Source organism: Emydura macquarii, unplaced genomic scaffold (genome assembly GCF_026122565.2).
Source record: "Emydura macquarii macquarii isolate MOO-44397 ecotype Brisbane River unplaced genomic scaffold, CSIRO-AGI_Emac_v2 contig_1043, whole genome shotgun sequence".
Lineage (NCBI taxonomy): Eukaryota > Metazoa > Chordata > Testudines > Chelidae > Emydura > Emydura macquarii.
In genome coordinates this window covers 28,922-1,182,354 of record NW_027131180.1, presented here as the reverse complement: position 1 = coordinate 1,182,354, position 1,153,433 = coordinate 28,922, and the positions used below count along the sequence as shown (strand labels likewise).

Sequence of the window (1,153,433 nt, the reverse complement as noted above, 5' to 3'; positions counted from 1 at the left end):
TTAATCATTTTCTTTGTTGGAATTTTCATATATACACTGGCAATAAAGCAACCAAAACTGCTAGACTATTGTTGAGTTTAAAAAACAAAACAAAACCCAAATTTACATATAGCCAAAATGATTGGGGAAGAATGTCATACATAAAATTGAAAAACATTCTGGCATCAGGTTGGGAATTTCTTTGCTAAATTTCAGCCAAATGCAGGGTATGGGCAGTTTCTCATCTCAGTGGGATTCATAAATAATGTAATTATTGTTTAATGTGATAACCCTAAAGTGACACCTGCAGCATTCCCAGATAACTATAAATTTTGGCCCTTGTACCTCTTTACCCTCCAGCTAATTTTGCACATCTTGAACTCTTGAGTTACTACATTTTTACTTATTTTAATGGGTCTGGAGAACTGTGCAATTTACAATCTCTGTGGTGTGCAAAAACACAATTTTATTTTTTAATGCAGTCACATAAAGTACTCTCAAAAGGATAAAGTCCATAATATGCATCAAGCCAGTCAATCAATACATGGCAGAGAGTTCGCATAATTACAGCCCCCCCTTCCTCAAAAAAGTAATTGAGCCACATTGCACTTTATGGACATCATTAATTATTAAGATAGTTTCCTGCACTAGCATGCATCTATACATAGCTCCTGCTGTCAATCTTCTTTTCAGGTCAATGTCTTTTCAATTGACACTTTTTTTCTGTCTAGTTGCTATCTGTCTGGGCCCTCTTGCATTCTCTTGGGATTGCAGTTAAATTCTACGCACTGTTTTTCTGGCTAAGTGTTCATTCTGCCTCTACAATCTTTCAGTCTTCCACAACAGAACATGACCTGTCCTCATTTTATTGTCATAGGAATAACGGAGTTTTATTCATATGTAAGGACTTCTGAGATTAATAGAGATTTGCTTCCTCTAGTCGTAAAAGATTGGCTATTGACAAAGAAGTTCCTTTGATACAATGAAATTATAGAAAACAGTGAATTTACAAACTGTTTTGAGTGGGGTCCCATTTCTAATGTAGTACCAATTGTTTTACATACCTGTAAATGTCTTAACTAGTAATTGTGTAATCCTGTGCAACTTTCTATGGCCGGTGATACAGCAGGTCAGATTAGATGATCTAATGGTCACTTCTAGCCTTAAACTCTCTGAAACCATGAAACCTAATATAGACAATTGTCACAGAATGTTGGTCACTTCTCTTTCAATTCTTATAAAATGACATCTCACAAACCATAATAAAAGTATTTAGATGACAGACTTTATTTTTTTTAAATGTAATATACCGCCTTTTTGGTTCTCTTTCCCCCCTTCTTCACGTGAATTTCCTGTAATTGTTTATCTAAATTATTTATCTTAAACCATTCAAGTCCCTCCTTCCAGATGCAACTAAACCCCCTCCCTCAGCAGTCTCCAGGGAGGGGAACAACTGCCATTTGTAACTTACTCTTTTTAACCTTTCTTTGCTGGCTCCTGCTCATCATGGTTGGTTCCTTGCCTCCTTAATCCTGGTTGCTCACGAGCACCAGGTGCAAGAGGCTACAGAAAGGGATATAAGAGAGCCTCTAGCTTTTTTGGTAAAGTTAATAGCAGCTACAACAATCGGATTACTGATTTGTGGATGCAGTCTGGTAGCTAGACATTGAAATGCTGCATTTGCACCTGTAATTTTACATTCCAAATATTTTTAAAGTTTATTCCCCACCCACCTGCTATCTAACTCACAAACAGCTGGGAAAGATGTTCTTCAAATGTTATAAAAAAATTCACCTTTCAGCTGAAGCCAACCAAGAATCTATTTTTGCAGGGAAGTTCTTTTTATTTTTGGTATATTGTTTGTGGTATCTGTATCCTTCAGACCCTGACCTTTCTGTACCCTAGCTGTGTGTCTCCCTCTAGCTTTGTGAGATTACAGGCAGTCTGTCCCGGGAAGGCATGCGCTAGGCAGAGACTCTCCTTCTCTGTAAGTGATTTATCTCAAATATGTTCCTGTTGTTATCTAAACCTGGGTCTGTTATATACATCCTTTTCTGGCACAACGGTTTTTATCCCAAAAGAAGAATTTCTGAGAAAGTAATAAGCAAGAGAAAACAGCTTTATTTCAGAGTAACAGCCTTATTAGTTATTGGAAAAGCTATTTCACAGTTATCACTTCTGTCACCACCTCCAGGGTGAAACAAAACAACTGCTTTACAGTACCTAGCAACACTAACCAACAGGTTAGGACAAGAAGTGAAGAGGAGGGATTACAGTAAGCAATATATAATTACCTCATTGGAGTTTGGCCAGCACACTGAGGTTCTCTCACTCCCACTCTTATACAAAGTCCCTAGAAATCTTTAAACACCACAATAGGCCAGTACCTCAAATTTACAGCCTACCCAAACCCTGCTATTATTATGCTCAGAGGAAACAGTGCCACCTACTGAGTCACCAGCACCACTTCCTGCAGCACCTGGCATTTCCTATGAGGTTTCCTATCAAGTACTGATTAGGTCTGATTCTGCTGAGCTTGGGAAAGCCAACTGCCTCAATTACTGTCCAAAGTCTATTTCAAAGGTCCACTAATAAAACTTTACAAAAAAGTGTATGAAACCTCAGTTTAGTTCATGTTCTAAATAATTTCTGGCCTCTATGAGCCGACTATAAGTGATAGGTCCAGCCTAAAAATTCAGGTCCAGATCTGAACTTCACCAGAGCTCAAGAGTGTTCATGTTTCAAAAACTCTACGGGCTCAGAGAAGCCATAAACTATGAAAGGGAAGTCTGTAATGGAAAAGTTGTCAACCCAAATCATATGATACTGTAACCAAAACCACACACAGGCCCAAATTTCTAAAAGGCCTTAAAACAACTTTCAAATTAGCATCTATAAGTTGCATGCACAACCCGTCCCACCCAATCAAATCAATTTTGACATGCAAAAACAACTGCTTGTTCACACCATTATTTTATTTTAAGAGGATACAAGTTTAGAGGTTGCTTTGGATAACGTCCCTGGTTACTCGTATGGTGAGCATATGCAGTTTTGTTTTATACAGTGGTTGCATTTTAAAAGTTTTTTTCCATTTTGACAGATTTTACCAGTTTGAGAAGTATTCCCTATCCTTAGAATGGGGACTTCTACTAGAACAGGGAACATCTTTCATGGGGGGGAAAAATCTTTTAAAGCGTGACCATTTATATATGTAGAAGGCATATCGTGACACTAACTTCTGTTACCAACCAGAAGCTGCTAATATGTCAGCATGCAAAAGGATGAGAAAATGCTTGTTTTCTTCATCACTAAATTTGCCAGCAACATTATCACAGAGCAATGCAGCTGTTTCCTCAGGCCTCAGATTTTGGTTCCTTGCTGGGTGCCACATGCCCTCAATGCATAACAATACAGTACAGCATGTGAAACCAAAGCATACCACAGCTGAATTATTCAGCTTGAAATATTGGCTTCAGTTCAGCAAGGAAATGAGATTCCAGAGAATGTTCCTATTTGTGCTCTGTCATTATAGGGTGGGTGGAGTAGTGATGGCAAGAAGTTAGAGCTTTTGACTGCTCTCCCTGCATAAACTCTGCAATATTGTAGGCACCCAGGGGTACTCTATATACAGTCTGTGTAATTTCATGCATACTGTGCACAATTAGGGAAAGCACACTGTACTGCAAAAACTAATTTCTTCCTGTGCAAGGGGAAAGGCGTATAGTTTTTTACTAGAACAGCAAACTTCTACCAATCATTATCAGAGATGATTAAATAAAGGCCTCATTTTAAAATGTAATTATGACCCTGTTACAATTTTTTCCAGAGTTTTAAGGACCTTACAAAATCTGAAATACTATTTTCAAAACACAGTTGTTCTGGCTTTCTGAGGTACTTTTATAGTACTCCTCTCCAGAGTGTCAACACTCATTTGTAACCCCCAGGTTAGGAATTGTTAAACCCTGGGTCCCAACCTGGGGCTCCTGCATCTACACTGCATTATACAGGCCCAAGTCCAACCACCCATACCCCAGACTTCCTCACACTTTCCCAAAAACGTGGCCACTGTAGCCCTTCGTCCATGGTGAAGTGTGGGAAAACTTGACTATCCAGAGGACAAAGAAAATTGGCTCATGGGATTGTGGGATACTTTTGGCAGATTCCCAGAGCAAGCATACACTGAGGCTGAGTCTATACTGCAAAGCAATGAGACTTGAATCCTGGGTCCCAGATTGACTCAGGCTCAGAGTCTCCAACCCTGCGGACTCCAAGGAACGCTGGGTTAGCACAATGTGTGTGTAGATAGGAGGGGTGGTTAGACTTGAGCCTGAGTTGGAACCTTGGGTTTACATTGCAGTAAGACATATCCAGAGAGACTAAGGGTGAGATTTTTTTTTTTTTGGGGGGGGGGGGGGGAAGGGAGGGGTGACTTGTTTTGACTATTTTTATCATCTCCCTTATTGACTGCTCAACTTGTGACAACTTAAAGGGGCTTCATTTTGAGAGGATGGGTACTCAGCATTTTCTGAAAATCAGGCTCCTTTAAGATCTCTCTGACATTGGACAGCCAACAACTGAGGCAACCAAAATCACTGGTTACTTGGGGTATAAGTGACTTGCTAACAGTGACACAAGAAATCCATCTAGAGCAAGGAATTGAACTTAGGTCTTCTACTGCTCAGTCAAGCATTCTATCTTTCCTCTTCTTGTTACTACCATGATTTTCTTGGAAAAAACTAAACCAACTGAAACTACTATAGACCTCTGCTCCTCTCTATAGAAATTCTATAGCACAGATTCTGAAGATGCTATCAGTTTGCATGTGGAAGATGTGAATGTAAACTGTGAATAGCTGTAATCACCTTTGGAAATGGTTTCAAATAAAGTGATGAGGCCTAGTTTATTCAGGGCCTGTTCTTTTCTCTCTCTCTTTTTATAATTTGCTTGTATTTCAGTATACCCTCATATGTCAAGATAAGGTTACATTGAAGTTACTGCTGAGTAGCTAGCCTTGTGTTCCTCAGATATTCCGAAGAAGCAACCCTTGCTAGTATGACAGGATAAATAAATGAAATTAGTCAGAGAAAGGGCATCAACTGTTTCTTAATTAAAAAATTATGTCAGCAATATGTGATAAGTCCCTTGTGCAAGAAGAATTCCTTCACAGAGTCATAATGTTAACCATTTAAAGGCAATGCATTAGTTAATTCACACAGCCCTTAAACTTTCTTGTCCTGCTTTCTTTTGCACTGCTCAGTAACAGGTTAGAGAAAAGGAACATTCCCTGCCTCAATCAACATTATTTTCCTGTTTAAAATGTTCAAAATCTAAAGTTAATGGTGTCCCTTGTTCTCCTATCGGACCAAAAACTGCAAGCTATACATGAGGGGACAAGTGCCATGTGACCCTGTTGCACCAAAGGCCTGCGGGGAAGTAAATTCTTAGCCTACATTTGGTCTCAAGAAACTCAGATCTTCTAGGAGAGTATGTCTAAAGGAGGCTTGATGCTCCCTCTTCATCACAGAAAGCAGTTTTTCCAGAGAAGTCTCTTGTTGACCTGAACCTCTAATGCAAAGAGCAGGATATTCAACAAGCTCTCCAACTCAATGTGATGTTTCTAGAGTGTCAGTTTGTGGAAGTCAGAACTTCACAGGAATAAACAAACAATGCTGGGTTGTGGTTTCAGTTACAGTGAAAAGAAAATAAATTAGTGGGGAAATGTATGACTCAGGTAACTTCTGCTTTCACTTACAAATGTTGATCTTTTGGATTAAGTCAATCATTTCTCTTCCCATTTTTAAGGAATTGCTTTTGGGTGCAAGAATTCAAATATGGTTCTTTGCAGAATCCTAATGTTCACCAGTTAAACCCTGTTTAAACAGAGTTGAGGCTGAAGGTGTGTTTCATTGGAGGCCAGCTAACACTCCTCAAAACTACATTTTTTTTTTTTGGTAAAGAAAAAGTTCAAACCTCCCTCCACCCAGACTATGAAAGTGTCTATAAACAAACAGCTATGGGATGCAGCTAGCACCCCACTGTTGGGTAATACCCCACCACCTTCCTAACTCACTACCACCACTTCCAACTTACATCAGCCAATCAGCACTTTGCCCCCTTGTTTTGTTCTGTGTTGAGAATAGGCAGTCCACTATACTTTATGATGGTATGTACTGTTTATTACATGAGCAGTCAAGATTTAGAAAGCAATGTACATTAGCCAATGTCAGAGTTCTAGACATTTTTCCATAGTGTGATATGGTGATAAATAGAAAAGTATTTTTTATGAATAGAAATAGAAAGCCAAAATTTCTTTCCTTGGCTTCCCCCCCCCAGTGTTTGTATTACATGGTTCCTCTTCTACTGTCAGTCAAGAAGCAACTCAATAATTAGGAGCCTGAGATTTTGCACCAAGGCTCCCCCACCTCCTTTAAGTACTATTTAAAATGTATTACTAAAGGTAATAGTCTACCAACGTGAAATTCCCATCCCATCCCAGCACCCTTCCACTTTGGTTCCCTTCAACATGCTTTACTGGAAAGCAGCCTTCTTAGTAGCAGTCACCTTCACAATGGCTGGAGCCTGTGACACTAGCTTGCTATTCCTACCCTACTTCATTTTCACAAGGAAAAAGAATTGCTTCACCCTTGTACCAGCATTGTTACCCAAGCAGTCTCTTGCCAAAGCCGCAGGGATATAGCTGAGTCATCTTTATCAGTGACACTCTGAATAAAGCTCAGGATGTCTGGGAGAGGAGCTCTCTTAACTGAAGTCTAATAAGACCTACGCAAGCTGAGAACCCAGGTTCTGTAGTGAGCTATGGTCATCCTGTTTTTCTGAGAGCATAGCAGTGAGGAAGACTATCAGAAATACCTACTTTTTTTTTTTTTTTTAAATGAAGATCCACTCATGAGCCACTCCTAAGCTTGAACATAGCACAGGCCCTTGAAAGAAGACTGATCTATCAGGGAGCAGCCCTTCAAAAGCTAGGGAAGGTTGGCAAACCAGGCTGTTCTGGGGGAATTAGGATCATCTGGCACCTGGGCCTCTGTTCTTCTTTAGAACCTTCCAGATCAGGGGAGGCAGGCAATCACTCTTCTCTGAGTACTGAGAAGTCATCCTAAGCCCAGCGTTTTGGGTTGGGACACCTGCTGCAATATCTGGACAGTAGTTAGTTGGACCAGAAACAAACAGGTCCAGAGAGGAGTATCTGGTCTGGGAGACAATGATTAAGAGTCTCTTCTTTTCCTATAAGGTTAATAAAGGAGTGATTGGAAGCAGAGGGAATCCTCTACCTCCTCTCTGCTGCCCTGAGCATCCTGTTCAGATCTAAATGTAGCAGGAGAGCTTCAAAGCACAGTGATTTCACCTAGATCAGTTCTGCTCTCACTAGCAGGCATTCGGACAGGGAAACCACTGAACAGCTGCCTTGGCGGTATTTCAGGAACACCAGCCCTGTGGTGGTGGACTTGAGGGAGACAACACCTTTTCCTTCTATAGCATACACACAGAGACACGCTATGGCTACATCTGCCCTTGGAGGTAGGGGGTGAGTCCCAGCTTACATAGCGATACTCTTGCTAGCTCTCATTGCGCTAGAATGCTAAAAATAGTAGGGTAGCCATGGTAGCACAGGCAGTGGCAAGTGCAACACAGCCAAGTTGTGTCATGTGCAAACCCACAGGGAGCCCATGGGCACATACTCAATAGGGCTAGCTCATGCTGCCGCTCACCGCTACTAGAGGCTGCACTAGTATTTTTTACATGCTCTAGCTCAGCAAGAGCTACCACGCGTATGTCTGCCTGAGCTAGGAATCACAACCCTAGCTCCAAGTGTAGACGTAGCCTTACGTAACCAACATAATTGCAAGCATATAGTTCAGCTCAGTTGAATGCCTTCATAGGGAGCCCACATCTGTGTCAAAGAAAAGAAATCTGGGCAGCTTTAAAAGTCTACTGCACAGGCCACATTTGATATAACATGGAGGGCGAAGTGCCGTGACGAGACAGGATTATGACTCGGAGACAATCATTAGTGGGAACAAAAACTCTTAGGGCTGCAGGCTGCCATAAAGTTATGTGTGCAGCTCACAGACATCACTGGCACTTCTGCCTGTGGTCCACTGGTAGTAGACAGCCATTAGAAACAAAGTTCCTTTGTGCATGTAAATGTCCTTACCACACAGAAGTTGAGAATCAGAAATAGAAATTATAAGGCACATTGTTTTCAAACAATTGTCCATGACACCACCAGTGACTAACTTGTTTAAAAGTGCAAGCTTCTCTATTTTCTCTGTTCTTTTAATGTCAGTGTAGTGATCTGGTCAAGTAACAGACATATGAAAGAAAGTCTTCATATTTGTATAAAATTCTGTTTCAGTCATTTCCCTTTCCGAGCTTATTGGAGAAAAATGGGCACGTGACTGAATCACCTAAGATGTCATAAAAAGGTGAAACTGACCAACAGTGTGCTTTTACAAAAGTCATAACATTTTTTATTTAAAACAGCATCCATTGCATCAAAGGGTAATACTGTGCTACTGCAAATCATGACAACTATGAAAATTGCTTTCAGCAGAGATGTTTGAAAGGTGAAAGGGGTTCTTTCAAGTGCACTGAATGTACGGAACACAAGAATGGACAAAAATGGTGAAATTGATTTACCACAGACTGTCATTTACAAATTTCAAAAGACATAGAAAAGTCCATTCAAGTATCATTTGTTAAGTATCCATCTTCTAATACTGAACCACACTGGACTTTATAGAAAAAGAATTATGTACTTAAAAAAAAAAATCAAACTAACATAACAATCATAGCTTCAGTATATTATAATAATGAGGAAACAGCTGCTCTGATACTAGTCAATATAGAAAGTTAATAGAATTATAGTATCATTTTACACTAAGATCTGGGCTTGTATTTGGACTCATCTGTACCTATTAGATGCTGGCAGATGGAGAGCTGCCATGTCCCAACTGGAGTTTCAGAAGCATTGTGGGACCTCCTGGAGGTCTCAGAATATACCAGGACATGGCCGCAGCTATAAACCTTTAAACGGCATAGGAAGCATTCCCCTCTACTGCTGTCCAACGCCGATGCCTGCTGCAGAAGGATAGCACTGAAATATATGCCAAGAGGAAGCCATCAGTGCCTACAAGCAGGAGCCACCAGACTAGTTCTGTGACTGGAGGAGTCAGGCTCAGAAGCAGATTGCCCCCCTAAATGAATGGATATGATGGTTGTACCTTTTCACAGAACTGTATGTGGTGGAAAATGAGCAGACATTATCCCTCACACCTTGTTAATGTATAGGTAAATGATGAGAGACTGAAAATGGAAACAAATATCAAATCAGCAATGGCAATGATTTCTGAAGGGGCATACAAAAAACATTTCCTAGGTTTAGGTTAAGATAAACTAATGTGCTTTTGTAGCATTACAATCATGGGCAGGCGGGAGCATGAGGCAGTATCCCTGTCACTGTCACCTATATCTGTTCCCTAATAGCCTTAATTGTAACCAAAGAAAATATCCACCCACTGCCAGGGCACAATTGGCTATACAAACTTAAATTGGATTGGAGGGTAATACACCACATGTCAGACTGAGTAGGGGAAGTAAAAGAAAAACACAACACGGCATTTAGTACAGATATAGGTTTGATAAAAGTTATAACAGTGAGGCTGGTTGCACCTGAAAAGGCCAGTCCTGAAAGTTAGACCTGTGCCATAGGCTCTGCGAGAGCCTGTGAAAAAACAACTAGATGAATTACAAAAGGAGAGTGTGGTGTTGTTTACAGACCCGACATAAAGGCTAAAGAAGTGATGGGGCAGTTCTGGGCCAAGAAAGCCCTGCCCCTCAGCAGCTGGATCTGCCTAAAAGGAGACTCTCACGGTAAGGTGTTGGAAGAGTACAGAAGAAGTTGTCTATGAGAAGGAAGCTAATTTGTGGCTCCTGAGACAGATGAATCCACAGGGGAAGGGTTGGGACTGTGGGTAAGACCCAACTGGGAGGCCAGGGGCCTGACCCCCTCTCCTCTTCTCCCTGCTAAGGGGAAACAACTGGACACTGAAAAGTGAGCTGGGAAGCCCCATCTGGCAATCTGAGTTGTTGAGACAGCTTAAGGAACCCTTGGTTGGGAAGAAAGCAGAGTGCTATGAGTGTGCCCCAAGCTGGAGAGAGAGAGGGAGAGAGAGAACACAGGGAAGGTAGGAAGTTGCCCAGACCAGCCTCCCTGGGCCATCAGCAAAAGGAGGCTAAGACCATCCTCACCCCCTTCCCTCTTAGACCCTGTGCCAGTACCTGCAGGAGAAGAAGAGCTTGGGTCCCTGCAACAGCATGGCACCCACCTCTCATGAGTGCCTCTTCTGGTCAGGTGTTTCTGCAGTCTTTAATCCATCCAGGCCCTGGTATTGGGCCTTACTCCTGGGAGACAATGGTTTGGCCTCTTGGCCTGTTCTGACCCCAGCTCTCCAGCCAGGCCTTTTAATAGTGCAGATATCCTCCAGGGGGTTTATCACTGGCAAGTTGTAGGCCACTTCCCTAGGCCTGCCCACTACTCTGGGTCCCAGCCCAGGGACCCTAAAATTAGCCACATGCCACCATTTCCCTTTAACAAAACAGTTTTCAGTTCCCTGGGCCACTTGCCCACAGACCCAGCCTTCATTAATGGTTCACTTTTAGCTCAGGGCTCTTCTGTGTTCAGCACCAGCCAGGAGCTCTTTCTTGCTCCCCTAGTCCCTGCCAGCACTGAGTTGTCCCTCATGCTGACATTCCCTTTGACCAGCCAGGAGCAGCATCTGCACTCCTTTGGCTCCAGCAAGGAACTACCTGTTTCTGCCTCTGCAGCGCCTTTTATATGGCCCTCCTGGGCTCTGATTTGCTACTCCCTGCAGCCTTTCCCTGATTGGCTGCTTCCTGTGCAGTCTTTCTAGGCTATTTGGAAGACTTAACTCCACTGCTCCTTTCCTGGGATGGGTGTGCAGGACTCTGAGGCCTCCAGCAGGGTCTCCCTACCTTTCCCTCCTCCTTTGCCTGACTGGGTGAACCTGGTGAGCACAGGAGGATGATTGCCTGGAAAGACCACCCTAGTACTTTGGGAACTGTGGAGCCATGGATGCCCACTAGGCATGCTGGCCCTCAAGTGAAGCCTACTACACAGAGTATAATCACAGCTTTGAAGTTCAGGAAATGAGCTCCAACAATTGTATGTATCCCAAAGAGGAATGGCAGCCTAAGACTTTGTGAGGACCATAAAGTTACCACAAACCCTGGCCTGGAAGTGGATCAATATCTAATTCCTAAACTGCAAGATTGATTTCCAAAACTGTCAGGGGAGGGAAGGTCACCAAACTAGATGTGTCCCAGGAGAGGGTGTTGGAACCAGATAAAAAGAAAATTCTGACAGTGAATACATGTAAGGGGCTAGTTAGGTATGAAAGATTATCCTACGGGATAGCCAATGCACCTGCTCCATTTCAAAGAATAATGGATCAGGTAGTGCAGGGGTACATGATGTTGTCTGGTATTCGGATGATATATGAATGACTGGAAGGAATTCAGAGGAATATTTAAAAACCTAGAGGATGTTCTAAAATGATTACAAAACTATAGTTTTAAAGCTAACAGCAATAAGTGTGATTTCCCCTCACCCACAAAATCAGATTACTTACTTGGGGCATTCTATGAAGGGATATATCTGTTTTTTTAAAAAAAAGACAAAAGCCACTGAGAATGCAGCAATACCACAGATGGTCTCAGAGCTTAGATCATTTCTGGCCAAGTTAAATTTATGGAAGATTAATTCCAAATTTATTATCATTTATCAGTCCAATGTCTGCCCTTTCATGGAAAAACACTGAGTGGGTTTGGATGGCAAAGGAAAATAAGGCTTTTGAGGAAGCAAAGAAAGAAACTGAGTAGTTCCAGGCTATTGGGACATTTTAATCCAGAGGTTCCCATAACAACTACCCATGACAGCATTCCTCTAGGAGTTGGGGCAGTCATTTCACACATTTGTAAAGATGGAGGGGAAAAAACTCAGAGCATTTCTTCCAGCGCATTATCAAAGGATGAGGGAAATTACTTACCAATGGAAAAAAAGACTTTGGGCATCATTCTTTGGGAAAAGAAATACCCCCCATCACTGATCATAAACCACTGGTAAAAATACTGGGTCCAAAGGTAGGCATTTAACCACTAGCAGCAACTAGGTTGCAGGGACGGTCTATTATCTTAGCTGACTCCCAACAGACTATCAGAAAAACATGCTAATGCAGATGCAGTGTACCATTTGTCCTCTTACGCAGGGAAACATATACAGGAAAATTCTGTTTATAAAGTCTATTTCCTTGATGGATTCCCTCTTACAGCTAAAAAAATTGCTCTGGAAACAAGAGACGACTCCATTTTGCTTAAGGTGATATTCTATACTCTTCCGGGGTGGCCAAGTCACATGCCCAAAGAGTAACTTAGCCTCTGATATTTCAAGTTATCCATGGACAATAGTTGTTAGCTATAAGGGCTATGAAGTATAATACCAAAAGGTTTACAGGAAAGGAGGCTAGTGGAACTATATGAGCAGAACTAGGGTGTAGTAAAACTGAAAGGGTGGCCAGAAGTTATTATGGGTGGCCAGCTTTAGATCAAGCAATGGAAATGGAAAGTAGCCAGTGTGATTCCTGTAATAGCCATGGAAACCAAGCCAGGAAAGATACTATCCCACCCATGGAAGCGGGTTACAAACCCTGGCAAAAGCTGCATGTTGACTTTGTATAACAAAAATTAACAAATGTACTTAGTAGCGGTTGATGCTTATTTTCAATGGCCAGAGGTGGTGCACATGGCAACAACCTCTTTTGTACAAACAATTTAAGTGCTTCACAATACATTTGCCACTTATGGGTTATCCGAGGAGCTCATTTCAGATAAGAGTTCACATTTTGTTTCTGAGAATTTTAAGACTTTTCTATGGCAAAACCATGTGAAACATCCTAAGTAAGCTACCTATAGTCCAGCATCAAATGGATTGGCAGTGTCTTGTGCAGACACTGAAAAGAGCATGAGACAAAAGTGATATGAGACCCTCTCCCACGTTGCATTGTATTTTCCACGTATTAGTCTACCCCCCAGTCTACCACTCAGAAAACTCTAGAGTATTTTTAAGATGTCAGTTACAGACTAGATTTTACTTACTTAGACCAGGCTTACCAAGAGCACTTGAGGTAAAACAGCAAACAGTGAAAAACCTATAATGAACCTCCCAGGTTTTTCAGTGTTGATACAAAATTACAGGGAAGGGAAGAAGTGAGGGGAAAATGTGAGATAAAACAGATGTTGAGATCAGTGATGTATTTGGCAGTGGTAAAAGAGAAGGTAATGAAGAGGCACATTGAACAACTGTTGCCAGCTAAAACATCAGTACACTTACAGGATGTGGCTCCCTAAGTCAATAAAATGGGTGCAGGTTTTCTTGGCTGGAGGAAAAGGTGTAGTCAGAAAATGGTGGCTAAGAGAACAAGAGTGCTCCTGCTAGGGGAGATCCAAATAGTATCAATAAGGAACAGGACATAGATCAGATGTAACCTTCTCTCTCTGTAGGCACCACTGACAGCAGTGAAATCACAGACCTCCCAGAAGGTTAAACGTGTGGGTTTTGTATTTTATGATTGTGTTTATTGTTTAAGGAAATTGCAGGGAAGAACTGTGGTGTAGTGACGACTGTTAGTTTTGAAAGCTATCACTTTACGGGCAAGAGTGTTTTCCTGATCCTCCTTGCAGGGCAGGGGACTCTATGGCAAAATATTTGATCAGAGTTATTTTGGAAAGAGACATCTTAAAGGAAGATGGAGATGAGCTATACCTTTCTGCTTTAGGGAGCAGCCTGGTTTTTTTTCCTTTCTTTTGGGTTCTTGTGGGTGTTATAGTTTTAAATTTTTAGAACTAAAGTAGTGTTATTGCAACCTTCCAATGAGATTATTTGTTATCTACCTTCTTTACGTGTCTGCAGCAAAGGAGGTTTAGGTTATATAGAAGGAAAAACTTTCTAACTACAGGAATAGTTAAGCTCTGGAATAGGTTTCCAAGGGAGATTGTGGAATTCTCATCATTGGAGGTTGTTTTAGAACAAGATACACAATCACCTGTCAGGGATGGTCTAGGTTTACTTGATCCTGCTTCCTTGCAGGAGGTAGAGTAGATGACCTTTTGAGGTCCCATCGAGCCCTATGTTTCTATGCTATGAACATGACGTGTCTGGAATACACAAAGTATATGCTATCTGTAGGGGTGTGAAGACAGTTTAGTCCCCATACTCATTCAGTCCTTGACTTTTGTTCTGTGACATTAAAATAATATGCAATTTGTCATGTAGTTATCCAGAATGGACTGAAACCATAAAATATTTTCAGATAAGCCCCTAAACGTCATAAGGTGATACTTGTATCTGGGATTTTCTAAGACATTTAAGAGAGGGACATTTGAGGGCCTAACTCCCATTAAATTTCAATGGATTTGGGTCTCTAACTCATGTAGGTACTTCTGACAATCCCAGCCTGTAGTAACTGCCTATTTAACACAGACACAAAACCCCACACATTTCTGGGCCAGATTCTGATGTTGTCTACTCCACAGTAAATCAGGACTAAGTCTACCAAGTATGATAGAGTTATATCAGTGTGTATAGTCAGTATACCTAGTGTGAGAGTCTGAGAGCAGAATCCAGCTTTCTGAGGCTTGATTAGGTTACTACCTGTTCATTGTGTGAATATTCTGTTATCTTGATATCACTATGGTGCATATATGATGATGACTACTTCCCTCTACTATCTGCCAGGGCTAGATTTGAACTGATGAAGTAGAAATAAGAGGCCTATCCCCAGAGGCATCTCACATGTTTACCAAAGTTTATGCTGCAAATATATCATCCACATGACACAAATAACCCTATAAATAACTTATAATTACATTGGTGCTGAACTTCAGCCTTCTAATTGTCCACACTGCCAATTCCTGGCTAAAGATGAGGCAAATGGCCAGTAAGGAGATTCAGACACCTCTGAGCATGGACCAGGAATAACTATGGGATAATGCACTATAAAACAAAGTAATGAACATGTCAAATCAAGTCCGCCCACCCTCCCCCACAACCCACACACACTCACCATCTAATAGTTTTATCAATACCACATGAAACATTGTTTCTAATTGGGACTTCAGCACTCCAGATCCCAACAGTAAATTATCTTTAATTATACTGGATTCTGGCACTAAACCTTTTTTCTTTTCACGAACCATAAAGTACAGCACTAAATAAATAAAATGAATGCACTTTCATCAGCTGTCTTAAAGAGCTGTTGATTTATTGCAATAAAATAATAGTTTATTCATCCTTAAGATGCAACTTGTAATATATATGGACACATTTTTATTCTGTGTAACTAATTTATACAGTCAGTGTGAAAACAATGACCTGTTCTGATTTAAGGGAGAATATTGAATGTTTCCTTATTGCTGTGGAGGGGATTTGATCAGGCTCATAAATATAAACCAATCTGTAACAAAGTTCAGTGAGAAATGAACAGAAGAAAGTGGATCCTGGAGAAATATGCAGATGAGACTGGTAACTTGCACTAATCTGGAGTATTGTAATTTATTAGTATGGCTTTTTTTTAATCAATTTCCTATCAGGTGTGAACTCCATTTTCGAAATCCTTTTATAAACTGCATGGAAAATACATGCCTGACTAGTCTTATTTTATTCTTACCAAGGAGAAAAACTCCAGAAGAGAATACCTAGAAAATCCTGAGTATGAGAAACAGTTTTTGAAAACCTACAATAGAATAGAATTGATTGTATTTTCACATTATCTGCAGAACCTTATATTCTTATGAACAAGGCCAGACGAATGGGCATGATTTGAATTACATGTCAAGTGTGTATTATTAAGGATTAACTGCAACAACTGTAAAATGATGAGTGGCACAAGTCAGCTCCAGCACACACTTTCACATTCACAAACATATAAAAGATATAACCTGCCTATGGCTTCTTTTTTATTTTATTTTATCCTAGTTGCATGAGAATGTAATTGACTTTGCCCCAGCTATGGCTTTGCCTGAACACAGGTCACCTTTTTTTTAAAAAAAACTAATCTAAATTGAAGGTATTTTGGCCTCCAATTGAGCTTTATTAATAATGGAATATGTAAAAGTTAAAAGCAGCCTATGTGTGAAGTATTAATGACAGTGCTTAATATGTAGTGAAAGAGGTGCCAGGGCACAAGCAGTTAGGTGCTAGGGTTCAAGCAATTTATTTTACATGCATAACTGATGCAGCAAGCCTAGAGGTGCTGGGGCTCAGCCCTGGTGAGCCCTGACACAAATTAAGCACTGATTATTGACAACCACTACCAGCCAGTCGTTACTATTTTTAAATTGGCTAGTGCGATTTTTCTTATAATCATGCCAGGCTTTAAAAAGCTTTCCCCAGTCAAGTTCTGATTTTTAAATGTCACAGTTTATCAAAGGTCAGAGGGTGCCTAGTCTTTATGCAGGTGCTCAGGAAAGATGTAAAGTGCCTTATCCTCTCACCTTACATTGCCAGCATTAAAGGCTGGTAGAATTGCAAGCCTTGTATTCTTTAACCCCCTTTGGGGCAGAGAAGATGTAAGAGAGATAGGGTTGAAACAGGGCCATGGCTCTGCTCCCCTACACACCACTCAGTAGAGCTGGCTGGCCATACAGCGGTAGTAAACTGCACCCTGCTAAAGGGTGTAGCAGCAGGCATGTAGAGACTAGTCACCTCAGAGCCCAAGACTCCTGGAGACAGTGCACTGTCTGGTGTTCCCTTCAGGACAGCTCTGTCCCACTTACTGTACGTCGTGCCTAAATGGCATAATCTAGTTTCTGATATCTAAGAAATTACCTCTAGGGCTTCCGGCTTTCAGATAATCTGCCATAGATGGTCACTCCATCTTTAAAGTGCCCTGACTCCTGACTCCAATTTTTGGAAACTGGGCTCTTGATGCTGACATTAAGGGAGCTTGACTAAGAAATGCCCAGTGTGGAGGGTGAGTTCTTAACAAGAAGGGATGTTCATTCCTTTTAGAGGTGGACCCTCAGGATCCTCGTCAGAATTTGATGTAGGTGGCTCAGCCTCTCTGCCTCCTTACATCAGCAAGGAAAGTTTCTTTTGTTGCTCACTTTGTTTTTTGTTACTTGTTTTTAAAAACTGGTTGGGTTTCATTACAACATAAAGGTTAATGGAATTTTTTGCAATACATTGTTCTGTTCAATAAGAATTCAGCACAGCAGTTATTAAGCAGGCATACTGTAATAAAATGATATCAGTTGCTTTTATTACATCTTATTGTCTGGTAGGAATCTTTATAGGCATGTTTTATAGTCTATATACAGTATTAATATAGCACAAAATAAGTGTAGCAAGGTGAACAAGGTGAACAAGTATACAAAATTTCATTTTCTACAATGTTATCTAGGTTGCCCAGGTATCTCCTTGGCTGTGGTTAACCCCTTGTCCTGCCCCTGTAAATGGTTAGTTGCCAGAAATACACAATAATACTGAGAGCTATTTGGATGCGAACCATTACTCAGATGATCAGTCTGTACCTGGGGGTCTCCAGGTAGAACCATAAATATCAGCCCTTTGTCCTTATTTCTGTATAACATCAACAGAAGTAGAGGGAAAATAGCTGATATGTTCAGCTCTTCCTGTAGCAGCTCAAAAATCTCAACCAGCCAGGGAAGAATAATAGAGGGATCACAGCCTGAAAATTTTTGTCAACAAAATAAGTGTTGGCCCTCATGAGCATTAATCCTCCAATAAATCCTCTACCCCCCATTCACACACACTCCAAGTTATGGTTATTTTTTCCTCTGGATGACATTTTAGGGATGGACCGACAAACCCATCTGTCTGCTCATTCATAGTAACTCTTGTTTGCAAGAACTCTCCACATGCCGTGCAGTTTTCTGGTGCAGAACAGTTAGTTTTTACTTGATGTTTCATTTCAAAGGAATATGTTGGCCTCCCACCAGACCACAATCTGTGACTTTCTGGACAATTCTATGGTCTTGCTTAGCCCGAAGGCTGCTAAGTCTTTATGTTTGAAGAATTTTAAATTGAAGGTATGACTTATATCCAATTTTACATTTTAATTAAAAATTAAAGCCAAGAGCAAATTTGACAAACCAGTTCTGTCCACATAGAAAGTCAGCACATTATACCAAGTCTCTATGTTAGTCCCTGAAATAAGGAAAGGCCAACACAACCTTTACTATGCTGAAGCACACATGATGCTACAGGTACCTATTACATGCCATGAGTAATTCTGAAGTAACAAATGCTACAACCCTAATACAAAGGGATCAAGGCAAATATTCTTAGCAGTGGTCTCTGGTTTTGAGTACCTCTGTTTAAGTGCCTGACTTGAAGCACATTTGGTTTTATTTTCAGAAGTGCTAGATACCCACAACTCCAACTTTCTGTGGATGCTCAGTACCTCTGAGAAATTGTCAGTTTTCTATTGGTATTATCCAAGAAAGAAAAAAATAAAAGGCTTTTACCATGTGAAGAGTCTCTATATCAAGTTCTAATTTGGAAGGAATTTTTATGGCCAAGTCACTATGGGGTTTTTAAGTGTTATGTATGGTGATACTACAAAGAAACCTCTTCTATATGAATACTAGATAAGGGAACAAACTTATTCAGAGACTTTAAGGACAGAAAGAACTATTAGATCAGTGGTTTGCAAACTTTTTAGGCTGCATACCCCTTTCCAAATAATGTAGTCTACTGTATACCCCCATCTGAAATAAGCAGAGAAGATGCATGGGGGAGCATGCAGCATCACGTGCTCCCCCTCACCCTCAGATTTCTGCCCTCCATTTAGCAATAGCTTCTAGAGATTTTCAAACTGTGAGGCACGCCCCTCAAGGGGGGGTAGAGAAACATTCAAAGGGAGCAAACGATGATGCCAGACAGCTCGGGCCAGCCCACAGCGTGGAACTTGGGGAGGGACCACCACTTCCACCCTCCTGCCTCACCCCAGCAGGGTCACCCAGCCAGTCTGGGTTGGGGAGGCACAACCTAAAATAAAAAATGATCCAACCCTCTTCTTCCCCCCACTTAAATTACAAGTTTTTGAATTTTAGAAATTACCTTTCTAGAGTTTATGTCAAGATACAACATCTACCTTCTCTAAAAAACAATTGTTTTTCTTTCATTGTATTCAAAACAAGGAAACTTCAGTCTCTATGAAGTACTGGAGATGTATTTATTTAAGTTTTCTTAAAATAAATCTGACAGATGGCAACTCAAGTAAGATGATTCCCAGGAGCCAGGATGAAGCTAAGGTCTTCTCTGAATTATTGTTTTGTAGATAGCAAGAATAGCCACCCTTGTTAATGAAATTAATATTGACTTTGTTGGGTTTCAGTGCCAAATACTCACAATACAAATTTTGGACAATTTTATAATTAAAATAATAATTATAATTATAATAAATATTTATAATTAATAGGGATTTTTCCTAAAAGATTTTAAGTATCTTCTTGGAGTGTGGGCATGCTCAGAGTTATGTAACAGAAAAAAGTATTATTCCATAGAGCAGTCCAGCAACACATAGGAGCAATGCACTGCAAAGCAGTGCTGTAAGAGTATGATACAGTTGGTCTGTTATTCTATGTCAAGATTTGGCCATGGAATTAAACAGTCATTAACTACAATACTCTCACCGTTTTTCCATGTGCTGTAGGAAGATACTATTTTGTACATCACGAGGTTCAGGACCAGACCATCCACTGGAGGGCCATGTGTGGAGAGGGTCTTCTACACACAGATCTTCTTTGCTCAACACATAAGGAGGTCAGCATCTTCCTCCATGGCATTGTTGGCATCTCATGGAGACCGAGCAGACTACGAATTTACAGCACTGGCATCTCACATACACCCATCAGGTATATCACATTCTCTTCACTTCACAGACAGGTATGCTATATATCACAGCCTGCAGAACCTACTGTCTTCTTTGGAAACTAACCTCTGTGGCCATGTCTCCACTAGGAAAAAAGATTATTTCTTATGATGTGTTCCATTAAGATATTACCAGATATCAGCAGAGCCAAGGCAACTGAAATTTTAACACATTAGCAGGATGAGGCAGGCCTTAGGTTGCCCCGCATGTGAAATATACAAACTGCCTTGTCTCCGATACAATGTTACCATGTGTTAGTATATACATGGACAAGAAAACACCTTCCCTTTCTCCCCCTTCCCCCCCATCCCTGGGGCGCGCGTAGTGTGGCCAAATGATTGATGATGGATAAGTAAGACTTGACTAAGAATCCTGCAGATGAGTTATACTATCTTTTTTATCTATCTTTCTAATCTTTGGCAACATTTATTTTTCAGTATAATCAGGGCCTTAAAAGTCTAAGTGACCCTATTGTGGGTACCGTCAATTGGATATGCAACTCTTGTCTGTGTTCAAGATCTGGGATATCGCAGTAATGAAGTTCTGTCCTGATTAAGGGCACTACATAAGTCTCTAAGATAGAGTTGCCATATCAACCTTAACTATAGCCTCACTACTGCAATGTTACTTGTTTATTTGTAATGAAAGGGAGAAAAGAGAATAGCTAACCAGGCAGCAGGGATCTTCTGTTGACTCACCTTGTTAGCAGGTGTTTGAATCCTAAAGAGAAATGCTAACTAATTCTTGCTGACTCATTGTACCAGAAGCTAATCATTAACTGCACCCTGGATATAAGGGAGGTGAGTATGGCTCCATGGGCAGAAGGAGCTAGGTTAGAGAGCTCTCTCACCAGGGCAACCCTAAAAACAGAGAACTTTAGGAAGAAAGCTTGAGCTGATATTTATTGTTATTTGACCTAACAATAAAGCCATTCCCTAGAAAGGAATTCCATTTGAACTACAAACAGCATGGGAACTCCACCAATCTACATATTGTAACATCTTTGGGTTACAATTGCAGAAGCCGTATGACTAGCAACAACTTAATTGCTGTCTTCCACATCTATGTAGGTTAAGCATTAGCTACATTTTAGCTGAAATTAGCAGTGTGCAATGAATGCTCACTTGCTGCTGCATCTGCATCCTCACCTCCCTTCTATTTCTCTTCCCTTGCCAGCACAAGAGACAGAATTAAAATATACTGTAAACAATAGGCACTTAGAAGATCCTGAGACTTTCCATTCTCCTGCAATTTGTGTAGTCACTTTCATTAGTGCAAAGTGAGTGCTTGTTGGGAGTAAATGCCACCAAATCATTTTACACCTATATTGCACTTATTTCCTAGTGAAATAAACTACTACATAAGGTGCAGGGTAATGAAGAATCAGCTACCCAGGCTAGAAGGCTCAGAACTTGACCCATATATTTTTCTTCCATTTTCAATGGTCATGTAACTATTAGTTATCATACTTTTCAAAACAAATGCTTTAGTTGTTATTATTTATCTGTCAAGAGCCCAGAACTCATGAGCCACAAATACTAAGCCAACCACCAAATGAAGTGTCCTACAGTATGGAAAGTGTTCATGAAAAGGACAGAGATCACGTTTTAAGGTTCTGCAGTTGTATTAGAAATACCATTTTAAAAATATCATGCTAATAGCCTTTTAAATGTAGATTGCTGATGAACAGACATATTACTCATTAATCATGCACTAGTATTGGGATAGACTAAATGATCTACCATGTCTTTGTCCTCTCAAATTTCTGTATTTGCATTAAATTGTATTTTTACTTATCATCTGTTTATATATATAAAGATTTTGCATGGATTGCCTGCATGCACAATTCATTATTGTAGCATTTTTTCAACATGCAGCTGAAGTAACTGTTTTACAGTACTTTGCTGTTGAATTGAAGAACATACTTATATACCATTCAGATGTCTGTTACTTCAGGGCAATTAGGATTAATGATAGGTATCAACTTAAAAAATAATAATAAAAAGAAGTCTTTAAAGTGAGGACTTCTATAATTAATGAACACTGAATTTTTTTATTTATATGGTATTTCCATCTTATGAATGTAGTTATATGTTTTGTTTCATTGTGTTTATATTTTACATAAAAACAATAAAAATAAAGTGAGGACTTTCTGCACTTTTTTTCTTCTGCCACATCAGGAGGCTGTTATATTAAATGATGTATTTCAATAAGTTCCTCTTATGCACCTCAAAGTTACATACGACATTCTGAAACAAGCAGTGCTAGAGAGACACCCATGTTCTGAGAGGCCCAAAGTTTATGCATCAGATTGTTCTGTCTCAAAACACACACCTTTCATTTTCTTAAGACTGAGTTGTTTAATATGTAATGGAGGGAATTATGGAAAGGAAACATTTAGGTGGAATGTCAGAGGAAAATCTCAATAGTGAGGTCTATTGGACTGCAGAACACCAAGGGGAGTGGTGGAAACCCCATCATTTGAACCATTATAGCTGGGCATGACAGGGGAGAATATATTGTAGGCAATAATCCTACACTAGCTGGGGAGATAGGTTAGTTATGTATTTTTATTGGTTCTATTAATTTTTGGTCCTATTAAAATGTATTTATTGGTCCTATTATTTCTATACACAGTAAAACATAGAAGCTATGTCAGGTGAGTTATTCTGTGAAATATGTAAGAAAAATTTGTTTTAGTGCTTGTGACATACTAAAACAGTGGAGCTGGCCAGTCCAAATTTATTATCATTTGTTATTCAGTCCCTGGGCCTACTTAGTGAATATACTGCATTCTACCATATATTTTTTATTACTAATCTGACAACTAATGTATCTTAACCCAGTGATCTACCTATACATATTACAAATTATTAGTTGTCAATTAGACATACTGGTAATACACATAATTATATGTTCCCAAGTAACAGACCTGTACATTGACATGCATTCACAAGCTAATTAGCACTTCTGGCAAATTCCTAGAAATAGAGCATTCAAAGTAGCTGTAACATCAGGCTTTGACGCAGAAGTTTCTCACTCCCCCAACTTTAATGACTGTTCCCCTTCTGCACACATGTATGCTTCTCCTGAAAGGGAGAGTATTTAGAATTCTAGAGAAATACCAGTATTTTATCTATTGGTCTTTATGGAGGTGTCTCCTAACAGTTTTCTGTTGCTTGGTATCAGTTTAATTAACACACACACACACACACACACACACACACACAGTCTCTCTAATTTCAATGGACCATATTTTCATCCTAGAAATTCACCTCCCATGCTAAAGACCCTAATTTGAGGGCTTGGGTCTTGCACGATAGAGATAGTTAGAACCATTTAGTCAAAGCCAAAATGTTGTGCAGAGTTGTATTCATTTCTATGACATTTTCATATGGAAGTTTTTGGGGATCCAGGACTATAGGGAGAAAGCATGCATTCTAGACACACAAAGCCTTCCCAAATCAGAAGGCTTAGGTTTTGATCTGAAAATGGAGGCTTCTACCCCCTTCCTTTTTCACAAAAACGTTTGGAAGATTTTGTTGTCATCCCAATGTGGAATGAAAACAAATTTTGAAACCTTGAATGTTGCCACAAAACAAAATGGCATCCTCTTGTGCGCAGGCTTTGGTGTTGGGTTTCTGCATGGGATTATTGACACATGGTGATCACTTTCCTTATGATCCTGAGTGCACAATAATGGGGAAGGAGGTGTCAGCTTCACAACCCTAGGCTAGACTCCCTGAAAAGATGGGAATGGGTCCAGGGACTGCATGTGAAAATCAGGTGGAGGATGGGACACATAAATAAGCCTCATAGGAAATCTGCTTTCATGTTGTGAAATCCTAGTTTGGGGATTTTTCTCATGACAACTACTGTGCAGAAAGCCCTGAAAACTACTACTGAGATCCATTCTGATTGAGAGGACACAAGAAATGGGGTGGAGACATAGGGTCTCCATGTAGAAAACCATGAGATCTATTTGTTTAGGGATATTTAGTGTCTAGAGACAAAGCCCCCCCTTTGTTCTATAATATGCAGAAATCTCCTTCAATTGAAAAAAAAATAGGGAAAATTCCACAAAGAACTCTTCCTCCCCTACCACTCCTAAGGATGACAATCTTGCCCAGTGCCTTCTGTGATAACTGTTATATACTTTTTTTAATTAAGTATTGATACTATAAATACATATACTTGTGTGGCAGGATATATCTATGTAATGTGATACCTATATTGTAATGGCAAATCACCAGTGCAATTAACATGCAGCTTTGGAAAGTTGTATTAATCTACAGAAAGTATTTCTGGTTATTCCAATTTGCTTTAACAGTGAAAGGGATCAATGCATCCATGTTTATAAATGAGGGCATGTGTGAGTAACATGTATGGGTCATTTTACACCCTTGTGTAAACAAAGTCTATTTTAGAATGATTGTTTAACATTTATTATGGGGTATATTAGGACCACTGTTCATGATATTGAGCCAAATCCTGTAGAACAGATGATTTTTCTCTGAGTATCTTTGATAACTGGAAGTCAAAAGTCAAAAGGGAGTGATTTAGGCTTGAGGAAACTAATTAGAAGGAAGTTCACCTGTGAGGGAACAGGCAGGGCTTCTATAAAGCCAGGAGGCTGGAACTAGTATAGAAAGACAGGAGGGAAAAAGCCTGCAGTCCCTTTCCCTGTGGTAATAGCAAAGATACATAATAGGAAGGAGTCAAGGACTGAGAGCAGAAATGGATGTGGATGCAAACCTTAACTGTTCACTACAAGACCCTGGACTGGAGTCTAGAGTAGAAGAGGGGTGTGCCAGGAGGAAACACTGTCCAGCACTGAGAGAGCAGCCCCATTACAAATCACGATGACTCTCTAGCCTGGCAAAGAGACCCTTACAACACAATAGACTTTCCAGTGCCCTCCAGAACTCCACACAGGTGCAAGAGTCCAAGTGAGCAATACAATAAGTACCCCTTGCCCATAATTCCCCTTAACAAGAGAGCTGTGTGTACCTTGGGAAAGGAAAATTACATCTGTTTGAGTTGAGGGGTTTCCTGGCTCCAAGAAAGAGTGAGTAGCGTGACCTTGTCTATGATAAGAGCCCTGTTGATATCTTTTGGTATTATGTGAGGCTCCCTCATCTGATATTAAATGGGGAATTTTGTGATCTATCTAATATAATGAAACCTCCATTTAAGACCATCCCAATACAAGCTACAACTCACTAATAAGTTCCATCTCCCTTCCCACACACCTCAGTCCCAATTACTGTTCTTTAAAAACATTATGCCTCCTAATTAGAGAGCTCATAAGGGAAATATGCACTAGATAAAATAAATAAATAAATGATTTACCATTTTACGTGCTCCAATTAACAAACTTGTTAGTCAGCAAATACTTGGTCACTTCTTAGTAGGATGGAAGTGTGTTCATCATTAAACAAAACCAGCAAAATCCAGCTTTGCAGATTTATCACTTCCTGCTGCTTTTTGGGTATATCATGCTCTTTAGTTTCCCTAGTTAAGTCTTTTAGTCCATGATTAATTACCACAATTATCAATCTCTTATTATTTAATTATCAAGCACAGAAGGTAGATGTGCTCAAAAAGATTGGAGTTTAAGTCAGATAAATGTTACATAGCATATGTTTTTCAGTGCAAGATAATATAGGATATCATCTGTGTGATTCATAGATTTCTGAAAGCATGTAGCACTTCCTAGTAACACTGCTTAAAGGTTGCCCAACATTTCTTATTGTAAAACTTTGTGTTCGGTTGCTTATAAATTTGCCAAACTTTAATCCTTTGGGCTGAAATTTTCCATACCAGGTGTCTGCCTCAGGCTCAATATATATATATATATATATTTTGAAAGTTTCAGCCAAAACAGTTTAGGCTTCTCAAAGAACAAGATTAGGAAAAATATATGGTTTTGCCATTTTAAAAATGTTCTGGTGATCTTTTCTTTGAGACTATCTGCTCCAAAGCATGAAGGCAGCAGGGACTTGAAGTTTGTCATTGGGGAAAATTTTGTGTCCATGATGGGTCTATGGCTGCTTCTGTGAAAGTCCACCCAAATATGGCCAATTTATAAACCTTTGAAAAAATTCAGCTCACAAAGGCTTAGTAGAGACTTCTTTGAATTTAGCTGCTAAAATCTCTGAAGATTCCATCGTGACTGAGCGTGCTCCCTCCATCACAGCTTCTACATGTGACCAGACAGTGTATACCCATCTCCACAGAGTGACTGAGAATGTTCTGATCCAGGGCTAGTGAGGCAAATCCAGATTTTCCCTGAAACCTATAGTGCCCAGCCCACCCTGTGCAAGAACAGCACTGAGACCTGGAATCCAGTTTCTCCTCTGGTCTCAGTGACTCCTCTGCAGGCATCCAGCCCTGTGACTTCTACCCCATGTTATTCGTCTATGTGGGCGCTAATGATACTGCATGACCCTGAGCAGGACACCCTTGGGAGTAATGGTGAAGGAGTTGGGGGTGCAGGTGGTGTTCTCTTCGATCCTTCCGGTCAAGGGTAGGGGCCCACTTGAGAGAGATGCATCCTGGAGGTGAATGTCTGGCTGCAAGGAGGGCTTCAGCTTCCTTGACCATGGGATGCTGTTCCAGGAAAAAAGACTGCTAAGCAGAGATGTGGTCCACTTATCAAGGAAGGGGAAGAGCATATTTGGATACAGACTGGCTAACCTAGTGAGGAGGGCTTTAAACTAGGTGCAGTGGGGGCAGGTGACAAAAGATCACAGGTAAGTCAAAAGCATGGAGACTTGGAAAAAGGTCAGAATCTGGGGGAAGCATGGGCTGTTATAGCAGGGATGAGAGAGAGAGACAAGAGAGAACATACAGGGGAAATCAAATCAGTATCTTAGTGTCTGTGAACTAATGTGAGAAGTATGGGGAATAAGCAGAAAGAACTTGAAATGTTAGTTAATAAATACAACTATGACATAGCTGGCATTACAGAGACTTAGTGGGACAATACGCATGACTGGAATATTCATATAGAAGGAAGAACAGGAAGAACAGGCAGGGGGAAAAAGGGACGAGGTGTTGCCTTATATATTAAAAATGTACACACTTGGACTGAGGTTGATATGGAAATAGGAGACAGACTTGTTGAAAGTCTCTGGGTAAGAGGTTAAAAAAACAAGGGTGATGTCATGTTAGGGGCTACTACAGATTACCTAACCAGGAAGAGGCAGATGAGGCTTTTTTTTTAAAACAACTAACAAAATCATCCAAAACACAAGACTTGGTGGTGATGGGAGAGTTCAGCTATCCAGACATCTGTTGGAAAAATAACATGGTGAAGCACCGATTATCCAACAAGTTTTTAGAATATTGGAGACAACTTTTGATTTCAGAAAGTGGAGAAAGCGAGTAGGAGAAAAGCTATTCTAGATTTGATTTTGACAAATAGGGAGGAACTGGTTGAGAATTTGAAAGTGGAAGGCAGCTTGGGTAAAAGTGATCATGAAATGGTAGAGTTCATGATTCTAAGGAATGGTAGAAGGGAAAACAGCACAATAAAGATAATGGCTTTCAAGAAGGCACACTTCAGCAGACTTAGGAAGTTCGTAGGTAAGATCACATAGGAAGCAAGTCTAAGGGGAAAAACAGTTCAAGAGAGTTGACAGTTTTTCTAAGAGATATTATTAAGGGCAAAAGAGCAAACTGTCCCACTGCGTAGGAAAGAGAGGAAGTATGGCAACAGACTGCCCTGGCTTAACCAGGAGATCTTCAGTTATCTGAAACTCAAATGAGAATCCCACAAAAAGTGGAAACTAGGTCAAATTACAAAGGCTAAATATAAACAAATAACACAAGTATGTAGGGACAAAATTAGAAAGGCCAAGGCACAAAACAAGATTAAACTAGCTAGAGACATAAAGGGTAACAAGAAAATATTCTACAAATACATTAGAAACAAGAGAAAGACCAAAGACAAGGTAGGCCCATTACTCAATAATGGGGGGGGGGGGTTAGGGAAAGAACAATAACAGAGAATGTGGAAATGGCAAAAGTGCTAAATGACTTCTTTGTTTGTTTTCACCAAAAAGGTTTGTAGCAACTGGATATCTAACATAGTGAATACCAGTGAAAATGAGGTAGGATATGAGGCTAAAATAGGGAAAGAACAAGTTAAAAATTACTTAGACAAATTAGATGTCTTCAAGTCACCCAAGGCCTTATGAAATACATCCTAGAATACTCAAGAAGCTGACTCAGGGGATATCTGAGCCATTAGTGATTATCTTCAAAAAGTCATGGAAAACAGGAGAGATTGACTAATGCTATTGGTTGTTTTGCACTGATCAATATAATCAACAGAGGATAACAATATAACCTAGGATATATTTCCATTAAAGGTGAAAGGCCCAAATCCTTCTGCTTTCCCCACAAAAAATGTATTTCTTTTATTAATTTTTCGCTGTGCTGACTCTCCACCCTGACTGATTTTGCTCAGCTGACTGCATCAGTAGAGGACTAGACCAAGCCACTATTGTAATTATTGAACCTACAAATTTACCCTGAACGTGAGCTTAACTGTGAAAAGTGAGTAAAGATTCATAAAATGTCACAATAACCTATGTTATGGGAATGTTGATGGGAAAAAGGGAAAAAGGGAAACAAAGACTAGGTTCATTGAAACAAAAAGGCCTACTGATTTAACTGAAGGACTGGTAAACAAGAAGTGTGGGGCTGAAAATCAATAAACCAAAATAGGTGTCAGAAATTAGGCCTCGTTGATGGGGGAAAAAATGAGATGGGCTATTCCACCCACCACTCCCTTTTGGGGTCTTTAAAAGAAAAAAAAAGAGATAGAGACTTTGAGAGGAAAAATATCTTCGAAAAATCATGTAAGACAGGCGAGATTCAAGAGGACTGGAAAAGGGCAAATATAATGCCCATCTATAAAAAAGGAAATAAGGACAACCTGGAGAATTACAGACCAGTCAGTTTAACTTCAGTACCTGGAAAGATAATAGAGCAAATAATTAAGCAATCAATTTGCAAACTCCTAGAAGATAATAAGGTGATAAGTAACAGTCAGCATGGATTTGTCAAGAACAAATTGTGTCACACCAACCTGATCGCTTTCTTTGACAGGGTAACAAGCCTTGTGGGTGGGGGGAAGCGTTAGATGTGATAATCTTGACTTTCGTAAGGCTTTTGATACTCATAAACAAACTGGGAAAATACAACCTAGATGGAACTACTATAAGGTGGGTGCATAACTGATTGGAAAACTATTCCCAGAGAGTAATTATCAATAGTTCACAGTCAATTTGGAAGGGCATATCAAGTGGAGTCCTGTTCTGTTCTGTTCTGGATCAGGTCTGGATCCAGTTCTGTTCAATATCTTCATCAGTGATTTAGATAATGGCATAGAGAGTATACTTATAAAGTTTTCAGGTGATACCAAGCTGGGAATGGTTGTAAGTGCTTTGGAGGATAAGATTAAAATTCAAAATGACCTGGACAAACTGGAGAAATTGTCTGAAGTAAATAGGATGAAATTCAATGAGGACAAATGCAAAGTACTCCACTTAGGAAGGAACAATCAGTTGCAGAGATACAAAATGGGAAATGACTCTCTAAGAAAGAGTCCTGCAGAAAGGGATCTGGGAGTCATAACTGATCACAAGCTAAATATGAGTCAACAGTGTAACACTTGCAAAATAAGCAAACCTCATTCTGCAATGCATTAGCGGGAGTGATGTAAGCAGCAAGATACAAGAAGTAATTATTCCACTCTACTCTATGCTGATAAGGCCTTAGCTGGAGTATTGTCTCCAGTTCTGGGCACCACATTTCAGGAAAGATATGGACAAATTGAAGAAAGTCCAAAGAAGAACACCAAAAATTATTAAAAATTTAGAACACATGACCTATGAGGAAAGGTTGAAAAAATTGGGTTTATTTAGTCTGGAGAAGAGAAGACTGAGGGCGGACATACATTTTCAAGTACACAAAAGGTTGTTACAAGGAGGAAGAAATTTGTTCTCCTTAACCTCTGAGGATACAACAAGAAGCAATGGGATTAAATTGCAGCAAGGGCGGTTTAGGTTGGACTTCAGGAACAACTTCCTGTCAGAGAAGTTAAGCACTGGAATAAATTACCTGGGGAGATTGTGGAATGTCCCTCATTGGAGATTTTTAAGAATAGTTTAGACTAACACCTGTCAAGAATGGTCAAGATAAGGCTTGATCCTGCCATAAGTAAAAGAGACTGGACTAGATGACCTTGCAAGGTCCTTTCCAGTGCTATGATTCTATGATTCAGGCAGCATGGAGGAGGAGGCCATCTGACCCAAAAACAGTGTGGACAAGAGCTGGACTGGGGGAGGGAAAGCAATAGATTGGAACAAGGAGCCAGAGATGGAGAAGAGACAGGACTGGACAGTTTAAGGGCATAAATGGAAAAAAGATGCCATTCTTGGGGAAAACTAGCACAGATCATCTGCCATTTCCCCCCACTACAGCCGTGTTTCTCAATGACTGGTCCGTGGACCAGCACCGGTCCCTGAGATTACGCTCACCCTGTTTAGGAAGACAGCAAGGCAGTCCCTAGTATCAAAAAGGTTGAGAAACATTGCAGAACGCTCCCCTCCAGACCTTGGAATGGAACCCAAGATTCCCGAGTTTCACCATTCCTCTACTGTCAGGATATTTCTGTGAAACCCACTGCCAAAGTGTGGCTCATCCCCCTGTAGAGCTGGTCCACATAGAGGATGACTACCTTCTACTGTTGTCAGTCACTGTTGGCTCAAGTGGTCGAAGTCTGTATGGTAGTCTAAAGGTTCCAACCTTGCTGATGACCCATGTGGATGTCAATATGATGTAATTTAGTATCATGATGTCATCAGTCTTCACGGCTGAAGATATGAGGAAGATTCCCAAACATGAGCCATTCTTTTTAGGTGACAAATCTGAGGAACTGTCCTAGATTGAGGTGTCATTAGAGGAGGTTTTGTAACAAATTGATAAATTAAACAGTATCAAGACACCAGGACCAGATGGTATCCACCGAAGATTTCTGAAGGAACTCAAATGTGAAATTGCAGAACTACTAACTGTGGTATGTAACCTATTATTTAAACCAGCTTCTATACCAAATAACTGGAGGATAGCTAATGTGAGGAGCCAATTTTAAAAAAAGGCTCCAGAGGCAATCCCAGCAATTACAGGCCAGTAAGCCTAACTTCAGTATCAGGCAAATTGGTTGAAATTATAGTAAAGAACAGAATTATCAGACACATAGATGAACACGATTTGTTGGGGAAAAGTAAACATGGTTTTTGTAAAGGGAAATCATGCCTCACCAATCTATTAGAATTCTTTGAGGGGGTCAACAAAGTAGGTAGACAAGGATGATCCAGTGGAAATAGTGGACTTAGATTTTCAGAAAGCCTTTGACAAAGTCCCTCACAAAAGGCTCTTAAGCAAAGTAAGCGGTCATGGATTAAGAGGGAAGATTATACAAAACCCAATCCAGATATTATAACTCAGTTATAGGTTAAGGGTCTATTACAGGAGTGGGTGGGTGAGGGTGAGGTTCTGTGGCCTGTGTTCTGCAGGAGGTCAGACTAGATGATCATAATGGTCCCTTCTGGCCTTAAAGTCTGAGTCTAGTTAAGTCCAGAGGAGACTGTGAAGAGTTAGAAAAAGGGATCTCACAAAACTAAGTGACTGGGCAACAAAATGACAGATGAAATTCAATTTTGATTAATGCAAAGTAATGCACATTGGAAAATATAATCTCAACTATACATATAAAATGATGGGGTCTAAATTAGCAGTTACCTTGGAGTCATTGTGGATAGTTCTCTGAAAACATCCACTCAGTGTGCGGCGACAGTCAAAAAAGACAGAATATTGGGAATCATTAGGAAAGGGATAGATAAGAAGACAGAGTAAGTATCATAATACCACTATATAAATCCATGATACGCCCACATCTTGAATACTGTGTGTAGATCTGGTCACCCCATTTCAAAAAAGATGTATTGGAATTGGAAAGGTACAGAAAAGGGCAACTAAAATGATTAGGGTGTGGAACAGCTTCCGTATGAGAAAAGATTAATAAGACTGGGACTTTTGATCTTGGAAAAGAGATGACTTTTGGTTATGAAAGAGGTCTATAAAACCATGAGTCGTGTGGAGAAAGCAAATAAGGAAGTGTTATTTATTCCTTCTCATAACACACAAACTAGGGGTCACCAAATGAAATGAATGGGCGGCAGATTTAAAATGAACAAAAGGAAGTATTTCTTCACACAATGCATCATCAATCTGTGGAACAACTTACCAGAGGATGGCGAAGGCCAAGACTATAATGGGGTTCAAAAAAGAACTAGATAAGTTCATGGAGGATAGGTCCATTAATGGCTATTAGCCAGGATAGGCAGGGATTGCTGTTTGCCAGAGGCTGGGAATGGCCAAAAGGATGGATTATTTGAAGATTACCTGTTCTATTAATTCTCTCTGAAGCACCTGGCATTGGCTACTGTTGGAAGACAGGATACTATGCTAGGTGGGCCATTGATCTGACTCAGTATGGCCGTTCTTATGTTCTTAAAATTTCAGGGGGGGTATGTATTTTTTAAATAGGAAATTTTATGCAACAAACCCCCACTATGTTTAAAAAATATTAAGGTTGTAAAGTCAAGTACTCAAAATTAGGAAATGCCAGAATTAAAGTTGCCTGTGCAACCTTAATTTAGCTCCCTCATAATTATAGATTCTATTGGAATGCACAAGGGGGCAAATTAAGATTGCACAGGCAACTTTAATAAACCTTAAGTGTTTTCAGAATACTTTTAAAACATAGTATATTTATTTAAAAGTGATCTGAAAGATTATTTCGGTTTTTGTTTTTTCTCTTGTCTTGGTTATTGGTTTGTTTTTTACTTGTGAAGACTTGAGATGGCAAGGCTCTGGGTTTCTTAGGCAAAATTTTTTCATACAGCTAACAATCAGTGTTATGTTGGGAGCTGCGTTACTTGTAGTGCTTTAGGGTGTATTGATCAGTTGTACAAGAGAAATCAACTCCAAGGGGAACCCATTTTCAGCTATTTCATTATTTATTTGTATTGCTGTAGTATGCACATACCAGGTAATGCCAAATTATACATCACAAAATCCATGCCACAGCCTTGCTGCTTGCACCCCATACAGGATAGGACAGGCAGTGTTGCTGTTGCCACCTTCCCTCTGGGCTTTCTATTGGGTCAGCTTTAAGTTTTAGAAATATTAAGAAAAACATGTGTAATGGAATGTTCTCTGGATGGTGATAAGAGGTGTTGGTAAAAAAAAAAAATTTCACTGTGAAATAAGAAATCCCAGAAGTAGGAATCCCAGTGATACAAGAACCTTAATCCCCTGAACAACCAGGATACAGCAATGCCACCATATTCATTTATGGGGAGGACAGGCATGAGGATACAGGGAAGGGGGAACTCAAGGGGATAATACCAATGTCAAAGAGCATCTCCGCTTTAACTTTATCTTACTATTTCTATTCATTGATTTAGATTTATGTGGCATCTGTCCCAGGGTCTAAACACCTCACATCATTAAACACCCATTTCAAATCTTCAGTAATTGAGTTAACCAGTCATTCAGTGATTGATCTGCCCCGCAAGGAAAATAATTCTTTTAACAGAATAAATGGCTTTACATTTACAAACAGAAGAACTGGATGCTGATGATCTCAGCCTCGCTTTTTGTCTCTGTCCCCAATACAACTTTCCAGGCCATTATGAGCCAAGTCTTTTCCCTTTGCAGTTTCTAAAACAGGACACTCGCTCTCCTCGCAAATAACAAACCTCCTAAAATACCACAAGCAATATTACAGATAATGTTTATCCTGCTCCTTTATTTTTTGCTCACAGATGATCCGGAGTGGTGGAGGAAAAGGGAGAGAAAGAAAAGGCTGCTTGGCCTTGGAACTGTTGTTTATTCACAACTGTAATGGAATAAAAAATATTGCATAATCACCAAACATGTTGTTTTGCCTTTTACTTTTCCTGATCTATGCATATTTTCCCCAGGAACTTTCCAAATGTTTTATAACTTTTCTCAGCTCCCCGTTCCAGGCTTACCTCTTTTCCTATGTATCTCCTAACAACAAACGTCTTCAAAATTCCTCTTACTCCTCTCTCTACCCTCCTTGATGACCTAAGGCTGAAATTTTCTGTTACTCTTCCAATCAGTCTCCTTCTAGGGGCCTGATCCTGAGAGATGCTAATCTCCCCCACAACATGAGTGACTTCTGTGAGGGTTGTAGACGCTCAAGATCAGACTGCAAGATGCCACCGAAGGATGGACTCTGCACAATCCAGGCTCAGGACAGGAGCCTTCTCTACCAATCAAGCTCAGATTGAGATACAGGGCTTTCTTCCACAGATGCCCCTACTTCTGCAGTGTTGTTTAAAAGTGTGATCACCAGCTTCTTATACTGCTGCCAATCTAGAATGAAGAGGCAGCAGCCAGTGATTAACACCCAGGTTGGCATTACATATTTAGATTAAAATCAAACTAATTTCTTTCTGCCCTGAGCTCTCATTTTTCCTGTTTCACTGGAGGGTAACAGAATAAAACCAGGGTGGGGAATGTTTTACATGATTTCTAGACAAACTGATTCTCAGACAGCATGACTGCTCTGGGGCTAGATTGCAATATCAGAAGTAACTCATCTAATCACCATGCAATTGATATCAGTTCATTTAATCGTGCAACTGATTAAAGATTCTGCAAACTTTTTCTGTTTGTGGACCACCACTATAGGGTCAGGTTGTGCATGGTCCCTGGGCAGGAGGTGGGTCTTTCACATGCCTGTTACTGCTTTGTGCACTTGTGCTAGGACTGGGCACAACATCTGTGCTTACTTGAAGGAGGCACAAAGACTCTGTAGGGCTACTAGCACCTATTGAAAGGGTGCAAAGAGGTATGGGTAGGAGACTGATCCCACAGATGGCCACTCAGGGACAGAAGCACGTACATCATTCAAAGTGGAACAGCAGCTGCACTCCTCCAGATGCTACAGTGGAGTAATGTGGTTCTGTACCACACTCAACACAGGGCTGTGCCTTAATGACAGAGTTTACTTCATAATGTTACATCTGCTAGTTATAACCCTCAGGATTGCTATTTGTCAGAGTGGAGAGTGGGTTGGGGGGGGGGTTGCTTGGTTTTGGGGGAGGATTTTTTTGTTCTGTTATATACTGTATGTGTTGGCTTAGCCTCATTATAACCTTCTTTGCTAACTAAGAATATAGAAAGCACAATAGACAATGGATATTGTAACTGAAGTTAGATGCCAATCCACCAGAAATACAAGAGCGATATACATTTATTGCATCTTGCAAATGAGTGCAAGTACCATGTTCTATCACTTTCGATCAATAACTTGTGGCTTGCGACCTTATTAAATTGCAGCCATGCTTTGTCTAATCACAGGAATTCAACTCATATCACTTTATAAAAACAGAGAACAGTTTTTCTAATTTTGCTTTTAATAAATACCAGCAGAATTTTATTCAAGGTTGTGAAACTAAAGGGAGTACTCCTATTCAAGTATGAAATGAGAAACTGCAAATCAAAACTAAACATAAAAGATGGATTTATTCCACTAAGGTATTTAGAACACTTTTTTTGTTTTGGCAGAGAATATTTTTCTAAGAATAAAAGTCAGTTGCTTTACACTAGTGTCTATAGAACTCCAATCACAAAGCTGTCAAAGATAGCTTATTCGTTACTTTAAATAGACACTTGATGAATTGAAAACACCCTGAGGAATAATTACAGGCTATATTAAGACGACAGGAGTTTAAATTGGTGAAGCTAAGAGTACACACTATTAAGTGCCAGAAGCCACATCAAATGAGTCGTTATTTCCTTTGCATCTGTCCCTGCCCTCACCCCTTTCCTCCCTATTTTCAATAGAAAAAGAGCAATCAAATACTTTCAGTCTAAATGTCTTTTATTCTAAACTATGGAAAAAGCAATAGAACAGGAAAGAGAAAAGTAGTCTGAACTGAACTGAATGCAGAATGGCAGCTTTCTCTGGTGGACTGAAGACTCCTTGAAATACCCAAACGCAGCACACAGAAAGCAAAATAATATACATACACCCCTCTCCTGCCTTCAATAAATTATCCCATGTTTATGTTGCTGAGGCTGAGATTTTCAATGCTAATATGTCTTCCATCAAGATGAATCAGGATCAAAATCTCTGGCAGAAATGGTCTGAACTCCTGCCTCAGAAGCAGCCAGATGTTTTTCCACCTGCTTGGGGGTCTTCCCATTGCTTTTAATGAAATTAGGATCAGGTCCTCAGGCCATGTAAATACAAAATTCCTCATTTGGTTAAATGAAAAGCAAAAGAGGAGAGCAGCACCAAGCAGTTAGACCTCAGTTTGGAGGCCTTTGCTCTCACACTGGGAAAGGAAGAACCACATTTGTATCTCCATTTTTCACAAGACTGGGAGGTCACAAACCCATCCAGCTCCACATCCCCAAAACATCTCTCACTGTAAAGGGACCATTATTTGGAAACTCCAAAGAATCATCCTTGCAGAGCTTGCCAGCTCCTCTGCCACCTTCCACAGAAAGGGATGCACCAGTGCTTTTTATTTGGAAATCAGCAAACTGATTTACTCTCCTGGAGGAAATGTTTCGGACAGAGACGTGCAAATCACATGCAGAAGAAGAAAATTGAACTAAGCAATCCTGCCATTGGTGGCAACACTGTAACTCAATGGTTTATTATATTTATTGTGGTAGTGCTTGGGGACCTCAGTCACTAGACACCATCCACATATGATGAAATTATGGCTCCTGCCTGAAGGAGGTTACAGTCTGAGGGGACAGCGGCTGAGAAGTATAATTCCCCAATCAGGTAGATGTACACATGCTAGCTCTTCTCACACTAGTGCCTCAAAACAGCAGTGTAGGTGGGGTGGCATGGGTTAGCCAACCAACTATATTCCCACTCAACCCACTGGCTACATACTTGGCAGCTAACCCAAGCTGCTGCTGGTGCTGCTGCAGCTGCAGTGCTATTTTCAGGCACTAGCTCGAGCTAGTGCGTGTTCATCTCCACCCCCAGTGGCTGTGTCGATGGGAGACGGTATACGATGAGAAAGAGAGACCGACAACAGGTGAATACAACAGACAGGCAGGAAGGGAACACAAGGCACCACTGAGATTATTCTGATTAGAATAATAAGTAGCCTTCAGTTAAACAGGCTAAACATTTGAGCCAACATTTACAAAACTCGTGTGCCTAAATTTACACACATTAAAACCTATATATAGGCACGTGAACAAGTGGTTTGAAATTCAGAAATGTTGAGCATCTGCAACTCCAGTTGACGTCAATGGTAGTTTTGGATGCTTCTAAAAATTAGACCATTTCTATTTAGGTCACTATATATATGTTAATCATAGAATCATAGAATATTAGAGTTGGAAGGGACTTTTTCCTAATGTCCAACCTAGACCTCCCCAACTGCAACTTGAGACCGTTGCTCCTTGTTCTGTCATCTGCCACCACTGAGAACGGCCTAGCCCCATCCTCCCTGGAACCCGCTTTCAGGTAGTTAAAGGCCGCTATCAAATCCCCCCTAATTCTTCTCTTTTGCAGACTAAACAAGCCCAGTTCCCTCAGCCTCTCCTCATAAGTCTTGTGCTCCAGCCCCCTAATCATTTTTGTTGCCCTCCGCTGGACTCTCTCCAACTTCTCCACATCCTTTTTGTAGTGGGGGGCCCAAAACTGGACACAATATTCTAAATGTGGCCTCACCAATGCCAAATAGAGGGGAATAATCACTTCCCATGACCTGCTGGCAATGCCCCTCCTAATGCAGCCCAATATGCTATTAGCCTTCTTGACAACCAGGGCACACTGCTGACTCATATCCAGCTTTTTATCCACTGTTACCCCCAGGTCCTTTTCTTCAGAGCTGCTGCCCAGCTCGTCAGTCCCCAGTCTATAGCTGTGCATGGGATTCTTCCTTCCTAAGTGGAGGACTCTGCACTTTTCTTTTTTGAACCTCATTAGATTTCTTTTGGCCCAATCCTCCAGTTTGTTTAGGTCACTCTGTATCCTATCCCTACCTTGCAGGGTATCTACCACTCCCCCCAGCTTAGTGTCGTCCGCAAACTTGCTGAGGGTGCAATCTACCCCATCCTCCAGATCATCAATAAAGATGTTGAACAAAACTGGCCCCAGGACCGACCCTGGGCAGAATGTTTGGTAACCCAGTCAGAAAAGTTTGATCTATCGATAAACATTCAAACATACCACACTCCTAGCAATAGAATTCTTACATTTATAATAAATAAGCAGCATATGGCAAGGAAATAATTTACTAGACCAATGTGATCGCTGTTGTGTCAATAGTTTGGATTCAAAAGGGGACAAGGCGTCTTTCTGTATCTCTCTCTCTCTCCCTCATTCTTTGGCCTTCTTTATTTTATTCTCCCCAGGGACTTATGTTCCAGATTGATGATTAGCATGATTCTTATAGTATTTTGTTAAACATTTCCGAGAGCTCTTTTCTTTAGTCAGACTAATAATTATTTCTCACTGCAATGTCACTTCTTGTTTACTTGCTGGTTTCTCTTTGAGATGCAAAAGGAAGTATGAATACAACACTATTTAAGTAATTAAGCGAAAAGTATGTTTACCTGACCTGTATATTCTTGTTTTCTTAACACCTTCTTCCTTTCCATTCCAACAAATGACAAGGTTTGCATTTATAACAAAAACAGAACCAAATGCAAATGTCAACCGTTCTAAAACTAGCAGTGTGCATTAGATTTCTTAGTTGTTAATTGAAATTCTAGAGGTTTTCTTTCTCTTCCATCTGATTTCCAGGAGAGACTGATGCATGGCTTTATTTTGTCTTATATTTTAGTAACTGGTTTTGTTTTTTCAAAATATTGGTGTACTAATAAAAATGTGACTTTTAAAAAAAAACCTATACAAAAGTTCAGCATAGCTTAACTATATTGTGAATAAATATAACACTGTTAGTAATCATGTTTTCACCTGCTCCTATGGGCATGTAAAGTTCACTTCTGGCTTGTGAGCAATGCATTTAGTTGAAGGGAAGGAAATATTCAGATTCAAAGCTAGCTTTGTGTTGTTTTTTCCTCCACTGACTTTTCTCCTTTAACCTTTGCACGACAATTTGGTCTGGTCTTATAATCACATAGGAATACTGCTTGCATAGTTACATATGAAGAGTATGAAGTTACAGGATTCTATACAAAAGGTTATTTGTATATTTTGATATCACCATTAAATAGTTTGGTCCCTGTGGCACATTAGTGATATACATGGAGCAAACAGGAAGTGACGTTCATGAGGCAGGAGAGGGGTCAGAGTCAGAAAAGTCAGCCTAAGCCATCCCAGGTTCAAAAAGGTTTAAGATGGGCAAATTGTTTCCTCAAGCCTCCTCTAGTTAACCAGGCAACAGAAAGAGCTTTCCCTCTATGGAAATTGTTACTAAACCCAGGGTTATGAGTAAATGTGTAACTACTGAATTTCAAAGAGATTTTTGCATATTAACTTTGAAGTGTAACCCAGGGCCCAGCGGGCAAAAACATAATCAAGTTTTCTAAAATTAAGCAGTTGGAGTCTATGGCTGTACCTACATTACGTTCTTCCCCCCTTAAAAAAAAATAAAAAATTCAAACATATGTACCACCAAACTACTAACAGTAGAAATACATTAATAGAGATGCTTATATCTCATATATATATGAATATATATAAATATATATCATATAAATATGATAAATATATATCATATATTTAAATATATATCATACATGTGTAAATGTATATGCAGACTACAGGAAACATATGTATGCCCTGAAGACATCAGGGTTGTTTTCTTTGGACAGAAGCTTGCACAGACTACTTCCTCAATAAGTCTAACCACTTCCTCACAGACTCAGTTTGTGTGTGTGTGTGTGTATTTATCTATATCTATATGTCTATAGATATATATTCCTTCCCCTGGCACAATCTGAGTCCTGTTGAAAGTGTCTGGCAGGTATTCTTTTGCAGTCCAGGTGTTTGCTCAAGCCATGATGCTGTGATGCTTTTTCTATCATTGGGTGAAATTTACAGGCACACTATCAACACAATTGCAGGCAGTCTTCCTGCTTGACAGGAATAGCAATGAATTAAGATTTCCAGAAGAGTATCTTGTAGTGTTTGAGGTTTCTCATTTTCCTTTTGGCAAAAATGTTATGTCACATCTCTGCTAATTGCTTCCTGGAGACAAATTTCTAAATGATAAATTTCAGGAAAAATATTTGTAACCTGCCTATCATTTTAAATAATCCCAGGAGAAATAACTGGGACAGTGTATATCAACAGAGTCTTCATGTTATTTCCTACTGTTGTAAGTAAGATTTAACAGATCCTTAAATAATCTAAATTTGCCCGGCATAACTGAAGTTCCCAAAATAATTCCTGCTTCATCTACTTTGGAAACACCACCTAAATTGTCTTTTCAGATAAGGCATTTTGGGTGGGGTTTTTTTGCCCTTTACAAATGAGTGGGGTTTTTCACTATCTAAGACATGAGTCACAAGCAATCAAACATAAACGAAACTACTGTGAGAGAGAATTTTTTCGTGTACAGACACCTGTAAGTATTAGAGCTGGCCTAATGCAACAACATTCAAATCCAGGATAAATCTGAGAGGGTACTTAAATGGGAGGCCTCTGAGGAACACCAGAGGGCTGTAGGAAGAGGTTGGCAATTCAGAAGGCAACATACTTCATTGTGTCAGTGCTAAATAAATACCTCAAGTCAAGGTCCTGACTACCTACTATCATTAAGGCTATCATTGTTTTATAAGAGAAGGGGAGAAGGGATGTCAAGTCAAATTATAACTCAACTATCTACATTCTATTGAATACAAAGGGAAAGCAAGGACATATCTACATAGTGCATTGTTCTACAGAGATTCTGAGCTGCGACACAGCCCATAGACAGTCCTCAGAAGACTACCATAATTCAAGCAGCCCCTGGCACTACTTTAACGTACACTGGCCTCCAGCTAGCCCAGAATCTGGATGGTGCAACGGTAGTATACAGCCACCTTTCCTCCCTCCCACAGGTGCAGCACAGAATCAGCGCCAACATTCAATCCAGCCTCTACTGGGTTTTTTTATTTGGGGGGGGGGGTGTTGTATCTGATCTGGATACTGAACATCAAGGTTTGTTCAATTACTGGGCTTGGTAAATTGAGCATCTACCAATGAGTACTTCTGACTACTAGGTATTTTGACACTAGTTTAGTACTAAATTATGATTATGTTGGTTGGAAAAAGAGGAGCAGATGGCACTTTGATTCATAATGAAGCTTATTTTTTAAGTGGACTTTTCAAGGGAATGAGAGAGGGAAAGAGAGCAGCAGTGAAGAAATGCCATGCATTAAAAAAAAACACAAAACCATGAGATCATAAAAACAGAGGCGTGAAGGGAAAAAATGACCAGGTATAAAAAGAGATTGTATTCCTGAAAGATACTCAAGCTGTAGTGTTGGCTGCATACAAATGGCCTTTGGTAGGTTAAATCCTTTATTTCAATCCTGCTTTAAGATGATGAGCCTCAGATGAATGCAGTATGCTAGCTATGCTTACTGCATAGCAAATTACACCTCATTTTCTGAGCATCATTCAATTACTTTTTTTTTTTTAATTCCTTAGTTTGCATCATCCGTGGTGATGCAGCTGTTTAGTCTTTCTAAACTCATTCATACTTGTTCCCACCCCCACAGTGTACATGTCCCAGTCCCTTCAATGGAGAAGACCATGAAGACTTAAGCTTTCACTTTTGACAGGTTCCTTTTTGCAGTTCTTAAAAATAATATAAAAGTTCTAGCTAGTTTGATTACCCCATTTTTTCTTTCTTATATAAACAGATTAATTATGTTTATAAGAATAAAGGAAATAAGCTGTTATAGCCTAGTCCTGTAATCCCTTACAAGGAATGGGTCCCTAATGGGACTTCAAGAATTTCTCACATAAGAGCTGTAGGGACTTTTATTGGATGTCCACACAAAAAAAAAATGTTGTATCAGTGACTGAGTCAAATATTGTTAAATTCTTCACCAGCCTGAATGGTGTGATGGTCTGGGTTTGATTTAAACAAACAAAGGAAAAATAGATTATTATTTTTTAAAGGACAAAACTACCATTAGCCCTTTTTGAGACGGAAGGAGTGTAAGACAAGTATACAATAAAATGTGTAAAACATAATATAGTATTATCAACACATTTTACAAAAATGTTTAATAAATGCTTCATGTTATGCAATATGCTGAATATAATTTACAATTTTTAAAAGGCTGCAGTCTCATAACTAAAATATTTAGTGTTTATATATTTTGCATATAAAGTATTATCTGAGATATTCAAAAATTCATGTTTGTCTTATAGTGGAAAGTGGGGTATCTTTGGTAGTCCTGGACCATAGGTGATTGGCCTCTCTGTGGTTCCTTTGTGTGGTGATTTGGACTGCTTCTTCCTCTTTCTTCCCTAGTTCCTCAGGTTTTGCCTGCCTACTTGTGATACGTTCTAGATCAATGAGCAGCTTTCTTATTTGCTTCTGTAGAATGAGTCCCCAGTCTGACAATTACAGTGTTCCTGCCTGCATGCCTGGCCACTGTTCCTGGGATGTACACCTCACATGTTATGCACAGAAAAAAGAAAAGTCACAATGTGAGTTTATATTTGTGCACATATCCCATGTGGGTGTTTGGACTTACTTTTCCCTGAATAACTTGGCCCACTGCCTCTTGGTGACTGTAGGAAGGCACTGTGGCCTCCCCTGGAGTCTGGACCTGAGGGAGGGCCCCAGCAGCCTGGCTGAACTTAATCAGGCCCAGCAGACGCAGTGGAGATGGGTGGGCCTGCGTCCCCCTCCACGCTTCCCTAGCCACCCCGGGAGAACCTCCTCCCGACCGCTCCTGAGAGCGGACCCACTGCTTGCTCGCCCTGCCTAAGGGTTAGAGCAACTGACTGCTTGCTTGCCCGCCCTGCCCGAGGGCCGGGGTGATAGACTGTTTGCTTGCCCGCCCTGCCTGAGGGCTGGGCTAAGCCCCACAAGAGAGCTAACAGTTCCCCCTTTAGGAAGGCGCTGTGGCCTCCCATGGAGTCTGGACCCGAGGGAGAGCCCCAGAGACCGTGACGGAGAGGACGGCCTTGTAACAGTGACATATCACATGACCACATATACCACAGTGATATAACAACACATATCAAGAATTGAAGACACGCACTACAAATAATATTCCTAATCTCTCACCAAAGTTGAAAACCATATAGGCTAAAAATCTTTGTTGCTAATTAATGCCTTTCTATATAAGTTGGAGGTGTGAGACAGGAAACTGAAGGCCAGATCTTACTCCCATTAGAAACAATGGGAGTCTTGACATTGGATTCAGTGGAATCAGGAGCAGGCCCATAATCACTTTTACATTTAGACTTTTAGGCTGCAAGTTGGTGGATATAATGAAATGCCATGTACAGTCTCTTCGGCTCCAGTTGATGGCCATAAACATGAAAGCACCTGTATTTTTTCCTTTATAGCCTCTTTTAAATGCAGCAATAGCTAAGAATCTAGGGGGGAAACCAAACTGTACATCAATCAAGCTGCTGTTAATAGAAGCATCAGCAGTAACTAACACCTAAGGCACTCTAGTGTTCAACCTTTATGAATCCACTTAACTTGAACTTCATTCTAATAAACTGAACAGACTGGTTTTGAAACATTGTTACCACATGGAATTCATGCACTTTGTTCTTACATATGGGGAGTCACCAAATGTAACTCATGTAATATTAATTAATGGGTACATTTTATCCATAAATCTAATTCTGGCACACCAGAATTCTGAATTCTATCGAACTATGCAACTGATTTTCTGATCTGAGAAGTGGCAAACAGCAAAGGCAGGAATTCAAAAGCTGATTAAGGAAGGGGTTACCTGGTATGATAAATGCACTTTGTTCTGCATCTATTCTTATGTTCCCCATTTCCATGGTATCTTAGTCTGATAGTCTACACTATTATGGCCACCACTTTTACAAAATTATGATAAATCTCATGCAAAGTGTGCCTGGGGAGGTATCACTAGAAAAGTCATAATTTGTTGACCATTACTGTTCTATTGAAATGTGTGTATCAGCATTGTACATGAAGTTATGAGATTTTGCTATATGTTTCTTACTGAAGCATTCTGTGAGTCTGTATAATGGCCACAGACTTCAGTGACAACATACGGGTGACCAATACCCGGCTAGGGGCTAAGAGACCATTGTCTGCTTACCTGGCCATTCACCAGCAGGGAAAGCTCTAATCAAGAAATTTACAATTCACCTGAAGGATAATCAGCAGTTCATATGTATTATGGGGGCTGCCTAATCCCATGACACAGCACAGATTTTCCAGGACCTGGAGAAGAGTATAAATGAGAGGCAGTAACATCATCATCTCATCTGTCTGTCCCACCTCATCTGTACACAAGGAAACAAGATTGCCAGGAAGACAAAGTAAAACTCCATTGAGACTTTGGGTCCTCACCAGAAGGCATCCTAGTTATCATGAATTGCTGTGAAGATTAGGGTATGAGAGATCCTTTTACTTTTAGAATTATTATCTTGGTAAAGTTTAGGATTTAGCTTGCGGTTTTGCCATTTTATTTCCTTTTGTAGCCAACTCTGATCTTCTATGCCAATACCACTTGATCTCTTAAAAACTATTTTTCTGTAGTTAATAAATCTGTTTTCAACTTAATCTAAACCAGTGTGGTTTTGGCTGATATGTTTGAGGAATCTACTCAGTTTACAAAGGCTAGTGCATGTCCATTTCCTTTTAATGGAATGGCAAACTAACTAATGAGCTTGCATTGTTCAGTGAGTATCTGAACAGTACAAGCTGGTACATTTTGGGGATGCAAGACTGGGACTACGAATATGTGGGTGTCACTCTATATGTAATTCAAGAGTGGCTAGGCATAGCACTCTGGTATATGGCTGGGGGTGACTTCTATGTGGATGGCAGAGTTTCAGCTCACACAGCAAAGCAGGGCATGGTGCACACACCAGACTGGAGACTTAAGCGAGCACAGCTGTCCTACTGTCTGGGCTGCACTCTGCGGGATGTCACACTCAGCATCTACTCACACCAACAAATTTAGCCTCCAAACATTCTTATTTTATTCCCATTTTACACATGGGGAACTGACACACACACACTTTGTAACAAATTTTACAGTTGGGGAAATAAAGCACAGAGATTTGAGCCCCAAAATCAGCAAGGCATTTAAGCACATGCTTAAGTGGTTTCCTGAATCCAATAAGTCAGTTAGGTCGTGTACAGGACAAAAACAGAAGTATATGATAAATATGTCTGTTCTATATTTGGAAAGAGGCAGAATGATTTATTCATATCTTACAGTGAGAAAAAACTCATTCTAATCCATAAAAAACTAAGAAGGATGTTAAACAGCAAATATTAAAGTTAAACATTTTAAAATCAGCACCAGATAACTTGTACCCAAGTGTATTATAAGAATGGCCAAGGAGTGCTCTGAAATATTAGTGTTGATTTTTAACAAGTCTTGGAACAAAAAAAAATCATGGAATTAACATGACATTTGCTACCATCATGATTCACTCTGTTTGTGTATTCTATCCTTTTCCATCCTGTGTCTATCCAGACTATTTAGATTGCTAACTCTCTGGTGCAGCATCCATATGCTACTCTCTGTACAGTGCTTAGCACAATGGAGCCCCATTCTTGGTTTGTCCTTAGGCCCGGCTGAAATAAACATGATTAACAACAAGAAGAACAGGGAAAGTTTCAGAGACCTGCAAAAAAGCTAATGTTGTGCCACTGTTTAAAAAAGGTAAATGACTTGAGCCAGGTAACTGCAGGCCAGTTAATCCAACATTGGTCCCAGGGAAAAACATGGTAAGGATAATACGGAACTCAATCAGGAAAGAATTAAGGAATGGTAGCAGAATGAATGTCAATTAACACAGTTTAATGGAAAATAGGCCTTGTAAAACAAACTTGATATTTTTTATGAGATTACAAATTTGGTTGATAAAGTTGACATAATACAGTTAAAGGCATTATGGCATGGCATCCAACTTTGTTCCCACAGGACATTCTGACCAAAAAAACCTAACGCTATACAAAAATCACTGTATTCCATATTCAATAGATTAAAAACTGGTTAACTGATAGAATTATATTTTGAGATCTAAGTGGGGAATCATCTTCCTCTGGAGCTCCTACAGGGCTTCATTCTTGGACCAATATGATTTAATATTTATTAACAATGATCTGGAAGAAAAATATAAAATTATTCCTGGTAAAATTTGAAAGGCAGCACAAAAGTTGGTGAAGTGGGAAAAATGATGGTAACTGATCTGGATCACTTGGTAAAGTGAGCTTATTTTAATAACATGCATTTTAATACAGTCAAATGCAAGCTCAGGACCAAAGAACATAGGTCACCCTTATTGCAGGATACTTATTGTATTGTGAAAAAGACTTTGGGGTAATGATAGATAACCAAGTGAACATGAGCTCCAAGTGCAATGCTGTAGCAAGGCATAATCAGGGGGAAATGAAGTAAGAGTCTGGAGCTGGTATTAAGTCAGTATATGACATTAGTGAGACTATTACTAGAATACTGTGTCTAATCCTGGTGGCCGCACTGTGAAAAAGAATGTTGAAAAATTGGAACAGGTTCAGAAGACAACTACAAGAATGATTTAAAGTCTGGAAAATATACTTTACAGTGAGAGACTTAAGAAGTTCAATTTGTTTAGTTTATCCAAAAGAAGGTTAAGAAGAAACTTGATCAGAATTGACAAGTACCTATGTGGGGTACAGATTTCTGCTGTCAACGACTGTTTACTTTAGCTGAAGAAAACACAATGAGATAAAATGTTTGGAACTGTACAGACAAATTCAGACTAGAAGTAAGGTGCACATTTTTAACAGCAAGGGAAACAGCGATTAACTTCTGGAATAATTTACCTACAAATGTGGCAGCTTCTCCCTCACTTTCAGTGTTTAAATCAAAACTGGATATCCTCCTATAAAATATTCTGTGGCTCAGAGAGAAGTTACGGGCCTGATGTAGGAATTACTGAGTGAGGTTCTATGCCACATAGTGTACAGGAGGTCAGAACAGATGCTCACAATGGTGCCTTCTGTCTTGGAATCTGTTAATCTAAAATCACACATGAAGCCTGTGGCAGAGCCAAGGACTGAACTCAGTTCTCGACTCCAATGACATATCCCAAGTCAAGCCTTCTCCTGACTCTGAGTACCATACACTTTCCTCTGTCTGCAAGTGGAACTCCTATGGACAGAAATCATGCTTTCAAGTTTATGTTCCACTATTTGATAGTTAGTAAGCACTCAAATCAGATTTGTGAGAGCAGGCACAGCACTTTCATTAACTTCATAAGCACTCTGACACTGCCTACCTTCTGTAAAACAGTTCATATGGGGCACGCTCAGAGAAGTAACACAGGCATCGGTATAATCAGTGTTATACTAATAACTTGAAATTGTACCTATTTTTCTATTTCTCCTCCACACTCTCCTTGCCTACTTTAGTGTCTTCTAAAGGCTCCATTTAACTTCGAAACAACATAAATAACCCACAGATTTTTAAATAGTCAATTATACTTTTCCAGTCCAGTATATCTCTGGCTGTATTATTCAGGACACAACCATTAACATGACTCATTCCAGTCTGGTTATGTTGTAGCTTCAGCCAGGGTACTATTTGGAGCTGGCAACCTAAGCAACACTGGTGCCTATAATGATTCTGCTGGTCCTGATACATAGTGTCTTATCATCTTATCTATCCCTGGAGTAATCAAGTTTATGCTATTTTCCTGCTGCCTCAACTGGTATTTTGGCTATCTCAGGTATCTCCAACTTCCCATTTCCCCAATAAGCAATCATGATTCTTGCTGTTGGACTAACAACTCTTTCTGGCTTCCCGTTTTTATTATCTGTACTCAGGTGGACGGGTTGCTCAGCAGTCAATCTGACCATGATTGATGCAATAAAATGTGTTTCTTCTTGATGTACTGGCAAGTGTGGTACTTACTCAGGTTTGAATAACTGAGGTCAAAGGAGAAGTAAAGTTCTTGTTCACCTGTGAAATTAGTGCCTACCAAATAACACAACTTGAGGAAGACAGGCCAGTGGCTGGTATATTTCTAAGTTCCCACAAGGCTAGAAAAGGAACCTTATTGTCACCGTTAGCTTAGTGAGTTTTTCCATTTCCTAAACTGCTCTTTCTTCCACCCCTCTGGAAGTTCTTAGCAACTTCCTGGCATTCTGCACTGAAAATTGTGATCTGTAATCAGTAAGTGAAACTACTCAGATATGTGTTTTTCCTCCATCCTGGTGCACTGTCTCTCTTCGGCTTCATCTGCACTAGCCTAACTACTGTGTTGAAAGAGGGTGGTTATAACACTGATAGTCCCAGCAACATGGCATGGTATTATTTGGTCTGTCTGTGTTCTGCCCTGCAAAGATCAGAACCGTAACACATTCTGGAAGCATGGTTATAATAACACCTTTTGGTCCCACCTATTCAGGCAAGCCAAAGTCATTTTATAACATGGTCAGGAGATGGTCATGTTATAGCACTTTTTTCCTGGAAAGTGGATTGCTGGTATAGCTGGGCTCCTTTGTTACTCATCCCTGCTATTTCCAACTGATGATTCTCTTATTGTTTCTTATCCTTTACTTCTCTCACTTCTTCAGAGGGGAAAGACAAGCTTGCAGCTAATGCATTCACTTGGGACACAGGATATATGGGTTCAGTTCGGAGCTCTGGTATCAACTTCCTCTGAGAACTTGAACAAGTCATTTAATCTCTCGGTACCTTACTTCCCCATCTGTAAATTGGGGATAATAATACTGCCTTTCTCCCATCTCTTTGTAAGAGATTATAAACTCTTTGGGGCAGGCTCTTTGTCTTACTAATTAATGTGTAGTGCCTAATACAATAGAGCCCAATCTCCATTGAAGCCTCAAAGTGGTACCAAAATATATGACAGTTCCTTCTTATCACATTGACTGCATTTCAGTAGCTCATTGGAAGGGTGAGTGAGCTGCCAATCAAAATCCCTTCCCAATAAGCCTATCTTAAATGGACAAGCAGTAAGTGAACTTTGAACCTCAAGGTTTGCTTCCTTAGGGAAATGTTGTATGCACAGCATAAGTGGGTGCAAATCCCCACCAAAATGTATCCCCTTCATCCATAATTATGTTCTTGAGTCAACAGTGGACTACAACTGCAGAACCTTCTGCTGTATCCATGCTGTTGATTCTCCCACCAGAAAAGTTTTCAGGAGCATCAAGCTGTTGGTATGACTCATAGTAAACACCAACGCAAAGGGGGGAGAGTAGCCCAGTGTTCTTCTGCCCTCATTTCACTCACACACAATTTCAAAATAGGAAGAAAGAGAGCAAGAGAGAGAAATAACAAAAGAATCAGTTCTCATAAGTCAATGGTGAGAAAAGAGAAGGCTGGGGAACACTACAAGAGAAGAACAAAAATACCATAGCAATTTAACACATGTTGAGTAGGTGGAGTGGGATAACATTACAGAAATGAATGCTTATGACTCTAGCATCATCACCCCCAAAATAATCAGCAAAGATAGATAAAGTTTTCTCCTGAGTATGTGTATGTGTATGTGCATATGTACAAAGGGACAGAATGAGATAGGCTCACGGATTTTTTTTTCAATTACAGACAGCGACTCGATCCATGACACCATGTCCAAATGCCAGATCAAAATTTTAACATTATGGGCCCAGTTCTCCTTTCACTTGCAGGGGTGTAGCTCTGGTGACATCAGTGGAGCTAATTATCCATAATATAAGTAAAAAGAGAATCAAACCCCATATCTCTACAATAGGTTGTGCATAATTCCCAGATCCCAAACTCTTCAACTTCAAGATTTCAATCTGGATCCAAATATCCTGAGTTTGGGGATATTAAGAATTTATGTTTTGATTCAGCCCACTGAAAAGATGAGGTAGAGCTGTGAACCTGGTCCAGGATTGTGGCTAAATTGCTTGTAATAGAATAAAGATTTTACATCTCATAGTGATTTTCATTCTAAAGGATGTCCTCCAATTGACTCCAGTGAGAGATGTGTGCACAGATGTGAAGAATGAATTTGACTCTTGGCTAAAAATCACTTCCCCTGTACCCACCACGAGTAACCTGGCTGGGTGCTAGTGTTTCCTGCAGAGGCAAAATCCTCACAACCTGCTCAATTTATGAAACAGTAGCAGAGCCATTCCACATTTACTACTCTAGCCTCCACCTTTGTTTTCCCTATCCTGGGGTCATGTGCCTTTGAAAGTGATCACTGTTATTTAGACTGCTGAATCCACATTTAGGAACCTAATGCTCCTGACTTTAGTCTAGACTCTAGGGCTTTAACCCAGGTTTTAAAATGATGGCCTCTACCTTTTATTCTTTGGTACAGCCAGGAAACAAGTGAAAATAAAAAATGGGTAATGAGTTAAACACTGAGCCCACCCCTAACATTCAGCCCCCTCCCCCCCCCCCCACACACACACTCCATTTCTCTTTTGATTCAGTAGACTGAATATTCTTCAAGCAACCAGAGCTGGAGGCATAGGAAGGGGTGATAGTGATTTTCATTTATGAAGACTGCAAGAAGATACATTTCCAAAAAGAGTAAACAAGCCAGTGTCAAATTAAGGATCTTGATGGTTATTTTGAAATACAATGACAAGAGGACAAGGCTAACAGAAGTTTGGTGTTTTTAGGTTTGTCTTTAAAATATGATCTTTTCTATTGTTCAGTGATGTAAAACTGCCTGAAAAATCATCATCATCATATTTGTCCTCAAGGAAATGAAACATCAAGTTTGCTTTTAGAAGGAAAGCCCCTTATGAAATGTGGAAGGAAATGTGGCTCATTTTTATTTTTTAAATTAAACTCAACACATAGTATTTATTTCATAGAGAAGCCCACATCAAGGCCTATTTTTTTAATAAGGGTGTTCACATGGGATTTTATTTAAATTCTTACTCAGATTAAAGCTGGCTCTTGTAGAGTTTCTTCTTAAATCTTAGTGCTGACATGGTGACTCAGTTGTGTGTGGGCTACTACTGTGCACAAAGCCTGCAGCATTACCCACCGTACATCACTTCCAGGGGATGTTTTTCAGACAGGTCACCCGCCCCTTCTTCAAAAGGAATAGAAAAATCAGAAAGGATTTCATGTGTGCAGCAGAAAACTGCTGAGGTGATAAATAAAGAATTCATTTGCAAGAACATTCAGGCACTTTCTTATTGGTGGCACATTTTCATTCCACTTGGTTTCCCTATCACTCAAAGCCAACATCCCACTACACACATTCCACAACAGAAATTATAATTTGGGAAAATTCTGTAACAGCATCTGGCAATGCAAATTATTAGTCCAAAGAGCAAAATATAGTGTAGAATTCACATTCCCAACCAGGCATACTTAAGTACTGTGCTCAGAATATCAAGATTAAAAAAATGCAATTACCCTTGAAATATTTAATTATAAATACCATTAAAACCTGTGACACTTTCTTTGAAGACAGTTTTACTGCCACCTTTTCCCCTCCTATAAAGTGCTTATTTTGTTTTTAAATCATTTATTCAACTTCACATGCTTTCAATGGTGACTGCACACTCTCAGTTTTGTTCTACTATAGCTACAACCATTGACTTGTACCATGGTTAATTTTGTTTAAATCAATCATCTTCCTAGCCTGTGTTAAGGATCTGGCACATGGCCATACTGCAGATGCATCAGCAGTAGCACACATCCAGTTGTGCATACCTAGCACATAGGCATTTGATTTTTTTTGTTCTTTGGTTCTTACCCTGGAGCCAGATTTTTAACAGTGGGTGAAATCTCTCTCTCTCTCTTCCCCCTCCCCTCCATATACAATTACAAGTGAAGAATGGGTTCACTTTGTATTTATGTGACTCAGACACAGCAAGCCTTAGAGGGCTCTGGGGATCATGTCTCCTGAAAATGCTAAATTATTAACCTAGGATCAAATTCCACCTTCACTTAACACCCCTCCAACCTCATTGAAGTTGGTAGCATTGCATGGGTGCAGAAGATGAGTAATGGCCCTTAATATGCAATTTTCTCTGTGCAACCCACAAAGCATATATTTAAAATTAAAAATCAAACAATAACTCCAAGGAATCCAGAATATTTACCGAAGTACCCAGTACCAAATTGAAAGTTAGGTACTGAGCCTATAAAATAGGTATAGGTTGAGGAAATAGGTGTACAGTGAGAGAAAGAATAGTTCATTAGCTCTAGTTTCCCTTAGCAGGCTCAGAGCTTGAGACAGAACCATTACATTATCTTCTGACCTTCCTGCCATGAATGTCTGCTACCTTCTCCTACCCTTGTCCATAACAGGAGAACTTGTTTTGTCCAGAACTAAAATGGCATATGGTGCAGCATAACTCTTAGTTCCTCAATACAGTGTACCATATCTTCTGCAGGTTCCTCCATTATTGTTTCAACAACAATGCATCTACACAAAAAGATGCTCTACACATCTTTTTAGCTGTTGAGTTAAAGGAGAAAAGGCTTCAAGGAATCCTGGTGGTTGACTAAGGAGCTAGTCAATAACAAGCTGTGCCAGGCACAATCCCCCCCGCCTCTATTCAACTTTACAGTGTCTGCAGGGCAAGTTTGCACCAGCTTGTCTACTGAAGAATCAGGATGGCAGTGTCAGCCAGAGCCTGCAGGATGAGTTGCATTGATGGAAAGATTATTTCAAAACACTACTCGATTGCCCCTTGCCTGCAACCTCTCTCGCATCTGAAGAGGGGCAAGAAGTTCTGGTGGAGACACCCTCTTTCAACCAAGAAGAGATCCTGGTTGCAGTCCATAAACTGAAGTCTGGGAAGGCACCAGGTGTTTGTAATATCACCCCTAGGTTACTAAAGATAGATGTTAGCATTGTTGTACCATGGCTGCTTAGGCTCTTCAAGACCATCTGGCTCAACAGTATTATCCCGAACAACTGGAAGAAGGGAATTGTTCTGCCGCTGTTCAAAAAGGCTGATAACGCTGAATGTAGCAACTACAGAACTGTTGTCAGTCCGAGGGACAGTCTCCACTTCCATGTTAATGTTTCAAATCAATGATGAATTTCATGGCAAAGGACAGGATTCTCAGTGGGGCTTTAGACCTAATAGTTCCACACTGAATCAGATCTTTACCTTGAGACAGCTTTTTAAGAAAATGGCAGAACTTAATAAGCTGTGCACAGCACTCTTTATAGACTTCCATCAGGCCTTTGATTCACTGCATCAAGCAAATTTGTAGGATCTGATGAGGTGACATGGCACCCCTGGGAAGACAGAGTTGTTCTATCAGTGACGCTATAATGGAATGTAAAGTTGTGTGTGAGTCAATGGCATATACACAGAATGGTTTCCTATTTCCATGGGAGTTCGGCAAAGTCACCTTTGTCACCATTGTTGTTCAATATTAGTTTGATCGGTTGATGGATAATCTTGAGGAGGCAGCTGTTGGTGGTGTTTGAGATCTCAGATACACTGATGGCATTGTCTTGTTTGCTCATTCAGGTGAACGGCTGCAGCTGGTGGCCACTATGGTTGGACACAAAACAGCAGCCATTGATGTGGCTATTATTTTGGATAAAAGTAAGTCCCTGGGCATCAAGCAACCTCCAGCTCCAGATTACAACCAGCTTAACATTAACTTGTCCGGATGGGACATCATACGTGTGGTAACTGTCAAATATTTGATATACACAGTGCTGGAGAATGCTCAAAAGATGCGGACACTAGTATAGCAGCAACTGTTGCCATGTTATGGACCTTCAGAAGCCTCAGTGGTGGTGCTGTGATATCAAACTTTCTATGAAGCAGCAGATTTATAGAACCACAGTTATACCAACTCTATTGTATGGAAGTGAAATGTGGGGCACTAAGGATAGCTGAAGAATACTGGACTGACCTTTTTGATTCCCATCATCTTTCCACAGCTGCTCCACATCAGGTGAGAGGAAAAGATCAGAAATGAGGATGTTGTAAACCAAACCCAGCAATCACCTCTATCAGCACTTATTTGGTTTTAACAGCTTTCTTGGTATAGACATATTAGAATGGAAAACCAATGCATTTCACAGCATATGTACCAAGGAAGGCAGCTCGTGATCATGTGGGAGTCAAAAGCTTAAGTGGTACAATATGATTGCCAGCGACAGACATAAAATAAATATACAAACAGACCACCTTAAGATCAATCAGAAATCAATCACCAGAAATCAATCTAAGTGGTTTGCAAGAAGGCTATATTCCTTTGGGATTTTCCATGATGATGATGATGACGATGATGATGATTGAAGATGAAGGAGGTGGAGAAGGATCAGGAGGATTTTGATGTGCATTGTTCTGTAATCACTGACTTTCTTAGATGACTTGTGTCTTTTGTTTTTTACACAACAAACAGCAATAAGAGAACCCACAAGGACTCAGTAGGATCCCAAATAACCATGTTTACTAAGTATATACAAAAATGCCAGGTGTAGTTCATACATACCGCTGCTCCATCTGGTTTCCACCAGCTTGTACACCATAGTCCACCACTAGAGGATCACAAGCTACTTTAAGGGATTCTACCCTATTCCTATACGCTACAATGGCCAAGCAGAATGCAGTGAAGGCACAGCTCATATGCAAGCACTGTTATATCGAAACTAATTCTAGCTAGCTCCATCTGGCTTACTCTGCATTACCTTTCAACTAATGTTGTGTATCATGGTGACAGATTCCATGCACCATATTATCTGCTGATGATACTTTTGCACTTTGGCTACTCAATGTAAAGTGTCTTTCTATGAACCATGACATTCTCTACTCATCTTTTTCTATCTCATGAAGTTACTTTTCAAGTTACCTCTCTGATATCATATTCACTATCAGTCACAGAGACCGTTAAATGGAATGGGAATGCAACAGGAGGTTTAAAGAAGCCTCCAGGCTGAGATTTGGACTCCCAATGACCATGAAATGTAAGAAATTTTCCTTAGTCATCTTTGAAAATCTCAGCCTTGGTTGGGATCTATTTCACTTCTTATACAGCTAATACTAGGTGCATCTCAACACAGTTTATGAAACTGCACCTCCAGCTCAGCACCCATTAACAGTACAATATAACCACATCTAATGAGTAAGTTATTCCCCACTCCTGCCTCCCCACTCCCACCCAGCAATGTTTGCAGAGGCCCATTCTCAAGGCAGGATCTCCCTGAGCACTGCTTTGCAGAGTGGAATTAGAGGCAGGGTTAATGGATTTGCCATTACACAATTCCACTGGCCAGTCCCCCTGAGAAGGGCACAGAGGCTATTCCACTGAGTCCGTAGACTGAAGTAGCAATCTCAAAGTGGCTTTTATTGCCACTCAGCAAACAGAAGGATGGTTCTTCACCCCCTCCCCACACCCTTCCTCTTAAACCAGCTATTCAAGTTGGTTGCTACTAGCAACCGCAGGGCATCAGGATCATTTCTTTTTCTGGGTCATGTCTTTTTCTGCCATTGGTTTGCTATTGCTACTCAGAGACACTTCTGATTCTGCTTTGTTTTGTTTTTTCACCCTCCTTTGAAAGGTCTTTTTCAGCTTCTCCTCCAAATCTTTAGTCCCAGATTTGAATTGTTTAGATTCAGGACTTGGGCTACTTCGGTCTCTGTGATGGCTGCTACTAGGGACAGCGATATACCCAGATCACCACCTTCATAAGAACTCGTGTAGCTTTTCCACTTTGGACACTCCAGTTTCTCAGAAATCATCTTCTATTTGGAACCAGTGTGCCTCTCTTTTTTCATGACAACTAATGCACCATTCTGTGCTATACTAGCAGAGGCATCTACTTACTCTGCCAGGACATTTAGACACATAATTTTTCCATTCACAAAGAGAAACTATGTACTTCCACTCAATTATTTTTACTTTAAATTAAGGAAAATAAACAAGAAGAAAGAACAAAAGTTATGTCTCCATGAGAAAACAGTGCACACGACTTCACTGTAACAGGCTGCAGATATTCTGAGAATAAAACGGCTTCTGCCACACATGAAGAGTTCTTAACTTTAAGGTACAGCACACTAAAGGCATCACAATATCATAGTTCTATACTCACACCATAGGAAGAAAATTTATTGAGCTAATAACTAATTATATTAGTTCTTTTCAAAAAATTCAAAAGAATTACTGCTTGTGCACAAAATATTCTCTTCTCTAAATATGTTTCAAATGTTATTTTAAAAAAATAATCAGTAAAATATACGCAATGTGATTTGTTTCATTTTTGTGCTATACTGAAGACTGGTCAATAATAATTCTTTATGTTTAAAACTCAGATTGCATATCATTTTAAGTGTTTTTTTATGCTGCACTCCATCATCCTCTCCTTCACTCTTTCTTCCATCTCAATCTGTTGATGGCACTCATGTCCTTATCTTTTGATTCTCGATCCATACACCTTCCTTTTCTTTTTACTTCTCTCACCCAGCTGATTTTTGGCTCCCAACCACACACACCATCATGTTCAGAACAAAATTGTGATGAAGTTGTTTCATTCTCAAAAGTTACTGAAGCTGCAACAACTTCTTTTGCTCCTGCTCTTATATATAGATATATATATATAAAGTTAATACAGTTCTGAAAAACACCAGATTGATTTTTTCAGAGCTATCAAGTCTTTCCATTTTGTCTTCAACAGTAGCACAAACCCTAGGCTCTCCATACCTCAGAAAAAGAGCTTATATAAAGAGAAAATTATGAGAGATTTAGGTATATTGAATTTCTGCTGTGATCTGTGAGCAGATAAATGTAGCCCATCACAAAGAAATGTTTCAACAATAAACTTATTCAGATTCCAAAATAATTTGAGCAGGATGGTGAGGTGGCTGTTGATTTCTGACGGCGCTAGTTTTCTTCAGGTTCATGACTATTTGCCCACAGGTACTCATTCGATAACTGTTTGCAAACAAGAGGATGTCAGTCACTAATCCATCCCACAATACTCCATGTTCTTTCATGTCCTGATTATGAAAGATTTTCAAGCAGAATTTGCTTTGGTAAGGCTTAATGTGGGTACCATGGCTCCGGGAGGTGGTGGAGACCAATGCATGAGTGATTATGTAATGTTTACGGATAGTAATTAGAGAGCCACCTGTCATTTATGCAGAGAAAATCCTCTTTACCATTTGTTCAGCTCCTCCCAATACTATTTGGCACTATGGTCATTTCTGGGCTAATGCACTACAGGACAATATGGTACATGTGCAGTGGTTGGTGGATATGATTCTAGCATTTTCCCCAGTAGAAAAGAATGAGTGCAGAAAAGTAGCAGGGCAGGCTTTAAAATAAAAACAGCAAGTTAAAAATATTTGCTCAAAGCTGAAATTGTCTCAGATCTTTTTGCGGTTTAGAACAGAGGGTGTTTGGATTTTGATTTGCAAGACAAGAAAATAATCTGAGAGCTGTACTATTTTCTGTTTAAGAGTGCCCTCTCGTGGAAGAGACAAAGAAGAAGAACAAAAGCCAACCAGAGAGAAGAAAAGTATCAAAATCGAATTATCAGAAAAGTTAACAACGAGGAGAAGAATGTATTGACAAGGATTTTTCAGGGCAGCTAGATTTTGCAATTCTCTCATTACTGTCAAGTTACTTTGAACAAGATTGTGCCCATGACGTGTGGGTGGGTAAGATGAAGTTGCATACTTGGGAGCTGCTTCTGGAGTCATTGTGCTGGTAAAGTGCATGCAGGTCTGAGTGATCTATTTGATACCCTTCTACAGGATTAAGTATGTGCTCCTCCTTCCTCTGACCCAGCTCTGCTGACTGGCATGGAGGTGGGCTGAGACAAGCATTTCCTAGCAGTCACCGCATGCTGTTTGTGAAGTCTAAGGCCACCAATCCAAGACTTACACCGTTAATGCAGTGCTTGTGATGGGCTCCCAGGGAAGCTAAGGACTGAGATTGTGCCTGGATCCAATGCAGAAGAATGTTCCTTGCACTTTCCCTTCTGCCCCACCCCCATCCCTGCCCCCACAAGGAGCTAGGCAACACCTACCCTTTATGATCAATATGACACATACAGCAAACAATACTGGTTCATAAATCTAAAAGGATTTGGTGATGTTAGTATTTAAATAGCTTTGTTAATGATTTTATGCTATTTTTACAATAAACTTCAACATAAAATAATTGAAAAATTTCCATGAGAGATTTGAGAGAGAAGCTAATAAGAGGGAATCAAGAAATAAATGCAAAGTGCTCATGATTTGGGGTTTTATTTAATTGACCACTTCTGGGATTATGTTTAATTTATTTTGCTTTGCTGAAGCAGATGATAAAGAGTTATACAGCTGCAAAACCCTGAAGCTGTTTGTCCTTCTGCTTCAAATTATGGGGTCTCTTTTGCATTTATAATTTAAGTACTTAGAACAGTACATACAACAAAAACACTGGGCCCACTTAAAACTTTTTAGCTGTTCTACTTCCTGTAGAGAATAAAGAAACAATAGAAACTAATAAATATATATAAGTGCCTACTATACTTTGACTAAAAGAAAGACTTTTCTCTATCATTTTTTTCACTGTCATTCCACTTTTTTGCATTATTATGTGCACAGGTAGCTATTCAAAACAATTTCAATATTTTTAAAGGGAAGCGGAAATTTTCTATTATTATTATTATAATTATTATTTGTTATTATTAAGCTGGTAAAAGTTTTCTAATTTTTTTAAAATGTAAACATTTCCAAAATAAATAAATAAATCATTGAAAATAATTTCTTTTCCCCTCTTTTCAACCAACCTGATCTCAGCCTGCTTTTCAAGTGTCATTGTTACAGCCTTTAGAAATGCATCCAAGCCAAATTTGTCCACAGGGTTCCTCATTCCTAGACAGAAGGATTGTATACAGTAAAATTTGCCTACTGCAAGCCTAAAGGCTAGCAACACCATTGCAAACTCCTTTCAGCTCATCAGGGCTCCTGCAAGATTTCAAGGATCAATAGCAGGTGTGGAATTCTGGATCCAGTAAAGTCAATGGCAAAACTCAGTCTTCGATGAGGCCAGAATTTCATCCAAAGTTTCTGAATAGATGACAATACAAAATACATAATTAATTCTATATAGTGATGCACCAAGCACAGGGTAGAAGAATAATGTACAGCACTACAAAGGATGTTGCAGTAAACTATATTCACAAACTATAAAAATCTGTGGCTGATAGTCTTGGGGCAGCAGCTGGCAAAACTGAGGGCCACTCCAGAGTCTCACCACAGTATCAGGTCCTTGTAATGTAACTCAGATCATATACACACACAATTTAATTATATATATTTTTTAAAGCCATATTACTATAAGCCTCTTCAAACTGGTATAACTGCATCCATACTACATGGAGTTGCATCAATTTAATGATATTGATTTCTCAACAGAAGTAGTTAAATGATCATGCAGACAAAAAAATGCAAAAATGTGTGTGCAGACCAGCTCAAAGGAACAACTAGTTTCAATTCCCCTGGCCTCAACAATACACTGCTGAGAATCAAAACAGTATTGGACTAATTAAAGAAAGAGCTGATAGGAAATTAGTAGAGAGTTTGTTTAAAAACAAAATTTCAGAAATGCTGAAATAATTTTTATTTCACAAGGAATCATTTTTTAATTTAGTCAAAATTTTTCTCCAAAAATAAATAAATGAGTTTTCCCTCCTTTCTCTCCCTTTTCCCCTGTCGTGAAATGAAAAAGGAATGACAAGGAAGAAAAGAAGAAAGTGGTTTTAAAATAACCATGCCATTAAAAAAAATTCAAAAGTATTGACCATCTCTAAAAATAGGAAATATCCTCTCACATGAGAATGCCATGATAGGTCAGACACTGCTGGGTTTCTTGCTTCAAAGTGGGAAAAGGGGTTGTTTATTTCCTCCTCCCCAAATAAACAGGCTTTTGTGGATAAAAATATAATTTTAGACAAGTCTGCCAGCAGCCTGAGTATGAAAAGATGGACAATGATAGCTGTTCCCTGACATATACAACTGGTTCCCTTAGCAACTAAGGCATAGATGAGCTGATGTGCACATGAGTGAAACAGCTAAACATCTTTCAGGGGATAGCGTGGAGAGGAAGCATGGTCACCACTACTGTTCACAAAATAAATAGCAGAATAATTGGTTGAACTGATTAGATCAGGAGGGCGAAGAAAGAACAATGTCTAATTCATTGGAGGACACGTGTAAATTAATGAATGTAATGACAGTCAGTGCATCCCATGCTGTGCTCTGAAATTATTCAGAAAGATTAAACAGCAAACAAAAATTCAAATGTAATACTCACTGAATCTGCATTCAAATAAAAAATAAATAGTAATGTAGAATATAGTTGTCATAACCTGTCCAAGTCTCCCTCTCTGGTCAGACACCCCTCTGCTGTGAGTGTTCCCAACATATTGGAACCAGCATGCTCTTCTGCCAGCCAAGTCTGGGAAGAGCTGGACCAACATTCCTAGATCTGGATCTAGAAGGCACACTCTTCAAGTGCAGATCTGTCTATTTGTCTTTGGGGGTAGGGAGCGCCACAGCCAAACCACCCTAGACCCTGGAACCAGTACCTTTGCCCTCCCAAGTTCCCAGTTGCTTATACACAGTGCCTCAGCGTTCCACTTCTCTATGGGCATACTGAACTTCTCATTTATTCTCTTCAGGGAAAACATGGCAAGCAAACAAGAGATATAGATTTAGCAAAGATATATCTTAACCACTGTCACTTTTAAGAAAGCACTAGAAAGTTACAGATCTTTGCAGTAGTCCTGAGATACACTCTCCCCTAGACTGATCTCACCTTTCCTGTGAGTCTGAGGTCTGGTCAGCATTTCAGGCTAGACAGATCCTCTCCCTCTCATGCCCAGTTTTCTCACATGTGGTGGTGGACAACCTCCTCTCTCCCTCCTTCTCAAACCAATCCCCTCTTTAAATACAGCACCTGATCCCCTTTTGCCATGTGACCAGATTGGGAATGTCCAACCTCCAGCCACGCAAGTCCCACATGAAGAAAGCCATTGTCCCCTGAGGTGGGCCAATCATTGAGAGTCATGCAGTTGATGGCTCTCCTATTGATAGTCTTCTCAAAGGTGTCCCACACCTTTCCCTGGCAGGGCAATGTCTCTGACTGGCTTTGTCATGGTCAGGCTGGCTTTCAAACACTAAAAACAAAATGGCAGTTAGCACACAAAATGGAAGAAAGGGTACAAAAAGGGAAATCACAAACCAAAATGGAGCTCATAATTTGATACAGACATATGCTACTCAGTCACATTAGGTGTCTATTGATTTCCTAAGTTACTGAATAGCTAACGTGTACATTTATCCCACATTCTCTCCACTAGGCAAACCTAAGATAATGTCAGTGCAGGCTGAATTTTTCATGTAACTTAGTTTCTGCTGTGTATTGAAGAATCACAAAGCACTCATTTGAATTTCATTAATAATGTTTAACTTATATTAAAATAAAGAAAGAGTCACAAGAGCTAAGAACGGTAACATAGAAGTTCCACTCCAGTTCAGCACAGAACTCCACTGACTGACTACGTGTATGCAGTGTTGTTGTAGCTGTGTTGGTTCCAGGACATCAGAGAGACTAAGTGGGTGAGGTAATATCTTTTATTAGACCAACTTCTGTTGATGAAAGAGACAAACTCTGTGTAAGCTCAAAGTTGATCTACAAAAGATATTACCTCACCCACCTTGTCTCTCTAATGTGCAGTGTATGGCTTTCAGCAGGTTCATGCATCCTTCAGCCAGTCACACAAGAATTCAACAGCAAACAGATTGTACCAGGACACATGCCTTCCTTCCACCTCTTGGGCAATCCTAGACCCAATCTGCAACTGCATATGTATGACCCCTTTGGCTGTACCTTTTAAGCTCTACCCTATGAAATGCTTTTACTGGGACCAGTTCTCCAGTACTTTGTGCCTTTTGTACTCCTTTACACCTGCTTAATGTGGGTGTAAAATGCTTCAAAAAACCCAAAGCACTGCCATTTTACGCCCACTTCACACTAGTGTAATTGGCTACATAAGTGCACAGCTGTGAAGATTCAGAACCTTAGATTCTAGGATCTGCTGTTATTTACATTTGAAATTCAGTTATGTAGCAAAGGGTTTGGAGGGTTGACACGCAAGAGATGTTAAGTGACAACAAGCTGGGAACAATGATTTCAAAGTGGCAGTTCAATTACACAGCATGAAGAAAAATAAACAAACCAAGACTGAAATTGAATCTGAAGCATTTATAATTCATCATATTTTTAACAGAGACTTAGATATCAAGGTTTTTTGTTTTGTTTTGGGGTTTTTGTTTGTTTGGTTTTTTTTTTTTTTTTTGAACTGGCAGACCCTGCACCATACTGTACCATTTAAATTGCAATCTGAAACCAGTGATATATGTACATACTAAATGCATTTTGGAGGCTGCATAAGAACAGCATAAGAAAGGAACACTCTTTAAGAATCGCTTCACACAGCTCTGGACAAGTGGATCTATGATAGCAGCCACAGCAAACCCCCAGGAATCAAGTGGTTAAATATGACTTCCCTTTTATTCTCCTTCCTTAGGTGTTCAGAGGAGAGTCTATCTAATAGCTTGTAGGTAGTTGGAAAAATGTCTGTGGGAAGAGAGAGCTTCTCACACAGACTGAGAGGACTGAATTGAACCTAGTCTAAAAAGTAGTTTTATAATTTGTCTCTCAAGCACATAGTGACTTGTTTTGGTGTATAGCTTTAACTTTAAGTTCCTGATAAAAGAATTTGCAAGCCATTCAAGGATTTCAAAGTTCCTTACAAACCTGAGTTAAGCAAATTGCTAACCTTGACCATTAAAATATCATGCTTGGCTAAAAACTGAGATTTTAAAAGAAAATATATTTGGAGTGTGATGCTGTCTGGATTAGAGGTGACCATTTATAATATTATTTAATAACAATATGACAAAATTGCAATGATTCTTACAAGATATGCCATGTCAGATACCATTGGAAAGGTTATAATTTGCTAAGTATGATAATCTTGTTTATGTGTATGTATCATCTTTGTACATAAATTATGGATATGTGGCATATATCTGTATCTAAAAACTTGTGCTGTGCTACTTGGTTACACCCCCCAGGCAGATTAGTGACAATACTGATGACTCATCAAGGGCCATCACCTATACACTGAGTCCATGGAGAGAAGACAGGACTATGACTGTGAGTCACCAGCACATATACAGACATGCCTGAGGTCAAGGGGACCACAAGTGCTTTTCCCTGCCCATATGTTGTGAGCTTGTGTTTGAAACAAGCCACATGACAGACCAGAGACTATAAAATGCAACTGCACCATATTTGTCTTCATGACTGTTTCGAACATCTGGATCAACTACTCTACACCTGAAGCTGTGAAACAAAGGACTGAGACCTATTCAGGTACTGGATGTACTCCAGAGGAACTGTACAAGCCTGTAAATGCCACAGCTCTGCTGAGAATTGGATATACATGGACTTTGAAGTCATTTGTATGTATCTGATTGCTTTGACCATTTAACATCGCTTTTCTTGTTTGTTTCTTTCCTTTTACAATAAACCTTTAGTTTTAGATACTAAAGGTTTGGCTGGCAGTGTGGTATTTTGGGTAAGATCCTAACTAATATTGATCTGGTACTGTGGCTGACACTTTGGAGATCAGGAGAATTTTTTGTTAAGGGAATAGAGTTTTTAAATAACTTATCTTTTTACTGGACCTAGTTGCTGATTGGGAGCCAGAGACTGAAATCCAATAAAGGGGACTGTGCAACTTCTTGTTTTAGCTTCTTGATAACCAGTGTGGGGAACCAGAAGCATTGTTTGTGACTGGTTGGTGAATCTAACTGCAGTGTTAGCCACCAGTTTGGGAGAATCTGCTCTCCTTTTTTCTTTACAGACTGCCCTAACCTTGGCGTTTTCAGGTGGTCTACCCTAGGCACAGACAGGTCACATGGGGTTCTGCTTATTTTCCTTCTGGTTTTTGAGCTCTTAGGGGGCTTAATTTTCAGGGTTTCTCCCCAACCAGGAAGACTAAAAACTTCTTTTTTTTAAATTAAAGTTGAGTTTCTCACATAACATACCTGCATAAGCTAGTATTCCAAATATCACAAGACTTGCAGTAAAGTTTTGAGAGTTGACAATACCAGTTAAGCCTCAGCTCCTCTGTTTGGTGTAACGGCCTGAAGGCTTCCCCTCCAGATACTCAGCAGTACTTTGAAACAATCAGGGACGTGAAGTGACTGCCAACAGAGAATCCATCTCATGTGTTACATGGAGTCCAGAGCATTCCAGGACAGGACTTCAAGCCAGTGTTATAATGCCGTGCTGGTGTGATCTGTAAAGTTTGTATTCATCTCACCATTGTCTCAGAGTCTGTTTTTCCATTGCTCAACTGTGACATACTGCACCCTTATGTGCACCCTTATGATGTGATTGTGTATCATCCATGTTCACCCTTATAGTGTAATTGTGTACTGTTTAATGCAAAGTATATCATGTAAGATGTTTTTGGAATGCTCATGACACACTTAACATTATTGTTATAGTAGTATGTTTGTTGCAATGTCATGTGTATGGTTAGAAGGCTTTGCTATGTAATCTTCCCAAATATGTGTCTCATGGCTTGAGGCAGATCTAGGCAAAACTCTGGAGAGCTGAGAAGCCATTCACACCTCATTAAGACTTGTATAGAACAACCCAGCTCAGCATTCCAAGAACAAAGAACCAGGCCAGGCGTCAACAAGAGAATCCACAAAGAACCACAGTGTCTCAGGACATGGAGAAAACCATGTACAAATACTGTTGGTCACCTGACTCTAGAGAGAGAGGTGAAGGAACATGTTAAAAAGGAAAGATATTTTGCAATCTCTCTCTCTTCCATCCCATCTACAAATAACATCAAACAACAGAAGCATTGATCACGGGGGGAGGGCCTGGTTGGAGGCAACCCAGCCAGCCTGTGGTGAGAAAATCATCTAAAATTGTAAGGTTGCTGAAAGTGTTAAACTTAGTTTAGAATGTGATTTGCCTTTGATTTACTTTTGGTCAAATCTGACCTGCTTTCCTCTGACTTATAATCACTTAAAATCTTTCTACACTTAATACATTTGTTTGTTTGTTTTATCTAAAACAGTGTATGTTGTTTCGTTAACATTTTGACTTGGTAGCATTTTACATCCACTTTGCACTAATATAAAATAGTGTGCAAGTCTTGATATGGCTTGAAATCTATGTAGCTAACACAACTGCATTTGGTCTACACTTAAATATGCTACCAACTGTCCTGTTTTTTAACTCTCAATCTCTACTGTTCTCAGCTATCTTGGTATAAATTAGCACTCCACCGAAGTCCATTAAGTTTTCTATTTACACTAGTGTAATTACCATCAGATTTAAAGATGCAGTAACATAGATACATGACCTGATTATCCACTTCTTACACCTCATGGTAGTTTGTACTTGTGCAAAACAAGTACAAGCTGTGTGTAAAACACTACCAAGTCAGAATTCTCCATTCACTTGCACAGTTAGAAGTGTTTTGCACTCTCTTTGCACAAGTTGAAATGACAGTTCTAGGTGCAAGGCATGCCAAATCAGAGCACAGAAGTCAGTAGAATTACCACAACTGTATACACAAGAGGCATTATGTAGCAACAGGGGGAATGATAGAGAGGAATCAAAGATGGTGCATTTGCAAGTGTGGGAGATAGGATAATAGAGTCCTTATAACACCAGCAGTATTGCCAACCCCAAATGTTAAAAAATCATGAGTCAGGCTCATCAAAAATCATGCGATTGGCTTTAAAATCATGAGATTATGTAAAATAATAGATTTGGTGTTCTTTTTATTTGCCTTCTGCTTTTTCAGCTTTGGGGTGCACTGAGGTCACATTTTGAAGCTTTCTCCACAGCCAGGGGGGCTAGAAACATTCTTTTTCTTTAAGAATGAAGACTGAAATCATTACATATCCATTTGACTCCAGGAGCTGGGGCTTTAAGGAAACAGTAATTATCGTAAGACTCAGGACAAAATCATGAGTTGGCAAATCTACACTGGGCAGAAATGATTTTCCGATCCCATGCAAATTTTCAAGATTTTGAAAAAATGTCCTGTCCCAAATCTTGACAAAAAGTTGAAATCTAGAAAATGTTTGTGACCTGAATATCCAAAAAATAATTAGGTTTTAATCAATCAAAACATTTTTTTTTAATCATTTCAAAACATTTCATTTCCATTTTGTACATTTTGTAAAACAAAATTACTATAGTTGCTTAAATTTCAAAACACATTTACAACCAGAAAACCAGAATTTTTCAACAATGTCAAAACAAAACATTTTGACAATATCAAAACTTAAAATTCTTTTTTCAAGCCACCACATTCATTTAAGCTGACCCTTTCCCACAGAAGATTTTGGTTTCCAATGAAAAAATGTTTTGTCAAAAATTTTCCAACCAGCTCTAGTAATCCAGCAGCTCTCATTCCCCACGTTCCACTTCAAAAGGGCCATTACCAAACTTAAAGGCAATCTGTCTGTATACACCTTCACTCTGTTCCCTTTTCACCTGGCATAATCATCACCTATGTAGGCAGATGGAGAAGTTGATATAAAATAAGCATGCAAACAAAGGAAAGAGAGAGACAAGAGGAGGTTAAATTCCCCTTTTTTCCCTTCCAAAGATGATATAGATGGAAGGATCTACAATAAAGGGAGTTGTAATTGTGATGACATTAAAAACTACTGCCACTCAGATTGCTGTAGGCTAGATATGACAAACATAAGAAAAGTTGTAACCAGAGTGGAAAAGATCAACTGGCCCTGTTTAGTGCTTGAGAAACAAAGATCCTTTAACTACCAATTGTAATGTTTTGCATCCTTGCTGTTATCATGTGAACCATGAATCTATAGTACTACGCTACAGCTAAAGGGCATTCCATGCATGAATGAGAGTTTTGAAAACAAGTTCTATAAACATCTTTCTCCTTTTATTCCATTGAATCCAGAAAAAAATATTTAGAAGAAAAAATTGTACTGCTTATTATCCATCACTCAATCCACCCTGAAGTACAATAATATGATTCCTGTAATGGGAAATGCTTATTTATCTTCATCTGAAAATGTGGGAGGGGAGGGAAAATGAGAAATCATTAAATGCAGTTTATAAACATAAATTCAAGGGAATACTGCTATTTAATTATGAAAATGTCAGCCTATCTGTGAAATTAATAAAAAGAGAATATGGCATTTATTATATTGTGTGACATCAGTATGTCAATAATAATAATAATAATTCATGTAAGATATGCCATGTCAGGTACTGTTAGAAAGACTATAATATGCTAAGTAAGATGATAATACTTATGTTCATGTGTTATATGTGTACTGGAGGTTATGGATATATTTGATATATCTGTATTTCAAATTGTGCTGTCTGAGACACACCCTAGACAGGGTAGCGGCAGAACAATAACCTGCTTAATGGCCCATTGAGACACTCACAGATGCCCGGAGGAAGGGGCCCGGAGGAAAAGTCAGAGGTATACCTGATGAGTCACCAGAACTTGCTCATGTTACTCTGAACTCCATTTTGGTCCCTGTAAAATTCCACAAGCAGCATGGCAGAGGCCAGAGGATATATAAGGCGAAAGCCTTGGAAGCCATTTTGCCTTCAATCCTGTTCAGTTTCCAGTCACCTATCTACCTCTGGACCAAGTCATCTGCAACTAAAGCTGTAAAACAAAGGACTGAGGCCCATCCAGGTACTGGATGTATACCAGAGGGACTATACAAGCCTGCAAACTCCACAATTCTTCTAAAAACCTGATGTATATGGACTTTCAAATCATTTGTATGTATCTGATTACTTTAATCCTTTAACATTTCTCTTATTGTTTGTTCCTTTCTTTTTATAATAAACCTTTAGTTTTAGTTACTAAAGGACTGGCTGGCAGCGTGATATTTTGGGTAAGATCCAAACTTATATTGAACTGGTACTGTGGCTGATCCTTTGGGGTCAGAGGGAACATTTTTAGTAAAGAGCATAGAGTTTAAATAACTGGTCTCTTTACTGGACCTAGTGGCTGATTGGGAGCGGAGACTGGAATGCAGTAAAGCGGGCTGTGTGTATTTGTATACTGGCTTCTTGATAACCAGTGCAGGGAATCAAAAGCAGTTTGTGGCTGGTTGGAAAGTCTGGTTTCAGTGCCACCTACCAGTGCTGGGAGAATCTGCTCTACTTTTACAGCCTGCCCTGACCTTGGCATTCTCAGGTGGCTGTCCTAGGCACGGAAGGGTCACGTGTATTTTAACAACAGGGATGAAAGTAGACATAAGTATGTAGGAACAAGATGTCAGTCCAAAGTCAATAGAAGAGGGGACAGGATGGCTCAGAGGGATGGAAATGGAATAAAACCTTTCACTCTAGGCTACCAGTTTAAATCTGGAAATAAATTGACACAGCACTGAATTCATTTAGTTCCTAACAATCAAGATTTTCAACCCAGACATTCAGAATAATGCCACTGGCAACCACGTGCGGTAGCCAGACAGAAACCAAAGATTTTGGTGATGTGGAATGTGAAAAAGGAGTAAAACAGAATCTAACCCAGCTGCAGTAACATAACTACTAGCATGTGCAATTATGGAAGTGGTCAGAGCTTTTCTTTAGGATAACTGATTTCACCTTTCCCAACTACATTCACTCAGGTTGAAGTGGCTGTAAAATTCAGCAACATACTAGAGAGTTAATGTCAGACAATGTGTAGTGTTTTACCTGTGTTCCTTTTACAGCCTGACATATTGCCATCTAGCGACTGCTTGTATTTACTGTACTGAATAAGTGTTTGTTTTGTTTTGAACCAGAGCCATTCAAGAGAAGTGCAAGACTCATATAGGAAGGGTGTTATTTTCTTGATCTCTCCCCACACCCTTGCTCTGAAATAGCACTATTTCAATCAATCCATCTTTTTCTCCACATACGCAAATTGGTTTACCTTAACCCTAACTTGTATGTTGATTAACAAAAAAAAATTATTTTTTCTCTAGAATTTGTTCCTCATTTTCTTTCACTTTTAGTTTCATTTCATTATGTTTCTCTGATCATCTGACGTGCACCATAGAAAAGCATAAAATACATTTCTCCCACCTCTAACTTACCATCACCTCTCCTGTCCTTTCCATCCCACTTCTATAACCAATTTCTCACACATCGTTAAATTAGTTCCCCCACACAGTACCCCTCTGTAGGTTCCTTTTCACAAACATGCAACAACCGCCTCCCTGCTGCTCAGCTCACTTTTTCCTAGCAAGCCTGTCCAGTCTCCTTTCACAGCTGCTCCTGGCTACTCCACAAATTGTGAAGAAGCTGCTCCTGCCTTCTGCCCCCCAACTCCACATTCAGACACAAAGTAAACAGAGGTGAGGGAGGAACTGGGAGACAGAAAAAATAGGGGTTTTTAACAGTCTGCTAGAAAAGCTGGAGAAGGATGGAGCAGACTAGGGGAGAGGGAAGCCAAAGACAGGGTGGATCTGGCTGCATGATGTGCCCCCTGTAGGTTGAGCTGCTTCACTCTTCTGGATCTTTAGAGGGCAATCCTCCTAGGTGTGAGGGGACGATTAGCCCCTTACTGAAATTTGGTGGGTCGTTTTGGTTGACATCTCTCAGCACCAAAGGACAGGGGAAGGATCGATGAGAAATCAGGACCCTAAGATGAACAGACCCCAGGGCCAGTGGGGAGAGGCCAATGCTCCAGGCCAGCTTGATTGACAGGGTGGACAGGCCAATAAGGGAGCCAATGGGTGGGGTGTCCCATCCTCCATGTGAGCCAGAGCTGCCTGGGCCAGAGCCGGGCCAAGTTAAGGACAAAGCAGCACCCTGAGCCAGGCGGGCCCGAGGAGCAGCCCAAGGAGCCAAGCTCAAAGCAGCACCAAGAGACACAGCCAGCCAGCATCAGAGAAGCTGCCCAGGGAGCAGAGCTGTGCTGGTAGCAGAGAGCAGCAGCCACACTGAAGCAAAGCGGAGCTGGAGCTGGGGCTGGAGCCATCTGGAGCTGAGTGTGGTGAGCGGCAGGGAGAGCGAGGGGGACCCTGGGCAGGGCCCTGAACAGGGAGGCCATCAGCCAAGAGGCATCGCAAGCCAGACCTGGAGGGGGATCATGACCCTGACGGGGGGCTGACGCTGGGGAGAAGGGCTCTGCCCCCTAGAGCCTGGGGGTGTGTGGCCACTGCTAGAGGAAGTGTCCGACCCACGGCAGCCTTGCAGCGCAGCCAGGGCCTGGGCAGGAGGCCTGTGACATGTGAGAAACAGACTGTGAATGTCCCTTACATCCCAGAGACACCGTGTGCGGTGGCTCTGTGCCCAGGGGCGGCGTTAGGTGTTTTCCTTTAACCTTTCTCATTTTTTCCTTATTTTTTTATTTATTGCTGTATAATAAATTGTATTGTTTTGAACTATATGCAATGATCAGTGGGTCAGAGAAGCATCCAGTGCAGAAAGAGTAGCCCGGAGTGGGGACACCCTAGCCCCTTCCCTAAGTGACCACAACAAGATTGGGGGTCAACATCCGGAGCCCAGCCTTGTCAGGGTTACAAGGACTCTGCCATACAGAGAATGGGAGGGGAGTCCTGGAGGTCGGGCAGGCCTCTGGTAAAGGAAGTGGAAGCAAAGACTCAGATCCTTTTGCTAACCAATTCTATCAGTGCAGTATAGGAGCCAGGAAAGTTCCCCACAGTAGTGGGACCATTTCCCTGCTTACATAGGTATAAATACCACACTCAGTATTGTAAGCCCCAGTCATTCAAAAATCACAAGGCTGGCTTCTAAAAAATCATGAGATTTTAAAAAATAGTATTTGGGGTGGAGATATTTTAGCCATTAGGGGTCATGTTTTAAAGTTTTTCTCTGCAACTCTGGGAGCTAGAAACTTCTCTTTTTTAAAAAATGAAAGCTGAGTGCCTCATGGACTTGGCAATGTTACATATTTAGATCTAGTCTATAGCCTGGCTTGTATTTCTGATGCATTTAAAGGTTGGAGGTGCATATTTTGGTGTGCCACTCAAGTTCAGACTTGCTTAAAGAGGTGACTATGAATATGCATTATGTACAAATATCTTTCTTTTATTGGTGGTTTCATTTATTAGTCTTTTGTTGTGTTAAATCCTTGGAAATTACTTGTATTCAGAGAGAAATCAGCATGGAACACAGAGAGATACAAACCCATGAAAAGTCTTTATTGAACTACACTAAAATCAACCAGGACTGGCTGAGCTATCCCCTAATAGTCTAACTCTATTGCTATGGCAACAAGCTAAGCTCTGTTGCTACGGCAACTTAGGCAATAAGGCAGGACACAAAATACACAACATATTCCTCTCCCCTTAATGAAAATGCCCATATAACAGTACAGTCACATAACTAGGAAATGAGGGTAGACTGCCTCAGTTCCCAGCTAAACCCCAGGGATTATTCTGCCCCGTAACATGGGTTTGCCCTAGCTAACGATCCAGTCATTGAGGAGGCCTTCTCTCTCTAGGTGGATTACGGTGGACTGCTGGTGTTCTTCCACTGGAAGATGTTATTGGTGCAGGTCTAACAATGGGCTCAAGATTCATAGATCCAACAGGTGAGGATGCTGTATCTGCTCACACAGGGGAGGGAGCTGTATCTGCTGCAGAGGTGGATGGAGAAGGGGGGTCAGGAATGAGTGACTCTTGACTCGATGATATCTCACCTGTAATGGTGAGGTCAGGCAGTTCAACTGGAGATGTGTCCTTGGGACATGTATGACCTGGCAACAACTGATCTACATGCTGCCAACAGATGAGATCATCTGCAGTCTGGACAGTGTGGGAAACAGGTCTTGTTTGGGCAATGGCTATAGCAGGGACCCATTTAGCTCCAGAAGACTAGTTCCGAGCTAGGACAGGCTGTCCAGAATTAAAGGTTCGGTCTTTTGCTGTGTGTGCATGTCTGATTACTTGGTTTTGCTGATGACGTTGCACAACTTGTCGTGCTTTCATGGATTTCAGCAGATCAAAGCAAGTGCACAACTGTCGTCCCATCATGAGAAAGGCCGGGGATGTTTTGGTCATAACATGTGGTGTGTTTCTGTAGGATAGTAAGAAGGTGTCCAGATGCTTTGAATGGATGAATGTCCCCTTGCAGATCTTAAAACTTGTTTCATGGTCTGCACAAACCTTTCAGATAATCCATTGGTGGATGGCTGATATGGTGCTGAAGTGATGTGATTTATGCCATTTGCTTTCATAAAATTTTCAAACTCCTGAGACACGAACTGCTGTCCGTTGTCGCTCACAAGTTGTTCTGGCAGACCGAAACGACAAAAGATTTCACTCAGTTTCTGGATAATACTTTCAGCAGTAATGGATGGCATTACAGAGACTTCTGGCCATTTAGAGTGGGCATCTACAACAACCAGGAGCATACTTCCTTCAAATGGGCCAGCAAAATCCATGTAAATACGCTGCCATGGATTTTCAGGCCAGTCCCATGGGTGTAGGGGCACCAACTGAGGCACGTTCCTCACACTCTGACATGAAGTACAAGCTCTTGCCTTCTCTTCAATGGCACTGTTCAAGCCAGGCCACCAAAAGTAACTTTGTGCAATTTCTTTCATGCACACTATTCCACACTGACCTGAATGTAGCTGTTCTAACATCTGTGATCTCACTAGTGGTGAAATAATGACGCACATCCCCCACAAGCAACCAAAATGGATTGATAACTCCATGCTCCTGGACATGTAGGGAAGAAGGTCGGGTGAGACCTGAGAGTCCCGTAGAGATTTTCCATGTATCACTAGGTCCATAGCTTGGGACAGTACTAAGTCAACGCGAGTTGCCTTCTTTATTTGAATAGCAGTGATGGGTGTGTTCTCTACCTGTTCAAAGTAGAAGTTTTTCTTTCTGGCCAGTATCTTGATGTTTAACTGGTAACGGCATTCTTGAGAGACTATCAGCGGTGCAGTGCAGAGTGGATTTCTGATATTGATTCTGACCATCCATTCTGATATGCCCATCGTTGTACACGACTAGCAGCCAATGGTGGAATGCCTGTGCGTGGTCCAAAAATTGATGTTAGAGATTGATGGTCTGTGAGAAGTGTGAACTTCCATCAGAACAGGTACTGGTGAAATTTCCAAATTCCAAAAATGATTTCCAGTGCTTCACATTCAATTTGGGCATAGTTAGTTTCTGCTTTGCTTAAGATGCATGAGGCAAAAGAAATGGGTCTTTCCTCTCCCAAAGGTATAATGTGTGACATGACCACTCCCACTCCATAGGGAGGGGCATCTCAGGCCAACTGTACAGGTAAGGACGGATCAAAATGCATCAGAACCTCTGAATTTAGCACTGCACGTTTAGCCTTGTTAAATGCAACATCACAGGCTTCAGTCCACTTCCAGACTTTGTTCTGGCCAAGGAGTTCATGTAGTGGTTTTAGTAGTGTTGCTAACTATGGAATAAACTTTCCATAATAGTTCAATAGCCCTAAAAAGGAGTGAAGTTGGCTTACGTTTTGAGGAGGTGAAGCTTTCACAATACCCTTGACTTTTGCAGGAGCCTTATGAAGGCCAGTAGCATCTATGATATATCCCAAATATTCAACAGAGGGCTGGAATAATTCAAATTTGTCTTTGCAGACTCGTGGGCCATACTCCTCCAGTCTTTGTAGGGCAGCCTCCAAGTTCTTAAGGTGATCTTCCTCATTCTTGCCAGTGACCAGGATGTTGTCAAGATAGCATTTGACTCCTGGCAAGCCAGTCAAGATCTGGTCCATGGTCCTCTGGAACAAAGCTGGAGCAGATGTTATTCCGAAAGGCAAGCAACAGTATCTGTACAGCCCTTTGCGTGTCATGATAGTCAACAGTTCTTAGGACTTCTCATGAACGTGCATCTGTAAATACGTCTGACTCAGATCAATCTTGCTGAACTTTTGTCCACCAGCCAAGCCAGCGAAGAGGTCATCGATGTGGAGAAGAGGGTATTACTCTGCACACAACACGGGGTTAACAGTGACCTTAAAATCCCCACAAATCTGAATGGAGCCACCTTTCTTCAATACTGGAACAATTGGGGTTGCCCATTGGTAACTGGTACTAGGACTCCATTTTTGACCAGGCGCTCCAGGTCCACTTCAACTTTTGGCCTGATGGCATATGGCAAAATGGCTTTCAGACATTTTGGTTGGCTGTCAGGCTTAATGTTCAATTTTACAGTGATTCCCTTCATACTTCCCAGGTCTTCTCCAAAAACAGCTGCATGTTTCTTTAATACAGCTGTCAGACCGGTTTCTTCTTTAGCCATCCTGTGCACTTCCGCCCAGTTCAGCTGGATCTTCCTAAGCCATGACCTTCCCATTAATGCTGGGTAATTGCCTTCCACCACAAACAGTGGCAATTTAGCACTTTGTCCATTGAGCTCCACTTTAAAATCAGTAGTGCCCAACATGGGTACAGCTTCTCCAGTGTACAGCTTCAGAACAATTTTTGTCCGCTTAAGGGGGAGATGCTTTAGCTTCTCCTTATACACAGTGTCTAAGATAAGCAAAACTGCTGTGCCGATGTCCAGTTCCATGTGTACAGGTTTACCTTCCAACAGCAGGGTTGCCCAGTATTCATGTGGGTCAACTGCCATGGACAAGACATGGAGTGACACTTGTTCTTCTGACTGGGTGTCACGTTGATCATCCTGAGCTTGCTATACCGCATGCAGATTTTCATTTTTGGTCTGCCAGACAGCAGGCTTCTTTTTCTCTGGTTTGCCTGTTCCATTTGACTCTTCTTTCTTTTGTTTGCAGGCATGCTCAATATGTCCCTTTTTCCCACATTGTCAACAAACTAGGTCTTTACACCAGCATTCTGATGCATGTTGACCCGGTTTTCCACAGCAGTAACTTTCCCAGCTCCCCACTGTCTTGGGGGTATGTTCCTGTGACACCTTATGCACGCTGGTCAATGCACTGAGCTGTTGGGCTTCCTTTGCAGCCAGCTCCATAGAGACTGCAATTTCAATGGCCTTCTGCCAAGTGAGCTGGACCTCTGTCAATAGGCGCTTCTGTATTGCTTTATTGTGCAGATCACACACTAACCTATCACGTAGGGTGTCATTTAACACATCATTACATTCACAGTGCTTAACAAGCTTCTTCAGAGCTGCTACAAATTGCACAATTGTTTCATCTTCTTCTCTGCAATTACCAGCAGTTTTGGAGAAAAATGTGCCCCCAGGATTTTCACAATGTTACAATAAGATTTTGTCTCTGACTTATCAGGATGCACTAAGCTGTGCAATATAGGTTTTAGCTCCTACAACACTTAAGAAAATGGGCTCCTTCTTTGCATCTATATTTTCATTTGTAATAACAAAAAGCTGAAAGCACTCAGTATATGAGTTCCAGTTCTCTAGAGTCTCATCAAAAGGTCCCAGGGGCCCCAAAATGTAGCCATTGCTGCCCCTCATTTTTTTTCTCTCTCTCGTCTTTTAGTGTCTTTTATTCATGTGCGTTGGGGTTGTTCACACACAATTGCTGGTGATTTCCATTCACTAGCACTGTTTCCAGTCTGTCTGTTCACTTGGGTTAGAACAAAGCAGACCCCTGTTTTAGTTTCAGTTTGAATCGTCAGTGTAAACAGCCCAGCCCCCAAAACAGCAAAAAGTTTTTTTTTTCTGTCATTGACTTTTATTTCTTTGCTGGTGCAGCACAGGTCAATCCCATGATACACATCATTAACATAACTATTGCTACAAACATACTGCAAGGTTGTTTTAATTAATTTATATATTGTATGTTGTTAGTACTAAGTTCACATTCCCTGGCTTTGACTCAGAAAATTTGAATGTCTTCAGAACTTTATTCATATCATCTATAGAATTCTCCCACAGACATTCACACAGTATGATGCTCTATAATATGGTAAATATTATTTGCAGCAGGTGAGCTTTCTGAACCTGATAGCTATGTTGTACAACTATAGCTCAGAACTGAGAATACTGTCTGTGGATTGAGAGTTTTAAAAAAATTAAACATGGCGCACAAACAAACAAAAAAGAAATTGCAGGCCAAAATTTTCCAAACTTGGATGCCTAAATTGAAGCTCCTAAATCTGTATTAAAAAGTATTGAAGTGCCTAAATACAAATGCAGGGTTTTACTTTAGATATCGAAGTTTGAAGGTTGGGGCCTGCAACTTTTTATTTGTTTGACCTTGCTTTTTGTACCACACCGCAAACATACATGTGTGTGTAAAGAATACTAGAACTGTCTGTGGTAGAATAATAAAGTCAGATTTAGGATTAGATTTGGATATTAATATTGCTAAAAAATTTGGATTTAATCCATTTCAGTTCTTTACAATGGTTAATAAGAATTACTAAGAGATAACAGGCCAGAAAAAGCATTACTAAGTGAAAGAAGTGAATGGTAAATATTCCACTTTGGGTAATAAGGGCAAAAAAATATATATCCACATCCAGTGACATTTCATGAAATTGTTTTTAGTCTGGAGCGTATGAACTGCCCCACATGTACACCTATCTGTTCAGTTTGTTTTCCTTGTCTGAAAATATATGTATTTTATCTAGATAGTGCAAAACAAAAATGTTAGATGGTATTCCAAAAAGCAATCTGTACTTTTAATTAAGCACACAGAAATAAGGTGTAAAGGAATGTGTAAGGTGTAAACTGAAATGGGATGTATCCCTTACAAAGACTAGGGGCCTTCTTCTGCATTCTTTACTGAGGCAAAACTCCCACTGTAGACAACAGGAGATTTGCCTCAGTAAGGAATGCAGGATCAGGCCCCAAATTTGTGTCCAGGCCTCATGCCAGTTCCTGGAATGTAGGCCCCTGAGTGGCTGGGCTGCCTGCTGGAGATCTCTGTAAGGGCCTGTAGAGAGGAGACATGGCCTCCCTCAGCGATTGATGGGGAGGGACTACAACCTGCCATTCCTGGGCAGAACCAGGAGGTTCACACCCGCCCACTTCTGGGCTCACGAACAGCAGAAGCTGAAGGGCGGGACTGGAACAGGAAGTATAAAAGGCATATAGGTATAAAAGGAGACAGATACCTCCTGTCTGAGGGCTGGCCAGAGCTGCTGGGGCTGTTGCCTGAGGATTCACCAGAGCTGCTAGCTGACTGAGAGCCTAAAGAGCTGCTGGGACTGCAGCTCATAGTGTATCCCAGGGAGATGGGTGATGACCTTGAGCTCCAGGAACACTACAGAGGGTGTTTAGGAAGAAGCCCAGGAGTAACCAACTACAGTCTGGCTGTGCTCCTGCTTGAACACAGATTGATGTGTTTCAGCTGGAGCCCTGCTGACTCAGTGGCAGGGTGTTCTGTCACTGTTTGGGCCCTGGGCTGGCATGTGGTGGTGTTGGGTAGGCCTGCGTCCCCCCCTTGCAGCCCCAGGGGCAGCATGGCAGCCTCCCCACCTTAGGCCAAGAGGCCTGTGTTGGTCTGCTGCCTGCCTGAGCCCCTACACTGTGCTCCCTGACTATTTTCTGCCCTGCCCTGCTTGAGGGCCTGGGCTCTGAACTATTTGCTTTTCTGCTCTGCCTGAGGGCCAGAACCTTAGACTGGGTGATGCTTCACCCTGTCTGAAGGCCTAAGCTCCTAGACTTTCTATTGCTGTGCCCTGCCTAGAGGACCAAAGCTTTGGAAACTGCTAATTCCCCCTTTTCTTGTTTGAACCTGCCTATTGAGACCACCCTTACAGCTGTGTGACAGTGAGGAAGTATGGCCTCCCTCCTAGATTGACAGGGATATATGGCCACGCTCCTCTACAGGGCCAAAGGGAAAAATCCTTTCCTTCACTCCAGGGAATGAAGGTATTGTTAGAGCTGACCCTTGCCACATCAAGGGTTCAGTGGCCCCATAGGTGCTAGCTGGCTTGAAGTGGTTTCCATCCTACACAGGGCTTAGTTTGGTTCAATGGCTCTCGGCACCCCCACTACAAAAATTGTTCCAGCACCTCTGGATGGCCCCACAGCTGGAGGCCCCCCGCACTGTGTGCTAGGGTGTGGGAGCCCCTGTGGCATTCAACAGTGCAGTATTTAGGGTCCCCAAATCCTGCTGCCCTTTCTACAATGGAAAAATTCCAGTTCTGCTGGATCAAAGTCCTTTTTGGCTGTGGTGAAGAGAACAGGAGTTAGACCTTAAACTGCCAGATGCCAGAAGGTGATTTTTAAACTACTGAATATCCAGATTAATAGAAATCTTTTTATTAATCCATGTTTTAGATCATTTTAACAAAATTTTCAAATATTGAACACAGATTATCCTTTTTGTATAAGTAAACGGCAGCAGAACTATATTTAGCATGTCCTGACTGAGGGTGTCACCCTAAACTGAACCTTACTTGATAAGCACTGCAAAATCCCAATGAAGATGATAAGGGGATAGATGTTTCTACCTGATGAAGCAGAATCCACACCAAGAGTCCTTGACACCATTGAATCTTCCCCCTCCCCAGTGTTTAAAGACAGAGGTGATTGGATTCCACTAAGTTGTTTCTGCTCAGTAGTTACTAGAGCTGAAATCACTGACAAGCAGGTTTAGGACTAAGCCTCAGGTATGGCACAGAGACAATTTTTCAGTGAAATGAAGAGGCAGGAGCTGAGAGATTTCTCACTACCTAGTGAAATCACTAAGAGCTGAAGTCACTGAGACTCATAGATTTCAAGGTCAGAATGGACCATTATGATTATCTAGTCTGACCTCCTGCACAACACAGGCCACAGAACCTCATCCACCCACTCCTGTAATAGACCCCTAACCTATGACTGAGTCACTGAAGTCCTCAGATAAAGACTTCAAGGTACAGAGAATCCACCAGCAAGTGATCCATCCCCCATAGTGCAGAGGAAGGTGAAAAAAAACCCAGGGCCTCTACTAATCTGCCCTGGGGGAAAATGCCTTCCTGACCCCAAATATGGTGATCAACTAAACACTGTGCATGTGGGCAAGATTTACCAGCCAAACACCTGGAAAGAATTCTCTGTAGTAACTCAGAACCCACCCCATCTAATGTCTCATCACAGGCCACTGGGTATATTTACCACTGGTTGTCAAAGATCAGTCAATTGCCAAACTAGGCTGTCCCATCATACCATCCCCTCCATAAACTTATCAAGCTCAGTCTTGAAGCCAGCTGGGCTAAGTGGTGGACCCTGAAAATGTGGCATCACAGAAGTTGCAGTGAGCTGCAAGCAGCAGCAATGATGACCGCAGCAGAAGTGGCTGCAAGTGGCTGGCAGTGGCAGTGGCAGTGGCAGTGGCAAGCAGCAGCAGAGATAGCAGCAGCAGTAGTGAGTCAATTGCTGAGGCAGTGGCAACAGCAGAGACATTGTTCCACATGGCCCTCCCCCTTTCACAGATGAACACACCTGTCAGCTCTGGTCCTTGCTAACCAAAGACAACCAATTGTGAGTGGGGTGCAGCAGAAGGAAAGGGGAATGGCATGTTAAGGGATATTCATTCACTGGTCTTTCACACTGCAAGGTGGGAAACTGAGGCAAAGGACACTGACAAGTGTATTGTGGGATTGTTATTTGCTTATGGTTACATGCTTTCAAGCCAGGGTTGTGGTATAGTCCCAAATTCCCTTTTATTAAAAATTTTCTTCTGTTATACAAAGATGCAGAGCTTGTGAGAGGGGAAGTATTGCCTCTAAAAGGCACCCATTGGTGATGTTTAGTTTTACCACATTACCTGGTAGGGGATCAAGCTAGTTCAGTTTTGCATCATTAAGAAGAAGCCCTAGATATTGAACCTGGCCCTTGTTGTGACACCACATGGCAGAAGGGTTACACTAGTATAGTGTTATCTAAACAGGACTAAGTCTACTATACATAGCCCTGATTCAGGAAAGCATTGAACATATGTTTTCCTGAACAGGGATAGCCTTAAGAAAGCACTTAAGTTGCTTCCTGGATTAGTGCCTTTAACGGGAACTGCCTCAATAATAATATATTTTTACTATGTTAACATCAGGAAGAATAAATCACAAAGTGACTTTTGGTGATTTCATCATTTGCTAAGTACGCTAAAGGCCTGATTTTCTTCTCCCTCATACTGGTGTAAATTGGGAATAACTAAATCAGGAGTAACTCAGTTGAAATAAACAAAGTTAAATTGGTGGGAAATAAACGTATGTGAGAAGAATCAGACCCTAAATATCAGATAATCTCCCTAGGGAAACATTTTGCTTTGAAAGCCTTTCTTTCTCCATTTTATAATACCTGATTTTCTTATATGGACCAACCACTAGAGGGGGATATGTTAAACACAATGGACATGGAAGTTTCATTTTCAATGTGTTTTTATCTAAAATTTTGGGAGAGGGAGAACTAGTTGAGCCTTTTTCTTTCCAAGTGAAATAGTCATTTGGATTCAGTAATTTCTCTGGTACTCCAGAATTACATTGTGACCTCTGGTGTCAAGAAATCTGATGCACTGGAATATTGGAATTGCAATTCTAATTTTCATTTTTAGAACCGACCGAGCCTTGATCTATGTGAAAAAAATAGCATTACACAATGTCAAAACTGAGGAACTCAGCTTCTCTTCAGATTTTCTGCAATTCAGCTGTCATATTAACTAATATTAAAACTGAATCAGACACTGAAACTGAACTGAGAAACTGAATCATTGACTGCAGTTTTATATCCAGCTCAACCAAGTAGTGTTAGAAAGCATTAAATACTTGGCTTTCCACAACAATATTGTAGCATTTCCATTCTTGGCATTTCCTGGAAATTAATACAGTAATAGCAAAAGAACTGGACTAGGACAAAATAATAGTTTGGATGCTGATGGACTTTAACATGAGTGGATTGTATGGACTGAAGTATAGTTCTGCATTCATATTTTGCTCTTCTTCTGTCATTCTCGTGTTCCAGATATGGAATGCTACAGAGTTTGCTTCAGAGTGAGATGCACACCAAAAGAGTTTAGTATACAATCCTTTAATGCTTTGCCTGTATGGCTGAGGTTACGTGGTGGAGAACCAGTAGGCACTATTAGTGTTGATATGTAGCTCAGAAGAGCCAGGAAAGGATCTTCCTGCTATAGGATTTTCTTTACTGTCTGTCTAGCTCTCTCAGCTCCTCCATTCAATTGTGGGTTATGTGGGCTGCTAGTAATATGATCAAAATCATAATTCATTTAAAATGACTTAAATTCTGCTGCAGTGAATTGTGGTCTGTTGTCCATCACTAGTTGTTCTGGAATACCTAAGTGAGCAAAAGTGTGCTTCAGTTTCTCGATGACACTGAGACATGTTTTGTCTTTCAGGTACATTATTTCTACATACCTGAAAACATGCTCTTTCACAAACCTACTTCTCTGAGGTATAAAGTATGCATCAAAAATAGCCAGAACTCTTTTAGTCATCTTTGTGGTCGTCTTCAGTAAAGTCAAAGGATTTAAAGATATGATCTGCCTGCTTTCCTGTACCTTAAATTAAAGAAGATACCTGAATATCTCCAGTTTCTTGAGAATTGTAGCAATTCAAAATCATGCAAAATACTGCTTCCAATCTGTCCATTGTGAATATCTGTCTGTCAAAGCTGAAGTTCTCTGGCTCACTGAAGAGTGGCATGTTGATGAGATCCGACAACTTTTGTCTCAGTTCCTTATGTTTGCAACCTTTGTTACTGTTTTCCTTCTGTTTCTGTTCTCCTCTGGTGCTAGTTTACTTCTGACACCATGTCATGCTCCTATACCAGATATGGATGGGCTACACCTGGTCAGTATAAGATCTTTTAATGCTCTGCTTGTGACTCAGATTAGTTTAAAGTGTGATACACACGCACCACCTAGTGGCTGAAAAGTATAATACAGTTTAGCATTCCATTACATCATCTTTACTTATAGTGCAAACATTCCTCCCTGACTAGCTGCAGGTGTGGGGAGACTTACATATACCTCACCCTGGAGCTGCATGATGCCCAAAAGCTGTGTGACAGTGTGATTAAAAATGTAGACATAAATCATTAAAACACTTTTTAATGGACAGTTATGGAATGAGTAGCCAATGTGAGACAGTTGTGTCCATTGGCCAAGAGAGAGTAGTTATAAATGAGACAGAAAAGGAAGGCATGATGAAACAGGTAAAATCAATTAAAGTAACCATCAGTGAAATAAGGCAGGTGGAAATGCCAAGTTTAGGTGCTGGGATGCCTCATGATGACAATCTTCTAAAACTTATTTGGTGTTTGTTCAACAGTCGGGGACAGATCCTCAGGTGATGTATGTCAGTGTTGCTGCAGGCAGGGATTTCAATAGAGCGACACTGATTTACATCAGCTGAGGATCTGATCCTGTCTGTTCTGAGAAGTCAATGATTCACTAGTAACTGCTTGGTATACTCTGATTTTTTTTGCAGGCAAAGTGGCCTTGAAGAAAGATCACAGAGCTGTATGCCAGGAGCTCTTCAGACTCAGTGTAAGGCCTTGGGCAACTTTTAAGTTCTCTGTGCTTCAGTTTCTCTAACTGTAAAATTAGGTTAATACCTTCCCACCTCCCTAATGAGTTATGAGGATTAGTCAGTATTTGTACAACACTTTACATCTTCCAAGCACTACGTATTTTTTATTCTCTTACATTAAAAGAAATCCGATTTCCTTTAGCTGTTGTTTCACTGAAGACCAAAAGTGATAGCTTATAAAGAGGAGGGCTGATATTTGTAGTTATTTTTGTACTGATGTAAGAGGATAGCAGGAATCTTTTATAGACAGCCCCTGTTAGCAAGTGTCGGAACTCTACAGAAAAGAGCTGACCAGTTCCTACTGGCTCATTGTGGCAGAACTGACCCATTAACTCCACCCTGCATATACAGATTCCCCCACTTCCCAAGTGAGTTTCCTAACCCCTGGATGGGTCATTCTCACCCTCCCTCAATGATTATTCAAGTATTTTGCATAAAGTGGAACAGTTTCAAAAGGAGATATTGAGAGAGACCTGTCACAGTTCAAGGCAACTGCATATGTATTCTCCCTCTATGGTCCACCAAGGGCACCCACTTTTAGACTCCTAGCCATCACCTCTCTTGGGAGGAGACATGTATCTCTCTCCTCCTGACTTGTGAAATTTTATGGCTGCACAGTTTCCTTCCCCAGCAACACAGACTGCCTCAGCAGGTCTGCTTTATCTTTTCTTCCACAGAGGCTGTAAACAGCATGATTGCATACAGCTAAGTTACCACACTGATCTTTCTAAGCAAGCACATTTATTCTTAAGGTAAAGCATTACAGAGAAAACATATTAAAAAGAATATGAGAACCTATACACAAGCTAACATGCATGATTTTCCATAAATCATTCCAACTCCAACAAGGTCTCTGGCAGGCGAACAGTCCTTCAAACCACACCACAAGGTTTTTCTGTGATCAAGTTCATGATAGTTGTTAACTCAAAACAAGCACACCCAAGAATCCATGAGTTCCTGCCTTATTCAGTCTGGGTCTCTGGGATCAAGTAATCTGCAGACAATGGGTTTTTTCCTGACGACAAAGCTTCAGAAGGCTGAGTCCAGAGGTAAGAAGTTGCCTTCTGCTATTCCTGAGTATTTTCCATGCATCCCACTTAACTTTGTTTATCTATCACATTGTTTCAAAGAATCCTTTGAAGCTCATAACCCTTCCCAAGATTTACATTAGTTATGCCTCCCAGAGGATATATACACAATCCCACAACACATACACATTTGACAGCCTAGGTCTACCAAAACACAGCATGTTACAACCAAGCCCCATCCTGCTCCTAAGCCAAGGTCATCCTTGAAGATTCCTAAGGCAAAGGCATCTTTGACAGAATCAGTTTACCTCATCCCAGTACCCAGACCTGCTAAGCCAATAAGAGACATTCTCTATGAGGGTAAATAAAGTCCAAACAGAAACCAAACAAAGCAGTGGTTCTGCCCTCCCAACATTAAGCAATTCCTTCCCATATGATCACAGGGGCTTTCACTACTACCTCTCAGTGGCATCTGAGAAGAGCCCAGGTCCTCCTCCTATTCCAGGCTGCAGCCCAAGGACAACAACCATGCAGTAGCCAGCCACTACCCTCAATTCACTGCCACACTTCTCCCTGGGACAATTCCTACTCAGTCTTCTGCCTGGTTTTCTCAGGCTTGTTTCAGAAATTCCATTCTAAGTGCCTTCTCCAGATTTCTCCAGGACACTCCATCATCCTTATCCCATCCCCTTTCAAGACTTCTTGCCCTGAACACCATAAATGTATTCCCTAAATGTCCCACTGTACTGTGCAATAGGCAGCTCTTTCATAGTCTGTTCCCTTTCTCCTGCAGGCCTTGTTGAAGGTTGCAGTTACATGATCCTTCTGATGAATTAAAGGTCCCAGAATGGCATTCTTTAAAGGGTCAGAATTTGGAGCAGGGACAGGCTGGACCCAGGTCTCTTCTTAAAGGCACACTCCACTGCTGTCCATCTTCAGCTGTTCATACAGAGAATCTTTAAAGTGCCTTTGTGCTTCCAGAGTAGTGCAATGGGGCAAGAATAGGGTGGGAATTCCTGTTTATAAATGGTAGACATTTTATATATCCATTCACTGCTTCCTACATTATTCCAGCTACAGAATACACTGCTGCCATCACCATCACAAAAATTTGCCAGGAGTCATGTCCTTCTGAGAGATTTCCCTGCTCTCTAAATTATATTCCCATTTTTCTTGCATCATTTTGTATAACTATAAGTGTGTCTTTCTCATAAAGAACAAGCCTACTCTGGATACCTCAGCTTCCCTTTCCTCTTTCATTCCCCACCCTCTCCATCCCATTCCCCTAATTGCTTTACACAGTAATCAATACTCAGGCCTGGCAGGGATTCACTCAGAGCTGTCAGACTTATCTCTTCCTGAGTTAATGATAAAAGCTCCATTTCAGAAAACACAATGTTCTTACAACAGGCCATCAAGGTAGCTAATATAATCTTGAGACACTTGGAAGTAAGTTACTATCTGTTTTACACCCAATAATACAAGGGGAAATCACTGTACTCAAGAAATTCAGAGGTCTTCCAAAATCTAATTCATTATCCTTATACAACAGTTACAAGGGAGCAAATATCTGGGGCACAACGTGCTCTACAAATCTTACTGCAGAATTAATGTGCTCCAGTTAGTAACCTCAAAATTTTTTTTTTATTGCTTTCCTTTGTTTTCAGAATAGCATCCTGCCTCTACCTTATGTCAAAATGAAACATTTCATGGATAAGATCAGCTTTTTCACGTGTTTAGTTCTGTTTCTTTACCATTTCTAGTTGTGGGACTACTTAGCAGTCACTGGTTTAGAGATTCTGGACCAATCCTATTGGTTTCCCTCTATAGGTGAGGAGGGTCTTGGGGAGGCAAAAGGAGCTTGTTTACGCACCTCTCTAATATTCATTACAACATTTAGATTTACAATAACATCCATTTCTTCCTCCTTGGCACATATTTTTAAAATCTGTCTCATTACATTTTAGCTTTTCTCATTATTTTAGCTGCAGTTCTTTTTCAGTCCTGGGGGTGGTGTTACATACAAGTTATTGGTTTAGGGTTGTACGCCACATAGTAAATCCTATTGGCTTTCTTCCCTAAAGCTAGTAGGGTATTGGTCAGGCCCTCCTGCAATGAAAACACATTGGGTTGTGTGACAATGCCCCTCTCTCATCATGTCAGGGCTCAGTACATCTCCCTCTGGCGTTGAGAGGGCTGGGGTAAATCAGTCCCACTCTGGAAGTTTAATACTTCACATTGGTTTCTTTACAAGGTAGGCATTAGAGATGGCCCGAGGGCTTCTTTAAACAAAAACAAAAAAAATCCATTTCATAACTCCTATTGGAATAATGTCTCTTCTTACGCTGCCCACCAATCGCTGGCTACCGTCTCTAATCCACTCTGGTCCCAATTATGCTGGGAACCCAGGCCCCCTCTCCAAACAGAAATAAACACAAGATTTTCCCTTTTAGGGGAAAAACAGCTCTTTACCTAAGGGAAGCCTTTTCTCGTCACTGCACACAACCCTTCTATAGCTTGCATCTCATCCCTCCTGCTTTTTCTCCCTCCCTTTAAAGATCACAGGTTGCCCTTAATTAGACTCAGGTGTCCATAATTAACTTGAGGTAACCTCCTTCAGTTCATAGGAAAAAGGGCTTTAACCATTCTGACTGATATACCTGCCTTCATCCATCCTACCAAAGCTGTCAGATCTGACTTTATCACAGATGCTTTAGACAACATTTAAATTTACAGACGTGTTTTTCCTTTATGGATCTCTTTACACATGTTTTTAAAATCTCTCTTCTCTTAGGGTGTTTTCATGTTTTTAGCTGTACAATATTTCTTTACCATTTCTAGAGTGGCCCTATCAGTCACTGTTTTAGAGGTTCCGGGTCAGACATCAAATCCTATTGACTTTCCTCTGTAGGTAAGGTGGGCCTTCCAGTTGGGGGCCACAAGCAGATGAGTTTAGGCCTATTCCTTAATGGGCAAGTATTTAGGTCATGAGCTTATGAGTCACATCAGGTACATCATCATTTCCTGGGATGTTAGTGCTGGTGATGTCATCATCCTTATCTTATCTTTCCATCAATCTCCTATCTTGTCTATCAATTGCTTTTTATCATGATACTGCTCTGAATTACTCTTCAGTTCAGTCAGTTGAAACAAACTGGTGCTGAACAGGGCTATATATCTGAAGCTTTCTCCATGATCAAACTTGGTTTGTTTTTGCATGTGCTATGAGCTTTCTTTAGTGAAGACAAGGTCAAAGAAGTGTGCTCTTCACTTACAATAGAAAGCAATGAGGTTTGAAGTAGTTCTTAATGTGTAAAAGAGTTTGTTCCAGAATCTTAGATCTGGCCTTACGATGCTCTGCTCCATGCACAATCAAGCTTCCCCCTTGCAGGGAATCATTTAATTGTCCCACAGATATGGAGTTGATGACTACAATCTTCATCCAAGTGTGTGAGGGTTTTTTTGAGATCCTGGGTTCAAATCAAATCATTAAGGACTTTGAAGATAAGGACTGAAACTTTTGGACTTTATGCAATATTCTATGGGGAGTCAATAGAGTGATGAAAGGATGGGTTTATTGTAACCTGTGTTGCTGAGTGACTTGTCCAAGGGTACCAAGGAACTCAGTGGCAGACAAGACTAAAACTCAGGTCTCATGACTTATACTTTGGTGCCCAGTTCAACATGCAGTCTCCTTGATTTATAAAAATGGCATACTTTCCAGGCATACTTGACATACATTTAAAATGAAATCTAATTAGAACTGAGCAAATAACTGATTATTTGGTTTGGTGGACAAACCAAAAACTCCAGAAAAATATTTGATTTGTTTAGTACTTAAACTGATTATTTTTTATTTTTCATATCAAAATGAAAAGCTTTACAAAATCTTTCAGGTCCAACAATAAATGTTAAATCAACTGGTTTTTTTAAAATATCATTTTGAATTGACATTCTGTTTGGAACATGTGGATTTGAAACAAAATATCCAACTGAATTGTTTTGACGTTTTCAAAAAAAAAAAAATCAGGATTTTTTTGTTTTTTGTTTTGGCTAAAATTATCCATCAGATTATCTGCCGAATTCACTAATAGTTTAGGTGCCCCGAAAAATGCATTTTTTCAGTGAATTTCCTAGTCACCAGCATAACTTCATCCAGCTTTATCAATAATGCCCTAAGTAAAACAGTACAATTTAATATAACCCACTATCTCCAGTAATCCAGACAATTTAAAAAACTCAAATCTCCCCTTCCAATAATTCCCCCCTTCTTACAGGTCTCACCTTTTATGTTCCTCCCCATTTTCAAATGCCTGGGGGGAAAGATTAACTTTGCAACTTTCTCCTTTTTTTGCTTCATGGATTTAACTGAAATCTCAATGAAAATAAAGAGAAGTAAAACAACTTTTACAAAACATCTTTTTGAGATTTTTTGTTTTTCAATGTTACCACAATAAATAATAATTTCTTAGCCCTTATATACTGCTCTTTGTCCATGGATCACAACGTGCTTTACAAAGGTGGGTACATATTGTAATCTCATTGTACAGATGAGTAAATTAAGGCTGCTAAATTTTTGGTGCCTCGATTTTTCAGTGCTAAGCTTTAGACACATATGGTAAAATCCTGGCCCCATTGAAGTCTATGGCAAAACTCCATTGACTTCACTGGAGCCAGTATTTCACCCCTTGAGCCTGATTTTTCAGAGGTGCTGAGTCTTGCATCTTCAAATGAAATCAGTAGAAGCCTAGGTGCTCAGCACCTCTGAAAATCAGGATCCATCTGTAGGTGTCCCAAGTTGGGCACCCAAAATTGGGCACACAAATTTAGTCTGTTTTGGAAAATTTCCCCAAAGTTATGCAGCAAGTTATAGAACTCACATGCAATAGTCTGGTGTCCCACCTACTGGACCACATTGCCTCTCTAATACACATCACACATTTTTATCATGTTTAGAGGCAGCCTAGGGTAAAATAAACCCCGGAAGTTTCAGTCCCATCACTTTAACACAACTGCATTGCTGGATGCAGCTTTATCCTCCGCAGGCCACTGGAGGGAGAGAAAGGAATCTGACCGGGATCAATAAAGTTGTTTGGACAAGACATTTCAAGGGAATGGGGGAATCTGTCTGCTCTGCTAGCTCGCTTTTGTTCACCACTAAATATAATGAGCTTTAACATTTTGCCAACTTTGCCATCCCAGAGAATGCATTCCCTCACTAATCCACTGTTATAATAGAAGGTCTTAGGCAAAGGGTGAGCAGAGTCTGTTTTTATTTTTTATATATATCAGCTTTGCAGTGGATATGACAGTAAAGATGTTTAGTAGTACATGTTAGATTTAAGCAACCACCAAAAGAGTCTGTTTATCTTCATGGAATTTATTATTCACTCAGAAAACAGTGATTGGTTTTCTTTACAGTGCATAGGATGCACAGGTAGGGATAATTTGTGTTTGAAAACGTATTCACTTGAAGGACCAAGAAGATCAAAAGGTAAGATTACAAACTCAGAAAAAAAATTGCATGAGTGGAAGCAGTGCAGCACAATAATGGATTTGCATATTAGAGCTAGATAATTAACTTGAAATTTGAAAAGCCACTAAAATTAAGGTTTTCTTATCAATAAATATCAAAGGAATTGATATTTATTGTTAACGTGATATGGCTTCTGTTTGTTTTTCTTACTTCTGAATAATAAATGTCTTTATTTTTATGCCTCTGGACTATTTCCTAAGTGAGTAGGATATTTCCCAGCAAACAGAATTTGGAATGAATTAAATAAATATTAGACAAAACAATACAACATAGTTTTCCATATTGTCTCATGAAAAATGTATCTCTGGATGCTTTAGAATTGGAAATATAATTACAGAGCTAAATTACAAATAACAGAGGGATGAAGAAATTAAGTGTCACAGGGGAGAGAGAAAGAAGTATGTTTTCAGATGAGATTTGGAGACAAAGAAGTACCCAGGCAGAGAGGGATTTGGAAGATTCTGGTTGGCAGGATAGACAGAGGAGAAGGTTTTTGCACCAAAACTGGAAAGATGGTAGGCAGGATGAGAAGGGAGATGGATACATGATGAGTTGAGGAAATTAGAAAAAGTAGACCTATTATAAAGTCTGCTTGCACTTAGTATATCCAACAAAGAGCTGTTGATTGTCCTCTGAAAGTCTTTTCACCGCATTCTTTTTCACTGTTGAACATACTCTCCAGAACATTCTCACACATAATGTCTTCTGGTACTCAGGTCTGTAAACTGGAGTAATCTTCAACTCCTCTTGTCCCACATACCCATCCTGTCTCCAAATCTTGCTGCTTCTTGCGCCACCAGATTTCTAATATCTGACCTTGTCCATCTGTCCAACTAGCTAAAACTCCTTTCCCAGACCCTCATCATCATCCATCGTGATTATGGTAACCTCTCTAACTTTCCTGATTCCCACATCACCCTTCTCAAATCCATACAGAATGCAACTGCTGAGATCACCTTCTTTACCTAGTCAATCTGACCATGTCACAGCCCTCTTTGAATCCCTCCACTGAATCCCCCTTTTCCTTGGTATCAGATTCAAATTTCTTGTCCTTTCCATAACTCTGTCCCTCCCTACTTATTCAGTTTTGCTTCTTATGGCATTGCTCCCTGGTTCCTCTGCTACACAAGTGATGCCAGTCCCAGTTTGTTGTTTCTTTGCATATTCCACAACTCACTCTGCACTTTTTTCCACCATACCCCATGCATAGAATATTCTTCTCGAAATGGTCTATCACTCTCTCCTCATTCAAACCTTTCCTCAAGACCTCTCTTTCATTTCCTCTAAAGTCAAGCCTATAAGAAACTAACCAATTAAACAATATACTTAACCTTCTGTTCTTTTTTAAAAAAACTAGCATCATCCTGTTGCCGGTCTTTGCTGAGTAAGCATGCTATCTTATCAAGGTTGCCCCATGCTTCCTTTCCAGACCTCATTCCCCTATCCTGTTCCACTATTTATCCTCTCATCATTGCCTCATGACTGAAATTAGACTCTGAGCTTTCTGTCAGTTTAGCTAGAAACTGTTGGGCATTGTAAACAAAATTAAAGTAATAAACTTTGGGGACCTCTGATTATAGGCTAGTGTTGGGAGAGTCCAGAGAGACTGAATATTTTGACTACTCTATAACCTGCCTCTGAACACTAGCATTTAAGGAAGTACTACCTCAAAAGAAAGATTACATGGAGGGAATGCCACAAGAATCATTCAATGCCTTTTGGGTCTAGAATTAGATTCAAGTTTGAATTGATTATGATTTCAGTTATGCAAGCTACAAATTATGGGCCAGTTCCCCATCCCAGCCTAAGGATGGTGCAAAGAGGATTTAAAGCTGTTCTAAAGGGGCAGATGCCATTTTGCTGTCATAGAGGAATCACCCAGTGGCATAAACCTGCCATAGCCATTTCTATGCCACTTACTTCCCCTGCCTTACATGTAGGTGAACAGTCAAAGACAGGATGGGTGGAGCACATCTCACTGTGACATAATTCCAGGTCTGTTCCAGTCAGTATAAATTAGAGTAGCTCTGTGAATGTTCTCATTTGTACTGGAAGTTGAACCGGCTTCTAGTGGTCCCCAGAACAAGGAAAAATGGTGCAATGCCACCTCTGCCCCATCTTTTCCAGGTTTGCTCAGTGTCCAGCCTAGATATTTAAGCAAATAAATATAAACGGCCAAACCCTGAGTAGCGGTGAGCATTTATAACTCTTGGACACTGAAGCCAGATCAATTCAGACTAGAAATAAAGTGCAAAGTTCTAACCGTGAGGGTAATAACCCACTGGAACAACTTAGCTAGGGACATGGTGGATTTTCCATCACTTGAATTCTTTAAATCAAGACTGGATATCTTTGTAAAACTGGATAACTTCTGAAACAAAAGTTAAAGGCTTGATGCACAGATTACTGGCTGAGGTTCTATGGCCCATACCATGTAGGAGGTCAGGATAGATAATCATAATGGTCTTTTGGCCTTAAAAATCTATTAATCACATGGACAATCTTGATCACTACAGTACTCTGTTTGCTCACAGATGTGGCACATTATGGGCAGCACAAGCACAATATTCCTTGTACTGCACCATTAATGTTACTTAACCCTAAACTGAAGAGACCCCTTTTAGGAGTCAGATTGCATTTCAGCCACTCCACCATTTAATTCCTTGTTTCTCAGAGATACCAACTAGCACTAATGGGTGTAAAAATGTTTGTCAACAAGAAACTGAACCAATACTACCAAATTCATTTCACGCATGCTGCTTCACAGCCTTTAGATTCTATGAACGTCATTCATTACTGATACAGGCCAGATTTGAACTTGAGGGGAAAGGCTTTGTCTACTAGAACAGCTCTGTGGCATCTGCTTAACTTAGATGTGTACTTTCATAGGGGTTATTTTACCCCTTACTTTTGGTAATGCAATTCCCCATATTCACTTCCATTTCCACCTCAGAGCTTATTCTAAGGCTGTGCAACCTGTGCAGTTGCATATTGTGTCCCTTTTTGATAAGTCATGAGTTTCACTTAATGTAACACCTGGCTGTGGACCAGACACTAGGGCAGATGAAAATTTCCATGCTTCTTCTTTCACTTGACATCAGCAGAAACAAGCAAGAAGCAACTCAGGTTTCAAGTGGAGACCGCAGGCAATGGTCACTCTTTATACCTCATCTTTTATCTGATTTCCTGATTCCCCACCAGCAACATAACTGATTAAACATTATTGTGCTTGCTATTGAAGGCAGAGACTCTGGGAGTGAAGTGAAGAAGGAAGATGACCCAGGGATGTCTTCTCAGGCCATGAAGCTTTTAGGGTAAAGTTTCAACTGTCTAGTAGCACTGCATGCTTCATACGTTGCATAGTGAATAGGAATCAAGAAGCCACCATTTTTGGATGGATTTCATTTCTTCCATTAAAGAAGGGGGAAGAGACAAAAGTGCTAGTACTGTATCAAGAATGCCCTCTCTTCCTTACACTGAATAAACTTCATAGCCTGCCTTCTACAGGAAATGAGGTGGTGGTTGGTATAGCCAGAAGGATGAGCCTGGATGAGATGGGGGTAAGAGACATGGCGGATGTGCTTGAGATAGAAAAGGAAGAGAGTTTTGCATTGTGCCAGGTTAGCATGACAACCAGAGGGATATACAAGAGTGAAAATGAAAAGTAGGAAGGAATGAACAGGACAGTATTCAGTAAGAAACCAAAAAGGAAGGAAAAGGGTAGATAAGGAGACAGGTTTAATTGAAAAGGTAAACATGAGAGATTAGGAAGAAGCCTGGCTATTGGGAAGAGGTAGAGCATAGCAATGAGATTCAGTGTCTTTTCACAGAAGGGAAGAGAGAACTTCCCTAAATGGTAAGAAATTCAAGTGTGTTTGTAGCTTCCTGGTTTTGATAGATCTGGGCCTTGTTTTCCTGTAATCTGCCCCTGCCAGCTGCAGACCCTAACCTAGGAGTGAGAGTTGGGGATGGCATGGGAGTCTCAACAAAGAGAGGCAGGTATTGGACTGGCATTCCCTCTCCTCTCTGGGTCCCAAGTGATCCTTGCGTTTCCTCTGAAAATGTGGGAAGTCTGACTTTGTGTCTTCTACTGTGTTATACAAGTCACCCATCTGGAAAAAATCCTATCATCCTGACAAAGAATCAATACTAGTTTCTGGTTTGCAATTTAAATACATTTGGGGGGAAAAAGCAACTCAGATACTTTGGCTGGGAAATATTGGCTGGTTTGATATGTTTTACATATGCTTCCACCTCCATTTCTTGGAAGAGAGCTATTGAATATTTATACTCTCATCTATTCTTACACCTTTACAATTATTTAAAAAGAATCCTTTTTACCTCTGCTTTTCATTGAGTTTTCTTTTTGGTGCAAAAACAATCACTCTTCTGCATTCATGATTTTTTTCCCCCAATGTCTCCTTTTTTAATAGCTAGGTCCTGTTAGCAGCACATATAAATAGATATTTCCTATATTGATATGCACAACTAGGTTGAAATAGTGCAATGTACGTGGAGAGCACTTGGAAGTTATGGCTGCAGACGCCTGCCCATTAGATGGCATTAGCAGCAGGAAACATTCTATGCTAGCTCTCTAGGAATTTAACTGGTTTCTTTTGGCTTTGGGGTTCATTTCAACGAGTTACTGATCTACGGAGACCTCACTGAAGGCCTGGCTGCTTAGGACACCACTTCTATATTTACTGTCACAGCATATTAGGCCTAGTGAGGCACTCCAGCTAACAGAATTTATTTTGTGTTGACAGCTGATGTCAAAGCACACTCAGTCAAAGCCCCCAACTCTGGAATTCAATTCCCTGCTTGGTACAACAAAGCATTGTACAAAGTTTGATGACCTTTCAGCCAATGTGCATGGTCCATGTCTTTTTTCAAGACTTTTTTTGGAAGTATGTTTAGGTGGGGTGAATCATTGTTTGTTTGTCAGGCAATATCCTTTTTTTTTTTTTTTTTTCTTCCTCTTTGTAATAGCAGCAAAAATATACAATATTGTATTTTTATTTCTGAGAGGGAGTATTTAAAGTATAATACATTTAGTCAGACACTTTGATCAAGGACCTTTTTTCCAGGGAACATAAAAAAAATTCATGTAATACAACACCTTATTTCCCTGTATATTTAGCAAGACTCCTGTAATTTGTGAGTCAGAGCTAAATTTGTCCCTGATGTAGCTCTGTGAACTTCAATGATGCATGCCAAAGGTGAATATGTTTAAGTAAGTAAATTGAGACTAGGCCCTCACAAAAAAACACATTCACCACAGGTGAGATTCTTTTCTATTTTTGACAGGCATCTTTAGCCTAACTAACCAGTCTTCTACCATTACAGTGCTTCTCTTCTATTGCCAATACAGGTGTTTGAGGTAGGCATACATTTCTGCCCGTATAAACTCAATCCAGTTTGTTTATTTGAGCATGTTGGCTTGCATCTACCTTCCCTATTGATGACTGCCCACTTAACATTTTTCTTTTGCTCTAAGTATATAATCTTACAGAGACAGCTTATCTGTTCTGACAGCCAGCATTTGCTGGGAAACGTTGTATTACTGCTAAATTCTTCTATATGTGTCCTGACTCATTTATTATTTTGCTGTCAGCAGCGGCCAGGTGAGCACCTGATCTATGGTTTTGCATACTGGCTGACAGCTGCTTTCAGAGAAGCAAAACAGCCTAGAATTGAGAGGAAACAGTGCTCTTATCAATGCAGGAACAGTAACTTTGATTTGTTTCCCACTGAAAAGTGGGCTTTGATAAAATTATGCTGTTTTCACGCTATGATGATCTAAAACAACCTGTCTACTTTCTGTTGAACTGTGGCTTGCGTTTCAACCAAGCACAGACATAACACAATGGCACAGTTATTCATAGCATCGTGAGATAAGAAAACACATAAATAGTCAAAAAGTATGTGTAGCATTCATATAGGGTGTTCAGTTTGTTGATTTTTTTTTTAACAGAAGCTGGACCTGTTTCTCAGTAATACTAACTTCCCTTTTAAGACACTTTGGCAGTGTAAAGGGTAATTAAAATGTATTATTATGTACAGGGCCGGCCTGAGCCATTCTTGCCCCCCGGGCAGACATTATAATTGCATCAGGTTCAGGACGTGACTCCGCTGCTGCTGCGCGTCCCTGATAAGCCAGCATAGGTATGCGCAGCACATTTTATTAGGGTGTGCACATGTCCTACCCGCCACCGTAAAAAGAACCAGCATCCTGATGATCTGTGGAAACTCGCATCTTAGCCAGGTCCTTCCCCGTCACCAGAAAAACTGATGGCATCCTTATTTTTGGCAGCAGCTCGCATCACGTCATTCCCCGCCGCTGGAAAAACTTCCACCGGTATCTCTAGCCCTACGCCTATGTAAGCTGGCCAGTCATTTTGGCACCCCATACAATCAGGCACCCCGGGCTGTTGCCCGGTCAGACCGTAGCTTGAGCCGGCACTGATTATGTATTTGTAATACTGCAACACCTAGGAGCCATGTAATGTAATTACATTGAATTGCACAACAAGACAAAATTTCCAAACTTTCCACTATGCTATCTACCATTATGTTTTAAAAGCAACTGATGTAAGGTTGATTAGAAGTCTTAATATCATTTCACTGTTTCAGCAGTAGCCATTTTCAAGGAAAGACAGCAGATCCCAAATTCAAAATGTGAAAGCAAACCTCCTGGAACTGAAATTCTGCTGGTGAAGATACAGTGTAATAAAGAAACCATGATATTAATTTTATATATGATTTGATGAGTGATTTTTTTATGGGGCAGGATCTAAAAGGTTCTTAAGAAATATACTTGGAATGCACACACTTCATTGAAGTGAGTGTATGAGCAATACACAATAAGGGCTAAATTTTCCAAAGGGCTTCCAAAATGGGTGCCTGAAAAATTTACATGCATACCCTTTTCAATGCATAAAACCTACATGTGTTCTTGCAAATCAGGCAACTGAAATTATAATTATATATACCCGCGGTCTATCTAAATGAGAATTATGCATACATCCATTTGAGCATTATAGAAGTGCTAACTATTGACAATTGATTTTTTTTATTTAAAGTAATCATTTTATAATAGCATTTTACATGCAGTAGTAATTGAACCAACACAGCTACCCATTGCATTTATTTTGCACAATAGAGAATCTACAGGACAGTGGAGGATAACAGTGTAAATATAAAATAAATGATCAAATACTATACATATATTTAGCACTTATTATTCATAGAATCATAGAGTTGGAAGGGACCTCAGGAGGTCATCTAGTCCAACCCCCTGCTCAAAGCAGGACTAACCTCAGCTAAATAATCCCAGCCAGGGCTTTGTCAAACCACAGCTTAAAAACTTCTAAAGATGGAGATTCCACCACCTCCCTAGGTAACCCATTCCAGCGCTTCACCACCCTCCTAGTGAAAAACCTTTTCCTAATGTTCAACCTAGACCTTCCCCACTGCAACTTGAGACCATTGCTCCTAGTCCTGTCATCTACTACCACTGAAAACAGCCTAGTTCCGTCCTCCCTGGAACCCCCTTTCAGGTAGTTAAAGGCTGCTATCAAATCCCCCCTCACTCTTCTCTTTTGCAGATTAACAAAGTCACAGTCACAAAGTGTCTGACAATGGTGTGATATAGCAAGGCCTGTGTTGGAATTGCAAGCTATAGGAAGGAAGCATTTCCTGATCTTACTTGGAGGCTAGCAGCATTGTAGCAAAGCATGTGAAGACAGTCATGCAGATTAAGGCAGGGTGAATTGTTTCTCACTGTTTTAGGGAGCAGCTTGTTTTTTCTGTGTCTGTTTTTGGGTTTTTTTGTGAATTATCATTCTGAATGCCAAGAAATAAAATAGCATTACATTGCAGCCTTCCAGCAAGAGTATTTGTTTTTATCTAACTTCTCTGTGTGTATCCTGAGAACGTAACAAATGAGGGGCCAGATATTATCCTTATTTTACAGAGGAGAAACTGAGATAGAAACTATGTCTACACTATAAGCTAGAAAAGCAATTCTCCTGTTTGTGTACATATACTTGTGCTAGCTCTCATCACACTAGCAGGAATATAAATAGGAGCACAGCCACAGTAGCACTGGCAGCAGCAGCAGAGGCACAGCTGAACCATGCAGAGTACAAATCCGCCTGAAACCAGTAGGTACGTACCGATGAGAGCTAGTGCACGTATGTGTACGCAAACAGGGGACTGACATACCTAGCTCATAGTGTAGACATAGCCTGAGTATAACTGATTTAACCAAGGTCACAGAGAGATGAATCAGAATTAGGCCTAAAATGGAGGTCTGAATCCCATTCTGGATGTTCTCATCACGTTACTACATTGGTCCTTTACCTGTGAAAGATCTGGATCAAAATTACTATACCTTCATTGTATATGTTCCCTTTTTGTAAAATAGAGTGGTGAAATGTTCTCAGTTTTAAGCTGAAAAAAATCTAATTTATGACTTAATTACGGTTGTGTAGATTGAGACTATAGCATGTATTGCTGCTGACCCAGAGAGATCCCCATCTTCAGTTATCTGACTCTTTATTTATTTTATTAATTTTGGCAATTCTGCAATGCTAAGCAATTTTCAGACCTTAAGCAAACATGAAATTTTGGAATGCTGAACTCTCCCCTGATTTAATTAGTTGCTGTTTGGAGATGGTTAACAGTACTACCAAAACACTAAATAAATAAAATGGTAGTGAGAAACTAGTTATTATCTCCTTGAGCTAGCTACTTGGAACACTGAATGAGTGCTCCTAGTCAACCAGATGAATGCAGCCACTTCCTCTGCTGCAGTTGGAGAGGTCTGGGGAATAGGATCATCTGAAAGCACCTTTCTGCTCCTGTTGCTTGGTGTGCTGAACTGCACTGTGGCCTAGGATTGCTGTGACACACCTGCAAGACTGTGCATTTCAGCAGGAATATTGTGGTCACCCACCTGCAATTTTGACACTAACTGGGTAAGGGGAGGCTTACCTGCATGCCCTGGCAAGCTATGGGAGGAAGAGGGCTCATGTGCTGCAGCTGCCCGTGTAAGATGATTACATTTTCAGCCAGAATGTCAGTCTCATTGTTCTGGTCAGAGCATCTGCACGTTTACAGAGCTACGTTGATCTCATCCACAAGACAGTCAAAAAAACCTTTCAGTTTTGATTGGAAGCAGCATGATCCAGTGGATAAGGTACTTGAATGGGAGCCAGAGGAATGCAGTTCCATCCAAGGCTCTGTCACCGACCTACTGTTTGAGTTTATACACGTCACGTCCCCTCTTCAGGCCTCAGTGTCTTCATCTATAAAATAGGGATAATGGTACTTACTTCCCTTTATAAAGTGCTTTGAAATCTGTGGCTTAAAAGTGTACAGAGAAGCATTATCAAGTGTTAGCAGTTTTTTAAATAAAAGAAGAGATGGTTAAAGCTGATCCCTTCCTTCCAAAGACAGTCTGAATACTGGGGATGAATTAAATTAATGGACTTCCTCAAAATGGCACAAACTCACCTTCTAATTAAGAATATCATCATGAGGAGGAGCATTTGAATTTTAGTGGCATTGTGACATCCCAATTTACATTTATTGAATCCATAATCTTACAACATGGCCTGTTAACTGAGCATCAATGCAAAAAGAATATGTGAATGCATTTTAGGTAGCGTATTTGAATCATGTGACTGGAACCCAAAAAAAAAACTATACTGCTTGAATATATATGTTTTCTGTTGGAAAAAAACACAAAATGTAGTCTGTTTATGGTACCAAAGAGAATCATTGCAGAGCTTCAAATGAGATAGCCCTAATTTAAAAAAAAAAAGTATTAATCTTCCACCTTTCAGCAAATAAATCCCAAAGACCTACTTTTCTTAACCCTTTATGTTAAACATCAGAGACAAAGAAATGGAAAATGAGTTTGGCTGTATTTGTTTTGGTTTAATGGTGGATGGTACTTAGCAGTAATGTACCATTTAACTCTACCCACATCTGTTTTTCAATTATAAAACTATATTGCTATAAAACAAATATACACAGCAATTTAGTATTAAACAAAGTATATTGCCATGGAAACATTTCCCTGCCTCAAGATGCAATTGCTACAAGGGTCAGCTTTTGTAAATCATTATATGTTGATGTGGATTTAACTGAAAAGAAAACACCGATTATTTTCTGTGCAGTGAACCACTGACTGGTATAATTTCTTGTGTTCCATTTTTAAAAAAACGATACTTCCTATTGATGTAATAATGTAACTCCTTGTTTATATCAGCTATTGAAAATGGGTCTATTAAATATTGGAAGACTGTTCACAGTGTTACCCCTACCCTCTGAAACAGTATCAGGACATGGGCTAATGTAACAGGAGTGTGGGGCTTACACTTCAGACCTCTGCAGCCACTCAAACTCTGGCATTGCTCTTGAGCAAAAAACGTTAATTAGGTCTCTGTAGGAATAGCTCCCAAACTGTTGTGCACTGAAGGATCTCAAGGCCCAGCTGCAGTACCTACAAACACATGACTTAACTTCTATTAAACATTAAAACAAAAATTCAAAAAGCAGGAGATAAATTGTCCAACCAATATTAGAAGTCAGCTCCCTTCTTACCAAGAGCTCTGCAATTGCTTGTCTGGCTCCAGACATTTATTTAAAATGAAGGTGCAGGGCAGAACATTAGTTGCAGTGCTAAATGTATCTTTCTATTCCCAGAAACCCCAAAATACACACGTGGGGAGCAGTCCTCCATTGCCCTGTACTTGGTGTAGTCATTTATACCAGTGCAGAGTGAGCACAAAAATGGATGTAGAAAGCTATCAAATCAGAATGTGAACTAGGTCCTATGACTCCAGCTTAGCCTATGAGCATATACCAGCACGATACATTTACCATGTAACCATGGTACAAAAAGCATATCTAAATAACTATATATAGTATACTTCTGTTTATCCAAAATCCTATTATCCAAACTTCTGCATTATCAAAGGACATGTATCTCATGCTGGGGGCCACGGAAGAGATTCGGATAACATGGAGGTTCAGATAACAAAACAGAAACCTCAAGCCAGGACTGCGAGGAAGAGGAGAACAACGAGTCCTTGGCCAGAGAGGAGGCCACCCCCATGCTGAATGGCTCTTGCCTTCTTGATTATCTGAATTCCCAATTATCCAAATAAAATCTGTGTCCCCCATGCTATTCAGGTAATTGGGAGTATACTGTATAAGTGAGAATCTGTTATAGTCGAGCCCTGTTTTTTCCCAAGATACTTTAAAAGTTAGGACACTGAAATTTCAGGGTGAGAATTGTAAGAAATCTGACACACAGCAAAGGCAAGTATTTAAGTACAATTCAATTGCCCAAGAGATCTGGAACCTCTATTCTCTTCACTAAGAGAGGCTAAAGGGAACATAGTGAATATAAGTTGAATGACTCACAAGAAAATTGGAGTATTTTCAATTGTAATCATATAAGCATCTCATACTTCAGCCGTCTCTCTCACAAAGTGTAAACATCCAACCTACAGAAAATGGCATGTTTTAAACTTTGATCTCTAGACTCTTCAGCTAATCTAAAAATTACTGAGAACTGTGGTAGTCATCAGAGCATCCATTATATTAATACACTAATCAATGTGTGTGTCTGTCCAGTGCTTCTCACTTCCTAAAACATTTTTCTGAAAGAGCAAGCTGCTAGCAGCCATTACAAAATGCATATCTCAGAGCAACTGTCCTAAAAAGAAAAACAGATACACTCATTCTCTCTGCACTATTCACAAATAGTTTGGATTACCCCAAAACTGCATTTTTTGGCAAATTTTGTGCAGCTCTAGTGATGAAGCAAAAGAAAATTTGCTCATATTCTAGAAAGAAATATTTAATCTTTCATGCCAATATTAGGTTTTTTTGAAGACAAAATACCATATAATGTTAAATGGCAAATATTAGTAAAACCTATAACTGTGGTGTTAAATCTCCAGAAAACAGAGTGCCACTTTGCATTGAAAAGAGTGGGTAAAAAACACCACAATATACTAATATTAATGTTTGTAGTGTGATGTAGTGTTACAAGTCAGGGGCATCCTTTCCAAGTGACAGGCCTACACCTGCTCTTCTTTCAGAGTGGAATCCTACAATTCATCCCACTTTAGAGTGGATCATTTACAGTATCCCATGCTTACCTGTGTTAGCACCAGCAGATCCAAGAGGGTTTGACCCTTCTCTCCAGGAGCTTGTGATCAGTATGAAATTGCAGTCCTCAGGTCACAGGCTGTCTCTTACCCATGTCAAAGAGTTTGTTCAAGAGTTCCTGCTTGAAGCTCTCCTGAGGTTGCAAGCAGGGCTCCTGAACTTAGTCAAACTAGTCTATGTGTTTTTCCAGCAGGGGTCAAAGATAGTCTCTGAACTGAGCACCAGGCCATGGAATTAGAGTCATTGCTGGACTCCTGGAGAGCTCTCCAGCTAGAATTAACCCTTGGGTTCCATACAGCCAGCCACACCATAATACCCAGCACATCCACATAAATAGATATTTTCTTCTTCTTCTTTCATTTCCTATATGACACTTTTCCTGGTGAGGGTCGTGACAGCAGCATGGAGAGGAGGGAGGGTCAGATTTTCCTTTCTTCCACAACAGGTTCCAGCTCCTTCTGGGGGATTCCCAGGCATTCCCAGGCCAGCAGGGAGATATAATCCTTCTAGCATGTCCTGGGTCAGCCTCGGGGCCTCCGTGCGTGGTATAGTTCCAAAGGAAGTCTATCAGGGGGCATCCTTATCAGGTGCTCAAACCACCTCAGTTGACTCATCTTGATCCGGAGTAATAGCGGCTCTACTCCGAGGCTCTCCTGAATAATCGAGCCCCTCATCCTATTTTGGAGAGTCAACCCAGCCACCCTGCAGAGAAACCTCATTTCCACCGCTTGTAACCGCGATCTCGTCCTTCCAGTCATTACCCAAAGTTCATGACTATAGGTGAGGATGGGGCCATAGATTGACCTGTAAACCAAGAGCTTTGACCAAAAAATTAGTTCCCGCTTCACCACCACAGATTGGTACGGCACCCGCATCACTGCCACCGCTGCACTAATCCACCAGTCAGTCTCACGCTCACGCTTACCATCTCTTGTGAACAGGACTCCTAGCTACTTAAATTTTTCCACTAAGGACAGCTGCTCCCTCTTCACCTGGAGAGAACACTCTACTATCTTCCAAGAAAGAACCATGACCTCTGATTTGGAGGTGTGAGTCTCATCCGAGTCGCTTCACACTTGACAGCGAAGCGTTCAAGTGAACATCGGAGATCACAGTCTGAAGAAGCAAGGACAACATCATCTGCAAACAGAGGCCACCTCTGAGTCCCCATCCTGGATACACTCCCCAAGACAGCTGCGCCTTGACATCCTGTCCATAAATATCATGAACAGGAGTGAGGACAGGACGAACCCTTTGTGGAATCCAATGCCCACCTTGAATGAACTCGAATTAATGCCAGAAATACAGAAACAACTCTCACTCTGGGAATTGAGAGACCAGATAGCATGCAGCAGCAGCAGCAGCACCTCAACCTCCCACAACACTTCCCACAGGGCATCTCAGGGAATGCGGTCATAAGCCTTCTCCAGGTCTTCAAAACAATGGTAGGCTGGGTTAGCAAATTCCCACAACCCCTTGAGTAGCTGTGAGAGAGCAAAAAGCTGGTCCATTGTTCCACGTCTGGGACAGAAACTGCATTGTTCCTCCTGAATCCGAGGTTCAACTACTGGGCACAGCCTCCTTTCCAATATGCTGACATAGACTTTGCTGGGGAGGCTGAGACGTGATCCCCCTGTAGTTGGGACACACCCTCTGGTCTCCTTTCTTAAAGATCAGGAGCACCACCCTGGTTTGCCAATCCCAAGGTACTGCACCAACCTTCCATGCAACATTGAAGAAGGGCATTAACCATGACACCCCAACTCTGGCCAGTGATTTCAACATCTTCAGGCAAATCTCATCCACCCCTGCTGCCTTACTGCTGTGAAGGCACTTTACTGCAGCAGCAACCTCATCAACAGAAATAGATCTGAATCCACTGGGGGTTTCCGGCACTGCCTGCCGAAAAGAGGGGATGTCCACCGGGTTGAGGAGCTTCTCAAAGTGTCTTCTCCATCGCAGTCAGCCTTTCACCATTCTTGCTGATAACAGCCTGCGCAACACTCTGCCATCCCCTCCTAAGGTGATGAATGGTTTGCCAGAATACCTTTGAGGCTATCCGGTAGTCATTCTCCATGGCCTTTCCAAACTCCTCTTAGGCCCAGGCTTTCGTTTCAATAACTGCCGCAGCCACATCCCTGCTAACCCCCGGTACCTCTCAGTCATATCAGAAATCCAATTCATGAGCATTTCTCGGAAAGCCTTCTTATTTGCCTTGACAGCTTCCCTCACCACTGGTGTTCATCAACGGGTCCTAGAGTTGCCACCATGACAGACCCCAACTGCCTTCAGGACACAGCTTTTCATGGCTGCCTCAATGATTGAGGCCTTGAACATGGTCCACTCAGACTAAATTTCCACAACCTCACCCAGAATGTAGGAGAAGTTCTTCCAGAAGTGGGAATTGAAGTCTTTCTTCACAGGGTCCTCCACCAGACATTCCCAAGCAACCCGCACTGATCATTTGGGCCTCCCTTGTCTATTCAGCAGGCATCCCGTGCATCAGATCCAACTCACCACCAACTAGTAATCTAGTGAACTAGTGAACAGCTCTGTTCTTCTTTTCACTTGGGTGTCCAGAACATACAATCTTAGGTCCAATGAAATGACTATAAAGTCAATCATCGATCTTCAGCCTAAGGTGCTCTGATACCAGGTAAATTAATTTGTTCGAACATGGTGTTCATTATGGACAATCCATGACTAGCACAGAAGTATCACAACAGCTCACCTTTCAGGTCCAGATCAGGGAGGTCGTTCCTCCCAATCACTCCCCTCCAGGTATCTCCATCTTTCCCCACATGGGCGTTGGTAGGTGGCACTCTATCGAGTACCAATCCCACTGTCTCCAAAAAAGCTGAATACTCTGAACTTCCGTTAGGCGCGTAAACAGACACAGCGGTCAGGGTTTTCCTCTCTTGAGACGCAAAGTCTCATCAAGGCGACCCTCTCATCTACCAGGACAAACTCCAACTATGGGGACTTGTGAGTATCCCCACTTGTGAGTATTTTGGGGCCTCTCATGCAGATCCAGAGTAGGAAAGAGACCACCCTCGGTCGAGAAGATTGTCCCCAGAGCCCCTGCTATGTGTGGAGATGAGGTCAACTATATCTAGCTGGTATCTTTCCACCTTTTGCACCAGCTCTGGCTCTTTCCCACCAATGAAGTGATATTCAACATCCCTAGGGCCAGTTTCCATTGTGGAAGGCCAGTCAGTCATGGTCCATCTCTCCTGCTGCCATTCTGGCATCACACCTAGACCTCACTCTTCACCACACGGATGGTGAGCCCATGAAGCAGGTCCATGTCACCTTTTTGGGCTGATCCTGGCCAGGTTACATGGATGGCCTGGCCAGCAGACACTCACCTAACACTGCCCCCAGGTCTGACTCCAGGAGTGGGTCCCAATATCTCTAATCCAGGCGAGGTTTGCGTGGTCATAAATATATATAACATTCATAAAATGAATACAGATGTCTCCCATGTTCTTAATAGTATTCATTATGTACTGATAATCTTGCAGAAAAGCTATTTTAAAATTTCAGTGCATAAGGTCATTTGAGGAGTAATATAATGAGCCACAAAATAATCATTGGCAAGATCCTTTCTCTGCCTCCTTGCTCCTGGGAGAGAAAAGTGCTTCCCTCTCTTACCCTCTCCCCAAACCTTTATGGCTCCTTGGAGGGATGTGGAGGTATTTGGTAACTTCAGACTATTTGCTTTAGCATTCCCCTCGCAGCTTTACACCATGCAGGCCAGGAAGAGCAAGGAGGACTCCTACCAGACCCAGTAGACTCCACAGGAGCTGCATGCAGGACAAAAATGGTTCCTGTGACTCAGAGAGGCAGATTGAGTATTACTGGTCTGTATTCTACAGTAGAACCATGTACAGTAACTGCTAAAAGTATGTGTGTGCTCTGTGACATACAGTACTAGATGCAGCTACAGCCTAAGCAAACTCATTAGTTATGGCAGCACTCTGCTGTGATGCTCTTCACACACAACTTATGGAAAAGATTGCTAAGTAAGTAGGAAAAGTCAGATAGTTCATTTCTAGTTTCTAAATTATGCACTGTTTCTTGAGAATCTTGATAAAATTTTGCTCACTAAGAATTTGAGGGCTCTGAATCTGTCAGTCAGGGACAGATTATAGGGAAAGGAAGACTGAAAATGTTTTCAACAGAGTGAATGGCGATTTAGCTACTCAGTTCATTGTAGCATTTAGTTGTGCACCAGAATGACCAATCCATTTTCTAGTCCCTCCTAGCTAACTTTATAAGATCTTGGCTAAAAAGGCTGGTTTCTTATGCTATTTTTTCAGTTCTGATGTCAGTGTGAGGGAGAAATTATTCCTATGATTGTGGAAGGAAGCTCCTAATGACCCAAGTGCCTAAATAAAAGAAAGGAGTCACGAAGTAAAGATGCTAACAAAACAAATGAAAGTACTAAAGTATAAGTGGGCATTACTCATGGAGGTCTGAATAACACATTTTGATGTCTGTCTCATTTTGCATTAGCCCAAGACATTGCACATATACACTCATGATTTTGGAGATAGAAAGAGTGAGTCAGGGAAAAGCTTGAGTCAAAGCAAATGTGAACAAAGTAGATAGAAATTATTTCAGTCATGAATTCAGTCCGTGAAAGGTGGTAAGACAGGGCAGGACGAGCAACAGAAGAACACGAGGTACCTAAGGGGCAACTGGGTAAAATTGTGAAGACCTGCTGACAAACAAAATGAGGGTTATTTGTATTATCTTTAGCAACTGCATCTGGACTTCACATGAGGGTTTATTTAAATCTGTTGAGCATTCTGTTGATATTATTCTGTAACAACCTGCTTGCATTATGTGTGTGAGATCTGCATCTTGACTAAGCAAGGCACTGTCTATACCGCTATTTTTAAAGCGCCCCTCAGTCTGTTGACCTGGGCTGAGAGGCTCGCTGCTGCGGGCTGTGTAGACATAATCATAGAGGGTACTTGGTCTCTAAAAAGAGCCAGAGAGGAACAGCAAATGTTTCCCCATGACCATATATGAAATGGGTAGTTCTAGTCTTACAGATTTTATAAATGGAAGTCAAGGATAAAAAAGAAAGTTTGAAATAACTAAAACAAAGAAGTCCTAATACTAGTAGGCAAACGTTCAAGAAGTTCAGAGAAGCATCCAGAAATTGGAACCTGCATGCTAGAAATCTGGGCTGGAAAAAAAACCTCAGAAGTTCAGGCTTTCTTGAAAACTTTTCAGGTTCTTGTGGTTTTGGCTGAACCATAAATACCATGAGAATAGACTTTCATGCAGTATTTTAGTGTTTACATTTCTGATCCTGACCCACAACAAGGTAGTGCAGAGGCATAAAAAAATGCTAAAAAGAGGTGAACTTTTTCATCTCTCATTTCAGTTCATGGTTTGAAGAAAAGTTTGCATCAGTACTTGTTTTATCTAGTTTGTCTCTCAATCTTAGCCCAAGATACTTGTGCATAAATCTAATACAGAAGAAAATCTAGGATCCTTAAAATAAAAGAAGAGCTAGATATGTGCTGAAGAAAATTTACCACCTATATGTGTCTGAGCACTGTTAGTGTTACATGATGAAAAAATCACCCTACAATTTGTCCAAGTAGCATAAGATCTTCTCGCACTAAAGTGGTGTTTTTTGTTAATTTGCTTTTAGAAAAGAAATGTTATGAGCCAGCATTTGTCATGATGTGTCAGTAAATTTGGAATACTGTAAAGTTCAGAGCAGTTTGAGTCAGAAATTTTGGTTCAGGCCCATCTCTAGCGAGAAAGGCAGTGTTTTTCTGGCACTTTCACTGTTACCAAAAGAAGTAAGTACTAGCAATCTGGAGCCAAGAACTTGTCATCATGAAATTCAGCCCAGTTTTACTCACTCAAAAATGTTCATGATCTGAAGTTTTGGTTGCTTTTTTGAACTGACCCGCTACCCTTTTAAGGTTCACCAATCATTACATAAAACTTTTAAACCAGAGAAAGCCACTCAAGGCCAACCCTAGACCAAATGGCGCCCCAGACAAGAAGCATCTTTGATGCCCTACACCCCCTCTCCCTATTTGTTAAACTTTTGAATACCTCCTTTTTTATATTGTTGCATAGATAGGGGTTTGATAGATATCTATGGCGTCTCATTAAATATGTCCTTTATTAGTCACTACTTACACTCTTCAAGTCTTAAAACAAAGTACACTTTCACCATTACACAATAAAACAAGGTTCACAATATCACAGCTGGGCTTTCACTTCACTTCAGTTTGTCCTTATATCTCACTGACTGACGGGCAATGTCCCGCCCCTTATATACCTGCAAGAGCATGGCTAGCAACATTCTCGAAGGTTTGAGGAAAACAGAGTTCTCAGAAAGTCTGGAAGGTTCCACAAGATTCTATAAAGGCCCAGAACATTCTAGGAGGTTAGTGAAAAATTAATCCACATACGGAATACCTGAAATATTTAACTTCAAACATTCTATTTTCTCTTTTGTTACTAACAACATGAACAGAGCCCCAGATCCAGCGCTCCTAAGCCCAGCACCCCAGTTGGTCGCTTGCCCCTTAATCCAGTCCTGCAGCTACTTTCCACACATAGTCTCATGGCTGTGGTGATCTGCAGCATCTTACCTCAGTTTCCCTCTTCAGGACTCCTTAAAGAAACCCCACCAATCCAGAGGACTTGACATATTTCCTTTCTGGGCCTTCATTTATTTATATAGAATTCAAAACAAACTCAGTTCTGAGGCTTCTGCCCTTTTCCCCAGGAGAAGACCCAAGTCTTCCAGCTTCACTCTCTGGCTGGAGTCTTGTAGTCCCTGAAGCCTCAAATTCATCTACAGCCTTCTGCACTCTTTAGCTTCACTCTGCCACAGTTTTCTCTTCCTATAACCCAGGGGTTCCCAACCTTTTGGCTTAAGGGCAACAGATATAATTTTTACTACCCTGAAGGGCCACCAGTCTCTGCCAGCAGTCCCCCCTCCCCCCGACAGCCGGATGGAAGGAGTTCAGCAAGGAGGCTCTCCCATCCGCCTGGCTGTAGCAGGGAAACAGTATGCGTCCTGTAGCCCCATGTGCACTACCTGGTTCCTAGGCAGTGGCTCCCTTCTGCAGCCAGGGAGATGGGAGATCAGTGTTCCCCTCCCTCTGGCTCCAGCAGGGACCCCAGTACATAGGGGCCCAGGCGGAGTGCTTTGCTGTGCTCCCTGCTACAGCCGGAGGGAGGGAAATGCTGATCTCCCGTCCCCTTGGCTGCAGCAAGGAGCCTGCACCCATCTTTTAGCCCCATGGCAATGCACCCTACCTGGGTCCTTTTGCAGCCAGCGGGAGGGGAGCGGCAGGTCACTTTGAAAGCCCCTGCAGGCCACTTTTGGCCCCTGGGCCACAGATTGGGAACCACTGCTATAACCTGTTCCTTTCTGGCTCTTTTTAGAGACCAAGTACCCTCTATGATTATGTCTACACAGCCCTCAGCAGCGAGCCTTTCAGCCCAGGTCAACAGACTGAGGAGCGCTCTAAAAGTAGCGATATAGGCAGTCCTTTGAAGTTGTAGCTCAGGCCTGAAGTCCACCCCTCTGCCTAGGCTTCAGAGCCCGAGCTACAGCCCACAACTTCTACACAGCTATTTTTAGCACAGTAGCATAAGCCTCACTAGCCTGTCACACTCGACCCAGGCTAGGAGGCTCACTCCCCTAGGCTGCGTAGACATACGCTATCAGGCCGCATCAAGAGGCTGTTAATGAGACACAGGTGGACTGGACCAATACCTCTTAAAGGGCCAAATCCACCAAGTGACACAGAGCACTTTTACATGCAAAGAAGTCTGAGTCACTTTTAACCTAATTGGTCAAGTCAGTCCCACAATCCATCAATGAGCTGTTCCACAGCTAGGCTATGATATGAAATAAGGTCCCAAAGATAAGCATGTAAACGTTTGCAGGACTGGGGTCTTTGTACAAATCGAGATTGTTTCTCTTGCAATAACAAATTTCTAAAAAACTTGAGTTAATTTTGTTTTAAATGTATGTTGGCGGCTAAAAAGGATATTATGTATGAATATAATGAAAAATATCTTTCCACATCACTGAATTTGCTTCTAAAACTGACTCTAATTGGAACATTTGATGACAATCTCAGCAGAGGCAACATGGATTGCATGAGCATGAACCTGTTTCCCCTTTTTAAAATGGATCCCTGTATGATAAGGTTCAGGCTCATTGGCTAGGAAGTGTGAGGAATGTGTCCTGCTGCTGCCTATGCTTGTGTGAGGTTTCTATTCCCCTGTGAATGCAGAAAAAAATCACTTTTCAGCGCTGACCTTCTGGAAACTTTTTACAAGTACAAGTTTCACTTTAAAGAACATTTGCTAGTGTTAGTCTAGCTAAAGGGAGAAGAAATCAAACACTCACAAATCAGGAATTAGCAGTTTAAGTCCGTGTGGCCCCATCCCTTGTTTGCCGCACACCATTCAAACCCTGCTCTGAGTATGGAACTATCCATTTCCTCATGGGCTTTTCTATGTCAGTCTTCATTATCGTATCTGAATGCTTATTAATGAATTTATCTTCCCAACACCCCAATGAGATATGGAGGTTTTTCATATTCCAAATTGGCTTGGAAAAAAAGGATAAATATTAAACATGCAATAATGTTTTCTTTACCAAACTCTGCATTGATTTGCTTTGAGATCCATGAAAAATCTAAACAGCTTTTGGGCATTACACACAATTATCAAAGTCCGAATGCAAAATCTAGAACAAAAATAAAAGGTTATTTAGCTTCAGGATGTTTCTTTGTCCTCACTGTCCCTGGAAACGCTATGAAACTATCAGCTAAATGCTGCATGTGGTATGCTGTAAATAAAGCATGATGACAGTTCTTTTTTCCAGTAGTAGGACCAGTGACTAATACAGCTCTGCCGTACTCTGTTGCCCTTTGCTTTAATGAGTCACAAGGACTTGGTAATGGTGAACTCAGATTCTTTTCAATCAGAGGATTATTTGAGTACATGTTCATTTTTAAGGGCTATATCCACTATAATCAGGATATTACATATTAAAGGAGGCGTACAAAATTACTGCTTTTGACAAATAAATTTAGTGATTATAAGATGAAATCATCGTTTTTCTGAAAAAGAAGAGCTTAAATACGTGTGTATATATATATATAACTGTCCTCAATGACTTCAATAGGAATGTGGGGACTCAGTAATAGGCCAAAAGGATTTATCATACCGAGGAAACTCTGCTCAGTACCAAGTATCTGGGATGATCTCTGTGGAGACAGAAGCAAAAAAAGGTCATGCACTGGCAGCAGATCTGATCCTCAGCTGCAACTGTCTTCAAAGCTAAAGTAGCCTCCATGGTCTTTGTACCCCAACTCTTGACAGTGGATCTGTATAGCAGCAAACCCACCAAAGTAACCATGATCCCTACCCAGCTAGACCACCTGACTCATGCAATTGCATTGACATCCTCCTTGGAACTAAGCTTATCTACCCCCCAACCCCATGCCCTCAGTTAACATAACATCTCAGAGCCTCACAAGCTTTACTGTATTTATCTGTGCAACACATAAGTGAGGAGGGAAGTGCAATTATCTCCATTTTTCAGAAAGGGAATTGAGGCACAGAAAGACTAAATGCCTTGTCCAGGGTCACACAGATCTGTGGCAGAACAGGGAATTGAATCTAGGTCCCCAGCTAGCATCCTAGTCCTGAATCATCCTTCCTCTCTGCTCCCCTTCTGAAATCCAGCTCTATTGAGCATTGTATCATGATTTTATATTCTCTGGAGTAATCTGAGTTCATAAACCAATGAATGAGTTACACCCATCCATACAGGTAGTTTCTCATCTATGCAGATATACTATACCTTGCCCTAAATAAGTAATCCAAGTTTATTTCAATACAAGTTACTCATAGAAATTTGAATATTCTTCATTCTACATAGCTGTTTCAGAAGATCACATGGGACAAACCCTACTTGAATGTTAATTGTTTATATAAAATGGGAGAAGGTATGGAAGCATTTTATTACATATGGTATTCCTCTCTGTTAAGAGAAAGGCATGTCTGGTTTTTCTAATGAGTCAAATCATCACAGTCCTTGGCTGCCCTTGCTGAGTCCTTTTGAAGTCCTCCAAGTGTACTGCTTTCAGATGGCATACCTGTGCCTCCACGTTTTTGTGTGGGACAACACAGTCCAATCACTCTCCATGGGAATCTTTGGGTTTCAATCCCCTGGTTGTCAACCAGGTTACTTAGCAAGCCCAAAGGACTTGGTACCTTCCAGAGATTTTTTTTTGGAAGCCTGTGGACCGTAACAGCATGCAGTGACACAAAAACAGCTTCTTTAAGCAAAGCATGATTTATTATCCAAAATTTACATGGCACTTAAGAGAAGTGAATTTAAAATAATAATGATCTACATGTATGTTGTCTCACCGGGAGCCGGATTAAGGTTATGAGGGGCCTTAGGCTAATGGGAGGGAAGGGCCTAAGTATGAATTACATATTGCAAAAAATATTCTGAAGTCATCTAACATTTATTTACATACATATTTACATATTATTTATTGATGTAAAATTAACAAGTTTATTCTACTCTCACTACACTCAATTCTTCAAACAAACAATTTTTTCCCTAGCTTTAGCTGTGGCAAAGTAATGAATGATGTCATCATAATACAAAGACCTGACGATTTTATGCTCATTGCTCAAGAGGGACAAAGCACGGAGATGCTTTTGAGTCTTGGAGGACATTTTTTATCCTTGTTAGAAGAGAGAAGGAACATTCTCCGCTACAGTTAGCGATCATTAGTGACAAATAGTCATAATGCAGTTTCAACATTTGGGAAACATTCTGTCACATTGGAATCAGTGATAATTCAGTACATCCCAATAGATTTCCTTTTGTCATCTTTTCTCTCTATAACTGAGAGTGATGTGGAAATAGATCTTTTCTGATACGGTAAGACTGGAGGAGATAAAGAAATTCAGAACTCTGTTTTCTCTCTTATATATATTAAAAGGAAGAAGATAAAAGCTTTGTCCGTTAAAAGCTTCTACATAAGTTACAATAATATATTAATTATATATTTATATATATTATAATATATTACATACAGCGATAACTACTTGCAAGAGTCAATTTGTTATTTTTTAAACAATTTTTTAAAATTGTTAATTTTTCCACTTTGTGCTGACACTGATACTAGCACAGTAAGTGTAGGGAGTAATTTTAAATTAATTGAAATATACTATGGCTTCAATAGGTCTATTAAAGGATACTTTGTTTTCCAGTTTCAGCTTCATGAACTAACTCACACCAGACTCTGATATGAAAATGCAACATTTATAAACAGAGAGATGTGAGATAAGCCTTTTGCATCTAAGCAGCTATTTAGCAGTGGTAGCAGTTGTAGAATTATAGCATAGTCAGGCTTATAGAGGCCATAGTCAAGGTTGGGGCCTTAGCATGCCAGGTGATAGGAGGCAGGCATGGGCAATCTACTAGTGTCATAATGAGTTCTGGCAAGGCTGATGAGAGAAAAGGAAAGGAAAAACAATTGTACCTGGGTCCTAAGCCCCAGAGCCCTCAAAAATTCTGTGTAAATAAAATGAAATGGGAAGGGATGTACCCCAGCAAACAGGACATACCAGGGCCTCAAATATCTCTTGATGGGCCTGATTTCTGATATTCACATCCAAACCAATAGTTTCTCCAAGTCTCTTTTGTGAATATGATATTATCATTGTCTGAAATTTAAACTGATTTTGTGATCTGGCTAGGGAAAAGTTAGATAATTAGGTGGTGGATATCTAGATAACTAAATATGTTGGAAGGATCATATGGATATAAAGATCATGCTAAATGATCTACAATGGTACCAAAATTTGAAAAAGGCCTACCAATTTATTTTTTAACCTTAAATTTTTGTTGTTGGCAAATTTGGTGCTTGTTGAGATTTTGGTGCTCAGCATTGCTCGATGTGACTCATCCTCTTTTCTATGTGGCTTACCATAATAAAGGGTGGTTGTGAATGTGTGTGGCTGTAAATAAGTGAATTGACTGCATTGAGACTTAGGACCATATTCAAAATTAAGCATATGCTGAAGTGCCTTCTGAATCAGGGCTCAAGACTACTTTTAAACTCTACCTTTGGTTGCTGAAATGGAGTCAAAGGCAACATTTGCAAGAGGTAGTGGTGTAAGGGTTTTGGTTTTGTGGAACATTGGTCCACCTTCTAAGGGGAGAGGGGACTGTATAGTTTGGATGACTTCCACCTCAGTAGGAGGGAGATCAATCTCCTTGGGGACAGGCTGACTAGAATTGTCAGGAGGGGGTAAAACTAATAACAAAAGGGAAGGGTAAAAACAGGGAAGATATAAGCACTCAGCAGAAAATTGAGATGTTGAGAACAAAATTAATCAAGGAAACAAAGGACATGAAGAGAAGCAATCCCTAAGTTGCCTGTACACCTGTGGTAGGAGCCTGGGTAACAATCAAGAGGAATTGGAATTGCTCATTTATGAGTAGGGATCCTAGAAATCTGTTTCCTGTGGAAAAATGCAGAATTTGTGTTTTTACGGAGAATGTTTAGTTTTTACATTTTGTGAAAAAATGAAAACATATATTAAGTATTAACTAAATATTACTGAAACTACCAGTGTCACTTATTCAACCTCCCCGCTTGTGGTTAATTTTGTAATGTGCTTTAAATTGACAGAGCTAGACATACTCCAATAAACTGCTTCCAGAGTATAGAGGCTACTCAACAGCGTACAGGGGTTCATGTGTTAATGTATCTCAAATTTCACTTTAGCCTCCAGATATGAGTATTGAAAATTATGAAAAAATGCCAAAAACTTTAACAATCACCCCTAAAGATCATGTCACTGGGTTTGGCCAAGACACATTTCATGTTGATGGTAGTGTGCTGTTCTATACTGTATGCAGCAAGGCTGTAGATTATGTTCAAAGACAGACAATTGTAGAACACATGGAAAGTACTAAACATAAACTGAATGAAAAGAAATGAAAAAAAGAGGCTGAAACAGTACAGCCATTGACACCAGGAAATAAAAAATGCACTGTGACTGGATCATTCTATTAATTATATTTTATTTTAATGATTGATGGCACTGGTAGGCTTTGCACTTGCTTAAAAATTGAAAATATATCAATAAAACATTGTGTTCAACTGATACCTATATATATTGTGACTAGGGAAACTAAAGTTCAGCATTACATTTTAATCACAAAAAACCGCAGATTATTATTATTTTTAATTGGAGAATTTTGGGTTTTTTTATCACAGAAAACTAGGATCCTTGTTTATGAGCATAAATTCTATTTAGATGGTATTACTGAAACCTTATAAGATGATTCACCCAAATGGAATGTTAACATCAATGGTTAGAACCTATTTAGAATGGATAGAACAGGCAACAAGGAGGAGGAGTAGCATTGTATGTCAAAAATGGCATTGCCTATTTTCAAGTCACTGATTGCACAAAAGAAAATTATCTTAAATGCTTATGGATCAATGTCCTAATAAATAAAGCACAAAAGGGGGTACTGATTGGTGTCTACTACAGACCACCAAATCACACTAGGGAACAGGATGACCCCCTCCTTATGCATTTATTTATAATGTGTAAGAAAAACACCTGTGTAATCATGGGGGACTTCAATTTAACCCCTTTGCCTATTCCTCCTAAAAACCAAACAAAAATAAAAAACAAAACACCCCACTGCACATGTTTCTTCCACTGGGGAAGGGGTGAGAGAGTAAACACTTAACAGATGTTAGTCATGTTGTTTAATGCACTACTGTAGATATTTATAGCCTGTAATCAAGTCATCACTTAACCTTCTCTTTCTTAAAATAAATAGATTAAGCTCCTGAATTTATCACTGTAAGGCATATTTTCTAATATTTTAATCATTCTCATTGCTCTTCTCTGAACCCTTTCCAATTCATCAATATCCTTCTGGAGTTGTGAGCACCGGAACTGGACACCGTATTCCAGCAATGGTCACACCAGTGCCTAATACAGAAATAAAATAACCTCTCTACTCCTACTTGAGATTCCCGTTTATGCATGCCAGGATTGCATTAGCTCTTTTGGCCACAGCGTCACCGTGGGAGCTCATGTTCAGCTGCTTATCCACCACAACCCCCAAATCTTTTTTCAGTGTCAGCATATTTATCAATGAGCTGGAAGAAAACATAAAATTATCACTGATAAAGTTTGCAGATGATATAAAAATTGGGGGAGTGGTAAATAATGAAGATGGCAGGTCATTGATTCAGAGTGATCTGTATTGCTTGGTAAACTGGGTGCAAGCAAAGAATATGCACTTTAATATGGCTAAATGTAAAGGTATACATCTATGAAAACACGACATTGGCCATACTTATGGAACGAGGGACTCTATCTTGGGAGGCACTGACACTGAAAAAAGATTTGGGGGTTTTGTTTATTCTCTCATCCCTTCCCCAGTGGAAGAAGCATGTGCAGTGGGGTGTTTGTTTTTGATTTTGGTTTGGTTTTTAGGAGGAAAAGGCAAAGGGGTTAAATAAATAAATATACATGTTGCTATGTATTTATGTTAGAGAAAGTAAGGTCAAAGAAATGCTCCATGCACTTGAAAGTGGTAAGGTTTTACCACCTTGCAATTTACAACGTGGCAAAACGTTAATAGTGGAGTGCCACACTGAGAAGCGTTGTTTAATATATAATGATGTGATAAAAGATGTGAACAATGAAATGGCTAAATTTGACGAAGTTATTTGTGTTAGTCTAGACTAGAAAAGAGTGAGGGATCCAGTAAGACCTAACAAAGCTAGTTAAATGGCAGATGCAATTCAGTATTGATGGATGCAAAGAAAAATAAATTGGAAGGAATAATTTGAGTCACTCAGCCATCTTACTGAATTCTAAATTAATTGTAATCACTCAGAAAAAAAAATCTGCATATGAATGTCGACAGCTCAATGAAACTTCTGTTAACTCTATAGCACTGGTCAATACAGCAAATTAAATATATGGATGTATAAGAAATGGAACATAAATATGTATAATGGCATTATAATACTTTCACTTCAATGGCAGACCCTCACCTCTTATTCTGTGTTTAGATTTGCTCATCTTAACTCAGAACTATAGTAGAGAGAGGAAGAACCCAGAGATCACAAAGATGATTAGAGGCAAGGAAAAAGTTCTACATTAGGGGTTATTGAAAAGAATGGGACTACTTACTTTGGAGAAGAGATAAAGACAAAAAAAATATAGCTTTTAGCCAATCTATCCCTGACCCTTTTACAAAATTCTTTCCACAGCCCCTCCCAAGCTCTTCCACCAGCTCCTTCTCAGTTGGAAGCACCAAGTCCTTGATCACTATACTACTGAATAAAGGAAGTTTACTTGTATTCCTACCTCTTTCCCAGCATGCCTCACTGTCAGACCTATTGTTCCTCTCATCCCAGAGAACTAAAAGTTGCAGAATGCCTTTGTTCTGGGGTGGACCAGTAACAGGGCCAAGCTAAGCCAATAGCCTGCCTTGAACAGCCTGATGACAAAGACATCACAAGCATTGCATTCTCCTGATCTGGGCACCACCTCATGCAGCTGAAGATCCCAGCTTTGCTTCTCTCCCACCTAATGAAGCAACCAAGCTGCTTTGCCCAGAAGATTTTGTAATCCTTTATGTTTTCAGCTCACTCAAGGAGAGCAAGCACTACCCAGCTGCAGAGCCTAGATGTCAATGAGTTGTAAAACAGCATTGTGAACAATGGTGCACGGACACTGGTGAAAGTCAGTATCTGTGACCACCTCACCACAATGAGGAGGCAAGTGATGTAGGTGCTCCAACTATTAGAGTCCTTTATGCGTCTAACACCTGGTGGGGTTACCACAAAGGACACACATACACACAGGTCACAAAATAAACAAAAAGTTTTATTCCCCATTTAGGTGAGATAATATAGAGGAATTTAATAAAGTAATAATAAACAACCAAAGAGACCCGTAAGAGAGACTCTTATATATTGGTAAAAATCCCAATGGGCCCCTGTGCACTTCTATAGAATACACAGTCCAGGACAAAGTCTTTCATGGCTCTATAAGGATGGCCTCCCCCCCTAGTCCAGTGAAAGCCAACACCTCTCCAACTACTGCTCAGCTTCCAGCCTTCCATTCCCAGGCAAAATCAAGGAGCAAATAAAGACAACCAAGTCCCAGGAATGTATATAATCTGCTAACATCCTATTCCAAATTATTTGAAAGACCGAGAAAACATTGTAGCAATATTATTTTATTCCTGTGATTATACTTACACACATAGCACTTAATGCATTGGATCTGACCAACATGCATCGTATCCAATAAATCTTTATGTTTCAAGGTATATTTCCCTACACAATTTCCTAGCCTATGTATAAATAGTGCTCACTCATATTCCCAGTTTCCTCCTCTTCCCCCTTCTCACCTCCAGTCTTTCCTCTTCAGTAACAGGTCAAATTCTTAGCAACTTACCGAGAGAAAGACAAAAATGTGTCTATATTTTTAAAAATGGGCTGATGAACCACATTAATATGAATATTAGTAGCAGCAGCAGTAACAGAAAGATGTGCTTGTCATGCTCTTAGAAGAATAATCAAACACAGTGAAGGGCTCCGATGAGCTGTAGAGAATGTCCTAACTATACAGTTACCAGCTGAGGACCTGTCACATTATAGGATGTAACCAATACATCATATGCCAGTTGTGGTTATCCTGCATGTCAAGTCACATTTCCCTTTCCAGTGGTCAGGCTGTTACAAAGTGCTTGTATGTTTTTTGGTTGTACCTTTCAATCTCCACAGATGGGATTTCAGAGGAGCTATTTCCCATAACAACTGCAAATTACAAATTATCACTTTTTCCACCAAAAGAAGGGAATAGCGTGAGGAAATCTCTCTGTTGTGACTTAGGCTACATTTACACTGGCGGCGGCAAAATAGTTTGTTTGTTTGTTTTAGATCTGATAAGAAATATTGCAGGCACAGTTTTAACAGGACCTAGTACCTCTGTATCTCTGATGTAAAATAATTCCAATCCCACAAGAAAGTGTGTTCTCTCTTTCCACCCCCATCTTTCATTTAATGGCTTCCCAAGATAAATTATTCGTGTATCTCAGAAGAGTGTTTCAGATGGCCTTTCAGTTTATTCTAGAGCTTTGTGCATCACAGTTATTACTCAACCAATTCTTTGTTAATGCTGAAGTATAGCCAATGCTATAAAAGTAAACGTGCTTTGGAAATTGTATTTGATTATTGTTTTTGTATGTGAAACTGCTTGGATTGTGGGAACATTGACGGGCTGTAAAAGGGTAATTTAATTTTTGTAAACTCAGCTGAAACGGCTGCTGTTTTTAGGCAATTTCCAACTTCATTTTCCTGTGGCACACAGAAAACAAATTCTGTTCTCAATAATGAGCCAATTCCAATTAGGGTAATTACCATGGGATAATTGTAGAATATCTATAGTTAATTAGGACTCCATTGTTTGTTTATAACATAACAGGAGTGTAAATATTTTATGATAAGATAATGCATAATCTGCAGTTACCACTTCATTTAATATTGTTATATCATTGTGTACCTTTGCTGCTCTGAGTGTAGTTAAGATAAAATTATTAAAAATTATCTCTGGTGCCACATTGGACTCTTTTCCCTGACAGTAAACCCAGGTAAACAGATTCTTCCCATGTTATCATTTTCTTGGCAGACTCCCCTTTCAAGGCAAATTTAAGTGCATTCATCAGGAAAAATGAACCTAAAGAATACATCAGAATTTGAGCCTCTGAGCTTGATGATGAATCTAAATGCAAGGGTGAATGCAGGAGAGATACGAAAAATAGGCCTTTGGACCAAGTTCTGCCTTTGCTGTGCAACTGCATTAGGGTCGCACAGATGTAACAGACACAAAGTATTTTGGCCATTCATGTTCATCATGAGATCGCTTTTGGTGCTTTTCTCCAGATCGTGATGTTTGTCTCTGATGTTGATGAGATATGAGCTGAACTTTGAATGACCTGTCCTGTATTTTCTAGAATGTCCCTCATTTGGAGTCTAATACCCTATGATAAAGAATTGCTAAGAAGCAATTGATCAAACAGGGTGTGGTCAAGCAACAATTTATAAATAGTCATGCAAGCCTATGATTTGTACTAGAAATAAAGTGTCGTGGCATTGTGTCCTTGGAAATAAGTTTGGTTCTGTATTTTGCATACAGTTGTCCTTTATTTTTTAGCAGAACCGGAAGCTGATTTAGTGACATCATGGAGACACAGAGAGAGGGCTGTTGGAGGGAGTGCCCAGAGATGGGTAAGAACTGTAAGGAGCAGTTTAGAAGATAATGCAGGTCAGGAAGTCCCCTCATATTAACATTAGAGACAATTAACACGAATAGATAACCCAATATGCAAGAAAAAAGTGATACCTAGTTAATAAGGCCCAAACTGGCATTTTAAGGGTACAAAATGGGTCAATATGTCCTAAAGCATATTCAAATGTGGGATTTGCACAAGCAATTTAATTAGGCACTTCTGAAATTTAGCTCTTATGGTCTCACTATACCAGACCAAAAAAGGACATCCTTTTAGGCTTCTCTTCAGTCAGAAAAGCCAAAACCTCTTCCTCTTCCCTCTATCTTTCTACTGTGGTTTCTTTCACTGAAGCCTCTTTCTTTTCAGTATACAAAGAGAAAAACCACAAAATCCCCAATATCTAGTTTTATGCCAACATTCACCATGTTTTATCAACATTTGTAGGTAAAATGATCCTGTCCCTTAACTGAGAAGGGAAAGAATATTTAGTCAAACTTCAAAATAATATTCTTATTTCTTATGACCTATTTAATGCAAACCCATGCCGAAGCAGTTGAGATAATAAAGCTGGGAGGCATTGCCAATACCAAGGAGGTCAGAATATCATACAGGAATAACTGGATGACTTTGAGGACTGCAGTTACATAAATGGGCTGAAATTCAATAGTACGAAGTGCAAGATCATGCACTTATGGTCTAATTCTTCTATAAATTGGAGGCTCATCAGTTGGAAGTGCCACAGGAAGAGGGAGACCAGGATGTTTTGGTTAATCAAGGGATAACTATGAGCCATCAATGTGACATGGCAGATTGAAAAGGGCAAATTTGATTTTAGGATGCATCAGGAGAGGCATTTCCAGCAGAGACAGAGAATTATTAATGCCACTTTAAAAGGCACTGTTAAGACCTCGTTTGGAACACTGTGTACAGTTCCGGTCACCATATTCAAGAAAGACGAATTCAAACTGGAACAGGTGCAGCAATGAGCTACTAGGATGATCAGAGAAATGGAGAGCTTATCTTATGAAAGGAGACTGGAAGAGCTTGGCTTGCTTAGTTTAGCCAAACGAAGGTGGAAGGTGATATGATTGCTCTCTATAAATATATTAGAAGGGTAAATACCAGGGATGGTGAAGAGCTATTTAAGCCCAAGGACAATGTTGGCACAAGATCAAATAGATATAAACTTGCCATGAATAAGTGGAGTGAGGCTCTGGAAAAGCCTCGCAACAGGAGTTATAGGGGCAAACAACTTAATTAGTTTTAAGAAAGATCTGGATAAATATATGAGAGGGATTGCATGATGTCGATGTGCTGGCAGTGGGCAGGGCTCAGCACTGTGGGGGTCTCTTCCAGTTCATGTCTTATGTTACTAAAATTTCATGCTTCGGGTCTTCAGCTGGTCACCTGCAGGCACCAGGAAAGGATTTTTCCCCCAGTGTATTTTGGGGACAGGGGTTTCTCCATCTTCTGAAGCACCAAAGGGTGGGATATAGTGGGCTGGTATTCTGAGGTGATACGAACATTCTCTCTCTCAGGTGACTGGGTGTCTGGTTCTTGCTCACATGTTTTACTGATTGCCATCCCTGGGGGGGGGGCAGGAAAGAATTTTCCAACAGGTCAGATTGTCAGTGACATTGGGTGGGGGTTCACCTTCCTCTGCAGAATTGGACTGCGGTTCACTTGCCGGGATCAGCTAAGTATATCTCAACCTAATTCTCTGCCATTCCAGGGGCCTTGGGCATTGGTGTGCATTGGTTCTTCCTGTCGTCTGCCTGAAGCACACAATAGTCTGATCTTCTGAGGGTTGTAATACTTTGGTCTAATTTTGGTTGTTGGGTTAGGTGTGCACATGGCTGAGTGGTGGTCCTTCTGGCTTTAAACTCTATGACTTTCATTGTGAATTATCTATATACACTCCCGTTCAAGAAAAAGTCAAAGCTTCACTTGAAGTTTCAACCTATTGGTGCTCTCCATCTAAGTTCTCCAATACTATAGCAATTCCAGGAATGTCAAGACTTTATATTCCTGATATTTGTAAGAGGGGTGGGAGCAGCTGTGGGTGGAGAAACCCATGTTTGGAAAATAAACTTTGAAGCCATCTTTATGCGTCATACCAGATCAATAAAAGGCACAAGTAAAGAAAATATTTCTGTAGCTGATCTTCCTTCATTTTCTTTTAGTCAGAGCAATACATAAGACATACTATACTAAACTATTAGTTAAATCCATAAGACATAAGTCAGCACTTAAATGCAATGATGGACTTTATATACAAAAGAAAACCCCTAAGAATTACATGGCCTTATTTTCAGATGTTTAGCAAGTCTGCAATTTGCATTGATTTCAATAGGTTACTCAGTGCCTCTTGAAATAATGCCACACTCAAAGCATATCCTACACCGTAATTTATTGTCATTCTTAGCACTGGCTGCATTTATGCCAAGGGTTTGCTTGTTCCCTTCCTCCCTCAGTCCTTTCCACTTTGAGATCAACACAAGTATAAGGAATTGTTCTCTGTTGGCAGTATGTAAGCAGGGCCACATCTATTCCATGATTCTGGGTCCATGGAATTTGTCCCTTGTCACAGAGTTTTTTTAAGACAATTTTTCTAGACTCTTTGGTTGTGAAGAAATCTTCAGAAATGTGAAATCTGTGTAAATGATGCAATACTATCTACCTGAGTCTACAGACAGCCTGGAACAATAGCTCAGAACTGCCCCATTCATCTCAGTGGGTTGAGAATTATGAAACCTAAAGATGACAGTTTAAATGCCGACATTGTTAAATATTTCATAACTGTTCATTTTAGCAGAAACTTCCAGCAAGTGTGTTTATTGTACAATCCCAAACTGCCTCCTATATCTCCCCTGGTGCCAAAAATCTCAAATGACTCATAACCAGCTGCCAAAACCTACAGCTTCTCCCTGACAACTTAAATGATTCAGTTAGGCACCGTCAATGCAAACATCTAAGGCTTATAGAAAAATGAAAATTTAGGGACAGCATAAAATAAATTGAATCAAGATTTTTTTTAAATTATTTAATACTAATATAAGAAATGCTGAGTTCACTGTACAGATTGTGCATATTGTTTCATATTTAATTTAATAAAAGATTCCATTTTTTAAATATATCTGAAGCTGTTGTCAAATTTCCAGAATTTCCATTGTAGTGCTGCAGAATCGGGGATCTTGCACAGAATTTAACTCCAGCTTGCTTCCAGGCCTTGTGCATTAGACAGTTGAGAAGCTGGCATTTACCTATTGATATATTTTTGAGGTTCTGTGATGTGGTATACAGAACCTTTCCAAAGGCTGACGGAACAAGGGTTAACCAGAGTTGAATGATTGTCCTGTGTAAGACAGATCACAATTAGCTAGCCTAGCACAGGGATTTGTAGGGAGTAAAACTGGGTCAGCTGTAGGGAATTAAATCCTGCCCAGCACATTGTAAGAGAGATGTGCTATAGGGAGATGGGGACTGAGTCTGGCAATATGGGTCAAGAAGGAAGCATATCTAGGAACAGGGCTGGAGCTGAGAACAGAACACAGAGAATGCGTGCCTCTTCCTCTCCAAAACTTAACTGAGGCCAACCACACTAGGACATATGAGCATAGGCAGCTCAATAGGCACAAATGCAGTCTCTATTTGTTTTCTCATTGATTCCCACATATTGAGGGAAACGTGGATAATCTTGGACATCTAAAGCTGTTTTCTGAATCAGCATTTCTTGTCTGTAAACTGTAGCAAGTAATTTAGCTGAATTGTGTTTTATTTTCAATGACAAGACAACTGAACAGAGGCATTAAATGCTTACAGCCTCATTATGGAGAGTAAGATTAACCAGAGTTACCTGACAGCCAGTCTGTTCTTCATTTCCACTCCTCATTAAAATTTCAGCATTAGTTCACTTCCAAAAGTAAAGTCCTATTTAAATATGCAAGAGATAAAACTAATCATCCTTAAAAGAAAATTTTAAAAATGCTACCTGGAAGCCTATTCAGTAAAGATATATCCATCCAATCTAATCACATTTCACTTTCTTGAACTTTTCCTAATCTTTAATTGCCTAAATCAGCTTAGAAGGAGAAAACCAGATCAATCCATGCAGTTTCAGAGCAAAGCAGAGTTATTTTTAGTTTGCACTTTGTGGCTGGAAGTCTAAAACCCCGGTTCTACTCCAAGAAAGTACTCTATAAATATAGCATTATGGAATCTCATCTCAGTTGGGTTGTAACTTTAATCTGTTAATAATTCATATTTGATCAAGAGTAGGAATAATAACAATAAAATTAAACTGCTGACAAATACAAATCATACCTCTTTAAAAAAATTAATATTAAAGTAACTCCTTAAATTCTTACACTGAACATGAAAAGGTGTTTAATAGTAACCTGAAAAGGTATCTTCAACACACAGGTAATCACCTTGCAGGTGGGGTAATTGGAAAGAAGGGGATAAAGGAATAACATTATGTGGCTACACTTTCCAAAGAACTTTCAGAAATAAATTGCACAAGGAATATGGGGAAAAGAGGAACCCAAATATTTATTCAAAGCCATGAAATCCTGAATTGATTTAGGAAACAGACTATAATCATTACTTAAGCGACAGGCTGTTATAGCCCCTCAGAGTTCATACCTTTGTAAATACCTTTGTGGAAGAGGATTATAGGTGAGCAAATCAAAATAACCTGAGATGTATAACATAGCAGTTGAGACATTGATACCAAAGGGAATTAGATTTACCTGGAGACTGCAGTCTGTGGGCCTGATGGTTTCTTATTCCATCTCTGCACTCAGAGAAAGACTAGAGTAGGGATAGAGGGAGCAAAGATGGTGTTTAGGTGGCTTTTCTTTAGTTTTAAAAGATGACTTTAAAAATAATTTTTTTAAAAAGGACAAAAATAACAAAAACAGAGCACACAAAAAACCCACAACAAAAGCAAATACCAAACCCTACCTTCTGATTTACTTTAGATTTTATACCTTTCCAGTCCATGGAAAGGTAAACAATCTGTTACAACCATCCATTCCTATGTGTTCCTGCAGTCACTCGTGTCACTCAAAGCAAACCTTGAGCTTAAGAATGCCACAATCATGATGCAGCCTCAGTATGTGCCAACAAGCGTCTAAGTCTCCAAACTAAGTTCGTTTTTGCATCAAGTCCTCTTTAGAGTGACTTTAGGTCTTGTTTTAGAGTCCAACAATAGCCATTCTTTATTATATAAGTCTTAAACTTCATCCAGTTTCTTTCCTTTGGAGAAGCCAGATCCATCGATTTAATTGTCACAGCAGACAGTTGAAAAAGAATTGAATGAATGAGATATTGAGGTTGGCATCTTTGGCAGAGCGATGCATTAACAGAGGTGGACTTTATACAAAATGTGGTGAGAAATCCACTTCTCCTATACACAATCTCTCTCTGTCTCTTTCTGTCTCTCTCTCTCACTCACACACACACACAATTTCTGTATATATAGGTATAGCAGATACGTGAAGAATGGTATATTTTCTACACTTTCAATCATTTGCACTGCTCCATTTGATTTAAACAGTAGTATCTATTGTTTCCCAGAGGATTCTGCCTCAAGTTCATGGCTGGGTTTGCCCAAACTGAAAGTTAACTTCCCGTAGCTGTCCACCCCTATAGTTTAATGCTATTCATTCCTGACCAGCTTATCAGTTTAAGTGAAAGAGTTTTAGCCCTTTCAAACTACATCCTTTTGGCACCTGCCTATTTACATGTCCTTCTAGACTTTCCAAATTATTTAAAGCAATTCTGATGTTTAAATAGATTCCTAAAAGCATCACTTAATTATTTCACAATTGCACAAAAGAAGTTTCTGAAATTGTTTGGGTAATTATTATAAGCATAGTTTTTAAAATGGATGCATTTGTCGAATTATATCCTGCTCTGTCATAGGCAACAGCACAATAAAGTCTTCTGCCTCCTATTAAGGTATTTATTAATAAAGTTAATTTCACATGAAGTTACATATCTCTTTTGCTATCTAGAGAAAAACATCACACCCTGCAGTAACTCCGTCCTTCCATTTGTTTTTAGCTCCAAGAGTCCTTTCAGATTTGGTCAAGCTCTGTTCAGGGAGTCCAGGATTTTGCTGCATCCCCTCTCCTACTTCCTTCTATGATGCAGTATAAAAAGAAAGGTGACCATTTGTATGCCTGTTTTGCCACTGTTACAGACTTGCAATAAATCTTGCACAAAGTATGTCATGTAAAGGTATCAATGGAAAAGTTATAGACTGCTGAGTATGATAATCCTGTTTATATGCTTCTATCATCTTTGTATCTGAAGTTATGAATATTGCTAAGCATTTGTATCTCAAACGTGGTTTGTGATACTGACTGACACCCTCCAGATAGATTTACATCAGGATTAGCCATCTATGTGTTGATGGCACGTTAAGGACACTCCATTTTCACAATGGCCATTGGAGAAACTCATCCTACCCAGTAAGCTTTTCCTGTGGATGCCTCAGACGGCATGGAGACAGTGTCCACCCTTGTGAGTCAGCAAAGCATGTAAGGACATGTAGTAAGGACATGTGATCCAAGACTTCATCTGGAGTCAGCAACTTTCCATACAGCTGGGCGAAAGCTATATAAGTGGAAGCTATGACATCACTGATTGGTCTTCATTTCCTGCTTCACATCTCGGAACTGGATTTCTAACATGGAAACTTTGAACAAAGGAACTGAATGGACCCCCAACCAGTTTTGGGCAATCCAGAGAGACTTTTTACAAGCTAGCTGACTTACCACTACTGCTATGATCCTGACTTGCAAACTCTGAAATTCAATTATAATGTATATGATCTTTTAACCAGTCAATAACTCTCTTCTTTTCTTTTTATATTATTAAACCTTTACTTTGTAGTTACTAAAGGACTGCCAGTTTAGGCAATCCCAAGCATGATTTTTGGGTAAGATCTGAATTATACATTGACCTGATTAAGTGGCTGATCCTTTGGGATTGGAAGAACTTTCTGTGTGATGAACCTGGTTTTCAGCAACCTCTCGTCATAAAGTCCAGTTGCCTGGGTGGTGAGCCAGGGGCTGGAATGCCTGAGGTAACTGCATTTATGACTTCTTGTTAACTAGTGTGGTAATACAGAAGTTCACTTTTGTTACTGCCTTGGTGAAGTCTGAGACGTGTCTGCCCTGTTTCTGAGCAGTCTGAATTTGGTATTCTCAGCTGTGACCCCACGGTGACACCTTCCTCGTTCTCATTCTTGACTGGTTGGTGAGAAAGCTACTCCAAGAAAACCTTGTCCTCTTATAACGTTCCCTCCTCGCTGTCAGGTGACCTCCCTGACCATCCTCAAGCCCCTATCAGGTGATCAGAGTTCCAATCAGGTGATTTGTTCCTTCTTTACCAGCCTAGTTGAGAGATGGGTTTCCCCAGGCAGTAGCCAGTTCTTTATCCCAGGGTGCTTCCACTTGAATGGAAAGTCATCAAAGTTTAATGACCCTTCATTATTGTGTCTTAACTTGGTGCAAGAATTTTTCCTGACACATCATGAGCTCAATATGGAGGCTACAGAGCCAAGTTGGAGGCACAGGACCATTTTACTATTAAAATGGCCTTCACAAAACAATATGGTGTTTGCAGATTGATATAGATGTATCTACTAATCTGTCATACCACTGAAGTCAATGAAAAGACTCACGTTGATTTAAAATGGGGCTTGGATCAAGCCCTTCATGAGTAGGGTGGAAAAGGATAGTAATATTTGTAATATTTTACACTTCTATAGTAGTTTGCATCAGAGGATCTCAAGGTGATTTACAAACATTTGCCCTTGCAATGCCCCTGTGAAGTAGGCAATTACCCTATTTTTACAGATGAAGAAACTGAGATACAATAACTCTGAAGACAAAATTTTCAAATGTAAGTGCCTAAAATTAGGTATCCAAATATAACTGTCCTGATTTTTCAGTGGCATTGAGTGAGCATGCACAGCTTCCATTGACGATAATCAGCATTTCTAAGAATTAGGTTACTTACTATTTAGGTTCCTTAATACAGAATAACTTAATAAAGAGCCTAACTTTAGGAACTCAAGCCAAAATTTTCCAACACAAGTGACATGCCAAGGTTACACAAACTCTGTGGCAAAGCCAGGAGTGCTCTGTCCTGTGTTGTAACTACTGGACAATCATGCCCCTAGACTAGATTTCTGCAACTGTGGATTGAAAAGGATAAGCAGGAAGGAGAATGGGGGCAAAATAAATGAGGGCCTGAAGGAAAAAAATAGAATATGGAAAGTTCTCTTTGGAAAAGGGCAGCAGCAGCAATATTTCTGAGGTTCATTATGCAAAAACTATTGGGGCAATAATCTCCTATTGATATCATGATTGCTTCTAGCTATTGCCATGAAATTGTCACATTTTCAGTACTTTTCATTGCTGAGTCTAGAGTACCTTTGTTGTTTCTGGCTGCTGTGAGCCCCTATCTTTGCATTTTTGAACACGTCACAATGATCATTTTGATGAAGCCATCAATTTGAGAAGCAGTACCTGTAATGAAGGTAAATTGGTGATATAAAACATCCATCTGGTCTTTAAAATCCTCCACCTGCCAGGTTTTTAAATATCAGTTGTTGCAATTAAATACAAAATAGTAATCAGCTATTATAAAGGCCAGGTCAGGGTGTGCCACCTGTTTAAATGGCATTGATAGATAATACTGACTAACTGACAGCACAGGGGAGGGAAGAAGGAGACGGACATTGCTGTGTTTTTTAATTTTTCTTTTTACATTAATTTAAGACCCTCCAAATTCATTTTGTACTCACTTCAGCTGTTCTTCATAATTCCCTATATATGATTAGAGCAACCAAAGCCTGACTGAAAAAAAGTGATAATATTCACAGACAAAGACATTAATGTTTGAATTGGGAAACCTGACAGATTAAGTAAAAGCCGTACAATTAAATGTTAAGGCTAACGCTCAGTTCTTAACTCATAAAAGCAAGAAAGAAGCCATAGAATTCTACAGTTACCAGGATCTAGTGTCTTAGTACATCATGCAAATGGTGCAGAGGTACTGGAAATAAATCATTTTTATCCATAGATCTCAAATCATTGATCACTTTTTGCGTCTACTATGTACGCTGTCTGTTCGATATTAGCATGAATACCGAAAAGCTTAGATGGCAATTACTGACAGATGAAAACCATGTAGCCCAGATGGCAGGGAGCATTTCTTTTTCAATGGCAGAGTGCACACATAAATTTCTGCAAAATGTAGTTTGTCACTTTTATGGCTTTCATATGAGTGTAAAAGGCCAGACCAAAAAGGCATGCAGACAATATTGGACTGTGCACCAACCAATCAACTAACTAGTCTAGTCATTTGTCTTTGAAATATTATTTGTCACTTGATGTCAGTCTCTGACAAAATGTAAAGACTATAATATACCTTAGTGTGCTATAAAAGGTACAGTACTCCAGAGACTTTTAATAGAACCTGAGAAGTTAGCAGTGAGTGAAACCTATTAGCTCATCCTGTTCACCTCCCTATCAATGAAGGATTGCTCCATACATTATTTATTTTAGGTTACTGTCCACTATAGTTCAATATATCTTAAATGACAGGCTTTTATCACTCCTTTTGGAAAGTGATTGCCTAGAGTAATAGATCTTTGTTAGAAAATTTTCACTGATATTCAGTCTAAATTTTCCTTTTCTTAACATAATACTGTGACTCCTAGCTATATCTCTTTGTACTACCCAAAATAGTTACTTTCCCTCCTTGGTTTTATACCGTCAGGTATTTGTACACCCTTATCGTGCTTCCATTCCACTATGCACCACCGCCACTACCCAGCAAATACACACCTTACTTTTCTTTGAGTTAGTATATATTTAACCCTTTAATCTCTTCATAATTAAATCTCTCCAGCTCCCTGGTCATTTTAGTTGCTCCTCCCTGGAATCCCTCTAATTATATCTTTCTGGCAATGAAGTGCCCAGAATAGAATACAGTACTCCCGATGCAGTTTCCCCCGAGCTGTATAGACAGTGAATTCCACCCTGGTCCTGGATGCATCATCATATGCAGCACAAAATTGATTGCCCTGCTGTCTCACTGCTGTCTCACATTTCAAACTCATGTCTATTATGCTTATGTACACCTTTCATTCTCAGTGCTTTCTAGGACCAAGATTTTAAAAAATAGCCTAAAGTTAGGCTCTTAAGTCCATATTTAGATTCTTGCATAAATGATCTAATTTTCCAAAGCTTTGAGCTCCTGTTAAAGTCAGAGTTCACCCAATTAAGTCAATCATGTTCCTCTCATCCCTAATATTTAAAGTATATTTAAAAAGAAGAAAACACCACTATTGTCCATGTTTCTTTTGCCATCTAGGAGCCTGATTCTCCACTGCCTTGCACTGTGTAGCAATTTACCACTATGCAAAATGAATGAAAAAGGCTACCATTTGTGTCAGAGCAGGCTGCTCTAGGCACCATCACTGTAGCTTATCTTTGACTCTCATGTGAGGTACACAGGCAGGGCATTTGAGCTTGGCTACAAAAAACTCACAGCTGGATCAGGAACAACGTACCTCTTTGCCTCATGCCAAACCAAAACATTAATGGAAACCTTTGTCTTTTACTTTATCTCATGGAACATAACAAGGCTGTTCACCTTTGCCATTACTTTTTATATTGGCCCTGGCAACGGAGCTACTCTAAGCAAAATTGAGGTAAAATTATAAAAATGGTCAAATAGCACATGCTTGCAAGTGACACCATATCATATTGCTTATATATATACACATACACATATATATATATATATATAAGTTTTCCAATCTATTATTTAGTCAACAGAGTATCTCAGTTTCAAAAGTATAATTGTCACACTGTCTGGAGTAGCTCACAACAGTGAGTACATATCTCAGGGCACACTGTCAAAAGTGGTGGTGTGTTCTATAATTAGATTTCACCAAGCCAGCAACAAATGTGAGCTCCTGGATCACTATAACAGTCTTAACCATGGAATCACAGACAGTCCCCTTAGACTCTCCAGTCTATCTTGCCATCCAGACAAACTGGAATGAGTGATAAATGGTCACTTACACCAAAAAATGACACAACATGCAAGTTGCTTCTAGTCCAAAGAGACCAGTCACTTACCCCAGATCAACTGGTAACCTAGATCTTACACCAAAGACAACACCTGTAGCCAATCTTGTAATAAACTATCTAAAGGTTTATTAACTAGGAAAAAGAAATAAGAGTTATTTATGGGTTAAAGCAAGCAAGCCTATACACATAAATGAGTTACCATCTAAATCCTAAAGAGTGTCAGAGTGGTGGTGATCTGTCATTTTAAAGTGTCTTTCAGGGCAGATCTAGGAGGCAGCCCCTGAGGATCTCTGGCTTCAGTTTAGAGTCTCTGGCCCTTCAGAGTTCAAACAGCCAAAAAGATAGAAAATTTTCTTGTGGCTTTGTTTTATTTCCTTCATTCAGCTTCCAAGTCCACAGGATGAGCTTCCTTGCATGTAGCATTTCCAGGTATGATAAGGCCATTAACCAATTGCTTGATGGCCCATATGATTTTGATAGTCCTTCTGGATGGGTGGGGGGATTATTCCCAGGCTTGAGTTCACAAGTTCAGAGCAAACATTTTCAAAGTTATAAAGCAAAACTTACATATTTTCTTATATCATGGAATACAGACATTACAAGTAAGACTACTGCATGCATACTTCATGCAGCAATTTACAAGCATTTCATAGACTCTAAACACTAAATACATTCTTATAAGACTAACATACAGGTGAACTGGTCTGGTCTCCAGTTATAAGTTTGTCAGTGCTTACCTAATACCTGAAGCCTGGGCAAGAGCTGACATCTGGCCTGCTAGCATCACAATAACCTCTTCGGCCACTACTACTCAGGCAGTGCACTTCACTTCTTATGCGGCTCAGGCTTCCAAGAGCAATGATTGTGTTATCACATCACGTAGTTTTATCACATCATGCAGTAACAGATGTCTGCCTTATTGTAGTGGAGGAGCCTATAAAACAATGACTGAAATCTGAAATAACTGTCTCAAAGGCATCCTGCTTTGAAACATGAAACATCCACCTGACAATAATCCAGGAGAGGTGTTAGAATAAGAAACCGTCAGTTAAATAAATCCAATCCATTACTTGCTCATCGTTCCGTCTTTTGGAACAGTCCATGTTTGTGAACTGTTCAGATTGTTAAACTGGGCAAGCTGGCAATCAAAAGCTTTAATACAGATAGTATTTATAACAAACTGGTTAGTTTGGGAAGCTTTTCAGAGTAAGTATGTGATATAGACAAAACCTTCAGGATTATCAGAGAGGAAGTACAATAAAATGAGGTCATCTTTGCCTAACACACCTTTGCTGGTTTCCTCAGTGACCTCACTACTTCTAAAATCACCATTGCCTCATATGAGACACCTAAAACTTGTAGTATAGTATTTTTCCAAAATCTAGCTTAAACAATTTAAAAAGTAAATGGGAAGAGGTCAATATTTTCTGTTAAACTATGGAAAAGGCTATTGATATTACCTTGTGAATCCTTCAGGTAATCAAAACTCAGATTAGTAGTTTTCAATACTATGGGTGAAATCCTGGATATGTTGAAGGCAATGGCAAAGGTCCTATTGACATCAATAGAGCCAGAATTTCACCCAATATTTTTTTATTGTTTATAGCCAAGTTATTAAAAAGAGCATGGACTGAAGTACTCAGATACTTCTAACATGGGGGCCATAAAAGATCCTACATAAGTAGGAAAATAGGTGTAGTAATCAATTGTAACAGTGAAAATATGTTAGTCATGTCTGATGAGTCAGTCTTTGTAGAGGCTGGTGATATGATAAATGCTTTGGGGTTTATAGTACCTCCTTCTCCAAGATGTGTTGTTTTTCATTTTTACACATATTTTGGGAAAAAATTCTCAAAGGAGTGGATTATTGGAGTGGATAAGGCTCAAAAGGAGTAGACTGCTGTTACAGTAGCATGTTCAATGAGCGCATTCTGGTTTGAAAATGGCAGAATCCTTTACCACCCACTCTCCAGAACTTATTTTCAAGCATGAACAAATGAAATTTTTTCACTGAAAAAGTTACTCATCTAAATCTACAGAGGTATATAACTGAACAATAACTGCATGCCTTAGTCACTAAAACCCTGATCCAGTAAAGCGCCTCAGCCCATGTGGAACTTAAATCATTTTAGTAGTCCCTTTGGCTATATCCAATCTATCAGGAAAAGCATGGGAGGTAGGTAGCCAGTTTAAGTCCTATAAAAAAATGTTATTGCTTATCTGAAACTGGTGTGCTCTTATTTGTCTCTGTTTAAATTCCAACTGTCTCCAATGAAAAATACCCCCGATCTAACAGAGCACTTAAGCGTGTGTGTAATGTTGAGCATGAGTAATCCCATTGACTGCTATGCAAAATTGTTCAAAATACTGGTAGATAAATTCCTTTTGGAAGGAGAAATGTTAACATTAACATGATTATTAGCTAGAAAAATAGCATAAAAATACCCTGAACTTTGGCATAGATTGACAATTACTCGGTCTCAAGACATGGCCATTACCAGTCATAACTACTGCATAAATTCAGTTGATTAGGCAATCTTCTGACTCTCATTGAATGAGATCTGGGTTGTGGTGTAATAGAAAGTACATGATGACCTCAGTGTTTCTCAACCTGGGGGTTTAGAGGGGTCGCAAGTGCAGAGCTGGTATTGGGGGTGGCAAGAAAGGCAATTGCCTGGAGCCACAGGGGCGCCATGAAACTAAGTTACATGCCTCAGCCCCATGGGGGTGGGACTCAGGCTTCAGGGGTACAGTAGTTTGGAAAGGTTAAGAACCACTAGAGAATGTGAAATAAACTTCAGTACAGAATCACTTAATGGGAAAAGAAGCTCCACATGATTATTTACTGACATGAATAGCAGGTGACTCCATAGTGGAAAAGGTGCTTCATTAATCATGTTCCAGAACTGAGACTCATGAACATCCAGCTGATTGCTCTAAAGAAGATGCTGTGACTCTGGCTAAAAGCTGAACACTATGTTTCTGCTCTCTGAATCCACTGTGTACACTACTCATCTTGGAACAGAGTAAGTCCAAAAAACTTGCACAATCTCTGTATATGTTTTGTCCTTGGCTGCATCATACGCGTTAGGGGGAAAACTTATTTCACCACCTCCCATTATCTTCCAACACAGTATTTGCAGCTGACAACATTCAGTATCAGAGCTCAGCTGCTCCACATTCTGATCAAAGTGATTCAAAACTCTGGTTATAACAGATTTTTTTTTATAATCTGTAACTTCAACAATGCTGTAGTCGCACTTGCACAGTGCCAACAATCCTCTGATCTTTCTGCGGTACTCAGATACAGTTTTCTTGCACCCTGTTACTGACAACTTTCCCTCTTATTATAGTGTGCAGTTTTGTTTTGGGTTTTTAAACTCCTGTCATACTTTCCTGACACTTTGTGGCCCCCACACCCACTCTTACTTTTTGTGGATACATTTCACTCCAGAGAGCCTCTCTCTCTTATTCCAGGGTCGGGGAGGCTTTGGAAATACACAGACTCCACCAAAATAGATTGGTTTCACTTACCAGTTCCTCCTGCAACTAGACTATTGGATCATTACACTGCAGTTTATTATCTCTCTCTTTCTAAGCTGCACAATCATTCTTTGGTTCTTTTCTCTCTTGTGGCAGTGTCACAGTGGAGTGGTTGCCCCATTACCACTGTATAAAGGTTTAACCTTAACTCTTGAAAAATACATGAGCTTGAAGCCAACAACTCTTCTTTATTATGTTACACTATAGAGAAAACAGACCTGAAATGGCTACTGTCATCCTATAACTTTTAAGATACACTACTTATTCCCACACAAACTAGCAATATATAATAGAAGTGGCATTGCATTTTTCTTGTTTTCCCCTTTTCCATAATGTCTATGTCTAAAAGTGGCTCTAATACAACTTCTTAACTTGATCATATTTCACAGGAAATCGAGTGACACCTTCTTAGATCTTTCTTTTAGAAAAAGCTTACATTTCTAGTAGTTTTTTTTATTAAAACAGATTTATTGTATGAGCAAAACATTAAATCAATGCTGACAATCTCATCTAACTTTGCTATGGGTAGAACACCACGCACCAGAATATCGAAGAACCATAATTGTTCAGGGTCCAACTGATCCCCAGATATGCAGTGAAGAAGGAAGTTTCCTCCAGCTCAGATTGACAGGGACCTTGGGAGTTTTTCATCTCTGCAGTGTTGCTGTGGCTTGGCATATCTGGGCATCTTTCACCAAATCAATTTCCTGTCATTGCATTGGTGGTCATTAGTGGCAGCTTGGTCTTTCCCATTCTCTTCCTCTAGTACACAATCTCATCTCCTGAAGACTGAAATGCTTTAGTTCAACTAAAATATTTGGGCTTCATATGAGGGTATCTGGGTGAAAAGTAATGTCCAGTGTTATACAGAAGGTCAGATTCAGTGATCTAGTGGTCAGACTAAACTCTATGAAACTAAAAAAAAGAAAATCTAGTTTAAATTGAATCTAACTTTAAAATAAAGACCCATTGCAACATTTTTCTCAGTTTTGCTGTAGGCAGTGCTATACTTGCAGCTTTCAACACTGACATGCAATTATATATCAAGGCCATATTACCTTCTTCTTAGTCTATTGAAAAATACAGAACACTGCTGCTTTCCTTCCTCCCACTGTGAAAAGTCTGTTGGGAGGCATGAGTTTAAAGGAAGCTGCCTGGAATGGACAATCATAAGGTGCTTTTGGTAATTAAGCAGGATTAGAAAGTTTTTCATATTTTGGGAGACTGCAGTTGGCTTTATACTAGAAGGTAATGCAAGTACCACATATGTACCAAGGCAGCAGAGATTTTCTGGCATTTGCAAGTATATCTTTGGCAGCTGTTATACACTCACAGTCCAACACCCTACCTATGTGTGTTAATTAAATATGTCCTGGTATCCTTGGTGACTGAGTCAACAAACTATTGTTCTGTAAGTTTTACAATAGCATCCATGCATGAAGAATACACAGCTAAATTAAGGCATCATGAACCATGGGTCTCAAACCTGAGGCTACAGAGTCTATAGAAGCATCCATACTCCATTCCTCCATTTGGTAGCCTGTTGATGCTTGCTTACCTGGGACCCACAAAGCCCAGCCCCAGTTTGAGGCTCTGCCCCTGAAGTTCTATTGGCATAGTGCTGGAGCAGCTGATTGGCCCACTGCCCTACTTAAGCCAGCAGCAGGAACAGGAAGCTGTCTGAACAACTGTGCTCCACCCTGTTTTGGATTGTGTGCTTTATGCTCCTGCTCCCCAGGCTTGATTTTCTGGTATCCTGACCTGGCGTGATCCTGGCATCTGACTTGTGGTTCTGATCTCCAGTTTGTCTCCTGCTTCTGACCTCCCAGAAGTCTGACCCAGCTGACTCCTGTCTTGCGGCCGTGGACTCTGGCTCTGACTACTAGGTGTCTGTCCATCCATGACCCAGCCATGACAACTTGTTCAGGCCACAGTTATCCTGAGGGGCTGAGCCTGGTGCAAGAAGGATGGACCCAGATGCACCATGGCAGCCATTAGAAGTATTGGACTCACCCAAAGGAGCCCTCCACCTCCAAGCGGATAATCAAGCACTGCAGGACCACACTGATCTTGGACAACCAGCAACTGCAGGAGCCAGTGAGGCAGCGCAGCACTGAGAATACTACACTGGGGGAAAGTGAATACAGTGTGCAGTGCCTTGCCTTGAACAGGTGCCTGCAGTACCCTGGCCCCAACCATTTGATGGGAACTGCCGGAGGTTCTGAGGGTTCATGAACTAATGCCACCTTCTGTTTCTGATGCATCCCCAAATCTATGCCTCTGACCAGGCCAAGGTGGCCTTGGTATTCAGCCTGCTGACAGCAGATACATTTACACTGAGCCTCTTCCTTGCTGAAAGTCCAGAGACTGGGATACATTTTTCTGATCGCTGTCAACCATCTTCGATGACCTGCGCTGAACATGAACGGTTGAGGCACCCTGAGGGGACTCTGGCAGGGGCAAGGTACAGTGGCCTCCTATGCAGGGCACTTCCACCACCTCACAGCAGATACAGAGTGGAACGAAGCGGTGCAGCCATACCAGTTCCGATGGGAAGAAATCTAAGACAGACTGGCCCACGTAGAGACACCAATGGGCCTAGATGACTTTGTGGACTCACCATCTGCATAGATAATCAGCTCCAAGAACAAAGGGAGGAGAACGGAGGTTGCCAGCAATCTCCCTTACCACGAACCATGATCCCACCTTCTGTATTACATGCTGAACCCATGCAAGTCCATCTGGCTCATCAGTGACTCACACCTGAAGAAAAGGAACAGCACCATTAGTGCCACCTATGCTTATACTGTGCTGAATCTGGCCATGCCATCTCAACCTGCCCAGTACAAATGCCAAAGAGCTCAGGGAAGCAAGTTGACTGAGGCCTGGTGGGGGGAACCAGCTTAGACCTTGAAAGAAGAGAACTTCCCCATACTGTACTCCTCCTTGAGATTCACTCTGAGCCCCATCCTCACTGAGACAAACCTTGAGGTGCATCATTGTAGGTGTCTATCCACCTCCACATCCCGAGGGACCCCTGATAGATTTCCCACCAATGAGCCAAATTTAATTGATGCAGCTACAGTTCGAGCCTGATAAATTACCCTGCTACACAAGACCATACATGACATGATAAATTCTATTGACAGCTTCCCACTGTCTTCAGGTCCAGTTGTGGAGGACACTGACCCCCTGCAGGCCCTTATTCAGGGACACAGAGAAATAATACAATTCAGCGTGATCCATTCTCTGCATTCTCCCCTGATTCTTGACATCTCCTGATTGACTCTTCTTGATTCCCCCATTCAATGGCAAGAACAGAAAGTCACATTCCTGTCAGAATTTTCTGCTGACAGCATGGTCAGGGACCAGTGAACATTGCACCCAGAGACCCAAGAAGGCTCAAGTAGGTGTAGTTGCCCACACTGAAACACCCACTGGGGTAACTATAGAACTTTCCCCCAAGTACTGCGATTGCACTGACCTCTTTGAGAAGAAGAATGCAGAAAACATCCCCCTACATCAGGACTATGACTGCCTCTTAGAACTTCATTTGAATGGAAGTACACAGTGTCAGAGCCTGAATTGGTGGCATTGCGAGAATATCTCCAAGAGATTCTCGTGCAGGGGTTCATCCACAAATCTGATTCACAAGCTGGGGCCTGGGTCCTTTTCATAAAAAAGAAGGATGACAACATCTGCCTCTGTGTCAATTATCGAATGCTAAATCTGAAACTATTAACACTACCCCGAGTTGTTGAACCTCAAAGGGGCTGCCTGCAAACTAACGAAACTGAATATCAGGGGAACTTACACTCTCATCTATCAGAAAGGGGGATGAATGGAAGACCACCTTTCAAACCTGTTATGGCCACTTTGAATATTTAGTTATGTCATTTGGACTCACGAAAGCTCCAGTATTGTTCTGGCACTTCATTAACCTACTGGACCAGATTGTGGTAGCGTCCTTAGATGTTATATTGATCTTCTCAGACAATCTGGACCAACACACCGCTCACTGGAGAGACTACAAGAACACAGTCTCTGTACTGAACTAGAGAAGTGCGCATTTGATCAGGCCTCAGCTGAGTTTCTGGGTTTCATACTGTCCCCAGAAAGGATCAAGATGGATCGACACAATGGCCATGTTGTCCACAACAGGGCAGCCCACCACAATGTATGTAATGTACAAATTTTTTAGGCTTTGCAAAATTCAACTGGAAGTTCATTTTGAATTTTTTGAAACAAGTCAAGCCCCTCACTGCCCTGTTCTGGAAAAACACCAAGTTCCGTTGATTGCCTGAGACCCAGCATGCATTTGAGCAATTGAAGCATGCCTTCACCGCTGCTTCAGTATTAGCCCACCCCGACATGATGCAAGCTTTCATTGTGGAAGCCGATGTCTCTAGCACGGTGATCAGGGCTGTCCTCTCCCAAAGACATGGACCAGTGCAAATACTGCATCCCATCACCTACTACTCAAGGAATCTTTCACCTGATGAACAAAACTATGAGATCTGGCAAATAAGACTGACTCTGAAGCGTGGTGACTACTTGGAGGCTCATCATCCACTCCAATTGTTTACAGACCACAAGAACCTGGAGTGCTTGCGCAGGACCAAGGCCCTGAACCAACAACAGCTCCAATGGGCCCTATTCTTCTCCCTTGATCTGCCACTCTGGAACTGTTCAACTTTACCTTGACCTACCACTCTGGAATCAGGAACAGCAAGGCCGCTGGCTTCTCCCAAAGGTATGGCTCTGACCCACGAGGCCCCAGTCTGAAACCAGCCCACATTCTAAAGTCCCATAATTTTCTTAATCCCACTTGCACCAGAACCTGCTCACGCTCATTTGCCTCTGTCCAGAATTCCACCCTACAGTTGACAATGGCCAACTCAAGAACCGCACAACACCCGGGAAGGGATCACATTTGTGAGGGACTGCATCTACATTCTCACAGGACCTGCAAGAGGGGCAGTGCTTCAGCTGTGCTATGACTCCACCTTGGCAGGACACTTAAGGCAAAACAAAACCCAATGATCCATATCCTGTTTCCTCTGTGAGCCCCAAATGCACCCCAAGATAAAGACCTTTGTGGCTTCCTGCCAGTTTGTGCTCACACCAAATCTATCACCAGAAACCCTGTGCTCTCCTCCAACCTCTGAACACACCATCTTAGCCCTGGGAAGCCAGTTCCTTGAACTTTGTGGTCGGACTAACCAGAATCTACTGGTTTCACAACCATCCTAACAGTAGTAAATTACTTTTCTAAGATGGCTCATTTTATTCCCTGAACAAGTTTATCCTCTGTGGAGGAAACTGACCAGATCTAGATAAGCAAATAGTCTGTCTTCATGACCTCCTGGATGATATCACCTCTGACTGATGACCACAGTTTACTGCCTACTTGTGGCACAAGGCCCTACATTTATTAGCAGTCCACGGGGACCTGTTCTCTGCCTAGCATCCTATGTCAAACAGTCAAATGAAAAGAATCAACCAGATCCTTGAATAATACTTACAATGCTACATTGTAAGTACATGTACATGGTGGACCACCACCAGGATGACTGGAATATACTGTTACCATATGCATAGTTCTCGTATAATAATGCAGACTATGCATCCACAGACCACCGTTCTTTATCAACTATGGGTACCACTCCTGATTTCACCTATAACTACTCACATCCTCCACTAATCCCTCTGCCTTGGACACATCCATCACATCCAAGAGGCGGTGAAGGGACACCTTGAAAAGACAAAGGAGGACTACAAAAGGCATGCGGACAAACCTAGACAACAGGGCCCTAGGACAAAAGGTATAGCTTTCAACAGAACACCTCTGTGCAGACAGACCCTCCCAGAATCTAGACTATCAGTTCCTGGGCCCATACTGCATTTGGCGACAAATCACCTTCAAGCTCCAGCTCCCCCAATCCTTTGGAGTCCACACTGTGTTCCGCGTTTCACTTCTAAAACCATACACATTTCCCTATAAAGCCCAATCACCACCCCCTGCCAATATAAGTTTAGGAGGAACACATTGTTCATGAAGTCCTTGGTTCTAAGAGCAAGCCAGGCAAATTACAGTACCTGATCAATTGGGAAGGATATGGCCCAGAGGAACGAACTTGGGAGCCAGCAGAAAATGTTCATGCTTCTGCCCTGGTTTGTGCCTTCCATAGTAGTCACCCTGAGAAACCTGGACCTACATTACCCAAAGGGCATCCCTAGGGGAGGGCGTGGGGGAATGACATCATGAACCACATGTCTCAAATGTGGGGCTGCAGGGTTTATAGGAGCAACTATGCTCCAGTCCTCTCTCTGGCAGCCTGCTCATTCTTGCTTCCCTGGGACCCACAAAGCCCAGCCCCCATTCAAGGCTCCGCCCCTGCCATCCTATTGGAATCCAGGAACAAGTGATTAGACCGCTGGCCCTACGTAAGCCAGCAGGAACAGGCAAATGTCCTAACAACTGGACTCCACTCTCTTCTGGATAGTTTGCCTTGTGCTTCCTGCTCCTTCAGCTTGATTTCCTGGCATACTGATCCAGTGCAACTTCTGACATCTAACTTGTGGCTCCTGACCTCCAGTTTCTCTCATGCTTCTAACCTTCTGGTATCCTGACGCAGCTGTCTCCTGTTTTGACTCCTGCAGACTCTGGCTCTAACTACTAGATGTGGCCACCCACAACCCAGCCATGACAAAAGGATTGTTTTAAAATGGCCAAATTCATCCATGTTGTAACTTCACTGACATCAGAAGGGATACAGCAGACATGACTTTGGCCCATTAAGCTCAAGTGTTTTCCATTATGGGAATACAGTGGAGAGAAAAGTTATTTAAGTAAGAACAACAAAAGGTCATGTTTAAAAATTAATATACCACATAATATGCTAAGACAAATGCACAGGAAGAGGAAGGAGAGAGAGCTGGAATCATAAAATAGTGTCTTTGACCACATTTCTGACAGGTTTGCTGGAAACCAAATTTATCTAAAGAAGTCAGCAGCAGCAAAGAGCATCTTCCAGTGAATATGAGTTTAACACAGCCTCTAAGAGCTTAGCCAGGACTAACTTGTCTATTGGCTCTTCTTATAGAGCACCTAGCTATGGACCTAAAGCTTTCCATTTTGAGTCTCAGGTCACATCTAAAGGCAAATCCTACCCCCATCTCCATAGGCACTGTGGGTCCTGGAGGTAATGGGATGAGTACAGATCCATTGGTTATGTGAGGTGATAGAATACAGGACCCAATGTGTACAAATTGCCTATGCCAAAGGATTCTAACAACCTCCTTATGTAGTACTACTATACCTAGAGTGAATCATCTGCAGTTTTGTGCATGAGAGCTATAATCCAACAAGGGGAGTTTGCAAAAGGTATTCTGGCAAAAAGCAAGAACATTTTTCAAGATAGGAATGTGATGCCAAAATCTACATGCATACACACATACCCCTTTGCAAATGCTGCACACCAAGAAGTGCTTTAATCTCTGGGAACAAAAAAGAGTCACATTCATCAATGCGCTAATAATAAAGGGCTTTGCTGTCACAGGGAAGCTAAAGCACATTGCCTTAGAGATTAAATTGTTTGTCTGAAAATCATTTAATAAATTATGTATGCAAAATCATTTGTTACCAAGGTGCCATAGCCAGTTCAGACATTTGTTTATATAGTGACATGAGGGACAATGATTTAGTATTGCAAACTGCCCTATGCCTCCCATCAGCTCTTATCATTTGAAAAACAGCATGGTTTCAAGGATAAGGAATGCATTTCACACTGCATTAAGGTTCTTCACACTAAGCTGCTGTAAAGTTTCATCAGGTTTCCTTCAGCACTGAATGGAATCAATTGCTGCCAATAGAAGCAAATGTAAAATATTTTCCTGTATATCCCCCCCCCCCCCCTTGAGTTTCAAATCATTTGGATTTTAAAAAATATATCTAAAAACAAGGTGAAAGATGAAAATGAGGAGGGAAAAATCACTTTCAAGGTACCTCAAAGAAAATGTTTTACCACCACTTAACACTGTTTGAGGCAATATAATTTTAATGCTGAACACAGTGCAATGGTACCTCTTAGTCACATTTTGTGATTTTTAGATTGCAGAGTCAGAAATCTGTTTTGTTTTAGAAAACAGTGATTTGTGGGAATCAATCAGCATATCATGGGGACCACTGCTGAAGTATTTGCCTTATAGTTCAAGACTATACAGAAAAGGATTCCTTGGAAAAACACAATATTTCAGCCTCTGCTCCCATTACAGTATTAACTAATGTAAGCAGAAACCTGATAAGCAATTCTTTAATGCTATTGTCACTCCAGCCAATATTCCAGCTTTAGCCAAACCAAGGAAATAGATACAGTTGGCTTAATTTACACCTGTAGGTACGCTATGCATCTTCTTGCTCCCACAGAAGCAGCCATGGCAGTGGATAAGACAGCTTACATTGTCACCTACCACACCCCCCCACACACACACACAATTTTCAAAGTGGTAGATGGGTTGAGTTCAATTTGTAACTTGTGCAGCTGTCCTCAGTCATCAGTTGTTTTTTTAGAAATACATGTCATGGAGGGTACATAACCATTTACTTATTTTTCTCCCTGCCTGCATATCTCTTGCCCTAAGAATGACACCCCAAAATGCTCAAAATGGCTCTCACAAGGTACAGCCTCAGTGTCCCCTCACCTTATGCAAGCAGGTTCAAATAATGAAATCTTGCTGTCGTGCAAAATTCAAAAGTTCACTGAAATAGTTGTTACAAAAACAAAGGCCTGGCTACTTTTTGCACTTTACATGAGGTATATGTAGAAATAGGCACTGAATACCCATATGGATAAGGCTAACACACCTGGCTCTTGAATATATAAACCCGTATTAGCATTGCATACATTACTCATAAGATTGGACCTCAGTGAGAAAAATATCCCAGTGGTTACAGCTCCCTGCTGTGTCCTGCATAATATCTGTGACGCAAAGAGGGGAAGTTTCCACTGGGGTGGAGGGCAGAGGTGAAGTGGTTGTCTGCTGAATTTGAATAGCCAGATACAAGGGCTATTAGAAAAGCTCAACATGGAGCTATATGGCTCAGGGAGGCTTTAAAGACCATTTTAACAGTGAGCCAGAGCAGTGTGTGGAGTTGTAGTGTGTTCTACTTGGCCCTACTCTTTGTTGGCCTGGTAGGAATATGTGGTGGTTGCTGTATATGTAGGACTATAACCTTGTCAATGCACCTATTAATTTGTTTGTGAATGATCCTATGAGTTGTGTGAAACTGTTTAGTAACAGGTAATTGGTTGCTTTCAGAACTGCTGAGCACTCAGCAGCATACGTTGTGAACTAATAAAGATGACTTATGTTCCAAATAATATAATTTTATTCTGCAAAAGAAAGTGCAATTTTAAAAATCATAAACTTAATAGATCGAGAACAGAATTTTGAAGGGGAAAGAACATTCCTGTCCACTTCAGCTACACATACACCAACTGTGGCTTTCACAGGTCAGTGTATGTGAAGCTGTGATTGTCTTTAATGTGACCTGGGGTGGAGTGGTAGTATAGCAACCCTTGATGCCACATGGAATACTGAGAGGGGTATCGGGAGGTCCTGATGTTGAGTTCTCTATGGACCGCTGAGGGAGGGAAGCCTGGGATAGCTGAACCTGAAGGTCCACCAGAGTCAGCAGGAGCTGTGTTTGCTTACTGAGAAGCCCCATTATGTCCTGGTGCATTTCCCTTTCCTTTTCCTTCTGGGACTCCTGGGCCTTCCTGCTCTCTACTCTTTCCTTCTCCAGGCTGCCCGTAATATTCATCCCTCCAGGCCATAGGCTCATGGTCCAATGCAGCAGTGGCTTGCAGGATCTCACTGAATGTCATCCGAAATCCTCCTCTTCTTCCTCTTTATCTGGCTCAGTCATTCAGTGGGTGTGGAGGGGGGATCCTGAGTGGCAGTGGCAGCAGCTGAAGATAACACATACAGAGGTACCATTGTCAGCATATTCACTACAGAATGAGAAACTTCAGATGCTGAACTCACTCCCCTTGGTCCCCTGAAGTTTTAAGCACTACCTTCTCTTGTGCTTGCGATTGCTTGTGCACTGTGCCAGTACACAGCACCAGCCATGGTGAGTATGGCCCGCCAGGGACTAGGGAAATGAGGAGGGAATTGCTTGGATGTATGATTCTAGTAGTCTAGGGCAATGGCACTGAATGCTGGCACTGTTTTCCATAGGCGGTGGTGATTTTAGCTGATGTCTCACTCCTGTGGGTCACAAAGGCAGAGAGAGCACAGCTGCTGCTGTCATCCTGTAGCCACCCAGGCCCAGATGCTGCTAGCCTGTGTACCGCAGTGGTGCCTGCTGAAGTTATCACTGAGTGGCATGGGAAGCTGTCTGATTGTGGAGATGAAATAAGGCAGCCCTCCCTAGAAACCTTCAGCTGAGGATTGTAGAGTACCTCCATGAAAGTTTCTTCAAGATCTCTCAGGAGAATTCAAGGGACAATCCTGTGTACATACACAAACAGCTCCACATAGGCCCCCTTCCTAACTCTAGAGGGGAAAGTAGAAAGTAATTCTACCTCTCTTAGTTGTACCACCCCTTCTTCTAGCACAAGCAAATTAATAAAAAGTCAAAAGATGTGTCCTCCCTGTAATTGAAAGATTTGTCTAAACGCTTACCTGAGGCTCGCCTGTGCTTGACTGGTGGGACTGCCTGTCAAAAACAGGTCCTGGCTCACTGTGCACCTGGATCCCCTGGTCACCTGTCCTCCATACTCCTCCTCTTCATCCACCATCTCCTTCTCCTCGCTGTTCACGGCAGGGGGCCTGTGACTCAAGCTCCTCAGAAGTATCCACGGTGCTCTGGGGTCATGTGGTGGGGTCTTCGCTGAGTATGTCATGCAGCTCTTTGTAAAAGTGGCAGGTTTGCAGCTCGGCACTAGATTGATTGTTGGCCTCCCTGGCCTTCTGATATGCCTGCCACAGCTCCCTGACTTTCACTTGGTGCTGCTACTGGTCTACGCATATGCCTTCTCCTGTATCCTGCAAGCAATCTGCTTGTAGATTTTGACATTTCTACTGTTGGTTTGGAGTTGTGCCTGCACAGCCTCTTCTTCTCACAGGCCTAGGAGATCTAATCTCTCTTGTCTACTCCAGGCAGAAACACATCTGGAGCACGTCACTGGCATGGTCAGCTGGGCAGCTGCACTTAACAACAGAGAACTGCTAGGTGTACTTACCAAGCTGGACAATCAGGAAAAGGAATTTCAAAAATTCACAGGGTTTTAAAGAGGACAGGGGGCTTCCGGGCTCTGTAATCTCTTGACTATGGAGTTGACAACAGTGACCACAGTGGTTAGTGTGTGGCATCGTGGGACAGCTTCTGGAGGACAGTTAGGGTCGACATAAGTAACGCAATGTCTACACACTCACTGTGTCCACTAAGCACGTTGACTCTGACTCTACACCACTTGGGAAGGTGGTATATCAGCATAGCAGAGCACTTACAGCAGTAGGACACCAGTTTAAGTGTAGATACATGCACAACTGTGTCGACATAATCTGTGTCAACCTAACTTTGTAATGGAGGCCAGGCCTTTCGGAGCTGTTCCTGCCACAGTCAGCAGAATTTAAGCAGCTTTATGTGAGGATTTAACACCTGCAAAGGGGTGGTGTTGGGTGAGAGAGGAAGAGAAACTATCAACACAAGGGCCACACCATCCTTTTACACCAACTGTGCCTGAAAATGTGCTCCAGCTTCATAACCAGAGTACAAATTTGGGGCAAAATCTCAGATGAACAGACTAGCAGGCTCCAGCTGGACTCCATGTAGAATCTAGTTGTGCTATTGTCTGGGTCACCCAGCCTAAAAGACAACTTCTAATGAGGACAGTGATCTGTCAAGTTCAAGAGTGACCATGGAGCCAGGCTACTCTCTCTTCCACTTTATTTTGACTACAGAGTATCTATCCTACCTGCGCATTCTTCTTTAGCATGGTGATCGACCTTTCTATTTTGCATATGTAGCTTTGTCTGAATATTACACATTAGCGGTTCCATTTAGATTGTTGGTTAACAAGAATTGAGATATCTATGTTTAACAAACTGAGCTGAGTTAAGTCAGCAGAGAGAGGTTCATATTTTACCAACTCTAGAAAACAGTCTCACAGCAGTTTCAATCTGTTCTAAAGTATGAACCCGATTTAGCTTTATACTCTACTTGTTTGTCTCAGATAGAAAATGAACACACCTTCTTCCCATTTCTTATCTAATTTCATACCTATTTTTCAGATTACAAAGACACCTGTACAAGCCATACACAGTAACATTGCAGATGTTAGTAGACTATAGAGTACAAGTAGCCATTAAGCCATAGGGACATGAACATTTTGCACTAAAGGTACCTAACAATTCATATCATATTCCTTAACAGAACATGCAACTTATTTCTGATATAGGGCACATAGAAAGAACAGAGGTTGATAGTTGTAACTATTAATAGTTTCCATAATAAGTCTTAGCATGACTACAAAGCACTCTAGGAATGCAATTCATAGTTATGCTACTTAGCCTAAAGCCTAAATACAAAAGCCTTCTAGAAATATGTAACCTTAGCTAACATACCTGATCTATTCCTGACTGACTTTTCTGTAATGCTTAATATCTAACTGCATTCTTGATTCTCTCTGGCATCATTTTTACTGCATAAAGAAAGGAAATTAGCATAAGGTCATCCCTCTAGGGAATCACTAGCTGTTAGAGAGCTTTGTTGATGTATCCTTTAGGACTCATAACAATGAATTTATCTGGTACCTGTATAACAGGCAGGGAAAAAAGTCTAATTCCTGAAGAGTGTAATGGGAGAAAGGTCAGACTATTGCCAGACTCCAACAGAAAGGTATTGCTGGAAGAATTCTCCCTGCCCCTACACACACACACCATTGGAGGAACCACCTGATAAACAAGGAGGTCTGGGTTCTTGCATGATAAAGAAATTGTTCTCCAGAATTGCAATATTGTAGACCAAATAGTAGCTGGTAACTTTTAGATAGTTTCATACTGCAAAGAACCTCCCAGATGTGTAGAGGGGGTAAATATAATTTACTTATTAACCTATAATTAAGTTGTAGCCAATCTCCAGTTTTCAATAGCTAAACATTGTGTACAGTGAGACAAGGTGGCTAATCAAGGTGGTTTTCAGAATAAGAGGTCTGTGTAAGCTTCAAAGCATGTCTTTCTCACCAACAGAAGTTGGCCAAATAAAGATATTACCTCACCCACCCTGTCTCTCTGATACCCTGGGACCAACACAACTATAACACTGCACATACACAAGGGTACTCACCTGGTCTCATCCTCTGCAAAAAAAATCAAAACCAAGATTTTAGAACAAATAATATTAAAAAATCTGTAGATTTTTGAGATTTCATAGAGATTATACACTTGGCTTCGAAGTATGTGCCTTTCCCATTTTGATCTCTTGACAGAAACTGGTTGAGTCACTGATGTAGCAATCTGAAGTAAAACTAAACCCTCTCGGTCATTGGGTCTGACATGTTTATGTGACTGTCATGTATGAGCTTCGAGGGCTCTCAGAAGGGAAGAGTGCTAGGCTAGTGCACCAGCAAAATAGATAACCTGCAGTCTGTCCTACTGCTTGTAGTACATGTGGAGAACTTTTAAAGACTTTACAAGCTGTGATCAAGAAAAATCTTGAGTAAGAGACAGATAAAAATCTAGAATTTATAATAGGAAAGATATGAAGACAGTTAATACCCTCTGTTAGATTAATAACTGTGGCACTGACAGCAATGCTCTGACAATATACACAAATTCTGTGATTAAGGCACCAATTTTTGGGCTTAATGCCTGCTGTCATCAGCCCCCATTCTGAGTCATCTGTTGGAAAACTCCTGAAAATATTTTAAAATGGTGCCAAAAGTCTAAGCTGCAAGCCCATTTCCATTTTCCTCCTAAGGATATATTTTATTTCTAACAATTGTATTGTAAGAGATAAGACTGAGACCTCTCAGATAATGATTGCACTAAATATATGTTATTTACTATACTAACTAACTCATAAAATCAAGAAGACAGTACACAATTTATAACATGAAGTCAGTCATTCTTGAAATTGCACAAAAGTCAGTCATTTATCTGGATTCTTTGAGTCTTTACTAGTGAAAATGGGGGAAAAAACAGAGATTCTTGCAGAACAGTTGTTAATTACTGCACCAAGTATCTGGTAAGATGAGTATTGTCAATTTGAAAGAAAATCCCTGTTCCTGAGAAGTTTTATTATATATTGAATACGGAATACAAAACAATGTAACAAACTTTATTTGGAGACTATTTTGCAATAAAATATAAAGAAATTGCTTTATAGTATAACTTGTAGAGACACTACACTGAGTCACATCCTGATTCTCTCCATGTTGTAGCTTCTCAAGTCCATCTGCTATCTCATGGATTTGCTGCTTATACGACTCTGTTCTCCTGGTTTTGGTTACCCCAAGACTGTTTTAGGTTCACCAAGAGTCTGATATTCATTCTTTATCACACATGCAAACAAGAAGAGAAAGTTGTGAATCAGCGAGTAGAGAGAAGAACAGGACAACGTGGATGTGAAAACACACATTAAAATGCCACTCTCCAAGGGTGTTCATTTGAATTTTCTTCAAATAACTTTTTCTACAATTCCTTGGAATGGGAGGATGGGAAAGCAAAACTAAATGCTCCTTTCAGTTTCCTTATCAGTCCGACTTTGTTTCTCTCTCTGTCTACTATCCATTAATCAAGAGGGATGAATGGTGGGGGTACATAGACAGGGGGGTTTAAACAGGATGAGACTTCATGGAAAAAGGTATCTGTAACAAAGGCTTTTTTTATACTTCATACCAGCTTGGCTTAATAGAGACATCTTTGGTGATCTTAAACACAAAAAGGAAGCTTACAAGAAGTGGAAAGTTGGACAGATGACGAGGGAGGAGTATAAAAATATTCTTAAGCACACGGGTGAAATCAGGAAGGTTAAAGCACAATTGGAGATGCTGCTAACAAGGGACGTGAAGGGTAGCAAAAAGGGTTTTTACAGGTATGTTAGCAACAAGAAGAAGGTCAGGGAAAGTGTGGGCTTCTTACTGAATGGGGGAGACAACCTAGTGATAGACAATGTGGAAAAAGCTGAAATACTCCATGCTTTTTTTGCCTCTGTCTTCACAGATAAAGTCAGCTCCCAGCAGCACAGAATGGGAAAGAGGTGAGCAGCTCTCAGTGGTGAAAGAATAGGTTCATGACTATTTTAAAAAGCTGGACATGCACAAGTCCATGGAGCCGGATGCAATGCATCCAAGGGTGCTGAGGGAGTTGGCAGCCGGTATCAAGCGGAGTGCCCCAGAGGTTGGTCATTGGGCCGGTTTTGTGCAACGTCTTCATTAATGATCTGGAGGATGGGGTAGATTGCACCTTCACCAAGTTTGCAGATGACACTAAGCTGCGGGGAGTGGTAGACACACTGAAGGGTAGGGATAGGATACAGAGTGACTTAGACAAATTGGAGGATTGTGCCAAAAGAAATCTGATACAGATCAACAAGGACAAGTGCAGAGTCCTGCACTTAGGATGGAAGAATCCCATGCACTGCTACAGAGTGGGGACCGACAAGCTAGGCAGCAGTTCTGCAGAAAAAGGACCTGGGGGTTACAGTGGATAAGAAGCTGCATAGGAGTCAACTGTGTGCCCTTGTTACCAAGAAGGCTAACGGCATATTGGGCTGCATTAGTAGGAGCATTGCCAGCAGATCACGGGAAGTGATCATTCCCCTCTACTCGGCATTGGTGAGGCCACATTTGGAGTATTGTGTCCAGTTTTGGGCCCCCCACTACAAAAAGGATGTGGAGAAGTTGGAAAGAGTCCAGCGGAGGGAAACAAAAATGATTAGGGGGCTGGAGTACGTGACTAATGAGGAGAGGCTGAGGGAACTGGGCTTATTAGTCTGCAGAAGAGAAGAGTGAAGGAGGATTTGATAGCAGCCTTTAACTACCTGAAAGGCGGTTCCCAGGAGGATGGAGCTAGGCTGTTCTCAGTGGTGGCAGAAGACAGAACAAGGAGGAATGGTTTCAAGTGAGGGATGTCTAGTTGGACATTAGGAAAAACTTTTTCCCTAGGAGGGTGGTGAAGCACTGGAATGGGTTAAGTGGGTTGGTGGTGGAATCTCATCCTTAGAGGTTTTTAAGGCCTGACTTGACAAAGCCCTGGCTGTGATCATTTAGTGGGGTTGGTCCTTCTTTAAGCAGGGGGTTGGACTAGATGACCCCCTGAGGTCCCTTTCAAACCTAATCTTCTATGACACAAATATAAGCAGCATTCTATCTCACTCCCCAGCCCAATTTGGACATTGGCTGTGAGTTGTTACAAAGGCAAAAAAAAGTCCTTGAACAACTGCCACGTAGTGTTACATGGAGGTGCTTGCTATGGCAAGCCAACTTCTCTGGCAACGCCTTCCTACAGCAAGTCATGGCATGCCAGGTACACTTGTCTCTTTTTCCGCTAGGTTCAGCCACAAAAGGAGCACAGTCTCTCCACTGTCCAGTTCAAAGTCCCACCTCTGGACATAATTAAATCTTGTACAGTTTCACACAAAATCCTTGTAATAAAGCAATTCTCAGCAAACCCACTGCAAATATATAGCAACACAACAGTTTCTCTAAGCTCTTCACCCATAAGTGCACCAACACTTAGTTCCCAGTTCCTTCCTGCCCTTGCTTCAGGAACCACCATTCTCCAGACCAACACTTTAGAGCAACTAGTCTCATGGCTCGTCTTCCCAAACACACACCGTCCAACAACTCAGCCCTCTTCAGCCTCCCAGCACTGGATCTCCAGCTCAGGAAGGTCAGCATGCTAGCCTATCTACCAGCCTCCTAGCCCTCTTCAGCCTCCCAGCACTGTCTCTCTGCCTCAGGAAGGTCAGCAGTCTCGCCTCCCACCGATCTCTTCATTTAGTTCTTTTCAGCCCCTCAACACTGGCTCTCTAGCCCAGGAAGGTCAGCAAACTAGCCTCTCTAGCAGCCTTCTAACCAATTCCTTCCTCTTCCTGGACAGGGTCTACAGAGCCTTCCACTCTGCAGACTCTATCATTTTCAAGCAACTTACCTACCCATTTTCATGTTCCTCCACTTTGCACTGTCAAGCAACTCTGTCTCCCTTCAGGTCTAGTTGTCCTCTCTTAAACCTAATTGGGAGCTAGCTGATGAGTGAGAGTGCACTGGACCCTGCTTCTTCCTTAAAGGGCCGGTGCCATCCTGAAACTACTTTATGGGGTGTGATGAGTTTACAATAATTGGTGTGTGAAAAGCACTCAGATAGAAGATACTTCATAAGTGCAAAGTATGTAGAATTGCTTTCTCCTAGCTATTATACTTCCCCTGGAGTGTTAACATTCTTCTGTTCTCTGGCTTTTCAAGGTGCACAATTCTTTCTTTCCTTTCAAACATAAAACTGTAAGTGCCAAACTCTCTTACAGTATGTATGTGTGTGTGTGTATGTTATATATATTTAACATTACATACTATCAATAAAACAATAACATTCATTTTAAATTTGAACCAGACATGTCTTTGGTTTTGCAAGACTTTTTCAGTAAGGCTTTTGTTTTGTGAAAAAACTAAACTAAGCCTACAAATCCCGACCCCAACATGTGCATAAGCAGGTCCACTTTTGACCTATCCTTAATTTTGTAAAATCTTGCTTCCAGAACAAACAAAGCACCAAAACAATAGCGTTACAGATTTGGTATCCAGTTTATCAGAATCCACAATACTTGAAAGGTTCAGACTATCATTTCCAGGTTTGTCCCATCTCTACTTTAAAATTCTCACTTTTCAGTTAAATGCAGCTGAAACCAAAGAAACCTCTAGGCTTCAAAATGATGAAAGAGACTAAATTCTCAGGAATAAGAATTTGGGATTTATTAAATGATACCACTTCCCCTTCGTATTCATGTTTTCAACACTGTCATATTTACCGTCTGTTTGGCTGTAATATTATTAGAAACACCAGCTAAGTGTTATGTACCAAAGAGAAACAAAATAACACAGCAAATTGTAAGCCAGAAATTTCTAACGTCTGCTGAATTATAATTGTCAAATAAAAAGATAATTTTAAAATTAAAAAAAAAAAGATAATTGTCAAATAAAAAAAGGCTAATGTAGCTGACCATATACCATGCCAATCCCCAGTTACAAGGAATTAAAATGTGAAATCAGTACCATGGTCAATGGCACATACTTACAACGAGCATTAAAGATATGCATGTTAGAGAGACTGGAATACTTTATCCTAAGGATTTGAAGAGGAAAATTAAAAATTAGCCTTCCATCATTTTTGTGAATCTAGATTTCTCCCTACCCCATGCAGCTGATTTGTAAATTCCATATTTGAGTAGAGAAATACACTATACATTTTTCAAGAAAGAGCTTTATTCCCTTATATTATTGAAAAGATGTAGATAACTGTGACAGGTTGTACAAATTCTCCTGGGCTCCAAAAGGGAACCTCACTAGACATGGCTTTTTCTGTGTTAGTTTCACTGGGAAGAGGAAGTGTCGCCAAATCTGACTATTGTGGTAAAGGCCTTCAGGGAACTGAGATGACCACTTCTTGTAAAGGAAGTTTAAACCCAATGTATAAATCTCTCCTTAGTCCAGGAAAGCTGAAAGAGAACAGTTATATCCTACTGAGGCCTGAGTCACTTAATACTTAACAATTTCTCAAAATGGGGGGTGGGTTTCAGAACAGAGACATGCTTACATCCTCACCAGGAATATGGTGTGTACCAAATTAGGCAGCTAAGAAGTTAAGCCTCAGATGTGTTTGTTCTGTTTAAGTTTGATTAATTGGTTAGCTAATGCACAGCCTCAGGGTAAGGGTTCAGGATTCTGACCTGTCTTTTTAAATGGTTAAAAGTTAAACAATAAAATGTGACAGCCATTCAAAAAAAGTGGGTTTCTGCCTCCTCCTTTAGATAAGAGTCTGGCGTAATGTGTGGGAAATTGGAACTAGGGCCAAGCCATAATTACATTTTAATGCTACCAATCAGCATCTCCAAGTTTAAAATTTCATAGCCATTTTGGGCTCATTCTGTATCTATGCTTCACAGATAGCAGACTGTGACGTGCAGAACAAAGATAAATATGGGCAACAGGAGAACTAGGATACATTGAAAGAAAAGATGTGTTGTTTTATTTTTAAGTTCCAAGTAATGCCTTAAATAAAGGTGAAATTCTGCAATGGGTGGAGAGAGGATGCAACAGAGATGAAACGAGGTAGGCCTATTGGGTGGGAAATGTTTGTAAAGAAATCACAGAAGAACTCAGCACATACAGCCTAAATAGAGAGCAACGATATTATTCCTCTCTCATATTCTCCTTTCAAAATATTGATTGTAGTTGTAAAGCTGATGTTTGTAAAACAAGTTAGAAAACAAAGTTCCATCAGTTCTGTTTCAGACCTGGGCCTTTAGGCTAAGTCTACAATGCACCTGGGAGCAAGCCTCCCAGGTGGGGTAGACAGACTTGCACTGGTGTGCTAAAAATAACTATGTCAACATTGCAGCACCAGCAGAGACTCAGGCCACCCGATCCCCTCAGGCCAAGCTTGAGTGGCTAGCCTGATCCTCTGCCAGTACCATGATGCCCACACAGCTATTTTTAGCATGCTAGTATTGCCCCCACTTACACAAGTCTGTCTGCCCAGGCCGGGAGGCTCACTCCCAGCTGCAGAGTAGACATACTCTTAGTGTCTGCATAGTTAAAACTGTGTCTGCACTTTCATTATAAATGCTATTCTATCTCTACAAAGTTATAATGCAGTCCTTGGGGCTGGAAGTTGGCCTCCGTGTTCTCAGCCCAAAGAAAACTTCTCAACCTTGTTTTTTTTTTAAAGATAAAGGCAATTTGACTAATGTTTGAGTTACAGAGGAAAAATATACAAACAGTATTTCAAATGCTCTTCAATTCATAATTTAACTAAAATCCAGCAGATTAGTGCCGAATGTATAATTTGGAGAAAATCAGGTCTGAATTTAGTCCTCTCAGTAATTCTTATTAGAAAATACACATGCGTTATTCCAACCAAAGTACTGAGTTTTTTAGTCCATAAGCTTAAGTTCATAAGACATTACCCTTCAATGATGAATCAAATGTCAAGTCACGGTACTGCACCAGTACAAAATATGGAATCATAAATTGAAGATGCAGTTTTAGCATCTGTGGAATGCTATGGTATATGCTTGCTAAATATCCTCTGGGGTGTGAATATGGATAAGAATAGATTCAAGTTACGTTTTATATGTAAGAAAAGTCCCTTATATATTAACAGGTTAAAAAAAACTAGGTATGTTTAGTCTTGAGAAAAGAAGACTGAAGAGAGACCTGATGACAGTCTTCAAACATGTGAAGGCTGTTACAAGGAGGACGGTGCTCAATTGTTCTCCATGTCCACTGAAGGTAGCACAAGAAGTAACTGGCTTAATCTGCATCAAGGAAGATTTAGGTTAGGTATTAAGAAAAAAACATGCTTACTATAAGAATAAGTACTGGAATAAGGTAATAAAGGGAGGTTGAAGAATCTCCAGATGGGAGGTTTTTAAGAACAGGTTGGCCAAACACCAGTCAAGGGTGGTCTAGGTTTACTTAGTCCTGCCTCAGTACTGCGGGGTGGACTAGATGATTTCTCAAGACCCCTCCCAGCCCTACATTTTGATTCTACATCTTCCATTTTCCTATGACTGTGGCCTATTGAATTTAAACATAGTAATTGTGTAGTATTTACTGTGCCTCAAGGGGTGTAGACATGGAACAGAAATTATTATTTCAAGGAGCATTAACTTCTGCTCTAATACCTGCCTGGATATTCTCTAGCTCCCCAGGGAAGTATGCTTCAGAGATCAACTACTCCCCAAATTTTCCCCAAGGACCTGAAAGGAGCCCCACACCTCACAGTGGATGTATAGGGCCTTCCACAGGCTCCTGGGGGGAGCAGCATACCTCAGAAGTGCTGCCACCCGTCTGCAATTCTTGCACCATTGCTCTTTGCTTTTGCGCCCCTCTGCCTGAATAAGAGGTGTGAATCATTGCATCCGTGGGCTTCAGTTCAGAAAATCACTTGAGACTAGATTTGTCCTGTAGAGGTCAGTGGGACTTACACATATATTTAAAGTTAAACACTTGTTTAAATGCTTTCCTGAATCAAGCCTTTAATTATTAGAAAATACCTTGCTAGAATGAAATCTGTAAATACTGAAAACACTTCAGTTTAGTGATTTGGAAACCGTGTTTGCCTAACTAACATAAAACCATTGCTCATGCTGTACTGACTTTTTAAGGAAGTATTTTGAAAGTTTGCTAATACTGAAAAAGTGATCATGCTTGAAACAATGTTATCATTTTTCCTCTGCTTTGAAAGAAAAATTGGGAGAGTAAATCTACAATACTAACCTAATTTTACTGTAGGCACTTATAAGGTACAACCAATAAACCAGATGAAAGTGAATTGGTAGCAATATATAGGCAATCTTCTGTATATCCATTAAAAAACACTGTTTAGAGAACATTTAGCCTGCATGGCTAAGCACTTCAAGTAAGAAAATGTCACTATTAAAGCTGCAGATACAGTCTGAATTTTGCTCCTTGCATTACAGTACAGTCTGAATTACATGATCACATATTATATCTCAGTTTCTTACTCCTTCCAAGGTACCAAAAACCCATCTTATTCCCTACTAAGTCTTCACAGTTTTCTTACCACCAGTTTTCTCCTGAACTATTTCTTCAATACAGTTATTGGTGCTTTGTGCAAAAATCTGCAGAATATTCAAAATTTGAGAGCAGAATAAAAGATGGAATTTAATGCCAAATAAGTGGCCCAATAAACACTGTAACTGACTATATTAATCACTGTCATGTGTAACTCCGCTTCTTAATGTAGCTGAAGCTACATTCAGTTTGTCACAGGAACCAGGGAGGTCTTTTACACAGTTTAGGTCCAACTTGCCACAGGCCTTGCCTAGGCCTCTTCATATCTCACTCTCCCTACCAGTTGAATTATAATCACATTTTATTCTTCAAGGTGTTTAAAGCAGTTTGTATGAAAGATATTTTGTAGAACAAGGGTCTTATTCTGCTCCCACTGAAATCAAGAACAGAATTTTCACTGAGTTCAATGGGCACAAGAATAGAACCTAAAGTTGTCTCTCTCTAATCCATCCCCCTTTTTATTCTCTCTCTCTGATTCTCTATATTTTTAACTGACTGAACCATAAATGCTCTCTAACTAACTATTTTCAGAAAGAGCAAGATTCAGGATCCTTACACTGGGCCAAATCCTAAAAGGGCAAATTCCATTGACTTAAAATAGGAGTCTTCCCAGAGTTCAAAATGAGGAAAGACTTCAGGATTCAGCCCACTGGTGGTAAGAGCTCATTTCCTGACAGTGTTTCCTCCACAGATGTCAAGGGTGTTTCACCAGACTGCCAGTTTATCTATGTCAAGACAGCTGTAAAAGTCAGCTTCAGTCCACCTGCCAAAAAGCAGCATTTCACCCATTATTGTAGCTGCCTTTTCCTTTACTATTAGACCTCCAATCTTGCCAGAATTTTTCACAGTCCAGTTTCAGATATGCAGTACTCATATACCACTTCTTACAGATCAAATCTGCTGTCTGTAAGAAAAGATGAACTTTTTAAAATAATCAAATTACATGGTAGGAAATATGAAAATCTTACCCTAGCTAGCTGGGAACACTTCAGTCCAGTATAAAATAGAATTTAATCTATGTAGCAGATTATAAATAAAGCTTTTCAAATGAAAATTATGTTTTGCCACTGCAGTTTTGTGTGTTTTGAAGTGCTTTTTCCCATACCAAAGTGTCTTATAGACTTTAATAAAAATGATGCCCTTTCTAGAGACTTTTTAAACCATTATGAAGAATTCCTGTTGTAGAATTTTATAGGATAGTTCAAAAAATCCTACAGAAAGGGCAGAATTCTCTGTTTAATTCTATGGGTTTTTAGAGTAACTTCTACAGAACTCTTATTGGCTTTGACTTTGGCTTTCAGAACTGCCATGCGTCTGCAGCTCCTATTAAGTTCAAGTTGGATTGTGGGTGTTTGGCACTGCTGAAATTGGACCTTTTATCTCTATTATACTATATAGGACTGTTGCCTAATGGTTTTGCCATTGAGGAAGCTCATTACTATCTTCTTTTTCAGATCTGATCCTGAGAAATGAGTGTCTTTCTATCAGTTTAAATGGACTGTGAATCAGACCCTTAACACTATCAGAAATTATATTGAAAAATCCTTTTCTTAAAATTATTACTGAAAATAACAGCAAAATTTCAACACAAAACTACCAGTGTTCAACTGCTGATGAAATTAGGTAACATTTTACATAACATAAAACTTTCCAATTTTGCTGAAAACTTTCTTGGCCTGGCACCCACACATTTTACCCAAATCTACCTGTAACTTTAACTTTGGTACAATATTTGGATACTGAGAAGAAATGTTTGCATTCAAAGTAAAAATTAAAGTTATTTTTACAGTCAAATTTAAAAGAAATCAGACAACAAAGACTCTATCTGCACACTGGCATTTCTATTAATCTAAACTATATGTTGTACAGTGTGTGACTGTAAAAACTATGTTTATTGCAAGCTAAGATTGATTTAATCATACTGTGGGCAGAGTGAAGAGCTTACAGCATGCCTATAAGAGAGCTTTATGCCCTCAACTGTATTACAATGCCTGAGAACTCACTCATGTATAAAAATAGTATAATTATGAAAAAACAAATATATTGGCTTGGCATTTGCAACAGTTCATCATGCTGGGTGGCTAAAGTAGTGCCATTTTCCATCACTGAGACATAGCTATGCTCTCACTATAATTTTTACAGCATCTGGAATCTGTTGTACAGAAGTCTGGATCAGAATCAATAGCACAGAACCAAGAAAGTTCTCTTCACTTTAAAGCCACTTTTCCTTAGAGAGTTTTAGGGATGCTGAGTCACTGTCCACGAGACCCAGCATGATAGTATCCTGTGGCCCTCTGATTGGCCAAGTGCCCCTACTTACCCCAGAGCTTGCTCCAGGAAGTTATCTGGGTTATCAGACAACTTAGCCTGTTACTATGCCAGACCTTGCCTTGTCTCCTGATCTCTGGTCTCTGACTTCATCCTGACTTTGACCCTGACTCCTACCTCATGATCTTAACCTGGTACTGCCTCTGATCTCTGGTCTCCAACCCTGGCCTCACTTTGACCTTGACTCCTGTTTATGGAACCTGGCCTAGCAACTTCCGTTCCTGGTGGGCACACCTCATTCCACTAGAGCTTTGACTGCTAGGCAAGACTGTCTATGCCCCAGTCCCTATTACTAAGCTATTAAATACAGGCTTTGATATATGACATATGTTCCAATTTATTGTATGGGGAAAACAGGTTTACCATTGAGGATGAGGGAAAGGTATTTTAGTGCTGCCATCTTATTCCTCCCTCCCTTCCTACATCATTCTTCTTGTTCCTTGCTGGTCAATAGTCCAAACCTTGCAAAACTTCACTATTAGGACTATCAGATGATCTCTAATCTCCTAGTTGAGTCATTCAGGAAATTATCATGGCAGAATCACGTAGTGAGGGTCACAAATATTTCTGAGATAAGCATGCTATAGAATTGTCAAAAGATAATCAGAGACACAATGGCCATGGAAACATAGGAATTATCATACTGGATCAGACTGAGGGTCCATCTAGTCCAGTATCCTGTCTCTGACAGTGGCCAGCACCAGATGCTTTAGAGGGAAGTGTAGGCAGATGTAAAATAATCTGTCCCCCATAAAGGTCTCATCCTGATCTCTAATAGTAAGAGATTGATTTAACCTCTGACACATGATTCTTAATATCCTTCCAAAATGTTATCATTAATTATAATTTTGGATTTTTTATATATTATATATATTGTTTTCCAAAAAATAAGGTGTGAACAAAAAAAGACAAAAAGAACAAAAAAGTAAAGAGATGGGAAGGGAAGGGAAGGGAAGGAAAGGGGACAGAGAGAGGAAAGAAGAGCGATGTTTTTGGTTTCTATTCACTAAGAATTAATCAAAGATTTCTAAAAATTGGACCAGATCTTTCTTTTCAAATTAACCATAGTTAAGGTTGCATTCTAGTGTTCTGTTTTAACTGGAGCTTTATTTTGTAAAAATCTCCTTGAAACGGCAAAAGTTAAAATATAATTGTTAAGTATTATTTGAATTTTTTGTGGTCACCCATCTTGTGCTATAATACAAACCCCTTAACAGTGAACTCAGCAAATTAAGTCAAAATAACATCCCAAATGCAGAAATGTGTGACATCAGATGTGCTGATATGTTGATATAAAAGCACCTGAGGTTACTGTTAAGGTTTTGTGTTAGAGTTTAAGTTTGATGAAGTTGGGATCTGTAAAGCTTTTGAGTATCTGTTAGAGATGGAAGTGAAAGCCTTATGGTGTTCTGGAGAATGCTATCAAGAGTGCTATAGGTAATATGAAGGTGGAGAGAAATGCACCAGTCCCCTTCATTTCTTATTTTCCCTCTTTTAAGATTTGGGGTGAATGGGATCTATCCTGACACAACTTTTATACTTATTAAACATAATTTTTTTTGCTAATAAATGTTAGGTACTACTTAGCATTGTTACCTTTTAAGAACTAGCCAGGTTTTATATCAAAACCCCTGTCTTGTCTCCAAGCACAGCCAGAAGGAACGTGGTTCTGGTATCTACTGTGGCATATTATCTTCTAAATAGATTGACCCACACACCCCAGACCCAGCCTATAAAATTTTAAAGCTGCACTTTCACCAGTCAATGAGGCTCTAAATATCCTTGCCCAGCTGCAAAGGTGCAGGACTAACTGAGCAATCTGAGTCAAGAACAGTGGAAATGACAGAGGAGCCAAGTTCTTTAAAGAACTTCATTTGTTTCCACTTCCTACCAGCATCATCTCAGTCTTATCTAATGAAGTCAATGAGTTGCAAATGCTCAGCATTTGTCCACATTTGTCGCTAAGTGAATGAGATAATATATTATAATAATGAAATTATTGTGTGTACAATGATGAAGAAAAATTACAAGATGCTGTGCATGTATCTGAAATTGAAGAAAAATTATATTTGAAAGCTGGTATGTGATCACAGAGGAAGGCTGGTTTTGTGATTAAAACCCTGGATTAGCACCAATTAGCATTCAATTCCCATCTGCCACAGATTTCCTATGTGACAAAATCACTTGATCTCCATGTGCTTCCATTTCCTCTCTGTAAAATGGAGACAATAATCCATCCTTTCTCTAATCATTTTCATCCATCTTGTAACCTCCTCATGGTAGGCATTATCTCTTACTATGTATTACTACAGCACCTAGCTCTTTGGGCCCCCATCTCAGCTGGGGATTTTGGTGCCAAGGTAATACAAATAAAAATACTAATATTTAGGCAGTACTCTAAGTCATACCCTCAAGGGCAAGCAAGATTGCATGGGCAACTTAACTATTTCCTGATTTAAGTGCTTAACTATGCAGTTGCAGTGTTCTAGTAGTCTAGGTTTATTTCCATAATTGGAAATAGTAAGTTCTACAATTTGGACTGTTTGCTTAGTTGCCTCCAAACACTGCCATCCTTGACCAAGTTTTCTCAGCTAACTCTGCAGATCCTTCTCCTCCTCCCTCAAGTTTTCCTAAATCTCTGTAACTCACCCTGCCCCAGTGTATCTCTACTGGAGCTTCTAAGAATAATGCAAAGGCATTTCCTTCAAGTTATATTAGAGGTCAGACAGAGTCGGGCTAGGATTGGCAGGTCTGGCAGGTGTGCTATGCATATTTTGCTCTTGCAAAGCTGCTCCTCTCCTGTAAAATTCCCCAGTAGTGGAACTCTAAAGGAGCTCTGCTCAAGCACAGTTTAGGGAGTTCACAGGAGATTACCTCAATGCATGGGGGGGGTCTTATTTTCCTTGAAATCTTGGCTTCACAAGGCTAGTTTGCAGCTATTCTATGAAATTCACTCTACCGCTAAATTATTTTGGTACACAAGTGCAGTGTATTACTGTTTAGGTGAACATCTAGAGTAAGAATTTACATAATATATGCTGCACAGGCTTAGCAAATGATTTTCAAACATTCATAACTTGACCAAATCCACCGCGTTCCTTTGGAAGGCTTTTCATTGCTTCTTAGTGAAGGCTATTTCTAAACCAAATGCCAATTTTTAAACCTTAACTGTTTCAGCAGAAAACCTGTTTTTAAAAAAGTCATAGGAGAAACTGGAGTGGCAAAATTCCTTGATTTCAAATACTGAACAACTTTTGCTCAAACTGTATATATATATATTCACCTTCAGGCAGAGACTCAACACATGCATCCTATACTAGCTATTCTTGTCTGCATATTTTAGGGACTGTAAAAACTATGCTAAGAATCTCACAATGGTAGCTTGGCCAATGATGATGATTGCTACATTTTTGTAACTTTACAGTTTGATGGTAATGTTTAGCTACTGCTGGAAATGCAATAAAGACTTGCTTTCTTTCTTTCAATCTTGATTAAACCATGACTTTCCATTTTAAGTAAAAAGTCTCTTTAAATATTATGTTGTCTCACTCCTTTTGAGAAGAGGATATTAGATATCATTTTACAAACAGCATCAGCTCATAAAATCAAAACAGCTCTGTAATTTTTATTCTATCATGTCCCATATATCCATCTGGAGCAACTACATTTTGCCTGCTGTAATGGGGATTATGATACTTGCATCATATTTAATTTTGGAGAGGCTTTGATTATGCCATTTGGCATGAATGAAGTCTTTGCTGAGAACTAGGGCTATGCATTGTGAAAGACATTAAAATTAACTGATTCTGAGTTAGGAACAATGACCGTAATGCAGTCTCACATTTTTAGAAGAATGCAATTTGCATCAGTATTGATACACTGTCTTGAGGAGGAAGTTGAGTCCAGCTCTCTTTTGCTGTACTTCCCAGATCTCTCATTTCTTCTGTACTGCCAACAGGTAGAAAGCACCATGATCTACAACTTGCCAACAAAATTTCCAAACGGATGGCCTCACCAACAGTCAGACTCAGAAATGTGGAGCAGAGGAACTCTTTTCACAGTCATTGTGCACTTTGGGAGCCCAGCATCTCTGGACAAATCACATCACTCATTTAACGGCCTAATGTGAGGTACCCAGGTGTGAAAACTTTGCCTAATGTTTTTTATTGCAGATACTATTCTGCTGAGCAATGCAGGCACTCTGTCTCCTCTGGATACTTCTCACTTAATCATACATACTTGGAGGAAAATTATAATTATACTATAAAGTAGTTTGATGCTATGCATGCTTATCCAGTACATAGTATTAAAAGTGGACATTATTATTTAACTATTTCAGGGGTGTCAAACATCCGGCCAGTGGGCTGGATACGGCCCACCAACCTTTTTGGTCTGGCCCCTGGAGGCAGCGCGCACTGCTGCAACATCTCACGGTCTTGTACTCTCTGGCAGCGTCGCACGCTGCCACCAGGGAGTACAACGCCACGAGATCTCGTGGCAGCGCGCGCTGCTGCCAGGGAGTACAACGCCGCGAGATGTCGCTGCGTCGCACACTGCCGCCAGAGTACGATGCCGCAAGATGTCAGGCATCACATGCTGCCTCCAGAGAGTACGACGCCATGCGATCTCGCGGCATCGTGCGCTGCCACGAGATCTGTGTACTCTGGCGGCAGCACGTGGAGCACTGTGTGCACGAGACACAGCGCTCCAAAAGTGCCTAGTATTTCGATTTATGGTATGTATGGCCCACTTGAAGTACATTTCATTCAAATCTGGCCCGCCACAGCAAATGAGTTTGACACCCCTGAACTATTCCATCTGCTCCTCAAACCTTTATATACAGAGCATCCATGAGTTTGACTAATATACCTTTATAAAGATATGGGATGCTTACTCCAGTTGACAATCTAATTGCCTGAACATTGCTAAATACAGTATTTTATAGTATAATTGTAGACAATTTATTAAACCAAAGTCTGGTTTTGATGTATCTATTTGTACAGTTGGCTTAAAAGATATTTCTGGCATGTTTAGTTACTTTTTCTGTGTCATTCTGGTTTCTTTTGGATACTGTCTCTTTAAGTGAAATCTTTAGTTTGCTTACTAACTTTGGTATCTGCCAGCAGATGGAGCGAAGAGTGGTTTATTTATTCATTTTTATTTTTTTCTTTGGGCCAAATCGTGAAGTTATTAGTTAGTATTTATTCAGTTCTTACTCAGGCAAAACTCCCATTGGCTTCAACTGGAATTTTGCCTAAGTAAAGCCCTCAGACTGGGCACTTTGTTGGCATGCAGAACAAAATTATTGTCTATGAAAGTTACACCAAAGAGCCACATAAAGCAACAAGCAAACTTCATAGCGATTCATTTAAATTCCTTTATAAGATAGAAGATGAGCTCTCTTTTAGCTTTATTCATCAGACTTGGCCTTTCAGCCTTTGGACTGTGGATGTTATGCTAGTCTTTTCTATCCATCAAATTTAGCAGGCTCTAAAGTAAAGTTCGTATTAGTCCGAACACAAAAGCAAGTATTTAATTCCTAATATTTATAACCTGAAAAAGAGTTGTTGTACCAATGCTGGTTCCATGATATGACACACAAGGTAGCTGAGGTAATACCTTTTATTAAACCAACTTCTGTTGGTGAAAGAGGCAAGCTTTTGAGATACACAGAGCCCTTCTTCAGCTCTGAGCCTGTGTAGAAGAGCCTGTGTAGCTCAAAAGCTTGTCTCTTTCATTAACAGAAGTTGGTCCAATAAAAGATATTATCTCACCCTCTTTGTCAACCTGGAAAAGAAACATTTAAATTCCATACATTATCTTTTTCCTTTCATTAGGCTTGATCTGTCCTCAATTACTGGAAATACAAATAAACCGTAAATCTATTCCAAACACTGTTATGTCTGCAAAATAGTGTATTTCTTGAAAAAAGATTGCATAACTATTATACAGAGCATTATACAGACAGGATTCCTGTGGAGAACATGGAAAATTTCTGTATTTTTATGAAAATTGTGTGAGTCAGTTTACCCACTAACTCTTGTATTGCTATCTACTTTCCAGAGTCATTTGCTGGGCGTGGGGGAGTAAGTGTTGAATGGACTGGCTGTGGGTCATGTAGACATGTCTGGGCTAGTATGAACAAACAACAAGAATCATGAACATGTGGCTACAGCTATCTTGGAGATACAATGGAGATTAATGACCAGGGGGCATTTTAGATGGGCAATTGACTGTCTGACCCCAAACTCCCACCCTCATCTGAACCAAAGGAGACTTGGGGACAGTACATGTGAAAACAGTATGAGTGGGACTTGAAACAAAGTAGACAGGTGTTAAGGGGCTTGTGCACGAAACTTGCTCTCCCCATGGAAGAGGGAATTCTAATCTGGGGCTGTTGGACAGGGCCAGGGAGGCTGACTATGGGTGTACAGTCTATCTGCCAGGCCATTTGAAAGAGGGACCCTCCTAACCACTCAGGGGGAAGCTGACAGGTTAGATGAGAGTTGTGTTTAGTTTTTTCTTTATCATTTTAACCCACTGTCCTTGAATACTGTATTCCTGCTGACTTATAAATAATGTCTTGTTCTGAAAAGGCTGCCCCGTGTCACTGCAAACAGATGTTGGTTTCATAGCAACCAAGAGATGAGGCCTCCAACAGAGATCCAAGGAGGGAGTGGCAGAGGCTTGCTGTGAAGTGGGGGACAGAGGGGAAGCTACTGTGACTTAGCCAAGGTGCGGGAGGAGCAGGCTTCAAGCTAGGAAAGGGCATCCAACAGTTCGTACTGCTATACCTATATCAGCTTAGCAGCTCCTCAGTGGCTGGTGCCCCATGCTCCCCTTCTGCTGAGCCGCCTGTGCCCTGTGTACTGAAGCTTCCTGCCCCGTCTCTCCCGCCACCCCAGTAGCTGGTGCACATGCTCCTGCCCCTGTCTCCACTCACAGTGGACTCACAGTGGCTGGAAGACAGAACCGGGCCAGGCTGCAGAGTCACACAAGTGACTACCTCTCCTGGCCAGGTGGGAGCATACACTGTATCACTCCCACACAATCCCTGCACACCAGCCCCAGCTGGCACAGTTGCTATGACCCGCCGAGTGAAATAAGATGGGGGGAGGAAAGTGTTTCTTTCTGCTTCCCAGGGACCACCAGCCTGATCCTGTGCACCACAGCAGCTGCCCCAGCCTGACTCTGGATCCATTCCTCCATGTGCACGCTGGGGCATAAACATAGCTGGATCCTGCTCTTACCTCCACAAGATATTGATGGGGCAGAAAACACTGGAAGGGTGGAAACATACATCAGTCCTGATAACCTTCCCTCCCCCCCAGTTCCATTGGGTCCAGCTCATTTGAACCTGCTTAAGGAGCTGTGTTGAGAAACAGAGATGCTGAAGTCAGAGACTCAGTTTCAGAATACCAGCATCACGGGCAGTGGGGTAGTGGTAAAAAAGGAAGTGAGTAAACTAACCTAACTAAATTCCACGTTCCCCAAATGAGAAGTGGGTAAACTCTGTTTACCCCAACTATGCTACTGGTCATCATGAGGATCCTCCCTGAGCAAAGTGGAAATCCAAGACCTATCCCTAAGAAGGGTATGCTCCCAGAAAGCCTGCAAAAGAGTCACAGGCACAGGATGCTCACATAAGTGAACTTCAAGTGCAGGGTGGTCGAGAAGGTTACAGGTTATGTGGGTAAATTTTACAAGTCCCATGCCTGCTATTCCATCTGATGAGCTAAAGTAATGGCTGTAAGCCCTTTGTGCTATTTGTGGAAGTGTTAGGCCATTGGATCAGCATAATCATAAATCAAGCAGCCTCCACCCTACCCCAACTCTGCCCTCTAAGCCAGCCTTTGCTGAAATAACACACAGACTTTATCTTAGGCATACAACTGGTATGGAGCCCCACTACATGGCTATTCTGAAAGCAGCTTGTTCTGTGCAGCCATGGATCTTAAGAATTGCAGGGGAATGTGTACTGATCCTCCGCATTTGAATGAAAATCACCCTATGTGAACAGGAAATTAAAACTTTGGATCCAGTATTGCTCCCGTTAATATTTACTGGCATTTTGCCAGGGACTTCAATGGAAATAGTATTGGGTCCATTGTTTAAAATAATTCATGCAGAATATTTCCATATACCCTTTTTTAAAATGAAATGTTTCCATTAATATTAGTAGTTTGTTTATAGTAAGTTGTAAACTACAATCAAAACTGATCTCACAGGGAGGAAGGGGCAATAAAATAGCTTGTTAATATTGCTATTACAGCTATTACCAGAATTTCATGTTGTTTATTCCTACATATATACATAATCCTATAATTAGAATGAGTGCCAAAGTCTGTCTAGAAAGGTCGAGAAACAAAACAGTAATTCATTGAGGCCAATGAGAAGGTAGAAACATGCCAATAAGGATTTTTTCTGCATTGTCCTGCATTCAAACAAAAAAGGTGAAAAAACAGCAAGGGATGGCTCCCAATATAAATGCTTGTGGGGGGCTTGTATTTAAAAAAACAACAAACAAGTTAAAAGCAGAAAATAAGATTAGATCTGATATTTTAAAACTTCTAAGGAATGTGGAAAAATAAACGAAAACTAAAGCATTTGCTGATACTTAAACATCCTCAGGAAGACAACACAGCTGAAACAATTTGTACCGTCTTTTATTTAATTCATTTATTTATTGTGTGTATTTTTTCTTAGCTATAAATATTTAGAATTATTCACCTTCTTCGTATTTTCATCACCTTTATGTTTGGACCTTACGTGCAAAGCCACTTTGCTCGTGAGAACTGGTAGCAAATATACAGTTATAAGAACAGTCATACTGGGTAGCCCATCTAGCCCAGTATCCTGTCTTCTGACAGTGGCCAATGCCTGGTGCTTCAGAGGGAATGAATAGAACAGGTAATCATCAAGTGATCCATCCTGTCGGCCATTCCCAGCCTCTGGCAAACAGCAATCCCTGCCTATCCTGGCTAATACCCATTGATTGACCTATCCTCCATGAACTTATCGAGTTCTTTTTTGAACCCTGTTATAGTCTTGGCCCTCCTCTAGCAAGGCGTTTCACAGGTTGACTGCATTGTGTGAAGAACTATTTCCTTTTCTTCATTTTAAACCTGCTGCCTATTAATTTCATTTGGTGATCCCTAGTTTTTGTGTTAGAGAAGGAGTAATTAACACTTCCTTATTTACTTTTTCCATACCAGTCATGATTTTATAGACCTCTATCATATCCCCTCCTTAGTCATCTCTTTTCCAAGCTGAAGTCAGATCTTTACTGGATGTATATTGGCATAAAGCAGTGGAGTCACACTGATTTACCACCAGCTGAGGATCTGGCCCCAACTATTTAAATAAGGAATGATAGTGAAAAAGTTTAGGCTTAACAAGGCATATTTAAGAACTGACATTTACTAATTTACTAATCCAGTGTAAACTAGGATCTTTTATTTTTCAGAATAGTATAAAATCTGTAATGTAAATACCAAAAAAAAGTTATGTATCCGGGGGAATCCTGCCCCACCTTCATGGGCATACAGCAACCAAAGGTAATAAAACCAGTGTAGTTCTATGGCATAGGAAAGGGCAGGATGAAAAGAGTCTACATAACTAGGAGGTCAGTACTCCTTCACCAGTACAGCTGTTCTCTGCAAAGCTCCATCCATTGCAGCATGAAGGGGCGTAAGTGGGCAGGCCAGGGAAAAGGAGGGGTGGAACCAGGACTTGGACAGTGGGTCCACAGTAATATGATCTACCGGCCACCCCTGCACAGGTGCTTGTGGTCTAGTGTGGGAAGTGAAAATTCCGTTATCACAGAGCAATCCTACAAGAAGCACATGTATTCTGTCTTTGAGACATATCCTCTCCCTTATACAGAGTATAGAGTTAATTCAAAGATCACTTACTTGTTTTTTCTATAATGATTATTGGCACCAATTAACAGCATGGATGAGTTAGATATTTAAAACAACACAAATATCCTGGTTAAATATATGAAATAAACATATTACTTTATTTCAAATCTAACAAGTAAGTCTGCAGTCAAATTCTGTTTCCTCTGAAGAAGAAAGAAAACAAATTAAGCTGACAGTACCCCTCTTATGTTGTTGATATCACTGAAAATGGAATTATTTTCAATCTCCACCATGGTGAGATCCTGTTAGTATACCACCTGCATAAGAGAGAGAAGGAGAAACTCAGCTGTTTCTGATCTTTATCAGCTGATGCATTTGCTATGTCATACTACTGTATTAGATCTTTATAATTCATTGTAATATTATGCATAAATGTAACTTTAAAAGCTGGCTAGCTGGAGAAAGCATCTTCTGATTTTAAAAAGCAACAAAACATTGAAATGTAAAAATTGGACCAATTTCTGCTTTGGCATAAATGGGTGCAAATTTGCTCGATCAATGGAGTTGTACCTGCTTGCAACAGGGAAGAATATAACTTGCTGGCCAAAATTTTCAAAAGTAGCCTCTGATTTGGGGTCTGTCAATGTTTGAGTTCCCAGTTTTATATACCCAAAGTACATAGAGAATTTGGTTCCATGTCTTTTTCTGTCTGTAAAAAACCTCCCATGCTCTTGGGTGTGGAGGGGAAAATGGAACTTTACAAAACACATAACACAAAAATCCATGTCTTAAAGAGTTTACTGTCTAACTCAGGAAAAATACAATTCCTAGACAACAGTTACTATGCAGAGACATTCTTAACGCCAATACAAGAAGAGTGCATGAAATCCCTAAAGGGATTTGAAGGAGGAGCGTGTGTGCTTGCTAAATGAAAAGCTATGTCAAGCATTGCTATGAAAGAAGACATGAAACTGGGAGAGGTAGAAGGAGACCAAGGGAATATTTCATGAATAAGATGCGCAAAGATATGGAGAACAAGAAAAGGTGAAGGATGAAATAGGAACTATGGCATCTGCTGAACTGTGAAGATGAGCTTGAATAAAAAGCAGAAAGGAATGAAGGAGACAAAGTCAGCAGAGAAAGAGAGAAAGGGAAGAGTTTAACAGTTTCGTGTTGGAAATGCTAGAGATGCGATGATAGAAAATATATTGCTGTAGTCACAGCAAAGAATGAGTTCAGCATGGACCATAGCTTTAGAACAGGTAATGAACAGGAATTGCTGGAATTTTAGAGATGAAACCTTGGAAGTTATATGACTTAAGAAACTAAGGTGGTTTCTTCAGCAGGAATAGAGAATGAGGAAAAAGAGAGTTAATGTAGAAGGAGAAAGAGCTGAGATTTGGACATGTGTTTGAAATGTGAGACAAACATGAGGTGATAATGGAAGACAGGTGGAAATAAAGGAGATGTGGACACTATCACAATTCAGGGCAACTGCACTTGTATTCCCCCTCTGTGGTCCAGCAAGGTTACCCACTGTGGGCTTCAAGCTCCCCAGTCATCACCTGTCTTGGGAGGAAACATGTCTCTCTCTCTCCTGACCAGGGTATTTCCAGGCTCCACAGTTTCCTGCCTACACTGTGAATTCCTCAGCAAAGTAAGACTGCTGAAAGAAGCATACTTTACTTTTCTTCTCAGATATGGCAAACAGTGTAATTGCCTCAGTTAAATTACCACACACAGCACTTTCTACACTTTCTACACATTTATTCCTAAGGTGAAAGCATTACAGAGAAAAATTTTAAAGAAATAGAAGAACCTATACATGATACAAGAGATTTTTCAGCTGCTCCATTCTGTCTGAGGAATACAGCACTAAGCGCACTAATAAAATTAAAGTGGTGACAGTGAATCATAATGTTAGGGTACATATAAATGTGTAATTATTTATAATAAAAAGGGTTTAATAATAAATCAAATAAGTTTTAAGTGGTTACGACTAGAGATCACAAAACAGTGATCTCAAGGAAACACACAAGAAAACCAAAATGGTGGCTTCAAAATGATACGACTAATAACAAACAAGCAGGCTAAGGTGAAATAAAGATCACTCCTAAACCTGAAAGGAGGGGTTAGTTAGGCACAAGCGCAGTTTCTCAAACAGGTCCGGCTTAATTGATAGATGAATTTAGCAGCTGTGATTGGTCCATAAGAATGAACCAATCAGGAAAATCTTAAAACCATCGGATTGAAAAATCAACCAATCAGAAAAGGTCAAAATCTCTATGTAAGGCAGAGCGCTGACAGGATTCAGTAAGTGCATGTATGTGTATAGTCAGAGAGTGCAGGGAAGTCAGAAGCAGACAGAGACACAAAAGATGCAAAGCATCGTGAAGAAGAACAAGAATTGGGATGAAAAGAGCTGATATCACTAAAATAGCAATAGCAGGACCAAAGATGAAACTGGGAATAAAGACTAAAGAGAAGTAAGCATAACAACTTCAGTATAAGGCATGAATGGGTATTCCTGAGATAATAAAGCTGAATGGTTGGGTATACATGTCTATTGTTGTAGATATGATTTTAGAGCTTGAATAAAAGAAACTACAGTGATTGATCACCACATATAGAATGTAACCACTTAAAAGTTGTTATTCATATTGTATGGTATTACACTATTGGTTACTTTAATAAGTGTATTTGTGCTGAGGGAACTGGTGTCTTGTACTGTGTTGCCTTAATATGTGATTTTGGAATCGATTGTATTAAAGATTGGTATGTTTAAATAAAGAATATTTTGTCTTCAAAGATTACTGCCTGAATGACAATCCTTTGAAGAAAAGGATGTAGTTATGTCCTCTCAAAAGTTAACAGGATTAGTCTGTTCTGGGGGAGTCTCCCAAAGGTTAATGGGAAACCACTGTTAACCTTGGCAATTCCTTTAGGACAAGCCATCTGCTGTTACCTACTTGAAAATGGATAAAGTAACAATCAGGATGTTGATACAAATAAGTCATTGTGGGGTTCATGTGCCCAGAATTTGGGGGAACAGACATGCTAATAAGCTTACCTGAGATCACCCCAGCTCCAACAAGGGCTCTGGCCAGTAAGCAGTCCCTCAAATCCTACCAAGGGGTCTTTCAGCACTTACCAATTCGTAATAGCTGTAAACTCAGAACAAGCATGTAAACTAAACCAAGTCCTTCCAAACCTTCCCAGGAAGAATGGGAGCCCCTCTTGGACAGAAGGTCCTGTCCCTATGTTGGATCAGAAAGAAGGTGCTGAGTCAGTTTTAACTCAGGCTATTTAACCAAAAGTCTTTTTTTTTTAATCCATTGAGTCCTGGAGAATCCAATTTGAACCAATATACGTGTCTCTCTCTCCAGGTGGTGGTACCTCCCTGGAGGTGTTACAACCAGAGTGAATTTGCCTAATCACCCCCACTGTTCTTAGTTCCTGGAGGGCTGAGGTCCCCCTGCCCAAGGGACTTAGATACAATTGCTGGCCCATAATGATACATACTTAATTCAATAAGGTTTGTCTAGGATATTGCAGGAAATTTCCCTATCTGACATGGGCATCATCTGCAAAGATGTGGTAGGTGAACCCCTGGGATCAAGTGAGATCATGTAGGGATAGCATATAGAGGGAGAACATAGAAGAGAAGAGTGCTAAGGAGAGAACCCTGGAAGACTCTAACAAAGGACGGAGAAACCTTGAAAGAAATGTTGGAGTGGATCAATAAAAGGAAAACTAGGTACAAAGCCATCAAAATGCCCAGAGAGGAGCAAATGTGGAAAAAGGAATGATCATCTGTGTCAAAGACAGCAAATACATCACAGTTAATGATGACTATGACAAGGATGCTAGCCTTGACTGGAAAGAGATCATTAATGATTGGGTTCTCTCCCACTCATCTCCAATGAGGAATTAGCCCATTGCAGAAGTCAACTCTTTATTTAAACACCTGGAAACGCAAGACACCCTCTTGGTCTGTGGCATATTTTTAAAATGGGGAGAAGTATCCTAAATTGACCAACCTTTACAATATGTTCATAAATCAGTGTTAAGAGAGGGCACCTCTTGGTCCTGAGAAGCTATTAAAAATTGGACTGTAATAATTGAAGAAGCATTGCAAAAAACCTATTCAACTCCTCCAGTGGACAGCCATACTATTGCAATGTCTACTCTCATTCACCTGAGAGATGATAGATCCCTGTCTAAATCCCTTCTCTTCATTTGGCTACTGGAAGACTTGAACTACAATCTCCCACCTCTTTAGGGAGTAAGCAAACCACTGGACTAAAGGATGCACTATGGAGGGTTGTGGAAATCCTTCCCCAAAGGCAGGAGTTTGAGCCCAGGGTTAGGACAGACAGGCAAGCTGGAAAGAGGTTGTCCTTAGAAAGGACCAGGGGCTGTTGGAAGAGTGGTAGAGCTTATCTGCTTGGAGGGAGCTGAGCAAACTGAAGCCTACAGTGAGGAAAGATGGATCTGAGCCTGGAAGGTGGGAAAATCTGTTGAATTTGTGAAGACTTAATAAATGAAACTAAGGGGTTAGGGCAAGAATGTTTAAAACACCTGTGTGTATGTGAATGGACTGGAGAACCAAGAGGAGGAATTCAGGGGGAATGATTTAGTGCCATGGCATGGGGGGCATACTCTGGGATTGCATCTTGCAACAGTAACTAATAAAACTGACCAATTTATTACCATACTAATTTGCTTGTATATTATATACTCAACCTGTTGTCTGTCTTTTATACCATAAGCTGTCTAGTGCAAAGAATGTTTGTACAGTACCTAACATGATGGGGTCCCAATTCTGGAAAGGGTCCCAGTTCTGAATGGGACCTTTGAGTTCTACTATAATTATTTTTAATAACAGAAAAAGAAACAATAGAATATTACAATACTGTGGCTCAGAATGTTAGTACACTTCTCAATGTTTCTTCTTTCACCAAGTTTGTGTAATAACTTGTGCTCAAGGTCTTTTTGCAGGCTTCCCCATAACAAAATTACGAAAAAGCTTCTTAAACTCTTTACTGAGAAGACAGAATATAATCAAGCTTTATCACGAGGAAGCAAATTTCAACTATTCACATGTACAAAAAGAATAAAATGGGGGTATATGTCGGAGACAGGTGTGCTCTAATCGTCCTACATTTTATTGAACTCCGTTTTTCCATTCAGGGTAAAGAAAGCACAGGCAAGATGTTTCTTAAGAGCATAACAACAGCTATACTGGGTCTGACCAATGGTCCATCTAGCCCAGTATCCTGTCTTCCAACAATGGCCAATACCAGGTGCTTCAGAGGGAAGGAACAGAACAGGTGATCCATCCCCTGACGCCCATTCCCAGCTTCTGGCAAATAGAGGCTAGGAACAGAGCATGGTTTTGCATTCCTGCTCATCCTAGCCAATACCCATTGATGTACCTATCCTCCATGAATGTATCTAGTTCTTTTGTTAACCCTGTTATACTCTTGGCCTTCACAACATCCTCTGGCAAAGAGTTCCACAGGTTGACTGTGCATTGTGTGAAAAAATACTTCCTTTTGTTTTAAATCTGCTGCCTATTAATTTCATTTGGTGACCTCTAGTTCTTGTGTTATGAGAAGGAGTAAATAATACTTCCTTATTTACTTTCTCCACACCAGTCATGATTTTATAGACCTCTATCATATCCCCTTTTAGTTGTCTCTTTTCCAAGCTCAAAAGTCCCAAACTTATTATTATTATTAATCTCTCCTCATATGGAAGCTGTTCCATACCCCTAAATATTTTTGTTGCCTTTTTCTGTACCTTTTCCAATTCCAATATATCTTTTTTGAGATGGGGTGACCAGATCTGCAAGCAGTATTCAAGATGTGGGTGTACCATGGATTTATAAAGAGGCAATATGATATTTTCTATCTTATTATCTATCCCTTTCCTAGTGATTCCCAACATTCTGTTAACTTTTTGGAATGATGCTGCACATTGAGTGGATGTTTCCAGAGAACTATCTACAATGATTCCAAGATCTCTTTCTTGAGTGGTAACAGCTAATTTAGACCCCATCATTTTATACCTATAGTTGGGATTATGTTTTCCCACGTGCATTACTTTGCACTGATCAACATTGAATTTCATCTGCCCTTTTTGTTGCCCAGTCATTCTGCTTTGTGAGATCCCTTTGTAACTCTTGGCAGTTGGCTGAGACTTAACTATCTTGAGTAGTTTTTATCATCTACAAATTTTGCCACCTCACTGTTTACCCCTTTTTCTAGATCATTTATGAATATGTTGAACAGTACTGGTCCCGGTACAGACCCCTAGAGGACACTACTATTTACCTCTCTCCATTCTGAAAATGGACCATTTATTCCTACTCTTGGTTTCCTATATTTTAACCAGTTACTGATCCAGGAGAGGACCGTCCCTCTTAACTCATGACCGCTTATTTTACTTAAGAGCATTTAGTGAGGAACCTTATCAAAGGCTTTCTGAAAATCTAACTACACTATATCCACTGAATCACCCTTGTCCACATGCTTGTTGACCTCCTCAAAGAATTCTAGTGAATTGGCGAGGCACGATTTCCCTTTACAAAAAACTATGTTGACTCTTCCCCAACAAATCATGTTCTTCTATATGTCTGATAATTCTGTTCTTTACTATAGTTTCAACCAATTTGCCTGGTAGTGAAGTTAGACTTACTGGCCTGTAATTGCTAGGATCACCTCTGGAGCCTTTTTTTAAAAAAATTGGCTCCTCACATTAGCTATCCTCCAGTCATCTGGTACAGAAGCTGATTTAAATGATAGGTTACATCCACAGTTAGTAGTTCTGCAATTTCACATTTGAATTCCTTCAGAATGCTTGGGTGAATACCATCTAGTCCTGGTGACTTATTACTGTTTAAGTCTTGCTAATAGTTTAAAAGCAGATGAAATTTCAAATCAATAAATACCATAGGTCTTGATCATTGCACTATTCAAATTCTATGCTGGTGTAATTCTATTTAAATGAATGGATTTACACTAATATAAAACATAGTATTTCTTTGGTGAATCTGGCACCATATATTTTTTTATTATGGAATGATGCTTTAGGAGTATTCTTATGGATATTATTGCATTCTTCAGACATTAATAGGGTCAGAACTGCAAAAAAAAGCCTACCATAAGAAATTATAGTGAGAGAAATCTTTGTGCAGCCTATTCTAGCTAGTTCTGTCCATATATCAGTACAATTCTGTCATCCAAGTATTCATAACTGTAGACAAACTCTTCAGCAGATGTCTGAAGAGTTTAATCTTATTTTGTAAATTACAGTTGTTTCACTTTTAGTGTAGTTATATAAATCAGAATCCTACTTTTCAAAGCTAATACAAAACTTCGAGGAGCAGATCATCAGCAGGTATAAACTGTCTTCACTCTATTGATTTCAGTGGAACTCTGATTATTTACACCAGCTGAAGATCTGCCCCTCAGCTTCCAGTTTCTATTATGTCCTTCATCTCATTAGTAAAAAGGTATGGTTTGGATGAATGGACTATAAGATGGATAAAAAGCTGGCTAGATCATTGGGCTCAACGGGTAGTGATCAATGGCTTGATGTCTAGTTGGCAGCCAGTAACAGGTGGAGTGCCCCAACGGTCGATCCTGGGACTAGTTTTGTTCAACATCTTCATTAACGATCTGGAGGTTAGAATGGATTGCACCCTCAGCAAGTTTGTGGATGATACAAAAATAGGGGGAGTGGTAGATACGCTGGAGGGCAGGGATAGAATACAGAGTAACCTAGACAAATTGGATGATTGGGCCAAAGAAATCTGATGAGGTTCAACAAGGACAAGTGCAGAGTCTTGCATTTAGGATGGAAGTATTCCATGCATTGCTACAGATTGGGGACTGACTGGCTAGGCAGTAGTTCTGCAGAAAAAGGACCTGGGGGTTACAGGGAACAAGAAGATGGATATGAGTCAATGGTGTGCCCTTATTGCCGAGAAGGCTAACAGCATGTTGGGTTGCATTAGTAGGAGTATTGCCAGCAAATTGAGGGAAGTGATTATTCTCCTCTATTCAGCATTGGTGAGGCCACATTTGGAGTACTGTGTCCAGTTTTGGGCCCCCCACTACAAAAAGGATATGGACAAATTAGAGAGAGTCCAGCGGAGGGCAATGAAAATGATTAGGGGGCTAGAACATATGACTTATGAGGAATGGCTGAGGGAATAGGGCTTGTTTAATCTGAAGAAGAGAAGAGCAAGGGGGTATTTGATAGCAGCCCTCAACTATCTGAAGAAGGGTTATCAGGGAAGATGGAGCTAGGCTGTTCTCAGTGGTAGCAGATGACAGAACAAGGAGCAATGGTCTCAAGTTGCAGTGGAGGAGGTCTAGGTTGGATATTGGGAAAATCTTTTTCACTAGGAGGATGGTGAAGCACTGAAATGGGTTACCTAGGGAGGTGATGGAATCTCCATCTTTAGAGGTTTTTAAAGTGCGGCTTGACAAAGCCCTAGTTGGGATGTGTAGCCACTGTGGCCTCCCACGGAGCCAGAGCCTGGGGAAGGACCCAAGAGCTCTGATTGGCCCAACTCACACCCGGCCCCAGAGTCTGCCCGGCAACAGGAGACCCGGGCCGTGATAGGGCCACCCGGCCAGGCCAATTGGCAGCCGCGGGGCGGAGCCCCAACAGGAAGGGGAAGGATAAAAGCCTGGCCCCTGAGCTCAGTAGGGCCCAGAGTGCTGCCAGAGGCAGACGTGCTGCCCCACCAGCAGAGGCCTAGGCCAGAGCCTAACCACCGCCGACAAACCCCGGCCCCACCTGGGCCCGGGGATTGGATAGGGCCCTCAAGGAGCTGGACTAGGCAACCCGGCCAGGACGACTGGGCCGAGTTACCCCGACCTCGAGCCCGGGGCTGTGCTCGGGAATTGCCAGACTGGGCCGAGACCCCAGAGCCGCCCGAGTGGCCGGCACCCCCGGAGGCGGGACCGGATTTGGAGGAACTGCCGGCCACCGAGCCCCTCCCCACAGCGGGGCAGGACTTGGAGGAGCTGCCCGAGGCCGAGCCGCTTGCTCCAACCTACAACGACCTGGAGGAGCTGCCCCCTGAAGAGGAGTTCCCTGCCCTACCCCCGGTCGACGAGGAAGGACTAGCAGCGCTAACAAAGGTGGACTATCCTTGGGACACGGAGGCAACAGGTACTAGGGTCAGTGGGGAGGAAGTAGCCCAGGGACAGCCACGACCTGTGGCTGAAGCCGCCGTATTGCCGGTGTGTTGCGGCGGGAGCCCCGCTGGCACAGTGGCAGCCGCTTCTGCCACTGCTAGGGCCCTGGGCTGGGACGCAGTGGAGACGGGTGGGCCTGCGTCCCCCTCCCCTTCCCCCGTTCCCTAGCCACCCCAGGAGAATTGCTCTCCTGACCCCGCCTGAAGCTGTTATCTGCCTCTGCTCACCCTGCCTAGGGGTTGGAGCAATAGACTCCTGGTTCGCTCGCCTTGCCTGAGGCCTGAGCGATCTGCCTCTGCTCACCCTGCTAGGGGTTAGAGCAATAGACTCCTGCTCGCTCGCCCTGCCTGAGGGCCTGAGCGATCCGCCTGCTCACCCTGCCTAGGGGTTGGAGCAATAGACTCCTGGTTCGCTCGCCCTGCCTGAGGGCCTGAGCGATCCGCCTGCTCACCCTGCCTAGGGGTTGGAGCAATAGACTCCTGGTTCGCTCGCCTTGCCTGAGGCCTGAGCGATCTGCCTCTGCTCACCCTGCTAGGGGTTAGAGCAATAGACTCCTGCTCGCTCGCCCTGCCTGAGGGCCTGAGCGATCCGCCTGCTCACCCTGCCTAGGGGTTGGAGCAATAGACTCCTGGTTCGCTCGCCCTGCCTGAGGGCCTGAGCGATCCGCCTGCTCACCCTGCCTAGGGGTTGGAGCAATAGACTCCTGGTTCGCTCGCCCGGCCTGAGGGCCTGAGCGATCTGCCTCTGCTCACCCTGCTAGGGGTTGGAGCAATAGACTCTTGCTCACTCGCCCGGCCTGAGGGCGAATTACCAAGACTGATCTCTTGCCAAGAGCGAGCTATTCCCCATGTAGGAAGCCACCGTGGCCTCCCACGGAACCCAAATCGCTTACAGGATGATTTAGTGGGGTTGGTTTTGCTTTGAGCAGGGGATTGGACTGGATGACCTCCTGAGGTCCCTTCCAACCCTAATCGTCTATGATTCTATGAGTATATGACCACTGTCCAGCCATTAATTGATTTATCCTTGCAACATCCCAGTGAGGTAGGGAACTATTATTCCTATTTCGTACATGCAAAACTGAGGCACAGACAGCCTGATTCTCATTTACACAAAGGTCCCTTTTCTCACTCTAGTGGCATAAATTTACATGCATTCTAAGGCCCCTCTAATTTACTCTCACTTTAAGGCCTCTGTACACTGTTAGAGCAGTGTAAAGGGGCATTCGTGTAAATAAAAATTGGTCCAAAAGAGAATAAGTCACTTGTCCAAGATCAGAGAAAAATTATGTAGAATCAGGAATTGAACCCAGGTGTCCTTATTTCCACAGAGGGGTACAGTCTCTGTCCTCAAAAAATAAATCTAACAGATTCTATTGTCAGTTTTCACTTCAGTTTTCCTGGCATTTTCTCACAGAAGCGACTTTATGTCTGGCTTTTATCCATGCATTGTTGAATAATACTTTCTGTACACTTAAATTCTATCAAGAGTTTCTTGATGTGATAATGAAAATCATCAAGAGGTATCTAATTTGAATTCACCACAGAGCATTGTGGTTGCAATGTTTGAGTAATTGAAAAATCCATTTAGCATTGTTATCATTTATTTACCTTCACATTTTACACTTATTAAGCAATAAGACTTAATGGAGTGCGAATTATGATGCAATAATTCACACTGAGTACAGTAGTGTATGTTTTCTATGCAACTAGTGTGAATATCCATTTTCTTTATGTGTATTTAAACATTTAATATTTTTAATACCATTCCAATAACCCAAAAATGTACCTGTTGGACTAACTTTCACAGAGAAGTCAGCAGGCATTTTACAAATGCAGTAGTATGATCAGCACAGCCAGGATTTCACCCTAGGTGAAGTCAACAGGAGTTTTGCCATTGACTTTAATGGGACTAGGATTTCACACCAGTCTCTGCACCTCCAAAGAAGTGAAGATGTTGGAACAACTCTAGCTATGTCTCAATCTTGCAGACATTCTTTTAATGCCTATAGGTATGGCTTTAAATGTTAATCTGTGTTATCTATGACTGATTTTCTAGCATTGGACACCATTGAAGAGTCAATGATGACTTAGATTGATCTTCAATATTTGATACCACTGACCTCAAGATGATTTTTTTTTTACTCATCTGCAGGATTTTGTGGGAAAAGACAGGTGAGCCCTCTAGTAGGTTAATATCTTCCCGTTCAGAATTCCTGTCTATTTTGATAGGATGGTACTGTACAGACAAGGTGGTAAATCAGCTACATTATGGCTATGTTATAGAATGGGCAACCTGCATAGTACTGCAGTTAATGTCTCTCTTGCATGTAGTTCAGCCTTCCAGAGTATTGCCACTTCAGTGCCATATACTATTTTTTGCAGAACACTTGTGAATGCTTCTGTATCAAAATAAAGTGTATGGGAGAGGAAGACACAAGGTTGATAAGCATTTCAACCTAATTGATTGATACTGATTTTTATTATTTCTGGTAACTTAGAAATCTTTTACCATTGTAAGGCATAGGTGGGGAGAGATGTCTGCAGATGAAACATACAATACCATTGTGGATTATGGAACCAGTTCAACCACATGATGTAAGGTGACAGAGTCTAACGTACAAGTACTGCACTTATTCTGAGAGAAGACAATCAAGTGATGGTGTGTACTTTTTAAGTGGTTTATTGCTATTGTACATGTTTGTATATGAAATTCTTATTCTTGCCTTTTCTCTCTGGATTCACAGGTAATAGACAGAGGTGAACAAGGTGATCATCTACTTTTCCAGGATACAACTAGCTGGAAATGGTCATTATGGGCTAAGTCCAGGTTAGGCGCCTATGGAAGGGTGGGAATACCCAGAGATGTAGGGAAGGGAGAAGAGAGCACAGTTCCTATGTAGCAGGATAAGGTATCTGCTCATCTGATCAGCCAGAAAGAGGGATAATATGTGGTTCCATCGAATATGAGTTAAGTTTTTGCCAAGTTGAAAGGTGGCAACCCTATTTCACCCTCACCCAATGGGAATTCTCAGCAGTGTGTTTCTGACTTAGCTGTCATTTACACCAGAATAAATAAAGTAGTTCACATAAAGAAAAATGAATTAGCCTGGGGTAAGTGAGAATAGAATCTAACCCTTACAGGTATATTTGAAGGGACTGGGGGAGGGAGTATTATTTCCTTTATGATCTATCTGTGTTATGTGCCTTGGAGATGGGAAGGGGTTCTGCCGTGTTTCAGACATTTACAGTCTGCATGTATGTGAACTCTCTACTTATTCACAGCATCCCAGCAGCCAGCCTGCAAAAGTCTGAGACTGTAAAGTGATCTGGCTCTGGTCAGTTTACTAGGAAACATTCCTGATTACAAACCTAAGTTTAATGGCTGTCGAGAGCTACTGAATTATTTTTTTTTATCCATTACCTTATCCTGAATTTAACAGCACTAACTGTCCAGAGTAAATCTCTTCTTAATGTAAATCTAGGGCTCCATCCCACTTCTGGTAGCACTGTGGAGGTTTGTCAAATTCTGATTCATTAACCAAAAAATAATCCGACTCTCCATTGCCTTGCACCTTGTGTAGTCATTTGTATTTGTGCAAAATGTAATACAACATGGGTGGAAAATGCTATCAAATATGAATGAAAGCATTTTACAACTCACTTTCTCCAGGAGTAAATGGCCCCATACTCCGTTTAAAAAAACAAAGATTACTGATAGCATCCAAAGGGGGCTGGTGGTGGTACTGGTAGGGATTGAGGCAGCTTGTGACATCCCGTCTCTTCTTCCTACAAAAAGCTGGGAACACTTTCAGGTAACTTTTAGTTGCTGGAAATAGTTGAGCCACTAGTTAAATTATAATATACATGCAAAAGGTTGTTTAAAACAAACTTTTTTAAAAAAATAAAACTTACTGCATCTAATTTCTTTGCCTACTCTCCAGTTTTCCTTGGAAAATCGATATTTCTTTTCTTCATTGTCCTTACTTTCCTCTGACTTATTTTTCTCTACATTTGTCCCCCATTTGCTTGTGTTACTTTATATTGTCTGAACTGCCTAGCTGTCTAAGGAGAGTTTAGAGAGACAAGATGGGTGAGGTAATATCTTTTATTGGATCAGCTTCTGTTAGTGAAAGAGACAAGCTTTCGAAACACACATAGCTCTTCTTCATGAGAATTTGACTGAATAGATTTTCTATACTAGGACTTCTTGCACTATTTGTATAGCAAATAGTAGTATTTTAGTGTATAGCAAATAGTAGTACAGTGAAAGTAGAAGTGTAGAGCAAATTTAGCTGTGTTTACCACAAGGACATGTAACCTACCAGTGCTACACCATCATAGGTGTTTTTGCCACTGCCATCCAATTTAGGGTTAGTAAAAATGGTGGGACAGCTGTCTGCTAGCACTTTCATTTTGCTAGCACCAGTACAGCTCCGTCAGTGCTGGAGAAATTGTGCAAAGAATCCTAGTGTACACAAGGGGCACTGCAGATGACAATGGATTTAACTTTGTTGTGAGAACCTTAATTCGACTTGTTGATCTAAAGACCAGACATCCAGGACTAATATTGACAGAAAAGCCTCAGTGCAGCTAGTAAGTTGGTCAAAAGCCTAACAAAAGCTTATAATGCAGTGGTTAGAGTATACAGATGCTTGCAGGTAGTCTTGTTTCGAAGTTTTTTCCACTACACGTCTGCTGATGGATATACTCTTACTGTTAGATAAAATATTTATAATATTAAGATAAACAAGAAGGAAACCAGGAAATGAAAATACTTGTTTATGCCTGATCTAATTGAGTTGCTGTGACAGCCTTAACTTTGGCATGTCCTCACTTTGGGTATTTTAATTTTGTACATTTATACTACATTCACACTGCTCTCTGTATTTCCCTTCCTAGGGTAAAACGATAGCACTAATAAAGACCCTTTGCCTAACCACCTTACATCTGAGTCCCTGCGAGGCAGGTTGTCTAGCCACCAGGACTCTGGACTGTGACCCAGGAGACTACGGTTCTAATCCTGGCTCTGCGCCACCACTTCGCAGCGTGACCGTGGTCAAATCATTTCACGGCTCCGTGCCTCAGTTTCCCCATCAATCTGAATTCCCCAGCTGCTTTGTTCTCAAGGGTGCGAATGTTCTCGGGACCTCCCAGGCCCACGGTGCTGCCCGGGCCCTCACGTGGGAGCCCACGGCTGTCGGGGGATTGTGTAGCCGTGTCCCAGCTCGCGGGGGAGGGGAGCTGTGGCCCGCGTGACCCTGCCTCTCATGGGTGAGGGGAGTGAGCACTGCAGAGGCAGCGGCCTCGCGCTGGCGCCCAGGAATGGAATCTGGGCACAGCCTGGGCTCCCCTGCACCGGGCGGGCGGGCGCGCGCGCGCTCGCTGACCCCCCGCCCGTCCAGCTCCCCCCCCGCCCGTGCCCGTCCAGCTCCCCCCTCCCACAGCTACCTGCGGGGATTGGCTGCGCCGGCCCCGCCTCCACTTGCTGACGTGCGCAGCCTCGGTTTGACGGGCAGGTATGGCCCGGGCGCCATGTTGCGAGCGGAAGCAGGGAGCGAGCGGGGCCGCCGGGGCTGAGGCAGACGCAGACGCAGACTGGGCAGGGCAGCTCCGCTCCGCCGGGCGGGAGGAGGCTGGGAGAGGGAGGCGGCGGCGGTGGTGGTGGTAGCGGCGGCCAGAGCCGGGTAGGGCCCTCCGCCTGCCGGGGCGCCGAACCGCAGCCGGGATCCTCGCCCTGCCGGGGCGCTTGAAAGCGGAGCGCAAAGGCGGCGGCGGCGGCGGAGCCGAGCGGGGACGATGCCGCTGGCGCAGCTGGCGGACCCTTGGCAGAAGATGGCTGTGGAGAGCGCGGCCGAGAGCAGCAGCACGGAGGTACGGGGCCGCGCCGGGGGGGCAGCGTGGGGAGGAGGCCCCAACTCCGAGGCCCGCTCCCTGCGAGCCCACTGCCCGTCCGGCGGCGCCCTGCCCTTGGGAAGGGCATAAGGGAGGGTCAAGGCAGACAGCGGGCGCCCGGCTCCCCAGGCGAGGTGTGTGTGTGTGTGGGGGGGATTCGCGAGGCCCCCGGCCCCGTGGGGAAGGGGCTGTGACTAGCCCCCAGCCCCGACCCTAGCAGCGCTGTCCCGTGCGCCCCGCGTGGCTGTGCGGTGATGGGGAGCGCGCTGCTCCCGGAGCCGGGCAGAGCGAGGTGACGCGCAACCCCCAAGTCTAGGGGAAACTTTCCCCCTGGCCGTGGGCGCGGCACGCTGCGAGCTGGCCGGTGACAGTCGCTCAGGCGGAGACCGGAGGGCGAGGAAGCCGCACGGGACTTTCCCCTCTCGTAGCATTTGCTGCTGCTGCTGCTGCTCAGGGCTCTGCCTGCCCTGGTGTCTCGCTCCTTCCCTTCCTCCCTGTCCCGAGTGAGCCCCGGCTGCTGCTGCTGCTGCCGCTTCCTTGTCTGGAATGACCGGTCTACACACATGAGGGGGGGATTGGCCGGGACCCCACCACATCCGGGTGTGTGTGTGTGTGTGTGTGTGAGAGTGAGTGAGTGAGCCGGCACCCTCCCTCCGTCCTGAGCGGAGAATAACCTGCTTCTGCGCCGCTGAAGGACTCGGTTGATTTTGTTCCGTTCCGGTATCTGGTTACTGTCACCGCCACCGCCAGTTCCCTCTTCCCGGACTGGCCCAGCCTCCTCCACACGCACTTCCCATCCGGCGGACACGGGGCTGAGGGGAACTACTAGTTCCTAATAGGGTAACTCTGCATAGCCTGACTCTGGCAGGCCGGACAGGCATATAAGCAGCCTGGCTTCACCCTGCTTAATGTCCTTCTCTCCTTTTCACCTCTCTGCCGTTGGAAAAGGACCCCCATCCATCCTATCCCATCATGTTCATATCTAAGCAGAGTTGGGTTATCCCTGCAGGTCTGGTTGTTTTTGCGAGTAATCAGGATACCTCCTCATGTTGGTAACACTTGCTGTTTGACCATTTTGGGGGAACATCCATGTGATGCTGTGCAGTGAGGCGACAACAGGATGGTGGTGTGAGGTTTATGTATGACATCAGTGTCACAGTTACTTATGAATCTTTAGTTACTAGACTCAGTTGTTCCAGGTGTTGCTGAGGAGATTCAGATTCTTCCCAAGAGGGGGATTGATTGATTGATTGGAGCTGCAGTAACTTTCACTTTTCATTAAATAAAGAATCATGTACTAATGTGGTTTAGACACCAGATAATAAAGGCTCAGAAAGTTGTAATAATGTTGAGATATTTGTCCAATTGCTTTCTGACTGCCCATCGCTTAAAAGGAGCCTGCAGATCAATTTGACCTCCAGTGAACCAGTTCTGATATCACAGTCATTTAAAAATACATGTCATTCTTACAGTCGTTTTCTCACTAACCTTCAAAGTGGTAGTTCCAGATGTAATAATTTTGGAAAGGAGAATAATTACTAAGAAGAACAATTTAAAACTTGTTCTAGGAGGACAAATATTTTTCTTTCCGAATACTTATCCAGCACGACTGAATTTTAACAATATGTGAACGGTGTTACTTTAATTTCCTCTTTATGCTTTGTATAATAAGGAAACATAGTAGCTAAATACTATGAATATAAGGAAACCACAATACTAAATCTAAAAGGATGTGTGTTACTAAATGTTAAGTTTCCATTATTTACTTGGTATTAAATTCTTCAAAATTCTGTGTTTGAAGACTTCAGATTCAATTATTTATTAACACTTTTTAAAAAATAAACATTTCAAAATGTATTCAGTCACTTCTTAAAGAAAAGTTATGTATGTAAACAAGTCCGTTCTGTTCATGCATTATCATATGGCACTTAAAAGTTACCTAGAAATGCTACAAAAATATAGAACAGCTCCCCATCTCAAGGGTTTACAATGTAAGGCCCAATCCTAACCAATACTTATAACCATGCTGTGCCTCACATATAGGTATAATTCCAAATTATTTCAATTTTACTACTTAGATAGAACACCGATAACCATTGGTGCTTTTTTAGGGAAAGTTCATACCTCTGAACATAGATCTGTTTTTTTGGTTTATTTTAGTAAACATTTGATATGGAACACACTTAGTATTCTATGTTACTATGAAGAGAAATTATGAATATTTGATTAGACTATTAAATTGATACATGGAATTTTAAAAAGAACCTAAAGTGATATAGGTGCCTAAAACCTGTCAAAATTCACTGGAAGTTGGGTGTCCAACTTCTGTAAACTGTTTTGGCTGGATCTCAAAAGAAGAACATTGTTTGCCTGAAAGCTGTCTCTTTAAAAATAGTCAGTTTTTAGATCAAGCACCTAAACAAATGGCTTAAATACTTAACTGTATATTTAATTCACATGAGTTAGCCTTATTAGTAGTACTGCAATCTCTTGATTACAGTCAGATCCCTGTGGGGATCCCTGTTTGTCCTTATGGAGTCCTGTTATGACTTAACTTCCATAGCAATACATTACCTGTCATCCACAGCTTTTGAAAATCATGTACATTTACTATGTTTGCCATAGATATGCACTAAGGGCTTGTCCACATTGTGATGCTGCTGTGCAGACCATGAGGGTATGAACTGCAGAGCACACCAAAGTGTTGCCATCTAACTGCCCCATGTGGACACAACTGGTGCAAACTAAAAGGTACCTACTTTGCATTAACGGAGTTCTCTTTCAAACAGTTAGATCACAACACTTTGTGCTCCACAGTTCACGTACCAATAGTCCACACTGTGATGCAGTATAAATGTAGCCTTAATATAAACATGCACTGATACACGTCCCAGTCATGCACATTGATTCATGCAGATAGACTTTTTAAACCCATGTGCAGCCCTAAGGAAAACGTAAGCTGTTATAGCAAAATTTGGTGTTACCTCAAGTTATACCAACGTTGGGTTTGATAAGTATTTTTTTTCTTTGAGGGAAATCAAATTCCATGCAAACTGGTAAAAGGCTTTGGGGGTTGAAAATATATCCATACAGTTATTAAAGGTGAACGAGACAGCATTTGACTCGTATGTTTCTACAGCACTCAACAAAATAGAGCAGCAATCTTGAATGGGATCTCTGGGCAAAATTGTAATGTAAAGCGTTTTGGGGTATATTTTGTGTTTGTACATAAAAGATTGTAAATAAAAGAAAGCTATATTGTGTATAAAAATTGAGGGACTATCCATAGTGTAAATCAAGCTCTGTTAAAACCAGTGGAACTATATTGATTTACATCAGCTTAGGTTCTTGCCACACATCCTTAATTGGCATCTGTGTCTCATGCTGAGTATATATTTTATATAACCATGCACAAGACATGTTGGCCAAGAATTTCAAATATTGGGGTCTTAATGTTAGTCTCCTAAATTCATATTTAAGTATCTGAACAAGCCACCTGGGAGTTGCACTCCCAGCAGCACCCATTAACATCAGTCAATGGGCAGTGTGTAAATATGGGTTTGGGAGCCTAACTTTCAGCACTTAGTTTTGAAAGTCTTGGCCATCGCAAATAATGATAGTTTAAAAGCAAGATATTTTATATTCATTCTTTCACTTGTCCGCTGAATCCAGGATTATCTGGTCTTGCAGCAGTCAGTGGAATATTACTAATATTTAAATGAGTGGGGTGAGTAAGAATGTCAATTAGTGATGTTGATGCTTAATATCTGGTATGGTGTGGCATTGATGCTAATGATCCCATTCTTGCTAATAGTTACACACATGCGTAACTTTTAAATACATGAGTTAAATCCAAAATTGAAGTTAAGAGAATGCATAAGTGTTGGCAAGATTGCATCTGTTCTTTGCCACCGGCACTTTTAATGTTCCAGTTGTGATTACTTCTGTGCTTAGTTTGTATATCTGAGCCTGTGAAATATTACATACTTCTGGGAAATAAGCCACAAGAACAAAGATCACATTTGCAACAATCCTTTGCATAATGAAAACAGAGAGAGAAATACTGAAAACATATGCAGGATTGTCTAAATAGAATGTATCAATGGATTTTGAAAGCTACTCAACTCTTTACCATCATTCCATTGTACTGAAGAATTTCATCACAAAACATCCTCTAAATAGTTTTCTCTTTTTCGAAAGTGCTTATCTATTCCAATGCAATATTTCTTGGAGTTTGCGTAAGTTTATGACAAATGAAACTTTTTTAGTATAGTTTTATTATAATAAAAAATAAAGCATTCTTATCTGATGCTTATCCATAATATGTAATATACCTTGTATTTCAAAGACCAATGTACAGGAGAGGCTCATGGATTTTCTTGATTCCATCAGTAAAATGGATATCATAACTAAGCACATGATTTAATCACAGGTTCCGGGACCTGTGGGACTTCTAGGGTAGGGCTGGAGCAGGTGTGAAACCACTGCCCTGGAGCTGTGGCCGAACAGCTGGTTGGGCGGGCCACCACCGAACAGCTGGAGCGGCTGGGCTGGAGCAGCTGCCCTGGAGCAGCTGCAAGCCCAGACAGCTCTGTTTTCCCCCTCTCTCCAGGGTATTTTTAGTAACAGGCAGGGACAGGTCATGGCTTCTGTGAATTTTTGTTTATTGCCTGCGACCTGTCCCTGACTTACTAAAAATACCCATGACAATCTTAATCTTAGACATTAGCATGTGAATATGATACTTATGAAACCTACCATCCTTTTAGTACTTACTGCCAGTGATTTCATGTTGGCAGTTCTAAGCTTGTGAATGTTTTGCTGCCCTAGGACCCCAGTAAAATTTCTCATCACAACTACATATCTAGGAAAACAGAACTGGGAGTCCATATGGGGAAGGCAGATTGGATGGGGAATTGAGACTGGCTGGACAAGGAGACTGGGATTTACTAGATGAGGAGAAAGGGAATGGAATGAGGAGCCTGAGATGGTGAAGAGACAAGGGGGGACAAACTGGTTGGAGGGGGCATGGTAGTAGGAGTCATGGTTGGGGGGGGAAACAGGCAGAAGAATGTCTACCCACTGTAGAACACGTCTCTCCAGAGCCTGGAAGATTCTCCAGAATCTCACTATTCCTTCTACTGTCAGCAATTATGTGTGAAGCCTACTGGCTTCCCTGCCTTCCCGATCCTCACTTCTGGCTTCCCTGCCTTTCCCCCTCTCCCCACTTGGATTGAATTTCTTAGTTCTTGTTTCAGTGTCCTTTTCAGAGATTAAAAATTATTGTCCTGAGATTTGCTGTATCCCTGGGCTAGTGACAAAATAACCTTAAACTGAGGAGTTAATGCCATACTTGCATACCATATAAAGCTACAAACAATATACCACTGAAGTCTGAGAATCTATGCTTTCTAGTAGTGTGCAGCATTATTTTTTGTTCTTAAAGGACTATAAAACTAGGTTATTCTGATTATAATCTCCCATGGATTAGAATGAATATATAGCTTTCCTAACAGTAGTTCTAGCAACAGCATACAATTACTGATATAATAAAAAGGGTTAGTGTGGGAGAAGAGGCGTTATCACATTTTAACTCCAGTACCTGCTTTTGCTTTGGGTGTTCTCTTGCAGCATTAAAATAACTTACTTTTTGATGGTTTTGCAGCTGGCCTCAGAATTCTGAACAACATTAAACTAACCAGAATCATTTTGCTGCTTCAGAAGTAGCAAAGACACTGTCTGTCTGTCAGCAGGAGAACTGATAATAGTGAATCAACCCCTTACCTTCTAACTATGCCCAGTGACTAAGATTAGCAGCAGTATAATGAGAACTGTGTTGCACTTAATGTAACAGGGTATAAATTGGCTGCATATGCTCTTGAAAACGTTGGGTGGTGATAAGCAGGGCCAGGACTTTCAACCTTGAACATCATTGTCCCATAAAAGACCCATGAATGTATCCACTCCTGCCTGAGGGTTTTTTTTTTTTTTGTTTTGTTTTGTTTTTTTTTTCTTACTACAGTCTAAACTGTGCTAATAACTGTTATTTTATGGCATCTTTGACAGTGATGAGAATGGCTTGATACATGTGGTTGGTCTCAGGAAAAGGAGTTTATTTGTGCTGAATAACTTCCATTGTGGGGCTCATTTGGACTAGTGTGGTACTGTATGGCAGGGATGGCCAAACTGGCTTGTGAGCCACATGTGGCTCTTTTACAGTTAAAGTGCGGCTCACAGACTGTTGTGGGGAGCTCGGAGCTTCTGCCCTATGGCAGTGTAGTGGAGCTAGAGGATTCTGCCCAGCGGGGAGGTGAGTCTCAGGGTGATCAGTAAGTTTGGCCACCTCTGATGTATGGGGTTTGAAGTTTGTGTGTTGCTCTGTGCTATCCACAACATGCTTTACTTTTGAAAGGGGATCATCTTGTATCACCCAGTTGAACTTTTCTCGCTTTTAGAGACTAAAATGCTCATAATACTACAGCGATGGGGGCCATGTAAGCAGCACCTAAATAAATGTTTTTCTGCTTTTAACTGAATTCAACAGTTTTAGTAACTTGCTGTCTATTTGCTATGTTTGTTGTAGAATGGGCAACAAATTATGGATGAACCTATGGGAGAAGAAGAGATCAATCCACAAACTGTAAGTAAAAGATTACAAATATAAGCATGGATAGCTTTGTTTTGTGGCACATTGTTATTGATCACTCAAAGATTAAGGGCTGGCTATATCTTGTAATGTAAGCCCTGTATTCATTAGACCTAAATTGTGTGTCATGGACCTATATTTTTGAAGAAAAGCTTTCTTCGTCACTGGTCCAGTACAGTATCCCTTCTGTTTATTTCAATATTAAATTCAGCTTGTATAGTGCTCCCAATATTTTAAGTGCGGTGCAGGTTTTTCTGTGGAAGGCACAAAGCTGTGTCTTGTAGGAGTCAGAGGAAAACCATTGGCTTTGACTGGTGGGAAAGGCACATATGTGGTATTTGATATTACGTGGCTTTTGCTAATAGGGAGGGGATGCATCTCTTTCCCCCCCTTTTTGGACAGAGGCAAAGGTGACTTTGACTTTAGGAAGGAAGGTAGGTTGAATTCCTGGATTCTAGAAATTCTTAAAACTAGCTATCTTACAGCACCCATTATAGCCAACATCAATGAATAAAACACAGCAGCTGTTTTCTGCTAAAATGATTCAGTGCAGTAGTTAAGAATGTTGATGATGTCCGTAAAATAGATTTACATTTAGAGCTAGTAGGCTTTCTGCAGATTATAGCAGATGTTACATTAGCTAATATCCAGAATATGAACAGAGAGTTCAAGTGATGGTCTACACAGATTCCACTGTTGATATATATGTGTGTGTGTGTGTGTGTGTGTGTGTGTGTGTGTGTGTGTGTGTGTGTGTGTGTGTGTGAGTGTGTGTGTGTGTGTGTGTGTGTGTGTGTGTGTGTGTGAGAGAGAGATCAGATTATTTTTGGCTAGAATTGACCATCAGGGTCTTGCCTGCATCCTAAGTGCCCTTACAGCCCCACTTGAGGGCATAAAGGATAGAGGTGGCCTAGCCAGCCCTCAGTTCCTTCCTACTGCTTTGGCTTTGAGATCAAATCATTGGCAGTGTTCCCTTATCTTGTGCACTGTGCTATTAGATTATCTTGTTTATTAGAGTTATACTAATTGTATTCGTTAAAGTAATTAAGTTTCCTTTTGCCGATAGGCCTATAAAACTTTTTAAATTTATTATTTATTTACCAAATTTAGAAAATAAGTTTCTGTTAGCCTAGCTACCCCCTCCCTCCTTCACACAGGGGTACTGGAATCATGGCAGAAGCCGAGTGACCAGGATTTAAGACATGTCTCTCCATATGACACTTCCATACCCATCAAAAATGGTCACTCTTAGTGTCTGATACGTCTTGGGGAAAGGCACATTCTTGGATGTTCTGTGTGGTGATCTTTCTCCAAACCCACCTAGAGAACAAAGGAGAAGAGGCTGAAACTTTTCCTGCTGGAGAAGTCAATGCAAGCTGCAAAGTAATGGAGATCATTGGAGAGCCTCAACATGCAAATTAGTTGATCTGTCTTTAACCTGTTGAGCTGTGACCCCATTCTGAGCTTCTGGACTGCTTCCTTTCAGAGGCCTCATTCATCTACCACTATGTCAGTGTTAATGTTTATCAGAGGCAGAAAGGAGTGCTGCTGTAAAGGCATGCCTAGTCTTAGGTTGCCTTCTATCGTACCTACCAAGAGGTAGAAGATTCATACAAACTCAGTGAAAGGGCATAAGATTGAGATACATACAGATATACTCAGTGACATTTAAAGTAGATCACTCAGTACTCTCCATCTAAGGACAGTGCTGCCCATGGTACTGACACTAGCACCAACCACCTTGGTACCTGGTGCCTTTGCACCAACTGCATCTTCAGTAGTAACTGTTCCCATACCTTGGTACTAACTAGCTCTACAGTACCTGATGCATTGATATTGATCTCCTTGGCACCAAAACAGTATGCAGCATTGGTGACCTCTCAGTAGGCCTGGGCTTGACATCCCCTCTGCTGAAGAGACTTAAATAGGTCATTACTAAGCCTCCTGTTGTAGAGCTTGGCTGGAGAAGTGTCCCCATAGCAATATCCCCTGCACACAGACAGGGTCCAACTGATAGCACTGCCCTGCCCTTAGAGGAAGTATACTACTTCTTCAGCTGAGCACAGCAGCCCCTGCTTGCCTTCTCTCTCTCCCCTGGATAGCTCAGTGGGAGTTAGGGAAAGATTCCAGGTAAGAATCTATGATGATAACTAGGAAGAAGTTAGGAACTCATAGGGATCATCCCACTTAGTATCCTCTGCACTATTCCTAACCATATCAGTCCTGGCTACACTGGATCCGTTGGCATTTAACTCCACTCCAGGAAGCCGGCCTTGTCCACTGCATACAAGTTTATGACTCCTTTCATGTAAGAGACAGATTCAGCCTCTTCAGGCAACTCAGCTGCTCCATTCACCACTACTGGAGAGAGAGGAAGAGAGTGGAAAGGAAATCCAGAGGATGAGCATCAAGTTATGGCTACAATATCCTCATTTTATCCAGATGAGGCATTAAACCCACCTACTATGGCTTTTGTAGATGCTTTCAAGTTTTTCCAAATAAGATGCTTGGTGGAAATCTTAGCTATTCCTCTTGTGATCATGTAAGAGAAACAACACAAGCTCTTGGACATTTTACATTCTGCAACACGAGGGATTTAGTCATGCCAATAAAAGATGGCCTGCTGACACCTACAAAGTCCATCTGGCATACACCAAAAAGTTCGTTCAGGGAGCAGGCAAGTTGCTTTCTTTAACTCTACTGAAAGAAAGTTAGTTTCTGAGTATATCACCCAGCATTCAGACTCATATATTGTGAGAGATTCTCCACAGGTACGGTTTGTAAGGTCCTGGTTCTTAGGACACGCAGAAACAAGAGACAGGTTATTCCACTTTGTCCTCTAACACCAGATAGAGAAATCCAACCAAGCACAAGTATTGTAAAAATAACAAGTAAAAGATCTAGAAAGGACTCTTCCAATTCTTACTCCTGGGGGAGTTGCAGGTTTCTGAGCCCCAAAGGCAAGAACTCAGAACAGGCTTTTTGAATGAGTATTTTGTATTCATCCTTAAGAATAGTGTCAGGCTTTAGACTTGCCCATAGGTGAAACCCTAAAGAAGATATCAGAGGAACCAGATGGACAAGGAAACTAAACCACTAACGATTGATTTTCATTTGGTTCAGAGTCAGAACCCTGTTACCCTTTTGCATGCTGCACTAGAGGATGTGATTACGGATGAATGGGAAACTAACAAAAAGCAGTTGAAGAAATTGGCCAGGAGGCATTATAGCATCTATAGGTCCAAATCAGAGCCAGTTACCTTGCCAAATGTTAATGCAGCCTTGTCATCCTTGGTAAAGAACATAGTGATTCCAATGGGCAGTGATTTTTCTTCTGAACGTCAGCCTGATAGGACTATCTAATCTGTTTTAAAGAGGGGCTTCCAAAGACCTCAGCAGCTCTTCAGGCATCCACTGCCTCTTCTTTGCTAGAGCCATTCTAGCATGGACTGAGTTCCTAAAATACGCTTTTCCTTTCAAGATCAGCAAACCCTTTGGTTTAGGGGCCATTTGGAGAGAAACTGCATTAGTAGTGGTCTCTGTAGCAGACACCTGTCTGGACAGCCTCAGACTTAGTGGAATACAATTCTGACCTGGTTGGGGGTGGGAGGTATAGCCCTCACCTGGATCCAGTGATGGTTTCTGATCCACTGGAAAGACACTTAATTATTGGGACACTTAAGAACTGTTGGATGCTGGAGGTTCCACTGCCATCTGTATACTGGTGGCACCCAGCTTTACATCTTGTTCTTCACATTTTATACCTACACTATCTGATAGATGACACAGTGCCTGCAAGAGATAAATATGAGGATGGAAAAACAGCTTCTGAAGTTCAAACCCAGAAAAGACATAAGAGATGTTGTTAAGAGTAAGGGAAACCAGTCACTAAGCATTTTTATACTGCTAACCTCATTGTACTCTTGGAAAACCATGTAGCAGCAGTGACTAGAAATGCCTTTCTCACTTCTGTGAATGCCCAATAGGAAGGGATGGAAATCTAGAACCATGATACATGTTTGTCGCTGCAAGCCTGTACTGACTGTACTGCTGAAACTTGCTCTGTTTTAGTAATAGTCAAGGCCAACTGGAAATTTACAGCTAGTCCACCGTGCAGCCTCCAGTTTTAGCAGGCCAATGTGAAGAGCTCATATTTGTGCTCTGCTTCCTCCTCCTCCTGCTGTTACCAAATTCAAAGTAATGTCCTTGTTGTTGTGTTTAAAACACTTAATGGAATAGGCTACCTCATACACTGTCTCACCATCCTGCTGTCCCATGGTAACTGTACTCATTAGGGGTGCACCAAGAGGAGATTATAAGGAGTTTGTGAAAAGCCATTCCCCGGGATGGTTCCTGAACTACTAGTGGAGATTAGAATGTGTTTCCATCTGAAGACCATCAAGGCCTGAGGCAAAAGTCTCCTTTTTTTCAAAAGTTTACCCACAAGAATAGAAGCTTATTTATTTATTTCCAGGGTGGGAGGGGAAAAAAATTCTGCTAAATGTAATTGAACTGTAGCAAGGCAAAAACACAGCCTTTGTTCACTTGGAATATTATGCCACTATACTGTAATTCTGAGCCTGGTTTCGGTGATAAAATCATAAACAAAATGCTCCTTTTGACTAGATGAAAATTGTTATGAATGTTACAGGCAGACGTGACAATGTATTTCAGCAGTGGAGACTTCTGATTTTAAACTTTGTGACTGTCAAGAACTAGTAAGAGAACATCCAGTGAAATTATTCAAACACCTAACAGGGAAGACTGACTAAATTATTCCAAAGATACCAGACAAAAGTGCTTGCAGGGAATGAATGTATAATTAAAGACAACCTACTTTTTTATTTCCAATTTTAATTTTGTCTTCAGGAGAATTGTAACTGAGGTGAAATAATTGTGCAAAAACTTGTAAAAGTGAAAAGTAAAAGTGTAAACTTGAAATATGTTTGAGAGAAGCTTTCATATGTTTAATTTTTCCTTGATCTTAATTATAATATTGTAAAAAAATAAGCACTACTTTCTTTGTATGCTTTTATAGTAGGCTGGACCTAAATTCTGCAGTATTGTCCCCAGGTTTCTATACCATTGTATTATGGTATGGACCAAAATTAAGCTGCAGTTTCAGGTAAACAAAAAAGTTGTGGGTTTTGGGAACTTGAAAACTGAATAATACAATAGAACAGTATTCTTTGTGTTTATTCGATGTTAAATTTACTCTGTCACTAAATCTTTAATTTTTAGTTTGCTACATTATTTTGTACTGATAATTTGTAACTATGTATTAGAAGTTGCAAGACAGAAGTTGGAATTTCTGGCACCTGGTAAAGGGAGAGTTCTGTCTGCAGGTACTTGTAGGCCATCGTAACTGCAGTATGTAGGGTTGGTTTCATCTGAGAAATGGGGCATTTCACACCTGTTACTATTTCAGGGTATCTGCAAACTCCAAGATATCACTACACCTGTTTACATTCTGATCCTATTTAGATTTTTTTTCCCCATTATCATAGATAATGTAGCCAACCCAAACTCATGACACTAAAACCTTTATGCCATACCACACACCTATAATATCTACTTACATTTTTTTACATATGCCAGCAGAGAATTTGGTTATTTAATTGAAACATGGCCTAATATAAAACAAATAGGTTGAAGTGAAAATTGAGGTATAAATATCAAACTAAGATCTTAGGTTTGCCCTAAAGTAGTACGTTTATAGTATGTTTATTCCTTAACAAAATGTTAGAAAAATTCAAGTCTATTCAGTGAATATAATCGTTCATACATATTAAGAACCCAGTACTATTTTGATGGCAAATTTTTTACCATTTAAATTTAGCAAAAATCAAGAATCCTTTTTTCCCCCCAAGGGTTGTGTTTTAAGAGGTAGTAGTCCTCTATAAGTGGTAAATTTTAATAATCCAATTTTAATAATCCAAGGCAATACAATTTTACTATAAACAAGATGAATTATGTTAATTTTTTTACACTGAGATGTATTTATATTGTTCTTACAAAACCACAGTTGATGGTACCCCATGACTTTGATCTAATTTCCTACTCATTAGGAAGAATATGAAAAGTTAGTTCTTCAAGATCTTGTTCATATAGGTGCTCCATTATAGGATGTGTACACACTCCTGATTGGAGATTTTAGTTAGCAGTGTCTGCAGGTCCGTGCCTGCTTCCTACCCAAACCTCGTGCTCTGCCGCCACTCCAGTTCCTTCTCAACTGCCCTCTGCTCAAGATGGAGCATTGCGATGTCCACTGTTAGCTTCTCAGCTACTACTTTTTTCTTAGTATTTTGTTTATTTTGTTCTTTATTGTTTTAGTTTCAAATCTTGCCGGGCCTGCCACACTTATTTCTCCCTCATTGGATTCGTACACTTGTGTCCAAAACTCTACCTTCTTTTGGTTTCTCTTGAGGTATTTCCCAGGGAGGAAATCCTGAAATCCAGTAGATGTTCATGTCATCCTGGTAGAAGGATCCAAGGGTGTTTCTATCTTTCCTTACGCACCACCACCGTGGGCATTCTGGAACCCATGGGCTCTGAAAGGTGACCGATATTATAGGGTACCTTCCTATAAGAAGCATCATTCAGATGAGCAGCCTCCAGTACTGAAACAGTCATTGGTATCTCAGAAACCTCCTCCCCAGGAAGAAATCCCTGATGAGCAGAAGCTAGTGGTGGAGGAGGAGATATCACCATTTAACAAGTCCTCCTTTCCTCCACAGACAAGGCAGTTTTACCGCCACCACCACCACCACCATTGTCACATGTAGATGATTTCAGGGATTTTTAAGACCTAATGAAAAGGGTAGCAGAATCACTCCAGTTCCCTTCAGAGGAAATCCAGGAAATTGAATATCCCCTGGTGGACATTCTGCACTCTGCCCCCAGGTCAAGGTTGCTTTTCCCATTAGTGAGGCTTTACTGTCATCAGTCCATACCACTTGTAAGGAGGTAGACAAAAAATATTATATGCTGGCCAGGACCTGGAATTTTTTTCCCCCTACCTCATCCCCAAGTCCTTAGAAGTGGTTGTGGTCAGTGAGAGGAGTCAACAAGTCTACTCCAAATCAGCTTCCTCAGACAAAGAGCTCAGGTGACTGAGTCTCCTGGGATGAAAGCTGTTCATGGGCTGCTCTCCAGTTTAGGGTCATGAACTATCAGGCTTTGATGGCAAAATATGACTTCACAAACTGCAAAATTTTCATATTTTATTAACATTTACCCCAAGACTAAAGTGAGCGGTTGCAAGCCCTCATTTAAGAAGGCCAGATTATGTGGGCTTCTCTTTAAGCTTCCCTCAGCAGAACTGACACAGCCTCACATTCGTCATGTGGCGAGCCTCCTGGCTACAAACTTATGGTCTCTCCAGGAAGGTTTAGAACACGGTGGAGAGCCTTCCTTTTGAAGGGCCTACACTCTTCACACGGATAGCTTACTCCACTCCCTTAAAGATTTTAGGGTAGCTCTGCAATCCCTCAGGATCTATACACCTGCATCAGAGATGATTCAGCAAATTGTAGATTGCTTAATGTTCCCAGCCAATACAATGCCAGTCGTGCACGAGTCTGCAGAGTTCCCCAGAGAATGGACCTGCCTCAGTGGTGACATCCCAGTCTGCAAATTCCTCCAAATATACATTTTGACAGATTGGTCAAGGATCATAAACCACCCCATTCTGAATCTCATGCTGCACGCAACCCCTCTCCACCCACCATTTGAGAACCATCTCTTCCATCTTCTGCCTGACTGGGAGTTTATCACATCAGCCAGATGAATCCTACAGGTGGTTTCAGTGGGATATTTTACCCAATTCTGTTCCATCCCCCCTCTGCATCCCTCTTCAGGGATGCTTCTCATGAAGGTCTCTTAAGATGGTCCTGCTTCTGGGAGCAATCAAGCCAGTTCCACCCAAATTCACAGGAAGAGGCTTCTATTCCATGTAGCCTTTGGTTCCCAAAGGGAAAAGAGGATGGAGACTGATCCTGGACCTCAGGATTCTGAATACTTTTATCCTTTCACAGAATTTCAGAGTAGTAACTTTGGCTACAGTAATTTGATCCTTGGGATTTGTCAAACTCAACCTTCCAGAATGCGTACTTTCATATAACTATACACCCATCTTATAGACACGTCCTATGGTTTGTTGTTGGCACAGAGCATCACCAGTACTGTGTCCTTCCCTCTGGCTTTTCAACTGCCCTGAAAGCTTTTACAAAGGTCCTCTGTCATCACAACTCACTTGCATCAGCGGGGACCAGATTACCCTATCTAGACGATTGGCTCTTTAAGGGTTGCTCTTTCCTTGAGGTCCAGTCAGCAGTCAACAAATCCCTAGTTCTCTCTCATTCCTGGCTCTTTTGTCTATATTGTGAAAACTCTGCCATAACACCAGTACATCGTATAGTTTATCAGAACCACAATGGATTCCTCAATCACCAGAGCCTACCTTCCAGCAGTAGGTTCACCACAATGGCCAATCTCCTCTCCACTCCAGAGCTCACAATCCACAGCAAGGACTTGCCTTCCACTGTTACGACACATCTCAGCCTGCACATTCCTGACTCCTCCTGAAAGACTACAACTTCACTGCCTTCAGGTCTGGCTCAGGACTCTTTACTTGCCCTATAAACAGCTCCTCCCTCGATGTGGACAGAACACACACTAGCCCTTGTGACCTGAGCTGAGATTTCCCAAGCACTTCAACCAAAAACACTGTTTTAGGTAAAATATAAAAGATAGATTTTAATTGATTATAAGTAGCTGGCATAAATATCAGAGTTGGTTACTTAAGAAACAAAAATAAATCTGCAGTCTAAGTTCTATGTACTAAACGGGATTTGAGTCAAGCAGTGTCTCACCTTGACAGATGGGACAACAGCTTTCTGTTCATCAGTATGCAGGTTGGAACTGCTCTCCAGCCCTGGACCACCCGTCCACAGTTCAGTGTCTTTGTCCTCCAGACATTTTTCCAGGTATTGAGTTGTGGGGGAGAGAGGCCAAGTGATGTCACTTGCCCTCTTTTATAGTTTCTTCCCACTTATTGAAAAGATCTTTTGCTATGATGTGGGTGCCCACCCCCGTTGAACAAGTCCCCATTGAGAAGTCTCTATGGTATACAGTTCCTGGGGTAGTGGATTCTCTTTAATGGGCCATCAGCATGTCTGGCTACTCCATTGTTGTACCTGAAAGGCTGGTTGTGGGTGTTCCCAACCTTACAACCTGTTTCAGTAACATATGCACAGCAAAACTTCATAACTTTTAATACGATAGCACATACAATCCAATAGGATATTAATGTTCAACAGATCAAGGCTTTCAAAATGATACTTCCCAAGGCATATTTTGTACAACACATATAATTCTATGACAATGATCAATATAGGGGGTTCAGGGTGTTGCTTTGAGGTAGTGTCATTCTGTGGTTCTTTGAGATGTAGTCAGTGTGGATACCAAGACCCACATTTGATCCCTGCTTTTCAGGGTTCTAGTAACCACAGGCTTTGAATTGCAAGAGAGGGCTGCAGCTGCTCCACCCTTCATGCTCTTACACGGAGCATATGTGTGGGCCGCCGGCGCGCCCCCCTCCCCCCCTCCCTCCCCCCCCCCCCCGACAGATGGTGGTATTACAAAAAATCCAATCTTCTGCTCATGAGCTGAATATGCAGCTACAGTGATCTCCATACTGACTGCAACAGCTCATAGAATCACTGTTGTTTTAGGGTAAGTAACCATTCTTTTTAACAGATGCAGATGAGAAAAGGAGAGATACCATAACTGTCATCCCAAACCCAAGAAATAGCTAGGAGAAATATTTCTATTGTAGTAAATTTATTGTCCTTTCCTTTAGTATGTACGTGTGGCTTAGTCCTGAATGGAACGAGGATTCAAATGCTGCTCTTTGTGCTGCTTCACATTTAGCTAACTCTCTGGTTATATTGGTCTATCATAACACCTTTTATTCATGGATCTCAAAGCACAGTTACAGAAGTGGATGTGTTATTGTATAGCTGTGGAAACTAAGGCACAAGCAGAAGATGTGTGTGAGAGATGGAAACAAAAAGGCAGTAGACATTTATTTTTTAGATTTCAAGGGATAAGAATGAAAATAGATTTAATTAATTTTACATATACACTGAGGAAAACTTCAACAAGGTGATAAAAAGTTAGGGGATGAGGCATCTCCCCAAACTAGTTGTGCCTATAGGCTAGTGAGGCTCATCTCTCTGACAAAGGATTTTGGTATGTGAGGGCAAAACGTGGTTAAGAAAAAGATTTGCGATATAGGTGATGATGCGATTGTGCAGGGCTTAGAAGGCAAGGAAAAGACACTGAACGTTGATACAGAAGGCACAAGGGATTCGGTGGAGGGATCTGAAGATGAACATGACATGGTCTGAGTGAATTTGATAGAATTTTAGCAACTGTGCCTTGCATAAGAGCAAATGACCGAGGATTTGAAGACTAAGGATGATGTTGCAGTAATCCAAGATGAAAGATGACCAATGCCTGGATGAATGTTTTAGAATTATGGGCAAAAGAGGAAGGACAGGAATTTCTGTAAACTGCAGAGGAAGAAGTACAGAGACTTGATATTTGCTGGGGTACAATTCTCCAAAACTAATCATCTTTGAGCTTTTCGTAGGTAAACATTTGCAAGTATCTTGAGGTAAATGGTTTCAGCTGAAGTTTTGGTTTCTTCTTTCCCTTTGAGGAAGCTGCAGCTGAAACACAGCACCATAGTAGTTAGCCCCATTAGCATATTAGAATACGTGCTATTTCTTTCACTGCTTTTATTAGAAAGTACTAGGAGGGTATTTATGATTGAATGTGGTACTGAAATATTTTGATAGACATAATTGCATTTGTACTCCAACATCAGATCAATAATACTTTATAAGTACTGAACACATTAAAATGGAGTTTAAAGCTCTTGTATTTTGTCATTTAGCTATTGTGTAAAAGTAGATTGAAATCTTTCTTTCACAGAAAGGTTTGAAGTTTTAAAAGTACTTTAAGCAGGTTACAGAGGTAAAAACTGCATGATACTCTCTTTGACGGATATTATAATGTTTGTGGATAAGCCAGTCAATTGCACTGGCTCGTTGGATCCAAATGAAGGAGTACATGCAGCCCTACCCCTGGCATGACCTTGGTGTTGTCTTCCACATTGTTGGTACACAGACCTTTTCTGCAACATGTAGGGAGTGGTCAGGGTCCAATGCATGTCTATGCAGCCCCTATGCAGCACTTACATGGTGCAGAAGGCCTTGCACATGGCCCTCCTAAATTTCCTTTTCCAACCCTCCACATGCATAATTTAATAAATATACATAAACTGTATAAGCACACTGCATTCCCTTGGAAAGGAAGCTAAACGATATTGATTTACTATACCTTTAACATATTTCTTAGTTTATCTGTTCAGAATGAAAATCATCATATAAAATACAAATATCATACGATAAACTTAAATTAGTATTCCTCTTTTCCTTAACAGTTAGTATGTTGTTTAGTAACTTTATTTTTTGAGATAGATGCTAAGCTTCCTTTGCTGATCTCCTATACTGTTTGCTACATGCGTACTACTGCCTTCCAGTTTTTTCTTTCTTTACCACGAAAAAAAAATCAGGCCTCCTTTTTCTAACAGTGTCTGACTCGCCTGACAGGAAATTTTCTAATTGCCGGAACAGCTGGTAGCAGCACGAATGTTAGGGTTTGGTCTTCCCTATTAAACTTACGGTTGCTCAGTCAAAATCATGGTTTCTTAGCCATGTTTAAGTTTCTGGCTATACGTATTCGCTCTATTCGGGTAAGTTTGGTTTCTTATTTAAAAGAATTTAAACAAAAGTTTTGCGTGGTACTGTGGTTAAACTGACAATTTTTTAAGGTGGATTGTGGTATTTACTGCTCTAAACTGCATCTATGTATGAACTAACTTGTAAACTTCTGATGTTCTAACTAAATTCATTATTTATCTATTCAGTTCATATATTTTTTAAAATATAGATATGTCAATTGCCAATATTCAGACAGCTCCATTTTTAGTGGAAACCTTCACCTTCTGTTAAACTTAGGTTTGCATTTCTTCAGGAATATTTTTGACTGTTAACTACATATTTTATTATTTTTCTGGGTCAAATTCCAGGATTTTTTAAAACAATACTTAGTAGTTAGCATTTTATATTTGCAGAGTACTACACAAATGCAATTTAACATATTTTGAAATATAACTGAAAAGAATTTGTTTATAAATGGCATTAAATATTTATCTTTTAAATATTACGAAGCTAGTAGCTGACTGCTTATTAGGAAAAGTGACACTTTTGCTTGTTATAGCTAAGATTTTAATAGGTTATATGCCTAGCTCAATTTAAATGGTATCAATGACAGCAATTTTTAACTTTAGCAAATTGTACAATCTTGATCGTCCTCTTTTTACATAGTTTAAAGGAAACTTCTAGGCACACAGTTGTTCTCTCCTACACACAATTTTCTAGTCATAAAGATGTATGCAATATTCATATTAAATACATACAATAAGAAAGGTGTTTATAATTTTATTATCTCTGAAGTGCAAAAATGAATTTTCATATTGCCTAACTGGGTGGATTATACTATTTGCAAGTCCCTGAGTGACCCTTTTTTTAAGATTGACTTGCTACTTTTTTTTAGCAGCCTTGCTATATATTTAAGGTTCTGACCGTTTTAAAATGTTCCATAGAGGAAATTATAATATGACTAATCTTACCAAACTACTGTATATATACTGTTGCTCAGGCAGAGTGAATTTTAGAATATCTCTAAAATAGTTTTTTGTCAAATCAATAAAAATAGAAATTGTTTGTGTGATGTCAGCAGCAGTAGACTATAAATAGAATAGTGCTGTTCTGTCATTGGGTTGGTAGTCCTCCCTTTTTCTCTAACTAAATTGGTAGTTTCTATAGGTGGAAAAGTTGGGTACTGCACATATTCAAGAACTTTTTTCTAACCTCACTGACAGCTGAATTTTTTTTTAATAGATAAATAGTTTAACTGCTTTCACTGAAAGTGCTTACAAAGAATGGGATCAAAACTTGTGAATCACTAGGAAATGCAGGTTACACCCTGAATAATTTTTTCCTATGCTGATATTCACAGTCTAGTTCATGAGATAATTTTGTATTGTTTGGTCAAAAGAAAAATACATAGTTTTAAAATGTAATGCTGAATTTTGTAATTAATTATACCTAGGTTAACTAGATGATCACAGGAATTACACAGCTTTACAACTGCCCCTGCAATTCTACTTCACCTTCAGCAGTGGGATTTCATCCTGCTGCTGTATCTGGGGAATTTAGTTTTTCCCTCATTCCCTTCTCCCAATCACTGCCTCTGCGCTTTAGTCAGAAAGTCTGGAGGCCAAGAGAACTTTTGAGGGAAGAAGCATCTTTAGAGTTCATCTCTCCCAGATGTCCTTATCTATAGCCTCACTACTCAGCTGACATAGGTCTGGAGGAACTCTTCAGACTCTGTCACCTTATCTGGCCTACAACAATGTGAAAGGAGTGGATGGAGCTCAGCCTAATGAGAAGGGTCCTCAACTTCCACCCTGCTGAGGCCTGTGAATCAGTAGCTAGGACATGGGGCAAAGCATCATGCTAGCTGGCACAATATAAACACATAGCAGCTTGAAAGCCCATCTTCACTGATCTCAAATCAAAGCCAGTATAATGATTGTGTGAGGCTGGGAGGGGAAAGGAAACAGGAAACACACAGAGAGAACTAGAATATAAATAGTGTTGGTTTCTTAGACTACCAACAAACACTGGTAGGTAAAAGAATTTTTTTAAACCCTCCATTTGAAAGTGTGTGGGGGAACCTGTCTTCTCTCAGGCAAAAATATAAAGCCTTACCTGTGGTAACACACAGGTTATCCTGGTGTCATTTTGCATTGACTGTACCTAATATTTTAAAAGCTTTACCTCCCTTTCTTTCCATATTTTTAAAGGGGAACAAACTTAAATAATACATCGTGAACAAATATCTTCACTTATAATTGATTATTAAAGTTTAAGTAAATCTACACTTCTTTTTTTGCTTCTCTCAGATGTAAGGGTTAAGGGGGGCTATATAGTACTTTTGACTGACTGATAGTCTGTCTGGTTTACTTCTGTTTATGGTAAATTTCACTTGCAGCTTTTAAGTACTACAGTGTTTGCATTTCAAACATTGCAGTGGACTGTTTATATCAGAAGCAGCTGTTTTCAGTGAATTTATAGAAAAAAATTGTATGAACTGTTTTTAGTAATCAATTTTATAAACTTTTTTGTACAGAATTCAAATTTTCAGCCAGAATTCAGTTGACAATATCATTTTTAACTAGACAGACACTTTACTGTACCTCACTAACATATTTCTAAAGCCTCAAGAAGCTGTGAAATGTTCTTATTTCTTATTAAAATATTTTGAAAGGTAATATTTTTATTTAATGAGGTTTAGAGGGTTATATGGAATGTGATTGCTATTTTAAAAACACATGCAACAGTGTTACCACACTATACATGCTTTAATTTTGTTTTTAATATAATAAACATTTCTTAAAGCCTGGCATAGCAGATAAAAGATGACTGGTTTGCATTTTGTACAGCTTTTTTGTACAGCTTGTTTGCTTTTACAAGGCTCTGTTTATGGGGTATCTTAGTTTTCAGAATAGCACTGGAGTGATTTGTCCTGACATTCATAACAAGTTACAGAAAGTAAATGCATCTAGGAGACTTCCTGACTTAAGGGAGGGGAGGAAAAGGAAATTATGTATGAGTCAGGGAGCTGTGCCAACATTGAGTCATCCTTTTAAAATCACTTGCTGTCATCCTGTAGGATTACTGTCCTTAACAATGGGGTACCGGAACATGATTGTTATTATTATGTAACTTCATTAACAAGCACTTTAAATGTACTAAACAATGTTGAAATTGTTCCTTATATGTTACTTTTCTACTAACGAAAGAAATTTCATATACTATATTTTCAGTATAAGTCTCAGAGATATAACTTTGCCAGATGTAGTAATATCCAACTATCCTGTAATTAGTAAATACATTGTGGGGTTAACATAAAGAGACAGAGGAAATTTCCGGCAGTGCTTGCAACAGCCCTAATAACTTCCCATGGAAGCCATCCTTCTCTTTTCATTCATATATTTTCTGTTGATGAATACTCAGAAGACTTGAAAAAATCTCATTTGTCCAGAGTAAGTAAAACTTTTCTGAATAAATGCCATTACCTTTCACAGAATCTAAGTTTCCTTCACAAAAACAGTTTCTGCTTTTTATGGCTGCACAGATAACACTTCCAAACACAGACTAACTCTTCGTGCTTGGCTAACCGTAGTAATGTTACTTTTATTAAAACAGAACATTGACTGATAGTGTACATTACAATCACAAATTGCTTTCTGTGGCAGGACCTATTATCAAATGCTGTGTGGAAAAAGGTAAATTTTCAACATTGGGGAAATATTTAACTTGTGTCTCATCATGAAATAAATAGATTTTTGTTTTAGAGTTAGTCTTTTTTATCTTTTGTTTTGATAAAAGTTGATAGTTTTTAATCATATAATTTAACATGGTAACCTTATGTTTGGAGAGCTGACATCCTTTTTTGTTTTTGTTGGAAACCAGACCAGAAGAGAAGCTGTTTCAATTTCTGGTTTCTGGTTCCTGTTTACATAGAAATGGATGTTGGATCTTCAAAAATAAGGTAAGGGTTCCCTATTTGTGATCTGACATTTTAATTTAAAAGCTATCACTCTTCAAAATTAACATAGCCTGTATCAACTGGATTTTAAAAACTGTCCTAACTGACAGATTACAGAATATCATTTTAAATGGGGAATCATCCAATGGAAGAGTTTCTAGTCAGCATTTAAAGTCAGAAGAGACGAACAGATCATCTCTGACTTTCTGTATATCACAGGTCACCAGCATCACCCAGCACCTATACAGTAAACCCACAGGGATCTGTACTTGTGTTATTAATATTCAATATATTTATCAATGATCTGGAAGAAAGCAATATCATTGCTGGTAAAGTTTGCAGAAGACACAAATTAGTAAAGTGGTAACTTGTCTGCCCAGTTCTACAGAGCCATCTGGTTCTCACTGTAATTTTAATACAGTTAAATGCAAGGTAGAAACAAAGAGTGTAGGTCACACTGACAAGATGGAGGACTGTGTTTTGGAAAGCAATGACTGAAAAAAGGACTCTTAGGTCATGGTGGATAAACCATCTAAACATGAGCTCATAGTGCAGTGCAGTGGTTGAGAGATTCTGTGATTCTTGTATGTATAAACAGGAAAATATTGATCAGAAGTAGGTTGGTGGTATTACCACTGTATACGGAGTTAGACCATTACTGGAATACTGTCTAGTTCTACTGTCAACACTCAAAAAAGGATGTTGAAAATTGGAAAGGGTTCAGAAAAGAGAGAGAAGAAGAATTAAAGGTCTGGAAAATCTGCCTTACAATGAGAGACTAGTCAGCACAATGTATTTAGCTTATCAAAGAAACGATTAAGAGCTGACTTGATCAAAGCCTATATGTACCTGCTTAAATAAAACAATTCAGGTAATAGATGGCACTTTAATGTAGCAGAAAAGGGCATAACAAGATCAGTGAAGAAAAGCTGAAGCTGGACAAATTCAGACTAGAATTAAAGTTTTAAAGTGAGGATAATTAACATCTGGAGAAACTTACCAAGGGGCATGTTGGATTTGCCATCACTTGAAATATTTATATCAAGATTGGATGTCTTTCTAAAGACATATGTATATGTTTTAACATATGACATAAAGTGTCTGTTTTAACTCTCACAAAAGTAATGGGCTTAATTCAGGTATCACTTAGTGAAAATCTGTGGTCTGTAGCAAAAGATCAGACTAAATGATCATAATGGCCATCTCTAACATTATAATAGTAATCTAATACATTAAAAAAGTTATGTTACCAACACCAACTCATATCTCCAGCTTGGTCTTTCAGCTTGTCCTTTGTGTTTGCCTACTGCATCTGATAGCTACACAACTCACTGGGATTGGCCACTTCTGTCTATGCACCTTGACCAAAGTGGATTGAGGGGAGAATAGATTCCAAACCTCTTTACCATTCAGCACCTTCCTTTAGTGGCTACAGGATTCTCTCTTCTCCAGAGAGTTTGTGTGAAATTATAATAGTAATCTCAACAAAAACACAGAGAAAGCAAAATTAAAACCAAACATAGTTTAACAATTGATTTACATTTCTCTTAAGCAAAATTAGATAAAGGAATTTCCTCTGAGTTGCAGAGAAAAAAGAATGGTGAATAACATATCATGAAAACAGTTCCCTCCTCTGACCATTCTTTCTTTGGTCAGCTGTCAACAGTGCTTGCTGTTCATATACAAACTCTTGGTTGTAATCCTGTGTCCAGAACTGTCAGCATGCATGTTCAGACATTCCTATCCTGGCCATCCATGTCTCATTTCTCTCACCATTAAGCATAAATTATTGATCGACCCTAAATCTTTTGTCATGGTTCCCTATGTTGTTTTTAAGGAAATGGGCTTAGCAAGTATTCTGAGAGCGAAAATTCTCAGATCACTTTCAGTCTGCCCATTGAGACTCAACAGATTTTTCAGGGATGTTCTACAATGTCTAAAGAATGCCCAGCTGTTGACACAGCACATATGCAACCTTGCTTTGCAGTTGCTCCATTGTGGCCCCAGTACCTTTTTCATGAGCACACAATGCTTGTTCTGAAGTGTCTGAACTGTTCCCTTCCAAAGACAAGGATTGGTATTGGTCTTCATCTTCAAATTCCAGAAAGTTTTGGAAGTCAAACATGAGTGGGATGACATGCTACATCTAAAAATAATTACTTCTGTTATTTAATCATGGAGGTAGCCAGTTCTTCACCTAATCTACGGACTCTTCCGTGAAGCTTGAAGAGAGATCCCACACTGCAAAGAGAGAGGAAACCAAAGAAATCCACTGAACTCCATTAGGACTGCCCTTTCCTGGAATTCTTGGGTTCTTCACCTCCATATCTGTGCAGATGAGAGACCCTAGGGTTTCTGCTCTGGATTTGAGGATTCTTTGTAAGCTTTTTTTTTTTTTTAAATGGTAATTCCTTTTATTAGAAACAAAATGTTAAAATGTATTCCTGGGTTGCTCCTGCTCAGGTAGTTTGTCAACTCTACTAGGATCCCCTCTCCTCAGTGGTGGGAAAACCTCTCTTCACACTCCAGCTGGGTCCTTATGGTGTAGAGTACCTCATGTGCAGGTTCTTCTCAAACACAGTGGAAGATATCCCTAAAAAGGGCTAGGTCCATCCCTCATCTCTGAGGAGGATGGCAGCATTCCTAGATGCTGTGAGGGAAAAAGTTCCCACTGAGCCACTGGGTAGGGCCCAAGTTACTTTTCACACCGGAGGCGGCGGCAGCATCAGTGATGTTTGTCTGCAAAGATAGTGTTGGAACCACCAGGAGCAGTAGCAATGGCCAGATCTACAAGAGCAGCAGTAGTTGCAGTGGTCAAACTACTAGGAGCTATGGTAACTCTGATTAGAGCTCATAACCAGCACCTACCTCAGAACTCAGGCCAGCAGTCTCAGACCAGCTGAATCTAGGTTTGGGGAGAGTGACCAGCCAGTCCCCTGACATTGCCAGTAACTGGGTACCATCTCTTTCTCTGTCCTCTGGAGTGTATCCCCAGAGGTCCCCAGATAGCTGTACTTCAGCCTGGCCAATCAAACTACTTATGTGCCCATGGAAGCTCCCATTTCTCCCTAGCTGTCAGGAATCAGACACCTGGGAATGGGTAGCAATAGGCTCCAGAGGTCCCTGTCTCTGGAAGGTTATCTAAGAACATCATCTCCTGTTTGAGAGTTCTAATCATGATTCTTCTCGTCTTTCCACCAAAGCCAAGAAAAAAATCTGATTCTAAGGCAATAAGTTCAACTAAGAAGGCTCAGAGGGAAGATGTAAAGTGTCTGAACATAAACCAACCCCAAGGTGCTTCTCAGTTTAGGTTATAATCTGATGGAACTGCTGCTGAGTGAGAAGGAGAATTCATCATCAAGAAAAAAATCTCAGGAAGAAAGAGAAAAGCAGAGCAAATCTCTTGACTTCCTCCTCTCTCCTCAACTGACTTCTTTCATGTAAATAGTTCAGAGGTGCAAATAGGAGCCTAAATATAATAATGAAAAAGACATCCTTCTCTGGAGAAGGAACTAAATGAAGGGGAAAGAGAAATATCAGGCTTGCATCATGCACACTTAGAAGAAGAAACTCTCGCTGCCCTCCCGTACCCCCCCCCCCACTTTTTTAAACACGTCAGAGAAAGTTTTGTCTGCTATCGGATAGTTCAGCAAGCTCAGAAATCAGTAGATCCAGGAAAAGTCTTAAAAAAGCCTCTTGGATGTATTTCCCAGCTCAACATCAAATTCTGTTCTCTTACTATCTTAAAGATGTGATTAGGTCTGCATGAGGGTTTCCAAGTAAACTCAAATTTCTCAGCATACAGATCCAGAGGTTCTATTCCATTCCTGAAACCAAAAGAATCGTATCAGCCTACCAAAGATGACCATGCTTCTGCGTCAAAGATGCACTGATTCCTTCTGATAAAATTTTTACCAAAAGAACAGACATTTGAATCATCTTTAGAAAGGATTTTTGAGGCCTGTAGCTCAGGCTTAAAGATCCTCTGATGTGCTCTCCTTCTTGGACAACAGTTCTGTCATGGGCAGATTAACTGAGGTAGTCTGAAATCTACTATGAACAAGATTTCTCAGGCAGTCTCTTTTTCATAGCAGATATTTCTCTGGATACTCTCATTTATGCAGCACAATCTATTGCCCCTAGTGTGGCTACAAATATACATTTTTGGCTTGCTCTATGGAAGGGGGACTTGGAGCCAAAACATCTTATGGTCTCCAAGATACTAAGGAGATAAAGGCCTCGGACATGAACATAGAAGTAGCACAGTCTGGAGAGAAGGGAAAGAAATTTCTTCCTTTAGATCAGTTCAACAGAAATTAAACACTCCTTTCAGAGACATGAACTACACAGGGTATGTCCACACTACAGTGTAAACCCAAGATTAGTGGGACTTGTGGCAACTGAGCACAGGTTAGAGAACCCAGGGCTTGAGTGTCCACACTGATTGCTAACCCTCTGTTAAGAATTTTCTAGCCCAGGCTCGAACCTGGTTCTCGGGGGTCCACACAGCGGCATGCAGACCTGAGTCAAACCAACCATATCCCACATTCCTTAGCACCCTCCCAAAATGTGGTGCTTCAGTCAAAGGGTTAAAGTGGCCTCAAAAAAAAAAAAAAAGTCCAAAAGAAACAAAAAACATATCTTAAGCAAAGTTTTGACCCTGACAAGGGAGGAGTACCAAAGTCTGTAGATTTTATTGTGGAAGACATTTACACTCTGGGATGGGCAGCAGTATAAAACTGTAAAATGAGGGTAATTAGGAAACACCCCAGTAATTCTTCTTGCCCCTTGCTAGCCTCACAGGCCATGATTCACAGGTTTGATTCTCACCTCGATTGTTTTTGGCAGGTAGTGGTCACACTGCAGATAGAAATCCTCAGGCAGCAAGACTGGAAAGAGATTTTTGAGCTAGGGCCTGATCCTTTACCTGAATCTAGAACTATTAAAATCAAAATAGCATGGAGGAGAGAAATGAGATCCCTGGGTTCCTCTGAGAGGGTGTTAGGAACCTTGGTAGCATAATGGAAACTCTCCACATACATGGAGTAACTTTGACAAAATTTTGGTTTTGGTCTTGGGAGAGATGATTGATGAAAGAAGCCAAAATGAAAGAAGCAGTGGAGTTACTGCAGAATTGTCTGCCAATGGGCCTCAAGCTTAGCTCAGTGAAGAGACAGGTGTGAGCCAGCACAAACATCATGACCTGTAAGAACCTTCTGCAAATCTCTACCCATTATTGCATCACTTGATTCCTTATGACTCTGCATCAGTAGTTCACATTTTCCCAATACTGAGTTTAGTCAGTAAGCATTGTCAATGGACCTACATCTGTGGCTGTCATAAAAATAAAGTGACTCTGAACAGATCAGACTTTCATCCCAAAGTTAACACAATCTTCCAGAGATTACAAGTAGTACAGTAAAACCTGCCAAGAGCGACCACTCATGGGAGTTAGCAAAAGTAGTTACTTGTAAGAGGTAGTCTCTCTTCAAAGTTATCCTATGATATTGCTATCCTTACTTCTGCACGGCTGCTGGCAGTGATGCTATCTTCAGAGCTGGGTGCCCGGCCAGTATCTGCCGCTCTCTGGTCACCTCACTCTGAAGGCAGAGCAGAAAACAGCAGCTGCTCATCGGGCACCCAACTCAAGAGAGTAAGAAAATGTGGTCACTGGTTGCAGATGATAGGTGGTTGCTCTTCACAGTTAAATTATGGGGGGGGGGGAGTTCCATGGCCTCTGCAATAGTCACTTGTGACAGGTGGTCACTAAGGCAGGTTTTACTATAGTTCTAATCTTCTGTCCTAATCCAAATACCCAAAGGAGAGGGAATGCCACAGCCTGGCTGTTAGGAAAGCAATTAAGATCTCCCTTCAACAGACAGAATATTCTAAGAAATCCACTTTTTTTTGTTTTAGATCAGCCATCAGTGAAAACAGAAAGCATTGGTCTTCTGTAGTAAGGTAGATAAAAGCATGCATCATGGACACCTATAAACATCAGATGGAGATCCACCAAGTATTGTTACAGCCTACTCTGAGAGGATCAGCAGCCTGTTGGGTGGAGAAGTCTTGAGCATCCTATGAAAAGATGCCTAAGGCATTTATGTGAGCCTTAGTCTACCCTTTCACAAAGCACAGAGGAGTAATATAATTATTATTTTGTTCTCACACATGGCTTTAGGTCACTAGACCCCATCCCTACCCCAGGGCAAATGTAGGCTTGTTCTAACAGAAAGTTTTCAGATTAAGAGGAAAAGGCAGGAAAAATATTGTTCCTAGAGGGGTTAAGGGAGAAATGAACTTCTCCACAAATTTTTCTGTATTTTTTTGGAAGATTAATTTCAGTATCACAAATGTGCTCATTACAACTGAATCTGATTGCTTTCTATTGTGTTTGGGTACGAAGGAGAGATATGGAGGACAGACTTACCTGAGCAGAGCAAAGGAGGGAACAAAAAAGGTGTCTGGCCCATGATGTGCGCTGAAGGAATGGGTGGGTATTTATATCCTGTGCATACTGGAAGGATCTTTCAATCACCAATCAGCAGTGCCCACCCATGGGATCAGAGGAGGAATGGGTTTTATGATCTTCTGTGTGCTTGTGCTGTTTGCCTTTTTTATTAAGGGAAGGGAAGGAATTTTTCCCTCGCTGCCAGATTGGCCGAGGCAGGGTGGGTTTTTTTGCTTTCCTCAGTAGGTCAGGGACATTATAAGGAGGTTAGGTCAAGATGCTGCACCTTGGTAGGTAGCAGGTGTGGCAGGTGTCAAGTACAGATACTTATTACAGGGGAGATAAGGTTCCCTAATAAACAGGAGTTGGAAATGAATTTAAGGAGAGGCATCCCCTTTTAAAAAAAAAAAAAAAAAGACTGGATGGGGGGAAGGAGGTTTAGGGCTCCTAATTTCTGATGATGTGAGGAGGCAACTCCCCCTGCCATTTCCAATCCCCCTTAACCATCATACATGGATTAGCTGGGACCAGGTTGAGAAGGGTGATGGCTGACAGGTGGAAACAGTTAAAGAAAAGAGTGATGACCTGCACTGTACAGTTTATTGCCAGGTTTCACCAGATACATTAAGTGAATAAAGTTGTGGTCTTATTGTCTTCCTGTGTGGCCAGGACAAAGAAGTAAATAACTTTTTTAGAAAACACTTTCCATCTAGGAAAACCTACTATAATGTATAAATCTCTGAATAGTCTTCAAGAAATTGTTTGTTTTCTAAACTCATTAGGAATTAGAATAAACTTTAATTGAGAATTTGTCCAAGTTCTTCCTTGAGTAAATGCATGTGTGCATTCCACTCTTGGTGTGCATGCGCCCTGCACACAGTCACCGGAAACTTTTCTTTTGATTGTATGTATCTGTCAGGATGGTCCATGCGCCCTCTGCTGCTGCATGCCACTTTTGTTGGTATAAAGAACCCGGCCAAACCCAAGCCCCCCTTAATTCCTTCTTAACACCTATGACAGTCTTTGCTTTTGCAAGTATTTGTAGTGCAGCATTCTCTTGTATTTTATTGTAAATAGTTGAGTGTTTATAAAGGTATTAGTTTTGCATTAGGTTTTACCCTGTTTGATGGTTTCATTCAATTCCAGTTCCAAGGGCTGTGTCAATCTCCTGGCTTCAAGCCCTGTTTCCTACAATAAGGTTATGCCTGTGAGCAACTCCCACTCAAGTTGCTTAAAGTGCCTTCGGGAAGCTCATATCAGAGCATTGCCAAATTTACAGGGACTTTAAGCCTTGCACAAGGAAAGATTGTGAAGTCAGGCTAAAGTTTCTACTTATGGAGGTGGCCTCGAGACCTCCATTTGAGCTAGGGTGGTCAAACTCAGCACCAGGTGCCTCGGTGTCAGTAAGGAGTGCGCTTCCTACCATTCCTGAGTTCCAGCACCATTCACCATTCCCTGTGCCTAAAAAAAGGCATAAGAGGCAGACTGCCGAAAGGGCGAGATCCCTGGCACTGAAGTCTGCTAGGCATGGGGTTAAAAGTAGAGTGTGGGCTAAGTCTAAGCACTCCTCTGCTTTGGTACTGCAGAAGACTGCATCGTTGATTCTATGCCTAGGCAGGTTTTGCTGAGTCTGGAGCCAGAAGGCACTCCTCCCATGGCACTGCACTATACCAATATTGTTTTGGTACTGACCATACTGAAAGTGTTTGCGGCTGCCAGGGACCGCCTGACCCTGTTGATGCTGGTATCACCAGCAGTACAAGAGTTGCTATCAGTGCCGGCAGGCACAGGACAACCAACAAAATTGCTATAGTGCTCGGTACTGTGCCAGCCTCATGTACACCTGAGGGCTGGTCTTTCAATACTGTCAAAGGAAAACCCGTGGTGCTCACTTTTCTGTTGGCCTCTCCAGCTTGGTACTGATCACTAGTGCTATCTGGAACTGTGACTCCCTGGTCAGTGGAAGGAGAGTCATCCTCTTCCTAATTGTAGGTTGGATCCAATGTTTCCCATCCTTGGAGCTGTGCTCGCTATCTATCCTCCCACTGTTTCCACCCTTCCACGTATCCTGTCACAGTAGTACCATCAAGTGGTTGGCAAGCAGATTATTGGGGGCCTATGCTTGTCAGTTGGTGTTTTTGGAATCTGTGCGATTTTCCCTCCATTTCAACATCATATTCCAGGCACTCCTGTTCCGTGGCCTCGGAAAGGCATGCAGTAAATATCCACTAGGCAGCACCCATTCTTGACTTCAGTACTGAGCCCAGTACCAGACATCAAGAGCTGGCTCAGCACGCCCTGACGCGTCAAGAAATGGTGGAAGAGCATCCACATCCCTGATGAGGCAGTATCAGGAGGAGGCATGTCCAAGGTGCACCAAGAACTGTTAAAGAGGGTGACCTTAAGTCTGGGCATACAGGTGGAGGAAAAAGAATTTTCTCACTATCTAGTTGATATTTTAGCCACTGCAGGTCCTTTCAGAATGGTCCTGCCTCTTAATGGGGCCATTATGGACCCAGTTAAGAGGCTGTGGCAGACCTCTACGACCCTTCCCCCCACTTCAAAAAGGGCTGAATGCAAGTATTGTGTACCCACCCAAGGTTAGGTGTTCCTGTACTCCCTGGTAGTTTCAGCTGCCAAGAAGAGGGAAAGATAGGCACAGCAGGGTACACCTCCAAAATCAAAACACTCAAAGTTGGACATATTTGGTAGGAAAGTTTATTCTAATGGGGGGTTGCAACTCAGGATTACAAACCAGCATGCATTTTTGGGCAGGAATTTCTTTAAGGTTTGGGACTCAATGCTAAAGGTTAAAGAAATGCTGCCAGAAGGTGCTAGACGGGAGTTCTGATCATTAGTGGATGAGGGAAAATCAGTGGCGAGGGCCTCACTGCAACCTGCCTATATGCAGCTGACTCATCTGCCAGGTCCATGGCTTGGCAGTGGCCATGCATAGGAGCTCATGGTTGCATTCCTCTGGACTCCCGCAGAAGGTCCAACAGTTGGTACAGGACCTGCCTTTTAAGGGATCCTCACTTTTTTCAGAGCAGACTGATGCTAAGCTCCATGGGTTAAAGGGTCTCCAGGGTTGTTTACTCCAGCCCCTTCCAGGAAGCATTTCATGTCTCAGTAGCCCATCCAGTATTCTGTTCCAGCTACCTGACAGGACCTGCAGAGGAAAAAAAGTAGAGGTTGTAGGTACAGGCCTCATCCTCCTACCTCTGCATCAATACCTGCCCCACTTAGAATAAAGTGGGTTCTAAGCAGGCATTTTGATGGGATGCTTGAGGATTCTGTACCAGTTCCCAGAAAGCCAGACCCCATTTTTCCTGTGTTTGCAAACAGCTTTTTCCTTTTCCTCATGGCTTGGTCCCATATTATCATGGACCCTTGGATGTTGAGCACTGTAGAAGTGAGATACGTTCTCCTTTTCAGGGGTCCATCTCATGAAAACCTTCTGGTCCAGGAGGTTCAGTCTCTCCTTCAGGTGGGCACCAAAGAGAAGGTTTCATAGAATTTAACAAAGAAGAGTTTTTCTATTCATGTTATTTCCTAATCCCAAAAGCAAGGGAAGTCTCGGGCCTGTCCTAGACCTGCATCAGCTCAACTATCTCAAAAAGATAGTTCTGCATGGTCAACCTGACCTCTATCATTCCTTCTCTGCACACTGGAGATGGGTACACCACCCTTGATTTAAGAGACTCCCACTTTCATGTGTCAATATACCGAGGGCACAGAAAGTTCCTCGGGTTCATAGCAAAGCACTCAAGTTACCAGTTCCTGGTGCTTTCATTTGGCCTCCTTGCAGCTCCTCAAGTGTTCATAAAATGTATAGCTGTGGTAGCAGCATTCCTGAGGAGACCAGGAGTGCAGGTCTACATTTACCTGGATGACTGGCTAATCAGGGGTCAGTCCAAAGGCCAAGTTATATCCAGCATTCAACTCAGTCAACGTTCAAGATCCTAGGCCTACAGATCAATGGAGACAAGTCTACCCTTTGGCCAATACCGAGGATAGAGTTTATAGGGAGGGTGTTGGACTCTACCCAGGACAGAATGTCCTTCCCAGAGTCAAGATTCCAATCTATCCACTCTCTAGTGACAAACCTCAAGCATCATCCAGTCCCAACACCCCAAAACTTTGAGGCTCCTTGGGCCCATGGGTTCATGCACATATGTAGTACAACATGAGACTGCACCTCAGACCCCTCCAGACATAGCTGGCCTCAGGGTACTTGCCACGCCCTCTTCAGCTGGACTCTGTGCTCATAGTTTCTGCATGAGGTCTAATTTCCGTGAATTGGTGGTTGGACCCTCAATGTTTGTGTAGTGTCCCTTTCTTCTGCCCTCAACCATCAGTGACTCTTGGCTCTCAGGTGGGGAGCTCATCCCTCTGAACTCAGGGTCTTTGGTTCTTTGAGGAAGCTTTCTCTTCATATCAATGTCAGAGAACTCAGAGTGATTCATCTTGCTTGTCAGGCTTTCTTTCGTCAAATCAGAGGGAGAAACATGTTTTTTTTTTTCTTACAGACAATACTGCATCTATGTTTTACCTTAGTAGACAGGGAGGAACTCATTCATCCCTCCTTTGTTAGGAAGCAGTTCACCTGTGGGAATTTTGCATAGCCCATTCAATCAATCTTGAGGCCTCTCACCTTCCTATGGGCGCAGAACAAGCTAGCAGACTGCCTGAGTCATTTTTGAGTCATCACGAGTAGTCTCTTAGCCCGGAGGTAGCCAGATGCATTTTCCAGTGGTGGGGGGCTCCCAAATAGACCTATTTTTAAATAGATCAAATAGAAAATGTCACCAGTTCTGCTCCTTTCAATGCCACGGTCTGGGCTCCTCACAGGTGCCTTCCTGCTATCCTAGGCAGAAAAGCTTTGCTACTTTTTGCCCCCAATCCCACTCCTATGCAGAGTGCTGCTAAAAATCAAATGCCAACCATGCCTGGGCTATATTAATAGCCCCAACATGGCCCCACCAACACTAATTCTCCTCTGTACTGAACTTCTCAGTGACATCTCTAATTTCATTCCTGTAGTACCTGGATTTAATCTTCCAAAACCACAGTCAGCTGCTCCTCACGAACCTGCAATCCCTTCATCTAATGGCCTGGAAACTCCATGGCTAAATCCCAGAAAACAGGTTTACTCAGAGGAAGTTTGCCAGGTTTTACGAAGTAGTAAAAGCTCTCCACCAGCGCCACCTACCTGTCAAAATGGAAGCTGTTTTCTGTCTGGCCTTGTCAAGTTGGAGTCTGACTGATGCATTCGTCCATATTCAACACATACTCGACTATCTGCTGCACCTGAAACAACAGAATTTAGATATTTCCTCTATCAAGGTTCACTAGGCAGTAATATCAGCTTTCCACCCTCACGTGGATAACTGTTTGGTTTTTTTGTTTGGTTTTTTTTTCAGTGACATGAAAATCGGATTCCTTAAAGGTCTGTGTGATAAAGTCAGGCCGGACTGCTACAAAAGGGTACTTGAGGGCAGTTATGTCAGCCCTAGAATGCTAAAGGCCCTTTTCCCTGCAGACAGGAGGGAGGTTACTGCAGAGCAATTAGGGGCACCTGAGCCTAATCAAAGGCTACTCCAGGCCTATTAAAACCTCTCCTAGAGACTGGGGGGAGAGAGAGACAAAGCTGCCAGAAGGCTTGTAGCAGCAGCAGCAGGAGGAGGAGGAGAGACTTCCCCAAGAGAGGAGATAGCAATTCTCCCCAGAAGGGGAGCAGCAAAAGAAAAAGCCCAGGCACCAGCTTGGGGGGAGGGCAGATATGGCTCTGACTCCCCCAGGGCAACACCACCACATCTACAGCCCCACCGAAGGAGCCTGAGAAAAAGTACTTCCGCAGGCTTCTGGGAGTTATAGACTGTCCAGCACACCTCTCCCCAGGGGGCCTAAACCAAGGCCCACCCCAAACACTTTAGGACAGAGATGCTAAGGGGAGAGGCAAAAGACTCATTCAGCATGGGGCAGATTTACCCCAGACCTGTCCTGGCAGGGGAGACCATCCTAGCCCAGCAAGACTGCGGGGGTGCTTTGCCATACCTGGAAAGGTTGTACGCTTAAGTAAGGGAGCCCATTCGCCCTGGGGACCTGAACTTGGTCTTGTCCAAGCTTTTATGAGACCATCATTTGAGTCTTTAACAATGTGCTCCTTACTATGTATTTCCTGGAAGGTGGTTTTCCTAATTGCTATCACTTCTGCCAGAAGGAGCTCTGAATTGCATGCCTTCACATCCGAACCACTGTATACAGTCTTTTTTAAAGATAAGGTTTACTTACACCCTCATCTAGATTGTCTCTCTAAAGTAGTTTCAAATTTTCATAACAATCAGTCAATTTACTTAGCTGTTTTCAACCCAAAACCACATGTAATTAGGGATGAGCAACGGCTACACGCACTGGAAGTTTGACAAGCTCCCATATTCTACTTAGAACCGAACCCAACCCAACCCAACCATTTTGGTGGTTCATCAGAGTGTTCATGGCTATAGCGGAGAGAAAGAAAGGTCTTCCAATCCCCTCACAAAGAATTTCGTTTTGGATCATTTCCTGTATCTGCTCTTGTTATGATCTGGCAGGCATTCACTACAAGTCAAACTGACTGCTGACTCCACAAGGTCTCAAGCATCCTCAACGGTATTATTAACTCAGATCCCTACCCAGGACATTTGTAGAGCAGCAACCTGGTCATCGGTGCACACTTTCTCCTCCCATTACATCATCACCCAGTATTCTAGAATTGATGCCAAATTTGGTCAAGCTGTTCTACAGTCCATATGGTCATGATCTCTGATCCCTCCCCTGTTTTACTGCTTGGGAGTCACCAAGAGTGGAATACATGTGTGCAATCACTCGAAGAAAAAACGGTTACTAACCTTTCATAATTGTTCTTCAAGATGTGTTGCACATGACCTGCTCTCCTACCCTTCTACATCAGAGCTTCTGGAAAGAAGAAACTGAGGGGGCTTGGAATAAGATGGGCCCTTTATACTGATGCCAGTGGCGCACAGCAATAGAGAGTGCTCAAGCCACCTTGACAGGTATCACTGAGGGAAACATTTCCTGCAACTGTGCACGGAGTGTGCACACACCAAGAGTGGAAGGGACATGTGCAACACATCTCAAAGAAAAACAGTTGCAAAAGTTGAGTAATCACTTTTACACTAAATTAATTACAAGCTTGTTGATAGTTTTGACATCTTGCTTCTTAGAAAAAGTAACTTGCTTAATTATTGTGAATTGATCCTGAATAATTGGAAAAACATCTTTTTTTCATAAAGGTACATTTCCTGTGTTTTGACTTGCCAGATATGTGGTTGTTAAATTACATATTTTTAACAAATTGACTGATGTTTCTATGTAATATTTTCTTGCACCATCATTATTCTAATTGGATATGGAATATTTAAAAAAAAAAATCAGTGTACTTTTTTTTTTCTTTTGTCCTACTAAGAATCTGTGTCACCAAGTCAAGCAAGTTACTTTAACCAAGAGAGATGCTAATACTTACAAGACAGTTATATAAATATAAATAGATAGATATAAATATATATATAATATATCTCTTAGAAATGCAATCAGCAGTTAATGTAGAAACTTAAAGCTTTACAGAACTCTTGTAAAGCAGCTTAGGATAAAATGGCAAGCTTTTACATAGGACATGTAGGATGGAAGAGGGCCAAAAAGCCCATCTAAGTCTATTTTCAGTTCACCCTTTTGCAAAGCTGTAATAAAACATGCAGTACAGTAAAAGTAATGTCAGCCTCTGATTAATGATGCCTACACCCCACTATGATGTTATTAAACTTCTTGTGTTATGAATATACATTGTTCATCCTGATTTATTCATTGTGTCAGTTCAAAACAGTAGCGCAAAATGTCAGCAGAAGGGCTGTTGAAAGACTCATCAGAAAATCTTCAGAAGCCTTTTTTTTTTTTTTGCCAATGAGCAGTTGACTAGAGTTTGTTAGATTAATCTGTAGAGAATGAAGAAAATCGGTTATTTTAGCAGTTTTTAAACTTTAATAAAATATTTTACACATAGTCTAATATTAATACGAAATTATATCGGTTTTCTCATCAACATACAAAATTATAATTTTATTGATTGGTAAACTTATTCTGTGTTCTGCAAACTCTAATGCTTTGCCTAACCAAGAAGAGAAACTCTGAGTAACATTTCTTATTCTGTTGTAGTACTTATTGCTACAGTAGTTCACAGTTCAGGGGGAAAGTATATAAGCAAGCATCAAACAGTAATTAAGGTTAAGCCACCAGCTACTTTCTATATTCATTTAAGATATTAAAGGAACAGAACTTGTAAATTCATTGTCATTCTAGTCCCAAACCAAGAATTAAAAGTAAGTAAACAAAACAAAATATAAAAGAATATTCCTTTAAAATCCAAAAATTAAGCTGGAGGCAGGACTGGGGTGTGGTTAATGGTTATTCTTGCTAATGTGAAATGTTGAATGTCGTCATGCTTATGACCTCTTTTTTTCCTTCCTTTCCTCCCTCACCAGAATTTATGTAAAATTTTCATGATTAGGTTTTTATAAATTTGTCAAGATATCTTTTTAAAAAATGCTTATTTTGGTAGAGCCTGTGGAATACTGTTACCACTTGTTTGTGTGCACAAGTGATTGTCAAAATAACAGTCAGATGGAATGTCTAACACTGTATGAAGAGGAAGGATTATATTAAAATTGTTGCCTCTCAAGGGCTGTATCTTGCTTACTGGGGTGATATTTTGAATGTTATAATAAAGCAGGATGGACTCTAGTGCATTTCCTATAGTTTTATTTGTTCTCTCCAAGAAAACTAATATATGAAATAGAATGCATGTACTGAATAAGTTTCTGTCCTATGACAAAATGATTACTGTCTAAATTATTAAAGAATTCTGATGGAATGTGTGTCTGAGTTCCTCTAGGAAGACTATGAATTCAGGCATATTAAAACATTTTCAGTAGCAAAAATGCTTGTAAAACCAAATTATTTTTAAACAAAACTAACTGCTTCCTTATTAGTCTGTTACATTAAGAACCAGTGATTATCTCAGAAAAATTGTATTTCATCGATCCTGTTTATAAGGAATCCATAGAGATGTTTTGTGAATCTACATCTTCGTCGTAAAGATCCCTTAAAATCTCAGCTTGGCAAAATAAGTTTTGTACGCCACACTTGACTTCATTGTTCCAAAGCAAACTCGTCCTGATTTGAATTGGTGGCTTTAATTTGATTTGTTAGATAATAAAGATTCCCTGCTTGTTGATCTTAGAATCTAGTTGGATCTACTCTTCTGATGATGGAAAATTAGTTAAAATTGATTAGAAAATTAATTTCTCACATTTATCTGTGCAAGTTAATCATATAGCTACAGAAATATTGTATATTAACTGTAAGGAAGTCATTAATACATTGATATCAAGCTTGTAAATTCTTACTAAGTTCTTTACTGTAAACTACATCAGGTGGCATGACTGATAATTTTGTAGTAGGAGTTCATATGTTATGGTTTGTAAATTCAGAATGTTCAAATGATACAACTGCATAACTACTATAGTTACAGCTCGTTGGAGAGTATTATAATGGATTTATTGAAATAATGTATAAAACGTTCTAGTGAACAAGATTTTTGTAAATGATTTGAAATATTGTAGTCTAATTATGGATGACTATGAAAAAGTACATGAAAACTGTTATTGTGAAGAAAGCTGAGAATTTAAAAATGAGAATTAGGAAGAACCTGTGAGTCTGCACAAGCTGCTCAAAACAAATACTTTCTTTATTGACCTTTTATTGTAAATGCAGATACCCAATGAATAATGTATATGTAATACCAAACCTTGCTGCTGTTGCTTCTCTGGGATTTTTTTTTCAGCAATATGAGAAGTGCTTAGACAGTTTCTCTCCTGTTTCCATCTCCTAAAGGTCTCAAGTCAGTTCCCCCCTTATTGGGTTACCCAACAGGTGTCCCCAAAATAACAGTATACACATGTAAATCCAACTATCTTAAATTAAAGCAGCGTTTATTTGGTCTAGAATGTAAAATAATAACAAAATATATGTAAGACTGCATATAGTCTAATTCTAGAATAGAAGCACAACTAGCTGCACACAAAATTTGGAATATTTTCAGCAGTACAGCTTAATAAGGTATTTCTCTTACAGCCTAAAAGCTGTAGCTAGTATTTCCCTACCTTCTTCCGGTGTGTTTTTGCCCAGTTTGTGACCAGTTCCTCAAAAGAAAAATTAGTTACTTTTCTATTGGTGAATTTAGCATAGTTAATCATATTTTTTAAAAAACATTTCCCCGGTCAATTAATTCACCCTTGTGAATCAATAAGCAGGAAAATAAAAATGTTCATTCTCTTGAACAAATGAGCGTCCAGTATACCAGGTATTTCAATCTTTGTTAGCTTTTTGTTCCTATGTCACTGTTCTTGTTTAACCATCAGTAGCGTTTTGATACTGTGCAAAATATAACCAGATATATAGTTGCTGCAATCTTACAATCTTAAGTTCTAGAAGAAGAGTAAGCTAAATTGCAAAAAAAAACATTCTTATTCCAGAATAAGAATGTTCCATAAAAGCTTTAGTGCTTTAAATTCACACTCTACCTTATTCTGGAATAATTTCGCAATGTAGATAAGTCCTAACCATCACACTATAATACTGTTAAAGAAATCAATATTAATTGTGTCACAATACATTTTGTTTCCTTGTAAACTTTATTTAGTAACTCTGAATCTCACTCTATGGGGAGCTGGTACCAATGCTGTATTTTAGTTGCCTAACACCATTACCAAAAAAAATATATTACCTTGTTTATGAAAGCTTGAACACATCCATTGTTTGCAGGAGGTCTTTGAGTTCAAAAGCGAGAAAAGCGCTAGGGCTGTGCCTATTCTTTGTCTTCTGACATTACATTAAGGCTTTGCTGAAATATAAACTGTTGAAATCTCCTTTTCCTTCTCATTTGCAAGACTCAAGGAAAATTGTGTAAAAAATGACTGATTGGAATAGTCTAAGCCTAAGCCTATACCACTATTTCTGCAGAAGACATGATGCTAAAAACACTGGGAGCAGCCAGAGCAGCTGTAATGGGAGTGGTGGAAGTTGGGGGAGAGTTACATGCTAGACCTAGAACCCTGTCCTGGGGCGGGGGTTCTCAAACCGGGGGTTGTGACCCTTCAGGGGGTCGCAAGGTGTCAGCAACCGCCCATTCTGGTAAGGGTGTCATGGCCTGGGTGGGATCATCAATCTTTGGGGAGGAGTTGTCACAGCCTCTGGAGGCCCCCAGAGGAGCCCTGCTGAAGAGCTGATGGGTGGGTTCCGATGTGGGCCTCCAATCAGCTGTTCTGAGGGGTTCCCCTGCAGGTGGTCAATCAGCTGTGGGGCAGCTGCCTGTAGAGGTTGACCCTGAACAGCTGATCGGAGGCGGAGGCTGCAGTGGGGCTGGCCTACAACCAGCTGATTGGGTGCCCCAAAGCTGCGTGTGCAGATGAACTTGACTGCAGATGGCAGTCGGAAGTAAGTAGATTGGGGTGGGTGTGAATCGGATGCAGATCCACATTTGTTTATCCACACAGGGCTCTAACCATGGGTATGGAAAACTAGTTACATCATGGTTACCGAATGTAGAAAATTCTAAGATAAAGTTTCTTTTTTGATAGTAATATTCCTTTGTTTCTTGTTTATCTTATTCCTTACTTGTGTTTTCTAGCGTGGTACTGGCCAGTCCCTTGAGCTGAGCAGATAATGTAGTTTGTGGAGGTCCAGGTCACCATGGAGCTTATTGGCAAAAGAGTTGAGCAGGAGCAGAATAAAATGTTTATAGTCACTATATACTTAGCCAGTTCTTCTGTGATGTGGTATTCCCTCACCTGGGATTCTGGAAAACTACAGTGGAAAGATTAAAAAGTACATAATCCCCCTGATCACACACTTAATTTAAAGGGGTAAAATATGTAGGTTCGCCTGTGAATAACTGTTGCAACAAATGCAAGATATCAGAATGTTTCCGTCATGCTCTCAACAACAGACAGAGTGGATGGTGACAGCATTAAAACAAATATTTCTCCCTCCAAAAACACCTGCCTATGGATAGATTCTGATGAAAGGGGAATGCCCAATATGCATTCTTAGCCATTTTGCAACAGAAATCGACTTCCACTCTTATTTCTCTTTTCCTATTTCCAAAATTAAAAAAAAAAGCTTGTATTGTACATTAAGGCAGGTACTTTATGCGATAATCAATACTATATGTAAATTTGAAAAAAATCCATGGACACAGTGTATGCTAATCCACATGCTCATACATGACTAGAAGTAGTAAATTATAAATAGTCAGGATTAATTTTACTCACTAATGACTCTGAATCTTTTCAATGAGGAGAGTTTTTTCAAAGAAGAAAGGGTGTCTGAACACACAGGTGGGAATGGGAGTTTCAGTGCATTTCTAAATCTGTTGTGCTCGAATGATCACATGTAACAGGTACATTTTCAGCCATAGTTCATGCACTTAAATGTACAGAACTCTGTCAGAAGTAGTGATGGAGGAAGGGGTGGACAGGATCCCCTTCTGGGAACTGTACTTATCCACCGGAGAGGCTGGAACAGAGTCTGGCAGCCAGCCAACCCTATATCTGGACTTTTTAGTGTCCGGTCAGCAGTTCTGACCAGACATTGCCAGGTTCCCTTTTCAACCGAACTTTCCGGTTGAAAACCAGACACCTGTCAACCCTGCTTTGTTCTGCCAGACAGGAATGAAGACTTTTTTTTTAAAAAAAAAAAGTTTTAACATGGTTCCAGCAAAATTACTTGTGTTAAAAAGGCCATTGTCAGTGTGGTGTTAAGTTAAAGCCATCTCAAGTATCTTAGCATGAAAATAAGCAGCGACTTCTGAGCAACAAGAAGATGGGGATTATCTTTAAATCTTTATGTTCCTGAACAGAGCATCCTTGGTGGGCCTGAGGGTGAATTTTTGGGCTAGTCACACCAGGGGGAGGGACATTTGGAGCAGAAGAGGCAGCACTGGGAGTTGTAAAAGAATGAGATGCAAACGATAAAATGAGAAATAAAAATGGGAGAGAATGTAAAAGCACAAAAAAAAATCCAAAAGGAGTAGGCCAGAATATATAGCCAGGAAAGGAACAAAAAGTATGGTAACATTTGGAGGGGTAAGGATAAAAAGTAGCAAAGCCCTCTAGGAGGTGACTTAAAACCTTAAGTGTAAGTACCTTGAGAGGAGGACTCTTTTCTCCTCTCTAGTCTCTCTAATTTCAAACCCATGCCCGTTTTTAATCATGTAGGACCCAGTGCTGCAGTGTCAGCCATTTTGACTGCAAACGGCTCACAGGGTTGGGCCCCATTGAAAAGCTTGGATTAGGGGAAAGTGGTGACACACAGTGCTTAAATCCCCAACACATTTGTGTAAGAGGAGGAAATATGGGCATCCTATGTGAGGGATATAATGTTATATCAACATTGTGGTGATGTGCCAGCAGGCAGCAACCAAAGCTGTATATTTTGAGGAAAAAATGCATTTATAAAGTATCTATTTGTGCACTGAAAAGTGATCTCCAGTAATGACCTAAATTTGTATTCATGCAATAATTCCTCAGTGTACCATACTGCAATTCAAAACTAGATGGCTATTTACTTTTCATAAGTCTCTTAACTTCGTGAAAAATTTTGCACATCTTTTGCTTTTACAGATGACACATTCTGTTCATTGTCCTGATTTCTATTATTTCTGCACTCTTCATACATAAACTTAGAATTGCCTATAGAATTATATAACATCACAGTTTCTTCCCAAATTCACCACAATTGGATTTAATTCTAGACTATTAATTGTCTTACCTAGCTAGTTTCACTATCTCTGATATTTGTGAATAGATTTGTGATGTTTACAAAACATTTCAGGAGGTATGACATTAAACTACCTTATTTCTTATGTTTTCCTTGCTAGGAAGAAGACAATATCAAAGAGATTGCAATAACACATCATGTAAAGGAAGGACATGAGAAAGCAGACCCATCACAGTTTGAACTTCTTAAAGTCCTAGGACAGGGTTCTTTTGGAAAGGTATGTTAGTTGCACAGATTTTGCAGAAAGGTAATCAAAAGGGCAGACAGAAGCCCTAGGATTGGACAGTAATATGGGTGAAATATTTTGAGCAGTCACATTTTTACATTCAAGCAGTAGTCCAGGTCAAGATTGTTTTTTTAAATTGGGCTTTACTAACAAAGCAGTCAGGCTTTGGTAGACTCTTTTGAAATGAGTAAATCTGTTCCAAATTTAGCTATTCTGTAAACCTCAAAAAGATTCCTGAATTCTCTCCTTGTGCAAGTCTAGTATAAAAGTTTTCTATAGTAAGATATTCAGTATTAATATTGAATGAGTATATTCATTCTGAATAGATCCATTCCACATATCTTTAACACTGTCATATCTGCAAGAAAGAATGGATGGTAGTCAGAATGGCCATCAGTATGGGGAAAGTATTTCACAGTGTAGAATGGCTCTAGTTTTGCTCATGGGTTGCAGAAAATGGGGCTTGGTTCTATAGTCATTGAATTAATAACAACTGTATTCAGTAACCCCACAGGGTTGTTTGTATCAAACAACCTCCAATTTGGACAAGACAGAGCTGTTTCTTTTCAATCTGCTTTGAAATTTTGATAGAATCACTTGCAGTCTTATTCAATAATAATCTTAATATTTTAGGCATTAAAACAGGTACCATCACAAACAAGATCTGTATGCAGATAACTTTTTCATTTACTTATTCACTTCCCCAATCAAATATTTTAAACCTTAACTGCATTTGGGAGATATGCAAGGCTCACGGTCAATTGAGGAAGACTGAAATATATCATATGAGCCAATGGTACTTTCCAGTTCTTCCTTATTATTAGAATGCTGATTAGGTACTGAGCATAAACATAAATCAAGATTTATTAACACTCTTGTACACTTCAACTCTATACCAGTCCCAGATAAAATTCCTAACTCATTGGAGAGAGATGAGGACATCCTATCTATGCCTAAGTGGGCAATACCTGTTCTTTCTAAGTATTTCTTGTCATCTGTCCTTTGATTAAGTAAGAAATAGCATAGAAAAAAATTTGTTTATTTGGGTAAATAGAAATGCTTTTGGCAACAGCATGGCTGCTCATCTGAATACATAATTTCTTGGTTTAACAAGGTACAAACCCCAGAGGTACTTTCTGCCTGCAGCCTGTTCCTTTATCAAGGAATCCTACCCAAGTCATTATATAAAAATCTCTAAATTGGAGTGGAGATGAGAAATCCGGGATAAAGAAAGCAATCTCGGAACCATTAGCAGTTATCTTTGAGAACTCATGGAGGACATGGTTATGATATTTATCATTTCTAAAAGGCCTTGATGCCTGGGCAATTCTTAAATAGTAGTAAGTCATAATTTTGGGACATTAATAATTACAAGGACCTGATTCTCATAAACACTAAGGCCTGTTTGCATTTCTCTGGCATCCACTGGTGTCAAAAGACTGTTTTAGTGTAAATGAGAGCTGGGCCCAAAATTACTATATATATTTAACTATACCAAACAAGAAAACCTGATTCACATAACAGTTGTGCCTAGTGTGATACCTCTGTCAGGTCACTAGCACAAGCACATGAAAGCGTCCACTCTTGTCAGATTTACACTGACTGTTAAATCGCAAATACTAAATTATCACTCGGAAAATCCTTTTTAGTCCCATGACCTATCTGCTACGTCTTTTCATAAGTGAACCAAAACACAAATGTAAAATGGCTTGTGTTTTTCGCTTTACTTGTTACTAAACATAGCATTTGTCTGCAGTGGATATCAGTACATCCCCTTCCATATCTGACTGGATTAAGCATATTAAAAACATAATCCTTCTCGAGAAATCTTATTACACTGCAAAAGGAAATGAAACACACTTTACTTGGGTCTGGTAGTACTTTATTAATACGTGTGACATTCAGTCACAGTATACTATAACAAGGTAGACCGACACAATTGGCTTCTCACAATTTTCTGGTATATTTTTAAAAGCCTTTTACTCTGATATATATTTATTGCCTTTAATTACTTACGAACAGTTGTTTGACTTGCAATCATTCTATATTTTTTCTCTCTGAATTAACTCTTTCACTCATCCCAACTATATGTAATGTCATATAACCATTTTCATTATGTCACCTTCCTGTCAATTCCTGTAAAATGTGAAACTGCTTGAAGAGAAATACTTAACTTTTTTTTTTACTGAAGAGAATAGTCAGAATGTTTAATTTGCTGTTTCATTTCATTGTTTTTTAAATGCTTATTAGCTCAACTTTTCAGACACAACTAAATTCATCTCTAGAGTAACTGCTGAAATTAATTAAGATAAACCAGGATAAATGTGGCCCTATATATATATATATTTTAAAATACAAGTAATGTGAGGGAGAAGGGGAGAATGGTAGGTAAACTGGGAAATTTGTATTTAGGTACATAAGTTGTATAAACATGGACAAGCAAAGATAAATGAAAATGGTTAGTATTAGATTTGGGGGAGCTATTTGTTACAATTTTTTCATAGTTCAAAATTCTAACTGAGTCCCTATTAATATAATTAGAAACCAAAGTTTATTGATGTGATTTGTATTTATTTCCTTTAAGAACTTTTTTAACATATTGTATACAGGTATTTCTTGTCAAAAAAATCTCAGGATCAGATGCTAGACAGCTTTATGCAATGAAGGTATTAAAAAAAGCTACACTGAAAGGTAAGTGATAATTAAAGTAGCCATTTACTGAAAGTGATGTACATATGTGTTATATATGTGTACCAAACCTTAATCTTTTGCAAACAAAAATATAAGTATAGATACTGTTAAAGTATTTAATTTAACAAAGACCTTTTAAGTACATGCTTAAAGTAAATTGTAAATCATCAAATAGCACTAAAAGTACTTTCTTTGTATTGTAAACACAAAAGGTTTAATGAATAAAAGCATCACGTTTGTAGAATTTTGTAGAAAGTCTCAGTTTTTAGTGAGATTTAGTGAGATTTTTCAGGAAACTATGTATTGTGAAGTAGGTTTTCCACAGTCTCACAAATTTGTCTCTTTATGGATTTTATTGAATGACAGAGTTGTAATAATCAAACAAAAATATAAATTATAAAGATGTAAATTAGGGAACTGTAAGCGGAATAGTTTGTTCTCAATATGAATTCTAGTTTGTGTTCATGTTATATTGTAGTTCGAGATCGGGTTCGGACAAAAATGGAACGTGACATCTTAGTGGAAGTTAATCATCCCTTTATTGTCAAGTTACATTATGGTGAGTTATAAAAGATACAATATTAAAATACAGACAACTTGTATTAAATTTTGGCTGTCACTGTCATTGTGGTAACAACAATTCAAATAACTGTGCAAAGAATCATAGGAATTAGAGTTGGTCATCTAAGCTCTGATCCTGCAAAGATTTATTGCACATACATAGCTTTAGACACTTCAAATAGTCACCCTAAAATCAGTTTTACAACTGTCAGTGCATAAAATTAATAACATGGGTAAGTCTTTGCAGAAACTGGGGCTTTAGTCCATCCCTTTATAAAAGGAACATAGATCAATTTAAATTTAGCTAGTATTTTAAAAAAAGATTTCAGTTTCTACACCTGCCTATCACACTTTTCTGGTTTTTAAGTATTTTCCATCACTGGTTGGTCTATAAAAACCCATGAGTAAAAGTGTTTAGTCCCATTCCCATCAAAGTCAGAAGAAAGACTCCCGTTGATTTCAATGGCAATTCAGTTATTTAGAGGAAAGAGTGAAAATGACTGTATTCAACATTCTGTTAACTGCACAAAGTAAACTAACTGCAAAAATAGAGAAAATATATTTTCTAATCTTTCAGTTATAGCAACTTAAGGTTTTATTTACAACAATAACTACAAAATGTTCAGACAGAAGTGATTTTTTTTTGTTCTAGTTGTTAGTGCCCCTTTAATATCATATTGTTCCCTGCAATGTGTATTCTTCAGTGTTTTGTCCAGTCCTGTTTCCATGTGAATACTGGACAGCGTAATAATCTCCTTGTTAGGCTGACTATCTCATGATACTAAAATATATTATGTACATTAAATGTATTAGCACGCTCACTTAAATCTAACTGTTTTATTATCAAGATTTGGAAAAGGAATGCTGACTAGCCAAAGTACATTTTTAGTTGCATAAAATGTATTGGTGATCTGCCTTCATTTTTTAATTCTGACATGACACTGATTTGTTTAAAGGTAGAATAACTGTCATTTAATTCTTTTAAGTGACTATGTTCTAATCTAGGAAAGAGAAAATCATTGTTTTGGTAGTGGGAACAATGGAAAATTCCAGTAAATTTATTCTTCTGGTCATAGGTTAAAGTATGAATTAGACAGCTGCTTACTGATATTATTTTTAATGGGTCTTTTCAGCTTTTCAAACAGAAGGGAAGCTATACCTTATTTTGGATTTTCTCAGGGGAGGAGATTTGTTTACACGCTTATCCAAAGAGGTAAACAATTTTTTTTTACATTAACTATATTGTTAAATGTGGTCTTTCACTGATCTGTGTTGTGGAGTTATATCAATTGTTTACCTTCATTTTCTTAATGATTAAATATGTGATTTTCATTAAACAGATCTTGGAAATAAAAGTATATTTCTATCCATGCTCTTTGGGATTTGCTTGTTTTTTGTTTTGTTGTTGTTTAGCTTTGAAAGAGTGCTGTCATCAGAAGGTTGTTAATTTGTTACTCCTGAGATACACTCAGGTAGTTAGTTTTCCCATATTGCTCTTATGCTTTTGCACATACCCCCACCAACCTATTTAAATAATTTGCCTCAAAAAATATATGGAGCTACAGAAATATACTTATACAGAGAGAATATTTGTTAGCTGGAGATGCAGTAGTTTGTGTGTATATATATTGACATATATATTTAATGCTAAATGGATCTGTGTTATTAATATAGTCCCTCTCCCCTCCCAGAAAGTGCTGTGCATTTTATAAATTTAAGGGGAGCAAGATTTGTGCTCAGTATTCTAAGCTTTAATTTTTTTTTAAAGTCACACATTTTTAGTCCTTATAACATAAGCCAAATGTAACTGATGCAGTGGTGTCTGTCTACACTGCAATCAAGAGGTGTGATTGCAGCTTGTATAGGTATATTCCATCTAGCTTTGATATAGCTAGATCAAGCTGCACTCTATAAACAGCCATGCCAGGATCCTGGATACCTATTCAGGAAGCTAGCCCTTGCTGCTGCCCATGCTGCCATAGCTACACCGCTATTGCCCATCGTGTGTGCAGAAACATTAATATATTTATCCCACAATCCCTAATCACGTTTCATGTCTTTCTGGTGGCCAAAGTCCCAGTTGTACCTGCCAGCTACCAAACACTTCATCTTCTACAAAAGAGCTTACCAGCTGTGTTGTCAGTACAAAAATATACAGCAAACTGAAAAAGGAACATTTTAGGAGCAGAGGAAAATACATTGAACTTAATATGAAAATAAATGAATTCTGTGCTGACTGTACACATTAGTTTAATTGATTAGTAAACCAGTCGACTTTTTAATTTACCACAAGCTACTCTAGGTTTAGTTTGCTCCAGTTACATTGCCCTTGGTTATATCTGGAAACTAAGAGCCTCTCTTTATCCTCAATTTACATGCTCCTTGCTTGCATCTCAGTATATCGCCTTTCTGTCAGTAGCTTTTCCATCTTGAGCCACTCCACAAATACAGAAATTCTAAAGGTTTTGGTGGGTGTTTCAACCAGTATGGGAGCCCCTATTTGGGATTTAAATCTGTTTCTCACAAATGTGTTGTATTTCAAATGGATCAAATTCATTGAGATGCCTCAGAGAGGCTTATGACTCATTCCAGTAAGTCATTGGTGTATCTGCCTAACCTAATTTGTAGTACTGCTGTGTGACATTTTACTCATGCTTTCATACAACACTGTTCTTTTGATTTGCCATCTACTCCTCATACCTTTTACTGGTGAGTAGTTCTGCAATTATGTTTTATTATATTCAGCCTGCCTCTTGGGGATTATATATTAGCACTAATGGAAGTTTATCTCAAAAGTCGCTTACTAGTAACTGTTACTTGAGTGTACAGCCTCTTCATATACACACTTCTTGCTCACCATCCCTCTTGTTTAGAATGTCTCTCTCTTATTGTCTCGTGTTTAGTGAATTTGTGCCCAAAAAACTCTCTTATAGTCTTGGGCCCAAATGTTCAGATTCACAAGGGGATACGCATAGTGCTTCACTTTCATTTACATGGTTCCCAAATCTCTATGATGCCAGTTTAATATATGTTCTTCTTTGAATGGTCCATATTGCATTCCACTGAGGGTTATATGCATGTGTCATGTGTCCGGACCCAGAGAATCTTGAAAGGAGTAGTGTCCACGCATGTGCCCTTGCTCTGCTTCATAGTTTCATCCAAGGCAATAAAGGGCAGGGTGGACCCGACCGCACCTTCAGTTCCTTTTCACCAGCACATAGTCTGAGTCAGAGCTGCTCGTGTCCTCTCATCTTTCTCTGATGCACTTTTTTTAAAAAATCCTGTTTTTAGAATTGTACATAGTTGTTTTTCAGTATTTTTAGTCTTAGTGTTAGTTTTTAGGAATTAAGAGACTTTAGTGACTCTGTTTCTCTGGTTCCCTCACCCCCACACCAGCACTCATGCCTTGGAACCGGATTATGCCGAAGACACGGGGGGGATCAAGACAAGCACCAACGCTGCCTGTACTGCTTGGGAGAAGCCCACATTTTATCCAGGTGCAGTATCTGCCTCTCCTTTACAAGCCGTACTCAGGAAGGCTGGTCTCTCTGCCTCAAGAAGCACCTCATGGAGGTTGCCATGAGGCCACAGTTTGATCCAGGCTTGGTAACCTCCCATTTTACACCAGCCTGAGAAGTCCAGGTGTGCGCTTCCAATCGTAGAGAGAGTCTGGTTCCGCTGGTACCTGTACTATGGAACCCATGCTGGGGGCTTAGTCATGAAGCAAGGAAGCATATGCATAAGTATGGCAAAGTCTTCCTCCAGGCCCAAGAATGATGATGCACCTCCCATGAGTTCCAGCTATGGAGAAGCAGCACGTTCCAAGGCTCACAAGCGCAACAAGAAGTCTCACAAACTGTCGGATCCACCGGTTCTGTCCACTGAGCCATGCGTGCCTTCCAAATCAGCACCTCCTAAGTCAAGGGAGCCATCAGTCCCAAAGCAGTCATCCACTCCGTTTCTGACTGCAGAGCACGTGCCACTGACATCAGGGGAGATTGGAGTTGGGGCCTGGACCCTATGAACTTTTTGCTTTGGGTGAAGTAAGGTCTCCATGCCTTCCTCTATAATCGGCACCTAGAGAGGTAAACTCTCTTACTCTGAACTTAACCTCACTCAAGTCATGCTTCTACCCACTCTCCACAGTTCCACCAGTTGCAATGATGCTGCCTTTGGAACCAGGCTCCAACTTCTCATCATCTGAGGACACTGATTTGGCGCAGAGACCACCCCTCCCCTACCGGAGATATGAGCTCCCTAAAGCTCTGCCAACTCAGTAGCAGTACCCTCCGTTTTCCCAACAAAGGGGCCACTGGTACCCGGCTCCATAAGGCCCTCCGATCCATCCTGTTGGCCATACTGGGGATCCTGGCCGCAGTATCCACCTTCGGAGCCTTCAGCAAAAGAGGATTTGACCCTCTCCCCATTTCAACTCGGAACTGGTCTTGGAGGAGGAACTGCTCAGACTGGCTCTGGCAGTAGCACCAGAACAAGAATGGTTTCTGTCATCATCTCCTGATGCCCCTGTGTCCTCGGCTCCCCCTTTGCCTTCGGATGACTTTTGTCAGTTCTAGGACCTTCTGCGCAAGGTGAATGAGGACCTTCATATTCCACTGGTGCGGGTTACAGAACAAACAACATGAGCTTCTTGATCCTGCATTCATTGGTACTGACCAGGGTTGCTCTGCCAATCAATGATGCCATTCTTCAACATGCTCAAACTGTCTAACATGCCCTGACCACTTGCACACCCACTTCTAAGGGGTCAGATGAGATATTATGTGCCAGCCAAGGAGTTTAAGTTTATTCTCTCAGCCCCCACCCAATTCTCTAGTGATACAAGTGGCAACAGTGTGAGCCAAGTAGCAACACCCACACTCCACCCAGGTGAACAAGGAGGGCAAACAACTGGACCTTCTGGAGTGCAAGGTCTTCTTGTCTGCTAGCCTTCAATTTCAAATTTCTAATAACCAGGTGCTTTTAGCGAAATATGACTCGCAGTTATGGCAAGTTGATGGACTTTGCAGACAAGCTCCCCAGCAGGACCATGCCCGCTTTCAGGCTATCTTGGACGAGGAGCAGCGGGTCCCAAGGATGGCGCTCCAGTCCATGGTGGATGCAGCATACACCACTTCACGCACAATGGTGACAGGGATCATCAGGAGGAGGGAATCATGGCTGCATTTGTCTGGTTTTGTTGAATCTCACCACTTCAGCCAGAAGACCGACAATTCCCTGCACTACCTCAAGGAGTCGAGAGCCACTGTACAATCCCTAGGCATCTACATGCCAGCATCCAAGTGCAAGTTCTTCCGTCCACTACCTGCACAGTGGATCAGAGCTTCTCAGTTCTTCCATCAATGGCCCTATGAACCGCCTGACAAGTCGCAGAAGACTCAAAGTTCCTGTCCTTCAGGTCCATTGTCACAGTCTTCAACATCACATGCTCAGCCTTCACAGAAGCAATATTTCTGAATGCACATAGTGCACATTTGCCTCCCACCATATACACCTGATCCACCCCCTTTGGGGGGCATCTAGCACTTTTTTTTTTTTAACCAGCATGGAGTGTAATAACAGACAAGTGGGTCCTGGATATCATTGAACATGGCTATCCAATAGAGTTCACAATGCTACCTTATCCTCATCCCCTTCCCCAATCCTGCTTCATGGACCACTCTCACGACAGTATTCTTGCCTTAGAGGTGGACTCCCTACCGCAAAGAGGAGCAATAGAACCCATTCCTTCGACCTATCAGGACTCAGGATTTTACTCCACTTATTTCCTGGTACCCAAGAAGAAGGGCGCGTGGAGATCAATATTAGACTTCTGTTGTCTCAATCAGTTCATAAGCAAACTGAAGTTTTGTGTGGTCACTTAACAGCCATCATCCCTTCACTAGAAAAAGACATGGTTTACAGCTCTCTATATGCAGGACTCCTATTTTCACTTACACATCCATCCATGCCACAGAAGGTTCTTAAGGTTCCCAGTCAGCCTTCGGCACTTCCAATATAGGGTCCTACCCTTCGGACTCACCCCTGCTCCACACGTCTTATCCAAGGTTTTCTCTGTAGTAGTGACCCACCTCTAGCATCAGCTATCCTTATATTCCCATATCTTCATGACTGGCTCTTAGCAGCACAATCCAGGAGGGAGGCTCAAGCCTTGACCTCCATGTTGCTCATACTCCTCTCCTCCCTGGGGATGAACGTAAATGTCAAAAAATTGACTTTAGACCTTACACAGTCCATAGAATTCATTGGGGCCTCCATCGATGTGGTTTCAGCATGAGCCTACCTACCAAGGGACAGATTTCAGATTCTGCAAGAAGTGATTGACGAAGTGGTCACCAGTCTTTCTTTCCTGGTCAGAACTTGCCTTTCCCTCATTGGCTTCATGGCGGCCTGCACGTACATCACCACCTTCACTGCCTTCAGCTGTAGCTCCAGAAGGTCTGTTCTCCTATGCGACATATAGATCTTCTGCTGACCATTTCTTCCAGATATACTCTACTCCCTCTGACGATGGACAGACCCGGGTTAGGTCTGCACTGGGATGCCCTTCCTATTGTCCTCCCCGAACATGATCATCATCATGGATGCATCACTTGCCAGATGGGGCACTCACATGGGCAAGCACGTGCAACAGGGATTCGGACCACCCAAGAATCCAGAATGCACATCAACATTCTGGAGCTTTGAACAGCATGGAGCATGTGTCGTGTATTTCTCCCATCTAATCACTCCCATTACATTCTCATTATGTTGGACAACACCATGACAATTCATTATATCAATAAGCAGTCGCTGGTGCTTTGTGCAGAAGCAATCCTGTTGGTGTGGGATTGGTGCGTTGCCCACGTGATCCTATTGTTAACAGCCTGCCTTCCAGGGACTCAAAATGTGATTGCAAACTGTCTCAGAAGGAAATTTGTGACCAACCACAAATGGGAATTCCATGATACAGTAGTCAATGACTTTTCAACCAATAGGAGATTCCAACCAGGGATCTCTTTGCCTCCCATACCAACAGCAAATGCATCACGTACTGCTCCAGCAGGAGTCTTGGCCTCATCATCCGCTGGTCAGACCAGAGGAGGTCTCGGCCTTGTCATCCGCTGGTCAGACCAGATCAATTATGCCTTTTTCCCCACTACTGCTGCTACTGCGTGTCCTGCACAAGATCAGGCGGGAAAGAGCCACAGTTACCCTGTTCTGGCCTCACCCATTCTGGTTTCCCCACTTTCTCTGCATGCAACACTCGTGCAACACAGCAGCAGGATCAGGCATCCTGATCCACATACACTTCACCTCAGAGCTTGGTTTTTAATGGGCATCTGCCCTAGAGTGGGATTGTTCGTCAGCAATACAAGACGTCCACAAGGTGTTCCTATCAGGCCAAGTGGAAGCATTTCATCTCTTGGGCCAGGCAGAGGGGTCTTGCCCCTGAGTACGTGGACATTCCCCTTATGTTAGACTACCTTCTGTCCCTGAAAACATCAGGACTTGCATTCAATTCCATCAAGGTGCACATGGCAGCTATTAGTTCTTTCCATTCTCTCCTCACCCACACCCCCTTCTGGTGGAAGGATGCTCAGTGTTTACTTACCCATTGATTATCAGGTTTTGGAAAGACCTCCTTAAAACTTATCCAGCCATTCAATCTATTGCTTCCCAATGGGACCTCAACCTCATCCTCTTGACATTAATGAAATTGCCCTTCAAACCTCTGGCTTCATGCTCCTTGTCTCTCCTTTCCATGAAGATCGTCTTTCTGGTAGCTATTACTTCTGTGAGAAGAGTAAGAGAACTGGGGGCCATGATGGCTGACACACACCCGTTTACCACATTCCATAAGAACAAAGTTTCCACCAAAGGTGGTATCCCGTTTTCATCTCAACCAACCTATACACTTACCTGCTTTCTTTCCAAAGTCTCTCACCTTGATAGAAGAGTGGTACCTTCTCTCCCTTGACGTCCTCAGGGCCTTGGCCTTCCATCTACAGAGGACAAGACCATTTGGGAAGTCCCCTAAACTGAATCTTTATAGAGGAAAGATTAAAGGGCAGGCGATCACCACACAGAGGATCTCTTAGTGGGTTTCAGGTTGCATTAAGCTCTGCTATCGGTATTGAGACTGTTCCCACCCCTTGAAGTGATGGCCCTTTCTGCGAGAGTGCACATTCAACTACAACCGCCCTGTGTGATGTACTACTTTCAGACATATGTCTGAAACGGATCTGTTTGATTTGGGGTGGAGAAGGAACTGAGGGTGCAGTTGGCCCACCCTGCCCTTTATAGCCTCGAACAAAACCAGAAGGTGGAGGAAGAGTGCATGTATGGACCAATGGATCACTACTACTTTCAAATTCTCTGGCTCTGGACACATGGTGCATGCAGATAGCCCTAAGTGGAATATAGATAGGGACCACACATTTCGAAGAACCTCCAGTTACAGGCAAGTAACCTCCTTCTCCATAAGTGTAAATATGCAGACACAATACCCTAAACAGTTAACAGGTATGTAACCTTTCTTTGTTTAGCAAAAAGGTTAATGAGATGGCCCAGGCATCAGTTTCAGAAATTGTCATTTATATAGCGATAGTAATGCACAACGTAAAGCAAAAGAAAATCAAACTGATTTGCTTAATAAAGCACTTTTTAATTCAATATTTTATCAAAATAGCTTTCATCTGATTAAGAAGGAGAATGCTTTGCTAGACTAAATACAAATGAGGAGGCAACGTGGGTGAGGTAAACCTTTTATTTGATCAACTTGTGTTGGTGGGAGAGACACACAGAGGTCTTCTTCAGGTCGCAGAGCTGTGTGTAAGCTCAAAAGATTTCCTTTTACCAACAGAAGCTTGTTCAATGAAAGATATTATCTCATCCAGCTTGTTTCTCTAATATCCTGGGACCAACATGGCTACAACAACAGTGCATACATATGAATGGCTCATTCAGTTGATGCTTCTTGTGATTTTCACATTAACATGGAGGACTTCTAAAAAATTGTTTTGCTTTTTCAGGTGATGTTCACAGAAGAAGATGTCAAGTTCTACTTGGCTGAATTGGCACTTGCTTTAGACCACCTACATAGTCTTGGAATAATATACAGGGACCTAAAACCAGAGAAGTAAGAATCTATTGTAGTAAATGCAGTGTACGAATTAGTTAATATTTTATACAGCAGTTCAAAAATATAAAGTATTACATAAATGCTAAGTATTATCTTTATATCTATTAGCCATTTAAAATTAGTGTCTCTCTAAGCTTACCAGTGAAAGTTGCTTTTAAAAAAAAGTGTGAATAGTGTTTCCAGTAGAAAAAGAGCAACTGCCACAAGGTTGGTATGCCAGGTATTGGATGTATGTTGCCCTGTTCGGCACTCTCTGACAGCTTCACTTCTGTGAGAAAAAAAATATTGAAATATACATAGCCCACACTTTTCAGATGCTTTAAAGAACAGAATGGAGCATAACATACTCTTCATCACACAATTAGTCAATATATAGAGGAACAATATATAGTGGCCTTGATTTGTTGTATTGTGTCCATCAGGTGTTTGTTTGATCAATATTGTAGCCCTTATTGTAGGAAACAGATTTTTTAAGAGACTGGCTGAAGTTTTTAAAAAATGCATAATACAAGATTTAAGGCAACATTTAAACCTATATACCTTTACAAAACCCATTTGAAAACTTACTGTGGAAAAAATTGTCCATGTCTAGTTTTCAAAGTAAATTGCAGTATGGTGGAAAATGAAGTTCAAGGTTTAAAGCAATATTGTCAAGTACAGTAATTTAAAAGAGAAATTTTGGCCTATCTTAAACTGATTGAAATGACTCAGTCCACAACTTAATGGGTTTCTGTTTGTTATGCTGAACCAGTATGAGTTACCACTGAAATTGTAGGTGTTTGGGATACCAATCCTGGTGTCTAGGTCCATCTCAATAACCCAGTCATCCTTGCCTCACTCAGAGATGAACACAAGTGACTGAATTCTCTTGTTTCCATATCCTTCCTTATTTCAATTTTCCCTGTTATTTAGGTCTTCAGGGGGATTAATACTAAAATGGAAGAGGCAAAGAGGAAAACAGTTGTTCCCCTGGGGCACTGCAGTTTGGATTCTTTGAGTCTTTCTGCTGTCAGTGCTAGATTTTTGAGCTATCATCTGGAGAGGTGTCTAAATGGGAATAAAACTCAGCAGTGCTTCATCTGACAGAAAGTTTATTCTGCCTTAAGGGCCTTAGGCAAGGTAAAATGCAGTTATGCTAAAAGTCTTATTACCTTGGGTGATCTTACTCTTATTCCTTGAGCTTTCTGTCTTATTTGCAAGTTATTCTGTAGCACCAGATACCACAAAAATGTGCCTGCCCATGTTTATGTAAAGTGCAAGAAGCCAGTTGCAGGTAAAAGAGAGGGGGAAGTGGAAGGCCATGGTTAAGATTCCTTCTCTTCAATCAAGCTAAAGCCTAAACCTACAGTTCCCACCTATAAGATGACTCCAGTTGTTATAAGCCATATCGTTGAGGTTCAAATCCAGAAATACAGTGATGCAGTAGGTACCCAGCTCCCTGTGCTCCAAATCTTATCTCTCTAATTCCAGAGGGTTTTGATACAAATGACCCAGACGTCTCATGATGTGATGTGATTGCTTTATGAAGCTGTCCCAAATCAGACCCACTAATTTGCTTTAGAGAATTAATAAGTTCTCTGTAAGAATAATACAGAATTACTACATCATCATCTCCTGCCAAAGCTATGTGTCCTGCATATTAACTTTGAGGAAAGTGAGCTTGATAACATTATCCCACTTCATCCAATGGTGCAAACACTGATTTATACCTGTCCTGTCCCAATATCCGCTTTACCTTGCTAATACTTGCCAGCAGTATAAGCTTTCAAATCTTGTATTCTAGTTGTTGCCAAAGTTGATCTACCATTTGCTTATTATTCTAGAAATAATTCTTTTCTATCCTGAAAGATTCCGTGCAAAACTAAATAGATGTATTTTTTATTTTTCCCATTGTCACCTGACTCTATCTAGTTATTTCTTCTACTTAATTAGAGTCCTGTTTGTATCTGTTACTGAACTTAATACTCTTCCAGAGAACCCTCCCTTCAGAGTTCTTAGAATCATGTCCTGCAAGTCTTGATACCTTCTAAGTTACTGTATGATACCTAAGAGGATTCCATTCATTTTCTCACTATAGCTATTGGTATCCTTATACTGGCTTCCTGAGCTTCTAGCTAAAGTCCTAGAGAACAAGGGGACAGCTCTACTAAATATATTTGTATGGCTCTTTCTTACTCCAGAGACAAACTTTCTGGGGAGCTTTTGATCGGGTTCTTAAGGACTAAACAAGAATGAGAACTCTGCTTTCTTCTTCATAAAATCCTAAAGTTTCCACCTCTGACGTAACTTCAGATTGTGCTCTGTTTTCTATAACCTAATCAGAAGATAAAATTATTAATCCTATAGAAGATGAGGTCTGACAGCAAGAGGTAGGGCACAGGAAGCCCAATTCCCATTTCTCCAAGACCTGTGACTGTATGGAGAACCTGAAAAATCTACAGATTAGGAGTCACCCTTTTCATTTAAAGCATAGATGGACAAGTGTCACAAGTGGGTAAAATAGCCATCATCCTTGTGGATTACATGGCTATCCCTTCTCAGTTTCTGTTACTTTTGGTTATACTTTTTCACTAGTGCTGGCAAGAAAGAGAGTTCTAAAGACTGTTCAGCACTTTCTGGCAATAGGTGCCACGACTCATGCACTCACATAAGCAATGCTGGGTTACTTACTCAATTTATTTCATTGTGAACATTGGTTCCAGGAACCACTGGTTTATTGTGAACCTCATATATCGTTCAAGATGGAATCCCACCCAGACACTAATCCTAACCATAGCCCTGAAAAACACTCTGGCTTTTACTGACATGCAGAATGTCTACCAGCATATCCCCATTACTTCTAGGAACTAACGGTATCTGCATTTTTACTTCAGAAGAGTAAATTGCCAACATTTTGATCTCCACGTCAGTCTTTCCTTTGCATCCTAAGTCTTTGACAAGCCACTGGTGATAATGAAAGCATACTTGTGGAAGCATAGACTTGTAGTTCATATAGACATAGATTTTGTCTAGACCAGGACATTTCAGTAAAGAATAAATATTTTCCTGCTTTTGTTGAAAGATTAGCTTGCCTCCAGGTCTGATATCTGGACATGTCTTGACAGAACCATCCTTTTTAGAGGAAGAATAACCAAAGTCAAGCAAATCATCTGGATTCAAATCTGCAATACTGTCTGTTTACCCTGGGAATAGATCCAACTAATTGTACCTGTCTTGAAGAGGTACTTTAGCCTCACTAATGCTACTGGACTCTGCAGCTGTTCATGATTTAGTCTTGAGCCAATCGCACATGGACCCAAACTAATTAATAAGTATTTTTCTCATGGTTAGAGTTTCACTCTCCATAGTTTCAGCCTCCCAAAAGAGAATGTGCCTAGGCAAGTTCTGGTGAATGGTGTTGACCAGAGATGTGAATCTCTCCAGTTAGGAACGTGGGGGGGCAAGGGCAGGATAAAGGATAAAGTCTTGTCCGGGCCTCTAGATAATAGTAAAAAAATTTAAAAAAATATAAAGTTGGTCTAATGGAAGTGGTCTCACTTAGAGTCCAGCTCCATAAAAAGTTTAAAATATAAGAGCTCATCAAAGCCTTTGTTTTCTCTCTGGGGAATTCTGTCAGGAAAGATCTCCTAGTCTGGACAGACAACTCCATTATTTTAGCTTATTTGAATCAGCAAACCAAGTGTTCCTGGAATCCCTCCTGCTGTTTCACTGAACAGAAGGAAATCTGGTAGCACTCCAAACCCATTGCCTTGTAGAAAATGTAAATCAGTTTGCAAGAGGCCTAAGTCAGGTATAATGTCATTTTGAAGAGTGTGGAATCTCTTCCTTTATATGTTCCAGGACATAGAGGCTACATGGTGACTCCCATCCTTGTTCACATTCTTCAGGTTGGTTTCAACTTTCAGGTTGGCCTTTCCATACATTTCATGAGACAGCAAATCTTGGCCCTCACAGAATACCCATTATTATGGGTTTGCAGCTCCTTACAAAAAACTTCTTTCAGGTACACCTATGGATTAAACTTCCCATTAGAACCTTTATTTGTACCTGTCAATTGAATCAGGTCTGGCAAACTCTCTGTAGTGGACCACTCCAGCATATCAAATTCTATATACTATGTTTTCTAAAGACAAGGTGGTTCTTCACTCTCTGCCCTTTTTTGTTTATAGGTGTCCTACCACTTTTCATCAAAATCAAGTGGTTCCCCCCCTTTTTCTGCCATTGTTATGGAGAATTGCCTTCATTCCCTGGATGTCAGGAGGGCCTTGAATTTCCATATCAGTAGGACCCAGGATTTGAGGGTCAGTGAATGCTTTTGTTTTTTGTGTAGGTTCTAAGAAGGGTCACAATGCTCATAAAAATGATTAGTCTAGATCAGTGGCTCTCAACCTTTCCAGACTACTGTACCCACTTTCAGGAGTCTGATTTGTCTTGTGTACCCCCAAGTTTCACCTCACTTAAAAACTACTTGTGTACAAAATCAGATATGAAAATACAAAATGTGACAGCACACTATTACTGAAAAATTGCTTACTTTCTCATTTTTACCATATAATTATAAAATAAATCACTTGAAATATAAATATTGAACTTACATTTCAGTGTATAGAATATAGAGCAGAGTCATTGTCTGTATGAATTTTAGTTTGTACTGATATCGCTAGTGCTTTTTATGTAGTCGTTTGTAAAACTAGGCCAATATCTAGATGAGTTGATGTACTCCTGGAAGACCTCTGCCTACCCCCAGGGGTACGTGTACCCCTGGTTGAGAACCACTGGTTTAGACGGATCAGAATGTGTTTCTGATGCATATATTTTACAAGAGCCCACCGGAGGACACATTCGTCTAGAGTGAATTCTTTATGGGATTCATTCTCTTAGAGACCCTCAGGCAATGAGGGAGCAAAATTTGCATATGATGCATAATTATTTAGGTTAGACAAATCCAGAGACAACTGTGCAGAACTTCAGATGGACCTAGCCAAGCTATGTGAATGGTCAACATGGTGGCAAATTTAATTCAGTGTCCATAAATGCAGAGTAATGACATAGCATGGAAAGCTTAACACTACTTGTATATCTTACAGGGTTCTAAATTAACAGTATAAATTGAAGAAAAAGGATCTGGTCATCTTTGTGGACAGCTCAGTAAAAACCGCTGCTCAATGAGCAACTGCAGTTAAAAAAGCAAATCACATTAGAATGCATAAGGAACAGGATGAAGAGTAATACAGAAAATATTATAATGCTGATAAATAAATCAGTGGTTATCCTCATCTGGATTACTGTGTTTAATATTGGTCACCCAAAAAGATTATTACAGAATTAAGGGGGTCAGAGAAAGGCAACAAGAACGAGTTAGGGAAATGGGAAAAACTCTCATGAAGAGAAATTTAAAAGATTGGGATTATTTACCTAAGAAAAGAGACAAATAATAGGGGACAGGATAAAAGTATACAAAATATTGAAGTGAAGGTACATGGGGAGTATCTGTTCTGCTTTATCACATAACACAAGATAAATAAATAGAAGGATAACAAAACTGATACTTTTTCCACACACATAATTAGACTGTGGAACTTGTTGCCTCAATATGTTGCTGATGCTAAATTCAGTGGGTTTGGATATTTATATGGATAACAAGAATATCCAGAGTTAGTTAATGAAAAGAAATGGAAGTAATATAAAATGTCATACTTCCTAGCATAAGCCAATCTCTAACTATTAGGGTTAAAATGAGACTTTCATAAGCACCACTTTATCTCATATGTGTCTGCTGCACCTTCATATGAGGCATCTGGTGCTGGCTGCTGTTGGAGACCAAATACTGGCCTAGATGGACCACAGGTCTGATCCAGTAATTCCTATGTTCCTATGCCTCCTAATGAAGAGCACAGATGTTGCTTTGGAAGAGGACTACAAACTGGCAGTTTGGTTTCCCATGCATGCCTTTACTATGCATTATAGAATTAGATACTTATCTACTCCTAGTGCTCCTTTTTGGCCTTTTTTTTTTTTTTTGTTCTTAAAAAGTAATTCCTCTGTGTTGTGGAGATGGGATTGCAATAGGCTAAGCTGGTTTACTCAAAGAATAGATACTTTTTCTTACCTAGAAATGGTTGTATTCTTATAAACCAGCTCAGTCCACAATGACCAATCTTTCAGTGGAACTGTTTGTATTCGTTCTGTAACTAGTACCTGTCCCTTTTCTGAAAGGTATTGTACTTAGGACAGTGTTATTTGCAGAATGCCTCATTTTGGCTTTATTTGGTTTTACATAAATGTTCTCTATTGATTCTAATGAAGCTCTTCTTTACCTGATAACTTATGCTTTCACCAAGGTACATGTCTTCTGTCCTATTTGTAACTTTTCTAGTTAGTCCTGTGGCAATGACTAGTAGCGTGCTTTGGAAGAACTTGAGGGTACACGAATTATGTCCTAAATTCCTGCACTTTCCATTGGTTGCTTATGCCCATACAAGCATGATGTGAGTGAAAACTCATTTAAATTGTAAACTGAGCTGGTTTCATCAAATAAATACCATTTACTGGTAGGAACGTTTTTCTAAGCTCACGAGGAATGTCTTCCAGATCCTTAAAAAATACCACACCCAGTTTGAGAAATAAATCACTTTTCAAAACCACCTTTTCTATAGGATCCATGATGGTTTCCTACTTAGTTGGAGCATAGCAAGGTATTCCACCGCCAGAAGCAGCACACGTTAAAAAATAATCACTGTTTTCAAAGCTTTGCTGGCCTCATCAATACTACTGTGCAAATAAGGAAGTGAATGAATTTTAAACGTAGTTAGTTTATGATCCTTTCAAAATACCGAAGTGGGGAAAACCTGTTTGCCAAGAGTAAAAGGATAAAAGTATCAAGGAAGGCAAACTTTAGAGTGTTTAGGATAATAAAACTATTTTTAGAAATTACTCAGTTCAATCTTGTTACCGTTTACTTTTTAATAAATACGTTTTAATAATTATACCTAAAATAGAAAAATGTAATCAAACACACCATACTTTCAAGAAATTGTACATTGACTAAATGATATATCTTGGGTTTAAGGCTTGGGCTAGTCCAATGCAGAGCTGACTAGCAAAGGTCAAAATTATTTAGAAGTTTTGGTTGAAGTCCTCCTTCCAGCTAGATGAGTTATTCTTTTAAATGTAACACTGACTCTTAATTTTCATAGCAAGCCTGATCCTATAGCATGCTGAGTACCATGAATTCCTATTCTTTCAGTGGGATTTGGGGATGCTGAGCATCTCAAGGGAGGCACTAAATAACTTATAAGATCAAGTCCAAAGAAAGCATAAAAGTAAATGGCAACACAAGCACCGCTTTAAGTATAGGATTTAAAGGAACTTGACAGCATCCATTTAAAGTTTTTAACATTTCCACTGAAACACCAAAGATAGATAATACACATGAAAAGCACTATATAAGAGCTGTTCATTGTTGCTGTACAAAAAATGCTTCAAAGGAACAGTGTTGGTCCTTTGAATATTCTATGCTATGTATAAGTTTCCCTGCTCAGTTTGAGTATTGTGGATAAAGCATACTGCAAGTGGACAGAAGGTAAAATATTCAAGATTAAAGAGCTATTGCTGCCATGTGGATTACTAGCAAATAGATTCCTTTCAATTATATGAAATTCTTAAGAGATACTGATTGTGTTTATTTACATTCTTTACTAAGAGTCGGAGACAAGAAAAAAGTCGTGCAAAGACATCTTTAGCTTTATAATATTGTGACTGTCTTTACAAATTTTTTTTATGTTAAAGTATATGACTAGGATCGAGATGAAACTTCTGAATTTCTTGGCTTTTGTTAGGTTCTGATTCTGCAAGCTGCCCAGCACAGAACCAGAAGTCTGAGAAGAGCAGCCTATAGGATTGGGGCCTTAGAAAACAACACACTGAAATGTGTGTTTTTGTAACTTTATTAAAATAGATCCCTTTTTTATAACTGTAAAATTCAAAAATTCTTCTTCTAACCTATAGCTTTCTTAGATTGTTACACTGTTACATGTCTCTTCATATGTTGATGTTACTATTTGAAGTGCTGTTCTTATTTAAAGTTCTTTTGATTGTCAGTACACTTTCTAAAAACAAGGTGAAAAGATATTTTAAACAGGTTTTTTTTTTTTAGCATACTTCTTGATGAAGAAGGACATATCAAATTGACAGGTAAGTAAAAAATAAATTCCAGTTTATGAAAAGTTTATAATTCATAAATTGTCTGAATTGTTTTTTTTAAAGGAATATAATAAAATCTGAATTTTTTTCTTTTTCATTGCAAGTAGTTTTACAGGAGAACAGATGGTATTATTTAACATGGATTAAATGAAATGGTATTATTTAAATAAGATATCGGGTTTAAAAAATAAAAGTAATGGTATGACCACTATTGTGAATTTTGTTCATAGTTTTATAGCTTTTATGTTAGTTATATTTGTTTGCGTGAAATTCTTAGCCAATAGGAAAATTGCATTTCATATTGTATTTTTTCCAGATTTTGGCTTAAGCAAAGAGTCCATTGACCATGAAAAGAAAGCTTATTCCTTCTGTGGGACAGTCGAATATATGGCACCAGAAGTAGTGAATCGAAGAGGCCATACACAGAGTGCAGACTGGTGGTCTTTTGGTGTTTTAATGGTAGGTTTCTGGTATATGGAAGTTATAGCAAAAGGCGGGTTATGATTGGCTAACCCAGTCACATAAAGTTATTGGTAATTAACACTATTGTTCAATTTGGATCAACAGCAGGGAGCAAATCTCATCATATCACTGATATTGTTCCACCTTTTTTTCTTTTGCTTGAATGGAATACTGTGCACTTATCACTGTTCTTAACTGAGACTGATAAAAAATGAGTGTTCAGAAAAGCTTGCTTTTCAAAAGTAAAAAATATTTTCCACATGGATTCCTATTTTGAAACCTTAACATTGAATTCATTCACAGAAAAAGTAGTTTTTAGAAGTAGAATTTTCTGATCACCTTTGCCACTTCCATTTCAAACTAACAGAGAATAATGACAGCTGCTTTATTTGCACATAGAGATAGAATTTACAGTTGCACTGAGCTGATTATAGACTTTCAGCTGTTGCTCAGAAGGGCCATGCATAAGATATTTCTTAAAAAAGATAAGTTCTGTTAAATTGGCAAAATTTTACCAGAATGGGTTATTTTTAGTATTTATAATAAATATAAGTGGTTTGAAAAGGAAAAAAGGATTATGTTTGAAATTTTAGGAATGCTAAATACAATTTTATGCTTCAAAAATCACTATATGATTTTTTTAACATTAAGATCAAATGATGATATTTTTTTTTAATGAAAGATTTATTTTATCTTTTAATGCTTCTACAGTACCTATATAATTATTACAACAGTGTCTGTGTGAGCTTTATGATCTGATAAGGAGATTCTTTATTATTAGATCTGAAAACACATCCTATCACCTTTGGATTGTGTAAAATTGTGTAAAAAAGGCACCTGATCACTGAACAGATCTCACATTTGTGTTTTATCAGAGTCATATCTGCATACGTGATTAACAAGAACAAATTTTCACTACTATTTTCAGCACTGCGTAGCCTATACTCAGTGAGGGAGATCTGTATTCTTTTCTGGCTTGGGCATCATCAGAAAAATCAGATTGTAATTTAGTATTGATGATAGAGAATGCACTAGAAAGAACATAACTTGGATTTTAGATCCCAGACTGAGTTTGCAAAACTGGTAAATAAAGAAAAAAAAAGCGTCATGTTTGAACTGAATATGTTAAAATTGGAAATGATTAAGAAACAATAAACATGACTGACTGTCATTTTCAGAGTGTAAATGCACTTGTCTTAAAAATGCTTTGGCTGTTGATCTGCAGCAAGATTCATTTGGAAATCTAACACTTAAAAATTGACAAACTTCCATAGTTTTTGTAATTCAGTGTATCTTTCCATAAAATACTTGTTTTTGTAGCCTTTATCTTGAGTTCGTTAGGCTAATTTATGTCAGAACATGAGATATCCAAATAGATACCTTACTTGGCTTCCGAATGCTAGCTCTTTGAAGAACCCAGTGCAAGAAGGCTTCTTTGTTACTTCAGCCTTTACCCAATATATCTAAAACCTCTTCGTTCAGTGCCTTCTTTTGGTAAAACAGTTCTTCCTAACCTATTTATAAAACAAATTGCTCCTTAGTTCCTGCTGTCCCTTATGTAGATGGTAAGAGAGGCATGCAATGCTTGGAATTCTACTCAAAACTGTAGAGGAGACAGATGATCTCACCATAACTGTAATTTTTCCACATCGTATCATTTCCTTCACCAGTGTATACTTGCCCACCCTCATATCATTTTTATTTTCATTTTGCATCAGTTATAAGAGCCTATCACATGGAGGAAAAGTGTATGTGCATGTGCACTTGTGTACACATACCTACCAAAGATAGTGGGTGTGTATGGGAGCTAGACATGTAATTTTCAGAATTTAACATTTTAGGGTGGGATTTTCAAAAGTACTCAGCACTGGCTGAAGTCTGCTCCCGTTGAAGTCAAGGTAATTAGAACTGACTTCAGTGGGAGCTAAATAAGGCCAATCCTGAACATTTTTGAAAATCCTATGCTTAAAGTATTCAGGGTCTTATGTAGTGTTTTGGGGAGGAGGACAGAGAAATCGTAGATGAGGATCTGTGGAAATGACATATGAACTCCAATTACTCTTTTAGTTTTGTTTAGTTTTTGGTGGTGGGTATTTATACATTTTATGAAATATCTCATAAATAGAATCTCATTAATTCATATGAAACGTAAGACTTGTGTATTTGCAAACTTTGAAGATTAGAAGTAAGTAAACCAATATCAGAAAAGAAAGATACTGCATAATACAAGTATAGGTAGTTTAATTTTAATTACTGTGTACTTTATAGTACACAATTGAATGTACAGAGTAATTAAAAAAAATAGTCTTGATAAGATTACATCTTTTTCCAGCACACCTTACCAAGAAGTGTGGTAAGATTATCAGATTTATAGTTCAGCAAAGTCAGAAGTAGTGAAATTCCACTACATTAGCAATATATTAAATAGAAAAAAATTGTTAGTTGAACAATTAGTTTCCAAAGTCAGGAAATGCAAAATTCAAGGCTTCAGTTGCTGTGTTATGTTGGCAGCATCTCAAACCCCTGTATATTTTATGGAATATTTTTTATAAAAAGCTAGTCATTTAGGTGTGGGTTTTAAGACCTGCATGAGTGCAATTGTACTTACATATTTTGTATCTGAGCTTACTGCAATTGCATATGCAGTCAGGATTATCGTTCACTCAGAATTACTGATTACAATTTCACTTTTGGATCACAATGAAAAATCAGGAATAAAAGATACTATGTGTGCAGTATGACTGCATTAACACAGGTGTTTAAACCTGAACTTTATCATTTCATGACTTTTGGTGACTTTAAATGACCAACCATAAAACTTCATTAACATATTTGTAAATTAAATTCTCTAGGTTTTATGAAGCCAAAAATCTTGAAGGCATAAGCATTTAAACTGCCTTACAATTACGTAAGCAGCTAATACCACCTCACAACATCTGAAAGATTTAACCTTTTAAACTATCTTGAATATATAGGATGACTTTAACTGCCATATGATGGAATAAATGCTAAAACTGATAATTGCATAGTTTGACAAGGGTGCAGTTAGGAAAGTACTTAAGCTACTTCAACTTTTTAAAGTGTACTTTTCCTCTTAAAGGTGACAGTAAAATGGCATTATGTGATACTATATTGTGTTGCAGATCAGATTTGTTCAGATGACAAATAAAAAAGATATTTTTAACTGTTAATATCACAAGCTTATATTCTTTTTATCTTATGAATCATCCACAGTAATAAAAAGTCTGCCCTCAGTTACACTTTTGCAAGTTGATTGCATCCAATGAGGCTGCATAGGCTGAAATTGGCCTGGCAATTGGAGATTAATAAACAATTATTTAAATAATGTATTGACCTGCATAGCAGAACATAGTTGGTTTTATAGTGTTTGCAGGAGTAAAAGGTAGTTAACTTTTTTTTTCCAAAGCAGGTATGACTCTGAATACACAAGAGACTAGATCTGTAGACTAAGAATGTGCCTCATTTATACAGACAAGGTGGGTGAGGTAATATCTGTTGTTGGATCAACTTCTGAGGTTGAAAGAGACAAACTACACAGAGTTCTTCAATTCAGTGTTTGAGCCTTGAAAAGCTTGTCTCTTTCACTAACAGAAAGTGGTGCCATAAAAGACATTATCTCACCCACCTTGTCTCTCCAATATCCTGTGACCAACACGACTACAACTGCAAACCTCTTTTATACAGTCATCTTCAGAGTACAGCAGTATTTTAAAAGTGGCAGTTGTCCATTAAAAGACATTGTAAAATATGCATGCATGTATAATGCGGTCTTCTAAGTGTGAGCCCTCAGACATTCCCCCATACATAAGCAGTAACCATTTTTTAATTGTGCATAACTTTATTATCCAACCAATTTTTTTTCTAGTAAAGACTATTTATATGCCAGATTTCAGTGTTTCACCATTATTTAGTAATCTCTGGCAATATCTTTTTATCTGCGAAAACTATATATATTTTTTGTCTCCTTGGAAAAACTCCGATAACTAAAGTTATTTTGCTCAAGCTTTCAAAGAAAATTTCATTAAGGGAAAAGCCAAGCATAGAAAATTACAACTAAAAAGGTGAATTTTTCAGAAAGTTCAGAAGTTTGTGAACACAGGGTAATAATGGAAACTGTTTTGCAACCTTAAATTTTGTAACTGCTTCTAAGTGTTCGCAATAATCAAAACTTGTACCACAAGCAGTTGCTTTGCAAAGTCTTAATTGTTTATATGCATGACTTTTAAAAGACTATTCAAAAATAGTTGTAAAAATTAGGTTTTGTCCAAGTCTTTTAATGTAATTGATGCAAGTTTTACTCTATACAGTTTGAAATGCTCACGGGTACTCTACCTTTCCAAGGGAAAGACAGAAAAGAAACCATGACTATGATTCTCAAGTGAGTACACTCTTCCTTATATATCTCTACAGGGATGCAATATCTAATTTCTTCTCCTTCCTCATTTTCCAAGGTACTAATAAATCCTCACTCCCTATTACACTTAATACCCTTTTCCACCCACCTAATTTGCCTGTTCTTCCAATCTTTTCCCTTATCAGGTACAAATAATTTCATATCATCCTTTTAATCTTATATTTCCCTAATTTATAGCAATATCTTCTGCAACCCCATCATCTCCCCCATTTTGTCCCATGACACTTTCATTATCCTCTTCTGCCTCCCTCTTTATTGCACCATACATATTTCTGACATAATCCAGTCTTTTAAGAAAAGTCTCCCTCATCTTTTCTTGTTCATTCCCTTCTCCTCCCACTGCTCTTTACATGACTGTCATTGCCAACTATGCTCTCCCTGATATCTTCCCCCAGCATTCTAAAATCTGCATCTACCTTTGACCCTCATGAACTTGTGCTATCTCTAACCTTCTGAGTCACCTTGCTGACAGTATCCTTGACTCTTTTCAATATGGGTTTGGGTTTTGCTTTAGCTATAGTATATAACACGTATAGTATTGTTTACCTTTGTATAGTTAATGATCTTATTTCTGCTGATGAAGGCTTGTTGTCTCTCCTCATTCTCCTTGACCTGACCTCAGTACAATCTTTGACTTTGTGGAACACTCCTCCTTCTGGGATTTTGTCTTTACTTAGGAAGATATCTCTGGTTTCTTCATATCAGGGTTGCATTCCTACCTATCAAGCCACTATTTCTGTTTCTCTTTAACTGTTCTGTGCTAATACCCTTCCTCTGTGGAGTCTCACAAGCCTCAGCTCTTGATCCCTCACTCTGTTTTTTCTCCTTTGTCATTTTATCTATGACTTCAGTCTTAGCTACCACTTATATATTGATACCAAATTGTATCTGTAGACAACTTTAATGACTTCTCCCTGTCCAATGACAGCCTGTTTTGAAAAATTAAATATATGGTTTCCTCTCAAATGCCTTCAACTAAATATCTCGAACAAAAAGGAGCGTTAGTAAACATAAATCCATCTTTTCGTGCATGACTTGGCGCTCCAATTTTTCCTGCTTTTCTGCATGCCATCCGTGGCCTTGAAGTTTCCTTTTCCTTTTGCATCTCTTACATCTGTAAATCTGTTTATCAATTCCAGTTTATGCCACATTGGCTGAAATCCTCATTAATGTCATCATTTTCTGTTAATCTTAATTATTGCTAAATCCTAACTCTCCAAACTCAAGCAGTTTTCTGCTTTGTTGCTGCTGCTGCCCACCTTATGTGTACAAGAAGCACAAACCATACATCATGGCCAGCCTAAAACAGCTGCTTCCCCCATTCATTTCAGGAGCCTGGTCAAATTTTCCTCCTCATTTTAAAATCTGTAGCTTTGTTTCTGCTTACCTCTCATAGACAACATCTTTACATATCTTATTCTGCTTATCCACATAGGACTTCTCTCTGTTCTTCAGTGCAAGAGCTTTCTCAGTGCTTCTGCCATGTGAAACAGCCTGCCTATGTCTTTCTGGCTAATGACTCCCCAACTGTTTTCATATCTCATCTGAGCACACGTCTCTTCTCCCTTGCTGATACTCTTATTTTTCTCATCTTCTAGATTTTAATTTCAATTTTGTAACTATATTGTTTAATTGGGATAATTGTACAAAAATGTGATACAAAATAAAGAATTTAATTATACAAGTAGTTCTACAAGTAATTGTAAATGTTCTGTAACTGCTATTTATTAATGAATTAATACATTATATTTTGAATAATGTGCAGAAGTGAAAAACTGCAAAAAATATTATTAAAAATATTTCCTGCTAAAATAATTTCCTTTTTTTGTTAAGCAGTATAAGAGCTATTGAAAACAGTACCTGTCTTTTCTTTGTAGTACTAAATTGTCTCATGTCTCTCCTTACAAAATAACCTTAAAACCATTTACAGTTGTAGAAATGGTATACTAAACACACATTTGCCACTGTGCACAGTTGAGATATATTACTTCACCACTACTCTTCCTCTGCTTTAATCCACATAAAATGCACTCTTCCTACAGTGTACTTACATTTTCTTGGGTTCTTTGTTTTCAAGACAGGACCAAGAAAGTTTGTTTGTTTAAAATTGAGAAGTTTTGTCATTTGAAGGAAACATAGTTTGCAGCAATGAGATTAACTTTTTATGCATCTGTTTCCTAGCCAATACTTTTTAACAGGATTTGTCTCCACCCATTAGCAACCGGAGACAAGATTGCTCTCACTCATACATCTGTATAACCTAGAAACGCTCCATTGACAGTAGACATTTTTGCTTTCTGCTATGTGCAGTGGCCAGTTGAAGATTTTCAGAAGGGTCCTCTGCCATAACAGAAAACAAGCAATGTCAGTCCTAGTCACTTCAGTTTAAGGAAAAGAAGTTGTCCTGTGACTTCAGGGTGCTTAATATAGTTGGAGCCACTACTGCCTGTGGTAGATGCAAATATGTGGGAGTCTCCACTAGATTTTCTTTTTGTCCATTGATGCTTTTCCAGAGGGTCAGTGACACTTCTACTTTTAGGCCTAGATTTGGTTCTCTCAAAGCAGTAAACCTTCTATCCTGACTTGCCATAGTTAAGGCTTGTCTAGTCTACAAAATTAGGTCAACTTAATTGACCTACAACCATCACAGTAATTCAATCAACTGTTGGTGTCCACTCTACTCTCCTTCTGCTGATGGTGTGCGTCCTCAGCAGGGGCTCTTGCACCGACTGAAATGGGACACTGACAGCTGAGTGTAGGGCACTGACAGCCATGAAGGACTCACAGCTGGAGCACCCCCCACCTGGCCTGGTGTGACAATCCGAACTGTGAGCCCAGCATGGGCTCAGGAAGCCTTCCAGCAGTGAAATTGACTTTGTCGACCTAAGCCGCCTTATATCGACCTAACTCTGTAATGTGGACTGAGTCCCATATCCTAGTTTGAGGAGCTGTCTTGGATGATTATCTATTTAAGAAGGGATTTTTAGTCTTTCAGTATAATCACAGCATATCTGATCTCCTGGTCTGTTGCCTGCAATAACTCTTGTGCTACAGGTTCACACAGTTGTGCTTCTGCAGCCACCAGGCAGCAACACCCCACTCATTACTGTCTACCTCTCAACTGCTCTTCATCTAGGAGGGGAAATAATATGCAGTGGAATTAGTGCAATGAAAGAATTGCATAGAAAATGTACATGTGAGGATGTGATGGCAAGAGGTTCATGATCACCAGAGGAGTAGCTAATGGCCAGACACCATCACCACCATTCAACTGATCATTTTGATATATGTGTACTACAATACTGAAGAGTCAGTAGAGGGGATGGGAAATTTGGTAACTTACTAAGGCACTGATTAATGATGTGTGATAAGGTAGTGGGGAGGTGGCCCTCTCCTACAAGTAGCTCGGCTGATGGCACCTCTTGCTCAGAATAGAGGGAAGTTGGATACCCGCTTGCACTCCGTATTGTGGATCCTTGTAGAAGAGCAGAGGAATGGAAGAAACTTTGGGATGCAATGGGAAGACAGGTAAAGGGTGGGGCACGAGAGGGAAAAGGAAGCCCCCACCCCCTGCTGGCAGTCTTGTCAATTTCACAGTCCTGCTGTGACATTCACAAGGCAGACAATGTAATGGACATAGTATCTTCAGAGATACTGCGTCACCCTAACTACACCAACATAAGCCTTATGCCTCTCGTGGAGGTGGCGTAATTATATCTGTGTAGTAGGGCACTTTCATCGGCGGGAGGAGGGCTATAGTGTAGGCACTGACATAATTAGATAGATATAAGCTGCCTTATGTCAACCTAACTGTGTAGTGTAGACCTGCCCTTAGAATAAAAGTTATAGACTATAGTATAGTGGTAGTGCTCCCTGGTGATGCCCTTACTGGAGTTCAAGCATTGCCCTTCATGTGAAGTGGTGATTCCCAACAGTGACCCCCACAGTAGATGCTTGCTCTGGGTTGGCGAAGCCCCCCTTAAAGAGTGCCGTTCGATCTGTAGATCATTTAAAAAGAGATGGTGGTGCGGGACCTTTCCCTCAAGTAGCACCTGCATGAATAGGTCCTAAGCCCTGACCCAGTATCAAGCCTTTGTCAGGCCTCACCTCTCCCTCCGGCTCCGAAAGTACTACTGCCCCCCTGTTACAGGGCAGGGCCTCTCCAGGAGGGCACAGGAGTTGTTCTCTGTCATTGGCGCCAAAGAAGAGGTCTCATAAGACCTATCATGAGTGCTCCAGGTCCTGGAACAACACTTTTGCCTCCCCTAAGAAGAGTGCAGACTGGCACGGAGCTGGCTCTGGTGCATGGAATGGTGCAGGTGCCTCTGACCCTCCCTCGGTATAGGATAGGGAGTGCAGACATCCCATACTGTCAACTCCAATTCTGGCCTCCGGGCATCTATTGAGTCCAGTACTGACAGGACCAATGCCAGTACCGATAGTGTCTGTGATGTCAGCGGACTTACTCTGCCTTTCAGGCCTATCTTTTGCTGCTGGTCCATGACTTCACAAGGCTGGCACACACGATGGCCCCCCAGTTGGAGAGTGCTGCTGAACTCTCAGGTCACTGCACCAAGAAGCACCCCTCCTGGGGGTTGGGATGGACACAGTATTGGAGCCAGTACAAGCTTTTTCAGTACTAGGCCCTTCCTCGGCACCAACACAATCAATGCCACAGGGTTCTGAGGACATTGTCACTGCCCCTGGTGTTGAGGCACTCGGGTGCTGTGGTACCAGTGTTTGCACCGGGACCAACCTTGCCTATGCACTGACGTTTTCAGCACTGGTGGTGCCAGTTACGTTGGGAGAGCCAATTCCAACCTCTTTCTGGACCACAGATGAGTTGGGTAGCCTATTGGCTCCCACTGGAGTCGCTTCACCCATGTCTTTGAGCAGGTTATCTCGTTGCTAAAATCGGGAGTGCTGGAGGAGGTTCAGCAAGAACACCAGGTCAGATGTTCTACTCTCAGTATTTCCTGGTACTGAAATCCAAGGGTGAGATGAAGCCCATCCGTGACCTCTGCAGGCTTAACAAATACATATGGTTCCACATGTTTACTCTATCAGCTATCCTCCCTGATTTGTCTCAGAAAAACTGATTTGCTGCTCTGGACCTTCAAGATGCTTACATCTATGTGGCCATTCTACTGAGTCACAGGAAGTTTAATCATAGACTCATAGAAGATTAGGATTGGAAGGGATCTCAGGAGGTCATCTTGTCTAATCCCCTGCTCAGTGCAGGACCAACCCCAACTAAATCATCCCAGCCAGGACTTTGTCATACCGGGCCTTAAAAACCTCTTAAGGATGAAGATTCCACCACTTTCCTAGGTAACCCATTCCAGTGCTTTACCACTCTCCTAGTGAAAAAGGTTTCCTAATATCCAACCTAGACCTCCCCTACTGCAACTTGAGACAGTTGCTCCTTGTTCTGTCATCTACCACCACTGAGAACAGCCTAGCTCTATCCTCTTTGGATGTTGAAGGTAGTTGAAGGCTGCTATCAAATCCACCCTCACTCTTCTCTTCTGCAGACTAAATAAGCTCAGTTCCCTCAGCCTCTCCTCGTAAATCATGTGCCCCAGCTCCCTAATCATTTTCATTGCCCTCCACTGGACACTCTCCAATTTGTCAACCTCCTTTCTGAAGGGGGCCCAAAACTGGACACAAAACTCCAGATGTGGCCTCATCAATGCTGAATAAAGAGGAATAATCACTTCCCTCGATCTGCAGCCCAATATGCCATTAGCCTTCTTGGCAACAAAGGACACACTGATGTCTCTTATCCAGCTTCTTGTCCACTGTAACCACCCAGGTCCTTTTCTGCAGAACTGCTGCCTAGCCAGTCGGTTCCCAGTCTGTAGCAGTGCATGGGATTCTTCTGTCCTAAGTGCAGGACTCTGCACTTGTTCTTGTTGAACCTCATCAGATTTCTTTTAGCCCAATCCTCCAATTTGTGTAGGTCACTCTATATCCAATCCCTACCCTCCAGCATATCTACCACTTTCCCCAGTTTAGTGTCATCTGCAGACTTGCTGAGGGTGAATCCACCCCATCATCCAGATAATTAATGAAGATGTTGAACAAAACTGGCCCCAGGACCAAACACTAGGGTACTCTGCTTGATACCAGCTGCCAACTAGACATTGAGCCGTTGAGCCCAATGATCTAGCCAACTTTCTGTCCATCTTCTAGTCTATACATCCAACCCATATTTATTTAAGTTGTTGGCAAGAATACTGTGGGAGACTATATCAAAAGCTTCTTCGCTTCATGGTCGGAGACAACTACTTTCACTACACAATTCTCCCATTTGGCCTCTCTTCTGTTCCTTGAATCTTCACCAAATGCATGGCAGTAGTCATGGCATACCTTAGAAAGATGAGAAACTATATCTTCCCCTACTTCGATGACTTTGCTGAAGATTGGCTCCAGAGGGGGGGTTTTCACCCACATCAACACTGTGCTATGTTTGCTTGACCATTTGGGACTCATTCTAAACACAGTGAAGTCGACTTTGTCTCTCTGTCAGCAAATAGAGTTAATTGGGTGTTAGATTCTACAAATTTGAGGGCATTCCTGCTGACCAGGTGATTTGAGCCCTGTGCCTGAGTTTGCAATCACAACTGTCTGCAACAGTCACATTTGTCTGAGCCTGTGGGGCCACATATCCGCTTGCACCCAGATGGTCCAATTCGCCAGGTTGCGTTTTTGCCCTTTTCAGATGTGGCTCAAGGTGGATTACTGCCTGGCCCTGCTTTCTCTAGATGGGTTGTTTTGCCTTCTTCCATCAGTTCTGGAGTCCTTGCGCTGGTGGGACTCCCCATGCAATGTGTGCCAAGAGATCCCCTTCTCTTGGCCCTCTCCGACCAAGTCAGTAGTTACCAACGCGTCCCATCGGGGTTGGGGAGCACATCTGGAATTTTGAGGGTGCAGGGCCTGCAGTCAGATCAGGAAGCATTGCTTCACACCACTGTGCTAGAGCTTCGGGCCATCCACAATGTGTGCCATGCCTTCCAGGAACGCAGCAGGCATTCAGTGGTTCACATACTCACTGACAGTATCACCACAGTGTACTATGTGAACAGACAAGGGAGAGCCTACTCCAGATTGCTCTGCCTGGAAGTGATCAACCTGTGGCAGTTCTGCATCAAAGAGGATATCACTCTGATAGCGATCCACTTAGCAAGAGTCTGGAACTGCCTCGCAGATCACATCAGCAGGTTTTTCTCCCCACTCCATAAATGGTCTCTGAAGGCAAAGGTCCTTCAAATGGTTTTCGCAGTGTAGGGCATCCCTACAATCAACCTCTTTGCTACGAGGGAAAACAGGAAGTGTCATCTCATCTGATCTTGGGAGGGGCTCAGCCCAGGCTTCCTCGCTGATACTTTCCACTGCAGCTGGGAGTCGACTCTGCTATATGCATTTCCTCCTATTCCAATTATTCCTCAAGTCATCGCCAGGCTCAAGGCAGATCGAACCAGGCTCATTCCAGTTGCCCTGGTGCTGATTCTCAGACTTCCTCGCTCTGTCAGTTTGGTCTCCCATGCTGCTGTTTGTCCTTCCTGACTTCCTCACACAGGACTGCGGCTGCATCCAGCGATCAGCTCCCTGCACCTTACGGCATGTCTGCTGCATGACTGAATGTGGAGGAAGAGCATTGCTCAGAGGCTGTCCAACAGCTTACTTGGCAAAGTGGAAGAGATTTTCTGTGTGGTCCTTGGCCCATGGGACCATCTGGTGAAGACTTCTATCCAGGACACCTTGGAGTACCTGCTACACCTTCAGGAATCAGACTTAGCACTCAGTTAGTTCTCTGAGAGTACACTTGGCTGCAATATTGGCATTTCCTCCACCTATCCAAGGAAAATCGTTTTCTCTAACACAATAGTGATGAGATTTCTGAAAAGGACTTCTCTCCCTGCATCATCCAGTCCAAAAGCTTGTCCCCTTGTGGGACCTGAACATGGTTCCTTCTAATGGGGCCTCTATTCAAGCCCCTGGCTTCCTGACCACTGCCCATCCTGTCTCAGAAAACTGCATTCTTAATAGCCATTACCTCTGCCAGGAGGGGGTGTGAGTTGCAGTGCCTGATGGCTGGGCCTCCTTACAGCTCTCCAGGAACACGGTTATGCTCCAGCCACACCCAAAGGCAGTCTCTGTTTCATTTGAAGCAGGCTGTGTACTTGCCTATATTTTTCCCTAAACCTCATTCCTCCCAGGGGAAACACCTCCATACGTTAGACAATAGACACTGTCTAGCCTTTTATCTTAATAGGACTGAACAGTTTTGTGCTTTGCTCGCCTGTTTGTATCATATGCGAACCACATGAAAGGTCAAGAAGTCTTTGCGCAGATGATCGCTAGATGGATAGCATCTTGTATCAAGATCGCGTATGAGATAGCGTTGGCTACCTCTTCTCAGCAGATATGGGCTCATTCAATGAGAGTGCAGGGCAACATCGATGGTGTTCCTCAATGACATTTCTTTATTGGACGTTCGTATGTCACCACATGGTCATCCATCCATCCATTTACGGACCATTACATGATCACTGCTTCTTCCAGAGCGGACACTAATGTTGGGAGAGCGGTCCTATGATCCTTACTCAGGTAGTTTAAGAACCCTGCCTCCAGATGGAGGTGCTGCTCACTAGTCATCTACTTGGAATACATATCTGCATCCACTCGTTGAAAAAGAAATGGTTCCTTTTGTCACTGTGGTTCTTCCAGTTGTGATGAGGACATATATTCTATGGCCTGTCCTCTGTCCTTTCTGCATCAGAGTCTTCCCTGGACATTTGGTGCAAAGGAACTGAAGGGGAAGGGGCTCAAGGGAAGGGCCTGAAGGCCAGGGGAGGAGGGGCTAAAGGCAGGCACGAGCGTTGCCCCTCTATAGGTACTGCTGGGCAAAAGTTTCTGGCCCTGGAGCATGGGGCATGTGCCTACCTGCTTAGAATACATGTCTGCATCACATCTCAAAGAACCACTGTTACAGTAAGTAACTGTTTCATCCCAGTCTCTTATACCATTCTCATCACTACAGTATCTGATGAAAAAGTGGGGGAGAGATTGAGATGTGATAGTGTGAGAACAAGCATGTGTGCACACCATTTGATGGGGAGAAAAAAAGGTAGGGTGAGGAATTCAGGACAAAGTGAGAATATAAAAGTACTGAAAAGTCAAAACCAAAAACCCGGAAGGAGGACAAGAAGAGATGAAAGAAATAAGTTAAGACTTAAAATGGGGTATAAAACTCACCCAAAAATTCCCAGGTCTATGTTGTGTCAGAAGAATTACCATAAGAGGTCATGGGGCTGGAGGGATGGCACTAAAATAGAGGACTAAATACTATTTATCTTCACATCTTTCCCTTTACTGTCATATTATTCCAGTTTTCCATTTTGAAAAAAGGCAGGTCTTGACAAACTGGTGAAATGAGGGGAAAAGAATTAGACGTGTATATGACAAGTGGTTTATTTACCAAACTGTGATCATTGTGGGTATTGGGACATACACTCTTACACCTGATGTTGCTTTTTCTTTTCACCTGCTTTGTCTGCTGCTATCATTGTCATGGGGGGAGCATTCAATATTTTTTTGATGGTCTCAGGATATATCTCCCACTTGTCTTCTAACTCAGCAATTCCTGTCTGCAGAATTATGTGGGTATTTAAATTGCATCCCAAATTTTGTCCATTTTCTTATTTGAGACTTCCTCCCAAGACTTCTTTTCTCTTGTCAAGGAGACTGCTTACTTGTCATAGACTGGTAAAAAGTAGACTAAAAAATGTTGACTACAAAAAACTACTAATTGTAAGCCTTTTCATCAGCCCCTAATTTCCTTCCTACCACCTCGGTCTCTTATGTTCCTTGCCCAGTACTTGAAATATTTCACTGCAGGAATAGAGAAGTTTAAGGTTATATGTCTACATGATTAATTTAATCTGTTTCTGATGTCTGAAGCCAAATTCTCAATGGTGTTAACTTGCCTGAGGTGATTGGGGTGAATGACTAGAAAAAAGTAAGTAGTTGATTCTTACCTAAAAATGTTTGAATGCTATTAATGTGTTTTTGTTGTATAGAGCCAAACTTGGAATGCCCCAGTTTTTAAGTCCTGAAGCTCAGAGTCTTCTCCGAATGCTCTTCAAACGAAACCCTGCAAACAGATTAGGTAAAGTATTCATATAATGGAAGTTTTAAATAAGTTTATATTTAAGACCACAAAGACAACTAAATACATCTTCAGTTTCTTTTGTAACATTAACGTGGGTTTGGGCACTTGGTAATATTTTGGCAGCCTGTTATTTTTCTAGTTAGCAACAAAATACATTATTATATCATTTAATTTTACTGTTAATACTTATAAAATTAATGCAGCAAAAGTAAGAAATAATTATTTCAGCCAATCACTCTTCAAAGTAAACAAACAACTATTCACAGCCTTTTTTCATAATAGGGGCAGGTCCAGATGGAGTTGAAGAAATTAAGAGGCATTTATTTTTCTCCACAATAGACTGGAATGTGAGTACTTGAGTAAAACAGCTTCGTTATAAGGAAAAGTTTGTTGACAATTGTTATAATTACTTTTAATTCACTTTCACTACTGTCTTCTCTCTAGAAATTGTACAGAAGAGAAATTCATCCGCCTTTTAAACCTGCAACTGGCAGGCCTGAGGATACATTTTATTTTGATCCTGAATTTACAGCAAAAACACCAAAAGGTAAGAGAATAATTAACTGTAATTTAAGTATTCAAAAGTAGAAGAAACTTTCAGTCATTTTAATTTTCATAAATTGTCTTATCCTATCTGGTTAGATTTGGCTGACTACATGTACAAAACCTAAAACTTTATTACATGAAAGATTTTATATAGTGTTTCACCCAACTGTATTGTGGGAGAGGGGGGGATTGTCTAGTCACTAAAGCACTGGAATGTAGACCCTAGTCCTGCAGGAGCAAAGACATATGCATGTTCTCAACATTACTCATGAGTAGTCTAATTGAACTCAGTGGGACTATTTGTATCAATAAAGTCTAGCACAACTTTGCAGGATATAGGCTTAGTCAGGAGATCAGAGTTCTAGTATTACACCGCCCATCATGACATATATGTGCAAATGTCCCTTTGTGTGTCATGCAGAATATTATAGCTTAGGTAATGGAAACTACAATTGTGACTTCGGAATACAGAAAACAAAGAATCAATATTTTCAGCTCAGACTTTGTTTTTCAGTTTTATGTCTACAAAATTAAAGCCCATAGTGAATACATGAGTTTAGTAATGAGAGCCTTAGAAATTATTACAGAAATTTGTGTACATCTGACCTGTGAATGACATAAATATCCCATAACACACATTATGTTTTGCAAATATTATTCCTGAGGGAATTGTGCGCCAAAAGTTAAATTCTGCACACAATATTTTAAAGTGCTGCAAAATTCTGCATATTTTATTTGTCAAAATAACAATATAGTCACGCCATTTTCAATTATTTCGGTAATTGATTTCAAAATATCTGTCAACAAGTACATCTGTAACAATACAGACAACAAAAAAGATTCAGGAAATGATTTTTGATAAATAGGTTCCTTGCTAGGCATATTAGCACATCTGTATGGCTCCACAGAGCAGATGGCAATATTAATATTTATGTTAAGCACAGAAGACTTTAAGGATATGTCTACACAGCAAAGAAAAACCTGCAGCTGGCCCATGCCAGCTGACTTGGGCTTGCATGGCTCAGATTGCGGGGCTGTTTCATTGCTATGCAAACTTCTGGGCTCAGACTAGAGCCAGAGCTCTGGGACCCTCCCACCCTGTGGGGTCCTACAGCCCGAGACTCCAGCAATGAAACAGAAGGACCCTTAGGCCCTGCCCCTCTGCACCAGGGACACCATGATAGCAAGTGAGAGGGATAGAGTCTTGTACGCCTGCCCAGCCTTTGCCCCCTGATCTAGGTGTGGGGCAAGCAGGCTCAGTCCAGCAGGATCCAAGTACAGGCAGCTCGGTGGGAGGTCTGGGTGAGGGAGGAACGGGACACTGCTGAGGGTCCAGGTGAAGGCGATTGGGGCTCAGGATGGGGGTTTGGGTGTTGGGGGAGCATGGGGCTCATCAGGGGGTCTAGGTGCAGGGGCATCAGTGGGGGGTCCGGATGCTGAAAGAGTGGGGCTTGCTGGGGTGGGAGGTCTGGGTGCAGATGGTTGGAGCTCGGTGGGGTGGGGGATATGGGTGTGGGTGGAGGGGGCTCGGCAGGGTGGTCCCGGTGCATGGAGGGTGTGGCTCACTGGGGTGGAGGTTCTAGTGTGGGGGGAACCTGTGGGGGCTGGTCTGGGTAGCGGGAGGTCTAAATGCATGGGGTTGGGGTTCATCGGGGGAATCCAGAAACGACAGGGTGAGACTTGGCAGGGGAGGTCTGGGTGTATGTGTGGGTCGGGGTCCAAATGCATGGGGGTTGGGCGGATGGGGGGCAGCTCCCCATACAGTGACACACACACTCCTACAGTGACTTATGTCTCCACCGGCTGAATAAAGTTCTTTTCTAAGATTAGGAATTAACCTTGTTTTAGTGACAGATGATTGCTTCCGCCTAAATTAATTTTGCTTTAGTGATAGATGGTTGATTTGAACTGTAGTTCATTCGTTCTAAATTTGTATATTGAGGATGCCAAAATATTTTCTGTAAATATCAATCTCCAAACTGGTTTATGGTGCAAAATCCTTTTTTCAGTATTACAAATTAACATAAAATCATCGTTTTATTCAGTGCATTTTAGGAATACTAATTACTTACTGTTTTGGGATGTTTTGAATAAATTGGAAAGGGGACTTTCTGAAGATATTTGTTCTGTTTTTCAGATTCACCTGGTATTCCACCTAGTGCTAATGCGCATCAGCTTTTTCGGGGATTCAGTTTTGTAGCTATTGCATCAGATGATGAAAGCCAGGCAATGCAGACAGTTGGGGTTCATTCAATTGTTCAGGTGAGTGCAATTGCGGAAGATTAAATATAATGAATGAAAACAAATTATTTAAAAATGAGTTGTCTTTTGCATAAAATACGATTTGACTTTGTTATGCCTTTCATAAACAAGATATCTGAAAACACTTTACAATAATTAGATTAATATATATAGTACTGTAATTTTAGACAAACATGATAGGAATTAATTTTCAAGAAATAGCTCACACACCAAGTCTTGTCCTTGCCAGTAGAATCTAGATCTAGACGCTAGAGAGCAGGCCATGACACTGGGAGTTATCCTCTATTCTTTTTCATGAAGTGTCATGAAAACTTTAACATCAACCAAAGACAAGAAGAATATACCTCAGATTATTTTATCCGAAGAACAGCATCTCTGACAATGCAACACCTACTGCTTCTGTACATAGGGTTAAGCATGGGTTTTGACCCTTCTTAAAAGCACGCATTTTACCATCTGAGCCATAGAGGCTATTTAAACATCTGAATAATCCAGCCATTTTGAAAATGTTTTACATTTTCTTTATAAAGTTAATCTTAAAAAAAAAAAAATGCACTTGGATCATTTTCCCTGTGTTACAGGATAAATGTTGGGTTCATATTATGGAGCAAAACCCATCTGAAATATGACTTAAAACTAGAATATAAAGATGGTTTGGATTGCCATGTAGTTTAGATCCTGTAGATTATGAATATAGAGATGATCCCCACCATTCCCTCCCCCGCGCACACAAACACAAACTTTTTTTTTTAAACCTCATTCAAGAAGTTTTTTAGACTGGCATAACTCTTTAACACTTCACGTGTTGTCTGACAACCAATTCGGTGTGTCAGGGTGCACAAAAACTTTTAGTTTCCTAGTAGAATTTGGAGAACTGCTTAAACACAGACTCTCTCACATTAATCTTTATGATGTTATTACTTCTGAAAGTAGTTCAGTTAGCCTGTTAGATAAAAATGCTTGCTGGGTCTATATTCTCTGTTGTTCCTGTGGCATATTTTTGGATAATGAAACTCTGGTTAGAGACATCATTCCATAATCTGGAGAAGGATGACATCAAGCTGGAGTTGGGGAAGAAGTATGCATCATGCTCCTTTTTTAAGTTTAGATTTTATGAGCGTGGCATGGGAATGTATTTATTTCTTGGAGAGTGTGTGGAAAAAGGAGGGATATGAAGCAGTATGAGGGTCTGTGACCAAAAGACATGGGGCCAATAGAATGGGAGAAATAGCAGATGTGTTTGTAGGAAAAGAAAACTAAGTGGGTATAAAAGAAAATGAGGTGCCCAAGTAAGGATTTTTAAGTAAAAAAAAATTTTTCTATCACCAACTTCTGTTAACTTTTTCTTCATATACCTTAAGAAAATATATTTAATTGCTGAAAACTTTTCCCCTGTTGGTAAAGAAAATTAACAAATACTTCTGATACAAAATTATACCCTGTATACTGGTTTAATGTATATTCTGGCTTAGTTCTTTAAAGTGATTGATCAAAATGTGAACACTTCTTGTGTTCTCTGTCTAACTAAATCCTTTTTACTACATCTAGAATGCTCATAATAAATTTATTTGTGCACACTATCTACTTCAGTTGTTTAATGGTGAGGATTTGTGGATATTCATGTACTCATTGATTCATATTCATAGATGGCAAGACCAGAAAAGACCATTGTGATGATCTAGTCTGACCTGTGTAACAGATTATAGAATTTCTACAAAATAATTCCTAGAGCATACTTTTTTTTAAAAATCCAGTCTTGATTTAAAAGTTGACCATGATGGAGAACCTACCCCAGATCCTTGGTAAATTGTTCCAACTTAGACAATGGTTTGTTTATAACATGAATTTTAAACTGACAATGTCCCTTTATTTCTCTGTCTCAAGCAATTTGGATACAAAGATGATAATCACCACATAAAATATAGCTACATTTGATATCTCTCGTTGGTTCATATGTGGACAGAGATACAATTTTCATAAACCTTCATCATTTTCTCAGTTGGCTTCAGAAAAACTTGTGGAATTTGCCCCCATAAAGCATGTACAGTATCCAGAAACTTAAACTGAAGAGAGTAGTATATGGTTTGGAAGAAATAGTCTTCAAAGGGAAACTGAAGAGGGTTGGGGGAGGAAAGAGAAATAAACACTTTTCAGTAGCTGTAAATGACATTTGAAAAGTTTAAAATCACTTTTAATTGGGATAAATTTACAGTGGGCTAAGCATCCTCAGCTCTCACAGGGCCACTATTCAACCCATAAATAGGAGCAGGCCCTATGCAAATTGGCATTGGTGAGCTCCTGTGTATCCTCAGCTGCTATTGACTTTAGATGTGTTGAAACCACTTGCCAAATCCATTGGCTTTCAGAAAATTCTGCCCATCTATGTTTTCTGGCAAAGCCAGCTTCACAGAAACTGCGTTTTTAAGTCCCTCTTAAAACCAATTTCCTAACTTGATGGGGCAGGGAATGTAGTACAGTTGGGGTCATGTATTCTGTTCAATATCTTCATCAGTGATTTAGATAATGACAGGAGAGAATACACTTACAAAGATTGTGGATGATACCAAGCTCGGAGGGGTTGCAAGTGCTTGGGAGATGTGATTAAAATTCAAAATGATCTGGACAAACTAGAGAAACAGTCTGAAGTAAATCGGATGAGATCCAATAAGGACAACTCCACTTAGGAAGGAACACATACAAAATGGGAAAAGACTGCCTAAGAAGGTATACTGTGGAAAGGGATCTGGGAGTCATCGTGGATCACAAGCTAAATATGAGTCAAAAGTGTCACACTATTCCACAAAAAGCAAACATCTTTCTGAGATGTATTAACAGGAGTGTTGTAAGCAAGACACGAGAAGCAATTCTTCCACTCTACTCCACTCTGATAAGGCCTCAACTGGAGTTTAGTGTCCAGTTCTGGGAGCCACATTTCAGGAAAGATGTGAACAAATTGGAGAAAGTTCAGAGAAGAGCAACAAAAATGAGTATAGATCTAGAAAACATGACCTGTGAGGGAAAATTGAAAAAAAATAGGATGTGTTTAGTTTGGAGAAGAGAAAACTAAAGGGGGACATAACAGATTTCAAGTATATAACAAGTTGTTACAAAGAGGAGAGAGAAAAATTGTTTTTGTTAACCTCTGAGGATAGGACAAGAAGAAATGGGCTTAAATTGCAGCAAGGGCGGTTTAGGTTGGAAATTAGGAAAAACTTCCCAATTGTCAGGATAGGTAAGCACTGGAATAAATTGCCTAGGGAAATGGTGGAATCTCTGTCACTGGAAATATTTAAGAGCAGGATGTACAGACACCTGTCAGGGATGGTCTAGATAATGTTTGGTCCTGCCTTGAGTGTAGGGGACTGGACTAGAAGACACCTCAAGGTCCCTTCCAGTCTTATGATTCTGTTCTCTTGGAGTTTACGCTGCTTATTGCCCTTCAGTTCTGAATTTCTGCCAAAAGTTACTGCAACTTCTGCTATGCTCTCTCTTCTTTGCACAGACTTGCAGATGGAGTTCTCAGTACTGCTTCCTCTTCAGGACTTCTCTGCTCTCTTTCCCCTTCAACCACTTCCTCATTCTTATTTCTTCATTTCATGTCTGCAGGATACCCAGATGGCTTCCTGCCAAAGTTATGCATTCTTTGTACAAACTCCCCTACTACTTCCCTATACTAAAATACCATTTCCTTCCCATGCGAAACAGGCTGACAGACAGCCACTCCTTCTGCCTTTTATCCCCATTTTCAGATGGCACTTCTACTTCCATTCCTACTGATGCCTGCAATTCCCAGTGAATTTAATTGCATCCAGTGTCTACATTTCTTACACGAGCACTCCACTTGCAAAAAGTTTACATTCTATTACCATCCATATTTTGCCACATGAGACTAGCAAAAAATGGTATTTATTAAGATTAAGGAGAAGCCTTCTGATCTTTTTGTTCTCGTTCACATTGATTAAATAGAGTCATAACCCTAAATGGAGACTTGTCATACAATTTCTATGATATGCTATGAATATATGGGCTCTATATGATTTGTGATATATCTTATCTACATCATACTAATTTCAAACAGAATTTATTAGGATTTTGAAAAGATTTTGACCTAACAAGACTATCAATTTTAAAAAGTAATATGGAACAAATGTTTCTAGTTCCAGTAGATCTGTAATGTAGATTATGTATATTTTTAAAGTATTCATCAATTGATAATATTATTTTGGTAGCAGTTGCACAGGAACAGCATTCAGTTTACTGATGGATATGAAGTAAAAGAAGACATTGGGGTTGGTTCTTATTCTATCTGCAAGAGATGTATACATAAAGCTACGAACATGGAATATGCAGTTAAGGTAATCTCTTTTTTAGAAAACCCTTAATTGCTAACAAAATTATATTTTCAGAATTTACAGTCATATAGCTCAATATTAGCTTAAATGTATCTACCATAAAACAATAGTAAATAATTTCATTTCTTCTTAAATGAATAGAAAAAATTGTGAATACAAATGTCACATATTCATTAAATGTTGCTTTTTTTTTTTTTTTTTGCTTTTTTTTTTAAATGGGGCGCAGCAGTATTCTCTCCGTGAAGCACCTGGCTAATACTATTAACAGTAAATGAGAGTTACATGCATGCTTCTGGGAGAGAATATACACCAAAGAGATTGCATTATTAAGCATTATATACAAAAATTACCATCATTAGATTAATTTAAGTATAAGTGTTTATTTTAGTTCCAAAGTAGATATATAGATTTTTACATAAATCCCTGTTCCAAGCTGTGCTCTTTGTGAAGTTTAGTACCATTAGTATTTTTTCAGGGGGAACCTCAACTCTGCATTTCCTTGCTTTTTGTTGGTTTAAATCCTTAATGTTTTAACAAAGTTTTTAATATATGTTAAAAAGTACTAAGGAATGCTAAGTGAATCAGCTCTAGGTTTTCTAAAGTGCTATAATAATGATAATGAATAAAAGGCAATAAAACTTGTCTGTACCAACGGGGAAAATTGTGTAACTGGCAAAGCAGGAACAGAGTTTGGCAGACTTTAAAATCTTTTTTTAAGTTTATATTTTGAAGTAGTTTATCTTTTAGAATTATAGAACCATTCAGACATTAAGATAGAACTGTTCAGTTTGGTTTCACACACTCCTGCAGTCTGATATACAGGCTACTCACAAGGAACCTTTGAATTCCAACAGAGGTATTTGTATACATGCCAGCAGTCTGGTTTTGGTCATAAACTGAGAATATTCTCTGTAAAATAAGATGTAAGATGCATTTTCAGGGGAAAGTAGGTAAACAAATTATCTTTCATAATTTAAAGGTACTGAACCTGAAATAAATGTTTACCAAGCTGAATTTTAAATATTTTATCTTCTAAATTGTAGTTAAAAATGTAAGTAAAATTTGAAAATTGTAATTTTCTAAGGTTTTTATTCCAGTAAAAACAGTTACTATATATGCTGCACATTGGTTAAACAGGCATAATTTAATAGTTCCTATGTGTGCCAACACACCCCTTGCATTTACAGGCCGCAGTGCGTGCTAGTGTGGCATTTCTGCAGCTACAGCCTTAGTGTCATGAGCCTTTCCTGAACAAAGGTATTCAGTTGCTCTTGGCCAAATGTTTCTTCATTCAGCAGAGCTTTTTGAATTGCTTCTGTAGCCAAATCCTTTATTCCAATGTTTTGTAGTCTGTTGAAGGCTGGCTCACTAGTGAATAATTTGAGTCTTTGAAGTGTCAACGCTTTATTTTCATTATCATGATCATGCTGACTTGTGCTGGTATGGATTCATTGCAAGTCATTTGATTATCAAGTCCAAGACTGAACAGTTTTCTGGTTTGGGCTGCAATATGGGCATGTAGATTATAGAGAGAGCCCATCTGCTAGGGCTGAGGCCATTCCTGTGATACCTATAATTCCTCCTTCTCTCTTACCAGTGGCATTGAGCCGCGCTTGGGAGTGGTCTGGATCTACCTGATTTGAATCTGTGGTTGGATCCTTTCACAAACTAGTTGCCTCTATGGAACTCTTCAAGTACTTCCAGAGGGGGCTTGTGTGTTTCTGTTTAGTACACAGATCCCAATCAAGTATAATTTGTGTGGTAATACTGGTGAAAGAACAGAAGCATTCTTTTGAAGGCATACAGATGAAGCTCCCAAATTTCATCATGTTGAGCTCTGGGGAAGAGTAGGAGGGATACACATGTACTAACAAAGGTACTGCAAATTGGGATGATTGTTCGTGTTGCTGAGCACAAATGATGCCATCTGATCACAGAAACGTGCAAATGACAAAATAGACAGTAGATTGTTTTAATCTTCCTCAGCCTCAGATTTTGCAACATCCAGAAGTTTATCTTTCAGGTTTTTTTTATATTGCTATAGATAGCTCATAAATTGTGATAATAACAGTTGCCATGCTGCCTGTAGAGTTATCTTGTGAGCACATGTGGCTTTTGTATAATTTTTACCAAAAATCACATGCTCTTATCATTTGTCTACCTGAAATTTCACTTTCAGTCCACATATTCAACAGTCCAGAATCCTATGTATGTTGCCCCAACATTTTTAGGAAGTTCATTGATATATGTAGACCTTCTAAATGTGGAATCGGGATATCTTTATATTCTGGTATAGTCCATCAGAAAAGGAAAGAGTGCTTGATCAATAGTCAAGCCTACATGTTTCTTTTGAAGATATATGACTTGTGCCAATCTTTTTGCCACAATATTCAGAGTATTAACTTCATTAGATGGGGACCAAGTGATAGGCTTGTAACTGTATTTAGTTAATGGAGAGTTATTTTTACTGTGCTCTTCATTAAAATTTGGCCGGCCAGATATTGCATTTTCAAATTAATGTTTGAGGAAAAGTGCTTGTGTTTTAATCCCATGCTTGTGTTTTAAAAGCTGACTGACAGTCATTTGTGTCCATTAAACCATTTTGCCAGGACATCCTCATTGAATTTTGGTTCTACTGTACCTTCTGTGATATTAGCAGGAAAGATATTGAATACCTCTCCTGTACTTTATTTTTTTAAGTTACAAATGGTAGCCATTTCGTTTTTACTTACCTTAAAGTACAAAATTCAGCTTGGTAAACATCATTTTCAGATTCAGCACATTCAAATTATGAAAGAAAACATTTACCAACTTTTCCCCAGAAATGCTTTCTGTTTCTTTAATATCAACTTATCTGGGAATTTGGCCTACTCTATCAGGAGTAGATCTGATTTTTGTGCTTGGGTTACAGGTAGCTTTCTCTGTCCTGAATAGCTGGGATAGAGCGGTGTTCTCACTACTGGTCCTTCTCCAAGCTCTCACGGACTGTTGTTCACTGCCTCACTTTCTTCTATGTTGCTGTTACTATCTGCTACCTCTGCTGGAGCTCCTCTTCTCCAAGAAGCAGAAATAAAGCATGAGGAAGGAAGGCAGTGGAGTGGGCAGGGGGAAAGAAGGATGCAGCTAGAAACAATGGCTTCAGGAACTCATGGAGGAAAGGGATAAGAGATCAAAAGAGGGAGGAGACATCGGGGAAAACCCCACAACCCAGGTGGAAGAGAGGAAAGGAAGCAGTGCATCATGAGGAGGCACGGGCTTGTCCTCTTCAGTGGCAGATGGCAAAAGTGAGCCCACCAGACATTTTCAATTATACCACATGTGAGTAGCAAACCATTAGACTTCACTCCAAGAAGACAGTAGGTAGGAGAAAATAGTACTTGTTAAAGCAGAGATGGTTGTGTAGGGCAACGTCATAGTCTGGTTGGGGGCTTCCATAGATTCTAATAAGCATCTGAATTCAGGATGTTTAACTGAACCCACTCAAAATCGCAGGGGTTTTCCCTTTTCTGATTTCACATGTCACTTATATCACCTTGCTGCTGCTCCAAGGGCTAGATCCACAAAAGGATTTAGGTGCCTGAAGTGGCAGTTAAGCTCTTAAGTCCAACATATAGGCATCACTGAGCTCCTCAAAACTCTCACTCAGCTACTACCTAACTCTCTGTAGGCGCTTGAAGTCTGTAGGTGCCTAAATTTCCACTATTAAAGTTTCCTAGGTGCTTAAAGATATGTCTACACTTTTGTTGATATATAGAGTACATACGTTGCACACACCCCTGACATGGATATAAATAGCAGTGTAGATGGTGAGGCGCTGCTTAGATTTGTCAAGTACAGACACACCAAAATACTAGGATATATACCCTACGCACGTCTCTGCATGTCCCTCCTATGCTATTTTTAACAGTATAGTGTCCCACTGCCTTCCCTTTGGCAGAGCCTTTCCCTGTCACAGCAAAAGGCTCTGGTAGTGGGGAGGCAGCAGGGAAAGGATCCATCAACTCCTCTCTGCTGGAGCCTTTCCCTGCTGCAGCAAAAGGCCCTGGCAGCAGGAAACTGCCAGAGTTTTCTCTGCTGCCTCCCCACTGCCAGAGTCTGTCTTTGCTGCTGTGAAAGGTTCCACAGTGGGAAGCTGCCAAAACCTTTCCTTGCTGCAGCAAAATGCCCCAGCAGCAGGGAGCCTGCTGCTTCCCCCTGTCAGAGCCTCCCCCGTCAGACCCTTTCACGGTTGCATGTAGCTACACAATGCAAGCTGGACACAGCTTGCTTTTCACTGTCACATGTAGCTACACATAGCTACATGCTGCCGCCGCTGCAGACGAGGCCTATGTTTCTGCCAGGGTGCATGAACCTAAGCCCTAGTGGGATTCTCAAACTAGGTGTTGCCCCTCTTTCTTGCCAGTGGGGTTTAATCTAGTAGGCATACTCAGATCATGTCTAAACCCACACAAAATAGGAGGTGGTGGTTGTGGTGGTTGCCTGCCTTATAACTTATAGCTCAGTGGTTAGGATACTCATCTAGAATGTGGGAAACATAGACACAAATCCTGCTTCTGCCTGAGGTGGAACAGGTATGTGAACATGGGTCTCCCCTTCTATGAGAATGTTCTAACCACTGAGCTATAGAACAACCCCTCTTTCTCTGGCCCAGTGCATATTCAGTTATTTTATATACAGTGGAACACTTCAACAGAGAGTCTGAGACACCCCCACCCCCAAATACCCTACAGCCCAGTGGATGGGTTTCCCTCCTCTTGGGAGAATGCCTTAAGTTCAGATCCCTTCTCCACATCAGGTAGAGAAATTTAACCTGGTTCTCCCACATCCCAGGTGAATGCTCTAACCATAGGTCTAAAAATTATCAGAGGGTGGGTGGGGCAGTACTACTACTTCCTCTGGTGTTGTTGCAAGTAACAACTTGGACATCTAACTGTAGGAGAAGAAGGTTCATAGCTGAGAATCCCAAGCAGAGATAGTCGTCCCTTACAGCCTGGAGTTAGATACCTAACTCACTTTGAGGGGCAGGTTTAGGACCCACCCTTCTCTGCATTTCCTATTGACTAGCTTAGGTGGCTCCCCTCTCAGCATGCTGGCTTATGTGGATCTCATTCTTAAGTGCCATTCTCTCCTCATGCATTGTATAGCGAGCCTAGGTACCTAACTTGGAGTTGTGAATCCCACTGGGTGGCAGGGTGCCTATAAGTTAAGTCCCTTTGTGGATCTAGCTCCAGGTGCCTAGCTGGAGACAACCATACTAAAATCAGTCCAGCAATGTCATCCATTCAGGATTCAATAGCACAAGCAAAGTCAGGGGCTTTATGCTTTATTAAATGAATGGTTGAAGTATTATTTACTGCAACATCCCATTTATCATTGTGACCTGAACAACAGTATTGTTATCCACCAACATCCTATCCACCTGAAGAACTTTACATATTCTTCCAAAAGATTTTTTCCTGCCCCACTACCCAGGACTCAAGGAACCAAGTATTGATTGTAGCCAGCATCCCTGGAAACATTGGTGGAGAATGTTGTGCATTTGTACAAATGAAAACATTTATCTGTTGCATTCTTCAGTGTTTAGAAAATATTTATTCTCACAAATTTACGTTGTATTCTAGATTATTGACAAAAGCAAAAGAGATCCAACAGAGGAAATTGAAATCCTATTGCGCTATGGACAGCATCCAAATATTATTACTCTTAAAGATGTAAGTAGACCCCAAAAGATGCATTCTTTGATAGGGTATTGTAAAAGTGTTTTCACTCTTTGTTTTGTATCTCTGTCAAAGAACAACATGCATGTTTTAGATGTATCTAAAAATGTTCTTGTGTCTAATATGAAGAGTAAAATGGTGCAGTTTCAAATGTCTTAATATACTTTTGCCAATATTCAATTTTAAACTAAAATATGTAATTACATTTAAAATAGTCATTTTTGTTTGAGGCACTCAACATAGTAGGCAGTTTATTAATATACAATATAATATTAATAATCTCAATCTGAAATTACTAATTAAAAGAAGAGAGTCATTGATGTAAAAGAGACAAGATGAAGGGAAGGGGTAGGAGGGAAAGTTAATAAATAAAGGTACAGCCATGGTCATTCAAAAACACTTCAGGCATGTGGAAGGGATTAGGTGCTCTTCGAAGTAGAAAGAGATGGACTAATACAGATTTCAGGAGGAGTACATTCTAATATATCTAGGTTAGCAGGCAATAAACAAAAATTAATGAAAGCAGCAACTTGCTCCCTGACTTTCACTAAAAATACCCTGGGGGAGAGTGGAAAACAGAGCTGCTGAGGCTTGCAGCTGCTTCAACCCACTGCTCCAGTGGGCTGGTCTCCCATCAGCTGTTGAGTGCCTAGGGATGGCCCCCATGGCTGGCCAGCCGCTCCAGCCATGCCCCAGAAGTCACGGAGATCCAGAAAGTCGCAGAATCCATGATCTCCATGACCAAATTGTATCCTTACCCATGATGTGCCATGGTTTCTCCTTTGACCAACCCGTTTAGTGCATCATGGGAGTAACATGACTGCAGCGCCTGATCCAGAGGGAAAAACGAGCGTAATGCACCCAAACTACAATTATTCTTCTTAGAGTAGTTTTGGTGTGGGTGCTCCACATCAGGTGTGTGTGCATGCATGCCTTTGCACCTTTGAAAGGAGATTTTTGGTAGCAGTGACTGTTCAGCCTCCACATGTGCCCTTCACATCCTTGTACCCTGTTTTGAGAACACACAGGGCTGTGTGGGAAAACAGCCCTCGGTTCTTTCCCAACCACCTTTCGCCTCAGATGGAGTGTAGACCATGTCTGTTTTCAATTTAGTCTATTTAGGATAGTTAATGTACATAGTTTAGCTTGTTAGTAGATGTTGGGACTGTTGTCCCGTCTTTTTTCGTTTTTGTTTTTTTTACCATTAAGAGGGTTATTCTGGACTTTTGTTCTGGGGTATGTTGGGATCCCTGGTGTCTTCCCAGTCAGTGATCTATCCCGGTCAGTGATGGGCATTCTCCGTGCCCACATGATTTGGGAGACACTCGGGTCCCCAGTAAATACAAAATCTGCACCTCCTCATAGCAGATCTTGGAGGGAGATCAAGTTTAAATTACTGATGATAGAGCAAGTTCTAACACTGACTACTGACCCGTGGTCTGAGAATCCATCCGTATCCAATCCTTCGAAAATAGTTAGTGCCCTGTCTACGTCAGGATACTGCTTACTGACAATCTCAATGGATGCAAGCCCTGCTGCACCATGCACCTCTGGGTCTCGGTCCCCAAAAGCCTCAGGCAAGGCAGTATCTGTATCTGTGTCAACGGTGCAGAGAGCTTTATGTTCTGTGTCTTCGGGTACCAGTAAGAAATGTAGGAGTACTTGATCTCCTGAGAAATCTTGGTCACCGACTAACAAAAAGGCTCTGAAAACCTCAGGTTCCAAGGGGATTTCCATAAAGGCTCCAAGAGGCTCTAGTACCAAGAGGGTGTCTAAAGTGTCCTCTAAAAACCATACTACAAAACAGGACTCTGTACCGAGGACGTCTTCAACTTCAGGCAGCTGTACCCAGACTGATAGAGGTTCTTCCTCAAAGAGATGTATGCCACTGGATCCTGCTGTACCCCTGGTATCTCTATCATTGTTGTGTACCTCTGCATTGGTATCAACAGAGTCTGACCTTGAACATTCTTACACCAAGCTTTTGGTGTCCATTTCATCGGAGCCAAAACTGACCTCCACAGGATCTCATCAGCCTCCTGCTTATGTATTACCAGTACCTTAAGGAGTTCGGATTCTGGAAGGACTTCCTTGTCTCCAGTGATCTGGAATTCCCATTACTTACCAGTGGTGGCCAACTGTCTGTACTAAGATTCTCTGGGTCACTGACTCCGCATCCTTTATTTAGACCACTTTGCTCACCGACTTCCTATAATCCAAAGTGAGCAGTTGTCATTCCCTTCCCCGGATTATTCTCAAGGGAGGACTCTTCCAACTCATCGATTTCTGTAGAGGGTTCTCCTCTTTATTCTATGAGACATCATTCTCTGACCCACAACACAAGAGAGGACAGAAGACCTCAAACCACACCCACCTTGTATGATCACCAGTGAATGCTTCCTCCTATGCCCTATGGGCCCCTCCAGTGGCCTTATTGGGACCCCAGGGCCCTTTATCATCAACAATTCATGAGAGCTTCTAGTCACTTCCATAGGGGACTTTTTCCTAAGCCTACGCTCTCTCCATCTGCACTAGAAGAGGAGAACTTTGAGGAGCAGAAAACAAGGGGTGATGAGGTGACACCTCTTACATATACATCATCATCATTGACTGAGGAGGCTGTAATGCCTCCACCACCCTCCGTGGCAGATGGCTTCAGACAGTTCCAGGAGCTGATGAAGCATGTTGATGTGCTCTAAGTAACTTTAGGAGAGCTCCACAATTTCCATTGTAAACTCTTGGACCTATTACATACTTCAGCTTCCACATGTGTAGCCCTCGCAATCAATGAAGCTTTACTGGACCCTGCTAAGACCATCTGGCACAGTCCAGTGACAGCACCACCCACTTGTAAGCATTCTGATTAAAAAATACTATGTCCCAGCCAGAGATTTGGAATTTATATGTTCTCATCCTTCCCCAAACTTTGGTAGTGGAAGCAGTTAATGAGCACAATAGACAAAATAATGCTAAATCTATCTCTTACAACAAGGACCAGAAAAGGCTCAATCTCTTTGATCATAAGAGTTATTCCTTGGCTACATTGCAGTTTTGAATAGTGAACTATCCTTCAGGTGCTTATGTCAAAATATGACTATTTGAACTACAATAAATTTAACATCTTTATTGAATATCTACCACAGGAGTATCATGAGCAATTCAAGTCCAACATACAGGAAGCTCAGCTTTTAACATGGACTTTGTTACAGGCCTCCTAGATGCAGCCAATACCACAGCCCAGTCCATTTCCATTGTGATGCGACAAGCATCTTGGCTCCAGTTGTCAGGCTTCACTAGGGAGGCAAAGAGCACTGTTGAAGATCTCCCTTTTGAAAGTGACAAAGTGTTTTCAGAGTTTGCCAATGATTCCCTTCACACTTTGAAGGGCTCAATGGCCACATTTTGATCCCTCAGGACTTGTATGCCAGGAAATAAAAGGAAGTTTAACAGGTCTCAGAGGATGTAGAGATCTTGCCCAGCCCATTATTCTACCTTCCATAGGCCACATGTGCCACCAGCCAACAGGCCTAGATATGCCCCCTCACTCCCCTCCACCCCCCCAAAAAAAAAAAGCCAGCTACTGCCACAGCTTCTTCATCCCAACCATCCACGTTGTCCAAGCTCTAGTTCTGTTGGTTTGGTCGAGAGCCTGAACCACCCACTCGTTCAACAGGGATTTACCGCTGCCAGCTGCCTTTTACCCATTTGGATACCACCTGTCTCAATTTTGACCAGAATGGAGAGCATAATGTCCAACAAATGGGTTTTGGAGGTTGTAACATCTGGTTATCCCATCCATTTCACCTCCATCCCTTCCTCCCCACCCCGTTCGCTATCCCTTTTCAGGGACCCTTCTCACAGTCAGTTGCTGAGACATGAGGTTGATTCTCTTCTACGCTGAACTGGAACAGGACTTACAGAACCTGTTCAGCAGAGAGGAATCGGGCTTTATTCTAAGTACTTTCTGTATCCAGAAATGAACAGGAGATGGAGACACATATTAGATCTCAGATGTCTGAACAGCTGTGTGAAACAGCAGAAATTCAGGATGGTGACCCTCGCAGCTATAATTCCCTCCCTCATTTCTGTGGATTGTTTTGTGACTATCAACTGTCAAGATGCCAGTTGTCATGTTGTAGTTCACCCCTCTCACAAGAGGTCACATTTTGTAGTTAGCCACGACCACTACTGATAGCACATTCTCCTTTTGGGCTTCTCCTCTGCCCTAAGGGTATTCTCAGAGATCATGGTGGTCAAAGCTGCCCACCTTCATCATTTAGAGATAATTGTCTTCTCTTACCTCAACTTTTGGTTGCTTGGGGATCAGGAGCTGTGGTTAGCAATACAAACAATAATTTTCTTATTCCACAGACTAGGCCTCCAACTAAATCTTGAGAAATCTGGTTTGACACCAGTGCTGTGGATAGATTTCATAGCAGCTTCTCTGGATGTGGTGACAGGCAGTGCTTACCTATCTACCAACAGATTTCTCACCCTAAAGAATCTCATCTCAAGGCTTCTGCTCAGCCCTGAAACCTCAGTAAGGAATTGTCTTCAACTGTTAGGGCACATGTCAAAGTGTTTTGTTGTAATCCAAAATGCCAGGGATGACTCAGGGGAGTCTAGATATCAAACAAGCGTCTATCCAGGTGGGTTATGCAGTCATTCAGCTTGTGAAAGTACCCTTCCAAGAACTCCACAGGAGTACAGTTTACTCAAGATTCCCTTACCATCATGATAATATCAGATGATTCCCCCATAGGCGGACACATCTCAAAGAATTCCAGTTACTGCACAAAGTGAGTACCTCTTCTTCCCATGAGGCATCATGGAACATGCAATTTAATATTGACTTGACTCAATGAAATGTTTCAATGTACTACAACAAAACATTTCAGTGTGGGAATGCTGAAACAAAATGTTTCAACATTTTTTAATCAAAAATTTTTCACATTTCTACTTTTCATTCTGATTGAGGATGAAAACAAATGTAGAAATATCAGAATTTCCCACACAACAGAAATTTCAGTTTTCACTCAGCCCTAGTTATAATGTTTCACTTTAGAGGTGGCTGCATTGGAATGATAGATATTTAAGATACTGTTTATTTGCAGTGCAGCATCCTCAGATTTTTTTCTTGGGGCTTCTTCGGTTTACATCACAATATATGCCCAACTGTTTAAAAAAAGTAAAAATAAAAAACCACTACAGCATTTTTCAGTACAAACTACTTCCTGGGAATGGACACAAAGACCCTTGTGAAATTCATTTTCACTGATGTCAGGAGAAGCAGAACTGTGAATCATGCACAGCCAAATATGGAAGGTCAATATCCAAGCTAACATTTGAAACACTGGTTACTTTTAACTGATTACTGGTTCTCTGCTACTGTTCACCTAGCAAGAGGCTTTCAGATCTTGAAGGCCACTGTCAATGTAGCTGAAGGAGGACATCCAAGCTAAGACTAGAAATACTGGTTATGCTTACTATTTCAGATCTTTAATAGCACTATCATAAAAATTTCCCATTTCCATTTTACTTGAACTATTGCAAGCCTGCCCTGGAAGAAATCAGCATCAGTTTTAGATCTGTAAAATTTTACCATTTCAGTGTCCAGAATTATTTAATTCCTGTATTTTACATTTTGTATAACATTAAATGTCTTAACCCAAAGAAGTTATGATTACTGTTTTTAGTTATTTGAATTAATTAATTCAGGATTGAAGAAATGGCTATTAAATAATTCTTGCTCTCTGCAAAGAACTTGATTTCTATCATTTGTGTTTTCAAAAAACCATGCGCTTGTGAAAACGAGGGAGTTAATGGCTAAGTTTACCCTTATAGCTTTTTCTTCTGTATTTGGAAGCAGTCTTATTGAAAAGCATGCTTTCTACAATATCAGTTTTGTTTTCTCATCTCGATTATTATCGATAAAGCACATCAATAAAAAAGTACAAAATCCCTTTCCAAACTGATTTTAACTACATTCTAGTGTGTTTAAAGACATAGAAATCTGTCACTTTTAAACACTTGAATATCTAAAATCTTCCTTCATTTTGAAAACTAAAATTTGCTGAGTTTAATAGCCTATAATATAAAATATAATTACTTTAGATATTTTGAGGGGAGAAAAATAGAAACGACAGGAATTTCCTCTTGATTCATTCATTAGTTAATGCACAATATTATTTTATTAGAATGGATACCTTTATTTAAATTTAAAAGCGAAACAAAAGTCTTTTCACCATTTTTGGCAGGTACTGTAGGAGCGGATAATTCTAACATCTTGGAAATTGTATATTGAAATCATGAGGGAATGATTTCTCTAAAAGTACATTTCTGCATAATAAGAGGATCACTTAATGAAGATTTCTTTAAAACAGAAGCCAAATTTTGAATGAGATTGAAGGTAAAAGTCCAAGGAAGCACAATAAATATTAAGTGTTGTGGTATTCAGATATTAATGCTTTCAAAGTGCTTCTATGCAGTTTATAAGCTGCAGTGCCCCCTGATGGTAAGATGGATAGCTGGTCAACTGTTTCACCAGAGCAGAGCGCAGTTGTAGCTATGTCAGTCCCAGGATATCTGAGAGACAATGTAGGTGAGATATTATCTTTTATTGGACCAACTTCTGTTGGTGAAGGAAACAAGCTTTCAAGCCACACATTGCTCCAGAGCTTGTCGTCTCTCACCAACAGAAGTTGGTCCAGTAAAAGATATTACCTTACCCACCTTGTCTTCCCAGAATAGAAGCAGACTAAATGGACATAAGCGGAAAGCACTTAAACAATTTTTCATAATTATAAATACAGGATGAAGTCTTAATAGATTTCTATAAGCTTTTTAGAATAGACCATGTGTGCACAGTAACAGATTTTCCAAGAAATGGGATAGCAATTTATAAATGGACTTTGATTTTCAAGTATTAGAATGCTGATTGTGTCAATAAATTCTAACAGATTTTTTCATGCGCTAACTGCAGTCTCCCCAATTTATTATATAATATTAATTTTGAATGGTTCTTTTTATAGTGCCCTAAAATTTATGTTGAAATAGCTAATTTCTCGCAATTGCTGAACTTCTTTGTGGAATAGTTACTTCATTATGAAATTAGCTCTAATTCAACCTGAACAATAGCAGTCACAGCTTATTACCTCCACTTGACTGCATCCAGATTTGATATTCATTTAGATATCAAAGAAGCAATCTGAGCATTCCTAAATTTTACTCACCTGTTCTTTGTCTTTAAACTTTAGCCTAACAATTTTTACATATTATTCAGTTATTGTCCTCATTGTTCAGTGGATAAAGTTTTGTGCTCATTTTGAAATTTAAAATATTGTTCAAATAGATTGGTTTGGGAGTGGCAGTAATTCTACAGGTTTTCTAATGAAAAGAATTCTTTTGGGTTAGCTGCATTATCTTGACACCCTTTTAAAGAAGGGTAATAGAGAAGAAACCTTTTTAAAAGTTTACATGCTAATTTATTTAATTTTTTAGGTGTATGATGATGGAAAGTACGTATATGTGGTAACAGAACTTATGAAAGGAGGAGAACTGCTGGACAAAATTCTTAGGCAGAAATTTTTCTCAGAACGAGAAGCTAGTGCTGTCCTGCTCACAATAACAAGAACTGTTGAATACCTGCATGCACAAGGGGTAAGTCTTGAGGAAAGATTCTTGAGGAAAAGATTTAGAAATGCATTATCTAATATATACTGAAACATTTCTCCCTATCTGAGTTTGCAAATCTGAGTGGGACAAATCCACATCTGGGATGGATTCTTCCATTGTGCAAAAATTAAACAAATATTTCCTAGCAGATAACTATTCTGCATCAAACCTTTTCTCCAAAGCTGTAAAACTCCCCATATTTTCTGTAGTGGAAAGCTCCTTCTTTGAGTGCTTGCTTACGTCGATTCCAAGTAGGTGAGTGTGCGCACACAACGTGCACAGTCGTCGGCAAGTTTTTCCCCTACCAGTATCTGTCGGGTCGACCCAGGCACCCCCTGGAGCTGCACCAGGAGCATTGTATATAGGGCCCTGTTGACCCACTGCACCTTCAGTTTCTTTTTACCACCCGTGACGGTCGTTGGAGCTTCTTTCTCTTGCTGCGGCAAGCAATCCCTTAGTAATCTTCCTTTCATGGTTATCTGTAAATGGTTGAAATAGTAGTTAGTAAGACTTAATAGTTAAGCTATTTTGGGGGTCCCCCCCCTTCTTTTCTTTACTCTGATTCCAGGGATTTAAGCCATGTGGGTCTTGCCAAAAGTCTATGCCTAAAGATGACCCACATGACACCTGCTTAAAATCCCTTGGAGAATCCCACCAGATGGACAGGTGCAAAATCTGCAGGGACTTTAGACCCAGGACTAAAAAGGAGAGGAGGGTCAGGCTAAAGCCCCTCATTGTGGAGGTAGCTCTAAGGCCCCAGCCAGTGGGCCAGCAGGACCCCAGCTCCTTGGTGCAGAGCATTCCACCCTCCATGAGGGAGATGGCAGCACCGAGGAAATCGTCAGCACCAAGAGAATCAAGGCACCGCTCCCCTCTGGTACCGGAGTTGTTCTGGCACCACTCCCATTCACCGTGCCTCGCAAGAGGCACAAGAAAACTGAAAACTGATCGAGGGTGCTCTCCCATAGTGAGGTCAGTGTAAAGGACATCAGTGCAGTGCATGCTGGAGAGGGACACAAGGCACTATTCCATCGGTGGCAGCACCAGTGACTTCAGGTCCGCAGAAGGGCACATCGAGTCCGGTGTTCATGGACTCCCCAGCAAGGGAGAGCTTAGGGGAGAATTTGGATCTCCCGTCCACTCCGGACACCTTTGAAGCGTTTAGAGACGTGATAGCCATGATAGCAGTCTCCTGCCAGATTGGAGAGAGCCGTAGTTGTAAGACCTCCGGCACCTCAGAAGAGCGCAGTGCCATCTAGAGGCAAACCATCCATGATGCGGCACAGATCCCCATCACCAAGGAGCAGTTCTCTGGCACCACCATCCAGGTCAGCACAACTGTGGTTTCTGCGCTCGGACGTGAGGTCTTCTTACTCGGAAGCCAAGTCATATACCTTCTATTATAGCAGGCACTGCTTGAGGAAAAGCCGACGTGGTCAGGACTCTGGACAAGTTTCCTTTATGGGACCCTGACAGGCTCAATGGCAGCTGCCAGCACAGTGGCTCTCCTGGACACCTTGGGCTTATCAACAGGCCCAAGGGTCCTTTGCCAGTGAACTTGAGCCCCTCTCCTTGGAGAGATGCTACCCCCTCATCTTCAGGGAAGCCGTTGGTTGCCATGTGGCACCGAGGCCGGCACTAAGAGGGAGGGGTAGGTCACCACTGTGTTGGATGCAGGTGCTGTTTGCACCCATTCAGGGTGAGCCCCGCAAACCTGACGGGCAGAAAGATCATGCTCAGGGCATACTTGTCCAAGTCACTGGATGAAGCAGTGATGGAAACATGAGCAGGACCACCCTTCATGGACAACAGGGCGCATCAAGAGTTGCTGCAAAGGGTGACACAGAACATGTGGCTCCAGGCAGAGGAAGTGATGGAGTCAATGGACTCCCATGATGGATGTTCTGTTGCCTGAAGGTCCCTTAAGGGTGGCACTACCTTTCAACAAGACTATTCAATCCACCAAAAAAACTCTGGCAGACATCCGCCTGTATGCCCCCAACAGCAAAGGAGATAGAGAGGAAACATTTTACTCCATCTTGGGGCCACGAGTATTTGTTTACTCATCCGCAGTCAGGGTCATTAGTAGTGTTGGCTGCGAATGAGAAGGAGAGGCAGGGACAGCAAGGTTCCTCTCCAAAATCTAAGGACTCAAAGAAGCTGGACCTCTTCGGTAGGAAGGTCTCTACTGGGGGCTCCAGCTTCAAATTGCTAACCAGCAATTCTGAATTGCTACAATTTCAATTCATGGGACACCATGTTGAAGTTCAAGGTGCTGATCCCAGCCGATTCCAGGTCAGAATTTGCGCCCGTTGTCCAGGAAGGCAAGAAAGTGGCAAGGACCACATTACAAGCCGCATTAGATGCAGCAGATTCGGATACAAGGACTATGTCCTAAGCTCATGAGGAGAAGCTCATGGCTACAGGTGTCGGATCTCCTCCCAGAGATCCAACAGACTATTCAGGACTTGCCCTTTGAAGACTCTGGACCATTTTTGGAGCAAATGGACTCCAAGCTCCACAGCCTCAAAGAATTCAGGGTGACACTAAAGTCACTGGGCCTACATACTTCTGCTCCGCAGAGGAAGCACTTTAAGGCCCAATCGCCCCCATAGTTCTAACCCTCACAGTCCAGATAGAACTATTCTAGGAAGAGGGGCAGGAACTATAGAAAACCTCACACCCCCCCCTCCAACCAAGACCAGAGTTCAACGAGTCAGCCCTCTGGGCCTAAGCAATCGTTTTGAGGGTGCACCCAAGGGCGACTTACCAGACAAGTTTGCATACCCTCACCCCTGTTTATTGAATCGTCTGTCTCTGTTCTGTCAGGCGTGGACCTGGATAACCTCAGAATGATGGGTGCTGTGCATAGTAGAACTGGGATAGTCTCTCCAATTCTGTTCTTCTCCCCCACCCCCGTCCCTCTTCAGGGATCCTTTTCACGAGAAAATTCTTACATAGGAGGTGCAAGTGCTCCTGCGCGCAGGAGCAGTGAAGAAGGTTCCTTAGGAGCTAAGGGGAAAGGGATTCTACTCCCGTTATTTTCTAATCCCAAAGGCCAAAAGGGGTCTCAGACCCATCCTTGACCTAAGAAACCTCAACAGATATATGAAGAAGTTGAAATTTCACATGGTTTCCTTGGCCATCATCATGCCCTCTCTGGATCCGGGTACGCCACCTTCCACTTGAAGGAAGTGTAGTTTCACATATCAATAATCCCTCATCACAGAAGTTTCCGCAGATTCATAGTGAACCACACTTGTTACCAGTTCATAGTTCTTGCCTTTGGATTGTCAGCAGCTCCCAGGGTCTTCACCAAGCGCATGGCAGTAGTCGCCACATTTCTCAGATGACACTGGGTTCAGGTGTTTCCATACCCGGATGACTGGTTGATCAAAGACCACTCCAAGGCCCAGGTATCTCTGGTTCGAGCAATGTTCAGCGAGCTGGGGCTGAAGCTGAATATCCCCAAGTCAACCCTATCTCCCACTCAGAGGATAGAATTTATAGAGCCACACTGGACTCTGTTCAGGCCAGGGCACTCCTACCAGAGTTTCCTTTTCACAATATGAGCTCCATCATAAAGGACCTCAGATGCTTCCCTACCACGATGGCGCAAAATTTCCTAACTTTGCTCTGCCACGTGGCCTCCTCTATGTGGTTCAACATGCCAGGCTTCAACTCAGACCTCTCCAAGCTTGGTTGGCGTCAGCGTATCACCCAAACATGGACAGTCTGGACAAGGTAGTCTCACTCCCGCCTGGGATTATTGAGTCCCTCCACTGGTGGCTCAAGCCAAGTGCAGTCTGTGCAGGAGTACCCTTCTACAGGACACTGGTCACGGATGCTTCAGAGCTGGGATGCGGAGCCCATATAGGGACTTTCAGGACTCAAGGGCTATGGTCTCAATCAGAGCTCTCCCTCCCCATCAATGTCAGGGAGCTCAGGGCACTCCAATTGGCCTGCCGTACATTCCACCTCCAACTAAAGGGCAAATGTATATCGGTGATGACGGACAATACCTTGGCAGTGTTTTACATAAACCGACAGGGGGAGCACACTCCTCTCCCTTGTGCTGCAAAGCCCTCAAGTTGTGGGAAATCTGCATAGCCCACTCAGTCCACTTACCTATTGGGCGACCGGCTCAGCAGATCCTTCTGCATTCACGAGTAGTCCTTCCGACCAGATGTCGTGAGCAGCGTTTTCCAATTTGGGGAGTTCCCCAAATAGATTTGTTCACAACAAGGCTCAACAGGAAGTGTCAGCAGTTTTGCTTGTTCTTGAACCACAGTCCAGGCTCAATCACAGATGCATTCCTCGTGACTTGGGAGGGATGCCTCCTCTATGAATTCCCACTCTTTCCGCTCATCCACAGGGTCCTGCTCAAGTTCAAGAGGGAGGAAACATCCATTACCCTCATAGCTCGAGTCTGGCCTCAACAACACTGGTACTCAGTGCTGCTGGAACTCTACCATTGATGCTGGACCTGATTACTCAAGACCAACGCCGCCTATAGCATCCCAGCTTAGAGTCTCCCCACCTCACAGTGTGGAAGCTTCATGGCTAAACACCATAGAATCAACATGCTCAGAGCCCATCAGAGAGGTCCTCCTTGGTAGCAAGAAGCCATTCACCAGGGTTGGATACTTGGCCAAGTGGAAGAGATTTTCAGTCTGGTCATTGTAGAAATGTACCCTCCGGACACAGGCATCAGTACCCTCCATCTTGGACTATCTGCTGCATCTGAAGTAGCTAGGCCTGGCAATCTCATCACTAAAAGTACACCTAGCAGCAATCTCTGCATTCCACCCAGGGACTCATGGCTGCTCATTCCTTGACTTTAGCAAAGCTTTTGATACGGTCTCTCACAGTATTCTTATCAGCAAGTTAAGGAAGTATGGGTTGGATGAATGGACTATAAAATGGATAGAGGGCTGGCTAGATCATCGGGCTCAACGAGTAGTGATCAATGGCTCCATGTCTAGCTGGCAGCTGGTCACGAGGCGGAGTGCCCCAGGGGTCAGTCCTGGGGCCGGTTTTGTTCAACATCTTCATCAATGATCTGGAGGATGGGGTAGATTGCACCCTCAGCACGTTTGCAGATGACACTAAACTGGGGGGAGTGGTAGATACCCTGGAAGGTAAGGATAGGATACAGAAGGACCTAAACAAACTGGAGGATTGGGCCAAAAGAAATCTGATGAGGTTCAACAAGGACAAGTGCAGAGTCCTGCACTTAGGACGGAAGAATCCCATGCACAGCTACAGACTGGAGACCGACTGGCTAAGCAGCAGTTCTGCAGAAAAGGACCTGGGGGTAACAATGGATAAGAAGCTGGATATGAGTCAGCAGTGTGCCCTGGTTGCCAAGAAGGCTAATAGCATATTGGGCTGCATTAGTAGGAGCATTGCCAACAGATCACGGGAAGTGATCATTCCCCTCTATTCGGCATTGGTGAGGCCGCATTTGGAGTATTGTGTCCAGTTTTGAGCCCCCCACTACAACAAGGATGTGGAGAAGTTGGAGAGAGTCCAACGGAGGACAACAAAAATGATTAGGGGACTGGAGCACAAGACTTATGAGGAGAGGCTGAAGGAACTAGGCTTGTTCAGTCTACAGAAGAGAAAAATGAGGGGGGATTTGATAGCAGCCTTTAACTGCCTGAAAGGGGGTTCCAGGGAGGATGGAGCTAGGCTGTTCTCAGTGGTGGCAGATGACAGAACAAGGAGCAACGGTCTCAAGTTGCGGAGGGGGGGGGTTCTCCTTAAACCACATGCCAATAACAGGGAACAAAACCTCCATTCCCTAGACATTAGGAGGGCACTGGCGTTCTATGTTGAAAGGACGAAGCCATTTTGCAGATCAGAACAACTCTTCATCGCGGCAGCAGACAGAATGAGAGGCCTCCCAGTATCCTCGCAAAGGATTTCATCGTGGATCACATTCTGCATTAGGACCTGTTATGATCTGGCAAAAAGACCTGCCCCTGCACTCACAGCTCATTCTACAAAGGCGCAGGCCTCCTCGGCAGTCTTCCTGACTCATGTCCCTTATTCAGAAAATCTGCAGGGCAGGAACATGGTCATCAGTCCACATGTTCACCTCACACTATGCCATCACACAACAGGTCAGGGATGATGTGGCATTCAGCTGAGCAGTGCTCCAATCAATGATTCGGTAAGCTCTGATCCCACCTCTGGGAGCTAGCTTGTGAGTCACCTATTTGGAATAGACATGAGCAAGCACTCGAAGAAAAAAAAAATGGTTACCTAACTTTCGTAGCTGTTGTTCTTCGAGATGTGCTGCTTATGTCCGTTCCAAAATCCACCCGCCTAGCCTTCTGTTGGAGCCAGCCGGCAAGAAGGAACTGAAGAGGTGGTGGGTTGGCAGGGCCCTGTATATGGCGCCATAGCAGTGCGACTCTAGGGGGTGCCTGAGTCGACCCGACAGGTGCTGCTAGGAAAAAAGCTTTCCGACTACTGTGCATGTGGCACGTACACACACCTACTTGAAATGGACATGAACAACACATCTTGAAGAACAACAGTTATGAAAGGTGGTTACTGGGGTTTTTGAAAGATGAAGTAGGTTAGAGGTGGGGGAAGGTTGATGTGGTGATAGTTGGAGTCAAGAGTGAAGAATCTTTGTATTGTAAAAGAAGGGAGTTTGGTGGATAAGGACAAAGATAGAGTAACGTTGGGAGCCATGGAGACCATAAGGTGGGAAATAGTGATGTCACCGAGACAAATGGAGGGGTTAGATGAGGAAAACAGATGAGATGCATCTGTATCTGTGATAGGAAGAGGAGGAAGATTTATAATTTAAAAACTCATCAATGTTCGTTTGTCTGTCTGCCATGGCATCCCATTATGTATGGTAACAGTCTTTGTGACAAATGTTAGTTATATTCTTGAACTCATATTTCAAAAAACAGTTGTCAGTAATTTAGCCTGTGTGATCTTTGTTTCTCCAAACTCTATAGCTTTAGGAACTTTGAAGATGAAATTACTTGGTGTTCATCATCATCAACTCATGTGTCAAACATTACTTTTATGCTCAAAGTGCTCAAATTTGAAAACTGGAAACATTATTGTTCTCAAAATGAACTCGTGTATTCCACAGTTCTGACATTCTGGGTAGCCAAAAACGATGTATTGTAATGTACTGGAGTTGATATTAAAAACATCACCTTCTTTAAAGTCCATTGCTAACTGCAACTTAAAAATAAATTATTAAGCAGTGGAATAGGTATTTATAATAGAGACACTACTATGCTATATTTTATTTTTTGTTTTTGTGTTTTTATTAGGTTGTTCATAGAGACCTGAAACCTAGCAACATTCTTTATGTTGATGAATCTGGTAACCCAGAATCAATTCGAATTTGTGATTTTGGCTTCGCAAAACAGCTAAGAGCAGAAAACGGTCTTCTGATGACTCCATGTTACACAGCAAATTTTGTTGCTCCAGAGGTAAATAACAAGTTGTGGTTTACATGCCTTCATTTTAACATTATTTATTTAAATATTGTTTCTCCATTATTGCATAATTGTAAAATTTTCAATGAATTAAGCTTTTGAAACAATAAACAGTTGAGGTCTTTGAGGTAATATGATAATAATGTTGATACCAAAATTATAATAAACTGTGCTGTTTTCTGTAGAAATTAATATATTTGCATTTCACAGGTTTTAAAAAGGCAAGGCTATGATGCTGCTTGTGATATATGGAGTCTTGGTGTCCTGCTTTATACTATGCTTACTGGGTGAGTTTGCAGAGATGAAGTGGTTTTTTTGTCTGAGAATAGTAAATCTATATAAGCAAACAAAATATTGACTCTGGGTTCAATCCTGCAAGATTCTAATATTCCTAGGAGGTGCTGAGTACTCTCAACTCCCACTGGTTTCAGTGGGAATTGAGGGTGCTTTGTACTTAGTAGGATCAAGCTCTTACAGTCTGATATATAAAATAAATTTCCCTGTAAGTTTGCTTAACTCTTGTTAAATTCAGTCAAAGATTATATCAAATGTACATTTTGTAGCCTTGTGATGATTTAAGAGTAAGAATAGACTCTCATACACTGTTAATCTACATGAAGTAGAAATTTCTTCCCACCAAAAATTCTAAGTGCTATACATATTGAAGGGAGTATATATATAGTTAAAATGTTACAGTGATGCTTTGAAGTTTGATTACTCACAAGAATGAATCAGATCACTTCACACAATGCAGTCACAATGATATATACAGTACAAATGATTTGCATAAAAGAATACATTAAGTAAAAGTTTATCAAGCAATCATTCCAAAACCTAGCTTTGAAAAATATATCTTTCTTCTTCAAGTGCTTGCTCATGTCCATTCCATGTCAAGTATGTATGCGCCACATGCACCAGTGCCAGAGATTGTTTCCCTTCATGTTATCCGTAGGGTTGGCTTTAGTGCTGTCTGCAGTGGTGTGCGTATGCACCGGTATAAGGGGCGCCGTCAGCCCCTCACCCCCCCCCCAGTTCCTTCTTACTGTCCATGATAGTGATGGAACGTCCTTGCCTTTGCAAGCATACTACCAGTAGTTTCCTCTGTAACTTTAGTGTATATAGCTCTAGTTGATAAGTTAATTAATTAGAATTAGTAGTTTAGAGATGGTTGTAGTTTAGTCCCACGGGGGACATAGTCCCAGGGAAAGGGCATAACCCAATCCTCAGGCTTCAAACCAAGTGCTTCATGTGAGAAGCCCATGCCCATAAACAATCCTCACCAGAGCTGCTTAAAGTGCCTGGATGAGACCCATGCCCGGAATAAGTGTAGGATCTGTAGAAACTTCAGACTATGCACTAAGAAGGACCAGGACATTGGATTAAGAGCACTCCTGATGGAGTCTGCTCTTAGACTGGACTCCGAGCCAGGTTGCTTGGACTCCACACCCAGCATATTGGCGTCAACTCAAAGCACCCTGCCAGCACTGAGTTCATCCCAGCACCAGTCACCATCCCCAGTGCCAAAGAAACAACATAATAAGTTACACACCGAAAGAGGGCATTCCCTGGCCTCTAAGAAGGAAAAAAAAAAGGGATGGGGGAAGGTGAACCGAATCTTGCGCTGGGCCACTTGTCTTCCCCGGAACTCGGGTCAGCTATGACCTCACTCATGAGAGCTCCCAGTCCGACCCGGGACCCACCTCCAACTCCTGGGAGCAGTAGGGGTACCTGGCACCTCAGCCGTCCACACCCAAGGTTTTTCAAGAGGTCAAGGAGTTATTCTCTTTCCCTGTGCCACCCGCTCTTCTGGAGGAGAGACCTCCGCTGGGACAGCCGGCTAAGAGTCTGCCGAAGGGCAAGCCCATGATGGGGCTCCTGCAGAGGTCCCCAATACCACGATGCACTCTGTGGCTCCTCGTCAATCACCGACACCCCGACAGTGGTTGCTAAGACCCCATTACCGGTCCCCAGAGAACTGCCACTGACGGCCAGATGCCTGATACCAATTACTAGTCCCCAGAGTCTCGATGCCAGTCACCAGAGTCTCTGCATCGATCCCCAGGGCCACATCATTGGTCTTCAGAGCACCGCTACTGGTCGTTGAATTACCATCGCCAATGCCCAGATACTTGGCACCAATCAGCAGAGTCCCAGTATCACTCCTCAGAACCGAGACACCATACCTCCCACGACAACAGAGAGGTGAAGACAAGGTCGGCACCACCGTGGTCACTGGGAGAGGATCCCTTGGACTTAGAGGGAGGAGATTACCTTACCCAGGAGTCAAGTGAACCCAGACATGGGATTCCCTCCTGCCCCAGGGTCGCAGGTGCAACAATCACTCTCTGGAGCATCTGAGAGACATTCGGCAACAGTATCACACCTGCCCTCCAGCTTGGACGAGAAGCCGGACCAAGCCACAGAGGCAACAGTGGTAGTCCTGGAAGTGGCAATTACAGCTGCAGAAAAACAGTCACCCACTCCACCTTTACCTGCCTCATCATCATCATCAACTATGAGGCAGTAGCGGGACCATCTTCCGCGGTCCCACAAGATGATTTCAAAGCGCACCAGGAACTACTCAAGAAGGTAGCTGCAAATTTGGGCTTAGAGACAGAGGAACTGAAGGAGCCTGATGATGCACTCTTTGATGTCTTGGCGGCGGCAGCCCCTTCTAGAGTGGCCCTTCCCATCCATGAGGGGGTCATTAAACTTGTCACGACCTGGCTAACCTCCTCTGCTCCCTACTTGCAGGCAGGCCATGAAAAAATAGTATGTACCTGCCAAGGGGTTTGAATATCTGTATTCTCACTCATCCCCAGGGTGGTGGTATCAGTTGCCAACGAAAGAGACAGGCAGGGACAGTCAAGCTCATCCCCAAAAATAAAGAAGCAAAGAAGCTTGACCTTTTTGGAAGAAAGATTTATTTGACTGCTAGCCTCCAACTTCACATATTGAACAAGTAAGCCTTGCTGGGGAGATATGACTATAATATATGGTATTCCATGGCCAAATTCACTGACTCACTGAGTCCAGGCAGGAGTTTGTTGTTATATTGGAGGAGGTTGAAACAGTTGCCTGAGCCTCTCTCCAGGAAGCCTACTCTGTGGCCAGAACAACGGTGTCATCTGTCTCAATGAAAAGGGCCTCATGGCTGCAATCGTCTGGCCTGTCTGCGGGGGTCCAACAATCCATCCAGAATTTCCCCTTCGACGGTGCAGCATTGTTTTCCAGCCAGGCTGCATGGGTTGAAAGATTCCAGGGCCGCACTCTGTTGCTTAGGTCTGTACGCTCCATCTGCTTCCAGGAAGCACTTCAGGCCACAGCAACCTCAGCGATTCACAGGCCAGGCTAGGAATGAGCCCTACAAGAAAAAGAACAGAGGCTGTAAGCACCATCGAGGTCAACCCCCTGCCAGCACTTCCCAGTTGGGCTGAAGCCACTACCCACTTGGGGACAGCAAGCCTTTTGAGGGTATGCCCAGGGACAGCCTAACAGACAACACAGGATCCAAACATCCCCTTCTTTTCAAACCACCTTTTACCCTACCTCCCTGCTTGGGCGTCTATAACGTTAGACCAATGAGTGCTAAGCACCATTGCAGTGGGGTACTCCCTGCAGTTCATTTCAGTCCCTCCTTCCCACCCCCAATCCCTGTTCCTCTTCAAGGACTCTTCTCATGAGTAACTTCTCATCCAGGCGGTACAAACTCACCTACATGTGGGGGACCGTAGAGGAAGTTCCCCTACAACTGAGAGAGAACTCCTGTTACTTTCTAATCCTAAAGACCAAACAAGGCCTACATAATGGATCTATGTCACCTCAACAAATATCTGAAGAAGCTGAGGTTCTGTAGGTCTTCTTGGCTCCCATCATCTCCTCCCTGGAGACTAAAGGACACATATTTCCATATTTCTATTTTCCATGTCCATAGATGGTTTTTACAGTTCATGGTGGAAGATAACCACTACCAATTCATGGCCTTTCCATTTGGCCTATCAGCAGCACCAAGAGTATTTACAAAATGTATGGCGGTAGTCACAGCCTACCTCAGACATCTGGGACATCAAGGGTCACTCGAGAGTTCAGGTCCAATGCAGTATTGCAGTATTACGGCCACCTGTCAAGTGGTAGGCCTGCTGATAAATGAACAGAAATCAACATTAGTACCGGTGCAAAGGGTAGAGTTCATTGGGTCTGTTCTCAACTCTATCCGTACCAGAGTATTTCTACCGCAAGCCAGACTTCAAACCATGTCAGAGCTGATCACCCAAGTTACAGCTGACCCACTCACCACAGCAAGTGTTTGCCTCAGACTGCTAGGTCACATGGTAGCATGTACTTACATGGTGCAATACGCAAAAGTCCGCCTCAGACCCCTCCACATGTGACTAACATCTGTTTATTCCCCGGCAAGGCACAACCTGGACGAGATCCTTAGGATTCCACCTCGAGTACTTACCTTATTGGCATGGTGAATGATTCTTGCCCACATAGCAAGAGGGGTTTTCCTTTTGTGGTCCCCCGTCTGATGCTCTCCTTGGTGTTGGATGCCTTGGACTTAGGATAGGGAGCTCATCTCAGCTCTCTCAGGACCTAAGGCCTCTTGTCCTCAGAGGAGCTAGTATTACACATAAATGTCATAGAGCTCAGGGCAATTCGACTAGCCTGAGAAGTGTTCCTTCCCCAAATGTTGGGAAAGGTAGTACAGGTGTTGACAGACAATAGCATCAATATATTATGTCAACAAGCATAATTGAGATCCTCTGCCAAAAGGCCCTCCATCTGTGGGACTTCTGTGTGGAGCATATGATCCACATAGAAGCCTCACATCTGTGAGAAGCACATTGGCAGATCACCTCAGCAGGTCCTTCTTTTCTTGCCAGGTGTACCTATTTGCGACCAAAAAGAACAGGAAATGTGACCATTTCTGTTTCCTGCAAGGCCTCAACAACAGCTTGTTTTCTGACACATTTCTCCTGCTGTGGAGTCCTGGTGTGTGCCTTTCCACCGATCCCTCTCATCCACTAAGTCCTCATAAAGATCAAGAGGGACAAAGTGCAGGTCATACAGATCGCTCTGGCATGGCCCTGTCAACACTGGTGTGGCATGTTGCTGGACCTAGTGGTGACAGCCCCTTGGACGCTCCTGGACCATCTGGACCTCATTTCGCAGGACCACAGTCAACTGCTGCATCCGAACTTCGTCTCCTTACATTTGACAGCGTGGACGTTGCATGGCTAAGCTTCGAGGAGCAGGCTGGCTCCACTCAGGTTCAGAAAGTCCTGCTAGAAAGCAGAAAACCCTCCACTAGAACTACTTACCTGGCGAAGTGGAAACACTTTTGCTGGACTGCTGACCAGAATCTCTCCCCGACCCAGATGCTATCACACTCCATTCTGAAGTATTTACTCCACTTAAAATATCAAGGCCTGGCATTACTGTCAATCAGAGGCCATCTCTGCTTCTTCACCCGCATATCCAGAGCAGATCAGTCTTCTCCCATGAGATGCTGGCCATACTCCTTAAAGACTTGGAGAGGCTCTTTCCACAGGTCGGGGACCTAGTTCCCCCATGGGACCTCAACCTAGTTTTGTCCAGAATCACTGGGCCTCCCTTTGAGCCCATGGTGTCCTGCTCTCTTCTTCACTTTGTTGTGGGAAGTTATTTTTCTTGTGACAATCACTTCAGCGAGATGAGTTTCCAAAATCCAAGTTCTAACATAGGAGCCTCCGTATACTGTGTTTTACCAGGATAAAGTTCAGCTGCGCCATGCCAAAGGTGGTATTGCAGTTTCATGTCAACCAGGACATCTTCCTGCCAGTGTTCTTTCCAAAGCCTCACAGCTCTAGCAAAGAGAGACGCCTGCACACTTTGGACATCAGGCAAGCACTGGCCTTCTACACTGAAAGGACTAAGCCCTTCTGAAAATCCACACCACTTTTCATCATGGTCACCAAGCGAATGAAAGGTTTGCCAGTTTCATCCCAGAGGATTTCCTCCTGGATCACTGCCTGCATCCAAACCTGTTACGAGCAAGCAAAGGTCGCACCTCCTGCCACTCTGACAGCCCATTCAACAAGAGCCCAGGCTTCGTCAGCTGCTTTCTTAGCTCAAGTTCCAAAACAGGACATTTGCAGGGCCACAACGTGGTCTTCTATTCATACCTTCATGTCCCACTATGCCATCGTCCAACAGGCCTGGGACGAATGAAGCTTGCATTGGCTGAGCATATTACAATCAGCATGTCTGTGAATTCTTGGCCCACCTCCAGAGGCACTGCTTGTGAGCCACCTGACATGGAATGGACATGAGCAAAGCACTTGAAGAAGAAAAAAACGGTTACTAACCTTCCATAACTGTTGGGCAACACATCTCGAAGAACATGTCCAATCCATGACCCACCCTCCTTCCCCTCTGTCGGAGTTCTGGCAAGAAGGACCTGAGAGGGAGGGGAGGCTGGTGGCGCCCCTTATACCGGTACATACATGGGCCACTGCAGAGGGTGAAAGGGCTGACCCTACAGATACTATTGAGGGGAAAAAATCTCCGGCACCAGTGCATGTGGCGCACATGCGTTGCATGGAATGGACATGAGCAGCACATGTCGAAGAACAGCATTTTACTGGTAAGTAACCCTGTTTTACAGAAGATTAGTGACCGTTTTTTATACCACAAGTTAACCTGTTACACCTTGCATACAAGTTAGCCTTAAGATGCTTGTAAAACTATATATCTGGTTATTATTTATTTACTGTCACAATTTTACAGTATGCCTGGTCATCTTAACTTCTTAATTAAGTCAAAGAAACACCCACCCATATATTAAAATAAATTCTTCTTCTCATTCTCAGTGAGAGAATGCTTAGTGTACTTTATTTGTTCAACAGCAAGAATGTGAATTGTTGAACAGGTAAATCCTTTAAGGTTTGGTGGTTTCTTTCTTTCTTCTTTCTCAACTAGCGTCAGGCTGGTATCTGTTCTTTCCAGGTCAGAGTCATCAGGTCCTCCATTTTCAGAGTTCTTATACACAGATAGTCATTTCATTTCACCAGGATGTAGGGGCATATGTACTGACTTTTGGTCATAAGAGGGACTGTCTCAGGAGCTGTGATTCAGCGTTAATCTACCTTTTGATATTCTTATTATATTCCTTCTGTACCAGAGATTAACAGTTTCTTAATCCTATTCTACCATGCTTTTTACCTATTTATTATTTTGGGTGCTTTTGCAGTCAGTTTGGCTATAATTTGTGATATTGGTGGGAGTGTTTATGATGATTATTTTGAAACCACTGGCAATTGTCGTCTGACTTGAAATAAGGATTGGACCCCAGCATGGAAAAGCTATTAATACTCTGAACTTGTTTGATTAATTAGCTACACTCCTTTTGCAAATGGTCCCGATGATACCCCAGAAGAGATATTGGCACGAATAGGTAGTGGAAAGTTCTCTCTCAGTGGTGGTTACTGGAATTCAGTTTCAATTACAGCTAAGGCAAGTATATTTAATATTTTGTCCTTTTGTGCATGAGATGGATTTTAACAGATTTTTTAAAGAATTTTTTATCACAATAAAAATTGCATATAGTATTAGAGGATGTGGATTTTAATGAAAGTTGCAGATCTTTAAAATTTTACTGAGCCAATCCTTTGTATGAGTAGATATTAATTTGATAATTATGAACCCTTCATGTTTAAACAGTCAGTCATATGTAGGAAGAAAAACAACCATGTTTTACACCACCCATTGTCATTTCATGTTTTTCTCTCTCAATGTTTGAAGGGGGGACTGCTTGAGGGAGGAGTTTGCATGGGGAAGAGGGGGATCTGCAAACACTTTTTCTATTCTGGAGTGCTGTAATAAAACTAATATACAAGCGTTTGAAAGCCTCTAAAGCATCTGTGGCATCTGAAATTACACAGATTATCTAAATCTGCATGATGATGTTACACTAAAACCCAGATGCCCCAATTCTTGGGTTTAAAAATTAAATAATAAATTAAGATTTTGTATTTTTCTTGATTTTTTGGGGGTGATATTTTCAAAAGTACCTAAGGAAATTAGGCACCCAGGACCCATTGATTTCCACTGGGAGTTAGGCAGGATACTCACTTAAGTACTTTTAAAACTACCACTCTTTTTGTATGTAGTAATTAAGAAAAAAATGAAGTGATCATAGTATCTTGTCTTACAGAGCACAGAAAAAAAGTGGTGGCAGATATTAAGTTAATGGTTACTATTCTAAAAGATATGTAAAATGTTATGTACAGTTAAAAGATTATAAATTTACACTTGTATTTGTGCATATTAATTTATTTAGATTGGATAATGAACAGTTAGTGTATTGACTATTTGTAGCTATTTTCTCAGGTTGTTGTTTTCATGTCTTTTTAAACACCGCAATCTATGCCTGTAACTCCATCCCTGACTTGGGAAAACAGAAATAGCCTTAATGTAGGAGGAGACATAGTCAAAGGATGGAATCCTTGCTCAAATCAGGACTAAACCTCATTGAACAATTGTCTTCTACAGCTGGATACATGGGGGGGCTTACAAAGTGTTAATTCTGTGAAGCTTTGGAAAACCAAATCAGGATGCAGTATTTATGGCCACACATGCCTTTGGGTTACCTCTTTTATGGGTCCATAAAAGTATCTGTGACGGGAAGCCATAATATGGCACTATATATATAATGTGCAAAAGCATTTGATAATATTCTTCATCCCCTTCTGTCTAGTTAGAATAAAGCCCTAATCGTAGAAGCATAGAAGATTAGGGAAAGAAGGGACCTCAGGAGGTCATCTAGTCCAATTCCCTGCTCAAACCAGGACCACCCCAACTAAACCATCCCAGCCAGGACTTTGTCAAGCCGGGCCTCAAAAAACTCTAAGGATGGAGATTCCACCACCTCGCTAGGTAACACATTCCATCCTCCTAGTGAAAAAGATTTTCCTAATATCCAACCTAGACCTCCCCCACTGCAACTTGAGACCATTGCTTCTTGTTCTGTCATCTGCCACCACTGAGAACAACCTAGCTCAGTGGTCCCCAACCCGTGGCCCATGGGGGCTTTCAAAATGGCCCGTGCTCCCCTCCCATTGGCTGCAGAAGGGAGCTGCTGCTGCCTGAGGACCCAGGTGGAGCGCATTGCCATGGGGCTGAAAGACAGTGCAGGCTCCTTGCTGCAGCCAAGGGAAGGGGAGATCAGCACTCCCCTCCCTTTGGCTGTAGCAGGAGCACGGCAAAGCACTCCACCTGGGTCCGTAGGTGCTGGGTCCCTGCTGAAGTCAGAGAGAGGGACCACTGATCCTCCATCCCCTTGGCTGCAGAAGGGAGCTGCTGCCTAGGGACCCAGGTAAGCATGCTGGACCGGAGCAGGCTCCTTGCTGCAGCCAAATCCCCTCCCCTTGGTTGTAGCAGGGAGCATGGCAAAGCTCTCCACCTGGGACCTTAGATGCACAGTCCCTGCAGGAGCCAGAGAGGGCGGGGAGATCAGTGCTCCCCTCCCCCGGCTCCAGCAGAAAGCAAAGCACTCTGCCTGGGTCCCTAAGTGCTGGGTCCCTGCTGGAGCCAGAGGGAGGAGAGCACTGATCTCCCATCCCCCTGGCTGCAGAAGGGAGACACTTCCTAGGGACCCAAATGGAGCACTGGGTTCCCTGCTGCAGCTAGTGGGACGGGAGATCCTCCTCGCTGAATTTCTTCCTGCTGGCTGCAATGTGGGGGAGAGGGGCTGCTGGCAGAGACTGGTGGCCCTTCAGGGTTATAAAAATCATATTGTGGCCCTTGAACCAAAAAGATTGGGAACCACTGGCCTAGCTCCATCCTCCCTGAAACCCCCCTTTAGGTAGTTGAAGGCCACTATCAAATCCCCCCTCACTCGTCTCTTCTGCAGACTAAACAAGCCCAGTTCCCTCAGCCTCTGCTCATAAGTCATCTGTACCACCCCTCTAATAATTTTGTTGCCCCTCCACTGGACCCTCTCCAATTTGTCCACATCCTTTCTGAAGGGGGCCCAAAACTGGACACAGTATTCCAGATGTGGCCTCACCAGTGCCGAATAGAGGGGAATAATCACTTCCCTCGATCTGCTGGCAATGCTCCTACTAATGCAGCCCAATATGCCATTAGTGGTCTTGGCAATAAGGACACACTGTTGACTCATATCCAGCTCTTGTTCACTGTAACCACCAGGTCTTTTTCTGCAGAACTGCTGCCTAGCCAGTCGATCCCCAGTCTGTAGCAGTGCATCAGATTCTTCTGCCCTAAGTGCAGAACTCTGCACTTGTCCTTGTTGAACCTCATCAGATTTCTTTTGGCCCAATTCTCCAATTTGTCTAGCTCATTCTATATCCCTATCCCTACCCTCCAGCATATCTACCACTGAGTTACGAACAACCTCCGTTCCCGAGGTGTCATAACGTTGAGGTTCTACTGTACTCACAATCATTTTCCCCACAATTTATGTTAAACAGCCTGATTGCCAAGTCTACTCAATCTGGACAAGATATAGAATAACTTATCTCTTTCTTCAGTGCTATCCCAAACACTTGTACTGGGAATCCTGAATGTATCTAAAACCATTCAGCTTTTAAGAAGTCTTTTTATTAGGGTCTTTATTCCAAACTCCACAACAGAGAGTTTGTTTAATAAGAAAATGTTTATATGTTGTTGTTAAGTGCTTTAGAATGTTTTTAGGTCGTTTAAGATGCATTTCTCCATAAGCAGTTGTTGCAGAATTAGAAGTTTTGTACTTTCCTTACCCTTTATATTAGAGTAAGATACCCCAGAATTGAGCTATATAATTTCATTTGCATGCTGCTTTTCACTTGACCAGTTACTTTGTAAACTCTCCAATAGATCTTGGCATTTATGGACACAATACTGGAGTAACACATCAACCACTTCCACACGATGGCCTGGAGATTTGTTTAATCTGCTGATCACAACAAAATATTTCTTGAAATCTTGAATTTTAATCATGTTCAACATTGTTAATGCTCTAAAATTAATCTGTACTGCTTTAAATTTTACTGTACATCTGAATTAACTGTTTCTTTTTTGTTGACAGGATCTGGTTTCAAAGATGCTTCATGTCGACCCGCATCAAAGATTAACTGCTGCCCAGGTTCTTAGACACCCTTGGATAGTTGACTGTGACCAGTTGCCTCAGTACCAGCTAAACCGACAGGATGCCCCACATTTAGTGAAGGTAAAGAAATGTGTCTGTTCAGCTAGATGGTTAATTAGGATAAATTGTAAACAAAAACAATTACCATGCATTTGCGCTAAGACCTAATCACAAACTTTTATGATTGAGAGTTCAGTAAACACAGTGCATTAAGCTCGTGCTTTACCTAATGTATAAGACTTCAAGTGATTCCATCTGTGGAGAGTAAATTTGCTCTGTTTGTAAAAGGCAGTACACTGCAATCTCCATGCTATTTTACTTTTTGTGTTGAAACATTACAAGCAAGATAAATGAGTTTATAAATAGTGTTTCCCCTGGTGATTTAGACTGCTGTCTCCTAGATTTTGTACTCTGATTCTAAAAAATAATTAATTGGGGACTATAATTATAATTAATTAATTATTATAATTAATAATTAATCTTAGACATTAATAGTGGAGGAACTGTAGTTATGACTGCTAGTGTGATTTTAATGGAGGGATTATACATGTAAAAATTAATATTTTGGGGTGAAATGGAATCTTTTGTTCAATGTTTTAGTTAAAAATAAGAAAGGAAATAGAAACTTTATAGTAAAGGTTATTTAATGGTGTATTATAATGTAACAATCAACACTTGGTAGTCTGAAACACAAACCATTTTTGATACCAAATGATTTTTTTTAACTTGAGTGGGAGTAATTGAAGATCCCCACACTCATTTCCCTCGAGGCCTTACGTCATGATGAATCTCCTGATTGCAGAAAAGGATTTTATGTTTTAGGGGTTAATCAAATGACCCTAAGTCAACTGTAAGACACAGAGCTTCCAGCACCTAATGGCTTAGGAACAAGGGACCAAGTTCAGATCGTAACCATAGATTAGAATTTTCTAACAATCTGTAAACTTAATTTAGATGTGTATACTTCATATTTATATAGACTAGTAATAAAATATTTTGAAAGCAATTTTGAGTGAAAACAAATGGTTAGACAGACCGTAAACAAGGACAATCTGCTAGTGGGATTTTACTCTCTGTGCACTTTTGGGATCTAGTTAAAGCAAACTTAATTTTGCAATATAAATGGCACCTGGTGTTTTTTAAAAGTCATGGCAGTTGCCTTAAAACACTTAACACAGTTGAGTTCTTCCTACACTGCAAATAAATAAAAAACATGCAGTCATGCTTTAAGTAACTAGAATAAAACACTGGTAAATCAAGCCCGAATGTTTTTAACCTACAGAAAACAGTTTGGCTGTTAAAGATCTCTAAATCATGTAATAGTGTTACGATCTCTAAAATGTAGTAAAGTCACAATGTAGGGTTTGCTTTTGTTTTACCTCTGTCCTCTAACCTTTAGGGTGCCATGGCAGCCACATACTCTGCTTTGAATCGCAATCAATCACCAGTTTTGGAGCCAGTAGGCCGTTCTACTCTTGCTCAGCGGAGAGGTATAAAAAAGATTACCTCAACAGCCCTGTGAAGTGACCTCAACCAGATACTTGGTACCATAGTGTAAGATGATAGCACAAATCATGGCAGCAAGTAGCACATACCTGACAGATACCTGCCAAGCACACACTGTCCCAGCTGGTACCCATAATGCTGCTGCTCCTGTTGTTGCTACTGCTTTCATCTATTCTCCCTTTAAACTATTGATGAGAAATTACTGAACTTTCTAGAGCTTTGGATGGAGTGAAAAGTGGAAACAATGAAAATGAATTTGTTCACTGATTGAATAAACTAGAAGAATTATGAATGCCAACTCTATCATAAAAATACACTGAATAAAGCACTCTGCACCATATAGCATTATTTTTATAAGAAATATTTTTTGTCCCCTAAAATATTCTTTATTACACGTTGGGATGGACAGTTTATGTTAAGCACTTAGCTTAAACAATCTGTTTATATTAGCACTGTATACTTTGTGCCATCCAACATTTTGTATGTTTTTGTAAACAATTCATAAGCAGTACTTTTCTGTGCTGTTTTCTTTAATGTATACATGCCTTGGTTTATTTAGAGTTTATTAATCATTTTGACAATTAACTCTGGTTAAACAGTTCACCTGGATTAATCAGTATTGTTGGACAGCTCTAAAACAGCCTGACTGTTAAACAGCTATTGAATGTAATACTATGAATGTGTATTTCTCCTTGTCTGTCTTTTCTACATTCCCATGTTTTGAAGTTGCATGTCTGTTATGAAAACCAGAGAAATGTTATAGTATTAAAAATTTAAACAGTGGGTTTCTCACCATCACACACACATAATAGTTAACGCATCCATAAGAAAAAGTAACTTGTTCCACATTGCCCATCTCTTTTTTCCCCACCAATTACAGGACTCAGGAATCATTGTTACTTTTCCCCCTTCAAGACAATTATTTCTTGCTTTTTGTTATAATTCATTTAATATTTTTACTTTTATTTTATGACTTTAGTTAAGAGCTGACACATTTTGTTCAGCAGGTGCTGGCATTAGAGAGTTAGAGAAGAAATGTAATGCTGAAGCTAAAGCAAAAGATAGTGTCCATTGATAAACAGCAGCTTACAAAAAAATGGATTTAAACTTTGTCTCTTGTGGTTAGAATATACTGGACTGGCGAATATCATTTTTTTCATTCTTGTGATGCTCTCAGTTTACAATCCAAAGCAGAGTCAGAGGAGAACCATCCAATACTTTCAATTGACTTCTGTGGGTCTAGCATCATAATTGGTCTCCTTGACATTTCATTGCCAGTCCAGGCATCCTTAAAGTTGTACTGTCCAAGTCAAGTAAAACAAAACCACCTTCTTCATGTACCTTGATGCCAGTGTTCTTCCCACTTTTCCTTTTAATATGTGTGTAAAAGGCTCTTAGTTTAAGTTCTGGCGACACAAATTATAAAATGTGCTTGCCTTTGTGATTCAGTGCAAACAGCTGATCTTGAAGCAGCAGTTGCCCAAATAGAGAGTGCACTGGAGCATGTTAAAGTTTGGTTGATATCCTGTTCTGCCAAAGAAAATGGTACATCAGGTGACTGACTGTATCAAATACCCTTTACAGAAATATCCAAAGCTGCTAAATATGGAACGTAGTGCACATTTTCTGTGAACATTACTGTTTAAAAATCAAGAGATTGGCACAAATGCAATGTGATTCTTGTTTAATTAGTCTTCAGTTATTTTTCCAATAACTAATTTGCTAGTTTTTCTAATTTGAGAAGTTTTCAAAGAAGTTTGTGGAAAGAGAGAATGAAGTCCTCCATTAATGTGACACCACAGATTTCCTCCCTCTGATTCTTTGATCCATATGAACATGGTATAAAGACTCTGCCAGAAGCTTTTTAGGTATTCCTTGGTAAACAGGAAAGCTTAGGTTTTTGCAAGCTGCCTAGAACTTTACAGTTAAGTAACTAGCCAGTGTGGTAAGTGAGAGGTAGGGATAAAAATCATACCTTGTCTGTTTAATGCTGTAAATTGAAGGAGGGAAGACATTCTTGTCTCTGTATAATCATGTGAGGATCTCTGAAAGGGGAGCAGAAATAGAAAATTGGAAAAGGGAAGGGATTTTAATTGAAGAAGATACTGTTTAGCTTCCAGAGTCAACTTGATCACTGGTGTTAAAATGCCAAACAGAAAATGATGTTGTCAGATAGTCTTAATCCAAAATCAGAAGTGTGGGGGAATTATGTTGACTCCATGCTCCAGCTATTAGAAAGAGCTGAAAAGCTAGAGGCTTTGTAGTTAGTTTGGTGCTATCTATGCTGAGGTCCCTCAAAGGCTCTAGATAACAAGAAAGGCCCTATACAAATAAATAGTAATAATAAGGGTTCCTCTCTTAAACCTGTCTGTGAAACCTGATGTGTCTTATTTCTTAATACCTTGCCATGGTGCTGATCTAAATTTGGCAAGGATGATGAAGAGTTGGGGTCTTTCCAAGGCAAAATCCAGAACTTTAGCAGGGCTCTCAAGAAGTACCCTGGTCCTCAGTGGGGCATGGTAATCCAAAGGAAATAGAGGATTTTTAATGTTGCTTTGTGTTATTAAAAAATAACCTTTTAACTGGAGGGTTCTTACCTTATAAATCTCAAAAAGTCAAACAGGTTTCTTGAACATACTTGTTTCACTATTATCTTCAGAGGAATTAGCCATTTCTTCCTTAACCAGTGTTCTACAATTGAGTGGTGACTCATTCTGTTGAGGATTCACCCCATTATGCAAGAAAAAAATCTTTTATGTTGAGGTGGGAAAAAGCCATTTGCAGGATAGTCTTTCCTTTGAGATTGGCTGCAGCACCAATGGTGTTAACCTAAAAACCGTTTGGTAATCTCCTCATCTTTCAGCATGTCTGTTCAGGTCCTTCAGCAGCTATAAATCAGTCTGGACAAAAATTAAGAAACCATGTCTCCTGGAATCTTTTTAATTTCTTCTTTTGAAGATTAAGGTTAAATATTAAGTCAAATCTAGCCAATAGATACAATTTTAGAACAGTACTGCTGGAATAATTATATAGGCTTTCGGTTATTTTGCTTCAAATCATAAGATGATCAGCAACTGAATTCAGGAAGGAATACCCCATATATACTTAATAAATGGGAGCGCTATGGGGTTTTATGCCTTCCTCTGAAACATTTGGTGTTATAGTCAATATAAAAGACCAGAAGGACAATAGCTACTAATATATGATAATTTCTGTATTCCTGAAATCTTTTAATGTTAGGGTTGCTGCATTAATTCTGCCTCTCTGTTCCTTTCCAAACTCAACCTATAGATCAGAAACCTTATACCCAGCATGCATCATACACATTTCCATAATGGGCTGCAAGTACTACTTCCATCATCGCCCCAAACAGTGTCAGAAACTAACAAATCCATCAGTTTCATTGTACCCTCTTTGCCTTGCAAGACTATGTATCTCTGTCTTTTGAGAATGTGTGTACCTAATCCACAAAAGTTATGGCAATATCAAGATAAATGACTGTGGCAGAAATCTGTTAGAAAATATACATTTTAACAGTTGTCTAATTTCAGAGGCTTGATTTTGTATGGTAGTCTCTGTTTAAGATAGAAATACTCCTCTGCCTGGTTCTGTCTGAAAGAGGGAAGCACAAATAGGGTTGCTTTCAGGTAACATATGCTTAAATATTTTAAACTCTGCAAAGTCACCTTTGTTTCCCCCATGCCTACTGCTCTTTGTAGTCACTATATCCAAGCAGAGGCTATTAAGAAGTGTGAATGTGATCAGTATGTTTCCTTTACACAGATGCTGTTCCACATCTTAATGTGTATATGAACAAGCAAGCAAACGATACTGGTTTTAGTTTCTTAAATGGCCCATACCTCAGGCTTGATAGAGTAGTTTTTTGAAGGTGTATTGTTAGATCGAGTTGTATAAAATGACCTAAACACCATAAAGACTAGTCAAGACAAAGTTATTGTATTTTAATGCATCCTAAAATGGTCAAGTTTAAGTCTAGATTAATATATCTTTAAATCTTAGTTTAGACAAATTGGAGTATTTCCTTGAAGGAAATAAGTTTTACAGGCAAATTAACCTAGTTTTATATGTGTCTCTTTCAGGGATCCACACTCATCATTTTTCTTCCCATTTATCTTTGGCATGTTTTTGTAACTGCAATTACTTAGAAACTAAGGATGGGAAATTAACATGCTGCTGCTTAGATGCAGCCTTAGCTCTTACCACACACACTTGAAAGGTGTATGACCCACTGTGTAAATTTTCACTACTGCTCCTTGTTCTGCAAAGCCTAGCAAGTGACTTTAGCTTCATGGAAGAGGAAAAATGGAGAAGTGCAGCTACAGGTGAATAGCCTATTTTTGAAGCAAAATTGCCAGTTGTGTGTCAGAGTACGTGAGAGCAGAGGGAGAGAGTAGTACCCTACTCATTAAATTAGATCTATATCTAGCAAGGGTGAAGATCTTTATACATAATCACTATTAGTGCTGAACAAAATGTATACTGAATTTTTCAAATGAAGTATTTAAAATGATTTTTTAAGAAAAAAAGGCATAAGGAAATAGAATTATTTTGTTTGTTTTTTGTTTGCTTTGTTTTTGTAAATGTAGTATACCAACTAAAACTCAGCTTTTCTATTATTGGAAAGAGGCTTCTAGGTATATCATTCCTTGGTAAGCATCAATGGTTAATGGATGAGTTTTCACTCACGAAAATAATGTAAATGATTAGCTTTATCTTGATACTCGACCTAATCAAAGGGAAGGAGTACTCATAAGGGATGTAATTATTTTACAATCTAGTGGGGGTGGAGGGAATCTACTTAAAACAATTTTTAAAAATAATGAAATCACAGATAAAATATTTTTCTACAATTCTATACAATCATGCTTTATACTAGTTTCCTCCGCATGGCATATAAGTGAGTCTAAGGTACTGTAGCAGGAATTCAACTGTATTGTACCCTTTGGTAGACAAAATAGCATCTTTTAGATGCTTGGCACTGCTGTCATAGAATTAAAATGCTAGTAAAAAGGTTAAATAGTACTGAATACTTTAAATGATTGTTTTATTCAGAGTATGATCTAGGAAATTTTCTAATCATACTATTAATGTGTAATCTAAACTGTTCCAGATGTAACCAGGAACAGTCCTGAAAAGATATCATTGCTTGCATCCCTGTCAAGTGGCAGGTTTTGTAATCTTCAAAGGAAATTGAAATTTATACAATGAATAAACTTTCAAACATAAAAACAAATGTCTGTTTTGTTGGGTTTGATTTTTCTAATATTCACATTTTTTAAAAAGACTAGTGTGGTTCTGAACTCAAATTTAATTAACTTTGCTCCATATAAAATATGCATTCACAGCCAGAAATGACTTATTTAATTTCTAAAATAATAAGCAGTTTGTTTTTTCTGAGCTTAATATGCAGCTGTTGTTTTGTCAGGTAAGACATTAAAGCTTTATGCCACTATTTTGTTGCATATTTAATCATCTTGACCTTTATTATCATGGTCAACAAAGAACTGATGAAAAAAATTGGACCTAACAACCTTTAAACTATTTAACTATTAAAACCTCACCATCTTTTGGTCTGGAGACTTCATAAATATGTAAAGAACATTAACAACTGGTATCACTTAGTCTCCAATCCTGCAACTTCTTACATGTGGAAAGACTGCTCCACATGTATAGTGCTCCATTGAAATCATTGGGGCTCTGTGCAGATTAAGCAATCCATCTGTACACAAGAAGCTGAAGGATTGGAATAATAAAATTGTAGACTCCAAAGGGCAGGGACTTTGTCTTTTCATCTGCTTTAAAGTGCCATACGCATGTGTGGTGCTAAATAAATTATTAGCATTGCTGCATAAGTAAAAAGTATATTTTTGCTCCAGACATTGAAACTAGATACACCTTTGACACATAAATAGCTAGTCTTATTAATTTGCAATGAGCCTCTTGAAATTTGGAAAGTGAGATAGTAGGTTTGAAAATTAAAATATACAAATTAATTAAAAATGTAATAGGAAATTGTGACACTGTGTACCTCAGTGTAGCACCCTGGAACCTCCATATTCACTGGGTTATGATTATGATACCTTTTGTACAATACCTGCTTTGTGAGGTATCATTTGAAAAGTCTTGATCTGCTGAACATTTCCTGTTGGATTGTGTGTACTATTGTATGTGAAGTTACAAAGTTTTGCTATGTGCGTTACTGAAATACGTTGTGAGGTTGGGAATACCCACAACCAGTCTTTCAGTTACAACAAAACAATAGCATCACCACCCAGACAGTGCTGATGGCCCACTAAAGGGAATCCACTCTCCCAGTGACCACCCCCAAGACTTTTCACAGGGAGCATGTAGGCAAAGGAGACTGCCTGTTCAATGGGGCTGCCTGACCACCACTTCACAGCAAAGTCTTTCCAACAAGCTGGAAGAAAGTATAGAAGATGGAAAATGAGATCATCACTTGGCCTCTCTATCTTGGTCCCCCACTCAACACCTGGAGGAACATCTGTGGGACAAAGACTTTGAACTAGGCAAAAGTGGTCCAAGGCTGGAAAATACTCCCATCCTGTGTATTGAGGATCCGCAATCTGTTTGTACCATCTCTCAGGTTGACTCTGCTTGATTCAAATCCTGTTTAGTCTGTAGAATTTAGACTGCAAATTTATTTTTATTTCTTAAGTAACCAACTTTGATCTCTTTGCTTGCTACTTATAATCACTTAAAATCTATCTGTAGTTAATAAATTTGTCTTATATTTTACCTAAAACATTGTGCTTTGGTTGAAGTGCTTGAGAAATCTCAGCTAGGTTCTGGGATGCAAGGCAACGAGACTGGGGAGATGTGGCTGGAGCCTCCCTATTGATAGTTCATGAGTGGTTGGGAGATCATTCATGTAACACAGTTGAGTGTGTCCCTGCCTGTAGATGTCTGTGTAAGTGCAGTGCCTATTAGAGGTTTGTAGCTTGACATCAGCATCATAGTGTGAGAGGCAACCCAGGTTGTTGGGTTTGCGGACTCAGCAGTCCCACAGCCCAGGTTGGACTCTGTCACAGAAATATTCCCCTGAACCAAATTCACTCTTTACAAGTCTAAAGGCACTGTGAACTCAAGTTGTGATTGTGAAATTACTGTATAGTAATTCTTTCCAGGCTTGCAACACAGAAAAACAAGAATTGTTAGTCAACACAAAAGATATGAAATGTTTGTGTATCATTTTATGTAAAATCGCAGGAATGGCAGTTATGATGGGGAATACATCTCAGTTCAAAAGTGTTATTTCTGAATGGTCTTGTTAAATTCACCAGGAAAAGAAGCTGAATTAGGGTATGAAGGTATTGCACCAAGCTACCAGAATCAACAGGAAGACAGTTTACCTTTGCAACAGCCAGGAAAAATATTGATTTGGGAGGGTGGGGGAATATTGTATATAAAATTTAAGTGGCAATTTTTGAAGTTATGTTGTGTGCATACGAACCCAATCTGCACCTAACCAACATGAAAAATTGAAACCGAATTTTAATTCTCTTTAGTTTTCTCCCATTTTTACAAAATTTCTGTAAAATAACATAAAGGCTTAACATTCCTGACCAAAAAAAAAAAATTCTGTCACAACTTTAACTATGGCATTGTTACCATTCTACCCAAATACAGCTTGTAATTTTCTAAAATTTGAGACAGATCCTGTATAAATCAAAACATGACATGTATTATTGAAAACATTCAGGGGAAGATTGAGACTTTCCTTAGCATGAGAGAGGAGTGGTATGTGGTTTCACTGTTCCAGTAGTAGCCCAGGGAAGGATTTGTAATTTTGAAAGGTTTCAATGTAAACTGCTTTAGCTTTTAATAACTTTCTCTGTGTATGCCTTTTAAAATATTCTATGCCAGTGTTCTCCTGCAGCCTCTTGTGACCCTGAGATGGGGCCCTTTCTTCCCAAGGGCGAGGACCACCTATGTATGAATCACTTGACTTGCTTAAATTCCCAAGAAATGGAAGGGAAGAAAGATTGTAGGACAAATACAGTAGAAATTATAAAAGGAAATGAAAATACCTGGATCCCTGTGCTAAAGCTGGTCACGGATATTAAAGAATGGGCTGGTATAATACAAGCTATTTAATATGTGCATTATGTAATCGTACTTTACAATTGAATTGTAAACAAATTTTAAACAATCTTAGATTCCCATGTGTAGCAGCTTTTAATTTATTTGTATCATTCTTGTACATTCACTTATCACTCAGCTCCATTACAATATTAAATTACTTTGAGACATAGGAAGTGATTGCATAATTACATATTGTAATGTAATAGCAACACACATGCAAAAAGGGCAGAGTCAAGGGTAATCATTCAACCTGATCTTCCACATTTCCTCGTTCTTGAATGTAACCATGCAGCTTTAATATTCTTAATGTAATTCTTTAGATGGTTAGATTCTTTAGATTTGAATGATAGTTTTTGCCAACAACGAAGAAAGACAGAGAAGATAATCCTAGAAGCAGTTTGTCGGAGATGATAAATCACATTCCCAGGACCGCTAATAAATATCAAGAAATAGAGGAAGCAGAACAGGAAGGACAGGAGGAGAATGCAGGTGAAATTCCAGTTAGATTTCACTGAGAGAGTGTTCTCGTGTTTAATATAGACTCCAAGCACCAAAGCTGTGTCAAAGAAAAAGTAAAAGCAAGAAAAACCAAAACAATTCTTAAAGGTTCTTCATTGGACAGAAAGGATTTGATCTTGGTAATTGATTAGATATTTTATCTTCTGGACATTTATCACAATGATTTGTATTCGAAAGAAACAAATAAGGTCTTGGTATCTCCCACATGCCATAAATGTTTCTTTCACCAAATACTTTTAAACCACTATCCAAGAAAATAAAATGACCCATTTATTAGATTTAATGACTTGAATTCTCACTTACATTAAGATCTCTTTATACTACTCTGGCAGTGTGAAGGGGCCTTTGCATCACAGTTTATCCATTCTATCAATCATTATGTATCAATCTACTAGCTAATGGAATGTAATAAATTAGGCCCCAATCCTTCAGAGATTTAAACTGGTATGTAACTTTATTCATGGAAATCAAGGGGATTATGCATTTGAAAAAAGTTACCTGTACATAATTCTTTGTAGGATTAGGGATTTATATTTTAAGCAGAAGTTCTGGTGACCTTAGTCTGAGACATGAAAGAAGTTTTGATAGTATGACTTCTAATATCTAATTTTATAGTCTCATTCCCTATAGAAATACCATCCCTGCTTTCCCTCCCAGAGCCCTTCCTTCTACTCCATAAAGAGATCCCAATTATACAAGACAGTATGGGGCCCTTCCTCTTAGGTTCAATGCCATATTGTAAGCATTACATGGGAAGGGGAAGGCCAGGGTCTAAGAGGCAAGTGCTAGGAGGTAGAAGATCTCAAATCTATTCAGGACTCAGCTAATGACTCCCTGTGTCAATTTCGAACTCTGGGTCTTAGTGATTGTCCCTGGCCCCGTGTGTGGGATGTGCAAAATAGGGAAACTTCTTTAACTCCACACATGCACACAAGAGACAGTAATCAATCTGGGCTTCAGAGGACGATATAGTTGTGCAGGGCTGGATTTAAGCAATCTGGAGCCCTAAAAACACCACGACAAAAGTGACTCCTATCGGCCCGTTCCCACATTGTTTTCTCATCCCCATGCATCAGGAGAGCCTTGCTCCCTATCTCACACAGACAGAGGTATAATCTTATTTGGGTTCCGGTGCCTGCCCATTGCTAAAGGCCCCTCCCCCATCCTAAGGGGAGGAGTCACTGGTCCCAGGACTCAACTGATTATGGGGAACAATGAATGAAAAACCAGGAACAGGGGTAGGGGTTGTTAGGACACCCCCCTAGTCCTTTCAGTTCTTAGTTCGCTGACAGAACAGAAGTCCAGAGTCCAGCATCAGGCAATACGACAGGTTTATTGGGATCTTTTCAAGCAAGCATCCATTAGGACCCGCCCAGTCCTTTACACACATAAATCTTCCCTTCTACTTCCTGTTTTACCTCAGTTTTTATAATGTATCTTAACCAATCATTTCTTTAACAATATTACAAGATGATTTTTTTAACAAATCCTAACATACCGTAACATAATTCTTTAACCAATCATATCCCACCACCTTAACTGATCAAACTTAGTTATGCAACAGACAGAAACAATCAAAGAACCAGCCAGAAATCATTCAAATAGAGAATTGGATACCATAAAGACAAAACAATAAGGAGTGTAGATTTTATAATCACAACTGTTGATAAATAATTCTTTTGCCAGACAGAATGCTATCAAACTTAAACATTCTAGGATCTTTTCTTTGTCTGGAGGTGTTAGACTGGATCATCATCTTAACAGCCTGTTATTAGATGTTATGTTGGAATGTGTGTATGTGACTGCACGCTTCCCAGCTCATGGCCGCCATTCCTGCATCTGAGCCAAACTACAAGGCCTCAGACTGTCACAGTGAGAGAAGGCCTGTGGTTTTGATTCTTTGTTTTATACCCCTATAACCAGCTAAGTGATAAGGATATACTTACAAAACATGGGCCTTTGCAGGCAGGCCTGAATATCTATATTCTATATATTAACAGGGGTGAAAGAATCAAATGGAGGGTACCAGAAGGGGACACTGAGCAGAGAACCCCGGACAGTGCCCACTGTTCCCTGAAGGTGTCTATGGAGCCAGCAGACGCTGCCCAGAGGAACTCTGCCCCGATGCGTGACTGGATAGAGGAACGGAAACAGCCGCAGGGCACCCCTCAGCCAATCTCCTCTCCCTGTTCTTGTAGATGGCTGCTTTGGCCAACACTACAAGGAAGTTAATGAGGAGATCCCATGACTTTGTGGGGCCACGGATGGGGGTCAAGAGTGTGTAGTGGCAGGGAGGCACGTTATTCACAAGAAGCTGGACCATCTGTTCTATTGGGTGGATTGGCTGGGGCTGTTGCCCCTTTTTCCATTTGCCACCCAAGGTCCTCTCCATTTTAGCATTGGATACTGCACCTCACAGAATTTTACTTGAAATATGAATTTTAGTTGGTTGGCACAAGGCACAGTCATGATTACTGATCACTGTTAACCCTAGGCATATAAAAAGTGTCAGGCTAGGGTTACCATATGTCTGGGTCTTCCTAGACATGACCTCATTTTTGGTCCACTAATCTCCATCCAGGTAGATTTTTAAAATATTAGCAACTGTGTGGAATTTTTCCCCTTTCATGGGGGGCTAACTGGAGCTGCAGCCTCTTCCATAGGTGCTGGAAGTGGGGGTGCTGCCACTCCACTGACTTGAAGTGGTTTCCATCACATACAGCGTTTACAGTTTGGGTCAATGGCTTTCAGCACCTCCACTATACAAATTATTCCTGCACTCCTGGCCACTGGATGCTAGGGGCTGACAGCTAGAGCCACAGCCTCCCTGCCAAATACACCCCCCCCCCCCCACTCTCCTCCTGTCCTCCTCCCCCCAGTTCCTCCTTCCTCTGCTCCCCATAGCTCCTGCCCTTCCCCGGCAGCGTTCTTTTTTGGGGAACCTGCAATATGATAACCCTAGGTCTGGCCCCTCTCAAAAATAAGATTGGCTGAGAAATCATGAGCTGGTAACAAAACAAAACAATCCATGGGAGCTTGCTTGTATTTGCCTTCTGGTGTTTGAGCCGGCCAGGGACGCAGGCCTCATTATCCAGTCCCCCCCCCCGGAGAGCTAGATTTTTTTTTTTTCTGACGCCAGAGCAGGTCCCACATGACAACGGGCCATTAGCTGAACCAGCAATTATGGAGACTGGCACCGTAAACTCTTCAGAGCGGGTGACACCGCGTCCCGGCTCCAGAGGCCAGTGAGCAGAGGGGGACGGGCTGGGAAGGAACAGGTGCGAGCAAGCCAGCGCCGTGCTGCAGCGCAGCGCACCCCCTCCGCCCGCTCGCGCTCCGTTCTGCCGCCCGCACAGACGCTCCACCCCAAGCTTCCCCATTCCCAGCACGTCACCCACCCGGCGCCTGCGCACGTGGAGCCGCGGCGGGGCTTTCACCCGGGCGAGGAATGAGCCGTGAAAGCCGCCGGCCGCCAGGGGGCGCTGGAGCGCGAGCCGGGACGCTACACGCACGCCGCGGACAAAGCCGCCGCCGCCGCCTGATTGCCTGTTGCGGTCGCTGTCGCGCAAGGAGCTGCCTGCCTGGTCGCGCGACTCTCTCCGATCCCTTCCCAACGGCCGCCACGAGACTCGCTGCCCGCCCGCGCGCCACACGCAGGCACCTTTCGCCCGACCGGGGAGCCGCGCGCAGACACCCCCGCCCCCCCCCGCCGCCCGCACTGAGGAGCAGCCGGCGCCATGCCCAAGAATAAAGGTGAGGCCTCGCCGCCCGCGCCGCCGCCGCCGCGTCTCTTCCCTCAGCTCGGCCCGGCCTGGTCCCTGCTGTCCCGGTGGCGCCAGCCAGGCCTGGAGCGGCGCGGCCTGTGCTCGGGGGTCTCCCTTCGCAGCGGCGGGGCCTGAGGTTGCTCGGGGCCGAGCCGAGGCCTGGCCGGGCCCGCGTGGTTGCCGCGCCGTCTCTGAGAGAGGGGCCGAGGGGAGCGAGGCCGGCGCTCACCTCACCTCACCCCACCCCCGGCTCACGGGAGGGCTCCGGCCCGGACGGTCATAGCTGCCGCAGCCTGGCCTGGCCTGGGGCGGGCTTCTGCGTAGCCCCGTGTCCGAGAGCCCTGCCCGGAGCTGCCGGACACCAGCCCCGGCGCTTTCCCCGCCCCCGGGCGCGAGGGAGCCTGGCCAGGGCCCAGGTTCCCGGCTCCGCGCAGCCAGAGCCCCCCAGCGACCTCCCTGTCTGACCCGGGGTCCTGATTCCTCCCTCACCCCCCGGCGGAGGCTCCTCTCAGCCTCGCGTGGCCCAGCTGTGCGGGGACTTCTCAGCAAGTGACTGGACGGGGGCCGGGGGCTAAACACGAGCGGGGCGGCAGGAAGTGTAGGGAGGGGAGGAAACAGCTTGAGTACTGAAGAGAAAAGGCTCCTGTACGGTTGAGCAATCTTTGACTCCAGGGGTCAGTTTGGCCCCCTCCCTCCCCACATGGCAAAACTCAGCCCACATTTAATTGTCAGCTGTTGCTGTGGTCCAGTGTCTACGAGGGAACAATTTGTATAGGGGGGGTGTGGAGAGCCATTGAGCCAAACTGTAAACCCTGTATGTAATGGAAACCACTTCAAGCCGGGGGTGTGGCAGCACCAGTGGGTCCCTAACAGCCCTGTTTGTTCTTATTCTGTATTCGTACATACAGATCTTTACAGGGGCACTGACAGGTGTTCCCATATGTCAGGAACCTTAACAGGTGTCATTAACGTGAGACCCCTTCCTTTTTTTCCTGTGCTGATGTGAAAGAGAAAAGGAGAGAAAGAAAGCAGCTACTTTTTGGGGAGCAGGATTTACAAAAACTGAGCTGTTCTTGCTGATTTTTCAACCAAAAAACTAATCCTATTGCCAGAAGCTGGCTGAAATGCTGTTATTTAAAAGGAAAGCATCAATTTGATAATCACAGTTCCAGCTGGATATTTGCACCTACTGTTGTGCTACAAGAAATCCCTAACATTAGCTTTCTTTAGTTTTTTAGTTCAGTCTATTTACTGAACTGTATCTTGTATATAATCACTTTCATGTTTTTGTTGATAGTAGGTTACACTTCTTATCTTGTGTATTTGCATAATGATATCACTCACTGATTTGGGGTAGGAGCTAGGGAGCTTGCATGGACACTTCTCCTGTAGCAACAGCAGCACAACTGAAATTGAAGATTCATTGCAGAGCTCCTTTGCAGTCTCTTTCTTGAAGAGCCAAAGAAGGTTGATTAACTATGGTCCACCAGCACACAATCAGTTGCAGGTTCAGAGGTGAAGGTGGTAAATACTCTTTTGAAGGCTGCTGTTATCTAAATTTCAAAGTGAGTTTAAATAGTTGATAGTTACCACTATGTAATCTTTTAATTGGACCCTTGTTCAATGGTAAAATAGGCCGAAAGATGGGGTAATTTGATCATAAATATTGCTGAAATTGATCCAAAGAAACCCAAAACACCTCCAAACCTTAAAAAAGTTGGATTTAGCATACTATTACTGAAGTGAGTTTATGGGGGTGGTACTCGAGAGACATGATTCAGTTTCTCTACTTGTTCTGAGGTGTGTGACTGAGGAATTTATTTGCACATTAATTTCTTCTGTTTCTGTCCCATGTGGGATTTTTTTTCTTGTATCCTACCCTGCCACTTCAACTCAGACTTAGGAAGGGGTAGTAAAGAGAAGAGATGAACAAACTGCTGCTTAAATCTTTCTTGCAGCTTATGCTGGCCTTCTAAGAGTTCAAAGGAATACCACCTTTTCTCATCACTTTTGTTAGGAACATGAAAATTATAATTTGTTTTGACTTTAGGCAGTCTCTTCATTTTTGAAAGAAACTTTAAATCATCATGGTGTTGCTCTAAAAAGCAGGATCACTTTTAGCACAGGTCTGGATATAGTCCTTTAAAGCTGCAGTAGTGAAAAGTTTAACAAATTATTGCTATTTCATCTCTCCAGTACGTTTTTTATAGGTTTCTAAACTGCATGTAGTGATTTATTTTATTTTCAACTTAGGTAAGGGGGGTAAAAACAGACGACGAGGTAAGAATGAGAATGAATCGGAGAAGAGAGAATTGGTGTTCAAGGAGGATGGACAAGGTGAGATTATAATTATCACCACACATTTTCAGTCAAATATTGTAGCTAGCACACTTTGCAAGTTTCTACACAAGAGATGAATTGGACTGTGTATGGATTTCATTTGGATGTTTAGAAAATATAAAATTACTTGATGTGATGGAATGGAGCATCTTCATTTTGGGAATGTATTTACTGAAAGGTAAATTGAATGGACGTGGAGATATTAATAAGGGGAAAGTGAAGTGGATATATCAGGAATATGTTCAGTTCTTTGCTCCTCAATCAGTTTGTGCCACTGTGTGCCTTTTAAAAAAGGTTACTTTAGCCCCCTATGTGTAAACTGTTCCTAGTTTCTTTCTAGAGATCACCTCTTGCTCACTCAGTGACATCATTGTGCTATGGGGAGCCAATTCAAGCATCCTCAGCCAGAGTGTTCACCTAGCAGTCAAATAGCTAGTTGGCTCGGTAATCAAAAGAAATGCTGAAATTTCTTTGCTTAAAATTTCCCCTCATGGCTAAAACACATACAAATTGATCTAGACACTTCCAGCTCTTCTGATGTGCTTCCTTCTTGACTTGCAACACTCATGTGCTTCTCAATTGCATCACACTGTAATAGTCTATTAAGAAAATTGAGCTGATTTATTTTCTGCACCTATTAATCTATCAACCTCATATAAAAAAGGAAACTAAGTCTCCCTAGGAAAATCTCCCCAGTCCAGAAGAAACTCCATCCATCCCGTTGAACACAGGTCTCCAGTGGTGATATTCCAATGTGTTAATCGTCTGTACTCCATCTAGCCCATATTAAGGAATATTGTAATGTACTAAAGTGTGACTTGAAATATGGCTTTTGGGAATGGATTTTCCCTGGTTAGTGTGGGTGTTTAGGTCATCAATTTTTGTAAGTTTTATGCTATTTTTAACACAATAGTATCCATCAAAGATAATCTCCTACATGTGAAACAATAGTTTGTTTTCTTGAGCCTGTGATCAGCTCCATTATCCCTGCTATTCTTCAGAGTGTTAAGAAGCAATGGAATAAAACTAACAAGACTAGTTTGTTTACTGGTGGTGGGGAAACTTGAAGAAAAACGCTAGTGGACCACTGTGAATCATGTAATTTTCATGCAGTTGCTTATGTAAACAGTGAGCAACAGCGGATGTAGGCAATGAAGCTACACACAAGAGAAGAGGACCCAACTCAACTGCAGGCTAAGGGAAGGACTGAAGTAGTAGCAACCAGCTTTTAGCATTGTCCAAGAGACTGGGGGTGTTGTCAGGTGCAAAGGATCTTCCTGCCCCCATCTTCCCATGGGGAAAGGAGATAGCATAAGATCCTTCTCTCTTCCAGGAAACAGAGGTGCTGAGGGCTTTGTATTCCTCAATTGAAGCCTGATAATATATGAAAGAAGAGAGTTTTTCAGTGTCCTCTATGGACAGCATCCTTGTAAATAAAGCAGGACTGCTGAAGATGGGATTCTGAGTACACCAAAAGAGGGGAGAAAATAATGCTGTGCTGTCCCATCCCCAGATTATCTGCTTTGTTTTTTTGTCATCTGTCTGTAGAGGTGAAGGGGGATGATGATGGATCCACCAACTTTTATCGAGTGTGCTCAGTTTACTCATAACCTGAAAGTCTGAGATAATAAATATAGGCCCTTATTTTTTTCCAGAATATTTTTAAATAATATATAAAGCATACATAAATGAAAGAGATGTGCAGTATAGAAAACATTATGTAGTTGCTTTAAATACCAATAGTAACAGAGAGACTTTTAACAGCCTAGATTATGGCTAATGTAGGTTCATCTCAATTCAAATTTGCATTTTTCCCAACAATAATAGTATAACTGCACATTTATAATATTCATAAAATTGCAGTGATGGAAAACAAAAAAATCTTTAACTTATAGTAATTTTTGAAGTATATCCACACTCTTAAAAATTTGATTTGCTAAGAAATGGAAGTGAAAACAACCTGGACACTATCTTCTACTGAGACCTCTCTCTAGGTCCTCACATCCATGTTACATCTAAAACTTGCTGATTTATTTCTGAATAACACCTCTAAGAAATAGCCTTTTTATCCATCTACATATCTAAAGCTCTTGTCCCAAGTTCTCATCATCTTGATTACTGCAATATATTTCTCTGATCTTGACAAATACAGTCTGCTGCAAAGATAATTTTCCTTGCCTGTCAATTTAACCATGTCAGCCATGTCTTTGAATCCTTCCCCTGGCTCCCTTTTCGTTATCACAACAAACAAGAGCAGCTTGTATTCACTTTCAAGGCTCCTTATGGTTAGTCATCATGCTACCTAACATCTCTGATTTATTATCAAGCTGTTGATGTTCACTTCCGATTGGTCCATGATGTTAGCCTTCATTGCTCATTTGTTCAACTTTCAAACAAGCACCTTCAGCTTTATCCTGTGCAGCCACATGTGCTTGGGAGGTGCGCCATATAAACATCCACAAAGCTGCCTCCTTTTCCACTTTCAGATCCATTCTCAAAACTCCTTTGTTGCCACGTCAGATTTTTTTGTAGGCAACAATTCGCTTGCTAATATGCAGAGACCACTGCCTGTCAAGCTGACTATTGTTGTCTTATAGTTCTTTGAGTAGATACAGCAATGTATTCCATTTAGATGTGTGTGTGACCCGCACACCAGAGCTGGTGAATTTTGCCTAGCAGTACCCAGAGAGGGTGGTGCTCATGCCTCATGGCCATAGTCCCTCCCTTGGACATAAGAGGTGGTGTCACCCCTATCCCTCTCAGTTCCTTCTTACTGACCGTGACTGGAGACAGAGCTCTGTGTGGTTCCTAATCTCACAACATCTCTATTAGTGACTTTTTTTTAGTTGTATATAATTAATTAGTACCCTTAGTATAAGGTTAGATTTATTGTTTGTTAGGTTTAATTTTAACTATTTCCCTGGTGTTCCTTCACCAGGGTTTAAACACTGTTTGTCATGTGGAGGGAGTGCTCCCCAACAACAATCACCACACACAGTGCTTGCTGTGCTTAGGCAAAGCCCATGTCAAGGCGCAATGTTGGATTTGCAGATCGTTCATAAAACAGACACAAGTGGTGAGGGATCTTAGTCTAAAGCATCACTTGCTGTAACAGTTTGGCACTGAGGCCTACGCTGGAGGAGAGTTTACCCTTGAGTTCTGAGAGTGCCGCTGTTTGGTGCTCTGGAGCCAGCGTCTCTCTGAAGAGATGGAGGAGTCTCTCCCTATCAAGTGCACTGAGGGAAAAAGTCACATGTGACCAGTTGAGGTCACTCCAGGCTTCATGGGGACTCCTTCGCCATCTCCAGAAGAAGCATGGTCTAGCACAGCATGAATGCTGGTGTGTGGGATGGAGCAGATCCCATCAAACCACCCAAGGAAGTCAAAGACCCTGTACTGTTGACTCTGGTTCTGTCCCCAGGGTGTCCTTTGAGTCCAGGATCAACTAGAGCAATGCAGGCACCGGCTGCTGCCGCACCAGTGGCATATCGGGTAGCAACAGACCTTCTATGCCTTTCTTCCCTGACCTCTCTCTCGGTCCAGGACTTCAGTGGGACTGCACTGTTCATAGCACTGTTGGCTGGGTTGGCTACTGAACCTGTGGGTCTGTCAGCACTGTACTCCAGTGTTTCCCTTCCATAATTAGTGGAAATGGGGCTGGGCTTGGCGCAAGGGTCCTCCTTAATAACAGGAACTTCTTCAGCACCCCTGCTGTCGGTGCCACCTGTGTTAGCAAGGTGACACTCACTGCCCTCCACTTCGGCACCATCAGTCACCTTAGTACTGCTGCCAACTTTGGGGTCAGACTTTGGTACCATCAGTCACCTTGATACTGCTAGTGACTTTGGTACTGCTGCCAGCTTTGGGGACAGAGGCATGTTCATTGCTGTTGATACAGTTTACTCTGTTGGCACCAGTTCCATCTTCATTCTGGGCTATGAATGAGTCAGATCAGTTGCTCCCACCCTCAGGGCTGTCTCCACTTTTTTCCCCTGAAGCCCTCCTCCCGCTCTCTGTCACCTGACCCGCATTGAGGAGCCATTCATGGAGCATTATGGGTACCTGGATTGACACTTATCTCACAGTTGGGATAAGAGCCCATGGCTGGCATCTACAGTGGCCTCCGTAGAATCCCTGGGATGATCCTTGGTCATGGAGGTCCCGCTCCTTATCTTACTGAAAGGCAAGATTGTAGGCCCAAGCACCGTTGAATCTTCCCTTCACAGAACCTCCAGAGTACATTCCTGGTGTCAGGGACTGTCTTTTTGTTCTGTTTGTACAGTGCCTAGCACAGTGGGGTCCTGGCCCATGACTATGGCTCCTTGGTGCAACAGTAAAACAAATAATTTTTTTCTTGTAAAAATTCCTATTAGCTGTTCAAAATGTTGCTGAATTACATATTGATAATTTTAGATTCTCTCTTCCAGAGTATGCTCAGGTGATCAAGATGTTGGGCAATGGAAGATTGGAGGCACTGTGTTTTGATGGTGTGAAGAGGTTATGTCATATCAGAGGGAAGCTAAGAAAAAAGGTAACTTAATAAATAACTTAAATAACTTAAATGGAAAATAAATGAATGCCTGTTATGCTTGGTGTGTAATCTTCATATGGCTACACATACACTCTAAAATAAAGGGATGCTTGAAAAATATTTCCTTAATTATGGTACTAGCAACTTTAGATTATTAAATTGAAAGAATTTTAGAACTCATATTTAGTTTTGTTTAGATTGTTTGCTACTTGCACTTCTACCAGTGAAGGAAGTTTAAATCTTGCCCATAGTCGCTCTAACTTTCAGGTGCTTGGAGATACAGATGTTTAGGGGAGATTTTTGCTTGTTTAAAAACAGTCATTTTTTTATTTTATATAAACATTTCCATTGGACTTGGGTTTTATAAAACCCTATACAAAATTTAAATTTTTAGCTTCAGTTTAAGGTTACGCAGTCATAGTAACCTTGTGGGTAGCACAGGATTGGTCTACAATGCCAAAGATATTCGGTGGCAGTTGACGGGAGCTATGCAAGCTACGTAGAGTAACTTGCATATCTCCCATCGACTTCCTAACTTCTGCTTACCGCAGCATTGCCGATGGGGAAATGCCCTCTTGTTGACGCAGTGTTAATCTTTTTGCAGGGGTGGATTAATGCTGTTGACTTCTGGGTCGATTGAGCAGGTCTCCACTGCCGCTCAATCGATCCCGCAGAATCAATCTGGTGGCGCCAACAGTGCCATCATCAAGATAGACCTACCCATAGTGGGTGGGTAGCATGCCAATAGCTAAAATTAAGACTAGCTAACTGTTTAACAGCTATAAAATGTACATGCTTACCTGGATAGTCTTGCAGATTGCTGTACCTCAAGGGGATTGGTTTAGTGTAAGGTAATTTAAACAAGGGTTCACAAGATACAGTCCCCCAAAAATCATGTGCAACAGGACAGGGGCTCTGTTGCATACCAGATTGTTTTTCAGATAGCCTGGCATCAGAAGAACTGGGTTGGCTCAAGCTGACATGCTGTGGGAAACCCATGTACTGCAAGTTTGAGTACTACCATTGAGAGCTTTCTGACAGTGTATGTTGTCCTTTGCTTACATTCTGCAGGTGCTCCATCTGGAAGGTTTGCCCTGAGAGCAAAATTTCTGCTTTAAATAGATGGTATTTCCAAATACTCTAAAATCACATGCATTCTTAGATTTTACTTTAGAAATATTGTCAAGGAAAATAGCTTTAATTAAAAAGAGGGAAGATGATAGACTCTAGTAAGCAGAAGCAGTAAAGTGATAAAATCATGCTCCTCACTCCTTTCCTGAGCAATGGAACTGAGTGTGATCAAAGAATAACAAGTAGCTACCTCTCTCATCAATGTCAGCATGATAAAAGGAGTTGCTGAATTTCAGGAAATGCACCCATAATAGACAGACCCTATTTTAAGGACTGGCATATGGTCCACATTGGCTAATGGGGAGCTACAATATTGTCATCAGTCAAAACGCTATTTTAGGTTTATCATGAAAAATAAAGGCAGAAAACCTCTCCATTTTTTTGCTGTAATTCCTCCAATCTACACCAATCAAAGGTTCTCACACATCATTTTCACCCCCCTCAAAGTGCTGCTGTTTCTGTGAAAAAGTGGTCCAAAGGAAATATCAGATGGTAGAGGGAAAATTAGTCACATGGCACTTTTTAAAGAATCATAGCAAACATCAAATGATGTTTTTCCCCCATAAACTCCTATAGAAAAGTTAAGCAGTGCACAAACTAAAACAAACATTTTAAAATGATAAACTGCCTTTTCAGGTTAGAGTTTCTTGACTTTTTCCCACTTGTGTTAAAATGGAAATGACCTCTAATCTTTACTGGTGGTACCACCCCTCCATAATAATGCTGTGCCACATTAGGGCTAGTGGTAGTTAATAGTGGAAGTATGGGATTAGTTGGTCAAGAAGTTCCTCAGACGCCATCCCCAATAAGGAGTTGGTTTTAATTATTAGGGTGCTCTAAAATTCATATGCCAAAACAGGGGCTGGGACAGACTTTGTGGGTGAGTTATTTCACACTTCTGCAATCCTCTTATGTTGCCGAAGGTTGAGCAGAACCTCTTCCTTTTACAGAAGTCCCTGAAGCGAAGTGTGGAGTCTAGAGTTCCCTTCCATCTCTCTTGCTGCATACATCTCATAGATATGCTCCTTCTAATCCATCAGATACCATCCTTCCTCCCTCCATCTTTGGCACCTGTGAGAGGGGCCAAGAGGAGGGCACAGCTAGTATCTGAGTGGAAGTGATATTTTCCCAGGAAGCCTTGTTCCCTTCCATCGGCGTTCCTGATCATGCCCTCCTCACTACCACCACTTCCTAAAACCAGGAAGTTCATGGACTGCAGAGTCTCGTACCCTTCCACAATGTCACATGCACCTGTGCTTAAACCTCTGATAACTAGGAAGTAGAGAATATGGGTATTGTATTAATAGATGGAATAAATGAGTCAAAGGCATTAACATAACCCAGTCATTGTCTAACATTAAAGTTTCAAGGCTTGGTGTACAGAAACCTTAGCCTACTTAGCACTATGGCAAACGCTATTACAAATCTTTTTAATCTTTTATTAAAAATACAGAAAAGAAGGAAAAACAGTTTTAAAGCATTTGAAATGTAAAGTATTAAATAAGGCTTTCATTTTAACATCATCCCGTGCTCCCTTTCTCTTTAGCTGTAGACAGTCTTTAGAAGAAAACCCCCATTTGACAGTCTCTTAGATGATCTCAAACATGATGATAAATGTCATCCCAGGTAGTGGTTGGGATTCAGCTTGAGCTGGTAGGAATGGCAATGGATCCCCCTCTGTCTGGCCTTTTCTTGTTAAGACACCTTTCATGTTCAAGATGACGAAGGCCTTGAGTCCCATGAAAAGGTGGGATTGGCATTCAAGATGGTGACGCTTGCTCCATTTGCCTTTGTCTGTTCTTTCTGTTGGTTCTTGTTTTTGTTCTTTCATACTTTTCTCACAAAAGTTTTCTTTTAAGAACCCAAGAAGGGAGTGATGGGTGGAATAGCCTATCCTGTCAATGTTTTCTCCACCAACTAGGCCTAATGTTTGGTATACCAATTTAGGACCATTAACCTCTGGCTTCTCCTGTTGTTAACCACCATAATTTTAACACAGTCCTTGAATCATATCAATTTGGCCTTTTTGTTTAGTCTAATTCAGTTATTCTTATACCTTATATACCTTCTTATTCTTATTCTTATATACCTTTTCCCATTGTTGTTATAGGTTACAACCTTTTACATACTTCTTACAGTTGAGCTTACAATTCAAGTAAATTTGTAGGCATATCAGTACACACCTGCCTTGCAATCTAAACTCTGAGTGATGCCCCAGTTTGCCCCCAATCGACATTGTGATACTCTGTGCTTCCAGATGATATGGAGCAGTGTGGGTGTCCCAGTTTTGGGATTAACTTACACCACTGCCTCTTCTGTGGTCTGCTTAAGGGATGTCCTTTTAGGACTCTCAGCTCTATCACCTCTCTATGGGCAGGGACCAGGCTGGAATTAATCCTTCACTTTACTGTGCATATCCCGGCAGATCTGAACTTAGATCAGCACCTGCAGTTTCTCTATCTCTTTATGTCAAGTGCTACGATAGTGAATACCAGTGACTAGTCAGCCTTTATAAAGTAAAATATACTTATTTTTAAGACAAAAGCATGACAGAGAAAATATATCATAAAACATCTACACACGTGCTAGATTTACTGGAAGTCACCCATCTTCCACATGCTGAACCTGATAGGTTTCAAAATCCTTCAGACCCTTTCAGTAGGGTTTGACTTCTTGGGTACAATCTGATGTTAGTTGTCAGATCAAAAATGAGGACTCCTCAGCCAGTTGAGACTGGCCTTCTATACTGAAGTCTCATTCTTTGTTTCCTGGACTTCTTGAACCAGTTCTGAACCAGTATATGCAGTTCACCCAAGGGGCAGTACTTCTCTGAAGTTTACCTATCCCAGGTCTGCAATAATTACCCCCCACTGATTTTAGTTCTTAGAGGGAGCTAGATAACCTGCCAGTGTACAATCTCTGGCTCACAAAGATATATAACATTTATAACATTGAAACAATAGTCTCAAAGATATTTTATATATCAGTAAATATACCCCTGTTTTATATATCAATAAATATCCCCTGTTACAGGGGGATACAGCACATGGTACACTAGGATGAACTGTCAGACCATGTCCTCACTAAGGCCAAAGTTGTGTTCAGTGTGGACTTAGTGAACAGAAGCAGACTATGCCTGGCTTATACTTGACCAGTTCACCTTCTTTTCACAAATCACCAGATGCACCTTTTCTTGTATCAATTTGATGTGTGCCAGCCTGCTGTAACTAATCCCTGAACCAGTCAATGCAGCTCTCTCTAACATGGTGAAGAGTAATTGGAGTTCATGAAGGTAGATGAGAATACAAGTCATAAAATGGCACACTCACGGAGTCATCTTGTCTCTTTATTATTGGATTGCGCTGGCTGTGAAACAAAGTTATGGTATATCCACAGTGGCCCTAGTCATCTCTGGGTTAGACAGAATTAAGGTTATGGGGTGTGGCTGGTGTGTACCTTAACTCCATATTTCCTGGTTTTTGAGGTTAAAGTTTGGAGGCATGAAATATTTTGGAGGGGTCTAAGACACTACTGGTCAACCCTATCTCTGCATTAACAAAGGTTTTGGACAGTGAATACAACAAAGTTTTAGAACTGATTGATCAAACTGAGAATGTTGCTTTGTATTCTGAAAGTTGGAGGACAGTTTAATAAAATGGTGACTGCCAAGCAAGATGTTTATAAATAAAAGGCTTAAATCTCAGTTCAGCTTCGTTTACATGCACTTTAAGGCCCCTTTACACTGTCAAAGTGGTGTACAGTCTCCATGTCATAACTGAGACCCAAGCCCAAAATCTCTGAATTTTTTCTTCAAATATATTGTAACAATGGTAAGAAGAAAGTAGCGCCACTTTTTTCAGGCTGCTGATTTAAAGAAAACTTGTGTGGATTTTTTAACAATCGGTGAATTAAGTAAAAACCCATACTGCATTTTAAATCGAGATCTTTAGGATGTTCAGATTATGTTCTCAATCCAGTTGGGGGCGGTCTGGGAGTTATGGTAACTCTCCAGTTGTGGGAAAAGGTCCCCCTACCCTCCCACCCCCAGCACAATCCCCTAAATTCACTGACACATTTTGGACAAGTGGCTGTGTTGTGACTTCATTCTGTTCTCCCCAACTAATGCTAATTTACGGTTCCCCGGGTTGCAGAGGCAAGTTAAGTATAGTAAAAACATTGCAAATTCTTTTTTTTGTTTGTTTGTTTAACAGGCAGAACATGTGATCAGTTGACCAAATTGGGTCTTTCATTTCATTAACACACATCTAGATAAAGACACACAAAATCCAATTCCCTGAGTTCTTTTTTTTAATGATGAATTCTCTGTTTGGGAAAAATCCATTTAAGCAAGGAGACTAACGAATCCTACCACACACTCAAGTCTTTGTCTAATGCCTCTGCAGTAGATCACCCTTATCAAGCTGTGCGACTGATCTCTTCATAATCTGAATTCCTGCCTTTATAAGTGATAGGAGATACACCCAGAATTCTCTCCCTGTTATGGTACAAAAAAGCCTCTCATCCGCATCATGCATTACAGGATGTCAGTAAGTATTTAGGATTCCAATAAGCTTAATTCCTAAACATTTATTTAATGCAATATCATATTTATACCAGTTACTGCATTATTTATTTGAATTGGGTAGTGCCTAGGAACTTCAGTCTGCTATGCATTGTTCAAACTCTTAATGAATGGTCTCTGCCTCGTAGAGTTTAAAATCTAAGTATAAGGAGAGACTCTATTTTTCCTTATTGCTGACCTCCAAAACAACACAAACTACTGGAATAATGCACAGTGAATAGTAACATTTTTAAACTTCATTTTCTTTAATGTGAATTCATGTCATCTTTGAAAAATGATCAGTTTGTAGTATCTCTTTAATGAATAAAATAATCCAACTTTTAAATCTCACTCTTTAAAATACCCTATCTTAATCATATTCCTACAAATTCAGTACTGGGAATTACAAAATAAAAGAAAACTAAGCAGCATGCAAAATACTTTTGCTTATGTTTGATCAAGTTTATTGCACTAATTAATAATCACTCAACAGAAGCAGTCCAGTTTAGATTTCTTGGGTTTTATCTCCTGCTTGGGTTCTTCCTCTCACCCACTTTACTGTGAAGTTTTACTTTTCTGTACACAGAAACTCTGTGGAACTCAGAAAATAAAATGGTTACAGACTTCTCTTGGCCTACCCACATTTAATGGCTTAGTGGCCTTCCAAAGGGCTGGAGCTCTTTAAATCACTTGATTTACTCTGGTAATGTAGTTCTTTCACATGCTTGGTCAATTATTACTCCACCAGCAGTTAGGTATGGTGTTACATAATATTGTAGCCAAGTTTTTGTTTTTTGGTTTAGAAAAAATGGTGTCTGCAATTTAAGATTTAATAGTTTAGTAGATCTGCAAATATAGTGTTTGAACTTGCTGCTGATGGACAAATGTGGATTTGTAGAGGATTTTTTTATAAATGTTCCTTGTTTTTGTCTTTCAGGTTTGGATAAATACATCTGATATTATATTGGTTGGCTTAAGAGACTACCAGGTAAATATTCTACTTTTGATTTGGTATTTTGCTTTTATGTGTTGTAGTGCATAGCAATAGTTAATGGCTTAATGGTAATAAAATTCTGCTAAAGAACATTGAGCAAATAATTTCTATTTAATTGGCACTTACAATGTGTTTAACTGTGTCACATTAAATATGTTTCGTATTTGATTATTTTTATATTTGTAATACAAGGCAAATTCTGTCATGGGTAAATGGACCACATTTTGTCCAAATTGCATTGTCTCTTTAGACCATGTGTGTGGGGAAAATGCCCCATGGCATCAGAATGCCTCTGACTTTTTCAGAAATGGCTGCTTGGTGAATAGCTCCTGTGCCTTTCACTGGCAAATGGAGCAAAGTGTTCCAGTAGTTGGTAGGGTCCAGCTGTCACAATTCAGGATAACTGCACCTGTATTTCCCCTCTGTGGTCCAGCAAGGGCTTCCACTCTGAGGCTTCTGGCCCTCACTCTCTTGGGTGGAGACCTGTCTGTCTCCCCCTCTTGACTGGGGTTTTCCCAGGTTGCATAGTGCCCTGATTACATTGTGATGTTTCCAGCAAGCCAGATTGCTTAAACAGACCAGAGTTTTTTGTTTAAAGTTCATAATACCTTTAGCTCAAAACAAGTGCACATATGCATAGAGTAGTCTTTCCTTTACTCTTCAGATTCTGGGAACAAGAGCTCAGTAGACAATGGTCCTGTCAGCAAGTAGCTTCAAAAGGCTGGGTTTTTTCATAACCACAGATGAGAATTTGCTTTCACTGCCCCTTGGAGATTTCCCAGACAAACCACTTTATATTGTTTGGCCAAAAGTCCATTCTTCTCTGGTCCATTTTTTCAATAGTTCTTTGAAGTTCATAACACTTCCAGCACTCACGATAATACATGACCTTTGCATTTAATATAATGGACTTCAAAGATACTTAAATTTAATTCAGTAGGGTTTGTTAGGGACATTTTAGGAAATTGCCATGCTTGTCATCCCAGCCATTTCACTCAGATAATTGTGTACTTTGAGCCCTTTGCCAGTCGAAGAATCCTGCCTTATTCTGTCACTGAATCCAGAGACTAAATTACTTTTTTCTTTGAAATGTGTCTCTTTCTAATAGTTTCTTATAATAATTATATGTTGAATCCAGTAATTGGCAGTTGTATCAGATTTTTAATAGGCATAGCTTTCATAACAAATACATGTTCAGAGAGTGCAATGTGATGCCTTCAGTTATTGGAATGTAAATTTTGTTGCTAATGGAATTATGAAGATAACTATATTACTTCAAAATAGACTTTCAACAAATTAACAACCCATTAAGAAATATTTTATTACACAGCTGCATAAATAAAATCTAGACTGCGAATGCTAGCTAAAGCTTTGGCTTTGTGATATATGATAAAGATAGTAGATGTACCTTGAAAAAGAACAGTTTAGAATGCTTAACAAAAATTGAACTTCATGGAGGAAAGACATAATATTCTGTATAGTAGGAAGATACTTAGATCTCTCCCAACTATGATTTAGAGAACAGTAAGGTTTACTTCTTTCTCTAATGGTAAATTGAAGAATAATTGAGAACTAAGGATTTTGGGGGGCGAATTCAGGTCATAAGTATTGAAAAAAGAGATTCAGCTGTCCAACTATCAAATACCTTGCTAGCCTGTCATTTTAGGAAACAGAAACCTTTCTACAATGCCGACTAATGCCAGTCAAATATTTTCTTATTTAGGATAACAAAGCTGATGTCATTCTAAAATACAATGCAGATGAAGCCAGAAGTCTGAAGGCATATGGGGAACTTCCAGAACATGGTAAAAATCTTTCTAGATCTGATTGGAAGTCAGTAGACATGAATGTGATCAGCAGCCCACAGTGAATTGTCAGTTTTTAATGTATGCATTAACTTTTTTTAAACTCTCTATTTAGCTAAAATCAATGAAACCGACACATTTGGTCCTGGTGATGATGATGAAATCCAGTTTGATGATATTGGAGATGATGATGAAGACATTGATGATGTAAGTAATAAGAGTGCTACATTTCATTTCATATTTTTTAAGCACCTTGTCTTGATAGTACCACTTTGTTCATTACTAAATTGAGGTAATGCAATGTATTAAAGCTTTGAAGTTTTTAACTGGCTAGATGTTATTTCTCAAAGGCTGTTCAGTGACTAGGTGATTGAAATTGGCCAAAAATCCTGTCCGCTGGAGTCATTGTGGCCCTTCTTGCAGACCTCTGCATAGTCCTAGATCAAAGATTTGGAGGATGTCATACAGTGAATCGTGCTTCAGATTTTCAAAAACAATTTCATACCTGTCAAAGTTAGATGCCTAACACCGTTTATAGGAGCTAGAAATAAATTATTATTGCATTGTGGTTGCAGGAAAGTAGCCGATCTCAGCAGTCACTATAGATAATCAGGTTAATGTGACAAAATCAGAGCTTTCGGGCAGTGGTTCTCAACCTCCTTTCTTTTGTGGACGGACCCCTAAAAAATTTCAAGTAGAGGTGGGGACCCCGTTGGAAATTGTAGACTTAATCTGCAGACCCCAACTTGAAAACAACTGTTCTCTGATAATGACAGTCTTTTGTAGGCACTTTAGATATAGTTTGTGGATCATCCCCACCCCCGGGTCAGTGGACTACAGGTTGAAAATCACTGTTCTAGTGGACAAGTCACCCTCAGAATAAACAAAGAATCAAAATCCCATCCTCTTGACTCCTTAGGCAAATGCTGAAAACAATGTGCCATGTCTTATAAACATGGAATTTTAAGTGGGGGAAAAATGTATTCTAAAGTGCAGCTGAGACTGTTTTATTAATCATTTATATAGTGCCATAAGATGAGCACAATACTGTAAATAAGATGTAGCAGGCAGAGAATAGGATTTCTGCCCAAAGGATAGGAGGCCAGAATAAAACTGTATAAAGAAGCATTGTAAAGTGTTAGTTTGTTTGCAGTTTCTTTTAAGTTCAGCTATAGACTTGAGTAAAATAAGCTCAAATCCACAGTTAGTGTGAGAAAGTTACATGATTTGTATGCTGGAGCATCTTTATAGTAAGAACATTTAACTAGAAACCAGTTTTGCCAGTAACTTCTTAAACTATATTTGTGTACTGATTTGGAACTTTGTCTCACACCTTAGATTATTTTTCTTTTTGCTTCTTCAGGAAATTCATAACCTTGCTTGTTTGCATTTTACTGCTTACTCATTGAAATGATTTGACATTCATCAATAACTTCCCTGCAGAAGGGAAGGGACAAATGATTACATAATCATTTTTTAAAAAAGGCAAAGGAAGTGGGAGGGGAGGGAAAAAACTTCCGTTGTGAATCTTCCCTTCTGTAAACTAAGAAGTTATTCAAATATACCTTACAGGTAGAATTGCTTGATTGCTTACATGGTCAAAAATAATCTCTCTCAATGTGCTGTCTTTTTTTTCCCACTTACAGATCTAAATTGAGCTAAGAGGTTTACATTCCAACTTTTTTTCTCCAAGGATTATTCTACATTGATATTTTGATTTTTGGGTAAAATCCCTTTCTTATAAGAAGACTGAAACGTCTCAGTAATAAGTGTAGCTTATTCCATCAAATGAGAATTTATTTTCAGTGTTTGTTTTAAAGTATTTATATTTCTTTAGAAACAGATAATGCTGGATTATTTTAAAGGATAAATGCCACAACTATTTTGTCTTTTCACAAATTAGAGCTCTTACATCTGGGTGGAAGTGAGACAGAGTAATATCTGCTGTAAAAGTCTGCATTCTTGCCTCTTGTGCTTTCATCACTACATTTCCAGTTAAATCTGTATTTTGAAATAAAATTGTTTACCCTGTAATTATGGATTTTGATTAAATACCCAATTCAGATTAGTGTCCAGTCATACTATGCAGTGTCTTTCTGTATACCCCTTGCCTTGAAATTAACTTGAAAAGATTTTGATAATATAAAAGGAAGGCAGAAATCTGCATTCAAATTCATAATGCATGGCTCTGCTTTTCATGTTTTAGTAGAATGCTGCTATTTTTATAATAGTTTTGATAATTAAGCACTCATTCTTTCAAAGATGTAAAGTTGCCACAATGGGGGGAAGGGAGTAAGCAGCATCTCAAATTTGCAGTTGTTTAAAACTGTTACATATGTTTGAATAGCTATTCTGTATTTGTAAATGCAGTATTATACTGTAGTTGCGGAAATTAAACACTGGGTGGCACCTAATTTAATGGACACATTGATACTAAACATTACAGCTTTTTGTACTGAAACATGCATAAAATAGTTTTCCCTCGACAAAATAAATGCCTAACATTCTCGATGTGTTAAACATACATAGAATATTTTTACATTATAGAAAAGGTTATGTTAAAAGTAGAGTTTTATTTTAATCTTAAGTTCCATACATTGTAAGGTACAACTTTGAAAAGGTTATGTAAACTTTGAATAACAGAATATAAATGAAAAATTAAATTAATGTCAAATTCTGCAAAATAATTTTTATCCAAAATTAACCAGTGAGACAAACTAATGGAAAGATTCTCTCCAGCTTCTGAATGGAAGAGTCATAGCTAAAAAGTTGAATAAAGACTAACATATTCGTGAAAATATTTTCATGTGCTAGTCTTAGTTTGTGTGTCTTTTTAATTATGTATTTTGAGTTTAACACTTGAAAGCAGAATAGTACTCTGAAGAATTTAATTTTCATTCTGTGCTATGTAAAATTTATTTTTGACATTTGTTTTCATTATATGGTCTGGTAGCTTTAAAAATGCAGATTGGTCTCATTGCTTTAAACAGACTGTTTTGGACACTGTTGAATAGTCAAACAAGAACTCCCTTAGAGTGTTTAGCAGAAATGTAACTTTCTGCCTTTTCTCCCCAGTGTGCTGTGTACTGTAGGTTTCCATTTCCCCAGTGTGGAGTTGGAAATCACTACAGGGATATAGAAAAATTTTCTTCAATATTCAATATATTTGCAAAACTTATTTAATCTATTTAAATGATTTATAAAGAATTTTACAATCCAGCTGACTTTGGGAAAAAGAAAATATATTTGCATTACCCACATAGTCTTCCTGCTCCATTGGTTCATATCGGGTGTATTGACTTTTGTCGTCCTTGTGTACCTGAATTTCCAGCAATTCAGCATCTGATTTTTAATTAACAGTTTCAAAGAGCCAGTAGTGAGCAGGAATAAATAAGTTCATAAGCGCTTACCCTTTATCTTTCCCCCGAGTGCCCAAACAGGATCTTGAATACCTCCTAACATGGTTGAGCTCTTAAAATTTAGGTAAAGGCATGGCACAGAAGGCTTTTCCTACAGGTCCTGTCTTTGCCTGTGCTGGGTTTTTTTTGTCCTAATACCAGCTACCTGTAAATTGACTGGGTCACACAACTGATAAAATGTTGGCATTAATTTTAGAATGCTAGAACTATCCATTAAAGAAGATTCAGTGATAATGACTAAATCATTATGCGTGTCCACTTACTGAAGAGACAACTGGTAGGGAACCTGTACATTTTGCTCAGATGTGAATATATTGTCACTGGAGGGACAAGAGCCAAATTTTAAAATTTAAAGTGATTTTCTTCATTAGAATCATAGAAGATTAGAGTTGGGAAGGACCTCAGGAGATCATCTAGTCCAACCCCCTGCTCAAAGCAGGACTAACCTCAGCTACATCATCCCAACCAGGGCTTTGTCAAGCCGCAGCTTAAAAACTTCTAAAGCTGAAGATTCTACCACTTCCCTAGCTAACCCATTCCAGTGCTTCACCACCCTCCTAGTAAAAAACCTTTTCCTAATATCCAACCTAGACCTCCACCACTGCAACTTGAGACCGTTGCTCCTTGTTCTGTCATCTACTACCACTGAGAACAGCCTAGCTCCGTCCTCCCTGGAACCCCCTTTCAAGTAGTTAAAGGCTGCTATCAAATCCCCCCCCTCATTCTTCTCTTCTGCAGACTAAACAAGCCTAGTTCCCTCAGCCTCTCCTCATAAGTCTTGTGCTCCAGCCCCCTAATCATTTTTGTTGCCCTCCGCTGGGCTCTCTCCAACTTGTCCACATCCTTTTTGTAGTGAGGGCCCAAAACTGGACACAATACTCCAAATGCGGCCTCACCAATGCCGAATAGAGGGGAATAATCACTTCCCGCGATCTGCTGGCAGTGCTCCTAATGCAGCCCAATGCGCTGTTAGTCTTCTTGGCAATAAGAGCACACTGCTGACTCATATCCAGCTTCTTGTCCACTGTGACCCCCAGGTCCTTTTCTACCAAACAGCTGCCTAGCCAGTCGGTCCCCAGTCTGTAGCTGTTCATGGGATTCTTCTGTCCTAAGTGCAGGACTGTGCACTTGTCCTTGTTGAACCTTATCAGATTTCTTTTGGCCCAATCCTCCAATTTGTCTAGGTCACTCTGTATCCTATCCCTACCTTCCAGGGTATCTACCACTCCCCCTAGCTTAGTGTCATCTGCAAACTTGCTGAGAGTGCAATCTACCCCATCCTCTAGATCATTAATGAAGATGTCGAACAAAACCAGTCCCAGGGCACTCCACTTGTGACCAGCTGCCAGCTAGACATGGAGCCATTGATCACTACCCGTTGAGCCCGATGATCTAGCCAGCTCTCTATCCATTTTATAGTCCATTCATCCAACCCATACTTTAACTTGCTGATAAGAATACTGTGGGAGACTGTATCAGAAGCTTTGCTGAAGTCCGTATATATCATGTCCACCACTTTCCCCACATCCACAGAGCCAGTCACCTCATTGTTGCAGGGATCTTTATTCATTGTGTAGAAGTCTACCAATCCTAACATTACCATATGTATTTCAGTTTGGGGGCAGAACTGCACCTGTCAGTCACTGGTAGCTGGTGAATGCCCTGCCCCCTGAAGTTATGCCCATTCTTACATGTGCACACAATGGCAGGTGGCACAGCCAGACCTCCCCACTGCAGAGCTTTTCTGAGGAAAAATTCCCAACTTTCATTTCAAATTTCTGGCTAATATTTTGGCTCAGCAAATTGGCTGTCTGATTCCTGTCTCTGTTCTAGAGCTTCATCTGCATTTTAGGGAGATTGTCCCCCTCAGCTTTGCTTCTCCATTTCAACCATTTGCAGTGTTTGGTGCAGTTTCAAAGTCTGAGAAAAGCCAGAGGCAAATGGAAGGGTCTCTTTCTTGCTTCACCCCCTTATCATGGAGCTTGACTGGCTTTATGGGCAGGGTGCAGTTTCTCTCAGCCCAGTCCAAGCAGGGTTGCTTTAGCCGCCTTCTCCCCCCCCATCTCCTGGGGAGGATTTGATAAACTGAGTCCGGGGCAAGCAGCTCCAACTCCCATCTTGATGCCAGAAAGACAGCATGCTCGATGGAAGATTGCTGTTGAGTTTGTGGAGCTCACATCACCAGCCCTGCTTTTAACTGTTGAGCTTAGTCACTTCCTCTCACTCCCTTCAGTGCAGATGGTAGAGGATAGTCGACTCAGCACAGATACTGCCAATGGCAGTGTGTCCAATAAGGAGTCGTTGGGCCTAGCTAGCTCCCATTGCTGCCATTTCTATAACAAGCCTTCTAGAGGATCTTTATTGATATTACAGGCTGGAGTCTTCAGGGGAATTGCAGGCCCATCTGGATCCCATGCAGTAGAGGGGGTAGAGCTGAGCTGTCCATCCTTGAACCCCAGCCAGCACCTGCCTTGAAAGTCCAAGAACTTAGAAAGGGCTCATGGGGGGGAAAAGAAGGGACAATAAGCCCCAACCATTTTGAGGAGAGTGAGATGGTTAACAACTTGAAATACTATTGGAGCAATACTATTGCTCCCTTTAAATAAAATCAGCAACTGGTTTCCCTGCTCACCTTCAGAGTACAATACTGCAGATCAATGCAGAAGAGACTAAGCCATAGCCATGTGATAATTCCTGTTCTGTGTAGATCCATTGGGTGTAGAGAACCTCAATCATTTGTGCTTTAATGATTTAGAAGTCATGAGACCTGTCCGATAATTCAGGTTATCCCTTCCACATCTTTTATCACATCCATTGACAGAAATCAGGGTCCCATTATATATCCACTACTCTATCAACTGAATGCAAAAGCAGGAGTTGGGGTTTTTTTTTTTTTTTGAGGTGTGTGTGTGTGTTTTTTTTTTTTTTTTTTTTTTTTTTTTTTTAAAAAGAGCTCCACCTGTTACTGAATTAGTCAGAGTGAGCCTAGCTCTGATGCCAGCTGGGGTTAATGGAGAATCATTCACCACCTAATTTAATCCAGGGAATAGATACCAGATACAGAGCACAGCACCTACCACCTGGAACCAATGAATCAGTGAAGTCTTTGGAGCACCTTTCTTTCTCTGGATACTAAACTTGTTTTGGTTCTAGCAGTCAGTATGTTTGACATCTGTTTTCCTAAAATAAGAACAACATGATCAGCCTTAGTCAAGAATAAAAATCACCTTTTCTAGTCCTGGGCAGAGCAGAGTTTCCCTCTGTATGTGTACTGCCCATCAAACAGGACATTGATGCCAAGGCTTACATGTCAGAAGTTTCCTTGCTCATCTTAGAGTAGAATGTGCACCCAGAAATATTTTCATTCATTGTAAGTCAATTTGATGGGCTGATGATGGGCCATTTTTGCATCTAGAGAGCAGCAGTCACCTGCTTTGTGGCCTCTCCACATGTTGGACGCAGAATGTGAGGTGGTGAACAACCTCTTTCAAAGCTTGGCAATGTCTCTGCTATATTTTCTCCTATCTTTTCCATTTCCCGAGGATCATACAAAAGATAGGAAGGAGAGGCAGCAGTGATACTATTTATGCCTTTCTAGCTAAAGAAGCTGTGACTTTCAGGCCTGATTAACCTCACATTGAACCATCTTGATTGCATCTGTCTCACAGTGGAGGTCTGCTGCTGCAAAAACCTAATCCTCCATCTGGAATCACAGGTTCAGCATGGATACTGGGAGAAAGTTCATGGACCCCAAAAAGTCAACAAATAGAACTTAATCTACTATGTGGGGACAAAGTCCATGGTTTAACCAAGTGAAACATAGCCCTGAATTCCTGCAAGAGGGTTTTAAGCTGGTGTTTAAGAATGAGGAAAAGGTCTGTGCTTTGTAATATAATATTTACATGAGGGTCAAGAAAATTTTTTTTGCACAAATCCCAGCATTAAATGTTTTCTTTGATAACACCCTTTTTCCCAGTCTCACAAGGTCATACAGCACAACTTTGGACCTCATTCTGCTCCTTACAGCACTACCTGGCCTGAACTCCTGTTATATTTCCTGTCCATTGAAGGGCCTCCTGCTATAATCTCAAATCATGTGACTTTTGAAGTTACGAGCCTTCTCACGTCAGAATCAATATTGTGCTCTTAACTCATGTAGCCTTCACAAGTGTCATTGCCCTCTTTCCAAAAATAAAGAAATATTCTTTCTTCTATTAAGCATGAAAATCCAGTCCTGAGGAGCAGTGACAGTCTCAGGACTGAAAAGTCATGACTTCTGTTTTGAGGTCTGTTAAACCAAGTTACAATAGTCTTGTCTCATTAGAAGATCATAAGAGGGTAGTCAGGCACAAAGAAGCAATTACAGAGTTTTTGTATCTACATCAGGCAGTAAAATATCTTCCTCTCACCAGGTGTGAGGCATGTCCCTGCTATGGCTTTTAGGCACTCTTAAAAGAAGAAAATGCTCTTACCTATACCGACATCTTTCATTACAGGCCCCTTCTATTAAAGAAATTAGCATTTATGCATGGTTGCTAGAACCCCCTGTGGTTGTAACAGATTTTTAATACACATGCACTGGCCAGCTGAGCCAGGATGACCCTATTAGTCATGGTTTCTGGTGCTTTTACCTAGGATAGTGAGTTTATTTGTTAGCCGCATCTGCACCAACCAGCCAACTTGCATTAAAACTTTGTTGTGCCTCAACAGAACTTCAGACTGCAGTGAAGACAGAGTTGGGCAATCACAAGTTAGTCATCTCACTTTTATCTAACTCCATGTGAGACCATGCTACAGAACAGCAGTTGAGTTCTTCACACCTATTGTCCTGTCACATATATCCAGTCATGAGAGACTTAGACATTTCTGGGTGCACATTCCATAGATCATAGTGTTGCAACCCTGTGCTGAGGGACAGTTTGTTCCTTCTGGGGATTATGGGCAGAAATTATCTAGGCCTGAGAAATTAATGTTGTGGCAGAACCCAAGATAGTGTATTGTAAAGTATGGATCTTGCTTTCCCTAGGAATGGGGCCAACAGCTGATAGTTTTTGTGGAAGCAAACTTACTTTTGGTATGCTTCAGTGGAAGCTGCCACCAAGAGATGGTGGCAGGTGTTTCAGAGGTGGTTTTTTACCCAGAGAACACAGTTGTGGGTTGCTGTTAGAAGCAAGAGAAAAGGTCAGGGCCATGAAGTCATGGACCCAGCTGATGCTGTCTTTCGTAGCAGACTCTCCCCTATTCAGACTGCCACTTCTGGACCAGGATCACAAGCGTAGAGGGGTGAGACTATATCATAATGGAAATGTGGGGTGACCAGCTATTGGCCCAGAACTTTTGAATGAGGAAAGTAGTGTTCCTGGAAGAGTGTGAAATGGTCATGCTTTGATAAGCACGTGCATGAAAGAGGCAGTAACTGTCCCAAAACATGTTGCTGCTATCACCTTGTGGAAGCTGGCAACCTCATTGTTACAGATCTATGGTAATTTGTTCAGGGTTTGCAAATCCACAGTTATCACAATAGTCATAAAGATTTGCAAGACTGTTCTTGCTTTACTGCAACCCAGTGTGGTTGAATTAGGAAATATCTCCAAAATAATTGTGGAGTTTAATGGAAGTAAGTACATTAACCGGAAAGGATATTGCTATGCCGTTATGCAGCCCTTCTGGCTCACCATAGTAGTTTTGTGGATGCCTACATAAGGTGAGTGCATGATGCCCGGGTATTTCAGCGGTATGGGCTATTTCAGCAGGCAAGTTTTATTCCATCCTCATGACGGGCATCAAAGGGTTGCCCATGCCAACTGATGGCTTGGATGATGAAGACCTGATTTCCACCAACCTGCCAGAAGAACATATAACTACAGACTGAGCCAGCGCAGGATGGTGATGAAATGTATTTTCAGCCACTGAAGGCAAGATGGTGCTGCTAACAGACTTGTTTAGACTGTAGCATGTATAATACTATGTGATTAGGACATATGCGTTTTACCAAAGCTGTTTGGTAAAGGGGGAATATCTTCGGACAGAATGTTTGTGATGCTTACCGACATCCACCTGGTGCTGATGGAGGCTCCTTTACAGTAAAGGTCATAAGGGGTGTCTTGTGTGTCCACTCCACACTGGGAGTAATGCTATAGCTTGGCCCAGAGGATGAAATGAAATGTAGTCTTGTATGAAATAAATATCGTGAACTTGTCATTTTCTTTGTGTCCTCTTAGCCATTGTAATTCCAGGCCTCAGTATGTGACCAAATAAAGCTTTATAAAAGGTAAACATGGTTAGCTAAACTACCATTACAACATTGAAAAGATGTGCAAAACAAAATCAGACAAATCCAAACCAGCAACAGGTACCTGCAAAGATATCAGTACAAAACACTCTAAACATCTAAGAGCAAAATAAACTGACAATATTGATGTGCCGTGTAATATGTAATGGAACTGAATTCATTAGGTTATATATTTCTTTTCCCCATATTGTAATAGGGGTGCAGTGCTGATGGAGCATGCTTCCATCCATAGCTCGTTGACTGATTTCCCTCTCCCACAACTAGAGTTGTCCATAGGTTGGATGACAGGGTGCCATGGAGATGAAGTGACAGGACTGGGCAAGGGTGATCTGGGGGTTTAAGCAGGAGAACTTTGAGTCAATTGGCTCATGATCCCTGAACATCTGTGAGAGATGTCCCTCTGAAATGTTATGTCTCACTTCCTCATCTCCCAGTCATAACAGAGAGATTCTCCCAGCATATCACTTTCATTTCTAGTTTGCATCTCATAGATTCTAAGGTCAGAGGGACCAATGTGATCATCTGGTCTGACCTGCACAATGCAGGCCACGGAACCTCACCCATCCACTGCTGTAATAGACTCCTGACCTATGACTGAATTGTTAAAGTCCTCAAATCATGGTTTAAAGACTTTAAGGTACAGCGAATCCACCAGGAAGTGAGCCATGCCACAGAGGAAGGCGAAAAATCACCAGAGCCTTTGTCAATCTGCCCTGGGGGAAAATTCCTTCCCGACCCTAAATATGGCAATTAGTTAAACCCTGAGCACGTGGGCAGGACTCACCATCCAGACACCCAAGAAAGAATTCTCTCTAATAACTCAGAACCCACCCCATCGAACATCCCTTCACAAGCCATTGGTACCACCAGTAGTCAAAGACCAGTCAATTGCCAAACTAGGCTGTCCCATCATACCATCCCTTCCATAAATTCATGAAGCTCAGTTTTGAAGCCAGCTAAGTTTACCGCCCCACTTCTCCCCTTGGAAGGCTACTCCAGAACTTCACTCCTCTGATGGTTAGAAACCTGTGTCTAATTTCAAGTCTCAATTACTCTCCCTCCCTGGTATTTATCCCTCTGATGTATTTACAGAGAGCAATCCATATCTCCCCTCAACCTTCTTTTGGTTAGGCTAAACAAGCCAAGCTCTTTGAGACTACTTTCATAAGGCAGGTTTTCCATTCCGCAGATCATCCTAGTAGCTCTTCTCTGTACCTGTTCCAGTTTGAATTCATCTTTCTTAAACATGGGGGACCAGAACTGCACACAGTATTCCAGATGAGGTCTCATCAGCGTCTTGTATAACGGTACTAACACCTCCCTATTTCTACTAAAAATACCTCATCTGATGCATCCAAGGACCGCATAGCTTTTTTCACGGCCACATCACATTGGCAGCTCATAGTCATCCTGTGATCAACCAACACACCCAGGTCCTGCTCCTCTGTCACTTCTAATTGATGTGTCCCCAGCTTATAGCAGAAATTCTTGTTATTAGTCCCTAAATGCATGACCTTGCACTTTCCACTATTAAATTTCATCCTATTTCTATTACTTCAGTTTACAGGGTCATCCAGATCTTCCTGTATGATATCTCAATCCTCTGTATTGGCAATACCTCCCAACTTTGTGTCATCCGCAAACTTTATTAGCACATTCCCACTTTTTGTGTCAAGCTCAGTAATAAAAAAGTTAAATAAGATAGGTCCCAAGACCGATCCCTGAGGAACTCCACTAGTAACCGCCCTCAAGCCTGACAGCTCACCTTTCAGTATGACCTATTGTAGTCTCCTCTTTAACCAGTTCCTTATCCACCTTTCGATTTTCATATTAAACCCCATCTTTTCCAATTTAACTAATATTTCCCCATCTGGAACCGTATTAAATGCCTTACTGAAATCTAGGTAAATTAGATCCACTGTATTCCTTTTGTCTAAAAAAATCTGTTATCTTTTCAAAAAAGGAGATCAGGTTGGTCTGGCACAATCTACCTTTTCTAAAGCCATGTTGTATTTTATCCCAATTACTGTTAACCTCCATGACCTTAACTACTTCCTTTTTCAAAAAGTTTTCCAAGACCTTGCATACTATTGAGGTCAACTAACAGGCCTGTAGTTGCTCAGATCACTTTTTATTTTTCCCTTTCTTAAAAATAGGAACTATGTTAGCAATTCTCCAGTCATACGGTACAGCCCCTGAGTTTACAAATTTATTAAAAATACTTGCTAATGGGCTTGCAATTTCATGTGCTGGTTCCTTTATTATTCTTGGATGGAGATTATTTCCTCTCCCCTGCAGTTTAGTTCCATTAAGATATTCGAATTTGGTTTCTACCTTGGATAGGGTAATTTCTACCTCCATATCTTCATTCCCATTAGCCACTTACCACTATCCCCAAGGTCATCATTAGCCTCATTAAAAAAGGAGACAAAGTATTTGTTTAGATATTTGGCCATGCCTAGATTATCCTCAACCTCCACCCCGTCCTCAGTGCTTAGCGGTCCCACTTCTTTCTTTATTGTCTTCCTATTTGTATGGCTATGGAGCCTTTTACTATTGGTTTTAATTCCCTTTGCAAAGTCCAACTCTACTTGGCTTTTGGCCTTTCTCACTTTATCTCTACATATTCTGACCTCCAAGAGGTAGCTTGCTTTGCTGATCCCTCCCTTTTTCCACTCCTTGTAGGCTTTCTGCTTTCTCTTAATCACCTCTGAGATGCTAACTCACCCAGCTTGGTCTGCAACTCTTGCCTATGAATTGTTCCCCTTCCTTGGGTGCAGGCTTCAGATAGATCCTGCAACTTTGACCTGAAGTAATTCCAAGCCTCCTCCACCTTTAGAACCATGAACTCTTCAGTCCACTTCCCCAACTAATTCCCTTAATTTTTTAAAGTTAGCCCTTTTGAAGTCAAAGACCCTAGTCACAGATCTATTCTTGTTTATCCTTCCATTTAGTTTGAACTGAATTAGCTCATGGTCACTCAAACCAAGGTTGTCCCCTACAACCAGTTCTTCTGTGAGGTCCTCACTACTCACCAATACCAAATCTAAAATGGCATCCCCTCTTCTTGGTTCAGTAACTGTTCGGTGAAGAACTCTGTCAGCTATTACATCCAGGAAAATCTGGGCCCTATTATTATTACTAGCACTTGTCCTCTAGTCTATATCTGAGAAATTAAAATCTCCCTTAAACACAGTTTTTTACTTCATTCAAGTTCCTTACCTGATTTGGCACAGTCATTCTACTGCCAATATTGCCTATTAGACTGTGCCAAATCAGGGAAGGAATGTGAGCAAAGCCAAATAGCAAAAATTAAGATGTTTGTATACTTCATTCGTGTATTTACTTCATTCTGCTTCCCACTGCTGTGTCCTTTCTCACTTCATTTTCCTCCCTCTCAGTGCTAAAATCAGTTATGCGGATTAGCTGGGCATCTTCCAACCATGTCCCCCAACTCTCTAGTTTAAAGCTCTCTTAATCAGTGTGCCAGCCTCCATCCTAGAAGTGCATTTCCCTCCCTACTCAGGTGAAGTCCATCCCAAGAGAACAGTCCTCTGTCCATGAATGCCTCCCAGTGACCATACATCCCAAAGCTCTCTCTATAGCCCCACTGCCTGAGTCATCTGTTGATCATCATAATCTTATCACGCCTTTGTTGTCCTTCTTTAGGGACAGGTGAATCCTACTGAAGATCACCTGAGCCTCGATTTCCTTAAGAGTCTTCCCCAGCCTGGCATGGTCTCCTTTGATATGTTCCAGTGAGAATCTAGCTATGTCATTTGTACCCACATGAAAGACAATCAGTGGATTCTTTCCCGCTCCCATTAGCATCCTTTTCAGTCTCAGGTCCACATCCCGTATCTTAGCACCCGGCAGATAACACATCCTTCTGTTCTCTGGATCAGCTCTGGTTACAGGCCTGTCTGTTCTTCTCAGCAGGGAGTGCCCAATCACATAGAGCTGCCTTACCTTGGTAATGGTGCAATTATCTGGCCTATCCCCTTGTTCTTTCTGACTGCATCTACTATTCTCTTTTGCAATCATCAGCAATCGTTCCTGTATCCTTCTGTGGCTCTTATTTGGTGGTATCTCCATTGGCTCATGCACTCTTTGTATAGGACTAGCTGCTCTTCTATTCTTCCTTTCCCTCCGACCTTCAGTAACCACCTGCTGTGTCCCCTCTTCATTTTCCAACTCCGCAAACCTGTTTCTGAGCTCTATTTCTCCACTGCCTGTCTTTTCCGCTGATGGGTTCTTGCAGTCAAAGGCTTTCACTGGCCACTTTCCTCTCCCAGCATTCTCCCCTCAGTTTGTTGGTCCTGCTTCCATCTGCAGGTCTGTGTTTTTCCCTTCAGCCTCTTCATTCCTTTGCTCCATCATCTGCTCGAGCCCCCTTCTAAACTCACCCAGAGTTTCTACCTGCATCTCCAACCGTAGAATTGTCTCTTCCATCAGTTCTATGAGGCGGCACTTCATACAAACTAAGCTCTTTTGAGGTACCCCCTCCAGGATCATGTACATACTGCAGCTTCCACATCCAGTCATCTTCATTGTCTCTTCCACTGCTTGGGTCACTACCACTGCTGCCTCTGTATCTGTCATAGCCTTTCCTTTTACGTCCTGTCAGTGAGAGACACAAAATCAAAAAAACCCCACCGAAACAACCCCCAACGAGCACTCGAACAATACCAAAACACCACATACTCCCACTCTAACTCACCTGTTTTCAGCTCTGTTTGCCACTGCATTCTCTAATGCGAGGTCTGCCTGGTGCTTTGCAGCTTACCTTAGGTCCACCAGCCAGTTCCTGAGCTCCATTTCTTAGTGCTGGTCTGACCGAGCACTCATTCTGCATCTCCAGCAACAGGTTATCCCTGTTCCTCTGTCACTTGGCCCTCAGATTCTGAAGACAGGTTTACAGAGAGCTGTTGGCATCATCCCCTCCCTCCTACATTTGAGACTGACTCAGAGGTTCCTGACAAAGGAAAAAAGTCTGTGACTATCCTTGAGTTCCACTATGATTTTTATATCCTTTCTATGTAGCTGGAAATAATTTTTTTTAAATCAAAACTTTGTATCTCAAATGCCATTCTTTTGTTGCTCCGTGTGCTTGGTTAAAAGCATGTTCTCAGAAAAAGAATAGCAAGTTAATGGAACCATGTTGCTTCCAAAAATTTCCACTTTAAGAGGAAGATGTTTTTTAAGAGTGGGGGCAGCTAATCTTGGTGAAACAACAAGATTGGTGATTATTTCAAACTTACTGCAGGCTGATGTGCCCTTAGGTAATGTGGTCATGCTGGAGCTTCTAGATCGGAGGAGAGAGCAGTTATTTCATGCCTCAGGGCAGAGACCTGGTTATTCAAGGGAAATCTTTCTGCACTTTATACTAGATGAACTGAAAAATAATGATTTGAGGGGTTTGTGAGTTACAGCAAAGGTAGAGGGAAGCTTACCTTGCACAGCAATCTGGTAGACCACTTGGAATTTCTATTGTGTGAAAAATTCTTCTTTACTCTTTCTTATATAAAATAAGAACTACAATTAACTGGCTGCTACACCAGTGAAAAGGACGATACCACATAGTGCCTTAATGTCCTGTCCAGCCCTTGGATGTGTCTGGTAGTGCCTTTAAGGATTGTGCTCAAGCAAGCCATATTTCGTCAAGGCTATGGCTGCGATGCTTTTAGCCTTTTGCACACTTGCAAAGCATTGCTATTAATAAATTGGTAATGTTATCAGACATTGTAAGCTGCTCCTTTACATTTTTTTTCTTTCTGGCTTCTTGAATAATGTGGTCTGTTAAAAGGAAAGATGAGAAGGAGATGAAGAGATGCATGTAATGACACTGTATCCATCTGCAATTGATGCAAGATTGGGATTAAAGGCTAAAACCCACTCACATATTTCATAATATCCTTTATAATAACAGAAATTCTGTGTTTCTCTTACCCAGCTGAAATGCTGTGTTCTCCTGTAGGTCTTTAGCTAATTTAATTGACATGATAGCAAAAATGCTCAAAGTCACCGCAACTTTGTCTATACTAGGTTCTCCCACTGCTGTTAACAGTGGATGAGCTGCTTTGATGGAAGCATGGGGAGATTATTATTAATGCAGTTTTTCTTAGAGTGGTTGCACATGTGTATTCCATTCAGTTGTGCCTGTACTGGAGCCGGAGGGTCTTCTACAGAAGTGCAGCTTCTCCTGTGGCACCCCCTCTGGAGGCTATAAAAGGTCAGGGCAACCCCAACCACCTCTTTTGCTTCTTACTGCCCATGGCCAGTCAGTGTTCCCCATGTGGTTTTTCCTTGCAGTCTTTTCTGCATAGTTAGCTCTCTATCTTCTTTGTAAATAGTTAGCTGTTATTTAGTACTCAATAGATGGTGTGGGGGGTTTCTTTTGTTTCAAATTTTAGTCAGTTCAGTGCTAGGCACAAGTGACATGCAGCGCTTGCCAGACTTTAAGCACTGCCTATTGCATGGGGTATCTATCCCAAAATAGTGACCCCCACATGCCCTGCATTTTGTTCCTCAGTGAGGAATGCACATCAAGGAGAAATGCAGCATCTACCATTCTGTCAAGAAAAGGGTACAGATTACCAGAGACCTTTGTCGGAAAATAGCACCTCATGGAGCAGGCAGTGAGGCCTGCCTCAGACCCAGGGCCTTCTGGCAAGTGCCCTTCCTCCTGCGTTCAGTCCATTGTAGTGGCTCCTGTTGTCTCTAACAGACCCCCAGATTCAGACTCTTCTCCACAGAGAAAAAGGGGTTGATCTTCCTCACGAGGTCCTCCCAGAAAAAGGACTCATAAAACAGACACAGCCATTCAAAGTCAAGGAAGGGCTCTTTCTCTTCCTCAAGAAAGGATGTGGAACATTATCAGGACTCTTCAGGTACGCACAGTAGAGCTAGGCCATCAATCTATATCACCCCTGTACTGCAACAGAAAAATGCCAATACTGCATTGTCAACTCCAGTACTGTCTACAGGACAGCCATTGAGTCTGGTACCAATGGACACTATCTCAGCACCAGCTTTATCAGTACTGACAATCCTACAAGTTTTTGACGGCGCAAAGGATTTGCTGTACTTTTTTGTCCTGAGCTCTCCTGTGGTACAGGAATCCATTGTGCTGATGGTGCCTTTTACTAGTTCAGGCCTGTTACAGCCCTCAACTTCTGCTCAGGGACTGTTAGTGGAATAATGTCCATACCGACTAAGAAATCTGGTTGGGACTTAGCTCTTGTACCACCCTCAGCACCGGTGCTCACCGTGCCTACTTCAACTCAGTCTTCAGCCTTGGTACCAGTTGTGTTACCTCTCTTGGTCCCTGCAGCCTTTGTACTATAACATTCATCAGACAGCGTCCCATCTATGGGCTGTTCTTCAGTACCGACTGAGGATTTTCCCAGTGTCTGAGGACAAACAACCAATGTCTTGGGATACATCTGCAGTACCGACAACTTTGCCTGCCTCAGTAATGACCTCAGTGTCTGTTTAATGGGCTATGGATAAATTTGGTCACCCCATGGCCCCATCAGTGTTGGCATCTCCAATGCCCACTGACAATTTGGATAATTCCTTGCAATCTAGTTCAGAGTCATCCAGTACTTCACTGTCCCCTCCTAATCACAGACTATCTAGCAAATCCTCTAGGCCACCTCCAGAGGAAGAGCATTGGTACGAGACGGGAGCCGACCATATGGTAGAGGCAGTCATTGTGTCCTGGTACTTACTGGCTGTCCATGCCTTATGCTGTTCTCCAGTGGCCTTTTTGATATCCCTGGACTGTTTCTCCAGTTTCCAATTTCCCCAGGTACCACTCATGGGCCCAGTTGAAGGGAAGGTCACCAGACTGTCTAGCAAAACAGCCTTTGTGGCTTCTTACATTGGAAGCACATGGAGATATTGTTCCTCTTGAGCAACCAGTGCTTCAAGAGGGTCCATTGTGGGAGGAGCCAGTTCCCCATCAGGAGGATCCTGTGGCTTCTTGTAGCAATGGGGAGTGGCCTCCCTCCAAGACAGTCAGGGAGGGACGTCCCCTCAGCCTGGGGAGGGTGGAGCCAGCGAAGCCACTTCTGCCCTGCCAGAAGCAGAGGGGCGGGGCTCAGACAGGAACAGGAAGTATAAAGGGCGGGACTCCCAGCCCAGTTGGGGGAGGGCAGCAGAAGGAGAAGGACGTCTCTTCCCTGGTGCTGGGATCCAAACCTGACCGCTGCCCTGAAGAGAAGCTGCCTACCGACAGGGGCTCCAAGGACCTGCCAGAGCTACCTGGGCCCTGAGAGTTATCGGCGCTATCGGGCCCCTTACCCTGCAGAGGAGCTGCTGGAGTTGCCTGAGCCCTGTGAGCCTGAGGAACTACCTGGGCCCTGCGACCTAGAACAGCTGCCATACACTGGTGACCCCAAGGAGCTGCTGGACCTGTTGCCAGTTGACGATGTTGAGGGGCTGTGGAGCCTACCCCTAGCCAAGTACCCTGAAGAGACAAGGAGTGACTCCAAGAGCCAGGTACTCCAAGGAAAGTGGGGAAGGAAGGTGCCCAGGGAAGACAGATGACAGTCCAGCTGTGTTGTGACCTATAGCTGAGCCAGTGCATTTCGGCTGGAGCCCCACTGACCCAATGGCAGGACACTCCTCCACTGCTAGGGCCCTGGGCTGGGATGCAGTGGAGTCGTGTGGGTCTGCGTCCCCCTTTCCACCCCAACCCTGGGGTGATCTCCCCTCGGCCAGTGCGGCCACCTGGGCCTTAGGCTGGTTGCTTGCCCTGCCTAGGTCTATAGACTATTCACCATGTCTGCCCCGCTTTGCCTGTGGGCCTGAGCCTCAGACTGTTTGCTTGCCCTACCTAGGGCTATAGACTATTTACTTGGCCTGCTCACCCTGCCTGAGGGCTTGGCTTTAGACTGGGTGCTTGCCCTACCTAGGGCTAGAGACTGCTTTGCCTGTCCCGCCCTGCCGGAGGACCGAGTCCTATAGACTGCTCGCTTGGCCCACCCTGCTTGATGACTGGGGCTGCAGACCATGAAGAGCTAATCCCCTGTATTAAAGTTTATCTACACAGGTGTGACCACAAGGGGGCGTGGCCTCCCTCTGAAACAGACAGGGAGGGACAGGCCACATCCTCTGCACTCCTGTTCACCTGTCCTCCTCCTCCTCGTCTGACAACTCCCTGATACCAGTATCGTCTTCTCCAGTCCTAGAGAACTTTAAGTCTTAACAAGACCTGCTGAGGAGCACAGTGGTGGCTTTAGGCATGCAAGTTGAGTTTGCTCAAGAGAATGCTCGCAAGCTTTTGGACATTCTCCAGGCAGCTGCGCCTGGGAGGGTGGCCCTCCCAATTAATTATGCTCTTCTAGAGCCAGCACTGGCACTCTTTAAGTACCAGGCTTTAAGGCGTAGACCAGCCTCCTTAGCTTATCCAGCTAAATTCACAAACAAGCATTATCATGTCCCAAAGCAGAGATTTGAATACTTTTATTCCCATCCTTCCCCTAACTCCCTAGTGGTTACAGCTGCTAAGGAAAGGTCACATCCAGGGAGATTTAAATCAGCCCCCAAAGAAAAAGAGCCCAAGAGATTTAATCTGTTTGGGAGAAAGATTTATTCCACCTCCTCTTTCCAGATACATATAGCTAATCAGCAGGTCCTGTTAGCCAAATATGATTTTGTAAACTGGAATGCAATGTCCAAATTTACTGATAAACTTCCAGAAAATGCAGGGGATGAGTTCAAGGCTTTCCTGGTGGTAGGTCGTATTGTAGCCTAGATATCCTTCCAGTCGTCACTTGATGTGGCGGACACTTCTTCTAGGGTGATGGCCTCTGCAGGAACAATGAGGAGAGCCTCCTGGTTACAGAACTTCAATATAACCTCTGACATCCAGCAAACCATAGAGGACTGCTCCTTTGACGGTCTGGTTTTTTTCCAGCAAAACTGATGAGACTTTATATTCATTTAAAGAATCCCATGGTATGCTTAATTCATTAGTGATCCCTCACCTCAAAAAGTATCAATATAAAGCCCCACAGCAACAGTACTCTCAGTAGTATTACAGGCAGCCAGGCTATCCATCTAAGCAGCATGACTATTCCAGGAGGAAGCATAACCAACATAGAAACAAGTCCTCCAGTTCCAACTCAGATCAACCACCTTTTCCCCAGTCAGCTGGGGGGAAGCTGAATATTTGACTTCTTCCTTGAGGGCAGTAATATAGTCATCAGATTATCTTGCCCCCCACACGCACACCTATCCCACATTTGGGGACAGATTGTCCCTCTTTCTCAATGGTTGGGAAGCCGTAACCACAGACAAGTGAGTCCTAAGCACTGTGAGACTGGGATAGTCTATCCAATTCTCTCCATCCACTTCACCCACCCACTTACTCCCAGCCTTTTAAGAGACACAATCTTACATGTCTCCTTCAAGAAGTTCAGACTCTGCTCTCACTAGGATCCATAGAACAAGCTCCCCTTCAACATCAGGGAAAGGGGTTTTTACTCATGATACTCTTCTGATTACCAAGTCCAAAGGGGGTCTAAGATCTGTACTCAGCCTTTGAAATTTCAGTAAGTTCATCAAGTATATAAGATTCTGCATGGTTTCCCTAGTTTCAGTCCTCCTTCTCTGGATTGTGATGACTGGTTTGCTGCCCTCGATCTTCAGGACACCTACTTCCATGTGGCAGTGCTGCCAAGTTACAGGAAGTTTTTGAGATTCCTGGTTGCAGGTCAACATTATCAGTACACATCCTCAAGCCTTTCAGTTCCCTGAGAATCCACTGGGCTCTGATCTTATCTATCCATTCTTCCTCCCATTCAAGGAAGATCGTTTTTTCTACCCTTATGATTGCCAGGTTTTAAAAGTTATTGTCTGGCTTTCTCCTTCTGTAATGGACACAGGTCCACGGCAGCCTTGATGGGTCCTCCATTTAAGCCTTTAGCAACTTGTCCTTTGCCTCACCTGTTACAAAAGACGGCATTTCTTATTACCATTATGTCAGCCAAACAAGTATGTGTCCTTCAGGCTCTAATGGCAGCACCTCCATTTTTCAAAGATAAAGTGGCCTTTAACAAAATTGGTTTCAGTGGTTTTTTTTTAATCAGACAATATACTTGTCTGTCTTTTTCCTAAAGACTCCTCAAGCACAGATGAAAACTGCATACTTTGGAAGTAAGCACTAGCCTTCTATCTGGACAGGACCAAGACTTTTAGGTTATCTCCATGGCTTTTTGTGTCGTAAGCTGACAAAATGGAAGGTCAGGGAGTTTCAGCATAGACTATGTCCAGATGGAATATTTCCTGCATCATGTCACAGTATCCTGTGGCAAACATACTTCCAGCACAGAGGTAACTGGCCCATTCAACAAGACGCAAGCTACCTCAGTAACATTTTTAAGGGATATCCCCCTATTGGACATTTGTAGGGCTGCTACTTGGTTTTCATTGAATATCTTTATTCATCGTTACACCATCACAGCTGCTTCAAGATATGATGCAAAGTTTGAGAATATGCTTTTACGGTTATTGTTTAAGTAGACTCCAAACCTATCTCCTAACGGTGCTGCTTGTAAGTCACCTGAGTGGAATACGTGTGCGCAACCATTCGAAGAAGAAAAAACGGTTACTTACCTGTATTGTAACTGGTGTTCTTCAAGATGTGGTCCATCCATATATTTCATGAGCCACCCTTATTCCCCTCTGCATCAGAGTCCTCAGCCACTTTCCGGTGTAAATGAACTGAAGTGGGTTGAGGCGGTGATGCCTTTATTTAGTCTCAGAAGGGACAATGAAGAGATGCAGGGCATATGCAGCACTCCATTGGGCACTGTTCTAGAAAACGCCAGCTCTGATGTGCTTGGCATGCTCATACCTTAGTGGAATAGATTTCCAAACCACATCTTGCAGATCAACAGTTACAATTCAGGGTAAGTAAACATTTTTTCTTTAGAGTAGATGTGGCTTCACTGCTTAAATGATCCCCAAAAGGGAGTGAAGTTTACACCTCCTTTTTAGTTGAATGGAGTGGGAGCATGGCCAATTAATACTGCTGTTATTGATGTTAGAGACTTTTTTTTTTTTTTGCAAGCGAGTGTTAACAGGGTAACATTACATTGAGTTAGTCTGATAAGGCTTTATCGTCATAATAAAGGAGTAGAAACTTATTTGTTTACTGAAAGCTTAGAATTTATTAAACAGATTGGAGAGCTTCTAACATCATATTTTCCTCTTATAGCTAGTCTCTGCCTCAGCTCAGCAATATCTACTGCAGCATGATGCATGTAACTGGCACTTAATTAAAAAAAAATTCTATTTGTAATTGTTCCTCTTGAAATTGCTTCTGTTCTCCATTGTACGGAGATTGTGTGGCTTTCTTTTCCTAGTCTTCCCTCACAAGGCCCAAAACGTTTTTAAAAGGGAAGTGTTAGAGGGACTGTGCACATCAACCCAGATTCAGGCATCCTAAATCCTGGTTATAAGTGGTCATACAAACACCTTCAGCTTCTCCTTCCTGCAGACACAGCATCCATGCGACCATTTTTTCCACTGTTTGATTGTTTGTTTGTTTCCTCTAACAATGCTTAAGGTAATTTGAGACAGTTAATTTAGCTCTGTGAAGTTAGTTTTAGAGCTTGTCATTAAAGTGACTGTGACTTTTAGATGTAGTAAGGGCAGGACAGCAACCATCATTTATGTTTTAAGAAGTGAATATTTTGCAGTTGCCATCTGTAGTGGGTCAGCATGTAAGGCACATTCTCCTCTGGATTGCTCAGAATATGAGCCTTTTAGATCCTGGGCTCAGGCCATACGTGTATTCTGTTGAAAGTCTTCTGCATTTGATAACCATAACTCCAGTTCTGAATCACCTGAGACCAAAGTTTAAGTCCACAGATCTGAAAACCCTATATTTACCTTCCCATAAGATAAAGCAATTGAATCACTTCCTAAGGCTGGATCCAATCAACAGCAGTTCTTTATGCCCTTGGTTTTTTGTGATTTAAAATAAAAAGCATAATAAGCAGTTGAGTAAACGTAAGGTAAAGAAGCACTGCCTGAGTGCAAGATACCTAGAACTTGTCTCCTTTTTACGTAAGGGTATATCCAAGTCTTTGGTCTTGATGAGTATAGAAGCAAGCACGTTCTTCCATAATCCTAATACTAATAACGCTCTTGCAAGAACTTCATTTTTTCCTGTTGCTGATTCATGTTCTCAGATCTAGATGTTCTTCAGCTGCCAAATTGGCTTCTAAGATTTTAGCAGGGGAACCTATGGAATATTCAGAGGATGTAGGTCTAGTCTTCTTGGAATTTCAAAACTACCTGTTCCTATGCTTTCAGGTAGAAGTGTTTTATGAAGTGAACAAATATTCATACCAGGAGAGGGGAATTACCATACAAATGTACAGGTTTCCCTTTAGATATGACTATTAAAAATGGACTATGGACAGTTTATGACTTTAGCAAAGCTTTTGATATGGTCTCCCACAGTCTTCTTATCAGCAAGTTAACGAAGTATGGGTTGGATGCATGGATTATAAGATGGGTAGAAAGCTGGCTAGATCATCAGGCTCAACGGGTAGTGATCAATGGCTCAATGTCTAGGTGGTAGCCAGTAACAAGAGGAGTGCCTCAGGGGTCGGTGCTGGAGCCAGTTTTGTTCAATATCTTCATTAATGATCTGGAGGATTGGATGGATTGCACCCTCAGCAAGTTTGCAGATGACACTAATCTGGGGAGAGTGGGAGATACACTGGAGGGCAAGGATAGGATACAGAGTGATCTAGACAAATTGGAGGATTGGGCCAAAAGAAATCTGATGAGGTTCAACAAGGTCAAGTGCAGAGTCCTGCACTTAGGACGGAAGAATCCCATGCACAGCTACAGATTGGAGACCGACTGGCTAGGCAGCTGTTTGGTAGAAAAGGACCTGGGGGTCACAGTGGACAAGAAGCTGGATATGAGTCAGCAGTGTGCTCTTATTGCCAAGAAGGCTAATGGTGTATTAGGCTGCATTAGTAGGAGCATTGCCAGCAGATCAAGGAAAGTGATTATTCCCCTCTATTCGGCACTGTTGAGGCCACATTTGGAGTAGTGTGTCCAGTTTTGAGTCCCCCCCACTACAGAAAGGATGTGGACAAATTGGAAAGAATTCAGCGGAGGGCAACAAAAACGATTAGGGGGCTGGAGCACATGGTTTATGAGGAGAGGCTGAAGGAACTAGGTTTATTTAGTCTGCAGAAGAGAAGAATGAGGGGGGATTTGATAGCAGCCTTCAACTACCTGAAAGGGGGTTCCAGGGAGGGTGGAACTAAGCTTTTCTCAGTGGTAGTAGATGACAGAACTAGAAGCAATGGTCTCAAGTTGCAGTGGGGGAAGTCTAGGTTGGATATTAGGAAAACTTTTTCACTACGAGGGTTAACCCACTGGGATGGGTTAACTAGGGAGGTGGTGGAATCTCCATCCTTAGAGGTCTTTAAGGTGCGGCTTGACGATGTCCTGGCTGCGATGATTTAGTTGGGTTAGTCCTGCTTTGAGCAGGGGGTTGGAATAGATGACCTCCTGAGGTCCTTTCCAACCCTAATCTATGAGTCTATGATTCTCTGTAATTAAATCAGATATCTGCAGTGAAAGTGCATGTGGCAGCAATTGCCCTTTATTCTTGTATAAGGGACTACAGTGTCACGACCAGGATGCGAGCGATCTGAGCTAGTGATCAAAGCAGGAGTTGAGAGTCAGACTGGGTCAGAATCCGAGACAGGCCAGAGTACAAATGAATCGAGCATCAGAAGGCAGGCAGGGTCAGCTTACCAGGAGATCAGAAATAGGAGACAAGTTTGAGAGGAGAACTATGGATTGATAACCAGAATCAAGCCAGGGGAACGAGAGCAAGGAGCACAAGGCACACAGTTCAGAGCAAGGTGGATCCCAGTTGCATGGATGATTTCCTGTTCCTGTCCTGGGTTTAAATAGGGGCTGTGGACCAACCTGCTCAATGTGCAGCAGCAATCAAAAAAGCTAACAGAATTTTAGAAACCATTAGGAAAGGGATAAATAACAAGACAGAAAATATCATAATGCCACTATATAAATCCATGGTACACCTACATCTTGAATACTGTGTGCAGAACTGATCGCCCCATTTCAAAAAAGATATATTGGAATTGGAAAAAGGACAGAGAAGGGCAACAAAAATTATTGGGTGTATGGAACAGTGCGTTGTGTAAAGAAGTACTTCCTTTTGTTTGGTTTAAATCTGCTGCCTATTAATTTCATTGGGTGATGCCTAGTTCTTGTTTTATGCGACGGATTAAATAACACTTCCTTATTCACTTTCTCCATACCATTCTGAGGCGCCTAAGTGCCATGTTTTGATAAGGTTACCAGGGATAAACAGCCCCCCCAGATTACGGGAGCGGTTTGAAGGGTGCCTTAAGGCACTAAGGCGGTTCGCGTATATTCCCTTTTAAGACAGAGTGTGAGGCTTGGAAAACGCTAACTTAGAAAAAGTTGGCAAACTTCCTAGAAAAATTTGGCAAACTACTCAAATTCTTAACCACTTAATAGTTTTTATTTAACAACTTACTAATACAACTACTTGGATCAAACTTTTCTCTTACTGATTTACTTTATATATCACTACAAACAACAAAAATTGATTACAATGATTAAATGTTAGATACAAACTTTCTAATACAACAACTAAAAACTTAAGCAATTTGTTTTACCACAAATCTTGTTCCCTTATTCTGTTACAAAGTCTTAAAACACAAACAAAGCTAAGAAAACAAAAAAGGCTTGTACATACAACACTAACAACAGTTACTATTACTGTAATGCTTGCAATAGTTCCTGGAACACAATTAGAATTGGTATACCTAAACAAACATTGACATTGAGTACTCACCACATGTAGAGATGAACTCAGCAGCAGCAAAGTTAACAGATGTTTCATGACCTGGTCTTTCTATTTACAGCTCTATTTTTTCATCCAGGTGAGACCTCTATCGTATCCGCACCTTGGGTATTTTCCTCCCGACGGAACCTCTATCGTATTCACGCCCAGGGTATTTTCCTCCAGGTGGAACCTCTATCGTATTCACACCTAGGGTATTTTCATCCGCAGGACAAGTCCCAACGGGTTATCAGCTCAGTACCTAACTATTCTAAGGTAATGTAGGCGACGAGAGCTGGAGAGAGGCCAGAGAGCTGATCAGACCCTCTTGCAGGCACGATTCAGGTGTGCTCCTTGGAGAGGCTCAGTGGTCCTTACGATAAGGCTCTCCAATTTTTGCTTTGTCTGACAACCCATTTTATCTCCACTCCAGCCTACACGTCCACCAGACCAGTTATGGGCATTTCTACGTCACTTTGTCGGTCCCTCCTTGGGAAGTCCCAAGGCCAGAAGTTTATCCTTGACCAGGTGTAACTTTCAAATAAAAATTGCAGCAACTGCAAACTTCCAAATTTGGGCCTAGGAACTGCTGTGCTTGCAAGTTACCCCTATTTCAAGTTCAACTGGTTACTTTTGGTCAGGGTTTTTGCTGCCTCTGAACTCCTCTCCCATGGCTTACAACTTGTACCTCTTTGTCCATTCTCAAGGCCAACAACTTCTCCTTATCTTCTACAAAAAAACCTAGGAACAATTATAAGAACAGATGGTTACAAAATCTTGAAATATAATGAACAATCTTCAATGAACTTTTCCATTCATCACATATAAATCAATTACTTGTTCCTTTCTCAACATGGACTCGGGGCACACACACAATGCGGTGATTTTAACCCGTTACGACACATTCATGATTTTATATACTTCTATCATAACCCTCCTTAGTAGTCTCTTTTCTAACCTGAACAGACCCAGTCTTTTTAATCTCTCCGCATGTTCCATAACCCTAATAATTTTTGTTGCCATTCTCTGTACCTTTTCCAATTCTAACTTTTTTTTTTTTTTTTTTTGGATGGTGCAACCAGGATTCATGCAGTATTCAAGGTGAGAGGATACCATGGATTTATATAGTGGCATTATGATATTTTCTGTTGTTAGAAATAATCAAACAGGTTGTCCCAGCGGTGGATTGGGGGAGAGGGAACCCTTTATTGCCTGCACGTTCCATCTCGATGCCGTGAGTGAGCAATGAGGGGGTTACTTTACAATTCTTTTATCCATAACAGTATGTAAATATATACGTTTTCAGCAACTCCCCATAGACCCTTATTTGGTTCAATTGACACCTATAAAATGAATATTAACAGCTACATAATGAATATAATTATACCCACCCCTGTTTGTTTACAGGATTACCATACAGAGGTCAGGCACATCACTTGAAAAACCTATAAATTTTACACTAACGTTCTTTGAAGTAAAGGCATGCCAGGGAGAGAAGGAAGATAATGCTTTCTTTCCACCAAGGACTTGCACAGACTCATTCTCTGCGCAGATGGCCAGGAAGGCAGGAGAAGAAGAGAGATAACACACTTTAATTAAAATTCACACCAATTAACAGAAACAAGGTTTGCCCTTGCCTTGACCCCGTTCCCTGTAATTTAGGCCTGACTACTTGTCCAGCTTTTAACTCTTTACTCTCTTACACTCCCCCACTCTCTTTCAAAGGTCCAGGCACCCATCCTTCCTGCACACTGGTCGGTGGGACACTGGTCCAGGAGGCCCCGGCTCCAGATGACCCAATGCCTTGATCCATTGGTCATGCTACGGGAAGACGAGGGAGGTGGGTTACTGATTAGACAATATGCCTAAAATTACAAGTATGGCTTTCGGGGAGAGGCTAGGATGGTGCAAAATTTTAAACATTCCATAAACATAATTAAAAAAACAACTAATATGATTAATATTCCTACAAATGAGTAATACGACTCAGGAGCAAATGAGAGTCTGTTAAGCCTGTTCAAAGGTCACAGGCTACATCAGTCCAAGCACAGTCAGCAGGCAATTTAGCGGCTAGTTGGAACGCATTGGTTCCTTGGAGGTCCTGGGCTTTTAAAACCTGCATTTTGCGTTGCTCAGCCTGGAGCTGTTTTAACAGCAGTGTTAGGCGATCCCATTTGATCCAGGATAGTTCTGGTACAACCTTAGTTCAATTCATTGGACTTGTTGGGTGTCCTGTTATATTAAGCTGTTTTATGACTGGTATGCGGATGTGATAGGTGGAGTTTTCTAGTTGCAGGGAAAAGGTTTCTGGTCCAAACCCCACCTGTTTTACACACCTTCCATCCTTTAGCCCCTGACCACAGTTGATCCCTCCCAGCAGATTTTATTTTCCTGTTCCACCCAGTGGTGAGGGGATACCGGTTCTATACATTGTAATGGTGGTGGTTCTTGTGACCATCCCTCCCAAGCGTTACCTTGTCCTGCCCGAATTAGTCCCATCTGTGGCTAGTATACCTTTGGCCCAACCAGAAGTTGTGTGTTATTTGCTCCAACCTGCACCTACCGCACCGGCTTGTGGGACCATTCCCATTTGCACCCACCCCTGAAATTTGCTTGCAGAGTCCAAACTTGACAGAGGTCCAATTCCATCTAGCTACTCCTTTTCCCAGAGGGTCATTCGCCAGGTGGCTCTGAAAGGCCAATAGCTTTTTAGCTGCTTTGCCACATTGGTACCCTTTAGTCCAGAAGGCCATTCCTCAAGATGGGCATTCTGTAGGAGGTTTACAAAATGATTTGTTAAAGTTTGCTGAACCTGGTCATAAGCCTCTTTTCATAAAATAGTTTTGATACTTTCCACCAAATTTGTTATAAGGCTTTTGGTGAGATTTCCAAGGGTTAAAATAACAGTTCCTAGCAGGTGGTTAGTGGAGCTTAGTGCAGATCTCTGCAATATCCCCCCTCTGTCCAGCAGCCCCAGGATATGTTTCAGGCATTGGACTTGAGATGCTGAGTTAGATTCCCGTGAAGAGTTCCACCCTTTCCACAAATAGTTAACAACATTCCGATGTTCTTGGAGATTAACCCCTGCTGAGTTTGTAATTGCCCACAGCAGCAATTTTTCCTACTCTGGTAAATAGGGAACAATTTGCAAAGGTATTACCTAGAAACCAATCAGTGGGGAACAAGGTGATAGATATCTGCAGTCCCTTAGTCCCTGGATCCAGGATTTAACATGTGTCACTTTCCACTTCTGGTTTTCTCTTTTTCCCTTTAACAATAGTTATGTTGCACCCTCCCCTTACACACCATACCCTTCCCTCCTGCAGCCACATGCCCTTTGAGGCTGTATACTCTATTTCCAGGGAGTTGGAGAGTAGCATTTGGGTAACCTCTCCCCTTAACTACCACTCTGCCCACCTCCCCCATTTTTGTGGAATTGTGATTCCCAATACCAAGCAAAACCAAGTGTATTATTACCCTAAATTACTACCCGCACCCTGCCTGATGATTTCCATTGTTTTTACTAGTCCTTTGCTTTCACTGCAATAACTGGGCAAATAGATACCTTAGCTCCCCCAACAACTTGTGAGAATTTCCATTTATAAACAGACATATTACATCCCTCTCCCAACATGGTCCATTTTGTTTTGTGTGAGTCTGTGATAGTTAGTCCATGGGAAGCTGAGTTCATACGTATGAGAAAAGAGTTCACTGTGGCCTGCACCACGTGACAGTGGGCCACTGTTTGTGCCTTTACAGCGAGCTGTCCCACTTCGATGACTCCTCTGTGAGTTTTCACGGTGAGATTGAAGATTCCTTGATGAAGTTGATTGGCAATGCTGGTAGTATACTGAACAGCTTTACCTTGGAGATATAGTGATGAGTCTAATGCTTGCAGCAGAATTGGGGGTAGAAACTCTGGATGTATGGACACTGCACGCTTGGTCTGGAATGGGGTGTTTACAATAAACGTCTAAAGGCCTTTGGAGTATTGGGGTTCCCAGGGTGCACAGAGCGACACGGTACGACCCACGGTCCAGTCCTGGAGGTCTGAGCAGTTACTTGCTCCCTCCCCACACCTTCCCAGGTTCACATTGTGAGCAGTCAATTACCCAGAGACCGTTCCCGTGCTATGTAACCACAGCCAACCATTAGCCATATTAATTGTACAGCCCCAGAGGATCATAGAATCATAGAATATTAGAGTTGGATGGGACCTCAGGAGGTCATTTAGTTTAACTCCCTGCTTAAAGCAGGACTAGCCTCAGCTAAATCATCCCAGCCAGGGCTTTGTCAAGCTGCAGCTTAAAAACCTGTAAAGATGGAGATTCCACCACCTCCCTAGGTAACCCATTCCAGTACTTCACCACCCTCCTAGTGAAAACCTTTTTTCTTAATATTCAATCTAGACCTCCCCCACTTCAACTTGAGACCATTGCTCCTTATTCTGTTATTTACTACCACTGAGAACAGCCTAGCTCCATCCTCCCTGGAACCCTCTTTTAGGTAGTTAAAGGCTGCTATTTTTCTTTCTTTTTTTTTTTTTTTTTTTTTTTTTTTTTTTGCACACGAAACAAACCTAGTTTTCTCAGCCTCCTCATAAGTTTTATGTTCTAGCCCCCCAATAATATTTGTTGCCCTTCACTGGACCCTCCCTAACCTGTTAACATCCTTTTTATAGTGGGGGGGCCCAAAACTGGACACAATACTTCAAATGCAGCCTCACCAATGCCGAATAGAAGGGAATAATTACTTCCCTCGATCTGCTGGCAATGCTCCGCACAATGTTAATAGTTAAATGAAGACCCACTGCCCAGGTACCGTGGACACGGTGGCTCGAGGAAGCCTCCTTGAACCATGCCAGTATTAGCATAGCACTTTGAGAAGCCCCAGCCAAAATTATGGGTTTTTTTGTTATTGAGGTATTTAAAAAAAATTAAATACTTAATAACAAAGCTAAGCAACACTAGCTGTTTGTGTTTGCTTAATATTTGTATACTATAATTTTTACACACTTATACTTAAATTTGTATTTTGTACATTTAGAAACAGTCAAATTTTAATGGAAACCCCTTATTTCCTTTTGTAAATTTGACCAATTGTTTAGTAATGAAATGATTTAAATCAGATTGTTCCTTTGCCTGCTGCCCACAGAGGTTATTTACAATTAATTGTTTACAGACAATTCCTTCAGGAAGAGGGCCCATTTTCCTTTAGAATAGCTGTAAAGGCTCCTGGGAATAAAAACATGGTAGTAGGCACTACCTGACCCCTTTGTGTAATTTGTTTAACTGTTAGATTTCCACACAATGTGACTGTAGCAAATTATACATATATTTACTTCATAGAACATTATTAAACCAAAACATTCTTACAACACTATTACCCTTATACCATTTCCACAACTATTTATTTTTAACGATTTTACAACTTTCAACTGTTTAATTGTTTTTTAACTTTTGTAGTATTAACTTTTACAAAAAGTTCTCTCCATTCTTTTACTGTATTTATCAGCCACTGTTTTTAATGAGCTGCATTCTTAAGGTGGCGTATTGTGATTGTAAAACCTGAGCCACCAAGTACAATCCTTGCAACACAGCTACTTTAGTTTGTGCTTTATTAAAAACTTTTTACTTCCAAAATGTATTTAAAATTCCCTCCATTAAAATTTCAGGAAAACAAAAGTGCAAGGGGGGCGGAGTGAAAAGCAACCATTTAGTTCTGTGAAATCATTTTAAAGCACAGGCTAACCGCACCAATGTTCCTTAACATTATAACTGCGGCTTTAACCCTTAGCTCTCAAACAAGAAGAAAAAGTGACAGGAAGGGGAGGGAGGAGAAGAAGCAGGGAAAAAGGGGGGCGGGGGGGGAGAAAAAAAAACTAAGCCAAAAAAGATACAAAAAGCAACAGAAATCAGTGGGGCCCCTTAGAAGTGGGGCTCCTTGGAAACTCGCACCCCTAAGCCTTTATCCTGGCTCTGAGAGACGAGTGGGAGTTGCTGTCACAGCCACCGGAGTGAAACTGGGGGTGTTAGCAATCCTTTCCAGCCATTCCAAGGCTCTGCTCCAGGATTTTTCTGCTAACATTTTTTGCTGATTTACTAGCTCCTTCAGATGAGACTGGCTGTCCCTGTTTTGCCGGACGGTGGGGCCCTCTTCTCTGTCCAATTGGGGACCAGCAGGAATTTGGATACCAGACCAGCAGAAAAGATCCTCTGGCCAGTCATGACGTCTCCCGGGAGGCACCCCATCCGGCCCCCCAAACTTCCCTACCAACTTAATATATTCCCTAACCATGGTTACTATAAAGGGCCCATCCAACATACCCATATCCATGGTGAGGAGTGTTGATCAGCCACTTCTCTACCCTGGGATCCTGTTCATGATGCCAGATGTTAGAAATAATCAAACAGGTTGTCTCAGGGGTGGACTGGGGAGAGGGAACCCTTTATTGCCTGCTCATTCCACCTCGACACCGTGAGTGAGCAATGAGGGGGTTACTTTACAATTCTATTATCCATAACAGTATGTAAATGTATACGTTTTCAGCAACTCCCCATAGACCCTTATTTGGTTATATTGACACCTATAAAATGAATATTAACAACTACTGTGGTAAAGTCAGGCCAGATGGCCACAAAAGGCTATATCAGGGCTGGTATGTGAGCCCATGAATGCCAAAGGCTCTTTTTCCTGCAGGCAGAGGAGAGATTACTGCAGGGCAATTAGAGACACCTGGACCCAATGAAGGGCTACTCCAGGTGTACTTAAACCCTGCCTTCCTTAAAGGGAGGAGGAGGAGGAAACTCCCAGAAGGTTGGTGGCAGCTGGAGGAGAAGAACACCCCCCGCCTAGGAGATGGTGCTTTTCTACAGCCAGAGGAACTGAGAAGGAGAAACCCTTGGCCCCAGCTGGCAGGAGGGAGCCACAGCAAGGTATCTCCCTGTGGTATGGGGCATGCTGAGGGGAAGGGCCAAAAGATTTGTTCAATCTAGGGGTGGAGTTACTGCAGGCCCCACTGAGAGAGGAGACTGTTGCCAATAGGTGAGAACAAGGGGGGGTTGCCATACCACACTATGTAATGAATATAATTATACCTGCCCCTGTTTGTTGTTTACAGGATTACCATACAGAGAGGCAGGCACATCACCTTAAAACCTATAAAGTTTACACTAATATTCTTTGAAGTAAAGACATGCCAGGGGGAGAAGGAAGATAATGCTTTCTTGCCACCAAGGCCTTGCACAGAAATGGTGATAGACTCATTCTCTGTGCAGATGGCCAGGAAGGGAGGAGAAGAGAGATAACAGACTTTAATTAAAATTCACACCAATTAACAGAAACCAGCTTTGACCTTGCCTTGACCCTGTCCCCTGTAATTTAGGCCTGACTACTTGTCCATCTTTTAACTCTTTACTCCCCTACATCTGTCCTATCTATTTCTTTCCTAATGATTTCCAACATTGTTAGATTTTTGACTGCTGCTGCACATTGAGCAGATGTTTTCAGAGAGCTCCCTGAAAACCTGCCTGTGCCTAGGGTAGCCCAACTGAAAATGCCAAGGTCAGGGCAGGCTGCAAAAGGAGAGCAGATTCTCCTATCACTGGTGGGTAACACTAAAGTTAGACTCCCCAACCATCCACCAACAATGTTCCTGATCCCCCACACTGGTTATCAAAAAGCTAAAAACAAGAAGCTACACAGCCCCCTTATTGCATTTCAGTCTAAAGCTCCCAATCAGCAAATAGGTCCAGTAAAAGGTAGTTATTTAAAAACTCTATTCCCTTTATGAAAAGTTCTCCTGATCCCCAAAGGGTCAGCCTGTGATGAAGTGGAGATATTCTTGGGGTTGTCTCTAAGTGCTGTGGTGTGCCTCCGTTTCCCCCATGTTACTCATGTATTTCAGTGGTGAGACCTGGGTGTGTGATCATTGCAGAGGCCACTAGAAAGCAGATAGACCTTCCCTAGCCACATGTACGCAGACCTGGCCAGGACCTCCGCCCTTCCTCAATCACCTGCAACAGGTTGTGGGGGGGGGGTGTGGAGACCAGGAGGAGTGGCCATCTTGCCCAGGAAGGAGACAAAGAACTGGATGGGTCTGGGGGGTAGCTGGCTGGAACAACAGTCCAGTCCCTCTGGGGGGCTGGGGATGTAGGGCCCAAGAATATGGGCTCTCCAGTTGGTCACTGCTGTAATTTCTAATTAAGCTGCTAACAAAGTCTTTCTATGCTGTGATCCTGAGCACTAATAAACCCTTCTGACTTCCATGCTGGCTGTGAATTGCTTTTGACTGTACAGTGGGGTGCGGGGCCCCCGTAGGGGCATGGAAGAGCTCCCCAGGTCCCATCCAAGGAGACTCACAGGGAGCTGGTGGAAGAGAGATGTTGAATGCTCCAAGGCCAGATTCTGGAGGCGACTGCCCTGGGGTGGGGAGCCCCGAGGGGGCAGATTCCAAAGCATTAGAGTCCTGACTGGCTATGTCCCAAATGGTTCCAGAGCACTGTTCCTGGGGAACTCTGTCACACAGCCACAGTACCAGATCAATATAAGTTTGGATCTTACCCAGAATACCATGCTGCCAGCCAATCCTTTATTAACTAAAACTAAAGGTTTATTATAAAAGGAAAGAAACAAACTATAAGAGAAATGTTAAATGGTCAAAGTAATCAGATACATGCAAATGACTGTAAAGTCCACATATATCAGAGTCTCAGTAGAATTGTGGAGTTTGCAGGCTTGTACCATCTCTCTGGTGTACATCTCGTTCCTGGATGGGTCTCAGTTCTTTGTTTCATAGCTTCAGTTGCAAATGAGTTGATCCAGAGGTAAGAAGCAGGAATGAAGATGAAGACAATATGGATGTGATGCAGCTTCCTTTTATGTCCCTTTGCTTATGGAATTTACAGAAACATGAGGAAGTCCAGGATCACCTGGATAAGTCCTGCTGACTCATAAATGTGTAGCCGTGGCTTCTCTCCCTGTGCTCATTGTACCTGTGAGTTCCCTTAATGGGCCATAAAGCAGGCGTAGTTCTGCTACCATCCTGTCTGGGGTGTCACCCAGACACCAGCACAAATTGAAATACAGCTATATCAGACATACCCATAACTTGTAATACAAATGTGACACATACATACAAACAATATCATACTTAGCAAATTATAACCTTTCTAATAGTGCTTGACATGGCCTATCCTGTATGAATTATTATAATTTTGCAGTATTGATATTGTCATATTCTAAAATGGGTGGGGAACGTCCGGCCCGCGTATAAGGCCCGCAAAATCATTTGGTCTGGCCCTGGCAAGGCAACCGCAGGGGGGAATTCGGCGGCGGCGCGGTTCCGTGGGGGGGCAGTGCCCGCCACCGAAACCCTGCTGCCGTTTGCCCCTTTTCGGCAGCGGGGGGGAATTCGGCGGCGGCGCGGTTTCGTGGCGGCAGGGGGGAATTCGGCAGCAGACACTCAGGATGGCCCTTGGCAGAAAAAAAGTTCCCCACCCCTGTTCTAAAAGGTCACCCTCATCCAGCCAGCGTCACACTCTCCATGATGACTTAAGATCTCTTTCTTCAGTGGTAACAACTAATTTAGAACCCATTATTTTGTATTTATAGTTGGGATTATGTTTTCCAATGTGCATTACTTTGAATTTATTAACATTAAATTTAATCTGCCCATTTGTTGTCCTGTCACCCAGTTTAGTGAGATCGTTTTGTATCTCTTCACAGTCAGCTTTGGATTTAACTAACTTGAGTAATTTTGTATTGTCTGTGAACTTTGCCATCTCACTGTTTACCCCCATTTCTAGATCATTTATGAATATGTTGAACAGCACAGATCTTTGAGAACCCAACTATTTAAATCTTTCCGTTGTGAAAACTGACCATTCATTGCTACTCTTTCTTTCCTATCTTTTAACCAGTTACTGATCCATAAATGGACCTTCCTTCTTCTCCATGACTGCTTAAATCCCTACAGATGCAGAAATCCCATAAATATTTCATAATCAAAAAGGCTCTTCTGTGAATTTCTGATGTGGATAAATACATACATTTCTGATTTGGCCAACAAGGTTAAAGACCATAAGAATGGGTGTTTAAAAACATACAAGAGGAGAAAACTAGGTCAGCTGTAGGTCCATTGCTCGATGCAGATGATAGAATTATAAATAGTGATGTAGAAATGGCAGACATGTTCTAAAAGAGATTTCTGTTCTGTATTTGAAATGACGCAGGAGGATGTATCCATCCTATAGGATGTTGTGGATGGAGCAGAAAGATTAATATCTGTAACAAAGGAGAATGTGAGCCAGCATCTGTTAAAATTAAATATTTTTTAATAAACAGGCCTGGGTAATTTATACCCAGGAGTGTACAGCTGAAGAGTCTCTGAACCACTAATGTTAATTTTTAACAAAACTTAGAAAACTGGAAATTCCAAAAGATTGAAGGTCTGCTAATGAAGTTTCCATATTTAAAAATGGCAAAGGAGACGGCCCAGGGAACTAGAGACCAGTTAGACTGCAGTCAGTCCTGGGTAAAATAATGGAATGGTTAATTCAGGACTCTATCAACAAAGAACTACAGGCTAAAAATATAATTAATGCCGGTCAGCATGGTTTCAAATAAACATAGGTAGGTCTTGTCAAATAAAAGTGGTATTTTTTTTTACAAGATTACAGATCCAGTTGATTATATCAACACAATTGCTTTTGTGTACTTAGATTTCTACAAGGCATTCAATTTAGCACCACACAACATTTTAATTAAAAAACTTGCATTTTATCAAATTAACAGGGCACTCGTTTATATGGATTAAAAACTGGCTCAATGACAGATCTCAAAATGTAGTTCTTAACAGGGACATCAGTGAGTGAGGGAGCATTTGTAGTGAGGTTCCCCAGGGATTGATTTTTAGTCCAACAGTCTTCAATATTTTTGTCAGTGATCCAGATAATTATATCAAATATTTGCTTGTAATGTTTGCAGATGGCACTAAGATTGGTGGGTTAGTAAATAATGAGGACAGGTAACTGTTACAGAATGATCCGAATAACTTGATTAAAATGGATTTTGTGGGATTGTGACCATTTAATACGGGCAAATGCAAAGTAATATATCTGGGAACAAAGAATGCAGGCTATACCTACAGACTGGGAGATTATCTTGAAAAATCAGTGACTCAGAAAAGGACTTAAGGGCTGTTGTAGATAATCACCTCAACACGACCTCTCAGTACAATGAAACAGCAGCAAAAAGGACTAATGCAGTCCTTGGATGTATAAAAAGATGAGTATGAAGTAGAGTAGGAAAGCGATCTGGTCCCCGTGCACAGCATTGGTAAGATCGCTACTAAAATATAGTGTCTAGTTCTAGTGTCCACACTTCAAGAGGGATGTGGAAATACTGGAGAGGGTTCATATGAGGGCCACCAAAATGATCCAGGACTGGAAAATAAGACTTATGATGTGAGATTTACAGAGCTCAGTTTAGTCAGCTTATCAAAGAGAAGGTTGAAAGGTGACTTGATCACTATGAATAAGTACTTACTATCCGATATCTTTTCCATGTGTAAGGGTAAGGGGCTTTTCAAATCTTGCTGACAAAGGCATAACAAAATTGAATGGCTGGAATTTGAAGTCAGATAAATTCAAGCTTGAAATAGTATGCTATTTCCTAGCAGTGAGTGATTAAACATTCAGACAGTTTACCAGGGGAGGTGATGGACTCATCGCTAGAGCCTTTAAAACAAGATTAGATATCTTTCTAAAAGATACGTTTTAATCCATCTTCTGGGAGAAATTCTACCTGTGTGTGAGTGAGGGGGAGAGAGAGAGATTGGGTTGGATGGTCATGGTAGTGCCTTCTGGGTTATCTCCTTCCTTCCTTCATACATTGCCATTAAGACATTTGCTGTCTTTAAATATTATACTTCAGCGCTGCAGCCTGAAGGGGTCAAGAAGGAATTTTTTCCCCTCATGCACAACTCGCCAAATGTATTCTAGGGCTTTGTTTGTTTGCCTTCATCTGAACTATCAGAGATTGGTCACAGCTGGAAATAGGACACTGGAAGAGGTGGACCAGTGTTCTGAGAATCCTTTCTAGGAAGACTGGCTGGTGCCTCTTGCTCAAATGCTCAGGGTCATATTGACCCCCAAATTTGGGGTCAGGAAGGAATTTCCTCTCGATTAGATTTGGCTGGAACCTTGGGGCAGGGTGTAGGGGGGAGGGAGGGTCTGCTTTCCTCTGCAGGATGAAGTGTGGATTGCTTGATAGGATCATCTGGGCATAACTCATCTCATCATCCCCACCCTTGCATCTTGGTCTGTCCTGTTCTCTGCTTGTGGCACATAACAATTTAGTCTTCTGAGGACTAATTCTTTAATTGGCTAAAGTCCTTGAGCTCAATGTAGGGATATCTGGATGAAATGTAATAGCCTGTGTTACACAGAAGGTCAGTTTAGATGATCTAATGGTCCCTTTCAGTCTTGGACTGTATGAAATCTATGAAATATACTGTTTGGTGAAAAGGTGCTCTTTTGTCTCAATGGCATTGCCAATGCACTACTGCAGTTACACAGAAACACTACCAACAACTCTATTTCCTTCAGGCAAGTATCAATGATTTTAGAAGTTGATGATGAGAAACCTACAAAATCTTTCTGTGACTTGAGGGCAAACATTCCATGCTTCCTATGGAAGGTTTTTCTTTTTTACCTCTCACAGAAAATGCTGAGGCTGTGTCACATCCTCTTAAAGCATAAAAAACAAGGAGCACTTTTGCCTTTTGATGTTTTTGCCGAACGTTGTAACAAAATCTTTGGTTTAATAATCCCAGAATCAAAAGTAATCCAAAACTCCTTAAAATCCAACTCATGCACAACAATCACTGAAACAAGGCCTTGATCCTACGACATGATCCATAAATGTGTATCCTGTTGTGCCTAAGATTGTTTATAATATTGGGGTCATTTAATAGGAGGGTTGGGGAGGGGAGTATATTAGTGAAAAATAAGGAGGGGGAACAGGAGTTGGCAGACAGAGAAAGGTGATGGGTGTGGGGGAATTAGATAAATACATTAAAAACTATTCACTACTCATTAAATATTAGTATGAGATAATGTAAGTAAAGACTGTGTCATAAGGCATTCAAACAATTAGGCAAATTAAGATTGAATAAGCAAAGTAAATTCTGGTATTTCCTTACTTTTGAGTGCTTTTCTTTGCAGCCTTACCATTCTTTTAATTTAGGGAGTTTTGCTTGTTTGTTTTGTTTTTTTGTTTGTTTGTTTTTTTGGTTTTTTTTTAAATGTAGGAAGTTACATTAAAAACAAACATCGGAGAAACAAACATTTCATCCTGGAGAACCATATTGTTGCCCAACTTGGTAATCACCAGGGTTGAGTTCTTTAAATCCACAGCACAGTTATCTAAGCCAGTGTTTCTCAACCTTTTTGATACTAGGGACCAGCTTCCTATACTGTCAGGGAGATCTTGTGAACTGGTGCTGGTCCATGGACTGGCTGTTCAGAAACACTGCTCTAAGCCTTGAGCTAACAGAGTAACTGGCTGCATTAGAGATCTGTTATCTTCTATTGACCTGGCACTAGAGGGGGAATGACACACACATTTTGCCAGTGGGTTTTACAGATAGATTCAGAAAAAGGTATAACAAGACACAGGGATGATAAGATCAATTCCAGGTTCTGTAGGAGAGCATTTTCTAGTGCAGTGGTTCTCAACCAGGGGTACATGTACCCCTGGGGGTACATCAAATCATCTAGATACAATAGTTGCCTAATCTTACAACAGGTTATATAGGAATAGACTCAATTTGAATAAAAACTTAATTGTTGCTGTCACTTCACTGCCTCCCAGAATGACAAGGCTCACAAGTGAAAAACAGGTTCAAGTATTATACCCAAATGCAAGTATAATATTTATATTCCTTTTGATTTATTTTATAATATGGTAAAAAGGTGAAAGTAAGTAATTTCAGGAACAGTGTGCTATGAATTTTTGTATTTTTATGTCTGATTTTTGTAAGCAAGTAGTCATTTTTACGTGAGGTCAAATTTAGGGTACGCAAGACAAATCAGACTCCTGAAAGGGGTATAGTAATCTGGAAAGGTTAAGAACCACTGCTCTAGTGGTTGCAGACCTTTCTGCTCCGGAACCCACAGCATCCCCCTCTTCTCAGCTCCTTTCCCTGTGCGCTGCTGCTATTCCTCCTCAATTCCTGCCCATTCCCTCTCTCAACTCTTATCCTGTCCCCTACTCCATCTTCTCTCTGGCTCCTGCCATATACTGTCCCCCCACTCCTTCTGCTCCTATCCTTCCCCCCCTCTCTCCTATCCTCCCCATTCTCTGGCTCCTGCCTCTCCCTCTGTTCTTGTCACTATTCCCCACTTCTCAGCTCCTGCTCCTAACTCCCTACACCACCAGGCTTCTACCCCCCCCCCTCCCCTTCTCCCTTCCCCTGAGCTCCTAGCCCTGTTCCTTTTGCACTGTATCGCCTCCCCTTCCCTTCCTCACATTCCTTACACCTCAGCATTTGAGTCAGCTGTTTCTTCCTTCTGCACATTCCCTGGGCATCAGCAAGGGGAGCACTGAAAGCATATGACAGTCTTCTTAGTCTCCATTCCAGCAGCACAGTGGCCCCTGGCAACAGCCAGGAGAGCATTTCAGGGGAAGTCCTGCTGGGCCTCTGCAGCCCTGTTCTAGGGCATGTTCAGTTGGTCTGCAGCTCATCCAGTGGGCAGGAAGGAGCCATGTGAGAGAATGAAGGTATGCCCAGTACAGATAGACTCTTTGGTGTATTTAACGGCTGACCTCTAACAAATCTCTGTGTGTGTGTGAACTGTGACTTCAGAAAGTTATAGCTTGACCAGATTTGGGTGAATTTTTTTTGTGGGAGGTGATAGAACTTCTCAGTGAAATGATTGTAAAAAAAATGTTAACATGGGCAAAAATGTATTTTCCCCTAAACTCATTCTTAGAACAGGATGCAGCATTTTAGATTAAACATTCCAGAATAATTCAGCCTGAGGGAGATGCCCAGTGTGGAAATTTTCAGCCCAAATGGTTTAACTTTGGCAAAGTTATAAGCAACTGAAAACCAGGTCCTCGTAAGGGAAAGTGTTGGGCAACCTTAACTTATAGGTATTACTACATGCACCATTTATAATTACTTGATAGGAAATCACAGTTCTGTCTAGTCAAACTGTTTTAATGGTACACACAAATCAAAACCAAGATCACCTTTTGAATGTACTAATTTGAAAGAAAAATCGTTCACAAGCAAGTTCCAACCAAACAATTCACATGTAGCAAAAAATTGTAATGTATTTTAAGTAGCATTAATACTAAAACCAAATGCTGACAATTATGTTGCATATTGCCTTGTGTGTTCATGTGGACAACAATATAGTGGGAGTATAATTGTCAGGCACAAGTATAGCATAGGGCCGAGCAGCTGCATGATTAAATTCTGTCAAAAGTTGATTGCTTCTGTTCAGAGAAGGATTTGCTTGATCCAGCTGAGGACTACATGCCTTCCCATCACAGAAATGGAGATCCCTTGCTGCATTAGTACTAAAGATCATCAGAGCTTTTCACAGGAATTAGCTGAAACAAAGAAAGATCAAAAGCAAAACAGATGTACCAGCTGACCTGTATAGCTTTCAGACTTGCTCCTTGATCACAAACATACAGATACCAACGAGAAAGTGAAGAAATTTCAGTAGAAAGCAATTTCCATAATTCTTTTTGAAACCTGTCAAGAGAAAAGAAAACAATCGTATTGTCACAGCAAACGTATTTGAGTAACCTTCCTCTCAACCCAAAAAATGGAAAGAACCAGGTATTTAGAAATATATATGAATATTGAGGGGAAGAAAACTATTGGAGGATATATTGTATCTTTTCCAACCTGTATTCCACACAGAAAAGCAGGCAATATGTCTAGTGATTTAGGGCTGGTCTACACTACAGAGTTTTGTCGACAAAAGTCAGCTTTTGTTGATAAAGCAGTGAAGGTCCACACACTGAAATGCTCCTCCCACCGATGTAACTCCCCTGCCATGCTGACATCATAAAGCACCTCAACCAGAGGTCTGGGGCTTGTGTTGGCGTAATTAGGGCGATGCAATGTCAGTGTGGACACTGCATTTCTTACATGGGCTGTTGGCTGTCTTCTTGTCAATTTATGGAGCCATGAAATTTACAAGCTGGGCAGCTAGAGCCCAGCTGCCCCCTCTTCACTGGAGAGCAGAGCAGCTGGACCCCGCTCTCTGCTGAGAACAGGTAAGGGAAAAGCCCAAGGTGGCTTTCCCTGGCTCTTGGCAGAGAATGGGGGAGGGCAGCCCCTCTTAAGTTGGTGGATGTGCTCCTGGTGCACCACCTACCCAAGGAAGGTAGTGTGGACATCAGCCACCACAGTAATTTAATGTCTTTGTAATATAGATAAGGTCTTAGTATGGAGCTAATAATGAGAATTTGCCAGCAGTTTATCCAAGGCACTGTGTGACCTTCAACAAGTCACTTAACCTTCTTTTGTTTCAGTCTGCTCAGCTGGAAAAATTATTTAAATCAGGACCTCCCTGAAAGCCAGATGCTACAACTCCTTTAGCTTCCCTGGATAAACTAATTACAAGAGCCTAATTATCAATGTAACTAAGAAGTCATGTTGCTCCACAAAATTGCATGCAAAGCTAGGACACAATGCCTTTCTTTATATCAACAACAAAAGACAGGTATAAAGCTTAACATCTCACATGTAGCGTTGTCTTTCCTTTTTAAATGGCAATGAGATTTTTTTTTTCCATCCTGGGTGTTTAAAAGCCCACTGCCTGGTTTTAGAATTCCTTTAGTGTGGAATAAGGGTGGTGAAGCACTGGAATGGGTTACCTAGGGAGGTGGTGGAATCTCCATCCTTAGAGGTTTTTAAGCTCAGGCTTGACAAAGCCCTGGCTGGGATGATATAGCTGAGGTTAGTCCTGCTTTGAGCAGGGGGTTGGACTAGATGACCTCCTGAGGTCCCTTCCAACTCTAATATTCTATGAATTGCAATGGATCTACATTTTGAAACACAAATTATATACAGACAGTAAAAGAATCAGGGAGAAAAATATAAAAGTTTTAAAGCTATTTTTAGTATTCACTTGTTTTCTGGTCCTTTAAAACATGCTTTGAGCCAACATTAGTTTTATAGATTGGTTTCGTATCTAATTAGGGAGCAAATATGCACATTATCAGATCCCCACCCATACAAGAAAATGCTTGAATCTAAAGGCCGCCTCCTTTTCTAAAGATGGTGGGCAAAGCAGTCAGAATGCAATTGAAACTTAAAGCTACATCTTCACTGAGAGCGGCAAATTTGCCGCCCTCAGATCAATTTCTCTGGATCCACTGAGAAGTCAGTGAAGATCCCCCTCAGTTGATCCAGAAATCGACCTAGTAAGACCACCTTCTGAAGTGGCGTAGTGCTGCATTGAGCAGAAGGTGGTTCCCATCGGCACAGTGCAGTGAAGATGGCGCACAGAAGAGAAGCTGAGAAGTCGAGGGGAGTTATGCAAGTTTTTTGTGTAGCTTGCGTAACTCTGGTCGACTGCCGCCAAATCTTGGAGGTAAGTGTAGACAAGCCCTTGACCATCATGATCTACCTCTCACTGATAAGCCACTATGCTAATGAGTTCTTAAATAATTGCAAACCTGGATCCAGGTGTTTTCTCTGTACCTAGCTCTAAGTGTAGCACGATCCAGCTGTTTTGTTGGGAGGGAGGATGTCTCGTCCCCGCCCCCATCCCCATCATGCCTGGATGTGTCCTGGTGAAGAAAGTTTTCCTGCTGATGATTAAAGAGGCTGCACGGCGAAGTTAGACTTTGTACTAGGATCTAGCCAGCCAGCGCAAGATCCGTTGAAAACAATTTGTCCCCACACTGGCAATCCGAACAAAACATTTGAGAGAAGAATGGAGAGGCCAAGAAGTGCGTCAAGGCGGAGGTGACGGGGGGCGGTAACCAAAGAGACTCGACTGCAGGAGCCCCTCTCTTGGCTACCCCCTTTCGGCGGCCCGCCTGTCTGTCTGTCTGTCGAGCATTATTCTCCCGCACCCTGAAGCCATCGGAGCTTTTAGGCCCGAGAAACACGACCCCCGCTTGGGGATCGCGCCTCAACCTGGCCCGCCAGCCCCACTGAGTTGGGAACTCGGCTGCCTGCTGAGCGTCCCCCACCCGCCAGCAGGACGAGCTAAGCGGCAGGGCCAAGGGCCGCTCCCCGGCGCTGGTGCCCGGAGCAGGGCGCGGGACGGGACGGGCTGCCACACGCCGGCAACCTGCAGCGAGCGCTGGGAAGGAGGGAAACACCTGGAGGCGCCGGAGCCGCCGCCCCACCCGCTCTGCGCGCAGCTGGCACCGGGCGGAGGAGCCGCCCCCGCCGCCGCCTCCTCCAGCCCCGCTGGCAGCCCGGCCCGCGCTCCCGCCTCCCCGCAGCCCGGCGTCAGGTGCCGCGGAGCGGCCAGCGCGCCTGTGCGACGGCCAGCGGAGCCCGGGCAGCGCGGCGGGGCCATAGCTGGAGCCGGAGCCGGAGCCGCGCTCGCCGCTAGCAAAGCAGCAGCGGCAGCAGGAAGATGGCGGAGCCGGGCGCTGCGCGCACCTCCCCCCTGCAGGCGCCAGGTGAGGGACCGGCCGGGGCGGGCCCGCCAGGTGCAGGGCCCGGGGGCTCCGCGCGCGCCGCCATCGCTCCGGGACTGGGGGCTGGGGCGGGGCGGGACCCCCCTTCCCGCGTGGGAGAGGGACCCGCTGTGAATCCCCGCGGGGGCGGCTCCGGCTGCTCAGGAGCGGCCCCCTGCAGCGCTGCCCAGAGCCCCATGGCGGGGGGGGGGGGCCCAGCGGAGTCTCCTTCACTAGCGTTAAAATATCAGACAAAGGGGCAGGTGCACAATAACTCGGGGCGGGCGGGCGGCTGGGGAGGCGCGAGGCCGTAGCAAAGGACTCCTGCTCCGCGGCGTTACAGGGGAGCTTGCCCCCCGCCCCCCGTGTCTGGGAGAGGCGCCTGCCGCTGTTTGCTGGAGGAGGAGCAGGGCCCGTAGCGCTCAGCTTGGGGGGGCTCGGCTTCCAGGCAGCAGTGGGAGAATTCGCGGAGTTCCTCTCTCCGAGGAGCGCGAGGCGGGCTATGGCGATGGCCGAGAAGGACTGGAAGGACATGTGAATCCCTGCATGTGTGGGAGTCGGAGGGAGTATCAGTGAGGCCGACAGAGGAAAGCTGTTAATGCTTAATGGGTTGCTGTTCCCCGGGGATGTCAAACATGATTCCGTTCAACCACAGGAGAAAGGGAGTGTGTGAGAGCCAGCAAATCTGCATAGAGCTCTGCCACAAATTAGCCTTCCCCTTCACATCCGCTTACATGCTTATTTTCATTTTAAAACTATGTTTTCTTTGTGGTATAGTAAATATTTGCCATGAGGCAGTTGTTAGGTGTCTTTAAACCTGTTGGGTTGGTCTTGCATGACAGATGTATGTTAATTTCCCAACCACTGAAATGTATTGCCAGTGATGGAATGAGCTTTATTTTTGCCTAAAGTAAGGATAGAGGAGAGAACGTTTTCTAAACACAATTTCCAGCGGTGTCTGGGCCTGTCTATACTGGTAGGCCAAATCATGGAATAAATTGGTTAAGCTGGTATCAAGCTTGAACACTCAGTTTAATTCTGAGTCCTATATGAGAACAGCTTCTAAAGAGCCCTCCTTTATTGCTACCTTCTCAATAACTATTTTTAAGCTTCTTGGGGCAAGGATTTTCTTTTGCTCTGTGTTTGTATAGCACCCAATACAATAGAACCCTGAATTCTAATTGGGATCTCTGGGTGCTACCAAAATATAAATAATAATTACATTAAAATGTATTAAAATGAAGTTAGTTTGTAAAGTCAAGCATTCAAACATCCGGAAACACTAGACTGAAGATTGCCTGTGAAACCTTATTCTTCCCCCTTGCATGTATTATGAGACACCTTAATGACCTGATTGCATATTATTTTTTTCCACATGACCTCTGTCATGTCATGTCACTTATTGCACAGGAGGGACAGTGCTCAGTGAATGAAGGAGCTATTCAATATATATTTATCCCTATCATCCAACGTGGTTACTGACTTAACACCATATAAAACCGTGCACTGAATACAGAATTATTAATTTACTCATGGTTTTATGGTTTTTATCACTGTAATGCTGAGTGTCTCACAAACAATAAGTTTATCTTCACAACTTCTTGAGGAGATAAGAGTATTGTTATACCTGTTTTACAGATGGGGAAATTGAGACAAAGACAGTGACTGGCTTGAGGCCACACAGTAGCAGAGGCAGGATTAGAACCTGGAACATCAATTCCTGACTACTCCAGACCACACTGCCTCACTGTACTGAGCGGCCATGGACTTCAGTTGCGGTTCAGAGTGTTTAGCTTTGCTGATCATCTGGCCCTTGGTGTCTTAAGTTGGAAAATGCTAGAAAATGAAAGAAAAAAATAGTGGTCATGTTCCAAAATTCCTTGCTCAGCATCACCTGTGGTAGAGGGAGAGAACGGAGTGAATTCTGTGTAACAGTCACCATCTTAACCCCAAGGCCATCTCTTATCTATTTGTATTCCCTACTTTATTCTCTATAAACCCTCCAACTGCTAGAAAAATGAGGCCGGAGTCCTACAGATGACTATACTGACTATACAACTTCTCAACACCATCCATTCTCTGCCCTGTTCAGTGGAAAAGATAGTATGTTATTGTGTGATCAAAGAATGTGTCACAATGAGTCTGCATAAGGGGGCAGAATGAATGTTGCATGGTCAATTGTAATAACTGCTGATCGTGCATCATCATCAGGGTTTGAATCCTGAATTTTAAGCACTGCAGTACTCCTTCAACTATAGGACTAAATATATTAGTTGGTAGCAGAAGACTGTTATCTTATTTGAACCTTGCACTAAAAGAGGTTGCATGATACAGTGAAAAATAGTGAGTTACATATGCATGCGTAGCCCTATTCTACAGACAGAATGGAAAATAAATATATGCAGTGTGGCTGAGTGGGTGAGATTTGCGTCTGCTGTAGTGGAGAGCTGGGATTTATTGCTAGCCACAGCTTAATAATTGTGAAGGGTACACAATTATTAATGCACTCCGCAGCAGTGTGTTTAGAGCTCATTCTTCTTCTGGTACACATTATTATTTGAATTTATCTTCTGGGGTTCTCATCCCACTCTGGGAGGTGTGTGTGTGGGGTGGGGGTGGGGGGGGGAATATCCGCCCTATGTGGTACTCCTAGAGGTGAGCAATAGGCCATTGGGACCATGTGTTGGGCCCATCCCTTCCTCTGATACTATAGCTGCTCTGGCAGCAACTGGGCAGAGTTTCTGTTCTCAGGAGTTTCCAGTGCAGTGTATGTTGCTGTGGTAGTTGCTGTGGGGTCCCAGCCTTAGAATGCTCATGATGTTTTGGCATGCTGCCAAAATCACCCAGTAATACCACGAGCCATGGTAGGGAAATAGCTATTTAATAGTTTATATTCAGCCAAACCTGAGCAGATTTTCATGGTAATAGTAAACTATGCTTTTCCCCTGCCAAAACCCTGCTACAAATAATAGAGGTGGTAAAGCTAAAGAGAGATGACAAAAATCTCTTATAATGCAAAGTATTTGGCAAACTAAATATTGGAGTCACTGCCAGTTCTCTGTATAACAATAATCATAGAACCCTAGGACTGGAAGGGACCTCATCGGGTCCTCTAGTCCAGTTCCCTGCGTTTGACAGGTGAGGGATTAATAATATTTAATAGAGGAATTTGTGGGACATATGTCAAGGTTTTGAGTTCCAGATTGCTCATCTTCCCTTCACTGATCTGTGAAGTGTACTTAGATCTGTCCTGGAAACCTAAGAAGAGCTCAGTATTTCTGATTATTTTTCAAGGAAATATTTCTTCTTTCCTTGCAGAAAAGTTTGGTCAAAACTAAGAGGATTTAAGAAAAAGATACAGATGGCGCCTAGTTAGGTGGAAAAAATGAGTGAAAATATAAGGAACGAATTCTTACATATTCCTTCAGAGAGAGAGAACTTTTTTTTGCTGCTGGGATGACAGCCTGCACTCAGCTGACTTCTAAAAAATGTTTGTGTATAGCAAAGTATAGTCATGCTGTTTTATAATTTTTCTTATGTGAGAAATTAATATTGTTATCCCAGGGTGTTAATTTGTGTGCTTACTTTTATACGATGTAACTATTTCATAAGCATCAATCAGAATATTGTAATTCATTCTGTAGTTACGTAAGTAATGGCTCAGAGGCATTACCAGTTAAAATTTTGTACTTTTGATTAAAACATAGTGAAAAGCAGTATATTGCCCCTTTAAATTGTAAGAAAGGAGGAATTGTTGCTTGAAAGTCATAAGCTGTAAAAATGCAGCAACTAAAAATCTGAACTTTAGGGTATTAGAAAGCAATGTTGATACCATATATGATAAATCTATTTCAGTCTAAATTATTGGTCTCATATATATGGAAAAAATACATGAGGGTTAACTTAGATATTTGATATTCTTTTTTATGCTGACTGAACTGATAAACATGTATGTCATGTAAATAAAACTATACATCCTGCATGTTGAAATCTTAAGATTTTTATAGTAAACTTTTTCATTATGTATTAAAACAATTATAATTGTCTTAGCAATTTTTTAAACTTTAGGTTTATTTATAGCTTAAACCTAGTAAAAGAGAAGTTTTGAATATTCTTTTCATACTTTTCAGTCAGGTACTAACACCTCATATCAAATGCCTGAAAAGTATGAATTTGTGAAATTGTTGTTAGTGTTAATGTAATAAGGTATGTCTCTTTTCTTTTCTTTTTTTTCTTGATTTCTGCCTATGAATTCCTCCACTGTCAATATGTTCCATGATTGGCAGTACTAGTTGTTTCTTTTGCTTTCCTCCATTATGGTTATATTGGCACGTTCAGCAGCCATTAGCCAGTATTTTAAAAGATTATCCATCTTTAAATTAGCTCCTTTAAATTTTGATGAATATATTAGTATTGTAACTAAGCCTAGCTCCCCTCAAATCATTGGATCTCCTCATGTACATGCTGGCTTCCATTAACTTCGTTGCAGCACTGTCTGTGGAATGAAATCACAATCTCCTTCTGCTAGGACTAAGTGCACAAGCTGTTACTAAACTTTCTGGCTCAAGTTGCTCTAAATTTAAGGGCATTCTCTGTAAGATTCTCAATAGCAGTTAGTCTCAATTTGAATCTCCATGTCCAATTTCCATGCTTAAATAAAATAAAAAATTGTCATGTATAAAAGTTGTAACTAAATGCATCAATTCTGGCACTATGGAAAAAAAATGACTAGGCAGACAAAAACAGTGTTATGAAGTGTGAAAATATTACCTCCATCCTGATACCACCATTTCTTTCTCCCCTCTGCTTTTTCCACCTTCCATCTCTAACTGGCTGTCACAATTTTTTCCAGCTTATCAAATTAGAAATTTCAGCATATCTTTTAAAGTCCCTATGTGCTCCAGGTTCTCCTTGATAAAATTACCTTTCACTTGTGTGCACAAAAGTTTTTACCTAGATCGGTACACTATGTTATAGTGATGTGAGTAGTACATGTTAATACAGTGTGTTCCTTTTATTATACACGCAAGCTTAACTTTCAAACAGTACGTTTCTCTCATACTGGCCCAGGCAAACTTCTAGTTTATTTTCTTGTTTAATTGTTTAAAGGAATGCTAGTGTACATAAACAAAATTTTCATTATTAAAACACCAATGTTCTTCTAGTACTACTGTGAACTTGATATAGTTATAAGTTAACCCCTCTTATTTATTACCACTTACTTTTTTTTGTATGCATTTGCCATAACTGACCTGCATTTGAATCACAGATGACTTGATACTTCTCACTTGTTATAACTCTTATAATTGTGTAAGTGAGGATTTTACTATTTTATGTACATGTGTATATATATGCATATACATATATATTGCCTACAATCGGTTCCTCTGTTTTCTCTCTGCTCTAACTTCATAAAACTACATGACTGTTAATTTTGAGCTGTTGCAGTATACAGTAGAACCTCAGAGTTATGAACACCAGAGTTACAAACTGACTGGTCAACCACACACCCCATTTGGAACCAGAAGTACACAGTCAGGCAGCAGAGACCAAAAGAAAAGCAAACACTGTTCAGTACAGTACTGTGTTAAATGTAAACTACTAACACAATTAAGGGAAAGTTCAAAAAAAAATTTGACAAGGTAAAGAAACTGTTTCTGTGCTAGTTTAATTTAAATTAAGATGGTTAAAAGCAGCATTTTTCTTCTGCATAATAAAGTTTCAAAGTTGTATTAAATCAATGTTCAGTTGTAAACATTTGAAAGAACATAATGTTGTGTTCAGAGTTACGAACAACTTCCATTCCCAAGTTGTTTGTAACTCTGAGGTTCTGCTGTACTAGATGGTCTGCCACATTGCTTGTGTCCATGACCTTCTTTTAGGTCATTTAATGGTCTACTCACCAGTGTAGTGATATGTAATCTTAGCTAGACAAACACAGCTGAATAATATACAGTACTGAGTTTTAAATAAATTACAAGGACAGGTATCTCTAAATATTGTATCTCCCTAACTGTGACTGCTGCTTGTGTGTGTGTATGCCTGCATACCTGCCTCAGTGGGAGCTGATGTCAGTTTGGTCTTCCTGCTGGGAAGTGGCTTAAGACAGGGGAAATGCATTTCACTGTTAGAATGAAATAGAGTGGCAGAGACTTTCAAGATTCTTATTGTTCTGTTACTAAAAATCTTATGTCTGACCATCACTGCCTCTCTCATTGAAATAATGAATTTCATTTTCTTTGTCTTGACTTCTGCCATGGGCTGTCAAGATAGCAGTGTTCCCTGTTTGACAGTCTTTTCAAATGAATATTGTAGAGCTCAGTGATGTATTTTGTGTGTAAGTAGATAGTGATTAAAATCTTTCATATTAAATTGCAGTTTTGCTTTAACTTTGTTTTCTGTATATGGTGTTCATATAGCATTTTTTTGTTAATAAAATGTTCAGATATTGGTTTGTTCTATCTTAGGTTTTTTTCTCTTCATCCCCTTCCGTTAGTCATTATTTAAGTTATTATATAAATACGTTAATTACTTTAATTCAATTCTTTTAACATTTTTCTCTTGGCTGGTCTGAATTCTTATCAAATATGAGAGCAAATAGACCACACCAAACTTTTATACCTCAACTCTTGCCTGTTGTGTGTCTAATTTAGTGTGTGCCTGTGTTTCTGTGAATCCTAGTGCCACAATTCTCTTTACCCAATTCAACATCTAAAAGGTATACGTTATCATATATTTCTGCCTGTTGTTCTTTGTTCAACCTGCTATTGACCATGCTTGTGATATTAGTCACTTCAGAATAGTAACAATCAAACCTCTGCTTTCTCTAAACCAGCGGTGTGCAAAGTGAGGCACACAGACCCCTGGATGGAGGTGTGTGGGGGGGGGGGGAGGCCCACAAGAGGTTCTTTGGTGGGGTGCGAAGAAACTTTTGCCATTCACCCTTCTAAAAACAAACATACAAATTCAGTGTTCCCACCCTTATTTCTGCGCTGCTGCTAGCGGCAACACTGCCTTCAGAACTGGGTGGCCGAAAGCGGTGGTTGCTGGCCAGGGAGTTCATGTTACTTGCAGTGTGAGAGGACTATTTTTTTAATCACGTTCCTGTCCCGACCTGCAATTCTCACTCCTACCCGCTCCCACATTTTGTCCAATTTTTATCCCACTGCCACTATTATGGTGGCAGGTCTTCTGGGACCCACAGAATCTCAGTCCCGGTGCAGAAGTGGAGTCTTGCATGATCCCCAGCCATAATAGCAGGAGTGGGATAAAAATAAAGTGGGTATTGTAGGACAAAAATAGAGTGGGTAGTGTGGGGTGGGATGGGAATAGGATTTTAAAAATTGCCTTCCCGCACTGCAAGCAATATGAACACCCTGGCCAGCAGTCGCTGCTCTCCAGCTGCCCAAATCTACAGGCAGCACCACTGCCAGCAACAGCGCAGAAGTAAGTGTGGCGATCCGGGGCGAGGGAGGGAGGCACATGACACATTCTGTGCATGGTAAGGGAGATGAGACAGGAGAAGTTTGCGCTCTACTGCTCTAGACTGTTAATATATTTTAGTTCATCATTAGGATAACTTTAGTTAATAAATTGTTTCTATCTTGCTTCATAACTTTAGTTTCTGACAAGGGATCCCAAGTTGGTAGTGGCTGGAAAGGATGTTCATCTTTAAAGGCTTTCATTTTCCAATCAGCAGTGTTTGTCTTGGGGGGAAGTGAGTAACGTTTTAGGTAGCCTCTCTGCATGTGAAGATAAATGAACCTTTAAATATTTGAAGTTGCTCCAGGGCTTCTCAGTATGCAAAGTTCTTTCTTTCATTTTGGTTGCAAGTTTTCCTTGGTCTGTCTTTCTCTCTGGTGGTTGTTTCTTTTGATTGGTTTAGTAATACTCTGAGCCTTTCTGTTGTGTTATCAATCTAAACAAAGGGAAAACCCCAGTTAAAAACTTAATACTTAAAGCAACATCAAGAAATTAAGTTTTTTCCTCACTCTTTGGATGTCAACTTTATTGCCTTTCATTGTCAGAATTTAAGCAGTCCAGCCTTTTTTGTAGGATTTAATTTCCCTGAAGATTTCTTTATCCCATAATGAGTTTGTGATGTTGGCCTCTAGTGAAACATACTAAAATAGCTTAAACAAGGCAAAACTGCAGAGAATGGGGCAGGCAGACCCCTCCCACCCCCTTACCCTAGTGCTGGGGGTTTTTCTTCCATAAATATACCAAGCCAGCAACAAACAGCTTCTGATCTCCTCACTGGTTGTTCAGAAGATAAAAATATAGTTCCCTTAAAGTCATCCTGCCCTTTGGCCTCCACCCAGACAGCCAAATCAAATATGATGGGTGGGGTTTACTGAAAATCTTTATCCAGCCTATGAAAAAAATAGTTCTACTGATCCCAAATGACTGGACACACATTACCAAACAGGTCAATTAATATTTCAAATCTTACCCAGATACATACTTAAAGCAAATGCTTATTAACTAAATTAATGTTTATTTAAAAAAAGAAAGAAAGGAGTATTGATTAAAAAGATCATATACCTACTGAGAAGAATAAAAGTTCATAAATCAGTTGCAAAGTTCTTAATTTGCAAAGTCTCTGGAAATTACCCAAACAGCTCATCAGTCCTTGTTTAGAGCTTCTTTCTTAGAAATCCAGTCCAGAGAAAAGAAGCAGGAAATGAAGACCTAATAGTCCATGTACAGAATCTGTATAATTTCTTCTATAAGAAATAGCAGGGTGAGCCAGTCTCAGACTGGGACCTTAGACTGGCAACTTGAACTTCCCCTAATGAAATCCAAGCAGTCCTAAAATAAAAAGGATTGGGTCCGAGACTTCTTTTATAGTCTTTTAGCAGGCTGACAACCACTGGGCTGCAGACATCACAGCAGGTGATCTTTGGGCATAATAGGTAATTATTTGAGGCTTTGAAGTAACATCTCCTATTTTCTATGCACACCAGTAACTAGCTACATTAGCACAGTTAATAGATAGTTTACTTAAAATCTCAAAGAGAAATACAGACAAATGATATTACACCCAAGGTTCATCTAAATGTTAATATTCTATTTTGATCTTTTGTATCAATAGAACAATAGTAGTAGACAGGAAAGCAGTTTATCTACATTATTAATTTCTAACAAGATATAGGTAACCAGCATCAAGTAACTACCAATAATACATTTGCATTCATGGCTGTTTGCTAATTACAAGGAATGGCTATAATTACCATTTCAATACTTTTAAATGTGTTCTCAAAGGTTGCTAGGCTTAACCCTTTCTGGTCTAGGGTCACAGAGCTGAAATAGATTTTGAATGAGGCTTGTCCTGTATTCAGTTCCTGGATTTTCTGTTATGACAAAAATCTGAAAATGATTTTCTCTCCCTGTTCCAGAAACATTCTCATTCTTCCATTCATTGGCTCTCTCTGTTTAAACATTCACACCCAAACCCATTGGTGATTAAGTTTTATAGTTTATATCTAATGTCAAATCACTCCTGTGATGGACCAATATCCTTCTAATTTCATTGCACATGTATCATTTTGGTGTTGTAAAATTGGCTTGTCCACCTGAATTGTCTTTCTGATTGGGTTCTTCACTTCAGTGATGTCTGTCTTTATATTCTCTTTAGTGCTTCTGCTGCATTTCTCATGTCCGGTAACAGAACGGTGTTGTGTCATATAGAACATTCTTTAATCTTGCAGAGCTGTTGGTTTAAGCAACCATCTGAGAATTGCGATACTACTTGTTCCCCCTTTTTGCTGTTTTAATAAATTTCCCGTTTTAATTATTTTGATTTTCTGCACTGTTCACATTAACACCCTCTGTTAGAGAAATAGGCTATGTTTAAAAGCTGAACAGTTGTAGACATTTGGATATATGACAGGAAAGGGCAGCAAAGGTAATGTCAGCTCCTGGATGCCATTCTAAAGGCTCCTTAGAAATATGTAAGAAGAGAACAATGGAATGATGTATACCTGATTGTTGTTTTTCTGTTCCTGTCAGATGCTGGAGGGCATATTGATCCCAGTAATTTAATTCAATTAGGTAATGTCTAGCAGCATGTCCTGCTTGGTTCAGTGTGTGTGAGTGGCCAATTACCTGTCACATGTTGAACAGAAACCAGAACGGCTGGCTTTTATTTTAATAAAATACTCTTTCTAATATCTGTGGTTTGTAATTAATTGGTTTTATCTGTGTCATAGAATGCTGGCATTTTAAATAGGTCTTTGAGCCACAAAGAAAAATACAGACTTATCATAAGGTTAAGACAGCATTCTCCAGGGTGTTGACTACAGAAAGAACTTTTGAAGTGGTCTTTCCTTTGTCAGCGAATGTGCTGCTTTTGAAGAAAGTTATAATCTAAGTAAACAGTCTTTGATTATCTAACTAGAATTAAATGTTTCAAATGTATGTTTATTATATTGCAAGAAAAATAAGCCCTTAATTTGGAAAACCTTAATTTCTGAAACAAAGATGCGTTCTTTATGTAGTTATGCGGGCCATATGGCACATTGCAAAATGAATCTTGCTCTTTGTCCCTGGAAGAAGTAAATATAATCTTCCATTAAATATCTTACTGGGGCATGAATAAAGACTGCATTAAAAGCATTTTTAATACTTGATTTAATGGTGCCTTTATTTTTGCAATGCTTTCTGCATGGTACCATGACTGGATTTTAATAACAATAGTAATGCTTTCCATGTGTATGTTTCTTTCGATGAAAGGTTCTCAAAGCACTTCACAAACAAACAAAATTAAGCCTCTGTGCGGGAGGCAGGTATTACCATTTCACTGATGGAAGAAGTGGAACACTGCAATTGAGACTTAGGAAATCTGAGGCAGAGCCTAAACTTTATTCTCAGTCTCCTGACTCCCAGTCTTGTGTTTCAGCCACAGCACATCCTTCCCTGTATTCTAAACACTTTATCTCCTGCTAGTATGTGTGAGCATTTATGTTGTTCAAACTTGTTTTAGTAAGAAACACAGCTAAGTGCTGTGGCTATGGTTAGGAATAGCTGTTATGGGACTGTTTAAGGGCCTGGTCCAGAGCCCACTGAAATCAATGGGTGCCTTTCCATTGACATCAATGGATTTTTGATCAGGCCCTGAATGAAGACTAAGGGCTTCCAATGTGATGTTCCAGGATGTGGTTCTGTAATTTTTTTGAAGCTAGGTTTTAGAGCAAAGACTGAGGCAATGGGAGATGGGACAGAGGTAGTGGATGATATATAGGTTATTTAGGGAGAGTATTTCATGGAGAGAGTGAAACTTGAGAAATCACTGAATCCTACAGAGTCAGTGATGTGACTGTTCACAAGCTGAAGACCTAAAAGAAAGATCTGAGAGAGAGAACCACACGGAGGCTCAAATTAACTGAGATGCACTCATTTTATAGGTTAATGGGAGGAGAGCGTATTATGTGTAGTTATTTTGACAGTATGAGGGAAACTTTGTATTTTGGTGTATCTATTTGTTTTTCCAGTATATTGTTCCTGATCTGTTTTAGCTACTGTTTCTGAGTTTTAGATAACATTCCTTATTTGGATACCACTGGCACTAAATGTACCTTGATTTTTGTAAGTTACATATTGATAAAGGATGTATAGAAGAAAATAAGTTGCATGTCTCTGAATCATAGTATATTTTAAGCAGGCATAAGAAGGACCAGGGAGCAAGTGAAAAGTTGACTCACTTAAAATTATAAAAACCCTTTGAAGAATGTCTTTTTGTTAACATATTCAGCACTTTTGGAACAAGTCCATGATAGGTAAATATTTTTCTTAGACAGGAAGCTGGTGTTTCCTTTTCTATGCAGAGACTTAATTACATAAAATTATGGATCATTTTCCTTGTTTGGAGCTTATGGACAAAGTCGTTTCATTCTGACTTGAAATTTTTCTTTCCTCAGAGACCACATTTGCCATTCATGCTCTGATCAGGTGTTCAGGACTTGAAACCTTTTTACCTGACATGTATTTGCCAGGATACTAATCCGACTGGCTTAAGTTTTAAAAAAAAAAAAACAACAACAACAAAAACAAAACAAAACACCTGTGCTGCCATGACCCCACCGCTATGTATATGCAACTTACTTTGATTTACAAGGGGAGGGGGAAAACATGCCAATTATATAACCAACCTAAGCCGATCCGTTCTAGGTCTGTCTGCTGCTGATCCTGTTGCTGTCTTGAGCTTGCAGGAGGCTCTAGCTCAGGGGTTCTCACAACCAATTTTTTGATGGCCTCAGATCGCGGACACCAACTCCTTGCTGGTGGCAGCTCGGACGGATTTTCCTAAAATACTTCCCCAGTGTCCCATCCATCCCCCCAGCCTCCACTGGCTCTCCCAACCTTCTCCTTCTCCCCCCCCCCCCCCTCCAGCGCCTACTGCCTCCCCTGGCCCCCCATCACCTCCTTCAGCTTCCCACCCACTCCACCCTCATCGCCCCCGGGTCCTGCTGCTTCCCCTCCCCATTGACCTGAGCTCCCTTCTGCTGCCTCACCCTGGGCCCACCCAGTTTTTGTCAGTCCTGCCGATGCCCCACTGCCCCTGGCTGAAGCCCAGAGCTTGCTGCCAGCTCCCTATGGCTGAATCTGGTGGGGGGGATTAAGCCCAGAGCTCACCCCTGGAGCCCCGTGGCGACTCCCACAAAGCCTCTCTGCCCCCGGGAAGGTGGATCAGGAACTCACCAGCCGCCTGCAGAGTCGAAGGTTTCTCCCCAGCCAAGCGCACACACCAGCTCTACGAACCTGCAGAGGCACTGCCCAGAGCCCCCAGGAGGCTGCGTGCTGCATGGCGCCAATCTCCTGCTGGCAGCGCCAGCAAACACCAAGGCATCGCATCCAGGAACAACAGTTGAGCACTGCAGGATGGGGCCGCTGCTTTCGTTCCCCCACACCCCATCTCCAGCCAGGAGACTCGTGTGGTCGCAGAAAAATCTTAGTGACCGCATTTGAGAAACACTGCTCTAGCTTCTTTAATCCTTTAACATTTCTCTTATAGTTTGTGTCTTTCTTTTTATAATAAACCTTTAGTTTTAGTTACTAAAGGATTGGCTGGCAGTGTGGTATTTTGGGTAAGATCCAAACTCATATTGATCTCGTACTGTGGCTGACCCTTTGAGGTCAGGAGGAATCTTTTTGGTAAAGAGCATAGAGTTTTAAATAACTGGTCTCTTTACTGGACCTAGTGGCTGATTGGGAGCCAGAGACTGAAATGCAGTAAAGGGGGCTGTGTATGTTTTTGTTTTGGCTTCTTGATAACCAGTGTGGGGAATCGGAAGCACTGTTTGTGGCTGGTTGGGAAGTCTGATTTCAGTGTCCCCCACCTGTGTTGGAAGAATCTGCTCTCCTTTTACAGCTTGCCCTGACCTTGGCATTTTCAGGTGGCTACTCTAGGCACGGATGGGTCACAACTCGTTGCTACCTTCCCTCTGAAAAGAGTAGCTGCTGAGGGGTCACTTTGCTCCTTGGCTGCTCCTTCCTTCTGAGAAATGGATTGGTTTCAGTTACTCAGGCCAACTCAGCCCACTCACCCCAACTACATACCTTCTTGCCTTGGTTTGCGTAAAGACCTGTCTCACTTTGAGTCCAAGCACGAAACAAGATTATGGAAAAGCAGGGGAGTCTAGGGCATTTGCTGTCTTTTCTCTCTGTTGCCTCAGAATAGAGGGGTATTTGAATGTATGTTCAGAAACTTTTTTTTATCTCTTGCCATTCCCAAAGAGAGCTGTTATTGAAAAGGTGTGTCTTGTATTTTGATCAGAACATAGTCCGTCTTGGAATCAATCTAATCTTATTGCAAGGAGTTCTGTAGCCTGCTTCCTGCTTCTGGGAATGCTCTGTTCCCTGCATTTGATCATCTAAATGTGGTTCTTATTAGCTGCATCATCATTCATGAAGTTGTCTTAGTGTTGGGGGTTTGGAGGGTGAAGAGGTCTTGAAGGTAGCCCATTATCAGTCTTTTTAAAATGCTTTGGAAATCAGGAATTGCATTTCCTTGTTTTGAAATGAATGGGAAACCAGTGAAGATTGAAAAGCATTTGCATTGCCATATATTGTTTTTGAGAGGTGCTGCTGCAATGTCCGTTGCCTTCAACTCCGTAAGAGTGTCTGTCTAGAAAAGACAAATCCAAAAAGGAGAAGGGACTCAGGCTTCCTGTTTCCTTCCAGATGTCCAAATCAGTCCACAAAGTAGTATGAGTTCTAGATTGCTCGGAGAATGTTGTCATTGAATATCCAGAATTAATTACCACAGTTTAAAAAATAAAAGCTGTTGGCTGACAGAATAAGGTATGAAGACAGCAGCTGCTGCTGCTGCTATTATTTTTTGTATTATGTAATTACTAAAGATGCTGGAGTTAAAAAAGTTCAGCCTCACAGAAACAAACTTAACAGGCCTGATTCTCTGTTTGGTTAACCAGTTTTAGTAACTAGTGTTATTCCAAATCGGTGGAGTTGTACTAGAGTAAAATTGGTGTAACAGTAAAAAATTAGAACGATCTTTTTTTAAACATCTACTCCTCATCTTCCTTTGTTATGCCTCACAATATATTATTTTGTGATATAGCTGCCAGGAAAAAAAAAGAAAGCTGAAGCATGGCACCGTTGCTTGAGCATCTAATTTCAGGGTAAAAGTGGTACAGCTTTTTTAGCCATTTTAAAAATCTATTCTTAAGTAACTGTCCTATTTTAATACTTTTCAGATCTGCAGAAAATACATGTATTTTGCATATTCCAGTGAATTATTTTTTCCTCCATGACTGTTAGTGTGGGGGAAGGCTCTTTTATTATGGTTATTTATTATTTATTATTATCCTGGGATTTAAAGAGCTTAGTCTTGCCTCCCCCTCTCCATGGGTACAAATGCTACTAAACCATTGCAGTTCCACTGCAAGGGAGAGCAGGATGCTTGGTCCTGGGATTCTAGTCATGGGAAGTTTATGGTAGTGCAGGAAGTATATCTGACTCCACTATCTCCTTCCACTTTCCCAGGGGAGGAGGATCTTAGTTGCTTAGCTACTGTGGTATTGAAGCTGCAGTGGCTTTTTTTGTTCGAGGAGGGATGAAGGAATGAATTCTTTCCTACCCCAACTACATCTGCGCAGATATGCCCAGCATGCATGCATATGCACCTGCAGTACCTCAGGCTGTTTACTGAGAGGCCAGGATTTCTATTTACAAGAATATTAGGACAGTGATGAAGGTTAATCTAAAAACCATGTTTTCCATTGCTTAGTTGTTTGGGGTTCTTTTCACAATTGTGAAAAAGACGCTAAAGCTAGAAATATATTCAAAGCTTAGATTCTGGAGCACATTCCTCAGCAAACTTGGAGGGCAGTGAATATTATTGGGCTGCTACCTATAGTCCTATAGAATTACTAATTTATTTTAAAGCTCTTAAATTCTGAAACTCTTATAGTGGTGGTTTTGAATTTTTTTTTTGGTAAATTGCTTGGTTAATTTTCTTTTATTTACACCCTTGCACTTGTGTTTTGACTATCCTCTTTCTGCAAGACAGGTGTAATCTGTGAAACCTGTTCTTAAAGGTTATCTTTAAAACAGTATACAATATATAAAAATATTTCCTACAAAGATTGTCTTTTAAAAGTAGTAAACTAACGTAGGATAACAGTGTTGTTGTATTTAGGGTGGGTATTTGGGATAGCAACCCAGAAGCCATAAGCAGTAAAGCTATGTAAAATTTTTGTGTTTTAGGTAGTTGTAGTAGAAGATAAGTTGTATTGATTTTTAATGGACATCGTAAGTTAGTGAGCAGTCAGAGGAAACTGGAAGTTTCCCCTAGTGCTGTCAAATAAGCCAGGTTTGTTATCTTCAGAAATCTCCTAGAAGGAATTAAGTTATAGTTTTGTTAGTGAACAGTAATAGAAGAAAACTTGTCTAAAAATATATTTAAACCACTTGCTCCCCTTGTTGGAGGCAAGAGGGGTTTGAGGGAGGCACGTATTAGTGGATGTTTGCAGATGCAGTGACTATCGCTCGAAGGTAGCAGGCGGTGGATGGTAAGATGTGTGTTTTTGGTTGGCAAGAGTTATTACTAGTTTGAGAATTTCACTGACAAGCTCTGAAAAGACATTCTAGCTGGAGGAGAGTTGTGTTGCCGCAAGGCCTGTCAGCACTGAGGGATGATTATAAAAGAAGAAATCAGGCCTTTAATAAAAGCACAACTTGGGCTTGATGAGATGCGGGGAGGAGACGAGTGCCTGCAGCCAAGAGCCTAGATGGTGAGTTCCTGAGTGAATTGCTCAAATGGAAGAACCTTGCTTTTGGGGATGAGGAAAGAGGGAATGTAGGTGAAAGGATGGCACTTATGTGGCGTTGCAAGGCAATGGGGTGTTCTCCCCAAACCTTTAAAATTGTGAGAACAGAGCCTTTTCAAAAGCTTAAATATATTTAAAGTAATTATTTCAAAACGTTAGGTAACTGTTGTCCTTATGATCACCATATACTAGTCCTCAGGGAAACTTAAATCATGACTGACGCAAACCATGAATCAAATAAACCAGAGAATGTAGGGAACTTTGATTTTTTTTTTTTTTTTTTTTATTAAATAACAACTGGACCCTTCTTTCTTCTGACTTAGGAATTTTTATATTATTCTGTAAGAATCTGCTTCAGGTATATACAGACAAGAAGTTGCAATTTTCTCCAAGTAATTATCCCTGAAACTGCCCATTCTCTATAAATCCTCTTTGTGAGGAACTGCAGAGAGAATCGTGAGAATTCTCTGTTGGGGTTTTGGGGACTATAAAAGTTGAAACGTTCATCTGTATGTGATGTTTCTGCATCTGTTTCTGATGCGCCACTCTGAAATGACACACTGCTATTCAGATGCTGATTTTGTTGTCTAGAGATAGTCACCAGTATCTAGGATATTCATATTTCCTCCTTGAACCTCAGAGGATATGTTTGTTTTTAATTTTTGTTTTTTTGTCTGAGTAGAAGCTGTTTGTCATTTACATATATTATGCTTCTCCTGACTAACTTTCAGCTTGAGTACAGTCAGAACTTAAGGGAAAGCAGGCAAGGTGAGATGTGACTTAAACTCCTTGGTCTCAAAATCTCTAATCTCCGTTTGAATGTTTTATTTTTTGGTTAGACTCATGATATGAGTCAGTCAAGAGTAACAGATTGGAGAATCGAAGATGCAGTTATTCTCACAGATAAATGTACAGGTAAAAATGTGTCCTGTGTCCTGCACTGAAAAAGTACAACTCATCATGGTGCAACAGCAATGTGTCATCAGGGTGTGGGAAGGAACTGGCTGAGCTGCATTACCCAGTGGGCGAAGAAGAACTCTTTCTTCTTGGTCTCACAAACATCCAAGTACCAGTCATTTGTTGGTTGCCCTGTGGAGTCAGTAACTTCGGCACCCTATGAAAAATCTCGGAACAAACAAGCACTCGGTTCCTATAGAGTTTTGAACTCCTCCTCAATCATATTATCTCTGGCAGCTGAAGTTGGAGCTGAACTTTAAGTTCTCAGAGAATTGTAGATGTGAGAGAGGCTGTGCAGCTATCTTCATGCCACAGGCTTATTGCTGCTCTGAGTGGCGCAGAGAGACAAGACATGTAAACTATGTCAAGTGCAAGTTTTAGAATATGAATTTCACCTCTAACAATGGCTTATTATTTTCAGTACTTGCATTTCCAGTATCATACTGGAACAAATGACACACTCTTTAGCACAAAACTATAAAAACCAAAATGTCCTTGTTTGCTTTGAATATTTATTTGAAAATGTCAAACCCCATTGTTTCCCAGGTAGCAGTGGTGCTCTGTAGTGCTGTTTCCAACCTCTGGTTGATCAAGAGACTTTAATTGTTCCTCTTTAATGCTCACCTTGTCATGGTTATCCTTGCTTTAGTTATCTGAAAGCTAACAGTGGGGATGCTTCAGCTGTGTATCAGGCGAGAACTGTGTAGTAAATGGCCTTGTGAGTAGAAGTCACCAGCTTATGGAACTTGTTTCCAATTAGGTGGCTTTCAGAGAAGGATGTGGTTATTTGGGCTAAGGAGGCATACATATGAGATTTGGGTTTCAGAAGGAAGGTATGTCTGCCATTCAGTAACAATGGGCAGTAATAGCAATGATGATTTGACCATCCTGTGTGAATTTGTAGAGCTTTTCAAATAACTTAAAACTATACTAATGGACACTTTTTTGGAGGAGGGAGATGGGAAGTTGGGCGTGTTTGTTTTTACAAGTATCTGTCTGAATAAATTAAAGGGACACTAGTCAGGTCAAATTTGACCCAAAATGTAGATTTTGTAAATATGCATTTTTTACCCAACAAAAATGTTTTCATTAAATTAAAAAAAAATCTTCTTATGGAAAGAAATCTGAAAGTGATAGGGACTAGAAAGCCACTGTGAAAACGTTTAGGCTGCTTTCATTGTCAAAGTCCAGTAGAGTATGAACAAGTAAACAAACCATGTAAATACTAAAAATAGTGTAAAATTGTTTTTGTGACTTTTGCAGTATTAATTTAGAGTGCTTCTCGTAATAGGGTTAAGGATTGCTTACTTAATGTTTTTTGTTAAAATAAACCAGCACGGTGTAGTGGACTGAGCATAATCCTAGAACTTTTTTGGGTTTTAGTCCCAACTCTGCTGTGGACTCACTGTATATTCCTGAGTACTTTCCTGTTCTCACCCACACTGCTGTCCCCCGTAGGGATAATATCTGACAAGGGTGTTTTGAAAAGTAATATTTGTACAGTGTTTTGACAAATTCAAGTATAAAGTATTAACTAAATCAGACTTTTAAATATAGCTCATTAGGTGACATTAACACACAACTTGCCCACCTGAAAAATTACCTTCCTGTGTCCGGGAGGAATGTGGGTGTCTGAATGGTGCTGGTGGAATGAAAAGGAGTGGAGTGGGGAAAAATCATGAGGAAACAGTTTAATCCAATACATCTTTTGTTACTGTTCTTTACAGATGCAGGAGGGAGGACTAATAGAGGTCTGTGACAAATTGGCAAAGAAGAAAACAAGGTTAGCCTAACATTGAATTTGTCAGTGACAAATGATCTAGGGTAAAATTGTGGCCCAACTTGATGACCAAACTTTCACTGACTTCAGTGGGGACAGGATCTCACCCCTAGTGTTTAGTTTATACCAATATGGAGCAGACTTCTGAGATGTAAGAATTTCTTTAACGTGTCTAGTTGTCATGTTTACGGTAAAATTGAGAATATCGTGCTGGAAGCATCCATGAATAGCCAATCTAAATTGTGCGGGATTAATGATTCAGGATGTAGGAAAACAGTGTTTTGGATGAAACTGGTGTAGTGTGAATGTGGCACAAACAGCTGTGATAGGCTTGTCATTAGAATTCATCAACTGCAGAGTTGGTATTCATACCCCTAAATCTTCCGTTGCACAAAATGGGGATCCACGTGCTGGGAACAAAAATAAAATTAAGTACATCCTTTCAACAAAACTTAGTCTTGGTTGTACATAATAGTTTAAATTGAAAAAGAGATCAGAATTGTTCACTTCTATCATTCTGTGAAGGAGAATATTACTGGATTAGAGAGTGATAGACAAATAGATGGTGGATCAATTACAGATTTTTGTAAATATGGAACCAGAAATCCATGTGGTTGTTCGTTTTTTCTTTAATCACCTGGATGAATATTCTAGTGAATGGGTTTTGTTTTTTAAAGGGGTGGTTTGTTATTAGTTAATGATCTTGGAAATAAATAGTTTCTCTCTATTTAGTAATATAGTGCGTGGGGATGCATGCCTGAACTTCTACTATGGGTGTTGGTTAGAAATGATTTCATCCTGCATGTAAATGGGGGGAGGAGAGGGAGGAATGCAGTTCAGTAAGATGATTTTTGTAAGTCTCTGATCATTGTATATCCTTTGTTATATGAGGTCTCCACTTGCAATCTTTGTGTAACAGGGTGCTTGGAGGGCCAGACGGCCATTGGTGTGCCTGACTTCAAGGCCCCTTATTTCCCTGGTCAAAGTGCCTCATTCTTTCAGGTCGGAGGACCCAGGCCCTTCCACTCCATCAGGTCCCAGATTCCCTTCAGTTTGGGCCGTGGCCCCGATAGTCCAATTTGCTGGGGTGGTTTGCCTCTCATGGCGCTCTCTTGTGGATCTTGACAGCATTTTGCTGCAGTCTCAGGCTCCTTCGGGCGGGGCAGCTGTCAGTTTGGTGAAGCCAAACCCCACAATGTCTCTGGGCTGCAGTCACCTCGTTTTCTTAACTGCTGGAGGCTCTGAGGTCATCTCCACAGTCTCCCTCAGCTAGGAGACAGAACATGCTTCCTGGTGGCTTCCCTGCCTGGCAGGGTAGTGATCCCATGAGGCAGGGCAGTAGCTAGCTCCTGCTCTTCATCAGTCAGCCCTGAACTGGGCCTGGCTCTCTCCTTTTTTCCCCCCTCCAGGCCTGGCATTGGCTGCAGGCATAACAGGGTGGGGCTAGCTGGGCCCAGTGGCTCTCCTTAACCCCTACCCTGCTGCTGGGCAGTTTCCCCGCTTCATCACAATCAGATAAATATTTGTAAAGGTAGAATAGATAACAAAAGGCCAGTAGGCATTGGTACATAGTGCATTTGTTGTTATAAGAGGTGCTATGTATTTACTTACTCTAAAATGATTCTAAGGAAAGTGTAAGTAACAAGAGAAGGTGATTGGAGCAAAAAGCATAATGAGCGTGAGGCATCTGAATTTTATTGGAAGAGATGGTAGGTATAGTGAAAAATCAGGAAAATGGGATTAAGATTAAACAAAGGTCAAGTATGTTGTACTAGCTGTATTTCACTTGTTCTGTTTTCTTAACCATATTCATTCTTCTCTTCTTTCATTAAACTATGAACATTTTGAGGCCTCCTTAGGTTTACTGATTAACTTTTAAGGCTAACATAATACATTGGTATCTATTCAGCACTGCTTTGAACATTCAGCATTAGCTTGAAAGTATGACACTTGGAAAACAAAGTTGGCATGGTCTCTCTAGTGCAACATTATTCGGGTCAGTTGGACAGTTAAATGCTTTAATTAGAATGTCTCATCGACTGATAAATGGTCCTTTTTAAAAATCAGCCTTTACGTAATTTTATTTCCTGAGAATGTCATTACATGTGGATCTTGACTCTATTGTAGCAGAAATCAAACACTGATTAGGTGTATATTTTCAGCCGTTCTATTTTTTTTTAAAAGCTCCCTTTTTGGTGAAATGTCTATCATAGCTTCATTTCTTCCCATTCCTTCCCCCCTACTCTGGAACTGATTTATTATGGAATAATCATTCAATTTGTTAGTCCTCCAGTCCCTCCCACCCAATAGAATTCTGTGTGTGTGATTATTATTAAAGCATTACTTTTAGCATGAAACAGTGACAGGATCTTGCATAAAACCACATTTTGCTGCTGTGGTTGTGTGTGGATTGTAGTTAGTGAACCTCCTAAGGTGTAGAGTTTAGGTAAACTCTCTCTAATGTTTGGTTTATTTGAACTCTTTTGGAAGCCTCTGGTCCCTCCCTTTGTACATCACCTCCCCCAAAACTTATTTATTGCCCTCTTGAGATGGGTGTATGAGATTTAGGCCTTGTCTATACTACAGAGTTTTGGTAATGAAAGTCCAGCTTTCATTGACAAGGCAATGAAAGTGTACACACCACAATGCTCCTTCCACCGACAAAATTCTCTTGCTTTGCTGACAAAATAAAACCATGTCAACGAGAGGTGTAGAGCTTTTTGCAGCAAAACTATATCAACAAAGTATCAGTGTAGACACTGCGCTTGGTTATATCACCGTAAATGGCCTCCAGGAGGCGTCCTACAATGCTCATCCTGACTGCTCTGGTCAGCAGATCAAATTTCACTGCCCTGCACCCAGGTACACACCCATCTGCCTCTCCCCCTTTAAAGGCCTCCACGCAGCAAACATTCTCCTGCTTTTGGAGCACACCGGAACTGTTGGATCTGCTGAGTCTATGAGGCTGTGCAATTGCAGCTCTGCTCCAGCCGTAGGAACTTCGATACCTACAATCTAATTTCTCGTGGCATGTTGGAGAAGGGCTATGAATGGGACATGCATCAGTGCTTTGCAAAGATAAAATAGCTGAGGCAGGCGTACCAGAAAGCAAGGGAGTCAAACTCTTGTTCTGGTGCTGCACCGAAGACCTCCCGCTTCTGTAAGGAGCTGAATGCCTTCTTTGGCAGTGACCCCACCTCCACCGCCAAGAGACCAGCAGATGCTTCAGGGGAGCTGAAGTCTGTGAACTCAATCCCGAGGATGAAGTTGTGGACGTGGAAGTCGAATTGGAGGACGAGATGGGAGAACAGAGGGGTCATCTGGTACCATGGCAAGCCAAGACCTCTTCCTGACCCAGGTGAATTCGAGCCAGTCCCAACACTCTGTCTGTGGCACATATGATGCAGGAGAGTGGAGCTCTGGCAAGTGATCTCTTTGAGTTGATGCTGCTCAGTTATGAGGTAGAGCTGTTCTTTGCTTTGTTACATTCTAGAAATGGGTGAAGGGATAGAAATGTGCAAGACTAGCTGTGTTTGCATGTGCTTCGCATTCCCCTGTGCAGCTAAGCAGTGTGGCAGAAGAGTGTGTTGATGCACACCAAGATTTCATGGGAATCCTCCAGAGATATCGCTAGGAAACTTTTGTGGAGGTACTCGCCAATCCTCTGCCAAAGGTTCCTTGCAGAGCTGCTTTGTTCCTTCCCCCGTTGTAGGAAATTTTCCCGCATCAATTGGCAATTACTTGTGCAGGAACCAAAACGGCACAAAGGCGAGCAGAATAGGGACCTGGTCCAAAGCCACACTTTACAGGAGATGCACCCTGGCATCCTTCCTTGTCCTCAGGAATGAACTATCTAAATCAATGACTCCTGCCTGTGGAAATGGGTGACAGAATTTACAATTTTGTCCCTAGTCACTTGCAGTGGTCTCCTTAAAAAACTACCAAGACCCTTAGCACCATCTTGAGCACCCCACCCACACACCTCCACGCTGAACTCACGGTCCAGCACGTGCAGCTGCTTCATGAATGCCAAAAGTAATCTGGTGTTGTGTGCCATGGAAAGAAACAGCAGGTCATATACCTGTGATTCCTGTTCAGATTGGGAGTTCATAATATACTGCATGACCATCCATGGTGTATTCATAACGGTGACCACAACAGTAGAAAGCAGTGCAGGATCCATCCTTTCTGACAGAAATGGCCAGCCATTGAAAAATGCAGCAAAACATTCAGAAACACACAGAGTGATGGGATAAAAAAACTGCATCCTGGGACATTGAGTCTGCACCCATGATGCACCGTGATCCACACCACCTTCCTGCAACTCCTAGCTGCAGAAGGTGGCGAGTTTTACAGTGGGATAGCTACCCACAGTGCACTGTTCTCATTGCCGATGCTAGAGCACCAGCTGTGGACACACTCCACCGACAAAAAGAGCATTGTGTGAACATGCACAGGTGATGCAATTATAGCACATAACTTGCGTTGACAAAACTCTGTATAGTGTAGATAAGGCCTTAGGGCAGAAGCTTTCTGCAGTCCCCTTTCAGACAGCCTGACGAGGTATCTTGAGTAGGGGTTCTCTAAGTTTTTAGTAGTATGGTCTGTCTTGTGAACCACCATCCTCCCATTCATGAGAACTTTGGCAGCTACACCTAAAACAAGAAGAGGCAGCCTCATGTGAACTGCCAGTCTGTGGACCACCAGTTCTAGGAACCTCCGTATGGTGTAAAAAATTATATAGATTCCCGAAAAGCCTGTTTTTGAGGAAGGCAGAATCAGGCCTTAACTTGGAATATTTTATTTCATACTGCAGTCTTAAGGTTGACTCCTCAGATAATGTTAGTTTCCATAGTTCTGACCTCGCTGTACCTATACATACTTAGATAACTGAGGAATTAGACTTTAACGTTCCTAAAGCCTGCGTGAGTAGGTAGCTGTTTTCATAATATGGAACATCTGCTGACTTTCAGTGTGAGTTCTGCATGTGGAACTACAGCTTTCAGCCTTGAGTTTTGTTTTGGTTGTGCTAATTTTTGATCCATGTAGGGGACCGTTTGTTGCTTAAACTGCAGCTGGTTGTGAAAATCTAGTGAAAATAAGAAGGAAGAAAACCTTTGCTGGATTAGTAGATAATATGGTTACTAGAATATTTGACTTTGGGAAAGCCTAGCCTTTTACATGATTTCCATTCATCTGAACTGGATACTAGGCCTATCAAATTCTTCTCCAAAACAAGCAAACAAAAATTTAACTCTGTTTTTATCTATATAAATGGACAGAATGGGGAAGGCAAGAGGAACCTGCCTGAGGATTAAACTGATGAGAGTAGGGACGATGATGGTCTAAGCTGGAGGAACTGAGCAGAGTGGGTGGACAATGGGCTTCCAGCAGCCTGATTCCACTAAAATCTGGTCCACAGAATATCTTTTTGATGCTGTTGGCAGAGGAAGCCCTCCGGTACCTTAAACCCTAACCTTGAGGTCACTGCCTCATGCCTCTATTTCTGCTGTCCTCTGACAGGCATCTGTAATGTCGCTGCCTGACAGCTATATCTTGGGCCAGTGTCATTGTAACAATTAGATGCGGAAATCAGCAGGCTTTTCTGATCTCCACCAGAATCAGTAGAGTTCTGCCCATTGGTACCGAGGATATTCTCTGAAATTTTGGACTTGATCAGATACAATTTCAAAAGTTACTACTGCATTACAGCCGAAAAGAGAGGTGCCATCTAGATGAATGTGGAGCTGGAATGGAAATGGAAATTGTCCCAAGAAAAATTTTGCTTTTTTGAAATTGGGATTTTTTTTTTTGTTCTGGAAAGGGCACTAACCATAAAAAATGTGAAATTTCACTGCTGAAACTGATGAGAGCCTTCCAGACATAGAGACCCCAGTGCTCAACCTCTCCCCAGTTCCTGTGGTTGAGATGGGGAGGCAAGCATCCAACTCGCAGAGTCAGGGGGGAGTGAGTATCTCAGCTCTCAGCCTCTCTGTCCCTAGAGCTAGGAAGAAGGCTGAGAGGAAAAGAGTCAGGGTGTTCAGCCTGGGTAGCCCTCTGGGAAAGCTTTTGTCAGTTTAACTTTCTGTGAGTGACATTGACGTGCCTTTCAAAAGGGAGCTGTGATTTTTGATTTTTCTAGCAAAATTGCAATTTATTTTATTTTATTTTATTTATTTATTTATTTATTTATTTTTTGCAAAATCAAAATAATTTCAATGAAAAATTTTGACCACCTCTAGTTTAGGTGCAAGGCCTGGCTTTGCTTGGCCAGTTATCTTCTCCTCTCTTATGTTCCATATCCCTATTTGTCTTGTCACTATTAAGATTGTAGGTTCATTGGGACAGGGTCTGTCTTTTATTTTGTTGTGCATCGCTTGGAATAATGTAGCACTAAGTCTGTTATGACTCTGTAGGTGTTTCTGCAATAAAAATAATAATGCACATTACACATTCCATGTGTCCTTTGAGAAAAATCTAAATGTCAAAAATAACATTTTCATCCTCCATAAGATTCCTATAAAACATGAATTAAAATTCCTAGCATCCATTCAGAGAATCACTGTTCGAACATTTAGTTATTCTCTGCAATGTGCACATGAGAAGAACTTTTCACTTAACACTTTAAAGTTTTAAAAATGAAGTTTAGTCTCTCTTTTAAAAAAAACAAAAACAAATTCCTCTATCTCAGTAAAACACAGTGTTATTTTTATGTGATATGAGTCTGATCAAATATTAGCAAAATTTTGTGTTTTGTGTTGTTAGCAACATTTATGTGTTGACCATAAATGGTCTTAAATTTGGGGGGGAAATCCATATATGGAGGGCAAACTATTTTAAAAAGTATTTTCTCAAAGTAGATTTGCACTGAGTATAGACTTCTATAAATATAGGGCTGGAAGGGACCTCAAGAAGTCAAGTCCAGTCTTCTGCACTGAGTCTGAACCAAGTATACCCAGACCATCCCCAATAGGTAGTTGTCCAACCTGTTCATAAAAACCTCTAATGATGAAGATTCCACAATCTCCCTTGAATGCCTATTCCAGTGCTTAATGAGCCTTATATAGTTAGAAAGTTTTTCCCTAATATCTAACCTAAATCTCCTTTGCTGCAGACTAAGCCCATTACTACTTGTCCTACCTTTAGTGGACATGGAGAACAATTGATCACAGTCCTCTTTATAACAACCCTTCACATATCTGAAGACTGTTATCAGGTCCCGTCCCCCCCACTCAGCTTTTCTCAAGACTATACATGCCCAGTTTTTTATCCTTTCCTCATAGGTCAGGTTTTCTAAATCATTTATATTTTATTGATTTCTTCTCGAACTCTCCAATTTGTCCACATCTTCCTTAAAGTGTGGCACCCAAAAACAGACACAGTACTCCAGCTGAGGCCTCACTGGTGCTAAGTAGAAGTGGGACAATTACCTCCTGAGTCTAACGTACAACACTCCTGTTAATACACCCCAGAATGTTAGCCCTTTTTGCAACAGCATCCCATTGTTGCTCATATTCAATTTTGTGATCCACTATAACCCCCAGATCCTTTGCTGCAATGCTACTGCCTAGCAAGTTATTCCCCATCTTGTATTTGTGCATTAGATTTTTAACTTCTGAAGTGCTGTACTTTACACTTATCTTTATTGAATTTCATCTTGTTGAATCATGAGTTTAGACCAGTTCTCCAATTTGTCAAGGTCATTTTGAATTCTAATTGTGTCATCCAAGGTGTTAACAGCACCTCCCAGCATGGTGTCATCTGCAGATTTTATAAGCATACACTCCACTCCATTATTCAGGTCATTAATGAAAATAATGCCAGACCCACGGCAGATCCTTGTGGGGAACCAGTTAGATATGTCCTCCCAGTTTGACAGTGACCCATTTATAACCACTCTTTGAGTACCCTCCTTCAATCAGCAATGCACCCACCTTCTAGTAATTTAAACTAGACCACATATCCCTAGTTTGCTTATGAGAATGTCACATGGGACTGTGTCAAGAGCTGTACTGAAATCAAGATATATCCTGTCTCTCTCCTCCCTCTTCTACTCCCCATTCATTAGGCCAGTGGCCTATGAAAGAAGGAAATTAGGTTGGTTTGGCATGATTTATTCTTGACCAATCCATGCTGGCTATTCATTATGACCCTATTATCCTGTAGGTGCTTACAAACTGATTGATTGTTAAATAATTTGGTCCAGTATCTTTCCAGATATTGAGATTAAGCAGACAGATCTATAAATCCCCAGTTCCTCTTTCTTTCCCTTTTTAAAGATAGGTATTTTATTTGCTCTTCTACAATCCTCTAGGATCTCACCAATTCCCCATGAGTTGTCAGAGATAGTTGCTAAGCATTGAGATGTCTTCAGCTCCTTCCTTAAGTACCCTAGGATCATTTTTCTCCCCCGGTGCCATTTCCTTTATTACATGATTAAATCCAAATAAAAATAAGAACCAAAAGAGGGAGGAGAGAGTCTGATCGGGGAAGGCAGACCCCCACGGCAGGCGCCCTGCAGGGTTCCCCTGCATGGCAGGAGCGGGGCCATCCCGCTTTCTGACAGGCGCTGCCACAGCAGTTTGTTCAGTGATCCATGTCTTCTGGGCTCTTCTGCTAGCGAATTCACCTGGTCTGCCTCAGGCAGCTCTGTGCAGCACGGCTTGGGGACCTCGAGGGCTGGTGGGGTCGCGTCCGGGGTCTTCACAGCCTGTGGTTTTGTCAGGCTGCTGTAGATGCCCAGGTCCTGGGGACAGGGGAACAGTCATCAAGAAGGGAAAAAGACCCAGCGGGTGCTACTAACACAGCAGGGCTCAGCACTGCAAGACGGAGGCGGGGCCAGGAGAAACCGGCAGCCAGGTTCCTTGCTCCGAGGCCTGCGTGACCATACTGGTGATGTCCCCGGCGTTGGAGGGCAGCAGGACGGTGTTTGAGTCCTTGGCCAGCTGGAGAAGGCGCTCACGTATTGCTCTGCCTTGGCCAGGGAGGCGGCTGCGTTCCCGTTCTGTTGCCTTAAAGCATCAGCCAGGAGCCGAATCACTTCTGCTTTGGCTCTGGCCTTGGCCAGCATGGCATTGGCTTCCTCTGCAGCTTTGTTGATCTGTTCAGCCTTCTCGGCCTTGGAGGCCAGGATCTGGGCCTGATTCCGCCCTTCTGCCTCGTTGATGTCAGATTCCCTGGTCCCCTCCGACTCCAGCACCGTCGCCCGTTTCCGTCTCTCTGCCTCCATCTGCATCTGCTGGACTCTTCACCTGGGGAGGCACGTGGATGTCCTTGATCTCGTAGTGCAGCACCAGATCCCCCCATAGTCCGAGGCCTGGTTGATGGCGTCCATGATACTGGTGTTGAGGGACTCCCGCTCCCGGAAGACTTTGTCCAGGGAGAGTTTGGTCAGCTCGGATCTCATGGTGGTCTGGGCCAGCTGAGTGACCGCATACTCGGGGTCCTCCACCTCATAGCGGCAGGTATAATAAGCTGGGAAAGGCTAAGCCTTCCCAAGCAAAAGCTCCCTCTCTGCCCCCAGTCCTGCCCATGCTCCACCCCCTGCTGCCCCAGGCTCCGTCTGGTCCCCCAGACAGCCACAGTACCGATCCTCCCAGCAGCAGCCAGGGGCTTGCCTGGGCTTAGTCCCCAGGCAGTGGGGGCGGGGGGGGGGTGCTCCCAGGAAACCCCCCCTCTCACCTGGAAGGAAAGTTGAGGCAGGGGCAGCTCCGGTGTGCGGGGCGGGGACAGAGCTGTGGGGCAAGGAGGGGCTCTCCATGTGGGCAGTGCAGCCCACCAATCCGGGGGGAGAGGGAAGAGCCACCCCCCCTCTCACTCTCTGTGCTCCCGGGCCCCTGCCAGGTGGTGAGTCATGGACAGATCAGGGCTGTGTGGGGCAGGGGAGCTGAGACCAGTAGCTGAGTTACTGCTGGGGGCAGGGGCCACTGGAGTGGGAGAAGCGCCAAGGAAAGCGCTCAGCGCCAGCTGGTACCTCTGCTGCCTGCCTTCAAGTGACTTAGGGGAGCAGGGCTGTGGCCATCCCCCCCTCACCCCAGCAGCGCCATTGCCCCCTCCACCTAAGCTCCCTTGGCCCATGCTTCTTCATGGGGGGACCTCACGGGAGGGAGCGAAACCAGCATTAGGAGGCAATGCCGCTTCCGGGGGGGACTGGCGGCTGCAGTCCTGCTGCTCCCAAGTCACCTGGAGGCAGAGGTGCCTGCCAGCGCTGAGCGCTTCCCTCGGTGCCTCTCCTGCTCCTGGAGCCGCTGCTCTCAGCAGTAACTTAGCAGGTGGCCTGGGCTCTCCCTGCCCCATGTGGTCCTGACCTGCCCGTGACTCTCGGCCTTGCGGGGGCCCAGGAGCACAGCGAGCGGTGCGGGCGGCTCTTCCTCTTCTCCCCAATGGGGTGGGCTGTGCTGTCCACGTGAAGAGCCCCTCCTTGCACACAGGGGCCACCTCTGCCCCAACTTTCCTTCCAGGTGAGAGGGGGAAGTTTCCTGGGACCCCCCTCAACCACCTGGGGACTAAGCCCAGGCGAGCCCCAGGCTGCTGCGAGGAAGGGATCTGAACTGCAGCTGCGGGATGGGCCGAAGCACCAGGCGATTGCTCAGGCCAGTGGAAAATACGTTCCCGGGGCTGGGCTGCTCCGTGGAGCCAGGCCGGGACAAGCCTGGTTCGGCTGGGACAACGGAAGGCATTGGCATTTGGCTCAGACCGCAGACAAGGGGGCAGCTGGGCAGAAGCATGAGTGGGGGCAGGGCATGGGTGGGACTTGGGGGAAGGGTGGACCGCCAGCCCTTCCCAGCTTAGCCTGGCCTCTCCTCCCCAAAGGCAGGAGTCAGGAGCTGCCCATGCCTAGGATGAATTTAATCAGGCCCTGCTGACTTGAAATCATCTAATGACTCTAAATATTTTTAACCTGTTCTTTCCCAATTTTGGCTTGCATTCCTTCCTTAATATTGATTGTGTTAAATCTGGTCACAATCAACCTTTTTACTGAAGACTGAAGCAAAATAGGCATTAAACACTCAGCTTTCTTGATGATGTTCATTATTAGCTCTCCTTCATCACTGAGTACAGGACCTGCACTTTTCTTTACCTTTCTCTTATTCCTAATATATTTGTGGAACTTCTTATTGCCTTTTGTGTCCCTTGGGAGGTGCAACTCATTTTGTGCGTTAACTGTTTTGATTTTCTCCCTACATGCTTGTGCTGTTCTTTTGTACTCCTACTTAACTGTTTGTCCATGTATCCACTTTTTACAGGATTTCTTTTTGATTTTCAGGTTATTAAAGAGCTCCTTATGGAGCTGTATTGATCTTTGCCTATCTTTCCTTTACATCGGGATAGTTTGCTGTTGCGTATTGAATGTTGTCTCTTTGAGAAAACTGCCAACTCTCCTAAAATCTTTTTTTCCCTTAGATTTTCTTCCCATGGGACCTTAACTATCAGTTATCTGAGTTTGTTAAAGTTTGCTTTTTTGAAGTCTTTCATCCTTATTCTACTGCTCTCACTCGTTCCTTTCTTAGAATCATAAAATCTGTGATTACATGATCACTTTTCACACAATTTCACCCAGTCTTCTGGTTTGCAACCAATTCCTTCCTATTAGTCAGAATCAAGTTTAAAATGGCTGTCCCCTGACCACTTCCTCCACCTTCTGAAACAAAAAATTGCCCCCACTACATTTCAAAAACTTACTGGGCATAGTGGTTTGCTGTATTACTATTTCATGACAAACACAAAATATCCAATATATATTCAGTTATGGATATGGATATTCAGTGTATATTCAGTTAAGTATCAAAACTAGACATGATTCTGAGAATGAAGATGTTTGATTGTACTTGATCTACAAACATAATTGCTTTTCTTCTGTATTCAGTAATTTCATTTTAATTTTCAGATGTAAATACAGTCTTGTATAGTAACATAATTGCAGTGTTATGTGCATGTGTTTAAAAATATAAAACCAGCTCTTTGAACATAACTTGCTTTTTAAAATCCCAAATGACTTAACCTTAATAAATCTCTGAGCACATAAACTTTCCTTCTTAGCAGAAGCTAAAGGTCCATTTTTTGCACTTGGATGGTTTTGTTCTAATTAATAAGTTAACTCGAAATAGTTACTTTTTTCCTATTTTTAAAATGTTTTTGTGGACTAGCGGAAAAGCTTACCGTTTGTCCTCTAGCCTGTGAGCTTGTTACATTGTGTGAGGTTTATATAACGATGCCAAGCACACAACAAAAAGTCTGCTCCAAAGAGAAATACATAAAACTCTGAATATCTATTGTTAATTTAGAAAACTACTTGTTTGATTTACTAGGCCTCCATACTGAGAATAAGGCAAACACTGATTGAAGTGAGTTTAGTATCTCACAGTATTTATGTGGAATTGCAAACCAGCCACTTTTGAGACAGTTACAATTCAACTACATGGTCTTCACTAAAGTATGAAATCTTTAATAATAAATAAATAAAAATTCAACCTGATAGCTCCTTTTTCCAGCTCAGACTTTCCTATATGCATCCACTCTTGTCATCCTTGAACCGCAGTATTCTCTCTATCTGTCTGCAAATCTGTAGGTTACCACTGTGCAGTGTTGCCTATATCTGAACATCGATGCCTTTATTTCCTCTCACATTAACTTGCAGTACCCCTCGTGACAGTCTCACTGTGTCCCAGCTCTCTGGACCTGGACATAGACGTACACAAAACACAAGGAAATGCAACCAGATCATTCCCATCGTCAATTCCAGTGGTTCCCTATTCACTTTAAGAATCTGTAGACGTTTTCAGGCCTTCATCAACTCTGTGATAAGTCTGACCTCAGTTTTGGCACAAGGCCCCTGCTACGCTGAAGCAGTTTGTTCACAAAGTCTCATGCTTGTGCATCTGCTAGGTGGACTTATTGGCTTACTTGCTTCAGATTTCTCTGTGACATTCAGATTAAGCTATCTTTAATTTTGGGGGGGGAGTCAGTTGGATGGGAGCACGTGATTCTAGTCCAGTGTCAACTCTGAATGTTTATTTCTTACTTTGTGGGCAGTTACCAAGAACAATATAAGAAAAGGGGGCCCCTCTCCTGCTTTGCTGCATGTTAAGAAGCAGCCCTCTGTCCCCACAGTAGAGAGGTACATTTTTTACCTACTCTCCTAATGCACCCCTCCATCCATTATGGACTACACAGTGTTCTGTGTCATCACTGGGTGGTGAGAACTCCTCCTCCCAGCCCCACTTTTGTAGGCCTTGTCTCTACAGGGAGAATGCATCATATTAGAAAACGCTAACACTGTGTTAAACAATTTTGCTCAAGTGTGGATAAGGTCATTAGTACTTAAAAACACATCAGCTTGTCGTGGCTGGCCTTAGTCCAGAGGTATGTCCTTTAGAAGTCGGGCTTAATTTGTTCAAGAGGTGTAGTCGACTATTCTGAAAGCCTGAGCATTCCCCTTTTTTAGGGCTTTCAAATGATTTCTACTAACCACAGAAGAAAAATGTGATCGCATCAAAGAGGTTGAATTTTCACCCTTAAGTGGTAGCAGAGTGCTCCCAATCCTTCTGTAGGGGTTTCAGATGTACCTCTTGAGGGATTTCATGCTTCCTATGGCATTACTAAAAATGATTGGTTTACTTTGTAAAAATGTGCCAAAGTAGGGCTTGAGAGGATGTGGTGAATAAAATTTAAGAGCTTTTAAAAGCACACAGTTAAATATTTCTAATGAGCTACTTAATTTTTTTTTTACTTGTTTCTATCTTTCTTTTGAAAGCTTATTTTGCCTCTGAAGACTGTCAGATGGTGCTTTATTTTCCAGGTTCCACATGCCAGAAGCATGTGGTGCAGTCTCCTTTTGTGTGGGTGTGTGACAGGGAAGATTACTACACACTCTAGCATGCTCACCGTTCACTAAACTTCACTAATATAAGCTTTACAATACGTGAGCAAGATAAATATATAAAACAGAATGCACCTCAGGTGCCCCAATTGATCATATATGCTCCTAATGTTTATAGATCCTCTGTCTTTTGTTCTCTATTTACTTAGAAATACTCATCTAAACAAATTTATATTTAGATTGCAGAAGCTGTACACCCCACCAGATTTAAACGCTTTAAGGTACGTCAATTTTCACACTTAAAAAAGTTGGCATTCTCTCCTACCTTTTGTTCTAAAAAATACAGTACTCAGAATAGTGGGCAAAATGACAAACTACATTTGAGAGCCTACATCCATTTGTGTGGCAAAGGATTTGAAAATGTCTGCTCCTTGTAAGTGCATGCTGGTGTGTATGGGGAGCCCAGTGTTTCAGGAGTACAAAAACAGAATATAAAGTGTTTACTCCATTTTATTAATTCTTTTACTGCAGCCAAATATATATATTTCATGCTATTTTGCTGCAGTGTGGGGGATGAAAATCTTCTGGATGTAGTTTTCTTTGTTTTAAAGAGTTGTATTTTAAAGTACACCTATGACAGAGTGAATAACCTGTTGAGTGAGTATCTAATCTGAAGAAGGGGTGTGTGTATATATAGAGTCCTGTTTAATCTGGCACCTAAGCATCAAATTCAGTCACTTAGATTCACATACTTTGTCTAGAGAGTACACTGTGGTAGATCCTGCTTGTCACCTCTCCCATGGTTCTGGGAAAGGGACATGTGGGTGGGTGATGTCAGTCATATAAAACAGATGGGTTTTCGCAGTGTTAACACAACCTTCATTATAAGTGGGCACTGTACTGGTGAATTGCAGTGTTACTTGGTGCCTAACCTGTCTAGTTTGCATCCTGACCCTGCAAAGAGGTTCTGCATGGATGCACCTCTGCGTCTGTGCAGAGCATCATTGACTACAATGTATATAAATATGGTCCACCTGTATAGATCCATTTTCTGGATTAGGGCATATGATTGTACAATGCCTACCATAAAGAATAACCAATCCTGAGTGAGGCCTCTGTATGCTCCTGTGATATTAATAAAAGCCTCTTTTGCTACAACACTCTGGTATTTTGAATCCCAACTACGTTTAAAGGCTGTTTTTCTTATATTAATGTCTTTCATAATTTTTAAATAAGTTTGACTCCCCAGAGGATGCTGTTATATTGAAAATGGTCTGTATTTGTCATTGTTTTCTTTCCATAACAGCTTGGAGAACATCAAATAACACTGCATTCACTTCTTGTCTGTATCTAATGGAATAATTGGACAAGACTCCACGATATAATTGTTCCTTTTTTTGTTCTTGTGTACTTCAAGCAGCATTGCAGTAGTTAATAGAGTTAACGATTAAACCACCTTCATTAGGCTTAGGAGTTAACACCTTATTAAATGGATAGGTGCAGTTCACACCCTCTCAAAACTATAGTTTTGGGCTGTGAGCAGACTCAAAATCTGAAGGCTTTCATCAGGCATAAGGGTTAAAGATTTAAAAACTGAGTTTAGGTAGTGTGACGCAAGAGGGCAGTCATCAAAAGAAGCAACAGCTTGCTGAGTTGCAGTGATCTGACCCAGCTCGACCCCTACTTGGATCCCCATGAAGTGACAGCAGTACAATTACCTGCCCCACTGTGAAACGAATTGGATCTTTAGCTCTATTGATTACTTGAATTTCAGTTGCCTTAGGCATGGATTTTTCCTGTTACTATAATAAGGAGCCCTAAATACTTGTTGTTAGGCAACAATGGAATCACTGACTTCATAAGTTGCTTTCATGCAGAAGCACATGCAATCAAATATGATTTTACTACTGTAATTATTTGATGGATAAGACCATAATATTACTTGCAACAAAACTTACACAGGGCAAAAATTGGCACTATCGGTATTAGTGGTGAATACCTGTTTTAAAAAAAAAAAAAAAAAAAAAGGGCTCCAGGAGCAATCCTGGCAATGAAGTCAGAGGCTTAGGGACACCCAGAGCATGAACATTGGGCAGATGTTTTCAGAGAACTATTCATAGTGATTCCAAGATCTCTTTCGTAAGTGGTAACAGCTAATTCAGTCACGATAATTTTATATATATAGTTGGGCTTATATTTTCCAATATGCATTATTTTGCATTTATCAACACCAAATTTCATCTACCATTTTGTTTCCCAGTAATCCAGTTTTGTGAGTTTTTGAGGGGTTTTTTGCAATCAGTTTTGGACTTAACCATCTTCTTATTTGTAATTGTTGCCACCTCACCTCTTTTTCCAGAACACTTATGAATGTGTTGAACAGCACCGGTCCCAGTACAGATCCCTGGGGGACACCACTATTTACTTCTCCAAACTGACCAAACTACTCTTTGTTTCCTATACTGTAACCAGTTATCTATTCATGAGAGGACCTTCCCTCTTATCCCATGACAGCTTACTTTGCTTAAGAGCCTTTGCTGAGGGACCTGTTCAAAGGCTTTCTGAAAGTCCAAGTACACAGTATCTACTGGATCACTTTTGTCCACATGTTTGTTGACTTCCTCAAAGAATTCTAACAGATTGGTGAGGCGTGATTTCCTATTATAAAAGCGGTGTTCACTCTTCCCCCCCAAAATTGTGTTCATTTATGTGTCGGATAATTCTGTTCTATACTATAGTTTCAACCAATTTGCCTGGTACTGAAATTAGGTTTCCTAACCTGCAATTGCCAGAATTGCCTGTGGTGTCATATTAGCTATCCTCCAGTGATCTGGTACAGGAGCTGATTTAAGTGATAATTTACGTACCACTGTTAGCAGTTCTGCAATTTCATATTCCAGTTCCTTAAGAACTCTTGGGTGAATACCATCTGGTTCTGGTGACTTATTACTGTTTAATTTTTCAATTTGTTTCAAAACCATCTCTACTGACACCTCAATCTGGGACAGCTCCTCAGATTTGTCACCCAAAAAGTATGGCTTAACTATAAGAATCTCCTTCACATCCTCTGCAGTGAAGGATGATGCAAAGAATTCATTGACCTTCTCCTCACTGGTCTTGTTTTCCTTGCGTGTTTCTTTAGCACCTTGAGTATAGCTACTCAAAGGGATGCACTTTTACTTGCATTGGAATATCGCAGAAAGGTGGGAACAGTAGTGAATGCATGTAATCTTATCCCTGAGCTGGACCCTGTTGTGGGATTTTTTTGATTTGGGTCTTGACTTTGTTGTGAAGAGGCATCAAATGTACAGAGATGAATATGCTCCTTCCCATCACTTTCAGAGCTGTAGTCTGATAATGTAAGGCTTTTTACTTGGAGCAACAGTGGCTATAGACTCAGGTCTCTGTACTACTGATGTAATCTCCTTTCAGCCATTGAACCAGTAATAATACTTGTTCTGCTCACTGAATTCTCATTACTGACTGGGTAGGTTATCGTGCCTCAGGTCTGGCTGTTGGGACTCTAGCTGCTTTGGCCCCTTCCCATTTCAGTGAAACGTTTTCTGAATTTATATTGTACTTTCTTTCTTAAACAAACCCACTATCCCCAGAGCGGTTTTGAGGAGGATGTAGGACACAACGTTTATAATTTTTAAAAGTGAGGTACTGAAAAAATTATGTACTTATGTTTGGTTTGTCTAGGTTGGCAGGGTGGCTACTTAAGACGTGGCAAACAGATCTTTAAATTTTCCAAAATTGGGAGGGAGTCAGGAACAACAGTTCTGGGAGAGTAAAAATAAATTTGTATGACCGCTTAGGGGAAATGAGCTGTGTTTGAATCATGTATATGTTTTGATGCTTCTAGGCTTTCCCAAAACCGCTTTAACCCAGAATGAAAAAGTTCATATTAATCTCCTTCAGTTCTGTACATCTCACATTGGCAATAACTAGGCATTTATTCATTATATGTTTTCTCAGTTTAATTAAATGGTTTGAGATTCTTTGCTCCAGGTTTTGTGAGTCTAGCTATAAAAGACACCTTTTCTTTTATAGGTTACAGTAGTGACTGATGTTCAAGGTATCCATGGTGTTTGTACATTTTTGTTAAGAGAAACATGCTTAATTCCAACATTAGGGTAAATACCTGCTATTAATATTGGATTGTATAAGTACAGACAATTCGAGAGTTTCTCTTCAGTGGACCTCTCTGGCAAAGCTTGGAAGGGCTGCCGTCAGTTCAGTTAGTTTAGTTGAAAAACAGGCTCTAGTTCACATAGCTTAAAAATGTCACTATGGCAAATAAATAGCAATCAGTTTTTATCTTTCTGGTCGTTACCACAAGGTTTGAATAGCCTTAGTCATAACAAAAACAGCACACAGGGTACATCTATGTATATAAACATTCTGGAACTGTGCAGAATGACTAGATAATCACATACTTCAATTCAGTACAGATAAAAATTTACACATTAGTATAACTAGGGCCATGCCAACTTTCAAGGTCTCTTCTGTATAGGACAAAGATTTCTTCACAGAAATCTCTTCCATTGGTATTAGCTATGTCTATGTTAAGTTTAAGGACCATCCAAAGCATTTCTGACTACTTTTGGAATGTGCAATGTTTAAGCTTGCATAAATAAGGTTTTCATCGACTGGCGTTGCTTTTTGAGTATCCTGAGTAAGCAGACTTTTTTGTTTAACTTTCACTTTGTTTTGGTGTGTCTCTTAAACTTTAACTTACATTACACCAATATTGACATAACTTTGAAAAGTAATCATTTAATCAGCATTTTCTTACTAAAAATCTTTCAGGTATCTCCCTCTGCATATCATACTTCAGACAATATTTTTTTTGTTTTTAAATGTTAGTAGAATTTAAAAAACAAACAGATGTTGGTTTTCAGCAGTGTAATATCCAGATGCCATTGTATGTTCTTAGGTGCAGGAAACTGTCCTGAAATTTTCATCAATCTTGCATGAAAACATAAAAGTTCAACAAATACTTTCTTAGAACTTTGGTATGCTAAAATCCCTCATAACTGAATTATTTTAAGTTCCATAGAACTTAGGAACAGTCCGTGTCTGTAACTGAATAATAAACAAATTTTGAAACAATCAGTGTTGGAGGGAGGAAGGGTGGAGTGGAGCAAATAGAGAATGATACCATGCCTCTCTTCTTCCCTGCTACTGTTTTGTGGATTTTGTTGTTTTTTAAAGAAAAATTGGGAGAGAAAAGAGGAGAGAAGTTGAGGAGAAAGTTAGGTCATTTTGTCTATTTTTTTTCTTAACTGGCAATGGTGGGAGAAAACAGATATGCCATAATGGCCTATATCCCACCCCCAATTTAAACACTGAATTTTGCATCAGGCTTTTCATTTTGAATATGGAAAATATTATCGCAATCCATGTATTTACCTTCTTGATACTGATTTAAAAAGTCAAAATTGTCCTTGTGTCTTTCAAATGGTTCAAATAATTATTTTGTGTTACACTGTCTAACTTTGGGGCAAGAGATAAGAGGCATGTTTTCTGCAGTGAAAGGAACTAAAAATGTATTTCAGAATATAGTCTTAGTAGGCTTAAATGGAGATTTAGAAAATAAATTGTATTTAAAAACATGGCAAAGTTGACTTACACCACAATATACAATTTCATTTATTTGCACTGACTTTTCTGTTCCTGCAATGAAAACTGCTTTTGGAGTAACAGTTAAAGACTGAGATCTTCTTATCCATATAGTCATCATAGATGTGCTTGTTCTGAGTTCAAACCAAAGAAATAATTTGATAACCTTTCTGATAACAATCTCCAATTAACCAAAATGACTGATGAAAGTTCTGGGTAACGTGTCAGAAGATGCTGTCTTAAAGAGTAAGAAGTAATACTTTAATGAAAGAAATACTGTCCTCTACTGTGGGGATTAAAATTTACCCTATCCTATTGATAAAAATAATTGGCAATGTATTTCAAGAGTGTTTCTTGTAGTTTCCACACTGTGGTAGGTGCAGTACAAACACAACAGAAGGCAGAGACTTTGCCCCAAAGAGCTTACTTTAAAAATTGGGATCACTAAAACCATTAGGACCCAGGAAGAGTGTTCTCCATATGGATAGTACACACATTATAGCTGAAAAGATTGTGATTTATTTTTAATGAAGATGTTAATTACATCTTTTTAAAATAATGTCTCTGTTTATACTGTGTGATGTCCATGACAGTTAAAATGCTATGGGTTTTTATTTTATAAACCACTTTACCTCTCACTACTAGATTAGCTTCGGGAGGCCCGGTCTACCCTATGGGTTTCTTTGAGCACAGCTTTGTCAGTTAGGGGTGGGAAGGAGGTGTGATCCCCAGCAGAAATAGTGGTGGGGGCAAAAGTGGTTTGGGCACCCAGAGGAGACAGTGGAGATGTAAATCACTGCGGGGGGGGGAAGGGTGCGGTGTGTGGAGGGGCTGGTGTGTGTGAGCGAATGACACTGTCCCTCTCGCTCACTATCGCAGTGTGCTTGGAGCCAAGGAGGGTCAGCACTGGGACCCCCCGGCTGCTCTAGATGCTAGTCCCAGCTGGGCTGTCAGGGAGATGGGACTTCCCCTGCATGGGCTGCTCCCAGAGCCAGGTCAGACCCACCCAAGGAACCTTTCCTGGCTGCAGGAAGCGCCGCACGAGCTCCTGCTTCCTGCCCCTCTATTGCTCCCCTAGCTGTGCTGGGGGGGAGGTCCCTGCACAGGGAGCTTCCCCCCCATCCACCACATGCATCCAGATGCCTCTGCTGAGCCCCACCCTCCCACATCCAGACTCCCTTGACGAGCCCCACCACCCTGCATCCAGTCCCCCCAGACCACTCCCTGCTGAGCCCCCACACTCAAACCCCACCCCAACGAGCCCCATCCCTCTGACACCCAGACCCCCGTGCTGAGCCCCAGCCACCTTCACCTGGAGCATCCAGCAGAGTCCCATTCCCCCCACACCCAGACCCCCACCGAGCGGCCTGGACCTGGATTCCCCTACACTAAGCCCCTCCACAGTTGGATGCTGCTGGGCTGAACCTGCTTGCCCCACACCTGGATTGGGGGCAAGGGCTGGGCGTGTGTTTGAGACTGACCCTTTCACTCACTATCACAGTGCCCAGTGTGGAGGGACAGGGCCCAGGGGCCTTCCTGTTTCACTGCTGGACCCTCGGGCTGTAGGACCCTGCAGGGTGGGAGGGTCCCAGAGCTCCGACTCTAGTCTGAGCCCAGAAGTTTGCATAGCAGTGAAATAGCCCCGCAGCCTGAGCCATGCAAGCCCACATCGGCTGGCATGGGCTACCTGAAGGTTTTTCTTTGCTGTGTAGACATGCCCTTAAAGTCTTCTGTGCTTGATATACATGTAAATATTAGTATTGCCATCTGCTCTGTGGAGTCATATAGATGTGCTAACATGCCTAGTAAGCAATTTATTTGTTAAAAAACATTTCCTGACTCTTTTTTGTTGTTGTCTGTATTGTTACAGATGTACTTGCTGACAGATATTTTGAAATCAATTACAAAATTATTGAAAATGGTGTGATTATATTGTTATTTTGACAAATTAAATATGCAGAATTTTGAAATATTGTGTGCAGATTTTTAATTTTTTGGTGGACAATTCCCTCAGGAGTATACATGAGCTAAATTGGACTATCTTTCTTGCCACTTATTGTCTTGGCTGGAACTCTGCATAATTTTGTATATATCACACTCCTCAGGATTTATGTTGGCTTTGACAAAGATTGCTTTTGGCAGCTAACTGGATGTGAAACTGCTGTTGAAACAGAAAAACTGAAATCTGTTAAATGTCCCTGTGCTATCTTAGTAACTGACATATTGATTGCTAGCAGTATAAATGCTCTCCTTTGCAATACATTGGCTCATTTCCAAAGCGAAGTTGGATATGTGCTTTTTCTTTGAGCCAGGTGGGTTCATGACACTTTGTAGGCAAGACTCACTGCTCTTGTCAGTGATCCATCATTAAGTCCTAACTTTAAGTATCTGGAGAGGTGTGCGCCCATGTGTGTATGCTGAAACACGCTCTAAAACAAGTCATTCGACACTGAAAGGTCTGAAATGGTATAACCTTGTCTTACACTAGCATTCTAAAAAGGAAAAGAAGGTAGAATATATAAGAACACAATGGTACAATATCAGTTGTACTAACTAATACTGCTGTTTAAATTTTAAAGTTCAATCTTCACATTTTTACTACCTGTCTTTCTCTTAGGTTTATGTACTGTAAACATTTTTTTCAGTCTTAATACACTTTTATATACAAATCAATAAATTAGACACTGCTCGTTTACAATAAGATTTATCATGTCTCGTGGTGCATCTGAGGCGTTAATGGACTACTAAAACACAAACTTTCATGTCTTAATGTTACATTGATCTACAAAATTAAAATGAAGATAGCTGAGACAATCAATAAAACGTAATGTCTAATCAAAGCTCTTACATTTGCTGTTCTGATGGTAGGTAGCATCTTAATTGAATTCTCATTCAGTAAGAAAAATAGCCTTGAAATAGTGACAGCTTAACTTTCAATGGCTAATATCTTTCCCTAAAAAACTTATTTAGAGAAGACTGCTTAGTGTCCATTTTTGTGTGTTGTTTTAGTATAACTCACAGTAGTAATAGATCTATAAATTGCTTTGAGACCTCTGCTCTTTCTTCCTTAGGCTTCTGAGTTTCAAAGTTAATGGGAAAATGGATCTTTTATCAGTCAGTGAAAATTGGATGGCTTGTCAGGAGGATGAAGTGGCAAGTTGTAGAACAGTAGTGTTAACAATAACAACAAAAGTATGGTCCAACTTTTCCAGTGAAAAACAAAGGTTATAATCCACTAGAATGCTGCTAAGGAAAGTCCTGTTTGTGTATGTCTACACTTTGAGCTGGAAATATGATTTCCAGCTCAAGGAGACATACCTGCATTAGCTCTGATTGAGCTGGTGTGCTAAATATAGAGTAGCTACTGCCGTGCAAGTGTCCGGATGGACTAGAGGCCCCCCCCCGAGTATGTGTCTGTCCATGACAATAGGCACATACTCGAGGCAACTAGCCTGTCCCACGGCTCGCATCGTGGCAGCTATATTCTATTTTTAGCGCACTAGCACAGTCAGAAGTAGCATGAGTTTGTCTACTCGACCTGGAAATCACACCCCCAGCTTGATGTGTAGACATGCTCAAACGGGACTTAACAGTGTTTTAATGGATTTTGGTTTTTTGCTGGAAAAGTTAGAATATTTTTTGTAGTGAACACTGCTGCTCTGCAGCTTGCCACCTCACTCTCTTGACAAGCCTTCTAACTTTCAGTGATAGGTAAATCAGGGGACTCACACCCCAGCTCAAAATATGGACAATACCCTTTGTGGGATAAGTTAATGTCTCCTCTCCTGGTTGTCTAGCACAGTTCTGGAAGGAACATACTTTTAAAATGTTTATTTCACTTATACTATGTTTTCCGTGTTCATTGTGAACAAGGTTTCCTAGGGTACAGCACAGCTGCCTAATCATCTTCTGCACCCAGAAAGTCTGTGGCAGAGTTCTTGGAAGTGATTGTTTAGATGTGGTTGCAACAATGGTTACAAAAGTGGTTTTTTTAGTTAAACCGTTTCAAATGCTTTTACAAGCCCTGTTGAGGGCGGTAATTCTGTTCACCAGCTATCACAATAAGATTTCAGCTATACTACAGGTTTTGTGTGGAAGCTTTGTTATTACCTCAACTGCACTATAGCATGATTTTTGTCTTCTGTTTTAAATAGGTTCGAATAGTATTGTAACTAGAGCTGGTTGAAAAACAGAAATGAGTTTTTTCATTTTAAAAAAATAGCCCATTTTCAGCTAAGCATTTTGAAATCTGAACTTTCCAGTCAGTTGTAGTTACAACCATGTTTCAGAACTCTGCTACAGCTGTGGTTTTTTAAACTGATTCCATCACTGATCTTGCCACAATGCTAGAGTTGTGCTCATTCGTTTTTGACTAAACTTTTGTAGGGAAGGTTTCCCAGGTCGTCTACAGTGGAATTTTTGGTCTTGGCGGGTGGGATGCTCCCAGAATAGCCAACAGCCCAGTGGTTAGGGGCATATACTGGAGGGGTGAGAGGCTCAGGTTAAAGTCTCTGGTGTGAATGAAGCAGAGCACTGGTACTCCTTGGTCCTTTCTATTCCCTGCCTGTGGCACACAATAGTGTAGTCTTCTGTGGGCTATAATACTTTGGTATCATTTTGGTTGTTGGGTTTAGTATGTGGGTGTGGTGGCCTGTGAAATATAGACAGTCAAACTAGATGATCTTGGTCTCTTCTGACCTTAAATTCAGTGACCAGGTTATTGGCTATTCTGGGAAGTGCACGTGCACTTTTGAAACTTTTCACAAAAAAGCTTAGAAATATATTGCTTTTGTTCCACATCTGAATGAAAACAAATGTCAAAACCTCCACAAATGGTTGTGAATGCAATTTATGTTTTTCAGCCAGTCTTGGTCCATAGATCTGCCTAGTGCGAAATTGTCCCTTTCACTTGTTAATATGAAAATCAAACTTCATGAGATGTTTCAACTGCGTTTTTTAAACTTTTTCATCAAAGTAGCTGCCATTTGATTAAATCGCAATCAGTATGGATAAGATTTTGTCATGGTAAAATTAGATAAAATTAATGGAACAGTCATGATAGAAATGAACAAAATCATGGTATGGTCACAGCAATAAAAAAATGTGTAATTTAACAATAAAGAATTACAGTGTAACATTTACATGAAACAAACAACTAATGTAATAGTTTTCACTTCCTTGACAAAATAAGCTATTTTGAAATTACATATGCATATTGTTTAATCATTTTTCAAACAACAATAATGAAAAGAAATATAGAACAAAAATAACTTTTTAGTAAAGTCCCTTTTGCAAACTCTTGCAATTTTGGTATAACTAGTTATACATAGACAGATTGTTATTTTTTATGTGGCGTCCGTTCTCCCCAAGCATATTTTTATAAAATGAGATGGGGCATTGAGCATCCACACTGTTGACTGCTAAGCATTGCAGGACGACTACTGACAGAGCTGGGAATCTGGCCATCAGGCTTCTCCAGAAGTGGAAAATGTCCTCATTCCTCTATTCTTGAACTGCTCCACAGTAAGCCTGAGATTCTCTCTGTGCTGGAATGTTGTCTTCAAACAATGGTATATTTTAAAATACTGTGATCTCACCAACATCAAGGTGTTTTGCTTGATTTGGATCTTCAGCATGCACTGAAAAAAGCAACAGCAGGTTGGTGAAAGCAGGAGGTTGAATCAGTGACCATGTATGATTTCTTTTGTAAAGCTTTTTAAAAAAAAAAAAAAAAAAAAGAGAGAGTGCAGGTTTTGCTGTTGGGTATTGGCACGTTTCAGAGCAGCTCTCTGCCCACAATGCAAGATCATGTATGTAATTTGTGACTTGATGATCACGACCCAGGTGCTCCTCTTAAGCTGTAAGCATATTCACGATTTGGGATGCAAACTTTTAGAGCAAGTGGGCTGCGGGGTCCCCATGGCAGCTGGGAGCTGCAGGGCCTCCGGGCCTCTACAGCCCCTGGCAACTGACCGCTTTGGTCCCATCACCCCAGGGCGTGGGGCTGAGGCTGAAGAGGATAATTTCAGACGTCTCTGCAAATCACGGAATCCGTGACTTCTATGACCTCCGGACAAAATCTTATCCTTAACAGCTACTGAACAGATTAATAGGATAATGCTCTGCACTGCTCAGTTCCTTTTTAATTTTTTCCTATTATGTTCATTTTTTTTCTTTGTTATTTCCCACTAAGGAATAAAGATTTGGTTTTGCTGTTGATTGATATCAATGACCTATTAATGATTTCTAAAACCATAAGTATAAGTGAGGATGTAGATTGGGATTTTTACTTTTACTTTTACTGTAATTAAACAGAGTTCACTAGAAGGGCTTTCTTACTGATCCTCCTCTGCCAGAATGCCATATTTAGTACTTAATTATAAGGCAGATTCTAAGCCATGTACAACTATGCTAGTCCATAGTTTATAAGGTGAAAGCAACTTAATCAGTGAAGAACTATTCATTTCTTCATGTAAAATTTTGAATTTATCTTCAGCAGTTTGCTGCTGGGCAATATGTCTACAGAAATGCCAAAATGTTGCACATTGGGTACAACTGAAGAATTTACCAATATTGAGAAATATAACAGAGCTGCTGTTATGATAAGCAATAATTTTTTGAAGAAGTTATTTGCAACGCACTTTTTATACAAAAGGATAATTGTGTGGCAAGAGGTTAATCACTTTGTCCAATATATCTTTTGCAGGAGAATGAGGTATAATACCTATTTTAGTAAATTAATACCCTTGTAAAATATAAAGAGCAGGCATATGGAAATTCTCTACCCTACAATACACTGAGGTGTTTGGATAGAACATAGTACAGTGCGTCTCTTACAATATGTGTATTTGTAATACTGAAAATAATTAGTTTTATTACTTGAGTGCCCTCCAAATATCCTTGTTAAAACAATTGCTTATAGTTTCATAACTGGGTTTATATCACACCATTCATGTGAGTGTTATAAAGTAGTTTATAGGTTATCTATGCCTGAGTCATTTTACCCACCTTTGGATCCCTGGTCACCTCTGGATGGAATATGGCTACTGTTTAATAAGGCACAGCATCAGAACATGAGTTTTTAGGGCACTGGTTTTCAATTTGTGGTCGGCAGACCCTTGGGATCTGCAGACTGTCTCTAAGGGGTCAGCAAAAGACAACTATGAAAATAAAGTTCCATATCCCAGAAAAGGCATTCCGTTTTTCTGATCAATCAAAAGTAGGTGAATAACCCCCTCCCCCCCACAGGTCAAAACCTGGAAGTGTTGTCATTAACATAGAAGCTCACAGTTTAGTGCCCTTTCTCACACTTCATCAAATGCCATGCCAACCACATCCAACATTTATAGTTGAATTCTGTTCAGTCAGTTTTCAGTCTTCTGAAAGATTTCAATGGTGGGGGTTTGCAGACTACAGGTTGTATTTCCAAAGGGGTCTGTACCGCCAATCAAAATTTTTTAGGGGTCCGCAAATGCAAAAAGGTTGAAAACCAGTGGTTTAGGGAATACTGTAATCAGTTGAAACTTCAGTGAGTGTGATCTAGGTAGGCAAAATATAACTACCCAAACTGGAATTTGTCCAGGACACCGAGTCTAACCTCACCCCTTATGCAAAATATGCCATGGAATCTTTAATAACTAAAAGTAGTCAGGACCTGTATTTTATATCCTGTTCCACAGACACCACCTCCGGTAGAACAGTGAGTCTTAGCACCATGCTTAGGGAGTTACCTTGATTAAATGGAGTGAATAATCTTACATGGTGCCAAGATAGTGTGAGTGGGCATGACACAAGACCCTTTCACAGATATTATCAATACCTTAAATGCTATTGCAAACCTATGGGGGTAAAAATACTATCTGATTCTAACCTTTTTCATTTAATAAGACTTTACCATACTACTGCAAAAGTAATGAAGAGTCTTGAGGGGACATTGATGTTCCCCCACTGGGTACAGAGCAATTTCTAGAGTTGTGCTGATCAGGCTAGTGATTTGAGCTCAGGCCTGAAAGATTAGGTACTCTTGAGCAGAGTTGGTGGGATTTAAATTTTTTTTTTTACTAAATGTCTTTCCTTGGAAAATGCCAATTCATCGAAAGCAGCCTCTTTGTAGGGAAAGGATCAGTTTTAATTCATTTCTAATTTCAAAAACATTTTGGAAAAAAACTCGCAAAATTGTCAATTTTTTAAACTCATATTTTTAAATGAAGGTGGAAATCATAATGTTTCAATTGATCTGAACTGAATTTTTTGACGATCACTCACAAAAATTTTTGAGATTCCATCTTTTTTGCGATTTGGGACAGCTGTAATTCAAGCTCTGACCAACTCCCTCTTCAGACATGGGTAAACACACACAATCTCTGGCTTAACTTCTGTCTGAAAAATGGGAGATATCTACCTCGGTGGGGTGTTGCAGATGAGCACATAAAAAAGATGAGTCCGAAGTGTGCATTAATACTGTGGTCCAAAAACATTTTTTAGCATGAATATCATGACCATCTGAAGTATGTGATATAACTGTGTTATCTCAGCCTCCTTTTGAACACAGGTTTGGGAAGAGAAATAATTGCCAAGTGGAAATGGACACTATTTCGAAATAAAGGATTTGTCCTTTAAGAGGATATTACAATTGAAAAAAGAAGGCAAAATTATTTGAGTATTACAAAGTCTGATTTTTGCAAATTGGTTTTTAAAGTACAATTACCCAACAAGCCTTTGACATCCAAAAACCACATTGTGTACATCTGGAAGCCAAATAAAGCTATTTTTATTTATTTCCAGGATTGGGAGGGTTAACATTCCTACATAGAAATAGCTGTGGTAAAAATAGTTATGACAAACCAGAAGGGAAAGAGGAAATGAAGAATGTGGGAGAAATTATTTTTTAGTTTTCATTTTAATAAGAAAAAAATACAATTAAAAATGAATGTCTGTCTTAAAACACCAAATCCTTTAGAGGCATATTATAGACACACAAATTGAACTCCAACACACATTAAAAGAAATTAAACTGATTATAAATCTTGTTCAGTCATAAGCTTCCAAATATTATTGTGTAGTACGCAGTGTAGTTGTAGCCATGTCAGTCCCAGGATATCAGAGAGAGAAGGTGGGTGAAGTAATATCAAAGCAATCACTCTATATCTGACCTATCAGTCCTCATCCTCAAAGGAAACATGCACAAAGCTTTCAAAAGATGAGCCTTGGAATTTAAATTCCTTACTCAGCTATACACTAAGGCTATGTCTACAGTAGCACTTTTGTTAGTAAAACTTTTGTCAATCACGGGTGTGGAGAAAAACACACTCCTGACAGAAGTTTCACTGACAGACATGCCAGTGTGGACAGTGCTATGTTGGCGGGAGATGCTTTGCTGTCAACATAGCTACCGCTGCTCATTGGGGGTGGTTTAATTATGCTGACGGGCATAGAGCAGCTACACGGGACACCTTACAGCGGCGGAGCTGCAGTTGTACAGCTGTGCTGGTGTAAGGTCTCTAGTGTAGACATAGTCTAAAAATCATGGACTGACCAGAGACTGGATTTATGGTTTATTACAACAATCTGTAAACCACTAATCCCCTCTTTTTGTCCTTTGGCTGTGGAGCTGTTAATGGGCTACTCTACCTTGAATGCTCCCTTACAATATGTGCTAACTACTTATGCTAAACTGTCTGTTCCATCTTGCATTTTGCTGGGATGCAGGAAGTACCTTCCCCAGATCTGAAGAAGAGCTCTGTGTAGCTCAAAAGCTTGTCTCTCTCGGCAACAGAAGTTGGTCCAATAAAAGAGATTACCTCCCTCATCTTGTCTCTCTAATATTATTGTGTATGTTAGTTACTTGAAAAATGACTATTTTTAGATTTGTTAACTCAGTTAAACCAAAGTATCACTTTGCTAAACAAAGATAAATATAATAGACTACTGAGTTAATTCCTTGGCATTCATTTGGTTGCCTTTTGCAGAGTTATTTTATGGGCTTCATATATAACTGGTGTTGCATACATGCCCTAGTCCTGTAAAACTGGAATACAGAGGAAGGTTTGTGTGCATGATTAAATTGACTTCCCACAGGGAAAGAGTAAGGGACGTGTGTGTGTGTGTGTGTGTGTGTGTGTGTGTGTGTGTGTGTGTGTGTGTGTGTGTGTGTGTAAAATTCACCAATCTCCATTAACACAATTCTGGTACTGGTCATGTGCAAATATTGTCTGTGCCTCCTGTCAAAGGTATAGTATGTTCTATGCAATTAATTTTTATTGTTGACTAACCTGCCATCTTCAGTTTCTATTGACCAAGTAATATTTTGATAGACTGTAGCCCACCATTCATTTCTCATCCTACGTTTCACAAATAATGAAAAAATATTTTACTGATGACATCTATCATTTCCAACACTATGATTCAGTTTTACATTGGCAGTTTAGCCCTAATGTCATGGTACCAGGTGACAAAGGTCTTGTCTACACTAGAGTTTTGTAGATGCAAATTATGCTGATGATCAAAAAGCGCTATAATTTGCATCGCTTGTGCATGTTCACATAATGCGCTCTGCCAACAGCAGGAGCATCCACAGTTGTTGCTCTACCATCAACATTGAGAGCAGTGCACTGTGGGTAGCTATCCCACTGTGCAACTCGCCACTTTCTGCAGCTAGGAGTTGTGGGAAGGCAGAGTGGATCGCAGTGCTTTATGGGTGCTGTCTCAACGTCCCATGATGCAGTTTCTTCCATCTCATCATTCCATGGGTTTCCGAATGTTTTGCTGCATTTTTCAATGGCCCCTGTTTACTGTGCGCCTGCCATTTCTGTTGGAAAGGATGGATCCTGCACTGGTTTCCCTTGTGGTCACAGTCATGAACACATCACAGATGGTCATGCAGTATATTCGGAGCTCCCATTCTGAACAGGAATCACAGGTGCATGACCTGTTGTGTGCCATAGAAAGAAACAACACCAGATTACTTTTGACATTAATGGAGCAGCTGCGCATGGTGGACCATTGCTTTTGGGCTCAGGAAACAAGTGGTGGAAGTGCATCATTATGCAGGTTTGGGATGAGGAGCAGTGGCTGCAGAATTTTCAGATGTGGAAAGCCATCTTCCTGGTACTTTGTGTAGAGCTCATCCCAGCACTGCAGCGCAAGGACACCAAAATGAGAGCTGCCCTTTCGGTGGAGAAGCATGTGGCAATTGCTGTGTGGAAACTGACAACTCCAGACTGCTGCTGCTCCTTTGTGAATCAGTTTGGAGTCAGGAAGTCCACCTTTGGGGCTGCGTTAATGCAAGTATGCAGAACCATTAATTGCGTTCTGTTACGAAGGACTGTGACTCTTAGATGTGTGTGAAATAGTGGATGGCATTACGGCAATGGGATTCCCCATCTATTGCGAGGCAATAGATGGCATGCATATCCCAGTTTTGGCCATGGATCATCTTGCAATGAAGTATATCAATAGGGGTACTTTCCTATGGTATTGCAGGCACTTCTGGATCACCAGGGGCATTTCACTGACATCAACGTCGTGGTCTGGAAGGTGCATGACACACACATCTTCAGGAACACCGGCTGGTAGAGAAAGCTGCAAGATTTCAGACCAGAAGATTCTAACGGGGAATATTGAAATGCCCATAGTGATCCTGGGAGACCCAGCTTACCACTTACTTCTATGGCTCATAAAGCCTTATACGGCCAACCTAGACAGCAGCAAGGAGTGCTTGAACCATGGCCGAGCAGGTGCAGAATGACCGTAGAATGTGCGTTTAGCCGATTTAAAAGCATGTTGGCACTGCCTTTCTGGCAGGTTAGACTCAAATGAGGAAAATATTTCCATGGTCATAGCCTGCTATGCACTCCATAATATTTGTGAGGCTAAGGGCGAAAAGCTTCCCCTGGGGTGGAGCATGGAGGCGGATCGCTTGGTGGCTAATTTTGAGCAGCCAGATACCAGGGCTATTAGAGGAGCACAATGCGGGTCTATTTCAATCAGGGAGGCCTTAGGCACGTTTTTGACAATGAGCACCAGTAGTGTGTCTTTCTATACAGCACTCTGCCATGCTTTGTTAACTTGCCACCTTGCATGAAAATCTGAATGATTCCTGACCGTGATTTGTAGTCTGCAAATGATCCACTTGCTGCTCTGTATTAATTGCAGCAGCAACCTCCGTGTGTAGGGGACAAATAGATTGGTTATCTTTCAGAGTGTGTTTTTATTAAACACCAATTAACACACACAGTGCTTGAGTGGGAGGGAGATAACAGTGAAATCACAGCTGTGTGTAAGTCCAGCTCTCATTTTGGAAGCTATCCAAAGGGGTGAAGTGAACGGGGTACCAAGATAGGCCGGGAGGTTGCAAGGAATGTGTGGGAGGAGTTTGGGGAGGGCATGGCATGGCAAGCAGTTATCTGTCAGCTGCGGGGGGAGCGAGCATGCATGTATTCTGTCTGTAGCATGATTAGGGACTTCAACATCTCTATTTGGTCATCCATCACTTTTATTATTCACTCCTGGCCCATGAAAGTTCTCTCTTGGCTCGCCTTTCTGTCTCTTTCATAATTTTCATTTAGTCTCTCTCAACACACTGCATTCTCGTTATTTGGCCTCTGAGGATTGGAGCACATGTCCTCCTTGCTCGCTCTTGGTCGCTTTATCTGGCGGAGTGCCTCCCCCGATGTGTAGAGAGTTCCCCTGAAGGCTATATTTGCAGAAGCACAAGAAACAATGAACACACACATGATTGTTAGTACACCCACAGCATCAATCTTTGTAGTAAAATACACCTCTTTTTAAATACAAGTCAGTTTTTCATTGTCCCATGGCAAGCACACAGCTCGGCGAACGCCCTAAACTGGGTGAGTTTGGCCATGGGAGAGGGGGGTAGGGAGTTCTTATGATGGGGCCTTGGGTATAGATGTTTTGGGGTTTTGTTTCTGGGTTTTTTGTTTGTTTGTTTTGGTTTTTTTTTTTTTCTTCAAGGAGATCTCTGCAGGCAAGTAGGGACAAAATTATAAATTTTGTCACCCTTTTCCACAGGCAGGGGTCTTTGAATCCGATATCGCTCTTCTGAGGGTAAGCAAGAATGCAAGGCTGCCTCTCCTGCATGTGTGTGGCCTCTGTCTGGGTCCTTATGCTGCTCACCTGTGTGCCGCTTTGATTGCTGTTTGGTGCAGGAAAGTTTCCTACAATGGGAAAGGAACAAAGCAGCTCTGCCACAGAGCCTTCAGCAGAGGATTGGCAAGCATCTCCAGGAAAGTTTTTCTTAAAGGTATCTCTGGAGGATTCCCGTGAAATCTCTGTGTGCATTAACATAATATTCTACCGCGCTGCTTAGCTGCACAGGGGAATGTGAAGCACATGCAAACACAGCTAATCTTCCACATTTCCCTCTCTTCACCCACTTCTAGAATATAACCAAGCATAGGACAGGTTTACCTCATATAATTGAGCAGCATCAATTCGAAAGGACTACTTACCAGAGCTCCTCTCTCCTGCATCATAAGAGCCACAGTCTTATCTTCCAACACAACCTTCTCATCCACGACTTTGTTCTCGGGGTTGAGTCCACTGTCCGCTGTTTCTAGCCTCCCCAAAATATCCATGGGGCTCTTAGCGATTGACGTGAGGTTGATGCTGAGGATGGCATCCAGCTCCTTTATAGAAGTGACAGGTCTTCGGTGCAGCACCATAGCGACATTTTGACTCTCTTGCCTTCTGATGCGCCTGCATCAGCTCCTTTATCTTTGCATGGTGCTGATGCATGTCCCATTCATAGCCCTTATTCAACATGCCACAAGAAATCGCCTGTAGATATTGAAGTTCCTACAGCTGGAGCAGAGCTGCGATTGCACAGCCTCCTCTCCTCATAGATTCAGCAGATTGAACAGCTGTGGTGTGCTCCAAGCAGGAGAACATCTGCTGCGTAGAGCCACTATGGTCAGCTGGGAAGATGCGATGTGAGCTCTTCACATCGAGCAAACAGGAAGTGGAATTTCAAAATTTCCCAGGCCTTTAAAGGGGATGGGGTGGATGCCTGTGTACCTGGGTGCAGGGCAACGGAGTTCAAACTGCTGACCAGAGCGGTCAGGATGGGTATTGTGGGACACCTGGAGGTCATTTACAATAATATAACCAAGTGCATTGTCAGTCAACACTGATGCTTTGTTGCTATAACGTTTGCTGCAAAAGTCTACACCTCTCATTGAGGTGGTTTTATTTTTTCGGCAGCAGGAGCATTGCAGTGTGTACACCTCCACTTCTTTAGCTATGAAAGCTGATTTTTGTTGACATAATTTTGTAGTGTAGACAAGGCCTAAATTACTTTAGAAACTGTGGTTTGCACATAGTCACTGCCTCTCTCTAAGCCTGACAAGGCGGGTGAGGTAAAATCAGAAGTTGATCCAATAATATATATTACCTCACCTTTGTCTCTCTGATATCCTGGGACTGACATGGCTACAACCTCTAACCCTACCAGTTCTAATGTTAGCTGTTTTACATTACATGCTGTGAAAATAGACACCAGTGTTATGTAGTGGTTATTCTTTAACATGTGTAATCAGTAAGTTTTCATATAAGAATATAACTTGAACTGCCTTTTTTGTCTAATCTGTATATCACTTCATTCAATTAGTTTACCTTTGTCTTTTGTCTTTGTCCTTTGTCAAATTGCTCGGAAGTTAATATGTAAAAGAGTGGTTCCACTCTGTAAAGTGACATTAAAAATGCCATCAGGGAGTTCTGCAACTTTTGTGTCTACTGACTTCTAGAACAAACATTCTCAACTGATCTGCAATGGATGTTTGGGTTTTTTTCTAAGTGCCAGCCATGCTGTGACGGGGTAGGTAGAGCAAACACTCACTGGAGTAGTATCCAAACACAGAATTTATTGCTCAGGACCAGGGGTGCTTTAACAGATTGTGTAGTGGGGGTGCTGAGAGGGCATTGAACCAAACTGTAAAGCCCGCATAGGATGAAAACCACTTCAAACCAGGGCCTGTGGCAGCACCCCTAGTTCCAGCACCTATGCTTAGGGCATGTAGGTGAATGAGACAGTAGAATGGATTTTAAGCAACAAGCTGTGACTTCATTAACTTAGCATTTGGTCTCTTTCTTGACACAGAAGAGTCTACCTTTCCACTCACTCATCAAATGGACTTAATTGAGGCCACTCTGGACTCTTCCGCTGCCAGTCTATACTTGCACAAGGACTGATTTGCACCAGTGTCCAGCATCATTTCAACAATACAGCAGAGCTTTAAAGCCACAACAAGGGCCCGCTGACAGCTGCTGGCCATATGGGAGCCTGTACATTTGTGACACCCTTAGTAAGACACAGTCTTGGTGTCTTCAAGCTGGGCTGAGAACTGCCTACACTCCCAACAAGCGTAGTCTGTCCAAGTGAGTGTCCATACTTTGGAGGGTCCTTGATTCTCTAAATCAATAGAAAGATCACAAAAAGGTCTATCTTTGGCTCCAGAAGGTGTGCATGGGAGTTATGTTCTTGCAGCCTCTTCTCACTAGGATCATCACTACAGATGTCTCCCTGATGGTCTGAGGCATCCATTTCCAGAACTTCACAGCTCCAGGCAAATGGATCTCTTGAGAGGCAATCCTCCACATCAACATATTAGCTCAAAGTGCTTTATTATACTTGCCAGCACTTCTTACCCCAAACTGGGACCACCCAACCAGAATGATGCTGGACATCAGAGCAGCAGTATATGATAGCAATCAACAAGGAGGAGCCAAATCCCAGTCCTTAAGTGCCAAATCCGTAAAACTATGGAACTGGTGCAAATCATATTAAACTGCTTAGATCTGTCTGTATCTACCAGGACTGCAGAACACAGAGGTGGACTGCCTTAGCAGGCATTGACCACAAATGGCAGCTGAACGAGGTATTCTGAGAGAGATGTCTTACCTGGGGTCACCCAGAGGTAGATCGCTTTGTGATACCATCCAATGTGAAGTGTAGACAGTTCTGCTCAGTGGGGGGAGGGACACACTCACAACTCGAGGGGAGATGCCCTAGTCATTCCTTGGCCTAGCGTATTGCCATGTGTTTATCCCCCTAGCACCTCTAGTGCTTGAGGTCCTAAACAAGTTGGAACAGGAGAAATAGGTATCCATCCTTATAGCGCCATCATTGCCGAGACAGGTGTAGTTTCCAAAGCTGGTTCGCATGTCTCTGCAACCTTCCTCTGACAGCGAAATTTCCTGACTCATTTGGGATCCATCACTCACCCCAACCTCTTGGCACTTCACCTCAAGCCATGGTTGACTACTCCATGGCTTTCTGGTATAGATAAAAAATACTTCCCAGAGATACAAACACTACTGCTAACTCACGACGAGGAAACCTTGCCCACAGAAGTGGAAACACTTGAAAGCTTGGTGCAAGCACAGAGAGAATGCTTAGTGCTGCCTATGAGCCCTGGCCCACCCTGCCCACTATCCCATCTTCAGCCATGGCCTTCCCTGGTATAACTTGTTTTAAAAAAATTGGGAGAGTGTTTGTGTGTTAATGTGGGTTAATGTCTGTGGGCCTTGCAGTATAAAATAACCTAAAGTTATTAGTCAAAATGAAATGTTGTGTTTAATTATGAGACAAATTAGGTCAGGACATTGGTTTACAAGTCTTCTCTTAGCTCTGTAAGTGCATCTGCATTGTCCCTCCTTCTAGTTCTGGACTTTTCTTGAATAAAGTCTGTTAGTAGGGCTAAATATTTTTAGTCTCTTTGTGATATAGACAAATGCTAAATGGTGATTGGGGTTAGACTGCCAACCTCAAGTTCATGTCTGACCTAAGCACGATGTTTATAATACTACAGTACTTGGCTATTTTCATGTGGTGATATGGCTGCGTTGTATAACAATTAAAAAGAGAGCAGTCTTGAGCAGGGCTAGTGCTTTAAAGCATGGTGGTGTTCAGCTGATGAAAAGAAGAGAGAGAGAAGTCTTACAGGTGTGTTCAAGGGCTACACATTTCATAAAATATCCTAAGATATGCATTGTAACTAAAACTCTATATTCCTTCTCAAGCAGTCTTGTTAGACCTCATTGCACTTTTTATTGACCTTGAGGTTTTGATGTATTTTGACAGAATACTTACAACAATGCCTTAACTTTGTCGTAAACATAACTTAAACTGAAATCTTAGTGACCTGTTACGTTATAACTGGTTCTTTGTTTTTTTTCCCCCGTGGATGAGTGTGGAACATACAAGCAAAACTCGGAAAATGGTGTGCATGCGCATATATGTACATACAGTTTAATCTGGGTCCCCTCCCAGTGCCTTCACATTTGCTTTATCTTATAGCTTAGAGAAACTTCTGTAAATGCTTCAAAATCTTGTCTGCAGGTAGAGTTTTCTCTTTTTGAGACATGAAAATAAGTGCTGGAGATAATTCTTCTCATATGCTATCTGTTGGGCTAAGCAAACTTCACTTTGTTAATACTTCTCAGTTGGCCTACAGGTAAGGTGCTCGATATTAGATTGTCACCCTGTATCTGCTAATATTTTTAATTTCTGTAAATAACCTTGAAGGCATGCAACAGAAACTCCATGAAGAAGCCTTGAATAAGTTAGAAGTTAAACAAAGATCTATTTATTTTTTAATAGGCATAAAAATAGACTTTTTTGTAAAAGCATTTTATGATTACATTTTTTTTAAATACAGAAGAGCCAGGGAAATACACTGGGACACATCCACTTAAGTCAAGTTATTTATTAAGGACTCTGATCCATACTCTTCCAAAGTGTATCCAAATAATCAACCTGAGTGTTTTAATGTAACAACTCATCTGGATGTTACCAGTTTTACTTAAAAGTAGTCTCTTCCAGGAATCACACTGGACTCCCAGGAAGATGGAATCACTTCAGTGTATCCTCTCACCTTGATTACAAACATTCTCTTTTGATTGTGAAGTAACAGGATTTAAACATTATGGTGAGATTCTGTGATGCAGCTCTAAGAAGTGCAGCACAGAATACACAGCCACTGGCCAGGCTAGGCCTGTTTATGGTAGCTTTAAGCCACTTTTGACTCCTCCAATCTTGAGCTGCTTTGGGGACTGAAGTGGATTCCAGCCTAACGTAGACAGCTATCTAAATCATGGCAACCTCCCAGTGATGCTCCATGGGCAACAAAGGACCCCTTTATGCCTTTCTGGGCCAGTAACCCTGCAGAAAGGACAGAAAGCAGGTGTGAGGATCTTGTCCCAGGAAGTCGGTCTCTTACTGTACATGCAGAGATGCTGTAGGAAGCCACTGTGGCCTCCCACGGAGCCAGAGCCTGGGGAAGGGCCCGAGAGCTCTGATTGGCCCAACTCACACCCTGCCCCAGAGTCTGCCCGGCAACAGGGGACCCGGGCCGTGATAGGGCCACCCGGCCAGGCCAATTGGTAGCCCCAGGGCGGAGCCCCAACAGGAAGGGGAAATACAAAAGCCTGGCCCCTGAGCTCAGTAGGGCCTAGACTGCCGGCAGAGGCAGACGTGCTGCCCCTCCAGCAGGGGCCTAGGCCGGAGCCTAGCTGCCGCCGCCGAACCCCGGCCCCACCTGGGCCCGGGGATTGGATAGGGCCCTCGAGGAGCTGGACCAGGCAACCCGGCCAGGACGACTGGGCCGAGTTACCCTGACCCCGACCCTGAGCCCGGGGCTGTGCTCTGGGACCACCAGACTGGGCCGAGACCCCAGAGCAGCCCGAGTGGCGGACACCCCCGGAGGCCGGGCCAGATTTGGAGGAACTGCCGGCCGCCGAGCCCCTCCCTGCAGCGGGGCAGGACTTGGAGGAGCTGCCCGAGGCCGACCCGCTCCCCTCCTACGACGACCTGGAGGAGCTGCCCCCTGAAGAGGAGTTTCCTGCCTTACCCCCGGTCGACGAGGAAGGACTAACAACGCTACCCCAGGTGGACTATCCTTGGGACATGGAGGCAACAGGTACTAGGGTCAGTTTGGAGGAAGTAGCCCAGGGACAGCCACGGCCTGTGGCTGAGTCCGCTGTATTGCCGGTGTGTTGTGGCGGGAGCCCCGCCGGCACAGTGGCAGCCGCTTCTGCCACTGCTAGGGCCCTGGGCTGGGACGCAGTGGAGACGGGTGGACCTGCGTCCCTCTCCCCTTCCCCTTTGCCCTAGCCACCCCAGGAGAATTGCTCTCCTGACCCTGCCGGAAGCTGTTGCCTCCTCTGCTCACCCTGCCTAGGGGTTGGAGCAATAGACTCCGGGCTCGCTCGCCCTGCCTGAGGGCCTGAGCGATCTGCCTGCTCACCCTGCCTAGGGGTTGGAGCAATAGACTCCTTGTTCGCTTGCCCGACCTGAGGGCGAATTGCATAGACTGATCTCTCGCCAAGCGTGAGCTATTCCCCTGTAGGAAGCCACTGTGGCCTCCCACGGAACCCGAAACGCTTACAGATGCATACATCCTCTAGATGACTGATTACAGCCACTGTGTAATTCACATTAAAATGTTGAACCAGAGAATAGTTTGACTATTAAAAGGAACCAATATGAAGATGGCATAAAATGAAAACAGAATATTATACATCTTACATCTAGATTAGCCTTTGAGCTACCAACAGGGTATAAAACATAGTTATAGACACAATTTGAATCTTATGTCCTCACCTGTCAGTAGCTTGGTTCCCAGCACTTGCTGGAATCTCAGCAAGTCCTGGGATTGCAGCCAGTTACACTCTTTTCACTCAATGTTCCCTCAGAGTTAAGAGATGGAATTCTCTCTTGCTCTCCCAACAAGGCTGTAAAACACTCTTTACTTTGTTCCAGGCGAGATGGGTTGGATCACATTGTATGTTTCAAAATACCTCTTTTTGGCTAGCTTAACATGCCAGTACCAATTGTATTGTCTTTGAGATCTGTTCCAGGAGAGCCTACCAGAAATACCTTACCAAAGAGCCCCTTTTACAATACTAAAATTCAGTAGTTTGCTGGTGTTCCAAAACCCTCTACTTCCATCAGTTTAATGCAGTATATGACTAATGAGCTCGTGGGGGAAAAAAATGAAGCAGAACATATAAAAATTAACTTCTTGCTTCACAACCCTTAGGGTAACAATTTTTATTTGTGGAATGTGGTTTTGGTGCCTGTTATAACTGTGGAGTGCAAGGCAGGAATGCATTCGCTCTTTTCTTACCTCTTCTCCTTTCACTCTATTTCTGTAGTATGTCACCTTGGAAAAGGATAAAATGGTCTCAGGTTTGACAGGATGTTGTCATCTTTCCAAATGCAGAACACAACATCAAAGGGTAAAGACACAAGATGACTTAGTCAGTGTATCTTTAATTTCATGTCTGAAATATATTGATTCCAGTTTAATTCAGACTGGCTCTCTTTTACGCTCGCTCGCTCGCTCGCTCGCTCGCTCGCTTGCTCGCGTTCTCAGAGTATACAACCTAGGACATTCAGCACTAAAAGCACAATCCTTCACCAGCTGAGCTGAAGGATGAGTACTGCAGTTATGGGAAAGGAGCAGGCCGAATAGTCTTTGGCCCACCTCTTAGAGAGGGAGAAACACATTATCACATGTGGTGGGCCAATGTAATTATTTTTCATTTTATTGACGTTCTCTCTAGACATGCAAGAAAGGAGGTCCCTGCTCTGTTTATGGATATAGGAAAGTAGACGGAGGTTAGGGGAAGGAGAGTGACAAATAGGGACACTAATACTAGTCAACTAAAGTTATTGTAGATATCACAGCAGAAGTGGGTCCCTAAAGGAGAAGCTTAAACATAGAAAGGGTGTGATTTTTCAATGTGCTCAGGGAGGCCCTACCTTACATAGGGGGCACATGGAAGAGCAATGAGGCAGTTACTGATGTGGAATTAAAGGTCAAGCATTGCGAAATGGCCTCTAATTGTGGGCAGCTAAAATTGTATTTCCAGAATTGGAGGCTGGGGTTGAGTTCATCTTGAATTGGCCAAAAAGATACTTAAGGAAGTACAGTTGTCTGTACTGGTGCTATTGTTGCTCTATTTATATGTGTAGTAGTGTAGCTTTCAATAAGAATGGGAGAAACACCCCACCAATGAAAGGGGCTGATAGGCACGTGCCTAGAAAAATTTGCATCCTCTTTTCCACTGGTCTACAAACATCTCTTGCTTTCCCTTAAGTAAGCCAGTGGGAAATGTTGTTCATTAAAATAAGGTACAGTTAAAAAAGGCAAGTTAACCTTGTCTCCTAGTCACAGTTGGATCCACAGCTGATAATTTTTGCTTTTTGTAGATCTGTCAGGTTTGGTTTTACCCTGCAGTCATTGCTTATTGGGAAGGAGGAGTGGGGGGTAGATGATGTGAAAAGACCTTCCACATCTGGCAATCAGATGTTGGTCTGAAGCTGTGAGTCATTCCACTGATGAGAGCTGAGTAAACTAACTCGTGCCAGCTTGCCAGGGACAGGAGCATGCCATGCCAGTTAAGGTCAGTGTCTAACTCCTTATTTGTAAAGCCTTAAGTTACATCAAAGGAAGCTTGCAGTGGGGACTAGTCTGTATTATTATGACTTATATTAAACAATCCACATGTACCCGGGTGGGCATAAAGACTAGAAAATAAAACCCCTGACATCCTCCTTCCCCAAAAAGTTATATATCCATCACCACTGACATAAGTCTATTTATAATTATGCTTGGCAGAATTTTTTTTTCTGTCACAATTAGAAAACAAAAGTTTTATTAATTTTTTAAAATTTTTATTTTAAATTTTTACAGTTGTGTAACATTATGGGGGGCACACAATTATTTAATGACCTAGACATTATGATTCAAAAAATTAAAGCTCTATAAAACACAAACTACCAATATCACATGTCAAAATATACAAAGTCAGTATCCTTAAATCAACTAATTATCTGTTTGTAATATTCATTCACTGGTTCATTTGTAACAAGCCTATTCAAAATGCTAAATCACTGGATTTTGACTGTAAGTTCTCAAACATTTTCCTTTCTTTGCCTTTCTGTATATTTTGGTTATTATCAATGGAAATATATTTTTGTCGGTTTGGTGCGGATCAATGTTTACAGACATTTGCTGATAAAAAAAATCTAATCCTCTTTCCAAGCCAATTTATAATGATGGAGGAGAGTGACTGTTGGAGAGTGAAGAGGCCATTGAAAAACAAGTTACATTAATTGTCATCTGTTACCTAGGAACTACTACAACAGGATAGGAGTATCCTGCACTAGGATCTGTAGATCCATTGGAAGGAGTGGGAATTTTTGGAGGAGTTGTTGGAGCCCAAACCCATTATCCTGGTTCTCCCAAGCTCAGTCTTCAGCCCCATTTTTCATAATCCAAAGGAAGTCCCTCTTTTGGCTCCAGAGCACAAGTAAAGCCATTTTTAAAATTATAATGGTATTAAACTGAGCACAAAATAAAAATGTGTACAAGAGGGTTTTATAGCAACATCCTTGCATGTATGTGCAGAGATTTGTTAAAAGTGAGTGTTGCATTTTGCGAAATGCCACCTGTGATGTGCTCATTCATCATGTTAAAAGGTTTCCCAGAAGGAGTCATTTTGGTATAGACATAAACTTTATTTTAAAATTTCTTGGGGTTTTAGAGTTAAAAAACTGGACTTTCATGGTTAAAAAATGTAATGTTTAATGACTGAGAAACTATATAGACAAAGCTGGAGTGGCATTTTTACTAAGGCTCGAGAGTGTAGCGTTCTGCGGAAGTTGGTTTCCCCTGTCACCCATTCCTAGCTTCTGGCAAATGGAGGCAAGGGACACTTCAGAGTATGGTTTTGCATCCCTACCATCCTGGCTTATAACCATTGATGGACTTATCCTCCATGAACCTATCTAGTTCTATTTTGAACCCTATTATAGTCTTGGCCTTCACAACATCCTCTGGCAAAGAGTTCCACAGGTTGACTGTGCATTTTGTGAAGACATACTTCCTTTTGTTTGTCTTAAACCTGCTGTCTATTGATTTCATTTGGTGACCCCTGGTTCTTGTGTTATGAGGACGAGTAAATAATACTTCCTTATTTACTTTCTCCATGATTTTATAGACCTCTATCATATCCCCCCTTAGTCATCTTTTTTCCAAGCTCAAAAGTCCCAGTCTTATTAATGTCTCCTTATGGAAGCTGTTCCATATCCCTCATCATTTTAGTTGCCCTTTTCTGTACCATTTACAATTCCACTATATCTTTATTGAGATGGGGTGACCATCTGCACACAGTATTCAAAATGTGGGCGTACCATGGATTTATAAAGAGGTAATATTATATTTTCTGTCTTATATTTTCTGTCCTAATGATTCCCTAATTCTGTTAGCTTTTTTGACTGCTGCTGCAAATTGAGTGGATGTTTTAGAGAACTATCCACAGTGACTCCAAGATCTTTCTTAAGTGGTAACAACTAATTTAGACCCCATCATTTTATATGTATAGTTGGGATTGTTTTCCAATGTATATTATTTTGCACTGATCAATGTTGAATATCATCTGCCATTTTGTTGCCTAGTCACCCAGTTTTGTGAGATCTCTTTGTAACTCTTTGCAGTCTGCTTTGGACCTAGCTATCTAGAGTAGTTTTGTATTATTTGCAAATCTTACTGTTTACTCCTTTTTCCAGATCATTTATGAATATGTTGAACAATTCTGAAAACTGACCATTTATTCCTACCCTTTGTTTCCTATCTTTTAATCAGTTACTGATCCTTCCCTCTTATCCCATAACAGCTTACTTTGCTTAAGAGCCATTGGTGAGGGACCTTGTCAAAGGTTTTCTGAACATTTAAGTACTCTATATCTTCTGGATCACCTTTGTCCACATGCTTGCTTATTCCTCTCAAAGAATTCTAGTGGATTGGTGAGGAGTGATTTCCCTTTACAAAAACTGTTTACTCTTTCCCAACAAATCACATTCACCTATGTATCTGATGATTCTGTTTTTTACTATAGTTTCAACCATTTGCCTGGTCCTGAAATTAGGCTTGCCAGCCTGTAATTGCCAGGATCGCCTCTGGAGCCTTTTTAAAAAATTGGCATCATATTAGCTATCCTCCAGTCATCTGGTACAGAAGCTGATTTAAATTCTAGATTACATATCGCAGTTGTTAGTTCTGCAATTTCACATTTGAGTTACTGCAGAACTGTTGGGTGGACACCATCTGGTCCTGGTGTTTAATTTAATTGTTTAATTTATCAATTTGTTCCAAAACCACCTCTAATGACACCTGAGTCTGGGACAGTTCCTCAGATTTGTCACCTAAAAAGAATGGCTAAGATTTAGTAATCTCCTTCATATCCTCACCTATGAAGACCAATGCAAAGAATTCATTTAGTTCCTACACAATAGCCTTATCTTCCTTGAGTGCTCCTTTAGCATCTCGATCATCCAGTGTCCCCACTGGTTGTTTAGCAGGCTTCTTGCTTCTGATGTACTTAAAAAAGTCACTTACGAGCAACTTTCACTTAAGAGACATTTACAGAGGATGCTGGAGCAAGTAGCCTATCTATTTTAGGTTATAGTGAGGCACACAATTAAATGTTACTAAAATCTAAATATAGGATATTTGTGCTGTTAAAATCCTTTTCTCTCTCATTCTGTGTTTAAACTATTGAATAACGATACTTTAAGAGGTTGTTGGTCACTATCTATTTAAGCCTCGGACTGCCAGATGCTAGGACTGGACAACAGGCTCGATCACTTGATAATTGCCCTGTTCTGTTAATTCTCTCTGAATCATCTGGCATTGGACATTGTTGGAAGAGAGCATACCGGGCTAGATGAACCATTGTTCTGACCCAGTATGGCTATTCTTACGTTTCTGTCACTGGTCACAGGTTTCCAGAGGGAGGAAATATGTGCCCGTAATCCTGTTAGATCTGCAGGGTGATAAGTGGTTGGTATACATGGGGAATTCCACCCCAAGAGGCCTATCACTTGAGAGGTGTTCTCAGAGAGACCAAAAAGGGGGAGCAGAGGTGCAGCTAGCTCCATAACTGACAAGTATCTTGCTGACTTTGGCCTAAAGTAGGGGGCAAGAACGGGACCCTGAGTGCTTTACTTGAAAGGTTGATCCTGTCCAATAAGAAAATTCATTCAGCTGGGCAAAAGGTCACTAACCAACAGTTAGTGTTGGTAATGTTTTTAAAGGGGTGCTGCATAACTAGGTTTCTTTTGTCTGAAATAAACTCGCCATAATAGAATGCATGTGCCACCACGTGAGTTTGCAGAAAAGAGGACCAAGGACTGGAAAAGCTGTGGTTTTTTTCCATTATATAAAAATTCTCTCTCATAACTATAATGAAAGGAGGAGGCAATGTTATTTGACAGGTCATATTAAACTGCATGTTTCTGTAAATATTTACTTTGCTCTTGAAAAATGTCCTCCATGAACCAGTTCAATTTATGTAATTTGAAGTAAGATGGAAATTGAGGGTTTGTCTACCCTGGGAAAATGAGTAATGGTGTGTTTCACCATGACCAGCTAACATATTTTTAAACTAGGTGTCTGATTTTGCCTACACAGGGTAGTAAGTGGTGTTTAATGCACTTCTCTCCATCATGTTAATGCATTTTAAAAATACCACTCATGGTTCCAGTTTAGATATCCTCAGGGCTTGTCTATACATTAATTGGAAGAGAATGAACTAAACTGGATTTAATTCACACCTTTAGTTATTGCCAGGTAAATCTGTGTGTGGACACTCTGGTTTCAGATTCTCTCTCTTAATCTGAAGTCACTGAAATTAAGTAACTCAGAAGTAACAAAAGCTGTGAATTAAAATTGATTTAGTTCATTCTGTTCCAGTTTGTGTGTAATACACACCCTTAGAGTTTAAGAAATCTGGGTATATTTTCCCCAGGATTTTTTGTCTCTGTACAGAAATTACCTCAGTGGTGTCTCCAGATAATGAAGAATTAAATGATTTTTATAAGCATTTCCTGTAAGGGGTGGTTCAGTAATATCTAGAGCGAGCATAAACTGCTTTTCCCAGCAGCAGGAAATCATTCTACCTTTTTCTTTACTGTGATGACAACATTTTAAAAAGGGTTCCAGTGTACTGAAATCTTAGAATTTTCCTGCCACCACTAGATTGACAAGCTTTCCTATGTTCTATGTGGAGGAGAAATATTCCGGTTAAGAGGCTGCCAGTAATTAAGAGTCATCATGCGAAGTACAATGAAACCTGGTTCTCCAGCCAAAAAAAATGCATAGAGAACATTTGATTTTATCAGTCGCCCTCTGAACAAGTATAGGCTATTGGTCAGTTTAATTACACTATCAGAAGCAGTTATGAAAGGGAGATACATAAGTGTGTTTTGTTGTTTGTACAGAACTATAAATACAATGTAAAAGTATTCTGCACGTCCAATTGTAGATCATTCCTACGTCCACATGAGGGCTGCGCAAAACTACAGAATGCACTGGTTTTAGAGATTCCAGTAAGGCTGTTAGGTTCTTGGACCAGAAGAACAGCAGCATGATTTCCTTGCCCTTCCCTGCCTCCCACATATTGTAGCTATATCCTGAAAGTCTGCTGCAGTGAAGAAAATGGTAGAACAAGCGAAGAGAATTGTTCTTCCCCTTCTCCTCCTTCCTCAAAATGTGGATGCAGGGGGTTACATGATGTCCAGTACTATATGCTGGCAGAACCAATTAACCCTGATAACAAGCAGTTTTTAACAGATAGATGTGGAGTTACAGTTTCCATCGTAATGCTCAAAACACTGGAGTCAAAGTAATGGGGCATCGATTTTGGTTGAGACCCCTACATGTTACGTACTAATAAGCAACAATAAAAATGTAATAAATTGTTTGATTTTTGTGAAACCTGACTGCTTAAGTCAAAATATGTTTAGAGTATGTTTAACATGAAGAAATGAACTCTTAAGTTGCATAGTAAAACTGTTGCTGTTGTTTTTAAATAATATTTCCAGATTTAAAAATTAATTTATCTGCACTGCAGATAACACATTTCTGCTATACTCAAGTGCATGTTCTAAAAGGGCTTTTATTGAGGCTCAGACTTAAGTCGAGATAGAAAGCAAGTTGGTGTGATTCTAGGTACTCCACTAGGTTTCTTGGACAAAGTAACTATATTTACAAACTTTTTTTCTTTTTTTTTTTTTTTTTTAAAGTTGACCTTCTTTGAGGCTTTTTCTTCAAAGGCCATGTTGGCACAAGGCAAACCAGAGCAGCCACATTAAGAAGGTTTGCTGGATACCTTCCTTTGCATCCTTCACATATATTATTCTGTTTATACTGTGGTAGAGACCAAAGGCTTTGTTCGGGGTTGGGTTCACTTTGTGCTAAGTTCCGCTTGGACATGTAAAAGAGCTTCCAATCAAAGGCCCCAGTTCTGCAAAGACTTACATACTTGATTAATTTATGCGCTATGAATAGTCCAGTTGAAGTTACTGGAATTACATACAGGCCATAAAATTAAGAAGATGCATAAATCTTCGCAGGATTGGTGTCTGATTCAAGACAAGTGCAATGAGTGAGTAACAGAAAAATAAGAGGGCGTTTTGAAGTGCAGGAGGGACAAGGATAACAATAACATCTGGTTCCATAGGCTGTGTGCACAACTTGATGGTTCTGAGTGATTTTTAAAGGTTTTTTTATTTAAAATATATAAAAATAAGCAGTCCTCTATCCTGCTGGTCCCTAGCTAAATTGTGCTATTTTTTTTAGAAAAGCAAATCATCACTTAGAAGCAGTAATTATTCTAGTCCTCTGAAGCAATTGATTTTTTTTCCCCTTCCTGAAAGATGTTGACTTGGGCTGACCTCCATTCGTATTGTTCTAAAAGATGGATGTGCCTTAAGAGACTATATGAGCAAGTAGCAATCATGCACTTAATTTTTTGATAGTTCATTTGCTTAGGGCAGAATATGAAGATGCAACTTTCCTGAGGTGCAGGGATTAAATGTGCAATACATCTATTCTCAAAATACTGTCATTAGTGAACAACTTTCTTTTGGAAATAAATTCCTTTTTTCATTCAGTGAGAAATGGAGATGTACACAGTTCAATACCTGAACATAGTGAATACTACAGTGTGATAAATTTTGGTTAATATTGTGGGGGCAATTTTTAAAATTTCTGTTAGAGAAGGCAGTAGCCTCATCACAGTTAGAATTGCAACTAGATGCTATTATAAAGCCCTGATTTCCACCACTCCTTAGAACAGCTGGATCAGAAAACTTGTTTGTTTGAAAACTGCTAGATTTACTGTGAAGGTAAAGGAGAGTTTCTGCAAATTTTACAGAAAATCTTTAAAACCGTTTATTTAATTACAGGTAATTAAAATTGGAAATTTGCAATTTTGACTTCTGTCTAATATTCTTGTCTCCCTCTAACTCAAAAATGACTTGTTAATAACTCTGGAAATTTTCCATGTAGTTAAATCTTCCTAAATACATGTATTTGAAAAAAATTGTAATTAAGAAAATTCATAGTAGTGATTCCTGTTGAAAATGAGAACATTCTCTCCCCTCCCCCCCCCCCTCCCCCCGGACTTCAGTGAGAATGGGATTGGAGTCTCTGGTCAGGTTATCAAATGGAGTAAAATAGCAATCCGACTGACAGGCAAATGTCGATAAACCAAAACAGTGATGATAAATAAAAGAAATTGCTGCACTGTAGGTTAATCCATTTTTCCCCTCTCAGCTTTGTCTATGGTGGTTCTTAAACTGGCTGAGGTTTCCTCCCTAACTGGCTACTCTGACAGGTTGAGTAGAATGAGGGAAAGAGTGCATTGGCCTATTCAACACTGGTGCGATTAGCTCACTAGGCCAGTTGGATGACAACACAATCTCAACATGGTTGGGTGTGTGGGGGGAAACATTGTGTTGAATAGGGTTATGGACAAGCAAGTGCCCTTTGTGCTAATTTGAGTGATATTAATTGCAACTAAAGCCAGGGCAAAAGTGCAAAGGCAGGAAAGAATTTATTGGGCGGCTGAGAGGTTTGCCTGCCCTGTTTGGTGCATTTTCTTGAAATTTGCAGATTCTACTTGTTGTAAGCCAGGATATTTTCTTCCTACTGCGGAGATTGACATTGTCACAGTTCAGGGCAACTGCACCTGTTTCCCCTGCTCGGTGAACCAGCCAGGGCACCTGCTCTTCGGATTCTGGCTTTCCAGCCATCCCCCCTGTCTCGTCTGACTCCAATATTTTCCGGCTGCACAGCCTACACTGTGAATTCACCCAACAAATTCAGACTGCCCCTGCTTTTCTCCTCAGAGATGGTACACAGTGTAATTGCCACAGCTTTGTTACCACACAGTTGTGTCTAAGCAGACATGTTTATTATTAAGGTAGAAGTATTAAAAAGAACCTATTTAAAAATAAGAGAACCTACAGTTATACTAAACCAACGGAAGTCCTGTAGCACTTTAAAGACAAATTTAATTTCTGCAGGCATAAGCTTTTGTGGGCTGCAACCCACTTCGTCAGATGCAAGAAATAGAAATCAGATAGGGAGGTATATATATACTTCCAAGGGTAAGGAACAACAATGCGGAGGGTAGGTGTTAGCAAAGTCCATTCAGTTAGAGTAGATGAGGCCTATTCACAACCATTGATTAGAAGGTGAGAATGTGTGAACAGTGACAATTACTTCTTGTAATGAGAGAACCATTCCAAGTCCCTATTCAGACCCAGTTTGATTGTGTCAAGTTTGCATACGAGTTCCAGCTCTGCAGTTTCTCGCTGAAGTCTGTTTTTGAAGTTTTTTTGTAGAAATATGGCACCTTTCAAGTCAGCTACAGAGTGTCCTGGGAGATTGAAGTGCTCTCCAACTGGTTTATGGATGTTACCATTTTTTTATATCTGATTTGTATCCATTTATTCTTTTGAGTAGTGACAGTCCATTTTGGCCAACGTACATGGCAGAGGGGCATTGCCGGCACATGATGGCGTATATTACATTAGTAGATGTGCAGGTGAATGAGCTCCTTATGGTGTGGCTGATGTGGTTAGGACCTGTGATAGTGTCACTAGAGTCGATGTGCGGGCAGAGCTGGCAATGGGGTTTGTTGCAGGAATAGGTTCCTGGGTTATTGTTCTTGTTGTATGGTGTACAATTGCTGGTGAGTATTTGCTTCAGGTTGGGGGGCTGTCTGTAAGCAAGGATAGGTCTGACTCCCACGGCTTGAGCGAGTGAGGGATCATCTGCTAGGATAGGTTGTAGATTTTTAATGATGTGTTGGAGAGATTTTAGATGGGGGCTGTAGGTGATGGCCAGTGGGGTTCTGGTGTTTTCTTTGTTGGTAGGTGACTTCTGGGTACCCCTCTGGCTTTGTCAATTTGTTTCTTTCCCTCCCCAGGTGGGTATTGTAGTTTTAAGAATGTTTTATGGAGATCCTGTAGGTGTTCATCTTTGTCTGAGGGATCGGAGCAAATCCGGTTGTATCTTAGGGCTTGGCTGTAGACAATGGATCGTGTAATGTGTCCAGGGTGGAAGCTGGAGACATGAAGATATGTATTGCGGTCAGTTGGTTTTCGGTATAGGGTGGTATTAATGTGACTATCCTTTATTTGTATTGTAGTGTACAGGAAGTGGATTTCTTGTGTGGACTGGTCCAGGCTCAGGTTGATGGTGGGGTGGAAATTATTGAAATCACGGTGGAATTCTTCAAGGGACTCTTTCCCATGGGTCCAAATGATGAAAATGTCGTCACTGTAGCATAGGTAAAGGAGAGGTGCTTGGGGATGAGTTTTGAGGGAGCCGTGTTCTAGGTCAGCCATAAAACTGTTGGCATACTGTGGGGCCATGCGAGTGCCCATAGCTGTGCCACTGACTTGAAGGTATAAATTGCCTCCAAATCTGAAGTAGTCGTGGGTCAGGACAAAGTTCAGCTACCAGGTGTTCCATATTATCATCAGGGAAAATGTTCCTGATGGCTTGTAGTCCATCATTGTGTGGAATGTTGGTGTAGAGAGCTTCTACATCTATAATGACTAGGATGGTGTTTTTCTGGGAGATCACTGATGGACTGTAGTTTTCTCAGGAAGTCAGTGGTATCACGAAGATAGCTAGGAGTGCTGGTGGCATAGGGCCTGAGGAGAGAGTCCACATAATCTGACAGTCCTGCTGTGAGAGTGCCAATGCCTGAGATGATGGGGCATCCAGGATTCCCAGGTTTGTGGATTTTGGGTAGCAGATAGAATAACCCTGATCAGGGCTCAGAGGGTGTGTCTGTGTAGATTTGTTTGTGTTTCTTTAGGGAGTTTCTTAAGTAGATAGTGGCTTTTAGAATGTGGTGTTGGAGAGTTGTCTGGCAGCCTCCTGTTCGTAATTGGACCTATTCATGATGACTACAGCACCTCCTTTGTCTGCCTCTTTGATTATAATGTCAGAGTTGTTATTGAGGCTGTGGATGGCGTTGCGTTCTGCATGGCTGAGGTTAAGGGGCAAGCGATGTTGCTTGTCTACAATCTTAGCTTGTGCACGTCGGCAGAAACACTATGTAAAAGTCTAGTCTGTTGTTTCGACCGTCAGGAGGAGTCCATGCAGAATTCTTCTTCTTGTAACATTGGTAGGAAGGTATCTGTGGGTTAGTGTCTTGTTCAGTGGTGTGATGGAAATATTCCTTGAGTCGGAAACGGCGAAAGTAGGATTCCATGTCACCGCAGAATTGTATCGTGTGTGATTGAATAGGGACTTGGAATGGTTCTCTCATTACAAGTAGTAATTGTCACAGTTCACACATTCTCACCTTCTAATCAGTGGTTGTGAATAGGCCTCATCTACTCTAACTGAATGGACTTTGCTAACACCTACCCTCCGCATTGTTGTTCCTTACCCTTGGATGTATGTATATACCCCCTATCTGATTTCTATTTCTTGCATCTGACGAAGTGGGTTGCAGCCCATGAAAGCTTATGCCTACAGAAATTAAATCTGTCAATCTTTAAAGTGCTACAGGACTCTCGTTGTTCTTGCTGTATACAGACTAACACAGCTACTCCTCTGGAACTTTACAGTTGTTCTAGTTCTTACCAGAGATCCCCCCCCGACTCCAGCAAGGGCTCTAACTGTACAGTCTTCTAAACCCCACCCAGAAGTTTTCCCGTGGTCCCCGTTCAACACTCCTTTTGCTCAGAAGAAGCACACAATCTTTTGGGGCCTCAGTGGGCCAAAGTCCTTCCAAGCCTTCCCTGCGGATTGCTCTCCCCTTTGATCAGCATCACTATCCATTTACTGGGTCAGAAAGAAGAGTGAGTCAGTTTAAACTCTGGCTATTTATCCAAAAATTGTTTCTTCAACTGTTAGTCTCTGGAGACCAGGTTGAACCAGTATCTGAGAGCCTCTCTTCAGGTGGTGGTAGTTCTCAGGAGGTGTTACAAGCTTAGTGAATTTGCCTAATCACCCAGCACAGCACTGTTCTTCTTTCCTCGAGGAATGTGGATTCCTTTCCCCCATGGAATTACATACAGTCCTTGGCCCACAATGATGCATAAATATAATTCAATAGGGTTTGACTTAATTCAGTAAGATTTGTCCAGGATATTGCAAGACTCTGTCATACTCACCAGCAGGTAATTTTTACTCGCACATGCAATAACCACTCAGCTGGAGGAGGGATATAAGATACAGGACCAGGCAGAGCAGAACAGTGATTTAACAAATTTGCTGGTTCTCAGCAGTACTTAAGGATTACATTTAGCAGTAAAATAGAACAAAAGTCAAACAATGAATTCTCACTAAAATCTAATCAAATACAGATTTTAGGAAGTATACAGCAAGACAGTTATCAGTTCAAGGTTAGTTCTTTAAGCAACAACAAAATAGCTTTGATAAGCTGGTGCTTGTTAAATCAGCCTTAACATTCAAAATGCAGCTGCTATTTCCCCACAATTAGTGTTCTCTTGGTGAAAAACAAGCAATTGAATTGGGCACCAAGCAACTTAGTTATAAGGCGTTGTGTTTAAATCCTGTAGATCAGTACAATTATTATTCTTCGGGGAGAAATTTAAATCTCAAGGCTACTTTAAGACTCTTTCCTACTTGTTGTGTAATCTACACCTTGATATTTATTTGGAATCAGGATCTCTTAATAGTGTCTATGGAAGTCAAGGTTACTAATTTGATATCCAGTCATGAATCCTACAGTGCAAGGATCTGAATTTATGGAACAAGAATAGGAACTACTGTGATGTTTCCTTCCCCCCTCCCCGGCCATGCAATCTGGACTGGTGTGTAGCTGTGTCACCCTGATCCCTCACTCCTGGGCCCTGACTTACTCTGCTTTGCTGTGCAGCCCACCCACTTCTGGATCGGCCCACACCCAGCCTCCTGCTGGTCCTTGACCTAGTGAAGGAGTGCTTTTGGCCAGCCATTCCTGGGATTTACCCCCAGAAAACACCCCCAGTACCAGATGCAACCCTGGGAAATGCTGTCCTACAGGGTTCAGTGCTGTATACTGTACCCTGCAAGCTCCTTTACATTTGGCCATCAATTTATCAAAGAAATTGATATGCACCAGCTCTGTCACTCCAAGTGAAGTCTTTATACACACACACACACACAGAGCTTTAGATAAAACAAACAAAGTTTGACTACAGCAAGACTTTGTCAGATTATATGAATCAAGGATTGGATCACAAATAACTAAAAGGTCATTCACATCCTAAACTAAACTTAATATTTCAGTAGCTTTTCAGTCTGTAATGTTAGCTTACCCACAGGCTGGCTGGGCAGTCAGTCAGTGTCGATGTTGTGTTGCAGATTGATTCCAAGGGAGAGCTCTTGAGAGAAAGACGCCTCTGCCTTTTACATGTTTCCTCGTTATCCCCGGGCTCAGCTGATTGGCTGTGTCTGGCACTGGGCATGATTTCTTCCACTTGAGCCAACTGAGCATTGCCTTATCAGGTGCTCAGGCCAGTCCGTTGTTCCCGTATGCATGCCTCTGCAAGGCGTGAACCTTCACTGTGCTTGGTGTTTGCCTAGATCTATTCAAGCCATGTGAGATACACATTTGGGAATATTGTATAGCAGTGTTTCATATCTGCACATATGTATGACATTGCAGGAAACATACTACCATAACAATGTTCAGTATGTCATGAGCATTCCAAAAACACCGTCTATGACACACGTTGCATCAAACAATACACAGTTACACTATAAGGGTGAACATGAATGATACACAAATCACACCATAAGAGTGCACATGGGCTACAGCCTGTCACAACTACAAATGAGTTCAGTAGTCTAGAAAGGCAATATTTTCATTTTTCATGGCTAAATTCTCACTTTTTCTTTCAAAGCACTGAAATTCCCTACAGAATTTTTAGCAATAAATATTGTGTTTCAAATGTTCCTATGCTTTAGAGCCAAGTGGATTATAGATCCATAGATTTTAAGGCCAGAAGAGACCGTCATGATCATCTACTGTGACCTTCTGCACGTCACAGCACACAGAACCTCACCCGCCCACTTCTGTAGTGTAAGGGCCATAACCTCTGGCTGAGTTACTGAAGTCCTCCAAAGACTTCAAGATACAGAGAATCCACCATTTAATCTAAAGCAAACGAGCAAATGACATGGGCCCCACACTGCAGAGGAAACCAAAAAGCTCCCAAGGTCTCTGCCACTCTGACCTGGGGGAAAATTCCTTCCTGACCCCAAATATTGCAATCAGTTAGACCCTGAGCATGTGTGCAAAACTTTGATGGGAAAGAATTCTTTGTGGTAACTCCGAGCCATCCCCCTCTAGTGTCCTATCACTGGCAGTTGGAGATATTTCTAATAGCAATCATGGATTGGCCATATGCCATTGTAGGCAACCTTATCATACCCTTCATAAACTTATCAAGCTCAGTATTGAAACACATTAGATCAGTGGTTCTTAACCTTTCCAAACTACTGTACCCCTGAAGCCTGAATCCCACCCCCACGGGGCTGAGGCATGTAACTTGGTTTCATGGCGCCCCTGTGGCTCCAGGCAATTGCCTTTCTTGCCACCCCCAATACCAGCTCTGCACTTGCGACCCCTCTAAACCCCCAGGTTAAGAAACACTGCATTAGATGTTTTGTCCTCACTATTCCCCTTGGGAGGCTGTTCCAGTACTTCACTCCTCTGATGGTTAGAAAGCTTCATCTAATTTCAAACCTAAACTTGCTGATGGCCAGTTTATATCCATTTTTTTCTTGTGCCAACATTGATCCTTAACTTAAATAACCCCTCTCTCTTCCTGGTGCTTATCCCTCTGATGAATTTACCAAGAACAATCATATCTCCCTCAGCCTTTGTTTTGTTTGGCTAAACAAGCCAAACTCTTTAAGTCTCCTCTTGTAACTTGCCTCTCCTCTGATCATTCTTGTAGCCTTTCTCTGCACTTGTTCCAGTTTGAATTAATCTTCCTTAAACAGAGACCAGAATTGCAAACAGAATTCCAAATGAGGTCTCACAAGTGGCTTGTATAATGGTAATAACACTTCTCTCCCTCTACTGGAAATACCTTGCTTGATGCATCCTGGGATTGCATTAGTCTTTTTCCTGGCGCATCACATTGGTGACTCAGTCATCCTGTAAAAAGACATACACATAGGTCTTTCTTCTCCTCTGTCTTTTCCACCTGATAAGTCCCCAGCTTATAGCAAACATTCTTGTTGCTAGTACCTGTTGATACTGGACACTTAGTGATGTGTGAATACCAGTGAGACATGGTGTGCCCGATTTGCAGATCCATAAGGTTTAATGTGCAAAGTTTTCTATAGATATACTAATTGAATACAAAGCCTAAAATAAACTACAATATATCATACTCACTGAGCCTGGAGAGCTAAGCAGTCACTTAGAAGGCTATAGACAGGAACGGCTTTCTTCAGGGGCCCCCCGCAGGGAGTCAATGGCCTCTAGTCCAACCAGCAGCATCTCCTGTGGAGTCAGGTGTTGATGGAGCGTGCCCCTTTGTCTAAATAATGATTTCTTATACCCTTCCATAAACAACTTTCACCTAATGACCTCTCTACTCATTATCATATATACTAATTACCTACATTGGGTTTTCACTCTTCACTACATTCCAATCTCATCATAATAATTGGGGTTGTCAAAACAACATCTGGTGATAGGAGGGGTGGTGTAAAAATATGCCCATTGGCAGTGAAAAAGTGTACCCCCAGACGTTCAAGGATAACTTGTTCCCATCACCGTTCTCTATGTGCAGCTGCAAGCATACATGTTGTGTATTTTGTCTTATGTGTCATGGTATGCAGAAACTGAGATCTGCAAGGTTACTCAGTATTCCTATTCATCTCTGCCAACTGGAAGATGTCATGCTACAGGGGTCAGAATAGCTAAGCAAGCAACTGAAGCTATGCTAGGCCTGTAGCACAGTGGTCAAACAACTCAAATTGTACTGGGCCTCCAAGAGTACCTAAATGCATGACCTTGCACTTTGCACTATTAAATTTCATCCATTTCTATTAGTCCAGTTTTCAAGGTCATCTAGATCTTCTTGTATGATATTCTGGTCCTCTGTATTGGCAATACCGCCCAATTTTGTAACATCTGCAGTTTTATTAGCGCACACCTGCTCTTTGTGCCAAGATTATTAATGAAAATGTTAAATAAGATTGGTCCCAAGACCGATCCTTGAGGAACTCCACTAGTAACCTCCATCCAGCCTGACAGTTCACCTTTCAGTATGACCTGTTGTGGTCTCCCCTTTCCTTCTGTTGACTTGGGAGTTCTTGGTATCTTTTTCTTCAGAAAAGCTCTTTCTTTTCTAAGGCAGCATGTCATAGCATCCTGAGAAAAAAGGAACTATTGAGCCCAAAGAAATGTATGGTCTTTTCTGTTAATTTTTAAGGTGATAATTTTGAATTCCTTTCTTGTAAGAGAACCTAATATTTGTCGTCTTATATAGCTAAATTTGTTATCTTTTATTTTTGTAAGTAAATATTTTTACCAGTCTATGAATAGTACTGAAGTATTAGTATAACAGTTAATGGTGACAATGTATGTTCACATACTACTGATTGTGGGAATGCTGTATAAAATTGCTACTTTACATTGTGAATTTGATATTAGATCACAAAAGTTTTTTGAATTTTTGCTTATTCTGTTAATATTTTGAAGTTATTTAGAACAAGGTTAAAATAACCAGAATATTTTAATTATTGGGCATTAGGATTATGATTTTATGATGAACCTGGAAATTGCTTAAAAGTATAATCAAATTGGGGAAAACTTCCTACTCTTATGAAAAAGATGAGATAAACTCTTCTCAAATTAAAGTTAAGCAGAAGGAAGAAGAAGAAAGCTTTAACTTCAAAATTAAGAAGAATTCCAGAAGATTATCACCAAGTTACAGCATAGTGTTGTTAAATGGTTCAAGAAGTAGTAGCAACAGAAAATTGAGTCAATAGCCTTTTCAGACAATTCTGTTAGAATATATTTTAACTAATGCTGAAGAAGAAATTGAAGAACCCCAAAAGCAAAGGCTTGAAAACTGTTGAAAAGGTGAACTTTTCTAAAGCATGGTTGCCATCTACTGGATGAATAGAAAACATGAGATGACACTCAGCTTTGTCCAGTTGATGCATTTATTACCTGCAATCAAATTTGAGTATATCCCAAAATTTCAGACTGCTCAATGGGAAGATACTAGAATCAGAGACTAATCCCTTTTCATAATTGGGCCAATCCTTCAGGACAACTGAATGGAAAGATACTGCATAAAAAGTTTTGCAAAATCCAAGTTCATTGTTCTCTCCACCTAAGAGAATCTCACTGATTCTCTTCACTGGAGAGATCTAGTCTTCACCCAAAGGTCATGAATGCAGAAGCATTCTGATCTCAACTCAAATGAGCCTGTCCTGTTTACGTAAGAGTTCAGTGATTCTGCTCTCCCAAGAGGAACTTCTTTTAACTTAAAGTCCATTATGGACAAGAACCTGAATTTTGGAACTAGAAAATCCAAAATCATAAATGTAATCAGGACATAGAAATCTTTACCAATATTCCCAGATTTTGAGATTAAAATTCTAAATTAATTTACTTCCTTGCATATAACTAAGATGTGTTTAATTAATAACTAAATTCTGGTTTAATTTAGAGATAAGGGCTCTTCCCAAAATACATTTGGGAGGATTGTTTACCTTGAAATGCTCCTAATATTTAGGACCTCATCTCTTCTGGGTAAGCATCCCTTTTATGACCTATTCATAATAGGGCTGTGTTTAACACAATACAAGAGCCTTGTTTTGTGAATTTCCATGCAGTTTGTTAGGAGATGGATTAACATTTTTTCTAGGTTCCACAGGGGTAGCCATGTTAGTCTGTATACAGCAAAAACAACGAGAGTCCTGTAGCATCTTAAAGACTAACAAATTTCTGCAGGCATAAGCTTTCGTGGACTGCAACCCGCTTCGTCAGATGCAGCTGATGAAGTGAGTTGCAACCCACGAAAGCTTATGCCCGCAGAAATTTGTTAGTCTTTAAGGTGCTACAGGACTTCTGTTGATTTTTTTTTTTTTTTTTTTTTTTTTTTAAAAAGGTTTAAACATAATTGGAGACCTTTGGGGGGTTGCATTTTATTTCCAATTAAATTCATGTATTCGCTAAATATCACAGATTCAGTGTAGAAATTAAGCAAAGAGAGGAGGGAAGTAGTGGATTACCTTCTTATATACTGGAATGTGGTAAGGAATCAAAAGGGGACCATTTAGAATCTGTTCTCACAACTGTATCTCTCTTTGAACATGACTGAGAATGATCCTGGTTACAGAGCCAGTTGTAACTAAGCAAAGAAGGAAAAAAGAATAAACAGTGTTTGTAACAGTCGAGGTTCATTGAAAAGTGATTCTACTTTAATTTGGCCAGTGCATGGTTCCCAACTAATCTCTTTATATCTTTAATTTATATCTTCTAAGTAAAAAAAAAAAAAATAAAATAAAATAAAAATTGCATATTATGGGTCAAATTTAACCCATTAGGCTCTCCATACTATACAAAACAAAGTAGGTCTGGCTCTCTTTTTAAACTTTTGCCCAGAAAACAACAAACCTATTTTATACTTACAAAGTTTGCTGATCATTAAACTCCCAGTGCATTGCAAATGCCCTGTAAATCTTTTTGATAAAGGACATTTGGCCAACCTTTCAGGATGTCTCACATGTAAAGCTTAAGTAAATATAATTTGAATTAAAAAAAAAAATCACTACCATAACCTTATGTAAACATAGTGTGCAATCAGAATTTTTGGATTCAAATGAATGCTGAAATATTGATATTCGCAACTACTCTATTATCCACATTAGCAACATCCCCTTCATTACAAATAACATACTGTGATTTTTATATGTTTGGAACAAGACCTGGCTGAAACTTAATTAATAATTTTTTTTACTGAAAAACATTTTTGGTTTTTCTGTCAAAATAGTAATTTCTATGGAAAATATTGTTTGTTGATGAAATTATTGGGTTATTTATATTGAAAAACAAAAAACCCCAAAATTCCTGCCATTCATACAAAGACTGGATTGGACAAGTTTTTTCATTGGTTGAAAGCCAAAAACATTTCTGATCTTGAGTTTTCAGTTTGATGAAAAACCCTGAAAAAAAAAGAGAAGTACAGAAAAAAATTTGACTAACAATTATTTTGTCAATACTTCTCATGGAAAATTTAGGGGGGAAAAAAAACCCATGACCATCTCTACTTAGCACATTGTTTGTTTCTTGATGCTAAATGGAAGATTTTCGACAACATACCAGCATTTGAAAAATTTTAATTTCTTTTAGCTGAACTGGGGGTATCGTCAGCGTTGTACCAAAATAACGTGAACAAAACTCAGATACTTTCTGTGTGACTATCTCTAGTATGTCTTGTATTCCTTCCAGGTCCGTTTCAGAAGTGTTAAATCTTGTGAATAGAAATGCGTATGTCATGGTTTCTTGGCAGATCTTGTAAATTGCTGTGTATTGTTATGGCGGGAGTCATCACATGGCCAAGTGATGCATAATCTTACAAGTTCTTTTCCTTATATTGCAATAAAGTTTTTAGCCTTTGAAGAAATGCTGTATTATCTTGTTATGCAGTAGTACTTGGACAGAAGCTGCAGCAGAGAGCAGAGAGTTTGCTGTCTGCTTAATTCTGGGGACAGAGTAGCTTCTTGGAACTGGACTTTGATGTGTGGGCTCAGATTTCTGAAAGAGTGGATTGCTATGGACATACCGTATATGACTTGTGTATGTGAGTTTAAGTAAAGCAATTTACACTGAGGATATACCCGGAGTCCACATCCCTGATTTTCGCTTCCATTGGGAAGCCAGTCTACAAGGGCTTAGACAGCTACTGTCTCTTGGCAGAGTGCAGTATTTGTGTCAGAAACAGAACACTGGTGTCAGGAAAAGTGGCAACAGTACATTAAGTTTAGAAACTTGCGCTATGTTTCAGTTGATGTGCTTTAATTTCTACCTCTTGAGCAGCATTGCCCAAAACTACAAAATGTAAGCAGAGAATGTGTTCCGACATTGTTTTAATCGCAAAATACTTTATGTTGAAAGGACCTCCACTGTCATCTAGTCCATCAAAATGAACTGGGGCAGTGATTAAGACAAGTGTACGTGTGCTCCTGTGAATATTTATTTCAAGTGAATGTTAAAGTATTGAAAAAAAGTCTTCAATATTTGTTGATGTATTACCGCTGCAAGAGCACTGACATTTTTAAATGATTTCTAAAACCTTGAAGGTCTCTCACACAAATCGCCTATGCCAGGTGGGGAAAGACAACTTGTTGTCTTATTGCTATACTGAAACACCCCAACCCTCACCAAGGATTTGTGAGCAGGCCTGTTAATGGTATTGAATATATAGCAATAAAGATTTTAGGTGTTTTTAAACTAAAAGTATGTACACAAGAGGACCGGTGTTTATAAATTTGGTTACCCTTCCTAGTGTACTCAGCGGAGGAGAGATTCCCAGCCAGCAGGTCAGAATTTCTAACGAGGTTCTTTGAATATTAACCTTACGCTGAACAAGTAATGTACAGTGTAGGCTTCATTATTTACAGTGAGTAACTTTACTTTGAATTCCACAGGACATAGCAAGGAGTTATTTTCTTTAAAAAAAGTAAATCCTTGATACCATACAATAACCCATGAGTGTATGGTGTAATTTTTTTTAAAAATGCACTAATTTTTTGGTTCTTTTGGACTCTTCTTGAGTTTTATTGTTAAAATTCATTTTTTCCCTCTTTTTAGCTGTGGATGGATTTCTAAAAACTGATGAAAGACAAAGATTAGCAAAGGAAAGAAGAGAAGAAAGAGAAAAATACCTAGGTAAGTTTTTGAATGCTATATGAGTTTTAGTGGAGTTTCAATTATTAAAAGTAAAATAATCACATTTTTCCTCTTTTGAATTTTAAATGTTATATTTCAGTCTACCTTTGTTTTTTTTTTCTCCTCATCTAGAAATGGTTTAAATTGCTGAATCTAATTCATTTTCAAATAGATAATGAATGTAATTTTCTAGGACTCTTTCAATTGATTTCAGTGTACAGTACTTCACATTCTGCATTAACAATCAGTAATCTTCAGTAAATATGCTATTGAATATTTTGACATGAGTGTGTGTGTGAGAGATACTGACTTTTTGGAAGCTGATATATACAAGTCTATCAAAGTCAAGCCTTGAATATTTAAAATGGAAGCTTGATTGGCTGCAGCATTGTGATTTTAGCCTGAGTGTTTAACACTCTTTTAAAATTAAAGTGGTGTTCGTGAGAGTGGCATAAACTAGATATTTTCTTTGCCTTTGTCAAATGAATGAAAAATTTACAAATTCATTTTTCAGTCATGGGAGGCAAAAATTATTTTCAGACTCATTGGTGTAGTTTCTAATGCTCTAAAGAACCATTTACACCTCATGGGAAGTGGAGAGAGAGAGAGAGAATTCTGAATAATTCTCTCTCCCTTATTATTATAGGCAGGGCAAGTAGCACTGTCTGTTAATAAGGTTGCCCAACACATCCTCTTAAAACAACCTGCTTTCAGTTGCTTATAACTTTGCTAAACTTTAAACATTTGGGCAGAAATTTTCCATGCCAGGTTGTAATGGGGTTCCTCTCACCACTTTGCACCTTCTCCTGGTTAGTCCAGGGAATCAGATCTGCAGGTCCCAGCGCCCCCACGCTGTTGTGTCTCACCCGCTGTTATGTCGCCACTTTAGAACTATGTCTCTCCGAAGCCCGCAGCATCCGTTTCATGATACATCCCTCCAGCCATGCCACAATCTGGGCTCTCCCTCCTTCCAGGGGATTCTGCAGTCCCAGTCTAGCCACTTCTTTAGTGGCAGCTGCAGTCCACTGTCTGGCCCTTACCTCAAGGCTCTCAGCTGCTTTTTCTCTGGAGCTAACCACTGCTCCGTCCCACATGCTGACCTTTCTTAGTCTGCAGGGCTGCCAGCTTTCCCTTCCTGAGCTCCTGGGAGTGACTGCCCTTTCTCCTCTCTGCTGGCTGCCTATATAGGGCCTCCTAGGCCCTGATTGGCTGCTCCTAGTGCAGTCTCCCTAGGGCTTTATTAACCCTTTCCAGGCTAGTGTGGGGCAGCCGCCCCACCATACAGGTATTTTTGGAAGATTTCACCAAAATGATTCAGGTGTTTCCAAGAATGAGACTACGGAAAAATGTTGTTTTGTTAATGTCAGAAATTTTTGGTGACCTTCCCTTTGAAAAGCTGCAGTGCCCCCATTCTTTGGAGTAGGGACTTGAAATTTGGCAGGGGTGTGGTCTTTGTGAGTATGTTTACGCTGCAGTTAGATACCCGCAGCTGGCTTGTCCCAAGCTCTAGGACCTTCCCACCTTGCGGGTTCCTACAACCCTTGCTCCAGCCTGAGCCCAGATGTCTACGCCACAATAAACAGCCTCTTAGCCAGAGCCCCTAAGCCCAAGTAAGCTGGCACGGGCCAGCCATGGGTGTCTAATTGCAGTGTAGATATACCCATTGTCAGGGATGTGCCCTTTCCTGTCCTTGTGAAAATGTGCCAGAATCTGGCCAGGTTATAAGCCTTTGAAGAATCACATGTTGCATGTGCTCAGTAGAGACTTTTAGTTGATAAATTCCCCAAAGATTCTGTATGCACTGAGCAGGCTGGAACTTGGTCTCAACAGGGCTTTCTTTGCAATTGTAGCTCTGGGCTGCTGCAGGCCAGGCAGGCCAGATATGGGCACCTGAAATAACAGGAGAGAGACTCTCTCTAATGTGCTCTTGATACCTGCGATTGGTGTGGGGGACAAAGGTGTCTGATTAATGCAGAGAGAATGAGAACCAGGGTTCTGGGACTTCTGGGGGAGTAGATGGGGACAAGGCGCCTGTGAGGGGAGGGGAGGGGAGACTATGAATACAAGCTGTGACAGAGATGGGAGAGGAAAACTAAGGCTGGGAGCAAGTGCTAGATGAGACCGGGACTAAGATCTGGGGTAGGAAATGGCGAAGCGGTGGGCAGACTGAGGTTGGATGAGGAGACAAGTGTGGAGACTGGGACTAGTGGACAGGGAGATTTGGAGTGAGAACCAGTGGGGCAGGGACAGGAGGGGAGATACACAAGATAAGAAGCCAGGGTTCGGTGGGGAGGGGGCGCTAGAACTACCTGGGCAAAGAGACTGGAAAAGGAGTTGGTGTAGGGGGGAGTTATTCAGATACTAGAATTGAATCAGGAACCTGAGGAGGGGGATTGGGACTGAGAGCCAATGGGGATGGAAGTATGGCATGTAGGCCGGAGGGGGGCTGGGGGCGAGAGATTGATCAGATGAGGAGTGGGGAGGGGGAGCTGGTCCTGCGACTGGCTGGGCAATGAGACTTGGAACAAGGAGATGGGGGATGGAACCAGAAATGGTTGGACAGGGAGCCTGGGACTGGAACAGCCTGAGGTGTGGAGATGGGGACCAACTGGGTGAGGAGTATGGGACTGGATGCATGATTTTTCAACCTTAATAATGTTCTGTTAATGTAGCTTTTAGTGTGTGTATAATATATGTTAAAGTTTGTGTGGTACCTGTATGTGCGCACTCTCATACATTCAGATCGATTCTGAATTATTTTTGTTGTCTTTTACCTAAAAGCTTGCATGAGAACTATAGCTTTCTTAATAATTTATTGTCTTCCCTCCTGCTATTTGTTCCTCTATACATTTGAAGTAACAATCCCGTCTATCATGTTGCAGTCATCATTTCCATAGCAATAAATTAGTATCTCAAAGGGGATTATGACTTTCATGTAGAACAAGCCACTGAGACAAACTCAACAACAAAAATAAACGTTCTTCATACAGATGGCCAGAGGGGACAAACAAGGTAACTGAAATATAAAAAACTATTACTAGAATAGCCCACTGCTCAAATCTTTCCATGAAGCTTTGACAGCTATTTAAATTCTTTCTTTAAAGAAGATACTGCAAAATAAGGAAAAAGTGGAACTACTAACCTTTGGAGTTCTAAAAATCAAATTCTGCTCTCTTCATATACATGACTCCCTTTAAAAGCCACAGGAGGCATGTATATGCAGGAAAGAATTTAGCCATAAAGCTATGAAGGAACTCCTAACGTATACAAATGCAGATCACTTGTTAGTCTGATTATAATGTTTATGGAAGAAATGGAATACCTGCCAGTTTGCAAACATAGGATGTACGTGTTATTTATTAAACTAATTAGATTATTGCTAATTTTCTTGTTTACGTGCATAGGGTATTTTTATACATTGTGCTTTGATTTTGTTGTACCAGTGTGTCCTGCATATTGGCCTTTGGTATACTTTTGCTCCCTATTTTCTCATACTGATAAATAACTTTATAGTAGAAAAAAAATCCAATCAAGTTAAATTTAATCTTTTTATTTATCTAAGCTGCCAGGGAGCAGCAAATCTTGGAGAAGGAAAGAAGAGCAAAACTTCAGTATGAAAAGCAAATTGAAGAACGATGGAAAAAATTGGAGGAACAGAGACAGAGAGAGGAGCAGAAGAGAGCAGCTGTTGAAGAGAAGAGGAAACAGAAGCTCAGAGAAGAGGAGGTGAGAGACACTGGTATGGCATAAAGTTAAGGATAAGATTTTTGTCTCAGAGGTCACGGATTCCGTGATTTTCCGAGATATCTGTGACATTTTCCGCTTCAGCCTTGTGCCCTGGGGTGGTGGGCCAGAGCTGTCGGCTGCCAAAGGCTGCAGAAGGCAATGCAACTCTGAGCCACCGGGAGCGGGGGAGGACCCTGGAGCTATCAGTCTCCCCTCCTGTTATTTTTAGTAAAAGTCACAGGCGGGTCATGGGTTTCTGTGAATTGTTGTTTATTGCCCAGGACCCGTCTGTGACTTTTACTAAAAATAACCGTGACAAACTCTTAACCTTGCATGTAGTGCAGCCATCATAGGTAGCATGGCTGTAGGGTAGGGATGGCTATGCTTTGACATTAGCTATCCGGTTGTTATGGCATTGAGGTTCAGCCTTTGCTGCAGTAAGGACCACACTGGCTACAGGCTGGTAGCCAACAGCTGTGCCTAATACTTGCATAGGATTTCAGAGAATTGCATGAAGTTTGTTTTTATATGTATCTCTGTGTGTTGTGTTTGTTTTATTGAGCACTGTGGATGGTATACAGTACTTTGCAAACTGCACAGAGACAAAATGCTCTGGGGACTGCAGTGGAAGGAGTATTTATGGGAAAACTAGAATTGCATCTCTGAAAGTTGATCATTTTTGTCACCATTAATATCTCCTAATGAGTAAACCCTTCCTTGCCTGCAAATTGTGCATATATCCAGTCTACATAACCATGCCTCTCTGTCACTGTCACCTTCTTTCTCCTTCAGTTTTTGTTTCACCACTTGTTGCATCTTGTCTTAAACTAGATTGTGACATCTTTGAGGCAGAGACTGTGGTGTTTTGTGTGCTTTATAAGGCACCCAGCACAGTGGGTTTAAGATGATATTGCAATACAAATATTAAATGTGGATATTCTGCTGTATCTGTGAAGTGGCCAGATTATGCAGTGGAAACTGAAGTCTGTTTGGCCACTGCCAGAAAAAGGATAGTAGACAAGATGGACCTTGGGTCTGATCCAGTATCACAGTTCCTATGTTTGGTCACTGCAGTGTTTTGATGTATTCAATTTCATAGTAGAAATTCTGTTAAGAAATATAAGTACTTCCAAAGAATATAGCTCAAATAGAAGCTTTCTTACATAACTCTGGATATATGTCACTTGTTCTGAGACATTTATAGAACTTCAAGTGGTTTTCTTTGTGGGTGTTCAACCAGAGAATTGTAAATCAACAAATTCTAGCTGAACTTTATCCATGGTCTCTTTGTGTTCAGGTAAATGTAGCTCTGCAAACAATTGGAACACTTCTTTTCCTAAGGCTCTGTGCCACTGATTTTATTTAATCTTAAACTTGCTTGATCCATTTGCCCTTTAGGATAATTGTCATACATATTTTTGAGCATTTCTTGGAAATCTGGAAAGCAATGGAATGACCTGCCCCGAAGCTTTCTGTGAAAAGCTTTGAGGCAAACAAATACCTCCTTTCCTCCCTGCTCCCCTGCCACCTGCAAGAAAAGTCACCTGTTGTTCCATTCTTCTGGCAGCTGCAGACAAACCCCTTTGCTTCCCACTGAAATGTAATATTTTTAAGCACTTCAAAAATATTTTTTCAGCTGTTCAGTGAAGAAGTGGCTTCTAACCAGCAGAGAGGACAGGCAAAGATTTTCAAAGCTTGTATGCTGGATTTTAGATACACAACTTGCAATAAAATTAACCACTGTTGTATGTCTAAATCACCTAGTTGACCTTGAAAATCTGAACCACAGTCTTTACTGATCCCTGCAACACAGTCTCAGCCATGCAATGTTTAGCTGCAGAATGCGCTTTCCACAAGCTGCCTTGCAGTTTACTGCTATCCACATAAGTTCTCTACTGCCCTTCCATCCCAAAAACTTCTTGTTCCTCCAGAGAGACGCTCTAGCTGGGGAAGAGTGCGTTTCTCTATCGTGAAATTTGAGTAAAAACCCCATGTTAGCTGGATGTTTCTGCTAAAATAGCTAGGGCTTTCAGTGTGAACTAATAAAGCACCAGTTAATGTAACATTACAAGAGTCAGTTTTTAAAAATAGCCAGGATGAGGAGGAAGAGTCAGAAAATGGCATGTTTCTTTTTTCATGTCTTCTTTACACTGTCCATTGAAAGTTGAAGCATTTTTGTAAATCCAAATTAATATTTCCTTTTCCTACCATATCACAAAACAAAAACAGGAAATCTCAGTGGAACATATGTAAATAATATAGGCAAACTGAAAATACCAATGTTTAGAATAAAAGAGATAAAGTATCCTAAAAAGCTTGTGTGTACACTTTCACACGCACTCTCTGACAGGGTCAGTTAGTACTCAATTTGTTCTTTTGTTCTGATGGGCAGTGGCCTAATTTCTAATGTAGCTCTCTAAACGCAGTGTGCGCATGTGTGTGTCTGCACCCTTATGGACTGGTGAGCGACATAGGAGGCAAGCATGAAATGAGACTGCTTTAAAACTCTTAACTTGTTTTCTGGTTTTTTCATTGTTAAAGCAGCAACTGATTTCTGATAAATAATGCAGGTAAAACAATGCAGGTAAAAACTATACAATATTTTATGCAGTTTCAAAGCACTGAAGTATCTGAAAGAAAAACATAGAAATGAATAAAAACAAACAGAAAAACAAGAGTTCCTCAAAATAGGAAATTGCAACAATCTAAAAATGTTTCAAAGTTAGCACTCCAAGATATAATGAGGCGTGTTCACATCTTGGAGTAACCTGTGCAGTGGACCACTGCAGTTCTGTCCCATGAAGAAGGCTTTAGTAACCCATAAAGGGTTACAGACTTTTAAAATACAGTGTGAAAGTTCCAAGTATTCTGAAAACAAAAAGCCACAAGCTTGGCATGCAGCTCCAGGATTTCACGTTAACACTTAAGTTCACCACTATTATCCTGCTGCTGTTAATCATAATAAGGTTCCTATTACTATTATCTGTTCACACGTGGGCAGGGGTTGAAGATGGCTTGGGTCATAGTAGATACCAGCACTGCCGCTGCAGCTGATTAAGAATTAAATGTTTTTTAAAACGGGGGAAGGGAGGTTAAAAAAAGATGTCATGGGAAGATGCTGATGTTGCTAGAATAGTTGAATCTCAACTCTTGTAAAGACAGACATTCTAGAGCGTCTTGATAACCTCTCCCTTCCCTGTGGCTAAAACACCTTTGCAAAAGAGAGAAAACATTTCCATGCCAAATCAAAATAACTTATGTCCAGTTCTCTTCTTTCAGTCTATGCACATTTTGTCCTGACTTTAACTTTAAAAGAGAAAACAAAATCTGGCCTGTCCTACTTTACCTGTGATATCCTGATTCTAGGATCTGGTTCTCTGTGGCGCTACTGTCTGTGGAAATGATTTGTTTCATTTTTTAAAAAAAATTATTGCATCATACCAGGAGCAGCCATATTTGTTTTGCCAGCCAGGGCAAAAAATGTTTTTGACTCACCCCTGCTCTGCCAGAGCAGCAGAGCAAAAAATACAGAATGGTTGGCCGGTCAATTGGTGGAGCAAAAAGTAAACAAAGCCAAGTGGCACAGCAGCTTGGCACCCCTGGAAGCTGGAATCCAGGGCGACCGCCCTGCTTGCCCACCCCTATGTCATATGAATCATCTTAAGCATTGCTCCTGTTTTCTCTCCAGACCTCTCCTTCTGAACTTACTTCATTGCTCTGACGATACGATCAACAAAAATGTTTCAAACTAATTGGATGCAGCTGGAAGTACATATCGGTGATCCATCTGAAAAAAAAATGGGCAAGGATAAGAACGTAAGACTGGCCATACTGGATCAGGTCAATGGTCCCTCTAACCCAGTATCCTGTCTTCCCACAGTGGCCGATGCCAGATAATTCAGCGGGAATTAACAGAACAGGGCATTTAGCAGTGATGCATCCTCTGTCTAGATCCCAGTACCTGGCAGTCAGAGACTTAGGGACACCCAGAGCAAGGGGTTTACATCCCTGACCATCTTGGCTAGTAACCAGAGATGGATCTATCCTCCATTAACTTGCTTAATTCTTTTCTGAACACAATTATACTTTAGGCCAGGGGTGGCCAACCAGTCAGAGATGAAGAGCCAAAAAAAACTATAGATATCGCAAAGAGCCACATTTACCTTACCCTCTGCCGAAAATTCGCGCTGATTTGTCAATTTAGGCAGCAGCTTGTCAATTTCACTTTTCCATTCTCTCTTACCCTCCTGGAAAACTCCTGCTGATCTGTCAATTTCAGTGGCAGCTTGTCAATTTCACTTTGGCACCCCATACAATGCACAGAGCAAAGAGCCACCCCTGATTTAGGCCTTCACAACATCTCCTGGCAATGAGTTCCACAGGTTGACTGTGCAGTGTGTGAAGTATTTCCTTTTGTTTGTTTTAAACCTGCTGTCTATTAATTTCTTTGAGTGACCCCTAGTTCTTGTGTTATGTGAGTTCTTGCATTAGGTTAAGTACATACACCCTCACAAACCTTTCTGTAACCATCCTCTCATGATGTTCAAGGAGAGAAGTGCATTCACTTGCATGCCACTTGTAAACGTGCATATAATATTTTCAGAAAATGTACCAGGAAGATCTCAATGCATGTCTGTGGTGGAATAAGCCATGAGAATCTGGGTAGAAAATATTTGTTGTTGTTGAGTCTGTAGAACTTTTTTTTCCTTTAAAAAAGAGGAGTGGCTCTCAACAATCTCTATTAGGCTTATTCCTTTCGTAGGGCTGAGAATCCTTTGCTCAGCTCTTTTGTATTTAAAAGAACTTTTGAAGATGAGTAGGTGGTGAAAGTCCCAGCTGTTCTGACTTTTCTTATTCCTTGTTCCCTTCGCAATGGTAGGTAGAATGGTTTGTGTATTTTTAAGGCAGAGGTCCCCAAACTGGGGGGGTGTCCCCATAGGAGGGGCATGGATGAACCTTCAGGGGGACATGGCGAGGCCTGGGCCAGTCCTCACCGAGGCCAAGAGGAAGCGCCACCCAGCCCTGCTTTTCCCCCATCTCTGCTCCAGCCCTGGCTGCAGCCTCACGCCCGAGCCCCGCTCCTGGCCACGTCCCAGGTCTAGGCCCTGTTCCTGACCACATCCTGGGCCCCAGACCCCACTCTTGGCTGACCCTGGCTCCTGGATGCGGCCCAGGACCCGGCCCTGTTCCTGGACCTGCATCCCAGCTCCGTTCGCGGCCCCATTCCTGGCCCTGGCTCCTGCCCCCATTCGCTGCCCCAGCCTCAGGCCCTGCGGCTGCAGCTCCATCCCCCACTCCAGTCCAACCCGCAATTGGGCCCAGGCTCGCAGCCCCCAACCACAGCTTTGGCCCCGGCTCCTGATTGCAGCTCCTAGGGGGGCACAGACCAGGTAAGGGGGGGGACGTTTGGGGACCACTAATAAGGGCTGTGATAGTAAGTGGAGCAGCTCCAGCAAGGCCCTCCCTGAGGTACTGATTACCTAAGCCCAGTTGCAGAATGGTGTGAAAGTGGGTTTGTCTGGTTTTTTTATTATTATTTAGAAGCATTTCCTCAGATAGGAACTGTGTGAATGTGACAAGTAGAAACTGAATTTTGACTTTAACTTAACCCTCTGTTTATTAGCTACTCCTTTTTTCCTAGGGGTCCCAGATGGCACCATTTTTATCTCCATATTTATTTTAAAAATGTCAAATTCCACTGGATTATAAACCTGAGACATTTGGAGGAAGAAAGCACTCTCTTGTCCCGAAAAGTTTCAAGTGTGGTTTTTACTAGTGTATAGCCAGTGGTTTTGGGAAGTTTGCTCCTCATATTTTTGTAAAGTTCAGGTCTGTCCTCACTCCTACCCCAAAGCACCTCTCAGACTGCGGCGCTTTAGAAAGTCTTTCAACATATTCTAAATGTCTCTCTTTTTTAGATATAATGTCCTCCGCTCCTCTCACGTTTTTTGTTCATAAAGCAACGTGAACACATCAAAATGTACAATATTGGATTGCCACTCTAACTTGTACTAGTTGTGTCAAGCGTATTGGGTGCTCTTGCTCATTTTTCTACATTGCCCATTCATAAATTATTTTTGAGTAAAAATGTTAGATAATTTTTAAAAAGGACAAGGTTGACATTGAATCTACCACTGTATTGAGGTTTAAACAAACAAGCACTGCAGAATAGGTAGGTAGAAACATACACAACCCCAGCACTCAGCCTCAAGGCATCTTAGTAATAGCTGTTATAAAAATATTCTGCAGCATTGGAAGGATTTCTCTCAGTTAAATATTCATTATGGAGTACATTTCATATTTTTGAAACCTACATTTGGGAAGGATAGGTGTTTCAAAACCCAATAGATTGGAAATGTTTGGGAACTCCAGTTAATTTCTTTTTGAACTGAAATATGTGAACCATTTTTTCATAACAAATGTTGTAATTCATTTGTGTGTAATTTAATCCAATATATAAAAATACACAAAAAACTTCACTCTAAAGCCGTTAAGGTGTAACACACACAACATACCTGCCACAAACTCACAAGACTAAAGAAATAAAGTGAAGCAACCTCGCCAATACATACCTTCTCCACTTGCAAACATGAACATTGTCATTGCTACAACTATCGTACATCACAGACCATGCACTGCAACCTTAACTCTGCCCTCCCTGTGCCCTTCCGCACACTTCTTCACCAGATATTTTTTCCCTGTCAATACTAGTAGTTGGGAATGTCTGGAGTAGAAATAGGTTGCATTAAAAGAGGGTAGTTTGGTAAAGGCTGTGTGAAGAAGGACAGTTAAAAGGGGTCATAAAGGCGGGCATCACAATTTGTGATTGTTACAATGCATATTATTCCCTCTTAACACACACAATTCTCTCCCTCGTTCCTGTACAAAAGATCCACAAAAATAAAAGTTGAAAGTGGTGATATTTAGAAACAGTGCAACAGACCACATACACAGTTTTGATTTTTTTTAAATCATTTTTGTTTTGTTTACTTTGTATAAACAAAATTAATTTTTTCCTCTAATCTTACAGATAGCTAGTTTAGATGTTTGTAACAGTAGGTACAAAAAATTCAGGCAGGAGCATGACATTTTTAAGCTGTCCTTAACAAATTCCTTTTTGTTTATACCCATGGTGATATTTGTAAAATAGTCTTGAAATTAAATAAGAAAAGAAATGGGACTTTTTTTTTTTTGTTGGTGTATTATATTTTGTATAGATGAAAGGGAAGTTCTCTGATCAGTTTACTTGCATGCTCTGTGCTGTTTTCTTTGTGTTTTTAAAGCTTATTTTGGGTGATCTAAATTATTCTGTTCTTTGGATTGAGGAAACTTGGGTGGATGGCTATAAAGGTTTTTGAAATGCAGAAATAAAATGTATATTTTCTGTATGAAAAGTAGATGGCTCTTTTCAGGTTTTCATAGTTGCTTATTCTTGATTTAACCTTCATGCAAAGCCCATGGAATACTATAGGATTGTTTTTGATGGCTCAGCATATCCATAGTGCAGCAGTTACCTTCACTACGCTATTACAGATTCAATTGGGAAGTGGACATCGTGTTTGAAATGTCTTTCCAGCAGGTAGGGCCTATGTAACAAAGGCAGCAAATTTTGTGCGTTGCTCATGGAGAAATGCATTTGTGTCCTACTGTTTTGCTATTCCTGGGCAAATAATTTGGTTGTAGCAGTACTAAATCCAAACGTTGTTTTTCTAACCCTGCATTTTACAGGCTACCAAGCTATTTTCTTGGTTTTTGCTTTAAGTATATGATATTTTGCTGGTTTAAAATGTATATGTTTGTTAATGTTGTGAGGCTTTAATATTAAAGTCTTCTGTGATTCTCTGATGAAAGGCACTACATAAATGAAAGTATATATTTTCAAATAAAATACACAGAAACTCCTTTTCTCTCTGTTTCATACTGTGCAATTTAAGATACCAACTTTGGAATGTGGGGAACATGAGTTTTAAAATACATATAAAAATCCAGTATTTCCTTTAGACTATTTCATTTTGTGTTTTATTTTGTTCAGATAACAGTGGTGTTAGTTATTTTAAATGCTATCAGTTTGTTATATGACCTATAAAACAGAGGATGAGACAGTCTTTGCCCCATGGGGTATTAAAATATAAACAAACAGACAAACTCATATCCAGGAGTAGGAAGTGGCCTCCTGATGAAATCAGTGGATAAATCATGGAGGAGGATGGGGTGGGAGGCATTTATACTCAGTCAGGCATAGGACATATTCTTTACTTTCATACACAGCACTGAGATGGTTTATAGTAAAACTAGGATATGTTTATTGATAAAGAATGTAGATTTAAGTGATAGTAAGCAAGAGTAACAGAGACAAATGTTTACAAATAAAACAGAAACATGCTTCCTAGTAATTCAAACTTAATTTTAACAAGTTATAATCTTTGCCTATGCTTTCTTACTTACATCAGGTTACCAGCATATCCAACTAGGAGTCCATCCCAATATTCCTCAGCTGGCCTTTCTCTTCCTGTAGCCCTTCCTGGTCTCAGGCTCTTCATTAGTCCAGCACTCTTTAAATGGTCTTGGCCCTGGTATCAAGCCATATCCCAAGCTCCCTCCTGGAGCTTTGCCCTCTCTGGGCCTTTCTGGCACCAGCTCTCCAGCTGGGCCACTAAACAGTTCAGATCCCCTTCAGGGGTGCATCAAGGTACAGGCCACTTCCCCAGTGGCTAAGGGAGGACTCGGGCCTGCCCACTGCTCTGGGACCCAGCCCAGGGTCCCTATAGATAGCAGCTGTCCACCGCATCCCTTTATGTAAGCTGCATCACTGCCATGATTCCCTGGGCCACTTCACCGTGAACCCAACACATTCTTCACCCTTACCTCAGGGCCTTGTCCTGGTTGAGTCCCAGTAGCCAACCAGGAGTGACTCCAGTTCCTGCCAGCAACTGCTCTGAGGTCCTTCAGCCAGCCAGGAGTACCATTTTCACTCCTCTGGCTCCAGACAGCAACTGTGCTCAACTCTGGCCCTGTGGCTCTTTTTATACTAGCCTGCGGGACCCCTGCACTACTCCACTAGCTATGCTTTCCCAGTTTGAAAGCAAACAATTGATACTCAATTTGAGTACCGTCTTTCAATTAGTTGTGAACCCACATTATAGTAAATTAATCTAGATCACATTTCCTTAATTTGTTTAGGAGAATGTCATGTGGGACTGTGTTAAAAAGCCTTATGTAAAGTCAAGATATATTATGTCTATTGCTTCCGCCAGCCCCCCACCCCCTCCCCCAATCCAGTAGCCTTGTCGAAGGAAATTAGGTTGGTTTGGCATGACTTGTTTATTTTTTTCTTCCTTATAATACAATTATCATCTAAGTGCTCACAAATTGATTGCCTAACAATTTGTTCCAATATCTTTGCAGATATTGAAATTAGGCTGACTGGTCTGTAATTCCTGGTGTCCTCTTTGTTACCCATTTAAAAGATAGGTACTATAATGTACGTCTGTATAAAAAGCTATGTAGGGCAGTAACTGGAGGAAGGTGGGATCCAGGGTTGTTATACTTGAGAGACTATTATACTTGCAACATTGATGGAAAGGAAGAGAGAGCAGCATGGACACATGAGTGAAGATTGGGGAGGAGGGAACACAGGAGAGTTAAGAGACCAGTGTCCTCTGTCAAAGTGAGGGAGGGTGATGGTAAATGGATGGTGGTTAATGTCAGTGGGAAGTTGGTGATTTAATAGATTGGCGGTAACACAAGGATTTTGAGATTGGGAAAGGGATTAACAGTGATGAATAAGAGAGATAATGTGGTAATCTGGAGAGAAAATTTAGAGTGTAAGAATCCAGCGTTGGGTGAAAAATAGGTTGAAGTGACCAAGGCAGGGAGTAGGGGAACTGATCCATAGCTGGAGGTAAAAAAAAACAAAAACAAAAAAAGAACCCAAATGTTGAGGTAAGAAAGTGAGAGGCATCAGAATTGGACCAGTCTTCAGCATGAAGCGGCCAAGGATGAAGGTGGATAATGAGAGGAAGAAGGACCAGGATCATGGGGGGGGGACAATAGATAAATGGAATGAGGGTAGGGCAAAGAACCAGATAATGCCCATTTTGAAGGAAGAAAAAAAGTAAGAAAGTAAAAAGCTAATGCCACCGTGTTGACCAATAAAGCAGAGAGAGAGAGAGAGCGAGCACTGTACAGGGAAGGTGGCAACAGACACAGGAGGAGGAGTTGTCAGGTTTCAGTGAGGGCGGGGAGGTGGAGGCAGTAGGAAATGAAGATCATGCATAAACAGTTGAAAGATTTAAGGTGGGGCAAGATTTTCAGAGGAACAAAAAATACACAAGGCAGAGGGAAGGGGAGAGGGAAGTGAGGAGAGGCAAGTTGTTCAGAGCATGAAGTTGTAGGTATGTTTAAAAATGTGTGTCTAAATTAAATGGTCTGTGCAACTCAGATTAGGATAAAGACACTCAAACATCTAATCTGTAGAGAGTGTTATAGGGGAAGCAGGGATTTAAAAAAAAAAATCAGTCATCCTGCAGATGCAACCTACTTTAGGTTTGAAGTGATCATTTATCTGTGCAGCTAGGAGGAGCCACTGGCATTGCAGCAGTCTGGATTAACAGTGAAGGAGAAAAACCTGAGGCCTGCTTAGACAAGAAGGAGTTAATGCTTGTCAAGCATTATTCTTATACAAATTAAGTCCAGAGCACAGCGGCAGTCACCAGCCTGAGCAGATGCTAGGCAGTGATGCAACCTGTGGTATTTACTTAGGCCTCTGTAGTGACCTCTGTGGATTGCAGACAAAGGATACTCTTATCTGGAGGTAGATAGACATACTGGTACCTTCTGTATTCAGTTCTTTTTCTTTTATTGATAGCAGGTTCCTGTAATAATACTATATGGGGTGACAAACAACATTTAGTTTTTTAGTATTGATCAGAAAGCACAGGTGAACTGAATTAGATTTTATTTCTCTGTCTCTTAATTTTTTGCAACAACTTCACCAGGAACGTTTAGAAGCCATGATGCGGCGTTCACTAGAACGTAGTCAGCAGCTGGAACAGAAACAGAAGCGATGGTCATGGGGAGGAGCACTGGCTGCAGGCTCAGGAGGGAGAGATGGTGAGTGAAACAGGCTGCCTGCATTGCAGATCCTGAAGTGCAAAATGCATGAGATTAAAGATAGATAAAAGGTACTTTTTTTATAATAACTGTGATCCTGTTTTTCTGACATGTAGCATGAATAAATGCTTTGTAATCACTTATCGGGTTTCCTGTCCATGGTATCTTCTGGAAAGAAAGGTCATTCCTAACTTTGTGAACGCAGATCATTTGAATAGAGTAATCAGAAACTGTTTTGGAGATCACAGAAAATGGTAAAATGAAAATTAAAAAAACCCCAACACGTTCAGCTTGCTTACATATTCATGAAGGGACTGAGTGCTGGCCCAAGCCTTTGCAGAACACAATCTGTTTTTGTCACTGGCACTTCTAAAAGCTCACAGGGATTTATAGATGATTATGCAGCATTCATAGTTTTAAATGGATTTGTCCACTTACTTTTTGTTGTTGTTGCTCTTTTTGATTTGGTTTCATAATTATTTCATAATCAACCATGTACTGCTTTTATGTTTAAAAAAGGTATGCATATTTCTTCTGTTTAAATCATTTAAATTGATTTAAATTCACAGGGTTTCCAAATGGACTGTTTTATTTTCAAACAAACAAACAAAAAAAACCTCTCTATGCTCAAATGATGAAATATGACTGCTGCTCTCTTCTAAACAAAGTGCAAATGTATTTTAACTGTCCATGTTAAAGCAAAAACATTTAGCTTTATTTCACAATACAATTTTCAGGGTGTCATTTAAGAAAAATTGGAAGAGAAATATACTTGCAACATAATAAAAGCATCTCTTATGCTTCTAGAAAGCAGCCTTTTTATTTTTCTAGTATAGCTTATACGTGATTTTTTTAACCTATTCGATAATTTCTTTCGCCTCTCTTTGCTCTGATTTTTCTGCTGTATAGGTGAATCAGAAAATACCCCACCCCCTCTCCTAGGTTTAGCTGCCAACACCCTTCCTCCAGACCCTGTGACCTCTACTGCTGCTGATGATTCCTACAATGGTATTTCAGAGAATCACAGTACCATAGTGTCTCGTTTATAACTGTTCTAATCACTTTAATCCATCCACTGATCTTGTCCTTCCTAACCACTGTTTTTCTTATGATTTCAGTCTGATACTCTACAGTATTACCATTAAAGATGTGGAACAAATGTCTTTTTTTCTTTTAATTTTGTCATAGTGAAGCAATGCATGCCTTGCATTCCTGCACAATGGAGACATTTCATAATTTTTCACTAACTTTGGACTTGAATAACTCAATAAAGTCACATCTTTGTCAAATTTGTGGGCATGGATGTATGTTTTTTGTAGTTTTTTGTGTATGTATCATTTGAGCAGCTTGTGCAAGAGAGACCTGATAGGGGCAGAGGTTCTATTTTAAAAACATTTCAATTATACAATAAGAATAAATGTTATGGAGACAGCATGTCACCATCATGTACCTTCCAGCCCCACCCTCCACATCCACAATATTTTAAACATAACTAAGCATTGTTGTTTTAGAATGCTGAAGTGTTTTGGACATTGTAATGATGATTACAAATTCTGATTGTGCGTTTGTCCTTTTGACAACTTTATTGCATTTTATTTTATACATTAGATTAGAATTTTAGTTTCGAAGGACTGTGAAATAGATCTTGTATGTCTAGCCCAGGGATGAAGCTGCATAGTGGTTTTTTGTTTGTTGTTTTTTTCCTTCAGCTGCAAATTTACTTGACCTATTTTGGAAATTTAGCACAGCCAGTCTACTTGAGCTATTTTTTTCAAAGATGGGCACACTGCCTGCAATATGCATGAGTAACTGTTGTACTGCAAAAACATGCATATGAACCCCCAAAGCTATTACTTCTGAGCAGGGATGCATGAACAAAGCAGTATTTATGTACAAATCACTATTTGCAGGTGTGCACGCATTTTCTGGAAGCAATCATTGCACCTATCTTTTAAAAATGCAAACATAAGGAATTGCTTACTGTAGCAGACAGGGCCAAATCTTGCAGGTGTCCCTTAGACAACACTTCCGCTGACTGTAAGTAGGAGTCATAGTTGAGCAAGGACTACAGAATTTGGAACATGAATGTGAATTACTAGTTGAGATTTCTTTGTTGTCAGAAGAAACAAAATGTAAAAAAATAAACAACCCCCTGCAAACCATCCAATATGCTTGTGCCTTCTTACCATTATTAGCAAACATGTTGTAGTTCACTGCTGCAATAACCTGGCATAAGAGATTCCATCATTATATTTAATTTATGAATATATAGGACTAGTTATCAAGCCAAAATGTACTTTATCAAACAATATTGTAACAGAAATAAAAACAAATGTAAACAGTTGGGCCAAAACCAAGTTACTGTTTTGAAAGTTCTTCTGCACAAAATAGTAAAGAGGTGCTAGTCATACGCTCTAATAATTACAAGAATGATCTCTAATGACATAGATACATAAATTAGTGTTGAGTATCCTTTGTTTTGTATTAGAATATACTTGTGAGTTGCATCTCCTCCATATTAAATCTGAGAGATCAGGGAAGAGTTCAGATTTGTCATGTTTAAGGATACGATTTGGTCATGGAGGTCACAGATTCTGTGGCTTTCTGGGACCACCATGACATCTGGGGCAGAGCTGGAGCAGCTGTCACCCCTGGGGCCGCTGCCACCGAACAGCTGATCGGTTGGCCAGCCCTGGGCCACGCAACAGCTGATCCAGCAGCAAGCCTGCTGGAGTAACAGGCTGGAGCAGCTGCAAGCGCCAGCAGCTCTGTTTTCCTCTCTCCCCCAGGGTATTTTTAGTAAAAGTAAGGAACAGGTTGCGGCTTCCGTGAAATTTTGTTTACTGCCTGCGACCTGTCCCTGACTTTTACTAATAATACCCATGACAGAATCTTCCCCTTAGTCATGCTCATGTTGCCTCTGTAACTTTCTTCTTGTACAAGAATTGCATTTCTTTCCTTGATACAATTTCATTCATTTGGACTTAATATGAAGTCACTTGCTCCTGGCATTTTGGAATACAGAGTATTGTAAAATTGAAATGTTAAAATCACAAGTAGGAAAATTGTATCTCAAACTGCATTGTATAAAATGCAGGTGTCAACAGAATTGGAATAGGATTATCTGTTCTACGTTATTCATTGCCCCATATGAGTGACAGGGTCCATGAGTACAAAATGAAAGGTTAATTATGGGAGCATTCAACACTGTAGTATGAATATAAATATCTTTAATGCGTTTCTCTGCAGCATGTGACAAACTTTCAGCTTCTACAATGAATCTGCCAAAGCAAATGGAGTCACCAATCAGTAAGCGTCTCTCCTCCTCCACAGCGGCAATAACATATTCCCCTGACAGAGGCAAGTGAATACGCTGCTCATTGTCTCTTATCAACATAAACTCTTCTATGTTTAAAACAAAACTTGTCCATAGGTCGTCTTGTAACTTTTGAGTTCTTCACAATAACCAGTTCAGTCTTATTGGGGTGGTGAGTTAATATATGTTAATAAAAGATATAATGATCTTAAACACATGAAATAGCTTTATAGCCAGCCCAGGATAATGCTACCATGTTGGGGATCCCAGGCTTCATGGAATTAAATGTTGCTCAGCAGATATAAGTCTGTGCCATAGAGGATGAAGTGCACCTTCGTGTAACCATTTTGGGTGGCCAGTTACCTGTATTACTGTGGCTCAATATTAGTGAGGAAGGGCAGGGCAATGAAAACATTGGATGAATTAAAGAAAGGGTGCGGATTAGTTTTTTGAGATGCGATATCTCACACTCTGCTGTATTATGCTTCTGCACCTTAAATAAATACGAGGTTTATTTAAACAGTAAAACACAGCATGCATTTCATTTCTTACTGGTTATATTTAATCTCTTGATGCACTAAGAAACAGGGCTGAGCACATAATGTTAATTGCAGTAATCCCCCAGAAATGCATTGCTTGTGATGATTTAGCCATATTAAGAAACTATATTAAAAATGGGTGCAGGTGTGTAGTTATATAGTGTTATTGACAAAAGTTTGTCATCGTTGTGAGCCAGTTGGAAGTCTTCATTTGTGTCAAGCATTCTAGAGCCTTTTAATTCAAGTTAAAGGCCTGATCATGAGAAGCTCTGCAGATGATGAGTATTCTGCAAGGTTAGACCCTTTAGAGGGTGGTAACTGTACAGTACATACTGAAGATTTGTCCCTCTGTGAATTGTTTCTTTTAGAACAAATGAGAGAAATATTTTGACAAAAATAAGAAGCAACAGTAAACATGCTTCAGTTTGAAATTAATTTTTACAGTTGCTTAAGAAATATAAATGTAGAATGTGGAGGTTATGGAGATGGGTGGCTTTATAAATGCAGGTAATAAGAATATGTTTATAAACATGTATAGTCATACCTCATGTTTATGAGGAGGAAAGGCATAAGGATGTACTGTATAAATAAGGTTTATACAACAATGAGACTCTGCATTTTAAATGACTCCTGGTATACTTACCACACAAATGAGGAACTGCTTTGTCACTGGGGAAAAAGACAAATCCTTTTCATGCTGAGTCATGAAAGCAACCATTTTGCAGAACTGAAAATTTTTATATAAAAAAACAAGTGTAATCTACTGTATTTATTATACAGGTTGGAAGATAATTTGGGAGGTTTAAAATGATGAAGAGACCAGAAACCTCCTTCAGAGGAGAATTAACTTCTTTAACAGAAATTTTAATTCACAAACATAATAGGTTTTTTCTTGTTCATTTCATTTGATCATTTCACTGGTTTTATTTGTTATTTTTAAAAATTTTTGTTTAGTTTTTACTTTTAAAATTTATTTGTTTTATTTGCTTCCATCCTTCAGCTCACCGCATGCACCTTAGTCCAATGGAAAACTTTATTGTTTCTCGACTGTTGACTCCCACACAGTCTTCTTTAGCCAGAAGCAGAAGTACATTAATGCTTTCTGAGCAATACAATGATTCAGGTAAAAATGAAAATTGTGCACTTTGAAATTGTTAAGGTATGTGTTTAGCTGCACTTTAAAAATTGCATAAAGAGATGCTGTCTGTTATTTTCTAATATAATTTTACTCTCCATTTTGGGTAGTAATGTCTCAAAAGCATGGAAATTTTCATCTTCTACCATTTTGTCTTTTGTGGTTCTTACCTTTATTTATAAGAAAATCTGGTGACAGGATCTTGGATTAAATAAATAAAATCAACAGGAAATTCCAAACCAGGATAGAATAATTATGAGGTAGCTCAACTTTTGGACCTACTCTACACGGTGTCCCATTTATCAGAGCAAAAGATAGCACATCTATATAGTGCCCTTTATTCTCAACACTCAAATAATATCCAAAATACAAATTAGCATTTTAGACATGTCACTTCACCCATAATTGTTTTATTGGGGCTCAATTATTTACTATGGAATCGCTTTTGTCTTTTTTAAACGAACAGATCATAAGAGTTAAGTTCTTGGGTATACTTACAAAATAAACTAGAAGCACATAGTGGAGGATATTAGTTCTAATGATTTGTGTGTGTGTGTGTGTGTGTGTGTGTGTGTGTGTAATTTTATAGGAATTAAGAGAGTGGTGGTAGTTAGTGCTTCTTTTCTGTATATTATAATCTACAGCCCTGCCAACACAAAACTAAACTTGGCACCAGTCTTACCAACTTTCTGAATCTGAGTAATCCCATTGACTTCAGTGGGGCTACTCACATGAGTACGTATTTGCAGAATCGGGACCAGAAGTAGGAAAAGTTTTGTGCACCTTTTTTTTTTTAAACGGACCTTCTGCAAAGGAAATTGCTTACTTTTCAGGGCAAAAACGTGATAAGGTACAGGATCTATGTCATCTGTTGTCCCTATATTATGTGACTTAAATGTACTCATGTTCTGTACATTAGCTCTGAATAAAAAAATGTTCAGCAGTACGTTACAAAGCAAAGAAATCTTCTCTTTTTCTCCTCCATTTTTGTTTATGATATAAAAAGGAAGACTCATTAAAAGATCCTCAGTTTTTTGTTTCTACGTGAAAAATATTGTACGTTGGTAGTTATGATATACAATACTTCAGGCAGGAGAGAATTCCTGATTTGCTGTTCACAAAGGAACTGCTTTTAAATAAGTCTCAGAATGTCAATGTACTCTGCTCTAAATTAAAGGAGAGCTGCTAAGACAGAGTAAAAGTATGTTGCTTTTACTGCATAGAATCATGGAAATGTAGGACTGGAAGGGACCTAAGTAGGTCATCTAGTCCAGTCCCTGCACGGAGGCATATCTTTTATGGGTTTGTCATTATTTATATAGAAGACGTCAAACACGGAAAAAAAATTTTAAATTTTTTCTTACATTTTTCCAGTTAATGTTGTTTTTTCACATGTGTAAAAGCTGCCCAACATATAGCCAAAGCAATATTAGCAAAACGTAGAATATCCTCTTTTCACAAACCTTGGTTCAAATTGCATGTTTAAAAAAAAAAACAGAAGGAAGAAAAAGCCCTGTGATTGTGGTGTCATGATGCACACAACCAGTGAGCTTTCAAATTCAAGGTTATGTGTAAGAACAGTAGCTGTGCACTTAGTATTAATAACTGTGCACTTAATATGTCTGACCATGCTTTTTTTAGGACTCATGGGCACAATTTTTAAAAGCGCCTATTTGATCTAGGTGACTGAGGTCTTCTCTACTCTTGAAACACTACAGCTGCACAGCTGTAGTGCTTCAGTGTGTGTAGACACTCACTACTGTGATGGGAGGAGTTCTCCCATTGGCGTAGTGAATTCACCTCCCTGAGAGACAGGAACTAGGTTGACAGAAAAATTCTTCCATCGACCTAGCACTATCTAGGGGTTGGACCAGGGGTTAGATTAGTTAACTGTGTCATTTGGGTGTATGGATTTTTCACATCCCTGAGCGATGTAGGCTGGGTCAACTTAACTTCTGAGTGCAGACCTGACCTAAGTTTCTTTTTCAGAAGTGACTGAGGCATTTAGGAGCCTGTGTTGCTTTTGGAAATTTTACCCTTTTCTTTAAATACTTATTCAAATGTGACCCAGCTATAGTTATCCTATTATTCTTTTTTTATGAGCGTTTAATAAAGGAGATCAGCATTCTTCAGAAGAGGGGAAAAATCACAAAATCTTAATTTACAAAGTTATTCAGAATGTATATGGGTAAAAGAGAGATATTTTAGTGCTCAGGTATTTTATGGGCTTTTTAAAAATGCATTTAGTCTTATGTTAATGATTTTAGTGAAAGCATTTTTGATAAATGAGACCATTCTGCACATATGCAAAAGGCATGGTATCTTAATGTGATTTAAATATCCATTTAAACAAAACTTTTAAAATGTCATTTGCTATGTCTAATGTTATAACAAAGTTGTGCTGTTTTCTCCTCTCCTCTGCTTCCTCTGTCTGTTCCCTTTTACTCTTGCTATTGTACTATAACTCTTTAGTATTCCATATCTGTCCTCGTGTAGCACCAGCTAGTCCTCTTAAATCTCCCTACAAGCCATCCCCCACCCGAAGTGCAGAAAGGAAGAAGGCAGCATCAGCTTCCACTTCTGATGCTATGAAAGGGGCAACTGCAGCGGAAGTCACACAGGTGGGTTTGGAACATGTTGTGATTATGTTCTTGGACAAAGTTATGTTGCTTTTAGTTGCTATGTTTCATTATTGTACAATTTTTTAAAAAACAGAAAGCAGAAAAATATTCATGTCAATTTGTTGGTTCTATTCACCTGTCAGTCAGCAAGCAGGTTTTTAATATCTTCCCGGAAAGCAACTTAGCCTCTATTAACCAGCATTACTAGAATGACACTTCTGTATTCAGGGAATCTGCATTTCTGGCAGTGAAACATATTTTCTGGTTGTGCTATGTCTTGTGAAATCAGGGTTTTGGGAATGGGTTCTCAGCAGCATGACAAATGAGATCTCGCCACCGTTGAGAGTGTTTGACTATGAATAAAACCATCCTGCTGGTGAATTGGCAAATTTTCCTCACACTCTGGTAGCTTACCTAATATATTGGCAACATCTCTAATTTATACCTGTCAAGTTTCACTTCTTTTTGTAGATATCATTTTAAGTGAAATTTATTCAACATTTTCACTATTGACAACAGTACACCTTCTATAGAGGCATGGAAACTTAACTTAGCCTGAATGTGCCTAGTCACTGCATAACAGCTGAGAAAAAAAGCTCAACTCTTCTACAAAATCCTCTGACAATGCCATACCTCTTGTATTAATTGATAAAGACAGTGTGTCTAGTATTTGTTTAGAGTGTGAAAGGTTTTTTTGCGACAGTACCTACTATGTGTGCAAGACATAAAAATGTATATATAGTATTTTAAAAGATCTTGCACTTCAGTTGTATACTGGGATAAAGAAAACTTCCATTTTATGCATATGTTATGCAAATCTGTTTATATGTCCTTGTGTTATTAACTATCTGTATCGTTGAAGTATTGCTTTTCATTACAAAAGCTAAACAAAAATACCTGAATTTCTTTTTCTAGACTGAAAAAATAAAAAGAGAGAAGCGATCCCCAACACCTGTTTCTTCATCTGGCATGGTATCCCCTCTGAGAAGATCTGATTCTCCTGCAAGCATGTCTAAAAGATCTGCATCACCTGCAACACCGAAGTATGAATGTTTTCTCATTGGTCTAATACATTTTGAGAATGTCCTATTGTCCATAGGAAAATCATTAACTGCTTAGTGGCTTCCTTAGAAATTTTTATTAGAAACCAGATTAATTTGAATTGTCATTTTTTCTATATTCTTGTGTGATTGTCTCTGACAACATTTCTTTTTCTCTTTCTCAGTCCCACTCATGAACTGATTGCTGTTAGCCTTTCACGTGGTAGCTCCCCTGCTCCCAGCCTCAGCCCCCAATCATGCCACACTCCCACCTGCAGCCGGGGAGGGAGGGGGGGGTGCGTGCAGACAAGGGTAGGGGGAGTGCAATTTGGGGACTACTGAGCTAAACAAATTTATCCTTAATGTCCTTACAGCTTCATCCTTTTGTTTGTTCGTTCGTTCAGTGTACTATTGTGTTTGAGCTGATGACTGCCTATAACGGTTTTGTGTTACCTGTCTTCTCTGTGCCCCTTGGAACAATCTTATCCATCTACGATATGATCTCCTTTTGCTAATTAGTACAAAGGAATTGTTTTTAACCTTGCCACATGCTGATGCACTTCCCACTGAGTTTCATTTGACACAGACCAATCTTCCTTAAAAACAACACAAAAACTCAACTCTCCATCTGTTTCAAACTGTTTCTCTGTGGCCTCTTAACAGAAGAGAGTTTTGTGCATGTTAGTCAGACAAAAGAGTGTAGGGATTTCAAGGAAAAATTTCCAAAAATAACCTTGCCTTTTCCACTATGGCTGTGGGTTAGTCAACACTAGAAGTGTTACATCAGAGCAGCTGCACCGATGCAGCTGTGTCGCTGTAGCGTGGCTGATGAAGATGCTCTATGCCAATGGGAGAGCTCTCTCCCATTGGCATAAATACTCCACCTCTGCGAGAGGTGGAAGCATAGCACCAATGTGGACAGCACTTAGGTTGCTGTAACTTGCATCGCTCAGGGGGTTGGCTTTTTTACACTGCTGAGTGACGCGAGTTATATTGACTTAAGCGGTAGGGTAGACCTGCCCTATCTCTCTCCTACGAGCTAGGAGTGTGATTGCACTTGCTCTTGTACACATATTCACACTAGCTCTCATGGAGCTAGCCTCAATATAAATAGCAGTGTAATTAGGGGAGCACCGGTAGTGGGAATGGAAGCACAGTTGATCTATGCTGAGTACACTGTCCTGACATTGGCTCAGCCCTGCCTATATTGCCGTAGCTACACTGATGTTTCTATGCATACTAGCTCCATGAGAGCTAGTGCGAGTGTGTATTCATAAGCAGAGGAATCATCCCTGTCTTGTAGCGTAGACATAGCCTTTATTGACTCACATCTTCCAGAAGACCCCTTACATCAGCCACAAAACATTCTTCACCCATGTTTCCCTCATGGTTCACAACCAACTGTCATATATTAAATATATGGTAAAGTCTTGTGTTTCCCAAATATTGGTGCTACATGAATTTAGACTGAGACAAATGCATATAACATTAAAGAATGAAATGGCAACTCTGCAGAGGACCCAGTTTTTAAAGCACCATTTTGGACAGCCCAATGAAAAATTCTGCTCAGTGTGTGATGGCTGTCAAAAATGTAAACCAAAAATTAGTTGACAGAATGGATATAAAATAATTCCAAAAATATTATAAAAATGATGCTGTTCCATAAGTGACAGTATTCCTTAACAATTCAATCATTCTCTCTCAAAGATATATGAGAAATAGATATGGTTCAGGAATTGGGAGAGTAGTGACATAGAAACACTTTTGGATGAGTAGACAATGAAAATGTTTAGTTTAGAGAGACAATAAATAAGAAGGGACATGATAGAGACATGCAAACTAATGAATGGTACAGAGCAGGAGAATAGAAGCACCTGATTTACCTTTTCTCATATCATGGAACAAGGGGACATCCAAAGAAACTGAAAGACAACGAACTTATAACTGATGAAGGAAATACTTTATTTTTCAATGCCTTTAATCTATGAAACTAATTAACTTAAAAAATTGAGGCCAAGAACTTAATTTTTTTTTAAATAGACACTTATATGAATAATGAGAACACCCACAATTACATTTTGACCAAGACCTAGTGAAATGATTAAAAGAAAGGCGCTTATACCACTAAAAGGGTCAAGAAGAAAGAGTGATAATATGATGAGGCAAAATGGAGAATAAAGAGATTCCAAAAGAACACTAATTAGAAGACAAGAGGAAGTATACAAAATTCTCTAAAATTACAGATGAGTCAGGAAATAGCATGAAGCACAGAAATGTTTAGAAAGATAATCTTAAACTTAATATGGAAGTCTGTTAGTGGGCAGGGAAATTGGCAGAGGCAACATGGCAAAAACAAGGAATTTTTTTTAATTTCTCAATCGCCAGTGGATATTGATTACTTTAAGTGTTTATCGCCTTCAGATACTTCCCCTGATCAATAATACTTAGCACCTTTTATAGCTCTCTTCATCTTCAAAGATCTTTGAAAACATCAGCGAATTTTCATAACATTCTTGTGAGCTTGGGTAGATAAGTATTATCATCCTATTTGATGGTTAGACAGTGATTAAGGGCTGCAATGGGCTTGCCTTTACTCAAGTGAGAAGTCCCATTGTACTAAATGAGACTACTTGCCTGAGTAAAGCAAGCAGGATTTAGCCCTAACTGACTTGCCATAAGCTATAAACCATAGAGGGACTCAGTACTAGGGCCAGGTATAGAAAGCAGAAGTTTTGGTCTTCAGTCCTCTCTTCAGGCCACTAGATTCTCTCTCAGATCAGTGTCTTGAAGCATGTGTCCATTTTAAATTATTGTTCCCTTGCCAGTTTTTCTCTTTACATTTGATCTGCCTGTCTGCACAAGTCTCAATTCTTCGAGTGCTTGTTCATGTTGATTCCAATTAGGTGTGTGCACACCACATGCACAGTCATTAGAAGGATTTTTCCTTAGTAGCATCCATGTGGTCAGTGCAGGTGCCCACTGGAGTAGCATCTCCATGGTGCTATATATAGGGCCCTACTGACCCACCACCTCCTCAGTTCCTTCTTACCGCCTGTGATAGTCATTGGAGCCCCTTGCCTCTTCTACTGGCAAGCTTTTCTCTAGCATAATAGCTCTTCCAAAAAAAAAAAAAAGCTGTAAATACTTTTTAAAGTTAGTTGGTTAGTAGTAGTTAAGTTTATTTTCTCGCCCTCCTCCCCCGTTCTTCTCCCCAGGACCGGGCATGCCTCTGTTCCAAGGATTCAAACCATGCCAGACCTGCCACAAGCCTATGCCAAAGGGAGACCCCCACATATCCTGTCTCAAGTGTCTAGGGGAAACCCACCAACCTGACTGGTGTAGCTCTGCAGGGGTTTCCGGACGAGAACTAAAGAGGACAGGAACGTCAGACTCAAGCACCTCCTTATGGAGGCAGTTCTCCAGCCTCAACCACGCCATTTGGAGCTGGCACCCAACACATTGGTGTGGAGCGTGCCGGCCTCTCTAAGGGAGGTTACGGTGCTGAACAGAGACCTGGCATTGAAGGACTCCCATCACTGGCATTCTCTGGCACCAGAGACCTGGCATCGGTCCCATTCCCTAGTGCTGTAAAAGGCAGAAAAATACAGACGGGACGGTCACATACAGTGAAGGCAACAGGGAAAGGGGATATCCTAGTGCATCCTGTGTCGGGACACTTGGCACTCTCTCTCCACCCAGGCCAGCAGCATAGACTGCTCCAGCAAGGGGAGCCATTGAGTCTGGTGCTGTTGGACTCACCCGGCAGGGAGAGCCATGTGGGGGAGCTACACTTTCCTTCAACCCCGGACACCTTTGAGGCAGCGAGGGACCTAATAGCCGTGACGGCTCAGCAGTCCCCCGCCTAAAGAGAGGAGCAAGAGATAAGACCTCTAGCACTACAGAGCATTGCAGTGCCATCTAGACGCAAGCCTGCTATGGCGTGGCACCGTTTGCCCTCGCCTCGGCACCATTCCCCAGCTCCACCCCGTTTGGAACCGCCATGGTCCCTGCGCTCTGAGGCCCAGTCATGAGGCTCAGAGGTGGAATCCTATGCGTCTAGGCACAGCCAGCATCGGGGCATGGCCATAGACAAGAACAGGGGCAAAACCCCTTTATGGGACCATGGCAAGCGCAGTGGCAGATGCAGGCAAAATGGCCCTTTTGGACCCCAGGGGCTTTCTATCAGGCCCAGGGGTCCTCATCCAGAAAGTCCTATTCAGTTGCCTTCCAAGCAAGGGGCTCAAGACCATCGGTGACCCAACTATCTCTCTGTGGCACTGAGAGGGACAATGACCTAAGGGAAAATAGACCATGGTGCAGAATCCCGGTACCTCGAGGGATGTCCCTGGGGAATCATGGGACACAGTAGGACAGGAAGTCCCAGTCTTACCCAGGGCATCGTCATCATTGTCCCCAGATGAGGCAATAGCAGGGACCTCAGCTGCTCCACCTCGATGGATAATAGAGCCCACCAGCAGCTGCTTAGGAGGGTGGCAAAAAACCTGAGTCTCCAAGCAGAAGAGATGGGAGAGTCGGAAGATCCTATGATGGACATCTTAATACCTGAGGGCCCCTCTCGGGCAGCCCTTTTCTTATTAAGACGATTCAAGCCGCCACTAAGGCGTTGTGGCAAACGTCTGCTTCTATTCCCCAGATGGCTAAGGGGAGAGTACAGAAGTACTTTGCCCCATCCACTGGACATGAGTATCTCTTTATACACCCACAGCCGGGATTGTTGGTGGTGCCAGCAGCAAATGATGAAGAGAGACTGGGTCAACAGGCACCAACCCCTAAGTCCAAAGATGCTAAGAAACTGGATCTCTTCAGGGGAAAGGTATGCTCTGCCAGAGGGCCCCAGCTTCACATAGCCAACTAGAAGGCCATCTTGAGCCGCTACAATTTTAATGTCTGGAGTCTATAAAAAATTCAAGGAATTGCTCCCAGCCGACTCCAAACAAGAGTTTGACACATTTGTTGAGGAAGGTAAGGCTATGGTGAGAACGTCACTGCAGGCGTTCTTGGATGCAGTTAACTCTGTCACACGCACAATGTCCTTGGCAATTATGATGAGAAGATGCTCATGGCTGCAGGTGTTGGGCCTTCCCCCCAGAGGATCAGCAGACAGTACAAGGCCATTCGAAGGCTCGGGATTGTTTTCGGAGCAAAATGACTCCAAACTGCACAGCCTAAAGAATTCTAGGGCTACCCTGAAGTCCCTGGGCTTGCATACTCCAAGCACCCAGAGGAGACATTTTAACCCACAATCTACCCCACAATTTTTACCCTATACAGAGACTGGATTACCCCAGAAACAGGGGCAGGACCACTAGGTACAGAACACCACAGCCCCCGCCTAATCAGGTTCAGAGCTCAGGGAGACAACCTTTGAACTCCAAACCATCATTTTGAATGTGTACCTTAGGGTAATGCACCAGTCCAAACCCAGGATCCCTCCCTGTATTTCCTGACTCGTCTGTCCCATTTCTACCGGGCATGGACTTACATCACCTTGGACATTTGGGTGCTTCTAATGGTAGAATTGGGATACTATCTCCAATTTTCCTCCTTCCCACATTTCCACCCTCTTTCCCCACCCCTCTTCAGGGACCTTTCTCATGAGCAACTCCTTATACAGGAGGTGCAAGAGCTCCTTCAAATAGGATCTGTGGAGAGGTTCCTCCAGAACTAAGGGGAAAGAGGTTGTACTCCTAATATTTCCTAATCCCAAAGGCCAAAGGGGGTATCAGACCCATTCTTGATCTGCAAAACCTCAACAGATTCATGAAAAAAATGAAAATTCGCTTGGTATCTTTGTCTGTGATCATCCTCTGTCTGGATCCTGACAACTGGTATGCCGTTCTCGGCCTAAGGGACACTTATTTTCGTATTTGAATAGTTCCATCTCACAGAAAGTTCCTCCAGTTTGTGGTAAACCACATTCACTCTCAGTTTATGGTCCTTCCCTGCGAACTCTCAGCAGCCCCTTGGGTTTTCACCACGTGCATGGCGGTGATTGCCGCCTTCCTGAGGAAATGGCAGGTGCAAGTGTTTCCATACCTAGATGACTGGCTAGTCAAAGACCACTTCAAGGACCAAGTAGAGCCGCAAGTCAGCCTGATACGGTTGACTTTCAAAAGTCTGGTCTTCAGCTAAATGTTCCCAGATAGACACTATCCCATACCCAATGGATAGAGTTTATAAGAGCAGTCGTAGATTCAGTCAAAGGCTGTCCTGCCAGGGTCTTACTTCGAGGCTATGGGTTCCCTCATAAGGGACTTGGGTCGCTTTCCTACTACGACAGCGAGGAATTGTTTTGAAGTATCTAGGTCACATGGCCTCCTGCACATACGTGGTGCAGCATGTGAGGCTGTGGCTCAGACCTCTTCAGGCTTGGCTGGCATCGACTTATCAACCGAACAGAGATAGGTTGGAGAAGGTGGTTTCACTTCCCCTCGGGTCATGGTAATGGTGGCTCGACGCACAGTTAGTATGTGCGGGAGTCCCCTTTTCCAGGCCACAACCATCTCTGTCTCTGGTTACAGATGCATCCGAGTTGAGATGAGGAGCACATTTAGAGTCTCTCAGGTCTAGGCCTCTAGTCGCAGGCAGAGCTGTTGCTCCACATCAATGTCAGGGAGTTGAGAGCGGTTTGCCTAGCATGCCAAACATTACAGCTTCACATAGAAGGCAGATGCAAATCAGTCATGACAGACAATATGGCAGCAATGTTTTATATAAACAGACAGAGTGGAACACACTCCTCTCACCTATGCCAAGAAGCCCTCCTGCTATGGGACTTCTGCATCACTCACTCCATACATCTAGAGTCTTCATACCTTCCGGGGACGCAGAATGTGCTGGCGGACCGTCTCAGCAGATCCTTTCACAACCACGAATGGTCCATCCGTCCAGATATACCGAACAACAACATCTTCCAGTAGTGGGGAGTTCCCCAAGTGGTGCTATTTGTGACTCAACTCAACAAGAAGTGTCAGCAGTTCTGCTCTTTCCTGAACCATAGCCCAGGCTCAATCGCAGACGCATTCCTCCTTCCATTGGGACACCACTTGCTTTATGTATTTCCTCTGTTCCCTTCTCAAGATGAGGAGCAAAAAGGCTTCAGTCATTTTGATAGCCCTGGCCTGGCCCGACAGCACTGGTATACGATGCTGCAAGAGTTGTTTGTGGTCACTCCTATAGCTCTACTATCGGTGCCGGATCTGATCACGCAGGATTACGGTCACCTGCAGCATCCCAACCTTGAATCCCTTCACCTCACGGCGTGGAAACTCCATGGCTGAACCCCAGAGAGTCTGCCTGCTCGGGGCCAGTCAGGGTGGTCCTTCTAGGTAGCAGGAAGCCATCTGATTTATTTGGCTAAGTGGAAGAGGTTCTCCCTCAATGCAAGCATTGCTGCCTTTCATCTTGGACTATCTACTGCACTTAAAGCAACTACGGCTGGCAGTATCTTCCATAAAGATACATCTGGCTGTAATATCTGCCTTCCACCCAGGTACAATGGGGCATTCGGTCTTCACGGATCCCATAGCGATCCATTTTCTCAAGGGACTGGATTGACTCCACCCACAGGTTCCGCCATCTGGTACTGGCATGGGACCTTAACTTGATGCTTACCAGGCTTACCTTTGAACCGTTAGCATCCTGCTCACTTCTTTATCTCTCATGGAAAGTGGCATTCCTGGTCACAATCACTCAGCCAAAAGAGTGTCTGAGCTTAAGGCTTTGATGTCCAATCCTCTGTTCAGTGTTTTACAAGGGCAAGGTGCAGTTGCATCGCCATCCGGCCTTCCTTCCCTAATGTGGTGTCCCAGTTTCATACAAGCCAGGATGCCTTTCTTTCAGTCTTCTTCCCAAAACCACATGCCAATAGCATGGAATGGAGTCTACATTCCCTAGATGTTAGGAGGGCACTGGCTTTCTACATAGAAAGGACTGGGCCTTTCTATAAGTCAAACCAACACTTCATTGCCATAACAAATAGGATGAAAGGTCCTACTAGTATTATCCCAAAGGACCTCTTCTTGGATCACTTCCTGTATCAGGACTTGCTACAACCTGGTCAAAGTACTAGTTCCAATACTGACAGCACACTCCACGAGGGCGCAGGCCTCCTTGGCAGCATTCCTGGCGCATGTCCCTACACAGGAGATCTGCAGGGCAGCGACCTGGTCGTCAATCCACACGTACACTGAGCATTATGCCATTACTCAGCAGGCCAGAGATGATGCAGCGTGCAGCAGAGCAGTGCTTCAGTCAGCGATTCCGTGAGCTCCGACCCCTCCAGCTTGGTCAGCTAGGGAGTCACCTAATTGGAATCGACATGAGCAAGCACTTGAAGAAGAAAGAATGGTTACTTACCTTCGTAACTGTTGTTCTTCGAGCTGTGTTGCGTATGTCCATTCCAAGACCCACCCGCCTTCCCCCTCTGTTGGAGCACTCCAGCAAGAAGGAACTAAAGAGGTGGCAGGTCAACAGGGCCTGATAAACAATGTTTTGAAGGCGCCACTCTAGGGGGTGCCTGCACTGACCCAACTGGTACTGCTAGGGGAAAAACCTTCCGACGACTGTGCATACGGAGTGCATGCACCAGTGGGAATGGACATGAGCAACACATCTTGAAGAACAACAATTATGAAAGTAAGTAACCGTTTTTTTTTTTTCTTCTAACTTTTGGGCCCAGCCATAGTCCTCCTGGAAACTGACAGCCTTCAATCTGTTTATGCATCTGCAAATCTTCATACTTTGTAACATATTGTTTCCTTTAGGATACTTGATGTACAGTGTATTTAAAAAAAAAAAAAATGAAAAAGTGAACCTGATGAAGGTTCTCCTTGGGTCATCTTCCTGGTCTCATCTGTGTTCATTTACCAATATTGTCTGATTTCTGTTGCTATTTAGACAATTTAGACTTTTGCTGCCAGTCATGCTTACTAAGGCCCAATTCTGCAATTTGATCCATATCGGTGGACCCTTACATCTATGCAAGGTGCCCTTGAAGCCAGAGGGATTTCATATGGGCTCATGGGTTCTATCTTCATGGATCAAATTGCAGGATCGCAGCCATAATTGAATGTGGAATGATACTGAAATCACTTTTTTAAAAGTTTTGAAAAGATCCCTACAAGACTCCCCTAGAAATACCTTTGTACAATGATTAATTGCCTGTTAAGTTACATTTTAGATCAATCAGTTGCCAGTTTTTAATCCATTCAGTGTGCTATCTTGATTTTCCCACCATTGTCTTGATTTAGGGAAAGAGTGAAATAAAGTAAAGCTACATATTAAATGTTGGATCTGTTTACTTACTTCAGAGATAACTAGCTGTAGGAGTGCGGGGCCATTCCTCCTTGTCAGTCTGTGAGGGAGGCCTCATCCCCATGCTTTCACACCTTTGCAGGCAGGCTCAAAGCAGGGAATTACCTCTCTCTGGTTCCCAGGCCATCAGGCAGTGCGGGCCCACCAAGCAGTCTGTGGGCCTGGGCCTTTGGGCGGCGCAGAGGTAAGCACCAAACACAGTCTAGGGGCCCAGGTAAAGGGCTGAACACCAAGCGGTCTAGGACTTAGGTTTTCAATGGGGGTACCTGAGGTTTGGAGTTGTCAGTCTCCCCAGGGGAAATGGCTAGTGGCAGCTTCTTGGCAACCGAGGCGGCCTGGGGTCAAGCCCCGGCAGTGGGGGAGATGTCCTCCTCCAATAGCTTCCTCCCAACTGAGCGAGAGGGCCTGCCCTTTATATTTCCCCTTCCTGCCCCGCCCCTCTGCTTCTGGTGGGGCAGGTGTGGACACCCTGGCTCTGCCCACCAAGGGGTGGGGGCAGGTGTCTCCCTGTCTGCCTCAGAAGGAGGCCATGCCCCCTCACTACACCAGCTAACAGAAGGCACTCGTTTTGAGACATGCCAGTTTGCGCTGTGTTGATGTCAGTGATGAAGATATTCAGACAAAGTAGTAAGGTCAGGCAAAACTGTATTGGTTTATGCACTGTTAGTAATGAATGGGAGAAATAAACCAAACTCCGGCTGGTGGAAAAGGACAAGCTGTAGGGGGGAAATTGCTTCCAGGCTTTTAAGAAAATATCAGAAATTATGGAACGTAAAAAGCAGACATGTTAAAGGTAAAGAATAGTATGTCGGACAGCATCCTTTCAAAAATAAAAACCTGAAAGTATGGCAGTCTCTTGGGTTTGAAATAAAGTGGATGTGGAACAAACAGGATGTCTGAGCTGTTGATTTCTGATTTAATGTCAGCCTCCTGATCCACAGCTTGGTCTTCCAATTCATGAGCTATTGTGAACCTGGCTTTTAAAGCAACACATGGTTGGTTCTCTTTTCTGCTCCCTTTGGATAAAATTGAATGTGACCTCTGACTGGCACACATTGAGAGATCTAGATTTTTTGGTTATTGTTGTTCTTGTGTATTTTGAAGCCTTGTGGCTCTTCAGTTGCAGAACAGGTATCTTACCTGTCCTTGCTTCAGCTAAAATAAACTCAGAACTTCTCCTGTGGAGTTTCCTACACATTCTTCTGCCATGCAGGGGTTGCCTTTCCCCCTCAGTAGTGGCAGAGAATCCTTAGAACCTGTGGAGAGCTTGTGCCCCCTCACTGGTGTTTGCCCTTGCTCCGATTTTTCTGATGCCTTGTCAGTACAACATCTGCAAGAGCCATGCTGCCAGTGGCTCCCCATCCGCTGAACACCACAGAACACCACCAAAGGAAGGTTTGTCAGCACAGGGAGCAAAGGTGGGTGTGTTAATTAGCCTATCAAAAAAATTCCATGCTGTAGGTGGGAGGAGAATGCCTCCTCCATAGCTGTCCCTGCTTCATATATTTACTTTTAGGTAACTTAATGTGTTACCAATTCTTCATGGTGGGTTTTTTTTTTTTATCATTGAAAAACTCCTTTTCTGTATAATTTTCTTGTCTCACTCAGTGTGATCCCATGAGGCATAGAGTTCTCTAAGCTTCCATCTTCCTTCCAGGATTGCATTTCCTGTTTTAGTTTAACAAAACACAACCAAACCACCAAGAAAGAAAGTGTCTGTATCACACCAAAGATTCCTTTGCACATTTATATATAATACATTTATATGTTTTTTTCTAATGGTCCTATTTTCTATCACACATTTGGGTTCAGCCTTTCAGTAAAGAGAAAAAACAGGAGGAGAAACTTGCTTCAAATAATGACCCCTACTGGTATCTTGGAATAGAGGAATGCTAGAGGTGTCAATTTATAGTGCACTTAAATGCAAAGAGAAAACCATCAAATCAAAGCAGTGTTCCTTTTTAATATTTTTGACTGGCAGCTACTATGGGTTGTGAAAATTTCAGAATACAGATTCTTATTGCCGATATAAATTTTGTTTAAGAGTTGTTACTCTGTCATTGTGCAGTATTGTCATTTTTACAGTTATTAAAGGTCTTATTTCTGGCTTTGAGCAAATATCAAAAGAAGTAAACTACCATTCATTTTTCATCCCACCAAAAAGCCAAAAAAATGAAATGTAGAGAGATTTATTATTCAGGCAACCATTTTAACTCACATTTTGACTCCAGTGTGGTGTGATGTGCAGTTCTTCTGTCATATTCCTCAAATTAGATCAAGAGATTTAATTGCTTGTTACTATACTCCTTCCCAACCAAGCTCTCCAATATAAACCTGTCGTCATCCCTTAATCAGAATATAATTACTGCTGTGGTAATACTAAAAGTTGATGACTTAACCTTCGTTATGGGACTGTTTCTTCTCCTATCTCAACAACTAAAACAGAGATTTGCCAGAAATGTGTTGTGAAATGGAAAAGTTGAGCAAAGAAATTGAGGAAGAAGGGGAATGAAATCTGATTGGCAAGTAATATCCTCTGTGCGCAGGAAGAGTATCGGCTGAGGGATCAGTTTTTATTTACAAATTTTATTTTATTAAATAGAAAATATGTGGGTAGATTTAGCTTTAACATTGAACATACACACATATGAAAGCTGAAAGTGTTTCTTTATGTAGCCGATAACTTAATTTATTTGTATTTTTTATTTGGTGCCATAGGTGTGCATGATATTTTACATGTGAATAAAACAAGATAATTTCCCCAAGTAGTTTTTTATGTTGTAACTCAGATGAAATTTGGATGCAAAGAGTGGAGGGGAGTGAGCAAAACACAGCAAAAAACAAAAAGGGGAAAGTTCTGTCAATAGGCTTTGCTTGGAGAGTGGACTGTGAAATAAGTTGTTTAGATACACAATTTCCCCCCTTATTCATCTCTATCTAAACCCGGGGAAAATCTTTTAAAGGAACCTAAGTCCCATTTTGAAAAGTGACTTTCCATGAAAATTAGGCTCCGAAGTGCCTACATTACTTCTGAAAATAGAACATAGATACGTAAGTCACTTAAGTGCTTTTGTAAATGTTACCTTGGGAGAATGTCTGTCTGAAAACATGTTAGATAACCTGGTTTTAAACAAGGACTTTGCACTTAGAATAGACAAAGTTGAAAAACATGTTAGCTGACTGTAGTCAACCAAAAGGTCCCGCTGGGGTCAACCAAGACCAGCAAACAAACTTTTAAAGCTGTGTCAAAGTCCAGGTTTACAAGGAGTTAGCTAACATGTCTCTAAATATGATTTATTTTCTTAGTGTAGATATATTCTTAAAATAATTAAATTCCTGTTGTGTGCTATTCTGAAACACCTCACGGAAGGTGTGTTTGAAGGAAAGATTTGAATGATAGGCAGGAACAGGGTTGTACAAGACCTTAAAGGTTTGGAATCAGAAGTTAGAAAGTGGAAGTTGAAGGAAAGCCAGTGGAGGAATTCCAGAAGGCATATGACTCTGCCAAAGTAGCAAAACACATGAAATTTTCAACATTTGACTAGATTGGAGCAGAATGCCATGAAGACGAGGTTGCAGTAGTCAAAGAGGTAGATGACCTTGTTCAGGCCTGGGTTTTTTTTGTCATTACTGAAAGATTACTTAGTTTACTAACAGTCTTTTAAATTGGAATGAAGAGGAACCGTTTATTTTAGAGAGATCATTAAAATCAAATTGCAGGACTAATTATCAGGCTATATGTGGAGGGAGAAAAGATAGGAGTCACATGACTCCAAGATTGCAATATGAGAGAATGTGGGAAAGAGAGTACAATTATTAACAGTAGAAAAAGGAGAGTCTAGGAGGGGAAGTCATTTGGGCTCAGGGTTTTAAATGCAAATTTGTATGAACAGAACCATAGTACTTAGAAACTTCCAGTCATTTCATTCTGTTTATATGCAGTAGTTCCAGATTTTGCAAGGCTGAATAGTCTGGCTTCATAATAAATAGGTAATAAGGACAGAATGGAAGAAAAAAGATGACACAGCAAATCTTTTCATTGCTGCTACTTATGGGGGGGGGGAGGATTACTTTTGGTTAACTGTAAGTTCCTCAAATATTTCAGATGCATTTTCTAAATATAGTAATTGTAAATATACAATAATAATCCAATAGAGAGCCTTGCAGGTAAAATTGCCTAATTTCAAATTTGCTTTGTATTTAGGGAATTGATAAGGAAAAGTGTAATAATGGTTGTCAGGCAAAAATTAATAGAGTGTTATCTAAATACTTAGTAGAGTTTTCAAAGATGTTTGATCATTTACTTCTAAAGTAAAGCAAAGGTTGCAAAGGACTTTACTCTTTGTAACATTCTATCGACTTGCCAAATCTTTCAATAAGACAATCCTTCCTTGACTAGTTAAATCTATAGAACTGAGAGGGAAATGCACAAGCTAATGCACCCAGGCTCGCCTGCGCCAAGAAAAGGAGACGGTGCCCCAAAGCTTAGCAGTGGATATGCATGAAGAGGCAGTGTCTGCTCAGGCTCCACATTTCCTCTAGTCCCCAGAGAATCTGCCCCAAGCCTTCAGGCCTTCTATCTCCAGGAGTATGTAGGAAAGGAGGGAACGATAAGTTTCTTCTTGAATCTCTTTCTCACTCCCTCCTTCCCCAAACGCATGGGACACAGCAACATAAGTCTATAGACAGACTAGAGGAGATGCCATGCTATAAGCCTCAGAAAATTATTCATATGTACTAAGGCACTAGTTGAGAAGATACAGAAATACTGTCCCTCCTCAGATTGAAAAGCTAGTCTAACCTAGTGATGTCTTTTGAATTCTTTATGTTCAAGATGACTTTGCAATATCTGTAATTTGTATAGGAGGGGGAGGCGTGGTATTCCAAAACTGCATTATAGTGATCTTCCCAGAGCTTTAACTAGTTAATCGAGTTATTTCCACACATCAGTATTGCCTCTCTCAAAAAAACCTTTGTATTCTTAAATCTAGTACTCCCTTAAATATGAGTAATCCATGCAGGGGAATAGAAACTCAGTGAGAACAGGTTCTTTCTGATCCTTTCCTTGGGGGCTCAGGGCTGTCCATCCCCAAATCCATGGGTTTTAGGGAATCTGAGACACACAAGGGGCATTGGCATAATGGCTGTTTGTCTCCACACTGCTGTTATTGCCTCAACACTCCCTAGTCTCCCTCCAGCTCCTCTCCTCCCCTAGATTGCACAGCTCCAGACTAGCTAACTTGGGTCTGAGAGTGGCCTGTTTTAGATGACAATAGGGCAACTAATTGTGCAATACAATGTGAGTGAAAGAAACTTTTCCTGGTGTTCATATTATGACCTGGAGATGATAGCCTCTAAAACGTCTATCTTGGCTAGTGCAATTCAAAAGATCCTATTCTTATAGTAGTGTCTGCTGGTCACATCAAGCTGCACAGACATTTGCATAAAGGTTTCCATTTAACCCATTTACTTTCAGTCATTCATAGCTTATTGAAATTTTCCGTGCATGGTGTCTGCCTGAATGTGTATAAAGCTATAAAAAATATTATACTATGATGCAAGAAATGTTATATTATGTTATGTGGAAAATGTGATGATGTAATTAAAATTTTATCATAATTGCATATCCATGAGGGTGCAAAGTTAAGACTACATGTAATGCTCTCTTAATATAGATATATATTGAGTTCAGATAATTCACTTTTGAAAGATGATAAACTGTTTGCATCAATATTCTGTGGCAGAGAATTGCAGAGGATTTTTTGGTCAACTTTAGAAGTATTTAAAGCACCTAGCACATTATTGATGCTATATATATATATATATATATAACTGATCATATTTCCTCTTATCCATTATAAGGAAACATAAAAATGGATATTTTAAAGGAGATAGCTTATTACCCTAACACTCGCCAAGGCGTGCTTTTTATGCTGTCCCTGGATCTATAGCTCGCTGTTACCTAAAATGCATTATCAGCATCATTGTCACTGTTTACACAGTACAACAACAAAAGTTCCAACACCTAAGTTTTCAGTGTCCTGTTTATTATAGGTATGACGCTGATTAAAGCATTTAATGAGATAATAGTGCTTCTTTCAGAGAGATCTGGATCAAGCCTGGCTTACCTTACCTATAAGTGATCTTGCTTTACCTTGATGTACAATTACTTTTTAAAAATAAGAGACTATTGAAAAGATACAATGCTTGATGAGGCAGATGTTCTAATCATATTAGCTTTAGTCAAAACTTTTGCTCTTGAACTTTCTGGAAATGTATAGTCTTCTGGCTTTATAAGCACTAAGGTGGACCCATTAGGTGCACTCAGGTTATATATGGGCAATTACCCAGATTTGATGTGAAATTGCAATTGAGGAAAAGTCAATATTTTGGCTAGCCTATGATAGCATGTGACTTTCCTACTGTGCACTGGGTATGTATTCAGTCCTGTAAATCAGAACTTTGTGCAAGCAAACTTGAATATTCACAGAGTCCTATAGTACCTGATCTGGCTACTTGTATTCAAACAGTTCCAGTGTATTTGTAACAAAGGCCCCTGTGCTAGGGAAGGATTCTGTTACTTCAGCCTATAGGGCAAAGTCCCTGCAATACCGCTTCTCTAGCTACACCATGGAAGTTGACACATTTATGCAGACCTCATAGTTGTCTTAACAATGTGCATGTGGCATCAACATTTAAATGCTATGGCAACAGGTGACTTAATGCTCTGGATGGACAGACGGACAAAAGAAAATAATGTATTTGGCTTAAAAAACACAGGCCTCTACTAGTTGATCTAAAAGAGGAACTCCACTGGTTCAATAGAGAAGCTGATAATCGCATAAGCCAGTCTGACATGCCATCTCCTAAAAGGTAGTGATGGGGATGGGGAAGAGTGAGGGGGTGTAGGTATGTATATATAATAAACTCAAGCCAGTAAGTTACATACTCTTCTTCTTTTGTATAATATACACACACACACACACACACACACACACACACATACGCCTTATCACTAGCATTTCATTTCCTGGACAGTCTGAGATACTGTGTCAAAGCCTACAAGCAAATATTTGTTAAGATGGAATTTCATACTAAATCACGTATAATTTATGGTGTGTGTGACTCTTCTCTTTCCCTCCCTCCCCCCTCCCATCCCTACAGGACAGTTACAAAGACTTATCTACAGTCTCCTAAAAATGCTAAACAATATCCCGCTTCTCCTGTGAAGCACCGAGTCATCTCTAATCTCAATCAGGAATCTCCTAAAAAGAAAGCAGACAAGGAGAAAGAGAACACCACTAGCCACAAACCCCAGCTGTCTCTCACTGAGGAGGTGGTGGGAAAAGCAGTTGCTGAGAAACATGTGCCTTCTGCAGGAAAGACTGAAAGCAGTGAAGGTGGGTTTTGCTGCAAGGATATACCTAAAGCCAATGCAGGTACATGTTGCTTTTAAACAAGGGCATGCTTTTCTTTTTCTAAAGCTACTTGTAAATCTGCAGCGTGCTGTAGCTATTGAAATCCCTAGTTTATGTAATTTCCATTATGGTAACATGGATAAACTCTTAATTATAAAAATGCAGCATGAGGTGGCCAAACTGAGGATTCCCATCAAAGCATCTCATGAACCAAGATTTTCAAAAATAGGAGGCTGAAGTTAGTCATTTTCATCAATGGAAGCACAAGGTTTCATGGTTTTGAAAATTAGGTCACTTATTTAGATGCCTAGGTATGGATTTAGGAGCCTAGTCATAGGCTTTTATTTTTAAATCTTGGCCATTTGGGATTAAAACTCTTTACTATCCTCTTCATATCAAAATGCTCGATTTAAAAAATCCCTTATTTTTTCCATTTCTGTTTTTCATGCTAACAAGAGGCTTCGGCCTCAACTGCACTAGTCATTTGAAGTAAACAGTCCTTAGAAATATGAGTTCCTTGAACACTCTTTACACTTAAGTCAGGTTTTCAAAATTTAACTTCATTCTGTCTGGTACTTTCCTCAAAATACTGGGCTCTGTCTTCACAGGATCAGGGTCCATTTAGCTAGACAGTAGGTTGCCACTTGAAAATATTTTCTACTTTTCTTTCTTTCTTTCAAAAATGCAGCTAAATCTCTACAGCAGTTATGATAAAAAATACTTTACCACCCAGTGAAGTTATTTTTTATATTAATCTTATTTCTATAGGTGTGTCAGCTGCTCTACAGTGCCTGGCACTTTATAGACATATACAAAATAAAGACCCTCCCTAAGGAGTTTGCAGTGCATGAGGGAGATAGAAAAGTACTTATAAGGCGGATATAGGGGGATGGGAAATAGTAGGCTACAGGGAAAAGATAACATGGTTATTGAATACTTTATATATATATAATGTTTGTATTCTTCTGCTTTTTTCATTTCCTGATTTAATATTCTAACCACAATGCTCCACCAGGGAAGCTCACAGCAGGAACTACTGACGCAGAAGAAGCTACAAAAATTCTGGCAGAGAAAAGACGACAAGCTCGTCTGCAAAAAGAACAAGAAGAACAGGAGAGACAGGAGAGAGAAGAGCGTGAGAGGTACTTCTGTCCATTTAAAAAAAAAATAATGATAATTGTACTATTTCATTAGCACCTAGAAGCCGAAGTGAGGTCAGTGGCCCATTGTAAAAGTACTGTATGAACATGTAGTGAGAGTGAGAATTCATGTACCAAAGAGCTTATCTATTATGGGAGCTGCTGGGAGCTCAGAATTTTTTAAAATCAGGCCAGCTACTCAGGAGCCTAAACTTAGGCCCTCACTTTTTAGAAATTCGACTTAAATAACTAATGACTGAAGTCTTTTTACATCGAGGGCAATAGAAACTTGTGGTTTTATCCCTGTAGGATGCCTGAGACGCCTCACTCTTTCCCCACTTTACACCATACAGCACATCTAAAGTGTCTGTTCTTCTGGCCCTGGAGGACTGAATGGAATTTAGTTCAGAGCTTGTCGTTTAGGGTAACCAGATAGCAAGTGTGAAAAACTGGGACAGGGGAAGTAGGGTCCTATATAAGACAAAGGCTCTACTATCAGGACGTCTGGTCACCCTACTGTCATTGCTCTTCCACAGTAGATAGAAGGTGTCAATGTCAAATATCACGGTGCAATACTAGATCCTTTCCCTCACCTCGTTTCCCCCCTGTGGCTGGGTGAATATGAAGAGACTGCAGTTCTCCCAGCTCATTCTAGCCTGAACTGATTTATTTACTTATAAATCAACTGCCATGCAGACTGCTCCTACTTCCTTACTGAACTTTTATGCATCCTGGGGTCCCTAGGCCGCCTGGCTAAAATTGCACAGGGGGGAGAGAGCTCCCAGGACAGCCATGCAGCCCAAGGACCATGAGAGGCTTAGCACTGGATAGAAGGGTTAGCTCCCAACTCTAGTGACCTTTTTAAGGTTTTATGCTTACAAATGGAAAGTAGCATGCAATCTCGCCTGTTAAACGCGTCAAGCTTTATACATGTAAAATTTGAAGTGCTGAAGCGCTAAACTTGGCTGATTTTTTTTTTAAGCCAGTTTACTTGTAAAAGTACGAAACTTTAAGCAATTCAATAGAATTGGGGGTTTACCCCTACCTCCAAGTGCTCTGTGGAGCTAATAGACATGGGTCTCTGTATTCCTGATCCCATTCGCTCTTGGTGCCCTGTATTATTATTTCTGGATATGCATGCATGAATTGGTCAGGACACACAAGTGAATTAAGACCGAGACAGGTTGGATTTAAGCAGCAAGCTACAATTTTATTACAGTAACTTAACACTGGGGAAGGGCATTATATGTGTCCCACCTCCCTGGCATTTAACTGCGGGGTTGCAGGTCTCTCATCATATAATCAATAACTGGGGAGAGACCCTCCTCCGCCTACCCCTAGAACACAGCCCACTTCTGAATCTTTCACCCTCTGCTCCCTGCAGGGTTTAGACAATACCAAAGGTTTGGTCTGCAAAGATTTCAGGTCTCTCCTTTTCCCAGAGAGACAAGGGCCACCAGCAAAATCCCAGGTCTCTCTTACTTCAGGAAGCTCTTTTAAGCCTTTCGCCAAGTTGGGACAAACTAACCTTTCCTATAAATTCCTAATACTAAATTTTAAAGCCCTATTTCTTTTAATCTAACTGTGCCTCCACGATGCTGTGAGGTGGATGAAAAGAACCACTGGGCCTCAGTTGGCCCAATGGGAATAATTCTTTCCTGATCCCAAAATGGAATCTGTCAGACCCACACACAACAAACACACAGCTTAGAAAGTTTATGGAGGAGACATTTTCAGGTATGCACTCTCCCTTTCTTCTTTGCTATCTATCACTATTTTCACTAAGGGAGGCCATTTGCATGTTCAAAAATAACTGCATTCCTCAGGTGGACTAGGGTGAGGTGAGGTTGTCATAAGGCAAAAGTGGGGAAAAGGGTCCTTTTTAACTACCCAGAGCTTGAAAAATGTTAGCTCTACATACTATAGTTGAAATTACAGCAGACATTTCTTGTTCTGTCCTATTTTAGTCACATCAGTGTTCAAAGGGGACTGTTACTCCTGCAAAACATAAGATGGGGTGAAAATAAGGCTTAGGGTATGTCTACGCTGCCGGCTCCCTGGGGATCAGTGCAGTGGGATCGATTGAGCGGGTTGTGGAGACCCACTCAATTGATCCCGGAAGTAGTAAGGTTGGGTCAACCGGAGGGCATTTCCCACTGATGCAGCACAGTAACAATGCCATGGTACGGCAACGTAAGTAAGTCGACAGAAGATACACAAGCTACATTACATAGCTTGCGTATCTCCTGTGGACCACCAGGCAGCCATGTAGACCAGGCCATAGAGTGAAAACTTGGTTGCAACTTGAATTACAGAGTTGTGACCAATGCTTCCATTGTGTCAGAGCCCATTCCATAAAAATATATGTAGACACACACATTCCGTGCCAAATTACATTCTATACCTACAGCGCATACACTCTGTACACCTTTGAGTTCTGTGTTAAACAAGGTGCAAGATGTGCTGCATTTTTAAATATGCTGCTATGATTTTGAAGACTAGAAAGAGAGGAGCTGAAAAGAAAGGCAGAAGAAGAAAGAATTCGCCTAGAAGAAGCAGCTCGTAAGAAAGAGGAGGAAAGAAGGCGTGAAGAGGAAGAGGCTAGGAAAAAAGCAGAAGAGGATGTCAGAAGGAGAGCTGAGGAGGAACAAATGCTAAAGGAAAAGCAAGAAAAAGAACAGCAAGCCAAGCTTGAAAAACAGGTACAGTACAAGATACTTCTTGCAAGAACTCCTGTTAAAGGAGCAGAAATCTAAATTACAAACTGCCTACAAGCAATGGAGCTGATTTTCAGATATTCTGAAAATAGCAACTCCAGCTGAATCACTGGAAACTTTGTGTGCTCAGCATTTCAGAAAATCGGGGCCCCATTTTTATTTAATGAATGTTATTTAAAAAAACAAAAAAACACGACCCCTGGTGTGGAAAAGTTATTGAAGAACACTTAATAACTTGAAGTCCATTACTTCTTAGATAAAGTTGAAAGCAGAGGCACACTCCAGTGAAGATCAAATAAAATCTAGAAATTCTTTCAATGATCCATTTTAAAAAGGGATATGCAGTCTAATAAAACTGAAAACTCTCTCTTTTGTAAGATGCCTGCTTCTGGAGTTATGCCAATAATACATACCTGACAGGCTACACAAGGTTTATAGAATCTGGCAATCTGTCTAAAATAAATAGCAGATCTACCTTAACTTACATATTTTAACTAGAGAGAAGAAGCTGAAGCAAAGGTCCGAGAGGCAGCTGAACACTTGCGTCTGGAAAGGGAACAAATCATGCAGCAGATTGAGCAAGAAAGACTGGAGAGAAAGAAAGTAAGTGTTCATCTCCAATTTACAAGAATCAGTACCTTTGTTATTTTAAATGCATAAATCCAGAAAAATGCCTGAAACTATTCAAAACAAACATTCAATTGAATAGGCAGAGTTCAAGGTTGTTGGGGATTTTTCAAACCTAATCCATGTTATCTTAGTTTTCAATCCAGGGAAACATGTACCTCAGTGTTTGTAACAAACTTATTAGTTGTTGTTTTTATTCATATGTATTATGTCAGTGCCTAGGGGGCCCACTGAGAATGGGGCCCTATTGAGCAAGGCACTGTACAAACACAGTATTGGACAGTCCGTACCCTGAAGAGCTTACAATTTAAATAGACAAGACAAAGGGTATAGCATACAAGCAGAGTGGTGGTTACCACTCAAACTGATAAGTGACAGAATGTTAAAAAAATAACATGGGTGTGTTTACATTAAAAAATGTACAGTATTTTAATTGAGAAAATGGATTTGTACTCTGCAGAAAAAATAGTATGTTAACCAGTTGGAAAAAGCATTCTCTTCCCACCTCAGTTTACCTCTGAGGGGATGGAAGAGCAACAGCAGAGCCACTCTATAGCCAGTACTACAGCTGCTTCCCTCATGTAGGAAAATGACTGGCAGTTGTATGCAACTCCATACCCATACCCTATAAAGCATCCATGTAGTACATAGTCACACTGCATGCCTATGGGTGTCTGGACAGGAATTTTCCCCAGATTTGTAGAAATTTTTGTCCTTAGTTTAATTAAGAGATGCCTGGGAAGTTGCTGTAAAAGCCTTCCCTTTTGTGTATTTTCTTCAAGTTTCATTTCAAATTATTTGCCTTGGAGGGTGGAAGGGTTTAACTCTAGTAGGGTCAACCACTTATATATGAGAACACAAAAACTAGAAGTGATATCCTTAAATCTAAAAGAATTTACCTTAAGTAAATAACACTCTGGGCAAAAACACAAAGCATTTGATGAATTAACAAGCAGAAAAGAAGGATTTTACAGCTGTATCTGAAAAATTTCTGGCAGAAGTAATGCTGCATGTTTTATTTTGCCCCCAAAAGTAAGCTAAATTGGTACAACTGTATAAAAGTGTCTGTTTCATTTTAAATAGCAAATGGATTGCAATACTAGAGGACTACTGCTGACTTTGTGGTCTGAAGGAGCAGTAGTTGGAGACTTGAGTAATTAGTGTTCAGCTGACAAACCTTTCATTCAGGAGTTGGGCAGAGGGGGCTGCCCAAATCACAAACCTTTTTATTTATTTTTTTACCTACTGATTTGCACCTGGTGAGAAATTCAGTTTGTTGGAATTGTGACTGCAAAGAGAGCTCCCTTCTCTTCTTCCCCTCTTCCTCTTTCCACGTTTCTCCTCTTCTTCTCTGGGTACATCTACACGGCAATAAAAAAGTCTCAGAGCCCGGGTTAATTGATGTGGGCTTGCAGGGCTTGGGCTGCAAGGTTAAAAATTGCAGTGTAGGCATTCGGGCTGGAGCTCAGGCTCTAATACCTTCCCTTCCCCCTATCGTGGGGTTTTAGAGCCTGAGCTTCTGCCTGAGATCGAACACTACACTGCCATTTTTAGCCCTGTAAATCCAATTCAGCTGACCCAGGCTAGCCATGTCTACATTGTGGGTCTTTTATTGCATAGACTCATAGATTCTAAGGTCAGAAGGGACCCATATGATCATCTAGTCTGACTCCTGCACAGCGCAGGCCACAGAACCTCGCCCACCCACTCCTGTAATAGACCCTTAACCTATGACTGAGTTGTTGAAGTCCTGAAATCATGGCTTTAAAGGCTTCAAGGTACAGAGAATCCACCAGCAAGTGAGCCATGCCCCTTGCCACAGAGAAAGGCAAAAATCCCCCAGAGCCTTTGCCAATCTGCCCTGGGGGGAAATTCCTTCCTGACCCCAGATATGGTGATCAGTTAAACCCAGAGCATGTGGGCAAGATTCACCAGCCAGACACCCAAGAAAGAATTCTCTCTAATAACTCAGAACCCACCTCATCTAACATCCCTTCACAGGCCATGGGCATATCTACCACCAGTAGTCAAAGATCAGTCAGTTGCCAAACTAGGCTGTCCCATTATACCATCCTCTCCATAAATTTATCAAGCTCAGTTTTGAAGCCAGCTAGGTTTTTTGCCCCCACTGCTCCCCTTGGAAGGCTATTGCAGAACTTCACTTCTCTGATGGTTAGAAACCTGCATCTAATTTCAAGTCTAAACTTCCTGATGGCCAGTTTATATCCATTTGTTCTTGTGTCCACATTGGCGTTGAACTTAAATAATTCCTCTCCCTCCCTGGTATTTATCCCTCTGATGTATTTATAGAGAGCAATCATATCTCCCCTCAACCTTCTTTTGGTTAGGCTAAACAAGCCAACCTCTTTGAGTCTCCTTTTGTAAGGCAGGTTTTCCATTCCGCAGATCATCCTAGTAGCCCTTCTCTGCACCTGTTCCAGTTTGAATTCATCTTTCTTAAACATGGGGGACCAGAACTGCACACAGTATTCCAGATGAGGTCTCACCAGCGACATGTATAACGGTACTAACAGCTCTACTGGAAATTCCTCGTCTGATAGCTTTTTTCACGGCCACATCACATTGGCAGCTCATAGTCGTCCTGTGATCAACCAATATGCTCAGGTCCTTCTCCTCCTTTGTCACTTCTAATTGATGCATCCCCAGTTTATAATAGAAATTGTTATTAGTCCCTAAATGCATGACCTTGCACTTTCCACTATTAAATTTCATCCTATTTCTATTACTCCTGTTTACAAGGTCATCCACATCTTCCTGTATGATATCCTGATCCTTCTCTATATAGGCAATACCTCCCAACTTTGTGTCATCCACAAACTTTATTAGCACATTCCCACTTTTTGTGCCAAGCTCAATAATAAAAAGGTTAAATAAGATTGGTCCCAAGACCGAACCCTGAGGAACTACACTAGTAACCTCCCTCAAGCCTGACAGTTCACCTTTCAATATGACCCGTTGTAGTCTCCCCTTTAACCAGTTCTTTATCCACCTTTCAATTTTCGTATTAATCCCATCTTTTCCAATTTAACTAATAATTCCCCATGTGGAACCATATCAAATGCCTTACTGAAATCTAGGTAAATTAGATCCACGGCATTCCCTTTGTCTAAAAAATCTGTTATCTTCTCAAAAAAGGAGATCAGGTTGGTCTGGCACGATCTACATTTTGTAAAGCTATGTTGTATTTTATCCCAGTTACCATTAACCTTGATGTCCTTAACTACTTTCTCTTTCAAAAATGTTTCCAAGACTTCCCATACTACTGAGGTCAAACTAACAGGCCTATAGTTACCTGGATCACATTTTCCCCCTTTCTTATGTTTCTATGTTAGCAATTCTCCAGTCATACAGTACAGCCCCTAAGTTTACAGATTTATTAAAAATCCTTGCTAATGGGCTTGCAATTTCATGTGCCAGTTCCTTTAATATCCTTGGATGGAGATTATCCAGCCCCCCCTCGATTTAGTCCCATTAAACTGTTCGACTTTGGCTTCTGCCTCGGATGTGGTAATTTCTACTTCCATATCCTCATTCCCATTTGCCACCCTACCACTATCCCCAAGTTCATCATTAGCCTCATTAAAAAAGGAGACAAAGTATTTGCTTAGATATTTGGCCATGCCTAGATTATCCTTAACCTCCATCCCATCCTCAGTGTTTAGCAGTCCTACCTCTTCTTTCTTTGTTTTCTTCCTATTTATATGGCTATAGAATCTTTTACTGTTGGTTTTAATTCCCTTTGCAAGGTCCAATTCTACTTGGCTTTTGGCCTTTCTCAGTTTATCTCTACATGTTCTGACCTTCAGGAGGTACCTTTCCTTGCTGATCCCTCCCATTTTCCATTCCTTGTAGGCTTTCTGCTTTCTCTTAATCACCTGTCTGAGATGCTTTCTCATCCAGCTTGATCTACAACTCTTGCCTATGAATTTTTTTCCCTTCCTTGCAGGCTTCAGATAGTTCCTGCAACTTTGACTTGAAGTAGTTCCAAGCCTCCTCCACCTTTAGATCCATGAGTTCTTCAGTCCAGTCCAACTCCCCAACTAATTCCCTTAATTTTTTTAAGTTACTCCTTTTGAAGTCAAAGACCCTAGTCACAGATCCATTCTTGTTTATCCTTCCATTTAGTTTGAACTGAATTAGCTCATGGTCACTCAAACCAAGGTTGTCCCCTACAACCAGTTCTTTAATGAGGTCCTCACTACCTACCAATACCAAATCTAAAATGGCATCCCCTCTTCTTGGTTCAGTAACTATTTGGTGAAGGAATCTGTCAGCTATCACATGCAGGAAAATCTGGACCCTATTATTATTACTAGCACTTGTCCTCTGGTCTATATCTGGAAAGCTAGTCTCCCATAATCACACAGTTCCCAGTACTATTTACTTCATTAAAAGTCTTAAAGAGGTACCTATCCATGTCCAAATCAGATCCTGGTGGTCTGTAGCACATACCAAGCACTATCCCAGGGGGAACTCTAGTAGTTTTCTTCTCCAGTGTGATTTTTACCCAAACAGATTCTGTCTTATCAATTCCATCACTTCTGATTTCTTTACAGTCTACCTCATCATTGATATACAATGCTACTCTGCCATCTTCGCCTTTATATCTGTCTTTCCTAAACAGCACATACCCTTCAATACCCGTACACCAGTTGTGACTACTATTCCACCATGTTTCAGTTATCCCTATAATATCTGGTTTCACTTCCTCTACCAGTAGCTCTAGTTCCTCCATTTTGTTACCCAGGCTCCTCCCATTGGTATACAGACATCTTAATTTTTGCTGTTTGACTTCGCTCACGTTCCTTACCTCTTTTTGGCACAGTCATTCTACTCCCAATATTGCCTATTAGACTGGTATCTACACTATCCTTCCTCTTAATGTCCATTGTACTTCCCACTGCTTTGTCCTTTCTTACTTCATTTTCCTCCCTCTCAATGCTAAAATCAGGCATGGAGATTAGCTGGGCCTCCCCCAACTATCTCCCCAACTCCCTAATTTAAAGCTCTCTTAATCAGTTGTGCCAGGCTCCATCCTAGAAATGCATTTCCCTCCCTACTCAGGTGAAGTCCATCCCAAGAGAACAGTCCTCTGTCCATGAATGCCTCCCAGTGACCATACATCCCAAAACCCTTCTTATATATAGCACCACTGCCTGAGCCATCTGTTGATCATCATAATCTTATCACGCCTTTGTTGTCCTTCTCTAGGGACAGGCAGAATCCCACTGAAGATCACCTGAGCCTCGCTTTCCTTAAGAGTCTTCCCCAGCCTGGCATAGTCTCCTTTGATACATTCCAGCGAGAATCTAGCTATATCGTTTGTACCCACATGAAAGAGAGTCAGTGGATTCTTTCCCACTTCCATTAGGACTCTCTTCAGCCTCAGGTACACATCCCATGTCTTAGCACCTGACAGACAGCACACCCTTCAGGTCTCCGGATCAGTTATCTTTACAGGCCTGTCTATTCTTCTAGCAGGTAGTCCTCAATCACATAGATCTGCCTTTTCCTGGTGGCAGTGCGATTCCCCAGCCTGTCCCCTGTTTTTTCTGGCTGCAAGTCATCTCGTCTACTATTCTCCATTGCAATCCTCTGCAACTGTTCCTGTATCCTCCTGGGGCTCTTATTTGGTGGTATCTCCATTGGCTCATCCACTCTTTGTATAGGACTAGCTGCTTTCTCTTCTTCCTTTCCCTCCGACCTTCAGTAACCACGCGCTGTGTCCCCTCTTCATTTTCCAACTCCGCAAACCTGTTTCTGAGCTCTATTTCTCCTTCACTAGCCCGTCTTTTCCACTGCGAGGGTTCTCGCAGTCACATGCTTCCACTAACCACTTTCCTCATTATTTTCTCCCAGTATTCTCTCCTGAGAGTTTGTTGGTCCTGCTTCCATGTGCAGATCTGGGTTTTTCCCTTCAGCCTCCTCATTCCTTTGCTCCATCATCTGCTCGAGCCCCCTTCTAAACTCAACCAGAGTTTCCACCTGCATCTCCGACCCTTGAATCTTCTCTTCCATCAGCTCTATGAGGTGACACTTCATATAAACAAAGCTCTTTTGAGGTACCACCTCCAGGCTCTCTTCCACTGCTTGAGTGACTACAACTACCGCCTCTGTATTTGTCATAGCCTTTCCCCCTACTTCCTGTCAGTGAGAGACACAAAAACAACCCACCAAAACAACCCTCAACAAGCTCCCCAACAATACCAGAACAACACACACTCCCTCCCCAAGCTCCCCTGTTTTCAGCTCTGTTTGCTGGCTCCTGTGCCACTGCAGTGTGGGCATAACCTCTGTCTCCTTCCTTTCTAGTGCGGGCAGAGGCAGAGAGAAATTCATGACACTAGAGTTAAATCAACCTTCCCCGTTGCCCATTACCAATCCTATGAGCCCTCTAACCCAGCTATATAGCATGTCTGCCTTGTAACATTCTGATGTGATTGATTTATGTTGTTTTCTAGAGAATAGATGAAATAATGAAGAGAACAAGAAAGAGTGAAACACCAGAAGTAAAGGTATGGAACAGAGTCCCCCTTCCCCATGCACTCTACCCCTGCTCCCAGAATATATCCTGTGTGGGATGGTGGCAGGGAGGGGGGAAAACACTATAGGATTGTGTCTTGCAGAACAAATGCTTTGCCTGGAAATACTCTATTCTCATTCTTCAGATACATTTTAGAGTTTAGAATTAGTTGTGGCACTACCATAAGATCAATACTACTCTCCTAGGCAGTGGAGAGGGTGAGCCATATATATTGTTCAGAACTACTCCTTAAAAGTAGTGCTGAGAACTGGTGTCATTGTGATCTTTGCCTATGCAGTGCACCTCCTCCCCTTTGATGAATATCAATTAATCAGTCTCAGAGCTCTTCCTGCTCCTCCATATTAATTCTGATCAAGGGATGGGATTAACAGCAGAGCCGTGGTGCCTGATGATGCACCAGCACATAGTGGAAGAAGTAAAATATTTGACTCTCACTTCAAACTTTTACTTCATAAAAGAACTTTACTTTAGGGATGCTGTTTCTTTATTTGGCTTAGGAGGTGCTAGTTTTCTTTAAAAAGACAAAAACAGAAAAATCCCCTATCCCCTCCACGTTTCTCTAAAAGGCACCAGACATTAGGCATATGAGGGGAGGCTTTGTCTGATCAGAGGGAATAAATGGGGGGTGTGACTCTTTTAAGGGTTCCCATTCTTTGGGTTGTGGAGGGAAAAGGGGGACCTCATTTGAGCCAGGGGTGGACTGGAAGTGTCACAGGTGGGCCTCCAATCCATGGATGTCTTGGGGAGGAAGGAGGGTTGTCAAGTTTTGTAATGCAATTCTGACCAGTAAGGGGTTGTGTCACCACCTGCTCCATAACCCTGTGTGCCTTAAATGCTCTGCTGCTTCAGCTCCCTCTCTGGTTGCTCCCAGCCAGCCTGCAACTGTGCAGGTGTCTGTGTATTAAACAGCTTTGGTTCAGCAACTCCAACTCCAGCTGCCTTCTTGTTTCACCACAGCCACACACTGGTCTCTACCAGCCTTGGTTACTGCTAGCCAAGTGACCCCAACATACTTTAGTCCCGAATTTTCCCAGAACCATCTGACCTGAAGTGTCCGTCCCTCTTCTGGAATACTCAGAGAAATCACAGTTTGTTTGCACCTTTAAAGACACACAAGCAGATTACAGCTTTTTACTTTAACTGGGGTAAATACACCCTTCCCTTCAAGCATAGCTCTGAGTTGTTTTTTTGTAAAAATAAAAACAAGTGTGTTAACAAAGGACATAGGTTAAGTGATACCAAGTAGAAGGAATAAAGATAGAAAGAGTTACAGACAAACAAAAGTAAAAATACACTTTCTAATGGCTAAGGCTTAACTCAACAAGCTATAGCCTTGGGTTGAAGTGGATTTCTTACCAATCTTTTTCTTTCCAACCATGGCTGACTGTCTCTTAGTCAGGACCTTCCACAGAAGTACAAGATGCTGGTTTCGCTTGTCTTCCTAGGTGAAAGATCTTTGCCTAAGCAGGTTTTTCACTTATATTCAGTTCTTAGAGATTTCAGCCCCCTTAGTTAAAGGACCCATCTTTGTCACCTTGCAAGAGCTCTGGCCCCTTGTTTCTGTCTACTGATGGATGCCAAGATGGCTACTTCTCTCACCTTATATTATCTTCCCAAACTCACTCTTTTGTCCTCAGACCCAGGATGACCTCATGCTGTCCTTCCCTTCCTGTGGACTTTCCATCCCCCTGCTGATTCGTATGTAAATGGTGCTTCCATTGTTTTTGTTCACCCCTCACTTAATTTCATCGGAGACAGATAGATAGCTGACTTCCCTCCTGTCTGGGAGAAACCTGTTTCTCACTGTTTTTCGTCACAGACTTTAAAGCATAATATCTTTAAGAATCCATATTTTCTCATATAGTGTTAAAACATACATTTCACAATGATATTAATCACCAGTGTGTCATCAGCTTTCAGAAAAGACCTTACTTTATACATTTTTATAATACAGTAATATTGTGTACAATCAGTTGATTTCAGTTTCTTATCATTTGAGGTTCAAACTTAAAAGGGCTATCTCCCCCACAGCAAAGTTGATGGCTTTGTTTATCATTTATGTGAATATGCCTTCATTGTCTCTGCCTGACGACCAGATGGGTCAGACAAACAAATGCACATTCCTTTGTTGACAGAAAACTTTGCTTATGCATTTCTTGCCAAACACATTTTTGAGAACAAAATTCTAGCACCTATCCATAACTCTTTGTACACACCCCATTCATACATCATGCAATAATATTAATAATCAGTGGGTTATTTAGTTTTCCAGTGATATTACATTCCACCTTTTGGGAATATATCATGACAACAATAAGTTAGGTGTAGTTAGTATGTCAGGCCTGAGAAGAGTTGCTGACACAGAATAGTGAGCCTCTGTGTCACAAGAGTATTTATTTTTCATTTCATGGAACAACAGCTCCCACCCATGGATCAGAGTAGGACTGGGTTTTATTTTCTTCTGTGGGCATTACACCAGTTGCTTTTTTGGGAACAAGGAAGAAATTTCTCTTGCTGCCGGAGTGGCTGAGATGGGGGTGGGGGGGGTTGTTGCTTTTCTCACAGCAACTCAGGGACCTGGTGGGGCAGGTCAGGAGGAAAGGTTCAAGTTGTCGCAGCTTAGTAGGTGTCCAGTGGAGTTACTTGTTCCATGGGGGATCAAGTTTCCTGATGAACTAGAGGTGGAAGTGTGGGAAGGGCATCTCTTGGGGACGTGGAGAATTGGGGTTTCTAACATCTGGTACAGCAGGGAGACAACCTCCTTTCCCCACCCCTTCTTAACCTTCATATGAGAGAATGGCAGTGAGGTTCCAGCAATGGGCTGGAGCCAAAGGACTGTTGGCAGCCCTCCCAAATAGGTGGGAATTATTAAGGAAATAATGACCTGCACCATACAATCATTTCCTGGTATTTCCCAGATGAGTTGTTAAAAATTGTGACCTAATTTAAACTACATCCCTTGCATCTTATCTTTCTTCAATCCCCATTCCCCGAGCCATGCAAGATTTCTCCATCCATCTCTGTCAACTTTCCAGCCCCCTTCTGGCACCGTCCTAGCCTGTCCACTCTCCCCACCATAACCAACTTGAGCCTCTGCTCTTCTCCTTATGTCTTCATTGCACACCTTGTGCCTCTGCATCCTAAAGGGGAATTTAAGGATAGTTTCACAAGGCCACATGTACTCTCAGTGTAACTGCTCTGGCAAGGTAGGGGAATGCTTCTATGATAGATGCAGCCTAAAGATAAAAATCCTCTGCTATGTAGTTTTTGCTTTTTTATGTGCTTAAATATAATTGAGAAAAATCATTCTAGAAACAATTATATATTAACCAGCAGAATTTTTTAAAGGTTCTGTGTCCCATCATTTCTCTGAATCTTAAAATCTTGCAACTAATGCAGTTAAAACGTTATTGGTTACAGAAGGAACAGCCAAAACTGGAGATACCATCAACTTTGAATGTGGAAAAGCAACCAGAAACCCTTGTTCTCAGTCAAACAGGTAAAAGCCCTTCATTTTGACCAATTTTCAGTGTTGATGACTTGAAAACAATTATCCATAAACTTAAATAGTTCTTCAGATGCTGTATTTTCATTCAGAAAGGAAACAAATACATTTATGTGTAAATATGTTTAACATAAGAAAATAGAACCTCTTTGGTTTACCATTTATGTAGAAGCAGGAGACCACTATCCTGATGGGTAATATTCTAGTCCACAGCATGTCCCAGATAGCCTTTATATAAAAGTTATTCTAGCCTACAGATTTCTGTTTGTTCATTGTAGTCTACATAGCTATTTTGTAGGTTCTCTAGGAATATCCTCCCCCATAGCCACACTTGACATGCTTTTTAAACATTGTTTTAAAATACAGTTCCTTTTGCATTTCATTTGGTTTGATAACAGCATATATATTTTAAAGAATGATAAATGAAAAATGTATAAATAGTGAAGTGTGACTTTCCTCTATTTTTTCCTCTTCCTTAGGGCTTCTCCATGCATGTTGTAAAAGATAATATATTGTCTTGTTTCGTTTTAAAATTGTCCTCCAGTAGCAGGATGACTGACAAGATAATATGATGGGTCACTTTCATCTCTAATTTCTGTGACTCAAAGAATTTTGTGATTTTTAAATATGAACCCTGCTAAAGTCTAAATATGTTTAAATATGAACCCTGCTATTTCCTAATGAGGTTCTTTTATAGAAATCAATGGACTGACAGCCTGCCAGGAAAGTAAAGGGTTAGGATGTGCTGCTGCTGAAACACTTCCTCAAGATGTATTTTCTAATGGGCTTAAGTCAGTTACGGGGCTTATTCAGCTGGACGCCATTGACGGGAAATCTAACAGCATGGATGATTCAACAGATGAGGTTCAGTCTATGGATGTGAGGTACACATTACATGAAACACACAATTTTTAAGTAACTATTGAGAAAACCAAAACATATGCAGTTCTCTCATTTTATTTGTTAACTTGTATATTCCTCGGCACGGCCCAACCCAAAATATGGAGTCCTGTGTAACTAGTCTTTATATGTTCTCATCTGTAGTCTGTACTCTGCTCTCAAGAAGTAAATGTACCTTCAGATCAAAGAATAAGCACCATCTCTTATCTCATTCTCATATCCTGCAAAAACAATTAAACTTTTCCACAATTCTCACTTGCCAAGTGCACACAAATGTGCCCCCAAATCTTTAGGATTGTCTGTGGAGTTCACCTGCTGTATTGCTGTGAAAATGGGTATGCAAATATTATCAGATTTTATTTTGTACCAGAACTAGAAACCCATGGCATATAAGTCACTGTGTCCTACAAATAATGTCGCAGGTTAGAACTTCAGCATTCACATTTTCAATTATTTTAATCTGGAGTCTTTTAGTTCATGTTAATTAAACAAATATTTGGCAATAAGTAAACAATACAAAGTAAGCAAGTAAACAAGCATTATGAGATCTTGAGTGAAAGACTCTTACATAGTGTATGCAACAAGGGAATTGATATTTTAAGATTGCTTGGAACTATAGTTCTGAATTCCTTGATTTTAGTAAAATCTCATATTTAATATTGCATTAATGTAGTCAATGGGTTAATCAATGGGTCACATTAAGCCCTGATCCAACTCTAATTACTTCAATTATTAAGCAAAGGATCCATTTATTACAATGTTAGGTTTATGTAATTTTCACTTTTTTCCATGTTATATATTATGTATGAAGATTATCCCAAGATTTTAATAAGAAATATCTTTTGTTAAAGCTGTATTTGAAATGCCCTCATGTCGTCTTGACTATTTGTTAGAGAAACAGGAGGAAATAAAAGAAAGATTGTAGACATCTGTATATCATATTGTTTGGTATAGATAACATAGCTGTGCAGATATACTTAAATGTTCATTCCTCATTAATGTTATAATCCCAACTATCAGAAATAACATATTTTCTTTCTTGATGGCACCATAATACACTCAGTTATGCCATTTGTGAATTGTCAGTCAAAGCTGACATAAATCATGGATCTAGACCTAGATCTTCAGTGCACAATCATATGGGGCCAAATTCTATGCTAGTGTAAATTGGTGCAATTCCACTGAAGTCCCTGGAGCTGTATTAATTTGCAGCAGCATATAATTTCACCCATAGTCTGCATTTAATTTGCGCTATAAAAGTTAGCTTTTTAAATTTCACATGGTTTCACAATTTTCACATGACTGAATATATCTTTGAAATCTGTGTTGTGCAAAATTAACAAAGTTAGGCCACAATCCTGCAAAGATTTATCCACAAGCTTATCTTTACACACTGTGAACTTTATGCATTGAAGACAATGGGACTACTTGCTGTTCATAAAGTTACATATGTTGTAAACCTTTGCAGAATCAGGCCCAGAGTTTGTAAAATGCAATTAAAAATAGTAAATATAGGGAACCTGATGCCTCAGGTTGTAGAATATTCAGCCTTTAACCTCTGGGTCACCAGTTTGAATCCAGCCTCTCTGAAATGAGTTTGTAATCTCAATCTAGTGTTCCTAGTGGACTGTGTCCATGCCACACAGCCACCATCAGGGCCAACATGGAAGGAGTATGGAGACAGAATTATTTTCTTCTCTCTACAAGGTGGCCTGTCTGTGTATGAGTTGAGTAAGTAGTGCTGAGACATGTTGTACCTCTTCTGAGAATAAATAATACAGCTTTCAGGGCTGTCATGAACCTTTTCATGAATGCTAAGTTCACTTGGGTATTATTTAAGCAATTGTAAGAGCTTACAAGACTTTTATACTGCTTTTTTATTTCTGTCTTTCATACAGTCCTGTTTCAAAAGAAGAACTTATATCTATCCCAGAATTTTCACCCATGAATGAACTCATTCCCAGTGTTTCTTTGGACCAAAATGGAACAAGTAATGCCAGGGCTCTCGAGGATCTCTTGGATTTCACAGGGCAGGCCACTTACTCCAAGATATCCAGTGAAAACATTAGCATGGATGACTGTAACAAAAATTTGATTGATGGTTTTAACAGTCCTGGACAGGAGAATACACTTAACTCCATCTGTTGACGACCACACTACTCTATGGTACAGATGAAGGTACAATATTTTGATGAACATGTAAGAAATGGCAAGTTATTGGGAGTGAAGAGAGCACAAATTTTAGGATAATCCAGTAGTGCGAGCAGCATATGTTGCTGGACATTTAAATTTGATGTCATCTTCTAATGAGTAGACTAATTAGGAATGTAAGAATTGGCATAGTGGAAAAGATGAACGGTCCACTTTAGTTCTGAATCTTGTTTTAGAGTGCGGTCTGTGCTGAACAGTGTCCCTCAGACCAAAGTATAATCCCAGGAATGCTCCTACTGTATAACAAAGCAGAACTCTCCAGACCCCAGTTACTTAAAAGCTTAAGCCTTAAAGTCTGAGAAGTGATGGTGCTTGTATCTTTATCCTAACTAGTATACCTGCAGGTGCTATTCTTCCTCTTCTTTTAAAACAATATTCTAATCCTTTTCTGAAATGTACTGAGCATTTTACCTCAATACCCTGCAGGCAATAGTTTGAAGGTTAATTAAATGTTACATAAAAAGCATTTACTGTGATCAGTTTTAAATTCTCTTCCAATTTCCTCTTATTCTTGTATTATGGGAAAGGGTAAATAGGAGTAAATGTTTGGCATTCTCTACATTTTATTGTTTGATATACCCCTATCAGACTATTTACCCTTTTCCTTTCAAATGAAATAAGCCTAGTCTTCCTGAAATCTAGGATAGAATTCCCCAATCACATATTTAGACATCTTAGTTGCCCTTCTCTGAACAACTTCTGCTCAATCTTTTGAGATAAAGTGACATGAGAAAAACCTTGTGAATCCTTGGAATACTGGTTAATCTCCAAGTGTTGAACGTCTTGGGAGAAACAAGTGTTTTCCTAGGCTTAAGGGTAACTTGTTAGCCACCTGTGTAAAATTCAAACTACTTTTCCTGTCCTTCAAAGACCTGCACAACTTCACTCCCTCCTACCTTTCTGCTCACCTTTCATTTCATCATCTCTTCTTGATCCCTCTGCTCTGTGCTTCTTTTCATATAGTCTCCGATTCTATGCTTGGAGCCTCTGTCCTTACCATTTTGTCATGCATCCACCCTCTCTGCCTTCAAGATCTCAAGACACAACCTATTCCAAAAGACCTATTTACTGTAGAGCTCTCTGCAGTTTAATTGTTAACTAGTCAGATGAATGAGAATCCTCAATACAAAGTACAAAAATTTGAAAGGAAAAGATGTAAAAAGATAACAAAGCAAAACAAACTGCACATAAAGTTAATCTGAAAAGTGTGGAATTCACAAGATATTTCTCATCCTCAGTGCTTGCTCACCTTGCTCTTTGACTTTGCCCATTCATCTTCCTACAATTTCCTTTCAGTGACTACTTAGATTACAACTTTCCTGGGGCAGGGATTTTGTCTTTATACTAGTCTGTAAAGCACCTAGCACACTCTTGGCACTGTATAGATAATAAATAGGTATGGAGGTATCATGGAGGAAGGGGTAAGCTTGTTTGGCTGTTGGAAAGATGAGTCACACTAGTATGCTTTCCTATAATATGTTTTTACTGACCCCACTTCAATCCTGATGGGAACCCCTGCCATGCCCGATCTCATCCTGCTCCTGGTTTCTAACCACAGCTAGGAGCAGTAGAGAGCTAGTACATGTCCCACTAGGAATGGAAAGAAAGTGGAATTCAGATTGGTTCTATGCTGGCAGTTGAGCCATCAATTCAAGAGCTCATTGCATAGTTGGGCACTATAGATGTAAGTTCTGTGTCTGGCAGACAACAGTGTCTTTATTTGTGAATTACACAGACAGTAGTCAGGACTTAATAAAATGTTTCAGACTTTTCTTTAATCTGCACTAGTACCCAAATCATTTATGTCAAATGAAATTACCTGTTTAAGTTAAACATTTCAGTGATGAACTCAGGGTATAAAGAAAAACATAGGGATGTGTTCTCTTTTCCCTTCCCTCTTTGTAATGATAATTATATCTCATTTCACTTTTAATAACAGAGAGAACAATCGAAAGCAGGGCTAGTTAAGTGTGCAGTAAAGTGGAACATGGTAGTGATTGCCATTTATTATTTTTCAATGCTGTAAACATTCGCCGCATCATACAGGTAGTTAAATAACGGTCCTTTTCCTGAAAAGTTTGCAAGCTAAGTCAGAGCAAATACAGCATGATATAATGACAGTATTAAAATTAATTGTAGTATTTTACTTTATTACAGGAGAATCAGTTATACAAATTGGAGCCATTTTACTTATTTAAGCTGGTTTTTTTTTTTTCTTTAATTGACAGAGGAAGTAATTTGTGGAGGATATACATCCCTATGATGCTGCTGGCAGTAAATTATGAGCTTGTCATCTGAAAAAGCTTCTGCAGTCTTTGAACACTGGATTTCACATAATCAGAGCTGAATATAACTTTGTCTTCCCATGTGGTATGTTGAATAACTGGCTGTTCTTGATAGATGCCAGGAATCAATAGCTTTGACTGGTTTTACGGAAGATTCATTGTGCTTTAGAATTTGGGCTTCAGCTGCTAATAAAGCTCTTACGTCTTTTTTAATTTAAATTTCATCTGAATACTTCACTGTGATTTTACCATGTGCATTGTATTTTAAAATCATTCTTCCTTAAGTTTTACCATACAACTACTTGATGTCATTTTCTTGTAAATACTATGAGGTTTACTCACAGTGCATTGGAATTAAATAATGTACTGTACTTTAGCTCTGTGCCTATCTTTTTTTAAATGGGGAAAAATACTGAAGAGTTCTTGGCAACTGTTTTTTGCAGGTGTATAATTGCAAAACTGTAACTGAGGAAGCATGAAAACAATTATACAACTCCTGGAATCAAAGGAGCCTACTGACTGCAGAGGATTAGATTTATCCCCCTGCTACAATGCATCATACATGACTATTTGCCTTTTTTTTTTTTTTTTAAGTCACTAGTGACAAAGCAGTTTGTTAATACTAGTAAAGTATTATTAGTTTGACTCTCACTGAAGTCTTTAAAACTCCCTTGATATAACACCTGTAGACAATGTAGGCAGAATACCCGTAATAATCCCCTAATATGTATTACGTAATTGCAGTAGTTCCAAGCAAGTATGTCATGGGGTTCAGATAAATGCTGAGTTAACTTTGGAGATACAGTTCAATTATTAATACTAGCAGGCTTTCATTCATGTGGATAACTTCTGTGTTTTCCTACAGACTCAGCAACAAATATAATCCGCGATAAAACAATATACAAATATTGTTACAGAAATGCTCAGTCTGTGAAACACTGATGTCTCAGTCTCACAGTGTTTTCACCTATATAACAATATTAGCCTCCTTAATGCTCAGCAAACATCTATATGGGGAAATTCATATCAAGAATGTAAAATGTATAGACATTATGTGCCATACAATGTATTCTGGTTAGTTTTATTTCTTTTGGTGAACTATGGTAACTTTTATGCTATATTCTGTGCAGCCTGGAGGACATTTTTGTCCAAATCTTAAAATAAAATAAAAAAATAAGTCACTACAATTCTGTTTGGAGACTAACAAAAAAGTGGAAACTTTTATATGTAGAGAAGTTTACAGCATTAGCTTGGTCTTAATTGTAGCCACGTTCTTCTGCTTTTAAAGCCAGCAACTGTTTAACAATTGAAGTAGCCAATGAACCTGTGTCTGAGTATATAAAGAAAACATGCCTACAATAATAGTTATTTTTATGTTGCTGTATTTCAGCAAAATATCTTTCTGGTGACTGTGCAGTAAACTGTAGCATGGTACTGTGTCTTCCAGTTTGTCCTACAGTTGTTTCCTAAATAATAATAAAAAAGAAACAAAACAAACTATCATGTTTGTTTCGCTGTGATATATTGTGTTTGGCAGATGTCACCTGAGACGTTATATTTTATTATGGTGTCATTGTATAACCTGTAGATCTCCTCACTTTGCATGACATGTATAGCATGTATAAGAGTGAAATACATTTTCATTTGAGTCTGACTTGTTTCCTAGCTTTATTTTCCCCTCCAAATAATCATGGCAAAAAAGCAACTGCAAAAAAAAAAAGGTCAGTTTGATTTGTGGTGGTGTTCACAGCAAGGTTTAATACTGAATGAAGGGATAGCCTCTCAAAACACTTAACATTTTACCTTTAGTTTGCATACTGATGTGGTGATTTGCTTCTATGGGCTGTTCTGTTCTCTTAGTAGTCTTCTCTCAGGTACTTGAACTGCCAAGTGTCCACTTTACAAAACAGCCTACAATGCAAATGTTACATTGCTCCTTAGATTAAAGACAAATCATTATTTTTAGAAAGAGACCAGCTTGTGCAATGGAATGACTAACATGAGTCCACTGAACTCTTGTGGCGGCGTAGTCTGCAAACACTTTGTTTAAATAAAAGTAAAAGAAAAGAAAGCATTTTAAATGCGCAAAAATAAACTATGTAAGTCTGAGATATTTTAGAGTGTACTTATCCATTACTTCATAGTGTTTCATCACATACTCATTTGCATTCTCTGGTACACTGGGTCTTTTATGTGATTTGTCCACAAAATTGCATTCGAAGACGAGAGGAGGCGACACAGATGGGTGTATACATAAATAACTTTAGATCCTTTTCTTACTGATTTCCAAAGAGATTTTTCAGCAGGATTTGGCTGAGTATCTGAGTTTACTGCTCTTGTAGAAAACAGAGCGTGTTCATTTTATTTTCATTAATTCATTTTATTTTCTCTTTGTACTGGTATTTATATTTGTTGCTATGATTAAGAACTATGCAATAGACTTTATTTGTATGGGACAGTGGTCCTGGAACTACAGTCTGTGCCCCACAGGTGGTCCTCCAAGTTCTTTCTAGAGATCTGAAAAATTAAACCATCTGAGAACCAAGCAGTAGAGAAAGGGGGAAGGAAGTGGATAAAACTGATCTTTGTTACAAAGTGATCCACGGAGTGGAAGTGTTGGAGACGCACTGAAATAAGACTCTTTCATTGTGTTAGCTGAAATCATATATTACATTGCCAAGGTGGAAGTATAGAAAAGTATTAACACAACTGGACTAGAGCAAAATTATTAAAAGGTAGGTGCACCACTGGTTGAAAGGTGGTACTCAAAGTAGTTGTCAATGGTTCACTGTCAAATTGGGAGGGCATAGCTAATAAGGTACAACAGAGATTGGTCCTGGGTGCGGTACTATTTAATATTTTCATTAATGACCTGGATAACACAGAGTGGAGAGTATGCTTACAATATCTGTAGATGACACCAAGATGGGCGGGGTTGCAAACACTGTGGATGACAGAATTAGAATTCAAAATGACCCTGATGAATTGGAGAACTGATCTGAATCAATGCCCCCACGAGGGGAGAGGGGGGGAATACACTTTACCAGGGCCCGGAGGCACTGGGGGACCCAGCCAAGGCTACAATCCCCATTACCATGAGGAAAAAATTGACGCTAAATTGTAGGTCATGCCTGAGGATATTTATAGAAATTAATTTCCCTGTATCTATGTATCTATCGTCCAGATCTTGTGAGATTTGCTGGAGCCAATCAGAAGCAGTGTCAGAGCAGTCTCAAGCAACTTTCTGAACAGTGAGTTGCTGGTACTGTTGGTCCAGCCCAGGCCCTTCTCTAGAACAGTGTGTGTGTGCTTGTTTAATTAAACTAGGACCTGTAGTTGGAGACTGAGACACAGAGAAATTTGTGCTCCTCTGTGACACGGTCTATCATATCAAGATCAAGAACTACCAGTCCCAGAGTTCCTTGTGCATAGGCAGGAGGGAGGGACTGCTGGTGGGAGGGGCAAAGCAAAGCATAAGACAGTGGGAGTCAGTGCTGCTGCTGCTTCTGATAGGATTTGCAGGCCCAAAATATATGTGAGTAAGTATCTAATTCACTCATAGTCACACACACACCCCATACTGGCATGGCTGGTGGTGGCTATAAATACAAATCAGGCAGCCAGAAATGTAAGGAGGTAAAAGAAAGGGAACTAAAAGAAGCTGAAAGACACCAAGCTATCCTCCAGTTTTTTATATCAGACAAGGCCTTTCGGCAGTGAGGCAATATACTAACCAGGGAAGCAGATGAACAAAATCAAGACATTGACAGGATATAATACCTTTATAATGACCAAAAAGTTATAAAATAGTCAGCAAACGTGTAGGACTCGCTGGCTGGGTGTTATGTTAAACAAAAATAGCAAAAGGGGCATTTTTCAGAAATGTAGAATATGTAACAGTAATTTCAGAATTCAAACTTTTTTCATGGCTCATGAAGTTGTATGTATGGGATGAGGGATTGTGGTATGTGTGTGGGAGGGAGCCCATGTTACAAGTCTGTACTGAGCCCCAAAAAATTATGCTTGGGCCCTGATCTGAATTCAGCAAGATGAAACTTAGTAAAGATAAATACAAAGTACTTCACTTAGGAAGGAAAAATCAAATGCACAAAATAGGGAATAACTGGTTCAGCAGTAGTATTGCTGAAAAGGATGTGGGGATTAGAAGGGATCACAAATCAAGTATGAGTCCACAATGTAATGCAATTGCAAAAGAAGGCTAATATTCTGGAGAGTACTAACAGGAGTTTTGTATGTAAGACACAGGAGGTAATCCTCCTGCTTTACTTGGCACTGATGAGGCCTCAGCTGGAGTTGTGTTCAATTCAGATTGCCACAGTTTAGGAAAGATGTGAACAAATTGGAGAGAGTCCAGAGGAGAGCATAAAATGATAAAAGTTTTAGAAAACCTAATCTATGTGGAAGCTTAAAAATCCTCAGCCTGTTCTGTCTCAAGCAAAGACGACTAAGGGGGAACCTGATGATAATCTTAAAAAATGTTAAGAGCTATTAAAAAGAGAAGACTGATCGATTGTTCTCCATGTCCACTGACAAGAAGGACATGGAGAACAAGGACAAGAAGTTAATCTGTAGCAAGGAATATTTAGATTTAGATATTAGGAAAAACTTTCTAACTATAAGGCGAGTTAAGTTCTGGAATAGACCTTCAAAGGAGTTTGTGGAATTCCCATCATTGGGAGTTTTTAAGAACTGTTTGGACAAACATTTGTCAGGGATGGTCTAGATTTACTTGGTCCTGCCTCAGCGCAAGATGCTGGACTTGACTTCCTGAGGTCCCTTCCATTTCTATGAAAACGATCTAATAATACATTATACCAAATAATGTCGACACAATAGATATTTCCTAGCACAGCAAAACAAAACACCTAGAAAAATCTGATCCCGTTTTATGTACTTTCCAGACCTGTTTTCAATAATTTGTAAGTCAACGGCAGTGATTCAAAAATCAATAATACAGCTAATAGTGCCTTCCATGTAAAGATCTCAAAGTGCTTTACCTATGAAGAATCAAGCCACACAATACCCCTTTTCCTCAGGTAAATATCAACTCTGTGTACAGATATGATCACTGTGCTTCAGTGCCCATACAGGAAGACCATAGCAAAGCAGGGAATGGAACCCAAATTTTATGACTCCCAGTAGTGTGTTTTAGTTTCAAGATTATCTTTCCTTCACTGTGCAAAAAACAAACACATAGGCCCAAAGTCACTGCTGGTATAAGAGGTCATATAAGTTCAGTCAGAAGATGCTTAAGTTCCTCTTTTGTTTCCTTTATTATGGGAGTGTTTTAAGAGGATGAGGATACTGCTATTTCAGTAATCTCCAAATACACCATGAACAGCATCTCCTGCCCTATACTGTATTTATGTATGATAAAAACTAAGCTTCCCTGAAGCTTTGTGACACTGTTTTATTAATATGAAACTGTTACCCTAAAAAGCAGAAAATTAGGAACATCAGGAAAACATCAAAAGCTGGAAAATTTGACCAGGGATTTTGTGACTAATTACAGTCTTCTCCAGTATATTTTTTTAAACATTGAAGATATTTCTGACATTAAGTTACTTAGGCTCTTCAGGAGCATATTTTTTTTAACTTTGAGGTACTTTCACTAAAATGCACCTCTTGTATTTTTGTAGTACTAGTAGCAGTGTACTATTTTTGCACACAGTATTGCAGCCGACAGTAATCCTCATTAATACATAGTCCTTTTTTATCATCTGTGCAAGCTCTCATGGCTGACAATGAGAGGGTGCTACTGCTCACTCTGCTAATCAATTATCTATTTTGTCTATTAAGAAAATATTTTATGGGAAAGGCCATTTAAATTTGAAAGCAGAGAGTGAGCAGAGAAAGGATTTTAAGCTTTTAAAAATATAAAATGTAAGCTAACAATTCTTGTCCTTCAGAAGAGTTTTAGACCACTTGTTTTCCTTGAAAATTAAGAAAACAGTGGAAATCTATTTCCCGACCAGCAATTTGGATGATTATCTGAACTCTGCAAGGTGCAAGATCACAGTAACCTTCTAGAAATTAGGGTCTGATAATTCACAATTAGACATGCAGCCCTTCTGAAATCCAGCCTTAACGTTTGTTAGAGAAGCTAGCTAAGACTGAGAAGAAATTAGACAAATAGAAAGAAAAGTGCAGTAATAAGTGGTATGATTTACATAGTTCTTGAACTGAGAATGTTTTATTTATTTATTTATTTTGGCAATCAATCACATGAGCTGTATATTTCACCTATATCTGCACTTGCTAAGAGGAGTCACTGAAGTTACTGGGAGTTGAGAGTGTGAAACACTTCACAGAAGTAGACCCCAAATATCCAAAATTACTTAGTTATAGAAGAATTTGCATTGGTGTGAAATGAGATCATAAAGTGAAAAATTATTCTCACACTATTTCCTATGTTTTTCTGAGAATGACAGCCACATATTTACCAAGTGCTACATAGTCCCGTGGAAAAAAAGAGTGCAGGCCCATGGCTGGCAATGTTAGAGCAATGCAGTCATAATACCATACTGAACTTTCAAAAGTTCAGATGTCCCTTATGTCATCACAACAACTTTTTATTAAAATAAAAGGCAGAACTAGTCCTACTGTGTTCTAAAACCGTTTTTTACCTCATTTGGCAACATCCCCAAACAGAAAATTATTAGCAGCTTTCATAAATATGGGGAAATATGAACATAATTGACCATTCTCAATTCCCTAGGGAACTGGATTGACTAGGGCATTACAAAATGACACCCAGTGTTAGGCACATTTAACGTTAGTGATTTCTCTGAGGTCACTTCTAATTTATACTGATGCGAGTTCAGGATCAAGACCAGAATTTTCACCTCTGTGTTACCCACCCAAATACAGTCAGGCCTAGACAGTAAAAATTCTTATGGCTGTCTTGTGAAATTAGGTTGCTCTTGCTCCAATTCCTAGCTGAAGGCAATTCATACCATAGCTGGCAGAGACCAAAAATCAAATGGGCATGGAGACTGAATAATCCTTTTCTCCTCTAGAGATGGTGCTTCTGGATCAGAATTGATATAGCAGATGTAGTTTGCTCTGCTGCTATGCATGTTATTCTCTGTCTGTTAATAAGTAGAGGACTTCTAGCACTAAAGCACTAAAAATTCCCACACAGTTTAGGAAATAAGTAATACAGCTTATTTGTCTGTTTCTCCTTCCTTGATCCAAACCTCCCATTTTTCTCTACTATTTGTAATCCTGGTGATATCATCCTGGACCCTGAACTTTTTCTCTTTCCCAGTGTCCCAGATCAGTAAGTCTACCTATTGTCCTCTCATACTTGGCAGATATACCATTGCATCACCTCAGCTTAATTATTTGTATTATGGTAATACTCAGTGGCTCCAATCAAAATCAGGTACTCTTTTGCACTTGCTGCTGTACAAACACACAATATCCCGCCTTGAATATTTTTATAATTTAATGTAAAACAAGATATAACAAATGGGTTTAACAAACAATTGGAGTAATGGGGGAGGATAAAGGTAACAGTATCACTAAGGTGGTTTCACAGAGTCTGCACACTTAATGTTGAGTCATTAATATTAAAAATCAAAATATATAAATAAATATCAGTAATCCTTACTAACCATCTACTTGTCCAGCTCTTTGGAAATCCAAAGCCTTGCCTTCATTTTCTCATGCCACCACTTTATTACAACTCCTTTCTCTGTAGCTTATCCAAATTTTAGTTCTACCTTCTCACATATGCAGAGAAATGCAAACACATCACTCCATCCTCTAACAACCTCACTGGTGTCCTAGTGATTGCTTGTTCAAAATGGATTGCTTGTTCAAAATTTTTTGTTTAAAAAAAAAACCAACAAAAAAACGAAAGTCCTGTAGCCCTTTAAAGACTAACAAATTTAATTTCTGCAGGCATAAGCTTTCGTGGGCTGTAACCCACTTCGTCAGATGTAAGGAATAGAAATCAGATAGGAGGTATATATATACATCCAAAGGTAAGGAACAACAATGGGGAAGGTAGGTATAAGCAAAGTCCATTCAGTTAGCGAAGTTGAGTGAGTATGAACTCACCTCCTAATCAATGGTTGTGAATAGGCCTCATCTACTCTAACTGAATGGACTTTGCTAACACCTACCTTCCCCATTGTTGTTCCTTACCCTTGAATGTATATACCTCCTATCTGATTTCTATTCCTTACATCTGACAAAGTGGGTTACAGCCCACGAAAGCTTATGCCTGCAGAAATTAAATTTGTTAGTCTTTAGAGTACTACAGGACTCTTGTTGTTTTTGCTGTATACAGACTAACATGGCTACCCCTCTGGAACTTTGTTTTTTAAAATTCTCCTTTGGTGATCAAGTTTGTGCTACATACTTATTCGTATACTAAGTACCTCCACTAATTTACAGCTAACTTAATTAAACTACATCATACAAATTATACACCAGTCAGTACAGCTAAAGCAATGGATTTGTTTTTTTGTTGCTACAGGGAAGTCATAATGACCTTATAAATATCAAGGCACCATTATGTCATAGAAAATGAGGCTTGAATCCTATTATATGACCGACTGGTGAAAACAGAGGAGTTTAGTTTCAGAGTAAGACTCCATTTAAAGAATAATTTGCTGATGCTAAGTGAGCTGAGTAATGCAGCCAGTCCTCTCTTACCTTCCAGATTTGTTAAATCCCATTTCTTTTTCCATATTTATGAGTTACTAATTTGACAGACTTTCACTCAAATATCAAAGCTACTCAATTATTTTTGTAAGGTGGGTCCTAATTCTCTCAGTTAACTGAGGAAATGTTGTCTCCTGTTTGGAGCACGGAACCAGGAGAAGATCACAGTTATGTGAATGGATCATTGAAGTAATTGCTTAACCTTTTTCTAAGCCAAAGTCATCCCCTGGTCTGTATGAGGTGTAACGCACCTGAAGTCAATGTGGATGTAACAAGTTACCCCAATGTCTGATTTGAGCTTCAGGCTTAAGTTTCTATACATTGTGGGAAAGTAGCTGACCTACATCACATTGGTGTTTGAGAGGCTTAACTAATTTGTTTCCACAGCACTATATAAATACTAAACATTACTATAGGAATATCTACAAAGGCTTTCTATACAGTATGTATACAACACTCTCCTTTGATAAAGGGAAACAAAACTTGCTGTTTATTTGGTCGAAATATTTTCATATAAAAGGGAGAAAAATACCTGGATGTCTTAAGAGGGTGTGTGTGAGGGAGAAATGAAGATTGAAGTTCAGGCTGTTACTGAAAGCAGAGTCCAAAATAATTGTTACCATAAAAGCATATTTAAAACTAGGATAAAAAAATGGCAAAGCACCAACTAAATGTTTCTCTTGAAGTATTGTAGTAGGATTGCTTCATCCACTTTTTTTATTGTTCCTTTGACAGCTCCTTTCTTAGATTTTCTCTTCCCTTGCAGACTCTCTCTCCAGAGGCTATCCTGCAGCAGGTTTGCGGCAGCATTCTTTCTCCTCTCAAACCTCTCTCGCACTAGGACTGGGTCAACACTAGTAAAAATGAATTGTGTATGATAACAAAACTAGCACGCTTGTTACAATAGGCTTGGAACTTGGCTAATCAGGTCCACCTCAGTGGAACAGCAGTATTCAAAACCTGTTGTTTTGATCTGTGTTGTCAAACCAGTTAACTTTTATTAACGCAGAGCAAGCGTGTGTTGCTTAGCCTGCCTCTACCTGATCCTGAAAGATGCTGAGCAGCTGCCATTGAAGTCCTTTGTCCACTGTTTTACAGTTAGCTTGGCATGGCCTTTTGCGCAATTTTTTTGTGTGTTAAGGCAATTTATATGGACTGTTAAGTGCCTGGGTGTGAAAAGAAATATCCATTATGTTTAATTGTTTCATTTTTTTAATTCCAATTTACTTGCATTTGTAATCTATAAATTTTTAGCCACATAGAAACATAATGTGGCCACAAAACACATTTTTCATTCAAGTGGAATATGAAAGCTACTCTAACTATATTTAATTATAAAGACAAGTAAATCACTTAAAATAATAAATTATGTCAACTATAAAAATATAATTATGTCTTAACTATAATTATCAAATGAGCCATGTCCAATAAAGCCCATGGAGAAACCATACATAGCTATGGAGATATTGAAACAGTGAGACTATTGATAAAAGCTGTTTTGAAATTTAAATATTTTACTAAGTAAATATGTAAACGTTTATTGGCGTTTTTCTTTAAAAACTATGGTCCCAATCCTGGAAACACTTATGAAGATACTTAATATTAACCACATAAATAACTGTTTGTTTGCAGGATTGTAACCTGTATTGCTAGAGGAAGTTTCAGAAGTAAAGAAGTTAATATTGCTACAGTATTTCAGATTATGTAATATAAAAGCTTATATACAAAGTGCGTTTTCTGTAGTCATTCTGAAGCAATTTGTAACTTAAAGTGGGATGCTCTATCTGCCCGTTTTCAAGTTTCAGAATGTTGTCAGCATACTATAGGTCTGAATATCCCTGTGTGCTTTAGAAGACCCATGTTTTGTCATGGTAAATAGTTGAACCTTCATGCTAACTGGAGTAATGAATAACATAAAACGTGTTTTCTTGTTCTAACAGGTCCACTTTCTATTTCTTGATTATGAAAATATTCCTCTTGGTGCAGTGACAGTGACTGTTCTACATGTTCTAATAGTCAATTTTAAATGTGCATAATCAGGTTGAGCTCTTTGCTGTGTAGGAATTTCCACTTGTTCACATTTCTTTGTAAAGGGGTACAGATTAATGATGTGTTTTGGGAGCGTTATTGCCCTAGTGGAGGGGGGAAATCATTGCCCCATCAGAGAAACTGGAGGGGGTGAACTAATGCCCTAGCAGATGGAGGGGTTGTTGCCCCAGAAATGTGTGGGGAAGAAGTCTCCCTCTCTCTCATGGACAGGACAGAGGGTACCTGGTTACTCATTCCCATCCCTTTATTTCCCAGGCACTGTGGCCCAGCCTGACCCACCCACAAGGATCAGCTGCAGTCAGCACAGCTTGGGTGACTTGGCCACACCTCCTGGCCAAGCTGCCGCTCTGGGGCCAGTGTAATCTTAAACAGCTACAGTCACAATTTGCCATTAGTAGCAGTTACTGACTTTTATGGCTATGCTTTTTTGCTGCCCTGGCAAGATTTGCTGCCTTTGCCTTTCACCATTCTTTGGTCCAGCAAATGGTGACAGATGGGAGGTACGCCAGTCACCATTTGCTACTTCCAACCTTTCCCCTGATCCAGGGGGTAGCAAATTGTAATGTTGGGGCACTCCCATTACAATTTCCTACCATTGTGAAATCTATCTTTTAAATTTAGACACAACTAAGTAAAGTATTTTTGAAATTTGGAAAAGCATTCTGCAGAGTTAAACTGCAAGGCTTTTATATGTAAAACCCTGCACGAAGATATTGTTTTTTCTTTATTAGTCTCGTTCCATTGTAGATCAGAAACTGTACGGCCTATAGTAACGTTTAATGTACACAAAACACTGATGCTAGCGTAAAGCATTGTGAACGGTATTTAAAATACTTATACCTTTTAAACACAAGCCATTAGGCAGAAAAATCTACCATTGTTCATTATACAGACTTCACCCCTCCCCTTCATTGTCACTGTTACACTTATTTATCAAGTTTTCAAAACCAGATTTGCACCTCTCTACTTTAGCACAAACGTATGAGCATATTGCCTTCTGCTCTTAGTACTCTGCTCAGGCCTTTTCTTCACTGCTAAAACCAAAGCCTTGAGCCTTATCCTCAGTGGTGTTTTACCTCCGAGTAGCCCCCACACCTTAGATATCCCACATTACACAAAACAAAAATCACCTCTTTTTAGCTGTGAGGAAAAGGCCTACGGGGTAGATTCACAAAGGGACTTAAGCTTTTCAGTGCTCGGGGCTTGTCTATGCTTAAAACAATGCAGTGAAATGAAGATGCTAGCTACACCACCAGAAGGGGTTCTCCCATCGATGTTGGTCATCCACTTCCCTGAGAGGTGGTAACTAGGTTGATGGGAGATGCATTTCTTTTGTGGACACATTAACTATGTGTCTAAACACTTACAGAATTCTCCCCCTAGTGCTGTCTACACCAAGGGTTAGGTCAATTTAAATTCACTGCGTTGCTCAGGAGTATGGATTTTTCACACCCTGGCGTGACAGTTATACCAGTCCAATTTCCTAGTGTAGACCAGGCCTTCGTATCACAGTAGCTAGCTTTTGGACACCAAGGAAGTTACAGGCACATCAGTCTACTTCACAAAATCTGAGTGAGGTGCGTAAGCTCCCTATACAATGAATAGGGAGAGAGAGAGGCGCCTCAGAGTGGAATCCACAAAAGCCAGCATTCTAGGCGGGGGGAAGCTGCTGAAGATAACCAATGGACAAGGCAGAGCAGAGGGTGTGTGCTAAGCCCCACCCCCCTCACAGAGTTCAGTGCCTGAGTCTCTGCTGCCTGGATATTCACAGATGGGAACCCCTCTTCGGAAATCAGGCAGCTTATAGGATCTAAGCTGTTTCTTGAGAGAATGAGCTAGGCAGGTGCCTAATTCCACACAAAAGAGCCACTGGGGAGGCCTCCCATCCTGGAGATTGTGTACCAGCAATCTGGCTTTGAGGACTGTGGAACTGTGCATTGTGCCCGTGCTTCTTCTCTGCGAGCGCCAAGCACCAACGTTGTTGCCCGCTGTTCCATCTGCCGATTGTTCCCACCTTGAATGCCGGAGGCTGGAGAACTCCACCTCCCAAAGTTCTTAATGGAGCAAGCCAGGTGCCCCTGCACGCAGTTGGATCCAGGATTGGCAGAACTGGTGGTGCGGCATCTGTCACCACCAGCACCATAGGTGCAATCGCCATCACAAGCAGCAAGCTCCTCTCCCCGCCCGTCCATTTCTTGGGCGCCAGATCTGATGGAACTGAAGAAGTCGCACAAGATCCACCATAAGACTAAGAAACATGGCCCTGGACATAAGGGCAGGTCTCTGTCCCAGGCTGCCTATTAATGCAGTGTTGCCTCCCCGAGCCGTGGCAGGTCAGGAGAGAAGTCATGCATAGACCCGGCTACTCCAGCTCCCAAGATGTCCCAGTTGGAGCATAAGGAAAAGTACAAATTGGAACTGCCGGTGCAAGTGCCAGCTCCGATCCCTATACCAGCGCGCCTGCTCTGCCAGTGTGTCTACAGTGCCAGGACCCTTGGGATTGTCCCATGAGGTGCCTCGCATCATCTGGACCTGCTGTTGTCCACCAAGAAGCTGCTTCTCCCTTCCCTGGGCTCCCTCCTGCTTTTGGGGCCACCAGCCACCTCTGTCCTACCTTTTCTGGTGGCTTAATCCTTACTGCTTCTACCAGAGCCTCTGATGGTACCAACGGCTCTGCCCTTATCGGCACTGTTCTCAGAGTCTGAGGGTTTCTTGGAACTGGAGCCTTTGTGCTCCCCAGTGCCACGCCACAGTCCGGACTCGTGATACCAATCACAGAACCCCGGCTTACGATCCTGCCGCAGATCCATGGTACCGCTATTCACATGGCTGTCCAGAGCCTGGCAACCCATACTACTGGCTCTATTGGCCACAGCGGGGACCCCTAGCACACCCACCCCATTCCATCCATGGCTTCCTATCACCCTCCTCCTCCTCCCACAGCATGTGGCAACGGACCTTGCACTCCCATTGGAGGCATCCAAGACACTCAACACCAATTTCTGGACATTCTCCAACCCCACGGACCCTCACAAACTGCCCTCCCTTTCAGTGAGACCATCTTGCAGCCAGCTCAAATGGTGTGGCACACTCCTGCCTCCTGTGCCCCTACCCCTAAATGGGCTGAGAGACAGTACTTTGTCCCTACCAAGCGCGCACGCAGAGCTTCTCTTTAGCCATTCTCCCCCAATTCCCTCATGGTCCACACCACAGTGGAGTGAGCCTGACAGTACCCTCAAAAATCCACACAAAAAGTGGCTAAAAAGATAGACCTGCTTGGCTACAAGCCCTATTCCTCTGCGGGCCTCCAGTTCAGGATTGCCAATTACCAGGCTCTCCTGGCAAAATATGATTTCAAAAGTTATATTAAATTTGCGGAGTTTAAAGATTTCCTCCCATAGGGACCGACAGCAGCAGTTTCAGGTGCTCCTCTATGAGGGCCACTGGTGGCTCAGGCGAGTCGTCAGGTTGCTGTGGATGTGGCTGACATAGCCTCCTGCTCAGTTGCTACTGGGGTGGTGTTGCAGAGGGGCTCCTGGCTGCAATCCTCTGGGCTCCCCAAAGAGGTCCAGATTACCCTTTGATGCCCAAAAGCTGTCCAATGAAAACACTGACACATCCTTGCACTCCCTCAAGGACTCCCTTGCCATACTCTGGTCCCTGGGCAGCTATACCCCAGCTTCCAGATGCAGCCAGCAACTGTACCATCCTCGCATGCAGACCTCTTGTCCACTGTCTTATTGCCATCAGCAGGAAGCACCATGTTGCCGACAGCGATCCCAGAGACCACACTACCCAGCCCCCACCACAACGACCTCCTCAGCCCCCACTTAACAGCCGGTCAAACACCAGTTTTGATATTCCTATCAAGAACCACAACCCTCTCCCCTCTCGTGGCACGCCATGTCGTCTTTGGGGGCTGCCTTGCCCTAGTCACCTATGGTTAGGGCAAGATCTTCATGGACAGTTGGGTATTGGAGGTCATCCGCCATGAATACTCCATAGAGTTCCTGGTGTTTCCACACCACCGACCCCTGCCCCAAATGTCCCCATGAGACCTCTCCCATCGGAGCACCTTCCGGCAAGGAGCCAATGCTCTTCTCCTCAAGAGCGCCATGGAACCGGTCCCACCTCCCTACAAGGGACGAGGGGGTCTACTCCCTCTACTTCCTCATCCTAAATAAGGGCAGAAACCACCACCCCATTCTTGATCTCAGAGTGCTCAACATCTTTATTCAGAAGTCCAAATTCTGTGTGGTGACACTTTCATCGATTATCCCATCCCTTCCCTGCAGAGCCTGGTTCGCAGCTCTCGACATGAAAGATGCTTGTTTCCACATTAATAACCACCCGGCTCATCGAAAATGTCTCTGATTCTGAGTTGGACTTGGCCACTATCAGTTCAGGGTCCTGCCTTTCGGCATAGTGATGGCTCCACAAGTCTTCACCAAAGTCTTCGCCATCATAGCCGCACACATATGCTGTCTCAGGTACTCCATCTTCACTTACCTGGACAACTGGCTCCTTATTCAGCGTTCCTGCCAAACCCTCCTTTTTGACCTCCATGCCCTCCGCCCTCTCCTCGTCTCTCTTGACATATGTATGAACAAGGAGAAATCAGTCCTTGTCCCTACCCAGACCATTGCCTTCATTGGAGCATGGCTGGACTCTGTCGCCACACGAGCCTTCCTTCCAATGGATTGCTTTGCCACCCTCACAACCCTGCCCCGCAAGCCCAAACCACCCGTCTGCCACTGTCTCTTCCTTCTAATCCACTTGGCAGTGTGTATCTCAGTGACACCACATGCTTGCCTCCACATGCGTTCCCTGCAACTCTGGCTCCTCTCTGTCTACCAACCAACCATAGATTGGCTAGACCAGCAATTCTCAACCAGGCATCCACAGCCTCCTTAGGTATGCGAGCTGGTTTCAGGAGGTTCGCTAGTGTTAGACTGGCTGGAGCTTTGAGCCCCTCCATCCATGGCACAGAAGCCCTGGTGCTGGAGCCCCAAGGCCCGGCACCCCACAGCGCAGGAGACCCTGTTTTGCTTATAAAATAAACAGCAGGATTTTATTTAGGGGGATAAGGCAATACGTCACATTTATTATGAATACAGAAATTTTAATAAGCAATTGCCTGCACACTTTTACACACACACAAGGTTCTACAAAGATGGAGTATAATTACTAGCCTCAGTTGCTCGCGTTAGTCCACTGGCCAGGTGGCTAAGACAAGGGAGGGAGCAGGGGTCTGTCGGTGTGCACCGATGCTCCTGGAGGATGATTGTAGACCCAAACCCAAAGTTTTTATTTTTCTGGGTTTTTTTTATAGGGGTAAGCTTTTATATCACTCTATGGGTTTTGCTTTATTATGCTGCATTTGCATTTTGGTGTGATTATTAATCACCCATGTTTTGCAAGCATGACCATTGTTGTTACTTTTTATAGTTTTTTTTGTTTTGTTTTGTTTTTTGAGGCGGATCCCAGGGTCATCAGGCTGGGCAGTCTTCGGCCATCTGGGTAAAAGTTGTTATCTTCACTCCCTTGAACATCCAAGGCTGACGCCTTTTCCCGTCACTCCCTGGTCTCACATACACACACATCACTCATTCATTTATTTATACCCTAATCTCTTAACATTTGCTTAAAACTTGTAACTGGAAGACACAAGTGTCCTTCAGAAACAGTAACATTTATTTTTATTCAAAAGAGTCACTACTTTACAAAACATTCTCATTTAACATTGAATCTTTCTGTTTCAGAACATTTGCTGATGTTTCTTTAAGCAGTGATTTTAAAAAATGTATACTTCAACAATAGCTACAGTTTCACAGAATGATCTTTGGTAACTTTACAAACAGGATAATTAATGACCTGATCTTTGTTTCGGACAACTTATCAATATTGAACAAATCACCCTTCATACCCAAAATGCAAAGCCTCATAGAAACTGCTGTGGTGGTTTGTCACGTACCAAAAGAATAAGGGTATTTCACATAAAATTAGTATAACAGAATCAAGCTGTGGGCTTACATTATCCCCCTTTTGACCCTTCATCTTACTAAGTGGAATGGGTCATTTTTAGTTCTTAAAGCTATGTACTGTCAGTTGATTTCAGCATAAGGTTTTAGTTTAGCATACATTTTAAAAAATTTAACAGCACATAATGCACATTCCAATTTAACAAACACAACTGAGAACTAGTACAATTAACAATGGATGGAAAGCAATAGACAATATGCTTTTGGTTGTAGGAGACCAACCTGTGAAAATATCATACAAGTGATATGCTGTGATGTCTTTTTTAGCTGTGGCAATTTTTAACATATTTTTATTAGCGTGGGAGATCTGGATGGTTTATTTTTCAATATTTGTTTGGGTTTGCTGCAAAAACTGAGTCACCGTGGTCTTTTTAAGTAGGTGGTCAGTCAGGTCAGACTAATTAAGGCCAAGATTTACAGAAAAGTTTGTCAAATGGGAAATTAGAATTGTTTGTATATTTTTTGTTTTTGGTAAATAATATGTATGATTGCTGGTGTAAAGAACAGTTACATTGCATTTACATTTATTTACTGGCGACTGGCTTATATTCTTTTTTTTTTTAATACAATTGTTTAGGAATTAACACATGCACACTGTTTATTATACAAAACACGTGTTACATTTTTTAATTTATTTTATATACGTTTTTAATGGTACATTTTTGCTGCATGGTTTTGAGGTAGCAGGTAGGGATAAGCGTACCCATTTTTGAGGGCTTCATTTAGTACAACCTTGAGTGTTTAATAGTTTTCCCTCTCTCCCAGCCCACTGGCTCATAACCCGGGGTAACCAGAAAGATTCCATGGTTAATATTGGGAGTGGACTTACTTTTTATAACTTTGCCTTTACAGATTGTTGGTGAGCGATCTTTACACACTGCCAACCAGGAGACCATTCTCCATGCTCTAGCTGTCAGGACATCGTTAGCCTTCTACCTGAACAGAACTAAGCTGTTTCACAAATTCAATAGATTATTTTTTTCGATGGCAGACAGATCTGAGAGTTCTGCCACCTCTACCCAGAGATTCTCCAAATGGATCTCTGATTGTATCACTGCTTGCTACCATGCTGTCAACATTCCACCCTCATCAGCACACTTGACCGGATGACATCTATGGCTCTCCTTAAAAATGTTCTCATTTCAGAAATCTGCAGGGCCGCTACGTGGTTTTCAGTACATACTTTCTCTAGATCCTATGCCTTAGATCTGAAGGCATCAACCAATGTTGCAGTTGACAATGCAGTTCTTTCTTCTGTGCTGGACTCCATTCCGAAACCCTCTCCTCCCACTGGGGATGTTGCTTGGGAGTCATCTAGAATGGAGCAGCCATAAGGACACTACTCAAAGAAGAAATGGTTACTCACCCTGTGCAGTAACTGTAGTTCTTTGAGATATGCATCCTTATGGGTGCTCCACTACCTACCCTCCTTCCTCTCTTCTTCGGAGTTTCTCCTGATACAGAAGTCACAGAATGCCAATGGCGCTTGTGTATGCCCAACAGACACTGGTAATGAAAATCTCAAAATAAGGGCATGTGGGGTGTATGCGCACCCAGAGGGGGACACATCTTTAACTACAGTTACTGCACTGGGTAAGTAACCCCTTCATTTTAAATAATTTTTCATTGTCAATGGAAGGAGGGAAATCACATTTCTGGATCTCCAAAATGATATTGAATGTTATAGCAATGTACAACCATTTTAGGTATATAGATTCTGTGGGAGAGGTAAAGCAACAATAGGATGCTAGGGCACCCTAAAGGCTTGAAAACAAAAAGGCAAATTAAAAGAATCCCAAATGTATGTATTTCATGGTTTTCAAGTGTAAAAGTCATGATTTTTCAATGCGTGTGGTGGTCAGTCTTGGTTGTATACCTATATTTAATAAAACTACATTAGAAATTTGCCATTGAGACGGGTTAGATTTTTAAAGATATTTAGGCAACTAGTGGGATTTTCAAAAGCAGTGAGGTGCTTTCACCTTTAAAAAATCTGGGCTGTGGTGAATACTTGGAAACCACATTCTCCACCCAAGGGATGATGTGAAAAAACTGGTGGGCTGGGTATAGTGGCAAAAAACTCCCAAACAACAAAAAACCAAAAACACTTGCCAAAGGCCATCCCCATTCATGGATCAAAGGAACCTGAAGAAGTTTTGCCACCAAACCAGGAAATCAGCCAGCCTTAACGTTGAATGATCCTCAATAAGAAACTTGTGTATTTAAAAAAAGAAAAACCAAAACTGTAGAATAAAACCCGCCTGTTGCAGTACACACAGGGGCGGGGACACAGGCAGCTGTGCAGTAGCTGAAGCTATTACCAACTATTAATATTCCCAGTGATTATTTGCTGTTAAAGTATCGGTGAACTAGCGCAGTGACCCCCCCCTCTGCACCGGGGAAGGAAGGGAAACGCTGCAGTGCTCCGAGTAATCGAAGTTAGGCTGACAGAAGTGAATAACTGCAGGGAGTGACAGCGAAACCCCGCTCCCAGGGACGGCCCGAGGTTCACAGGGGAAGGCGGGCAGTCAATGGGGTGCAGGCACCAGAACAGCAGCAGCCCAGACAGAGCGGGACCTGCGCTGAGGAGCGGGGCAGGGATTCTTTTAAACGCTCAAATGGTGTCTGACCGTGGCGATTTGCCGGGGTGTGTGTGTGGTGGTGGCGGCAGCACCAGTAGCAGCTGGGTGACATGTCCCCCTCACTCCAGGCTCCTTTAGCAGCTCAAGGGCTGGGGCAGGGAAGAGCAGCCGGGGCTGGGCACTGCGACGCGCTCTGCCTTTGCTAGCACCGCCCTGGGGAGCGGCGGCTGCGATGACCCCGCGGGCGAGGGGGGAAAAGCCCCTCCGCCCCCAGCACCCGAGTTTTGCAGCCTCTGCAGCGCCCGCCCCTTAGGCTGGGCCCCCCCGGTTTCCCCGCTGTCTGTCAGCGCGCGGAGTCCCGTTCTCAACCCCGGCTCCGCCCCCTGGTACTGTCGCCCCCTGGCCCCTCTGTGGCCCCCGAGCGTCCGACCCACGCGCCCGGGCCGCCTCCAGGGGGTTTGACCCTCCTATGACGTCAGTCCCCGCCGACCCACCCCGCGCATAGGCTCCGCCCCCCTGCCCAACCCGCGAGTGCTGGTAGAGTGCGGGCAGAGGCTTCAGCGGGCGGCACGGCGCCTGCTCAGTCAGGTCCTAGGCGCGGCGCATGCGCCCGGCCGCCAGAGTAGCCCGTTCTGACGGACGGGCAGCAGCGGTTTGTCACGTTACGCCGGCCCGGGGCCCAGCTCCGTCTCTTCGTGCGGCGGCGGCGGCGGGTCCGGAGGCGGCTTTGGAGGCGGCGCAGGGTGAGTGGGGCCGCGGGCCTAGCGCTGGGGCCGCGGCGGCGGGCGGGGGCCGGGCCGGGGCTCTCCCCGCTGGCGGGGCGGGAGGTGGGTGTGTCCCTCCCGGCCGGGCCTCGCTCCCCTTGGCCAGGCTGGGGACACCTGCTCTGGCCGGACCCGCGGCTCGCTGTAGGGGGGCCCGGCCGAGCCCCCGCTTGGGCCTGGGGGACCTGGCGAGGCGCGGGCCCGCCCGCCTGCGGCCCCCTGCAGCGAGCTCTTGAGCGGCGCCTCACCTGGGCCGTTCCCGGGCGCCGCGCTGGATGGGAAACCAACGCGCCGCGCCCCCCGCCCAGCGCACGCACCCCGTACCCAGCCTGGGCCTCGGCCTCGGCCTGCCTGCGCCTCCCCGGCACGTACAGAACTCAGCGTGCGAACACAGGCGGCTGATGAACGGCCCCTTCCCATCGCCTGTCTTCCCCCAGGCCCCTCCCGCTGACTCTTCCCCACCAGGGTGCCAGTCTGGCTTCAGGTCAGAGGCCAGGGCTACGGACAAACCTTCCCGCTCGGTGTTTCATGTACACAACGCTCGTCTTGTAGTAAAACCAAATACAATATTTAGTGGCATGGCAAATTGCACTAGATTAAAAATACCAAAATCAGGCCGCCCCCTCTTTATTATCCAGGAAACCCTGCCCTAAACAGAGTGCCCTGTAAACCTGGTGGGGAGAGGAGGAGGTGTAGACTCTGCAAAAGGTCAGTAGGGACTTGGCTGTGTTAATCTGCAGAAGCTCACACTATGGTGAGAAGTACAAAACCCCTAAAATAGATGATCTCTTGCAGTTATGTTGGAGATGCATACAGTATGATTTGTCCAGGTTTATTAGGGTCAAGACAAGTGTCGGACAAGAAGTGCACTAATATCATGGGGTTACTCATATTTCTTGATCATTCAGTAAATTCATTTTTTTCGATGATTTCTGTGTAGGTGACACAGCAATAAACTGGGTTTATTGCTGTTGTTTTGCTCTGAAATGAACAAGATGTTTCAAGATATTCCCTGCACCAAGAAATTTAGGATTTTTCAAACACACAAATGTGCACAGCTTAACTAAAGGTGTGTGTTTGTATTGATTCATTAAACAGGTACAAGTTGTGTGCGTAGGTACAGTTATTTTTGTTTTAAGCATTTTATTTCAGTTTAGTGTAATCTTATAGGATTAAGCTAAATCAAAATAAAGACATCTGCATAAACTTGCACCAGTTTAACTGAAGGTAAACATACACTAAATATACCTTTAGTTGAAGTTGTAGAAACTTTTGCATAGATAAGCCCTTACAGTTGAGGTCTTGTCTAGATAAAGCTAACATAATTTTATAGAAACACCTTTTTGCCTAGCATAGATAAGGGGTAACACTTCCAAAAGCACCAACTAAGTTAGGAGGCTAAGCACCATTTTCAAAAGTGACTGTCATGTACACACTACAGAATTATGTTGACCTGACTTACATCAGTGTACAGCCACCATGACTACTAAATTGCTTGTGTATGTGCACACTCGGCTTCTTGTGTCCTCACCAGGAGTGCTTATATCAATTGTATTGTCAGAGTGGGGCATTGTGGGATGGCTCCTGAAAGCCAGTAACAGTCGATGTAAGCAACCCAGTGTCTACACTGACATTGCGTTGACCTAATTATATCACTAATGACTCAGTGCCGCTCAGGGGGGTGGTGGTAGTAAGGCCTGGTCTACACTAGAGAGTTTTGTCCACCCAAGTCACCTTTGGTGGACCAAACAGAGGTGGTGGACACACTGCAATCACTCCCCCTCCCCACCCCTCCAACAAAAATGCCCTGTTTTTTCGACAAAATAAAACCACGTCGACAAGAGGTGTAGGGCTTTTGTCAGCTTAGTTAGGGTGATGCAGTGCTGCAGCTTTAGTTAGGGTGATGCCGTGTCAATGCGTCCCCTTACATCGGCGGTGGGGCTGTCATTCTTTTCAAATTCACCACTCTGCTGGAGCAGTGAAGTTGACAAGAAAGTCCAAGTTGGGGCTGCTGCAATCCTGGGTGGCTGGTTCCGGCTCCTGACTGGGAGCAAAGTGAGAAGCTCCGGTGGCTAGCGATGCGAGCCTGTGTGCTACTCCGCCTGCTCCTCCCTCCCCCAATTTCCAGCGAAGAGCGGGAATGGAGAAGCTGAAACAGCTTCCCATGCTCCCCCCTTTCCCCCTCTGCCCCCCGCAGGGAAAGGGGATGGGAGAAATCCCCAGCGGCTTCCCCAGGCTCCCAGCTGGGACTGGGGCTCTCATCTCCCCACACTGCCCCTTAGGTTGGTGGAAGTGCTTCTGGTGAGGATGCACTCCACTGACCCAAGGAGGGCAATGTGGACATCAGCCACCGTTGTAATTATTTTTTAAGTGTGGACAAGGCTTAAATCGGTGTAGAGAAGCACTTATGTCAGTGGGAGCCAAAAGTGAAGACACTTCCACAGCTAGGTAGATGCAAGGCAATTTACATCAACCTAACCATGTAGCATAGACCAGGCCTTATGCTCCTGAAAATCACTGAGACCTAAGCATTTTGAAAATGGGGAATGCACTCCTTAGTCACATAAGAGCTATTGAAAATTTTATCCAAGGCCTAAAAAGACAGACAAGCGAGACAAGAAGTGGTGGGAGGAAATAGAGGAGGGAGTCCCTATCATAACTAGTTATTTTGTTTATCTCTTACCTTTGTGAGTTTCTATTCTTTCTTGAGTCTCATGGGAGGGAGTTTGCGTACTGTACTGGAAATGAAAGGCTGTTCCATGCATAAGAGACAGCATGGAAGACGGCACAAAAATGCCAATGGGAGAATCGAAGCACCATTGGCAGATCAAAGGGAGTTACTAGAGAGATGAGGAGATCAGAGAGGCTGGGGCAGAGTTGTGGGAGGCCTGGAAGGCAAGACTGAGAAGTTAAAATTTGATATTCAGTTGTTGCCGAACAACAAATTTTTGAAGTCTTGAAAGTTCTAATTGAATTTTATTGAATAGTTTTAAAATATTTTCTTCTGAAAGTGCTTGTGTGGGAAAAGATCAGCCAAAAGTAATTCATTTTCTGAGATACACCCTCGTAGTCCTGATGTACCGTTGTCTTTCCTAGGTAGGGTCTGTGCCACATTGTGCTTCTCCACATCTGCCTCCAGCAAAATAACAGGTATTATTGCCACTACTTTAGTATGTATGATCAAGGCAACTTTCTTCATGCCTGTGATAAACTGAGGCAGGATTCATTTTGGTCCAGTCATGGCTAGAAAAACCAACTACATCAATGGGCATGCATTTTGTAGCTTGGATACACCCTTCCCTCCCCCCCAGTAGCTCTATCTTGCAGCATAAAGGAGATCTTTGTCCTTGGATTATTCTAAAGCAAGGTGGTGATATATTTATAACAGGTTGGATCCTATTTATATTACAGATGAAACCATATTTTAACCTTCTCAGTGGAAGAGGTAAGTATAATAAATAAATTCTTCTGGTGACTGATTTTGTAGTATAGGTGGGCAACAGAGTTAAAATCATAGAAATGTATGGCTGGAAGGACCTCAAGATAATCTAGTCCAGCCTCTTGGGATGAGACAAAACAAAATAAACCTAGACCATTCCTGACAAGTGTTTGTCTAATCTGTTCTTAAAAATCTCCATGGACTGGGATTTCACAACCTGCCTCGGAAGTCTATTCCAGTACTTAATAATCTTTATAATTAGGAAGTTTTTCTTAGTATTTAATGTAAATCTTTGCTTCAGATTAAGCCAATTACTACTTGTCCTGCCTTCAGTGGACCTGGATAACAATTGGTCACCTTCCTCTTTATAATAGCCCTTAACATATTTGAATATTGGTATAAGGTGTCGTGTCTCTCTCCCCCTCCAGTTGTCTTTTCATAAAATTAAACGTCCAATTATTTTAACCTTTCTTGTTTAACCTTAGTTTTCCAACACTTTTATCATTTTTGTTGCTGTCCTCTGGACTCGCTCCAGTTTGTTCACCTCTTTCTTAAAGAGTGGTGCCCAAAACTGGATACAGTACCCCAGCTGAGGTCTCACCAGTGCATTCATTTAACAATGGGTTTGATATTTCTTTTTTATGATGTATAAATTAGAACAATTATTTCCTACGTCTTACATATATCAGCATTTCTCAACCTTTTTCTTTCTGAGCCTCTCCCCCCCTCCCAGGCCTCCCAACATGCTATAAAAATTCTATGGCCCACCTGTGTCACAACAGTTGTTTTCTGCATTTCCAGTAGATTAAAAGCCGGGGATGGCAAGCAGGGCAATTGCCCAGGGCCCAACACCCCAGGGGGCACACACAGGTAAATTGCTCTGGCTTCAGCTTCAGCCCTGGGTGGCGGGGCTCGGGCTTTGGCTTTCTGTCCTGGGCCCCAGCAAGTCTAACGCCAGCCCTGGTCTCTGGTTTATTTGGCGGACGCCCTGAAACCTGCTCACAACAGCCCAGGGGACCCTGGATCTCTGGTTGAGAACCACTTTAACATATGACACTTCTCTTAATACATCCTGAAATATTTGCCTTTTTTGCAACTTCATGATATTGTTGTCATTAATGTTGTGATCTACTGTAACCCCCCATATCCTTTTGGCAGTATTGCTGCCTAGCCAGTTAATCCTCATTTTGTAGTTGTGATTTTGATTTTTTCCTTGCTATGTATAATACTTTTCACTTGTCTTTATTGAATTTCATCTTGTTGAATTCAGACAAGTTCTTCTATTTGTCAAAATTGTTTTCAGTTCTAATCCTATTCTCCAAAGTGATAGAAACCCTGCCGAACTAGATGTCATTTGCAAATTTTATAAGCATATACTCCACTCCATTATCTGGGTCATTAATGAAAATATTGATTAGTACTGTACCCAGGACAGACCCTTGCAGGACCCCACTATCTATGCTTTCCCAGTTTGATAGTGAACCATTTATGACTACTCTGTGAGTAGTCTTTGAACTAGTTTTGCATCCACCTCATAGTAAGTTCCTCTAGACCACATTTCCCTAGTTTGCTTATGAGAATGTCATGTGAGACTGTGTCAAAAGTCTTACTAAAATCAAGATATCCCATCTACAACTTTCTCCCATCCAGTAGGTTGATAACCCTCTTAAAGAAGGAAATTAAATTGATTTGGCATGATTTGTTTTTGGCAAATCCACGCTGTCTATTTTTATAACCCACTTACCCCATAGGTGCTTACAAATAGATTGTTTAATAATTTGTTCCAGTATCTTTCCAGGTATCAGAGTTAGGCTGACTGGTCTAGAACTCCTGGGGTCCTATTCTGCCTTTTTAACGATAGGTACTATGTTTGCCCTTTGCCAGTACTTTGGAACCTCACTTTTCCTCCATGAGTTCTTGAAGATGATTGCTAATGGTTCAGAGATTGCTTTAGCGAACTTCATCAGGCCCTGATGACTTGATACATTTAAGTTACCTAAATATTCTTTAACCTGTTCTCTGTTCTGGCTTGAGTTTCTTCCCCATTGTTATTAGTTTTAATTGTGTTACGCATCTGGTCACAATTAACCTTTTTAATGAAGACTGAAGAAAAATAGCTGTTAAACAGCTCAGCCTTCTTAATCTCCTGTTATTAGCTATCCTTCACTGGTAGGTAGTGGACCTATACTTTCCTTCATCTTTTTCTTGCTCCTCATATACTTATAGAATCTCTTCTTATTGCCTTTTATATCCTTTTGTAGATGTAACTCATTTTGTGCCTTAGCCTTTTTGATTTTTTTGTCCCTTCATGCTGTTGCCATTTTTAATACTCCTCCTTAGCAATTCGTCCATGTTTCCATACTTTGTAGGATTCCTTTAGATTTTTGGGTTACTAAAGAGCTCCTGACACAGTTCACTGGCAGCATTCACATACAACATTGCTGGAAGTCTTTTTTAGTGATTTTTTGAAAATGTTCTGAATGATGGGGAAATTTAGTTTCTTGTCATTTTGTGATTATTAAAAACAGTTATCTCTGTTAGGTTTTACATAATGTTGTGTTGTACAGCATTCAGTTGTTGAACTCTGGAGAAGATTGTGTTGAGCTTGTACTTCTGACTTTTTTCTTGTCCAAGTTACTAACCTGAAAAAGTGGAAGATGGGAGAAGAGGAGCTTTAGCTCAGGTTTGTTTCATCATGATGACTAAAAGGCCTGAAAGCCTTCTATGAGATGAAGGGATAGTGTCTTTCCCTGTTAGAAATTTGTGTTTTATCTCCCCTGCAAGATACTCTAGGAGACTGGGGAGCTATTGAAATCAGGAAATTGCAAGTCACTGAAAAATGAATATTTGATAGTCTGATTGTTTAATGTGGCTTGGAAATGCCTCTTAATTTCTGTGGAGTTCAAGCTTTCATTATGTCGCCACATGGTGTGTTATGGCATGATGCAGTGCAGCAGTGTGTCTGCCTCCATTTCCCTTCTGGTCTTTCACTGCTCCAACCAGCCTCCAACACCTTCTAGGTTGAATTGATTTTAGCCCCCCAGTAAGGTCTCTCAAAAGTTCCCCCCTTTTTGGGGTTCCCAGAGTCCAAAATCAACTTGAAGAAATATAAGTTTGTCCCTTTCCTCAAGGAGGGCTTGGTAGCAGCAGTCTTGCCCAGTTCCTGGCCCCAGCCAGCCTTCTCTCCCACAGTGAGAGCTCAAGGTGTGCTCTCCCTCACCCCCAGGGAGCAAATTAATTGGCCTCTCTCCCCTTTTAGGTTCTCCCTCAAGGCCTGATATCTGCTTCACATGTCCTGAAGTGGGGTTGATTGGATCTCCAGTAGCTCATTAACTCTTACCTGACTTGTGTGAGGGTTGTATGAACCTTGCACATGATTTTTTAAAAAAGTTTGTCATTATGATAGTGAAGCAAGCCTCCTGAATATGAACTGATGATACATGGTTGTCCTCCTGAGACTATGGACTGCCTAGAATTCTGAGAGATGTTAACTCCTCACTTCATCTTTGAAGTGTATTTACTAGGATTTCTCTGGTGCTCATCACAGAAAGGTCTAGCTCAGGTGGCCAACCCGTGGCTTTGCTTCTCTGAATGTGGCTCGGAGCCCCACTGGGAGGGGAAAGTGACATTTACAAGCTGCCGCCGAAATTGACCGATTACTGTGAATTGTAGGTGGAGGGTAAGACAGGACCGGAGCTTGTCAATTGAGAAGTGAAATTGAAGTGAAATGTGGCTCTTAGCATTATCAACAGCTATTTTTTGTCTCTTTGTCTCTGACTGGTTGGCCACCCCTGGTCTAGTTAATATTTGTTGTTGATATTGTAAAAGATAGAATTGGAAAAGACCTTCTAGATCTGTACTGTATAATCTATGGCCTTAGTGCTTCCTCCACAGAAAACTGCATTCATCTTGGGTTTAAAATATGTAATCACCATGTACATTATTTTAACCTGTTGGTTCCTGTAAGTTTCCACTACGTACTTTTTTTGCTGCAAACATGGTGCTACACTGGACTAAGTGACGTCACTGAGTGGGTGAGTTTTCATGGAAGTCTGCTAAAATTGTAGCAAATGCCCAGTAAACTTACTCAGATATGACATTTCTGCTGCTTATATTTACTAAAGTTGTTCCTGCAAATTAAAACATTGTAGAAAATTATTTTAAATTTGTTAAAACAAACCCATTGATGTACTGCACTATTTTTCTTTACCATGGTAAAGTTTATAAATCCTACAGTTAGGTCTTTATCCTGCTTCCAGCTTTGGGGTGGAACTCAGGCATGTGGGACAGTCTGTGTGCAACTTATGATTTCTCTATGATATTATGAACTCTGTACGTTTCTCTGAGTGGTGATCTTTACTGTTTGCATCATTCTGCTTGCGGCAAGGAGAGAGGGGACTGGTACCTGGGTGTTGGCTTCTGAATAGGCTGGTCATTCAGGATCGTCAACTGACTAAGCCTTTCCCTAGCAGAACCGTGGGGTGGCTGCCACCTTGATTAAAAAACAGTTCTCTCTAGCTTGTTCGCAGAAGAGTGGAGAATGGAAAAAAACAGAAGGAATAAAGGACTAGGGGTTAGTGTTAGGAGTTGTCTACACTAGAAAGTTTTGTTGACGCAAGTTATAGCTGTTAGCAAAAAGCGCTGTAATTATAGTGTTTGTGCCTGTACACGCAGCACTCACTGTGTCGCTGAAGCACATCCACACTCAGTGCTCTAGCATCAACATTAGAGCTGTGCACTCTGGGTAGCTATCCAATTGTGCAGCTCATCACTTTGTGCTGCTAGGAATTGTGGAAAGGCATTTGGGCTGCAGTGTGTCATGGGCACGGGCTCTATATCCCACGATGCATTGATTTCCATCTCATCATTTGTGTTTCCAACTGCTTTTCATGATATTTTTCAAGGCCCCTGTTTCCTGAGGGCCCACCATCTCTATCTGAAGGGATGAATTCTGCAGTGCTTTCCAATGTTGCTGTAAGTGTTCTGAACACATCGTGGTTGGTCGTGCAGTATATTGTGACTGCCCAATCGGAACTGGAATCTGAGGAGCTTGACCTGTTGTGTGCCATGCAAACAAACACCACCGCATTACTTTTTGCATTCACAGAGTATCTGCACACGGTGAACCACCGCTTTTGGACATGTGAAACAAGCACTGAGTGGTGGGATTATAGTGTTATGCAGGTCTGGGATGATGAGCAATGGCTGTAGAGCTTTCGAATGCACAAAGTCACCTTCATGGAGCTCTACACGGAACTCGCCCCTGCCCTGCTGCGCAGAATAACAGCTGCCCTCTCAGTGGAAAAGTGTGTGGTGATCACCATATGGAAGCTGGCAACTCCATAGTGCAGTTGGCTGCTAATCAGTTTGGAGTTGGGAACTCCACTGTTGGCATGTTTGCACAAGTGTGCAGGGCTATTAATTGGAGCCTTCTATGAAGGACTGTGACTCTGGGCAGTGTTTGTGAAATAGTGGATAACTTTACAGCGATGGGATTCCCTAACTGTGGCAGGGCGATAGATGGCACTCATATCCCAGTTTTGGCCCCAGACCATCTTGGGACGGAGTAATTAAACAGAAAGGGATACTTCTCTATGTTGCTGCAGGTGCTTGTGGCTCACTGTAGGCATTTCACTGACATCAACGCATCTTCAGGAACACTGGCCTGTACAGAAAGCTGCAAGCAGGGACTTTCTTTCCAAATCAAAAGATTCCAGGAGGGGATGTTGAAATGTTGATAGTGATCCTAGAAGACCCAGCCTACCCCTTAATGCCATGGCTCATGAAGCCTTATATGGGCAACCTGGATAGCTGCATGGAGTGTTTTAATAACAGGCCGTAGAAAGCTGATATCTCACTCCTCAGATAATCAGGGATGGTAAGGTGCATCTCCTCCATTCGAGCAGCTTCAAACTGGATCCCTATGCTGTCTGCCTGTGTGCCGCTTTGGTCCCTGCACAAGTGATTGCCGATTGGTGTGGCAAAGTTTCCTTCAACAGAGGAAGGAACAAAGCTGCTCTGCCAAGGAACCTTTGGCAGTGGATTTGGGAGTACTTTCAGGAAAGTTTTCTTGAGATCTCTCTGGAAGATTCCCGGCATGCATTAACACGTTTCTCTGCTACACTGCCTAGTTGAAGAGGGGGATGGGAAGCACATGCAAACCATTGTGCATTTCTATCCCTTCAACCACCTTTATAACACCGAAAAACAACGGACAGTTTTACTTCACATATACAAGCAGCATCCGATTAAAAAAACACTTACCTGAGCACCCCTCTCCTGCATCCGGCATGCCAGAACTGAAGGGCTGGGACTGGCTGCAACCTTCTGGAGTCGAGAAGAGCTCATGACTCCTCATCTTTCCAAATGAACTGGTCCCTGGATGTGGGTTGTCCTCCAACTCCATCTCCAACTCCATCTCCTTATCAAGGACTTATTTGTTGTGGTTGATTCAGAGGTATCCATAGATGTCTTAAGGGTGGAGGTGGGTTTGCCTCCAAGGATGGCATCCAGCTTCTTATAGAAGTGGCAACTCTTTGGCTCTGCGCCAGAGTGCTGTTTGCCTTCCTGGCCTTCTGGTAGCTCTGCTGCAGCTCCTTGATTTTTGCTCGGCATTACAGCTTATCCCACTCATAGCCCTTCTCCACCATGGCTCGAGAAATCTGGTCATAGGTATTATAGTTCCTTTGGCTGGAGCAGAGCTGGGACTGCACAGCCAACTTTCCCCAAATGCCGATCAGGTCCAGCAGCTCTGGTGTGCTCCAAGTGGGAGAGCATTTGGTGCGTGGATCCGCCATGGTCAGCAGGGAAGATGTGATGTGAGCGCTCAACACTGACCAATCAGGAGGTGGAATTTCAAAAATTCCCAGGACTTTAAAAGGGAAGTGGTGGGTGACTGAAGGGCAGCGGAGTTTAAACTGATGGTCAGGATAGACATTGTGGGACGCTTCCTGGTGGCCATTTCCCGCCACATAAACGAAGCATGGTGTCTACACAGACGCTTTCTCAATAAATGTTTGTTGATAAAAGTTTTACGCCTCTCGTTGAGGTGTTTTCATTTTGTCGAAGAAACAAGGCAGTTGCGTCGACAAGGGGGTGATTGCAGTGTGTACACCAGCAGTGTTTTGTCAACTAAAGCTGACTTTGGTTGACAAAACTCTCTAGTGTAGACCAGGCCTTAGCATTCAAAATTAGAGACTGGCAGGTCAGAAGCACAAAGGCCATGCTTTCTGGGGGAGAAGAAACCTTTTGACTGTCAGACCAACTGAAACCAAAGGAAGCTGGTTGCAGGAGTCAAAGCAGACTCAATGATCCCGAAGAGGAGCGAGATCCAGGAGAGGGGGCCTGGAAGTCTGAAATGTTATATACCAAATACAAAGAATGCACAAATGTGGTAAGGAAACCGAGGAAGGGAATTGTGTACATATGTTTCTTATTTTGTACATATCTTTGTATCTCATGTTGTCTAAAATAAAGCAAGGTGGATAAAAAAAAATGATTTTTGAAAAACAAAACTGCTTTTTTAATTTTGTTTAAATTGTATTTTTTCTTTTAAAAAAATAAACCTGTTTAAAGTGAAATCTGAATTTCATGCAAAATACGTTAAAACTTAAACTTATTATAATCTCTTAAAACATTTAAATAAATATGCTGAATGCATGACCCAATATGGAAAACTGAGTTAAAGGGCTGCTCTTCTCTATAAAATAAAAATACCTAATTTTTGAGGTCCGGCATTATGAATATGGAACAATAGGTCAGCCTAAGTAATTTGAGACTTGTTTCATTTTCCAGACACTTAGACAAGACTAGAAATTTAAGTTCCTGTCACTTTTGTTTGGCATATTTGAAAAAGTTCCCAGGCTGACCTGAAATCAGTTTAATTCACTGACCACAGTTAACCCCTCTGTTTAATAAATTATTTAGTTGTAAATGTGAAACATATTTTGTTAAGAGAAGTTTATGTATCCAAAACAATTTTAAGGATTTTTTTTAGTAAAACCAAACTTTATATGCTGTTTTGTATGTGTAATTAACTTCCAATTACCATCCTAATCATGAGCAAATCATGAGCCACAAATCATGAGCAAAAATTTAATTATCTAGTAAATAAGCAGTATATATTCATCATTTTCTCTCAAACTAAAAATATACAATAAATAAGAATCTGAAAATATTAAGCTATATTATTGCTTAAATAAATGTATGTTATAGTTTGCCCTTCTAGATAGCAAAGATATGTACCAAATCTAGTGTAAAGGCTCTGTTAAGTTGTAAATCAACACACTGTAATGCTTATCAGCTGAGGAGAATGCCATTTCTTTAGAAAATAACTGAAGTATTAATGGAAAAGTTGATTAAAATCAGCGATGTAAATCATTCTGCAGTAAAGACTGATTGATTTAGAAATCCCTCTGCAAAGTCTTGTTTATCTGCTTCAACTATCATATCACTGAAGAGTTAAACTGTAAACCAGAGTACCCATGAGGGTGGAGCTCTGGAAAGCATGCACTTAGTTACTGGGGAGTCCTGGTTAGGCATGTACGTTCAGCACTGGTCCTGGGGTTAGGGCAGCTGGACCACGGAGACCTAACTTCCAAGAAGGGGTGCCAGAAAAGAGTCTGTTCCCAGAGAGTGAACCTAAAGGCCAAAGAAAAAGAGTGCGTGGAGCTCCCTCAGACCTAGAGGAGCTTAAAAGCATACAAGTCCAATCACAACAGCCTAGTGAGCCTCCAAAAAGGGGGAGCTACACCAAGTCTGTGACAGCTTGTTAATCCCTGGCTCATTAATATACCTCATCTGTTGAAAAGGCTGCTAATTTTCTGCCATCTCATTTATAAATAGGGTAGACACACTTCCCTGCTGCAGATCTTAAGATATAAAACTTTTTTACTAAAAATTAAATTTGGGGGCAGTTGAGCTTTAATGTGTCTGGATCTGTGTCAAGCTGGCTTCTGGGGTTGAGCCTCTGGATTCTTGGCTTTTCTTTCTTGCTGAGGCACTGCAGTGGTACATGCTCTGTTATGCCCCTCTCTGCTTGATACTTGCTTGGTAAGTGGTCAAATGAGACCTTCAGTTCCTAAACCTCTTCCCAGATAGAGCATGGTTAGAGAGCTCTACTGGTTTTATGGCTGGGGAAGTGCCCTTTCTCTGTCTCTCCCCATCTCCTGCACAGCCCTGCCCACGAATGAATATCCAGGCCACCTTCTCAACAAGGCTAGACAAAAGCCAGGTGTAAGAAAGGGGCTCTGGCAAGGAAGCAAGAAACAATGTCATTCTTTCCCTTTACTGCAGGGAGCAGGTGAAGGAGCCAGTCTAAGGGCAATTCCTCAGAGACAAAAGGTAAGCTGAGTGCAGCTTCAGCAAAGGGTCTTATCCAGCTTTAGATTTAAGGCTAAAGAGGTAGGACAAAAAGCCAGATAAAGGGCTATCAGAATGGCGTAAGGGACCTTTGGGCCAACTCCACAGAATACACAACAGTCTACATATTTCATGGCCTGTTTACAGAGGGCTTAACTAGCTGCTGTTTTCCCTGTTTAGACTTCTCCATGTGTTTTTTCCATTCAGAGTGTATAAGGGTGGAGGTTGCTTTTCCTGGGGCAGCTCCAGTTCCCTCTCCCATCAGCCAGCTCCAAAAATTGTAAGCATTTGACAAGGGGAATCAAAAAAGTAGCAGCCCTATGGAGCAGACACAAAGATTAAAATAATCCACCAACAGAAGCTGATCCAGTAAAAGATAGTACCTCACTCACCTTGTCTCACTAAAATACAGTAGAACCTCAGAGTTATGAACACCAGAGTTACGAACTGACCAATCTACCACACACCTCATTTGGAACCAGAAGTATGCAATCAGGCAGCAGCAGACCCCCAAAAGGGAAAAGGGGGAAAACAACCACAAATATAGTACAGTATTCTGTTAAACATAAACTACTAAAAAAATAAAAGGAAGGTAGCATTTTTCTTCCGCATAGTAATGTTTCAAAGCTGTATTAAGTCAATGTAAACTTTTGAAAGAGCAACCATAACGTTTTGATCAGAGTTACAAACATTTCAGAGTTATGACCAACCTCCATTCCCAAGGTGTTTGTAAGTCTGAGATTGTGCTGTAATCCAGACACCCACCCCATTAGCTGTGCAGGAATTTTCTTAGCCCTGCGTTCTATGGTAGTATCTCTGTCTGATTCAAACAGAATAAAAGTTCCAAAGCCTGATCCTTGGAGAGGATGGAATACAAAACAATCCTAGCCATTAAGCTCAGTCATAGATTTCTCTTTCAGACTCTTAAGAGTGTTATAGAGACAGACCCTTGCACCTACCCCAAACAGAGGTATTTAGTACTGCCTATGTCACCTCCCTCCCCTGCACTTTTTCTGTCAATTTATATAATCCCACCTGCTGGGATTGCTTCTGCTTCAATTATCCTTTCAGATGTAGCTCTACTCAGTTAATTGACACCCTCTGTCAACTACGTGTCTTTCTGGTAGGTCCCAATTAATATATACTGGTGGGTATTAAAGTGACAGCGCTGAGTTAGGTCGTGACTTAGCACACCCTGTTACACTGAATTTTTATAATGTTACACACTATCATAATATCTAAATGCTTGTGGGGTGGCCTTTGTTGGGACTATTCAGTATGTCCTACTTCTCAGTTGCAGTGAATACATTGATTTCTTAAAATTTAATAGCTATTCCTGCAGTTGAAATTATATTTTCGTATTTTTTTCAAGTTGTACTATGCAAAAAACCCCACTTGGTGGAAGCAAGCAAATAATATATGCTATGTTATGAAATATAATTGAATTTTGTGAGGTTTGTAAGGAAAAGTGTAAGCCTTATATTAGACTTGTTTAAAAAAAGGAAAATGTTTCTTTGTAATTTGTTTTTAAACAATGTCTAAAGATCAGGTTATAAAAACCTAAATATAGAAATAGCAAGTCACCATTGGTAAAGGCTCTGTCACCAATGTATTAAAAAGTGAAAAATATAAGGGAACTTAAAGATCTGTCTTTTCCTGTGCATTATGATACTATTTAAGACAAACAAAATGTAATTATGTAAAGATGTGTAACTACTTAAAACATCATTTTACAGCTGTTTTTGTGCTGAATGCACTAAGAGAAGTGCAGTAGATGCTGATGATAGATTCTTAAATTTATAAAGAAGAAAACATTTTTAACTTCACTCATGTTGTGAGTGCTTCTTCGATATCTGCGTCATTCAGCACCTAACCTTATAATCACGTTGCCTCTTTCTGTTCTTGCAGGTCACTTGTGACATTACTTTTTTTCAAATATTCCTTAACACAAATATCACTGAATTTAGAGAGGAAAGGGAGCAATTGCTCAATATTTAAATTAATTTAAAAGAAAATGTCTTTTTCTCACTTTTTACCTTAAAAAAACAAAAACAAAAAACTCCAACTGAACTAGATTTAAATATAAAACATGTAAAAAAAAAAAAAAAAAATTAAGTTTCTAAGCATCCTTGCTTAAAAACCGTCTGGAGTACCAGTTGTGTTACAGCTCTGTAATCAGACTAATAATTGATATTTTTCTTATAGCTTCAAGAAACTAATTTTACACACACATCAGAAGATGGCTAGATCTAGATCAAGATCACCAAGGTGGAAACATAGGTAAATGTTTAACTTTTATTATGGTTTATATATGTTTTCAGAACATAGTTTTATGTAGGAGGGTACAAAACAACCCATATCTTTTAGGATAGCAGAAGAAAAGGATAAAAATGTATTTCAAAGAGAACATATTTATTTTATAAAATATTAATGTAATCTGTATTTTATGTAATCTGTAAAACCATATTTTCAAAAGTAAATTGTTTCCATGAGTTCTTATTTGCATGAAATTTGAGCCAGATAGAAAGTGGTAATAGGTTTTGAGTATCACTAAGCCTGCAAGAAGGAATTCATGCATGAATGGCACTAGTTTAATTTGAGACAGTTTTTAAATTCCATTTTTATTTTAAAAAAAGTAAAACAAACTGGTTAACAATTAAGTGGTAGTGAGCTGCACTGTTGGGGTTGTTGAGTAGGCTGGATGAAGCCTTTCCCTGGTGAATGGAAGGAGAGGGGTGCATGCCATTAATTTTGTCGGAACAAAGCAAGAACTAAATTTCTAGTTGGCCCCAGTAGATGTGAACGTACCTTTCAAAGGTGATGTGGTGTCCTGAGTCTGCAGTCAGCTTTTTTGCTGAACCCAGCTTTCTAGAATTGAGCTAGTAATTTGCAATGAATTTTGCATTTGCTGAGGAGAAATCCACAAGAAGATAGTGATTTCCTTGAATTTATGTATTGAAATGTATTCAGGCTTCTTTCAAGGGTTCATTCAATCTGTGGATTGATTGCAGAGTTTGCTGTAAATATTCAGTAACTGATTAGTTTAAATACAAGATACTTTAATCTGTGATTGCCTCCTGATTCTCACTCGCAGTTCCTACTGTCTTATTCTTTTGGAATGGCCTCTGACTAGCAGGTGTCTGGCAGACTTTTTTTTTTTTTTTTTTTGGTAGGTTAAAATGCATAGCATGGCCTTAGCATTTTTGAAAGTTAGTTGTCTTACCCTGAGCGTACTTTATTCAACATGCTTACATCACTCATTGAAGTACACATAGAGTATTTATTTTAATGTGGAAGTGTCACTTGAATTTGTGCCGAGACACTGTGTATTTGAATAATTAGTTGTATGACCTCTATATTTGCATATGAAAGTGCAATCAATCATGTTTTTGTTTATTTTAAAAATGAGCATGCAGAAGCACTATTTTACATGTTTAGGTATGTACTTGCTAGCAAAAACATTAATATTTATGTGCAAGAAGACCAAGATTAGAGCTGGTTTAAATTTTTTGACTGAAAACTTTTCCTAGGGGCAAATACAGATTTGTGAAAATAAAAATGTTCTGCAGGAAATGCTAATTTCAATGAAATTTTTTGTTTTTTCGAAAGGAAATCTTGAAATTAAACAATGTTTCAAAATGATATTTCTAAACAATTTTTTTTCATTTTTTGTAAACGATAACGTTTTGTCTTTTAATTTTTTTTAGTTTTTTTGAACTTTTCAGGTTCCCCCTTCTCTACCTCTTTAACTCTGCTCCCTTTTTGTCTCCACTGGAAAAATTTGGGAAATGGTAAACAAATGTGAATGTGCTTTTTAAATTTGCTTACTATTTCCCAACATTTTCCAGGTAGTAGAAATGAGAAAAAAAAATTGGATTGAAATTAAAATTCCTCAGGAAAAATCTGAAAATTTTCATTTTTAAAAAAATTGGCATTTTCCCGTAAAACTTCTCATTAAGGAAAAAGTCAGGTTTTTATATCTGCTTTAGTTGAGATACAATTGCTCTGGGCTTTATAATTTTGAATATTTTTGCTTGTTTAAATTACGAACCATAACATCGCAGTAATACTGCAAAGTTGTTTTTGCACTGAATATATTGTTCTAGCAACAAATTTATATCATTGGTTTTTTGTACCACTTAAAATGGAATCACTTTTTTTTTGTCTTATGTAGGTCCTTATCACCTGCATTTAGAAGCCCAGAACACCATAGACAAAGGCATATTAATGATGACTGTGAATATAAAGGATTTAGGAAGGACCTAAAGAAACCTATGTCTTGGAGAGTGGAAGATGGGAAATATGGACAAAGCAATTCTAGATTTGCACCACATGGGAATATCCACCACAGAATTTATGAACATAGGTCACCTTCACCAAACCTAAAGAGAATTCCTTTAGAGGATACATATAGTCATAAACCCTATCGAACACATTCATCAGAAAGAGGTGAAGGCAACAGGAGATATCAGTTTCCACCCAAATACTCAGAAATATCCTACAAAGAACACGATCGACCTTTTTACCCACACAAAATGCAAGAAAGATATATACCTGAGGACTTCAGACTCACTGGAGATGAGAGAGGAATGAAACCATTTCATAGACCATTAGGGGCTTCATGTAAGTTTGAAAGAAAATGGCATGAAGATGATATGAGGCACCAGAGGTTACAAGAAGACAAGTATGGTCAGTCGCTCCGAAGAGCTTCTGAAGAATTTACGGCAAGGAGCTCTTTACAGAAGAGGTATAGGAATAAAATAATTAAACCTGGGTAATGTGGTGTAAAGCCTCAAGTGAAAGTCTGTTTTCATTATAGTTGAAGATTTCCACATTGAAAGGCATTTGCCAATTTGTAGTTTAATTGTGGGCAACTGGTGGTAGTGAAGTATTTATCTTTTTAAGTAAATCATGTAGCTGGCTAGAGTACAACAGGATAATATTTTCCTCTTAAGTGCCCCAGCACTTCTGTACTCTGGCTTGAGGGATTTGGGTTAACTTGCCACAAATTCTGCATATAAGGCCGTGCTATCCAACATTCTGCACATAAATTCTCACTTTCTTCTCTAGTGCAAGTGTAAATTGCTTTATGTCAACACAGGTATCCTGAAGATCGTGATTACAGAGAATATGGGCACACATCTAAAAGGGCTAAAGAAATTGAGAGGTTTGACGGTGGAGAAATAGCAAGAAATCCCAAATGGAAGCAAGATCGTTCTTTTCCACCCTACCAAAAAAAGGAGGAGCAAAGAACCCTTGGTCCCCAAGCTCATCGGTCTGCTGAAAGGGAGTACACGAAGAGTTCTGTTATGAAGATAGCATATGACTATAGTCACAAACATCATAGACACCCAGATGGGGCAAAATCTTTTTCAGATGATAGAACTCAGAAGTATGTAAAGCAGGAAGATCAAAAATACAGTTCTCCTAAGGGTGCTCGGAATAGCAAAGAGTTAGATTATTGTAGTGGTGGAAGAGTAAGACAGACTGAAGAGAGGCATCATGAAGTACCCATTAAATATAGTTCAGAGAAGGGCTGCAATGCATGTGCTAACTCTTACAAAAATGATGTTGATCTGAGACCCTTTAACACAAAGAAGGAAAGAGTAAGGAATGATGGGGATTTCAGGAAAAAAATAGATTCTTCCAATAGCCATCATGACACAAGTCATACAGTTTCAGATGTGAAAATGTCAGATGGGACCCCTAGGAAGGAGCTGCTCACAATCAAAGTGGATATGAAGAAAATGATGAACAAGTACAGGTATTTTTTTTTCTTACCTGTTCATGTTCCTTTCTTGTTTAGTTTGTGAATGTTAGAGAAACCAAAGATTCTTAAGGTGGTGACTAGGGCAAAATAAAGTGATTGTTCCTTAGTACAAAAATATTAACTTGCTAACTCTGGTAAGTTAGTCTATTCTCTGAAAATAAAATAGTACCTGATTATAAAGCTGTGGCAGGGGAAAAAAAGCTTACTTTTTTCCCTCCTACTGAGATGCATTTATCTACCTAAGAATTTTTTTAACCAGGTAATAATCTGATTTTGTTCTTTCTTCTGGAATGATCGTTTAAGATGGGATTTTCATTGACGTTCACTGGGAGTTGGGTACGTAACTCCATCAGGCTGCTTTGAAAATTCCAGCCTTAAAATGTATATAATTTCAAATATTTGAGATCTCAAATCCAATAAAACTAGATCAAATGTTATATTCATGCGCTGTATAATTCAAAATATGTTGAAAGAGATCTTGCTGGAACAAGCTAAATTAAATAGCAACATATTACTCAGGCCAAAAGGTATTTCTTCAACCGTTCTGAATGACCTTGAAAGTGAAGTTACTAGCAGCTAACAAAAATATGGCATTATCGTAATCAACCACTATGCCAAAGGACTGGAAAATGTAAAATGTTGCACCTATCTTAAATAGGTGTTAGAGCTGATCATAGAAATGGCAAACCAATCAGACCTACTTCAGTGCCAAGTAAACTAGTAGAAATTGCAATATAAAAACCTAGATGAAAATTACATGGAAGGACAAGCCAGTATGCCTTCTTGAGAAGAAATCATGCTTAAATATGCTAGAGTTATTCTAACATTTTAACATGATGGTGATAAAGGAAATATGGTTTATATAATTTAGGCTGAAGAATGTCCTTTACAAGAAGCTAGGTAAAGTTTGTAACTAGGTAAATGATGACCTGAGAGGTAAAGTATCGTGATGAATTATAAATTGCCTGAAAGACAGAAAACAATATCAGTTTTCAGCATAGCAAAAGTGTACCAGTTGTGTCATAATATTCTATACTCGATTTAGTATTTGTTAATATATTAATGAACTGTAGAAGAGGGTGAACAGTGCAGTGTCAGCATCTTATGGATGACCAGATTCCATCAAGAAAGAGTTAGTAAGATTAAAAAAAAGAATTAGATGCTGATCTGGAAAAGAACATCCACATCTACATAAGGTAGGAGAAACATTTTTATAAGGGAGGCAAACATTCATACCTTATGGCAGAAGCCAACTTATGACAAATGTTAGGAAGAAACTTCCCCTCTGGAGACTGGACTGGATGAGCCATTGGTCTTATCTGGTATAGCAATTCTTATGTTTGTGATGGATTTTCTGAAAGCTGAACAATTAACAGATACTCCAGATATCTGAGTGGTATTTCATTACATTGATAAACTGCATCAGTCTAAGAAATACCAAAATAATAAATAGTAAATTAGACACTCCTTATATATCAAGGGAACTAGTCCCACAGTCTTTTTCCCTCCCCATCAAAGTTTCTTTTGTATATTTTTCTGCCTGAAATCAATAATAGACATCAATTAAAAAAAAGTGGACTTATGGAGACTAGAAAGAACACTGTACTAACTGAAGAGAGGCCAATATGAAAGAATATAGAGGGCTATACCATCGGTGAGGTTGATATACAGTGGCACCTGTGCTTGGGCTGCTGTTCCTGATTTCTTGAGTGGCAATATAATGAAGCTGACATGATTCTTTTCTGTTTCACTGGTTCCCTAAAGAGTCTGAAAAACAGTATGGAAAAACCTGGCCATGTCTTGCTAATTTCACTCTGCTTCAGTTTAGGAAAGCCATTCACAGTAGAGATGGAAATTTATTTGCAGACTGAGCAAGACAATGCTCCATAGATTACTATTCATTTCACATTTGGAAGACTAATTTTGCATCCATTTTTAAATGAAAACTTAAATTCTGCAGAAGTTGGTTGCTTAGGCCCATTAATTTTCATTGGAAAGTTTCCTATTCTTCAGTGGCAAATAGAGTTTTCAAGACTTTCCAGGAACAGCTATGTCTGATGTAGCTCATCATTATTTTAATGTTGCTTCTGTTCTTGATGGAAGAAAATAGAGAGGTGCCTTCCAGAAGCACAATTAAAAAAAATCCAAAATTTTTCTATGTCTTTTAGAGAAAAGATAACATGGAACACTTAAAGGCATTCTGCATTTTGTGTTTTCCTAAATAATGACAAAACATTCATTGTAAGGAGGGTAACAGAACCAGATTATTGTGTTGTCGTTTTCAAAATAGTTTGAGAGAATGCAACAATTTTGGAGACCAACTTAATTTAGAAATATTAAAGGTTACTGATGAAAACGTACCAGATATTTGCTTTTCCTTTAATGTACAAACCACTCAAGCTGGTCATTTGTAATAGTCAACCACAAGACTCTGAAAATGGAATAATTGTCTGAGAGGATGGGAGTGGGAGGGAATAGCCTGGACTATTGTTGGAAACAATATAGTGCCTCTTTTTGAATATGGAGATGCATCCTGCCATGTTCCAAAATCACTCCAAATATTCTGCTGGAACATAGGTCTATAGTAATGGCAGTTTCTGAATACATTTTTCCTTTATTTTTATTTAATAATCTGGGTGCATTACATAATTTTAAATCTATAAATATATATATATCATTATTCATTAAAAATCCAGTCCTAGTTTATGCATCATCTGTGTGCTATCCTCTCCTTCATCCGTCATTCAGTCGTCTTCATGACCTGTATTCCTTGCATAGTGATTGATTTTAAGATGTGAAAATGGCTTTACTTTGTTTCCACTTTTCCCTAAAATGAACTTCTCTTGATGTAATCTTTATTTTAATTTTTGTTAATATTTCAGTATCTCTGAAAGTTACATTCTAAATGAATGTATGCAAATTTTTTCTAGGAATGCTTCTAGCCATACTGTGGAGCGGCAGATGTCACATGATCTGGTTGCAGTTGGCAGGAAAAATGAAAATTTCCATCCAGTGTTTGAACACATGGAATCTGTAACACAAAATGTTGAGAACAACCCATCAAAAGAATTTACTCAGGAAATCATCACAATTATCCATCAAGTTAAAGGTGATTATAATATTTTATGCTTGAACATATAAACCAAGCATGTGGTTAATTAAAATGTTTTGGTATTTACCAGAATACAATCTATTTGAATACAAATAGAATAAGACAAATAAAGTCTCATTCAGACTTCTGTGGAGCATGTTTGACAAGGAATGCTGATGTGAAAGTTTTGGTAGTCTATACTCTATGGTAGAGGAAGTCTGGCCGTGTGTCACTATGGATCCAGGAAGGGTTTTGTTAGAGGAGCGATCAAATTAAGCTGCTTGTCAAGAAAGAATGGGGATTCTGTTCTGAGTGAATGTGGGTAAGGGATATGCAGAGGGCTTGACAGCTTGGAGAAGGTGATAGAATATTGGGGCTCTTGACAGTTAAAGGTGGGGTTAGAAATTGACTGCTGGGACAAAAATAGTCTCTTAATGGGTGGCCTCACTTGGTTACTTAGTTTTTATATTAAGTAAAATGGCCTTGATTTGCATTTCATTTACATCCTGAACAAATACAAAATGAGGGTTCCAATTCTGTGCAATAATCCATATGCACAGACTATTGCATCAGTGTATAGTGCTGTTGACCTCCATGGGACACCCATATGCATCCATCTTGCAGTATCAGGGCTTATGTGTTGCAGTGGAGAAATAATGGTGCCTCTCAGATAACTTTTCTTGGGAGGAAAGGAGTGAGATAAGACATACTGTATTTTATTCAAAATTAAATATAAACAGTTTATATTTGCTGCTCCTTTCATTTCTCAGATTAGCCTTATTAATTTTTTCTGGTGCTACTTCTATGCATTGCTGATTGTGACAACCCATGGATACCAGTGTTTAAAATAGTATATTGATAGAGCTGGTAAACCCTTACATTTCTTTAGGTTGAGATTAATTTAATTGAAAAATGAAATGATTAAATACATTGTTGCTAATACATTAATATTAAAGTACTGGGATGGTTGCTATACTATGTGCACAGTTTGAAGTACTAATCTTTCAGCAATGTGAGTTAGAGTTGGATTTGAAGTGGAAATTATTTTGATTTAATGTCTGTTTAGTGGTGTTTTGTACAATTAATATTTAATAGTAGTATGGTTGCAATTGCAATACAAATTATAAAGTAATATTTTTGCATTCAATATCTCTTCACAGCAAATTATTTTACATCTTCTGACCTGACTTTAAATGAACGCTTCTCAAAAATTCAAGATAAATCAATTGCAAATTTAAATGAAGTTAAAACATATTCAGATCCAGAAATTCACAGGTAAAGCATAAATCTTGTGCTATTATTTATATTGATTAAGCTAGTTAATGGTTTCCAGTGTATTATACATGTAGCTTAATGTGGAATATGAAATAAGTGGAATGTTTCTTTCAACATCTTTTAGTGGACTGTAAATTGCATAGCAGGCAATTATGTAGTATAGTTGTTTTAAGAATAATGACCATAATGATAATGGCTTTTAGTTTAAAGTGATTCTTTTTCATGTTTTAAATATGGCATACTCATTCTTATATCATTTTGGCTTATTACTTCAGGAGAATTGATATATCTTTGGCAGAACTTCAGAATAAACGAGCTGTTCCATGTGAATCTGGACAGGTATGTTTATTTTTGGTTTTGGAGGGCAGGGGGGAGAATAAGTTACAATGACATAGCTATAACTAATAATGTGTTAGCACTTCTGTTATCCTTTTTTTCATAAACTTGTAATTTATCCATAACATTCCCATTAGTATACAAATACTGAATCACCAAGCAATTTTAAGCTAATTTTTAAAAATTTACATTTTTTTGCATGTAGATTTAGAAACTGAATCTTGACAGTCCAAGTGTAATATGTTTCCCTGCCCACTCAATAAGCAAGCAAATGGGTTCTGAACTGAAACTTTTGATTACTATACTTTGTGAATGCAGAACCATTTGAAAGCAGTTTAACTATTGAACTGATGCCATTTAACCTATGGATCCAGTGTTCCACCTGGGGTTATAAAAGACTCTAACCTCCTTCCCACCCCCTAAACTAAATAGCTGTCCTGAGTGCTTCTTTCTTTGTAGGCACAAGCAGCCTCAGCACTATTTACCTCAGACTGTGACGGTATTGTCAATGTACTTCAATTTAATGATTATAGTTGTAGTTATATATTGTTTAAAAAAATGTTAGGCTCTAGTTATTGTGTATCCAGAAAAGCATCCAGGCTTCAAGCACTGCACTGCATTTCACATTAGGTACTTAAAGTGTTTGGGAAAGAGACACCCACCTGAGAGTATTTGGCTGGTGTACTCTGATTTCAGAACAAGATTCAAACAAGAAAAGTTGCCTCCTGTTGGGAGTAAGCCTTTCCATGTGGCCCTCGGTCTGAGGCTTTGGATCATCTGATCAGAAATACTTGGATCTTTCTCCAAAGAGGAAAGACAAATGTTGGTTATAGTAGCCAGTTCAGAGACCCTTAGGCTAGTCCTTGGTTAAGAAACAACATGCTGAGATATCAAGATAATTTTGATGTAGCTGTTTCAAAGAACATTCAAGACGTAAGCTCTTGGTGCCAAGTTCAGTGTTGTATGGGGAAGTATTGCCTTTAAAGGTCTAATCCTCCAGTTCTCCAGCCTATTTACTTCTGTATTTTGAGCTTGGTTCTTAGTAGACTTATGGCTACTCCTTTTGAATATTGGGGAACTGTTCTTTACCTTTTCTTTTCATAAAAGTTGTCTTCCTGGTGGCTGAGTAAAATCCAGTCTTTAATGATGGACCCTCCTTGTTTAGTATTTTCCAAAGAGAAAGCAATGCAGCATCCTTAGTTAATACTTCTGCCTAAAGTATAGTATCTGAGCATCATCTAAAATAAAACATATCTATATCATCTGCTCAAAGCTTCATAACATGCTGAGGGAGACAAGATGAATAAATTAGATGTAAAAACAGACCTTTGAAAACTAAGCCTTTTTGGAAGTAATCTCAATTGAGGCCTTGGTAACAAGACCAAAGGAGAAAAGATCGCCATCTAGAAATTATCCATATGGTTTAAATACTGTATCTGGGTATCAGTTACTGGATGGACTGTGCTTGAGTCCCTTTCGTCTTTCTCCAGCACCCCCTAGGTGGCAAACATGGCTGCATGCACCTCACTCTGTGTGGAACCATGCACTTCAACCACTCTCTAATAATGTGACAGGCCCAACTTGGTTTGGTTTCTGTCAGTCCTTTAACCACTTCATTGGTCACAGGACCCAAGGGAAAGTGACTCCAAAACAGTTTTTTTTTTTTTTTAAAGCCCCCATTGTTTATTCATTCACCAATGGTACAAAGCAAGGATAAATGCAATAAAAGTCTACACGCATATTTCTCTTTACCTAACCATTAATTGCGATCTTTCATATGTTTCAGCCAGCCCATTTATCTCCACCTCTGGGTTATGAGACGCCAACTGCCCCTACTACAGTTTCTGCATTTCTCTCTCTTTTTGTCTCCTTGCTAGCCTGTCAGCTGACTCCTGGGGCAGACCCTTTTAACTCACTGTACCTCTTCCTTTTCTCTGTTCTTAGCCTTGATAAAACGTCTCACCAGAGTTGAGGCTGAGGAGCCTTCACTTCATGGCTATAAACCTGGCTATTGTGTTTGAGTATTTGGTAGGATGCTCCTTATCATGAGCATTGTAAATGCAACGAGTCATATGCCATATTCATCAACACAGATATTTCCTATATCATTACAGCAGGCCTGAAAGAGTTCTAGCACCAAGAGGGACCTGAAGCTCGTTCTGCCAGGGGAGTCACTTTCCCAATTAGTCTCATTAATATACCTTTCTTTGTTAGGATGTCACTAGGCATTTCACTCATAGCTTTATTCAGCACTATTTTCTCAACTCCATAGCCAAATAGGATCCTCATTTGAGGAAAGATGGCCTGAGGTCTTTTAATTAAGTATTCTGCCCTCTTACCGCTTGCTAATCTGCTCTAGTGCAAATTTACAGAGGTAACTTCATGAAGAAGAACTGCAGTCTAAATACCAGTAACTGGAGTTCTGTGAATATTTTGCCTCTTCAGCTCTATACTGACCCTTCCTTCTCTGTTACTTTGGGATCTTGTAATTAGTAAAATGAAGCAGAGAGGATCCGCAGATAGTTGCAGAACTGAGCTCTTTATAACCATGGTTGGAACTTTGTATCCATGGGTGGATGTGCATGCCTGTCTCCTACTCCCCCTCAGATGGTTACACCTCTTTAAAATGGTTTTGCAAGCATAAGACAACCCACAGCACCTACTGTGTGGATCTAGTAACCTGCCTTTAAGTTGATTTTATATATCCAATATAATTTCAATAAAATTTCCCTTCCTATTACTTAGACTGTTGTGAGAGTTCTAGAAGATCCAAATGATCTACGGCATGATATAGAGAGGAGGAGAAAAGAGAGGCTGCAGAATGAAGATGAGAGAGTGTTTCACATAGACAGTGTAATTCAAAGGTAATCTACCTTTAGTGAATACATCTGTATGCCTGAGTCTCTAGGGTCATCAGAAATTTTTTGCATCTATTTTTAAGATTTACCCACAATTTAGTTCAGATGTGGTAAGGTTGGTCCTTGAATTTTGAGTCTCAAATTCCATTGAAATGCACTACAAATACACCTAGACCTTATTCTTTAGTAACAAAGAACAGCCTTGAAAGAGAGAACAACTTAACTTTTAATACAGGTGAACTGCAATACAAAAATCAAAATTAAGCTTTAAATGCCAAATGTTCCCATTGGCCAGGCTGTGAATAGGAGGAAGGAATTCAACTCAAATATTTTTTTAACCATTTTTTTTAACCATTTAAAAATTCCTCTTTGTGTCATAAAATTCTCTTGGAGTTCTCTGGTTCACTTGACAGTATTCTGGAATGAATTGTTCTGTACAACCACTGCTGTTTTTGATGTCCTGATCTGGGATATTTTCAATGAGCAGGAAGTTCTAAGGGTATTTTAGAAATCTTTTTCAGAACATTTAGTTATAGCTTATTACTGCACTGAGTGCCTCCTACTGCTTGGTTAGTGGGGACATTCAGCACAGAAACATCTGCTTAACTCAGTTTTACTACTTCACTTGTTAATAATCTTAAAAGATTAATCTGAATATAAAGAGATGACTTCTTTGTACAGAAAAGAATTGTGTGAGAAATTGCCAAATTGTAATGAAATAGGGCTAGATTTGATACCTCATAACTTGCCAGTGCATATTTATTTTAAATACAAAGTCTATTATATAATAAAGGTTGCAATACCTGTTGATTAGAAAACTAATTTGTGCCTTGGACTGGGTGCAGATTTAAGAAGGGAATAAGGAAGGTATGGAAAAGGAACTAATTTTCTTTCCTTTGTCAATTTGTAACATTATCTATTTTTTTTTTTAAAAAAGGAAAATGTGAAGAGAACTTTCATGATAGCTCATACAGAATGTATTACATCACTGACTATCTTGACTCACTTCTGTTCAAATATCATCCCGTATATCTCAATGGATTTGCTTGGAATTCATTTTATAACTATGTATTTTCAAACAATAACAACGTATATTAAAATGCTTTTAGGCCATACTACAAATTCTTATTTAAAAGTAGATACTAAGCAACTTGAATAGCTAAAGGTAAATGGTCAGCTGTATAGTCCCAAAGCTAAATCTTGACTTGTAGTGAGTGCTTCTTTTCATGGTGAATCTTTTCTTAGATAGATGTTATATTACTAGGTTTGTCGTGTACTAAAGAGGGAGAGAGTGGTATGGCGTGTTTAGGAAGGAGACCGAAGGGTATAATATCAGTAAACATTCTTTTATGTACTGCATAATGTCTGTTTTAATTTAGAACGTTAAAAATTAGAAATGTTGTATGGTTTTCTTTAGAAGACTGTTTAGTGGTGCTTACACTAGTGAACTGGTCTGTTTCTATCAGGAGAATATATAAAAGGCATTTTTAAAGCAGCATGCCAGGTTTTATGCATTTGAAACAGTTAACCATAAATCCCAATCTTATGTTTCACACAGTTATTCTTTAGCTTTATACTGAAACTGTATACAAGACACCATAGTACAATTGCAAAATCTGCAAATGTTTGAAGGGAAAAAAATATAATTTTGTGCAGAAGAAATATAGTTTCTCTCTTCGAATGATTGCTCATATCCATTCCAATATAGGTGTGTGCATGCCCCATGAACAGATTCCCGGAACTTTTTTCCCTTAGCAAGCCCCGTAGGGTCGGCTCAGGTGCCCTCTGGAGTACTGCGCTCATGCTGCGGTACATAGGGCGCTGCCAACCTTGCAGGCCCTCAGTTCCTTCTTTCCGCCTGTGACGGTTGCTGGAACGTCTGCCTCTTGCATAGCGCAAGTAGCATCCCTTAGCAATTCATAGTGCCTTTTCATTCTTCTGTTGATAGCTGTTAGTAACTACATAGGGCAAGTTAGCAACTTAGATAGTGCCCTTTGGGGCTATAATCGAGCCATGCCTGGCTCCATTGAATTTAAAGCCTGAATCCTCTGTGCAAAAGCCTTTCCCTTGAGTGTCCCTCACGATCGTTGCCTCCGATGCCTCGGGGAGTAGCACCGAAAAGAGAGATGCCGCATCTGTAAAGCCTTCAGCCTGGCGTCCCTCTCCTTCTGGGTACAGAGCTTGAAGGACATCTTGATGGAGTCCGCACTTCATCCGGACTCCGAGCCGTCGTGTTCTCCAGCAGCACCGAGCGTCTCCTTGGTGTGGAGCGCTCCACCGGCACCGAGCCACCCGGAACAGGGCCACCCCTTGGATGACGGGTCAGACCCTGAGGAAGGCCCCTCCACAGGGCATCTTCCACAGTCGTTGTCCTCGTCCCCAGATGAGGCGACTGCCAGGGACCGCAAGGCCCCTCTCTTTGATTTCTGGGCCCACCAAGACCTGCTGAAGAGGGTGGCGGGCAATTTAAGCCTCAAACTTACAGATGTCTGAGCAGGAGGACCCCCTCTTTGGGGTATCCGGGTCGACAGGACCCTCACGAGTTGCCCTGCCTGTTCACGAGAGGGTGATGAAAATAGCCAAGGCCCTCTGGCAAACCCCGTCCTCGGTGGCCCCCACCTCTAAGGGCGCCGAACGTAAATATTATGTTCCTAAGGAGGGGTTTGATTTTCTTTACATCCACCCCGCCCCAGGAACACTTGTGGTGGATGCCACTAATCAGCGGGACCACCAGGGCGGCCAGGACAACACCTCCAAGGACAAGGACAGTAAAAAGCTAGACTTGTTCGGCCGCAAAATGTATTCTGCTGCGGCCCTGCAGCTGAGGGTCGCTAATCATCAAGCGCTCCTCAGGAGATACAATCTAAATTTGTGGTCCTCACTGCAGAGGTTCCAGTTGGTGCTGCCTCCGGACCAGTGGCCGTGGACTTAGCCACTGTGTCCCAAGAAGGTGTGGAGGTAGCAAATGCAGCATTGCAATCTGCCAGTGATGCAGCGGATACCACCAGCAGGGTGATGGCTTCGGCCATCGTTATGCACCGCTGTTCCTAGCTCCAAGCTTCAGGCTTGTCCCAGGAGGTCCAACAAGCTATACAGGACCACCCATTTGACGGCACTGGCCTCTCCTCGTAGAGGACAGACGAGAAGCTTCATGCCCTGAAGGACTCGCGAGCCACCCTAAGGTCCCTCGGGCTCTACACCCGCAGGCCTCGAGGCGCCAGTCTCGACCTCAGGCCCAGAGGCAGCCGCAACCTCCACCCAGGCTGCCCCCCAGACCCGTTCAGCCTGGAGGGGTCGGGATCGGTACCGGGTGCTTAGCTGCCGTGATGGCCTGGAGTCCTCTGCAGGGCCCCAGCGAGGGCAATGCTGCCAATAAAAGGTTTTGACGGTGCGCATGAGGGTGGCACTCCTCCTTTCCCCCTGGATATTTTCTGGCCCTTTGCTCACAGACTCCAGCCATACTATGCCGAGTGGGAAACCATCACCACGGACCGATAGGTCCTTGGTGTAGTCCTCAGGCTATGCCCTGCAACTTACAGCCTTCCCCCCCGGACTCTCCCCTTACCCAGTTCCTCTTCAGGGACCCATCTCACGAGCAACTCCTCATACAGGAGGTCAACTCCCTCCTCTGGCTCGGAGTGGTAGAAGAGGTTCCTCCACAGGACCGGGAAAGGGGATTTTATTCACGGTACTTCCTAATCCCCAAGGCCAAGGGGGGCCTGAGGCCGATATTAGACCTCTACCGTCTGAACAAGTTCATCAGATGCACAAGGTTTCACATGGTTTCCCTAGCCTCCATCATTCCCACTCTAGATCCAGGGGACTGGTATGCTGCCCTCGACCTCAAGGATGTCTATTTTCACATCACTATCCTCCCCGGTCACAGAAGGTTCCCCAGGTTTGTGGTAGCTGGCTGCCGCTACCAATTTGCAGCCCTGCCCTTTGGCCTCTCGTCCGCTACAAGGGTCTTCACAAAATGCATGGCGGTGGTAGTGGCCCACCTCCGCCGCAGAGGGGTCCAGATATTCCCATACCTGGACGATTGGCTGATCCGGGGCAGGTCCAGGTCCCACGTGAAGAACAGCCTGACACTCACCTGTGCCACATGCACCAGACTGGGGCTGCTCATCAACGAGCAGAAGTCCACACTCACGCCAGTGCAGCGCATAGAGTTTATAGGGGCCACCCTGGATGCTACCCAGGCCAGAGCCTTCCTCCCACGGCCTCGATTCGAGACCATGGCTGCCATAATCGCTGATCTGCACAGGTCCCCCATGACAACAGCCAGGAACTGCCTTTAGCTGTTGGGACATATGGTGGCATGTACGTATGTGGTGAGGCTGGCTCGCCTCAAGCTCAGGCTTCTCCCAGGGTGGTTGGCCTCGGTGTATGTACCAGCCAGGCATTCGCTGAACAGGGTGGTCACGGTTCCCACCCAGGTACTGTCCTCCCTGGACTGGTGGAGGAACCTGCTGGAGGTTCTGAGCGGTGTCCCTTTCAGAAACTTGGTTCCTTCAGTGACTCTGATAACGGATGCCTCAGATGTGGGATGGGGGGCCCACATCAGCAAAGACCTGAGCACCCAGGGGCTCTGGTCACCAGACGAAAGGGCTCTCCATATAAATGTCAGGGAGCTCAGGGCAGTCTGCTTGGCCTGCAAGGTCCTCCTCAGGTTTCTAAGGGGCAGGATGATTCAGGTCCTCACGGACAACACGGCAGCCATGTTCTATATGAACAGGCGGGGGAGCGCGCTCCTTGGCTCTTTGCCAGGAGGCTACTTGACTTTGGGACTTTGCTGTGAGGCACGACTTCCACGTATCTGCCTCTCACCTCCCGGGGATCTGGAACGACGAGGCAGACCGCCTCAGAAGGTCGTTCTTACCCTGCCATGACTGGTCACTGCACCCGGAGGTGGTGACTTCCATTTTCCACAAGTGGGGGGCTCCCCAACTGGACCTGTTCCTGTCGTCCTGGAACAGGAAGTGCCCAAGATTCTGCTCGCTCCAAGGTCACGAGCCGGGCTCCCTCTCTGATGTGTTCCTTCTAGACTGGATGGGGACCCTCATGTACGCGTTTCCCCCCATCCTGCTCCTACTCAAGGTCCTCTTGAAACTCAAGAGGGACAGAGTGGATATCATACTGATTGTGCCAGTTTGGCCGAGGCAGCGTTGGTAGAGCATGCTGCTCGACCTGTCCATCGACACGCCGATCCCGCTCCCGAGGCGCTACGACCTGGACCAGGGTTGCCTACTGAACCTGGACCTGGATTCCCTCCACCTGACAGCATGGAGTCTCCGTGGCTGACAGAGGGGGAGAGAGCCTGCTTCATACAGGTCCAGCAGGTTCTGCTGGGCAGCAGAAAACCTTCCAGTCACGTGGTATACTGGGCAAAGTGGAAGCGTTTTACCTGTTGGGCAGAGTCCCGGGTATCCCACTGAGCTGTTCGCCCATACAGGCGATTTTGGAGTACCTGCTCCATCTCAAACTCCAGGGTCTAGCACTGGCCTCCCTGAAGGTGCACCTGGCGGCTATCTCGGCCTTCCACCAGCCAATGGAAGGGCAATCCCTGTTCTCTCATCCCATGTCAGTCAGGTTCCTCAAAGGGGTGGAGAGGCTGTATCCACAGGTCCATGACCCGGTGCCTCCCTGGGATTTGAACCTGGTCCTCGCCATGTTGACAGGACCCCCCTTTGAGCCCATGGCTACAAGCCCGCTGCTCGTCCTCTCCTGGAAGGTAGCCTTCCTGGTGGCCATTACATCGGCTAGGACGGTCTCCGAGATAAGAGCATTGACCTCGGGAACCCCCCCTACACGGTCTTCTGTAAGGATAAGGTCCGCCTGAGACCCCACCTGGCGTTTCTGCCTAAGATGGTGTCTCAGTTCCACTATAACCAGGATATCTTCCTCCTGTGTTCTTTCCTAAACCACACGGTTCGGTGGAGGAGCAGAGATGGCATTCGCTGGACATCAGACGAGCCTTAGCCTTCTACATCGAGCGGACCAGGCTGTTCCGGAAGTCAACGCAGCTGTTTGTGGCAGTAGCGGACCGGATGAAAGGCTCACCTGTCTCCACCCAGCACATCTCCACCTGGATCATCGCCTGTATTAGGAACTGCTACGAGCGGGCGAAGGTGCCACTTCCAGGACCTGTGACAGCACACTGAACCAGAGGCCAGGCCTCATCCGCGGCCTTCCTGGAACGAGTTCCCTTGCAGGACATCTGCAAAATCAGCGACCTGGTCGTCAGTCCACACCTTCATGTCCCACTACGCCATTGTGCAACAGGCAAGAGAGGACGCAGGCTTTGGCAGGGCCGTACTGATGAGAGCAGCTTACCGTTGACTCCTACCCACCTCCAAGGTATGGCTATTTAATCACCTATATTGGAATGGATATGAGAAATCATTCGAAGAGAGAAAACAGGGTTACTTACCAGTAACTGTTGTTGTTCGAGATATGTTGCTCATATCCATTCCACACCCACCCTCCGTCCCCACTGTCTGAGTCGGCAGAAAGAAGGGACTGAGGGCCCGCAGGGTCGGCAGCGCCCTATGTACCGCGGCATGAGCACGGCACTCCAGGGGGTGCCTGAGGCGATCTTACGGGGCTTGCTAAGGGAAAAAAGATCCGGGAATCTGTGCACAGGGCGCGCGCACACATATATTGGAATGGATATGAGCAACACATCTCGAAGAACAACAGTTACTGGTAAGTAACCTGGTTTTTCCCCCTCTGCATCTTTGCTGGTTTTGGTGACATGTAACTCCAAGAATTCTTCATCATTCATTCAGTGTTTCTTCAGATCCTGAAATTTCATAGGTTAATAGTTTTTAGCCCAGAAGAGATAATTTGATTGTCTAGTCTAACGTGCATAACATAGATCAGAACCAGATTTTCACAGTTCCATCTTCATAATTTGCTCTTCTCTCTTCTTAACCCATGTGCTAAGAGTATATTGTATTCGGTATTTGAGTATATGACTTTCAGTGGGACTTGCATTCCTAAATCATGTAGGCCATGTCTACACTACAGCATATGTTAGCAGAACTTATGAATAAACTACCCTTCTGAGTGACATAAGTTAGACCAATATAAGCGCTATATCTGCTCCCGACATAACTTCTGCCCCTCGCAGAAGTGGTTTTATTATGTCTATGGGAGAGCTCTCTTCCGTCGGCATAGAACATCTTCACCAGATGCGCTGCAGTGGTGCAGGTGTGGCGCTGTACATGTAGACAAGCTGTTACATGCTTTAGAAAATCCTATCTATGGTACATAAATGTACACAGTGTGACATCCAGGTCTGTGTTGTAGGAGGAATAGAACTTGTGATCTTCAGCTCCAAAAATGCAGACTTCTTCCGTTCAAACTAACAAAACTCCATTTTATAAGAGCACCAAGACATAGAGCTATGTTGGACAGCCACAGTAGGCTGAGGCTATGTCTACACTGCAGAGTGAAGTCGACTTACTTAAAATCCACTTTCACTTGCCGATTTTTAGAAGTCGCTAGAGCGTGTCCACACCACACTCCTTGCGCTGGACTCATGCATCCACACTCGCCACGTTTGTGTTGCCATTCAAAGCAGTGCACTGTTGGTTGCTATCCCACAGTGCAACTAGCCACGGGGGCTGTTGGGATGAGTTTCATTGTCCCATGATGCAACACTCCTTCCCCCTCCCTTCTTGCCCCAAAGAAACAGGAAACTGGTTTTTGCGCCGTTTGTTTATGCCGTGTGCTTGCCATTGCTGTGGAGACATGGAGCCAGCTCAACCCTGCACTATTATTGTGAGCATCACAAAGACATCACGGTTTATCCTTGAGTATTTTCAAAGGAGAGCAAGAACCCGAAGCACAGACAACAGCGATGTCACCAAGGCTGCCCTGCTACAAGATATCAAGCAGAACAATTCCTGATTGCTGCAGGCCATAATGCATCATCTGCAGTCTGTGGAGTGCTGGTTCTGGTCCCGAGAAACAAGCACAGACTGGTGGCACCGCTTTGTTATGCAGCTGTGGGATGATGACCAGTGGCTGCAAAACTTTCGTATGCGAAAGGCCACTTTCCTCAAACTTTGCGCGGAGCTGTGCCCCTCCCTGAAGCGCGTGAATACTCACTTGAGACAAGCTCTGACGGTGGAGAAGCAAGTGGCCATTGCTTTATGAAAGCTGGCAACCCCTGAATGTTACCGCTCAGTTGGGAATCAGTTCAGAGTCAGTAAATCTACAGTGGGAGTTGCCATGATTCAAGTGTGCAGGGCCATCAATAGACTTCTGCTACAAAGGGTAGTGACTTTGGGAAATGTGCAGGACATAGTGGACAGGTTTGCTGCGATGGAGTTCCCAAACTGCAGGGGGGGGCCATTGATGGCACACACTTCCCTAGCTTAGTGCCTGCACACCTAGCAACAGAGTACATAAACCACAAAGGGTACTTTTCCATGGTTCTACGGGCCCTTGTGGATCACAGGGATCATTTCACCAACATCTGTGTGGGGTGGTCTGGAAAGGTGCATGATGCGTGCATATTTAGGAACATAGGGCTGTTCTCTAACATGCAGGCAGGCACTTTCTTCTCAGACAAAAAAATTAACATCGGGGGTGTGGAAATGCCCATAGTGATCTTGGGGGATCCTGCTTATGCCTTGCTCCCTTTGCTAATGAAGCCATATACTGGGCACCTTGACAGCGACAAGGAGCATTTTAATAACAGGCTAAGCACTTGCAGAATGGTGGTGGAATGTGCATTTGGGCGTTTAAAGGCCAGATGGAGAAGTCTCCTTACTAGGCTGGACATGAGTGAAAAGAACATCCCATCACTTATATCTGTGTGCTGTGTTCTTCATAATGTGTGTGAAGCGAACGGGGGGAGGTTCCCTCAGGGTTGGGCTGTGGAGGCAGAAAGACTGGCTGCCAATTTTGAGCAGCCAGATGGCAGCAATACACTCAGAGCCAACTGCGGAGCCCTTTGCCTTTGGGAAGCATTGAAAACCAGGTTTTGCAATGACATGCAGTAATGATTTCTGTTTCTGTATGTTTTGTGCCTTTGCATACCATCCCCCCTACCATCGAAATCAGTACCCTCCAAAGCCCTCCTCAGACAAGCTATGAATTAATAAAGAGACGTATTGAAATGATGCAAACTTTTATTTATAAACATTCAAGTCGGTGTGGGCGGGGGGCAAGTGTTCATTCACAGTTTCAAGGGGTAACGTGGTTGCTTGCAGGACAGCTGTCAGTGTGGTTGACGCTGCTTTCTGCTTGCCTTCACCGGGATGGAGTGCACTACGTACTGCAGCCTGGCCATTCTCCTCTGAGACTACTTGGGGGTGGGGGAGAGCAGCAAAGCCATAAGCGGAGGAACGTTCTGGAGGGGCTGCAGCAGGACTCTGTCTGGCCGCCGCTCCTTCTGAAGCACCACATGCCACCTGAGCATGTCTGCCTGATTGCGCATGATTCTCAGCATCTACTACTGGGTACTGCGCTCATGCTCCTGCATTGCTCTTCGATTCTGCCTGTCTTTGTCGATGTTCTTGGACAAGGTCAGCCGCCACGCTCAGAGCTCTGTCTCAGCAGCCACAGAGGTGTTCATGAGCTCGCCAAACATGTCGTTGCTTGATTTTTTTTTCCTCTTTCTGATCTGCAATAGTCTTTCCACAGTGGTTCTAGAGGGGGATGCCAAGACCATCGTGTCTACTGAATGAAAAGAAATGCACAATGTTGCCATTGTTAGCAGACACAGAAAACTGAAGCAAATGAAACAATGTATAAAATACTCCCGTTAGTGTGCACAAGGTTAAGCCAGACCCACATTCCATTACGAGCATCTCAGAAGGGTCGGCTTGCTGTGCCATTACAGAGATGGTAAGCCGGGGCACTTTACTCTGCTATAGAGAGAATTAATTATCTCTAAAAAGCTCATTTCAAATGTTCTGTATGAGAGGGCTGACCGGGTGCCACGGTTTAATTAAGATGACCGTTTTGGGACGAGGTGGCCACAGTGTAGCTGAGGACAGCAAGGGGGATGTTAATAATCTTGTCAGATACCATGACAAAATTATTTAAGTGACTCAGTAGCCCAATAAAAAGGGGACTTGAGAGATACAGGGTATCGGCTGTGTAGCTCGGGTACTTTAAACATACGTCGTCTTCCCTAGGTGACCATGAGCGATATTAGTCTCCTGAGGGTAACGCATGAGAAAAGGGAAGGTTTGCTGCACGCAGCGGGGTACCAGCCTGACCCTTATGCTGCTATGCTGTGTTCCGCCATGATTCCCCTGAAACCTTGTGCAAAGGATAACAGGTTACCTACATTAAAGTTTCCTCGAGATATGAATGGATGATTCTCGGAGCATACCTCTGCACATAAATAATCTGTTCTGGGAGTAACCCCCAGTAAAGTCTGCTAAACCCCTGAAATCCCCTCCCCCCATTTAAAAGGACATAACTGCTAAGAATAAAAAAACCTCACCAGATGTGTTTTCCCCGGGATTATTATTGCTTTCTTGTGTGTTGCTGGACTGCTCTGGGGTCAGGAATAGGTCCTGATTACCTGGGAGAATGGACACCCCACTCTCCTGCACCCTGCTCTCCTCCTCCTCGTCCACAGAGTCCTCATCATTTTCCCTGGACTGGGATGCAGCGGAGGTATCGATGCTGCATGGCAGCACCGTGGTGGGGTCACTGTCGAGAATTGCATGCAGCTCCTCATAGAAGCGGCATGTTGTGGGCGAGGAGCCAGAACGGCTGTTAGCTTCCCTGGCTTTTTGATATGACTGCCGTAGCTCCTGGATCTTCACCCGGCACTGCTGTACGTCCCTGTTGTACCTCTTCTCCAGCATGTCCTGGGATATCTTCCCGTAAATGTCCAAATTTCTTTTGCTGGTTCTGAGCTAAGCCATAATGGACTCCTCGCCCCACAGACTGATGAGATCTAAGATCTCTGGTCGACTCCATGCTGGAGCGCGTTTGGGCCTTGCAGTAGCCATGATGAGTTCAGCTGCAAAGCTTTCCACACTGGCTGCACAGGACATGAAAGTTCAAATTTTCCCAGGGCATGAAGGGAGGAGCCCTTTCCGATTTGCGTGACCACGTAACAACAGAGCACAAATGTCCAGAGCGGTCACAACGGAGCATTATGGGATATCTCCCAGAGGCCATTAATGTCAATTTATGTTATGCTCTGTCCACACTGACGCAAAATCGACCCATGAAATTCTGATTACGTGTTACGCCACTTGCGGAGGTGATTTTATTACGTCGACTTTTCCTGTGCTTTAAGTTGACGGAACTACCATGTCAGTGTAGATGCAGGCTTTAGAAGAACTTGTTGTCAGTGTAGACCAGGCCTGAGACACATTCAAGCTGTAAAATAATTAAGTTCAGTAGAACCTCAAATATATACTTCGGGATTGGAAGATGTTTGTAACTCTGAACAAAACGTTATGGTGGTTCTTTCAAAAATGTAAAATGGAACATTGATTTAATACAGCTTTGAAACTTTACTACGAAAAAAAACAATGCTGCTTTTAACCATCTAAATATAAATGACACAAGCACAGAAACAGTTTTCTTATCTTGTCAAATCTTTTATTTTAAACTTTCCCTTTATTTTTTGTTATTGTACTACCCCTTTATTCTTATATGCCCTACAGTCAGTGTCTTCAGCTGAGGCTGGGGGATATCTCTGCAAAACTGGCACCTGGTGCTAAGGAACCTGGCAGCACTGCCTGGTTTGCAAGCATCTTGCCCTATTCCTGTTTCTTGCCTTTGGTTTGAGCTGGACGGCCCTGTCCCGCACCACTGACTCTACAAGGCCCAGCTCTCGTTTGCCTCTCCCCAGGGCTTGCCCTGCTCTATGTACTGTCCACTGCACTCCAGAGGTAGCACGTGGCAGGGAGTGGCCACCAGCTCACTGCCAGCACTCCTCTCTTCCCTGCTCCTCGCACTCTCAGAGGTGTTGGCAGGACCCAGGAGCACAGTTGCAGGCAAAGCTTGGCTGCATCAGTGCATGTGCAGTGCAGGCTGTGGCCCTTTAAACTCCTACAGAGTGCAGTGTGCTGGTGGCAGCTCAGACTCCTGCTCCTTATGCTCCAGGCCAGGCTCTGGCTGCAATAGCCACAGCTCCCATTCTAGTGCCAGCAGCTTCCTTGCAGCATCAGCAGCTCGGGCTGTGGCAGCTTCTTTCACGGGCTGGGATTGAGCTAGCAAGCTTTTCCCCCTCGTAGTGGTGGTGGGGTGTATGAAAACAGCGTCCCCCTCCTGGTAGGGTGAGGTCGGGGGGTGGTGGTGGTGAAACAGTGCCCGTGGCTTACAGGAAAACAGTGCAGACACCAGGCTGCTTCTGCTCTGGTTGCTCAGGCTGCGTTGGGCTGGCAGCAGGGGCTCACAGCAGCGTCTTCACCTCCTACCTGTAGGTGGCTGCCCCTTGCGTGGTGAGTGGTGGTGGGGACAGGAAATCCAGGTGTGCCTACCTTTAAGATCCAATACAGGCACAGAACAGTATTTGCTTTTCTTTTTTTTTTTTTCCCCTCCCTCTGCTGCTACCAGATTGCTTTCTTCTGGATCTACATGTGTTCGGTTGACCATCAGTCCACAATTTTGGTGTTCATATCTTTGAGGTTCTACTGTAGGTCTAATATATTCTAGCCAGTAGAGGGCAGGGGTAACCAAGCACATGCATCATTGAATCATTTGTACAAAGATTTTCAGTTGCATGATGAGGATTTAAGGAAGGCACAGAGAATAAATACTTGTCTGTTTATTAATCTGTGTCCCATTATGCAATGATAATTTCATGTAACTTTGGTTTCAACAGTGAAAGTGGACCATTAGTAATTTGTCAATTAATGTGCCAGTTTAACATCTCTTTTTAATACTTGTACATAATTTAAACTTTTAAAATAGCTTAGTTTTGAAAGATTCTTGGTTTAGTTTTCATTTCCTTTTTATTTTCTGAATCCAATCAGGAATGAGCAGAACTGCAGCTTCTCAAAATTACGGAACTCTCAAATTGATGGATTCCAAAAACCTATAAGGTTTATAAAATCACCTTTCAGGAAATTTATTGGGAAACCTCACATGGTAAGTGGAAGTGAAATAGGTCCCTTTCCTTGTCTTTCTCTTCTATTTCCCATATAGTCACATTCAGAATTTTGCTGTGTCGGCTAGGCTGACATGAATTGATTCGTTGTCATGTTAAGTTTCAAAAGATCATTTGTTACATCTTAAGATTTACTTGTGTTAAATTACATCGGAATAGTACTAAAGTTTACAGGTCATAGGTAAACTCTACTGCATCTGAACTTTTTCAAACGTTACAACTGTTACATAGTTTACAAAAGGGTATTGTTTGCATGAATCATTAACTTATTCTGATTTAAAATCTTGATTTTTCTGCTTCTTGTTGCCTATGTACCACTCATAAACAACTTTACTGGCTTTTTATTTTCCTGGCATGGAGATGGCTATTGGGAATCAGGAACACAGTTTGATTTAGACTTAGAACTCTTTACAGTATCAGAGTCAGAAAATTTTCAGGAGAGTCTGGATATAGGGATACCAGTCTCTAACACAGGATAATCAGAACAGATCATTGTAATTCTGGGTGCTGAATGATTTTCCAATTTCAATAGATCATGGGGAATTACTAAATTAAAACTCGGATTGATTGCAAGAAATTTGGTGATGCACTGCATTTTTCTGTACTTCATAAAATACTCCCACTTATAGCACAGATCAAAGGGTTTATTACCGAATGACTCATCTGAAGTCAATTGTAATAGTTTTGGATGAAGAACACAGCGACAGAGAGCTAGCCCACACACCAGTGGCGGACCGAAGGATAAAGTCCACATATTGCTTAAATTAAGTGCCCTCCTCTGCAGATAAATTATCTTTTTGTTACAAAAAAAGATAGATTCTAGGAAATGCATAGGAAAAAAATTCAGAGAATAGAAATAACGGGACATACTTAAAATTCATGTATGGAAAAAGCTCATGTTACTCTAGATTTTTAATTCACCACATTTAGTTGAGGCCTTTACTGGCACCTCAATAATGAGTCTTTTTTCAATAAAATGTATAAAATAAAATGTATATTAAACTGGGCAAGATGATTACTGTGGGACCAGTGCTGACCTTCGATAATTAGAAATAAATGTATGTTCCCTCTGGACAATTTCTCCACAAAGTGTCTATTTTCAAGTGTTTACTAAGGGCTGGTCTACATTGGGGACTTAGATCGGTATAGCTATGTCCCTGGGGTGTGAAAAATCTACACCCCCTAAGAGTTGTAGCTACAATGACATAGCCCCTGATGTAGACAGCACTAGGTTGACGGAAGAATTCTTCTATCAACCTAGCTACCATCTCTCAGGGAGGTGGATTAATTTAGCCAATGGAAGAACTCCTCCCCTCAGCATAAATAGTGTCTGCATTGAAGCACCACAATGGTGCAACTGCGCTGCTGTAACTGCTTGAGTGTAGAAATACCCTCAGATAAATAAGCGACTGCTTATTCAACTTTGTTAGCTTACAAAGGCATGCAAAGAAACTTTTGTTGAAATAAACACAGTGTGAACTAGCACTAAAGCCTCTAAACTTCCTGAGTTTTCAAAGGACTGTTTTGGTGCATGCAGAATAAATGAAAGAAACTAGATTGGAGACATCTAATTTGTAGTCTTTTTTTATTTAAAATCTTGAGACATCTAGTCAATATTTTACTGTCAAATTTCCATGGGCTCATCACACTGTTCCTTAGTCTACTGGAAGTCTGTTTTTTATTATCCACAATTAGTTTCACCAACTACAGAATGCAGTTGTTTTGGGGATGTAATATGGCAACTCTTTAACAGATACAGAACAACACCACAGAACAGTTTAGGACAGGATGTGAATAGTACTTTATTCATTCAGAGCTAAAATTGAAGTTATGTATTTGAAACCCTGAGAAGCTGGCTCAGTGGTTAAAGGAGTCAAAAAGGAGTTGGTTCGAAGTGGCAACTGAGTTAATGCATTGTCTTCTGAGGGTTCTGTGAAAACTGTAGCCCAGGGGTCAGCAACCTTTGGCACGCATGCCAAAGATGGCACACGCGATGATTTTGAGCGGCACGCGGTGCCACTCACGGCCCCAAGCACTGCAGCGCAGTGGCTGCTTCCCCCTTCCGGCCCCGTCCTTCTACCATGTGGGCTCAGCAGGGGCGCCCTGGCCAGAGCGGCGCCGCTCCTGGCCCCAAGCAGCACAGCACCGTGTGGCGGCCACTCCCCCTTCTGGCCCTGCCCCTCTCCCATGTGGGCCCCTCTCCCATGTGGGGGGGAGTAGCTACTGGTTAAGGCCGAGCCCCTCAGCCTTCTGTCCTCCCAGCCCCTCCTCCACCCCCGTGCTGGGCGCATCTATGCTACCCGAGGCAGCCTCCCCCCACTGCCAAAGCCTTCACTCCTGCTCCCCGCCGGAGGTCTGCCGGGGATGTCAATGGGGGGCAGCTCCATAGAGGAGGGCCCGGCTGGCACCCCCACCAGGCTGGTGCCCCCTCCACCCCTGCAGTGGGTACGGTGGTAAAGAGGGAGAGCAGGAAATGGGCCCACAGAGACACATACACCCCGGTCGCAGCTGCTGACGTGGGGGTGGCGGCAAATATAAATAATGGCCCCTGGGTGCCGGCAGGGGGGAGGGGCATGGAGAAGACTTCCCAAAGGTTGCTGACCCTTGCTGTAGCCTGACATTTAACAGGAAACTGCAAACCAGGGATTTCTTGGACAGCAGAAAATGCCTTTGCCTTGACACACACAAAAGCAACAGCAACTATGAAAGAACAGCCGCTGAATAATGCAGGGCATCCTGAAGGAGAGAGAACCAGCCATGTGCTAGCTAGTTTGAAGACATGATTCCTGACTCAGTTTGCAATCTAGAATATGTCAGCAAAAATTAGAATGAGTTAGTGCTAGCCAAATGTTTTAAGGGAGTTAAAAGAGCTTATAGGAACGGCACTAGAGCATATTTTACCAGTCTTTATTTAGTCAGAGCACCCAGTTGTGACATATTGGGAGATGAACACCCCTTTTTGCCCTTGTCTTGCCCAGGTACACTTGTGCTTCCTTTCACTCTTTTCTGTTTCTGTTGTTTTTTGTCTTTTTTAAAAATGTTTCTTTTCATTTTGCTCCCTCGTCCTCTTTCCCCACTCACCGTATGTTGCTAAGATAACCATTCCTGGCATGTATCATTGTGACTGGGTGGCACATATTTTTGTAGCTGAGCTGAGTGTCATGGGAGAAAATCTTTGCCTGATAGGCTATAGCTTAACCCTGATCTCTCTACAAGTGAGCAGCTATCACAGAATTACAGGCTGCTGCAGGAGCAGGGAGGTAAGATTGTTTTCAAGGAGCCACCTGTAGCTTTATCTTGAGAGTAATTTTGCAGTGTTTGTTAAGGTAGATCCTGAGTCATATAGGTTTCTCAGCATCCATTGCTCTTTGGCCCTGATCCCGTGGAGTAGTCTGACATCTCTTGGGTTGGAAAGTATGGCAGTAGAGAAGAGGGGGGGGAAAAAAACTATTTAAGAAACTGAATGAAAATAAAGATTCCAAAATGGCTCTAATATTAAATTCCTTTTAAAAAAGATCTGCCTTCAAGAAAACCTGAGAAGTTTACACACACACAGCGAGACGATGTTATACAATTTTTTGACAAAAAGCAAGTAAGGAAGTGCACTAAATATGAACATACACAAATCATCCAATCTGCATAATATACATTCTATGCTCTAAGGGAATTTGTAAAAATCCTGAATGACACATTTCTGAAATGTCATGGAAAACTGGATATGTGCCAGATTATTAGAAAAAGCAAAGGTAGTATTGATCTTCAAAATGAAGAGTGATCCTAGCAATTAACTTACTACCAATTCTATCTTTAGTAAAATAGAAGAAATGTTAAGAGGAAACATCATGAAGTATCACAAGGACAACAAAATCATGGACAGTAAGCAGCATAGAAAACTCCACTAAAATAATTTTTGACAGATATTCTTCACTGCTAATTTAGCAAGTCACTCAAAAAGTAGGGGAAGGGAATTTGTAAGATTATATTTGGTTTTTAGTTTCCCACAGAATCCTGCTATCAAAACAAATTCATGTGGCCTTGGATATGAACATTGTTGCATGGATTGAAAACTGGAGGCAGGACCATTATAAAAAAAAAAAAGACCATTAAATAGCAGTGTGTCAGATTTGAAGGAGATATCTTGTGGAGTACCACAGATATTGATGTTGGGTCCAGTCTAACCAAATATCTTCGTAAATGATTGAAAACTCAGTGTATGTTAATGACACTAATAAAAAGGTGTGGTTGGTGGGCGAGGAGTTGCAAACAGCCACAAAAAGAAGAGAGAATAAATGGTAATTTGATAATGAAATGACCTAGAAAGAGATTAAAAAGATGGATAGAAAATAATTCCATGAGATTCATCTTGGAAAAATGCATCCTGACATACAGAGAGGAAATGCAGATATGGGAAGGAGAAACCTGAAATGTTGAGACATGAGGGTTTGTGAAAAGTAAATTAAACATGAGATCATCTTGCAATATGTCAGCAAAATAGGCCAGTGTCTTTGAGCTGTATAACTAGAGATCATGTTATGGAATAATAAGTTTACAGAAGTCAGAATGGAAGAGTATTGGGAGGGGAGCAGTGGTTGTATTTTTACTCCAGCTCTGCTCACAGTCATAAAATCGTTTATAACCTGAATTTAATCTAGAATTGTAAAAGGTGCTAAATATTTGTGAAAACAAATTAATCCTAAAATTGTGTGAAGTGTCCCATATAATAAGAAACAAAACCTTTAAATAAATAAATCCAAAAGTGCAACAGATAAATTACATCCACATGAATCCCTTTAGGCTGGCTCAATTTTGGTGCTGATTAAGGAATTCATCCTGGGTTCTGCAGAATTGTATTTTAACATATCAGTAAAATCATAAAGTTTAGAGAAAGAAGTGGAGAATCAATTATGCAGTGAACAGCTGGCTAGCCTTTGTTTGAGGTGTTCAGCATATAACCATTTTAAAATGACAAAACGTAGCCTTAACCATTCCCCTTTTAAGTGTATTCATTTTTGTTGACAAGCGAGAAAATTGTACCAGGGTGCAGATTTCCAAGGGCAAGCATGACAGGGAGGCAAGGCTCTAAGAATAGTATTTTAAAAGAATGTTTAAGTAATGGCAGAAATAAGTCCCTGAAGCTATTCAAAATATTTTAAATTAGACTGGATATCCAGCTTTTATGGTCTTGCATGGATATTTCTGCTTAATTTTTATATATTCAGAATTAAAAATATTTTATGGTTAAATCATGCTTATCTGTCTCTTCAATAAATGGTTGGCTAGGGTGCATATATAGTATAGAGGCATTAAAGCAGCAACTGATATTTGAAAGATTGAAATCTGAGTGGTGGGTTGTACTGGATATTAAGAGGCTGCTTGAAATGAAATCTGAGAGTATATTATATTTATATATAAAAATAATAAAATGATTGTCATTGCTACAACTGAAATACTACTAGAAAGTTGATGTAAACTCCATTTGGTTATAGTTTGTCAGTTTAAGAACAATAAATGTCAGGTAGTTTGGGTCCAAAATTTAACATAGTTGCAATATTAGATCAGATATGTAGTCCATTTAGTTCAGTATTATGTCTCCTGACAGTAGCCCCACACTGTAGTTTCAGAATAAGGTGTAAGAAACCTGATAGTAGGCAGATGCAAGGTAACCTTTCCCTCATGGTAGTTCAAACTATGAAACATTTTATCTACTTTCCAATACTCTCTTTGTTAGCATTAACTATTATAACTCTAGATATTCTTGATATCCATGTAATTGTCCAATCTCTCTTTGAATCTTTAAGACTTGGCTTCAATGGTTCTACTCTCATTACAAGTTACATTTAAAAAAAAAAAAAGCTGACACCTTTTGATTTCATTGAATGCCCCTGTATTCTTGTATTATGAGACAGGAAGAACAGAATCTTCTGATGTTCCTTCTCTATACCATTCATCATTTTATATACTTCTATCATGTTGCCTTTTGTTAATCTTCTTTCTAAGGTAAACTGCCCCAGTTTCTTCAATCTCTCTTCATAAGAGCTTTTCCATGCCTTCAATCTTTTTTGTTGTCTCTTCTGAGCCCCCTCTAATTTTGTAATATCCTTTTGAGATGGGGTAACCAGAGAACATAATATTGCTGATAAGGCTGTACCGCTGTTGTATACATCATTATAACATTTTCCCTATTATTCCCTATTTCATTCCTTATGTATTCATGTTTGCTCAATATTCACCTGCAGAGGTCTTCACTGAGCTGCCTACAATGAGGCCCACGTCCTTTCCTGAACTGAAATAATTAACTTAGAAACCTGTAAGGAGTACAAGTAGCTTAAATTTGCCCCTCTAGTGTGCATTTCTTTGCATTTATCATCACTGAACTTCATCTGCCCATTCACTTGTCTTGGGTTAACACTCTCTGAATTCTTGTCTAGAATTGATCAACCTAAATAACTTTGCCACCTGCAAATTCTGGTACTTTCCTGCTTCACCCTTCTTTTTAAATCGTTAATAAATATATTAAACACCACCAGATTTAATATAGTACCTTCAGGCACCCTGCTGCTAACCTTTTGACATGATGAAAACTAATTACTTATTCATACTTTGTTTCCTGCCTCTTAGCCAGTTTTTGTTCTATGACAATACTTTGCCTTTCATTCCATGACTACCTGGTTTCTGTAGCCTCTTGTGAGAGATCTTGTAAAGGCTTTTTGAAAGCCTAAATTTTCAAATGAATCTCTTAGCCACTCCTGTATTTCTGTTTTAATAAAACACTTGAATAATTATCTTTAAATTCAAATAAACTTGTCATTGAATTTAAAACATTTTTTTGCAGTATTTGCAGCCTAAAAAGTAGATAGTGCATGCGAATCAGAAATAAACTGTCAATTTTTGTTTTTATTATTTAAGTTGAGTGAAAAGTAAAAATCTAATTTTAATGAAGGAAAAGAGAATAAATTCAGATTTTAATTTTTTCTGTTCTTAATGTAAGATGTTGCTTAAACAAGCAAGACTCTCTTAAATTATTAAACACTTATTCTTTTCAAAGTATCTTCCTCTAGCTTTTTCAACTAATCTTGTTCTATTCCCTTTCATTCTAATGAAGCAGATGGCCAAAATCCCAGACACAGTGCGGTGAACTGCAAATGTATCATTATTAGACTGTAACACATGGTTTGTTGTATAGATATTTTTTCATGAATTTTCTTTAGAATAGTGTATAAGTATTTCAAAGATTAAAAAATACCTTTAAAATTGTTAATTACATTTGAAGAAATAGTAGTTCCAATGAATTCAAAACTTGTAGGAGTATTAACGTGTATCATTAAAGAAGTATTAAAAATTATGTTGAATTTTCAGTTGCTAAAAAATCTTAGCATTATTTAAGCTCTGTCTGCATGAAGCAATAATTTCTATAATACATTTGTATTTGTATGTATATTTGACATCCATCTGGAAGATGGATTTATATATGAAAATATACATGTCGTGTTTAAAAAAAAATGTACGAGCTCCAGATAACTGTGCTGGAAACTATGGGAAAAGGGTCACAATGCACAGGTAAAGCAGTGGTAGGCAGGAGTATTGCATGTAATGGAGGCACTGCACTGTTTTATGTAACCAAGGCTGCTTAATGTAGATACACTCAAAGGTTGCAGTTACAAACAGTTCCAACGTCACTTAGTTGTTTCACTTGCTTCTGAAATGGTGCATGTCTCTAGGGTAGATGAGCCTCTCTTATTGCTAGGTACCAAAATCAAAAAGGATGGAGAATAGTTGACCTTGTGGACAAATCTAATGCAATTCTTAAATTGGTGTTCAGTGCATGGGTACTACACTAATGAGTATGCTAGAAATGCACATAGCTGCTTTAAAGTACACTGACTGGTAATGATCCTGAAGGGACCATTTGCCAGCAGAGATCTGGTTGTGTCCCTCCTGTTCCTGCTCCATACCCCCGCTGAAGAGGGTTGGTGTAGGAGGTGTACGAGGTGAAGGGTTGGTGTAGGAAGCTGTTATGCTGGCCCTGTGCCAGCTGATGAAGTTCTGCCTCACACCAGAGTAATCCTCAGTTGAAGAGATCTGGTCGCTTTACAGCCCATAGGGACCATATTCTGGAATGGGACCCTGTGTCCTTTCAGCTGTGGGAACTGAAATCAGTTTCTCCAACTTTGACTCCAGTTCAAAAGGCAGTATACTGCTGCAATTTCACTAACTTAATACATCACAATTATAATCTTAGGCCAAAATATGTACAGTACAAATTAGCTTAATCTAAAAATTGTCCAGGTTTCACTGAAATGATTATTTTTAACATTGTTAAAGTAATATCTCTGCCATGTTCCTAGAATTCTTATTATGCTGCAAAAACAAATGACGTATTCACTCACAGACCATTTGGAGGACATCTTGAAAATCCAAGACCATTCAGAAGACCCTTTAAGGTATTGCTTGACTCTTGCCAAATGTGTCTGTTGAATCAGGTTTCATTTCAGGTTGTTGAGTTGTGATTGAGGCATGTTGTTCTAAACAGACATGTTAAGGGTGAGATTTTCAAAAACGGTCAGCATTGGCTGAATTCTGTTCCCATTGAAATAATGGGGGGTTACTTTGACTTCAATAGGAGGAGAGAGAGTTATGCCAGAACTGAATATTTGAAAATTCCACTTCTCCATCCCTCCCCCTGTAAAAGCTGGAGTGCTATCATATTTTGGAAGACTAAGTTACTAGAATTTGGCCTCTCCCAGGTTGGTAGGAGAGCTGACTTTTTCAGGATTTAATTTTAAATAACATCATTAAGGAAGAAGGCAAGTAGTTGGTTGAAAGGAGAGTAAGGCAAGGAAGGAGGGAGTGGCAAGATCAATGGGCTAGTCTTGGACAATAGGAGGGGAAAAATAACCTTTAAGAATCAAAACTTCAGGAAAAATGGAAGATTAACAAAACATCTGACCAATAAGGAGGCTTGGAAAGATTTTAGGGTTTTTATCAGTAAACGTTGATTTCTCCATACACATACACAAACTAACAAAAAATATTTGTATCCATAATAGAAATTTATGAATAGGTAAAGTAAGAAAAATGCTGCTTCAGAACATAGAGTTTGATTTAAGGATATTTACTGTGTTTTTTTGACATGTGATGTTGACAATTTGTTTTAACAGTTTAAAAGCTTTAACTTTTTGAATCACCATCTACTGTTATGGAGAGAGTCAGGCAATAATTATTTAATAAATTCCCACAACTGTGAAAAATTAACAATTGGGGGGGGGGGGGGGAAGCTTAAATAAACATTGATACCTGTCAAAATTTATTTAAAAAAAAAAAAAAAAAAATCAAATTCTGCCAAATCTGCCTATAAGGAAATACCTTACATGAATATGTTCACTTCTAATTTCATTATTTTGTTTGGACACTGTTCCATTGAAAGATTTTTTTAAACTAAACCTGGTGGAATGTTGTGCTGTCATAATGCTACATGAAAAATTTAGAGTATTTTCCAAGTTTAAGAGAAAATGTCACCCCTTTTAGTTGCACTTCCACTGCATTCCATTTGTATTTTTCATATAAAATTGCCTTAAATCTATATAGTGACTTCCAAATAGTAATCTTTTTATTAAATATCCCATATTTTGCTGTTTTATATTTTCTCATTATTCTATTTGATAAGTATTTCTTTTAGGCTTTTGTTTACAGGAACTCTAAGATGTAAGAGAGCCAGCAAAATCACCCTATTCTGGGATACTGCTGAGGCTTTCCAATGCATCTTAACTATAAAAGGCACCCTGGGGTCAAAGTCAATTAAATGTGAAACAGAGGTCACTTGTATCTCTTCCTTCCTGCTGTGCATGGCCCCAGTTAGGTCCGTTCATAACAGGAAAGAAAAACGCTGATCAAATCTGGGTCAACCCTCTTCTAGTTTCCCATTTAAAAGTGGCCTTGGTATAAGGCAATTGGATCACTGACCCTTGGTCCAGAATATCTCTTTTCTCCATGAGCCATGTGAATGGTGCAGATGTAATCACTGTTAATCCACCTCTTCCATAAAACACATTTCAGATAAGCCACCAAATAATGCTTGATATTTTACAAGGTTGTTGCGAGGATTAAAATATCTTGTGTAAGGTAGGTAGGCTTTATTCTCATTTTATAGATCGGGAATTTGAGGCAGAAATATTATGACCATGTACATACAGGTAGTTGGCATGAAAGCCTAAATTCAGATTTCAGACTTTTGATTAAAATAATGGAACCATCAGATAGAAATCACTTTCAGGCTTTCCTGTTCTGGCTGGTGTGTCTTCCTCTATATCCTATTACTAAATGCACTTAGCCAATCAGTCCCCCAGATAAAAACAAAAACCTTTCCTCAAGATAAAGTTCATAGTGTTGTAAAACTAGCCTTTTTTAGGTATTATCACTAGTTAACAGGTTAAAAAAGTCATCTTACACTAAAATTACATTAAATAGAATATTATTTTGGGATTCTTTGGTGTACATCTTGCCATAATGGCACTTATGTCAGCACCTCCTGTCTTTTGCCAGCACACGGAGAGTAGGTGGCTTTTTTACATCAGGCTGATCCCTGCCTGCCATACCAACTGTTTGGGGCTGTTGGCACTTGATGTAATTTAAAGCAGTCCAGAGTCTGGCTTAATTCATGTCAACCTAGAATTCTGCACAGGGAACACAAAGGTGAGCTTTAAGCTAGTGTTGCATTCATGCATGCAACCTGTGCTGTGCACCATTGTGCTGCAGCCAATAATCTCTTCCCTTATGCTTCAGTATCACTATGGGTAAACACCATATGCAGCAACACTGTTTTTGCATGTGTGAAAAGCAAATGGATTATGGTTGCCATGGGAAAAGGGATATTACTTTTTTACTTAAAATTCCTAACCTAAAATGTAATCAATTATTTTTGCATTGAATTTTCTCTTGTATTGCGTATAATTCTTTCTAATGTTGTTGAAGTTTGATTGCATTCAGTGTACCAGAGATGGTGATTTGACTGCTTTCTAATGTTAATATATATTTATCAACCAAAAGGCTTAGGCAAAATCTCTTTTCCCTGGTGTCGGAAACAAGTTCTGTTGAGTCACTAAGCAGAAGTGTTTTGTTCCAAAGATTTTAAAATTGGTTGTGTTAACTTCTTTTTTAAAAGAGTAGCACATTCTAGAGACTAGTTTTATACAGGGATACCCAAAGATTTTAGGTTTAAAAAGCTGTTCCTTTGACTTAGTGATTCACAGTGCATCCGAGGAATGAGGGTAATCAGTTAAACCCACTTGATATGTTTATTATTTAAATAAAATCATTATGTTGGAATTCTGATGACTTCAATAATTATTCATGTTCTACAGTCATGGCTGTATGCCGGGGTAGCTTAGATGTGTATGTTGTTTGGTTTGTAGTCTTTGTTTTTAAAAATAAAATATTTTGAAAAGCAGTATTACTTCACTTATGAAGTGATTTTAGAAAAACAATATTAGCAATGTTTGTAAAATAGTTTTAATTGATTATTAAATGAAATTTAGAACCTTAGAATTGTTCCATGTTTCAAACTGAAACCTCTTCAGATTTTCCAAATAACTTGGAGCACTGGAATAATTTTGTAGGCAGAATCTATTTAAACTGCATATGTTGGTCTTTGAAGAGTACTATTATTTTCGAGTAAGCTACACTTTGGAGTTGTGGAATTTGACACTGAAAATGGTGGTAGGTAGGATCTAAACACATTAGAAATACCAAAAATATATAGTAATGTGTCTACCATTGCAGTGTCTTGTTGCCAAATAGATTCTGGTTAGATTTATCTACAATTGACTCTGCTCTTCATCAATATTGTCTTTTTGTTTTTTTTCTTCCATTGGTGTGTGGGTAATGACTGCCTTAGTTAAAACATAAAACCTATGAGCAGGCCCATTCCTGTTCCCTCCTCCTCCTTACTCTATCCCTTCATTGGCTTATTCCCATAGAAAGGGGGACAGACTTGGAATCATCTTCCTAACCACTCCTGCTAGGATGAAGAGCAGATGGTGTGGAAGGAGAGGGGAGCTCAGTAACTTCCTCTCAAGTTGGAAACAGTAGTGATGGCTGTTGGAAAGCCTTGGGGCCTCCCCTCTTGTGGTAGGAGGCAGATATCCGCTGGTGTACAAACTCCCCCACACAGCAAGCACTGCTTAGTGCGAGATGCCTGCCAATTGACAGACAGGCAGCCCATGCACATAGTTTAAGGGAATCTTGGTTTTTACCTTGCCAAGGTTCAGGGGCTTAATTTAGAATTTTTTTTTAAATTTCAGTTTCCCCTATTGTGGCAATGTATTTGCATAAAGGATGGTAATTGCATTGTGTCCTCAGAACTGTCAGGTTTCTGATCTCCTGTATGAAGTTTAGCATGTGGCAGCTATCTGCCAAGAATCCTGTACCTCCAACTCCAATAAGCTACACCCTGTACACTAATGCATTCATCTTTCCTGGTGCATACAGCTTTCTCAGTATATCATGGATGGATATGGGGTCTTTGAAATAGCAAAAGACTTCTAGGAGTTTGTATAAAGGAGCTTCTCTCTTGTGCAAACCTAGTTTAGCTGCATTCTGCAAGTTTAGTGAAAAACTGGTACAAAATATATTACGTATGTGTAGCATGTGATATTTTTTTCCAACTCTGTCAGATTGAAACCAAATGTTATCAGAACACTCAAAAGCACTTTTCAGTGAGGGCTATTTCCATGACAAATTTCAGCTTTCTTCTTTTAGCAGTTAAAGCTGCTTATAAAAGTTTACAAACTATTATGTGGGGAAGGTTTCTGCTTTTCCTTGTGTATTCTCCTTGTATTCAGAAACCGCTTGAACGATTTATTAAAACTCAAAATCACTTTCTGGCAAGACCAAGTTTGAAAATTTCAAACAAAATGTTCAAACAATCAGAGAAACTACAATAAGTGAAGTTGGAATTTTTTTATATTAATATTCTTATACCATACGTTAGTGTGGCATCTGAGAAGTATGGAAAACTTAACACAAACTTAATTACAGTGGACACTGCTGTTCCTGCTACATGTGTTGTCTGTCCACTCTCTCTAGTATTTATAGTGCCACTGACTTTCTGTTGCTGTTTCTCTGTGGCCTTTAGGCTCAGTCCCACCTCAAGTAAGTTTACAATAGCCCACTGTGGAGGTGAAGGAAGCATAGATCTGTGCGTAGGTGTTCTTCCTATGGTTTTAAAGACTAAAGTGATTCCAGGTAATGCCATCTAGTTTGATATCTTACACTCAACATATGCACCAGAGACAGCTCTTGGATGCAGTCCTGGTTCCTTTGAAGTCAATGGGAGTTTTGCCATTGAGTTAATAAGGTCAGGATTTCACTTTTAAAGTTTACTTATTATTACAGCTGTTTATATAGATATAAAGCTACACACACACACACTCAAAATGAAGCTTGTATTTCCCCTTCCTCCTCATTTAATGCCCACATTATACAACCTCTTTAGTGCTCATAATTTTTTGTATCAAAACCTGTGCTATGAAGAAGATAACTTGAACTATTTTGGACTGTTGCCCAATATGTACAACATGGCAGTTCTGTGATATGAACAGTGAATGCGAGTGTGAGATGTATTAAATAGGAAGCAAGGAAGAGGAATATGCATTGATAAATTAATATTACTTCAGTGGTTCAGTATTGTAAGTTTTTGTGTGTGTAAAATTGTGTAATTGTAACTTTAAAATAGCTGAATACAATAAAATACAAAAGGCCTTTTTTACCAGAGTTCTGAAATTTGATCATTTTGTCCTTTTTTTTTTTCTTTTTTTTCCTCTACAGAGCAACTTTACAGATGGTCGATTGCAACACAATTATAAATCAGGCTTAGTACAGAAGGGTTTATATATTCAGGCTAAGTACCAGCGGTTACGTTCTGCTGGTGTAAGGGGATTTACCACTTACAAATTCAAAGAGGGATTTTTGAGGAAAGAAAAGGTGAGTTGGATTAAAATTAATTTCCCCTAATTTTTTTAAATAAAATGTATCAAAATGATCCACTCCTATCTGATCCACTTGGAGTTGTTTGTTTAGCTTGTGTGGAATTCTTTGGAGTACTGAATTGACAGTCTTCTCCCCACTGTCCCATCCCAGGAAACTTGGTAACCGATTCTTTTGGTTAGCTGTAGGTCAGCTATGGCCTCTTACATTGCCTCTCTTCCAAAATCTGAGTTTGGATCCCTTCTGCTGCTCAGCTGAGCTGATTTTCCATCTATAAATGGGGAAGCTGGTCCTCAGTGTTTGATAACATCACAGCTTGATGGATTACAAGCCCCAATTAGCTGAAGTCTATTTTGTGTCCTTTCAAACAGTTGGTTAATTAAATTCTATTGTATGAATGTGTGCCCTTTTTCAGTACATTATTTAAGGATCCAAGCCAAATATTCAAATTAAAAACCTTCTGATTCATATTTGTTGGAGTGCTATTTTGACAAGCAGCGTACAAACCAATGCACGTTTATGGATACATCCTTTGATGCACTGAGAGATATTGCAGGCAATCCTTGTGCATAAAAGGGAGGGGGAATGGACCCCCTCCCCCCAATCTTTAGCCATGCTAGAAGCTGGGACTGGGTGATTGGTGAATCACTCAAAAATTGCTCTGTTCTGTTCATTTCCTCCAAAGCATCTGGCACCAGCCACTGTTGGAAGACAGGATACTGGGCTAGCTGGCCCATTGGTCTGACTCAGCATGGCCATTCTTTTGTTCTTAAACTGGGAGTCTAAAATATTTTCCTGCTTGTTTATAAACTTGCTTAATTTTGCAACTATTTTTAAAAAACTCAAATGAGAGGTAGGCACTCTGCAAAGTCATATGCAATAACAGTATTAATTAATGGAGAATTGTTCTGGTATCAGTCCCTGATCTGGTGGGGTCTCCCATCAGTATTAGTGTAACTTTGATAGGGCACAGTCTGATACAGTTAGGAGTATCCATATTTTAATAATTTGTTTGTGGGGTGCACAGGACAACACTGTTGTAGCACCATGATGGAGTATAATGTTACAGCTGATATAGAACCGTATCAGGAGTCCTAAATATTGTAAGGATCAGTAACAAACAGGATACTTTTCAGTATTATTATAGCATCCTAAAGCCCCTATTTGAATTGTCTCAGCATAATGTAAGGTGTATCCCGTTTCCTGTTTTATAACCACAGTGTCTCATCCACATTAAATATTGTTAAATGTGCCAGACAAATGTGTTCAGCATGGTTAGACTTGTGATGTAGATAAGGTTTGAGAGTGCTGCAAAGGCAGTACACTACTTCTCTGAGGGAACAGGGGGTGCTTCTCACATCACCAAGCAATAACAATCCTGACCTTTCCTTTCTAAGATCTCTGCTTGCTAGATGGAAAAAGAAAATGACAAAGATAAATTCAGCATTATCCTGTATTCTAAAAATTATAAACTTGTATTATAATAAAAATATACACTTGCTTCACTATAACAACATGGCAGTGACATCTGTTTGCTAAATTTCCTAATGCTATTTTATAATTGGATGTTAGAAATCCTTGTCTAAATAAATAATCTTAATAAAATCTGGCTGCCAAAGATTACAGCCTGAATTGTTAATCAGTATAATTAAGATTTCTTTTAATATTAATTTTATAACCAATAAAGAACTCTAATACCTCCCAGTACAAGTAAAAATAAACCCCATTTAAAATTCATGATGTAACCTTTTTCTCCGTGTGCCACTAGCAGTTTAGAAAGCCTCTTCATGGCAATGTGGTGTTCATTTCAGTAGTTGATATATTTCTACCCACATAGTGAACTTGTTAATCGGGTCACAATTGGTATGATTTACATGGATTCTTTAGAAACTGCTAATCTAACATGTACCATGTTGAAAGCTGATTTTTAAAAAAAGAATCAAATGTCCCCACTTAAATTATACTTTGATGTTCGAAGAAAACAATTTAAATTTTTTTGATCTAAACCATTTTTCCAAAAGCTTTTATCTGAAACAAAATTCCCAGTCACGTTTTATTATGGGTTGATAATCAATAGTTTTAATAAATAGTTTGTTTTCAAATCTAGCAAGTCAAGAAATTACTTATAACAATCTTTAATATGCTTAGGTTTTAATCATATATGAACCCTTTATAAACTATAATGTGCTACTAATATATAGGATAACCAAATTCCATGTCAGCCAAAACTCATCTTAAATATAAATCTACACATTCAAAACAATAAAATAACTGTTTATTCACCATGTTAGTCAAAATATTTTCAGTACATAGTTTAACAAACTTTGATTTGCTAGAATAGGTACTTTTCAGGTTTTAAGAGTGCTTCTTTCTAATTAGTGTATTAAAACTGCTTTTGTATGACCTACCTTCCTTCTAAGGAATCTAAGGGGTAAGCTGAAATTCCCTGCCTGTACTGGTGTGCAGTTATTCACAAGAGTAGTCCAACTGATATTAATGGGAATGCTTGAATGAGTAATTTCTTATCAGTATGACGAAGGGGTTCACAACCTAGCTCTGAGTGAACAAAAGAACAGAATTAAGTGTTTGTACTCTAATGTACTAGTATATTTTCTGGTCCCAAGTCTGACAGTTTAACTAAGTGTGTGTGTGTGTGTGTGTGTGTGTGTGTGTGTGTGTGTGTGTGTGTGTGTGTGTGTGTGTGTGTGTGTGTGTGTATATAGAGTTTTTTTGACTAAAATTTTCAAACTTGGATAAGTGCTTAAAGTTAGACACTTAAGTAAATGCCCTATTTTTCAGAGATGCTGAGCTTCTGCTGACTTAAGCTAGAAATGTTGGTACATATTGTCTGATTTACTTCAGCCTTGCAAAATTTACATGAAAATTTACCAGTTCAGGCACAGTTTACTTACTCACTCTTTGCTATGATGTTAAATGACTAAAAAAAACCTACAGTATTATCTGTTTAAAACATTTTGTCCTTGGCAAGTAAAATTTTGCAAAGCAGATTACTTATTCTTTATTTGATCAGCAGTGTGACTGCTTTAGTAAGAAGCCTTGTCTGTTATTAAATACCATGAAGTGAAAACTAAAATAATAAAAATATGATCCACTAGAGGTTTTTCACATTGTTGTGACCTTGAAGTAACAACTTTTTCTCTTAATAGGGACAGTCGGGCACAGAAACCTGAACTATGATCCTGAAGTTGAGACATACAAAAATAACACAGCAAGGGAGCATCAGTTTGTTTTTGACAACTTTGTCAGGAATTAAAATGGGAAAAAGGAACTAACACTGTAACTGTCTCGATAAAATAACTATTTTTCAGTAGTGGAATGCTGCAGAACTTTTTTACGGTTTTAATAATTGCTTTTAAATTACAATATTCAATTGAAAAGTTGTAGTATGGTACCTTTAGTTCCTTTTGCAAACAAGTCTCAAAAGAATCATTGAAGGGAGTCTTATTTATTGAATACTTTTTCTCTAAGCATGATTTTATGAATAGAACTTGAGTTGTTATACACAGAGATTTATATGTTGAAAAGTTTATTGCTTACATAATAAAAAAGAAGGAAAAAAAGTGCCTGAATTGTTCAGTGGAGCATAGTAGCTCAGGACTCTCCAAACAATGACTTCTTAGGTTGTGCAATAGAATTTACAGTTTTTTTTCATTTCCCTTGAACAAATGTTTGTATTTCATTTTTGCTTTATATTTAGTTGGGTTTTTGACGTTATATACAAAAAAAATTGTAAATAAATTGTTAGAAAAATTGTAACAATTTCCAACATTTGCTAAAAATGTGTAATGATGGGTAGGTATGTAATATATTACATAGCAGTAGTTTATAACTGCACTGAGACGCTTGGGTTAGTTAGACGAGTGGTTCTCAACGTTTCCAGACTAATGTAACCTTTCAGGAGTCAAGCCCAAGCCCCGCCACCCAAGGCTGAGGCCTGAGCCCCAACCGCCCAGGGATCAGGCATGTGACTTAGGTTCGTGGTGCCCTGGGCAATTGCCCTGCTTGCATCCCCTGATGCCAGCCCTGCACTTGTGACCCCCTTAAGCCCATCCTGTAACCCCCATCCCCAAGTTGGGAAATACTGATCTAGATGAGTTGATGTACCCCCTGGAAGACCTTTGCATATCCCCAGGGTACATGTACCCTTGGTTGAGAACCACTGAGTTAGAGGACTGGTTGACCTGTATGCAGAAATATTCTGGCTCATCACTTTTTTCCATATATCATTTCTTGATTAAGCAACACATTCTTATCTTTTGCTACAAGCAACTTAGTAACTTCCGTGATTCTAAAAATGGGCTTAAAGTTATGTAAAAAATTAGGTAAGAGGATTTTTTAAAACCACATTCTCTAACAAAGCTATCTATAACTGAAACTGTTTGTTTAAGGCAAACAGCTTGTAGTTTTTTATTAAAATCCCACTCATTCTCCATAGTTTACCATCCCTCTATATTGTTATGCTATATGCAAAAATCAAGCAGGCTGATATATATAATATAATGCTCAGGCCTAATACAATATTGTGTTCATTTCCCATTTATAGTTTGAGCCTTAATATAGATATGATAGCGTTGTTTGTTTTAAAAACTTGTTTCAAACTTCTTATTACAAGTACACTAAAGGTATATAAACAAGTAACTTTTCCAGGAAAACTTTCTAATTCATTTTAAGAAGAAAGTTATTGTCACCCAATATTGTGCGTTTTAGTAATCTCCATGATAGTAGCCATAAAAGTACATTAGCATCTTATTTATGGAATGTATTCAGAAAGCTGGCATATTGAAAAGGATGTGACAATACAAAGGAAAACACTCAACTTTTGGGAAAATCAAGCTATAAACTATACATACTGCATGATTTTTTCAGAGTACCTTCAATAATAGGAGTATTTGACTTATTGAGATGTCTAAACCATGGTCCAAGGGACTATAAAATGTTAATACACTGAAATCTGCCTAAAAACTTTGACATACACTTTGGTACACAGTTTAGTCCTCAGGTAGGATAATATGCAGTATTCATTAGTATAACTGTGATTCAACAACAGATAGGCACAGGTCGTCTTCTGTGAATGTTTCCAAAAGCTAAGTGTAGGATTTAGGTAATAATGTACATACACTTCTCCTTTGTTCAAAAATTAAACTAATTTTTCAGGAACTTATGGTGTGCATAAGCCAAACAGAAAGTTGAGTCAGAAGGAAGGTTTTCCTTTTCAAATCAATACAGCTAACTTTTTACAAATAACTGCAAATATATTAAACATTGGGCTGCATAAAGTGACCCTGTCCAAACTTAGGCCCAGTTTGAGCTCAAACTGTCCTACTGGCATGCTGCTTCAGAATGAGGAAACATACCTTTAAACAAACATACACATAACAGAATGTAAACTGTTGAAGCTGCATTGCATTATGGGGCAATACAGTGTTGTAGTTTCTGAAACATTTTCATTAATGTTTTCACGGAAATCCTGCAGAAGAATTATATTTTGAGCAAGTAGGAAAAAATGATTACTTGAGTCAACTCCATATCTGATATGGGAATCTTATACTGTTGTGTGGGAGTATACAATACTGGTGTAGTCAGACATCCAACTTACAGTTCATGCAAAAATTCCAGCATTACAAGTATAAATTACTTCCTCAACTTATTAGTATGTTTTGCTGATTCTACCTGTGATACTGGGTAGCTTTAATTTTGTTTTGTACTTCAGTTTTACTTCAGTCTTACTTCAGTCATAGCTTGTTCTGTGCACAGTTTTAAAAGACCATTGATGGTAACACACTGCAAATGGTACATATTTTAGGATGTAGTCATTGTAACTTTATAAACTTTTCTAGGCAATGGGTGTCCAGCACTATTCCTTCAGTCGTATTTTTATTTGCTTTGGCATGCTTTTCTTAAGAGCCCACCACTTGCGCAAATTGTTTACTAATAACTGTCCAATGCTAATTCAAGATTCCTCTACTGCATTAATTTAATAAATTTGGTGTATAGTTATTTTAGTTTACAGGAATTTACTTGAATTTTTTAAATTTAAATATTTTAAAAACAGCCTGACTTACTACTACATGCTGTTGACCAGTATGGTATCTACATTGAAAAGCATCTGCTATCCTGCTAATTGGGGGAGTGTTGCAGAAATGACTCCCTTCACGTTGTGGAAAGATTTCATTACATATTGTGTGACAGCATATCTCTATACACAAATAAACACATGCACACAATTGGCTCACTTAGCACTACAAACTTAACTGATTTCTGTGTCAGAGGGATACTATACAGTGACCTACTTGCTGAGAATAATAAGATTGAAATACCAGAAATAGAGGAAGGTGAAGTTAGTGAGAGTTATAACAAAAGTGAGATCATACAATTATTCTGTGCCTTTTTGTAATGTACTGCATTAAGGAAAATAGCCTCTGCTCTACAAAAACAAAATGTCATTCTCAAAGTCAATTTGATGAAAATGTGGACAGGAGACAGTTGTGGGTTATAATAGCCACTTCATTTCACTATGCAAGTAATTCTCAGCCTCCATATTGTAGCTTAATTAAAAGGAGGCATAGGTATGTCCTTTTGTTGGCAAGGCCAATTGACACTACTATTGTGAAGTGCTAGCTGTTGGATATGTAATTGTCTGACAGCCATTCTTTTTAGGTTTCTTATCTAAATTTGTGTAGATCTTTATTGTTAAATTGTTTTCAATCATCTCAAAATGACTGTACTAGAATTATGCTTGTCATATTGCCAATAGGAGATTTTTATAAACTGAAGTGTTTAAATTATTCTTCACCACTATCCAAAATGCAATGGTTTAATATGATCAAAGTTTCATTTTTAAGTTTGTAAGTGCTTTGGCATATACATTTCTGAGCAATTTAAATAATCTGACATTGCATGGCTAGAACCCTAATTTTATTTTTGGGACCTTTTGTTTTGATGGTCAGACTCCTAAAGTTAAGAAAATTGTGGGAGTTACTGGAAAACTAGAGAGCTAACACACTAGTAGAGCTCTGCCTTACCCTGTTCTATTTGCTTAATGTTTAACAACTTTTTCAAAATTCAACAGTTTACCTTATGTAAAGGACTTGGTTATACCTGTATCCATGTTTAGAGACAAGAAGACTACCTCAATCCAGATGACTGATTTCTTCGAAGACTCAGCTGAAGGTCCAGTTTGGACACTAATTGGCTATACCTATATAGGATACCTATATCCTCTCTACGATGGCCTATGGATGAAACAAACATTCATCTTCCTGTATCCGAAGCTTAGAGTTGCACAGATAATCAAAAGGTTGAAGGTCTTTGTGAAACTGGATAGAAAAGGAAGGCTTTTCAAAACTGGCTTTTCAGTCCTTGGAGAAATGTATCTCCATCTTGACTCAGACATGGTGGACAGCGTGAGAGAAGCTTTGGTGAGATGATTAAGATACTGGTGCTAAGTGATGAGGAGGACTTGAAAAATACACTTGAGTTTTCAGGATTTATCTCAGAGGACAGACACAGCACGCAATCCTTACTAAACTTCACTTTACTTGATGGAAGAATCTGCTTTTCCAAGGCCCTTAGAAACAGGATACGCACCTTGCCTCTGTGTAAACTGCTACTAAGTGCCACCCTTGCTAAGTTTTCTATGTTTCTTGGTTAAAGGAAAAAATCTTAGAATTTTTACACCTCTCCCTACAACAAAAATCTGCAAAAACTTAGTGCCTACATATGTGCACAGATCTCTTGCCTATGACATGATTTTATTCCACTGCTGCAGGATATGGAGATTCTTGGTGCTTTCGCCTTTCTGCAAAGATAAAAGTACCATAAATATAATTTTAAAAAGAGCAACTGCAAGAACTATGATTGCTTACCTACAGCCCTCTAATTCCTCATTAGACTTCTAGGAGTCAATTAAATGTTGATCACTGTTCTATTTCAGTTTTGGCTAAGAGAAATTTTCAATGATGAGTTGACATAACCCACTCTCATAACAAAGCTTTTAGCCTGTTTTTTCAGTAAATATTTAGGAATATGATTTAGCGCAGCCTTGTGCCTCCCTACTTTCTTCATTGCTTTTTTCCCCCTACACTATACTAGTCACTCTGAATTTTGTCTGAGTCATTTAAATCTCTCACATTGTCTTGAAATGTTGATGTAATATTCTGTAAATAATTTAGTTGCTAATCTTAGTTTGTGACTGATTTTTTTCACGACTGTTTTTATTCTAGTTAATGGTGTTGGAGGAAGGGTCCTCCCAGTGAGTTGCTGTTTAAGTAAACAGTCCTTGGAACAACAAAAGCTTCTTTTCTTTGTTTAGACATTATCAACACTTTTCCATCTAGAAGGGATGTGGATAGCTGTCCATTGTTAAGCAATATATTTAAAGTAGATCCCATCTATACTGCAATTCCTCTCCATTAAAAAGCCTTTTAAAATATGGGTTGTTTTTTTTTTTAAGTTTAACCTGTTTGTTTCTGCTGGTGTGGATGGGACATAATATATATTTTTTAAAATCTTCACTGTTAGAAGTAAAACTTTCTAAAGTGTGACAGTCTCCTGTTTCACTTAGGGACTTTTGAAGATGTTACCCTATGTTTAATAGTTTCCTGATCACGAACATATATATTGACATTCAAGTATGCTTTTTTGACTATGTACAGGTACTACATTAATATAGATATTGTTCCTACAAACTAAATAGATGTCTTAACAATTTTAACTTTTAGAGTTGCAAACTCTTAATTCTTTGTTTTAGCAGCAGGAATTGATATCTTGTGTAGTTCTGAAGTAGTTTTCTTTAGAAAAAATTCTGCTAGATTTTCTGTAAAAATGTAGTCCATAAAAATATTTGTGTACTATGTTGCTTTTTTCCCCTCAAGGCTTCATCCATTGCTCCTTTGTAAATGTAAAGCTTTAATCTAGTTCTAATTTTGGGTACATTTCCTTTCTGGCTAAGAGAAGCAATATTACCACTATCCCTTTCCTATTTCTTGTCTTTACAGTGCCCCAAAATATTGTCTAATTCTTAAAATGACAGTGTTTGAATACTATGATGATGGATACAATAGAAAACTCTAGGACAGGTTCTAAATAGATCACTTATTCCATTCAGAAGATGTAGCTGTATCTTTTTTTTTCCAAATCCTGGTTATTAATACACCACATATGGGAAAGGCATGCATTTGCTGTGTGTATGCTAGTGTACATAAATCACTTTACAGTTTTTAAAACCATGATTTTTAACAAAGTGAAAAGTAGTGTAATAATTGACCTTAGAATCGAGGAATGAGGCTGAAGGATAGAATATTTTCAATTGCAATCAAAAAGCCACTACCTTTCTTTTTTTACTTGTCTTCTATTTCTATAGCATTTTTAGGTTTAACAGAGTCAGATCTAATATTTCTGATCACATCTAAATTCAAATTTGCAGTGTTCTAATTTCTAAAATTTAAGTGATCACCTTGAGAAAAGTGAGTGGTCTGCACTCCAATATTCTAACAATGATGTGTGTTTGTTTTTTGTGACACCGTCCTTTTACATGATATTTAAATATAAAAAAGCAACACTGTCCAGATTTTAGCCCCTGAAAGGCCCTTAAGAGGCACAGCTATTTTCTCTTTTGAAGCTCTCTGGTCAAAAATTACATGTTTGCCTTTTTTCTAACCAGTTGCCTAGAAAGTACGTTCTTTCCCTAAAATTGCAAGGATCCAAATTGATATTTGAGAATCATAATCCTTTATTCATGATCCCCATTTAGCTCTTATTTATCATTCCTGAAATGGAACAGTGAAGCAAAGCTTAGGATCTGGAATAGACCTTTTTAGTGATATGTTTAGTGTAATAGAGACAAATAGTTTACTTCCATTCCTCAGAGCCAATTTTAGATTTAAAAGTTGTCTGGAATGTTAAATGCCTAAGTGATTTAGGAGCACAAGTCCCCTAAAAATCACTAAGAACAATTATGTGCTTTTGAAAATTGCATCCTACATGTTTGTTTTTGTTTCCTGAGAAATATCAGTCAGATCCTTTTAATCTAAAATATGTAACCACATCCTGTACATCAGAGAAATTGTGTACATTAACAAATCCTTACGTTTTCTAAGCAAATGCTGTAGTAGTGAAGATTAATTTTCTTCCTCAAACACTTTTTCTAAACATATTCAATAATAAATTAGAGATCAGAATAATATTTATTAAGCGTGTATTCGTTCCTCTGGCAAACTAAAGAGCGTATAAAGCTATTTTAGGATATTACGGTACCATCTTGAGACCTTAACCAGATCAAGTCCCTGTTGTAGTAGGCAGTACATTAACATACAACCAATGATGTTCCTGGCCACCAAGCTTATAGAAACACGAGTTTTTTCACTTTCCAGAATGGGAGCATATTGCTACCCTGCTTTAATCTTTGGGAAACTGGCCAGTCCAAATATAGTAATTATTTTAGAGTGATTTCTTTAGAGACGAACAGAAGTTGCTAGTGTGCTGTGGCAGAAGTCAAGAGGTTTTCTGCTTCTGAGAGCCTGGTTGGAAATTGTACATAGGAGTAAGCCTCTTGATGAAAACTGGAAGACACTGTGGCATTTATCTCCCTGCCAGCCCTGATCCATCGCTGTAGAAACTGCTAAAGAAATGCTCCTCTTTCTAGTAAATCAGGTATACCACTTACTCCAGTATGCCTTAAATTTCTTAGAACCACAACCCTATAATTAGCATCCTACAATGGAATCATCCTCATTATCAAAACTATTTCCATCAATTCTAAATGTAGGTTGGCACATATACTTATGATCTTTGACTCTTCTTAAACTGAGACTGATGGGTTGTAGCAGAATAGACAATTCTTGAAATTGTCATGCTGGGAAATTACTTCTATGCTTTCTGATAATCCCAGATTGCAGAGATGTGATGAATTTAGTACATGAGACATCAGAAGTAAATTGGATCTTGTGCAGACTTTGTATGGTTGCAGGTTAAGTAGTCAGGCTGTGATGTGTTAGAGAACCCTCCACTCCCTGGCTGCGGAAGAATGGCTACAAAAATTTTTCCAGTGCCATTGCCTGGGGGAAAAAGTTAAACAATAGCATACATTTCACAGTTGGCATGTCTACTCTGTTTTTGATGGAACTGTTAATGAACAAGTTGGCTTGATTCTTCTTTTCAGTGAAAGCTGACTGAACGAGAGAGACTCTTCTTACCTTACATTTCTATTCTGTGCCTACTGAGTTGGATTTGTTTTACTATTTTCCTTAGATATGTCTAATAAAAACAAACCCCATTGAACATAAGACATTCTGTGCAATGTTTTCTTTCTCTGACGTAAATTACATTTTTCCCTAAAAAAGGAAAATTGCAATACTTTAGACTTAACTGTGTTCCTTTTATAGTTTAAACTGGTTCAGTTTAAACTGCTTGACCATATGGAGTCACTCTGCTACAACCATTGCTTTACAGTTGAAGCAAAGCAAGTTCTCATGATATAACTAAAAAAATGAACTAGGTATTTATAAAGCACACTGTGTGCATGACACCTATAGCCAAAATCATGCCCCTTGCCCTGTAGAGTTTACAGTGTGAGAGTTCATTGTCTAAAATAAAACACTTCATTCAAGTCCTACTTTCAAAAATACAGATTCTGATGGTCAAATAAACAATTGCATCAAAGCATTTTTTCTACTCTGATTGATAGGCAATTCAAACTCCAATGAGGAGTTCTTACAATTTCTGCTTTTGCTGTACCTGACAGCTATTTGTCAAACAGGAAATAATATGCATCCCATGTTAAATCAATATCACTTTGCCTGCTTGCATTTTTCTATCTTCACAGCTAAATTAATGTTAGGGAGAGTTAAAGAAATAGTCTATGGCAGCCTTAGGCAGTTAAAGCTGCTCAGTAGTGCAAATATCTCTTTAGATTGTATTCCCTACATCTTATCTTTTTAAGTTGATTATGTAGTTAATATTTTTCCTCTTGGAGTCTGCTTCAGTTGATATGTAATAGTTCTTCCAAAGACCCTTAAACCTACATACACTCCAACCTCAGAAAAATACTAGTTATAAAATAGGTAGGGAAGCAGAGACAGGCCAGATGGCATCTTTCTGTCCAAACATGTTACTGGTCTTGAAATAGCATAATGAATAATTTTGATACTGTTTCATTGTGTCAATGTCACAAGTGTTCACTGTCTTCAAATGCAGACTTCAAATCCTTATACAATGGTTGAAAAGTAGGATCAATTACATGAAATAAAGAAATTTAAAATTTTAAAAAAATTATCTGTACTCTCCCTATCTGTTACAGCAGCTTTGATGCCCTGTCTTCTCTCTGTCTGTCTCTTTTTTCTATAGCAACAAGATGGGTAAGGGAATATCTTTTATTGAACCAATTTCTGTTGGTGAGAGACAAGCTTTTGAGCTCTGCAGAGTCCTTCAGGTCTTTTTTTCATGCTACCTTACACCACGTGGAATAGCTTTCCTGAGCTGGTTTGTACAGCCTCTCTCATCCAGATCTATAGAAGAACTGCTTCTCGTTGGTTACTGAGACTAGAGAGTGCACAGACCCTTTATGTTTAAACAACCCCTGAACCTTATAGGGCTACAAAATAATAGAACCTCTCAAAAGAGACTTCGAAAGTACTCACTCATCGCAGCAACTCTAGTAATGATACAGCAAGACACACCCTAGCGAACCACCTGTACAGCTGGGTTTACCCTGAAATGTAGAAGTGGTAAGTGGGTTTCATTACAAACAAAACTCAGAGCAGGCGTTATCAAAACATTTGCTGGGGCTGGAGGAGCTGGGCTGCTCCAGCTGCCCTCATTGCTCCACCCCGTACCGGTGGAAGTGAGGTTTCAGTTGAACTTGCATTTGGGGGAGGAGTTTGAACTTCACGTGCCTGAAATTATGGTGGGGGGAGGGGAGTGGACCCTCTTCTACCCAGGAGGTTGTGCATTTTGTTGATGGCCCACTCTGTTTTCGCTGCCGGAAGTTAAAGCCCTACCCACGTCCTCCCCCAACTCAGTCAATGGCTGTAATGCGAGGGGATGGATGGTGTGAGCCTTGATTTTTTAACAACAGACTAGCTCAAGCTCTGCTGCTGCTCCTCCTCCCCCCCCCCCCGTTCCACAGCTGCCTCCTCCTTTCCTCCCCAAATGTCCCTACCGGGAGGAGGAGCATCCTTCCCTGGGCAGACCCCGGCTGGGAGCTGAGCTCATGTCCCCACCCCTGCCTTACTAAGGTCCCTACCAGCCTCCTTCCTTCCTTTCTCCGCTGCTGCTGCTGCTGCGGGGCCGCGGGCGGTGCGGGTGCAGCCGGGCGGTGCGTTCTCGCGACACTTCCCGCCGTGGAGCGGAGCCGGGCGGGAGCCGCTGACTGACTGCGGCGGCGGCGGCAGCAGCAGCGTTCAGCTTAGCGCGGCGGTGGCGGCGCCGCCTGGGCAGCCCGAGCAGCTCCTCGGCTTCAGGCTCGCGCTGCTGCCTGCACACGCCGCGGGCGCCAACCCGAACCCGAGAGGGGGAGAAGGCGCCGCCCAGGAGCAGCAACCCCCCGCCCCGCGGCGCCGAGTGAGCCTCCAGCCCGAGCCTGGCTCTGGCTGCCCCCAGCGGCGGCAGCGGCACAGGGGGGGGACCCCAGGTGATTTGCGGAAGCTGCGTCTTCCCCCCAGCCTACCCGATTCTCACCGTCCCGCTTCTGCAGTTTCTGGTGCCGATGAGAGCAGCGGAGCCGCTCGCGGGAAGCAGCCCAACGCAGCCCGGCTGCAGCGGGCGCTGAGAGAGCAGGCGGGCGGGCGACTGCCTCAGCCAGCCGCAGCCTCCGCGGCGCCTCCCCGGGACCCGCGGCTTCACCTCGCTCCCGTCCGCGCGGCTGGTCCGGGCGCCTCAAACTTTCCGCCTCTCTCCGCTGCCGGGCAGAGGCCGGCTCTACACCCATGGGTGAGTGCGAGCCGGGGGCGGCCGCCGCGCCGCGCCGCGCGGGGTGCAGAAGGGCCGGGCTGGCAGCTCGTGAGGCGGGCTCGGGGGGTGTCCTCTTTATGCCGGAGCCGGCCTGCGGGGGGTTGGGCGGTGCGGGGCAGCAGCGGGGGCGGCTCGGGGGTGGCTGCTGTCGGAGACTCCCACGGGGCTGGAGGCTCTCCGCCTTCCCCCGGGCGCCGCCTGCCTCTCGCCCTTTGCATTCCGCTTCGCTTGGGCTCGGCAGAGCGAGAGGCCGGCGCGTGGCGGTGCAGCCCCGCTGCCGGGACGGGGGGAGCGGGGAAGAGATGGCTGGGAGCGCCTGCCCCTTGGCGCGGCTGGCCGGGCATTGCCGGCGCGGCTGATTGACACCTTCGCCGTTTCTCCTCTACATCCGCCGGCCGGGGTTAGCCCACCGGCGGCTGGCTCCCGCTGCGGCGGCAGGCAAGGGGGGGTGACAGGCCGCCTCGGGCGGCTGAGGTGTGAAGCGGCGCAGGCTGAGGCGCGCTGGCTGCACTTTTCGTGCCTATCGGGGAGGGGAGGGGTCGCCTGCCGCCTGCTCCTTTGCGAGGCAGGAAAGCGGACGGGCCTGCTCGAGGATTCACACGTCCCGGCCACGGGGGCCGCACGGGCTGGAGACGCTGCCTTCGCTGCCCTACGTTGCACCCCCGTGGAGCCGAGCACCGTTAACCACCAGCGCTGTGCTGCAGCCCGCCGCAGCCTCTCCCTTCCTCCCTCCGCAGCCTGCCTCGCTAATAAACCCTCAGAGCAGCTCAGGCTGGCGGGGCCCGGCTGTCGTGGACTTTGGGGAGAGGCTGCGCCTGGCTTGCGAGTCCCTAGTGCATCATCCAGCCGGGCGCACGCTCCCCGGGAAGGGTACAGGCGCACGGTGGGTTGGCCCGGGGTGGGCTCAGTACCTGGCTAGCGAGGAGCGCGGCAGCTGGTGGAAGGCGAGAGACCTCTCCATGCTGCTTGGTTTTAAGTGTTGGGAAGAGCCCCGGAGGGGGGTTTGCTCAGAGGCTGCCCCCCTGTTGTGCCCGTAGAGCCAGAGGGGTGAATTGTCCTATTATGCTGCTGAGCGTGGAGCCGAAGAGAGGCGGGGGTGACAGCACTGCTAGGCTCTGGCTGGCTTGGAGACAAACACATTGGCCATAGCCTGCTCGCTCTTACGCAGGGCCAGATGCTGTTGCATCCATCCCATATGTTTAGCACGCTGTGTCTGAGAGAGTGTCTCTCTCTCACACACACACGCTTATAGATGGGGAAGGAATAAGTGAAATAAAGCAACAAAAGAGAACCCATGCTATGGTCTTTTACACAGACCTCGGGTATACGCACAAACTCTTGCGTGTGTGGTTGGGCTGGGATCAGTGGCTTTAAGTACTTGGGGAAGTGGCTCAGTATGTTTTAAAAGCTAGCTATTAAGTTGTTTTCTCTTCTACTGCCACCCCATTTTGTGTACAATAAAGGCAAAAAGCAGACAGGCTGGTGTCAACTGTAGTTCTGTTTTTTGAGGTGACTGTATCATGTCAATTACAGTCAATGGATTTAATTGCTTACATGTGCAGGGATACCCCAAATTTCAATCTGTGGTGATTTTTGGCAATTTGTTTGAGAATCAACAATGTGTTACTGCTGCCTGACATGTCAGGGATATTTATGAAAATATACATAACTATTGTAATGCAGAAAGATACACAAAAAATTAAGCATCAGCTTTTCGCTATTGAACTTCATTTAGTCCTGCAGGCCAAGGTGAAGTGTGTTCAGTCACTGGAACATACTCAGTTGCATTGATCTGAGCTCAATTGCTGGTTGACAGTAGGCCAACATCTCAGAACGCCTCGCTTAATTGGGTGCATTTTAGAACATAGTTTCTCAACCTGTGGTATGCATAGCCCTGGGGGTACACGAGACACAGGCAGGGAGTACCTGGGGAAAAACAGAATGAAGGAGACATGGGCAGCAGCTGCCGATTTCTGGGGAAGCCGGGCAGCAGTTGCCGACTTCCCACTTGGTCCCAGCTTCCAGCTGGGAGGTGTGTGGGAGGCCCCAGATTCTGGGGAAGGCAGGTGGCAACCCCAGCTTCCTTCCCAGTCATAGCTCCCAGCTGGGAGGCAGGCGGCAGCCACTGGCTTTTGGGGAAAGCACGCAGCAGCCACCCGCTTCCTGCCAGATCCCAGCTTCAAGCTGGGAGGCGGGCAGGCAGCTCCCCGCTTCCCACTGGGTCCCAGCTCCCAGGTGGGAGCCCGGTGGCAGCCTCCTGCATCTTGTGAGCTGGGCTTGCAGCTGGGTGGCAGCCTCCCGCGCCCCAGCTCCGAGCCAAGGGACAGCCTCCCACGCCCTGGCTTGAAGATGGGCAGCAGCCGCCTGCCCACATGTGTGGGTCCCAGTTGGCGCGAAAGTCTCCTCTGCCCCAGCTCAGATTGGGTGGCAGTCACCCACCTCCTGGGTGGGCAGCCGGGTGGCAGCCACCTACAACTTGCCCAGGTGGCAGCCCCCCTCCCTGGCTCAAAGCCCCGGTGCCCAGAAAACCTGTCAATTTCACTGCTCTATGACAGCCCCAGCTTTTACCAGTTACCCTCTTTTCCTGTCTCTCTCTCTCTCGCCCTCCTTTCCCTGTCTCTTTCTCACCCCTTCCTCCTCTCAAATCTATGGCAAAAAATTTGGCACGGTGCTTTATATTCCCCAGCATTGGCATGCCGCTCAAAACCTCTTAGCTTTGGCCAACATTACCTCTAGCCCAGGTACATACTTGAGTTGTGCACCCCTGGTGTAAAGGTGGTAACCCTACATCTGTCATATCACGGCCTTATATACTCAGCCCTTCTTCCAACATATGGCTCACATTAGTCTGTAAATATAAAATCCTGTGGAAAATTGAGTGTTGGGGTACTTATTAAATTTTTCAGAAGTTAGGGGGTACTTGCTTCTTAAAAGGTTGAGAAACACTGTTTTAGAAGACAATGTAGGATTCAGAGAGCGTTAATCTCCATTTCTGTGTTCAGCAGAAAAGGGTTGCACTCCCCAGTCTCCAATATGACTTTAATATGGTGCTGGAATTGAGGTGTTTTTTTTTTTTTTTTTGAGTGAATAAACAGCATTGTTTCTTGAGTGTGATGTCCATAGCTGTGATGTAACAAATGAACTTGGACATAAATATGTAACAAGTTAAGCACAATTTTTTTTTATTAGATGACTGTAATCAAATCCCAGGCTTCAGGGATTCAGCTAGCCATCTGCAGGGACCAGGGAGGATTTGAATCCTTTTCCCCCATCTAAAATTGATTAGATGTGTTCTTCTGAAGCAGTGGTTCTCAACTTGCAGCCCAGTCAGCGCACAGCTGTGGCACGTGTCTTCCTCAGGGCCATACAGGTAGTATATATATTGTGTGGGATGCAGCTCACATAACACAGAGAGTGCTGCATGTATGGCCCACAATGATAAATAGGTTGAGAACCACTGCTCTGAAGCATTAGAGATTGGGCAGGGAGGGAGCTGGGGCACCCCATGGGGTGGATCAGTACTCTGAGGAGACGCAGATAATCCTGTTATTGATGCCTGGCGGATGCATCTTGCTCACATGCTCAGGGTCTTACTGACTGCCGGATTTGGGAATGGGAAGAAATTTTTCTCTAGGTCAGATTGGCAGAGACCGCAAGGGTTTTTGTTTTTTTTTTTTGCCTTTTTTTGCATTATGGAGTGTGGCTTGCCTGCTGGGATCATCTGGGCATATCTTGCCTAATCAGTCTGCTGCCAATGGGAAGGCCTCAGCATTGGTGACACTTTGGTCTCTCCTGTTCTTTGCTTGTGACATGCATTTTTCAGTCTTTTGAGGACTGAGGTACTATAGGTTGAATCAGGTCTTTCGGCTGTCGGGCCAGCGTAGAGTGACATGACACCTTATGGCTTTGTCTCAGATATGAAAGACACTTGAAACATACCTTTTGACAAGTGCCTAAGTAAAACATTGGGGTCTAAGCAAGAGTGACAGAAGAGTCCTGTGGCAGTTAACTTTTATCTTAACAGAGACATGGCAAAGAATAAAGTACACTGAAAAACTGAATAAGAACAGAAAGAAAATAAAGGTTTCCTAAAAGGGTTTCCTAAGAGTTTAAGGCCAGAAGGGACCATCAGATCATCTAGTCTGGTCTCCTGTATCACAGGCCATTACATTTCACCCTGATACCCCTATATTGAGCTCAAAGACTTGATAGAGGTCTATAAAATCATGAATAACGTGGAAAAATTGAATAGGGAAGTGAAATGGATAAAATTCATGGTGGATAGGTCCATGAATTGCTCCAAGCATAGGGTTGCATCCCTGACCATCTTGGCTAATAGCCTTTGATGGACCTATCCACCATGAATTGTATCCATTTCTATTTTGAACCTAGTTATGCTTTTGGCCTTGACAGCATCCTCTAGCAATGAGTTCCATAGGCAACTTGTGCATTGTGTGAAAGTATCTACTTCCTCTTGTTTTGTATTAAACCTGCTGTCTAGTAATTTCATCAGATGATCCCTGCTTTTTGCATTGTGGAAGTGAGTAAATAACACTTTCCTATTCAATTTTTTCATATCATTCATGATTTTACAGACCTCTGTCATATCTCGGCTTAGTCATCTCTTTTCTAAACGGAACAGCCCCTATTTTTTTAGTCTCTCCTACGGAAGCCATTCCATTCCCTTGATCATCTTTGTTGTCTTCCTCTGAACCTTTTACAGTTCCACAATATCTAATCTCTCCTATTCCCTCCCTTTGGCAACAGGTTATCTCATCTGCTAGGTGCTTGGACCTATATTATGACCAATCCCGGGGTGCTAAGCATCGTGGAATTGGGATATGCCATGCAGTTTCTCCATCTCTTTTTAGGGATCAAGCTCATGAGACTGTTCTCATTCAAGAAGTCCAGCTCCTTTTACAATTGGAGGAAACAAAAGAGGTTCCTTCTTCACACTGGGAAAAGGGATTTTATTCCCAATGTTTTCTCATTCCAAAACCTAAGGGAGGCCTCAGATCTGTTCTTGATCTGCAAAACCCAAGTGCATAAAAAATAAAACCTTTTTTTGCATAGTTACCCTAGCCTCTATTATCCTGTCCCTCAATCCAGTTGATTGGTACATTGTCCTTGACTTGAAGGATACTTATGTCAATGTGTCCATTCACCGGAGCCATGGGAAGTTTTTAAGTTTTGTTGTGACAAATGTACATTACCAATTCACAGTCCTCCCATTTGGTCTCTTTTCAGCTCCTCAGATCTTTACAAAGTGCATGGCGCAGTGGTAGCAGCACATCGTAGGAAGGCAGGCATTCAGGTATTCTCATGTCTGAATGACTGGCTGATTTGGGGTTGATCTAAATGTCAGCTGGAGGTCAACATTAATAAAATCCAGTCCTTCTGTCATTCCTTGGGCCTGTCAAATCCCCAAGGACAAATCAGTGCTGTTTCCCATACAAGGGATAGATTTTTATGGGGCAGTTCTTGACTCCAGTTTGGCCTCTGGCCAGATTTTGGGCAGTAGTGGACCTGTGCATAGGCCTTAATGCCTATCCTGGTAAAAAGAGTACAGAATTCTTGGAGACTTCTAGGACTCATGGCAGCTAGCATGTACATGACTCAGCATGCCATCTTTACTTCATGGGCAAGCAGGGTTGGTTGAAGTTCATCAACCATCCATCCCACCATTTCTTGGGCTTGCTAACTTTTATGTGCCTACAAATGTCATGCTATCCCTAGATTAGTAGATGCAGCTTGCCAGCGTTCGCAAAGAGGTTTTTGTTCCCCAGCACTGCCCTCCATGACTCTGGTCATGTATGCCTTCTCCCTAGGATGGGAGGAGCTCCTCTGGGTCAGATCAAGATATGTCTCCACTTAACTGTTTGAGAGCTATGAGCGGTTCCTTTGGCAGGTTGGGTTTCCTTTTGTATAGCAAGGAATGCACTGTACAGGTTCTCTTGGACATCACTGCTGCTGTGTGTGTCTTGAACAGGCGGAAAGGTGTCAGGTGAAATTACCTTTGATAGGAGACGATAAGTCTTGGGGTTTTTTGCATCAAGAATGCTGTCATACTTAAAGTTTTGCACCTACCATGTGTTTAAATCATATTTAGACGGCAGAGGAATATTGAGACTCAGGAATAATAGGATCAGTTTCAGGTTCTGTGGAGTGGAGTGGGTGGGTGAGATTCTGTGGCCTGCAGTGTGCAGGAGGTAAGACTAGATGGTCATAATGATCCCTTCTGGGCTTAAAGTCTGAGTCTGAGTGTGTTGTACTAGTCACAGCCCCATCTGCTCCTATCGCTGTCCTCCATTCCTATCCCTCCTCTGCTCTTGCTCCTATCCTCCCTCCCACGTAAGATCTTATCCCATCTCTTCCTGTGCTTGCATTTGAGTCAGACTGCTTCCTCTTTCTCTGTCATGGTGCCTGGATACCAGCAAGGGCAGCAGTGAAAGCACAGGAGACAGTCTCCCAGCTTCACGTTTCAGTGCTTCGTGGGCGGCCTGAGGCTATTTCTACAGAACCTGCGGCAGTGAGCCTCCGAATGTGGGTTAACAGATTCAGGCCCGAGATGTGTACTATGGCTCTTAAAATAGTTATGTGCTTGTGCAGGACCTCAGGCTCTGAAGCTTTGGGAGGAGTGGGTGGGGAATGGCTAACTATTTTTAGCACCGTAATGCAAGTCCAAGTCTGCCAGTCTGGGCTTGGCGGTTGTGACGGGGTCGCCAGGGTACAACTTGGAACTGTGTGACTGCTGTGTCCCCTTAACTGTCCAGCCCGGGCTGTCTCTTGTAATGCCGTGCCAGTGACAAGCAGCAAACTCCTCCAGGGCTGTTGTCATTCAGCCACCAGCATGCAGAGGCCCACCCAGCTCAGTTTCATGAATATTCTCCACCCCCCTCGTGACCTGCACAGGGAAACACCAGCAAATCTCCCAAGCCCCCAGCCTTGCAGCCTAGAAATATACCGTCTTACACTGCAGAAGACTTTTTCTTGAACAGTGCAAGCTTATTAATTAGTTTTGCTACTTCGTCAAAGGAAAGTGGACATGCACCAGCCTTTGTAACATGAGCAGATTTAGCAGGCATTTTCGACAAACTCACTGGTAAGAATAAAACATTAAAATAACTTCATTAACTACAGAAAGATTAAGTGATCATAAGTTGTAGGCATAAAGGGCAGAGAGAGTTATTTGGGAAAATAAAAAATAAACATGCATTCTGAATCCTAAACTTTTAGGCTAAGCAGGAGTTTAATCAAACAGCTTTTCTTACCCACTGGATGTTGCAGGTTGTTTACGGTTCTTAACACAGGCTGACTTTCCTTCTCAGCCTGGGATCAGTCTCCCCAGTTCAAGTTTCTGTCTTCCCAGCATTCTTGTTGCCTTCAGCATAGGGGTGGGAGCAGAAAGGTGGCCTCGTGATGCCACTGTCCCTTATTCTATACTTTCAATCCATGTCTCTGGAAAGATACTGATCCAGGCATGTCCTGGTGGGCTTGGCTGAGTCACACAGTTGAGCAGTCCCCATTGTGTCATGCTTGTGCAACTGAGTCTTCGAGTTGAGCAGTTCTCATTGTGTGGTGCTTGTGCAACTGTCTCTTACTGAATTGTAGATCTTGTGTTTACAATTCCCTTGTTGGTCAAAGGTTGTTTAACACTTGCCTGGGTGGGGGTTATCTCTTTTGTTGTCACTGGAGAGCTAGCAGTGGACGGGAGGAGAGGGGAAGAGATGGCTCGGAGAGCCAGCCCCTTGGCGCGGCTGGCCGGGCATTGCCAGCGGGGTTGACACCTTTACAGTTTCTCCTCTAAATCAGTGGGTTGGGGGTTAGCCCACCGGCGGCTGGCTCCCGCTGCGGTGGCAGGCAAGGGGATGACATGCCACCTCAGGCGGCTGAGGTGTGAAGCGGCACAGCCCGGCGACACGGGGGAGGGCACAGCCTGAGGCACGCTGGCTGCACTTTTCTTGCCCATCAGGGGCGTAGGGGGGGTCGCCTGCCGCCTGCTCCTTTGCGAGGCAGGAAAGCGGATGGGCCTGCTCAAGGTTTCACACGTCCCAGCCACGGGGGCTGCACGGCAGCGTCTCGAGCCCTTCGCTGCCCTACATTGCCACCCCCGTGGAGCCGAGCACCATTAACCAGAGCTGTGCTGCAGCCCACCGCAGCCTCTCCCTCCCTCCACAGCCTGCCTTGCTAATAAACCCTCAGAGCAGATCAGGCTGGCGGGGCTAAATCATCCCAGCCAGGGCTTTGTCAAGCTGCAGCTTAAAACCCTCCAAAGATGGAGATTCCACCACTTCCCTAGGTAACCCATTCCAGTGCTTCACCACCCTCCTAGTGAAAAACGTTTTCCTAATATCCAACCTAGACCTCCCCCACTGCAACTTGAGACCGTTGCTCCTTGTTCTGTCTTTTACTACCAATGGGAACAGCCTAGCTTCATCCTCCCTGGAACCTCCTTTCAGGTAATTAAAGGCTGCTATCAAATCCTCCCTCACTCTTCTCTTCTGAAGACTAAACAAACTAGTTCCCTCAGCCTCTTCTCATAAGTCATGTGCTTCAGCCCCCTAATCACTTTAGTTGCCGTCCTCTGGACTCTTTCCAGTTTGTCCACATCCTTTCTGTACTGGGGGACCCTAAACTGGACACAATACTCCAAATGTGGCCTCACCAATTCTGAATAGAGGAAAATAATCACTTCCCTCGATCTGCTGGCAATGCTCTTATTAATGCTGCCTAATATGCCGTTAGCCTTCTTGGCAATAAGGGCACACTGTTGACTCATCCAGCTTCTTGTCCACTGTAGCCCCCAGGTCCTTTTCTGCAGAACTGCTGCCTAGCCAGCCGGTCCCCACTCCATAGCAGTGCATGGGATTCTTCTGTCCTAAGTGCAGGACTCTGCACTTGTCCTTGTTGAACCAAGTCAAATCCACTCCCCCCCTTTCCCCCCCATCCTCCAATTTGTCTAGGTCACTCTGTATCCTATCCCTACTCTTCAGAATATCTAACACTCCCCCAAGCTTAGTGTCATCTGCAAACTTGCTGAGGGTGCAATCCACTCCATCCTCCAGATCATTAATGAAGATGTTGACTAAAACTGGCCGCAGGACCAACCCCTGGGGCACTCCGCCTGTTGTTGACTGCCAACTACACATCAAGGCATTTATCACTACCCATTGAGCCCGATCATCTAGCCAGCTTTCTATCCGTTTTATAGTCCATTCATCGAACCCATACTACTTTAACTTGCTGATAAGAATACCCTGGGAGACTGTATCAAAAGCTTTGCTAAAGTCAAGGTGTGTATCATGTTCACCGGTTTCATCACATCCACAGAGCCAGTCATCTCATCAGAGCAGACAATCAGGTTGGTCAGGCATGACTTGCCCTTGGTGAATCCATGCTGACTAGACCTGATCACCTTCCTCTCTTCCAAGTGCCTCAGAATGGATTCTTTGAGGACCTGCTCCATGATTTTTCTGGGGACCGAGGTGAAGCTGACCAGCCTGTAATTCCCGGGTTCCTCCTTCTTCCTTTTTTTGAACATAGTTCAAAAACAACCATATAGCAAAATCTCATAACTTCATACACACTAATGATATAAATACTTTGACAGAACAATATGTTTCAGCAGGTCATGCATGACCTTTTATATGGTATCTTACATGGCATGTTTCGCATGAAATATCACAACCATACATGAATGATGAATATGGGGGTCACAGGGTGTAACAGTGGTTCACTGCTGCGGGCTGCCATTGGCTGTGTAGATGACCAATAGAGGACAGGAGCAGCAATTGCAGGGAAAGTCCTGCTCCATCTCTGGAACTTTAGGCTGGAGCATGTTCAATGCAGATGGAATCATGGAGATTTTAGACGCCAAACTCTAAGAACTCTCTGCTGAGTATGTGCAAACTATGATTTTTTTCCCCCCAGAGACATAATTTTGCCAAATTTGAGCAGATTTTCAGGGGGAAGGTAAAAAGCCCATCTCTCTGCCAAATATCAGGTCCCTGGTGCAAAGCATGGGATACTAGTTTCTCAGTGAAATGTTTGTAAGAATTTTTGTTTAACATAGACATAATATATTTTTCCTAATCTCATCTTGCTCAGAAATGGCTGAACAATTTAAGATGAAACTTTCCTAGACCAACCCCTGCACCCAATGCTGCCCCCCCCGCACCCCCCCACCTCCCCCCACCAAAAAAAAAATTAATACTCAACCTGAGGCAGACACCCTTCATGAGAATTTCAGCATAAACAGTTAAAGTTTGGCAAGGTTATAAGCAACTGTAAACGGAGTCCTAATAATGGGAAGTGTTTAGCAACCTTAACTACCTGCATCACCTGTGTGGTTTTTTTATATTAAAATCTCCATAGCACTTTTTTTAAAGCTTTGTTCTCTTCCTAATTTCTAGTACTGTTTTCTCCATACCTAGAGCTCTGTCTTGCTTCTATTGAAGTCATTGTGAGATTGGCTGTTGACAAGTCCTGCTGAACTAGAGCTGTTCAAAGACATATTTCTAGTTGTTTGGTACATCCCATTCTGTACACAGTTTGTGAACACCTTTCATTGCAGGAGTTCATCATGTGGCATTTTCATAAACTGTAGTAAGTATGGTGAAATATTAAACGTTAAATTCATAGATCTACTGGAAATATTACACAAAAGCACTTCTTTCCTCCCAGATGTCAGGAAATTACAAGTCTTCTCACAAAAGCCTGTTTTAGGTTGCGTGCCTTCAGATTATATTTTAAACAATACAAGACATAGGAATTCTGAAATTAAGATATAAAATTCTGCATTTTTAGTTAATCTTTTGGTACCGCAAGTGTGGTGTATTTATTGTTGCTTTAAAGTCAGTAAGTGAGAAAGAAGAGGATAGTTTGCAGATGTGCTGTGGGAAAAACAATTGCATTCTTATTGGTCCATCTGTCTGACAGAGATGTGCAGCTGGGAAGTCTTGGTGTGGTGTGGTGGTTACTGTTCCATTTATATCTTCCAGACATCATGAGACATCCTTTTCTAGTCAGAGGGGAAGAAAAAATATCCCACAATTAAAATGGTCTTTCTCCTCTTTGCCAACAATAAACAGCCTTCTTTTACTACCAGTGGTAGTGATGTAAGATTTCTGCTAACCACTATTATTTTAGAAGGCATTTAAATGTTGTTCAGATTTTTGTTGTAATAGTTATTTCCTGGTTATTATCAAGAAGCTTCTTGACAAATACTTGAGTTAAACAAGATAATATTTCTAACAGGTGTGTGTGCCAGAATTCATATAGCAGATCAGCCCTGATCTTGTGGATAATACATTGACTCTGATTTTCACTACTTAATAGGGACCATGTGTAGGGAGCGGAACGGAGGAGTTACAATTGTATGTAATAAGCAGCTGAACTTTCAGGTCTCAAGTGTTAAGGTGCAGTTGTATCCTGGTGGGTGTGGGGAGGGAGGAATTAGAGGGATCATGTCTGTTGTCCCTATGGCAGTTTTTTTTTTTTTTTTTTTTTTTGACTGTTTAATAGAAACCCATGATATAGTAGAGATCCTATCGTGTATCTAAAATTAGAGTACAAAAATCTGAACCAAGAAAATATATTTTTGGTAACATGAAAGCAGGCTTTGATGCATTCCATACTGTGACTGTCCTATAAAAAGGCAATACAGTACAGGGAGGTGGGTGGGGGGGAATCAGGTAATTGCTTCAGCTTGTGTGAAAGTATTTGGCAAGTGTCTGCTTCATGTTGGGGGGGAGTAAAGGCTTTAAGTCTGTGACTATATGTGAGAATATGCAAGATTATAGTTTGGTAGGCAAGAATTTCCTTAGTAAATATAGAGTTAGTGTTCTCTTTCCTCCCTATGAATGATAACAGATGGGCATCTGTGGAAATTCAAGTCTTTGGATTTCAAGTAGCAGTAGCTATATAAAGGCTGTCAGGCAACATAAATATTGGTGTCTCAACTTTTCTTCCCTTCAAATGTGAATATAACTTGATAAAAGAAATGCCTATGATGATGAAATACTGTAACAGGGTGTAAGCTTTCCATGTCTCTGGACCAGGGCGCCCCTTGTGGCAGTGTAGGGTGATTGGTACACCTGTTGGGCAAAGTGGTCAGTGGCTTGGCTTGTGGTCATGCAACCGCGCAATGGACAGTTGAGGCCTGCTAGCTGAGGGTTCGGCAAGTTAACAGGCATTCTGTGTCTTAGGCCTCCTATGGTGAGGGCTGAGCGTTTAACCAGTTGCAGGATCTGGCCACTTATTTGAGGGCTGAGCAAACCATCAGTATTTCCATCTTTTTGGCCTAAAGGTTAGTGTGCATCCAGCTCCATATATGGAGGTAGGGGGACCCAGACCAACCCCACTTCACGAGGTCCCAGCCCAGGGCCCTAAAAGTGACTGCTGATCTCACCACAGGGTCAGTAGGGAAATGTGTGGTTGCTGCCTCACTTCCTGGCAGCACAACAGGACCAAAGTCTTATTTCCCTGGGCTACTTCCTACCGGTTCCTGCTGTTGCTGCTCTGTCACTGCTAGGACCTTGCTCTCAGTCTAACTTTTGGGCGGCCCTTTCTCCAGTCTTCCGTTGGGATCTTCCATCCCCTGAGGCAGTCATTTGTCTTTTCTCCCTGCTGCAAATCATGGGGTTTGCTGGGGGCTCAGCTCCCTGGGAGGGACATCTGCCTCGTTATGATGAGGAAATATCTGGAAATATTGTTCAGAAATCATTGCTGTGCTAAAATTCCTTTCTCTAGGTATAGGGAAGACATTATATAGAAAACTGCTATTTCATGAGAGAAATTATTCCTGGCCTCCACTTACCTATAACCTCAGTGCAGAAAACTGCATTTTGAGCTCTTCTCTTGAATTTTACTAGAAATATTTCAATAAGAAAGAAAATACTGATATTCTTTTTTCCCTTTTGTTGTCTCCTTCTCAATGTGTCTTTCATTGTGCTCCAAATTTACTTCTGGTGAAGTGGTTTCAACATGAGTTGCAATGTAGCTGCACCAAATTGTCATTCCTAGTATGTGTTGAATAAACAACTCTTTCTGGAGCTGGTGCCTCTATTATTCCATGTAGAAAGATGGGGAAAAATGTCAGTGAGAATTAGTTGCATGGGTTGCAAGTCAGGGCAGGATTAGGACCACAGATATATAATCAGCTTGTAGTGGCCATAAAATTCATGTATAGTTACTGTGGTTGGTGCCCTCTAAATAGCTATGATAGATGGAACCTCCTGTCCCAAAAGGTGATGGTTGGGTTTTTTTGTGTCCTCTGTTTGCCTAGAGTCCGGGAAATCTTGTTTACTAATTTGTATGTAGCTGGCTAGACATCAATGAAATCTCAAAACAATAAACCGGTACTTTATTCACTGAAGGAATTTGTAGTGGGCAGTGCAAAGGATTTGTATTTTATATACCTTTTAAAAAAAAAAAAAAAAAAAAAAAAATCAAAATGAAAACTTCTGCTGAACTTTTCATTCCAGTAACACTTTATCCAATATTGGGTCCAGTTGCTAATGACAGCATAATTATTTTTGTGTTCTGTACTCTATTTCCATATAGATAATCTTGAGAAATATTCAAATAATGGTAACAAAAGAATTAGAACATAAATATACATGTAGTACAAGATCTTTTTGAACTAAATATACGTGCAAAAACAACTCCTGAGATTGCATAAACCTTCAGCTCAGGTTTGAGTCTGATGTGTAGTCTAGTATGCAATTGCGGTTGCTGCTTTGCCACTGGCTAGGATCATTTAACATTCTGGTAACTTGACTGGATGTTTATCCATTAGGGACTTGTACAGTAAGGAAAATCTTTTATACTAAGAGCCTTGGAATGGATTAAACCACTGACTAGTGGTAAACCCTTTGTTTGTAAGTTCTGTAAGTACTTGCCTCCTCATTTCCATTAGTCCTTTCTTTGGTGTTCATATTAGCTTTCTGTAAGCTGCGGAGTCTTTAGCTCTTGTGAGAGAAATAGCATATATGGGAATACAGACTTCTAGTAACATTTACTTATTTATTTAAGGGGTTTCATCCTGAGAGGTTTTAAAGTAACTTTATCTCTAGCAAGATGAAAACTTTAGAAGATCAGCTGTTTGACTTATGCCCTAGTTCCTAAATATAAAAATTACTGAATTGTCTTGCAAGGAGAATGGTGACATCTGGTCATAAGATGTTCATATTTATGTTTAATTTTGCTGATGGATGAATGTTCAGTGTCTGGTTGTTGCTATGGTCTTTATCAGTTGTTTTTATAGGATTTTTTTCCAAACTTTACTGTAAACTGGTGACATAATGTCAACTCAAGACAAGGCTGACAAGTCCATTTCAGCTTCCTCAAAAGTGGTCTGGTCTGCTCCATTTTTAATTTTAATTTTATTTATTTATTTTTTTGGAGTGAGGAAATAGTCACAGACAGCCTCTGTGGTATGCAAACACTGAATATTTTAAAAGCTTGCTGGCTTAAGCAGGACTGTGAGAGCTGAAGTGTTTGTGAACTCCCTGTTTTAATTTTTTTCCTTTTTCTTTTGTTTTTTATTACTTGTGAGGTGTCCCAGCCCTTTTTATTCCCCAGTTTTGGGATGTTAAAACATGGCTGTGTGTAACAGCATCTGTATAGTCTACACGGGGAAGGTACCAGAAAGAAAGTTTCCTCAGGTTTAAACAGTTCTATACAGTCTCTCAAATGTGCTCATTGAAGTGTTTAAGAAACTTAAAGCTGTTAGCTATAAAACTTCCAATCAAAAGTTGTCAAACTTACCAGTGTTCTTTTAAGGCCTTTTTTAAATCTCTTTTGATATCTCTGAGGGGAGAAAAGGGGTATGGAATGAGGAAAGGATTCACCACCACCAAAAGAATTTACTGAAATCTATGGAAGAAGCTTTTCAATTGACTCTGAGTTTGTGGTTATGATATTAGATGATGATTTGGATTCAATATCAAAATATTTGTCCAGACAAATTATAGATTTGATTGACTTGGGTAGAGTTCTTTAGCTGGAGCATATAACCAAATGGGCAGCCATCGTCTTAAATCCCTTTTTAGGATTTATAAAGATGGATTATTTGTTGCATTGATTTTTACGGGGTTTAACTCATTTGATAATGTAATTCTAATCCAATATTGAGATAAACCTATTGATTTGATCGTGATTTCATGGTTGTATTGCTTTTATTTGAAGTTCAGTGTTACTAACAGTAGCTGTGATATACTTTCTTGATTTTATTTTTGTTTAACAGCTCTAATAAAATGTATTAAAAGCTCAGTCACATTTCTTTCAATAAGCAATGTGAGTCCAGAGTCCTCTAAAACTTGGATGGATATTAGCTGGCCAAATTAAGTCTTACCAGATCCCCCCCAGTTAATCTCTGCTTCTCATACCCACCCATCCAGCTATAGAAGAAATCTAACCTGCTGTTTATATTGCGATCAGATATATATGTCTAGCTGAAGGTCTAATATGGTAGAAAACTACTCTTCATGTCCTCTTCTGTGTTGATGTGTGTTGATGAGATTGCCAGGTTGACACACTATGGCCTTTTCATGATGAAAAAGCATACCTTTGACACAGCTTTCTCTGTTGCAACTGAGGGAACAGTTCTGATTTGTGAAACAGAAAGCCGATGAATGTGCAGGTGGGAGGGAGGTGGGAGCTCAGGATGCAGGGAGGGAGTAGCTATGGGCTGTGTGCAGGGAAAGTCCCTGCTCCCTGAGGGCTCTGATGGCCCTGGAGCCAAGTCCTTCCCACCTGTGCAACTCTTACCGGCTGCGTGAGCAGTCAAAGGTGGCTGGGAGCGAGGAGCAGCTGCAGTCTCAGGGCTCTGAGCACCAGCAGCAGATGGGTGAGCACAGCGGCTGCCTATTCCATGGCATCAGCTGGAGCAGCAGCTGCCTGGCTTCTGGCCTTTGACCTGGCCAGGGGATGGGATCTTGGGGTTGGGGGGAAGGAAGTAAGGGTGTGTGTGTAGCTGCCTCTGGGACTACTTCACTCTGGTTAAGGCACTACAGTTTTTTTTGGGGCGGCAACACCCCCCTATAACTCTCTCCAACTCTGTCAATGGGCTCAGAGCTTCTGCCTCTTGGGGCACCGGGGCTCAGACCCTCTGAAACTGGCTTGCGACTGATCCCTGGTTGAGAACCGCCGCTCGAGAGGAGTTATCGGCCTGTTTCCCAGGTCTCTGAAGACACGTGGCACAGGATTCAGCAACTCTCTCTCTCTCTCTCTCTAGCCTTAGTGGATCAATTAGAGAGAGTGGGAGAGGAGCCCTTATAACCTCAATTGGCTTCTTTCCTCTAGCACTATGCTGGTCTCCCCATCCCCAGCCAAGAGCTTGTGCCTTTGGTTACTGCCGGGTTGTAATGTACATAAATAGGTCTTATTTAACTCTGCCAGTCAAGGGACTAGAACTCCCTTCTTCTCACTTGTTAGCCACTCTCTGAGTAGGATCATGTTGGTGGCTGTGTTTCAGAAGGATATTGTTGGGCCATTCTGTTGCTGCATTACTGAGGGAAGGGTTTTGTGAAATTGTTTTGCATTATGACTTGCTTATAGCCTGCCCCCAAATTAGGGACTTGCGCTTAAGAATGCCAGATCCTCTGCCTCTCTGGTCTTCACGCTGGATACAGCTGCAGGGTTCCTGCTGATCATAACTGCTGGGGCAAGCAGAGGCAGTCTCTTAGATAGATAGTTTTGTTCTAGCTGCCCATTTAACATTTTAAAGATCAGGTCCAGCATCTTGAAAGCGAATACTGCACTGCATAGGAAATACAACATATTATTCAGTCTATCTTTGAGTTGTCCTGCTTACCGGGACTTGCTGCGTGATGGACCAGTCGCTGTTTGCAGGTGGAACTAGCCCTTGAGAGCCTGAAAAGTTTATAGCTGAAGCGCAAACACTTGCCTAATTGCAGAATGTAAAACTGTAAATTGGAACATTACTTTTAAGATAAATTTCTGGCTACAGTTTCTGTGCAAGACCTGACAGTCCCGTCATGCACAGCCAGAAAGCGAGGGTCTCACGTAAATGTTGTTCTGCTATGAACAGTGACTGCAGGCAAAGATGTCCCCCAGGGCCATTAGACTAGAGCACTGGTTTTGGCTCCAGTTGCCCCAGCAACAAGAACTTGCCTCATTATTAGAAAGTGTCCGTGGAACACTCAGGAGGTCTCTAGTTACTTCTCCCAATCATCTGAAGGCCAGAAACATTTTTCTCAAGGGGATGGGTAGTAAAATCTAAGCAGAAGCTTTGGGAATGGGGAAGTAGGATTGGTAATGAGAGCTCTGTTTATCCACTGCAGCCGTCAGCCTCTGCTGCTAATGCAAGTTACCCATAACCCTGTATGGTCTTTGGAGACTATTCCAGGCTGGAGACTAGGAAAAGAGAAACATTCCTCAGACACATGCCCTCCTTATCAGCTCCTGGGACCCTGACTCAACCAGTAGGATGGAAGCTGTGAATGGATCTAGATAACGGCTTGCAGTATAATAGGCTGCATAGCCTCATCTTACGCATACTCTGGTTCCATAAATCTCCATGTTGTCACTACCTTGTGTATTGTCGCATCCCATCACTGTAGCCATGAGCCTCTCTCTCTCCCTCCCTCCAAGTTGGCTAAGAAATTAACTTCCTTAAACAAAAAATAAATTCCATAATGGAAGAATACTGGCTTGCCGAGCCGCTTCTCATGCAGGTCCATCTGACATTGCTTCAGAGCACAGTAAGACCAGAGCAAAGCTAATGGCTGTGACACACAAGTTCTTCTGTTATAAATACTGTTTTAAAAGTATTTACCACAAATTTCCCTTTTTTCTTAAAAGCCAGGCAAAATGACCTGTAAATATCAATTTGAACTGGAAAACTAGAGGCATTAAAAATACCATCTAAAACTTTGTCCTGCAGGATTACCTCTTGAATTCTAAAACTGTCATTTGCAAAGTTTTTTAGTTCTCAGATTCAATACATGTTATGTGATGGTTTGGTTTGATTTGCCCAAGACTGAGCTGGAATCGGAGTAGGTGAGTCACTTATCCGAAAGCTAAAACAGCATTTCCTTGTTGTATTCTTTCAAGTCTGAATAAAGACAGAACAAGCTAGTAGTACTAACAAGAACAGAAAGCTGTAATGAGCACAAGAGATGCAGCTTTTCTTCTTTTATTGATTAAAAAGTAGAATATACTAGTGGGCAAGGTTATTTGATTACAAATCTTTTTCTAGATACTTGGACCCTTCATCCACTGCCACCTCCATAATTAAACAGGTTATGTTTAGTTAGTATTATGCCCTGGCTTCCTTATGTTTGTTCATTATTATGTCACTGTAGTTTGAAGGATAGCGGAGATAGCTGAATGTTCGAGTACTTTACTGTTGAATTGGTTCATAGAGGTGAGATTCAAACTAAATACTGTCCAGCTCTGCTGTGGTTTCAGACTTAATAAAAAGTTAGTCCAGTTTCTGCACAAAAATAACATGTAGAAGGCCTGAAAACCAAGTGTATGTTCAGTTTTGGGATATGGAATCATGGTAGAAGTTGTTTGTATCTGGTTTGTAATGAAAGAACTGTTGAATAGGGCAGGCATTGCACTGAATATTTCTAACCCATTGAAGACACACACATTTGCATAAGTGGGGAGACAAGAAAGTTACAGATTATTTCTTTCTGTTTAACAGCAAGTATAGGTTCTGATAGACACTCTAACACAAACAGGATTGTAATTTTAATCTATGGTAGTTTATAATGTGATAGTTAAGATTGCAAACCAGTGTCAAATTATAGCACCCCTGTTTTCATCAGCTCATAACTTTTCAAAACAATATTCCTTTCAAACAGCTAGGAGTTGAGTTTGCTGTATGACATAGACCAGTGGTTTTCAGCCTGTGATCCGTGGACCACTGGAGGTCTGTAGACTAAGCCTAAGATTTCCAAAGGGGGTCCGCATCTCCATTCAAAATTTTTTTAGGGGTCCACAAATGAAAAAAAGTTGAAAATCACTTATGTAGACTCATAGACTTTAAGGCCAGAATGGACCACGGTGGTCATCTAGTCAGACCTCCTGCACATCACAGGCCACAGAAGATCATCACCTCCCCCCTTCTTCCCCCAATAGACCCATAACCTATGGTTGAGTTACTGAAGTCCTCAAATCATGATTAAAGACTTCAAGAGCATCCACCATTTACACTAGTTTACAAGTGACCCATGCCCCATGCTGCAGAGGAAGGCGAAGCACCCCCAGGATTTCTGCCAATCTAACCCGGGGGAAAAATTGCAATCAGTTAGACTCTGAGCATGTTGGCAAAAGCCACCACCCAGACACCTGGGAAAGAATTCTCAGTAGTAATTCAGAGCCTTCGCCATCTAATGTCCCATCTCCAGCCCTCGGAGATACTTGCTACTAGCAGTTGCAGATAGGCTACATGCCATTGTAGGCTGTCTCATCATACCACCCCTTCCATAAACTTATTACGCTAAGTCTTGAAGCCAGTTAGGTGTTTTGACCCCACTGCTCCCTTTGGAAAGCTGTTTCAGAATTTTGATCCTCTGATGGTTAGAAACCTTGGTCTAATTTCAAGCCTAAACTTGTTAATGAACAGTTTATATCCGTTCGTGTATCAGCATTGGTGCTTAAATACCAGGAAGGGAGAGGATGTATTTACAGGGAGCAATCTCATCTCCCCTCATCTTCTCTTGTCTTTTTATTTATATGGCTAGAGAAACTTTTACTATTGGATTTAATTTGCTTTACAAGGACCAACTCTTTTTGGCTTTTGGCAGTTCTCATTTTCTCTTTACACTTTCTGACCTCCAAGAGGTAGCTTTCCTTGTGGATCCTTCCCATCTTACATTTTTTGCAGGTTTTCTCCTTTCTCTTAATAAACTGTTAGATGATTGTTCATCCACTTTGGTCTTCAATCCTTCACTATGGATTTTTTCCTCTTCCTTGGGAATGCAGGCTTTAGATAGTTTCTGCAACTTTAAGTAAAGTAATTCCAAGCCTCCTTCACATACAGATTCTTGAGTTCTTCAGTCCAGTCCACTTCCCTAACCACTTCGCTTTAATTTTTTTTTAAAGTTTACTCTTTTGAAATCAAGGACCCAAAGTGCAGACCTATTTTTGTTTATCCTTTCATTTAGTTTAAACTGAATTAGCGCATGATCACGTGAACCAAGGGTGTCCTCTACAGCTAGCTCTTTTATGAGGTCCTTGCTGCTCACCAATACTAAATCTAAAATGGCATCACCTCTTGTTGATTCAATGACTATTTGGTGAAAAAAATCTTTCAGCTATCACATCCAGGAATATCTAGGCCCTACCATTATTAGTAACACTTATCCTCCAGTCTATATCTGGGAAATTGAAGTCTTCCATAATCACACAATTCCCAGTAGTATTTATTTCATAAAACATTAAACAGATCTCTATCCAAATTGGAACCTGAGAGCCTGTAACAAGCACAGTCCCAATGGAGCCTCTGTTAACTTTCTTCCCCAAAGTGATTTTGACCCAAACAGATTCTGTTCCATGCCATCACTTCTAATTTCTTTTATAGTCTACCTCATCATTAATATACAATGCTATTCCACCAACTTTACCTTTATTTCTCTTTCCTGAATAGTACATAGCCTTCAATACCTGTACTCCAGTCATTACTACTACTTCACCATATTTCTTTTATCGCTATAATATCTGATTTCACTTCCTGGACCAATAGTTTTAGTTCTTCTTTGAGTGCTTGCTCATGTCGATTCCGTTGTAGGAGTGTGCATGCCCCCGTGCACAGTTATCGGAATTTTTTTCCCCCTTAGCAGTACCTGTAGGGCTGGCTTTGGCGCCCACTGGAGCCCCATGCACATGTCGCAGTACATAAGGCACCGCTGGCCATATGCCCCCTCAGTTCCTTCTTTCCGCCACTGGTGGTTACTGGAACTGCGTTCATTGCTTGCTCAAACTGTAAGTGCCTTTTAGTGTTAAGTGTTCTTAAATATTTGTTAAGTAGAAGTAGTTAAATTATTTACAACTGTTTACTATAAATACACTAATAGTTAAGGGTTAGTCCCCTGAGGGACCTCCACCTGGCAGCAGGGCATGCCCTGATCTCCGGGCTTCAAGCCCTATAAGTCCTGCAGCAAGCCTTCCTGCTTAGCGACCCCCACGACAGTTGTCTGAAGTGCCTGGGGGAATCACACAGGAAGGACAAGTGTCATATCTGTAAGGCGTTCAGACCAAGGACGCAGACGGAGTGGGAAATTCATCTGAAGGCCTTACTGATGGAGGCTGCTTTAAGACCAGGCTCTGAGCCATCTCCCTCCCTCTTGGTGCCAAGCACAGCGTCAGTGCAGAGCGCCCCTCCAGCACTGGAACTCCCACAGCACTCATCTTCTGCTTCGCCGTCGAAGAAGAAGCAGAAGAAACAACGGTTAGAGAGGGGTTGCTCCCCTGCACCTAAGAAGGCTAAGGAAGCGGGGTCGAGCGCAGGGCCATCTCACCAACAGGCTGAGCAGTCTTTGCAGGAGCAAGGCTTACTGCCTAGAGCTCTGAGCCCTCCGAGGGAGCCTCCTCCAGGAAATGGAAGAAGCTCGTGGTGCCGTCAATGCCAGAGGCATTTCAAGCGGTGAGAGACTTGATGGCCCTGCCCTTGCCTCCATGCCTCTGCCCCAGGTGGAGCAGGGAAAGGGAAGGCACCAATGTCAAAAGGGAAGCCCCCGAGGGGACCCCTTCAATGGATGCATTGCTCTCCGGAGCCCTGGCGTGCCTTCCCACAAGCCATGTCACTGAGGAGAAGGTCTCCTCCATCCAGGCACCGATCCCCAAGGGTGCGTTCCCCGTCACAGGGCAGATTGCTGGTGGGGAAGCACCGACAGCGGGGGCATTCAGTGGCGTCGACTCGGAACCAATCTCGGTCACTGGCACCCAAGATCTCAGACCTGGCGGGGCGGCACTGATCTAGATCGAGGTCCAGCAGATGCTTGCTGTCAGGGAGTCGGCACCATTGAGTTCACCCATGTGTTCACGGCATAGAATCAGGTCGCTGGCATCCAGACGCTCCCGGATGATCAGCGTCGTTATCAATCTCTGACACAGAGGCGTTCGCTTGTGGTGTGGTGACGTTCCTGCTCCTCCTCCCAATGGAGGGCTTCTCCAGCTCAGCACTGATCAGCACTCTAGATCAGTGAACGTTCTCACCAGTGGCCAGTATCACGCTCCCCATCACCGAGGCGGTGGTCATCGGAGCATCAGCGGTCTTGGAAGGCCAGATGCCATTCCCGCTCTGCTTGGCACTGCTCGGCAGGAAAAGGGGTCAGGCTCGGGCTGTCTTTGATGGCCAGAGAGCGAGTCCAGCTCCTCAAGGGAGGATAAATCCTCAGCACCCCACCCTAGCCAACCCCATCAACCTGGGGGTCAAGACAAAGGCTCCTACCCCCTGCTTCAGGATGGCTTCAGAGACAGTGGCCGACTCAGTGGCTGTTTTGGAATGGGCTGGCGGCTGTGGTGCCAGCCCAGGTCACCCTACCAGTCCACAAAGGGGTTCTCAAGGTGGCTAAATCCTTGTGGCAAACACCATCCTCCTTGCCGCCAACTTCTAAAAGAGAAGAAGCACTATGTCCCTGCTAAGGGATTCGAATACTTATTTATATACCCTCCCCCGAGTTCCCTGGTAGTGGCGGCTGCTGACAGGACAGATAGGGACAACCTGGTATGACCCCCAAAAACAAAGACAATAAGAAATTGGATTTGTTTGGGAGAAGAATGTATTCTGTGGCAAGCCTGCAATGCCAGATCGCAAACCAGCAGGCTCTGCTAGGAAGGTATAACCTCTGGGACTCCCTGAAGTGTTTCGGAGAGGTTCTGCCCCAGGAACAGGTACCGGACTTTGCCACCATCCTGGAGAAGTGTAAGAGGGTGGCCAGGGTTGCCTTGTAGGCAGCATCAGAGTGGCTGATATGGCTACCAGATCGATGGCCTCCACGATCTCCATGCACCGGTGCTCATGGTCGCAGTCATCTGGTCTGTCCCAGGAGGTGCAACAGTCCATCCAGGTCTTGCCGTTCGATGGAAGGGCCCTCTTCTCGGAACAGACTGACACCAAACTCCACGGGTTGAAGGACTCAAGGGCCACTTTGCGCTCGTTGGGCCTTTACACGCCACAGGCCTTGAGGTGGCAATTCCGTCCGCAGCAGCAGCAGCCTAGGTACCAGGCCCAGTGCTTCAGGATCTAAAGAAGGGAGGGATAGAGGCAGAAATTTGAGGCGGCGCCGACTAGGCCCGTCTTTCTCCTCAGCCAACCAGCCAGGCCCTTTCCGGTGCTCTAGTGGGCAGCACCAATCGTTTTGATAGTGCGCCCGAGGATGGCCTTCCAGTCTTGCGTCAGGATCCTACTTCCCCAAGATTCTGCAACCGACTTGCCCCTTTCCTCCCGGCATGGGCCCATTTAATTTGGGATTGTTGGGTCCTGGGTACTATTGCAGCAGGCTTAAATCTCTGAAGTTCTCTTCTCCCCCCTTCCCCCCCTCCCCCCATATTCTCCCCCAACCCTCTTCAGGGACCCCATTCACGAGCAACTCCTCGTGCAGGAGATGGAGAATCTTCTCGCACTGGAGGCTGTGGAGGAGGTTCTGGTGGGCATGAGAGGAAGTGGCTTCTATTCCTGCTACTTCCTCATTCCCAAGGTGAAGGGGGCCTCAGGTACATCAGATACATCAGAAAGTTGAAGTTCCACATGGTCTTCCTAGCCTCCATCATCCATCCCCTCCTTGGATCCAGGAGACTGGTATGCCAATCTCAACCTGAAGGGTGCATATTTTCATATCTCGATATTCCCCAGACACAGGCTTTTCCTCCTGTTTGTGGTGGGAGGTTCCCATTGCCAGTTTACGGCTCTCCCATTTGGCCTATCATCTGACCCAAGGGTGTTTACAAAATGCATGGTGATGGTGGCTGCATATCTCAGGCGCCGAGGGGTTCAGATTTACCTGTATCTAGATGACTGGCTGATCAGAGGCAGGTCATGGGCCCGGGTTCAAACCAGTCTGGATTTAGTTTGGGCCACTTGTCACTGTTTGGGCCTGCTGGTGAACGAACAGAAATCCACACTGACGCCAGTGCAGAGAATAGAATTCATTGGGGCCATTCTTGAGTCTACGTGAGCCAGGGCGTTTCTGTGAGAGGCTCGGTTCGAGGCCATGTCAAGCCTGATTATGAGCCTATGCGCCTCTCCCGTTACGATGGCACGAACTTGCCTGCAGTTGCTGGGCCATATGGCGGTGTGTACTTACGTGCTGCATCATGCACATCTGAGTCTCAGGCCGATCCAACTATGGCTGGCCTCTGTGTGCGCCCCAAGCAGGCACTCATTGGACAGGGTGGGCACGGTGTTCGCACAAGTCCTAGCCTCCCTGGGTTGGTGATTAGACCCTGATCAGCAGATCTAGCCCCCTTGGTGACTCTGGATTCGGATGCTTTGGACTTGGGGTAGAGGGCGCACATCAGCTTGGGCCACAGCACCCAGGGGACCTGGTCGAGGGAAGACCAGGGGCTGCACATATATATCAGGGCGCTCAGGGCAATCTGCTTGGCGTGTGGAGTGTCCCTCCCCTTTCTGAGATTCAAGGTGGTCCAGGTTCTGATGGACAACACTACCACAATGTATTATATCAACAGGCAGGGTGGGGCCTGCTCCCTGGACCTGTGTCAGGAAGCGATGAGTCTGTGAAACCTGGTGATAGGGCACGATACTCACCTCTTGGCTTCTCACTTCCCTGGTATCAAGAATGCCACAGCAGACCACCTCCGCAGGACCTTCTGACTTTGCCACGAGTGGTCTCTCCACCCATCGGTGGCTGATATGATTTTTCGGAGGTGAGCCTTTCCACAAGTGGATCTCTTCACTTCCAAGGTCAACAAGAAGTGTAGTCAATTTTGTTCCATTCGTGGGCTCAATGAGGGAGCGCTGTCAGATGCCTTCCTACTTTCATGGTTGGGGAGGCTTCTGTATGCTTTCCCTCCCATTCAGTTGATTCACAGGGTCCTGTTAAAAATCAAGAGACAAGACAGCAAGAGTCCTGTGGCACCTTAAAGACTAACAAATGTATTTGGGCATAAGCTTTCATAGGCAGAAACCCACTTTGTCAAACGGTGCCACAGGACTCTCGATGTTTTGCTAAAAACAGACTAACATGGCTACCCCTCTGGAACTCAAAAGAGACAAGGTGAATGTTGTTCTTATGGCACCTGCGTGGCCCAGGCAGCACTGGTTCATGACGCTCCTGGAACTGTCCATTGCTTCCCCATGCTGCCGTGTTGGGACATCCTGCTTTCCCAGAATCAGGGCGACTTCTGCACCCGGACTAGGAGTCCCTGCATCTGACAGCATGGAGGCTGAGTGGCTGAGCCTAGAAGAACGGGCTTGCTCGTCTCAGGTGTAGGTGATACTAATGGTTAGCAGGGAACCTTCCACCAGCATGTCATATTTAGCCAAGTGGAAGCCAGCCCTATGGGTACGGCTAAAGGGGAAAAGAAGTCCAGTAACCGTGCATGGAAGCACATATGCACCTACAGTGGAATGGACATGAGCAACACATCTTGAAGAACAACAGTTACAAGGTGAGTTACAGTCTTTTCCTCCAATTTGTTACCCCGCCTCCTTTATATTAGTTGTTCTTTGTTTCTGCTTGGCTTCGTCCAGATTCCTTGCTCAATTAGGTAGAGTAATTGTACTGCCAGTATTGCCTACTTGATTGTTAGTGTCATTGATATTGGCACTTTCTTTCCTCTTGATGTCCATTCTCCTACACTTAATTGTTCCTTTCTCTGTTGATGTAGCCTCTCTTACTTGATTTTCTTCCTGTTCAATATTAGAATCAGGCATGGAGATTGTGAGCATTTTCCAGCCATCTCCCCTGAGTACATAGTTTAAAGCTTTTTAAATCAGTTGTGCCAACCTCCATCCCAAAAGCTTGTTTCCCTCTCTACTCAGCTGGAGTCCATCCCGTGAGAACGGTCCTCTGTCTATGAATGTGTCCTAGTGGTTGAGTATCCCAAAACTCTCCTTACTCCACCACTGTCTGAGCCATCTGTTGATCATCATAATCTTATCTTGCCTTCAGTCTCCTCCTGTAGAGACAGGTAGAATCCCACTGAAGGTCACCTGAGTCTTCCGCAGCTTCCACATTCAGTCACTTCGTTTTCTCTTCCATTCCTTGGGTTGCTGCAACTGCTGCCTCTGTAGCTGTCATTGCCTTTGCACTTAAGCTCTTCACACACCTACTACTCCAAACTGCCACTCAAACTCCCCTCTTTTTGTCTCCTATGCTGTTGCTTCTGTCATTCAAACGGTAACTTTTTTCCTAGCTTTTCAGTAAGATTTTTAGATGTGACATCTGACCGCAGTGCTACAGGGAATTGATCTTCATCCACACACAATATTGAAAGTACAGTTCACACAAAGTGCTAAAAAAACCAAAACAAACTCCTATTGAGACTACAGTGGAATTATAACCAAGAGACAATTACAGTAGACTAATATTGCTAAACAGTGACTATTTTCAAGGTATAAATTTTCCTCCTTTTGATTTTGTGTTTTTCTTCATGAGCTGGTGTTTTTTCTGCTTCAGTAACACCTATGACCAGATATTCAGTAAAAAGATGATGATATCGGTGATGCCTCAACTAACAATGCAACTCTCCTGCTCCTCAAAAAATCTCTTCTTTCTAAAGGAAAAGCACATCTTTGTGTAGCTTATATCCTTCATTAACTTCAAGTTGCTTAGGATGGGAGTTGGACAGCGCATAAGTAGTGTTCCCAGTAGGCTTTATGTGAATATATTTATTCCTGGTCACATCAGAGTTATCTAGTTTAATCTTTGAATTTAAGCCTTAGTTATGTTCTGTTTCATTTTCAGTACTGTTTTCAATTCTAGCCATACAGACGTTTCTCTTCAGGTGCTAGAAAATGTTTAAAACTCCAGTATTGAAATTCTGCCTCTACTGAAGTCAATGGGAAAACTCCTATTGACTTAATTGGAGCCATGATTTCACTCTGAGGTAAGTATTTCCCTTTGCAACTGGTCTGTCTTCTCCTGCTTCTTCTGTGCAGCTAATGGAATGTGATAATACGTCTGGGGGAAAAAAGATGTTTAAAAGAAGAAAAACTTTTTAAAAAGGATTTTTCTTCTCAAGCTTCTTGAAGGCTTGAGAGAAGTTCAGAATAAGTGGCTTGTGGCCGATGGCCGGCTTCCCTCTAGTGGATCTCGTGCTTTGCTCCTGTGTGGGTGGGGGGGCGAGCCAGGAAAGTGCCCGTCACCCCATCTTCCCTGGGGGAGGGGAGGAGGGACCCGAGCCCACCCGTTCCTCCGGGTCCCAGCCCAGGGGCCCTATGAACCGCAGCAGTATACTGCTGGCTCTGTACTTTGAAGCCGCAGTTTCTTCCCCTGGGCTACTTCCCCCCTCAGTCTTTCTGGCCTCTCCGGCCCTATGTCCTTGCCGCCCCTTGCTGGGCTCAGTACCTCCTTTCAGGGTTCCTCCGCTCTCCCACAGTTCGTTACTTTGGTCTGCTATTTCGCTCCACTCCACTCCACACAGCACAACGCCTCTGCTTCCTCCACCTTGTGCCCTGTGTGTTTGGGGCAGAGCCCTTTTATGGAGCACCTGGCTGATCCCTAATTGGCCTCAGCTGGCTCCCACTTGCCCCCTCATGACTCCAGTTAGGCTGCAGGGAATAAAGCCCTGATCATCCTAGGGCTGATATACCTCCCTTCGCATACTCTCCTGCCGCCCTCTGCCCTTGATATATCACACGCTGTATAAGTCAGACTGCAGAGTTACAGGTTAATGCACACTGGATCAACTGAAATATTTCTCAAATAAAATATATATTATAAATTAAAGTATGGCAAGCTGGCTTATGGAAGCACTAAAGCTTGAAGTACTTGCTGTATTTGGAAGATGCACTTCAGTTTGTGTTGCTGAATCAAAAATTAAATTCTGTTACTGGCAACAGCCTGGTTCTAAATGTTGGTGCACTAGATAGAAGGGCCACTTACTGGAGCAGCTGTTTTCCCCTGGGGGAAAGGTGAATTTATTCATGGAACACAGGCATGGTTCAGACTGCCAGCCAAGTGAATGCTTGCATGTGCGTGTTCTACAGTCTCTAAAGGGTTAAGAGATTTGGCATGCCAAATCTAGCAAATGCTGTTACATCTAAAGTGGAATGTGAGGAAGCCTATAGCAATATGGTTCTAACTGCTACAGTTTAGAACTACTGTGGCTTCGTCCTGTTTCCTATCTTATTCTTTACATTTTGTATTGACCAGCCTGGTGGTCACATGCTATTGCACATGTTGTGTTTCATTTTGTATAGATATGTCTGTGATACATAAAAAGATGGAGTGGGGGGAAAACTATTGTGATAGACACCATTCCACAAGATAACATCTAATGTTAGTCTGTCTGTCTCTGTGTGTGTCTCTCTCTCTTTCAAAGTTTACTTACTGTGGGAGCCTCATGAGATAGTTCACAGCACATAGTTTCATGCATGTTTAAACTAATTTGCATAACCTTCCTTATTTGCATAATTGGAAATCCTAGACCCGTATGATGGATTATGATTGTAATAAATCTGTGGCTGAGTACAATCCTGGAACCGTAAAATAGTCTACCTATCCTAGAAGGTATTTCCTGCTCTGCAGGGCAAATTCCACTAAATAATGTTGAGTTTCTGTTTAAAAAAAATCAGAACAAAAATACCTAACCTTCTCCAAAACAAAAAAACACCCCTTGGCCCCCAAGAAAAACAAAAGCTATCTCTATTCCTTTCCTATTAGATAGGTAGAATTATATACATCCAGACAGTCTTCAGCTAAGGCTCATAAACATGATATGAGGGACACAACCTAGGCATTCTGTATGCAAAAACGCAGGAGCATTTACTGCTTCAGCAAAACCCGAACTTGGTTAGCTTTCAGAGGCATTTGGGCCAATATTATCTTTCTGCGCCAGTCAATAGAAGAGAAGCAATTACAAACAGGTGAGCAGCTCTGATTCCAGATAGTAGGAGGCAATGTGCCACCACTCACTTCCTACAATTCTACTTTTTGTGATGCATGCTTAAATTATTCCTTTCACAGGGGAGGGTGGTGACAGTGTGAGTGTGAGGGAGAGAACACTACACAAAAACCTTCAGATTTATCTTGAATATATAACGAGTGAAGATCATAAGAATGGCCATGCTGGGTCAGACTAATGGTCCATCTAGCCCAGTATCCTGTCTCTGACAGTGGCCACTGCCAGATGCTTCTGGCAATCAAAGTCTTAGGGTTGCATCCCTGACCATCTTAGCTAATAGTCATTGGTGGATCTATGTTCCAGGAACCCTTTGTTCTTTTTTTGAACCTGGTTGTACTTTTGGCCTTCACAACCACAACAGCCCATGTCAGCGAGTTCCAAAGATTGATTTTGTGTTATGCAATAAAGTACTTCCTTGTGTGTGTTAAATCGGCTACCTATTAATCTCATCGAGTGATCTGTTGTGTTACGTGAAGGGGTAAATAACACTGTTATTTACTGTTATATTAAATAACACTGTTCATGATTTTGTAGACCTCTCTCATATCCCCCTTTAGTCATTTTTTCTCTAAAATGAACAGTCCCAGTCTTTTTAATCTCTCCTCCTACGGAAGATGTTCCATACCCCTAATAATTTTAATTGCATTTTTCTATACCTTTTCCAATTCTAATATGACTTGTTTGAGATGGGATGACCACAACTACATGCAGTATTCAAAGGTGGGTGTATCATGGATTTATGTAGTGGCATTGTGATATTTTCTGTCTTATCTATCCCTTTCCTAATGATTCCTAACATTGTTAGCTTTTTAAATTGCTGCACATCAAGCAGATGATTTCAGAGAACTATCCACCATGACGCCAAGACCTTCCTTGAGTGGTAGCAGCTGATTTAGACACCATCATTTTGGATGTATAGTTGGGATTATGTTTTCCAATATGTATTACTTCCATTTATCAACACTGAACTTCATCTGCCATTTTGTTACCCAATTTTGTGAGATCCGTTGATTAGAAGGTGAGAATGTGTGAACAGTGACAATTACTTCTTGTAATGAGATAATCATTCCAAGTCCCTATTCAGACCCAGTCTGATTGTGTCAAGTTTGCATATGAGTTCCAGCTCTGCAGCTTCTTGCTGAACTCTGGGTTTTTTTTGTTTTGTTTTTTTGTAGAAATATGGCAACTTTCAAGTCAACTACAGAGTGTCCTGTGGGATTGAAGTGCTCTCTGATTGTTTTATGGATGTTATCATTTTTATGTCTGATTTGAGTCTGTTTGTTCTTTTGTGTAGTGACAGTCCGGTTTGGCCTATGTACATGGCAGAGGAGCATTGCTGGCACATGATGGCATATATTACATTAGTAGATGTGCAGGTGAATGAGCTCCTGATGGTGTGGCTGATGTGGTTAGGACCTGTGATGGTGTCACTCTGTAGCTGACTTGAAAGTTGCCATACTTCTACAAAAAAACCAGACTTCAGCAAGAAACTGCAGAGCTGGAACTCATATGCAAACTTGACACAATCAGACTGGTTTGAATAGGGACTTGGAATGATTATCTCATTACAAGAAGTAATTGTCACTGTTCACACATTCTCACCTTCTAATCAACGGTTGTGAATAGGCCTCATCTACTCTAACTGAATTGACTTTGTTAGTATTTGCCCTCCCCATTGTTGTTTCTTACCTTGGATGTATATATATACCTCCTATCTGTGATTTCCATTTTATGCATCTAACGAAGTGGGTTGCAACCCACGAAAGCTTATGCCCGCAGAAAACAGGACTCTCGTTGTTTTTGCTGTATTGACTGGATCTTGTTCATATGCTTGTTGATTCCTGCAGAGAAGTCTCATAGATCATTGAAATATGGTTTCCTTTTACAAAAGCCATGTTGACACTTCCTCAGCATATCATGTTCATCTAGGTATCTGTGTTTTGTTCTTCACTATAGTTTTAAGCAATTTGCCTGGTATGAAGTTAGGCTTACTGGCCTGTCATTGCCAGGATCATCTCTGGAGATGCCTTTAAAAATCAGCATTACATTAGCTATCTTCCAGTTATCTAGTATGGAGGCTGATTTCAGCAATCAGTTATATACCACAGTTAATAGCTGAGTTTCTTCAGAACTCTTGGGCGAATACCATCTTGTCCTGGTGACTTATTACTAAAGTTAAGATTTTGTCACAGTTATTTTTAGTAAAAGTCATGCACAGGTCTGGGAAAAGAACACACAAAATCACAGAAGCCTGTGTCCTCTCTGTGACTTTTACTAAAACTAATAGTGGGAGGGAAGGGCTAACCAGGCAATACTGAAGCCCGAGGGCCGGGGGATCAGAGCCCTAGCTTGGCTGTGGGAAGGAGAGGGTCCAGCAATTGTCGCCTGGGGCAGCTCTGAGCTCTCCTGCCAAGCGTGGCGGCTCTGAGCTCCAGGGTCTTTCCATGATGACTCGGGGTCTGCCCACAGTAACTTGGGGCTGCGGGGCCCCTTACCACCTGCTGCTGCTGGGGACTCTGGGGCCCCCCTGCTGTCAGTGACTGCAGGTGTTTGGGGGACCCCAGAGTTCCAAGCTGCCACAGACGGCACCCTAGTTCACCCATCTTTGTATTTAGACTTCGAGTATTTGTATATTAACTCTCACATTTTGTCAATATTCAGTTGCTTATCTTCGTGTTACTTTTAAATGGGACTCTCTTATGTTTGACTGTTTCTCCCTAGCACAACTTCTTTCCTATCCTTTTACTAGGATATAGAGTTCCCCTTTTAATAAATTCATGCTAAGGGATATCTCCTCCCAAACTGTGTGCTTCTCTGGGACTGTCAGTTTTCATCCATCCCTTAGTTTCAAAAATCAGACAGTCCCAGATTTGGTTGATAGCATTATAGGCGTTATGCACTATACAGTTGAATGGTTCTGTACTAATAATTTTGCTATCATTTTCAAATAAATCTTTGCACAGATTTTCTTCATCCCATACATCACTTATATGTCAGTTTTTCCTCAAGTCCCTTCTGTTGTAATGGTAGAGTAGAGGATCATTATCTTCACGTAAGAGTCTCTGGTGGGATTCTCCCTCATAACTCCTGCTCGAGAGAGAGAGAAATATTATAGCATTTTTATATCATCAGTGAGCTCTTGTATGAATAACCATCAAAGGTCACTGTCATCAGCAAAAGTTGTGAAGGATTCATCCACTTTTTGAGGACTAGCAATGACAACGTCTGGAGAGTAGAAGCATGACAGGGGTGTGCTGTGGCAGTTCTCCTGCTCTGTACTCTGAAGCCAGCTAATCCTGTGCACTGCATGATGATTAAGAGAGCTGGCTTTTGGTTGTTGAATATAATGTAAAACAACCAGTGTGCATCATGACTTGTCTGGTTCCCTGGTATGGTTAGGATAGAGTCTCTCTGCTTTCCACAGGTGGTAGATGTATTCAGATTAATAAGGATTGTGACCTTTGTCAGTCCCCATGTGCAGTCTCAAAGCTAAAATATGGAAATACAATGGTAGCTGCAGATCCTTACATTAAGAAGGGAACTACACTTATAGGATGTGCAGTAATGTAGATTTATCTTTTGTTCTTAATTTATTTTTCTTTTGGAGCTGAATCATGCAAATATTTACCACCAGGTGTAAGCGATCCCAAAGAAAATCAAGTAACGAGAGCAACCATAATTCAGAATTTCCATCCTCTGGGAAATTCTAGCACTTCAACATTTGTTTTTGTCCTGAAATGGCATTGAACTGACCTGAAACAAAATATTTCACTTCACATGTATTGACAGAAAATCAGAAAGTTGGGGAAAATTTTGAATTTGTGGAAACTGCAGTTATTCCATTAGAAAATTCTCAACCAGCTCTACATCTAACCTCTGTCTCTGACACCCCCTGCCTGTTCCCACTCCCCGAAGTCAGTGGACTACTCCTGGTAGTGAGCACTGCGTGCCTGCAGTAAGAGTTTGCATGACGGGGCCTTTTTTTAATTTATTTTGAATCTCTTATTTTCTTTTTTTTAAACTCGCTGAAATATTCCTTTTGCACACTCCAGAATTATCATCTGGCAAAAGGCCTTTCCATTTTAATAGGTAGTGGTGCCATATAGGGCACGTATGATCTAAAAATACAGCATTCAGAGATGCTGAGTTTAGACTTTACAAAGTAGAAATCGTCATATTAAAAAAGTGTGTTTTTTATTTTTCTAACAGACTCTAGTGTGAAGCTCAACTAACTTTTTGTTCTGTATTCATCTCATCCCATAACCCCCACATTCTCTCCTTCCCTACTGCCAATTTCCATTCAGTCATTGTTAATCTTCACTAGAATTACTTGATAAGAATTCTTCTGTAGCCTGTTGGGTACTATAAATATTTTTAAAGTAGTCTCTTTTTCTTGTCACATCCCTATTTGGGGTCAGTGATTTTTATAGCCATCTTCCAAAACTCATGATCCAGGTTGTCATGCAGATTAATCTCTCTGAATCTGTCAATATCCATCCATGTACCAGGTCTTGTGTAGGTTTCCCTCCTGATCATCTTCCATCCACACTCATTGCAAGGGCTATCCTACTGACATAGCTCTCCTGTCTCCACTGGTTATGACGACACCAACAGAGCCTATCTTCCCTCAACTTGTCTTCAATTGGAGCAGCCTGCGGTAGTTCCCTTACAACCTCATTTAGTTTCCTGTTATGGAGTGTCCAACAATTTGACCCTCTGAACATGTTCATTTCCATGGTGGATAGCATATTGATCTCCTTCTTGTGGCTGGCCATGTCTGTGTTTCATTTGTTAAGACAGATCGAATTACATTTTGATACACTCTGGCTTTCTAGTTTATTGGCATCTTTTTGTCCTAGAGAACTGGAGTCAGCTCCTGCTGTTGGCCTCACACAGCTTTAGTACCGTGCCAGCATCACTCAGGAGGGTACCATTGTCAGCAACTGTTGATCCTAGGTATTTAAATTCTTTCTAACATCTCTTCTAAGCTCTCTGCTTGTGACATCCTTTATGGTGACTCCTCCTCCCTCAGTTATCATAGCCTCAGTTTTACTAATGTTCATTCTAAGTTTTGGGCGGGCTGGACTATGTCATCACTATTTCAGGTTGGCTTCCAGGGGCTCACAGTCTTCTACATCTATCACTAAGTCACCTGCAAACAGCAGTTCCAAGGCTGCTCCCTTTGTATATTCTCACTTACCACTTGTATGAGCACTGCAAACAAAAAGGGGCTCAAGGCTGACCCCTGACGCAGGTCAATGTTTACTGGAAATTCTCTATTGCAGTCCCGTTTAGTTTTGACTATAGTAGTGATTCCATCATACATATCCTGGATAAGATGGGCATATCCTTCTGGCAGATCTCTCTGTTGCAAACTTCACCAACTAGTTCTCTTGGTATGCAATCATATGCTGCCTTCTCCAGGTCCATAATGACCATATCCAGTTGCTGTTTTCTCTGAATTTCTCCATGAGGATTTGTAGTACAAATATAATATCCCACCATGAAGCCATACTGACCCTTCCAAACTTTAACCATTCTAGGCAGATACTTTTCAGTAATGATCCTCCCATACTTCCATACAAGTGACATCATCTTAACTGGCTGATAATTAGCACATAGTGTAATATCTCTTATGTTTAAAAATATTTATTTACAGGTTTTTTCAAATTCATGCTCATAAACCACTAAAAATAAGTGCTGAAAGCAAATTTGGTGTGGTGGTTTTTTGGTTTTTTTTAATATATTCACCTCTGGATTAAGACCGTATCTAAAATGTTTAAGTGCAGATTGGATTTTTAGGGCCAGATTGAAAACCACTTATAAATTGTATTTATAGTAAAGTGTTTGAAAGACTTTTAAGGACTCTGCAACTGCTTAAATGAAGTTTCTGTTTATAACCATGCTATAAGAGAAATAGTGTTTACCAAAAAAATCCATATTCAAGGAAACTGATTTTCAAATAATTGAACAGTCCATGATAGCTGGTAAAAATTACTTGATATTTAAAAAATACAAAACCTGTAAGAATCATTGTGTCCTGTTACTGAAATTTATGGGTAGTGTTACATGAAAAGCAGAATGGTGAAGATTGCTATTATTTCTGCCCCCAATTTTCAGTTCTATGCTAATAATTTGATTATTGTGATTAGTTACAAAAATACAAACTACAGTGAGTTTTTTTTTTTTCCTGTGGTTATGTAACTCAAAAGTTACCTTTGTTTCAGTTAGAGATTTTGAAAGCCATTTTAGTCTCTTTCGGTTCTGATTTTGTGGTTATATTGTACAGCATGTGTGTTTTTCAATTTACATGAAACGTACATCATGCACAAATTGAATTTTAAATTTCCTGCTCGTCAAAGAGAAACGTTAAACCTTTTGATTGACACTTCAACTACACACTCTAGTTTCAGGTGACAATAATTGTAGTGTGAGGAAAAAATATTGGAACAAAAAGTTGTATGACCATATGGCTTCTGTTACTTCAGTGGAATAGTGCCAAAGACTTTAATAACATTTCCATTGTGTCTAGACAATACAGATGTCTCCAGAAAGTTGGTGATATTAATTAACATAGTTCTTGCTGAATAGTAACAATCTGTGATACTCCTGATAAGGCACAGTGGTGTGAGTTAAGATGTCATTAACTCTGATTCTCATAGCTTCTCTCAATTTTTGTCACATTATTAAAGTTCTTTTTTACGCTAACTAGGTCATTTTGTGGGGGGGTTGTTTCACTTCAATAATGGCAATAAATAGTGACAGAAACTAGTAAATAGCCATAACCAATGAGGGAAAATTGTGTAATTACCAACGGAAGTCTGTTTTCTCAAGTTCCTGTAAACATCGAGTGTTAGTATGAGTGTTAGATGTGATGGCAATAATTTAATCAACCCTGTCTTAATTCTGTCATATTTAGCTGCAGAATGTGGAGTATCTTAAATATATGTGGAAGACTCCTGGTGCGCATAATAGGCATTTAAAATTTTGTTTTATAAACCCAAAGTAGTAAATAAAACAAACAAAAAAAAAAACACCACCAAACAACTCTGTCCCTGACACTGCAGTATTGAGTTCCCTGTGTCAGTCTTTAACAATACTGGCGATGATTGGTTTTGATTCTGTCTCATGGGATTTTTCTGTTACAATTTGGATTGACGGTTGTATAATGTCATGAATAGCTGATCATGTTGGCATAGGAACGAATGTTCAGTTTTCAGATCAAAATAGCTTGAATTGCTTTCGTGTTGGATTTCATCTCTGCCTGTCAGTGAAGGAATGCTAAGGAGAGTGCATTGCATCTTGGAGGGAAAAAACAAATGGTTATAACTTGTAAGGGGTTACACAAGTGGTCCCCAAACTTTTTAGCTCATGCCCCCCTTATCCCTGTCCACACCCCCCTCCCTGCACCCTTAGCTGGGGCTAGGAGCGGAGCCATAGTCGGGGCCGCAGCGGCCACGGGCCAAGTCAGGAACAGCAGCTGGGGGATGAGGCCTGGGCCGCCAAGGCCGGGAGTGGGGCTGGGGGCCAAGCCTGGGAACTGGCTGGTAGTCATGGACAGGGTACAGGGCAGAACAGGGCAGTGCTCCCTCTCTGCGCCCCCTTCCCCATATGGGGGCTGGCCTGGGCCCTGCCGCTCCCCCCCCAATGTTCCTCCATGCCCCACTATGGGGAGTCACACCCCACAGATTGAAGACCTTGGGGTTAGAAGTGTGTATTTGACATTGTTTGAGGCATCATGTTGTACGTTATTTTGAAGTAAAAGGTGAAAGTTAAATAGTACAGTGATCTAAGGCCAGATCCTGTACTTCCTGGTGTCACTGAGAGTTTTCTTCTTGACTTCAGTGGGAGCAGGTTTAGACCATTAATACGTAAGCAGAGCTGGGTTCAAAACCTGCTTGAATTCATTTACAAGTGAAATTAGTTTGATCTCATTGTCTATGGGATGCTTTTTCTCATATCCTAAACTACTGTGCAACTTAGGATGCTTGCTTAGCCCTGTTCCAGAGAGATCTAGTATAGCAGTTTAGGGATGAGGTGTGATGCATGCATTGGCAAATGTGTGATCAAATTTAGACACCCTCTGTCCATGGTAAGCCTGGCTAAACACAGTGTGGCAAATTCCTCCCTATGACAAGCACGAAGGCCCACATATTCAGAAGTATTAGGCCCTTACGTAAAGTTGAAATCAATGTAAATTAGGCACCTAAATACCCAGGAGCATCTGGGCCTAAATTCACCCCCCCCCCCAAAAAAAAAAAAAAAAGAGGGGGGAGAGGGGAAGGGGTGGCAGAATGTATTATTCAAACATGTTTTGAAATATGCATGTGAAAATCCTTTAGCATGCTTTTAAAAATAAACTTGATTTAATAACTGCAACTCAGTCCTATAAATTATAAAGCACCTTTAGGCTTTTATGTGCTATTTTTGATACATGGGAACTTGGGTGACTTTTACAAAATTGTATTTTTCATTAGTTTGGCTCAGGGATTTTCACATTCATTAGATTTGCCCTCTTCACTACCCCCTAGAGATGCAGATTACTTAAATTTGCATTTTACAAAAAAAAAAAAAAAAAAAAAAATTATCCAGTATTTGTTAAATTTCATCAGGTCTCACACACACACTTCAGAAATAACTTTGGAGTTTCCTGATTGGGTGCAGAGCTTAAAAAGTATCTGTATCAGTGAGTGGGAAGTTTACTGGGGAAAGAGGAGCCTAAGCCATACATCTGTGTTTAATTTAACTTCCATTTAAAAAAAATGCTGTTTCTAGCACTTATGGTTGCAAAGATGTAGCTATATAAATGTGGAAGGATGCATGAGTTTGCACACAGGCAGCTCCAGTTCTTCTGCAACTGCTTATGGCTTCGCCAGGCATCTGCAAAGTCCAATTAACAGCAGTATGGACAATTTTACTGGCGCTATTCAGAATAAAATACAGAATAAAATGAAGAGTCATATCAATTATGCACTGCTCTTGGGAGAGCTGTGGACACAGCATCACAGGCAGGCACTGAAATTATTTATGAAGAATGAGGATTCAAAAATAGAGTCTGGGAGAATTGTACAGTATTGATCCTTCACTCTTCTTGCAGCAGCAAGGGAAGGGTGAGGCATAATGTAATTTGAAGAGCCAGTACTGGGAGTGAGCCTAGAGCTCTGTTCCCTTTCTCTCCCTCCTGCCCCACCCTTCGGAAAGATTGATTGATAGCAGCTGAAGGAGGCCTGTCCACCTCAGGAACCCTGGGTGTGGGGGAGGGGTGTGGCTATGACAAGGTTATGTACCCCACTCTCAACAAGATGAGGATGGAGGCTAATAGATTTCCTTGGTAGAGAGCAGAAGGAGCAGTCACCTGCCAAAGGGGACTGTACAAGTGGTCGGACCTGGAGGCACTCAGGCCATATTACAGAAGTAGACTTTTAAAAGGAAGGGTTTGGACCGTGTAAGGCCTTGCTTGTCCTCAAGGAGCAAATGCACTGCCTGGACTCAAGGCTGAGAAGGCTCTGCCTGTAGGGCCCAGTAGTGAACATTGTAGTGGGTGAGAGACTCTGGATTTAGACTGTTTTGGACTTGACTGTTGTGTTCCTGGAAGGCTCACCCCTATTTTGTGGTGAGATAAATTTTCCAGGTGTTTGAAATACAAAATTGTTTAAGGCCTACAACAGTGACTTGCCTCAGTGCTCAAATCCTGAGGTCGCCTGAGTTCTAGCAATCTCACCAGGGCTTCAGCATGGGTACGCTTCCCAACTAACCAACCACTTAGCCCACCACAAATGAATAATATGTGCGTCTATGAACGCTATGGAACATTAGCAGGGCCCTTTGTTAGGTGTCTGATTCACGCTCTGATTACAAGTAAATTTCTTATAAGTGATACTGGCTTCACCTCACCTTACATGCTGTAAGTCTTGCTATTCATTTTATAGGCAGTGGGCCACTTATGGCCTCAGCTGTGTGTTGTTGGTCTCTGCGTGTATGTATTTCTTTTTTTTTTTGTTTTGTTTTGTTTTTTGTGTGGTTCCCATAGAAGGGCCAGAGATTCTCACCAGCAGATCTTTCTTGTCTGATCCCTGAAAAAGGGAATTTATCAGTCCTGGCCCCATCTTAATGGTTCCCCCAGAAGGCTAGTGGTGGCTTGCTTATCCTCTGTGGTCTCACAGGTGGACCAAAGCTGGCAACCAAATGCCAAATATCCATTGAACAGAATTGTCGTTTTAGAATTTAGCCTCAGATGCAGAATGAGTATTATTTGTGTTTTGGCAAATTCACCCATATACATTAAAAATGGTTTCTTCCATCTCTAGCTCCTTCAAGATGGCCATGATCTCACTTGTGAGTATTTTGGACCCATCATGGTGCCAACCGTTGGCTGTGATGTCTAAGTCTTAGTAGGACTGAAAATCTTTAATTATCTAATGTGAGATGAGACTATTGCATTATTTTGATTAAAGGTCTCCAGGACATTCAGAAGTTCAAGAGGTGTTATGACCTTTAGCTGTGCCCCTAAGGCTGGAATTTAGCCTTTGGCCAAAAGCAATCATGCTCTTCTAGCTATTGCTAAAAAATATCTGTGTTAATATTGCCCAAGAAAATGTATACGTACACGCACACATGGGGACACAACAGTGTGTGTGTCTGTGTGTGTGTGCGAGAGAGAGAGAGAGTCTGATTGACTTCTTTGGGATGGGGAGGAATAACAATACTCTTACCAACCTAGTTCGATATAATGTTCTGTCCCTTTATAGATTAAGTGGAACATTATTGGGATCTTCTTAATATCTGTGGTGGTGTCACTGTTTTATGTGGGCCAGTGGGGTGTCAGTCGCCTTCATTTTATAACGGTAAATTGGTATTTAACTCAAGATGGCCACTTGGGCTTTAAATTTTGTAACCTAAATTAACTGTTCTTCACTAGCCCAACTAAAAAGGGTGCTGTCACAGTTAGGCCCCTGACCAACCTGGGTTTCTTGGGTTAAGACAGAGAAATTCGTGCTCCCTTGTTCCAACTTTACCCAGAACTGGCTCCTGGAAGAAACAATCAGCCTTTTTTATCATGCCTGCTGGACCCTGATTTGCTTCTGCCTGCTTCTAGTCCTTCTAGGTGGTGGAGGACTAGTTCTTGTTGGTTCTGCCCACAGCTGATCCTGGGTTGGTGGCCTTTCTAGGCAGTTCTTGGAGGAATGAACTCCTCTTTTTCTCCAAAAGGACATCTGAGGGTGGTGCCAAGGTGGCACTCTCCAAAAGTCCAACCTCACGTCCTAGTTCGTGGGGAGTGGACAACGACCAAAGTAGGGGATTGCTTAGCAGGGTGAAATATGATGGGGCCTGTTCACCTTTGCCATTACGGTAGCCATGAGGGCCTGTCATGAACCCTGAAACAGTTGGCAAACGAGGCTCTGGTGAAGACCGGGCAGCAATGGAGTCTTCGTCACCCACAGCAGATGAACCCTTCAGGTCAACGGCAATGGTGGCCATATAGCTGAAGGTGAAGTACAATAGTTAGGAAAACTGCTTCAGTCACTGCACTTCCATCTCCCCTGCCCCAAGGTAGTGAAGTATTTAGGGACATATGATCCAATATGGCGTGCGCCATAGGGTATTGTCGCAATGAACCTTTGCTGTGTAGGCAAACTGATGATGATGAATGATGTCAAGGTGTCAGAGCCTCCAGCAGGGGGCAACAACATCCTGTTACAGGTATAATGGTGTGTGTTCCTTTAGCTGTGCAGTGTCTTCCGGAGAACTCTTGTGATGTCTTACACAGCACACACAGTTATCTGTGCAGAATGGAGATGCATGTGGGTATTTCTGTTGCTGCTTCAACCTCTTAAGTGGTAAATGTGCCCGAGGAATGACCTGGGATATGACTTCCCATCAAAGTGGCTTTCTGAGTGCAGCTGTTCTGGCAATTCTGGTTCTTCTTTTGGTAGAGGTCAGGGGAGCCTCTAGAGATGAGTGCAGTAATTTTGGTTAGGAAGGTTGTCTTAGGGATGAAAATAAGTGAGACCGGCACCTGGGGGAAAATGCCACATTAAATGCACCCAAAAAAAAAATCCCTCTAACATTGTGCATCATCTTGTTAGTGGCAGAAAAGTTATTAATTCCTTCAGCACAACTTGCCTCTGATATTGGCTTTTTTTTTTGTTTGTTAAAAGATTTGCCTTGGTAAGTAAAATACTAAACATTTAGAAAAAAGATTTTCCATTCTCTGCTAGAGAAATTTATTATGGTGATGCAAGGGGCTATAACAAGAAATAATGGAATAAAATAAACAAAAGTAAAACTGAGGCCAATAATCAGAAAAACTTTCTGATGGTGATATCTGTTAGATTATGGAATTATCTCCTGAGGGAAGTGATGAAAGCCCAATGGCTGAGATGTTTAAAATGAGACTAGACAAAACACCAGGAAATTTACTGTATATTTATACCATACTAATAGAGGGAAGAACTCAGTGATATATGAAGTTGGAGGGAGAAACTTCCCCATTTCTAATAGTTTATTCCTCCAATTATTAATTCCCTAGGTCCTTCCAGTGAACTATATAGATATTTATAATATGAAAGAGTCTGAAGGGTGTGTGTTAATGGGGCTTTTTTTCTTCTGGGAAAAGAATATGGCATGCTACATGGCATGATGAAATACTGGTAGTGGAGCAACAACAAGATTGTGGTTGATAGTTGACATTTAGAGCAATAGTATATTTGAACTTCACATCTTCTAATGCATAATCATTTTGCAAGTGAACATGAATGTTTCCTCCTTGGTGAAATCCTAAGAGAGTATATGCACATAGCAAAGCTTTCCCAGGTTGAGCTCTGCATTTCTGTATAAATTATGTTTATAGAGAGATTGTAATAGTGAAACTTAGCATCATGCAGAAAATTTTAAAAATGCTTCTGGGAGGAGCAATGATATGTCTGGCAAACTGGGTAAATGGCTACGGTTTTGAATGGAATGGATTTGAACACCAATTTGGAATAGTTCTGAAATTAAGCAAGTATTTGTCAAGTAACAGGGAGAAAAGCCATAATCTTTTCCCAGAAATAGACATCAGTTGCTGATATCTGAAGGGATACTGCTGCAGTGACTGATATATTGATTGACTGAAAATTGATATATTTTAAAATAAAAGATCAACTAAATCTAAAATAAACTGATATAAATTGCTGTCTGTCATCCCGTCATAAATGGCTTCTTAAAGGATCTCCCCCCACCAGCACTTGTCCCTACTATGCTCCTGTTGCATGCAGTCTTCAGGTTAAACTGATGCTATTCCCCCTGCTGAGCAGCTGGTTTTTCTTTTTCCCTCTGAAGCCATGAAAACTTTACTCAACCTGGCCAAGAATAAATACCATCTCTAACTTTCTGCAACATGTGGTTGTTTCTTTTTTAGTGGAGGCGATAGTGGAATTTGACTACAAGGCTCAACATGATGATGAGCTGACAATCACTGTGGGTGACATAATCACCAATATCAAGAAAGAGGCTGGAGGCTGGTGGGAAGGACAGCTCAAAGGCAGAAGAGGTTTGTTCCCTGACAACTTTGTAAGAGTGAGTACAAAGTGAAACCGTTCTTGCGTATTGGACTTATTAGCCTGTATTGTTGTATGACTGAAAAGCAGGCTTTATATCATGCTGCTACTTATATTTTTTTGAATTATGTTGCATTACAAAGTAGAGAATATATTTGTGTGACTATCTAGCATAGACATATCAATGATGAAGATACACACCTTTTTCCTGCTCTGCAGTGGTTATTTGCAACCCTGTGGTCTGAAAACAAAATGTTTAGGACAAAACTGTCCTCCAAAACTCAGTTCCTTATATGCCTTATGCTGTTTGTAATATCTTCTCTCTCCTATCTAATGTAACTATTAATAGATAGCCAGAGTGCATTGTAGTGTGGTATAAAGATTTTATCAGTATAGGCTTGGGATAGATGCATGAATGAGTTATGCAGATTTTTTCCAAACCAATGTCTGTAAAATCTTTACCACACTTACCCCTTCTTGTTTCTGGTATGTTCCACATAGGTGGCAGAAACACTATTTTAGCAATGTTTTGTAGAGTTCCTAACCTTTTGTATCGAGGTTCAAGGTTCTTTATTCCCCTCATCCTGCACTGGACCTGTGAGTGGGGACCACTATACCTATCCAGAGTCTATTGGGGTTCAGGGGTCATTTGTTTATTTGTAGATCCGGATGCAGCTTTAGTCACTATGAACTTAGCTCTGTAGGTGTCAAAGGGAAGCATAAAAACCAAAATAAAATAGCTTTTCTAGACACCAATATTGGGATTTTTTAGTTACCAATATTGCAGTCCTTCAGGGTCTCAGAGAATTTTCCCTTTCCAATGGTATAAAGGTCCTGTTTCTAGCTGTGCAGAGCCACTGTATATTAGACTTCAAACATATCAATAAAGCATCTGTTATTGATGCAGGATTGCACATTGTTCCTTGTAGTCCTTATCAAAGTGTCATTTTTTGGGGGGTGTGGGTAGAGAGCTCTACATTTATCTAAAGGAGGAAGAAACTATTTTGTGGAAGGTTTTGGGTTTTGTTTTGTTTTTTTTAATAGCTTTTTGGAAGCATCTTAAAAAAAAAAACCCTCCTATCTCCCCAAAGTTCCTGAAATCTGCTAAACTTTAACAGCGTTTTATGGGACAAAGAAAAGGCTTTCTCTAACCAAAGGGCTTTCTCCCTACTAAATTTCTAAGGTCTGTTGCAGACGAAGGTAGTGTTAGTTTCCTAAATAAAGGTTGCAAAACTTCTATAATGGAAAGTGTTAGGCAACCAAAGTGTAGGGGTTTCTTGCCAGATCTCCTATAATATCTAAGTTTTGTTATGCCCTATACTTTCTAAATGATCACAAACGTGCATCTAGTCAAATGATCCCAAATTTTACCATTTTTCTTAATAAAAAAGGCCAATATAAACAGCTACAAACTCTACATTTACATGCAGTATCATTAAAACTGCAGTTTTTGCATAATCAGCATCTAAAGCTTTTTTCAAAAGAACGGAAAATCACATTACACACGGGCTTTTCCTAATAGTCAGCCAGAACACTGAGTCAAATTTGCTTTTCCCAGTTAGGTAGGATACAACTGCAATAGAAAAAGTTTGACACACACACTTCCAAAAAAATACACGGTGTGAGAACCTCAAAAGTGCATAACCTCACCTCCCGCTTCAGTTTGTTTTATCCATGATTCTCCTTAAACTTAAGAGAATTACTCCTCAGCATGGACATAGTCGTGTTGGGAAAGCTTGTCAAGAATGATAACCCTGGCAAATAAGATTAATACTAATGTATAATAATCACACACATGTTCATTGTGTGTCTCATGAATTCCTTAGGATGCCATGATCACAATAATATCAAGTAGGTGTAACTTGTTATTGGGAGCTGTGTTCCAAATAATCACTGCTTTGAACAGTGTCTCTTGCTGTTTCTGGTGGGTGACATCCTACCCCACTTCCGCATTTCAAAACAGTCGTTATCAGAGGTGAAAATAGTAGTGGTTCTTAGTGAAATGTTTTACATATATGTCCATACACCTGCTTAAAGGTTCAATTTCATCTGTGAGTGGAGGGGCTTTGTAAGGCCTTCAGTACAGGGAATTGCAGCTATTCTTTTGTGCCAGAGAAGGAGGATGAGGAACAGGCAAACAGGACTGCATTCCCTGCAGGCATTGAAGGTGGACTCAGTGCCAGTTGCCCATCGTGGAAGGTTTTCATGGTTTAGCTGTGGGAGGGGCAGCAGCATGGGTAATGAGCCTTTGATTACATGGATTGCGTGGCCATGAAATCTCTGACACGATTGTAGAAGGGTCCCAGCCCCTACTGAACTCAAGGGTTGGTATAGGGGCTTTGGAGTTACCCTACATTATTCCTGCAAATTGGGGTATGGTTTCTGTTTTCACCTGTTCCCCACAATTAGTAAGGAATTCGCTGCGCTGGACTTTGTGGGAAGGTTGGAGATTGCAAGCATGAATTCTACCTGAAAATCTTGGATTTGTTAGCCATAAACCGCTTTGATCCTGGAGCAGTATCGCTGACTGAGAAATGCCATATTGGCAAACTAGTTGATAACAGAAAAAGCACTAAAGAAGTTAGTTATTGTAATGTCTAGGTCACAACAGTAGCAATATGTCTGCTCTAAAAAGGAGACTGCATGCCATCAGAATGGATATATGCAAAGAAGTGTTCTGTCTCATGGATAGGCATCTAAGAATGAATGAATGAATGAATAAATACATATCTATACAGAGAGCAAAAGGAGTATAAGCAGTTCTGGTTATTACATTTTAAATGAGTCCCGAAGTAGATAAATGTAGATTGGGTTGGTGTGATAAGATATGGATTATGATGGAAAATATTTGTGCTTTTCCTATAGTTGGTTTGCTGTTTAATAAGGTTATGAGAGCATTCCAGACTCATCCAGAACTTTACAGACATGCAAAATTTGGGGGATTAGGCAATTAAAGTTGTTTAAATCATAAAAATTAACTAGTATGTGTGGATTTCAGAAGTGCAATTGGAAGAGGGTAGAAGATCGTCAAGAAAGAAGAGGGATTAGGAGGTAAAAGGAATGAAATATATTAAATCATTTTTGGGGGGAGAGTAATGTAAACTTATACACTGAAATTAAAAATGGAATATGGTTGGAGGGAGTAAGAGCCAGCATCACTGGAAGTACTTTTGGAAGTACCTGTAAGTAGAATGAAGCTTTCATCTCCACAAAGCGGGAGACTAGAAAAGACTAAAAATAGAGATTAAACGAGACTATTCTAATAGAGACATAATATAAAAAAAAAAAAACAGATGTGAGAAAGAAAGGGGAAAGGAAAGTGAGTGATGGTATGTATATTTACAACTTCAGTAGTCGTCTTCATCAAGTGACTTTTGCTGTGAAGTTACAGGAAGAGTACTTCCTGCTCTTGAATCCGCAAAACAAATGTACTGACAATGTGCAAAACAACTACTGAAAACAAATGCTGTAAGTTTTATAGGGAAAGTGCAAACAAATACACACAGACATATTTGTCATATATATCCTTCAATTCAATGCACGAAGCAACTGTAAAGGTACTTAAGGTATTGTTTTCTCTCTTCCATGTTTCTTTGTCAGTTGCTAAGATGTATATCTGGTCTAGTGAAAGATGATGTGGGAAATGTTTGTCTAAGCCCTGGTCTACACTTACCTGGAAATTCAGCGGCAGTCGATGGGAGTTACGCAAGCTACTTTGTGTAACTTGCGTAACTCCCTCCTGTTGACTGCTGTGCTTCCCTTCTGCGCGCCGTCTTCACTGCACTGCGCCGACGGGAACTGCATTCCCATCGACGCAGCGCTACATCACTTGAGGGCGTGGATTTATTGGATCAACTTCCTGATCGATTGAGCGGGTCTACACTGACCACTCAGTCAATCCAGAAAGATCAATCTGACGGCGGCAATCAGTATAGACATACCCTAAATAAGTGTGAAAATACTTCAGCTGTTCCTCATTTGGGATCTAATTTCAGATTCTGCTGTCAACTCACTTGTGTTATTATAAACAGTGATTCATTAAACTGATTTTTTAAAATCATGTTTAAGAAATGTATCTCTCCTGATTCTTGCCCCTCAGATTTTGGCTGTTGGCTGGTGGAGAGGTATACATACAAACAAGTAGAGTTTTGCCCCCCTGTATCTGCCTCTAATGCCCCATATTCTCCAGATACTGGTTTTTTGTTTGTTTTTGTTTTTTAAGAGATATAGAAAAAGAAGAGGTCTAGAGTTCTGTGATAAGGGAAGTTGATTGAACTTCTATTTTTAATCTGAATGTGCTGAGTCTGCAAAAGATTAAATATGTGAGGACACTGAACTTCTGGGTAATACAGGCTATGTGTGCTATGTTTGTTCCTCTTTTGTTTTGTGTTAAGAAATGTCATTAGGAAAAAGATGGAAGTTAAGAAAAAAATTGAATTCCTAGTCAAACCATGCTTTCAGTGTAACAAACTACTTGAACGTGCAGCAGCAGCTCAGGCAGTTAGATTGTGCTGATAGCAAATGGAGATGCAGAAAGCAGGAAACTGTGGTGAAACTCCACGCTTGCTGGCTTTAATTTACAAAGGCACTGCATGTGATCTGGTAGTGCAGTACTGGTAAATTGTAGATTACCGTCATCCTTGTCAATACTCCGGATAACTTGCAACTACTGCTAGCAGACTTGTAGCCAATTTGCAATAAAGGGTCTACAAGTGTGACTGGAGTTGTGTAAAGTTACTGTATAAAGCCAGGTTTTCAGAATCAATGAAACAGAAGGCAGAAACTATGCTTAACTGCACTGTTGTCTGAGGTCAGAACAGCTGCCAAGCTCTACTGACTCCTTTGTATTAAAGCAGAAAATAAGCCTATAAATACTGCAAATCAGTTGTTGAATTTCAAAGATGTTGTTGTGTATGTGATCTGTCTGTGCGTAGGGCAGCCACCTGAAAATGCCAAGGGCAGGGCAGGCTGCAAAAAGGAAAGCAGATTCTCCCAAACTGATGGCTAACACTGCAGTAAATTCACCAACCAGTCACATAGACAGTGCTTCTGATCCCCCAGTGGTTATCAGGAAACTAAAAACAAGAAGCTACACAACCCCCTTATTGCATTTCAGTCTCAGGCTCCCAATCAGCCACTGGGTCCAGTAAAGGGATAAATTATTAAAACACTATTTCCTTTACCAAAAAAGTTCTCCTGATCCCCAAAGGATCAGCCACGTTGCCAGATCAATATAAGTTTGGTTCTTATCCAAAATACCACGCTGCCAGCCAATTCTTTAGTAACTAAAACTAAAGGTTTAATGTAAAAGGAAAGAAACAAACAAGGTGAGAGGTGTTATATGATTAAAACAATCAGGTACATACAAATGATTTGAAAGTCCATATATCAGGTTTTCAGTAGAATTGTGGAGTTTGCAGGCTTGTACAGTCCCTCTGGTGTACATTCAGTACCTGGATGGGCCTGACTCCACGATCCTTTGTTTCACAGCTTCAGTTGCAGGTGAATTGGTCCGAACATAGGAAGCAGGAAAGAAGACTGAATACAATATGGATGTGATGCAGCTGCCTTTTATAGTGGATTGCCATGTGGCTTGTTTCAAACACAAGCCCACAGCACATGGCATGGAAAAGCTTCAGAAAGGGTCCCCTGTCCATAGGGCATGATCTTGCATGTCCTGGTGACTCATAAGATGTAGCCTTGGCTTCTCTCCCTGGTCGCATTGCGAGTTTCCTCCATGTGCCATTAAGCAGGCTTGTTACTGCTGCCATCCTGTCTGAGGTGTTGCCCAGAAACACAGCACAAGTTGAAATACAGATATATCATACATATTCATAACCTACATTAAAATTAGACATTTACCCATAAGCAATATTATCATATTGAGCAAATTATAACCTTTCTAATGGTTATGGACATGGCCTATCAGGTAAGAATCATTGCCATTTTGTCATATTGATATACAATTGTATTATAAATGGTCATCCCTAATCTAGATAGCATCACATCACTGATGTGTGAAATGGAACCTAAAGGTACTTAGGTTCAAGCGCTAGGAGACCAGAACAGGTTGCTTGGACAACTGTCTGCTTGCTTATTAGTCACCCAATTTTCTCTTCCCTTGTTCTGCCTTTATTACATTTTTCCAAAGCTTAAACAAACAGCCAGAGTCGTGTAGGGGTTCACTGTTCAGGTGCAGGAATAATGCCCTGTTGAGAAGCCCAACCTACCCTATCCCCTGTTAGTGGAGAGGATATTGCTTTTTCTAGGAGGGTCCTGTTCTTGAACCCTTCATATAAGACTTCGTCATGTAGTGTCACTTATAACTATAAAGCTCCCACATCCCTTATCAGACTGCTAGAGATGATAGAGAATATATTCTTTCCCTCCCGCATAACCCCAGAGCATCCTAACAGTTGTTACCCACTCTGTTATCTTTGCCCCAGCCTTTGGCTGCTGCTCAGTGGTGGATAGGTTCTCTGTCATTTCTCAAGCATCCCCCCATCCCTGCAACCTTCCATAAAGCTCCCTGTTTTTGCCTCTGATATTGTGCTCATGACTTTACTTGATTCCTGCTGATTTTATTGCTGCCCCCAGAGTTCTGAATAGCGGTAGTGAAACTGACTGTGGCATTGTTAATTTTTCTCAGTAGCTGCTTCTGAAAGCTATGACATATGCGGAGGGACTGAAGTTATCTCAGGCTGAGGAATACAACACGGTCCACAATTAGAAGGTTATCCGCTCAATTGGCCATTGGAGTCTTTCTGGTCCTTTATGTAATTGGTGGAGTGTTATCAGAATGCAACAATTTAATGACAAGTTTTCTAATATAAAAAACCTCATTAAATATAGATTTAATTCTTGAGAGGCATTGGCTACAATGCCTCTTAATTGCAACTTAGTTCCTGGGAATAAAAGTCCTACTCTTTGACTCCATAGTCCTGATTCAAAGAAAAATCATTAAACTTGTTACCTTAGGAACAAATGCAAAAGAATTAAATCAGCAAAAATTCTTCCAAATTTGGACATAAACTGTGAAAATCTCTGTCCTCTATTTCCCTCCATCCTCACCTTAATAGCAAGGAGGATATCATAAAGGGAAAGCATTAGGTACTTGTTGGCTTATAAGTGCAACTTTTAATTTGTTTAAGTTATACAAGGGATATACAATGGCATACATTTCCAGTTCCATACATCTATTGTATTTTGTTTTATAGTATTGTCTGTTGTGATAAGTTATTTGTAAAGACTAGTATTTTGAAGAAGTGGCTTATTTGCTAGGATACTGGCAGCAGCACAGTAGACTGCTGACTTAATTTATGAATGATACTTATAAATGGATTGACTTTAATGTTTCTTACCATTGGTTCCTTAATATCTTTATAATATATGTTATACATTGAGTAATTAGTAATACAGTATTAATACCACGACTATTAATTATTTGTTGCAAAGACAGTTCAATGTATAAAATGGAAATTAGCTTACCAAGCAATCTTTTTGATTATCCTTTGCTTTTTTGTGTGTGTGTGTTTTTTTTTTTTCCCCTTAAGGAAAAAAGTTCTATTTTGAAACATATAGTTGATTATATAAAGGAATAAAACTACGTTTATTGTTGAAATTTTCAATAGAAGATTCTAAATTTATATATTTTTGTCAAGTAAGAGTGAAACTAAGAATTTTAGTCTTGCATTTCCCTGCTTGAGGCTCCAAGCCAGGAGCAGAGGAAAAGAGAAGAAGAATCCAATTACAGCAGGAAATTAGAGCAGACTTCACTATTTAGGGGTAAGTTTTCAAAATGGTGGAATCTTACTTTCATGCTCCTGTACGTAAGGCCTTCATCACTACTTCCTTTGGACAATTTCTTATTTGAATTGTGTATTGTTAAGTGAATTGAATCCATATGTTTGGAGGATAGTCTCTTGTGCTAGTTGCATCACCGCATTTCCTATTGATTGGCAGGAGCATACATGGTGACTCTCAATATAATCCTGAAAGGTTGGGAGATAGTGCCTTTTGAGTTGCTGTGACTTTGTAATTCTCTGCCTTTTGGTATATATGTCAGAAGTAGAGTTCTATTGACTCCAGTGGAGCTATGCAAATCTTTTGCATAATTATAATAATTTCATCTTCTTCCAAATATCTCACAACACACAGTAATTACAATGGAAATTTTACAGTGAGAAGACAAGTAAGAGAGGCAAGAAAAGACATTGGGGATTTTAAGACTAAATGCCACTATGGTGAATTTTAGCAAGCCTATGCTCTGAGTAGCTGTCGTTGCACCTGATTTTCTGAAGAAGAATAGACAATGGCACCAAGTGCATAGGGAAATCATTAATGTGTATGAAAATGGAGGCTTGTTTTTTAAGTCTTCCTTCCTGTGAACCCAAATAACAATGTTGTGCTAAGACACAAGACCAAGAAAGAAAGACTAGAGACAAATTTCTAATCAAAGGAAAATGGTTTTCAGTCCATTTTAATTGTTCAAGATGAATGAAATGCAGAAATAAACAAACAGTATAAATAGTGAAAAATAACTAGTAGTTTTAAGATGTTTTGTTTTAATGAAATAAAAATTAAAAGTTAAATTAAAAGTGAATGTCACTTTTAAAAAATGTGGTGTCAAATTTAGGTCACCTAAAGGCTTTTGCAGTAATGTTTTGTAAAGGGTGTTCTGGTTTGGGGTGAGAGACTGTTTAAATTCAGTATTGAGAATTGCATTTGACTAACTTGTCTTCACATAAAAATGTGTTAAGTGCTGTATTGCTTTTCTAGAATGCAGTGGGAAGCCATTTACAAGCTTATGTTGGAGACTGTATTGCTTACAGGGTCCCCCCTGTCTTTTTCACCCTGCTAACACCTGACTACATACATTTGCTAGATTTTCACTGGTATCTTTGTAGCGTAATTATTACATGGCAGCGTGTATTAGAGTGATTTAGAATCATGATTCACATACGTCATTCTCCTGAGAGGTGAGGGAGGAAAAGGGGAAGTACATTTCTCTTCTCTTGAAGCTCTGGTGATTTTGGCTTTTCTAGTTAAGCAAAATACCTAATATAGTAGATGCTTGTTTTCAGCTACATAATACCAATCATTTGGGGCCTTAGATATCTATTTTTTTAACTTTCAGGTGAATTTGATGCTTTTGAAAGATGCTGGATTAACATCCTTGCAGACAAGTCCTCTAGTTATCCCAAGAAAAGACAAGGAACGTTGCCACAGGATTACAACTAGAGGTGGCTGGTCACCATGGCTTACATTTTTTTAAGGGGCTGCCAATAAGAGTGCCAATTACTGCCCATTGTGATGGTGGTTGTTTTTTTTCCTCTTTTTAAATAACATGGACACCTCCGGCCAAGAACTGGACTGAGACCAAAATTTCACATTGAGAATGAATGGTAATGAATTTTTGCGACCACTGACTTGAACTGGGAATGTAGAAGTAGAGTCAAGTCTAGCCCTAAGCATCTGTCAAGTATGTGGATCCATGATCCCATTCTTTACAGTGATCTGATGTCTCTGCTACCTTTCTCAGCACACCATTGTGACCCAACACACTGGGAAAGACTAACTGGGAGTCCAATTCTTCATGACTGTACAATAACCAGACACTTGATCATAATACCCCCCCCCCAGCAGAAACCTTCCCCCTTTGAACCTATAGTGACAAATGTCATCATTCTCTGGTGTTGCAGAGTGGGTCAGCATGAGCCACCCCACTGCATGGCAACACAACCATCCCAGTCTCGGTTTCCTTCCTCAGCCAAACTTTCTTGCACTCAGGTATTAACATAACATTCTCCTTCTGGTGGTCTGATTATTACACAGCAACCCAGAATAAACATACAGTTTCTTTGGCCTTCCTAGACTCAAATTTTTCCTCCCTCTTTCTAGGGACAGTATCACTTCTACCCTTTGTGCAGTGTTCTCCATAGCCCTCTTTCTAGGGGGTGCACTACTAGTCTTATTATTACTTTGAAGTCCTGCTCTTGAGGCAATCAGTCTGTTCCCTACAGGTGTCTCCTGCTGTGTGAACATGCAGTCCATCCTGTAGAGACCCCAACTCTGGGCTACCATCCTGTGACCTGTGGTCACCTGACTCAGAGGCCAGAGCTTATGACTTTAACTCCTTGGCATATGTCTATACTGCAACTATACACCCAGGTTGGCCCGTGCTAGCTGACTTGATCTTGCGGGGCTTGGGCTAAGGGACTGTTTAATTGCGGTGGAGATGTTCCTCTTGAGCTGCAGCAGGAGCAAGGAAACAGACATTACCAAATTTACAGCACAGAGTAAACATACATATTGGCCAAAATCTGTTTTGCCAAAGGAAGTTTTAAGATGCATTGTATGTAATATCCATGTAATATGATATTGCTGTTTGATTGTATAAATAGGGAAAGTGTAAATCCAGAACGTATGCAAATTGCATTTTTTAAACACTTGTCAATGTATATTTTGTAGAATAAATCCCTTTAAACATTGTAACAAGCAGAAGAAAGATTTCCAGGGGGTAGCCATATTACTCTGTATACAGCAAAACCAGCTAGAATTCTGTAGCACTTTAAAGACTAACAAATTTAATTTCAGTAGGCATAAGCTGAAATTAAATTTGTTAGTCTTTAAAGTGCTACAGAATTCTCCTTGTTTTTACAAGAAAGATTGTTAAAGATTGTTACCAGAAACAGACAAATTATTGATTGCTCTGTGTCTGCTTGTAACTGTGGTGTGATTCATAGGCAGTTATGTTTACCTCAAACTATTTCACTGTAGTAGGTGAGGAGTGGGGGTGCTTTAAAATTCTTCCCTGCTTATCGGTCAAGTAGACTAATAGAGAGACAAGGTAGGTGAGGTAATATCTTTTATTGGATCAACTAATGTTGGTGAGAGAGAGAGAGAAGTTTTTGAGCTACACAGCTCTTCCTGAGGTCTGGGAAAGGCAGTCAGTGCCGATAGGTGGGGAGGTGGAACAGATGATTTAGTGTAAGTAGTTAGCACATATTGTAAGAGACCATTCAAAGTGAAGTGGTCTGTTAGTGCCTCTGAGTACGGGGGGGGGGGGGGGGAATCAAAATCGGAGTGTCTGTCTTAGTAAGCTAATGACAAAACTTTAACCTATTATTTTATAAAGGCACTTCTAAAAACACCATTACCATAAAAAGAGCTAAATTGTTTTCTTTAATACATAGCTTTGGTGAAATATAGCTGAAAAAATGATTACATGTAGTCAAAAAGCACTGCTAATAATAATCTTGCAATGGGAACATCTAAAGTTCAACCACAGAAACCTGGCATGTATGTCTTAATGTAGCTTTATTTATCAGCATATTTTTTCACGTTTCACTTTTTAATTTTTTTTTATTTTTTTGCATTTGTGGGTTTTCGTTTTCAGGCTTTAGCTGAATTCCATTATTGTTTTGTTTGTGCTTATGTCTGGCAACTTAAGAAGATTGAGGCAGGACAAATGTGCAGCTGTAAGAACATTTAAATGTAGAGGGTTTGTTTTGCATTTTCTCTTAAGTATGAGCTCTCTCTGGTCCCACCCACCTTCATCTTTTAAGCTATCCTACAGTAAAATCACAGAGCTCCATTGTTCCCTTTTCTGTGTGGATCTTTGATTGACTCCATGTCTAATGCAATGCTAACAACTGACACTTCTAGACCTTTTCCTACTACGCATGCTAATGGAATATCTATAGCCCCTTCCACAAATACCATTCCGGATACCACCAAAACACCTTCTCCTGTGTCTACCACACACACATCCTTATCTAAGATTCTCCCACAGAGATAATTTCTACAGGTTTCACACATGAATTGAGAGCATGTTAAGACCCATAATTCTGTATTTGACATGATAATCAGTTCTCATGAAATGATTGTCACAAATTCAGGTTTAAGTAGAGGAAAAGAAACTTTTGTATATTTACAGATATATTTGTAATGTAATGACAAGGAAAACTATGAAAAATACTTGAAAGGAGATAGGATTTGTTTTTGTTCTGCTGTAAATTAGTTATCTCCTTTGTGAAGCTGTTCTTTATGGAGCAAAAGTATTAGTATTAAATGTATTTAAAACCTCCCCAGTGGCATGTTTAGGGCCTGATCCTGCAAACACTAGTGCAGATTAATAACTTCCCCATGCAGATAGACCCAATGAAGTAATTGGGATAATTATGTGAGTAAAGTTACTTACATGCATAAGTGCTTGCGGGGTTGGGGCTGTCCTTAACCACTCTACTGAAGATATTACTCTAATTATTATGAGAGAGAGACAGGGTAGGTGAGGTAATATCTTCAATTGAACCAGCTTCTGTTTGTGGATGGTGTGACGTTCTCCTAATGCAGTCTAGACTGATGTATTGCTGTGTCACCCCAATCCCCCACTGCCTGGCTCTAGCTTCCAGCCTCTGATCTTGCTGAGGAGAGGGTGATGTGAGAGGGGGAGTTGCCCCTGGGACTGCCCCACTTTGGTTAAGGCACTGCAGTTTGGGGAGCAAGCCCCTCCCCCATGCGCTTGTCCAATTCTGCCCATGGGCCCGTCTTCTGCCCCGTGGGGTGCGAGGGCTTCTGGCTCCCCTGAAACCAGCTTGCGGTCCCTCAGGGGGCCACGGACCCCCAATTTGAGAACCACTGCTATAAAGCAGTGGCTCTCAGTCGGGGGTCTGTGAGCTGGTATCAGCAGGTCCACCAAAATAAACTGGGCTTCAGCTCCATGTGGTACGACTCAGGCTTGGGCTTTAACCCTTGACTCATGTCAGTGGGCCACCCAGACTGTGGGGTCAGCATCAGCAACAAATTTCACACTTGAGTAAGTAAAACAAAAATATTCAGTTTTTTTTTTATTTTTGTAACTATATTATCCTTTTTTATATTGTGTGTTTTTAAGTATAACTATCAATTTAATACAGTTTGTAATCTACTGGATATGCAGATTAACAGTTGTTGTGGCACAAGTGGGCTGTGCAGTTTTTATAGCATGTTGAGGAGTAGAGGCTCAGAAAGAAAAAGGTTGAGAACCCCTCTCAACGAGTACTAGCTCTAACTCTGTTTTAAATTCAACAGGTGAAATAAGATGGAAAGGGAACTGATTAGTTTGGGGGTGTTTTATGTGAAATGGCTACATAGAATGTGAGGTCATATTGAATAGTAGGGAAAGCTGTATAAAATTGAATCTACTTGAAGATAGCTCAGTTATACGGACTATCACAGGAAATGTAGCTAGTGCACCAATGTCAAAGTTTAAAATATCAGCAAAACATTTTGTTACATTGCAGAAACCGTAGCTGCGCTAGCACTAGCTGAGGTTGTGCACAGAAGTGCACTTGGCTCATTGCTTCTCTGCTGGGTGTGGTTTTGTACACCAAGAAGGAAAAACTCAGTATATACTATATATACTTGAATTATGGTAAACTCCTCTGTGCGAAGGTAAAGCAGACCAAGGGGGATGGGCTGGGACTAGGGATAAGAGGGTAGGAGACAGAGGTAGGGAACAGGGAGCAAGGAGGAGAGGACCGGAGGGGTACCGGAGAAAGAAATATATTTTCGTGCAATAAATATACAAATATAACTAACTAAAGTTGGAAAAACACTAACATTCTAGTGTCTGTCAATTACTAAAAATGGGGTGGCTTTTCTCTCTGGACTTCCAGCAGGATCCTTCTTCTGGATTGCACTACTCCAAACACCTTCCCTTTCCTTTGCTAAGATTTATCACACAACGTCTTTCTGGGAAGGTGTATGGGATAATATAGGTTCTTGCATGTTTATGTAAAATAATGTCTATAAGATAGAAATAGAGCGTCCAAGAGTGTTTTTGTCTTGTTTTGCAGATTAGCCTGGGAAGAGAGAGTGCTGTAGATCTTACTCTGATAAGTAGTGGTCATCAAGTCAGATTGTTAAAAGAATTTCTTCTGAAAATGATCCTTCAGAGATATGTTAAGTCCAATATTTTGTTTCTTAACCTTAACAGGATATGTTTTGAAAAGAAATATATTCTCACCTAAAGTGTTGTAACATTTTGTGACTCTGAGCTTTAGAGCCTGTGACAGAGTGCTGGGCAGCAACCCCTTAGTCAGCCCTCTGTCATGCCAGCCACAATTAAGTGGGTAAATTGGGGCTGGCTAAGGGGCACCTCATTGGTGCAGGGGAAACAGCTGTGCATCTAATTAACCAGGGGCTGTAAACCGGCCCAAGTGAGGGAAATAGAGAGAGAAGGAGAGGCCAGGGAGTTGAAGGGGAGCAGAGCTTGGTCTGCCTGCAGAAGCTCCTGAGGCAACTAGCCAAGCTGTATGTGCTAAGAAGGTGGTGAGACTGCACACTGTAAATAAACTGCACTGGATGGCTAAACGAGGGTCTTGGAGTCATTCATGGCCGAAGCGGAGGGGTAGCAGTGGCGGAGAACCCTTACAGAGCCATTAAAATAGTTACATTATTTTCTTCCTCCTTTCCCTCCCACACACTCTTGAGTTCATTTTGTGATTGCTTTTAAGACTAAAAGATATCTCTTTAAGGAATTGTGTGCTTTTAAATGTCCTAATTGATTTTGTTGACTTTCCCTCCTTATAAGTTTCCTTTCTGTTTCTGAAGTGTGGCAGTGGCCTGAAAAGTGACTGGCATCCTCAGATTCTCTGTTTAATGTTGTTCAGTGATTCCAGATCATGTTTGTTGATTTTCCAAATAAAAAGATGATTTTTTCCCTTCGCTGCAAGTCTATCAAACTCAGATCTGTCATCTGGAAGCCAGACTGAGTTCTTTCTGGCTCATACATCATCAACAGTATAAAAAATATAACTGTAATTTATTTGACAAATCTGATTGTCTAAACCAGAATAAAATCCAACTTATTCTGTCATGGCTATGTTTGGCTCCAAAGGGTTAACAACAGTGTAATGTAGTAAACTATTACTTTAGTCCGTGAAGTAAACCGATGAGACTCTGAACACATGTAACAAACATATGTAGTTTCATTTCTTTCTGATCATAACCACATACCAATTTTCTAGCTTTTTCAGTAGGTTGCATGCCTGGCTTCCAACTCAACGCATAATGTTGTCGTCCTTCCCATCCCACCCTTATAACCAACAAAGGCAAGGGGTAGGCGTTGGATAGTATCATGAAACTATATGACTTTTTGAAGCATTAGGATGGATCCAATAAAATCAGAGATTTTCAGCCATTTTTTATTGTACTCTTCTCTGTACCTCATATTGTAACTTATGAGAAGATACTGAGTTTTCCTCTATATAAAACTCAGTGGCTGGACACTACATTGTTAGCCTCTAAGGATACAGTTCGTGTCCTTTTCTTCCTTTGTTTCAAAAGATAGTGTTACCTCTGTAGCCCTTGCAATCTTTCCAGTGATCATGTCTCAAGAGTAGACCATCCCTGAAGTTCTAAATGGCCTCAAATCTTTGTTTTTGTTTTTTTTATTTTTAACTCTTTTTATTGTAAATATTACAAGAATGTATGCACTGAATTTTATTTACAGTAACAGCTAAATCTAAGGGTGGTACTATACATATATAATAAGCTGATACCAGACCATATGATAGAGAGGTACGTCTGTTGTTTTGAAATAAGATTGTTGTTTCCCATTTGCTTTCAAACTGATCTGAGTTCTGTGTTGCTCTTGCAGACATTCATTCCATTAGAAGGTTTACTCTGATCAAGCTGAGCCATGCAGTCCTTCATGGTCCTCCTGGATACATCCCTGCTATCAGGATTGCTTTTTTGTTATTAGTTACTAGATTTATATTTTATTCTTCTTTTCTTCAAAACTACTTGCATAAATCAATGTATGTGTTTCTGTTTGTGGGGCTGGATCAGTTGGCATTTAAGTCAACTGCATACTGCAGCATGAGCAGGATGCAGGCTGGCAGTGACTTTTATTAATTAAAAACACATACAGAAATGAGCAAGTGCTGAGCCCCCTGTTTTATTTAACTATATACAGCCTGTTTGCTGCTTCTCCTGGGGTTGGTGTAGAATATTTCAGTTGCTTTAAATAGCCTCTCTTTTCAGTCACCTTTAGCCATCTTTTCTCTACAGCCCTCTCTCTTCTGTTGCTAATTATAGCCTTCTCTTACAAGAACCCTTTTCCTTGCAGTCAGAAAATTCCCAAATTGTAACCACAAGAGAAAAGGTTTAATAATTCAAAGAAAAATGTTTGAGTGAAAGGAGAAAAAAATTATAGGCGTAAAAATTGTAATAGGTGTGGGGTTTTAAATGCCTTTGTAGGGTGATTAGAATAATTTGGCTGCCAAATGAATCAAAGACTGAAGATTTTCTTTTGTCATTCACTTGTGCTAAGATAGACCCCTTTTGTGAATAAGGACTTTCCAGATTAGAGAATGTAAGCAGTTTATTCTCCATTCAAGTGAAATTATTTTTCTCTCTCTCAAATTGTAGGAAGTAAAAATGCAGTTATGTTAAAGAGTAATTTTTTTATTATACATTGTGATCTAGCCTGCAGCTCCCTAAATCAATCATGTCTGTGTTCAAACATTTAGAAGCCAAATTCTTCCCTTTTGAGGTGCATATCTAGCCCTTATTGATTATCGTGGGAGCCACACATAAGCATCTGAGAGTAGAATTTGAACCTTAAATTGAGTGAGATTTGGCAGAGCGAGTGGTTAAGGTACTGTTGATGGCATTTTGGAAATGAAAGGTTGATTCGTGGACTCAGGAGGCAGATGAGTTTGTGGTCAAATCAGAAGCTTTAGGGTGCTGGCATTAGGAGTGAATGAGAGATTTTGAGTTGGGAAGGCATAGAGGTGGGGGAATTCAGGCCGTGCGGGCCAGGAAGAAGACTAATTAGTAGCAATTAGATCTGTTCTTAATAGATACAACTGAAGGCAGCTGTTGAAACAGGCAGAAACTGAGGAAGAGGTTGAAATAGTCAACACCATGTGCTGTTAGAATTGTATTGCAGTGATACAATGAGAAGGCGGAGGTTGAAAGGTAATAGAAGAGACTGGGAACCAGGACAGAATCCTGGGGGGCACCATGGTAGAGAGGTCTGTTATCCAAGGATTGTGTTTTGCCAATCCCCCAAAAGGACTGGTGTAATGAAGACAGCAGTGTGGGGAAATAAAGTTCAGCTCCAGTAGCACCTCTTCTTCCTGCTTATGTTTAACCACTGCACAGTTATCACCCTTGTTAACTTAAAAGTCTGCTGTGGCTTTCTCCTTGGACCCCAAAACCGTAGCTTTAAACCATCACTACTCGATCTATGTTACAAATAATACAAGTTTAAACCAGGATAGCAAGGTGACTGAGACGTCAGAAAAGATGTCTGTGTTCTTCCCACAGGAGGTTCTCCAGTAGGAACCCTGTGTATATTGTACTGTTCTAATTGAAGCCTAACATAGGTAGAATAGAGACAATGGATTTGAAGGGAGGAAAAAGTGAGACAAACTCATCTGTCTCTGAGGAGAAGAGGGTGCGTAATTTTTAAAAAATATGCCATAGTGACTTTGCATTGATTTATCCTGATTTAACCTCTTCACAGGTGTAGTAGATGGCAGAATTGTAACCAATTTCTGTCTGACTTTCAGTTTGCTGAATTTATCTACTTAGCTTTCAGGATCTGTCTTCTTGCAGAAATGGAATAATTAATCTGTTTGTTTCCTACCTTCTTTTATTACTGGTGGTTTGTTATATCAGCATTATGAACCTAATCCAAAGCTCCTTGAAGTAAATGGAATGACTCACGTTGGATTGTGCCCTATAGTACCAATAATAAGATGCAATATCCTCATTCTGTGTTTTCTGTTTTGAAATTTTTAAATGTGACAACATACTGCATTGTGTTGTCGCTCCTCCCCTCCTCTTTCTCTAAATTGTCTCGCATGGTCTGCTGCTGCAGACAGAATAACAAAGTGGACCAATGTTCTGAATCAGTATGATACATCTTTTTTTGTGAGCTTGTATTTGCATGTAATGCTATTCATGTGCAAGTGACCGTTACTGAGGGACACATACTTTAGACCTGTGGATCAAAGTTGTTTGTAACATTATGGACCAACATTGTTCTGTTGCTGTATTAAAATCAAGCACAGAAAACACGGTTTTGGCTTTTGTTCCCTCACTTCCCTAGGGAAAGCTGAGTATCTCTCTTCATCTTCCGCACCAATATTTTGCTTTTCACCCTTCCCCCCACCACGCAGATCTATAAAGCCTGGTGTTCATAATAATTTTGGATAAGGAGTGCTGCAAATGGCTCCCGCTAAAGCCCATTAGTGCTGCTTGTCATTCAAATTGATGCCTCTGCAGAGCCACACACAACACGTTGCCTCCTTGCCATAGGCCAACAGTGCTGCTGCTTCAGAGCTCTGAGCTCTCTGCAGGTCTAGGAGCAAGGGACCGAGCTACCGTGTACAATTGCATTTTAACAAAGTCCTCTTCCTCTTCTTTTGATGGAAACCTTACTCTGTCATTTATTATAAAGTGAATGCATGACTTTACATGGTTAATAGTTTAGTGTTGTTGTTTCCCCTCTGAAACGGGTAATACATTCCTCTAACTAAAATAGATTCAAACACGCAAGAGACAGGTGGGTGGGTGGGTGTGTGCGCTGAAATGGCTGCTGTATTCATCAGTATGCCTCCAGTATTTAGCTGCTGTTTTGGAAAGTTTTTTGAGATACTTTTGAGTATAAAAGATGCTGTATAAAACTAAATATTATTCTGGAGTGTAACGTTTCTAGTGCAGATGGTAGGAAGCCGTTTCATTCTCTGTGAACTTGGATCATTTGCACACTATTTGCGTGAACTCAGGCTTGACATGGCACAGGGAAGAATAAAACCTAGTTGCCTGATCTGAGAATGACATATTTAGCAGAAGCAGAAATGCATTTATGGATGGAACAGGGGTGTGCATGGGGGGAAGAGGAAGCAGGGGCACGGGCCTCACCAATAATCAGCAGGGTCACAGACCTCCTCCTGGGCTGGGGTGAGGAGAACAAACTCCTCCGGCCCAAGGCGGGAGCTGACAACTTCTCAAGTGGGGGAGGGGGAGAGGGGCGAGAGCGAGCTCCTCCGGCCCTGGAACCGCAGGGGGTTCAGAATATGCCCCTTTTATTCCTTTTCACACCACTGGGACTGAATATGATACTGGTTGAGTGTCAGAATATTTTTACCCTAAGATATAAACAAGCTATTGCATGCTGTCATTTCATGTGTGAATATTATATAGTTCAGCAGTGTTTTAAAATCCTTTGCATGATCAGGTGTACAATATGTTCAGAGAATCTACTGTGTGGTCCCTTGGAGCTTGTAGAAGACCAGAGCTCTTTAAATAACGTAAAGCAGAATTTACTACTTACTGATGAAATTATTTTACCCTATATAAAGAAATTACAGCAGTTTGTGTTGCTGCTAGTTAGGAACAGATTCTTAGTGTAAATCTTCTTCACTGGTTGAAGGGAGCTTGTATTTGTTCCTGCGTTGTGACTGCAGAAATAGTGAAAGGAAGTGTAGACCTTCTTTGCCTTCCTGCCAGCCGTTCAGCAGCAGATGCTGAAAAAATATCTGACTGATGAACTCTTCCAGTGAGAAGATGGTTGTTTAAAAATATGCAAAACTAGTAAGAGTGAAGTAGGGAGGGAAGAGTGAGGCATTGCTGTAGTTTGTCAAATATTTTAGGCAGTGGCAAAACTCTCAGAGCAGAGCATTTGTGATACAGAATTAGGCCATCAAGTTAAGACAGGTATTCTGTGTTCAGCAGGGGATCCTTACCAGGTACCTCAGAAGAAGGCAAATCTCCCATCCCATAAAACACACCAGCAATTCTGCAATGCTGTATGAAGAGGAGGAGGAAATCCTTCCTGCTTACTGTGATAAGTAACTTACTGGCTGGAACATGAGATTTACCATTTTTTTTTTATTTAAGAGACTGTTTTGTGTGGACTAAATTTTAAAATTTGCTCTGTGGTTCCTTTTCTCTCTGTGTTTAATGATTATTTTAGCTTAAGTAGCCCTGTAGGAAGGCACTGTGGCCTTCCTCAGAGCCTGGGCCCAACAAAGGGATGTGACGTCCCTGCTGGGCAGATGAGGACACTGCAGGCCACAGACCCTGGGAACAGAGGGTGGGGCTAGGACAGGAAGGGGAAGTATAAAAGGCCGGCCTAGCAGCTCAGTCAGGGGGGAGCTGCTGACAGAGAAGGACGTGCCTTTCCTGTGGCTGTAGTCTGGGCCTGATTCAAGCCCTGCAGCTGTGCAAAGCAAGCCCTCCATTGACCGGAGCCTCAAGGGCTTGCCAGGGCTGCCAGGCCCTAGTGACTGGGAAGAGCTACCAGAAGCTTCTGACTGAGAGGGACTCTCCCCCCCCCCCCTCCCCCCCCCCCGAGGCCAGCCACGACCTAGGGGAACTGCCCATTGCCTGGGACCCGCCAGAGCTGCCAGAGCCCTGCGTGTTGGAGTACCCCCTGGGACCTGGAGGAGCTGCCATTGGCTGACGGCCCTGAGGAGTTCCTGGACCTGCCGCTGGCCGATGGTGAGGGACTAGTGGGACCCCACTCGCTGTCTACCCCAGCGACTTGGAGGAAAACCCCTGGCTCCAGGTACCCAGATTCAGGGTGGGAGGAAGTAGCCCAGGGGCAGCCGACTACAGTTTGGCTGAGTTTGTGGTTGCACCAATGTCAGCATGTTGTGACTGGAGCCCCACTGACCTAGTGGCAGAGCCCCTTTGCCACTGATAGGGCCCTGGGCTGGGATGCAGTGGAGTCGGGTGGGCCTGTGCCACCCCTTGTTCCTTAACCACCCTAGGAGTGCTTGTCTCCTCTGAACGTGCCGCCGCAGAGGATACTGAGCATTGTGCCAGGCCCGCCTGCTTGAGGGCCAGGGGCTACAGACTCCTTGCCAGCCCTGCCCCACCAGAGAGAGAGAGCGAGAGAGAGAGATTGCATGGTCTTTTGCTGGAGAGAGAGGTTGGTAAGGAGGGTCAAATGGCTTGTGTGGAAGGATCTCTTCCAAATGGTTCAACTTTTTGATGGTTATTCAGATCTGTATTAGTCTTGTGTGGTTTGCACATCATTAATTAATAGCTGTATGTATTGTCTAGCCCATTGTTCCTCAACCTTTCCAAACTACTATACCCCTTTCAGGAGTCTGATTTGTCTTGCATACCCCTAGTTTCACCTGACTTAAAACTACTTGCTTACAGACATAAAAATATAAAAGTATCACAGCACACTATTACTGAAAAATTGCTTACTTCCTCATTTTGTCTGAGTGAAATTTTAGTTTGTACTGACTTCGTTAGTGCTTTTTATGTAGCCTGTTGTAAAAAATATCTAGATGAGTTGATGTACCCCTTGGAAGACCTGTGTGTACCCCCAGGGGTACGTGTACCCCTAGTTGGGAAGCACTGGTCTAGCCTTGTGTCCAACGTTTCCCCCATGACCATCACATCTACTTGTAAAGAGGTGCTGGGTGTTGGGGTGCACATGTCGACCCCAGTGTGCCTGTTATGGCCATGGGCACTTTAAAACTGAGAACTGTGGTCTTGGGGCAAATGGCTAGTAGCCAGTGTGTGACCTAATGGAAACTAGGTATGAAGTTTTCTTTTTTTCTACACTTAGGCCAAGGGCAGCAGACCAGAGAGACTGTAGTTCTGTTCACAGTAGACACTTAGTTTAAAAGTCACTGACCACAACTCGGAGAGTGCATTTTCAATCCATAATCAAACACACATTTTCTCTTTAATACAGTTGCCTTTGAGAGCCACAAGTTAGAGCTGTAAAGGACAGGGAGACAACTGTGGCATTTAGCTTTTCACTGAATTCCTTAGATCAGGGGTGGGGAACATTTTTTGTGCCAAGGTCTTGATGGTGGTACGCGGAAGACGGCTGAGTGTCCGCCGCCGAATTCCCCCCCGCCGCCGAAAAGGGGCAAACGGCGGCAGGGTTTCGGCGGCGGGCACTGCCGCCACGCTCCCCCCCCTCCCCCCGCGGAACCGCGCCGCTGCTGAATTCCCTCCCGCCGCCGAATGATTGCGCGGGCCGGACCAAATGATTTCGCGGGCCTTATACGGCCCGCGGGCTGGACGTTCCCCACCCCTGCCTTAGGTAAAGCTTGCATGGGGTAGGTAATGGGGCGTAAGATCGAGGAAGATGGAGCCCTCCCTCACTTAATCAAGTTGCTTGCAGACTGCTCAGGGTTTTTTCTTTAAGATGGAAATATGGGGAATTACTATTTAATATTATAGCAGCATTTTGAGATCCCAGTTAAGATTGTGGGGCCTCGTGTCTTATTCTGTACAAACATGAGCAAACACACATTCCCTGCCCTAAAAGTTTACGATCTAAGATGGTCCTGAATATTCTGACTCTTCCCCTACCTCACCCTTTATTTAGATGAAACAAACAATTTTTTTATCCTTTTCTCCCAAAATGTAAATCAAACATATTTCAATTCATAAACAAAGAAAACTAGTAAAAAAGATGCTAAAATATTTTTGGAGTGTGGGGCGGCAACGGAAAGTAAAAAAAAAAAACAAAAAAAACCACAGAAAAACAAATAGTGCTTTAACCTGGTTGGTCTATTTGGATTGCTAGTACCATACCATAACTTAATTGTTTAATGAAAAGGGGTGAAATAAAGCAGGAGGTATAGAAAAGTGATCTGGTGGTTATATCCAAGACAGGCTCCTTAGAAGTCCTCAAACAATATGATATCTAAGCTTATTATATAACTATATTTGAGACAGTTTGTTTTCGTGTGGGATAGAATCCACTGTAAGAAATGCCCTTTCAGTGTTTTGTTACCGCTGTAGCCTTCATACAGCAAAGTCAAGTATAACAAGTTAAGATACACAAGTACCTTATTAAAATGGTCATGTGCATCGATGGATTGGTATGCATGACTTGCCTCAGCAGGCCTTCTGGAACCACGATGATTTTTGGCTAATTAATATAGTTCCTTCAAGAGAGAGATCTTCCACTCCTTGCTATTTTGACAGTCCCTGGTGGAAGATGTGCTTTGCTCTCCGTTTACCTTAAAGAAATAGTGCAAAACATAAGCATGGATCTTGCAACTGACTCTGTGGGCTGTGACCTGAGGGTCATTGGGGCTCTGTGGGCACAGTTGTAGAGTTAGTTACAGGCTTGCAGCTGTGCTGAGCAAAACTGTGAATTTGCAGGCTCTGTGCTTCTATGCATGAGAGAAGATTACTTCACTAACAATGAACAGCTCTTTTCCCCCACTTCTTTTTATTACTAAAGTATTGGCATTTTTAAAATACAACATCGTCATGGTCTTTTTCAAACTTTTAGACCAAGTTTAGTAGTAAACAATTTTTGATAGCTTATTTTCATTCTATACTTTTTATTATATTTTGTTTAGTGTCCATAACTATTTAAGGCTAGATTATAATTTCCTTATTCCTTGAGTAATCCCACTGATTTCTCTACCAGTATAAGGTTCTACCTCTTTCTTTTTTTGGGGGGGGTATAAAAGTGGAAGAATGAGTTTGTCTGTGCAATGACGGCTAACCTGTTTGCTTTCTCAAAGTCCAGAGAAGTTTGTTTGATCATTTTGATTTATAGGAATTGTAACTGTGGATCATCATCATGTCTGAAGCCAGGTCTAAAGGCTCACTCGGTGCTGGCATGGCCCTTTTCTATCACTCTATGGGTAGAGACTGCAGTCTCATCCATGCTTCATTCTTATGACCTTGGGAGTTTCTGAACTAGTTAACCTCACCCTGTTTTTAATTCCTCCCATGAAAGGAGAGATTCCCAGAATGTTCAGTCAGTCTTCCAGGAAATTTAACCTATTTGATTTAACATATAGAGTGCTAAATGGCATACTCTGTTTTCGTCAGACACTGCCTCTCTTCTCTTGTGATTCCAAGGCAATTAGGATTAACTAAGGGAACTCAGGCAGGCCTCACCCCTAGTTTAATAGAGAGGGAGGTGCTTGTGGAACTTGAGGATTCCATGGCTCTTAACTGCCTTCCTTGGTCCAGCAGAGGCTAAATTTGATGACATAGGATCATGCTGCAAGACCAGAAAGTGGAGACTGTGGTGACTGTGTTGTTGACGATGTTGTGGAGTTGATGGCTGGGAGTACCTGTGTTAGTCGTGTGCTATTTTTATACATGTTGCTTCAGAAAGGATTCAAAATCTGTTCAGAATGAAAAATAAATATTCTTGAATGTTTCTTGTGACCTATGATTGCTCAGTGTTGCTCAGTCTTTCTCTTATTTCCTCATCCTGTTCTGCTCTAGAGAAACTGCTCCACAAAGTAACTGTTTGAAAGTTTGGTGACTATTTACAGTTAGTTTACTTGGTCTGAGTCATAGTCATTTTAAAACACAGTACAGATTTGAGTCAAGCATCCTGGTAAGAAAATGAAAATGTGGTCCTACATCTACCACAGAAAAGGTGGAATGACCTTTGAATGTTAAGTAAAAAACTCATATACATTCTATTATTATAATACATGAAATAATTGTATCAGGGCATAAAATCTGCACTCAAAACTATAGTGTTTTTGCAAGGTTATTTTTAAAAAAACTTTACCATAAAACATTTTCTGCTTAAACTGAACATTGCAATAGGATTAATGAGCTCTGGTAGTTAATCTGATTTAAGTACCTGATACAATCTTACTTTCAAGTTAAGCATGAATTGAGTCCAGTAATCAATGGATGGTCATGGTGCTAACAGGAACAACATTTTCTGAAAATGGATACAGGGATCTTAAACTCAGTATGCTTTTCTGCTGAAACTAAACTTTTATAAAGGGAGAGAACAACCATGGATTTAAGATATCTTTTTCCTCTATATTTTGGTGCCGCATATGTGAATGAATGAATTTCCCTAAATGATAGTGCTGTCTATTTCATAAGATATACTTGCACTCTCCCTTTCTGTCTTTTTTGAGGGACTCTGTTTAAATGTCTGAATGCCAGAGTGGAGCTGGCTTTGTTATGGTTGTAATAAAGCTGCTTCTCTTTAAAACTGAACCAAAAATGCAAACACACAGCTGAAAAGTATTGATCTGATAAAACAATTGAAGATGTTTCAGTCAAAGCCTAACACTAGAGCAGAGCATTTTAGAGAAAAGAGAGAGAGCGACTAATGAATACTATTTCCAGTGCCTCTGAGCTGTTAGTAACCAAGTTTCATGGTTCATTTTGAAGGATCTTCATACTCGGATTGTATTTTGGCTAGATTTAGGCAATTTGAGACACTAAATACACCATGGTACTGAGGCTTTTATGGCTCTCCCCTGGCACCTCTGCCCATACCCCCAACTGTCCCAAAAAGACACAGGCAGAAGCAGGGAGGACCCGCCAGTACTTATCCCAGCTACAGAGGGGTTCTGTGTGGGTGGGGCAGGCCTACTGGGAGGATGTTGGCAGGATCTCCGGAGCAGTCATTGGGTCTTGACGTTAATACCCCACTGAGATGGATGGGCTAAATTAAATTAAATTGGAACTATTGTTTCAGGGTGTCTGCAGACTGAGGCAGATATAGCTGCATTAAAAATGTGACTCCCCATTTAACTAAACTTTCCTTTTCAACCATAAAGGCTAGAATCTTTTTTCAGCTTTCACTGAAAAAAAGTTTAGTCTGGGACCTGGTCTATACTTATGGGGAAATTCGGCGGCAATTGCTTTGTGCAGATTGTGTATGCCATAGTCCAGTTACATGTAGGAGCTGTGAGATTGCTTAGTGAGGATGGAATCTTCAGGCTTTAACTGCTATACTCCGAGAAGTCTGTACTTGTGAGCATGTGTGAACTGTGATTTTTTTTTTTTTCCTGAAGGCTTGTAACGACCTTATTTGGGAACATTTTATGGATATGGCAAAAGGCATGTTCTTGACATAAAGGCCACTCCCCAGCCAAATTTCAAGTAGCTGCTCTCATGAATGGGAGAACTAGAGCTGTTCAAAGAAAAGTTCACCAGAATTTTTCATGTGGGTAAAACATACTTTTCCTTACCCTTGTTCCTGGAAACAGCTGAACTGTTCTGGCTGAGGTTTTCCAAAATAATTCAGTCTAAAGCAGACACCCTGCATGTAAGACTTCAGTCCAAACAGTTAAAGTTTGGCAAAGTTAAGCAACTGAATACTAGGTCTGTATAAGAAGTGGGGTCGGGCAACTTGTTACCAGCCTCACCTCTTATAAGCTGGCCAAAAAATTACCTCAAAAAGAGCTCAAATGTTTGTGAGCCAAAAACTGCTGCTTTGTGTTACTGCTTGACCAATAAAATGTAACGATACGAACAGAAGTCAAAGTGAGTAGTTTTCATTGTCGAAGATAAGTGCAAAATATAAACAGGGAAAGAGTAAATTGGATTTTGAAGTTTGTTTTAGCAATCTAATTCTCTGTCTGCACAACAAATTTTAACTGAGTTTGTAACAAGTTGCACAGTCTAAAAATGATTGATTTGTGTCCATGTAGTGTACCACATGGTTTATATTCAGTTAGTGACCAGTGGCAGAGATCTTTGGGAGAGGTGTAGGTTGGTATATGGTAGTTTTCCTGTAATCTGTTTTGAGCATTGTTTCATTGGAGCATGGAAAGAACCTCCAGATTTGCATAAGCTGTTTGGTTGCTCCTCTTCTCCCTCCCCCTCCCCCGCCTCCTAGTTCTCTGTATAGTAAGACATCCTCGTGTACATTGCTTCATGTGTGTCAGGTGCTGTTCTATGTGAATGTGTCTCCTGCTGAGGCACTGTTGGATAACTGCCCAGAATTTGCTAGAATGCTCTGAAACAAACATTGTTTCGTTGTAGAGGATCGTGTGTATATTACACCAATGGGTCTTGTTTGGATTTAGCAATCCACCACAGTATGGAACAAACATTTAGTACTGGATTACATTGTGCAGGAAGAGAAGGGAACTGTGAAATAGCAAAATATCATTCCTAATTAAGACTAGTGCAAATAATCTCTTGATGCTCCAAATAGGTATAATACTTGCTTAAAAATATTAGATCAGCTCAGTGCTGGGTATAGATAATGCTTATCTACCTTTAAAAAAAATCCCTGAATCCACTTAGTGGTATAGGAATTACTGAAAAATGTGTTACTAATATGATTACCATAACTGCAATACTAATATAATGTTATTGGCATTCATTTCTTAGTGCAAATGTTTTGAAATTGATTTATGCTTTTGTGGTACTGTGTGTAATCTGCATAGCTGTTGTATGGACAGCGGAACAAGGGGAGAAAATTAAACAATTTTTTTTCCGGGTTTTTAAACTGATGTGTCCTTATTAAGTCAGATTAACCAGGTCAGTTCTTAAAAGTAATTGTGTTATATTAACATTTAAAAGAAAAAAATATGGTGACATAGTGCTGAAAAATCTATTTCCCTCTCCACTCATCACCATTTTCCCTTGGAGCAGAATTAGATGCATACACAAGCATTTGGGCATCACATCTGAACATAAGAATGGCCATACTGGGTCAGACAAATGGTCCATGTAGCTCAATATCCTGTCTTCTGACGGTGGCCAGTGCCAGATACTTCAGAGAGAATGAACAGAACAGGGCAATTATTGATTGGCCCATCCTCCGTTGGCTAGTCCCAGCTTCTGGCAGTCAGAAGCTTAGGGACACTAATGCATGAGGTTGCATCCCTGACCCATCTTGGCTAATAGCTGTTGCTGGATCTATCCTCTGTAATGTATGTAATTCCTTTTTTAAAAAGCCAGTTACACTTTTATACTGCCATGAATGCAGTGCAAATACTTATTTAGGAGATACCTGGCCAGCCCTCAGTCTGACCCTAAACTTTAAAGTATGGATAAAATGGACATGTGGATCATTTTCATTTTCCTCTGAAAGCATATTTTGACAACCCCATCCCACTTTAACTGATCTGCTACTTTACATGACAATAGAGAGGTCCTGAATTGTTTCTTAATTCAGTCTATTGCTGGAACCTTTGATTAGACTAGAAGCTAGCTCCTGATGAAAGGCAATGCGGGTCCATTAAAATGGGGGGTGAAAATTGATTTAAAAGCTAAAAAGCAGTCTGAGTTTGGTCTTTGTGGAGGGGGGAGAATGCTTCAGTGTCCCATGAGATGGAGAATGTATCTGATGAATCACCATAATAAATGGCTACATTTTGGTTTCATGACCTGTGGCTTCTCTGTTATTGCTTATGGTTGTTAGACATTATTATTTACCATGTAAAATTGGGGTTGTGGTGGTGGTTGTTTAAGCATATAAAATAACACAAGAACCTATGACCTAGAAAAACACAACTCCTTGTGACTTTCCCCAATGACCCCTTGCTTATCAGTCTGTTTGAGGACAGCATAGAAAATCCCTTCACATAATGCTAGAGGTGGAGAGTTTACCTTTGGTAGCCAGACCACATCAGGGTTTACATGTTTTACCTATAAAACATCAAATAATAAGGTTGATTGAAAACAGAAACACTTGGATTCTATTGGAGAGCTTGAGTTACCTTTTTAAGTGGCAGGAAAAGTAAAGCAGGTGCTTGTATCTTCAGTGCTGCACAGAACGTGCCTAAACTGATCTAAGCTAGGAGGGGAATGTTTTGTACACAATGCTGTTTGTGGTGGCTCTTACAATAGATCTACTTTTTAAAAAGTAGAACATTTTGTTTCAAAATATGAATATAAAACCATAACAAAAAACAAATACCACTTGGTGCCCAAGAGGAACAATTATTTCTAACTCTGTGCTCTCTCTAATGGCACTTGGGGGGATAACTGGATTTTTTTTTTTTAACATCGCTTCACAAATTATGTACAAAAGACAAAGTTAATACGAAGAAAGAAAAGAGAGATGGATGCTTTGGCTGTATCTGCACTAGCCTTTTTTGCTTAAAATTTTACACCACACGATAGCTTAGGGAGAGGGTAGTATGGTGGAGAGGGTCTTCCAGAGGGATGGCAGTCTGTCTTTGGAGGAGTTTGCTAAAGAGAGTGTTGGAAGGCTGACATCCCTATGGAGGCAGAGTTAATGTAATAGTTGTTTGGTCTGTGATGTATGGTAATTGTGGTAGTGGGTAAAGTGTACTTGTGTGTGAAAAAGGTGTGTGGTGTTGGGTGGCTAAACTTTTCATTTCCTCATTTTTGTGGTTTTGTCAGGGGTGTGTGTGGGTGTGTGTGGGTGTGTGTGTGTGAACCTTAATTGTTTCACAACAATTCCTTAAATTTATTTTAAAAGTTTGAGATTTTAGTATCTTCTTATTCTACGTTTGGAAATTTTGGAGATTAAATTATTGTGTGGTGAGAGATGGGAGGTTTTAAAAAAGGATCCTGAAAATGGAATGGAATGTTAAACTTTGAAAGAGTGCATTCAATTGTGTGTTATACAATAATACTCTCGTATATTTTAGTTATGACTATCATACAAATGTTAGTGTAGTCTGAAACATAGATGAACACAAGCCCCTAAGTCCCTTTCTATTCCATTTCATCATTTGGTTATGATGAAGTGTGAGGAGGACTGTACTACCATACTATGCTACAGAACCATCCAAAGTGCAAGTGCTATATGTGATTATTGTCACCTGTGTTTTGGTGTGTTGTATTTCATTATAATGAAACACCAAGTTCAGACTCTAAATATTTTTAGCATAGATATGGAGGAAGCACATACATGCTGCAGAAAGACTGTGTCAGTACCCAGAGGGGTAAGGAGTGATTTTGAGGAGGCATGACAGGTTTTTTTTAATGGTCTTAAGCTCCCAGCACTTGACCTCTCATTTCTTCTTGTAACCATAACATAGCATGGGGAAGATTTTCGAGCCACTTTTGGAGATGTCTGGTTAATCAGGTCAGCTAGCAGCCCACTGTTGCACTATCTTGAGTGTTTTCAGGATCTGGCTTTTAGATTGACTCTACAATTGGAGGAAGAAGTTGGAAAAATAAAGGTTTTGAATATATGTAGCAAAAGTAAATGAGAATTAATGTTGACCCGTATGAAGAAAGGCCGTGAGTCCACACTCTGAGCCCACACAATATTCCTGCTGGGGCAAAAATAATGTCAGAGTGTTAAAGCAAGGAACATACACACTAAAATGCATGAACCATGCTCACTAATCCCAGGCTTTGGTGTGCTGCCCTCTCCATGGCTCAGGCTGCAGAAGACCAACAGCGTGAGAACTTCCCGAGTTTTGAGAGATAGAAGTGCAAATGATATATCCTGTAGGTTCCCCCTTCTATTTTACTGTGGGCTTCTGGTTACAAGGATATGCGATGGCCTATATGTAGGGACAACTTATTGAACTGAACAGCTATGTGCTCTTGGAGAAGGGATGAGGTGGTAGTTGAGTAATAATGGGGAGTATCTTCCCAGGATATTAAGTTATCCAAAGAAAGTGCTTTTAAAAAAAAACTATAGAAAACTGTTTTTAAAAAAATCTGAGTTCTCAACATGTTACTAAGGCATTGAATTTCCCCAAGGGTAATGAATCTTTAATTGTCTTATTCTGAAATAGTGTAGAAATGCATCAGTGATTTTGGAGACTACTAGTCACTGCATAGTAGTTCTGAAAATATTATAATTAAAAAGAAGTGGGAGGCCTGACTGAGAGAGCCCAGTGTTACCATGAAGGTCTCACAAGCCCCATGACTGATGAAAAGTGAACAGGCTTGTCAAAGCAGTGACAAGATAATAATGAGGAGCAGCTGTGCTGAAGTGCATTATTCTTTCAAATGCCCTTTTAATTAATTGATATTCTTTAGATTGTCACTAGGTATTTCTAAACGATCATGCCTTGAAAGCATGATAGAAGCATCTTGAGCTGTTTCTTTTATTTCTCTCCTTTTCACCTATATTTAGTTTGACCTATTTCTTTCTGTCTAAAGCATTTTTAGAGAAGTGCTGTCTGGATTAGGAAACTCAAGTAATCACCAGACACCTTCCTAGGTGGCTCACTTATTCCAAATGAAGCCTCTTAATCCTGTTACATTTTTGGGAAGCAACTGGAGGTTAAATACTGGGATGTGTCTTAGAAACATCCTGAAAAGAAACATTGGACCAGACCCTTGACCCCAGTTTGGCCCCTTTTGCTGTGATCTGGTGATGTAAAGTTAGTTCAACCAAGCAGTGGAGATTCCCCCATCGAGGGGTTGTATCTATGTGGTATAAAATTGGCATAGTCAGCTCTCTATCCCACTCTCTCCTGGCCCTGTGTGACACACAGTGTGCCTGGGTAGGAGTGGCTGGATCACTGCTCCTCTCTGACGGTTCCTAGCCAGCGTAATGGTTCCTTGAACTGAACCGACTCTAAGGGATCAAGGAGCGCAAAGGTGAATGAAAGCTATTTTTGCCCACCTGCCCTTTCAGGGCCTCTCAGAGTACAGCTCAGCTGGACTGATCCCTTTTATATTTTGTTTCCTCTTAAACAAATACATGCAGTCTTCATGTGCTGATCTTTCTGTGGAAAAGCCAGCATAACTGAGATGGAAACTACTAGAGTTTTGTCTCATTTTTCTTCTTGGTGAATTATGAGGAAAACTCTTCATTGTGTAGTATACCATACATGGCCATTTCTTCCTGGTTTGTCAGTGGGTATTTATAACACTGGTGGAGTAAACCTTGTTCGTCAGTCACTATCTTTCAGGATCCAGGCCACCAGAGACTAAGATTCTGCCCTCCCTACAACTTTTCACTGCCTCACCAATTAAGTGCATGTTTGGTTTTAAACATAGTTCATGTTCATATACCATGAGGTTAAACCTCTTTATAACCATGACAGTTAAGTGTTCGATCGCTGGCCTGATACCAGTTCAGCATTCCGTTTAAACTATGTGGTTGAATCCCGTAATTGAGTCTGTGTAAGCGATTTGATTGGCCTTTCTTCCTCCTAGCTCTCTGTTCAGTAGGACAGCTTAAAGTGCATTTCCCCATGTGCCCTGGTGATTCTGTGTTCATGTTTTACAGGCATTCTGTCCCCCTAATGAGGCATGATGGAATAGCTACACAGAAATTCCCTGCATTCACAGATACAAGCATTGCATGGATGTACATACATGGTTGTGAAATTAGAAAAGCTGTTGTATGGACACAGGCTGGCCTTCAATACTCATAACTTGACTTTGAGTGGTACAGACCCTTCAGGATTAAGAGATGATCTCTTGAGGGGTAGTTTCTTCACACTGCAGTTTCACTGATACTCTGAGGTGGCATCTGCCATGAGGGAGATGGGTAAGTTTAGAACCAGAGGAACCCTCTCAGGACCCCAAGGGACGAGAGCATGATAGCTGCACCAATTCAGTGCTGCATATGTGAAAAGGCCTTTTGCTATTAAAATAAAATACTAAGCCTCTAGTTCAAAAGAAGTCTGTCTTCTTCGAATAGTGTCCCTGCAGGTGCTCCATGGCAGGTATGCTTGCATCTCTGTGCTGCTGATCAGTGAGCTTTCAAAGTAGTGTCCGTTAGGCCCGTGCATGCGTCATCTTTCCCCCATGCTGCGCCACAGGCTGGCCTGTACATGGCTCCTCAGTTCCTTCTCATCCACCCTGGCTAGAGTCAAAGCTACTCACTGTCCATTAAGACGGCATTCTATTTGCTTTTGTACAGTTAGCCTGTTAATAGTATAGTTATGGTTGTTCTTTACCCTCTTATTCTACCCCTAAATTAAAAACACACACAAAACCACGCCCTCCCCCCACTATTTCCCTGCTGGAGATCCTTCCCCTCCCAGTGGGATATGCCCAGTTCACCAGGCTCCAAGAAGTGCCTCACTTGCAAGGAGGAAATTCCAGTTGCAGACAAGCACTCTAAGTGCATTCGTTGCCTCAGGGAGGGCCACATCCAGCAAAAGTGTAGCCTCTGCCAGCAACTATGACCACATTCCCATAAGGACAGAGAGCTTAGGCAGAAGTTTATCTTCATGGAAGCGGCTCTCAGACCCCTGCAGGATCTACGCCCTGAGTCCCCAGGCAGATATGCATCTTCTCTGCAGCCCTGTACGTTTAAGGGCTCGGGATCGAAGAAGCAGTCTGCTGACCCCTCTCATAAGTCCTCAGAGTGAGCCTTGAGATGGCTGTAAGTGATCTCCAACTTGCTTGGTATCTTTGGCACTGAGAGCCTCATAGTCCACTACCCAAGGCTCATGGAGACTGCCAGCAGCTAGCACCGCTGACTTGTCCATAGACCCGAAGGGTACAGGCACCAAGTCATCAGCACCAGGAGACAGGAGTAAGCACTCCATTATAAAGGCCCTCCCCGTATGCATATCATTGGTACTGTCATTGATGCCTCGTCTGGCACCGGGGCAATTGGTACGGACAAGATCCCTGTCCCCTACACCGGTGTAGTTGCTACTGACAGAATTCTGCCACTCCACCAACTTCCATATATTGGACGCACCAAGATCCCCACTTCTTGGTACTGTGACCTCCACACTGAGTCTCCATTTGGCATGCAGATTGTCACCACTGCCATGCTACGGTCCCCTTCTCTGTAGTGGGAGTTCAGACAGTGAGCAGGAGGAAAAACCTTACTTCTCTCAGGCTCCATATGGTGCTCAGTACTAACAAGGACCATAGCCACAGATGGCCCTGCCACTGCCATCGTGGTACAGCCACTCATAGGCACTGTTGCTGAGCTCTGTGCCACCTCTACCCCAGTGCCCCTATTGGGACACGTGGGCAGTGTATCACCCACAGGCCTCTCAAGCTCCAAGGCTCACCTGAAAGCTCTCGAGACACACCCCTTCGGCTGCAGCCAAAGAGCTTCAGAACCTCCACAGGACGTTTGAGGAACAGGAGGGTTGTCCTGAGGACCATATTTTCCACCTCCTCCTGAAGAAGCCTTAATGCCTTCTCCACCATCTCTGGCAGATGACTTTCACCTCTTCCAGGAGCTGGCAAAAAGGATGGCAGACACCCTCAAGATACCATTGGAAGAAATGAGGAATGGCCACAGTCAGCTCCTAGACATCCTCCGCTCCTCATTCTCTTCCAAGGTCACCCTCCCAATTAATGAGGCTATCTTGGACCCAGTGAGAATGGTCTGGCAAACCCCGGTATCAGTAGCGTCGAGCTGTAAGCAGGCAGACAAAAAGTACTATATCCCCATGAAGGTATCTGAATTCCTCTTCTCCCACCCACCACCCAATTCCATGATGGTGGATACCATCAACTTCCATAGCTGGCAACTTCAGTAGAGGACTACTCCATATGACCAAAATTGGAAATGTCTGGACCTTTTTGGCAAGAAGGCATACTCCTCAGCCTCTCTCCAATTTTGTATTACCAACTACCAGACCCTCACAGTGAAATAAGACCATATGAACTAATCAAGGTTGACTGACTTTGAGCGGGTACCAGAGTCACATCGGGACCAATTTAAGGCCATCATACAGGTGGTAGCAAGGACATCACTGCAGTCTGTCCTCAACACCACTGTCACAGCAGTAAGGTCCATCTTCACAGCGGTGGTGATATGACGAGTGTCATGATTCCACTTTTCGGGTTTCCCGAAAGAGATTGTCTACTGTAGAGGGTCTCCCCTTTGAGGGCACAAAGCTCTGTGCAGAAAAGACTGATGCCTCCCTTCACACCTTGAAGGATTCCAGGGCTACCCTTTGGTCATTAGAAATCTACACACCAGGACAAAACGGGCGATTTGGTGCCGAATCCCAACATAGATCATGTATGTTGCAATACCAACACCAGTGGCACTATGAGCTACACAGGAAGAAAGGGAAACATCACGAATGCAAGCCACCAGGCTTGCAATCTTCATCGACCCAATCTTCTTGGTCCAAACACCAATTTTGACAGGCAGATCAAGGCACCTCTAGACTACTCCCTCTGATTGATGTATCTGACTAATGCATCAAATCCATTTGGTTACCAATTTACAGTGTTCCACAGTGCCTGGCAATGCATAATGTCAGACCAGTTGAGTCCTAGAGATAAATCGAACTGGGAACTCCATCCGTTTCACCTCCCTATTCTCTCCACAACACTCTTTGCTGTCCCTCTTCAAGGACCCTTCTCATAAGAGTTTACTATGACAAGAAGTCTATCTTCTCCTCCAGATAGGAGCTATAGAACCACTACCTCAGCATCTTTGAAGAGGGAGTTCTACTCTTATTTCCTAATACCAAAGAGGAAGGGAGATTGGCGACCCATACTAGTCCCTCAGATCTCCGAACAAGTTTCACAAGGCTCAAAAATTCAAGATGCTCACTTTGACGGTAGAACAGGGAGACTTGTTTTTGGCCCTCGACTTTCAGGAATCATACTTTCACATCTCAGTTATGGTTCACAGATGATTTCTCAGATTTACCCTGGGACAGGACCACTACTAATACAGAGTGCTCCTCTTTGGGCTATCATCGGCCTCAAAAGTATTTTTCAAAGTTCTCTGTGGTAGCAGCTCACTTATCTTTTCAGGGGATAACGATCAATCCTTACCTCAGTGGCTGCCTCCTCAGAGCCTGCTCTGTCTGGGAGGCTCACCAGGTCACCACAGCAACCAAGAACTTATTTACAGTGTTGGGTCTACAGATTAACACCCAGAAGTCAACCCTCATTCTGGCACAATGCCTGGAATTTATATGGGCTAACCCTGAATCCTCACAGGCTAAGCCACTTCTGCCTCAACACAGATTTCTGTTGTTAGCTACACTATTCAAAGTAGCCTGCAAGTATCAGCCAGACACTGCCTCTAACTCCTGGAGAACACAGCATCAGGTTCAGCAGTAATACCACAGTCCAGGCTTCACATGCTAAACAGGGACAGGCTGGACAAATCTGTCACTTCCCACCAGGGTCAGAAACTTCCTAGACTGGTGGAAGACACCAACCAACATTTGCAAACAGATCTCCTTCTCCCAAACCTCAGTGTCATTGTTTCTCACTACTGACACATCACTGATGGGGTGGGCCGCACATCTAAATGACCTCAGAATACAAGGCAAGTGGTCGCCCACAGAGATGTCCCTTCACATCAATCTCTCTGAGCTACGAGCAGTCAGGAATGCCTGTGCTCATTTCTGGCCACAGATCACAGGACCACATATGGAGATCCTAAGAGACAACATAGCCTGTCTGTATCACATCAATCGGTCAGGGGGAGTCAGATCACCCTCCCTATGCATCGAGGCAATCAAGCTGTGGAATTGGTGCGTCTCCTATGAGGTTACACTGTCCACGGCTTCTCTCCTGGGTGCACAAAACTCGATAGTGGGCAATCTCAGATGCAAGTTCCCACAAGATCACAAGTGGGAGATAGACATCATGGTACTTCAGAACATATTAAAATGATGGGGGACGCCTTGCACAGACCTGTTCGCCACTCAGCTGAACAAGAAATGTCTACGGTGCTGCTCCAGAGCAGGGATGGGTCAACATTCACTGGGCCATGCTCTCCTTATCCACTGTAACAACGACCGTTTAAGTCTTTCCGCCATTTCCACTACTTGTGAAGGTCCTGCTCAAAATAGAGACAGAGCCCACATCATCCTGATTGCTCCTACCTGGTCAAGACAGACCTGGTTTCTTTACCTGTCACAGCTCCCAGTGTGTTCACCAATCTCTCTCTGAGCCATATCATGCTTCCCATACATCCCAACATGTGCCATACATCCCAACTTGGGGATCATCTGCCTTAAGGCATGGTTCCTGCTTGGTTTCCAGTGCTTAGAAGTTCCTGTTTAAGAGAGGTACAAGAGGTGCCATTACATAGCAGAAAATCCTTGACTCGACGCATTTACCTGCAGAAATGGTCCAGATTTCAGATTTAGTGTTTTGCCTAACAAATTTCCCCAACAACTGCAGCTCTATCACATATCCTGTATTATGCATTGACCCTAAAGAAACCGGGCATATCTCTAAGCTCTCTCAGGGTCCATCTAGCAGCCATAACAGCCTTCCACCAACCTATTGAGGGATACTCAGTGTTGTCCCACCCAACCACTAAGAGGTTCCTCAAGGGTATAGTAAGCCTTTTCTCACAACCTTGACTTCCTATCTCCAACTCCTAAACCTAGTGTTGAAAGGACTGATGAGTCTGCCCTTTGAACCTATGGCCACCTATTTGCTGACACACCGATCCATGAAGGTGGTCTTCCTAAAAGTGATTACCTCAGCCAGGAGAATATGGGAGGTAACAGCTGTGATGGCGCATTCCTCCCCAACATGGTATTCTTTCCAGACAAGGTTACGGTTAGGCTGCATCCAAAATTCATCCCTAAGGTAACCTCTCCATTTCACATGAATCAATTGATTCACCTTCCAACTTCAAGCCTCACCCTCCTCCCTTGTACATCAGAGTTCTCGTTTATGATTCTGTGATAGAGAAGGAACTGAGGATGATTAGCCCGTGCATACTGGCTAGCCTCATGGCGTGGCATGGGGGGAGACAGTGCATGTGCGGGCCTATCAGACACTACTACCAAAGTTCTCTGATCAGCAGCGCAGAGATGCAAGTATACCTACCAGGGAGCACCCCTCGGGTGACACAGCTTGAAGAACTATTGTTACTGAACAAGGTGAGTAACTATTTCTTCCTATTTGGTACAAAACAAAAGTCATCTGTATTTCTTTGGAAAGGACTGTCGGTCTTAAGATTTGTCACTATGATCTCGATTTTATTTACAAAATCAGTTGTATGCATGGTGCCCCTAAGCTGTTACAATGTAGGACCAAAAAGGTCTGAGATTACTTTTGTTAAATCACTGTAGCATGATTGTGTGATAGCTAGATTTGCCAAATGGTGTTACCTTACCACCTACACCAGTCAGAAGTGACCAAAAGTACTTTAGTATTTCATTAGCATCAAAAGAAGGGAATATACATGTTACATGATTCTCATTTCCAATCAGTGCCTAAAAGTTGAGTATTAGCATGCTTAAACAGAGACAGAAACATATTACATATTTAAGAATAAAGAAATTGCCTTACTGGATTAGACCAGTGGTCTGTCTAGTCCAGTATCCTGTTTCCACTAATTGCTAATACCAAATGTTTCAGAGGAAGGAGGAATAAACACCAGTCTGGATAGCTGTGTGATAACCAGGGAAGCTGCTGCTTACCCATGGAAGCAAGGTTTATATGCCTTCTAAAACTCTAGTTTTAGTTTAATTTAAACTATCACAGAAGATTAGGTTTGGAAGGGACCTCAGGAGGTCAGCTAGACCAACCCTCTGCTCAAAGCAGGACCAAGCCCAACTAAATCATGCCAGCCGGGGCTTTGTCAAACCGCACCTTAAAAATCTCCCAAGATAACCCATTCCAGTGCTTCACCACCCTCCTCATGAAAAACATTTTCCTAATATCCAACCTGGACCTCCCCTACTGCAACCTGAGACCATTGCTCCTAGTTCTGTCATCTGCTACCATTGAGAACAGCCTCACTCCATCCTCCTTGGAACCCCCTTTGAGGTAGTTAAAGGCTGCTATCAAATCCCCCCCTTTGTTCTTCTCTTCTGCAAACTAAACAAGCCTAGTTCCCTCAGCCTCTCCTCATAAGTCATGTACTCCAGCCTCCTAATCATTTTTGTTGCCCTCTGCTGGACACTCTCCAGTTTGTCCGCATCCTTTCTGTAGTGGGGGCCCAAAACTGGACACAGTACTCCAAATGTGGCCTCACCAATGCCGAAGAGAGGGGACTAATCACTTCCCTTGATATGCTGGCAATGCTCCTACTAATGCAGTCCAATATGCCATTAGCCTTGGCAATAAGGGCACACCAATCCCTGGGGCAATCCGCTTGTTACTGGCTGCCAACTAGACATTGAGCCGTTGACCACTACCTATTGAGCCCAACGTTCTAGCCACCTTTCTATCCATCTTTTTATAGTCCATTCATTCAAACCATACCTCTTTAACTTGCTGATAAGAATACTGTGGGAGACTGTATCAAAAGTTTTGCTAAAGTCCCCTTTTTTAACCCTTCTCCTTCTATCATAGCTTCTGTTGTTTTGAACCATTGAGTTGTTTAGCAATTTTGTTATAATTGTGGCTGCTTATTTTGAATTCAATGCTATTCTGACTGTGAAAGCACTTTGAATCCCAGCTTGTGGTGTGTCTACTGTTCTTCAGTAGAGAGCGTGGTAGCACTGCTCCCTTAATGCAGATGAAAATTAAGTTGTGAATTGACCCTACTATCTCCTTGCTTTTGTCTTTTTTGCTCACTGCCAACCTCATTAAAGTTTAACAAATCTTAAGAGAAAAAAACTGTTCTGCCTCCCTCTGATTTTCCATCTGCTTAGTGAAATTGGGACTCTTTGATTGTCTGTTACAGGTTACTCAAAAGTCTCTGCTTCTGACATTGCCAGTTAAAAGTGGTTGGGAAAGTATGAATTGCTTGTCTAAGGAGGTATATTTTAAAAACTTGAGAAACTGCAGGAGAAACAAAAACAACAATGGAAGTTGACTAATACCAGCTATGTAGCTGTGAGGAAAGAAGCCCATAATATTGTGTGTAGATTTGATTGCATTATGCATTCATCAGCGAATTAATAGGTGGGCTGTATCAGACAATATTAACAACATGAACATCTATAATCTTTCAATTTTTCCTTTTAATTGTTTTTACATTTTATTCCAATGACTGATGACAAACACCAATTAGAATTTGTAGTTACTGTATTTCAAATCTATTGAAAACAGTCATTACTGTAATTGAAGGAGAAGAGGCTATAAAAGGAACTAGTTAATTTAGTGATACAACTTTGAAGTTTGAAATATAGTATGTACTAGTTTGCTTGAAACAATTTAGATGGGCTTTGTGTGGCTGTTACATACTTCATGAATTACACGCTAAAGTAAGCAATTCATGAAAATAGGAATAAAAACATTTGCAGTTGCAGAGTTTTTATGGCTTAGATCAACAGAAACAAGTCACATAGCAACAGTTGCTAGGTAAGGTCAGTTCTCAGTCTCTAGGCCATTTTCGAGGAAAGAGGTGGTTAGTCGGGGTAGCCATGAGGAGGAGAACGTTGACAGCACTAGGACACACATGGCCAACTCACTGGTGGTCTGTGGTTCTCACTATAATAATTCTGAATCTTTCCTCTCAAACTTGTGGGAGAAATTTATAGAAATTTATTTTGCATGCAACACAGGATAAACTTCGTAGTCTTATTGATTGTGTAACATTTTGCTTTTGCAAATACCGTATATTGCTAACATAACTGAAAAGTGTGATTTTTTTCCCCCCCTGCCCTTCACATTTATCCTTCCTACCATTCAGAGTTTACCTTTAAGCATTGTGTGTCCATGTCTGCATAGTCTTTGAAGCTGATTATTTTTACCAGATAATGTAGACACCAACCTTAATTAGCTAGTAACTACGGGTGCTGTGTGTTTGTAATCTTTCATGAGCAGGGACTTCCTGCATTTTCCATATGGTATTTCAGTATAGGGAGCACATATTGAGGAAGAGACAGAACAGCTCCCAAGTTAATTACTTTAGTGAACAACCTGACAAACATTTTTGTTTATAATACAGTGGTAGCCTATTTCAATTATTCTGCTACTGTTGCCCCCAGACCCAGTCTCTTCCTAGAGCTTCACTTCATTCACACTTCCTGTATGTCTAGGTACCCAGACTAAAGCTTCCAGTAGCCTTTGAAGTGGCAGCTGTTATGGTCCCAAAATGTTCCCTAATCAGATTGCAAGTCCTACATGCAATTATCATGGGTTTCTGGAAAAATTCTGTGGTGTCTACCCTCAGGCAACTCATTTGTTCTGATAGCCTTTGCTGCTGCTGTTACAGAATTCATAAACTTGCTTGCCCCAGTGGTGGTAACCATTGTACAGTAGAACCTGAGTTATGAACACCAGATTTATGAACAGACCGGTCAGCCACACACCACATTTAGAATCAGAAGTACCCAGTCAGGCAGCAGCAGACACCCCTCTCTCTTCCTCTCCCTCCCCCCCCCCCATACAGTACAGTACAGTGTTAAATGTAAATGACTTAAAAAAGGGGAAAGTTTAAAAATTGTTTTGACAAGGTAAGGAAACTTTCTGTGCATGTTTCATTTAAATTAAGATGGTTAAAAGCAGCATTTTTCTTTTGCATAGTAAAGCTTCAAAGCTGTATTAAGTCAACATTCAGTTGAAAACTTTTGAAAGAACAACCATAACGTTTTTTTCTGAGTTACGAACATTTCAGAGTTATGATCAGTCTCCATTCCGAGGTGTTTGTAACGCTGAAATTCTACTGTGTTCTTCACTCGGGTCTCTGTTAACTGTATTAAAGTGTGGTCTCCAACTTCCTTCTAAATGCTGCATTATCAAGATGCATCAGGCTGAGTCCTCTTTATCCAGTGGTTTTCTGGTCCTGCTGCTCCTATCCAGATCTTGGTTTGCACCATTATGGAATGTGTATCACAAGCTATTGTTCTCTGTGAAAGCCTGTTGCCCTTTTCCTTTTGGAATACCACATGTAACTTGCGGTGTGCTCGTATATGGATTGAGCTAGTGCAGGTATGTCTGCTCAAACTGGGAATTACCCTCCCTGCTTGAAGTGTAGACATGCCCATACTCCAGAGGCTAGCCTGTGGCACAGGCTGTGCTGCCACAGCTATGCTGTTGTTGTTACTCAGGCTAGCTTTGATCTGCAATAGATCAAAGCTAGCTTGGGTATACTTATAGGCGCTGCACTCACACCCCTTAATTGCGGTGAAGACATAATTGAAGTGTACAAAATAGCTATAAAAATTGTCATGAAAAAGAAACAGTATTTGAACTTAACTACAGCATCTATAGAGCAAATACAAACAGCTCCCTGAATACTTGGAGAGAGCTTTCTCTAAAAAGCCTAGAGTAGAGCTGCCTTGTGTCGTTATTGATTTGCTACTGAAATCAGCGGCGTTATTCCTAATTTACAACAGTATAAATGAGACCAGAAGTTGGGTTACTGTCAAAAGTATATTGTACATGCCAGAATTACACACTATTTCAAGAACTTTTTATTTGAGTTAAATAGTTAGAGACCATCAATATGACAACTATCATGAAATTGATTTTAAAGGACCTTCTTAGTAACTTCTAGGAAAACATGTTTTCATCTGTGATAACAATAATATCCGGTGGCCTAGTAAATCAGTTCTTGAGATGAATACCCAATGGATAATCCACCATAATAAATTCGTTATGGGTTTGTACGGTTTTTTGTAGTGAGAGGAACTGCACAGGTTGGGTAACACCTTAATTCCAACTCTTTACTTTACATAAGAAAAGGGAGCACTCCATATATTTCTTAGGCCTTTCATAGGAAAGACACATTAAACCTGCCCTGCAGGCCAAATGAATATCCTTGTTACTCCAAAGAAACAAACATAGAAGTGTATCTATGATTCTTAAAATAAAACCTCCAGAAGATTCTGCCTCTGTCCATGACACCACCTTTTACTAGTATAGTACAGTTTTGTTGCTATCTTTATAACCATCGATTCTGGGATATGTATTTCAGTGGTGGAACACCAGGAATGGATGCATAAAGACCATAGCACCAAAGAAATCAAACTTTCTTTCCATCAACATACTGTACTAATTTTCAATAGAAGAACTCCATGTGATTGTGATTTAAGTTAGAAATCTATGTATTGAGGGTATTTCTACAAAATGTCCCTCTTAAGTGGTTGATCTTTTTACAGATGGTTTGTGGTCACAAAAAGGTTGATATTAAAAACTGGCGCCAGCTCAGCAGTTTTATATTCAATCAGAGTCAGATGTAAAAGTTTGCTTGCTTCTTCACCACCAGGCAGCAGAGATAGGGGCTCTTTGTACTGTTTAATAGGAACCCCTCTGTTGGTGCTGGATGCCCTAAAGGGAATTACATCACCTCTGCTAGGTTGGATGGCTAGCCATCACAGTGAGAAGGCTTTGGTAAAAGTGAAAACAAAGGGAGAGGTTCCTCAGTGAGCTGAGAGGGATTATAAAGTGTTTACTGATGTGCAGACAGAGTGAGGAATACATTATATTGAGGTGTGTCACTAGTCACTGTCAAATACAACACGTGACAATTTTTCTTACACATTTTGATATGACAGTTTCATGGTACGCTGATTTCACAGTTCAGTGTGGAATTTCAAAGAAGTGTCTTCTTGCAGTTCTGAAAACTGCTAGGGCGCAAAAGAGTAGGACTTTTTTTTTTTTTAAACCAAGTCCAAGGAAACATACAAGTACTGAAGTTCATCCAAACCCTGATGGATATGTTAGGGACCACAAATCCTGATGAGGTGGTAAATTGGAATGAGCATGTAAAAACAGTGACTCACATTTAATGTTTGTACCCACCTTAAACCCACAGAGCCCACTCCTTTTTTTTTCTGTTTTTAGGGACACCTAATAACTTAATGTTTGGAACAGCCAGTGGAAGGAAACATCTAAAGAAGAGAGCTATATGCTCCTGAAAAGCATCAGGTGGTTTACACACTGTCCTCTGACTTCTCTCAAGCCATGAAATAGTAAAAGTAGCCGAATAACACAGCTCTCCTGCCCAAACAAGTATATATTTATAGCCAATAAAAGTTGAAGGGAAAAGAAAAATGAATGGGACGGGAGGGAAAGCACTTCCCACACGGAGTGTAGCTGTAATGGCGCAAACTGCAAGAGGGTCTAGCTGCTCCAAGTATGTACCTAGCATCTCAACAGCTAGCCCCTCCTGCCACTCTCACTGCCATGGCTACACTCTGTTTTTAGTGGGCTAGCTTGATTAGCGCTACTGTGCTGCCATGGGTGTGCTGCCAATGCTATTCAATCTATCTTTGATATGTCTACATGTGCTTCAGTCACACCACCTGATTGCAGTGGGCATACCCTTAGTTTAGGGGTCTAGCCAGGACACAATAGTGAGACTGAGATAAGGTTTATTTAGCCTGGGAAAGTGAATGGTGCTTTAAAATGTATCCGGTAACAAGTGTTAATTAACATAAACACCACTTAGCGCAGGCAAAGACAGTCATTTCTAAAAAGAAGCTAGCTGCTCATTATCAAGCATAGAGAAGAATTGTAGGCCTAGAATATTGACCACAACCAGTAACACGTTTGAAAGAGCTAATCCTTTGCCCATAGTGACCCCATAATGGACATTGTTGCTATAGCAGTGGGGTTTATATGCTGTAGCAGTGCCCTTTTGAATCTGACAGTACGATTAGTCTGTTTGCTTCCTGTCTTCCTAGGGCAATAAACAGTAAACCAGCTCTTTTCCTATTCTCCCTAAGGCCATTGGCTCTCCAGGGTGGACTAGTGTTTACAGCTATGTCTATAGCAGAATGTTGTACTGCTTTAACTGTACCATCTAGTTAAAGTGGTACAACTCCCCTAGCGTGGAGTCTTTGTCGAAGCCTATACTAGTTCAGCCATTCCTGCATGGCAAAGGGAATAGCAATACTGGTATAAATCACCTTTTTACGGGTATAGCTGACTCCACATTAGAAGGCTGTGCCACATTTTACTAGATTAGTAGATGGAGGAAGCAGAACGGTGTACATTGTGGGTGTCTAGAAAGATAAGAATTCAGACATTCAAGTGTAACTAAATGGGGTGTGTAAATGGCTAGCCTGAATTGGGAAAGAGCAGGGCTTGTGGAGCCCAGAGCAGAGCGCTTGTGTTGCCAGGAGTTTGGGTTGGTTTCTTCTGGTGAGCACATACAAGGCTCCTTTCTGCTGTGAGAACGTGGTATCAAACCCTGAAAAGTGTCACACTATCTCCACCAGTTCCAAGGCCAAATTTAACAATTGAATACAACTCCCTTCAATGTAAATGGGTCTTGCACTTACAAGACATGGTTGAGTTTGTTCCCCAGTCGATACCGGGTACAGTGAAACCTGCCTTAGAGACCACCTCTGACAAGAGACAATCTGTCATGAGTGACTACTTGCAGAGGCCACAGAACACCACTGCTCCCTGGTGTGCAAACCTTTGAAGAGAGACCACTTTTGCTAACTCCCATTAGTGGTTGCTGTTGGCAGTTTTACTATATATGTATGTTAGTCATTTGCAAACCTATTGAATGCCTAATTGGTGCAAATCGCACTTCTTTGGTTGCTTACACTGTTCTGTGACCAACAGATAAGCTCCATTTATGTCCATATTGAATCTGACCTCTATTTCTTAAAGAATTTTCCCCATCTTTCTGATTGCATCAGCTGACTATATTCATGTACCTAGTTCCTCCAGGCTGGACAATTTCTCTGTCTTCTCCCCACCGTTCTACATATGTGGGAGTGCCTTTTACTTTTAATCTCTCTGAGAAATAGTCCATTTGGAATTGCTGTGTTGAATGAGTGGTAATGTTTGGCTGATAACTCTCCTTAAGGAACGGTAAGTAACAATAGTCCAAGCAGAAGAGACGGTGTTGTGGACTATAATATCCTGTGTCTTAGCTTTCTGTCAGATGCAGCTTTAGTTTCTCCTTGTTGCAGGTTGGGTAGTAATTAGAAAAACTTCCACCCCCCCCCTTCTGGGAAAGCAAAAGTTCAAGGGAAGCCCAAAGCTAAAGTCAAACCATCAGTTTCTTCGCTTTCCCCTTCCTGTCCAGTCCCAAGCCTTCCCTGGATCCCACGTCTTCTCACTGTGGTCTATGCCCAGCTCCGACATTGATGTGGTGGAGAGGTAAATGGAACATCTCTCCTCCCTCTCTCAGAAGCTCAGCGCCTTGGATCCGCGAAGGAAGCAGGTACCCAATTCAGTCTACTGATCAACTCTGCTGCCTGCTCAATGCCCCGTTTTTCACTGCTCTTCAATTTTCTTGTCAATCCCATGGTCCTTCCATGGAGAGACTACAGTAGCTTTGTGCTCCATTCATGCTTCCTCTCGTCTGTTCCTAGGTGCGTCCCTTACCTAGAAAAAGGATCTCTGTATGTCTGCCCAATTTCCCAGTATACTGGGGCCAAGCCTATAGCTCCTCTCAGTCCTGAGAACAACAGCTCTCAGGCCTTGTAAATACAAAGTTTAGCATATGTTAGCTAACAAATGTTTTAAAAGTCTAAGGTAGACAAGCTACACCTATACCTTTAAGATAGACAAGGTACATGTACTAAGCTGGTTGAGTCAAAAGCCAGGGGATCTTTTGTATCTTCAGCTGTTTTGATCCTGCATGGACCACAAATGGTAGGAACAGTGTTGGAATGCTAGCCAGCTTTTGTTGAAAAAAGCACAATTTTGAAACTCAGAACATAAAGAATGTTAATAGTATTTCCTGAAGTAGGTTTTCAGAGAGATATATGCAATGGCATAGCACCCATCTCTCACGAGCACCCTTTCTGGTCAGGTGTGTCTGCAGTCTTTAACCAGTCCCATCCCTGGTATCTGGATGCACTCCCAGGGCTTCCTCCCTGGAGGCAATGGTTTCACCACCTTAGTCTTTTCTGGCCCTCTCTCTGCAGCCTGGCCACTAAGTAGTTCAGATCCCCTTCTGGGGTTTTATCACTGTCCAATTGTAGGCCACTTCCCCAGTGGTTTATAGAGGGTACTGGGTTCTCCCACTACTTCGGGTCCCAGCCCAGGGATCTTACGAATAGTCATTGCCTTGTCCCTTTAGTGAAACTGCCTTCAGATCCCTGGACTGCTTCCCCATGACCCCAACTTTCACCGATGCTTCACCCTTACCTCAGGACTCTTCTGTGTTTAGGCCCAGCAGCCAGCCAGGAGCTCTTTCTCACACCCTGTCCAGGCCAGCACTGAGCTATCCATGGTGCTGCAATTCCATTTGGCTGGCCAGGAGCACCAAGTGCACTCCTCTGGCTCCAGCAAGGAGCTAACTGTCTCTGGCTCAGCAGCTTCTTTTATATGGCCTTCCAGGGCCCTGATTGGCTTCTTCTTCTGCAGCCACTCTAGGCTGCTTGGAGGACTCCTCCACTGCTCCTTTCCTAGAGTGTGGTAGGATCCTTAGACCTCCATCGGGGTCTCTGAGTTTAGTCTGCCCCATCACAATACAGCGTGTTCAGGTGTTTTAAACTTCAACATCTATACAACTTCAATTTTTGTAACTGCTGATGCCTTTTTAAGTGCCCAGCTTCACAAGCACATCAGATTTTTAGTTTACTGAGTTGGTAACTTGCTGTATTTTTAGCAACAGCTGGCAGCTTGAAGTTCAGACTAGAAAGCAACACCAAGCATAAGTTGTAGATTGTGTGTTGTGATTTGGCAGTCTTTACTATTCTGTTTGTCAATATCAACTCTCTCTTTCTCCATTCATTATTTTTCAGTTATCTCCAGATGACTGTGGCTAATTTCCGAGGGCCAAATATATCCTTGCTTCCAATTAATACTAATTTACTGCATGACTACACTTATTGAATTCAGTGGCACTACCTGTGGAGTAAGATGTGTTCCTAAGATGGATCAAGATATTAGAATCTGTCCCTCGATGAAGAAAATGGCAACAGATCTCTCGTGCTCTGAAAGATGAAAACTAATATGAGAGAAGAGTAGAACAGAATATAGAACAGTGTTTTGCAGTGCCACTTTTATGTACAAGTTTAAATCCCAGTGCACTGAGGATACTCAGTAAATAATTGTAACTGTCAGAATAGCTGGGAAAAGAAATGGTGTTTCTTTGGGGCCAGCTCTGACAGCATGAGTATTCTCTTGTGAATGGATATGGGTGAGAGAACCACTGGGCTGTGCTTCCAAGTTCTACACTTTATGCACACCACAAAGGAGAGGATACTTCTGTTGTGAGAAAGATTCCCCCTGCCCTCAGAGATGCATGTATTATATAAACCATTCCAGCATTTTTAGCATGAATGCTCTCTCTGTTCTTTTTATATATATTTTAAGGAGTGACTTGTACTTTTAGGATAGAATGTTCTAGCAGGAGGAAAACTGATCTGGAGGTACAGAAGTTAGTCCAATAAAGGATGATATCTCACCTACCCAGTATTTTCCCTGTTCTGAGAGCTTCAAAAGTTGACACTTGGAAGAATGAAGGCCCAGTTCTGCAGCTACTCCGCACACAATTACTGGAGGCTCCATACTTAAGGTTACATTTAGATTTTCACTATAAGCTTAAATTAACCTGCATTCAGACAAACGTATGGGCTCTTCTTCTGATTCTGGATAGCCCAGCTTGTTTTTGTTAAATGTGCAGCTTTACCTACTATTCATTAAAAGCTCATAATGAAACTTCAAGGCTGAGCAGTGCATCCAAGTTTACGTGACTCCAGGAACCTTGATTTTTCTACTACTGATTCTGAGCCAGTAGAATCAGTTAATGAATACAGTATTAAAGTAATTTCAACAGGGCAGTACAGTAACTCCATGACTTCCCTTATCCTTGTTGAAGGACTTGTACTACATATCAGTGGTTTCAACCAAGGGAATGCATACTCCTGGGGGTATGCAGAGGTCTTCTAGGGGGTACTCACTTCATCTAGATCAGTGTTCTTCAACCTGGGAGTTGCAGCTCCCAGGAGGGTCATGGAATAGGGCTGGGAGGTTGCAAGTGCACGGGTGACGAGCAGGGCAGTTGCCTGGGGCTCTGCACCAGTGGATGCCCCACAAAGTTAAGTTACGTGCTCGGGCTTAAACCCTGCCACCAGGAGCTCAGGCTTCAGACAAAGCTCACAAGTGAAAAATAGGCTCAAGTATCACACTGAAATGTAAGTACAATATTTATATTCCAATCAATTTATTTTATTATTATATGGTAAAAATGAGAGAGCCAGCCATTTTTCAGTAATAGGGTCTATGATACTTTTGCATTTTTTTGGTCTAATTTTGTAAGCAAGTAGTTTTTAAGTAAAGTGAAACTTGAGGTATGCAAGACAAATCAGACTCCTGAAGGGTGCAGCAGTCTGGGAAGGTTGACAGCCGCAGCTGTGTACAATCAGACAGCACTGTTGCACCATCACTAATGCCTATGTTCCACCTTCAGTCCCCATCCTTAAATCCTCTCCTCCGCTTAGTCTATGCAAGATTGTGGCAGGGTGCTGTCCCAGAGCACAAACCCCCTCATGGCATGGCATGGCTAAATAGACACACTGTCCTCAGTGTCCCCTTCTCTGAAATAACTTGTTCATAGCCCAGAGAACATAAAGTAACATTTCACCTTTATTTATTAAGCTTTGATAAAATCTAGTCTACTTTGGTCCCTCAGGCCCAAACCCTTTCCCCTGGCTAAAAGATTCCATCATCTGCCTTCCTGGAGCTGCAGTCTTCTTCCCTCCTGGGTTAAAGGATTCCACAGACCTCCATGATGAGGCAATGCAGTGGTTCAAGCTGGCTTCCCCCAGGACACCAGTAGCCAGGTTCCAACCCTGCTTAACAGAGCCTCTTTCCCAGAGTCAGCAAACAGCTGAGTTTTTATCCTGTTCAGGAGTTAGTTCCCTGATAAGCTGAGGAATTGGAACCAAGTGCTAATTTGCTGCTCCCTTAAACACCTGTTCCTTAAGGGGCTGTGTTATGGAACAGGGTTGTCTGGCCCTGAGATCCACGACTCCTTAAAGGGGCCAGACCACCTCCTTACAAAGATGTTACTGATATTTTCAAAGAAGAAATTGGCAAAATTCCTCATGATCTAATACTTCCCTCTCTCTATATGAACTCTTGTAGTTTTATTACCTCTGACTTGCATTCACACTGGCACTGCACCACTAGAGAATGACACATTGGAGGACCAGACAGTGGTTAGCCTTTCTTGAAACAAGTCTTACCGAAATGGTGGTGGTATTGCCTGTGCAACATTGACAGCACTTCTTGTGTGTGGACATGAGATCTGTTCTGGATGTGAGCACACTGAATTTCTCTAGTGCAGATGAGGCTTAAGTAGGCCCTCTTGTTTGATGTTTAAAACAAGCCAAGGAATTTACACTGCTGTGACATCCTTCAATGCTTATGCTAAATTTCATACTATGTTGTAAGAAGATGTGCTGAATAAAGATTGGATGGAGAAACAGAGGTGAAAAATTTGAATGAGATGCATTACTTTAAAGGTAACATACCAGTCTCATTTGTAAACATTGAGTAATTCTGGATCTTGATCTCCCTCTTCCTCCTCCCTCACTCTGAGACATTTTGGTTGCACCTCTCATCCTTCAATTACTGAAGGCAGGTCTGATATGCTCGAGGCTTTGGTGCATGGCCATACCCCTTCTAGTCTTACACCACATTCTCTGCTGTTTTGGAGCAGGAGTGAGCAAGATCTTTCTCCCCACTCACTTTTCTCCCTTAAGAGTGTATAAAATATAAAAGGTTCTTCTCCTTAAATAGATCAGCCCACTGGTAATCTTCAATCTGCCTATTTCCTTTTGTCCAACCATGACAGAGTAGGTTGAATGGAGCAAGCTTGAGGACGAGGTACTCCATCTTAGACTAGACCTCAGGAAGGACAGGGAGTTCAGCCATCTCTGTTCCCAGCCAGCATGTCTTCCCTCTGCCTGGGGAGAGGGACTCAGAGTCTGGAAGGTTGTTGGCACCTCTGCATTACTCCACGTCAGCCAAGACTTTTCTGAGACGCCTCCTTAAGGGTGAGTAAGTGCTCTCTACTCTTGGGACTCAGCAAATTGAACTGTCCTCATTGATCAAGAGCCTTTTCAGGGTTAAGTTCAAGACTTCCTATGAATCCCCTGACCTACCTCTAAAGAGAAATGCCCCATGATCCCATCCCATTTTCTTATGTGGATAATTAGAAACCTTGCCAATGACTCAGAAGCTTTTCTGACTTCTTTTTCCCAAGAAGATGATGTTTTCTAGGATATTCACTTGCATTTCAGTTGTATATTGGTTGATGAGCACTGGATGTCAGGGACCTCAACAGTTGGCTGAGACCCAAAAGGATGCACTCCATAAAAAAGAGGCCAGAAGATGTTTCCTAGCCCCAGAGCCTCATAGAGTAGTCTGTATTGCATCTGATATGTGCAGGAAGAGGTGCAGATGAAATGTCTTGGACTGGAAAAGAGAGAGGAAGTAATTGGGGAAACAAATTTTCCATTATGACTGAAAGAACTATATTGTTTGGGGAATTTGATTTTCCCAGTTGCTGAGCACCTGCAACTCCCATCAACTTCCCATTGGAGTTGTGGGTGCTCAGCACTTCTGAAAATCAAGGCTAGAATATATATTTCTGTGAAACAGGCAGGTAGTTGCCAGCAATATTTATGAAAAGACCTTTAGCCTTAGACTGTCAGCCTGCAGAAGGAATAGTGTTAAACTCTAATCTCTGATTTACAAGTCTGGCAGCACATACTGCTCACATGGAGTGTGTTTTGAATAATAATGTGTCTACTCTTAATCTCATTAACCTTGATTTAATCTGGGATTTTATTGTATTAATGCTTGCTAACTTTAATAGGGCTGGTCGTGCAAACAAGCAAACATTCCTGTAATTCTCTTTCTAGAAACATATTTTCATGAGACCTTTTTTTTGAGAGCAGAAGGACGCAACAAAAAGACCCCGTAAAACACAGGAAACTAGATTTTGCCTTTGTCTGCATCTTGCAGTCAATAGGATTTCACAGCTTGTTTTGTGTTTTATGGTAGATACAGTGGACTTTCCTTTGTTGTCTTCATGACCAAAGGCTGTAGCTGCTTGAATTATTGGCTTAATAGAGTGACACATATTTGAAGGCAACTCTGTCAAAGAACAATAAGGTTTAACCAATATGTGTAATTTGCCTAAATGTTTTCATGCCACAAGGCTTTGTAATATGATATACAAAAATTCTGAGTAGAGACTGCTATGGGAATTTGCATGTATTTTTCTGGACTGGAGAGGAAAATTAATGTTTGGACTGTCATTATGGCTTTTTTTTACAACTTCAGCATTTCAAAGTTTGTGGTTTTTGTTTTGCATAGGGATTTTACTTTATTTTTCCCTTCACCGAAGATCATTTGAAGAAGAAAAAATCCTTTCACCAAAATTTTTTTCCCATGATTCTAAACTGAGGACTCAAGTTAATGACTCAGTTAATGCTCTCATTAGAAAATCCTGCTGTAAAGGATTGTCTCATGTGAGAGGATTCTGCACAGAGGATTTGTGCTTCTTGTCACTCAATGAACCTGCATGTGTCATAGGAGATGCTTTATCTTGTGTTGTTTAATACATTGTACTTTGCCATAATGTCTGCATTTTCTTGTTTCCAAGAATGTTATTTTTCCATATCAGTTTACCTACTTCAAATTGTGTGATTGTGAAAAGAGGGAGGAAGAACAAAGTTGCAGCCTTTTAAAATAATGATTTCAAGAAGCATCTTGTATATCAGCTCTACTGTGTGATCACACAATAGAGCCTTTGCTATGCACTCATCAGAAATATTTATACTAGACTATATATAAGGACTGACTCTTTTGGGTGATCTTCCTTTTATTCATCCCTCAAAAAGTAATAACTGGGCTTCCCTCACACACAGGGTATTTACACTTCCTCTTAAAGGTCATAATTCTGTTTTTTTTCTGTATAAAAAACAGCCTTTCACTTTCTAAGCAGGTAATGGTGGTTTGACTCTTTTGGAGGAAAATTGGGCCTCCACCGCCCTATTGTTTCTATTTAAGAGCTTGAATAGAGTTGCAGAAATAGCATTGTGGGGTTAGTTTCCCTTCTTTTTGCTGTGGTAGGGCAGAGCTGACTCGTGGATGGAACTTTGGTGCCTCTTCACAGCTGTCACAATCAGGGTAGAGTGGGTGTGAGTATTGTCACGCAATGGGTAACTGAAACCGTATAGAGCCTTGTCTGTGTTCTTGCTGTGATCATGGTGAAGGGAGAGGGTTCTTCGACTCAATGGCAGTTGGAAGCCTGGCAGTCTCTCCAGCACCATGAAGGTTTTGGGAGTGGGAGAGGAGGGGGCAGGGGCCTCTCTACTGCTCTTAAGCTCTTTGGCGATAGTCAGGAGAGCTGGTTGCTATCAGCCTCCCGAAGAGAATTCCTGTTGCTGCAAAGCTGGTGCCACATTCCACTCGGTATAAAATGGAACAAATCCTCTGCTGAGGATTAAAAACTAGGCGTGAGTGCTGCAGGGTACATTGCTGGGCACTAGCAGATGACTCAGCTGTAGTGCAAAGACCATCACTCATTTTAAACTCCACTTCACCTCCAGCCTACACACCCTTTGCGATCTCACTGTTTGCTCCTTTGTAAGATTATTTTCAGTCTTGTGATTCTGCATTTCTGATATTTTTCTATAAATCTGCATCAAAGCCAAACTTGTCTTCACTTTTAAGGTCTTTCATGGCCTCTTGTTTTGCTACCTATCATCGGTCATACCCTATGAGAAGTTTACTCCCACCTCCGCTCTGCCAACAGTGTCCACCTTCATTGCCTATCTGTTAAATTTACAAAGAAGCACCTTTCTGCTTTTTCCCATGCTGCCCTCACATAAGGGAGGCACTCCTGTAATCATTCACAAAGCTACTTCATTATCCTCTTTAAAATGCTCCTTTTCCATGATGCCTACAAAAAACTTGACAATGGTTAGGCAGCTGGTATTTTGTGACCACTGCTTTCATTCTGACCAGTTTTATGTTGTTGTTTCTCTGTTTCCCCTGTTTCTCTGTATTAATCTGTTTTGATTTTTCTTACATCTAAACTCTTCAGGGCAGGGACGATAATTGTGAGGGTTTTTTTACAGGACCTAGCACTGTGGGACCCTGCTGTATGACTGGGATCCCTACACATTATCATAATAGAAATTAATAATAATAATTCTAAATAGAAAAAGGGGCCTGAAACAGAATAGGAGACCTAAACCTCCCCAGTCCTTTGAAATGGGTGAAGATTGGCTCCAGACTGCACTTGTAACTTGGACTCATCTCTTTAGTTAAGTACATATATTACACATTGTTAGTTTTTTCTTATTTGTTGTTGTACTTCTCATTTGAGTCTTGATAGGTTACACATTTTAAAGCTCTTTAGCCTGTATTTGAATGTCATAATCTGTCTTGTAAAGTGGCTCATCAACTTCATATCCATGCTCCCTCTAGAGAACCTAAATCACAATTGAATGGTCTGGTTATTTTTTCACCCCACTTCCTTTGAAGCAGTTGGAGCTGGGTGTTTATTTCCTTCCTCTTTCTGCTCCCCTTTTCTTTCTCTCTCTCTCCCTCCCTCCCCCATCCTCTTTCTCTCTTCACCTTTCTCCTCTCCTTTGCAGCTATGGAAAGTCTAAATTGAGGAAGTGCACTGAACAGGGAACTGGAGGGTTAAGAGCTATGTTTATTGCCAGAGCAGGAACCACTACTAAAAAGGAACACACAGGAAAAAAGTCCGTCATCCTTCTATAGTGCTGAGAGATTACTTAGTACCTAAATGTTCTATGGAGTTTTATATTATAAATATCTAATGTAATTTAGCTCTCTAAATATACATGGCACTTTGCATACATAGAAACAAAGTTCCTATCCTGAAGATCTTTATGATGAGACAAACATACACAACACAACACAGAGCTGTTTCAGAAAAGGGGGGATATGGGGTTTATTGATTGAGACTAGAGAGAGAGGGATAACTTGAAGATGTGAGATTTAAGGAGGGGTAAAGCATATGATAGGTTCAAAGCAAAGAGTAGGAAAAGCAAGAGGGCAAGTAGAAATTGAGAGGTGGGTGGAGATGAAGATGAGGTGTTTGAATTTGATGTAAAAACCCAGAGGCATTCAAACCTGGGCAGGATGTGATGTGGTTAGAGTGCTTCAGGTCCTGGGTTCGTGGGCAAGTTTGAGTAGGGAATGTTTGAGACATGCAGGAGAAGGTTTGATCATATAGGAGAAGTCCACAGCAATTAAAGTAAGAAATGACCACATGCTCCAGTGGTTCAGCAACTTTTTATTCACTGTAAAATCTGCCAGCTTTGGAGTTTTTCTCCTTGTTCTTTCATGTCAACTGCCATTTTATTAATATGTTATCATCACTTGGACAGGAAAGTACAACTCAGTCCTTATGCTTGCACTAAATCTAAATTATTTATATTAATTTCTGATATGGATTTGTTCCAGAGGCCTATGCATTTCCATGCAACTAGTGACTGCTTCTCAAGTATTTAAGAAGTATGTACTGCTTCATTAAATAAAGAACTACAGTAAAATAACATTAAAATTCTTATTTAATTTGACAAATACAAGGTAGCTCAGAGTTAATCAGTCATTTTACTCTTTACAGAAGTGTATTTATGCCAAGATATTGCATTGATTTTAAATAAGGACATGATAGGTAATAACCTATCCATTAGATGTAATGGAGCAAGTTTTATAGATGACAAACCTTCCAACTTTACTAAGGCCATCGGTCTAACACAATGGTGGGGCTTCACACACATCTGTGCAACCAAGCAGACAGCACTTTCATCAAATGGTGGATGGGGTCCAGTAATTTATTTGCAGCAGAGGAAGAAAGTGAGACAAAAGGAACTGAGATGAGTTGTTCAAGCAGAAAGGGAGTTCCCCTGCAAAAAGAAGCACTCTAGAGCTCTGATCTTGCACATGTTTAACTTTACATGTTGTGAGGATTCCCACTGAAATCAGTGGAGCTACTCTCAGAAAGGAAAGCTCATCATGTGCATAACTCTTTGCAGGATCAGGGCCTAAATTAGATGGAGGTCATGTGAGCCACAGAAATAGGTTAGGTGCTGGATTCTGAAAGCCATATACACAAATCAGAGAACTTAGTGAGATGTTTAGAAGGCTGTGGTTTAGAAGGCTGTGGTTTAGAAATAAGTCAATAGCCAAAAAGGACTGCTGGAGTCTGTAGTTATCAGCTGAGGTTTTGACTAGTAGAGAGAGGTCCTAGAGGAAACCAGGAGAATGATCAGCCATAACCTCCTTAACAAAGTACTGGAACACCTAACTGGCACAGACAGATTGAGAAAAAGTTTGTAAATTTGGGATAAGAAGGTCATGAACAAGGAGCAAGCAGGACATGAAACTCAGCTATGGTGAAAATATATCTCTGGATATAAGAGCATTATGGTAATTATAAAATCAGAGGCCAGGCGCACCAGAAGCGTATCTGTTTGGCAGATAGAAACCAAAGCTTAGTATCACTGTTCATGTAACATACTGGCTAAATTATTGTCTCCTTCTAGTGGCTGGTGTACATAATAAGAGCTTACTGCTATTAGGATGAGCTAATGGAGGTCCTTCTTTATCTCAAACTCAATCTGTGTTTTTGGTGCCTGATCCCTAGTTCTGTCCCTGCTGACGATGCCTTGTGATTGGTAGTTATATGTATGTTTAATAAGGTAGAATAAATATAAAATTAGATCATTAGTTATATTTCTTTAACCAAATTTAAGCTGTGTTTTAAAGAGAGGCCCTATCTAGCAAACAAGAGAGGACTTGAAAATGAGTTATAAGCCCAGAAGGAATGGAATAGGGATGATGTCTGGTTCAAGGAATAACTAATGAAGTAAGGCAATTTCTAAAAAGAAAGCCTTTGACTGATAGGAGCGATTGCAGATGGTTTTAAATAAGACAAAGTGAATCTGAATTAGAAGGCTCCAAACTGGATCTCCCCACCCCACATTCCAGTGCTATATTAAAAATTAGGGTCCATATGAACCCAGGCACAATGGAAAAAAATGTTGGTCAGCGAGGAGGAGATTGGAAAGAAAGGAGGTTATAAATCTTATCTGGAAATAAGGGTGAACGATCTGTAATGGGTTTTTAGTTGAACTCGATAATGAACAGTGACCTCATTTGTTTTTAAAGGGTATGAAAAAGTAAACTCTTAAGGGGTTTATTACTAAGACTAAGATTTCAGCATGGGTATTAAGTCATGGCAGAATGCAGACAATAAACAATAAAATCACAGAAATGTACACAGGGCTGGCGTTAGGGGGTATCAAGCAGCGCATTTGCCCGGGGCCCCATGCTACTGGGGGCCCTGTGAAGTTAAATTGCGGGCGGCAGGCTCAAGCTTTGGCTTCAGCTCTGGGTGGCGAGCCTTGGGCTGAAGCCCAAGAGGCCATGTGGGGCTGAAGCTGAAGCCTGAGCCCTGCCGCCCAGGGCTGAATTAGTGGAATTTTGAGGAAGTCGTGGAGATCTTGTAAAATCACGGAATCTGTGACCTCCGTGACTGACTCATTACCTTATTTATTGCTAATACCTGCCTGTCCAAGTTGAAGCTGACCAATATGGGTCTAAGCACTCCTGGGGTTAGCCCATTTGTCAGTATCTTGATGAAATGCTTATAAATGTTTTGTTACTGTTTGGATGTAGTAAATTGTGTATTACTTAGGCTTTATAGGCACATTTAGAGCAATTGTATAAATACCATTTGGCGTTTGGATTTAATAAAAGAATTGATGGTTAAATTAGTGTTGTGATAATACCATAAATAATTAATAATTCCAACACATAATAAAGGAGAAACAAAGTCCAGTTAATCTTGAAGGATTCTGTGGGGAGTGGAAAGCAGAGGCCAATGGGTTTGTGTGTGTCCATGCAGGGTTTTGCCACTTTACTTCACCTTTATATCCTTGTCCTTAAGCCCTGTTTGTCCCTCTTAAATGCTGTCATCTTTCTAGCTGAGGGATTAATGGATAGCATTCTCATTGGTGCCAAAGCTGCTGTTTAATTGACAGGAGGGGTTGATGTTGACCAGTACAAGAGACTTGCAGCAGAAATACTTCGAGGTGTGAGGTAAAAAGATGTTTTAAACCATGGTTGGTTTTAAATTTTAGACAATAGTGGGAGGAAATAGCTATAGAAGTTGTCTCTCTCAAAATATACAGTATGGGTTTAGGAGTACAAGAAACAGGAGAAGCGTTGTAAAAACCTGATAGTTACATACTTCATATAAGAGAGATTAAAATGTTTCCATTGTCCTGTTCTGGTCATTAGAATGTGTTGCATGCCATCCCTCTAGGCTTCTATGATTCTGTATTCTTATTACCGCTACCATATTTGGCTTCAAGCACTATACAGGCAGTAGGTTTTTGAGTTAAGTTTCATTATTTCTTAACTTGTCTCTATTTTTACTGTTTTTGTTTTTTAAAGCTTTTGTGGCTGCATGTAGATTGATTTGGTTAACCCCTTCCCTCCCAGAATGTAAAGAATCAGTTTTCCTTTTGCAAGTATAAACCTTAGATAAATGATCTCAGTCTGTGACAATAATTTGTTCATAAATTTGCATAGCTTCCTACAGCTTTGAGAAATGAAAATGACCTACTGTCTGGAACCTTTCATCTCCAGATTAGCACAGAACAGATTTTTGCATCACATTTATTGCTGTGGAATGCTTGCAGCAATTTACTCAATTGTTTTTAGTCAGTTTACACTGACTACAGTGAAGATTATAGATGCACTGTTGGAAGAATCAGTTGAATAAGTTCTTGAAATGTTCGTTTAGTAAAAATTGCAGAAGTTCCCTCTACTCAGGTTAGAATGGTAAACTAATCAAATGAAGTAGTAGTATGAGTAATACCAAAAAACCTACTGAGGACCTTCGCTCATAAGTGCTAGACTTTTTAAATATGGAATTTAGAAAAAAAAATTAGACCATTGGGGCATGACTTTCGGATTTTGTTTCTGACACCTCTGAGCAGATTTTCTCAGGGTCTTGATGGTGGTGTACTTCCCCTCCCACCCCCCACGAGTATTAGCTGAAACTATGGTGACCGAACTAATCTGAGCATTTCCTCTGTATTAGAGGAAGTAATTTCATAGAGGAGAATATATGCAGACACAATAGTTCAAGTGCTTGCTCATGTTGATTCCATTCTAGATGTGCGCACCCACATGCACAGTTACCAGAATATTTTTCCCCTTGGCAGTATCCATAGGGGCAGCTTTGGCACTCTCTAGAACCCCGCACTCATGCTGCAGTATATGAGGTGCTACCAGCTCTGCACCCCCTCAGTTTCTTCTTTCCACCCATCATGGTTGCTGAAACCCTTCTCTGACTTGCTGTTGCAAGTGCTGAGTACTATCCTTAGTATTGTAGTTTAGGTTTTTCCAAGTTACTTGTAGATAGTTCATAGTTTAGTGTAAGTAGTCCTGTTAAGGACGTTTGCCTGGTAGTGGGGCAAGCCCCATTCTCCGGGGGTATAAAACCTTGTACTACCTTCAATAAGCCCTTCCCGCTTAATGACCCCCATGACAGCTGCTTGAAGTGTCTGGGGGAAACGCTTAGGAAAGATAGCTGCAAAATTTGCAAGGGTTTTAGGCCGAAAACACAGAGAAGTGCAGCTGAAAGTCCTGCTCATGAAGGCAGCTCTGATGCTGGCCTTGGAGCCCTCCTGTGCTGATTCGGTGCCAAGTACAGCCTCAATGCAGAGCGCACTATTGGCACTGGTTTCTTTGCAACACCGCTTCTCGTCCCCATCTCCAAAGAAGAGGCCGAAGAAACAGCGCACGGAGAGGCCGTTCCCCTGCACCAAAAAGGACTAAGAAAAGGGCTCCAGGCACAGGACCCTTGCTGGGCCAGCTGCCCACGTTGGAACATGAAGATCTGGGCTCTCCACTCAGAGCACCAACCCCGATGAGGGAGCCATCCCAACTCCGGTGAGTACAAGGGGGCCCCCCCTCAAGCTAGTCATTTCGTCAAAACCGGAGGCGTTTCAAGCAGCAAGGGACCTCATGGCCCTACCATTGCCTCCGACCCCTAGGCATCCCATGGCACTGGACAGAGGGAAGGCGCTGGGGTCCAAAGAGAGAGCCCATAATGAGCCCTCCTCAGTGGTCGCATCACTCACCTGTTCCATGACATGGTTCTGAATCACAAGGACCACAGTCACTGGGGCAGAGAGAGGTCCATGTCCTCACGGTGCCGATCACTGAGATCATTCTCATAGTCTCCCATGTCGACACACTTGCCTCTGAATGGCACCAATCATGTTTTCCAGGGTACCGGTCCTCAGCTTCCTTGCAACGGTTTCTGGTGTCTTGATCCCTGGCACCTCATCGCTCACTACAGCTGTGCTTGTCGGGGCACCACCATTCCCGAGGCTCATGGTGCCGGTCTCCCTCCTCACAGCACCGTTCCCCAGTGCTGCATTGTAGCCAGGTCGAGGCACCGACTGGCTCCACGAAAAGGGTCCTACACCTCGGGTTCAGAAGAGGAGCTTAGCCCCCGACTCAGCCAACATCAGCATCAAACGGCACAAAAGGTTGATGCAGGACCTCCAACATCAGGCTGGCCTCAGAGACAATGGCCGGTCCAATGGTCATATTGGAATCCCTGGGGATTCCCTATGGCACCATCTCCTTATTCATACTGCTCTTTGGGGAAGCTTTCTGTGGTACCAATAACCCAGGAGGAGGCCCAGGTTTGGCATCTGACGAAGGCACTGAGCCTCGTGCGACACATCCGCTGAGGTGCAGGAGGAATTGCCACCTCCTCCCCTGGTTCTATCATCCTCCTCATCCCCAGACGAGGTGGTCACCATCACAGAGCCCTCGGTCCCATTAGATGACTTCAGAGCCCACCACAAGCTCCTCAAGAGGGTGGCCTCCAACCTGGGCCTACAGGCGGAGGAACTGAAGGACCCCTGAGACACCCTCTTTGATGTACTGACAGCCACAGCACTGGCCTGGGTTGCGAAGGGATACTCAAGGGCCCTGTGCCAAACACCATCTTTTTGCCACCAACACTGAAAAGGGCCAAAAGGAAGTATTATGTCCTGGCTAAGGGATTTGAGTACCTCTTCACACATCTGTCCCCGGGATCCCTCATGGGTGGTGGCTGCCACTAATGAGAGAGAGAGGCAGGATCAACCAAGTTCCACTCCGAAAAATAAAGACTTGAAGAAGCTGGACTTGTTGGGTTGCAAAGTTTATTCTACAACCAGCCTTCAGTTTAGAATTGCCAGCAGGCACTATTGGGTAGGCATAACTATAACATCTGGAACTTGCTGACAAGGTTTGCTGAGATACTGCATCAGGAGCACTTGACCATCATTTTAGAGGAGGGCAAGATAGTGACCAGTGGGCCCTATAAGCAGTGCTGGACGCAGCAGATTCTGCAGGAAGATCTAGAGCCTCTGCTGTATCCATGAGTAGGTGTTCGTGGCTGCAGTCATCTGGATTGTTCCAGGAAGTGCAGCAGTCTATACAAGATCTTCCTTTTGACGGTAGTGCACTTTTCTCAGACCAGATGGACCCCAGGCTCCATGGATTAGACGCAGGGGTGTCAAACATACGGCCCGCGGGCCGCATTTGGCCCGCGAACCTTTGTTATGTGGCCCGCGAACCTCTTTGATCCCGGCCGCCGAAAGTAAGTATTGGAGCCGCCGAAAGTCTGCATTGCCACTTTAAGAGATTTGTGGGGCCAGCGTCTTAAAGCGGCAATACCTTTCGCTCCAGAACTCTGCCGCCGAAAAGGAGTATCCCTCCCAGAAATCTCTTAAAGTGGCAATGTCAGTGTCCCCACAGCAAAAGGGCAGCGTTGAAAGTTACTGATGCTGCGCCGCTGAAAATGGGCAGAGGCCTTAAATATTCGGCGGAGAGCATTGTATGGCCCATTCAAAGCAGAGGTTCTGTGATTTCGGCCCGTCACTTTGAGTGAGTTTGACACCCCTGGATTAGAGGATTCAGGAGCCACCTTGCACTCACTGGGCCTTTATGCAGCACAGGCCTCGAGAAAGCAGTTTCGCCTTCTGCAGCAGCAGCCTAGGTTTGACTCCCTACAGAAGAAGAAATAGAGACAGAGGTTTTAAACGTTGTTGCCATACCTTAAGCTCCTTCTCTTCCCAACTGGGGCCCTCATGAAACCCGAGTGGCCAGCAGCAGCTGTTCTGAGGGTGTGCCCAAGAACGGCACTCCAGTCTCCTTCCAGGATCCGCTTTCCCAAACTGCCTTTTCCCCCTTCTTCCCAGCATGGGCCTGTATTTCGTTGAACCGTTGGGTCCTCAATATCATCTCTGTTTTCCTGGCCTCCTCCCCAACCACCCCCTTCCCTGTCCCACTTTAGGGACCCCTCTCAAGAGCAACTTCTCATTTAGGAGATGGAAACCTTTCTGAGGGTGGGAGCCATGGAGAAAGTTCCTCCAGACATGCGTGGGAAAGGGTTTTATTCCCATTACTTTCTCATCCCCAAAGCAAAAGGGAGTCTCAGAACTATCCTAGTCCAGTGGCATCTCAACGAGTATCTCAAGAGACTGAAGTTCCGTATGATTTCCTTAGCTTCCATCATCCTCTCACTGGATCTGGGAGACTGGTATGCTGCTCTCAAATTAAAGGATGTGTATTTCCACATCTCTCTCTCCCCCGGCCACAGAAGATTACTCAGGTTCATGATGGGCTGTGCCCACTATCAGTTGACAGCACTACCGTTTGGCCTCTCGTCCGCTCCAAGAGTATTTACAAAATGCATGGCGGTAGTGGCCGTGTACCTGAGGCATCAGGGAATGCAGATTTACCCCTACCTGGACAACTGTCCCAGTCTCAGGTACATCCCAGTCTTAGGTATGACACAGTCTATATCGTGTAAGGACCACCTGTCATCAAGAGCCAGAGCCACCGCCTTTTCAGAGTCTCGATTCCAAATCATGTTGGGCTTTGTCAGAGACATCTGTGCTTCTCCCCTCAGAACGACCCATACTTGCCTTCAGCCACTGGGTCACCTGGCAGCTTGCACATACGTGGTGCAACACATGTGCCTAAAGCTCAGGCTGCTACAGTCATGGCTGACCTTGGTGTATTCCCCAAACAGGCACAAGTTAGACCAAGTGGTTACGATACCCCTGCACATACTGTCATCTCTAAACTGGTGGTCCGACTCATAATCAGTGATGCAGGGCATGCCCTTCAAAGGCCTAACTTCTTCGATTACCCTGGTATCCGATGCCTTGGACCTACGGTGGGGCGGCTCATATCAACAGCAATCTCAGCACCCCGGGGACCTGGTCTCAAGCGAACCACAACCTCCATATAAATATCAAAGAACTCAAGGTGATACGCCTAACCTGCCAATTATTCCTCCCCTATGTAGAGGACAGAGTAGTTCAAGGTTCTAATGGACAGTACTGCTGTCAGGGAGCCATGCATTTGTGGTACCTTGCCATTCAGAACAACTGCCACATCATGGTGCCCCACCTGCCAGGGCCCAGGAACACCATGGCAGATCTGCTCAGCAGGTCCTTCTAACTTCGCCATGAGTGGTCACTCCACCCTCAGGTGGCCAATATGATCTTCCAGAGGTGGACCTAGTCACTTGCTGTCAGTTTTGCTCATTCCACAATCTCGACAAGAGATCACTGTCCGATGCCTACCTCTCGTGGACCTGGGCACTTGTCTACACCTTCCTGCCAACACTTCTGATCCATAGGATCATGTTGAAGATCAAGAGGGACGAGGCAGATGTGATCCTAGTAGCTCCTGCGTGACTACGACAGCATTGGTTCAGCACATTGCTGGAACTCCTAACTGCCCCCCCTGCCCACCCCACTGGTGCTACCATGTTGGCTGGACCCGCTGTCGCAAAAAGACAGCCAACTACTGCACCTGGACATAGCATCCTTACATCTTGACAGTGTGGAGGGTAAGTAGTTGAATACAGGAATGTTTGTCTGTTCCAGCAGGTCCAAACGAGCAGCAGGAAACCCTCTACCAGAGTGTCTTCTCTGGCCAAATAGAAAAGATTTTCCTGTTGGGCATAGAGTCAGAAGATCCCACTTCTCTAAACATCAATATATAGTCAATACTGGACTGCTTATTACATTTTAAATGGCAAGGCTTAGTGACTTCATCAATAAAGGTTCACCTGACAGCCATTTTGGCCCTTTCACCCTCCAATCCCAGGAAGGTCAGTGTTTTCCCATTATATGACAGATTCCTTCAAGGCCTAGAGAGACTTTACCTCCAGGTTCATGACCTGCTACCTCCCTGGGACCTGAACTTAGTTCTGTCAAGGCTTACTGGGTCCCCCTTTGAGCCTCTAGTAACTTGCCCCTTATTACTTCTCTCCTGGAAAGTGGACTTCCTGGTAGCTATCACTTTGGTGCACAGAGTTTCTGAGAGATAAGTACTCACCTCAGAACCACCGGACACAGTTTTCTATAAGGATAAGGTCCAGCTGAGGCCACATCCGGCCTGCCTGCCTAAGGTTAGTATCCCAGTTTCAAAACCACCAAGACACATTCTTGCTATTCTATCCTAAGCCTCATAGTTCTAGTGAGGAGTGTAAATAGCACACCTTTGATGTTAGGTGGGCATTAGCCTTCTGTATTGAAAAGACTGGACCCTTTCATAGGACCATGCAGCTCTTTGTGGCAGTGGCGGAAAGGGTGAAGGGACTGCCCATTTCCTCTCAATGGATCTCCTTATGGATATCTTCCTGCATTAGACTCTGCTATGAGCAGGCGAATTTACCTCCGCTGGAGTTTCACGGCCCATTACAACAGAGCACAAGCCTCAGCGGCAGCCTTCCTAGCACAGGTACCAGTACAAGACATTTGTAAAGCTGCTTACCTGGTCCTCAGTCCATATCTTCATTTCCCACTATGCCATCATCTAGCAGACTCAGGATGACACCAGCTTCAGGAGAGCAGTACTGCAGACGGCACATCTGTGAACTCTGAGCTCTTCTCCAACCGTACTGCTGATGAGTCACCTAGAATGGAATCAACATGAGCAAGCACTCGAAAAAGAAAAGATGGTTACTTACTTTTCATAACTCTTGTTCTTTGAGATGTATTGCTCGTGTCCATTCCATGATCTGCGCTCCAGTCCTGCCATCAGACTTGATGGCAAGAAGGAACTGGGGGGGAGGGCAGGGCCAGTGGCGCCTCATACTGCAGCATGAGCATGGGGCTTGAGAGAGTGCCAGGCCCTATGGATACTGCTAAAGGGAAAAAAATTCCTGTAACTGCACATGGGTGCGCATACCTAGAATGAAGTGGACATGAGCAATACCTCTTGAAGAACAACAGTTATGAAAGGTAAGTAACCGTCTTTTAGACTTTCTTCAATGAGTGGGCAGATTCTGAAATCAAAGTAATATATTTTAATACAAATAGAAGTATAAAAATTTTAGGTTTGCTGAAGGCTTTTTCTCTTTGCAAACCATCATCCCTATTATTTAACACCACTTGCAAAATTTGCTAATTATATGTAGACTGGATAAATGTCATCAGTATAATTAAAAATTCTTGAAAAATTAAGAAAATATGAGACTGCATTTCTGAAGTATTTTTTTGCCTAAGTTCTCTTACATGTTGACACACCTGTCCAAATAGGATAGCCTTGAGTCTTTATAAGCTATTTTTTGCTTTATTATACAGAAGTGGTACCACACTATAGTAAAAATGGCAATTATCTTGCAGTTTAACAGATAATTGCTCAGTGTTCTAAAATCCATATGCTTACTGATATTGTCTTGAAAACTGCAGTGACTTATGGAGGTCTGGGTTAGGATTAATGGTCCAAATTTGGGAGTTATTCAGGCAAGGGATTTCCTAGCTACATACCCCTTAAAATTGTCTTCAAACCGTTATCATTCGTATAATGATCTTAGCACACATCTGCAATTCAGATTCTGCCTCTGATCTGCCCCAAACGTATATCATCCTCTCAGATTAGATCCAGCATCCCGTGCCTCTTTGAGGAAGCAATATTTTAAAAGTTATTGAGGGTAAAAATGGGTCTCCGGTGTGCCTTGAGCCAAACTAATGCATGAGAGAGAGTCATTTTTACATGCTCACTATCACTAGAAGAGCTTTGTTGTAAGCCAAGGTGCTTGCAGGCAGTCTGACATCAGAGTAACTGGGTGACTCAAGATAATAAGGTGAGGTCATTGAACCCAAGCAGTGCCAAGGTACTGTGAGTATGAGTCCTGCTGTTCACAGCTTTCTGAGAATGTATTGTGGACATACTACTGCCTGAATACTGCAGGGCCGCCTTTTGGAATTTTTGCCCTGAGAACAAAGCTTGTGGTTTAAGAGCTGATATTTCAAGTGCTCTAAAGTCTACATGGCAAGTTGTCTTGAAAAGTACAGTGCCTCATCGGGGCAGTTGGTGCTAGTGTGGTGGTCGTTTGGTTTGTTACCCTAAAATTTGACTCAGTTTAACTAAGTACGTCAACAGATCAGTCATAAGGCCGTGTCTCTATCAGTAGGTAATGAGCGGTGGAACACTCTAGGAGATGTGTAAGGGTTTACCAGGGGGTTTTCCTTTAGATCATTGAACAACTCCCCAGAACTGACTACCTTCTTTTACCCTTGGGAGTACACTGATACAGCCTTCGAATTGAAGGATTGACACCCAGGCAACAATTTTTCTTCTGAAACAAAGTATTCTTTATTTATTACCAATCTTAATACAAATGGATTTTAAAATTAACATGCAATACAAGGCGAGACACAGCATAAGTCATATAACAATACAGAGCAACGTAAGTCATAGGACCCAATGCAGCGCAGCATGTCTGATACAGTAACAATTTACCGTGAGTTATACAATGTAACATAACCAATGACACAACACTGTACAGTAATAACACTATAATCTATTCCCTATACTCTCTGCACTATACTCTATATGTAGCAATCTTGAATGGTGGCCTTCCACCTCTGGTGATTACTCACAGGTGGAATGGGAGAGGCAGGTTCTTGATACTATGCTCAAGCAGACCCAGTCATCCAACTTTATTAGCTCACACATACATATTCATTCCTTATATTAATAATATCAGGCTTACTTCTTAAGATTCTTCTATTTCCTCTGACTCGTCCCAAGAGGTCCTTCAGATCTGTCTCTTCGATTTCAGATCTCTTAAGAATAATATCTTCCTGCTGTTGCCCTGTCTTCCTCTACCGTTTGCTCCACCTTCTCTGCCTCCACGCTGCCTGCGCCACTCCTTTCTACACTCTATGCTCCCCTGTACCTGCTCTCCTCTTTGATGCATCCTACACACTGCATTCTAAGCCTGCCAGATGGTCTCCTTATATACAAATCATGACCCTTTCTGATTCGTTGCTTTTTCAGTCCTCGCACTTGTTCTGCCAATCAGCTCTTAATATGCTAATGATCATTCATGCTGCTAGGGATGTAAGCGGCTAAACAGTTTAAATGGTGATCAATAGTCTTACCATTTAGTAATTTAATTAAACGTTGCCCTAGGGGAGCTGCACGCTGCACCGAGGTCGGGCTGGTACAGAGAGCTGGCCGCCCAGGCACTGGGCTCAGCACCTTCCCACTGAGCAAAAGCCACCCAGCTGTGGCTTAGCAAGTGTGCACCTGAGGGGAGCTGCACATCCACTCCTTGTCTTCAACCCCTTCACCCTACCTGCCTATTTGGGGAAGGCAGCATGATCCTCCATAGTCATTAACTCTCCCACTTGCGGCTCAGCAATGCTTGGGGAGAGCCAGGCCAGAAGGAAGTCAGCAGCATGGATGACCCTGTCCAGCAAGCATGCCTGTTTGGAGCTGCACTCCTGTTCCTTGCTGAAAGAGGACCCTGCTGCCTGAGGTGCACTTCCCAGTCCACACCCAAGCCTCTTAATGACTCACTCTTTCTGGGTTCACACTGCAGCCTAATAGACTGAGCCATGACAAGGGCTCACCTCCTGCCTGCGCCCAGTGACCTCCCGCAGGGGGAAAGCAATCTGCTTCCGCCCTAGCAACACAGATAAGGATGAAGAAAGTCTGCAGCTTCTCCCCCTCTGTGTTGTGAGCATTTAACTTTCAAGATGGAGGGAATGAAAAGGCGTAATGCCTGGAATTATTTCACAAAACTCCCAGAAAACACTGTTAAATGTAAACAGTGTCATGCAGAGCTGAGGTCCACAAAGAGCAGTGGAACAATGCTGAACCATTTGAAGCTGAAACATCCCCCTGCTTCATGTGAAGAAGAAGACACAAGTCAAACAACACTGACAGCATTTGTTTATGGCAGCTCAAGAAAATGCACGCACAACGTGCCGGAAAACGGTTGTGCAGCATGATCACAATAGATATGTTGCCTATAAGTGTCATTGTGGGTACAGGTTTTCATGCACTGATGAGTTTTTTAGAACCAGATCACTGTGTGTCTGTGAATCCTACAAACCGAAAGTATGGCTGAAGAACATATAGTGAAAAAATTCACTGAAAAATTAAACACTGCAGTGGAAAGATGGGGTCTGGCAGGCTGTGTCTTGGCATGCATACATGATAATGCAAGCACCATTGTGCTTGTCAACACACGGAGGTAGGTGGCATGGGAATTGTAGTGTTTTGCCCATATGTTGCAGCTAGCCATAAAAGCGGTTTTCTTCAAGTAATGTGGATCGTGCTGTTGCAGCTGCAAGCAGACTATTTGCACACTTCCTCCACAGCTCTGTGGCTGCAAAAGCACTTGAAAGAAAACAAACAGCTTCAGGTTGAATCGCACCATCTGACTCAAATGTGTAAAACTCGCTGGAATTCAATATATGACATGTTCGAAAGCAAAGGTGAGCTATAACAGCTGTACTTTCAGATAGCTCTGTAACAAAACAGTCTGATACCCGAACGCTTCAGCTGCAAGATGAGCAATATCAATTAATAGATGATATCTTGCCACTATTTTGCAATTTAAAATGTGCTACAACTGCCATGTCTGCTGATCAGTCTGTTTCAATTTCAAACATCCATTTGCAACTGTCTTCTCCAAACTCAATTCGGAAGCAAAGCTCCTGACGAAAATCAGAAAGTTGCTGATTTCAAGGCTGCTGTTCGTCGTTTTCTGGAGCATCAAATGAAACACAATGAAGTAAGAAACATGCACTTATTGCCTCCTTGTTAGAGCCATGCCATAAACACATGCTGTTTCTTCCGTCTGTCATCCAGGTCGCTGCTAAATCAAAGCTTCAACTTGCATCGATAGAAGAACCTCCGAGTGCTGTGACTGAAGCTGAACCAAAGGAGCCGGAGATAGGGCTGGCACCAAAAAAAGCATGTAACTGAGGGGAGTGCTATAGTGATGCTTTTAGGCAAAGATTATACTGAAAAGGAGAATGAACAGGAAAATTATTACAGGGAGCCTTGTCCTTTATTGGAATGCAGTCCATTGGAGCATTCCTGTGCATTCCAGGATCGTCGGTGCCTGCAGAACATGTTTTCTTTAATGCTAGGCTTACTGTTAATCGTCTGCGCACAAGACGGATACCAGAGCATGTAAATATGTTAACTTTTCTTAACCAAAATCAGAAGTAGTAGAATTGAAAATGAAATGCAACATTTTCTAAACTTGATTATGTGAACTGGACTCTGAACTATTTTTTTTGATGGATATTATGTATTTTGAGGATATCATGTAAGAAGTTGCTACAGTTTGTATTTTTCCTGCAGATTTAACTGTTTTCTTTCATCTTTGCTGAGTGTACAATTAAAACTATTTATAAAGCTGGAATGTAATGTGTATCATTTTAACTTAATGAAGTTGCAGGTCATTGCAGTAAATCAGCTAACACTTAACTGCACACCTTTTGCTTTCCCCTCCAAGGACCAAATCCACAGGATCCTGCTTAGCTTCCCTCCCCCCCCAACTTCCAAGTTATTTTACCCCCTCCTGTAACATCACAGAGGAAGGCAGAACCAGGAGCTCGCTGGGAGCGGGGCGGACGGGAGAGGCCGGGGGGTGAGGGAGGGACTTTGAATTTTGTGTTTGTTGCAGTTGCCATTGGATGCGCGCTGTGTCTCCCTTGCATGACCAGGCCCTCCTGCACAGGCTGCCTCCGCGTCAGTCAGAGCTAAGTTGCTGTGGGGACCATTCGGCTGCCTTCTCAGGTCCTGCCCGTGCCTGGCAGCCGCTGTTAGCTCTGCGGCCGTTAAGTGGGGCTGAGCCAGCCAGAGAAGAAGCTTGTCACCGCCTGAGGGCACCCCACCCCCACCCCATTTGTGCACAGCTGCAACTGCAGGGCAAGTTAAGGGTTAACTGGTTAAATGATCTATTTTTAGACATTTAAACGGATGCTTAAACGAATTTTTACATCCCTGTGCTGGACCTGATTGAGAACTGATTTTTCTACCTGACTGATCCCTCCTTTCCAGTATTTTGGAGTGACCTTTGTCTCTAGACCCTTCCAGATCATTCTAAGGCCTCCATTTTGATTTTCTCAGGCAAAATACCCGTGGCTGCCATTTTGGGTTTTTAGAGCCATGACTGCTCTAAAACTATCATTTACTATCTATTAAAACCTTTTAGACTAAAATAACTACATTTTCATGTTCACCTAATCACTACGATTTACTGTTACCATCTTGATTATGCTAATTAGACGTGCCAAAATTAAGATGTTTGACAGGGAGCTGTTTGTGGTGCTGATTCCTTACACAGGTCTGGGCATCCTAAAAATCTCTTGTAGAAGGTTCAGGTGTTCCTCAGATACAGCTGCCCCCCAATCTGGACTGTCTCTATTGTTCAGATTGCTCTAAAACCCACATGCATAGGGAGGTTTTCTTGAAAATTGTTATGCTCCAGTGGGACCTGGGTTAGAGTTTGTGATGGAAATTTGGATTCATTTGGTTAAAAGGCTCCTAAGAAACATCCCCATTAAAATGAGCTGCTCATGACATTTTCATATTCTTAGATATTTTCCTAGCTCAACACCAAAAAAATTGTAACATCCTGACCCTCATGAAACTAATAGCATGGACTGCCCTTGAGATCAGTTATTGCATGGTACAAATGACCGATTTTGAAATATTTCAAAAGTTTTGCATCTCTGCTTACAGACAGCTTGCATCTGTGAGAGCTTTCATTTCTTCAGAGACTCCTTGGTGAGAGGCACTCACTGAGTAATGTATTTATATAGTGGTTTAATGGAACAACACTGTCATTTGTACAGAAGGGCCATGAGTTTGAAGCCTTTCCTTTTGGAGTTTTACATTCTGTGTAAATTAGTGCTCTCCATATGGCTTTTTCTCATTATCTGGGGCCACAGTGGGGCTCCTTACGAACGTGTGAGTGGGGTGTGTACTTCTGAAAAAGTTCAGTACTCCACATATGCAGCTACCCATCTTCCCCAGTCCTGCCCAGGGACAGTTTGGGTGGGCAGTACTGTTGGCAATATAAAGCCTGGATGCTGGTGTGGATCTGGGATAACATGGGAAGGGCTAGATGCTGTGTTGAAAATGATACTTGGTCGGCCAGTGCAAGAGACCTAGACAGAAGAAATCTGTTCTCTTGGAATAGGCTCGCTGAACTCTTGTTGGGCATTAGTAGGCATGATGGACCAGGTCTGCATCCTAACATTAAATGCATTCCAGTATTTTGAAGTTATAGTATGGTAAAAGATCTGATCTTTTCCAGTTCTTCCTGCTCCCACCAGAAAACCTCACTGTGAAGGGTCCTACCTTGAGATACAGTACTTTATGGGTTCACAATGAATTTCTTAGTTTCTTTGCTTCCCAAGTCTTAATTTTAAATTCTTCTGTTCTTGAAGTTTACAAGGTGCATACAGTGAGGTCTTCAAAGGCAGCAGAGGAGTTAGGCACCCAGCTGCCATTGACTTTCAATGAGATGGGTGACTTACTCCCTTTTGTGCCTTTGAAGACCTCTTCTCTAGACACAGTGGTAGGTACCAGCACAAATTTAAGATAACTAGAATACCAGAAATGTCTCCTTACGCTACGCTAGGAACGTTATGTCAAAAGCCATATTTGTAGGGTTTACTGTTCTAAAAACAGGCTTGATCCATCCCCAGACGTGCCATTCCCTCTTGTGCACAGGCTTTTGCTCCATACCTATACTCAAGAATCATCTCTGGGATGAGAGTGTGGTGTGTATATGATTCTAAATGTTATCTTGTGGTTTGAGCAACGCAGTAGTTAGTTCCTGGCTTTTGGAACAGTTACAATAATTTTCTCATAGCTCAATGATCCAGGGTAGCCATTTTCAATGCACTCCTCATTATGAGTCAAAGTAGACTATGGCAATCATGCTAACTGGACTGGAGGAACTTCTTGGCCAGAGTTTGATACCTCTGTATCAAATACTGTATAATAATAATAATAATAATATTGATACTATATTTTTCCTCAAGCATCAGCGCAATTATTTGAGACAGACTGCGAAGTCCTGGGGTAAGCATCTCATCCTCACTCCGGCCCTCTTACACCAGGTAAAAGGGCTGGAGCGACATAAAGGGGTCCTGAAAATCCAGGTTCTGGCAGGTGGAGGATTCCCTTAGTGCTGGCATTGTGGAAGACAATTCTGGCATTGTGGGAAAAAAGGCTGCTCTGAGAACTCCCATAAGTCATGACAGGGAACAGGACTTGGGGCAGAAGCAGCATGTTAGGGATGGAGCAGTCACATGTAGTGCTGCAGAGATTTCAGGAAGCAGTGTAGCCCAGTGAGGCTGTTGTAACCTGTCTGATGTGCCAAGAACCAATTCAGCCCCTGGTTGGAACATCCCAGGATCAAGAGGGTGCATAAGTGGCTCAAAGTCACCATAGCCTCCCCTCCTACCAGGCTGCATATTCTGTGCTGGGTCTCTTAGATGTGCATCAGCGAATCTCACCCCAGCATATTTCTAAATTTTAGGTCTTAATTTTAAGGCCTTTCTGGTAAATGTTTAAGGGCATTGGCTTGGACCGTCACTGTTTTCAGTTCCATTTTAGAGATTTTTCCCTACGTTTTCTGTGTTCGGTCTTGGGTTAATCTGATGGATTGGGACTGTAATTTAATGTTGTTGTTTCCATATAGTATGGAAGAAAAGCTTGAGGAGCAGAAATAACATGGGATTCTAAACCATGTCCAGTGAGGTGAGGAGGAGAGAAAGTAAACTAGATAGCCAATATGGGTCTCTGGCCTACGTTAATGAAGAAGAATACCATGAAAGAAAGAGTAGGCAAATGCACAGTAGTTACAGGAGGAATTAGGAAACATTTCATTACACCAAATTCTGTAAGGTTAGATCTGGTATGGCCAGTGTTGGCCACGCAAGATGGATTTGACAGAAATAGAGATATTGGACAATTAGCACGACAACCATGAACCAGAAAGGTGAGGTTGCACTGTGGCCTCAATACTGCAGAGTTATGTGCTTAACTTTGAGCATTGCTCATATGCTTACAGTTAAGCATCTGCATCAGTTTCTCTGGATGAGGGCCTTAGGAGGAAAAAATTCAAGGGTTGTCTTAAGGAACTGAAGACCAGAAAGCGAGAAGGATCTCTAGCCTAATGAAGTTGGTAATACAAGCTGGCAGGTTTGTATGGTAGTTGATAGGGAAAAGATCTCTTGGGAGGGTTAGTGAGAGATTTGCTGTAGGAAGCTGGGGAATGATTTTATTCTGGAAAGTGTCTGAAAGAGATGTAACCTGGAAGCATTCAACTTTCAGAATATGAGACTTCCCCCTACATTCTAGACATCTTTGCTGGAGTCCTTTGAATCACAGACTTGAGAGGTAGCGAATATATTATTGGTATGAGACATGAAAATGCCATTTTTATTCATGTAATGCAAAGACACTTTTTTTTTTTTTTTTAAAGTAGAGTGTGTGAGAGAGTGCCATTCATTTCTTCCATAATACCCTTTTCATTAGTTCAAAAAACTGGGATGAACATTTTATAGAAGATGCCCTGTCAGCTATGATATCTGCTGTCTCTTGGAGAGCTCCACAAGCAGTCAAGGTTTTGGAGCCATTTGTGGCTTGCCCTAGCATGTTTAAGCAAGACCAGCCTCTTGTGGCACAGTACCCTGCATGTGTCAGAATTTGGTGCCCCCTGACACTGGTAGTGGTTTGGGGAGAGATGTAACTCTCCTGCCCAGATCTTAATTAGCTGTTGGGTGATAGCTATTAGACCCCCAGATAGCGGAATGGGATGGGGGCAGAGTATAGACTGGCAGAGGACTAAACCCCTACTAGACGAAGACTAATATGAGCAATGAAGAGCCCCACCCATGAGGTCCAGGGGAAATGCTGGTGAGAGTTCCAGCTCCCACTCCCAACTGGTGGACATGAGGAGGATGCTACCCTTGGAACTCTGGAGGTGAGATGAGGCTACATCTTCGCCAGCCCCTGGCTAGAAGACGTTTGAGAAGTTGATTGCCTCCCCCTTCCCTCAGCTGCTGGAAGGACAAGATGGCTGTCTTTCTTCCCACCCTAGAGACTGACATTTGTGTGTGAAGGTTGGCTTGTTGCACACTGTGGCAGGGCCAGCCTCCTCAGTGCTCCCTTGTGGCCTGCCATTGCTCTTGGCACCCCCAGGCAGCATGCTGATAAGGAATTTAAACAATAGTCCCAAAGGCAACAGGCAACAAAGAGATCTTTCGCTTCTTCTGGGCTATCCTTCTGCCTCACTCATTTGCAGAGTGCTGTCCCTCTTGGCTTTCTGCCTGCAGGCTACCTTCTATCAAAACCACTGGTCCTCAGAGCTTCCTCCATAGAGTATTTCTCCCAATCTGGTTCTCCACAGCATAGTTTCTCAATCTGTGGTACACATACCCTGGGGGGATACGCGAGACACAGGCAGGGGGTACCTGGGGAAAAATAGAGTGAAGGGGAGGTGGGCGGCAGCTGCCGACTTGTGGGGAAGCCGGGCGGCAGCAGCCCACTTCCCACCTGGTCCCAGTTTCCAGCTGGGAGGTGTGTGGCAGACCCCGGCTCCTGGGAAAGGTAGGTGGCAGCCCTGGCTTCCCTTCCAGTCATAGCTCCCAGCTGGGAGGCAGGCGGCAGCTGCTGGCTTTTGGAGAAGGTGTGCGCAGCAGCCACCCGCTTCCTGCCAGGTCCCAGCTCAGAGGCGGGCAGGCAGCCCCCTCTCTTCCCACCAGGTCCCAGCTCCCAGGTGGGAGCCCAGTGGGAGCCTCCTGCGTCTCATGAGCTGGTCTCGCAGCTGGGTGGCAGCCACCTGTGCCCTGGCTCAGAGCCCAGGGACAGCCTCCCGTGCCCCTACTTGAAGATGGGCAGCAGTTACCTGCCCACATCCCTGGGTCCCAGCTGGCGTGAAAGCCTCCTCTGCCCCAGCTCGGATTGGGTGGCAGTCACCCACCTCCCGGGCTGGCAGCCCCCCTCCCTGGCTCAAAGCCCGGTGCCCAGAAAACTTGTCAATTTCACTGCTCTGACAGCCCTAGATTTTACCAGTTACCCTCTTTTCCTGTCTGTCTGTCTGTCTCTCTCTCTCACCCGTTCCTCCTCTCAAATCTATGGCATAAAATTTGGCATGGTGCTTTATATTCCCCAGCATTGGCATGCCGCTCAAAGCCTCCTAGCTTTGGCCAACATCACCTCTAGCCCAGGTACATACTTGAGTTGTGCACCCCTCTGGTGTAAAGGTGGTAACCCTACCCACACTAGATCTGAAATCTGTCATATCACGGCCTTATAGACTCAGCCCTTCTTCCAACATATGGGTCACATTAGTCTGTAAATATAAAACCCCATGGAAAATTGAGTGTTGGGGTGGTACTTAAAATTTTCAGAAGTTAGGGGGTATTTACTTTTTAGAAGGTTGAGAAACACTGCTCTACAGGCTGAATTCCTTATTCCCAGTCTACCTCCAGTCCATCTGCCTGAGTTTGGCCTCCCCTGCGCCAGCCACAGTCGCGTCCTTCTCTCCTGCTGCCTTCTCCCTTCAGGGTTAGTCATAGGATACAACCTCCCTCCTGCAACTCTTCTCCCCAGCCTTTTATGGAAAGCTCCTAAGTCCTTCCCAGCTAGATCTGATAGTTGGCCCAACCCATCGGGATCAGGATCTGGTGAGGCAGAGCCAATTCCCTTTAAAGGGACAGCTTGTGGCGCACTCCTTCTCCCAGCTCCCTATGTTGTGTAAATTTAGCGGTCTGCTTGTTGGGAAAGCTATACACTGGAGCAGAAGCACTAGAGTTCTCTCTCTGCAGACTCTAGAAGTCTGTACTTCATTCACATCAGAAAGCTTTTCTGTTAGAGCTTGGAACGTAATTTTTTTGTATTGCAAAATCATATTCTGCAGAAATTGCTGGCTTAATACTTTTCTCACCCTCTGTATTCAATAAGGAAAAGTTTCCTATTTGCTACTGGTGATTGTAGCAGTTAATTTTTCAACTCTTGTTTCTTATTGACATGAGGTCTTGACAAATCCACTTGGCAGTGGTGCATTGGAAACTACCTCTGGCAATAAGGCAGGGTCTCTGAGGTCATGCTTGAAGAAGACTAATGTTTTGACATACTAGCTCCTTCCACTTAAATTGTCAGTGTCCATTTGATATTCTGGCAGATAGTCTGTCATTTGGAGTTGCAAACTGAGCTTGGAAATTCCAGACTTAGAATGAACAAGTTTATTATTTTTCTATTTCAGATTTAAAAAATAAACTCTTGTAACAATCATGTGCTGGACTAGTCTATTTTTTAAAAAGTATTATTGCTTTTTAAATGTATGCATCATTTTTGGAGCATACTTTCTGGATCATGGGTATTAACATAGGGATATGATGCCATGCACTGCTTGGGAAGCCCACGCACAATCACAGACACACTTTCACTGCTTAAAGGAGCAGTATTATACAACTTCCACTTTCAGAGATCTGTGCATTAATTGCATCTCATGGGGATGCATTTTGGAGACGTGGCAGACAGCTCAGGTTCATGCAAATAATGAATACTAATACATTGTCTGGTTAAGTAGTACTGTTTGGGTGGCTATATTTAAAAACAGTTTTAGAAAAATATCAGAGGATTCACAAAATTACTGCTGAGACATTTCGGGGTCTGAAACTAGAAATAAACGTAAATGTAGACGTTCGTTAGAAATTACAATAAAAATGTTAAAGATAAGCCAGCAGGTAGGATTCTAGCCTGTAATTTAGGAGACTCAGGTTCAATTTTCTGCTCCATCACAGACTTCCTGTGTCTTCACTGGGATTTTGTGAAGATTGTTAAAGATTATGAGGTGATCAAATATTATAGTGATGGGGCCATATAAAAACTTAAAATTAGATTGTATTTTAAAGTCTGCATGAAAGGTTTGTGGAACGGTGCTCCTGCCTATGTTCTGTAAGTACTTGTTTAATGAGAACTAATTGGGGGGAAAACCTTTCCCTTTGACTTAATGATGAGGGAAGGGGTGGATATTGCTTGGATGAAAGTTCACTCCACTTGTTTTTCCCCTGTCCATTGCTAAATAGACAGTCACCTTAAAAGGTAATCAGTTGCAAAATATGTGTTATCAGTAGTAACTGGTGTGATACCTGCTCCGGATGGCCCTTTTAATATTTATAGTGTTAGTCATATTTTCCTATTTTAAAAAAGCTTTCCTATCCTATCCTGTTGCTGTGTTGAAAGGCCTACAGAAACAACAGGAGAAACTGCCTTTACAAGGGTAACTGCGTAGCTGCTCTTTGTTAGGTTGTCAAATGCACAAGTACTTATGTTGGAGCAATGGTGAAAAATATTTTTCTGTAATCAATTATAGTAATCTTAGGTGTGGGTGTTACTGTTACGGTAGAAGGCAGACATTTTTACAGACAGAAATGTGACAACTGTTGAGATTAACTCTTTAAAAAATGATTGGAGAAAATGTTGATAACCTATTAGTTTGAATATTGCTTGGTTTTCATGTGGCATTTTCACTTTAAATATATCCAGGAATTGGGGAAGAAATGTTATGTATTATATTGTGGCTATATACACACTGGCTATCACACTACAACAGTTTGAATTGAAATATTATCATTATTGTGAGAAGGGAGGGGCAATTTAAAGATTTTAGCTGACACAAACTTGAGTTGCCCACTGGGTGGTGGTTTTTTTTTTTAATTAACTTCATTTAATTAAATGTGTTTGGAAGCCCTTAAATATGATAGAATCCAGTTTGAAAATGTGTCCAGTTGTTCCACTCACTGGACTAGCAGTAACCTGTGACTGTACAATAGTAACCTGTAACTGTACAATAGTAAGAGTGTAACTATTTGCTATCTGCAGAGAAGAGTAAGAATAACCCAAATTATTGTGGAAATAATAATAAAAAGTCCATTGATGAGTCTAGCTATCAGATTTTGAGCCTTTGGAATGTATCATAGTTCACATCTGACTTTTCCCAGTACAGGGCACTTGAGACTTAACTACAAAATGTCTTACAGGATACTCTATCTTTCATTTTCCCTCCCATACAGGAAATAAAGAAGGACATGAAGAAAGAAAGTATTGCCAACAAACCACCAGAGAAGTGTATAGATGAAGTTTCAAATGGAAGCCCTCTACTGGTTTCTGAGGCAATTATTAGAACCACCAGAAAAGGTACAGCATACATCAAAATAGAGACTGTGGCAAACCCATATGGTTTGTTAACAAAATATTTTTAAAAATGAAACGTAAGCCTTCGTTGTTTTTAGTGTTAAAGCTATAATTTATATAATTGTGAATGGCTACCAATGTTGAGAAGATTAAAAAAAAATCTTTCCTTAGATTAGCATATAGATGTATACAGTAAGTCAGTTTCCATTTTCATTTACAAAAGCATAGCTCCTTTCCTTCTAAAGAGATCTTGTCTAGATATATTTTAATTAACAAAAGCTATGTAGGTGGATTACTAAAGCTTATCAAACTAGAAGCATATATAGTGCTTCCATGCAATGCTGTCAGCAAACTTAGGCCTGACTATATCTTTTCTCACATTCTTTCCCAAACAGAAACTGTTTTGTGACCGTGAGACTTTTTTTTTTTTTTAATTAGGATCCTGAAAATGTTGCCAGGTGATGGGTAGAGTAGTAGAGATCTTCTTTTTCTCTCCCTCCACTCTAGCAGCCCAGAAGCTTTGGAAAGTGAAGACATAGAAAGTTCTCTTCTCTCTTCCAGTAGCTAAGAGGATGGAGCTTCAAATTTATGAAACACTGACTGAGCCAAATCTGATATGAAAGCGGTAGTCCCCAAACATCCTCCTTCTCCCAACATCTGGGGATGGCAGTGGGGCTTCTTAACAGGGCATTGTTGACCCACTTTTATATCTAACTCTGTATAGTAGGAAGCTGGTAATTTTTTAAAACTCTGCCTCCTTCCCACAGCTGTCCACTCTGCTGCTGGACTGGCAGGGTCCTTGTCCACTATGCAGCAGTTTTTTCTCCCAGCTCTTCTAACTCATGCTCTCACTCGGTTTCAATACAAAGTTGAGGATATAGAGGAGGAATTTGGAGACTGCTCATATGTGGCCAAGAGAATGGCAGTGGCAGCAACCATCTCTTCTTTCTCTGGGCAGCAGATTACCAAGAGAACCTTGTTTGAGGGAGGGGAGCTAAGCAGACAGCTGCTGCCACATGCAAGAGTGAAGAGTCTGCTAAGAGATACATGGGGAGGGATGGGTAAGGGTTAAATTGATTTGGAATGACAAAAGAACTGAAATATTTTATTAGAGACAAAAAGTGGGTGAGGTAATATCTTCTGTTGGACCAACATCTGTTGGTGAAAAGGACAAGCATTTGAGCTTACACAGAGCTCTTCTTCAGGTTTTGGTGGTGTGGCCATAGATATATATTACAGTAATTTTTTTTACTAGTTTAATTGATTTTGTCTTTGAGCAACTAGGTATCAGGGATGATTTTCAAGTCCTGCCCTATGCTACCTCACATCTCTAGCCTTTAAAGGGCAAGCCCCCCTGTTGCAGTCTAAATATTTGAGAGAGAATGAATTTCTAAATGAAAAAAGGTTTTCTTTTTTTAGCTGCTGTATTATGCATTATGGTTTCTTCGGAGCCCTGCATTGTAATGAAGAGGTTGTTTTTTGTAATGAAAGAAGTGTAAAACTGAAGTGCCTCTGATAAAAGTTTGTGTTTAATTAAATGATCAGTTAGTATAACTTCTTCAGATTGCAGTCATGATCTAGGAACACTTGAAGTCAGCCAAATACCTCCAATAATAGCCCCATATTACTAATTGTCTTTAGCTGCTTAATGGAGTAGCCGTTTATTACAGAATTGTTTGTTGGAAATAACCTGAAGTGATTTATTCTGTTCTCAACTGAATAGACCAAGAAGAATGAGAGAGACTGGTTGCTGGGGCTGCAGTCCTGTTTTTTTTCTTTTCATTTTACTTTTCTGACTGAATGTTCTTGATAGCTTTAATATGTGTCCTCTTGGTTACCATAGATAACCCACAGACACGCTGTGTACTAGATTGGTTTGATGGAAGTAATTTGGGGAAACATGTTGTGTGTAACTTTAAATATATATATCCTTTAGGGGTGATTTAGTAATTCTAGGGATTTCCTGCTTAGGGAGTGTGATCTAAGGGTCAGTGCACCAAATAAGGAGTAATAGGATCTGTTCTCATCAGCTACAGAAATACTATGTGACTTTGGTCATATCATTTAAACTCTTAGGCTCATATTTCTCTAGTGATTTTTTAATGCTCAGTTCTAAACACTGTAATATGCATTGATTTTCAACAGTGCTGGGTGCCTGCAGTCCTCTTTAATTCTCCTTGAGTGAGCATCCAAAATCACTAGTCACCTTTGAAAATTTAGGCCTCTGTGCCTCAGTTTTCACGTCTGCAAAACAGGAGTAGTACCGGTCAAATAAAGGTGTTGAATGATCATGATCATATATTGCAAATTAATAAATTTCTTCATCCAAACTATAATTAATATTGTAACTTATTTTCTTTTTAATTTACAAAAATACAAAACTACTTTAATTTTTTTAAAGGTTCTCTTGAAAGGATCAGAATTTAAATATTAGCCTAATACACAGAACTGCTTTAATCCTTTAGATGAAAGTTCTGTGGCAGAGTCCCTAATTTTCTGCACTTTCGCAGATGATGAATAATATCAACAATGATGACTAATGTCTACAGCCATGCAATGCAAAAATGTTAAGATCCACGGGAGAGATTCTGTGCTGTACCTCTGAGAGGCTCAGTGCAGAACTCCAAGCTCAGAGATTTGGCGGGGGCAGGAATGGGACTAATGGGGCTTTGTCACCTTTGTGTCCTCCCAGTTCTGGGCTGTTCTGAGGGCTGTACCATCCCCTATATGGATAGTTTTGGGTCCCTGTCTAAGTTGTGGCAGCCACCTTGAGCTATGGCCACAGCACTGCCTAGAACCTCTGTAGTTGTATATGCTGCAGCCTTGGCCCTGGCACACATGCTACCCCAGAGCTTGTGAAGCCTCCAACTCGAATAACCTTATGCCTTCTGCAGGGTGTGTCCCAGGAGAATCCTCTCCTGGCTGGATATGGGGCTTTTTAGGGTCCTTTTACACAGCTTCAGCCTTTTTATCTGGCATAAAGGTCTAGAGTGAGACGCTTACTCCAAAAGTCCAACTGCCACAATATAGATATCTTAAATTATTAAAACTGATCTTTCTTATCACAGTTGATGCTGTTTGTTTCTACTCTTCTCTAAGCTAAACAGTGAAAATCGATGAGGTGAAAGTCATCTTTGTTCATAGCCTTTCAAGAACTCAATGCTGTAGTATGTGGGTTGCTAACATTGGAGGGAAATGCTTACAGAACTTCCAAATCTTGTAATTTTATCATCAGTCTCACAATTTTATTTTAAGCCCCAGCTGCTGAAACCAAGAGATTGCATGAGAGAATCCCAGTTTTAATAAAATAATTTTCTAGACCTCAGGGTTGTAGAAGAAGAAGAAGAAAGACTTGAAAACATAACTTGAGTATACCCTAAAGGCTGAGAAATTAGAAGGCAAATAAAAAGAAACCAAAATTTATTATTTCAAAAAATTTAATGAATTTTGGGGGTCTGACTCATGATTTTTGAATACTTTGGGTTGGCCATACTGAGTTTAAGAATAGATTTTTGTCTTTGGAATTTAAAAGGAATCATCATAATGATTCTATTGCTCTTAGCTTTTTATAAAAGCGTGGTTTTACAAAAAACTAAATTTTGAGTCAAATATGAGTTGACGATGTCACTTCAATTAACTAGAGTGTGGGGAAGATTAATTTTTGTGAAGCATTTCAAGATCTTTGACCAAAAAATGGAAAGTGGTGTGTATTACTATTATTAGAGAGAGGGTGCAGTCAGAGTAAGACCAAAAAAACCCAACCCCTTGACCATTTCCAATTTTTTTTTTTTAAAGCTTTTTTGAGGATGGTAAAATTCCATCTTTTCCAGTTTAGCTTCCAAAATAAAAAAAACTGATCCAAGGTTGGACAGTTACTCCATATCTATTACAGATTAAATGTACAATCTTCCCTCCTGGTGTGAAAGTATATAATGGAAACTTGCAAATAATGAGCTCAACTATTTCATGGCTATTAATGCTTCCTTCCTGATTCTTAAAAATTCTCTATACTATTCATAGGTCTTGATCCTCCCACTGAATCTGTTTGGGCACAAAGGTCCATTTGCATGGCTCAGGTTGTAGAATCAGGGCTCGTGACTGTAAATAGTAAGACTACTAAGCAACGACTGTGGAAAAAATAAAGGGAAAAATGTATATATCTACTTCCCAGATATATTTTGTTTAAACTGTAGATGCAGTATGCTTTAATGTTATCAAGCCAGAAAATCTGGAATAGCTCCTCATGATTTAACTTAACTGGAGCCAAATGTTAAAGGCGAGGAAATATTTTCCAGTTCTCCTGAAAGTGATTTACTCTAACCTCTGTCTTACAGTTAAACTTACAAAGGAGAATGAAGGCCATTTACTAAAAAGAGACATTTTGGAATAATTTATATTAAAAGTATTATCGGTTTATTTTATGGATGCAGGGACAACATAGTCTGATGTGTCCAACACTGAGACTAATTGTATTTTTGTAGATTGTCAAAATGTGTGAATAATGGACTAAATATTTTACATCAAGGTTGCTACCTTTTTTTTTGGTCCAATAGTTATTTTTTCTGTGTGTAAAAATAGACAAGATGATTTGAATCGGTGTCAACAATTTTTTAGGTGTGCTTTTTAATTTGCACCTTTGCTGAGAAGTGTTATATTTTGATTATGAACATAGAAAGTGAATTTCAAAGGATAAACCTTAAAGGCCAGATTTATCAGATTCCGTTTAAATATGCTTAAATCAAACTTTAATAAGTTCTCAGGCATGATTTTACTTATTTTGCCTATTTGTAAACTTGGATTATTATCGATGGAAATCTGTGTGTGGGGGTGTACAGTGAAATTGACATTTACTGATAAAAATCTAATCCTTCCAAGCATACATATATTAAGTAAAATTTCTGACCTGTGTTTTAGGGTTTATCAGCTCAGTCTCAGCACTAAGGGTTAGCAAAGCTATATTGAGTCAGTTCAGAATGTGATATTCAGCCGAAAGATACTAGGCAAGTTCTAAGTTTTTATTTTGTTCTTTTATTGATTTATCTAGTTCATTAAAAATAATTTGTCTAGAGTGGTCAATTTAGTATCTCACACACTGATAGAAAACTAGTTGACTCAATGGTTTATGGATAAAGGGTTACTACTGAGCCTTTTACTTCCTAATTTAGTGCTCTGAATTCATCCTAGCTTGTTATTGACCACAGAATAGTTATCATTTGATACCTGTTCAGTGATCTCTGTGAAATGAATTGGTTGTCTCAATCTGGTTCTTGATGACCACGTTACCACCTTTAAAAAATGACTTGTTGTCAAGGGACTGAAGATAGGGACATTTGTCATGGTGATGGAATTACTTTAACTTTTGGTGTCCATGCTCTCTCTTTTTTGTATAACTAGGAGCAGAGAGTTGTCTAGAAACTGCAGGTTTGTGCTTGTCAGGTTTCCTTCTAATTATCTCATTGGGAGTGGTTGGTTTGCCTCATCACTAATAGAAGTGACTATGACCTTGGACCCCAAATCTGTGGATGCCCTGAGATCTACATATATCTTAGGCTGTCCAGTTACCTTGGTGTATGGACATCTCCCTTGGAAGAGGTTAGAGGATTTTCTAAATGGTTCCTCTTCACAGCTGGGAGACTGATTTTTGCCTGTTCCAAATTTAAGGTCTAGCAGCTTCCTAGACCAGCATGTATCTACTGTCTCCCATTTGTTTATGTTTGTACTAACCCACAATGAAACTTGTACAACTGGATTTTTGAATGAGCCAAGGTCTGGTGCAGGTTGCAAATGAGAGAAAAGCCAAACAGTAGTAACACCTTGAAGGCTGAACCCAGAGTCTCATCATTAAGGCAGAGCAGAGAAGCCTAGTTTACAAAATCAGTTGCAAAATTCTGAAGTACCAGTACCAAGTAACAGGCCAGAACACACTAGTACACCGATGATAACATAAAATTCTACAGGATCGGTTGGTTATATAGTCAGAGCATCATTAAATGAAATAGGAAAGTTGCCAGTCACAGAGAAAGTTCTGTTATTACTCTTGGAAATAAAGATTTTGTACTATTGCTCACTTATGGCTGAGGACAGAAGTACCAAACTGTTACTGTGTTATAGAACCTAAAACACAATGTGGTACATATTAAAAATAATGTAAATCAGCAGTTGCTTCCTCTAAGTTTAGCTCACTTGTGATTGCCAGGCAGTATTACTTCCTCAGTTTTTATTTTCACTTATATCAAGAATGTCCCTACTATCTGAGGCATTGCTTTGTCTCTGAGCTAACAGCTAAATTATGACTTCTCCTCCTACATGTGATTGGTATTTGAGTTTAGACACCAACTGTATTTTTATGATGCTCTTAATGTGTGTCAGAGGAAGTGCCTGCTAACTGAAAAAAATTATCTCATGAGAGGGGAAGGGAACATGCTTTCAGTAAGGATACACAGGTACTTAAAACACCATTGTAGTTTATGATGAGCTCCTTCATAGTAGTGTGTAGAGAAACACTCATGGGGTTTTTTCTGCTCCTGGTACCAAGAAAAGAGGAGAATTCCAGCACATTACATAGGTCAGGTTTGCATTCCTCCTGCAACACACTTCTGTGTATTCCTTTTCATTGGCAGGATACCGATGGCATGGAAAGATGTGTAGTCTTTGGCTAGTGGTACAGTATGAGTGAACACAGCATTAGTCTGGGAGGTCCTTTCAAACCTGTTGTCTTCTTAAGAGAGCCTCCTCTTTCTTGTACTGAGCTATACTCCCTGCTTTCCTTTCCGGGAGACTAAAATCATTCAGGCTGTCAAACAAAAGCTGTTTTGGATCCTTTCTTCTGAAAGGTATCATGAAAGTCTCTCTTTAGCAGGTTGTAAAACAAGCAATCAACAGGCCTCTTTCCCTCTGCAGGATGGGCTGAAAGCAGGAATAAACATAATCTGGTTCTTTTGGCTGCAGGCTGCAACAAAACAGAGTCTGGATAAAAATTTCTCCTTTTAAAATTGAGCTTTCCCACCAGGACAGAAACTTCAGTTACTTTCTTACCTACTAGATTAGCACAAGCTTCCCAGAAGGACTGTCTCCCCCACCTAGCAGCTACCTTTCTGTCTCTTATCTGCTCCGGGTTGAGTTGCGTGGAACCTGATGAGCACTAGCTGACTCTGAGCTCTATCCATTCACCTTTGCTTCCCAAGCCTGGAACCTTTTGACTTTCTTCCCTGGTCCTGCATCCAGGCATCCCGAGATCCTCAGGAATAGTATAAACACCAGGGTCTGGATGGCCCCTGATTAAAACACATCTTTTGATCTGAACACGTCAAATGAAAATGACAGAGGACTCGTCAGTGGCTCAGATGAAGCTGACCCTGTGGAGACCTAAAAGTAACTCCAGGACAGCAATATAATAGCCATGGGAGATCTCCCAACAGTCAAAAGTGTACTGGCTTAGCCTTCTCAGTGTGGTATCTGGCTGCTCTGATGGAAACCAAGTCATGCTGGCTATACTGTGTAAGCTGAAATAGAGAGAGGGAGCAGTATGAGTTTGTATCAGTGGTTGTAAACTCAGTGCTTGGAGAACGTATATTTCATTTTAAATTATACAAATCAAAAAGGAAGTTGTGACCCTGGGAGCATCCAGCTCTAAGACAGACATAGAGCATATGCTCTGAGTAGGGTCAAAATTCAAGCCCTGCCTGGGGTTTGACTTGATTAAGAAATGGCTAATAAGGTCAGAGTACCACTGAAGCCTTCTCCTCAGGGGAAGCTAAGCTTTCTAGTTCAGCACTGCTCACCCTCATTTTTCTCTCTGAAAATGAATAGGTACATATGGCTAGAAGCCCCTCAGAATACTGCATATGTGAGGGATAGGCAGTTGGTGCTGGCACTCCTTGCTGTGCTAGGCTGGTGATTCACAGATGACTTCCGTCCTCTCACAGGTTTCATGCTGTGGCTACTGGCATTTTCGTAGCCGCCTCCTTCTCCCCTGTGGCTGAGGAAAAGAGCCAGTCAGGTTATGATGAGTCAGCTGCACTCACCAGTATAGCAGGGGGACTTGAAGCAGCTGGCTGATGAGCAGCAGCCCTAGAGCCAGTGAGTGATTTTTGGGGGTGTGGGTAGAAAGCAGTGCCCATGAAGGTCCCTGTGGGTCCACCTTTAATTGTGGTGTGGTTTAGTGATCTACGTACCTTGCGTAAACAAGAGGTCTCAGAATAGGTCTTAAACTAGCATTCATCCTTCTGCCAATTAAGATTTTTTTTAGTTACATTCCTGTCGCATTAAAATTCAACTACAAAAGCCCACAGGTGCACTGGTTTTTAAGAACGTACTTTATCTTTTTAAAGCTGGTGCTCTGTAGTAGCACTGCACAACTAATACCTTGTAATGAGCTATTTTGGCTATATGTGTGATGCACTGTTGTTGTGGTGTTCATTGTGTGGTTTGACTTGAGTCAATCCATTCTGTAATACGGTGGAGGAAGCTAGTTTAGATTTGTGCCTAATAGACCAGAAGGAAATTGAGATCAGTGTCCGTGACCTGTACTCTCCAAAGGAATAATATTTAGAAGTGCAAATGGGAACAAACATGAGGAAGTGACATATGGGCTAGCATTTTGAGAACACGAGAATGAAATGTAGAATAGCATTATAGAAACTGCTTTTGTTTCTTTGTGTTGTTTATCTCTTGATGCTCCTAGGATAGCATAACATGAAATTCTACTTGAAAATATGCTGTATAACCTCAGAACTATAGATATATATTTTGATCAAGGTAGAACTTGGTTGCTTTTTGAATCTGCTTTCTGAATGTGTATTCACTTACCCCTGTACCCACACAATTCAAACTGCTCTAAACAAAATGTAATAATTAACTTCAAATCATGAAAGGATGACTGTTTGGAAACAGAATTCAATACAGTTATTATGCTGCCATTTTATTTTTTTTTTTTTTTGCTGTTGTATGATCTGTCAGTTTCCACCAAAACACCTTATTTTCAGGAATTGCTATAAGCTTTAAAAACTTTGTTTCAGCTGAAGTGACATACATGTTATCAGCTTGTCAGTGCATTTATTATCATTATTTTTCTTACACAACTCAAAACATTTTGATTCCTTTAGTTAAAACCTGCTGAAGTCACAAAACATAAAAAGTTAAATTAATGGTATTAGGTGGGGCATTTGCACTCCTGTAACTTGTTTTTTATAACATATAAGCCGGCTGGCTGTTGATAAGTATAAGCTAGATAATGCTGGGGAGGATGAAATTATCAGGTATGTAGGCTCTCATTATTCAGATTTTGGTAATTCATGAGCATGGTGACTTGAGAGTGAATGACCACAGATGTTTATTCCTCTTGTGCATTGAATTGAGGCTCTGTTGGTTCCTTAAGAACTTTATTACTTTAATTTTTCATTGTTTGTTTTATCAGTCATCTTTCAAAAAATTCATTCCTCCTGCAACACACTTCTGTGTACACCCTTTCATTGGCAGGATACCCATGGCATGGAAAGAAGTGTAGTCTTTGTCCAATGGTACAGTCTGAATGAAGACCCTTTTTAAAGACCTGTTCCATGCATCTTATGGTAATCTCATTGCTTTCTCCTAGTAGTATTGGTAATGGCGTTAGAGCGAAGATTGAGATAGGGTTTCCATTAAACCTCTCTCTGCAGTGCTTTCTGATTTTTTGTTAAACATTTTTTTTCCCTTGCATTGGGTGTGAGTCTCAAAGCACTTTACAGACTCTAATTAATTTAGCTTCACAGCACAACAATAGGGTAGCTAAGTGTGATAAAGGAATGACACACAGAATACTGGTACAGTAAGTGATTTTTATTTCCTGGCCCCAGGCACGTTCCATAGGTCAGGGTTACAAAAGATGATTATACCCTGTCACATGACACGAATAGTTATTCATTGACTCCAGTGGCTACTTTATTTTTTACGTATGTTGAAAGTGAAACAGAGAGATTAAGTGACTTGACCAAGATCTGCTAAGTCTATGTCAAAGTCAGCAATAGGACCCAAATCTCTTGACTCCTGGCTCCTTGTTTTAACTACTATGTCATCTTTTTTCCCTTTCAAAAAAATTCATTAAAATGTTGTAGATAGTTTGTGCAGACCATGAGATGTTCTCTTAAAGCTTTTAGCTTTTGAGGAAGCAAATTCTAATTCATTAAGCACATATTATGAAAAGTCCAGAGGACCGTGACAGCTATTTTGAGGAAAAGAAAGTGATTCTCTCTCAGTAGAAGTAGAGAGAGCAAACGGACAACATAAACTTTGTCTAGTCAGGGTAAAAAAAAGAAGTTAAAAGTAGTTTCATTACACTTGCCTATGAATTTCCTTGAAAATTTAAGTAGTTTTACAATGACATTTTCTTACTCTTGTAAATGAATTTTCTCCTATGTCGTCATATGAAAAACCTACAGAAACAAAAATGGAAAAAAACTGTGTAGGGGAAGTAGTGAAACTGATGATACAAAGTGCTGTTCCATGCACAAAGGAAGCAAAATAGAGAAAACCAAGAACTGTTACTGTGTTTTCATTCTTTGTTATGCTAATCTTAAGAATTTTCAGACACGTTTGTTTGTTGTTTTTTTGTTTTGGGGGTTTTTTGTTTTTAAGTTTACCTGCCTTTCTTCAAGGAAAGTGAACTATGGGATAATTAAATCAAGGGAAAAAATATGGATTTCACATATTATAGTGAATCTTCATAATTACTGCTAGTAACCTGATGGACTTGAAAGACCAGGTGTGAATCAAAAGAAGAGGGGGAGCAGAAACAGAGGCAGAGCTCGATGACTTGCACCAATAGGCCGGTGGGTCAACTTGGATGCTCTTAACAACTGGTATCTGGGAGTAGAGACAGCAAACAGGTTGGATCAACCTCTGCTGATTTACCTTGGAACAGAAGCATGGTCTAACACTGGCAGCAGATTTCAGAAAACTGTGTGTTATTTGAGGGTTCAGATGTATTTTGTTGCTGTTGTGGCAGGAGGCCAGAAGGGTGAAAGTCATCTGTGCATGCAGGTGGCTGCTATCTAAGGGACATGTGTACAGCCATGCAGAGCAGAGGAAGCAGACCTGAAAGCCGTCATCTGTGAGATAAGTAGCTCAGCAGCTGCAGGGAGGGACAAGGAAAAGAGAAGGAGGAGGACCAACCGGCCAGAAGAGGTTGCCACAGTTCCACGAGTGGAGATGAGAGGGAAGACCCAAAGCATTGTGAAGAGCTCCAGGCAGGGTCATGAGGAAAGCTAGCAGACGCAGCCCAAAGGCTGGAGTGGAAGAAGTAATGCACTGGCTGCTGTGGAAGGACAGAAGGGAAGGACTAAAAGGAGGGCTAGTAAGAACAGGTTCATTAAGGGACCTTGGGGCAGGGAGGCAGCCATGTGCTGGGCAAGAGTGGGCAGTGCAACAGGGATTCAGAAAATGGGTTGATCTGGGGGAGGTCTGCCCCTTCATATAGGGCAGATGCTTGGTATGTCTACACTGCAATCACATGCTGTGATTGCAGCTGAGCTAGCTTTAATCGAGCTATCTTGGGTACCAGTGGCAGTGAAACTGTGGTAGCATGGGCTTTACAAGCCCACACGAAATCCTGGGCACATACTCGGGTGGCTAGACCGTGCTGAACTCCATGCTGCCACTACTTTGGTACCCAAACTAGCTAGATTAAAGCTAGTTCAGTTGCAATCCCACCACGTGATTGCAGTGTAGACATACCCACTGAGAGCCCATAGCCTGGGAACAGAAATGAACCATGGGCCTTGGAATGGGGCAAAGGGAATTAGGCTGTGAGAAGAGTTATACAAAAGTGCTGGCTGTGACATGCCCAAGCAGAGAGATTTGGAGAAAGGAGGGTGACTTGTTTGTCACCCATAGGTAGAGAGAGACAAGGTGAGTGAAGTAATATCTTTTACTGGACCAACTTCAGGTGACCTGAAGAAGAGCTCTGTGTAAGCTCCAAAGCTTATCTCTCTCACCAACAGAAGTTGGTCCAATAAAAGATATCCCCTCACCCACCTTGTCTTTCTGATATCCTGGGACCCACACAGCATACAACCCACAAGTAGAGCAGTGAAGTGAAAGACTTGGGGCTACCAGTGTGGTTATATGGTGGGGCCAGTGTATGGCGGGACCTCTCAACAAGGCCAGTGACAACGCCAGTGCTGGAACCAGTGAAGGTAGTGAACTGGAGTGGCAAGTGGGGGAGTTCTGTGTGGGAGTTCTCCAGGGAAAGGAGAGGAGACTACGTGATACTTGGGGTGATTTTCTGTTACTTTATTTATTATGTGTTTGCTTTGCTTGCTTGAAGATTATAGTGTGATCTGTTATGGTGGCTGTGTGCTGAGCCAAATGTCCTGCTAGGCTAGGCTGAGTGCATACTAATGAACCCCTAGCTTGCTATCCCTTGATCTATAACCCTTTTAGGATTCCTTGACAAGGGGATGAGGCTATCTCAAGGAGAATGGGTTTAAAAAGCCAGTTCCCTAAGCTATCAGGGGAGCTAACAAACAGGTTTGTTTAGCGAGGGAGTCAGAGAGGCATTCCTTCCAAGTCCAGCTCTCGAGCAGAGGGAGCCTCACAATAGATTGAGGTACCAAGGTAGGGAGAGTTTGGCTGCAGTGAGAGTTCAGCTGCAGGGGAGGAGGCTTAGGGACTGTAACCTATGTACTAGAAGGGTGCTAGAGAAGCCCTATAGAAAAGAGAGACAACAGGAGGAATAATGTGGAGGGGGGAGAGAGATTTTAAAAAGTACACCTAACAAACATACTCTAAACCCAAGCTAATACCCACCTCCCCCATCCGTACCTTCTCCCCCCAAAAAAAAAAACTTTGCAAAAGTTAAAATATGCAGGCAGAAGTCCAGCAGCAGCGTGGGGGCTATCCAGTTTATTGCACTGAATGCAGCATGTACAATTACATGTCTTGTGGGCCGATGGCATATATGTGCATGTGGTGCAAGCAACTCATGGCCCTCAGAGAGACAGGATGGGTTCTTGAGGCCGGTGTGGCTAAATTGGAGGAGCTAACACAGACCGAGGTACATAGAGGAGACTTTCAGGGACACAGAGTGGTATCACCCCCAGTCTGACAACCTCTGTCCTGTAGAGGAGGATGAAAGTCTTGGAAGGAGAACATCACTGCAGAAGACCTGCACCTGAGCCATTCTTTTTAGATGGCAAAGCTGAGGAGCTGCCTCAGATGGAGGTGTCAGTAGAGAAGGTTTTGGAACAAATTAATAAATTAAACAGTAATAAGTCACTAGGACCAGATAGTATTCACCCAAGAGTTCTGAAGGAACTCAAATATTAAATTTCAGAACTAACAACTGTGGTATGCAACCTATTGCTTAAATCAGTCTCTATACCAGATGACTGCAGGATAGCTTATGAAATGATTATTTTTAAAAAGCGTTCATGAGGCAATCCTGGCAATTACAGCAAGCCCAACTATACATACAAAATGATGGGGTATAAAATAGCTGTTACTATTCAAGAAAGAATGGTAACACACAACTCCTATGGTCTTGGATAGTTCTCTGATAATATCTGCTCAATGTTCAGCGGCATTCAAGAAAGCTAACTGAATGTTAGGAACCACTAGGAAAGGGATAGATAACGAGAGAAAATATCATAATGCCACTGTATAAATCCATGTTACACCCACACCTGGAATGTTGCATGCAGTTCTAATCGCCCTATTTCAGAAAAGATATATTAGAATTGGAAAAGATACAAAGAACGGCAACAAAAATGATTAGGAATATGGAACAGCTTCCATTCAAGGAGAGATTAAAAAGACTGGGATTGTTCAGCTCAGAAAAGAGATGAGTAAGGGGGAATTTGATAATGGTCTAAAAAATCTTGAATGGTATGGAAAGAGTTAATAGGTAACATTTTTTTCCCTACATATAGCACAAGAACTAGGGGTCACCTGATGAAATTAATAGGCAGCAGGTTTAAAACAAACATATGGACATGCTTCTTCGCTCAACATACAGTCTACCTTTGGAACTCACTGCCAGAGGATGTTGTGGAGGCCAAAAGTATAACAGGGTTCAAAAAAGAATGAAATATGTTCCTGGCGGATAGGTCAATCAGTGTCTATTAGCCAAAGGTCAGGGATGCAACCCCATGCTCTTGGTGATCCTAAACTTCCAAGTGGCAGAAGCTTGGACTGGACAACAGGGAATGGCATACTCGAAATTGCCCTTGAAATTCATTCCATCTGAAGCATGTGGGTGGCACTGGCCACTCTCCAAGACAGGATACTTGGCTAGATGGACAATTGGTCTTGACCCAGCATGGCCATTTTTATGACCTAAATACTTGGTCTGTGGGACCTAAGGACCTAAAAACTTATTTTTATCTTCTACATATAAAACTTTTAAGGGCCTGATCCAAAGCCCATTGAAGTAAATGGAAAAATTCCTGCTGACTTCAGTGGGCTTTGGACCAGGCCCTGACTACTTAGTTTTCCATATGGATAAAAGCTTTTGCATCCCTTTCCCTCCATTATCCCCATATCCCACCCTGCTGTAGTACACTCCACACCACACACAATTCCTGTGGTTTAGCTAAGAATGTAGGTGGAAAATGCCACCTTACTTGTGGTCATACGATTTTTGGAGCAGGGCTCAGGTCTATGGTCCTTCTATATTGACCCAGTTTAAACTTCTGACATTCATTTTAAAAAATCTGGGAAATTCATAAACAAAACAGTTAGTTAAAAGGAGTTGAGGCTAAAAGTGTGTTTCAGTGGAGTCCATCTAAAATCCAACAAAAATAAAAAAAAAAAAAGTTTTACAACTTATAAACCTGCTAATGTTTAAAAAGTCTGGAAATAAATAAGAGGAATCTAACTATTTGCCCATTGCCAGTGCTTTTTTTTTATTCCACCCAATTTACACTGCCCATTTTATTTCACCTTTGCCTCTAAAAAGGTGTCAAAAACTGTATGGAAAAACAAGGTCAAGATAACATTGCTGGGAAATTATTGGCAATAGATCCCTTGAGTAGGAAACAGGATTTTCATTTTCTCTTAGTTACTATTTTGACCTTAACTAGTTTGCATAGAAGTTATTTATGACAAATGTAAAAAAGAGACTAAGGAATTTAGTAGAATTTGGCATTTTAAAAGAGAAAGTGGCTGTTTTGATGGCATGAAAACCAGTAGAGGCCGGTGTGCTTTACTTTTATGGCCCTGAGCTATTCTGAGAGAGGTGCAGTAACTTAAAAATTGCGATGCAACTGTGGAACTGACCGGGAACTGGAGATGAGGCAAATATTTAAAATCAATATTTTGCTGTGCTCTGGGATTGCCCCACTCCTGGTACGCCAGAATGCATTGTTCTTGGGAACAAATGCGGAGCTGTCGAGAGTTTCAGAAGCTTGATGCTGTCTGGAGCATCATCATTGCTTCGAGGTTTAGAGCAGTTTGGTATATCTGTGGCCACTTCTTATTTCCCTTGCAGTCCTCATTGTGAAGGTGTTGTCCACTTCTCAGGTATTCAGTAGTCTACGTTGTTTGTTTCAGTACTTGAAAGTAGCAGCAGTTCAAATATTGGTCTGAAGAACTGCATGTATAAATGCAAGAGAGTCCAAAGCCGACCTCACCAATGAGAAGGTACAATTATTGTCATCGTGGCCTTTTGGAGTTTCTAAATCAGGGTATTTTATGGTAGATAAAACCCCTTCTGGTATTGGATTTAAACCAGTCTTTGTGGGGAGGGCGGGAACAACAAATTTGGCTTCAGCAGTTGAACTGTGTCTCATACTTTTATGAACTGGAGGTTGTCCAGGAAAAACAACTTTTTTTTCAGACTCCTCAAGGAAGCCTACTGTAAAACTACTTTCAGAATGAGAGGGCTTTGATTTCATTTTCCGAATCAAACGTGTTTAAAGTATAAAACCTGATCCTGCCTACATATGGAGAGACTTAATAGGGTTGTTATTTGCCCTGCATAACCACAGAGGGGGTTAAGGGAGCATGAAGTGACACTGTATTCTGTTGTGTGCCCCCACATTCTGATTCAAAGTGCAAGATGGAAGGGCAGCCTCTGCAAGATTGCTACTGTGCAGGCAGGCGCAGGAAATGGGCAGAGCCCTGACTTAGCCATCCACCATGTATAGGCCGGCACAGCTGAGTGGCACCAAGGAGGAGCACATTCAGCCCTTGGTAAAGGCTACTATGAATTAAAATTCTTCTCTTTCCCTTCCTCCCTGTTCCAGCAAGGGGTGAACCTGGACTAAATTGTAGTCTACTTGCTGCCCCATGCCTGGTGCAAATTACGAAGTGACAATCCAGCTTTATATTTGGACCTACATGCTATAGGGGTATGTCGACACAGTAAAGAAAAGCCTGCAGCTGGCCTTTGCCAGCCAACTCGGGCTCATGGGGCTCAGGCCGTGGGGCTGTTTCACTGCTGTATAGGCTTCCGGGTTCAGGTTGGAGCCCAGGCTCTGGGACTCTGTGGGGTGGGAGGGTCCTAGAGCTTCGGCTCCGAACCGAGCCCCAACATCTACACTTCAATGAAACAGCCCCGCAGTCTGAGCCCAGGCTGGCTGTGAGCTTACGTCAGCTGGCGTGGGCCAGCTGTGAGTTTTCCTTTGCTGTGTAGACAATACCCTCGGTGGCCCTAATTGTGTTTTTCTACATTTGCATTTGCTACTGCATTTTTGATGACTTCTATCTGCCTCTTGTAGTAATTGCACAGCAATGTACAGATCGAAGTAGAAGTTTCACTTGCTTGTACAATGACACCAATTCTTTGATTTAAAATCTCTAAGCATTTATAATTCCTCTTCTGCCCACCATTTCTTAGTCCATCTTTGTCAAAATACAAATAACAGAAACAGTGAAGCTAAACTTCATGAGCTTCTCTCTGCTGGTGTCAAGAAAGAAAATCAGTGAAGAGTAGCTCTACATTTGGAGATTTTTTGTTTGATATTGAAGACGCTTTTTTCCCAGTTACCTCAAATGGAAAACTTATCAGTTAACAAATGAGATGAGCTCAGAGTATTAAGGAGGGATGTTTTCAGCTCTTCAGGAAATGCCAATCCTCATAAAGTTCAACTGTGAGACTTGCTGGCTAATCACATGTGACATTTACTACAAGATCTGAAGGAAGCTCAGTTCACCCTCTTCAGATGGAGGATGGTTGGGCTATCATGAGATCTGTGAACAAGGAGGGGTGACATGTTTGAGTGAAAGTAGAGTTTCTACCCAGGCTCCTTGCTACCTAGATACTGGATTCAACTCATTCTCAGCTCCTCAGTCTGTTAGAGGTTGCATCAGAACAAAGGGGTGTCAAATGGCAGCTGTATGAGACTTTAGAAATCTAGCACTAATTGAGGTTGACCAATAACAGAGAATCAGAAAAAATGCATTGCGTTTCTTAAGAGATGTCATAAAAGTTTTTTTGTTTGTTTATATTCCATTAACTCTTTGAGACCCCAGTCAGATAGAATCCCTATTTTCCTAGGGACTGTAAAAAGATATGAAAAGACAGACCATGCCTTGAAGAGCTTACCATCTAATTTAGGACAAGGCGCAACAAGTGAGCTAATCAACAATGGGAGGATGAGGGGTAACTGTAATGATTATGCACTTATGCAGTATAACAATATGCCAAATGAATTTTTAAAATTTAAAATAACCACTGCTCATTACTTTCTTAAATATATTTTATATGCTCTTGTTCTAGGGTGTGCTCTGGGGAAGGGAAAGAAGAAAAAAGGAGGAAAAGGGTGTAGACAGGAAGGAGAGGAGGGAGGATGTAGGGTCAACAGGATGAGAGCACAGTGAAAGAGAAGTAGTAAATACCAGTAAATGTTGGTAATAGAGTCCATTAACTGAAGCTGAAGGAGTGAAGAGGTCAAAGAAGAGCTACTATGCTGTGATATCAGTTTCTAAAAGGTACCTGCCTCTCTTGCTGCTGGTGCTGTTCTGCTGGAGCCTCTTGGGGGGGTTGGAGGATCTGTTGAGAGCCTGGCAGTGGGACAGATACCATATAGGGATGGGGGGCACCAACATCAAGTATTGAAATTTTCAACATTGACTGAACACCCCCCCCCCCCCACCACCACACACACACACACTCGTTTTGCTTCTCCTTTTGTTATCACTGCTGAAAGTAATTTGCACTTGATATTCCACATAATCACCTATCTGGTGGCATTTGATAGTGTTCCTCTTTAATGTCAGCATTCCGGTGGAACTTTGACACTTCCACAGGGTATTTCAAATTCATTAATTAGGTGCATTTTGTCCCACATAGCTAGCATGCTTGTTAGCACTGAAGCAATTACATTTTTAAACACCTGTCACAATGATCTCAAATGTATTCCTCTCATATGTCTGCTAGTGGTGAGGTACTTGTATACACACACTCCCTCTTCATTTCTCTCTCCCTTCTTTGTTTAATGTGAACCAGGGAAAAAACAGCATTTTATTAATTTGGTATGTAAACAGAGAAGGAAGGAACCATAAACTTCAATAAATATTCCTTCATTGAGTAGTTGGTGGGATGCCTTTAAAAATACAAAAGAAGATAGTCGGGAAGGTGTGGGATGAAGTAAGAATGTGAAGGTACACTTGGAGAGCTATTCAGTAGTGCTAAACACATAAACCAATATTCTTGCTGGAAGTACTTAAACAAAACTGGAAGAAAGTTGCCCCTAAATGAATGACCTTAAACACTAATGAGGAAACAAAAGAATGGAAAAGAATTTGTAGAAAGGAGGAAGAATAGGGGATAAATATAAGCCCACAAATTGGGGGAGATGAGCGCAAGTAAAAGGACGGCCTTAGCAAATGTGTATGCAAAACCATAAAAGATTGGTGACACCTTTTTAACTTTTATTCCTGTATCAATCAGATTCAACAGCTACATCATCAAGGGGAAAGAGGAAAGATAATAAATGATTAATTCAGTGTTTTTCTGCTGTCAATGTGAGATAATGATGGGTACTAAAGGTACTGAATTCACAGAAAATGCTGTGAGAAGATGCTGAAATATTTTGTAGAGTTCTGTTGAGAGAGAAAATAAAAAAGTAAACCAAACATGTAACCTATCTGCTCTTAAAACTCTAAAAGAGATTCTTGCACAGAAGAATGACTTCTCCTTCCTGAGCAAATTGCCTAGTACCTCACTTTTGCTGAATGAAGGAAAGCTACTCTTCTGTATGTATTCACACTAGAAGCTGGTTTAGTTAATCATGACTCAGCCGTTAGTTAGTTTTGAACTGGCAAGTCAGCTGTGCATTAGAAACATCATATGAAAAGCATACCTGATCATCTAGGAGGGGCTCTATATTAAATATAGTGCTGTTCACAGTTATTTTTAAAATTCGGGATGAGGGGAGAGTATTAAAGAACATGTGTCTTTAAGTATGAGAGGATTCAAAGCTAATTCAAAACAATTCCTGGGCCAAATCCTCAGCTTCTGTGAATAGGAGTAGCTCCATTTAGAACAATGGAGCTTTGACAGTTTATTGCAATGGGGAGATGGCCCGATATATTTGATTCACTAGCGATTGCTTACAGAAGCCATTCACCAAGCTTAAATTGCAAATGTTAAGGAACACTTTGTAAACAAAGACTAGTTACAACAATAAAACCTTTCATGTGCAAAAAGTGTGGCTACCTAGTCTCTAGGTTTCTATATTAATAGTGTTTTCCATTTAAAGAATTTAAAATGGAATAAAACATGAAGTGTAATTATTCTCCCTTACACTAGAGGGGGAATGTGTTTATAAACACATTTAAAAAAAACCCAAAGAAGTAGTTGGAGTTTGATATTTTAGTGAGAATTTATGATTCATGTGGGTGTCTGTTAACTGGAGTGAAATGTGCTAGACTGACTGGATTATTGTGTGTCCATAAAACAAGGTACCACGGTAGCACAAGCAATATGAATTTTCCTACACTGCTTCACCAATGTGCCCGCCACCCTCACCTGGTTGGGTAGGAGTGGGTGCTCTTAGAAGCAGCCCAGACTTCATCTGCTTCCATGAGACTGATGAGAGTGACTGTTTTGGTGGTAGTTCTTGGTCCCAGTCAGCAAAACACATGCTTAAATCCTCTTGACTTCACCCCTAGTTTTGATATGGGTACTTGTGAGAAAGAGCATGCACAGCTTTCACAGTAGCCACCTAAGAGCAGCCCCCATGGTTGAGGATGGTGTGGGCACATTAGCCAGGCAGTGTAGAGAAAGTCACACTGCTTGTGCTGCTGTGGTACCCCGTGGTAGTACCTCATCAGGTGATGAGTTTTGATCATTTCAGCCATTGGTTAATTTTGAGCCAGTAACACAGAGGCTCTGTATTGCATTGACCAGTTCCTTGGTTACCCAACCACCACCATTCACAATCTTTCTGTTCTGACAGGAATGATTTAGGTTGGAGACTTGGTATAAGTCCCAGCTCTGCTACTAACAACTTTTAGGTTTGAAATCTTTATGAACATCACAGCATAATTAAACAAACATGGTAGATAATTTTGAGGCAGACAGGAAATGTAGTTCAGTGGGGAAACTGATTTAGTTCTTAAGTTATTTACATAGATTTTTCTGGAAATAAAATAATTTATCTGTATATGAGACAATGAAATGCTGAGGTATATTATCAGATGTTCTGTGTGCAGTCACATACGTTTTCCAAAGCAAAAACTAGAGAAAATTATTTAAAGCCTGAAATATATTTATTTCCCTTTGCATCAGGCAGATCTGAAAACTCTGTTTTGTAGAATATTTAATTTAAAATGCAGAATGTGCTAATGCTAGATTTGCTTATTTATCTGGATGTGGGTGGAGGGTTTTTATTTCCTCATAATTTTTACTGAGGCTTTGCTGTTACCGATTTCTTGTACTCTCTGGTTTTCCATTATTCAAGCAACACACATTCTAACACACACATCAGATTTTTAATACTTATCAGATATTAGATATTATGAAAATATTTATATTTGTAGGAGTCACAAAATAAATATCAAACAAAGCTTAATAGATGACTGTATAGTACATATATTTATATTTACTGTATTTATAATATAGTATTTACTTTATCAGTGTAGACTGTTATCTTATTACAGTTCTCTAAGCACTCATACTATACAACTTATTTTAAAACATCACAAACGAACAATGTAAAAACCCCAAAGTACTAAAACAACACTGCAGCTCACTAAAATCCTCCCTACTTTTACCTCACTTCCTCAGAGGAATCCAGATCCTTATAACATGCCTGAAATATCAACAAACTCTGGATCTTTCGCAAGGGAGCAAATTCTAGTCTAGAAAGCCATCCACTTAATATGCTTTTCCTCATATATACAAACATTGGCATTTTTAGCTCAGGCATTTCAGCTTATCTAAATGTAGTGGTAAAACATTGACTGAGAAGTAATCTTTGAGAGACTCTGGATTCAAAGAATATGTTTCTTATATCTTATGCCACTATGTAATTCCATGCCATGTTGTGTGCTAGCTGATGTTTCTGAATGGTGTTTGAGTGAGTGTAGACCCATGTAAAGCTATTACCGAATTCTGCTCTGGAGATGACAAAAGTATGGATAATAGTGACAATATTATAGCCTCTTTGCCAAGTGAATATGAAAAAATTCTTGGTTTCATCTGTCTTTTGAAATGGATCCACTAGGACTCCGAGGGTATGCCTACACTGCAATTAAAAACCCTCAACTGGTCTGTGCCAGTTGACTCAGGTTGTGGGGCTCAGTGGCTGTTTAACTGTTGTGTAGATGTTTGGGCTCTGGGAATTTGTGAGGTGGAAGGCTGTCTCTTTTCAGAATGACTGTGTAACACTCACAAGACTTTCTTGCTAGGATCGCAGAGCCTTCTAGACCAGTACCCTTCTCCTCCACAAACTCTGTCTCAAATGATAGCTTGCATTTCTAACACAGTCCTCAATACACCACACATACTTTATGTAGAGAATGTGCTCATTCTGGTCCTCCTGCAACAAGCACAAGAGGTACCCTAATTCAGTGTTTCTCAACCTTTTAAGAATCAAATACCCCCTAACTTGTGAAAATTTTAATAAGTACCCCAACACTCAATTTTCCACAGGATTTTATATTTACAGACTAATATGAGCCATATGTTGGAAGAAGGGCTGAGTATATAAGGCTGTGATATGACAGATTTCAGGTCTAGTGTGGGTAGGGTTACCACCTTTACACCAGGGTACACAACTCAAGTATGTATCTGGGCTAGAGGTGATGTTGGCCAAAGCTAGGAGGCTTTGAGCGGCATGCCAGTGCTGGGGAATATAAAGCGCAGTGCCAATTTTTTTGCCATAGATTTGAGAGGAGAAAGGGGTGAGAGAGAGAAAGAGAGAGAGAGAGAGGAAAAGAGGGTAACTGGTGAAATCTGGGGCTGTCATAGAGCAGTGAAATTGACAAGTTTTCTGGGCACTGAGCTTTGAGCCAGGGACGGGGGCTGCCAGCCTGGGAGGTGGGTAACTGCCACCCAATCCGAGCTGGGGCAGAGGAGGCTTTCGCGCCAGCTGGGACCCAGGGATGTGGGCAGGCGGCTGCTGCCCATCTTCAAGTCGGGGCGCAGGAGGCTGTCCCTCAGCTGGAGTTGGGGAACAGGTGGCTGCCACCCAGCTGCGAGCGCAGCTCACGAGATGCAGGAGGTTGTCACCGGGCTCCCACCTGGGAGCTGGGACCCGGTGGGAAGCGGGGGGCTGCCTGTCTGCCTCCGAGCTGGGACCTGGCAGGAAGCGGGCAGCTGCTGTGTGCCTTCCCCAAAAGCCGGTGGCTGCTGCCTGCCTCCCAGCTGGGAGCTATGACTGTGAGGGAAGCCAGGGCTGCCACCCGCCATCCCCAGGATCCGGGGTCTGCCACACACCTCCCAGCTAGAAGCTGGGACCGGGTGGGAAGTGGACTGCTGCCAGCCAGCTTCCCCAGAAGTCGGCAGCTGCCGCCCACCTCCCCTTCACTCTATTTTTCCCCGGGTACCCCCTGCCTGTGTCTCGCGTACCTGCAGGGGTAAGTGTACCACAGGTTGAGAAACTATGCCCTAATTGGAAGGGATAGTCAATGGTGATTCAGGCTTTAGTGGATGATTGTATAAGGTATCTCAAAGTGTGCATAGAGTGGTCAGAAGAAGTGCAAAACACCAGAAATTTTAAAAACTCTAGATTTGTCAAGCACAGTTGCCAGTGGGCTGAAGGGAATGACTCTCCTTCAGCCAAGCAACATTGACCGAACTAGTGTTTCCATCCCCACTGTGGTTCTGGGTGACTTTGCATGCACACTTTGACCATGGGAAGTGAAGCGTACCCAGCTAACACACACTCACAGAGACACATATTCAGCAGTACATTTGAGCAGATGCAAGATGTTGCAGTGTATTTCAGGAGTTTGTTACTGAAAATAGTAATTAAAATATCTTCCTGTTGCACTTTGTATAATATGTGAAAGCAAAGGTGAAACTTGTAATGATCAATGGAGTGAAGAGACTGCATGATTTTCAGTATCTTATGCTCAGACAACAGTGAAGTAAGCTGTTGTCGTTAACGCTGATATTAGCACAGTCTGCAATTGCCATGCTGTCCAAATTAGAAATGCTTTGTATACATACTTCCAAACTGAAGGTGGTAGGGGATGTATATCAGTGACTATTACTTATTTAAAAATTAGGAGCCATTTATTGCTGCTGTTGTTGGTGGGTTTCTACTTATGTATTAAATATGAACCTAATTATCCTATTGACTTAATTAGTATGGTGGATGATTCTGTGGTTTGTAGAACCCAGGTTATATTGATGGAGCTTTGTGATCCATTGTAGATTTTATGCATTTGTAGGGCTGGAATGATACTTCTAATAGATTTATGAATTTGTTGTTTTTTTTCTGGTTTAATAATGATTTCCATTAGTGATGGAGAGGAACTTTATGGAGGAGTGATTTGTTGTATTGATATTCAGGGTGGTATGATTGACATGCAAAGTTCACAGACTTCCCCCTTCTCCCCCACACCCCAGCATTTTCTTTATTATATCCACACAGCCATGAAGGGCCTCTTCAATGTCCACTCAGGGTAACATATTTATTAAAAACAAGGGTATTTGGATGCATTTTACTGGGACATAAATGCATGACATTAGAATTTCAGTTTTCTTTTTTTTGGACATGTGAAAGGGTAGAATGCCTAGGTTATGGATATGGGGAACTGTAGCCAGGAGGCGTGGCCTCCCTCTGAGATTGACGCAGAGGGAGAGCCAAACCCCCCTGGGGGTTGGAACCCAGAAAAACAACACCTGACAGGAAGCAGGTAGGTGGGGCTAGGCCTTTAAAACCCAGGCCTGATTGCTCAGTCAGGGGCCAGCGGCCGAAGGAGAAGGACGCCTCTCCCTTGGTGCTCGAGCCTAGGGCCGCGCCCAGCATCCACCCAGAGGAGAAGCTGCCGGATCTACCCACAGCATGGGGCCCTGTGGATCAGGAGGAGCTGCCTGAACTGTACGACTCGGAGGAAGGCCTGCCCAAATTGCCTACTGCTGGGACTCGGAGGAAGGCCTGCTGGAGCTACTTACTGCCTGGGACCCTGAGGACTTAGAGGAACTGCCCTCCGCAGAGGACCCCGCACAATTTCCGGACTTGCCGCCCATTGACGGTGAGGGACTCATGGGACTCCCGCATGCCTTCTACCTCAGCGACCCAGAGGGAGACGACTAGCCCCAGGTACTCTAGGGAGAGGATGGGAGGAAGAAGCCCAGGGAAGTCGACTGCGGTTCGGCTGAGCTGACACTCGCTGTGAGTCTGTGTGTTTTGGCGGGAGCCCCTCTGACTCAGTGACAGGACACCTCATCACTGACAGGGCCCTGGGCTGGGACGCAGTGGAGGCGGATGGGCCTGCATCCCCCTTCCCTCACCCCGACCTGGGGTGCATGCTGGCTGAGCGCCAGAACATATCCCTTACTGCCTACCCTGCCCTGCTTAAGGGCCGGGCCATAGGCCGCTGCTCACCCTGCTAAGGGATTGAGCCTATGTGTGTTTGTCTGCCTGCTCTCCAGGGCGGCTAGGCTACAGACTGCTTCCTCGCCCTGCTGAGGCTGTTTCCTGCTGCCGGCCCATCCCTGGCTGAGAGTCGGGCCATAGACGACTGGCATGCCCTGGGGGGCCAAGAGACTATTCCCGCAAAGGAGCGGCCTGAACCAAGGCTCGCCCTACTGAGGGCCAGAGGCAGCCCCTTAATTCAGACTCCCCGAAGGGCGTAGGTGCCGGGAGATGTGGCTTCCCTCTGAGATTGATGCAGAGGGACAGCCACCAGTGTCGCCCCCTATAGGGGATCTTCTACAGGAACTAGGAGAATAGAAGGAATCCTATTGGTTGCATTGGCGTAAGTAACAGTGTTATTTTGGTGGTGCAGGGATAGGTACAGAGGCTGGTTGTTGTGTCAGCAGTGCTGCGATCTTTTCTTGTTGCCACAGAAACTCATTGAAAATTATGCTTTGGAGCTATCTGTCCTCCATTCTCATTTCCCTCTCATTCTAGAAATAGTTTAGCATTGGTTCCTAATCCTCCTGTCTGAATCTCCTATGCGTTTCAAAATGGTCTTTGCTTTCTTCTCCTTGAGCTGAGACATTATCCAAAGTTCTTTTCATTTCCCTCTTTGTGTCCAGGAATAGCTCTTCCCTGGTTTTCATTTTCCTTGGATCAGGATTGTAATTTGTTCCATCATTGTGGTTCCCATCCAGCTGGTCTCAGCCATAATGCTGGAGTGGCCTCTACTATGAAAAATAACAAATGTTAGTCACCATGGGGGGATATTTAAATGTGCTTATTGGCCTGAGAAGCAGAGTCCTATTGAAAATTGAAAGGCATTGTGCATCACTAAATCCTTTAGGCACTTGGAAAGTCTGCCCCAGAACTCATTCATGCTTCAGGCCTTGTCTATACTACTAAATTAAGTCAACCTAAGTTACATCAATGTACAGCTGCCTCAATTGCTTTTGCATATCCACACTATGCTCCTTGTGTCAGCAGTGTGCATCCTCACTAGCAGTGCTTAAATTGATGCAGAGAAGAGTGTGCCATGGGTAGCTATCCCCCAATGCAACTCGCCCTCATCTAGCGCAGGGTGTTTTGGGAAGGGTTTGCAATGCCTCATGGGGGCAAATGAGTCATGCAGGGATGACTGGGAACATGGGTTCTTCTTTGAGTGCTTGCTCATGTCCATTCCCAATTAGGTGTGTGCACCACATGCACCAATGCCGTAAATTTTTCCCCTAGTGGTATCCATAGGGCCGACTCTAGCGTGCTCTGCAGCAGTGCACAAATGCGCCAGTGTATACGGTGCTGTCAGCGGCCGTGCCGCGCCCTCCCCTCCCCCCAATTCTTTCTTATCACCTGTGATGGAACACTCTCTTGCTATGGCAAGCTCTTCCATCTAGTGGTTTTCATTGTTTTAGTGTACATAGTTCGATAGTGCGTTTAACATAGAATGTTGACAAAGTCGTTCCGGAAGACTACACAACTTTTTGTTGCAGTGGCGGATAGGATGAAAGGCTTACCTGTCTCTGCCCAACGGATTTCCTCTTGGATAACTTCCTGCATCAAGTTTTGTTATGAGCAGGCGAAAGTGCCTCTACCAGGTGTCGTCACAGCCCATTCCGCCAGAGCGCAAGCTTCCTTGGCGGCCTTTCTGGTGCAGGTACCTGTGCAGGACATTTGTAGGGCTGCTACTTGGTCATCGGTGCACACCTTCACATCCCACTATGCCATTGTCCAACAGGCAGAGGATGACGCCGACTTTGGCAGAGTGGTGCTGCGGGCAACTCATCCGTGAACTCCAGGCCCACCTCCAACGTACTGCTTGTGAGTCACCTAGAATGGAATCGCACGAGCAAGCACTTGAAAAAGAAAAGACAGTTATTTACCTTGTAACTGTTGTCCTCATGTCCATTTCATCATCCCTGCTGTTGGAGTTGACAGCAAGAAGGAACTTACGGGGCGTTGGTCTGGCGGCACCGGTTATATCGTGGCATGTGTGCGGGACTCCAGAGCCTGGGTACTGCTAAGGGGAAAAAACTTCCGGTAACCATGCACAGAGGGGCACACACACCTCGAATAGAATGGACATGAGCAACACATCTCGAAGAACAACAGTTACAAAGTAAGTAACCATCTTTTCCCAAACTGCCGTGGGGCAATAGATGGCACACACAGCCCTATTTTGGCACCAGACCAACTTGCCACAGAGTACATTAACAGAAAGGTCTACTTTTCTATGGTATTGCAAGCACTGAGGTTCACTAGGGTCATTTCACTGACATCGTGGGCTGGTCAGGGATGGTGCATGACACACATCTTTAAGAACCTGTACAGAAAGTTGTAGGCAGGGACTTTCTTTCCAAACCAGAGGATTACCATTGGGGATGTTGAAATGCCAATATTACTGCTGGGGATTTGGAGAATTTGGGGCTCAGGTTACTTGGTATTTATGCTAAGGTTCTAAAAATGTCTTTGGTTTCTGTAAGCAGGATGAGCAATGCAATTATTCCTCCAATTTTCCTGACCCAAATTAGGCATATTTTGATAGATAAGTGATGTGCAACTAAAACTGTTTTTCATGGATTAAGTAAAGAGTGAATGCAATGTGATTGCAGGTAGATAAGAGCAGCATGCTAATTAAGAGATGGGAGCCGGAACATGGGCCAGCAGACACAATATAAATAATGTAAATGCTTTGGCTGTGGTGCCCAATATATAATATCTTGTAATAAAACTCCTGTTTTTAGACTTTTAAAATCGTCACAGGTATGGCATATGGCAAATTTTCTCCTCTTTGCAGTGGAATACAGAAAATAAACCAGGCAGACTGAAGCAGAGACTAGTGCACTGGGAGATACCACTGTTTATTCCATCCATGTTGAAGCTGCACTTGTTACCCCGAAAAATGAATTTTGGGACGTTGCTATAATAACCTGCCTATTGTTCCCTTAAGTCTGTTTTTCCAGAGGTGAAAGTTTCTGGGATTGTTATGGAAATACTAAAAGACATGGATGTAACCTTCCGATAAATTAAATTGACTCAGTCAGTATTCTTTCCAAAACGAAGTCTTTGTATTGATGTAATTAATAATCCCGACTACAGTATGATTTAAATATCCTAAACAAGGCACAAAATCCCTGAGACACAAGTTAAAGAGCACTTAAACTGAAACAGCATGTAGTTTAAATCAATGGTTCCCAAGCTGGAGTGTCTGACCCCCTGGGGGGGGGGGGTGCCAAAGATTACAGGGGGTCCATGAGGCTTCAGTAATATTTAGATCATTTACCCATTGAGCCCCATGGCAGTCGGAGAGTAGCATCCCTCCCCCCTGAGCCCCATGCCAGCCGGAGTGGTGGAGCAGCTCCCCTGACCCCCTCCCCGAGCTCGCACCAGCCAGCCAGCTGGCCAGAGCAAAGAAGCACCCCCCTGAAGGAGCAGCAGCTCCAAGCTCCAGCCAGGCACAGCAGCTCCAAGCTCCATGCCAGCCAGAGCACAGGAGCAGCCCTCCCGAGCCCCGTGTCAGGAGGATGCAGCCCCTCCCCTGAGTTCTGCACTTAGCCAGAATGAAGAAGCAGCCCCCACCAAGGGAGCAGCAGCCCCAAGCTCCATGTCAGCCAGAGCAGAGGAGCAGCCTCCCTCAGTCCCAGGCTGGCTGGAGAGGAACAACCCCTTGCCAGTGGGGGCTTGGAGCAGCCCCGCCAGCTCCCGCTGCCTCCATTACTTTCTCTCCATGAGGGATGGGAAGAGGCAGGGCCACACAGGATGTGTGGTGGTGGCTGTGCCAGGGAAGACTTAGCTTCTTACTCCGGTAAGAGTAATTTATTATTTATTATTAATAATGTAACTTAGTGTTTATAGGGGTTATATGTTTATGGCTGATGGGGAGGATGGCTGTGTGTTTTACCTAGTATTAACTAGTGGGGCTTTCACTCAAAAAGGTTGGAAACCACTGGTTTAAATGATTCTAAGTGAAGCAATTTGTTGCAAGTGGTCAGTTTGTAACAAATTGCTGACAGCAGATCTTAGTGCTTTAAAGTTTACATAGATCTGTGGCAATTAATAGCAGAATTTTATACTTTCTTATCAACGCACACGTACACTAACCCTATATATTATCCTATGCTATACTTATTTATACTAAACTATAATTAAAATAATATTAAGCTTAATCTGTAAACCCATTGATGTTTCCTTTTCTTAAAAATCACTGTTGCTGCTGTTCGGTTTCTGGTCAATCAGCTCTGCTCTGCCCCAGTTTTCTTCTCTCTGCAGCAGTTTGTCTTCTTTTGTTAGTTTCCCGACTCTTTCCGAACACCTCTCTCTTTCTCAGACACATATTCCAGACTCTGAAACTGTTGTTGGAAGCTGGCCTTTTATGTGACATTGTAACTCTCTATTCTTGGAAGCAATTATCTCACTGGCATATGCTCAGTCTTAACCATTACCTCAGAATTCTGATCGACAGCTCTGACCTTTAAAACAGGTTGTATGAGTGGGCACTGACCAGCTAGCCACTCAGCTAACTGGCCTCCCTGTCACCCGTCCTCTTACTGCACATTGTTGTCATTTACTCAGATCTGTGATTCTGCTGATCCATACACACATACTTGGCTTTTTACCAGGGCACCATTTTAAGAATTCTAAGTTCTTTCTTAGCATGCTCAGGATCTGTAGCATCCATCTCAAGGCAGAGTAACTTTTGCTTAGTTAGGACATCGATCAGAAATACAAAGTAGAGACTCGAGAATATTTTTGGTAATACACTGGTGTTGAATGGTACAGTGGAGGACTCCGTGGTGGTTAACCTTGTTTGATGTAAGTCTTTTCCAAACAGAGGTATGCTTGGAGGGATGGGAGACAAGCTGGGGCACAGAACTCCTCCTGCCCTGGAGCGGGCAGGGAGATGGCAGCTCTTCTGGCCACTGGGAGATGGTGAGCTCCACCAGCCATGGTGGGAGAGGCGGAGAGCCAGTTCCACCAACCCCGAAGTCACAGTGGTGGGGGAGAGGGAGAGCCAGCTCCACCAGCCCTGGGGCTGTGTGGGTAGAGGAAATAGGAGGGGGGATCCACTTCCTCCAGCTGCAGGTGGTACAGTAAGTGTCCCTCCAAAAATGGCCAAATGTTTACTCCTGTGCCCCTGTTTACAAACAGTGATTCGCACCATTAGGAACATTTTTGTATTTGGGCATCTGGTTTGTGACAAGTGTGCTAAGTGGGACTTAGCAAGCCAAATTTCTCAAGTGTAGACAAGACACCAGAGAGTAGGATATATCCTGTAATGTCTGTCACGTGTGCCTTTCTTTATGCTCTTGCTCAATCAAACACATACTACTACAGGTGGCAGTTTGTAGTCCTAGCAGGGTGCTGTCTTTGGACCCTGTTTAGGAGTGCCATCTTTTATATCAGCTTCTCCTTAGCCAAGTAAATTTGGCAGCTGAAAAGTAGACTTCTTCCTCACCTCTCCTCAGTTACTTACCTACATCCCTCCTCGACTCCTCTTGAGAGAGAGGAGGATGACTCTTATATCCCCATTCTTCCCCCTCCTCCATCTCCAATCTAGCATGTGGTAATGCGGGAGTGAGAATCTTCTATTCCACCACCTACCCTGTGAATACTGCCTTTGCTCAAAGTTTTTCAAAGTAGCTGCAGAGTGGAATTCACATGGTTGTTATAGGTCTCACTGCTGCCCAGAGGATTCTGACTAGCAGAATTAAACTGGACATACAGTCCTGTAGCTTGCCCTAGCAACAGCAGCAAGAAGCAGTTTACAGACTGACTTTTCACATTTAGAAATGTTTCTTTGAAACCATAGGGTTGAAAGCACTTTCCTTCTTGCATACTATCTCACCAGTAATTAAGCTTCTGCAGCCTCCCAACTATGCTCTTATTTACACACATGCAACACTGTTAGGTTTCTGTGGAGTGCAAAGATATACATTAGGATATAGCTAGACGATAATGAGGTGGTGCTACTATTATGTTTTGGTGGCTTCCAACAGCTGAAAACTCTGGGGTGCATCTCTCTTACTTCACTCCCTGTTGGTATTATTTTGGGAACAAGGATACAGTTGACTCTAGGCCTTTTTCTGAAAGGCCGCTAGCAGCCAGGCTGGGCTAGATACTTTGCTCATACATTTGTGAGATTAGACTGCTACCAGGAAGGAAGAAGTCGTGGAATACTAAACACAGCATTCCACAACCACAAAATGGGGGATGGGAGAGGGCTTCCTCAGCTGCTACATAGCCTCTGATGCTCAGAGGTTCAGTGGGTCAGCATCAGCAGGAGTAACTGGTTTGTTTTTATTACCAGATTTATCTAACACTTTTCATGACATAGGTTCCCAGTGCACTGCACAGTCTGGTAACCACCAAATAACAGAGCACTACATAAAATGCCCTTTCATGAAGCAGGTTACGTTTGGATTATAGCAATTTTAGATAAGAAATAACAAACCTTAACATAGGCAGAGCAATTGAGGGTTCCTCCTGGTGAGTTTTCCCTTCAGGAGCTGGAAGATGGTTAGTTGTATAAACTAACATGCTGAGCTAATGTAACGAGAGTTCTGTAGCACTTTAAATGTATGTCACTGGATCAATAAGTTGTGTTAGCAAGGCTCATTTCAGAGAGAGTTTTTGGAAACGACATGGTTTAATTGCCATCTAACACACATGTATGTGTGTGGCCTATTAAATTGCCAGCTGAGGAATGACTTGTCTCTGTATAAAATAGACTCAGATAGGACCAAAAAGTGGGTTAGCCTATTGTGTGAGGGATATTTTGTGATTTCATATGCTTCCATTAATAAATATATCAATAAAAGCTTTATTTTAAGAGTTCTGAGTTTAGAGCAATATATCTCTTAAAGTAGAATGAATATATGAACAAAATGGTCATATTGGGTAAGACCAATGGTCCATCTACTCCAGTATTCTGTCTTCTGACAGTGGCCAATACCAGGGCTTCAGAGGGAATGAACAGAACAGGTAATCATCAAGTGATCCATCCCATCACCCATTCCCAGCTTCTGGGAAACAGCATATGAATACTATGATATTAAAATGAAATTAGAACAGAGAATTTCCTGTGCTGGGATGTGGGAATTTCCTGACTGTCTGCCACTTATGTGGCATGAAGTCTGCTGCTGATGTATAAGGATGTAAATTAGGGCAGAATTTGTATACCAGTTGAATAGGAACAAACAAGTGTCTTACAGGTCTGCCATGTTTCTGTATGTGTCAGCAATTTCGCCCTAGCAGCAGAGGTTTATGCAATGGGAAGTAAAGTCTCTTTTGAAAGCATTAAATTAGATTCTATCAACCTTACTTATGAGTTCTTTCTTACTGTGCAGACAATCCCATTATTTTGGGGATTGTTTATATAATCAGGTACTACTCAATGTGAGCAAGAGTGTCAGAATCAGGCCCATTATGTTGAACCAGACAAGACCTTTTCCCAGTGTACCAAAGTATGGAACAGATTCTATCCTCAGATGCACATATGTAACATACTTAGAATTTAATGGAATTTGTCTGAGTATATCTGAAAATCTGGCCCTTTGTATTTACCTATAATGGCTTCAAAGTTAACAAGAACATTAAAATAAGAATTGAATTTGCTTAAGTATTCTAGAGAAGTGGTATTTATAGATGAAAGTCTTGAGTGGTGTAAAAATGCCCAGCTGTTACACTCTGAAATAAACAACAGGATCTTATTCAGGGGGCAAGGCAGTATGCCGCGTTTATTATGAATACAGAAAATATTTTAAAAAAGCAATTGCCTAAAACATGCTTTTTACGCACACACACACGAGGGATATAATTACCAGCCTCTGTGTTGCTCAAGCTGAATCACTGGCCAGGTGACTCAGACATGAGGATGGAGCCAGGCTCTGTCGGTCACGACACTATGCTCCTTGGAGTATGCAGAACGAACCCAAAGTCCAGGTTTCTTCTTCCCATTTTTATACTTATCCATCCCCATTCGGCTCTATGGATTTTGTCATGTCAGATAGTCTCCTTGTTTGATGTAATCGTCAATTAGGTTTGATATCGCAAGTGTGAAAGCTTTCCCATTATTCTTTCATTCCTGTTTCACACTTTGTCTTGTTCCTGTCCTTGGGTGTTAAGTCCCCTGTTTTCCCCAGTTATCTTGATCTTCAGCCATCTGGGTTGTAAAAGTTCTTTAAACAAAAGCATCTTCTCTCCCTCCTGCCCTTGGAGGCTGAGAACCATTACCTCAGCAATTACTTCCTCCCTGTCTTATCTCAGCAGACTCAAACTGCATTCACTCCTCATTAATACTTACTAAAAATCATTACATTCTTTTCCCATTACATTGGTACCTTATCTTATACTTACTTACTAACATAATAAAATCCTTATACCTACACCAATTCTATTAATACCAATTTTACCAAAAGGAAATAAAAGAAATCTTATTTGCTCTCTCATTGCCCCATGATTTACACATCAACCACATTCCTGATACACATTGGGCACTCTCCTTCACTTGTAAATTATCACAATTAGATTTCAGATTGTTCCCAACCATTCATATGTAGATCTTCACAAACAGGGCCCCAATGTGTCATAAAAGTTAAACCACAAAACGTTTAGGCAGGATGTTCCCACTCGTTCAAGCAATCAATTATCATAGTGGAGCCTGGGGTGGCATGAACAAACAATCTGTGTCTAGAACATCCCTATCTATAATGCCTAGTTTTGTTCTCTCTGTGTGAGGATTAACCCTTAAGCTTCAAATATGTATCCATAGTCCGGGCCTGCCCTGGTTCAGGCCTACATCACAGTGCTGGGGCCTACACAGCATGAAAGGCATTGTGAGGTTTTTACTTTTTCCTTACACAAGTTTATTTTATTTATTGTTCTCTTGAGTCCAGCGATTTGAAAAGTAGTTGCAGTGATCTTTGCGTATTTTCTCCAGCACTTGATGCAATGGTTTGTTTAATGATGTTGCTGGTTGAACTGAAAAATAACAGTCTGATGAACTGGCAGGATAGGTTTATTTGAAATTAGTGTATTAAGTGGAAAGTAATAGAGGAAAAGGAACAAGAAGTGGTTTTGCAAAGCTTATATGGCAATTTCATGATAGAATTCCAATATGGGCAGCCAACAGCAATGTTCGAGAAACCAAAGTTGGTCAGTACACCTGTAAACGCAGTGTCCCACGGACAATAGATTAAATTTTCTGTTCAGCTAAATTAAGCAACTCCAGAAGTCATTTTACAAGACAATAAACTGATAGTTTGTTTATTAAATTGCAGAAATCTGAATTTCACACTATCCTCTGTGATCCAAACAAGCTTATACATAAAAGACAGTATTCTTTAAGCAGAAAACTGCAAAACGGCATCAAAGTTATTGGAAGGTGGCATTGAAAGAGAAACGTGACTGGTACTGGGTGGAACATCTGTCTGCTTTGCAAATTGTCTTCTCTCTGTTAATATATCTTGCAAAACATTGACATTCATAGGTACGTTCACGTCTGTAAATGATGTACTGGTATGTGAAATGAGTTGGCAAGATACAGCGGGTGTTGACATTTATTTTTAACTTAGTTACTAAAATCTGTATAGAAATTAATTTAATGTGTTCACTATTGATTATTTTATCTGCCTTGAAAATGGGCTTTGCAAACATATTGATAAACTGATGGGTGAAAGGTTGCTTTTAGTTTCATTACAGGTTCACTTTATATATCTCCTATGCCCTGGAATCTTCCTGAAACAAAGAACAAAACAGTAATAATCAGTAGCGAATCCAAACAGAAGTCATTGTGCCTCCTCCAGCAACACTTCAACACAGGCATTTCTTGTTCTTCTGTGATAGGGAAAAAGGCATAAAACCCAACCACCTTCACTGTAGTAACACTATTATAAGCTGCAACTATGTAGTTCGGATCATTGCTGTTGTTCTGGTCATAGATCATAATAGTCACCAACTTCTCAAGGCTGACATAATAAGTTATTTGATGTTTTTAAAAAATTCAGTGCCTGGCTTAGTTGCGAATCTTTTTTGTATTCTTAGATTTTGTTAAATGAACTTCAAAATATGCAAAGACTCCCATTCCTCCTCCCTCTCCCCACTCAAAAGCACAGTATCTTAATGACCACTTAGCTTTGTTTTTTCTCATTACTGAAACCACCACTGAGATTATAAATTGGAATTTGTGTACACCTTGTTGCTGTTTCAGGGAATTAGGTGCTATTGCCAGGCAACTGTTAATGAAGATATTGCTTTGTGATTAATGATCCCAGCAGCCATTCTGGAGTGAGAGATAGCACTGAAAAACAGAGAGATATCTATCTAATGCATTATGCTCTTAAGAGTAGATTGATTTAAATTGCTTTGATTAAATTCATTGATTAAGAAAAAAAAGGTGATGAAAAAGAAAAACTCATTTTCACTAGATGGTATGACAGCAAAAATATCTGATGTATATGCTACTACCACTGTTTGGTTAACCAATATATTTCCAAGTTAATAATGAGTTAACTTAGTTGGTTAAACTACAGTTATTAAGAATCTTCATTTTACCGACGTGGAAATATTTCATATTCTAGTTTAGTGAATATTTTATGTATTTATCAAAATATGTAAGCTGTATTGTTTTCATCAGAGTTAAATTAAACCAGTAAAACCACTTTGATCAAAAATGTCTCTATTAGTTAAAAATAAAGATATGTTAAACTTGTAAATGCATAATTAAGGATACGATTCTGTCACAGAGGTTGCGGATTCTGTGACTTTCCAGGATGTCCGTGACTACTTCTGGGGCAGGGCTGGAGCCTCTGTCAGCCAGGCTGCCAAAGCAGGGGCAGCTGGAACAGCTGAGGTGGCCAGCCTCAGGGCCCCCAAACAGCTGACCTGTGGCCAGACCTGGGCCCACCAGAACAGCGGTCCCTGCCCCACCGGAGCAGCAGCCAGGGTTGGGTCAGCCCCCCCCCGGGGCTGGATTAGCAGTAGTCAGCTCCTGCCACAGGAGTAGCTGCGGGCTTTGTTCTGTTTGTTCTCCTTCCCCCCAGGTAAAAATCAGGGACAGGTTGTGGGTTTCCATTTATTTTTGTTTATTACTTGTGACCTATCCCTGACTTTTACCAAAAATACCCGTGACAGGATCTTAACCTTGTGCATAATCAAACCGATGTAGGAGAGTACAAGTGTGTTTCACATTACAATGACTGACTAAATAAAAGGGATAAAATGTAGTTAATTTTCATAGGACTCAGTTAACTTCACTGGGAACTCTTCGACTGATTCAGCGCTGGTCATTAAATCATGGCTGGGATGGTTGACAATTAGTAAGTGTTGATGTGGTAGCAACATCCACTTCAGCACACAGTCAGATTAGGCATGCTATTGGTTTAGTTTTAAACTGGACAGTCCTCCTTGAATGGTTTGTTCCCTGTCTGGCACTGAGACAAAACCAAATGTGGTTCTGTCCGGTATCGCGGAAGCGGGCCCATGCCATTCCCAGAAGTACCAGAATGTTTGGTGTTCTGGGGATGCATGACTGACCACCCTAAGTAAGATACCTTCCCTGATTCTGGTACTTGTACTCAGACTATGGGCAGAAAAATGAGTTGGAGCATATGCTTGCTGCTTACAGTTTAACTGTAGGTATCTCTGCAGTGGTTCTTGAAGTTTCTTCCAAATTCAGTTTGTATAAATTAGACAATATAAATGGCTCTCTCTTAATTTGTCCATGACAGTCTTTTTTTATCCTCAGAATATCTCCTACATTTCTCTTTAGTCCTGTGTTTCCAATTTAGGCTATGTGATTATTTCATGTATTTTATTATGATTTTACATCAGGATTTAGTGGTGGTTGAACCAACAACATGAAGATTCAGTTCAGAATCTAAAGAATTTCTCTGGTCACCTCCCTATCCAGCTTCCACCTTCTTTTTTTTTTTACCCTCCAGATTCAGAGAGCCCACCTCTGAAGATCACATCCTTCTGCAGCAGATTCTAGTTCAAATCCTAGGTCATTTTACGCATGCTTCATCGTCATCCTGTGGCAGCAGTTGCATGTTAAAACCCTGTAACTCTTCTGCTGAGTCATGCTGCTGCATTTCTGTTCATTCTTTGACTTTCTGGCACTTATACCTGAGGGAACTTTTCTAAGCTCACTAAGCCAGGAAGTCTCAGGGGACAAGGAATAATGGGTGAATGCAATCGTAGTTGGAGGATGCTTTGTGGGGGGGGGGGGGGTGGTTGGTCTCACTGCTCAGCTGGTACTAACAGTGGAGTGGGTAAAGGGATACATATTATGGGAAGCAGTATGGTCTAGAGAATAGAACACTGGAGGGGCCTGGGCTCTATTCCTGGTTCTGCGATGGCTTGCTGGATGACCTTGAGTAAGTCACTACCTGTCTATGCTTCAATTTCTCCCTCTGTAAAATGGGGATAATGATAATGATCTCTCTTTGTGAAATGCTTTGAGATCTGCTGATGTCTTAAGAAGGCCAGATAAAAGCTAGGTATTTATTTATTTATTTTTCATTCATTCTCTGGTGAGAGCCGGTGAGAGAACAGGTTGCCTAGCAAAAAAGCTTTACGGGAGCAAGTGTGCTGTGGAGGGATCTTGGTGAACTCTTTCTGAATCTCAGCAAAGATTAGGTTGGGAGACAAGTTAAACTGCACTTTAAAAGTACTCTACTTTCCCGGTAGAGTAGTTCCTTTTAATTGTATTAAAAAATCTGTTAGTAACATCAATGAGTTCCATCTTTCATCTTGTGATAGAATGTTTCACTCTTCCTGTTCTTTTTTTATTACTGATACAAAGTGTTCATTTACAGCTTAAATTCCTAAATAGGCAGGCAAGCAAGCAAAAGATAAAGTTCTGATAGCAGTGTTTATTTTGCTATGTTGGACATATGTATTAATTCTGAGTCTGCACATGGTTAAATGTGTGACTTACTGTAGTATGTTACTCTTTCTGTTGTATCACGTGGGCCATAAATAAGCAAGATGTGCAGGAAAGGCAAATCAATGTTACTGTTTAAAATTTAACTTTTGCTTTTCATGTTTATGTATTATTATTTTATTAGCTGTTCAACTTTGATGCTATAGAAAGATAACATTTGCATTTTTAAATTTAATTACTTTCAGATTCACTTAATCATCCTTTTCTGTAGGATTCTTCTAACTTTGCAGGCTTTCTATGATTAAACTACACATTTGATGTCCGAGTATTGTTTACAGATGTATAGCTTTTGCTTCTACTTCAGGACATGCTTATGAAATGATCAGTTCACTGATATCAGTTGTCTGTCAATTACACAACTCTGGTTCCTCTTGTTGCACTTAAACATTATTATTAGGTCATTGTGTTCATGTTGCTCCACCTACCAACTAATTAAAGGTTTAAAAGTATTAATCTCACTGGTGTTCACTTTCTTTGGTATATGTTGCTTCCAGTAATCTCTACTGACATGCAGCCTTGATGTAACCACATTGATACACATTTCTGGAAAAGTGTGTGTGTGGTGAGGAACTATTGAATTGTATGACCTGAGCAATGATTTTGTCTGGGGAATCGTGAAAATTTCATAGTATAGTATTTCTGTTAGACTTCCAAGATCCTCACAGTTCTCACTAAATAAATCTTAGTCATGAAATTCACAATAGCAACCAGCTGAGTCAGCTCAGAAGTCTACCTATGATGTCTAGCAAGAAAAAAATATACTCTTCAATAATGGTGGAACATTAGCACATACACAGTAAAATATTGCATAACTATGATGGCATATTGTATAATGGTTTAGACATGTTAGAGTGTCCTTCAGTGTTCATAATGCAGCTGCAAACATACAAACAGGACACTTGACACAGCAGAGCTAAAAGATGCACTTAAAAATTAACTACAAAACAAAGCAGCCTTTTACTGCTCCTTTTTAATGAAAAGAAAGTTTCAAAGATTAATTTTTATTTGATTTTAAGGGGGTATCTTACTCTTTATATTAGAAATATCAGTTTTCAACTTGCATCTGTTTTCAGCTGATTCTGGAATGGATCAGAGGTGGGATTTCATTTCTTCTTCCCCAAGTATGAACCACCATTCCAGCTTCATTTGGGTGATTATGAACCACCGTTCCAACTTCATTTGGGTGATTAAGAAAATTAGAGCTCAGGTTCCAACATTCCAGCTGTAATGTCACATTTCAATTCCTATGAATATTGCCAAAGCCCTCTAGGATAAAAGGGACGTCAGGACCTGATATTTCTGTTTTTCTTTGTTTTAATGAGAGATGGACATTAAATCCTGGCTCCATTGCAGTCAGTGGCCAAACTCTCATTGACTTAGGTCCAGGATTTCACCTGGGGACTTTAAATGCCTTGTTAAATAAATCCTACAAGATCACTAAGCGCACCATCTAGTTTTTGTTATCACTTAACTTTTAATTAGAAAACAACTTCACAGAAGCACTCAAAATAATAATTCACCTTTAAATGGAATTTTGCTTTCAAGTTAGGCAGCAATTAACTTGCATTTTTTAAATCTAATTTAACAAATATGAAAACACTAAAATGAAAATACTTGGTGCTGTAATTGCCCCAGCCAAAGACTGGCCAAAGACTATCAACTCTAAAATTCCATAGATATGATTATCAAGCAAAGCAAAATACAAAGATTTCTAAAAGCATAGAGCAACAAGTGCCTCCCCTGTTGTGTAGTAGCTTTAAGAACTGCAAACTAAACACAAGTTTTTTTAAGTTGGTTTGCAATGTACAATAAAGTACAGCTTGTCTTGAAAGAGGGAGATGGGAAGTGCAACCTAAATTGAGAGAACCAGATTGTTCTGCATGCAGAAACAAAAATGAAATAGAGGACAAGAAATTCTGAGCTTCGACATGCAGTTTTCTCAGAATTGTCCTGTCAGGAGGGATCTGCTTTGCAGATCACTTTTAGGAGGAGTTTTGCTGTATTACCTCCACCTTACAGATCGGTTCACTGGATCTCATTTTCCCAAAGTGATTTGCCCAAGTCCACACAACACGTTAGGGACAGAAAGGGGCATAAAGCCCAGTAGCCTTGTAGGAGCTTCTAGGTGATAAGCACTTTTGAAAATCAGGCCACTTATTTAGGTGCTTAAAGATGGATTTAGAAGAACTTTAGGTTCTTATTATTGAAATCTTGGCACAAATCTTCTGGCTCCCAGTCTTTTGCTCCAGCCCTTGCAGTTTTCCTTACATTCTCATATCTATGTACATCTCAGGCTGCTGAGAGAGGCTGGCAATACTTCTATTTAAAAAAAAAAAAAAAAGAGAGAGAAGAAAGGGTATGTGATTATTGATTACAGGGGTACCTGTAGTACATACCTGATAGACCAGCCCCAATTACAAAATTGTACATGGCTTGTGGGTTTTGTTTTGCTGGAATTATGATGATTAATTTTTAAAAGAGGTAAACAATCACTCCATGGTCCCAGACTACACAATTTCTGTTCTGAATGTGACTTTAGTCTGTTATAGGCTGATATATTGCCCAGGAAGTTGTCATGAATAGGTGATGGAAAAATAAAGATTTGCAATGTATAACATACTGAAACAATTAATACACTGTATAATATTAATTTAAATTATTATTTGTTTTAGTGATACTAACAGCCTGAATCTCATTTACACTGACAGGTCAGTGTAAAGGGGCCTTGGTGTAAATGATAACCAGAACCTAGGAAATTAATTTACAGCTATGTGTTTCAGGAGATAAGTTTTAAATAATCTTTTTTGGATTTGAATATTCTAGTTTGTTTTAAATAATTGATGTGTGTTCATTCTACTGCTAGCTTACATTGCATTGTCTCCAAAGCTTGATGTTTTGGATCTATTGCCTTCTCTTTGATGATGGTATGTCTGCCAACAGTATTACTTCGGCATATTTTTAGTTGTCGGCTCAGCTTTCGGTGACACTTGACAGCCATTAAAGATGACTTTTTGTTGTTGTATGCAGTGTAGTTGTAGCTGTGTTGGTCCCAGCATATCAGAGAGACAAGGTAGGTGAGGTAATATCTTTTATTGGACCATCTTCTGTTTGTGAGAGAGACAAGCTTTTCAGCTTACTCAGAGCTGTGACACTGAGTACATTTCCCAGACCTGAAGAAGAGCTCTATGTAAGCTCGAAAGCTTGTCTCTCTCACTAACGGTAGTTGGTCCAATAAAAGATGATATCTCACCCAGCTTGTCTTTGATGTTGTTTTCCTTTTCAATTAATTGCTATCTCCAATACTTTGTTAAAGTAGTTTTAAAATTCTATCACTGGATTTTCTGCTCACCTGTCTTTCTCATAGAAGATTAAATTATTCACATTGAAAAATGTCTTCCTGTTGGAGATGGAAAGGTTTTCCCAAGTCTCTTAATATGGGTCCAGTTTTGCTCCCATTGAAGTCTATGGCAAACCCTGCCACTGACTTCAATGGAAGCAAAATAGGGCTGTAGGGGCCTGATCCAAAGTTAATTGAAATCAGAGTGAGTCTTTCTATTGACATCAGTGGGTTTTAGTTCAAGATCCATACAGGATGAATTGATTTTAAGTCAGCAAACAGGAAACCTTGATAATTTATTTTAATCTGGCTTCACATTTGTACTACTTTTTTTTTTTCTGGGAAATTAATTCTCATTTGTTGGTAATCATTAAAACATATTTATTTTAAACTATTCATAAGCCTCTACACTACATTTGGTGCCCCCCTCCCCCTCCCAACCAGGATATATACACATCTATTTAAGCAATTATATGCCTTGACTCACCTTTATTCAGATTCTTAATTTTTACATTTCTTATTATGTTAGAAAATGGTAAATGATGCATTTCTTATTTACTAGCTGATTGATTTTTTAATTAGAGAGACCAGGTTAGTGAGGTACTATCTTTTATTGGACCAACTTTTCTTGGCGAGAGAGGCAATCTTTTTACTTGCAATTTGTGTCAAGCTCTGTTTGGACAGAGATTAAAATTTAAAATGTAAAAAACAGCGTTTAATTTTTCTTAAATTAGTTAAAAGTACCTTATGTGTTGGATACTTAAGAAAAAAGTTTATTAAAACATATTCTGCCTTTAAAACTAACAATTATTAAACAAAGGACTTATTATCTGTAAGTTAGTAAATTGAACTGGTTGTTTCTGGTCATTATATCCTTCAAGATTTTAGAACTAATAGATCTCATCCTCTCATATCTGATTTTTATTCAGAGGTTAAAGGGGGGGGGGGAGCTTTTCTGCTTTTTTAGCTCCTAATTGTTTTCTGAATTTGAACTAGTCATTGACTGAACTAATTGAATAAATTGAAATAAAGAAAATATTCTCTCTACACCTGCAGAAGAGGTTACTGATGTCAAAAGCTGTTTTAGCATTTCAACAAACCCTATTTTCAGGTGCTTAGCCAGTGACTTCTGGCAGTTCAGTGGTTTGACTTTCTTTAAAGCTTGGTTGCAAAGATGAACTGCTAAATATTTTAAAAATTAATTTAAATAATTGTAATAGATTTTAGTAAATTTAAGCCTTAGCATAGGTTGTCATAATTTCAAATTTAATTAGAAATAGGTTTATTTTAAAAAAATCCTGTACTTAATTAAATTTAAATATTATCCATTTTTTTTTTAATTTTTAAAAATCATCTATATTTATCCATACTGGCTCTATACGAAAAGCTAAGTAAAACTGACTTCTCTTCAATATATCATAATTTTAATGAGAAATTGGTTTAATAAGTAGTGAATATTGTTTAATTAAATCCAATATGGTTCAGTTAAATTTTATGAAGTGTCATTCATTTTACTTGTTCACAAGGCACAGCAATTAAAATAATGGAACTCTTGAGTATGCTGGGCACTAATCCATTTTGTAGGATATTATGAGAATAGGCAACATCTCTAGTGCTCTGTGTGCCAAGTTATAAACATCATTGTGGACATTATTGTAATTAGCAATGGGTTTATATAATGATGTTTAAATGTTCATATTTTGACTTCCTGTCCTAGACCCTAGCTTAATAAACTGACTTTTATTAAACATTACGGATAGGTACCCTGCTAAATAGATATCTATTTGTGTAAAGGTTTACTGTGACACATACATTTATTATAAATCCAGAGGGAAGAATAGTGTTGAGAATATTAAAATTACATGGTTAAGCACTCTGCTCTAAAAATGTCAATTGAGGTTGCAATGACAACCTCAGTTGTGTTCCCTTGTGTGTATGCATTATGATATAGACTTTAATTATGTGATCTTCTATTTTAAATTTTTTTTCTATTTTTCTGCAACTTTAGCTACAAGTGTAACATCTTGTTATACTTCTATATTTTTGAATAGTTACGCTTTGGTAATTTCATTCACAGTGATCCAATATATTTTATTGGCTTACATTTTTATGTATTAATATTTATCATTTGTATTACTGTAGCACCTAGGGGCTAAATCTAAAATGGGGACTTAGGTGTTGCAGTGACTAACTCTTAGGTATCCTGTTGTCTAGTGGAATTCACAACCCCAAGTTAGACACTTAGGCTCTCCATACAAAGCAGAGAGAGAGTTAGGCAGCTAATAAGGGATGCACAGAAGCCAGCATGCTGAGCGGGTAGCCATTTAAGCTAGTTAGTAGGAAATGTTGAGGAGAGGGATTTAGCCTAAGCTGCTTCACTCAAAGGGCATTTTAAAATCGACAGGTCTGGATGGGTTGCATCCAAGAGTTTTAAAAGAGCTGACTCTCTGGACCATAAATGTTCCTTTTCAGTAAGTCTTGGATCACTGGGGAAGTTCCAGAAAATGAAAGGGAAAGCTATTGTTGTTAGTGTTTTGTACTGTATTGTAATGTAGTTAATGTATTTTAAAAGGGTAGACCTGATGACCCGGGTAATTATAGGCCCGTCAGTCTGACATCAATCCCAGGCAAGTTGATGGAGCAGCTGGTGCAGGACTCAATTAATGAAGAATTAAAGAGGAGAGTATTATAATTAATGCCAATCAACATCAATTTATGGAAAATAGATCCTGGCAAACTAACTTGATTTTTTTTGGGGGGGGGCGTGAGGGTTGGGAGGATTAGAGTACAAAATTGGGTGATAAACATAATAGGGTTGAGGTAATATACTTAGACTTCTGTAAGGCATTTGTCTTGGTGCTGCATGACATTTTGATTAAAAAGCTAGAAAGATAAAAAAAACTGCTATGGCACACATTAAATGGATTAAAAGCTGGCCTTGTGATAGGTCTCAAAATGTAGTTGTAAATGCGGAATCATCATCGAACGGGTTGTTTCTAGTGGCATCCCACAGGGATCAGTTCTTGGTCTTAAGCCATTTAACAATTTTATCAGTGACTTGGAAGAAAACAAAATCATAATTGATAAAGTTTGCAGATGACACAAAATTGGAGTAGTGGTAAATAATGAAGCGCATAGGTCACTGATATAGAGTGATCTCCTTTGAAGTAGTTCCACTTTTTATTTAAAAACAAAAAACATTAAAAATGAAATATTAATGGGGCCTGAGAGAGTGGGCATGACTCTATAGCATGGTAGTTAGGGCACTCACCTGGGAAGGGGAAACGTGGGTTCCGGTCCCTGCTGGAGTGAATATTTAATTATTTATAAAAAGTGGAACAGCTTCAACAGCCCCATCCCAGAATACTCCATAATGCAGTGGTTAGGGGGCACTGGTGGGAGACCTAAGTTTAAGTCCCTGCTTTACATCAGGAAGTGGGGGAATTTGAAGCTGGGTCTCCCACATCCTGAGTGAGTGTTTTGACCACTGGGTTGTTGAGTAAAAGGCAGGTGTTACCTTCACTACCTCCTATTGTGTGGCTTTAGGTGTGCTCTGAGTATACCTACTGAATTAGGCCTCACTGGTGAAATAGGCAGTGGAATGCCTCCTTTGAGAATCCTGCTGTGAGTTAGGAACCAAGCAGCTGAGCAATATCAGGACTTAGGCAGCTGTATGCATGCCCAGCAACAGAAATTTAGGTGTCTAGGGCCCTTTAAGCACCTCCAGGAATAGGCAGGACCTGAGCAGTGATTTTGTGAATTCCAGGGACATCTAAATGTTAGACTTAGGTGCCTCCAGTGGTAGACAAACACCAAGACCCTGTGGTGAATCTAACCCTAGTAACCCTAGTTATGGACCAGGACCCCATTGTGGTAGTCACTGTATGAGCAGAACAAAAGATGGTCTCTGCCCCAATCTAACTCTGAAAGAGGAGACAGACAACAGATGGATGTGGACACACCGAGGGGGATTACAAGAAAACAGTGAGACAGCATTGGTCAGCATGATAGACAGTGGTCTCAGCACACCTGTGGCCTAATTGTAGACAGGTGTGTTGCAGGCATCGAGGACAATTCTGAGGAGGGACTGGAAGGTGGATAATGAGGTAGTTCTGTGGATGTTTACAAAGAGTGCCTCCCAAGCATCAGGGAAGCCTGGGAGAAAGCAAGAAGGTGGTTTGTTTGACAATTTAGCAAGGGAGATGAATAACATCTCTTCTTTTGATAGTAGTTTTAATAATTTCGGAAGTGCACATGTACAGTCCATCTTTTCAACAAGAAGAACTTGCTTTTTTGGGTGCATTTCAGGAGCTGAGGCAGTTAACTACAAATCTAAGTTAGAATTGAACGTTGGGGAACTATATATGTCACCAAATATTTGCTCTGCTTATATTTTATACTTGTGTACTGTAAATCTGGTTTACTAGGTACTTTATTTATTAATGACTTTCACGGGTTCTGGCATATATAAGGTATTATCTACTACTGCAAGATGCTACACATGCATATCATGGGCCCTGCTCCTGCATTAAGATCCATGAGGGCAGACAGTTGCATTCATGTGCATTCATGAAGTAATTGGGGCACCACGCAGGCACAAGGGTCCACCCTGTTGGATCTGATTGCAGGATTGATGCCTAAGCTTGTAGAACAAAATAATATGAAGAATATGTTACAGAAATACATAATCATGAAATCAGTTTGTATCATAATACATGGATACAGGAGGGCAGAGTTAAGGCTGCATATGCAATCTTAACAGTATAATTTCCTGACTGAGTGCTTTACCATGCAGATTTAACATTCTACTAATCTAGGTATTTTTCCTTTAGCATTTCTGACATGCAAAATTAAAAATAAATGAAATAAAAACAGGAAAAGGTTAAGCCAAAAAAATGGCATACTGTGCCTAATTAGCAATCCGGCCTTGCTCAAGACTGTTATTTTGTCTTAACTGTCTGTAAGCCATTCTAGTTGGTAATCATGATTCCTTAACATGCAGTGTTGAGAAATGTTGTTTACCAATTAGAAACAAAAAACTCAAGAGGGTGACTGGCATGGAAATAGTCCTTTTACGAAAATCTTTGTCTTTGCTAACAGTTCCTGTATGTGTGCTGCTTGTTGACTTTGAATTCTCTTCGAATCAGCTCTGTTTTCAGTGTTCTGGTAGTACCTGTTGAATTCTGCTTGAACTACCCATGTTGCTTCATCACACCATACAAAACAGAACAACCCTTCTAATATATAGTTCTTAGCACTGCTAGTATGCTGTCCCAAGAATTCTAAACATGTACATAATCTGTCAGCTGTTCATGGGGCCTGGCTGATTACTTGTGGCACCTTGTTAAAACCAAAAGAGTGAACTGTTGCTTCTGTTAACAGCTGCGTTAGAAAAAAGAGGGACTTGGTGATACTTGCTCTCTAACCTTCTGTTCCTCGCTATTCTCCATTTAGATATTTCTTTAGAGAGATATCAAGGAGAGAAGTGGGAGACTAATTTAAGGGTCTTTATGATCGCTTTTGAGGAACTCTGAACAGTCAGAATGTTGCAGGTTGATCTTTGTTATTTGGTATCATGCTGTTTTCATGCCTTAATGTAATCTGTAAGAACTGTGAATATGTCTGAGAGTGGAATTGTAAGTTCATGGTCCCTATAATTATAATACTTTGCACTTCCATAAAGTTTTTGGGATCTCAGAGCTTTGGAAATATGAAGTTAGCCTCTCAATACCTGAGGGAGGCAGGGAAATACAATTATCCCTATTTACAAATGGGGAAACTGAGGCCCAACACACATCTCTTGGCTCCTTGTTCTGTGTTTTACTCGCTTTCTTCCTAAATTTTAAAATTTAAGAGATTTCTCACTGTTAAGCTCTCCCCCTCTTCCAGTAGTTTTCTTGGATTCTCCCTGTGCCTATTGCTCCACTGTCAATGGAGCTGAAGTCAATGGAGCTGCACTGATTTTTTTTAAAAAACTTTTCTGGTTTTGCTGTTACGTGACGTGGATTTCACAGCATTTTCCTCTTACCTTTTTTCCTCTACCTTTCTTACAGGAGCAGTATTGAGAGAACAGCAGTAGAGAAGACAGTATTGGGTAGATGGGGTTTACAGCTCCCTGATTATTCTACACTGACACTCTTGCAGTGTAGAATCTGTGGTCACACTTCACACTCATTGAAGCTATGTTGGATGGTTAATTACTGAAGCCTCTAGGAATTCTTCTAAATATATATAGCCTTTCCTCCGTCAGCCCATGACTTTTGTATATCTTTTTTTCCTGCTGTTCTGTAGCAATGAAGACACTTCCTTTCACCCAGTCCTTATGTTATTTTCTTGCTCTTTGAGCAAGTCCTGGTAGACCTTGGGAGAAGCATTGAGGAACTCGAAGTATATTATTATTCATTATTTATATTACCGTAGCACCTATGAGCCCCCAATCATGGACTAGGATCCCATTCTGCTAGGCACCCGTAGAGAAACAGAACAAAAAGACAGTCCCAGTTCCAAAGCGATTACGATACAGAGATTACATTTTTGTCAGAACACTCAAGTCACTAGATCCTCTCCCCAACCTCACCTAGAGGATGTTTGTCATTAGCCCTTAATAATCACTGAAACCTTAGGCAGGACTTAAGAGGCAAGATGAGTTGTTGCGGGGTTTTTTTGTTGTCATTTTGAACTGTTGACAAAGGAAAGTATGTCTGTTTTCCCTTATTCTAATTTTCCTGAATAAAGCAAGAGATTTTCCTGGTTTAACCCTGCTTTGAATAAGCTAATTTTGTGAGTAGGCAAAAAGATGAGATAAAGTAGCAGGACTGTCGATTGATGGTCATTGGACACACTTTGAATTGAAGATTGGGTTGTGTTAGGACCTCTTGGGTAGAGCTGAGTGAATAATGGATTTTTCAGTTCATTGTCAATTCCAAAAATCAAAACATTTATTTTTGCGTTAAATGGAAAATAAAGTTTCTCAAAAGTGTGGGCAAATCAAGAAGTTGAAAATTTTCACTTTGATTTGACTGAAACTTTTGTTATCTTAAAAAAAAAAACCATTTTGTTTTGGTTTTGAGCATTTTTTTTCTTGTTTTTCATTAAATTAAAGGAAATTTTGAAACAGTCATTTTGAACTGAAAAATAAAATTGCTTCATTTTGACATTTTAAATGAAATGTTTTCATTTGTTTTTTCAGATTTTGTATTAGGTTTTTTTTTCCAACTGAAACAGTTTGGTGAAATTGACACAAATTTGCTAAATTTTTTGGTGTTACCGAATCTGCATTTTCCCCTGAAATAAGTTTAGTGTGAAAAATTTTGCCCAGCTCTGTTCTTGGGACCAAAATAAGACCAATTGATCCTGTCTAAAACTGGACAGCTTGCATGAGGTGTACATGTGCATAGTGAGTTGATCAGACAGTTGATCCTGTCTAAAACTGGACAGCTTGCATGAGGTGTACATGTGCACGGTGAGCTGCTGACCTAGTAAATGCTGACCAGAGCGAAAGGCTTATGAAGATGCTCACAGGAAATACTGTAAGAGGAGAGACTGGGTGTGTAGTTGAGAAGAAGGCCTTTTCTACAACTCCAGTAGCTGAGCTTCCAAATTAAAAAACATCTGAAGGATTCCTGGAGTTTGTAAGTGTACCTTGATTTGAGGCTTAATGTCGTCATGTTCCTTTAAATGTGCATATTAATCTTTCTGTTATACTTGTAAAATCAGGTTGAAGATCCAGGGAAAGACGCACATTTATAACAGAAAAATAACACAAAAAATATCATAAGTAACTATGGGAAAAAAGAAAAAAAAGATCCACATGGTTTTATCAATAGTTCCAGTGCTGCACCTATTTCATATTCTCTTAGCAACATCAAAATCATTTATCCTTGAGTCACCCAATATTGATTATAAGATACCATGGCAACTGAAATATTTTAGTTTGTCAAATCAGTCAACAGCTACCCCTTCATAAGTGCTGATTTTCATATAATGGGGATGTTTATTTTAGAAAAAAGTCTGGTTTTTATTCGCAGCCTCTAACTTTTGCACAATCCTGAAAGCATTCTGTACAGAATATATTCGTTGGTTCTAATTTATTTAAGATGTAGCCCAGAAATCATCCTACTAAAATCATCAATGTCATACAATACTTTTTATTAGTTTAAATGAAGAAAAATAAACTGACATGATTATGTAAGAACTGAGCTAGTTTAGTTCAACTGCATTAAAATATTTATTTTTAAAAATTCAAATAGTCCTCTGCTGTTCATACTGCCTCAAAGCCCGGGGTGGAAATATTTAACAGCTAAGTGGTCTAGTGCAATGGTTCTCAACTGTGGGACAGGCGAACCCCAAGCTACAGTGCCCCATGGGGCTGAAGCCAGGAGCCCTGAGTCCATCAGCCCCACAGGACTAAAGCCACGAGTCCTGGCACCCCATGGGGCAGAAGCTCCAAGTCCTCCAGCCCCATGGTGAAGAAGCCCTGAGCTTCTCCCCCCTCCCCCCCCATCTTTGAATTTTTATAACATGGGAGGGGGGAAGAGGGAAGAGCTCAGAAAGAAAAAGTTTGAGTACCCCTGGTCTAGTGAAGGTAACATTGCCTTTCAAGGTTTGTCTGCATGGGACTCGCCCCCTCACCCCACTGTTATTTTAAAGACCAGATTTCTAAACTGAATAAAAGAGAAACAGCAATAATATGATTTTTCTCATTCAAGCTTAAGGAGCATTTCTAGTAAGGTCAGAGTTGTGGAGTAAATATAACGCTGACTGCATGGCTTTTTTTTAAATGGAAGTCTAAGGGCATTTGGACAGTAATTATGAGGAAATGCCTGATTTGTATGTGCGCATTTGAGGAGATTTAGTATTTCAGTTTATAAATTAAAAAATGTCATTTTTTTCATATGGTATGGTTCATACATTGCAGCTCCCTCTCATTTTCACAAAAAAGTCCAAATATAAGTAGATACCGAGCTGTTTAGCAAGCAGTATTTCAAAATTGAATCTTCCCATTTACCTGGCTGAATGTAAATCAGCACCCTAAACTTAGATTAGTGCACAGGCATGCTGTTTAAAAAAAATAATCTCTGAAATATGACACTATTGATGGACTGATGTTTAAAAAAAGAAAAAGAAAGAAAAAAAGAACAGAAAGAAATAGTAGTAAAAAACAATTTTTTTTCTTACTTGAATGTCACATTGTATCAATTAACACCAAATGACAAAAATAGTTGGAAGGCGTAACATGCCCTGCAGTCCTCTGAAAATTTCAGAATATTGATCCCTTTAGTAAATTGATCCTCGGCACATTTATCAGGCACTGCAAACATTCAAAAAGCGTTGAATAGTGCTCATTTAAATAATGCAATGCTGCTTCATCTTCAGCCCTGTCCCAGGGAGCATGTCCATGTAGCTGGGTTGCTTGTTGAGGAAACTTCATTTTATTTAAATTTTAATCTAAATGTTTTATTCTGTTCCTTCATCTGCATCTAGGGGAGAGGAATAGGAGGAGGAGATGTCAGGTGGCTTTCAGTTATATGCCTCAGAATGAAGATGAGCTGGAGTTAAAAGTTGGTGACATCATTGAAGTGGTGGGAGAAGTAAGTAACTCTTATGTACCGTGTAGGCACACAGTTTTCATTTGCTTTGTACATGCTAACCTTTCAGAAGGTGATATGTTTAAAAACATAATTCAAAAGAAGTTTATTTGTTTGTGTTAAGTTGGTTTAGATTTTTCGTTCCTTGTGACACTTGTAATTTGATCTGCTTCAGAGCTTTACCTGCAGGAATATGCGCATATTCCAAACCAAGTGGCATTTGGACACAGATCACTTTCTAGAATTGGGCAGCAGTTTTAAAATTTAGACGGTTAGAACGAAAAAAACTTAAAATCTGCAAGTGGTTCTACGTATGCAGATCCTGCTTGTAGGATCGATTCCATAGTGTTCACCCAATACACCTTTTAAGGACTTGCTCTTGCTCCATTGAAGCTGTTAGAAGTTATGCTCTTGATTTAAATATCAGGACTGGGTCCTAAAACATTAATCTGGAATCTAGAATGAATCAGGATATGCTCAAAGTCATTTAATTTTATTTATTTGCATTAAAATGATCTATCTGAGGATTCAGTCTGATGAAAAGTACAATAAAAGGCAGGTTTTCAGCTTCCATGATTTATTTCTAGGGATTTTTTTTTCAGTGACTGAGCAGCTAACAAATCAGCATTTGTTTACCCTGCTGAGGATATGGCCAGTTTTATTTCTCCTGTATCTGTCACTTAAATAACCAATAATCCATTTCTTGAAAAAGAAAAAAAAAATCCATTGCAATCTCGTTAAGTCTCTGTTGCCTGTAAAAAGGCTAAACTTGACATATGCAAATGTGAGGGGGCTTAGTAATCACTGTTTCTTCTTCAACCTGAATGCACTCGCTGCACATAGTCCTTCCTAGAACCAGACATCTCATGTCACCCAGCTACCCTTGTTTTGGTTGTAATGTAGGATGTCAAGATGAGAAGATATTAGCTAGGACATTTGGATGACACTATTCGCCCAGCATTCAAATGACTTCCAAGACAGAATTTAAGCTTGTCTTACTGTGCAATTTGAAATGTATTAGAGCTTACATGAACATAGAAAATCCTTACTTGAATTGCCCCACTTAAAGCATGATAAGTCTGTCTTTGAAAAACAAGATGATGGAATAAAAAGCCTTCCCCAGGTAAACCAAGGAGGCCATCCATGAGGAAGAACTGTCACCCTCCAGTGAATCATATAACTAAAGAATTTAATTGGGAGCCCTCCAGAGTCCAGCCAACTAATGTATCTCTTTTTTTCATTTACACGAACATTTTAATAACTCCCCTTTTCTGTAAGCAGTACAATTTTTCAAATCCAAATGAGACTGAAAATGTTTAAATTATATGTGGAAGAAGTAGACATATGAAAATTAAACATTCCGCTCCCTCATCTCCCCCACCCCACAGCATACATATGTGCTCACAGTTAAGGGTATGTTTTTCGGAAGTAGGTATTTATATAATTTAAAATATGTTCAATTAGTAATACACACATCTGGCCTGGAATTAATAATTGTGTCTGGATTGGTGCTGCTGAAAGAAGCCTGAGTATATTGCAGATTCTCTGCTCTAAGAAAATGCATTAGCTTTAAGGCAGAGTTCTATAAGGCTGACCTGGGGGAAGCACTGCTGGGATTACTTTTACTGCTGCACTGAAAAAATTTGCCATGGTTAGCATGTGCTGTTGACCATAACACCCACTGCAGATGGCTAGCAAGTAAGGGCTGTTAGAAGAGCAGTTGCCCTTTCCTAATATTCACTTGTGTCCTAGGGAAATATTCTATATTGTCATTGCCCAAATGTAAGATCTTGTTTACTCGCTTCTCACCACATTAGTGGAATGCAGGGTGTTATCTTAGCCTTCTGAGTGGTACTGGACTGGATTGGTGGAAGAAAAAAAATATTCTGCAAAATCAAAATTCGTAAGATCACAGTGAGTACAACCACATGGAATTAGTTATAACCAGGGTTGTTTTTTAGAGTGATGATGCTGAATAGATTGTCTGTATTCTATTCTTTCCCCATTGTCCTCGTATCAGTGCTCATTCCTATGAAAGTACAGCAGCCTTTATCCATTTCACAGGAGCATTATCTGCTACATAAAGCTGCAGCAGTAATTCACGGATGGTCTTTCTGCTTGTAGATGCTGCTGTGTACAAAGGCATAGTACCGTAATGTGAACCATGGCACTTCTGACATCCCATAGATACCACTTCACTTAGAATAATTCATCTTTAAGCTACCTAACCTGTGGAATTATTAAGAATATAAACATCTCAATTGTGCAGACCAGAAATATTTCTTTAAACTTTTACTTTATGATGTACCATAACATGTGCATTCAAATGACGAATTCACAAAACTATTATATGGATCATGCTTTGCAAAATGTTCATCAATATGTAGTAGCACCCTCACAGAATGTACTTGCTCAGTCTAGACCATCGTGATTGAAGATGAAAAACTGAATGATAGTTTATTTGCTTGTTAAAAAGTTATTTGCCCTCATTGAATTTTGCAGGGTTGAATCATACACTTATCTCCACGCATTCCCAGTCCTCCCAATCCCACTGACCAGATTATTTTTATTCACAAGTATGAGATACGATGCCATGCCTGTGCATTTTAGGCCTTGTCTGCACAAGACAGTTGCACCAGTTTAACTTAAACTGATCTTCAACTGATTTAGTTAAACCAGTGCAAATGCCTATGTATACACTCTTGTTTCGGTTTGAGTGGCTTATTTTAGATTAGTCTAAACCAATTTGTAACTGATTTAAACTAATCCAAAATAAGCCTGGTTTAGAGTGAAATTAGAGTGCGTACACAGCCTTTTACATTGATTTAGCTAAAACTATTTATAAAACACCTTTAATTAAACCAGGACAACTTTCCCTTATAGAAATCCTTTAGGGTTTTTTTATAGCACCTATGGTATCTATAGATAGGTACTATAGAAAGCTCCAAGTAGCAAAAGTTGTTTTTTAGATTGAGTGTGATGGACTCAAATAGAGCAGCAAAGAGGAACAACTTTGCTGTGTCTTATGTAAATTAAACAATCACCATTTGAATTGTAAGATTACAGATTTGAATTGTTAAACAAGCTACTTGCGCTTTGCTTTTGTGGTTGATGTCATGAGAACCTATTGATGGAATTATAGCCCTATGATTCACAGTTCCTTCCTCATTGTTCTATATGGATTATAAATTTATTTAATATCATAATATCAAACATTCATAACAGTAGCTAGAAATGTTTGTTGTGGGTTCCAAGATTTCCGTAACTGCACAGACATTGAAATACCAATGAAGAATTAATTAATAAATATATATTAAAATGTATTCAAATTAACACAAGATAACATTTTTAGCCTGGTTTATTTTCACCATTTCCAAGGTTTATGATTGATAGTTCTTTTATATGTAGTTCATTTTCCAAGCTCATTAGTTATAGCTATAAGTACAATTGTCCCAAAATGCAGCTGTAGTCGTCTAACTCTCTTATTAAATGTAAACATTCAAATACCAGTTATAATTTGTCCTAATACTTCATATAATTCTTCCAGGTTAAGAACATTTGGAATGTCATTTGACAGTTTTGAGCATGTAATCAGTTTTGATTATTGTATAATTATACTGTAATACACTTTAAGGCCCAATTCTCTTTGTGGGCAGTGTCTTGGAGTGCTCATAGTACATAAAGTTAAGCATACCAGTAAGTCTTTGTGGTACTGGGGCCTTAAAATATATTGTAGTGTATTATAGGCAGAAATGGTAGTGCTGTCTATAGTTAAGGATGCCTAACATTTCCATTGTGGCACCCTGCTTTCAATGTCTATAACTTTAACCATTCACACTGAATTTTTCCACACTGGGTGTCTGCCTCAGGTTAAACTTCTTGTTTTGAAAGTTTCAGCTAGAAGGGGTTAGCCATTTATGAGAACAAGATTAGGGAAACATACGTTGTTTTGCCCACCTTACAAAAAATGCTTATAAAATCATTTTATTGAGCAGATGAGGCAGATCCATGCTTTGGAGCAAGAGCGTAAAATCTGGCTGGGGGAGTGAGGGGGCGGATATGCCTTTTGCTATTCCTATGAAAATTCATCCACATATGATCAACTTATAAGCTTTTGAATAATTTTTCTCTGTACCAAGCATGCCGTATCCCAAAGATATAGGGGCTGGGCAGTGCTCTTCCTACCATAGCTCTGCCTGCATGCTGTGGATCACTGCAGGCCAGAACTGAGAGCAGGGAAACTGCCTCTTTTATTCTCTCAGCGCTCCCCCGCTGTCACACAGGTTGCAAGGCTAAGGAGGAAGCAACCTGCCTTAAATGCAGAGGAGTGAGAAATGGTGAGGAAAGAGAATGCCAGAAGGTGATAGATAGAAGTGCATTTGATAGGAGCAGACGGATCGGCTGTGCTACAGGGGCAAAAGGGTCTATAACCACTAGAGCACATACTCTCCATCAGAACCTGAAACTAAACCCAGTAGTCCTGAGGCTCTGCATTCAGCTGCTGTCAGCAAATAGCACAGGGAAAGGGGCTGATTCCCCCTCATGTGGCTGATCCAAACAGAGGATAACAGACTATTACTGCTACTAGATATTTTGCTAGTTCAAGTGGTAGAGTTCTCTGCTATGGATCTAACGATCTGAACCCTGCAGATGTCTCATGCCAAGGGTCAGTATTGTCACACATGATGAGATTTGTTTTTAATATTTTTTAATTTTAATTTTACAATTTTAAACACTTACATTAAAAGAACATTAAGGTTGCAAATTTAAGCACTCAAAGGTTAGGAAATGTCACATTACGGTTACTTGTGCAGCCTTAATTCAGTCCCCGTGGGCACATGACTTTGGTTACATGATCACATACAGTTTTTTTCCACAAGACCCCTGCCTTAGTCATTGCCCAGGGTGGGACGGTGCTTTCGGATGAAGCAAGGTTTTGTAATGAAGGAAGTTGTTGTCTATAGGACCCAAGAGTTCCTACGTGATGCTAGTCCAGTCATTTAAACCAGATCTTTCCCACTTGATCTCTAATCATATATTCCTTACTTTCCGGGGGTGCAATGTGAGACACCTGGAGCCAGATTTGCATAAATGCTGTGTGTTTGCAGCTGGAAGTGAAGTGGATTAGACCTGTGCTTTGAACATATGAAGTTCTATTAAAATGTTAAGTACTCTGAAAAATGAGGCCCTACGTGTCTCATGTTGGACTAGCAAAAGTAGTGGAAACTTTTGACCATTTTGACCTTCAGTTTCCCAGCTGTAAAAGGGGGGATCGTAATATCATATAATCTCCTACGGGTGTTATGAAGCTAAATTCATTAATGTTTGTGAAGCACTGAGACAAATATGGTGAGAGCACCATTGTGACCCAAAGCACTCTCATATTCACATCCTACACAGTGTAATAATCTTTTTACAAAATAGGTCTTGTTAGGTATCATTTGAAAAGTAATAACTCACTGGTGAATAATATCATGTTAAAATGTATGTAGCAACATATATAAAGTTCTGAGTTCCCCCTGTATGATGTTACTAGGACATGTTCAAAACCAGACAGCCTTGCCAAGATAAGAGTTGTTAAACAGGCCTACCCTAAACAAGGGAATGTGTGTGTTACCCCAGTTTACATATAAGTAGTAAATAGAACCATCAAGACAACAGGAGGAGGAAATATCAGGAACCAGAACAATTTGCATTTCAGCAAACACAAGTGGGAGAAGATGGAGCTTTCCATGTTGCCTTCCTCACAACTTGAAGGAAATTTACTTTGGTGGAGGTACCCTTCAGAAGAATTCATTTCATAGATTAAATGGACTATAAAAGAACTTGAGGTTTTCATCCCCTTTATCTCTTTCACCAAGAAGACAAAGTAACCAGCACCTCTGGAAGAGATCCTTTGGGGTGGGAGGAGTCAGGCACCATCTTGCTGGCAGACTGTGGGGTGGGAAAAGCTGTCTTGAACAAAGCCTTGAACCAAACCTTGATAGATTAAGTTTTAGACTTTTAGATGTATGCTTTCATTTTTACTTGCTTGTAACCATTTCTTACTTTATCTCTTGTACTTGAACTCACTTAAAATCCTATCTTTTTTTGTTAATAAACTTGTCTTACTATTAATCTAAAGCAACAGTGCTGTGTTTCTATTAAAGTGAATGTTAATTCTAGTTAATGGGGTGGGTTTTGTCTTAAAGGAGCAAATGGACCTTATTATTCTTCTAAATGTTGCAGGAGGCCTGGACATACCAAAGCACATGGGCCTGGGGAAGTTTGGGAATGGGAGTGTGTTGGAATCACCTGCTTACATTAACCAAATCTGGTAAAGACAAAAATGAGACTGTGATAACTGCTGGCAGGCAGTTGGATTCAAAGTGGTTGAATAAGAGTTGCACAGCATACAGAGCACAAAGTGCATGCTGGCCACTGACTTTGTATGTTCCAGGCAGGGAGTCACAAGTAGCAGAAGCATTTTGGGGAATTCAGGGTTTTTATAATGCAAGTGGTGACACAGCCTCTCACTGGTCTGAATTGCACCCCAGAACCTGACAACCATAGAAACATCCATAAAGAAATTAATTTTATATTTGGAGCAGGGTGTGGATGCTGTGCATTAAATAAGATCTGTGGCCACACATTGAATGAGGAATGTTGTAGGGTGCAGTCCTAGAGTAAGCCACCTCATGGCACTTCAGGCACCCTGCTCTTGGTTACCTCTTGGTTTTACAAAATATCTTCCCACAGTCAGAGACTTTTATATAAGCAATCTTAATACTGACATTTTCTAAGTTTTGAGTGCGAGACTTTGCAACCTTAACGTTTTTCTGACATAGGTATTTTGTTTTTGTTTGTGATATATTAGAATAATTAACACTGATTGCATGCTCAAAACTGTACTTACAGTAAATAAAGTTGAACATGTGCATAGACCTTTGCAGGTTGGCACCTACATAGGAAACTTGGATGGCAGAAAACACCTCTTCCAGATTTTCTTTCACCCAAGAAGAACTGCTACTTTATGATTATCTTGGCTGATTGTATTGAAATATTATTTGCTGTGATGCAAAACCAATATGAAGGACAAAATAATGGATATGTATGTTGTATTAACATCCATATAGAGTCCATATAGTGACCATGTTGGTGTGCTGTATCTGGGAAGGGGAAGGAGTTTTCCAAGCCCGATTTCTACACACAGCCACATACACTGTTTATCAGAATAAAAAGGGGAAAACTTTTTACCGGAAGTTGTAAAGCAAAGCATTTTAAATAGAATATTCAACTGTCCTTACATTTCCTAGCCGTGGCTTCACTAGGAAAAAATGCTATGTTCTTAACTCAAGTTACCTTGTAATAAAATTCTAGTGAACACAAGGCAGTTAGTAGTTTTCGCTTTACTTAGAAGGTCAAGTTAAAGACTAGGCTTTAACTTGATAGTCTTTAATTTCATCTTCTTATTTGTGTGAAAGTTACTACCAGCCTGGTCTACACTAGTATTTTACCTCATTAGCCAACCTGAGTTAAAAACACACAATTTTTTAGCCATTGAAGATAAGGCTGCAGAGCTTTGCCTCCTCAAGAATTTCTCTCAATTCTGTATGGATTGCCCATTATTGCTCAGTCTCAAATCTCCTCTGTTTTAAACGAGGTGATTAGGAAGCCATAGCTGTACAATTACAAGTGTATTTGAATCTTAATGAGACCATCTTAATGATAACCAGTCTGGGTTTCAGTCTTCTTTTAGAATTGAGTCCATGTTCATTAGTGTCGTTTAATAATCTGATTATTTTAGGTTTGGTTCAGTTGGCTCTTTTGGTTATGCTGGATCTTTCAGCAGTTTTTGACCATTGACTATAGGCTGGTGCCTTGATGACTAGAGGTGGTTGTTGGTGTGTCTGGAACTTCCTTCAAGTGGTTTCTTTATTATCTAGAAGACTGAATCCAGTCAGTGCCCGTGAACAAAGAAATCTCATCACTGAGGGATGTAGTGTGCAGTGTCACACAAGAATCTGATCTATTTCCCATGTTGTTCAGAGTTTATATGGATCTCTTTTTGACATTATTTCTAAATATGGCTGGAATATCATCAGTATGCCTTGACTTGCCACAGCATAATTCGTGTCTCATGGATTCATCATGGTTTTTCCTCCACCTTGGAGGAATGCTTGGTTAAACTATTCCCAGCTTGGTTGAGTCAGAGCTACCTCATTCTCAACCTAGAGAAAATGTAAGTCTTGCTGGTGCATAGAGAGGATGGTTATGAGTGGGCTGTCTGCTTCTTTGTGTCTCCAAGTATTGAAAAGAGACTTGGTTGGAACAGTGAATCATATTAAGAATCTTGTTGTTAATTCCATCCAAAGCCCTTTCCATGGAAAGACATGCATTGGATATGGCTGTACAGTGAGAGTTTTCCCTTTCCCCCAATTATATACTTTATTTTCGATGCATCTTTACTTATATCATGAAGGCCTTCTGCCCACACAATTTTATTTGTTAGTTCCCTCTGAGCATTGCTTCTTTAGAATGCAGCAACATGGTATGTTTGCCTGTAGGTTTGAAGACACTGATCACATTAATCCATCTTGGATACTTTACATAGGCAAATGTCTGTGTTGATTTTTAATATGCTTAATGATGTAGGCTCTGGCTGTATTTTAGAACTCTCTTTTGTGCTTCTTTGTGATTTTTCACTGTCTGTCTCTGTTTAGGTAATTAGCCTCTATCTCTATAGTATCTGAGCACCTCTCAAGTATTTAAAAATGGAAATAACAGTCACAATTCCTCTCTTGCTGCCTTTTCAGAATTTCATCTTCAGGGATACTTCATCAATTCCTTTCTTGTAATAGAACAAACGTTACATTTTGTCTTTTTATTTGTATCTGGTATACATTTCATATCCTTGCTTTCTCCAACATCCCTCCTATCACTGGGCCAGATATACTTATCCACAACAAATGATGCTTCACTGGATGAGTAATCTCAGTGAAAGCTGTGACACCCAGAATCTGCTCCACTGTGCTTTTCTGTGAAATTCTTTGCTTTAGTGATCTTTAAAAACTAAAATTATATATGTCACTTCCTTGATGGTAGCCTCCTAAGTTATTTTGATGGAGTTGGAGTACTTTTAGCAATAATTAAACAACATCATTTAATGTTAATATCTTTAAATCTCAGAGAAAAAGCTTTTTCACGGCAGCAGAGATAAGTGGGTTCTGCTGAATGGTACTCTATAGCTGCCCAATAAGATATGAGCTACATTATAGCCAATCAAAATATATTTAGGGGAGGAAGGTCTGAATGTAGCTCCCTCACCATTAGACCCATCTCCTTCGCGCATATAACACTGGTTGATGATGTGATCTATAAAAATGGCTGAACAGGGTACCTCCTCTAAAATATATGAAGTATGCTAATGAAATATCTCTATTCACCTTCATGTACCATATTTCCCCATGTATAAGACGCTCCCATGTATAAACTTTTAACTTACTGCCCGTGACGCCAGTGGCGCATAGGGCAGCTCCCATGTATAAGACGCACCTTAATTTTGGGGCCCGAAATTTGAAAAAAAATGTTATTGAATTCAAGTTTTATTCATCATAAATGCAAGTAAAAAAATCTACAACCACTGTATAAGACGCACCCAGTTTTTAGACCCCAAATTTTTTGAAAAAAGGTGCGTCTTATACATGGGGAAATACGGTATGTTGTTATGCTTAAAATGTGGTGTTGAAAGCCTAGGGAGCTTAGCAAGATGAAGACACCCTTTGCCTTCCCAGAAGGCTGCCAAAGGATCTAACTGATTGAAAAAAACAGGCTGAACCAAAAACAGTATATTCAGTATTGTCAATGCAAGATGGATTAGTTCAACCTTTCCTCTGCTACAGGAACCCTTGTTTCTGTTCTATGGATGAAATACAAAAAGATTATTTTTGCACTGCCTGAATGCTAGGCAAGAATTAGGACCCATGTGCATAAATTATGAAAGCACTTAGTTATAGTAACAGATTTTACTGATACTTGTACCTTCTGATAGGCTACTCACATGAATAATACATTTCCATTTGTAAGTTTTTTATTGGCTAAGAATTATCACATCATTTCCAACCATATGGCACACAATTGTTCCCATTTGGGTCTGCTAAATCCCAAAGACAGTTTTATATATAGTTTGCCGTACAAAATAATCTCTAACAAGTATGATTTAAAGATAATAAAAATGTGCATGCGCACACATACACACACCTATGTATAATGCTGTTGCTGAAAAAATATTTATTAAAATATGGGACCCCAGGCTTTTGGGAAGATTCTACTTTTGGCTCTAGTTTCTTGTTCACTGGGCAGGGGCTGGAAATATCATGCAGTAGTCAGCAATGAGCTTTCCAGATGGTTTAAGGGTGAATAATTATGAGTCTGTATATATGTATGTATGTGTGTGTACATGGTATTGATGTTAATTTATTAGAAAACAGTGTTATGCAATGGGGAAAAAATTACTTCGAAGGGATGTAAGTAGGTAATATTGATTGGTCTGGTTTTGGTTTTATAGCACAAAATATTAAAAGGCATTAAGGGCTCAAACCTATTTGCTTGCAAGATTTCGTCTCTAACAGTCTGCATAATTCCATTCATCGTTTGCTCATCAGTAAGTCAGACTTAGGTTGGGTAGTGTGAGTAATGGGTGTAAAGGGTCAGTTTTGATCAATAATGTCTTCTGTGAATAAATGCACTATTATAAATAGAAATATTTTATATATAAATAATATTAAAGGGATGCAGGGATTATTAAATATTAAAGGGATTTTAACCGCATAATTTTCCTCTTTGAAAATTATTATATGAAAGGTCTGGCTTTTGAAAATACGATTGTTTATTTTTTTCTGTTTTTCCCAGACTTTTTAGTTTGACCAGAGAAGTCAAAAACAAACATATTATTTTTCTAGGACATATGAAAACACTGGGTGAATTCCTAGTCCCACTGAAGCCAATGCAAGTTTTGCCATTGACTTTCAGTAGGGCCAGTATTTCACCCAGAATGTCTTGTTTCTTCTTCTCTCTAAGGTGGCAGTTAGCTAACAACCGTTATTCCCAGAGAGGTGCTTGACCTCTTTGGTATTACTGATGCATGAACAAGGTCTTTTGGCATAGTAAGGTACTGAAGTTGTTAAATGGAAATAGCCATGTTGATTTGCACTTCATTCAAAATTAAAGACGACAGTGAACATAGGGGGACAAGAATTGTGCTACAGAAGCAAGAGGGGGGAAAACCTTACAATAAAAATAACTTGGTAAATGTACTTTATAGTAATATCATATCAAAAGGAAATACACATACAAAAATAAATTATGGCATCTGGCTGGATTTTAAGATTCAGCTATTTTATCTACAGGTTGAAAAAATACTTGCTTGAATTGTTGATGGCATCCTGGAAATGTTCTTTATAAATGATTTACAATGTAAGAACTTGAGACTTTTACAGATATTTGATATGTAACTGAGTTCTTAGCAAATACCTGAAACTGTTTAAATGTTTTGTTTTTTAAAAACTTAGTAAACATAAACAGCTACAACTTGCAAAGTGGTTGGAATCTGGTTTTCATCATTTTTTTTTGGAGAAAAGAGGTGTGTTGAATCATATTAGAGATTGATATTTCGCAGGCTGAAGCTGTCCTCTGTCACTTTTTTGTGGTTGGGCAGTGTCTGATGGACGGACAATATTAATCTGTCAAGGATATACTTATCTGATGCAGAAAATAAATCAGTCCCTACTGTCCTGTTCTAACCTAAAGGTATTTGGTATTTAGGGACTGTAATTTCCTAGTATGATGCTCCTATTCCATATTGGATAGCTTACTTACACATGAGGGAATGAATCATTTTAGGTGATATATTTATCTTCTACTGGGATTATGTTAGGAAGTTGCTTGCTTCTTTCGCTCCCATTATTATTTATTTCTGAAGGTCCTATTGACTCTTCTGGAATTTAACACACATTAGTACTGTTCTTCATATTCTCTGTCTCTTCATGTTTCTTAACTTTTACATAATACTTGGTATCATGTCATGCAGTGGAAACCTTAAGGAGTTGCTTGTAAAAGATATGGTATTTCTCAGTTACATTGTTCTTTTTCACATCCTATCATGAACCGGGGTGCAGTATTGCTGTGCACAGTTAAATAGCTGTTGTCTCAACTGCTACATTTCCTTGGTGGTTGAACTAATTCTGACAAATGTGAAATGTATGTGGTGCTCTGTAATTGTAAAGTATTGCTCAATCATTTTATATAATGGCTTGTCCACTCCCATGATTGAAAAAATAAAAATACTGCAGACATGCACAGATAATATGCATGCATCTTGTGCATATAAAAAGATGAATCCCTTATGCAATGTGCATTCCATACTTGTAAAAATGCATACAAATAGCTCAAAATCAGTGTTCTTTTCACATTTGTTCCAAACTTTATTCATCTGATTTGTACTTTAAAAAATTTAAATAAAAAAGTGTTGTATATATCAACACCCTTTTTTTGTTCTGTTTCTGTCTTGATGCAGGTGGAGGAGGGCTGGTGGGAAGGAATTCTGAATGGAAAGACTGGCATGTTTCCTTCCAACTTCATAAAGGAGATTTCTGCTGATTCTGATGATGTGGAAATTGCACAGGAGGAACAACTAATAAAGCCAAGTAAGGAACAAAGTGTTATCAAGTCCATCTTTTTTTTTCTTCTTCTTCTTGTTTATTGACTTGCTGGTATGCTGGATTCTTCATATATCTTGCTTGGAAGAGTTTCAGGATGCCTTGTCCTAAAGCTGGTGCCAGGAAAAAGTTGTTTGGCTTTGGATGCTATAAGACGGGTGTCAAACTCAATGATGGTGACGGGCCAAATTCACATAAAGTCCAATTCGCAGGGGCCATGCAATGCCCTCCGACCAAAAAATTCGGGCCACTTTCCTCTTTTCGGTGGCGGGATTTCGCAGTGGGCCCTGGCTGCATTGCCGCTTTAAGGGATTTCTAGCAGCGATACCCGCCGCCGAAAAATTCCGCCCATCTCCTGCTTTTCGGCGGCAGGCTTCTGCGGAGGAAAGTATTGCTGCTTTAAGACTCTCTTACAGTAGCAATGCCATCCATAGAAAAATCTCTTAAAATGGCAATGCACCACACGGGCCAGATCAAAAGGGTTTGACACCCCTGCTATAACAGTATTAGCATCTTTTCCCTAATTATACCCGTTCGCATTAAAGACCAATCCAGCTACAATTACGAAGGGCCCAGGAAATGATGCCATTTTATAACTTTAGGACTTCTGTTTCATAATGAAAATACAATTCCATTTTGTCCTTACATGCTGTAGCTGAGCAATATTACCAAAACACCTATATCCTGGTTTTACTTACTTGTTTAGCAGGGGGCTAGGCATGCCAGGGCTTATTCAGTGAATCCTCCTGTGGATTTAAAGATTCATAATTATTGGTGTGGGATGTGCAGCACTTTCTCCCTCCAGGTGCTGAGCATACTACTTCCACATCCCTCATTCCCAGCCCCTGCTACCAAAGGAACAAAAAGGCCAGAATTGGGACTCAGATTTGGTTCTCCCCTGGGCCATCTGCTCACCTGGATTTTCATTACTGCTGTAGATGACAAGCATGTTTGGTAACTAAGTTTGCAGTAGTGTCAGCTTGGTAGTGGATTCTCCCAGTTCGTAACTTTCCTTGATATAAGGAGACAAATAACCTGAATCATAAATCTACTTCTTTATGAAATGGATACTTTGTCTTGCTGCATTTCAGTTTCTTCAAGTAAAGATTCTTGGCATTATCTCCAAATTCTGTGGTCACTAGGTCCTGTGTTTTAAAAATATTCCAACAGTATTTGCATACTTTAGCATAATTGCACATTTACCTGCTAAGTTGCCCCCTGCCAGGCCATGTGCTATTTGCAGCACTTTTGATATTTTGTCATGCGTTGTTCTTCTGAGACCTCTACAGTAGTTAGGTACAACTGGATAAAGTGTGATGCTTTTGTGGGATTATGCCAAACTCTGAAATGTATCAAATTTGAACAAATCTTTATAAATACCCTTATGGATGACAGGTGAAAATCCAGTACTTTTGAAATTTTTTTTAATTGAAAATATTTTAACACAGCATTTGTTTGTTTTCGACTTAGGGAAAATATGTTATCTTTATTCAATGCCACAAAAATAAGGTTATTAAAAACAAACCTACTGTAGCATTTGGAAGAGGGTTTTTTCTAATTTCTTATAAGGATGGAGATTCTTTGTTGAGGTATTAGTGACTTATTCTATATGCTTGGAGTTGGTATGATCTTGGTAGAGAATGTTGCTTCAATCTTAAACAGAATTGCTTCAAAATACTCAGCAATTTAAAGAGAGGTGCAGGGGGAAAATTAATATCAAGGAGTAATATTGAAGTTGCATGTTCCGGTATGGCAGACTATACAGTGTAATTACTACTTGCAATTATGATTTTTTCAGTATAAACGCAGTGAAGCTTGATAGAATTAATTCCAGTTTGTAGATAACATTTCAAAAGTTAATTCATAGAGACTTCAATTTGGAATTAGTATTTTATCCCCTAGATTCTAACTGATGGGCACTTTATAAAAATGTTTATCGGTAGAAAGATTTCCAGGATAGGTCACCCCTTTTTCTATACGAGAGGAAAAATGTTCCTTTTCTTTGCTAATTTTTCATTTTTAGCCTTTAAGTTCTCCGTTGTTATGATGATGAGTGCCCGAGAAATTACTTAAAACAGATTTGACAAAGAAAAGCAAGTGTAAGGAAAGTAAATGTAAAATATTTGTATACCCTTTTAGTTCTGTCCATAATGACATAGGGAATCAATTTAGTTGACCAATCAGATTCCTCCCTTGGGCCTGTCTACTTGATAAAACCCTACCAAGGGACACCATCAACATAAAAATTACATTTCTCTGAAATTGCTTGTACCTTCCCTTCTAAGTAACACCTAAGATTATTTTATCTGAAATAGTAAGAGAGAATATTGTTCTTTTAAAATTTTGTGTAAATTGAGTATTTGAAGGTGCTTTGTGGCTAGCTAGTTTCACTGTTGTTTGTGTGGGTGTTTCAGATAGTTAGCAAAATAGTTTTAAAATGGAAAAATATTACAAAGAGAGGCAATGGGGCTCAGGGTGCAGATGTAGTCTCTGTAATTATTTTTTTTAAATGGACTATTTCCAAGTTGACATTGTCTCTTTAGGGGCCTGATCCTGTACCATTGAAGTCATTGGGAGTTTTGTTATCCATTTCAATGAGTGCGGGATTGGTCCATATGGAAGTCATGCATATACATTCCTCCAAGAGAACTAAGAACTGACTGAGTTCTTTCTAGACTGTCTTCTGTAATTGTTACAGCGGTTACTCATAAATGCGTGGCCATTTATAAGGCTATATCAGGTACCTCAATATGTATATTAAAAGTATGTATGTTTGATAGTAATTAGGCACACACATCAGAAGGGAAATGCCACTTAAAATATCCATATTTACTATTTTTCCAGAAGAACAGACATGAAGATCAAGCAAATATAAATATATCAAGAGGAGTATGTGACATAATATAGGGATCTAATTTCAGGCCTCTAAGTCAGCTCCTTGCTTATAGGAAGACAAGGAATGTTAGTGCTGCAGTTTCTTGAGGGACGGTAAGGCCATGTAATATAGGACTACAATTTCTCTAGCTTTTGTAGCAGCTTGTCTACACTGCAGCATAGAGTGGACTATGGGTGTGAATTGCAGAGTGCACCAAAATGTTGCCATCTAACTGTCCCATGTGAACACTGCCGGCACAAACTAAAAGATACCTACTTCACATTAACGTAGTTCTGTTTGAAAGAGGACTATGTTAATGCTAACTTGGTACTTTTCAGTTCATTCCAGCAGCATCTACACAGGAGAGTTAGATTCACACCTCTGTAGTCCATGTTGTAGTGCAGTGTAGATGTAACCTGGGAGTAGCACTAGTTGAGATGGATTATGTCTAGTGATTATAACACAGGACTCAGAATCAGAAAATAGAGTTTATTCTGGATATCAAACTTGTGTCCCAATCATGCAATCAGATCCATGTGGCTGGACCTGTAGATCCACACAGAGCCCCGGGGAGGTCAGTGCAGGTCTGCACAGCCTCTGATCTGCCCAGGAAGATCCAATTGACGATTGAGGAGTTATAATGTAATCTAGGGCAGTGACCTTAACTGCTTCCTCACCTGAAAAATTTGTATAATCATACCTATCCACTTTTATAGTTCTTCTGTGCAGTTTGGGATCCTCTGGTGAAATGAACTGTAGAAACGCTAAATATTATCATAATTTTGTTTTTAATAAGTTTTATTCATTTATTTATACAACTTAACTGAGGGTAGCTTTAGCAAAATCAAGAGAGATTTCCCTATCTGACATATGCAGTGAGAATATTTTTAACTTCATGTACAGTCAGATACTTCAGCCAACGGTCTCTTTGTTTTACTACTAGATTTCTTAAAATGTTAGTCATTGAAAGTACAGATTATAAACTCTTCCTCTACCTTCTTTTTACCATCATTCGATCACTCCTTCCCCTCTTCTGCTTCCTCTTTCCTTCTTTTCTTTCATTTGCTGTCAGGAAAGTCTGCCTTTCAAGGGACAATTCTGTACAGAGTGGTACCAGCAAAGATTGACAGCTACAGACGCTATAACAGTGAGTCTATTTAAAATTCAAGAGGAATTTTAAAGATAAAATCTTACTCCTCAATATATGTTTGATTCATCTACACTTGTAAAGTGTGTCACCATTACCTGCTTATGGCTACACTACATGTTTTTGTCTGCGAGCTAAGGACACTTTTATTGGTTGCTGACAAATGCCATACTCGTCATGTAATGAGAACATATTCTCATTCTCTCTGTGCATGTGTTTCTATATATCTATATAATGTATGTGAGCATGCAACAAGCTGTCAGTTACGTTGGCTTTAGGCCACAGGTGTGGAGTGGGGTGCAAAGCCTTTGGTCTCATTATTTCAGCCATGTGAGACATGCAGATTTCTGGTATAACTACACTTTCTGAAGTGTGTTGTTGCTTTTACTTATAAGAAACTTGCATACAGCGATTATTGAACATATAAAACATATTTTTATTTAAAGAAAAAGAATGTAAAGGAATTTTAAAGAGAAAACCCCGTGTTTTTTTTAAAAATGAAATAAATTACATTTGATTGTGCACCGCACCCCTCTTCTCCTGTCCTGCTTATGATAGCGATAGCTGACAGCATTATGGCTCTACACATACGTTAAGGAAGAAGGTAAAAGATCTATCAGTCAAGGCTAGTTTCTAAGAACCAGTCTGCTCATTTCTTCATCTGGCTTTTTGCCCTTGCATCTTGGGAGCATGTCTCATTCCATGTGCTTTCCTCCTCTTCCTTTCTTTTTCTCCTTCTGTGGCAGCTCTAGTTCTCAGAATAAGGCAGAAAATATGAAGATGAAAGTCAAAGACAAAGATTGGCAAAGAGGAGGAGGAAAGGAAGACAGAAATCCTCACAACCAGCTGTCATGCAGAACTCTTACCAGCCAGAGAGCCAGCCTCACCACTACATCCCCTCGACTTGTGCACTGTCACCCTCGCTCTAGGGCATCAAGTGGTCAGCACTCCCACCCTGCGCGGGCAGTGAGGTCTCATGTTTACCTTGGCATACCTCCAATGCAGCTGTCTGCTCAGGACAGCCTTGCAGTGACGACAATGCTTCCTGGCCTTCATTCTTCCCAATCCTTACTCTGCCTCTCCAGATAGCTGTGGATAGTTGCTCTCCCAGAGACTTTGGACCAGGTACTTTCTTTGTCAGTGAGCACTCCCTCATACATTCTGAGTCTGCTTTGAGCAGTCATCTCCTGCTCTGTTGCCTCTCATCCATCACAGTTTGTTTTTTAGGGACTTGGGTTTTTACCATTCCCTCTTCTTCCTGGATCAGAAAAGCTGCTGGTGCTTAGCTCCCAAAAGAGGATACTGTCTGCTCAGCAGTTGCTTCACTGGTTGTCTGTTTGTACAGATTAATTTCTCTTTGTGGCTCCTCTTCCTCACTCACATTTCAAACACGCTCTCAGCAAAGCTGGAGCAGACCCTTTGATCTGTGGCCCCTTTGTCGTCTTCCTTGGTGGCTCCTTCTCTGGTAATTAGTTGTGAGGCTCTCTTTATTCTTTCAGTTTCTACCCAGGCAACTTCCTATCTCTGTGATGTTGCTTTTGACAATGCTAGATGTACAGTTAGGTCCATGGCCTCTGTAGATATTCGTGTTTGCATTTGAAGCTAGAAAGCTGAGAAAGGTGCCAAGTAGTTCCTATAGATATGCCTCTCTAGGCATGTTTGAGACATGGCAAGAATCTGGTTTCCCGGTGCTTTCAGAGATGCCTTCTCCTGATCTGGTGCCGAAAGGGGATGTTTAATCACTCTTCCTCCTATTTCTGTAAGCAGCTCATCTTGAAGACAAGATTCCTTCCTCTATACTGACTTTTACTTTCTTTCTTCCGCAGTGGCCCTGCTGAGGCCCTGCTAAACCTGCCTCCTCTCAGATCCTACCCAATGACTTTTGGTGTTACACAAAGTGTTCTTTGAATTCTTCAGATGCTCATGACTCCATTTTCAAATCCTTTGGACATCTCCATAGAGTCATTTTTGTTTGAGAGCCTATTTAGTGCAGTCATGATAGCTCACAGAATGAAGGAATTCAGTTTTTTATTATTATTTCTCTCCTGTTCCTGGAATCTGATTTGAAAATAGGACAATTCTTTGACTTCTCCATAAATTAATCTCAAAAGTAAATTCACATTTACATATTAAGGAACTCACTGTTCTTCCTAAAGCGTGTCTTGATTCCTCACTTTCACAGCAGAGGAAACTTCACTCCCAGGTCTTCAAGCAAGCTCAGAAGTTTTACCTTTCCAGTATATTCAAGGCTTTATGAAAATCAAGAGTTGTTCATTTTGCTTTGGAGAGAGAAATGAGCATAGTGGATTAAAAATTTTCTGTTAGCCTACGATCAAGATAAATGACCATGTCCTAAAATTGTTAATGTCATTCAGTTACGACGCAGCAGCTTTCTGAGCACCAAGGATTGAGTTACTCCCACTGAAATTTGTAAGATTGTCTCCCTGCATTTGCATTCATCATTATCCATTGGATCTTTCCTCATCCGCTGACATCACTTTTTGGCCATTAGGTATAGCAAGCTCCACTATACAGTAAGCTTAACTCTAGCATGCTACTAATTAATTTGCTGGGGAAATTGCTGCTGCTGGATAGGATGGCTGAAGGACATATGACAAAGAAAAATTACTGACCAGTAATTTTGTTTATCGCAGTGCTCTCTTCTCCCATCCTACATTTCTCCTGTGTCCCCTCAGAGAATGCTGCTTTGAATTGTTTTATTTTTACCATCTTAATTTCTCTCTCTCTCTTTTTTTTTTTCCCCTCTGGAAGCCCTGTAACTGAAGGAAGTGGGCAGATTGGTGCGTATTTAATGCCTTGTTTGACAGATATTTGCCGTTTAACTTCCTGGTAGGTGGAGCCTTAATGCTGTCAATAATAGCTGTTTAGTGTGATGGAAGAAGAAAAGATTGCTACAAACAGAATTACCAATGAGTAATTTTTTTTGTGCTTTCTACTGGTCCACCACTTTACTCATTGTATTTTCTTTAAAAAACATTTTCTAGTCTTTGAGTAACTGTTGCTGGTCAGAGTTCAGAGAAAGCAATATGTGATTCATGTACCTATTTATAATCTGAATACTGTTGAAATAGCTTATCATGAAAAAAGTTAATGCATGCAGTTTAAAACAAATCATGAATTTTAGCAAATTTGAGGGAGAGGCTTCAGCTTTTCCACTTCTCTCCAACATCTCCTAATTTGCCTACAGTATTTCCTTACTAAAGAGAAAATATAACTAATACTTTACATTGTAGCATCTGTGTAACATTTGAGGAAACAACCATGCTAAAATTGGGTGAGGGACAATTTTCCTGGATAAGAATTAGCATACTGAGAAATGTTGCCTGGAAAACAAATGTGCAGATGGAGAAAGGGGGAAAAAAAAGCTGGTGAAGAGAAAGAAATGCATCAAATCTTTCCAAAGATTCAAAAACCCACCTGGAGAAAATGTTTTATTAGGCTCAGAATAGACCCTTTTTCTATGGCTGCCAGGAAGAAATACTGTTTATGGTTGTTACAGGTTCCTTCATGTAGTGTAAGCAATGTATTCCTGCAGCCACTCAGAACAGGGGAGATGAAAATAATTCAGAAATCAAGAAGGCAGCAGACAGAAACACAGTAAAACCAATCTAAAATGAAATTGTGAGAATACTCTGAGACAGTTTATGGGAAATGGAAAACCACCACCAGCTTCAATATTGATGGCTCCACATTCATGCTAAAGAGAATTCTGAGTTATGCTCACACTGCACTGCTAATGCATGGTGCAGGAAACCACACCCCTTTACCCTGCATGATTTCTTGCTAAGGCATAAAGAATTCAGGGCTGCTTGTCACATAGCAAGAATCATTGTGCTAAGGAAAATGAACATGTTGAAAGGAAATGACAGTGTTTGGAATACAAAATTACTTCTTTTGAAGGAATATATCTGAGAATAATAAATAAATGAATGAATAATGCAGAGAATAGTCTAAATTTGCAATTTGTATGTATTGTATACTGCAACAGAAGCATTTTTAATTACTGTTTTGCTCAGGTTATAAAGCATGTGCTTGTTTCTTAGAATGTACATTTATAATCATAACCTTATTCTGAATCCGTCTTTTAAATCAAAGTTCCACATAAACTGTTTTTCTTTTGTTTTTAGTATTACTGAGAGAGAGCATGAACATAGTGTCAGGGAAACACAGGACCTTCACAGAAACCAGGGCCAGAGATGAGTGCTGGGTGCGCGTGAGCACAAAAAAAAAATTGTGGTGGGCTATGTGTGTGCACTTGCTGTGTACGTGCTGTCTCCTGCTTGCCGCTCAGAAGAGAGGACCCTTCCTACCTTCTTAACAAGATAATTATCTGGTTGTCACCATGGAACCACCCATATCATGAATATTCATCAGCGAAGAGTTCCACAATCCCATGCTACCAATCTCTACTAGAGGGGAAGAGTATACTTCTCCTCTCTCTGCCTTGCTTTCTTCAAAGTCAATGGAGGCAAGAAACAAGCTCCATTTACACAATTCTCCCCTTTATCCCATTAAACACAGTTGACAGCATTTCTCTCTGGATGCCAGACCTAATTAGGAAAATCTCTTAGCTGTCTTAGGTGTTTGCTGTTGAACAGCTGACCTTTATACCACTTGGTTGGGTAAAGCTTATAGGGCATCAGGGAGGCAGGGCAGAAACATTGGCTAGCAGCTACTTTGCCACAGTTATGTTGGGGTTTTTTGCCAATACCATAAAACAAAGAGTAATAATACAGAACAAAGAAAAATGAAATTGCTAAACAATACATTAAAATAAAATTTTCTTTGAAGCTTGAAAATGGTTTTTCTTTTTCTTTTTGGCCTTTTCATTTATTTCCATTTGGAAACAATTATTTTTCCTGTTTTGAATAGAGTTAAAACAAAAATAAACAGCTGTGGTAAAATTAAGATCTTAAGCTTACACAATCCATTATCAAGTCTGAATATTTCTTTGTGTTCCAGAATCCTGGACTGATGCCAGCACAACTCTGGGAATATTGTTTGTTAATGAATTAAGTCTGATGGTTCTTCTAATCCCCATTTGTCCTAATCTCAGAACCACTATCATTTGGCACAATTTAGAGAGTTTGCTCTAGGGAGACCTCAGACTGAAATAGCAGGAGTGTTGTAGGTCAGGTCTTGAAATGCCTTGACAAAGTTGTGGTTTTCTGAGAAAGAATTAGGTCCGAGCAGCCTCTAGAGATAGTGTTGTTAAACTCTTACCTACATGAGTACTAAATTATCTAACACATTCATTGTGTAAATGAAATAAATAGCAGAGACAGCACTAAGGTTGTGAACATGTTTATGCCATTTTATATATGTCAGTGGTCCTCTACCTTCTCATAGATAATAGACTAAAAGTTTAGCTTCCTGGAGTTAGGTTTGGGAAAATTAACTTCTTGCTGCTGCTGCTGCTCCTCCTCCTCTCCTGGATTCAACAAGTTAATGTTAATAGGGGGCAGAACCAGACCTATTAGTCGCAGTCAGAAGGGGAATGCCCTGACTCCTGGCGGTTTCTCCAGTTTTTTAGCCAGCCCTCCCTGCTGCAGAGCTTTCCTGAGGAAGATGCCAAACTTTATTTCAGATGTTTAGACTAACAATTCAGTTCCATTATGTGTCTGTCTTAATTCTCAGCTGTGTCCCAAGGCTGCATTTGATTTTGGGGGAGGTTGTCCCCTCAGTTCTGCTTCCCCTTCTGAGGCATTGGCAGCAGCTGGTGCACGTGCGGGCTTCAGGAAGAAAGCTAGGCAAAGAAAAGTCAGAAGCAAAAGGAAAGGCCTTTGTCTCCTGCTTCCCCAGGTAGCTATTTTCCCTGGTGGTCAGGGATTTGTCATGTCTAACTGGGGGAGACTTTTACATATGGCCTCAAAGTAATCATAAAATTTGACTGACAATCCTGACTCCAGACAAATATTATAGAAGGCAGTACAGATCATGTGGCAAGTTGTGCATGAAGTACAACAGGAAAGAATACCTTTTTGCAAGTGGCTGCTAGAATTGCCATTGCCTCAGAACTATCTGAAGGTCTCCCAAACAGCTCTTTCTGGAGATAGACACCCCAGTGGTGCCAGGCCTTCTCAATTTTAAAGCAAAAGAGCTACCTACCTATAGCTTTGATCAAATGTGGTCACTGGACATTGTTCATGTATCTAGGGAGCTGTACAGAAATTACAGGAACATCCTTGTCCCGTTCCCAGTCTCAGCAACACATGGAAAGGCCACTAAATGAATGAAATCATCCATCACCTACTTCATATGGGTAGGTTGCAACCCATTTGCCTTCTTGTTGCTAGCCTCAAGGACTTGGGGCAAACAGAGCAGGGCCCTGTCTGAAACATCTAAATACATTCCTAATGGAGGCTTGTCTTCAAAGCATTCCCCTTTAACCATCCTTAGACAATTCTTACCTTTTGCAGATAGATGGCAGTCTTATTTTTCCCCAGTTTCAGTCATTACCATTTGATCTTACATGTGCTCTCAGGGTCTCTCTCTCTAATCATAGTAGAAATAATATATTGTCTTTAGGGGAGAAGGAAACTCACTTACCTCTTCACAGATAATTTTTCTGATCTGAATTCTGTACAGAAAAATTATGACTCAAACACACAGAGTGATACAGTTCCTGGAATATCTAGCAGTGGATCTTTGGAGGTGTGTCTCTCTCAAAGGATGTCTGTTGTTGCAAGACCAGTCCTCCATCTGGGACCAGACAGCTTTAAAATGAATAGTTGGAGGAAGTGCTTGTCGCTCCCAGGGACCTCAAAAGAGAGAAGTCAACAAATAAAATTAATTCTAGGAGCAAAGTTGCAAAGTTTAACTATCCTGTTAAATCAGTGAAACAATGCCTTGAGTTCCTCTAGACGTGCCTTAATATGGGTATATAAGAATGTCCCAGCAAACAGGTCAGGTCTCTGTAATATAATGTTAGCAACATGTTCAAGAAAAGGAAACTTGGGGCTTTCTTAAATTTCAGATGGGTAATCCTCAGAATTGTCATAGCATTCATTCCTTAAGTAAATTCAAGAACTAGTCCTCCTTTAGTTATGCATCAAGATCCAATTTTTAGGAGAACTGACAATCTCAGGGCGGAATAGTCATATTTCCTGTAATGAGATGTGCTAGTCTGTCATTTGTTCAGCATATTGGTCATCCAGTTTCAGCTAATGCTGTTTCCTTTGTTTTGGAAGAAGTATTCACGCGTTGGTACCCAGGGAAGGATGGAGGAGATACATAATCTACTTAGTTCTGGATGTCTGTGGTTAAGAGATGATCCTGGTTCCCATTCTGGAGGCATGCTACTATGAACATCCATTGTAATTAGCACCAAGAAAAATAGGAAAATTTATCCAGGTTTACTGAAAATTTCCTTTCTTTAAGTAATAAGGTCCACATATCCAGATACCCTGAAGACAAATGGATCAGTCAAAACAGAGATGGAAATCAACATCCAAGGATTTGTGTTTGTCATTAGATAGAATTTAGCATGATCTGCAGTAGGATACTTTGTGTTACTTTTCCCTCAAAGTTTGTTTGACACGATCTGTAATTTAGGAAAGTAGATTTGAGTTATCCTGGCTGTGGAAGTTCCCTCAACTGGAGAGGACTTCAAGAGGGGAAGGCATTCTAGTCTATTCTCTATTCATCACCCTGGTATCTGAGTGTCTTCCAGTAGTGCATCAGGCATTGTGATTACACAGCTGTCATGTGGTATTTGTTCTCTTACACTCCACTGCACTTCTCTCTGGGAAGAGAATATGTGCAGTATAGTGTCCAGGTTTTTTTTTTTTTTTTTTTTTTTTAAATATCAATGTACCTGTTGCTATGTGTTTATGTAAGGGAAGGCAAGGTGAAAGAAATGTGCCTTGCATTTGAAGAAGAAAGTGGTTGGGTTTGTGGTGGTCCTTAGTTCTTTGGAGAGATCACTCCACAGCCTCAACATCCCCGGAGAATGTTCTGTCTCCCATGCAGATGAGGTTTACTCTTATTGTTGAGAGTTCTGTTGTGCCGGAGGAGTGTAGTTGTCAAGGACTGTTTTCGCCCGAGAGCTTTATAGATGATCTTTTAGATACTCAGGCCAGGGAATAATTTTGAAGATAAGGACAGAAACTTTGAATTTGATTCAAAATTCCAAGGAAGCCAATGGCGAGAGCGGAGGACAGCATGGTAGTCAACGTTGCTGAGGAGACACGCTGCACCATTCTGTACCAGTGGAGTTTCCTAAGTGCTGAAGGCTTCATGCCCAAGTATGTCACATTCTGTAGTCCATCCAAGAGGTGAGAGAGGCATAAATAACTGAAGCCAGGTGTTTGTCCAAGTTTCCAAGCCAAGCAGAGTATGCTATGCATGTGTACTTTTCTTATAAGGCTGTCTAAGCTACAGAGAGATTTAATTCTTCAGCAGGAATACTATTATGCCACTTAATTGATGGCAAATTTGTTTAAACAGCTTTTAGCTATTTATTTCCCCTTTAGGTAATGTGTCTTTAGATACTAATTGCACAAATGGCTTGACATGAGTCAAACAGATTTAAAGTACAGTATGTCTGATTTCCCTCCTTCTGAGTTTTATGTGCCATAAGTACGATAGCTGAACTAGAACTGAAGTTAACTCTCATTTCTTGGACTCTCTTTTGAAGTGATCTGTGTCTAGTGAAGAAGGATAGCAGTGATAGAAATGATAGCAATGATAGAAGGATCTATAGGAATGGCTGCCTTCAGGGATAACGTTTTGATATTGGAAGAGTGTGTGCGTGTGTGTGTCTGTCTGTTGTGGATTGGGAGAAGTTCTATCTTGTATGAGAAAATGATTAAAAAAAAAGACTAGAATAAGAAAAGAAAGGGCTTCCACTTTAACTGTGGTTTTTTTTTTGTTTTTTTTTTTTTTGGGAGGGGTGGGGCATGGAGGTGGGCAGGGAAGGACCGCTATTTGCCTTGGCCACCATTCTCTGTTTTTTAAATATTGTCAAGCTCTATATCTAAAGTTTGTTTCTCCTCTTCCTCTCCCCTGCCCCCCTTTTCTGGCAGGCTTAAGAGATGCTACAGGCTCTGAGAGTGATGGTGGTGACTCAAGCAGCACAAAATCAGAAGGAGCCAATGGAGCAGCAGCAATCCAACCCAAAAAAGTCAAAGGAATTGGCTTCGGAGATATCTTCAAAGACAAACCTATAAAGCTACGGCCAAGGTCAATAGAAGTAGAAAATGACTTTCCACCAGTAGAAAAGGTACATATTGTAACATAATTCTATTGTTGTTGTCATTATGGTCCTTCAAATGAGCATGACTTACATCCCCAAAGTACTGAATTTTATGCTAAGCTAGAACTCAGAGCTTTCTGGTTTCTTTCCTATTCCTTACTTTGGCTGACTCCTTTTGTCATTTGTTGTGCTAAGTGCAGGAAAATAGATTTCTGTGGAGTTGATAGTAACTTATCTACTTAATTGCCTGGAAGAATGTTATTTCAGGGGAGGTTTTATTCCTGTGCTCACATCTCCACTCACTGGCCTCTGTTCTAAATAACCACTAGTTCAGGGAGCAAGACTTCAGAGTCTATATTGGAATTGTGGTTACCCATATGACATCACAGATAATAATAATGCCCAGTTCTTATGTAAAGTAACATGGCAGAAAAAAGTCACTGTGTTATCAGGCTGCCAAAAAGAAAACCTCAAAAAGTATCTACAGAATTTTACTTTTAACTTAGTGCTTCGATATTCATTTAAAAAATGCATGTGCAAACTACCAAACTTTGTATAGGTGACCTTTAGAGGGAGGAAATTGTTTTATGTCCTCCTTTTGTTTCCATGTGGTGTATAAAAAAAGATTCCGACTAACACTTTGGGGGAAAACTCTTTGTTAAAGATTCAGACACCTTCACCCTTTCAGTTGAGCCATCAAAGAGGTCCAAGGAGAACCAGAGAGAGAAGACAAGATTTAATATTTCTAATAAGCAGTGTGGAAAAGGCTTTTTAGCTTTTTTCATGCCTTCTGTATATAATGAAGTGTATGTAACAGTGAAAAAGGCACAAAATCCTTCCCCTCACCTTTATACATGATTATATTTATCTAAGGTGTTTGAATAAGCTGATAGGTGAAGCTTGGTTTTGTCAGACTTGAGCATACTTGGAATTCTGCTTATCTTTGATAAAATTCAAATTAGATCCTTCTGCAAAGTAAACATTTATAGGTGCTGCTTTAAAATGTTGAAAGAGCTTGTTAGTACCACCAGAACTAGATAATGAAAGATTGGTGGTGGTGGTTGTTTTTCCTTTTTAAGTTGATAGCAATGGCTATTTAGGACTGAATTCATGTAGGCCCCAATTCAAGAAAGCATCTTTCTTTAGGATGACACTTGTGGTCAATAGGATTTAAGTTCCTGCCTGAAATTAAGCATGTATTTAAGTACTGTGTTGTGCTGGGGCCATAAACAGGTCCTATTTACGTTAGAAAATATGTATTTTTAGTAGTTCATTTCCAGCATGTATGTAGGTAAAGAAAACCAAAATATACAATGCATGCAGATATTTTGATGAGTTAGAGGCACAGTCAGTATTTGCAGGTAAATACTGTTTGTTTATGATTACTGTATACACATTCACCTATGGCTGATGCACATATGGATCTTGACCAGAACTATAAAGGTATTCAATATTTAGTTATCCAAGTCTGATTTGGATGGCTTGGAATTGACAAACTGTAGTGCTCTGCTAATACCACATGATTAGGGTTGGAAGAATTAGATTTTTATTGGTAAATGTTGGTAAACTTCAATTTCTGTACACACGCAAACCAACAAAAAAATTTCCATCAATGATAATTGAAATGTATAGATAGGTAAGAGAACAGGTTGAGAACTTTTTAGAGTTTTATTAAAGGCTATTTACTTTGTATATTTTGACATGTGGTGTTGACAATTTATGTTTTAATAGTTATCAAACTTTTTTTAATTTCTATGTCTAAGGTCATAAAATAATTGTCTGACCTCCCCTCCCCCATATGTCCCAAAACTGAAAATTTAAATAGATAAAAATTAAAAAGCTTAAAAATAAACTTTGATATTATCCTTTGAAATTATATTTAAAAAATTGAATTCTGCCAAGCCTACATGTGATAAGTTTCTTGTGTTTGCAGTTTTCTATAAAAATACAGAAATATTTAGTGAATGAACTCTATATAAAATAGTATATCCACTCCTTCATTTTTTAGTCACTCATCTAATATGGCTAAATCTGAGGTGTCCATCTGGTAGATATTAAAAGGCTTTTGTGAAATGAGAGGTGGTCTTGGTCCAATTTCACTGGACAGGAAGTATCATTATCCCTATTTTGCAGATGGGGAACTGAGACGGTGATTTGTCTTCAGTTTACACAGGAGGTCTGCAACATAGCCTTCCAAATCCAAAATGAATACAAAATCCTTAGAGTCTTAGCCTGGTTCCTTAATTACAAGACCATTCTTCTTCTGTATTCACATTTCTCTTAAAGTAGTTTTTTTTTTTAATGGAATGTGATTACATCAAATTTGCAGTTAAAATACTTTATTTCCTGTGTTTAGTAACTTGTCAGGCTGCAAGTAGGAAATGCTTGCACAACACTTACCATATGCACCTAACCTTTTAACAGCTAGAGAACCCCTCAGTCAAATGGAGTCTCAGAATGACACAAAATAATCAGTAAAATATACCATCTCACCCACCTTGTCTCCCACAAAATAATCATATCATGTGATTACAATCATTGCTGATCGTAACACACATTTATTATACACTGACACATCATTCTCTCTGGATCCCACTAAACTGAGTGGATCACTAACCAGATATCTACACAGTGAGAGCTGCATGTAGGACTAGAAAGAAAAATGTATAGAGAAATTGTTGTTTTAAAGAACTTACACATTTTGGTTAGTGTGCAGGCTGCTTTGGTTTTTAGTTCTTGTAAAGCTCTTGCATTTATTAAGCCTCTTCTCAGAGCATTATTTCTGATAGTTAACTCTGATCATCTACAAGAAGTAACCTCAGATTGGGAATGTCTCCACTCATCTCCTTTTGTGAAGACAGAACAGAAGAGAGAATTCACTTCACATTTAGTTGCTCTCTCTTGCCACCCCCTTCCCTGCTGTACTTCCCTGACCATGCAGACAAGGATGAACTGTATTACAACTTTGTAAAACACTACATTTGAAACTCAGTGCTTTCAAACACTTACTTTAGCACTTGTGAAAATATCATAGATCATATCTTGAAATTTCTATCATGTAGGTTTACTTGAAAATGAAGTTCTTTCCTGTTTCTACTGTTTGCATTTGTTTGAGAATTTAACTTTGATGATGATGATGATGATCCTTAATTATACTTCAGAACTGTTTTTTTGGGGGGGGTTTTGATATCCTTTTTAAAGCTTAGGAAGGTTTTAATGAGCAGATGTTTGATACTCTTTGCATACACGAATATAGAAAGTTAAGATTGAACATAGGTTGACACAAATAATAAAATCAGTCTAATTCAGCTTTGATGTTGTATATGTAACCTTCATATTCATTGAGGTATTAAGGAGATTTCTGATTAAATAATTGTTTTATGGTATTTCAAACAAATTGAACTGCATCAAGATTCCATATTAAGCAACTGGAATAACAATTTGTGCAGTCATAATTTTCTATCAGTTTGAATTAATCATTAAATGGAATTTTTCTGACTGTAAATTTGGCATTTTTTAAATATCTTTAGCAGAAATTTTAAAAATACAATTGATTGTATGTTTTATATAATTAAAATGTGTTTCAGGCTTTTTTAAAAAAGAACCCTAACTTTATATCCCCTGAAACTGAAGAGGATATATTTCATTATGACTTTAAAATAATTTGTTCAGTGGAAGTTTGAAATTAAAATCATTTTCCGGAAGTGGTTTGGATGACTCTGTAGGTTGCATTCTGCCATCTGAGGCATTACTAAACCTGTTCCACAGCATGCTGCTGTGGTGGTTACTGTGCTGTAATAGGGTCAGAAAGTTTGGTTTTACCTCATGTGAAAGACAACCTCGTGATGATTTCTAGTCATTAAAAAAATACCGTGGCACATTTCCCAGCAGTAGGTACGTCTGCCTGGCTGTCCTGACTAGATAATTTATGATCTTCTTTCAAAATTCCTGTTTTCATTTAAGGTATTTTGCTTCATGTCCTTATGCCTAAATTTTATTGTATTGGTGTTGATGATTGTGTTGTTAGAATGACTACTACATTTTACCATCAGAGGTAGCTGCTTTTTAACAGTGGATGTATAGATACACGTGTATTTGGAATTTTGCAAAATGTTTTGAAGCTTGCTAAACACATTGTATAAATCAAATAGAAATGAGAGAGGTATGGCATTTTACAGTTTACTAAATATAATTTACAACCAACATGGTTAACCTCTGATTTACTCTTCAGTGTCCACATTATCATTTCAATCATGAATGTCTTTATAGGGGAGCTGGAAATGTTAAGATTTTATACTTTTGTTGTGGAAAAGGGGAATCTTGGTAATACTTAAGTTTTAAAAAAAAAAAAGTAGTAAATCACATGGAATTTTAGCTTCTAGCTTTTGAATTGGTGAAAATTGGGTAGTTGGAATTTGACAAAGACCAGTATTATTTTCTAGTTTAATTATATTTATTAAAAGATTTTCTGTCTGAGCTGTTTACAAAATTTTTTGCATATTGCTTCTTATGTTGCCTTTTCTGGCTATCATATGCATGAAGCCAGTGGAGCTGAGTTTTCTGTCTGGAAAGGCGAGGAAACCTCTACCCTAAAGTAAGCAAAACTACGAAAAGTTCCAGGCTTCCTGTGAAATAAACAAATGCAAGCTTTGTTTTCCTCAAAGCTCAGATGGTCCTATATGTGACTCAGTTTTAGGCTTGGTCTTTCAGACTTGTGAGTTTAAATACTACAAGGAAGTGGGAGGACTCCAATGCTCTTCTTGGACATTTTTAACTGTAGAAAGGCAGCTTTACTTCACAATGGGAGAGGAGGTATTTCTTTTTAAACAAGCTTTTTTTTATCTGTAACCATCTAATACTATATTGTAACTTATACTTTGCAGAGTAAGGATGTTTGGGAGAAGGGCTCTTTGGATTTTTTCATCAGTGGACAAAAATTGTGTACATGAAAATGAGCTATTTTGTATTGGTCAGGATCCTGAGCAGATGGGAACTCCATCTCTGTTAAGGAGGAGCATGTTAAAATAAGAGATTACTTTGTGAAGACATATTCTGTCCTGGAATTGTTTAGCTGTAATTTTTTCCTTTTCGGTCAGTTGGCCATTAAACTTACACAGATGTTTTCAATTTCTATACTATTTTGTTTTCCAGTCTTTTACTCTAAAGAATAATGTAACTTTGCAGTGCACATAAGCAATAACTATTACACCGTCTTTCTAGGATGGGTAGCCGTTTCAAGTATTTGCTTAGTAAACAAAAATCTAGTTTTTTCTCCAAAATAATTGAATATGACTAAAGTTCTTATTCCCTGGTAGAAAAAGAGAGAGAGCTTTAGTGTTTCATTTTCTGTGAAGGTGACAATTGGAGTTTGCAGTATGAATGGGAAAAACGGTAATTATGAATTAATTAATTTAACTAATTAGATAAAAATTAGTAATTTCTCGATATTATCAGACTTTTATTCACTAAAGTAATTAAATCTAAATACCAATCATTACTTCATGTAATCACAAGGAGAATTTGTGCCAGTTGGTGGTGTGCCTTATGAAATTATCTAGCACATTGAAAGGAGACACACTGAATAAATTATTTGATACTTTGTTTTTTGCAAAGAGCTTTTTGTTTTTGTTTGCTAGATAAGTTCATGCACTTAACAGTAGAAGTTCTTGTCCAAATATGAAGTGAAGCTACAAGATTCCCTGAATTGACTTTTAGGCTTACAGTATGCCATGTGTCTCTCCTTTTCCTGCCTTAAAAAAAAAAAAAAAAAGGAAGGCGGGGGGGGGGGGGGGGCACAGACAGGACAAATATAATAGCCAGACAGTCTACAGGATGAAATGTCTATAGTCTGATTTTACAAAGTATCTTTTTAACTTTGTTGACAAATGAAATTTAACAAGCAAATTATCTTGATGCAGAAATAAACATTTTTTTATTATCCAAAAAAAGCTTACATTATGAGAGTTACTAGCACCTAGTGAAAATCTTTCATTAAAAATGATTGGAGGAGGGGAGGAGTGGGACTGTACACTGCTGGCCTGAGGAAGGCCTTAGAGCAATGCTGCTCAAAGGGCGACTGGAAGCCAAGTACAGACTGCTGCCTACTGTGTTCTGGCTGTTCAGATACTTACTGCACTCTGGCCACCCAAGCAAACAGCAGCAAAGCTTCATACACCGAGCTGACTGTTCTCTTTAAAGCTGTCTCTGTGTGTAAGGCGCTTGCTGCAGAGGAAAACTAAGATCACACGATTCTAGTCATTTTCCATTTGTATTCCACACTCCAGAGCTTCATACAGAGGGAAACAGATAAGTTCCAGTCAGTTTCCTTCTTCATGCTGTGCCAAAGAACTTTATCCTTGGAAGGGCTGGTAAGAGAAATGGATGAGGATGCTAATCAATTTTCTCTTGCAGCTTTTTACTATAGAATTTGCTGCTAATATTTTGCTGCCCAGTAAAGAATTTTTTTAATACAAACGTCTCCAGATAAAACAGAATAAAGGTATAAAACTAAGCAGGATGGATAGAAGGTCACAAAAAGACGATAAAAGGTCATAGAACAGGGAAAGAGGCTGGAGAAAGAAGGAACAAAAAGAGGGAAAAGAAAGTCACATAAAGTAAGAAGTAAACCATAATGGAGGGTGGGAAAGATTCCTTTATTGCTGTGAATGCAAAAAAAAACTTTTACTTTCCACATTTTCAATCTTATCAGTTTTCTTTTGGTTGTTGGATTTGAGGTTTTTTGAGGGGAGACTTTGAAGGAGGATTGACTATGACTGAAGGGCATTCCACAAGTCCTTAATTCAGGCAGATGGGCGGAAAAGGTGTTTGTAACTGGAACCCAGGCAGTAATAACTGTCCGTCACTGTTTCAGAGGGGACTGAGAGTTAGAATAGCAGAACAGTTCCTTTATTAGTTAACTTTTGAGAAGATTATTGAACTGTTTTTTGTCATTGCTGGCATTATAACTTTACTATAGAAGAACTAAGTATTATCATTTTCATTACCATGATTAGGGAAAATGTCATATTACTATCTTTCTTTTGTCACTTGTTATAACTTACCATAAACATAAAAAGAAAGGAACACCAGTAAAACTAAAAGTAACGCAGCACAAGATTACAAAAGGCAGTGTTATCTGGTGGGTTACCAGAGCATAGAACTAGGGGGTCAGGAAACATGGGTTTTATTCCTGCTTCTGTCCTGAGTTGCTCTGTTGCATCTATAAAACGGGGGAAATGTTCCCCTACCTCTCAGGAGTGTTATGTGAATAAAATCCATTAATAACTGAGAGTTGCTCCGATACTGTGGTGATGAGGGCTAAGTAAGTACCTTTATAGATAGGGTCTTCTATCTGCAAACCTATGAAGTATCATGAAGCTGCTGATGCAAAGAAGGAGTGCACCACTACTGGGAGCACATAGGCCTGGTATTGGGGAAAAAATGCCTTATCTATCCATTGAGGGAAAGAATCCAGATTGTTTTTAAAAATATGAAAATGCTACTTCTAACAGATGATGCTACCAAAAAGGAAAAGGGAACGAATGGCAGCATAGACACAGAATAAATGCCATTTTACAAAACGTTACACAAGAAAACACAGTATAATAAGAGAAAAATTCTTAGGTTGTGTGACAATTCTGAAGTATTTGTTGGGCAGAGAAGCCAAAATTATTCTTCTATCAGTGAACATAACTTTCTTGATACAGTGAATGAACCAAGGGATCATAGCTATCTTTAAGCAGCAGCATCATGGGTGGTAGGAATAATAGGCAGAAGTTCAGGGCTGCGCCGGTGAGCCAGACAGCAAGAGTGGAGGGCAGGGAGGAAGGGTCTGAGTGGGGGTGGGGCCAGGGGTGGAAGGGGTGGAGCAGGCAGCTAGCCTCCCCAAAGGGAAGGTACACACGCTGCCCATGAGCAGCATTCCTTGTTCCTTTCCAGGTTGCACACACTGTTCCTGCTGGAAGTGGTGGGCAAGGAGCCACAGTGGCAAAGACTCTGAACCTGTTTGATTCCTTATAGCTGCAAAGGGAGGCTTAGAACAGTGTAACAGCCCCATTCATTGCTAATTGCTACAAAAAGGGAGGTTTCACAAAAGCAGTTTTCTGTGCTGGATGGTGCAATCTGGAGCATGCAAGTTGCTGGCAGTCATGGGAAAGCATGTAAGGATTTCAACCATTACGTGTAGACTGACTATGGAGTCCTTCTCAAATGATGGAAAACTGATTGTGTTTTGAATTGCAACCCACAAGTGATGGAATATCTAATGAGGGATACTGGGAGAATTGATCCCTTCATTTGCACGAGCCTTAGTCTGTAGAAGTTATGATTAAAAATAAATAAAGGGAGGAGGGGGAAGAAAGAAAGATGTCCGCTAGAAGAATAATTACCTTACTTTTCAGATATGTTCTTGCCAGAAATCTGACCTTCCATTGTGAATCCCCAGTTTGAGTGAGAAAGCAAGTGACTTTGTTGACTCAGAGGTTGTTCTCATACCTTATTTAGCTCTGTATATTTTTTTGCTCCTTTGAGATAAGACAATTGGTAACATGGTGCATAGATTTCATTCTGCATTTGCTTTTTTTATTTCATTTGCTAAGCTTTTATCTGATCTGTGATTCTAATATGTCTTGCTCCATTTGTTTAGGCAGTATCTAGTTAGCTAAACTGTTGCTCTCAATTCCCTGCATTCGCTTTGTCACTTGGATACAGTAATCCCAATAAAATCTCTGGGGAGGAAAGATTTTTAGTTCATTAACAAAAGTGATAACTAGCACCATCAAATGTCAAAATTTCAGATTGTGTAGATTCATAGATTTTTAAAATTAAAAGGGACTGTTGTGATTGTCTAGTCTGACCTCCTGCATAACACAGACCATAGGACTTCCCTTAATTTGTGTTTCAAGTCCAATAGTTGTGCTTTAACTAGAGCATGTGTTTTAGAAAAACATTACATTTTGAATTAAAAATTTCCAGTGATGATGAATCCACCACAACCTTTGGTATGTTGTTCCAATGATTCATTACCCTCACTGTTAAAAAATTGCACCTGATTTCTAGTCTAAATTTCTCCAATTTATTATACTTTTATTTGAGCCCTCATATCAAATTTCTGTTCCCCATGGTCGTGGGCAGTCTGGCCTAGAGGTGAGAGCAAAAATCTGACCTATCAGTTAGTTAGAGCAGCGCCCAAGGGTTAATCAGAGTTGCAGTCAGAAGGCTCAGCGGAGGTCGGATCTGAGAGGTAGAAGTCAGGAAGAAGCTGGTAGCTGGAGCAGGAAAAGTGTTGGGTAGTGCTGGGGCTGGAGCAGGAAGAGGTACACACTGGGGCTGGAGCAAGGCTGAAGATAAGAGGCAGGGACAGGACTAATTGCAGCTGGGGGCTAGGAAGGCACTGAGCAGCCACTGGACTGTTGTGGCTACTGATCTTATGCAAAGCCTGCTGACTCCCTCAACCAATCAGACGGCACACTCAATCAGACAGCTTCTATCAGGGTCAACTGAGCTCATTAGGCTGCCAGGAGACTAGCTCTGCTGCAGGCTAGATCTGATCAGTACCAGCACTTCCCCTTCAAGGTACCTGCTAGGGGCTGTGGGACCAGGTTTCAGGAGGTGTTTCTTATGGAAGGGCATATACGAGTTGTGGAACATGGATGTTTTCTACCGGCTTCCATTATCGCTCCTTCAGTCCGAAGCCCTCTCACTCCACCACATAATAGAGTTTACGTCAAACTCGCGTGCAGTCTAGGAGTTCCTGAACCTCATAGGCCTTCTCTTGGCCCTGTACATCTATGAGAGGTAATGGTAAAGTGGAGTTGTTGGGAAAACAATTCTCCATGTAAAGTTTCAACCAGGAAACATGGAAAACTGGTTCTACCTTCAAGGATTCTGGCAACTTGAGCCTGCTCCAGCATCTTAAGTGGACCTAGAATACTGGTGGTCTAATTTGGCTGAGGGACAGGTGGATTTTTCAGGTGTTTGGAGGACAACCAGACCTTATCTTCTACAGACAGGGTTGGTGTGGCTTGCCATTTTCGGTTAGTGTGACATTTGTAGTCCTCCTTGGTAGCTTCCAGGTATACAGTAAGCACTTGGTGGACCTGGTGAAGGTGGGCAACTAGATCTGTTGTGGTAGGGACTAGGGAATCTGTAGGTGCAGCTAAATGAAGGTGACAGTGGAAACCCTAGTTTGCATCCAATAGGCTGTGTTGGGTGGATGCATGGGTGGAGTTGTACCCAAACCCTGCATATGGTAGGAGGACTCCCTGGTCATCCTGACAATAATTGAGAAAGCAGCAGAGGCATTGTTAGAGGACCTAGTTCACTTGCTCTCTCTGCCTGTTGGTTTGTGGATTCTGAGTAGGTAAGCCGCTCCATTCCTAAAAGTTTGTGGAGTTGGCACCAAAAATGGAAAGTGATTTGTGAACCTCCATCTGAGACTAGTATGGTGGGCAGCCCATGGAGCCATGATCTAGAAAAAGGTGGGGTGTTTCCTAGGCGGCTGGGAGGGAGCAATTGGAAATAAAGTGCACCATCTTAATGAAGAGATCAACCGTAACAAGGACAGCAGCATACCCTTGGGAGTGAGGTATCTCTGCAATGAAATGCAAGGATACCAAGGACCAGGATCAAGGCAGGATAGACAAAGGCTGGAGAAGAGAGAGTGGTTTGGCAAGTGGCCACTTGCTCTGACAGCACAAACATGAACTATTGTACCTCTTAACACCAGTACTCAACCCTGGACACCAGAAATACTGAAACACTAGGTCTTGGTTCTGAAGCAGACAAACTGACAGGTAACTGGTGTATTGTGACACCTTTTAACACCCTGTGAGTCTAAGCTGGCTCTCTGAGAACTATAGGCACCTTCTGTGACAAAGCAAACCATCCTTCAAATGAAACCTGAGCTAGGCAGAACATTAAGAACATCTGATAGAACTGATAGATCTTAGTAGCTGTGAGGTCTTGAGGAAATAGGGCCTGGATGAAGGACACTAGGTCCCTGTTTGTTGTCCCTCAAATAAATTTGATGGGTGTAAAATAGTAGTGCAAGGGAGCAGCGTCTGACTCAGTGTATTCATCCTTGTGGGGCCAGTTATCTGCCTTTCCGTTCTGTGATCCAGGGTAGCATTTTGGATCTGGCAAATAAATTGGATCTGGCAAAAAAAAAAAAAAAAAAGGAATGAGCAGATCTGTCACTGGTTCAGAGCTATTCCGAATTCTTTCAGTCAATAAGGACCTGGACCAGAAACTAAGCTCCCTCTAAAAGGTGTCTCTATTCTTCAGATGCCAAGTTACTTCTCGTAACAGACATAATTCTTCTCAGCGGGGGGTTAGTTTTCATGAATAAAAGGCACAGGAATGGAGTTGGTTTTGAGGGCCAGTATGTTGTGACGGAACAGCTCCAATGACAAAGTTCAAAGCTGCTGCCTATATGGTAAAGAGCTTGACAAAATCTGGGTGCAAGAGAATGGGATCTGAGGTCAAAGATCTCTTTAGCTGATCAAATGCCAGTGTGTTTCTGGTGACCAGATGAAGTGGGCTCCCTTTTGAAGGTATGTAGTTATCAGGACAACTAGGGGAGAGAATCCTTTGATAAAATACCTGTAGGAATTGGCAAACCCAAGAAAACCCTGAATTATTCTTACATCCTTTGGGGCATTCCACCCAGAGATGGCATATAGACCTTTCATAGGTTCATTTAGTTCTTTGGGGGAAATTATATAGCTGAGGAGCTTGATTGTGTCTTTGTCAAACTCAGGTTTCTCCAGTTTGTAGTATAGATGGTTTTGGTGGTGTCTGTAGAGAACGTGGTGTACATGTTGCTCATGCAGCACCTGGTTTTCAGAAAAAACAAGACTATTGTCCAAATAAATAACCATGAATCAGTCTAATATGATCCCAGAAGGTATTATTGATGAAATGCTGGAACATCACCAGAGCATTACATAACCCCAAAGGCATAACTAAATATTCAAAATTCCTGTATCAGGTATGGAATGCAGTCTTCTATTCATCACCTTCCTTATTCAGGCAAGGTTGTAGGCCCCATAAAGATACTTTGTAAAAATCTTGGGCATTCAGAGCCTCTCAAAGAGTTAATAAGTGGCAAAGGCTAGTGGTTTTGGATCAACACTTTGTTCAGAGCTGCTTAATCAAAATGGAGCATAAGCAGTCCATGCCAGCTGAATCAGGCTCATGGATTCAGGCTAAGAGGCTATTTAACTGCAGTGTAGACGTTCAGTTTAATGCTGGAGCTTGAGCTGTAGGACCTTCCATAGCTGAGGCTGTATTGACTGGAAGTCATGTATATAATGCTTCTTCATTTGACCAGATGAAATGAGCTGGTCTCAGTCTTGTTCCTGTAGATAAGGGTCTACTTCATAAAAGCTGCCAGTCTTCACAATCATGGAAGTTTTAGGAAAGAAGTCAGGGCTTGGACATGGAAAAAATGTGTCCCCTACCTAAAAGTAGCCCTTTCAGGTTGGACCAGGTTTGAGGCATGTTAGGAGGAGCACATGGAAAATATACTGATACTGTTTTTCAGCACTGAATGGATTTCAGTGATTTACTCATTAATGTGAAAAAGAGTTACAGAAGAGTTACAGTGCTCAGAGAATAATGCATTCCTTTGTTGTGTTATGATTTGTTTTTTTCTGTTCTATTCCTTTTCTTTTTATTTTCATTTTGTTTGTTTTATTTGTCTCACCCTTATATAATGGAAAAGCTACTAGTTTGCATATTTTGTGGGGTTTTCAGGCTAGGTTTTCAGGCTTTTGTTTTATTGTGTCTTCCCACTTCTTCCATTGTCTTGTCCTTTGCTGCTTCTCCTCTTTATTGTGTGCCTTACACAGTATTGTCAAGCCCAAACATTGAAAAATTGTGAATCAGAACCCATAAAATCATGAGATTTGCTTTAAAATCAAGGGATTTTGTTTAAAAAAGAATGTTGGGTTCTTTTTATTTGACTTCTGCTTTCTGAGCCTTTAGAGTATGTACACATCACTTTTTCAGGCTTTTCTCTGCAACCATGAGAACTAGAATTTTTTTTAATGAAAGCTGAGGGTTTCATGTGATCACATGGCTCTTGGATCTGGGTCTTTAAGTAAAACATCAAATATTGTGAGACTAACAATAATCAGCAACATGGTCTTTTTCTCTACATAGCACTATATTTTCCTTTCACATTACGGCTCACCAGGCACACACAATGGAACAAAGCAATGTGGGAGAGTTACTTAAAGGAAGAGACAAAAGATAACTGTTGCATTGTCATAATACCAGTACATGTTGAGTTAAGTGCAGTACTGGTAGGTAAAATGCATGTAATGTGTACTTTTTTCACATACTGTAAATAACATTCAATGACTGTATACACCGAATACTACAGGATGCTACATTTCTGCATTTAAAATTATAGAAAAAATGCAATGATACTAGATTACCTGAGAGATAGTATGTAATCATGCCATTGAAGGTGTTGTAATACATACCACAATAGAGCAGAATTAAGGCTGCACATTCCACCTGAATTCAGGCATTTCCTGGCTTTTTAATATTTCGGAGAAACCACACTATTACTGGTTTAAATTAAATATATTTGTGAATAATATCATAAACTGCCTAAAAGGTAATTAATCTGATGGAACTAGGCAAGGTTTTCTGTCAGGAAACAAATGGACAAATATATATTTGAACTTCTTGTTCTAAAAGTGCATCTTGATGTCTCTTTATGCCTTTTTTTTTGTTTTAAAAGAACACTGTTATGTGTTAAATCTTCATTTAGCAACAGCAAATAAAATATGAAAAAATAATAAATGCAGAACTATCAAGCTGCCTGCATAATACACCAACTCAACCATATTATATTTTTGTAGCCTCCCATTTCCATTGTTTGTCATCATTTCTAGTGTTGTGTCTACAGGCAGATTGGTGCTGGGCTTGTCATTTTTGTCTTTAAAGTGCCATGTATACACAACAGAATATAAATAATTCTTCTTCCACCAAGATAAGTGCTTTTTGTTGTTCATCTTAATGTTATTTTTACGTCTCTTTTCAAGTATCTTTTGACATCACTGATCTTTCTCTTTAGCCAGCTAACTAAAGAGTGATTTTCACAATAAGCAACAATAACCTTTTTCTTAACTCCAAGAGATAAAGCAATTTTGAAAAAAAACTTTTAATCTTTGAAAGCACATCTGCCTGTTCAATATTCTGAGCATTGGCTATTAGCCTTAAGTGTGCTTGTACAGTTTACCTGATGAAAGACAGCAGTTTATCTTTTTTTTCACTGAAAGAGAAAACAAAGTTTAGATGTGGCACTGATGAACAAGCAACTGACACTGCTCAGATATGGAAAACCCGAACAAAATCCTGCTTTGGTCTAAAAGTCATCTAATTTGGAGTTCTCTGCACTGTTCATTATTTTTTGCTTTTCTGCTCACTCATCTGCTTAGATTCAGGTGTGCAAAATATCTATATACCTCAAATACAGGAAGCATAAAAAACATAAAAGCTCTGACATGCAGCACTTTATTTCTACAGCACTGTATGGACTGAAGATAATCTGATATGATCACAACCTGTTTAACACAATTTTGAATGAGAATTACAGCACTGTGATAGTGTTCTTCTAGTTGTGGCTTAATCTAGTCTGAATCTATTTTCAAATGCTCATAGTCCTCTCTGAAAATAATTTTGGCCTGAAAATTTTTGTTTGTTTCAATTTCAAAGATGAATTTTAATTAAGTTAAAAGAATTCTGTTTATGCATAATTTGATGTTTGTAGATGTGTGCCTGTGCTCAGGTTTTAAACTGTTTAACTTTAAAATATCATACTTGCCCTGACTTTAGTCTTCAGTGAAGTTGAGGCTTTAATATGTTTGAAGCAGTTTGGTTTGGAAATAACAAAAATACTATTGCTTAAAATATTTTATACTATGATCACTAGTATGCTGTCTATGCTGATCTTCTGGATGTCGATGAGAGTTTTGCTCATTTACTTCAGTATGGCCAAGATTTCATCCTAAAAGGATTTTCATGTTTGTGAATTTATTAAATAATTTCCCCAGAGAAGGAGTACTCAAGATATCAGTGTTCCTTTTATTTGCCATGCAATCTGAAAACAACTTTTTAAAATTTAGCAGAGAAATGTGTGTAGCAAAGTAACAGTAATTCCTGACTTGTATGTAGGTTGTTTACACAACTACTAATTTGATGCGAGTACAAACAGCAATTCTACAGGAAAATGCAGTACAATCTATTGGAGTATGTGGTATTGGAATATTTTCAGATTCTGCAATTGCTGATAATCTGGTTTGCCGGCCTGCAAAGAAATTGCGACATATGCATCAAAAAGATTTTTTATTTCTTTTCACTCTGCACTGTGTGAAATATCTTCTTAGAAATTAGGAAATAAATTTTTTTCAAGTATGTTTGAGTGTGGATCCCACTAGTACATGAAAGATTGGATTTTTTTTTTTGAATAGCAGTGTCCATTTGGGCCATACATGCATTCTGTGCCTCCTCATGCTCCTATGGGAGGGCATAAAGAATGGGGCAGGCACAACCTTCTCTCAATTCTTTATTACCACTCATGGTGACAGGACAAAGCCTGGTGAGTGTCCAAACCGCTAGTTCTTAATTTTAGCTAAACCTTCTACAAAGCTTCAGTACTCTTCTAATTCTTCCACATACGACCACTGTGATCTATGTTGACTCATAGAGTATTGACGATTGACACCCCCTGAACAGACTCCCCATTACAGGGGTACTTAACATGACTGACTTGAAACCTGTGGGGTTCAAGACTTGTCTATCTTGTGATGGATTAACTCCCCTAAAATTTGAGCACAGCAGGTGTCTCCTCTGTTTAGGAGAGTCATATATACTGAGAAGATGTACAGTATGCCAATCATTCTCCTCTAGGATGTGTCTTGAAACTCCATCTCTTGGAGCAATCCACAAAGGTCTCATCAGACCCTGAGGGGATGAGCTCCAGAGTTCTGCTAGCAGTTAAAATGGCTTCATCCAGCGACCTATCTAGCAGACAAGCAATACTGAACACTGTCCCTGAGAAAAGACCTGGCACTACCTCTGATGTCCCTGATGTCCAAGTGACATGGACATCATCAACACTGAAGCCAGCACCAGTGACTCTGGTACCAAAGTTTGGCACTGAGAGAGGGTGCTCAGAACACAGAAGCTGAGACTCCAGGCAGAGCTCAGTGTCCTCCCATAAGGACAAACCATGTAAAGCCTCTGGATATAAAACCATCAAGCCTGACATGGTGTCAAAGGCTGGTGCTAAAGAGCAGGCCAAAATACAGAGATGGACTCCTCTGGGACCAGTCCTGGCGCCAGTGATGTACCTCTCATTGTCAATGCCTACATCCCTGGGCACGTACCAAATCACCTGCTGGTGTCAGTACAGACCCCAGTAGTGAGAGTACTATATACACTGGTGATGACCTTAGAGGTCTGTTCTTCGAGTGCTTGCTCATGTCCATTCCACTATAGGTGTGTGCATGCCTCCATGCACGGTTACTCAGACCTTTTTTCCCCTTAGCAGATACTGTAGGGCTGGCTCGGGCGCCCCCTGGAGCCCTGCGCACAAGCCGCAGTATATGAGGCGTTGCTGGCCCTACTCCCCCTCAGTTCCTTCTTTCCACCTGTGGTGGTTGTTGGAATTATCCTTGCTCTCAGCAAGTACTATTCCCTTTGTTTGGACTTGTTTGATATTCTAAATTAATTTTAGTTAGTTAAGTAGTTGTTAAGTGTAGTTAGAGATAAGGCAACTCCCTGCGGAGACTTTGAGTGGCCGGGCTATGCACCGGTCACCGGGATTCAAGCCGTGTGCCTCCTGTGGAAAGGCCTTCCCGCTCAGCAACCCCCATGACCGCTGTCTTAAGTGCTTGGGAGAAGCCCACAGAAAAGAGAAGTGTAAGATCTGCAGGGCTTTTAAGTTGAAGACTCAGAAGGACTGAGAAATCCAGTTGAAAGCCCTGTTGATGGAGGCAGCGCTCCGCCCGGTGTCCAAGCCGGCCCACTCCACCTCGATACCGAGCGTGACCTCGGTACAGAGAGCATCGCCGGCACCGCCCTCAACTTGGAACCGCGTAATATCTCCAGCACCGCCCTCGACTTGGCACCACGTAATATCGCTGGCACTGAAGAGGAAGAAGCAACGTGCGGAGCGTGGAGACTCCTGCGCCGTGGCAGGGTTGAGTACGGAGATGCACTGGATCCAGCCCATTGAGTCTTCTCCGGTACCTGCATCTCCAGTCAGGGAGCCTCCCCCAACTCCTGGGAGTGGGAAAGTGCCCCTGCTGACACCATTGACACCGGAGGCTTTTCAGGCGGCAAGAGCCTTGTTGGCCTTGCCTACACCACCTCCGCCCCCCCCTCTGCCGAGGGAGAAGGGGCCAGTGTCACGGGGAAACCCGCGTTGGGTTCCCCTGAATGGTGGTGGAGATTCCCGGTGCGGGGAGGAAGATCTTCCGCGAGATGGTATCCGAGGGTAGAGCAGAGCCGCTTCCCCAGTAGTCACTCCAGCTTGGCAGCATCAAGCCGACCTGCTCTGGCACAAGACATGGAGTCTCCCTCTCGGCGCCAATGTCGATCCCCGGCACTGGAGACAGCGCATGCCAGGAGACGGCACCGGTCGAGGTCTGCCAGGCGGTGCTCGGGCAGCTCCCATTCCAGATCTCCTGCACCGAGGAGTTCACCCGTACCTAGACGGCACAGAACCCGGTTGCCATCAGAGGACCTGGCACTGAGGAGTTCTCCCGCACCGAGAAGGCGCGGAACCCAGTCACTGGAGGAAGACCTGGCACTGCGCAGTCCACGATGCAGAACCAGGTCGCTGGAGTCTGGCTCAACACTAAGGAGTTCGGAGCAGCGCCAACCTCAGTCACCTAAGGTGTCTGCAGGGCCACAAGGCAAGCAGCAGCAGAAATCATCGGTACCGAGATGACACTCCGGTACCTCTAGCTCTTCAGAGTGCACCTCCGTTGGTTGGCACCGCTAGTGGCAACGGAGGCAGTCCTCATTGTCCTCCAGGTCAGAGATGTTGAGAGAATGGTCCTCGGCACGGAAGGGTGCCCAGAACCGAGGCCGTACAAGGCACCACCGGTCCAAGGCCTCTGACTGTGAGGATGACTCGGGGTCTCCCAGGGGGGACAGTCATCGGGAGAGCTGATGCCCCCACAAAGCATCGCAGCTTGTGGCGCAGTCAACCCCGAGTTGGCCCCAGGGACAATGGCCGCAACAATGGCCATATTGGGCCCCATGGGGCATCCAGCTGGGGCCGGGGCCCCAATCCATTATGTCATCAGGGGTGCAGTCCGTGCCTCTGGCACAGGAGAAGGCCCATAGACACCACTCCTCGGACGAGGAGTCGGACCCCATGGAGGGACCCGCAGCGGATGCAACCCTTCTCCAGGAGGGGGGGCGCACCCACAGGATGCACCTCAGTAGTCTTCCTCCTCCTCACCTGATGAGGCAGTCTGCCGGGACCACTCAGTGCCACTGGAGGATTTCAGGGCACACCAGGAGCTCCTCAAGAGGGTGGCCTCCAACTTGGGGCTGGAGGCGAAGGAGTTAAGAGTCAGAAGATAGCCTCTTTAATGTGCTGGCTGAGACTTCCCCAGCAAGAGTGGCCCACCCAGTCCACAAAAGGGTCTTTAAGATTGTAAAGGCCCTGTGGCAAACCCCTTCCTCGGTCGCCCCTATGTCAAAGGTGGCCAAGAAAAAATATTACGTCCAGGCTGAGGGGTTTGAGTATTTGTTCACTCACCCTGCCCCGGGAGCTCTGGTAGTAGACACGGCTAACCAGAGAGACAGGCAAGGTCAGCCAGTGTCCACAACCAAGAACGAGGACAATGAGAGGTTTATTCTATGGCAAGCCTACAGTTCAGGATTGCAAACCATCAGGCCCTCCTGGGTAGATATAATTTCAATCTATGGGACTCCCTAAGGTGGTTCGCTGAGGCCCTGCCCCAGGACCAGGCTGCAGACTTTAGCACCATCATGGAGGAAGGAACCACGATAGCTAGGGCAGCACTTCAGATGTCCTGTGATGCTGCTGACTCGGCAGGCAGCGCCATAGCCTCCGCCATCTGCATGAGTAGGTGCTCATGGCTGCAGTCCTCGGGCCTATCCCAGAAGGTGCAGCAGTCTATTTAGGACCTCCCTTTCATGTGTCTGTCCTCCCCAGCCACAGGCATTTTCTCCATTTCACGGTGGCTGGCTCCCACTACCAGTTTACAGCCCTGCCCTTCAGCCTATCTTCGGCTTCAAGGGTGTTCAAGTGCATGGCAGTAGTGGCTACCCACCTGAGACGAAAGGGTGTGCAAATATTTCCTTACCTGGACGATTGGCTGATCAGGGGCTGGTCTCGGTCCCAAGTGCAGAACAGCATGACCCTCACTTGCTCCATATTCAGGAGCTGGGACTACTCATAAACTAACAGAAGTCCGTGCTAACCCCAGTGCAACGCATAGAATTCATTGGGGCCACCCTGGACGCTTCCCAGGCCAGAGCCTTCCTGCCTCAGCCACGTTTCAAGGCGATGGTCTCTATCATCTCCCAGCTGCACCAGTGCTCCATGACAACAGCCAGGCACTGCCTACAGCTGTTAGGCCACATGGCGTCCTTCACGTACGTAGTAAGACTAACTTGCCTGAAGCTCAGACCACTTCAGGCATGGTTGGCCTCGGTATATGTGCCGAGAAGACACCCATTGGACCGGGTGGTCACAGTTCCCCCACCCGTCTAACCCTCCCTAAACCGGTGGTGGACTCCCAGGGCAGTGATGAAGGACGTTCCATTCAGGGAACTGGTCCCGTCGGTCACTCTAATTTCCGATGTGTCGAATGTAGGATGGAGAACCAACATCAGAGCCAACCTAGGCACTCGGGCTCTGGTCCGGGGAGGAGCAGTGTCTGCACATCAACGTGAAGGAGATGAGGGCCATTCACCTAGCGTGCAAGGTGTTCCTCCGATTCCACAGGCAGAGTGGTGCAGGTGCTGACGGACAACACTGCAGCCATGTTTTGCATAAACAGGCAGGGGGGAGTGTGCTCCTCGGCCCTCTGTGAGGAAGCTATCCATCTGTGGGACTTTGCCGTGAGGCACAATTTCCACTTGACTGACTCTCACCTCCCGGGAGTAAGGAATGACGAAGCAGATCATCTCAGCAGGTCGTTTCTAGCCCTCCACAACTGGCTGTTGCACCCAGAGGTGGTGGCTATGATCTTCCAGAAGTGGGGCGTTTCCCAACTGGACCTGTTTGTGTTGGCCTGGAACACGAAGTGTCCGAGGTTCTGCTCGCTCCGAAGTCACAACACTGGGTCGATTTCCGATGCATTCCTCGTGGACTGGACAGGGATCCTCATGTATGCGTTCCCGCCCATTCTGCTTCTGCCCAAGGTCCTGCTGAAAATAAAGAGGGACAGAGTGAACATTACACTCATTGCTCCAGCCTGGCCAAGACAGCACTGGTTCAGCATGCTGCTGGACCTTTCGATCGCCCCACCCCTGGAGCTCCCGAGGCGACACGACCTTCTCTCCCAGGACCATGGTCGCCTGTTGCACCCGGACCTGGACTCCCTGCACCTCACGGCCTGGAGGCTCTGGCTGACGGAGGGAGATAGCTTGGCAGCAGGAAGCCTTCTACACAGGTCATGTATCAGGCTAAGTGGAGGTGGTTTTCCTGTTGGGTGGAGTCCTGGGGTATTCCGCCTAGCCTCTCGCCTATACAGGCGATCCTGGAGTACCTGCTTCAGCTAAAGCTCCAGGCTCTGGCGCTGGTCTCGTTGAAGGTTCACCTGGTGGCCATTTTGGCCTTCCATCAGCCGCTAGAGCTGCTGTTCTCCCACCCCATGTTGGTCATGTTCCTCAAGGGGATGGAGAGGCTTTATCCGCAGGTCTGTGACCCGGTGCTTCCCTGGGATCTCAACCTGGTCGTCTGGAGGCTCACAGGGCCCCCCTTTGAGCCCCTTGCTTCATGCCCTCTGTTCATCCTTTCATGGAAGCTAGCCTTCCTGGTGGTCATTACCTCAGCCAGGAGGGTCTCCAAGATTAGGGCTTTGATCTCCGAGCCCCCTTATACAGTATTCTATAAGGACAAGGTTCAGCTGAGGCCGCATCCGGTCTTCCTACCCAAGGTGGTTTCCCAATTTCATTGTAACCAAGGTATTTTTCTCCCTGTGTTTTTTTTCCAAACCTCACAGTTCGGAGGAGGAGAGGAGATGGCATTTGCTGGACGTGAGATGAGCCCTGGCCTTCTACATCGAGCTCACAAAGCCATTCCGGAAATCGACTCAGCCCTTCGTTGCAGTGACCGACCGGATGAAAGGCTCACCTGTCTCCACCCAGCACATCTCCTCGTGGATCATCATCATCAAGTTCTGCTACGAGCAGGTGAGGGTGCTGCTTCCGGACCATCACAGCGCATTCAACCAGAGCACAAGCTTCATCTACAGCCTTCCTAGTGAGAGCCCCTGCAGGACATCTGCAAAGCTGCCACCTGGTCATCGGTGCATACCTTCACATCCCACTACACCATTGTCCAGCAAGCGAGAGAGGATGTGGGATTCGGCAGAGCGGTGCTGAGGGCAGCTCACCGGTAATTCCAACCCACCTCCAAAGATATTGCTTGTTAGTCACCTATAGTGGAACGACATGAGCAAGCACTCAAAGAAGAAAACAAGGTTACTTACCAGTAACTGATGTTCTTCGAAATGTGTTGTTCATGTCCATTCCACAACCCAGCCCCCGTCCCCGTTGCTGGAGTTAGCAGGAAGAAGGGACTGAGGGGGGTGTAGGGCCAGCAGTGTCTCATATACCATGGCATGTGCACGGGGCTCCAGGGGGCGCCGGAGCCGGCCCTACGGGGTCTGCTAAGGGGAAAAAAGTTCCAGGAACCGTGCATGGTGGCGTGCAGTCACCTATAGTGGAACGGACATGAGCAGCACATCTCGAAGAACATCAGTTACTGGTAAGTAACCTTGTTTTTCTCCTCACTATCACCAAGGCAAACGTTCTTCCCCTCTTAAAACAGAGAACCCTCTCCCCTGAGATTAGGTGGACGCTGCAGAGAGACCAGTAGCTTTCCCTACAGGGCCTAGCATTATTGTTTCATGAGGACTGGCACTGATCAGGCTGATACCAAACAGGCCAGCCATATTCCTACTGTAAAGCCACCCTGGGCCTATTTGGAAAACTGGTCCACCACCTTGGGTATAGAGAAGCCAGTCTCCACTGGACTCCAGGAAGAGGGGTCTGTCCCCAACAGCGTCCCTGGCCAGATCACCTATGCTAGAGCACAAGGAAGAACCAGATTCAGGGACAGAGCAACAACAGCATCTCACCCTCAGAGAAACCAAAGGAACTCTCATCTTTGTCACTGGATGAAGCATGTTCTCCGCACAGGTACTGGTGCTGTACGACTTCAGGTCTTTCCAGGAGATGCTTAAGGGTTGCTGGGACACTGAAGATAGAGATGTTAGTCAAATCAGAGAAATCCTGCGAGCTATTTGACATCTTGTTAGTTTCTGGTCCAGCCAGGATCATCCTCCTCAAGGAGGGACCCCAAAAGTCTTGACCTGTTTGTGAGAAAATTGTACTCTTCTTGTCTCTTTACAACTGTGCATGGCTAAGTGCCAAGTCTTACTGGCTAAGTATGACTGTCTAAACTGGGACAAAGAAATGCCTTTCCTCTTGAAGCTTCCTCCATGACAACAGGAAGAAGCTCAGACACATAATTAAAGCTAATTGGTGGTGACTGAGACAGCCTTACAGGTGGTAATGGATAGTGCTTCTCATGCTATCATCACAGGATAATCTAGAGTAATATTTCCAAGATGGCACAGTGGGGCATTGTGGGGAGCTGGTCAGAGGTGTTGCTAGAGAAGCTATTCAGATGAACAGGGGAGACAACTATACAGAAAGTCAGGAATTTAAATCCACTCTGCTAAGAAACTTCTCCTTCTTTTCAGGACAGGATTTCTTTTTTAAATGTGAGAATTGAGCATTCCCTTGTTTGAAGTGCCACTGTACTGTCTTCTCACATTACTGTTAACTCTGTCCTTTCAGCAGAGCTCTTATAGAGGGTCAGGAAAACCCAGTGGTAGTAAAACTCAGTGTTGCTGTCATGGAAGGAACTGCATGTACAACTGAATTTGATACGGATTCTAGTCACTTCTCTATTGTTAAATTTCTCTGACAATGTAGGATATGTTGACTTCTGGAGGACTTTATTGAAATGTATGGTAATTCAGATTTGAGGCTTAAAAGACTTCAATATTAGTGTTCCTTAAATCATAAAGTAAAAAAAGGATTCTCCTCCTACAAAAAATCTGCACTGTGTTTAGTTGACAGGAAGCTTGTTTATAGTCATGTTCATTCAACATCTGGAAGAAACTGGTAACTGTTTCTGTTGCTTCTCTTTTGTAGTTGAGAGCCTCTTTCTCATAACTTTGTCTGTCGGAGGAGATTTTTTTATTGTTTTTTCATTTTCTTAGCTATTAAAATAAATATAAAGGAACAAAAGCCTAGTTTTCTCTTATTATTGTAAAGATCTTGGATTTGTGCCTGAGGCAAAAATTTAATTCCGTCACATGTAAACAAGAGTTCAAAAATAGTAGCTGGAAAAGAAAAGGAAAAGCAATGGCCAAAGAATCTTTGCATTCCTTTCTTTCTGCCACAGTCAGTGGGATTTTCTGAACTTCTGAGAGCATTCCGAGATAGAGTAACTGGCCTCTTTATCTTCTTGGCAGGCCCTTGTCACAATCACTAATGTCTGAATGGATGAGAGAGAATTCTCCTCAAAGTCTGTCAATATAAATTCTATAGGGAGACAGTGGTGTACAGTCTAGTGCTAGGCTTTTAAGCTGGTGTGGAGCTTCTGTATTTTCTTGATAGAGTCCTACTATTCTGAAATAAGTGTCCACCTGGGGACTTAAGCTGGTCAAATCCCAAGTGTAGACAAGCCCTTTAAGTTGATGGCATGCAAAGCTTGCCAATGTTAATGCATAAATGTTAAGGGGGAAATATATTCCTTTAGCTGTTGTGCTGGAGCAGTAAAAGGAGTATAACAAAGCCTTCAGTCCTGACCTACTTAGATCATGAGTAAGAGCTTGATTTTATTTAACATCCAGAATCACAAAATCATTTGAGTTGTAAATTATTTAAACATTGGACTTGTGCCTCGTTTTGATTCTTTATGATCTATGAAGAAAGTCTAAAATATTTTTGAAAAAAATCTTGATCACCATCTTTACCTCAAAACCTGAACTTTTCTGGTTGTGCTGAAGGTCTTGTTGAAGAGTTCGGATTATGTTTATTGTGACACCTTAATTGAAGGATTGTTTGCCGATACATGATTTTGTCACGAGTTTTGTGATGTTAGATGTTTAGTTCTTGGAGTCGTGACTATGTGATCATCTCACATTTCATTTAAAAAAAAGAAAAATTTCTGGCCGTCATGGTTCTGGAGTAAATCTTGAAAACGTGACCTGAGTGTATCCTAATGGTTCAAAAAACAGAAGGCAAACCAAAAAACAAACAAACAAAATCAACTCCCTCACTGCATGCATTGTTTTTAAAATATCTCTTGATTTAAAATCTGACAATTTTTGGTTGCCTGATTGATGCTTTTTCAATGTTTAGGATTGGCAATACTATAACCTTAATCTAAAATGTTAGTCATAGAAGTTATACAGGTGTTTAAAAAAAGTTTTCCCTTCTCAGTTGCTCAGTTTTCCCCATCTTGATTCTTGTATTGTCACCATTTTGCTAGTTCTCCAGTCATCATTGAATGTTTCAAGCAGACAAGCCTTGATTTTTTTAAATGTAAAAAAACAAGTAGATTTAAAAAAAAAAAAAAAAAAAAAAACTTTCAGGCTTTCTGTATAATCATAAAAAAGCAAAATTGGTCACAAATCCAATTTTTTTCCCTTTTGCATGTCACCTTAATGAAAGGCTCAGATGTTGCAGGTGAAGACTGGGGGTGTCTTAGCGGAGCAATGTGATGGAAACTTGCCCATTGTCTGCCCATGATATTTTTGGCTTTTCCTGTGTTGTCCCTCACTCTTATGGATATCACACGTGATCCAAATTTTTTTTATTGATCATACAGTGCCTTCGAGAGAGGTAACTTGACATCTCTACGGTGTTTATGGCAACTTTTAGGGAAAAATAATTGGGAAAGGTATGGACTCTAGTGATAGAGCTGTGCAGTGGGTATGTCTTTAAAGTGCCATCAAAATCTGTTGTAATAACTACTGCCTGTTATTTTAATGCTAGGCATTGACGTCATGAAACCAAGCATTAATACCTGCCAGTTGCTGCTAAATCTGTAACATCCCTCTTAATATCTATACAGCAAAGCTTGTCCCTTATTATTTTGTTTGGCTGCTTTTGTGCAGGAAAAGTCTCCTCCTCCTTTCATCTTTAAGATCCACTTGCCTGGAGCCATAAAATCAGGAATATTTGTGTTTGATGGCTACATAATCTGACTATCGTTACCTCAAAGAATTGGCAAGATCAAGATACTCTTGTTTTGGCGATGTATTCTGGTGCCTATTGGGAGGCAGTCTGCACTGAAAGGCAGGAGATCTGGGTTCTCTTCCTATGTCTGTACCAAATTCCCTTTGTGATCTTAGACAAGTCACTTTGTGCCTCAGTTTCCCTATCTGTAGAATAGAAATATTAATATTTACCTGCTTCAGAGGGATGGTGAGTCTTCATTTATGTTCACCTAGTGCTTTGAGATCCTTCCTCATAAAATTGTTGGTATTTAGGTTAGGAATGAATTTGGGAGATGAATAAACAAAAATTAAAGCTGATGTTTCATATTCATACTGATTATTGTATGTCAGCATTTTGCTGTATGAATCATTGTTTCCAAAACAGTTTGAAGGGTGTATGCAATGGTTTTCTCTCCGTCAGGAAGTGGTTTCTTCTTTACAGTGCAGTAAGAAAAAAAGTGGGGGAGGATCGGAAATTGTATCAGAATCCTGCCAAGCAAAGTTGGAAGTGTTTGTCATTCATCCTGTAGAGAACTAGGAAATACCTATATTATTTTTATGAATATTGTTTTACCTCTCTGTGTGTGTTCATGATGGATTTTGTTACTTGCAAACTGCGTTTGTTACTTGCTGTGGAGTTGTATCAAAAGTGATAGTTACAGAAAACAAACAGGAAAGATAAAACAGTGGCTTAGATAAGAAGCATCCCAGCAAACACTCAAACACAATAGCCAGATTTATAGCCATGAAGATGCTACTTCTCAGACTTAACCCTGGTTACATAGCACCTTTGCTGTGAGAACCTGGAGATCAAAAGCCACTTATCAGTTAAAAGATCTTTGCTGCAGAAAGGGAGATGATGGGAAGTTATCAGCTGCTGCAGACTGACAAAGAGTGATTGAGAGTCTGAGATCTGTAGTAAGTAAGTTATAACTTGGCAGTCAAGGGAACAGGATGGCCCAAAGCTAAGTAATGTCTGCTTAGGGGATTGAAAGTAATGCCAAATAAAAGTAAGACAGTATGTGCATAGATCTGTGTTATTTTAAACCCATTCCTTCGAGTGCTGTGCGTCTTTTGGCAATATAAATAATACTTTGTTTTGAAGAAGCTGGTAGGCATAAAAGCCACTCTTCCATTCAGGCTAAATGAAGGGGCGGTTAAATGCCTCTTTGATTAGTTATAGCTGAAACAATGGAGGGCACTGCCCAAAACACAGACCCTCTTGGCAAGAATGAGCAGAAGCTATGCCATGCTGACTGAGGGGTTTCCTGGGGAATGATACAGCAAATGCAAGGAAAAAAGCATTGATTGATGGAGCTGTATGTCTGTGTGTTTCTGCGAAGCAGAAGGGGAAAAAAAAAGACTCAGAATAAGCCCTGAGAACATGGCCTTGAGAAAAGCTGAGAGCGCTTTTGGGATAAGTGCTGACTGGAAAGGATCTGGGAACTCTGAGCAAAGACACTCTTTCGTTGTTTAATTCCTTCTGTGTTCAGGGGATTGCATCAAAAATGCTTAACTTCGTCACTAGTTTCTCCGCGTAATGGAAATGTAGCCGGGAGGTGTGGCCTCCCTCAGAGATTGACACTGAGGGAGAGCCAAAGCCCCCTGGGGGTTGGAACCCAGGAAGGCAGCACCTGATCTGAAGCAGGTAGGCGGGGCTAGGCCTATAAAACCCAAGCCTGCCCGCTCAGTCAGTGGCTAGTGACTGAGGGAGCAGGATGCCTCTCCCCTTGTGCTCGAGCCTACGACCGCTCCCGACTGCTGCCCAGACGAGAAGCTGCTGGATCTTCCCACGGCGTGGGGCCCTGAGGACGGGGAGGAGCTGCCTGAAGCAGATAAGCCAAAGGAGCCCCCGGATCCTATGACCCGGAGGAGGAGCTGCCAGATCTACTCACTGTGTGGGACCCTGAGGACCTGGAGGAGCTGCCTGAGCTACTAGCCCCTGGTGAGCCAGAGGGGCACGGGGACCCTGGGACTTAGAGGAACTGCCCTCTGCAGAGGACCCCGAACTGTTTCCGGACCTGCCGCCGGTCGACGGTGAGGGACTCGTGGGACTCCCGCTTGCTGGCTACCCCAGCAACCCTAAGCGAGACAACTGGCCACAGGTACTCTAGGAAGAGGGTGGGAGGAAGCAGCCCAGGGAAGCAGACTATGGTGCAACTGAGCTGACACTTGCTGAGAGTCAGTGCGTTTCGGTCGGAGCCCCACTGACCCAGTGACGGGACACCACATCACTGACAGGGCCCTGGGTTGAGATGCAGTGGAGACGGGTGGGCCTGCATCCCCCTCCCCCCTTCCTACCCTGACCTAGGGTGAATGTCCGTTGAGGGCCAGTCTGCCCCTTACTGCCTGCCGCTCCCTGCAGAAGGGCCAAATATAGACTACTTACTCACCCTGCTAAGGGCTAGAGACTCCTGTCCCTTTGCCCTGCCCTGCCTCAGGGCCCGGGCCTTGAACCATTCCCTCACCAGCTCGGGCTATAGGCTGCCAATCGTCCCGAGCCTGTGTTTGCCTGCCTGCCTACAGAAGGGCCAGGCCATAGACTGCTGCTTGCCCTGCCCTGTGGAAGGGTTAGGCAATAGACTGTTTCCTCGCATTATGGAGCTAGAGACTGCTGTTCCCGCTGCTGGCCTGTCCCTGGCTGAGGGCCAGGCCCTAGACTGTTTGCCCACCCGTGGGGGCAAGAGATTATTCGCCTGAGGAGCGGCCTGGACCCCAGGGTCGCCCTACTAAGTGCTGGAGGCGGCCCCTTTAATTTGGACTCCCAAGGGGTGTAGGCACTGGGAGGTGTGGCCTCCCTTGGAGATTGACACCGAGGGAGAGCCACTGGCACTGCCCCCTACTGGGGGATCTTCTACAGGAAACAACGTGCAACATGTTGAATTTGAGTAACCACTCAAGTGAAAAAGGGGTAACAATACTATTGCTGTCCCCAGGCTCCCAAAGGGAAACCCTTGCACGTGCCAAGTCCATTGGGCCTGCTAGTGATTATGGCTGGGTGGGTGGTAACTCAGATATAGCTGGAGAGTGCTTGGATCGTGGGGGTCCAGCATGAAAGAGAAGTGGAGGCTTGGGACTGCTACTTAAAAGAGGTTAACTTGGGAGACTGGAAAAGCATCTCAGATGGGGCAGCTTACCCAGGGACCATGAGAGCTCCTATCTGGAGCTGAAGGAGAGCATGATAGGGTATGTTTGTCTTAGGTTTTCCCCTTCTCAACTCCAATCTGAACCAAAAGCACTCCTTGCGAACTGGTCCATGGAAAGAAAACTCACTATTACAGGGATGTATCCAGGATCAGCAGAAATTAGAAAATTGGATTTGCTTAGTTCTTGTTACCTGCCAATGACTTCAGAAGGTACTTGACCTGCCAACTTTCATCGGAAGGGGCCTATCATGACATAAAGACAAATTAGAAAGCCAACAGCAGGAACTCTGGCCCAAATAGCAAGGGAGGGGGGTTTATCTATCTTATGGAGTCCTTTTCTTGCCTTTCACTTGCTACACAGTAGTAACTATGAAAGAAGCACCTGGGTCTCTTCTTAGAGATGTCCTTGGTTGGTTGTATGTTTTATTCTTCAGAAAACCTAATAAATAGTCCGAGGCCATGTCTGCACTACAGAGTTAAGTTGACGACCATAAGCCACTTTAATTACATCGGTTGTGCATGTCCACACAATGCTCCTTGTGTCAGCGGAGCACATACACAGTTTTTGCTTTTGCATTGACAGAGAGAGCACTGCATCATGAATAGCTATCCCACTGTGCAGCTCGTCACACTCTGCTGCTGGGAGCTCTGAGAATGGAATGCGGTGCATCATGGGGTGTGCTCGACATCCCATGATGCATTTCTTTCCGTCCCATCATTCCATGGGCTTCTGACTTTGTTTCATGCAGTTTTTCAACAGCCCTTGTAAACTGTATGCCTTCCCTCTCTGCCTGAGAGCATGGATCCTGAACTGCTGACCAGTCTGGTGATGAGTGTTATGAACACAACATAGCTGGTCCTGCAGTATTTCATGAGGTATGAAACAGAGTGAATCAGTGATGCCTACCTTGCTATCTGCCATGGAAACTAATATTCAAGATTGCTGCTGTCATTCATGGAACAGCTGCACATGATGGACCGTTGGTACTGGGCTAGGGAAACCAGCACTAAGTGGTGGAATCTCATTGTGATGCATGTATGGGATGATGAGCAGAGGCTGCAGAATTTTTGGATTCGCAAACCCATCTTCCTGGAACTATGCACAGAGCAAGCCCAGCACTGCAGCACAAGGACACAAAAATAAGAGCTGCCCTCACTGTGGAAAAGCAAGTGGCGATTGCTGTGTGGAAGCTGGCAATTCCAGGCTGCTACCGGTCAGTCACGAATCAATTTGGAGTTGGAAAGTCCACTGTGGGGGTTATAGTGATGCAAGTGTGCAAGGCCATTAATCGCCTCCTGCTATAAAAGTCTAACTTTCAGTAATGTGCAGGAAATAATTGATGGCTTTTAGGCAATTAGATTCTCTAACTGCAGCAGGGCGCTAGATGGAACACACATCCTAATTTTGGTCCCAAACCATCTTGCGACAGACTATATCAGCCAAAAGACTACTTCTCCATAGTCTTACAGGTGCTGGTGGATCACCAGGGCCATTTCACTGACATCAATGCTGGGTGGTCAGGAAGGTGCATGATGCACGCATCTTTTGGAACACTGGACTATATAGAAAGCTGCACACTGGGACTTTCTTTCCAGACCAGAATAGTGGTACTTGGAGACCCTGTTTACCCCTTGCTCCCATGGCTCATGAAGCCTTACACTGGGAGCCTGGACATCACAAGGAGTGCTTCAATGACAGGCTCAGCAGGTACTGAATGACCATTGAATGTGCCTTTAGCTGATTTAAAAGGTCACTGGCTCTGTCTTTTCGCCAGTTGGATTTCAGTGAGGAAAATATTCCTATGATCTTTGTGGTCTGCTACATTCTACATACTATTTGCAAAGCGAAGGGGGAAAAGTTTCCCCAGGGGTTGAGCACTGAGGTTGATTGGCTGGCTGCTGATTTTGATACAAGGGTATCAATCAAGCGAGATACAAGGGTAATTATTCGAATCAGGGAGACTTTGAAGGAGCATTTTGACAATGATTCCCACTAATGTGTCTTTATGTGTGTCATTGGGCCAGACAATGTTTACTTGTCTCCTTGAGTGACCCCTGTAGTTCTTGCTTCCTGAGCGTTAATTGTAATGAGCAAATATTCCTGCTTATAACCACTGTATTTGAATGTTAGCACTGACTGATGACAAAAAGACTCATTTTATTTGAATGATGTGCTTAATAACAGGACAAAAACACAAATTTTTGGTCAACTGGGCTATGGCAATGAGGAACAGTCTCTTGGTTAGGGATCTCACAGTTGTGTGTAACTCCAGCTTTCATTATGAAACCAGTCCCTAGGTGAGGTGTGCACGGGATAATGTGAGGGCCCGAGAACACACAAGGAATGCAGTGGGGGAGTTTGGGGAGGGTATGGAATGGAGTTCTGTATTGGCCGAGGACGGATGTGCTCAGACTGCAGCATAATGTGTGATTTCAGCATCTCCTTCTGGGCCTCCAAGAGCTTTATCATCTGCTCCTGCCCTCTCTCCTTTCCAGGCTATCCAGCCTAAGTCTTTCTTTAATTGTCTACTCTACACTCTTGTTTCACTATGTGCTGTGTCTATTGACTGCAGCACTTCACGAAACATCCTCCTTACGCCTCCTGGTTCGCCGCCTCATCTGACGGAGGTGCTCCACTTGGTGTGAAGGAGTGGGTCCTCAAGGGCACACCTGCAGAAGCCAAAGAAACAGTTAACAGAGACAGTATTGGGAGTGCACATACAGCCGTGAATCATAAAAGTTACACACACCTCTCTCACTGTCCCTTGGCTAGCACACAGCTCGGCACAAGTCCCAAATATGGTGAGTTCACCAGAGGGGGGGTAATGGAAAGGGGGAATTGCCAAGAAGGGAAAAAGGGTCTAGGTGGTTTGTGAAGGCAGTTACTGCAAGTGCCGAGGGAGGCAATTCTTTTCCACAGGCTAGGGTAATCGAACCCAATATTTCACTCCTAAGAGTAACCCAGGGTGCAAGAGTGCCTCTCCTGCTTGCATGTGGCTTCAGACTGGCTCTGTGTGCCCCTCTGGTCCCTGCAGAAATAATTGCCGGATGGTGAGGCAAATTTTCCTATAGTGGGGGTGGGAGGAAAACAAAACAGCTATGCCGAGGAATTTTCAGCAGAGGATCGCAGAATACCTAAAGGAAAGATTCCTAGAGATCTCTATGGAGGATTCCTGGGACATCCCGGTGTACATTAACAAACTTTACTGTCGAACCCCCACTGCGTAGATACACAGGCTCTGTTGTTAGTTTCTGTCCCATATCCCTCCTCTACCATAGAACAAAGTACATGAGAGCTCAATCTCCTCTCACTGTGCAGTATGAAAGCAAAATGAGCACTTACCAGAGCTCCCTTTCTTGCATCCTATGTGCCAGAGCCAGAGTGCTGGGACTGGCTAGATCCCTCTGGAATCAAAAAGAGGTCCTGACTTGATGTGCCATCGAACAACCTTGTCCTGTGCTCCACATCATCCGCCAGTTCCACTTCCTCGTCCACCACTTAATCCTCGGGATTGAGTCCGCTCACTGCTGCCTCCAGTCCCCCCAAAATATCCACATAGCTCTTGGCGGTGGAGGTGGTCTCGCCACAAAGGATGGTGTGCAGCTCCTTATAGAAGTGGCATGTCTTCAGTGCTGCACCAGAGCAATAGTTGAACTCCATTGCCTTCTGGTATGCCTACCTCATCTCCTTGATCTTAGCACGACGCTGCTGAGTGTCCCTGTCATGCTCCTACTCCTGCATCAAGCAGTCAGGCCATAGATATCGAAGTTCCTGCTGCTGGAGCGAAGCTGCAAATGCACAGCCTCCTCTCGCCACCGACCCAGCAGATCCACGCAGGAGCACGTCTGCTGCAGAAAGATGCTGTGTGAACTGTTCACTCCGAATAAACAGGAAGGGGAATTAAAAAATTTCCCTGGGCCTTTAAATGGCAGAGGGGCGAATACCTGTGTACCTTCAGGAGTTCAAACTGCTGACCAGATCAGTCAGGATGGGCACTGTGGGAAATCTCCTGGAGGGCAATTTGGGCAACATAACCAAGAATGTTGTCTGCACTGATGCTGTGTCACTCTAACTATGTCACAAAAAGCCCTTGGCCTCTTATGAAGGCGGTTTTATTATTATACTGGTGTAGCTGGGGTGTTACATCTCTGGGAGGAGCATTTCAGTGTGTGGACCTCTGCTGTTTTGTCAATGAAAGTTGACTTTTATCAACAAGACTCTGTAGTGTAGACAAGGCCAGAGTGTTGACTTTGTTGGAACAGAGAGGATCCTGTGTCTCAAACAGTGGTGGAAACTGACTTTGTATCCTTTTTTTAAGTTAACAATCCAAGTTTTATTGATTTTCAGAATTTAAAAAAAAATGAGTTACTGTATGCCAAAGTATACTCAAAAGGCAACAGAAACAAGCTTTCAGTAAGAAGAGAGAGATTAGTATGTACAAGTCTCATAAAATTTCCTGAATACCTATTCACTGGAGGGCCTAGAGGCACAAGTGAAAAGTACCTGTGCTTCCAATGCGTGCCCACCCAGAGCGAAATTTGTATAATTTACATTTAAATCTTTACTTCCTCTCTCACCAGTGAATCAACTGGCCTTCCCCTCCTCTCCCCTCATTAATTAGTCATTTCCCTTGCCTTTCAATAACTTCATTTGTAATATCCCCTAATTCTGACATACATATCAATACATTTTGGGCTCCCATCTGAAGAACTGAATTCTGGGGTACCACCTAAATAAAAAAAAATATTCTGGATTCTCCTCTGCCCTACACCTGATGAATTCTGGGCTCATGCTCTCCTTGTTGAGTTCTGGGACTTTCCTGCTGTTCCTCAGATAAATGAGTTTGGGGGCCCAGACCTTGTTGCAGGACATCCTGGCCTCCCAACAACTCTCCTCCATGTATACCACTCTGTTCCTTCCCCCCCTTTTCTGGGTAAAACACCAGGGAACTCAATTTCTCTCACTCTCTTTTTAAGAAAAAGGGTGTCTGGGCAAGCTGGCTCTACTTCTCTCCTCCCCTTTGCAAAATAGTAGTGTCTTGTGCCACTCTGCTCTTGGCCTCCTACAGCCTGTCTTGAGCAAAGAGCAAGTGGCCAGGGGCTGCTTTGCTTCCTGCTGACCTTTTAGGCAAAGGAGCCAATGGTATTTAGGCCATTCTACTCCTTCCTTCCTTTCTCTTTTGTCTCCAAGGAAGGAACCAGTAGCTCGCCAATCCAACTCACCCCACAAGGCCTGGAATACACTAGCTTCATCCTGTGTTCAGTTTATTAATGTTTGTTGTTGTCTGTTATTTCTAATTCATACATATATTGTTCTAGGAGCTAAACTCCAAAAAGCCATTTTTTCTGACCTTTGGTTTTAGCATACAGTCAATAACTCACCCGATGTAAAAAGAATATGGATACGAAAGAATTTTTCTCCTTAGTTGTTTGACTGATGTCTTCATTACAGGAAAACAATTTGAAAAATCTCTTAAGAGCCTCTTGTTAGAGCCAGGGCAACATACACTATATTTGTACTTGCAGTGCTTATGGATTATTTAGAACATGTGCTCCAATATAGCCCCAAACTGTTTTTGATGCAGAACCATAGATGAGGTTTTGATATAGGAACATATACTGTTCCAAGTGTGTGGTGAGGTGTGTAGCCACCCTTGACCCCACTTGCCTCTGCAACTACCTTCTCTCTTTCATCTCTCAGCCCATTGAATGCATTGTCTACAATTGCTGACTGGCGTTCCCCTTTCCCATTCTGTCCTAGACTGTCTCCAGTCCGTTTTCTGCTCCTTGAACTGCACTGAAACTGCTCCTGCCAAAGTCTCTAATGAACTTGTCCTATCTTGTCACTTCAGCAATATCAACCCGCCTTTTGAGTCCCTGCTCTATTGCATCAAACACAAGCTGCGTGTCTTTACTTCGAAGGCCCTTCATGTCCTATCCCCACCCTAAATTAGTGTCTCTCATTCAATATCAAAACATTAACCCCTTGCTCCAATTGGCCCATGATGTCAACCTCCATCGCCCCACTTGTTAAAATTTCAAACAAGCATTTTTGTTCTTTCTCCCATGCTGCCCTTCATGCATGAGAGATCTCCTTAAACATCCACAAACTATCTCATTAGCCTCCTTCAAATCCCTCCTCAAAACTCTCCGTGATGCCTATACAAAACTTGACAATGGCTAAGCTGCTCCTGCACTAATGTCATTGCCTACCTTGCTAACCAATATTGTCTCATTGTTTTACTTTTACTTCCCCATCTGTCTACATTCATCTGTTGTTTCTTGTCTTATAGTTAGATTGTCAATTCTTTGTGGCAGGGACTGTCTTTTTGTTCTGTTTTTGTATAGCACCTTCCACAATGGGTTTCTGGCCCATGATTGGGGGCTTCTAGGTGCCATAGTGATACAAATAATAGTAGTCAGGTCCTTGACCACAGATGTTACAAGGCTTTCCCGGGCATAACTTCCTTGGCAGTTAGAATAATATATTTACTAAATTAAAATTAAAAAATGGACAAACACAATGATCACTGTCAAGGAAGAAAAATGATGGTTGTGTAGTGTGTGCATACTGTTTCTTCAACTTAGCTGTCTAATACTTATGAAGATACATTATAATACTGTTCTGTGAACTAGATAATATTTCTACTTAAAATAACACTGTCAACTTAAAAAGCACATTTATGTCTGAAATTTGTACCACCTATTGTTACACCTAATACTATTATCATAGAAGGGAATTTGGAGGAATTTTTTCCTCTTTTTTCATGTTTTCTTCAGTTGGCAACACTATAATAGTTTCCCTGAATAATCAGTTTACTCATCTTGTTTCTGTGGGTCTTCCACACAACAATATGGAAACGGAAAATTGGCAGGGGAATGTAAGATAGGAGTACTACTTTGAAATCTTTTTACCTTTTTTTTCTCCCCCCCCCTCCCCCCAGCTGCAAACTGACTAGATTTCAAGTTGTCCGTGTAATTTTTTTCTCTCCATGATTTCTGCACTGCTGCTAAAGCTTTAACTGGGAAAATAAAGGTTTTAAAGAGGAATAATTTATTTATTTCAGACTGTTGGGAAGAAATTACCTCCAGCTACAGCAACTCAGGAGCCAACGAAAATAGAAATGGACAGCAGAACCAAGAGTAGGTCTCACTGTTTGTTTGTTTGTTCCTCCTTTGCACTCAGAACTATTGAGCCTTTTGGGAAGTGTTGAACTTTTTTTTCTTAGGTTTTGGTTTGAACAATATTCTGTATGTCTGAAAAATAACAAAAGCAAAATAGCAAATATGTTCAGCATGGAACTGAATTGGCAATGTTTAGACAAACCACTTTGTTTCAAAGAAACTTTTGAATCATTTTTGCCCTGATAATTTTATCCCCAACTCTCTACCACCAAAAATCAAATAAAATTACATCATTTACCTTCAGGCTGAATGCACTTCTTGATTAATCAGATTTGAATGTGATCCAGCTTCAAATTGCAACTTGTAGGTGTGTTGTAGAGAACACCCTAATAGTAACGCCCTTCCTATTTTTGTTTTTTTGTATTTAGCTGTAAACAATTCCATTGAGTGGTAGAGTTTATGTAAGAAACAAAAGCCAATAATGTAAGAGCATCTTAGTGTGTGTAAATCATAGGTATTTAAAAAGGACTAAAAGGAATAATTAAACCTCTTGGGAAGATCACTGCTTTGTCCAGTGGGGACGTATTGAACTATTGTACACAGCAAGTAAAACACAAATTGCTCATGCTTTAGTCTTTTTATTTATATAAAGTTTGATAAAAATTATAATTAAATGTATTGGGACCTGGGGGAGAAGTAGACAGAACTAAGGGGGAAAATAGTCTGAATTAGCAAAGAAATTGCTTAGAATGTGAAACGTAGTATTTCAAAATTCTCCTCTCTGATCTAAACTTGAGGCTCATTCTCCACTTAGTCCTTGGATACCAACAGTGATCTCCACGGCTGACAAGAAATCTACAATGTAAAATGGATAGGAAGAATATGGCTCACAGAAATTAGAGTTGGAAAAGAATGACTATGTAATCTTGTTCATCAACCCGTCAGTGCAGGATTATTCCTTACAATACATATCCAGTTCAGCTTTATTACTCAGTTATTTTTCAGTTTTAAAGGAACTAAGAAATGATGTTTCCACTGCTTCCCTTTTGGAGCCTCTTCCATAACCTCAAGAGATCTCCATGTTAGGAAATTGTTTCTAATTTGTAGGTTACATTTTCCTATGTTTTATTTCATGTAATGACTCCTTTATATCACTTGGACTGCCCAGCACAATTTCTCTCCCTCTTGAAGTTTCTACCCTTCAGATACTTAATGGGTATCACATTTTCTCCCAAACCTTCATCATCATTTAGCCAATCTATACATATTTAATTTCTTACAGTTTTTCATCATCTGTTGCTTTGCTTAATCGTTTTTGTTGCTCTGTAATCTCCTTCTAAATGTGCTGTCACCCTGACATTTAATGCATGTCTGAATACTTTATGGTCTCTTCAGTCCTTGGGACATAGCATTTGTTGATGCAAGTATCATACTGACAATGCTGAGTTGTATAGAATTACTTATAAGCAAAGTACAGAGGTGGTGAAAGTTAGTTGTTCAATATAAACTGGTGAGAAAATCATGGTAAGTAACAAAATAAGGTAATGTGCACCAACTTGCCATTGCTTTAGCTTGCAAAAAGAGTATAGCTTATACTCTGAGGAAGAAGAACGGAAAGGGAGTTGTCGTAAGAAAAGGGTCTGAAGCTGACCAAGAAGAGGCCATGCCAATCAGTAAGTTATTCTTTGAGTGCTTGGTCATGTCAATTTCATGCTAAGTGTGTGAATGTGCACAGCTACTGGAGATTTTTTTCCTTAGCAGTATCTGTAGGGCCGGCTCTGGTGACCTCTGGTGCCCCTTGGGCTCATGCGCTGGTATATGAGGTGCCGCCAGCCCTGCACTCTCTCAGTTCCTTCCTCCCACCTGTGACAGTTACTGGAACTTCTCTCTTGTGGTTGCAAGTACTTCATAGTTGCTATTATAATAGTAAATAGTTTTTCTTCCTGTATATAGTTCATAGTTAGACATTAGTATTAGTAGAGATGTTCACCTTGGAACATGGCATGCCCCGTTCTGTGGGCTTCAAGCCATGTTCTACCTTCCACAAGCCCTTCCAGATCAACAATCCCCTAAGCACTTTAAAGAACTATCATGAGGAGACACACAGAAGGGATAAGTGCAAGATCTGTAAGGGCTTAAGGCCACAAACCAAGAAGGACAGGGATATTCATCTGAAAGGCCTGCTGATGGAGGTGGCACTGAGACCATCCTCAGAACCACCCCGCTCCAACTCGAGGCCAAGTGTGTCAGCATCAGTACAGAGTGCACAACTGGCACCGGGCCCTTTTCTGTGCTGCTCCGCTTCACCCGCACTGAAGACGCGACAGAAGAAGCAGTGCTTAGCCAGAGGCTGTTCCCTCACGCCCAAAAAGGACAAGAAGGCTATGTCAGGCACAAGACCCTTGTTGAGCCACTTGCCCAAGTTAGGGCAACAGGAGCCAGTTTCTCCACCTAGGGCTCCTGGGAGTGGAAGGGGGCCCCTCCACCTAGTGGTGCCATCAATGCCAGAGGCCTTTCAGGCGGCCAAGGACCTTATGGCCCTACCACTGCCTCCCCACTCCTTGAGAACTTCCCCCAGCACCAACATCCAGGGGAAAACTGCGATGGGGCCACCACAGTAGATGTTCGACAGGTGCTGCTCCCTTGAATCCCAGTGCCGATTTATAACACCTTGGCCCCAGTCACCAGCTTGGTGAAGGCACCGGTTTCTGACAAAGTGCTCTCACTGTTTAACGCAGAGATGCTTGTCTCCAGCAGGGTATCACCAATTCCAGTCCCCCCAGTACTGGTCTTTGTCCTCCTGGCAATAGATCACTGATGTTGTGGCCAATGGCATAGGACTCCTGGCACCAATCCTGAGCGCCCCACTCCCTGATGCCATGCCATTTGCCGCTCCATTGGCACTCCCCACTGAGCAGCACTGCTCCCAAGAAGACTGGTGCTGATCTTCTTCCTCATGGCACCATTCTCCAGCATCACATAGCAGCCAGGTGGAGGCACCATTGGATCCACCTTGATCCCTGAGATAAGACCTATCCTCCTTGGACTCGGAAGGGGAACATAGCCCCTGACCCTGTCAGCACTGACTTTCAGAGGCACAAGGTTTTGGTGCAGGTCTTACGATGGCAGATTGGCTCCATGGTCAATGGGCGTTCTAGTGCCCAAACTGGAACCCATGGGGGATCCCCGTGGTACCAGCTCACTATTCGTAATAGTCATCTGGGAAGTGGTCTGCTACACCAATGGCCTTGGTGGAGCATCAAGACTCAGCTTCTGACCTCAGCACCAAATCACAGGACCTGGTGGTGGTAACAGCACGAGAAGAGGAAAGGCCACCTCTTCCCCTCGTGCTAGTGTCATCCTCATCATTGCCGCCACAGCCCCCAATTCCGTTGGATGACTTCCGGGCCCACCAGGAAGTCTTCAAAAGAGTGGCCTCCAATTTAGGCCTAGAGGCTGAGGAGCTCATGGAGCCCACAGACAGCCTCTTTGATGTGCTAGCTGCCATGGCGCCAGCCCAGGCCGTGTTACCAGTGCTTAAAGTGGTTAAGGCCCTATGGCAGACCCCATCTTCTCTGCCACCAACATCAAAGAAGGCCGAAAAGAAATACTACGTCTTGGCCAAGGGATTAGAATATCTCTTCTCACATCTGTCCCTGGGAGCCCTGTTGATGGCAGCCACAAATGAGTGAGATAGGTAAGTTCAGGCAAGCTTGATCCCTTAAAATAAGGACTTGAAGAAGCTGGATCTATTCGGAAGAAAGATTTATTCCACATCCCCTCTTCAGTTCATAATCTCCAACCATCAAGCGTTGCTGGGGAGGCATATTTATAATATCTGGGACTCCTTGGCAAAGTTCTAGGATTTTTTTGCCACACCACTGCAGACAGGAGTTCACCTCTATCTTAGAGGAGGACAAGGCTGTAGCCAGGGCTGGCCTGCAGTCGGCATTGGACGCAGCAAGGTCAATGGCCTCTGTGGTGCTCATGCGCAGATGTTCCTGGCTGCAATCTACAGGACCTCTCTTTCGAGGGCAACGCCCTCTTTTCAGAACAAACTTAACAGTAGGCTCCATGGCCTTAAAGATTTTAGGGCCACCATGCTCTCACTAGGCCTGTACACACTGCAGGCACCTATGAGACAATTCTATCTGCCACCACTGCAGCCTAGATTCCATGGCCCTCCCACGGTATGGCTCCTATAGGAGGAAAGAGATGGAGGCTTTAAGCATTGTCGCCCTGCTCCAACCTCCTTTACGGCTCAGCCAGGCCCCTTGTGCCACCCAAGTAGACAACCTCAGCCATATTGTGGGTGCACCCAAGGACTGTGCCTCAGTCTCACCTCAGGATCCATCCCCCACTTTTATTTCCGAATCACCTGTCACCATTCCTCCCTGCATGGGCCCAGATTACATCAGACAGTTGGGTTCTCAACACCATATTAACTAGCTACAAACACCCTGCAGTTTTTCTCACTTCCTCCCCCTATTCCCCTTCTCTGTCCCTTTTCAGGGATCCTTCTTAAAAGCAACTTCTTGTTCAGGAGGTGGAAACTCTGCTGCGGGTGGAGGCCATAGAAGAGGTCCCTATGGATATGGAAGGAAGGGGGTTTTACTCCTGTAATTTTCTTATCCCCAAAGCAAAAGGAGGCCTCAGACCTATACTAGACCTGCGCTGCCTCAACAGGTATCTCAAGAGGCTGAAGTGCCCCATGGTCTCCCTAGCCTCCATCATCCCTTCCTTGGATCCAGGGGACTGGTACACCGCCCTCAACTTAAGAGATGCATATTTCCACATCTCAATTTTTCCCGGCCACAGGAAATTCCTCAGGTTCATAGTGAACCAACACCATTATCAGTTTATGGCGCTGCCCTTTGGGCTTTCATCTGCCCCAAGGGTCTTCACAAAGTGCATGGCGATAGTGGCTGCTTATCTGAGGCGTTGGGGGGGTAGCGATCTACCCTTACCTAGATGATTGGCTCATCAAAGGAGGGTTGCAAGCTCAGGTCCAGCTCAGCCTTGATCTGGTAAGGGTCACTTGCCAGAAGTCAACTCTATCTCTGGTCCAGCGATAAGGTGCGGTCCTCAACTCCACCTAAGCCAAGGCCCGCCTCCCAGAGCCTCGGTTCTGAGCTATGTCAGTTCTTATTATGTACATTCGAGCCTATACTCTCAGAACCACACAGACATGCTTCAAACTGCTGGAGCATATGGCAGCCTGCACTGATGTGGTACATCACACGTCTATATCTCAGACCTCTACAGTTATGGCTAGCCTTTGTATACACCTTAAGCAGACACAATTTAGACCATGTGGTTACAGTCCTGCTGCATGTCCTGTCATCTCTAAACTGGTGGATGAACCCACACACAGTGAGGGAGGGCGTACCTTTCAAGGGATTATCCCCCTCACTGACACTGGTCTCCAATGCCTCGGCTTTAGGATGGGGAACTCACATCAGTAATCTCAGCACACAAAGGATCTGGCTGCCACATAAATGTCAGAGTGCTCAAGGTGATACATCTATTGCCAGATGTTCCTTCCCTATGTGACAGTCAGCATGGTCCAGATTCTAATGGACAATACTGCTGCAATGTTCTACATCAATAAGCAAGGCGGAGCCTGTTCCTCAGCTCTGTGTTTAGAGGCTCTTCACTTGTGGGACTTTGCTGTACAAAATGACATTCATATTGTGGCTCACATCTCCTGGGCACTAGGAACATGCTAGTGGACCTTCTTAGCAGGTCTTTTTCATCTCACCACAAGTGGTCACTCCACCCAGAGATTGCTGGTAGGATCTTCCAGTAGTGGAGGACTCTTCAAGTGGATCTTTTCGCATCCAGGCAGAACAGGAAGTGCTATCAGTTCTACTCAATCAGCGGCCTCGACAAGGGCTCCCTATTCAATGTCTTCCTTCTTCTGTGGGCAGGAGTGCTCATGTATGCTTTCCCGCTGATACTGCTGATCCACAAGGTCCTGATAAAGATGTGATCCTATTAGCTCCCGTGTGGCTGCGACAGTACTAGTTTGGCATACTGAAGCTGTCCATTGCACCCCTGCTGGAACTGCCACTATGGCCTGATCGCCTTTCCCAGAACCATGGCCATCTTCTACACCTGGGCCTAGTTTCTCTGCACTTGATGGCATGCTGGCTGCATGGCTGAACACTGACGAGCGGGCTTGCTCAACTCAGGTTCAGCAGGTCCTGATGGGCAGCAGAAAGCCCTTCACCAGAGCGACATATCTGGCCAAATGGAAAAGATTCTCCTGTTGGGCTCAGAAAATCTCATCTTACCAGGCTTCAGTTCAATCCATATTAGACTACTTGTTGCATCTTAAACATCAAGGTCTAGACCTCTCGACATTGAAGGATCACCTGGCTTCGCCCTCTGGTCCCGGGTAGATCAGTCTTTCCCCATGACATGACATAATCAAATTTCTTAAAGGCCTGGAGAGACTTTACCCTCAAGTCAGGGAACCTATACCTCTGTGGGATCTGAGCCTAATTCTGTCAATACTCTTAGGTCCCTGCTTCAAACCCTTGGCTACCTGCTCTCTGCTGCTCCTTTCATGGAAGGTTGCCTTCCTAGTGGCTATTGTCTCTGCACGAAGGGTCTTCGAGATCAGAGCACTCACTTTGGAACCACCTGTACATTCTTTTATAAGGACAAGGTCCAGCTGCGACCCCCACCCAGCCTTCCTACCAAAGGTTGTGTCATAATTTCATAGTAACCAGGACATATTCCTCCCAATCTTCTTCCCAAAACTACATAGATCTAATGAGGAACATAGATGGCATGCCCTGGATGATAGATGGGCCTTGGCATTCTATATCGAAAGGACTAAACCTTCCACAGGTCCACACAGCTCTTCGTTATGGTAGTGGAAAGGATGAAAGCCTTTCCCATTTCCTCCTAAAGGTTCTCCTCGTAGTTAACCTCCTGCATCAAGTTCTATTATGAGCAGGTAAAGGTGCCTCCACCAGTGGTCATTACAGCCCATTCTACCAGGGCCCAAGCATAATCAGCGGCCTTCCTGGTTCAGGTGCCAATCCAAGACGTGTAGAGCCACTGTATGGTCCTCCGTCCATACCATTGCGTCCCATTACGCCATCATCCAGTAGGCCTGGGATGATGCCAGCTTCGGCAGAGCATTGCTGCAGACAGCACATCCATGAACTCTGAGCCCACCTCCAGCGATACTGCTTGTGAATCACCAAGCACGGAATCAATGTGAGCAAGTACTCAAAGAAGAAAAAACGGTTACTATCCTTCCATAACTGTTGTTCTTTGAGATGTGTTGCTCATGTCCATTCCGTGACCCACCCTCCATCCTCACCGTAGGAGTTGACATCAAGAAGGAAGTGAGAGGGCGCACAGGGCCAGCAATGCCTTGTATATCAGCACATGAGTGCGAGGCTCCAGAGGGCGCCAGAGCTGGCCATACAGATACTGCTAAAGAAAAAATCTCCAGTAACAAAGCACGTGGGCACACCCACACCTAATATGGAATGGACATGAGCAAGACATCTCGAAGAACAACAATTATGAAAGGTTAGTAACTGTTTTTTCCAGTGCAAAAATTCTGAGGAGGTGAAAGCAGCTAAAAGCCTACTAACATGAATGTAATATGAAGTAGCCCTCCTCCTTTAATATACACTTGAGTGGACTTTCCCAACACTCTTGGCTTTTTAGTGTATAAGTGCAGTGTACTTACCTAGAGTAAGCAAGTGCAATTCCCATTGAAGTGCATAAGAGAGTGGCACCCTCTTATACTGGGATTAACCTTGGTGCCTGATTGAATGGTGCTGCTTGCATCTCCCTGGAATATTCCCCTGACACTCTGATTTTTTTGGCCAGAAACATCCTCTCTTTCTGCTGCATCCCTCTTTCACCCCCTCAGTGTGCAAATAATACTCAATTTCTTATATGTGGCCAAAAATGATGGGATGAGCAGGCTCTTGCACAATATCAGAGTGAAATAAGTTATACAACATTCCCATTTACAACCAGATTTTTGACCCCCTCACAGCACCTCTGAATTTTCCCCAAACTTTGTTGAATTAGGACATTTTATCCCCACCAGAATCTACAGTCTCAATTTGAAACTTTTTTTAGTGTCTGTGATCTTGTTTGGGAGACAGGGGACTGAGGCTTGCACATAGACTCATACAATTTAAGGCCAGAAAGGACCATCATGATCATCTGATCTGACCTCCTGCACATTGCAGGCCACAGAACCTCTTCCACCCATTCCTGTAATAGACCCATAATCTCTGGCTGAATTACTGAACTCATCAAATCATGATTTAAAGACTTCAAGTTACAGAGACTTCACCATTTACTCAAGTTCAAATGAGCAAGTAACCTGTGCCCCATGCTGTAGAGGAAGGCAAAAACACTTGGGGGTTCTGCCAATTTGACCTGGAACAAAATTCCTGGCAATCAGTTAGACCCTGAGCATGTTGGCAGGACCCACCAGCCAGATACCTGGGAAAGAATTCTCTGCAGTAGCCCAGAGCCCTCCCCTTTTAGTGCCCCATATCCGGCCATTGGAGATGCTTGCTACTAGCAGTCAGAGATGAGCCACATGCCATTGTACACAGTCTCATCCACTCCCTAAACTTACCAAGCTGAGTCTTGAAACCAGGTAGGTGTTTTGTCCCCAGTATTCCCTTTGGGAGGCTGTTCCAGAACTTCACTCCTGTGATGGTTAGAAACCTTCATCTCATTTCAAGCCTAAACTTGTTGATGGCCAGTTTATATCCATTTTTTTTGTGCCAATACCATAAACAGGGGGTATAAAAACAACCGCTGCTGGAAGCTCCCTCTCTGCCCACGTTCCACCCCTGCTTTGCCTCCAGCCCCTTTCCCACTCGCCCCTCTCTCCTGACACTACCTACCTGCCACTTGTGCCTCTTGGGAGCGCAGGTGCAGGGAGCCCTCAAGGCTCTTCCCTGCCTGCCACTACACCTCTTTGCCCTCTCTTACAAGCAGCGGGCAGGAGGGGGTGAAGAGGTGTGAGCGGTGGGCGGGGAGTCTCAGTGGAGGGGGCCGAGCGGGAGCAGAGCCTCAGGCAGAGCAGGGGTGGAGCATGGGCCAGGCCTTGGGGAAGGAGGCCGAGCAGAAGACAGGCCTGAGGCAAAGCTGGGGTGGGATATGGGCAGGGCCTTGGGGGAGGATGCGGAGCAGAGGCCAGGGCCAGAGTTGGAGCACTGCTCCATCCCCCCCAGCCTCCTGAAAGGCAGGAGTCACGTGCAGCCCATGGCCGCACAGACCATTATCTTAAATAACTCTTCTTCCTCCCTGGTATTTATCCCCCTCCTATATTTACAGAGAGCAACCATATCTCTCCTTAGCCAAGCTCCTTAAATCTCTCTTAAGGTAGGTTCTTCATTCCTCTGATCATTCCAGTAGCTCTTCTCTGCACCTATTTCAGTTTGAATTCATCTTTCTTAAACATGGGAGACCAGAATTGCACACCATATTCCAAATGAGGTCTCACTAGTGCCTTTTATAATGGCAATAACACTTCCCTATTGCCACTGGAAATACCTCCCCTGATGCATCCTAGGTTTGCATTAGCCTTTTTTATGGCCACATCACATTGGTGGCTCATCCTGTGTTTGACCAGTACACCCAGGTCTTTCTCTCTCACTTCCAACTGATAAATCCCTAGTTTATAGCAAAAATTCTCATTGATAATCCCTAAATGCATGACTTTGCAGTATTAAATTTCATCACATTTCTGTTAGTCTATTTTTCAAGGTCATCCAAATCTTCTTGTATAATACAGTAAAACCTGCCTTAGCGACAACCTCTGAAGAGAGACCACCTGTCACGAGCAACTACCTGCAGAGACCACAGAAAGTTTTTCACCTATAATTTATCTGTGAAGAGCAACCACCTGTCATCTGCGACCAGCAACCACATTTTCTTACTCTCATCCCTAAAAGCAAACCTGTAGGAGAAACAATCTTCCTTATTTCTGTGCAGCTGCAGTGGCAGCACTGCCTTCAGAGCTGGGCACCTGGCCAGCAGCCCTCACTCTCCCACCCAACTCAAAGGCAGCAAATCTTTGAATAGAGACCACTGCTTACAAGCGACCACTTTTGCTAACTCTGAGTGGTGCTCTTGGCAGGTTTTATTGTATTCTGGTTCTTCTCCAACTTTGTCTCATCCTCAAATTTTATTAGCACACTCCCACTTTTTGTGCCAAGGTCATTAATGAAAATGTTAAATAAGATTGGTCCTAAGGCTGATCCATGTGGAACTCCACTAGTAACCTCCCTCCAGTCTGACAGTTCACCTTTCAGCATGACCCATTGTAGCTTCCTGTTAACCAGTCCTTACTCATCTTTGAATTCTTGATATAATTTCTATTTTCTCCAATTTAACTAATAATTTCCCGTGTGGAACCGTATCAGATGCCTTACTGAAATCCAGGTAGACCTACTGCATTTCATTTGTCTAGAAAATAAGTTATATTCTCAAAGAAAGAGATCAGGTTGGTCTGGCACAATCTACATTTTTTAAAACATTATTGTACTTTATCCCAATTACTGTTTACATCTATGTCCTTAACTACTTTCTCTTTCAAAATTTGTTCAAAATTGAGATCAAACTAACAGTCCTTTTTCCTTTCTTAAATTGTTTTTCTTAAATGGCAGTATTAGCCATTCTCCAGCCATAGAGTATGCACATCAAGTTTACAGATTCATTAAAAATCCTTGCTATTGGCTTTGTAGTTTCATATACCAGTTCCTTTAATATTCTTCAGTGAGATTATCTAATCCCTCCTCGATTTTGTTTAGTTAAATTGTTTGAATTTTACTTCACCTCAACTGTGGTAATTTTTATCTCCATATTCTCATTCCCATTAACCACCCTGACACTCCATGTAAGCTCCTCATTACCCTTATTAAAAACTGAGTCAAAGTATTCATTTAGGTGTTGGGCCATGACCGGATTATCTTTAATCTCCACCCCATCCTCAGTGTTTAGCACTCCCACTTCCTTCCTTCCTTGTTTTCTTTTTATTTATACGGCTAAAGAATCTTTTATTATTGGTTTTAATTTCCTTTGCAAGATCCAACTCTGCTTGGCTTTTGGCAGTTGTCACTTTTCCTTTATACTTTCTGTCCTCCAAGAGGTAGCTCTCCTTGCTGACCCTTCCCATCTTCCATTCCCTGTAGGCTTTCTGCATCTCTTAATCACCTGTTTGAGATGCTTGTTCATCCAGTTTGGTCTGCAACCCTTCCCTATGAATTTTTCCCTCTTGCTTGTGTTGCCGCCTTCAGAATAGTTTCTGCAACTTTGTTTGTTTTAACATAATTCCAAGCTGCCTCCACATTCAGATCTTTTAGTTCTTCAGTCCAGTCCATTCCCTACCTACTGCCCTTAATTTTTTAAAGTTTGCCCTTTTGAAATCAGGGACTCTAATTGCAGACCAATAATTTTTAATCCTTCAGTTTAGTTTAAACTGAGTTAGTTCATGATCACTCAAACCAAGATTATCCTCTACAACCACTTCTTTTATGAGATCCTTGCTACTTATCAATACTAAATCTAAAATGGCTTCCCCTTTTGTTGATTTGGTGCCTATTTGGTGATGAAATCTTTCAGCTATCACATCCAGGAGTATCTGGGCCCTACAGTTCTTAGTAGCACTTGTCCTCTGATCTTTACCTGGGAAATTAAAATCTTCCATAATCACACAATTCCTAGCAGTATTTATTTCATCCATATCCAAATCAGATCCCGGGCTCTGTAGCATACCCCAACACTAGCCTGGAGGAGTCTCTGTTACCTTTCTCCACCAAAGTTATTTTGACCCAAACAGATTCTATTTTATCCATTCCATCACTTCTGATTTCTTTATAGTCTGTCTATAAAAAGCCTTGAGATAATGTAATTACACAGACATGCTTCAATACTGAACAACTTTATAGGAGACAAACCTTAAATCAGTTGGAATAATCATGTATTTAACTTATGAAGAATATTAATACCAACTGATAAACGTCTGAGTGAAAATAAAACTTGTGAACGTGATTTTTTTTAAATATCCAATATTATATCAGATAAATGTTTTTGTAATAATAAAGTTAATCTGTAACAGTCAGACCATAGACATGTGATCCATTGTTCACCATGGTAAGAAAATTATTCCAAAAAAATTGTTCCATAGGATTCTGGATCTTCTCTGAAGCCTACATCTGGTGCCTCTTTTTGTTTAATATGATGCACCTTGAATTTCCCAATGTCCCTAGATAGTACAGCTTCCTGATTAAGTCTCCAATTTAGCAATCTGTATACACTAATTGTATAGTCGAATAGGATTTATGAATCAGTGTGAATGCTTACTATTTGCACGCCTACATAATAATCTCACATTTATGCCATTTTTTCCATCCCACTAGGTATAAGTAAAAATAGAAAAGTAGGAACAGCTGAACAGTTCTCATGGGTACAATTAAAGTTTCCGAAGTTGTATCAGGCAGGAGAATTTTTATTTATTTATTTATTTTTGAAAAGTTGCCACAAGCAAACTGGATTTGCCATAAATCCAAAAAGTCCCCAGTCTCAAGCTGCTGCCAGATGTTCCTCAAGAAGGTTAGTACCAGCATTCATCCACTCCATTTTGGAGTTTAGCTTAATTTGTCTTCCCTCTTCGCTGTGTTTTTGATACAGCACCTGTACCATGGGGCCCCAGTCCTGACTAGAGCCTGTAGGTGCTAAACACAACAGACATTGTCCCACTCCCAAAGGGGTATCTTAAGGCACAGTCCACTGATCCAGCTCCAGATTGAGAGAGACTCTTGAATCCATGATTTGTGTTCCTAGTGTGCTCACTCCCAAAGAGTGCTTAGCCTTAGAATGCAGAGCAGCAGGTAAGCATAGATAGGGCATGAAGATAAGGTAAGCCCACCACAGAGCTGTTCTTTTCTTGGCTAACATTGGTGCTGCTTGCTCTCAGCTGGACAGCAGCCACTGTGCTGTGAGACTGCGCGCTGGTTGTAGCTCACAAATACACAGAATGGGGAGCAGCTTCATTTCCTTTCTCCCCTCTCTGCCCAACTCAGTGAGCCCCTCTGTCTCTTTATTGGTCTGTCGTTCCACAAGGGAACCACCTGATGCTGAGTAATATTTGGTTCTCTGTTCTCCCCCGGTCCAATTTAAGAGCCCTTTCCTTGTAACTCTAGTGACATGAGGAAGAAGGGGGTGCAGCCAACAGTAGCCAACCTAGCAGGCATGCAACTAAACTTATGTGTACGCAGAGACTGCTCCTTCTGGTCCCTTTGCTTATTTAGCCAGGAGAAACATCAGCCATCAATCCAAACAGACAACACAGAGGGGCTTCTACCAGTCCATGGCTGCAAAAAAGAGTGAGGATTTAACTTTGGGTACAGTAGAAAGGGCCCTGAGAAGGACAGTATAGGAAGAAAAAGGGTCCTCAGGCTTTCAGAGGGGTAAAAGAGTAGGAGGAAGTGCCCCCAGGGATTGGAAAGACAAGGAGCGGGAAGCACTTTCAGAGCTTGGGAACCATCGAAGTGAAAGGCACCCAACGATTTTTTTTTTAGGGGTGGGAAGAAGAAAGAGATGGGACCTTAAGGCTCCTAAGGCAAAAAGGAGGTGGAAGGGCCATCCTTCCTTGAAGGGGTAGCACAGTGGATGAGGAAAAGCAATTAGGACTTGAGGGGGCAGAATAGGTGGGGGCATAACGAGGAAGAGGAGAAGGAGGAATGTCACTGAAGGTTTCTAATGTTTTAGATTTTTGTAGAGGAAGTCTGATATTTCATGTGCTGTGTGTGGATTTTTGTGGGGGTAATGCTGATGATGGATGTCCATATATTTTATATGCTTTTGGGGAAAGGGTGTTTTTTTTCTGTTTTGGTGCTGGAGTTATTTGCTCTTTTTTTTTTTTTTTTTTTTTTGGTCTCTATTGATAAGGCTGTATTTTAGGTAATGTTTATCCATTATGAAAAGTTTTTAAGATTGGATTCTGAAAATCTATACAGCAAAACTTTGCTAATTAACTGGAAGAACTATTGCAAATTATTGAAGTTGTCAACATAGAATGTAAATAAATGCAATAGAAAAATAAGGATACTGTAGCACAAAATGCATTGTAATTTACTTTCAGGTATTTCATGGTGTTTCATAATATTGGTAAATGTAATAGGAACTTTATTGTAATGCTGTGTCTGATATTACTGAGTAGTAGGCAGAAGATACCTCTTTGTGCAAATTATAAAATGTAAAAATTAGTCTGGATTAGAGAGGTTCTAATTTATTGGAGGGAGTTATGTTTTTGTTTGTTTCTATTATGGTGAGGCAGTGTTCTGATATTGTCAGCATATATGGTGAAATTCTGTGGGAAGATCTATTTGGATAATCCATTTTTGGATCATAAATCTAATGATTCACATAGGTATTGAGCAGTAAAACCAAATTCTACTGTACCGTGGGTTTGGGGTGTGTGTGTGTTTGTCTTTGCAACAGAGTTTCAGTGTTCATTTAAATTGTGTGCAGGGTCTTTTGTGCTCTGGCATCTCTTCCTCCATTTATAGAAACATGTCATATCAATAATAGGATTAATCTTATTTAATTTTATGCTTCTTCTTTCAGACTCTTATTTTTTTGTATTCATCTATCCAAACTCCATTATTGCGTGCACCCAGCTCAATTGGTATTGGAATTTAGACTCCCTGTGGAGAGCTAAATAACTGGTTTTCAAAAGTCAAAGGTGGCTGGGGCTTTTTAATCAATTTTCAAGTAAGTTACAAGTACAAATCTAGCACAGTGGTTGTGCTATGTCAGACTGAGGTAAGCTTATTGCAGTTTATCACACTAGTTGTCTAACAAGGAAGAAGCAGGATCAGACCTAAAAAGAGGATTATGCCTCCACTTAGACTGACGGGGAAAGCAAGCTCCAGAGTCATGGACCTTCCCTGGAAAAAAGCCCTATTTAAGCCTCTAGATGTGCACATCTGTGGACTGTCTGCTTCAATGCCACATCTGATCTTTAGAGTTTAGTAAGAGAACAAGAAGAAAGTTGGTCTTTAAAGATAAACAGACCTACAAACCATATAGGTCTTTATACATCAATACCTTGAATTGCAACTAGAAATATATTTCAAACCAGTGCAACCTGTGAAATATGACCCATGCACCAACCTAAATAATTAGACATTCACATTTTGCACTAGCTGAAATTTCCAAGTCATCCTTAACTCAGGAACTTGCTTGCCCTCTTCTTGCCCCCTCCCCCCCCCCGCCCCCCCAAAAAAGCTGTGTTTTTTTGCCTGAATGACAAACGTATTTCAAATAGATCAAGGGGCTACATTCAGTACTTTGAGACAGATTCTGAGGCCTGGAAGTGGAGTAATTGGAGTGCGTTGCATTCTAGTTTCCCCCTCAGGGTGTATTGTTGCTTGGAGCCATGGTCAGTTTAAACAACTTAAAGCAACCCCTGGACTGCTGTAACCTGTGCTGGGGCTCAGGCTGTGGTAGAGAATCAGAGAGCTGTAACTGGTTTTTAGTTCTCTGCTTCTCTTCTTTTTTCCCATTGCCCTGGGTGAACCATTTTTATCTCCTTCTTTTCTGGGGTTAGGCACAGCCAGTTGAGCGCCTATTCTGTTCTCTCTGGGTCTTCCAGAGCCTGATGGGGAAGCTGACAATGGAGCAGCCAGAGCCATTCTCCTCCATCCCCAGAAATACAGCAAATGGCCATTGAGGGAGCTGCAGAGTCCCTGCAGAAGATAAGGTACAGCAGCTGCTTAGAGAACTCCTGGGTCACATGTGAACTGCTATTAGGATTGCACCAGAAGTGACAGGAGGCAGCTGGAGAGTGGCCCCCCCCCCCCCCCCCGCCCCGCCCCCCATTATTGCCTCTCCATAGTAAAAGACCAGGTTAAAACATGTCAGTTTAAAAGTTAAAAATCAGAAATGTACAGGCAAATTAGAAGAATGAATGGAATTCAGACCAATGGCAGTCACATCCCACGCCTTATTGGGACTGACAAAATAGTTAATCATTCAGATAATGAGAAAGCAGAAGTTTTAGTAGAAACTTTCCGAGGCATGAGTAATGATGAAAATCAAAGTGCAGTTTTCCATGAGAATAAAATACAATTCGTTGAAGAGAACTATTATGAACTATTATGTAGTTGGTATCTTTATTTATTGAATGAATGGTTTTGTATATGGGAACTTCAGAAAACTATTGATATCAGCAAGAACACATCCTCAGGTAAAGAGAATATATGTAACATAGTGTTTAAATATCTCTTTGAAAACAGTTTGAGGGCTCTCTTGAAATTATATAACTGTCATAGCCGGATTGTGGGCAGCCAGACCTAATAGTTGGAGTCAGAGTCCTCAGTAGACAAGAGTTGAGAATCAGCTATAGTTCAGAAGAAGACGACAAACCAGAGGTCAGAACCACAATTTGGGAACCAGAGACAGGTTGGGTCAGGATACGAGAGGGTCAGAGGCAGCAGTCAAACTATAGGTCAAGAACCCCACGTCAGATGCCAAGAGTTATGTCAGGTTAGGATTCCAGGAAATCAAGCCTCAGGAGCAGGAAGCCACAAAGTGCAGTTGAGAACAGGGGCTTCCTGTTTCTGCTGCTACCGTAGGTATGGCCAGTGGGCCAATCAGCTGCTCTGGGATTCTGCCAATTGGACTTCAGAGGCGGAGCCCCCCACTGGGACTGAGCTAAGCAACTGCAAGTCATTGTCAGCAGGCTGCCAGGTGGGGAGGATTGGAGTGTGGTTGCTCCCATGAACCATGAGGGCCTGGGTTCAAGACGTGTGGGTAATGACAACAATACTATATGGGAAAAAGGAGTGATATCGGTGGAGTGGAAACATGCAGTAGTTCCAATTGCCCTTATGTTTTGTCTGGGTAAACGTATGGAGAGAATTGTGAATGAAAGATTGGCTGCTTCTTTGGAAAACAATGACATGATAGGTGAGGTGCAAAGTGGTTTTTTTTTTGAGAGAAAGATGCATCATTGATCACATTGTTTAATTAGAAACTGTATGGGCACAAAGGTTTCATAATATCTGTCTTTCTAGATATTGAAAAATTTTGACACACTGTGGAGGGAAGGCTTGTTGTTCAAAGTAGGTGCACAAGGGATAAGAGGAAGAATATATGGGTGGATTAGAGAATTTTTGAGTAAAAGGACCAGGCAGGTCAGAGTTGTGAAAATTATGTCATATATATATAATGTTAAAAATGGTACACCACAGGGAAGTGTTATCAACCCGACCACATCCATAATTCTGGTGGGCATACCGTTCCAGCCACTCAAACCAGACATGATCTTGGTAACAGATGCATCACTCATGGGCTAGAGCACCCATGTACAGGTCCATTCAGCACAAGGATTGTGGTCCCCCAGAGAGGCGTGGATGCATATCATTATCCTAGAATTGAGAGCAGTTCTATGTGCCTGCTACGACCTCTTCCCCCTACTCCAGGGTAAGCATGTCCAACTCCTGATGGACAACATGTCAACAGTATTCTATGTAAATAAACAAGGAGGAGCCAGGGCCCTATCTTATGCCAAGAAACAGTTTATCTGTGGAACTGGTGCGTGCTGCACAATATCACATTACAGGCAACACACTTACCTGGGACAAACAATGTCCTTGTGGATGAGCTGATTCACTCCTTCTATTGCTCTCATGAGTGGGAACTCCACGGCCCCATTCTCTAGAACATCTTCCAACAGTGGGGAACCCCCACGTGGGACCTCTTTGCCTTGGCAAAAACAGCAAACTCACCCTTTTCTGCTCCAGGGGCTTGTTATGACAGGGATCAAAGGGGGATGCCTTTCTCATTTCATGGACATCAGGCCTCTGGTATGCCTTCCCGCCCATTCCGCTCATTCCTCGGGTACTCACAAACTGAAACAAGATCAAGCACAGATTATACTTGTAGCCCCATCGTGGCCCAGACAAATCTGGAACTCAGACCTACTGCACCTATCAACCTGCCCTCCAATTCCTCTCCCCCTCCTACCGAGCCTGCTCACTCAACAACATGGTCGCATCCAATACCCCAATCCAGCACTACTCCACCTCACAGCATGGTATTTGGATGGAGCTCGCGAATAGACAATGCTTGCTTTTCCCCAGTGCAACAAGTACTCACGCACAGCCAACGTCCCGCAACCAGAACTTGTTACCAACCAAATGGCAGTGGTTTATTCAGTTGGCTTCAGACAACCATCACTTGTTATCGACTATGCCTGTTCCAACTGTCCTGGACTACTTTCTCCACCTCCGATGGTCAGGCCTTGCACGTTCCTCCATAAAAGTTCACCTAGCAGCCATTATCACTTCCCTCCCACCTATGGATGGCTCTTCTCACTTAAGCCACCCACAACCATCACTAGATTTCTAAGGGGCTTACTCAACTTGTTACCGACCATCAGGAACCCCACCCTAGCCTTTCAACACTCACAAGGCCATCCTTTGAGCCTCTATCCTCCTGCTCCCTTACTTACCTGGCTATGAAAATAATCTTCCTCATGGCTATTACCTCAACTTGACGGATTAATGGACTATCGGCCATGATGGCAACCTCCCACCCCCTTTACCATCTTCCATGAGGACAAGGTCTCCCTCCGACTTCACCCCAAGTTTCTCCCTAAGGTAGCCTCCCAGTTCCACCTCAACCAGGTTATTCACCTCCCTATTTTCTACCCTAAGCCTCACTCTTCCAACAGGGAGAGAACCTTGCACTCCCTTGATGTAGACATGCGCTGACCTTCTATCTCCAGTGCACCTGCCCCTTCAAGACTTCTCCAAGAGGTGGTGATAGTGCACTCCCCTTACAGTGGTCTGCTATCTTCCCAGTGTATCTCACTGCATCACGGCATGCTACTCCCTCTGCTGAGTCCAACTCTCACCAAGTATCAGGGCGCACTCCACAGGTGACTGACGGCCTTTCTTCCCAACGTTCCATGGCAGGACATCTGCAGAGCAGCAACTTCAACTTGAAGTGTACTAGTATATAGCTGACAAGTAGTCAGTTTTGTCAAATATATACTGATGGATCCAAGAAGAAAAAACAAGAGTAGGGGCAGCATATCGTATACCAAAATTTGGAATTAGTACACTAAAAGAACACTGATTTTGTAGCTGTTCTGATAGCCCCGTAGTAGCAATAATGCTAGCATTATATTGGAAATAGAGTGTGCTTCAAATAGCGGTGGCCTTTTTTTTTTTTTTTAAACTCAGACTCGGGTCTTGTGGTGATTTTAAAAAAAGGGTGCCTCAGTATGTAAAAGTTATTTAATCAATAAAATTATATTCTAATAGAGGTTACTACAGATGGGGATACATATAGTATTAGCTTGCATCCCAGCATATATCTGGATAACAGGGAAAAAGCAGCTAAAAATGCTGTAAGAAATTAAAAGATTGGAATAGAAATACCCTTGAGTAAGCAGGAATTTAAAAGTGGAATGGCAAAAACTGTAGATTAATGAAGAAAGATTTTTTTTTGGATCGTGCCTTACAGCTGAGGATAGCAACATACCTCAGAGCCTGGATAGGAAAATGAAATGATTTAGTTTAGAGTACTTACTGGCCAATGTGTCTTAAACAAAAATCTTTTTTGAATAAATAGACACAAAGATGGACTATGTGCATTCTGTAAGGTGGAAGAGACAATTGATCCTCTTGCATGGGTATGTACAGGCTTTGATTTAAAAAAATAAAAGTGTGTGTGGTGGAGAAGCTTTCTGAGGAATTCAAACATCGTAAGGTAACAAAAGTGACATTGTTATTTAGTAAAAATATCAGGAAATGGGGTATTATTAGAAAGGCGTTGCTACATTACCTGAAAGACACAGGGCAGAGTGAGAGAATATAAACTAAGGCTATGTCTACACTGCAGCACTAATTCAAATTAGCTTAATTTGAATTTCAGAAAACGATTTATAGAAAGCGCTGCAGACTGTCCACAATACAGAGTTTGTGCTGGTTTCTTGCGTCCACACTGGCCAGCCTTAATTCGAATTAGAAAGCAGTGCAATATGGGTAGCTATCCCACAGTGCAACTAGCCACGGTGGCTGCTTGGAATACTTTCTTTGTCCCAGGATGCAACACTGCTTCCCCTCCGTTTCCCCTTCTTCCCCCAAACAAACAGGAAAAAGATTTTTGCGCTGTTTTTTCACTCCCCCACGATCGCCATCGCTGCAGAGACATGGAGACAGCTGAACTGTGCACTGTGATTCTGATCGTGACAAATACAACGCGGCTTATCCTGGATTACTTTAGAAATGTAGGAAGAAGGTGAAGCAGGTTTGATACCTCTGCCACTGTGGCTGCCCTGCTACAGACAATAGATCAGAACAATGACCGATTGCTGCAGGCTGTAACGTTTCATCTGCAGTCCGTGGACCGCAGGTTCTGGTGCAGGGAAACAAGCACAGACTGGTGGGACTGCATTATGCAGCTGTGGGATGATGATTAGTGACCACAAAACTTTTGTATGCGAAAGGCAACTTACTTTGGACTGTGTTCGGAGCTGTCACCATCCCTGAAGCGCGTGAATACTCGCTTGAGACAAGCTATGACGGTGGAGAAGAGAGTCGCCATCACTCTCTGGAAGCTGGCAACCCCTGACTGTTACCGCTCAGTTGGGAATCAATTTGGAGTTGGTAAATCTACAGTGGGAGCTGCCGTGATTCAAGTATGCAGGGCCATCAATAGACTTCTGCTACGGAGGCCAGTGACTTTGGGAAGCGTGCAGGACATAGTGAAGGGGTTAGCCGCGATGGGTTTCCCAAACTGGGGGGGAGGGGGGGGACCATTGATGGAACTCACATCCCCATCTTGGCACCTGCACACCTGGCAACGGAGTACATAAACCACAAGGGGTACTTTTCTATGGTCCTGCAGGGGCTTGTGGATCACAGGGATCACAGACATCTATGTGGGGTGGTCTGGGAAGGTGCATGATGCTCGTGTATTTCGTAACTCGGGGCTGTTCTGTAAGATGCAGGCGGGTACTTTCTTCCCTGACCAAAAAATTGACATTGGGGGTGTGGAAATACCCATAGTGATCCTGGGGGATCCTGCTTACCCCTTGCTCCCTTGGCTAATGAAGCCCTACACCGGGCACCTTGACAGTGACAAGGAGTGTTTTAATAAGAGGTTAAGCAGTTGCAGAATGGTTGTAGAATGTGCCTTTGGGTGTTTAAAGGGAAGATGGAGGAGTCTCCTCACTAGGCTGGACATGAGTGAGAAGTACCTCCCTTCTGTGATATCTGCTTGCTGTGTTCTTCATAATGTGTGTGAAACTAAGGGGGAAAGGTTCCCCCAGGGTTGGGCTGTGGAGGCCAAAAGACTGGCTGCCAATTATGAGCAGCCAGATGCCAGCACTACGCTGAGAGCTAACTGCGGAGCGCTTTGCATAGGGAAGCTTTGAAAACCAGGTTCTGCAATGAGATGCAGGACTGATTTCTGTTCAAGTATGTTGTTTGCCTTTGATGATCCCTCCCCTCCCAATCCCCCTTTGATATCTGTGCCTGACAAATCCCTCCTGAACAAGGTAACATTTAATTTAAAAACGTTTTTGAATACTGCAAAACTTTATTTCTTTACATTCAAGTCATGGGGGAGGAGGGAGGGTTCATTCACTGTCTCCAGGGGTAGGGTGGCAGCTTGCTGGGGTGGAGGAGAGCAGGGACAATCTAGCACGATACCTCGTGGTGGCAGGGGAGGTGGAGGCGGCATATCCCTCGATTCAGGAGCATTGTGGAGGGGCTGCAGCGGGACTGTGCCCTGCCTCCGCTCATGAAGAGCCACAAGATGCCCGAGCATATCTGACTGGTACCACGGGACTTTCAGAACCTCCACCGTGGTGCTGCGCTCACTCTCCTGCATTTGTCTATTAGTATCCATGACCCTGTCCATGCTCTGGGTCAAGGTCTGTCTTCACGCTCTTTGCTCTGTCTCTAATGATGTTGAGGTAGTCATGAGCTCAGAAAACATATCATCTCTGGTTTTTTGTGTTTTGTTTTTGTTTTGTTTTTTCTAATCTGAGACAGTCTGTCCGCTGCATTTCTTAAGGGTCGGTCCAGTGCAGAGGTGTCTGCAGAATGAAAGAAAAATAACAGGGGACAGGTAGTTAGATTAGTGAATACAGTGATAGAAATGTAACTATTTGAAAAAGGACTCAATGAAACAGTGTTGCAACAAGTAGCATTCAGAATAAAGTGCTCCAAATGTTACATTGAATCATTTGCTAGATACAATGTCCATATGTATCCAGTGAAACAAAGTGGTCCATGAAACAATGTATCTAGGAGATGTCCTCTCTCTGCTTGTATTACAAGCCCCTACAGAGATCATCTGCGACTGATTTGCTGTGGGTTTTTGGGAAAGCAAGGCTTGGATTCAAAAAACTTTGAGCAAGCACTCACGGCTTTCTGGGGAGGGGGAAAGAAAGGCTTGGATTTTAAAAAGTTTGAGCAGGCACTCGCGGCTTGCTGTGGGGGGATGGGGGGGAAGAAAGGCTTGGGTTTTAAAAAGTTTGAGTGGGCACTTGCGGATTGCACTGTGTGCAGGGCGGGGGGTGGGTGGGAGGGGAAAGCAAGGATTGGATTTCAAACCTTGCATGATGGTGTGGGGGAACAAGGCTTAAAACGCAGGAAGCCATGATTCTGGCTTCCTTGTTTGCAGAGAAAATCAAGGGAGGGATCACAGATTACATACATTACATTTTTCATGTTATAACAAGTGATGTTACACGTAGCGTTTCTCCACACATACAATAACTGAGACCTGGGTTATCACCCAGTACTGGCAACAAAAAGCCTGAGATCTCCTTCGTGCCCCCCACACTCAATGTACAAGGACAGAAATGCTAATAAGAAAGAAAACTCACCAGATGTTCCTTCCACGGGATCATTTGTGCTGTCCTGTGTGCTAGTGGACCGCTCGGGGGTCAAGAATGACTCCTGTGTTTCTGGGAGAATGGACACCCTGCTCTCATGCTCCCTGCTTTCCAAACTCTCCTCCTCCTCTTCCAGGGATTCATCCTCATTGTTCATGGACTGAGAAGCAGCGGAGGTATCGATGCTGCATGGGGGCATACTGGTGGGATCGTCCCCAAGAATAGCATGCACCTCATCATAGAACCTGCATGTTTTGGGAGAGGACCCAGAGCGGCTGTTAGCTTCCCTGGCTTTCTGATAAGTCTGCCTAAGTTCCTTGATCTTGACTCTGCATTGATAAGCATCCCTTTGGTGTCCTTTCTCCAGCATGTCCTGGGATATCTTCCCATAAATGTCCAGATTCCTTTTGCTGGTTCGTAGCTGATACAGAACGGACTCCTCACCCCACAGCCCGATAAGGTCTAAGACTTCTGATCTGCTCCATGCTGGAGCGTGTTTGGGCTTTGCAGTATCTATGCTGAGAACAATGGGAAAGCTCTCTCCACGCTGGCAAGTACAGGAAAAGAAGATTCAAATCTTCCCAGGGCTTCTTTGGGGGAGGTTACTCTGAAATGGGGCATCATGGGATACGTTCCGGAGGCCAAGTAATTCGAATTAAGTCCCATTGTGTCCACACTCACTCTAATTCAAATTAACAAATTCGCATTAGGCGCTACACTACTTGCAGAGGTGGTCATTGCCTCGCATTTAAAGACTCCTTAATTCAAATTAACAGCGCGCAAGTGTAGACATGGGAGTAATTAATTCGAATTAAGGGACTTTAATTCGAAGTAAGCCACCAGTGTAGACCAGGCCTAAGTATAAACAGTATACAGTATAAACAGTTAAGTGTGCAGAGGGATATAACTGGACACCTCTGTAATAGAGATTGTTTGTTAATTTTCAGGGCAAATTGTAAGGCCTTTCTGTTTGTTCAGTCTGTTTCCTGAGAAATGTGAGTTGAGAGAGAAGGGTTATTTCTCCTTTTTGGGGGGAAGGAGGGGGTAGCCAAGGGTGGGGATTGAAGTGGTTTTTTTTTTTTTTTTTTTTTTTTTGGCACTTTGTATAATTTGAAAGAGTAAAGCAGCATAGCACGATCATTGCAAAAATTATCAAGTAAGAACTGAAAATCATCAAATTGCATGTCTTCCTCCCTACCCACCATTATTTCTTTGCCAAACTCTGCATGTGCATATGTTTGAGAGTTTTGAGGAAGTCATATTTTAAAAATGTATCTTTACACAAGGTCAGAGAGACATTTCAAGGCATTTTGTGGAACTTAAAAAGAGTGTTGCAGATTTGTGTCTTCTGTCCTAGTCCCCAGTGTGAAGCTGCTGATGAAGGGGTATAAAATTGGCAGCTGGGAATACTAAATATAGGGGCTGTACAAACATTTTATTTTTCGTGTAAGGGAACAGAGTTTGGCTTATGTCTGTTTTATTATTGTCTACAGCTATAATTTGTCAGGCTTTTCTACTAGCAGCCATTGTTGTAATCACTCATTTACTGTTGATATCATTTTTTTTTTAAATCCATTCCATTGTGGTCTCTGGGAGGTAGTTTATCCAGTGTAAATACCCAGTCTCTCTCACCTCTTTGTTGGCAATCAGTGTGATAGGCTGGAAAACCAGCACACCATATAGTCCTGTATTTCATGTCATAGGCTTGATTATGACCTCAACTTCGTGGCCTGTTACCATGTCTCAGAAAATTGTATTTCTGTATACATATACGCTATGTGTCTAAGATTAGAGTTTGTCCCTTTCTTTTATTCTGTCTAAATACGATTGCTGTAAGTAAGCACATTTTAATCCTGTCATATTGTGCTCAGGTGATTTATGGAAGTCTTAATGTGATGAAGAAAAGTAGACTATGACCTCATTTTGTTAATGTGCTTTTATATGTTTGACCTATTGAGTCTTTTGACTTTTGCTTCTCCTAAATAGCTAGCCTTTCCAGAAACTTGAAAGTTGATTCATCCTCTTTATGCAGTCACCCATATCACTACACATGCATAAGAGTTACTAAGACCTAGGTGTGTGTATTGCCCTTCTCTGAGAGCACTAGGGTTTTAATTCTAATATAATACATTCTTTCTGTTCATTCCCTGTAGAGTGTTGTGCATTGTTTCCCACCTGATACTGAGAACATAACATCCTATTAATTCATGGAGGAATAATTGTTATGCACCTGAAAATGCAGTCTCCTGAGTCTCATTCAAAAAGGAAAATCACTTAGTACAATAGCCCATCCCAACATTCCACTTCACGTCATAAAAATGAATCACTAAGGTCCTTCCTAATAACAAGAGGCTTTACACAAGATGCTGCACACACTTTTTTTTAGTTCTGCTTTAAATTGATACCAGCTTTGTGTACATTTATTATTTGTCAAAACCTTTCTTCAGGGTGTGGAGATTCTATAAATACAAAATTATTATTATTATTATTATTTAAGATAGCCCTCATTATTTAAGATCCCTGCAGTTTACTTGCTCCACTACTTGCTGTTCTAGATCAGTGCATTTAAGCCTTCCATCCCCATATTTCTGCCATCCTGCCTATTCCCTCCCACAGTTATATGAGGGCAGGCACCCCAGAGGAACTGCTCAAAGTGTTAAGCTGGAATAACTTCTTTGCTTGGTCCCAGAGAAGAGATGGAGAGGTCCAAGACCCATCCTACAGACTGGCAGTTAACCACGTCCATCCCACTTCAAATCCTAATTATGGGACTTTGGTTCTCCCATGCTCATTCCTTGGAGACAGATCTTTTGTTCTGAGCAATTAATACATAAGTAATAGGGCAGTATATGGAAATTGTTATTGGAGGATGTTCCCTATTGCTGGAAAGTAGCAGGAGGATTTCTTCCTCCTCGGCTCCTGTCAGAGGATCTTTCTAAACGGGTGCTCATTCTCCTTACCTGATTATTGTTTCTTCAGAGGAGGAAAGAGGCTACAAACTGATAGTCTATGTATTAGTTTTCCTGGCTGGCAAGGAGAGAGCTGTGAGCCAGAGAGAGCCTGACATACTTGGGTCACAGCAACTTTTAAAATTCATCCTCTGCTGAGTAATAAATAATATGTGAACCAGAGAAGACCCTGATCACCTCCCCCCATTAAAGCTGACTCATTGCTCACAGTCAGTGCACCCTCTTATATTTTGTAATTACTTAATATTAATCTACAAAGAACTTAGCTATCTTTCTACTAGAGTGCTCCAATTTAAAATATTGTATATTTTTTACATATTCTTAATACCAGAAATGAATGTTCCTAATTCCTTGTAAATTCTCTGTGAGGATTGGCATGCTTATCTTTGATGCATAGCAACAAGTCCTTAACTTTTTTTTTTTTTTTTTTTTTTTTTACAACAGTTGTGTTGAAGATTAGGTGTAGGAGTTTTAATGTCCGAGAACTGAGAAGGCACCTTATTTATACACAGGGAAGAAAGAAGGGAGGAGAAAACTTTATTATAATGTTGGAAAATGTCTATTAATGATGTATTTAAAAGGAAATATTTATGAATCTTCCTTACATTTTATTTTTTATTTTGAGTCACCAGATTAGAAATATGTATTGTCTTGTACTGTAGGAGGATGAATGGACTATACAAGCTCCTAGGTCTTTTCCATCTCTAATTTCTGTGAGCTTATGGAAAGATATACTCACAGCAGAACTCATGTGAATAACAAACACTTAAATTTATTTTGATGGAAATGGTGCATGGCATGTGGTTGGCTGGAGTGGGTTTATTTAGCTTAATTATCTTGGGGTTCTACAAAACTCTCTCCTTTTTCTTTCTAGCTGACAAATGCAAGACTTGTCAATACAGAACTTCTGAATATTTCATACAATATATGAATGTCTACAATTAAGAGAGAAACAAATAGCAAAAAGATGCAGTATCTTATATAGAGATACTTACAAAGTAAATTGTGACTATATGTATAGTGAAATAGTTGGATAGACAAAGTTATAAGATTATAGTTTATTAAATTGCCCATTTTTCCTTTCAGTCAAGGAGTATTGCAAAGTAATATTTCCGTATGAAGCACAAAATGAAGATGAATTGACAATCAAAGAAGGTGATATCGTCACACTTATCAATAAGGTAAAGGTAGAATTTTCTCTTTATAAACCAGAATACAGCTTTCAAAATATATATACATCAACTCCCATGTTGGGCACCTAACTCCTTTTTGTGCCTTTGAAAATCTCCCTATTAACTCTTAAAACTAGAGTTTTGTTAAAAGAGGTTTCAGGAAGACCTACTTTTTTTCCTTTTGCTTCAGAGCCTCATCTTGATAAGATTAAGCAAAACACTGAGTTTGTATGCTCATAAGTTTACAAGTAATTTATAAAACTCTTTAATTTGCACCTAGTGACAAATCTGCATAATCTGGTTCCATTCCCAAATGCAACAGATTTGGGAGTAGACGGAAAGGATAGTAAATGTGCACATGCACAACAGCATCAGTGCAGTTCTATATGTCCAGTTTGGGTGGTTTGCTTGAGTTTTTGTTTTATTTGGTTTGCTTTGCTTTGTTTGGGGTTTTGTTTTGTTTTCCTTATTTTTGTTTTAGCAAGTGTGCTTTTACTAAATGTCAAGCATTCAGTAATTGAATTTTAAAAAAACAAAACAAACAAAATCCCGAACCAACCCACCGACAAATGGGTCAAAATGGTGTTACACATACAGAAACTCATTGACTTAATATGTTTATACATCTGTAATGGAGTGCCCAATTTCATTAATATACTAAATATACATGGCTAAAATTTGTGTAAAAGAACTGTATTATTCTTCTCTAGAATCAGCCAAAATTCTATCAATATCTTAATAGTAATGAAAAGTTTTATTTTTACATAAAAGTTTGTATATATCTGAACATTTGCAAATTTTTGGCTTAGCTCTCTGTACTGGCAAATAATGACAAAAAATTGGTCAAATTGTTTAAAAATATTCTGAATGTAAATACATTTAAGGAGTCGGTATACATTTTGAAAGCAAACCAAATCCAGAGTCTCTAAACTAGGTGAACGCTTGTTTGCTTTGTCCTTTCTCTGTTACTGACATATTTAATATTTATCTAGCTTTCATGGGGAGTCAATGCATTCATTTTCTAGCAGGCTGTATTGCAGCTTATGATAGCAGAGCCTGGATAGATAGTAGGTGGTAGGATAGGTGAATAACCAATATGCAGTTAATTTAACAAATATAAATAAGTACATAGGACATGTAAAATATGCTCAAAGTACTCCTCACGTGTGACAGAGTACGTCTCTGACAGGCATCATGACAATGGCCTGAATGTGAAGAGGTTAGGGACTTTGCAGATTGTGTCCTCACTTAAGCAAGAAAAAAAAAAAAAACACACCCCGGAAAGCATTAGAACCCTGGAGATAATGTAAACCTTCACAGACATGCATGCTGTTACACGTGTCTGCCTGCCTGCCAGGAATGTGTGTGGAGTTCAACTTCAGTGGATTGTAACTTTTCAGCTATCTTTTTATTCCTTTTTCCCTTTAGTCCTTGTCAAAATAAAGAAAACCCCATTGTTTTGCCAAACAAATTCAGTCGTGTTATCCTTTTGTTCCACTAAGGCAGAACAGGTAGTCTTTTCTGACAGATGCACAGAGAAAATACAAGAATTGTTATGCTGAAGATGTATCTTGCATGTTGTGCTGGGAATTGATTTCTAGGTGAATCTGAAACAGGTTGAGCAAGTTTTTCTTCTTAGATTTATCAGGATCTTTGATATGTAAGAAACAAAATAATAATCTCATTAGTTTGTCTTCTAACCAATAGAAGACTCGGAATAGTATACTGGTTTCTAAATTACTTATGTATAGTTACTATAAACTTTCATGTTTGGATGAAAAATTAAACACAAGTCCTGCTAATTTTAAATCTCTTTACATTTCCTTTTAAAAAATTAATTTGAAATTAAGAAGTTATTCATGCAGAGTAGCTGTTTTCTCCCAATATTCTTCTTCATCCTACATGAAAATCTGTTTTGACATCAGTCATACCTTGAAACTGAAGTAATTATCTATCCCTTTTGTGCCCTTCTCAATCAAAGGATGTCCTTCTACTTTATCCCATTGTGATCATTTGGAGGGGAACAGAGATGTTATTCATGAATAACTTTTTTGAAGGCCATAATCTTTTACACTTTGCTTAATGAACTTTCATCTTTGGAATGCTTTTGCAATAAAATAAGTTAAATAATTATTCAGATAATAAAATATTAATTGGGGAAAATGAAACTTGTTTTGTTATATGTAGACTACAGGTAGTAAACACGAGTCACCATTGTACTTAAAAAAACACTTTTTCTGGAATTTGAGGAGTTGTTCCATTTGCTTTATAACTTTTGGGTTTTTTTTTAAATCAACTTAGTACCCCTATTTAATATCTCTTATTTCATCTGCCCTTCACTGAAACTATTTCTGCCTGGATAGAAGCTTGCACTGAGGTCATTTTAAAAACTGGCTACTACCAAATAGAAATTGCTTTAAATGTTGTGGTGTGTACTCCTTACTTAGTCCCAATATTTCTTCTAGATAGCTGCAGCTGTAGTATTGAGCCAGAACTACTGAATTTCATATTCACCCCTTCTTTCCCATCCCCATAGCCTTAATGAAATTTATCTTTCTTTGATAATAGCTGAATTGATGATCTGACTGGACTGACTTAGTCCCCGTTCTTGGACTTCTTGGCTAATTCAAAGAACAACAAAAATGCAAGCCTAAACTTTCTTCCCAATCGTGGCTTTTCCTGAAGAGACCTCTCTATCCTAGAACCCAAGTTACTCTGCCCAAATAATGCATCTCATATCCAGGTTATCTCATATCCAGGTTCAGTCTCTACTAGCTTTGGGGCATCAGGGACATGGATTCTACTCCTGCTATTTCCTAGTTCCCAAGCCCAAAGTAGGGATGAGACCTATCCTCAACCCCCACGATCACAACAAATAATCAGATACACAAGATTCTGGATGGTCTTCCTGGCACCTATCCACCCACCTTAAACCACAACTACTGGTTTGCTGCCCTAGACCTTCAGGACATTTATTTTCATGTAACAATTCTCCTGAGCCACAGGAGGTTTTTCCCGTTTGTCATGGTGGACTGGCACTACCACTACACAGTGTAGTCGTTCGGCCGATTTTCCACCTCTTGGGTCTTTACCAAATGCATGATCATGGTGACAGCATACCTCAGAAAGAGAACAGTTCCTATCTTCCCATATTTGGACGATTGGTTACTCAGGAGAATGTCCAGGGAAGATGCCCTTTGTCATGTCCAGTTCACATTACGCCTACTCAATTGTCTGGATCTCTTCTTAAACAGCAAGACGTCATCGTTGGTTCCAACTCAAAGAATTGAGTTCACTGAGGCCTGATAGACTCTACAAATTGAAGAGCATTTCTGCCTACCAAATGGTTCCAGGAAATTCTCCATTTATGTCTGGAGCTGTAGTGCCAACCCTCAACCACAGCCTTAGTATGCCTGAGGGTGCTATGACATATGCCTGCATACACAGAAATAGTCCAATATGGCAGTTTGTGTCTTTGTCCTCTTCAAGTGTGGTTGAAGTCAGTCTGTTGTCTTCACCGTCATCCCTTGGACAGACTGGTCTGTCTTCTTCCACCGATCCTGGATTCCTTATGGGGGTGGGCAGTTCAGGACAATGTGTACTAGGGCATTCCCTTTGCTCTGTGTCCATTGAGCAGAACTGTTACAGATGCCTTCTAAATAGGTTGGGGAGTACATCTGGAGACACTGAAGTTTTAAGGCTTCTGGGCAGAATGGGAAGCTTCTCCACATATCAATGTCCTGGAGCTTCATGCCATCTATAATGCCCGTCGGAACTTTCAAGATCACATCAAGAGCTCAGCGGTTTTCATACTCCCTGACAATGCCACCAGGATGTATAACGTGAAAAGGCAGTGGGGAGCATGCTCCAATATGCTTTGTCAGGAGGCAATTAGGTTCTGGAACGTTTTGCATCAGGAGAAACATTTCCTCCATGGCCAATCATTTGCCTGGGATTCACAATCTCTGGCGGATCACCTCAGCAGGAACTTCTCCTTGATCACAAGTGGCTCAGAAGCCTAGTGTCCTACGCTCCATCTTTGCAGTTTGGGGCCTGTTTGTCATGAGAGAAAACAAGAAATGCCAGATGTTTTGCTCCCAAGGGGCCTCAGTCCAGGCTTCTTGACCAACAATTTTCACTTGAGCTGGGAATCAGCACTCTTGTATGCCTTTCCTCCAATTCTGATTATCCTGCAGGTCATTCTCAAGCTGAAATTGGACCATGCAGACTCATTTTCATTGCTCCAGTGTGGCAAAGACAATGTTAGTTCTCCATCCTGCTCACATTATCAATCTGGCCTCCCATATCCCTTTCGCTTCACCTCAACCTCCTGTCTCAGCAGCACGGTTAGGCTTTGCACCCAGTATTCAGCTCCCTGCATCTCACAGCCTGGATGCTGCATGATAAGGTTAGAAAGAGGAACAATGTATGGAGGCAGTCCAGAAGGTCTTGCTTAATAAGAGGAAGCCCTCCTAAGATGGCATATTTGGCCAAGTAGAAGCAGTTCTCTGTAAGGTCAGTAGCCCAGGGAATGCTACCAATGCAGGCTTGTATCTGGCACATCTTGAAATACCTGTTACACCTTCAGTCTTCTGGCATTGTGCTTAGTTCACTGAGAGTCCACCTGGCGGTGATTTTGGCATTTCAAATTCCATGGCAGTGAGGTTCTTGAAAGAAGTCGCTCATTTCCACCCCTCCGGTTAAAGAGCCAGTTTCTTTGTGTGACGTTAATACTGTTTTAGCAGCTTTTTGGGACCTCCATTCAAGCCTCTAGCAACTTCTTCTTTTTCCCTTCTATGTCAGAAAACTGCCTTCCTTGTGGCGATAACATCTGCGAGGAGAGTGTATGAGTTGCAGGCTTTGATGATGGACTCCTTACACACAATTTTCCAAAGACAAAGTGAACCTACAGCCACACTCTAAGGTTTTTCTCCCAAGGTGGTTTCCCAGTTTCATTTGAATCAAATTATATATCTACTGGTGGTCTTCTCTAAGCAGCGTTCAACCCCAGAAGAGCAGTGTCTCCTCACTTTGGATGTCAGACAATGTCTAGTGTTTTATCTGGACAGAACTAAACCTTTCCATTTCTCACCGTGTTTTCTTGTTTCATATTGGGACCCAAATCAAGGGTCAATCAGTCTCTTTACAGACAATCTCCAGGTATATAACTTCCTGTATCATAGCAGTGTATGAAGTAACCCAGGTTGTGCCTCCTCAAGAGGTACGAGCTCATTCTATGACAGCTCAGGTGACGTCATCGGCATTTCTAAATGACATTCCTATATTGAACATTTGTTGGGCGGCCACGTGGTCCTCTGTGCATACCTTTGTAAATCACTATGCCATTACAACTAGCTCCAGATCAGAAGCAAACTTTGGGAAGGCAATCCTGCAGTCCTCCTTGAAATAAACTCCGAGTCCCACCTCCTGTAAGTAGTGCTTGCAAGTCACCCGTATAGAATACACGGCTACATCTACTCAAAGAAGAAAGAACAGTTACTTACTTGTAATTGTTGTTCCTCAAGATGTGATGAAGACGTGTATTGAGCCCTCTGTCCCTTCTACATTGGAGTCTGCACTTCTGACATTCGATGTGAAGGAACTGAAGGGTGGCACCTACCTGACCCTCTATGTGGCCAGAGGAAAGGCTACAATTGCAGGGCATGAGTGATGCCCCTACAGGTACTGCTAGGCAAAGTTTTCTGGCTCCGGTGTATGGGGCGTGTGCACCCACATAAAGTATATCTCTTCATTACATCTCAAAGAACGACAGTTACAGTCAGGTAACTGGTTTTTTCCAGCAGCTGCTACCATGCTGAACCAGTGGAAACCCTGCCATCACATTATCAAGCTCTCAATATCTCTGGTAGGGTGGTCTGTAGGTTCTGCTTTCTGTAGTGGGGGCACGTAAGAGGTGAACATGCTGACCCTCTCCACTTGTCTAGACCCAAGGGGCCTAGGCAGGTGGTTTCATAGAGAGAGACGTGAAGGGTTGGATTGGGTTTTCTCTCCAGCAACAGACACTACAATAAAGTAACAAGTTTGAGACACTTAAGTTTGTTAAACTTAACAAGTTTAAGTTTGAGACACTTTTTCAGTATTCTATGATCCGTCTGCTTTTACCTAAATACTGAAATCACTAAAAAAAGAAAATGACATGAACTCATAATACAACAATTATGCTCACTAGAGATGGGTAACCTCCTCTTGCATAACATCAAATCTGTTGAACATTTTGAGTTAAAAATTTGTCTCTAATTCAACTGTTGGGTTCATATTTTAGTCAGGAGAGAATATTGGCAAAAACATGGATGGAAATGTGTGTGTCACAAACAGAGACAGCAAAGAAAGGAGCAGTTAGGAGAGAATGTCTAATGAAAAAATAGTTACAACACACTTTAAAAACTTAAGGTTATTATAGTGTTTGTGGTAGTTCCCTACTAAAAAGTATAATGGATAACTTAAATATGCTAAACGGTAAGTTTTTAAGGAAGCCAATTATACATATACATTTGCTGTCTATAGCACATCCACAGCTGACGTAATTTTTTTGGAATAGTTCTTCTACCTGTCATAACACCATTTCCTTTTCAATAATTTATTTTGTTGGGAGGTGGGATGAAAATTGCATCTCACTTGGAAATAAGTTGGGAAAATTTACTTTTGTGAACTTAAAAGAATAGTATGAGAGGTTTATCAAGCCTCATACTTGTTAGCCTTTGTATAGTTCTCATCAATCCTGCAGAAATTCTCAAGGGTCGCTAATATATGGGGGCTAATAGATGTTTCATTCACGGCTATTTCCCTACACTGAAAACATTTGCTTGTTTAGTTAGCCTTATTCACTTTTGCTTCGTTCTAGAATTTACAGAGTAGTGAAGGTTGTACATTTAAAATAATAAAGGATGTTCATAAAGAATAAAGGTTCATATTGTAAGCATTACAACAATGAAAATAATAGAAGACAGGCACAGCATAACATCTGGATGACAGGTAAATCAGGAAACGACATCTGACTCAGATATGAAAGTATGTTGTTCATTGCAGTATGTTAATAAAATATTCTGTTCTGGCTATCAGAAAAGAGTATGGTGTCAGGGGTCAATCAAGTTTAACTCAGTAGAAGTATTTTTACAAATTCCCACTCTAATGCTGGCCCTGGGGACAAGGAGAACATAAGAAGACATCATGTTTCCCTGTCTATCTCTTGTTAAATTAGTTACAAAATATATTGAATCTATCAAATTGAAAAATCTTATTTTCCAAGATTCTCATACAACTTCCTAATATAGAGAGTAAACTAGTGAAATGTTTGATCATGATTTCGGCAGGCTTCATTTGCTTTCTCAGACCATGTCAAATTTTTCCTCCACTGTGACTGAATTTATATTTTGACTACAATCTTATCTTTACCTTTCACCTCTTCAAAAACAAAATATCATGCCTTTTTAGTCACTTAACTGAACTCTGAAATGATATCTGTTCAGGAGATGGATCCTATTTTATACAGAAAGAGAACACATTTCTCCAAAAACATCATATTTTAAAGACCTGGTATGATTTGCTGGAATACCTGCAATATAGATACTAAGTATGTCCCCCATCAATCAAGTGACTAACTAGCTAATGAAGTTGATCCCTTCAGTCTTCCTAGCTATGCATTCCTACATTAGACTAACTAAATCATACTTTTTAACCTTTATGTTTAAACATTGTTTGCTTTTGCAAAATCCATTTAATTCTACCCAGAAGGTTTTTTAGATCAGTTATAATTTTCATAGATCATGGGACATCTTCCTTTAATTATAAATGTGAACACTTAATTGTCACTTAATTTGAGGCAGGCCTTAAAAGTATAATTATTCACTAGCAGAGAAAATACAATTTTCAAATATTATTTCAACAAAAATCCATCACATTTTGCAATATACACCATACATGCTGTTCAGTGGGTTAAAAACTTAGTAAGAACTTGAAGGAAAATTTTAAAAGAAAGGGGAGGGGGGAATTCTTTCCAAATATTTTTCAGTGGGATAGTCATAGGTTTCTATAAGCTCTTGCACAGTCTATTCCAATTCCTAACTCTGTTTGATGGATCCTATCTGTCAGAAAATCAGAAGATTAGGCAGGTGCTCCACATAGGCCTGTGTGACAGGGGAATTATTATGTTTGTGTGTATATAAAACAGTAAAGATGCCTTTAATGGAACCATTATATCAGTCATTTCAAGAATGTGCTGGTAAATAAACTCCTGACTTCGTCAAGCGAGGTTGATCATCTTGCTGCTAGAAGGATGTATTTGTGTGGGGGGACGAACAAATGTCATTACAAAAATAAGTTATACATTTTTTTTGTAGCCCTGTCAGCTCAAAGATATTAGAGAGAGAAGGTGGGTGAAGTAATATCTTTATTGAACCACCTTCTGTTTGTGAGAGGTCACCACTAGAAGCTGGTCCAATGAAAGATATTACTTCACCCACCTTCTCTCTATAATTACAGAAATAAAGTAGGTAGCCAGAATGTAATAGCTTTTTAAGGAAATTAATTGAATCATTTTAAAATGAATCATATAGATTTAAATTATCCCCAAAATGCCTGTGTGTGGATAGAGTCCAACAATATGTTTTCCCATACAAGTACTTTCACCTAGAAGTCTAGAACAAAAGTAAAATGACCACACCCATAACTCCTTTAAAAAAACAAAAAACAAAAAAAACAAAAAAAAAAAAACAGCAAAAGCTTCTTATCCATCCCACTCCCCTTGCTCATAGTACAGTTATTACATTAGGAGACACATTAGTTTTATTTATTATATGAATTACTGGTGACTGATAAATTACAGATGCAATAGAGACTTTTCAGTCTTTTTTGTCAGTCCTTTTATTCTTACATGTAAGACATTTAAATAAGAGATCAGAAAAGTATTGTTCAAGGAAATGCAACAACTTCTCATGGCAAAGGAACAGAAGAATGGTCTTGAAAAGATAAATAATAAACTTCATACCTATTATCTTGCAATAACGAAGAGTTATGAGAGAGATCTCAAATAATTAATCCATTTTCAGAAAGAAAAATAAAAATACCTAAGACAAAAAATACTTGCAAAAAACTCATTTTGATTTTTAAAATCATGGTGGACATTACCCAACATGGTGTTTGGCTAGTGTGTGTGTAGACCTAAAACATGCATATGTCAACAGTCACAGAGAGAGGTTTTGAAATTCACAGTACAAATTTTTGTTTTCAGCTCAAAATCATGTGTTCATACTGAAGAATGCTTGGTGAATCTTATTCTTGGTAATAATTGTGTCCTGAAAGACTGATACAGACAGTTTTTCTTACTCAAATATGAATTCTAGAACTGGTATATATTACAAATAAATCAGTTAATCTATCTTTTAACCAGTATAAGACATGAAGGATGTCAGCAATGATCTTGAAAATTCTCTGGGATTTTTCACTCCCTCATTTTCAAAAATAACTATGCTGGCCAACTTTCAACAGTTCCACCAAGGAGCCTTTTTGTTCACAAGAATTAAGTGAACTGTGGTATATATAATCTCTAATAAATATTTTCCCCTTTGATAGACTACATAAGACTCTGGAGATATTAGAAGTTTATAGAATCGTGTTTAAGGAACTCATAGCAATAGCTAAATAGCATAAAGGACAGCCCAACAGCTATACAGCCCACTTGAAGAGAGATTCTTTTGTAAGGATGCAAAGGATTCAGTTTCTCTACATCAATCTACTAGAGCTCCAAACAATAAAGAACATGTAGTCAAGTATTCTTCATCATTTTGAAAAATGAAAGACAACATGATAGTTTAATTACACAAATATACAAGGAAGAATGAAAAGGTTTTTTTGCTAAGCTAAAAACTAAATTAAAATTATGCAGTGTTAAACTTACTTTAAATTTTTAAAATAAAAAGGGAAGAGATTAGAGGTATCTACAAACCCACCACCTGTTGAAATGGCTATACATATGGCATGATGTGACTATTGATTACCATGCAAAACTTTCTCATTTCATTGAACCTCATGCTCCTCTTGATGCTGGTTTGTTTCTTTCATCCACCATTGCATCTTGTCATCATAAACCTAAGACAGTAAGATCTTTAGAGCAGGCAGTCCTTTTTTATTCTTCACATTTGTACAGCACCTAGCATAATGAGTTCCTGGTCTCGAGGCACTACTGTGATATAAATAAAAATAGAGTTAAATAATCCTACAAATGTGTTTCAACAGATTAATCATAGGTTTTGTATTAGATTCTTTTTATATAAAAATGTTGGTACGTGTGTGTGATATAGGCCCATCAGAGAGAAAATATAGGTATTAACAGAACCACCTCATGTTTGTTTGCTAATCTGGTTTTATTTAAAATATGGACACTAATTGCGTAGGTGTTATGAGTTGAGATGCATTTATTTCTCTGTCATAGTCTGCTTTCTGCTGAGTGAACATTGCAAGTGAATCTCTAGGAGAAATTGTTTTTTTCCGGGAACATGATCATTTTTGCTACATGTGCAATATTTTATCTAAGTATGTCAAAATTGTTACCGGTGATCTGATTATTCAAATTCATAGTTTAAGGCCAGAAGAGGACTGTTAGATCATATAGTCTGACTTCCTGTAAATCACATTTCACTCAGCCTTGTACTGAGCCCAGTAACTTGTTTGACTAAAGCATATCTTCCAGAAAGGCATCCAGTCTTGATATGAAGACATCAGAAGATGGAGAATCCACCATTTCCCTTGGTAGTTTGTGCCAATGGTTAATCACTCTCACTGTTAAAACACTGCCGTATTTCTAATTTCAGTTTGTATAGCTGCAGCTTCCAGTCATTGGATTCTTGTTATGCCTTTCTTCACTAGATTAAAGAGCCCTGCAGTACCTGGTATTCTCTCTTCATGACGGTACTTGTATATTATAATCAAATCACCTCTGACTCTTCTTTTTGAAAAGCTTAACAGATAGAGTGCTTTAAGTTTGTCACTGGAAGGCATTTTCTCTAGCCCTCAAATCATTGTTCGTGGCTCTTTTTTGCACCCTTTTCAGTTTTTCAACATCCTTTTTAAAATGTGGACTTCAGAACTGGACACAACATTCCAGTATCAGTCTCACCAATGCTATCTACAGAGGTAAAATCCCCTCCCTACTTATACTCATTACTCCTCGAGTATTTTTTAAACCAACCTTCTAGTCTAGCAACCTCTTTATTCCTCCCCTGCCCCCGACTCTGGTGGAATGGCAAAAAGGGAGCAGTAATGGGGGAAAGACCTAATGTTTTACTGTACAGCGTTTCACATCAATTTCAATTTCTTCCAATAAAAATGACAGCTTCTGGTTATCCTGGTTGTACCACAATATATCCACAGATCACATAACACATTCCCACTGGCTTGGAAAAGAAATGTAGCCATTACTGTAATATTGTCCCCCTTTTTATATTTGCTTCAGATACCACCTCCACAAAATTACTCCATTTTTTTACTCTTCTATATAATGTTGAGATTTAAACTCTTTGTAATGGGTCCATGGGCTCATGCTTGTAGCACAGAGTGCCTGCTACAGTCCTTGGGCCTTTTAAACTGGGAGCTGTAAGTGCCTGCTGTTATGTTCCCTACAAGAAATCAGTTGAAGGCTTCCTGCCTCTTAAATAGGGGAGCAGACACAAGAGACGCAGAGCCAGAGAAAGACCTCAGGAGGTTTTCTGTACCTGTTCAGCAGAAGGCATGAGCAGGGGGACAAGAGTAGGGAGCAGAAGCTGGCCTGAGGAAAGTCTCAGATGAGGTGGACTATGAAGCCTGGGAAGGATAACAGTGAATAGTTACTAGAATAGAAAGGGTTGCTAAAGGGAAAGGGTGAGGCCTTCTCCTCTCCCCCCTCCCCCCCCCCCCCCAAAAAAAAAAAAAAAAAAAATTGGCAGAAGTTGGGAAAACCTCAGGTGAATAGTATTTTTTAGTTTGTCCCTTGTGTTGTATCTTCTGTAATTTAAATAAAAGCAAATGCTGTGGAGAGGGTCTTGGACTAGATGGTTGTGAGAGGAGCTTCTACCTTCCCAGCTGGTGAATTTGCCAGTTGGTTTAGGCTCTTACTAATTTTTAACTGAGGTTGTATTTAAGAATCCTACCTTACCTACTGAATTTGATTAATTGTAGCTTCTCTTCTGTAAAGACCTTTAACAAGGCAAAGTACATCTATTTAAGTTCTAAATTCCAGTAACTAAGTTTTATGACTAATGAAGGTTGGTCACTTTGAATGTGACTCTCGGATGCTACAGGATGGGTGCAATATAAAAATCTAGATGGATATTTTTCTTAAATATTCTTTCTAATTGCAGAACTATTTATTAAGATTCTAGAATCAAATATTTTGAAATAGTCGTGTGTTGTACTTTCTAAATTAAAATACAAATCAGATTAGGAGGATAAAATGGTCTAAGCCTGGCTTCAGAATTAGTCTGTGAATTGTGTGTGTGGGGGGGAATCTCCTAAATATCATGGGCCAGATCTTCAGCCAGTGTAAATCCATATAGTTCCATTGACTTCACAAATACCCATTTACACTAGCTGAGTATGTGGCCCTACATACTTGTCTAAGTCCATTGTAAAGGTATCAAAATTATATATTTGTATTAGAGCACCTAGGAGCCCTCTTCATGGACCAGGACCCCTTTGTGTTAGGCACCGTACAAACACAGAACAAAAAGACGGTTCCTGCCCAAAGAGTTTACATTCTTGCACAAGTATTAATATTTCTGCATCTTTAACATTTGTTTTCATTGAAAATTCTCACCACATACATTAAAAGGTAGCCATTGACTAACTGTTACTTAACAAATAAAAGTCTCCTTACATATCCTGTACATATATTTCATACCCTATACATATGTTGTCTTACTAGTGCCAAGAACTGTGTTTACAAATTGTGCTACCTGTTTTATAGATCTGCTCTTCAGTCAGGACCTTTGGTCTCAATCCTGCAATTCACTCCATATGTATGCAGCAGTGACTTCACTTGGGCACTGTGTGGATGCAGTGAATTGCAGGTTCAGAGTTTTGTTTGTGATTTAACTCTTTTATTATAACTTCAATCATCAGATTATAAGAGGTCTTTTAAAAATATATACTTACAGATAATTTCTGGAGAAGTGTTAATTTCAATTGTCCTAAGGCTAAAATTTTCAAAACTCAAATTTGGTGTTTTGCTTTTGTAAATTATGGGTTTGGCTATCAGTTGTGGCGGGAAATACAAGAGAGAGAGATACAATTATGATGGTAATAATTTAATATGTAGCTGCCAGAATACCGCTAACACATGAAAGCTCTCTGTACTAAAAATGTAAGACACGTTCATGACTCTTTCTAATAATGTGATTTTACAAGCTCAACATTTTTCTTGATGTACCTGCTTTACAAAGCAGAAGCAAAACAGACATTTTATATAGTTGCCAAGAGCAGGAAGATATTTTTTGGGTCCTGTGAGAGTCCTTCTGCAGGGAACTATGCATTGTATTGAGAATTTCTACCATTTCTTTCAGAATCCCTAGGATCCTATTATTCAGGGATTTTACTTTCCAAAAGACTCCACTGTTTTGCTGTGTCTCACTCTGATCAGTTTGAATAATTTATATTTTTCACTGTATAATTTAGCTTGCTAATTATCTGGACATGTAATTAAACTTATTTCATAAATCTTGGGTTTAAAAAATGGTCTTATAGCCTACATTTTTCAAAAGGCCTCCAAAAATGCTGATTGTAGGTGAAAGTTTATCAGTTTGCATGGGCAAAAAAACCCTTTGTTGGAGCGTTCAAAAAATGTACTTGCCTATATAAAACCCCAGTATGTGCGCACACATTCTGCCACTATATTTTCAGAGGACCTGCTGTGTTGCACTGTTCTAACAGTGCTCTCTAGAACAGTTGTAACAGTCCACTTGCTGGTCCCTCTATGCCAAGCAACATTTTGGAAAATCCCAATAAGCAGTAACTAGCAGTTGATGTCTTAACTATAGCCTCATATTTAATTGTACTAGTTTGTAATTGTACATTTAAATGGTCACTATACACACTGACCTGTCAGCTCAGAAATAAGAGCCATGCTGAGTAAAAGAGCATACTTTGTAAATTTTATATCTCTAGCTCTATACAGCTGGATATACAGGATATTGCTATAGCTTTACATACATGTATGAATGAGAGAGAATAAATATAATGGCAATGTAGCTCATTTGGGGATTCCCCCACTCTTTCTCCCCTTTCTTTATTACCAGTAGAAGCCCTGGTCTTGCTCTGGCAGTTCTGTAAATCATTAGCAGAGGGTAGACCCAAAAGCAATAGCACCTGCCTGAAGTTTATGGGCAGCTTATGATTCCAACTGTAGTACACTCTCAAGCATCTGATTGTCATAGCTAAGAAGGCAGAAAGCACCTCTGGCCACGAAAATAAATGGAAGGTGCAGCTGGGAGTAGGTAGAACAGGCAGAAGTAACTGGCCTAAGATGGGAAGCTTGACGGACAGTAAAGCTGCTTCTGCCTCTTCTCACAGCAGCCCTTTGATCTTCCGCTGAGAAGGAACCTCGGTACTGCTAATCCCAAATGTTCAATATAGTAAATCAGGCTCCCAAAAGTCACAAATGGCTTAATATAAAAATAAAATAAATTTGGGATCCCTCTTATTTGATTTCTGGTTTTTGAGCCTTCAGGGTGCTTTTGGGTCATGTTTTCAACCTTTTCTCCACAACTATGAGGACTAACATCTTTTTTTCTAAATGGAAACACATTCTCCTGAAGTCACTTGTATCTAGGTGCTCAGGCATTAATTAAAATATAAAATAGCATGATGCTCTCAGTAAAATCACAACAGATGGCAACCTGAGAACCTCCTCACAACCTCATAATGAGAAAGTGGTACTTGCCACCTCCTGTGTGTGTATGGGAAAGAACAGTGGGGATTCTCTCCCAGATGCAGATCAAAAAGATGCTGGAAGGAGTGCAGAGGTGGCTACAGTAGCTGCTGCAATCTCTGCAGGGACACAGAAAGGAGGGAGATCAGTAGTTGCACGGCTTCATCCCCTTCCCCACCTCAGCCCAGTTGCTTCAGACCTATCTGCACACTCTCTAGGTTTTCATTTATGCTGGTCAGGCTACAGTGCTTGGCCCTCTGTTACTAGCTGTAGGTTGCCAGATTTCCCCTAGGATCAGACAGCTGATGCCATTGGAAGCAGCAGTAGCAGCTAGTTGTCTTCAGGCATATGGTGTTTCCCTAGGTGGTTCTGCTGCTAGCTCCTCACCCTGCTCACAAAGCATGAAACTGGGTGGTAGAGAAGGTCACTAGAAGGGGAGGGCTCTGAGTTACTACAGAGAATGCTACAGGTGTCTGCCTGGTGGGTCTTGCCCACGTGCTCAGAGTCTAACTGGTCACCATAGTTGGGGTCAAGAAGGAATTTCTCTCGGGCCAGATTGGAAGAGACCTTGGGGGTTTTTCACCTTCCCCTGCAGCATAGGGCACGTGTCACTTGCAGGGCTCAATTAACTCTTGTGGGCCTGGCGCTATTAGATTTTGTGGGCCCCTGTATACAAGTCTTTTTCCTAATTTAAAACAAAATGATCACAATTATGGCATTGAGGCTATTAACGCTATACTGAATTTGCCTTTTAATTAAGATAAAGCCATTCTGTGGTTACATTTCAGTCTTAAAACATGTAGAACGGGTTGGCAACCTATGGCACGCAGGCCAAATGTGGTATGCGAGATGATTTTGAGCGGCACTCTCACACTGGGCCCATGTCACATGGGAGAGGGGGAAGCCTGGGAGGGGGGAGTGGCTGCTGTGTGGTGCTGCTTGGAGCCAGGAGCAGCTCCCAGCCAGGGCGCTAGGCCCGCATCATGTGGGAGAGGGGCAGAGCTGGGAGGGGATAGTTGCCTCTGTGTGGGACTGCTTAGGGCCAGGAGTGGCTCTTGGGCAGGGCACTGGGCCCATGTCATGCAGGAGAGGGATGGGGGAGAAAGGGTGGGGCTGGGAGGAGGGAGTGGCCACTGCATGGTGCTGCTTTGGGCTGGGAGTGGCTCCTGACCAGGGCGCTGGGCCCATGTCATGCAGGAAAGGGGTGGGGGGAGAAGGGGCAGGAATTTATTTTTGCAGGGCCCCCCTTAGCCCAAGGCTCTGGGCTGCAGTCCCTAAAGCCCCTGTGTTAATCCGGCCCTGGACGCTTGCCAGTTTAAGCTAGTGTAAATGGTGAATTCTCTGTAACTGGAAATCTTTAAACCATGATTTGCGAACTTCAGTAACTCAGCCATTGGTTAGGGGTCTATTACAGGAGTGGGTGGGTGAGGTTCTGTGACCTGCAATGTGCAGGAGGTCAGACTAGCTGATTACGATCGTCCCTCCTGACTTTCAAGTCTATGATGGGGGTGGGAGTGGGGGGTTCTGGAAGCAGAAGGGGAACAAAGGGCTAAATCAGTACTTGTTATTAAAGCGATCAAGAATGGTCCCTGACATACCATGACCCTCCTCTTTTAGTGATTTTAATTAAAAAAAGAATAATAAAATAAATAGAGTAGCACTTGCAATAAAACTTAGTTTGTGGTCTACCTCTTACATCGTAATTTAAAAACAAAAAAAAACTAAACCTGTACAGTTTGACTTTTTATGGATTAGAGAAATAGGAAAATCTGTGTTGTGAGTTATACGAACCTGAACTAGAAATGCACTTTTCCATTAACAGAAAAATGAGGGTTGCCATGTTGACCCTTTTAGCTGGGTCAGAGTCTAAAGTGCCTCTCTGCTATGGCAGCACTTATGGGCTAGTGATAAATTCCTTTGACATCTAAACATAATTTGCATAAGTATTGTTTTATACAAAATAAAAACTAACTTTGGTGGAATATATGAAATTTTTTGCCTCAGATTGAAATTAGCAGGGCTGTAAAACTGTGATAATTTCAGAGAGTGAGATTTCAAATCTCAATTAATCACGTTGCTAAATCCTTCACTGTAAGAAGAGTAGGTTGGCGCCTGCCTTAAGATTAATCCCAAGTGAGAGAGACATGGAAGGTTAGCGTAACATGATGGGTTTGAAGTTATTAAATCATTAGCTCCTTTAATTTCAAACTGTTGTGTGGGGTTGTAGCTACGAAATACATGTTTAAATTAGTGAGGAGGGAGTGTCGTGGCAAAATCCCCAAATGCTTTAGAAACTACCCTCTTCTTTTCTGCAAACTCCACTCCCTCAAAACCCACAGAATGACACCCATATTCAAATAAAGCAAAATTTGAATTCAGCTCCTCCAAACAATGATTCACACAGGGTTTGTTGGTGGTTAGGGCTAAGGCTGAGCCTTGCCAACAGTGTCCTAGCATTCCATCCACACCACAGAATGTGTGTAATAAATAGTGTTTGTGGTACTACAAGGTACCAAGGAACTCCTGCTAGGTCTTGATCTTATTTGTACTCCGGATGCTCCTGATTCTGCAGTCCACCTGACCTGGCTGCCACCAAGGGAACAAATACAGACAAGTCCAAGTCTGTGAGGGCATTAATGAGAATTCATTCTGACCACAAATAGTATACGCCAGTGCACACATTTATGTAAACTTCTGTTCTGTAAGATCTACATAATAATTACCATCAACTTTAGAGCAACCACTAACCGTTTGGATCTCCCATTAACATAAAATGGTTCCTAGATGTATTTCACAGTCACCATTTTCAATCTCGTACTGTACATCACCTCTTCACACATATTAGTGCAGAAATACTTATGAAGTAATTTATGAAAACCACACCAGCCCTATATTATCATCCAAACACATGAATATATAAGCATTTAAATGTGATCAGAGTGAAGTCCTGCATTGGTTATTTGGGACACGTTGGAGACACATGGACTATGAATGGTGGAAGGGAGGTAGCTGAGGGATTGGTCTACAGTCTACTTATCTACCTAAGCAGCTTCCATACACAGCGGGATTGACTTTATCGAGGTTCTTGAGGTTATAATAACTGTCTAAGTGCATTACTGTAGCACTGTCATCCTGAATAAAGAGCCCTGTTGAATACACAGTTTGAACTTGCAGTTTAACCATAGACTGTAAAAGAAAAAGCACAATAGTAGTTCTCTCAGAGCCACAGCTGAAATCTGTCATAATGCAAAGAGCTTCAACACAATTTACATATCAACAGGAGAGGTTGACAGAACAGAATGGCCAAATGTTTTAAACTCGGGTGCTTAAAATTAGGCACATATATCCTTATTAGGCATCTACATAAAATTAGCTTTTACAAAAAAGTGGCCTGATTTTCAGAGGTTCTGAATGCACATCCTGGAGGAAACTGGTTATAGCTCTCATACACTGCATCTTTTTCATCATAATCCTTCAGCTTTAAAGGGGCTTGTCTTGCAATTACAGAAGCTATCTTGTAAACCAGCACATAAAGGGTTCAGAATCATTACCATACTGCCTAAGGGAGGCAATTCTAGCATCTCCTTGCTGCAGGAGGTGGGTTATCCTTTGAGTTTATAAACACACATTTCCCCAGAAGAATCCTGTTTACATTCCTAGGCAAACTCCATTTAAAGAAAAGCCCCCTTTTGGTCTATAGCCAAGCACTCTTTTTGCCAAACAGTCTTCTAACTTGATTCATACAGAACACCTGTCCCTTTCCTATTGCAGGACTGCCAGCAGTGGCACAATGCTAGCACATCTGTGCCTGGACTACATCCACTTCAGCACTGCAATTTCTAATTGGGACTTCCTGTTCACTGGTTTTCCTAAGGGACGTGAACAGTGGGTTCACTCAGGGAGGAAGGAGGTGTTATGGGTTAAGAAAGAGATTTGCTGGCCATACAAATGTTAAGAACAGATTAAAAATAGAGAGCGTAAACATAAATCATAAAGATTAGAAAGGTTTGTTGCTCCCTTCTCTACAGCACCTGCACAAAAAGACAATTCCCCCACTGAAAGTCTCAAGGAAAGGTGATAAAGGGCAGTTTTCCCACCTGTATCCCAGGCCTCCCCCACTCCCACCATCTCTTGGGAGTGCTCATGTCAGGGCATAACATAACATTAACCAAGAATAGAGGAAAACAAACATGTCCTCTGTCCTCTTTTGTTGAATCAAACATAAAAATCCCTAAGAGCTTTCTCGGGTGTGACACATTTCCCTTGCTTCTCTTCCCTACCTGTACAATGGGAAATAACTTTCTCACAGGTGTTAGCTTTAAAGCTGAATGTACAAAACAGGTTGGTTTTCATAGAGACTATGGCAGTAAAGCAGCCTTAGCTTGTGCCAACGAATCATAACTAAGACCTGCCTTCTTTTAGCTGGCAAGACCACCATGAAGAAATTCTGATAGCCAAAGTTTGTTCCCTTGCTCTTTAGAGCAGGCTGCATAGAATACCATTGTTTGCTGGCCAAGCAAAGTGAGATCTAATGCTCAACTTGATGGCATTTCTGTGTTTGTCTGTAATGCATATTGATTTTATGCAAAGGGACCCTGAATGTGGGTACTGCAGGCGGAGGAATCTCTTTGCTACCCCCTACTGCTGGCAACACATATCACAGGCAGCAATTTAACTGTATGTGGAGTTTTTCTGTAGCTTGGACTCTAGAGACAAGTGTCTTACAGGGAGGAGTTGTGGGTGGAGAGCATAGTATGTGGGGGAATGGAGGGTTGGAAGGTATGGGGAAGAATGGTGGAGGTGGGAAAGCAACAGGAACTAGAGGGGTGGGGAGGAGTGGAGGTAGAGAGGGAAGGAAGCAGGAACTCAGAGAGGACTGGGGATGAGGGGAGGTTATGAGGGAAGCAGGGATCCAGAGGGGAGTCAGGAGGAAGAAGTGAATTTATCAATGAGAGGGGATGTGTTGGTGATGAGGAAAGCAGTGTGGGAACTGGATGGATGAATGGGGAAGAAGGGGCTCTGGAGGGAGAATAAAGGACAATGGTATGAGAGGAGGAGGACATGGGAGACCCACACAGCCCTGGCACATGGTGGAGAGGGGAATGGAGGACACACACAATCCTTGGGTGAAGAGAACTGCAGGGAGTCCCTGAAACAGAGGGCCATGGGAGGGTGGTGCAGAAGGAGCTTGTAGGGGGAATGGAGGAAGCCTCTGGGATTTGCAATAAGCTTGGCCTACAGAAGCTATGAACTTTGTGTCTTCCCCCACCTATGTAATTTTAAGAAAAATCTATTTAAGAATGTGCTAGTCCAGCAACCCACCGTTCTGAGACACCAAGTACTATAATGACATCTCAGTCCAGAAGAACAAAATATGACTTAAGTGGTTTTTAGCTTTCGTAGGCCAAGATAGTGTTTTCTACAAGGCCCCAGCTGGGAGCTGCTGAGAAGTAACCCTGCTGCCATTGTCTTATGTTGTAAAGCATTGCTTATGCTTCCTTAACATTGGCAGGTGGTATCAGAAATCTAATGCTCCAAATACAAGTTTCCTTTGTTTACATGCTAACCGTTCTTGTGCTCCTTTTATTTTTTATTTCAGGTCTTCATCGCCTTGTCTGCTTGATATTTTACCTTGCCTCTTTTGCTCACTGTAGACTTCAGTTTCAGAATTGAGACTTTTGTCTTTTTATTCCTGCCCACCTCAAAAACGTCTGTTTTCTCAAGATGGCTTCCTTTTATAAATCTTTTCGCAGCTTGTGTGTCTCATTTCTGATTACATGAGGGATGTCCTTACTTCCATTTCCCCTTGTCATTGTTGATGTCAAGAAAGGAATAATTCTTTTAGTGGCTGCCAGGATGTATGCTGAAAATTCCTGGCAAAATTGTTAGGCATGCTGGGGAATGCTAGTTATCTGATTATTGTGGCATATGCTGTTTCTGGCACTTGCTATTTCCCCAATACTAAATGTTTTTTTTCCTGCTTAGGGTTTTTTTTTTTTTAATCTAATTGCTTAAAAATCCCAGTCTCTATTGACATTTTATCTGATAGTCCATGTAATCTTTTTCCTTTATGTTATAGGGTATATCTGCACAGAAGCTGGGAGATATAATTCCCATCATGAGTAGACATACATGTGCTAGCTCTGCTGAAGCCAGCATACTAAAAATAGCAGTGTGGCCATGGCAGCTAGGGCTGTCAGCCTGAGTACATGCCCAGGAGGTCAGGTGGTGTTTTTTGTTTTTTTTAATCCAAGCTTCTCCTTTACTGCAGAAGATACTTTGCTAACAAATTATTTTATTTAGTCTAATAATACTTATTTGTGGTCCAGTGATTAGGGTAATAGACTGAAGAGTTGCAGAATGTAGGTTGCAAATTCAGTTCTGCCTTTGTGACCATGGGCCCATCCCTTCTTCTCTGCCTCCATTTTCCCACCTGTCAAGTGGAGATGATACTTTATAGAGGAAAGTGATTTGAGATCTATGGATAAAAAGCTCTTTATATGAAAGAATATGAATCAACCATGTCCTTTATCTTAGGTTTTATCGCGTTGTTAATTTTATTAGGAGTGTATTTAAAAATCTGTCAGCTTAAAATAATTTAAAACAAAAATTCCTTTCTGTATTACCAAAAAACCTCCAGTTTTTCTTTTTAAAGGGAGAAAATGTTAAACATCCTCTTTGGTTTTCACTCTGCTGTTTATGTTTTGCGTTTCTCCCAGGATGGATGATGAAGAGAAGTGAAAAGTTTTGTTTTACCACATAGTCAATTTCTATAAGTCATTTTATCACATACTCGGGTTCTTATGCACAAGCATAGTACTGCGATGTCTCAGTTGCAAACGCTACAGGAGAATATATATATTTTTGTTTTATAAACTGTTTCCATTGGAAGCTTTAAAATAAAGTAATTAAAAACAATTCTGTAGGTTCTTAGCTTTTGTTAAAGCTTATTTTTACAAAAGCTAAATTTTGGCTCAAATTCCTTCTGACAATACTCCTTTAAGCTCTGAATTAAACATTCCTGTTCTTATCAAACACAAATTCTTCTTTTTCTTCTTGTCTTGTATTTTCATGGTGAACTACAAGGATACATCATAGGTGATGCATACCCATTCTCCATCCTTAGCGTTCTTTTGGTGAAGTCTCTCCATCCTCTCTGCTCAGTGATAGAGAAGCACCTTCTTGCACAGCAAATAAAGAATGGAAAAATTAGAGAGGCTGTCTGAAGATTTGCTTAATGTATGAAAAATCCTGTGTGGTGATTGGCTGCATAAGCCTGATTGACAGGTTGTGCGGGGGGGAGGGACACCATCTGTTCTGGATTAGTGAACAAGATACATAACAAATCTGTTCATGAAAATGAGTAAACTTAAAGAATTAGAAGCATCAAAGATAAAATTTAATTGGGGCATATGAAGTGAGACAATAGGAAAAGGATTTCTACTACCATAGAGGATAACTAAAACCTTGACCTAAAGAATATACCTCTGATAAAGTGTGAGTACTCATCAGGAATATTAGCTAGAGCTAAGTAATGCCTTTGTTATATGCACAAATCTTTCGTCTTGGGAGAGCTCCATTCGAATCTAAATTAGGTCACAAATGTTTTGGCAATTTCAGATTAGTACCAAAAGGATATCACACTAGAAGACCACCACAAAATATAGCATAATTCAATACTCTGAATAGCAGTCTTTGTTGAAATAGACACCTCCCAGGAGTAGGAAGGTTTCTACACCCCAGGAATGAGGTATTGTAAAAACCTACACAATGCCTGCCTATATTTGAAGTCATTCACTAAGCATTGTAATTCCTGCAATGAGTTTTGGTTTTTTTAAATCATTAGTTCATCAGTTAGCCAAGGATCAGCCCAATTTAATAAGCCAGAGGCTGTTATCCCAACCAAAAAGAGAAATCTGTTCAAAGATGTAAATGAAGTGCTGAAAATGAGGGCATTATGATGCAAACCACAATGTTAAAATAGGAGGGAAAGTCAGGGAACACGAAAATAAATTGATCACAAAGAAATAAAAGGAAAGAATAGGCAGGAAAATAGAATGGAAGAGTTGTAGATCATGGACACATGAAATCAGAAAAAAAATGCTGAGATGTGGGTAAAAACAAACAAAACAAAACAAACAAAAGAAGAACCAGACCTTGCTGTAATCAACAGTGGATAAATTACTTTCCAAGATACGATGCCATTTAACTATTTCAACCTGTATTTCATCTCAGGAAATGAAATAAGGTAAATAAGCTGAATGGAAAACTAACAGACAGCAAAAATATTCACAGTCTTCTTCCCTTTTAACATTAGTTTATTTTCCCTCATTTAACCCCTTCCCTCCCTACTCACATTATGACTTCTAGAAAAATGCAACAAATATAAAGGTTCAAAATAATGTAGTAATTCAGAGCAAGATTTATTCAAGTTTGTCATAGTGTGCACTACATCTTATTGAACAGAGAGACTGTTCTGCAGACATCACTTCTCTCTCTTGCACTCATCTCACATCTCTATGGCAACTAAAGCAATTGCTTACCTGGAAAGCAATTGTAAGCCCATTCAACCTAAATTCACCCCCCCTTGTGTGTCTGCATTATAATAGTCTTTAATTACTGTGATCACCTGCTATTTTTTCCACAGGACCCCTGCTTCATTCATTACACAGTTTGGATGGTGCTCATGGAATGAGCAGCTATTCTATATATTTATTTTTATCTTCATAGTTCCATTTGTGGCCCCATGCCTTATTTACTGCGCATTAGTCAAACCCTGCTCTGAATACAGAATTATCCACTTCCTCATGGGCTTTTTTACAGTGCTTATTACTATAGTATATGAGTGCTTCACAAACAATTAATTAATCCTCAGACTACCTCTGTCAGGTGAGGGGGTGGTACTATCTCCAGTTTACAGATGAGGAAATGAGGCAGAGAGATTAAGGTAAAAAGTTTCCACTAATTTTGGGTGTCCAATCTGAGAAACCTAGGGCCTGATATTTCACAGTATGTAGCATTATATAGCACTATATGTTCAAAACACAGCTCCCATTGACTTCATTTACAGCTGTTAGTGCTCAACACCTCCTCCACCCCAGGGTTCTCATGTTTGGCATCCAGAAAATGAAGAACACACAATTAGTGGCCAGCTGTGAACATTTAGTTTAAGTGACTTTCCCTAGTATCACTTGGAAAATCTGTGGCTGATGCGGGGCTAGAATCCAGTTCTCTAGAGTGACACTCAACCTTACTCATGAGACCATCCTCTCTCTTCCTGCAGTATCTTATCTCATTCACTGCACACCTCCAACTTCTGTAACAAATGAGGCAGGGGTCCTACAGACAACTGCTAAATTCACTATATGACACTGAGTCATACCCTGAGGACCATCCATTCTATTGAAAAAATAGTATGTGGCTATGTAATTAAAGACTGTGTCATAATAAAAACAGCTGAATGAAGGTTACACAGGAACTTTAATACTAGTTGCTTGACTTTGCAACCTTAATATTCTACTAACGTAGGATTTTTTTAATGTAATTTCCTAATTTAAAAATCAAACTGACTTCCAGCGTGTGTCATCAACTGCATTCAGACCTGTAGATCCACATGAGAGGCCTTTCCCACTTGAGTTGGGTAAATGTTAAGCAGAAGTAGACTTATCTTTTATGTGGACCAGCTACAAGATAGGAATGAGTCATTTTGCCATTGGGCTTCACAGCTATTTTCTGACAACAGAGGAATGTAGAGATTTATGACTCCTGGGTTCAATTCCAGGTTCTGAAAGAGAGTATTCTCTAGTGATTGCAGACAGTTCTGATCCTGTGACCCCAGCCTGATCCTGTCCCCCTCTGCTCCCATCAGACCCTCCCAGTCTTCTGCTACCCTCCCACTCTATGCCTTTCCAAACACTCCTTCCCCTTGGCTTCTGCCCTCTTTCTCTTTGCACATATATTACCACCCACTCCTATGCTACCCCACTTCCCCAGCTCCTGTATCCATTCCTCTCTGTTCCTATTTTCCCCTCTGCATCCACCCCTCTGCATTCCAGTGTTCCAGGTAGGGGGCCTTATCTTTCTCCTCCATGCTGCCTGGGCATCAGGAAGGAGAGCATAGGAGAGACAGTCTCCCTGCTTGCTTTTGCTGCGTTCAGCACCACAATGGCTCTTAGGAGCCAGGCGGGACAATTGAAGAAAGTCTTGCTCAGTCCTTAGCCCCTGCAGCCCTGTATTGGATTATTCTCACTGAAGTCAGAATCTTCAGAGAATTTACCTCCAAACTCTAACAAGTGTCAATTGAGCCTGTGTGAACTGTGGATTTTCAGAGGCTTAAGATGGCCAAATTTGGGTGAATATTCACAGGGTCAGCAAAAGGCACATCACTGACACCAGGGCAACCTCTTGCCAAATGTCAAGCCCTTGCTCCAAAATATGGGGGTGTTAGCCGTTCTCAATCCAATGGTTGTAACAATTTTTTAATATGAGCAAAACAACATATTTTCCCTAATCTCATTTTTTAAAAGGCGGAACTATTTTAGCTGAAATTTTCAAAGAAAATTCAGCTTGAGGCAAACACCCAGGATGGAAAAGTTCAGCCTTAACCATTTGCGTGGCAGTTATAAGCAGCTGAACAACATTGTCTACCATCTCTGGTTATAATAATAATAATAGTACTACTACTAATAATAAATAATAATGAAAAACCTTGTTAAATTGTGATAGTTTGTTTTTCTATTTTACTATTATTATTCATTACCAAAATATGTAGTTTTCTTTTTTTGTTTAGAATTGGCTTGTGCCTCCAGCCTGCGTCATCTGATGATGTCATAACTCAATGTTTTTGTTGTCACCACCTTAGTGGAATTGTTCTTTTATACACACTATATTGTGCTTTTCAAGAAATACTGCAGAAGAAGGTGATGCCTTGAAGAAGTTACTGGTTAGATGTAAACATATTGCTAATCAAAGATTGGTGGTAATTAAGAATGAACAAGCATATAACAGGTCAAATGGGCTTGTGACCAAATTTAGTCATTGTAAAAGTTATTAATGTGTCAAGGTCTCTTTGAACAGATTTTACATTTCAAAGCCTAAGTATTACAATAAAGGAGATTTATTACTGCTTAGAATGCATTCTAAAATATATTTCTTTGGTTTCATTGTAGTGAAATAAAATGATTTTATTAGAGAAAAGTAATATCATACCTGCTAAGAGGCCTTATTGGTTTAATGGATCAAATGGTGAAATGGCATTTTATGTTAAGCCCAGCCAACCTTGATTAAGCACATACGTTATTGTTCTTATTTCACTGTTCCACATCACAACATGAGCCAGGGTGATAATTGTAGCTTTCATTTAGGGAATGCACTGCGTACCTGAAACGCTAGTAAATTGTTCTGCAGTAGTAAAAGGCAGGAGGTTATGGCAAACAGCCTTTCAACCCATAAATCTGTACAGCATACATGCACATTTAATTTTTCACATTTTATTTTAATGTATTGTAGGATTGCATTGATGCAGGTTGGTGGGAAGGAGAACTCAATGGCAGGCGTGGAGTGTTTCCAGATAACTTTGTCAAGCTTCTTCCCTCTGATTTCGAAAAAGAGGTAAGTGTAATTATTTCCTTGGTGTTTTGCTTTATCATATAGGATGAAACTGGAACTGAAATTCTGTTTCTGGATTTCTGAGATTCATACAAGCCAAGTTACGCTTACAAAAAATTAAATAAAAATGGTTAAGGAAAGTGGAATTGCTGGATAACAGCAGCATCTATGATTGGATTGTTCATAGCTTGAGGTCATATTGTGTAATTTCTTGGAAGGTATTTTGCTGGCCCATAAAATCAGTCATTCAACCTCTATTACCTTGTTCTGAAAGCCCTGTGTGCCATATTCTCGGTTTATATGATACAAGATGGCTGGAGATCATGGTGTAATTTGCTCTGTTTTTATGGTGTAATGATGATCAGAATCGTTAACATGTCTACAGTGTGTGTGATACAGTATGAAACATTAGTCTAACAACTGTTTTTAGGCAGATGTCATCTTGTCTTGCCAGCAGCCATAGTTTAAAGCACTGTTCCAGAAAGAGAAGGGTGAAATTCTAGCATGTGTTTGAGAGTAGAAAGCTAAGCTTATTTAATGACATGTTCACGTGATTTCTGTGAAAATCCATTAATTTTTTTTTTAATGGTAAATTCTTTTTGCTGGTGTTTATTTTAAAATAAGCAGGGTTATTGAGTTCACTAACAACATGCAGAAATTCTAGCACACTTTCTGAGATGACTTAATTGATTCTTCCTCCTCTAAAGAGACTACCCCATTTTCAGGAAACTTTTCTCTGTCATCAGGGTGATACTGTGAGCTTGCAATTAGGCTCTTGATGTATATTTCAGAGTGATTATGTAAACCATCAATGATAAAATCAAGACTCAGGGATAGTCTCTCTCAAAAACTGACAATAAAATTGAATGCCAGGTTGAATATCTTGGAACGCTTGATAAAGCTTGATAAATGACTTTGCAACATTAATAATGTTCTTTTAACATAGGTGGTCTTTTCTGTGTGGGATGGGGAGGTAATTTCCTAAGTTCTTAAAAAAAGCCAACTGAAAGAAACAGAAATTCTATCATGTGGCATCATATTGGTACCCACACAGTTCATCAGCAGGGTTTGAACATTTAGATGCGCCACACAGATCCCCCCAGGCTGCTGACGGAGGGCGGACAATTGCCCAGGACCCGGTGATTTTAAAAGGGTCCGGGCCATGGATGGCTGGTGAAGCTTCCCCTGGGGGAGGTTAGCTCACCGTCCCACCTTTTGGACCCATGGCGCCATCCACGCTCCACCCCCGCTCTGCCTCAGGCCCCAACCTTGCCCCCTCACCCATTCGCCACTGCGTCCCTTCCCCCCTTTTCCCCCACATTCAGCCCCCGCCCTCTCTTCCACACACCCCCTTCCCTGCTTGGCCTCCCTGCTGCCGCATTTCTCCTCTCTGCTCACCCCCTCACCCCCCCGCCGTCACTTGCCACATGTTTCCTCCTCTTCTGCCCCGCTCACCCCCTCCACTACGCTCACTGCGGCCCTCCTTCCTGCTCAACCCCCTTCTGTTGCTTGCAATCTGGGGAAGTAGGGGTGTGGAAGAGAGGAAGAGGACCAAGCGGGCAGGGAGGGAAGGACATGGTGGCGAGCAGAGTAGGGGGTGGAGCAGGGGTGGAGTGTGGGTGGGGCCACAGGCAGAAAAGGTGGGATAGGGAGCCAGGCTCCCAAGAGGAAACTTCACCCATGCCCATGGTTGTAAACCTCAGCCCTCCCTTTCTAGGGGGAGGGGCCATTGACTTCTGTCCTGGGGCCCGGAATTGTTGTTGGTGGGTCTGCAGACCTCTGCCACTTGAGCTAACAGAGTAACTGATGGCAATAGTAGGTTGTCATCCTCTGTGTGGGAGATGAGATACACTTTGCCAGTGGTTTTTACAGATATTTGCTGACAGCAGAGGAATGGCGAAACTCAGGAATCTTGGGTTCCATTCCAAGCTTTGGAAGGCAGTTGGCACAGACTCCCAAGCTAAGCCCTTCTGTATTGTCCCTTCCAGCCTGCTCCTGTCCCACTCCTGTTTCTTTCCACCCTTGGTTCCTGTCCCAGTCCCAGACTCCTTTGCTGACGCATTCTCAGTCTGAGTCTCCACTACCCAGGCTTCTCATCACAGTCTCAGGCTCCTTGCCCAGAGAGTCCTGATTTCTCTCTCCCTGCCCTCCGGATCAGGGCCAAGTCCCAGTCTACTCCCTGCTCCTAACTCTGTTCCTTTCTTCTTTCTGGCCAGTCCCTGTTTCCCCTTCCAAGCTATTTGTCTGATCTGTTTCCTCCCATCGCCCTGACACAAGCGCCTAGTCTCAGGCTCCATCCTCAAGCTCCTCAGCCAATGTTGGACTCACACAACCCCAGACTCCCTGGCTCTTTGTCTCTTTGCCCATCCAGTTCCAGTTCTTGCCCTCCCCCCATTTTCTCATCCAATCTCAGTGTCCATCCCCACCACCCCAACCATCTGACTCCCAAGTCTCTCTGGCTCCCACTCCCAGTCTCCTTGCCCAACCAATCCCAGACTCCATTCTCCACCCCCTGGCTTCCAACTGCCCCACTTAACCAATCACAGCCTGCCCCTGGCTCCCAGGGTCCTTGTCTAGCCAGTCCCAGTCTTCCCCTTCCACCTCCCAATGAAGGTTTCTTTCCCTTCCCCTCTAGTCATATCAGACTCCTTGTCCCAATGTCCTTCTTTCTCACTCTGCTTTTGTCCCCCCATATTCAAATCAGATTGCTTCCTCTTCCAGGCTGCCTGGGCACCAGCTGAAGTGGGAGTCACTGAAGGCACAGGAGAGGCAGGCTACCTACTCTCGGCTTCAGTGTCTGGTCTCACAACTGCCCAGAACAGCCACTACAGGGAAGGTCTTTGAGCTCCCATAGCCTTGGGCTGGAACATGCTCAGTCGCTCTGTGGGGACAGTGCATGTGCTGTCCAGTCACATATAAGGCCTGTGAGGGGATGGACCAGACTCAGTGAAAATGTAATTTTCAGAGATTGTAGATGTTCAGCTCTAGTAAATCTGTACTGAGCACATGTGAATTGTGATTTTTATTTCAAAGTCTTGTAACTTGGCTAAATTTAGAATAATTTTGGCTGAACTTTACCCACAAAACTCAGTCTGAGGCAGGCACCCAGCAAGGAAAATTTCAGCCAAAAAAGTAAAGTTTGGGAAAGTTATAAGCAACTGAAAACACAGTCTTATCATAAGAAGTATTTGACAACCTTAATTAGCGGTACTACCAGCCCACCTATAATAAAAGCCACCACCTTCTTGACTAAGGAACACTTAACAGGACACCCTTTATGTGGGGCCATTAGTCTGCAAGAGATTAAGCAGGGAAAATAGTCATCCGAAGGAATGAGGAACACCACATTAGGGTATCTATCCATCCATCCATCCATCCATCTAATAAAACGTGTGTGTGTGTGTATTAGTTTTTTATAGTGTTGTTGTTAAATTAGTGCGTCATCTGCTCAGGCATGGTGCCCCATTTGATTTTGCGTTCACTCCAAGGCATTTACAGCATATGTCAGTATGATGTGCATGTGCACACGTACACAAAAAGAAAACCACCCCCAGCTAATCTACATAACAGAGAACATAAACAGATCTGGAACCAATTCAGTGATCATGTTTGGTTAACATGCATAGTGTTGCAGTCCTTTTAGGAAGGATGTTGATAGCAGAGAAAACAAAAGTAAATGATAAATAATAGGCAGTTGATGTGTGTAATTAGCTTCATTTCATCAAGCATGGGAAGCCTAAAACTGCTTGAAGATGTTCTTCACAAATGGATTAACAGCCATATGTTGGCAAATAACAAAATGTAACCTCTACAGTATTTCCTGTGTTCTGCATTTATGTTTCAGTTTATTGTAAGAAATACATTTCAGCTCCTGCATTGTCTACACATTTTTCAAAATGGCTTTAGATATTTACAAGATTAAATCTTAATTGCAAAGGCTACTTCAGTATACAAAAGGCCATTGTTTTCACTGAGGCCTGGTCTACACTGCAAAGGTAGGTTGATGGAATGCGGCTTCCATTGACCACATAATGTATGCATCTTCACTGGGTGGTCAGTTCTGTCGACTTAAATCGTTTGAAAAGTCGATGTAATAAAACCACTCTGCAAGTGGCGTAGCACTGAAATCAGATTTTTTGGTGTGGGTGGAGCACAGCGTAATTCAATGTAATTGACGTCTGTGAGTTATCCCACAATGCTCTGCTGTGACCGCTCTGTATGTTCACACTCTGCTGCACTGTGCACATACACAGGAAACAGCCCCTCTCCTCAAGCCCTGGGAAATTTTGAATTCCCATTTCCTGTTTTGTCAGGGTGGAGAGAGCTTGCCAGGAGAACTGATCATGGCGACTACACACCCCAAACACGCTCCAATGTGGAGTCGACCTGAGGTCTTGGATCTCATCGGTCTGTGGGGGAAGAGTCTGTTCTAGCTTAGCTCCAAACCAGCAAAAGCAATTTAGATATTTACGAAAAGATATCACACAGCATGTTGAAAAAGGGGCACAGGAGGGATACAGCAATGCTGCGTTAAAATCAAAGAACTGAGGCAGGTGTATCAGAAAACTCGGGAGGTGAACAGTCATTCTGGCGCATCACCAAAGACATGCCACTTCTATGAGGAGCTACATGCGATTCTCAGTGGTGACTCCACCACTGTACCACCACGCAGCGTAGATACTCTCAGGGGAATCCCGGATGAACAAGGAGGACTCTGTGGAGGAGGAGAACAGCGGACTGGGGAAACCATTCCTCCTGAAATCCAGGAGCTGTTTGTAACCCCAGAACAGCCCAGCCAGACACAGGACACCGTGAGTGATCGAGATGCTGGGGAAGACACATCTGGTGAGTATGTACTGCAAATCTCATTTCTATGGTTATCTCCACAGTTCAGCTTCTTGTCATAGCAGAAAAAAAGATGAATGTGGTGGTGGGGATGGGCTTCCTCGTTGTTAGTTCACCTAAGCAAGGGTTTCTCTCTCTCCCTCCCCCTTCCCCCCCAGAAAAGAATGTTTATGTGCACAGGGTTGCTCTGAGAATCCTCTATGGATATGTCCAGGAAACTTTCATTTAGGTATTCTGTGATCCTTTGAAGAAGGTTTCTGTGGAGAGCAGCCTTATTTCTTCCACCACGATAGGACACTTTCTCCCACCACTCTCTTATTAATTGTTCAGGCATCATCGTGGAACACAGCATAGCAGCATAAGGGCCAGGCCTGTACCCAGGTGCTTACAGTAAATCCTCCCTTTCCACCTCTGTTATCCTCAGGAGACTGATATCACTCATGGTGACCTAGAGAAGATGGCGCAAATTTGCAGTACCCACTGCATACAATCGGGTTTTTTTCCCTCTTCCATGGGAGGTTTTTGGGGTACATAAACCGCAAGTTACAAGACAGAACATGACCGTGATGGGTATTAGGGGTTGCAAGATGGGTGCCCACATATGGTTTCATCTGGAGGAATTTCACCACCACCACACCCTTTGTTCCTGCCTTTTCAAATTTTCAAATTCCGCCAATTTTTGGTAGGGTCAGGGGGATGCAACAATCCTGCTGGTTGGGGAACTACGGACTTATGCAGCATACATTATGGGGATTTCTCTGAAATGGATGCACCAGCCCCTTACTTACCATGGCTGGAACGGCACCATGACCCCTGCAATAGGTAGAGATTGGTATGCGGGTCTGTCATTCCCTTGGGAATATAAAGGGGAGTTATTTTTATATTGTTACAATCCTTTTTGTCCATGGGGCCAGCTAATAATGGTTACCTTGTGCTTTGCTTGCCTTTCAGTGGACAGCGCAGCCTTCGGCTCAGCATTTACTACTCCCACTGACCACCTGTCACAGATTAGAAGGTGAAAGAAAAAAACTCGGGATGACATGTTCACCAAGATAATGAATGCCTCCATGGCTACTGACACATAGCTAAGAGCCTGGAGGATTTCATTATTGGAGAAAATGAATACGGACATGGAGAACAGGAAGGCAGCCCAAGAATGTGAGCATGCAATGCAGAATGAAATGCTGCACATAATGAGGGATCACTCGGACATGTTGAGGCATTTGGTTCAGCTTGAAGAAGAGCAGTGGCAGGATAAACTCTCAGCTCATGCATTCTTTCCTAGCTCCCACCCCCCCCAAGTGATCTAGGAGGCAGTTGAGCTGGGTGCAGTATGTGCTCCACTCCACGCCAGGTCAGGGAAGCAGAAAGAGGCAGCGGCCTCTTTAAGAAATGGGACTGTGTTGTTTGCTGTTTGCACATTGAAACTTTGCTCTGTGTCCCCTCACAGCCCCATTACAATGCATGCAAAGTGTTGAAATAACTTCCTTTTCCTCCACTGTAAATAACCAACAATAAAAATTTACTGCTTTAAAGATCATTAATCTTTCTTTATTGAGACTGCAGGGATTAGTGTGTGTGGGAGGGGTTGCACAGTGTTGTACTGCTGAGGGATGAGAAGGGAATACAGAACACAGATTTTTCAGAAACATTCGGTCTCACTGCAAAACCGATTTTTCAAGGCTTTCTCTGAGGCACAGTGCTCCGCGGTTGGCTCTTAGCGTTGCACTGCTGTCTGGCTGCTCAGAATTGGCCACCAACCTATCTGCCTCCATGACCCAACCCAATGGAAACTTCTCTCCCTTTGTCTGACAGACATTATGGCGCACACAGCAGGCAGAGATAACTGCTGGGATGTTTTTTTCACTGAGGTCTAGCCTAGTTAGTAAACTGCGTCAGCAAGCCTTGAAATGTCCAGATGCACATTCCACGACCATTCTGCACTTGCTGAGCCTATTACTGAACTCTTCTTCTCACTGTCCAGGTGTCCCGTGTACAGCTTCATCAGCCGGGGAGCAATGGGGATGCAGGGTCTCCAAGGATCACTATTGGCATTTCAACATCGTCAATATTTATTTTTTGATCAGGGAAGAAAGTCCTTGCTTGCATCTTTTGGAACAGACCTGAGTTCCTAAAGATGTGCACATTATGCACTTTTCCAGCCCACCACATATTGATGTCAGTGAAGTGTCTCTTGTGATCCACAAGGGCCTGCAACACCATTGAGAAATATCCCTTTCGATTAAAGTATTCTATGGCTAGGTCGTCTGGTGCTAAGATAGGGATATGCATGCCATCTATCTCTCCCCCTCCCACCCCCACTTTGGGAACCCCATCGCGGAAAACCCATCCACTATGTCCTGCACATTTCCCAAAGTCATTACCCTTCTTAACAGAAGTCTGTTAATGGCCTGGAAAACTTGTATTACAGCAGCTCCCACGGTGGATTTACCGACTCCAAATTGATTCCCAACTGACCGGTAGCAATCTGGCGTTGCTAGCTTCCACAGAGCGATGGCCACCTGCTTGTCCACTGTCAGAACCGATCTCAAGTGAGTGTTCATGCGTCTCAGGGCTGAGGACAGCTCTGCACAAAGTTCAGTGAAAGTGGCCTTTCGCATATGAAAGTTCTGCAGCCACTAATCATCATCCCACACCTTCATAAGGATGCAATCCCACCAGTCACTTCTTGTTTCCCTGGACCGGAAGTGTCACTCCATCGACTGCAGATGGTGTGTGACAGCCAGCAGCAAACAGGAGTTGTTTTGTTCTATGGCTTGTAGCAGGGCATCTTGAGTAACATCACAATTTTCAGCGCTGTGGTCCCTGTTTTGCCCTTGAAAATACTGCAGGATAAGATATGAAGTGTTTGTGATGCTCACAATGATAGTGAAGAGCTTAGTGGGCTCCATGCCTCTCGAGCAATGGTGTGCACGCGGCAGAGAGGGAAGGGTTTAGAAAAATGACACAAAAAAGTATTAGTCTGTTTGTTTGGGACAGCAAGGGAGGGGGAGGGAGGACATTGCATCATGGGACGATGACAACCTTCCCAAAAGCCTCTGCGGCTAGTTGCACTGTGGGACAGCTACCCGCGGTGCACTTCTTTGATTGTCGACCCAAGTGCAGCTAGTGGGAACACAATCCCCTGACGCAATGAGCGTGGTGTGATCACGCTCCTACAACTTCTGAAATTTGGCAGGTCAAAGTCGATTTAAAATAAATCGGCTTCACTCCGCAGTGTAGACATACCCTGATTGTAAGCCACTTAATGCTGAGCTTTTTTCTAAAAGAGATTTCAAGTGTAAAAATAGTAAAGTGGCATATTATTTGTCAATTACATTTTCTTTCTTGAAAAACTTTTTAATGAATTTAGTACTTGTGAAATGTGTGATTGACCTGGATTCTGAAGACATGTAATTCTTATTGTAAAGTAGTGTCTGATTACATCAAAATTTTCTATGAGTTTCAAGGGTTTACAAGCAATCTGTTTTCTGCTTTTCCTTGATTTTAGAGACCTAAGAAACCACCGCCTCCATCAGCTCCTGGCATCAAACAAGGGTTAGGTAAGGTATATTGATCTTATATAATATACATCAGTGAAATACATTCCATATAATACACATGTATTTTCAGATTTGTATCGATGCCATCAGTATCAAAACTAAAATGGAGGAAGTGTCTCAATCACTAACAGTAAATTGGATACAAGATGCAAAAGATTAAACTACTGTGAAAGATTGTGATCTGGTTCCTGAATAGATTGTGAGTGAACTGATAGAGGAAACATGGCAATTTTTATTTGAAAATAATACATTAGAAGATTTACCTTAAATATTTTATGGTTCATTTCAAACAGTTTACCAGGCATGAAACATTTTTTTTCTTGGAATTTAAAAGTAAAGGCCCTGATATTGCAAAGACTTAAGCATTTGCTTAACTTCAGGCAGTGTGATTATAAAGTTAAGCATATGCATACATTTTTGCAAGATCAGTGTCATAATGTTAGGGACTATAAATGATAGTAGGAAAGTTCATTAACCTTTCACCGGTTGGTCTCATCTACACTAGAGATACACGGTCTTTTTCCTATCCAGTTGCAGTTTAGGCCCCTGTCCTAATTGGATTTGCATGGGCCTGGATCCATTTGCAGGATCAAATCCCATAGTTTGTTTCTCCATATTTTGTAGGTCGGGTTAAGTGTCCTATTAACCATGGAATCATGCTGAAACTGACTTAGGGGACAACCTGTGTTGTAACCAGGTTCCCTGGGACAGCTGCAAATTTAGTATGGCTAGATCCAAAACTATACTACTGCATCTGAACTGGGATTAACTGTGGTTCATGTTAACACAAATATGATTTACCTGCCCAGTGTAAATTAGGCATCACCATGTTTAAACATGCGGGTTTAAACATGTTTTTAAAACTGGTATTCCTGCTGTGGAGAATGAGGAAGATATCTGGATTATTTTTTATGAATATTATATGTACTTCACTTTATCTGCTTGATGATATTTTGTCTGACTACACAGAGTTAAATCAAAGGAGGCTGGTAGGGAGAACAAGCAAGAAAATTGAGGTACATATTTATATTATTTTCTGGGTAAGCAAACAGTGTTTATGTTAGCATGAACCATGGTTAAACCCAGTTAACCAAAACCAGTTTTGCCTCTAGTGTAGATAAGGCCTTAGGGTAAAAATTTTTAAAGTGATTATGTTTCAATGGAAAGTACGCACCTAAGTTTTTTAAGATGCTTTTGAAAATTATAGCCTTAAAGACAGAATTCAAATTGTATTTAGGTCATAATCACAACTCAAAATGAATGGGGAGGTCTCAAAGGCCTTGTCTGCACTAGTGTTTTTACCCTAAAATTTCCCAGTCGTTGCCACAGTGGTGTGGGCAACAGTGAGGACCAAAGTCGTCAGTCACTGTGTTTTCTAGCCTCAGGCTCTTGGTTAAAAATACAATAGCTGCTCTACCATAACATTCCCACCGTTACTTACCACCATTGGGAAATTTTATGGTAAATAAGCAAGTATAGACATAGCCAGTCTAGTCAGGGTTTCTACCTATTGTTATCTGTTCCGAATTTGTGTTTCAGTTCACCAGTATATCTGATTGTGAATCAAGGGACTATAATTTAAATTTAACTCAGTCAAGCAGTTGTTTCTGTTATTTTTTTAATCATGTCAATAGTTCACTTCTGACTTTCTCTTTGAGACATTTAACAAGAGATTTAATTTTAAGATTGATTCTTTGTTATTCAGATGATCAACCTGAATCATTGCTCACCCACACTAGTATAACTTTGCCATCTAGTGGTGATTGCATTGTTAAAAAAAATTGGCAATGCTTTATCCACAATTGGAATTATAATCATACATATATTTTGGAAAAAAACTCTTTAAAAGATTACATTTCTGTTTACATCTATGCTTCAGGTTTCCCATTTGTGAAATGAGGAGAATAATAATTTTCGCCTATACATAGCTTTTTGCATACTTAAAACATGAGCTAGTTAGTCATCACAATAGCCCTGCAAGGTAGGTGGATATTATGCGCTCCTTTGCAAAGTGAAAATGAATGTAAGGAGAAATTAAATGACTTGCCCAAGGCCATTTGAATTGGGGGCAAAAGCCAAGACAAAAACTCAGGTGTTTCCTAGTTCCAAGCCCAGTTCACTGAGTAGACCATGCTATGTATACACAAGAAGTCTGTGAATGTTTAGGTAATATCTGTAAAACATTTTGAGGCTGAAGAATGCTGTACTTGTTATTATGAATTAATATCTCCTGCCATCAACCATAGTGTGAAATCACTATTTTACCTACATGGGTATTGTATTTTACCATTCTTAGCAGGAGGCTGGTTCTGCTGTTAGTGGTTTTGAATAGCTGGTAAGGCATGATATAAAAAAGTAGATCCAGAACTATCAGTTGCATGCTAAATAATTAAAAATCAATAATATATTCTATTACTGAGCATAGACAAATAGCAGAGGGTAGAAGCATAATTAATATGTTTAGAATGAGCCTTTGTCTATATTACAAATACAGTTTTGCTGGGAGACTTGACAATATAAAGCTTGGTTCTATTTGTAGGATAGTATAATTGGGACCTTAGCTATATCCCCAAACTGTTCTTGAGATGAGAACGTGTGTGTTAATCATGCCTAGAAACCATGGCCAGCTCTGCAACTAGGTGGTAGCTGCACACCCGCCAGAAATGGTGGTTAATAGTCCTGTTTTGCTGCTTAAGTTTCTCAGGATATTGACCTGTATAACTGATGAGTTTAGGGTGGTTGTAATTGGGATGCTAGAAGTAGTGTCATCCACTGTGTGCTGTAAAAGGGTGATGTGTGTGTCTGTCAGTTCAATAATACTTATGGATATGATAAGCTACACAAGTGTTGCCTGTAGAATAGAGCATTTACAGAGAAACAATGGCCAGTAATTACCACTAATGAAGGGTCCTTAGAACTGATGAGTAGTGAGTGTTCAGAACCAGCTGCAAGTATTGTATTGCCAAAATCAGAATATGTAAATGTGCTTGAGTGCTACATGACACACAGTGAAACACACTGAATAAAGTGTTATGTAGCCGTTTTAAACACTGCTAGGCTAAAATGCTTGTAACATCTTGGCCAGTGGAATTAAGCCAAAATCTGTTATAATGATTCTTAAAAAATGTGTTTAGAGACAAGAACTAAATCTTGTCTACACCAGGAAATTTTTGCTAAAACTTCCCACGATGGTTCATCTCCATCTCTGATAGCAACAGTGGGATGGTTAGTGTAGACAAGATGCTGGTGGTCACCGTTACTTTGAACACTGTGTGACACAGACTTCTCCTAAGCAGTTTTAGACAAGGCATTCTTTTAAAATGCCAGCAACCACCCACAGCACTGTTATTGCTTGTGCTCTTACCATGGCTATCATTTGTGGAAATGAACTCTTGGGAGTAAGAGTAAAAAACTGTTGGTTAAGACAACCTTAGTATATACACCTGCTTTAGATTTGAATCATGTTCAAAACAGCTTTTAACACAAACAGTGCTTTATTTGTGCTACTTATTATTATGCAGACAACAACTAAATTAATAAATTGGATATTCAGCTATGTGAGATTTTCTTAGCATCAAAAGGTCAGGCAAAATGTCATGACTGTGTAGTCTTCACAGCCAAGTTATGTGATTTCCAATACATCTCAGGATAGCAGGCACTTACAAAACAAAATTGACTTACTGTGCAGAATTTTCCTCCCCATTGAATTAAGTTTGAGTCTAATATAGATACAAAGTTAAAGGATTGTAAAAATTTAATTTTCTGGCTCCCTTTAAAAATATTGATATTTGGAATGGCATAATTGTGTGCGCATTTCACAATATATTCTACAGTTTTGTTTTGCAAGTGCCTGCTATCCTGAGATGTATTGGAAATCACATAACTTGGCTGTGAAGACTACACAGTCATGACATTTTGCATGCTTTCATGATGTAAATAATTGAAAATGGGCTAATTTTTAGTTTAAGCATTAAAATTTCAAAGTTGGGGAATCAAAAAATCAAAGTAAGGGGGGACAGATTTCAAATGTGTATCTTTCTGCTTGGTTTGTTTGCAGATACCTTTTTGCAGAATCCTGAATTTTCCTTTTTTGACAGGTACGACAGACAGAAAACATGAAGTCAGAAAGGTACCTCCTGAAAGGCCAGAATGTCTTCCTAATCGAACAGAGGAGAAAGGTATGAAATGTGCTTCTATGTCTGCTGTTTTCAGTGATGAGGAGATAAGGGGATTGATTAAAGTTTTCATTTTCTAGTCTGTCAGTAGATAGGTTTTCATTTTCTAGTCTGTCAGTAGATAGGTTTAATTAAGTGTATTCTTTGGATGTTTATTTTCAACTCCCATAGATATATGATTATATTGATTTTCCAAGGATCCCATAATTGCTTCTGGGGTAATTTCTGGGACAAGGATAAGGGAATTATACCGGGTTTAGTAGATACTGTAGCATATCTGTAGCAGTGGTATTATGCAACTCTTTATAGATATGCACCTATAGTATCTTGGCTTTTTTTAGATTTTTTTAGATTTCCATGGCCATTTGTAGAATTACTAAACAGGCCATGGAATGTATTTAATTCCTTGTTGCACCTCTCTGGCATATATTTGAGGAAGTAGCCAGGTGCTGAATGTCACAGATGGAACACAGGTTGTTGGGTCTAAGATAAAAACTTTGACTCTTGTTTATTTGGCATTGGGATGGAGCAACCTTTGAGATGGAGAAACTCTTTATCCTAATCAGATATCACCAAATAATAAAGCTCACAGAAACGTAAAATGAATTTTTATTATGTCAATTTACACCATGGAAAATGCACTGAAGACAATACAACACAGTGCTACCTGTGAATATTAACATCTTTTGCACAATACCTCCATAGCATTTTCAATTCATGAAAACAAATCTCCTTTTGAACTGAATAAGCCATAAAAAATAAATAAGTCTAAGGCCTGGTTTTAAGAGAATAAGAAAGTGAATAAAAAAAAATTAAGATTTGGATGCTACCCTGAATTTGGCCCCTAATTTCTGACTGTTTAAACAAGAAAGTCTATATTAAAGATCTCCTCTCTGTGCCTCATTCAAATGGTTACCTGCACTCCATAACTATTTAGTGTTTTACTTTGGTATTTATGGTGTTGATCATCAGTTTCTGTTGTGGTGACTCTTATGCCTTGTCTACACTAGAAATTTTTCTTAAAATTTCGCACCGTTGCTACTGTCCTTACAATTTTACTGTAATTTACATTAATAGACAGATCACCAGCATCCACCAGTATTTTAACTATGATATGTTACTTTCTAGACTTGCTTTGAGTAGAGTTAGATAACAGAGTCCATCTATACTGGTGCTCCTCTTATTGCTACCACTATTGAAAACACGATGGTAGGAAACTTTAAGAAAAATAGTTGTACAGACACAGATTGGGTGTAGAATTTACTCACTTCAGATAGCTGTCTTAGTTCATCTCTCCTTACTTTAAAAAATTATTGGAACACCCAATTTTTTCAGACTTTTAAGTTTTAATGACACTATCACTTGGCTTCTTAAATATTTTCTCTCTTTTAATACTAATTGTTTGGTTTTCCTTCTTTTTTGTTTGAAATGGTTTATGTAGCCCCCTGAGTATTTTAATAATATAAAGAGGGATCCTGATACAAGAGACATAACAGCTAAAGGTGTAATGTCATTTTACACAGATCTAAAAATGCACTTCAGTTTTGATGTAATTAATTCACATTGGAATCATTAGGATAACTTTACTATACAAGCTTTGTAGTATGTAATAACCCTATGAACTCTCCATACAGTATTAATAACATGGCAAATTATCCAGGCCATAGAAAAAAAGAAAAGGGGGAATGTGGAGTGAAAATAGCAGCTGGCTTGTACATCCTAGCAATCATACAGTATTTTTTTCAATTTTAGTTTTGAGTCATACAGTCAACTATATAAAAACAATGAAAATTACAATATATTACACTACCAAAAAATAAATATTGATAGCTTGGCTAATCAAAGAACAAGAGGAGATAGGAACTCTCTCTAAGTTCTATAGAACACCAAAAAAAGAAGAGGAATTGTTTGGTGTGCTGCAATAATATAACTAGGGGCAGAACCTTCTTTTTGTTCTGTGTTTGTACAATATCTTGATCAACACCATGGGGGTCATGAGTGGGGCTCCTGCTCATCACCACAGTGCAAATAGTAAATAATAATAATAGGAGCAAATTGGATAAAAATGATGAGATCTTCTAGATTGTGGAGTAGCTTCCAAGAGAAGGTAAGGAAGACAACTTGCCTTAGTCATGTAAAAGTATACCGGATAAAGAGTAAATTGCAGTGAGCAATAGTTCTCTGGTCAGGGGTGAGCAAGATGACCTAATATAGATCTTTTGTCTTCAATATGCTCTCTATATTAATTTGTTCTTTATACACAAGAGTTGACTAAAGATATCTTAAAGTAACTTGCTCTTATGGCACACAGCCTATGCACTTCAGAGTTTTTTTTGTTTTTTTTTTCTTTTTATAAATTTAATTGTTGGCTGATACTATTCTTAATCTAATTGACTAACACTAACCCACTTGTATAGGCCTATGAAATACAATTCAAATGGTTTATAATATTTTCCATCACTTAGACTACACAGCAATAAATTAGTCTCCAAGGCTCTGAATGCCACTGCTTTTGTGAGTTGAAATCAGACCTTTGAACACATTTTTATGTTGCCATTTATTTTAGTTTTTTTTCCGGCTAGTGTTATCAACGAAGACAGATTGCCAATGCCTGTTTTTGTGATCCATGAGTCCTTCAAACCTAGTATCCTAAAACCTATTAGGGGGTAGCCGGGCTCTGTGCAATATTCTTAAGTGTATGCCATAGGGATTCATGTATATTGTGTATATATAACATGTATATTCACAATATACTGTAGACGGTCTTGTCACTGATGGGCTTAATATATTATGAGAGACAAGAGGTAAGAGTTTTGCCACTGACCTCAATAGAGCCAAGATTTCCTTCAAGGAATTTAAAGTGGTAAATGTGTTTAGCTATATTTTACAATATGCATTCACAGCATATTTTATAATGGAACCATTCAAGCTGTTTGTATGTGCTTTATATACATCCTAGCAATAGCAGGCATTGGAATGTTAAAGACTGTAGAATTTCCTATGAAAAGTAATGAGTCTACATGCAAAGTAGCCACTTTTGAAACTTGAAATCCGAAAAGTTAGGCACCTAAATCCATATTTAAGCCCATTTTTGAAAGGTACTTACTTCCTGTGGCTCCAATTGCCCAAATTAGGAAAGATCAGGCCACTTCTATTTAGATGCCTAAATATGAACCTAGGTGTCTAAATTTTGACCCCCAAGTTGTTAAATTTTAAATATCTTAGCTAATTCATTTTTTACTTAAATATATTTGCATTAAATGCCTGCAGAATACTTTTTCAAAAGAAGATATTTGCATATTTAAGCAGAACATTCAGAACACAAAATTATTATCCTTATTTTTGTGCTCTTCTAACTGAGTATTGTCTGACAGAGTAAATATTAGTATGAAGTTGGGCTTGGGGAAAAGTTTCTGTATGGTCTGTAATTCTGTTGTCTTCTTATTGTAATAGTTATTTAAATAATCAATACATTTTAATGGTTTCAGAAAAATCAGAAATTACACTCAGACACTATTTGCACATTACAGCCAAAAGCAGATTTAATGCATACTCAAACTATTGAAATGTGTTTAGCATAAAGCTGGTATAAACATTTTATTCTAAGAAAAGAGTGAAGTAAGGCAGGACAGTGAAGAATGCAAACTTATTTCTTAAATTTTGTTTATCTAAGATTCATAGCTTCTGTATGTTGTAAATCAATGTGTACCAGTGAATTCTACTTAATAAGTTCTTTGTTCTTTTGGTGGGGGGTGGAAATTGATGTAAAGAAAGACCAGAAAGAGAGCAAAAACTGGTAGATTTGCAGAAGCCTTCAGTTCCTGCTATACCTCCGAAGAAACCTCGACCACCCAAAACGAATTCTCTGAACAGACCTGGTACATTGCCCCCAAGACGACCGGAAAGACCAGCTGTGCCTGTGACGCATACAAGGTATTGTTTTTTCCCTCTACCCATTGTGACTTCAACTGATGGAAAAGTTATGAATTCATAGAGTGTAGGTTTTGCAAGTGATGTTACTGTTCATTTCCAATTTTAACTTTCTTTGAAATAATAATATTAAAACCCTCTGATTAGATACTGTACCATCACACTGTCACTCTGGTTTTACCTAGATTAGCGTTTTGGTTCTGGTAACTCGACTGAGTTGATTGTCAATTAGACAATTGACAGATGTTTGCTCCTGCTATAAAGTTTGTGAAGTATTTACATTAGCATGTACAATCAAGTTAGTTAACTCAAGTTACAGCAAGACCAACAACTATAGATTAGCCATGGCCACAGTGTGGCCCTGTCTATTCCCCTGGGCAATATGAATAAATAAATAATGGGGAATGATATTAGACAGTACCCTTTTTAAACACTGTTACTTTACAAAGCGGTGGTTATTCCAACTGTCCTGTACGGCTGCAAGACTTGGGCAACCTACAGAAAACACCTGAAAAATGTGGAACACCAGCAACAGCATTTTCTGTAGAAGATCCTCAACTTAAAGTGGGAGGATTGCCACATCAATGTCCTCACAGAGGCCAACATCTTCAGTACTGAGGCCTTGATTATTCAACACCAGCTGAGGTGGAGCAGGCACTGCGTATGCATGCCCGATGCACACCTACCAAAACAATTGCAGTATGCCCAAATCACCAAAGGAGAAAGGAATCGGGGAAGCCAAAAAAAATGCTTCAAAGACATCCTCAAGACCAACATCAAGAGATGTAGCATCAACACCACACACTGGGAGACAGTAACCCAAGACAGGACTAACTGGCAAAGACTTAACAGAAAAGGAACAACTTCTTTTGAGGAAAATTACCTTGTCCTGGTTGCAGAAAAATGCCAAAAAAGAAAGGACAGACAACTGTCATATAGCAATCACGTCCCAAGCCTCCTTCCAACACCACCTGCAACATCTGCCAACAAGTCTGTAGCTCAAGGATTGGACTCCTTAGTCACCAAAAGACCCATATGAAATAAAACCTGTGAAAGAGATCATCCTTGACCCTGAGGGATCAACGATGACGAGTACCTAGAAAGGGGCTGACTTGGTTTGAGGCCATTTTCCCCACCTATTGTAGTCCAAGTAAAAACATGTTGACTTCAGGCTTCGGATTCACCCCCGGGTGGTGGGGCTCTGGCTTCGGCTTCAGCCCCAGTCCCCAGCAAGTCTAAGGCCAGCCCTGACGACCCCATTAAAATGGGGTCGTGAACCACTTTGGGGTCCTGACCCACAGTTTGAGAACTGCTGGATTACACAATGACATACTCAAAGTACTGCTCTAGAATGCAGCTTGAAAAATAGTTTATGGCCTTCCATGAGTGGCTGTCAAAATCCTTTACAAGCATTGATTAATTAAGTTTGCAACACAGTGCATGAATAAATAAATATCATCGACTCCGTTTTACAGGTGGGGGAACAGAGGATGCAGAAGTTAAATGACTTGCTCATGGTCTCACAATGTCCGTGGCACAGGCAAGAACACAACACAGAACTCTCAGTCCTTCACTTTAACTTTAGACGGCCATATGCTACTTTGATAAGGGCAGGTTAGGAACCTGAATAGAATAGGACCCATAGATCATGCTTCCCTTTATTCTTCTAATAATAGCCATATAAAGGGACATTCTTAATTGAAATCTAGTCAATTAAAAAAAGTAAGTTGCTTAGTAAGATACTACACTTGCCCTTGACTTCTGTCAATTTTTGAAGTCTTACTGAAGTGACTGGGACATGTCAATCTGAGAGTTTACCTCTCTCCCTACCTGACTACACAGCTGAAGTCATGGGAGCCACTTGAACTTAACACTAAAGAAAATAATAAATACATACATACAATCTCATTTTTCTATTTTTAAGAATGTTTTGTATCCCCATTAGCTATTTGAAAGATCTAGAGAAGGGTATACAGTGAAACTGACTTCAAAGTGCTGTCCAATACATAATGTAACAGAAAAAAGAGAGAAATATGTACTCCTCTAATCTCTTTCAATTATGGGAGAAGGTGTTATTTTTAACAGTAATTATTTTTTAAAAAATACAGAAAAATGTGATTTTAAGTTGATATTGCCCCTTTAAATGCCATCATTGTTTTACCACTTAGTATTTTATCAGCTAATTTAAACTAATGGGTTTATCCAGGGTCACTTTTGTATCCTGTTATGCTTATTTGTAAGGACATTTTATAGGAATAAGGCTAGACATTCATGTGATCAAATCTATGAAATAGCCTTTTAATTATTTGAATAATTCAGAAGCTTGGAAGATTAGGGTAAAAGTGGTGTTTCTGTTAAATGTAGCTTGCAGGATATGGTTGGTTGGTTTTTGTTTTGTTTTTTACAGTCATATCAGTTTAATAAGCTAATAAATATTTCTGAAAGCCCCTTCTCGTATTTTATACTGAGATCTGTATGACTCAGGCCAATTAAAGAATATCAAATAAAAATAGAATGCCTACAGAAATTTTGCAGATTCCAGGGAAAAAAATCCTATGGATTTTAACAAAATTCCCCTTAGATTTCTGTTGCCGCTGGTTTGCAACTGCATCCTTATTCTACTCTGTGTGTCAGTCAGTGCCTCACATCTCATGAGTTTCAGTGGCTTGGTTTATATTTTGTAATAAGAATCAGTTTAGTTAAATAAAATAATTTTCTTTTGGAGACTGGGTAGGGCTTCAGGGACTGTGGGTTAGATATCAAGAAGGCCCTGCAACTAGTGTGGATGTGGGGCAAAACTACAACTGAACTGCCCCAGACAGCATGGCTTATCTGTACACGCTGCATTATTGGTAATTACACCAGATACCAGTAGTTCCATTCTGTAGTGTAGAAAAAGTGCATATTATCTGTGCAATGATTTTTTAAATCAGTGTCTTACTCTGCTTTTCTGAGAGATGTCTTCATCTGAAGCAATCTCTTTCACTATCATCTACTGTAAGTGCATTACAAAGCATTGGTGTTGATTTTTGAAGGAATAGCAGAAGGTTATACAAATGGCAAAAAGTCAGTGCCAGCAATCAAGCATTTAAGAGGTGGCACTTAAGCAGCCCTGGGTGCTGGAACTAGGGGTGTTGTAGCACCGCCGACTTGAAGTACTAATAACAACCAAATACATGGTTTCCGCTTTCAGCACCTCCCACTATAAAAATTGTTCTAGCACCTCTGTGAGAGCAATCCTGTAATAAACTTGTATGTGTGTATGATGGACAAATTCTGTTCATTGGGAACATTTTCAAGATATGGAGTCTTCAAGGACATTTAATATTTCTTAAGACATCTGTGTTAAGTATCCTTTAAGGATCCAGCTGGATATCCAGTTCAGTCACAGTATCTTTCAGCCCTGAAACCATAATATTTTACAACCCCAGCCCAAACAGCATTAAGATACCTCCCATTCTCAGAATACTTCCAACTAGTACTCTTTCTTTGCCAGTAAGTACATGTGTGCAAAGAGATCCAAGGGAGGTACAAGTTAGGACAGTTGTTGGGAATTACCACCAGGACACTGATACTTCGTTGTATATTTCTTCCAGTGATTAAAAAAAGAGAACTTTATTGATCAAGTAAATCATTCTGAACATCCTCATTTATCATCAGCATTTTACTAATCCAGTGTGTCAGGGATGTCTTAATTTTTTCTGTTTCCTTACCTTCAGTGACTCCCTCCCAAGTTAATATATCATAATATGATCTTGTTTTCCACATCATTAACTGGGTTTTTTGTCTCTTTACTTTCTTATGTGTTCTCTTTAATCAACAACAGTGTTATTTGTGTACATCCAATTTTTCTGTAATTTCTTCCAGTTTTCAACAAAACTTTCCAGACTTCTCCATTAAAGCATTTTTAATCTGTACAGTATCCATTCATGTTTTAATAGCTACAGTCATGTTCATGTTTATAAATCTGGCATCATTAACTAAATCCAAACCATCCTTTGCCAGGTTAGACCACCAGAAGCAGACAGGTGGCATCTGCTTGTATCTGCTAGTGAAAAGTAAGGCACAAAATGCGGAGTCTTTAGAAGATCATACTTTAATTTATTAATCGCTAAGATTAATAAATAGGTCATTAGTAGGGATAGCTATATATTTGGTACGTTTTGCCTAGTGTGCAAAACCATGTGCACATATAACACTATATAGATGATACTATTTTATGTACAGATTAAATTGGTGACAATTATTGTGGGAATTATACAGTATTGTGAGGCTCGCCACGAAATGGGATAAATATTTTATAATTATAATAAACACCTTTTTATTTCATTAAGTGAACTAAAGCTGTCCTGAAATCTCTCAGTAAATTTCAAGGTGTGTTTGTGACCTGTACAATTTAACCATGTACTCCTTCTGCTGATCCCATTTTATTCTGTCTGAGCGGTCATATTGCTTTGATAAACTTAACCAGTACATGGTATATGAGCTTTTGCATGAAAGGAAAAGCAGAGTTACTCATGGCTGAATCCTTCTTTCTCTTAAAAAATTCAGATCCCCCTATAAAGTAGCACCATTTATCTGTCCTTTTTCTATGCTGAAGAAATTTTCAAGCTACAGTGCCTGGACTGGAAGACATCCTTGAAAGCATAGAAAGGGATTTCATAGTCTAATGATGAGTAATATGTACACAAATCTTCATCTTCTAGTGGGAACCACTTATCATGCTTCCATGAACAGAACAGAATGGAGGACTACTAGATCCCATTATCCTAGCTTGCCATTTTTTCTCTTCATTTATTTAACTACAGATTTCTGGTTCACCCATCACCATAATATCTAGGCATCAATTATTAATTGTATGAATAAGCTGTAGAAGGATAGCCCTTTGCCCTTAGATTTCCTTCATGTTGAGATACTGTGAACATTTGAAGAATTATTTAGGACACTACTGTGTCTAAAATAGCTTTTTGACAGGTGTTAAAGAGAAATGAGATAAGGTTAATCCATGCAGTATGTCTGCTTACTGGAGATGGCTCTCTGTGACAGGTTGCTATAACTCGGTGCTACACAGGAGCAATACATCCCCCTCTTTTATTAATTGCAAGCTGGATATTTATTGTAACCCACATACAAACTCTAATAAATGTATCCTCTTCTTTTTCTCACTGTAGGAGTGATAGTCCAAAAGTAGAGTTAATGGGCAGTACGGTATCTGGAACCTTGGAGAAGGACTCCTCAGAAAGAAGCAGTGACCTTGGTAAGTTGCCATGCTTTTATAGTTTGTCTAACAAAGTTATGGTGTAGATATCTGCATTTTAGTGGCACTTGCTCTGCTCCAAGAAGCAATTAATGGGTTCATAGTGAATTTTAAATGCAAAGTTAATCATACATTCCTGTAATTGCATAAACTTATTTAAGAGAAAACAGAAATGTGTTACATTTTTTTTGGAATGGGAAACGGATTTTATTATTAAAATCCTGAAGTAATTGGCTAGGCCAAGTTAATAATTGTACTATGTTTTGGTAAGGTGAAGATTAATGCATATTATATATTGGTAATGTATTAAAGGTTTGCATTTGTGGTGTAGTTTCCAGTAATCTTTGCATTTCAAATACAAGGGAAATAGAGACTGATTTAAAAAATATCAAATTTGCTAAAAAAAAGTATTAAAGGAAATTTCTGTTCCAGTTTTAAAATGAATATGAACACTACTGCAGTTAATAGTCAATATCCCTAATACACGTACCATTGAATCAGTCAGTCACCTTGAAGAGAAAATTAAAGATTGGATTTTTTTTCTTATTTTATTTTCCATTGCTAAGTTTGAAATCTGTAAGATATTTGTTGATTGGATTGCTGTTGTAACTGAGGCATTGAAAGTGAGGTGTTCTGACCTGTTATATTTCTGAAAGCAAACCCAGGAACAGAGTCATTTGTATGTGAAAGTATTCCAATGACATCTGCTCCAGTCACTCAGTTTAGTAACAACTGTGAAGCAACAGACTTGTTTTTGTAAGAAGCAGAATCTTTGTACCCTGAATGTAAGCAGTACTAGAAATTATTGGTATCATAGGAAGTTATTTTAATGTTTTTTTCATAGAACACATTAATATTAACACATTTTGATAAAATATTATACTTTCAGCAACCAGTCTGCCTTTTCTCCAGATTTGAAAGGAAAATGTAATTTTATATATAAATGTAATATTTGAATTTAAAATATAAAAAGTGAACACAAATAATTTCTTAGTTTTATGAAAGTGACTTTATAGTTGCTCTCAGTGTTCATGTATCAGCTTTTTTAATTTGTTGTTGTCAGTGTGTTCTATGATAGCAAACTTATTCTAAAGGAGTAAACAGGTTTTTTCAATTTTTAATGAAGATGAACTTCACAAAACTAATTACAATTAAATTGCATGAATTGTTTTACAAGTATAAATTATGTTTTCTGATTGCTCTTACATTAAAGCCAACAGTAGAGTGTGGAAAAGCGATCAATTTCAGCATTTAATATTCCTAGCTTTTATTATTCATGTTTATAAATTTAATTCAAAGCCTGTAGGCCTTTGTGTACTAGAAGGGAAAAATGCTGTGCCACCAAATAGCATAGAATAGTGTGATATAATTATCCTAGCACTGTTAACAGGGATGTGATAAAAGCACAGAGTAAAAGGCTATTATGGGATAACTAGTAAATTTTGTTTAAGAACAATTCCTGTTCTTTTCCAGAACCATTTCAGGCTTTTTATTTTTTGGGGTGGAGGTGGGAGGGAAAAAAGAAGCAAATACAAAAATCACTGAACAACACCACATACAAAATTAAACATCACATTTGCAACATGTTGCATAAGGTTTTAGCAGTATACTGAGCTGCTAGTAACTTTAATGGAAAGAACTGATTGAGTCTTAGGATAGAATATGTGAACATAGATAAGTATAACCTGATAGGGTCAAACCAGCATGGCATCTACAAGACATGTCTTTCTAGCCTATTAGAGTTCATAGAAGAAATTAGTAATTTGGGAGTGAAAGGTGACACGCTGATCATAATTTACCTGGATTTTCAAAAAGCTATTGATGGACCCTCATAAAAGATTAAGGAAATAAATAGCCACCTTGTAGAGGGCAATGTTCTGTGATGGATTAAAACTTTGTAGGTTAAAAACAGTTGCAGTGAATGGAGAGGAGAGGGATTTGAGATTTATGTTGGAGAGGGATTACTTGCCCAGGGTTTACTATAGACCAGGGTTTATTATAGATTTATTAATGGTTGTGAGAAGAAGGAACAGTAAATTGGTGAAATTTTGTTAATAACAATAAATTGTTAGTAAAAATGATCGAGAACTGATTTAAAAGCACTGACTGATTGGTGACAATGAGGCCAGAGGGAATTAAATTGGGTGAACATTGCCAAAACTGCCTTAACTTTATATGCTGATGAACTCTGAAAGAGAGGATAGCCCCTAGCTGCCTCCTTTTCCCCTTGTGCTTCCAATGAAGTTGGAAGGAGTTGAATCTAGGTGCCTCTTCTCAGCCCAGACCCATGGTGGGGCTCAGTACTGTGGAAAACATGCAGGCAGAAGTAATAGCTGTTGTAGGAGCAGTCTTTGAAGAGGAGTAAACCTAAGTGGCCTTTCTAACAGCTCTTACATACCCATTTCACTGTAATCTTGGTCACTAGGTTACTTTCCACTTTTACTGTAGCTTAAGCCAGTGGTTTTCAACTGTGGTCTGCGGACCTCTGAGGGTCCACGGACTGTGTCTAAGGGGTTACGAAAGGAGACTATAAAAATAAAGTTTCAAATCCCAGAAAAGGCATTCTGTTTTTCTGATCAAACAAAAGTAGGTGAATACCCCACCCCCCACAGGTCAAAACCCAGAAGTGTTATCGTTACCATAGAAGCCCACAGTTTCTTTCGTTATTGTTACCATAGAAGCCCTTTCTCATGCTGCGTCAATGCTGTGCCGAGCACATGGAACATTTATAGTTGAATTCTGTTCAGTCAGTTTTCAGTCTAAGACTTCTATGGTAGGGGTCCGTGGACCACAGGTTGAATTTCCAAATGGGTCCACACCTCCACTGAAAATTTTTAGGGATCTGCAAATGAAAAAAGGGTTGAAAAGCACTGGCCTAAGCAGAGCTGTTCCAGGGCACTGAGAACTCCCTGCAGGATGAGGAGCATGAGCAGGAGCCAGTTGTATGTGGCCAAGCTCTGTTTCATGATGCTATTAAGTGCTAGAGGTGGGACATGAGGTGATGCATCAGCACTGTCCTGGCCCCTGGCACTGGAAATTTTGAAACCTTCCTAATCTGCACTGGGGCATTCCCACTGCCCGTCAGGTTCTCCTGTACTGTATGTCAGAAAGGTGTAGCATATAAACACACACGTTATAACTGAGTTGCTATGGCTTGAGTACAAGCCACTAATTCAATTAATGTTGTATATCAGAAAGTTAGTTTTAAATAGATGCCAAACAGCAAGGGGGCTTGTCTGCACTAGCAAATTATATTGAGTTGGAAGTTAACCTTGAGATGCTAACTAATACGATGCTGACCACAACTTTGCATTCTGGATAGACAGGGACACATCATGTTTAACATAGTGTCGGATGGTCATGGATAAACCCTATTCCCATTTGAGTTTAACCAGGAGATTTCTTGTCCCTCAGTATACAGACTCAAAAGTTGTGGTCAGGATCATCTTAACATGACTCCTCAGGTCATATTCTAACTTGATATATTTTCTAGTGAAAACAAGCCTCAAGGGTAGGCAAAATAAATTGCTTATCTCCAGTCATAATTAATTGTGGGTTACTAGTTGATAGAGTATATTTGATCTTATTACTGGTTTTTTTAATTCAACTATCAATAAAGTGAAGGATTTTTTTACAGCTATTATCACCTTTTTGCCCTCATTTCCTCCCACAGACAATCTTTAAAAAATGTGTTGGAGAAAGCTGGTTTACAAAATAGAAATTTTTAGTTAGACTTACAGTAAGAGCATGAAAAACAAATCATTCTCCTTTCCTCCTCACTTCTTGTTTTTCTTTTCTCCCCCCTATTTTTAGTGATGCCTTTCTTTTCCTTTCCACTCATATTTCATCAAGCTTTTCCCATTTACATCTCTTTACCATGGGTAACTCTTCTTCACTTGATGAGGGTAAGGCTATTTTCCATCTCTTTTCTATCCTGACATTTACCTTTGCTAAGAATGAATAGCATGCATTCTGTGAAACTACTGTTGTGCATTTTGATGATAGATGTTTTCTAATTGCTAGTGGGTAAATAGTGTACTCTGATGGAAAATATTGCACCATAATATTGCAGCAAAACATAATCACTACAATTTCTTATAACCCCTCTATAAGGAATTTTATTGGATTATCTGATGTATATGTTTTATGCATGCACTATCAATCAACAGCTGGTTTCTGTTTATCTTTATAGTCAAACAGTGCCATCATAAAGTATAATACATACGTTTCATTGTGGCATAATTACATGTTAACACAACAGAAAGCATTTAATTCCATCTTTGGGCTGTTATCTAGTCTGAAGTAAAATACATATAGTGGGTTTTCAAAAACAACCATTGACTTTCAGTAGATTCGTGTACCTAAATCACTAAGGGCTTCTCTGCATGGGAAATGTTTCCACTTACACCAGTATAATTATACTAGTATAGTTAAGCAACTAGAGTTATATCAGTATAATTCCATTTGTGGATACTCTTATTCTAAAATAAAAGTGGCCTTTTACAGCTCATCTTAAACCACTTCTAAAGCAATATAAGCTAAACCAGAAAAAGACACTCTTTTATACCAGGGTTACAGAGCTCTTGGGGATAGACTCTTTGTCTGATACCCCTTCTTGGAAGTGGGACACCATGGTCCAGCCACCCTGGGCTCCCAAGATTTCCCAGTATCTCAAGCACACCCTTTCCATAGACCTCAATCCTCATGGGTACCTTGGTTTATTGTTTAATCCTTCAGGGATACTTCATTGTCTTAGGTCTGGTCTACTCTACAGACCTTTCTTAAAATTATCTGATATTGAAAGTCTTATGGATTTGAACTGTGTAATTTAAACTGTAGTCTGCCAGTAAATACTATTAAAATATATACAGTAGAATCACACAGTAATCCATGCAAAAAAAGTAGTCTCTGCACCTCTCAGCAAATAATGGATTGTGCGTGCACACACACACAAACAGTATTGCCAGCTCCAAATGCTGAAAAATCATGAGACTGGCTTTAAAATCATGAGATTATGTTAAAATAATAGATTTGGCGTTCTTTTTATTTGCCTTCTGCTTTTTGAGCATTTAGAGAGCACCCAGGCCATGTTTTGACGCTTTCTCCACAGCCTTTAGGGCTAGAAACTTACTTTTTCTTTAAGAATGAAGGCTGAAATTATCACATATCCACTTGACTCCAGGAGCTGGGCTTTAAGGAGAACAATAATTATCTTGAGATTCATTATAAAATCATGAGAGTTGGCAACACTGCACAGTTCATGCATGGATCTAAGAGGACACAATCTGTTTTAATGTTCATCCTGTTTTTTATACCGTTTTCTCTGTAGCTTTGAAGGAACTCTTATCTCTAAAATTACTTACAAAAGACACCTAATTACTCAACGATTGCTGCTGAAAAAAGTAGCACTGGCATGTATTCTATATGGTAACAGAGGGAAGCTCTTTTTTCAGTGCAGTGTGGAGATATAATCTTGAAATACAGTATATCAGTAGTTCTCAGACTATGGTCAGAGGAGCATTGGCTAGTGAATCAGGGAGAGCTGGCTGCCATATGCTGTCAGCACTACTCCTTTTTTCCACATGCTAAATTGCACTGAAAGACAGTTAAAAATACACTAAAACTCGTCTCATAATGAATATCTATCTGTAGCTGCCACAGTGCTGATATACATTCATAAATGGGAGGGAGATAGTCAGTGTGATTGTGGAAGGGAGGGGAAGTGGCAGTGAAATGATTTCCCTAATAAGATATGGTCCACACTATGTAAAGAGTTAGAGAACCCTTGAAGAAAGAGTTGTGAAACAGGTGTTTAAATCCTAGGTAAACCATTAACTCATTTTGTGATTTTAGGCAAATAATTAAACCACCTTGTACCTTGGCATATCTGTAAAACTTGAAAAAGTTGTACTTCACTTAATACCAGATGCTGAGGGCAAAATTAGAATTATCGGGAAAAGAAAAATCCACCTCCAGCTGGCATCCCCCAAGACAATGCTGTACATATTCATTCTAACACAGTTATACAAAACAGCCAAAATTAAGAGAATTGCGCGGGTGCATTAACCATAGCCTTGAATTGTAAATATTGTAATCAGGGAGATGATAATAGTCTGTGAAATAATTAATTAACTGTCTAGCCCTACAGGGCCAGGAAAATGTGGTAAAACAGAAATGTAAATCACTCTCCATGTGTATCGAGTTGTCTAAAAGCAGCATACCTATTTCTTCTAATTTAGCTCACTTGTCTTGACCTCTGAGTATTTTCTTGGCATCTTCTGAATCTCTAAAAGTAAAAACTTGATGAGAGCACTGACCCAGAGCTTAGCAGGGTACAGTACGGCAACTGTCAGCATTCAGTTTTCAACTGTCCAAGATTCAGGATAAAATGTGAAAAGACAGCTATTTACCTTAGAAAAGAAAATCATCTAATTGCTATTTTATGGATTACCTTTGGTATGCAAATCCTTGCACCAAAAGCAAGAGACTGAGTTGGCAGAGGTCTCACATACAATCCGTGTTATTCTAAATGCAGTAGATTTAGAAACAGGAAGCCTTCCTGATAAATTGAATGAATCAGATCTGAACTGGAGTTCAAATTGAGATAGTCTGCATTTCATTATGGACAAGGTTCTGCTACTCTGACTCATGTCAGTACTATTCAGGATGAGTAAAGAGTGGGAGAATCTGGCCCCTTGTAAAGAAATACATAGATAATAATCTTGGTTTCCTCAGTCTTCAACAATACTTAGGTTCTTGATTTTTTAAAATTATTAACTGTATTTGCTGGATTTGCATTAATTAACATGCAACAGATTTCATGAATCTCTATCTCATCCATCATATATGGACTTTTCATGTTTATTTTCATTCAGTATCTCAGTATCTATTATACTATAAAATATTGAGTCTACTATTTATTGATCACTTTTCATTATTAATTTTCAAGGTGAAATCACTTTGCTTTTTTCCTCCAAAGTACCAAAGAGCTTAGTCCAAAAGACCAAGAAGAAGAAGAAAAAAATGAGCAAACAAAAACCTCATGAAACAACCTTAAAACCCTATCGTCTTTCTTCCCAGCTCAGTAATTGTAAAATGACTTAATGACTTAATATTTTTTTCCTGTCTGAGGAAAAAATCCCTTCCAGGTGAAAATTTATTTCTCAAGCTTTTCACATGGATCTGTTTTGAAAACAATAACATTTTTGTACCCCCAGTCCCTAAAATATATTCATAGAATCGTAGGACTGGAAGAGATCTTGAGAGGTCATCTAGTCCAGTCCCCTGCACTTATGGCAGGATTAAGTATAATCTAGCCCATCCCTGACAGGTGTTCGTAATAGAAAAATTCCTACTCTTGATTTCCATGCCAATATACCTGGGAACATTTCTTGCACAGCTGAGTTTTTCATTTTAATCAACTATACTTGGGCAGCAAGCAGAACACTTTAAAGAAGATTGTGCTGCATTAGTACACTGTCATAGGGTGGCTGGCCCCTATAAATGAAACCAGTCCAGTTGCCAGGAACCAGAGCAAGTACTCCCAGTTTAGCCAGTTAAGAGAGTTGGGCGGAACCTGGGGCTATAAAGGGTCAGGGAGAAGGCTGAGACCCAATAAGACAGAAACCTAGAAGTTAGGAAACTGAAGGAGTTGCCTGGGGAAAGCTGTAGAGAACAGAAAACTCTCTGCAGGCCCTCCCTGGTCAGAGGGAGGAATTATCAGGAAGCCAGTTGTGGGGCTGGCCTGCTGACTTTCAAGAGCCAGTGCCATCAGGCTGAAAAGGGCTGAAGGTAGGAGTCAGGGGAGTGGCTAGCTGGCCACTCTGCCAGAGCCTGAGCCAGGAAGCTGAAAGGGCTAGGGAACCACTGGAGGTGCTAACTTGCTGGCCTTCCTGAGGCAGAAAGCCATGCCAGAGAGAAGGTGGGAAAGACCTGAAGGCTGAGAGCAGAAGAGGGCGATGCCTGCTGGCTCTCTGACCCAGAGAGCTGAAGGTGGAGGGCAGCAGAGGGCTGAAGGTTGTGAGTGAGGCAAGGCAAGGGACACCATACTGGAGTATGATGAGGGACACCAGGGCTCTACTTGATGTTCTGTCTGGACTATGGATGTGGGACTTGGTGTTGGGACTTATTTTGTTATGGTTTGTTTTCACGGGGCATTCTTTTTGTAATCAGATAACCCCACAAGGGCCAATGGTATTCAAAAAGACTGTTTAGACCATTTCTGGGGATTCTGACAGAGGCAAAACTTAGACAGGTGCATGTGTCATGCCACAGCCTGCTGCAGGAGGGCACTCCACGTGGAGCTGCCTTGTCACGTATACTAAGGAACTACTCAGTTCTGGTCTTTCTCCCTGTGTCTCACTGAGTCTAATGCATTACTGTCCTCAGCAGTGAAACAATGTTAGTGCTGCTGTTAATCTGTATAATAGTTATTGGCTAGTTTTTAGTTAAGGAATTGTATCATTTGAAGGTTTCAGCTGAGTGTTAAGTGAAGCTTACTGCCCTGATCTTGGTTGGTGTGGGATGTCATACCAGGGAAGGGAAGGGTTTGGTGTGAGAAGAATAGGCTTGTTTGCTTCCTCTGGGTGCTGTGTGGCCTACAGCACAATTAGCATGACTTTGGATACACTAACTGTTTCCTTTTTCTGTTATGGCATCCCACATTCCCAGAACAAGGGAGGGTAATGTACTTAGTACTCAGATGTAAAACCCCAAATTATAGTATTCCTTAGCTATATATAAATTCTGTTTTATAATCACATGCCTGCATTAGCATTTAATGCTGTCATGTCCATACACATATATATAATGTGTGTACAATATATATCTTGTAAATCAGAAACCTGACTAAAAACATAAAAAATTTCCATGTAGTATTAAATTTCATTAGCAAGAATAATCAGAAAAAGAAGCAACATTAAAAAAAATTCACCCTAACTCTACAGCATTCTACACTATACATTCATACACCAACTCTTCTACCACTGAGACCTGGCTTTAGTTTGAGCAATTGCAGTCTTTGTTTTTCTTGTACCAATTTAATCAATGATTAATATAATTTGTTCTCTGTGCATGAATAGTACTTAGGTTATGATTCTGAAGCGCTTATCGCCTTGGAAAGGGAAGGACTTGGAAGAGAGACAGAAAGTCTAAAAAGGGCAAGGGAGTTCTAGAAATGAATTTGCTATTTTAGACTTGAACAAGTAAGTAAGGGTCCTTCCCTTTTGGGGCTCTTACACTTTAGTATAATTTTATTTACAGTGTCAGTTGGGTTTTTGCTATTTGCAGCAGATACTAAAATTTAAACCTTACTACCCTGTGCTCTCTTCTATTTTTCTCTTGAATTCAGTACAGAGATAGGCTACTTTAACTATTTTTCTAGCAGTCAGCTGTGGATTCAGAAACTGGAAAAACTGGGCTAATGTTAAAACCCATCCCTCCATTTCTTGTTAATAGAACTTTTTCACAGAAATGAGGTTTCACTAAGGAAAAAACTCTTATATGGCCCAACCATTTTATGTACAGTCTTTTACCTTCAGAGGTTCACAGCTCTCATTGACTGCTGAAATTGACCCATATGTTTTCACATTAAAATAAACAAAATGTGAATGTTTGATTACTCGGATCAATTCTAGATATACATCTGATAATAATTCATGAATAGGATCAGCAACGTTACACTTAAAAAAAAATGGAGAGAGCTGACTTCATCAAATGTGATCCTTTTATATACTAATCAGCACTTTAAATTAATAAGTTCACCCTTTTTCATTGGATGCTTTCCATGATAGTTCAGTTACCTGTAGTAGTTAAGTATCTTTTATAAGAAAAAAGGAGAGAACACAGTGGAGCTTTGGACAAAAGTCATAAGACTGAGAACAGTCATTACAGTGAGACTGTCAGTGTATTTTCTTGGTTCAGTGGTGGAAGAGATGGGAATCACAAGGGTCAGAATTCACCTTAATTCGCCATCTGTAAAACCTAAGGCAGTATTGTGTAGAGGGGTTAAAACAAATGTCATAGATTCAAATTCAAGCTGGGCGGCTCATTAATTGTATGATCCTAGGCAAGTCACTTAACCGCATCATGCTTTATTCACCTCAGCTGGAAAACTGGATAGAAGTAGGGTATTACTGAAAATCAGATGCCACATTTGAACTAAGCTTTCCAGAGAAAATAAATTATACCCTAACAAAAAAGCAGCACTAGAAGGCAAAGGATAAGTTTCAGATATATGTTGGCTGGTTGCACTTTAGAAGTTTAATCCATGCTCCGCCACAGTGGCCCATTGCATCACCTGACCTTTGCAAAGATGAACTTGTAACTTTAGACTGTCAGATCATGAGTGTCAGAATATGTAATATGCCACACTGGCAAGGCTAAGATGTAAATTGCAAGATCCAATAAAAGAAGAGCTAGAGGCATACTCATCAGAGGAAGGGTGATTATTGATTGTGTGTAAGAAGAGTTGTTCCTAAAATGTAGTAGAGCTCTGAGGAGAATAACTTTAAAGGGCATGTCTATACTAGAAACTTAAGTCAGCTTTATTAGGTCAAGTTAGGCACTGCAGTAATTACTACAGTCGTTCATGTCCACACTGCCCTTCTTCTGTTGGTGGTGCACGTCCTCACCAGGAGTGTTTCCACCGACTTAAGAGGGGCAGTGTTGGGGGCTAAGAGCCTGGGCTCTGAGCTCTGCATGCGGCTCCCTACCTGGAGTTGGGCTGCCCCTCGGGCTTTCAGTTACCCGCTCACTTTCAGGAGCAAGGCTTCTTACAGGGGGCAATCATGCTCCCAGTGGGGGGGGGGGGTCATTTTTTTCCTATTATCTGTCATTTTAAGGGAATTACCCATAATTTTTCCTTTACCAGGTCTGAAAACAATCCCATTAAACTCTTTGGTATATAGATTATGAAGAATGTGCAGACTTTGGTTCACAGCCAAACGTTTATCAAGTTTATTCTTGAATCACATATTCCAATAATTTGATAAAACTGGAGGACAAGAGGGGTGATATATATATCACATACACAAATGCAGTTGAAAAGCTGAAGTTGAGGTGGCTGAAACAGTGTTGCCTAAAAACAAAACAGATGAGTGATGTGAAAGCATCTGATTCAGATGTCTTGCAGTAATTTTCCTTCAGATGTCACATCACTCCTTCAGTATTTAGCATGTGACTGGATTCAGTAAACACTCCATCAATATGTTTCACGTCACATAAAGTCAAGTCAGGTTTCCATCCTCCAAATCTACTTATCCTGGGCCTTCTACAGTTTTAGGCATCTGGTTTGTGTTTTTTTAATTATTATTATTAAATCTGGTCTAATTATAGGTGTCAATTAGTGATCATTATCAAATGCTGTAGTGCATATCTAGAATTGGCAATACAAACGTTGGGAGAAAGTGCATACTATTTTCTCCCCCAAATTACTCAAAGAAAAATGATTAGCCTCTGTAGCAGCAACAAGGTAATTTTGCAACTGCATTTTCTGTTTTGCATGACTGGTCCAGTTTTGTCATTCAGCTTTAACTACCCTGCTAGGCAAAAATGGCTCATGTGCTCTTTCCGAGCCTGATTATAACTGATCCAAAAGAACAAGTATGCATGGAGAAGGCAAAAGATCTTAGATTTCAGCTGCCCTTGATTTTTTTTTAAACATAAGTGTAGCTAAATTCTGAAAAAATAACAGAAGAAACATTATGTAATGGGGATTTAATTTATTTGAGATTTACCAAAGGCAGGGGTTTGGTTTGGATTTTAATATAAATTCTTATTCTTTCTCTTGGAGAATGATTCTTAAAATTGACTCAACTTGATCTTTGTTTTTAAGATGTGGAAGGTTTTGACTCTGTAGTACCAATTGCTGAGAAGCTCAGTCATCCAACTACAACCAGACCAAAAGCTACTGGCAGACGACCTCCATCCCAGTCACTCACATCTGTACGTTCATTTTTTCTTTCCTTTTTTTTTTTTCCAAATTATTTTCTGAATTTCTTTTTTTTCCTTGGTAAGTATCTATGTTATTCAGTCCTTTCATTTATGCTTACACAGTTGCGTCACACATACTAATGAGGTGCTAGAGATGCCTCTCAGGGAGCACCTTTTAAAATTCTGCCATAATTTTGAATGTAAGTTTAAGAACATTCCCTGTCTCAGAAAGAGTTTCACCCTCTCTCTGGATACAGCTAGATCATCCCTGTCAAGCGTGACTGGGTCTCATAAAAAAATACTTGATAACAGTCTGTGGAATAGACCCGATTGGACTCTAAGTGTTAAGTATTTTGAAAAAGTTTCCCCAAGGAGAATATTCCTTGGCCTTTTTAGGGGGGTCTTCAAAATTGCTCCCACTTGTGGTATTATACAAGTTGAACTCTCTGCTATATTGGCAATAAACACACTCTACTTTTACATGAAAAAAGTATCAACATTTCTAGCAAATTGAACTTAATAAGCTGTTTGTTTGCCAAATGGAGTTGCCTTTTTCCTTCATTGTTATGATAACAAGAAAGTATTTTTATTTAAATGGTAAATCAAATAAATATACTAAGTCCCTCAGCTTTCCTGTCTGCAAATATAGGCATCCCTGGAAAATGTAGACTTTCACTGACTAAGGGGAATATCTTTGTGTGACCCTCATTTTAAGATACAGGCTACTCATAACTGACACACACACATGCTATATACATTGCTGTAATAACATGCCAGGTGCAATTTTTATGCATATTAAATCATACTTTTAAATTTCATTGTTCAGGCAATGAACATAAAAGATGTTTGCATGTGTTTCCTCTCATATTTTAGTGCCTCTTTTATAAGGACTGTTATTCTTGGCTCATATTTGCTCAAAGAAACTCAAATGCTATCTCTTTTTTTCACCACAAGAAAAAAATAGAAAGAGGCAATTGACAGTAGACTCCATGTCTTATATACCAGTGTTTCTCAACCTTTTAAGTACCCCCTAACTTCTGAAAATTTTAATAAGTACCCCAACACTCAATTTTCCACTCTGAGAAATACAGTCTTTTTCCCCTTTACTGCTGGACGACTGTATTTCTCGTAAAGCAGGAGAGTTTTGACTTCTGCAATGCTGTGCGGCTGTGGCAGATCACAAAATCCCCTGCTGTTTCTCCCTTCCTTCCTCCTCCCCTTCCTCCATATAGGAGCAAAGGTCAGTGCCAGCCAATCACTATGGCCTGATGGCGGGGTCACGTGGTGTTCTCTTCACACAGGCAGGAACTTGTGAGGTCTGAGCAGGCACTAGCAGCCCACCAGAGTGGATAGCAGCACTCTGCATGGCCATACCTAGGGGGGTGCAGGCCGGGGGCAAATCACACCCTGTGGGCCCTCTTGAAATTTTTATATTGGTAAAATCTGGGGCTGTCATAGTTGTCAATTTCACTGCCCAGCTAGAACAGTGAAATTGACATGTAAGCCTGCGGGTAGAGCCCAGCTCTAGGATGGGGCAAGTCGCTGGGCTCTCTGCCTGGCTTTCTGGGCACCGGGCTTTGAGACGGGGAGGGGAGCTGCCACCTAGCTGCCAGCCCGGGAGGTGGGCAACTGCCACCTGCTCTGAGCTGGGATGGAGGAGGCTTCCGCGCAGGCTGGGACCCGGGGATGGGTGCTACATGCCCATCTTCAAGCCAGGACATGGTAGGCTGTCTCTCGGCTCAGAGCCAGGGCACAGGTGGCAGCCACCCAGCTGTGAGCCCATCTCGCAGGAGGCTGCTGCTGGGCTCCCACCTGGGAGCTGGGACTGGGCGTGACGTGGGCGGCTGCCGTCTCTACCTCTCAGCTAGCAAGTGGGACCAGACGGAAAGTCGGCGGCTGCCTCCCGCTTCCCCAGAAGTCGGCGGCTGCCGCCCGCCTCCCTTCACTGGGTTTTTCGCCGCGTACCCCCTGCCTGTGTCTCACGTACCCCCAGGGGTACGCGTACCAGGTTGAGAAACTATGTTATACACCACTTGCACATCAACTATGGCTTTAAGGAAACTCTTGCTCAACAAGTTACTCCCAATAAACAGAGTGTCTTAGAAGAAAGAATCTAAATGACCTGTTGGTTGTCCTGTGGTCACTATTTAATAGATCTGAAAAAGCAAAAGACATTTCCTAACATCTCCAGACACTGAACATTTGACTGGTATAGGGCACAGCCAGATAAGTTCAGTAGCAACAACAATTAAGGAAAATTAAGAAATTAAAATTAAAGACAGTAAAAGATGGAAATGAAGGGATTGAACAACAAGGGGAAAGGAGAAATTTCAGTAGCTACAAATGAATTTTTTTCTGTTATAAGAATTAATAGTGTAATTTCCTAATAACAGGCCATCCCTCACTTATCATGTACCCATGCAAGTACTCGCAATGATAAAAAGCAACTTATTCACTATTCAGATATCCTACTAACTTCTGTTATCAGGCAACCAACTAGCTGCTGTTAGCTCTAAATAATGTGTTTGTTTTTACTCCCATCCAACAACAATTCACAAAGGGCTCAGGTGTGTATCAGGGCTAGATTAAGATTTATAGGGGCCATGGGGCTATTACAGTTTTGGGAGCCCCTCCTTGCATATTCAGTTCCTTCCCTTTATTGTTTTGTCACCATCCCTGTCCATGCCAAACAATCAATTGTTAAATTCCTTGAATATTTTTTAAATGTGATATACTGATGATAAAGCTGAATTAAAGTTAAAACGAACAAAGCCATTTTAATTTTTGGCCATAACTAGTAGCAAGGCTTTAATTACCTAATTACCAAGAGCAGTGGTATTCAGTTACATTTTCTGAAGAGCCAGATAAGGCAATGTCCAAATCTTGGTGGGCCAAAGGGCTCTTCATTTGTTGGTTCTCTAGTGAAAATGTCATTGGCTGGGCTCACAACCTTTCAAAAGTGGTGTCAGATTATATTTATTAATCTCAAAATAAAAGGTAGACAATATCACAACAAAATTTTTCAAACAAATAATTATATATATGCACTGTAATGCTATTAAACAGCATGCTATTTATATTACTTCTATTGAAACTATGATATTAAAATTAGAAATTAAACTAACAAGAAATGAACGAACATGTAACTTCCTTTTCCTTATTGTCTGAAATTTTGACACTCGCATCCTAATTTCCCCCCCTGGAAAACTACTGTGCAGCATTCAGTCCCATGAAAGCATGTCAATTACTGATCCCTTTGTGTTGTATAAGTATCTAATTAAACTCCTGATTAAGACTGAACCATTGTAAGTCAAAATGTATCAATGCACTCTAGCTCCAATGTGTTTAAATGTAAATAAAAAGTTTCTAAATTAAATACATGTCTTGACAGTAAATAGAGGGAAAATAAAATGAAGTGCATCAGCATAATTCCCATTAGTTCTGCCATCTAGTGACCTGAAGAAGAGCTCTGTGTAAACTCGAAAGCTTGTCTCTCTCACCAATAGAAGTTGGTCGTCCAATAAAAGATATCACCTCACCCACCTTGTCTCTCTAATATCCTGGGACCAACGCGGTTACAATGACACTGCATACATCTAATGCCCCCATCAGTTCTGTCCAGCCCGCTATCACTTCTACCCTCTTACCCCTCTCCCCCCCATCTGTTCAGTCCACCCGCTGTCAGCCCCACCTCAGCTGTGCATCTTCCCCAGCCTCACCTCTGCTCCTACTGGGGTTCTTCACTGCCCTTTCTCAGGCTGGGAGGGGGGAGCTGCAGCAGGGTCCCTTCTCCCCCTTCCAGGCAGGGTGGCATCTGCAAGGGTTCTTCATCTCCCTCCACCATCGCTGGTAAGGAGTTACAGGGAGGGAGGAACAGAAGAGCCATCCCTGCTGGGGGGCGAGGGGGAGGGGAGGAGGGAGTGGAACTGCCCAATACTGCAAGGCTATTTCTGCTCCCTCCACTCCTGTGAGCAGGGATGGCCCTTCCCTTGATGTGAGTAGGCCAGGCTCCTGAGGAGAGAGGAAGGGAAGTCGGCTGAGCTGCGCTGATGGACTGCTGCTTCCCAGGAGGTGTGTGTGAAAGAACAGCAGATACTTAGTGGCAAGCCAAAGGGAAAGCACCCGCTGCCTGGATCTCGCATATGGCTGCCAATTGAAGAACAATGCTATAAATTATATATTGCTGCCCCTATAGCCCCTGCGTTAATCCAGTCCTCAGTATATGAAGACATGGTCCAGCTAACAAGCTCCACATAATAGGACCTCTCTTTCATCTGTTAAAATACCATTGAGGGGGAGTAAAGCTATCTTTTTCTAACTTTTATATAGCTCAAGTTGTGCCCAGCTTCCTGTTGTATGAACAACATCTTTTTATTGTTTTTAAGAAAATATTTGATAATGAGCAATCTTTTGTATATGATTTTCATTTTCTTTCACATATATATTGCATCTCGGAGTGTCTAAATGAGAATATGCTACTGCTAACATTAATGCCTTATGATCATATGCTGGAAAAATAAAGTGGAGGAAAAGGCGAATGGATCATGATAGAAATAACAGAAAACCAAAAAGGGAAGGTTACATTACTTAAAATAAATCTAAGAACCAGATTGTGACTGACTGTACAAGAAGCAAAGTATGCAAGGTTAGAGGGCAAAGGATGCAATGAGCTTTCCCCTCTTTGTGCTCCTACACAGAGGCTAGACACAATGTAGCTTTAGAATTCAAACATTGTGTACAGATAGCAGCACTAACCTCCCCAAAAGTAATAGAGTGAGGCCTGCACCTGACCGTGCCAAATGCACCTTCTCCCAGTGGGGTGGAACTCAAGTAACAGCAGCATATGCACCTTGTCAGCTTCAGGGGAATTCTGGCTCATTAAGCTAAAATTCTTCTTGGGGGCAGGAGGGCACTGTGCACACTCTCCTATATGAAGAGTATCTTTAAATCAGAATCTAGCCGTATGCATTTGTCTTTCAATATTGCTCTTCCCATTTGCCACCCTTTAAAACAAGGTATTAATTAAAACAGAATTTTGAAAGCCTTTCTTTTGAGTTATAAATATAAATATAAATAGTCTTGTATGATTTTATGTTATTTTACTGATTACTTGCTATGTAATTTTCTTATTCTTTTAAAAGTAGTATAGAATGAAAATATCTGGTTTTATATTTTTGCCTACATAGTCCTCCCTTTCAAGTCCTGATTTCTTTGACTCACCAAGCCCTGAAGAGGAAAAGGAAGAACATGTTTCCATTATACACAAAGCAACTGAAGTGTCAAAGAAAACAAAGACTGTTACAATATCACAAGTAAGTTAATCAGACTGTTTCTGATTACTCTGCATCTGATAACTTACCCTCATGTGCATGCATTCTCATTTATTTTACTTATTACATGGTACCCATCATCTCAATAACTGGGCACCTCAGAGTAGTTAGTTTTAAAAAATGCAAGTAATACAGAAGGGTTGTCCTACGGTGAAACACAAGACTTAGGCCTAGTCTACACAAGAAAAAGTTTGCCCTTACAGCTATGCAAATATAGCTATATGGGTAAACCCTCCCACTCTAGACACAATTTAGACCGGCAAAAAAGTGTGTTTGCCAATATAGCTTACACCAACTCCCAGAGCAAAATAAGCTATACTAGCAACACTTTTTTGTGGTATTACTGCATCCATGCTAGGGCTTTTGCCAGAATAAAAATGTTACAAAAATCATATCCCTAAGCAACATTGCTATACTACAAAAGTTTCTAATGTAGACCTGGCATTAGAAAATAAAGATCTGAGTTCTTTTTGAACTTGGAGAAATTACTTAACCTCTCTGTACAACATTTCCTTTTCTGTTTACTTATTAGGGATGTGGTGTTGCCTATCTCTGTAACATTTTATCTTTGTTTTGAGATCCTCAGATGAAAAATCTTATAGAAATACAATATATAGTTTAATGATTATTAAATATAGACCTCAATTAAGGTTTCACCAACTCAAATGACTCTATTATCTGCCTCAACTATGGTATCCCAGTCAGTCAAAAGCCCAAACAAAGAGGTAAGTATTGCACCATGTCCTTTAGACTGTCAAACTCAGGCAATTGCCAACTCAGTGGAAACCTGTTCCAGAGGTTATGAATCCCTATTGGGAATACCCTATGGACAGCCAGAATTCAAGTGCAAAAGCCATCAACCACTAGAATTAAATCTGAAAGGGAGAAGAGGATGAGATAATTGAGTTCCAAATCATTTAGGATTTTAAATATTGGTACTGGGAGGAGTGGTTAGTATGGAACATGTCATATTGATAATATATTGTCACAGTAATCTAGAGAAAATGGAACCATGTTAATAATGAATACAGATATCTGTATTTACTGCTCTAAACTAGTTTACTATTCTAGCTAAACTTCACCAGGGAGCAGCGCATCACACATTACTATTGTCAAGGTTTTAGGCACCTAATTTCATTCAACTTAAAAAATTGTTGTATTCTGATTCTAGTTCTCTGGATCCTAAATGTCTGAATCACACTTCTAGAAAAAAAATAGAGCATGATCTAGTCTAGGATAAGCTAGGACCAGGAATCAGGTGATATGGGTTCCATTCCTAGCTCTACCACACCTTGCTGACACATCTTGTGCAAGTCATTTTCTGCCTGTGCTTCTGTTTCCTCTTCCACTCTTTGTCTCATCTGCTAAGGGCTTGTCTACACATAGTTTTTGTTCCACCTTAACTAAATCAACTTAGAAACAGGAATAAGCTATATTCTGCATATATATATATATATATAAGCACCTTTATACTGATGTAACAGTGTTCCACAACAAGGGTTGTATCACTCTAACTATATCAATATAAAATCACACCCCTATCTGAAATAGTTAAATTGGTACAAAAATTATAGGTAGGCCAGGCCTTAGACTGTAAATTCTTTGGGTCAGGACCTGTTTCTTACTATGTGTTCGTACAGTGCCTAGTACAATGGGACCTCTAGGCACTACCTTAACACACAAAATAAATTATAGATTGGATATTTTAAAAAGAGAGAGAGCCACCTTTGTCATAGTGTTCCTAAAAGCACATTTTATGTATTGCTCCATCTGCTCTGTGCAGCATTTTAGTCAGCAAAGACTGTTACCAGAATTGTGCCAACATTAGTAAATGATACTTTGGCATGACAAGGTTTAGTCTAACCTGTGTCTCAGTTCCTAATATGTAAAATGAGCAGGGGCATGCACTAGGGAGGGGCAAGCAGTGGCACGGCCCTCCCCTCCATAATCATCTGGGGCACAGAACTTCCCTGGCCTTAGGGGTGGAGAACGATCTCCTGCCAGGATGGGCAGAGCGAGTTCCTGCTGGGGCCAAGGCAGGGGGAGGGAGGCGGGAAAAACCTCTGGGTGGAAGTGAGTGAAGAATGAGCTCCTGCTGGGGCTGAGGTGCGGGAGGGGAAGAGCAAGCTCCTCTTGGTGTAGGGAGGGAGGGGGGTGAAAAGAGTGAGCTCTGGGCAGGGGGGTCACACACCCTACAAAAGAGACCAAATGTGCACACCCCTGAAAATGACAATACTTCCCGACCTCATAGGGATGTTGTGTGCACACAAATCCATTAATAACTCTGAGGTTCAGACACTTCAGTGACATGGGCCCGTACAAGTACCTACATAGGTAGACAATGAAACTTCCAAACCCCAGAATTCCAGTATGTAAATACGGAGATGTAGACATGAGCAGAGACTCAGTACAAAAGTTGCACAACTCTTTTAAAGTAATTGAACATACTGTGTTTCTGATTGATAGATGATTGCTTCCTGCAGTATGTTGTACATTTGTTTTGATGGAGGATAGTCAGGGAGGTTTAAGGAATATATTGCTCTAAGTAGTAGGGGTAAAGTAACTTTTCCTTTTCTTTGACTGCTTTGGATTGCAGACAGAATCTTTCAATAACTAATTGAAAATCACAACTGATTTGGTACTGCAAGAAATCTACTTAGTTTCTCTGCATGACACAAGTTCCATTCTCATAGAAATAGGCCAGCTTGGCTAAGCATATTCTGACTTATAACAAAGTTCTGTGTGAAACATTGTGTGTCGAGCACTTAATTTTGTTAGAGAATTGCCTGTGTCATTTTCATAAAAATGTAAAATCTCTGTTTTTAACTCTTCACTTTTGTAGCTGCCTTATCAGTGCCCTAGATATTTGTAACGTTTTTTCCTGGTTAGTGGTACTGATGGAAAACATCTCAGTGATGGGCTGGCCTGCCAAGCTCAAGCTTGATATTGATATTGTGAAAGACAGATTTGAGCAACAGTAGCGTATCATATCCATTGTGCCATGTTCAAGCAAGTAAAGGTCTAGCTAAACCCATCAGCATGACAGCAAAATCCATCAGCAGGACAGCAAAATATAGCTAATACTGAGATATGCTTCCCGTTGAGGAAACCAAAGCTTCTTATCATTGGCAACTTAATATTCATTGTTTTTGTTGACAGGTGTCTGATAATAAAACTTCATTGCCTCCAAAACCAGGGGGTTTGACTAGTGGGAGTAATGTACAAGCATCATTATCCTCCTCATCTTCACCTGCACTTCATTCTGTAACTGTGGGAACAACTGGCCATAGGTCAAATTCCCCATCTTTGTTCAGTACTGAAGGAAAGCCAAAGACTGAGCACTCAAGCCAGGGTCTGGCAGCCTTGGAGGAGCTGAGAACTCAAGTTAAGGAGCTAAGAACTATCGTTGAAACAATGAAAGACCAGCAAAAGTAAGCATTAGAAACCATAGCTTCCATTCTAAGCATCTTTTCTGTGCTTGGTACTCATCTTTTCCATACAGTATGTGTGTTTGTGTGTGAAATTCCTTTGATTTGATTTGATTTTTTTTTTGTCAGAAAAACAGTCTCATGAAGATAAATAGATATTCAGAAAAATTTGAAAACACTGATACAGTTAATCTGATAGTTTGCAACAGTTTCTCTGGAACTATGTTGTTTTATCATATAAGTGCATGTTTATGGACTTTTTAAAAAGCTCCATCCCGCTCACAGTGTTCTCATAGGAGGGGGGGAATAGAGAACACAGAGCCCGCTTTCTCCCCACTCACTTCCTGTGAGAAATACAAAGAGGATGGTGCCTCTGCTCACCCCATTCTCCAGCAACTCCTGGCTGGAATACGGCAGAGGGGGATGAAGTGCCTGTGGAGCTACTCCCCTTAACTCCCAGCCTGGGAAAGGGGAGATGAGAGGGGACCCTACTGCATCCTCCCAGACCTGGGAAAGGCGGGTGAAGACCCCAGGAAGAGGAGGAGGAGCAGTGGTGTTTATTCCTTAGCAATACTAGTTTTTGGGGCTTTGTTTTGTTAGCTATAACCAATCCTATTTTTGTAAGTTGAACAAAAATGGTCAGCGGCTAAACAGCTGTTTTCCAAAAGCATAAATGGAGTCACTCTTGTCTATTACAGGACTTTTAATTAAAATAATGCAAAAGGTTTTAAGGATATAAATTATTTGATAAATCATTATTCAGCAAATATGGTAACTGGTTCAGGAGGGGAAAATGGTTCAGAGATAATTAACCTCTCTTTTAATTATCTGAACCTTTGCAATTTTTCCATTCTTTTTTATAGAAAAGAGATTAAACAATTGTTGTCTGAATTGGATGAAGAAAAAAAGATCCGTCTACGATTACAGGTACTTGAATCTTATATGGTCGGAGGCAACTTTACATGGAAACTGGCAGGTCAAATTTAGCCTCAAAGTTAGGACAAAAAGCTCTTATAAAACTTAAGATAAATACATTCTGTTAATATAAAAAGAAATTCAAATATATGTACATAAGCAAATATATATATTTCCCTTGCAGTGTTTGCAATCTTTATGCTGCTACATTGTGTTATCGCATGAAAATAATCTGGAATCTGAATAGTCTATTTTTTATTGTCTAAGCTGAGGGAAATACAAAATAGTGAACAGTTTAGCTAGTGAAAAGTGAAATCAGTTTTTAAAATTCTCAGTTTTAGTCATCTAAGTGGTTGTTTGTAAAGTAGGAGAGATAATTTGTTTTAAAATGTCATTTACAATCTGCCAGTGACATTTTAAATAAGAATCAGTCTTATTTTATTTGAAAAGTTAATCTAAACTAACAAGATACTATTTCTCTTGCACCCAACTCTGATTATTCTAAAAAAGTATCCCCATTTTGAAAAAAAAATACATTATTTCCGTTGAGTCCAGTTCCTGCTTCTTTAACATTGAATATTACCTTACCCTCAGTCATCCTATTGATTCAGCAATATGAGTAAATGTAGCAGAACTGAGTCATTTGGACATCAGATAGACTGCTTCAAATATAATGTATTTTAAACTGTTTTTCATTATTTGAAATTGGACATTGACATACTTACTTTACCAGTGATTAACAAGGTTTTATCATAGTTTTGTTTGATATTTTTGCTTTTATTTTGTGGCATAAGTTCACTATATATTTTTTATACTCGTGATGGAAAATCAAAATATGATTTCAATGGGCTGCTCTTGCTGAGTAATATACTTTCAACATGAGTAAGGATGGCAGAGTTGGGGCCTTCTGAATATTTCTTCTGCGTAGGCAGATCTGTGAGAGGCCATAGTTTTTAATAATAATCAATTCAGCTAAGGTTAATCAACCTTTTATAGAAATTCTTGGATTTGCCTAGCAGTCAATACCATTCAAAGTTCTGGATTCCAGTTCCCCAGAACATATCTAAGCCTGGTCTAAATACAGAGCTGATCTGATATAACTAAAGGTGTGATTTTTTTATAACAATTTTATAATTTTTGTGTGTGGATATTCTTATATCAATTTAACCTAGTTTATATTGGTTGATCATGCTAGCTAAACCGATATAATAGTTTTAAATAGATATGAGTCCACACACACTAAAGTTGTACTGATTTAACTAAACCAATTTAAGTTAAAGCAGTGTAATTTATGTGTGAAGAGAAGCCTTTAGATTAGGAGTGCTGCAAAGGTTCAATCTCCACTTGATGGAGAAGAGTTTGAGGTAGTAGGTTCATGACATGTTCCAGTGACTGTCTTTGCCTGAGTCTGGAAGAAAGGAGCCATCTCCAATTTTCTTTAGCAGGAATGAAAGACACTGGATGTGTGAGTGTTTTGCTGGTGGGCGTAATAAGGGAATAACAGAGAAACCTCCACATTCAAGCACAACACATAAGATACTACGTTCAGCTGAATTTGCTGCTGGCACGATGCTTGAGTTTGATAAGACACACCAATAAACCTTCTAATCAGACTTTTCTTTGCAGATGGAAGTTAACGACATAAAGAAAGCTCTTCAATCAAAATGAACACTTGATAGATGGAATGTTACATTATTCATCATGACTGAGACTCAAATTTATGCCCCAGCCAAAATAACTTTGTGCCAAATGATTTAAGAATTGCCTCAGTATCCCTTTGTTTAAAGGATTAGCACAAGAGTTTTTGATAGCACAACACAAATTCCAGTGAAGAGAAAAAAATTCCACGGGATGCAGTCGCTATATGGCACTGGTTGTGACTGAAATTGATCTTATTGTGCTAAAGTCTCTACTTCAAGATCACAAATGAAATGAAAACTCAGGCAGTTTAGTCCATAGTGGTACTATTTTGATGATATTTTTCCATAAATAAAATGTATTTCAGATTATCCGTTTACAAGATTTATGATTTTGACTTTTTTTAATTGTCTTTTGTCACAGATTCCTAAAATATTTGTACTGCATACAGCCAGGAATGAATGTTGATGTTTGGGGGGTAGGAGGAGTGTTATTTTGCTTCAGGTAGAACATTTTACTTTTTGTGTTATGTTTTAAATTCTATTACATATGCAATTTTATGTCCAAAAATAATCTACAAGATAAATTTAAGTTTGTGTGCAATGGCATATTTAAAAGAAAAAGAAAAGAAAATCTTGTATTTACGATGATTTGTGCCTTCTTTTTGCCATCCACTAATTGGAGCTGGTTACAAACCACTAGATCTCAATAATGTAGCTGCCATGATACCTGTCACTTAGGTCCACTAGAGGTCACTCATTTAATGTATAGCTCCCACAATGTAGCCAGAGGTGTGCTAAGGCAGCATAAAGTTGGGAGCAGTTTTGTCTTACCAGCTGTGGCTTTTTAGCTTTCCTGTTTAATAGGCTTCTTATTCAGCTAGAAAATTCATCTCTGCTTGATTTTTCATTAGAAAAGTTAAACACCTGCCTCCGTCCCCACTTTTGCACACTTTGAGTGAACAGAATATGCATTACTAAAGCAAAAATAAATAAAAGTAAACTAAAAATAATCAATTAAAAGGTTGTATTATTTCATGCACAAGGTTCTCTTTGTTGTGTGATGATGTTTAACTTGCTATTTATGTGATGTCATTTGCCACATTCTGTTGTAAGCTTTCTAACATTGATGAAATAGAAAGATTTCTTTATAATTCATTTTAGCAGCTGTGCTTTCTTCCCTGGTTTTATGGAAATCAAGTTTACTTTATGTGTGTGTGTGTGTGTGTGTGTGTGTGTGTTTGTAATGGAGCATTTCAGTCTTTGAAAGTAACCTGTTTCTTTCCTGGTAGTTTAATCTGAAAACAAGGTATTTCAAGACTATTCTTCAATGGCAGCGTGTTTCATTTAGCCTCTGAGAACAGTTTTAATACGTTTCTCAAATACCCACCATGTCTGTTTATTGAGTTTATCTGAAGCAGCTTAATATGGATATTTTTGCACAGCTTGTGGAATGCGTGATTGATAATGCTAGTATTAAGAAGTGAAAAAATTGCACAAAGGCTCTATTATTCATTGTATCAAGTGTTATTAATTGATACCACCCTGGAGCTCCTACATCAGAGTTTACTATCTGTCCTGCTCTAAAGAGTGGATGGAACTTATTTCTCAATCTGTCAATGCCATTCATGAACAGTTGGACGGGTACTCATTTGTATGGGGGATTCTTTTATATATGTTTAAACACACAGAACCATCCCAGCATACACATGTGTTACCTTAAGGATTCTCAACCAGGTGTTCTGCATGGCAATACAGAACATTATCACTGGGGCAATTTCCTTTGATACAGCTTGTGCTTCTAAGTAATGAAAGTGTATGACATTTCAACTTTTGTTAGTGAAACTTACAAACTTTGATTTAAATTACAGTTGTATTCTCAGTTGTTACTGAAACAAAAGTGCTAATTACATATTTTGTCATTGAGATGCTTTTATTTAATGTTTTTAAACAACTGCATTGAGATTTTTTTAAATAAAATGTATAGTCCCATCATGGTTTTCCAGCAATAAAGATCTCTAGGTTATTCGTTTCTTTATCTTTTGTGAGGCTAATAAGTTTTGGGAGAATAGGAGGACATAAAAACTAGCCCGTAAGGATTCTGCTGGGGTTCTTAACAGCATATATTTGAAACATATATACATAATGAAACAGCTTGATAATGCAGTGGATTCCTAACTTCACCCATGGGGTGGGGAGAACTACGGTACCTGTGATAAACTAAAATATTACTTCCTGGACTGGATCTAGAAATGTAAGAGGCAACTTTGAAATGTTGCTTTTGTAGAAACCTGTCTGAACTCAAGACTTTCCTGAAATTAGATTTAATCTATTTTTTTCTCCTTTTAAGATGGTCACTTGTCATATTATAAGGCTCTACTTAGGAGTCTGACTTATCATGCCTTGTAAAAGAAGATTAAATGAGATTTTGTGAAAATATTTTGTTCAAAACTTTGTTCTGGGAGGAAGATTTCTGGGAAAAACAAGTTACTCTTCTTTCTGCATTTCATTATAATAATAGAAAAATGAACAAAGGAGATGAAATCCCCCTCTTAAGAAATCAATGAGTCATTAAGACCTGTGGATATTAACAGCAGCTTTTAGAAAGGTTCGTTTTTATATTAAAAGAAACACAGAAAATGCTGGGGAGTTAGTCATTTTAAAATCAAAATGATTAAATGTGTTTGAAGAGTCATGTAAAATTATTTTTCATTAACATGTGTGCACACACAAACACTTTGGGTGGCAAACATGAAATTTTGTGATTTAGTTTTCCTTCATGTGGAAATCATTGTAAAGTATCACATATTTATGCCTTTGAGTTATTATTAATAGTTCAATTGCTTTTTCCTTCTATAATCCCTTGTATCTGGGCCACCATGTTACATATAATTTGATTAATTGATGTTTTTGCCTATTTTGTGTATGATAATGCTTTATATAATTCAGTGAAAGAAATTATGTATACCTCAAGTGGCGAATTCATAATAATATAAAACCCTGCAGTTTACAGATAACTTTAGCAAATGCATTTTGTTAAATCTCTGGTTCGTTTTGTATTTATGCAACTGGTAGGAAATACTGAAAATCTTTCAAAATGATACTTCTAAAAATATCAACAGTGAAAGGGCCTACTCTCCGCTAAATATGTGACCATAACTGCTGTTAACGTTACTAGAAAAATAAACGTTAAATGAAAATAGAACCCATAATATAAAAAGTACTCAAAGCAGGGATTAAATTCTAATAGTGAAATTTCATTTTTGGTCAGACTTTTTATTCATGTTCCATTTATAAATAAGTTATAAATCAACTGTTAGTCCAACGGGTTTGTTGAGCCAGGGACCAATTCAGATCAATTCATGTGCCCACTGGGCACCCAGTGGCCATGCCAGTGAAGACCAAAAAATCTGTATCTTCAATGCCGAGCTATTGTTTATTGAAAAGCAGATATCACAGACAAATAGAAAGGACTATACAATGCCTCTCCTTAGTAAGTCTCAGTTTCCCAAGCATAAACCCTCAGTAACTATGCTGGCCCCACACAGTATCCTGATTGGTAAGCAAAGCATGATAGCTACCACTCCTAGGTGACGACTGTCTCTTCCTCCTTCAGGTTCCCTCAGGTCCTTGGTCTATTTTTTGAGTCCCTCATAGTGGGGTCTGGCTACCTTGAGGCCCTCTGATCTTAATCCTTCTTCTGTCTGACAGTATCACTGGCCCTCTTGGATATATGAGATATAGATATTAAAACTAGATACCATGTGATATTCCCAGTACTTATACCCTCTTCCCAAAGAAGAGAGGAAAGAGGATCCAGGGAACTACAGACCAGTCAGCCTCACCTCAATCCCTGGAAAAATCATGGAGCAGGTCCTCAAGGAATCCATTTTAAGGCACTTTGAAGAAAGGAAGGTGATCAGGAACAGTCAACATGGATTCACCAAGGGAAAGTCATGCCTGACCAATCTGATTGCTTTCTATGAAGAAGTGACTGGCTTCGTGGATGTGGGGAAAGTGGTGGACGTGATATACCTTGACTTTAGCAAAGCTTTTGATACGGTCTCTCACAGTATTCTTATCAGCAAGTTAAAGAAGTATGGGTTGGATGAATGGACTATAAAATGGATCGAGAACTGGCTAGAGCATAGGGCTCAACGAGTAGTGATCAATGGCTCCATGTCTAGCTGGCAGCCGGTCACAAGCGGAGTGCCCCAGGGGTCGGTCCTGGGGCCGGTTTTGTTCAACATCTTCACTGATGATCTGGAGGATGGGGTAGATTGCACCCCCAGCAAGTTTGCAGATGACACTAAGCTAGGGGGAGTGGTAGATACCCTGGAAGGTAGGGATAGGATACAGAAGGACCTAAACAAACTGGAGGATTGGGCCAAAAGAAATCTGATGAGGTTCAACAAGGACAAGTGTAGAGTCCTGCATTTAGGATGGAAGAATCCCATACACAGTTACAGACTGGGGACCGATGAGCTAGGCAGCAGTTCTGCAGAAAAGGACCTGGGGGTAACAGTGGATAAGAAGCTGGATATGAGTCAGCAGTGTGCCCTGGTTGCCAAGAAGGCTAATAGCATATTGGGCTGCATTAATAGGAGCATTGCCAGCAGATCGCGGGAAGTGATTATTCCCCTCTATTCGGCATTGGTGAGGCCGCATTTGGAGTATTGTGTCCAGTTTTGGGCCCCCCACTACAAAAAGGTTGTGGAGAAGTTGGAGAGAGTCCAGCGGAGGGCAACAAAAATGATTAGGGGGCTGGAGTACAAGACTTATGAGGAGAGGCTAAGGGAACTAGGCTTGTTTAGTCTGCAGAAGAGAAGAATGAGGGGGGATTTGATAGCCGTCTTTACCTGAAAGGGGGTTCCAGGGAGAATGGAGCTAGGCTGTTCTCAGTGGTGGTAGATGACAGAACAAGGAGCAACCATCTCAAGTTGCAGTGGGGGAGGCCTAGGTTGGACATTAGGAAAAAGTTTTTCACTGGGAGAGTGGTGAAGCACTGGAATGGGTTACCTAGGGAGGTGATGGAATCTCCATCTTTGGAGGTTTTTAAGCTGCGGCTTGACAAAGCCCTGGCTGGGATGATATAGCTGAGGTTAGTCCTGCTTTGAGCAGGGGGTTGGACTAGATGACCTCCTGAGGTCTCTTCCAACTCTATGATTCTATAAGTCATATGTCCCCAAAATATGCTTTGCCAGCAAATTATGTGGCATATCCCAATTAATTCATAATTTGGGAGGGGGCTGCAGGGATTGGCTGAGGTCTAGGCAATACTTGGTCCTGCCTTAGTGCAGGGGGGCTGCACTAGATCAGCTCTTGAGGTCCTTTCCAGCCCTACATTGTATGATTTATATCACTTTATATTTGTATAATCATGTTCATATTAGGGGGTTGCATCAACTTAATCTGATTTACAACCAAATTAGTAAATTTAGCTACAAAAACTGCATACACAAGCCTTAGGGTTAATTAAGATGAAATGCTTATGTAGTCCTTCAGTGGTTGTCCCTTGGAGCTGCTTTCCCCATGTAGAGTAAGATTTCCCCAGCATCAAAGTCAGTTGTAGTCACTTAGTGGTCTGGGACTCAATGGTGAAAGTGAATTGATGGCATGTTAAAGATCACTTATATCTAGTGATAAGACTCTTCCTTGCCTTATCAAATCAACTCCTGCTATACCATTACTAAACAAAATCTGTTTGTAGGTAACTAATAATGCAAGAAAGCAGACATAATGAACAGTACAGTTTTGGTTTTTAAAAGTTATACCAGAATGCTACATTTTTAACTTTACATGGCAATCAGATGAGGGATCCAACTTTCAGAAATACAATCTGTCCAGTACAAAGTTGCCTAGTTCTTTGCCAACTAGATGGTGTTTGGATTGGAACAACTTTTTTAAAACTGAAGTCAGTTCAGTTTAGCCTGGTGACATCTTAAATTGAATAAATAGAAAACTGACACAGATACACTTAAACCCCATCAGATAATGTAAATACTCTAGCCAGCCCAAAACAAGGCAGGCAAAGCTTATGCTAAATAAAACCCACCAGGTCAGTTTGCTTGTAGCACAGCACACCAAGACAAATTAGACACCTTGTAACATTATCAAAGGTTCAATAGAATAGAATAGAATATTATATTATTGGGGGACATCTATAGAGTCACTGTCTAGAATTAATCCCTCTTTTTGTACTCCCAGCTTTGCCTGTTTAGTTAAATTTACTAATGTGTATTTAACTTTTCATTACTAACAATACTATCCTCCCCCAGCTTACATATTATATTGAAGCTGAGCAGTTGAACAGGTAAAAATATTCTTAGAATATTTAGCTGTGTGCACATTAAAATTTGGGTGGCTGCCCCCACATAGCAGCAAGGAAAGTGGCTGAACTAGGCTAGGATATTTAGTGTAAGACCAAACTAATCTCCTAAATGAAATGTTAATCACCTGCTCAAGTGGTTCTGTCTGGAGGAAAATACTGTAGTTTTAATGATATAAGCGATCATCTTTTCAAAATGAATGAGCTCAGATCTATACGGGAATGGGAATTTTAAAGTTGCACTAATTTCTTCCTTTACTGGAGCTCTCAGAATTTATCAAGGGCTGAGGGGGTTGCAATCCGAGAGGAAAAGATCTCAGGCTTCTGGTCTGTCTGCTGTGCTAGGCATTATCACTTCAGCAGGCTCCAGTGAGCGAGGGCAGGGTCTAGGGCTCAGCCCAGCTGCTTTCACCTCTCTGTCCCTCTTCAAAGCTCCCTCACCCCTTTCCTTCCCCCAATCGCTCTTCCTCAAACACCCACTTTAGCAAGTGTGGACTTGGCTTCCCCTGTGCCCAGGGAAGCGTTTGCAGGGCCTAAGTTCCCTTTGCAAAGCCAAATACACAGAGTGGGCTGGGCTGAGTTTTGTACAGGCCTGCAGGGAAGAAGCGCTGCTGCTTGGCTCACAACAGATAACTCCAGCTGGAGAGACAACTGCATCCTGGGTTTTTCCTGCGCCTTCAGGTCGGAAGAAACCCAACGTCTGATTAGTTCCACCCCTGCAGGAGCGGGATGGTGAGAGCTGGGGGAGCTGAACACTTGGCATGTTACCTCATGCTGCCCGTGTCACCTGACAAAATGCTACCTTCCCAGTATGCTACCTAGCAGCAGTGGCGTACAGAGGGTCTCTGGCACCCAAGGGCCAAGCCCACATTTGCACCCCCCACCAAGCCTCTCAGCCCCCAGCACAGGGCACAAGCTGTGCAGGGCACCCCCCCAGATGCCCCGGAGAGGGGAGTCTGTACCTGCGTGGGGGGGGGGGGGGGAGAGCATTAGGTGCGGAGTGGGTGCGAGTGTAGGCCTGGCTCTGCCGCCCCCCCCCCACTTACCAGGAATGTGGCGCCCTCCTCTCCAACTGCAGCAGCAGCCCCACAGCCTGGTGCTGGCTTGGATGGGGCAGCCTCAACCCCCCCAGCCTGGGGAGAGGGGTTGGGCCAGCCCTTCACAACACACGGGGGCAGGAAGGAGGTGCTGAGGGGCACCCCTCAGAGCCTCCTGCACCCCCCACCTGTTGCAAACAGCACCTGGTTTGTGAAATATTCTGAGGCTTAGGTGGGATACTGGCATTGTAGACCAGTCAGCATAATTTTGATACCTGGAAAGATGCTGAAACGAATTATTAAACAATTAATTTGTAAACACGTAAAGGATAATTGGGCTCTAAGGAATAGCCAGCATGGCTTTGTCAAGAACAAATCATGCAAAACCAACCTAATTGCCTTCCTTGACAGGGTTATTGGCCTAGTGAACAAGGGAGAAGCAGCAGATAGGGTGTATCTTGATTTTAGTAAGGCTGTTGACACAGTCCCACATGACATGCTCATAAGCAAATTAGAGAAATGTGGTCTGGATAAAAGTACTGTAAGTTGGGGGCACGACTGGTCTCAAAAAGTAGTTACAAATGGTTTGCTGTCAAACTGGGAGGACATATTTAGTGGGGTTCTTCAGAGGTCAGTCCTGGGTCTGGTACTATTCAATATTTTCCTTAATGACTTGGATAATGGAGTGGAGAGTATGCTTATAAAATGTGCAGATGACACCAAGATGGGAGGTCTTGCAAGTGCTTTTGAGGACAGGATTAGACTTCAAAATACTCTTGACAAACTGGAGAAGTGATTTGAAATAGACAGGATGAAATTCAATAAGGACACATGCAAAATACTACACATAGGAAGGAATAATCAAGTGCACAAATACAAAATGGGAACTGAGTGCTTAGAAAGCAATAATGCAGGAAAGGAGCTGGAGGCTACAGTGAATCACAAACTAAATATGTCAACAATGTAATACTGTTGCAAAAAAAAAAAATTCTGTTATGTATTAGCAAGAATGTTGTAAGCAAGACACAAGAAGTAATTCTTCCACTCTACTAGGTATTGATAAGGCCTCACCTGGGGTACTGTGACCAGTTCTGGGCCAGGCACTTTGGGAAAGATGTTGAAATTTGGGAGAAAGTCCAGAGGGGAGCAACAAAATTGATTAAAGGTCTAGAAAACATGCCATACAAGGAAAGACTGAAAAATTTGGGTTTGTTTAATCTGGAAGGGAGACATCTGAGGAAAAGGACATGATGATAATCTTCAAGTACATAAAAGGTTGTTTTAAAGAGGAAAGTGATAAATTGTTCTCCTTATCCACTGAGGACAGGCCAAGAAGTAATTAACTTAAATTGCAGCAAGGGCGATTTAGATTAGACCTTAGGCAAAACTTACTAACTGTCAGGGTAGTGAAGCACTGGAACCAATTACCTAGGAAGGTTGTGGAATCTCTGTCATTAGCAGTTCTTTAAGAACAGGTTGGACAAACACCTATGAGGGATGGTCTAGTCTAGATAATACTTAGTTGGGTCCCTTTCAGTCCTACATGTCTATGAGAGCTCTATTACTGTGCTCTTCTTTGGACTTAAAAAAAATCAAATGGTGCATCAAAATTTTAAACACAGGTCAGAGGCCTGCTGATTAATACTGTGCGAGGGAAGGACTCCTACAGTCTCCAATAGTTGTCCTGACTGACATTGTCAAAAGTAAGGTCATTTTACTTCTGAATGAGAATGTCCAAATGGGGGCTTAAGGTGCTGTGCTGTACTGTAATGTATAAACTGTAACTTCACACCTTTAGTGTCCCATCATGTAGACATGCCTTTAATAAGGGAAGGGACTAAGGGAAGTGGAGGGTGGGGGGAAGCCTCTGTTAATTCCTTTAGTTTAAAATGCTTTAACTGGTTTTCTATGACACCCACCCAGATGGTGAAGGAGCAGTGTTAGCCACACAATTAGTATCAGAGTTATAAAGTTCTGAATAATAATAATGGTTATTTTAACATTTGAGACAGCATTATAGTCTGTGTCCTTAGTGTTAAGAAAATGTGTGTTTTTATGGTGGGACAGCTAACATACATTAGCTAAGTCCATGTGAAAGCATAATTGCGATAAGGCACTTTAGTTTCTCCAAAGGTAACCAATTCAAAGGAGTAACAGGATCATTCATCCTAACAAAAATCCTTGATTTTGGCAAAACATAACAGTAAACCTGTCAGAACATGGCTGAAATGTATCATAGCAAAATGTGAAGCATACATAAAAGGCTATGAAATTAAAATATGCAGCTAGAAGCATAAACAATTAAGTAGAAAAAAATCAACATTTATGTAAGCAACAAATGAAGCAATAGAAGAATAAAGTGTGCACTTCAATGTTTGAAGGATGAGGCATTACAGAAATAAGGATTATTAATAAGTTTTCAATGACAAAGGGAAGCAAGTTACTGGAAGTCCAAAATGGTATTGAATGTTATAGGAATGTACGACCATTTTAGGTATATGGATTCTTTGGGAGAGGTAACCTCAAAAGCATGAAGCTAGTATGCCCCAAAGGCTCAGAAACAAAAAGGCAAATTAAAAGAACCCAAATGTATTTTTCTTTTAATTTCATGACTTTTGGGAGTAAATCTCATGATTTTTTAACATTTCTTGTGGTCAATCTATCTCAGGGATGTATACCTATATTTAGTAAAATTGTACAGTAGGAGATTGCCTTTCAGAAGGATTTCATTCAAAACACTAGTGGTCCTTTGGGCCAGATTTTTAAAGGTATTTAGGCAACTAGTGGGATTTTAAAAAAGCATTTAGGTGCTTTCATCCTTAAAAAATCTGACCTGTGGTGAATATTTAGGAACCAAGTTCTACACACAAGTGTGAAAGTACTAGGGTGCTGGATAGAGTGGCAAAAAACAAACAAAAAAACTTGACAAAGGCAATGCCCATGGGTGAATCAAAGGAAACAAGAAGTTTTGCCACCAAACCAGGAAGTCAGCCAGCCTTTAAGGTCACATGATCCTCAATAAGAAACTTTCAGAAGGGTAGTGTGTTAGTCTGTATACAGCAAAAACAAGCTGAGTTCTGTAGCACTTTAAAGACTAACAAATTTTAGTTCAGCAGGCATAAGCTTTCCTGAGACTCAGCTCACTTCCTCAGATGCAGTTGGTAGAAACTTGTGTATTTTAAAAAAAAGAAAAACCAAAAATGTAGAATAAAACCGGCCTGTTGCAGTGCACACAGGGGCGGGGACACAGGCAGCTGTGCAGTAGCTGAAGCTATTACCAACTATTAATATTCCCAGTGATTATTTGCTGTTAAAGTATCGGTGAACTGGCGCAGTGACCCCCCCTCTGCACCAGGGGAAGGAAGGGAAACGCTGCAGTGCTCCGAGTAATCGAAGTTACGCTGACAGAAGTGAATAACTGCAGGGAGTGACAGCGAAACCCCGCTCCCAGGGGAAGGCTGGCGGTGGGGCAGTCAGTGGGGTGCAGGCAGAGCAGCAGCCCAGACAAAGCGGGACCTGTCTGTCAGCGCTCGCAGGGACCCCAGTTCTCAACCGCGGCTCCGCCCTGGTTGCCCCCGGGCCCCTCTCCTGCCCCCCAGCGGTTTGACCCTCCCGCGCTGTCAGTCCCCTTCCTCCGCCCCGACTCCGCCCAGCCCGGCGAGCAGCAGCTGTCAGCAGCAGGGCGGGGAGCCGGGAAGGACTCAGGGAGCGGCGCGGACTGTCTCTGTCCCAAGCGCGGGCAGCGGCTTCCAACCAGCGGGCGGCGCCGAGCCTGCCCGGTGCCAGCCGGTTCCGCCGGGCTGGGGACGGTGACGGGGCTCTGAGTCCGGGTCCGGGTCCATCCCGCCCCGCCCGGCCGAGGGGCGCTCCGCTCCGCTGAGCCCCAGGGAGCTGCCGCCCGCAGCCCAGCTTTGCACCGTCACCGGCGCGTGGCCGCGGCTCCCCGCCTGGCTGCTCCGCAGGGAAGTTTGCCCAGCTCTTGCACCGCCGCTGGGCTGGGACTGGCCCGGGAGCACGCGCCCCTCGCACCCTCCCGCAGCGCCCCGGGTTGCCAGCGCCCGCCAGGGCGAGAGGCGCGCGAGCCCCCCCTCCCCACCCCCGGCTGTCCCATGCAGCGCGGGGCAGCGGGCGGGCGCCATGGAGCACAGCGGGGGCGCGGCGGAGCCGCGGCAGCAGCAGCAGCCGGCCCTGGGCGAGGACTCGGAGCAGCCCGGAGCCGAGGCGGCGGCGGCCGGGGCAGGAGGGGAAGGTAGCTCGGCCGCCCCGCGGCAGCGCTCCCTGCGGGCTGTGTATGTGCAGAACGACAGCCCGAAAGCCGGCGTCGGGACGCGGAGCCCGGAGGCCGGGGCGCTGCAGTGCCTGGTGCGAGCCTGCGAGGCCCAGGGAGCCCAGCTCACCACGGTCAACTTCGGGGAGCTGGACTACGGGGAGACGGCGGTGCTGGACGCCTTCTACGACGCAGGTGAGCGGAGAGGGGCGGCCGGCTGCCGGTCCCACCCCCGGTGCCGAGCTCTGAGTGGGAAGGAACTGGTGTGGTGGGGTCAGGCAAGGGGTGGCTGGCGGCTGCTGCACGGGACCGGGAGAGCCGGGCTCCAGCTGCTGGCTGTGCTGGGGCGACGCCGGGCAGAGGCGGGGCTAGCGCTCATTGGGAATATTGTAGACACACTCCCCCCACTAACTGCGTTATTTCCACAAACCAAAATACAGCCCGACCCAGCACGTACTCAGACACGTGTTAGAAACACCTGGCATAAGATGCATGGTATTTTGGGGTGGGGGATGGCGGTGGGAATCAATAGGTCCAGCAATGGCTATTAGGCAAGATGGGCAGGGATGCAGCCCCTTGCTGCCTCGGTGTCCCTAGCCTCCCACTGCCAGAAACTGGGAATGGACAATGGAGGGTTGGTGACAGGGGAAGCCTCTTCTGTTCATTTCCTCTGAAGCACCTGGCATCGGCCGCTATCCGAAGACTGGATACTGGGCTACATGGACCATTGGTCTGACCCAGTATGGCTGTTCTTAATCAGATTTCCTCCACCCCCTTGACCTGCTTGGGGTCTTAAGCAATTGCTTAGTTTGCTTATGCCTAGCACAGACCCTAGGTCTGGATTTTGTCCACCTCGCCTCTGATGTTGGAGATTGGGATGTTTGGCTCCAGGGTTTTGATTCAGACTCCTCTCTGCCCAGTCTTCATCTTTCTGGGAACCATACGGGCAGTATAAAATGGTGATCACCTTGCATTCCTTTAAATGAATCATAGAATCGTAGAAGGTTAGAGGAGGTCATCTAGTTCAACCTCCTGCTCAAAGCAGGACCAACCCCAACTAAATCATCCCAGCCAGGGCTTTGTCAAGCTGGGCCTTAAAAACCTCTAAGATGGAGACCCCACTACCTCCCTAGGTAACCCATTCCAGTGCTTCACCACCCTCCTAATGAAAACATTTTTCCCAATATCCAACCTACGCCTCCCCCCACTGCAACTTGAGACCATTGCTCCTTGTTCTGTCATCTGTCACCACTAAGAACTGCCTCGCTCCATCCTCCCTGGAACCCCCCTTTAGGTAGTTGAAGGCCACTATCAAATTTTCCCCCAGTTTTCTCTTCTAGACTAAATAAGCTTGGTTTCCACATAAGTCATGTACTCCAGCCCCCTAATCATTTTTGTTGCCCTCCGCTGGACTCTCTCCAATTTGTCCGCATCCTTTCTGTAATGGGGGCCTAAAACTGGACACAGTACTCCAAATGTGGCCTCACTAATGCTGAATAGAGGGGAATAATCACTTCCCTCAGTCTGCTGGCAATGCTCCTACTAATGCAGCCCAATATGCTGTTAGCCTTCTTGGCAATAAGGGCACACTGTTGACTCATATCCAGCTTCTTGTCCACTGTAACCCCCAGGTCCTTTTCTGCAGAACTGCTGCTTCGCCAGTCCCCAGTCTGTAGCAGTGCATGGGATTCTCCAGTCCGAAGTGGAGAACTCTGCACGTGACCTTGTTGAACCTCATCAGATTTCTTTTGGCCCAGTTCTCCAATTTGTCTAGGTCACACAGTGTCCTATCCCTACCCTCCAGCGTATCTACCACTCCCTCTAGGATTTGGGAATGGGACATAAAACCTCTTGTCTTTAAGTCATCTAAGGGAGTTAGGCATCTGAGCTTCATTGAAATTCAGGGGATTTGGGCATCTAACTCCCTTTCTTTAGGCTCTTTTTTAAACCCTAGTCGTATTGTCTTAAAATATTAAATACAATAATCTGATTTAGCCTTCTTCAGTTTCTAGGACCATCAGTCTAACTCAAAGAAACTGAATTTTACTTTAAAAACAAAAAGTTTTAAAAATGCTGTATTGAAAAGCCTGTTGTCACTCTGGAAACAGTCTCCCAGAGTGCCTTCTTTCTCTCGAGGTGGGGCAGTGCTTAATTTGTAATTAAAGAGGTGCTGGGGTCAAGCACTTTTTTTTTACATTCATAACTGATACAGCAAGCCCGGAGGTGCCGGGGCTATGAACTGCCAAGCCTTGAGGTGCCAGGTCTCAGCCCCGGCAAGCCTTGGTACAAATTAAGCACTGAAGTGGGATGAAAGCAAGAAAGACTGGACATTAGAGGAGCACAAGTGGATTTGCATTTTCAAGAGCACACTTGGCAGTTGTTGAATTCATGAATCCAGGACCATGATTTAGAAACAATTCTTGTAGAGTTATTTTATTTAATATATTGCTTTAAATGTACCTTTCATTTTCTTTTGCTTTACATCTTCCACTTCTGAGAGCCCCAATCCTTCTGGTTCCAATCGAATGCTGCAGATACTCCAGTTGGAAGTAGTCAGTTCTACTGTTCTTTATCAGGGCAGATTCATGGCATCCTATTTCATTAATGGTCTGAATTCAGTGGGCCACCATGTCAGTGGGGTGCGAGTAGGCCTGTACCACCTCCATTTTTCTAGCCTGATTTAAATTCTAATAACTGTTGTGTTTTCCTCAATTCATATATACCCACTCAGTTTATTTTTGTTATCTTTGTTTTCATGACAGTATGCCTCAGGAGTTGAAGAATTGCAAACTGATACTGTATCTCCTATCTCATATTTTTTATTCTAAATAAAAGATGTAGTGATGTGTATGAACTATCAAATATTAGTTTTCAAAATAACATGTAGAAAAAGCAATGATGCACAAAGAGAAGGTAGAGAATTTTCTGAAAGGTGCGGAGGGGGGGGGGGGGGAATTTTCCTTGGGTGTTGGAAGGACCTCTTACATTATGGTGTAGAGCAGCATGGTCCTCTCAAATGCTGAGCCATATGAAAGAGTAATCCTCAGGTCACAGGGCAATAGGGCCAGTTACAACATTTGGAAAGATTTCTCTTGATTATTTGTAATTTCCAAATCTAGTTTAAAATATATTGATTATGAAATGTACAAAACATGAAACAGCTTCCTAATTCTGCCCATTTTATCTTTTCCCCTCCTTCCTTTTTTCTTTTTTCACCCTTTTGAGAGTTACAGTTCAACCTTCACACTGCCCTAACTACAAAATAAAGACATATTTTAGAAATATTTACTCCATATCCTCTGTTAAAGGGTGTGTGTGCAGAGAATCTGTAATCATGTCTATTGTCTGTATGTCATGTCATTCTGTTCTGTCTGTTATCTTATTAATAAATGTTAGAAACCAAAATTAATGGCTCTAGTCTGTCCAGGCTAGCCATCAGCTTGAAAGTTCTCAGCTTTCAGTTTTTGTTTTAGTTCTAGTTTCTGTTTCTCAGCAAACTAAAGTCACATGTGCAAAGAAAGACACAAGCTGGATAGGATTGTTGTTGTTCTGTGCTTATGTGGTGATGGAGCTGGGCCAAGCAAGGCAGAGGAGTTAGTTAAGACACTGTCTTAAAGACAGAGAGACAAAGGACGGAGGCAGAGTAGAAAGGAACAGTGGATTGGAAGGAAAAAGGGAAGACATTATTCAATATACACACAACTTGCTATATTCCCCCACACTTTTGCCACAGAAAAACTGTCATGACTTCTGGGTGTAAGAGAGACCGTATCTGGGAATATTTTGAAGAAATTTCTTCCCTGTGTAAAAAGAAAACATGTCAAGTGTAAGCGGTGCAAGAAGGAGATGCAGGGCCTAGTTGCAAGAATGAAACATCATAATGAAAACTGCTTATTGGGAGAAAATGATATGGATGAAGATGTGGATATGTCTGAAGAACAATTTTGATCAACTGGTTAGTAATTTAAATAATTCACTTTGCAATGCATCATTCTTCAAGACTCTCTCTCTGTCTTTTAGTATAAGTGTGATTTAACAAGTAAATTCCCAAGCTGTTTGCTATGTTGGATGTTGCTAGAAAAAAAAAAAGTTTAGCTTAGCTAATCCTTATGCCTTGTTGAATTAGTTAACTAGGTTTAGAATCTATCATCCAAGTGTATGGTACAGAAAGCTGCAGTAGGAGAAATCTAGAGTTGCCACTTGCCACTGGGTGTCATTTTCTTATTTTATATTACAAAATACATGCCCCTTATTTTGGAACATCATGGCCACAGAGCATAATGGTGATACCATAAGTCTATTCCCTATTTTACTTCAGTATAACTCAGCTTTCCCAAGGGAACCCCATCCTATACTTGTTTTCTCAAAAAACAGAAGTGCCAGTGAGTTCTATGGGGCTTACTCCAAAATTAAGTGCAGTCAGTCTTAGCTTTTTTGGTAATTTGGATTTGGCTCTGCATCCTTACTGAAAAAAATGTAAATGATTAACTGAATAATAGAGTGAGAAGAATGACTATTCAAAATCATTTTGAATTTTGTTTCCGGATCCCATTTTAGCATAAGGGACTTTGAATGTGACTGTCTATCTGCAACAACTTCAGAGTCATCCGTTGGTACTTTTAGCAGCAGTGCTACAACTAAACATATGTCAGACAACAAAGCATCAGTATCAAGCAAAAGATTTCAATCATCCAGTAAAACCACCACCGTGGGTGGGTTTGTAGTAAGGACCAGCAAATACTAACAAGACACCATAGGTGAAAAAATTGCTCGGTTCATTTATGCCACAAATTCTCCTTTTCGCATTGTTAACAATTAACACATCATTGACATGATTGAGTCCTTAGGACCAGGCTACACTCCATCTGGTAGAGCAGACATTGGTGGAAGGTTGCTAGATACAGTGTATGAGAAGGAACTAGAACAGTGTGCAAGGATTACTGAGGGGAAGTTTGCCAGTTTAAGACTTGAGGGGTGGAGCAAGGTACACAATGATCCAGTAATATGTGCCTGTGTGACAGCAGAAGATGGGGTTGCATATCTTTCAGAAACAATAGATACATCGGGAAATGCCCTCACAACAGAATGTTTGAAAGAACTGGCAATGACAGCTGTAATAAACTGTGAACAGAAATTCAACTGTCGTGTGCAGTTTTGTCACAGACAATGCTGCAAACGTGGCAAAGATGAGAAGATACTTAGAAGTAGAAATGGAAGGATGCTCCTTTATAACATATGGCTGCAGTGCCCATTTAATGCCTCTTTTAGCCAAAGACTTAAGTATGTCTTCTCCAGGAATAAAAGAAAATGTTGTTGAAGTCGTAAAATACTTCCATAACAACCATTTTGCTCCAGCTTCACTGAAGAGAGCAGGAGGATCCAAACTAATTCTCCCTCAAGATGTTTGATGGAATTCTGTGGGTGAATGTTTTGAACAATTTACTAAGATCTGGCTTATTCTCATAAAGCTTTGTGAAGAAAACCGTGATAAAATAGATGGAAGTATCTCATCCAAAGTATCTAACATTGTATTAAAGAGGAATGGAGAGGATATGCTCAGTATACTGAAGCCTATATCCGTAGCCTTAAACAAACTTCAGAGAAATTGTTGCTGATGCTGTCGAAATTTGGAAGGTACTTCAAGAGATATTGAAGAAAGAAATACCTCACCAGAAAGTTAAACTGCAGGCAATAAAGAATCGAATGGATCAAGCACTAACTCCACCTCATTTTCTTGCGAACATTCTCAACCTCAGATATAAAAGGTAGATGCCTAACTTCTGAAGAAGATGATGCTGCTATGGCATGAGCATCTCAAAATCACTCTTCAATTATGCCAGTCATAATAAATTTCAGGGCTTGAGCAAAACCATTTAAACAGTATGTGTTTACTGATGATGTTTTGAACAAAGTCACTCCCCTGAATTGGTGGAAATCATTAGCAGGGCACCTTGAAATGGAGTTTCTTCAATTGCTAAGCCAACTTTTCACAGCAGTAGCTTCCTCTGCAGGCACAGAGAGAATATTTTCATTGTTTGGTATTATTCACTCAAAGCTAAGAAATTGACTGGGAGTTGAACAAGCAGGAAAACTCATATTTCTGTTTGTCTATGAATAAAAATGGCAGTGGGAGTGGGGAAGATGAGAGCTAGTTGTAGAAGTTTTAAGGACAGCGTAAATTTAGTGTTGTGATGACTTCTCTGTCAGAATTAATAAAATTTGAAAATTAAAAAAAAAAAAAAGTTTGATAGCCATCAGCCGGCAACTCAGGAGACTGCTGCAATTGCAAATGTGACATATTTAAGGTTTAGTGTAATAAAATATAAGTGCTATTCTGTTTGTGATTTAATTCTTACCATTCCTAATGTACTGCTGCTGCATCTGCAGCTTGACACAGGTAATGAGTATTGTAGCCAGGAGGTGTGGCCTCCCTCAGAGATTGACGGCGAGGGAGGGCCAAAACCCCCTCTGGGGGCAGAGCCTGGGAGTACAGCAACACCTGACCGGAAGCAGGGAGGCGGGTCAGGAAGTATAAAAGGCAGGCCTTATCGCTCAGTCAGGGGAAGGCAGCCAAGGGACAAGGATGTCTCTCCCTTGGTGCCAGGGCCTGAACTTGCGCCCGACCGTTACCTGGAGGAGAAGCTGCCAGAGCTGCCCACTGCCAGGGGCCCAGAGGACCTGGAGGAGCTTCCGGAGCTCGGTGAGCTGGAGGAGACCCCAGAATCCTGCGACCTGGAGGAGCTGCCCTCCGCAGACAATTCCAAAGAGTTCCTGGACCTGCCATTGAGCAACGAGGCCGAGTACCTGGAGGAACTGGGGTGCAACTGAAGGGACCAGATACTCTAGGGAGAGGGTGGAAGGAAGTAGCCCAGGGGAGCTGACTACAGTCCAGCTGAGCTTGCGCTTGTCCTAAGGCAGCATGTTTCGGCTGGAGCCCCACTGACCCAGTGATGGGACACCCCATCACTGCCAGGGCCCTGGGCTGGGACGCAGTGGAGATGGGTGGGCCTGCGTCCCCTCTCCCCCTCTCCCTTCCTACTCTGACCTAGGGGTACTTGCCTGCTGAGGGCCAGAGCCTGTTCCCCGCTGTCTGCCCCGCCCTGCCTAAGGGCCAAGGCTTTGGGACTGCTTGCTCGCCCCTCGGTAGGCTAGAGACTGTTTTCCCCCCATTGCCTGCCCACCCTGTCTGAGGGCTGGGCCTTGGACTATTGCCTTGCCCTGCTGAGGGTGGAAGGCTGTTTCAAGAGCTGGGCCACAGAATATTGCCCTCCTCTATGGAGGGTTAGACACTGTTCCCATTATTACACCTGCCCTGCCTAAGTTTGTGGACTCCCCACAGGGGGCAGGCGCCGGGAGGTGTGGCTTCCCTCGGAGATTGACAGCGAGGGAGAGCCACTGGTCCCGTCCCCAACAGGGAACCCTTTACACGAAATCAAGTTATCTAAAAAATTACACAAAGTATACCCTCCTAGATGTTGTAAAATGTTGTATTGAGTTGTAAATTAACATGGTTTAGTGATCAGATTTGCACCATTGTTTAAGAAATATATGAAGAAGCATCAGTGGGAAACTTGATTTAAATCAATGATTTTCTTTTGGTTTAAATCAATGATTTAAATTACCTTGATTTAAATCAATCCACCCTGCTTTGCAGTGATTTCCATTCTGAGGTACGTGCTGAGAACATACCTAGTGGGTCTGATTTTATTCAAAGCCAGAAGGATGATGTAGTGTTCCGTTGGCTCTGTAGATGACTGGCGAGGGTGAATGGGTACTGGTTGACCCTGTCCAGGATTTACAGTACACCCAGGTTGAGTTTGAGTGGGACATCCTAGTAAGGGTTGTCTGGGATACCCAGAGGGGAGCATGCTGAACTCAGCTCCTTGTTCACAAACTGTACCAGAGATAGGTACTGAATCTAGTCCATGATGAGCCGATGTGAGGCCATTTAGGAGTAGAGAAGTCTCAAAGAGGGTGCTAGCCTAATTCTTTTGGCCAGGAATCTACCAAGAGTTAAAGGACTATTGCATTTCCTGCCTTGAGTGTCAGTTGGTAGTACTTAGGCCTGCCCATAAGACTCATTGTGGTCCTTCTCTTGCTGGTAGGTGCTCCAAGGATTGAGGGGTGGACCTAGTGGAACCCCTAGAGACAAGGTTGAGTAGTTGCCAGTTTATTCTAGCATTCGTGGGTTATGACACTTGATATCTGGAAGCTGTGCCATTTTCCTTGGCATCAGCACTGGTGATAGTTAATGAATTATTTAGCATATTTTCCTGATTAGGAATCCTGATGGTGATTTTAACAGATTGGAGCACTGCATTCGTGGCCCCACTAATCCAGGCGGTATAGTCCGTCCTTAATTCATGATAGGTAAGAACGTGTGTATAACCAACAGATAGATTAGCTAATAGAGCACTTTAACAGACACCAAAGGGAACACTGCAAAAAACTGTGACTACCAAATTCTGAAATTGGGTTAGGATGCTACCATACTTATTGTTTACAGTCTAAGAGATCCAACAGTCCTCCCTGGATTTCTTGCCATTTGAGTTACTATAAGAGAGACAGCCCTGGAATATTTTGGACCTCTTATAAGAGGCCGGGCATGAGCAAGGCATCACAACCCATAATATGAACTAGTATTCCTGTTATTTACAGGAACAACTAGATTCAGCTCCAGTTATGGGTAATAGAGTCCTATCGAAAGTGGTGCAGCCTGACTTTGCTGGTCCCAAAACTGGATAAGAGTTTCTGGTTCTGTACTGCTTTTAGAAAGAAGAATGTGGTGTTGAATTCGATGCATTTTCCATGGTTTGGGTAGGTGAGATGTTGGATATGTTAGGAAAGGCTGTATATAGAACCACCTTGGACCTCACCAAAGGATATTGGCAGAAACCCTTGGCCTCAGAGTCCTGGGATATAACAGCATTTGCCACTTAATTTGGACTGTACCAAGATTGGGACCTTCCATTTGGTCTCCATGTGCCCCTGGACACATTTCAGCAATTGAGGTAAAAGCATCTTATCCATCGCCAAGCACATGCTGCAGCCTATCTTCACAGCCTGAAATGGACTCTGGTGTGGCACTGGTTCTTTCCTGAGCTGGTGAGATTATCATTGCTCTTGTTACTAATGCTGGGTTGGTTTTTCTATTTCAATAGGACCTCATTTTCCTCCCTTACTCTCTTTTCTTCTCCACCTGTCCCAACAGCTTGAGATTTTAATTTTTAAATCTAAATGTCTTGTCACCAAAATTACTTTATGTACTAATGTCATATATCTTATATCAGAAGCGTGAGTCAAGTTAAAAAAAATAACCAAAAAACCTGGTATGATGCATCTCCCATATATTGTCATGTATATATCTTGGTCTCTTTCACACATCCATTTTAATGAGGAGTTGTAAATGTGCTTTATTCTAATGAGATCAGGTGGCATCAGATTTACAGGGTGCAGAATTTTCTAATAAATAGGCATATGTTTCCACTAGATCAAATGAATATGTATGTTTACTCGGCAGCCATTGGAGCAGGTAATCTTGCCACTTTCCATCTGTGAAAAATGACTAAAGCAAATATCTAGTTTTCATGTACTAACCCTGTGTATCTCCAGTGTGCAACCTGCAAGATATTATTTGCAGCTTAACTCATACATGTCCCATGTAATATCTTCTCTAATATCAAATGTAGGAGGAGAGGAACAGGATTTGGACCTGAGTGTAATTAAACAGAAGTAAGATTATGTGGAATTAATTAACTTTCAGTGAGCCTTTGTGTAGATCTAAGGATCCACAACATGGACCATCTGCCAGGATCAAAGAGTTAATCACTAAGTTCTGAAGATGGTGGAAGCAGATAAAAGTGTACCTTGATTTCATTATGGAGAAAGACTCCAGTATCCTACTACTACTTTCTTACTTCCCATCACTCCTTGAGTTATCTCAGCACTCTGTTCCTTTCCCTGTTGCCATTTCCCAGTCAAGATGGATGCTTATTGTTTAATGAGCCCTTATCCAAGTTGTTAGATCAAGGCTCTGGTTCTGGATAGGTTTTGTGCCAGTCAGTGGTGTATTTGTGGTAAGTAAATTTAATCTAAAATATATCTTGTTTTAAAAACTGGAATAAATATTTCATTTAATTAAACTTCAATTTTACTGTAGAACTTTGAAATAAAAACCAGGCCATCAGCTTATGTTAAGCCCGAAAATGAATGGGATAGAATTAATGGGCAGAAAAATCCCTAAAATGGACCTTTAAAAGTAAAATTCATAACAGATAAGAGTCAGAAAATAACACTAGAATTACTTTAAATATCATATTAATTTAATATTTTGAAAATAATTTGTATGCGTGTATGCAGAGCAGTATATATAGCCTTGAAACAGGATAGCTCCATTGAAGTGAACCAGCTGAGGATCTAGCCTATAATATTTATAGATTGAAGGAACAAAATCTTTGTGTTTTTGAATGTGAATGTGTACATCTACAAAATATTAAAATGAAAAATATTTTGAAGATTTCTTTATCAGAGTACATTTTCAAGATGTCTTCCTTTGAGGAAAGAGGCAATGAGTTCAAACTGCAGCATAGCAGATTTAGATTAAATCTCAGGAAAAACTTCCTGACTAAGAACAGTAGGACAATGGAACAGACTTCCTAGGGAGGTTGTGGAAGCTCCCTCACTGGAGGTTTTCAAAAGGAGGCTGGATAGCCTTCTGTCTTTGATGGTTTAGACCTAACAAATCCTACATCTTGGTAGGGGGTTAGACTAGATGACTCTTGCAGTGCCTTCTAACCCTATGGTTCTAGATATGTGACTAAAGGGTTGTAAATGTTTCTGAATGTGCATTCGATGACATAAGCGTGGCTGCTAAGTTAAGCCTGGAGAGGATTGGAAAGCATTACTGGGATACCAAAGAATACTTCTAACAACAATCCATTTTAGAGGAAAGACCTGATTCTACCCTCAGATCATTGCCATGAAACCCTGAAAAATGGAGTATGTCTCCATTAGAAGGGCTGTCAGCAACCTCTGGTCAGCCTGATGCATGTGGGCAAAAAAGAAATCAATTCCTGTCCCAGATGGAGTGCTGGGCAGCATCCTGCCTCCCCACCTCTGCCAGGGAAATGAAACCCATAGGAGGTCTACCCATGGATCTGGGGGAGCAGAATGTGATGTACATGAAACTATTGCTAATATTGTATGGAGTATTGATGTAACATGTCAATCCCAGGATATTAGAGAGACAAGGTGGGCCAGGTAATATCTTTTATTAGACCCACTTCTGTTGGTGGGAGAGACAAGCTTTCGAGCTGAAGAAGAGGAACTCGAAAGCTTGTCTCACCAACAGAAGGAGGTCCAATAAAAGGTATTACCTCACCCATCTTGTCTCTGTATCTCTAATATTGTTGAGACTGAATGGAGGATTATGTGGGTAAATATTCCCGACCCACACTTCTCTCTGCTACTGTTTGGATGAAGAAATTGGATCATACCATCACTTATTTTTCTCTTGTGTAAGCACTTGGGCTACATCCACTCATAAATATCTTTGGTCAAAGTGTCAAATTCTAGACCCAGACGCTCAGATTCATGGTCTACACTATAATATAAGATCCACCAGGAATGTGTGTTAACACAGGCATTGTCTGCTTAGATGCAGAGAGATATTTGTTCTTCAGAGATTTCAGATTAGCATTTCAAAGGGGCAGAAATGCAGATCATGTTCCTGTCTGAAAATTTTGTGGCCTGTTACAGTTGCAAGTACAGTAACATTTCTGCAGCTGAAAGAGGTTAGAGGAAAACAGTTTATTTTTAAAAAATGGTTTATTTACTTTGTAGAGTTGATGGAATACTTGATTTTATTTTTTCCCTTCCCTTTTTATAAACCAGAGGAACAGGAGAACAAATGTGGGTATGTGCCTAAGACTCAGGGTGTCAAACTCATGCTTTGCAGAAGGCCAAATCCCATTTTTCAATTATGGTCTGTGGCTCAGCGACTAAGGCTGTGTCTACACTACCACTGACATTGGTATAACTTACATCACTATGGGGTATGAAAAAAACACATAAAGGGTGTGGATAGTGCTATGTCGGCAGGAGAGCCAAAACCATCTCTGACAGGTGTATGTCCCACCTGTTCTTGAGAACCTTCCTTGGAATTCTATTTCAGAGTTTAACTATCTTTATAGTTAGAAATTTTTTCCTAATATTTAACCTAAATCTCCCTTGCTGCAGATTAAGTCCAGTACTTCTTGTCCTACTTTCCGTGGACATGGACAACAATTGATCCTCTTTATAAGAGCTTTTGACATATTTGAAGTCTGTAATCAGAACATAAACAAATATATCAAATGGCCGGGTAACTGACACCTCTGCATTTGATTTAAGTAACATTGACGAGCCCTTAGGACTCCATGTTTCTAATTAGAATTGTAACCTTGCATATGTAAGACTTGAACTCAAGTCCTACTAAAGAAAGTGCATTATATGATCTTTATTCTTTTATCCCATTCTTTGTGAAATTAATAGGCACATTAGAAGACCAGTTATACCCTGGGCTGTCTTTGGTTTGAAGATCAGCTATTGTGGCCTCTTGACATCAGTGGGCTGGGATGCATTAGCTTGATTATATTTTTTCTTCCATCAAGTAAGCATTATATATGTGTGTGTGCACTTGTTCTGAAGCACATCATAGAAGAAGAGATTGTGCTAGTTATGGATGATTTACTTAATTTATGCCTCTTTATTTCATGCGGAATGTAGGGCCATTACCACAGCCTTTCATCTTTCGCTACAGTCTTAGCTTTTTCCCATGTCATTTTGTAGCTTTCAGTTCTGCTTCTGTGGTGCATTTCCAACTTATTCTGGGTCTATGCATTCACCTCTTGCACTGAGGATTCCAGGCCAATACCTGTCTTGTTCTTTTCTTTCTCCATGGTTGTCCTAGTCATCTTCATTCCGTAATTTCCTGTCCTATCTGTTTGTTGTCCATCAAAGATCTCCATTTGTGACTTTTTTTTTCTTCTAGCCATCTGGTGTTAAGGATTTCTCTAAGACCACAGTTTATAAAAACTTGGAGTGTAGATAGTATGGTCTTGATAAGTCTTCAGGTTTCAGTGCCATATAGTAAGGCAGCCTTTACAATGGTGTTAAGTATTTTATGTTTAGTTTGAAGGGCAAGGTTTCTGTTTCTCCAGATCAGCTTTTGAGTTGCAAAGGCATATCTAGCTTTTGCTATTCTGGGTGTCATGTCTTTGTCAGTTCCACATGTTTTTCTTATGATGCTGCCAAAATATGTGAAGTGTCAGGTCTCTTCTATGTCAGTCCCAGAAAGCATTATTGGTGTTTCTTCTTTTGTTGATTCTCATGGTTTTAGTTTTGTCTGTGTAGGTTTTCAGCCCCACTAACAGTGCACAGGTGTGTTGTTTTAACTTGCATAGCTCTGTGGCTGTGCGACTTCAGGTTGATGTCATCTGCAAAGTTGAGGTCTTCTACCTTCCCTGTGAAAGTTCATTGTTATACCTCTTGGTTGTTACTGATAGGCTGGTGTGGCAAAGTTGCTGCCCCAGCACACCCTTTTGTGGCTGGCTGTGGTGATGCAGCACCTTCTACCTCAGTTTCCACAAAGTTCTTTTGGCCTACTCTGGCCATCGGAGTATGTTGGCCCTCCAGCCACATTCCTTTTGTAGAGTCCTACCTCTTCCAAAGCTGCAGAGTCCTTTACCAAAGTTCAAAAGATAGACATATCAAACCTCCAGCCCAGCTGGACTCAGCCAGCTTGTTGCAGGTATGCCTCTGCTGCTCCATACTGACCTCCTGTCTAGCCACAGGCTTCCTGTGCCTCAATTAACCCTAGGATCCGGGGGCTGGCACACTCCTCCTCTCACTTAGGCAGGCTACAGCTCCTCAGGGCCCGTGCCTTGACTCAGACTCCCAGGTTACCCCTGGAGTCACTTGTCTGCTCTGCTTCTCAGCCTTCTTTCAGGTTGCTTCACAGAGAGAGAGACCTCGCTACATCTTTTCCTCTGGATCTCCTCCTTTCATCTGGGCTCATGCAACTCTTTATGGCAACAAGCCTTACTGTGCCCCAGCTGTGCTTTATTTCTAATTGGGCCTGGCCAACGCTCCAGTGCAAACAGGCAGGTTAATTGGCCTCTCTGGCCTGTATTCATCCTTTCCTGCCCATATGAACCCTTTCTCAGTATGTGGAGGTGAACACTTCATCAGAGTGAGACACACAATTTTGACTGTCTGCATTATGCTTGTCTGATCAGTGAATTAAAGAGAGCACTTCACTTATGCTTTTAGGTCCTTTACTTTTGCAGATACATACTTTACATTATATTTTGTAGATTATTTTGAATATTCCTGTTTGAGATATAATAGTTCGACCATAAGACCTTGAAAATCCAACTTCACGTTCTGTTTTATTGCATTTCAATTTTCAGGGGTGTCAGATGGAGCTCTTAGAGGTAAACTGCCAAAAATGTCTGTGGCCAGTGTCTGATGATGATACAAGATAATTTTAGTGTCGTCAACTTTCATAATTTTAACATTTCTCAGTATTTGGTGTTTTTCTTAAAGCCCCAGCTTCTGGAGTCATGTGACTTGCCCTCAGAGTTGTAAAGAAAAGCTTGAAAAATTGATCAAAGTCTACCCTAAATGCTCAGAAACCAGAAAACTAATTAAAAGAGCCCAAAAGTGTATTATTTATTTATTTTTTAAAAAAATCTCATGGGTTTTAAGCTAATGTCATGATTTTTGAATGCTTGAGGTTGGCAATACTTGGATTGCAGTCCGTAGAACAGTTTTGCCAATTCATCAGAAATATGGAGGAGGGGGAGAAACATTTATCCAACTGCAAAATGGGGATAATAGCAGGGCATGGAACTAGTTTCTATAGTTTTCTTGTATTCGGTATAATTTTGTAACAGATGGGAAAGGAGTTTCAATTTAACCTATTTAAAGAAGAATCTCCCCCCACCCCCCTCATTTTGTGGACTCAGGTTGTAGAAAAGTTGACCCTGTCATCTCAGTCAAAAACAATATCAATTGAAAATGCAACTAAAGCAGAGGGTTACCATTGCTTTTGAGTGCTCATGTAATGGGTATTCAAAACCTCAAAAGGCTGGAAAGGTTCTTAACCACTCCAAGTATGGTTTTATGCATGGAAAGTGCAGCACAAAATGTTCCAGTGTAAAATAGTGCTTTTGTTTGAATCAATTTTAAGCAGTTAAGAAGGAATGACCTTCCACAAAAATTATCTAACCAGTAAACAACATTTTTGTTCAACATCAGAACAGGCAGTGATATCCACATGTTTCCTTTCCAAGGTCATATCTGAGAAACTTGGTGAGCTTCATGTTAATTGCATTTAGAAAAACTTCTTTAAAATTATGTAGTGCTTGAAAATGAAGCCATTATACAGGAAAATCGAAGGGGGGGGGGGGAATACCACTTTTCTTGATGTATCTTTATGAACAAAATCAGAACGCCAACTTCAGAATCTGAGAATAGTAGAACATATACAACATGTGGCATTTTTTCATATGCTCTCATCTGGAGAGTTCCTTGGCATTGCTGCAAGGTCTCCATAAGTTTCCATGACTTTTTTTTCCCTCCCAACACTCTTAAAGTAATTGAAGTCATGCTCACTGAGAATTACTGCAACAGTTCTTTCCTTTGCTGACATTCTTGAATCCCATAAACCCTTCATAAACTAGCCTATATGGTCCAAAACCTTTTGTGAAATGGACAAAGAACATATTGCAGTCACTTCATTCTAAAAGTATATCAACAAATGGTGGATTTGAGGCAATTACTGAAATTCTGATCAACAATAAAGTCAGAGTTTTACAGATATGGTGTATGCTAATGTGTCTGAAATAAGACTCGAGTCCTGTAGCTAAAATGTTTGCACATTTCAAAATTAAAAGATGAAAGAATTTCAAAACTAAATATTGACTTTTCCTCCTCCTACAAAATTGATGAGTTTAAGGATGAAACCATAATAATTAGTTTCATGCCTTGCTTTGTCATGATATAGTTCTACCCATATGATACACTGAAAATGAAAAAACAAAGTGCCTCATAAACAATACCAAATTTGAGTTAAATAAGTATTATTCCTGCTTTTCAAATGGAGAAACTTGTTAAAGAGCTTGTGACACAGTACATTCAACTAAGTTGGCATAATACATACAGCTGTAAGCCTGTGGAACAATTTCAGGCATACCTCTGAAGAAAAGGTATAAATTATAGGTAAAATCTAAGGTTGATTTGAAGCCGTTTTGAACCGTATTCACTAGGATCTGTCTTATTTGTCCCTTATTTTTACATCAAATTATATGAGGGAAGGTTCAGATTCTGTGCAGCAATATATTTCTGTTTCCCTAGTACCTCTGTTAACCAAAGCATGGCTAAGCTCACACAATTATAATTTAGCTGCTGCTAGTGACAGGTATAGCGCTCAAAAGTTTGAGAAATCTTGTTCAGATAATTACCCAATGTTCTACTTCGAGTGATTGCTCATATCCATTCCAATATAGGTGAGTGCACACCACCGTGCATGGGTTCCCGGAACTTTTTTCCCCTTAGCAGACCCCTTAGGGTCGGCTCAGGCGCCCCCTGGACTACCGCGCTCATGCCGCGGTATATGAGGCACCGCCAACCCTACGGCCCCTCAGTTCCTTATTTCCGCCCGTGATGGTTACTGGAACATCTCTTGCTCCTCACAAGTAGCTTCCCCTTGTAGAACTTCGTTATTGTTAGTTTAGTAGTTAAGTGTTAAATAGTGTTAAGTAGTGTTAATAGAATAGTTAGCAGTTGAATAGAAACCCTTAGGGCCTTAGGGCTGGGCCATGCCCGGCTCATCTGGCTTTAAGCCTTGCGCCACTTGCGGCAAGCCTTTTTCAGTTAGTGACCCTCACGATCGCTGCCTCAAGTGCCTGGGAGAGCAGCATCAGAGGGAGAAGTGTAAAATCTGAAAAGCCTTCAAGCCTAGGACTCAGACTTCTGCCTGATGTCCCTCTCTTTCTATCTTGATGGAAGCGGTGCTCTCACGGGCTTCTGAGCCACCACATTCCACCTTGGCACCGAGCATCTCCTCAGTGCAGAGCGCTCCGCCGGCACCGGGGTCCACTCGATGCAGACCATCCCCGGTGCTGAAGAAGAAAAGGCGCCAGCACGCGGAGCGCTCACACTCCCCCGTACCGACTGCGTGGGCGGGGTTGAGTATGGAGGTGCACCAGCCACGGCCCGTAGAGCTTGATCCGAAACCTGCACCTCCGTACAGGGAGCCTCCTCCAGCTCCTGGGCGTGGGGGAGCGCCTCTGCAGGTGCTGTCGACGCTGGAGGCTTGCCAGGCGGCACGAGCCTTGATGGCCATGCCCACGCCTCTGCTCCCCCTCAGCCAAGGGAGAGAGGACTGGTGTCCCGGGGTAAACTCACGCTGCGTCACCCCGGAGGCTGGTCGAGACACCCACCAGGGGAAAAGTCTCCTGCTGGATGGTCACCGAGGGTAGAGCATGGAAGCTCCCCTCGCAGCTCCGAGTCAGACTTGTTGAGCTCATCCTCCCTGCGGCACCGAGATCGGTCCACGGCACCAGAGGCAACGTGCTCGAGGAGGCACCACTCCAAGACGCCTCGTGTAGCTGACGCAACTATCGCTCCTGCACCCCGGCACTGAGCCCTTCGCCAGCGCGGCACCAGAACCAATCTCCGGCATGGAATCTGGCACCAAAAGACCCTGCCACTTCAGTCCGTCACAGATCCCGGTCTTCGCAGTCGGGCTCGGCACCGAGAGGCCACAGATGGCACCGTTTCCGGTCCCCAAAGGGCAAATGGCACCACAAATCGTCGGTGCCGAGACGTCGGACATCGTCGTCCAGTTCTTCGGGGCGCGCATCCTCCCATTGGCACCGTTCGTGGCGGCACCGACGTTCCTTCACCTCTTCGGGGTCGTCTATGGGCTGGTCCCCGGCTAGAAGCAGCAAGAGCCCGAGACAGGCTCGTCGGCACCGTTCCAGTGGCTCGGGTACCCAGAAGGGCAAGGACACCCGATGCCACCAAGAGGCACAGCAGCCGGTACCGATGCCGGCACTGGGTTGGCCTCAAGGACCCTGGCAATGGTCATATTGGGGCCCATGGGGGGCTCATATGGGACAAGGTACGGTGTCAGTCCCACCTTCAACAGCACAGTTGGGCTCCCCCGCGCCACACAAGGAGCTCAAGGGCCATTCCTCAGAGGAGGAATCGGACCCAGAGGAGAGTCCCTCCACAGGGCGCCATCAAGAGGGCGAGCACCCTCAATCCTCCTCCTCCTCCCCAGATGAGGCAGCTTCTCGGGACCGCAGGGCACTGCTGACAGACTTCAGGGCACACCAGGAGCTCCTGAAGCGAGTGGCCGCCAACCTCAACCTGGAGGTCAGGGAGTTTTCGGAGGAGGAGTACCCCCTCTTTGGTGTGCTGGGGTCAGAGGGACCATCAACGGTGGTCCTGCCCGTGCACAACAGGGTCCTCAAGCTTGCCAAGGCCCTGTGGCAAACCCTTGCCTTGGTTGCCTCCACATCTAAGGGTGCCGAAAAGAAGTGCTACCCGGCCCCGGGAACCCTGGTGGTGAATGCGGCCAATCAGAGGGACAGGCAGGGGTACCAAGGTACCACGCCCAAAAACAAAGATAACAAAAAACTAGATTTGTTTGAGAGGAAGGTGTACTCCACTGGGGCCTTGCAGTTCCGCATTGCGAACCACCAAGCCCTCCTAGGGCGCTATAACTTTAACCTCTGGAGCTCCATGCGGCGGTTTGCGGAGAGGTTGCCCCAGGACCAGGCAGCGGACTTACCCTCTTCAAGGACCGTGGCAATCACAGTGGCAGGGGCGGCGCTACAAACCGCCATTGACGCTGCAGACACCGCAAGCAGGGCCATGGCCTCTGCAATTGCTATGAGGCGGTGTTCGTGGCTGCAGTCGTTGGGGCTGTCTCAAGAGGTGCAGCAGTTCATACAGGACCTCCCCTTGGACGGGTCAGGCCTGTTCTCGGAGAAGCTGCACGCCCTTAAGGATTTGCGAGCCACGCTGCGTTCCTTGGGCCTTTACACTCCCCAGGCCTCGAGGCATCAGTCTCGGCCGCAGCCACAGCATCAGCAGCAACAGCCTAGGCCATCGCTTAGACCCTTTCAGCCCGGTAGGGGCAGAGAAAGGAACAGGAGGTTCAGGCGACGCAATCGCTCTAGCTTGTCCGCAACCTCCCAGCAAGGGCCCCCCAAGAGGCCGAGTAACAGGAAGCAGTTTTGATAGTGCGCCCGAGGGTGGCACTCATACCTCTCTCCCGGATCCGTCCCGTACCTTCTTAGACAGGCTAAAACCATTCTTCGCTGAATGGCAAAACATAATTTCAGACTGGTGGGTCCTCGGAGTAGTTCTCCGAGGATACGCTCTCCAATTTACAGCCTTCCCTCCAAACACCCCCCCACCCAATCCCTCTTCAGGGACCCCTCTCATGAGCAACTCCTCTTACGGGAGGTGAACACCCTCCTCGACCTGGGGGTGGGGGAAGCGGTCCCCATGCAAGAGATAGGGAGAGGATTTTACTCCAGATACTTCCTCATCCTGAAAGCAAAAGGGGGCCAGAGGCCCATATTAGACCTACACCAACTAAACAAGTTTATCAAGCGTCTCAGGTTCCATATGGTTTCCCTAGCCTCCATTATCCCTGCTCTGGATCCAGGAGATTGGTATGCCGCCCTCGATTTGAAGGATGCATATTTCCATGTTTCCATCCTTCCCAGCTACAGGCGCTTCCTCTGGTTTATGGTAGCTGGGTCTCACTACTGTTTACAGCCCTGCCTTTTGGCCTCTCGTCTGCCCCCAGGGTATTCACCAAGTGTATGGCGGTGGTGGCTGCCCACTTGAGGCTCAGAGGGGTGCAAATCTTCCCGTACCTGGATGACTGGCTAATCAGGGGCAGGTCCAGGTCCCATGTTCAGGACAGTGTGTCCCTCACCTGTGCCACATGCAACAAACTGGGGCTGCTCATAAACGAGCAGAAGTCGACTCTGACCCTGGTGCAATGCATAGAGTTTATTGGGGCCACCCTGGACCATTCCTAGGCCATCACCTTCCTCCCGCAATCCCGGTTCGAGTCTATGGCCGTGATTATCGCCCAGCTGCACTGGTGCCCCACGACGACAGCCAGGCACTGCCTTCAGCTGTTAGGGCACATGGCGGCCTGCACATATTTGGTGAGGCTGGCTCGCCTCAAACTCAGGCCACTCCAGGCATGGTTGGCCTTGGCGTATACACTAAGCAGACAACCCTTGAACAGGGTGGTCACGGTTCCCCCATGGGTACTAGCCTCGCTGAACTGGTGGAGGACTCCCGGGGCAGTATTGAGGGGCGTCCCCTTCAGGGATCTGGCCCCATTGGTCACCCTGATCTCCGACGCCTCGGACATGGGGTGGGGAGCCCACATCAGTGCCGACCTGGGCACCCAGGGGCTGTGGTCAGAGGAGGAGAAAAGCCTCCATATCAATGTGAAAGAGCTCAGGGCCGTCAGGATGGCCTGCAAGGTGTTCCTGAGGGGCAGGGTGGTGCAGATGCTGACGGACAATACCGCAGCCATGTTTTACATCAACAGGCGGGGGGAGCACGATCCTCGGCCCTCTGCCAGGAGGCCATTCGACTGTGGGACTTCGCAGTGAGGCATGACTTTCACTTATCTGCCTCTCACCTCCCGAGGGTCATGAACGACGAGGCGAACTGCCTCAGCAGGTCGTTTCTACCCCGCCACGACTGGTCACTGCACCCGGAGATAGTAACTTTCATTTTCCACAAGTGGGGTGTTCCGCAACTGGACTTGTTCGTGTTATCCTGGAACAAGAAGTGCCCGAGGTTTTGCTCGCTCCAGGGTTGCGAGTCAGGCTCCATCTCTGACGCGTTCCTCATCGAGTGGAAGGGGACCCTCATGTATGTGTTCCCCCCCCCATTCCGCTCCTGCCCGAGGTCCTCTTGAAAATCAAGAGAGACAGAGCGGACGTAATACTTGTTGCCCCAGCCTGGCTGAGACAGCACTGGTACAGTATGCTGCTGGACCTGTCGATCGCCCCGCCAATGGAGCTCCTGAGACGACACGACCTGCTCTCCCAAGACCAAGGTCGTCTGCTCCACCTGGACTCCCTGCACCTGACAGCATGGAGGCTCTGTGGCTGATGGAGGGGGAGAGAGATTGCTCGGCGCAGATCCAACAGATTCTGCTCAGCAGCAGAAAACTTTCCACACAGGTCGTGTACCGGGCCAAGTGGAGAAGGTTTACCTGCTGGGCGGAGTCCCAGGGCATCCGGCCAAGCCTCTCGCCTATCCAGGCGATCCTGGAGTATCTGCTCCAGCTAAAACTCCAGGGGTTGGCACTGGCCTCTCTAAAAGTCCACCTGGTGGCCATTTCGGCTTTCCATCAGCCACTAGAGGGGAGATCCCTGTTCTCCCATCCCATGTCAGTCAGGTTCCTCAAGGGGGTGGAGAGGCTTTACCCACACCATGACCCGGTGCCTCCCTGGGATCTTAGTCTGGAGAGGACCAGGTTAACGGGGCCCCCCTTCGAACCTATGGCTACATGCCTGCTGCTCATCCTATCGTGGAAGGTAGCCTTCCTGGTGGCCATTACCTCGGCTAGGAGGGTTTCTGAGATTAGAGCTTTGACCTTGGAGCCCCCCTACATGGTGTTTTACAAAGATAAGGTGCGGTTGAGACCCCATCCAGCCTTCCTACCTAAGGTGGTCTCCCAATTTCACTATAACCAAGACATCTTCCTTCCCATGTTTTTTCCCAAACCTCACGGAGATGGCACTTCCTGGATGTCAGACAGGCCCTGGCCTACTACATCAACAGGACGAAGCCGTTCTGGAAGTCGACGCAGCTCTTCGTTGCAGTGGCGGACCGAATGAAAGGCTCACCTGTCTCCACCTAGCGCATCTCTGCGTGGATCACCGCCTGCATCAAGTGCTGCTACGAGCAGGTGAATGTACCGCTTCCAGGGGTTGTTTCAGCGCACTCAACCAGAGCCCAGGTCTCGTCTGCGGCCTTCCTGGAGAGGGTGCCCCTGCAGGACATCTGCAAAGCTGCCACCTGGTTGTTTGTGCACACCTTTACGTCCCATTACGCCATCGTGCAGCAGGCGAGAGAGAAGACACGGGATTTGGCAGAGCCGTGCTGATGAGGGCAACTCACCAGTAACTCCTACCCGCCTCCAAGGTATGGCTTTTTTAATCACCTATATTGGAATGGATATGAGCAACACATCTCGAAGAACAACAGTTATTGGTAAGTAACCCTGTTTTTTGGAGTCTTACCTCAAATGTGAAAAATTTCAGGTCCTGCAAAATTTCTCAACAGGCTCTTTCATAAGACTCTTGCACTTGCTGCTTCTAGTAGTGTCAGCAGTAGCCGAGAAAAAAAATTCCTGAATGGTAATATTTCACTGCTTCCAAGTCTGACCAGAACAAAGCTTTACAGAAACATATAAAAATTAGGGGCAGGAGGATAATGCAAGGGAAAAGTTATCTGAGCTTGGTTCAAGTTTTGGGTGATGACTTAGGTTTGTACTTATCCAAACTGTTTTTTTCCATCTTACTAGTAATACGAGTTAGCATTACTAACACTTGGTAGTTAGCATAGTTAAACTTACTGTGAATCCACGTGTGATTATTCATAGTACTCATGAATTCAGTCAGTTTCCCTCAGATAGCAGTCATGGATGTAGGATTGGACTAATGCAGAGAATTAATTGTATGCCGTCTGGGTTAATACAGAGAATTAATTGTCTGCCATCTGTAAATTAATTTAATACAGTGTGAGGTTGGATTTCTTAGTTGGGGAAAACTTACCTTCCTTGTTGTCCCGTACAATGGCAGTTTGAAAAAAAACTTAGGAATCCTAATTTTTTGGTATGTCTTGTTTGTCTTGCCTGCTGAGAGAATGACAGGATGAAATGGGAGCTTGGAATTTCTAAATGAAAACAGGGTTACAGGACTATACTGTGCATGTCACTTTCAAATAGTGCCAGACTAGTCAGCTGTACTGTTCTAACCTAAGCTAAAAATGAAAATCTGCAGTAGCAAAGCTAATGTTTACAGTGGTGTTGCTTCCTGGCACTAGGTTTTCTTGCTGAGCAGCGCTGCTGTTTAATGGACCAACTGTCCACTTCAATTATTGACAGCTTCTCTGCTGGTGTGCTTTGAAGTCTGTGTGTCTGAATTATTTGTTTCAGGTGTTCTTTTATTTAAAAAAATCTAAATGGAGACTTTACATTCATTAAATCTTTTAAAGCAAATTTGAGAAAAGAGTGTGATTAGATCAAAGCCAAACATTACATCTGCTGTTTTTACTAGTTTTATTCATGCTCCTCAAGGTACCGACATTATCACCCTTACTTAGTCAAGTGGAGAAGATGCAAAGTGCATTTGTGTGAAACAGAATGGAAGGAAAGTTAAAAATGGTTAACAAAGTTATTTTCTTTTTAATGTAAAAAATTACACCTGATCAAAAGTAAATCTAGAAATTGAAAAATTACATCATCTTAATGCTTATAGTGATGACTGAATTTCTGTGGAGAATAAAGATGTACAAATCAGCATAGGTTTATGGAAGTTACATTGTTAGTTTGACAGGATCTTTCTGTTGTTGTTGAGATTACAGGTTTGGTTGATAAAGTTAATAGTGTTGATGTAATATATTTAGGCTTCTTAAGATGTTTGACTTGGTACTGCACGACATTTTGAATAAAAAACTAAAATGATATAAAATCAACATGGCACAGAGTAAATGGGTTAAAAGCCAGCTAACTGATAGGTCTCAGTGTAATTGTAAAGAGGGAATCGTTGAGAGGGGTGTTTATAGTGGGATGCCTCAGGGATTGGTTCTTGGCTCTGCATTATATAACCTTATTATTCATTACCTGGATGAAAACATAAAATCATCACTGATAAAGTTTGCAGATGACATAAATTGGAGAGGAGTGGTAAATAATAAAGAAACAGGTCACTGATACAGAGCAATTTGAATCACTTAGCAAGCTGGGTGCAAGCAAACAATATTCATTTTAATACAGCTACATGTAAATGTGTACGTCTCAGAACAAAGACTGTAGGCCGTACTTACAGAACGGAGAACTCTATTCTGGGAAGCAGTGACTCTGAAAAAGATTTGGGGGTGTGGGTGGATAATCAGCTGAACATGAGCTCCGTTGTGTAACATTGTGGCCGAAAGGGCTAATGAGATTGTGATGCTTCCTGGGAATGCCCAGGATTGTGAGATAGCTCACTACTTTTTGCCTTTAGCATGAGGAAGCCTCGTCTGTGCCTGCTGTGGGTCAGCTTCCCAAGTCCACCAACAACAGGCAACATAAGCCCTCCCCTCTAGGCCTGCACAGGTCCTGCTGTCTATCCACTAGTTAGCAATAGGCGCACTGTGACTAGGGATGTAAATATTGTTTTTAAAAGTACCCATTTAAACCATTAAAATTATATCGGTTAAGCGTTTTAACGATATAATTTTGTCCTCCTCCTCACACCCTGCCCCCTCCCTCAGCCCCCAGATAGTGCCCCCAGCCCGGCTCCATGGGGGACCCCCTTGTCTCGGACCCGTGGTCCCTGATGTTCTGCAGCGGGACACTCCGCAGCACCTAGACCAGGGTCCCTGCACCCTCAGGCAACAGCAGCAGCAGCACAGCCACCTTCGCCATGGCCCAACACTATCACCATGGAGACAGAGAGCCTGTGCTGCGGGTTAACCCCCGCGCCACCGGTAAACAGATAAGTATTAGTCTTAATGGTAAGACTAATACTTATCGGTTAACCGTTTAGCCATTAGTATTTTACATCCCTAACTGCAGTCCCTAAGCCCTGGAAGTGTCTCCCAGGAGGGTCCAGCCCCTGATCCACTGGACACTCACAGCTTTCACAGATTTTCTGCTTCCAGAGAAACAGTACACCCCAGCTTGCCACCTCAGATCACCCCTTTGCTTAACGCGCACCACTTAGATATGTTAAAAGAGAACTGCCATATAAAGTTCATTTAATAAAGTATAGAGATTCAAGTGAGTGCAAGTAGAAGTTTTGGAAACAAATGGTTACACATAGAATAAAATCATAACACATTCTAGAGCCTAGACTTAATTTACAAGATACTCTCATGTCTAATAAAGTATTTCTCGCCAGCACTTTACTGCCAGGTTTGCTGTGACCCCTTTTTTATATGAGACACAACACGCTGTCAGTTTGCTTACCCAGTGAAGGATGAAGGGTTTTTCCTGGTACCTATATCAGGACAGTCTTTTGTTCTTTCATAAACAGGACACCCTAGCTGACTTTTTTTTCCCCCTTGTGCCTTCCCTCATTTGTCAATTTTGCAATCTTTTGATTAGCATCAAGCTCAGTATGCAGATAGACCTCCATTGTGAAGTGGATTAATATACAAGACACTTATGACCGGATTAGAATACAAGTATCTGTTACCTCCTGATTGAAAGGAACCTGTCCGAGGCATGTCACCTCCTCCAAGACCTTAAGAACATAATTTTCAGTATTGATACATAACTTAAATATTAATCTTAAGTACATTTTGCAATGATTGTGATGACCAGGGGCTACTGGCTCTCAGTAGAGACCTTACTTGTGACTCTTTAATGAACTAATATGCATATATCTGACCATGGAGATTCCTGTAAACCACTAGGCACCCTCTGAGCCCTCTGCCATTTGGCACCAAGAGGACTATGGGTCACTATGATCCTGGGATGCATAAATGGGAATCTTGAGTAGGATAAGGGAGGTAATTTACCTCTGTATTTGGCACTGGTGTGATAGTTGCTGTAATAGTATGTCCAGTCATGGTATCCATAATACAAGAAGGATATTGATAAATTGGAGAATGTTCAGAGCCACAAGAATGATTAAAGGATTCGTAAACCTACCTTATAGTAGTAGACTAGAAGCTCAATTTGTTTAGCTTAACAAAGAGAAGATGAAGGTGTGACTTGATTACAGTCTGTAAGTGCCTACATGGGGAACAAGTATCTGATATAATGGGCTCTTCTGACTAGCAGAGAAAGGTATAACATGATCCAGTGGCTGGAAGTTGAATCTTGACAAATTCAGGCTAGAAATAAAGCGTAAACGTTTGTCAATAAAAGTAATTAACTATTAAGACAATTTACCAAGTGTTGTGGTGAACTCTCCATTGCTGACAATTTTTCAATCATGATTGGATGTTGTGACTATGGTTGCTGGAGGGGCAAACTGCAAAGAATAGGACAGATGCTCCCCCAAACTGCTAGTTTATTCTATCATTAGATTCACCAAACCAGTAACGAAACAGATTCTCTAATACTTTACTGGTTACCAAGAAGCTAAAATATACTTCTATTTAAGCAATCCAGCCTTTCGCTCCCACCCACACAGCCAAGTCTTTATAGTGAAGATTACTTAAAATTTTATTCACCGTATATAAAATTCTACCAATCCCAAGAGATTGGACACACTACCTATGAGGTCAATGAATATTTCAGATTTTATCCAAATACACACTTGCAGCCATTTCTTATTAATTAATCTAAGATTTGTTAAAAAAGAAAAGAAAGAGTTGCTGTGGCTAAAAGTCATTATACATACAGATATGAATAAAGTTCTTAGGTCAGTTTCTTAGCAGAGATGGTGAGCTGATGATTTGTAAAACTCCTTCTAGAATCAGATCCATAAGTTATAGACCAACAGGCAGTCCACGTGCAGACTTTATTCAAATTCTTCCATGAGAATTTGCAGGGATAAGCTAGAGTCACCCCACTCCTGGCCCCAGCTCCCGGCTGCCTCTCCTCACCCCACACCAGCCCGGCTCCTGGCCCTCACCCCAGCCACACTCCTGCTCTAGCTCCTGGGGGGGTGCGAACCGGCTGATGGGGTGGAGAGCAAAAAAATTTGGGAACCACTGCTCTGTTACCTAGGCACACACCAGTAAGTAGCTGCATTCATTATCATAAGGCAATTAACCATTCAAACAATTCACAGATAGTTTTATAATGTGGAATCACACTGAGAAATGAAGGCAATAATATTATTACACCACCAGTTACATTTAAATGTTAATATTTCTTTTTTGAGCTCTGAATCAATAGAATAGAGTAATGAAACATTACGGACAGGATCAGAAGTTTGGCATCTATAAGCTAATTAAATCACATTGTTAAACTTCTAACAAGATATAGGTAAACATAAACAAATACAATTAGTATCTACTTCTGACTCTATCAGTACAGGCCTATATTTCAAAGACTCTAGTCTATTAACATGTCTTTGAGAACTATCTACGAGGAATGGTCCTGTTTACCATTTTAATGTTTTCTAAAATGTCCTTAAAGGTTGATTTTCTAGTTACGCAGCATACTGGTCATTTAACCTTTGCTGGAGCAGTGTCACGTGTTTTTTTTCTAAACGATATAGTGTAGGAATTATTTTGTAGGAGTTGTATGGCCTGTGTTAAATAGGAGTCAGACTAGATGAACACAATGGTCCCTTCTGGCCTTGAAATCTATGAATAATTAGAAGGTCATGATTTTTGGTTTTGCAAAACCAGGGGGGAATTTAATTTTGGGGTGTGCATATGTTACATACAGGAATGTGAAATATTGTTTACTGTTCAAGTTCAATAAAATAGTACTCCCATCCGAGTTACCCTTAGAAGAGGAATACAGAACAAACAACTAACTTTGTGTGTTGTTTTGCAACTAGTGATGACAGAAACTTCAAAAAGTTTGGTGATTGGATTTGATTTGGATAAGGGTTTAAAACTTAGGGAACTGATTCTAATCTTTTCTGCACTATCTGAACTTGCAAGTGTCCTCACTAAATCTCTATGAACAATCAATCCCCCACCCAACCCCCTCTTTTTCTTCCACATAACTCTAGCTTCTTCTTCATCTCTACCTGCTTTTTCCTATAAGGAGTCCCCATTGGTCTGCTGTCCTCCCTGTAATAAACTCAGTGTGCCATCAATAGGCATGTTCGTGCTTCGCTGCCTTCAGAAGAGGGGAGGATTTCTTCCTTCTTACTCAGCTAACAGACACATGAGACCACTGGGAGGAGGGAAAGGGGCCTTTCCCTTCTTTACCTTTCCCCATAAAAAGTGTTCTTGCTGATGTCTGACTCAGTGGCTGAGTTGCTGCAACACCAGTGGGTCTCTCGAGCATCAATTTTATTGTATCTATAAGAGAAATACATCTCTAGCTCACTTAGCTGTTGCTGACCACTGGTGGTTCAGGTTGATGAAAGCAATAGAGAATATTTCCAGTGAAAAGCCTTCTATTTAGGATACCAGGCTTTTGGAGCTCAGAAGATAACAAGTGTTTTGACTGCCTTCACAGAGGAGGATAGCACAGTCCCAGGGGTGTGTGGGGACAGTAAAATATCTAAATCCATTCTTGATAGATGTCATAATATTCTGTGGGGTAGTAATAATAATAATTAATAAAAGACTCATGTGGTGGCCTAACTTTGTGACTAGAAATTTATACCCCTGGAAGGAGTAACTGGATATTCAAAACTTTGCTCTCAAAGCTGGTCCACCCCCCCATCCCACCCCCAAGACTCCTGAACTCTAAGTTGTCAACTTGTCTTAGAAGAACAAGCCACACAAATACAAGACCACGGCACCAATGAATTACTACAACAGTACAATTACCTATCATCTACTCCCATTAGTGCCTTAGTTGGTCCCAAACCATGTACTCCCCCACACCAGTTCATTAGATCATCATGGTGCACAGATGAACTATGGCAGATGAAATAAGCAGGTAGAAAGTTAGAATACTAATGGCTCAAAAACCACTCTGAATCCCTCTGCCAGCTGCCCAAACACCACTTACAGGACTCTGCCACTGCAGCAAGAGAAGCAAAATGAGCATCCTAATTCTTCACAATGAACACGGCAAAAGTGTGCCCAGCAGAACTGTTTTACATAGTGAACTGGCTGATCAACCTCGACTGCATAACCCAGAATGCCAACCACTGTGAAGAGCTGTCAGCATACTTCACAGATAAGATCAGCAGGCTACTTATGGAGCTAACTGGGAAAGAAAATTCCACCCCAACCACATTGTATTATCTGCTCCACCACACCTGACTGAGCTTGGCCCCATCACACATAAAGATGCTCAAGAAACCATGAATACTATTAGAGCCACAACCTCTGAAACAGATCCTCTCCCCACCTGACAGGTAAAAACCAGAGAACAGCTACTATGGCTGCTACTATTGGGAATGGTCAGTGCCTCCTCCAGAGGAGCTGTCAGGGACCTACAGCTGAACCAGGCTGATGGTTGCCCGCAGCTGACTAAGCTAAAGAATCCAGACTCCGGCAGACACAGTCTTAAATCCTGCAGCAGTTGGGGACCCTGGCTGCTAAACAGCGTTCCAGGCTTGCAGCTGTGTTTCTGGTCCTGCTTCCTTTTCCTGCTCTCAGCTCCCTCCTTTCTCGTAGTCCTCACTCCAGATCCCTGCTCCTGCTTCCTTCTCCTTGTCCCTGGTATCCTACACCTGACTCCATGTCCCACTCCTGGCTCCTACCCCTGCTATGTCTGGTAGGCTGGCTCTGACCCCTGATTTCCCAGCTCCTGTTTGCTCTCTGGACTTGGTATTAGTCTTCCGACCACAGATCTAACCCTTGGTTCCTGATCTCTGGCTCGTGGCGCTGGCTCACCCCCTGGACTTGGCCAGTAGACTTGGCTACCTCTGTTCCGACCAGTAAGCTAGCCTGACCGTTAGGCAAAGCCATCCACGGCCAGGCTGTTAGTTTGAGCAGCCCAGGCGCCGGGGCTGCTGGAGGGTTTAGCTGTGCCTGCAGGAGTCTTCAGCCAGCCAGGAGGCTGGGTTCATTAGCTGAGTCAGCTGAGGGCAACGAGCAGGGTTTGAGTTCAGCTGTGGGGTCCTAACAAAAGTGCCCCTTCCATACTCCTTGGGGCAAAAAAATAGAATGGTTCAGTCAATCCTCAAGAAGCCAACACTTGACCCTGAAAATATTTTCAATTGCCATGCCATCTCCAAGCTCCCATTCCTTGGCAAAACAATTGAGGGAAGGATAGTAACCCCCCAACTCCAACAGCATGACATCAGCCAGCATCCTGGATCTCTCACAATCACGGTTCAGACCAGGGTACAGCAGGGACAGCTCTGTTGGCACTAAAAGATTTCTCATGATCTTGGATTACAGGTAGCATCTCCATGCTCATACTGCTGAGCCTCTCTGCATCTTTTGACACACTGGACCACAGGGATCTATGCTATTCCCACTTCTCTTCAATATCTACATGAGACCACCAGGGGCGATAGTGAGCTGCTAGGGGGTTCAACTGCCTGCAGCATGCTGATGGCATTCAGCTGTATTCTTCATTCTCAGATGATACATCCTCCGCCATTACTGAAAGGTCAGCATGCTTACAAGCTTAACTCAGACAAGTCCAAAATGATGATGGTCAGAAACAGGAAATGTTTCAAAGATCTGGCCAAGACACTGTCTCTGCCTTCATTTAAAGGCATACAGCCCCCATTTGTCAAAGTTGTCTGAAGCTTGAGGGTCCTGTTTGACTTCTTGATGACCGGGCAGCATCACTTTCCAAACATACCTCTTCACCCCCAGCTCACTAGAAAAATTCATCTCTCCCTCCCAGAGAAGGGCCTAGCCACCATAATCCACCAGACTGGATTTCTGTAACTCGTCGTATCTGAATCTGACTGTGAAGGCATGGCACAGAATGTGAGTGTCTGCCTTGTCCATTACCCAAGCACAGCAAGGATATCAGGATTGCACTCCAAGTCTCTTCATTGGCTTCTAGTTAAATTCTGGTGTAAGTTTAAGGCCTTGGTCCTATTTTCAAAGCAATTTACAGACTGAGTCCTAGCTATATGAGACTTTCATTCTATGAACCACTGTGACAGCTGTGCTCCTCGGAGACAAAGCCCGGAACAAAGTATGTGAGAGCTGAGGACAAAGCATCCTCTGTTGAGAAGATCTGGCTATGGAACAATCTTCCAGAGGAGATCAGGTGAATCCAGTGTTAGACCATCTATAGGAACCTTTGCAAAATCTTCCTCTTTGAGAAAGCTCTTCCACTGTAAGTGGCACTGTCTCACAATTCAAACACCCATCTTATTCCCAACCTCCCTGAAGCAGAGTTCTGATCTTGTAAAAGGAGAAGTGCTGGAGATTAGATGAAGGCCACTGGAGATTTTGCACTCAGATACTATGATAATGAGCAGCAGTATAAAACTCTAAGATAGCACTTCCCAGGAGGGATACAGATGTGTTTGATAAACAAAACAACAATTTGAAAATATAGTTTAGCATAAATATGGTCACAGACTCCACTATCTAGGATTTTTTTTTCTTGCAAAGAAGAACCTGTAACTTCCAAGATTCTGAACTATAATTTTAAAAATTAACCCAAAAGAAATAACTACAAATTTTTTTAAAGAAGATGCAAAAGTATAAGGAGGCAAATAATCTTAAAGTTAGATTATGGTTGTGTTCTCCTTTGCCTGACAATGTGTTATGGTATGTAAACTGTGACGCTGGCAGATCAGGTGCCAGCTCACACCAAGGCCCTTAGGTCTCACTGAACACTGACAAATGCATAACTGGAAATCGGTCTCTCATCTGTGTGTTAGTATTTGTTAAAATAGGTATTAGATTTTAAAATATGTTTAATGTTTAGACTTCATGAAATGCTTGTGAATTGCTGCATGCATTAATCTCACTTATGATATCTATATCCCAAGTTATAAGATAATATTTAAGTGTTTACTCTGTAATTATAAAAGTGTTTGCTCTAAAACCGTAAACCCCAAAAGTCAGGAGAGAAGCATTACCAAGTGTGAAATACTAGTTTACCACAAGAGGTGTCATCTCCTCTCCAACAAAAGAACAACTATGGACACCAGACAAGCCATTGTGGAACATCAGTGGACAAAAGACTTTATTGATTTCCCCCGCCTCTCCCCATGAAGAAGACACAAGTAAACTCTACGGAACATTATAGACGCAAACAAATTCCTCTGGCTGCTACAGAACAAGAAAAGTCTGTCTCCAAGCACTTAATGATTAATAATATTTAGAACTTCTCTGGCATTTTTAATTTTCAAAGCAGGTTACAAACAATATCTAATTAATCCACAGTAGGTATTACTTCTATTTTGTAGAAGGGAAAGGGAAGCACACAAGTGGATTGTTCAAGGTCACAGAGAAAATCAGGTTGGAATTAAGATTTGTGGCAGATTTAAAAACTTCCAAAGAGCCTATGCTATTTGGAGATACATATAAATCAACAAATTGAAAATACATCTATTCAGCATTCAGACTCTCTGGCTTAGTACACACTTACCGGGAAACATCTACACAAGCTACTCTACATAGTTGCGTAACTCATGTTGACTTACTAAAGCCTCTTCTGTGCACCGTCTCCACTACGCTGCGTTGACAGGAAATGTGTTCCCATCAATGAAGCGCTACGCCTTTTGAGGAGGTGGTTTAATTGAATTGACTTCCGGATCAGTTGAGCGGGTCTTCAATGCCGCTCAGTAGATCTGGATAGATCGTTTGCCACCGTCACTGTGTACATACCCTCTGTTGGGACCAGGGACTCTCTATTGTTATCCGAGTCTCTGTTATCTGAGTCACTGTGGGTAGAAGGTTTGAAATTAGGCACGCTTTAAGACACATACTGATTGTTGATATAGAAATGTACATAAATTAAGGAGAATATGTACAGTATGTTAACTAATTTGTGTGCGTGCATCCTTTGTATGTGACCGAACTCTTGATTTTAATTTATGAAGAGAATTGTAATTTGGGGGAAGGAAAGAGGTTGGTTGTGCTGGGTTTGTGCAGCTTAATTCTGTGTCTGTTAAGGACACAAGCTTGAAGAAGAAGGTCATTTTATGTCTGACTATATGATATGGGGTTTTTCTTTCAAAATATTTTAAAATATTTTTAACAAAAAAGTGAAAATTCATATTAAATAAAAGTTTGAAAAAAAATTAGATATATAATTCTCCACTGAAAAATTTGAAATGTGGAAATATTTTGCACAGTCTTTTCTTGCAATATCATATTTTGTTCACTTTCACATTCTCAATTTGCATTTCAGTGGGCGGAAAACACTGATCAACATTATTATATTTTTTCAAATGTTTTTCTTACATCAATATGGCCAGCTTATGACCTGAAGAGAATGTGCAGCCTTGGCCGGCTTCTGTTGCTACCCAGCCAAGGTATTCAACATTAAATGACGGGTAATCCTTAAGAGGTTTGATTTGGATAATTATCCAGAATTCAGAGCTTATCTTAATTTCTTTGTCTAGAAATATATCTGGCTCCATGGTGGGGATGGAAGGGGGAAACAGCCTTTTTTATATAACTTTAAGTACATTTTAGTTAAAAATACCACATGAACAACCTTTCTCAAGGTACTTCATTATTTTTCACTATGAGTGAAAGTGCAGAAAATAAAATAAATAAAGTTGACCTTTTTCAAATGGCAAGAAAGGTTCAGGTTTGGTTCAAATTTGGGGTGTCTTTTGTACATTGTTCAGACTAGTTCATACAGCCCTAGTCAACACTGTAATGGAAATATTCTCATGTGACTCTTGGCACATTTACTACTGTAGCTGGCAAGTGTGAAATGTCTGTTTTCAATTTACTTCTGTGGTTCTCCTGAGTTAATCCGGGTGGAGACAGATTCAGCAAAATTAACAGGTTCTTACCTGCAAAAAGAAGTTAGGGAATAAGGTTATATGTATTCAAAGGACAGGCAAAGCAAAAAGTCAGCAGTTGTGATCCTAAGCATCCATTTGTAATGGCTGTGGTGTCTGTATGCCAAAAAATTATAGTAGTGTAGTACATACAATATGTCAGTTGGAGGCAAATTATCCAACAAATGTAGTTAATTGTTCATGAATCGTTAAAGAGATCCTGGTTTATGACAATATATTCATTGTTGCTAAGTATTTGTTTGGTAGTTTGGCTAAACACCTTTGAACCTTGTTGATTAGTACATTCAATTATTCAGTGTTCATAACATGCAGTGTGTGATTAGCCAGCTAACTCATATGCTGTTGTGCTCCCTGTAGGATGACTGAAACGTCTTAAACCAAAGACATAAAGTGAATGACTCTTCTTGTTTGCCTGCATCAAAGAAGAGCCACTCTCCAAACCATTTGTTTGCACAGATATTCGTGAATAACAAAACAGGGCACATATATGGTTGAACCAAATATCTATTAGAATTCGTGGATGCTATTTTTGTAGTATTGAAGCAGCTGATTGAACAAGCATGGAGGCTGGACTACTTTTGGTCTTTTTAAAAATAGGATTCTGGTATGTTGGTTATGTGCATGATGGGGAAGCCTATTGCCAGTGTTGTAATCCTGTTCTGTAGATGGAGGACTATGGTTGCTATGTCTCTGAACTTTCATGAATATTAAACCAGGCTTAATCATGATGGAAGGTAAGGATTGGTTGAGGCAAGATAGTAGGAAGAGCTTTTTCTCTGAGCATTCTTAGATTTGTCCCAAACCACCTTGAAAATAAGGGGCCCTAATTTTCAATGTGCTAAGCACCCTTGGTTCCCTTTTACTTTAATGGGAATTTGAGTACTCACTTATTCTCAAAATAAGCCCTAAATATCTGAAAAATGGTTACTATAATCTCTGTCTCTCTCTCTTTTTTTTTTTAAAATAACTGATAAGTTCAAGAGGTGATATCCAAGCCCTAGATGAAGCCAAGGACAAAGCTCCTATTAGTTTCAATGGAATCAGGATTTCACCAAAGGCATTTTCAGGATAGTGAAACATGCATAACCATTGGATACAAGGCCCAGAGTAATTTGTCATAGCTGGCAAGCTGCTATCTAAGACAGGTTTTATATCTCTAGCCATGGAGGTTGGAAAATATTGTTATTGAACTACTGGTTAGATATAGCATAGTAGTGATATAGCAATTCTAGCTGCTTCTCACTCTTACACTGGTATATCTATTCTAAATCTAGATAATATGTCTAGGAGTAAAAAAGTACTTCGGTCTTCATGCTGATTATGTGTCTGGCTTCTTCATTGAGTTCCAAAAATGACACCATCTGTGATAGTAGTTCTTGTAAATTGTGTCTAAATACTTGTTTTTCTCAAACTTGCACAACATACTAGGAAATATGCTGGCAAAATTCCATATATTGAAAATGGGAATTCAGAGAGTAAATTGTGAATAAAACTAAGATAGGATTAAAAATAATTCTTTATATGTTCAAAGCACTGTATCAACATTAGTCAATTGTCACAACATCCTTGTGAAGTAAGTATATCCCCATTTTATACTGGTGAAACTGAGAGAGAATGTCTTATCCAAGACCACCACATAGTGAGTTGGTGACAAAGTAGAAATTCCTGGCTCCCAGCCCCATTCTCAATCCAATCGACTACACAAAATTTCTGTTATAATGCAAGCTATTGGAAAATGTAGTTTATTGCAGAGAGAGACAACAACGGCATTGTAATATTCATTACTTTGATTTCTTAGGGGCTACTTACTGCTAATATACCCTTTAAGGTAGACCACACCCACAATAATATAAAATGAAAAATATACATAAAGAAAAACACAAACAAATAAAATTTACTGTAAAAGAAACGTAAAGGTTGCAAAGCCAAGCACTCAAAAGTTAGAAAAAAGTAACATCACCTGTGCAATCTTAACTTGGTTCCCTCATGCAAGTGCATTATGATAGCTTTTAAGTAAATGATCACATACTGCCTTATTTTCCCACAGGATCCCTGCCTCATTCAGTGAATAGGTGGTTGTTCAATATTTATTTATCTTCATTCTCCCCATTCAAGGTGTGGCCCGGCCTTTATTTCATGTACAACATCCAAACCCTGCACTGAATAAAATAATAATTTTCTCATGAGTGTTTCTGTGGTGCTCTTACCATTGTACCCAAGTACTTCATAAACATTATAGTATGAATTGAGGTAATATTGTCCCCATTTTACAGATGGGGAATGGAGGCACTGAGCGTTTAAGGTAAAAAGATCCACTAATTTGAGGTGCCCATCTTGAGATGCCTAGGAACTGTTTTTCCAGAGCACTTAGCATTTTATTGCACTTTATATGTTGAAAGCACAGCTCCGGTCAATTGTCAGGGCTCAAAATCAATGCTCAGTTCTTCTACATATTTGGTTCCAGGGGTCTGACACTGTGCACCTAGAAAATGAGGGAACGTGAAGTAAGTGAGCAGCTATGAAAAGTTTGGCTTAACTGATTTTTCCAGTTTCATGTAGGAACTCTGTGGCAGAAGCAAGGATATAACCCAGTTCTCTGGGGTGGCATTTAACTGCTTTACCTGTGAGTCCATCCTCCCTCTTCCTGCAATCCCATGTCTCTTTCACTACACACATTAACTTCTGTAATAAATGCGGCAGGAGACAGGGGTCCTATGGACAACAGTCCCCATTACTACACATTCCTGATTCATTCCTAGAACATCCTGTACTATCACATTTGTACTAAACAAATGAGTACTTAGTGCTGTATTTTGCCATTCTGGAAGATTTGGATCTCTCTCTTCCCAAGTTGATTGGTACTGGCAATACAGTTGAAACAATGCTCTTGGCTCCAAGGATAAAAGAAAATACCTGTCATTCACTGGAAGATCAGACAGTCTGATCAAGGAGCAAAATCAATGGGCTCTGAATCTGAAGGGAAATTTCAGGTCTCCATTAGCCGTTGATATGTGAGACCCTGAGGGAGAAAAAGCTGAAGAGACGGAGGTTGGGGAAGACTGAGGGTTCACTTAGGGATTCAGTGAATCCTGTGGGAAAAGTTTTAAGCTATATTTAAAAAATATTTTATTGTATTATGTATTAATTATTATATTTATTAATTATAATATATTGTATATAATCTATATTATAATATATTAATTATTTTATTATAATATTATATTATTGTTTTATTATAATATATTAATTACTTTCTGAACTTGATTCTTGATAAGAATTTTGAGTAGTGCAGTGAAAAAGTCTCCCACACTGGTAAATTTCTTTAGCATAATGTACAGTAGTAGTAATCAGTTAGTGTGTGTAAAGCTCTTTGAACATGTAAAATACTATATAAATGCTAAATGTAAATTAATTTTTTTTTTCTGTTTAACCAAGATTATTTTGAAGCTCTGACCATGTTGGACACATTTTCAAAAATAGTTACCTAAGTTGCATATGTGTAAATGGTGTTTATGCCTGCAAAATATGCATTTTTTTCACATGCAGAATGGATAATCACATAGACAAGTGAGTACCCACTTGTGTTTACAGTAATTTGTTTTGTGCAAATTATTGTTGTATAATTTAATGTCTTGTGAACACAGCTTCGATGACTGTTCTTGTAAATGTAGTGTCAGCCCAGACTTTTAAAAACATTTTTAACATCAGAGTATTTATTTTATTATACCATATAAAATACATTTCTGCTGTATGTAAAGGAGGAGAGAGTAATCTCAAGTAATCTGTTTTTTAGTTATTTTTTTCACTTAAACTTCTTAATCTCTATAAAACATAGAGACTTCTTAGAATTCTGTCTTTACTTAGCAGAGTTTACTTCATTTTCAAATAGGAGACTTTATAAAGATACAGAATCATTGTAATCCAATAGCTAACAAAAGTTATGGCAGGCTGATAGTTTAGAAATGCTCACATGATTAGCAGTAGTATTGACACTAGCACAGGATCCAGGTGGAAGCTGTAAATCAGCAGAAGATACTGACATTTTAAAATAAATTTGGAGGCTGGATTAGAAATCTTGTGAATGAAGATGTGATGCTAGGGGGAAAGATACCTTTTTCTTTAGAAGATGCCTTAAGAATGTGTTTAATTTTATTTTAAGTCCAGTGAGGCGTTATTATAATGATGAGCTGGGAGATAGCTACATTATTCTTATGAATATTTTGAGTCTGTTTCCCAGTTCACTTTGGAATTGCTGCCTATTTAGGCCATGTCTGCATTACAGACTTCGGTCAACACAAGTTGACACAAGTATACACATTGGTGTATAGCTGCTAAAATTTGTGTATTTCTCATGTACATGCGTATTTGAGTGCTTGAGTCACTGCTCGCCATACTCACCAGGAGTGCTTGTGCTGATGCAAAGTGAGCTGCACTAGAGATAGGTATCCCAGTGGGTAGCATGCTGCCCTCTGGTGCAATGCCTTTTGGGGAATTTTCACAATGTCTTGTGGGATAGAAATGACTTGACTTGCCTAGGGTTTTGAAGAGCTAGGAGTCAAGTTCCCAGCATGCAACTTTCTCTATCCCATTATGCCACCAAAATATCTCATAATTTTTGCACCTTTTAAAAAATAATCCCATAAGGCACTTTTTTGTGTCTGCCACCTCTGACAGAAACATGGAGTCCACAGAGCTCTGAACTGTTTTCATGAACCTTGCAAAAATATAGGGGACACAATTCTCCTGTATTTGCAGACCTGCACAAAGTATTGCAACAAATGGGAGACATGATTTCTTGGGGGACAGTTTGCTGAGGTGCATAGCAAAAGGCAATTTAACATTGTTGATGTTCCTGGAGCACAGACCGCTTCTGGGCTGAAGAGATGACCACAGACTGGTGGGATCACATCTTAATGCAGGTTTGGAATGTAAGAAGTGGTTGCAGAACTTTTGAGTGCATAAGGCCACACTCCTGGATCTGTGTGCTGAGCTTGCCCCAGCCCTCCAGCACAGGGACACCAGAATGAGAGCTGCAATGGTAGTGGAGAAGTGGGTGGCGATCACACTGTGGAAACTTGCAACACCAGATTACTGTCAGTCAGTAGGAAGTCTTTTTGGAATTGCAAAAATTCACTGTGGGGCCAATTGTCTTGCAAATGTGTAGGGCCATTCATCTCTTGCTACACAGGACTGTGACTCTTGGCAGCGGGTAGGATATAGTGTATGGATTTGCAGCAATGAGTTTTCTGAACTGCAGTGAGGCAATAGACAAAATAAGCACATCCCTATTTTGGCACCAGACCATCTTGCTGCAGAGTACAATAGCAGAAAGGGCTACTTTTTCTGTGGTTATGCAAGTGTTGGTAGAGCACTGGGGATGCTTCAGTAATATGTATGTGGGGTGGTCAGAGAATGTGCATGATGTTCACATCTTTAAGCATACAGGATTGTGCAGAAAGTTGCAAGCAGGGACGTTCTTTCCTGACCAACAGATTACCATTGGTGATATTGAAATGCCAATAATGATTCTGGGGAACCAACCCTACACCTTCTCCCCTGGCTCCTGAAGCCATACAGTGGCCATGTTGACACTTGACAGCACCAAAGAAAGATTTAGCTACCAGCTCAGCAGGTGCAGAATGACAGTTGAATGTGCTTTTGACAGATTGAAGGGAGGCTGGCATTGTTTACTCATTAGATTGGATCTCAGTGAGGAAAATTTCCCAATGGTTATAGTTGCCTGCTGTCTCCTGAAATATATCTGTGAGGCAAGAGGGGAAAAGCTGCTACCAGAATGGACGATGGTGGAGCATCTGCTTGCTGACCTTGAACAGCCAGACACAAGAGCCATTACAAGAGCTCAACATGGAGCTATGCAGTTGAAGGAGTCTTTGAAAGAGCACTTTAAGGGACAACCAATGTCATGTTCTGTGCTGGACTGTTCTCTGTGCCTGAAGCTTTCAATGCTGTTAGGAATTGTGTCGTGCTTGCTATACATTTAAAAATATGACTGTGTTTTCATGAAGCTATGAATTATGCAGTGTTTGCTGTACATTTGCAAATACTGTGTGCTTTGAGTTGCTGCGCATTCTCCAAAAATTTGAGTAGCAAAAAAACAATGTGCAAAAAAGCACAGGTAACATAACACAAACTTTTAACATAAATTAACAGAGTAGAACTGTAAAATTGGAAAGTCAGCAAACCTTCTGTGCACAAATGTAATCCACTGTGGCTACACATACATCATCTGTGGTTCTCATAGGTCAGTGTATGTGAAGCTGTGGTTTTGCTTGCTATCCCGTGCCGTGGAGTGATAGGGGTTAGGATGCATATGTGATGCCACATGGTATGTTGGGGGCTTTGAGGAGCTGCAACTATGGAGCTCTCCAAGAGCTGCAAAGGGTGGACAGTCTGTGATTTTTGGACCTCTAAGTCAACCTGGGTCTGTAGCATTTAGATTTGCAGCCTGAGAAGACCCATTATTTCCCGGTGCATCTCCCTCTCCTTTTCCTGGTGGGACTCCTGGGTCTTTCTCCTGTCTGCTCTTTCCTTCTCCAGGCTATCTGCTGTATTCACCCTGCAGGCCCTCCGTTCATGTTCTGAAGCAGCACTGACTTGCAGGATCTCTGTGAATATGTCCTTCCTATTCTGCTTCTTTCCTCACTTTATCAGGGTCAGGCATTCTGTAGGGATAGCAGAGGCACCTCTCAAGGCTGCAACAGTGGAAGCTGCTGATAAAAACAGACAGGTGTATCACTGAATTGACCATCACACTAGAAACATAAATTTTTCAAAACTCCCTTCCTTATTCCCATAAACACTTTAAATAAGACATGCTTATTAATACTTTGTCTTTGGAGCACCTCTACACAGCATTGCTCTCCAGCCCCGGCCTTGATGATTTTGGAGAACAGGGAGAAGGATTTTTGATTGCATGAAGCAGTAAAATGTTGATCACTTTTCCATGGTACAAGTATAGAGCAATGGAACTGAATGCTGGCACTGTTTTTCACAGGTGTCGGTGGTGGTTTTAGCTGATATCTTACACCTCAGGATCACTAAGGCACAGCTGGTACTGGCATCTGGAAGCTGCCTGTGCCCGTATGCTGCTAGCCTGTTTACTGTAGTGGTGCCAGCTAAAATCACAGAGTGGTGTGGGAATGTGCCCTACTGTGGAGGAAGAGATAAGGCAGGCATCCTTAGAAACCTTTGGGAGAGCATTGCAGAATATGTCCATGAGTTTAATTGAGAGCTCTCAGGAAGATATAAGGGACATGCCATTGTGTTTATAAACAAAGTGCTCTACATGCCCGCCTGCCTAAACCAATGGGAATGAAAAGCACATGCCAACTCTATCTCTTTTTTTTTTTTTTTTTTTTTTTTTTTTTTTTTTGAACCACTACCTCTTCTCATATGAATCAAACACCGATAAGTCGATGCCTGAGTCTTTTTAACTTGGGAGTGGGCTTGGGCGCCAACTTTAAGTTTAAACATTGTAAGGAAAAATGCATGAACATGCTTACCCGAGGTCCCTTCCACTTCATAAGGCTCGTCCATGCTTACCTGGCAGGACTGGCTAGACTGGTGGAATCTCCCAACAGGTCCTGTCTTGTGGCATGGCTGGAGGCTGTGTCTCCTTCCCTGCTGTGTCTCCTTCTCCTCATTTCTGTTTCCTGGCAGGGGGTTCTGTTTTGGGCACCTTTGAGGTATCCATGGTGGTCTGCTGGTGCTGGTGGGGTCTCTGCAAAGTCTGGCATGTAGCTCATTGTAAAAGCAGCAGGTCTGTGTCTCAGAATCAGATTTGTTGTTGGCCTCCCTGGTCTTGTGGTATACCTGGTGAACTTCCTTCATGTGGAACTGCTGCTGATGCCTGTAGTGCTCCATCCCCTGTGCAATCTGTTTGTAGATGTCCATGTTTCTGTAGCTGGTCTGTGGCTGTGCTTCCACAGCCTCTTCTCCCCAGAGATATAGGAGATCCAGTATCTCCTCTCTACTCCAGTCAGGTGTGTGTGTAGGTCATGGAACTCGCATGGTCAGTTGGGCAGCTGCACACTACGAAGGAGAGCTGCTAGGTATGCTCGCCAAGATGGACAATCAGGAAAAGGCATTTAAAAAACACACAGGTTCTTTCCAGGGGTTGGTGGCTTCTAGTTTCCGTGACCCTAGAGTGGTCACTGTTGCAGGGAATGGGGCATTGTGGGACAGCTGCTGGAAGACTGTTAGGGTCAACACAAGTCATGCAGTGTCTACATTCACACTGGGATGATCTCAGTAGGTTTGCCATGGCTCTAGTCTACACCATTTGGGGAGGTGATATGACTGTGTTGCTGTAACAGGGCATTTACTTTGGTCAGAGACAAATGTACAAATAGGTTGATGCAAGGCAACTAATGTCAACCTAACTTTGTAGTGTAGATCAGGCCTCAGGGTTAAGCAAGACTGGCACTGGGGATTGACATAGGGGAGAAATGAAAAAGGACTAAGAGATAAGACAGCCTCAGATATACACCTTTAAAGCAGCTAAGAACAAAGGGGTTGTAACTGTGATATGTTAACTTTGCTGGTACCTGGAAGTAACAGGACTTGTTTTGCCAGGACTGGGACCCTAAAGATCAAAAACCATGACTGGTTAAAGGCTGCCCTGTCAGAAGAAGAATGGGGAAATGGTCAGCATGGCATGAGGCTGACATATAGACTGGGAGAAAGGTAGGAGTTGAATCTGAGTTCTGTCTAAGCAGGGCCTAGGCATCTAGACTAGGAGACACTAAAAGGGCTATGTAAGATCCTTACGGTTAAGCCTCTGTAGGTGTTATTTCTAACCCATATTTCTGAATGCTGTATTCCTTCTTTTAATGTTAAACAGTGCTGTTTGAGACGGCCTTGTGTTCCCCAGGCATTTACTACTAGACACAGTGTTACCCAAATAACACAGAAACTTGGTAAATAGTATTAAAGAAAAGAAAAGTATCAACAGTGTAATAACATTAATATTGTGCTTTACTTAGTGAAATAGCATTAATAATAATGTAAACACTAGGAAAACAGTATTAACATTATATCAATACTACAATTACAGAGACACATGTTTCAATTGATGCTTTCATTCACACTCACACACACTGACAGGCATACACAGACAGGGAGACAGACAAGCATACATAGGGATCTTCCAGATGTCATAGTTACCAGCCTCTTGGTGCTCATGATAGTCACTGGCCAGGTGACTAGAGCACGAGGATGAGGAGCAAGGTTCTGCCAATGCGCATCCGTACTCCTGGTTGATGTGATGATGTTGTAGACCCGAACCTCCAGCCTTCATCTTGTCCCATTTTATAGGGAAAGGACCCCATGTAAGTCTATGGGTTTTGCATTGTCATGCTGCAACTGCATTCTTGGTGTGATTCTCAATCACCCACATTCTTGCAAGCCTGATCAGATTTTGTCCTTTGAAATGTGCTGGCTCCAAAGTTATCAGGGTGGGTTCCTCTTCAGACATTTGATCACCTTTGCTCCTTTCTTCTTCCCTCGAGCGTTTTAGGTGAGGCTGGTGTTTTCTTCATGTCTGTTTTGATATCCCTTACTGAGACCAATTGTTCAGTCACTCTTCCTGTCTACACCCAACTCAATTGCTCAGCCATTCACACTTCAATCACTCAGGGCCAACTCCTAGCTGAAGAACTTACATATTGTTTTTAAAGCAAACCTTATTTCATTTTTGACAGTGTCTTTTACAATTGAAAGTAGATATATTACATTTCACACTGTGACTTTTATACTTACAAATATATTGAAAGTGAGTAAAATTAACAGATAAGATGGTTTGAAAACAAATAGACTTATAGAAAGTAAGTGAACATTTAAAAGGGTAAAACAATAAGAGTTAGTTAGGTTTTAGCTTTTGATTAAAGTTACAGTGTGTCAGGCGGAAGTGCCTTTTGGTAGGAAGAGGTGGGGGGTGGTGTTTGTGGCTCTGTTCTTTCATGTATTTCTCAAAAACAAGATTTGGCCAACAACAGCTCCTCAGGAGAAGTGAATAGCAGGTTCAAGACCCAGCTGAATCTGGTGAAGAAGTCATGGCTAGTACCCAGGGAGATGTAACCCAGTTCCTGGTCTAAGTGTGGGTGAATTTCAGAATTCCACCTCAAGAGAGGTAAGGATCCGAGGCCTGATATCTGTGGGGGCGCCTTTAGTGCAACCCCAAGAAGGGATAATGGTACAACTAACTTGGTAACGGTGACAGTAAAGACAACTTTTTTGTACCTTGATTTTTCTTGCTGCTTGTAAGGGTATATCTCTACACTGGAAATGGAAGGTGTAATTTCCAACTTGGGTAGACATATCAGCACTAGCTTGATGAGAGCTAGCATGCTAAAAATAGAAATGTAGCTATCGCGGGTGGGGCTAACTGCCCCGAGTACACACCTAGGTTCGAGATGAGATTGTACTAGGGTGGCTAACCTATCCCACTGCTCATGCCACCACAACTTCCTTTCTATTTTTAGTGCAATAGTTCTGACTGAGCTAGCACAGGTATGTCTCCTCGAACAGGAAGTTACACCACCAGTTCCAATGTAGACATACCCTAAGTTAGTTGTGTCAGTCAAGAGGCCACATTGTTCTGTATGACATTTAAAAGACATGGGATGGAATATTTGAGAGGAGTATCTGGGTCGGAATCCCTGGGTGATTCCAAAAACTACTGATGAAATCTATCACCCAACTCCAACCTAGTATGAATTCCATTGACTTTTATGGAATTGTACCACATACACTAGATCTGAATTAGATCCTATAACTTCATTGAGAGTTTCATTTGACTAAAAGAACTGAAGGTCCTTATACTAGGTAGTGTAATACTTTCACTCCCTTTTTTAGAGATTAGGATGTAATGTCAATAACTGGGATTCTCACAGAGGCTTAATGGAACTGAGTGTCCAGTGTCCTTTGAAATTCAGTTGGAGTTATGTGCCTAACTTCTTTAGGCTTTTTAGAAAATCCCATGTTATGACATTTGAGTCTATGCATTGGAGTCAGGGTGCTGCCAGGGTGTCAGCAGGGAGAGCACTGAGAGGCTGACTCCCTGATGTCAGCTCTGGTGGTGTCTGGTGGCACCTGTCAGGGAACCCTAGCCCTTGATTGAAGCGTGCTAGGTACAGATGGAATCTTTGAAGAATTTAGCTCTCAAACTGTAGGTAGCCTCTACTGAGCAAGTCAAAACAGCAATTTTAACTTGGCCAAATTTGAGCAGGACAGCAAAAAGCTCGTCTTGACACCAGCTTGACCCCTCCATCAAATTTCAAGGCCCTGCTCCAAAGCCTGGATTCATTAACACTACTCACTAAAACTGGCATAAGATTTTATTTTTTTAAAATGAACAGAACATATCTTTCCCTAAGCTTATTCTCAGAAATAGCTGAATTGTTTTTAATGTAACTTTGAGGAAAGGAAGATGTGGGTGGGGAAGAGGGGTCAGCCTGAGGCAGACACCCACCATAGAAAATTTCAACCTAAAGCATTACTTTGGCAATGTTATAAGCAACTGAAAATAGGGTGTTATGGAAAGTGATGGCTACAACAATACTGCATATAGGCATAGCTGTGTCGGTCCTAGGATATCAGAGAGACAAGGAGAGTGTTACAGTGTTACAAAGTCATAACCTCTGCTGTCTGCAGCTTCTCCTCCATCCCTCCCTCACCCAAAGTCCAGGGCATTCAAATTTCTGGTCAGCCTGGCATTTATTTTTGTTTTGGTTGGAGACATGTGCCTGTATTTTGGGCTTGGAGACTATTATTATTTCAGTCTCTTTTTCACATTCATCCAGAAAGAAAGGCAGTGATTACACCCATCCCATAACAACAAGATTTAATCCAACCCACCCAAATATATATTTATTACAAGCAACACTGATAGGCAAATTTAACTATAGGCATCACTGAATTTGTGGTTTATTACAATAATCTATCTAACCCACTTACAACCCCCTCCAGCAGCTTTCCTTCCCTCACCCCACTCCTCAATTCCCTAGAGCTGGAAGGATGTTACTCCACCTTGAATGGTCCCTTGAAATAGGTGAAAACTACTTATGCTAAACAATCTGTTCTGCCTTGTATTTAGCTGTGACACTCTAAGTATGTTATCATGAGGATCAATTGCTTTTCCCTTTTTATTTCCTTTTTCTTTTCCCCAAGCTGCAGAATAAAAAATAGGATGGAAATCTTTCACTGCTTTTTTAGTGAGTCATTTGACAAAAGTTAGTTTAGTGGTTAGTGGGTTATAGATGCAATAGGCATGCGCAGCACATTTAATTAGGGTGTGCACCCAGCAATTTCCATTAGGGTGTGCACCCAGAGAATTTCCATTCGAGTGTGCACTCAGGATCTTTATAAGGGATGTAAAACTGAATTCCACTGGTGGGCCACATTTGAATTGCCCACCAGCGGAATTCTCGCCGCGTACTAGTCGCCGCCGAGAAATCTCATGTGGAACAGGATTTTGGCGGTAGATCACGGCATGCTGCCATCCACCACAACATCGCTCGGCTACGCACGGCTCCTTCATTTTCGGCGGCAGCTCGCTTTATATGGCCGTCTGCCTAGAAATCACGTGTGCCCTCTGCTCTTTTGGCGGCAGCTCTACTGGCCCTCATCGAAAAGGTTCGAGGGCAGGAAAAAAAAGTTAGACTCCCCTGCATTAGGGTGTGCCTGGGCACACCCCGTGCGCACGCCTATGTATAGATGGTTGTAATAAGCTATAAATCTAGGGTCTCTATTGAATCCATGATTTTTAATGTCTAGCAAAATTATGAATTGAAGTTCCCAGATTTGTCTTTTGAAGATTTTGTCCAGGTTTCCTTTGAGAACAAGATCGGAGAGGTCAGATTGTTTTGTGAAGTGTCCACCCACAGGTTTCTGTGTGAGTTCATTTGAGAGTGTAGTGATGATTTCACCCCCATAGTTGTTATTGAAGCATTTAGTGCACTGGATGATATGCAGCACGTGTTGTGATAGGCATGTGTAGGACCCTTTAATCTTAAAGGCATGTTTGTCATTGTAGCAGTAGAGGTTTTACATCTGTTGTTATGGCAGGATCTGGCACCACTTTCAGTTGGTGAGTCCTGGTCTAGTGGAGTTTGCTTCTGATCATGAGCTTGGCAAGACTTGGGGGTTGTCTGAAGGCCTGAAGAGGGGATTTGGAAAAGATTTATTTCAGGATGTGGTTCCCATCCAGTATGGGTTATATTATTTCATGATACCCCATATGAGTTCCAGTATGGGATGATAGGTGACAACTTGGGGTGTGCAGTCAGAGGATTTTTGTTTTCCATATTGAAGCAGGGTCTCTTGGGGTATTTGAATGGCCCTTTCCATAATGCAATCTACTTCTTTGGTAATGGAGTGTCCTTGCTTGGTGAAGGCAGCTTTAAGTGTGTCAAGGTGTGTGTATCCCGGATTTTCTCCTTGGGGAGTATATTCTGTGTATCTGATTGCCTGGCTGTAGATAGTAAGTTTGGTGATTACTAGATCTGTGAAGGTAAGTGGGGTGATCTGCAGATTTCTTCTATATAGTTGAGTTTTTTTCCTATTTTGTCCTATGACTGCAGAGGTGTTAACGGGCTACTTCACCTGAAATCGTCTCTTACTATATGCGTTAACAACTTATGCTAAACAATTTGGTCTACCTTGTTTTTAGCTATGACACTATGAATACTTTCTCAGACCTGAAGAAGAGCATTCTGTAATTTGAAATCATGTCTCTTTCTCCAGCAGAAGTTGGTCCAGTAAGAGATATTACCTCACCCACTTTGTCTCTAATATTCTGGGACCAGCAAACTATGACAGTGCAAACTTCTTTTGAATGGCGACTTAAGTAACATTCATTCCTTTCATTATCCAAATAACAATGCCTCTCTCCATTGATAGATATTTGAAAGACGGTTTAAAGCTACTTTGAATATATAGATTGTCATGTGCATGTTAGCTGCATTACTTTGTGTATTTGCTTTTTGGGGTTTTTTCTTTATTGTTTTGTTTTTAAGGTTATACAGCTTGTGGATATTTTGCTATGTTTCATTCAAACACATTAGAGCAAATATTTGCCTAACCCATTTGTTATTTGAGTCTGTTTACACAGCTATCCCAAGACAGGAGCACATATAAAACATTTGCACCTGGCAAAGTCTGAACTGCTATTTTTGTTTGAGAGAGAGAGTGGCTAGAAATACATTCTTCACACTCTTCCCTTTACCTGTTCAAGTGTTGCCAGCTCCCATGATTTGATTGTGAGTCTCATGATATTTGGTGTTTTTCTTAAAACCCCAGCTATTGGAATCAGGAGACTGCAGAATAATCTCAGCCTTTATTTAAAAATAATAAAAAGCTTCTCACTTTCATAGTGGTAGAGAAGAGCTTGAAACCCTGAAGCAAATACGTCCTAAAGGCTCAGAAACCAGAAAGCAAATAAAAAGAGCCCAACATTTAATGTTTAAAAAACATGCAGAGGTTTTTTTTAACAGAATGGGCAATGCTGATAACCTGTTTTTTGTCTGTCATCTTTTAATTCTAACTAAAGTATAGTTTCTTGGATAGTAATTTTTGGAACAAAATAATGAATATTTTGAGACCAACATCTAATTTGTATCTTAATTCTTTAATGTACCATGCAGTCTTTTAGTCATTGGAGCTGAAAGATAAACTGTCTTATTTTTCCTATGAGACATGACAAATGAAACAAGAGCATGACAAATATGCCGTAGTGCTATTTTTAATATGTGTTCTGTGTACTAGAAGATGGATTGTAGATGTGGTGTTTGGGCACAGTTGTAACCCAATACCATACTGCTGGTGTATATTTAGTAATTATACTATTTGGGTATGACTGTAGCCTTACACTGGAGTGTATTATTATTATTTGTATAGTGTACGCTATGTAGTCACAGAATTATAAAAATTGGCCAAGGACAAGACTTGTCAATTTTGTCAGTCTATTGTTTTGTTTGTGTGTTGTTTTATTACCTAAAAGAGTGGCTTGATTTTTCAAAGGTGCAGAGCTACAATAGCTTCTATTGACTTAAGAGAGATGTTTGGGTGCTCAGTAATTCTGAAGCCAATCAATCAGGCTAGCCACACACTAAAAGCAGTGACTCAATAAACCATCCCAGGAGCATTCTCCACTGCAAAATGTTTACAAACGACAACTAAACTGATGAATGGTGCCATTTCCGATTAAATGTCTGTCATGTAAAATCAATAAAGTAAGCGTTTGTATTTCTCATATTCCCTAGCCGAATTAAAGTAAAGTACTTTTTAAGCTATGTGTCTGATTAGCTCTAACAGGGACATGTGTTATTTATCATTAAGAAGCTCCCTTGTTGACTCCACTATAGTTATGCATGTCTTTTGGTCCTTACAGACTGAATTACTACTTTCCTTGAGGTCCATACAGACTGAATTATGTTTTTCTTGAGGCTACAGTTCATCACTTGAAATTTCAACTGGTATAAAATGTGGCTGTCCATTAATTTAAGGGCTTAATCCTGCTCACATTCAAATCAATGGGTACTAACAGTTCCTAGATTTGTCTGGTGAAAAGATACTCAGCTACAGAATAGAGGAAGGTCTGTATTGTAGTTGTGCTTCTGAGCCTGGTTATCATGAAAGACTGAAATGCCACTCCCAGTTAAAGTGTTTGACAAATTCTGTTGGGAAAATTGTATTTCATAGGGCCAGATAATGTCAGGTAGGTGGGAAAGTAGTTGACTTTTTAAAATATAGACACATGCATATCACAAACCGACGTCAGGCTTGGTCTACAATAGAAACTTATGTTGGTATAACTAAGGTTGTGTCTACATTAAAACGCTTCTCCCGTTGACACATCTACTGCCTCTCAGAGAGGTGGAGTACCTGTGCTGACAGGAGAAGCTTTCTTGTTGGCATAGGTAGTATCTTCAGTAAGCACTACAGCGATGCAGCTGCAGTGCTATGAGTGTAGATAAGCCCTCAGTCTCTGACCTTGGCTTGAGCTAATAGTCGTATCTTAAAGATGTGGAAAGGCTAGAATAATGTGGTGTGATGAAAATCTAGCATCTTGCCCTCAACACACATTAGCTGGAGCTGACTGGTATGCTCTAAGTATTTACAGAAATGTATGGGTAATCCAGTTAAGGGAATAATGTTACAACTCTTTATATAATCTATTAATTATTGTTGTTGTTTCCATTAAACGAGACTACCTCTAACTTTTACCTCATTTCATTGTACTAGTTTTTCAGGACTTACGATCTTTTCATTGTAACTGTCTTTATTTTTCTATTTGTTCAAAATGCTTATTTTATAATATCCTGGATTAGTTGAATGTACCTTTTAGTGTTAGAATAGGTCTGATTTAGTGAAAGTATGATCAGTGTCCTCAGAATATATTTTCCAGGAAAATAATGTATAATATTATTAACCTTTCTTTGACTTTAAAGCACTCGAAACAAATGATTAACATAAAAATGTAGTAGCATATTAGTTATTTAATTGATATATAGATGAGGGTTTTAGGATTTAATTTTTTTTTTAAAGAAATTTTAAAACGAAAGTGAAAAATAAAGGGTAAATGAAAATATTACTTCTATAAGTTTAATAAGTATCTATGTAACTATCTAAGCATTTTATACTGCTACCCATAATTGTAATAACTGAATGCTTTCCATATAAAATCAAACCTCAGCAGTGAAGTCCCCTAGTGGAATTCATGTGAGAAATGTCAGACTCCTCATGATCAAAATAAAATGCTGCATGGGGTATGGCTGTCTTGTTTTAAAGATTTTATTAATTTACTTTTTTTTTTTTTTTTGGTAGGGGCTTATAGCTAGAAGGGGTGTCCAATGATGTGAGTGTCATTCTTATGCTAGAAAGGCTCTTCTGAAGAGGGAAGTTTTTGCAAAAGTTCCTAAAGATCATCAGACACTAGACTTGTCTGATCTGCTCTGGAAGTTTGCACCATAGCTGGCTCTTTTCAGCTACGTAAGTGAAACATTTAAGAATTTTTCCTCCAGCGCTGTATACAATAGAATGGATTTGTAGGCAGAGCTGGGTGAATAACTGAAATATTTTTGGTTCAGTGGCAATTCCAAAAAATCAAAAAATTATTTTGGTTCAACCGAAACAGAAAATTCTGAAAAATTTTGGTGAATTGAAAAAGTCAACAGATTTCATTTTGGGTCGAACAAAAAGTTTAATTTGACCCGAAACAAAATGTTTCATTTTCAGCCACTTGCCTGTGATGTGTGAGACCTGTGTTCAGTTCGTGCCTCTGCTTGACAGAGAGCAGGAAATTGGTTGTCCTATGCTGCATGAGAATGCTCTAACCACTGGCCTATAGGATATTCTGGTGTGGGTCTTTCGCAGTTGCTTCTGTTAAGCTGTTTCATTTTGTATAAAACACCTCAATAATCAGAGGGCCAGAGAGACAGAGGAGGACACTCATTTGAGAGGGGAGAGACCCAACAAGTTCAAGTTCTTGTTCCCATGCATTTTTAATTGTTACACAAACTTGTACAGCTTCAACAGGAGCAATTGAGAGACACCCAGACCAGAATATCCTATAGCCCAGTGCTTAGGGCATTCTCTTGCATAAATTGGTGAATAGTTTTGGGCTGACCGCACGCTGTATTTTTTTTGGCGACTAAACTATTTTTTTGGTGACCCAGTTCTATTCATAGGGATGGATGGGCAATACTTTTGGCTTTACAGCGCAAGGTTTGGTGAACAGGGAAGCAAGAAACCCAGAAGAGGAGTAGTCTCAGGCCTTGTCTATACTGACGGCGGCAAATTCGCTGCTGCCAGATCGATCTTTCCAGATCAATTGAGCAGTCAGTGTAGACCTGCTCAATCGATCAGGAAGTTGACTGAGTAAAACCACCCCATCAAGTAGCGTAGCGCTGCGTTGACGGAACACTGTTCGAGTTGGTGCAGCACAGTGTAGACAGCACACAGAAGGGAAGCACAGCAGTCGACGGGACTTATGCAAGCTACTCTGTGTAGTTTGCGTAACTCCCGTTGACTGCTGCCGAATCGCCAGGTGAGTGTGGACCAGGGCTCAGACTTAATCTCCTTATGTTCACTTTAAAATGTTTTGATGATGATGATGCAGGTTTTGGAGTAACTTCCAAGGACTTCACTCCACTTGGGAGTAGATTTTCTCCTAAGTTTCTTGCTCCATATCATGCAGGGAGCCAGCCATTAAGCCGAGAGCAGAACTCAAATCTCCTGATATGCAATGTACTGCTCTTGCTGCTAGACAAATTTGCCATGGAAACCTATTAAACAAAAAAGTACAGACCTTCACAAGTTGTGATGAAGCATGGATTTTGTTTTGCTTTTTACTCTGAGAGAACATCAGTATTAAGCTTACATGGCAGTTGCTGTGTTACAGTAACTATCTTTTTAGAATTGAGAAGATAATAGGTGCTTAGAGAGTACACAAAATTATCATCTTGCTGCAGTTCATTCTTTACCAGAGCAAATAAAGTAAGAACAACTATAAAAAAGTCAAAGGGCTGGATTAATATTTTCTAACCAATTCATGAACAACTTTTCAAAACTCATGAAGCAGTTAATGAATCCATCACAGCTGGCAGAAATTAATAAAGCTGAGTTTATATATAAAAGTGAATAAAAAAATCATCATCATCATGGGTGTGTGTGAGTAATGTTCAGAGCCAGAATTTTCCTTCCTCCCTTTTTCTCTCCACAATGATCCTCCTCAAAAAAATGTGTTAAAGAAATTTTTGCCCAATCTCAACAGCTATAACTTCTCTCTTCAGTTTTTATTGTCTAGAGTCATTAATAAAACCAAATGAAACTCTGTTGTTTCTCCCCTCTATCTACCATGGTAGTAAGGGGTCTCCCATTTTCCTGACATACTTGAGCGTTGATGACCCAATTTTCACCCTCAGCTCTCTTATTCTTAAAGCCCTGGGCTCCAGATATTGTTCTTCTGTCTGACGACTAGATGGGAGTCCCTGTGGAGCCTGCTAACCACAGACATGTGGTATTGTTGAAGTAAGACAGTCCCCTCTTACAGTGACTGAGTGTACTGCCAACCTCTCGTGGGGTGTGGCTATACTGCAGTTGGGAGCTTTTTATGCAAAAATAATGTTTGTACAAAATAATGGCATATCATTAATTTGTAGTGGTGCCTAGATAACGCTTACAACAATTTGAGGGTGGCGCCGCCAACCCTATGCCCCCTCAGTTCCTTCTTTCCGCCACTGATGGTTACTGGAACTGCGTTCATTGTTTGCTTAAGTGTTCTTAAGTAGTTGTTAATTGAGTAGTTGGTGTGTTTTGTTAGTGAACAGTTGTAAATAGTTTAGTAAAGGTTTAGTTCCCTTAGGGACCTCCTCCTGGCAGTGGGGTATGCTCCGATCTCTGGGCTTTAAGCCCTGTAAGTCTTGTGGCAAGCCCTTCCCGCTTAGTGACCCCCATGACAGCTGCCTGAAGTATCTGGGGGAGTCGCACAGGAAAGACAAGTGCCAGTTCTGAAAGGCGTTCAGACCATGGACTCAGAAGGAGTAGAAATCCATCTGAAGGCCTTACTGATGGAGGCTGCCTTAAGACCAGCCTTGGAGCCGGCCCGCTCCCTCTCGGTGCCGAGCACCGTGTCCATGCAGCGTGCCCCTCCGGCACCAGAACATCAATGGCACCAGTCATTGTCTTCGCCGTCGAAGAAGAATCAGAAGAAACAACGCTTGGAGAGGGGTTGCTCCCCCGCGCCTAAGACGACCCAGGACGTGCGGTTGAGTGCGGGACCATCACAGGTCCAACAGGCCGAGCTGACACTGCAGGAGCAATGCTCACCGCCTAGAACCCTGAGCCCTCCAAGGGAGCCTCTTCTGACTCCAAGAAGCAGAAGAGGGCCTCCGCAGCTCGTGGTGCCTTCGACACCGGAGGCATTTCAAGCAGCGAGAGACTTGATGGCCCTGCTTTTGCCTCCGACGCCTATGCCATGGATGGAGCAGGGGAAAGAGAAGGCACCGACATTGAAAGGGCCTCCCCCCCGATGGCTGCACCGCTCTCCGGAGCCCCGGCATGCTTCCCCACAAGTGAGGTCACCAAGAAGAAGGTCTCCTCCCTCCAGGCACCGATCCCCAAGGGTGCGTTCCCTGTCACCGGGAAGATCGTCAGAGGCAGAGAGCTGGCTGTGTTGCTGGCTGAATTAGGGGGACCATTTATGATGTTATTTAATATCAATATTTCAAAATTGCAATATTCACATGAGATAGGCCATGTCAGGTACCGTTAAAAAGGTTATTTGCTAAGTATGATATTGTTTATGTGCATGTGTCATATTTATGTTGGAAGTTAGGAATATGGTTGATGTATCTGTATTTCAACTTGTGCTGTGTTTCTGCGTGACACCCCAGACCGGATGGCTGCAGCGATAGCCTGCTTAATGTCCCATTAAGGAAACTCACAGGTACAATGGGCCCAGGGGGAGAAGCCAGGGATACACCTGATGAGTCACCGGGACTTACTCATGTCACTCTGGACTCCATCTAATTCCTGTAAATTTCCACAAGCAGCATGGCAAAGGGACATAAAAGGCAGCTGCACCACATCCATTTTGTCTTCAGTCATCAGTCTTCAGCTACCTCTGGATTAACTCATCTACAACTGAACTGAACTGAAGCTGTGAAACAAAGGACTAAGACCCAGGTACTGGCTGTACACCAGAGGGACTATACAAGCCTGCAAGCTCCACAATTCTACTAGAAACTTGATATATCTGGACTTTCCAATCAATTGTATGTGTCTGATTGGCAGAAGGGGGCCTCTGGCCCATCTTGGACCTGCAAGGACTAATCAGATATATTAGAAAGCTGAAGTTCCTCATGATCTCCCTAGCCTCCATCATCCCCTCCTTGGATCCAGGAGACTGGTATGCTACCCTCGACCTGAAGGGTGGTACATATTTTCATATCACGATATTGCCAGGACACATGCGTTTCCTCCAGTTTGTGGTGGAGTGTTCCTACCAGTTTATGGCCCTCCCCTTTGGTCTGTCGTCCGCCCCAAGGGTGTTTACAAAATGCATGGTGGTGGTGGTCGCGTATCTCAGGCGTATCATCAGACTTACCCATATCTGGACGACTGGCTAATCAGAGGCAGGTCACAGGCCCATGTCCAAATCAGTCTGGACTTAGCTCGGGCCACCCGTTACCGTCTGGGTCCGCTGGTGAACGAAAAAAAATCCACATTGATGCCAGTGCAGAGAATAGAATTCATTGGGGCCGTTCTTGACTATACGCGGGCCAGGATGTTTCTACCATAGCCTCGGTTCACGGCCATGTCGAGCCTGTTCATGAGCCTATGCGCCTCTCCCCTTATGACAGCACAAACTTGCCTGCATTTACTGGGCCATATGGCAGTGTTTACTTATGTGCTGCGTCATGCACGTCTGAAACTCAGGTCACTCCAGCTATGGCTGGCATCTGCGTATGCCCCGAGCAGGCACCCGTTGGATAGGGTGGTCGCTGTGCCCCCACAAGTCCTAGTCTCCCTCGGATGGTGATTAGACCCCCCAGTCGGCGATAGAAGGGATCCTCTTTGCAGATCTAGCTCCCTTGGTGACTCTGATAATGGATGCTTCGGACTTGGAGTGTGAGGGGCGCACATGAGCTCAGGCCACAGCACCCAAGGGACCTGGTCAAGGGAGCTCAGGGCGATTTGCTTGTCATGCGGGGCATTCCTTTCCTTCCTGAGAGGCAAGGTAGTCCAGGTTCTGATGGACAACACTGCTGCAATGTATTACATCAACAGGCAGGGTGGTGCCCACTTCCCAGACCTGTGTCAGGAGGTGGCGAGTCTGTGGAACCTAGTGATAGGGCACAATATTCACATCTTGGCTTCTCACCTCCCTGGTATCAAGAACACCATAGCGGATCAACTCAGTAGGACATTCTGACCTTGCCATGAGTGGTCTCTCCACCTGTTGGTAGCCGATATGATTTTCTAGAGGTGGGGCTTTCCTGAAGTGGATCTCTTTGCTTCCAAGGTCAACAAGGAGGACAGTCATTTTTGCTCCATTCGCGGGCTCGATGAGGGAGCGCTGTCAGATGCCTTCCGACTTTCGTGGTCGGAGAGGCTTCTGTATGCCTTCCCTCCCATCTTGTTGATTCACAGAGTCCTGTTAAAAATCAAAAGAGACTAGGTGAATGTGATCCTTATGGCACCTACGTGGCCCAGGCAACACTGATTCACGATGCTCCTGGAGCTGTCTGTGTCCTCTCCCCCACCTCCCATAGAGCTGCCGCATGGCACAACCTGCTTTCCCAGGACCAGGGACGACTTCTGCACCCAGACCTGGAGTCCCTGCATCTGACATTGTGGAGGCTGAGTTGCTGAGCCTAGAGGAACGGGCTTGCTCATATCAGGTGCAGGCAATACCAATGGGTAGCAGGAAACCTTCCATCAGGGCAGCACATTGGGCCAAGTGGAAAAGGTTCACATGCTGGACCACAGCCCAGGTGTTCACGCCCCACCAAGCATCAATCCAGATGGTGTTGGACTGCCCTCTGCACCTTAAACTTCAAGGCCTAACCACAACTTCATTGAAAGTACATTTAGCCGCTATTTCAGCCTTCCATCCTCCGATCCAAGGGAGGTCAGTTTTCTCTCACGCCATGGCGGCTAGGTTCCTGAAGGGTATAGAGAGACACTAACCCCAGGTTAGGGATTGATTATCCCCTTGAGACCTAAACTTAGTCCTTTCCAGGCTTACAGGGACACCATTTGAGCCTTTGCCCCCTTTTGCTGCTGTTGTGGAAGGTAGCCTTCCTCGTTGCCATCACCTTGGCTAGGAGGGTATCTGAAATTACAGCACTTACCTCACATCCACCTTACATGTTTTTTCATAAGGACAAGGTCCAGCTAAGGCCCCACCCAGCCTTTTTGCCCAAAGTGGTGTCACAGTTCCACGCCAGCCAGGACATCTTCCTGCCAGTGTTCTTCCCGAAGCCTCATGCGTCAGAGGAGGAATGGAAGTGGCATGTGCTGGACGCACGATGTCCCTTCACATCAATCTCCTCACGCTAAGAATGGTCAGGAACGCCTGCGCCCCTTTCTGCCTGCTGATCACAGGATCATACATGAAGATCCTAACAGACAACATAGCATGTATGTATGACATCAATCACTGGGGGGGAGCCAGGTTACCCTCCCTATGCACGGAGGCGATCAGGCTATGGAATTGGTGCATCTCCCACGATGTTACACTGTTCATGGCTTATCTCTCGGGCACACACATTCCCTGGGCGATGCCCTCCTCATCCCTGGAAAAGGGACCTTCTCTATGCCTTTCCTCTGTTTCCCCTGCTGCCGAAGGTCTTGCTGAAAATAAAAAGAGACTGCACTCATGTCATCCTGATTGCTTCTACCTGGTCAAGGCAGACTTGATTTCCTTACCTGTTTTAGCTCGCGACATGCCCACCGATCCCTCTCCCAGCCATACCACACCTCTCCTCACAGGACATAGGATGTACCTTACATCCCAGCTTGGGCATTCTCCACCTCAAGGCATAGCTCCTGCTTGGCTCCAATGCCTAAAAAGCTCCTGTTCAAGGGAGGTACAGGAGGTTCTGTTACACAGTAGAAAGCCCTCGATTTGACGCGCTTACATACAGAAATGTCCAGGTTTCAGACTTGGTGTTTTGTCCAGCAAATCTCTCCAGTATTCATGACTCTTCCATATATCCTAGACTATTCATTGACCCTAAATAAATCTCTAAGCTCTCTGAGTCCACTTTGCAGCCATAACAGCTTCCCACCAACCTATTGAGGGATACTCAGTGCTGTCACACCCAACCACTAAGAGGTTCCTCAAGGGTACAGTAAACCTTTTCCTACAACCTTGACTGCCTATTCCCACATGAGACCTAAACCTGGTGTTGAAAGGACTGACTAGGCCGCCCGTTGAACCTATGGCCACCTGTTCGTTTACGTACCTATCAATGAAAACAGCCTTCCTGTTAGCAATTATTTCATCCATGAGAATCGGAGAGAGAGCAGCTCTGATGGTGCATCCCCTCTACGCAGTATTTTTTCCAGACACGGTTATATTCAGGCTGCATCCAAAATTCATCCCTAAGGTAACCTCTCCATTTTACATGAATCAATTGATTCACCTTCCAATCTTTTACCCCGAGCTTCACCAAGACAACTGTGAGGCTATATTACATACCTTAGGTGTCAGGAGAGCTCTGGTTTTCTATCTGGACAGGACAAGTCCAGGAAGTCCCCTAGGCTTTTCCTTTCCATTGTGGAAAGATCCAAGAACTCAGCAATATCAGCCCAAAGTCTCTCCAGGGTCTCGAATTCCATTAAACAGTGTTACCAAGCTCACAACTTGACCCTTCCCGACTCTATTCATACACAGTCCACAAAATCGATCTTCTCATACATTAACCTTCTTCAAGGTTGTCCCTATCTCAGATCTGTAGAGCAGCAACACGGGCGTTAGTCCACACTTTTGCAGAACACTATGTGATCACTGGGGATTCCACCTCTGATGTCATCTTTGGCTCCACAATACTGTCATCTGTAACTGACCCAACTCCGAAGTCCCAGCCTGCCAGTAGGGATACTGCTGGGAGTCATAACAGTGGGGCACCCATAGGGACACTACTCAAAGAAGAGAAAAAATTACTTATCTTGTGCAGTAACGATGGTTCTTCAAGATGTGTGTCCCTGTGGGTGCTCCACAACCCACCCTCCTCCCCTCTGCTTTGGAGTTCTTGTCAGTGACTCTGCTGTAGAGAAACAACTGAGGAGAGTTAGTCCATGCGCGCTGGCTAGCCTCGTGGCACAGCATGAGGAGAAACTGCACGTGTGGCCCTAACGGACACTAGTATTAAAGTTCTCCAATCAACAGCGCAGGGATGCCAGCACACCTATAGTGGAACACCCATAGAGACACAATCTTGAAGAACTATCGTTACTGCACAAGGTGAGTAACTTCTTCTTGTCCTCAAGTGGGAGAATTATTGAAGGACCTATGCTACCAGCATGGCTATTCTGCTTGTTTTCAGACTAGTACTTTGAATTAGTCTTCATAGATCGCTTTTGGCTGGTTGGGTAAATACCGCAGGTTATTTTGCCATGGCAATATGTCTTCCTTTACTACTTTTCTCTTTCCTAGAAATCTAGAAACTTGATGTGAAAGCTATGAATTTTATTTTAATTCCACTAACAGTGCCATGAATCATACCACAGTTTTATAAAGATTTATAGAGTAAGCCAGCGCCCACTCAGGTCACAATTTCAATTATACAGTCAGGTATAATTTCATGAAATTATATGTTGCCATAAGATGTGTTTAAAGTGGAGAATTAAGCTCCATCATTTAAACTTGTATATTAATGTATTCCATGCAGAGTTATGTAGTAACTTCAAGTTGTTTCCTTCACCAAAGGGAATGTTCTCCTCGTTTCAGTTGTCCCAGTTCTTTATCTCTAGTCAGCGTGCCTCAGTGCCAAGTGGCACGCGTGCTGACTCTGAGCGGCACCCTGGGCGGAGCCGTGCTGCTCTGTGCTCACTGCTGACACTGTTGCAGGAACAGGCTCCAGACAGCCCACGCCGCGGACACTGCCTGCCTTCGCCGCCACCACTGCCGCCGCCACTGGTAGAGGGATGGGGAGGGAAGATTGGGCACTGCCCTTTGTTAAGGTTGCCGACTCCTTAGACTATCCTGTATCCAAGATGCGCTGGTGTGACTCGTCCATGCCTAGGGTAGCCACCTGAAAATGCCAAGGTCAAGGCAGGCTGCAAAAGGAGAGCAGATTCTCCCAATACTGGTGGGTGACACGAAGTCAGACTTCCCAACCAGCCACAAACAGTGCTTCTGATTCTCCACACTGGTTATCAAGAAGCCAAAATAAAAATATACACAGCCCCCTTTACTGCATTTCAGTCTCTGGCTCCCAATCAGCCACTAGGTCCAGTAAAGAGACCAGTTATTTAAACTCTATGCTCTTTACCAAAAAGGTTCCTCCTGACCCTAAAGGGTCAGCCACAGTACCAGATCAAGATAAGTTTGGATCTTACCCAAAATACCATGCTGCCAGCCAATCCTTTAGTAACTAAAACTAAAGGTTTATTATAAAAAGACACAAACTATAAGAGAAATGTTAAAGGATTAAAGCAATCCGATACATACAATTGATTTGAAAGTCCATATATATCAGGTTTCTAATAGAATTGTGGAGTTTGCAGGCTTGTATAGTCCCTCTGGTATGCATCCAGTACCTGGATGGGTCTCAGTCCTTTGTTTCACAGCTTCAGTTCAGTTGTAGAAGAGATGATCCGGAGGTAGGTAAAGACTGAAAGATGAACTAAAGACTGGTGACTGAAGACAAAATGGATCCCAGCCAGCTACCTTTTATGTCCTTTAGTCTGTGCCATGCTGCTTGTGGAATTTTACAGGAACCAAAATGGTGTCCAGAGTCACATGAGTAAGTCCTGGTGACTCATCAGGTATATCCCTGGCTTCTCTCCCTGGCCCCTTGTACCTTGGATCTCTTAATGGGCCATTAAGCAGGCTATTGTTCTGCAGCCATCCTGTCTGGGGTGTGACCCAGACACAGCACAATTTGAAATACAGATATATCAAACATATCTATAACTTCCATTACACATATAACACATGAATATAAACATTATCATCTTACTTAGCACATTATAGCCTTTCTAACAGTACCTGGCATGGCATATCTCACATGAATTATTATGATTTTGACATATCGATGTTAAATAATATAATAAATGCCCCCCCAATCCAGTCAGTGTGACAGCTGGTATTGAACTGTACATGCAATTGTCTATAATAACACAAAGATCTAATCAGGGCTAAAGCATTGTACAGTTTATTAATAGTGATGAATTACCTTAATGCGTTAAACTATATATGTACATACAATAGTTGTCATGAAGAAGAAAGGTTTAAAAATGCACTTCATCCTTCTTTTAAGAAAGATCTGAAATCCACTTTGAAATTTTCTAACCATAGAGATCATTTTCATTTCTCCCCATAATCATGATAGAACATTTTTAGACAGCTAAAAATATCTTTTATACTTCAGAAGAAATGAGAAAGCACAGATGTGTAGGGGTGGGTTCTTTGAACATAACTGAAGGTGATTGCTACTGCTCCAGAAACAAAAGCCATCTTAGTAGCATTGCTTCCAAAATAGAACATTTTGATGTCTGCTGTCATTTTAATTAAATGAATCCTCCCCCTGCAGTGAATACAATGTTTATATCTTTTTGTAGTATATTTTGAAGTTTTGAAAATATTTTAGTGGAACTGTAAATGTGCAATTTTACATCCTCTGTATCAAGTTCAATTCAGTAAACATAGGTCAGGAAGTAATTTATTATTATTTATTATTATCAGTTTTGAGATAATATTTATGACATGCCTTTTTGTGTGAGTATAAGAGAGAGGGGTTTTAAGATACAATCCACTTTCTTTAAGAGACCCTGTCAAAGTCACCATTAATTTATGGGTGTCCTGACTCAGCTGCCTCTGGGCTTGGTCTCCTAGCAATGCAATGAACTCGAGTGGGCCCAGTGAGCCCTCAAAGTGACTGTGGACCCTCCTCAGAGAGGCCAACAGATTACCACTGAAGCCCTGTAGGAACAGCAGTATTGTGACTGCCCAATGTGTTCCATGCCCACAGCTGTGCCAGACCTGCCTCCTGTCCAGCTCTTGTTTCAACTTTTGCCTGCTCTGCTGCAGCCCTAATCCCTGCCTACCTCTGACTCCCTGGTTCCTAACTGCTGGCTCTGGCCATTGGCTTATCTCACAACCTAGCCTCCGGTTCTGCCCTCTGACTCTGCTCTGACCACAAGGTTGCACCGCCCACATGCCTTCACGCACATGCCTGTGATGGAGGCTGAGGCTAAGTTTGGACAGGGAGGCCGTGGCAGCACATTTGGTGGACAAGCTGTTTTGCCATGGAGGATGTGAGCCAGATAAGAACTGTAAATGGCTTTGATCTCTACTCAGATATCATCATTTGCATAGATGTCACTAGATCTATGAGATTTCCCTGTGGGTCTCAGGACAGCTGTTAGTAAGGTAATCCTTGCTTTTTTGCAACACTACTAGATCTTCAGTTTAAGTGCAAGGTCCTGTGTCACTATATAGAGGTCAGTAGGGTGATGCATTTTAGCATTAACTTTTGGGTGGCATATGGCAGTTGGTTTGAGTGCACACTTAAGTGTGCTGGGATAAGCATCAGCAGAGTTCAGTGAGCCACTCGCAAAGCTACATGCAGCAAAAAGATGACTGTGCCATTGGCAGCTATGGGGTCATGGAATATGTTGAAAGCCAGTATAGGTGACCATTGACACTCATTGGTACCAGCAGCAGCACCACAGGTCACTTGGTTAGAGCCTCTGGGATTTCCTCCTTCCTGAACAAAGGAAGAGAATTGAGATTTAACCCACATCTTGTGGAGCATTTGTTGCTGACATGTTTTGCCCCAAACTTTTTACCATTGGTTTTGTGACCCACAAGACTCAAAAGCCATACTTCTGTCCTGAATTAACACAGCTAGTGTATAAATAAAGCTTTTCTTCCCATTCCCAGTCCCTCGGTGTACCACCGGAGAAGATGCTTAGACTGCTCCAGGGAATGTGGTGTCTCCTAGCTGTTCTAGTGAATGAGCTAGTATTACAGCGCGGTTTCTTTCTATTTCATCCTTAGTTACTCTGCTTTCAGTTTCCTCCTTGGCTCCCACTCTTCTTCTATATCCTGCCTGTTCAGTTCCTGGGGCTCTTTGCATTTCTTTGTCATGGCTGCCATGACATCACCTGAAGTCAAGGTACCGATTAATTTAATTCTCCCACAAAAAAGTCATTATCTTTAGAGTTAAGGTTGCCCAAGTATATTTCTTCTCAACAGTGCAAACACTATTTAAAAAAAAAAAAAAAAAAAAAAAACCCAAGGGAATTGAAATAATGCTAGATTCATGCTCAGTACCATACCAGGCTCCAAGTATTAGCCCGTTACCATCATGATTATGATGCTCAGTCACACTTCTATTCTGGTATGCATCTTTAGAGCCAAGTGAAAGGGATGGGGCAGTGTCTTCAGTTGGCAGGATGAAGAAGTTCAAATGTAATGACAAACAGGAAATGCAGAGATAACACAAAAAATATTTGGAAATGATTCTGATTTTGCATCAATTCTATACCAATGTAACTTCTTTTGTTCAGATCCTAATGTCCCAGTGTAGCAATAGAGTGGCCGGAAAGAATCTTAAACCTGCCCAAATGGACAGTTAAGGCTTCCTTGCCTCAGCTGTGCTGATTGAAAGCAATGGACTCAGTGAAATAACTCCTTATTTACACCAGTTTAAGTGAGGTGAGAATCAGGCCCTTTAACTTTGGCGTCCTGTAGTGTTGGTGCTCTATGCTATGTTTAAAGCACCCAATTAGAGAGAACCAGGAATATTTGTACATTGTAAAACCCAACTCTGAATCTCCTTACTCTTTAAGCTGGCTTGTGTTACTATTTTAACATGGTTTAATTGATTACATTTAATATATAATTTGTTCAGTTTACTCACTAGAAAACTCTTAGGCAAAGCAACCCTGTCTTTAGAGGTGGGGGAAAGGAAGCTCTTTTAAATGATGTTTAAAAATAACCTGTAAGTTTCTTTTCAGACTGAGTGGAAAAAAAACTTCTCAGCCTATTCGAAGTAGTAATAATGAATATATAGTGATGAATGATGTCTGCCTCAAAGGCAGGTGTTTGCCTCTGCTTTTATTATCAAATATCAGTTTAATGGATTAAATTACGTTCTTGCTGCTTCAGACATAATCACCTAATATGCAGCCAACAGAAAATAAATTTCAGTTGTGGATTATATTACTTGGTTGGTGTTGAATTGTGAATTTGAAAAATAAATTTGAAAAAGTTGTGTTTCAATAAATTATATTATGGATCATCAACCATGTCATATTGCGAAATGCAGTATCTATGTCCTACAGGCACACTATCTAAATTCTCTCATCAGGAAGATGATTTTGATTTTACAGCATTATGCTTCCACAGAAACAATTTACACAGGCACAAACTCCACAGTTCTCGAGTTTTTAAATTTGTTTTTCCAAATGTTACTTAGTATGTGGATCCATAATCAAATTCTCTAGATTTCCCTTGGTTATATACCACTTACGTTTCTTAAATGTGGTGCTGCATTATTTTAAGGGAAAAAATTGTAGATTTTGATGTATATTCAGAGCACTGTGTCCTCTGCATCAAGCTTCTTGGTTTTATGTTTACACTGCAGCAGGGAGGTGTAATTCCCAGCTCATGTAGATGTAAACGTGCTAAGTGTGCTCAAGTTGTGTGCTAAAAATAGCAATGTGGGGTGTGGTGGGATGGGCAGCAGTTCAGGCTAGCCACCTGAGTACATACCTAAGATCTCAGACAGGGTTATATATATCTCTGGCGGCTAGGCTGAGCTGCCTTCCATGCCACCGCAGTCACACAGCTATTTTTAGCTCACTAGCTCGAGCACAGCTAGCGCATGTATGTCTGTCTGAGCTGGGAATTACACCTCCCAGCCGCTGTGGACACACACAGCCTCTGACATGCTGGTATTGTATTCAAACTGGGAACTCTATGGAACCTTTGAGAGGGCCAGATGAATTGGTTGGAAAGATGACCAATATATGGCTGAGGGGGGCACCCAGTCTGACTTTGGTTGTGGGAACAAAGGATTCTTCTCTCTACCATCCCCCCATGATTTTTGAAGCAAGTCAACAAGTAAGGAATGGTGAAAGGTTGGTCTCTCAAGGTGCCTCAGTGTCTTGGTACATGATTTGGGTCACTTGTGCATTAGTACAAATTGATTACTGACCTGATGGCTGGCTGGCTGTGCAGGTGTGGTATGCTAGAGTGTGGTATGCTTGAGATTTCTTGTTATAATGGCATAGGGGTAGGCAAATGGGACTTGCTTTCTCCCAGATTCAGCATTCTTCCTTCTGGCATCAGTGGTAACTGATGATAATAACATTGCAGCCATTTACCACTTTATTTAATTATTTATTTATTACCACTTTATTTACTAATTGTATGTATGTCTTTTCCCGGGCTGATGGGAAAACTTACTTTTATATAGACAAAAGAAAGCTGCATTGAATGTATGGATTTTGTTTGTTGTCCAAATTTAATTCCATGGTTTTTTTTTTTTTATTTCAAATTCTGTGAAATAAGCATCAGCTTGGAAATCAATTTTGATTTTGTTTTTAGCTCTTTCTTTTCCCCTTCTCTTCATTACAGATGTTGCAGTAGTGGATATGAGTGATGTTTCCAGACAGCCGTCACTCTTCTACCACCTTGGAGTGCGTGAAAGCTTTGACATGGCCAATAATGTTATACTCTATTACGATACTGATGCTGACACAGCTCAGTCACTTAAGGTAAGGTTCTCTCTTCAAAATCCACTTTATTGCAGATATATCTTTTTAATTCTGTTGCAAACATAGGGCCTGATCCTGCAAACACTTGAATATCTTGGAAACTTAACCATTGCGGATAGCTACATTGACTACTCAACAAAATGGGAGTATTTGTGTTACTAAAATGACACACAGGCATGTTTATGGGCCCATAATATGTTAATTGTTTTTCTTCAGGCTTCTAGACATGGAAACAAGTGTGTAGTTTTAATTTTAATTAATTCAGTCACAAATAAGGTTTGTTTCTTTCTCTTCACTATTGTAAGTACACTGTAAAAAGATGTTAGGATTTTTGTTCAATGACATATTTCATTTGATTTAGGCCCATATTTTAACATACTTTTATTATTGGTCAGAGTACTCATCTCAATTATTATAGGTTTGCTTTGTATTTCCGAGAGAGTGAGTGGGTGAAACTATATACACACACACACTCATCATAAAATTAATATTCTGTTGCTGTGCAGTGAAGATAAGAAAGAGGTCATCACAAAAGCTTTTAATAAGCATGTTGTTCAGTTTATATTAGGGCAATAAATGTTATTACACTTTAAGTACTCTGTCTTGCCATGGCTAGACTGCTCTGGAAGAACAGAACAAAGCAATTATCAAGAGAGCCAAGTCAAAACTCATAAGTATTTCTCTCCATTTCAGCAGAATTGAGGCAGAAATCCTCTTTCAGCAGCAGATTACCTTCAGGCTTCCTTCTCATCTAACTTCACACTTCTTTGCTGTCACCACTGCTAGAACTTGTCACGAGTCATAGAGTGTAAGGCCAGAAGAGACCAGAAGATCATCTAGTCTGACCTCCTGTATATCACAGGCCACCAACACCACCTAACATCCTCACACTAAACCCAACAATGGATATTAGACTAAATTATTATCGCCCACAATAGACTAGACTATTATGTGCCACAGGCAGGACTAAGGTGTACCAGTGCTGCAGGCCCCTCAGTGGCAGGGAATGATTACATGAGATATACCCAGATAATCCTGGTAAGTCACCCGCACCCACATGCTGCAGAGGAAGGCAAAAAAAACTTAAAGGCTGTGTCATTGTCAGTCTGACTTTGGGGAAAAGTCCTTCCTGACCGCACATAGCGATCAGTTAGACCCTGAGCATGTGAGAAGAACCAGCCGGACAAGCACCTGAGAGAGAGAATGCTCAGTGCCACCTCAGAGCCTTGGCCCACCCTGCCCAATGTCCCATTTCCAGCCAAGACCATCCCTCATGCTTCAGAGGCTGGAGATTAAAAAAAAAATCTCCCAGAATACATTGGTGGGGGGGGGAGGGAAATCCCTTCCTGACCCCTGCCGGTGACTGGTTGAAACCCTGAAACATGGGCTTGAGAAACATAAAACATAAACTAGAGTGAGTCCCAGGGCTGTTGAGCCCTGCCCCCCAGCATCACACACAACCCCATTTTGCAATTGCATTTGTCCAGCTCTCTCTGAAAACTAATTAATTTGTTCTTCCCCCTCCCTTCCCCCCAGCTCCTATTGGGAGACTGTTTCCACAACCTTACCTGTCTCATGGACAGAAACCTTCTTCTAATTTCCAGTCTGAATTTGTTCATGGCCAGTTTATATCCATTTGTTCTTGTGCAATCATTGTCCTTTAGCTTAAATAGCTCTTCATCCTCCCTGAGATTTACCCCCCTAATGGATTTATATAGAGCAATCCTATCCTCTCAACCTTTTTTCTGTGAGACTAAACAAACCAAACTCTTCCAGTGTCTTCTGATAAGATAAGATAGGCCCTCCATTCTCCTGATCATTCTTAGAACTCTTCTCTGCACCTGTTTCAGTTTAAACCCATCTTTCTTGAACTATGGTATGTAACCTGTCACTTAAATCAGCTTCTGCACCAGATGACTGAAGGATAGCTAATGTGATGCCAATTTTTTAAAAAGGATCCAGAGGCAATCCTGGCAATTGCACACTAATAAGCCTAACTTCAGTACCAGGCAAATTGGTTGAAACTATAGTAAAGAACAGAATTATCAGACACATAAATGAACACAGTTTGTTGAGGAAGATTCAACATGGCTTTTGTAAAGGGAAATCATGCCTCACCAATCTGTTAGAATTCTTAGAAGGGATCAACAAATATGGATCCAGTAGATATAGTGTACTTGGACTTTCAGAAAGCCTTTGCCAAGGTCCGTCACCAAAGTTTCTTAAGCAAAGTAAGATGTCAGGGGATAAAAGGGAAGGTTCTCTCATGGATCTGTAACTATTAAAGAAGGGCAGGAATAAATGGGCAGTAGTGGAGGTAAATAGCAATGTTCCTGGGAATCTGTACTGGAACCAGAGTTATTCAATATATCCATAAGTGATTAGGAAAAAGGGGTAAAGAGTGAGGTGGTAAAATTTAAAGACAATACAAAATTACTCAAGATAGTTAAGTCCAAAGCAGATTGTGAAGCGTTATAAAAGAATGTCACAAAACTGGATGACTGGGCAATAAAATGGCAGATGAAAATTCACTGTTGATAACTGCAGAGTAATGCACATTGGAAAACATAATCCCAAGAATACAAAATAATAGGGTCTAAATTAGCTGTTACCACTCATGAAAGAGATCATGGAGTCATTGTGGATGGTTCTCTGAAATTATCTGCTCAATGTGAAGAGGCAGTCAAAAAAGCTAAGAGAATGTTAGGAACCAGCTTCTATATGAGGAGCGATTAAAAAGATTGGGACTTTTCAGCTTGGAAAAGAGACAACTACAGGGGGATATGATAGAGGTCTATAAAATCAAGTGGTATGGAGAAAGTATATATGGAAGTGTTATTTATCCCTTCACATAACACAGGAACCAGAGGTCACTCAATTAAATGTATAGGTAGCAGGTTTAAAACAAACAGAAGGAAATATTTCTTCACACCATAGGCAGTCAAACTGTGGAACCTGTTGCCAGGGGTGGTTGTGAAAGTCAAAAATATAACTGGGTTCAAAAAAGAATTAGGCTATGTCTCTACACACTTACTTCAGGATAACTACATTGCTCAGGGGTGTAAAAATGTATATTAAGCTGGCGGGAAAGGTCTCTCCCATCAGCTTAGAGTGTCTTCACCAGAAGCGCTAGAATGGTGCAGCTGCATTGATGCACAGCTGTGATGATGCAAGTTTGTAGTGTAGATCTGCTCTTAGATAAGTTCATGGAGCATAGGTCCATCAATGGTGGTTAGCCAAAATGATCAGGGTTGCAACCCCATGCTCTGCGTGTCCTAAGCCTCTAACTGCTAGAAACTGAGATTGGATGACAGGGGATGGATCTCTTGATAATTTCCCTGTTCTGTTCATACCCTCTAAAGCAGTGTTTCTCAACCTTTTAAATAGCAAGTACCCCCTAACTTCTGAAAATTTTAATAAGTACCCCAATACTCAATTTTCCACAGGATTTTATATTTACAGACTAATGTGAGTCATATGTTGGAAGAAGGGCTGAGTATATACGGACGTATATAATGACAGATGTCAGATCTAGTGTGGGTAGGGTTACCACCTTTACACCAGGGGTGCACAACTCAAGTATGTACCTGGGCTAGAGGTGATGTTGGCGAAAGCTAGGAGGCTTTGAGCGCATGCCAATGCTGGGGAATATAAAGCTCCGTGCCAAATTTTATGCCCTAGATTTGAGAGGAGGAAAGGGCGAGAGAGAGAGACAGGGAAGGAGGGCGAGAGAAAGAGACAGGAAAAGCTGGGGCTGTCATAGAGCAGTGAAATTGACAAGTTTTCTGGGCACTGGGCTTTGAGCCAGGGAGGGGGGCTGCCACCCAATCCGAGCTGGGGCAGAGGAGGCTTCTGCGCCGGCTGGGACCCAGGGATGTGGGCAGGTGGCTGCTGCCTGTCTTCAAGCCGAGGTGCTGGAGGCTGTCCCTCAGCTTGGAGCTGGGGTGCGGGTGGGAGCTGCCTGCCTCCCCCAGAAGCTAGCAGCTGCCGCCTGCCTCCCAGATGGGAGCTGTGACCAGGCGGGAAGCAGGGGGCTGCTGCCTGGCTTCCCCAAAAGCTGGGGGCTGCCGCTTGCTCTCCAGCTGGGAGCTGGGACTGGGCGGGAGGTGGGCGGCTGCTGTGCACCTTCCCCAAAAGCCAGCGGCTGCCGCCTGCCTCCCATCTGGTAGCTGGGACCGAGTGGGAAGTGGGCTTCTGCTGCCTGGCTTCCCCAAAAGTTGGCAGCTGCCACCTGCCTCTCCTTCACTCTGTTTTTCCTAGATACCCCCTGCCTGTGTCTTGCGTACCCCCAGGGGTACACATACCACAGGTTGAGAAACTAATGCTCTAAAGCATCTGGCATTGGCCACTGTCAAAAGACAGGTTACTGAGCTAGATGGAACATTGGACTGACCCAGTATGGCTGTTCTTATGGTGACCAGAATTGTACACAGTACTACAGATTGTCTTATCAGTGCCTGGTCTAACGGCATCAATACTTCCATGCCTTGGTCTTCTCCTGTCTTGATTACTATAACTCTACTTTGTACTTCTTCCCATTCCAGTTCTGTCCAAAATGCCATTGCTAATTTCTACTTACTCTTCTCACACTCAGGCTCCTAACGGGAGGCTTTTCACTATCCTTCTGTCTCTTCTCAAATCAACTCGTCTCATTGTTCTCTACTTAAGACTCTGCTTCTCTTCCCTACTCACACACAGAACCTTTTCCAGTCCTTCTTTCATCTTTTTTCCACTCTCAAGCATCTCTTATTCTCCTTCTTCTTGTCCGCCAAGCATGCTTTTCCTTTCCTTTTGATCCCTCCTTGAAGATAACTTTATCTATAAAGCCTTCCTGGGTCTCCTCAGGGCAGCTTCCCTTATGTGAACTGTTATGCTCTTTCTTGTCTATCTTAGTTTGTAAATTTATTGAGGCAGGAAATACGGCTTTCTCTGTAAAGCAGCATGTACATTTATAGTGCTATTTAAATTATTTTTATTGAAAATAATAATCCAGGCAAACGTGCCTAAACTTTTCCTTGATCTCTTTGTTTTCCAGGACATGGTATCTCAGAAAAACACAGTAAGTATTAAATCCTATTTTTTTTTTAACATAATGTGAGGATGCCACAAATTATTTCATTTGAAGTGACTAACATGAAAAATACCACTCAGTATTGCGTAAGTGGGTCTGCCAAGTCATGTAGTAGTTGCTATAATGTAATCAAAAGAAGGCTACTTTCTTTAGGTGCAGTGTAAGATACTGGAATCATGCTGCCTCCCACTCCAAAGTATGTTGTTGGTGATAGTTTCAAAAAGTAGTTTGTCTTTGTGACTGCTGGGAAGGATGTACGCAGTAGATTTTTATTTAACTACATGATTCTGGTGGTCTAGGAAAAAAGCTTGAGAGAGATTTTAACTATGATTATATACTGTAGATGGACAACCAAGACAACATATTTAAAAAGTATTATTATTTTTGCAGGGATGCATTTTAAATTCTATGAAACATGTAGAGAGAGATTCATGGTTCTCAAAAAAAATTACTTATGAATGCAAAAGCTTGGTTCTCAAATCAAAGTTATTACATGTTCTTAATATCAACTAAAATTAAACAGACCAGAAAACCCAGTCCAAAATAAAACACATTTTTGGGTGTTTTAGTTGTATTTCATTATATGTGGACTAATGTTAAAGGATCATTTAGTTCCTTCTGCAGTTACGTAATTTATGACACTTCAGATCACATAAGTGGCCATTCCCAATTTAATACTGTACTAAGGTTGAGAACTGACTGTTAATCTGTACAGATCTGAAACCTTTTGTTTCCATTTGCACATACACCCAAAACTTTAATTCTATTTTGCATCTACAGTGCAAGAATAAAGACATGAACGTATTATTTTTTCTTTGAAAATAAGCAGTTTTAGAACACTAATTGGAGTTACAGATTAAATTTGGTAACTATAACACACTGTGTAGATAAAAAAGCTACTTTGTGTAGACCAACACATATAGGGCTAGATTAGGCTAAGAACATGAGTAAAGCGTGCAGGGCCCCCAACCCCATTTGCTTGGCCTGCCTGGTAAGGCCCATTTTACCTCCTGATGTGGTATGGAATGTGCTCATTACTATCTCTGAATATGCCCCCTGCAAATAAGGGTATGGGGAATCAGTGGAACCTTGTTTCTGAACCGCACCTACCCTCTAGCTGGCCTGAGTAGCTGCCTAGGAGGAGAAATAAATAAACTGACCCTTTCAAGGGCTACACTGACTGCATCCCTTCCCAGAAAAAGAGGGGAGCAGAGGAAGAATTGTGATGGAGACAGTTTCTTCTGGGGTTTTCTCTTGGTATGGTCCAGTTATGTGCTGCCCCTTCATTCAGGACTGATCACAAAAGCCTGATCCAAGTTATAGTAACTCCTGTTACCTTTTACTGAAGTGTTTACTGGCATTTTATCAAAAAAAAAAAAAAAAAAAGCATCTCAGAGAGTTACTAATGTTAAGTACCAGGCATGTATTCTTGACTTTTTTTGAAAAAGAAAATATGGCTTGCTTGAAATTAGATAATAGATTATATTTAAATGTATTTCCTTAATTTGTTATCGCTGATCAGTTTTATCTGAGATTAGTGTTACAATGTTGTTAAATTAACAAACTAATTACACTAGTAGATCTGAGTTTTATAACTAAACTGAAATTACTGTCTCTCAGCATAAACAAGAGTCTGCTTTTTCCGCTCCAGAAGTAGCAGCATGCTGTAGACAAGACTGCTTATTGTCACTGTTATAATATTCTACCAGTGCTTCATTTGAAGCTTCTGGATAAGGAAAGTCACTTCACTTCTTACATAATTAATTACAGTGTCCCTGTAAATGTAAATACAAGTGAAAAGAAGTGAATTGCTACTTAACCCTTTAGGTTTAAATGGTGAATATTTACATTAGAATTAGTGCTGCTGCTGGGGTGTTTGTTTTTTGTTTGTTTGTTTGTTTCTGGTTTAACCTAGTGAAACCCTTGCCCTAGTGCCCAACATAAATTGACTGGTCTTTCTTCCCATCCCTGACCTGAGCCACAGAGAATCCACAGAACTGCTACTGCAGTCTTCAGGCAATAGTGATGCCTGCGATCACATATGCTTTGCTGGGAGAAGAGGGCAATTGAAACTGCCCCTAACCCCATCATCCCCTATTTTCCGTTCCCTGTGTGGTGTATGTTATGGTGCAGAGCCACTATGTGGAATCCTTGCCCCTAATGACTTAATATTTCAATGTTGCTCTTTATTCTGGAAATCTCAAATTCTATAAAAAGGACAAAGAAGATCACAGTGTAAAACAGTGGTTGAAACCCATCAAGGAGTGGAGTAGATGTTTCCTTTCCAGTGCTTGTTTCTTCATCCTAAATAAATAAGTAAACCTAGAAAAATGATGACCAATGTTTTCCCTTTAAGGAAAATGTAATTCATTATACTAACTCTACATCAGGGAAACGAGGGAGCAGAAGGAAAGTTGAACATAAACTGAGAACACTGTTGAAAACAGTTCAGCAGTTCATTTGGGATTTGGCCTGTGTCCACAGCTGAAATATGAAAACCACAGAGCAGCTCTGTAAGGTCGAGTGATAAGATTGCAACATAAATTCAGTAACTTATTAGTTGAAAAGTATACGGGTGGGAAAACTGGGGATGTAGCTTCCAACATCAGTAATGAAATATTTTAAGATAAGATTGGGATAAGATTATGTTCAATTCCCCCAAAGCAAGCAATTAAAATTCTGTATTGCTAGTTTACTGCCCCACTGAGATGTTTAAAGCATGCATGATACAATTGGGAGCTCAGTTCCCAAGACAGAATCACCCTAGCATGTAACTAAAGGTCAAAATTCTCCATGTCCCTTCAATTAGGTGGTTCTTTTTGTGTAGAACTGATTGTAGCCTTAAGGGTAGTCAGCTGCTTATTTCACTCCGATGTGATGTATGCACAGCTCTACTGTTTCTGTCAAAGTAGTTATCTCTAAAATAAATCACTAATATCCAGCTTTGTGAAACAGTCTCATCTCTCTGCGTTACCATGAAGAGATGAAGGTTTGGAAGCTGGCTTGAGGTTATATTTTTGGACTTCATGTTGTGAGAGTGTGTGGGGATAATGTATTCATCCTTAGAGGGCAAGGATGAACTTCAGTGTTTCATTAGACTTCCTAACTTCCTTTCTCCAGATCACTACTGGTTGATTGTAGGAATGCAACTTCAGAAAAACATGAAAATCAGAGATGGTCAAAAACTGGGAAGATTTTTCACAAAAAAATTTCTAACAAATTTGTCATTTTTTGGATGAAGAATCAAGAGTCAGAAAATTTCGTTAGATGTAATGAAAACGAAGGCACAGGATGTAGAAAACACAAGACATAGAAAGAAGTGGGATTAATTAAGGCTTTTTAAAAGATTACTAGAATCAAGGGGCAGATGGACAGTGCTTTCCAGAATAGTTTTGGCCCTGACTGCACATCCTTCATGATATATAAAACCTGTCAGGAGTTGTCTAGTTATTACTTAGTCCTGCCTTGAGTGTAGGGGACTGGACTAGATGACCTCTCTAGGTTCCTTCCAGTCCCACACTTCTATGATTCTATGATGGTGGGATGCATTTGGTTTATTTGAAGGTGAGCAGTGAGGGATGGTGAGTTTTATATACAGCCTATCCTGGAAACTAATTCTAGAATCACAAAAATGTCTGTCTGGAAGGGACCACGAGAGGTCATCAAGTCAAGTCCCCTGTGCTGAGGCAGGACTAAATGAACCTAGACTATCCCTGACAGATGTTTGTTTAATCTGTTATTAAAAATCTCCAGTGATGGGGATTCCACAGCTTCCTTTGGAAGCCTGGTCCAGATCTTAATTGCTCTTATAATTAGAAAGTTTTTCTTAATATTTAACCTAAATCTCCCTTTCTGCAGATTAAGCCCATTACTTCTTGTTCTACCTTCAGTGGACATGGAGAGCAATTGTTCATTGTCCTCTTTATAATGGCCCTTAACGTATTTAAAGACTATCATCAGGTTCCCCCTCAGTCTTCTTTTCTCAAAACTAAATGTGCCTGGTTTTTTAACCTTTTCTCATAGGTAAGGTTTTCTGAACCTTCTATAATTTTTGTTGCTCTCTTCTCAACTCTCTCCAGTTTGTCCATATCTTTTCTAAAGTGTGGTGCCCAGAATTGGATGTAATACTTCAACTCAGGCCTCGTCAGTGCCAAGTAAAGTTGGACAATCACCTCCAGTGTCTTACATACAACACTCTTGTTAATATGCCCCAGAAAGATATTAGCCTTCTTTTGCAACGGCATCACGTTGTTGACTCTCATTCAATTTGTGATCCAGTATAAACCCCAGATCCTTTCCAGCAGTACTATTGTCTAGCTAGTATTCCCATTTTATAGTTGTGTATTTGATTTTTCCTTCCTAAGCTGTAGTACTTTGCACTGGTCTTTTATTGAATTTCAGACCGATTATCTAATTTGTAATGGTCATTTTGAATTCTAATCCTGTCCTCCAGAGTGCTTGCAACCACTTCCAATTGGTATCATCTGCAAATTTTATAAGCATACTCTCCACTCCATTATCCACGTCATTAATGAAAATATTGAATAGTATCAGACCCAGAACTGACCCCTGCAGGACCCTACTAGATATACCCTCTTGGTTTGACCATGAACCATTGTTAACTACTCTGTGAGTACGCTCTTTCTGACAGATGTGCACCCACTTTATAGTAATTTCATCTAGACCTCATTTCCCTAGTTCGCTAATGAGAATGTCATGTGGAACTGTGTCAGAAGCCTTACTAAAAATTAAGATATATCATGCCTACAACTTCCCTTCATCCCGGAGGCTGGTAACTCTCAAAAAGGAAATTAGATTGGTTTGACATGATTTGTTCTTGACAAATCCATGCTGGCTATTCCTAATAATAGCATTGTCCTATAGAAGCTTACAAATGGATAATGAAGACAAAAATAGAACATGGAGATACTAGGAGAGAAATAGTTGATACCTGATTTTTCCTTAAATTGGTGGTTTTTAATGATTTAGAATAACAATCTGGTATTCACTTATTTTGGTGAAGGTATTTAAAGAAAATTAACACAGATTTTAAAAGAAATCTATAAATCAAGCTGGTTATGTTACTAAATATCTACAGACCTGATCCAAAGTCCAGTGAAGTCAATGGGAGACTTTCCATTGACTCGAATGGGCTATGAAACAAGCACAGTGGTAGTTCTTTATTACAGACAGTGAGTGAAATCCTGCCTCTATAGAAATCAATAGTAAAACTTCCATTGCATTCAATAGGGCAGGATTTCACCTACCATCATTGCCACAAGAAATTGTTATATTACTGTCTAGGTAGAAAACTTGTGTAAAGTTTCAATAGTCACTTAATTAGATTGTAAATATTACCTGACATTAATAAATCTTCAGGAAAGCTAAATATACAGGGACAAATTCTGACACCTATACTTACATTGTGTAGTGCCTTACACAATTAGTGGCTCCAATAAAATGGGAGCCCAGAGACTACAGCAATCAGTGCATTCTATAGTAATGCAGTATGGATCTTGTTGAGAAAGTATTTTAAATTAGTAATTTTGCATATTCTTTTTTTTACTGTAACCACACTTCATAAAAGTTTGTATGACGTCGTAATTTTAAAATTCAAAATGTTAAGTATATTTCTAGAGAAGCATCTGAAGCAGAAAACCTATTTCAAAGACTTCCCAGAAAAACACACAAAAGAAAACTGTTTAATTTAGGATTAGAGACTCTTTAAATACAGACATACAAAGTTTAAAACAAACAAAAACAACCCCTTTGTTAGTGGGTTTCTTTGAGGAAAGTAGTATAAAGTAACAAGTAACCTATTAAAATATAATTAGAAGTCTTTCTATGCATTAAACATGCCTATAACATACCTCTGATTTTAATACTCTGTACATATTAAATGTGAAAAATATGCTAATGCAAGTTAATGATATATATTTAAGAGCAAAGAGGTCTAGAATTGCAAAAGGTAAAGTTTTTTTTTTTTTTTTTTGGTGGCTCCTTCTCTTTATTTCTCATGCACACAGGGGAGTTGGGGGTGAGGGCGAGCAGACTCCAACCAGCATCCCAAAGGGAAGCCATCCAGCGCCCTGGCACGGCCTCTAGTCTGCCAGCTGCTTCTCCAGGGTGCTTAGGCCCAAAAGTTTGCCTCCGTTGTATATATGTTATTGTATGTAGTTAATTATTCATGTAGTAATCTAGCTAGTGATTGTAAATAAGACTTCTCTGAAAGCATGTCAGCAATAAAATAAGAGTATATGCTGGCAAACCTTGCCTTCCTGGTAACTAATATAGTACTGTAGTTATATTGTCATTTCTGCAAGCTTCCTTGAGCTTAAAGACTATATATAAAATTGCTGTATGTATTTTCATCTTCCATTGTATCTCTCTCTAATAACTTCTCTCTTCATGTGTCATATGTCTGTCTTTCTTTTTTTATTATTTGTATGCTTCCCTGTTCTTTATTTTTCCATGCTGTTCCATTTCAATTTGGAGTAGGCTGCAGTTGCCAACCACAAAACTTTTCTTCGGGTCCAAGTACCTCCTGAATACCACAGTGGTTATGTGATAGGCAAAGTATGTATTACTTTCTATTCTGCTTTCTGGTTGAATAAAAGTCATTTTAGAATTATTTTATTACTGTTCCTTTTCAATCATATTTATTTAAGGCTATTTTAAAAATAGTACTGGGCTGGCTCCTAGTTTTGAAGCAGTTGTTATCTTGGGGTAGTTGTTATTTGGAAGCTACATCCTGTAGCCTAGGAATACGTTATGTTGCATTTTCATGAAAAATATCAGACTTTTAAAATGAAGTAGTGCATTTGAAGTACTTTAATTTTGTTAGAAAGTCAGTTACACACAATTTTCTATGGTCTCTATTGTATTTTCATAATTTTCTGTGTTGAAAATTATCTTGATCCTTAAGACAACTGATTAATTGAACTCCCTGAGTGGGTTCATACAGATAATGTATTTAAAAGTATCTACATTCTTCTAATGAATTGGATTTGGTCTTTACTGTCCAGTTGTATTTTTCTTGATGGCATTATATGATGGGTTAAACCAATGGTTCTCAGACTTTTTAAATGAAGCCCCCTTGTGGACTTTTGTCTAACAATCGCGCCTCCCCACTTCTCTTGAATCGCTCCCCCTTTATACTTCTTTTCTCAAGGGGAGGGCCCTTTCAGAAAAAAACAGGGGAGTGCTTGTGGCGCTGTAGGCCCTGGTTTTTTCCTGAAAAGGGGGGTTTGGAGGAAGGGGGGCAGTGATTGTTGGGGGGGCGCTTCCTGCACTGTAGACCCTAACAGTTGCACCCCCCTTTTCCCCGAACTCCACCTTTCAGGAAAAAAGAAAGGGCCTACAGCACGCCAAGTGGGGAGCGCGGCAGCAGCAATGCAGGGAGCAGTGGCAGTGGGGAGCAGCAATCACTGGCAGCAGCGCAGGAAGCGGGCAGCAGAGGCAGCAGCGCAAGCAGCAGCAGCGCAGGGAGCGTGCCCAGCAGCGGCAGGGGACTGCTGCTGCTGCAGAGGTGGGCGGCGGTGGCTGCTTCCGTCTCCGGGGAGTGTGAAGCTGGACTGGCTCTGTCCACTGCTCTGCGCCCCCTCCCCCATGATCCATCTCATGTACCCCCAGTGGGGCCCACCCCACACTTTGAGAACCACTGGGTTAAATCATAACATGTAAAGGACTCTCATAATATCTTAATAAAATACTCTCAAGACTTGTCTACATGGGGAATTCAACTTGCATTATACTGCTATAACTATGCCAGTTTAACACCCCATGTGAATAATCTTTTTCGGAATACGAGTAATTTAAGGTGTGTATGGGGATATAATTACTCTGTGTGGAGGGACTGAGAAATTATTTTAAAGTTGGTGGTATGCATACAAGTTTGCTACTCGCTGTTGTTATCCTCACCTAGCTCAAAGGACCCACCTTGCTCGGCACTGAACAGACACACAGCAAAAGGCAGTCACTGTCTCTAAGAGCTGACACTCCTCATCTGACACGTCATGACAGACTGGTGAAACATACAAATGGGGGGAAGGAGAATGGGATAACAGTAATATAAGCATAATTGTTTCATAGACTAGCTGTGTGCACAATTCGTAGTTGCGGAATATTTGTTTTGTTTAATAATGGAGATATAGAAGCGGATCAGTCGCCATAGTCTCAAATTGCAGCCTGCATAGCCACTGTCAGCCTATAGGCATCACAGTAGAAGTAGGACAGTCAGAGGCCCTATGCACACCATGGCACATCTCCTCAACCTCAGGAGCAACAGAGGCTCCCTCTCTCACTGGAGAATCAGGGTTGGCAGAAGAGGACCCTCCAGTACTTATCATAGCAGCCAGGGTGTATCTGAGTGGGTGGATGGGTCAGGACTGCTGCACTCCCCTCCTTCTGCTACACTGAGTCCTCTCCTAGAATGGTGTTGGCACCTCCTCCCTCCCCCACCCAAGATCAGTAGGTCTTGGATATAACACACAAGTCAGGTGTTAAAACCATTCTGGGTGATTGGTCCAGGCTTACTGCAGACTTAAGGGGTCATCACTGCCATAGTTACACTCAGGTCATGCTTTCAAGCTTTTCTTCGCAATAAGGGCCAGAAACATATTATTTATTTATTTTGCAACAAAAACTGAGATTCTGGTGGTGCCCTGAAGCAGGGCTTAGCGTTCCTATGCTTTACCCAGTGCTGAATAGAAGTGAGCAGGGAGGAGCCTGAGTCATGGCGTTGCAGGTTTTGGGTAGGGACAGTGATTTACACATCAGGGATGACGTGGAAGAAGGTGTAGCTGCTTATGGGAGAACCAGACAAGCAGGTGGCTGAGACTTTCCTCATTGGCAGAGCAAAGGAGAAGGCTGATGACAAGATAATAGAGAGGATCAGGAGGATGGAGCTGAACTGTGAAAGACCTTGAAGGCAATCGTGTATTTGATGCAGTGGATAAAGGAGAAGTAGAGGAGGGACAGAAAAAGGGGTTAAACTAACAGGTCAGGAAGATGGTCTTAGGAACAGCATTTTGAAGAGACTCTTCAAAAGAGTTGCAAACTTTTTATCGGAAAAGAAACCAATAACTGAGTGTTCCATTGAATTTGTAATGACTTTTCACTTTGTTCCATATCAGGCTACATGCTTAATGTCAGAGGTGTTTTAGGGGAAGTCTTTTTACACACATCTGATTTGCAGTTTGTTTATGGATATCTTAAAAGATGTGTGGATTCAAGTAATAGAGACCTTCTTCTCCCTCGACGGCCATCAAAACTGTAAATAAAATGGTTCTATATTACCGTCTCTTTGATCACTGATTCCTGTACGGTGCTGTTCTGGTGTGTGGCCTAAATTAATGAGTGGGTATAGGGCACCTAGTTCATGCTGTACGTGGAAAAGATTGGAAGTGTTGCTTTTTGGATGGGGGAAGACTTTTGGAAGATCTTGTTTATTTGGAAATTTCCCTGTTTGTTGATGATTGTGGATGGATAGGCCCTTCATGGGGGGGGCCTTCATTTTTTACTGGGAGCTGAATATCGAAGCCCATGTTTTGTTGATGGTTAAGTACAGTGCTCTTCCCCTGCCCTCTCCCCTCCCCCCCCATTTTTTTTTTTTTTTGAAGTTATGACCTTTTCTTCTGGAGATAGAACTTGCCACTGTAATCTGTGTCTTTGTTGTCTGTAAAGTCAGTTTTGAAAATTCAGTAATTTATTTGTTATGGTATTAGTATTAACTGTGAGTTGTACTGAGGGCAACCTTTAAGAACCACTTATAATTTGCAGCTCTTGCAGAATGCAGTAGCACAGATTCTTTGACTCCTGTAATATGCACTGGCCATCTGTTAACCAGTGAATGTGCTTCATGATACTTTTGTTTTATTTTGAAAGCTTTAAATAATAGAGAACTAATTCACTGGGGAGAGGCGGGGGGCATGTTTTCATCTTGATTCCTTTATGACAATAGAGATAAGTTGGTTTGGAAGTGCTGACTGTCCCAAGGCACATATTGCAGAAGATGGGAGGGAGGGTAAATGTTGAGGTCTTGTAGTTTTCAGAAGGTCTTATCCTTAACAGACAGGTCACGTTTGCACTGAAAAAAAATAAAGTTGTCTTAACTCAAGTTAAAATCCTAGTGAGGACAAGGCAGGCAACTGTGGCTTTAACACTAGTGTGCAGCTACTGTTAAAGCCTACAGTGAACCTGGGTTTTAACTTGACCTGCTAACACATGTTATAACTGTGGCTGCCTTGTCTTCATTAAGATTTTAATTTTAGTTAGCTAACTAGAGTTACTTAGTTAATAACACCCCTTTTTGTTCTTCAGTGAAGATATGCCAACAGTACACCAAAACATAGCAGTGGCATCCTTCCAGGAAAGGTTTGTAAAATGGATTGTTGTTATTTAGAGGGGGACTGCTAAGAAATTTTTCCTAATGTCGGGTGTGTATTTCTTTTTTCATGTAATTTTATGCCACTACAGCTTGTTTTGCAATCAGTTTAAATACAAATTAGATCTCATAAAAATATTTTGCACAATAAGGCTGTTACATCATTCTGTTCCTTGCTCTCCCTAAAACATCTTGCTACTCTTTATTTCCTCTCTGCTAAACAACTTCTGTATTTCACTGCCTGGTGAAATGATGATTATATGCTGCCCACAGAGGGCAATTTCCAGCTGACATTACTCATGTAAGTAATTTTATTAAAATCTGTGGGACTGTTCATATGATGAAAGTGAGAACATTGGGCTCATCGAGGAAAGATTCCCATTGACTTCAATGGGCTTTGGATCAGGACTTATAGCTAATAACAGGGGTGGCCAAACTTACTGACCCTGGGATCCACATACAACAATTTTCAGAAGTTCAAGAGCCGGGGCGCACTGGCCAGGCCTCTGGGCTTAAACCCTGTGGGGTGGTGGTGGGACTCGGGGCATGGCAGTCACGCCGCATGGGGCAGAAGCCCCAAGCCTCTCCACCACCCTGCCACAAGGTGGAAGCCCGGAGGCCTGCCAGGTGCCTCCCACCAGACAGAAGCCCCTATTCCCATTACTCCACGATGGAGCTGAAGTCCCAAGCCCAGACAGGTGTGCCCCCTGGGGCTGAAGCCCTGAGGCAGCCCCCACTTCTCTCCCCAGGCAGAAACCTCTTGTCCCTACCACCCCATTGCATGACAAAAGCCCTGAACTCCTCACCCCAATCTGGTAGGTGGAGAATGGTTGGGGGGAGGCATTGGGGGCTCTGCGAGCTGCACTTTAACTGTAAAAGAGCCACATTATAAAGTGTAATGGAGTCATTTGCAGTAAAGGGACTATATAATGTAAGTCATTCAACATTATTGCTGTTCTGGTAGCAATAATGAGAGTTATCAGAGTTTAAAACTAAATCTTTCCTGACTGATGTTTCAACAACTTAGGTCCCAGTCCTGCAACTGACTCCATGCAGGTGGACCCCTGCGCTCATGCATCTAGTTGTAGGATCAGGGTATTTGCCAGTTTGGAATGTTTCCCGTAGGTCATAAATTTGAGTCTGGGTTTTTAAATATATATTCTCTAGAAACAAAAGAAAGTCAAACTATTGTAGTTCCTCAAACCACTACTTTAAATACTGTGGTATGTTTGAATAAAGGCACTTGAATGCAAATGCTTATGTGAAAACATAATGGACTAGCAGTCATTTAAAGACCTGCTGCCACCATATGGGCAATTTTAAATAGATTTCAAAGACCTCTGACTAGGATATATTTTCTATAAGTCTTGGCCTTTTTAGTACTTTTCCTCCTCCATACAAGCCTGAAAAAGGTTATTACCATATAAAATCATAGAGTTGGAAGGGACCTCAGAGGTCATCTAGTCCAACCCCCTGCTCAAAGCAGGACTAACCTCAGCTATATCATCCCAGCCAGGGCTTTGTCAAGCCTCAGCTTAAAAACATATGCAGTGTCGTCACTCTCTCAATGTTATCACAAGTCTCACAATACTTTGTTTTTCGTAAAGACCCAGCTGGAATTATATGATTGTCATTTTTTTTTAAAAGTTAAGTTTCTACTCTTCCTGGTGGTAGAGAGAGACTGAAGAACTCAAACCCAAAGGACTCAAACACCAGAAATCAGACAAAAGATCCTGAAATTATTTATGTATAACCACAATTGTCATTGTCACAGGGCTAGCATACCTCTGCCCCCTTTTTGGTCTGAGTGCACCTCCTCAGGTGTCAGGCTTTGTGCCTTCACCTATCCTGGGTGGAATTCCGCAATTATCCCACTCTTATACCAGGCCCCTGTATTTAATGTGACACTTCTTGGGGTTAATCAAGGTGCCCTGGGTAAATCGCTGCCATCTGCTCACAGCAGGGAGGAGCCTTGTATGTGCCCACCTGGAGAAACCCTCTCCAACTACTGGCTGTTGTTGCCGATCCAGGCTCCACAAGCCCCACTCTCTCGATGCAGGCTAGCAATTTACATGCCCCACTTTATCACACTTGAGCGCACATCTCTTGGGTTCTGGACAGCTGCAGGGTCCATGGATCTGCTGCCTCCATGGAAGCAATGCATCCCAGTGCACTGATTTCACTTCAGTTCAACACTTTTCTTAGGACAAGATATTCGGATTTGTCTATAATAAAACCAAACTGAAGTTTATTTAACAGTTTGAGATAAAGATGCAAAATAAAAGCAAGTAAAAGGATTTGGAAACATAAGCATAAGTAATAAGTAAGTAAGTAATAAGTAAGTAAGTACTTACGTAAGTAATAAGCATAAGTAATGGAAAAACATAAACCACCATCTAGAGCCTATACTCATTAACAAGTTACTTTCCTGTCTAGTAAGGTATTTCTCACCCAGTGGACTGTCGTTGCAGAGTTTGTCCAGTCCAGAAAGCTGGGATACACCTTTCATGAGACACTGCCACTGGCAGAGTGCTCTCCCATAATGAATAATACCTTTCTTCTTCTCTTACATAGTTACAGACTGTCATCTTTTAGCCCCATGTGTCCTCTAATCAGAAACTTTTCTTGGGGTTCTTTTGTCGTGGTAAATGCTCAAGCCTGCATCTGGACAGTAAACCCAGGGCTTGGGCTGGCTCCACAGATGCCCCTTGTTCTCAGTGTTGCTTGAGTCAGGTCTGAGACTCCTCCGTCTTAGATGGCAAGTTTCACTTTCACCATTTTGAAACACAATGTCCTACATGTGTCATAACTCTAAAATTGTTTTCCATTGAAAATCAGCTAGTTCTTCACCTCTATCTTACTACCAGATGATAGCCTAGACCCCCGGGGGGCGGCCTCTGTTTTTCCCCAAACACCTATCCCTTCTCTTAAGAAAGAGAGAGACCCTTTTTAAATGCTGCTATTGTCTTTTGTTCTTCTGTATTCCTGGGCTTTGGCCCTTCTGGTCAAAACTGGTTTTGCAGGCTAGCTGAGCAAAGCTCTTCAAAGCTAAAAGTTTGGACATTGTCACTTAAGCCTCTAGAATTTGGTGATGGGTAGCTTATCTTAAGTCATTCTTTTCACATTCTGCTTTTTTTTATCCTTACAGCCTCCTGTTAAATTAAACCAATATATTCATCCAGTAAAGATAGCAATAACCAGATCAACATGTATTATTCATAAATTATTAGAGAACAGCTCCAGTTCTGTCATCATGATCTAAGCCAATCACCATTTCTGGGGAGCCTGACTCACGATTTATTAACACTTGGGGTTGGCAATGTTACATAAATTCCTTAAGAGGTCATCTGCTGCTTATTCCTCACCTAGAATAGCAGCAATTGCTTTGTGACATTACAGTAATTTTCCACAGTGGCCAATTTTGATGAGTCAGAGGGTTGTCTTTAGGTGAGGAATAGGCAACTACAGATGATGACCTCCTAAGGAGTAAAGAGGTTATTTTCAGATATCTGTGGTTTATAATGAAAACAATATAAAGGAAGTAGATAAACAGTTGTTTCTAAGTAGATTCGAAGGAATCTTTTGGAAAGGTCAGTCCACGTATTGTACTGTATGGGGTGTTTGGATTTTATTTATTGCATGCATATGTTAAACAGGATAGAGAAGAGTCAGGAAACTGTTGATCATTAGTCATGAGGTAGCAGAGGAATACTCTGTTTTGATGGGTATCCCCTAAATACTCAAGATTACCTCTGCCAGGAGGTAGCCTACCTCATTTTGTATAACTGATGGCTTACCTTGACAGCTGAATGAACTGATAATGTGGCTGTGCATTACAAGCTTATGGGGCTAAATTTTCAGCTGACGTCCCACTGCTTGCACCTCTAGAACTATTCACATAAGGTAATGTGTTTAAATGCAGATAGGCCTTAATTTCTGTATTATAATTAGGTGCTTCTGCATTGTGAATGAAAATTTGTGGGAACTTATGTGGGGTGCAACAATCCAAGAGGAGGCAGGGAACATGGATAAAATGGTTAAATATTGTCCAAACAGGTGTAGTGCACTATTCCACGCAAGTAATTTTGAGAAATGTCTTTGAAAGTTGGTTGTGAAATGTTAAGTTTTCCTTTTCCCAGCAACTAACTACAGTTTTCATTACTGTTACAAATTACAGCCATAAGAAAAGTATATGGACTATCAAAGTTGATCTTCATCTTCTCCCCCAGAACTAACAGCTAATGGATTGTTTGAAATTTAAAAACAAAATTCATACACAAGGAGTTTTTGTTGTCCTAACTGTTTGTCTTTAGATGTGGGAGGGGGAAGAGAAGGGTGCAGCTTTGCTTTCTCATGAGGTCACAACATTCCATGCCAAAGAGAACTTTAAAAAAAAAAAAAAAAAAAGGCAAAATTAATTTTACAAAATTTAAACTCAGCAATTTGACATGCTGGTTGCTTGAGTTAAGTTTGATTTATGTAGTTAGTTTTGTGGAGGTGGGGTGGTAGAAAACAAAGACAGCAGTGCAACCCATGATCATAGTGTTAGAAATGTGGATACTGTGCTGTGTGGTGGCATTTAATTCAAGTGTAGTAAATAGGAATGTGGCATTATTTTTATAAGAGATGGCTGATCGTTTATAGTTCTGAATCATAATCAGAGCAGCAAGAGGGTCACTATGCCTCAGTTACTTCCTCTTTCTCTGTCTTTGAGGTAACCACATCCCTGAGAGGAGGGTTCCAAATGAAAAATCTCCCCTTCTAAGTGACTGGTTTATTAACATACAATAAAATCTACTCAACTCTCCACTCTTGTATCTGGGCTTCTTAGGCCATGTCTACACTTACAAGCTCACAGAGGCACAGTGTACTGATACAGCTGTGCTGCTGTAAGAGAGCTTGTGTAGCCGCATTATGCTGATGGGAGAGAACTTTCCTGTCGATTTAATAAAGCCAGCTCAATGTGCGGCGGTAGCTATGTGGTGGAAGAGTGTCTCCCGCTGACATCGTGTGGTACACATGAGCGCTTATGCCAGCAAAACATATGTCACTCAGGGGGTTGTTTTTTTTCACACCCCAAGTGACAAAAGTTTTGCCAACATAAGTGCTAGTGTAGACATGGCCTTAATCCTTCCACCCTTTCAGGGCTATGCTATTTTACCCTCATTCACAGCAGCTTCCATTCTACTGCAGGCGGCTGTCTTTCTGCCAATCTTCGGAGCAGTCCACACAAGGTCTTTCCCAGTCCTTGGCACCTCTCAGACTCAGCTGAGAGCACCGCTTTATATAGCCCTGCTGGGCAGCCACATGCCTTTTTCTTAGTGCATCTGCACTGATTGCAAACAGCTGTGGTCCTTCCGTGAGGCACAGATGGGAGGGCACAAGGGTTAACCCTATTCTTGCTGGACTGGGGGATGGGATCTGCGCCCCCGATTGCAAAAGGCAACATGTCTAGAGCCTGATTTCTTCATCCTTAGTAATTCCTCCGATACGTGAGGAGTCTCACTGAAGTTAATTTTGCTAACACTTGTGATTTCTTTTTCAAGTCTCACAATATTTGGCGGTGTTTTTAAAGCCATGGCCCCTGGAGTTATGAATCTCAGCTTTTCCATCCCCATCTCCCCCCCTTTTTTTTTAAATAAGTTTCCAGCCCTCATGTTTGTAGGGGGATAAAAACGCAGAAAATGTGAACCCCAAAGTCTCAAAAACCAGAAAGCGAATCAAATGTTTGTTTAAGGATCTGATTCTATCACGGAGGTCACGGATTCAATGAGTTTCCAGGACCTCCATGACGTCTTGTGGGTGCAGGGCTGCAGCAGCTGCTGGAACAGCTGACCAACGACCAGCACTGGGGCTGTGGAGAAGCGACTGCAGGAACAGCTGACTGGAGGCCAGCCCCGGGGCCACCGAGCAATGGCCAATGGAATACTGGCTGCAATCAGCCCCGGGGACTCCAGAGCAGCAGCCCTAGAACAGCTGACTGGTGGTCAGTCCCGGGGCTGCTGAACAGCTGACCCGCGGCCAACCTGGTCCACCAGAGCAGCTGGGGTTGGGTTAGCCTCCCTGGGCCTGGAGCAACAGAGGTCAGCCCCTGCTGCAGGAGCAGTGGTGGACCTGGAGCAGCTGTGAGCAGCAGCATTGCTCTGTTTGTGTGTGTCGTCCCTCCCCCACCCCCCCGCGTGGTATTTTTAGTAAAAATATCCATGACAGAATCTTAACCTTAATTATTATTTAAAACCTCATGATTTTGGGAGGCCTGACTCATAATTTTTGAATGTTTGGGGTTGGCAATGCTGAGTTTACCAGGGTGGGAATGCAGTAAGGTGTCTGGATCTTCAAATATTAAGTATGGTCCATGTCCCCATTGTTACTTCCATCTTCTCTCCCATTCCCTAGAGATAGCCTTCAACCTACTCCCTCCAATAGTAGGTAATCCTTTATCCGTCTTTGACAGCAGTGACTGCTTCCCAACCCCTGCTTCCTTCTGTAGTTCCTTCTATATATGGGCCAGATCAAAAACCCACTGAAGTGTTATATATTATTATATTCATTATATATATATATATATGAAGTGTGTCTATTCAGTTTTAAGAATGCTACAGCTAGTCCCCTCTTATTATGTTATCATTGGACTGATCTACTGAATAACAGTGACAATATTGTGACAGCTGTCACCCTGCACAATTTCTCTTATACGTATTTAAAATATTTAATTAAAAATCTCAGTTAAATAAAAATAACTAAGGTAATTAAAAAAATTAATTGTGTTATTAAAATTCAAAAGGCCTGGTGATACCACTATGACATCCTGGTAATGCTGCTTTTTAAACAAACAAACAAATGCTGTACAATAAACTTGATTGTTGTTTTAAAAATCTGGATTTTCAATTAAGCAATATATTTACATAAAGACTTAATTCTTCCTGCAAGAAAGCAACTCCTACTGAAGTCAATAGGAGCTGTGGTCCTTGGCATGTCCGAAAATCAGGTTCCAAAGTGTCTCAAGTTGAGCACCCAAAAATGGAGACATGCAAAATGAGTGAACACTTGTGCAAATCTAGCTACCCATTATTTGCTCTTAAGCAATTAATAAAAATATTCAGAGTGAGATCGGACCGTCCAATTTGAGTGTGTTTACTGCTTCCATTTGCTATCTGAATGTGTTTGCTTTTCCTTCTAGGCTTCCAGTGGAAATTACTATTTTATTCCCTACATTGTAACTCCTTGTGCTGAATATTTTTGCTGTGAAAGTGATGCCCAGCGGAGAGCCTCTGAGTACATGCAGCCTAACTGGGACAACGTCCTGGGACCTCTCTGTGTTCCACTGGTGGACAGGTTTATCTGTCTTCTAAAGGACATTCACGTGACATCATGGTAATTTTACCACACTTACACTTGCCCATGGATATTTTTCCTAGTGTGCAAAGGGTTTCAGAATCTACACTAAAGTTCAGTTTTCAATGTGTTTAACACTGTGTTAAAAGAAATAGCTAAATTTAATCTAAATCATAACACTGTCTTGCAGCTGTTGTAGTAAACTAGCCATCTTATGACAGTAGAGGATTCAATTTACTTTGCAAAGTATCAGTAAGCAGAGTCTGAACTGCCCACACAGCCTTTGGGGAAAAGAAGGGTATAGAAAAGAAAACATAAAATATAGTGCGTGGTGTTGTAATGAGAGAGATGTACCTATAAATCTTGAAGCCAAAGACCATTTTTTCTCAGCACCAAATAAGTGTGTGCATACAATATGGTATTATCTGTGGACACACAGACTAGTGTAACAGGCGACCCTTTTTGACAGTTGAATTGCACAGTAATTGTAGAATGCTGCTCTGGGCCTCAGCTGTCCCATGGTGATGGTGGCTGCCACTCAGGCTTACTGATACGGTTTGATACCCCCTTGTTTACTAGGGGGGTTTACTGCCCATTGTACCTCTTCTGCACTTTTCACATTCCCTTCCTCAGTCAAAATGTTGTGTAATTTCTGTTATGTGCCATGCTCTTCTTTCTACTTCTATAGTGACAAGAAAGTTCCTGTCTTATGGCATAGGTTCCATGTGATGGGTAAACTGCATGATCATTATCACCTTTCAGCAGTGTTTGTTGTTAGAGCGTAGCACAGTCACAGGCAAACTCAATTTGGATCCATACTCAGCATCATTTGAAACTGTACAATACAACCTTAATTAAAACTCTGATCAGTACCTATACTATGCTGCTGCTATTGTTGTTTATTATTATTTGAATTACCGTAGCAGCTAGGAGCTCTAGTCATGGACCAGGACCCTATTATGCAAGGCTGTGAACAAACACAGAACAGAAAGATGGTCTCTGCCCCAACGAGCTTACAATCTATTTCAACGTTGTTGAACTGCATCTATACTGTTGAGCAGAGTTGCCTTCATTCAGTGTTCTCAGTGGAGCTTACATTTAAGTTGGTGCATTTTTGTTTGTAACAGCTGCTATGAGACACTCAGTTTCTACAGTGTCCCAGAGCTTGTGATGTATTTTTACATTAATTTAAAAGTAACTGAATATAAAATTACTCTTTTGCTCTTCTATTTTTTACCCTGCCATTTACAGGCATATTAATGTGAAGGGGGGAAGTAAAGATGAGGGGTAATGTGATACATTCAATACAGCTTTTGTTTTATGTGGTGTCTTTTCTACAAACTCTCTCCTAAAAAGCTTTAAAGAGTTAACAGGTACAGTTATAGAGTCAGTAAGAGTGGTGGCAGATAGATGTAAAAATACACAGCATAGGTGAGTGACAAAAGATAAGTTTTAATGAAACACACGGGTGCCTGAGTCACTTTTGAAAATGGAACTCGGGCTTCTAAGTCACTTTAGTCATTTGAAAATTTTACCCTATGTCCGTTTTTGTTAATACAAGAACTGATTAACATAAACCTGGAAACGGTGAATGAGAACTAGGCGTGATAATGTGCAACAAATTAGACACGAGTTTGCAGTGACAGTAAAATAAATCAAATGAAAAAGCCTTCTATTGGCTTCAGTGGCCGTTTCTTCAGGTCCTCCCTGTGTTATCTCATGAGGATATCTTGCAAGTGATAAATACTGTGGACATTAGTAGGACATAAGAGAGAGCTTAATTTCCTCTTCAACATTTAGGACTTAGGAGCTGAGCACTTGCAACTCCTTTTGGACAAGAAAAGTAGTTTTATGTGTTCAGTACCTGTCAGGATCTGGATATTAATTACTGAGCCCCGGGCTTAGTAATTGTTAGCTACAAGTTACATTACAAATAGACTACATCTTTTTTACCTTCCCACATTGCCGTATAAACTGACTTTTAGTGAAAAAAGACATGACAGTTATTACCGTGGCTTTTGTATGCCCGCTGTGTAAGAGTATGTATTATGATGCTCACTAAGTGACCTATAGCTAGTCAGATAACGGATGGCTCTGGTTGGTCTATTTAATAAGAGCTGTTATTCTCCATTCAATATAAAGATGAGGGATTTTGTTTTATATCACTCTAGTCTCTTTGCTCAGCATGTCGCTTTCTTCAGGATAAGAGCATAGATTAATGTGTTTATTTTGGGCATTATTTCCTATACTTTACTAGATTCATTAAATAATAATTAAAAAAATTAGAACTTGTAATTTAATAATGCCTCATAGAAAATATTTCCTGATTAAAAAAAAGTTAGTGCTGTTTTAATAGTGTAAAGAAAGCTACATTTAGAAAATTCTAACACTTTATGCTTATTTCTTTAGTGCATACTGCAAGGAAACACTGTTGAATGATATTAGAAAAGCTAGAGACAAGTATCAAGGAGATGAACTAGCAAAGGAGCTGGCCAGGATTAAGCTCCGTATGGATAATACTGAAGTACTGACTTCTGACATTGTCATAAACCTGCTTCTTTCTTATCGAGATATCCAGGTACGTTACTAGCGTGAAAGTAAGGAAGGTTCTCTTTTCAAGTGGGCTTAACCCTTGTTTATTGTTGTTCTTGTTTGTTGCCTGTTTATTTGATATCTTCTTGAATTTGGGCCACTGTAGTATCTTAATCTCAAACTAAATCCAGTTATATTGTGTTTTTAAAGGAGATTATTTTTATTTTTATTTTTATATATGAAAAGAAGAAGTTTATTTGGTTTTTAATTTTTAAATCCAAACTTTTTGCCTGTGGAAATGAAGAAAAAGAATTTGTTGTGATTTCAGCATTTGCTACAAGAGCCCAGGTTTACTATGTTCCAGAATTGCTATAAAAAGGAATGTTGTGTTTGTTTTAACCATCCCACACAAAAAAACCCACCAAAAACCCAAAACAAGTTTTTGGATTTTTTTTAAAACTCTGTTTTTGGTAAAACAGGGCTTCACTTATCATACTTATGAACTGTCCATCTTTGTGAGTGACATCTGTCTTAAGACTTATTTTCATCAATAGTATAGAAATATAGTATTTGTTCTGCTGATGTTAGCACCTTTGTTTCTTGTGCCCTTCCCTTAGGGTACATCTACTCTGCAAATGAAGATGTGATTGCCGTGTGAATTGGCATACCTGCTCTATCTTTAATCTAGCTGGCATGGGTAACAGTGATAGTGAGGAAGTGGTGGCACAGGCTTTGGTGCCCCAGTACAAGCCTCCCGCTGGGTTGCTGGCCCATACCAGGGTCTGTAACCTCACGATTGTTACCCACACTACCTACATTAAAGTTAGCGCATGTAGGCCCACCCACGCTTGTGATGGGTCCTCCGGGGTGTAACCTGAAAACTGTGGGAATGCCATGCCCTCTTCACTCTCCAGCCTGGGCTGTCCCTCTCAATGCTTTGCTAGTGACAAGCAGCAAGCCCCTCCAGGGCCAAGCGCTGTTATCACCTAGCCCAACCGCATGCATGCACCACGCCAGCTAGATCGCATGAATGTTAAGTTCTTAGGTTGCCTCTCACTGTGATGCTGTCAGCAAGGTACACTTACATAGCCATCTACAGGCAGAGACACACCCAGCTGAGTTATATGAGTGCCTTGCCTAGCCACTCACGAACGAACAATAGAGAGGCACCAGCCAATTACCCGCCCCCCACAGTTTGTAAGAACTGCACCAAAAGGAGCCTAGCCCCAAAATTATATTAATAAATCCACTCCCCCCTCATTGTGTGGAAAACATGTTATTAAGCGGAGATTTCCTGAGCACTTCACTCAAAAAACACACTGGTTAAGATAAAACTTTAAACAAGTTTTATTAACTACAGAAAAATAGATTTTAAGGGATGATAAGTGGCAACTGTAAAGAGATTAAAAGAATTACCGAATGAAATAAACATAAGATCTCAGGCTAAGTTCTACACACTACCAATAGTCGAATTAGCAATGTCTCACTTTTGTAAGCTGGTAGAAGCTTACAAGTTTCTTAAATGCAGGCTGGGCAGCCTTCCCTGCCTGGGACTCCCCTCCCTGCTTTCAAAGTCTTCCTTGTCTTCCAGATGATCCTTCAAGTGTTGAGTTGGGGTCTGGCTCCGGGGGAGAGAGAGAGAAGACAAGTGAATTGATGATGTCACAACCCCCCTTTTATAGTCTATTTCAGCTGCTAGGACAATCAGGCTTGTGACCTCATTGGTCAGTCCAGCCCCATTTCAAATGTGCTTCCTACAGCAAAGCCTTTACTGTAAACAATTCCTGTTCTTAGAATCTATTCTTAAATGGGTGAAAGAGAGCCATTAACGCTGTCTGGCCACTCGGTTGTTGTGCTTGAAAGGCTGTGTGTGGGAGTTTCCCACCTTGCAACATGTTTAGCATTTATAAAAATATTTATATCTTATATACAATGGTAGCACACACAATCCAACAGGATATAAATGTTTAGCAGATCAAGACTTTTAAAATAATACCAAAAAAGGCATAATCTGTACAGAACATATCATAATTATATGACATTGTTGAATAGGGGGTTTTTGGGATGTTGTTTTTGGACACAGGATTTCACAATGCTGCAATAACATCTTCATTTTTAGTGTAGGTGTATCCAAATTAGATCTTTGTCAATCATTAGCAGGTAGAGAGAGAGAGGGGGATTACCATCTTGGCTTGTATTATTCAGCTCTCTGTTCTAAGGTCCCTTTCATCCCACCCTAGTTTATCTAGCTATTTGATTGCCTGTGATGAACTTCCCACAAGCTGGTTATCTTTTGATGTTCCTTCTCATTCGTTTGAGGGCTCCCTTCATTAGGAAGTTTAATCATATTTAAATGCAATTTGAACAACAATCAAGTTGGGTCAAAGGATGCTGACCCCATGTGGTCTGGTCAACATAATGTAACATATCAGCAAGATAAGTCTATGCCCTGCTGAGACCAGGGTTTATGCGCAACTAGCTCGCCTGTTGCTGAATGTGAGTTGTCCTTGTCCACAGTGACCAGTAACTATTATTGTAACTAACTTGATAACGTTTCCAAGTGAAGAACCTGGTCCAGCTGGAAATTTAACCAAATGATTTTGTTTAGTGATATTTTCTTTGATTTTTTTTTTTTTTTAAATTGATATCAGGATTATGATGCTATGGTGAAGCTGGTGGAAACACTGGAGATGCTGCCTACCTGTGACCTGGCTGATCAGCATAACATTAAATTTCATTATGCATTTGCATTGAATCGGTAAGAATAACTGCTAGGTTTTTTGCATTCTCTATAGGTGTATATGTATATCCACAAATTTAAAATGTGTGTATGTATACATGCGTGTATGTGTGTGAGTGCATATATGTGCAACAGCTTTCTCACTCACACCCACACCACTGGGGATCATATTCATGAAATAAATTACTTTCTTTGCTATAACCATGTGTTAAGCCATTTGCACCTGGACAGGTATTAACATTTGAAATCTCCAAGCAGCTTTTAAACAGCCACCATTTGGTAAAAGAATAGCCTGCTCTCAAGACTAGATAAAAGGCCTGATTCAAAGCCCATTGAAGTCAATGGAAAAGCTCCCATTGATTACTGTGGGCTTTGGATCAGGCCCAAATTGCTTAAATGTTTGAGTTCTTGATTACCTTTAACTAATAGTAATTTAGCAAAGAGGAAACATGGATGAATTATTACAGTAATCAGTTACAAGGGGTAGTTGAATCATAAATTGTATTGCCTAATGAGGGAAGAAAAGCTCATTTGAGCCTGCCTGTTTTTATTCACTCTCTCTCTCCTGGAGCAACAAAGGTAAAAGTTTTGTTTTCTCCCTGTGTTCTTGTAGGCTGGTCTTTCCAGATCAGTTACCTACAATGGCTACTGCATTTTAAAATTATAGTAAGAAAGCTTTTAGCTTTTTCTTATGGACAATAGGTCTTGTCAAACAAGCCTGATTTTTCAATCTTTGATGAGATTACAAATTTGACTGATAAAGGTAACTGTATAAATGTAATATACTTAGTATACTTAGTACAGCACAATATTCTTAAAACTTTGCCAGAATGTACCCTTTTGGCTGAAATGTTCCTGTTTTGGTTCCTGCCTCTCTGTGTTTTTATGTATGTGTGAGAGTTTTTTTGTGAAAGAGATTCAGGCTTTCTGAGAAAGAAGCTTATCAATACTGCCTTCCCCCTTTTTTGAACACCTTTACTAGCGTTAGAATTTGATGTAGGAAATTGAAATTGGTCAGGAAGCTAGTCCTGGGGTCAGAAAAATACTTTTCATTGTCTGTGAAAATTTGTCTGGATTTGACCAAGTTATGAGCTGCAAAAAGCTGTCATTTGCACATGTGCAGTAGAGTTTATCCATTAATCATGTTTATTACGGTAGCGCCTTAGGGCCAGCCAAGAATGGGCCTCGATGTGCTAGGTGCTGTGTAAACACATAGTAATACACAGTCCCTGCTTACAGTCTAAATAGACAGCACAGATACAGGATGGATATACAAGCAGAATGAACAGTGGAATGGCAGAAAATGTCACGTTTTCTACCATTTATTTTATTTATTCATTCATTTATTGATTGTGGTTTAGTTTGGAGAGAATAAGCTAAAGGGAAGGAAGAAGGACATTGAAAAGAAGGGAACTGAGGGGGAAAGGACAAGAGAGGAGGGTAAAGGGAGAATGTGTGGAGTGAATCTAAGGTGAGGAGAGTGGGGGTATATCTACACTTTGAGCTGAAGATGTCAATTCCAGCTCAAGGATACATACCTGTCTGTGTTAGCTGTGATCAAGCAAGCTCACTAGCTTGATAGAGCAAAAGCTTGAACAGTGGGAGGGTCTAACTGCCCCGACTATGTTCCCATCTGACCCATTGGCTCCTACTGCTCATGTTACTGTGGCTATACTCAGGCCTGGTCTACGCTGCTGGCAAAATTTGGCGGCAGTCGATGGGAGTCACGCAAGCTACGCAGAGTAGCTTGCATAACTCCCGTCGACTTCGACCCGTCTGTTTAGCGTGCTGTCCCCGCTGCACTGCGCTGACGGGAAATGCATACCCGTCGACGCAGCGCTACACTTTTTGGGGAGGTGTTTTTATTAAATCCACCTCTGGATCGATAGAGCGTGTCTTCACTGCCGCTCAATTGAACTGGAAAAATCGATCTGGTGGCGGCGAATTTGCCACTGTCAATGTAGACATAGCCTCAGTCATAGCTACCACAGTTGTGTCTCCTCAAGCTGGAAAGCTGTGTCACCTCCAGCTTGAAGTGTAGACCCACCTTGGGAGGGAACTGGGGGCAGGGAGTTGGAGTGAGCAGCACAGGGCAGAGTTTGTTTGATTTGTTATTAGTTATTTGTACTATTTATTATGATTAATGATTAGTTATTAGTTGTATGATTAGTTATTGTATGATTAGTTATATTAGTGCCACTAAATCTCTTGCATATTTCTGAAGACATTGATGAAGTTGATGAGCTCTGTCAAAAACGCATGCAAAATGATCTGGTCCTGCACCTGCTCATCTCATTAACATATGCTGCACTGAGTCACCAGTCTGATCCAGTATGGTATTCTTATGTTCTTTTGGAAATAATTAGGAAACATATTATGGTAAACCGTTTCCTAGAAATGAACAACTAGTGTTCCATCAGCAGGAATGCAAAAATTAATCTCTCCTGTTTATAGATTTCTGGTTCAATTGAAGAGTAATCTTTTTTAAATTACTTCCCTTCAGCAATTTGCAAAATGTTTTAGCTGCTTGATGTGAATGCACTGTTTGGACTTGAAAATATTTTTAGACCAGGTCTATTCACATATCTGGTCATCTTAAAAACTTAATTGTTAACTACCTTTTCTACAGACTGTTTGTGTGTTAACTTTGTTTTTTATTCCTGTTCTATTGAATTTTGTTAGTATTCACAAGAATACAGAATGGTAAAGTTACGCCTAAAATATTGATTCTTGCCTTGCCAAACATTACCCATAATCTACAATAAAGTGTTGCAGGAACAACAATCATAATTAATAACAGAATAACTGATTGTAGGAACTAGAGCACACCGAATGTCAGACACTGCTGAATCTAATCCTTAACCAGTATTTCAGATCAATTATACCACTGTTCTAATTCTAATGAGCAGAAAATCTCATTCATTTATTTCCTCTTGCTTTGCTTTAATTAAGATATTGTTTGCAGTTAATTTCATTTAGTCTTTTCAGTTAGATGGTTGAGCTGTGTTACAGAGAGCTAAAGTTATGGCAGTCAAACTAGGAACTTGGACTCTCCAAATTATCTGGAGACAGGGCAGAGAATTGCATACACATTTATGGCACTATAATAAGTAATAGATGATGATAATTCCTCAAGCACAGGTCCTGTGGTAGGATAGTTGTCTGTCCCACTGGTCTCAACATGGACTCAACTTTGGAGCATAGAGCATGTATTACGAGGGATTCTTCTCTTTGTTTCATCTTATTTAATGTAAGGTCAGTGGCTAATAAAGTTTCTAATAACTGTGATGTAATTAAAAACAGATTTGAATTTCATATTTCTCTAAGGGAGAATGCCCGGCAAATGGCTGTAAAATGAATTGGTCATGATCTGGCATGATATTTTAACCACATTTTGTCCTCTGCCACCAATACAATGGTTCCTAAGTATCTTCCCACTATACGTCATCATGTGTCTGCCTCAGACTGAAATTGTTTGCAGAAATTCACCCAAAATGGTTCCGGCATCTCAGAGAACAAGGTTAGGAAAAAACTGTTTCTTTTGCCCATGTTAAAAAATTCGGTTGACCTTTTATTTGAAAAGCTCTAGCACTTCCATGCTCTAGAGCAGGGACTTGAAATTTGGCAGGTGATCTTTGTATCAGGAATGTGCCTTTCCCTTTCCATGAAATACCACACAAATTTGGTCAATTTATAAGCTTTAGAAAAATCGCAGTTTGCACATGCTCAGTAGAGACATCTTAGGTTTTAGCAGCTAAATTCCCCAAAGATTCCATCCACTCTGGGCATGCTGGAGGCTGGGACTGAATAGGACTGTCCCTGCAATTGCAAGTCTTTGTGGCTGTAGGCTGTGCTGAATCTGGGCACCTGAACGGAGGCATTGGAGATTCTGTCTTCTGTGCTGTAAGTGCAGTGCAGAGAAGAGAAGGACTGAACCTGCTAGGGGGGAGTAGGCTGAAACAAGGTTGATGGAAAAATGGAACTGAATGCTGTCAAAGGAAAGAGGGAAACTGGGGTCTGGTCTTCACTAAAAAGTTAGGTCAACCCAGTTATGTTGCTCAGGGGTGTGAAAAATCCACATCCCTGAGCTATGTCATTAAGCTGACCTAACCGTCGGTGTAGACAGTGCTAGGTCGATGGAAGAATTCTTCTGTCAGCCTAGCTACCATCTCTTGGGGAGGTGGATTAACTACAGTGATGGGATAACACTTCCCATCGCTGTAGTGAATATCTAAACTGAAGTGCTACAATGATGCAGCTGCAACTGTGCTGCTCTAGTGTTTTAAATGTAGACATAGCCTGAGAAATGAGTGGAAGGGAATGGATATCAGATTAAGGAATGGGACTGAGTGAATAAAGAGACTGGGGATTGAGAATCAGCAGGGTGGGAGATGAGAGTGGATGTGAGATTGGATGAGGAGTCCAGGAAGGGAGATTGGGACAGGGAATTTGGGAGGGAATGGGATGGGGGTTAACTACAGGCCAGGGTGGCGCTTTAATTTGCCTCTCATTAGATGGTTTAATGCTAAGAGAATAATCAAATGGCACATTAGATTGGCCTTTTGTTGTTTTACTTGCTACAGTAGCTTGTGTGGCTATTAACAAAGTCTAAATTTTCATTGAGAGCTAGAATTTTAACATTATGGCTGGCCAATGACTGACACTTCATGCTCCCCTTAGGACATTTAAAGTTTAGTAACCTCAAACAACAAGATTTTGATCAACTAAAAATTATTTAATTAATATTTTGAAGAGGTCCTTGTAGACTAAACCAGGGCAGTCCAAATATTGCTCAAGTGATAGCTGCATTGGCAGATTGCCCAGAACCCAAGGATTACATCTGATTCTTCATCTACCTTAAGGCCGAATTCAGCCCTCACATAAGGCCTGGGGTGTAGATACTACAGCTCCTACTATTCAACATTCTGGTGTGTGTGTGGTTTTTGTTGTTGTTGTTGTTGGGCTTTTTTTTTTTTTTTTTTAAATCCCCCAAGCAGTTCCATCTTCACTCTCATTAAAGATGAGGGAGGCTGCGATCAACACTGGCTATTAACAATGTACTAGAATGCAAAGAGCAAGCTATTAACAAGTGATGGGAATAACACTATGCAAGGGATTCATTAGTAAATAACTAGTTATTACTGATAATGATAGCCGTAGGAAATTATTCTCTTTGAAAAGCAATAAGTGTTTTAAAATGTGGTTCTTCTATAAAAATGGCATCATGGGGGTTTGTGGTTTATTATATGTCAATAATTTGCCTCTAACATTTGCAGAATTTCAAGAAAAAATGTTTTTTTCCTAACTGGAGCCCTGCAAATTCAATCTACAATCTGAAAGTCAATCTGAGTTCTTATCACCTTGTGCATTATCACCAGTATCTGCAGGCCAAATTATGTCTGTATTGTCACATTTATAACCGAATTAGCCTTCAGTGGGATCAGTACCGTGTTTTGAGTGAAAATGCATGTGGAATACCACAAAATTATCTGCTGTAAATGACTCTAGGCCTATTTCTTGCTGTAGATTTTAATATACTTAGTGTTACTTTGGATTATCAATCAGTATTTGTGAACTGTGCATATCTGGTATAGACTAACTGAGATGCAATAAATATTGTAATGCTCTGATGCCATTTTTTCAGCAGTCAGCAGACTACATCCACATTTTAAGACTGCTTTGATATACATATTTATTTAATTTAATTTTTTTATTAGTGCAAGTAAGTGTTCCATGGTGTATTAAGTCACAGTAAACAGTAAATGCTGCTTTTGAACCACTAATTACTTTATGAATAGTTATATTTATAGTTATTATGGATTAGACTGCCTCATGTTCTCATTACTCTGCAATATGACACTGAGGTCGTGTTTATAAATGATAACATGCACAGTACACTGTTGATGACAGCTGATTCAAGGCTGAAATCATCAGTCTGAACAAAATACTGGCTTGTATGGATGCAGTGAAAACCTGGTCAATCTAACTGCCAGCCTTGATCTGTGAGGGAAAGAAAATTTTGTTACCCTTCCACTGATATCCAGTACATCTTTTTTGATGACCAGAATGGCAGATAGTAATTCCAGTCTGCTGGGGATAGCAAAGATGGAGAAAATATTTTATGTTCTATATGAGTAGACAAATAGAGAAAAGACTAAATTAAAGAGAGAGGAAACCAAAGTGGTCCCCCGTTAGCAACTTTTGTTTTGTTTGAATAATGGCCCTTCTAATCTCTCTCTTTCAGAATACATAGTATTATAATTACCTGCCTAGTCATGGTGTAAAAAACAGAAGGCATAGAGGGGAAATATCAACAAAGGTCCAGACCAAATCCAGTTACATACCAGTTGTTTACAAATTGGCAAATACTTCAACTGGCCTAATCCCAGATGGCCAAATCTTGGCCCCCTTGAAGGTAACGACAAGAATGTGGCTCATGCTGTGTAGCTCTGGCTTGTTAATCATGCTGGTGTTCGAAAGGGGGTGAAACCGGACTGGAAATGATGAAGGAGGCTGTTTGTGGATATATGGTTAGAGTGATGACAGCATAGTCACCAGCAAGAAATAAAGAATACAGGGAAGGGTTTATGTGAGGGCATAAAAGAAATATAGTCGTGTACGCTGAGTGGTGTGCTTGTTGCTGTGATACAGAGGACAGGGTGGTAAATGTGAAGGAACTGGCATGAAGATGATGCCTTGGGTGGGTTTCTAGAAGCTGAAGGGAAGTGGGAATTGAGAGGTTAAGTTGTAAGAGGATCATGTTCTTGTGGATGGTGATTATCCTTTATGAAAAAAATCAGCAAATTACTTAGGAGGAAAGCTTAAAGGTAAAGATCAGGAGGACAATAGCAGAAAGTTACGGGGACTCCAGCCAACAGGAAATATCAGTTGTCAACAAGTGAATGAAGCAAGCAGCAACAGAGTGGGTGAGTAGTTTCTGACAATCCTGGGGTGTCTGGTGATAGTGGTGATGAGCTGGATAGAGTGCAGCAGGGCTGATGTAGTAGAAATGCATGGAGGCTGTAAAGGTGTGTTGCTGCTGTGGAAGCTTCCTGGGGAGGGATGGAACATGCTACTGAAATCCAGTGTCTCCATTAGCCCAGTTCATCTCTGCATTCCCCCTCACTGTGACTGCTGGAGCTGGAGTCAAAGCTGTCCATAAGTCCCCAGCTGGAGTTATCGTGCTCTGGCTACCTCCCAATGGCATGTGGTCCCTTGAGAATTGTTACAAGTTGGCACAAGTTAAAAGTTGTTCCCAGTCTGGTCTAACTTGTGCCATTGCTGGAGCGGGCCAGTATGCTCTTGTTTGACTGTATATTATGTGTTTTGACTGTATATTATGATAATGTTACGTAAGGAAGATCAGCTTTACTGTATGCTGGCTTTTCTGTAGACCAGATTAATTGCCCACTTGATAAGTGACTGGCATTTGAATGCCCTGACACATGTTCCTTGTAATGGTCTTACTCAAAACATGATTCTGGACATGCAAATAGCAGTTACCAAGGGACACGGTCCTGCAAACACTTATGTACATGCTTAGCTGTAAGGCCCCTTGGCTTCAGTAGTACTGTTTGTGTACATAAAGTTTTATGCATGAGTGCATGTGTTTGCAGGATGAAGGCCTGAATGATAGCTATTGGCACACATGTACGTTTGCTGACCCGTTCCTGCAGACAGGCCAATCCTAGTTAATTTAGTTTTACACTCAGAGGATTGAAAAGTTGTTTTGTTTGATGTTGATGTGATGGACATGAATGCTGATTTCACCAAAAAAAAAAAAAAAAGTCTAAAATAGCCTCATTTGTTTCCATATTATTACGAGAAGGAAAATGTGTAAAAAATACTATGATCTGGTTTTCTGCTAAAACTTTCTTTGGAGTTCTGGGATTGAACTTTATCACCTTGAAATTTGATTGTTGATAGGAAAAGCCCACTTAATGCAAATTGCTTATATGCATTATTTTAAATGATTAAGAATAAATCTTACCTTTTATTGCACTGGTACTCCAGAGGGAGGAAGATAGGGAGCAACAGCTGTTATCTGAATTCAAGCAGCCAAGAGTATGGTAGGAAGTACACTTGATTAACATGCATGAACTTGATCCATTGAAAAGGATGACTGTTTAGTCCCCAAATTAACTAGCACATATGCTGCTAGCAGCAGCAACTGTATTTCACAGCAGCTTGGCAAAGCAGCAGTAAAATACACACCATAATGCATTGTGATGGCCTGTTATATGGAATTTTGCTTCTGCCAGTAGGATTTCTTATGCAGTGGATGTGCTTGCCTTGGTCAATTTATCCTTCCTGTACTAACTTACTCATACCAGGAAAATATTTCATGCTTTTTGTTAGCTCTGTTGGGACATAATAGCGTACTATACTTTAACTCTGCTGCTCTTCCTTCTGCTGTTAAGACTCTGGGTGAAAAACATGTTCAGACAGTTGATGCTGGGGCAAGGTCATGTTAAATGGAATTACCATTTAAAAAAACCCCAAAAACAAATAGAGCCAATTCAGTTGCTGTATTGACAGCACCAGATCCTGAAATATATTTTTAGATCTTGTCAGCCATTTGTTTATCATAGTGATGAATATGATATAAATAGCTAGATAAATATGAATCCTCTATCTACAGAATAGGTGCAGTAGAGAACAGTGGCATGCTACCTGTAAGACTAAGAGATTGGTTCAGTTTTCCATCCCATTCGTGCCTTGGCTTCTCAACTGAGATTGCCTTACAGGGTGATAGTTTATTCCCAAGACTGATGGAGACATAGGTGCTTATCCCATTGTGATGTTCCCCTCTGCAATCTGGACTGGTATATCGCTGTGTCACCCAAATCCCCCACTCCTGGAGCACATCTCACTCTGCTTTGTTGTGTGAACCCCCTCTCCTGGGCTGCTCACGCACAGCCACCAGCAAGCAAATTGGCCCCCCAATTCAGTGAGTGAGTGCATCTAGCCGGCCACTCATGGAATTATGCAATGGTATGACCCCCAGCCAGTATCCCTAGCCCCAGATGCAACCCTAGGAACTGATGTCTTACAGAGTTCAGTGCTGCCCACTGGACTCCACAAACGTATGTGTTCGTCAATTTATCAAAGAAATTGATATGCACCAGCTCTGTCATTTTAAATGAAGTCTCTACACACACCTCAACCACATGCACTGCTTTAGATAAAATAAACAAATAAATGTATTAAGTACAAAAAGATTTTAAGTGATTATAAGCCAGAGGAAGGCAGGTCAGATTTAATCAAAAGTAAACAAAGGCAAATCGCATTCTAAACTAAGCTTAACCCTTTCAGCAACTTTACAGTCTTAGATAGTTCTCACCACATGCTGGTTGGTTGGCCTCCAACCAGGCTTTCCTCTGGTCAATGCTTCAGTTGCTTCATGTTGTTTGTAGCTGAGTTGTGAGAGACCAAAATGTCCTCCCTTTTCAAATGTCCCTGTGCCCCTTTCTGGGGCCTCACCTCCCCACTTCAGGGTCAGGTGACCAACAGTATTCTTGCATGGTCTTCTCCATCTCCTGAGTCAATGATCATCATCTTATCAAATGCTTAAGCTAATGCATTGTTCCTGGAAGAGCTGGGTTGTTTTATGCCTGCCTTAGTGAGGCGTGAACTACCTCCCTGCTTTTAGTATTTGCCTAAATATGCTTCAAGCCATGTGAGACACACATTTGGGAATATTACATAGCAGAGCTTCAAAACCATACATATGACATTGCAAGAAACATCCTACCATAGCAATAATGTTCAGTATACCATGAGCATTCCAAAAGCACTTTACATGGCATACTTTGCACTAAACAATATACAGTTACACTGTAAGGGTGAACGTGAATGATACACCATCACACCATAAGGGTGTACATGGGGTGTAGTGTGCCACATCCATAGAAACTGAACTCATTTCATATAGGCCACAAGCAATCATCATATAAGAATTACTTTCTCACTACCTACCTTGCACCTAGCATACATTGGGCACATACTGGGATTTAATATCTCTTTAGATGCCTCAGTGAGCAAGTCAAGTACTCAGGTGACTGACTATGGGCATCCAAGTTTGAAAATTTTGGTCTAGGTGACTATAGTTAAGATGAGTTATGCCTGGCTTGATAATGTCTTATATTAATTTAAATACACGCTTAATCGATCTAAAAATAATTTAAATTCACTGTTTTCAATTCCATTAAAAGCCTCTTCCCTCCCCCACCAGGGAACTGAATAACTCATGAGATTCTTAATGAGTTGTGGAGGCTTTTACCCATTCGAATCTGGAGTAGATATTGCATTGATTATTTATATAGGGCCTGATCCTTTGAAGTCAAAGGGAGTCTTTCTGTTGAGTCCAATGGGCACTGGATTAGGCCCATGATGCCCAAAAAGTGTTCAGCATTAGGTAGTGACAGAAAACTATTACCAGCTGTTCAGTAGCCTATCCTACACAAAACAGTCCTTGTGTCCTACAATGTATTGTGTTCGCTTTTTCTTTAAAGTTGTGCTCTTTCATAGATAATTTATATACCTGGCTTAATTGTACTAACATTTCTTAACCTTTTCTCACATCTAGTCATATTTCACCGTTCAGACAGAAGTGAATCAACTTTGGTTTTACAGTACATAGTGGTTTTCATACACTGATATCTGAAAGTACTGTAAGTTACATGCTGGTTGTGTGATGCCTTGAAAAGCAAACGTAGTAGCCATTATTGTGTCAGCAGTAGCTTAAACCATTCTTAAATCCCAATATGTGCTTATTATTGGACCTTGAAGAAACCTGTTTTAGACCCAAAAATTGTCCTTGGCTACGTATATACAACTTTCATTGCATTTATGTAAAAAGGGTAGAATTTGGCCATTATTGCTTAGAGAATCTGATAATGTAGAACAGGTTTAGTGAGAGAATGTGACCCTCTTTTTAATTTTTTACCTTTATAAAGTTCCAACGAGTCCTTTAACTTTCATCTGGATACCCATTAGAAATGGTCAGAAAGAAGTTTAGTTGAACATTCACGCTGAAGAAACCATGCACTCTTTTCAAACTCTCTGATACTTGCCACTGAACAAGTTACGATATGCCCCCAGCATCACAGGGAGTACAAAATGTAGAAAACTAGTTACAAATCTGGATATCCATATTATACTTTTTCTTGCATTTCTCAGACATGGAAGAACACTTTTGGCTGTAGATAGAGTTTATTATAGGTCCTTTTCCATCTGCTGGTTACCCAAAGAATTGAGCTGCTTTACTGGAGATTAAATCCTTTCAGTGGAATAAATTTCTAAAATTACCAGAAGCAGCTATATGCCACTGGCATTACTGATAAAATAAGCATAGCAGTTCTTAAGCATAATTCTGTTTCTGTATACCTAGATATTAGGGATCGGGAAATCATAAGCCGATCTTGAAAATGGGTTGGTAAAATCTTTTAATCAAATGCCTTTAAGTGGATTTTAAGTTCTAAAACCATGCTTGCTTTTCACTTGCAAATAATTTTTTTTTCTGGTCACACGCACGTGCCTTCTTGATGTAAATAGTGAAAGTGAGTTTTAAATTTGCTGAAAACTACAAGGTAAATCTAGGTTTATTTAGGCAGGAATTCTGAAGTTCTATTAATACAGATTTTAAGAGTATATAATATTTTACTAACTGGATATTTCTTATGACTACGAATGTTACATATTTTTAATTAGAAGCTGATTATAGTTGTTAATTTTTAGATCTTTTACACTTTTTATCTCCTGCTTCCACAAATTAATCAAGGAATAAAAGTAGTTCAGTTCAGGACTATTTCCCTCAATAGCCATTTTCCCAAAGGCTGTATGTTGATCTCCCTCACCTTTTTGGACAAAGAGAGATCAACTTGGTTCCCCCCCCCCACGTCACCCCCACACACAGACTGTCAGTATCACCACAGGACTGGTTGGTGGTGGTCACTTCAGAACTATGGGCCCATCCCTGTAAACACCGCTGTTTATAGTGCAGTGGGTAGTCCCATTGACTACCATGGAAATGTGACTATCACCCTGTAGTAAGTGTTGTGGGGACTGAGCCCCATGTAAACTGCTTGTTTCCCCCCCCATAGCATGCCCAACACCTTCATGGATGGAAGAACCAGGTGAGAGATGGAGAATTTTTAATAGACCTGAATAGAGTGGACTTTATTCAATTCTTAGATTTAACACATAGTGCCTCTATGACAGTAAAGTTTTATTTCTACAAACCAATACATGAATACATTTCAGTGGAATTATAGCAAAAACTAAATCTACTGTGTATCTCAAACTTATTGATGTCATTTTCTGCATTGATTTTAGAAGGAACAATACAGGTGACAGAGAGAAGGCATTACACGTGATGCTTCAAGTCCTGCAGACCTGTGATCAACCTGCTCCAGATATGTTCTGCCTGTGTGGGAGAATCTACAAGGACGTATTCCTTGATTCTGACTATAAAGATACCAGTAGCCGAGACAGTGCCATTGAATGGTAACAGAAAAAACAAACCCATTTAACAGCATTTTCAAAGTTTTACATCTGGCTATGAAAAAAGAGAGCTGAATTTATCTAAACAAGGCTATGCTAAATTATAAGGCTAAATTCCAAGGTCTTCACTTGCTCACAGTCCTTATTTAAGTAAACTCTTATTGAAGTAAAATTCATAATTAATTTAGTAAGAACTGAGAAAGCTTTGAGTAAGGACCTCCATTTTGGCCAACTGTATCTGTTAGCTTTTTTGGTTTCTTTTTAAGGCTAACAAATTCCTGATCCGTTGCTCCTCCCTGCATATTAGTGTGAGCTGGAAATGCTGTACAAACAGCATATTCAGGGTGAAATTAACCTCTGTGCAGACACCACACAAGACCTAGAACTTTTTACATCCCAAGGCGCAAGTGAGATGCAGGTAGTATATAGACTTCGTGCTGGCCTTCTGCACAGGGATGAATTCCATCCTCAGTCCCATTGTGGGGGGGGGGGTGCTGGGAAAGGAAATGGCTCATGTTGCTCAATAGCAAGTTGTCCAATGAGTTTAAGGAGCTGCATTGATAAACTCCATAATAAAGGCCTTTAATGCTGTCATGCATACATGTACATACATAGAGATGCATCTATTTAAGCCACATATTGTATAGTCATTATTCAAACCCCTGCAGATTACAGTAATGTTAATGGTGTGTTTTCTGGATCATTACTGTAAAATACTATAATTTTTTTTCAAAAGGGATGTCTCAAGTATGAGTAATACTGTAGTATGTGCAAGAAATAATTAACCCCCAGGATGTAAATGTGTCTCTCCTGAAATTAAATAAATGCACAATAACAATTGGCCATAGATAATTAAGTGAAGTTCATGAGAGTTTTGCTATTAAGGAACAGGAATTTGGGATATAGAGACACAAGGTAACAAAACAGGTGTAGCTCACAGCCGTTTATGTAAAATTCTCACTAAGAAAGAACATCGTGCTGCATTTTCCTTGGTATTGCTATATCACCAATGGAATCTGTTGCATTAAAGGTGTGTTTTTTTTTTTTTTAAATAACTAATTCAGATTTTCCTTCCTCCAAATTATGCAGATTGGTGGGACACAAAATTGTATGCAGATGCTGTCCTCTCCTCTCTTCTCTGATGACAAGTTAAATCATGCTCTCTAAAGCACTTCCTTTTAAGGGTGGTGTGGGTACAAAGCAATGAAAATGTTACACAGTCTCTAAAAATACTTTCTTCACAGTGGGCTACAAGCCTGAAGCACTTTTTTCACAACTGTTTTGTGTTTAAGGAACAGTAAGATGTGAGCTGTAGATACTTTGTCTCTGCAGGTACCGCAAAGGATTTGAACTCCAGTCAACTCTGTATTCTGGAATTAATCTTGCAGTTTTGCTGATTGTTGCAGGACAGCAGTTTGAAACCTCTATAGAACTAAGAAAAATAGGTAATCAAGGATTTTGTGTTCTCCTTAATAAAGAGCAATTTTATTTTATTTTGCGGAGTGGGCTATGCCAGTACAAAAGGGGCCACAGAACAGGCATAAATCTGGCCCAGGGAACAGATCCCAGATATGAGGGGCCCCTAATTGCTGCAGAGACAGCTCTATGCCACCACTTCAGGTGCCCTGGGAACTGGGGGGGATTAGAGCACAGAGCATAGGTGGAGGGAGGTAATATGGGCAGGTCTGGAGCTGTGGCCCAACTATTCTGCACTATTGCAGTGGTTCAGAGTTGCCAATGCAACAGAGGTGCAAGTTAAGGGGTGCTGAGGGCTATTGTGGTGACTGAATCAGGGAAACTCCTTGTACCAATGCAGAGAGGAATCTGGCTCAAAATTTGGTTCATCCCATTACAGAGGTAGGAGCCAGTTGCCCAACTCAGATTCAAATTTCCCCAAAGTTTAGCAGCTCAATTGAAACCCATCCCTGGTATAGATAGATCTATAAAATAAAATTTTTATATTACAGATTCAGTTGCTTTCTAGAAAGGTAATAGCCAAAAATCAAAGTCCTACATCTGGAATCAGATCCTCAGCTCCACCAGAGCAGCCCTTTCTGCAGTGAAGAAGGTCAGGGAGATGCAAAAGTGGCTTTAAACCACTTTTACACCTCAGTCCTGGGACCAGTCTGCACCAGCCCCTGACCTAAGGACTGTTCCAGCAGATCTCTAGGCCCGAGGGACACCAAGATACATTCCCTACAGTGGGAGCCAGGAGGAAGGTAGAATAAGAGTTCCTACACAAAGGGAATCCTTTACTGGACAGTTGTGCCAGGTTTAAGGCTGCATTTTGTCATTACAGCTGCACACAGTAGTCTTAATGGGGGTCAAGCATCTGGAGTAAATGTTCCCCCATTCTTCCATTACTGATGATTCCATCTCGGAATTATCATTGTTCTAGTGATAACGTAATGTGCAAACATTTCATTTAAAATTGAAGCTTTCTTTTCAAATGCAATTTCCAAGGTGTACGGCTGAACAGTTTGTTGGGAAGAAAAGGAAGCATGGAAAAAATGAACAATTACTGGGATGTGGGACAGTTCTTCAGTGTGAGCATGCTGGCCAGTGACATTGGTAAGGCAGTGCAAGCAGCAGAGAAACTGTTTAAACTGAAGCCTCCAATTTGGTAAGTAGCATGTGCTATCATTAAAGGCAAATATTGTCTGGGTCACAAGCTCTGTCTTTTGGGATTTTTATAACTAGACTGGACAACATACTAGAAAATATCCAATGGAACAATCCTTTACGGACAACTGGATGAACTAGATGGCTTAATAAGTTTCTAAATCTCAAATTTTTGCAATTCCGTGATCTGAACTTGATTCTTTATTGTGGTTTCTTTCTGGTAGAAAATAATATTATCTATTAGAGAGAGAGCTGGTTTTAGATTCACATGAAACGTGTACAGTAAGGGGAAGAGGGTGGCAGAGATGGCTTAGACTGAAGTAGAATTCTCTTCTAAGTAGTGATAGGAACAACCCGTTCTGCCCCCCATGTGGTCAGTACATTGGCATTATGACATAGGGATCCAGGTAACCATGTACTTCTGAAGTCAGATGTGCATAAAAGCACACTATAGACTCATGCCTAAGCTTGATATCAGGCCTATAAATCAGTAAAATCAACACAGTCATATTTAAATGAGAGTATCTTATAGAATACATTTAATTTTGCTTGAAATTATATTTGAGCTACTAACTTATTGAAAAGCTATGGGAGGAGAGTGGAATTCTGATTCTCTCGCTCTCGCTTCCTTGGCTGACTGTATGTGTTTTAGGTACTTGAAGTCATTAGTCCAGAACCTATTGTTAATTCAACGTTTCAAGAAACTCACCATAGAGCATTCTCCCAGACAAGAAAGACTGAACTTCTGGTTAGATATCATTTTTGAGGCAACAAAAGAAACAACGAATGGACTGAGATTTCCAGTAAGATGCCCAAATAGGTTTTATAACATATATTTCTTTCATATATTTTATTTAATATTGGATTGGCAGTAATAGGTATTACATGGCTATAAACACAGGCACTTAAATGCCACAAAATCCTAATTTCCCAGGGTCTTATTCAATGGCATTAACCAAAATCTAGCATTTTCTCAATCTCCCTTGTTTTAGGTAGTCATTTGACTAACCTAAAGTATCCAATGCACTCTGTAAACTACTGTAACAAATACACCACAGTACAAATAAAAATACAGTAATATTGTTTTATTGTAAATAGGAAAAAAATGAATGTTGTAAAATAAAAAAATATATAAGTAGTGTCTAGTTTGAGATTGCTTATTATCCATATATCATTATCCTTTCTGAGATCTTATGGTACAGTCGCTGTTATATTTCATTAAACAAAAGTTTGGGTTTTTTTAGGTTTTAGTGATAGAACCAACTAAGGTCTACCAACCTGCATATGTGTCAATCAACAACGAAGCAGACGAGAGAACTGTGTCTCTGTGGCATGTCTCACCCACTGAAATGGTAAGACAAATGCAAACACATTTCACATAACTAATGATGCTCTGCACTTATTTAGCTCCTTTTTCTCCTGTGGTTCTTGGCACACTTTAAAAACATTTAAGCCTTGCTCCATCTCTGCAGAGTAGCTGAAGTAATACTTCCATTTTACAGATAGGGAAATTGAGATACTATAGAGAAGGTGAAATGACTTGCAGATCTGGGATTATTCAGTGCTGGATCTCAGATTAGAACTCAGGAGTTTTTGACTCTCAGTCGTGGGCTTGTTTCAGTAGAACATGCTCCATAGAAGTCCTTTCAGGTAGTATGACTGATACTGTTATCTTCTTTAATTTTCTTTTTTACATTAGCACATGTGATTTACAGAGAAACAATTCAGAGCTAATGTGCACTGATTATTAGTTGTTACTGATAAGGCATGATAATGTGCATGGCATTGTAGAAATAGTAAAGATTTTCCAAATGTCGGGGACAGCCTGAAAGAAGATACAATGTTGTGAGCCAGTGAAGAATATAGAAGTCAAGAGACAAGCTCTATTGGAATTTGGGGTTGTAGGAGAGGGTGTAGGAGGAGATTTAGGAGAGAGGTTTGTTTCAGACAGTTATGGAGTTGTCCAGATCCTTAAAGGGACAAATAACATTAATCTGATGTGAAAGGAGACTAGAAAGGATCAAAAAGGGGGAGACATTGTTGGAATGGCATGAGGGGAGGACAGCTTTTACAGCTTCAGTGAGGTGATATGTGGAAAAGAAGTATTATAGCCAAAGAGGTTATGATTCAGGTTAAGATTCTGTCATGGGTATTTTTAGTAAAGTCAGTGACAGGTTGTGGGCAATAAACAAGAATTCACAGAAGACGTGACCTGTCTCTGACTGTTACTAAAAATACCCTTGGGGAGGGGGGGAAACAGAGCTGCCGGGGCTTGCAGCTGCTCCAGCCCTGCTTCTCCAGCGGGCTGATGGGCTGATCTGCTGTTTGACTGGGGCTGGCTGGCCAGTCAGCTGTTCAGGGGCAGCCCCAGGCTGACAGATGTTCGTGGGTGGCCCCAGGTTCCAGCCCTGCCCCAGAAGTACCGGAGGTCCCAGAAAGTCACAGAATCCGTGACCCCGCTGACCAAATCTTATTCGTAGTTATGATAGCCAAAGTAAGAGATGACCAAATAATGGATCAAGGGTTTAAATGTTTGTGCTTCCCTGAGATCTAATCAGACCCTGGTATGTGGTATGATTGTACACTATTCCCAGTACAGGCCACTGCATATATGACACACTTTCATCTTACAGAGAAGATTCTCTATGCCCTAACCTATGTCAGCTGGCAACAGTAACCAAGACACCATCCACCAGCTGGGGACAGCTGGAGGGCAGTACTCCTGGTCACACTCTGTCCAACTACTTCTCTTCCTCCAACATACTTTTTGTGCCAGAGCTTCCAGGGGGAGAAAGTTCATAGGAATCAATTACACTAGCTCTATGTCCACTGAAAACAGGAGGTTGCTATTCCTTTGTGCAGCATAAAGGAGAAGAACAGGGCAGTGGATCTGCCTTGTGTGTTTTTTAATATGAAAGATTACTTATGTAGCCCAAAGAGGCACTGTTTGGTAAACTACACGTCAAGCTTCGACTTTCCTTTAAAAACTGAATTTTATACTAGAAGATATGTCTTAGTCCACTGTGATATTTTTTTAAATTGCTTTTCCTCAAGTGACTAAAAATAGCATTTAATATAGGTCCTACATCTACACAAATCTATTCATCATTTCAAATTAAAAAATGCAGTTGTGGCAGTTCTTGTCAAGATCCTATGTATTCCGTGACTTTGTGGTCAAATAACAAGCTGAGTTTACCTATGGTTGATTTAGATCTTTGTTCCTTACAGAAACAGATTCATGAATGGAATTTTACAGCTTCCTCCATTAGGGGAATAAGGTTTGTACGTTTGAAAATAATTAATTATGGTTTCACATTTATGTTTCACTTATGTCAATTGATCATGCTTTATGATTTGAGATAATGAGTTCTGTTTTCATTCCCTGTTAAATCTTTCTTCTGCCTGAACTGCTTCAAAACATTGTGACAGGGAAGAGTCTGTCTTTCCTTAAGTCAAACAGCGCAAGTACGCTTCTGCTGTAAAGAGTCTGACCTAAAATTTGCATGTTCTATTTTGAAAATCAGTATTTTGAACTGTACAGTGCTTACAATTTTTATATTCAGCTATGCCAGGGGTTCCCAAACTTTTAGCCACCACAACCCCATTTTAACTAATTATTTCCTCCCAGGACCCCGACAGCATAGAGGACACCATTTGGCCCTACAAAATGACATCCTCTGCACAGCATGACCTTGTATATATGGTGCGTGTAAAGTCACACTGTGAGGAGGATACCATTTCGTAGAGCAAAATGGCCTCCTCCATGCGTCATGACCTTGCGCGCACACACTATGTGTGAGGTCACGCTGTGCAGAGCAAAATAGCATCCTGTGCACACTAGGGATTGCCACAACCCCATCTGCTGATGGCACAACCTCATTTGGGGTCATCACCACAGTTTAGGAACCACTGCGCTAAACTCACCCTCAGTTGGTGCAATCACACTTCGTTAGTTCCACGTCATTGGATCCAGCTTTCTGGGAAATAAATTGTAGTTTCTTTTACATGGTTGCCCCTTCTGTATTTAAAATCAAGGAGGGGAAAGGGCTGGGAGAGGACAGCTGAAGACATCTCTTGCATTAGGAGACAGCTACAGAGAAATTTTCAGGCTGAAAGAAAGTACAAGTCTCAGATCCAGATAGAAGAACATATTAAAAAAAATACCTGTGATCACATCAGCAAAAGTGATTGCCCAAGCTAGGTATGGAAGCGCCTTAGAGAAGCAAACCAAGGAGTAAACTCCTTTTCTTTTCTCTTCCTGGAATTTCTTGATCAAGAAATAATTAATAATATTGTCCAAAAGCTTCTTCCCTTGGTTCGACAAAGGATTAAATTAAATCCAACTCTAATAATAATAATCCAACTCATAATTTTGCCAGATAGTAGTGAACAGTCAGCCACGTTTTCTAAAACTTTATTTATTTATTTACTTTTTACAAAACTCGGTCGTAGTTTCTTAGGATATCTTATCCTAGTTATCTTAATGTTAGCACAAAACATCAGTCTAAAAAGAAGCTACATTACAGCAAAGAGTTCTAAGTCAAAATCATGGCAGAGTTACAAATAATCTGCCCATACAATGAGCCCTTGAAGATATCACATAAGAACAAATAATTTCATATTTCCTTTCAAGTATAACTAATGAGCTCAAAACAGCACTGCTTTGATTAAATAAAAATTATACTATGTGTTTGGTTCATTGACCATGCAATAAGATACAAGATTCTTCTGCTCAAAATCTACAGTGATTCAAGTTCTCAAAGAGATGAGAGAACAAGCCATGTTTTAAAACCCCAAACTAATACACCATGTTTCCTAACAAATTTTACCCTTTTAGGACTAAATCTTGCTGATCTTATTCAAATGAGTAGGCCCAGTAACAATAGTAGCTTGAGTAAGGTGAGCAGGCTTTGGACTACAAAGACCAAAACTGGCCATACATGTTTCCATATCTTTGATACATACATGTGAGGGATGATCTTGGGTTTAAATTTCTACCCTAAATGAATCCAGTGGGTGAAAATCCACTCTGCTACATCAATGCAACACAAATGGATCTGATCCTGCTGTAGCTGAAGTCAATGGAGGTGCCCCAATGTCACTTGAGAACAGAATTTGACTCTACATTTGAATGAGACTGTATAACTGTAGTTGGTTACTACAGGGCAAATCCTTCTTGAAGCACAGAGACCAAATATAATTCTGTAGTGGCTCTGTGGAAATAAGCCTACCCCTAAGGCTGCTGTGCACCCATTGCTGCAGCCTCGCACTCCTGTGGCTCCTGGCCCCTTCTCCACTCGACTCTGTTGAAGAGCAATGGCTGAGGGAACCACATAGACTTCTCCCTCCTTCCCTAGTGTGTCTTTGCCCTGCCCCTGAAATGTTCAGGTGCAAACAGCCTGCTGAGAGCCTCCACAGAGTTGTTGGAGGCTTGCTGCAAGAATCCACGTGTGTGGAACCTGGATCTGCTGGTCCTTGAGCAATTGCTGCGTCCACACTGCCACCTGATAGCTCTGGCAGAGCCGCGATCGAAGCTGTGAGCCTTGTGTGCCCAAGCACCACTGGATGTGCCACCCACAAAGGACCTGACTGGCAGTGCTTCCAGAATCCCTGGTCGGCTCAGGGGCATTATTTAAGCCTGGAGGGGGCACCGGGAACAGGGAGTTGTCTGTGCAATTAACTGGTTTCTATGACACTCTGCTCCTTTGCATTGCTTTTAGTTCCTGGCATCTGACTTCCTCTGTGACCCTTAGCTTTAGTTCCTGGCTTTGGACTCTGGCTTGACCCTGAGACTTGTCTCCTGGATTCTGATCCCAGCTCTGATCCTCGGTGCTGGTTCCTGGCTCCCGACCCCAGCCCTACCCATTAGGCCTGTCCACCCATGCCCTGACTGTGACACTTGCATTTGAATCCTGCCTACCGGACCTTCAGTACTGCAGAATCACCACTAGTCATTCTGTACTTGTGCCATTGAGATGGGAGTTACCAGCAAGGATATGCCCCTTGTTGCACTGGAGAAATGTTAGGTTATTTTTAGTTGGAACAAGCTTCCAAGACAAATGAAATTATTATTGTTGCTGGTGTCCACTGTTACCAGATAAGGAGTCCCTTAGCTTGCTCATTTTCTAAAACACACATTCATTACTTTACAGTGGGCCTCCTTTGTATTATTAATCATTGCTCAGCATGTTAACTTTAATTAAATAGTGACAAACAATTCATTTGCTTTGGCTTCTTTCTTAATCATTCTTGTGGACTCCAGAATCCTGGGAGGTAAAGTTTTATATGTGATTGAATTGGGTTTGATTTCTTTTAACTTTTGTATTTGTTGATTTTGAGTTATTTTGACCTCTTTGTGCTTTTGAAACTCTTACCAGTTACTTAATATAGACTAGTACTTGTAATCCTAGTTCACACTTTTTGTCAAACGTAATTTCTCTTTATGGTAGCCAGTTAATCTTAAATTCCTGAGTCATTCCTATATAGTTTCTGATATATTTAATAAATTGAAATCATACACGTGGATACTGACTTGTTCCAGCTGTGTATAACCTTTAAAAGTTCACATTGTTTTTTTTTATTCTAGTTTAGTCAGGTACAGATTAATCTGCCTCTTACAATTACTACACCAGAGATTGCTTTATCAAAGCCAAGTTATGCAATGGCATTTGAAATGGAGCATTTTATTTCATTTTTTTTAGAGCAATGGTTCTCAACCTGGGATATGCACAGGTTGTCAGGGGGCACATCGACTCACCTAGGTATTTGCCTAGTTTTACAACAGGCTACATAAAAAGCACTAGCGAAGTCAGTACAAACTAAAATTTCATACAGACAATGACTTGTTTATATTGCTCTATATACTATACACTGAAATGTAAGTACAGTATTTATATTCCAATTGATTTATAATTATATGGTAAAAATGAGAAAGTAAGCAATTTTTCAGTAATAATGTGCTGTGTCATTTGTATTTTTATGTCTGATTTTGTGCGCAAGTAGTTTTAAGTGAGGTGAAACACAGGATAAATGGGGTACAGTAGTCTGGAAAGGTTCAGAGCCACTGTTGTAGAGTAGTAGAGCCCACTGAAAAAAATCAATGTGCCCCCCATGTTACTTTGCCAGAGTGAAATTATTACTAAATATAATTTTAAATATAATTTATAATGAGATAAATTTTTTAAAAATTATAATTTTTCTATGTTTAGGCAGATTTCTTACTTTGTATTTTAGAATGTTGGCACTGAGGTGTGTTACCTTTAAATGTTACAGCAACCCAAAATATTGAGCATTCAATCATTTCATGTTCTCAAATGAGCAATGCTTTTACAAAACAAGGTTCCTTGTATACATAAGTAAAATGCTTGCAAAAATTATGCATGGGAGAAGAAAATATCATTTAGAGTGAATTTTGCTTGGGAGCATAAGGACCATGGAAATTTCCAAATGCAGCTGAACTGTTACAAAGTGGACACATAAAGGACCTCAGCAAAATCTACCCTTAGTTGAACTGGGCTTCATGACAGTTCTGTGCAGTCTAGAGTGGAGGGAGAGTCTGGTAACTGCTCAGAGAAGGGAGGAAGGGGCTTGCAGAGTTTGCATTTATGCAGATCCTATGACTATGGACTCCTATTTGGTGGGGTGCAAAATGCTTTGCAGTCCCTATTCCAATCTAGAAGCTAGTAGCAGCTATGAAGGGACTGTGGGGCTTCCTGACCACTGTGCATGGCTTGAAGATGGATTTCATTTCTCCCAGTTCCTGAATAGTTCCTCAGCACAAAGTCCATTTACTAGGGCTCTGTGCAGGGGTGACCAAAGAAAGGTGATTTTTCTCCATAGGGCCTGGACTCAAGGGAAGGTGTGGTTGTGCATTAATCTGGTCTTTAAAGGGTTCTAAGAAGCGTACACACTAATGTATGTTGCCATTATTTCCTTTTTCCAGGTTTATTGCAAATGTAACGGAAGTATAAATCAAATTTTGTTAACTTAAACAAAGCCGGTCCTGTTATCTACATCTACAAGATGGGCTGTCAAATACTAGGAAATCATACAGGTTCACTAAGAAAGGAAAAAAACCACTTAGGATGAGGTCTTGTCCCTGTCAATGTCAACATTGGTTTTGCCAATGACTTAAATGTGGCCAGGATTTCACCTTCAATTATATGTGACACCAAAGACATTTTATATGTAAAAAGAACAATTACAGCTATTCTTACATTTATGAGAGAATTAATTGTGTCCATGAGAAAAGAAAAGTCTGAAATTAAATACTTCCTAAGACATTAAACATTTTCCTCCTCAGTGCTGCCTAATGGGAACATCTAGAGTAAAACTTTTTTTGATGAACATTTTACAGCATATCCAAGTTTGACGAACGATGTTGTTTTCTTTATGTCCATGACAACTCTGATGACTTTCAAATCTACTTTTCCACAGAGGGCCAGTGTAGTAGGTGAGTTCATTTTATCTCTAGTAAAACTTCTATGGTGTGTGATTAGGATATAGCAGCTTAGGAGAGGACAAAAACTGACAATTTTTCAGATAAGAAATAAAAGTTCATTTGTGCACTTACCTTCTTGAAACTTTTTCTGATTAAGAAATTATGGGCCAAATTCTGAGATGATATACAAGATGATAGGAGCTTAAATCCCATTACACTCAGACTGCCCCGACACCTACTTTTCCGTTATTTAAGAGAGTCTCCATTGGTATAACTTGCATGTCAAGAAGCTTGAATGAAGTTACAAATTAAGGTAGCCCACATCCTACTTTAACTTACACCTTCTTCTAGCTCTTTGGCATTTAAATTACACTTGCTTGGACTTCCTTCCGCCCCTCCAAAGTGGAGGTAAGTAGGTTTAAGGAAGTGTGATGGAGAGACTAAGTTACTACCTCATATGTATCCCTTTTGAAGTTTGCCATGTGTATCTGAATAGCCTCTGCAGATCTAGTATATCAACTCTAAAGTGAAAGTACAGTAGCTGAAATTCAGGTGGAAGACATTGTAGTAGGAGACCATTTGGTCTATAACTCCATTGGGATTGGAATTTGACCTGCGACATCACTGGAGTTTCCAACAGGAGTGAATTCAGCCCAGTTTGTCTTAACGTGTCTAATGTTTTTCCCTTCTTTTGGGCTTTGATCTATGTTGTTGTTTATATATAAACGTGACACACAAAAATATGTTAAAAAAAACATTATTAAGGCTGTAAAATCAAGGTCTCAAAAGTTAGAAAATGCCAAATGGCTGTTTGTATACCCTTAAATCTGTCCCCTTGCGTGTATGCATAATTATACGATCACATACTATTTTTCCCACATGACTCCAGGCTCACTCAGTGCAGAGGCTGGACCTGCTCTGGGATGAATGCGTGTGTGTAGTAAAGTCGGTCTAGAGGACTCCTGCCTCATTTGTTTGCAGGAGTTGGAAAGTGTGCAGTGAACAAGGCAGGGGATTGTCAGAAGAGGCTGTCAGTGGGATCTGCGTTTTGTAAATATAAAGTGCCATGTAATGCTAAGTACTCTTAAAAAATTGGGTCAAAAGTAGGCACCCAAAATTAGTGCAACGTTTTGACTTAATCTCTCTCTTTCTTAAATTACATAAGAACATAAGAATGGCCATACTGGTCCAGCTAGCCTGGGATCCTGTCTTGAGAGCGGCCATTGCCAGATGCTTCAAAGGGAATGAACAGAAGAGGGCAATTATTTAGTGATCCATCCCCTGTCATCCAGTCCCAGTATCTGGCATTCAGAGGCTTAGGGACACCAGTTCATGGGGTTGCATCCCTGACCATCTTGGCTAATGGCCATTGACGGACCTATCTTCCATGAACTTACCTAATCCTTTTTGAACCCTGTCGTAGTATTGGACTTCACAATATCCCGTGACAACGCGTTCCACAGGTTGACTGTGTTGTGTGAAGAAGTACTTCCTTTTGTTTGTTTGTTTGCTTCCCTGGGGATACCCCCTCACCGTACAAGGATATTGTGAAGATAAGTTACTAAATGGCTGTATAGCAGTCAAACGCTAAAGTAACGAGTGCCATAGCAAAGCATGCAGAAATTAGCATTTCTTTCTTCAGAGCAGAATTTGAGTAGCGTGCAGTAAATAAGGCATGTGCCATACTTGGAACAATGAAGCCAAAACAAAATATTGAATAGTTGCTAATTAAATGAGCATAATTCATTCTGTGTTTTTAGGGAGGCCGGAAAACAGTATGTGACCATTTAATTAATTAAACACTGCATCATAATGCGTACACATAAGGGAGACAAATTAAAGTTGCACCAGACTTCAATGCCATTCGCTCAGTTTTGGCCCTGCCAGCCCCTTCATCTTGACAGAGGGGCTGTGGGGCACAACCTAAGTGGGCAAGAAGGCAGCCAGGTCTGCTGGTCCTCACCAGTGCCATGGGGCTGGCTCCTGCACCAGAGCTCCCCTGCCACTGCTCGCCTACCTGGCTTTGCCCTACTTCTAGGACCCTGAGCACAGTGTGTAATGTCCGTATGTCTGCATGCACCACTGCCTGAGTTTCATAGGGTGCTCAGCACTTTCTAAAAATCAATCCCTACCAGATGTCTCAGATTGTGCACCCAAAAATTGAGGCACTGAATATCACTAGCAACTTTTAAATATCTTGGTTTTTCATGTTTCTGTAAATGCATTCATAAAGACTAGGCCACCCTAAGGCTAGTCTATAGATTTATCCAGCTAAAACATTGTAGTTAAAAGAATTACTTTTAAATTATGATTAAAAAAAAAAACCCCAAGCAAATCATTGGTTACACTATAGATGATTAAACCACTTTGTAGAGAAGTATGTTTTTATTTTTCAGTATATGTTTGATGTCGTTCCTCAGATAAACTAGAGTAAATCTGAAGATGGGAAGTAAATGAAGAAAACTTACTCCAGTTCATTAGTAAATGTATTGCTTTGCACATGGATTACGAAGTTCTAGCTAATCTTTTTCAGAGAGAGAGTTCTCTTTGCTGATTGTATTTATTGCTTGCAGGTTCTGTGGCTTGGTTAAGGAGATTTTGACAGATGCTGTGGGCAGTACTTTGGAATTAGAAGGAGAGATTGATGGGGACACACTGGAAGTAAGTCAGGTTTATGAGTAAAATATCTGAAATACCTAAACCATTTTTCCTTTTCATTTCTCCTCTCTTAGATGAATTTGTTTGGGGGATAAGGATAAAACATTTAAATCCTTCAAATTATATGGAAAATTGCAACACAGTTGTAGCTCTTCATATAAAACTGAGAGGGGGGAGGGAAATGCAGGTTTGTAACATGGTGAGTCAGCTACTGTAGTGGATGGGGCCATATAAGTACATGAGTTATTGATCTTGAAAATTATTGCAAATGTGACGGATAGTTGAGAATCACCTGATCCTGGATGGAGTTGTTTAGATAATGACAGCAGGTATTGCATATATCCCATGGAAAACCTATTTAAAAATTGTCGTTCAGTTTTTGTAACCAGATCCAGGATGCTGCTGTCTCTTTGGGTAAATTAAATGGACAGGATATTTCTGTGGTGATTGAATGCCAGACTCTTAGCGATATGAACACTAGACTCTTCATCAAGAAAGTTGGGAATTGTCAGTTTTGAGTGTGTACACTACATTCTGCTATTTTTTTGCAATTGGGAAAGCATCACTAAAAGATTGATGTCATTTTTATTTATGGGCAAATAAAAGTAAATCTAGCTGCTGTTTTTAAAAAATACTCTTTATAGTTCATCTGAACTGAAGCTCTTTCTGCCCCTGTTTATCCCGTCAAAGGCCATTGCCAAACTGGCACTACCCAGGAACAATTTACTTATCTTTATGATCAGAATAGGTCTTCATGATAATGAGTCTTCTGTAGGAGCTGAGCCATCAAGCAGGAATTTGGGGAGGGAAGAATATTTCGAGATTGTGCACTAGCAGAAAGACAAGTTTCCACAACAAAGTTTGAGAGTGCTGGCCACAAAATTGTCTCATCCTGCCAGTGTAAAGCGCATCAGTTGAGAGGGTCTATTAAGGCTCAGCTAAGTAGTTAATATCTGTGGCTACCCTCAGCATTTACTGTAGAGAAAACAGGATCAGGGAAGTAATATTTTGCTTGGTGAGAGATTTAGTTATATCTGGAGTAGTGGGTTTTGCATTGCATATTTGTGTACTTAGTTAACAGCAGGAAAACTTCTAACAATACCATGTATTTGATTGAGGAATAGTCTCTCAAAGGAAGTGAGCTCACTTAAGCCTTTTAAGAACTGAACTGAGCTAAACACTTGAGGATACATTGCAGGGGAATAATCATGCCTTGATAGGTTCCATATATAGAAATGGTTCCTTCATTTTTTTTTTTTTTTTGCATCTTTAAATTGTATGATTTTATAAGCAACCAGCATTTTTTCATATTTATTAAATTGAGTTTACTCTATTATGCAACAACTGGCAAAGTAGAAATCAAGGTGTGGGAGGGAAAGGCAGAACTCTGTCCATAGTGGGCAGTTATTTGGTTTGAGAGCTCCTAAAAGATTTGTATATGTGAGTAAGGTGGTTTGTTTTTTGTTTTTTCACTGTTTTAGCTTGCACATTGGAACTTGGGTTGGTGATTTGATATTACAGTCCCTAGAAATAATAGTAGTGTTAGCCAGAAATAGCTGGCTCATAAATGAGATCAGACATCTTGTATCTCTTCACAGTTAGAGATTATGGTGTCTTTTCACTTAGAGTGACTATCACCACCAGATTTCCAATTAGGCACAGTAGGCACGTGCCTAGGGGCACTGGCATTCTAGGGGTGCCTAAACAGTGGTGGATTACTGCACGGGCCAATGGGACCTGTGCCGTGAGGCCCTGGCCAATTTAGGGGCCCTGCACAAGTGCTGGAACTCTGGCCCCACCCCCTGCTCCTTGGGCCCCGCCACCCTGCTTCTCCTCTTCCCCCTGAGGCCCCGCCCCCTGGCCAGGCCAAAAGCCGGAACCCCCGGGGTGAGCATATTGCCCCTGCCCAGAGCTGGCCGAACCAGTCACCCCATCCCTTCTCACTGCCACCCCATGTAGAGCTGGCCCAGCCAGCCCCTCTCTCCTCTGTCCCCCCTTGTGGAAAACACAAAGGTCAGCTGTAGGCAGCGGGAGCGCTGAAGATGCTGTGCCTAGGGCACATGAGGTGTAAATCCAGTCCTAACTATCACACTGTCTGGAGGGGCTCATGACCTTGATTGCCAACCTCAGGGCAGGCAGTCAAGAAGCAGGGCAGAGACCCCAAACAGCTTGTATATTCTACAATTAGATTTCACCAACCCAGTAACAAGTGTGAATTCCTGAAGCACTATAACAGTCTTACCATGGAGTCACAGACAGTCTATCTTGCCACCTAGGCAAGCTGGATTTAGTGATAGTTGATAGTTATACACCAAAGATCGCAAAATATTCAGGTTGCTTTCAGTCCCAAGAGACCAGTCACTTACCCCAGGTCACTTTGTACCTGAGATCTGTCACCAAAGACAATGCTTGTAGCCAGTCCAGTAGTAAATTAACTAAAGATTTATTAACTAGGAAAAAAGAGAGAGAGTTATTACAAGGTTAAAGCAGGCAAATACATATACACAAATGAGTTAGTCTATGATTTTTAAAGGTGACAGAGTTGTAGTAATATGTCAGCTCTGAATATCTTTTAGGGATAACCCAGGTTGACCCTGGGGTTCTCTGCTTCTGTTTCATTGCTCCAACCCTGGGAGAGTCCAAAAAACAAAAAAAAGAGATGAAAAATATTAAAGTGGGAAAAAAAAAAACTTTAGAGAGAAAAAGAAAACCAGTGTGAATTTTAGACCTGACCTTGCAGTTTTCAGTCAAAATTCTTGTGATTATGAGTGTTGTCTGGGTAAAGGGCTACATGATAGAGATGATGGTAGCATTTGAAAATGATTGTAACTTGTTACTACTGTTAAAATATATTTAAATTTAGAACTAGAGCCAATTTTGAGATTCTTTGAACCAAGTAGAATTTACTTGTATTACCTTCTGTGCATGTCTGGACATTGATACTGAAGAAGTTCCTATTACTTGAAGAACTGTCATTGAATCCCAAATAGGAAATCCCCTAGACCTGGCCACATCAGACTGTGCGCCTTGACCAAGGTAATTTAGGAGGAATGCCTGCTTGTTCATAACTGCAGTTGAATCATGCACCAAGGAGGCTTGGTAGTTGATCATGTGTACTGACTTTCTGCGGTGGAAAACTAGTATGGACTTACTGTCCAGCTAAAGAAAATAGAATGGGGACATACCAAATTGCATCAAGTACACAGTCTACCAAACCTACTGAGGCTATGTCTACACTGCCACGGGAAGTCGACTTTGTTTAATTTGACTTTCAGCAGGCGATTTTTAGAAATCGCAGCAGAGTGTACACACTACAGTGTTTGCACTGATCTCTTGCATTCACACTGACCAGCCTCAATTCGAATTAGAAAGCAGTGCAGTGTGGGTAGCTATCCCACAGTGCAACTAGCCATGGTGGCTGTTGGGATGAGTGTCATCGTCCCAGGATGCAACGCTCCTCCCCCCCCCCCCCAACAAACAGAAAAAGGATTTTCGTGCCTTTTTTTTACTCCCCGCGATCGCCATTGTTGCAGAGATATGGAGCCAGCTCAACTCTGCACTATAATTGTGAGCGTGACAAATACGTCGCAGCTTATCGTTGATTATTTTAGAAATAGAGCAAGAAGATGAAGCAGAGACAACACCGAGGCTGCCCTGTTTCAAGCCATAGAGCAGAACAATTCCCGATTGCTGCAGGCTGCAACATGTCATCTGCAGTCTGTGGAGCAGAGTTCAGGGAAACAAGCACAGACTGGTGGGACTGCATCGTTATGCAGCTGTGAAATGATTATCAGTGGCTGCAAAACTTCCATATGCGAAAGGCAGCTTTCCTTGAACTGTGCTCGGAGCTGGTACCGTCCCTGAAGTGCATGAACACTCGCTTGAGGCAAGCTATGACGGTGGAGAAGAGAGTCACCATTGCTCTGTGGAAGCTGGCAACCCCTGACTGTTATCACTCGGTTGGGACTCAATTTGGAGTTGGTAAATCTATAGTGGGCATAGCCGTGAATCAAGTGTGTAGTGCCATAAATAGACTTCTGCTACGAAGGCTAGTGACTTTGGGAAATGTGCAGAACATAGTGGAAGGGTTTGCCACGATGGGCTTCCCAAACTGCGGGGGGGGGAGGGCTAATGATGGGATGCACATCCCCATCTTAGCGCCAGCACACCTGGCGGCAGAGTACATAAACCGCAAGGGGTACTTTTCCATGGTCCTGCAGGGGCTTGTGGATCACAGGGATCACAGGCATCTATGTGGGGTGGTCTGGGAAGGTGCGTGACACTCATGTATTTCATAACTCGGGGCTGTTCTCTAAGATGCAGGTGGGCACTTTCTTCCCTGACCAAAAAATTCACATCTGAGGTGTGGAAATGCCAGTAGTGATCCTGGGGGATCCTGCTTACCCCTTGCTCCCTAGGCTAATGAAACCGTACACCGATCACCTTGACAGTGACAAGGAGTAAGAGCTTAAGCAGTTGCAGAATGGTTGTAGAATGTGCCTTTGGGTGTTTAAAGGGTAGATGGAGGAGTCTCCTCACTAGGCTGGACATGAGTAAGAAGTACCTCCCTTCTGTGATATCTGTTTGCTGTGTTCTTCATAATGTGTGTGAAACGAAGGGTGAGAGGTTCCCGCAGGGTTGGGCTGTGAAGGCAGAAAGACTGGCCACCAATTATGAGCAGCCAGATGCCAGCACTACGCTGAGAGCTAACCGCGGAGTGCTTTGCATTAGGGAAGCTTTGAAAACCGGGTTCTGCAATGAGATGCAGGACTGATTTCTGTTCCTGTATGTTGTTTGCCTTTGATGATCCCCCACCCACCTCCCTTCGATATCTGTGCCCGACAAATCCCTCCAGAACAAGATATGATTTAATAAAGAAACTTTTTGGAATGATGCAAAACTTTATTTCTGAACATTTAAATCATGGGGGGGGGTGGGGGAAGGTTCATTCACTGTCTCAAGGAGTAGGGTGGTAGCTTGCTGGCCAGCTGTCAGCGTGGCTGCCGCAGCTTTCTGCTCACCTTCACCAGGGTGGAGGAGAGCACGTACTGTAGCCTGGACAATCTCCTCCGAGACCTCTTGGGGACAGGGGAGGGCGGCAAAGCCCTCGGTTGAGGAGCATTATGGAGAGGCTGCAGTGGGACTCTGTCCTGCCTCCGCTCCTCCTGAAGCTCCACAAGCCGCTGGAGCATGTCTGGCTGGTCCTGCATGAGTCGCAGCATTTTCTGCGTGGTACTGCGATCATGCTCCATCGTTTCTCAACGACTCTCCCTGTCCATGTCCATATTCTGCGACAAGGTCAGCCACCTCGCTCTTTGCTCCATCTCTGCGGCTGCTGAGGCATTCATGAGCTCTGCAAACATGTCGTCTCGGTTTTTTTTCCCCCCCTCTTTCTAATCTGAGACAGTCTGTCTGCAGCATTTCTTAAGGGTCGGTCCAGTGCTGAGGTGTCTACAGAATGAAAGAAAAATAACAAGATAGCCACAGTTAGCATAGTGAATAAAATGATACAAATGTAACAGTTTAGATAATGATCCCATGATACAATGTAGCAAATGATTTCCTCTCTCTGCTTGTATTTTAAACCCTTACAGACAGGAACTGCAGACGGCATGGTGGGGTGGGGGAGTGGGAAATCTCTGCTTGTATTTCAAACCCTTACCGAGAGGAACTGTGGATGGCATGGTGTGTGTGTGGGGGGGGAATCTCTGCTTGTATTTTAAACCAAAACAGAGAGGAACTGTGGATACCATGGGGGGAGGGGAAGAGGCTATGCTTAAAACAGATTTGCTGGATGCAGCGGGGTACCAGCAGTGTTCTGCCATGAAAGGGTTAAACAGAATTCCTTAACATGTTCTGTACAGTGATATAAAGATTGTGATCATTTTGTAAATGAACAGAGAGAACTTTGAAGGCATACTGAAACAGCAGTGACCTAACTGGCGTTCTCTACAATAAGGTCATAATAGTGGACCAGATCCTCAGATGGTGTGAATCAGTGTAGCACCATTGAAGTCAATCACCTGCACCAGTTAATACTAGCTGAGAATATGACCCAATATATTCCATCAGAAATGTATACAATTCTTAGTTTTTTGAATTTTAATTTTCTTTTATAAAATCAGCATATCTTTTCCCCTTTTAAAAAAAAGCTAATAATAAGGAGAAAATATCCAAAATGAATTGCCCACGGCTGACCTGGAAAACAAGTATGGTATTTTTTAAAACAAAGCCTAGGCATTATAATGAGAATATGTTTTCCTACTACTACATATAGGTTTCAAAATACTTGATGATTTTTCCACTTGTTTTTGTTTACTTTAAATAATCTTTTGTAAACCCTTCCTGTGTTGATCTCCTTACAGATGACATCTCCTGATGTCACACCTTCTTGTCACTGAATTGCTGTCTCACTAGAGTTTGGGCTCAATCCTTCATTCTTTATTCAGGCAAAATTCCCTTTGAGTAAATATATTTAGCAATTATGCATCTGCACACCTGTTAAGGAAGGCCACATTTTATACAACAAAAAGTAAATAATAAATGACCAGTGAGTTTTTAAAAATTATTTATTTATGTATGGACTAGATCAATATATAATTCATCATTCTTACTAAAACTTATTTGTAATCTGGAAGGTGGCTTCTGTTGTAACTAGTTGTGTACCATTACATTATATCTTTCTGCTTTCAGTATGAATATGACTATGATGAGAATGGTGATAAAGTGATACTAGGGAAAGGTACTTATGGAATAGTTTATGCTGGAAGAGATCTTAGCAATCAGGTCCGTATAGCCATCAAGGAGATCCCTGAGAGAGATAGCAGGTGAGTCTTAATGTAGTAATAAACCTGCATCACGAGTGAAAAATGCAGTTTGTTGCTAAGATATTTCTCCTTCTAAAATGTATTAATAAAATCTGACTTTAATCATTCTATTTAGGGGCAACTTTAATGTCTTCCTCTTTTCCCAATACTAACTAATCACCAAGAATATATGTTATTTTGATCAAATCCTTTGTGGAGATCAGGATTTTTTAATTGTTTTGACTTTTTATTCAATGTTATTTCTTGAAATATTTTAGATAAGAAACAGTTTGTTTTCCATGTAGCAATCCAATCACATTTTTATCCTTTTTAAAAAAAGGGTTTTAAACCATTTAAATATGTCAAACATAGAGCTGGAAAATGCTAGGAAGAGATGCATGTAAATACACGTGTGCACACACATACACACACTCCCTCAACCTCTCTCTCTCCCTCAACCCCATGCACCTCTGTCAATGTGGGAAGCTTCTCTTGTACTCCATTGCTGTGTCTCATCTGAACAGCCAGACAATCATACTGCATTTTGAGTTTAGCGACAGAAAGTTTTCTAGGGACTTGGATGAGACCACTAGACTCATTTTATTTGTAAACCAAGATTTAAAACTAAGTCTTCAAATATGTTAGTCTAGTATATTTGCCTGCCTAGTATATTTATCTTCAGATGGTCCTCAATTTATTTCTTCTTGATAGATACTCTCAGCCACTGCATGAAGAGATAGCACTGCATAAATATCTAAAGCACCGGAACATTGTCCAGTACCTTGGTTCTGTTTCTGAAGATGGATACATTAAGATCTTTATGGAGCAGGTGCCAGGAGGTTTGTATCATTCTGGACTGGGATTTTCAAAGGAGCCTAAGGGTATTAGGAATTCAACTCCCAGGAAGTGTCAATAGAAGTGGATCACTTAACTGCCTTAACTAAACCCCAGCACTACTGCGTTGCTACGCTATAGCGGTACTTCCTGTTGAGAAGTTAATTGCAAGTGGCATTTTTCTGTTTATAAGCAGATTCTTTGCACGTGAACAATAGATTTGGAATGGTACAGTTCCCAAGATCCTACGAAATCCCTTTCTATAATAATTACACACACACAAATTACGTTAAAAGAACATTAGTAAGATTTCAAAGTAGAGCACTCAGAAATTAAGAAATGCCAGAAGTAAGGTTGTTGCCCTTTTGGCCCAAACAGTTAGACAGTATTCAGGGCTTTGCAGGTTCGTTGCTGTTAGGAGGAGAAATAGATGATATGAGTCAGTTATTTCTTTAGTGCAATCCTGTTGATTTACAAAGAATGCACACAAATTCCAGTTCCCTTGAACAAAGTAGAGACAAATAACAGGAGGCAGTTTCCTTGCTCATAATTTCCAAGTCCACCCCCTCCACTTAATTCTGTTCCCCAGTGAGCTTTGTCTTTCTGCCCCTTATCAGGATCTTGCTCATAACTCTTCTCTCTGTCTTCTGGTTTTCTCCTGTTGGCTTTCTGCCACTCATGCACACACAGTTCATCAAACAATCCTCTGGTTCCCCTGTGCAGTCAAGAAACCCCTCAGATCATATGACTTAGCTTCTGATCAGAACTTGTCATGAGGCCGTGGGCAATGGCTTCTGGTCGTTTCAGCTATCTCACTTCATAAAGGGACTTAGTTGCTTCTTTCATTTAGCCTCAAAGAAAGGTGCTCACTGCATCCATTGGCTTTAATTGGGTCTGGAATTTTTTTTTCACAGGACCCCCCACCTCACTCAGTGAATATAACGGACATTGCTCACTTAATGAACAGCAGTTCAGTATTTGTTTTATCCTCACTGTTCAATATGTGGCTCCAGGCCTAATTTACTGCACATGATTGCTCTGAAGACAGAATTATTAATTTAATCATGGGCTTTTCTATGTCACTCATCACTATAGCATCTATAGTATCCAGCATGGTAAATTCAGCCCAAATAGTTAAAGTTTGGCAAAGTTATAAGTCATTGAAAACAGGGTCTTCTCCTGGGAATGGAAGCAGTGGGGTCAAAAAACCTAACTGGCTTCAAGACTGAGCCTGATAAATTTATGAAGGGGTTGGTTTGATGAGATTGCCTACAATGGCATGTAGCCGACATGCACCTGCTAGCAGCAAATATCTCTAGTGGCCCATGACTAGATGGGGAGGGCTCGGGGTTACTACAGAGAATTCTTTCCTGGGCGTCTGGCTGGTGGGTTTTGCCCGCATGCTCAGAGTCTAACTGAGCACCATATTTGGGGTCGGGAAGGAATTTTCCCCCAGGTCAGATTGGCAGAGACCATGAGGTTTTTTTTTGCCTTCCTCTGCACCACTGGCCATGGGTCACTTGCAGGTTTAAAAAAGTATAAATGGTGGATTCTCTGTGACTTGAAGTTTTTAATCATGCTTTGAGGACTTCAGTAACTCCGACAGAGGTTGGAGGTCTATTACAGGAGTGGGTGGGTGAGGCTCTGTGGCCTGCAATGTGCAGGAGGTCAGACTAGATGATCACAATGGTCCCTTCTGACCGTAAAGTCTATGAGCCTAAGTGACAGATTACCTTTATTAGTGTCCTGTCTTTCTCTCTCCCCCCCTCACCCCCGCCAAATAATAATTCCCAGATAAAAAAACTTTGTTTAAGTAGAGAGTACATATCAATAATTTGAGGGTAAAAATCTTTACTAGTAGCTCACCAAAGCAGCAATGAAAAACGCTGGAAAATCACAGTTAAGGTTAAACTTTCAAGACTCAGACTCAAAAAAGGTCATTCAGACTGCGTTTAAAAATACATTTGGCATGCGAGAGGTGATAATCCTGTCTCCACTGCACTCCCTTCTTTAGACTCCCACTGCCACCTGACCATAATATTCTTACTTGCCAACACTGCCCCCCTACATAATGGCACATGCTTGTGCTAAATTCATCAGAACTTCTGCAGTCACTGTCCTGTCCTGGACAGTACCACTGCTGTTGCTTACCTGGTGCTTTATTCTGTCCATGCACTCCTCCTTCCATATATGTTGTAGTGCACTCCGAATAGCTGCTAGTGATAGGACATCACTGAACTAACACATTTCTTCACCACCAGCTAACTTTTTAAAGGGACAGCTACTTAGAAAACCTGTGGTTCAGTTCTGTCGGGAAACTTCCAACTCAGAAAGCTGATGACATGGATTGAAAACTCCCTCAACTAAGTTTGCTAAAACTTAATTAGACCCCATTCTAAATTGTGTGCCTGACATGTCATATGCAGAAAATGTTGCTACATGAGCAAGGAACCTGGTCTGTTTAAAAAGATTAAGTCTGGTTCACTATCTCCACTGAGTAGGAGAAACCCATGTTCCTGTCTGAGTGGATGAGGCCTCCAACCCCTGGTTTCCTTCTGGAACATTCTTTCCTCTATCTCCATCTTTTCCCTGTGGTCAAGGCTATATTGCAAATTGAAGGGAGGTGGTTTAGACTGCTCTGCTGTCAATGCAGATCACCTTCTCTTAACTTACACATAGTTTGTCATATTTAGTGTGACATACTATGACATTCATCCAAGTCTATGCTGTTTTTCATTAAGTGCCAGAGTGTGGCTGACCTAACATGCACCCTTAGGGATCAAAAGGGGAGTGAGACCAATCCAACCCTTACATACAACCTCTTCACATCATGGCTTGAAGCATGGGTTATACATTAGGTGCTCCCTGTCCCTCTCTCTCAAGCAGCTGGTGGAGATGGGGTAGGGCATGGCCTTCACTCTGCCATTCCACTGATGTGCCAGCCAATGGAGCTGAGCTGACAGGAAGAGTGAAATAACCTGCACCCAGTCAAAGGCTGCAATAAATCACTTCTGCCTGGGAGGAAGTGGGTGACCAGCGAAGACTTGGGCTCATCCTGGAGTGCTGTAGCTATACCTTACCACCATGCTCAGGACATTGACCTGAAGTTCAGTCTAGCTCTAAATGTATTATTACTGATCTCCAAAAATTGACCTTGTGACTATGCCATCCTGACATGTTTTCCTCTTTATCTAATCCAGGAAGCCTCTCTGCTCTTCTAAGATCAAAATGGGGCCCAATGAAAGAACCCACAATAAAATTTTACACCAAGCAGATTCTGGAAGGGCTTAGATATCTCCATGAGAACCTGATTGTACACAGAGATATAAAGGTGAATATTCTCCGAATATTGTATTTTGTACAGTAGCGGTTGGGGTGGGATCGGATTAATTTCACCACCTCATGCAAGATAGTTCATTATGAAACAAAATACACCACTTGTAAAAAGTGTTGGTATCATCTTTGTCATCAATCTTTTTTGGAATCTTGTCCTCAGCATGTTGGAATCTGTTTACATCTACCTGCCTCTTTCTTGTCTTCAGGGAGATAATGTTCTGGTGAACACATATAGTGGGGTGGTAAAAATTTCTGATTTCGGGACTTCCAAGCGGCTCGCAGGGATCAATCCATGTACTGAGACATTTACAGGTAAGAGGAATTGAACAAATTTCTTAACAGTCTCCCTTTGGTGGTGGTGGGTGGCAGTGGTTTGATGCTGTAGTTAGCATTCTTATTTGGGATTCAATTCTGGATTCCTTACAGACCCAAAGCTCCTGTTGAACCCACCAGGAGCTTTGGGTCTGCAAAGAAAGAAGAGTTTGGGGACTTCTGCTTTGAAGAAAACAAAGAAAAAAAGTAAATTGGTGTAGGTCACGTGTAAGCACAGGCTTTTATTCTTTTTTTAAAGGACTCTATTTGAACCTTCTAATTTAAAATCTTAGACCAAAAATGTCTTTGAAACTTTTATTGCAAAACTTTAAATTCCTGCACCTCACAAAATACTACAAATCTCACCATAAGAATCAGTGAGAATCTAATTTTGACTGACAAAGCTTTCAAAACTTTTTTCCTAGTTGGATCCTCAAAAGTTGTTTTCCCTGTAATCAGTTAAGTGTGCTCTGTGTTAAAACCATAAAATAGAGTTGTGCCAATAACAAATACTTAAAACATAGACTACAGTTGGGCCTACATAATTTTACGTATGTGATCCTTTGTAAGAAAACCAGAGGAATTACATAACCACTGCCAGAGTGAGATGGTGGAAAAGTTATTTTGTCACTGTGAATGACCACACCCTGAAACCGGAGGCCGTTTTCTGTCTCCACCATCTATGACAAATCACAATGTCAATGTAACTTTTTCCAAACTTAAAAAGATTGCTCCTTTCTACAGGCCAGTAGATAGTCTGTATTGTGATTTTTAGGAAACAGATTATGGCTCTAGGGATGTGAAAATATTATCCTTCCCATTTTTTGCTGTTCAGACTGAGCAAGGAATTGAGTAAGTACGTAAGCATATTTTCCTTTTCCTATCTATAGCTTCATTGTTACACAGCAAGTTTTCCTTCCCCCCCACACTTTGCAAGCTTTTACTTCCTTTCTTGTGTAAGAGTTCTTTTTGCTTTATGCAAATAAGAATCTGGCTAAAACCAACCAGCCTTGTATTTCCAAACAATGTGAGTTCTTTTTTATGGACCGTAACAAACAATGAGTCAGCCAGTTGGTCTGCATTTTGTAATTAACTTCTGAAACAAAAGTATTCAACATAAAGACTTATGCTAATTTATTGCATATTAAAACATAGTTTAGGAAAGTATGCATTCATGAAGTACTAAGTGAATAAGAGGGTTTTTTAATCAAAACTTTCTAGTTTTAGTTAAATATTTCCATAGATTAAATTTGTCTTGCAATAAAAACAAGTACTATTTCATGTAAAAATTGAAATACTTGAAAGAAAAGTTGTAATCACTTTAGATATTGCAACTGTATTCAGTATCTTTGGGGACCATATTGTGTTTAGTTTATGAATGGTTTATGCATCAATTTGGGTCACGGACTGTATGCAACACTGGGGGGAAGAGTTCTCACAACTCCTCCAGGTGCCAAAAACAATGAGGAGTGATTAAGGTTGTAAACACCTCCAAAGAGGTACTAACCCTGAGGAGGTTTTCATATACTGGTTCAAGGTGGGTTTTCCAGAGGCCAACAGTTTAAGGAAGGGCTTTTGGTATAAAAAGGCTGAGTTGAGCCTTTTTTGATTCAGCAAATAGACAGGACCTTCTTCCCAACCCTTGTGTAAGAGTTGGAATGATTTTGGCTTAGTAGGGCCTTACAAGACTGAGGCTTGACATCTGGTGAGTTTAAGCATGCATATAGGAAATTTTGTTGACTTATATATATTTTCTTTGTAATGCTTTTTACTTTAAAAATAAATGTATTTTGCTATGTGAAGACTGGTTGGTAACTTGTATACACTCTTGTAGCCCCTGGAGAAAGGTTAATGGCAGGTGCTAGACCCCAGACAGACCTGCTGGGGAAATCACAGTGAGGTGCAGAGGTGAGAAGTTGGGAGCCTGAAACCTTAACAAACTGATAAATTAAACAATAAGTCACCAGGCCCAGATAGTATTCACCCTAGAGTTCTGAAGGAACTCAAATATGAAATTGCAGAACTAAAAACTGTGGAATATAACCTATTACTTAAATCAGCTTCTGCACCAGATGATTGAAGGATAGCTAATACGATGCCAATTTTTAAAAAAGGCTCCAGAGGCAATACTGGAAATTATAGGCCAGTAAGCCTAACTTCAGTACCAGGCAAATTGGTTGAAACTTCAGTAAAGAACAGAATTATCAGACACATAGATGAACACGATTCGTTGGGGAAGAACCAACTTGACTTTTGTAAATGGAAATCATGCTTCATTTATCTGGGGGTCAACCACCATTGTGCACAAAGGTGATCCAGTGCATAGTTTCTCAACCTGTGGTATGTTTACTCCTGGGGGTATGAGAGACATGGGCAGGGGGTACCCGGGGAAAAACAGAGTGAAAGGGAGGTGGGTGGCAGCTGCCAACTTCTGGGGAAGCCGGGCAGCAGCAGCCCGCTTCCCACCTGGGAGGTGTCTGGCAGGCCCTGGCTTCTGGGGAAGGCGGGTGGCAGCCCTGGCTTCCCTCCAGGTACCGAGTTTTTGGTCTTCTACTTGGTTATCTTCCATCCACAGTCATTGCAAAAGCCATCCTACTGATACAGCTCTCCGGTCTCCTTTGGATATGCCCTTACTAATATAGGCTAGTGTCCCTCAAATTGTCTTCAATTAGAGCAAATCTACATTAGGCCCCTTACATTCTCATTTCATTTCCTGTCATGGAGTCTCCAATCATTTGACCATCTCAATATGTTTATTTCCATAGTGGAGACCAGACTGATTTCCTTTCTTGTTGCTGGCCAAGTCACTGTTCCGTACATTAAAATGAATCGAATTACAGTTCTATACACTCTACCTTTTAACATTTATTGTCAGAGAACTGGAGTCAGCTCCTGCCATTTATACCCACACGACTTAAGTAGGATGCTGGGCTTCACTCAGGAGGACACCATTGTCAGTAACCATTGATCCTAGGAATTTAAATATCCTTTTTGTTGAGTCCTCCTCCCTCAACTATCATGGCCTCGGTCTTACCAATGTTCACTGTATATGCAATCTGCTCAAAACTATGGTTCCACTGTTCAAAGTTGGCTTACAGAGGCTCACAAGGTGACTCCCTTCATATTTTCTCACTTATTGTATTTATGACAATTGCAAACAAAAAGAGTCTCAATGCTGATCCCTGATGCAGGCCAAAGTTTACTGGAAATTCTCTACTGTAGCTCCATTTAATTTTGACTATGGTAGTCACTCCTCCTTACATATCCTGGATAAGAGGAATGTATCCTTCTAGCATACTTCTCCATCACAAACTTCACCAAACTAGTTATCTTGGAATATGGTCGTACGCCCTTCTCTGGGTCCACAAAGACCATACTGATTTGCCATCTCTCTTCTCTGAATTTTTCCAAGAGGATTCATGGCGCAAATATGGCATCAATTCCCAGCACAAATCCATAGTGACCCTTCCAAATTTCAACCATTCCATGCAGAAAATTCCATTTTCAATAATCCTTTCCCATACTTTCATAGCATGTGACTTCAGTTTAATTGGGCTATAAATTAGTACACAGTGTAATAGTTCCTATATGTTTCAAAATAGGCACCACAAAGCTTTTATGCCATGCATCTGGCATTTTTCCCTTTCTTAAGAATGTCACTGAACAAACTAGTAAGTACTTGATGCCTCCCTTCCCAGTGCCTTCACTGCATCCATTGGTACTTCTTCTGGCCTGCATGCTTTCTCCTTTTTCATTTTCCTAAGTGCCTGTGCAACCTCTGGTGTGCAATCTATCACACCCCAGTTCATTTTATGTATTCTTAAATTCCTCCATTGGCTTCTCCTCACTCATCACACTTTCAAAATAATCACGCCCTACTTTATTGATTCACCATTTGTTTGTAAAATACCATATTCATTTCTAATGTAAGCAAACTTGAATCCCTCTTATTTTCTCTCTTGCCTTGGCAAGTTTACAGATGGTCTTCTCTCCCTCATGTCCTCCTAGTCAGTTACTTAGCTCATCCCAGGCCATACTTTTAGCTGTCACAACACTTCATTTATCCTCCACATATGCCATCTTATCACTACTGAAACCCACTGGCCTGCCATTTTTTTTGAAGGTTGCCTTTTTTCCCCCTCAACAGATTTGCTAACTTGGGGATTTCACCACCAAATCTCCCTTCTTTTCAGCACTGGTTTCATCTCTCCTAGGACTTCATGGGCCATTTTCAGCAAATATGATCGTAGTTTGGACCAGTTGTCCTCCATGCATCCATGTGTGGAGTCAGGAAGTCTAAGCATTACTCCTTGTATGAAAACTTTTTTCATTACCATCTTTTACGTTTCCACCAATTAGGCCTTTCCAGTGCCCAGGGATTCAGAGGCTTCTGAGGCTCTGCATTCTAGTCCATAAGCATAAGTTTGTTCTGTTTCACCCAGTGCACTCACCAGGTATTACCTTACACTTGATTATTCGTGATCTATCTCTGATTAGTATTAAAAAGAAATCGATTTGGGACTGGTGCTCTCTGCTGGCATGAGTTATGAGATGGCTTTTCCTCTTCTGAAAGTGTGTGTTTGCGATCACCAAGCCCAGTGCCAGACAAGTCCGTAGGACCATTTCCCCCATCTGAGTTTCTGGTTCCAAAGCCGTGCCCTCCATGGACTCCTTCATATCCAGTCTTCGCAGTTCTAGCGTGTGCATATAAATGTACTCCTATATTGATTTTCTCAGTAGATGGTATGTCTTCGATAAGGAAAAAACTCATGAAAAAACTTCTCTTTTACCTTTTGATCCTCTCCTAACTGTGGTTCATACCAACTTACGCTATAGACTTTCCCTTCTCCTAGGTGAACTGTCTGCTGAGGCTTGTCAGCCTAAGCTGGCAGCTCACCTAGGAGAAGGAATACTCCGGTTTCAAACCAAAGGCCATCAAGACTTATTTTAAGTCAGTCTTTATTTACCTTGATGTTGTCATCATGGGACCTAAGTGGTGGTTTATAGAGGATGCTGTGGCATCAGCTACCCCATCACACCCTGCTGAGAGATGTCACCAGTTAGTCCGTGACTGCTTATTGACTATTTGCAGCAGATGTGCTGCATATCTGCGGGACATTTCCCTACCTGCCATCCGGGGGCACACCTGGGAGGAGTGGGTCACTCTTACACAAGTTTTATCAGATTGCTAAAAATAAATATCCTTTAAAGTAAAGATGTTGGCTGCATTTTTTTTTAATGGCAACCTTTTCATATGCTTTTTATGGGCAAGAGTCCAAGGAAGGAATTCACATGCAGAAATATCTTGAAATCTGTGCTGTGTTGCAAGCAGTGTAAAAATTATAAGCTGTTAAGTAAGGACTAGGAGGCTCTGTGGGGAATTGTGCAAGCTGGGTCTTTCAGCAGTCAGCATGCAAAGAGCAGGCCTAAAGCAAGGGTGGGGTGAAGTGTGACCTTCTGGCTTAGGGAGCCACCTGCTTTCTCTTTCTGTTTTTGGTTCTTGTGCATTAAGGTTCTGGATTTTTAAGTAAAAGTGTTACTTGCAGCCTTTCAGAGAGAGTATATTGTGTTTTTCTCTAACTTCTCTGTTTGTAAGCTGTGAACATAACAATATCCTTCAAGAACCCACGGGCACGTGTAGCATTCTTCTGTTGTGAATGGAGAGTTCTTTATGTACTGACTGAAAATCTGTTAAATATTATAGAGCAACTTTACAAGTATATAAGAAGGTATAGAATTCATAAGAGGGTACAAAATGCATTTGACTTGATAGCCTAGTAAAAGATTGTAGCCTGATTTTAAGTGTATTAGTTATTTCATAGGGTTATAGGTTTGCCAATTGCTTGGATTAGAAGGTTCTTGTCCTAAATCAGGCTCCAGAAGAATTTTATAAGGACCCCCGGGTGTACAACAGGAAGTTTCTTAGTGATAACCAAATTTGTATAATTTTATAAGTTTTATTAAGATAACATAAAATGATAGACAAATAACTGATATAGAAAATAAACAATCAAATGGATAATACAATCTTAATTTTAGAGACTCATATGATATATATATTTCTATGATATGCTTTGAATTAATATACTGACTTCCTTCCCTGGTTGAGAGAGATGTTTGATTCCTCAACTTTTGAGTAGAGGGGTGGAATAAGCACTGCTAGAGAGCTAAGAGTTATAAACTAAGACTACAAATAAGACTATAAAATGAAGAAGGAAAATATTAACACAAACTAAAAGAAGCTTCAAGCAAGAGTAGATGACGATCGCACCAAATAGCATGATCTTCCCCTTCTTATACCCTAAGAATATGGGTCCTCCTTCTAAGTCCATATTTGGATTGTCCACCCCCAAATTATTGGGGTATGCATACTCTATAGGATGGTAGGTTCATGAATATTAAGGATATCCATGACATTTTACTTCCCATTTCAAAGATTCCATTACCTCACCTTTTATGCTGACATCATTACTTTCAACACTTATCTAGGCCAAAGGTCCCGAGTATGTCTGCTAACTGCTAACTCATTTAGGACAAACATGACCATATAGGTCTTGTTTTTGTTATACCGTCAACACTTTCAACACTAGTTCCCGAATATGTGTATAATAATAACGTAGCTGTCATCCAGGATGTTCTGTAATGTACCTTGCATTACAGCAATATATATATAAATGTATAATTCTATTATAATCACACAATCTTACTTAAATCTATAAGAAAAGATACATATCTATATAATGCAAGCAAGCAGGCTAGTTCTATAGGCTACAAGATCACAATAACAGTTCCAAATTAACTTGCTGAATACTTTACTACTTTCTTCGATGTTTGTTTGTTTGTTTCAACAATATTACAATCTTTAGCCTCAGTCCTGTATTCAGATCTGCACAAACAGATGGCGTTGGGACTTTGTACAGGCATGCAGATCTGTCCACACAGATCAGATCGCAAGATCAAGGCCTTATTTTGTTAACATGTAGAGCTGTAAACACTTGTGTGTTTTAGCATTGCAATTCAATATTCCGGGAGTAGCCATTTTTATTGCATTATACTTGAACTGGTTGCTTGCCAATTTTGTTGTTGTAACACGAATCAGCTATAAAACCTAAGTCCTATCTAAAATCAAAAAATGCATATACAAGTTGTATTTTTGTAACGAAGCAATGTGATACTGTATTTTATACTAAAACACTTTAGCTTTTGCAGTCAGCATATAATTGATTTTCTTCCTGAAGTTAAACCTTTTCATTTAAAAATATTGTCACTTTTAAAATTTTTAATTTACATTTCCCAACGTTTTAGTTTTTCAGACTTTTCTTATTATGTTGTTACTTTCCTTTGGACTGCCCCCACCACTAGCACAACTCCTGTGTGTGGTATTTAGGCATTTGTTCCTATTACATTTGAAATGGTTTATGTTGTTTTCCACTTATAAACAAACTGATCTTTTGGTTATGTATAACTTCCTGGAATAAAAATGCTCTGAGATGGGCAGCTATTTGAGCATGGCAAGTTTAGCTGCTAATGCCTGGTTTTGTTTTGTTTTTATTTTATTGGTATTATACATTTTGTAAATCTCTTTCTTAACTAACTAATCCAAAATTAATTAATTAATGTTCCAGGCAGAGCCTTTTCAATATTATTACTAGCATTCCTTGTAGCCCAGAGGAAATTGTATAATATGTGTGTTCCTCTTTCATTAGCGTAATGTTTTGTACATGTAATATTACAGGTCTATTAAGTCTGTTTCTTACTCAATAACTTTTGATGATTTAAAGTTACTCAGACCCCTTACTGGGTTCTGCTTCCTCAATTTGTTTCTGCTTGAGCAGCCACTTAGTTAGTTATGAATTTAGGAAAGTTTAGCTTTCAGATTTATTTTTCCTTGGAGCAATGAGAGTGCACCTATACTGCATTCCAGACCTGGGAACTGAAAATGTTGCTCTTCCATTGTGGCAAAGAAAGCATACCACCCTAAAAAAAAATCTTTCTTTTCATTAATTTGTATCTGATAACAGAAGCCTTCTTTAAAGTGTATGAACCTACGTCTTATCATCATCAGTAATCATGATGAGCAGTCAAACACACTTTGTTGCAACCCATCCCATCCCCCCCCTCGATGGAACCTAGTCCATTATGATTGGATCCAACTGCTGACTCCCATATGTTTCTAAGTGCCTTGGGTCTTGGTAGTGACTGGTCACTGTTCCTAACTCTGGGTCTCTCACATGCACTCTCAGGTGCAGAACCTATGTCTGAACCTCCTTAGGCAACAGGATCTTTCAATTGGCCGCCTAAAATCTGGAACCAGCACCACAGCCCTTCCAAGTGTTCAGTTGCTTAGATATGTTTCTTCAGAGTCCACCTAGCTTGGGAACTCTGATTTCCTAGTTAGTCTCTTTAGGGACAGTGTGGCATTAAAGCAATGAATACAGGCTTAGTAAAGGAATTTCTTAACCCCCGTTACATTTACTTTTAACAAAGCACAACAGAATTACAGATCCAGGGGAAACTACAAAATCCTAAATGTAAGTCCCTGGTCTGATCTCTCCCCATCTGAGAGCTCTGGTTCTGGTCAGCATCCTTTGGCTTTGCTTTCTTCCTCTCTCCAGCACAGTCTTCTGGCATCTGGTGTTGGATAGAGAAGCAGCCTCCATAAGTAAATTCTCTTCTCTTTAGTCAGATGGTCTGGCAGAGAAATTGAATGGTCTCGCAGCCAGGTTCCTGTGTATGGAGTCCATTCAACATCAAAGCTCCTGCTAGTAGAAAACCCATTGCTCCAACCAGTGTTGATGGCCCTTGAGTATTAGCTTCTCCAAGGTGTCCCACCCCCTAACATGAGTATTTAGCATCTACAAGAGACTCCTTTATCAAGATTTCCTCCCTCAACTGTTGGTTGTCTTAACCCACCATGGAGGTTACAATACAAGACCAAAGGTCACAGCGAAGGTTACAATCACAATGTGGCATTTTCAAAAAAGGGGTATCCCCCAAAAAAATGGAGCTCACAATTTGACCCAGATGTTCCCCCAATTTGTCACATGTTTCTGCCACTTGCCTCCACAAAGCTGTTTCTTTTGCTTTCTCTTACTCTGGCTCTGATATTCGGTTTGTAATCTAAGACACTTTTCCTTTCTTTCTGCAAGCCTTATCTCTTTTCCAGATCTCTTCTTTCTAACCCTACCTCTTTCCATCTTGCTCCCTTGTCAAGATCCCCCATTCAGCTCCTGATCCTCTACTACCAGGCCTGACCCTCTCTCCATGGACTAGCCCACTTTATTATTGCTGATGTTCGCCTGCTCTGTGATCCCACTAGAGGTGGCAAATACAGCAATAAAGTATTCTCTCAAAGAAAACCTGTCAAGTTGTTTGCTGCTCTCCATGGCCCGTTTTATTCACATATCTTTCCAATTCATTGTCTGCAGAAATAGAATAGGTTTAGATTAAATAAGGCAAGGGGAGCTTTCCGATTATACAATAAATATGTTTTCTCCCATCTGAAGTCCTTCATATGAGAGGAAGAAGTGGATGAAAAGAAAAGATATGGGAAAATAGATTTTTACTTTTAAGTTATGTAAACTGCATTTGAAGTGACAACCTGCAAGGGATTTAATGATATGTTGTATCTGTTTGTTTGATTGATTGATTGATAAGAAAAACAAATATTTGACTTGTTTTCTTCCTTTTTTGTCTTGATTCAGGCACTTTGCAGTATATGGCTCCAGAGATTATAGATAAGGGGCCTCGAGGATATGGTGCACCAGCTGATATCTGGTCACTGGGTTGTACTGTCATTGAAATGGCAACAGGAAAGCCTCCATTTCATGAGTTGGGAGAGCCGCAAGCAGCTATGTTTAAAGTAAGAGTTGTTTTAGTTGCTGGAATTTGTGAAACTTGAAGTAGTACCTGTTAATTAAATTTTGATATAGGTAATATTTATAAGTTAAATATTCTGGGCAATTTAATCTACACTGACAGTGTAATTACCTGTTGTTAGATGAGTTGTTTTGCACAAGGACAAAGTTCAAACTGTGATCATAGAATCATAGAAGATTAGGTTTGGAAGGGACCTCAGGAGGTCATCTAGTCCATCCCCCTGCTCAAAGCAAAACCAACCCCAATTGAATCATCCCAGCCAGGCTCTGTCAAGCCAGGCCTCAAAAATTGCTAAGAATGGAGATTCCACCACTTCCCTAGGTAACCCATTCCAGTGTTTCTCCACCCTCCTAGTGAAAATGTTTTTCCTAATATCCAACCTAGACCTCCTCCACTGCAACTTGAGACCATTGTTCCTAGTTCTGTCATCTACCACCATTGAGAACAACCTAGCTCCATCCTCCCTGGAACCCCCCTTCAGGTAGTTAAAGGCTGCTATCAAATCCTCCCTTGCTCTTCTCTTTTGCAGACTAAATAAGCCCAGTTCCCTCAGCCTTTCCTCAGAAGTCATGTGCCCCAGTCCCCTAATCATTTTCGTTGCCCTTCGCCGGACTCTCTCCAATTTGTCCACATCCTTTCTGTAGTGGGGGGCCTAAAATTGGACACAGTACTCCAGATATGGCCTCACCAGTGCCAAATAGATGGGAATAACCAGTTCCCTCGATCTGCTGCCAATACTCCTACTAATGCAGCCCAATATGCCATTAGCCTTCTTGGCAACAAGAGCACACTGTTGACTCCTATCCAGTTTCTTGTCCACTCTAACCCCCAGGTCCTTTTCTGCAGAACTTCTGCTTAGCCTGTTGGTCCCATGTTCTCCTTATGCATGTGAATGATCCCATTCGCTTCAAGGTGCATCACTCGGGAGTGCCATTTCCATTGTGCAGGGAATAGGTCAGGACGCAGTGCCCCCCCTGAGAAATTACTGAGGATTTCTGAAACTTTCTGTTCCTAACCTCACCTCTCACTCCCTTTGTTGCTCCAATCCTCTCATCTCTCTTTTCTGTTCTTCACTTTATGCCTTCTTTCTTGGCACCTCAAAGAGTCCTCCAACTATTATCTGACGAATGCCCTCTCTGCTCCTTCAAATCTTTCCTTAAAAGCCTCCCTTCCAGAAAATCTGTTTACCTTGTCTCTCTAATGCTGCCATCCTGTCAGATCCTAAGAGGCCCCTGGGAGACACTAAGCACTTTCAGCTCCCAATATTTTCAGGGGAAGTTGAGGGCACCCCTCGCAGCATCAGATTGCAGGGTCTTTGGGCTAGGGATGTGTCTTGCCCTGTTTGTTACAGTGATGCATACGTTGGTGGTGCTATATACCTAGTCAGCAATAAAAAGAAATAGAAAAGTGCTTTTAATTCTCTGCTAAAATAAATTTATTTTTTATAATACCTGATTTCTTTTTGTTCACTTTACGGTCTGAGTACCAGTTATGGCACTTGGCAAGATGCGTATAATCTAGTGATAAGATATAGGGGCTGAGAGTCAGGAATCTATTCCTAGCTCTGCCACTGGCTTGCTATGTATTCTTGAACAAGTCACTTAACTTCTCACTATGCTACAGTTTTCTGGAAAATATCATCCCCCTATCCAGGTATGGCAAAGCTTAATTCATAAATATTTGTAAAGCTCTTTGTTGTCTTCTGGTAAAAGTCACTGTGCAAATAGTGTTATAATTATAATTATAACTGTCATAATAGAATCAAATATCAACCATTAGACACAGTAAATTAGGCCCCCGTCCAGCAAAACACTTAAGCACATGCGTCATTTTAAGCACGAGTGATCCCAATGAACTCGAATAAAAGGAAAAAAAATGGAAAATGGAGAATTTACAGTAGAATCATTTGGTTACGTTGTTTAGTTTATTAAATCATTTCTGACTGATCCATGAAAAGCAAAAGCGATTTCCATATCACTGTAAATGTCAATTGTCATCTGTTAACAGATCTCTTTTCAAGCTAGGTGTCTGGCCCTTTGTTGAACTATTCTTTTGTGCATGAGAAGTGAGGTGTATCTTTTCTTTAAGACATACTTTTGAGGTGTTATTAAAATATGGATCAATACTTCCAATGTTCCTGGTGCCCTGATGTGCTCTGCCAAAGTTCACAGAATGACTAGTGTGGGATGCAAGCAGGACCCTGCATATTCCCTCATTCTGCAATTGTGGTATTTGCACAGAATTCACTCCTGACTGCAAAATTGTGTTCCTGAATCTCCTTTAATTTTTTATGTTTAAATTAATGTTTAATGTTCCTTTAAAGTTAAGTTTCTCACCCCTCTGTTTATGGCCATAATTTTGGAAAAGTGAACAGAGTGTAAACTAATGACTATCTCAGTTGGCCTGAAACGGTAGCTGTTTGAGGTGTAAACTGCCCCTTTCATCTCACTCAGAGCTCTCTGCATGCCCTGATTCTCTGGCTGTGGAATTTGGCAATTTTCAATGACTACCACATAATTTAGCATTTTTGTGGCATAATTCATTACGGTATTTTATTGCAGCCACACATGCAATGATTTTGTTTTCTGTCTCCTTCCCTACTAGGACCTGCCTGCAGATATGTCTTGCTTGGCACCTTTCCCCAAAGTGGGAATGGACCAATTGGATTATGATGCGTGTTCTCCTCACTGTTCTATAGAACCAGTCAGGATGGGGGTCAGCATCCTGTTTGCAGCCAGGGAGCTGGAAGAGCAGGCTGGGTAGATAGCCTAAGAGAAAAAAGCAGCAAGTAACTGAGGCCCAGAGAGCAGAGATGAACCACTGAAGCTGACTGTGAGCTTCCTCCCTACCCTGCACGGGGCAGGAGAAGGGGATTCTGAGTTGAACCACACACACACAGCATTATAACTACTAAGGCCCATAGAGCTGAGCCATCTGGAGAACACAGTGAAAAAGTCCATTGTTGGAAATAATCAATGCTGAAAGTAATCACTGACCAATTTATATCATTGAGTATTTTCAGCTACGAGTTGTAGTTGTGTGTAATTTTGGGTGTGGGAGGGATGGGAATGAAGGGTATTTCATGGAGGTCCAGTAAACTAACATTGCCACAGAATTTAGGAGTGCTTGTTGCAAACTTTAGTTCTGTTGTGCCATGGAGAACATAGGCCTTGGAGACAAGGGAGCATCTAGCTGTATAATGGCATTGATAAAGCTCACATGTGGATCTAGAAGAGTTTGACTAAGGTTGGCTGAATGATTTGAGGAAATATACTCAGACTTGAACTAGCACCTCTGGACTTCCCTGAACAGTGGTGTGTTTTGGCTTGGTAAATTCTAACATAGTGATCTGATGACATCTGTGCCATAATGTCATCTGCTTACTTCACTACCCCAGAGGAAGCTTCACTGTGAGAGCCCATTCCTAGAGTGCATGTAGCAGGAGAGGGCCAACCCCATGGGTTGATGGGTCAAGAGGAGTCCCTCAATGTGAGGAAGTATTAGCAGAGCACAGGAGAGAAATGCTTCTCCATCCAGCTGGCTTCTCCTGCCATCTATGCTGCCCGAGAACGTAAATTATACCAGGCTGGCAGGAAGAGACAATGATACTATTTAGTACTTTTAGAGCACTGTATTTGGTGTGTATGGTGCTTTACAAATTGAATGGAGATGGTCCCTCAGACATGTTAACTGAAGTGCAGAGACCAGGTGGCCTGCTCTCGGTCACATAGCGAGTCAGTAGCAGAGCTTAGAACAGCTATATGCCTATGAATTTGCTGCCTGGAATCTTACACTGTACAGGAAATACTAGGTCTGGCTTTTAAAGGCATATCTTTGGATGTGCCTGGAGACATGGCCTGGAAGCAGTTAACGCAGTGGCATTTTATACGCTGCACTACAATTCAAATACAGGCTCTACTGTTTAGCATTTTGGCTTCATTTTGGCTGTCTGCATTGCAAGTAGACTTTACTGGATCTCAGAAAGCTAAATTGCTATTGTAAATGTATAATAGTGTCACAGTGTGTTCGTACCATTATATAATGTGATTATTCAGACAACTCTTTATTTTAGCAAGTTGCTGCCACTTGTTTAGCCACTTAGATACTGTCTGTCTTGTGGCCAGCATAATTTTCAGGCCCCTCCTGCTTGTTCTCCAGAGTCTATTTTACATAAAAATGTCAAGGCGAAGAAGAATAATTTTGCCAGCTTTGTGCTGCATGTGCAGAATGTACGACTCCACTCTGTCTTCAAGGGTACGCCTAGACTGCAAAGAGACCCCCTGCGGCAGCGAGTCTCAGAACGCAGGTCAACTACTCCGGTCTAGTGCTATGGGGATGAAACTAGCCATGTGGACGTTCAGACGCAGGCTGGACCCTAGACTTGAGACCTGGTGAGGGGGTTGGTCTCAAGCTCAGGGTCCAGCCCTAACCTGAACATCCACGCTGCTGTTTTTAGTCCTGTAGCATAAGCCCGGAGTTGGTTGACCTGGGCTCTGAGACTTGCTGCGGTGGGTTAGCTGGTTTGTGTTTTTTGTTTATTTACGTTGTAGAACATACCCAAAAATATTTGTCAAATCAGCACTGGGGATTCAAAATTGGTAGCTCAGCATGATGCATGCCGAGGGCAAAGTCAGGTGACAATACCGTAACTTTTCAAATCAATACGTATCTGTCTACTCACATTCTCCAGGGGTTGGGTGTTTGCGCTTGTGCTGAGAGTGAGCATGGGTAGTTTGGCACCTGCAAAGCAGGACAGGTCTGGGCACCAAACAGAGCCAGTGGGATATCAAAGGACTTCACATTAGGGCTAGAAGTTACTTTGGTCCTTGGGGAGAAGTGTGCTGAGAAGGTTCAGCGACTGGGAAGGTTGGCTCTGGCTGGCCTATGTGATAGAAAGGATTGGCAGCTTGCAGGGAGAATCGAGTTTGGAGCACTTGTGGCCCAGGTTTGCACGAGGCTTAGCCTGATGGATATGTCCATGTCTTGACGTTTTAGTTGGGCCAGTGTAACCACTTGAGGTACACATCTGCAGGATTAAACCTTTGCAGTAGAAATAACGTTGGATCTGCAACTGGTATAAATGGAGCCCCATTGATTCTCCACTGACTTCAATGGATTTCTGCATTGCAGCTGTCAAACTTTACACCAAGTGAAGAGCTGGCTATTGGCCCTTTTATAGCTATTCATTTGAGGCCCAATAATTTTGTGTCCATATTTTACTTACAGGTTGGGATGTTTAAAATTCATCCTGAAATCCCCGAATCACTGTCTGCTGAAGCAAGGGCCTTTATTTTGCTCTGCTTTGAACCTGATCCCAATAAGCGTGTCACAGCATCTGATTTACTCAAAGACCCCTTCTTAAAGCAGGTGAACAAGGGCAAGAAAAACAGAATTGCATTCAAGCCTTTAGGTAAGGAATTATCAGCCAGGTACAAGTCAAAATTATTGTGTTGCATAAAAAGATTTGAATCATTAGCCAATTCCTTTCTGTTATTCAGGATGTTGAACATACCAAGAAATCAACTGGAGTTAAACTGTAGAAAGTGGTTTATATTTATATCTTGTGTTGGTTTGTTGAAATCCTCCCCACCTCCCACTGGCCAAATTTAATGAACTTTAATAAAAGAAAAGTTCATTCCACCATGATTTTCACAAGTTACTTAAATTTTTGGATGCTCAGCTAGAGTTACCTCAAAGAGGTCTGATTTTCAGAGGATGGGTGTTCAGTGTTTTCTGAAAATCAGGTCCCTGTTAAGGTGTGTCAAGTTGGGACCCCAAATTTTGAGACCCCCAAAAGCACTTTTGAAAAAGTTGGTCATCCATCTTGATGTTCTCTGTTCCATTTGTACGTATTGGACAGGATTTTCAAACTTTGGTGCCTAGTGGCCTAATTTTTTAGTTACTGCTGTTGCTTCTGCTGAAAATCAGGCCACTTTGTTAGCAGGATGAATAGTGACTCTGAACTTTGACCTGCTGAAGAGCCCCATTAGTAGCTAAGAAAACTACCCATAAAAATACAACAGAATGCAAACTGGAAAAGTTCTCTGCTTCCTCAACTTTCTTGTTCTTATCCTCCCACCCGCCTTAGGCCAGGAAAGGTCTGCAGGGGCCTTCCTCCCAAACTAGGAACTGTTCCATGCTAAGCAACCTTGATTCCTTTCCTTCCGCTGCTGGTGGCATCTCCTCATCTGACCATTATTGGGTGGCCCTAGCTCTTTCTAATATGACCACAGGCAACTTCCTGATGTGGCAAGTAGAATTGGCCTACCCAGTAAATACAGGATTGTGAAGAGTCACAAGTTGACACGTTGTTTTATTCTGCTGGCAATTTAAACTCATAGCTATTTGAAAATAGAATCATAGAATATTAGAGTTGGAAGGGACCTCAGGAGGTCATCTAGTCCAACCCCCTGCTCAAAGCAGGACTAACCTCAGCTATATCATCCCAACCAGGGCTTTGTCAAGCCTCAGCTTAAAAACCTCTAAGGATGGAGATTCCACCACTTCCCTAGGTAACCTATTCCAGTGCTTCACCACCCTCCTAGTAAAAAAATTTTTCCTAATGTCCAACCTAGACCTCCTGCCCTGCAACTTGAGACCGTTGCTCCTTGTTCTGTCATCTGCCACCACTGAGAACAGCCTAGCCCCATCCTCCCTGGAACCCCCTTTCAGGTAGTTAAAGGCCGCTATCAAATCCCCCCTCACTCTTCTCTTTTGCAGACTAAACAAGCCCAGTTCCCTCAGCCTCTCCTCATAAGTCCTGTGCTCCAGTCCCCTAATCATTTTTGTTGCCCTCCGCTGCACTCTCTCCAACTTGTCCACATCCTTTTTGTAGTGGGGGGCCCAAAACTGGACACAATATTCTAAATGCGGCCTCACCAATGCCGAATAGAGGGGAATAATCACTTCCCGTGACCTGCTGGCAATGCCCCTCCTAATGCAGCCCAATATGCCATTAGCCTTCTTGACAACCAGGGCACACTGCTGACTCATATCCAGCTTTTTATCCACCATTACCCCCAGGTTCCTTTCTGCAGAGCTGCTGCCCAGTTCGTTGGTCCCTAGTCTATAGCTGTGCATGGGATTCTTCCTTCCTAAGTGGAGGACTCTGCATTTATCTTTGTTGAACCTCATTAGATTTCTTTTGGCCCAATCCTCCAGTTTGTTTAGGTCACTCTGTATCCTATCCCTACCTTGCAGGGTATCTACCACTCCCCCCAGCTTAGTGTCGTCCGCAAACTTGCTGAGGGTGCAATCTACCCCATCCTCCAGATCATTAATAAAGATGTTGAACAAAACTGAACTGAGTCCCATGAATCATGCCAGAATTTGACACCCAACCTTACCTTCCAGCGATGGAGGAGACAAACACTCAGAAACTTGCATGGTCTTTTAGTCGCCCAGCCTAAATATGTACTCCCAGCCTACAAAACCCCTCCTGCATCATATTCTAGCTAATAGGCATGTAGGGCAATAGTGGGCACTCAACTTCATTTATTTTTTTCTCACTTCTCGATAAAATGGGAGGAAATGTAGGAGGCTTCTTGGCTTGTCCTGAAGGAGAAAACAGAAGGTGGGATGCAAGAGAGGCAGAGAGCTAGGAGGCCAGAGAGAGATCAAAACGTGGTTCCATAGTCTTGGCCTTGTCAAGGGTAATTGGATGCACCTGGTGTTAGTTATATCATAGGAGGAAAATAATATGCTAAAAATTGTTGAGTCATTATATTCTCAGTGACCAACCAAACAGAATTACCTATTTTAAGTACCTTGCCAAATGAGGGCTTTATGTCATTCAGTGTGTTTGAGTTCTTTGGTTTTAAAAGTACTACCCTTTCTCATAGTTGTGTGATATGCTTTATTTAATGGCAGGTGTGGTTTGCTTGTTTGCTCTCACTTGTTAGATTATAATCGCAGTGCATCCCTCCCACTGCCACTCCATGGGGATCAGGCTGGCAGTAGCAGCAGTGAACATGGCTCTGTTTCTCCAGATTCTGATGTGCAACATGACATGTTCTTTGAAAAGACAAAGCGATCTGTTTCAGAGATCCCAATAAAGCAGCCGGTTTCCCACTTATTAAGGTAAAGCCATCTAATTGCTTCTGGCATGGCCTCTGTAAAGTTTATGCAGATTAGAGTCACATCGAGTTTTATCCAAGGCAATTTATGCATGTAACTAATACATAACCAGATGTGTTCAATAAATAAATCTGTTGCTTAATCAAAATGTCAGTTGATTTAAATATTGATTATATTTTAACTGATTCATGGGGATTTCCCCCAAATGTTTCCAGGTGTTATGTAGGTTTATAACAGCAGATAAAGCAATGGGCATCCGGGGGCTGCATAGCCCATTGGATTCCATGGCAGTCCTTCTGTTGATTTCAGCAGGATTTGGTTCAGGCCCTTGAACGGTAACTGCAAGTGTTCCCTCTATTTAAATACACATGAAGAAACCTGGGAAGAAAATAGTTTCCTGATCAGAGAAGAACATGAAACATGACATATTCAGATACATTTGTTACAACATGTGGTCAGAATGAAATTCATTATTATGCTCAATCTGTTTTATTTTCACCTCTTGTTGGTGGTGCAGTATACAGGCTCAGACTAAGCTGAGATAAACTGGTGCAGTTCAGTTGGCTTCAGTAGATGTAGATGAATTAGACCAGCTGAGCATCTGAACAGTCTTTAATAATGATTGTGAAATGAAAATTGCAGGGACGGTGAAATAAAATGAGATTAGTGCTAATTATTATTTATTCATCTATGTAAATATCCCTTCCCACTCCTGACAGTGTTTTGTTATTTCTAATGCTTAGCTATGTCTTCTACATCTTGTCTCTGAACCAGTGTTCCTGATGAGAATTCTGCCTTAGAGGATCGGAGTGCTTCTCCTTCCCTTGAAGATAGAGATTCTGGTCTCTTCCTGCTAAGGAAAGATAGTGAACGCCGGGCAATTCTCTATAAAATTCTTAAAGAGGAACAAAATAAAGTTGCTTCAAACTTACAGGAGTGTGTCACACAGGTAATATCATTTTAACGCTGATTTAATAAGGAAAATTAAAAATCCAGTGGTATGTAGCATTCCTCTTTTTCTGACAGATGAGAGAGGGTACTTGTAGATTTTACCATTCATAGCAACTTACCCTTCCATGTTCCAGGTTTATACTGTACCTCTTTTTGATGGTCACTGACTGGTATTCACATTTGATTTTCTAACTTTCTGTTTCTTTACTGTCTCTCTTGCTGGAAGAGGTTTCTGTAATGGAACTGTATATGTAACATACCTTACCTGAGTGTATAGCAGGTATAGCTAGCAGTGCATTTAAGGATCTTATAGAGAACAGGTTTCTTGTACCTCTGTCTTTGATGGACGCTCTGTAGCCAGTCCATATCTGGTACAGGACCCTGACCTGCTAATAGCAATCTGCAACCTATTGTGTATAAGGAGTACATGACATGGTGTCAGAAGTGATTTCCATGACAAATACTTTATCCATTTAAACACAAGAGGAACTTAGGTGGGCGGAATATAATTATCCAAACTAGAAACTGGCAATTAAGACTTTACCATATTTACACTTCTCAGACATATGAAGTGCTCACTAAGATTATACTGGAGCATTGGTTCAGTGGTCTACCAAAGGGAACAGCACCATCTTCTGTATCATCCACATACAAACCAAGCTAACCAAGCAATAGGGAAGCACTTGAACAACCAGAGGTACAAATGCCTTTCTCTAAGAGACAAACCTTCCTGAGTTGCTGGGCTATGTGAGCTAGTGATCTCTGCAGGTGTTGGAAGGAGAGAATCCTTTCCTCAGGCCACAGTGAGTATGTCTACACTGCAAATAAAAACCCACAGCTGTCTGTGCCAGCTGGCTTGGGCTAACAGACTGTTTAATTGTGGTGTAGACATTCAGTCTCTGGCTGGAGCCCGGGCTCTAGGACCCTGCGAAGGGGAGAGTCCCAGAAATCAGACTGCAGGCAACCCTAAACGTCCAACTGCAGTTTAACAACCCCATGAGCCTGAGTCAGCTGACACGGGTCTGCTGTAGGTTTTTAACTGCAGACATACCCCTCATGAGTGTGAAGTCACTATGTTCTGCTGTAGTTCCTGTGCTCCTGCTCAGTGGAGAACAATAGGTGTAGACGTAGCTTTCCCTTCACGTCCACCCATTCTCTGCCCATTAGCCTGGCTTACATAACAAAGAGCAGAGTCAAATAGACTTCCAGGAGAACTGTAACAGTGCTGTTTTGTTTGAGGACCTCCACACTTACAGAGACAGAGGCAGGATTTTCCTTTAGTGGGGAAAATCTCCAGTAATATGACAGCTTGAATGGTTGCATGAGTGTAAAATTAATTAGAGCTGGTTGAGAAACCAAACCAATTTTGATTTAAAAAAAAATGTATAGACATTTTGAGGGCTTCTTTTTGTTGTTTTCAAGTTGATTTTTGATAAAAATCCTCAGAATGTGTTGAAGATCTCTTCACATAATCAGCATGTGGTTAGGTGGGTTCTTTACATACATACTTTTTATATTCTGTGTCAATGCAAATAATCTACAAGCAGGTGAACAGAAATAAAATTATCCTAATCAGATATGTATGAAAATGTTTGTTTGTCTGTCTGTCTGTTTCTTATGTATTTTTGTCTTGTATAAACCTCTCCCTCCTCCTCCCCTCACCCAGCAATGGTGGTGAATGAATTGGTTTAAATTTCTGCTTTCTTATTGGACCTGAAAGTGTATCACGTCGTTGAAAATTACTGTCTTCATTTCACTGGTCAAAGCTGGTTGCTTATTCACCTACATTTTCTCTGATACAAAACAATCTAAATTCCCTTAGAGAAGGACAGAGTGAGTCCAGGTAAAATGCTGAGTAGTGTCATGTCAGTGAACTATCTCCTTTCTAAAAAATGAATACAGTAGGCCTAGTCTACACTATAGTTGACATGAGAACAATGATTTGGTCAGACACGTTGAACCAAGTTCAGTCCTAGTGAAACTGATGGAGCAGGTGGAACTCCATTTCACTGTGGCTGAATTTAGTTCATTATCTGCATCCTGCCTTAACAGCTAACTTAATGATGCAGTACAATATTGACTGCAGGTGTGGCAGAAAGCTGCCTCTGGTGCAGTTACTGTGAATTGGTAGAATTACATAGACTTACTATTGGAATTGAAACAAAGCAAAAATATATCTTAGTGTTTAAAATAATCAGTGCTGGTGACTGCTTCTGACACAGTGATTTTCATGCTATGAGTTAGGACTAGGGATGTAGAAATTAGTTTAATTTAAAATCCATTTAAATGTTCTAAAAATAGACTGTTTAAACGTTTAAATGCTGGGGGGGGAGCACGCTGGGTAGATCTCACTCGCGGGGAACCAAACCGATCCAAGCCCAGCTATGGCTGCGGCTCACCTCCCCCCTGCCTTCCCCCTGCACTGGACTCCCCACCACTCACCAGGAGCCAAGCCCAGCTGCGGCTACCCCTCGCACTGGGCTCTGTGCTTCCCCACCAGCGAGAGCTGCCCAGCTGCTGCTCCCCTCCACCCCCCAGTTTAAACTGGAACCAGCTGTTTAAACAGCTGATTACCGTTTAAACGATTAACCTTTTACATCCCTAGCTAGGACAAATTCTTTCTGTATTTAATAGACTTACTAGGTCTTTAATTTGTCACAAAAAGTCACTAATTGTAAATTCTACACCGGTTACATGTCTACTAACATGATAAAGTGAGAGACCCCACATTGTGACTGGAAATTCATGTGTGTTGCCATCCTCTGTATTTACATACAGAGAAGCAAATATAAAGGGCACTGACTAAACAATTAAGTATCCTCTCCCTTTTCATTTCGTTAACTAAACTTAACAGACAGTCATTACAACAACCCTTGGTTTTGTTTTCCCAAAGTAAATACTAAAGTTTCAGTAAATCTGATTCTTAAGGTTTGACAAGGGCAGAGAATACAATACAAGTTTAGTAGGGCTTGCAGATGGGTGATTAGTTCTGTCATTTGTATGTGGTTATGTGAGAAACCTCAGCAGCAAATATAAACTGTAACCCTGTAATCTTAGCACTGCTAAACCATTAGGTTCTTAGGTGCAGAGAATTTATTGTTTCCTTGTGTGAATCTTGTCATAATGCACTGAATACCTTTTCTCCAGAGTTCTGAAGAACTACAACTTTCAGTCACCCACATCAAGCAGATAATTGGGATTTTAAGGGACTTCATACGCTCTCCCGAACAGAGAGTGATGGCATCCACTATATCCAAGCTGAAAATGGATTTGGACTTTGACAGCACTTCCATCAATCAGATTCACCTGGTGCTGTTTGGATTTCAGGATGCAGTAAGTCCTCTATTTGACAGCAGAATCTAGAAGCAGAGGGGAGAGGCATTCCACTCGGATAAACCAAATCCCTGTACTCCCCTTTCTACTCTAAGGCCCTTTCTGGCTGAAACACTGCTATTTCCCTCTGCTTCCTCTGTTCCCAATCCCTGCTCATTCCTAATGGTCCCCTCTGCACAGCCATTCACTTCTATAGTTCCTCTTGGGCCTGCTGCGTGATGTGTCAGAGGAACTGGTGGGGGATGTTGTGTAAGCGAGAGAGGTGAATGGGGATGTGGCGAGCTGAGAATTGAGAAGGGATGCGTGGCCGATGTTGTTGGAGGCTCAGGAAAAGGGTCTGTTTGGAGGAGATCTGGGTAGTGGGGAACACAGCTGTATGGACAACCTGGGGTGAGGAGGCAGCCTAGTGCATCTGTGCTGAGCCATCAGTGCTAAATAGTTTGTCTTGGTGCAGCAACCACTGCTTCCTGGCATACTGAGCATTATGCAGAGCCCTAGATGCATGCAAATCTCAGTGCAGAAATACTTGGACTCCCCAAGTACTGCTACCTGGTGCATGAGTGAGCCAAGGCCACTGATGCTTGAAGGGCTCCCTCAACATTATGTCTTGACATAGAGACAGTGCGGGTCATCCCAGGATCCTTGCACACAAGCCTTATCTCAGCAGCCTCATCCCCAGTGACCCCTGCTAGGACCCTATACATCCCCCCTCTCTACTTGTTGCCCCATCCCCACTTATACAGCAGAACCCCGTTCATCCGATCTAATTGGGACAGGGCCGGATCGGATCATCAAAAATGCAGCTAATCTGGGGAATGGGAAAGTGTGAGGCAGCAGTTCCATCTAGTGGCCACAGGAGAGATCAGCCGCTTCTGGGCCTGTGTGTGCTGGGTGGTTGGTTAACGCAGAGAGCTGGATGATGGAGGGTCGGATAAACGAGGTTCTACTGTACTCCCATGTCTCCCTCGAGTCCCATCTCGTACGTTGTCTTGTCCCATGATAATCATGTGGTTCAAGAATGAACCTGACAACTCTTACAGGGTCTTTTGTAAGGACTTGAGCCAAGATGTCAAATCCTGAGAGTATCACTTTCCCTCCGCAATCTCTCCTGCCCCAGAGACCACTCCCATACATCCCTCTGCCCCTTACTGTCCTGTTTTTATAGGTTTTTGCTTTGGTTTGTTTTTACAAAATATCAAAAGGTTTAGATTTTTGCCAGTCTGGGGGGAAAAACACCTCAGGGCTGGATCCTTCAGCACCTCCATGTGCAGAACTTCCACAGCCTTCAATGGGGGCTGGAGCTGCACTGCGGTGAAAGCAGTCACATTGTGCCTGTTATCAGTGAACTACTTCCTAGGGACCCATTGGTTGGCTACTCCTAAGCCCTAGACAGAGGAGCCTTTGGCTAATACATTCCATGTCATTATCTTTTTTATTTAAATACATGACTACTTGGCTCCACCCTCTCCACTGGAAGCCCATTCACCAATTGTAAAAATAATTATTCCTCGAATTCTTCTTATGCATTCAGTATATTCCCTTTGTGCCCTAGTTCTTGTCTTGTCACATCTCATCTTAATCCTTTTCTGTCAGGGCTAAATAAGGTTTTTGTCAGTCTCCCTTCATCTGTGAACTCCTCCAGTCCATTTCTCAGTTTAGTTACAAAATTGGAGCATAGTCTTAGTCTTGCATAATTTTAATTTCATTTAGTATGGCTACAAATGCTGAGACATCGTAGTGGCTGCTGAGAGCACTGTGTTTTATTACCAGCTGGGAAATTTGAAAGTTGTCGTCCACGAGCTGGTGAAGTCTGAACTCAGCATCTAATAATTTTGGTCTAAATAGGAAAGGGTTGTGTTGACTTGTACAAATCAGATTCCCATCAATTTACAGCACTTTATCTGAATCTTTTGTCTATGGTGTCTAGGTCCTTTGCTGATGCTTTTGCTTATTTCTATATTTGTAGGTGAACAAAGTATTAAGGAATCATTTAATTAGGCCTCATTGGATGTTTGCAATGGATAACATAATTCGCCGGGCTGTCCAAGCAGCAGTCACTATTCTTATTCCAGGTAAATCAAAACAAATCAGTAGTACTTTCCAAATGAAACACTTCCAAAATGCATCTTACATGTTTTTACTTTTGTACCAGCTGATTGAGTCATCTCATTTTTGAAGCTTTTCAGTAGGGGGAAAACAGGGTCTTGACTGATTTCTCTTCAGCTGGAGGGATGGGGTGGTGGACAGGGACAACAATTTTTCAAATGACCAGTGAGCTAGGCTGCACAGAGTGAAATGGATTTACTCATTTGTATTTGGTAGTTTATAACTGGGGAAACCTAATTATAAAGGCTTTTGGAATTAGGCCATAACTTACCCTTACACTGAGGAGGGAGTTCTTAGTTTGATGGTCTCTGTGTGTATTCCATCTGAGGTGCACATGTGGTCCAGAACCCTGAGACCGGCAGACTTTTCATTATTAGTATCCTTTGGTCCGTGCCTGTGGCCTTCTTCTCCTGGTGCCCCCAACTGACAGTATAAGGAACAGTGTGGACGGACTGCTCTCTCTCGTTCCTTTTTATCTGTGGTCTGAGACAGGACTCTTCCAACTTCCAGAGCTTTAGCTAGTGTTCTTTGTTTTAATGTAAATAGTTGTAAATGACTTGTTCTTATATGCATTTATGCTAGGGTTAGTTTTAGGAGCTATAATTTGCAGGTACCTTTGTACTCCCCATGCCCATATAGGCGGTTCCTAGCATGCCCAAGACCCTAGGATTCAAGATCTCCATGGTCTGCCCCCTGGCCTTCCTGGTTAGTGACAACCACAACACTTGGCTGTATTGTCTCAGGGAAGCTCACATCACGTCCAAGTGTAATATGTCGGTCCTTCCCTCACTTAACCCACCAATCCTGAGTTCTGACTTCAAACATTGCAGATGGATCACTCAAGGAGGCTACAGTCCGACCCTGCCTGTCAGCCCCCATGTACTGAGAAGAAATCTTTGAACCTGGTTCTGTCCACACTGGAAGCAGAATCAAGGACTCTAGCAAACTGGGCAGACGTGAGAAGGGTAGGAGTAAACACTCTCACAAGGACATATGTGAGAAATCCCCCTCTAAGTCCTCATCTAAGGAGAGGACTTTTGCCCCAATGCATTCTGTGTCGGATGAGACTCTGCACCCCAATACTGGTGTGTCAGGATCTCATAAAGAGCACAGTATCAGTTCTGTGGCCTAAGAGGCAAAAGTACCCCAAGACCATTAACCACTGAAGGAGCGAGACTGTCCCGTGAACCAATGCGTGAAAGGAGTGAGTGGATGATGAGTCCTTCACCGGTGTTGACTTGCATCGAGAGGGACTCACTGGTTTGGAGAACTACTGTCTGTGCAAAACTGGCACCACCAGTGCCACCAAGAAACTGAAGTCCATCAGCAGCAATGGTCAGATACACTATCCTGCAGGATCTTAGAGCCTGTGCAGACCCAGAATCACTGATACTGTCCTCACACCATTGTTTTGTCACTTACTGGTACCATCTACCAGTGGAAGCATAGTAAGACCATCACCAGTATGAACAGCCCTGCCCATTGATGCAGAAGGCCATGTGCTCCTCCAACAAGTGTGGAATTGGTTGGGAGAGCTTACCAGTCTTATCAAGACAGGAAGTCGGCTCTGACAGAGGCTCTTAAGATCTCATGGGCACCTTCTCACTCCCATGGGACCTGGCTTGGGACCAGTGGTACCCTTCTCCCTGGAGACTACCCCATTATCCCTATGATCTCTTTCTGTGGCTTTATTGAGGTCCCAGGGGTCTATATATGAGACATCGGGAATACAGACAGAATGCAAGTTGAGGCATGTATCCCAGGATAGGGAAGAACCCTAACCCTCTCAGTAACACTCTGAGGAAGAGAAACAACCCATAAGGCAGAGCCGCTAGCCCCCAGGGTGATCACTGTTCTCACTAGATGAGGTAATCCCACCTGCCTCACCACCTGATGGCTATAGACAATTTCAGGACCTCCTAATGAGAACTGCTCAGTCTCCAGATCCCTCTGGAAGAAACATAGATTACCCCTTCATAAATTACTGGATATCTTTTAAAGTGCAGATCTTCGTAAGGTGGTATTGCCAATCAATGAGGCTATCTTATGACCAGCCAAGATGGTCTGGCATATTCCAGCCACCTCTGTGCCTACTCTGAAAAGAACAAAGAAGAAATATTTTATAACATCTAAAGGAGCAGAATATGTGTTCTCGCTCCAAACTTTTAGTGGTGCAGCCTGTCACTGAAAGGAACAAGCAACATCAACCCAGATCTACACCCCCAAATAAGGAGGCTAAATGTCTAAACTTCTTTTGGAAAAAAACTTCACTTCGACAAGTTTACAGTTCTGCTTGGCAAACTACCAGGCTTCAATGGCAAAGCATGAGTTTATTATGAGTTTATTAATTATAATCCATTCTCTAAATTTGTTAATGGTTGCCTCAAGAACACAGACATCAATTCTAAGCAATCATCAGAGAAGGTAAGTTGCTAACCAGCTCTGCCCTCCAAGCTTTGGCAGGTGCAGCAGATACAGCCTCCCACTCGATGGCACCATCTCTAATCATGAGATGGGCTTTGTGACTCCAATCCTCCAGATTTCCCCAAAGAAGCCCAATCAACCATGGAGGATCTACCCTTCGAGGGAAATAACCTATCCATTGAGAAAACGGATGAACCATTAAGTACCCTCAAGAGTGACATTGCCTTCTCTGGTATTTGGATGGACGATGAACTTAGAGGGATCATGACTGGAGACTGTACAGTCCATCCTCGGCAATAACAGAAAATGCTAAGCAGCAAGATGAAAGAGATTCTCCTTATGGCATCAGTTCCAAGACCCTACTATGATGACCTACCTCCTTGCTCTGAAAACGTAAAGGTTCTCTCAGCTCCTTGCAAGTGCACTTGGTGCCTGTTAGCGCCTTTCACCCTCCAATGGACAAGCATTCAGACTTCACCCATCTGACTGTAATAAGATTTCTGAAGTGACTTGTCAGAACCTTTCCTCCAGTGCTGAAATCTACCCTGTCATGGGACTTTAGTCTAGTCCTGTCAGCATTAACAAATTCTCCCTTCAAACCTTTAGCCTCATCTTCCTGCCCTCATCTACCTATGAAGATTGCCTTTCTGGTTGTTCACCTCAGCCAGAAGAGTAGGTGAGGTGGGGTCCCTTGCGCTGGACCCACCTTATATGTCCTTCCATAAAGGATAACATTTCCCTGAGATTACACTCTAAATGCAATCCAAAAGTAAACTAATAATTCCATCTGAATCAGGTCATCCACTTACCTGTCTTCTACCCAAAGCCCCATGCCACCAGAGAGCACAGGAAGCTCCACTCTTGGGGTGTCCGTTGAGCCTTGACTTTTTATCTGCAGTGGATGACGTCTTTCAGGAAATCTCCTAAACTATTTATCTCCTTTGCCAAACATATGAGGAGGGGAAGCAATCTCCTCACAGAAACTTCCTAAATGGATTCTGGGCTGCATTCTGTATTGCCCTGAGTTGACAGCAACCCTCCCCCACAAGGTGTGAGAGCACACCTGACCAGAGCCCAGTGTACACCAGTAACTTCATTTAGAGATGTCCCTCTCCTAGCAATCTGCATAGCAGCAGCGTGGGGCTCTGTGCATACCTTTGTGAGACATTTTGCCCTGATACAAGCTTCTACAGAACACGTATCCTTCGGTCTGTGGTACAGCAGGATTCCTCTCACCCTCCTCCTCAATGAGTATTGCTTACATGTCACCTCAAATGGAACACACATGGGGACCATTGTTCAGAGAAGAAAGTCTGGTTACTTACCTTGTACAGTAACTGGAGTTCTTTGAGATGTGTTCCTATGTGTATTCCATTACCCACCCTTCTTCCCCTCTGCTTCAGATCCTTATCCTAAGGTTATTTGTGGTAGAGGCAGTCAGTCCACATCACCCCATGTACCCTGGGTTTAGAACAGGAGAAAGAGAAGAGTGCAGGCATGAACCATTGAACACTGCTAGTGAAAAATCTTTTGGTCTCAGGAGCATATGCAGCTCAAGTGGAACATACAGAGGAACACCACATCTTGAAGAACTCCAGTTACTGCACAAAGTAAGTAACCAGACTTTTCTGGAATTCTCCTTCCTCTACAAGCAACTCCATTTTCCCATTATATAAATAGAATCTTGAGTATCTACTGCCTGTCCACACTATTTATTACTTCTGCTACATCGCCAGTGCACCTGCCATTTTACAGACAAATAAGATTGTGAAGTCCATAGAAAGAGGGACTGTAAGCCGTGGCATGGTCTGGCCAGGGCGTCGCAACCCTTCCTCAGGCCCAGGCTCCAAGGAAGGCCATAGCGCCTTCCTCTAGGGGAATAAGTGATGCCGGTTACAAGTCTTTAGCCCCGGCCCCCAGCGGGGTGGGCTTCCTTCCCAGTCTGTAGTCCTCCGGTCCTCCTGTAGGGCAGGGCTGATAAGGGGACCGTAGCCCTGGCCTTCCTACAGGCGGGGTGGTCAAGCAGTCTATTGCCCCCGGCCTTCCCACAGGCGGGTCTAGCAAGTGGTCTGGTGCCCCTGGCCCTCCGGCAGGGCGGGGCAGGCAAAATAGTCTTGAGCCCCCAGCCTTGCAGGCAGGCAGGGCTAGCAGAGCTCGATATCCTCTGCAAGACAAGCTCAGAGGATGTCAGGCACTCCCAGGGTGGTTAGGGAAGGGGGGAGGGGGACGCAGGCCCACCTGACTACTCTGCATCCCAGCCGAGGGCCCTATAGTGCCAAAGCAGTTTGCCACTGGGTCAGCGGGGATCCGGCTTAGCCCCTAACTCAGCCACTCTCTAGTTGGCTGTTCCTGGACTGCTTCCTCCCACCCTTTCCCCGGATACCCGTCTCCACTCGTCTCCCTCCGGGTTGCTGGGGCTGTCGGCAACCGGGCGTCCCGTGAGTCCCTCACTGTCGAATGGTGGCAAGTCCGGAAACTCCCCGGGGTCGCCAGCAGAGGGCAGCTCCTCCAGGTCCCAGGGGTTCCTCTGGTCCACAAGGTTATCAGTGCTAGGGGGTCCCTGACGTCGGGCAGCTCCTTCAGGTCAGGGCCAGCCTCAGGGTTTTTTTCCCCACCCGGTAGTCTCGGGGGGTCTCCTCCCAGCTACTAGGGCTCAGCAGCCCTCTCCAGTCACTCGGGCCTGGCAATCTGGGCGGGCTTTGGAAGCTCTGATCGGTGGGGTGATTGCTCCAAACAGCTGCTGGGCCTGGGTCAGGCCTAGGCCGCAGCCTGTGGGAAGACACATCTGCCTCCGGCAGCAACTTCCCCCTTACTGATCTGCTAGACCTGCCTTTTATAGTTCCCTTTCCTGCCCTGGCTCTGCCCCTCTGTGTCCAGGTAGTTTGGCCTGTAGGGCCTTGTTCTGCCCAGCAAGAGCATCGCGACCCTTCCTCGGAGCCTGGGCCTATCTACAGATGAGTGCACTAATTCTGCCACTGGTGTTGTTTAATTCTGTTTGGAAATGGTGTCACAAAGTCTGGGGTCCAATTAATATAAGAGACTAATGCTATTGTGTGTGCTAATACTTGCCAAGGTTGCATTTCACTCCCTGTTACAGGTATCTGCCGTATTAAACACCATAGGAAAATGCACTGCATGTGGGAACCTTCAGGATAAAATCTGAGTGCTACTTTACTCTGCTGAGGAAGCTTTTTTCAGTTAAAGAGGAAATATGCCACCTGTAAGATGTCCAGAAAGGGTGTTGCTTTCCTGTTATTTTTCCACATTCACTGCCTCCAAAAAAGCAAGGGATGTGGTACTATATTGACTTCTTCATTGGTTTGTGCAGAGCTTCAAGCTCATTTTGAGCCAGCTTCAGAGACTGAAGGAGTGGAAAAAGATGCCGATGAAGTGGAAGGTGATTACCAGCCAGTGGAGCAAAATGGAAATGAGGAGCCAGTTGTCACATCTGGAGTGAGCACACTCAGTTCTGTGGTGTCACATGAATCACAGCAGCAACAGCTTAGTCTGCAGCTAGGCAAACTTAAACAAGAGACAAACAGGTAATTTCTCTTGTAGAGCTATGCCTTTTTTCATGTGGCCTTCAGAAAAACCTTCGAGAACAAACACCACATTCAAAAAAGAATGTTTATCATAGGCATATGATCCAACCACAGTATCCTCTAGTAAACTAGAATTTGCAGGAGTTCACCAAGCGGTCTCAGGAAGGTACTCAGCGATATATCTAGGCATTTTTATAATAGCCATCAAATTCTGCAGCACAGTTTAGGATCTTGCAATTCACAGAAAGTACATAGAAAAAGTACAGGATTCCCCTCCACTAAGCATTGATACTCATTTTATTTATAAATAAAAGAGTTCTCAAGTAAGGGTGCTAAACACTGGATATTAAATATAAGTACAGGATTCCCACTATAATCTGAACTTCAGTTTTCTTACCACTGCTGTGGAGTGGTGGCAACTAAAATGAGACTTCCCCATTCACAAGGTGTCTAAATTTTACATCAGAAAATCCTAGATAATTACACGACTACTAGTCTAAGAACTCAAGATATAACCTCAATGGTGAGGAAACAATTTGCATTAGACCACTCAGAAGATATTTATACATCCGTATATAGTAGAACTCACATAAGCCGCTTGGCCCCAACAATGATTTCCAATTGGCCAGTACCTTGCAGGAATTCTTGTCTGATTAAAAGAGCATGAGAAAAATCTGGACTCCGTCAGTAGATGATCACTATAAAAGCAGCAGCTCTGTCAGCACAAGCTTAATATGGGACTAAACAGTAAAATAAGGAATGCACTGATTTGCTGAATTACTTAAACTTTGGGGTCTTTGGGCACCATCATGATAAAAATAATCAGAAGTGGAGCCCACTAGGCTAGGTGCTGTGCAAACATAAAGGTAAGACAAGTCCTTCAAGGGGAGGCGAACTCAATATTGATATAAAAATTGTTATTGATGAAAGAACAGTTCTTTATCATAGAATATTAGAGTTGGAAGGGACCTCAGGAGGTCATCTAGTCCAACCCCCTGCTCAAAGCAGGACTAACTTCAGCTATATCATAGCTATATCATAACTGTGGTTACTGTACAGTAAAGAACTGTGGTTCCCCAAGACGTGTTGTCCAGGGACATTCCACTTTAGTTGCATTCATTCCTCATGTGCATGAGATTGGGCTCTTTGAGTAGCAATGTCTGTTGAGGCCTTGCTTTCCAGTTCCTTCGATAATGCTGAATCCAGTGGGGCAAAGACCATACAGTAGCTGGGACATAGGGCATGGAATACATGTGGACAACACATCCTGAAGACTCACAGTTTTTATAGGATAAGTAACTGTTCTTTCTTTTTTGAGTGATTGTCCACATGGATTCCGCTTCTGGTGACTCCCAAGCAGTAAGTCATGTCCTGGAGGCTCTTAGCCTACTGGAATCATGACTGCGGGATGCCTCTGCCTAAGTGGGTCTCACCTCTGGGGCTGAACACCAGAAATTAGTGCAGGGTGAAAATGTGAACTGAATTCCAGATAGCTGCTCTGCAAATTTATAAGATTGGGATGTCTTGCAGGGAAATTGCAGAAGCTGCCCGAGTTCTGGTTGAATGGGTCCTAGTGCATCTAAATGTACCACCATCTTGACAGTTTTTGGGTGGAGATAGGTTTACCACATCTCATTGTCAGCAAATGCTAGGAACAACTTAGGAGAATTCCTAAATGACTCTTTTGTCCAGATAAGACTGTAACACCTTGAAATGTCAGGATGAAGGCTATGAACATTAGCCAAATGGCCCTCCGTTCCAGGATGTTTAAGTGAATATTGGTCTTCTGGAGGGAGCAGAGGCATTCCCTATCCTATTGTGGACAAGACTATCACTACTGGTGTGCTGGCGAGAGTTGAGGAGCAGGACACTTCTGAAGACATGTAAAGGGTCTTTCCACCAATCAAATGAGAGGACCTTCTGGGCAATTGTGACCCACATGCCTTTAGCATGCCAGCTAGATACAATGATCTCAATCATCCTTGCATGCAGCATAGGGAAAATCTCTGGTAATCTGAGTCACGTGGCATGAGGCCACTGGACGCGAGAGTTTCAGATAAGTTCTGAGCTGATGTTGTCAGATGAAGTTGAAGCTGTTTGACAAGGTTGTGAATGGTGAGAAATCTGTCCCAGGGCAGATAGGCCTTTGCCAGTAAGGAGTCCGGTGCTACCCCTATGAATTCTATGCTCAGGGATGAAAGTGGACTTTAACTCTGAGGCACCCTGTGGTAGAGAACCAAAAGTATTCAAATTGAATCAGCCAGTCAAAGGTAGACTTTAATTCCTTGCCTTCTCAGATGTGCAGCCAGGCAGTCAGTGAAGACCCTTAGGGCTGTGAAGGGGCCAAAGCAAATCACACTGTAGTGGTAGTGAGACTTTCCCACAAGAAACCTGAAGTAGTGCCTGTGAACTGGGTAGATTGAAATATATCTTGCAAGCTAAAAGCCATGAATCAGTTCTGAGCAGTGGTCTCCAAACTTTTTACCTCACTTTCCCCCTTACTTCTGTCCAGCTCTTCTTCCCCAGTTGCAGTTGGGAGCCAGGGCTGCAGCCAGGAGTGGGCACACATGCTGGGGTGGGGCTGTGGCAGGGTTGGGGAGCAGAGCCATATGTGGTTGCAGTTGGGTCATGAGGCTGAGCTGGGGCCATGGCTCGGGGGGGAAGAGGTAGAAGCAGGGGCCAGGGCAGAGGAGGGCTGGGTTGCACACACTCCCTATCCCTCTATGAGCCAGGCCCCACCACATCCCCTGAAGTTCCTCTGTGCCCCATAGTTTGTGGATCTCTGGTATGGAGGATCCAGAATGGGGATTATGGCCACTAGGGTTACTATCCTGAATTTGACCCAATGGATGAACATGGTGCCCCAACCTGGCCCTCCAACAATTCATCTCCCTTTCTTCTTTGGGACCAGGAAATAATGAGACTAAATGACCTAAGAGGCAAACACTAAGTGTTCTGTATCACAGACCTTGGCAGTCAGAAGGAACTGGCATGCAGTTACAGCCACCCTGCCCTTTATGTCTTTAGTGCCAGAGGGCATGCAGGGCCCACGCTCGGCCCCAGCAGATACTGCTATTCAACTAGATTTCACTCTAAGAGGTGCATGCACATCAGAAGTGGAATGCATGTGTACAGTCTCTCAGAGACGTTATACTTATAGTGTTGGGTTATTACAAACTTGCTTTTGCCTTGACTGAATTTTAAAAAAGCCTCACAGTCTGTTTTGTCAACAGCACAGACTCCCAGCTGTCAAAGAAGATACCCCTATGATAAACCTCCATTTGTATTTCACAGGCTCTGAAATACAGCTTTTATCATTTAACTGCCCATATTTTTGTTATGCTATGTTTTGAAAGATGCATATACAGCATTAGTTTGATTTGTTCTTTGTATAAATTATTTAATAGAGGTTTTTAAATTGCAAGTTGAAAATATACTGCAAATTGCCAATCTTTCATCTAAGGAATATTTTGGATTAAAAGACCAGCAAGATTGTCTGATCAAAGAAACTAAATATATCCCTCTTGTATGAAATACAAGTTTGGTATAGAGGTGAATTTTGTCTACAGCAAGAGACTTCGTAGGAAAGTTTAGGGATGCATTGTTATCAGGAGCCATAAATATGGGCCTTCTCACAAAGACCTTCTTTTAAAACCCCAACAAAGAACATAGTCTCAAATACTTAGCAATGGTTTTAAGTGCCTTTTGTGATATGTCTCTGCAAATATTTAATATCTAATCTAAGGCATTGTGTGAATAGGAGAGGTTCTATAGCAAGGCCATTTGATGCTATAACTAGTTTAAGAAGCCACGCTAGTAGAGAGTTATTGATATTAATGTGGGAAACTAGTCATCTGGCAGTGCTTAAGCAAATTACTTACCAAGAGTCACTTCTCCAGTGCCTTTTTGAATGACTATTTAAATGGCACGACTCTGAAGTTTAAGACGACTATTGAAAGCTGTAAGACCTTTATATATGACAAGTGTATTTGGACCCAGAATCTTAATTATTAAACCCCCAATCTCAGAAAAAGTTAGTTTCAACTTTAAAGATGCTCTGAGAATTTTCCATCAAAGCCACTGTAGCCAATGAATGGAAATCGTGATGCATAGGCAGTAACAGAGTGCATACTCATGAGCTGAAGATGTTAGTCCGTGAAGGCACTGAGTCAATGAAAGGATGGCAGCTGCTAATTTTTTAAGACGGCCAAATAGGTGATTTCCTTCTTCAGTAAGATTATGGAAAGAAGACCATAAAATCTCACTGTGCTGAGCAACCAGCACAACTTGAGCAGGAAACCCTCAGCAGCACATTCATCACACCTCCTCAGCTCAGCCTGTTTGACACTTTTGCACGAAAGCAACAGTAGCAATTGAACTAAGAAAGAAAGAAAAAAGCCATAGAACAGCATAAAGCAGCAGCAACCTTTCAGTTCAGCATGATGGGTGAGATGCAATTTGTCAAAGCATTGCCAAGAAATTTAATTTACATTTTTCTTGTAAAGACTTTTGGAATATGGACCTCCTAGTGTAACGTAGTTTATTAACAGCTTCTCCTGTTGAAAACAAGATTGTTTAGGCTGTGCATTCCTACAGAGTAGACATAAATTAACCTTTGCAAACAGCAAAATAGTGGGATTTAATTTGGGTTTAAGATTCTGGATTATTTTCTGTCTCAGGACATCTTTGTGAATGGCTTCTTTTGAGTAACTGCTTTAAATACTTTCTTTGGCTTCCTAAGACTTAACCTATGATCACTCACCTTTGATATATCATAGTAAAATAGTTTATAGATGTGCAAACATGATTCACCAAAAGTCCTTTTGCCCTTGTAGAAGCTGTTTTAGTATTGATACACTGAGGCTGGACTCCATACGAAGGTGGGGAATTAATTTGGTGTTAATTTAGCAAGAGAAGAGCTCCCCTCCTAAAGGCAGGCCCACGCTTAAAGGTGTTGTAATCTTGTTAATTCGCTCCAGAGAGAAACTGAAGCAATTGCAACTGAAGTAACTGTTGTTGCTTACTTGTTGAGTTTTATTATTAAAGTTTTATTTTGCTTGTTTTTAATTTTGGAGCCCTCTAAAGCCTAACAAAAAGCCCCACCTGATTAAAATAGTGGGAGTCCCATCCCTGAATTTGCACATCATTAACATTTGTTCTACCATTTCGTGTTTCTCTAAATGTTAGTATAAATGGGGATAAAATTATTTGGCACTTGTCAACCTGACATCCTTTTCTACTCACACTTTGCATGGAAGAGCTCATGAAACATGACTTGTTAGGATAAATGTCTGTTAAAGGCCACTTTTATCCTAGTTTTCAGACCATATGATGTCAAACCAAAATAAATTAATGAATAAAAGGAAAATAAACTATTTTACTACATTTACTGTATTTATAGGAAAGGATTTCAGATCTGGGTTAGGAATAAGACTGCATTTTGCCTGGATGATTGTGTTTGTATAGGAGAAAGTAATCATTTGGAAGGGGAATTAACTCAGCAATGTGTATACATAGCCCTTGTTATTTAACTTGTTTTTTAAAGTACTCAGGCTACTCTTTGGTACATTTAATAAATGTGAATCCATTCTCAACTTTACTATCTCTGGCTTTGCTCATGTTTGATAGGCTTTTGGAAGTCTTGGTTGAGAAGGAGAGAGAGTATCAAAGTCTCTTACGGCAAACTCTAGAGCAGAAAACCCAAGAGTTACACCTGCTTCAATTACAGTTCAAGCTTGGAGGTAAGGAGGGGTTACATATCTAGAGATTGCTACACTCACAGTTCCAAATGCTTCCCATAACCTATTCCTTACCAAATGCTCTGCTTGAATCAGATTCTTATTAGCTGGGACTTGCTAAATAATTTTGCATGATTGTATTTTTGGCTTTAGAATAGCTTAAGAAGAAATCCAGGGTTCACGAACATAGCATCAGGAACTAGAGGGGAGCCTAACTCTTTTTGCCAATACCAATTACAGCTGTACAATTCTATATGTTGTTGATCTGTTAACTTACATTTATTACAGAATTTCAAAGGCCTTCAGGGGCTCCTGTACAAACTGTAGACCAGGAGCTCCTAGACTGGTTAAGACACCAAGGAGCTGACTCCGATGCAATTGAGAGGGTAAAAAAAAACCAAAACTGAACAATCTGTTAATACCTGTGTGGTTTCAATGAAATAACATAACTTAAGAACAACTCTGCCTTTCAGTTTGCTGAAGAGGATTACACACTAAATGATGTCCTTAATGATATCACTAAGGATGACTTGAGATACCTTAGACTCCGGTAAGGCAATGTTTGAATATCTCCAGAAATGTGTTTGCCTAGAGTACCTCCTTGCCATTCTATGGGTCTTAACATAAAGATGTCAAGGATCGCTGTAGTAATCCTTATCAAAAAATGAGTTTGTGCACTGAAGCTGAGAGAGCTTAATTAGAAAACGAATCTTTAGGAAGGGTTCTTGCTATTATAGTAAACTTGAAAGAATGTTTAAACATATACGTGTTAAGACCCCTGGTGCATGAGACACTTACATGGAGGATCAGTGGGAGCAAGTTTAATTTTATCCCAAACAGTTGGGAGCCTACAGGCTTAACGTTAAGGGAAGGTTTCTTTATATAGTCATCCTTTCTTTGAGCTGGGAGCCATTATGGGTGGCTTTTCTATGCTGTCATTACAGAAAGTTCACATGGATTGAATTCCTTACTAGCTGAGGAAGTTTGTGTATTATTTCCAAAAAATTACTTACAGCCTTTGATAGGGAACGGAGTCTTAGTTTTAAAAAACTGAATAATTCCACCTCAAATATATTAATCTCTGGCACTAATAAACTAGCAGTTTGATGTATTAAGTGATAGATTACAATTATTATCCCTAGTTTGCTTTGGCCAACTCTCCTTTATCACTAGCTGTAATTTTCTACTCCCTTAAAGCACTAGAAGAGATCACACAAAAGCACTTTAGTAGATTCTCTAACTTTTTTCAAGAGTACACTTACTATTGGCATGATGTTTTGGATATTATTTCTAATTCAATATTCCCTATTTTCATTTCATCTTTATAGTGGTGGTCTTCTCTGCAGAATTTGGAATGCAATATTAAACCACAGAAAAATGGTTAATAAGCCCTTGGAAACCAACAATTAAATTTTTCTCAGACCAAGCAGAAAATCCATTCCACATAAATTTTAAGTTATTAGTATTTTGTATATACTGTGTGTATATATCGGTCCTGCAGTTTTGCACAGCTAAATGGTCTGTTTCAGTGTAATAATTTAACTTCAAAATGTATTGCACAGTAGCACAGATTTCTTTAAGAGGGTGGTTTTGTGATTTTTGCCGATTAGATACTGGATGTTCAACCACCACTCATCTTACAAGTCATTTTTAAAAATTAAGTGCATTATTAATGTAATCTATAACTAAAGGACATTACCTGTAAATATAACTGCACCTGAAGAAAACAGCTTTTTTTAAATAAAGATACCTAAAGCAGCCTATTTGTTAAACAATCTTGTATTTAAATTTTAGATGCACTGGATTTTTTAGTATGTGTTGTACAGTTCTGCTGTCATGGGCACTGATTAATACGGATGGGGAAAATGTATGTGGTTACAAGGCCACCTAGAGCATCTGTATAAGTTGGGGTTTTTTTAATTATTAAATAGTGAAAAGCTTGCTCCGTGTGGCTAGAGTTTCATTTCCCTAAGCAGCCAAACCAATTTAACACAATTATAACACTAGTTTGCATCATGCTTAAGTCCCATAAATGTCTCAATTCCACATAAGTCCTTATTAAAGCTGGGGCCTGACATGTGTTTGACAGCCTCTTAGAAATGATCAAAGCAAATAGACAGACCATTTTTAATGTGACTTTAATATATATATATATCCTGTACATAACATGATTTTTATTCAAAACATTTAGAGGAGTAACTAAAGCAATCCAAAAAAATCCACTGAAGCAACTTTATAGCAATTTAAATAACCATTGCTTTATCCTAATTCCACTCTTTCACTTTCAGAAGTGGCATCCATGCATTTTTTTTACATAATGGTTAGTTGTCTGCAGCTGAAAGCAATTTTACTCTTCTAAAATTTTATATGAACAATTCATACACTGAATACAAAAATTAATCTCCTCCCACCCCCAAAAGGCCCTACTGTAACAGGCTGCTAGAATACGTTACATTCATTTTAGCCAACAGACTTATATTTGATCCACTGACTTGGGCCACGCACTTCAAAGGGTGGCTCATTTTTGTAGATATTGTTGCCTAGTTCTTCCAATGGTGGTTCTGGATCAGTGGTAGCAAATTGAGCAGCCTCCTCAATTTCCTTCCTTACTTCCACATCAATCTCCTAAACACAGATACAGAAGACAAGTGAGGTGTTGAATGAGAAAGCAATTGTAAAACAAAGGTTGGTCTGTTCATATGCTAAGCGGTGGCAGATGGAACTGTCACAGCTGGATTTCTTCCTTTCAGCCACTAATGCAGAGGGTGATTAGGTCACATCAGAAGGTCCATATTCAGGCAAACATCTAGTGGCAGTCAATAGGAACTAAGTTTGCCACTGCAAGATTTGGCAGTAGTGCAAACATAGGCGCTTCAAATGCCTAACAGGCTAAAATTAAACTTCAAGCCAAAAGGTCATCTTGTCATTCCATAGGGATCATGATCACACTGTCCCTTTCCATTAGAGTTGCTGACTCTGCCAGACATACGTGGAGAGATTCTTTGCAAAATGTACCTGTTAGTCAAGCATATTAACCACTCAAACAGGGACCAGGACATTTCCTGAGGGGTTAGTGAACTCTGGCAACTAACTCCGCCACACTGCACCAAAAGCTGTACCCTGCAGTCATTAACGCCAGATGATTTAAAAATAAAATGTACCTAAGTACAGCACACGGAGAATTAAACTATCAGCAGTCTAACATTTCTCTAGAATTACCACTAATTATGTTCCAGCAACTTGCTTAATATGATAATTAGTAGATTCACAAGATAGGCTTGGCAGAATTTAAATTTTTTTAATGAGTGCAATGGATAAGTTTTTATTCCCCCAGTTAGTGATTTAAGTGTTCAAAATTGGGGACAGGACAATTATTTAATGACATTTTTTATCAATATCTATACCATGTCAAAAGTAAATAACCTTTAAGTTCTCAAGCAGCATTTCTTACTTTTACTATCTGTAAATTTCAGTTATCAATGGAAATATTTTTTTCATGAGTTTGTGTGGGTGTGGTGAAATGGATGTGGATCAACATTTAATCCTTCCAGGCCTATTTAAGGGACACAATTTAAAAACCAAAATGTAACACCCTCATCATGAAATTTATGATGAGGGAGTTGCATGTAAATTTCATATACTTAAATGAAATTTACATGCCATTGAGCTGGCATATGCTTACATTATAAATGCTCAGCTTGGGACCAGAATAAGGAAATAGCTCTTACACACAAATTGTCTTCAGAAGGTAAAATATAAAGCATGTAAATTTGACTGATGCCATTTAATTTTTGCATGGAAGTATTATGATCAAATAGTGGAGTTCCACTGTTACAATTTTGAATGACAATTTCTAAAACATAGTTCAATTTCCAAAGAACAGAACTTTGAGTGCTTTTATTTTGTAGACTTTAATTCATAACATGCACATTCTTCTACATTTCCTCTTTTTCAGTTCTGATTACAAAGTAAGATGTTAAAGCTTTCATCTTTTCAACTGGCTTGTGCCTCTTGCCAAATTTGTTCAGCTAATTATCAAGATAAGATTTTTCTTCCAAACAAGCAAACACTAAAGGAAGTGCAGAAAGAGTTAACAGGGCTGTAGCATAACATTTGACACACTTGGGTAGAGAGATGTTGGAGAGAACTTTCTAGGACCTAATTGAAAGGGAGTGGGATGACATCTTTGGAGTTAGTCCCCAGTAGCAGTGCTTTATCCCGAAGACTTTCAAAATAGCCCAATTTAGGGGAAAAAACCTGAAATGCACCAAGTAGTAGGTATTTTAAAATACAATTCCCAGCTGACAAAAACCCTTCCCTCTACTCCCTCTCTCTCATTTCTAAATTTGCAAGGGAAAATACTGTGCTAACCTGTTTTTCAGAAACAGAACACATCCAGTAAAGTGTAACTTCATTTGCATGGTAGTTTTGCTTCTGTTGGTTAAAGTTATGAGACTCCTTTTGTTTAAATAGGAAAACAAATATTTGCCTTAATCCCTTATTTCTCACTGACAGCATTTTTCAGCAGGGTGAAGGGAAAAACAATTGGCAACACTATCACAGGGCCACTTACTGTAAAGCATTGCTCTTGCACAGGCTGCTCATTTATGCATTAACAGGTTATCACCAAGAGCAATCTGAAAATATCACTTAATAGAATACCTTTAATTCTTCAATATTAGAAAGATTGTTGTTAACCATTCTGTCCTTTAGCAGAGTAATAGGGTCACTTTTGCTTCTGACTTCTTGAATTTCTTCCCTAGTACGATAGCTGAGAGAGACAAGCAAGCACATGCATTATGTAAGTTCCACATACTACCATCCAGACAAAGGAGTCAATTACCCACTGACACACAGCATGAACTAGAATGAAATTAATGAACTGTTAATCTACCACTGAAAGAAGATGAAGTAATAAGAAAAAAAACAATGGTTTGAAGGCTTATAAAATGATTGCGTTGGACTGAGGAGATCTGGGTCCAACTCCCACTCTGCTAGACTTTCAGTGTGGCTTTGGGCAAGTGACTATTCCCTCTATAATGGATATTTCACTACCTCCAGAAAGGTGTTTTACAAAGATGAATTCATGTCTGTCAGATGATGGGGGATTTAAGTACTTAGACAGAATATATGTATTTTTAAGACAACTACCTATAAAAGGCAGTTCCTGAAATTAGAAATGAAAAATACCTCAACAGTGTAGCGAACAATCTTCTAGTGCCTAGGGCATGGAATAGATGGCTTTAAGTGACTGCCCTTTAACCTCAGAAGGGAATTAATAGAAGTTATAACTCAACTTTCTTAAAATTCAGTTAAAAAAAAAAAAAAAAAAAAAAAGGAGACTTCCTCTACTCTCCTCCCTCCCGCATAATTGAACCTTCAGATCCCTGTACTTAAAGACATTTTGCCCAAGCTATATTTAGGCCTTTTCTTTTAAGGCAATTACTCCAGCCTTTTACAGTACAAGTCTGCTCCCAAAAGGGATTCTCCAAAATTGGCATCATTGGGCTTCCATGTATATTGCTCAGTTTGCAAAAAATTTTCCAACTGTCTCCATTGGCCACCTAAATTGGGTTCAGAGTCTTTCCTTCTCTCAGATCACAACCAGCAAAAAGAATGTGCAAGAAAACTAGGCCCCCACTGATAAGTGTAACTCCATTATTTTCAAATTATGCTCTCTGAGATCACCCACATATGACTGGCTCGAACTCAGTAAACAATCTTAAAGATGAAAAAACTAGGAGAAACAAAATCCTGCTCTCGTACTCAGCTGTGAATTAGAAAATTACTTGGTCACTGAAGACATTGGCAGCCAGCCTTTAGGGAACTAAAACCAAATATAATCACAAAACAAGTAAGGGGGGGGGAAAATGATGTAACAGGATCACCACCTCTTAGAAGTTCTCATCACTTGACCTGGTTTGTCAGTAGCTAGAAAAATATACCAAATTCACACGGAAACTCAGAGTGATCAATCCCCAGTGTGTTTAAAAACACTTGGCGTAGCTCATGTACTAAGGGTGAAAAACTACAAAAAATACTAATATGGTATTTTTCCATTCCAAATTAAAATACTGATACTTGATTGTCCTTTGGTAGTGAAATTAAACACCTGCACTGAAAGCATGCACTGGAGAGGTTTGAAAGCATGCTGTTTTTCAGTTAAAGCTTACATAGAAATAATAGGGAAAAAGAATGTGTTGATGCAGAACAAAGTCTTACTGAATGTAAAAATCTTTGAAAAATATATTTAACATCTGGACTTATGCCACTTTGAAATATGATGAGTCAAAGCAATTGCGATCGATATTAAGTCAGATATTACTGTGATGCATGCAATATAAACATATTAAGAGATGCAGCATATCATCACTGATTGGTGATGTGTTATTGGGGAATGGGATATGAATGGTCAAATTGATTCTCATAAGCAGCAAGATTTCAACCTTAACATTTTACATGACTAAATGTGGATTTCAGTAAGGTACCCACATTTAAAAATTTTGGTCAGTGGCATTAAGTTTTTAATTCCGAGTGTGTGCAGATACAGGGAGGGAGAGAGGGAAAAAAGATAACTCACTAGGCCTTGTGTGTAGATTAACCAATAGAGCATGTTCACACAATACATTTTATGGTACCTGATTCCAGGGTCACTCATACTGTGTCCATGATAACGATATGTCTGTAACTCCATCAGCATAGGACCCTGCAAAAATAGTTTGTGAATGTTTTCATAAGCCTAAAGAGCAACAATATTATATACTAAACAGCCAGGCATTACCCACTCACCTCAACTACTCATTTTGTGTTTGAATGAGACAATACCAGTGTTCCCAAGCACCACCTTCAAAGCTCACTCTGCATTACACATGATCCCTTGCAACATGGACAAGAGAATTTCATTAGCTTTAAACTATTCCTAGAACCTTGGATATATGTTTTGTGAAGGCGATTCCACAACTTCCCTTGGCAGCTTACCTGGTTTTCAAGTATTTAAACAGCATAGCTTTTCAGCTATGCTAAGATGGCCATCATTATTCAGAAAATTAGAATTTTGGGAAATGGTCCTTCCCCTTCAAGACTGTAATAGTTGACCTTGCTCTAGCAGTACTGATACTGTCTCTTGTGCTGCTTTCATGTCAATATACTTTTGGTGTCAAAAACAGTATTAAAAAATATTCATCCACTCCATCTACTTCTTTAGAACCAAAGTGTAAGACTCATGAAATGGAACAAACACTCCACTACAGAAGATCTTCATTGTGATTTTATATCACGTCTGAGTTTGTGCAAATTACTGTATATGCCTTCTTTACAGCTTTACTATTCCTACATGCCCATCTCAAAGATTTACTTCATTTATTTTATATTTGCTGCAAATACAGCAAGATTATTACTCTCTTCTCTACTGACCTTTTAATTAGCAAAATGTTCGAGCGTATTCAGAAATCTTCTCAGCAGATTTAAAATGGGTGAAAAATCAGGACAAAAATACATGATTTTCAGTTTTAATATGATATTTTTACTTAAGTCCATTACTATTGGTAAAAGGTGTTTAGACAGTCCATTTTTGTAAAACTGATGAGAAAAATTTGATCAAATAAATATTATATAAATAAATAATTAAGAAAAGAAGATGCAAGGAGAATTTCAAAAATAATTTCACTGCAGAGTTCTGGCTAGGTATGAGATTTTGTATGCGAGAGCAATATAGCACAAAGTAATTACTTCATCCATGGTAAAGGACTGATAGTGAGTAACTTACTTTTCCAGATCGACAGTATTCAGCTGCAAATTTTGTTGCCTCCCTCACACAGAGAATATCCATGCCATCCACCTGTTAACAGAAAAGCTTTTTAATGAGATAACAGCAGAACAGACACAAGAGGTGAACAATGAATTTAAGTATTCCCAAAGATTGAGCTCTCTGATGATGTGTTACATTATAAATATGGAAAAGATGGAAACTGTTCTCACTCTTATCCCTGGAATGTAGTCTCCTCTTTTGTAGTAGTCAGTGCTGGCTGCAGCTCGCTCTACTGAAGTACCCATTCCATACCTGTTGTTCTCACAGATGAAAATGCATGGCAACTTCCACAAGGCTGCCATATTATACGTTTCAAATATCTGACCCTGGAAGAAAACAGTAACGTGTAAGCTGGCTCCCTCTTTGGATTCTTTAAATTTTATGTATCAAGGCCTATGGAGATCCTTTCACCTCCAAAAAACATCTAGCTAATATTTAACACTAATACTGAACTCAAATTCTGAGTCAGTTCAGTCTGGAAAGAAGCAAATCATAAGGTTTAAGTTCTACTTTCATTTTAACCTGTATGTAAGGTTAAAAAAATTATCCTTAACCTCTGGATACCAACATTCAGGATAAACTGGGGCACCAAAGAGTTCACAACACTAAAGTATTTTCAATAGAAAAGTTGAAAATTAAATTAATAAAAATCAATGTTGGACTACACACGTAATGAGTTACAGTTCTACTTCAGCTAAATAAAGGAAGATCCAACAACACTGTTGCATCAACTATTCTATGCAAGTAGAGGTCACAGAAAAGGTCATTGCTTGAGAACTCCATTTGCCAGTGGAAAATGAGATGGCTTCCACAGCTGTGCGGAGAGAAGGTCCTAAAGCATAGATTTCTGTAGAAGTTGCTATAGTTAAGTTTCTAGCCCTTAATGCTAAAATAACCTTCCATATGTGAATCAAATATAATGCTGATGAGGTGCTATTCCCCCATCTCTCATCTTCCTTACCCCTGGGGGTTACAGTGGACAAGAAGCTGGATAGGAGTCAACAGTGTGCCCTTGTTGCCAAGAAGGCTAACGGCATATTGGGCTGCATTAGTAGGAGCATTGCCAGCCGATCAAGGGAAGTGATTATTCCCCTCTATTTTGCACTAGTGAGGCCACATTTGGAGTAGTGTGTCCAGTTTTGGGCTCCCCACTACATACAGAAAGGATGTGGACAAACTGGAGAGAGTCCAGCAGAGGGCAATGAAAATGATTAGGAGGCTGGGCACATGACTTATGAGGAGAGGCTGAGGGAACTGGGCTTGTTTAGTCTGCAGAAGAGACAAGTAATGGGGGATTCGATAACAGCCTTCAACTATCTGAAGGGGGGGTGTGGTTCAGGGAAGATGGAGCTAGGCTATTCTAAGAGATGGCAGATGACAGAACAAGGAGCAATGGGGGAGGTCTAGTTGCAGTGGGGGAGGTCTATGTTGGATATTAGGAAAAACCTTTTCACTATGAGGGTGGTGAAGCACTGGAATGGGTTACGTAGGGAGGTGGTGGAATCTCCATCCTTAGAGGTTTTTAAGGCCTGGCTTGACAAAGCCCTGGCTGGGATGATTTAATAGGGGTTGGACTAGATGACCTGCCTTCCAACCCTAATCTATGATTGTGTCTGCTACTACTCATGGATTTTTCCAAGCACCAACAGAGCAGTCAAAATGAAATTAACACCATGTAGCAAAGCAGTATAGTCTCCCTCAGAGGCCAACACACGCCACCTGGTGGGCAGGCACAGGTACCACACCACTTCCAAACCAGAAGTACAGGGGCAGGACAGGAAGTATAAAAGCCAGGCCCTGTAGCTCAGTCTGGGGGAAGCTGCTGAAGGAGAAGGTCTCTCTCCCAGAGCTGGGATCTGAACCCAACCCCAACCTTGTTAAAGGGCCACCTGAGCTACCTACCGGCTAGGGCTTAGAAGGCCTGCCAGAGCTACCGGGACCCCACAACTGGAAAGAGCTGCTAGCCACCAGCAACCTGCTGGAGCTGCCTACCCCAAACGATTTGGAGGAGCTGCTGGACGCTAGTGACCCCGAGGGCCTGCCCCTCACCATCTACCCCGAGGAGATGGACTGCAACATGGGCTACAAGTACCTGGGTACAGGGGAGAAGGAAGTGGCCCAGGGATAGCCGGCCTCAGTCCAGCTCCGCCCATGCCAGGCCACTAGTCATCGCGTTTCAGCGGGAGCACCGCTGACCGAGTGGCAGGACACACCACCACTACTCGGGCCCTGGGCTGGGATGCAGTGGAGTCGGGTGGGCCTGTGTCCCCCTCCCTCCTGGCCACCCCAACCCTGGGGTGACTGCCCCCTCGGCCTGCTAAGCCTCAATAGGATGTCATGGGTTACTCTATTTTGTTTGCCTCACCCAGCCTAAGTGCCTGGGCCTTAGACTGCTTTGCCTGCCCTGGACTATAGCAGGACTATAAACTGCTTTCTTTACCCCCACTCTGTCTGAAGGGCCAGAGCTACAGACTCTTGGCCTGCTCCACCCTGTCTGAAGGGCCAGGGACACGGACTTTGTGCCTGCCTGTGTAGCAAAGCGGTATGGCCTGCCTCTGAGGCTGACACCCCTGATCAACCCCAAACTATTATACACGACTAGTCAGTTTGAGTGCTGCTCTTCAGAACTGGACAGTCAAGGATCATGTCAGTGTCATGCTTCTCCTACTTAGGAAAGCTGTAAGCAACAGCAGAAGCAGACACTGACAGCTATTCATAGGGCAGGTTCAGAGTATACAAAGACTTCTTCCGTCAGTACTTGCAGGATGAAACAGGGATAGAATATTGAAGACCCAGCCTCACTCCTTTACAGCCTCCTGGAGGGGAAGAGAGCTCCAATAGCAGACGGTGGGGGGAATATGGTGTTTCAAAATTGTAAGACGACAACTATTAGCAAGAAGTTTAAGTCAAAAGCGTGCTCCCAAGCAGGTTCAATACCCTAGTAGGAATTCCAGGATCCTTTGCACTTCCGATATGTGAAGAACCAAGCTTCTTACTAGGGTGAAGACTCCTACCACCACTATTTCCCTGTGTCTTTCACATCTACCTACGGAAAGCAAGCCTAGTCCCCTAATTTATAAGCTGTCTGGTAAATTTTCCAGGCTCTAAAATATTTCTAGGCATTCACACCCTTTAGCAATGTAATTATAAAGTATGAGCAGGGATGCTTGAACAATTTTTATAGTGGGGGTGCTGAGAGCCACTGAATTAAACTGCAAACCCTGTATATTACTTAATTGACTTCAAGTCATGCATGGGGTGTGGCAGCACCCCCCCATCCCTCTAGTTCCTAGCACCTCTAGTGTGTAGTGACTAAACAGAGCAGCAGCCTGGTAGTGACCAAAAGATATCTATAAAATATGAGTTTAAAATAACCAGTTACCAGTGTGCAACTGTCCACATTTTAAATCACTGCCCTCATCACAACTGCCAAATGTACTGACTTCTATATACAAGTCACAAAATGTATGTAAATAGGGCATACATAGGACTACTCTTATCATAGGTTTAAATCAAGACAGCTTACCTGATTGGCAGCACCATCTCCATATAAAGTCAAACATATCTCATCTTTGCCAAAGTACTTACAGGCCAAGGCAATCCCAGCTCCAAGAGGAACCTACAGTGAATTATAAAACACAAATTTAACCAGTCAAACTGACATTTTTAGAGCAATGTTTGGAACAGTTGATGACAGATAGTTGTGAACTATAAAAATTAACCGTCGTAAATGTATGCAAATAATAATGAGTGTAATTACACAGACTGTTAACTCATTTCCATAAGATTTGATTCCTGTTACTATCAAAAAGTTTTCACATAATATTAAATAATAAACCAAGATTAAACTATTGGTAATTCAGCAATATGTTTCAGTTTGTAAAGGATGTAAGTGGAAACCAATTTAGAACATGGCCACGTGCAACAATGATTGCTGCAGGCAGGCTCATAGCAAGAAAAGATATGCTGGCACAGAACCGCTAAAAAGTGAGATTTAATTTGATTTTAAAATGCTAGACATTTGCATACTATATCATATACCATACCTGAGCACCAACAATGCCATTACCACCATAAAAGTTCTTGGCATACATGTGCATTGACCCTCCTTTTCCCTTAGCACATCCTCCTCTTCGACCTGAAACATGTAGGCATATAATGAAAAGACAGTCCCTTTACCAAAGAGGTTACAATGTAAGTATCTGACAAGACAACAGGTAACTACAAACAGATGGGGAAAAGATGATAACAGTTCAACAATTACAACTAGCATCAAAGTAAACACTAAATGAGATTAATTAAAATGAACATTGACTGGGAGACTTCCATCAACCGAGGACATCTTAGTATTTTCTAGCAAGGGAGCAGATCCTAATTGTGTTCAGACAACACCCACCTCTGATTTTGATACATGTTGTCTACTATAGCAGAGAGAGAGTGTTAGTTACGATCTTGTTTAAATATGGTTCGTGAGAGAAAGGTTCTAACATGGGTTTTCCTGACCAGTCTAATCTATTATCCCAGCTTCACTGTAGCAACTACCATAATAAGAGTTCCATCTTATATCCAGGTAATCCCTAACACAATTCATTCATGTATTATAGATGAAGTCATTCTGTGCTACAGCTTCTGTAAAGACCAAGGTAGTAGTAAAGCACAGGGTCATTCCCATCCAAACTGCAAGACTGGAGGGTGTCAGGTCCTATCAAGAGTAAATAAGCTCCATCAAAAACAGTTTAGATGGGACCTAGAGCACAAATAATAAAGCTACTGTAAGCAAGACATGCTTCTAGATAATGCTCATGTAGATAGAGTCTATGATATCAAGAAAAGCTTTCAAAAGTGTGTTAACTAAGGGAATAGCATTTTGCCTTATTTCTCATGACTTGGATGGAGTAAGTATCTGAATATTAAAGTTACCTTATGACTATTGTAAGGCATCAGGAGAGGTCACAGAAAACTGATGAATTACTTTGCCATGTTACTGTGTGACATCCCATGTGTCAATTTATTTAGTGTGTCATAGTCAATTTAGGTCAGTGATACACAGACCTCAGTGGTTCAGGAGCCAAATTAGCAAACATTATCCAAAAGAGCCACAGTAGTGTAAATTCCTGGTTTCATTTACGATAGTTACAGTACTATATATTCATATTTAAATATGACAGGAAATATTTTAGTTTTTTAATATATATTAGTCTCAAAGCAAAATGACTGACCAAGTCAATTACAATTGGCTAATAACATAGTAAAAGCATTGTGATTGGTTAATAACTTAGTTTGGTTAATAATTAAATCACAGTGTTTTAATAACGTGCTGCAAAGAGCCACAGAAGACACATTAAAGAGCCACTTGCAGCTCATGATTCTTCGTATCACTGGTTAAGATGTTATCTGGAAGTTCTGATGCAAGCTAAGTACAGCAGTGCCTGGTTGCCCATTTATCTTAAATATTTTAACAAACAAGAACCTGTAAGCTCAGCGAGGATCTCTCGGACAGAAGTCCCACGTGTGTGGGTATAGCCATGAGCCCGGTATGCTGTTATCAAGTGATCTGTTGATTTTATGGCAGCCTCAAGTCCAACACAGCATGCTTCCTGTCAAAGGAAAAATAAGTCTGACAACAGGGGACAAAATGTGAGACTCCTGTAGCCAACTCTTGAGGCTGGGGGCCCAAGGTCCCCAGTCCATACTTAGAAGACCAGTAGCAATGGAGGGCACCAGGTACAGCCAGCTGCCCTGCACTCCAAAGGAAACCTATGCCTGACTTATGGGGCTGGAGCTAGGTCTTTTGAGTGCACAGGCAACAACAACTATACGGCACCAAAACAATCAAGACCAGCATAGGAGGAGCTTGATGGTAAGGTCAAGAAAGGTGAGAAACTGGAAAAGCTTGCAGACCACTGTCACTGCCTGTGTAATCTACCACTTAAGTTCTGTTCTTCCCATGCTCACCATGACTGACCTTTCCATTCCCCATGATCGGTGGTGATGGGGAGGGGGAAAGGAAGTGGGGACAAGTATCACCATCCATCTCTCAGAAGAGGGGATTTTGAACCTCCCATCCAAAAAGAGGGAAAGGACAGGCAGCGAAACTAGCCCCTGGCCATGCCTAAAATTCTCTTTCCTGCAGGCTGATGCTATTTTAGGGGCCTACGGTCCTTTGGGAAGGCGGGGGCAAAAAAACATCTGGGAAACTTGATGTGGAGGAGGCAGGCAACCCTGGCCCTGCCTACACCTCTAGATTAGCTGTAAACAGAACATTGCAAATGCTGGTTCCCTGTGCCCATCTTCAGCAGCCTCCTGCTTTCTCCCTCCCTGCTGCTGCCCTGAGGAAGATCTTCCTACCTCATTATAGATGGGGGACATATGGATGCCCTGAAGTGGGTTTTTTATTTTTAATTAAGGAAAATAGACCAAGTTTTGCTTTACATGTACGTTAGAAGAGAAGAGGTGTCCGTGATCCAGCTATATGTTAAGACTAATATTTTTCACTGATATGCTTCTACACTTAGCTCCCTCTTCATTCAAACCTCCAAATAAAGCAACACACAAGGAATCCACACTTTTTGAACCATCACTCACCTGACCATCATATAAGTGGCAGAAGCCACGAATAATCTTCTGTTTATACAACTGGTCTGACTTCAGTTCCATGCGCCGAATGGTCTGCATAGTCCTGTAGTACTGGAGTCCCTCCTCCCGAGTCAGCACTGCTTTGACAGGAGGGCCCTCTTCCAGGCGATGGAGATCACATTTCTAAAGAAACAGTCAAGGAGTTATTTCAGTCAGGTACATGTTCCTGTTTGTTATCTCAGCACTAAAAATCCATAATTTTAATTTATGATGTTCAAGTTCCAGCTGGTTTTTGAACAGTAACACCTTAATATGTAGATCTAAAGAAAAATAAAACATAAAAGTTTTCATGCGGCTTCAAATCTCAGTGACCATCAGAGGGCCTTGCTTTTTTCATGGGACAGACTTCCTTTCTTGAGATGAAGCCCTGCAGTACCTATTAGCCATGGACTGAATTGTCAGCATTTTATGACTGTTTCAAGGCATACAAGCTGCTGCAGTTTCTTGCTCAGCACTAACGAGAGTTCTATGGCACTTTAAAGACTAACAAATTTAATATTTGCAGACATAAGCTTTCGAGAGAATTCAGCTCTCTTCTTCAGATGCAGTAATACAGAAAATAGGTAACACAGAGGCATCTTATAGATATCCAGGTGCATTGAGAACAATGGGGGAGGTGGAGTCCAGTACTTAAGACCTAATGATGACCATTGGGGGGGTGAGAATGGGTGAGCAAAGTAATTTACCTTCGGTAGTGAGACAGCCACTCCAAGTCTCTGTTTAAACCCAGTTTGAATGTTCAATATTAAATATTAAATTTGTTAGTCTTTAAAGTGCCACAGAACTCTCGTTTTTGCTGTATACAGACTAACACGGCTACCCCTCTGGAACTATTGCTCAGCACTGCTACTCTGAGGCTGAACTATACAGTTTTATTGAAAAAGCTGAGCAACGCAAAACTTTAGAGTGATTTATGTATCCCCATAGGACCACATGACACTTTACAAGTAAAACAGACTTATCCACCAGATCTTACAATTGCTGGCATTGATCCTGCAAGCTGTTTTATGCAGGTAGCCCACCCTGCCCATCCAGGCACAGGAGTCCGCCCACACGAGGCAGCTTGCAGGATCAGGGTCTAAGTTAGGCACATAATTATTACAAACCACGAGGGATGAATGTAGGGGAAGGCTAAAAGAGAAAGGAGAGAGAAAAATGAACAAGGAAAGAGGGAATGCCGTCTTTGGATAATCATTCCCTCTCACATATCCCAAAGAAAGCAGTATGCTTGTTTTATTTCTCTCTCTCTCTATTTCTCTTTTTCATATCTCTTAGGCATCACTTTTAAATCTCCTAATTCCCTTTCACACTCCAAAACAGGATGTCCAGTCGTTAGTAGGACTATTACTTTTCAGCAGACCAGTCTACTTTGTCTGTGCCCCATCAAAGGACAGAAAAAAAGTTTGATCCTTTTACATGGCTCTCTTTCTGTGTTGGAAGTGGGTCACACTACTATCTGTGGTCAGATAGGGAAGTGGTGGTATCCTAATCAAGTTCTCCTCACAAGCCCATGACGATCAGAATGTTTGTTTAAAGTGGTCAGCAGTAAAATAATTAACAGTGGTGACATTTACACTGGCTCTCAAGCGTAATGAAGTCAATGCTCTATTAAGAGGATGGCAGTATTTTGTACCCCACAGCTGTTAGAGCAGTTTTATCTCCAGTGCCAATCTACTGCCAAGTGGGCTTATACCAGGAAGAAGCTGACCCTACTTTTCTATCTGCAGTACAGAGGCAGGAAGACAACACTGCTTCACATTCCAAAGATAATCCAAAGTCACATTCCAAAGAATCTTAAAAAAATCATAATGGCTAACAACATAGGACCAGATCTTACTCTAACACCAGCACACAGAGGGCTTTTTGTGCAGGATCTCCCTTTGCCTCCCAGAAGGGATGCCACTTTCGCACCCTACTCCCGCCCCCCCCCCTATACCAAACATGAAAATTGTGTGTAGTTCTGGTTCCACCAGTTTGGATGAGGAGGGAGTGGATAGGAGGGGAGCCAGAAGATTTCTGTGGGATTCCCCCTACCCAAAACCTGAACAGGAAGCAACCATAAATTACTGCAGATGGAGTCTGAAGTAAGTGAAGCTGTTTTCCCCTCTCTGCACTCCAGAACCACCTCTCCTTCCTGGTCACTGGTGGCATAGGGAACATATTCTCTAGGGGCTGCAGCAAATCCAACATAATTACAGAGGATGTCCCATTTTCTTTTGCATGTTCCCCAGACTCCACATGAGCCTGAGGGAAAAGCTGCACATTAGACATAAGGAACCTATGGCTTCTGCTATGGCATGATGTTTTGGGGTCCACCCAGACCAGGTTATTGCCAGCCCTTTGGATGCCTTGGTGCTGTGCGGCTATGGTTCAGATCCCTGACACCAGCAGCCAGCCCACAAGCATAAGATTTCACCCTGGCTCTCACCAGCCCAATTACTCTTTGCAGATGCCGCCAGCCATTCCAGTCCACAAGTCTCCCCAAATAAGTCTTCCCCAAGTTCTTAACTACCAGACACTTGGATTTTTCACATCTGATCTGGCTGGTGAGTCTTGCCCACATGCTCAGGGTTAAGCTGATCACCATATTTGGGGTTGGGAAGGAATTTTCCCCCAGATCAGATTGGCAGAGGCCCTGGGGTTTTTCGCCTTCCTCTGCAGCATGGGGCACAGGTCACTTGCTGGTGCATTCTCTGTACCTTGAAGTCTTTAAATCATTATTTGAGGACTGAAATAACTCAGCCACAGGCTAGGGGTCTATTAGAGGAGTGATTGGGTGAGGTTCTGTGGCCTGCGTTGTGCAGGAGGTCAGACTAGATGATCATAATGGTCCCTTCTGACCTTAAAGTATATGAATCATCCCTGAAGGCATGAAGCCAGCCCCTGAAATAGCAGCTTATTTGGCACACATACTCCACACAGTTTGCACAACAGAGACCTGCTGGGCATGAAAATAAAGTCAACCACTTTCCTATTAAATAAAATCCCTTTTCTAATAAGGGAGTTATCTATTGCTTTAAAAGCTTCCCAGCTTACCCCTTGACTATAAAGGGGATCTAGTATTCACAGGCAGCCTTCCGCTTTGAGACTGTGACCCAAGTTCTGGATGCTCTTCAGTTCAAACCACTTCCATTTTGAAATGAATAAATTTTGGCTGGAAATTAGGAGGTTTCTAGCCATCAGAGGAGTAAGGTTCTGGAACTGCCTTCCATAGGATTAGTGGGGGTAAACAATCTACCTAACCTAGTTTTAAAATAGAGCTTGATATGTTTATGAACAGGATTATATGTGAGAGTTGCCTGCAATGGCAGTGGATTGGACTCCATGACTCAGGAGGTCTCTTCCAGTCCTATATTCAGGATATTTCAATTTTTCATCTCAATAATTTGGGCCATTTTCTGGGGGCTCTTTCGTTACCTTAGAATCTTTGCATTTGAAATACCCCAAACAGCAGCAATTTTTACTCTTGCCATGTAACTTAGCTTTTTGTCATGCACTGAAAAAATATCAGTTGTGAAATCCAAGGTAGGCATAGAAATGTTTGGTTCTGAACATTCAGAAATGATACCTTTTATTACAGAGAAGTCAATACGTGAAATCCACAATGGCAATATCCACAACACTTGTATTTAATGCTAATTCTCAGAAATGAAATATTTAACTTCCTTACTTTAATATCAAATGTAGCCTCACTTGCGAAGTCTGCATAGTTACGAGAGGCCACCATCACACGGGTTACCTAAAAATGAAAAAAGCATACATATTATTTAAATTTAGAAGTTATCAACAATCCCAAGGAAAAAGAACATTTCTTCAGTAATTTAAACAATCAGTCACCATTATATGTAGCACAGAGTACTTCTAGATATCACTGAATAGTGCTTAAATTCACAAATTATTTTGCTGTCTCCATAGTACTGGAGAGTAGTTTTGATTTTAACTTGTACACTTACCTAGATATTAGAACACTTTCTGTCCTGATTTTTAGAGGTTTTTTTAAACAGATAGAAGACTGAGTGCCATCTTAAGCTCGCAATACTGATCAACAACGGAAACATAAGGATTCTGAAGAGTTCTTAAGACATTGCAAGAAGCAAGAGCACCAAAATCAAAGGACAGCTGTCTTTTTGTGGGTGAAATTTACCCTGTGAGAACACAGGCTTTGTGCTGGCCCTCTGCATAGAGGTGAATTTCACCTATATTAGAAAAGTAAAAAAAAATAAGAGGATTTCTGAAATTTAGACTGCTCTAACCATTTAAAGTTAATAGCTACACCTCCTTCCCTAGAGCTGTCCCATGACTTGGCGGGATTTTCAGATTATAATTATTCACTTCTAGGGACAGCTCAGACCCACATTGGAAAGGTAGTGACAAGAGCAGATAGTTGAGGAACAGAATAGCACAGATTGAGACAGAGAAACACAGTCATAGCTTGGAAACAAGTGTGAAAACATAAGGGTGATGGACCTAAGACACAGAAAGCTTCAAGAAATGTAACAGAACAGGCACAGATTATGAGGCTATTCTACACTCAACACTCCTTTGCAACTCCCATAAATGATGATTATGTTACAACATAATGTAGCTGCAAAACACCACACACGATACAGTCATCAGGATTATCCACCCATCCGCTGTCTAAACTGCATAGTGAATACAACATTTTACCTCTGATTCCTAAAGCCTAGGCCGCTATCTAGCTATATAAAAGAGCAATTCCATTAACTCATTCAGCCACATAGTTGACATATATGAAAGGGTCATATAGCAGGTCATCTAGTTCACATCCCTCCCCACACTGACAGGATCTTTTTCAGTTTTTTTTTTTTTTTTAAATAGTCCTTGCAGATGGAGGTCACTCTAGTTATTATGACTGAGATCCTACAAGTTACCTTGGCATCTTATTCTATTACTTAACTGATTTTATAATCCGAATATTTTTCCTAATATGAGCAGGTAAGACATTCTGTCCAGAAGAGGGCAAACAGGCAAGCCAGTACATAACACAGCATGCACATCCTAGAAGTATGTCTGCACTATAGACATTTAGTGTAGTGCCATGGTGTAGTAGACACTTCCTACATTGACATGGGTGTTTTCCAACAATGTAGTTAGTCCACCTCTGAAAGATGGTAGCTATATTCACGGAAGAATCTTTCCATCTATTCACCACATCTACACCATGGGTTAGGTTGACCCAAATGTAGGGCTCAAGGTGCAAAATTTTTCATATTTAAAAAAAAGTTTTAATTAAATTACCAGAAACCAGAGTGAAGTGCAACCCTAAGCTGGGTCTACACTGACCTAGCTACACTGCTCAGGACTGTGAAAAATTTATATACATACACACAAAATGTCATAGTCTATATACATACATTTATGTCTAAACACAAATACTATATTGTATCACTTCTCAAGCAGATTTTTCAACATACTACAAAGTTGCTAACAATCTACAGAATGTCAACTAGCTAAATATAATCCAATTTTTTCCTCCATCTTGCAACCTTCATCCCACAGCCCATACTTTTCATCCAAATTCACCAAAATGTGGTATACCATGCACAGTCCACATTACATGACTGAATTCACTGGTACCATCACTACATTTAAAAGGACACTCATTGACTTCTTTGCACTCTTCATTATTTACTCTTCAAAAATCTTGTGGGAAGGGATTGCATCCTGTTTTCATCCTGTTTTGTTTTACATTTGGCATTTGGGTTTTGTTTTTGCCAATATTTGAATGGAGCAGATGACATACAATTATTTTTCTTTAGTAACAATTCAAGTTTTGACCTGAGGGTTGGTAAACATCTTTCTTTGAGTACCAGCATAATTAAAGTCAGTAAGCATGGATTTGGGATACTTAGTTAGTTTGTTGCTTGGAGTCAACAGATATAAGTATAAAAATAGTTCTGTTTTTAAACAAGAAATATTGTTCTGTTTTACTTTCTCAGAAATTCAGTACAAATTTAAAACAAAAACTAATAACCCTCCACTTTTAGAATCTGAAGGACTTTCCTCAGACTAAAAATATTTTGAAGCAACAAAAACCTTCAATACCCTTTTAACCCTTCTTTAAAGCAACAGATTTAAATTAATCTTAGTTGTTTTTCTTTAAAAGTATTCAAGAAAAATGCTGAAAATTAAATTAAATTGGTAAAAGGTGGCAATACATAGTACTCTCTAGCCATTTTATATGTGGAGTTAAAATGAGCAAGGAGTTTAGGTTTATAAAAAAGGGCTAGCAAGTTTGAAAAGCAGATTAGGTATGTAATATCATTTTAACTGGTCAAAAGCAAATGTTTACAGAAGTGATGTAAGCCTTACCTCACTAACAGCTCCCTAAAGTAGCAGCAATTGGAGGAAACAAAAGAAAGAAGAGTCAACAACTATAATAAAACAATTCAGGAAAAAATAAATCAATAGACTGCTAGCAAAACAGTAGATAGTGTTATAACTTCTATAACTATAACTTCTATAGTACAAGATGGTACTATAACTTCTCTTGCTTATGGATGTGCTTTAAGGACTCAAGGCTAGATTCTTCCCTGCTCTGGACTTCATGAAGTCATTTAACACCTGTATACCTGGAGTGCAAAGTGGATGTAAAACATTACCTTATGAAGTGGAGATGTAAGTGCTACTCTTGATTGGCAGTACGTTAACATGCATTTCACACCAGTGTAACTAACAAAGTCCAGGGCGAAGAATCAAGCCCAAAATTTTCAGACCTGGAAGCCTAGAATTAAGGTATCTAAATGAACTAACTTGGCCACTAAAATGTGCAACACTCCTGAAAGCCCAAACTATTTCTAATTGGGTGCTTCAATGTAGATTTAAAAGCTCGCTATCAGCACCTGGATATAACTTAAAGATCACAGGTGGCAAATGGGATGCATCAGAGGGAACGGATCCAATGAAAGATTATCTCTTGACCTCCAGAAAGAGCAGTCTGCTACTTCCAGTTACAAAAACTGTAAATAACCCTGTAACTTTTGGGAATCCCTGTTGTTCAGGGAAGAACCCTGAAGTTTCCTTCTATAAAGGACCACCATTCTGAAAGTAAAGGGTTAATAACTGCTTAAATTGGGGTACCTAGTCTCATAATGTTGAGTGTCCTGAAACATATTAAAAATTTCAGTTCTTGATTAAAATGACCTTCACAAAAGCAGTGACAATATGCATTGTCAAGAACTAACACCAGCAGTACAGAAGGCCATCATAAGAGTTAAAAAGTCTGATTCTAGCCTGCTTTAATCCTGAGTTCATAATCTGAAAAGAAAACGGATGTCTAATAATTTAATACTTAATTGGCAAAGCTACTTTACAGGTTCTCCTAAAGATATTAGGTCTCAAGAGAGGTTCCCTCCCCTTCTGCAGAGTTCCTGAGTTCTGCAAGAAAGCTTTCCTCCCTTCCTGGCACTCTGCCACTGTGCTGTCTATCTATAAAGCTTTAATTTATAAAATTCAACCAGTAGAAAGAATTTATTTTGGAGGGTTTGGGGGTTTTTTTTGTGTTATCTTCTTCACCCCAAGCTGCTCTCACAATGAAATTTACTGGGAATCCATTTTTTAAACTGCCTCATGGACCATAAATGTAACAAATATTACTTTGCAGCAAGCACACTGAACATAAAGTGGAACGGTAGATAAAACCCCCCAAAAATAAGGACAGAGGGGTGTACAAGAATACACAATGAAAGGAGAATGGAAAAAAAAAAACCTGTAAGAATTGGGCTGCAACAGAGACAAAGTGGGTGGGAAAGGAAAGACAACTGAAATAATTCTTTCTGTGTCCACTCATGCCCTCATTCCATAATCTTGGAAGTTGATGATTGGTCAAATTCAGCCTGGCCAGTTTAAACAGCAGAGACAAAACTCATTGGTCCAGGCTGTTGAACTAGTAGGAGCTGAAACCCGATTCAGAAAAATCTCCCTTTTTAATGTAATGCTCAAAAGTGTGTTTGGTGCTTTACAGACATGTAAGAAGACAAGTCCCTATTACCAAAAGCTTAGAATCTAATACAAGGGCAAAGGGGAGCATGGAATGGAATAAGGAGGAGGGAGTAATACAATATCCCACTCAGCTCATCCGTCCCTGTTATATTCCTACCCAGCCCTCAAATGTGCCAATTTTCATTTATAAAATTTCTCTATTGCTGTTCCCCTCAAAATGTTGCCCATTCATCCACTGTGCCTACTGGATGACCTTGGCCAAATCACTTCACCTTTATGTCTTAGTTTCCCCCTTCTGTAAAATGGAGACAACTACACTTACTTCTTTTGTAAAGCGCTTTGAGATCTTTGTATTAAAAATGCTATATTAGAACTAGGTATTACTAACCACTTTTACTTTCAACTTTTAACCCATTAAATCCTCATCTTTGTCAAATTAACTGCTACCCGGGACAATGCCCCGCCCACCCCATGTTCTCTCTCCACACAGTAGGCCTGATTCTGGTTTTGCTTACACTGGTAAACCAGAAGTCAAGTAACGCTAAAGTCAGAGTTACACAGATATAAAACTAGTTTAGGAGAGAAAGCCAAATGCATTAATTCCAAAATCTTCTCCACACTAGCCCCTACCCTGCTAGAATGAGCAATTCACTATCAGTCACAGGGTTTGTCTACACTTACAGCATTGCAGCTGCACCACTTTAGTGTTTAGGGAAGATGCTACCTACACCAACAGGATAGCTTCTTCTGTCAGCACAGGTACTCCACCTCCCCAAAAGACAGTAGCTATGTTGATGGGAGAAGCCCTCCTGTCGACATAGTCCTGTCTACACCGAAAGTTAGGTTGGTATAACTACATCACTGAGGAGGGTGGAAAATACATATCCCTGAGCAACGCAGTTATACCAGCATAAGTTCCTAGTGTAGATCAAGCCTCTTAGGGCTGTACTTAGGCACCTTGCATTGGAAAGCACACTGCTGAACAAGATATGAGATCCACGCACAAGTCATCACCAGGGAAGCTCTTTTCCCATATGACATTGAGGAGGATCAGTGGCATCCTGGAAACAGAGCCCCAAGTCAGTTCTCCTCATTAGCTTCACCACCACAGAGTTGATGAGTTGTCTCTCTCTCATGGGGAGGGGAGTCCTTCTTGTCTATATGGAAATGAGTCGTGAAAGAAGGGCATGGATCAAAACTTATAACGTGTAAGTATTATAAGTAATATAAGATGCAAGTTCATATAAAACTTCATTAAACAAAGCAATTTCACTGAGTGTGGGACATCTTTTCCTTAAAATAATCAGCAATTTCAACAGCCCAGTATAAGATGAGGGAGTTCATAGAATATTAGGGCTGGAAGGGACCCCAGGAGGATATCTAGTCCAACCCCCCTGCTCAAAGCAGGACCAACCCCACGTTGTTGTTTGAATATATGCTTCCTGAGACATAAGAACCCCCACACTCAAAAAACAAACCAACAGCAAAAAGACACTAAAAGTTTTCATAATCAATCACATTAGTACACTTAAACTGGGATGACTTCTCAGATCATATGAACGGAAGAAATGTGGGAAATCTTAATTTAGAGACCATCCCTGTCTATTTAAGATCCTAATCCAGCTTTGAATGAAACTCTTTAGCTTGCCTGGCAACTATTTTAAAAGCTTTCTTTCCAATGGTATACTACAAGAATTTGACCATATAGGCTAACTATATCACTTATTTGCACAAGTGCTAGAAACTGGGCTACACGGCCTAAAATCAGAGCACAAAATGAAAAAATCATGTACTTTCATACAGAAGTAGTCAATGCCTTTGGTGGTTCACTCCCTTTCTTTGGTGTCAACATTTCAAAAGTTATTTTTAAAAGGTCACCACCAAAATGAAATTGAATCAATTTAAAAAAAAAGTTGGTGGTCTCCCCAATTTTTCTGGGTTTACACACACAACTGATAGACATGGGAAAGAGTAAAACTTCCTATCTATAAAATGCCAAATGTACAAAGTACACAAGCTGAAAAATAAGAATTTTATTCTCTGATCTTTAGTAACTTTAGGATGATACATGCAACAATAGTAGATAAAAAAATTTCATACAGGAGGTAGAATGTTTAAATTGTCAGTCTGTAAATTAGCATTTATGGTAGCACCTGGAACTTTCCCTCTGAACCGCCTATTCTCATTTTAATCCACCAATTTGGTTATTTTATCACTAAAAACAACTGAAGGGAGTAAGGAGGGAATTTTACACTAGATAGTGTGGGTTGACCCCAGACCGAAGATCACTGAGGTTAACAGTCAGGAAAAGATTAAGTCCCCTTTTCCTTCCTAAAATATTTACCTTTCATTAACCCATTCAGTACTGGACCTCTTATCATATTCCTCTGCTGATATTTTAAGTTGACATTTTATTTAAAAAAAACTGATACATTCTTGTTCCATTAAGTACAATTGGCAAAAGATAGACTGAAGAGAGCTGAAGTCTTAAGACGCTCAAGCTACTTCCTGCCCTTCTTAAACTCCCCAATGCCATAAGATCACCCACACTTTTGTTCCTTACTTCCCTTCACTATAAAGAGTTTCCAAGTTGGGTGAAGAAAAGATTGGACTCTAAGCAGAGTAGGACAAAGAACTGTGCAAAGCCTGTCAAAAAAACAAAAACAAAAAACCCCACTCTTCATATCAACTATAGGAAGTTGCTAAATGCGTCAAACAGCACACCCTTCAGCTAGTAGTGAGCCAAAACTAAAAGATTGTTGTTTTGCCATTGGAACAGGGCCAGCTCCTACTAGCCAGTTTTAATAGTAATTCATGCAACAATATTCATGCCACTGCAAGTTTATACTGCATTTTACAATCCTGTATTGACATATTCCATCCCTGAACTATTTACAAAGCAAGCTAAACAAGACATGACATTAAGACAATAGCTGTTACAAAGGAAGGTGTACAGATTAATACTGAAAGGGTAAAAAAGATTTCTAGAGGTGAGTTTTGAATAAAGATCTAAGGAGGAAACAAGATTTGGCAGATGAAAAGAGGAGACTGTTCCAAATGTACCAGCAGCTTGATGGAAGATGTGTAATAAAATAATTGGGAAGCACATATAGAAAGTGACAGACTGAGGAGAGCCTATAATGCTGAATGACAGTAAATTGTGATGGTAGGAAGAATTCAGGAAGCAATCAGAAAAAGAGCACTGTTAAGCAAAGAACCAGATCAAGAGCTTGAGGGCTTGTCTACACTTAAAACACTAGTGTCACAGCTGTGCTGCTGTAGTGCTTCAGTGTGTAGACACTACCCACACCAATAGGGTGGATTTTCCCATTGGTGTAGGTAATCCGCCTCCCCAAGAGGGGATCGGTCAAGGGATGAATTCTTCCTTTGACCTAGCGCTGCCTACATGGCAATTGATGTAGTTAAAATGACCTAATTTTCTAGTGCAGACCAGGCCTGAGACAGGGGGCCAGATATCCCCCTGGTATCCATTTACCAGATATCCAGCAGATATCCATTTACAGCAGCTAACGATCTGGAGAGAAAAAAATCTGGTTTTATAAAAGAATCCCATTTGAGTGGCATGAACCCAGACGCTGCACTCAATCGTGCACTTTTTGGAGCCAAGGGCCCCTCCCCACTTCTTACAGTAGAAGGTAGAACTGGAGTCATGCAATTCTTTGCTTTTTCATTTGAGATGCCCTTCAAATAGGCAAAAGGCCTCACTCACTGCAGAGCGTGGGTGACCTCAGGCCCCTCCCACCCCGCACCTAGCTCCGCAACTGGCAAACCATTATGCAGGGTTTTGCTTTTGTTGTTTGTTAAGCAAGACAAAAAGGAGCACGGTGGGTGCAGCACCCCCGGCTTGCGGTGGGTTTACGGGTGGGTTCAAAGGCTCCGAGCCCCGACTGGACAAACTGACCCAGGCCCCCCGCGGAAAGGAGGCATCCGGGGCCTTCACTTCCCCTTTCTAAAGCAGCCCCCTGCGCCCGGGCCGGTTTTCTCCAGGCGGGGGCCAGGCTCCGGGCAGACTCACAAGGAAGCTCCGCGGCTGGGCGCGGACATTACGCGGCGCGGGCCCAACAGCCCCGCGCCGGGTGTGTGTGTGTGTGTGTGTGTGTGTGTGTGTGTGTGGGGGGGGCGGGGGAGCCTGGCTACGGACTCAGGCCCGTGCCGCCGCCCCTCGCCTTCTTCCCGCGGGGGGCCCAACGGCCGGGCCCGGCCCAGCCAAACAGCCAGCAGCCGCGCGCTCCCCTCACCGGTCTCGCGGCGGCCGCCGCCGGGCCCTGCAGCACGCGGGAGAGCGCGGCCAGCAGCATCTTGCGCATGGGGCGGCAGCGCCTCGCACGAGCCCCTGCCTGGCTGGCCCCCTCGCGCGCTCGCGTCTCCCTTAGTCCTTCAGCGAGGGCCACTCCCACCCTGCCGCTGCTGGGCCGATCCCCCACCCGCGCGGAGTGACGCGGCGGCGGCTCCTTGCGGCGCTGGGTTCCTTCCGGGCCGTCCTGAGCGGCGGCCGGCCGACCGACGCCTTTCCCTGAGTTCCCCCTGCCAGCCCGCGCGCGCTGGCTGTACGCGCCCCCTCCTCCAGCCGCGCGCCCACCCTTTTGCCCCTGACCGGGGTGGGAGGGTAGCGCCAGCCTTGTGCCAAAAATAATCAATGTTATTCACACCAGTGCACTAAAGAGCTGGTGGGTAAAGCAGCCTCGTGGGGCCGTGCCCAGTTAAACAGGTGCGGGAACCTTTGCAAAATCAGGCATTAAACGTGTAGCCATGCCTGCAGCAGCTGCCGCCTCGCCTGCTCCGATTCCTGTCTGCGATCACCGCTCACATGGGAATCTCAGCTTTCGGGGGGAAAAGGGGGTTGTACGATTCCATTGTTCCTGAGGGTTGCTGGAAAATATTAGCCCTCAAGGGGCAAACGTCGGAAAACCCCATAAAAATCAAAGTATTATTTTCAATTGTGTGCGTTTTTTTAATCTCAGATTTTGGGGGGCTTGGCGTGTGGTCTTCCAATGTTTGAGATTAGCACAGTCCTATGGAGGCACTGCAAGGAACTGCAAAGGAAAGTTAGGTAGGCAGAAGGTAATCTGAACAGGAATCTAGCCATGCCTCTAGGGGTAAGACTAGAGCAGACTGAAAACAATTGAAATTGGTCAACAAAAACAGAATATATTTTTAAACAAATAATGAAAAAATGTTCCCGTTTTTCAACCTGCTCTAGTTAATTTCTCTTTTGGCTGTCAGTACCTGGACTATCCAATAGGGACTGTATCTGTAATAAAGGGTTAAATATTACATATCACTTAGCCTATGTGTGTGGCTCAGTAAACTTTGGCAATAGGACACAGAATCTTCTACAGCGTTGTTGCTGTATTAAGTAGGGTTCATCTGTTTTAGCTCAAGATAGTGAGGTATATTGGAGCCATGCACATGAACTGCAAAGTTTGTGGCATGACAATATGCTATTTTGCCATAGAATCATAGGGTTAAAAGGGACTGCAAAGGTCATTTTATCCAGTGGTTCTCAACCAGGGGTACATGTACCGCTGGGATTACGCAGAGGTCTTCCAGGGGGTACATCACCTCATCTAGATATTTGCCTAGTTTTACAACAGGCTACAAAAAAAGCCCTAGCAAAGTCAATACAAACTTAAATTTCATACAGATGACTTGTTTATAATGCTTTATATACTATACACTGAAATGTAAGTACAATATCTATTTTCCCATTGATTTATTTTATAATCATATGGTAAAAATGAGAAAGTAAGCAATTTCTCAGTAATAGTGTGCTGTGACAGTTTTGTAGTTTTATGTCTGATTATGTAAGCAAGTTTTTAAGTGAGGTGAAACTTGGGGTACACAAAACAAATCAGACTCCTTAAAGGGGTACAGTAGTCTGGAAGAGTTGAAAACTACTGACTGTTCTTACAGTTAGGAAGTTTTTCCTGACATTTAATCTAAACCTGCTCTGCTGTGATTTGAACCCATAGCCTTCTGTACTACTCTCTGTAGCAAGAGAGAACAACTTTGCTCCATCTTTTTTATGGCAGCCTTTCAAGTATTTGAAGACAACTATTATGTCCTCCCTTAATCTCTTTTCCAACTAAACATAGCCAGTTCCTTCAGCCATTGCTCATGTAGTTTGCATTACATCCCTTTGATCATCTTTGTCACTCGCCTCTGAATCCTTTCTAGTTTCTCTACAGCCTTTCTAGACAGTGGTGACCAAATTTGGACAATACTCCAGCTGAGGCCTACCCAGCACCAAGTAGAGTGGCATTGTACAATTGCCTCCTGTAATTTGCACGTTATGCCTCTGTTAATGCAACCTAAAACTGCATTTGCTTTTTTTGCAACAGCATCACGTTGCTGACTCATGCTGAGGTTGTGATCCACCACAACTCCCAACAAATCCTTCTCAATTTTAGTTCTATCTTCCAAAGTGTTGGCAATCCCCCATAGCTTTCTGTCATGTGCAAATTTGATTAGTATGCTCTCTATTCCTACATCCAGGTTATTAATAAAGAAATTAAAGAACTCCGGATCCCAAACAGATCCCTGTAGAATCCCACTTGAGACCTCCCTCCAATCCACCATCATTCCATTAATAGTTACGTATCCACTTAATGGTAGTTCTGTTGAGCCTGCATTTCTCCAGCTTATTTATCAGAATGTCATATGGGACTATGCCAAAAGCCTTGATGAAGTCCAGGTATATTATGTCTACTGCATTCCCCCTATCCACCAGACCAGTTACCTTGTCAAAGAAGGAACTCAAGCTGGTTTGTCAAGATTTGTTCTTGGTAAATCCATGAAGGCTACTAGGGATTATCTCTTCATCCTCCAGCTATTCACAAATTGAGTGTTTTATGCATTGCTCTAGAAGCTTCCTAGATATTGAAGTCAGCCTAACTGGTGTATAGTTCCCCTGCTCCTCTTTTTTCTCCTTTTTAAAGATAGGCACTACATTAACTCTTCTCCAGTCCTCTGGACCTTTTGCTGTCCTCCATGAGTTTGCACATATTATTGCCGGTGGCTCTGAGATTTCTTCAGTGTCAAGAAGCAACACAATGATACAACCTCCAACCTGACTTTAATTTAGGACTCTTTAATATCTTATAGAATGCTAGTGAGACTGCAGTGTCCTGAAAATGTCAAGAGGTAGGAACCTGAGGTCTGTGAATGTAGCAGCCCTGATATCATCTCGCCTGCTCAAATAGAAAATGTCAGGATTAGTTTAAAAATCTAACTAAATCAGGGTCATTGCTCTTCCCCACCCAACTAAACAAAATCAAATTACTTATAAAAATATAATTATGAAAAAAGTGACTGTGAATATTTTAACAGTCATGGAAATGCAAGATGTTTCTGACTGGAAAGGGACCCATTTTATATCCTCTCATAAAATAATAAAGCAGTTCTCTAAATCATTTCAGTGGAATTAAAAAAAACCCTTTTTCATACTGTTTTATTTGTATTCATACTTTCTCACCATTTAAAACTGAAGTATGTCATTTTTAACATTCTGAAATTAAATCAGTTGAATTACAGAAATTAATACAGAAAACTAACCCTTAAATGAGGTAAATGATCAAAAGGAGGATACAATAAAAGTAACAGTAGAAAACACCAGGAGAAATAACCTCCTTGCTGAAAGTAACAGTTTTACATAGTTTCTCATAATTAAGCAATATATTTAGGCTTGGCAGAATTAGACTTTTATGTATTTATAATTTTGACAGATGATATTTTAAAGCTTTTTTATTGTTTGTATTGATTTAAATTTCATAGTTGTGGGAAATTATGGGGGGTCAGATAATAGAGTGATCAGACAATAATTATTTAATGACAGTAGATGTTGATTAGATTTAACAAGAAGTTAAAGCTTTATAACCATTAAAATAAAAATTGTCAACATCACATGTTGAAATATACAAAGTAAATAGCCTTAAGTAAAACCATAATAAATTCTCAAGCAGCATTTTTCCTATTTTGCCTATCTATACATTTCAATTATTATCAATGGAAATATTTGTGGGTGGGTGTGTATGATGAAATCAATGTTTACTGATAAAAGTTTAATCCTTCCAAGCCTATATGCAGTGGATGAATGATCTTGGGGACATTTTTGCAGTTGCTAAAACAGTTAAATCTCAATTATCTGAACTTCAGATATGCAAAGTCTGAATATTGTCCATAAGGTTTGACTTCAGCACATAAAAATGACTTTCCCCAATTGACCAAACCTATGATTAACTAAAGACTTAGGTGCTGCCAAAGCTTTTGGATAATTGAGGTTGCAGTACAGCTTACATGTTAGAGTTAAAACAACTGGAAACCTTTGAAGGACAAAGACTGCAACACAAACATAAAAAAAGCATAGCATTGTAATGAAAATGCCATAAGGTGTCACTATCACATAAGGAATAGAGAAGAGTGCTCTCCCCTCTCCCCCGCTCCTTCGGATAAAGCTATTTAGAGTCACAGTAGTGACTTAATCCATGTTAGAAGAAAAGAATTGTATTTGCTTGGTTTCTTGGAAAAGCAATATTAGGACAATATTAAGGAGTTGAGATGAAAATAAAATTGTTTCAATGTAAGGGGTGTGTCTGCTTAATATACTTCCCTATTTCCGATCTATGCTATTTATTTCCTGTCCCTGAGTGTAAGAATGTATTATTTGAGTACCAAAGCTCTCGACATTGTCTCAGCTCCCACTGCTTTAATCTTCCGAGAATTTGCAGTTTAGTTTTGTTTCCTGTTACGCGTTCAGTTTTAGTGTCATTTACAAATCTGATCACAGTTGAATTTGTAAGAAAGGAATCCACAACAGAGACAGACAGGAAACAGCCGTACATGGTACAAAATTTTTGGGGTCCCTACAAAAGTCGTGAGTTGCTCCAGTGCACAGGAAGTGTCATTTCTTAAAGGCTGTGGAATGTGTCATCACCAGTGTGACAGAAGACGCTGCACACCAGACATCTATGTTACACTGACCTCAGTTTAAAGACCCACTGCACAAAACAAAGCTCTCACTACCATTAGTGGGTCTGATTTGCCCCGGGTTACTCCAGTTTTATGCTGATGTAACTTCATAGTTCTCTCTCTCTCTCTCTGTAAGTCATAAAAAATGATGTGAGAGAAAGTTAAGATTGCAAAATCAAGCCTGCAAAGGTCAGAGTGAAGGTTGCCTATTCAACCTTAAATTGGCCTCTCACATGGATGCATTATGATAAAATCTTGCCCTACACAGAAAGTTTGTGTCAGAGCCAGAAATAGAATCCCACTTTTCTGGGTCAAAGTCCAGTGCCACAAATGTGAAAAGAACGTCCTTTCTCTTCTTGCTACCGTGAGGAAGGGTCTTGAACAACATATAGCATATGATCATGTAGTTAAAGACTGCATTATAATGCATCTGCATAAAGGGGCCAAATTAAGGTTGCGCAGATTCCCCTAGGATCATTTTACAGCTTGCACGTTCCTCAGGATCTTATATAACTGAATAATACTTTAGGTTTTTAAAAAAATGTTAAGGGCCAGATTGTGATATGCTCTTGTGGAGGTGCATGTGTTTCCCCAGAAGTAGTAATAATTGCAATCTAGGCCACTGGAGCTCAGGTACTAGTCACTCCCTGTTCTCCCAGAGGCACACATCACCCCAAATTGGCCTTTAACAAACCAAAATGTTGATGTTGTTTTGAAATGACTTTTCATTTTGAACAACAAAATTAAAAGGGGTCAAAATCAAAACAAAGTGTTTCAATTTTGTCAAAGCAAATGTTTCAACTGATCCCTTCCATCTCCTTTCCCCCAATTTTTGTTTTAACTTTTCTTAGTGGAGAATTTCAAAATTCAGAAACAAAACCAAACTTCAAAATCTCATAATCCTTCACAAAATGGAACTGGCATCTTCTACACAGCTCTAGTGATGGGTCTGGGCTTAGTTTTTGATAATTGCTATCCTACACCTCTATTGTTGTTCTTATAAATGGATGGTTATATATTATTTTTGACCTAGAGATTTAGGAGAAGCTTCTTGACCATATTGTTTGGTTACATTTGGATTTAAAATCTCTGCCCAGTTCAGTATTTGAAATGATACCCAAGAAAGCTATCAATAAAATCCCAAACAGGTACCAATGTACAAATGCATATTTCACATAGTTTATTATTATTGCTATATATAGCTCTCACAGGGTTTTCCAGTTGTCTGTGAGCATCAATAGTCTTTCCCTGCAGAGCCAGTCCTATTTACAACAGTGACTTCAGGAAAAAGGTTGCCCACAAAGCATGCTGAATGGAGCATTGGTTTTGTCTCCAGTTGCCATAACAACGAGAACTCATCTAATCAGAAAGCAGCTGATGGAGACAGGGAAAGGTCACATGGGGACCTTCACCTTGAAGAGAAAAACTATTTATAATACTAGTTTTCAGATTATGGGCCTGTTCCGAAGCCCATTGAATCAATGGAAAGTCTCCCACTTACTTCAATGGGCTTTGGAACAGGCCTGTTATGCACTAGTTTTCAAATACATTAATAAATATGGATATTTGTGGTCATGCATATGTGAGTATATAGTACTTTTACATCACATATCATCAAAAGACATTGGTGTGTGTAAAGTTCCTATCTTTGAAGTATGAAAGACATGAATTATATTGGGTATATTGGCTCATTGAATTTAAACATTTAATTCAATGTGCTTGATTCACCACCTTGAATAGCAGAATAGTCTGTATTTGACTGTTGTCCAACTAATTTTTATTAAAAGGCTTAGTTTCTGTGCCATTAGCTTGTATCTGTTGCCTCTCTAGCTTCAGTTGTTCATGGACAATAGATATTTTTTATAAGGATTACCTCTGATATTTAATTGAAAACAAATTTTTTTTACAGTGTGATGCTATATCCATTGACTTTGCTTTTTCCTCCAGCATCTGTCTCCTATTTCATGCAACAAGCAATACTCTCCTATGTCCTCCGTTACCAGCTAGACTCCAATAGTCTTGCTGTGGTACCATGTAAAGTAGCTCAGGGTCAATTGTCATTCCAGTTATAAACCCCATTATTTAACTAGTTTGTTTTAAATGACATTAGGTGGAACTTTTCACATTTGGCTGTTCAGATGACTTTATTCTCAAATGAAAAAAAAATTTACATTGATCAGTTACTTTTGATTAACAGATTGGCCAAATAGAACAACCTTGCAAAACTGCCCATTCATCTGCTTGCTCATTTTGGTGGGCGGGAGAGAGAGGTATCGGGATGGGATGAAGAGGGAAAATTCTTGGGCTATATTCTTCCACTGCAGGATGGCAGTAATTCCCAGTTCAGCTAAAGGGAGTTTCTCTTATTCTGCTGGAGAATTGGGCCAGTAGTATTTTCCATAATCAACAATATATAGTGAGGGTGAGTGAGCAGATTGTGCATCTGGCCTAGTAAGTTGATGATTTTACAAGGCTGAAATAACGAAACAATTAGATTTTCAGGGTTATTGGGTTTTCTTGCCAACCACTAGGTCACAAATAAATTAACATCTAAAAATAAAATATTTAAGCGGTTATTAATTGTAGTGCACAGTCCTTTTTGATATTCAGTTAAATCAATGCTTTGAAAAAGAGTCTAGAGATTTGTTTGAAAAATACTTAACTAAACCCATTGCAGAGCACTTTTATGACTGCACATCAATTTCCAGTACTACATTTCATCCAGAAAGTATTTAGTATGCCATAGTTCAATTATCATGATTGGTAATCTGTGAGGAATAAATAGTACTGAGATCAGGGGTATAATCACAATTATTTTTGCTTAATTCTCCACTCAGGAAGTTTACAGGGTCTTATGAGACAGAGGAAGACAGGATTTTAATTTTCAAATATTCTATATGGGATCCTGGCAGTATGAATATCTTTAATTTAAAAAACTAATAAGGTAATGCAGAAAGTGAAGAGATGAAGAAATGGTTGGAAAAATTTTAGACATGTGATCCAGCTGGCTGAATTAGATCAGCTAAGGGTTGTGCTGATTTCCAGTGTGAATTTTTGATAGCTCTTGTAGGAGAAATTTATGCAGAAGAGCAATTCTGAAAACATGAGCAAGGGAGATTTGAGCTCCCAACACATTTCTTGTTATACATCTAAATTTTATATAAAACTCAGGAAACTGGATGTTCCAGAGGCAGAATTACCTAAATTAATACTAAGTCATGCAAATTTATATGTGGTTGGCTTTATTAGAGTTCATGTGAAGATTGAAGGATAGGAACTTCATTATAGTATATCGGAGTAAAAGAGCGTAAGACTCAACTTGAGTACCAACAACAGCATATAGACAAAGGTAATAAAGCTCTAGATAAAGACACATTTAAAAACAACGTGGTAATGAATTAGTAACTTCCAGTAAAACTAGAAAGTTTGGCAAGGTGGAATGTTGGAGAAGTACCCATCTCCCTGGGAAATGCCCACTGGGCAAAACCTGGAATCCTCAGAAAGGAGAACCTATTTTAGTTAATACTACACAGAGGCCGTTGAAAATAATCCCCCTCAGCCCAATGCTGGGACTAGGTGAGATAAATTAACTGCTTTTGGGTGTTTCCAGTGCTGAGACGGGAAACCTATGTGATACCCTGATGTCAGCTGACTAGGAGGAGGGTAGTCTAACCTCAGGGTCAGGACAGGCATCAGGCCTAGTGGTCAGAGCAGGCATCAGTCATCAGTAGTCAAAGCCAAGGGTAACACTGAAGGGCAGGAACTGGATACCAGAGTCAGTAATCAAGAGCCAGAGCCAAGGCTCAATTGAGAGTTCAGGAACTGAGTGAGCAGGATAATAGGTAAAGAGGGACTTGAGGCAAGGGCAGGACAGAGGCAAGGCTGAGTGCAAGGTAGGAGCTGTAGGAACAAGCTACAAGAGGAGCAGACACAGTGGTGGGTATGAGTGTAAAAAAGCCAGCAAGCTCCCACTGCTGGCTTAAGAGCCAGCCTCCTGGCCTCTGCAGCCAATCAAGTGACATGACTAATGAGGCAGCCTGCTGCAGGCCAGCTATTCTGATGAGGCTGCCTGGAGAATAATTCTGCTGCAGGTCCTGATTTCTGACACCTGGTACCTTGAACACAAGAATCTAAGTCAATGAAACTCCAGCAATGTAGATTGGAACCACTCGCTCACATATGAAATTCAGGAAGTGACTTGTTAGTGTTACTGCCAGAACATTTAGCTTGCTTGTTAGTATTAGCACTAGAGTCTTTTGGACATTATGGTATTAGATCAATATGCAATGCCAACAGTAATGCAATATTGAAACATGCAATGCAGGGGCATAGCCAGAACTGATTTTTTGACAGGGCCTGTGGTTGACATGAGTGGGCACGAAAAACAAGTGCTTCCTGAACTTCCAGCTTCTGGCCACGTGACCGGAACCCAGAAGTTGGGAAGCAACCGGCCGAAAAACTAAGCTGCCCAATGGCAACTCTTCAATGGAGTGAAATGTCAAGTGTACTTAAAACAGCCTGAAATGCTGTTAGAAGGCCTTGGTTTAGAGACCTGAATCCTCATATGGCTTTGGACATGTGGGCAACTTGTATCTTCACAGGTGTTCTGCCATCACCATTACAGTGTACAGTAGCTGAATGACTACATTCATAATCAGTACATATAGGGAGAGCTAAAGGATTATCCAAAAATATGGGGCCTGGATACTACAGGGAGCTGCAACTAAGGTGGATGCAGGTTGCTTGAGCTCTTAAGTGGCCCAGGGGGAATCTTCAAACATCATCCCTTAAAAGTCACCATCTAATCTCAAGAAATATTGTGCCCGACTACTGGAACCTAAGTCTACAATTTCCTCCCTACAGACCACCATGACTGAGATTCAGAGTGCACTACAAGCATGAACCAGCCAGATGAGTAAAGCAGAACATAGAATTTCTGAAGTGGAAGACGATGTTAGAGAGAATAAATTACAGGTTATAAAGAACTGTAATTATATCAAGAATATTAAGATCAATCTAATTGATCTAGGAAGCTGCTCAATGATGTAACATCAGGATTGTGATTGAACCTGAGGGAACAGAGAAAGGTAAACCCTCTGAATTTGTCTCTAAACTGCTAAGTTGTTGATCTGCTGATAGATTTTTGTTTTGATATAGAACAGGCAGACCAGAGCCCTTGCCCCCAAGCCAGCTCCAGGAGGTTGGTCTAGAGCATCGATTGTGAAGTTCCTGAACTTTACCACTAAGGAGCTTATATTGCAGAAATCCAGAGGAAAAAAAAAGTCATTGTTAACGGAGAGAACCAGCAGTTAAAATACAGTAGAACCTCAGAGTTATGAACATCAGAGTTACAAACTGACTGGTCAACTACACACCTCATTTGGATCCAGAAGTACATAATCAGGCAGCAGCAGAGACAAAAAAAAGCAAATACAGTACAGTACTACTACTAAAAAAGGGAGAATGTAAAAAAAGACTTGGCAAGGTATGGAAACTGTTTTGTGCTTGTTTAATTTAAATTAAGATGGTTAAAAGCGGCATTTTTCTTTTGCATAGTAAAGTTTCAAAGTTGTATTAAGTCAGTGCTCAGTTGTAAACTTTTGAAAGAATAACCATAATGTTTTGTTCTGAGTTACTAACATTTCAGAGTTATGAATGACCTCCATACCCAAGGTTCTCTGAGGTTCTACTGTACTGCTCTTTCCAGATTATGCCCGTGGTGTGGTTGCAATGAAGACAGCTTTTAACCAAGCAAAACAACTGGCCAGGAAGATGGACTTGAAGTATTTGATTAAATACCTGGCAACACTCTATATTAAGAATGGCGAGAAACTATCATTCAGTGCCCCTCAGGAGGCAGAAAAATACCTCAACAAACTGCAAACTCTTTCCTTGCTAGAAGAGACATTTATGGAATGATCCGACTGTATGGAATTTATGTATTGCTCTCTTATGTGGCTGTTCTGTATAAGCTGATGGGCGCTAGTTGATATGATCTGGTATTTCATTTTTTCCTCTTTCTCTTTGTGGTTGAAGAGTTAAAGGGCGATTATCAGTTTTCTTCCTACTGTCTTAACTCCTGGGAAAGGCTCAATGTAAAACGTATCATTTGATTAGTAACTATATAATACACACACTTGCTTTATTAGATGGTGCTTCCTGTGTGAAGGTTCTATTGGTAATAGATAATTACTATAGTTGTAATGTTTGGGGCCCCAAGGGCCTGATGTGGCTGCCTGCTTTGGATGTCGTGTGTATATTTGGACTGTTTAAACAGATTCTTCTTTATGATTGTATGGTACTAATGTGTATGTCTCCTCCACTATCTTTTCCATTTTGTTTTTTCACTTATTTAAGTCCTCTCTGCCACTCTCCTGTTACCCTCCCATACTGGGAATTTCCTTCTCACTCCTATAGAATATGTACAGGGAAGCGACATCCTACGCTTGGATTATATAACTTTTGCTGCTTAGACATGCAAGAACAGGATGCTGCTCAGGAAAATTTGCAATTTCTCATTTATTCACAAAGCGACTTTGTATTTTATCCGATAAATATTTTAACAGTGATGGCTCTGATAATTAAATGCGTCTCCTGGAATATAAAGGGTTTTAATAAGCCTATTAAAAGAAAAAAAATATATATATATACATTCAATGCTTAAAGAGAATGTTGACGTTGCCATACTCCAGCGGACACATCTGACAGAACTTGAAGTTTATAAACTGAATAGAGATTGGGTCGGCTTCTCAGTTTCTAGTAGCTTTAATTCTAAAGTGAGGGGTATTGTTCTATGAATATGTAAAATGTTGAATGTTAATATTCTGAGCACAAGGTCTGACAGCGAGTGCAGATTTACTGTCCTCGAGACTAAAACTGCAATTCTGTAATCATCTTTGCCAATCTCTATGGGCCAAAGCAGGATGCTGCCAAATTTTTTCTTTAACATTTTTATGAGTATAAATGATATGGCCCACCATACCATTATTATACCTGGATACTTTTATCAGGGACTAGGTCTAGAGTTTCATTCATCTTCTCCATTTCCATATAAAAAACACATATTCATCTGGTACTTCATACATATGTGTCTGATTTAGACTCAATCTTACAGGCAGACACTAGTTTTTTTCCTGCAACTTCAAGATTGGACTATTTCTTTGTGTCACAAGACTTGATCAATTCGGTCACTGAGAGTGGCATTGTCTGACCATGCTCCTATACATATGTATTTTAGGCCTGCTGGCTATGCAACCCCAACTAAAATATGGAGATTAAATATCTCTCTGCTCTTTGATACATCATTTGTTAACTCTATTCAGCAGGCGTTAGAACTTTTTTTAAAGAAACAGATGCCCCCACTGCTTGATCAGCTGCCTTACTTTGGGAAGCTTCTAAAGCCTTCATCAGAGGCAGTATCTCTCTTATGCCACCTTGAAAAAGAAAAAGGAAAGAACATATTGATACCCTTGAGAAGGAAATTAAGGCCTTAGATGAAGACTATGCTTCTGTCCTTCTCCCAGACAAACTTAGAACCCTCATCAATTTAAGATATGAAATCAACCAACTTGTCCCAAAAGGCTGAATTTGCTTTATTTTGTTTGAAGCAATACTACTGGGAATCTGGCAACAGACCTGGCAAACTATGAGCATATAAACTTAAGCAAAAGACTAACAGAAATAAGATTGCTGTTATTTGCGATAGTAGCAATAAGTTATATATAACACAGTCAGATATAAAAACTATTTTAACAGTTTTATTCAAAATTATAGTTAGCTGAATTGGAAATCAGTAAAGATGCCCTACATAGTTTTTTTAGAGGATTGTCTTTGCCACAGATCTCTGACTTAAAATGAACTTTTAGATAGAAATTATGAACTGACTCAGGCTATAAAATAAATAAAGGTTGCAAAGACTCCTGGTGTAGATGGGCTCTCTGAAACTTTAACACCTAATTTATTGAATATGGTCAATGAGGCCAGGAATGAACAAATTCTCCTGCCTACTCTAAAACAAACTGTAATGTCAGTTGTTCCTAAAAGGCCTTAGATTATGCAGTAATTACGAGCCAATTTCTTTAAACAATTGTGTTTAAGATTTAAACTAAAGCTTAACTAAAGCACTTGCTATGTGATTGGATAAAGTTTTCTCGTGTATTACACACATAAATCGGGTAGGCTTCCTTTATAATAGACATGGTTCACATAATTTACAGAAATCGATTGATAGTAATGCCACTTCGAGAGATTCTAAAAATTCTTAGCTGTTATTTCTTTAGATATCAAAAAGGCCTTTGGCTACATAGCCTGGGACTATCTTTTTCAGCTGCTAGCAAAATTTGGATTTGGTAACCTATTTATTGCTTGGAGTAAGCTTTTATACCCTTTCAGGGTAGTTACCAATGGTATTATTTCCACCCCATTTCCATTAGAGAGGTACAAGGCAGAGCTGCCCCCTTGCTCCTCTTCTGTATGTTTTAGCTCTAGAAACTTTAGCCATTGTCATCCAAGCAAATCAATATATTCATTATATCAGGGTAGGCCAAACAGAGCGCAAAATTATGCTTTCTGTGGATGATGCTTTAGTACTTGTATCTAAGCCTGAAGTTACCATTCATATCCTTCTAATCACTATTAACAAGTTTGGACTCCTCTCAGGATATAAAATTAATTGGGATAAATGAAAAAATCTTTGGCATTAATAAACATGCCCACAACTGTCTTTTCTCAGATTGAGACGTTCATTGACAATGTTCTTATCGGAACTATTTAGGAATACTGATTCTCAAAATATTCAGGACATCCCTAAAATGTCGAATTATTGAACCAATTATTGTGCAAGTGGCTAATCATTTGAGGAGCTGGAGTTCGTTAACCCTCAGTTTGTGGGGTAAAATTAATATACTGAAAATGAATGGCCTTCCCAGCATTTTCTATGTCCTGATGGGTCTCCGTACTTATATTCCTCAAACTTATTTTAAGAAGTTTATTTTCCAAAGAATCCTTTGGGATGCAAGTAAGAAATCTAGATTGGCTCTCAACAAATTATAGCTCCCTCAATCTCTGGGAGGATTTCATTTTCCCAGCTTGGAAAATTATATCTCCTTTTTGTTAATTCAGGCATTTTAGTGGCTGTTAGATATGACTATACAGACCCCACCTTGGGTTCAGGTCAGGAGCACCAGAACTTCTGTAGAAGGAAGAGGGGCAGGCTTCCTGGGTGACTCTTACCATGGCCTGGCTCCAGCTTCTGGCCTGGCCAGGGGACGGAGCCTTTGGGGGAGAGGAGGACCAAGGGGTAGGGCCCCATGGCAAGAGGGTTTTAAAATCCACCTCAGTCCCTCTGAACCAGGAAGAGGCTGGCACCGCCCCTGAACCTCAGACAGGCACAGAGCGGTGCTGCACTTCACACACCTTTATCAGCTTTTCCACCACAAAGCACAGCCCTTGCCAGTGCC

General features: G+C 41.3%; 7 protein-coding genes across 23 annotated transcripts; 6 read left to right on the top strand and 1 right to left on the bottom strand.

Annotated features, from left to right (window-relative positions):
- The first annotated feature begins 183,366 nt into the window (after window positions 1-183,366).
- Window positions 183,367-309,951, top strand: RPS6KA3 (ribosomal protein S6 kinase A3). Of its 2 annotated transcripts, none has more exons than XM_067545010.1 (22): window positions 183,367-183,647; window positions 190,252-190,308; window positions 226,509-226,625; window positions 229,244-229,325; window positions 229,804-229,884; window positions 231,020-231,099; window positions 238,919-239,025; window positions 247,184-247,221; window positions 247,547-247,689; window positions 252,021-252,091; window positions 262,213-262,301; window positions 262,587-262,651; window positions 262,749-262,851; window positions 264,988-265,112; window positions 269,345-269,467; window positions 275,086-275,175; window positions 282,682-282,840; window positions 290,166-290,327; window positions 290,544-290,620; window positions 297,713-297,830; window positions 301,405-301,545; window positions 302,864-309,951. In XM_067545010.1, exons 1-22 carry the CDS (start codon window positions 183,573-183,575, stop codon window positions 302,984-302,986), a joined length of 2,226 nt encoding a protein of 741 aa, XP_067401111.1. In that variant the 5' UTR covers window positions 183,367-183,572; the 3' UTR covers window positions 302,987-309,951. The 2 variants fall into 2 exon arrangements, with proteins under 2 accessions (XP_067401111.1, XP_067401110.1); XM_067545009.1 differs by having other exon boundaries at window positions 269,342-269,467.
- Window positions 309,952-315,107: 5,156 nt separating this feature from the next.
- EIF1AX (eukaryotic translation initiation factor 1A X-linked) lies at window positions 315,108-332,820 on the top strand. The gene is made up of 7 exons (XM_067545008.1): window positions 315,108-315,366; window positions 317,631-317,714; window positions 322,145-322,248; window positions 328,878-328,928; window positions 330,658-330,739; window positions 330,855-330,946; window positions 332,386-332,820. The coding sequence occupies exons 1-7, from the start codon at window positions 315,351-315,353 to the stop codon at window positions 332,389-332,391; spliced, it is 435 nt and encodes a 144-aa protein (XP_067401109.1). The 5' UTR covers window positions 315,108-315,350; the 3' UTR covers window positions 332,392-332,820.
- Window positions 332,821-374,310: 41,490 nt separating this feature from the next.
- Window positions 374,311-516,595, top strand: MAP7D2 (MAP7 domain containing 2). 6 transcript variants are annotated; one of them, XM_067545002.1, is made up of 18 exons: window positions 374,311-375,008; window positions 454,672-454,749; window positions 458,312-458,475; window positions 469,473-469,587; window positions 470,497-470,595; window positions 472,837-472,947; window positions 474,443-474,565; window positions 477,050-477,198; window positions 478,114-478,241; window positions 494,739-494,974; window positions 496,008-496,134; window positions 498,629-498,833; window positions 499,347-499,451; window positions 505,958-506,011; window positions 509,461-509,539; window positions 510,243-510,429; window positions 512,344-512,623; window positions 514,885-516,595. In XM_067545002.1, exons 1-17 carry the CDS (start codon window positions 374,963-374,965, stop codon window positions 512,591-512,593), a joined length of 2,256 nt encoding a protein of 751 aa, XP_067401103.1. In that variant the 5' UTR covers window positions 374,311-374,962; the 3' UTR covers window positions 512,594-512,623; window positions 514,885-516,595. The 6 variants fall into 6 exon arrangements, with proteins under 6 accessions (XP_067401103.1, XP_067401104.1, XP_067401105.1 ...); XM_067545007.1 differs by lacking the exon at window positions 374,311-375,008 and adding an exon at window positions 394,017-394,034; XM_067545003.1 differs by lacking the exon at window positions 470,497-470,595.
- Window positions 516,596-534,890: 18,295 nt separating this feature from the next.
- On the top strand, window positions 534,891-596,787 carry BCLAF3 (BCLAF1 and THRAP3 family member 3). 4 transcript variants are annotated; one of them, XM_067545011.1, is made up of 12 exons: window positions 534,891-535,053; window positions 550,079-550,153; window positions 552,048-552,620; window positions 552,975-553,637; window positions 556,574-556,752; window positions 557,895-558,009; window positions 558,285-558,348; window positions 561,091-561,209; window positions 574,172-574,286; window positions 582,651-582,746; window positions 588,127-588,282; window positions 591,453-596,787. In XM_067545011.1, exons 2-12 carry the CDS (start codon window positions 550,113-550,115, stop codon window positions 591,474-591,476), a joined length of 2,145 nt encoding a protein of 714 aa, XP_067401112.1. In that variant the 5' UTR covers window positions 534,891-535,053; window positions 550,079-550,112; the 3' UTR covers window positions 591,477-596,787. The 4 variants fall into 4 exon arrangements, 3 of the variants coding, with proteins under 3 accessions (XP_067401112.1, XP_067401113.1, XP_067401115.1); XR_010919119.1 differs by lacking the exon at window positions 574,172-574,286; XM_067545012.1 differs by lacking the exon at window positions 582,651-582,746.
- Window positions 596,788-601,414: 4,627 nt separating this feature from the next.
- Window positions 601,415-935,192, top strand: SH3KBP1 (SH3 domain containing kinase binding protein 1). Of its 5 annotated transcripts, XM_067545015.1 has the most exons (19): window positions 601,415-602,232; window positions 644,720-644,877; window positions 722,705-722,828; window positions 773,599-773,705; window positions 786,256-786,385; window positions 790,345-790,419; window positions 799,467-799,663; window positions 835,379-835,454; window positions 862,419-862,513; window positions 888,927-889,028; window positions 897,382-897,433; window positions 901,531-901,611; window positions 905,379-905,541; window positions 910,710-910,795; window positions 922,629-922,738; window positions 927,913-928,038; window positions 931,216-931,487; window positions 932,348-932,411; window positions 934,026-935,192. In XM_067545015.1, exons 1-19 carry the CDS (start codon window positions 602,229-602,231, stop codon window positions 934,065-934,067), a joined length of 2,064 nt encoding a protein of 687 aa, XP_067401116.1. In that variant the 5' UTR covers window positions 601,415-602,228; the 3' UTR covers window positions 934,068-935,192. The 5 variants fall into 5 exon arrangements, 4 of the variants coding, with proteins under 4 accessions (XP_067401116.1, XP_067401118.1, XP_067401117.1 ...); XM_067545017.1 differs by lacking the exon at window positions 790,345-790,419; XM_067545016.1 differs by lacking the exon at window positions 644,720-644,877 and having other exon boundaries at window positions 601,519-602,232.
- A 9,775-nt stretch (window positions 935,193-944,967) lies between these two features.
- MAP3K15 (mitogen-activated protein kinase kinase kinase 15) lies at window positions 944,968-1,114,563 on the top strand. Of its 3 annotated transcripts, XM_067544996.1 has the most exons (30): window positions 945,509-945,863; window positions 1,010,820-1,010,959; window positions 1,015,995-1,016,018; window positions 1,022,529-1,022,606; window positions 1,033,595-1,033,788; window positions 1,036,159-1,036,327; window positions 1,038,933-1,039,039; window positions 1,051,358-1,051,528; window positions 1,052,858-1,052,970; window positions 1,053,989-1,054,148; window positions 1,054,800-1,054,950; window positions 1,055,392-1,055,499; window positions 1,057,376-1,057,425; window positions 1,062,504-1,062,599; window positions 1,065,161-1,065,248; window positions 1,071,939-1,072,072; window positions 1,072,763-1,072,890; window positions 1,076,086-1,076,216; window positions 1,076,428-1,076,533; window positions 1,086,238-1,086,395; window positions 1,091,639-1,091,822; window positions 1,094,314-1,094,491; window positions 1,095,263-1,095,437; window positions 1,098,587-1,098,772; window positions 1,100,739-1,100,844; window positions 1,106,631-1,106,844; window positions 1,112,473-1,112,585; window positions 1,112,871-1,112,968; window positions 1,113,056-1,113,132; window positions 1,113,911-1,114,563. In XM_067544996.1, the coding sequence occupies exons 1-30, from the start codon at window positions 945,539-945,541 to the stop codon at window positions 1,113,990-1,113,992; spliced, it is 4,044 nt and encodes a 1,347-aa protein (XP_067401097.1). In that variant the 5' UTR covers window positions 945,509-945,538; the 3' UTR covers window positions 1,113,993-1,114,563. The 3 variants fall into 3 exon arrangements, with proteins under 3 accessions (XP_067401099.1, XP_067401097.1, XP_067401098.1); XM_067544997.1 differs by lacking the exon at window positions 1,022,529-1,022,606 and having other exon boundaries at window positions 945,510-945,863; XM_067544998.1 differs by lacking the exons at window positions 1,112,473-1,112,585; window positions 1,112,871-1,112,968; window positions 1,113,056-1,113,132; window positions 1,113,911-1,114,563 and adding an exon at window positions 1,110,078-1,111,893 and having other exon boundaries at window positions 944,968-945,863.
- Window positions 1,114,564-1,114,704: 141 nt separating this feature from the next.
- Window positions 1,114,705-1,139,418, bottom strand: PDHA1 (pyruvate dehydrogenase E1 subunit alpha 1). 2 transcript variants are annotated; one of them, XM_067544999.1, is made up of 12 exons: window positions 1,139,247-1,139,418; window positions 1,133,359-1,133,373; window positions 1,130,696-1,130,764; window positions 1,126,975-1,127,148; window positions 1,125,860-1,125,986; window positions 1,124,436-1,124,527; window positions 1,123,916-1,124,008; window positions 1,120,560-1,120,715; window positions 1,120,348-1,120,419; window positions 1,119,221-1,119,288; window positions 1,117,245-1,117,353; window positions 1,114,705-1,115,207 (listed from the first exon to the last, which is right to left on the bottom strand). In XM_067544999.1, exons 1-12 carry the CDS (start codon window positions 1,139,313-1,139,315, stop codon window positions 1,115,043-1,115,045), a joined length of 1,209 nt encoding a protein of 402 aa, XP_067401100.1. In that variant the 5' UTR covers window positions 1,139,316-1,139,418; the 3' UTR covers window positions 1,114,705-1,115,042. The 2 variants fall into 2 exon arrangements, with proteins under 2 accessions (XP_067401100.1, XP_067401102.1); XM_067545001.1 differs by lacking the exon at window positions 1,133,359-1,133,373.
- Between the last annotated feature and the right edge of the window lie 14,015 nt (window positions 1,139,419-1,153,433).

Coding starts and splice junctions, on each gene's coding strand:
- BCLAF3 (XM_067545011.1), top strand. CDS start 550,113: ATGGCTAGATCTAGATCAAGATCACCAAGGTGGAAACATAG. Junction 556,753..557,894: donor AATTATCCATCAAGTTAAAG/GTGATTATAATA, acceptor ATCTCTTCACAG/CAAATTATTTTACATCTTCT. Junction 561,210..574,171: donor ATAGACAGTGTAATTCAAAG/GTAATCTACCTT, acceptor GAATCCAATCAG/GAATGAGCAGAACTGCAGCT.
- PDHA1 (XM_067544999.1), bottom strand. CDS start 1,139,315: ATGCGCAAGATGCTGCTGGCCGCGCTCTCCCGCGTGCTGCAGGGCCCG. Junction 1,125,987..1,126,974: donor GCCACTTATATGATGGTCAG/GTGAGTGATGGT, acceptor TTCCTTTGACAG/GAAGCATGCTGTGTTGGACT. Junction 1,115,208..1,117,244: donor CTAATATTGAAGAATTAAAG/GTATTCTATTAA, acceptor ATCTGTGTTTAG/GAGATTGATGTGGAAGTAAG.
- EIF1AX (XM_067545008.1), top strand. Junction 317,715..322,144: donor GTTCAAGGAGGATGGACAAG/GTGAGATTATAA, acceptor TCTCTCTTCCAG/AGTATGCTCAGGTGATCAAG. Junction 328,929..330,657: donor TTGGCTTAAGAGACTACCAG/GTAAATATTCTA, acceptor TTTCTTATTTAG/GATAACAAAGCTGATGTCAT.
- MAP7D2 (XM_067545002.1), top strand. CDS start 374,963: ATGGCGGAGCCGGGCGCTGCGCGCACCTCCCCCCTGCAGGCGCCAG. Junction 469,588..470,496: donor AGGCTCAGGAGGGAGAGATG/GTGAGTGAAACA, acceptor TCTGCTGTATAG/GTGAATCAGAAAATACCCCA. Junction 478,242..494,738: donor GCATCACCTGCAACACCGAA/GTATGAATGTTT, acceptor CCATCCCTACAG/GACAGTTACAAAGACTTATC.
- RPS6KA3 (XM_067545009.1), top strand. CDS start 183,573: ATGCCGCTGGCGCAGCTGGCGGACCCTTGGCAGAAGATGGCTGTGGAG. Junction 229,326..229,803: donor AAAAAAAGCTACACTGAAAG/GTAAGTGATAAT, acceptor GTTATATTGTAG/TTCGAGATCGGGTTCGGACA. Junction 262,652..262,748: donor TCTCCACAATAGACTGGAAT/GTGAGTACTTGA, acceptor TCTTCTCTCTAG/AAATTGTACAGAAGAGAAAT.
- SH3KBP1 (XM_067545015.1), top strand. Junction 835,455..862,418: donor AATGGACAGCAGAACCAAGA/GTAGGTCTCACT, acceptor TTTTCCTTTCAG/TCAAGGAGTATTGCAAAGTA. Junction 928,039..931,215: donor AGACTGTTACAATATCACAA/GTAAGTTAATCA, acceptor TTTTGTTGACAG/GTGTCTGATAATAAAACTTC.
- MAP3K15 (XM_067544996.1), top strand. CDS start 945,539: ATGGAGCACAGCGGGGGCGCGGCGGAGCCGCGGCAGCAGCAGCAGCCG. Junction 1,076,217..1,076,427: donor TTGTACACAGAGATATAAAG/GTGAATATTCTC, acceptor TCTTGTCTTCAG/GGAGATAATGTTCTGGTGAA. Junction 1,095,438..1,098,586: donor TACAGGAGTGTGTCACACAG/GTAATATCATTT, acceptor CCTTTTCTCCAG/AGTTCTGAAGAACTACAACT.